This window comes from Typopeltis vanoorti, chromosome 21, assembly GCF_054136105.1.
Source record: "Typopeltis vanoorti isolate ZY-2024b chromosome 21, IOZ_Tvanoo_1.0, whole genome shotgun sequence".
Taxonomy (NCBI): domain Eukaryota; kingdom Metazoa; phylum Arthropoda; class Arachnida; order Uropygi; family Thelyphonidae; genus Typopeltis; species Typopeltis vanoorti.
In genome coordinates, this window is record NC_143569.1 from 16,188,528 (window position 1) to 17,046,441 (window position 857,914).

The 857,914-nt window shown below is 35.2% G+C and overlaps 2 protein-coding genes across 5 annotated transcripts; one reads left to right on the plus strand and one right to left on the minus strand.

The window, feature by feature from the left end:
- Nucleotides 1–41,613: 41,613 nt before the first annotated feature.
- Nucleotides 41,614–669,654, minus strand: LOC150094647 (uncharacterized). Of its 4 annotated transcripts, none has more exons than XM_090411495.1 (13): nt 669,575–669,654; nt 661,400–661,546; nt 639,956–640,064; nt 632,270–632,355; nt 606,326–606,414; nt 570,128–570,239; nt 563,489–563,595; nt 519,968–520,094; nt 481,901–482,021; nt 468,464–468,549; nt 446,700–446,887; nt 365,990–366,049; nt 41,614–41,681 (listed from the first exon to the last, which is right to left on the minus strand). In XM_090411495.1, the coding sequence occupies exons 2-13, from the start codon at nt 661,509–661,511 to the stop codon at nt 41,670–41,672; spliced, it is 1,209 nt and encodes a 402-aa protein (XP_090267621.1). In that variant the 5' UTR covers nt 661,512–661,546; nt 669,575–669,654; the 3' UTR covers nt 41,614–41,669. The 4 variants fall into 4 exon arrangements, with proteins under 4 accessions (XP_090267621.1, XP_090267618.1, XP_090267620.1 ...); XM_090411492.1 differs by having other exon boundaries at nt 446,700–446,893; XM_090411494.1 differs by lacking the exon at nt 669,575–669,654 and adding an exon at nt 669,332–669,372 and having other exon boundaries at nt 446,700–446,893.
- A 14,691-nt stretch (nt 669,655–684,345) lies between these two features.
- LOC150094648 (DDB1- and CUL4-associated factor 13) lies at nt 684,346–855,361 on the plus strand. The gene is made up of 12 exons (XM_090411696.1): nt 684,346–684,481; nt 697,005–697,204; nt 703,181–703,288; nt 724,299–724,385; nt 737,465–737,620; nt 766,919–766,996; nt 776,614–776,696; nt 792,387–792,454; nt 818,905–819,001; nt 830,138–830,273; nt 845,151–845,314; nt 855,171–855,361. Exons 1-12 carry the CDS (start codon nt 684,412–684,414, stop codon nt 855,256–855,258), a joined length of 1,335 nt encoding a protein of 444 aa, XP_090267822.1. The 5' UTR covers nt 684,346–684,411; the 3' UTR covers nt 855,259–855,361.
- The last annotated feature ends 2,553 nt before the right edge of the window (nt 855,362–857,914 follow it).

The window sequence follows — 857,914 nt, forward strand, 5'->3', positions numbered from 1 at the left end:
CCATTCTTTTTTTGTCCAAGACAGTGGCAGTTTAGCGGAAATCACCCAACCACATATCATACTGGGAAGGTTGAGGTGATATGGTTTCAGAAAATGGCACTGCGAAAGTTAATATAGCCCGGGTAGGAGGGTGCATGTCCCCTTCATATCGTTGGATTACGCTAATATTTTCTTGATGTAGCAATATAAATATTTTTTTATGTAAATTCCACCTACAACAGTTTGTAAACCTACCATATATTAGTATCTTCGTTGATTAACGAGAAGCAAACCGAGAACCACGTTGTACAGATCAAGCATGGTTTCCTTTTTCAAGCTACTTAAAAATAAAGAGAATGGTATAATAAATTTAGTTTAATCCTTTATCCAAGTGTGAGCAAACAAAGTTTGCGCCTGAAAGTATCTTCAGGACTGAGGTAAGGTGGTACACACCAGGGCAACTCGCTGCAAAGGTGGAGCAAGCTACCAATACTCCTGTCTCAGTATCTCCTATAATGCAAAACACATCTCGCGGATATGTCTAATGTTATGCATTAAGGGAAGGGCCACTACCCAGACTAGTTTCGACCTTTATTGAGGTCTCTTCAGTGGGAGCCAGGCCCAAGCTGAGATACCAGGCAGAAGCATTCGCAGGTCATCTCTACCTATAGGAGTTGCCAAATGGTGTGCCACCCATTTTTAATAAATTACTCTGGATTTAGAGAAAGATGTTGAAAGTTTATTTTTCACTTGGTTAGAATATAATAAATTTAGTTTAATCCTTTATCCAAGTGTGAGCAAACTCCTATAGGTAGAGATGACCTGCGAATGCTTCTGCCTGGTATCTCAGCTTGGGCCTGGCTCCCACTGAAGAGACCTCAATAAAGGTCGAAACTAGTCTGGGTAGTGGCCCTTCCCTTAATGCATAACATTAGACATATCCGCAAGGAGATGTGTTTTGCATTATAGGAGATACTGAGACAGGAGTATTGGTAGCTTGCTCCACCTTTGCAACGAGTTGCCCTGGTGTGTACCACCTTACCTCAGTCCTGAAGATACTTTAAGGCGCAAACTTTGTTTGCTCACACTTGGATAAAGGATTAAACTAAATTTATTATATTCTAACCAAGTGAAAAATAAACTTTCAACAAAGAGAATGGTAGTTGCACGCTGGAATTCAGAACGTCCATAGCTCAGTCGGTAGCGATGGCGTCCTTTGGATGAAAATACTTAATTTCAATTTGTAGGGTTCAATTTTTCATTGAAGATGAGCCAGTCATACTGGCATCACAATGGTAATTCCAAAACAACAGCAGTTGAAATTCACCTATTGCGCAAAAACATTTTTACTTCGTCTACCAAGTGACGCAGTAATCGCTGCATCACTTAGTCGACGCATTGCAAAACTGACTGTTATCAAGGGAACATAGAAGAAAACGTCACTACCAACTCAGCCATTTAAACGAACGTAACTGTGTATTATATATATATCTTCATCATCCATGGCAATTCATTTTCAAGAATATCCCAAAGTTGAAATGGTGTCGAAATAATCACATTTCTGTCCTTTTAAAATTTTGTAGAGCTTACAGAAGATATAAAAGAACGTTCAAAAGATTTTTCAGTAACTCATATTCTGTGCTATCAAAATAACTGCCGAGTATGTCATAGAAAGAATATATTCAATATGAATACTTTCTGATAAGTCTATCTGGGACAGAAACAATCTGGATTTCTCAAAATAATGTTTATTTAAACAGAAGATCATGACATTCAAGCTGCGAAAAAATACGTCCAATGCTACATTATAACGTTTCCTAGTTAATTCTTGTCAAGGGGAAATCACATAAAATTCTACTCGGTAAGTTGCTGAATTCATTTCTATGCACTGTTAGGCAACAATTAAAGTTTCACGCTATCCCAACTACTGCCAGGCACCTTAATTACTTAAAATCAATCAGTGAAGTTACTGAAGGTAATTTGAACTTCTATTCACAGCGTAAGCTTTATTGCGAGCTCATTTTTCATGGAAAGGCGAAGCATCGTTCCTGAGTTAATAGAAACTCTTCGATGATGGTGCACGGCCAAAACTTCAAGGCATGCAAGAACAACGACTTTAATCCCTTTTCGTCAGCCTCATTGCTTCCCATGATTGCTGGAAGAAAGTACTTAAGAAAGAAGCTGCCGACAAAGGCCACTTACTTGTATCAGTTTCAGTTAAACAAACATCATTTACATAAATTGCTGGAATTGCTTTCTTAAAGCAAAGTGTCTTGGATGGATGTCAAACAAGTCAATATGCTTATTAAATTTCTTTAATAATCTTGTTAGCTCTTATGAATTTCCATAAATAACCTGAAATGTATTTAAGTTAAAATTATTAATTCTGTGGTAGGAAATTAGTTACTTCGTTGTATTTTATTTATCGAGTGATTATTTTTGAATATGTGTCTAATAACTGCATCTTCTGTTCAGTTTTTTCCATCAATGAGGGAAAATAAAAACGATTTTTCGAGAGAAGAAATCCTGCCATACTCCATAGAAGAGATATTAATTCACATTCAATCGAAAAACCTTTATAAGCAATTTCTTCAAGTTGTGGACTGGATTTTTCTAACCAATGTGCACCATCTGTTCCTTTTCATCGGAACCAACTTGAATTTCATTTTTCAAATTATAAATTTCTTTAATAAGATTAAATGTAAAATATACCTTTCTTTATCTGAATATCGGAATACTGTACAACTGTCACAAACATTCGTTCTAAGGGGATAAAACCCAATTGATCAATGTTTTAAAATTAACTTTTCGATTATATCCCATCAAATCATACTTCTGTTGTAACTCAACTAGTGAACGTTTTCCTATGCGATTTCCTTGATTTAGTCGGGGAATAGTGTAGACACAAAACTATCGAAATGAGACACAAAATACATTCCTTGTGTGAATAGAACACATATGACGAGCAACTTGTATTTGACAAGCATAAGATTTTCGTTCAGTCATCCGTCGATGACTGAACGAAAATCTTATGAAATGATTCCCCCATCCCCCCTACTAATCTGTTATTCGAACTAAAGAGAAGAATGGCCGAAACTTGCTATTACGATACACATATAAACAACCATTAAGATCGTGGTTTGAGTGTGTGATATCCTAAGAACTTCGAGTGTTATAATTTGATGCTACTTCTCCCGTAATAGACAAAAATTCTATTTGTAACGCCAGAGGTTTGCTTCATCCAAAACTTAAATTTTACTGGCAAATCAACACTGTTCATCCACTGTCACTGAAAGGTGTCGGTTACTTTCAATAATTTCATAATTATTGAAGAAATGGAACACCGTGGAGGTCGGTTATATAAAACAAAGTGTTTTCGTTATAAGTTAGTATGTTAGTTATTAGTTCTTGCGTATGCAAAAAAAAAAAAAAACAACTGAATTCGAAATCAACCGTGACTATCCATTAAAAGATAGAAATATGATTCTGAACAGAAACAAAACCAAGGAATAGTCACACAAATCAAACTGGAGGAAAAAGATAAGAGTGTGAAAGGGATGTTTGTTCGCCCTCGATGGAAGCGTTAGCAGTTTCTATCAAGAATTTTTTTGTGCATCTATGTTGTAGAGGTCTGTTCCAGAATGTTGAATTCTGCACTTCACAAGCAGATTTCACGGAAGGATTCTTTCTTCTAATCCAAAAATCTCAAAAACCCAGGAAACATGCGGTAACGAATAACAATAAAGATTCAGATGGATATGTTTATGACAACATAAAAGAACGGTGTCAGGTCTATTTTCAAGTGTGTGGCAGTTGTGTTACGGTATAAGAATGCTTATCTTATTTACATTTTAATCGTTGATTGCGGTACCGCGGAAATGACCAAAGCTAATTTTGACATTCTCTACAATGTCTGTAGAGTCTAGGCTATGCCGGTTTTATGGATCAACTCCGAAAGAGAACTACATGGAAATGTAGCGAGTCATATTTCGAAGGCTGTTGGCAACTGTTTTAAATAATGCCACATATACAGGAATGTTCGACGTATAGTACTATGGATAAACTGAAAATTAACAGCAATGCATCTGGTCATACAGGATTCAAAAACCCGCATAACTTCTAAAGATCAGTAAAGGAAAAGAACAGGATGAAAAGAATTGTTCTGTTTCTGTGAAATTGGAATTCTGTAAAATTGTTGAGTAAGTTCTGTACTAAATTTTGGGGAATTTTAGGATATCATCCAAAATAAGAGAGAAATACCTAATGGCTGGAAGGAAATGGGTTGTATAACGTTAGCAATTGTTCAGGGGTAAAGAAAGATCCATAGCAAAAGAGGAAATCTAATTTATTTTACGCTAAGGAGGCGATACATATATATTTATCCCAGAAAATATTAAAGGATCACCTACATATGAATCTCATCTTGGCTAGAAAGTTAAAAGTGATTGACAATGGAAGAAGAGGGGATTGATTGTAACAAGAAGAAATGAGTTTTACAAGCATGGAAGTTAAGATTTTCAGAAGCCTTGAAAATTTACAGTTAGATTTACAGTCAACTGGGGAAGCTTGTATACAAAGAAGGCAGGTGAAAGAAGAGAATCGGATCATATGGTATTCGATTAGTTATGAAGCTTGCAGAAGAACATAATCTTGAGAACAATTGTTCCAAATCCGATCAAATGCTATAGACATTTCCATAACTTTTGTCCACAGCGCTAATGTATACAAGTCCGTTGTTTTGGTTGAAAGTTTCCAAGGAGTTGAGTGTTCAAAGATTTCTCTATTATTAGAAAAAGAAGTGAGAGAATAAGAAATTGTTTTTGATGTAAACGATTTGTCGTCCATCTTAGGAATATGTTGAAAATGAGGGAATTTCCAATATGTAGCACAAATACCACTGGAACAGTAGAGAATAAAAACATAAACACAGTATTTTCAATAAAAAAACAAATCTTGACACAAAAACAGGAGTCACGTGAAACGATTCCTGTTTTATCAACATTCTTTTAATATCATGAAAAATGAAAAATAAAACATTAAATATTGTGAGTTTGGAATGGAAGGACATGTAATTAGATTACTCACGCTACTAGAATTGGAGCAACAATAATATTATCCTTTAAACTGTTCATTTTTGGTCTAAGCTCTAAAACTGAGAACTTTTATTGTTAAAAGACCATAAGATTTAATGATTACAAATACAAAGAGCCAACAAGTTTCACTAGCCACTGTCTAGTACTTTCAAGGCTGTACTGGTGTGAAAACAAATGCTTCAAGTTACAAGTAACGTGAAAATATACACTTTAGTAACTGTTAGGCCGTTACATTTTATAATTCGTGATTGATGGCGTGCATGCGTTCGAATGCTTCAGTCAGAATCCGGTACATGACTACGTGTTGTGTAGTTTTTCGTATATTGTAGTTCTGTTGAGCTGAGAGAATTGATGAGATATTTCGATATGTCTTTAAGAATAGCACCTTGATTTTTATTTAAATTATTGCCTGTACGTAGCACCACTGCTGCTTCTTTGAAAGTTCTGTGTCTGTAGTCATTCTCGATGTAAGGCATAGAACTGTTTTTCCAATCTATAACGTGATCTGATGTTGAGAAATGATGAGCTAAACTGTGATGATTCTATTGTGATTGACACCCCCACGTGTTCCAGATAACAATGTCCAACTGTCCATTTATAAGAGACCCACAGATATAGGTAGATATCTACATTATTCGTCTAACCATGGTAGGTCACAAAAACACAGCATAATTCATATGCTCCGTAATAGAGCCTTAAGGTCTATTTCGAAAGAAGTAGATGTACAGAGAGAACCGTCACAAATAGCTAACACTCTATCTCTGAATGGATACCCTTCTAACATTTTAAAGAAATTGCTTTTTAAAGACAACCCCCAACAATATGGAACGGAGTCCCAATATGTGTCCACAGCTGTCATTCCATATATTAATTCAGTTTCCACAAAACTGGAGGGAATGTTAAAAGCTCATAACATCAGAGTAGTTTTTAAAACAACTACCACGATCAGACAAGTCTTAAGATCTCCCAAAGATGAGGTACCTTTCTTCAAATTTCCTGGAGTATATGAAATTCCATGCACGTGTGGCCTTTCTTACATTGGACCGACTTCTAGAAGTTTTGAAATAAGAAGGAACACGTGGGGGATGTCAATCACAATAGAATCATCACATCTGGTTTAGCTCATCATTTCTCAACATCAAATCACGTTATAGATTGGATAAGCATTCTATGCCTCACATCGAGAATGACTACAGACACAGAACTTTCAAAGAAGCAGCAGTGGTGCTAGGCACAGGCAATAAATTAAATAGAAATCAAGGTGTTATTCTTAAAGACATATGGAAATATCTCATCAATTCTCTCAGCTCAACAGAACTACAATATGCAAAAAATTACACAACACATGGTCATGTACCGGATTCTGACTGAAGCATTCGAACGCATGCAGGCCATCAAACACGAATTATAAAATGTGACGGCCTAACAGTTACTAAAGTGTATGTTTTCATGTAATTTGATGCATTTGTTTTCACACCAGCACAGCCTTGAAAATGCTAAAATGCTAGACAGTGGCTAGTGAAACTTGCTCTTTGTATTTATAATCCTTAAATCTTATGGTCCTTTAATAATAAAAGTTCTCAGTTTTAATATTAACCTTTATTATGTGAATTACAATGCAACAGAATAAGCCAAGTTGAAGAGAAATGAAAGCAGGATTATATACCACTCATTTCTGTTTTTCTGTCAAATTTTTTGCAACCATTTCAAGCGTTTTCATAGCGAAAAAAGTTCAATTGCAATTCATTTATTTTTCTCTTGAAAAGCCTCGGTATACTTCGTGGAGAATCCGGGCTTATAACTGAAAGTAGAGTTAGGGAAATGAACGTACCAAACATACCTGCGTTTGGTGATTGAAATAACTAGGGTATAAAAATCCATAATACAGTATATCCATGAGAAAGCATTGGTGAGAAGGAAGCTTCGAAGCATTTGAAGAAAATTCTGAGAGGTCTATGAACTATTTCTTCACATGATTATCACAATGTAAATACTTCGGCATCAGCTATTCGTGATGAGTAGGTGAAATTGAAAAAGGGAAGCCATAGAGTTGTACACATTAAAATCTAAGAACGACAAATTGTCTTGGAAAATCTGGACTTCATAATTAGAATTTAAAGAAAAGAAATTGAAGGAAATGGGCGATGTTACAGTGAATTCGGAAGGGACATGAAACATACACCAACAGATGCCTTAATAAACTATATAATTATCCTGATTCCTTTGACACACACTGACGGAATAGTAGCATAATATTATTCTGTATTTGACCTGAGAGCCTCTAAGAGCTACCATTAGGTTCTACATTCAGTATACTAACTAGAGGTAGGTCTGAGGTATAATGGTTTTAAAGCAGTAGTGTTGGATCCTACTTCTTCTTAATCTGTACCTTGGATCCGACATGTTAGTCACAATGATGTTCTTAACCAAAAAAAAATACTTGCTAGTTGATTTCTAATTCAAATATAGAGAAAATTTATATTTAAAGACTGTGCCACTCTATATCTGAATTAGTTCAAGAATTGAAGAAAAATCAACCTTCAACCATTTCTACTTAAAATATATACTGGCCGAGTATATTTGACTTATTTAATTTACCTGCTTTGGTTCGAATATTTTATGAATGGTGCAGTAAAAGAGATTCAGGCAAAATACAACTTTAGATAAACAAAAACAAACATTTAATTTTAAAATCACAAATTTTTACACTTAAGTTTAAATCAGTAATTAAGATATCACAAACATTTTAACTCTCCTCAGGTAAATTCAATCATTCAACTCATACAATGGTAAATCTGTTGTCTCTATAATACAGTCTTCTCAACAGTTCCTTAAGTTCCAAATACAACAAAAATTGCAGTAATACCTCTTCACAAACAAACACTTTTAAATATACACTTTAGCTAATTCTCCGCAATAGTTACTGTTAATATAAGGAAATTCTAGGATGAAACTTACAAACTTCTCTGTATAGAAATATTAATGGTTGGAATAATCTTACCGATAATCTTCTATCTTCATCTACTTATACACTTTTTATAATAAACACTTTAAACAGTAAACGGCACTCATTAAAATAATTCTTCTAAGCAATAACTGAATTAATCATCGGTCACAATACACATAAACAAACGTTGTTGCATAAAGTACTACTGATCACTCATTAAATAGGGAAATACAATAATTCCTTAACTTTAGGTTTTATATGCACAGTTGTTCACTCTTCCGGCATTCAATTAATTCTTAGACACTACAATTCTAAACACAGCTATCGGTATACTTTAACTTTACAGCTCTACTATTCTTTAGTAACTTCGTGCTTTGCTTCAAGGTTCTGTGTGTCCTTGAAAGGTCGGCCCTGAAATTAAATCTCAATTCAAGTATTGCTAGTCTATTTAGTAGTCACTCAGCTGTCTTCCGTAGCTATAATTGTTATTCTACAACTTATTAGCTAACCGCCTCTCGACCAGTAGACTTTATTAGCTGCTTGAGTGACTTGCCGAGCCGACTCGCTATTATCGCACTGTGATTCCCGAATGCTCCGATTCCAACCTAATGCTAATCCTCTCTCTCTGTTTCCTTATTATTCTTATTTTAAGTTCTTAAAAGAACTGGGCGATGGACTGAGTCCTTGACTCTTTATCCCGTCATCTGAATGAAGAAAATCTGTGTGGATGGAGTGTTATTGAGCTAAAAAGCTCTAGTCATGGCTGGGTAACGGCAATAGCCGAGCCTCAGTTAAAACTTCATTGGCTACAGCATTGCCATTCGTTACCCTGGAAGTCCTAAAAAGGACTTTTCATTCCCTTCATTATTCTTATTTTCCGCGTTCTTCCCTTTTTATATCCATCCTTCCCGCCTAAATTGTTCTCGTGATCTAAAACTTTTCAATAAACTTTCTCCTCATGTGGTGTTCCAAAACGTGCTCGCTCACTTACATACGTCTCCATGACAACCAAATAAAATATAATAAAATTGAGGTATTGCATAACGCTAAACTTCTACAAATAGGAATAAATAAGGAATATTTACATTTCAATTAATGCGCAGTTAAATTATCAAATACAAGTTCTTATAATATTAACATAATAATATTTAATACAGTCTTTTCATTATTAATACATATATCTTTGATTAAATAATTAAATATTAGACAAAATTAAGTTAGTTATATGAATATTAAATTGTAAAATAAGTTGTTTACATTAAATAATATTTACACACGTCTTGCTTGGTATATGGTATATTATGTTAAATGTGAATGAAAAAAAAAAAACAAAAATATACAAAACAATTTCATTCACAGTTTAACAGTAGCAAGAAAAGAAAAAAAAATGATGGCTTTCTCCGTGGTGTCAGACATAAATCTGAAAATATTACTTAAAGTGTAATATTGAATAAATGGGAGAGAGAGAGAGAACTAGAAAAGACAGCAATATTTTGTTAATGCAGCTATCCCCTCTATCCAGTCTAAGCTAAAAATTAGATTCAAACTAAATGAGATTTATTATATTAAAAAAGGATTATTAATTGGGCACACCTAAGGATGTATTTTTGAAGGTAAGAATGACATGGTAGTACTTAGTATAGGACTTTTATATAAAAAAGATTTCTGCTCCTTTTTGTTCCCTTTAATTTGTAGTGTTTTGAAATTTTAAAATGTCAGTTTGCATAAGTCATTTTCTTGGTTTTTGTTTTTATTCATGTTTTTCTGGCTATTTATTAACTATTCATAGGCTCAGTTATTGTTTCTTCATTTTTAACTATTTCAAAATTATATACATCGAAATAAATCAAATCATGTACAAAGTACTTTTCCATCATTTATATTCAGATAACTTAGTATGTCAAATTAAAATTAATAATTTTTTTTAATATAATAAATCTCATTTAGTTTAAATCTTATTTTTAACCTAGGTTGAATAGAGGGGAAGCTCTATTCAACTGCGTTGCTTTTTTTCTAGTTTACAATAGAATATTAGAAACATCAAAAATTTTTTTCAGAAAAATCCAATGTGTAAATTAGAACTTTGTCTGACGTCTAAACATGATTTAGACCCTTTCAAGTCCAATAAACCAAAGCAGCGTGTTCTGCTAAGCGGTTAAGCTCATCTGCTACCCGCTGTGGCTTAGCCTTTCCTTTACTGATGTCACACACACGTCTACTTAGGCGGATTCACTTGTACATAGCTTCTTCAAGTTTTTTTAATCCCTATTTGCTAGTAGATATATTCGTGGCTATTAACAGATCTACCAAAGTTAAGCAAAGGATTTGTTTGCTGCTGAATGACTGGAATTCAACATCGTCCACTTTAGGATAATCTGAAGAAAAGTTCCATCACTGGTTTAGACGTCCAAGGTTTAGTCCGAGTACAATAAATCACCCATTCTATCGATTCGAGTTTGGTCATCTCAAGAAGAATATATTCATCCTCCCCTTTATCCAAAAAATCTATTATCAGATGCATATGTCACCCTTTCAAGTATTGACTAGGCTTATGTTTATTTACGAATAATAAGACGTTTTCAACTCGATCTGGCAGCGAATATTAAGGCGTGGATTGAGAAAATGGAGTAAACAATTTGACGGGTCAGGACAGGGACGCGAGCTAAACATTACCCTTATGGAGTCAGAACTTTAGCAGAATGGGAGTAAGAATAACATGACAACACCAATCTCACTACAAGAATTGAATGCCATTTTATTGGAAGAATGCATCAGAATTCTTGTGTTCATTTACAAGTCTAAGATGAGCTAACATGGTTTGGAGGTATGGGTGAAAATGAAGGATTTAAAATTTTAAAATAGAATACTAATTTAAAAGAGTACTTACTTTACTAAGTACTTAATGCAAATGTTGGAAATATAACCAGAGGAAGACAAGATCTAGACAGATTGATGGATTAAGGAGTATTTTATAACACCTAAATCTAAAATCTGACAATAACTGACACATGAAAATAATTTTTTTCGAGAACAAATTGTTTATAGGAAGCTTGTAATAGCATATAATTATATACGCTATTACAAGCGTATATAATTGTAAGAGTATACTTGTAGTAGTAAAAAACACTTAATTATATCGAGCTATCACGGTATGCTGAATTGGGTTATGATAATTAGTAAAGACAAAAATGTGCGGGCTGTCTAAGTTTGACATGCATTGAAGTAATTGGAGACAAATTGTAATTGCCCGTACTCACTAAAGTGAGCCTCAAGAGCTCACTTTAATCAGTACGGGGATGGCAAACCCGAGGTACTTGATACTGGACCATGCCTTACTTCATGTAACATACATCTGTTATATCATCTGTAGACTGGTCCCTCCTCTTCCTTCTCTTCTTGCTCCTTACCCTTAATGCTATTAGAGTATTCGAGGGGTGAATCTTTCCTATTTTGCTGTGTCATTTCATCTTATGCACTATTGTGAGGCACCAACCCGTCTGGCCAGCGTGGTGCTATAAGGCCAAATATCTCCCCATGAACGAATGAATAAAATAGGAAAATACTGGCTCGTCCGTCACCCAGCATAAAAAAGGGACGCGTCCTGGACTTAGGCAGAGGGTCTACGTAGAAAAATATGCTACAGTCTCCACTTGCTACAATGAGTCTACCTCCAGTGCACAATGATAGAAGGATATTATTATGTACATATAACTGCAGATCTCTACGGGATGATGATAGATTGGAAGAACTGATGAAGACATTGGAACATATAAAATGGGACGTTGTGGGTCTTTCAGAGATAAGAAGGAAAGAAGAAACTCTCATGCGATTAAAAGATGGACATCTACTCTACCACTGTGAATATGACAGAAACCAACTGGTGGTGTAGGATTCCTAATAAATAAAACAATCAAGGACAATGTCCTGTTTGTAAATAAAATAACATCAAGAATAGCTGAACTAAGTCTCTTCATAAATAAAAGATACCAACTGAAAATTATACAAGTATATGCCCCAACTATGAACCATCCAGATGAAGAGAGGAAAGATTTCTATGAAACATTAGAATCCACATTCAATAATTCTAAAGAATTCTACATAATTATAATGGGTGATTTTAATGTCAAAATTGGAAGCAGAGATGACCATCTGAACTCCATCGATATTATGAACAGCTTTTTTCAAGAAGAAAATTAACCGAAAATGGACTTGGAGAAGCCCAAATGGACAAACTTACAATGAAATAGACTTCATCCTCTCCAACAGAAGATATATAATAAATAATACTGAAGTGCTTAATAGATTTAACACAGGAAGTGACCACCGACTAGTAAGGGCAAAATTATGGATCAACAAAAAATGGGAACGGAATAAGCTCATAAGAAAAAAGTCCAATTTAGTGAATCTACAAAACCTCTACCACAATAAAAGCTGTTATAGAGAATCACTCAAAAATGAACTTAAAAAGTTAAGCACAGCTACTACCATCGATGATGCTAATGAAATATTAACAAAATCTATCTTCAATTGTGCACTAGAAATAGGAGGTGTAAAAAGGCACCAAGGAGAGGAAAAACTAAGACAGGAAACCTTAGATCTGATGAAGAAAAGAAGAGATATGAAAAGAGATTTGAATGACACCAATACAATAAAATATACCGAAATTTGTAAAACTATACGTAAAAGGATGAAACATGAATCGTATAATAGTAGGAAAACTTAGATCGTATAATACTAGGAAAATTAAAGAAACAATAGAAAGCAATAGTAATATGAAGGTCATAAGAAGAACATTATCAGTTGGAACAAAGAAAATAGCTGCTGTAAGAGGGAAAAAGTGGTGAACTTATAAAAAAAAATAGAGATGCAATAATCAAAAGAATTCAGGAATTTTATACTGAACTCTATGAAGACAAAGACCGGGACATCCAAGAATCATCTATGGATAACTCGAGTGAGGAAGAACATGATGCCCATGAGATCTTACAAGGTGAAGTGGAAATGGTACTGCGGGAAATGAAGAATGGAAAGGCCCCAGGAGAAGATGGAATTATGGTAGACTTCTTAAAACTGGGAGGAAGCCCTGTCATCAAACAGTTGAGTAAACTCTTCAATAAATGCCTAAAACAGAGAAAAATTCCGAAAAATTGGAACAATTTGCTTCTAATATTAATTTTTAAAAAGAGCAATAAGGAAGAAATTAAAAACTACAGACCTATAAAGCCTACTCCCCACCATATATAAAGTTTTCACAAAAATTATAAATAATAGAATAAAATCTAAACTAGAGGAAATGCAATCCTGTGAACAAGCTGGATTTAGGAAGAATTACAATACTTTGGACCATATTCACACATTAAGACAGCTCATTGAAAAATCAATGAGCTGTCTTAAATTAGATTGAATACAATAAACCCTTATGTGTGGCCTATATAAACTATGAAAAAGCATTTGATTCAGTTAAAACATCTGCAACACTAAAAGCAACTGAAACCCAGGGAACTGAGAAACCATATATTGAAACACTAAAACATATTTACAATAATGCAACTTCTGTATGTAATTAAATTATATAAAAACAGTGAAAAGTTCCCAATACAAAAAGGTATCCAGCAAGGCAACACCATATCTCCCAAATTATTTACAGCTGCACTAGAAGTCTTTAGAAGCCTTGATTGGGAAACAAAAGGAATAAACATAAATGGAGAAAGGCCGCATCATCTGAAATTTGCAGATGATATTGTCCTCATAGCAGATAATCTTGAAGATCTGGAAGAAAGGCTAAATCAGCTAAATGAAGCCTACAGAGAAATTGGATTAAAAATAAATAGAGAAAAAACAAAAATAATGATGAATAAATACATAAACCATAGAACTATCAAAGTTGAAAACCATGAAATGAAACAAGTTACTTCATATGTATATTTGGGCCAATTGTTATCCTTTGAGGTGTGCCAAAGAAAATAAATTGAACGAAGAATTCACCTTGGATGGATGGCTTATGGGAAAATGAGAGACATATTCAGAAGTGACATCCCTATGAGTCTAAAAAGGAAAGCTTTCGACCAGTGCATACTTCCTGTCCTAACATATAGAGGAGAAACCTGGACTTTAACAGAAGCCCTAAACAAAAAGCTGAGAATAACAAAACATCGCATGGAAAGAAGTTTGCTAAAAATAACATTAAGTGATAGGAAGACAAATATCTGGATAAGATCTCAAACAGGTGTCAAGGATATTGTAAAATACATTAAACAGGCTAAGTGGAAATGGGCTGGCCATATTGCCAGATGCAGTGACGGGAGATGGACTAGAAAAACAACAGAGTGGAGACCAATGGATGGAGCAAGATAAAGTGGAAGACCGAGAAGAAGGTGGAGAGTTGAACTGGAAAAAATTGCAGGAGTGAGATGGATGGGAGAGGCAGAAAACCGAGTGATTTGGAAAATCATGGGGGAGACCTTCGTCCAGCAGTGGACAGAACCAGAAGGTTGAAGAAGAAGACTTCACTGCTTTAAAATTCGTAAAATAACAACTGAAACTGTAATCAAACTGGACAACTTTGAAGAAAGAATGGAATCGACTAAGCGTGAGAAAAACCTCACGTGTATTTCACGGAGGGAGTTAAAAAGTTCAGAACTATGAAAAGTTTTTCGTAAGTCAAAGAAAACAATTTGTTCGTGTATTTGGGAATGGGCGACCTGTTTGGAGGATTCCATGATAAAGATAATAATCTACGTGACCTTTTTCCCCAGAAACTGTCTCTTACGTAATCGGAGAAGGTGTGTTCCTTCACGTCATTCGGATTATAAAGAGGTGCCATTTGAGAAGCGTAAGAAATAAAATCGTTTTCCACACTTCGCCGACTTTAGTAGCATGAAAGTGGAGCTCTGTGTGCGTGTGTTACAAAGCACACTGTTATCCAAACATTCGGCTCACAAAGAATTCCAAGGAAACGTTTCCTTAAAGATGCCTGCATTGCAAGATAATCTGAAAGGAACGCTACAAGTCTGCAGGATTTCGCACAAGAAATGAATTTGTGTAGACTACATAAAACGCTTTATGTGACGCAATGCATTTTTTTTTCAAAAGTCTGTGTGAGGCCAATGAGTTATTTTTTTAGGCTTCACCTGGCTTCTGAACACTAGATGCACCACTTCCTTTAAGAGCATGCATTTTTGTTTCCAGTATTACAATTCGCATACATACTGAATAATCAAATAGTGCAATATTTTTTAATGTGACCACCACCATCCACTAAAAGTTGTCCATGCTCACAACGGAATTCGAACCAGGGATTTAATGATTCCCAAATATTACAGCGATACTGACATTTTCCAGAGCATCATAAAATACCAATAATTATTTTTAATAATAATAATACAAATCATCATTGAATAATTAGAAACACTGAATTGATTGATCTTTGTTCAAAGCAGTGGCTCAATATTTTACTAGCTTGCAGAGCATTTCTCACATTCCAAAGGCAACTGTTATAATGATAGAGTAATAGAGTGACAGATACAAATGTTTAGTTTGATGCAACCAAGCATTTGTTTCTATGATGTGCTTCGGTTGTCATCGTATAGAAAAATCTCTAATATAGGATATTCGATAGGAAAGAATATATAGGATATTCATTTCATTTTGGAAGGATTTACGTTGATCTGAAATTAATCAGTAGCAGCTCTGGCACTCAATGAAACTTTGTAGCGTGGCGCTCAGCTTTAAAATAATTGATTTGAAGAGAATGGAAGTGAGATCTAGATCCAGTTTAAAAAATAAATGTTCAATTGTCAGTAATTTTCTATTATTTGGGCTCTCGGTCTCCATAAGCAGGGATGTACATGACATAAGGATAAAAATGGTTTATTGCTAACTGAAAGGTTAAGATGTCAGAAGATGAAAAGAACACTTCGATGAAATTTTAAATGTAAGAAAAACAATATATAAAATAACATAAGAAATCCAATAATGGAACCTGTTATAAGCATAGAATTAAACATAACATTAGAACTAGTATCTAAAAATGAAATAACGAAAGTTATCGACAAGATGAAATGTAGAAAGACATACGAAAATGATAACATGTAGCAATAGAAATGCCTAAGACAAAGAAATTGCTGCTGATAAATTGCAAGTAATCTAAAGTAATCATTAACAATGCACTAGAGATAGACAGAAAAGATACCCAGACTCTGGATAGAAGCAATAATAACTATAATTTCAAAGAAAGGAGATCGCACTGGATGTGAAAATTGAGGGGAATTAGTCTATTGTCAGCGTAGCTGAAAACGTTTCTGTAAAATAATAAATAGGATTAGAAGTGAAATAGAAAACATTAAGGCATGAGAAAGTAGGTTTTAGAACGAACAGGTAGGAGGAATGTACGTAATTTACCGTAAGAAGTATCATTGAATAAAGTATAGAATTTAGAAGGGAGTTATACCTAAATTGTATAGATTTTACCAAAGAATTTGACAGTCTTAATAAAAATATTATCGATAATTATTAGAAGCTATGGATTTCCTGAGAAATATGCGATAATAATAAAAGAAACGCATAAAGGAAGTGCAAAGTTGTGCACTTCTGTTATGTGCACTGGTGTGAGATAGGGTTGTGTAATGTCTGGTTTAACACAGTCATCGACTGGATTATGAGAAAAGGTGCGTAAAAAGGATTAAGTAGAATCTTATAGCACACTGCAAGATCTAGTTTGGATAACATCAAAATATTTTGCTTATATAAGCAAAATCGGAAGCATTGTCCAAAACACCTGAAAAGGGGAGTTTTAAAATAAATATTATACCGAAATTTCTTAAATGCATATCAAAAACTTCAAATTCGATAAAAAAAAACATACAGTGGTAGACGTTAAGAAGCAGTACTAGTAAAAAGAAATGCTGATGAGAAAGGAGTAGAGAGAGATTCCAAGAGCAGCTTTGAAATTGATCCAGGAAGGAAAGACCTAAACTAACCTGGCAGAGAATAACAGAAAATAAAATAAAAGAATGGCTGGTTAAGAGAGCTGAAGAGAAGCAGAATTAGTGGTATAAGATAGATGTATCCGAAAGAAAGGATCTCGGCCTTGCGTGCTGTGCGAAGCGAAGAGTAAGTAAGTAGCGGAAATTTTCTAATAGATCACATAATTTGTGGACGCCTCACCTTAGGATCATAAACAGAACATAATGCTTTTCAATGTTTATTTGCAAGCAGGCTAAGTTTAGTTTGTCTCTGCAAGTAAATTAGTAGTAGATCAACTGTTTTTCTTTTCATTGCCTATGAATCAAACAGCATGATTTTCGCTCGGAAGTGATGATAAATTTTAGAAACAAATTTTGAATTTCCTGTAACAGTACGATTAAATTCCACTATCGCTACAAAGCACATGTTTATGGTTCTTTTAATTACCGATATAAATTCATGCATTAAATGTTAGTAAGAGTTAATATCATCTCCAAAGTCAGATTTCCGATTTGTGTGACTTCCAAGCAGTTTTTTGTTTAAATAATATACTTAAAAGGGGAAAAAAACAACAAAAAGTTAACACGAAGTCCATTCTCTCTCAAAAAACAAAGATAATAAATTACCTTAAAATTTGTGATATGAGGTAACGAAGACAGGAGGAATTAACTCTGCTTCTTCAGTACTCCATCTGTACCCGAATTTTAAAAGCTCTTTGTATTCGTGGTTTAATTAGTATGAAGATCTGTTAACGTTGTACTTCCTGACTAAAAAATGCGGTCGCTACAGAAAACAAATAACTGAAACACGGTCATTATTAAAATAAGTTAACCATGATCTACATTCTTTTTTTCCAAGCAGAGCAACATTTCTAAGTCCTGTGGGTAGCCATGATCCTAGAGTGCACCTTGTTATTTTTATTCTGAGTCTCTATACAACATTAATCTCTAAAGAATATTAATTATGGCTTCTTTCTAATTTCATTACGACTAAAAATGCCCTTTCTCAAAACCGTTATAACAGCGTGAGAGACCTTCCCATTGGCTTGTCATACAAAGGAACTTAAACACCATTCCGGTTTGCAGTTAGTCAGCGTCAACGTCCCCAACAGCCGGCTCATTTATGTTCCGAAAAAAATGTACTATAAAAAATGCGATCCCAACTTTTCATTCAGAATGCGATATAGAAATCTTATGCGACGCTGACACACATGTTCATAATCTCCTAACCTATGGGGTGAACCGGATTAATTAAATTTTGCTAGTCAGAGGCACATGGCCCAGAAACCAATCTATTGTTCTTAAAGTTGACTTTGAAGTAAAGAGATGAGAGGGGGCGCTGTAATCGATACGCTTTTGTTATGCATGGTATGATATTGTGCTCGGGTAGCAAGTTAATATAGTACAATAGTCGGATTCAACATTAATTACGTGGCCTGGGGTTGTTAAAAAGTGACTGATGCGTGAACTTTTAATGTTCTTATGAGAAAATACTTTTGGCGACTACTTGTAATTCCGCTTGACCTTTATCCTTAGCTAAATAGAGCAATGACATATCGAATAAAAGTGACTGCAGGATATATGAAGGCAAGTGCAATGTCCTTGCTATAATTAATGACTGTTTTAACGAACGATTGATAAAGAAGAGGAAAACATGTATTCGACATCTGGCGATCCCCATAAATAACTTACTTCAATAATCCAGGAGACTGTGAAACATTAGAGAACGCATAATAAGACTTGCATAAAAAAAGCCCAGCGGATAATTTACGAAATCTAATGTGGTCTCTGAATAAATGCACAGTTCCACAACAAGTATTCAAAAGAAATTCAATTGAAGTTCTATTAAAGGCCGGTTCACTGCAGGAAAACGGAACAAGTCTTTGGAAAACAATGGAGATTATATTAACTCCTGAATTCATTAATTTGCAGTGACAAAGAAAACCCATTAGGATTTTTATCTAGTTTATTAATTTACAAGTGTCTAAAAATTCATGCTTCCGCATCAACTATTTTAGTTTATTATATTTCAGAAGCGACATTTCCTTGGCATAGTCAGTACTTCTGGTTAAACAGACGTGTGCGAATCTTGTCTAGGATGAGAGAAATCTTTATAAATGCTTTTAAACTAATAGCCAGTTAGTTTGACACATGAAGTGACAAAGCATTTATCTTCGGGAAACTCGGTTTATTTCTCTCAATGCTAAAAGCTAGCCAGGAAACACACATTTACAGACATCACACCATGGACATACGTAATAATAAGGTTTATATAAAAGCGGGTTTGCTGGCTCTGCAAGACCTATTTTAGGTTCAAAAAAGACGAGATTAGATATTCCATAAACAATAATTGGAATACATTCGAGGAAATAGGCACATGTTAAGATTTCTGTTTCTACTTATGGAAAAAGACAACGAGAAAATTCTTTTCTTAATCATTTTTAAATAGGTTGGGCTCACGTGTGTTAGCGAAATTATTTCAGATGAGTAATTTCATGAAATGTTAAAAAAAGCAATTTATTTAATATAAAAATCAAATGGCATAAACCAGTAATGGCATATAAATCATCAAATGGCACAAAATTTTATAGCATAAACTGCTATAAATTTCCCCTTCTTTTTAGCTGGAGTATTTTCTAATTTTTAATATCAGTTTTCCAGGAGAAATGGAGTTACTATAAAATTTATAATTAAAAGTTTTAGCCAAATAGTTCAGAGAGACTTTTTTTTTTTTAACATTTAAAACACAAGTATGAACGAGATCAAGTCCCGTTGGGGACATGGATTTTTTGCTATTGGCTTTAGGTGAGGGATGGATTTCTGTGTTTATTTTCGCGTAAGAGGGTTATTCATTCATCAAAAATGCAACAATCAGGCATTGAGGAGAAATCGATCAAAATATCACACGATAATCGTTACGATGACAGGAATGGATTAAGAAAAAGTACGTTGCTCGTAAATGAAATAAACTGATGCAGTCGTGATGTGTATCTTATCAACAGCGGAACACCACCTACCAAAGGTTAAGGATTTTGAAATCTCCGAAGATTTTACCGAATGCAATCATTCATTGTATAAGGTTTCCCATACTGTTATGTGCGGAACGTGGAAGCGAACAGAAATTCTTCGAGTACTCACAGACGCTGCATGCTGTAGAAAAAGTAATATTTGATTCGAACATTTGTTTTCTCGAGAAACTTTATTACTGCTTTTCATCTAAAAGTGTTTACCCAGCGATAATAGCGATTTCCACCTGGAAACTCAGGTTATTATAGTAAAACAAGCAGAGATTGTTTGCCTCTGGGTATTCTTAATCTCGATATCATTAACCTACATATTTCGTATATTTCACTGCGTCTAAATAAAGGTTTCAATCTACTCTGACTCTACTATGATATTCATGCGTGCGCTTTGTTCCGCAGCAAAGAGAGAGAGATATGTTAACAAACAGGACATCATCTTCAAGTGCATCTTTGAACACTATAATTGATATTTTTTCATTGCATTTAAGTTAAATTGCTTATTTCTCTTAAAAGTAACATACACACTTTATTAGAATATGGGAAGCGGGCTGCTCTCTACTGAAGTTGCCACAGAGGAATTCGTTTAAGAAATGCTTCGTCTTTAGGTCTCGTAAAATCGGAATAGAGGCAATGTGTGTGTGTGTAGGCTATTTTTGAACAGTACATTAAGCAAATGTTGCACTAAATCAAGCACGTGTAACATACGACCTTCTCTGAGGTTTTTATTGGTCCCAAGTAAGGAGGTTTGAAAGCACCAGCCCTAGAGCTACCCACAAAATCTGTACCTGCAGCCAAGGAGGAAATGAAACTTTAAGAATATTCTTCATAAAATCAAGATTGCGCTTATTTTTGGCCATAGCCTGGCAGAAACACGATGCGAACAGTTTTATGGAACTAAATGAAATGTTCGAACTAAGGAAGGGCTTTAGGACACGTGTTTAGTTAGAAACGACAAGTGTGTGTATTTTCATGCATGCATATATTAATAGATTACCTTATCTATTTCTGTAAGCACATTTATAAATATGAAGACAATAGCACAAGTGGTCATAATTATCAAGCTACATGTTACAAAGTGCATTCTACAAAGTGTTCAAGTAGGAAGCTTTTAACATGTTTCGATATGAATTTTAATGTACTGAAAACTCATTTTTATCTTTCAAAAGAGCAGACAAAGAAGCCGTTCCTTTCAAAGTAAGAGGATTAGTTGTAATAAATTTTCTATGGCAATTTCTTCTCTCCCACACAAGGAAACAGATCCTATAATACGCTGGTATCATGGATGAATTAGAGATTGGAAGGGAATATTAGCATTTAATGTAAATCCCAGCAGGTAGTACTTCTTCAAACATACTGATGCGAGGGGGAGAGACTCTTCCAGAGACTAATGGTAGTGATGAAAAAGATGAATGAAGAAGAAAGACTGATTTAGGGAGTATGAAATTAGACGTTTTAAAAAAAAAGAAGAAATCAAAATTTGCTCTAGTCTGTCTAAGGATTTTTATTCAATAAAGCAATAAAGTAGAAACAGTGTTTGTTTAATATGGAATGTAACAAACTAATAAGCATATGAGAAAATAAGGAAAGACTTTTTTAATAACCTCCCCTCATGCGATTCTATTTTATCTATAATGGAGGAATGTAACTGTAAAGTAATGGAACCATTTTTTTCCTGAAATACTGTAAACGTAATGAAAATGTTTCTGAGCGCGTGTACATACACACATTCCTTTCAAAGATGAGCAAAAAAAAAAAGAAAGAAAAGCAAATTCTAAATACAACTGTGCCTGGTTAAAAGACCCATTTTGAACGTTACGTTGATTACATGACATAACGTGTTGCAGTGGAGTAAAAGCGTCTATCCTTTTCATGATGGCAATCATACAAGAGCAGAGATAGCACCGACTAGTTAGATTTTGAAGGCTGAAATTAAGGCAGAAGTAACTGGGGCCATTGGTTGGTGTAACGAACTCCGTTCTCTAGCCAGTTTGTCTCTGCAGAATTAAAACCAGGCTTTCAGGAAGGTAATACCTGTTACAAATGTATGAGACCGCTAACAAACCATTTTGTATAGCCCTTACAAAAAGTTTGTGGAGTCATAAATGTGATATGAACTCGAATATTTCCAACCGAAGGGAGAATGTCACAACTTATTTGCGAATGCACTACTAGACAATTACATTCTTCAGGACTTCAAGTATTTTAAACACAGAGAACGAAGATCGTTTTGCGAAATAAAAGGTACTTAAACACACTAAATTTTTCATTGAATGCGTCTGTTTTTAATTACAAATCGCATTCATTAAGGGTCAATTAATAAGCGTCAGTGAATAGAGCTTCCATCCAAATGTATACTTTGTTTATATATTTAGAAAGAACAGAAATAGTCTTTTAAATATTTTTTTTTCCCAATTTGCTAAAAAAATACCTGAAGTTTTAAATTTAAATGATTCACACTCCTAGCGCATACATGATTAAAATTATCTGATAACGTCCCGAATGAAACTGCGCAGCTTAAATGAATTCTGTAGAATGCTATTACGAACTGAATATAGTAATTTTATGGATAGAAGAGATTTCTAAAATATTTTGATAGTATTATCTAAAAACAAGAGCGTAGGTGTTTTCAAGGAAACATCGCAGTCTGAGAAGACAAATGTCAACTTCAGTAAACCATTTTTTTTATGATCACTGTGTATAAGAGGCCTTGATAAACAAATATCCTAAGCCTGATGAAGTTTAGGATAGAAATCAACTGATTTCGACAAAATATCGCAAGCGAAACAAACCTAAAATAACGTAAACTAGAAAAAAAAAAGGATTTGAACAACTAACGAACAAGGAATTTAATTAAACGTGACAGAACATTTAAAATAATTGGTGCTTCTGGTTGTTTGTTTCCGAGTAGTTCACACAAAAGCTTAATGTTTAATCTTTTGTTAGGCGAATTTAATGAAATGACTGAGCTTCCTTTTGAATTAGTACATCAACAGCCATTCAGACAATACTTTGCCTTTTATTAAACTACTATTTAAGTAATATCTTTCCTTGAATACGTCACAAACTACAATGTCTCAAGCTGTGTAATTGTTAGCAGTCTGACGAAAACAAGTCTTTCTTTGGTAATCATCTAAATGTGTCAAAAGGTATTAAATGAAGTGTATTAAACCTGCAAATGATATGCTGGTACAGAACTGACATTTAATGCAATTTAGCAATTAACCGTTAACGATCCACTTGACCTCTGACTTCTTATATTCGATTACTGGGTTCATAGGTAGTGGAAAAAATTTATGTCAGCCACGTTTTGCATGTGGAAGCAATTACCCGAGCGATTCAGGTTTTCAATATTCTGAACTACAGTCGATAAAATAGTTCGAGAATTTCGGTTATATAACACGTATATAATTAAATCTTTGCTCCACAGTGGACAGGGTAGAACAACAAAAATTAAGCATTTCCGGACAATAAGAAATTAATCCACCAGTTTTCTTTATAGAACATAATACTGTATTTAGTAATCGGAAATCGATTGATTAGTTTTTTCCCCCCTTTTCGGCGAAGATGACGTCATTTCAATCTTGTCTGTGTTTTCTAAATATTCCACAGTAAACATAGCGAATCAGAATATTTTGAACCACACCATGCGGGTCATACCAAAATTGGAGTGGGAGGGCATAGTGGAAGAAGATTGCATTTTTTTTTCTTCTCATCAATTCCCACACACACTATAGCAGTGATGGTGAACCTATGACATGTGTCAGCACTGACACACTTGAGGGTTTCAGGTGACACACCTTGGATGTTGAAAAATATTGGTATTCTGATGAAAAAACTAATTTCAATAATTTCAGTTCATTAAATTAATTGTATAATATGAATTCATAGATTGTATATCAATGTCCTATTAAATAAATAGCCTAATATGATATGTATAAGTCACCATCAATGATTATGTAGTTAAATTTATAATGCACGTATGCAAGTGGCACATCAACAACGTCAATATTTTTTTAAAAAAAAGATGTTTGACACACCTGGGTAAAAAGGTTCGCCATCACTGCACTAGAGGTTGCAAATCCCATAGCATATCATTCCTTCCGGTGTGTGAGCAAGACGCAACAAAATGCGGGAGCGCGCATGCGTACAGAAAACAGCATATTTATTCTTAGCTTCACGAAAGAGATTGAATACAAACCTTGTAAATTCTTACTACTCCAGACAACGCTGGGATTCCAAAGATTAATCCGAAATAAATAATGAAAATATCCTATTTGTAGTTTTAGACCTGCCAAATTTCTCAAGACAAAAAAAAAATGCTCGCTCGTAATGCATGTTGACAAAATTAACAAAATTTAGAATTAAAACGGGAAACGATAAACATCTAGCGGGCGATATCGATGCGAGTATAATATCACTCGTGAGAGTGAATGGGTGCTAAAATATATATTTAAATACGTGGTCACGGGTATCTGAATGCGTTTTAGATGCCTTTAAACGGGTTTATCGACATATTCCTCAGAAACAGATAAATACTGGGATCCACGGAATGATGGTATCTAATATACACACATTCATGTAATAGACAGATTATACCCAGATTAGCCCGAACAAAGGAGTGAATTCAGATTGACTTTACATCAAATGATAAATCATCCTGCATAAGTATGTATCAAGTTCATACGATGTAATGCTAAAAAGAAATACAATTTGAGGAGTCAATAATTAAAACAGTTCTGTGGAGAACTATTAGAGAGAAAAAAAAAACTAATTTGAAATCTTTTATCTGCATTCTAGATTAACCATGTAATAATTCAGCACCACTACTAACATAAAAGAGTACAGGCCACTGCAAAAATTTAAACAGAATATTAACTCAATAACAAAATTTACCGATATTTAATCCTCGGTTTATTCTGAAGAAGGGTACTGGGTTTGTCTCAGCACATGTCTTCGGATGGTAAATTAATGATGGATAGAAGATGCAGGATTCTCTGAGATTTTTTTTCCCGACATGCCGTCGATGAAAAATGTGTCCTGTGGGCTAGCGACACTTACTATAGGCCCACTTTTTGACGAATAAAATTTGTTCGATTTTTCAAAGTCAAAAGCTATTCCATGACGGCGTGACACGAAAGTTTTAACAACTGCAGTTCAAAGAAGAAATACAGCGACAGTTTCGAAATGTCGAAAACTTTTTCCTCCAAATATCATGCGATTTGTTCTGGATTTGAAGGGAAAGAAGATGTTGAAGAAACCTAAACGTTCAAGGTTATAACTATGAGTAAACATCCTATGATAAAGAAAAACTATTCAGATTTAGAGGAGAAATAATTAATACTATCTTAGACACAAGAAAACAATGCTGTAGCATGTGGTGTAACGAATTAATGGACTGATTGTTAATGTAGGAACAAATCCCAATTAAGTGATAAAATAAATCAAATTGCAACAGTTTGACATTAGTTGGGGTAATCTTGATCCACGCCTTCTTGTAACTTAATTAACAAAAAAAAGTAATAAATGAATAAAAAAGCAACAAATCTCTGACGAAAACAATTAGTAGTTTTTCCAGTTATTCTATAGGACACAGTAATGTGGTTTGTTTATTCTTATTTATCAAATGATTCCATTTATATACTTGCAGCATCTCTTCCATTCTCAACCGACAACGAAAATCGAAATCTGTAATAGTTTTAAAGTTGCTTTTGTCACGTACACTTTAAACTGATAAAAAAAATCACCATTTTTAAACGGATGCATCCCACAATCGTTCTGTCACATCGCAAGAACTTCACGAATAAAGAAGTTTTATTTGCAGAAAGTGAAATTTTTATCGACCATCAATTTATTTCAAATCGAATAAAAAAAGTTTTATGAACATTCTGAGTTAAACGAAAAATTCCCTGAAGTTGACTATAAAATAGTTTTTTTGTATTATGATTAGAATTCTTAACAAAAATGATGCTGACTCCATTTTAAATTACAGACTACTGTAACCAGTAGTAACCTGATTATAGACTACTGTAACCAGTAGTAACCTGATTATAGACTACTGTAGAGAGTGAATAAAATGCTAGCTGGATAAGCAACTACATACTATTTAGAATGGTATGGAGAAGTCACTTACATTAACATCGAAAACATTCAAAATAAGCATTGTCATATAGAAACCCTAGTGAGGAGTTGCTTAGACTATATATCAAAAGACGTGGACTGGTGAACATTCCATGTTGTATCACGCAACATACATCGTCATATCCTGTGATATTCTAGCGGGCGTCCTGGAATGTTCACAGGTAAATGGTACACCTAAGGCAACTTTTCTTCTTCCTTTTTCATTCCATCTACCTCTATTCATTGGAACAGCCTCCCTTGTTGTCTTTCCCAAAGAATATAACCTTCAGCTTTTCTAGAAACACTGATATCAATTGGGTTTGTTCATTCCTTGTTTATACTTTCTGGCAGCACACACGAAGAGATGTGCTATTGGTTTGTAGTCTTTTGTGAATGAATTTGATATAAAAAATTAGTTGAGAGCCAAACAGACCACATCAGAAAGATGAAGCATCCTGACTAGGAACAGATTATTTTAAAGACTTTAAACTTCAACAAGTCATAACCGCACTTAAAAATCATAATAAAATATATTAAAAGCGTAAGATTGAAAGTAAACTAGAATGAAACTTTTACTTTTGCTGTAAAGAATTTTCGTATAAATGGCAGATTTAACAGATGAATTAATTTTAGCAAAGAAAGATTCTCATTATTAATTGTGCCTAGAGACAGTGAATGACCCATATTAGGGGTACGCTTCTGAAACGGGAAGTTTAAAGGAAAAACACAAATATCATTCAAACTTCATTATTATCTTTGCACTAAAAGATATTCCCCAAGCACAGAGCAACATCACATCTTCATTACCTCTCAAGCATGAATGCAAAGTCTAAGAACTTGAGGATTTCTTTCAAGTACGCACCTGAGGATACTTATCTTATGATCCACATCCAATAAATCCTGTGAACTTAAATGCAAAATTTAGCCACAGTCTATTAATTACGGTGTATTTAACAGAATATTTTTCCCTATTGCATAATATTCCTGTAAATGTTTTTGAGAGGATACCAAGGAAAGAGCAATTTTTGTAATTAATTTTTACACGTCATTTTAATACAGACAATCCTCTATATACCAGCATGTTGAGCCATTACATCAAAGAATTACATGTGAATTACCTTACGGCCAGGCCTTCCATTTTGTTTTCATTGTACTTAAGCAGCAACATTATGTACTGTTGCGAGATGAGTTGAAGTAGATATTTTGAGAAATTCCTACCACTTTCGAATTGGATTCGAACCGGACGATTTCCAAGATGTGCTGCTCTTTCCGACCACACTGGAAGGAGTCTTCCTTAGGGTAGTGATATATATATATATATATATATATATATATACACACACACACACACACACACACACACACACACACACACACACACACACACAGATGACAACAGAATTAAGCAGTTAAGTTACCAGTTTACAACGGAATGCAAATTTGTGACTCATAAGATTTCGATTATGTTCTTCTCTTTTTGCATTAAATGACCAATTTTTCGATTGGCTAAAATGAAAAACTGAAAATTTTAATTTTCAATAAAAAGAATGCTTTCTTTTTCCGGTTAGTAAATCCTTTTATTGCATTCAAATTGTAGGTAAAACAAAAATATAATTATAATAAGCGAAAGATGTTAAGATACAGCTATGACTTCAGCATTTCGATTAGCCTATTATTACTAATAGAGTTCCGTGATATACATACAGAATTTTTTGAGTGTCCAGAGTTAAAGTCGACTACGACATAGGCAAATTACTAACTATTATAATAACGGAATTAACTCACGTAAATTATTCTTTATTTGTAGACTCCCCTAACCTAAACAGATCCGATGGTCTACGTCTTTCCCACTTGTGGAAGATAGTACTTTATAAAGCAGCAAATCTTTCCTAACATATAATTGTATACACATATATATATTTATAAAAAAATTAATTATTATAATTTAATAATTAAATAATTATTATTTAATAATTAATTAAATTTAAATTCTTAACAATAAATAAAATAAATAATAATAATAATTAAATACATTTAGGGAATTTAACCTTAGCTACTTAGGTGGCGCTTTGTGAATATAACAGTTATTGTTTAATTAGCTTTGTATCTATACTGATCATGCCTGTGATACTTAGGTGAAAATTCTACGAATAAAGAATAATTTACGTGAGTTAATTCCTTTATTATAATAGTTAGTAATATGTCTACTCACGGTATTTCCTTACTGAAACTGACATAGGCAAAGTTCAACATCGAAACGTTTCAGGAGGTGTCACATGACTTATTTGTTACACGAATATCGATAGATGCCAACAGCCAGCTAAGCGAAATGCGCGAATTAGTTTGCGTTTAAGATTACATTAATATTCCATTATTGCAATCATGGAAAAGTCATCGATTCCTTAAGTTTGTCGTCAGGCTGCAAATTGAGAGCATCTTTCTGCAACAATATTTTTCGTATTTACCAAAATACGTTTACCAAAGTCATTTAACGCATTATAAGCAACACGTCGACTAGCGCTGCTTTCATTAGCTACAGTAACACTTGAATATTATTAATTTATTATTAATAAATATTATTAATTCCTGTTCATTTTAGCAAAATGAATTAAAACTGATATAAAACTTGTAACTTTATATTTACTACCATAAATGCTGTCAATATCCACAGCTGATAAATCGAGGAGAGATGCTGCAAAAGTTTCTGAAGATTCTCTTACTGTTTATAATTTATTTCTTTCACCTCCAAGTCCTCATGACAAATAATGTGAGCAAAGATAACAGTACCGGAGCCAGATTGATGAAATTTCTGATGTATATACTGATTCATATTTTAAATTACTGGTATTATGACAGTATTCTAATAGGTATTCACTAAGTATTCCAGTTATAAAAATGCATGCAGAATATTATGGATTCATCCATTTGCTATAGCCAAATTTAGATAACTTTCTGGCATAGGATTGAGCATAGGATTGATATGATATTCAACAGAGGGTTTTGGTACTCTTTTGGTTTCTGCCCAAAAACAGCTTTTAGGCCAGCGAAACTTAATTTAAGCAAGCAATAAAAGGAGAACATGCGGGCTCCTGCAATTTAAATAGTATAATTCGAGCCAACTCCGATGACGAAGTTTTATTCTTAAATGCTCTGTAGTCAAGTTTCTTTCTATAAAATAAAATATAAAAGCTGGATGGATTCAAAATTCATCTATTTTAATATCTTACGTATGCCATCTGCTGTAATATAAGCCATAAAGCTATGAAGGAAAAAAAATCTGAACGAAATACTTCCATATAATCTCGAAACCAAGCATTTGGTGAATATGACGACGTTAATATTAGTGAGACGAAACTTAAAAAAAAAACACGTCTATCCGTATAACAACTGTTTAGCATTCATACCCTTTAAACACTCAAGATAACATCATCGATAATGGAAGATTTCATCACGTGCTAGAAGACGACAAGTTAAGCATTGATCTTGCTGAGGCCAGACACGAAATGCAAAAAGCATGTGCAACCAACTTAAAGTGGAAAAAAAGGTTCCTAATTATCAGGGCAAAACAGAATACAGAAAAGAATTATATTATACTCCAAGGACTTGTCAAGCTGAATTCTAAAGACGTTCGTTCAAGTTAATATTTCTTCTGTGCATTAATATCTCGGAGGAATTTCATTTCTTTTTCTTCTTTCAAGACTAAGGTACGCTAAAGATAATACAAAAAAGATTAGCACTGATATAATTAAAAATTCCTGTAAACCTTATATTCCCGTTATTGCTCTAATAATAGCTTTAATTATTGCGTTAATAATCTGGCACACCCTAGGAAAATATGTGCGTAGAATTTTGATAAATCTGAACAGAAAAACACTTCATTTATATATACTGAATAGCAGGAAATCGTTTTCGGACCTATAAAAAGATTTTGTAAGAATACGGGGTGTTTTTAGATCTGCAGTTGCAAGTGTTGTCTGCTAGTACATACACGGAAAACCTTACAATGTCCTATCAATTTCACACTCGGGAACCATAAAAATGTAGCCAAATCTCATACTACATGCTATCATACAAGACGTCTTCATGCGAACGAACACTGCCAAACTCTGGAACAGAAAGCACGCCGGAGAGAAAAGCGCCCGGGTTTAACAATGACGCCAGGGAAAGATACGTTTCCGTCAAGCGATATAAGGAGAAAAGCTTCTTAGAAGCGAAAGTTCGTCTCTTATAATTCTGCCATCGGAATTCTGAGAAGTCGGAAGAAACTATCGATTTTTCTTCAAAAGATTGCTAAGATGTCATAGTGGAATTCTTAGTATTTCCGTGGGCATGCTAAATCCTAAAGAGGTATTTTAATTTCTGAGTAGTGGCAGATTAGCTCGGCTGATTGATGGATGGGAAAGCACCGAAAAATGCCGAGTAGGCAAAAGTTGAAACAGTTCAGCAAAATTGCTCGTAACAAGCAAATGTTTTCGATGGTGGCAGGTAGGACTAAATTTTACAGTAGGCAGAGCTTTAAAAGAATAGGGCAGTTACGAGTGGGCGAGTGAATTGAATTTACATCTGAATGAATTTGTAGTAAGAAGCGAATGTGATTTCAAACGGATTTCGATGTTCGGTGGAAAAAGCGTCGCAGCTGACGGAAGCAGAATTACAGATTCCTGAAAAGTAAAAAAATTCTATCATTCGGCGACTTTCTTTGCTAGATAACTAAATGAAATTTCCAACTGACTGAATCATCAATGAATTTAATAGCGCTCACTAATTAATTCCCAATGCAAATTCACTTTATGTGAAAGAAAGAATATGCAATGCTTAACAAAATTATTTAGAATAACGTAGCAGAACCTACAGCGCATCTCTTTTGGTTTGAATATCTAACAGTACACATTTTTCTTTGTTCAGGAATAATCACTACTGAGTGGCAGCAAGCTTCATCTCCTATCTTTGGATCGCTAGTAAAATGATAAATCTTTTAAGTAATTTTTCACAGTGTTTTCAAGTTTGGATTCAGGGATGGACAGCAGCGGCTTCGATGTTTCCGTACTAGCTTCAAGTGTATTGCGCAGCATCTCATAAACATTACGGTTTACTGCCATTCTTTTCCTTATGGTGTTCAAGAATTAATCCCGTGCATCAGCAAAACAGAGAGAGCATTATTTTCGATACTTGCGATGGGAATTTTTTTGTTGGGAAGGTGTCCATTTCAAAATGTCATTTGCTCCTCGTTTCATGACCAGTGAAAATGTGCGTCGGGAAGAAGTGTCCTTCCTCACGATGGTTACAGATGTTCAAACAATTCTGAGTTGCTTAGGAATCTCTTACACATAGAATATTTTGCATTCTGGGCTTGTCACTCACTTGTTATCAAGAATAACTGCGAAGTTTTTTTTTTATGTTAGGCTAATTTGCTGATGCGAATAAGTTTTCTGATTATTCTTCAATTCTTGTTCGGTCGTTTCTGTAAATACACTCGTACATCCCGAAGAAAGTATTGTCATCATACTACTACTATGTCCGTGGTCAATGAACTTTTGCTCCAGGTTTTACTTTCAGCTCCAGATTTTCTAAGAGTTTTCAGTACTTCTTTAGATGGAATCTGCAGCATGTTTGTGCAGCTAACTTTCATGTCCACTTTTAAAACACTTAAAGTGAAAATAAGTTCTAGCCTTCAAACGGAGGTGGAAGAAAAATACGGAAACAGGCAAACCAGATGGAAAGCAGATAGAATTACCAGACATCAATACACTTTCCTCCATAATCTTTCCAATGTAATTGCAACCGATCAACCAACCTGAATGACCATCTTGAAATATTTCATTGTTAAGAGAAATCCCGTTTATTTATTTATTTAATTTTCTTCTTATTATTTATTTATTATTTTTTCTTTAAGGTTTACGTCAACGTAATAAACAGGTATGCAGCGATCGAATACTGAGTACTTAGAAAAACATTTGAAATTTGGAGGCGATTATTTCATCATTAATGATCCAGAGAGATGCAAGTTTGTAATAATATTATCAAAGGAATACTTCCCATTGTCGTTCAGCAAACAGATCAATAGTTTGGAATTTTTCAGAAGGTTAATTCTATCACATAAGAGGGGAAAACTATCCAGAACTCTTTTCGAGATGCGCACTGCTATCCTTTGAATGGCTACACGATATGAGAAGGGCTTCAAATGCTATTCGTCAAACCTTTACATTTTTTATTTCTAACCGAACTTGATCATTTGATACTGATTTGTCAATGCTAATCCCCCCCCCCCCCCATTTTTTATTTCGAAAGCGATTTACACTTGTCAACGATAGCGTTATCTCTAATACTTGTTGCGTTTTATTTTCCAAGCTTTACATTTTTAACGACGACACTTTACAAAATCTGAAAACTTTTAAGACAGATATCCTTAATTTTTAATTTCACTCCAATTCGCAGATTAATTTTAAAGGTTTTTTTCATCTTTGTTGCAAAACTAACAAAGAAGCGAAAGTATCCACAGGCACCTGCTTGATTCCCCTGTTATAAGCCTAACATACTATAAATAATAATCCATGAGAAACAAAACATCTAACACATTCGGCTTCCGTCAGTTCATCGTTCTGTTGACATCTACCAACTCCCGATATTATTAAAATGGGTTCAATGAACCCGCAGACATACTCGGCGTGACACATAGCACTCGTTCGACCACTACCTTCGCATGGAAGCAAAACAAAGTACTTTGAGAATTCAATTGACGGCAAGAAGACGCAGCAGCACTTGGACTTACGTTCTACGGCAACAAGTCTTTAAAAATGCATGCTGTGTCTCGGGCGATTGACTTTCTTTTGCGTGTTGCGAGGAGCAAAGTTTTCTGGAAATTTGAAGAATATTTTCTCAGACAGTTTTCCTCTACGAGATGAACCTAAAGAACATACTGAATTATTTAGGTTTAATCAATGACGTGTGCCGTGATATTTTGGGGAAAACGACAAAAAAAAAGGCAGAAGAGTTACAATGGCGTCATTTAGAGAAAACCGGAATGAACACACACACAAAGATTTGAATGTGAAATAAGACATGAAAGTTGACAGGTCTCGGAATGCCATAATCATGATGCATTTGTTAGGCTGGTTAGTGCTTTTTATTGTCATCTTATTCAATTTTGAATGAAATTATTACACTATTGTGTCCTATTTATGGATTCTCTTCCCGATTTTGTAATTATTAGGAATATCATTGCAATATATATTGCGCTTCAAATTTTGATACAATTTCGGTCTGTTTACCAAACGTTTTATAAGATCCAATTCCCTTCATCGATATATAGATTTAAATTTGCAAAAGGGAAAAAAGAAATCTCAAGCAGGGTTATCATTAACACTTATGAAACAAAATAAATGAAAAAGGATAATAAAAAAAAACAACTAAGCTAAAAATCAGAAAAGGGAAAGGGCAATAAGTAAAAGGGAAGAAAAAAAATAAAACTCGGAGGCAGAAAATTAAATTCTTGGGTGAAGAAAAATGTATTCCACTGACTGTTATTCGTCGCGAAGTTTGTAGCGGGACAATGTGACCTTTAAGTGTTCTCATAACGATTATTGTAAAAACATTCACTTGAATTTTCTTTTAAAATTAAGCTGAAACCATCTAGTACTCAGCTTTACTGACAAATAGCTTTCCTCCAAGTACATTTTATTAACTGGAGTGCCACAGGAATACATTAAAAATTTACTTGAGGAAAAAGTAACGTTTATTGACTAAAGAATTTCGTCGCAACGTTCTGTTTTGCATTTTAAAACGCATTTCAATCAAAACGAGATTCCAGAGAATGTTAACATAATGAAAAGAGAATTAAATCACTTTTCCTCACAACATTCTTCATTTGTACCTCCCCCCCCCCGCTGGAAAAGATAAATTGAGATTGCTTAGAATTACAGAATAATCAACTAAAGTCGTCAGGTGGAGAGCGTATCATGTCTAACAGCGTGCGTTCGTATAGTCAATATGTTTTGGGCGAAAAAAAAACCCAGTTGTCTGGACGGTTTTCTTTTAAATGTGAATGCCACCGGCAGAAAGTTTCAAACAACTCGTACTTGGTATGGAAAATTGTTTGAAACTTTCTGCCGGTGGCGAAAACCTGGGAAACCTACTGTACAGACAAACCATGGAATTTTTTAAACCATTTACTCCAATAAATAAAATGGTGGCCTACCGACAGATAAAGAAATTCATTACCACTCTCATGGGTTGGATTGTCTGGAATTACGACTGAAACAAAGCAACCATGGGTATCGTATGTTCCTCTGGACGTTTACTTTTTTTTGGGGGGGGGAAATGAAATCAAAAGGGATTAAACTCAGGTTTTCTTACCAAAGGGCATATATCGTTCTTTCAATTATGCCTAAGAGACCATACGAGATAATTGGATAGCATGCAAGAACAGTTCCAAACCGAGGAAAACAGAAAAATTAGCACCAATGACACAAATTGTAGCATTTACGTATCCATGGGTAAATATTAATTCTCGAAAAAAAAAAAAAGAATGTATTTATTTCATTAAGTCGTAAATATTGTAGTTTTTATGTCCACTACGACATTAGCTTTGCTGAACTATTTTCATTGCTTTCGCACTTCTGCAAACTTGTAAAATAATACACATTTTACTCTTCCGAGTTCATTTTAAATTGAATTTTTTTCAACTTATGTACCTGAAGCAAATTTCTATTTAAATGAAAGAAGAGAACGCAAAAAAGAATACAATACAATAATCAGTTTCAGGATATATTTAAGAAGTGTGAAGATACTGAGGAACAGTAAAGGCAACAACTGCACGAACAGCACAACTATTAGCACGATATGATGGATAGCTCCGAGCATACCCAATGCAGGCAGGTGAGCTATAGGGGGCTCGCGCGAGCTCTTTGTTAAATTTTCCTCAAATTTGCGAGCCCCTTGTTCGTTTTGTTTAATAATCTTGAAGAACTAGAAAATACCACCGTGGAATGTATACATGCTACTATAATTGCCTACTTTAAATTCATATGGATTTTCTGATAACTATATAAAAAATAATTTCATTGCATTTTGTTCTGATGGAGCTAGTGTAATGTTAGGAGACAAATCAGGTGTTGCAATCAAACTTCTATAAAAATTTTCCAACGTTGTGATTTGGCATTGAGCTTATCGTTTACACTTAGCATTAGACGATTCGATAAAAAACATTAAAGAAATAAATCATTTTGAAATATTGATGGATAAATTATATGCTTTTTATCATCAATCAACGAAAATTAAATACGATTGCAAATGACCTTGGTATCAAAATTTTAAAGATCAGCCGTGTATTTGGACAACGATGGGCGGCTTGCAGTTTACGAACGGCTCTTGCTGTGTGGAGAAATTACCCAGTTTTATGCAAGCATTTTGCATCGAACGATAAATATAAGGGCTTTTTAAACCGACTTCTCAATTTGGAATCTTTCAAAAAATCTATCATTAATGAACTTGATATCCTACAGGAATTATCATATCTGTCAGAAGCCTTACAAAGTCGCAATATAAGTATTATAAGGGCTAAGTTAGGCTTTTTTTTTTCTCCACGATGCGTGCCCTTTGTTAAAATTTCCATAGCTCACCACTGCATGCAGCTATCATGGAAACCAGTCTTGGGAGGGCATTCTCGTCCAACAGCGTCTACAGCGACCCAATAATAAAAAAAAAATTCCTCCAATCAATCGCAATCCTATGGCGCAGACAATTTATTGATGTACTGGCCGACGGAGGTCTAAAAGAATCGAAGTCTAACAGTGATCAAAAGTTAGTGCAATACAACCGAGACGAGGCATATTGCATTGCAGAATGTACATTGTATTAGACTCGCGGTTACGTAAAATACACACTCAGTGAATTCTATTCCTGTCAGCTGAAAGCAACAGCTACGAATCAAAACAGCATAAGAAACACTTGACGTTTGGAAAAGATTGCTCAATTGACCAAAGCTGGGTCACACTTATGGTAGAGCTAGCATATGGATACGAAAGTTAATCAGTGAGTCCATCTTGCCAGGTGGCAACAGTGCAAGTTTTCTGAGGAGAAAGCTTTCCCACCAGGTGTTACGGGCCCTAGGTGTTCCTCGACACTTAGGGCCCGTAATACACAATGCTAAAAGGAACGATTCTAGTATTACGACTGAAAGTTTACGATCCAATCAGTCACCGGATCCATCCACTCAGTGATCGAACAAACGATAAAATGTATCGCATATTCTTAAATTTCCCTAAATAGAGAAATTAAATCATATCAGATTTGTATTCAGTCTTAAAATCACAAAACTGAAACGAAATATATAAAACTAAGGAATATGATCATTGAGTCATACTGTATATTTTAAGATTATCAATATTTTTCATTTTTTTCTTCTGTAAACGAATTCAGTGACTAATGCATCGAAAATATTAATAAATAATGTAAAATATAATTTCAATTACTTCCGTTTGATCAACCTAGATCAACAAAGTTCTTTCAATTTGAAATCCTTAGAATATTTATTATAAATATTTAATAGCTACTTGAGAAAATGGGCTATTATAATTGCACAAGGCACATTCTAGAAATTCATTGCATTTATGCAGTGGATTTTTTCCCAGACACTTGGTTGAAGGAACCCCCCCCCCAACTGCCCTCCCCAAGGGGACCGTGTAACGATTATGCATCATATACTGATTCATCAGTAGATTAGGCGAATTTCCTGATTATCTTTACAAAATTCAAGTATTTCCTATCATTCAGGGTCTAAAAGTTCATAAAGAGAGTTCATGAATTAAAATTTGTGTCATGAAAAGAAAATTTCCTGAACTGTCTTTCATGAGATATGAAATTTCATCTTTCATGAAAACATAATAAATTGATTTGGTTCTCTCCTGGAGCATTTTATAAGATAGTTGTCCTGCCTTTCTCACCACTCAAGTTCCTACAGTTTTTTATTTTTCTGTCCGAATAGACAAAGGATGTTCTATCTTTTTAAATATTTTAATGATATTTGATCATTATCGAAATTACTAAGCTTTTCAGCTATAAAGTAGATAACTATTATAATTGAAATGTGGAAAACTATATCCCACGTGTGGTGCGAAAGCGGGAAATGTTTTGTCAGTGCTTTTAAGTACTGACATGAAGCTATTATAAGAGCTTCACCAACAACAACCTAGCAGTATTAAAAGGTATGGTGAAATGAGAGTAAGATTAATTCCTAGTTTCGTAACTAGGAGCAAGTTATAAGGTAGTTGTATGGTATGAGAAGTCACCAGTCATCCGTGTATGGCGATTAGGGGAAAAAATGAGTTACAAAAAAAAGCACGCCCTTGTCTCGGATTATTTCTTTATTCACAATATTTACAGCCATTTAAAATGTGTGAAATACTGAGCGTTAATTTTCGGCGCTATAAAAGCCAAGGAAAACAATTTTTCATAGTCGTTTACAGCGTAGGAGGTCAACGTTCCTTTTCTCTAACTCAGCATGACGATAGATCAACCCCCAGAGCAATATATGCGAAACTGAAAATGGATATCACGTGCAATGAAAAACTATGCCAATATCATATTGATATAATTAGTGTCAAGCGGGAAAGGAAGCCCAAACAAAAGTGACTTCTGTCCATTAATAGTTCCGGTGATGGTTTAAAGTTATGAATAAGGAACAAAGAAGTGAAGGAGTAGCTACAGTATTTAATACAAAGACGATATATTTATTAAACTGCAGTCAACTTAAGTCGAGTGATAAGGGTAATAATAAAATGAACAATCCAACATGACTAATTGTGATTCTATTCAACTGCATTATTAGACAGGTCATCTTAAATAAACAGAAAAGGAACCGTGGTTTGAAGACGATAACCTGAGTGCAGAATACAGTGATATATGGAAATGCTTAGGAAAATTTAGAGAAAAAGATAAGATAATTGTCGAACGATTTTTTGTCATTATTAATAAAATGGCCGCACAAAATCAGTATACAAGATTGCTCTTTCAGTTATATACATAAAAGAGCACGATTTAACCCATAAAAGATATATTGATAAAAGTAGTTATAAATTTCATCAGGTGATTTATAAATCACGGATTCGAAAAACAGTTTGAAGTGGTATTTGATGCGTCCCATACTTCGATTTTATAGCGATATCATTTAATATAAATAAGCCAAAATATATTAGTGCTCCTAAAGGGACGTTTTGGACAAAAACAGTTGTCGAAACTCGGCTTAATTACACTTTAGGCAATAAATGATGAGTAAACTATTTCGTATGCATCATTTCAGACATTGAATATCGAACGAACTTACGTTTGATAATGTCGGCGCCAACAAACTGATATAAATGTTACAAATGCATAGAAATATTGCTATATAAAATTACTTATAAATGATATTTTTTTTCGAGAGAAAATAAATTTAGAAGTGAATCTGGGAATTAGAGATGCAGAAGACAACAGCAGAAACAAATATGAAATATCACGAAGCTTTGCTTCAATAACTAATTCTAGCATAGCGTCCAAACTAAATTAAACACTGCACTCTTAAAATTAACCAAAATCAGTACATTAGAGAGATCTAATAATATGCTTTAGAAACATCACATTATTGAATTTTACTCAAAACTTGAAATCTCTCGACCAATATCAGAAATATCTCAACATTTTACTTCGCTAGAATCCGTGTGTAAAAACAAATGGATACAAAGAGAGAAAAACCAAGCTGTTATATATTACGAAATGCATTTTAAACGCTTCACGAGATCTAAAAAAAATAAGCGAGAATGACTGCTTACTTTCTTTTTTAAACAATAAAAATTGCTTAAAGATATAAAATCGTTTATCTCCACAAAAAGTAATAACACATGCGAGAGATGTGTGCAAAAATGGGTTAATAGTTAAAAATGTATAACATTGATTTACGCGCTAAAAAGACGAACATGGGTGATCGAATGATACTGAAAATTTACTGAAGCGACGGTTAAAACTACAGAAAACTTAGAAGTGGAAAACTAATAATTCCCAATTCTTTTTTCATGTAAGTAATGAAATATCCGAGAATGAAATTTTAAAAAGGGGAGACTGAAATTCTATTTCTTCGTTATTTATTCGTAGAAGTTGAAGTACATTTATATGGTTGAATTTATTGCATTTTTGATTTTAATACACTGCGATATTCGACGGCGGCAATAAAATAGCACATCAGGATTTGAAAGTTGTTACACCTCTTTCGCATTAACTACAGTGTTTGTTCCTATATGTATCGTTGGAATTATTATTTTTTGAAAAATTGATTAATGTACTGAGATATTTGAAGAAGTATTGTCTTTATGTTTTACAGCAAGACCCCCTACGAGTTTTTATTTCAATTTTGATTTATGCAGCGTTCTTTGATGGTTTTACATCAGAAGAGAAAAATACGTATTTGCAATAAACTCAGAAAGGTAACATTTGTCTTCGAAACGTTTTTTATGTTCTGTACACAAAGTTTCATGAGCTGATAAAATTAACAGTATTGTTTACAATGCCAGCAAAATAAATTTTGTTCTTTTTTTATTTGCAACATATACTGGTAACATGCCATTAAAAAGATCAGCCGTAAATATTTTTCGATTCGTTATTTCATGGTTAGCAAATTTTCTCAAAGGATATTTCTCCTAAATATATATTTTTTTTCAGATGAGTGAGCTGGTCTAAAACAAAGCAATTAACAGAACCCATTTAATGAAGGGAGTACTATGAAACGGTGTGCCCTCCAGAGATGAATCCTCGGGGTACATGGAGGTGCTTACTATTACTAAAAATAAAGAAAAAAACTCATCTTAATATCAACCTCTGTATGTTCTAATTTTGACGAATTAACTAAGAGATTTAAGAAAACACTCCTTCATATCAAGAAAAAGAGACCTTACTGAAATATTAAGTGGGGGATCAAGAATCGTAATTTTCTTAATATGGATGAAACATGTGATTTGGTGCATTTTGTTTACTTTACTTGTTTTCCGCCCTTACTGTTTATTTCGTGTACTCCTGAACGGCCCCGCACTTACCCGTGGGGATACGCGTACCACCAGTTGGGAACCAGTGCTACATATCAGGGTTTCTCAAACCATTTCTACGACGAAACACTTCACAAATCCTGAAATTTTCACGGAATACCTTCGTTATTTTGTAATGTATTAATTAATAATTAATTGGCAATTTAGCCGATTTGTTATTATTAATTATTAATTATTTATTAATCGATAATTAATTAACCAAATTAAAACATCGTTAAATTAATTTGTGTTAATTTTCACTGATATATCCTATTCTGATCACTAAAAGTACTTATATTATTATAAGTACTTACGAGTGAATGCAGGTTTTTTTCTCCTGTGTAATGGTAGTTTTCCCCTCCTTTTGTACATCCTGGAGATCTTTGTACGCTTGAGGTGGATGCCTCACTATCTGTTTCGTCACAAACACCTTCAATAAGAGATTTCTTAATACCAAAATTGAACAGATTGCTTTGTCTCTTATTCATATTAGAATTTAAATCTGTATTCCTATTACTTTTAAAAAAAATCACGGCACTCCGGTTTCAGAACAAGCACTCTTACACACTGCAATACGAACTTGCGAAGAAAGTATTCAGTATTAATAGATCTGAGAATCGGATACAGGCTACCTTAATCTTCAATTTCAGCGGAAAAATTTTCTTTATACTTCCTTGCTGATTGGTCACTGACATTTGCAACACAGATGTTATTTCGTTCAGTTTTGAGAATAGAAGATACACCGCGCTTCGGCTTGCAGGCAATTTTTATGATCGGTCATAAACGGCGGTATTCACTTTCCCAAATGTTGAAAGGTTTCGATGTGTGAAAATTAACGATACACAGATGTTATTAAGCGTTCTGGGTCTGAACTTTTCGACATATTCACGAATATTATTCTCCTCAGAATATTTCTACTATAAAATATTTATTGATGAAAAATGCTTAGAAAATTAAAATGACAAATTCCAGAACTTCTCGCGGAACCCAGTTTGAGAAACCCTGCAAATGTATTACAAAAGATTCACTACTTTAATTTTCCCGCTTAGTTAACATAACATACAGCTTTCGACTAAAACTAGCAGTTTTAGTCGAAAACTGCTAGTTTTAATCTGAACATTAGCGAGACTAGAAAACAAACATAGTGGATTGAAATATAAGTTGCTGAAACTGTTTATCTTTATAATACAAATACTGCTTTTACTAGCGTAGCTACTGAAGGTTCGAATACCAGTCCATTTGGAAATAGTAGTCAGAGTTGTTTAAATAAGTTAGGCTAGTCCAACTGATATCCATATTATGCAAATATTGTTTAAATCATGAATTCCTGATGCGTGGTAGTACAACACAAAGTTAACTTCAAGGAAGTTGACATGATTGCCACAGACAAAAGTGATGCTATTGCAGGGTGAAAAGCTAAACGTCAATTACAACAGAATTTTAATGTTCATGCATAATACATCCTACCTCTGTTTCTTGGAAAGTTTCAACGTTTAACGAAGTCAAGTGCTTACCTGCAAAATTAAAAAAGGATGAACTTTTATTACATAGAATTTCTGCCATTATCTGATTTACTAATATTATATTATGGTACTTATAAATAATAATTAATGCTAATGAATACATGTCAATGGGATTGAAGAATAATAATGAACATGTTCTGTTCGCTGCACGAAATACCCCTTGGACTACAACCCTTTAAAGCTGACAAATGCTGCCTGAATAGTCAGTCAAAAATGGTAGAACAGGAAACAGCTTAAGTACGTTTTCTTGCGTCCGTCACTCTCTTCTTTTATTTAAAGAACACCAGAAGGAAGTGTTCAAAAATAAGTCAGCAGTTGGAAATTATGAGACTTGAGGATGTTCTCTCAACATCAATGCTTAATACATTCAATCGTAAGCCCTTGTAAAATGTTGAAATTGTATAATAGCAGGTACGGTCTTGCCTCCTACTAAAAGGAAGAAAGGCGGGTTTGACGTTATCGGTTCATTTATTTGCATGATATTATATATTGCAAACGCCTCATCCAATCAGTAGATTCGTTTAATGAAAATCAAGTATACATAAAATATACAACTGTCCCATTTCCATATAGAAAGCAATATTTTCTGAATAGATACAATACATTATGTATGTATACGAATATACAAACATTCAGAGTGATTGCTACTGTTTTGCGAGTGGAATCTGGCATTCGTAGCAGGTACTGAACACTTACATAGTTCAACAGCCATGCTTTGCTTTAGTTTACTTGATCATAAGCAACTTTGTACAATAACGTTTTTTTCCCTCTAAAAACTTCATTATTCTACTGCTATATTTATCTCTGTGAATGCTGGATTTAAGTAAAGTGATTCTCGTACGTTGCAGATTATCCCTTAAGATTCGATTAGCAATACGTGCATCTATACTTTATTTGTATATAAACGGCACGCACCCGTACTGGTTATCTGCTTATATTTTATTTTAATAATGTGACTCACCAACAAAAGGTAAACGTATTACATAAGTGCAATGGATGGGTTTAGGGATTTTTTTAAAATATTTTTACATGGAATTTTTTCAAACTGCTTCAAAACTCCGCTAAATGCGGCCATAATTTCCTATCTAAAGGCATTCTCTAAATGTCCATGCCCACGTGTGTACGCTAACCACTGGATAACATTTTTTAATATTTGTTGCGGGCAGCAAAAATAGTAAAATATTAATTTTGTAACTTGTTGCTTCCATATGCCACACGAACTAAACCGTTATGATTCTGTCAGGCATTGGAAGCATGGCACGACTTGTATTCTTCGAGTGGAAAAGCCCGAGTTTAGTTTTTCTCAGCTAAACGTTTCTTAGAAATAAAAGAATGTTCTTCCAACCGACGCATTAGTCACTGTCATGGAAATGACAAGGTTTTCATTCCATAAAGAGAAATAGTCTTGAGAGAATATAGAAGAATTCAGCCATAAGCATCGAGTTTGTACGATGCTTGAATGCAGAGTTAAGCGTGGTTTAAAAGGGAACTGAAGCCGGACTAGGGGAGAGGGAGAGAGAGGGAGTTACTCCAATTAGGACCAGAGTCTGTAAAATGAGAAATATGGATAAACTGATCTAACAGCTTATCCGTATTTCTGAATAATGGAAAATTTATGTAAAACTGGAACAATTTTCTTGTTCTGCTCATCGAATTGCACTTTACTATAACAAATATTTTACAGTATAATCATGCTAACATTGTAGAAATCACTGGATTCTTCTTTGCGCTTCTCTGGAGATGCTATTGTCAGTAGATTTGTGATTTTTATTATCAATTCGCCCACATCTTAGATTGATTCCCGCTGAACACAACTATATTTTTTTTCAAAACGGAAAAATCCGAAGGATGGATATATATATATATATATATATTATCAACACGCGATCTCCATGGAGTCAGAGACTCATCGTAGGAGGTACTCACTATTGCATACGATGCTTATCCAACTTCGTCTTAAACTGATTCAATGTGTCCACATCCACAACATACTCAGGCAATGCATTCAACTCACCAACCACCCTACATGCAAAGAACCTGCTTCTCACTCCCTTGCTTACACCCTCCTTATACAGTTTCCAGCAATGGCAACTTGTTCTACTTTCCTCTCCAATTCTATGAAAAATCTCTTCCATATCTACCTGATAACCCCTGACCAGTTTTGCAGTCTTGTTTCTTGTTATGCTTTTTGATTTTCACTTGGTTACTTTAATATTTCAAATCATTGATAAAATTACTTATTTTTGATGTTTCAAGTTTTCTTGCTTACATGACTTAACTTTTTATCCCGTGTAATTATGGGAAGTTTCTGGGAATATTTTCAAAATTTATTGATTCGATACTTTTCTATAAATTAACTGTATGCGTTGTTCGTTCTTTGTTTAGCATTTGGATAATTTATCTTTCGGTTAGACATTCTTTATGCTTCTTGCAGGTAGGTGATTTCTCATTTTGGTTTTAAAAAAGGTTACATCTTCACTCATAATTCACACAAAAAGAATACTCAAAATAACTACCATTAACCAATTTGATCAGAACTTCTCTAGCTGAATGCAGAGAGAGAGAGAGAGATGAATTAATTCACCTAGATTGACTTAATTTTTCTCTCGCTTTCTTTTATAAGTATCTAACCGATGATTTCATCACACACACACACACAATTATTAAAAATTAGTTGTCTAATTTGAAAGAAATAACATCACTTCAATGCTTTGTAGTACCAAGTTCTTAATACTATTAAAATGAAGTTTTATTACTACAGTACAGTCTTATATCACAGTAAAGCTTACTTTTATTATGAAGCACTCAAAATAAACATTCCAATCTGCTTTAAAATATTTGAATTTCAGACTTCCGGTCGTGACATATGGAAGTGAAACGTGGGCTAACTAAAAACTGACAAAGTTGAGGAATACCCACAGGAAGAGATCACTACTCCATGTTACCATTGAAAATAGAAAGCGCAATACTTGAGTCAGAGCTCAGATTAGAGTTGAGAGGCATTATTAAAAAGATTCAAATGGCAACAGGCAAGTCATATTGCAAGAAATAACACTGAAAAATGGTTCAAGTTGATAGCTGAATGATGCAAAGAGCTAAACGAAGACCAAAGAGACGATAGAAAGTATGAGATTAAAGAGATGGTTGGAACTCAGTGGAGCAGTCAAGCTCTAGATAGGATTGAATGGAGGACTTTGAGGGAGGCCTTCGTCCAGTAGGTGACAAAAAATGGCTGAATGATGATCACCTGTCAATTTTTTCATATCATTTCAATGTGACTACCATTCTTGTTTTGAGATTACCAATCACGTGTTTTGGTAGTGATATAAAATCAGTTCATATACATTTTGTGATATACAGCGCCTATGCGTCACATTTCAATTTAGTTTACTATTATTGTTATTATTATGTGGCAGTTAAGACAAACTCAAATGTTCTGAACACGATTACTGCGTGTGTGCGTTCTACGAGATAGCAACTTTATGTTCGTAGAGTGCTATCAGATAACTAGTTAGTAACAGCAGAGCTCAACGAATGTAAGCCTGTATATTACAAAATCCTATTTCCCTGTTATTTACTTCGGAAATTTAATGCTATCATATTCATGAAATATAACAGTTGCCTTATCTGGAGAAGTCAAATTATTTTGAAAGGGACCGTTACCATTCCCGATATTTTCCAAGGTCGATCTCTTTTCTACTATAAAAAGTGCACTATTTGAAAATACATTCCAGTTTGCAAACTATTCTTATAAATCACATAATAGAAAATAAAATAAAAATGCTACAACTTCGTATCGGATATCCAATATTTCATCCAATTTCTCAGGTGTGAAAAGCCAAAAAGTTAATATTCGGAGAGACTCTTGCTTAAAATTGGAACTGTTATTCCAAAAAAAAAAAAAATAAACCCTGAAATCAGCTAAAATAATAGCAGTGGACTAACGTAACACTTGAAAATAACTACATGTGATAATCAAATAGGCCGCTATTCCCTCTACTTATTCCGAGAAGCACTTTATCTCTGTCACAATAACAATAAGTTGACATTAAGCTATACGGAAGCAGTTCTTATCTGGCAGTTTTCTCATTCTCCATTCACAAAAGAAAAGGCTTATCACCATAGTCTGCATCAATCATGGTTAGCTATACGATGGAATATCAAGAAAGAAAAAATCGTTTGAAAATATTTTTTTAAAAAAGACCATATATAGAATATAAGAAAACAAGACTAGACTGATTACTCACTTGTTTGAATTATTTATAAGTACATACCAATAAAGAATGTAAAGATTAACTGTTAAGCTATGCTGCGTTGCCATTATAAGGAACACGCTATAATTGTATTATAGATTTTCAAATGATAAAAACAAAGTAGGATATGCAAGTAGTTTTCTTTAAGAACTAATCAGTTTAAACCACTCCAACTCCCTCTCCATTCTTCCGAGAAGAGCTTTATCTCTGTCACAATAAGTTGCATTACACAACCAGAAGTATGTGTCTCATTTATCAAGCAATATCATAATTAGAAAAGAATTAAACTTCTGTAATGTGTCTATCGAATGGATTCGCATAATTTGTGGCATAATACGGTTTAGAATCTTTACGTTCCATATTTAATCTCAACAAATGAGAACAGGGTTTAGGATTTCTTAATGATAGTTGCTCGATTTCAACTGCTTTTCTATCCGCAGACCACCAGTTTTGTTAGTATGAGATTAAAAAAAAAACATACATACAGGGTGTTCGGGATAAATTTGACATATTTATAATTAATTATATTTTTCCGTAAGTTACATGTATTAACACACACTTCTCTTCATTTAAAAGTTTGGACCCTTCTTCATTCATATACAAGATGTCAGAAAGGATGGATAGCTGGAACCCACCTGAATCATGGAAGAGAATAACTTGTATCATGATGATTCGTGCCCGCCATCAAAATAAGGATATTACGACTGCTGCCCAATGCTCCCTGAATACAGTAAAAACAATCAGGCATGAACTAGAGACTTGCAATGGTGACTACGAGGATGTAGCAAGAAGAAAGATCCCTAGCAGACGATCTGATTGCGTTCGTACAGCAGAATTCCTCGCAAATCTGCAGGAACAGGTGTTGAAGAACCCTGGCATTGGAATTCGGGCTTTGTTCGTGGAGTTGCTAACTGTAGTCAAGCCCTGGATAACAAGGGTAGCCAATGGTAGGCCGTATGTATGGCAGCAGGATTCGGCCCCTTGCCACACCTCTGGGAAAAGTCAAAAATGGTTGTCTGAAAATTTCTACGACTTCACCAGTCCAAATGTTTGGTCTCCAAACTCCCCAGACCTTAACCCCATGGATTATTTTGTATGGGGCGCAGTTGAAAAAGACACCAATCGCACTTCCAGTAATACAAAAGCCCAGTTAATGGATAAAATTAAAACAGTTTTTGCGGCTATTCCCAGGGAGACTGTAGCATCAGCTTGTTCGAGGTTCCGAAGCAGAATTGAAGCTGTGATCGATGCTAATGGTGGTTATTTTGAGTAAATCTTGTTGATAGTATTGTAATTAACTCTGCCTGTAATGTTTTTTTGTCAATTCATTAAATTTAATAGATACAAAGAAGATTTTCTTTTTCCTTACGAAACTGTCAAATTTATCCCGAACACCCTGTACATACATACATACATATATATATATATACACACATCAGTATATGATGCTCTCGATGATTACATGCAGAAATGATTCACAAAAATATTACAATTATAATATATAAAACTAAATTGTAATGAATAAGTAAGTTCTACCTTGAGACCGTCTAAAGTAATAACAGCCGATGGGTGGTATGATTATTTAATGTGTGTTAAACGACACCACGTTCAGAGATTCTTATACTGCTTCACGCAAGGAAAAGTAAGGTTATCACTCTGTTTGTCTGCGTACATCTTTCTCCCTCCACCTCACAATAAGTTTTGAGTCCATGAGTTCAATCTTCATGAAAATTTATAAGAATGTCTACTCAAGCACAAAATGTAGTTCTGGGGGAATAAGGTCTTCAATTGAATTGAAGTCTTCAATTGAGGTTTGCAATTCGCACAGTGACGCCCACCTAGTTTGAGAGTTAACTTCTGAATAAGTCCCCACTGACTGCTGTTAAGTCTTTCACATGATTTGCCAAAGCACCTTAGCCTAAATCACTGTATCCCTTTAAGATTAGGAACTCTAAGTCTATACTAAAGGGTAGATGCACTGCAATAAGATGAAAAACAAAAAAGGTATTGGTCAAATATTTGGAGAGGAGGGGATTTTTTCAAAAGAAAACTAATTTCTGCTGAAAATTTGCTTAGCATTTAGAAAATAATTATGGCAGATCACAAACAATTAATTTGTCATAACTCATGCAATAGTAAAGCATTGAGCAGTGCTGTACTCAAATCTGAGGTAACTAAACTATCTTCGGATTGTCTCAACCGTAATAATGCACTGGCCAAGCCGTAGATAACGTCTCTGTTTCCATTAACAGTTAGAATACAATGAATTCAATTGCTTCCGAAAACTTTTAATCAGCATATGATTTTCACTCTTCCGATGTGACTCTGCTGTCTTGCTTACTCGAAGTGAAAGCATCATGTTTTTTTTTTATTTTTAAAAGAGGATTGCTTGCTTATTTAAATCTTTCTCTCTCACCAATAGTAATATGATATTAGTTCAACATATTTCATAGGGTACGAAAGCAATAAAATGCGAAGTAATGGATAATGGAATTTATATGAGATGTCATTCGAAGGGTGCTAATTGATGGCGGAAGAAATACTTATATTTTCGAGTCAGTTGTATCACAGATAACAATGACAAAAAACCGTTTTATGAAATACAGCGCCACCTGATGCCATATTTCGTTTTGAAAAAAATTACCAAAGTATCATACAAATCTAACAGCAATCAAACCTCTCATTCTTCAGATATAATAAGCAGAGATACATGTATCCATTATTATAATAAATGTAATATCAGATTAATCAAATATTACGTCGAAGAGCCAGCTGATGTTCGTGTATTCGAACTAACGTGACTTTCAAGTCATAGATCTTGCTCTCTTTCTATCAATTCTTCTTGTTCTACACCTCTCAGTCATTTCCTAATCACCACCCTATCGCCTTTAATATAAAATATTATTTTCCAAAAGCAGACCGCGGGCCTAAAACGCGTTTTGTTCGCAAGGTTCAATAATGCCAATAACACCTGGTTCGTAATGCAGCGGCAAACAAATGGCTTGCTACTTTCTGATCTGAGATGTCTGCAGTAAAATAATATTGGCAATAATGGAAGAAATAACCCTATTTAGGAAATGTCAAGTAACTATTACACACTCGTTAATATTAACACGTATGAGAATGATTCAAGAGACAAAAAAGTAGACATGTTTAGCTATCAATAGCTTGATAGTGACGTCATTCGTTATCAGAGCTATTCAACCAGAATAGCTTTTAGCATACTTACAGCAGAGAGAATTTTTTTAAATTCTAAATTATGTTAAAATCTGTAACATATAATATTTCGTTGTTTAGAATTATTTTGTCTTGTCATTAGAAATGATCCGATTTAAACCGAAATTGAGATGACAAACATTTCAAATAACCATTCATCGGGAGCTGAGCTATTCAACATGCATTTCCTATGTGCATTGCTAATAAAATGAAAACGCATCGAAATGTTTTAACAATTGTTCTAGTAAGAAGAGAACTAATTGTGATGAAGATGTTGCTTTATACTCTTTTAAACAGGACCTAGTTCCTGGCACGAGTACAGAATGCCAAAGCACATATTTCGTTCTTTCCTTCGGAGTCCATTTCACAAAAGAATATCTGCGATGAAAAAGAACGAATACAAACCTTAGGATTTAGGAATGACCTTACCATTGAGTTGTGAATGGCTGGTCTATTTCGTTCTTCATGACGTAAACATTATTAATAGATACATTGTATCATATCTTACTCACCAAGGGGGAAACCATCTTATAAAGAGGTGCGCTATGGTTAGCTTTAAGCACTCGAGCTGCTACGCGTAAGAGTTCGTATCTTTTGTGCCAATTGCACTTCCATATTAGATGGTGTGGCAGCAGCTGCAGCAAACACTCCATTCTCTCTCTCTGATTCAGTTTAATGAAAAACCAGGCTCCGATTTTGAAAAGACTTGGAAAAAAAATATTCGGTTTCTCTCAGAAACATTAATTCTTAATATATCTCTTACTGGCCTTCAAGGAATATCTGGTTTCTATATTTAAGTACCCATCGTCACGCGTTGGCGATACAATTTAAACAGTAAAAACATTTAATAACAGGAAATGGATATTTAAATTATTCCGAGGATTTTCGCTTGAAATAACCAACAAGAAAAATTAACACAACACTGTTTTAATTCAATTTTGTTTAAATGAATTTATCCAGAATATTTCGGAATACGTGAAAGGTGAAAATATTTTTTTAAATTTAATATTTTAATTTTATTTAATATTATGCATTGTGGGCAAGTATTAAACTATGATTTCAGACAGTCATTAAAGTTTATATTTCAGTTACATTCCAGATAAACATCAATGAAATCTGTGTAAACTATCCGGAGATTAAAGCAAAAAAAAGTAGTCATACGCAAAGGATCGTAAAATGATACATTACAAAACTGGATCAATAAGGTCATTAACGATTGGTACTTAACAACATTTAGTCACCGATCATAAACCAATTAACCAAGTGAAGAGTCTTCAGATGTGCCAATCGCATTTAGCTTATCCCACTCTCGTTCGTGAAGACGTCCCAAAATTAATAAAAAGATGATCTCAAGTGACAGCAAAAAACATTCAAGCAGTATAGGAACATCATTTAAATCAAATAAAGTTCAAATGAACAAATCAAATTCGAGCGAAATTAATTAAAAGCACATTTTAGTCAAAGAATAATATTCACGGAGTTTTCTAAATGAACAGGTTCGAAATTCGTACATGACTCTTGCTCTTCAATATTTTATAACAAATGAAGAAAAGCACATTTCATTCACAAAAGCAGTTAATAAAGTTATTGTGATTGCATTCTATAAATCTACTGTAACACCTCAACTACAGTTAGATTCTCTCTTCTATTCTTCCTTTCGGAAGGAGGTATTTGAATTCCTTTAACTGGAGAATTTCTCTCAATTGAAAACAATCGAGGCACATCTCGTCTATAGAAAATCCAACAAACAGGTCGATTTATGTTTCTATTAAGTGAGTACAACACTAGATGTTTATTTTATTATTAAAATGATGGTTAATTTTATTCTTTCAGTTTGTCGGCATTTTTTTAAGCACCATATAAACATTTAATATTTAGCAAGGTATTCTTATGCACAGTCATGACTTCTAATACGATATCAAGATCTGTGTCATTTGCCAAAATTTCATTTTTGAATTTGAGATAACTTCAATTTCAATTCTTTGGAAAATGGCAATCATTTTCCATTCATCATTCTCAATTAGATCGCCTAGGGGATCTAAAAACAATCCATACTGCTTTTTATATTTTAATTTTTCGAATTTAGCTCGTCATTTTATTTTATTTGACCCATACAGTGCATTAATATTAGTACCGCGGATTGGTACGGCTTCATAATCCGGAAATCCTGCTGTAGAAATAAAACACGGGATATTTTCATAACAGCAGCGAAATGATCTCACACTGGGAGATCAAATTAACCACCTAAATAGGGCCATTCGAAACACACTTTCATATTTCCATGTCATGCCATTAAATGACGCTGTAAAAGAGTAATGAGAAAAGGAAGAATCTGATAGGAGAAAAATTTGTTTTCTGCGAAAAGGATAAATTCGACCAGGAGACTTAAATAACAGTGCATTTCTTTTTAAACTAAATTAATGAACAGACAGCTAAAAAAATTTACAAGTAATCGGGAAATACTTAAACCATGTTGTGTTATTAAAGAATCCAAAGCAGAAATATACACACGAACAGAGTTGCAAAAATATTTCACTGACTACTAAATTATGTTGCTGCATGGAGAATGGTATCTGATTTCATGTGCAGCTGCGAGGAAGACCGGTAATATAATATACTATTATTAGGATCAGAAATAGATATGAACTTAAAATAAATACAATTGCTGATAATTCTTCGAATTCTGGGCATGGATTATCAGTAATTTACGTTTTGGTTAAGGCGGTGAAGAAAATGCTTAGGTCCTTCTCCTTTGGTCTAACCTCAATGGCATAATCTATGCCCAAAATTTGGGAAATTATTATCAGTAATTGTATTTCTTACTTTTAAGTTACATTCACACATCTATTTCGGATCCTAACAGTATTATATTTAGCTGGTTTCCTTGCGACCGCAAATGAAGACACACCATTCACGAACATCGTTGCTGTTTGAATTTCCGAATTCCATTTGTTACACTGATGATAGTTTCAGTTAATTATTATTATTAGTAGTAGTAGTAATATACAGATACCTCCATTAAGTACGAAAAATCATTACGGTAGGTCCATTAAAATCATTAATCAGCAATTATCAATACCTGTACAATGTCATATTTTGCCTTGAAAACATTCACCGACAAAGCGCGAGCACACAGCTCTGGCAATCAATTCCACTCATTCACCAAGCAAAAAATCTCGTCCTCACTTCCTTACTAAAATACAGTCGTACTCAATTTCCATGGATGACCACTAGTTTTCCCTCACATTATTCATGTACTGAAATATTTTCACATCAATCCTATACACTCCCCAAAGAAACTTATGTGTCTATCATATCCCCCTTATCTGCCGATCATCCAGCTTTTGTAACCCACAAATCTTCCATCTCTCTCTCTCTCTCTTCATATGGAGCATCACACAGTCCCGTCACCATCTTAGTTACTCTCCTCTGAATCCACTCCACCCATCCACAAGAAACCCAGGCAACCAGATCTATGTACAATAACCCAGATGAGATCTTATAAAGTGGAATAATAATATTTTTTTATCTCTGCATGTCAGAATGTTCTTTAATAACCAGGTAATCCTATGAAATATTTAGTCACTTTTGCAATATGTCCTCTGAATTTCAACTTCCTATCTACCAACACCCCGAAATCCCCGGCTTTATCAAGTTCCTGGAGTACAGCCCCATCAATATGGTTACACATATGATAATCTTACTCGTTGCCACATTAAATTAGCATCTATTATTCTCTGCTCATACCGCCAATTTATTTAAATGATCCTGTGTGATATCAATATTACCTTTATTGACGACTGCTCTCCCTTAATTTTCCATAATTTGCAAACAATTGAATATTTCCCTTCAGATCATTTTCTATATCATTAATAAATAAATTAAACAGTAGTGGCTCAAGTACAGAACAGTGTGGCACTTGTTTTTGTTTTGTTTACGTATGGATTTTTTTAATAGGTTTACAGTTACCTTAACATCGAAGAATTCAACATAACACTAAACCCAAAATATATACTGTAAATACCATCAAAATATTAAACGTCTTTACGAATAAAACATTCTTCATTTTATATCAGTTGCTGTCTTTATTTGAAATTGCAGATCGTTTCATATTACACCAAAAGAAAACTAAATTCGATAACAAAATATTTACGGTTACTGAGAATCTGTTCGGTTCTCAAACTTTATTTACGAAGATAAACCGTAAATAAACTATGCGACAACATACTGTTGTCGATTAATGCAATTAGTTTCAGTATTATAAGATTCTCATTTAATTGTTTTAAAAAGTTAGTTGAAATTGCAGGGCAATTTAAAACAGATTTTCGTCACTGAAGTAAATTCCAAACTCTAATCCACACTGAGCAATGTGAAAAGATAGTGTTTCAGTTTTGCAACACTTAACTGCTAGAAATAAGTCGAATGCTGTAAAATAAATGCAAGATACACCATATACTAAATGATAAGGTATCGCTGGATGCTAAAAACAGGAGAATAAATCAAGCACCACTGTAACTCCTCTTGAATAAACTTTAGATTGCAGTTAACTCGATTGTTTATTAATTAAATGACTTCATTCAGAAAACGAAAAACGTCATTAACCAAAACGAATAAAAGTAGTTGATAAGAAGAACTTGATCTGGGATCAAAGGAGAATTGAATTAAACTTCGTTAAAAGGTATAGGTTTAGTGGAAAAACTTAACCACTAGAGACCTCAGCTGACGAAGGAAATATCCTTCTAAGCGTCATAGTTTTCGTTCGAAATTAGCAAAGCAATGCCTGCTCTATTACTCAAGAAAGAAATTCATGCGAAGTAATTAAAAATAGCCTGGCGAAGTTTACATTACAAAAATAAAGACTATGTATATATATACATACATACATACACACACACACTTAAGCACACAATCCATAACGATGTGACTGTCTTTTTAATTTTATTCTACAAAATTTGTATACGTTCTTCCATAGTTGTCTTCATATATTTATCTCTGATAAAATTATTTTCCGAAGCTTCCACATTTATGCCATCAACAACACCGACGTTAGATATAAGTCTAGTGAAGGGCTAAATATTCAATGGACCTACCATACCTAAAAGAGATCATTTAATTTTTTTTCTATAGAGGACACAATAAAACTGGACAGCTTTAGTCCTCTAAAATACGTTGTTACTTTGGCTATTTCTACTTTTCCAAACCCATTTTAAAGAATAATCTTACATAAAATCTATAAACGTCACGTTTTATTCAAATCGAATCATTTTAATTATTTTGTCGATCAAACTGTGAATGTTGTAGTTTCCTAGGAACACAGGGTGCATGTTATGAAATTAGACATTCAGGCTAAATAATATTAACCTGAATGTCTAATATTAAACATTCGTTTAGAATGCTGTACGAATGGCTGTTCCATAAGACACTATTCGATTATATTGCTGTGCTTAAATGTGGTGTCGCTAGTTGGACTAACTCTAAGAAAAGCTATCCTACGTATCAAGGCAACTTACCTACAGAGGCATGCCATGATACATTCCCATTCCCTCAACCCAGAGATGCTCTAACGTCACTATCATATTGTAGATCCGTATTTAACAAAACGATACTGATTTCATGTGTTTTTAAATGAGCCTTTTAGTTTTTGTTTATTTCATGCAAGAATTTATTCGGTGGGAACAACTAAGGGACGACCAACATATGCAGTGTATCTGGCGAGTAACCTGTTTTCGTTAGAAAAAGTATTGCTGCATGCATTGTTGATCAAGAGTATTCGTTGGAAGTCATTTTTAGCATCTATTGCATCAATCAACGGTACAATTTCCGACATTCCCCACAACAAAACCAGTAAAAAGCACAATATTAACTCACCGATCAATAAAGGGCAATTGCTACCGAAAACCATAGCCTGCAAGGCAACAGCGTCAGTCAACCAGGGTCACTAGTCTAATTCCCCACCCCCCGCTACTATAAATTCCTTAATTTGTACCAAATGCAATTGATGGCAAACTATTTTTTGCATATTATTTACTAAATATTAGAAATTAATTTTTGTGTGCATAAACTTCCTAGCTATGTTAACTCATAGTGTAGAAGTCTTATACGACAAAACTACTCCCCCTTCAGATATTAGTATCGGCGGCTCCGAATACTTGATTATACTACCTTCGACATGGTTATGAATGTTTCACCTCAGATAGCGTAGGAGTTTGTATTAGTTATACATTTTGCAAATCATCTATGATGAGTTTAAAGAATAATAAAAATGACTGAAGAGAACAGGGTTTAGTGAAGTGTACGCTTTTAAACTATATAATCGAATATAAATTTATACATTTATCATTTTTATGACTTTTTAAAATGAAATAATGCATTTTTCTGTTTATTTAGTGTTATTGATACACGAAAACGAATCTTACCTGAATAACATTCCTTAAAATCACCGCTGAAGAAATTTACACAATGACCATCATTGAAAATCCTAATTATGTACCAGAATGGCTTTGCATACAATTGTAAACGAAACTACTAAAATACAGGAAGATTAAGAGATAACTTTTATGCATTAAATGCTATGGGACTGTTGCAGGTGATTGTTTCTTATAAAGTATTAATAAAACACATTCAAATAAAGATATTCAAAATAATGGACGTAAAACTGAAAGCAATACATGAAAAGGAAAGGTTTAGATTTCTAGTCGAATTTAAAGAACCGGAAGCAAGAGCAACTGTGGCTTAAATATAAGTTGGAACTTCCATGAAAGTGAGGGAAGAGGAAACAAAATACGAATGCATCAAAAGTAACGGGGGATGTCGTCATGTGAGGAAGAGAATTTTTGAAGGTTACAACGTTGAAAGAATCGGAATGTAAATAGATCTCGGAATTTACAGAATTTTTCTAAAAGCATGAACATAACAATTAAGTAGTACGAGAAACTTAGTAATAATGGCCGAAAGTGAATTTAGTAGGACATAATTAATTAATAAGATATTACAACATTAAGTTGTGGGAGAAAGGCGAGTTGTTATGTAGCTGTGGTGGAAAGTGGTCTCAGAATAATGGCTGCTTACGAACTGCTGAATGTATGACAATGATATAATTATTTGTACACGAAGTGAGTAATCAGCGCTGAAAATTGTTAGTGTTCATGATCGTGGTTGTTAAGCCTGTGAGAGAAATTTCTATTTATTTATTTCGCAAATGCATTCATATAAATTGTATCTATGGTTCAGAGTTTGAGAGAAGATTAATTAACCTATTTTAGGATTCGATGAGAAGAAATTCGGATTTATAAGCAGAAATTAAATAAGATTCTTTTTAAATAACAAATAAGCCATTTGTCTGCATTTCGTAAAATCAATGAGTACCTTATTATTTCATTTTGTTGTTCTGATAATTCTCTACTCTGAATGGAAAGATTTTAATTAAATTGTGGATATTTCGGTTCTTTACTAAAAGTTGTCGAGGTCATTCAGTTTGGTTTAAATTGAATCACGTGACAATGGATAAAAATACACGGTACATCATCGAAAGACAGCTGCAGATTCAACTGCTGTGAAATTAATGACGTCGTAGACGAATGATAATTCAGAAATCAGCTCGCTACGACTGCGAGCAATTGTTTCCTTTCTTACTTATTACATTCGAAAATTATTAATTCACTTAAAGTAGCTGCAGATCCAAATAACGAACATCAGAGATTAACTTATCACACAGCAATTGACTCAGAATTGAAAACTTCTGACATATTTACTTTATGCAGAAGAAAATATCACAGAAAAATATCAAACGAACATAAAATTTCCGCAAAAACTGTCGGACCTCTCCACAACAAATATCGTATGAATACGCTCATTCCATCATGCGCATATAATACAGTCTGCACCAAGAAAGCGTCCATTGTGATCAATGGGACAGTTTTGAATTAGCAAACTACGCCTTACCTAATGGTTTTTGTTCGACAAATGTATCGCTAATACCTCAGACATACGCCATATTCAGCTTGGAATATCTTAATAAGAGAAGCCATCGTGATCGAGATTTTGAAGAATCCCATTAATTCTCAGACAGTGTCTGGGAGTTAATGGGTTACTTTTCATGACTTCCTGATATTTCAGACATTTCGAATTATGAAAAATGCTCCAATTCTCTTCTCAAATTACTTTTCCCACAGAATGGTATCTTTTCGTATTGTTTTCCTTCTTCCTGCTTCCCCCACCCCTCCACCCTTCCAATTATCCTGTCATTTCGTCGATAGTCCCAATTTGTATTTAAGTCAAAGTAGCCTTCCTTTAATATGTTACATTTAATCCGGCTAGAAAAAGGCTTTCATCAAATTTGTTCTTTTTTCCCCCTTTTGCATCTTATTTTTTTCTTTTATTTTTATCTGACCTTTTAGAATCGTGTGTTCTCATACTACTGTTAGTTTACTTTTGTTTTTCTATCCATATGCTCTTACTTTATCTACAATTTTATGTCCGTTTTCATTTGAAACTATACTATTACTATTGTAAACAATGGTAAACATTTGTAAACAATGGTAAAGAAGACAGCCAGCAACATCCTACAAAGGTATGTCCGAATTATTCCTCCTATGTATTCTCCATATTCTGTATATATAAGACATCAGTAATGCCCTAAACAAAAATAGGCTAAATAGAGGTAAAAATAATGGTAAACATTTCCAAAAAAAAAAAAATCCTTTAACTATATTGTTTAAATCTTGAATCACCAATCACCATTACTTTCTTGATTTCTCACCCAGCGTTTTGCTATATTCGTTTACATCCTTAGGAAAGGTTCATATCATATGAATATTCAATCGCATCAAACTAAATACTGCCTGGAGTATTTAGTTTGATGTAGTAAGTTCCATTATCAGGTTTTCAGTGACTGCCGAAATACTTCTCCAGTGAGGTAAACCTCATTTCAAATTTTCTTCCTTACCACATTTTTTATTTGTCCTAGGTATATACAGTAGTTGAGCTGGTCTCTTTCGACGAAAGGTGAGTTAGCCGGTCTCACACGGAGGTAGGGTTTTTCCCACCCAGAAACTCAGGCTTTTCTTCCTCCAGAACAGGCAAACCGTCTCCATGAACACAGGCATCTACAGACATAAGACACACCGGGAGGCAAAGGGCTAACCACCTAACCCTCGAGTTACGGTTGCGAAGTCCAAGGATACTTGGAAGGTCATGCGCGCTTAAGCGCCTGTTAGGACTACTGATGATAACGATCATATATTTGAGCAAACTTGGATTTTTCGTTGAAGGTTTAATCCTAATGGAGACAATATAATTCACTACATGAGCTGCAGTATCAGGCGTCATCCCTACTTCATGTATACCTGTTATATCTGAAGTGTAAATATAAGAGTATTTAAAGATATTCGTAAATGCGCTGGAGAAAAACATTGAATCACCATCCTTCTATTATGCGAGTAAGGATTATACTAATTTCTGCAAAAAATTGAACAAAAAGTAGAAGAGCGTATCCGCACTACGTTCTTCACGAATACATCACTAACTAAAAGCATTGAATATCCCTCTATCATTATATATTCGTGCAATAGTAACTCAGCGAAAGTTTGTTATTACATTTATTCCTTGATATCTGATTCAGTTTCTGAACTAAGTTCTTCTTTTGTGTAGAAGAAAGGCAAAGACTCTAATCCCACTTTTAATTATGTGACACAAAATCAGCATTTTCACGTCAGTTGTAAAGCCACTGAGAATTGGTGAAGCCGAGAAATTTAGCAGATATTGTGCTTGAAGCAATCTTATGAATTACACTGTGTGCTAAAAATGTGGAAAAGCAGGACAGCATAGATAAAAACCTTTCAGAGGCAGAAAAGAAAATTGTTTATCTTCTACCAATGATAACGTACAAGCAATTTATATTGAAATAGCAAATATCTCTCCATCACTCTGTACTAGAAGGGATCACCATGGAGAGCTCGACGGAAAATTGAAGAGGAGACGTTTCACTCTGCAGTCATGCTCGAAGCTAATAACGGAAAACGTCTGCGATCTCTTAAACATCTTTCGTCTCAAATAGGAAGGGGAAGAGGGTGGGATCATCAGAATGGCAGATAAGCACGAGACGTAGATAAAATGATTAGAACGAAATGTGTTTACAAAATACATAATGTTATATTAGAAATGCGATTTATCCTGTTTAAAGGGCTAAACAGTCAAATCAAAGACGCTGATGATTAACATTTAGCTATCCTTATTTTGAAAGTACTGACTACGAGGAAGACAGGAAATAGGTTGCATTAAATACGTAATTAAGCAAAGGCCTAATTTTCGTTTATTCAATGACTGACTTGACCAGTCATTCTTATAACACTGATTGCGTATGCCTGTACCAAAGTCTCAAACCTATGACTTAACTTACGTTACCACAAGACCAAAGCATGTAAAAATTTAACGTCCAAAAATCAAATGTTCCTTTCCAAGAGGAGGTTAATCATCTTCAAGTTAAGTACTTCTGAATGCATACTTTGTGCAACGTTTCACTCTGTGTTCAAATGCTGTTTGCTTATCGCAAAAATCTCTTTTTAATTTAAACTGCACAGACTTTTTCACAACGCCTTCGTTTTCTTTAAGATGGAAAGAGGAAGAAAATCAAAAGGATTCATGGCAGGTTAGCCCGAAGGAATGGACTGTCGCATCAGTGAGGTATTTTTTTAATGACTTAAATCCATCCATTTCTTTTCCATCCAAGAGAGAGTGAGTCTCCTGATTAGATATTATTTATAATATTATTAATGCCGCCGACTTGCCATTCCGCTGCCGCATCTTTCTAAGTAAGTATTGCATGTGTGTTCAAAGTTACAGTTTGTTTGTTTGAGTAACAAAAAACTCTCTACGTTTGAAACCTGATAACTCGCCACCTAATTCAGATTAGATGGTGAGTTAAAACCGATAAAGGTACCTTATGTCGTATAAAAGTGGATGAAAAGGCCCGGATTTGAATCCGAGTCTTTTCAACCAAAGGGCTCGCCTTATCAAGATACGGAGGCTCAATAATCAAATCCATCAAAGATTAAACTTATAATGCATTAATACTGCACGTAAGCCAAGAAAGTTTTGTTTTATTTTATATTTGTTAATATTTTTATTTACAGGGTGGCCATAAAATAACTTTCCCCTCTTTGGAGGCATCTGTAGCTAAAACCAATAAACTGAATGAGACCAAATTTTATATTGAGACTTTTGAAGGCATGGAGAGATGATTTCGCGAAAACAATTTTAGTACCAAAAGTAGCCGATAGGGAAAATTTTGGCGCTGGCGGAGCTGAAAACAAGCGGATAATTACATTAAAGGCAGATAAAATGGAATAATAACGTTTCGACGGTGTAAGCGACAGCCGCGTTACTTTTGGAGAATGCAGTGGTACTTGCTGGATCGCTTGGGGATATTCAGATGCCGAAATTCTGTAGTTGTGAGTGTTGACCAACCTATTCAGATAAAAATGAGCTTCATCACTCCACAACATTCTCCAAGGCCAGTCATTGTCGACCTACATTCGTGCAAGAAACGTTAGCGCGAAGGTCACGTGCTTATCATAATCTGAGGTAGTTAATGCTTGCACACAACTGAACTTATACGAATAGAAGTGAAGCATTTTCCGTAAGATTTTCTAGACTGTACCATAAGCCACATCAAGTTTGGAAGCTGTGGCACGAGCACTTGGACCAGTACTGGCCCCTGTGTTGTCGAACATCGCAGTAGCAACGTCTGCGATGTCTATTCAAGTCTTACAGTGGAATCAAGTAAATATATGAAACAAATAAGTGACATGAATGAATATCATTCCAGAAACAACAGTCAGTGACATTGGCATAACAATGTGGAATGATTACATAAGTGGTGTTATAAAACGTTCAAAGGGAGAAGCTAGTCCAATTTATGTTCTCAACACCACTGACATTGTCTGGCATCTGGACAAAAATTATACACGTCTTATAGACGTGCACAATTTTTATATAATTTTTATTTAGATGAAAGACAATCGTCCACGAAATGCCGGTAACCTTAGCACATTTATTAGCATGGTAATAAGTAATAACATAATCCTCGATTCTGGTTCTAGAAATGAAATGCGGAAATGTTTTATGACATTTGCAATAAATAGGATGGTAGTCTCATACTAGACGAAGAACATCGCCCGTTATCAAAATACTCAAAAAAAAAAAAAAATCCATGCCACCCAGATTGCGTCAGATATCAGGCCACTCGTAAATTGTATATTACACAAATCGAGTAGCCACCAAAAGAGAAAAAATACCATTAGTGCATTTCCTGAAAAATAGTCCTAGATCAGGGTTATTAATCAGGATCTCATTAAAATTTGTGTTTCTCTGAACAATCTTCCCAAATATCTTTAATCAAAATAACCAACGTAAGTAAAAGAATAAATTTTCTGACGCTTTAGTAAAAGTTATTAATTTATTCCATTACGCTGTGTCTATGTTACACTAAGAGACAAGTTTAGCCAAGATGGACACAGGTGGACAGATGTATTACTCTCGCATAACACACATCCCTAATGGAACACTGAATGCAAAGAAAGATTTTCTCTCAGCAGAATTGCAGGTGATGTTATTATCCACTCGGTTCGTTGTATAGTGCCTTCCTATTTGGTGCTAAATATGGATTACCCGCAGACATATGAAAGTAGTCTGAGCTGAATGCAAATAGACGCAAGCAGCTATACTCGAGATGAAAATGTCAATATTGCATGTTGAGATATATTTGGGAAAGCAAATATGGAAAGTGCAAGCATAGACGGTTTAACCCATGAGAAACTTTCTACAGCAGCAGAAATTTAATACTATGCGGAAACAGTAAGTTTGAAATCCAAAGCATAATGCAAAATGAAAAAAAAAAGAAGCGTGCCTATGGTTTTTCACAAGTAATGTGATGTGAGGAACAGTCCTGAGAGAGCCTAGAGAAGAGTTCCTTCTCCACGGCTGTTCCGTTTCTTACCATGAACCTGAACTCTGAGGTGACGTCAGACTGCAGGACGCAGCACGCGATCAAAACATTCACACGCCTTGTGCACGTGTTTGCCAGTGCGCCAATCACACAATGAGACGGGGAGGAAGGGGTGGTAGAGGAGCACTTGGTGGCAGCACTAGCTCTAGCAAGAGCGACGCAGCAAAGCACGAGAAGTAGCACAACCCTCTCCCCTGGCCGTCAAAGCAGCGGTTACGGCAGTGTCATGGTCGGACAATCCGACCGACGGTAGTGAGTCTGTATATATGTGTACAGTGCTGAAGGAATTCGGCTGTGGGTTAATGTGTGGGTGCTTAAAAGTGGAGGATTTTGATGCGTGGGAATCTGTACGCTGTACAGCACAAGGAATATGCTTCCAAGAGTGGAGAGGATACCTCTCAGGTAAGAATTGCCTTATTTTCTATGGACCAGACCAGCATATTTACCTGGTTGTGCTCTAAATACTGTACATAATTGTGTTCATAATGGTTGTTTTTGTATTTTCATATCAAAATGGAATGCAAAATATTATATTATGAAGAGTAAGCGTTTCTGTTCTCATTTCCACAAATCCCTATACTATGTCTTTCTACCTGTGCATATAGTAGACTATAATTTATGCATATCTGTATATTTGATTTATTATTATTGCTTTTTACTCCCACTTTAGATAATTGCTAACTACAAATGTCTTCAATATTGATTTGTAATTATAGTAATAGTTTTAAACTCTAGTGATATCATTTTCCTTAAAGGTATGTTTCTTAAGTAGTGCACATTGATAAATGTCCTATCATTAAAATTTTTCTTGTCAAGATCGAGTTCATTATCACAGACTCAAGCTGAATGCCGCTAAAATATATTAACTGAATAAAGAACATCATCTAGAACTGATCGTAGCCGCATAGTACCCAGGCACGAATAAGACTTTGCCTACACTGGTAGGCAGAGCGCTCCGCATGAAGAACGACAAGTGTAGAAGCTGTCTTTATATAAGGAAGAATTATAAAGACACAATTAAGACTCCATTAGGAACATTCGGACAGTGTTCTACATTCGCTTCGTATGCAGCATACAAACGTGTAGGTAGTAGATGGTAAGCGAACGTATTCAATATGTTGGATTAATACGAACAAAGAACGGGATTGTCTGGGCTACTCCCGCTATTAGTTGTTTGCATATGTCGATACATTAAACCAATTTAAGATGCATTTAACAAATTCATACTAGATAATTAAAGAATTCCTAAGAGGAATATACCTTTTGCAACTTAAAACTGCTATAATCTCGCATTTTTCCTCTAACTACGTATATATTTTTTCTCATTGGTCAATTCATACAACTTTTTTTAGGAAGATTTTTAAAACATAAAAATCAAGGTGTTGGGTTTCAAATGAATATATGAAGGAATATCATATTTTTATAGAAAAACAACAACTTCCAGTATTGATGGAAACGTGTAATAAAAATCTTCAGATCATCCTACACATGTTTGTGATAATCATCTTCGTGACGCGTATTTGAAAATATGTCGAAACGCGCACACTGAAATCACTTCAATGCTGTACAATTCCAGCTTTGTGCTATTATTTTATAGCGTAGCACAAGGTTACAGATGATTTTCATCACCCGATGTGAAATGGAGAACTGAAGTAATTAAACAGTGTTCGGACTCCCTAAGCAAGCTCTTTCGCTTTTCCTATCCTTTGGCTTATTCACTATACGCGTACTACGAGTTTTCAACCATTCGCGGGAGATTGTTTTTTTTAAAACAAAACATGATAAATAACGTTCATGTTTTGTTTTAAAAAAAACATGGCCAAAACTATCAACACGTATAATTATTAGTGGGAAGTAGCCAACTCAGAAATTAATCAGCTGACTTCTATCTGAAACGCAAGCGTTATTTCACTTAAGGCCGTTCTACTAACGTCATAACTTCTTCATGTTATTAGCTGAGTTTCATAATTGTTTTGTTCTAATCATTTTCCCATTTTAAGTTCAGACATCTTACTGAGTACAACACAATAATCACTAATATGATATTTTAGTCGTTTAAGTTAGACCTTATAATTTTTCTAAGTGTGTATGAAAGTAAGGTACTTCACATTCCTTATACAATCTGCTGAAAGTATATAGTACATCCCCTTTCACGGCTGTAGTTAGTAGTATTGTATCTAGCGCAGTGCCAGAAAATGTTTTCCCGGTTTTGATTTGCTTTTTAAAAAACCTGCCAAGAGAACGGATTATGTGTCATTATGTTAATTCCCTCTCTTATGTGAACAGGAAAATCATAAAAACACAAATTGGGAAGTTAAGTATAGAAGACACTTATTGACAAGAATGACAAAACTATATTTTGGTAATAAGAAAATTTAACAGGGTTTCGTAGAAATGTAGAAATTTAATGGAAATTTCCAGATTATTTCATAAAATCTGTTAGACAGTCTGAGATACATTAAGTAGAATATCCTTGAGGACTGAGAAGCGGGTTTGCAGTTGACGAGCCACTTCTACAAAGCGTCCATCAATCGAAACATGTTGGTTCATTAGCGTACGCCCAAATGATCGGAAGTAAATGTAACTAGATCTCCTTCGCTATATAATCACCGAATCTAAAACAAGAATCAACCTTTAAACCCTTCAATCATTAAACAATGTCATTTCTTCCACCATTATGTTGTTTCACCTTCTTTTGTCTTCTCAAGGAGAACGGCCAAAACTTAATTAACGTTATAACAAGGCAGGCAAGGAGAGACTTAATAGCAGAATGAGCTGGGCACACACCTATTAAGATATACCAAGACTTAAGTTCTAAATTTCCTAGAATGTTTGCATAATTAAATTACCAGACTTTATAACGGCGGTAATGGATAATACAAAAACACGCATGTAACCTCCAAAACAAATTGAACACTTTGCTTCGCAAACAAAACACTACTCCAAAGTATAGAGAATGTGATCGTTTTAAGTAACAGTCTATGCTACAGTTATGTTCTAAAAGGATCTCATCCAATCTTCTTATCCAAAGTAATGATCATTCATAATTTCAGAATACTATACTCGCTGCCAGTTCAGAGGTAAGTTTAAAAGGTTACAATAATGAATATTGCAAAACTGAATCTTTTAAATGTATTTTCGATCTCTTAGTTTCTAAAACAAAAATTAATAAACCCATTAACTGCTATTACATTAGTTTGCTGTATGCTTGATTGACATTTTTTTTCTTTTGTAAACTAGAATAGGAATAGATATTGTAATGTAATCCTGCAATAAGCGCATATATAAAATCAGGTATCCTAGAAAGAACATAAGACGGAAGGGATAAGAATCAAACCTTCATTTAGTTTACAAAATAATGTAATTATATTTCTTCTTTCAAATACGATAGTTAATTAGTCAGTTAGTTCTTATTCGGAGAAGGAAATGCAGGTTTACTGATAGTGAGAAACCAATATAAAAAGATAAATATATAAAAGTAAAAAACATTGACCAGTATTTATTTCCTTGCATTAATAACATACGATTTCCTTATAAAAGTGAGATTATGATTATTGTGGTTTATGAAAATACTAATAGAATGCCAAGGATATTATTTATCCATTTAACCAAGTTATTAGACATTTAAGATTGTTTTTATTACTATTTATTACATATAAATGTTTAGTATTCATGATTTTTTTTATCGGAAAACTGGTCTAATTCAAACGCAACTTCTCACGATAAAGCAGGGTTCAGGACGGTACGAAGATGGATTAAAAACTGCACTATTAGTGATTTTCGTGTTCATGGATATCAACATGCCAGTGAAAATAAAGGCTTTTCAAAGGAAAATCTATAATATGATATTACTATTAATCGGAGTATCATTAGGTAGCGGAATCAATGATTCATCACTTCAAAAAAAAAAAAAAATTAACGCGATTCCTAGTCGAGAAAGGTTGTGAGCCTATAGACATTAATAGCGTGGGATGGGGTTAAGATTAAAATTATTCAAACTGTTCGAAAGACCAAACATGGAACCTTTTCAAGGCAAGCGAGGTGGTGGTCTCACTCCAGGGGATGTAATTAATTTATCACTTGACTTTCACAAAACATCTGTGTCTACAGTGGAATTCGAGACCATAGCTTGTTGGTTGGACAGCGGATACACTGACCATGTCGGCAACAGGCGTAAAGTATGGTTTTTAGTGAAATTACTCTTCCATGGAAAAGACAAGCTTCAGTCCATATCGATCGTGAATTAATAATTATGTATTATGCATTGGTAGATTATAAGAATAGCAAACAGTAATTAATCGATTGAGTGATTTCTTACAATATTTTAATGTGTGAATCGAACCTCTTTATTCATTCAATGAATATATAAAACAACTGCACTTTAACACCATTGAAGCTTTGGGCATACATGATTACTATAAATATCATTTAAATTCTAAATCGAAGATTTAATTAAGAAGCGCTGAATTTCATTGCCAGGGCGAGATATAAGTTTAGATAAACAGGAATTTTCCCCGGGTATCAAATTAAATAAGGGGCTGATACAGAAAAGTATAATAATAATAATATAAAAAAGCAAGCGTGCACATGTTTTGAACGCAACATTTAATAAATTTGTTTTGACCTATCTGCCTGCGGCTAACGGTGGTCATCTTTAAGATGCTTATGTTTACGTCACCGCTTGACTTAGAATTTGCATGATGGTCAACGTGAATTTTAGAAAGAATTTAGTTTGTGATGCGCAGCACATGCAACAGGTGCCTATTCCTACAGCACGCACGTCTTCCATGTTAGGTTACTCTGGCGAACGTCACCGATCTCCTTTTCATTGAATATTTGATATTCTGATAAATGCCTTGCGCTACGTGGTTTCATAAACAATCTTTCTTGAAGTTTAGCGATAAGATGCTCTCACAATCCCTTCATGGTGATTCTATTAACGTTCCATATCAACTGATGTCCACTTATGAATCTGCTGCGTAAATATTTCTCTTGAAACTTCTGAAAAATAGAACAAACCTGAAAAACGTAAACCTGAAATGAAACCTAATGCCAAAGAGTATACCAAACAATATTAAATGAAAAACAAATGACAAGTGGAAATTAAATATATGAACCAGCGTCATGAAATTTCACTATCTATGTTATAATGTTTCTTGTTGTGTTTATGATAATTCAACCCCACGGAAACATATTTTGCAATACATTTAGCGCGTCCGCGCGGTTAGCCGAGTGGCTATGCGTTCGCAACCATATGCCTGGGAAGGGGTGTCCTGGGTTCGATTCCCGTCGCCGACGTGAGGGGCTTAAGGATCTTTCTCAGATATAGCCAAGTTAGCCGGTGTTGGGCGTCGACTGCAGGGTTTTCCTCCCGCAAGCAGGCAAACCGGGCCTTGAACACACGCAGCTACAGACATAGGACACGCCGGGAAGGCATAAGGCTAGCCACCTTATCCCCGGGACGGGTACGGCTTAGAAGGGCTAAAGATAGCTCCATAACAGGATTTAGCGCCACCATAGACGATTAAGGGATAATCTGATAATTCATTTATTTAGAAGAAAAAATTAAAAGTATATATATCACAAAGAGTTTTTTTTTTTTTGAGTGGTATAATGGTATGGGTTTTCTTCAGTTTTTGTCCAATGCTCTAAACATTGGTATTTTTTCTGTATGAAAATCGATTATAACTTTATCGCAATGGTTATATAGGCAATCTTATTAAAATCTTGATTTCACCTACTATCGAAAAAAAAACTATCCCTATATTTTGGAATAATAAAGTTTCCAGAAGCCACTGTATTAATCAGCGCGCAGGATACCACTTTAACAATTTGTTGACATTAGTTGATATGATATGGTTGTAGGATTAAGTAATTTAAAACACCTTTCTTAATTATAACTCATGTTATGTTGATTGCATGTAGTAAATAAAGCATCTATTATATTTTTTTCATAAGTAAATGAAGCTACGTGTAATTTACGTAATATTCATATTTCAAAATATCGAGCATAGACCCTACACCTTCTGTTCAGTTAATCGTATGACGTATACTTGAATTAATACGACATAAAATTCGGTCTTCAGAAACATTTATTCCTGCGTACACAGAATCATTTAATCAAGTCTGAAACAAACACTGAACAAATAAAGCCATAAAGATTCAGCACTATAAAAATGATGAACAATGATATTGTTGAACTGGAGATTAAAAAAACGCGCTGAACTGCAAAACGCATCCAAACAGTTTTGCAGGATGATCTACAGTGTATCCGCATAGTAGACTGTTAGTAGCGTTTACATGCATTAAGAGAAGGACGTCGTCAAACTCCCCGAATAACAAAGTCATCAAAAGGAAAATGCTCACGCCAACCTATTACAAGACACAGGAAGACAGGCAATTTCTGAACTTCTTAAAACTACTTTTGTTTTTAAGTTTTCTAATAGCTCAAGTTTTAATAAGATTGCCTACTGGGATGATGAGGAAAGAGAGAAAGAAGTTATTAAATTGCGAAAGTAAATTACCTTAAGAACCTCGACGAGATTCGTTGAAAGAATGACCTACTGGAAATTTATTTACACGGTAAAGAGAAGAGATATATGAAAAAGATATATAAATAAGAGATCTATTAGCAATGATTTGAGAATTAAATGTTTAAATTCTTAGTGAAACTAACGATTAAAAAGTAAAATAATATAAAAAGAGTTTTTTCATTCACTTGAAATTAAGTGCATGATTTCATAAGTGCTGTTCTTTCAATTACAACATACGCAAAGTTAGAGGATTTGTATTTGTTTCTAAATATTCCAAGAAAATTGTTACTACTTGTCTTTTATACGTAAGATTAACAGGGTTTGCTTTAGAACTATCCGCAGTGCAATTATACTGCAATTAGTTACAAAATCTGAGTCCAACCGCGTTTGTTATTATTTGGCTAAAAATATGGATTTTTGGATGTCGTTCTCATTAAAAAAACTAAAAAGGAGAAAATTATACGAAAATTGTGAGTGTTTATGAGGTACTTAAGGTAAGTTTGTTTTCTTTGTTACACTTTTAGTCACTGTTTAAGCAAAAAAATAAATAAATAAAAAATAAAATAAAGGAATGGAAATTGTGCATTCTGTATTATTATTATTAATATGATTGATCGTTTAGGTATTTATAGCATGCAGAAATGGAATGGTATGATGAATGAATACTGTATATGTCCAAAATTTATACTCAACTCTTTGGCAAAGTGTGAGCTTTTGTATTTACTTTTGTATTCCCTTCCTTAACGATATCGCATTACATCAACTAGAAGTTAGCGGCAACAGAGTACTTAAAACTGACCCACATTTATCACCACTCCATTCATTTCGATAATGCTGAGCTATTATAAGATATCTTGGTTATTCTGGGAATCCAGGGATCCAATTCTACAACAGAAATATCGCAGGCTTCCTTAAAAATGGTAAATCATGTTGTTGTTTTTTTTACGTGACTCCTCTTACCTGAAAGAGCGTAAACCTATAATACATCGTCACAGTAGATGGGCTAAGGACTTTTTATTTTTATAAATAAAATTTGTTATAAATTTATAAATTATCAATTATTATGATCTTTATAAATAACATTTTTATAGTATAAATATTATACTCTTTAATTTTATTTTTTAAATATTTTTTATTTATTTTTGACAATCCGAAAACTGTACTCTACAGACCAAACACACGGAACTTTTCAAGCCAATTCAGGGCTCAGATAAGAAGAGCAGCTGTCACATCACCTGTTAGAATTCAAACTGGCGGGTGTGGGGGGGGGGTATAAGTATCCGGCCAACTGGCCGAGATAGGGACTAAAATATGGTACATACTTGGATCTAAAGTCTATTGAAAAAGTATATGTCTGAGATATACTGATCATCGTAATAAATTACGATGCATGCTGAAAAGTAATAGATCAGTTTTTTTCACTCCCAGCAGATTTCATTGATACTTTCAATGAGTATAATTAAATTGACAGAAAAATAAGTAATGCTATATATAATTATTTATCAATAAAATGACTTCTGAAGTCGTGACACATTCGTTATGTTTAAGTAGTTTCAAGAGTATGCTCACTAAAGCTCACTCTTCTCTCATGACTTCATCTTCTTACACAAGTATTTTCCTCTAAGATGATCCTTCTATACTGGAAATATATTAAAATCGGATGGAGAAAAACTGGTGGCCCGACACAATGAAAGCAGAGCGGGATTCTTTCGCGTGCTTGTCGATTTGGTAGATACTGTTGAGTGCTAGGACAAACGCTTCGAATTTCGGTTTTCAAATTGGACAACATTCTTAGAGCATCTCCGTAGAGTTCCCTATTGTTTAGAAGACGAAAATCTGGATTCAAATACTCTCTAGGATTTCGAAGAGTCTTTAGGAGTTTTCAGGAAAATGTGAGCTTGACTCGTACGAAGGTGATAGGGTTGTTTTTTGTACTGCAGTCGGAAAGTACAGATTTCTGCATATACTCGTATCCATAAATAACATTCAATAACTGATGGATGTTCTGTTAATCAGAGGGGCCTTTACTGTAGCAAAAATCAACCACTGAACTGTATTTCATCCACATTTACCTCTTCATTTTCTCAGTTTGTATTGCTAAAATTCAGACCTCTAGTAACAGCTCTGAAACGTTACCAAAGTATTGTAAAGATGAATGAATGGGTTTATTTTAGTTCAATCACAATCGAGGTGTGCTCAGTAAAAAAAAAAAAAAAAAAAAAAAACAGAAATACCCAAGGGAAGCTTTCGGTATTGAGACCACATTATAATGTAAATAAAGAGTTTAATAAACAAAAAAAAAAAGAAGCAATAAACAATAGTAGTTTGGCAACAAACAAAAATGGCATATATTGATCATAATTGTTTTACAATAAAGTTTAATGAAGCCTCGCAAATGCTTAGGATCCCCACACAATGTAACAAAAATCAAGGTTTGATGCTACACCAAATATGGTGTAGCATCAAATGGTCTGCTTTATTAAAAATCTAACTGCCACGGACGTAGGATATGACACGCGTGATGCCACAGAACGTGACAGCAACAATTAGCAGTGTTCCAACACGCATAGAGTAATGAATTTAACGTTTTTATTCGGTTTTCGTGTTATTAATTGTTTATAATTTTTGGTCGTGTAAAACGTTTTTGTACTAGTACCCACGATAATGTAAATCTGATGACGAAACTTGTAGGGTTATAATTGCTTATTTTTTAAAAACAATTAAACTCTTTATTTACATTATAATGTGGTCTTAATATCGAAAGCTTCCCGCAGAACTGCGAAGCCACAGAAACGTTTTCAAGAAGAAATACCTTTTCAGCAAGCCTTGTTATTATATTCGTTTCATATATCTTAAGAAATAGTAGAGATAAGAAGGAAGAAGGTTTCGGACAAAAACTAATAGCTTTCCACAAATGAGCAACAACTCTCCCTTAGCCAACTTTCACTTTTATGTGACAATAAATAAGAAATCTAGTAGTGTTCACAAGGTTACCGAGTGATCTCTCCGTTGGACGTAATCATATCCCGATCGGAAAAGGGCGAACTTCCAAGCGGAAAACAAAATCATACATTCCATAATAAATCAGAATGCTATTATTTTAATCGTTTTCACTGTGGAATATTTGATTAAAACATTGAATTATGAAGGATGAACGAGTAGAGACTCAGCCAGAAATGGTAGTAGTAATGTGTGCTGGTGCTCTCTCTCTCTCTCTCTCTCTCACACACACACACACGGGCGCGCGCGCACATACATCAGAAGTTTATTTTTTGTGTCAATTTATAATGATATATGACCAAACGACGTGACTAGTTTCTGTGTTTTAGTTTATCTCGAGGCAAACTACGTCTTCCTAAAGTTATTTCTATGCGAAAGATGTGCCTTTTGACATTTCATCTTGAACGGATTTACGGACATCGTCTGAAGTCTTACTCTTTCTTAATCTGGACAGGCACATGTAAAGCCGAGTACAAGAAAAAGGACTGTAAAAGCAATTACTCTTTAAATTTATTTCTGCATTATTTATAATTTATACATTAATATTCGGATTAATAATAACTTGCACTTACAGTACTTAACAGACCTCTAATTACCAACCATATCGAATTATTTCTATTTAGATGTAGACCGATGTTGAAGCGTTTCTGATTACCCTGTTTGTTCCTCAGTTAATGCGGGAAATTATTGGAACCAATTCGCAATGAATATATTTCCATTATTTTCAAACAAGAGGTGTTGAAATTGAGAAGTTGATAGAAATATTTCGACGCATGAAAAGGACTTTACTAATTCAGTTATACTTTAGTGAGGATCAGATTACGTTCTCGACTATATCACATTCATGTAAATGTAACCTGAGGATTATGTTTCATCGTCAGTCTCTCATTACGAAACCATCCGATCACCTCCGCCTTTCTTCAATCACTTCGGAATGAACGTTAATTATAAACTGAATAATGATCGTAAACTCTTCCATCTCTATAGCAACAAAATGTCATTTTAGTATGCAGATAGGGAAACTAATCGACTACAAACCGGATGAATAAACAAAGTGTTGACAATGGTTAAACTGCATGGATTTATGCATGGAGAAACTCCTTGCATACATTTTTTTTCTACATGACATTTTTTTCTTCTCTAAAACCTCCATTGCAAAGCAAATAAAAGGAGAATTTGGGATGAGCCTCGTTAGAATTATGAACAAGCCAACTAAGCTATATTTATGTTTATTTGCATGTGTTCTTTGGCTGATATGTCGGCTTCTATTGGGGGGGGGGGGCGACAAACCATATATATATTTTTTCCACTGAGGGAAATTTATGAAATTTAATACTATACATTCTTGTGTGAGATTAGTGCATATATATAATGTCCGTAAGTTTCGTACATTATTTAGAAGAGATTTTATCTGTTCTACAGGAGGAAAAAAAAACTTAAGTTTACAGAACGGAAAAGCTTTCCAGTTCCGTATAAGACTCGATAACTTTCAGATGCAGAGTCATTGTTGAGGTTTCTCACACCGGAGACAGGATTCGAATCCAAACGATTGTCTCTACCCGCTGAACTATGCTAGATTTTCACTTTGCGTGTTTTGTATGCGAAAAATAGACAAAAACCGTATATTTCATGCTAGAGCACGTTTTGTACTTAGCAAACCGGGTCTTATGCTGTTCGGAATTCATATCGAATAAAGTAATGCTAATAAGGCCGTAATAAGTAATGCTTATTTATTACTTGTGTTTTGATCAGATATACCTGTTCTGTGAATTAAAAACGTTTTGTCGATACACATTCCGCATAACAGGAAAACTAATCATTCTCACACGAGGTATATGACACACATCGTCATGAACTGCTTTACACAAATCCAGACAATTCAGTCCGGAAAAAGAATATTGAAATTGGAACTTCCATGCAATGAAAAGTTGTAGGCTTTTTTACACTTTTTTAAGAAAAAGTGTACTATAGTACACTTTTTCTTAAAAAATCCCTTGATCTCCAACAGTACGAATGTACTACAGTGGTTGGATAAGAGATTTTTAATTTCTTATTTATTTTTTAAGAAAATATTTATTTTCTTAAAGAAAATAAATGTTTCTTTATTTTTACATAACCTGGGAAACCCTGTTTAGAGGTTAAACCTGGAACGTTTTCTAGCACTTCACACCTTGAGTAAGCATTCTGACATCGCGAGGAAATTCACCTTTCTCTTAAACACATTCAGACTGATGGTTGAAGAGCGAGCGTTAATCATTCGGCCAACAGGGAGGGATTGCTTGTAATTTCGTTGCAATATAATCTTTATTATAAGAATATAACAGCAATTATTATTAGAAATGAAATACATTTTATTAAAGTGAAAAAAGACGCTAACATCAGACACACATTTTGTAATGATGAATAAGATGCTGTTTAAAATCGGATCTTGTTTATAACATTTCTACACTTACTTTATTCGCCTCGCGTGAGTAGTTGCTAATTCCGTGGCAATTATGCATTTTAGAATGAAAGAAAAAATATTAATTGAGCAATATCCGTAATTCGAAGAAAAGCATAAATCAACTTATTCAAAATATGAACGGCATAATGTAGTGAGTAGAGCCAGTTTAATCATGTCTCGTGTAAAGTGACAGTACTATTTGGAATACTGAAGTCGAAGGATGGATCATTAAAGGATGAACCAGGCGACAGAATTATTTGCTAATGGCAGTCAAAAAAATCAAAATCAGCTAACACCTTTTTATTCCCGTATAGGGAGTAGGCAAGGCCATTTAGCCCTATCTAACTTTTGGAGACTGAGTGGGCAGTTCAATCTCCACTGGTCCCCAATCAGAGATAGATGGCCCAAGGCTATCACTAATTAAGTGGCACACAGTGAGGAGAGACGGCTCAACATGTGCCAGCTCGTGGTCCCTAACCCTAACACAATATATTTAATGTCTGAAATAATGTGGGTTCTACGGTCGATTTTCTTAGGTTTACGGAACGAAAAACTCGAGTTTCTGAGAGAGAAAAACCGCTTGCCCGTGCCAGAGATCGACAAACTCGGGAACCGGTCGAAAAAAGACAGAAAAATTTCCTCTAGTCGCCGATAGATTCGAAAGCAAGTCTTCCTTCGTGCGGTCAAGCGCTGTGGTATGCAAAACGCTAATGACAGTACACTCTAGAATTTTAAAAACGGTTAAGACATCGGTTAAGACTTTTTTGTTAAGACATCGATATTAACAACAAATTTTCAATGAAAAAAAAGTATATCTTTCTTTAATAAAATAAATAAAATTTCTGTTGTGACCGAGCTATTTTTCGTTTTCTCTACTTGCAGCTGACCATCTCTTCTATGATTTTCAGACTTTTCTTTTCCATTTTCTTTTCTTTTTCTATCTCTTTATTGATTTTATACTACGTTAATCTAGATGTCTCTTCATTCTTTATTTTCGCAGTTCATTCGGTTATTAAAGATGTTCTATGGGTAGAAAGAATTGTATGATTGTATTTTTTATTTTTGTTTTGTATTCAATATGGAAACGACACGCTTTTTCTTCCAAAAACTCTGATTTTTCATTCCACAATACAGACAAACCTGTCAGATGTTAAACGTATTTAGCAGACAATGCATTGACATTACGGGTATAGTTGCTTCTACTATAAATTCTGCTGCAAACAACACAACCCAATCGATTATTCTTGATTTTACTAGTCTAGTTTAGTCAATTATTTTCTGTAAAATGTTGATTTCACATTTCATGCTTGCATTATCCGAAATGTTTCTGTATATACCTACAAAATGCTTTTTTGCATCTAATGAAAATTTTTATAGTCTGTGCACGATATCTTCGCGGAGTATGTTATTATATAACACTGTCCACATAACACATTGTTTAATTTAAATAGGAATCAAGCTGAATAAGGAGATAATTAAATTCCTGTTTATTACTAACAGTAATTCTCATTTATGACATCCACATACTATTCAAACAGTACGAGATTAAGTGAATTTATCCTGTCTTATTCTTTCTAAATGTACAATCTTTCCCATTTCTTCTCCAGTTTTTATAATACATGATTATAATACATTTATTTATTTAATGTACTAATTAATATTCTTGGTTGTGAAATTATATATGAGCAATTTTCCTTATTTCGGAAAAAAACGCTTTCTAGATCAATGAAGATGAATATATTGATTTCTTATGTTATACATTTTTACTTTGTCTTAGTTGGAACATTGCGTCACATGATCTTCCACAACGAAAAAATCCTGATGTTCATTCAGTAAATATCTCAGTAAGTTTTTCGAACCATCCTTGTAAATAATTTTAATATTGGTGCAAAAGATTAATTCCTCTGAAATTCTTTTTTTTTAATCTAATTTTTATATACTCAGTGGACAAAATATTATTGAGAACATTCCCATTTTAAATGGCACAAAGCAGTAAGACGCCATCATTAAATAGATGGTAGATTGTCTCCGGAAGACAACATGTGATAATGGGCAAAGATCGTAACCTGAACGGGAGAAGGCGGTGTAAACCAAGTAGATATAGCGAAAATGGTGGCTGGAAACAGCCAATCAATGAGAGAGACAAAGCAAGGATAGACAGGATCATAAAGTTTAGTGGATGTGCTACAATTCATCAAATGATTGCGTGATAGAATACGAGAATAGGAGGGGGCGTATATTGGAATACGCGACGAGTTGGTCACTCTCCCGAATGTTACACAATCCCTTCCGAAAACAATATAACAACTGATTACCATTGATGCTGTTGCTAACTATGGCTAAGGTGGACGAAGGAACATTAGCAATAGACACCAGAGCGACAGATGCAGCAGCAGCGTAGCAAGGTTTTAATGTTTTTGGCAAATACATAGCTAAGAGCCTTTTATAGTATGATAATTACGATAATTGGTAAAATATCCTACCACTAGTGCCCTTTTGACATCACTATCCCTAGCAACTGTCCCGATGTCAATGCTTAGATATGTCTCATGGAGTGATGAACTTCCGTTTCTGTTATTTCGTGAGGACAATACAAGGAAATGTCCTGCAAGAATTCCCACACTGTTGTTCTCACGAAATTTTTCCTATATTTTATATTTTCTTAGCACTCCCTCAGGTTTTTTTTTTTTGGATACCAGTAGAGCAAGGGCCAAACTTTCTTGCTGGTCAAGTGCAACCATTCCTAGTGACCGTTTAACCTGCATGTGTTGGACACTTGCAACAGAAAGTGACCATCAGGGTCACTTATGTAAGTCAAAGCATATAGTTAAGGTTTGGCATATATATTAACCCTATACTCTCTGGCTTGGTTGACATTTGAAAGTTACTGTAGGTTATGTGTAAGCCAGTTTGAGTGCTTGGAAGAAAGAGCTCAAACCATTGGAAAAATTATGTCAGTGTTGCATAAGTTAAAAAGATTCTATCATACCGCGAAGGAATCGAACCCAAGTCTTTCCAACCATAGCTCAGATTCGTTAGTCTATGACCGATCTTGGATGAGTAGTATTCATTTTACATTTCTGTCATCTTATATTCTTTTAAAAATTTATTATACATTTTATATATAATAAATTTAGTAAAGATATATTTTACCAAAAATCAAGATATTTCATTCACCATTACTTTTATCCCATATTTCACAACCCGGGATTTATATTATTAGATACATTTCTAGAACCTCTTCCTCGATCAACTTTCTATCTTTCTCAACTTTTTCGTTGTACCTGTCATTTGTTTTATCAACAGTAATGAAGGTTTCTCAATAGTATTTCATTTTTGTTCACTGCATAATTTTGGGAAATAATTATGAAAACTTTCTTTCACAAAATGTTCCTTTTGTTTAAAAAAGATGATGTAATGCAGTTTTGTGATCTTTACTCAGTTAATTCCCTTTCTTACTTTTGATATTTTTTCAAAACCAGTTTTGTTATTATTATTATTATTAGTAGTAGTAGTAGTAGTAGTAGAAGTATTAGTAGTATCACTACATGACTTCCAATGAGCCCAAGAATTCATCGAGGAGAACTCCACACAATCTGCTCCCTACACTTACTCGTCCACACAGAACAACATGGCACACTACGCACAACCCATCAACTACATACAAAGTTACTGTGACTAATAGTACATTTTGTCTGTAAACACCTGTTTGTGTATGTGTGTGTACGTACTAAAGCCGATTTGTTCGTATACAAGATGAAAAAAAAAAAGATTTTCTGAAAGAAGAAGAAAAAGTGCTATATCCAAATGAGATTGGCTAACTCACTTTCCACTCTAAAAAAAGCCCGTAAAGATTCCTATCGTCACGCCTCAAACGATCTTTGGTGTTTTGAACTCGAAGGACGCAATCTCTCGTCTTTCATATAATTTTGATTACTACAATTTTGATTATTTTTAACTTTTTACTTATCCTGAAGCTATTTAATGCGATATTCTCGAAATATTTTGTTTACATTTTATTTCATATGCTTTACTACTTGAATTCGCATCACATATATAGCAGAATTTTAACTTTCAAAACATAGAGAGCTTCTAATATCATTTTATATAAGTACTGGAGTTACTGTCTGTCGAAGTCAGTCTCTGTGTGATGAATAGGTACTTTTTCCATGGCTGATATAAAATTCATTGCAGGTCCTTGATCTTTACTGGTACCTCAGGCCATTTTATATCATATTTTGTGTCGAAAATTTAATTTCCAAACTGATTCGCTTGCACAACGACAGAACTTACCCTTCATTATTCTTAAGAGGCATCCGTATATCTGACACTGTTTAGGAATCGTCTGTGAGAAGTAATCCAACTAAATTCGACACATATATAGTCTATAAGGAAATTATTAAAATATGAAATGTGATCTGAGGAATAAAATCATAAGTAGGTGAGGTTAGGCTAACTACATTGAAACTTTGTGACAAGAGCAAGTGGTTACCTTGCCAATAATGAAATTCTATAGCGACAGCACTAAAGTATGACATACGATGTGTCGTAACACGCTCTCTCTCTCTCTCTCTCTCTCTGCTATTCCAGTTCTGGATGGTTATGATCATCCGATATCATTGACTTGTAACAGAATAGGTTATATTTATAGGATGAACTTCTTTGAAAAGAAAAGATCGATGAAAGTGGTTGCAAAACCATACTTCAGTGATATTGACATTTACTGAGCGCAAAGATCCCTTGGGTAACGACTGGTATATTTCCAAATTCGGAATGTATTGATGTTTATACGCCTACTCAGACGGAATCGGGCTTCGTATACACTTCTTCCTCTCATAAGAAAATAGGATATTCCGTGGAGTTTACCTCTATTCGTGCCAAAGATGTGAAAACGATTGTAAATCTGGTTCTGTATAATGTAAATACCGTATGGGTGCAAAACGTTACAGAACACTTTCCATGTGGGATGTCCAGTTTTGATGAAAATAACTTTGCAGCTTTGCTTCTACATGGACCCTTGGGCACTTTTCCTGTTTTTTTAAAGCAGTTAAAGCTATGAATTAAATATGAGATCCAATTTTACGGAGGGAAAACCCTTCCGTTTCCGCCTGTCATCGACTAATTCAGCTTCAGTTGAAATAGTTTTTTATAAAGATTCCTCCCGTTCCTTGCAAGCCTAGGTCTTTCAGCTTGCGATAGTTGCCCTGATCTCTACATATTTCCTGACTAAACTGTAAGACATCCTGCTTCCCCAAGCGTTGTTGTCTCGTTCCGGATGATATAACTGACATAGCAGGTGCATTTAGCATTGGTATTCCTGAATCGTGGTTGTGACATTACTACCATTCTTGCAGAACACCTTTGCAATTAGTGCGCTCGCAAAGTATGTAATCGTCATTATTCCCAATTCCATGAGCTTTTAACGATCGACCCTTTATTAAATAGTTACTAGCCCTGTTCGGAAGCATTGCTAACCCTTGTATAGCAATGCAGACGCCGAAGCTGAAGTGGTCTTTCTAAATACGAAATTTGTTAGAGATTGTGTATTTAAAACGTCTGCAACCCCTACAAATCAGCAGTAAACTTGTATGCTGCGCTTAGGTGCAAGTAGAAGTTGTAGAGGTTGAAGAGCAAAACTAAAGGACAGAACAAACAACATGAGAGATGGCGAGACACAAAACTCATTAGAACGGCGGTTGATCACATTGTGACAGCAAAAAGCAGCGACATTACTAGGGAAATAGTTTCAATCAATTGTTTTAAGGTTGTTTGTCACAGTTCGTGATTCTTGATTAAGATTCTAATTACTCGTCACTAGTTAAGTCATAGAATAGAAATCCAACAAAATTGAAGAGGAGTGACCATAAAATCCGTAATCAGGATAGGTGAAACTTCAAATTCGAAGAACTTGATTAAGCCTAAAGACCAATGGTAATACATTATTGCCACAAAGGTTTACTGTTTCAGAAGAAAAAGAAAATATATGATTAGGTTTCATTAACAATATCAACGTATCTCATTTTCATTCTATCATAGCTACAGCTGCGTTTCAAGTATAATGCATAAAATGGAGACAAACGCGCTACTGCCAATGTTGATTTTATCTACCCTCATTAGCAGGAATTATGGATAAATTCACTAGAAGTTTAGTTGTGCACTTGACTATCAGTCCAAACGCATGCAGTTCAGGAATGCCAATATCATTTTTTTATGTTCTCTCTTTCCCTAACATATATGGAAAATAAGAACAAAATCAAACGCACTCCCGACTTAATGTTCTTTCTAAAGAAGTACTTTATGTGAATTTTTCTGAAAATGAAAAAAATTCAAATAACCATATTCTGAATATTATAGATTCTAAGAAAATCCGACTGATTTTACGTGTATGAAATTGTTGGCATAATAAACAGCAGAAGTAATTTCAACGAATCATAAAATAAGTAAAGATTCCAAACTAGCAAGTCGTTCACTTGAAAACAAAATGGAACTTTAAAGGAAGAGTCACTTAAAAAAATAAAGTTTCAGAAAAAAAACTTTTTTTAAAAATTCACTTTAAAAACTTCACTTCAAAAAAAAATTACTTTTTTAAAAAAACGCTGTACCTTTTCAAATACAGGAAATATGTTTTCGTCTGAACAAATGACTGCTCAAAATTTGTTGAAACAAGCTCACATATTCGCCGCAGTGAGCGCCACAGTTTATTAAAATTATTTCCACGTATTTTAGCGTGGAATGCATACGATTCTTGAAATAATTAACGAAATTTAAAATGCTAATTTAGTTTACTTTCGGCGTGGGTGTCGTATAAAATTATTCACAGACCGTATTTGACCCATGGGATGCGCATTGAATACCACTGGTATAAATGATTCAAGCAAATGGCTCACATCAACCTCCAGTCGAAAATAAAACGTACTCCTCATAATATGATTTGCAAACAGAATGGATAAAATTTTCCGATTTTCTGCAGTATTGAACTTTTTCAGAAAAATCATTTTTAATTCACATAATTGAATAAGAGATAATACAGTATTGTCGATAAAAGATAGTGCATTTTGTAGACCGATTTTATATTTTAAAAGTCTATCCAAAATTATCAGCGAAGTTTGTTTTTAAAATTTAGAAAAAAAAATTTATTCGAAGGAATAGAAATTTCTTTATATTAACATAACAATTCAAAGTTAATTAAGACATCGAATCCACACAGAATTACTGTAATATAATATCAATATAAGTCTTATTATTTTTTTTTTGTTCAACACGTTATATGTAGTAGTTCGCAATGCTAACAATAAATAACCATTACGATACGAAGCTTTTTGATTTCAGCATCTACTTTAAAAATAGTACAACTGACAGGTGATCTCGTTGTTACCATACAGACAGAAACCGGAGGTTTTATGCAGCGATTTCAACAGCAAATTATTGTGACAAATATAATTTTTGACAAGATAAAACGGCAATATTTTTGACTGTTTCACATTCACTGTAATGGTGTTTAATACAAGATGGATTGGAGAAGATATGCAATCCGATATCCTATAATAATAATAAGAAGAGAATAAGAACAATACGACTTTTATGTCCCCAAGTAGGCGAGGTCATATGAGCCCAACTAACTTTTTTAAAGATCGATAAGCAGCCAGTCTTTGTAGATGAAGATCATTCGCTACTTCACGGGAAGTGGATTTAGCATAAAATGTTTCTATGCTAAATGTTTACTACTAGGCAGTTGATTACTACAAGTTTTCGATGTGTTGTGTGTTCTGTATGTTAACACACAAGACAAAACATTTTCAGGGGTTTCTTTGTAGCATTACTGAGTTACAAAGAAGCCGACATTACTTAGTAATGCCGTAGTATTACCATTTAATGGCAAGATAAAATAACATTTTATCTTGCCGTTCGCAGTATTCTCTCAGGTTATTTACTTTATGAACTTTTATTGAGTTGCTGTTGTATATGCAGCCAGGACACAGCGGATTATAGCTTCACACTAATATTTGTACATCCGATTTATGCTGGGTGTGACTAAGTATCTAATTTGGAATAATAATTTCATTGCGATAGCTCTAAATTCCTTTTTCAAGATGGTTAACATTGCTACTTCACCTCATATCGTAATCTCTGTGAAGGATGAGATATCCTGTTACTGTGACTTCTATTATCGAAGTTCGTAAGCATATTCTTCCTACTCTGCTGCCTCACCTGTTAACGATTATGACACTCAAAACCCGCCAATAACTAGGTCTCATGTGAAGGATACCACCTTCACTGAAATTGAGTAACTCATCTTTAGTTCAAAACGTCCTCATATAAAGGTTTCTTGTGCCATGATGAGATTCAAACTTTGTCTTCTCCAACCATAGGGCTTATGTCGCATCTTCCTTTGCTTAGAAATAAATAAATCTTGATTGCGCTGTTGAAATACTTAACACTCATATGATATAACTGTTTCTATTTTAAACAATAAAAGTTCTTATCCCTGTTGGCCAAAGAGTTTACAGATCGATTCACGATACGTTGATGTGAGGCCAACATATACTTTCGTGCAGCAGTGCAATGTGATAATGCACGCACAGACTAGTTAGAAGGAAACGTCCAATGTTTTAAGGTGTCCGCTCACACTGTAAAGTTTCACATTATTTATAACTCCCACAAGGTAGAACCTGAAGGTTGTGACAAATCTGGACAGAGAAAACTGTAGTTAAAAATGGGAGGAGGGCCTTTACATGCGTGGCCGGGTCCAGATCTACATACCTATTTTAGATTAGTCGGGATTGTTTCGGAGAAGTCTGCATGACTCTAAGTAACTGCTCAGATTTTCAAAATTTATGAATAAATCGCGTACACAATATAATACTATAACTTATTTTAAAAATAAGTTACATTTCATGCATTTTCAGAGATTGAAGTTGAAATTATCGAGACACCAAAAATGTGCAGTACTCTAGCAGCCACATTTCAGTTGATAATATTTTCTTTTCAAATAGTTAATTTAATAAAATAAAATTGCTATACTCTGTTGTGTACCTACGTCTTCATACCTAAGAAAGTTGTACAAGAACATCATTGATTACGATATCTCTCAGCTGGTTTCTCATCAGATCTTATAAGTATTAATGTATGATATAATGTCCTCAAAGGACCATGCCGCTCAAGAAAGAAAACGGAAAAGTTATTAAGAAAGCTGCTGTAGTCTGCTGTAACAAAACTTTCTACAACGCCCCATCGTTTATTCAACATCATTACCGGTCTGTTTTATTTTCTGCTGTTCGCTTCTTGCTATTTTTCTAATAATGAGAATGCTGCATGACGTAATAAAGATGGTAGGGAATAAAGCCAAAGTGAAAAACGTTAATGTAGGGGAATATCTGTATAAATGAGAGAGAGAGAGAGAGAGAGAGAGAGAGAGAAATGATAATAACGTATCGCTCCATACTATAGTATGGTAATTTTCTAATTGTCAAAGCAAATGCGTTTCAGAGCCTCAAAGTCTTTATACACTAAGACCTTACACTAAATGTTAAACGGAAAGACAGCAAAAAATTATTCAGTATTTATTGGTGATCAATGTTCCTTATGTACTGTGCAACGTTTGAGCTGAAAGATCAATTCAGTAGAGGAGAAAACGTGACAGAGAAATGGGAATGGTTAGAATTATGGAGAAGGAACTGACGTCATAGTTTCTTCTGGCCTGTTTTGTAGAAGGAAAAAGTCAACATTTACACCTCCTTATGATTTGTATTCCTATTATTACCACTTTATAAGTATCACTCGTGTCCTAGACGGAAGAGGACACGACAATTGATCGAAAAAAGTTGATCGAAAAGAGCGACCAACACAAATTGGTCGCTCTTTTCGATCGTACTATGAAAGTGCGTAGAGAGAAAGAAAGAGAGAGAAAACTAAAAATAAAACATAATGTGGACTGAAAAACGGATACGCTAACCATTGAGTGAATAGTATGTGTAACTTTTATTAAATATTCCTTTTCTATGGCTTTCCTGTTTTTTTTTTCTTTCTTTTTGTTTTGCTTTGTCTTCACTTGGACATGAATTTCATCGCCCAGTGTGAAATTACTAGCCCGCTTACTGGAAGCCTGAAGCACTTGAAAAAAAGTTCCATATTTTGTCTCTAGAGCAGGGCTTCTGGATTACGTATAAATGAATAAAAATCAATTAGCAGCGATAATGTGTTCATTTAGGCTGACTGAATTTGGTTACTACACAATAACAATAGTGAGACAGCACCTGGTACTGTATGAGTCGCAAACTTTGCAAATTGAATCCAGATTAAATCATTCATATTCAGTTAGTCATTCAGAAAAAGTGAGTGTTTTTTTCCGATGCAGGTTTACTGAAGCGGCTCTAATTTCTGTGTCAGAAAGTGAGACACTGATCCTACAAGACCCGTGTAGTGAATGGGTAAATACATTTTTGAAAAAAAAAATTTTTTTTTGTATTAAAGCAATTAACCATTATGAAACTGTTGTTATAAACAGTCAATTGAGAGTTTTTACACCAATTTTCGGAAAGTAGCTGAATACGAAGTCAACGTTTCTGTTGAAAAAATACTATTTGGTCACAAAAACTGACCTTCACATCATAATAATACGCTTTTCTATAAGACTTTTTCTATAAAGAATTTCAAGCAAAAGAAGCCTCGTAACGACTTTTCTTACTCTCTCTCTCTCTAGAACTTGCATTATTCGAATTTTTAATATTTCCCAAACTAGAAAACTTCACTGAAAGGATCTCATTTTAAATATATTGAATACATTCAGAGCAATGTGACGGCAGCGCTGCAAGGCTCTCGGGCTTCATTTCCAACGATGTTTCCAGGCCTAACAGAGAAGTTACGATGTCGGCATGCAAATATACGAAGGCGAGTATCGTAAAGGTGATCTTATCTACTAACGTATACTTATAAAATGTTTTTTTACATTAATCCAGTTACTTGATCGTCACACCTCATATGTCGTACTCATTCTATCAAATCAAATCAAAGATAGCTGCCTACTTGGAAGCGGTAAACGTATTTCTAATACCCAAGGTGCATTTGTATCAAAGTAAACGCACTATAATATTTCATACCGCTTGGCAAGAAATATTAAATTTTCTCCTTTAATCTTAAAAACGCATTTGGCTTTCCGATTTGCAGATTTTTAGAAGTTGCTCCTTATCTCGGTGCTTGCAAATAATGATAGGTAAGGTCTTTGTTGTCTGTTTAGCTTTTTTTTAGTACGGTTTAGATCACTGCAATAACGTACAGAAGTTCGAAGTTTCATCTAATTTATTTTGCTTTGCATTGCGATAAATTTTAAGGTTGTTCGTTATAATGGATATATTTTACCTTAAAAGTTTAAGGAAACAGGCTGCTAGATTTCCGTAATAATGACAATATTCAAATAGAAAGAAAATAATTTTGCTGAAATTATGTAGCGCTCTTACTGAAAAACAAACTGCTTGCGTGATGGCTTACAGGAGCAGTTTTGCCATCGTAAAGACGCCAAGGTTTTGTTTAAATGTTTTCTAAGGCGTAATAATCAACATTATTTCTTCTAATTATATATTGGGTTTTATCCTTAGTATAAGCAAACAAAGTTTGCGCTTGAAATACTTTCAGGACTGGGGCAACTCGTGGTAAAGGTGGTACAAGTTCTCATCACTTGCCTTAGTATCTCATAATGCAAAGCACATCTCCTTGCGGACATGTATAATGCTATGCATTAAAAGAAGAGCCACTACCCAGACCGGTTTCGACCTTTATTGAGGTCTCATTAGTGGGAGCCAGACCCAGAGGTGGTGATGTCAAGGTGGAAGTGATGGAGAAGTCATATTTACCTATACGAGTTTCCAAAGGGCAACTTCCACCTTGGCATCACCACCTCTGGCTCCCATTGATGAGACCTCAATAAAGGTCGAAACCAGTCTGGGTAGTGGTGGCCCTTCCCTTAATACATAGCAATATACATGTCCGCAAGGAGATGTGCTTTGTATTATGGGAGATACTTAGGAAAGTGATGAGAACTTATACCACCTCTATCACGAGTTGCCCCAGTCCTGAAAGTACTTCAGGCGCAAACGTCGTTTGCTTACACTTGAATAAAGGATAAAACCCAATATATAATTAGTAGCATAGCAAGTGAAAAAACTTCCATAAACATTATTTCTCATTGAGATAAATCAGCAAACAATGCTACAAAGTGATAGTTAAAGAGAAGGTCCCCGTAGCTCAATCGGTTTCGACGAAGAATCTTTACTGTTTTTTTTCTTCTTCAATTGAAGGGGAATTAGTGGCTTTCATACAGAATTGTTCTTCCCTAAACTCAGGATTTTCCTCCCTCAAATCGAGCAGGAGAATACACATACACACGTTATACATAACATACTTGTCTGTTCATAAGACTAACGACCTGTTCCTAAAATTATGCTTACGAAAGCTAATAAGGGCAGATCGTGGGTCATAAGTGTCTGTTAGTACTATGGATTATTATTATTATTATTACTGGTGAAAAGTGATAATGTTATTTAGTTAATCATTTAACAATATGATAAAAAAAAATAAAACCATGGATGCAAAATATACACAAAAATCGAGTTATGAAATATATTAAAATATGAATGTCGGGTGAGGATCTTAAAATGATGGTAACAATAACGATTAAAGTGGCAAAACTTTGAGAAATTCGGAAAGAAAAGAACACCCAGATTAGCATGAAGTAAGTAAATAAATAAATAGAGAATTTATTTATATATAAATTTGGGTAGAGCACCAAAATGTCGCCGCTTAATAAATGACCCTTCTCTCACAAACTCACCCCGATTATCTTTCATAGATAAATTGTTTGTATAGATATCTTTATGGAGGATCTCTCCACAGCTACCACCATTTGTCTACTTTTCGTTAAATACGAGCGAATGCCAGTAAACATCCATATACAGTTCAAGTTCAAACAGAACCAATTTCTCATCCTCTACCTTGATTACGTTCGCCTAGGTTCTTCGAAACAGCATTTTCCCATACCGTTTTTTCCCAATGATATCAACCTGAAGCACCTCAAGAAATACATTATCTCATTCATTCTTTCTTGGTAATCATTTGACACACACACACATAAACACGGCACTGTTGTGTTGTAGACCTCTGAGTGGAGATAATATAAATATATTCTAATATCAAGCAGATCATTAAAATGACATTTAAGCAATTCCCGAAAGGATATGTTATTACAGTGATTTTTGGAGTATTCTAATTTATAATTTAAAAGACAGATTAGCTTTATTTTTTGAAACTTTTAAGTAATGAAAATACATACAAATGTAGTTTTGTCATCTATCTTCTGTACTATATTATTGTGTCTTTCTTACTTTTACAAACTGAAATAGACGGGGGTTGATATCGTTCTGATACTGAGCATAGTTGTAAATCTGGTAGATTATAATCGGTTTTCCTTTTGTTTTCCTTTCCAGTGTGTATGATAATATGATAATTGTCTAGATTTCACAGACGCGTTTGCGGAATGGTTGTAATTATGGAAGAGACAACTAAGACTAGGGAACCAGCACACTCTTGGGAGAGAAAGAACTCTGCAATCGATGTATGAGACTGGCTAACAAACATTCAAATGAAAAGTTCTTATTAAGATTCCTTTCGTTACATCCTAGATGGGACTAGAACCCATCTTTCCAAAAAAGCACATAAGTCGCTGTTCTTCCGATTGGACTGCGACATTGTAAAGAAGTAACTCTGAACTGCAATTCTTTAGTTAATACTACTCACTTTATTTATAGGTAATAGCCCGAGAGAACGGCAACTGTCTTTATTTTTCCTACTGTGATTTTTTTTTCCACGTGGGTTTAAATGTGACTATCCCGTCTATTCGTGTAGACACGGTTATGTCTAGGGATTTCCCAATGCTGTTGCAACCGGATGAGCAATTTCTGTGATTTTTCCAGACCAGATATCATTTACGATAGAAAATAATTATCTAATCGTCAAGCAATCGCAACGACAAACAAAAACTGGAAGGGCCATAAGAGAAAAGTCTGCATCCTCTTAAATTCATATTGAAAATACAGAGCATTAACAAATTTATGTTTTCAGATATTTCGGGATTAGGGAATTAGGCACGGTCGTGGACTGTAATTTAGAGGCTTGCGTATTTCTGTAGTCAACTAAGAGACACTGATTTTGGCTTTTTTCCCCATAAATCATTTTATTTTAAATTTCATATTATAGTACATTTGGAAAATTGTATGCGCAATTTAAGAGCAACAACTCGTCGAGTTTACAATACGCATAAATTTACTGATATGTATTTCATCATCATCATCATCATCACTATATACACATATGCACATACATAGGAAAGATATCTAACGCGCTACTTTGTAATATGTCACTAACCGAAAGGAATAATCAACTAAACAAAGAAAGTAAAATGGATATGCAATTCGCGGGCGATGATAATGTATTTCATAATTTATTTCTACTTCATCCGATTCGCCATCAATACTTCTGCAAAGCATATTAGCAGAAAGAATAGTGTAGCAATTACAATAAAATAAAAACAAACATTAAACGCAAGTTTATTATTCTGACATCTGTGCAGTCGACTTGAAAAGTGAAAACAGTTTCAGCAGGTAATACATTTTCATTACAAACAAAAACAAAAAAATCGCGTTCTTCCTAATGAACTATATACATCATGTGTCTTTTAGTTATTAAATAATTTCAGTAGTCCAATTTCATCAAAAGACTTATAGCAGAAGGTCACGTGTCGAGAGAATTTAGTATTCAGTCGAGAAATTAGAATTTAGTCGAGAGATTTAGTATTCATCGTATTAATAATACGATGAATACTAAATTTAGAAACGTCATTTTTAAAGGCTTTCAAGTATAACGTTAAGGAAGAAATCAAGGGATAGTAAATTTAGTTTATTACTTATAACGTATTTTAAGATTAGTAAATACTTTTGTTCAAAATCAGTTTTAATATTGTTTAAGTTTTATTTAGAATTCTGAGTTTGAGATTCATTGCTCTGAGCATTCTTCAGTAAGGAGTTTACTAATTTTTCTTCTTAATTTATAGTGAAGGTATCACTATAAAAGAAGTAATACCTTTCGCATTAAATTAGCTTCATTATGCCATTACCAAAAGGTTATGACATTGTGAAGATAATTTTCAAGGTTACATAACTTATGAAAGTTAAATGAAGATATATATCAAGGTTAAAACATAACTTTCAAGGTTAAACGAATTTACTTTCTATTTATTGCAAATAACCCACGGTTTTCAACAACCAGATATTTGCAACATTATTATTGCAAATTTTATGTTTAATTTAACGAAATTTTATGTTTAATTTATTTTTAATTTATGGATTAAGCAGTTCTTAAGTTGCCCTTAATTAAAACTTTTAACCTATCTAAGATATAGATGTAATTTAATATGAAGGTTTCTATATTAACAAAGGTTTCTATATTAACTACAAAAATTCAGCGGTACCTCTGCCTTTGCACGCGATAAAAAAGTTAAGCAGTATGCACATTTTTGGACTACAAAGGTAATCAGCGGTTTCCTCAGAAGTTATTCCTATTTGGTATGCTAAATAATGAGTATTGACTTAACAGAGTGGAATGCTAGTCAAATGATATCTGGAGAAACTGTCCGGTGTGACTACTATATTGCCGCAGTTAATCATTCCAATTCCACAGTTAGCAACCTGCATAAGAAATTGAAGTCGACAGCTGACACGGAGTACAAGATATGATTACAGTGTCATTCATATCTTCGACCTCTGTCAGATTTAAAACACTGACTGATGGCATGTGATGCGCTTCAAAATTCTGGTTACCTCATTTGGCCGCTAAACCCTGGAGAATCTGAGTTTGGAGATACAAACCGCTACTAGCAATCCAACACGATTATGAACGTATTGTCTGGCCAAAGACGTGAAATAATCACGTTTCGTTTTATATTTTCACGTGTCCACAACTTTTTGGCAGATGATATACAGATCTTCCAAAAACTAGAAACAATGCGTCATTTCAATGTAAGACGAATTCTATCTACATATTTTATCGATATCCTTCCTAAGAAATCCTTCATAAGATATCTGCAAAGATAGCATTGCACCTGTGTAAGTATACAACCAGTTAATTAAAAAAAAAATAAAAGAAAGCGATTTCTTTCTAGATAAGATGCAATCAGAATATGCGAGCGGTTGAAGCTTTGTATTGAAATGGATAAGCAGTCATTCCGGATTTTCTATTAAAATGTCCCTTGAAATCAAATGTAACGATTACTCATCTGGACCAAGTGAAGAAAAAAAGTTTACCTAAAATAGTAACAACATTCAAAAAAGGCCTTCCTTCAGATGTAGAAATATGGAAATAGTGACAACAAGATACTAAGTGATGAAGTATTTACAGAAAAGATATTTTACCAGAGGAGGAGGAGACGATCTAAACGCTACTAAATATCCATTAGCACTGCATCAGGTATGGAAAAGAAAATTAAATCGTAACTCATGTCGAATGATGAATGTTTTTTCGATGCAAATTAGAAGAGAAGGCTCATTTCGAGAACTATTTAAAAGTAATTGAAGTGTTAAAGGGAATGCGAAATCATTCTGCAAGCGCATCAAAACAAGGCAGAAGTTGCTATTTTAAGCAACCGATAAAACTCTATTACTGAAACTGAAGTCGTTAAATTTGCAGACCTCTACTTACGTGATCTTGCTGTTTACCGATGCTTTGATTTTAATCACGTAATTTATGAAAACAGACATTTGGACGAATCAGGCACATAAAATAATAATACGTTAACTGAGAAAAATGGTGTTCGGTATCACAGAAAATTATCCATTTTCCATGTAATTATTGTAGTTTATTTTGTGAGCGTTTCATTTTCCCTAGAATCTTATTTTAATTCTCTTATAATTTCTGTACCTTTTCCATTTGTTTATTTCTTTTTGATTTCTTTTGAGCGCGCGCCTTCTACACCCTGGTGCTATTGTGAGTAATGACATCTTCGTTTGGAATGACCGAGATCAGATCGGAATCCCATTCTCGATGCGAAGAATGTTCTTCGAGAAATGAAGGCGAGTAAGCTAGTGTTGAACGTTAACAACAAACTCCTGCTACACAGAAAAATCGGACAGAAAATATTATTAAATACAGAAAAAAAGACCGTGCAGCTATTATTAACCACCATATTATAACCAACGTTACGTTTATAAAAAGGCAAAATTACATTACCTCGTCACAAGACTTAGCACAGAGAAAAAGATAGGATGGCGTCATTTGTTTTCATTCATAAGTATTGAGTTTACCTGACCTGCTCTGATGATCAGGTTACATAAGCATTTCTACTGTATAAAGAAAATTATACGTTTTTATTTTAAAGTGGAAACTCCAAATTTTTATCGTATATTGTAGGTTCAAATAGAGGAAACGATTCATAACAGCTTGTATGGCAACTTCCCGTACTGATGCAACCGTCAGCGGGTTATGTGAAGAAAAATTCGCTCGAGAATGTCTAGTGATATGAAAAAAACCCTGCTGATATCCGAAGCTACTACATTTACAGGAAGGGATAAGAAGAGCATTACTCTCAGAAAGTGAGGGATATCCATATGACACCGAACAACTGAGTGAGACCTCGTTTGTGTCAGGAAGTCGGTGAAAATGGATCCACCTTCTAAAATATAGCGAAGATTTAGAAAAGATGACTACACAGAAAGACTCCGCTACTTCTGGCGAATAGTTTAAAATATTGAAAGAGTAGGATTACATTTTATAAAATATTTTGAATTGTGAATACAACTGCAACTGAAATGGACAAAATATCAAGTGCACTTATTTTAAAAATACAAAACGAATATCATGAAAATAATTGGAAGCATGGTTCAAAAACACTTTCTTATATCAGGATGAATTAATAAGAAAAACGATACACAGAATAAATAGAAAAAACTTATAGACCATTCCTTCAGGAATGAAATATAAAGATATTTAAAGGACTTGCGTTACTACTGTATAATAAAAAAGACTTTCCACAATTTGCAATTGATATAAACTTTAAAACCTTCTGAGTGATCCGCCAACAATCTTAGTTGTATAATCAAAATACATTTTGATCCTCATAAGCATTTACTGATTTATTCGAGAGACGGTCGATCTCCTCCTTCCTGTCTTCTCCATTTCAAGTTAGTAAGAAAATATTATCTGGAATAACCTTTCGTATTCAATGCTCAAGCACTAATCGGTTTCTGTATGCAATATAGTCACAAATCATACGTTGTAATATATATTTGATTTTTGGATTGTGCTAGGGTTAAAATATATTCAATATAAATTCAATATTCAATATTCAAACTTTATTATACATGATAAATAATAAACGAGATCATTCTTCTCTTTACATTTGGAAATTATCTGCATATGTTTTCTTCAGGTTTGCACTACACGACGCTTTGATATCCAATGTCATGAGACTAAATTTAAGCTTAGTTTTTCCATTAGTCAGCATTATCTGATTTCTTCGGCTCCGATGACATACTATCGATATGTGATTCTAAAAGATTTTTTGTAATCCTGAGTCCATTATCAGGCTCTCTGTGTCATATGATTATTAAAACTATGATAATTATGATACATGTAGTTATACCACTATAATAACCTTCCCAAACAGTTCACGATTCCGACTCTGTAGAGTTAGGTGTACGTGAATCCCATCCACGAAACTTGAAACAAATTAGTACAGTGAATGAACTAAGAATTCAATGAAAGAATTAAAAATTCAAAAATTCAAAGTCATAAATTTATTTTAATTTAACTATATATCACACTACTTCAATTTTTCAATAACCATATACTGGATGAATACTGTGATGAATTTCATCTGCCATCTACATCTATCATCTAGAATATTACAATATTCTATTCAATAGAATATTACAATCTAGAATAGTATAGGTATTAGTTTAGTATAGTCAGCTGCTTCAAGTCTCAGGGAATATAAACTGATGCTCTTCACTTGGACACAGGTTAGATTCGTGTAGCCAATAACCTTTATACATGCTTTTCTGCTGAAGGTGACTTAGTCAATCGCGGATCGACTAACTCATCTTCAGTAGTTAGATGGAAAAATCCCGATATTTTCAGGGATTTTCCATCTTGCCAAGCAGACTAGAAGAGCTACTACACTGATAATAATGCACTGGTTACAATAGCCTTAGTTGCTTCGGCCGTAATTCCAACAGCAATAACAACAGCTGCTACTCACTGTGCACTGTTGATTCTACTTTAATGATGCTCTGCCATTGACATTGAATTATTATATAACTTAAGATTTACGACGGATGTTCCCACACATACCATACTCGTCTACTGGTTTATCATAAATTCAAGAATCTGCAGGTGTTCATTCTGTATATTTATCGTCAAATTTATTATGGCTTTAAAACTCAGAGTGACAAAAGATTTTCCGGTAAAAAGGGGATAGGTCAATTTTCATTAACGACATGCACTCAGCAGCTCCGATATACAGTTCATGACACATTTCCTTCCTTTCCAGATTAACGAACATCTAGTGCATGAGCACGGAAAATAATCGATAAGTAGATTTCCGCTTTCTATTTATACTAGCGGTTGGCTGAATTTAAAATACAAATCCCCTCCCTCTGCCTATCATTCGAAAAGTAACTTTAGAACGAGAACATCTTTTCCGCTTCATTTCCGTGTTCGATCCTTCCACGTATTCGAAAGCGAAACTCTGACGATTTTAATAACTCTGTGATCCACCTGCAGCGGATCAATTTTCAATATTATTGTTGGTGAAAATTCGAGAACATCGAAATTTCTAGCAACAATTTTTCCAGAATTTTGAAGTGACGAATATTAATTATATACATACTTTACCAAACAGGCAGTGAGTTCGAATTCTGTCGAGGGTATGGATGTTTACTAAGATTTTTTGTGTGACAGATGAATTGCACAACCAACTGTAAGGCCAACGCTCCGCTTATTGGAAACCTGAAGGAGGTTGAAAATTTCCACGGATTATCTATATCTTGCTTTACACGTGGTAGTAATGTTCCTTTATCTAAGTTTTTCGTGGGCAGAATCCGCATAAAAAGTCTATATTATAAATTTATGTGAACAATAAGCAATGCGCCAAAACGAAACCTATTCAAAACGTCATGGGTTATTTAGCCCTTTTTCTGGTGAGTGAAGATGCCGGAGAACCACTAAAACTAGTAATATTTTTATCAACGAATTTATACTTCTTACCTCTTCAAGCGCGCAACTGAGAAAAGAGTTTAACTCAATAAAGTCATCGTAAGAATCTAAAATTTCCAGTATCTCTGGAATACTACATGGCTCCGTTTCTCTCTGTATATAAATTGTTCATTAAAAATAAGTAAAACATCTAAAATCATAAAATAACAATTAGAAAAATCCTTTCTTTTGTAAAAGAAATATTTTAGCTACAACTGCTCTGTATTTTTCTCGTTTTTTTAAAAATCAAACTGAATTTAGGAATTTTTCCCATTTTCTAAGAATACATCATATTAGTCAAACGCATTGATTATAATCCTGTAGTTTAGACCGGGCTCATATCTGCCTATTAAACTTACGAGTAATAAAGATGAGGAGATTCACGAATATAATTTCAGAATTACCAAGCTTAGACATTTGCAGAGCAAATAGTCCACTAATGCACTATAATCCGAAACGCAAGTATCGTGAACTGCGCATGCACCAGACTGTCTCTTTGATTTCCTTTCAGCCAACAGAGTCATTTGACCAGCAATTGTTGCAGTGAGAGTTTAATGAAGGGTTTCAAAAAGTCGTACATTCTAATAAATTGCTTACAAATCTGTCGAAGGACTTCGCAACTGTAGTCTGTAAATACAAGAGAAAGTCATATTAGGACAATGGGCAAGTAAGTAATACATCAAAAGGCGTTCATACGGGTCATCATGCTTTGGTGGTTAAACCAGACGAGATGTGGGTCCGATATTGTTGTTATAAGTTTGAGTATAAATGCGTATGTAAATATTACACATACATACGTACATACAAACATGCCCACATCTCTCTCTCTATTATAGTTTACGATAATTAAAGAGGCAGTAAAATTCACCAATTGTATGATAACTTTAACGAATAAGAATGTCCTTTCTAAAACGCAGGTATTTGAAGAAATAAAGAAAGATAATTTTACAAGGACGGAGCCGCAAGTATTTCAAGAAAAATATATAAAGAATCCTTTCTTCTTTCTGAAGGCAACTCTAGAAATCTGAATATCTTGACAGATTGTGCACTGCAGACATAAATATGCAAATATCTCGAAGTATCGCAAGTTACGAGAGAACGCGGCAAGATAGATCTTTGCTTACGTTAAAGAGATATGCAGTAAGCGGGCAGTTGTGGAGAATTTCATTCGAATTTACTGAATAAAGTGACTCCATGCAAATGGTGAAAGAAGAAATTGAAAAGAAAGTAGGTGAAGAAGTATTTCAAAAATATATTGTGTTATAAATTTAACGGAACTAGTAAAATAATTTTTCGTCATTAGTTTAATCCTAGAGATTATCGTTAAACTATAGTAAACAAGTTAATTCTTTAATATTGTTATAAATTTATAGAAACAAAGCTGACGTACCGTAGAACATGTAAGAAAATATACTGACATCAGTTTTCAATTCAAAAACAGGTTGATACGCAAAATGTAGCTACGTTTGATCAAAACAAATCTTCCGGTCTCCGTTAAGTGTGGTGACGATGGACAATGCCAATTTTTATCCCTTACTTCTATATCTTAAATCGGCTATTCACAGACGAATCTACCTTTTTCCATTTCCACTATTTTATACAATTAAGCTATTAACTACATGAAATATGACTATAGACGTATAACAATTCTGTTTCATTTATGAACTTAATTTTTATGCAGTGTGTGTGTGTGTGTGTGTGTGTGTGTGTGTGTGTGTGTGAGAGAGAGAGAGAGAGAGAGAGAGAGAGAGAGAGAGACTGAGTTAGGTTGAGTGATTCCGAATTATGGTGAAGGGCAAATAAAGGAATGAGGCCATATCGGGTTTGTCTACTCTTACAGGATAAGAAAACCTAAATTTCCAGGAGGAAAATCCTTCTTTTGTGTGAGATCAGTTTTCTCACCTTCAGTTGCAAATTTCTTATAAAGGTTCTAAGCGTCATTGGATTACAACCTAGATCTTTCCCCCAGACGGGCATCCTGATTAAAGGCTAAGGCACAAACGTTTCTATATGTGAAGGATAAACAAGATACCACCTTTTACATACATTAGAAATACGACTATTAAATCTTCTGTAATCCATTCAGAGTATATTCAATCTGCAACACTTGATACATTAATATAAGGCAGTCACTCAGATTTTATTCTTTGATTATTGTAGGAAGTAGTGTGATATACTGTGCATTTATTCCAAATATTCTGTTTTAGTGACTGAGATTATGAAATATTTCAAATCTAAGCAGAGCTTTTCCAATGTAGGTCAAGACCAACTTCTGTATAAGTCTTAGCTGAGCTGTTCCTTTAAGAAAATGTCAATAGTGGAAGAGCTAGTTTCAGTGAACCTTTCTCAGTGCAACCCATTTTTAGCGTGCTTAGCTAAAGCAAAAGAAAGAAAAAACAATAGCACAATAGTCTTTCTTTCTTGTACTTATTCTGAGAAGAAACCTGTCATTAGTGTTGTCACGACCGGTACTTAAGTAGACATTCTGCAGGTATCATCGAATGGTAGTTATCTCTTACTGGGGTTTGAAAAATGGGTTACTGCAGTAGCAGACATAAAAGCAACAAATGAAAAAAGCGTATCTGTAAATATCGTTCATAAAACATCAAAATTCCCACCTTTTATGCTTTTTTAATGAATCGTAAGTTAAGTTTTGTAGAAGAGTAGCTTTAAATTTAAATGAATAAGAGAGAGAGAGAGAGAGAGAGAGAGAGAGCAACAAATATAATGCGAATAAGAGTTACTTATTAACGTCTGGAATAAAACTACGTACAAACAGAATAGAACAGATCATTTACTGAATAATTTCCTGTTTCTACGTAGTTCTATTCCAGAAATGTTAGCATGAATACAACTATCGAAATTTGAATATGGAAATATAAGAATTATTTATTTTCTATTAAGATTCTGTTATGTATTATATTTAGGCTTCTTTGTAGACTCTGAAGAAAAACTCTATGAATTATGAAACAGTAGCCTACGCTTTTTGACGAGCAGAGGCTTCAAAATATTAATTCAATGGAGATCAGGACCATGCCTTTTAACTGGTGCACTAATGATAGTCATTAAAATGTTACTTAATATACAATACTACTATCATACACGCTACCCTTGTGCAAGATTTCATTTATCTCACTGGGCTACGGAATATAAAATATGGACGTTCTATTCTTCACATATATACACAAACAGAATTACAACAGATCATCATCAACAACAACAGCCAGCTAATCAGTAAATGAATATTACTGCAGCAGAATGTAAACATGATACAGCAGATTTCTTTGATCTAATTTGCAAATCTCATCATATACACAATGTGGATGTGCATTAGAACATTTCCCAAAATCTTGCTATAGCGCATCTAGATATTGCCAATTAAACCTGCCGCACATTACGAGTGTACAAATTCGAATTATTTGTTATAATGTATTTACTTTTCACCATGTAGTTGTTTCCCTATGAGCCATGACATTACTGATTCGTAAAAATGGCGTTTTAGCAAAAATCTTTATTAATCATTTCTGTAAGAAATTAACTGAAGAACAATCATTGAGGATAAATGCATTTGTGTTAACAGATAATACACTTGAACTTCGTACATTTTAGTCCAAGTAACACACCTATTAAGATAAGATAAAGGATTAAGTACGGTGATATGATAATAAGCTGGTTCAATAATAGGGCGAAGGAGTTTTGTTTCATTCCATGCTAAGCAAAGTAAGACCAGAAAAAAAACCAGTTAACCTTAGCTGCGGAGCACTTATATTTTCATATCTAATCAGTGAAATAAACTGTTTTGGCATGGATTCAGCATACGAGTATTTTAAGGTACAAAACATTTACGAGTTTCATTTAATGTACGAGCAAGAAGCACGAGAAAACAATTTAAAAAACTTAAAAACCTTTGATCCTACATGCTTAATGTATTAATATAAATTAGACAAACAAAATTAGAGAAGTAAGTTAGGCTGTTTGGAACTATCAGCGAAGCAATCCTCCACTGATGTATGACACTAGCTATCCTAGAAGAAATTTGAACCCAGGTGTTTCCAAAGGGTAATGTCGTCAAGGGATGCAATATCACTGATCCTACTGCCTTAAGACGAAAGATGAGATGAGATAAGTATCAGATATTGATTAACGAAGCTTTTTATTCCTGAAATGGAGTAAGCGGCACTCATTTAAATTTACCTTTTCTTTTGTTGCTCGTTTGATTAAAATGAATAGACTTCCTAGTCTTCACCTTTCGCCTCCACCGACTGAGTACATTTTGTACATTTTTGTACATGATGCGTTAGCATCAAAAAATAGCATGCTCTTCTGATATTTCGCAATCGTAATACTAAATAATATTACATATACTGTATCATATATATTCACGAGAAGATTTTTCTCAGTTTTCATCATTAGAAACTGTAGTTTCTTCCGGAGGAGGAGTAAGGATCCATGTTTATCTACGTTAAAGATCGACTAAATCAGGAACCGGCGCAAAAAAACCTAGTAAATGTCCCTCTAGTGTAGTATTAATGCAATCTGTAATTATTTCTTCAGGTCCTAGCCTCATGAAAGTTACCACGAGGCTATGCTGGCTAATATTATAGGATAAAAGAAAACTTCCAAACAATTCAAATAATTTACTTCAGCCAGCTAATTAAAAGCGACTGTTAGTACTTTTAACCACTGGAGCAAGGCATGTTCATCAACATCCCATTGTCAAACAATGTTCTTTTAACACGAGTAGTTGGCAATTACATTAAACGATGTTTATCATAACTAAATTTATTTATTATATGAGATTAATACAAATTTAATAAGGCAGAGAAATAACGATGAAAATCAAGACATGGCAGTTTATATGATGCGCATGATTTAAAGCATTTATAATAAATGGGAAACGTAAAAATCTCTCGCTTAATTTGCAGATAAAGTAATTTGTAATTTTAACTATCCTAACGATGAAATGACAAAGAATATGCAAGTATGCAAGCGACATGCCGTTACGGAAATATTTGGGATTTCTATTCTTATATGCAGCTGAACACAACTTCAGTTAGCTTAATGCACTACGAAATTTTCTTTACTGCAATTTAATATTTCATTTGAAATCAATTTAAACTCGGTAAGCTAAATTAACTTTTTTCTGTTCTATTTCTCCATACTAATGGCTAAAATACAACATTATATAATTTTTCCACACAAAAGGAGTCCGATATTGACAAATGCAACATTTCTCCATGCGTGGAAATAGACCTAAATGATATCGCATGTTTCCCAATAAACGAGGATAACGATTGTTGTGCAGCTTTCACGCACGACATCGCAATCATTCATGAAAGATACGTTTACAGGAAAATAACAAGCCTTTGGTGATTAGCAGGAAACATATTCTTTCTTAACGAGGCGCATGAAGAGAAGATAACACAAAGAACATATTCTACAAATGTCAATGATTTCTTTTAACTGGTTGTAATCGGCCATTATAGAGGAAGGAAAGATGCCGTTCAGATCTTTTAAATTAGTAGCATTAAAACGCGCATACACGTTACCCCATAGCTTCTTACATGGAAATGTTACTGGTAACATTTTTAATTTAATTTTAATTTCCTTTCTTGCATCAATCTAAACAATTCCTGATTTCCTTTCTTTATAGTCCGTCCTATTAGCTGTTTGACATTTTTTTTATTTTACAAGCAGGAAAATAAAAGTAAACACATTTGACACGGCAACTGAAATTTCTTTGCTATAATAAACAACTTTTGAAGAAAGCAAGAATTAATTCTTTTTAAGGCGCATGCAAACAGTACACTCTTATGTCACTATGCATAGCTGAAGAATCTCACTGATTTCGTTTCAGTTGTTTTGGTTATTCTTCATTGAATTAATATACATTCAGTAATGTCAAAGAAAAGACGTGTGCAGAATACACGATTTTCTCCTCTGGTCATATATTCATATTATTGCAAATGCGCAAAAGATGATTTTTCAGAAATTGAAGTGTTGTTTAAATTAGATAATTGTAGTAAATTGTAGCAAATTTTAATGTACTAATTTTTTTTTAAATAATAGCGGATTGTAGTCATTTTATTTTCAGTAAATTTTGAAAAAAAAAAGCAAGAAATATTTTAGACGCAAATAACAGTAGTAAGCATTTATGTCAGTAACCATAGCTAAAGAATCTGAGATTTCGCTTCAATTGCAATTTTGTTGACTAAACTTTATATTTTAATGATTTAGCTATTCCTCATGGAATTAATAAATATTCAATAATATCAAAGAAAAGCCGTGTGCAGAATACAAGAAACGTTCTCCTCTGGTAACATATGTATGTTATTACAAAGGTACGAAACATGATTTTTTTAAAAGCTAATTGTAATCTAAAGGTAGGTTTTGCTAATATCTGTAGTGTCTATATTTAAATACTTCTAATATTTGCATATTTTCAAAGTGAATTACGTCATTATGTAAATATTATGTCATTTTATTTCCTACATTATTATGGATTCAGAACATCCTAAAATTATTTTCTGTGACTCACGAAAAGATAAATGAGGAGAGTGATTCGCAGCTAACATAACTTCATTATGTTAACTGTGAATTTTTATCTGCTGTATTTTATTCTGTAAGTTGTAGTCTTGTTCCATTAGAATAAGATTACATTGTATGGCAACAAGGTGTTTTCAAAAATATAATATACATTTAAAGAAGAGACCTAATATATTCCTTTTTGTATGCCCAAATATTCTGCAGTTGTGATCTGATATATTTCACGATACTTCTTCCTCTTTTACAACAATTTCTGTTGCATTAAAGTAGAGGTTCTCCCACTCTTGATTAAAGTGGAAGTACTACCGTCGCCTAATTGCAGTGGCTTATGGCTTACGAGATCAAATAACGACGGTTGCAAGTTGAAAATAAATTGCCTGGTAAAACCACAGGAAAGAGATGTGCAGTTTGAGGACTCTAAATATAATAATTTCGTATGCCTGACCTAAACTCCCGTCACTATAACGTTGCTTAAAATAAAACGAACAATACAGCAAACGAAATGGAAAATCCCAGGAAAAGCACACGATGTGATGTAAACAGGATACACACAGAAGCTACGTAAGTGTAGATGTAGTTCTAGGAAGATACTTCTTCGCTGTAGAGTGCGTGTGTAAGGGTGACAGCCATAAACAATATTTCGCTATGAACTAAAACGAAATGCGGAGTAAAGCTGAATGGCTTCGAACATAATAACAAGAGTTCCGGCTCACAACAGTTGAATGGGTGCTTAAAATGCAAGAAATGATACTCTGGAGTCATGAATCTCGCTTCAGTCTATTTTTACTGGATAGAAGAACCTACTTTTGACGACAACACAGCAAACACTACGAGGATTGCGCTGTCCCAGCTGTAAAGCAGGCGTGATGATAGACGTGTATGCAAATACGTGGTAGTTCTTTGTGTGGAAATGAGCCACTGCTTTTTGAGAATATGAAATGTAGCGAAAGGCAATTCATTTTTCAATACGCATAACACAGAAAGTCTCCTGCTTGGTTTTAGGATAACGTGACACTAATGGATTGGTTAACTTATATCTCCTAAATCACTTTGGTCACTTGTGGAATGATATGGAACGATGTGTAGGGCACAATCCCTTGGGGACAATATCACTAGCAGAACTCAAGAACAGTTCTGTAAGAAGAATGGAAGTTAATTTCCCATGAAACTTTGGCAAATAAATGGTAGCCTTAATTCACCAAGCAGAGCAAATGATGTGATATAGAGCGAAGGTAAGCCCATATCTTATAACAAAAAGGTTATATTTTGATTTTTTATTCCGTTAGCGATTCTGTGATATCTGATTAAATTGCCATCCGTTTAATTTAAATGCAAGGTAAAAAAAAGATTATATAAACTAAGAGTTGAAATATTTGGATATAAAGGTTAATACAATGAAAGAGGGAGCGTACGTTTGATGGTAGACTTTGAAGTAATTGAAGACTTAAGAGGATCCTGAAGCTAAGAAAGAGGCAGGGAAAATAAGTCATGTGTGGGCAAAGTAGAAATTTAAAATCAACTATTAAAGAAACTGAGTTGAAACACAAAGTGATGTCCGAATATAGATAGCTTGGGAAGTCCTCCTACAAATTCCTGTTTCCTACTCTTTTTAGAAACTATTTCTATTTTCTCAGTTTTCATATCCCAGTTTACTCCAACCAATTTCTTTTAAATTTCTTTGAATATCGTCTTTGACATCCTATCTACAAAAGAAAACTATCCCTATTTCTCCACATATAGTCTCACGGTCTCAAACTTGCTGGCCATAAGGTAACTGCTTTTGCTATTTTTTATCTAGTTACATTAAGCGAAGGGTGGATCAGTCGGATATGAGAGCTTCTCTAACGAAATAAAGACGACAAGATTTCTAAAATATATATTTAAACACTTTGACTGAAAGTTATTTGTAACGAAGCATAGTGTTTTTAATATCCTTTATAACAGAGATGTAAATATATACAAAAAAGAAATTACAGAGGCTAATTACGCAGAATCGTAAGTTCGAAAAACTGTCGGTTTTGCCTTCATATTTGAAGCATTAATTCATTTTTAATCTTAGCATAAATGTAGAATTAGCTATTGCGGAAAGTAAAATAAGTTCTGGCGGATGTATTATATGAATTATATAAATTAGGCTGAAATAATACTACTGCTAGGACTTAACTGTCTCATATTATCGGATTACTCAAACACAGGATTAAATAATAATGATTATATATACGTATCTTGATATTAAAGTTGTTTAGCTAATATCCTTTTTTTTTCTTTCAAAAACTAGCTGAAGTTTGGTACATTTATCTCTCACATGATTTAAATCTGATCACACACTGGTAGTGTATTTTTTGTAGTCGTGAACTGTCTGATAAGCAATGCTAAAACAAAATAATTTCAAACTCATTCAAATAGAACCTTAAGAAATTTAACGACAATAATTCGAATAAAACTTTATTCAGGATATCGTAAAACATAAAATCAGAGCCCAAATTAAATTGAAATATAAAGAAAAATATTCGAATTATTAACAAAAACAAAATATTAACATTTAATCAAAAACACACATATGTCACAGCAAACCCACCTAATCGAATATTTTTTTAATTAAAGTTTGATATTTTAAAATAGACCTAGTCCCGTCTTCAGAATGGAGAAGCAAGAGGAAAAAAAAGAAGAATGAAATATGAAAAATGTGGGCCGACTTCTAGTGTGTTATACATTGTTCTTCACACGTGTTATTAAGTAGTATTGTTAGATTAAAATTTGAACAATACATTGCTTTCTTTAAATACCAAAGCGATGAAATTATATACGACCTGCTGCTGCTATTTTTGTGTCATCTGTTTTTATTCCTAGGCATTCTGATCGTATTGGTTTATAATATATCTATATGGCTGAAAAAAGGGATCCTCTTCAAATATTAGAGTAAAACGTAAATAAAAATACACCTGAGGTGGCTGCTATGTTTATGCTATATCAAAGTAAAGGTAATGTATAAGAAGCTGTTAGCGGTAACTGCTAAATTTCTTGGCGGGTATGGTACAAAATAAACATTTTCAAGAAAGATTTTAAGGAAGGTCATCTTAAACGCCCAATCGAATAGTGTGCTGGCATATACGACAATTGCATCTGGTTTTATTTATTTAGAGTAGAAGTTATGCGATTACAAAATTTATTGAATTTTTTTCCATTCAAATTTCTATCGCTTAATTAAGTTCGGATAAAGCGACTCCATATTCATTAAGACAACACATATACCCATTCTACATGTTCTGGCCTAAAGGCAAACTGTAAATAAATATTCTTATTATGCTTAAATAACTTTTCTGAAATGATAAAACTCTTCAAATTCATTAAATTTAAGACATTTGTAGGAATACTGTTTTGTTTTTTTTATTGCTCATCGTTTACCAAAAAATGATGGACGAGACCGAACTGCAAGGAGGCGACTTTTAATTTAGTTATGGACTCTTTTATAAAAAGGTAGCAGAGATTAAGACGAAAGTGATATTCTTTCTTAATAATTCGATTTCTGCAACTGCTAATCTATAAACGGGTGAGCTGTTACACTATTAAGAGATGCTTTGATTGCTTTTATTATCCTGTTCCAAATATGTTTTGTTATATAAGTCTATGCTACGACTGCTTTTTATTTTTTTCGCTTATTTGTCAGGAATGCTGCATAATAACAGCAGATGCATAAGCACTGTACAATACCTTGCAATCTGGAGGTCACTGAATTATGTCATCGCATTTCTAGTAGTCTATTGTGTATATTCTTCGATCTCGATCATCCGTATAGCTTTATAATTTACTAATACGCGAATAAATCTAGCATCCATTAGACAGTGAAATGTATATATATATATACTTTTACCTTTAGTTGATATATTCAGCGCTTCGAGTTTCTTAGGTTCACTTCACATAATTTATAACTATTAAGCATTGCAATAAACATGTGTATATGTGCGTGCGGCACGCTATTCGAAATAACAATGATTGGTATATTAGCAAAAGATTAGATGTGACTATCTTAGAGTCATGGGGAGATGCTCTTGCACAATTTAAATCCAGTTAATAATTTTTTACAAAATATACGTTTATTTAGAATAACATCCTGAAAACAACAAAGCTATTACCATGTAATCAACGTTTTTATTTTAGCATGCTCCCTTGATATAATCGTTATCGGTCGAAACAGTCGACGGTTCCCATCTCCAATGAGAACAGGGGAAGATATACATAAATTTGGTATGTCTAATGGTGCAAATTTATTCAAACTTTTGAATCGAACGAAATGTAAACATTTGGTAATTACTAATGAGCGCATTCACCATACTACAAGAAAACTATCCAGTGGAGATACATTTACAGGGGACGGGAATTGTTTCCTAATCGAGTGTTATGGAGGCCAGACTACGCAATCAAAAATTTGGGTCTACTGCATAATGAAATGAGAATGTGACATGAGAACATTTTAGTGGTCCAAAACTACAAATCTCTATACAAAACACAAAGACAAATGGACATGCGAACAATGAAAGAATAAGATACGTAAGAGAAATGTCAAGAAGAATGCAAAATATATTTAAATATTTAATAAAATAAAGAAGTAAAATAAATTTACTAAAAATCTCGTACATGCCGGCGAATGTATTTCCGTAATCTTTCTGGTCAAATTTCGTACGAAACTTTTATAGTTTCTGCATTCGGCTTTGAAATACTACTGGATTTAATTTAATATCCACTTGATTTATATATCTAAGTATTTTTATAAATTCCCACTTACAGGGTTTTTTCAAAATATATTACAAAATGCTTGTATATGAGCATTTTGAAATAAATATTGAGTAATTATTTATTGAAAAATAGTGCAACCACATAATTATTTAAATTAGTGACTGATATATCCCTTTAGAAATATACAAGGTTCCAGCACATATTAAACACGAAATTATGTATGTTTTCTTACTGATTTTATGGAACATTCTTCTAGTGCATGATATATATACCCCTTCCGATAAAAAAAAAAACTTCTTTGGATGACCGACACTTGAAATTGCAGGAAAAATTGATGAATGTTGACTTCTTTTCAATCTCGCATTTGCTTTTGAATGGTAATACAGGAAATATTACTAAGAAACGGAAAACTCGGAAGCGAAATCCTAGTTGTATACCCAAACGAAATTCCTTATTTTCATGTGCAGTTGATTATTCACGGAGTTGCTCTTATGTGATAAAGAAACAAAATACAGATGCGATGTTGACGAGAAAAGTTTAATAAAAAGGGCAGCAAAAGTTCATATGAACTGCTGACGACACACACACACACAAACACACACACACACACACACACTGAGCTTATCACCAAACCGAGAACAAAAATAGGCACAAATCCAAAGTGTTTCAACACTAGTACTTTTCATGTTGTAACTGTATGTTCGTAACTAATGGCCACTTTCAGTTGCATTAGCGCTTACACAATTTACTCGAAGCCAAGTCACGAAGCCCTTTCATCAGCACCAGCTGGTTTAGTTCTCACTATGTTTGGCAACCTTAGCTTTTTCATGACAACATCAAATGAAGCGACCGCTTTTCAGCGACTAGGGACATCGTTATCTCTTCCATCATTTGTGCGCTGTCTTGTTATTCGTCATCCACTGTAACATTTTCTACTGTAAAATTAATGATTCAGTGAACGCTGAACATTCGGTACCTTGAATTTCAATGGTTAACCCAGGTGTAAGCAAATTTCTTATGAAGTGATGTGCATATTTTTCATATTAAGAATCACAGTATTTGAAAGACATAAACATTTGTTACAAGCATTAAATTGAAGAATTTTTCTTTTTTCTTTGAAAGTTCGATAAAATCACTGCTTTCTCAAAGTTTTATGATGTGGTGTTCTAGTTATAAAGAGGCTTCTTGTCCAAGAGCATACGCATGTTAACCTTCCTCACACATGTCTGTACTGTAAAATTCTCTAAACTAAATACCAAACACGTTGTGTAAATCTTGTGGTTAATTTATTTGTAAACAATAAGTCCTCCAGGTTGTGACTGTGTGCAAGTTGGATGAGTTGAATGATAAATTTCTTATGTGCATGTTATTACAAGACGAAGTAGAAGGTGTGGTAAAATGTGTAACACGGATTGCGTTGTGTAAGTTACAGATAAAGAAACCTTCGACTAGATCAAATTGCTTATTTGCATGTTAATACAAGGCTATTCTATAGACACTGTAGTCAATAAAGTGCAAGATCCAGTGACTATAAGGTGCAAACTTATATTTCAAGAATCGTCTGGTGTATTAAATAAGATGTTATTTCTAAGAATACTACCCTAACTTTGTAAATCAGTCGAACATTAATAAGGTGGGTAAATTAATGTTAAGAAATTTCAGTATCCATGCGGCATTTGGTTGGATTCAAATCCAGGACGTAATTAGTTGGAGTGCGGAGAGGCTTGGTTAACCATGTCGGCTTTACCACAAAATAAACTATACAGATTTACTTATAAGCTCACAAAAGCTGTCACTCAGATTCACAGAGACCATAAATCTTCTCAATTCCCCCCCCCCCATCTCAGAACAAAATCAGTGTTTAAACCAAGCAGCGGCGTTGGATATGCCACTCTTCACTCACTCGCTCGTTACTAACATAATACTGCACAAGGAGCCAATAGGGATAGCAGATAAGCCTAATTAGTACTTGCCGCACTCTTAAGAACATCCAGTAAGTCCTAACGTTTTCCTTTAAACAGTAGATCTATCACGATCACGATTCTAGAAAAGCGCTCATTTTGCAAAATACAGAAAATTGTGAGAAAGTTAATAAACGTACTTCCATTATTATGTTCTTGCCTGTACAACGTCTGTAGCCAAGAAACAATACCGAACTTAACTAAACTTAGGTATTTTCTGTTACTGTATATTTCCACCAAGTAGAAGCAATACTGAAGTCTCTTGGAGTATTGTAAAATATCGACAAACTGTGTACGTATTTTTATATTTCAGATGACGCTGACATTTTAGAAATACCACCGTAGGTACTTGAACTGTCAGACGTTTATTAAAATATTTTACTAATTTATTTTATTATTATTATTGTTATTATGAATAATTTTATTAGCTTTTGCTTTTCTTTAGGATGTTGCGGTCTAACTAAAAGTATATCTTTTAAGCATCTAGACTCCATGCCATATTATACGTCCCTGTCGTCTCAACAATCCTCTAATTTTCGAACATTAACTTTACTTGTTTTTATTTCTATATTTACATACTTTTATCGTCATTTACATTACACATTAGTCATTATATTATTTACATATTCATAATTATACACATATCAAATAAGCATTTTTCATCTGTAGTGAATAATTTCATTAGCCTTAGTATTTCCTGCACAACAATTGTAATATTTTCACAATTTAAATTAAAACTTTGATTTTAATACATTAATTATGAATATTTTACTTTTATTAAAGGGAAAGTCTTGTGTTAATGCCACTCTGTCAAATAAATGTGACACGTTATATTTATTTGATATGCAGATATATAAGATCTAATAAAAATGCATACAGACAGGACGAATAAATTACTTAATAAGCATCGAAATCCTATGAAAAGTATGAGGACTGAAAAAGAAACCAATGTTGATTTCTGTTCGCGATGGCAAATTTTTTAGGCCTTATTTAAATACAGTTAAGCTGCAAGCGATTGTCAGGAGGGAGATACATTTTCGTTTCTTGTCTTCCATAAATTCTAGTGTTTCCTTCTTCAAGACAGGCGAAAGGAAAAATATATATACAGTATATATATATATATATATATATATATATATATATATATATATATATATATATATATATATATATATATATATATATATATATATATATATATATATATATATATATATGTGTGTGTGTGTGTGTGTGTGTGTGTGTTATACGAGTAATTCATTATTACTGGTGATCGAGGCCATAGCATCCTAACTTCCCATGACTAGTTATGTTAGACCAGTTATTTCCTGCATAAAAATACTAAGACGGAGTAACATACCATATTTTCGAGAGTTATCGGGGATATCTACCATCACTATCGAGCTCTGTCGAAGTATTTTATCAGTAAGGAATATATAGTATATTCCCTATAAATTCACTATAAACAAACTGCACTAAATGTAGTTCATAACCTAATAAGCAAAACGAAATCTTCTGATGGAAACATAGGTTTGCCATCCCATATCAATAGTAAATTCCATGAAGAGACTTGTGTTGTCTTTATAGCGAAAGTGAAGTGAATAATGGGTAGAAAAACCACGAAATTTATCGAACTCTTGTCATAATTACGCCATAGGCTAGCATCTATTTTCTTATTAGTAGAAATGATTCATTTCTTCAGAAATGGTGTTCTGTAAACACCATGTACGTACATCTAGGGACCACCGTAAACAAAACTTAAAATGATGAGTTTTCGTTTGCTGGTTTTTCGGAGCTGGCTTATTAACTCTAAACTCAACTGTGATTGGGAATTTTCCACTCTGAGAGGTTTTGTCCATAAACGGAGTTCTTGAACATCGAAGTATAGAAGAGATATTTGAACTATAATAAATCTATGAGTTATATATTTTTGTTCCTTTTATTTAAGTGGAATACTAAATGTTACCGTTACAGAGAAGAAGAATCCTTACAAAAATAGAACAGATAACAGGAATTCAGAACGAAATGCATCTTCTTTGACGATATATTTAAAAGACCGTTAAAGAATAACTCTATATATCAGGAAAAATATATTACCTTAGGAGCGACGACATGATTCTTATGGTGAACAATTCTGAGTGTTTCTTTTGTGATGTTGATTTATATAATCTAGATGAATACCAAAATATTTCAGTATAGCCGAAATTATTTTTTTTATAATATATGTGAAATATCCACATTCTTGTTATTTCTTTTCCTCGTGACTGAACATAATTCATCATGGGAATTCGGGATGCTATAGCTCCAGTTAGCAATGTTCCATACATATATACATTGTATGTAATTTTTCTTTCTGGATATCGTGTAGAAGGAAACACGAAAATTTATGGAATACAAAAAAAATTTAACTCTCGCCTGAGAATCTCAAGCAACTGATCTGTTCTAAACAACTTTACACTTTATAACTTTACAACCAAGAAAATTTACCTCCCCAAAAAGCATCAACACTAATCTCTCTTTCAATCTTCATATTATTATTAGGGTTTCTATAAATATTAATTAGTATGTTCGTTTGGTGCAATCCTATTCGACGTATCTATCTAAGAGAATGACATGCTAAATTTATTAATTGATCTGTATGCATTTCTTATAAGCACTTGTATATTTGTATATCAAGTAATACATATTTATATGTTATATGAATAAATATTTCAAATAGATATAACATGTTACTTATGTTATTTTATAATTTGATAAGAACGATGCTAAAAGATTTCTAGATGTTTGACTTAGTTGTCTTAATATTTCTTTCTTTCCCTTTGATAAATGCAAAATATAATTAATATTCAAAATATCAGTTTTAAAATTAAAAATTAAGTTAAGGCTTTAATTAATTAACACTGAACTTTTAATAAACTATAATTAGAATTTATAATAGCCAATTTTATAAGGTTAAAATAATTTGATGGTGTATTTCGAAAACGAATCGAGTTTTGTAATCTGCAACAATTCCTGAGAAAATTTAAAAATAATCGCGCCACGACTTTCTTCAAATTTTTTCTCGAAAAATTCGAGCCTGTTCTTTAAATTTGAAATGTGTGATATGAAGGTGACATTTTAGCTCGTCAGGTTTGGTGCTGTCAGCTGCTAATCCTATAAAACTAAAAAATAGCGATGGCAAAAGGTACAGAATAAAGAAAAAATGTATCTACGTGGAGGAGAAGCAAAAATATATCACTAAACAGTCGCCATTCCTCTCTTTCATACATAATTCACTGGAAGTACGTAAGGAATTTAGGCTCGAATGAAATTTTGTGCAGCGTACTGCAATACTCAACTAAAATTTGTTTCATTCTTTAAGAAAGGAAAATCTATTTACATGTTAAAGAACAATATGTCCAACAAAAAGTCCATTCTTCTCCAAAAAGGACGCCTCAGCAGGACAGTTGGGTGGATGGTTCGATATTGACCCTTCGGACGATTCGATATTGAAAAGGCCTAAATTCGGATTCCACACAGCATGTGAGGAACATTTTTAAGAACTTTTAGCTAAAAATGAGTTAGCCAGTATCTGACATTGAGAATGCAGGATTTTTTTAAAATATTTTCTTCCTGAAAACAGGCATACTGTCCGAAGAACACACACACAATTACCAGACATAATATACTAGCCGCATAGTCCTTAGTTCCTTCGCGAGTAATTCTAAAAAAAACCCATAAAGCAACAAAAGAGATTAGACTTTCCACAATCCACGGAATGTTCCTTAGATCGCGAAGCTAGGGAAGCGACCATTCCAAGACTTCCGCAGTACGGGAACCAAGGATTTTACTAACTGAAGAGGGAAATTAATATTTAATTATATATATAAATGCTCACATTACGATCCTGTCACAATGAAATAATATCACTATCGATATACCATCCATATATATACTTACAAGAAGAACAATGAGCACCGATTACTGGAAATACATCTTTTTGTTGCTCAAGGTGAATTTAACATCCAAAACTATCCCCCCAAAAATAATAATAAAATAAAAAAAAGCATAATAAAAACCAGACTTCTATAATCGTTTATGGATGGAAAAATTAATTTAATACTGCCATATATGTGGTAAAATAACCATGAGGAAGAATGGGATGGAAAACAGAAAAATATTGATTAATCAAAGATATATTTAAAGGAAGACAAAAACGGGACCTATAAAAAGATACTACTGAGCCATAGGCGCCATCAGACTTCTAACTTCTATGGTTGGATGGACATCAACCCCTTGGATGTTTATCCCGTAATCGGTATTTTTTTAATTGTTTAAAGAAAGAAAGTTTTGAGCACTTGGCTCGCCCTAATTAGGGTTGTGTAGAAATATTTCAATCTGTGATCAGGGCCACCTTTGGGCGTTTATGTTTCCATCTGTCTTTTTCATCGTAATCTGATGACTCACGAATGAGTAGGTTGGGATGGAGTGATGCCTGAGCAAAGTACTTGGTTGCTATCTGGAGGAGAAACGTAGGTATGTCTGGCAGGTTTCCGTCTTGGTGGAGGATAGTGTGTTCCTTACAAACCACGGGGCATCGAAGATCATTCGGAGGCATTTGGTTTGGATTATTTGTAATCTTTTGATGTTGCTAGGGGAGGTGTGGCTCCACGCTGGTGAACCATAAGTTAGTAAGGGTCTGATGATTACTTTGTATATTCGTAATTTGTTTTCTGGACTGACTTTGCTTCTACGGTTGAGTAGAGGGTAGATTTGAGCTATTGCTGAGTTTGCTTTGTTGCAGGCATGAGAGATGTGGGAGTTGAAGCTGAGATAGTTATCTAGTTTGATTCCCAGGTATTTTACTTCTTCTTTCCATGGGATATCAGTATTGAACATTGTGACTGCTCCATGATGGTCTGCTTTCTTCCTTGTAAATAGCATGGCCGTGCTTTTGTCTGCATTGACATTAATTCTCCACATCCGAAACCATTTTTCAAGATTCATTCCTGCGTTTTGTAGTCGTTGTGTGGCTAGGTATGGTCTGAGCGATCTGGTCAGTATCGCCATGTCATCTGCATAGAAAGCCATGGTGGTTGATGCTGTGTTTGGGACGTCCGAGATAAAAATGTTGAAGAGTAGCGGCGATAACAGGGAGCCTTGCGGGACACCTGCTATGATACTTCTTGTAGTGGATCTGAGCCCAAGGAGTTTCACTTGAAATTTTCGGTCTTTCAGGTAAGAGTCTATGATTTTGATGAGGTTTAGTGAGTATTTTGCACTTATTAGTTTGTGGATGAGGCCTTTGTGCCACACTTTATAGAAGGCTTTCGCCACATCCAGGAAGATTGCACCTGTATGTTGTTTCCAATTAAATCCGATAGTTATGTATTCTATAAGTCTGTGGATTTGCTGAGTTGTGCAGTGACCAGTTCGAAAACCAAATTGTTCTTTTGGGATTAGGTCTAGATTGTTCGTTTCGTTTTGTAGGCGTTTTAGTATTACTTTTTCAGCTATTTTTCCCTAGGCCTGACAAGAGGCTGATAGGTCTGTAATTCTGGGGGAAACTGAGGTGCTTTCCTCGGTTTGTGGATGAGGATTATATCTGCCTGCTTCCAGCGAGTGGGGAAGAAGTTGAGTCTTAGCATCGAATTGATGATAGCCACTATATGCATTATTGTTTTGTGAGGGAGTGCTTTTATAATTTTGTTTGAAATCTGATCAGGACCTGGTGCTTTTCTGTTATTGAGGTTCTTGATGATTTGGTATATTTCATTTGGTGTTGTCATGGCTGGTGGTATGATGAAGTGCATAGCGTACTAGCCTGTGGATTTTTTCAATGAAGCGCAAGTCCGCATGAGTGTAGTTTGGTTGAAATTGCAGCTGCAGGGAGTCTGCAAAAGCTTCTGCTTTTTCATCATCTCGGTAGACTATACCTCTTTCGCCATGGACTGGTTGTATGTTGAGGTGATCGCTGCGAAGGGCTTTGGTCATTTTCCATAATGAGTTATCTGCAGTGTTTAAGGAGCTTAGTTTCCTCTCCCATAGTTGATTCTTATGGTCTTTGATTGCATACCGGACTAGGTTTGTTGCCCTGTTAAGCTCTTGTTTATCCTGGGGTGATAGTGTTGCATGGTATCGACGTCTAATCCTGTTTTTGCTGCGGATAAGCTTTAGAATCTCTTCTGGGAGCAGGCGTGAGTTGTGAGCTGGAGCAGTAACGGTGGAGGCTGTTGCAAGGCCAGTTTGAATTGTGCTTTCCAGTTTATTGATCGCTGTGTCTACTTCTTTGGGTGAGGAGATGGTTGGGGCAGGGTCTGTGATGTTGCAGAGAGTTGCGTTGAGTTTCTTAAGATTTGTGTAGGATTGTCCGGAGATGGTTTCTGCTTCTCTGCCTAGGCTAAATAGAACTGGATTGTGGTCGGAGCTAAGATCATCAATAACCTGTAACTGGAATTGGTGTGGGGTATTTCTGAAAATGGCTATAGCCAGCACGTCAGGTTTGCCCAGTGGTCCGTAGTGTGTTGGTTCAACAGGACCTGCTATAGTGATGTTTCTTGTCATAGCGAATTTGTGTAGGCTCTTCCCATTATTATTGGTGTTTCTACTGTTCCACGCAGGATATTTTGCGTTTAAGCCTGCCGCCACTATTGTTGCTTCGTTTGTATCAAGGAGCTGGGAGAGGTCTGAGGCTAGGAGTGGTTTGCCTGTGGGGGTTGTAGACTGAATATAGTTTTAGACTGCCTGTGTTGTTGGTATGTATTTCAATTCCAGTTTCTTCCGGGTTTGTTGTTTTCTTGATCTCATTGTATCTTATGCTTTTTTAACAAATATAGCCGTTCCGCCCCTTTCACATTGAGTCTATATGTCCTAAGTAGTGTGTAGTACCTTATTTTGGGGTTGTCGCAAGGCCGAAGATGCGTCTCGTTGACTAAAAGGATGTCTATCTTATATTTTTCAGCAAATTCTTTTAGTTCTAGGAGGTTGCTGTTTAGCCCGTTAGCATTCCAATAAGCGATCTGTATTGAGTTATCCATGGTGACTGTGTTATCCATTAATCATGGAGAAGATGACTTGTGTGTTTTTGAAGAATTTATTAGTGTCGACCTGATTGGGATTTGTTTTGCTAAAGGCCGTTAACATCTCTCCTAGAGTAGCAGCTAGGATTGCTGCGGAGGTTTGGTTGCAAGATGCCGGTTTGTTACTAGTAGAGACCGCAGATGCATATGATTTCTCGGGAGTAACAGCCCGCGTTCTGATTTCTGGAGTAGTTCGCTCGTGATTGGGCAGGGACAGTGCCTCTCTAGCCTTCTGCAAGTTGGATGGGTGGAGTGAACATCCCTTGTAGTTGGCTGGGTGTGGGCCGCCACAGTTCGCACACTTAGCGGGCGTGGTTCGTGGTTTGACGCAAGTGTGCAGGGATGGTTTTCACCGCACTTGACGCACTTGTAATCCGCTTTACATAGCTTTTGTGCATGCCCATACTTTTGGAAGCGATGGCATTGACCAGCTGAAGCCTTTCTTCTGAGAGGTTCGGTCTTGATGACTAAGCTGCAGACTATTTTAAGGTCATAAATTTCTCTACGGCCTTTACTGATCTCGACCAAGACCAGAGGCATGGGGCGCTTGTCTGCTCGGTACATGCGCGATATCTTAATCGGCTACAGGCCTTGTGATTTGAGGTCAGTAGCTATTTCTTCGGCTGGTATGGTCTCAGCCAGACCTCTGATGACCACCTTTAGATTTTTTTCACTCTTAAGCTGAAATGTGTAATATGGGACTTTCAATTCATCCATAAGTCTGATGAGCTGGCGGTAGTCTGAAGTCCCTTCTGGTTGAATCCGTATTCCTTCATCTATACTCTTGGCTGATATAAATTTGATGTTTGCGTTCTTCATCGTCTCTGTAATTAAAGACCATTTTTCTTTTGTTCTTAAAATTACTGGTGGAATCCTCTCTTTGGGTTGTGCCCTGGAGTCGGTCTGTATTCTTTCATCAGGTTGTGCTGTTAAGTCCATTGGAGTTCTTCTTTCCAAGGGTTGATGTATTATTTCAGGATCTGCAGCTGGCGACCTCTTCTTACGCTTCTTTCTGCTGACAACCTGATAGTCTGTAGAGTTATCTGAGTCCACTAGGGGCTGGTCGTTAACCGGCGACATAATCTCTCTGGTGTTATCTTGAGAAGTGCTGGGGAGAGGGTCAGGGGATTGACAGTCCTCTGTTTCAACCTCTTCTATTTGGTGGATTGCTACCTTTCCTGGCCATTTCCTTTGCAGCAGGCCTCCTACATGTTTGAAGATTGCCAATAGCTGCTTGAAGTCGAGCTCATCATATGGAGAGCCGATAACTTGGCCCAAGAGAAAACAGCGGTTGCTCGGGTTTCCTGAGTAGTTTGTAAGTGATCCTGTAGACCGAGAGTCCACTAGCTAATCCTGTAGACAGCTTAGAGTAAGCGTCTACAGCAAAAAAGTTAGATTATTAGATGACTATCCTAAACAAGGAGAAAAGGAGTTTCGGGAACTTACTTGGACACAGTACAGAGACCTACCTCCCTAAAATACCATTCGTCCACCACTGGTCCTCATTGTGGGTGGGGCCTGCCGGCCATCAGACCTCTGCATATTTCATACAGAGGGGGAGAAAGTAGGTCTCGAATTGTGTTAGTTCCAGTGCAGTGCGAGCTTCCCGAAAAACCTTATATAAAATTCAACTAGGCAGAGTCTAAAGGAATACGTCCGATCACAACGATAGCCTCACCTATCATAGGTGCAGAAAGAAAGCGAACGGGGGTTATATACTGTTCATATATTAAATATTAATGGGTGAATAACGCTAACATCAGAAAATTGTTGCTATAAATACTAGAAGAAAACGCTAAAAAGTGACAGATAAGGAGGGAGAAAAAAAGATGAAGCCTTGCATCCATCATCTAAGTTCTATATATAGCATAACAATGGCATTTAAATCCACAAAGAGCTACCGAAAGGAACTATGAAAGTAGCCCCATCACTTCTTCTTTTTTTTATGTTTTTTATGATGGATGCTGTCACAGCGAACGGTATGATATTAGGTTTACGGCGACGGTCTAATCTCACAAATCCATTATTTCTGAAGTCAAACAGAATCTTTTGTGAACCATATCTCATACCTTCTACTATTTCAGGAATTTTCAGAAACTTTTTTTGATATGATTCTAAATAAAATAACATGTAGGATATTTTTGCTCTTCGATACTGTTTATTGTTCTGCAAATAAGAAATAAAATGCAAGAATGATAAATTTAAGGGGAAAGCGAGATATATCGATGTAAAAGAAAAAGAAAAGGAACAACGAATGAAAACCCGAAGTCAATGGGTAAAATCACAGATATCTTTGGTATACAGAACGAGATTAATAGTGTAATTTGTATGCATCTTTTTTTAGAAGCCCTTGTTTCTTAACCATTGAAATAAAGGCGACCAACGTAACACTTTAATTTATTTTGGACATTAAAAAGTATCAAGCATAGAAGACGGTTCTTCTTTTGGTGACACTGGAAGAATTATCACATGTTAAGTAGACCTTCAGCTAGTGCTACAGTACTAAAGAAAAGCTTATAAAATACGAAAGAAAATATCAAAACGATTTCAACAAAATTGCTTCCTCCGTTTGTCTCCTGCAAAGTTTTCTCTTCCCCATTTTGCTCCTTTCTTTGCCTATTATGATTCAAGCTCAAACACATGTTTAGCCTTATGCATTCAAGTCCACTGTAATCTTGCATTTTTCATTCTACTTTCTACGAAACATTATCTTTACTTGATCATTCTTCCATTTTACGCCGTTCAGCATTTTCATTTGCTGGAGTCTTGCGTGTTTGTCGGCATCAACGTGTCTTCTTATTTCAGCCTTCTCTCGTGTTTCGTTCGCTAGTCTATCAGCAAATTTACCTCTTTCCATTTGTCTATCCTCTCATTTTGACGTCGATTCCGTGTACACTGAGTATTCAAAAGATCAATACATACTCATGTTTAAACCTGATCAAATGCTAATACTAACGTGTGAAACATTTAAAATTTCTACCATTTATTACCACAAGTTTAATTTTGACTTAAATAATTTTAACACATTATCGAACTTTCTGCTACAACGTCGAACTCCCCTCTCCCCACACGTATATTTAAGACACACACACACACACACACACACACACACACACACACACACACACACACACACACACACACACACACACACACACACACACACACACACACACACACACACACACACACGAGCATGCAAACCGACAAAACTGTTTTCATAACGTCATCTAAGTGAATCCAACTCAACCATGCCCCAAAATATTTGTATTTGATCTCACCAAATGTATAAAAATTATGTCCATTCCATTCATATCTATCTTAAAACACTGTACAACATTTCAAGGAAACCGGATTACAAGAACGTGCCTAATTCGAGTATCAAATAAGCAAAAATATCTGTTTTAATCGCGAAATCCGAATTAGTCATTAAAATGCATAAGGCCTGTAAGCCCCTTTTGAAAAATACACCGTACAATATTTCATAAACTCCATTGGATTATAGAATTTATAGTAAAAACGAACAGTATAAAGATATGAAGACAGACTTTTATGTTGCCGCTAATAGAATCTTAAGGACAAGAAAAGAAATAAGAGATATTGTGCATATGTTATATAACTCTGTTGCGTATTATTCTCCTTATAAAAATCCACTGCCTAGAGGACACCCTCTATCGATTGGTGAATAGAGTGGGCATAAATCCAATATAGGATTTTTTTTTAAATTTTAATCTTAGTTTACTTATGGTATTAATGTACTAATGGTTTTTAACTTTTGATTTGTGGAAATGCTATTAAAATATACTTTGCCGAAAAAAATCATGACATTTTGGAGATATAACGTTCATTACGTTTACTGTATTTATATGTATACTCTCTAGATAGTGTTTTTTTCTACACGTTTATAGATACACTAATGTTAATAATAACTCACACAAATATGGAAGTCTTGGTGCTCTCTCTCTCTCTCTCTCTCTCTCTCTCTCTCTCTCTCTCTATATATATATATATATATATATATATATATATATATATATAATAAGAGAAGAATTGGTTCTTTTTCAAGCTATTTCCTGCCATAGGAGTTTTACTAGCGTTTCTACGAATGTACTCATATTAATAAAAGTCTGGCTTCTGTTTATGACTTGATCAACCAAAGTCATTAGAAGCAATCTTACAGAATCAATCAATCTGATATTGTTCATCTCTCTCTGCTCTAAAATGAAGTATTCCTTCCAAAAGAAAATTAATTTTCTTACGCTTTCCTAAAAGCGAGCGAATGAGACAGAGAGAGATTCGAAATAACTAATCTACAATAAAAGAACTTCCTAATGCGTAATATTTGAAAAATAGCTTTTATTTTCTAAGACTGCAAAAATCTGCTGTCACATCACTGGATAACTACAAATTCAATTCGTAGTAATTTGCATCCAAATGATTGAATCATCTGTACATATTCCATCGAGACTTTTCTTACCATTTCATTAGATAATATTTAAAAGTTAAAACAGAAATCTTGAATAACTCACCATCAGTTGTTTAATACGATTGCAGTTAATTTAGCCAATACTTTTATTGATTCGTTGGGGCATCAGAGTTTAATTTATAACCAACAAGCATATCGTCATATTATCAAATTCTTTTCTACAAATTTAATGCCAATAATAAGATTATCCATTTCTTATTGCAACAAAGATCACTTAACTTTCGCTAATAGTTGCAGAAATTCTCAAAATTTTAGTGATCCGCCTGATGTGAAAATGGTGCAGTTCAAACTGTACAATAATAATTAACTTTTTTTTTTGGGGGGGGGGGTATTGCTTAAGTTTGCGGTTTGCTGCTCAAAGGAAATTCAGGCAGACTGATCTTAGCAACAGAGTATAGTGGAATGTATGCCTCATTTCTTAGAAATAATGGTTCTTTGCTGAGATAAAAAGAAAATAGCGGGATTAAAAAAGTATGCAATAAGGGGAAGCATTCAACGTTGCTCCCATAAATCCATCATCGGAAAAGAGTCAAACTGCGTATTGAAATGTACTATATGTGAATTTGGAGAGAAGGCTACAGTAGTGTTTAGAAGATTCATTGTTTTTCTCTTAACAGAACTAACATTTTCATATGAGTTCCCCTGTGTGTGTGTGTGTGTGTGTGTGTGTGTGTGTGTGTGTGTGTGTGTGTGTGTGTGTGTGTGTGTGTGTGCGTGCGTGCGTGCGTGCGTGCGTGCGTGCGTGCGTGCGTGTGTGTGCGTGCGTGCGTGTGTGTGTGTAACTTGTACGATATATGTATTAAGAAAAAATGCGCGGCAAACGAAAAGCAGAAGTGAGTATAAAATGAGTGATAGAAATATAAATATTTTTCGACAGAAACAGAATTCTGTGAATTGGTTCAGATTTAATTTATTTTTAATAAAAGCATATTAGAACTAACAATCAATGACTAAACATCTCGCATTATTCAGAAATAGGCTACCAACAGTGTTTTTCCAAAGTCATCGCCTTTTACCGATAACGAAATGGGGAACAGCGTACAGCAAATGTATTTCCCTAAAAGTAACCTCAAGTTTCCCGATACACTGTGATTGCATACCACACGTGAGGAACTTTCCAATTAGCGATAGCTACAATGACCCCTCTGTGCTCACTGCTACGAATATCCAGAAAGCGTCGCTTGGAGTGAAGGCCGCAAGCAAACACTCAGGGGGAAACTGCCCAAGACAACCATTCTTCCAACTAATTTGACAGCCTACGACTATTGTCGATAAGTAATGGAAGCAGCGTCCACTCTGCTGTCACACTTATCGGACTGGTTACCCTTCCCTTCTGTAACTATACTGATAACGCTTCTTGCAATGGAAATGCCACTGTCTCTAACAACACGGTTATCTTGGGAATCAGGTATTCCTCGCAGATTTCTTAGTATATAGAACAGAACGACAAGGCAGACGGACACATACACATATATAAGATAAGAAAAAAAAGATATGCAATAAAAGTTTATTAATTTACAAATATAAATAAATCAGAAAGTTGAATTATTGCGTTATGCTCACGTAGATACAGAGAAGTCAGCGTTAGATTTAAATATAAACGAATTATGCTTATTAAATACACTTTAGGTATTTGTTATGGATAGTTGTTAGCAAAAAAAAGTGAAAAAGGGCGCATTTGAAAGTATTATATTGATCAAGTCGAATACTATCTAAAGTATTAAAGTGAAGCACCAATCAGGGTTGCTGCACCTCCACTGCAGCAACCCTGATTGGCGCTTCATATCAAGTAGTTTTAGAAAGTTAAAAAACAAGAGAGAAAATAAAACTAAATATTTAAAGGTGTAACATTTTGTGATATATTGAATACCCAGGAATATACTACTATAAAAGCAGGCAAAGAGGAAAAGGCATAACCTGAAAAGTTGAGGCATTGATGTAATATAAAGCAACCATACTGGCAACTGTAACTATTAATCACAGCATTTATGTTTTATGTTTATGGTACTTATTCCCACAGTTCTTCACAGTATATAAGCATCGATTGAAGCACTTGATACAAGAATTATTGCTGTCCTAGTAAATTAATATAATAGTAACAGTAAATTAAAGACGTACATCTTTTATACTTTAAATGGAACTGTTATAACTTAAACGGCACAACATTGGGTCAGAAATAGACTAAATGTGCAGAGGCGTCATGAAAAATACTGGATCTTGGGAAAAAATACATATCGAACATCTACAATTTCTAAGGGGTTCCGAGAGCCATTTCCTCATGAAATTTGCAAATTGCAGGAGATTAGATTACTCTTGGTATGACAGAATTTTGTATTACTAGTCCGTTACAGTTTTGATTTCTTTTGGAAGAAATATACGGATATTCCCCGGTTGAAAAACGAAGTAAAATCAACGTGTTATGAGATATATGAATAATATAAAGGAAAGTTTACTGAGTCAAAGCAATTACGTAAATGCCATTATGTAATAAAATATTAGCATAGAAGATTTACCTCGAATAAATCATGAGTCATGAGATTATCGCACTCAATAATTCATTAAATTTCCCGCTATTTTACTTTTTTATTATTATTCTGTTGAAATACGTCCCTCTTCCTATTTTGGGGGATAAGATGGGGAGCGATACGCCACCTTGTCATTCAATACTGTTGGTAGAGGAGGGTACGAAGAGTACGCATATCCGCACCTCATGAAAGTATGTGCACTTCATGATATATTGTTTAGAACGGAAAAGTAGTCCAGCTAGTAAAATAATACGAAAATGCAAATACTGAATTTGTATTTGTATTTCCACGACATTTGTCAGAATTACCCAGCAATACTATTTCTAACCCTTGCCAGAATTATCTCCTGCCTCTCATTAACCACCACAGAATCTGCTTATCAATTAAAAATTCCGCTTAATTTATTATCTGGGTTTGAGATTTTTTTTTTCGAGCAGTGCAATAATTGCTATCTGCTGGCAACTTGATTAGGATCGTAAGAAAAATATCGTGCTGGAGAGCTTTAAGCCTTTACATGTTAAACCTCCTTTCGAGGTGTCATTATTGATTCAATCGACAATCACATCATTAAACCTTGCATCTGGTAACAGAGTGTGATCTTGAAAGGTTCACAATTGAGATTCTGTAACTGGATAACTCATAAAAATGACTAGACTTCCTGATCGCTTTCCAAGGTTAAGAATTCACTAAGGGAGGATACAATCTTCCCTTAGTGTACAATACAATAAGATACACTAAAAGAAAATACAATAAAAGAAGAAAAAAAGATAAATAAGAATAATTGTCCGCGCCGTTAGACTAGTGGCTATGCGCTTCGCAACTGTAATGCCTGGGAAAGGAGTGGCCTGGGTTCGATTCTCGTCGCCGACGTGAGGAGCTTAAGGATCTTTCTCAGACATAGCCAAGTTAGCCGGTCTTGGGCGTGGACAGCAGGGTTTTTTCCTCCGATTTATCTGGGAATTTTCATCCCGCAAGCAGGGAAGGCATAGGGCTAGCCACCTTATCCTCGTGACGGGTACGACTTAGAAGGGCTTAAGATAGCTCTGTAACAAGCAAGTATGCATAACACGTAGAAGGGAGAAGAAACATATCTTGCATCGTTTATTGATTTTTTGCCAGCCAGGCTGGCCGAGTGGTTAGCGCATCCGCTCTCCAGCCTAAAAGCTGCGGGCTCGAATCCCGCCGTGGGGGATGGATGTTTGTGATTGTCTGTGGAAATACCATTGGTGGTAGTCAGCGGCAGATGGCGTTAGGGTAGTAGCGGTCAGTTGGTTGAATGGTGGAGACAGAGCTGTAGAGCAGGTGCCCTCCCTCGACGAGTCCTTGGACTCCCTGGAGGTGTTAAATAATAAATAAATAAATAAACTTGAAAGTTACTTTATATAACGAGGCAAAGCATAAAGCATTAACAGCAACATTTCCTGTTGATGAATACAAAAGTAAATTCAAAATGTAACAAAGAATTATGAGAATTAAGTGTAAAATTTAATTCTAGTTTATTTTTTGGATATTATATATATATATATATATATATTTTTTTTTTTTTTTGAACAAAAACCTTTATCTCTAGGTGCGCCTGTATTTCTAACCCAGCCGGATGATTTTAAGAAAATTTTGCTTACATATTTCTTGCACTTCTGTTAAGCCTGCTATGAAATATATGTTTAGTCTCTCTCTCTTTCTCTCTCTCTCTCTCTCTCTCTCTCTCTCTCTCTCACACACACACACACACACACACACACTGTGTAACTTATACATTAGTTGTTATGAGTGTTTGGATTACGGCTGAAACAACTAAATATATGAGGCCAGTTTATTATGTCTTCTGCCTCTTCAATAACTCTTCAATTATTCTTACAATCCTGAGTACACCCACTGTACTAATATATAAGCGCCTCTACAATTCGCTCGGTATCGATGATGCGTTTGGTTACAAACATCTGGATTCGAATGACGTCTTTAGAATGCGAAAATAAAACATAAACCATGATCTAGAAAATAAAGGGAGCACATCTTCAAGCCATTTTAGCTGTTACACAAGCAGGATGATCTCTGTAGGTGATAAATTTATAGGTGATAAATTGATCTACCCTCGGCTATAAACAAGGTGTGTTTGTCTATTCTCACTATTTCATTAGACCAATTTCGTCCTTTATTAATGCAGCATGAATATGTGGTATGTTGGAAATCATAATGCGCAATACATTAATACTGAGTTCATGAGGATACAAATTCGAATTATTTGTGCATTTCTCTTTACTTTCTTCATCTATTGTTCTACTGAAATGCTCAACTGCATTAAGACTCTATAACTTGCATGAACTGTTTCCAGACTTAGCAGCAATCTCATGTTTTGTCATTATAGGTATTCTCTTACGGGAGGAGTGGATAAAATGTTAGTGAAAATTCGAAAATAACCTATACTTTTACTTAATATCCATGTATATATTAATTAAATATCCACACGCTTATTTTAGTGTAAAATAAGGTTTACCTTTTTAGTTACTCAACACAACTTTTTACTCGCTAGTGAAGTTTCAGTTCATTTGGCAGCCTTACAATTTTGTAGTGATAACTGCTTCAAGTCGCAATATTGCTGATCTCGCTTTTAGAAGTAGGTGTAATACAACATGAAGCCCAACAGCCTCTTTCTCTACCACGTCAAAGGCACCTCTTCTCGTCATTTGTTTCGTGTTTTCTTTCCTTGAAGAGATGCAGTGCTTTTGAAAGTGTTGTAGCAATTAAACTTTGTAATTCGATTTATCATCGACTGTTGTTATCGTATCATAATGGCAGTAGCTGTTGTGAAGTTTCACTTGTTTTTAGAATGTGTTTTCCTGTTGATCACTGTTAAAAATATTTCAATTTTTAAGGTAAGATTCTGTGAAAGATTTATCCTTCTGAAGCAAATTTCTTATATTGGTGTCTTGCGATTTTTATTTCTATTATTTGTGCAGTTCAGCAATACAGGATAAAAGCGCTGTACTCCATAATGAAAATCTACGAAGAGATTTCTAGCAACTGCGCCGTCTTCTATAAAGACCGTTTTTTTAAGTTTCCATGTTTGCCTTTGTGTATTGATCGCGAAATATTCTACTTTTAGAATCCCAAGAAATGCGCACTTCGGAATGCGTGATGCAATAGAACATGAACTCGTTTCCTTTCTTTATTTAAAAATGCATAAACGTTTGTGGTATATTTATAGCAAATGATTATTTAAATATGCATCGTGGCATTTCCTTCAAAAAATGGCAGACTGCATCTTAGTATTCTTTAAATAGTTATGAAATATCCTCAAAATATCACCAATACTCCTCCTTTGAATTTGTTATAAATTGTAGTTCTGTAAAAGAGGTTTTCCGTATTTCCGATTGCTCAGATAGGTCGGTAAGATGTGCTTGCCAAAATTACAGTTATTGTTTTCTATAAGTAATACTCTTTCCTTATCAAACATATGGACCAAATTGCATGTGAAAGGTAACGAATGTAAAAATGGCGATACGGAAGGAAAAATAGGATTCTGTTTGCTCTATTATGAAAAATCTAAACAACGACAATTAATCTTATTAAAGACTTAACGTACAGAATAAATATACTGAGCGTTAGACAGAATGAAGTAGATTAGTCCTGCAATTTTAATCTAAAATATGTACAAAAACTTAGATAATGCAACTGCTCATTATAAATAGCTAACAGCCATTTATAGATGAATCTAATTCAGCTATTGTCGGCCTGGTTGGTCTACTGGCTAGCATATCCGCTCTCAAACCAACAGGCATGAATACGTAGGCATGGATACTTTGTGATTGTCTTTAGGCGGCAGATGAATTTCATTACCTGATGACAGATTATCACTTCCTTATTGTAGGCCTGAAGTGGCGTGAAAAAAAATTCTGAATGATTTAAAAGATAAATGAAAATTACAAGATAGGAAAGTAATTAGCCGACCTATCCATAGGTAGGAGTTTCATAAAAAATGCAACTTTTAACTTTCAGTTCTTTAAACATTATGCTATTTAGTGTAATGCTCTTTTTTCCAACAGCATTTATAAAATCGCTTTTCCTTGATAATATCTTTGTCAGATTTTTGGCACTGCTCTTCTGTGTTTACATTTTAGTTAAGATTTAGTATACATTTCAATGACCCACTTTAGCATGGTTTCCTTTTGAACTTTTTGTCAATCGATATGTGTCTCCATCATGTTTTGTTTTGTTTTGTCTCGGATGGTATTCATTAACTTGCCAGTAACAATAATTGTTACTATCTGAAGCATGCAGCCATCATGAGTTTTCCCTTGAGAGCAATCAGACATAGAAGTAGGCGCACCCACGGAACATTTATCCGCAGTCGCCTACACGCGATCCAAGAACAGCGCTGTTTTCCCTCTTGAACACTTGGTGAACTCTCCTAGGAAAACAGCTATTGGGAACACAAAAAGTAGTCACCGAAAAGTAATTTAGATTTTTCATTTTCGAAGAAATTATCATGCATTCGCTTGCAACGAGAATAAGAGCAAGGAGGAACTCCACAGGTTGTTATCCAACTCCCTACTTCGGTAATCATGAACAAAATCAATACAGCGTATCTAAGATCACTACAAGGTCTACGAATTAAATACGCTTCCTTGCATTAGTACTTCAAGTCTAATATATCCGTAAGCTGACATCCGCAGTAATTTGATCTAAAGGATGTCGGATCCACTTATCTGCACTTTGGTTTCTTGTGAACTGGTGCTGATCCATCTTGAAAGTGAAGTGAGCGGAAGTGAGCCAGGCATTCGATTTTTTAGGAAGAAATTAATCTCTCAAATACACTGAGAACAGTACACCGAAGTATCTACACGTGGCCAAAAAGAAGAGACATAAGATCGATATCATTTCCTGAGGGGGATTTCTGGGATAGTACATTAGTGGACTGTTGATTGGTTTCGAAAAATACTCCGAGATAAAGATAACAGCAAGGCTGCCATAGTTGATACAACAAAAGAAAAATGAAAAGATAAAAGTGAAAGCAAATTAATATAACCTAAATAACAAATATATATCAAGGAAATGCAAAAAATGAGAATCTGATTTAAATGCTTGCAGAATATAAGAATGCAAGAATACAAGAAAATCAAAATCAGAACAGTCGTTTTCATTATTTGATTGAAAAGTGAAATGAAATCTGTAAAGTTAAACAGCCGATCATTAATTTCCAGCAAAGGAACTCTGTGCGTGTTATACAATTTTAGTTGAAGTTTTTAGAATGGATAGCAGCCATTTTAAATTATACTCGAAGTCGCTTCTGATATTTAAACATTTCTATTTAAGAGGAGTTTCACAATAATACGTAACAGAGCCGCTTTGTCAACACGTCTGTTGATTACATCTGCATGCATACAATACTAGTACTACCTGGATATTGAAGAAATTTAGTACCTTATACCATTACAAAAATTTGTTACACCTTTTCAGGTGCATCTTAGTATCAAATGATGCCAAAAGGTTGAAATATACGCTACTGCATTCTGCTGATCTCTGAAATAGGTACGAATTAAGGAAATGGCTAAGAGTACATTTTTTAAACAGTTGAAAACATAGTGTTCATTTAAAACCAATATTGAAGCAAGTTGATATGCAACCGGTCATATTCAGTCTAGGTTATAAACGTGTTGTAGTTTAAGGTGGTTGAATTATTATACTTCAGGAATCTCCTATGTTATTCATGTCTATTGAGTATTTTTCCATCCAATGTGTCTGTTTGAGGAGGCGAAAATAGAGTAGTAGAAAAGTTAGTCACTCTATTTATATATACAGGGTGAGCAAAATTAAAGTATCGCTGTTTAAGTCCTTGTGGAGTGCCATCCAGTGATCCAAATCCCGCGAACCTTTGCAGGAATACAGTGTGTGTCATGCGGAAGCGATATCCGAGAAAACAAAAGACAGCAGTTTCACCACCAGGGTCACTGGAAATACCAAATGCATGGAATTTGCATATCACTCAACTTGGCAGGTGAGAGAAGGGTTTAAAAATATGGACATGGATTTTTTTCCCTTCATTCTTGTTAATATCGTCCACAATGATGGCACTAACCTTGCCCAAACGTGCTTTGCTCGTGAAGCTGTACTACCTAAATAATTGCAATGCTGTTGCTGTAGCCTGCGAATTTCGTTGCCTGAACAAATATCGACGGGAAAAAAAACGACGAATGATTAGTCGTTTTGAAGAAGTGGGATCGTTGGGAGTTTGACCTGGCAGAGGTCGCAAACCAATCAGTTCACAGCAAGTGAATGAAGTTGCTACTGCAATTGTGGAGCATGCCATGAATAACAGTGTTGGCTCCTGCACTGCACTGCACATGCTGTATCAAGACAAATGGATTTGCCTTACACAACTTTCTAGAAAACGTCTATGGAAGACTGCATTTCTACCCATTCAAGATAAACTTGACACAGCAATTGCGCCAGCAACACTTTGAAAATCGACTGACATTCCTCGCTTTAACTTTCCTTGCTCGAGTGGAGTTGGACGTTGTGTGGAGAGTAGAGTCTCACTTTTAGCTGAAGGGACCTGTGGATACCTACAATTTTCAGGTATGGGCTACGCACAACCAGCATGCAATCCAATAAATTCCTTTGCATTCACTCAAAGTTACTGTCTGGTTTGGATTTACAACTACGTTTATCATTAGACCCTTCCTCTTTGGGTCCTGTGACCTGATCAGTTACTGCCGAGAGGTATCGCGATATGATAAACTCTTTTGTTGTGCCACAGCTACAGGGATTGAATCATTTTTCATGAGGGATTTCATGAGGAATCTGGCTTCCGCGAAATATTCTCTTCGAGAACATTTCACGGAAGCCAGAGTGATCAGGCGTGCGTTTCCCATTGAATGTCCGCCTTACACCTGATCTGACCCACCAAAGACAGGGTTTATCAGGATCACCCTGATAACTTTCCAGCGCTGAAAGACAAAATAACACAGCATGTTCGTGACATCAGTCCCGACCAGCTGAAGTGCGTTCTGCGTTGAACACACTTTGCAAAGGATGCAGTTTGTGGCATACGTGGAGGGGCAATACATTGAACAGTACAGTCCATGAATGTATAATAGAAGTGAATAAAAATGTTATGGATGCGTGTTTCACTTTTCTCCTTATACACCATGCAGCGCTACCTTAGTGGTGAATTTTGGAACTACTTTTTTTTCTCAGATATCGCTTCCACATATCACACAATGTTTTCCTTCATAGTATCGCAGTATTTGGATTACTGGATGGCGGTTCACAAGGCCTTAAACAGGAATACTTCAAATTGATCAACGTGTAGATAAGTACATAGATATACGGGTTCTGCTTGTTGAATGTTCGGCCCTCAAAACACACAACCAAAAAAAAAGTACTTTTTTTAACGTTGGCTGGTTATTTAAAGACATTGGAGTCACCTTTAGCTATGAAGCCAGTATATATATATCCTAATTGAATGTATTCTAGTTAAGTTTGTGTTTATATGCATCGTAGAAAAAAAATTTCTGCCATCGTTGTATGAGAGAGATTAACATACCTTCTGGTTAAAAATCTCTGCAGGTGTTCAGCGCGTCCGAGACGCAAACCCAGGTACAGCAAGACTGCCTCTAGACACAGATATATATCTAGAAGCGCATGTTCATCTGGAATCAGCGATGAACATTCATCTAATCCTGAGTAGATTCTAGTAAAATGATCGAAAGTGAATTTAGGATGAACCCATTCGATTGTCACGTCTGTGTAAAAACATAAAATGGTTAAGCGTGACGTTTTGCTTCACGTAATCAGTTTTCGTGATGGTTTGCACGCACGCACTCATGTGCGTGTGTATCTATGTATGTGCTAGTAAATACCCGACTTTACGTGGACGTACGCAACCTCTAAAATCATGCAACAACTATTGGATAATGGTTTCTCATTCAGAGACTTTCCAGTGTCTATTACTACCGAAAACAATCTATTGATAAGCTCTCAAATTGATTCTACGTGCAACATTGGTTTAACTACTACTGTATGACACCCGAATCAATATCGACGTTCATGTCAAATTATCATTCAATATCCAAACAACCTTTGTACTGACCAGTAAATATACTATATTAATAAGGTCCTGGTCTGTGATTAAAAACAATCAGAACCCCTCTCGGTGAATGATTTTTCAGCTTCAGAGGTTGGTATCAAACGTATCTACGATCTCTTAATCTGATAAGCTGAAAAGGTGCTACAATGTTAAAAGTGGAATTTTTCTAAACAATGGGATTTCATTGAACAAAATACAATGGAAATAATGTATAGGACCAAAATCCAGACGATATGTGCGACGTCTATCTCATAATAAATAAATAAATAAATAAATAAATATATATATATATAAACATGTACGTACAGATTATGTGATTATGTATACATTAGAAATAACAATGAAAATATAATAATTGTCAAGCGGTCATTACGAGTTCAAAGAATAACGAACATAATTTGATTCATATGGAAGATCGCTGTTCACTGGATCGCTGCAGAGATGATCCAAACACGAAAAATTGTTGTACTTAGATAATGATATTACAAGGGATGGAGAAAAGGTTAGGCTTATTTTGAATTACCGAAGCCATTAAGGCTTTATTCAAATGTATTGCCCCAGATAGGTATTTTTCATCCTACAAAACAGATAAGTCCATGAATGAACACACCCAATTTAGAAACAAAAACGCAAAATGGTAGATGTAGTACCACAGGTCGTCCCACAGGTATTCGATGGGGTTGAGGTCAAGACTCGGCGCAGGCCATGGCAGTCGTTTAACACCCATCTCTTGATACCATTTCATAATAGCTGCAGCTTTGTAGCATGGGGAATTTTCGTCTTGATAGTAACACGAGAAATTGTATCATCGGTCTGTGCCGATGGTCACACTCCAAACCAGCTGAATGCATCCCACACCATTACTCCTCCACCACAAAACTTTACTGTGGGTACAACACACAGCGGTAACAAGCGTTCACCAGCCTGCCATCAGAGTGGAAACAGGTCAATCCTGATTCATCGCTCCAGACCTTTTTCACTGGTTAATTGTCCAGTTTAAGTGATCTTTGCACAAGGCCAGACGAACCGCCTTGTTGGCTGTTGTGATGGTATGTGCCGATTGTAGCTGGTTTTTGCGTGCCATCCGTTATAGCATCCTCCTGTCCCTGTCAGTAATTTTCGGCGACCTCCATGCACTAGTGATACCAGAATGTCTCCATTTGTTGATCACATCGTCAACCGTTGATTTTAGATGCTCCAGTTGAGCAGCAATGACACATAAACACCTGTATTCAGCTGCTACAATGAAATACTGCTTCTTATTATCTGTACAACGGTTTTTATATTATTAACAAACCTGGAATGTTCCATAACTTTAAATAACAGGGAGCTCTGGACAATTATTGGTATATATATATATATATATATATATATATATATATATATTGTGTGTGTGTGTGTGTGAAAACTAAAATTCTTTTTTATTATTTGTGAATAATAACCTTTCTTCCCATTGATTATCAGTTTCTTTCTCTGTTTTCTAAATGATACTCCTTGACTGACAGAAGTATTCAATCGAACCGACCTAACTCTTCTAACATCTGAAACTGATAGAAGAGTTAGGTCGGTTCGATTAGAAAGCGAGAGAACATCACACACGATAAAAGATTGTGGACGTGAGTGATTTATTATTTCTGGTGATTTCGTACTCCTACAGTGAATGGTTTTAGTGTCTGGATTTTGGCCCTAACGAGCTGGCGATATTGTTTTTTTTCTCTTACCTGAGTAGCCTGATATATGTCACGGTGGTGTCTTCCCCTAACTTTTCTAACTACACAAAGAAGTTCTCGAAAGAGAATATATTAGTATTTCAGATATGGAAAAAAAAATATAGGAAGCGACTTTCTCAAGAAATCCGCGAAATTTTAAATTTAGGAAAGCGAAAAGAATAATTGACCAACAATTATTCTTTTCTTTGTATCGCAAGCACGCAGTTTAACCGGAAATTAAGTTTCGAGGAATCTACGGTAAACTAGTTGGCTAGTCCTAACAACGTAAACACCGAGTTAATGGCATAATTCAGTCACTGTCAGTAAAGAGAAGAAAACGTGCAGAGAAATCAATAATATTTTCTTTCCGCCAATTGCAAACTCCATAGCAAAAGAAAGTTTTAGAAGAATGTTTGTTCACGTTCAAGAATAATAAACAAACTCATATGTAGATGGCATTGATGTAGGTGATTGGTAGTGGAGGTTCTGTGTAGTAGTGGAGACGGAGAGTCGTACAGTACGTGTCCTCCTGCGGTGAGTCTCCGGACTCCTTGAAGGTGTCACGAATAATAATAATAATAATAATAATGTTCTTCCGACTGCACTGCCGATCCGCTAATCCGTGATATCCTTCGAATACATTTATATGCACGACATCATTAAATAGGAGTCCTGTGTCCAACTGTCTCATTTAACCTTTATCTTGCAATTTTTATTACTTTTTTGTAATTAAAAAATTACAAAAACGGAGACCACTGGTGATGTATGATGAGAAGTGCTCTTCTAACGTGTTTTAGAATTCATAGGACAAAAGACTCAGGTACTGAATATATTCTTTTTATAGTTATGGAATAACTGTTTGCGTATGATATATATGTTCCCGTGTAGCAATGAAAGCTCAAACTATATCTGAAATCAGTTTTATGTTTGTTGCTAAAAGGCGATTTCAAGATTAGATATTAATTTAGCATTTGTCAGAAATTTATTCGTGTAGAACCTGCTGTGATATTGTAATGACATTATAAATGCCGTATTGTAGAGTCTAATATAGAAACACGTGAGTGAAATTTTAGAAATTGCAATAAATAGAATCTCGGGAAAGAAAAGAAAGAGTCTAATGGTAACTAATGTTTGGGTATGCATGCGAACTTGGAATGTCTTTTTGATATTTACTAATATCATGTCTGGCAAAGGAGATTGAACTGCCCACTCAGTCTCCAAAAGTTAGATAGGGCTAAATGGCCTCGCCTACTCCCGTATACGGGAATAAAAAAAAAAAAAAGCTGATTTTTTAATAAAAAAGGAGCCTGTGTAGCTCAGTGGATGTGGCGTTTGCACACCACCGCGCTTGGCCGCACGAAGGAAGACTTGGTTTCGAGTCTAGTCGGCGACTAGAGGAAATTTTTCTAAGCCTTTTTTCGACCGGTTCCCGAGTTAGTCGATCTCTGGCACGGGCAAGCAGGTTTTTCCTCCCGGAAACTCGGTTTTTCGTCCTGTAAACTCTAGAAAATCGACCGTAGAACCCACATTATTTCAGACATTAAATATATTGTGTTAGGGTTAGGGACCACGAGATGGCGGCACATTTGAGCCGTCTCTCTTCACTGCGTACCGCTTAATTAGTGATAGCCTTGGGCCATCTGTCTCTGATTGGGTACCAGTGGAGATTGAACTACCCACTCAGTCTCCAAAAGTTAATAGGGCTAAATGGCCTCGCCTACTCCCGTATACGGGAATATATATATATATATAAAAAAAAAAGGCGTTAGCTGATTTTTTTTTTTTTTTTTTTTTTTTATGTCTGGCAATTTGGAAACAATAAATGTCAGAAGTTTGCTTGGAGAAAAAAGATCAGCGGATTTCCTCTGACGAAGAGAATCGATGATTTGCGAAGCAATATGTGGGGGGGAATGAAACGCTTCGATTAAATGAAAAAATGCAGGAAAGCTGTAATTCTTTGGATATTTACTTATCAAGAAATAAAAAAGTAGATTCCATGAGATGATAATGGTTAACAGAAAGAAATGCAATTTCAACAGATATTGGAATCTCATTAAGTTATAATTAGTGCAGAATGAGATAGAGGTTTTCATTGTGTTAAATATTTGAAATGTTTTATTCTTGGTGTATTCATTACGCCAATAATATCGCGGCAAATATTGATAATTGTGATAGAGAAACACATTCCATATTTCAAAAGAAAGCCGGAAGATGCCAAGCGCAAATAGCGTCGATGCGGTTTACAGTTGTCAAGATAACTGAAGCGTTCATTTTTTAATGATGTGCTCAATCGAGTTGGAATTTCTCTGTACTGCTTCTCCTCATTGTGATTATCTAAAGATTACTACCGATCGATTAGAATCTCATGGAAATTTGCTGACACTGGGTGTTTGTTTCCTCGCCTTTTTTCTTCTTTTTTTTGATCAAATTATGAAGAGTTATTCGAGTTCAAGTGCAACTAATTATCCTGTACTTATAAATTTGACAACATTCACCAAGAAAGCAGATAACAAGTATTGAAACTTAGCATATTTCTTTAAACTCACGCTACCATATCTAGTTTACACATTCGCAAAGCAATGAAAAAAATTCAAATCTACTTGTGAAATCTTGAAATAAATAACCATGTCCAGTATCGAATATAGTCAAGTTACGATATATACTGTCGAACCGGAATGGTCATCACTATCACTTCTTTTTGAGAAAGTAAAGAGACAAATACTTGAAAGAAAAGAGGAATAGAAATATTCGATATTTACATGATAATTTAGTAATATGTTTCCCAGAAAAATCGAACATATTACTAAGATTAATGGATTTGGAGAAGAGAAATGCTATTAAATTTTTGCTATAACATTCATATTGATATAGTCATAAATAAATAACTATTATTATCAAATATATCTTTTCCAAGATAACATGTTGCCTGTCGATCAATAAATCTCTTTCTGCACATGGTTATTATTGACACAAGACATACGAGGAGTATGTTAATCCTGCATGGTTTATACACGTCCAAATAACTTTTTTGTAGATATCACAAATAATATAAACTGTGATTTGCGTGATATGGTATACGTATTACGAAAAGTACCAAAACTGGCTTTTTTTTGTGCAATCTCCTAATTTGTGTTTGTATTCAAAGTATTTGGACGTGCATATTCTTACGTGGCTTACATCCTTCCATTTGTACTTATATGCCAGCGTGCTTGGCGGGAAAAAAAAACAAGCTGCAGATTCGAAATTAGGTTTCGGCATGGATGTTTGTCTTTAGGTAAGAGATGAATTTTAGCTCGTGGTATGAGACCACCGCTCAGCTAAACCTTGAAAAAACTCCACATTTCGTCTCAAGAGTAGGGTTTCCGGAGTATGTAAAAAAATATAAAAAAAGCCTTTGACACACCTACGATAATATTGTACAAAGTTTGCCTGGTGATTGCATAAAATATCGCCCACTGTGCAATTTAAAAGCAGGACGTTATTTAAATGAATTTGAACTTAAAATCACTAGGAAAACATCAGATGCTCACATTATATATACACATATAACAAAAACATACAGTGGGAAATAAAAACAATGAAAACCTCATGCTGTCTGACTTTCTCTTTCTCTTGTGAACAGTAATCCCATCGTGGTAGGATCCCGATGGAATCTTTCACCGTAATTCACTAACAGCGTTCATATTCTCTGGAAAGAATTCTAGATCAGAATGTCTTCTTCTTTCTATCATGGATTTTAGGCCAAGTGGCCTTTTCTGATCTAATGCCATCGCTTTCTTGGTTTTTCAATTCTTTTTCCATTTATTCTATATTCGTATAGCATTTTTGGTAGTCTTTATTGTCCATTCGATTTAGATGTTCTAACGCTACTAAAAATTTACAGTAACCGTTTTTAAAATAAGAAATTAAGTGAACTTTGTATATGATGCGATGAGTGATATTGTAGCTCTTTGACCACTATATACAAAAGTAAGCTTAGTCGTAAGCATACCCTTAAAATAACTGCTATGGTGCACACCCTCCACCGATATTCGGGTACTTTAACGAGTCCGCCAGGATAAAAATGGACGTCTTGTTTAAGAAACACAACTGACTTAATTATCAGATATGAGCTGATTTCCTTTCAAAGTATCCTTTCATTTTGGGAAGAGATGGAAGTCATATGGAGACAAGTCTTGGTTGTATGGTGGGTGGTCTAAGATGGTGAAACCATCTTAGGTCATCCACCGTTGTCTTTCGTGATCATGCGTGTAGCTGTATTTTGCTGAGTGTGAGAAAAATCTGCATGCTAAAACGAACTCATCGAATGCGTGCCTTCGATGGTTGCTATGGTCCAATGTACTGGTCAAATTTAATGGTGATACAGAAGCATGAATTCCGAATGCATTGCATTATATTAGAATATAATGCATTCGGATTTTTTATAGATAAGTGCCGCTTCACAGAACTGGCCCCTGCTATTCCTTCACTTTCCTAGAATCATGTAAAATTTCAAACAGCTGCAGGTCAACATCTATTTACAATTCAGCTGCAAACTTATAGAACCATCTTAACACCCTCTACATTCATTTCCTCTACTTCTCATTAGAATAGCCGTCTCTACGCTGTTTTCCATAATGAATACCATTCCTAGCTCTTCATGAAACACATTACTAGATTCCTTCTTCCTTCTTCATGCCTTTGTCAGGCGCGGCACTATCCTGTTAAAGGTTTTGTGACCTGTTTACGGCTATTTTATTTCGAAATAGACTGCCAGAACCCAAAGTTTAGTTTGAAAGTGACGTGAATGAAAGAGAATTTACTTGTAGCTATTGTCCTTTTCCTGCAGGAGGAACAATATCTATTGGAGTGATTGTTAGCCTTTTTTAAATCGAGGTTGCGCTTTCTCTGTCGTCTATTCTAGGCTAAGATACACATAACTACAACAAACCATTTCTTTTGAACTGACTTCATTCCGAAGACATTATTATAAAAAAAAGTATGGTCCACTTTTTATCGCAATTACCCCATACAACCATGCTCCCGTTTTTTAACTCAACTTTTCTGCTTCATCTTCTTTTTTACTTTTCTGTTTCTCAATTCTTCAGATTAAAACTCTACTAACAGTGATCATAACAACGAAATCTTTTCGTTCGTCAGCAACAAGAAAAATAACAGCCACAGGTGAATAGCTTTTGATTCGTGCAACGTTTGAATAAAACCTTGGGTTCTGGCAAGAACTCCGAAATAAAACATCCTTGCTACTTGTATAATTAATATAAAACTTACAACTCGAATACATTGCATTTTATTTTTAGTATGAATTTAAAAAAAAATGAAAAATAGATATATTCTATCACCATCAGTATCTTTGTTTCACGTTTCTCTGAAAAAAATATCGACAAGGTTATTGTTTTTTTATTTCTTATCTTTCCAGCTAGTGTATCGTACTCTAAATTTTGCCACCTAGCTTTATGCATAAACCTTTTATAAAAAATCTAGTAAAACTTCTATTTGAACTATGTTTATCACACAAAATTTACGTATCTCTTATATGCGAATAAATGAAAACTTTTTTACAATACGTAAGCGATATTAAATACTTAAGCAGCTAGTTTACTCTTGTTGAATTCCTAATATCGTGAAAATCTAAAATCAGAGATTCACAAGTTCAAAATTTATAAGAAATATAAGGAGAGCTATTAACTTCTTCTTAAATATTTCTCATTAAAACTAACGAACTGATTTTTGTTCACTTATATCATTTCGCTAGATATTTATTTAAGGCAGAGCATAACATAAAATAAAAGTCAAATGAAATGTGTTTTAGGAAAACAGACTTTATTACAAAATTTACAGAATTATTTTAAATATTTATCATTACATGTTTTTTAACAAAAAATTATATTTATTATTTTTTCATCTTAAAGCAGTAAACTGCTAAATTTTTATTGATGAAACATTTTTATAATAGCATATTAAACTTCAACAAGTGTCTCTAGTCAAAATCTGTGATTTATAAAGCAAGTAAAACAAACTGTATACCTAATTTAAATTTAAGAGTAAACTGATTTTAAACAATAACTTTTTTTTCACTTTCCTTTATTAGCATAATGAAAATAACTGCGATAAACTACCTCTACTACAATACGCGAATGAACACATACGTGGTTTTAAGTTTATTAACTACATATTGTCTAATTATTCTAGCATAGATAGTTTTTATGGACAGTTTTAAAGGAAAACTGTCCATAAAAACTTGGGCTGTTCGTACATTTTCGCTTCTTTATTATTAAAAATATACCAAGAGGCTAGCAACACTGGCTATTCCGTGCGGATGGAGTGCAGGGAGTGTTAATAACTTTTTTACATGGATAATATCATTACAAATTAACGCATTGTTCAGAAAGGTGTTAGAAGACCTTTACGGTCGAAAATTCTAATTTAATACCCTTCTACACACCACCGCCGCCAACATACTGAGTTTCTCGAGATGTAAGACTAGAGTTGAGCAATTCACTAAAATTATAATACGTTTTCACTATATAATAGTAAGTCACCCTGTATTCCAAACATAATATTAATAAGGTATTTATTTCTACTCTTGAATTTCCTCCTTGGAACCATAAACATTAAAAAAAGTTATTCACTATAACGTTCTTGATTATCACTAATATTGTTGTAAACAATATTAGTGATAACCAAGTGATTTTACTGTATTATATAACATCATATTCTGATTTTTCCAAGAAATCTCTTTTATTGGGCAAAAACAGACAAGCGAGGAGCGCAATACAAATAACGACTGTGTTCCCGGTGTTAATGTTTTAGTATTCCTTAACAGAAAAAAAGCACATAGGGTTCTACAAATCGAGGAATGAGTGTACAAAATCTTGTGGCATAGGCAAGGGGATATAAACAGATGTCATCTACTTTTTCCCTTTTCTATTTACACCTCTATGATTTTTCTACGAGGAACCTTTACCGTAGACGAAGGACACTATTAACAAACTAGCCTAGTGTTCATAATTTTTAAACAATAGTCGTCATTATAGGCATTCATAACGATTTTCTTTACACATCAAATATTAGGATAACAAATGTCATTGATATCGCCTTAAGCTGTTATTAATATTAAATTATGCTTATCGCAATTATTTTATTCAAAATTGTGAATAGACGTGTCTATATTTTGATTATTGCTTTTTGTATTAGCCAAAAGCTCTTTTAGGAAATCTTTCTCCCAATCCCCTTACTCAACTTTTTTTTTACATTTAAGCTTATATAAAAAGACTTAAATGAGAACTATAATTTTTAGTTAAAAATACAAACTGAATTTCTTTCTGCAGCTCTCCTCCACTTCATTCACAGCTGCAGATGACAGATATGCTGTCACTAACAAACCACACTTACTTACAATATATGCCGATTGCTGTCTGCCTTCTTTTCTTTCCTTAAAAAGCAGACAGAGAGGCAGATTTTTTCCCCTATTATTTTGTTTTGTCCACCTTCTCCTTAAATCTTTCATTTTCCTTTCCTTTCATAGCTTATTCTCCTCAGTTAATTTCTATCCATTATACGTACAAATAGAAAAATTAACATCTAGAAACTTTTGATTCAGTTTTCTTCTGGTCTTGAGAAGAAATTTGTTCTATTCAACATTGGCGAAATAGGCTTTTCGATCACACATAAACTAATCCTCATTTCGCAATCACAAACTTTAGCATATGGAACGGACTGAACAAAACAAAAATTCTGCAAATTCAGGAGTTTAATTATAACGATAAAAATGTCAAGAGGGATAAAGCTCATCTTACATGAGAAATGCGCACAAGAAAAATATTTCTACGTTTTCTGTGTTCACGGTCTGCGTTGCATTTCACAAAATTCTACGAATTAAGAAAGCAAGTCATCTAGATATTTAAGGTACTGTTGTTTGTTCAACTAAAATATTTGGGTTGTCTGAATGCAGAAAACATTAATTATACCTGGCATATGAAACAATGTCAGATTTCATGAGGCTTATCTGTTGAGGGTGTAGAAAATGAGAAACGTTTATCTTTCAAACTAAAGCAAACTTAATGAAAAGTAAATGGAACTTTGTCTTCCAGTGACGTAAAATTCGTCGAGTAAGCAATTAGGATATGACACAAAACACTGCACATCCATCACATGCTTAAAAATAGCCTATAAATATCAATTACGGGCGAGGAAATATAACTAATTGAAGAAAGCCAGAAAATGCAAAAGTAATTCATTTCAACATAACATCTTTATTAAATGTGCTACGTGTATTAAATGAAAACAGAGTCAATCTCGATTATACCGCTTCAGTTAAAACTGATTTTTGTCCATTCCATTCCTTTGCATATTATTATGCAAATGAAAAAAATATAAGTGATTTCTTTCCCAATAAAGTAACTGAAATTGAGGAAATTAATTATAGCCTCCTTTTTGTAATTCCGTATTACATATATAAATCAAGATTCCCTTGAATTAAGTTTAAAACTAGAGATTAAAATAGACAAGACTCTCAATGAAGGAAGATTGTTTAAACATACATATATTAAAATGATATATTATGTATTCCAAATTGTGCACAGAAGTGAAATCTGAATACATGGTTTCACCTTTTAAATAAATGAAAAATCAGAAGCATGTTTTTCTGTTTTTAGTAAATGAAAACCCAATACTGCTAACTTTCAATGATTCACATTAATTAAATTCAATTACATTCGAATTCGCATGAATCAATTCTGGAGGCACATTAATGTGGGTGTAATTAGCTATTGCTAGTTTAAGAAAAATGAAGTGTTTTTGGAGCATATCTAGTTACAATTATTTAATTAATAAAGAGTTCACGTTTGAATCAGTTGTTTAGGGAAAGAAGTGAAACAAAATCAAATAAACAGAGATATACTTAAACAAAAAGAGAAGTAAAAATGAAAGAGTAAAATGAAGAACGCATAATAAAAAAATGAGAGTAAAATAAAATAACCCAATATAAAGACAATAATTGAAAGTACTGTATCTAACTTAATAAGAAAATACGCTATGTTTTCCTTTTTCTCTTCGTTCAATGATATACTTTTTTCGGTTACTATTATTACTGTTGTTATTATTTACAGGCCTAATCAAACTAAATGAATTATTAAATATCTATATAGAATTAAATAAAACACTTGAATTTCTTACTTATTTATTTTAATTAAGACATCAGATTATCAATTTAATTTATATTTGAATAAAATTATGTATTAAAGCATTAAAAGTAATTAAAAATTAGATTATAGAGTTTTAATTGTCAGTAATTTGTGTAATTATTATTAAAGTAAAGTAGTGAGCAGTTTAAGATAACCTTTCCAGAGGGCACCAGACTAAAGTTTTTGGAATCATATTCTGTTAATGTGAATTCCATTCAAGAAAAGTTGTAACCCAATCATACGTTTAGCATATATATATATATATACAGGGTGTTCGGGATAAATTTGACATATTTATAATTAATTATATTTTTCCGTAAGTTACATGTATTAACACACACTTCTCTTCATTTAAAAGTTTGGACCCTTCTTCATTCATATACAAGATGTCAGAAAGGATGGATAGCTGGAACCCACCTGAATCATGGAAGAGAATAACTTGTATCATGATGATTCGTGCCCGCCATCAAAATAAGGATATTACGACTGCTGCCCAATGCTCCCTGAATACAGTAAAAACAATCAGGCATGAACTAGAGACTTGCAATGGTGACTACGAGGATGTAGCAAGAAGAAAGATCCCTAGCAGACGATCTGATTGCGTTCGTACAGCAGAATTCCTCGCAAATCTGCAGGAACAGGTGTTGAAGAACCCTGGCATTGGAATTCGGGCTTTGTTCGTGGAGTTGCTAACTGTAGTCAAGCCCTGGATAACAAGGGTAGCCAATGGTAGGCCGTATGTATGGCAGCAGGATTCGGCCCCTTGCCACACCTCTGGGAAAAGTCAAAAATGGTTGTCTGAAAATTTCTACGACTTCACCAGTCCAAATGTTTGGTCTCCAAACTCCCCAGACCTTAACCCCATGGATTATTTTGTATGGGGCGCAGTTGAAAAAGACACCAATCGCACTTCCAGTAATACAAAAGCCCAGTTAATGGATAAAATTAAAACAGTTTTTGCGGCCCTTCCCAGGGAGACTGTAGCATCAGCTTGTTCGAGGTTCCGAAGCAGAATTGAAGCTGTGATCGATGCTAATGGTGGTTATTTTGAGTAAATCTTGTTGATAGTATTGTAATTAACTCTGCCTGTAATGTTTTTTTGTCAATTCATTAAATTTAATAGATACAAAGAAGATTTTCTTTTTCCTTACGAAACTGTCAAATTTATCCCGAACACCCTGTATATATATATATATATATATATATAGAGAGAGAGAGAGAGAGAGAGAGAGACCTTCGCACTTTTTTGTACGTGATAATTTTCTACATCACTGTGATGATTATGCGTTTCTGCATGTTTAATCACTTGTTCAAGTTGTTGTTTCTTCCAGTTTATCTTTTCTGTCACTGTATGTCATCAGTTTCAGAGTAACATCTAATTAAATATTAGAAATGAGGACATAATTATACACGTAACCGTAGCGTGAAATCCATTCTCAGCTTGCAACTGTTACATATTAGTCGTAATGAGGAGTCGGTCTAGAACAAACATTCCTTTAACGTTATTACAATGGTGCTACAAACTTAATTACAACTTTATAAGCATAATGTTTTCGTTAGTATTTAGTCATAGTAGTAAATAAGATCTTAAGTGGCAGAAAGGTATTTTAGAACATTATTTGAATGAAGTTACGACTCAAGTAAACGAGTATTAGACGAATAAAATCAAAAATCGAAAAAAATAAAATAATTATCCAAAATTAAAATTTTCTAATTTCGATAAAGAGTTTTCGCTCCTCTCTTTATATTTCTTCGTATACAGTCGTATGTTTTTTCATAATACTGCTGTGCAGAAGTGATTTGGCAGAGATCCAAGTATTCATGGAGAGATAAAATAGTATTTATCTATGACAGGTTCAATTGGATAGTGTGTTTTGCAAAATCTGTATACGCCGTATTAAATTCGTCTTGTTCATCCATTCCCAAGTTATTCCTAGTCTCTGGCTGGAGAGGTTTTATTCTAATTTTTGATATTTCGAGTCATTAGAAATCGTCACGCTGTCAGTAGTTTTGTTGAAATCCACCAATGGCGCAGACAAGATGTTTTTGTTCAAAATTTAGCAATAACTCGATTTTAGGTGAATGAAATATAATAAGATTTATGATTTAAGATGTACAAAACAATATACCCATAGTTCGGTTTTGATATAAATAGTATCATTTACATTCGTAAAATGACTCATCCAAATCCACATTATCTACAATTCAAAGTAAATAGGTATTTTTTTGGACGATAATTTCTCCACTCTTTTCACTTTTAGTTTCAATACGATAATTATTGCCTCCGTAGCGCAATTGGAAGAACGACGGTACACTGCGCCCTTCGATTGGAATAGGCCTAAGGTCGATTCTCGTCGTGACGGGAGGAATCTTTATGTGGACTTTTTCAATCGAAAGTGAGTTAGCCGATCTCATATGGAGGTAGCAGGGTTATTTCTCCCGGAAACTAGAGTTTTTCATCCCGCATACAGACAAATCGGCCCTTCAGAACACACGCAATTTACAGACAAAAAATATTAGTTGTGGTGGTGGTGGGCGGTAGATGGCGTTGATGAAGATGATTGGTAGTAGAGGTTGGTGTAGTGGTGGAGACAGTTGTATAGTAGGTGTCCTCCCGCGATGAGTCTTCGGACTCCTTGGAGGTGTCACGAATAATAATATTTTTTTTAAACATTTAATTATGTCTCAAATAAATTACATACATAGATACAATAATAGTTTATATATATATATATATATATATATATATATATATATATATATATATATATATATATATATATATATATATATATATATATGGGAATAAATTTTTAACTTGGGTATATTGTATATTAGGATAACCAAGCAATTTTATATGCTTGGTTATTTCAGCACCTAATCCCAAGTATGCAAACAATTAAGTTTGCGCCTGAAACAAAGTTCAAGTCTAAAGATGGTACAACACCAGGGCAACTCATTGTTGCCCTGGTGTTGTACCATGGTCTAGCTACTCACTGAGGAGACCTCAAAAAAGGTTGAAACCGGTCTGGGTAGTGACCCCACCCATAATGCATTGCAGTATACATCTTCTAGTGAGATGTGCTTTACATTATGGGAAAATACTAAGAATAGTGATCAAAGCTTTACCCACCTTTACAATGAGTTGCCCTGGTGTTGTACCATCTTTAGACTTGAACTTTGTTTCAGGCGCAAACTTAATTGTTTGCATACTTGGGATTAGGTGCTAAAATAACCAAGCATATAAAATTGCTTGGTTATCCTAATATATATAGGAGAAACTTGTTTACATTTGATTTAAATGCCTGCATATTGTATTCCTTGGGAAATATATCAGGGGGAGACTGTTCCACAGTACTGCAGTAGCAGGGATGAATGAGGAGGAAAAGAAACATGTTCTGTGGGTTTCGAGGTGTACTGTAAAAGGATGTTGGGCGGCAGCTGTGCGTGTTCCAATGGGTTTAGTACAGGGTGGGAGAATTATTGATGCTGTTTCAGATGAACATTTCCTGTGAAAGTATTTATAGAATATACAGATTACAGAGACCAAGCGTCTATGTGAAAGTGAGGGGGGGAGTGAGTTGGTGAGGGATGGGTCATTTATTAGTCTAATTGCTCTCCTCTGTATTGAGTCAAGGCCCCACTCCAAATGTGAGAGCAGTATTCGAGAGCCGGGCGGATTTGTGACTTGTATAGTGTTAACAGCTTTTTAGGGGGTGAAGTACCGTCTTGAGCGAAAGAGAAAACCTAGTTTTTTGGAAGCTGAGGGTGCAATACTTATGATGTGTTTATGCCAGGAGAGGCTTGATGTCAAGATAATTCCGAGAAGAAAAATTTCGTCTTGTCTGTGAATTTGAGTGCCATCGAAAACTATGCTGGGGGAAAATGGTTCTTTTTGTGAGAAATAAGACAGAACTGTACAAGCGTTGTTTTACTAGCGTTGAAGTGGACAAGGTTGTCTGAGCACCATTGGCAGATGGCTTGGAGGTCGGAATTAAGGGCAGCAGTGGTTGATGTTTTGTGGGTTGAAGTGAGTTGTGTAGAGTAGAGTTTGTCAAATGAAAGGGAGGAATGTAATGTGCTGTCATCTACAAAACTGTGTATTGGGTTAGAGGTCAACTGAAGTAGGTCATTAATATATAGAAGGAAGAGGGTCGGTGAGAAAACTGAACCTTGAGGGACCCCGGCATTAGTTGGATGGCGAGAGGATAGGGAGCCATCTACCATCACACATAGTGTGCGTCCAGACAGAAAGCTGGCAATCCATCTGCAGAAGTCCCGAGGCAGTCCAAATGAGGGGAGTTTGCTTAGTAAGCATTTGTGCCAGACTCGGTCAAAGGCTTTGGAGATATCGAGTGCAACTATTTGAGATTCACCAAATTTTTCCATAGCGTTTGTCCAGTGATGGGTGATGTATGAGAGTAGATCTCCTGTTGAACGGCTTTGAGGGAATCCATACTGATGGTCGCTTAATAGTCAGGTACTTTCAAGGTAGATTAGGAGTTGAGAGTTCACGATTTTCTCCATTACTTTTGATAGGACTGAGGTGATTGAGATGGGGTGGTAGTTAGATGGCAGTAACTTGTCACCTTTTTAGGAATGGGTTGTATATAGGCCAGTTTCTAGGTTTTGGGATATATACCAGTGGAGTAAAAGAGTGTGTACAGGTGGCATAGGATAGGAGTCAGTTCAAATGCACAGACCTTCAGGATAATTGGAGGAATTCCGTCTGGGCCAGGAGACTTTTTATTGTCTAATTCAGACAGCAGGTTTGTGATGTCTTTTTGGCAAAAGGATACAGGGAGCATTGTATGTTAGGCAGTTGGAATGATGGGAGGGCATTTACCATTGTCAGTTATGTGTGCATTGGAGGCAAGGTGTGATGCCAGGAGATTAGCTTTTTCTATGGGTGATGTTGAAATTGAGCCATCTGGGTATGATAGAGGTGGGAATAGTGTAGGACAAAAGTTACGGCCAATTGCCTTGGCAAGAGACCAAAAGGCACGGCTGCCGTTTGGACAGGCTGCAAGCTTCCTGCTTTTGGCCCGTTCAAATTCTGTTTTGGAAGTATTGATAATTTTCTTGCATTTGTTACGGGCTTCAGTATAGGTACTGAATGAGGGTGGGGTTCTTGATTTGAGCCAGTTGTGGTATGCCTGATTCTTCATTTGTACAGCTTTGGCACATTTTTTTGGAAAATTTTCAGGGTTTAGTTAGGGGACGGCAGGTCTGAGTATTGTGGGGAATATATGTTTTCATGCCAGTGAGGATCACTTTGGTGATGTGTTCAGTGCATATGTTTGGACTGGCAGACCGGAAACAATAGTCTACCCATGGGAATGAAGCATAGTAGTCTCGGAGACTGTCCCATTTGGCACTGTTATAATGCCAAACTACTCTTGTGTGGGAGTGACAGTGTAAGCGTTGTTGCATGGGGGGGATGAACACTAAGTTGTGGTCAGAATTGCCCAGGGGGCTCACTACATTCACTGTATATTTGGAGGGATCATTAGTAAGGAAGAGATCTAGGGTATTTGGGGAGTGGTTTGGGTTATCTGGTATTCTGATTGGTTTTTGAACTTGGTTTTTGTACAAGTTTGGATTGTTTGTAGTCTATCACCCAACTGTTGTCTCCATTTTGGCGTTTTTCTTCTAGTTGTCTTCGGAGTTGGTGTCTTTTTTCTCTCTGGGCAAAGGTTAAATCGGATCGAGCACGTATGCGCGACTGGGGGCAAGTGTCCTTTTGCTTGTTGTTTATCGCTGTTATAAATTTGGTTGTGTTTATCGGTGAGTCACAGGTCACTTTTATGAGACGTGGATAGTTTGTTCCGTCCTTTCTTTTGTTTATGGGTCCGATACGATGGCATCTGACGATATTTCTGGGATCGAAATTGCATTCTCCTGCAAGTTTGCCGATGTCTTCTTTTAGGGAATTACCATTTTCTGTCGGAAAGTTGAGGATAACAGAGTTGAGTTTCCTATTTTCGGCCTCGAGCGACTCGTGTACCGATTATGTGATTAGGGCATGAAGTTCGTTAGCAGGCACGGGCGCACTTGTGGTCGGGCTGATGGTTGAGCGTCTCGAGCTCGGTTTCCAACTTTCCGATTTTGGAGGAGAAGGTATCGAACATGATATTAAGCTATTGCTCGAGGTTTGCGACTCTTTTGCCTAGGTTTAGTATCTGTTTTACGGAAGGGGGGCACATCGTACAGAAGTAGGGCTGGTTTAGATCGGTGAAAAGCTTGTGCGCCGATTCATTTATTTTCGCGCAAGAAATATGTATCCAGTTGCAGCAGAAATCGCACAATATACCTTTTTTTCCTTCTTTCACTTCGGTTTCACAGCTGTGACATTTCGTAATGTCATTCGATTTGTTGGTGGTCGGCGACGCTACGCTAACGGGACTCGAGGTAATCTTCCGTTGTTGACTTTTGTTACCGCCCTCTTTATTTCGGACAGTAGGCATAGCGCTGTCACGTGGCTGTTTTTTAGTTGTAAAATAGCAGTTTTAATGGACTATGGGTACTTATGATTTCTGCTGTAGTAATCGGCTGCTTAGTATCTTCTGATACTTTTCCGTTTGCTGCTTTTTTTGTACAAAAAATACTTGCAGTTACGATAAAATGCAGGAGCACAAATTAAACGTTACTTATTCGCTGGCGCCACCTATCACTCCCAGATGGTAGTGGTTTCGTTCCTATACTAGTCGCAAGCCAGGTGTTGATTTTACTGTTTGTTGGTACGTACTTGGAAGGCTTGTAAATTAAACTGTGTAATAGCAGTTGTGCTATTACACAGTTTAACCTTTTAGCAAGTATGGTTGGATTTGGACATGGTGTATTTGTTTGTGTCCTTGTAGTGGTGTTTTTTGAGAAGGGTTTGTCATAGGTTTTGTGTGTGAGGGAAAGATATATATATATATATATATATATATATATATATATATATATATATATATATATATATATATATATATATAAAGAGAATAATAATTTAGGTATTGTTTCTGGAAAAAGTCCATGCTACTCCTCTTAAACACTATTTTTATTATTACGGCTATTAGAGTCTGTTTTTGTTTAGGAGTGTCTCTTAATTTAAATACATTGGCTATTTTTACTCAAAAAAAAATTTTATATATATTTTAGGGCATTATGGGTGAGTGTTGAAGGCAATTATAGCAGAATAAAAGAGGAGGAAAATTTTTTTTGTACATACCTTGTTTTGATACTAGGATGTCTTCAAATTCCATGTTCGCGCTGAAGGTTGTTTATCCCCTGCCCCAGTTTTCCCATAAGTAACCCCCCCCCCCCAAAGCGCCCTTAAAAACAATAATATATATATATATATATATATATATATATTATTAAAATAAATACGTTTTTCCAATTTATTTTTCCTGCGTCAAAACACCCCCCCACGCTCCCTTCCCCTTGTTTTAAACAACCTTCAGCAGGAACATGGAATTTGAAGACATCCTAGTATCAAAACAAGGTATGAAGAAAAAATTTTTCCTCCTCTTTTATTCTGCTTAATTGCCTTCAACACTCACCCATAATGCCCTAAAATATATATAAAATTTTTTTTGAGTAAAAATAGCCAATGTATTTAAATTAAGGGACACTCCTAAACAAAATCTGGCTATAATAGCCGTAATAATAATAATAATAATAATAATTCGTGGTAATATTAGGTAACCAATCATACGTATTTCATAAGCCAAAGTGGATCGATATGTCATAAACTGTGCTCTTTTTTGACACATTCATCGGAATTTTACAAAAGTATTACTTCAATATCAGAATAATTCTCAAGATAACTACAGAAATATCTTATTATTATTATTCCTTCCCTCCTCTTTTACCTTGCGGTATCGAGGATTTTCTATTCACTTAACCGCTACCGTATCGAGGATAAGGTGGTTAGCCTTATGCCTCACTACAGAAATATATATAACCAAAATTTAATTTGGAACAATTTCATTGTTTATGCAAACTCAATTATAAGAGCCAGATAATGCATTTGACTCCGCCATCAAATGCATCTTAAGTGCAAAAACATTTAGTGGTACGTTCATGTCTAGTTGAGAAATTTTTTCACCTATAGTTGGAATAAACAGATCGAAATTGTAATAACACTTATTCTCTAATTGGAATGAAATGTGGGATTTAGAAGTCGTTTCCATGTTCAAACGAGACTGAGATAAATTCCAATAGCAAAACTAGGCAAGACAAAATTACTCCAGAACGACTGAAGTATGCTATTCTGATACGTACCCTTTTATAATTTCCTTAATAGTTTTATATAGAATCTATTATTCGAACCGGTGCACTTAATGCAGTTTTACACAGCAGCTTTGCCACTGCTGTCAATGTATCTTTGTTGCTGGCACTATGCCCAGACCAAATATACAAGACACAAATAAAGTACTAGTTATTTCATTAGTAGTTGGACATTAAATTTTTCTTCTACAACACGTGTATTTGGGATTTGAGTAACTGTATCTAAAATCACTAGAATCCACTGAGTAATAAACCAGCTATTTGATTACTTTTTATTAATAACTCGAGTAAATTCAACAATTATTAATTTGTTATGCAATATTTTTAAATTTTCGATTAAATAGAAATAGAAGATGAATAGCCGAAAAAAATTGAAACTAAATAGAAATAAACGACTTGTACTTATAATTGAATTAACTCGAAATAATACTCTTAGTAAAAACTGGATTAAAAATGTTTCCTTTGTGATATTTTTAAAAATATTGTTGCTTCCCAATGTCACTGCTATGTTTGCTCACTTGATATAAAAATGGAACGATACATAATGATAGTAAATAAATGAAGCAGAAAACGAGATGATGTAATAACAGAAGATACATTTTCAGGATATACGTCAGTTAGATATCATAATTTGAGCATCGCGAGGCATCAGACATGAATACATACATAAACAAGAAGTATTAAAAAAAAATGAGAGCCTATATTTCTACCCACAGGGGGAAAGCCCCTCCCTTTGCGGGAGATTTTGGGTCTACTATCCAATGGTGACCCACTCCATATTGGGAGAGTAGACAATCACAGACATCCATACCTACACGGGATTCGAACCCACAGCCTCCTAGCTGGCGAGCGAAGACGTTAACCACTCGGCCAAACAGGACAGCTGGTTATATAACAGGAATAAATATATAAAAATCATTATAGCAGAAAATGGAAGTTTGCTCTAATAGTTTGGATTCATTGAATATAATTTACTTTTTTTCAATAAGATAGCAAGAGCAGTGGAAAGGGGGAAGATTATTCTATGATTTCCTCGTTTTTGAAAAAAGTATTTGACAAATTTCAGGAAGATAAGTTAGTATTTGAATTTCTGGCTATGGTAATACGTTGTTGATATGGACAGGGATAAACAGCAGATAGCGGTTGCATATTAGCTAGCAGTACGAACTCAGACAGGGAAAGTGACATGGGATACCACGCGGTTCTGTGTTTGGACGTCTACTATTTAATTCGTATATGACAACATGGGCTTTAAAGATAAACATGCATTTCATCATCATCATCATGCCTGTTAAGGATTTAAGCCTAGACTGGCCTGTTCCGGCCTTAGAAGTCATCTTGAATCTCTTAAGAGGACGTCCTGGGTTTTTTCCCCTTGCATTTCTTCCTAATTATATTAAGTTTTGGATGCATATAGTCTAGTGAAGATAAAACATAAAGGATGGACGGAATTACGAAAACCTCGCACTCGAGACAAAGAAACTATTATTATTGTTGCTGTTGTTTGAATCACGACTAAAGCAGACTAAGACTATGAACCAGTGTACTGGCTCTATAACCGCACGTGTCTAGCCGATTTGTCTGTTTAGCGGAATGAAAAATCCGAGTACATTCTCGGACAAAGAAATGGATTTTGTCATTGTATAACGTGTTCATGTATTAGTATGATTACCGTCTATCTGTAGACGATAATCAGAGATAAATCCGAACAGTCTACAAATAAATGTTTTGGAGGTAAATAGTTAAGGTAATATCAGAACTAAATATTGTCACCTATACAAAAGAATGATGACGTAAACGGGTGGACATAAACTTTTTACCGACCAACGAGAGAGCGGGGAGAACAGGATTTTTTAGGAGATATACATGTACCTTGTAAATAGGGGCATTAGGAAAGTAGACGTGAATGGAAAATTTGTCACTGAAGGAAGAAGTGAATGCACCAAATGGATTTTTTTTTAAATTTTAAAGGATTGCTCGAGGCTAAAGAAGTTCATGGTAGAACTATGGTAATTAAAATAAACAATATGCTGATCGCAAGCGTCTTTTAATAAACATTCAAGAAGCTTCTTTTTAATTTTAAACTTTTCATTTTATTAATTTCACTATCCATTGATGCATATATATATTTGAAAGTCTGGAGGCTGTACTCCTTGGAGGGCACTTTTATGGTACTATATTCAAGAGAACAGAGATAGATCGAATGAAAGACAAAGAGGAGAAATAGACTCTTGATCAATAAGTTTCAGTTGGATTGTTAATGGATGCTGAGCAAGTATTCGTGCTATTATAGACTTGGAAGAAAGTGCAATGAGGAACAATGGAAGCCACACCAACTGAGTAATGTACACGAAAACACCTATAGAAAAAGCATGAGTTAGAAGTAAAAGTAGAACTCTATGAAGAAAGCGTTTGGATGAACCTGTGAGAGAAGGATCATAACTTAACCTAACTACACTCTTCTGGATAGCATCAAGAATTTTTGGAAAGTTTTTGGTGAACTATCCTAAATGCGAACAGTTTTCTAAGGTCGGACAGATTTGGGATTTGCATAGGGTTAGCAGAATGGAATGCGAAGCAAGGCAAGTAGCAGACAATAATATCATTTTTGAGTCTGAGAAGACTGCACAGCATCTTGTAAGTTTCTGGAAGGAAAGCTTAGAGGTAAATGTCAGCTAGAAGACTGAAGAGAGAGAGAGAGAGAGAGAGATCTGATTCTGCCTACTGATCTGGATATTCATGATGGTAAGGAAAGACAAAGTGATCTACCCTTATCCACATTTACTCCCACCAAAATAACCTATTTTGTGGCAATGAAAGCCAATCATATATTCTATTGTTCCATTAAAGAATGTCCACTGTTCAAGGTATTAATAACATAATTTATCTCTCATTCTGTCAGTTCCTGATACATTACCAATAACTAAACTTATGAAACTGAGGAAATAATTATGAATCGTTTTTTTTTTTTTATTTTGGTTTAATAGTTCGCCCTTTACAATTTTTCGACTTCAAAAAATATATTAATACGTTATTTAAAACGAAAATAAATAAATAAATAAATTACCATTCGAAATCAAGTGCTGAACGGGCTGAAATATAGTCCCAATAAAGTTAAACGTTCAACTACATAAATGACTGTAACAAAAGGATTTTTTGTTACATCGCCTATGACCCGTTAATTCCATTAATAATGGAATTAACGGGTCATAGGCGATCACTAATCAATAAGTGATGTATAGCCAGTTTTTATTTTTCACAGTTTTTTTACAAGTACTGTAGGGTTAGGAATATTATGTACAGTTATACTAAAGTAAGCTAAAGTAATTTTAAGTAAAAGTTTTTAACCATTCAGTTATGAGAACTTATGGGGGACTATTACATAATCAGGTTGCATAAGCCACCGGACTCAGATGTGCCATTTTGATAAAACTGGCCTCAGGAATATGCTAGATATATTCCTGAGAGCGAATCACAGTTATATTTTGTACACAATTTTTATGATGTAGGGTACGATATGTGTACATTTCGGTGGAGAGAGTAGACCAACGAGGATCCAATACAAAAGTTGAATACTTAGGATATGATGTCTATGATGCTGCATGCTACAAATGGCACATAAAACATACTCACTCGTGCGACACGCGTCGTTAACTGGTCTCGTCGGTGATTACTATAAGTGAAGTAATGTCGTTATTTTGGAGCTTTTTTTTAAGAAAGTCTGCTTTTAAAAATATACTTAAGGTAAGAAGTGTAAATATTTTAGTGGACTAGCTAAAGTAATGTCGGAGTTTTATCCTTTTGAGTATGGAGACTTATGATTTTGCTCAAAACTGACAATAATTATGGATATATATACGAAGAAGTTATTAGTAAGTAATACATTGATTATAATGACTGTCGTTAAGTAGATTGTACATGACCATAATAAATCTCACTTATATAGCACATACTGAAGTTTTGCTAAGAAGCAGTAACGTTATGTTTATGCATGTATATACGAAACAACACACGCATAGATTAACAAAACATCTTATAAATCCTAAGAGAGAAACGTGGTATAAACATTTTAGTAGCAATCTCGCCAATGAAAAACTAAAAAAATGCAGCCCATATTGGTACTGGATGTGGTGTATGAGTTAGATAATCTGGAATTCCTGTAAAGAATAAACACAACCGTTTACAAGCCATACCTACAATATGCAAGGTAGAGGGGGATAGTTGTGGTCACGCCAGGCGATGAGAATTGCCTATTATCAAACCAGTTTCATAAATATTTATGGCAATGGAATACAAATTAGTAGGCTATTGATTTCAAACCAGAAACGCTACCACGCCTAACATTTTTATCAATTAGATGAAACAAAGAGATCGCTTTCATGAGACTTCACTGACAAAACGGTGTATATCTAAGCTTACTCTCAAGGTTAATGATATTTTTCAGGCTGTTCCATTAAATACTTTGGGGATCGGAGGAGAAATCATACGATTTATCACTGCCAACTGTAGGAGTAGTAAGCAATATTCAGTAATGGTAAGTAAATTGAAAAACTAAGGGTTACATAGAAAATAAAGAAACTGCAAAACTACACGCGCGAGAATATAGGTTTTCAAATCCATATTCACCAGGCAATATCATAAGCGCACGATAATGTGCACATGTCAGCTCCTAAATTATAGCCAATACGCTCGTTATTAAGATAAAATTAAAAGAAAAAAAACACTGCTATGTCCTTGATATACGATGATTCCTCCTCCGATCCCTAAGTATTTAATGGAAAAACCTGAAAACTATCATCAACCATGTAACCCACTGCTTTTTCTAAGTGCATCAACAGGGAAGTTACTAACTTATTTGTACCATGAAAACAATGCCGCAGCAGTCATGGACACAGATGCTTAAGTTGACAAAATGCAGCACTTAATGACACAAACATTTACAACACTGTAATACCTGAGGTACCCACAGAGAAACTACTTGTTTAACGACGTTCTAAACTTGCAGAGGATACTAAGAAGAGCCTCGTTGCTAAATATCCGTTAGGTCGCCAGAATTTACGGAGCTCGAAAGATATACAAGCAAGCAATATCAATGCAGCCATCAGTTGATGACAGATATTTGCCCGCTTCTGTTCTCTCAAAATATCCCGCACAGTTGGGAGCGTCCTTTATACGCAACATGGACATTGACGTATAGAACATTGCACTAGTCACTGAAAAAAAGAAAAATATCGTAATAGAACGTTCAAGCCTACCAGGAAGCCTGGATGTCATTAATCTATTTATAAACGAATCTCCAACGCAAACTATAGGACTATAACAAGAACTATTTTCACTGCGACGTTTAATTGAACATTGCATCACTGAATAGCAAAGATAAGGGGCCCGTCACCTCAGTTTTCTGCATTGTTCATGCAGAAGAGACACGTATGTCAGGACACATCAAAGATGTGGAGAAAAAAAAATAAGCATAAATCAGGCCTGACTCGTAGCACATACAACAGAGACAAATCAAGTGCCACGGCAGCGTACAGAAATGGCTTAAGCCGATTACAGTTTCTTCGTCAGAACATTCAAAGAATCACGTAGATTCTTTGAATAAAATGATAAAAAATATCAAAATAAATTTTTTTTAATATGATTCAAATCGTCCGTTGGAGAGTTTCGTTGATTTAATATTGAACTGAACACCAGAAGTGGTGGAGACTAGTCGAGCAAGTTTTGATGTGATGCAGCTAGTACTGAGAAAATCCTTATGCTAATTAGGAAATAACGGAAATAACCGCGAAATAATTGTACCATCTCTCTCTCTCTCTCTCTCTCTCTCGCTCTCTACATTCTAACAAACTGCCTGTCGTTTGGCTCTTCAACATGAATGTGGATTTAGATGTAAACGGCAAGCACCAAAATACTACCGATCTCTACAAGAGTGTTTGACCTATGACCCTAGAAAGGCTTTACGCTGGTCATCGTTTTTAGCGTGTATAGATAATCCAAGTATCCAAAGTAAAAGAACTAGAGATTGCAATTACCGTATCAAAACGCATACGAAAAGCAAGCGAGCGTTGCGTTAACCTAAACCAAAAATAACGTCATTTTTTTTTAATATGGAATCTGAAATATCCGATATCTACCCTATAGATATAAAATAACAAGCCTTTTCATGTCACGTTTTTCATGTCACTTTATTTGAAACGTTTTGAAACTCAGGGGCTACCCTGAGTGTCGAGTCTTTAAAATTCGAGTTATCAGAATTCAAGGAGAACCGTCTTACCAGTCCGGAACACGGGGGGGGGGGATTGGGCGCCGTAGGCGTCCGTTTTAAACCAGTCAGTGATTTTAAAAAGAATACAACAAGTATCTCTAGAATAGTTCGTAGTTGGAAAAAAATTATAATTTTAGAATTAACATACGGGAAAAGCATGCAACTAAATGAATCAAAATAATGAAACGAAGGAAAGCATTTTTATCCATAAACGCACTTCCATTTTCCTATCTTTAAATGACATGGATACTCAGAGAAAGGCTTGAATCTAGTCTAGCTTACTTCTTTTCTAACTTCACGATCAATTTTTAATCCTGTTTGCTGCTGAATAGGATTCTCTGGGCCGTCTTGTGACATGTCAGCAACCCTTCGCCGAGTGACAAGGCATGTGTCCATAAAAGTTCGATTTTTCAATGAACAACTTCAACGGTAGTGTAGCTACGCCTTTAAAGCGATCAAAAAACTGATACAGAACGTTTGAGGAAACATGTAGCATGTTTATTTCAAGAAGAATTGCATGGAAATAATGCAGAAAAGCGAGACTAGTACATACAACTTATAGCAAAAAAAGTAGTTTAAAGATATCGAGATGATAAAGTTTAATAATGTCGAACGAATGTCAATGCGATTGCTTTTTAAGAAAATAACTCAGGCTTTCTTTAAATTTGAGCATATTCACAATCTTTTCGTCCTTTTATATAAAATTTCAGAAGATATGAATAATTTAGTGCGATGGGTGAATAATTTTTTTATTATTATTTTAGTCTGTATTTGGGATACTACGCTACAAAATATGGCAGAAACATCATAAGGACTTTTTCAAATGAAGGCAAGTTCGATGTGGCAGGATTTGTATTCCTAAAAATGGACAAATCGGCCAGAAAGTGCAATTAACAGACACTTTCGTAATTTTGAGCTGCTTCGAACGTAGTTCAGAAACAACAACAACAATATTGTGTTTTTTGAAAGTTGATACATAACACAAAGAAACCAATTGGTTTCTCCGTATTATCTTCTTTCCTTCGTATCATCTTTCAAGCCATTACGAAATTGCACAGCCTGTAGCACCTTAATGTCGGCTGCGGGCAACTTGAAAAAGATACTTATAATAGTGTTACCAAAATGGATTATATTGAATAATCATAAATGCATATTTGACTACAACGCCGTCTTGGCCATTAGTTTTCGTAAATCTCAAATTACATTTTTCATCGCTTTTTGAATTTTCAAGTTTAAGATGTTGAATGGGAATATTCCATAGGCATATGTAGTTTCATTTTCAATATAACCATGACAAAAGCTATACCGTACTTCTTACACTTTATAGATCATCAACCTAATAGTGGGTAATCAGTTTCGGCCTCAAATTAGCGCCATCCAGTAGCCATTGGATGGCGCTAATGGGTGCATCAGTATTTGTTTTCGGCAGAATGGTATCTGTCATCTTGCATTTTACTGATATGATTATGATCATATTTTACTGATATGATTAATCCGGATTTATTTATTTTTATTTTATAAATATCTTTATTTTTGTGATCGAACAACATAGTATCCTCCCATATATTTCATGTATTCCATTTCAATGCTATTTTTCGTAGTAACAGGCACACCTCGGAGGGGTTGAGAGTGGTTTGAATTATGCCAAAAAGAATCCAAGTCTATATATCCTTTCTGCCCGTTAGTCCCTTTTGCTGAGTATAAACCTGAATTTCAAAAAAGGATATTAGAATAATAGTCTTTAAAATCTATTTAGAATCTAAAATGTATATAGAATCACAACAGTTTTCCATTCTTCTGTTAAACAAATTCATAATATTAATGACCGAATTGTTGTACTTGGTTATTTATTTATTTTTTTTTTTATAAAAAAGGAAACTAGACGGTCTTCTATAGAATAGAATACTGGTCATTTAGGCGTGAAAGTTTTAGGTCTTTCTGTAACACATTATTCTTACCGTCGAAGGTTCGCTAATACTATTAAGACTAAACGAACTTCTAGTTTATGACGCTACCTAATTAACAGTGCACCAGACACGGATAAATTCAAGCAACGCACCTGCAACACAATCTAAAGTTTACTAACACAAAAACTTTGATTTAAAAATCGTCTCATTAAAATGCTAATTACTTTGGTAACATGGGAAGCAATTAGTTATCGCAAAGGAAAGTATCGTCGTGCTCAACATGGCAATAATGTACTTTTTATCTACATAAATTTCATTGCTTAAAAGCCCTTATTTGCAAACTAAAGCTAGTTTGGTTTGTTTTCAACTTTATCTGTAAATTATGGAAATTCATTATAATAACAGGGATGTAGGTTACAAATTCTGCCTATATTAGTATCGAAAGGCAATTAGTTATTCTTCAAATACAACGAATTGCATGGCGATTGATCTGTGTTGTATGACAACACAGATTTTCGTGTTGTCGTATTTGATATTTGGAATAAATAAATAAACGAAAACGGAAAAATGTATCAGAATACGTTTGTATTTATTTATTGACGTCAATCGGATGCGAAAAATAATGTTTACCTATCGGCTAATATTAATATTCCCTTTGAATTTTGTGTTAGGGCTATTCAAATTGCAGCTTTATACACAAGAGAGCAATAAAACGAACACCTAGAAACGAAATCAGTGCGATGTAAATGTAATCTTGCGGTAATCTGGTATTCACAATGATGAAGAGAACGGCAGTGGCTGGAAAGAATATTTATAACAACACAAATGAAACGAATCGATTTCTTGAGAATTAATAAAGCTGTGCGAGTCTCTTCCCAAAATATTCCTAAAGTAGCCAAAGCAACGTGCGCTTGAGATTTACGAAAACTTTTGATATTTCTCGGACAGATGTGATGTCCGAGAAATATTCATAGATTATTATGAAGTGTAGGCTTTGCGTTAGAGAATAAAATTATTGAGAAATGCGTTTCGTATTAAATGTTAGTAAATTTGTGTTACACGTCCATACTATTTATTATTTATCTTAACTTTCGATATTAAAAATCTCAACATGCAACAATGCACAGACACGACTGCAGAAATGTTCAGTATGCCGATCAGGAATGCATTAAAATAATTGGAAATCAAATTATTAAACAGGAGCATTTTATTTATAACAACATCAAATTTATAGAAAAAGAGTTTAAACAGGACGAAATATCAAAAAAAAAAAAAAACCAGAATTGTGGCTCTAATGATTTCTTAAATTTTAAATCAGCAGTAAAAGACTTTTTTCGCAATCGCAGTCATGATATAAATCTTGATATATATCCCTTCTTCCGGTTTAATGCATATCGATAAACTTCCATTGGTAAATACAAATACCAGAACAGCATTAAATGGCGTTTTAAGATTAAATGGCGTTCAGAGTCCCAATATAGATAAGGAAAAAGATCAGGTAAAAAGGAGTATTTTCTCTTTACATAATCTACTATATAATCCTTAGCTAGATTTGAAATGATTCCATTAAGATATCCAATATCTTTTTATGCTTTTTTCAGCTATCTGAAGTTTTACGACTTCTCATACTGTTAAAAAAATACGATAAGCCATATTATTTGAGGGATTTTGAACATTCCTGAATAGGAAGATTTGTGTGTGTCAAGATATAGAATAATCCTTAATCTGTTGAAGAAATGCCAGATTGTTTCGAAAGTTTATTAACTGTTAGGTTTCTTTAAATCGTGAAAAGTTTTATGAAGACATTTTTAAATGGAAGTATTATATTGTATTATGAGTATAATTAATTTGTTTAGAACAGATTTCTTTTTATTATTCGAAATATCCAATAAGAAGAAATCAAACTTTCTATAGCCGAATGAAGTTTTCAGTGGGATTAAACTCTCTTAGTTCTGGTACAAAAGTTGTAACTATCCCGAATTTTTATGAGAAGTAGGATTCGGATCCTGCCGTGAATTCGAATTTCATCGCGTGTGTGACCACCACCCTGCTTATTAGAGGCTGAGGTGACAAATAAAACTGGTGAAACATTAGGATTGCATATAATAGCTTTCTGATCTCTTTCCGATTTGCTCGCCAACCAGCATCGTTAGACATAATGGCCTCCTTTAAATGTTGACTTTCTCCAGTACGAGAAATTGTATAATAGCTCCCTCTGTACCCTTTGATAGTGCTACCGTTTTGTTTGAAGAAAGTTCACTTTATTATACACACAAAGAAACAACACATACACCTTATACTTTATCCCCTTTTGGTAGTTAAAGCATGTTTAAACTGCATTCCTTTTTAATTAATTTCAGTTTTTCTTGAGTGCTATTAATTTGTATGTTTGAAGACTAATAATCACTGCACTATTATTCCAAAAAGAAGAGACTAACAATGATCCAGCAACACAATTACAACTGAATATAGCACTTCATATCAAACAAACAAAATGGATCAGGTATATGTGACACCGTAAATGCATGATATATTCTACAGTTTTTCTGACATATTATAGACTTTCGTGAGCACCAATCAAGATATGACATCATATTCAAGTCAAATTGAAAGCACACCCACCCACACACATAATATATAATAAAGAAAAAAGTATCAATGTGAGTAAGTTTTGTGAACAACTCAAAAAGGATAACATCGATTAGAATTCGTTTTTAAGAGCATTCGTAGCTCAGTCGGTATAGACGAAGCCCTTTGGTAGGAAAGACCAGGGTTCGATTCTCGTCCTTGACGTGAGGTACCTTTATCCAGTCTCTTTCGACTAAAGGTGAGTTAGCCGGTCTCATACAGTAGTAAAGGTTTTTTTTCACCCGGAAACTCGGGGTTTTCTCCCCTCCGAACAGACAAACCGATCCCATGAACACACATGGATTAGTCATAAAATACTTGCCCTTAGAAGATGCAGCAGAGGACTGACGAGCCGGCTGCATTAATTCGTCTTAAACCCCTCATTAGGGGCTCAACCCGTCCTAAGGGAAGGAAGAATTCGTTTTGGTCGATTTTTGAAGATACGCTTTATGAAAGAAAAGCTCATGCGATGTCCAATAAGCACAGTCTTTGAATATTTCAAGAATAAAACCACTTCGAGTTATATTTTAAAAATCGGAATGAAAGCAGAGTGCCTCAAACAGTAGTAGAGTGCAATCGCACTTGATACATTTCTAAGGAAACACATCCACGCAGGTATCGTCTGATTGTCTATTTGTCATAAAATCATTATGCCAGAATCATGCCAAACTGCTTCCGAGCAGCAAAAATCATCATTACGCAAAGCAGTTGGCGATAAGTAAATCTCCTTTCTGTGTCGGAACCTGCCATCCTTTTCCCGACAGCACACGAGAGAAAAATAATCGCACCTTGTGAAATGGCACGTCATCTGTCGTCAAGCGACAGTTTCCATAGTAACGACGTTCAACGAGAAGGAGTCTACCAAAGAGTAGAGGTTTTGGAAGAGATATCTTCTTTCCTGCACGAGAGGAAATGACTGTCAGAATACGCAAAGAGGGAAGGTAAATACCATAACTTATAGCTAAAAGGATTTATGAAATAAAGGAGTAATTATCGTAGCGAAAACTGTTCTTATTATCTTGATTATTATCCAAAAAGGCAAAATTATGATTTCATCTACAAATGGGTGTGGTCACTGAGAGAAATGGTTGCCTTTGCTCGATAGTGAATATATGAGTAATTTGGATCATATAAGAAATATTGACGCTTTATGCAATGGGAAGCGGATCTGATATGCATCTGATTAATAAGCAAAGAAATAATTTACATTGGAAATTCATAAAAGGACTAAAATAGCGCGAGTGAAGCAAAACAATGACCACAAAAAATAGTACATTATAATACTGACGTGATGCTTTTCCGATGCTTAAAGAACAGAGATGATATTCTGATAAAACCATGCAAAATAAAATTTGAATATTAGACCTCATTTTGAATACAATTTTTTTTGTGTGTGTTTGTGTGTGTCGATATCAGACTTATTCTCTTTCAATCAAGATGCAGGCATTCGATGATGTTCCTTCCAATATTACTGCGAACAAAGTTGAAATGCGTTTAGTAATATTAATAGCTCGAAGTAGCGAATACAATTTAGAATTTGGGTATATCTCCAATAAGTAGGTCTGCAGTATTACACCGGAATGAATATCATCTCACTTTAAAAAAAAACCCACAAACATCCATGCCACAATGGAATTCGAATTGACCACGGATAGACTATTGAACGAAGATACACTTAACTTGGCCAACTAGGCCAGCAATTTGAATATACAATCAGCTTCTAATTAAACAGAGATGGTAGAGATGAAAGTGAAGCTCAAGTTCGAAAATATGAGCAACAGGTGGTTCTGGATTTGTTGTTCATCTCTCTTCAACAAATCACTTGCTAGGCGCCTGTTGGGGAACATTTAATGTCGTATCGATGAAAACCAATGAATTAAGACTGATAATTTTTTTACACATGACCTGCGATACCTAACGTTGCAGAAATGTACAGTTAAGAGATAACAGTACGAGTTTTCGTGAGAATTTTAAGATAAAGGTCGTAATGCATTTTTTGCAGCATTTAAAGTTTACTTCTTACAAAGAACTTCTCAAACGCGGGTAAAAAGGACTCACGCTCATCAATTTTTTCTGATGATTTTTTAATGTGAATCCCATTCATAAAACGGTTGTAAACCTATCGTGTATTTACATGGAAGTGTAAAGGGTTACAAAAACAGCGCATCCTGCTCTAGAGGAAAAAAAAACATGCCCCTTTCTGCCTTTTTCCCCTCAAGCCACTTTAAAAATACAATAAGTAAAGTCGCAGTGAGTTACAGAAATTTACCACACCTGAAATTAACGTGATTTACTTCGTTAATTTTAGGTGATGGGAGATTACCAGTAAATATCATCGCAATTTTATCAAGCAATGATAAAATCATTTCTCACTACTACACCATGGCATGACTGAATTAAGTGCTTTAACAATACTAAATAAAACATTTTCCTACCGTGGTCACATAGACCAGATACTAGAAACAAAATTGCTCACTCTACAGGAGATTTCTCTCTTCAAAAGCATTTGAACCATGTAAACTTCATTTTTTTTTTCAAGAACTAAAGCATCCTTGAAAGTTATATATAAAAATAATTTACTAGTTCAACCTATGTAGTAACAGAGCTACTGTACATGTATGTATGGCACAATATTCGTTTGGAGAGGATTTTCAAAGTACATATATAATAGACATACACGGATCTTTAGCATCAAACAATGGAGGAAGGATATTTGATATCTTTCAAAAGTCAGAAACTTATATCTATTTCCTCATCATTATAACCTTCCGAAAGGATAAGTAACTTATGAGTTCGTACCGATTTAATATCTTTCATTTTCTCATCGCAATTTATTTTTCATATATAAATGACACACTTATAAATGACATTAATTTTAATGTGTTCTAAATCAATTTAAATAATTTTCTCTATCCTTGCATTGAAACGCTTCATATAGTATTTTATTTATATTCTTTACGGAAGAATAGTCACAAATGAAGAAAATTAACATTAGTCGAGTGTGACGTTAATCACCACACTGTACAGTTCAATTCAATTTGCTCTAACTCAGCATAATGAAACTGTGCAACACAGATAACCCTAAAAGAACATTAAGTAAATTGATCTCATGGGAGAAAAGGCATCACATGCAGCAACACACATTTGTGGAAAACATGTTCCAAGACACTGAGCAGATTACCAAAAGGTTCTAAAGAAAGCATTAAAGATAGATTCGCTGGTTTAATGATTATGCCCGTGATCTTTAATTGGAACATTAAATGTTGAACAGTATTTTGCATGAGATACAATCGTCCACTTTGTTCAAATTATTTTTATTGTGAACATCACAAAAGTAAGAACTTCAATCTTTCATAGATTGACTTTATAATAAACCCGTTTTTTTCTTTCTTTCTTTCTTTCTCTCTCTCTCTCTCTCTCTCTCTCTCTTTATATCTCTCTTGATTTCAACTTGATTTCAATTTCGATTTCCCCATTTCAGAAATCGATGCAACAAATTTTCACATGTTCAACACAATTAATAATCATAGGTTGCGCAAAAATAATATAAATTATGGGAGAATGTGCAGTAAATTATTCATCATGTAATATTATTTTATAACTTAGTAACTCTTTCTCGGGAATGAATTAAATTGTGTTAAATATACCTTAGTGTGTTTTTGACTATGACTTTAGCGTGGTATTTTGCTAGAGAAGCAAATTATATGTCGGAAAAACGGCCGTGCCCAGGTGAAAATATCTGATTCAAAACCCGTCAAAGGCGCAACAACAGACATTATAAAGGAACATTCAGCTGAGGGTAAATCAGTGAGTTTTATCATTATACAAAAGAAACCACTAGATTACAAAAGAATTTCACAAATTAAGCGATATTTCTCGTTATGTTTTTTACACTTTTATAAGTTTGTTTCATTTTCACTTTAGAAGAGTTTCGAAAATGAGGAAACACCTTATAATATTCATTTTATAAGTACTTCCGTACAAAAGTTCCTAGCCAGTGTCTGGTGAGTGTGTATTCATGTTCAACGTATTCTTGCACTTCAACAAAACTTCGCAATTGGTGTATAGTATACCAATAATTTCATACTGTCCACAAATAAAAATGCATAAGTCAAATAACTGGTCCAGTTTGGCCAATATACCTTGCGAGAAACCTTTCATTAAGATATCCTCAGGCCTGACGATTGAAGCGTTAGAGGATCTCCGCCAGGCATGGACATATTTCCACTCTCCATCAAGTGAATGATACTGAGCATATTATGGAAGATTTTATTTCTACCGGGTTTTGCAAGAAGTTACATTACAAAGGCTTTGTAAGCATGTTTCACAAGCCATAGGTCTTATTAATATGTACACGAAGACACCTGCCATTACGTTTATGAAGAATTCCTGATGATGTTTTGACTGAATAACTGCATACTACAGTCACCATTCATCTGTGAAAGCACACATTGCAGAAATTCATGATAACGAACACACTGTTGAAATGCCGATTTTCATGTAGAAACCAATTTGCAACGCTGCGTGGAAGATAAGCTTTCTCACTGCAATACTTCGTGTGGTATTGCGTGGATTTGATGTCACTGAAAGTAGTATGTTTTCTTCAATTACCAAAGTTATGTTCCCAAAGGCAGTGATGAAGACAACTGAATGTTCGAGAGCACAGAATTCAATCTATTAGGAAACGTTCCTCTAGATAAAACAGACGTACTTCATGTGCATTTCCGTTAGTATATCCGCAATAAAAATGCATATCAGTAATTTAAATAATCGTGACTTCATCCTCTATTGCAAAACACTGACGAATGACTCAGAAACAGTGAAACAAACAGCAAATGCTGTATTCTTGTTCAACATGAACCTACTGAACCGAAACACAATTCCAGCCACATCTTGCATGTGATTCTATTTACAATCATACAATTCATTGAGTTGGGGCTATATGCTATGCATATTGTTGCCATTTGTGCGACAGCTACATATGCCTGTATCTTGGAAATGAGAGAGAGAGAGAGAGAGAGATTTCTAGATCCATAATTACGGGTAACGTTTTCGTTAATTTTGAGGTGTAGAATACAGCTTTTACGTTTATGAATCACCGAGTGCTTAAGACAAACAGTATACTCGTAGAGTCTGCTGTGGAGTACTCAGAGTTTGAAATAGGGGTTATCATAGAATGCCAGATCAGTGGCCTATTAAGTTCATGACGCTAGTTAAAGACAGCATCGCCTAAAATCAACATCAAGAATGGAAAACATTATCAGTTCGCAGCTGATCTTAGTTTGCTCGCACACGAAGATGAGGTGCCATGTGATCCAATGAAAGCATAGGAAGAGTCAGAAGATAATACTAACGGACCAGAGTGCACGGAAGAGCAGTAAGGAAACAATCAACAAAAGTTAACTGAATATACGGGAGGAGAATTCAGTTAGCAGTAGGGAGCTATATAAGATCTGCATTGTATCATATCCATTTCTACAAAAGGCGGCTGCACGCCATACAGATCAGCAATACAAACTACGCTACTGTAAAAATAGCAGTTCTTGGAGCGAGGGAAGTGGTAATATACAGGAAAGAAGCACAGTGCATACTTCCAGTTCGGATGAGTGCGATATAGCAGATGCTTGGGGAGCGCCTTATGTTCAAATGCATTATCCCAATTGAAACGTTGCGTGATGACGATGTAGTGATCTGGAGCTGTTTCATCTGGTATACTGGACTTTCAATTGTAGTTCCTTTGGGCGGAGGAACTATCTGCTCAGTTAACCAGACGCGCAATGAACTTGTGGATGCAGTTTTATTTCATTTACATGCTAGAAGTTTTAAGGATCAGGCCTGTTTATTTCATCACGACATTGCGACTTGTCATACTGAAGTAACTATAGCTAAATGGCTTGCACAGAGTCCCAATCCTACTTTTGGGATAAACTGGAACTTCATGAAAACAGATTAAAATAATATATCTTATACATGAACCAGGATAGTACACCGAAGGTACACTGACTGATGAAGACGCTGAAGGGAAAATGCTCTGCACTACTTAACTTGTATCACAAATATATGTTTGAAAATATATGACGGTGTTATATTATTCCACGCTTCTGACCATGATCACGAAAGGAGATCAGATCCAGAAACATGTGAGACATATTATTAAGGCTTACAAATGGAAAACGGTGTCAAGTTAAAGAGATAAGTGCTTTTCTGAAAAATAAATTGGGTTACTTAGACTTATATATATATCGGGGTTTTCCTTTTTTTTTTGTTTCAACTGCACACCGAATGCTATCTCTAAGCAAAATTTCAAATGTGTTAGTCAGCTATTCACCCACTTGGCAGTATGCGTTTATCAATGACTTGATGCATATTACAACTTACAGTTTACGTTTCTCCAAAATGCAGTGTTGTCTCAATTCCTTCACAGCACGCGACTAACTGTATTTCACAGCATCTAAATGGAATCATGGCAGTGGCGCTGTTTCATTGAGTAAAATAGCATGCATGCTTAAGACGAGGAGAAGATTTCAATGCACTACGTGCCGGCTTCAACAAATGCATTTACGAGTAAGTCAGCACTGACGTGCGATTAGGTACTGGTGAATAGTTGTTAGCACCACAAATCGTGAAATTAGAAACGTGATGCTTTTAAATTTTTATTTTCTTCAGTTTGACTTAGTCGTCATAAACGATTCTATATTCCCTTTGTTCCGCACGAATGCAAGCTATTGATGTATTTGATATGCGTATCCTACGAAGAGGAGATTAGGTAAAATTTAAAAATAAAAAAGAAAGAAAGAAAGAAAGAAAAGGAAAGAAATGTCACTTTTTTTTTTTTTTTTTTTGTTTCGAATAAAATTTTCTCGAAACTTACAAAAAGATATACGATATGTAAGATGGGCGTTTATTCGTTTAAGGTTTACAAATGGAAAATTCACCCACTTGGCAATGTGCGTGTATCTATAACTTCATGCATATTACAACTTAGATGAGCTGCTCTTAATTTATTTATTTATTAATACAAATATCAAACATACGAGGTTGTTCGCGCTCTCATTCACAGTATATAAGAACCGAGTACGAGCAAAAAGTTTAGAAAAATATTTATTTTCGGGTTGCACGTATCGCTCTTCATAAATTTTGTATTTTAATTTGGGATTGATGCTATCGGCTTTAAAATTCTGTCTGGGTTTATCGGTTACTTAATGAGGTGATCTGTTATCTCTCCACGCTTCCAAATTTTAGGTCTAAGCATGAAAAATATGGCATATAAATAAAATGACGATAAGGAATATCCAACTTCTTGGTCAGTGCAAAGGCAAGATTAAACTCTCTAGCAGTAGGTTTCCAGTTACTTAGCAGCAATGTCCCAACTATTATTGCACCTTATTAGACTTGAATATATATCTTATCAATATACGTTCCCCTTCACATTAAATTCTAGATGATAATGAAATTCGTATTTGTAAGATCAACATTCCAGGGTGTCAAAATAACTTTTAATAAGGTTCACATTTCCGCAAACTGCTTACTTATCGCCGTTCCCTAGGCAAAATTATTTCACTGGACAGTGCATGAATGAGATAAGTGACAAGGAGATCAATGAGACAAGAAAGAAAGAAAGAAAGAACCAAAATGACTGTGCAAGAAAGAGACAATTTACTGAAGGAAAAGAAGATTAAAAACAAATTCATTTCAAAGAAAAGGAATACAAAAAACACACAAAGAATGACAAGTGGCCGAAATTAAACTCTTAATAAATAACAACATCACCAAGAGCATAATAAAAGTTACATTATATTCCCTTTTATATTACTTTTATACGTATTAATTTACATATTAGTTTACGCTATTTTCTATATAGTGTATGCTATCAACTGAAAAACAAAATAAAAGATAATTTATTGTTACGCTTAACTGCCAACCACTGAAATAAACTTTGTCCCATGTTGTGATTTATGGTCGGTTTTGCTGAGTTGGGGAATTAAAACTTTTAATTTGAAACAGGGGAAACAGTTGTACCTGTTAAATTAAAAAGTGAGTACCTTCTTCGGCATGTGGAAGTCCTGTTTACATGTTTCAAAGATAGCCTAATTCCGGAAAAAACAGTCTGACAAAAGGCCGAGAAAACGTTGTTAAGTAGAATCGGACTTGTAATTGGTTTACAATTATTATGTAATCATCACTACTGAAAATGATAATAATAATAGAAATAAAACTGTCGTGATCTTAGTCATGCTCTTTGTGCAGATTTATTAGCATGCATATGTGAAAATCGTTGCTCTCAAAAGTACGTGCTGCCAAACATGAGTAACATAGTTGCAGCAAACTAAAAAAAAAGTGGCTTGGCAAGTAAATAATTAAATATACTACAAATGCAATTTCATAACACTTTCTTTGATTATTGAGGTCACAATGGATTTCAATACGTTCCATTTAAAGTTCTACTTGCCTTATCAACGTCCAAGATAAAAAATGAAGTGTTGAAAAGAGAAAAATTGTCTTCAAATTTGAAGGATTCAACTTTTTTTTAAAAAAAAGAGAAATTAAGTTTGGCTAAATACTTAATACTGGTTGAAATCAAAAACACTGCATGATCGCTGATATTCCTGATACGGAAATGAGAGAAATTGTCATTATACAGTTGCCTTGAAGAAAAGATGCGCTTTGCATTAAAAGCTTTAGAGGCAGTTGTATATTAAACCTACAAAGAAATTTCTTTTACTACCAACCAACTCACGAAGCCAATTACCATAATCAAACATGTCTGGTAACTGTCCTTTTCATTAAAAAAAAAGTTTGAAATTTATGACGCAGTAACCCCAACGGCTTCAAAACATTATGCAAAGAGACAACAATCTATACTACAAGAGTAAAGAGGGATATGCTTTTCTAAAAATCAGCGATGAAAGTTTTTTTTTTTTTTTTAAATCATTTCGAGAGGGACAGTGAATACACCAAACGATGTCCGTCATCTAGTACCTCTAAAGATTTTCACAAAGAATCATGCCACAGTTGGATATGAACGCATAGTCTTAGTTTGGTGAGAGAGCGAAGATTCTCTCCATTATACTACTCAGGTAGACAAAATTTCTGTCCAAGGTGGGATATTCAGGCAGTTAATTTATACCAGAACACCTAGATTATTGTTTCTAAACTGAAGATGAGATATAAATTTCTTGCACAGCCAGTCAGCTATGGAAGTGATGTGCCTATCCTAAGCAGTGCTCGAGGTTATATTTCTTCCAGGATGAATAACCTCCTGTTCTCTTAAGGTCCAGGTATTATCAAAACATAACATCAAGCGATGTGAGAGAGGCCTTGCTTCAGAGTACTGATATCAAATGATTTATCATTGCGCCAATGAACTATGTTATGACGATCAGCTTTTAAAAAATTGCTGTGGATGTTATTGAAGTCTTGTCTAATTGGGCAGCGCCTGTTGTTTCTGAAACGAATTATTTATTATTGTATAATAATAATGGAGTAAACTGAAGTGTATATATTTTATTTGTAAAGACGATATTGAAATCTAATATTATCTGGAGACTGACACTAAATTGGAATTTAATGAAAATTAATATTTAAAATATAATCCTGTGCAGCCAGATTTCCTTCGGTACTAATGCTTTTGGGAAAAAGAATATTATGAAACTCCATTACTTCGACCATTTTTTTTGAAAAAAGAATAAAAAATAAACACAACAAAACTGAAATAGAAATCTAGGTTCAGATGTTAAAATAATTAAATCACTCTCGCAAGCAGCCGTGTGGTATTGATCAAAAAGGAAACGGGATCAATTTCACCTTTATCTTGAACTCTGTTCTCGAAATGATTTTCTAAAAATATTTCTTCATTTACTTGTAAAAAAATAATCTAATTACATTAATGTTTTGCACAGCTGTAATCTAAAATGTTCTGGGATAGCTCAAGAAGTAGAAATCCAGTGAAGTGCGTGAGATATCCCTCCCCTCCCATTGCAATGTTGCAATCGAATTTAGGAACAAGAGGGGAAAAAACCTTGAAAACAGAGTGATAATTATGTATTTGTCGTGGAGAAGGAAATGTAATTGAAGAATTCATTTTTTAATTACGGTTCAGCGCATGCAAATAAAGTTTGATAGAGAGAGAGAGAGAGAGAGAGAGAGAGAGAGCACATAACCGTACCTTACTAATAGCAAAAAGCCTTTTAAGATAATTAATGCAATTAAATCTAGATGGCATTATTTATGCATAAGTTGATTTCTGGTCGTCTGAGACTACTGAATTCAAACCAAGACAAATAGTAGTAGAAATCTGGCAGCTTTTCCCCTCTTGAGTGGCTTCTCTATTAACAACTTTTTTTTAAAAAAAAAAAACATTATAGTTATAAATTAAACCAGCAGATTATAATGCCAAAATTAACGCTTAATGGATTGGAATGAACAACTCTTAATGGCTGTCATACAGTATATGCTTATAACAATAACAATACACCGGTGTACATGTATGTTAGCAGTGACTCCTATAATCAAGGTTCAGGTGCAGCAGAAGTGGATTTATATTATTCCGCCTGTTATTTGTAAACATTTACAAAATTGTCACATAGCATTCATCGTATCTTTTTCTATGAGATATTATTTGATTAATTTTTTAAAAAATAGAAAGAGTTTTCTATTAAATAAATAATCCCTCCCACTAATAACATATCACCTGAACTGTTTTATGAGACAAACTAACAGCTTAAATATTTAAATCTAGACATTTTCATAAAACTTAAAATTCAAAGCATACCTCACCTATGATATCTGCACATCATCGAGAAATAATGTAAAACCAATGAATCAATTTCTAGTAAAAGACAGAGAAAGGATTCCACTTATTGTGTTAATAAAAATTCGTTTTCATATAGCAGCACGAATAAACAGATACTTCAGTAAATAATTCTGGTATATTTGCGCTGGCGAATATAGTTTTCCTAGACTCTTTTTGATCCTTTGCTGAATCAAGTTAAAAAGTGGTGGAACCACTAAATTGGTCATATCGAAGATGGGTGGTGTCAACTCCTTTCCTCTCCCCTCCTGAGTAGACTGTTACTGTTGCGTGCACGCTAATTTCCTCTATGCCGTATGAACAAACAGCGTCAAGTTACCAGGTTAAATCAAACCGTAAACGCAATTTGTTCTTGTATGAAATATGGAAAGGTGAAATGTAAAAATTATGACAATATTTTTCACCGCATTCCACTTGATTTTTCAAAGAGTACAATGGGTCCCCATGAGATCTTTAATTCCATCTGAAGAGAACATTTCTGAGTTCCCACAGCGAGTAATACGCCGCTTCTTTGACTTTAAAATAAAATAAAAATCACATAATCATGTAATTTTAAGAGAATCAAAAAAGGAGATATATCCAATTGATTTGGAGTGTAAGAAAGCGAGGAGAGTTTCAAATTTAACGTCTGTGAATGTTTCAGTGATTGTATCGGCTGTCACGACGGTGCAAAATATTTTACCGTTTGATAACCATCATTTGTATTTACACTTATTAAATCGATTTGAAACTTTCCATCCATTTTCTTTCACGCAATACACTTTTCGCCATACGGAGTTAACATTTTCCTGTAAATCTCATTTTACTTATTACATTAAAAAATCAGAAAACATTACTCTGTTCGCTAACGGTGAAATCGGAAAAAGGAGCAGGGTAGAGGCATTTGGATTTAACTGCTTAGTAAGTCGGTGATTTTAAGAGTGATTCCGGGCTGCTGCAATGCTGCCGGATGGAAATCAATTTCGAGTTTCTTTCTTACTAACTTTTCTCAATAATAAAGAAACAACAGAACAACTATTTGCTAGTTATATCAGAGAACAAGAGAGCGGCTCATAAGTCAAATATTGTACAGACTTATTTGACTCATAAGAATTGTTCGAGTCCAAATACGACCTAATATAATTCAAATGTCAGGTTGAGAATCACAGCTGTTCTACTTTTATTCACGAGAGGTATTCAAACAGCCCGCATGTCAAATTTGAAGCACTAAATCAAGTTAAGGAAAGAACTAAAAATTTGAAAATGGCGACAAAAAGCAACTCCGAAAGCGTAGTTTTCCTTTATCTTCTTGCAAAGATCATTCCAACGCGCTCTTCTGAAATGGTTAAAACACGAACAACCTGGAGCTGGTCAGCATAAATTTATTGTCCAGCTACCGAAACTAACTTCTGTTCCCCCCCCCCCCTTCTCCTTCACTCCGCGTACCTCTGTTTTTGGAACAGATCCACCATGGCATCTTTTCCAAAGACCTTTAGCTGTTCACGAAACACGTCAGTAGATTCATTTCTTTAACTTTTCGTCCATATTTGCACGTGACAATGATATTTACTAAAAAAAAAAAAACAGTTGTGTTGCAGATATTTGAAGAACATACAAAATGTTTTATCAGTCAACCGATTTCGCCACAATTTGAAATAACGTTTCCTACAGTACTTAAGGTCTTCCGAGAATTCCTCATATTTGGACCAAAAGGGAGGAAGCTGTTAAAAGGGGTAGGGGGGGTCGGAACACATCGCAACCATTGCTGAAGGTTGTATCGCTTAGCCGATCTCGATTACTTTATCAACTTCTACAAAATAAAATAAATAGCGACTCCTATTATTGAGATCACTATTTTAAATGCTGATAAGGCAAATTTTCCTCAGCAGTTTGAGCACTATATAAGCAACATATTCTAAATTGCAGTTGCCCTTGTTATTAGCATCTGGATCATGTTTTTACATGGGATTTTTTTTTCTTAAGGAAATGCACATAATTCTTGAGTGGCTGTTAATGAAGTATAGATATGCGTATATGAATAACGAATGTTGACTCCTGGAAACATACTGCTGTCGTACAGATACGTAAGATATCACAAATGTTCGGCAATGGGCCACTATACAAATATGAGCATCCATTATAAATTTAGTTTTGCTTCTATGTCAAAAATTAAATCTGGGCAGTAACATTTTGTAATGTTCTTTCTGAATTTCGTAAAAATCCATTCAGCCTTAATGATGCTACAGAACTGAGAAAATCGCGCGTGTCTTTCATCCTGGATGTCATTTTCTATGTGACAAGGCGTTTCAGCTGGAGTATCCATCACATGCAGGATAAATGGATGTCCTTCTTCATAAGCGATCTTCAATTTGCGCATTGCCATTCATCCTTTGCTATACTGGTATTAAGCAGTTCAAGGAAGAAACACGTCCAGACCATCAATCGCTCTACATCTGTCAACATGAAGCAACGGAGATTCGCCGCTCCATGAGACTTCTCTGCTTTTCTTTACTCTCCTTTATCTCCACCTTAGCTATACTTCTTGTTTTAGTTGGACAGGAACCCGCAATGACTGTACTCTGTTATAACCTAGTTCACGACATGTTCGTCGATATTGTGTTCAGATATCACTCCTTGCATTTCACAGTCGTAACATGCAGTCATTCACAAATTAAAGCAGATGACTGATACCTTACATACCAATCATCTGTTTCTAGCTAAATGCCCAAACTTAACTTGATAGGTTGTGTTTAGCACGTCATTCTTGCTAATTGTCAATCAGTCACCACACACGTCAACGCATATATTGCGTTTTAGAGGAAGTCTATCGCCGATTAAGACCCAATTTCTGTCACGTGTCATTTATCGAATTTATTGACAAATTTCATACAAAAAGTGGTTGCCTTTAATAGTTTGACCAATGATTTAAAAACGGTGTTATTGCATATATTATTTGCTTGTATGGTATTCTAACAGGTTGCCACATGATGAATATTAAAGGTCCATAGAGAACGCCATACACTATTAATTCACACAAAGCTATTTTCGAGTTAAAAGCCTTTTAAATAAGTATCGGTTTCATAATTATGAATCCTTCCCCATTCAATAATTATTGCATTATCATTGGCGAGGAAACACTAGAAACTGAACGAAAAGTTGTTGTCAAATTTAATTCCTTACTTCACGTAGAAGGGAAGTCGTCAGATAGGTGTCCATTTTCCCGAAAAAAACTTGTTCATCTACTTTTCAGAACTTATTTCGTAGAGCGCTACGCTTTCAAGTCATATTAGTGGTAACCTAGCAACCAACGAAAGTAAACAAGTTGGCCAACTCAGCAAATGTGTCGGCAGAATAGCTCAGGTGACTATTCATTAACAGCAGCAGGCTTCTATTCCTGTCTCTGGCCTTTTTTCCATTATCGTTTTCGCTGGCTGAGAGGCAGAACCGACTTTGCCAGTAGGCAATTTCAATCAAACAGTGTACACAATGGTAACAAGTTGTTTATTATTTTAACGGTATAATAGAACACAGAAACTAAGTAAATAATTAATTTATTAACTTGATGCTGATATTTCGCTGGTATTATAACCAGCATCTTCAGAGCACAAAAACACTGTTTGTCACAATACGCGAGACTAAAACAACATGGTGTATTTCAACAAAATTGTAGCAGCAACACAAAGACTAGAGTCCTGATTTTGGCGCCCTCTATATGGAAAAAAAAAAACGCTATCATATATTACTAGAGTCCTAGAAAAGTGCTAGTTTTTTCTTAATATGACTGTCTCCCAGATCTTCGGCAAGTTGATACAGCCGTATTTGTTGAGATTTGGAGTGTGTTTTAGGGCTTCTGTTCTGTCGCCTCTAAGAACAATCTCTTTGATTTATATGGGTTTCTGTGTAGTACTTTTGTGTTTTTCCAGTTGATCCTGTGTGCAGGGGCATCCAGAGCATGGTCTGCTAGGTCCGACTTCGCATAATGATAATTCCGGACGTATCTTTTATGTTCGCTGATGCGGATGTTCACAGTTCTTCCTGTTTGACCGTAGTAGGCTTGATTGCATGAGCAAGGTACTTGGTAGACTCCTGGCTGTGATAAAGGAGGAATGCTGTCCTTGGGTGAGCGGATGAGGGTGGCTAATTTGCTACATGGTCTGAATGTAGTGCGTAGTTTATGTTTATTGAGAATTCTTGAGATCTTTTCGGATGTGCCTGTAATGTAAGGGATGGTGACTGTTTTGTTGTAGTTCTCTGTGGTGGATGGTGGGAGGGGTTTCTTAGGAGTGTTTAGTATTTTGTTTATTTTATGTGGATTGTAGCCATTGGCCAAGAAGGTGTGGCGTAAGTGAGTCAGTTCAGCAGTAAGAGCCTTGTCATTGGAACAGATTGCTCTCGCTCTATGGGTTAGTGTTTTTAATATGCCATATTGTTGAGAAGGATGATGGTGTGATTGTTTGTGTAAGTATCTGCCTGTATGTGTGGGTTTTCTAAAAACTGAAAATGATAAGGAACCATCTGGGAGACGTGTGATGAGTGTATCCAGGAAGGGCAGACAGTTGTTGGCTTCCAGTTCCATAGTAAAGTGGATTTTTGGATGTTGGCTATTTAAATGTGCTAAGAATGTTTTCAATGTCTCGGGGCCATGTGGCCAAATAGCAAGCACATCATCAACATAGCGTAGCCAAAGTGTTGGTTTGAGAGTGGCTGTATTGATTGCTTGTTTTTCCAGGTGTTCTATGTAAAAGTTGGCTGGGGGGGGGGGAATGGGGAGCCCATGGCTGTCCCATCAATTTGTTTGTATATTTTCCCTTTCCATGTGAAATATCCTGCATGTATTGTGAATTTGAATAGTTCAAATATATCAGAGGGGAAATGTGACTTCAGTAGATTGAGGGTTTCTATTAGTGGTACATTTGTGAATATTCAGTTTTCAGAAAACCCACACATACAGGCAGATACTTACACAAACAATCACACCATCATCCTTCTCAACAATATGGCATATTAAAAACGCTAACCCATAGAGCGAGAGCAATCTGTTCAAATGACAAGGCTCTCACTGCTGAACTGACTCACTTACGCCACACCTTCTTGGCCAACGGCTACAATCCACAAAAAATAAACAAAATACTAAACACTCCTAAGAAACCCCTCCCACCATCCACCACAGAGAACTACAACAAAACAGTCACCATCCCTTACATTAAAGGTACATCCGAAAAGATCTCAAGAATTCTCAATAAACATAAACTACGCACTACATTCAGACCATGTAGCAAATTAGCCACCCTCATCCGCTCACCCAAGGACAGCATTCCTCCTTTATCACAGCCAGGAGTCTACCAAGTACCCTGCTCATGCAATCAAGCCTACTACGGTCAAACAGGAAGAACTGTGAATATCCGCATCAGCGAACATAAACGATACGTCCGGAAATATCATTATGGGAAGTCGGGCCTAGCAGACCATTCTCTGGATACCCCTGCACACAGGATCAACTGGAAAAACACAAACGTACTACACAGAAACCCATATAAATCAGAGAGATTGTTCTTAGAGGCGACAGAAGCCCTAAAACACACTCCAAATCTCAACAAATATGGCTGTATTAACTTGCCGAAGATCTGGGAGACAGTCATATTAAGAAAAAACTAGCACTTTTCTAGGACTCTAGTAATATATGATAGCGTTTTTTTTTTTTTTTTTTTTTCATATAGAGGGCGCCAAAATCAGGACTCTAGCCTTTGTGTTGCTGCTACAATTTTGTTGAAATACACCATGTTGTTTTAATCTCGCGTATTGTGACAAACAGTGTTTTTGTGCTCTGAAGATGCTGGTTATAATACCAGCGAAATATCAGCATCAAGTTAATAAATTAATTATTTACTTAGTTTCTGTGTTCTATTATACCGTTAAAATAATAAACAACATGTTCGACGAACACATAAGTCTGTCTACACGACAATGGTAACAAATACAAACAACAAAAAACACAACTCAATAAAGTCATTTGCATATATTATACTAAGCAGTCACATATGGGTTTTACTTACAAAAAAAAAGCGATTCATCATATTTTATCTCTGTTAGTGATTGCCTATTACAGTGAACAGAAGACAGACGAATGAAGATCATAATGTATTGTCTTGCTGAAAGTGGATGACTTCATTAAACCATTCATTCTTGTTGCTCTCTCTCTCTCTCTCTCTCTCTCTCTCTCTCTCTCTCTCGAAGGCTGTCATTTGTTTACGACAGTGATAGGTTGACATAGTAGCAATAGCTTAAGTAATAAATAACAGACTATAGTACAAATTTTCCCAAGACAGTAAACTAATCAGAACAAAACATTTTCATGTCAATTTTGTGACTTAAGTGTTATTATTTTAAGTTAAGGAATGCATGTTAATCAATGTTTAGACATTAGAAAAATAATGTTTCTAAGTTTACAGTTATGGTATTTGAATTTTTCATAAAAGGAATACTAGTCCAAGCTGAAATTTAACTAAATATATGCAAGAAAGATCTACATGCATTAATTCGTCATGACCCCTAATCAGAGAACTCTACCCACCCAGAGGAACGGATGGATTGAAGAAGAATATCGCAAACGATTCCATCTGATCGAGAAACTGATTGGCGAAGTGTAATCACCATAGTGACCTTACTGATAAACATGCTTAGTAAGGAAGATTTCGGTGTTCGAAATTACATGGTGAGACATACGAGGACGTTTTGTTATTCAACGTGCACAACCTCTTTGATTTCGGCATCGGCATGGAATTTTTGCATTACATGGTTAACCTACCAGTTTCGATCTCAACAAAAGCCAACAGAAATAAACAGTCCAAAACATTCATTAGCCGTTGCTCGCATATTGTTTAATATAATGTATTTATCTGTGAAGGAGAATCACACTGTTAAATATTCATATTCTGAATCACCACACAACTTATGTGACACCGGTATACATTTCATGCTCGTGCAATTGATAATTTCAGGAATCTATATGCTGACGGAAATTACATTATGCTGATAAAAGTATTTGGGCACCTAGTTTTGGTAAAAACAATATGTTTGAATTGCATTTTTAGTACCGAGTGGGACCACTTTTGACCTGAATGGCAGCAACTATCCTTCTGGGAATGCTTTCAACCAATTTCTGATAGGTCACAATAGGAATATTCTTCCATTCCTTGCGCAAAGCTACCCCCATTGTTGATCACGGCTACTGTGGTTTGGAGCGAATTCGGCGTTCAGATTCGTCCCAAAGATGTTTAATGGGTTTGAGGTCTGGCCTCTAGGCCAGCCAGTCCAACATTTCAACTTTCTTTTGTGAAAACCAGTTTCGGACACCAAGTGCAGTATGGCATGGAGTATTGTATAGCTGAAACATGCAAGGGTCACTGCAGAAGTACTTCCTCAGCGTCGGAAGCATGAAGGTGTCCAGGATGTGAAGGTAGTCATCAGACATCATGGCTTTAGGCAAGTTCCCCAATGGACCAAACCCCATCCAACTGAAACACCTCCATACCATTACCAAGCCTCCATCAAACTTGACAGTTGGAATAATGCAGTCCTGCCGGAACCGTTCCCCGGGTAATCTCCAGATACAAGGACGATCATCAGAGTGAAACATTTGGAAGAGTGATTTGCCTCTCCATAAAACTCTTTCTCCATCATTTACCGTCCAAGAAGGGGGTGACTTGTTCGCAGCAGCTCTTCCGTGGTAGCCTAAGGTATGCAACTCTCTGCAGACGGTTCTGGTACTGCATGGAAATCTGTCATTGATCTACAGATATCCTTGCAACATTTTCCAGGTTGACTACGAGGTCCGCTGCAGATTGTGCGGGACGCTCGAACATTCCAAGACAGAGTTCGTTGATCTGGGTCAGTCAGTGTCGGTGGCCTTTCAGGGCTTTTACCTGTTGTGGTAGCACCATCAACTTTTCATCTACGAATAGCATAAGCAAAGGTGGATTTCGGTATACTGAGAGGGTAGCAATGTCACAGACAGAAAGATGATTGATGTGGCACCCAACTATTATTCCACGTTTGAAGTTTGTCAGTCTAGCTGAACGTGGGATCTTGGTATTGTGTATACAGCGAAAATCATTAAGTATTACGTAATTCTACGTAATTACATAATAACAGCGATGTCTGCATGGTGCAGTTGTAGATACGCCTTTTGTTTGGAAACACCTTCATTTGGATATCCTCAAATAAACCGATGTAAAAAATGAAATAAGTGATTTTGTCAGTAAAGTAGGTGTCTATAGATTCTTGATTTCACCTGCACACTATGGGAAAAAAGCCTGGAAGTCTTAAATATTTATCATCATCATCCTATACAGCTATATACTTTCAAGGAGTGTACGATATCATGACAGTCTAACCAAATTAATATTCCATGATTGGTTTCCAATGAACAAACAATTTGTTTTTCCAAATTGGCCTATTATTGGTGAGATCTATGATTAGTTCTTCAAGTTCGGTGTTCTAAAGCACTCGTAACTGTATCAGCGCACCTATATCTCGGTTTTCCATAGCTGTTTTTGCTGCTGCCATATTTGCCTATACACACGACAGCCCTTCATATCACATTCTAAGTCGACATAAAATGTTAGAATGTTAATAACATCAAGATCTTTTTCTGATACTTTTCTGATGATGACTCATAACGTAGTCATAATATGAGTCATAATATAGTGTTTCATGTTTTGTAAGTTGCGAATGACGCCGTAAGACAAATCAACCTGAAAGACTTTCCGGAAGGACTTAGTCGTTGAAAGTTAAAATGGCTGTGAAAGAGCGATCGAAAGAGGGAAAAGAATTTAAAAATTTTAAGAGAACTTGTGGCCTTAGCAGCAAATAAATATTGTTTTGATTGCCATCAACGTGGACCTACGTATGTCAACATTACAGCAGGATCATTTGTTTGTACATCGTAGTGGGATATTGAGAGGCTTAAACCCACCTCATCATGCGAAATCAATTATTATGGCCAAATTCACAGGAAACGAAATGGAAATCATTAAAAGTCGAGGAAATGAGTACTGTCAGCGTGTATGGTTAGGTAAATATGATTCTCAGCTGGGACCAGAATCTGATATTCAGCATGCACAAAAAGTGAGGGAATTTATGATTCAGAAGTATGAAGATAAAAAGTGGCATGTTTGTCCTGAAGTTGCAATGAAAAACTTACAGCAAACATCAGCTGTTTCTAATGCCCATGACAATAAAATTCAGTCAAGTGTACAAAATAAATCAAATGTACAGAATATTCAGACTTCAAAATTTCATCATGGGTTTCTTGTACTACTGGAACAGTAAATTCAGAACTACAGCCAAAATCACAGTTTGACATGTTTTCTGATTTGTTTATTTCGTTAATGTTATTCGATACCAGTAAAGATTTGCTGTTTAGTGTTATCAAATGACAACACTGAACAACAAATAATAGTCATAAATAAATAAATGAAAAATAATAGAACTTATGCAACAGGAGCCAGTGAAAGTAATGCCTTTCAAAATAGTCCACTCACAGAAAGTGGAGTGATCTTGTCATATCCGAGAAAATGTTGAAATTCTGAATAAGGGGTATAATTCAGTATTTGAAAGAAATTGATATGGAGGCCTGAAGCGGCTTGAAGAAAGTTCCACGCTCGGTCTCTGGACCAAATAAAAAATACAAAAAAAATGATAAATTGAATTTAAAAAATAGACAAAAATCCTCATCCCACTCAAGGTACTAATTTACTGTAGGCTTACATGTCGTGATGGGCAGTCACGTAGAGAGTAACACTTAAAACAGGTGATCCTTTAGCCGTCAATTTCCTCGAATATTGGCATACTACATGCTACAACTAATAGTCTTGGATGGCAAGTATCTTTATAAACTTCATCACATGTTCAACGAAAAGGTAAAAGGAACATCCTTGATAACTATAAATTTAATAATAAAAAAAACAACAGCTCTCTTTTTCTCTCTGTCGAACTCATAAAACAACATACCTATACTTAATTGCAATATAGTGTATAAAGTGATATGCAGGATTTATGTAGTTTATGAAAACCAAACCATTGCTTTTAATCAAATCTAAAGCAAAATTACAAAAACCGAATATGCTACCCAAAATAACACAACCAATTATTCAAGAGATCACTGGGTAATTTAAATATTTAAGATAGTAAGTTACCGCAGCTCTTTCTGAACAGGTCACTAGGCCTTGGCATGCAAGTAAAGTTATATACGTAAAGAAGAAACCAATTTCAGGAACATTACAGAAAACCCTTAAACTTATTGCTGTTCGCACAGAAAAATAACAAAAGTAAAACGAAACGAAAAAACTTATATCAATCTTTATTTCCTAGGCGTATACTCATCAAATAAACACACACTGCAAGCAATAAGGCTTTGAGAATGAAATACTCGAGATTATCCAGATGCACAGTCCCCAGTGAAACACCATACACATGTGCGTGCGTGTGTGCGTGTGTGTGAGCGAGCGAGAGAGAGAGAATCAAGAAATTAAATTACATCTCAAATAGTAAACACGTCGGAAGTTATGACGTCATCAGAGCAAGATGCTTCTCTGTTTTACATAGCAACGACTCGGTTACGGTTGGCAGGAATTTTGTACAAAGTAATGCGGCAGAACTTTATTAAAAATACATGTCTATAAACTCGAGCGCTTCCCTAAAATTGCAACCAAGGAGATATTGGGGGCACGAAAAAATACAACATCCACTATCTTAAAGTATATGTGGAGTGCGAATTATTAAAGATGTTAATTAATTAGGTTGGCTGCTTGAAGAAAGGAGAGAGAGAGAGAGAGCAGAGTGTTAATGTTCAGATAAAGTAAGCTGCTGGTTTTAATTAATCCGAAAATAAATATATTGAAGAGACAGACGTGCGAATAGAATGGGCTATAAATAAGGCAGAAGTTACATAAGCCGTCATATGTGAAGATAGTTTATTCTTGTCCGCAATTTTTGTTTATTTTATGCAGGATAAAATCTACAGTAATGGCTTAAATTAATCTTTTTTGATGGGAAACTAACACAAATCATACAAATATGTGAAACAGACAGCAGAGAGAGAGAGAGAGAGAGATTTAAAAATCTCAAAATGAAGGACAAAGATGGCGATAGCAGTGGTGTATAGAATGCCTTATTCTTAGATACTTGCTACGACAGAACAACACTTTTGTATTTCCAACTTTCATTTGTATTTTTATAGCGAAAATGAAATAAAAATTCTCGAACTGTAATTTGCAGTCATCATATTTCTATACAAACCTTTACTAAAATGAATAAAATATGGTAGCGGATTTTGCACCTGACACACACACACACACATACACACACACGCGCGCGCGCGCGTGTGTGTGTGTGTGTGTGTGTTTAGCCTAGTGGCTAAACACACGCGATTAGCCTAGTGGCTATGCGCTTGGCAACCATATGCCTGGGGAAGGAATATTCTAGGTTCGATTCCCGTCGACGACGTGAGGAGCTCAAGTATCTTCCTCACCCTGCTGTCCACAGTTTATCTGGAGTTTTTCATCCCGCAAGCAGGCAAACCGGCCCCGTGAACACACACGGATTACAGTCATGCATATTGTCCTTAGGGGATCCAGCAGAGGAGTAGCGAACCGGCTGCATTAATACGACAGTAACACGTCATCAGGAGGGGACTCAACCCGTTCTAGGACGGACGCGAAGGATAGGATAGGAATACTAACACATGAGTATTATAAAAGAATTCCCGATAATACGAATTTTTTAGAGTAACGTTGATGTAATAGGCTTGCCTACTTCGTGTGCTATATTTTCGCTAAGCATTTGTCATAAACTGGTATTTACAATAAAGCAGGCTGCACCACCCCCACGGGCAAGGTGCATCGTGCCATGTAACGATTCACGTGTTTGTAGCCGCTATAAATTCTAGTAATATGATGGCCCAAGTCAATGCAACTGTATGCGGTGAAATGACTACGAGAAGGTAGCTCAGTGAGTTTCAAAGAGGCACTGAGACAGGATGCAATGTTGCAGGCCTATCTGTCCGGCAAATTAATGACAAATTGGACCATCCCGGCCAATAATCAGTGTTACCATACTGAGATGGAAATGCAGGGAATCAAATGCAAGTGCTCCCGCAGTGGACGACCCATCACACTCACGGAACGTGACTGTAGGGTGCTACGAAGCATAATATGTAAAAACTACATTCGTTGGCCAACACGTTGAATGCGGAGTTCCAGGCATTGACTGGAACACGAATCTGAAAAAAAAAAAACAATCAAAACTGAGACTGACAACATGGGTGTCCATGGTAGAACCACAATATTCAAGCTCCACATCACTCGAACCAACATGCAGCGTTGGAAAGCTGTTATGAAGCGACGAATCACGCCACACCCGCTACCAATAAGATGGACGGGTGTGGGTGTATGGATGCCCGGTGGACGTCTCTTACCTAAGTGCATAATTGCATGCAGAGTTGTGAATGATTGGAATGCCTGAAGTGTGTTGTCTGCAGAGAATTTGAGTGTGTTTAAGGCATGGTATGATAAGCTGTGTGATAAAAAGACCTCCTAGATCAGTCTTTGTGTCTCAATCTCTTTGCGTAATAATAATAATAATAATAAGACTCGGGTCTTTTCCAGTTGAAGAGCACATGTTCTGTTATTCTTCCAACTGTTTCCAAGTGCAGAACAAGATTAAGGGAGATGCTACATGAACTAATGTCCATCTCTAGCTGCATCAACATCCATAATAATCAATACTATATTTGACTATATCTTAAAATAACTCCATGATATTAATTATACATCCCAAAAGAATTCATCAGTGAAATAAGGACAGTCTCTTCCATATTGAAAAGAATAGCATGTAAGAAAGTTTTAAAGTGAATAAAAGTTGAGCAGCTCTCAGATGTGAACTGTAGACTAAAATACACAAAGATTATTGAAGAAAAAATGAAAGAGTGTGGGAACAGGAATCAAACCTTGGAGATTCAGTGACACGCATTGAAGAAAACTGGTTCAGTGACCTCCTTACCATCGTCATTCCTTAAAATCGTTTTGCCATGTACAGTTTTTTTCTTGCTTGCAGCGTATTGAAAGAACTGTTTGGGATTCTCTTTTGCTTGCATAGCTATGTTCCTTTCATAATCGGCTTTTGCTGTTTTTACCAGACTCATTACTCTTCTGGCCTGCACTTTATACCGTTCGTGTGCCTGCAGGTCACCCCTTTCTTTTCTTGACTTGGATCAGGGGATGGTTGACAGACAGATATCAAAAAGTGGTATACAGTGGGTGTGAATATGCAAGATTTAAGGTGACCAGTGGTGTTTTTCAGGGTTCAGTACTTGGGCCATTATTGTTCAATCTATACATTAATGACATCAAGAAGTATCTAACATCGGTGTGACAGTATGATCCTGTTTTTTTCTGGTTTGGCCTCCGACCTCTGTTTGTGGTACCACGAACACTGAATTCCGAAAGGTATCTGAACATTCTGATAATGTAATGCCTCCTACTTTGTGGCGTTTCTACGGAAGTGACCATTGTTTCTTTCACCAAGACAATGCACCATGTCGTTGCGGGATGAACTGAAGCGTCGGGTGAAGTCAAGGGACGTCGTCCGCTTCACAAAAGTTCAAAACCTCATTATATGCCTACAGAAAGAATAGTCCAAAATTCCAACTGATCATTATCGTGTGCTTGTGGAAAGTATGCCCTGTAGGATTGCTGCAATCATCACAGAGAAAAGCGGTTCTACCTCTTATTAAGGTGGGCGTCATGTCTGTTTGTTCCTCATACTATGATGTCCATTGACTTCTTTCTATGCCGTGTATATTTGCGTACAGTTTGTAAGAAACTCTCCACAAAACAACAGCACACGAAACACGAGACAGGCACTCGTATATTAACGTTCTTCCATAAATTTTAATTCGTATTCTCTGGAATGCCTATGCAGAATCCGCGGTTATGAATTCAATAAATTATTCAAAATAAAGGTTACAAAGAACAGTCCGCTTTCACTTTTATAACAAAACTTAGTGAGGTTCTACTCCTTTATTATAACTTAGTGTCTATATCCCAGCATGTATCGAAGACACATATTAGACATTATTCCAGTAAATAAAACTATACGCTGCTAAACTGTGCAGTATCACAACCACGTCAATGTCAGAGACTGAACTGATGTCTTTGTGTAATGGCTAGTAAGTGAGTTTTTAATTTAGGAACGTGAACCATAAGGTTATTCAACCTTAGGTAACTATGACTTTGATGTGCCCAACTTTCAACAGAAAAAAAAATGGCTAGCAAAGCTGCCCAATGAATGAGTCGAATGGCCAATACAAGACAAGACAAAACAACAGAAAACAGCTATATGCAAATAAATATAAATAAATAGTATATGATAATAAATATCCTCCATTTTTAACAAATCTCGCTTTTATTATTGTTGCTTTTTTGCCCATTATCTCATCTTGCACTTTTTCCTTTTAATCAGAAACTTATAGATATGATATTTAAAAATTTAACTTCTATTAACTATTAATAATTAATAACTTAACTATATAATGACTTCTAATTAATTTTAAAATTTTCTTGAAAATGCATTAATCCAATAAATAAAACTATTCTCTAGTTTAGAATAAAGGAACTTTCGCTAGCCCCCCCCCCAAACACACATACACACCTTTTCGTGCTCAGTCGACCTTCACAATATGCATATAGGTTTTTTTCGCCTCTAGTAAAATATCATATTTAAACTCTGTCTGGTCTATATGATAATAATTAAATAAATGTAATGACTCGAAGCCGGAGAGATACCAAAACACTATTTATTATTTGAGCGCACGACTAGTTTCATCTTCTTAGAAGACTTCATCGGTTACAAATATATATATATATATATACTAGGGAGGCTCCTCCCCCCCCCTGACGCCTACGGCGACCAACTCCCCCCCCCCCCCCCGAGTTCCGGACGGGTAGGCGGGTTCTCCTTGAATTCTGATGACTCGAATTTTGAAGACTCCAAAGGGGGTTTCCTCCCCCCCTTGGCGCATACGGCGCCCCCGAGTTCCAGACGGGTAGGCCGGTTCTCCCTCAATTCTGCTGACTCGAAAGGGGGGTTCCCCTGGCGCCTACGGCACCCAATCACCCTAGTTACGGACTGGTAGGCTCGTTCTCCTTGAATTCCGAAGACTCTAATTTTGAAAAAAACTTGAAAGGGGATATCCTCCCCCTGGGGGCCTACAGCGCCCCCCCCCCCAGAGTTCCGGACTGGTAGGCCAGTTCTCCTTGAATTCTGATGACTCGAAAGGGGAATTACCGCCCCCTGGCGCATACGGCGCCCCCCCCCCCCCCCGAGTTCCGGACTGGTTGGCCGGTTCTCTTTGAATTCAGATGACTCGAATTTTGAAGACTCGAAAAGGAGGTTCCCCTCCTGGCGCCTACGGCTCCCAATCATCCGAATTCCGGAATGGTAGGCCAGTTCTACTTGAATTCTGATGACTCGAAAGGAGGATTCCTCCCCCCCCCGGAGCATACGGCACCCAACCCCCGAGTTCCGGACTGGTAGGCCGGTTCTCCTTGAATTCTGATGACTCGAAAGGGGGGTTCCCCCCATGGCGCCTACAGCGCCCAAACCCCTCCCCCCCGAGTTTCGGACTGGTAGGCCAGTTCTCCTTGAATTCTGACAGCTCGAAAGGAGGGTTCCCCCCCCTGGCGCATACGGCGTCCAATCCCCTGAGTTCCGGACTGGTAGACCTGTTCTTCTTGAATTCTGATGACTCGAATTTTGAAGACTCGACACTCAGGGTAGCCCTGAGTTTCAAAAACGTTTCAAATAGCTTGTCATAAAACGTGACACAAAAACGTTACAAAAAAAGGCTTATCATTTTATATTATAAGAACTGTAGCTTTTTGGTGATCTCTTCTTCTTCTTCACTGAGGATGGAGCGAGTACGTTTACCTAATGTAAAAATGATACTCAGTTTTGGGGAAGGATAATGTTGAGACTGTGCATAAAGATATCTGTTGGTATCTGTGGGTTTTCTAAAAACTGAGCTCTTCAGTTTGTCTGACACACGAGTGAGTTTGATATCCAGGAACGGGAGAGAACAGTTAACTTCCATAGAACTACAGTCCATTCTTACAACCTTTCAGAAAAACGGTTATTCTAAACAGACTGTTCGTAGGCTGCTATTTAATTCACCTGCTCACTGTGCTGAAGACAATAATGACGTAAAAGGGTTCACATGTGTACCGCATATCAGCTGCGTTTCACCAAGGATAGCTAAATTTCTCAAGAAATTTAAAATCCGCATATGTGTGTGTGTGTGTGTGTCGGTTTCATACGGAGTTGGAAGAATATTCCTTCGCAAACTCGGGTTTTTCATCCCAAAAACAGACAATAAGAGCACGTGTCATTAAGAGACATCGGCGATAACTTCAACAGCCAATAGCAAACTGAGTGCATTAAATATCTCTAAACACCTATCCAGGGGGACTAAAGCCACCCAGATGGAAAAGAAAAAAGAAGAGCAATAATCCAAGTGGAAAGAGAAATGGACAAAAGAGAGAGAGGATATTCACATTTCCTTCGCCTCCTCTTGAAGAATATTGTTTCCTGTCATCTAAAAAAACCTGAAAAAAAGCTTAGGTTTTTCCAACAAGAATGATCGCGCTAATTTTACGAATGTGAGAATTCAACTTTAACATTCGCAGTAGACCTCTAATTAAATCTGTGAACAGATGGTTAATTGATATTATCTTCTCTAAATAAACGAAATGAATATTATGCAAAGGCAAACTGTTTTCCAATGCTTTAAAAGTGTAAAAAGTAAATATAACATTGAAATAAACGCTTAGCTGAAGGGCAGACAGTATCAGAGTAGGGAGAAAAATCGCTCGTTTGTCATTGTGACACATTTAGTGACACTGCAAGGCGTGATCTGGCCTTTCGATAGCATATCTAACCCATCTACCAAAAGAGGTGTATTCGGGTATGGTAATTGTTACGATTAAGCGGTCATAAAAGCAGAAAAAATAGTATTAAGCATAGCAAACTCTTTCATAATCCAGACGTAGAGAAATAAATACGGTAGATATTACGTGGGTGTGTTCGATAAAGAAAGAGACATATTTTTTAAGAATTTTAGAGTCATGTTTCTTAAAGCATTTGGTTCCAAAATTTCATGGAATGTCATAGCGGTACATCACTACTTCCCCACGCAGATTCACATGAGTTTGAAACCATTAATCCAAAGCGAACAATGGGGAAATTTGCCCTAATGCAAGGATGTTCAAGCTATGCTACGGTAACACATGCAAAAGCAAATACTTTTTATTTAGTCTCACAATGTCTCCTCGTGGGTGGAGGAGTAGTGAGACTCCCAATAAAAATAAAATGACCTTCTAATTAATTAAAATGAGATAAACAAAAATAAAAAATCAAGCATTTCTCAAAACTTACAAGATGATTCTAGATATGAAGACTTACTGTTGGAAGAACCTACCCCTTCCCATAGGGTGGGATTGATTCGTTACAGCTGAAGCAACTTGGATGTTTTGCAGTCAAGAAATTTATTCCGGGGAGTCTGCTTTCGAACTGCGTATGAGACTGGCACTTTTGATGAAAAGCTCTTATAATGTCTTTCTATACTTTCTGCCCCCAAGTCTTTCCAACCAAAGACCAAAAAAAAAAGAGAGACACTCGTGACCGTTGTAACGAGGCATGTAGGAAGAAAGAGGAGCACGTAGCTTCCATAGTTTAAGAAATCATGTTATTCAGATTTTGCAACAAAGTATATTTCGACAAACATCCTGGGGGGGGGGGATTATAATATTCCATGTTATTGTGGTCATTCTAACATAGGGAAGACATGTAGAAGTTTGGAGTTTGGAAATCAGACAAAAATATCATATTGGATACTCGATAGCAACAGAGAAGACAGTTCGGGCCTAACTTTTCATTTCTCCTATACATGTATTATAACATTGAATGGGATAAGAGCTCCATATCTTATACAGAGGACAACTTCACTGCCCCAACACAAAAGAATCTCCTATTATCATGCCCTCACAAGGTACAATCAATGGAAACTAAGCAATGATCCAATGTGATATTTGGAAATCGATCATTAGATCTTTTCTCTCCTCAGACTTACTTTTCATTGAATTCACGTGAAGTGGAAGCTTGCACTGGCCTTCTGTTTTTAACTTATTGTAATGGTTCCTACATATATCGGTATTTTAGTAATATTATGATCCATGTTAGCCTTTTATTGTAATTTTTTTATTCATCCTAATCTTAAGCCAGAAGAAGCCACAAGTATATCTAGCGAAACTAGTCGGTTTCATTTAATTGAGTAATACGGCAAATAAACCCAATTTAGTCCTTCTTATAATTAGCATTATTCCTTATATATTGATTTTTAAGAATGACAACTAGTAATCTTTTTTATTCTTTCATAAACTCATTTTAAATATTAGAAATCCTGGATGTAAATATTCAAGAATATAATAAACGTTTTTTTAACTAGGGATTTTCATCTGCAGAAACAAAAACAATCTCTCCGGAGAATACACGTAACTGAAAAAAATAATTCATGTGGCTCGAAGCCTATTACTTTGTCATAAAATCAAACCATCATATACATCTTTTTAAGAACTTCTTCAACAGAAATTTCATGCCTACATTCGAAGTTTTCGAGATGCATTTAACAGAACATATCGTATTTGCGCTTTTCTCCTAGTTATCAAAAAGGCATGAGTTGAAATCTCTCCTTCTTCCTTTCCTTTCCTTTTGGTTATTCATTAAATCCATTTCATATATAGATTGTTGAAGAGGTAATTTAGTGTGATTTGTTCCATTCAAAATGTGCCTAATAATTATTTGTATAATTGAATACGTTGACCACCAGTTAAGTAAATGAGTTCCAAAATAAAAAGTTTAATTCAACTGAAAATGAGTTAGCCATTCTCATGGGAAGCTCACAATGTCGTTTTTCCAGTAAACTAGAATTTGTATTTCGAAAAACAAATAAATCGATCAAAGAACACATGTAATTAAAAAGATATACTGGCCTCATACACTAAATTTAATTGGCCGTAATTTCAACTAAAAACGAAATTAAAATAAACACAGACCTAAGTCTAGACAGTGATATTCTCCAGATTGTTTTCACCGTTCATATTTTACTAAGATAATGTATTTATTCCTTTTTTAAGGTTTTTAAAATACTATTACTTTTTTGTTATTTTATATTATTAGTCAAATGATTCATTAATTTTTTAATTCCCGACAAAATTGTAATAAACATTATAATCCGTTAACTTCGGATGCAACAAATTGAATTTTTTTTTTAAGTACTAGACTCTAGCGATTAAATAGTGGCATAATTCAATATCCAGTTATTTTTGTCTTCTAAAAACCTGTCATCAAAATGACCCGCAGCAAAGCTTCCTTTTTTTATATATATCAGCTCTGCACATGAGGGGTACTACCAACAACTAGACATAATAGTGCTGTGGTCAAGTGATTAAAAGAAGAAAGAAATTTGTTGATGTGTTTCTTGAAGAATTGAGGGTTGTAGTCATGCGAACACAGTACTGCGAAGTCTGTTCCAAAGAACAGTCTTCGCGGTACAGTTAGATTTGATGAGTTTGGAGCTGAACTGTATAAATGATGTAAACCAGCAGCTGCTTATGTTCCTACATAATTAGAGGATAGTGGAGGAATGGAAGTACCAGCTCGGTGGAGCAGCGCCCATAGTAATACCTATAGAAACGACACTGCGACAACAGAGCGTCTATAGGAAAGCGACTGGAGACTCAATTATTTGGTTTGCACTTTCCACATTGTTTTTCTTACTCATTTTTCTGCTCGTTTTTAAACATGTTCATCTAAATATCACCATCATCCTGATATTCATATTATCCATATATGCCTGATTAATAATGCACTAGTACATTAATTTTATTAATACTATATTCGTGTTATCTCTACTGTTAAAGGAACTATTTCTCAAAGTGGATTTTAAAAAAGTATAAAAATCAAAACTGATTAATCCTTTGCAACCGATATTACATATAAACGTACTGTATACCTTCAGCCTATTTATGTCGTTATGAAACAGCCTAAAAATATGATTCTATTCCAGAAATAATACCTGTATTACTATTTAGATAATCATAGCGGCATGTAGTTTTGCAGAAGGTAGATAGAACTTCTGCTACCTCAAAACCACTTTATCAGTTGCACACGTGTAGAGATGGAAATGGTATTAGAATATTTTTTAATAAATAATTAAATTAGTATCATATACGTTATATAGTTTATATTAGTCTAACTGAAATATATAAATACGGTATTTTTTATTCAATCTGTATTGAGAACTACAGTACATAAACTGAAATGACAAGATATATGGCCAGGATGACCAAATCTAGTACTTTTGTACTAGATCTAGTACGTTTTATAAATTTTTAGTGTTCTAGTACGTTCACCAACAGATCTAGTACTTTTTCCCTTCCGAATAATAATAACAACATGAGAGTTAGACATATGAGTTGAATATTTTTCTCTTCTCCCACCTCCACATATGTCACATTCAGTGACACAAGAATATGATTTCTCTTTTTTTCATACCCCTCTCACTGTTGCTAGTCTTCCCCCCCCCGATCCCGTACTCAGGCAATACGACTGACATTAGCCAATGAAAATATATTCTTCGCTGTTCAAAGTTCAAACACTTCTCGCGCGTTATAAAATGTCCAGTGTTTTTATTAATTTTATTAACAAAAACTTGTTTAATTCTTCATCGAAAATATTATTATTTACATTTTACTTTTAAATATGGACAAGTGACAAGCAAAACGTTCTTAATTTAAATTTGATCCTAAATCTCAGGAGAAAATGTGTAGTGCATGAGTCAGTAAAGTACATAAACGGGCTATTGAAAGTGCAGATATCAATGCCAGCCCTTCCCACTCACAAGAAACCACTTCTCACACAGATAATTCAGATAAAAGAGAAAGTGATGCTAGTTATGATTCAAATTCAGGTTTACAGGGTTCATCTAAAAAGATGAAAAAAATCATATAAGCAAAAATTCAAACAAGAATGGTTGGAGGATCCCTTTCTTAAATCCTGGATTTATTCAGGTAAAAGTAAAGAACACACTGCTTATTGTAAATTTTGTGATATAAGCATTAATGGTAGCAGTCTATTGATTCGTTATGCAAACACTCCAAAACATCAGCAGATGTTTTGGAGTGAATCCAAAACATCTTATGAAAAAAAATGCGTTGGCTGTAGATTCACGCAATGAAATCTCAAAAAAAAACCTCCTTTGATGAATGGACTCCTTTTGACAAAAGAAAAATTAAAATATTCATCAGCCATAGATTTTACTATTTCTGAAGAGTTAATTAATTTAGCAAAATCTGATAAAAATAATGTAGAATCTAAAAGAAGCTCACCAGGTATAATGTCGTTGTTTAAATCCAGTTCCAAATATCAGTCGGAAAAATAAATTAAAGAGGCAGAATTAAGATTATGTGCATATGATGCAGACAGGTCCCTTCCGTACAGGGGTGCAAAGAACCCGGGTGGCAAATTTAGGGGCGATATAATCGAACACGTTCATAAAAAATAGAGAATAAATAATACACTGAACTGTTTGTGCATATTTGTCACCTTCGAATGTGAGATTTCAATGAGGGACTGAATAGCTGGGTAGTTAAATAAATGGTACGAGCTTCAACGCAACTTACTTTAATCACTGCTCTCAGCACAGTGAACAAACATTCTAGGAATTTCTTGAGTTTTCTTCTTGATGGACTTGTGTTTCACTCAGGATTTCTCCATGAGTGCAGGTAACAAAGATGCCTCCAACGTTAACGATCTTGAGCCTCTCTCTCTTTCATATTATCCCCATAGATTTCACTAGTGGATCTTCTCATCTTGTAGGTGGTCTTCCTGGTTTTCTCTTTATTCTTGTTGCCAGTTGAATATTCTATATGTCCCTCTGTTATTCCTGAGTCTGGCGATGTGACCTGCCTATCTCATCCTGCTTTCATATACTGCAGTTACCATATCTTTTATGCCTGATCTCTTTCTTAGTTCCGTGATTCTAACATGTTCCATTTTGTTGATGTTACAAATCCTACGTTCCATTGCACGCTGAGTTATTCTGAGAGTCTCCTCTTCTTTTCTTGTCGTGTTCCATGTTACATTACAGGAGTATGTTTGTTTATTATATAAAATAACTTTTTTTACTATTTGTGTTTTTTCTTTATTTTAATATACATTCCTCTTAATGTGCAGTATAATAAAATGATTCGTAACGTGTTATTGTACTTCGGGATCCTTTAATTTTTGATGGAAAGGGGCGCACAAAAATTTTGCACTCAGGAGTCGCAAACCAACGGAACGGCCCTGGATGCCGAACGCAATTTGCTTTTGTGGCTTATGGATACTCTTCCAACTCTATTGAAAACAATTGCTCCTGATAGAGAAATTGCTAAGAAAATACAGTGGGGACGCACTAAATGTAACTATCTTATAAAAAAATGCGTTGGCTGTAGATTCACGCAATGAAATCTCAAAAAAAAAAACCTCCTTTGATGAATGGACTCCTTTTGACAAAAAAAAAATTAAAATATTCATCAGCCATAGATTTTACTATTTCTGAAGAGTTAATTAATTTAGCAAAATCTGATAAAAATAATGAATAAATACTTCCAGTGTTTTTCTTGTGGGTGGGAATCCCTGTATATATGTAAATAGCATAATAGATAACTGAAAATTTAATGTTACATTATTTTAAACACTAAAATGATACTAAAAATTATATGGTAAATTAATACACATGTGAAGTGCTAGAGTTACAATTGATACTGCTATTATGACGATTGACAACTGCAGCTCTTGGACTCATAGATGACTATAGTGAGGTGAGTTTGACTTTTTTTTCTTTTCATATTTGTTATACATGTGTTAATTTAGCGGTTTTACATTGAGTTCAAATATTGCAATAAGGTAATAATATCGTAAAATGCCCTAAATAGGATGAAACGAAAGCAAATAAAAATTTAGTACTTTTTTTTGAGATCTAGTACCTTTTTCCTGCATAAGTTAGTACGAAATATTTTTGCTGAGTGGTCATCCTGTATATGGCGCCAAAGTATTCTGTGGTCTTCTTAATATTTAACTGTCATATGAAAACTACAGGTGGAATGGACTAATATATTATGGATTAAAGTTTAAATTAATTATAGTTTTTATACATGTATGTATAAACTATAGTTTAGTTGAAGCATATGTACTGAGATATTTCATTTAAGGAAAATATAAACAAATTTACATAAATTTAAATAGAAATTGCGAAAAAAAAAAAAAAAGAAATGCAAATAGTTCCGAATGAAAATTGTTTCGGTCGTGATTTCCAATTCAGCATGTTGTGATGTTTAGAAGATCCGAAGTTCAAAGAATAGCATTTTTGTTTTTCGCTTTTGTCGTAACTCGTGTATGTCTTCGGCAAATAAAGGTTCTATTTAAGTATTATTACTACACATTTATATATTTTAGATTTTAGGCTTACTTGCTATCGTAATATTATTATTCATTATTTTAATTACATAGAAATTAACCGATTGAAACATGCATTAAAAACATTTAAAATGATAATCTCTCGTGTATCACTAGCACCTTCAGAGCTGCTTAAAATTACTCCGGAAAGAGAATTAATCTTAGATTTTTAGGCTAAGATGTTGTCACAACTTTCGATGTGCTAGTACGAAGCTTTTGTGAGAAAAATTATCATTAAAAATATATAAACAATGAGCGGATCAGGAACTGATGGTTAAAGATAGGATACGTAATCAACCTAATACGATACGATGTGTGAATAGTGTCCTTTAATTAAAAAAATTATTCAAGTCAAGAAGAGAAGTTGAAGGCTGAGGCCATCAGTCCATTTAGAGCATCCTGCAGGTTCTCTGCATTATCTTCATTAATTATTGCTCTTTTCAATTTAGCATTATCAGCAAACAGCTCAATAAATTCAAATCATTCCTAATATTACTGATATACAAACTGAACAGCAACGGCCCCAGTACAAAGGCCGTTGGAGCACCACCGGCACCCGTCTTCTCTTTAATTCAACTCAGCCTATTCTCTGATGTCTGTCTATCAGCCATCCTCATATATTTCACAAATTTCATGTTCAACCCCATTTGCTTCTACTTAATTGAGAAGGTTCCCGCAGTATTTTGTTAAAGGCCTTTGCAAAGTCCAGCAATGACATGGTGTAGACATTTCCCCCAAAAAACAAAGCTATCACTTTATTGTAAAAAAGTGAGTAAATTACTAAGACAATAACCTCACCTTTAAAGCCTGGTTGTCCCCAAAAGAGTATCGTATTCGTGTCCACCCATTACCTAATTCTGGCGTTAATGAACGTTTTCAATACCTGATTGTGTGTGGTGAATTTACAAGTCAAAGGGCATTCCAAAAAATCTTTGGAATTTCCTCTCACTTGCTCAGCTAATTTTCTCTCATTCATGTGATTTTACCTTTTTCACCATACTTAGTCATTTCTCACCTTGTGCTTTATATTGCTCATGAACTTTTCTCCTTATATACCAACCATAATATTTCATTGTTCTGGTTCTGTAACTCCTGCTTAATGACGCTACTTATCCATTTAACTCCCACCTAATTTCGCTTAACTCTAGGTGTGACACTGTTTTTCTTAAATACTCCTTTACCATTTCCCATGAATGACTATTGTCATTATCTTGCAGTTACTTAAGCTATGATGCATTACTCCAAGCTATCTCCTGATTTTGTTATAATCATCAGATTTGTAGTGCTACGTACTTCTTTAATGACTCCAATAATATTAGATTACTTGCCTCACGGTTATTGAGCTATTCTGTCAATGCATATCTATCCTAATGGCCTGGCTGGCTGAGTGGTTCGCGTACCTGATCTCCAACCAATAGGCTGCGATTTCGAATTACGTCGTGGGAATGAATGTTTGTGATTGTCGTTAGGCGGGAGTTGAATTTCATCGCCAAGTGTAAGACCACTGCCTCGCTTATTGAAGGCCTGAAGTGGCTTGAAAAAATTCGATTTTTCGTCTCTAAGGTAGGGTTTCCAGACTATAATAAAAATAAAAATATATAAAATTAATAAAAATAGGGGGAAAATCCCTTAGGTCCACCTACGGTACGAATCTACTATACGTTTGAAGCAAAAGTTCCGTGGGTAGGAGCTAAATTAAAAAAATCTCCTTTGGTTATCCCTAATTTTGTCCTTTTGTCCTACTGGCTTTTATTTTATAATAATCGCTTCAAATTCACTGCGTCTCTCAACTCTACCTTCCTGCAAAACGTATACTTTTTCTGGATGAAATTCTGCTGTCATTAGTCAACCCACCTAGTACTGCTCTCTCTTTTCTTTCTGAAAATACATTGTCTTCATATTCTAACTTTGTGACAGTATCTTCTTCTGTTAACTAAGCCTTACCACACCCTTAAAATCTTTGTCTAATTCAAGCTAACACGTACCAAACTCCCTACCTCTGTTCCTGATACGTCGAGCATTAGTATATATCTCACTGTTCACATTTTCTACACTCTACCTAAGACTGTGTCCTTTAATTAAAGGGAAACTTCCATAAAAATTCATGTATACATATATCATATAACATGAAAAGGTGAGAATAATTGATCAAAAAAAATAGATGCAATTCGACTTGATTTTTTCAAAATTGTCGTTTCTTCCACGAAACGTACACAAACTCTCGTAGAAGAAAGTCACAAAGAGAGAGAGAGAGAGAGAGAAAAGAACTATACTTTAACTGATATACAGTATAGCGTCCGAAAAACATTTATTATAACAAACTTGAAATTAAACCTAAACGCATTAACTGTGCGATTTTATCCATTTGCTCCCACTTTCTTTAGCAATTTATACACGCATCTTACTTATTTTTAATAATTTATGCATGACATGTGAATTTAATTTATATTATTCCATAAAATTTCGCTTCCACAGCTGAACGTGTTGCGTGTTGATTAACTGGGATAGATACCCGGGTTGAAATATCATTTGTGATGGGAGAAATTTAATAGATCTTTTCAAACTGCATTGCAAGACTTTAGAGGGTTTACATTCTTGAGTATCAACTACAAAAGAAAGCTCAACAAAACTCAAATTGAAGAGTCAATATCAATTACGCTATTCATAAGTGATAAAAAGTGGAGTTAATTACAATGAAAAAAAAAAGGAGTTTCGGTTTCATATTGCGAGTGGTCGTTTAATTTAGCGCTCGTGTGAAATTGGCGATTTTTATGTTTTCTCGTGTGTTTTTTTCATCAGAAAAGTAGAGTATTATAGTGTATTAGTAGAGATTTTCGTGTTTTTAGAATATTAGTATATTTATAACATTTTTATTGTGATATTGTCAGCATGGCACCAATGCGAAGAACAATGGCAACAAAAACTACGTTGTCCGGGCGCAAATTTGAATTTGCGGGATATTATTCAGTGCAGTGTATGCGAAATATATGCGTCGAGAAAATTAAAGAATATGTGGAAGGAAATTGAAACTGAAGAAAGAGTATGCATTAAGTGTTTCAAAAGCCAGTGTCAGTTAGATGAAGAACGCAACAAATACCGACGATAAGATTTCCATCTTAGAAAATTATGTTAATAATGTCGAACGTGCGGCTGTGGTAAAAGAGGAGAACGAAATGGATATCAATAAAGAAATAGCAAACTTAAATGTTATCCTTCATAGGACAAAGCGCAAAATTGAAAAATCAGAGAAGAGCCAAGTGTTAAGCAGGGCTGAAAAAATAAAGAAGCAGGTGATCCGAAAGAATAATAAAGACCGACCGAACAAACAAGAAAAACAAGTTAATAAGCAAATTATGTATGGAGACTCAATAATCAGGGGAGTACTTAACGATTATATGACAAAATCGTGTTTCCGGGGGAGAAAACATTCACGATATTAGCTACGCCATCAGGATGCAAAAAATGTAAGTCGAAGGAAATGATTGTCATGGTTGGTACCAATGATCTGAAAGGCGGGAAGTATTCTATGAGGGAAGATGCAAAGAAGTTATTAGAAGAGGTAAAACGGAAGAGCGAGAAGGTGAAGATTGTAAGTCTCCTACCATGCTGTGATAGAGGCGAACTGAGGAGGAAGGCATTGATAGCCAATCAGTCTATACGTAGATTGTGCAAAAGGAATGATATAGACTTTGTAGATCTGTGGTCTCTGTTTGATTATTTCGCTAGTGAAGAACACATTAACAAGTAGAAGGAAGTTGTAATTCCTCTTTATAAGGTACGCTCACATCTGGATTACTGTGCTCAAGTCTGGTCCGCTGGGGATGAGGAATAGGTGGAGAGGATTCAGAGGCGAGTGGCCTGTGGAATGTTTCCTATGAGGACAGATTGAATGTGTGTGGATTGCAGAAGTTGGTTGATAAGAGAAAAAGAGGGGACACGATAGAAACATTTAAGCTGCTTAAAGGATTTTATAGGATAGATGCAGGGGGATGTTTCAGCACTTGGCAAGAGAGACCAGAACAAGGGGTCATCCCTGGAAGTTGAATAAAGGTGTGGTCAGTAGGGGTGTGAGGACTAGATTTTTTGCTTGGAGAGTGGTGAATGAGTAGAATGGGTTGCCAGAGTCAGATGTCAGTGATTTTTCTGTTAATGGGTTCAAGGAGAGGTATGATAGATTGTGTCTCCCGCGATGAGTCTTCGGACTCCATGGAGGTGTCCGTATAATAATAATAAGATTTAGTATGTATATCCATGCTTACCCCATCATAGATATACATACTAAATCTTATTATAGATATACATACTAAATATAGATATACATACATCATAGATATACATACTAAATGGAACGTAATAATCTAAGAAATATGTTTACATTTTAGCTTCGCTCTCTCTCTCTCTCGCGCGCGCGCGTGTGTGTGTTTCTCTCTCCTGATTTGCGGAAAAGGATATTGAAAGAAAGTTACAGCAACATGAAAAAAAATAAAGCTGTAAATCTGTAAAGAAGAAGAGTTTATTCGGCACTTTGCACATGACTTCTCTTTTGAAACAAGCCCAGTGAAAACCGCAAATTTATAACGTTATATATAACAGCAGTCTTTCTGACAAGCGTTTTCCATTTCGCATGCGATGTAAAGGCACTATAAAAATACGATATTTTTTCTGCTAACTCGGCTACACGATTTGTTTTTTATTGGAAACATGTCGAATTCCACATGTTTTCAATAAAAACAAACAGTGCCAATAGAAAAACAGGAACCAAACCACTGGAATGTAGACCACTACACTGTATAGTATCTTAGCCTTACCCTCCAAGCAAGACTTGAGTTTACCAAAACCCATATTTTATTGTTTGGCGCATGCAATTTTCCCGTTCTTCAAAGGCTTGCATTCATACAATTACATAGGGTAGAGGTGTCCACTTCAGCGGTCGCTAGAAACTGTTATCCTGAGGAAGTTTGACTCTGTCGGGGAGGCAATAAAATATTCGAGTTTGTTTGCATTTTTTAATCTAAACTGGAGTCGCTTAGTGAAACAATTCGAGCATTATAAAATACTTTATATATCAATTATTCAATGCGAAAAAAATTGTCTCAGTTAAAAGTATATTATTTATACTTAACTGAAACATTTCTAGATGTTGAAATGCTTTCAGCTACCTACATAAGGCCTGCCATTTTTCCTACTGCCATTGCGTGCTTTTTGCGCACACAAAATGTTTGTAGTTGTATTCTTTTAGAACAAACATAATCCAAAAAAACTTCAATCATTGAAATATGCTAAAGTCTGATTAATTTTTCTGTTATATTTTGAACATTTTGAGCTACTGCTAACGATGAAAAATTATATACATCTGGTGTTACTGTTTTGAAAGCAACAAAGCAATTATTGCGTTATATCTATGAATGCGTATATTCTTCTGACGGGTTTGTCTGTTTTGACAAACCGGTCAAAACAGACAAACGTAGATAATCAGACTTTGTATTGCAAGTAGAAGAAGTCAGTTAATTCTTAGAGTTAAAAAAAATAGGAAGAAAAGTTAGCAAATTGTAAAAGTTCTATTTCGTATAAGGGAGACAAACGCAGATAATCAGACATAAAAGTAGGACGATAGAATAATGCTTTTCCTCACTTCCTTTATAAAACCGTTTCACCAGGAATGTACTGTTATCCAATATTTCTGTTTCTTCTACGTGAGCTCATGTTTTGTGAAAATAGCATTTCCGCAAGGCTTGATTCATAAAACTTGAGATGTATTCCGCTTTCCTAAAAAATATGATACGCCTCAACAGAATTAGACGCTTGCAAGGTTTAATGGAGAAGCTTTTCTTATATGTGAAGAAAGCAAAGTATAAAATTTTCGGACTACATGAAACGCAGTAAGAATGCTGACAGGCCTGAGAATGTTGACAATGCGCTCTGATACTCCCTTGATATGGAAATGGAATGTAAAATTGACCACTTGGTTGGTTGGCCAAGCAATTTGGATATCAGTTCTTCAAAGAACAGGCTGCAATGTAATTAGGACATCAGTTCTTCAATGCCGCCTTGGGTATGGATATTTCAGATTGTCTTTAGGTGGAAGATGAATTTCATCCCCCAGTGTGACACCGCCATCCTCATTTATTGGACGCCTGAAGTAGCTTGAAAACGTTCCGTTAGGTTTCTAGAGTAGGGTTTCAGGATCATGTTAAAACATAAAAATGAAATTAATAACAATTGAAAAAAAATTCTTAGCCTATCCACAGTACTATAGGTTCGCAACCTTTCGTGGATGGACGTCACATAAACAAAAGTAATTTCTTCTTGAGCAGAAGAAACCAATGAATTCTTCATTGATAAAGCTCACACCGAAGGCATTTGTTAAGAATATTGACTTAATATAGTGTATCTTGTAGTAAGGCATCAGTAGAAGATAAAGCAATAGCACGATGTATTAATGTATATTAATTTGAATAACCCCGTTTATCTGAAATAAATGGTGGTGGAACTGTGTATGGATGTATTGTCTTGAATGTTTTCTTCCGAAATATAAATAACTGAAGACTTTTGTCTGATTGACAAAAAATCAATGGATCTCAAAACCTAATTGATTAGATGCCCCCCCCATTTCTAACGAGAACTATATTCTGGGATTCTGGGATGAATATTACATTAATCTTGGAAATAAATTTTCAGGTGGGACGAAAGAATCATTCTAAAATATGTACACCATATCAGAGGTAGGTTTTGGTGGGAATATCGCTCAGGAAACGTTGTTCATAGCATCCCATAAAATAATCCTCAAGAGAGAGAATTATTTTTACTTTCAGTACTTTCTATTGTAGTACTCTCCTCTGCTCAAGAAGAAATTACTCGTATCCCCCTTCCATACGTCAAGAGGGTATCAAAATACATTGCCAAAATTCTTAAGTCTCTCGACTTAAGCAGAAATTTTCCGATCCGGAAAATTTCTGCTTTTCTTTCTCGCCTATAGATAAACTTTCTACATTAAACTTTCAAGGCGTCTACTAGATTACTTGCTCTTGTGACCAATCATATTTTGGACGATCAGGAAGATCCACCTCTGTTTGTTGCGAGAAACGTAAAACGTATATCAGTGGTTTCATGACCAATCACGTCTTGAGAATCATGCTATCGCCACTAAACACACGGTCCTTTGGAAAAACAAAAAATATTACATAAGAATATATTCCTTATGGAACGGCATTAAGAGAAATTTGTGAAGCAATATTACATTGTCTTAATTTGAAGAAGTGTCTGATGGCATACACTAATTTCTCTTATGGATAATAACATTTACGATATGCTAATTTTTTCTAATTATGTTAAGTTTTGTTCTTCTGTTCCACGTTTTGTACTGACAATGCCTGAGATAATACATAGGCGAAACGTTTTCTAATAAATAATTAAGTGTCATCTATTGGTTTTAAAATAATTATATCCACTTACGTTCATATTTTAAAACAAATATATCCATGAGAGACTGGATCACTCACCCCGTAAGTAAGAGAGGGAATACGACACTAAGGAGAATAGCTGCCAATACAAGAGATCTAAATAATATTTTTTATGTATTCAAAGAAAAGAAGTCAAAACAAATGAACCGAGCGCATCTTGAAGTTTAGATGATGCTTCGTGGTTTGATTCTCTAGGCGTACGTAAATTTTAATGTTAGCTAAACTTGTCTAAGGGACATTTTATAACGATAGATTTTCCATAGCTTCAGGGACTTGGCAGCCATGTGTAATAATACATCTGTCTTAAGTAAAAGTTAAAAATGTAGTGTAACATATACAAATATTATATTACTGTAAGGCAACTAAAACAATTTTGAAATGATTAACGATCTTATTATTGCAGATATTAGTAAAGTCGAATGCGTTAGGGGATAATAATCATTATTTTAAAATGAAGTAAAAAAGTTGGTGATAAATACATCCACGCAAAGAGAGCGAGAGAGAGGTTAGAGTAATGACTCTGCCAGTATACTGCATAAAAAGACAATAATAAAAATTGCCCAGATATTATTCTAGTTATAAATTTTCTTACTTAATCATTAGTATAGCGTCGTGAAGCAATCTTACAGGCAATATTTAGGGGAAAAAATTTCATTTTCCTCTCGGTAACTTCAAATGATGACCAAGTAGTATAATTTTTTATTTCTTTAAAAACAAAGCATTAGTGAAAGTTTTATTTGTAAATTAGATATAAAAATGTGACCTTCACTGCTAAACTTTCTGCTCACTGCTAAAGCAATCAATCCCCTCTATTTAAATTGCTTTTTTTTTCTAACCCATTCTGACAGAAAATAAATACTCCTCATGCCATCAAACAACACAAAAAAATATAATTTAGTACTTACTCGATTTTAATATCTAAATCTTTCCTTAAGAAAAGTCGAGAAGTCAATTTATTAGATATATTTTCTAATCGTTTATTACAAAGGAAAAGCCAATCATGAAACTCACGAATGAATAAAGTGCTATAAAGTTTAAAGAAAAAAAAGAAAAAAAGTGGGTATTCTATCTTCAATAGCACATAACCAATTAGAGATTAATCGTATAGTTATCAATATTCCACTGTCCTTTCTTATTACTTTTCCCCTACAAAAGTATGTGTCAAACAGGAGCAAAAACTATATCGGAGTCAGTATTTTTGAAATGCTTAGTAGTTAAGGTCTCAGAGAACTGGTTAAGAGGTTAAGAAGTTTTAAGGTGCAGCGAATTCAGAAAAAGAGACTGAATGTGTAGAGCAAAGCACAGCTGTATGAATGGAAGGTCTTACCTCAATAAGTTGCTACCATTTTATAATAATAAATTGACAGTGATAAGATGGAAAAGGAAAATGGATACAATATATCATTTAGCAATTTGAAAACATTCGACAGCATAAAATAGAGAACTACCATCAACAGAGGATGATGAGTGAGTGTGAGAGATCATAATCCAGCAGTGTTCAGGGAGATCCAGGAGAATACGGATGACCAGTAGTATGTATCAATATCTTTTGGTTATTTAATTTGTATGTTAATAATAATGGAGGATAGAGAAGACATGGATTTATTTGCTAATAAAGCTAATTTAAAAGCATGATTAAGGAATATTTGTGATATGAAGTTTTTGGAGAGTATTTGATTATACTAGTGTTATGGTGAAATGATAAAAGATTCCAGTTTCACGTTGTTAAATGTATGGTTATGCATCTTCGATTAAGAGAGAGAGAGAGAGAGAGAGAGAGAGAGAGAGAGAGAGAGAGAGAGAGAGGGAGGGAGAGAGAGGGAGAAAGAAAGAAAGAAAGAAAGAAAGAAAGAAACGGTGCAGACAAAGCGACGGGACTTCCCAGAAAGAAACTGATGAAACGATAGATATAAGTGGAAAGAGAACTAAAACTCAGAAGAACTTTAGGGATAAGGATGACGCCTAATGGGATTATTCAGATGGGTGGGAAGTTGCTATTCCATTTTTTATTATGATAGAACCACATTTCTATTAGTACACTCAGATATGGTCGCTTCAGTTTCGGGTAATAGTGGAGAAGATTCAGAGTCTTTAAAAAACTATCTTCTCTGTGAAATATTGACTAAAAGATCATATTAACAGAATGTGGATCCTACAGTTTAGTGATATGAAGAAAAACAGAGAATGATGGAGACATTACCTTAGTAGCGATATTTTAAAGGATAATGCAGAGACATTTTTCAGAAGAAGACAGGGAAAGAGTGTTAACAGTGTAATTTTCCTTGCTGTGATTGATGAAAGAATGGAACAGTATATCGGAGCAAATATGAACGAAGTTTTTTCAAGTTTCATTGAGCTTATGAATGTAATTATATAAGATGTAAGGAATTTTGGTTTGCTGCCAAATAACGTTATGTTTCAAGTGGTGGTCCGGAAGGCTTAACCTGATATATGTGTCCTTTTTTATATACATTTCGAACATGTTCGCCCATAGGAAGTTTTACAGAGCTGACAGTCAATCTTACGTAATAAATTCAACAACATACAGTACAGAAGAGAACAATATATGAATATAGAATATATCCCAGCTGACAGATACTTTGAAGGAGAAGTGAAAGCAACTTTTAGATTTTGCTGTTTCAAGACCAGTACTAATCTGTTAATTACCTTTTTCATGTAAAATTAAGATTACGATTACTTAACAACTACAAGTCTTGGTATGCACTTCTAATAACTATTTTCGTGTTTTCACTGTTTTAAATCAGGATAGCTTTAAACATACTTCTATTTTCATTTCCTTCTGGTCGGTTAATATGGTATGCATTCTGTCTCTCAAGGCGCTTACGATGCCGCGTTTATGTGCTGGGTGGTGCGACGCAGCATGTAAGCATCTATCCGTGTTCGTGTCTTTCGGGATATTGCATATATATATATATATATATATATATATATATATATATATATATATATATATATATATATATATATATAAAGTCAAATCCATTATATGACTATATAGCTGAATTTAAAATAGAATATAACTAACTTATTTTTAAAGGCACAACTAGTTTCGTCTTTCTAGAAGACTTCATCGGGTGCATAATACATAGAATAAAAAAAGAGATACGTAAAAATATTATTTGATACATCACCAAAGTTCTAAGTTATTAAAGGATTTCTCACATTAGAAGGAATTTGCGTACTAGCTGCGTTGTTGCTCTTGTGCACGAGGACGTGGTCTTCAGATCACCATAGCTGAATAGCAGAGGAGTAACAATTAGATAGGTTGTGACTGAGGTTGACATTGAGGTAAACAGGATTTAGTGCAATGTATATTGATTTTAAGAATTTTCTTTCAAGTTTATCATAGCATTTGTAAATAATTTCGGATACGTCCCAGTTTACTGAGTGTATAGTGGACTGGTGGTCATTAGGATCTGAAGAATTAAGCACATGACTGGATAAGGCCGTGGTCTGGTTACCATAGGTGACATCTCTAGGATATTCTTCGATACGAAGTTCAATTCATTTCTCTGTTTGTCCATAATATGAGGAATTACGGCCACACCAAAAACGGTACACACCTGGATACTTCAAATTGTTATGTTTGAGGTTTTACTGGTCGAAACTTTCTTAAGGAGGTGAATAAGGTAAGAATTTTATATTTCTCCAGGATTTTTGCCAATTTGTTAGTAATATAACTGATATACGGAATAGTGATATAACCTTTCACATCATTACTCTCTTGAGCACAGTGTGTAGGAGGATTAAACACGAGTTTAATCCTCCTACACACTGTGATTATATATATATATATATAGTTGTGGTATAGCTTCTACAACACTGGATTACCTCGAGAAAGATCTTTATAGATTCGATTCCAGTCAATGACTTGAGAATTTTTTTGCATGCTTCTTTTTCAGCTGGTTCTTTAGTTAGTTGAGCTAAGGTGTAGATTAATAGATTTTTTCTTCAAGAAACCTAACTCTTAACTTCTTCAATCCGAAAAATTGACTGCACAACTTACAATATTTAATAATGCTAATTAGGATTTTGGCTCGTGTGATGGTCGTAGTAGTCGGATGCACGCTCTTCACCTCAAGTCTGTAAATCGGCGCTAGCCAAGTACTCAACTACGAATAACATGGGCGGACCCTGATTACTGTACTTACTAATTTTTAAAAGTTATGATATTTATTTATCATGCTTTTCTTATTGATAATGCTCGCATTTTCCTAAACCCATGGAATTTTTTAATATATATGATGACGAACACAACATATTTCTGATGATCGTTACAGATTTTGACAAGAATATAAAACCCAAAGTAAATTTTTGCCAAATCTAAGTAAAACAGTACTTTGCATAAAACTCTACTAAGGAGCATAATATAAAGCCTCATTTGATAACTCACGTTTATTTGAGGTTGTTCCTCTATATAAAAGATTGTCATAATAGCAATATTCTCTCTGCTATTCTCTTCCTAGCTTTAGGATCAAATAGAAGCCATTATGCTAAGGGAATCCAAATAATATCGGGATTAAAGATTTCAGCGTTATTTATCATGGATAAAATAAAATAATAGTCTTGAAAATAATCTAGATTTCTAGAACCAAACATCTGATGAGCAATAATTCGGACAGGAATATTCCCATCAAATAGTCAGTCACTGTGCATTCTGAACGTGACATTATGCACAATAGCTTTTACCGACAAACCATGTTGTTATCAAGAGTCACTGATATGACTCTTAAACCAAACGTTGTGAAGACTGAGTACCCTTATCACAAGAATTATCATGACCAAATTTGAATAGATGTAACTCATGACAGGGTGAATAATATCGACAGAGATATTAGACTGAACAGTTTACAAACTTCGATCCGTGAGATCAACTCAATGAAAGGTGCACAATTTCTACTTTTAACATAGTCTAAAATTACATTAACATGAAACAGGAGAAGTAGGCATCCCCAGTAAGCTCAAAATTTTGGAATTAAACATAGTCTATGACTTTACTACGGACAAAGAGTGGCAAAGCAAAATATATCAAAACGTTGAGGATACAAGATAAAAAAATTAAATGGGGGACTGATTTTCAAAATTATAGTTTAGAAATAGTCTGTAGTCTTCCCATGGCGGGATGTGGATTCTATACAGAATATCTAATAGTGGCGGCAGTCAGCGTAATAGCTCTGGAAATATCGACCAAAAATTGCACACCACAAGGAAGAAAAGAACAACTTCCACCCTCGAGAGATTATAAACCTATTCATAGTTCATTAGTACCATTGGGTGGCTAAGTATTTTAACCACTCGGACAATCAGGCTGGTTAATTACCCAAATTTCAAAATTTTTACTTTCTACCATTGTTTATTGTCTTCTTCGAGTTGAATTCATGCAAAACGTCGATGGTGAAGACAGTTCTCGAGGAAAAGAGAGCAAATTTTAGTGCTTTTAGGTTCATCGGTGTAAATCTGTAGAAAGGACAAGCAAACAAATATTGAGATTATAGACGGGAGTATATATTATCAAGATAAAGGAGAATTATGTAGTTTTATGACATATCTTTCCTTTAGAGAAGAGATTATTAAACACTTTTTGAGAAGACATTCTCCCAAGTGACCACCAAGAACTTAAACTTTGTGTCTCCTTTCATGGGCATCACGAGTTTCCTCCATTTTTAAGTGTGTGCATTTTGAAGCTGAACGCTAGTATAAAGTTTCAAATCTCTAACTAATGAATTTTAATTAATGCTAACTACTTTTAAAATGCTTTTGATTTTCATCCAGTATTAAATAATAATTGACATCACAAAAATATACGCGATCTTGAAATAGTCGAAAAGGGAATTAAGATAATATAGGAACTATTAACTATTAAAACAGAAGTAAGCTACACATCAATCTCACTAATCATTGCAAATGAAACGATCATTAAAGCATGGTGAAAATACACTAGTCCTAATGTCTACGCTAATTATATTGAAGAACAAAAGTAGACTAAATAACCACCTCTTTGTTTTATTGTAAATTAACTTGTACTTGGAGAATCAATTTGCGCCTACATTTACAACAGTAAACTAATGCTCCAAACAGCGAACTTTGATGTTTACAATAATTTAAGTGGTGTAGATTCATTTGCATACTGTAGTGAGAGACTGTACTCCTGTGGAAAGCAAACAGATTACTGTAGTTCGCATTTGCTTTTAATGAGGTTGGGCGAAGACTGATAATTTTCTCCAACACCAAACATCAATCTTTCAGAACAATATTTTCGCTCGATCACATACATATTTATGAATGCATAATGCATCAAATATTTAATTTGTCAACCTACAGATAGTATTCAAATTTAAGACATTACACATAAACACTTAATTAAATACTTACAGTAATTATAACTATAAGGAGTGGATATCAAACTGAATGGGAAGAGTTTGAAAGTTTAGAGATGAAAATAAAAACGGTTGAAGCAGGAAACAAAGAAACATGAATAGTCATGGAGATAATTCTTGTCAGGGAATAATCCCAGACAAGATAATTTTCTTACTTCCACCTGTATTTAATGAAATAAAATTATAGTATTATAGTGTCTTGCTGATCATATAGTTTATCTGATAATTATCACCAACAGAAAAGAATGCACCATCTTCTAATCATTCTTTTATACTTTACAGACAAATCTTTGACAACCTACTGATTTTCATTAGTGTTATTATAGTTACTCTCACACTTCCTGTGGAACCAAAAATAATGCTTTTCTGGAAAGCCGCTTTATCTTTTGTACATATCGAAGTATTTAAGATCTCCAGTATAGCCTGAGGACTTCTTGAATCTGCATATATTTTATTTGCAATGATTGGATAAATTAATCATTCTGTTATTCCAAAATTGAAACACACTGGGCGGTTGGTCAGCAATACTGCCATAGCAACTAAGAATATGAAGCCAACGTATTATGCCTGATAATTGCAAGTGCTTTCCAGATGATATGCCTCTTTTGGAAGATGAAAACACTATTCGAACTAAGGTCATTACAACTAAAATCAAACATTGCGAATTCCTTGTAAATGCACTCCAACCGAAAAACGTAACAATAATATAGACACTGCGGAGCAATATCTAAAAGCGTCTATAACATATAGTCATCTTTATGATTATTATAAACCATACAACACAACTGCAGAGTTGGTTAGTTTTCTTTGAAATTACTAATAGGAAGAACAAAAAATTCAATAACCCAAAACACGTATCATTTGCAGACTATAGGAAAGCTTTGATGTGAATAGAAATCGACTTTCAGAAACATTTGTTGACTATATTGACTTCCAAAAGTACCAATTTATAGCTTTTGTAGGTATAGCTCATAGTAATCACTCTAGGAAGTGAAATATAAACTTGCAAACCAATAAATCGTGGCATCTCTAAAGATTGTCCTAATGCTATTGCTAGACATTTGAACTAACAGTTCATCCAAATATCTCATGACGAAGCATAGCTACCTTAACACTCTGTTATATGCAGACGATCAAGTACTCCTGGCCAATGAAGCTGAATTGCAATATTCTCTGTACCACTTAGGCCTTATATATAGTCATCTTATTGCTGAAAAGTTTAATATGAGAATATCAACTGTGAAAACCAAAAGTATAGTCTTTCAGGGAAAAGAACCAATCAGAAGTAAAATGTTGTATAATTCTTGAACAAGTAAAGTTTTAATAATTCTTGAAAAAGTAAAGTTTTAATAATTCTTGTCAGATAATTAAAATTATCTGACAAGAAGAAATGGACTAATGAATTTCAAAAGTACAGCAGAGCACTTAGAATGCATAATCAAGGTTTTAATCCAATAAAGATACAGAGACATACCAAAATTAAAGCACAGGCATTAGCAAGACCAATACTTGTCGATGGCAGTGAAGCCAGGAACATCAGAAGCAAGATGAGCAACATTTTACATCGGTTGAAACTAACTTTATAAGAACTGCAGGATATACGTTACTGGACTGGATAAAAAATAAAGATATAATAATAGAATAAGTACAGTATTACAATACAGTACTTTCAGTAGTATAGACAAAATGGTTGCAGCATGTAATCATTTTGTCTACACTATTACATGCTGCAACCAATATTGTTACAACATGTAAACTTAATGGGCAGAACCAGGACACTACGACAGGTTATTTGATACATTCCAAGAGAAGAAGAATGTCGGGAAGACCAGCCAAGAGATGGCTTGAGACACACTTAACAGGCTACTAATCCTACTACAAGAAAGGATGATGATAATGATGACAAATCATATCCTATCAAGTCAAAGCCGAACCACGAGAGGTAGCGCTAACCAGAAGGAAATAAATTTAACGAACACAGCATGTGTCATACCAGGATGTAAGCTTCTTCTTCAAATTCTTTGAACTCATCATTTCCTTCGGCGTCAATTTTATTTCTCTACTATTTTCCATGCAAAACTTCCTATTCATCTCTTACTCACTACATCCTCAAACAACTTCCAGAACTGGCATAATATTATTTTCCTTTTTCCTCTTTCCGCCCTCTCGGAAAACATATTTGAAAAATATCTCCAAGTTACTCTTTACATCATCTCGATAATAACTTTGTTACCTGCCTCTGAATCCATTTGAAAGCTTCCTCATTTCAAACATAGCACCATAAGTCTTATAGAGAGCAATAACCACTTATTTTGTGATGCCATCTTCATGAATGCACCAATTTTGTGCTATCTTCAGAACTCATTAATTCGTACTTCAAACATCCTATCTGCTATCATCCTAAGACTTCACACCTCCATCATCTCCTGTAGCACACCATAAACTAATAAAATACGAGGTCCGTATAGTACGTATAAGGATTGCGTCTTTTTCTTTAAAATAATGGGTTTACCTGCTATTCCACGCTATTCATTTGGTAGTTCATCACTTCCCGAATATCATGGATCCATGCGTTTGTCCTCTTGTTTGCAGAAATCCTATATTAAATTCGGCAAATATAGCATCCGATTATCCAATTTTTCTAATGAAAGGGGAGTTCTCGTCCGAAATGCTCTGTAATTAATGCACATGTACTGTTCTTGGAAGTTTGCCATTTCTTGACCACCTTACCAGCCATTATGGATCAAATACGCATCCTCATACGCTTCGTATTCATCATATATTTCAATGTAATATCAATGGTATTACAATTTTAATATGCACTTCGCATCCATGATAAGCTTGACGTCTATAGATGTCTTGGCCGGTAGTGGTTCGCACTTTCAGAGTACTGCTTCTCAAAAACGCAAGTTATAAGGTTAAAAGAAGTACTCTGAAAGTAGCACTATTTTGTGATCTTTGCAATTTTCAATTTCTCTCCGTGATAGATACAGCTAAGATGATTCACCTTCACCTCTCGCGGAGAAACCTGATTAGACGTTCATTCAAACTACCACCTGGGAATCAGAAGGGAAACTTTCTTGATCATACATAGATACCCACATGCAAGTTTGTGAATTCTCGAATGAAACGTTTTATGGTTTAATTGAGCTGTAATTACCAATCTTTTTACCGACAGTGCCAACACATGTAAATGTCGCTGAAGGCTATAACTGAAACAATTACGAATCGAAAAATACAAGTAAAGTACGGAAACATTTATTTTAGCCTAGTGGTTCCCAACCTTTTTCCACTTGTGTACTCCTTTTAAACCCATTTCTATAACTTGTACCCCTTGTTTTTAAAATAGATGATTTTAAATACTGACATTTATTGTTCCATAACTAATGTTTCGCATTTTGTTTACTTTACTTGTTTTTCCAATTACTGATTATTTTTACTGTATTCCTCAACGGCCCAGCACGTACCCACGGGGGTACGCGTAGCACCGGTTGGGAACCGATGGTCTAAATCATACGAGTCTCTAATAAAAATTCACGGAATGGTTTCAAAAACTATCAAAAAGATTGTGGAATGCATTAATGAATGTTGCTTTCTGTGGAACATTGTCCCAGTCTGAGCTTAAACTTACAAAGTTCATCTTAAAGTTTAGGTAGACAGATATCCATTGTTCATTAAACATACCTGAAAAGACGAGAGAGTTTATCTGCCATCAAAAATGTTTCTGTTATTATTTTTTCCCAATTTCTATTTTATTTATTTTTCTAGTGTTGTCTTTTGAATACAATTACCTCAATCAGATGGTTCAAATTTAACATAATTACTGAATTATGACTTTCTTATTCATAATTAAATCCAATCCAGCCAACAACGTATAGAAGTTGTATAATTTTTCCAGTCTGGAAAACGCAGGATATTAATGCAAACAACCAAAGCGCGCGCGCGCGCGCGCGCGCGCGCACGCACACACACACACACACACACACACACACACACACACACACACACACACACACACACACACACACACACACACACACACACACACACACAGAGGGGGAGGGAGAGGAAGGAGGGATGTAGCCTGAATGTGTAAATTCACTAAAATACAATACACCATCACAGCAATCTATTTAATATTCTTTTAGTCATACTTTTCTATTCTGGATAGCATTCGTAACATAACCTCACAAATTGCTAATTAATGATTATAAAAATGATTTACAAATTTATTTAAGTGAGACAGTGATAAAAAAGATTGAAAAACAAAAAATAGGAATTAGTACCGATAGGTATAAAATACAACAATCTTAGATACGTTGATGATACCATTCTAATAGCAGAAAACAGAAAAAAAATTCATTAAATTACTGCCACTACTAATTGAAGGTTTGGATTATATATAAATGCAAAAAAAAAAGACCAAAATTATAAAAATCTCAAAAGAAAACAGATCCAAGCCAACAGATTCATAAACAATATGAAAATTGAACATACGACAGAATACAAATATTTAGGCACCTACTTTACTGCAGATGGAAAGCAAGATAAAGAAATAAAAATAAGAATAGTCATAGCTAAAGATGCCTTCTGGAAAAATAAAGATCTGCTCAGACGTTCTGTGGGTATGGAGATAAAGAAAAGAATAATAAGAACATTAGTGTGGCCAGTTTTCACACATGGAAGTGATACCTGGGTATTCAAGAAGAGGGAGAGTAAGACAACAGATAATGGCTTTTGAAATGTGGTGCTATAGGAGAACTCTGGAAATCTCATGGACAGATTACGCGACAAATACAAATGTCCTACAGAGAATGAGAACACAGAGATCGTTATTACAGGAAATAATCCAGAGAAAGATGAGATTGGCACATGTACTGAGTGGTTCATCAGGACAGAGGATAATACTAACAGTTTTAGAAGGAAAACGAAGGACATGGTTTGAAGATACAAGATCATGGACAGGATCACATGGCTATGCAGAAACAAAAAGGAAAGCCACCAACAGAGAGAACTGGAAGGACATGGTGCTGCATCCTCTCACTGAGGAAGCTACATAAAGAAAGAAAAAAGATTCACTTGGAGCGTGAACAACTTTTGGAAGACTTCACTGCACTCAAATAGGATGAAAGAGAGTGAAGACAAAAGAAATCACAGATAAGTGATTCGTGAGAACTTGAGAAAAAATTTTAATGTGCCTCTATATACTAGCCCATAAAAAACAAAAACACATGAATGATGTAGCATTCGTATTCCAAGGTATAAAAAAGCAAGCAACTAGCTATCAGAACTTTACCAACGATAGCTGCACTGGTGCCGGAGTTGTTGTAAACAAGCGCACACTATTACTGTTTTTATTATATTTAGTTCTTGCATTGTTTTTGTAACTGGAAAACAGCTGTTGCGTAGTTCATTCAGGAAAGTTTTTTTTTCTTTCATGTTTTTTTCTTTTCTTATTAATTTTTGAAAACTATTAAGAGGAAGCGGTTACTATTTTGACAGTAAAATAAGACAAACCGGGCTTACATCCGGGTATAGGAATACGCCTTGGGAGAATGAAGAAATCAAAAACTTGACTCACGATCCGTGCATGTCACAGCTGACAGACAAATTAATTTCCTGGTATACACGTCATTTTCGCTTAATACCTTGAACATAACTAAATAGGAAAAAAAACAACATGCAAAAAATGAGTAGGAAGAGAAGCACCGAATGGATAAAACTTATGGACGCATAAACAGACTCTTTCGCACTAGTAATGGACATTATATAAAAGGAAACTAATATCATCAAGAAAAACTGCAATCAAAAAAGTTAACTATACAATTCTCTTTGACTGCTGAGGCTGCCAACTTCCTTCACTCAAACTCATTTCCTGCCACAGTCTTCATATATCACTGAGAAAGATTGGCGCTGTCTTTCCTATTTACTTGGCGTGACATCCTTGTAAAAGCTATTTCAAGACATAACTATTACTGCCCAGAAAAAAAATCGCAACAATAGCTGCTGCTTTCTTCTTTTTCTACCAGATGCATTGTCTAAACTGCATTACTATAGAACTAAAGGACTGTTGTGTTATTTAATGCAGCAATTCATACTGAAAAAGTGCAATCGATTGTCTTTATATCTTTCAGATTTTGCAGGTCTTCAAGATCCAAAATAATAAAAAATTAATATTAAGAATCAATACAATCGTTTGTGTAAAGAAGCATTCTTGTGGTTACTTTGTCAACACTGGTCCTGCTATTAATAGTCTACAAGGATGCTTTTGATAAGTCGCTTATTATGTCGTGAATTAAGTATAGATGTACAGGTAGTAAAAGTTAAAAGTAAGGGTATTGTAGTATAGACACTATTAAACAGCACTAAGAAATGGGGAGGAGAAGAAGGAGGAGAAGATAGAGAGAAACTATACTGTTGTCTGGATCAGGCAGGACGTTAAGAAAGATGCAAAGAAAAATAAACTTCAAGGATTGGTGCAGTTATTTTCTTAGCATTTTGTGATATAAAGTGAGAGACATAAATAAATGATTATCTTATCATATAACATGGGCAGTAAATATGATATTAATAACTATAGGCTAATCGGTTTGTAACCACAACTGTACAAAATTGTACATCCATTATTTTAAATAGAATTACAAGAATTACAAGATGTACAGCCATAGTAACAAGCAAGCGGACATGACAGCAAGATTCTCTGTACAACGTATCGCATCCACACTATTACCCAAGTAACAAGAAAAGTAAATGAATATAATCTAATCGTCCTGTAGATTCTAATAAACTCTTTGATTGTGTATATCACTCAGAAATAATAAATAGTTTAAAGCAACAAGAGGTCTCAGCAAAGTATATAAGATTTATTATTAAAAACTATAGATCGGAATGCAGCGGTATAAAGTTAGAACATCAGAGAAAAGAATTTGGCATTGAGAGATGAGTAAGGCACGGGAGATCCGATATCATCCAAATTGTTTTCTACTACATTACAAGAAGTCTTTAGGAATGTCTCATGGGAAAACTATGGAATTAACATCAATGAGAGAAATCTCAATCATTTGCGTTTTGTAGATGACATTCTTCTGATAGCAAAACATAAAGAACAAACTGAATGACCTTGACAGACAAAATCCTAAATTACCTTCACAGAGAAAGCTCCCGGACAATTAGTGAACATTAAGGAAAAAAAAGCAGGATAAAGAAATAAGTAGAAAAATCACATCACACAAGGAACAAAAGCATTTGGGCTGTATGAACAGTATTTCTTATGAGATTTATCTGTATGTTTAAAAAAGAAAGACGCTATTTAATATGTGCATATTTCAGTATTTGCCTATGGAAGGGAAAAAACAAAACAAACAAAAAAAAAACAGAAAGATGGGTTGAGTGTGGTCCCAAGAAGAATGATCCACATAACCAAAAGAATAGAATTAGAAATCGTAGAATTAGATAACTGAAACAGAAGAGAATGGAAGCAGCTGTTCATGTTAGTAGATTAACAGATAAAAAGTAGACAAAATGAAGCACGGAGTGGAGTAGAATACCCAGAGAAGGAAAGGTCGCCAAAGAACAAGATAGAAAGATGATGTACAAAGGTTTGATATGAGTGGTGGACTCATAATTCTTTCTGTCTTAACAGAATCTAGCAGTATATTGGAAAGTGGCTGCAGACGAAGAAGAATTTTAGATATATTGATATACAGAGAGAAGTATTTTTGAGATATACAGAGAAGTATTTTATGTGTATCCCACCTACGAAAACTTGTAAACCTATAGTAGTACTGTACCGTAACGAACTAAGAATTTTTGATCAATTCTGCTATGTTATGCACTTTTTGTGTTTTTATATAATCTGGAAATCCTGCTCAAGGGACCAAACATAGAACTTTTACAAGACACTTTAAGCCTTGATTAATTATCCCGGTGATGCTTTCTCGCCGGAAGATGAAATCTACTCAATCAAAAGATAATCAAAAACACCCATAACATGGCGGAATTCGAATTCCGCTATGGTCATGTATGTTAAAGTTAACTACTACTCAGTCAACCAGGTCTCAATTTCGACATATAATGAGATATACTGAAAAGTATATAGACCTGTTTGGTTTGATAAGTATATTTACGCTTAAAAATAACTACACTTAAACTTGCGATTGCTAACGTACTTGGGGAAACAAACTTTGGAAACATATCATGTCCAGAAAGCAACATAGAAAAAAAAAGAACAACAGCAAATAGTATTAGAAAATCTAAATGTTATAAAAGCAGAAAAACTGACACCAACCTCCTCTCCTAAAAATATTTTGCACACAAAAAAAATGCCCAGCTAAAAACACTACTTTTTTTATATGTGACTACCACCTCACGAATTCTAAACCTATGGTATATTATTACTATAGGTTTACTAATATATTTTCAATTATTTTTTACATTAATGTAAAGTGTAATCTCTAGTAAAATATTTTTACTGGAGATCCAATCATTCCCTTATTATAACCACTATGATTCGCTAGGAAATTCTATACAGATTTTGCAGCTGTGAGGCAGGTTCTATTGCACTGGACTGTCACTTGATAATCTTCAGTCAGATGACAACAGTGAGAAGCAATATTCAGCCATCCAAATAATGCCTGCAATAATTAAAGTGATGATTAGTGACGAGAATTAACGTTCGTAAGCAAGTATTTGGGAATTGCAGGTCTTGAAACCTATTAATTCCAATAATTTGCACATGATAAATTAAAATTGACAGTGCAGGATTGCACTGACTCCTGCTGCAAGTCAGAACTGCTAAAATCAGCTCTCTTAGTACCGAAAGCTAAATCACAAAAGCAAACTTTTGTTCGCTGACACATAGGCAAAGGATAAAAACAAGAATATACAGTATATCTATTGCCAAGTATAAAATATTGAACTTCGAAACGACTCTGCAGTGAATACGAATTTATTCTCTTTCTTTTTTTTTCCCCAAGAGATATTATCCCTATTATAATTCTGTCTTTGAAAGTGTTCGGATTTTATCAAAAATTGGAAAACATCAATACGTCTGGACGTGCATCCAAAGATTCTAAAAATATTCTGTTTTCTTGCCCCCAACAACAACCATGATAAATTCCTGAAGTTACATCACATTTGCTGGTAGTGAGTCTCTGCCATGCTCCTCTCATACAACCATATCCCAAAGATGCTCAATCCCGTTGAGCATCTTTGGGATGCAGTTAACATGAATGATTGGATTTGACCATAATGGTGTTTAAACAGCCCATACCCTTCTACTCTTGATCTACTGGTATCAACGAACCTAAAAGAGTAGTAAGAAAATATGTCCTAGACTCTCCATTCCACAATGCCATGGAATGGAGATTCTAGGACATGATAAATTGTGTTGTTGCCACCAGTGGTGGCTCTTCCATAAGAGCTGCAGGACTGCACTGAATACAGCTCCAGCGTTGAGTATACCAGAAAGTAGTACTGGCTAGTATACTCAACGCTGGAGCTGCATTCAAAAAGCAGCCCTGCAGCTCTTATGGAGAAGCCGCCACTGGTTGCCACCAAATTATAATTGAATCTATAACTCCTTATTATTATCTCAATAACTTTATTCCTTTATCCGTGTGAAATACCAGGAACCTGGATTCATCGTTCCATGCTACCTTTCTATAGTTCCCTGGTATACAATTTTGCCCATCTTACACAGTTGTCTGTTATTGTTGTATAAGTTAGGTCATCTGCTGTTATAGCATATTCGAAATTATACTTAGTAGTATATGGTACTTTCGAATATGCTTCTTTGATATATTGTAAACACAGGAATGAGAGAGGAAGATCTAATATAATTTATGTGTTAGCAGATTAGCGAAGATATTTTTAAAAAATAAGTTTTCAGTTATTATTTAAATAGTGTTTTTTTTTCGGCCTTGATTTTAAGGAAGATTTTGTAATAATGTTAGTGTATGTTAAAAAACATACACTAATGTCAGTGTAACTAGTTTGTGTCACAGTTATTTAGTCATGACGTACATCTCAACTCGGGACAAAGGATTAAAGACATATTCGACAACTTCTTAAGGTTCTTAGTTCTGTGTTAAAAGAGCTGGCTTTAGCTCTATTGGCTGAATTATCTATATTTATATTGGGTAGGGATTGATGCGAGTAGGTATGTCTACATTAAGGTACGTATGTTTATGTGTTTGTTAGGGGGGGGGGGCAATGGAATGGGACGATTCAGTACCCTTAACGATTCATTTCACGTCACGACTATAAGATACATGCATTTGTTCTTTTTCAACAACACTAGCAATGCTGATGTATAATACTTTTAATATAATTAAAATTAAGCAATAATTCATACATAGCATGCCTAACTAAATAACATAAATATCTCTTTGCACAAAAAATACTGCTTTCAAATACACGTGGGTAATGGTTTACCTAACAGTCTCTACAACGCAAATAGTCAATGTAAATACTTCAAAGGGAATGAATGAGGTTTGCATATAAAACTAAAAGTAGAATCGACTTTGCTGTATTCAGTTTAATACATCCGACTTATTTAAAACTAACTATTAATAAGAAATATTTATTTCAAATTGTATTTTACTGGTATTGGGTTTTGAAAGCAGATGAAGAGAAATTAAATGGAAGTTGTTTATATATTTCGAATTTCCAAAAAAACTGCAAGGACCTGTTACGGGAGTAGTCGCTGTGCAGAATAGCATATAGTATAATGTATTACGGGATTAATCGAGAGAGTTCTACAATGTGATAGTTAAGCAGTATAAACATAGAACATTATAAATAGCCTGAATACAATCTACAATCTTATCATGGAACAAAAAAATTTACTACTATTCATTTTTTGTGTCAACATTCTTATTATTTTCTGTATTTTATCTTGTTTTGCATCATTATTATGTTTAATGTAGTTATCGTTCACTTCGTCACTTTCTCCTTAGGAATAGTCGACGCAACCGCACTTTACATTATTTGCTTTAAAATGTTATACATAGACGTGTGCGTGTGTGTGTTAAAATATTTAAATATCTCAATTCCATTCAAAATTATGTAAATTGTCCATGGCTTATTCTATTATTTCGTGTTTTATTTCTAACCTACACGCATTTGTTGCCTAAAAGTTTTTTTTTTCATACTGTTATTCTCATAAAATATTTTGGCAAATCGGTTGGAAAATAAAATACTGCACTTCGTAAATTATCTTCTAAGTTTGCTACAGTTACTATGTGATCTGCATATCAAACCAGATTTATATATTATAAAAATATTGTAACATTTTTACATTTAATTACATTTAAATTTCATTCTGTTATAATTTCATCCGTCAGAATTTAAACAGTAGTGATTATTAAACAAATCGTCATGTCTGATTCATGTTTAATTACTTCATTTGGCTTTCTTATGTTTCTATTACAGTACTTATTACACATTTCTTATTTAAGTAGATATCTTTGATACGCTTCACTATCCGTGTTTTTATTTTTTTTTCCACTATTATCGAATGTTATATGCTATCGAATTTTCTATTAATTATTTTACTGCACATATTGAATGTGATGTGTGGATGATCTTTTGAATTCAAAACTTTGTTGCTTGTAATTTAGCACCAGAGATTCATTTATTATTTCTTGAATCTGTTTTACACAGATTTTCAAAGCAGGTCATAATATATTAACCCGTTCATAATTATCAGGATATTTTTTCCTATTAAAAAAAGTGGTAACTGTAATTTATGTCATGTACCTGACATTTGTTTTTTTTTTGTTATAGTAAACATTTTTTATTTTGTACATTTAAACGCACGAATTCGCCCATTTTAAATATGAACCTATAATGACCAATTTGATTGCTTTTATTTCACATACAGTTTTTGTAACTTTTTGTAATGCTACTTCTACCCTCGAAAGGTTTTAAACCCATAGTATATTAGCACAGTGGATGGGATAAGGATTTTATATTTTTGTACCGGGTAAAAAACTGTGCTCTAAAGACCAGACGTGGAACTTTTTTCAAGGCACTTCACTCCTCTAATAAGCGGGCTTCCAATAATTTATTATTGTAGGACTATAAACACAGTATTTATGACATTTATTAGATGCGTTTTTATCTTTAAACGCATATGCATAATTCTTTCTGATGTCTAATTGCATTTTATAATATTTAACTGACTGCACTAGGCTGTTGATGAGTGACTATCAAAGCAACTAAGGCTAAGAAGCTAGTATATTACGTTTGTTAATTTGCGTATATTCTCCTGTCTGTTTACCTCTCTTGGTAGAAGAAAATCTCGCGGTTCCGGGAAGGAAAAAAATCCTTCCATCTCCATATGAGACAGATGAATTGAACTGACATTCAGTTGAAAAGCTCTTAGGACGGTTCCATGAGTCCTACAAAGGGATTCGAATCCAGGTTATTCAGATTGAACGGTGTTACATTTTCTTAACAACTGAACTACACATGGTCATGTTGAATTATTGCCGCTTCTGCTTTCCCCCTTTCTTTCCTCCTTATTTACTTACTGTGCTGTATGCTATTGTATAATTTTGTATTTTATACCATTTTTCCTTTCTTATTAGTTCAAGATGACGCTACTGTTTAATATCTCCTCCTTAATTGCTTTAATTAGTTCATTTTCTTTTTGATTTAAAGATCGGACATTCAAATTCGCCATTTTCATATTATGTTATTATTTCATTTCATATATCATATTTTCTCCCTGTCTGATCCACCAACTCCAGTTGCAAGCCTCGTTGTCTCCTTGAGCAGGCGAATGTTACATTTTAGACAAGCTGTAACCTGCTAAAAATTGTAATTATACTTCTATTACACTGAATTTAATTTTTTTAATACAAAAAAGGAAGCTAGGATCAAAAATTGCACTTTCTTGGATTAATATCAATGCAACTTGAGCCATAAAGCTGAGCTGATGTGTTTATCTGCTAGTTGCGTGGAATTTTCTGAATGAAAATCCACCAGATAGCGAGATATCTAGATGGTTTCCTAGGAATTTCCTATTACACTGATCTCTGTAGCTCAGTCGGTAACGATGATGCGTTTTGGTTGGAAAGATCTGGATTACACGCAAATTCTTCCGTCTAAAAATCCGACTAGTTAGCAGGCGGACTCAACCGGGTTTTTCATCGGCAAAAAGGCACACTGTCAGAAGAATATATGTCAGAAATAATACCCAGTCCTTATAGCTTTAGATACTTTGGCCGTAACTCGAAATAACTCTAATCTACTAAATTAGGGGAATTTTAAACAGGAAGAATTAACATAAAATCAACAGAGACCAGTAAGCAGAAGAACTCAAGCCATTAAAATGTTTTTAATGGTTTTTCCCGCATTAGTTCATGTACCGAAAATTTCCTCTGCATCAATCCTAACTCCCGCCCTAAGCAATATATATGTGTCTATCATATCGTCCCCCTTATCCGTCTACAAACCAGCCCCTGTAACCCACAAATCTTTTAATCTCTCCTCATATGAAGCATCACACAAGCCTGCCACCATCTTAGTCAGTTGCCTTTGGATCCGTTCTACCTTTTACACATCTCCATGAAACCCAGGTGACCAGATCTGCGCACAAGAGTCCAGTTATGGCCATATGAAAGTCTTATAAAAAGGCATAATAACTTACTTATCTCTGCTCATTAGGGTGTTCTTCAATAACTAGTCTCATATTTGTAGATTTAGGGACTCAAAAACACACGTGTTGAACAGATTATTTTATTAATTACAAATAAAATAAACTTTTAAAAGAAAGAATTCAATAACTAGTAATTCTATGTGGTTTTCTGAACGCCAACTCTCCATCCACTAATATCTCTGGTTTCTACAATTACCTGGAATATTTCCTCCATTATTAATGCACAGTTGGTTATCTTTTCACTGCAAAATGCATAACCTTACACTTAAATCTGTTACATAAAACTGATATTTGTTCTCTTTTGCCAGTACTTCCAGTTTATTTAAATCATCCTTCAAAATTTTAATAAAGACTTTAATGACTGTTGTTCTATTCCAATATTTATAGTTCGTTATACCAATAGTTATACCCAATATTTCCTATCAGATCATTTCCTATATAATTATTGTACAAATTAAATAATACCGGTGTACGTTCAGTGCCCTATGGCACGTCACTAGTCACAGGCCTTCAACTGAACTACTCCAGAATGAACTACTGTCTGGTATCTCTCCATCAATCGCTATCTTATCCACATCACCAACTTCATATCCATTCCAGCTTATGCGATTTATGTAACAGAATTCCATGCGTATTAGATGACTGTAAAATCCAGCAGTATCAGAGTGTGGCCATTACCTTTATCCAACTCAGATGTCATTATAAAAAGTAAGTTATTGAAGCATGACCTACCATTCAGAAAACTATGGTGTCGATCATACAGTATCCCATTTCTATCCATCCATTTCTGAATTATGTCATTAACAACTTCTCCAATACCTTGACTACCACCATTGCTGAAATGCTGAGTCGTCGATCATTTGCTACTTCTCTTGGACTCTGCTTTGTGTTCACAATAAAAATCATAAAGACACTTCGATCCGCATCAAATCATGCTCCAGGTTTTTAAAAGCCTAGCTAACAGAAAAATAGGTCAGGAATAGTTTTTCATATATTTTATTTTATTTTATTTATTTTATTGTTCAGAAGATTATTCTGCACAGTAATATTTATCAGTCTTGAGAATGACATTGAAATGTCCATTAGCAATCAGGTATTCGATTTTATTCATTACCTACTCATATGAAAATATATTATGTATATTTTAGTCAAATTTTTATCTGCTGTTCGATGTTTCTCTTTTAAATGTATTTTAAACTTTCATTTAGAGAAAAATATGCTGGTAATCTCAAATAATGCGTAAACCACTATAACAATTCCAACTTCAAAAATCCGCATAAAACGTTATCTTATCCTTAAATATTTGTAGCAGTGTATCAGTTATATCTTACCATATTTTTCTGTGATTGTTCACAAAAGAATTTTTCATTTGCAGTAATGAAGAAAACTATAGCCTTGACTTCATTATTAGGTTACTATTTTTAAACGTGAGGATAACACATGCTATATATTTTGATTTAATACCTTAAGAAAGCTTATATCTCTTATTTGAAATATTTCCATTCTGCCAAAGATTCTCGATGAACTACGACGAATCATACCCTTTTTTCAACGAAAAAAAGATTCATTGAAAACACCAGTCTAAAAATATAACATATTAATTTGATTGATAGTCATATTTTTCTTTCGAGGTAAAAATAGCAAATTTAAGATATCGCTATATTTTATTCACGTAAGTTTTTGGAAGTTTGTTTAAATTAAAACTGATGAACTATTCTCATCGGTCAAGGACTGCTCTTTTTAAAAATAGTTTTAGACAAAATGAATATAAATTGTGGAAAAGCGAATATATATCATTTAAACAAATCACTTACTTCAATATCAGTTGCAGAATGGTATAGTTTAAATCACAGAAATGAAGATAAATGCAAGAAGTTGGAAAGAAATTTTGGGAACATTGAGGCATCGGTAATAATTAGAATCGAACTGCTTCCTTTATATTTGTGAAAGGATTTTTTTAATCTCTTTTTTAACCCATATGGCATTATACTGACTCCGTATAAGAAATGTCATATCATGAAGTGTGATGAATTGTTTCATTTATTCTGTTTTGTTTTTTTTTTTTTTTTGAAATTTTGGAAAATTATTTTAGGAACGAGTTCGCCAAAATGTCCATCGAAAACAGCCATGTTTACGTTTGTAGCCGTGATTCATAATGAACAAAGTAGTTACATCTAGATTGACTACATCACCATCATGATTTCATATTTCTGGAATAGACATTCATCCATAAAATTTCTCTTGATAATTTTTCACTATGAATAAGAAAATTTGCAGCTTCCATTCAAGATCAAAAGTGATCCAATGAATTTTGATTCAGATCCTATATGAAGAAAAAAGGAGTACGGGTTTCCTGAAATATGCTTAAACAGGCCGAGATTTTACGATAATAGACAGGGAGGCTTTTTAACAGGGAGGATATAATGCACATCTCCGCAGATTTCTGGAATCAAGCTTTTCTTGCGTATTCGGGAAAGGGGGAAAGAAAGGAAAAAAAGTGAGAAAAAATGTACTCTGTAAAAAAATCATAGCCAATGGGCAAGGAAACTTTACTTTTTAATTTTCTAACTTCACACAATCATACCATCCTAGATCACCTTGAGATGAGTGCGCTTGACGTTTTCTTTGTTACCCTTGTAATTCTTATTCCAAATATTGGGAAATTTATTAACACTGAATCTGATATTGAAAGAGAAAATGTGGGCAGCTCTATGCAAACGAGATGAGTTCGTCTTTAAAGGAAATAAAAGCGCTGTATCGGTCTGAAACTAGCTCCTGCCACAGGTTGAATTTGACCTCAGGTATATTTCTCGAGCAAGAGATGTATTTCCCATGAAAGAGGGGGTGGCAGTGGTGTGTGTGTGTGTCAAAGTACATAGTCGCAGAAAGAACCTCGGGCAAACAAATCATTTGGGAACTAATGTTCCCAATGTTGACATTAGCAACAATCTGTAGGTGAATAAGTACGGTATAAGAGATATTGTTTACCTATATCTAGTTTTCCCTTTAATTTCGCTGTATCCTTTTCAAAAAGTTTAGAATGAATTAGTGTGTATTATAGTATACTGAAACTCGCTGGTTCATGCATTAGTTTCAAATAAACCGCTTCTTATATTATCGAAGAAGCCACAGAAATATTGATCTTTGTGTAAATACCCGCTATGATAGCTATTACAACTTTGTAAATGAATAGATCAAATTAAACAAAAAACAGTACATCGCTTTAATCATAAGTGATGATGACAATTTTTCAAAGTTTTACTGATTTATTATTATTAGTAGTATCATCTTTTCGCTATGATGTAACTGGCTATCGATATATTGAAGATTATGATGCTAAATTCCTGAAGCCATAAGGAGCAATCATCTTGATTGTAAGGGAAGCGGCACTCCCATGGACCCCTAGCTGGATCTATCCTCTCCTTCTTCTACTTTGAGGAAGATCCACTTACTTTAATCTTTCCTATAAGGCCTTATCAGCCAACTCACTTTATGACCCATATGCTATTAGAGTACTCGAGGGCCATGGGGTCTTTTCATTTCTGGCCTTACAACTATGCCCTCTCTATAAACCTTACTATATTTCTTCTATAATCTACTCTTTCCCCTTCAATATACCCTATTCCTCCTATGGGTTTAAATTCGGAAGAAGGCTAGTTCAGAAGCCTTAAGGTAGCAGCCCTACCACTGAACTATTCCATCGTCAGGCTAGTCCCCTGACATGGAGAACATAATCCTATTTGTAAGCTGACAGAAAAAGATAATAGGATTGAATCTATGGGAAACGACCCTGGAATGGAAAAGGGAAAACGAAAATGGAAACGACAAAATATAATACACATAGCAAACTGGAATGTAAGAGGAATAGCATATAAAGAAATAGAATTAGACCAGTTATTAAATGAAAGAAATTTTAAAATAGCAGTAATCACTGAAACAAAAAAGAAATTAAAAGGAACTATGAGAACTGAAAATTTTAATGTGATATACAGTGGAATCAACAGAGACCAAAGAGCACAAGCAGGAGTCATGATTTGGATTCATAACTCCCTTTAAAAATAGTTAAAACATTATAAATTATGGAATGAAAGAATAATAGAAGCTAGAATAAAAATAGATAGAGGCTATTTAACAATAATTGGTTTATATGCCCCAGAAGAAGGAAGAGAAAAGAATAATATTGATTTTTATAATCAGCTACAAAACATATATAATAAAATAAATAAAAATGATTACATAATTTTAGCAGGAGATTTAAATCCAAGAATTGGAAACACGAAAATTAATAATAATACATGGAGAACACACTCTAAACAGAAATGGTAAAAAAATTGATTGACTTTGTAGTTTATAATAACCTAAAAATAATGAATTCCTTCTATAAACATAAAGACATACATAAATATACTTGGGCAGCAAGAGGATGGAAATCAATATTAGATTACTTCATATTAAATGAAAAGACATCAAAATTTTCACTCACAGAGGATATGAAATAAGCAGTGACCACTTCCTTGTTAAAATAAAATTAAGATTACCACCTAAATGGCTACAAGTAACAAGAACAGAAAGAAAAATTGAAACATTTGTTTATAAAACTAGACTATTGAATGACACAAATGTATAATGGCTATATGAACAAAGAATTAACCAATATCTAGATAAAATAAAACAAAATGAAGAAATAGAAATAGAATGGCTTAATATAAAAACGATACTAAATGAAGCAGCAAATGAAAGCTTAGGAAAGACCAAAAAATTCATTAAAAGAAAAAAACTGAAGATCTGGGATGATACAATCAAAGAAATAATCAAAAAGAAAAAAGAAGCCTATCACAAATGGTTAAGCAGTAAGATTAGTAGATGAAATAGAATATAAAAGAATAAGAGCCATAGCTAAAAGAGAAGTCAGAAAAAGACAGAGAATCATGGAATAAATTTGTTTCTAATTTAGAACATGATTTATATAAAATAAGACCCAATGTATATAATATTTTGAAGCACTTAAATGCAGATACCAAAGAAAACATAAAATTAAACACTGAATTGAAATTAGAAGAATTTCTAAATTACTACACAGAACTGTGGACAGACAAATATTTTTAAAAAGACAACTGGCAAACAATTAACGAAAATGAAAAGGAAATAACTGAAGAAGAATTAGAAATCAGCCTGAAAGAAACAAGAAACGGAAAATCACCTGGACAAGATAAGCTAGGTTCAGAACTACCTAGGATGTATGATCACATATGAAAATGAAAAAGATATAAATGTAAAAATTGCAAAATATTTAAAAATAACAGGTGTAATTAACTCTATATTTAAACCAAACCTAATTCAAAAACAAACCAGGCTAAAAGTATACAATACATTAGCCTTACCGGTTTTAATGTATGGAAGCGAAATCTGGACAATAAAACAAAAAGACAAACAAAAATTAACAACAGCAGAAATGAAGTTTATGAGAAAAACTGCAAAGTATACCCTATTTGATCACAAAAGAAACGAAGAAATTATGAAAGAATTAAACCAAGAACCAGTAATAGAAAAAATTAAAAAATATAAACATAAATGGATGGAACACGTTCAAAGAATGAAAACAGAAAGATTACCAAAACAAGCCTTAAAGTACAAGCCATTAATTAAAAGAAAACCAGGACGTCCTCTTAAACGATTCAACGATGACTTCTAAGGCCGGAACAGGCCATGCTAGGCCTAAATCCTTGATACGTATGATGATGATTATTATTAGTAGTAGTATCATCCTTTCGCTATGATGTAACTGGCTATCGATATATTGAAGATTATGATGCTAAATTCCTGAAGCATGTGTAAAGCAACATATATAAACCTTTTGAAAATTAAACATTTTCAAAAGGTTAAAACCTCACAAAATTAGTTTTCATTCCATCGGTAAATTCCTAAATTCCTAAATGACTATTCTAGTAATTTTTGACGTCCTACACCTGAATTTACTGATAATAAATTACATATCTCCTATTTCTAAATTAACATAAATCTGATCGTTGGTCGATAGCATAACTAAATTCATTTTATATTATCCGGTTTAGTGTATTCATGACAAAAAAATCATTTAATTAAATACGGCATACAGTTCATACACACAAAAAAAAAAAAAAAAAATATATATATATATATTTAAATAGATTTAATGACTTAAAAACCGAGATTACTTATAAAGATTTAATAAGATTAATACAACTAGTTTCGGCTTATAATAGCCTTCATCAGGTATTCTTAAAGGAAGAGAATAGTAATAAACATTGAAGTATCTAAAAACTTGAAAATACAGGTAAAATATCGCCACACATAATTGATACATAAAAAACGTTGTATTTTTTCAAGTTGTTCTAACAGACGTGCCATTGTTTATTGCAAGTATGCGTGCAGACTCACGTGAACGCCAATATTGAATAACTGCAGCATGGCTATCTGGGATGTTATAACTCAAATTGTTGTTTAAAAAACAACAATTTGAGTTATAACAATGTTTAGTTACTTCAATATTTATTACTATTCTCTTCCTTTAAGAATACCTGATGAAGGCTATTATAAGCCGAAACTAGTTGTATTAATCTTATTAAATCTTTATAAGTAATCTCGGTTTTTAAGTCATTAAATCTATTTTTCAAAATGTATCACAACAACCAAGTTGAAGCATATATATATATATTTAGGTATGAAACTAACCACCTCATCCTAAAATCACAGTTACGAAAGACAATCTCGGCAGATCGTGAGCAAAGCTTAAGGGCCGAATTAACACGTTCATTGCCAAGCTGAAAATTGGAATTTCGTGTGGTGACCAAATTTTTTTTATTTTTTTTTTTCATTTAGTTAGCGACGTCCACGCGATAACGCGTGATCGGCCGTTTGGTGAGAGCTCGCATCGCGTGATTGGCAATGAACGTTCATTGCCAAGCTGAAAATTGGAATTTCGTGTGGTGGCCAAATTTTTTTTATTTTTTTATTTAGTTAGCGATGTCTACGCGATAACGCGTGATCGGCCACCAGGTGAGAACTCGCAACACGCGATATCGCGTGATTGGCAATGAACGTGTTGATAATAGCGCGGATTATTCTAGTAAAATACACCTACTAGCTTCCCCACCTAAAATAGAACTGGTTGCGTCTTCAGGGTTAAACAATTAAAAAAAATACATAAATAAACTACAAATGCGTGGATTACAAATTTGATTAAAAGCTGAAAAACCGTTACAGGACAAATAAGTAAATTCATGCTAACGTTTATTGACGAACTACTTCGCTTTCTTTACTCTGCAAAAAAAGGTCTGATATTGAAACAATCACACCAGAGGTAAAATATGTGCAATTTATATATTACAGCTATTATATTATTATAACTATATTATACCCTTCTTTAAAAGGATGTGATTTAGGATATACACCAGAAAATATCATATAGTTAAATTTTAGTTTCAAACGATTAATTTCTACTGGCAAAATTTGCAACACGATTCCAAATGATATTAATATTACTCACTGGCAGCATAGAATGTAATGACATCTGATATTTAGGATCGCTATTAAAATCTTTTATGTCATGTCAATTTTGTTTTTAATTGGACCATCTGTAGTGGTCAACTGGGCAAAACAAAATTACACATCTACAGCAAATGTCGGATTTTTACAAAAGTATCAGTACTGAATAGTTCTCTTTCAGTTACCATAAATTTCTCATAGATATCATGGAAGTTGTCATTTCCATTGTTGTCGTTTCGTGAAAAGGATGGAAATGATGAAATTCGAAAAGTGAACTGTGAAAATTTCAAGCCGTATTCTAATGTAAACAATTATAAGCGCCGGTTAAACGTAATTTTCATTTGGTCATATGTGGGAAATGGAAAATGTTCATTATTCAATCAGTCCAGGTTGATATGTACGAGTTTTTATCGCTGCAATTTGCGTTTCCATTAACTGATTATGTAAATTAAGGCAGAAATTTTATTATCATTCGAAATTATGACAAAAACAATATTTTTCGCTCTAATTATGTAGTTTTTATAGGAAAAAATAGTAAAGAATAATTCCTTCGCAGTTTGATAGATTGGAATGAAATCTCGCATTTAGAACTCCTATTAAAATTTCTCAGTTGTATGAGCAAATTATTCTAACAGCGAAATTAGACAAAACGTTTCTAAAGATCATATGCCCAAAACTCTACGGTTTATAACCATTGTGATAATTACTGGATTTCTGTATAAGAATGGTATTATGAAAGGAAATTTTTTTACGTTTGCAGTTTCTTTAGGGTAGGGTTTCCGTACCTCAGTCGGCTTCGACAATGACCTTCGAATGGAAAGACCCAGGTTGGAATCCCATCTAGGACGTTTTTCAGGATTTTTCATCTGAAGGCGAGTTAACTGGTTTCATCCGGAGGTGACAGGGTCTTCCCCTCCGGGAAACTCGAGTTTTTCACCCCATAAAACAGGCAAACCGGCAAGAAGAACAAACACAATATACAGGCATAGGAGACACTACGGAATTAAGAATTAACCTATTCCGTGGAATTTAGTTTCGAACGCCTGCTTTGTACAGTGCAGGTCTACGCGTAAGCGTAAAACAGGAAGAAATCATTTCATACTGTTAAATTTAAAGAAAATTGGTATGCATATAATTTTTCTTTTCTAAAATATCATACAAGATTGTCTTTTTTTTTTTTTTTTCCGGAGGTTCCGTAGCATAGTTAGTATTGTCGATGTATTACGGTTGGAAAGATCTGGATTCAAATCCTCTTCAGGACTCGTACAACCTTTATCAGGACTTTTCAAGTGAAGATACCCAGCTGGTATCATATGGTTATGTCAGTTTTTCAACCTGCAAAACAGGTAGATCGGCGAGAAGAGCATACGTAATTCAGAGACAATACGGAAAGGATTAACCGCCCTGTTATAAGAGTAATCAGGTTTATAAGAAGTCTAGTTACTTGGCTGTGATGGACAACTGAACCTAACACGAAAGAAAAAACCAGCTGGGATTATTTTTAAGCTGTTTTTCCTTTTTCTTAAATGTTGCTCTGGAGCAGGATAAATAAATGGCTTTCAACTATGAACGCCATTACGTGTTCATAATAAAATATGCATTTGTGTTGTAGCTAGTGTGTTATATGAAAACAAAACTAACAAATATTTAGTATCTATTAGAAACTTCAAACTAGCGATCTTCGCATGTCCCTATACAAGTCTTAAAAGTAGCATTGAGCGAGTTAATAATGAAAATTTCTTTCTTTAAGGTAATCTGGAATCTAACGATAAGAAGTACCATTTGAAACGCATTAACCTCTTTTAGGGTTTTTTTTTTTTCAGATTAGGATCGATAATGTCAACTCCTCTTCGATTTAGTAACTGAGAACTGCCGAATCTGTTTCCCTTTACTACCTACTGCATTTTATTTTCCTAAGGCGCCCTTAGTAACACTATAAATTTAGCGCATATATTTTATGTTACAGTAAAGATGAAATCAAAGTTTTCATTCCCAGGAATTTTGGACTGACTCTCTGGTTTTTAAGTATTTCGTAAATGCATAATTCAAATACACCAGAACTACTTCAGTTAATATGCATTTAATATTTTCCATAAAAATACTAATTAAACTTCCTGTAAGTTATGCTTTCAAAAATTGATTGAACAGAATCAATTTGAAAATTTGAATTGATTGATTATTTTCACTGCTCTTTAATCGAACAGTTTCGGCTATATAACGAGCAACAGAGGGTGATGTTTCTACAATAACTTCTCACGTAGTAAAGAAATCAGTGTGGTTTTACTTTCATCATTATGAATAGATGTAACATAGTACAGGGGAAAGACATTACGTTCGGCAAGGTGTTACTTTCGCATGATCTGCACTAAGATATATTTTCTTTCTAAACATGTGTTTATAGAAAGCAGAGGGCGTCCAAGGATGAGTTACACAATCGCTATCTGTAACTTTGCCGATGACGCTTAAGTAGCTACTACTGCAGCCTCCCCTTAATCATCTAGTTGTGTTTCAGTGCATGTGAACTATAGATTTCTTAAACGGTGCCAATATGGATAAATTCCGTGTGTGTGTGTGTGTGTGTGTGTGTGTGTGTGTGTGTGTGTGTGTGTGTGTGTGTGTGAAAAGTACCGTATGTTTATTTAGTATTTAACAAAACCAATCTTCTATAATGATATTTTTACCATTTGGATAATATATAATGTACTGTAATTGTTAAAACAAAAGTTATCTCCAAAACTGTTATGCTGCCTTCGATTTCATTATCATTTAAGCATGTTCACTTAGCTAACTAATTAAATTTTCGCAACCCATAACTACGTATGGATTATTTTCACTCAATAATCGACGTGCAGCTATGATCAACTTTTTGAGTGATTCGTAAACAAGGACATTAATTTTTTTCCCACTGATTTTTCCTACATTAATAACCAGAAGAATGGCTGCAAGTGTTTGTCTAAAGATATCTAAAATTAGTTATCAAACAGAGTTTATTATTATTATTACTTTCAACTTCAGCCACCTGAAATAAGTTAACCTAGGATGGCAAAGGCATGAACTCAGTTCGACACCTCGTTTCTACTAGATGTTGAAGTAAACGTAAAGCCGTCAAACACAATGTATTCGAGGCTTTGTAATGTTTTTCCCTATACAATAGTAATAACTTCATCATACCATCTCATCATTTTCTTTTCATGTAAAAACTTTTTCAGCCAAATAGTTTGCAACTGCTCAAGATCAAACCAATTATGAATTTGAAATTCTTCATGTCTATTGAAATTTAACAGCACGTACAAGTTGTGCTATGTGTTTTGCATCTTGTTATGTTTGAACTGAAGTTTGATCGAAATTATTCAAATTTCATCTATATTTTTTTGTATGAATGAAATTTTGATTATGTTTTTATTTCAACTACTTTTATTCGTTACTATACTACCTCAATACTGATTTGTAACAATTTTGATTAGTCTCAAAATTACTGAGCTGTGAGTGATGTTAAAAAATTTGGTTTTAGCCAATAATAATAATACTAATAATAAGAAAAAGCATATATATCTTACCCTTGGCATATATTATAATACTGATATTTCAAGGAAACTTGGAAATCGAAGTTAATTGCATCCCGTCTATTTCTAAAGATTTCATGGGATTCAGCAAACAATCGCGGAAAACAAAATCCATGATAGAACCTGTATGTCCCATATTTCATAGCTTAGAAGTTACAAATCTATTCATTTTAACATTAAAATTAACATTAAAATTTAATGTTACTTAACATTAAAAGAACATATCAAGGATAAGACTGCACGCAAGTTTCGATTTCTTAAGCTATTTTACTTAAGCGGCGATGAACACACTAGTTCGGTAGGTGAAGTTTTTGATCGCTGTAATTTAAGTAATCGTTCGCATATTGCAGTTCATTTTTTGGATGGATTAATACATGAAAGAGATAAATTTGCAAAGCATACTATTGTAATAGCAAGAAAATTTTATTTTGTGCCTTGCAGACAAATATAGAATAATTATATCTGTAAGGTCGCATTGTATGAGACGCGAATGTTTGGTTAAATCAAACAAATATCAGTGCCTAATCCATATAAATAAATGAAAATGTAAGTTGTCACTCATTATCGTCAATTTCCTGTTATGTACTTTCAAGGGATATACAGGGAGTAAGTACACATGCACTGATCAGTGCATACTTTCCTTTATCATTCACAGAAAGACATCAGAGAATTCATAACTAGTATACCAACAAATCTCTTGATTCAGAAGATATTTCCTCAACTGAATTCAAAATTTAACACTCCTCCTATATTGTCTACGCTAGCTGTCATATTCGTTTGGCACTTGCTCGAAAGTAGGTGCCAAATGAATCCTTTTTTTAGGCCGTTCCCAAAAAAAGGAAGATGAAATTCAAGCCACTAAACTCTCGACCCACTATTTTCATTAGATATGGATGTGATGTTTCAATGTGAAACATCACACCCAAAACTTACACTGCATCTCTAAATCTTGGTGACATTTCCTACCTAAGCTACTTTTCAATTCTCTCGAAACTAGAGAATTAATAGCCAACTTCTTCACTACACTGAGGACCACCAATTAATCAGTGATCAGCAATATGGATTATACTACTTCATTTCGGTAGCAGATCTGCAAGTCAACATTATGATTTTAATAAAAAGCCATCGAATGGCTAGGCTAGGAGAAACTCATGTGTTGCTCTTGGATTTTATTTTGTATGGTATAGAGGCCTACTTATAATGTTATCCGTCTTCTGCTCTTTCTAATTGGGAAGTGTTTTCCCTCTCTGGCAGTTCACTGCATGTCATATTGGATGGATTCTTCTTTTCAGATTTTACCACCAGTGACAGAGAACGACTATATTTTTGCCCACGCTCTTTCACCAATAAACATTAATTACCTTCCCTCATTAACCTCTAAATGCATAACCCACTCATAGCTTTTCTGATGACAGGACACTCTTTTACTAGTTCATTTGGCAAATCCTACATTGCTCAAATGATTCTCTAGCTTCAAGATATTCCATAACGAATTCGTACAATGCGCTCATCCTCATATTTCATTAGAATGGGAACAACGTAATCAACGTCATCACTACAAAAACACGAGGACTTATTTCGCGCAAGAAATAACATATTTCACTGCCCCCTGCCTTTGAACAGAATATGGAGATCTCTAGACAAGATCAAATATCTTTCCATTGGATAAATTAAACCTTGTTTTTCACAACACAAAACACATCACGCCCAAAACTTAGCTTTCAAAACCTTTGATGACATTTTCTATCTAAGGGTACAACTGAAAACATTTTTTATACCAAATTTACCCAAACTTAGAATACTTTGAGATACCTCTATTACAGATGTTCTGTTTGTACCTTATATATTTTTCTATAGGTATTTTCATGGGAGGTACTGTTTCATCGGAAGCGCCTACACACCTCTCGGTATCGAAGATGTCCTTTGAATGTAAAAATCTCGGTACGAATCATGTCTAGGACGTGAAACCTTTTATAAGGTGTTTTCAATTAAAGGTAGAGTTAGCTGGTCTCATAACTAGTCTATAAATGCATTTTGTAGGGTTTTATATTGTCTGTTTCGAAGAAACGGATTTTTCATTCTATGAAGCAGCCAAACCAGTTAACTTCTAACACAGTACTGTGTTACAGGTTAACATCCTTCCGTGGATAGGATCGACATTAAAAAAATATTATGTGGGCTGAAGCAACCTTTATTTTTTTTTGATTGCATTATCGTCTTCGACTTTTATGATTTTCATGCATATTACTTACTGTTCAAGCTTATATTCGATGGCAGAATGCCTATATTTGGATCACACCGATTTAGGATAATTATTGTTTATTTCTTACTACGAAAATTATTAATAATGAAAAGATATTCTGAACAAGTCTCATTTCAATGACAACCTATCTGGAAGGATGGTAATACGGCATCCGGTTCCGTTCTCTCAATATGAGGCTTCAGCCTTTTACTCAGTCTGCTAATCTGCGAGCTGTTTACGGAGACATGAAAATGTCAAAGGTCGCAAATGAAAATACCGGAGGATCATTCGTATTTCTCAAACAAACAATAGCAAATAAAAATAGGAAGCTATCCTAATATACATCATGATAAAGCAACACTGAGGCTGGATTGGAATAATTTATCCCAATGTATTCCATTCGGGAGTTATTAAAACCTTCTTTCTCCTAGCTATCTTTAACAAATTTCTTCCAGTATTTTCCTATTTATTATATTTGATTTTCAGTACATGAATTTGGTGAAACAAAATTCATATAATGGATTCATCTAATAAACGCGCTTAGTCTCTCTTTACTTATTTTGATTTTACTTAAAGAAAGACAAGCCTATAAAGTTCAATATTCAAATATTATGAAATAATGGATATTCTAAAAACACACGCATGCACTGGAATGATTTTGATAACGTTTTAAGAACAAAGGAGTTGAATAAAGTGATGGCTCTTTTATGCTAACATAATGGTTTTAATGAAGCTATTATTATACGGAAACGGAAAAAGTAATAACGTTTGTCAAGATAATAAGATCCAGTAGAAAAATAAGGTTGTGATGGAACACACACAGACGTTTGCGATTCTGATTAAATGATACAAAATGGTATTTTTTTTAAGCAGAATATCATACCGGTGCGTTTTTCAGTGTTTTACATCTCTTATCAAATACACTGGAATAGTGAAGGATGACAGAATAGAGCGAGCTCTTAGAGGTCAATATTTTAAGTCGCATTTGGAAATTTAGAAATTCTGCTGTTAGAACACATGATCACTTTAATCACTTGCATGCTAAATGAACAATAACCTAATATTCAGACTACCTGAAACGAATGATAATGAAGATCCTTTAGAGAATCAGTTTTCAATATGATTAAATTAAGATATCTTCGTCTGCATATAATAATGTCGGATATAGAAGTTTTCAGCATAAAATTAACGTACGATAACAGAACACGCATGTCTTCATTAATCACTAAACACAATATCAGTATAACTGGAGTATATACGTAGTGTTTGAAATCCAACTGCCACTGCCCTTGTCTGGTAAGCAATAACGTAGACATGGAAATTTTCTCTGACGCCACAGATCCGTATTTGCATTATCATATTTGTGTGCCCTGCAATAGCTAGCTAATAATACTTAAGGTCATTTATACAAGCTTATTAACTCTTAATTTCATTACGTTGACGTTTCACGAGTTGTCGTCCTATCGAAAACTGGAAATCCTCTAATTTGTAATAACAGAACTAAATAATGTAAAACTTCTGATGTGTGAAAATGTTTCAGTAAAGGTATACTCTTCCATCATATTCTTAGTATTGCGATTTATGAACAAGAAGAGAGAGAGAGAGAGAGAGAGAGAGAGAGAGAGAGAGAGAGAGAGAGAGAGAGTAGAAATTAAATTAAATTTTCGACACCGAAACAACAAGACACAGCGAAGTTTTCCACCGGAAAACTTCGCCGACTACTTCTAATCATTGCTCTAATCAGTTTCCCTAATTTTATTTAGAAATTATTTAGCGTTACGGTGATTGCGTGTTTTTCTTTGAACAGTTTTGCGAGGAGGAAAACCCTGTCGTCTCTTAATAAGGCAGACTAATTCTGCTTCAGCTGAAAATCTTTATATGTCTGGGTCTGACTCTTTTGTCTGAGATTCAAATACCATCTTGTATATGTAAGTTTTTTCAACAGCGCTACGCAGGATTCTCTGAAACAACAGCGCTGATAATTCTGATACAAAAATAATTAAGTATAATCTAACCGAACAATGGATTACTATTAAAATATCAAAATAAGATGTATTTCTTATTATGTAGTAGATTCAATGTAATATGAATTTAATCCTTAATAATTTTAAAACTATTATAGATTCTATTTTCATGGAATGGAAATTTTCCATTCCATGAAATGAAAGATATTTCATTTCTCTTTCGCTGTTTTAAACTTTGCAACTGGTAGCATCGTTGTTGCTGAGAAAAACTAGCGAATCATTTTTCAAACCTTCCTGAAATTCTACTACTACAGCACTCTTCATTTCCTTCACCCGCTGAAAATGTCATCACTAAGCTCGCTTTCACTTTAGGTGAGAGGACACGTATCGTTGCAGTTCATCTTAAAAGCATAGTAAAGAAGCACTGGTATTATACCCATTCTATTCATTTTGAATGCTTATTTTATTTCCAGAACTTTCATTTATTGGGTCGTGTTTAACTTCATTCGAACGAAACAGATTACGAAGATTACCAATAATATTGAAAACCACGCATATATTTTAAAACATTTTATACATTCAGATAAGTTTTGAGAATAACACGGTCTTAGATGACTAATTCTATGTATGAGCAAAAATGGGAAAATAATAATAAATAGATAAATATGCAATGCCTTACATTCTAATAATCATGTTATTTATCAATTATACGAAAGTGGATAAGGTATCGAATGGATAAGAAGGCTAACAATTGCTCGGTTTTTGATTTCCCAATTAAAAAAAAAAAATGGTAGCATCGTGCAGTGGTAAGACAATGATGTCTTAACACTGCCTGGTTAATATGATTGACAGTGTTCAAACACTGAGAGACAAATAGACATAAATAAATAAATAAAAATAAAAGATGAGAAAAATGACGATAATCTTAAGGAGTGATTACTCTGTGACCTTCACATGCATGATGCCCTTAATGAAATGGAAAGTATGCAATTATTCATTTCGCTACGGCCAAAATGACAGTAATATTTTCAAGTTTATGTGCATTATCTACAATGCTTTTAACATTAATAGGACAGTAAAAGAAAAAACTAAAATCTCAAAAATATATATAAAACTGGAAGTATAAATTCAATAGAATTATAATATATTAGAAAAAAAATTCTTCATGCTGTTTTTATTGTCCAAGACCTTACAGCATGAAGAATTTTCCGCTCTCTGAACACAAATATTAATACATGTTAATATCGATTCGCAGTTATATCGTAATTTAAATTGTGTAGTGAAATATAAGATTATTATTATTATTATTATTATTACACGTGCGTCTCCATGGAGTCTGAAGACTCATCGCAGGAGACTCAATCAATTCGCTATCAATTTCTGTTATGTAATTTTATTTCGAATGATTTAGGTGACATGCACACGCATACCTACCCATCCATAAATACCACACATGTGCATATAGAGGATTTATTATTATTATTATTAATATTATTATTAAAAATAACAATCTTATGTAGAAATATCAACCAGAATTAATTAAAATGGATTTCTTTGTAGTCAGGCAAAGAGTTTACATGCATATTGATTGTTAAATATAATAATATTTAATTTACATGAAAAGACACACACACACACACACACACACACACACACACACACACACACACACACACACACACACACACACACACACACACACACACACGCGCGCGCGCGCGCACGCACGCACACGCACGCACACACACACAGAGAGAGAGAGAGAGAAAGTTCTCCTTGAAGCTTATCCTCGAATCTCATTAAGATTCCGACTGTTGTAGCGCGTTATCTGATACTTTGGGAGTTTTCCATCTCCCTAACCACAAAGCAATTACCCATCTGTGCAAGATGGTACAAAAGAAATGGTGAAACTCCCTGTGCAAACTGTTCACTTTCTTTCTTATATATTCGTATATGAGAAGCCTATAGAGAAGCCTATATAGATGAATTATGCAATGAGATTTCTTTTCTCGAACAAAAAATAATTACCAGAGTGTAGATGAATCATTTTGATAGCATAACCTTTAACCTACGAGAAAGCCTTTTTCACTTGACAGTGTTTGCTATTGTGACTGAGGAGTAATTGGGTGATTGAGCAATGATAATATAGCTCAATGTTAATTCAGGGAACCTAGCTGACAATTTGTCTGGACTAAAATCGAACACTGATTGTAATACCATAATTTTCTAACACAGAGGAGCATCTTATCTACTGGTATTTAATATTCGACTTTTAGGTGAATAGATTTGTTAATAAAAATAATTTCTCAGATTAGCTTCTAATGAAATAAGTTGACAGTTCCAGATCCTCGTAATCAGTATTAAGTGTCCAGCAGGTAGTTCCGCATGAACATGTAGGAACCCATGAAACCTTGACATTGAAAGACGTTGAGCGATTCATTAAACCCTTGTTCAAAATGGGCATATATAATTTTATTAATTACACAAAAATCCTTTTCCAGTGCGTATATTTCATTTTTTTAAAATTAAACATAATTATCTAGCAATTCTGCAAAACAACAGTAATACAATTATTCACATAATTAGTTGCTGATTTAAATATTATTTTATGAAAACAAAGATAAAGCAAATGCAGCCTTAAAATGATGATGTGGTAATTATTATTATTTGTGTGTGTGTAAATTATGCATAAGATAAATGAAAGAAATTACATATTTAAGAAGAATTAATTTCCATGAAAATTATCGAACCGGCCATTATTGTTTATGTTGTTCTAAGAATGTGTACTAGGAAGTGACGTTGTTTTAACTGTGTTGTTCACAGTTAAAACAACATCACTACAACACACTATTGCGATACTAATGCTAATACTACAAGGCACTACTATTACTACCACTAAAAGGTATCACTACTATTAACCTTTCCAGAAGTAGGTATAAAATCCTATGTTTCAAATAAACCAAAACTTGATTGTTACCTGGAAATCATATGAAAACAAGTAACGCGTAACATAAAACGAGACTGTGTCGATTAATAATCAAAAAAAAAAAAATAGTAATTCCAAACGGTCACTATTTTTATGTGGTTGTCACCCACGAAAGTTTTTTATTTATAGTATATTAGCATCGTGGGCCATCTAAAGAATATTTTTCCCTATTTATAATTCATTTTTATGTTTTTATTTATTATTATTTTTTTTACATGGTCCGAAAACCCTGCTCTATAGACCAATCTTCACGCCTCAGATAAAGTGAGACGGTTGTCTCACACTGGACGTTGAAGTTTATCTCTCACTTAAAATTCAACTTTAGTCCAACTTACACCATAAATATTCCTATGAAATTTGCACCAAAAGGTTAGTTGTTCAAAAATTAAATAAGTTCATGCACAAAAATTCGACATGAAAATTATATAATACAATAAAAATTATGTAAGGCAGTCTGTATTTTTTTTCATGTTCTATCCACAAAAGTTTTAAACTTTTAGGACTTCAGACAATCCTGAAGCGCTGCTCTAGAGACGAATATTGCACCACTTCAGGTCTCCGATTAAGCCAGGGTCGCGAACCAGGGTAAATTACCCCAAGTGGGGTAAAAATGAAATTCTTGGGAGTAATGAGGACTCAATAGACATAAATAAAATTATATAAAAAGCGCGTTCCTTGTTACGACAGAAACTTAACACCACACTGCTTAATTATTAAGCAGTGTGGTGGTGCTATTCACACCTGGCGATAAAATTGAACTATAACCTAATGATATTTAATTAAAAAAATATCGTTTCTATAATAGGATTCCAACAAAACATATTGCTTAGGACGCAGAGACGCTGCTCACTCAAATAACCAGGATGAATGAAGAAAGGAAATAAATTTCAGGATGGAAAAAAAAAAGCGAAAATTATCTATCCTTTGAAAGAGCTTATAAAAAGTTATTGCTTGGCGGTGTAGCATATTTAAACAGAACATTCCTATGCGTTTCTCTGTTTCTATTGCTAGGTTTCTTTCTGCATCGAGTAGTTCTACCGTAGTCCTTGAAACTATGATGAAAATAAATCATTCATCGAATAATTTATTTTCGGAGATGCTTGACAAGCGCGACGAACTAACAGTGCAACTTGCCGTAGTCAATCCTTTGTTCGTGGGAAGGTATCCCACCTTCATTTCTGTTTAACGTATAGCAAAAACCTGCATCATTTTTGGTGGCAAGTCCTATTTCTCTTGCATAACACGATGAGAAGCAAATCCCCCAAAATGCTCTTTCAATCATCGAAGGAATGTAAAAGAGATTTGTCTGTTTACCAATAACTGTACCATCTAAGCAATGAAAAAAAATTAGATAACCGTATCCTACATGCAAAAAGTGGACTACACATCATTTATCAGAGTAAATGCGGCACGGTGTGGCAACCCTTCACTTGCAGAACAGCAAGTAATTTTAACAGATTTCAATACACTATTCTGCCTTATTTTTCCAAACAATAATTTAATTACCTTGTTTACTTACACAATCAACCCGGCCATTTTGTTAATTCAAAATAAATATTTAATATTTTCATAGGAAAACGTTAACATTTCTTCGTCCTATTTATTGTGGTTATGTCTTATTAAGTTTTGTAGTTTAGTAGTGGTGGTAAAGACAATTTCGTAATTTATTTGGCTGCTTCAGAGAATTCGAATAACACTATTAAAAGCTACAATGTAATATTTGATACTATTATTAATCAATCAAATGCATCTGGGAAAGATTCGTAGTTAGACTTTAGGTATAATTTATTATTTTATGTATGTTTGTTAGTAGCGTAAGACAAGGCGTTCAGCTTGAAATGAAGGCAGCTAATTTCCAGTAAACAAGAAACTCTGTTTTGCCTTTATTAATTTTGCGTCAATATGTCCATGAACTCTTATAGTTTCGTATTTCCTGCTTAACTTTTACCAGTAGATTTCGCGAGTGTTAGTTCAAAGGGCCTGAATGCAATCCACTCAAAGTCTTGCCATTGAAAACTTGTTCGTGTTAGGTTAGGTTGGGATGGATTATTCTTTTGAAAAAAAAAAAAAAAAAAAACGAATTATTTTGAAAATAACCATACCGCCTTTGTATGAGCCCGAATAACTCATAATCAGTTGAAAAAGCCTTATATTCTTCGTAGTGGGGATTCAAACCGAGGTAATTCCAATCAGCCGGCCTGGTTGGCTGAGTGATTCACGTACCCGCTCTCCAACCAACAGGCTGTGAGTCCGAATCCCGCTGGGCATGGATGTTGGTGATTGCTTGTAGGTGGTAGATGAATTTCATCACTCGATCTCATATCTTCCCGCTTAGTGGAGGCCTCAAGTGGCTTGATAAAGTTTCATCTTTGGTCTGTAGAACAGGATTTCCAAACTATGTAAAAAATAAATTGTAAAAAGGAAATTTAAAAATTACAAAAAAATATACAAAATAGATGAAAAGAGAAAAAAAAATCCTCGGCATTATTAAGCTATTAAGAACAGTACAAAATGTACTGTCGTGTCGGTAGAAATAACTTAAAAAAACAAACAAAAAAACTAAAGGGCATCATCGGGTCAGTTGACTGGCTGATTAGGGGAAAGAGAACATGAAAATAGAGAATTACGATCGAAGAAACTAAGGCTACGAAGACAGTATATTATATTTATTGATATACTAGAATTGTGTTCTTCTGTACAGTTTGTCTTCTTTGTTTGAGGAGGAAAATCCTTTCATTTCGGTATGAATATCGAATATGAATCTGTGCAAAAGTTCCTCGCGTCCAAGATGGAATTCGCACCCAGAACTCTCCAACTAATGGGTTCATAGCCTAAGTTACTTCGGCCTTAAATCCAAATACACCATACCAAAGCAATCACCAATCGAAGGCCTAACATTGCGATCCTCGAGAATGTACAATTACTCCACTGCATGGCATCCAGAATAATTGCAATACAACGCAGTTTTTCAAGAAAGAGCATAGAAGGAGAAGAGTTCATTCACATTTCCAAGACAGTAGAATATTTTTCCTAATTGTAAGGAATTTAACGTGCCTTCCTGTAAATTTCTCAAAATTTGTTTCGCATTTAGAAGATAATATTTTTTTTCTCATTTCTCATTTATTTATTCAAATAGCAGAATCGACATCTTTGTTACCAAAACACATAATAATAATTCATAAAAACAATATCATTAGACTTTAAGTTGCATAAAAAGTAAATCAGTGTCAGTTTTTTAAAAAAACAAAATATCTCAAATAAGAATTAGAACTATATACACCGAAAAAGGACATGTTTAAACGCCCATAACCAGTTCACCATGTTACGTCACATGGTGAATTGGTCTATAGACTTAAAACGAAGATTGAAATCCATGCATCCACAAACACCAAGACTATATGGCGCTCCTAAGGTACACAAAAATGGAATACCACTACGCCCGATTGTGGATGGAATCAATTCGCCAACTTATCTGTTATCTAAACACCTGGCAGGCCTCCTCAAACCACACATCCATAATTCGGATACTTATATACGAAATTCGCAACATTTCGTTGAGAAACTGAACAACATCTCTATCTCCAATACTGATTTACTCGCCAGCTTGGATGTTACATCTCTATCCACTAACATCCCTGTGTAGGAGGTCATCAACATTTCAGGAAGTTTGTTCTCACAAGACATTACTTTCCTGTTCCGTCATTGTTTAACATCAAACTTTTTCTTATGGAATAAAACCATATATCAGCAATTGACTAGCCTTGCAATGGGTAGCCCCCTCTCTCCATCTTGTGCTGATCTCTTTATGGAGGATTTTTGAAAGTAAAATCTTAACTCAAACAGACCCTAAACCCACAGTATGGTGGAGATACGTGGACGATATCTTTATCGTTTGGAACTACACAAAAAAGGACCTGTTCAACTTTCTTAACAAAATCAACTCTCTACACCACACAATCAAATTCACTCTAGAACTTGAAAAAGATAACCAATTATCATTTCTGGACACTTTAATTAAGAAGCTTCCGAATGGTGGTATCAACCTCTCAGTTTACTGCAAACCTACCAATACAGGACGTTATTTACATTTCACTTCCTGCTACCACATTTCTCAGAAACTTAGTATTGTACACATATTGAAGAACCGTGCCTCTCTCCTTACAACATGATCAACAAGACCTCCAGGAAGAACTATCCCTGATATCCACCAGCCTTACCATGAATGGATTTCCTCGAATACTCGTCCACAAGATACTTTTCTCTGAACCACGACAAAGACAACAAGATGATGTACGTTATATTTCTACCATCGTCATTCCATACTTAGGGACAGTTTCCAATAAGATTGCTAGACTCCTTAGACCACATAAAATAAGCGTGGCCTTTAAACCCACAGAAACGATTAGACAATTCTTAAGATCTCCAAAAGATAGCCATCCTTTCTCCAAATATGCTGGAGCTTATAACATACCATGCTCGTGCGGCTTGAATTACATCGGCCAAACTTCAAGGAGCCTTGAAATTAGGCAAAAAGAACACATAGGTGACGTCAATAATAACAGAGAAGAAAAATCGGGGTTAGCTTTTCATTTCTCAAGAACGAACCATACCATAGAGTGGGATAGAAGCACAATTCCTTACATGGAGGAGGACTTCCGCTCCCGAATTTTTAAGGAAGCCACAACAGTTGTCCGCTGTATACAAAACCTTAACAGGAACCAAGGACTAATCTTGCCCGTGATCTGGAAGACCCTTATCAGATCCTTCAACTCACCAGAACTGAATTATAGTGCCAACTATAGAACGTTCCTAAATAACAACAAGTGATATCATCCACGCTCTATGAATGTATTGTACGCGCTCTGTTCTTTGTTTAATATAATTGGAATCGGTTGATTATAGTTTGTAACAGTTTTTTACTTTTTAGTGCCTTACATCAGTTATGTACCCTGAAGATGCCAACAGCCTTAGTTGGTGAAACTAGTTGGTATAACATAGCTGTTTATTATATGCACTTGATCAATATAATCCCATTAAAAGTCTTTCCAATAAATCATTCTGTTACACGACAACAAAAAAAGAAGAAATTATCGGTACGATTCTGCGTGATTTATGGCAAGATTATCATAGAAGAAGAAGCAACTATAGTGGATATCTTAGACTGAATCGGTATTGCCTGATAGAAAACTGTGCACATTTCTTTTATCCCAGCACATGCAGTATTACTTGAATATGATATTTGATTAGAGCAAAAATAATGACTATATTAAGCTAACGATGATAGATATTAACCATCTTATCGCCCATTAAGAAACTCCACAAAGTATTGTCACATGTTTTAAGTTCTGGTGAATATGCCTAATAACATAATATACCCATTCCAACCAGCTGTCACAAACTGAAGACAGAGACAGCAATCAGAATTACTCGCACTTAGAAACTATTATTCCCACCTGTGTGCAATTCTAGTGACCTGCATAAACTCTCCATGCATATTTAGTGATCCACATTAGAGTTAAGTATGCCTAACTTTACAATTGCTAGCAAACAGTAAAATAAATCTAGTAATTAATAAAGGACAGAACGACTGTCGAAAGATCCTCGTTGGTGTCTAATTTAGAATATAGTAAACTTAGGTGATAGCTTTCAGCGTTTTAATTATTGTTATTAAGATTAAACTCAACTACAATTACGCTCAACCAGTTACATATCCAGTGGTTATCTTCGAATACATTATCTTCCCCTACAAACAAACAAACAGGGGGAAATAAGGTTATTACGTAAACATATTTAAAATTTCTAAAATAAGTGGGTTAGCTGAATAAGTCTGCAAAAAGGGAACACATTTCAGAAAATATGCAACCACCGTAACATCGTAACATCTTTCTGAAAGTTCGAAAGTAGTTCAGCCACGCCTTTTAGAAGCATATGCGGTTATGGCAGTGTAACAATTCGATAACTGCATCCATCTGCAGATGACGTGTCGAAATTTTCAAAAATTATAATCCGGAAATTCTTGATAAATAATTTCCAGTGGCGGCCATATAAGAATCATTCACTTATCGGTTTAATAATATATCAACGACTTGCACTGAAAGTGAGCATTCTAACTACTATTCTAAATTAATTCATGGTCTGCAACGATTTGGTGGAAAGCAGTGTAATCAGTCTAATCAGCAAATATGACAAAACAAAGCAGCTTACCAACCCTACTACTGAACTGTGTACATATATAGACTTTATAAACTGTACAAATGAATGTGACTACGAGTATACTGAAAGGGAAAAACTATAAAACAGAAGTGTTTTACATGCCATTCTAAATTAAGCAATAAAAATAAACATGTAAACCAAGGATGACCAAGAATTACGCGAAATGAATTCACACTATGTTTTTCAAAATTGCTGGATAATATCATATTTTATTAATCCTCGTAACATACAGTTTTTTTTTTGGCTTCGACGTGAATGGTATTATAATCTAATTAAAGAAACTTAAACAAATCGAGAGAGAGAAAACAATGACTGAACCGATTAAGTATAAATATAGAAATAGAGGAATGCCTGAAAAATAAATAGAACATTACGCATTCGAGTATGCAATAATATATATATATATATATATATATATATATATATATATATATATATATATATATATATATATATATATATATATATATATATATATATATATATATATATATATATATATATATATTCAAAGAAATCAAACCTCTGATCAGTAGGCATGAGGATGGACTGGTGATTAATTTGCTTTGATGAAACTAGGTGTGTTAAAATGTACCGATCTCTTATTTTCGAGATATTAGCCGTCAACGACATCAAAGATATTAAGTGTTAATATCAAGGATGGTAACCATTTCACGATATCAACAGCAAATGCTAGCATATGTATTAGTCATCAAGCGACACCATAAGAATTGGTGATAGTTTGTCCATTGCAATGGCAGAGGGGAGAAGTGGAAGTGAAAAATTTAAGGTAATTAATATAAATCACAACAGCATGAAAGCATGCAGCTTTATCAGATTAAATTCAGATTTTATGGAGAAAAAAAAACATGCTCCCAGGGTAATAAGGTCAGACAGCTCACAATCGTAAAGTACAACACTATGGCCAAACTACATTAATTAAAAAAAAAAAACGAAAGGAATACATGACAACAAAAACAAACCAAAGGAAGAGAGATTTATTAAAAGTCTTTCTCTCTCCTAAAATGGGGAAACCTACACGACTAGATGACGTATAAGGAACAAATATTAAAATTTAACCGAAATACCAAAAAGCGGATTTCATGTCTCTTTAGAAACTGTCTTGAAGTACTTTCATTATCAACAAAATCTGGAGGAAAGACAGAATCGTGGTCTTCCTAAAATCACCAAAGGATAGTGATAATGTCCGTAAACTGTATGAGACGATGACGTTTATAATGTCTCTATAAAGTTCACACTCTCTATAAACCGTGGATGTATTTTATTCCGGAACAATCTGGCTTTAGAAATGGCAAATCTTCTACGCATACTTACATACTGCAGCTTACGTAAATCGAAGATGGATTCGAAACAAAACATAAGAGATGACTTGCTCTGTTCAACATCATGCTGCCAACTATATTGTCAATCACAAACTTCTTAGCAAAGTTTACACTACTACTAAGGAACTGCATATATATTTTGCTTTCTCTTTTAGAAAACAGATGGATATAGGGCATTTTTTCTGATTTTATATAATAAAACGAATCGACAAAGCATGTAAAATGGACTACAGAAAGTGGGGTATGCTTGTCCCTCTTATTGCAACAGTTATGTAAATGAATAACCAATTTTCCTAGAACATTAGATGCCTGTTGTAAAGTAGGAAGGGATTTAAGATTTACATAATGTTAGAAAGTAGTACAGGTGAGACGTAACGTCTCCAGGTAAACCAGGACATCTGGTTTACCTAGAGACCTTTGCCTCCAGGTAAACCAGATGTCCTTCTGGCTTACCTGGATGCAAAGGTCTCTATGGATGGGATGTACTAACACTAGGAAAGGACTGCGTCATTCAAGAAGATATTTGATCACTTGTGTGGATATCTGTATTATCAAAAGTGATGGAAGGTTATGTGCGATCCTTCTTGTATAAAATTACACAGAATTGTATTTTGGTGATATTAATGTTGGTACGGTAAGATATTAATGTTGGTAAGATCAGTATTTACGGCACCGGCTATGGAATATCTTGTATCTTGGGATATACGAACACCACAAAGTTTGTCAAATGAAAAAAGAAGAATGAAAGCATGTCAACAGGAAAACTATAGATAGCAAGTGAATTTGAAATGGGGGAGAGAGAACTGCAAAAGGAATGTGGGTGAAAACTTGGATACAGTCTGTAAATGAAGTCGTTAGTTAAATCAATGTGACACGTTACATTTTACTATTTTTATGGGGAAGGAAAGTTTTCTTTTCACTTCATTAGTTACAGACAGAGTAGCAATTTTTAAACCTCATAAGAGAGAATGCAAATGCCATTATGGATGTCAGAACAGACAAGGAAAAGTTAAACTTCTTCTACAAACCAAATAAATGCAATAATCCACCGACAACTAGGCCTCCCGTATACAATGCTATTATTTTATATCAAGATTTGTCACAAAAAATAGCTTAAATCTCATAATTCTAGAAAACTCTTCACATGCAGTGAATTAAAGGTACGTAATTTTGACTGTGCTCAGGTCGACTGTGAATGGCATCAATAAAAATGGCGTACCTTTAATTCATTGCATGTGAAGAGTTTTCTAGAATTATGAGATTTAAGCTTTTTTTGTGACAAATTTTGATATCAAACAAATCTGAAATATTATACCTGTGAAGCGTAATGAGTTTTGTATTCAAGATTTCATATTGAATTGTCAATTCTCAAAGAAAAATCTTCAAGTGGGAATTACAAAGGGTTGATGTGAATCTGTGCTTCGCAGTCTCATTTAAGATTTCCCAAACTTCATTCTCGAAAATTCTACTTGCAAGCACGTACTGAAATCCTGTGCGTTTTCGATACACTTAATAGATTTTTATCAAAGTAATATGGTGAAACAAACTTCGATTTTAAATTCTTTTAGTTATTGAAATACATGGATTATCTTGCTGAATTATTTAATCAACGATTAAACTCGCTCGCAAAGGAACGTAATCGAATTCGTTACTGAAAATCCAATTCATCCAATAATGAATTCATTGAATTTATATTGGAAGAATGAGAAAACGACAATCGCGCCCTTTCTTATGTGCCTTTCTCATATTGAAGCTTCTCTTGAAATGAGCCCATATAACAAATGAATTATCCCTCCTCATGAAATACAAATCGCATAAGGAGGTAATGAAGTCCTATATGTCAATTCAATGTTTCAAAGTGTAAGGTTTTGAAATTTGGGAAGCAGAGATGGGATGAAAAGTACACAGTCGGTGCAAATATCTTGGAAGAGATAAAGGAGATGAGAGATCCGGGAGTGATTGTAGATAAGGACTTAAAATTTCGGGGACATGTTACTAAAATTGTGAAGACAACACAGCGGATAATGGGAATGATGCGGAGGACATTGACTTGTAGAAGTAAGGATGTTATGGTTCCTTCGTATAAGGCTTTGATCAGGCCACATATGTATTACTGTGCACAGATCTGGTCACCTGGTTTTCAAAAAGATGAAATTGGAAAAAGTTCAGAGGCGATTGACTAAGGTGGTTTCTGGTCTCTGGAATGTAGAGTATGAAGACAGATTGACAAAATGCAATTTGCAGAAATTGGTGGATTGAAGGAAGAGGGGGGGGATATGATTGAGAAATATAAGCTGTTAAGAGGTTATTACCAGATTAATGTCGGGGAGGATGGGTGAGAATAGCAGGAGAACAAGAGGTCATTCCTGGAAGCTGTATAAGGAGGGTGTGAGCAAGGGAGTGAGGAACAGGTTTTTTGCATGGAGAGTGGTGAGTGATTGGAATGCTTTGCCCGAGAGTGTGGTGAGTACAGAGACAGTGAATGTATTTAAGGCACAGTATGATAAACTGTGTGTATAACAGTGGACCTCCCACGATGAGTCTTTGACTCCATGGAGGTTTTTATAATAATAATAATAATAATAATATTTTCACAAGTTTCATTTAGGTTTATGAACACAGCGCATTTTTAGTTCCCTAGAACTTTCGTAGCTTGTCGTTGTTTCTGCATTTTCATTGAATGTAATTCAAAAGGGTTCGACTTAATGATATTTGTACACGAGACTACAGGAGTAATGAGATGCGTCAAAGTGATTAGCTTACACACATGGTTTTTTAGTTTAAAATTCTTCCTAATCATTATAGTAGCGTCATATTTCGCAATATTTTACAGCGATTCAAAAGTTTTGTTGTTGTTGTTGTTGGTTTGAAAAATATTACTAGGTATTAAATTTAACCTTCTTATAAATTTGTATAATGCATACTTTCATAATGACACGATTATGCTGAAATCATATTATAATAATTTATAATATAATAATAAATCCTCTAACTTTTTCATTCCAAAAGCGGAGTACATAACAAACTTATAGCTCCAGTTTGGAAAACTGAAAAGCAGCCAGTACTCACCTTCAGAGATCGCGCAAGTTCTTCACTGTGTGTAGATATCGAGTGCATTTTTACTGTACGGAATGAAGATTATGAGGTTAAAAAGGAGTATTTTCAAGAAAAAACACAGCTAAAAAAAGGACGTTAAGCATATCATATTAATAAGACCCTCCTTTCGCTGCGATGATTGTAGCAATCCTGAGAAGCATAATTTTCCATAAGCTTACGACAGCGATCAATGGAAATTTTGGATCATTCTTTTCTTCCTACAGGCATGTAATGAGGTCCTCGACTGTTGTGGGGCAGACGTCCCTTGACCTTACCCAACGCTCCAGTTCATTCCGCACATGTTCAGTTGGGTTGAGATCAGGGCTTTATGGAGGCCAGTCAAGTGTGGGTAACGTTCATGTCCACAAACCACACAGTTACAGCAGCAGCCTTATGACACGGTACATTGTCCAGAATGTTCACATACCTCTCGGAGTTCAATGTGCGTGGCAACACAAACTGAGGTCCGAGGCCAAACTAGGACTATACCATCATATCGCTACCTCCAAATTTCATAGTTTGGGTTACGCATTCTGGAAAAAACCTTCACCAAGCATCCGCCACATCCACACCCGTCCATCTATTCGGTTGAGGGTCTCTCCCTAACACAGCTTTCCAAGCTTCAAGTTCCTGTACACGCTCTTTGCACTACTGAAGACGATGCTGCATGCTGCTTCAGATAATGGCGGGCTTGCATACTGCGGTTCTATCATGGAAACCCGTGTTGTGAGCCTCGGTTCTGAACGTTTTTGTGTTCCAGTCGATGTTCGGAACTCTTCACCGGACAGAGTTACACTGACTTGGGAGCATCATATTCTTGCAATTTATACCGGCTACGAAGAACACGTGACTCTTTATGTGGCACAATGCCACTTGTTCGTCTGGGTATTTAGTAACTTATTTTCAAGCAGTGTGTGTGTGTGTGTGTGTGTGTGTGTGTGTGTGTGTGTGTGTGTGTATTTATCTCTCTCTCTCTTTTTTTTCCTTTCAGTCATTTCCAACCGTAGGTGACTTTGTAGGCATTGCTTAGTGTTTGGTGAGATTTTTTACAGGGTAGTTCACCATTGCTTTCACCAACTCCCCCAATTTTATCCGGGCTCGGGATCGGCATATGGCTGGGACATATTCATGACTGTAATCCATGTGTGCTCATGGGGCCGGTTTGCCTGTTCTTGGAGACGAAAAACCCGAGCGGGTGAAAAAAACCCTATATCCGTGTGAGGAGGTAGGGTTTTTTCCCCCCGGATAACTCATTTTCGTCGAAAGAGACCAGATAAAGTTTATCCTTTTATAAATTATGTGCTTCACTTCCTGTTTAAATTTTATTACAGTCTTCACTTTTATTCTATATTTTTAACTCGAAAGAGATGAAGAGATTATTTCACTCTTTGAAATTTTTGTTTGGATTTCATCTCTTTCGAGTTAAAAATATAGAATAAAAGTGAGGACTGTAATAAAATTTAAACAGGAAGTGAAGCACATAAATTTATAAAAGGATATTATTAAAAGTTATAAAGGGATATTATTAAAAAGATATGAAAGCAATAAGAAAGTAATTCAAAAGAAATGGTCAGAAAAACAACCTGAAGCAGATACTAGAAAAAATAAAGTGAAGCAACGAAAAAAAATTAAACGATTGAAGAGAAAATACATACAAGAAAATTTAATAATAAAATGAGAGAATTCTAAAAATAAAAAAGGAAGAATCAGAAATGTATAAGGAGAGGAAATGTTCGATAAATAATGACGAAATAATTTTAGTGATTAAATCACATGAAGAGGACAGAATTAAATGCTGAATGGTGCGACCATGGGCAATTTAGGAGTAGCATATGCAGAAAATAAAAGATATGAAACCAGGAAACGCTTTACCCACTTCACAGTAATTGTATTAAGCTCACGGCAATATCTGAAAGCATATTTTTCATTTTCTCTTTCACTGAATGAGCGAGTGTGTCCTAAAAATAGCTCCAGCTTGACAACAAGTGCCTCAAATGTTCGCCAGGTGGAAAAATGCAGAATCAGGTAGATGTATAACGAACGCAAGTGACAGTGACAAGAGCAAAGTAACAACAATTATGTTACGAGTCGAAGAGAATAGATCTAGGAAAAACACGACCACAAGACAAATTGGAATTTGTCTTGTGGTCATATTAATTAAATTAAAGGTTGTTACAGAAGAGAGCGACAAAATGAAAGACGAATGATAATACGATAGTTTGGCTTCAAATAGTTTGAATATGAGAAGCGAAAGTCATCTAGACTGCAAACATTCACGTTAGTAAAGGTATTAAAACAAAGAATGTAAAGCAGTGATTCTCAACTTATGGGGCGCGTCCCCTTTGTTTGGGGAAAGAAGAAGAAATCGCGAATAAAGTGGAAAGCAAAGGAAAAATTGAAAAAACTCTGAAAAAATATATAAAAATAAAAACATAAAATACACTCTGAAAATAAAATAATAAAATCAACCGTACTGAATAAACTAGTTACACTTCGGGGAACATATCAATATTGCAAAATATACCGAGCAACTAAATAAAGCTAAACAATAACAATGAATCAAAAAATTAATAGCTTCCTTGGGTCTGTGTTGCGGAGCAAAGCTTGTAATATGATGGTGATACATTGGAAATTGACACTCTAAGTTCTCTTTCTCTATTTTATTGATATCTATATTTTGTTTTTAAGGTAGCCACTACAGAAAACACGATTTCACAAAGATAAGATGTTGGAAATCAAAAGTGTACGAAAAGCTCTTGCCTTTAGTGCAGAAAATTCATCGTCAACACCGGTTCAAAATTCAAACAGCGATTTAGATGCCAATTATATTTTGATTTCGCTGCTCGATGTGAAATCTATAAATTGTTCCTCATCCTCAATTGAGAAACCTTCAGGTGTAACTTGAAATGGGTTTCTAACCCACGCGTACATTCCCCTTATGTTGTCGTCGGTTATAAAATAGTTTCTAAATTCTTCGTTAACATTGTTAAATGATTTTCAATAGTTGCAAATAAAACTTTCATTTGTTGCTCTTCTGCCTTACAGGTTTTGATAAATTCATCAACATTTGCAAACATTTCTCATTTTTGTTGCTTTACTTTTCGTTCCATAACTCTAGTTTTTTCACATAAAGCACAACTCTGTCACTCATCTCTAAGATATGTGCATTTTCTCCTTGGAGTTGCAGGTATAATATATTTAGTTTCTTGAATTAATTCCTATTTTTTTGTTGTTGTTGTTTTGCTTTTATGGGTTTTGTCAGTATCTCAACACAAGAATTGCAAGGGTGAAGGTAGGGGGGGTGCCACAAAAACTAATATTAAATACATGAAAGAAGGTTCAGAAACCCTGATGTAAAGGTTATCGTTTTTTATTTATCTTTTATCCAAAAATAAATACTTTCGTTTCGTTGCAACATTAGAGTATGTTGCATTTATGTGAAAAGTATAATGATGCATTTATGTGAAAAGCGAAACTTCGTAAAAACATATTTACGAAGTTTCTTAAATTTTCTTAACAAGGAAATGTTTCAACTATACTTTCAACAATCAAGCAGTTGCCTAATTCCTTTACCTTGGAAATGAACATTTAGTTTTCTAATAGTTAACCGCGATTGACTATTAGAAAATTAAACTAATTAGAAAAATATTCACTAATACGTTTCATCGGTGAATACTAGAGCAGTTAAAAATCTAATTTCGTTTTCTTGTTAATTTACATTATAATTTCAGTTACTTGTTAATTCAAACGAGTCAGGTTTAGTGTTTAGAAAGATGACGAATGGATGTCATAGAAGGTTAAACAGGCGATTAAAAGAAATATTCTGATTCCTCATTTAACGTAGCTCCAGTTTACTTAAATGTATGGGTGATTTATATATTCAGTTATTTCTTTTTTAAAAACCCGGAAGAATTATCATAATTAGTCAGCATAAAGGTAGACAGAGAAATTTTGTGGCTTCACATAAGCTAAAAGCATCAGTGCTGATCCTTGTTTAGAGTAATGTCGACTTATCACAGATAAGCAATTCGGTTTATTTTGAAAGAAAAATGCTTGTTGTTTTTGGATTAGTTTGTATTTAATATTGATTCTGGACTTCTTAATGTATCGAAATAAAATTAAAAAGATAATTATCCCTAATTACATAAAGATTTTTTTTTGTCTCCGACAGTTTCTACAGAAAAAAATAAAACCGGATACAAATGCATAACAAATTTTAAGAAGAAGGAATGCGACGGAGAGAGAGAGAGAGAGAGGCATAATCCATTATACCCGTTCTTCTAAATGAAAGAATTCTATATCCTTTTCACTTTCGGGTATATTACGACTGATGTCCATTATTCTTACGTCGATTGTCCCACTAACTTGATATCAGTCCTCCGTTACAGTAAATAGGGGTAACATGGTGGACATTAATTAGTTACAAAGGTCTGTTAACTCTCCAAACGCTCATTACATCTCTTCGCAACTAAGTAGGTCACGAGCTACGTAGCAATAAATGCAGTATTAGTAGGAAAGTAAACTACGTAAACTTTGACATTCAAAATTTCAAGTACGTAAATTTATGTTGGTGGTGAAACGCAATCAGATAATAAAGTCACAGGAGAGATCATAATCGCAGACCACGCCTCTCCGCTCTGATCACCGTTCCAATGCACGAGAACAAAGAAAGCGAGGTACTATTAAAAGTACAATTTGATTTTACGCCTAACCGAACATATGCACATTTTAAATTGCGCAAAATTTCATATGGTTTAATAACAACTGGAAATCCCAAAATAAGTTTCTCTTTCATTAATGTTTTTTTCTGAATTTCAGTCCTGTAATTTCAGTTCAGTAGCAATGGGCTCAATGCTGACCATAAAATTATATTAAAACTGTTCTTAAATAATGTTTACTAACAGCAAGAAGCTCATTCTGTTATGCAGAATTGTTTTGGAATAATTAGGAGTGTTTAACATCCGATTGGTTAACACAATAAATTGTTAAATATACAATATCCTACCATGCGGAGGAAGAGAAAGAAAAAATAATAAGACGAAAAGGGATGCATGAAGGGAGAGGGTTCGGAGAGTCTGGAGTTGAACTGCGAATGGATAGTAGTTGGTTGTTACACTTGCCTTTACAGATTTAGAAGATATCAGGATATTACTGATGTCAATTCGGATAAAAATGTGGAAGGGAAATATCCGCAGAAAACACATGCAACAGAAAACGGTTTTCATGAGAGGAAATCATGAAATCATTGCAAAAAGGGCTATCTATAAAAAAACAAGTTTTTTTTTTGCGTACAGCCTTACAATTGTTTAATAAACGGATTCATCTGATTAATAAACAGTGGATAATCAGATGATAAAAAGATAATTTTCTTGCATGCTGAAAAGACAGGCTTTCATAAATCAAAAGAGGCCTCCGGAAGTTAAAAGTTATTGTTATAAAAGAGAGAGAAATGATATCATAGAATATGGATAATACAAAAGAAAATAAAAAATAAAAATAACAAATAAAAATGAACAGAGAGGGTGACCTTAAACACAGAGGGTTTATCGTGTGAAAAATAAAATAGACTTCAATGACACACGGCTTCGAATTTATACCAAATTTCTTGATTGAGTCAGTTTCTAGTATCATTTTTACTGAATTGCAGACTATCAGAAAATCTTAAGTATCACTACTTCGTAGAATTACATTCATATTTGGTTAAATGAAATGTTTAATTGAATACCACATATTTTTCAATCTTGTTTTTTTATTTACTCTATCCTGCTAATAAACTCAGCTTTCTACCATCACTTTATTTTTGATACACTGTAAAATGTCCATTTTACAGTGTATGAAATATACATTTTGCAGTGCAAAATGTTGAAACCAGCATTTCGAGATCATTCATCAGAATGGATGCTGACGTTAAACTTGAGAATCAAGTATATGCCTGTCACCAGTGGCTTAGCTTCTTCACTTATAATCCTTTAAATTGATTGTATATGTGTGTGTATTTTACATATTTAAATAGTAATTACCGATATTCGCCATCAAAATGAAACGCCATAGTTGAAACGATAGGAAAGAAATGCGAGTTATCTGAAAGTTCGAGGAAATTCCATAAAATGTCAGAGAAAAGTTTGCAAAACAACAAAAGAAAATAAGTCTCAAGCTTCATTGTTGTTTTGTGCGAAAAATAGAAAGGCATACTTTAATATCATAAGACTTCAAAAAAACGTAATAAGAATCAACTGATAAAACATGATACCGATTTCTTTAAGAGAGTTACTTACAAAATACTTAAGAGCATTTTAAGCTCTAATGCAGCATCCATTTCGCATGACGCTAAGTTGCAATACTGATCATAAAAACAATACATTATTGCACACGCACACACATACACACCGAACATAAACACGTTTTCATGGTTAGGTGGTTTCGCCACACATTACATGCTTGAGAAAACAACCACAGTTCAAATACTGTCTATAACAAAATAAACTTTCTAGACTTTAATAACAGGTTATTACTCTTAGAGAAACTCCGGCTGTAGACGTAGGAATTTTCCTCTCCATAATTTGTTTTTTTTTCCTTAAAAAGTGGATACAAGCACACATAACTGATCAACAACTGATAGACACGATCAACAGACTGATGCCTCACAGCCTTAGCTACTTGTCAATAATTATATATAATTATAATTTCCCTGTTTCCGAGTAACTTAAATAAGATAGTATATACAATTCGAGAGGAATGTCGCACCATTTGTTTCAGCAGAGAATCACTTCTCTAATCTGAAGCAGGCAAACATCACGTTTGTAGCGTCTCATCAAGTGTAGTATAAATTGAGACGTAACTGGAGAGAGGACACGGCATTCTTTCATCTTTTTTTTACAATCAACACGTATGCATCGGATCTTGTCAAATGCATGATGAATAACGATTCATCTAACTACGTCTAGTTTGCATTAGCAAAGAGTCGCTTTGTCTGTAATTCTAAAAAAACAACAAAAACTCAAATAAAGATCTTAAATGCTGAATCTCATTAGAGTTGATATTAGGCACTTAGATACACTTTATTATTATTATTATTATTATTATTATTACTACTACATGGCACTTCCAGGGAGTCCAAAGACTCATCGACGGAGGGCACCTACTCTACAACTCTTCACCACTCAATCCACCAATTACAACTACTTTCATCCTCTATACCAACGCCATCTACCGCCGACCATCACCACCACCACTAGTATTTTTACAGACAATCACAAGCATCTATGACCGCGGCTTTAAATTCAATTGAAACAAAGAATGAAGCAATTCAAGACGTACAAATTCTAAATACCAAATTTCACAAAAAAACTCGTTCAAGAGCATTGGATGCTCAGAATTAACTCTGAGGTGCCTTAAAAATCACTGTATGCATTCTATCTGAAAACGGCCGTATTCACAGACAATGAGAGGAAATCTTACCGTCTCTATTTGAGACCGAATAACTCAGCTATGACTGACAAAATAGTCTAGAAAATGTTACCTGCATCCCAGAGATATTTTGAAATATGTCTTAGATTCCAGTATTACCAAAACAAACCCCCTTTTTTTATTTCGCTCATTCTTCTAATTGGGTTATGAAGGCGTCATTGGATCAGTGCGCATACTAATAGAGAGCAGACAAAACAATGCTAACAAGTGCTTAGGCACAAGTATTTATTAACATTGTTTTTGGCCCACTTCTAAACTTAAAAAAATTTTAAAAAGTGTCATACCTTTCTTTTAATTTTTTAAGTCTGGTACGCTGGTTGTTGTAGTTGTTCAGAAATACACAATGCAAGTAAAGCGATAGGGCGAGTGAAATATTTCTGCTAATTGCATGTTTTCTCCTGCTAGGTTTTTGAAAAAAAAAAATTCAACAATAAAGAATATTTTTGCATGAAATGTTCAGGCCAGACCACGTGTCCAAAAACACGTCATTAGTGTGAGGTTTCTCAATCACATACTAATATACCATTTTTCAAGAAACAGAAGTCCACAAGACAAACACAGAGTTTTTTCTCTGCGACCTCTTTTCTTCTAAACAAGTTTTCTGTACAAGTAGAACAGAAAACCAGTCTGCAGTACTCGCTGTCTGTGCAGATATTGCTTCCAATCTCCAAATAAAAGGCTGTGGACTCAAATTCCACTACGGACATGGATGTTTGCGAATATATTTAGGGGATAGATGAATCTCATCGTCCAATGTAACCATCACCCACATTAATTGAAGGCCTGAATTGGTTCAGAAAAAAAAAAGTCCCATGTTTCAATTTTTACGGAAGTATTTGGATTATCTAGCGCTTAGCACATTCATATCATAATGTACAATAGATCTAAAACCATATGTGCTTTGGGAGATGCTAATTATGTTGCATATGAGACACAGATATTATACTATTTTCTAATTTCATTAAATACTAATATTTTTTGGCTCAATATTTGGAAAATCCAAATTTAGTATTAGGTTTTGATTATGTATGTATCTTATGCACGTTTTATCGTTCAAAACTGTCGCAACAGAAGCACTTAGAATAAAAGGCTATTTTCTCCTTCTAATCTTCTATTTTTTTTTCTATTGTCAGACTTCAATATCAGTGCTATTACCTCTTCTCAGTTCTGAATAATAATCACCTTGAGCGCTAAAATACTTGCATACTGAATTAAGTCTAATACGCCGAATTTGAGCAACGAATACGCATTTTCAGCTCGATCTGGGATAGTAGAAGAAGGCTACATTTTGCAAAAAAAATATGACAGATTACTACTCACAGATGTTCATGGATTTTTCTTTCTTAGTTTTTCTTTTCTTAGTTTTTTTTTAATAGTATCCAGTGATTGTTGTATCCGTTAAAGTATCGCGTGAAAAAAGTATCACTATTTCTGCATACACTGCAGCACTAGGTGTAGCCATCTTACAGGTAGATGTTTCTCTATGTCTTCTTTCCAGTTTTTTGACCTTCTCCCACTGTCTTTCCATCTTGCCTGTCCATCTTATCTGAAGTCTTCGCTTTGTCTTTTTTTTTTTTTTTGCTGGAAGCCACATTAGAGAACCAAGTGATATTTACTTAAAGAAGTAATTCGTCTTATTAGCGTTTGTCTTATTTGTCTATAGCTTTATGGAAAAAAATGCGACATTAAGTAAAAATGCATCATTACAGTGTTATTCATTTATCCCATGATGATGTTCGTACAAACAGCTCTAAGTATGACTCAATCAAGGATCTTCATTTCTTCTTTTACGAACCAGTTTTGTTTTATATACTCCTTAATAAATTTTGCAAGTGAAAAGAAAATAGTAATCTCTTTCAACACTTAAAAATTTCATTTTGAAAGAAATAAAATTATCAATTCAGAAGATATCAAGCAAGAGTAGTTGTATATATATCAAAGCACCATTAGTCAAAATCAGTTTCTTTTGCCAGCCTGGTAGACTAAGTGGCTAACGCGGATTCGAATCCTCTCACCATAGGCATGGACGTTTATGATTGTCATTACTAGGAGAAGAATTTCAGCTTCAGATGTAACACCATCGCCTCATTTAATGAAAGTCTGAAGTGGCTTGGAAAAGTTCCATGCTTGGTTTTTCTAGAGCGGAGGTCGGATTATGTAAAACTAAATAAAAATATTTAAAAACTAAAATTAAAAAGTAATGATAAAACTCTTTAGCCCGCCTACGGTACTGATGTACGCAGGGTTTACAACCTTTCATGGAGTCACATAAAACAAAAAAAAAAAAAAAAAAAACGCAGTCGGATTGATGACGCGACAAGTGCTCTTCCGCTGGAAGAGACCTGGATAACATTTCTTTCGCTTACGTAAGGAATATTTTTTTGGAATACACACACTTACATCTAAGCAGATTCAGATATACACTTTGTTTATGTAGAACCTGATGTCGAGCTAGAAGGAGGGAAAACTTTTAACCTGGATTAGTGACTGTAAAATAGGACCCTATAGGAAGGTATCTATTCAGCAATTCTCGGATTAGTCGCCACCATACAAGAATAGTTTCAGAGCTATCTTTCCCTTCTACACACGCGCTCCTCCTCCTCCTTTCCGGTGTGTCCTATGTCTGTAGATGCGACACACACACACACACACACACACACACACACACACACACACACACACACACACACACACACACACACACACACACACACACACACACACACACACACACACACTAAATAACTCTAAATAAGATAACAACACTAGTACTAGATATGCATTTTATGACTTAGATTTACTTAATTTGGCTTTGATTTACACATTAATGTAGAATCGACTGGAAAATGCTCTTATATAAAAATACTTTTATGAAAATTATGAAATGATTATGATTTGGAAAAAAGCTTTCTTTTGCACCTGATAAATGCTAAAAATGAACTTCACATTAAACATTAGTGAAAACATTTAATCAGTCTAAATCAGGTAAAAATTGGTTTGGAGTCTTTTACTGACATATTCACTTCAATTACTTCGATTTGTAAAATTAGCAAAAGCTGTTCCAAGTCACAATCCAATAGGATTCGCATAATAATTCGCTCTTAACGGCCAGTTAAATTATTTCGAAGTCCTGAATTCAAAGAACTCTTGTCTAATTTTCATATTCCTAACACTACACTTCTTTCTTTCTTTCTTTCTATCTTTTGTAGTTATATTCCGATTTCTATTGATCTCTCTCTCTGTGTAACATTTTGTATTTGTTATTATTATTTTTTTAATATTAACCTTCCATGCATCACAGGTTGCACGATCCACAGAATATTAGTGTCATGTGTGGAATAAAAGTGTTATCTTTTTTCGATAATATGCATCTGTATCTTTTAGCAGATGCTTCTGTGATCTTTTTGCTATTTCTAAAAAAACCTCTAATAACGAAGATTTTAGAACAGCGTACGCAAGGACGGTACAAGTAGAACATTATTTGGATACAGTTTTGTTCCCATTAATCAAAAAATGTTATTTTTATCAAAGAAAACAAAAGAAAGATAGGTTCTTTCCCTAACAAAATAAGCAAATCAGCTTGAAGCTATAGCCACAACAATTCTGTTACCTATCAAATTCTCTTTATACATACATACATACACACTCTTCACATAGCCTTGATCAACATTCCCTTTATATATGCGATAGATCATCAAGCTACGTAGAAGCATACAAAAAGAATACATTCATATGTACCGAGCTTCTGTCTTCTTCAGTGCACACACACACGGGTCATCAGACATTACCTGAATCATTAATCAGTGACAACACAGTGCATTATTTTGTAGCTTGAGATGAATGGGATTTGTCAGCATACTTTAACAAGTAGAGCAGGAAAACCTCCTTTCTCACATCAACTGAAAATTACTTCCTGCGTGTCCTATTTTTCTTTAAATCCGCAGATTCAATCAGTTATTTCAACTCATAATCATGCTTCAAATCCATTTGCACCGTCACTTAATAAATATAGTTTTATCGCTTTACATTTCTAATGCAGAACTGTATAATAATATGATAATTTAAAGTTTTCGAACATTTCAAGGCAATTCACAGATAAAATATTAAAAGTCAGTGTCAAACTACATACAAAAAAGTAAATGGATAATCTTTGACAACTGAAAATTTAATACTTTATGGAATCGGAATATATATACTGTTTCTTTTATACAATGTATTTCTTCAAAACTGCAGATTCAATTTTGAATCTGCAGTTTCTGCAGATTCAATTTCTTCAATAAAATTCAGCTCATGATGTTGTTGTTGAGCATTTCTCGCTGAATCATGAGAGCAGCTGACCCTAAAATGGAAAGCACAGTCGACTTTGCAGTAAGAAGTATTCTATTTAATGCTTACAACATTTACGTTTTTAGGTTTCTAGCAAAACTGAAACCATGCCAGTTTAGCCCACAAAATATTCTTATTAACAAATACGGAGTAGGAAAACGGACACGCCCACATAACGCAAACTTATGATTACCAAAGTTGTCTTGTTACTTTTAAATCTACACAAGATGAAATAAGTAATGGGAAAGCACTATATTTCAGAGAAACCAAAACTGCATACAACTCAAGTTTGATACATATTTTGATCCCGATCACATGTTCAGACCTGAAAAAGATACTCTTCACCACTTTGTGATAATATGTGTCAGGCAATTCAGATTAGTCTTCCTTCAAAATGACCACCAGTCCATTTATCATGGATAATGGTCTAGTCAAAACCTGCTATTCCAATTCGTTCTCCAAGATGTTCCAGTAAAGTGAAATTATGACTTTGTGCAGGGTAGTGAAGTATTTATCTTAAACCATGTTGCAATAACACTAAGGCATTTTAATATCAAGTCCATAACCTCTATATGCAGGTAATAACCTAGTCGTGAAAATCTTTCACGAACAGAGGAGAATCAAACGTTTGTTTTCTCACGATTGGGTAGAAGATTACACAAGAATATAATTAGTCTATCTATCTTTTATGTCTTTCTTTCTTGTCGTGAGTATTAGGGTTCACGGCCACAAGATGGTAGCATCTGTCCTTGTAAACCTTTAATTCCTTGATACCTTGGACTTGTTATCATTAAATACTTGAGGGATGGAAACTACAGCTGACCACCTCTCTTCCTCTTAAAAAAAGTTAGTTGGGTTAAAGGAGCTCTCTACCACTTTGGGAAGTAAAAGATGTTAAGGAATTTATATAAGTTTTTTTTTTTCATTTCCAAGATTTTAATCATCAGCAAAATTTTAGGTAAATTATTTTGCTGATGAGAAAACTGTCCGAAACTGTTCCAAAAAATTCAGAAATGGACAGCTATGTTACTAGAAAGCACAGCTAACGCAATAAACAAAGCTATTTTTTTTGGGGGGGGGGACGATATTCGCTATTTTCATACTCATCGAATAAACGAAAGTATATTAGTTTACACAAATATACTTTCGTGTGAGTTCTGCAGTCAATTTTTGGGCGGCGGATTAAAAACCCGAGTTTAGACGAGAAAAATCCCACTTGCCCATGCCAAAGATCGATTAATACTAGAATAGCTAGAAGGCGATGTAAAAAAGTTCCTCTAATGCAGGGTTTTCCAAACTGTGTTTCGCAGAAGGTGAATAAGTGTTCTGCGAGAAGTTCTCCTGGAATGTGTCATTTTAGTTTTCTAAGCATTTTTCATGAATAAATATTTTATAGTGGAAATATTCTGAGGAGAATAATATTCGTGAATATGTCGAAAAGCTCAGACCCAGAACGCCTAATAACATCTGTGTAGCAAATGTTAGTGACCAAGCCATGTATTTTTAAACGTGGAAGTATTCATGAATTATCGTTAATTTTCACACTTCGAAACCTTTAAACATTTGGGAAAGGGAATACCACTGTTTATGACCGGTCATAAAAATTGCCTGCAAGCCGATTACAATAATGGGCGGTGTATCCTCTATTCTCAAAACTGAACGAAATAACATCTATGTTGCAAATATTAGTGACCAATCAGCAAGGAAGTATAAAGAAAATTTTTCCACTGAAATTGAAGATCAAGGTAGTCTGTATCCGGTTCTCAGATCTAGTAATACTGAGTACTTTATTCGTAAGTTCATATTGTAGGGTTAAAGTGCTTCTTTCGAAACCGTAGTGCCGCGATTTTTTAAAAGTAATAGGCCTACAGATTTAAATTTTAATATGAATAAGCGACAAGGGCCTTTGTTTAATTTTGGTGTTAAGAAATCTCTTACTGAAGGTGTTTGTGACGCAACAGATAGAGATTCATCCACCACCAGCCTACAAAGCGATCTTCAGGATGTACAAAAGGAGGGGAAAACTACCAGCATACAGGAGAAAAAGTCTGCATTCACTCGTAAGTACCTATTTTTGATCACCAAAAATTTATAATAATATTATAAATTTTTGGTGATCAGAATGGGATATGTCAATGAAAATCAGCACAAATTAATTTAATAACGTTTATGTTTAATCGATGTTTAATTAATTATTAATTAATAATTAATTAATAAAAATTAGCTAAATTAACAATTAATTATTAATGAATACAAAATAACTAAGGTGTTCCGTGAAAATTTCAGGATTTGTGAAGTGCTTGTCGTAAGAAAAGTTTGGGAAACGCTGGATTAGATAATGTAGAATCCCCGTTGTAGAGACCAAGCAAGACTTTTTTCAAGCCAATTCAGACCTCCAATAAGTGGAGTAGTGGTCTTACGGCAGACGAAATTCATTTACCTCCCCCCCTCCACACACACATACCTGTGCCCTCGGTGAAATTCAAAACCTCAGCTTGTTAGTTGTGTCTTCGAAGTTTATGAAAATAATGGGATAAATACTGTGAACATGTTTACAAAAAGTGCTGTTCAGACAGAATAACTGGAAACCAACTTATAGGAACGGGCGTGAAAAGCAATACTTGCTGATACTTTTTTTATCACTAAGTGTTGAAATCTCTGCTTGATGTTTAAGAATTATTTATATTTTATGTTATATATGTGGAAATGTGTGCATGTTAAAGGATAGTTAATCCTTGAGAATACACACTAAAAAAAGGGCGTTTAAGGTCGAAAAGGAAATCGAATTGTTTCGAATTACAAACTGAAACAGATAAGGCTAGGTTATATTGATCGCGTTTATTCTTCTTGCTTGTTTGACTGTTTTACGGGATGAAACACCCGAGTAGTAGGGAGGAAAAAAACCTGTCATATCCGGCTAAAACCAGTTATCCTAGTTATATCACTAATGCAGAAATATTATATGAAAACGAGTGGCTTCATCAAAGATTGTGGCAGATGTTTTGTATTAACCGAGAGCGAAGCTTGTCCTGTAACATGGTTTAGTAATCATTTACTCACTGCAACTCACTGTTTCACAGTGCTCCTCGCTGAGTGTATATAGACAGCTCATCTAATTAGAGCGCTTCCATTAACACCTGCAAACGTAGATTATCTTTAACTGATGTATATCCATTTGACACTATTAAACATGCTCTAGAATGAAGTGAACTGATTATTCCATTAATCTATTAAGGCTTACTGACATTTTACTTTCTAATTGACATCTAAAGCATTGACACATAATATATGCCTGTAAAGAAGGTTAATTTAGTAATTTCAATAAGCTCACGCAATAAATAGAAGTATAGCAGAAGTATGAGCAAGTCAAGAATGCATGTTCAATGTAAAATTTAAACTTTCAATTCTTAGTTGATGAATTCTTCCAGTTAATATAAATTAATTTTTCTTGTCAATTTCGCTTTCAAATCATTTCTTCCAATGCTGCTGTAAAGGAGATAGAGATAATGTCATCATAATTATCCCCTCTTTTTAAAAAATCTGAAAAGCTACCACACACCTTTAATCGCGTTACAAAAATAGTATCTATAAAATTAGAGAGAAATGTTAATTAAAAATCTGCTGCTTATAGTATTGTGTATTTATTTCTGTTCTTATAACGATAACTAACGCAATTTAAAACGAAAAACAAATTAATATTAATTTTTAAATTAAATTTAAGAATATCGATGTCCAAAAAAAAGAGCAACTTTCAGACTGCTCTTTCTTTTGTACATGGATGATCAGTAACATCACAGTACGGCGCTCTGACACTGAAAGAGTGGTTTTAAGCTACAATTCAGTTTTCATTCATGACTGATAAAAAAAGAAAACTAGATACTTATTTGTTTACATATAATGTTACTTAGCTTGATGAAATATGATGGAAATGGGAAGAACAGCTTAGTTTCCTTGGAACTTTTCCATTACAAATTCCCATAATAGAGATAATAAGGATGAGCTGTAATTTTAAAGCCGTTACCTTAATTTTCTCCGTAGCGCAATTGGAAGAACGGAGGTACATTTTACTCTTCGATTGGAAAAGGCATCGGTTCAATTCTCATCGTAACGAGAGGAATCTTTATATGGGATAATAAGGATGCGACAAAATTTTTTTTGCTGAAGGTAAGTTAGCCGACCTAACTCCGGTTTTTCGTCCCCGCATACAGACAAAACGACCATGAGAACACACGTAATTTATAGATAAAAAATACTGTTGGTGGTGATGGGCAATAGATGGTGTTGGTGGTAGTTGTGTGTGGTGGGAGAATTAAGTAGTAGGGGAGAGGTGTGTAGCGGTGTGGAATAGAGTGGAATAGAGTGTCCGCGATGAGTCCTTGGATTCCTAGGAGGAGTCCACATAATAATAATAATAATAATAATAATAATAATAATAATAATAATAATAATAATGGGTGATAAAATCAAGAATATCTCTTGCAGACTAGGTGTGGTTAAAGTCATACAGTTAATTAGTGATTTGAAGAAGGATGGGTTCCAGAGTTGTATAAACATTAATTGTTAGTCGATTTTTTCGTGATTTTTGAAAGTAATGAGACAACTGCAATACTAGATGGTATAGATCTGTCTTGGTTTCCGTGAAAGTGGGAATGGACTGCTCTTAAGCTATGGCGTATAAACTCTAGCGGAATAGTAGTGTGTAAAGGAGACTTCAGATAGGAGGAGAGCGCTGTAGCCCAGGTTTTGAACACAATCAGATAAGCTGTCGCGGACAGGATACTTTTTATTTTATCTGCAAACTTTTCTGATGTCAAGCTGATGAAAGAATAAGGAGACATTCCGTATGTGTTATGAAAGGAGAGATTTTATTTCATAATCAGTGCAGAAGTTTATAGAAAAGTACAAAAACATTTTTGACGATATTACGCAAGAAACGCCCCAATGTAGTGGGGAAGAACGTAAAGCAGGACAGGCAGAAGATAGAAAACTAACGTAGAAGGCAAACAAACACTAGCGAGAGGGACCAGAAAACAGTATCATTTGATCATGAGATAGGCTTTTCCCTTTGCTTTTACGAACTTGAAATTAATACTGGTGATATTATAACTGCATTTGTTATCTAAATTGACACTATGTACTGACTAGTGAACTACTTTCATGCTTTTAAAGTAGTTCACTTTGAATTCCTATTTTCATTCCCGATTATGAACAGGAATTCGAAATGGAATGAAGGATGAAATTAACGAAACAAAAATTTAATTTCAATAAAAAATTATATAGATTATCCATCTAGCAAAAAGCAAAACTGAAAATTGTTGCGCCAGATGTTACACGGGGTTAATTAACTAGCAATTTTCATCCAGCAAAACTGGCAACCGTTAGAAGAAAGCAATTGCTTATCAGGAAGGAACAACACCAAACAACAAAAACTGGCTTCATAACCTTAGATAGGTCGGCTGTATTTCTAAATAACTTAACTCAACTAGCGATGTGCACTGCATACGGAAGGAAATATAAAAGTTATCGGGAGAGTGGGCAAAGTTATGCGCAAATTCTGTTGGATAAGATCTACGGAGGACAGTTACTGACAATAATGCGCTGCTGTTTCTTCCACAATGAAGCGAAGAAGAGGAACTGGTTGCAGTTTTGCATATTAAACTCACTGAGAAGAATGAATCTGATACTGAGAAAAGTGAAGTATAGAAAGTATAAATATAAAAGTAAGAATGTCAAAAATATTCCTGAGAATGCTTTGTGGTGTTCGAAGCAGCAGAGCAAACAAATCAAATGAGGCCAGGGGATTCTGATTAAAAAAGAAGGATAATGTTACCCTTCTCGATAAAAACTATAAAATATAATACAATTTGTATTTATTTATTTAATAAAATACCATAGAAAATAACAAATCTAAGCATACTAACTATTTAATAATTTTAATAGCAGGTTGCATTTCATAATGGAATACCATAAATTGACTAACAAAAGAATCTACCTACATTACGAATCTTACTATCTCTATTCTATTAAAAAATCCGATATCGATATTTTAACACTTTATAAATGATTATATGCCTTCCGCAACCCCTATAGCTGTAAATCAAGAAATAATAAAAAAAATCTGAAACAACTTTTTTTTTAACTTATCATATCCACAGCTACGATGGGGGGGGGGGGTTGTAAATTTCTGTAAATCAAGAAAGCAAAAAAAAAAAATAAATAAAAAATCTAAACGGATCTTTTCTTTAACTGATCATATCCACAGCTACGAGGGATGGGTCTGAGAAGTTCTGATAAAGACCTAGAATAAAATGATATTAAAGCAACTGATATAACCACAAGAAAGGACATACTGAACTAGTAGAAGTGTTATGAAGGTAACTTATGTCCGTATAATCTTATCCTTGTATGTTCTTTCTTGTGATTGTATCAGTTGCTTTAATATAATTTTTGTCATATGTGTTTATCAGAACTTTTCAGATTCCCCCCTCGTAAAGATCACGTAAAACTTTAGCAAAAAATCCTTCTTCACAAAACAAAGAAATCCCCTCCTCAAAAATATAATTTTCCTATGGTGAGCAATAAAGTTTTAAAATATATATTTTAAACATTCGAAGTAGAAAGTTGTATTTACAACTAACTAACAAATAGATAATCTTTTCAGTATCCCATTAAGAAAACGAAAACGGTATATTTGATTACCACAATGTACTACACTGTTTTCTTTGCAATTTGACTGTGAACACTTGCTACATGAACACTTGCAATATTTCGATTCGTAAACTAAATAAAATCATTATTTTTTTTTTTTTAATTCAAAGTGTCAAAAGTCTAACAAGTGAAACTGCATGTCACACCATGCAGGTGAATCAAGAATTCGAAAAGGTTCCAAACTTGATTTCCAAAATAACGAAATAAAACTACGTATATCGGAAAACCTTGACCATTACAACGCTACAGCTATAAACGTCCATTAATCCTACACGGCATTAACTAATTGGCAATTAAACCATATAAAATTAAATCCTAAGCTTATAACTAATCAGAACACCCTGATCATCTACACAGAGAACCCTGCCATATGTATTCTCACTCGCCTTTCCTAATTCATCCTTTCTTTCTTTCTTTTTTATTTCTTTCATTTCTCATCGTTCTTTAGGATCAGTCACATGGTTTAGATTAGTATTTCCCAACGTTTTTTGGATCATGCCCCACCTCAATGCCTCAACGATTTTGATGTCCCCCCTCGCCAACAATGGTGAGTGCTTTGAGTATATCAGTGATGAGGTGACAAATGTAACATAATTTTCTAATTTCCCCCCCCACCGAAAATATTCAAACTGCCCACGTTGAGAAACACTGGTTTAGGTAATAACAGTCATCCACAGGATATTTTAAACATTTTCACAAGATAGCATTTCATAATTTTATTCTACCATTACCAACTTCTATAATTATTCAATATCGGTCTATTAATTGTGTTCATTTCTTTTTAAATTTGCGTCAATTATTAACGTTAGTAGTATGGCAGCCACTTCTGACCAAATGCTTCCGGTGGGCGTGGCTTCCTGACGTCATTGTGAGTGACGTCATGAGTTTGGAATGTGTTGGAATTTCCCTGTGGGCATATGTGTCAATGGCTTCAGTTCTTCTGTTTTGGTTCGCATATGGAATTATGGGTGTTTTTTTGGTACGCGTATGGAATTATGGGTGATGGTTGAGATTCGTGTTGTGATTGGTGGGACACTTTAAACCAAATGCTTCCGGTGGGCGTGGCTTCATGGGTTTGGAATGTTTGGAATTTCCCTGTGGGCATATGTGTCACTGGCTTCAGTTGTATTTTGGTTCGCATATGGGATTATGGGTGATGGTAGAGATAAGGATTCATGTTGTGATTGGTGGACACTTCTGACCAGATGAAGATCAAGATAAGATAAGGAATTGTGACGTGAATGTTTGTTGTTGTCAGATGAATATCAGTGATGTCATTGTTAGTTGTAAATAAGTGACGTTATTGTTAGTTGTAAATAAGTGACGTTATTGTTTTGAATGGAAAGGAAGATATATTAGAGATAAGGAATCGTGTCGTGATTGGTGGAACACTACTGACCAGATCAAGATCAAGATAAGATAGGAATCGTGACGTTATGTGTTTGGATATTCACAGTTTCGAGGTTTTCTGAATAATTAATTATATGCTATGTCACTCAAACATACAGTTTTTTTTTTCTTCTATAGATGGTTGTACTAATTTTCCAATACATTTTGAGGTATTTCTTTCCTGTTAACCGGTGGGATTCTTAGAGTAAGTCATGATGGCGGCAGTGTAATAAGCTATTCGAGCTTTTCTGAATAATTAATTATATACTTAAAATACCTGTCCTTAAACACACACACACATACACATTAGACATAAAAAATTGCTAATTTGTCCATGTTGATACTCTAATATATACCCTATGATTATTCTTATGGAAAAAAAAATATTCAGTATTAGAATTACGCTTACCAAAAAACATACGAACAGTGATTATTGTTAAATCACTGTTCAAGTTACAAAAAAAAAAACTTACATTTCTTTCCAGAATGGGAACATCTTGGTACTATCTAGGTTTTCTGAATATTCCAAATTGTTGATTATCATATATTCACAGAACACAAACACAAGTCTGAAAAGACATTTCAGTTTTCATTATAGGTTACTGTGGCTAACATATATTCACACCACAAAACACACAAAACATAGGAGTTGAAAGATATTTCTGTAAATAACCAGAAAAGCTAGTGGATTACTTAATTTACTTTAGTATCCAATTGGTTCTCTGTATTAATTCTTTCCCACTGTTGCCCAACCTTGGTGGGAAAGTCTATGCGCTGTTTTGTTTAGGGTAAGTGTTATTTCCGGTTTCGAATTCCGATTGCTGTTAGAGTATGGAATTCTGACAAGTGAAATTATTATTATTTTTTTTTTTTCAAATTGATTGGTTATTTTCTGTATTTTACTTTTAAAGGTCATATTCTAACAGAATAACTGAGCAGAATTAATAAATATATAAAGTATATGTGAATTTATTTTCCAACACTGAATATTTCTAATTAATCTTATCTTAAAGTTGCCCAAACTTGGTGGGAAAGTCTATGCGCCGTTTTGTTTAGGGTAAGTGTTATTTCCGGTTTCGAATTCCGATTGCTGTTAGATTATGGAATTCAGACAAGTGAAATTTTTTTTTTCTTATTTTTTTTTCAAATTGATTGGTTATTTTCTGTATTTTACTTTTAAAGGTCATATTCTAACAGAATAACTGAGCAAAATTAATTCTGAATATTCTAAATTGTTGATTATTAACATATATTCACAAAACACAAATACAAGTCTGAAAATTGCAGTTCACTTTTTCATTATAGGTTACTGTGGCTAACATATATTCACACCACAAAACACACAAAACATAGGAGTTGAAAGATATTTCTGCAAATAACCAGAAAAGCTAGTGGACTACTTAATTTACTTTAGTATCCGATTGGTTCTCTGTATTAATTCTTTCCCACTGTTGCCCAACCTTGGTGGGAAAGTCTATGTGGCGTTTTGTTTAGGGCAAGTGTTATTTCCGGTTTCGAATTCCGATTGCTGTTAGAGTATGGAATTCTGACAAGTGAAATTATTATTATTATTATTTTTTTTTCAAATTGATTGGTTATTTTCTGTATTCTACTTTTAAAGGTCATATTCTAACAGAATAACTGAGCAAAATTAATAAATATATAAAGTATATGTGAATTTATTTTCCAACACTGAATATTTCTCATTAAGTCTTATCTTAAATATATCTCACTTATCCGTTCGCTGTTTGTTGTACGTAGGTGAGAAATCGTGTGTTTTGGTTCGAACTCTTGGTTTCCGTTGGGAAATTACCAATATAACTAATAATTTTACCTTCGATTCCTTGTGCTTTTAACCTATTTCTGTAAGTGGAATTTATTTATTTTTTTCTTTAGCATTAGTAAATTTTAAGTAACTGATATGAGACAAACAAGGTTTTGAACACTCCACAGTTTTTCTACAGCAATCTTTTTAAGAGTTTTTGTAACGTGTCGTTGATTTTAAATATCTAATGGCTCTGTAAAATAACCAAACTCTAATAGTATCGTGACTTTTCAAGTAAAATCTTCACCACTAAAATTCTAGCTATTAATTTAATACCCGATTATTTCTTTTGCTTCCAAGATTTGACAGGAGTTTCTTGAAATATTTGAGGGCTTGCATGAACAAATAAGACTTTTAATTCAATGAATCAAAAAAAAAATTCTCTGGTTACTTTGTGGCATGAAATTTCACAAGAAAAAAAAAAAAGTTATCTTCCTTCTTAAATTTGTATAACACATCTACGACACCCAATTTGTTCATTTAAATTTACACATTTTATTTGAACGAAATATTATTTACAAATTGTATTTACTGAATCTAAAAATACAGAAAATAAATAAATTGAAAAATACATCAAAGGTTCTTCCATGCTTGTGGAATTGCCATCGTATGGTTTTGACAATGTGACTCTCATCTGAAAGTTAATTTTCATTTGGTGTTTGTTGGGAATTTATTACTGTAGTAGTAAAATTAAGGGTTGCATATTTATATTTTCGAATCCAATACATATACTTCAGAGAATTATTAAAAGCACAGAATCTTTCGTTATGTTTCCAAAAGCATTTAAAAGTACACATTATGTTTTCATGTTTTGGGCATCCAATTTCATTTAAATCAAGAACAGGCCTCCCTATTAACTTCGTTAATGTTTTTGATTTTTCTCTTCCTTTGGCAAGTAATATATGATATTTGCATGTTGATTCTATCATCCAATCTTAGTTTGTCCAAAGCTAGTGAACCAATTTCCCACTTCAGCTGATGGTTACAAACATTTTCTCTATGCCAAACTTTAAAGAAGAGTTAAAGTCACGTTTTGTTGGTTTAATTAGGTGCTTCTCTCTCTCTCTCTAATTAAACCAACAAAACGTGACTTTAACTCTTCTTTAAAGTTTGGCATAGAGAAAATGTTTGTACTCTACAGATAACACATATACAAATTTTACCTTTCCCTACACAAAGTAAGATAAAAACACACCAACAGTATATCCAACAGCATGTGAAAACATGTCGTTGAGTCATCTGCACAAAAGGTTCATTTTTGAAGGAACGGTCAGGGTAGGGGATGGTAAGTGTAAACAGTACTATAAGAAAATACCATAGAGTCAAGTGACTTTGGACTTAAGGTAATCGTTCATCCACTGCAGCTGCTGTTTTGTGATTTGTGTTTGGTAATGCAAAAATAATGGGTGAGCCACAAATTCTTTGAAAGTTTCTTTGTGAAAAGTTCTAATTGTTTAGAATTTTGTAAACGAAAGTTACCATAAAGTATACGATCAGAGCTAATAATCAGTGAAATAATAATAAATAACTATTTATTTGTGGTGCCATATGAAGTAATCGAAGAAGAAGAATGAAGGAAAACGATTATGAAAAATCGACAGTGGGTGAAAAATACGAATTTTCAGTTATCATTGGGATAATTGATGTACAATTTTTTTTGAATAAGAGTTCAAATTTATTTCCTAAAGAAATTTGTATTTCTGATGGAATTAGTGTAAGATATGCAGTGACAAAATCACCGTGTGGTTGGAAAGAATTACCTGAAAGAGTTAAAAAACAGAATTCTTGGTTAATAAAATATAACCATCAGCTGAAGTGGGAAATTGGTTCACTAGCTTTGGACAAACTAAGAGATTGGATGATAGAATCAACATACAAATATCATATATTACTTGCCAAAGGAAGAGAAAAATCAAAAACATTAATAGGGAGGCCTGTTCTTGATTTAAATGAAATTGGATGCCCAAAACGTGAAAATATAACGTGTACTTTTAAATGCTTTTGGAAACATAACGAAAGATTCTGTGCTTTTAATAATTCTCTGAAGTATACGTATTGGATTCGAAAATATAAATATGCAACCCTTAATTTTACTACTACAGTAATAAATTCCCAACAAACACCAAATGAAAATTAACTTTCAGATGAGAGTCACATTGTCAAAACCATACGATGGCAATTCCACAAGCATGGAAGAACCTTTGATGTATTTTTCAATTTATTTATTTTCTGTATTGTTAGATTCAGTAAATACAATTTGTAAATAATATTTCGTTCAAATAAAATGTGTAAATTTAAATGAACAAATCGGGTGTCGTAGATGTGTTATACAAATTTAAGAAGGAAGATAACTTTTTTTTTTTTCTTGTGAAATTTCATGCCACAAAGTAACCAGAGAATTTTTTTTTGTTGATTCATTGAATTAAAAGTCTTATTTGTTCATGCAAGCCCCCATATATTTCAAGAAACTCCTGTCAAATCTTGGAAGCAAAAGAAATAATCGGGTATTAAATTAATAGCTAGAATTTTAGTGGTGAAGATTTTACTTGAAAAGTCACGCTACTATTAGAGTTTGGTTATTTTACAGAGCCATTAGATATTTAAAATCAACGACACGTTACAAAAACTCTTAAAAAGATTGCTGTAGAAAAACTGTGGAGAGTTCAAAACCTTGTTTGTCTCATATCAGTTACTTAAAATTTACTAATGCTAAAGAAAAAAATAAATAAAATAAATAAATTCCACTTACAGAAATAGGTTAAAAGCACAAGGAATCGAAGGTAAAATTAATAGTTATATTGGTAATTTCCCAACGGAAACCAAGAGTTCGAACCAAAACACACGATTTCTCACCTACGTACAACAAACAGCGAGCGGATAAGTGAGATATATTTAAGATAAGACTTAATGAGAAATATACAGTGTTGGGAAATAAATTCACATACACTTTATATATATATATTAATTTTGCTCAGTTATTCTGTTAGAATATGACCTTTAAAAGTAAAATACAGAAAATAACCAATCAATTTGAAAAAAAAAAATAATAATAATAATTTCACTTGTCAGAATTCCATACTCTAACAGCAATCGGAATTCGAAACCGGAAATAACACTTGCCCTAAACAAAACACCGCATAGACTTTCCCACCACGGTTGGGCAACAGTGGGAAAGAATTAATACAGAGAACCAATCGAATACTAAAGTAAATTAAGTAGTCCACTAGCTTTTCTGGTTATTTACAGAAATATCTTTCAACTCCTATGTTTTGTGTGTTTTGTGGTGTGAATATATGTTAGCCACAGTAACCTATAATGAAAAAGTGAACTGCAATTTTCAGACTTGTATTTGTGTTCTGTGAATATATGTTAATAATCAACAATTTAGAATATTCAGAATTAATTTTGCTCAGTTATTCTGTTAGAATATGACCTTTAAAAGTAAAATACAGAAAATAACCAATCAATTTGAAAAAAAAAATAAATAAAATAAAAATTTCACTTGTCTTAATTCCATACTCTAACAGCAATTGGAATTTGAAACCGGAAATAACACTCACCCTAAACAAAACGGCGCATAGACTTTCCCACCAAGCTTGGGCAACTTTAAGATAAGACTTAATGAGAAATATTCAGTGTTGGAAAATAAATTCACATATACTTTATATATTTATTAATTCTGTTCAGTTATTCTGTTAGAATATGACCTTTAAAAGTAAAATACAGAAAATAACCAATCAATTTGAAAAAAAAAATAATAATTTCACTTGTCAGAATTCCATACTCTAACAGCAATTGGAATTCGAAACCGGAAATAACACTTACCCTAAACAAAACAGCGCATAGACTTTCCCACCAAGGTTGGGCAACAGTGGGAAAGAATTAATACAGAGAACCAATTGGATACTAAAGTAAATTAAGTAGTCTACTAGCTTTTCTGGTTATTTACAGAAATATCTTTCAACTCCTATGTTTTGTGTGTTTTGTGGTGTGAATATATGTTAGCCACAGTAACCTATAATGAAAAGTGAAATGTCTTTTCAGACTTGTTTGTGTTCTGTGAATATATGTTAATCAACAATTTTGAATATTCAGAAAACCTAGATAGTACCAAGATGTTCCCATTCTGGAAAGAAATGTAAGTTTTTTTTTGTAACTTGAACATAACTTGAATAACATAACATAACTTGAACAGTGATTTAACAATAATCACTGTTCGTATGTTTTTTGGTAAGCGTAATTCTAATACTGAATAGTTTTTTTTTCCATAAGAATAATCATAGGGTATATATTAGAGTATCAACATGGACAAATTAGCGATTTTTTATGTCTAATGTGTATGTGTGTGTGTTTAAGGACAGGTATTTTAAGTATATAATTAATTATTCAGAAAAGCTCGAATAGCTTATTACACTGCCGCCATCACGACTTACTCTAAGAATCCCACCGTTTAACAGGAAAGAAATACCTCAAAATGTATTGGAAAATTAGTACAACCATCTATAGAAGAAAAAAAAACTGTATGTTTGAGCAACATAGCATATAATTAATTATTCAGAAAACCTCGAAACTGTGAATATCCAAACACATAACGTCACGATTCTTATCTTATCTTGATCTGGTCAGTAGTGTCCCACCAATCACGACACGATTCCTTATCTCTAATATATCTTTCTTTCCATTCAAAACAATAACGTCACTTATTTACAACTAACAATGACGTCACTGATATTCATCTGACAACAACAAATATTCACATCACAATTCCTTATCTTATCTTGATCTTGATCTGGTCAGAAGTGTCCACCAATCACGACACGATTCTTATCTCTAATATATCTTCCTTTCCATTCAAAACAATAACGTCACTTATTTACAAATAACAAATGACGTCATTTATTTACAAATAACAAATGACGTCATTTATTTACAAATAACAAATGACGTCACTTATCTACATCTCATAACAACAAACATTCACGTCACGATTCCTTATCTTATCTTGAACTTCATCTGGTCAGAAGTGTCCACCAATCACAACACGAATCCTTATCTCTACCATCACCCATAATCCCATACGCGAACCAAAACACAACAACTGAAGCCAGTGACACATATGCCCACAGGGAAATTCCAAACATTCCAAACCCATGAAGCCACGCCCACCGGAAGCATTTGGTTTAAAGTGTCCCCCCAATCACAACACGAATCCTTATCTCAACCATCACCCATAATTCCATACGCGAACCAAAAAAATCACCCATAATTCCATACGCGAACCAAAACAGAAGAACTGAAGCCATTGACACATATGCCCACAGGGAAATTCCAACACATTCCAAATTCATGACGTCACTCACAATGACGTCAGGAAGCCACGCCCACCAGAAGCATTTGGTTAGAAGTGGCTACCAGAAGTCACGCCCACCAGAAGCATTTGGTCAGAAGTGGCTACCATACTACTAACGTTTCCATCAATTTTATCTTAAAACGGTTATTTAATTTTCCATCGTATTTATGTAGCGTAGGATTTTATGTTCATGATCAACTACATTTCCATTTTAAACATACCTACTTTCTGGAGTTAGGTCTTTCCTTCTAGTTAACCTTGAAAGATATACCAATGGCTCTATTCTTTGGCATCGCTAAGTAATTTTCCAAAAGGAAAATTACTTAGGGATGCCTACCCAAACGCGAGGATTACTATGCATACCTGTACAGAACATAATAGGAGCAACATGAGCTACAGGTTCAGAAAACTCAAAATAGAAAAAAAAAAGTTTCGTAATGATTAAATAACTCACGAATTTACTCTTGATAAAAGTGTCTGTTTGTAGTTAACATTCTACACCCTCCATTCCAATCTTTCGTGAAAACGTCTCAAATTAATTTTAATTGCATCAGCTATCGGATAAAAACATATATTCATAAAAATATTGTTAAATCCACTTTGAAGTCCTTTAAAACTTTGAAATCTGTATAACTGAATGAATGATTTAGAAACTAGACATAATCCTAGTGTCGAATACGATAAACAGAGTTGTTTAGTTAAGTCTTAATTAGTACTTAAGATACTTCATAAAAAGTGTGATTTTCCGTAATCAACTTTTACACAAAGAAAAAGCAGTAAAAGCCTCATTTAGAAGTTCACAAAAACCTCGTGTGAGGAAGATCAAAAACTCAATAGCAAGATTTACTTATATACCTGAACGTTGAAAGAATTTAATATCTAATCAACAAAGAGATCGATGAAGCAGATTTTTTCAAGATTTCAGTTTTAACATTCATTTTATATACAAACTCTTACTTAAGGTGTGCATAAGAAGTATAAGCAAAGGCATTGTATTGAAAGAGCTGTGAAAAGGTTTCACCATTATCAAGGTCACTGCAGAGATCCGTATTCCCAATGGCGCCATATTTGAAACTATCTAAAGTAAAGAGCGTCCACGCAGCATATCATAAAGCGAAAGCCGATGCGTTCTGCATACAAGCGGCCATATGATTGCAATACGTGAAAGGCATAAAAAATATTTGCTAGTTCTTCTCTACTCCCTAATGTCTCTTTCAACAAAACTTCAATTTCACTGCGAAAGGAACGGAATTCCAATTTTGAAAAAGATACGGACTTGCGCTATTTTGAAAGAGGCATAATATTCTGAACTTTTCTTTTCTTACACCATAATTATCAAGTTTTAAGTCGGGAGACGAGAAATGAACGCAATAAACATTTTCTCTAATGAAGAGTAAATAATAGAGTTGCAGTATTCCACCACTCAACTGCACTACGTGAGTAGTTTCCTACTCCTCGAATATTGTAATTCAATTGTCTTGATAGTCATGAGAAACGTAATAAATACGTACTGGCTGCTAACAGAGACATCCCTTTAAATTTCAAAAAAATAAAAAAGAAATACATAATACACAGTTTAGGATGCCTAAGTAAATCACTTTTATGTGTCTATGCATTCTTTCATGTTCGCATAATATGGCTGATGAAGAATATAATGCAATATTTGTATCTTTGTCTATACTGATTTACACAAAGTAAAACAATAGCAAACGGTTAAATTTTCGAGAAAAAGATTAACTGGATTTTCATAACAGCGGATAGGTAATAACAGCTGCTGATCTTCCAGATTATAATATTTTAATAGGTATCTAAACAAGCCTTTAAAGCTCAGATCTGTTTTAGTAACGATAATTTCAGGTTAAAGTTTAATGCCTAAATATCTAGTTTTGTACGTAAATTGCTTGTGCTCTCCTAGCCAGTTTGCCTAATTTAGGAATGAAAAATCCGAATTTCATAGAGGAAAAACTTTGCTACCTGCGTATGAGACCGGCTAACTCATTTCAGCTGAAAAGATTTGATAAAGGTTTATGTGTCCTGGACGGGATTCGAATCCAGGTCTTTCCAAAAGGACATCGTCGAAACCGATTGAGCGATGAAGGCTCAGTCGGTTTCGATGAAGAAAGGAGATTGTTTGCCCTTTTCCTTCCGTAAAATGTGACATCTGATATTAACTGTATCTGAATATACGTTTGCACAAACATTCACATTAATGAGAATACTTTCTGTTTTTCCTAGTCACTCTTACCAGGAATTAAAATATGACTGTTTAATATATTCAGAAGGTTTCAACTGATGTCAAAAGTCAAACTCTTGATCTGCAAGTATGATATAACCACAAAATTAGCTATTTACTACTTCCATTTTAATAAATACACTTGGAGCGTCTGTAATTCCATCGATAGTGACAACGCCCCCTGAATGGAAAAACCTGGGTTCGAATTTGTCTAGGCCGCAAGGAACATTTATCAGTGGTATTACATTGCTAACTGCTCATATGAAAGTGACAGGGTTTTTCCTGCCGAAACTTAGGTTTTCACGGCAGGAAAAACAGAGATGACGCCAGAGAATATACGCAGATCTGATTATCAGGATCAACTGCCCTATCACATTATTAATTAGTTTTCTTATGAAGACAAGCTGCTTAGAGTCATAAACTCCATTGGAAATAGCTCCAAGGACCTATTGGAAATATGAGACGAGATAAATATGATCTATTGGTGAAATAGTTTCATCACATCCCGCATAATTGGAACGGTTGCATTCGAATTACATTGCACACGTGGTGAATTTTATATATAGGAATTTAAAATCAAAGTTAAGTTAAATATTAGATGGCACTAGTGATTTCCCTTCCATAAGAGAGAGAGAATGTAAAGCAAACACACAACTAACAGGCTTTGAAATGGGAGTGAAACAGGTGCGATAGATGAGGCTGTTGCAGAAACATTCTCACATGACGAATCTGCCGACTCTGTTGAAATCCAGTAATAACGGTATGAGTAATCATGTAGTAATGTCAGAAAGAAACTGTAAAGGTTCGCATCGAATTGTGTAATTTAGTTCGGAACCCATTTTTCAATGGACTCTCATAACTTCATTTCAATGCTGATAAAACTCAACATTAAATCAGTCTTCGTTTCTCGCTAAAAGAAGTATCCTGGATTATGTCCCTTTCATAACCTGGAGCAAATCTCGTCAGATGTCACCTGAATAGCTCAGCCCAGACTTTAGCTGGAAAAACCTAGGTTGTAATCCTACCTAGGGCATGAAGAACTTTTACGAAAGCTGTCGAATGAATGCAATTTAGTCAGTTCTATACAGAGGTGGTGAAATTTCTCTCTCAGAAAGTTGGGTTTTGCAATCATCAAAATGAACACACAAAATTAACATGCATAACGTAGCCTCATGGCCTTATTTGCTTTAGTAGTAATTCCAATCAAATGAATCCACTTATTGTGACTGAGATAAGTACGTCATGAGTATAGCTTCAGAAGTACTTGAAAAGTTTAAATTTACTCAGCTCACTCTAAACAACGTGTATTATTATTATTATTATTTTTATATATTTAATTATATTATATTTATATTTATATAAATTATATTTATTATAAATTAAAATATATATTAAAAAAATTATTATTATTATTATTAGTAGTAGTAGTAGTAGTAGTAGTAGTAGTAGTATAAAAGAGTCTCCTCAGTATAGACGAAGCCCTTTGGTCGGAAAGACCTGGGTTCGATTCCCGTCTATGACGTGAGGAACTTTTATCTGGTCTCTTTCGACTAAAGGTGAGTTAGTCGGTCCCATATGGAGATAGAGTCGGTATAGACGAAGCCCTTTGGTCAGAAAGACCTGGGTCCTATTCCCACCATCTATGACGTGAGGAACCTTTATCTGGTCTCTTTCGACTAAAGGTAAGTTAGCAGGTCTCATACGCAGGTAGAGGATTTTTTACCCGGAAACGCAAGTGTTTCGTCCCTCAGAACAGGCAAACCGGCCTCGTGAAGACGCACATGGATTTACAGTCAGAAAATATATATTGTATATCTAATCCCTCATTAGGAGGGAACCTGCACCCAAAAAAAAGACGGGAAGAAAGGGGGGAAACCCTACACGAATGAATGAATAAATAATAATAATAATAATAATAATTTACAAGCGGTTAAGGCTCACGATCTGTCCAGATTGACTTCAGTAACCATCGCCACCATAATTTTAGGATGAGGCGGGAAGTTTTATGCCTAAATATACGAATATATATATTATTGTGCATAAATGTAAACTGCATCTGTTCTCCTGTCAGGTTTCCTTCGTTTTTTCCAAACGTTCTCTAATATTAAGAATAAATATAATCTTCAAAATGGAAAATGGTAGATATGACATTCTTATAGATATAATTTGTGAAATTCTACTCCAGAAAAACCAGGTCTTTCATAAAATTATTTAGTTATACAAAACACATACACGTGAACATTAAATTCTGAAAGGTCAAAGAAGCGTTGAGAGAGAGAGAGAGCGTTAATAAAAGAAGTTACAAAGTAAGTGTTAACCATAAGAATTAACATCGATAGCAATTTTGTAAGCACAGCAGTAAGACGAGCTGTGTTGGTAGTGTCACTCGAAGACGTAAAAATGGCAGCTTTTATCAAGACACAAAGGCATAGAACTCCTCTTCTTATATCACAGACAGGTGTTTTAGCTTGTTGTCACCAGCTTTGTCAGCAGAGACCCTTTAGGACGACGGATATCCGCAGGCCTTGGTTGCCAAGCAACTATTTAGCTATTAGTGTCTGTCAACTAAAATCTAGTACAAGGCAAATATCAGCAGTTCGTGTTCATGCCATTTTACCTCTATCTAAAAATCTGCATAAGTACATCCTTGTGCAGATGTTTTTTTTTTTTTGTTGTTTTGTAAAACAATGAGTAACGTACATTTTAAAATCCTATAACAGTCTTAAATTGAATAACATAAATATTATAGTAAATCAATCATATATCAACTATGTCTCGTTCTTCAACTAAGGTTCATATAAAGCAGATAAATTCAAATCAATATTGATTAATTTGTATCTCGCCGTATTTGAATTTATCTGAATATATCGTAACGAATGAGTTCTTTGAAAATCTATTTGTTTAGAATTGTAAATTTTTGTCTGTGGCTGAATACCCATCGACATGACAGATTTGTCGAGTTTGGCCATGAAGTTCTTTTTGTCTTATGATGTGAATGATTTTACCACTACTACTAGCCTTGAAACAAGTGAGAGGACTAGGTGGAAGTAATCTCCCTCCCCAAATACCCTGCATATCCTTCTAACCATGCTTTATTACGTTGCGTAAGGCCAATATATAAACAACTATGCGATTGACCGCTATTGCTAGGATCACTAGAACTTCACAAATTACAACTGCAGTTGTTAGTAAACATATCGGCTTTCCCAGAGAATGCTTTTACAATGAGAGACACAAGAATCATACAGAATCTGGTATGCTGAATATTTCAGGAATCAATATGATTTGCCATGCGGAACAGATAATCAGCTATGATTTGCCATGCGGGAACAAATAATCAGCTATGCCTGTCCATGCGGTCTCTTTGCAGAAGTCATTGGTTCTAAAATGTATTATTAGATGCAGCTTATCCAGTCCCTGGTGCTAGTTAATTTATCGAATTATCGTTTTAAAGTTGAATGTAAAGTTGAATTAAGCTCTGATCACTTTCCTTAGTATTTCTCTCTAATGCAAAGCACATCCCCTTACGGATATATATACAGTATATATATATATATATATTTTTTTTTTTTTAAAGAATCGAAAGACTAGAACCAAGATTTAAGTAAAAAGGTTTTAATATAAAAACACGACTAGTTTCGGCTTGTAACAACCTTCATCAGGTGACATTATAAAAGAAAAAAGGAAAAAAAAAGAAAAAACACCAAAACACTGAAGCTTAAATAAACTATGAACATCATAGAGAGTCTCTATACATAATTGACATTAAATCGTTGTGGTTGTATTTAAAGGCTGTTCTTTCGTTTGTTGTATTGTTGGGAAAGTGCGTGCTAGTAGCATCTCGTGAACGCCAGTACATGATTACAGCTAAATGACTATCTGGGAGGTTGTAGCTCAAGTAATTATTTAGATGAACAGGATTGAAGATGATTTCCCTAGATTCCACGATTTTTCTCTCTAGTTCATCATTGCAACGGAAGATGTTAGTAGATTTTTCCAGCAGACTTTGTGACTTTGGCTTTCATCATTAGGATTAGCCGAGAAAAGGATATGACTTGATAATGCACTGGCTCGCTGTCTCTTGTAAGTAATGTCCCTCATGTGTTCTTCCATACGCAATTCAACAGATTTGTCTGTCTGCCCAAAATAAGGAATATCACAATCACACAATATTTTATATACAGCAGGGTATTTGAGATGATGATGACAAGGTTTTGGGTGGCTTATTAAGAAACGGATCTTTGGAAGTGGAGTGAACAAGGTTCTGATATTGTATTTTCTTAGACCTTTTGCTAATTTATGTGAAACTGTACTTATGTAAGGAATAGATATATTGCCTTTGAATCTATTTGTTCCTTCTGAACGATGTCTAGGAGGATTAAGAAGGAATCTTTCAATGATTCTCTTGGAATATCCATTAACTTTGAGAGAAGTTTTGAGATGGTTTATTTCTGTAAGAAATTTGGGTCATCCAGAAGAGAACAGGCTCTATGTCCCAAGGTGGAAATTATTCCAAACTTATGAGTTTTCTATATCGATATTGTGAGTTTACCAGAAGAGTGTTTTCTATATATCGATATTTTGAGTTTACGAGTTTATCAGTTTGACATAAGCTTGGAATAATTTCCACCTTGGGGCATAGAGCCCCTTCTCTTCTGGATGACCCAAATGAACTTCTTACAGAAATAAACCATCTCAAAACTTCTTTCAAAGTTAATGGATATTCCAAGAGAATCATTGAAAGATTCCTTCTTAATCCTCCTAGACATCATTCAGAAGAAACAAATAGATTCAATGACAATATATCTATTCCTTACATAAATACAGTTTCACATAAATTAGCAAACGTTCTAAGAAAATACAATATCAGAACCTTGTTCATTCCACTTCCAAGGATCCGTTTCTTAATAAGCCAACCAAAACATTGTCATCATCATCACAAATACCTTGGTGTATATAAAATATTGTGTGATTGTGATATTCCTTATTTTGGGCAGACAGACAAATCTGTCGAATTGCGTATGGAAGAACACATGAGGGACATTACTTACGAGAGACAGCGAGCCAGTGCATTATCAAGTCATATCCTTTTCTCGGCTAATCCTAATGATGAAAGCCAAAGTCACAAAGTCTGCTGGAAAAATCTACTAACATCTTCCGTTGCAATGATGAACTAGAGAGAAAAATCGTGAAATCTAGGGAAATCACCTTGAATCCTGTTCATCTAAATAATAATACTTTGAGTTACAACCTCCCAGATAGTCATTCAGCTATAATCATGTACTGGCGTTCACGAGATGCTACTAGCACGCACTTTCCCAACAATACAACAAACGAAAGAACAGCTTTAAATACAAACCACAATGATTAATGTCAATTATGTATAGAGACTCTCTATGATGTTCATAGTTTATTTAAGCTTCAGTATTTTAGTGTTTTTTCTTTTTTCTTTCTTTCATAATGTCACCTGATGAAGGCTATTACAAGCCGAAACTAGTCGTGTTTTTATATTAAAAGCTTTTTAATTAAATCTCGGTTCTAGTCATTCAATTCTTTTAAAAAATATGTATGTTAACCGAGTTAATGATCATTCTTTCATATATATATATATAAAAAAAAAAATCAGCTAACGCCTTTTTATTCCCGTATATACGGGAGTAGGCGAGGCCATTTAGCCCTATCTAACTTTTGGAGACTGAGTGGGCAGTTCAATCTCCACTGGTACCCAATCAGAGACAGATGGCCCAAGGCTATCACTAATTAAGCGGTACGCAGTGAAGAGAGACGGCTCAAATGTGCCGCCATCTCGTGGTCTCTAACCCTAACACAATATATTTTAATGTCTGAAATAATGTGGGTTCTACGGTCGATTTTGTTGAGTTTACAGGACGAAAAACCCGAGTTTCCGGGAGGAAAAACCTGCTTGCCCGTGCCAGAGATCGACTAACTCGGGAACCGGTCGAAAAAAGGCTTAGAAAAATTTCCTCTAGTCGCCGACTAGACTCGAAACCAAGACTTCCTTCGTGCGGCCTAGCGCGATGGTGTGCAAACGCCACATCCACTGAGCTACACAGGCTCTATATATATATATATATATATATATATACACACACACACACACACACACACACACACACACACACACACACACACACACACACACACACACACACATACACATCAAATTAACCATGGAGGTTGAAGAAAATGGATCTCTTCCTTTTCTGGACGTAAAACTTACCAAGACATCTGACTCCATAAAAATCTCCATCTTTGGAAAATCTACACACACGGATAGATACTTGCTTGTGTCTTCACATCACTATCCAGCACAGAAAGTGGGTATCATCTCAATTCTAGCGCATCGTGCCAGATCTGTACTGTCAGATGAAGAAGAGCTAAAAAATGAACTAAATTTCCAAAGATCAATTATATGCAAACACAAGCTAGCTGACAACCATCTACAGTTCCCAGAAGTGTACAAAATTACGTGCGACTGTGGTAAGCCATACTATGGCCAGACTGAGAAATCCATCCTCCTACTTCTCGAAGAACACCAGAGAGACATTGCCAACAAAAGAACTAGAGCAAGTGCCCTGTTTTCAGTAAACACAAATAATGAAGGCCGTTCATATAAGATGAACTGGACAACAACTTCAAACCTTCATATATGCCACGAAGAGGTAGAACGCCGCATAGTCGAGTCTAAGGAAATTGTTATGGACCCTCTCCATATAAACAGTAACCTTAGTTACAATTTACCTGACTCATTCAACTCTGCTATTAGATATTGGCGCACTCGTGAAGTAACACGCGCACAGATGCCTAACAATAGAACTTTAACACGGACTGTAGCTCCAGTTCAAAGTAAACTATAATTTATAATAGTCGAATTTCAGTGACACAATGTTTCTTTATAGTGTTTTTTATTTGCTTTCTGTGTTTCTTCACGCTGAAGAAGTCGGCCTTCCGACGAAACATGTTCCGACGAAAAATTCCATTTAGATATAAATCATATAAATGTCTCGTGGAAACAGGAAGCCTGCCTCTTCTCAAAAGACTACTTATATGCACCTACACAATCAACCCATCAACGGACATCAAAATTTTGATTAAGTCTACTATATGGCATATGTATACGAACAACGATTCGAATGAAATTATGAAGAAATTGCAGATTTCCTGTATTAGGATGGATATATGGTAGTAAGCAGAACGTAGAAACTAAAGGGGAGTAAAAACTGATATAAGATATCTTCTTTATAATTATGACCTGTAAAATTCTAACTGTTCACAAAGAAACTGCGTCTAGATACTTCAATAGAACGTAGCCAGCATGTCCGGAGCATATCTAGAAAGCATCCATAGCGTCGAGATAATAAAATACTTTGCTAGCTCGCAAACACTGATTGTTGTTTTTAAACTGCCAAATAACTTGGGAGTGAAAAGCCTCTACTGCTTGTCCCTGTTTACGTACCGTCTAGTTGGAGGGCCAAGCGGATATCGTCCTTGCTCTCCAATCAATAGGTTGAATTCAAATCCAAATTTACATGGACACTTCTTGATGTCTTAAGGTGACAGACGATATTTCATTGTCTGTTTTAAGACCAGCACTCTGCTTACTAGAAGCCAGAAGTGATTTGAAAAGTACCATGTTTGCTCTCTAGAACAAAGTGTTTCGGGATTATTTACGCCTAACATTTTGTTAAGTTGACCCCTTTCATAAGCAGGAAGAAGCTCGCACGTGCAGATGTATGCATCTAAATAAAGGAAAACGAAACTATAACCTTTTACTGATTTTTTTTGTGGTTCCCACCCACAAAAGGTTATTTACAAACCTACAGTACATTTGTACCGTGGGTGGGTAAAAGATTTTTGTTCCCGAATTTTAAGATTTTTTACATAGTCCGGAAACCCTGCTCTAGAGACCAAACATTTAACTTTCTCAAGCCACTTCAAGCCTCCAGTAAGCAAGATGGTGGTCTTGCTTATGGAGATGCAATTCATCTCCTATCTAAAAATAATCACAAACACCCATGCGCGCAACTGGAATCGAACACGAGATCTGTTGATTGGAGAGAGGGTACGCTAACCACTTCGCCAACGAAGCACGAAATACCAGGCCAGGTTGGTTGGCCAGGTCTGGTTGTGAGGGGTAATTGCTATAGGTCAGTTATGCATTTTTAAACTTGAATTTCTTTTGTTCAGTTGCCAATATAAAAGACTTTTTTTAAAAAATTTTTGAATTTTCGAAAAACAAAACGTAGGAATTTTAATTTCGAGTTAATTGTGTTTTCAAAAAAGTACAAAACAAAAGTGAAAGTAGTGTAAGCAAGCAGTGTGTGCGTGAGCGTGTGTGTGTGGGGGGGGGGGGGGGGGGCGGAGTTCCATTTTGATTACTTTGGCAGTTTTTGAGTTAAAGGGAAAAATTGTGTTTGTTCTGAGTTTTCAGATTTCTCTCGTCATTTGCTCGTCAAAAGCTATTTTCCTGGCAAAAATTCAGCTTCCTCAATCTCATGGGATAAAAATTTAAATCTGTCTGTCGCTCAACTAGTAAATTAACAGCCTTCACATATATATAAAGCCTAGTTGTGGGCAATGACAAATATGAAATAATGCTTTTCTTCCACGCTTATGCTTCCCTGAACTCTACAACTGATTGAAATATATTAGAACTAAAACATGCGAAGTAATGCTTTCATGGTAAAAATAGTTCCTGGATGCTGTACGTAGCAAAGCAGTCAAGTGTATGTTTATTCGCCAGCAAGCAAAGTGTCTAACACAGAGGTACAATACATGCTGCTACATTCTACGTTCGAATCCAGCTTTCCCAAAGAATATATCCATTCTGAAACAGGAGTAAAAACGAAATAATCGATATTTTAGCACAACTGGTTTTCAGGGAGAAAATGAGAAAGGTAGGTGTGTGTGTGTGTGTGTGTGTGCGTGCGTGCGTGCGTGCGTGCGGGGGGGGACGGGAATGACAGTGCTAATATGATGGGTAGTTCGGGAAGGGGAATGAACATTGATATCATGTTGCAATTGCGATACTTTTCTCTTAAGTATTTAAAATTAACTTTCAATCGTTGTAAAAAAACTATATTAGTTCTAGTTTCATCGATTAATGTTAATGCATTTATATGGTAAACAATGGTAATATGAGGGCATTCAACTGATCAAAAAAAAAAAGAATTGTTATTTTGATTAAAATTTGGACTTTAGCGATTACATTTTAATAAATGAAATGGTAATTGTTAAAATTCATAACATATAAATCATGAGGCTAGCAAACTTACAAAGGACGTTTCTTGTAGCAAATGACAAAAAAACAAGGGTATGGCTAATTTCTATCGAAATACAACTCACAAGTCTGCCTATTAGGTTTGGAAATTTCAGCACTCACCTTCTTATTGTTCTCTTTTTGTTGGTTATTTCTACCATTGTAGCTATTTGTCTTATCTGCTGTGTCTACTTTGAATTGCGAGAATCATCACCATCGTGGTTGCTAGCTGTTGCTTAATATTCCATTTATTGTGTCATCAGTTTTTGTGTAGGCTAGCATCTGCGATTAAAGCTGATTAGAATTAAAGGGGTTTCAAGGCTGGTTATATTTCATTTAGGATTGGCGGCTACGCAAACAGCTGTGTGAAGATTCACTGTTGGTATAGTAAGCAGACGGAACAGTACGGTTGATTATTAGTTCTCAAGCTGCACCCATTGCCAAAAGCACTGCTGACTTTGCAGAGTGATACCATACAGGCTAGAACCCGTAACAAGATATATGCCTTAATGCTACTATGGTCAGTCCTCCTGTAACGCAGCTACTAGCTGTACACATGTGACAAAATGTGTACAGCTAAGAGCTGTACACATTTTAAATTTTCTCAGCAGTGCAATACTACGAATACCTATTTCGCAGCCACAGCTAATGTAGTTTCTGTTATAAATTGAGGATATACAAGCATATGTCTGTTAACATCCTAATCTTGGGAGGAAATCCTATAATTAGTATCCTTGTAGATAAGAGTAAAATGTGAGAATAAAGTTTCGAAAGACTGTTGTTAATATATCAATATTAACTATATGTTGTTAATGTTTGTTTTATTGTTAATAAATGTTGTAAATAAATAATAATACATATTCTTAATATATATATTTATATAAACTAATGCAAGATGTTCAAAAAGTTTAAAAAAGCTTCAACTGGAAGTTATTATGCAGAAATTCTGTACAGGCAATTATTGTCTTGCATATTAAGCAAACATATTGCTTAATATGCAAGATGATTAGAAAGCATGTTCGTAATAGTGTAATACCAATACCGCTTAGAAAAGAAATGAATTTGAAGACAATATAAAAACTATAGGAACTTTTAAAATGTTAGTTAGCCAGTCTCATATGAAGGTGGCAAGGTTTTTCTCCCAGAAAACTTGAATTGCTCTCCCCACAAGATAGATAAACCGACCAGAGAATACACAAAATTTACTGACATGCCAAGTTTTGATATCGAAAGCCCACATGGTGCTTTCGATATCACACCGTATGTACACTTGCGTACATACGGTGTGAGCATGTACGCAAGTGTAGGCCCACACGTTTTTTGATTCATGAATAGATGGATTTCATCCCCCGGTGTAAGCCACACTGCTTACTGGAAGCCTAAAGTGGTCATAAAACAAAGCGCGTGTTTATTCTCTAGAGCACGGTTTCCAGATTATTTAACCCTTAACCTATAAACAGTATTTATGTACAATACAACTAGGTGGCACAGGTTTCGCAATAGCAACATTTTACAAAACGACCTGAAACTCGCCTATCATGAAAACGTAGAGGATCCAGGAGTATTCACACAAGTGACGTCAGAAGAATAGATGACTCAAAGAAATACGAACTTTAAGTATTTCTTTGAGTCATCATTCGCTCAATTTTTAAGTATTTATTAAACGAGGGGAAAAGCAAGAGGTAAAGTAAGCGAGCACTTAGAGAATTTATCCGTCTTCCCCTCCCCACAAGGGTATATACATAATTTTTCATTTATGTTGAGTTTATAACAATCTATTTAATTCAAAACACTTTCAGCCATATTTTGAAAGCAAAACAAAACATTTATATTTACATTAATATGCAAATATAAATAGTCTTTGTAAAAAAGCAATATTTACAATTTTGTGTAGTTATTTAGGTGTAGAGATGCAGAAATAAGCAACCCAAAGAAAATAATCCTTTGTTGCTCGCCCTTCAACATGACTGGAATCTAGACAGTAGTTATTGTTTGCTCACTCCCTTTCTCAACACAATCCAATAGCTGGGATAGAGAAAGATTTGACAAGCGGTGGTCGTAGATGCGTTGCTAATGGCTACCACACGTTTCATGGCGATGATGAATAACGCGAAGGAGTGGTGATTGTTTTCTTGATGGGAATGCTGCAGTTAAGAGAGCATGTGACAAGGAGATGCCCGTGCTCTTTAAGAGGATGTAAGGACTCTATATTGAACGAACTTTCAAGTGGCTCTAGAGGTTACATTACGTAATGCACACTCTCGAAAAGTTCAGCACAGTGAGATATAAGAAATTGTATACTGCTTCTCAAATGTCATTCACAGTCATAATAATAATAATAATAATAATAAAATGATACCAAAGCTAATACATTGCACCACATTAGAATTGGTAAAATCTGTGAGAAGAATATACTGAATGCATATATGGTGCCTACAAAGCAATCAAAAATATTGTAAATGAAGAACGTTACATAAATACATATTTTAATTAATTAACTAATTAATAACACAAGACATGGCACGTACTGCGATGTACTTATGCACTTACAATGACAAGCTGTTCCTAGGTAGGCCCTACACATGTAATTTAGAAATACCACCAAAATAGAAAACATATCACGCGTATAGCTTCGAACGTACAGTAAAAAGTAACAAGTAACCTGTGGAATCCGATAAGGAATGGTTCTCTCTTCAATTTTCTTTAACACCTATATTAATGATATTAACCGACCACCCCCCAGGGGCAATGTTTTCCAATACGCAGAAGACGTAGTAATGGTAGCTGTCCATAATAACAAACATAACCCAAGCAAATATTCATTATAAATAATTCTGGACACTAACTGACTCAACATAAATCATTTCTACTTATAATCTGATAAGACAAATTTAAAGATATTCAGAAATCCCTTTAGTCAACCAGCTGACAATAAGTATATAAAAATATCCGATATCCGCTCTCCAACATGCAGAACACACACACACATACACAACATTATGACCATCACTCAGATTGAAATAATAAAACAAACTGCTTGGAAAGCATTCAACGGACACCATGGTGTGAGGAACAAACAGCCATGGAGCCCATCTTAATAAGATGTGGGATTTCTTTCGCTACGATGACCGCAGCAATTCTACGGGGCATATTTTCCACAGGCGTACAATAGCGATCAATGGGAATTTTGGACCATTCTTTCTGTAGGTATGTAATGAGGTCCTGGACTGCTGTGAGGCGAACTTCGCTTGACCTCACCCAACGCTCCAGTTCATCCCACGGATGTTCAATAGGGTTAAGATTAGGGCTTGTATAGGCCAATCAAGTGTGGTAGCTTTCATGTTCGCAAACCACGCAGTTACAGCAGCAGCCTTATGACATGGGGCATTATCTTTCAATGGTCAGTTCAATAGAAACGTCACAAAGGAGGAAATATTGCATTGTTCAAAATGCTGAGATACCTCTCGGAGTTTAATATTCGTGGAACCACAAACAAAGTTCGAGACCGACCAAGAAAAACAGGATCATACCATTACACGCCATCTGTGAATTTCATAGTTGGGGTTACGCAGTCTGGTAAGATTCACTGTGCACCCGCCACATCCACACACGTCCATCTGCTCGGTAAAGGGTGTAGCGTGATTCAAAGCTCCATAGCACAGCTTTCCAAGTTTACGACAATTACGACATTCATTGATTGAAAAAAAGAAAAAAAATAATGATACGCACGCGCTATGTATTCTTTTTCATTTACACACGAACAAAGAAGAAATATTTTTTTCACCTTTTTATTATTATATTTGAGATAGTAACAAACATAAATGATAATGATTCATGACTAATCACTTTCTCCTATTAAAATGAGGTTTTGTACGCGATATAACTGGGTGATAACAAGCCATTCCATAATACATTAAACGGTAATGACAATATATTATACATAGCGATAAAATTGGCATTCAGGGAGAGTCAATAGCCCATTACAGATCAATTTGAAGCGACGTAACTGCATTACCTTAGTTTCTGTAGCAGTAATAATTGCAGAGAGGGATAAGCTAAAAACGATTAAAAATTAGAGTGACATACGCTTTGCGTTGGAGAAAACTACTTCAACCAATCATTCATTCATTTTTATAAGGAAGAATAGAATGATTGTTAAAAAGAAACAAACAAAGAATGTGATGTGTTATTTATATTAATAAAAATACCAGAACATCAGCCAACATTCAAGTGAATTACAAACAAACAAATGAAAAAATAATAAAGGAACCCGTATAAAATTAATTTATAGCCTGCTTCAAATGACTGTTTGTGCCACGATTTCGCCTTTCGCAGGTCCTAAAAAAACACGTGACTTAATCTTCAAAAAATTAACATAACGTTTTAAATCAGACTTTAAAATATGTGTTAGTCTTTAAAGATTGGTAAAATTTATTTATCACTGACGGTGATAAATAAATCTATTTACCAATAAATGAGCAAGCGGTTGATAATAACTAATACTTTTCTTGACGACTCATGCAAAAGAGAGAGAGAGAGTTCTTAGCTATTTGGAGTAAGGCAGAAGCAGAGGATATCATTTCCGTATGTTCTTCTGGTCGGATTATGTTTTTCATCTTGTACAACATACCACCTTCATCTGATACCGATGAGCCCGGACAACTTACCTTCACTTGAAAAGTCCAATTAAGGTTCTCTTCGTCTGAGAAGGAATTCAAGTCCCCCAGGTCTTTCAAACCAAAGGGCATTGTGGATACCGAATGAGGTAGGAAGCTGCAGTAAGAGAGAGAAAGATAGAGACGCTGTTAAAGAAATTAAAGGTTAAGAACTTTATTTTGGAAAGATTTAAGGGCAAAATTTAGGGAATATTTGTGTCGATAGACTGTGCAGAGAAGAAGTATCAAAAGAACGACTTGTCTTTATACTGAAAAAGAAAGAACGAGGAAAGAAAGAGAAAGAAAAAAAAAACGTTCTGCTACATTCCTATTCGGGTAATATATTAAACATGAAAACATAAGTATATAGATGACTCAAAAATCATGACTAGCAGTGTAATTACATATCCTGACTACTCCCAAGTCTTAGGAACTAGAATAAAACTTCAAAGACTTGACATAAATAATTTTTTTAACATTTGAATTCGTGGTACACACACACACACTGGTACCATAAGTTGGGCTAACATTTACATAAGCAGGAAACCCTGCTAGAACGGGGTGTTCTGAGATTAAAGATGGGATATTTTCAAGTCGCTTTACTCTTCCAATAAAGTGAAATAAGCAAAATCTATATACTAAAATGAATAGAATTTTTTAAATAATTATTCACTAATTTAACTGATGACAAGAACTTATATTCTTTCATCAGTCCTTATTTAACACAAGCGCGAACAAAAGCTTGAACGTGAAATATCTTCAAGACGAAGCTACTTTTCAAGTCTCTATCCACCATAAGTCCCCAAATTTTTTATCTTCTCTACCTCCTCTAAACTATCCTCACCAATCCTATACACTCCATCTCATCTTTGCTTCCCAAATTTTAAAAGCTTACACTTTGCAACAATAAACTGATCCCCCCACACACACACTCGCACATTCAGACAGTCTATTTAGGTCATCTTGCAAAACTACATCTGCTTTACTTCTCATAACGCTCCCCAACTTTGCATTATTTGAAAACAATTGTATATCACCATTTAAGCCGTTTCCGATTTTATTTACATATAAATTAAACAACAACGGGCCAGTCACCAGTGGCGTACCCCAAATAATTGGGGCACGCCACTCTTCTGGGATATCACACCCCAATATACAACTTGCTGATACCCATCAGGCAGCCAATCTCCAATCCAACGCACTAATATACTATCCAATCTGTTCCTATTTTACTACAAGTTATGTGGCAATCTATCGAAAGCTTTTGCAAAATCTAAATATACTGCTGTACTACTAAATATACAACATTCTATTCAAATCAGGGAAGTGAACAGGTGGCATTAAAAAAAAAACATCATATAAAAATGAGCGTGTCAGGACAAAATTACACAGGAAAAAATTACACGAGGACGAAATTACACAGGGACAAAATTACACAACGAAAAAATTACACATAGATAAAAATACACTAAGGAAAAAAAAAGGAAAAAATACACAAGTAAGAATTTACACATAAAATAAAATTTACCTACACAATTTATAACCAGCAAGCGGTAAATCACAAGTGCAGATTTAGGCAAGGGGATTAGGGAGGTGGTTGAGTTGGAAACTCAAAATGATGTAGTGATTAGCTACTCCAATTAGTACTTACCTCAGATTTACAAGGAATAATTTCCAAAGGTAAAACCAATCGACAATTGTTAATCACCATGAACTGCTTAAGAATTTCTAAGAATTGTTTGGGTGAAGGTATATAAGTAAATTTTTGTCTTACATTCTTCAGTTCTAGTTTAGTGACTCGTAATACAACTAGTGTATAACGTGCGACGTGATAAATTTCGTGATTAATTTTTTAAAATTAATTCTTAATTTACCCATGGCTGATTTCGAGTACGGCGTTAGTAATAAAGGTGGTCAAATTATAATTTACAAAGGATTTGAGTTTGTTCGTCACCGTCGGAACTATTCATTGGCGTTGTGCAAAGTTTAGAACTTTACATCGTCGATTGCTGCTCCATACCAGAGACAACAAGATTATTCGCGAGTCTTCAGAACCTGTCATGTTAACAAGACTTTTGAATCTAAAGTTCATCAACTTGCAAATCAAATGAAAAGAAAAATGTAGAATCCAGGCGCAACGGCTCGTGCAATTATAGCTAACAGTTTAGCGACTGTATCAGACAGATTAAAAATGTACCTACCGAAGAAGAGTTACATGACGAGGCGATTAAATAGATCCAAAGCTAAAACAATCGGAAACGTTCCGTCAAATCCAGATAACAAAAATTTTTAAATACCAGAGAAGTACTCTAAATGGATTATTCATGATTCCAGGGCAGAAGATCCAGAACGTATAATATTAATTGGTCACAAGACTCTTCCAGATCAACTTGTAGTTAACGATTTTTGGCTAGTAGATGGTGCATTTAAAGTGGTTCCAGAATTATATATTATCAGTTATACAGTGCCATCCTTCGATACAATTTGTATCGAAGGATGGCACTATGAACTTCAGTCGCTCTTTCAGCGTTCCCATCCAACTGTTTGGAAATTTTTGGATAACATTGTTAAAGAATTATCTTTACAACATACAAACTATTTGCAGCATTTAACTGGTCAACAAAACCCAGGACGTCGTAGGTACATTTCGTTAAAATAACGTATTTCAAATATTGTACAAAATTACGACTCTAATAGACGACTGGATTTTTTACGTTGGATAGCTTATATGACTTAGTGTTTGGTTTTTATTTTTTTTTTTAAATAACAGTAATTTTTGCAATATTAAGAAAGTTTGTGTTTAATTTGACAACAAAATACCAATAATATTTTAATCGAATTAAAGTCAACAGGTAGGTCTTATAAAGTATTACAAAATTAACGAAACTCTTATCTGAAAATAAATACAAAATTCATCATAAAAATTTAAAAACTCTAAAGTAAAAAACTTCGGTGTGAATATTCAAATTTGTGTAATTTTTTCTTCGTGTATTTTTATCTATATATAATTTCGTCCTTGTGTAATTTCTTCCCTGTGTAATTTTAACATGAAACCAAAAATGAGGATATTAGGAAGAAACCTGACAATGTTAGCATTATCCAATCCCAGAACAGAAACCCGGATCCCATTCATGAAACAGATATAACATGAATAATACGAACAATTTATTTTTTTAAAAAAACAATTCCTTAATTATAATGACTAAGAGAGGTTAAATAAGTTTTCATTTTTAACACTTACTTTCTCTCTCTTTAGGTTTCCTGCGAAAGTTTTTTTGCTTCTTCCCATTTTACTTCGTTTTAGGTATTCTCTTTGTTTATCTTCTAAGTTCCTAGTGTTAGGTAAGCATTCAATCTCTGTCAATAATTCATTTTTTTTTCCCTTTCAAATTTTTGACGATCTTTTCAGTTTTAAGTTCTGGTGAATTTTTATGCATTATTCTTTAGCCGATCAATCTCTTCTTAGAAAAAGTTTGACAGATATTGAGAGCGATTTTTATTCCTTTAAAACAGCTTTTATTTCTTAGCATTAGCTTTTTTTGTTTTTCTCATTCTCTCAGTATTCTCAAGAATGGCTGTTCATATACCACCGAATCAAGAAATTTGAATAATCAAAGAAAATGTGTTGAATGATTTTCAATTCTAATTTATTGCATAGAACATAATTATTAACAAATATGAATTAGCATTATCTAAATCTACGTACTTTGTAGATTATATAACCGTGTCAACACATAAAATTATTTGAAAACATTCATAAAATCAGAATAATTTTAACGTGGTTCAAACTATTAGAATAATACGAAAATAAATGCACAAAAATTACAGTCAAAGGGAAACAACGTGGTAAGTAGTACTTGGTTTCATTTCCCTTAGCTTTTATGACCGTTCGTAAACGGTTGGGCATATTATTTACTAGCCGTTCACAGTCTTTTTATTTGTTGTTGTTTTTGTCAAAACATGCCCATATGGTCTGTAGACTATAAACAGGTTCATTTTTGTTTCTTGGGGCATCTTCTTGAAGCCGCTTCTTCATAATTCTCCACAAATTCTAAATGGGGTTTAAATATGGTGAGTTTGCCGACCAAGGAATTACACTGATTGCCTTTCTTTGAGCCATCTAATAGTGGTGTGGAAGTGTGACAAGAAGCTGAATCTTGCTGAAGGAGGGAATCACCATTATATAAATTTTCCGATGCCAGTAACATAAAGTGCTCAAGAATTTCTTATACACTTTGGAATTGACTTTTTCGTACGCAATACACAGTCTACCTGAACCCTCTGCAGTCATACAAACCCACATGACAGAGGTTGCAAATTTCACCGAACGTTTCATGCATTCTCTATCAAATGCTTCTTGCTTAAGACCCCAAACACATATCCCTTGATGACCATGAGACTCATGAAACATACTTTCATCTTTTACAGGCCTCTTGACCCCACAACAGTGAATGTTTTCAAATAACAGTTTTCTTATAATTTATATTACATTTTATGTAATATAAAAGTATGTAATATAAAACATGTAATGCAAAACATGGTTATATAATCTACAAAGTACGTAGATTTAGATTATGCTAATTCATATTTGGTAATAATTATTTTCTATGCAAGAAATTAGAATTGCAAATCATTCAACTAATTTTCTTTAATTATTCTAATTTTTTGATTCGGAGGTGTAATAATTTTATGTTACGAATTATTGTTTTCGTTTTCTTAAACAATTTCTCTGTATAAAATACTTAATATTAACCAATAAATATTATACTCCCACAAATTCTGGATAAACAGCTTCATTTAAAAGGATTTTTGGACGATCCTGCTGCCTTGAAAAATTTCAAAACAGCTTATCTGGAAAGAACTTTTTAACATCCGCGACCACAGATTCATTGAAACCCACAGTTCGTCAGAACACAGTTTTGGCATCTGGTGGATACCAGCTATCAAAGACGATATGTTACATTTATTTTGAATAAGTAAAATTCTTCTTCATCTCATTAAGGATAAGGTCTTTGCTTATTCAGGCTTCACTGTTCTTTCCATCTTTCAACTGGTCTTCCCCCTCTCTCTTTTTTCTTCGGACTATATCCATCATATATAAATGCTCTTTACCTTTCTTTTTATTATTCCTTGATCTTTCATTTAAACTATAAATACTTAGTTCTCTTTAACTCTTTATTTTAATAAGATCTAATTTTGTACATCCTTTGACTGTTTTTAAAAATTTCATTTCTGCTGCCTTGTATTTTACTTTGTTTAAATTAATTCATGAACGACTTAAAGGTCACCTTCATTATCTTGCAATATAATCTGAACACCTGCTTACAACATTCTATTAAAATTAGGGAAGTGAACAGATGGTATTAATTTAAAAAAAAAAGACATCACATAAAAATGAAGATATTAGGAAGAAAGCTGACACTGTTAGTATTTAAGAACGTATGATCTGAGTTAACCTACGTTGGTATAGTAACTTAAATAGAATAGCTGAAGAAAATTATCCCAACAGGTATTAGAAATGAGATGACAGGAAAAAATACTCAGAGGAAGATAAAAAAAAATGTAGGTGGATTGATACAGTTAGAAGTGCCTTTAAAGAAATATAAGATCTGGCAATATCGGAGCCTGACAAATGGCAGATTAATATGGAGAAAAGTTGTTCATAGAAAGTTAAAAAAAAAAAAAGTAAACTTTTCATGAGGTACTACAATAGTCTTACCAAGAATTTGATTATCATGATGTCGATAGTAACAATCTGAATTATTCAATGTAAGGCAAAAGGGGTCAATAATTTAGTAAGGACTTCCAGAACCATAATTTCATCGAGTCTGCTAAGCCATGGTGGCGATGCTGTGATGCAAAAATATATCTCGCATCCACATAGTAAAATTATATGGTACGATGAGTAGAAAATATGCCAAAAAATTCGAGTAGAAAAATCAAACTGTGCCTATGGATTTGATTAGAGTATCATAACATTATAAAATAAAGCGAGAATTTCAGCTCCTTATATGTATCATCGCCTTCTTATAACAGATGAAAATATGTTCATAATCAAAACTTGCAATTATCATGGTGTTAATATTATAGCTCTGACTAATGAGCTGGTGACGGGCAATATACAGCCTCTCCCAACCATAGTATTTGTAGAAATAGAAACGTTCCAAACGCAAAATTAATTTACACATATATTTATAAATTTTATAACGTTATCCATTTGTTCGGAAATATCATCTTGTATACGATTTAATTACAGTGTTGTCAGGTCGCTCTGCAAAGTCAATTTCTTTTCATCATGTTTCACAATACGAACAGGTTATTATTTTTATTTTGTGAATTTTAGTTTTATTCAAGTAAAATGGTCTCAATATTAAAATTTTATTTTCGTACATTTTTGGCATAACAATTTTGAATAATGGCTATCAAAAGGAAAAAAACAGCAATGGTCGACCAGCGGGTATCACTATTTCTCCAAAGTCGAGAAACTATGAAGTGACTTATGCTCAGGACTTCTCTTTCAAAAGGAAATCTATACCAATTATTGCACGTGAGAAAACAGTGAACTGCACGAGAACATATTCAGGGGTTGGTGTTTCCCATGTTATAGTGTTGCTCAAAATGCACAACATCTGGAAATTAACACGATTGCTAAAAGCAGGTCTCCATAGTCTCAAATGTCATTTCACATTCCCTTTCGGTTAGCTATGAACTTATGAACTTGCCAGCAGGTTCGGAGCATATATTCTTACAACTTGGATGCATGATCACGAACATTGTTTCTCTTTCGTAAACACAGTTTTACAGCAGCCGTTCTCTAATCGCTCGCGTAGCCTTTACATGCCCGTCCGTTCGTGCCCCATTTTGTTGATTACGTATACATATTTTATCAGGTATGCACGGGTAGGTTTATCAACAGCATATCAACAGTCATGCTTTAGTGAGGTTCTATCCAAATTCCAATGTACTGCCACTATATTCTTTCTAATTCTCGTGGTTTATAAAAGTTATAAAAACGCAGTAATTTATGACTTTTGTCACTAAAAAGTTAACATTTCTTCACATGTATTATTTGATGGTGTTGACATATGAAAAGGTCCGCACATGATCGTTACAGTATGGACGATGTTGCAATACCTCTCAACACAAGTGATGAAATTTGTGCAGCAAGAGGCTGTGTATTATCATAGTAATGGATGAATCACTGAGCAAATCACGAATGCATACTATTAAAAATTGCTTGCAGGTATTCGAAGTTTCTCTAAATATCATGATGATAATAGTAACAGCAGACCAGTTAAAGTACGGCAATATATGCTTAGTGATCCATACTGATCGATTTTATATAACCTGAGTTTTCCTTCAAATCGAAACGGGAAGGAAAAGAGTCATATACTTCCATATGCTCTACTACCTGGATTCTACTGTATTCATACGCACTACATTTTGTCATTTGTCACTATTTGGTTCAGAAATTTAGTACTAGACACACTAAATCCCATCAAACAACTAAGAAATACTAATCCTTATGAAACTGCTCCATGATACTGAACGACTTCGGGTTACACAAACCACACAGGATAAGATTCAAATGGATTTGAAAGAAGGGGCAGAACGTCCTACTTATATTCCAGACGTTTCCCACTACATCCATGTATGTAAATCATTGAAAGAGAAGTCAAAGGATGACATTAATAGACAGACAGACGCTGAGGAAAATCTGAAATAATCAATTGATTTGGCTAATCAAAGAAATTCTTCCGGTAATCGCCTAATAAATCAGTGGGATGTATTGATCAATAGTCATGATTATTCTTATGGCAGAACCGAATGCAGTTATTGTCGTCAATCTTAAGAGGTGTAAGTTTCCTCATCCTTATATTGCACGATTCTTGAAAGTTACGCACATAGGAACCACTAAAATAGCTATACATGATGAACCACCACTTCCACAAACATGGCATGACTGCAACATAGAACGTAGAACAACGTGAGTAAATCGTGCTGGAAGATACTGACTAGAAAGATATTATTACATATTGTTGTATTAACCTAAACACAAGTTGAAGACCCTATAGCATAGCAGCACAAAGCGTGAAAGAAACCTACAGACATTTTTGATTCTATCTAAGTTGAAATTACCAGCAAAATCTACGAAAGAAAGTTATTAAAAACAGAGGTAAATGGAATAAAATAAGAATGAAAGTCCCGTTGGACTTTCATTCTTATTTTATTGAAATTGAATATGAAACGTCAATTGAAAAAGTCAGTTTCCCTGACTTTTTCAATTGACGTTTTCCAACAGAAATTAACTTTCACTCCTGTATTAAAAATAAACTACGAAATTTATAAACCATGCATAAATTCTAAAATTATCATAGTTAAACTTAAATAATATATAATACTTTAAATCAGACAACAAATATTAATCGAAATAAGTTTATACGTTTATTATTTTTTCTCTTACAGCATAACCTTCCATACTGAAGATGGGTGTTTTGAATTTGCTACTTACACTGAAATTGTAATTCAGTGAAAATATTTGAAATTAAGTGGCTCAAACTCTTACATCCTCATCTATTTCACACATTAATTTTTAACTGAAATTATAGATTTTCGGAAACGAAAAAACTATATAAATATTGCTCTATAATGCTAACAAATTAAAAAGTTCGTGGTTTATGATGGAGCGCCTCTTTTGTACATATAACTGCGCACACAAGGAACCTCGGGTATGTGAGCTTGATATAACATATTATATAGGCAGAGTGACTGATACAAGGTGCGTCCTAAGGTGGCGGATAGGGGTGTGACCTTTAGATATAAAGGCTAGCTGCGAGATAAGTATGACAACCTGACAAATAAGCAGTCGCGGACCAACAGAGATAGTCACTAACAGGGCGAGGGAGAACAGCTGTGAAAACAGTCTCACTCAAACCTTCACATTATCCCAATGGCAGTACTAGGTCAAGTCGAGTCAGTAACGCCATAAAAGCACTTATATATGATGGTGGACCGGCAACATCATCAATAGAGAAGATGAGGAGGAGCTAAATAGAAGGCCAACTGCTTATCATCGCCACTCAGCAGCGGAAGATCGTCTACAAGGACAACGGCTGGTGAACATAACCAAGTTAGATGGTTATTGCGTGGGTGAAGAATACAAGGAGAAACCACTTCGTTACTAATCCCAAGTAGCACATGGAAGAATGCCTGCAAATGATATACGAACTGGCAACTACGAGACTGTGACCTCAACAAGCGTCGTGCATGCACGGCAGGAGAAATGACAAGGACTCTCTCTCTCTCTCTCTCAACAGAGCCACACAGAATGTACGCACCTTACTACGAGCAGGAAAGCTGGAGAATTTGAAAAATGAAATGAGAAAAAAATAAAATAAATATTATAGGAGTAAGTGAAACAAGATGGAAAGATGCAGACTTTCAAAACGACGAATACAAAGTAATTCGTATAGGCAGCGAAAATGCACAGGGCGGGCTAGCATTTCTAATGGATAAACAGGCAACCAAAGCACTGATGGAAGTAGAGGTAATCAGTAAAAAGGTGCATGATGGCAAGATTATCAGCCAAATCAGTAGATCTGATAATAATACAAGTATGTCAACATCGAAACGCAATCATCAAGGAAGATGAAGTGGAAGAAGTCTACGAACAAATCGAAGGACTACTGTGGAAGGCGAAAACAAAAGAAAATATAGTGATAATAGAAGACTGGAATGCCACAGTTGGAGAAGAAGAAACACCAGACATCAGTGAAAAGCTTGGCCTTGGAACAAGAAACGAAAGAGGACAAAAACTAATAGACTTCTGTAAACAAGAAAACCTAATGATCACTAACACCGGGTTTGAAGTCCCCAAGACGAGAAGATAACTTGAAAGAGTCCAGGGGAATATACAGGGGAACAAAAAAAGTTTCAAATCGACTACATCATTGTGAAACAGCGGAACCGGAACCAAGTTAAGAAAGATATGGCTTTCCCAGGAGCAAATATAGGATCTGACCACAACCTAGTAATGATGAAAAGCCAACTAAAATGGAAAACCCCCAAAGAGGCCAAAGCTAGAAAGAAATGGAATGTAGAAATTTTAAAAGAAAAGAAAATGAAACAAAGATTCAGAGATTGCACCGACAAACAGATAAAAAGTTTAAACAAGAAAAATAACTAGGAACTACAGATAATGACACACTCTGGAAAGATATCAAAACAATAATAAATGGAGCACCAAAATAATGCATAGGAATAAAATCACAAGAACTGAAAAAGCCACGGATCACTACTGAAATATGAAGTAAAATGGAAGAAAGTCGAAAATGGAAAAATATTAACAGAACAGCAGGCCAAATGATGTATAAAAAATGAAGTGGATAGAGAATGCAGAGAAACTAAAGAAATCTGGTGGAATCAACAATGCAAGTAAATGGAAGAAATAGAGAAATTGGGAAGAAGTGATATAATCTACAGGCAGATAAAGAATATTACACACAAACACAGAATTATAACCACTTTTGTGTTAAATGACAAACAGGGAAACCAAATAACAGACCCTGAGATAGAGAAGAAAAGATGGGAAGAATATATATAAGAACTGTAAGGAAAGACAAACTCATAAACGATATAATGGAAATTACTCGTGACCAAATCAACAATGCATTCACAACTATTGCAACGACTAAGGCACCAGGCATTGATAGAATGCGAATCGAGCTAATTGAGGAAGCAAGCGAACAAGGTAAAAGATAAGGTGTACCAACTGATCGCTGATATTTTTGAAAAAGGAATATCGTCGGAAGAGTTATTACGCTCTCTGATGGTACCTATCCCTAAAATGACTAATCAATAGAATATACCCCACTAAAAAACAATAAGCGTAATAAGGCATACATCAAAAATACTCTTTCAAATAATAAAAGAACGACTGGAATCAAAATCGGAAACCTATCTTGAAGAAAACCAATTTGGTTGCAGAAAATAATGAGGAAGTCGAGATGCATTTCTGGCCTTAAGCCATCTCGGTGAACGTATGACAGAACAAGGACACCTGTATATATGCTTTATAGACTACGAAAAGACATTTGACATATTCTCATGGCATAAACTCTTCCCATTGTTGAGAGAGAGATAGAAGTAGAAGAACAAATAATAAAGTTGATCTGACAACTGTATAAACATCAAACAGAAGCAGTGTCTCTGCAAGAGGGATGGTCAGAACCAGCTAAAATTGAAAGAGGTGTAAGACAAGGATGCCTACTCTTCCCAATCCTTTTTAACGTTGTTGCAGACAAAATGATGAGGGAAGCTTTAAATAGCAGTGCTATAATAACGACCAAGCAATAATTACAGGTTGCTCTAATGGACTGGAGAAAATGCTGAAAGGAATAAATAACAAGACACCCGAATATGGCACGAGAATAAACTTCACGAAAACAAAGACATTGATAATATGAAAGATATCCCATACTGTGAACATCAGAATAGAAGACGAACCCATTAAACAAGTAACTTCGTTTCAATACTTGGGACAATTGATCACAGAAGATGCACATAGCACAAAAGAAGTAAAATCAAGAATTACACAGGCAAAAAAGCAATTTATGATAAATATCACAAACAGTACTCACATCAAAGTAAATTGGCATCGAACTAAGAAAAGCACTAGTAAAGACCTTTGTCTGGCCAGTCGCATTATTATTATTATCATTATTATTCGTGACACCTCCAAGGAGTCCGAAGACTCATCGCGGGAGGAGACCTACAACTGTCTCAACCACTATACCGAACCTCTACTACGAATAATCTCCATCAACGCGATCTACCGCCCACTTCCACCACTACCACAACTAGTATTTTTTGTCTGGAAATTGCGTGTGTTCTGAAGGGCCGATTTGTCTGTATGCGGGATGAAAAACCCGAGTTTCCGGGAGAAAAAACCCTGCTACCTCCGTATGAGATCGGCTAACCCACCTTCGATTGAAATCGTCCAGATAAAGATTCCTCCCGTCGCAACGAGAATCGAACTTAGGTCTATTCCAATCGAAGGGCGCAATGTACCGTTGTTCTTCCAATTGCGCTACGGAGGCGCTCGGAAATTATATACGTCGGAAACCTGGACATTCCTTAAACAAGATCAGAAATACCTAGAGTCCTTCGAGATGTGGTGCTGGAGACATTAATGAAAGTGACGTGGAAAGGAAAGAAAAGAAAAGCAACGACAAACTTCTCAAAGAAGTTGGCGAAGAAAGAAGTATATTGGGGACTATAAAGCAGAGGCGAGTCAAATTGATAGAACACCTACTATGGCATAATAATTTCCTCAAAACCGTAATATTCTTATTATTTATTATTATTTGACACCTCCAGGGAGTCCAAAGACTCACCGAGGGAGAGTGTGCCAACAGCATCGAACGATTGGTCGCCTTCCAACTACTAACCGCGCTCAAACTTACTTAACTGAGCCATTAGTAGCAGAGGTTCTACCAATAGAAGAGAAAATCGTGGGTAAATGAGAGGAAGATCAAGAATGAACTTCATCAAACAACTATGTGAAGATTCGGGAAACAAGAAGATATGGAGAAATGAAGAGAATCGCCGAAGAGAGGAACAAATGGCGGTAACGGTGCGCTATATCCACCAGCCCATGAACTGCAGGACGACACACACACATACACACACACTATTCAGAACACAACTGCAGTAATTAATTTGTGTAAATTTGTAGCTATTTTCTTATTAAAATGTTTTCTTGACCTCTGTTATAAACAAACCCTTATTTAAAGCGTCCTTGGGGGTATGAAAAAAAAAACATTCATATGAGAAATACTTCTAAGAATTCAGCATTCTGAGGATGCATTCTGACCATTACTACAAGCAATTCCTTTATCTTAAATCATGAGACTAGTAATATATCATTATCGAACTCTAAAACTGAAATTACGTCTGCTGTCTTAAGCCGATTTATGCTGAATATTGTCATGTCCTTCTACTGTGGTTTTTCGAATAACGAATATTTACTTGATTAGTGTGTAGCCAGAAGAATTTTAATAAAACTGACGGGGTAATTATTACAGCATCAAGGTACAATTCACTTCTTCTTAAACTGCTCAAATTAAAAGATACTAGAAATTCCTCAAATGAATTCCATTAATGTTAATCACTCGGTGGCACACTGAACTGTCGTTCACTTAACAATTCGTTCATTCAGCCGAGATAATTCCATTCATGTTCAGGCACAGTGAAAATTAATTCCTTTAGTTTGAAATTCACTCAGCTAAAATTCGACGATACTATCAAAAGGTCTTTATTCCATATTACACCAACACGTATCTTGTGAATATATTTTCCTTGCGTGAAATAATTTCATAACTTAACAAATGAGCTGATCAAAAACATTAAATTTTTTTTGCGCAAAACTCTACTAAAAGCAAGCATCGGAATGGCTGGTTCGTTGGTTGTTTTGGGTTTACGGCCGAAGCAACTAAGGCTATGAGACCAGTGGATTATGTCTGTCGGAATTGCAATCATCTAGGAAACTAAACAATATCTGCCGCCATAAACTGAAAAAGAAAGTGGACGCTTGAATCAGTCGTGAGCGAAATAATCCAAATTCAAGTACATTTTTCCAATTCGATGCATGAAATGAAATGTATACAACAAGCATTCGGGGGGGGGGAGTTGAATCGATCCAACATATATGTATGGTATTCCCGTTTTAAAAATGATCCGGAGCATCCCTGAATAGAGTGCATTTGAGATCTCTTTCCTGTGTCACACAATTATTATCTTGCTCACAGACCGTTCTGAACCTATAGTACCTGTGTATATTATATTAGCACATGTGTGGTTATGAATTAGATAGTCCTGAAATCATCTTCTAGAGGTGAACTACAATTTTTTTTTTTTTTTGAAAGCAACTTCAGGCTTCCAATAAGCAAATCTCACACCTGACATTCACAAACGCTCATGCTCACAGTGGGATTCGAAGAGAAGCATGTCGCTTGAAGACAAGTTTTTTTTTAGTGTGTGTGCGCACGCGCGCAAATAAGCTTAGTTAATGAAATTCACATTTTTCACTAAATTAATTGTAAGATATTGTTATATAAAACTTTTTATATTGGTAATATCAAATTTTTATTAACAGTTATCATATACATTTCACTTATTTTTTATATATTTGTACAATACATTTATGTATACTTAAGTTGATCTTATTCTAAAACACGTTATATAACACTATGAAGCAAAAATATCAATAAATATTTTAATTTAATTTCCATATCTTTTTAATTTTCTTGCTAGCCAAAAAAAAAAAAAAAGTTATCTCTGCACGCTTCGTTTAGTCCAGTATTTCTCAACGTGGGGCAATTTGAAAATGATGTTGCATTCGTCACCTCATCACCGATATATGATCCAAAAGACGTTGGGAAATACTGGTTTAGTCTTTTGTTAGAAAGATTAGGATCCTAAATAGTTAAGTGCTAAGATACCAAAAGCCTTCTGGTGCTGATAGCTTCCCCCTAAACGTACTTTAACCTTCTGTTCCAGAATTAAAGGTAAATATATATCGTTTTTACACCTTTCCTACCCGAATGGTATCTACCAAACATTTCCACGGTGTGCTTTCTGTCCTTTACAATGAGTTGCTAAATTCCTTGCCAGTCGTTCAGTACGTACACGTACTGAACGACCAGTAGATGTTTCCTCTCCAATGTTTTCTCAGGTTTCTAATGATGGAGAGCCCCAGTGGATCCGTATTTTAACTCTATTCCCTATTCCCACTCTATTCCCTGTACATAAATGAACTTATTTAGCCTGAACTTAAATCCCATCCACAGCTTTGTTGATGACAGCACATTTCACTCCTCTTCTCGCTTGACAAACCTTGTAGTGCCTAATCATTAGAGGTTCCAAGTTCTTCCATAAAAATGCCTTTAAAGCTACGCTATGTAGTTCGCTAATGGGACGATGATAACTTTAGGAATTTCAATTACTTAAAGAAATTCTGTCTAATTTCTTGCAGGACAGATCTCCCTTCACTTCTGCCTACTCTTGATAGTACCAAGAACTGCAAACATGATCAACATTCTCTTCTTCGGTTGACTTTCACCTGTACATAAACACAACCTCCCCCACAACTTCAGGTTCTAAAATAAACACCACCATAAGAAAACATAACACAAACAAACTAGGTGTACTCTTCCACCCAAGACATTCTCATCTATACAACTGCTGATGCTGTCCAAATCACAAATCCGCATGACCTTCAAGTACTGCTCATATATTTAGGACAATGCACTTATATTGATGCTAGCCACAACAGAGCAGTCTAACAGACATAAGTATCTTCTTCTTCTTTCAATACGCGTTATTCCAGCTTCTTATGTAGGGTCCGCGTGTTACTTAGATGCGAATTCTTGTTAGTACCACTCCCAGCTGACCTGTCGCCTATCCTGCCGGGTGGGGGGGGGGGGAATATATTTTGACTGTAGCAGCGAATGTTCACGGGGTCGGTTTGCCGGCTTGCGGGATGAAAAACGCAAGATAAACTGGCGGAAAAAACCCTACTGCCCACGCCTAAGACCGGCTATCTTGGCTATGGCTGAGGAAGATCCTCAAATTCCTCACGTCTTCAACGGGAATCGAACCTGGGACACTCCTTCCCCAGTCATATGGTTGCGAGGCGCAAAACCACTAGGCTAACCGCGCGGACTAACAAACATAAGTATATAGAAGAGATATAAACAGGGATATCAACTGCTTTTGTTTCTCCTACAGGTATTTTCACAGACAGTGTTTTACTTAAATGACTACCAACATTCCTTCACATCAATATTAGAACGTCCGCGCGGTTAGCCTAGTGGCTATGCGCTTCGCAACCATATGCGTGGGGAAGGAGTGTCCTAGGTTCGATTCCCGTTGACAACGTGAGGAGCTTAAGGATCTTCCTCAGCAATAACCAAGTTAGCCGTTCTTGGTCGTGGACAGTAGGGTTTTCTCCCCAGTTTATCTGGTTTTTCATCCCACAAGCAGGCAAACCGTCCATGTGAACACACACGGATAGAGTCAGGAATACTTAAGACAATCCCTCCAGCTATAGGTCTGAATTGTCAGCTATGCCTGTCCCGAGCCCGGATAAAAATAGGGGGGATTGAAATGGTGCCGTACCTCCCCGTAAAAGGAGCTGACGACCGTTAAATCACAATACGAAATGAATGAATGAATATTAGAACAGTAATACCGAAGTTGATAATACATTTGTGAAAGATCTCCATCTATGCACTTTTTGCATTTGCTGATATGAGCACATCACGTATATAGCTTCCTATTCGCCTGCAGTAAAGTAGGTGTCTTTTTTGTTTATTTGTCTGCTGAAACCCTGCTTCTCATCCGCAACTTATAACTATAAATTCCAAATCGCTCCACTCTGATTTCACATTTAGGGGGTTGTGCCATTCAAAATCCTCCATAAAAATGCTTGATGCTGTTTCGAAAAGGCAGTCCGGTTAAATGATAAATCCCCCCCCCTTTCTCTCTCTGGCACACATTCATTCCAGTCACTTTCTCAAAGAAATCTTTATTTTTATCTTATGCTTTTTCTCTAAGTATTTTCACTAGCATAATCGTGATTGCCACTCCTCTAATTTTCCTTAAGCTTGTAACGGTACGAAAAACTGCTGGTTAATATTTGTTTACTGTTCGGCTTCAAACCCTAACGAACGAACTTCTAATATATATATATATATATATATATATATTTCATACGTTACAAGTATGAATTTTATGTACAAGTTTGTATATTTCATACGTTACAAGTATGAAATATACAAACTATATATTATATTATATTATATTATATTATATTATATATTTAATACTGTAAAATCGGATGTGCATTATATTACAAGATAGCATAAATTCTCTACTGCTGTATACATTTTAAAATATAGCCTAATTCGATTTTCTTATCTTTACAGTCTAAATGCAGCATCATTCAAAACTACGAGGAAAAAAGAAACAGACATCAGTCGTAATACGAGTATATTCGCACTAGGCATCATCATAAGTTCGTTTTAAGTTGTATATTCCATATAGTAAGAAAAAAAAATTGAAATTATTTAAAAACTCACAAAAATCAAAAAATAGTGAACCATATCTGCTAGTATTTAAAACAAACTGAAGAAATTATCCAAGTAATTCAAATGAGATTTCTATCCTTTACACCCTACCTACAACTATAAAGAATTCTCATATATTTCCCGGGAGACAGTTTCATGATGCAGATGAAAGGAGAAATTACTTGCACGTGCCCCACGAACATCCCAGAATCAGAAGTTCCTTAGAAACCTAACATGACAACAGAAGCCTCAGTAAGGTACATTACCATGGCAACCTTCAGAGCGACGTTCTAACAGCATAAAGTCACTGGAGTTGGTAATCTCGCTCACCTATATGCGGAAAGTTACCAGGAAACAACGAACGATGAAAGTCGTATAAGCTGAACATTCAGAAGAAAGACCAATAAAGTACATTATATGAGAGGGTAGGAAAAGAAGAACAATGGTTCGCTATTCGTCTCCAAGTTATGAAGGGAATACGTAATTGCTACAGATCTCTACTCGACACTAGCGCTACATGATAAGGTACATGTAGAATGAATGTTACTTCGGCGACGGCAAAGGAGAGAGAGATCTCTCAGTAGCGCATTATCTGTTGTCCATATTCCTCCGCTTCATTCACGGTGTTCCAGAGCAGGTATCCTAGCAACATCCATCTCGATGTTTCTTCATAGAGCTATGAGGTATTACAGGCTATGGATATATTCATGTAACCTGGCTCTCTTATTCAGTGTCATGGTGTTCATAGCCTTAGCGGCCTGGCTGGTCTCAGACTTCCACATGGCTCTTTTTCCCTCCATCACACTTCATCAGCCAACAATTATTTATGCCTACTTTGCTCTTGCTGTTCAAGGCGGAATACTCCAAGCCATCGGTTGTGTGGGAGCACTCCGAATGAATGAAAGACTCCTCAATATTTACTGGACTATGATGTTGGTGCTTTTATTTGGTGATGTCATTGTAGGCATCGTGTGGCTCTTCCGGTTTAATTATATTACCAGCACACTCCGCCAGGATCTTAAAATGAGGCTCGGTGAGGACTATGGAATCGACGCCCAATTCCAACTCATATGGGACAGGATTCAAATAGAGTCTCACTGCTGTGGAATAAGTGGTCCGCAAGACTTTAATGCCACAAAGTGGATGAAGAGGCAACGCGATGACTTCCCACAACACCACCAGGTGGTGCCTCGAAGCTGCTGCCGCATGCAGTTCAGTTCTGCCTTTCGAGAGGAGACGCCTCTTAACCAGACGTGCATCGAGAGTTACCAGGAGGAAATGATCCATCACCAAGGATGTTACGATGCTGTTCACCGGTGGCTCCAGCATGCTGCAGATATGCTATCTGTCCTGGGTTTTTGTGTGATTGCCTTCCTCAAACTCTGCTTCCTGGGCATCCTTCGATATGAAATCAAGGAAATGATTCAAAAAATCAAGATCCTCAAGTGCATGGAGGGGCAGTCCCCTCTTGTTAACTTTGAAAACACTATTCCTCGGCCACTCTTGACTGGAGATTCCATCGCATCTGACACGCACTTGGGCAACCATGTGATTTCGGACGGATTAAAATCTCCAAACGGTAACAACAATGAAACAGACATCAACGAACTGAAAAAATCAAGTCCGGTTTAGCTAGAGGTTGCTATACTAAGTACCTAACAAAGTATAGACTAGTTCACGTGTAGAAATTAATACTATATTATTACGACATAGCAAGCGAATTTCCGTAACTTTTGTTTTTCGTATATTGTAACTGGACCATTATTTTGCCAAAGCTTTTTTGATTATTAAAAAAGAATCTAGCGGTTGATGTATACAAATCGCGGGTGCTACAAAAATTTGTCTGGTGTTGCGCATATTTATTTTTAGTCGATGATATCATAATAGCGTCCACTTAGATCATAATATAATTCCATTTATGGAGTTTTTCTCTCAATTATCCGCTTGATGAAATGTATATTTTGTTTATAAAAGAAGTAACCTAAAAATAGGTAATAAGGATGATTAAACGATATTAATGAAATGCATAATTTTAAATATCTCTTCTTAAAGAGAAATGATGGGAGAAAGATAAAACACCACGGAATGAACTTGACATATTCTTGATAAAGAAATTATTCTTTTACAGGATGACTGCCAGTCCAGCCATAATAAATGTGGGCCATTTTGTTGTTACTCTTAATTTAAAGTTATTAGTTACTGGAATGTACGCTATTAAAGAATATTAAAAATTAATATATTTATTGCTTATGCTTTTACAAAGAAAAAAAAAAAGAAACCGATTCTAAAGATTTTTTTTTTTTTTAGCAAAATCTTCCGAAATTTTATCAATGCTTCGTGGCCCTATTGGGGTACAACTGGTTCAGCCCTCAGGTTTCCTCTCTTTATTAAACTCTATAAAAAGCGAGGGAGTGAACGAAAGGCATGTTTACATTACCCTTACATTAGAGCAGGCCTGTCTATATAACACTCCAGAAGGCACGTTATTTTACTATGTATAGACTTTCAGTAATAACTAGTCGAATATGAACATTTTATTTGTAAACACACTACAATACTAATAGCTGTTTAGCAATCAGATCTTTATTAATCATAATATGTACATACTCAGGACACGATTTGGCAGAATTAATTGTTCACCATGCTCTTATATAAACCCTTAAGTAATTCAAAATCGTTCATTCGAGAATTTAGGGTGCAGCATTTTCTTATATGAAGCTTCCTTATGTCTTAAATACAAGAAAAAAGTTTTATAACTGTCTTTTTCCTTTCTAAACAAGCTTTCCAGGTAATATTATGCATCAGATGTTATCGTACCTATTATTATTTTCTTGATGGAATGAAGCACCTATGGATCAGTGCTTGATATATGCTGTCCTTCATCTGTGTAGGTAGATAAACGACATGAAATGCGACAATAATAATAATTATTATTATTATTATTTTGACACCTCCAGGGAGTCCAAAGACTCATCGAGGGAGAGTGTGCCGACAGCATCGAACGATTGTCCCCTTCCAACTACTAACCGCGCTCAAACTTACTTAACTGAGCCATTAGTAGCAGAGGCTCTACCAATCGACCAACCTTTGCCGGCCATAATGAAACAAGAGTTCGTAGTGTAATTAGTTAACTAAACCATATTGATCTGCTCACAGACTTCACAACGCGAAATACCCAGAGAACTTAGCCGGATTCTATGAAAACATCCAAAGGACTCATTTACCTTTTTGGCTGGCGAAAACCAAAAGATTGCCACGGATAGAAAACGGATAATCTAGTTATGCCGATCCATTGAATGCGTCCTACAGCAAAAATATCTTAGGTTCAAAAACAGAGTTAACGATTCATTCTTTTGTCGTCACTCTACATCTTCCTGTTCGTGATGAGCGACACATACCATCATTTCTTAGCTTCTTCTTTGGTCCGTCGCGGGGTACCTTCAGAAAAACCTGTTGCTTAAAACTAAGAGCGAACAGAAATATATTCCTGTTGATTCTTTTCCTTTAGTGTTACACGGTGAACAGCGGGGCCGATTTTAACATTAGGCGAACCTAGGCAATCACCTAGGGGCACTAAGACTATCCACGCTAAGGCTATAAATATCCACATGTATGTACGTGTGCCTGTATGAGCATGAAAAAAAAAATATAGTGAGAGAGATAAATGTACAGGGACGCCTAAATTTTCTTTGCCTAGGGGCATCAGATACTCTCGGATCGGCCTTGGTGATCAGCATTCATTTCAGACAAATTATGGAGCCTCCAACCACGTTAGAAATAATTAATTTCCCTGCGTTTCGACCTGCATATTAGGGTAATCATCTAGAGTATATATATATATATATATATATATATATATATATTATACACACACACACACACACACACACATATATATATATATATTACATTTCAAACAGTATGGCAAAGAGACTATGATTTGATCAACGGTTATTTTACTAGCCTGAACTCCAGTGGGAAAAAAATTAAAATAAAATAACATCAAAGCTATATTCTATTTATATTATAACATCATCAGAGGACAATTTTATTGTACAGCACAAGTCTTGTCTTAATTTAACATGAGAATTGTTATAGAGTTAAGATCCTCGATTATGTGCAGAATTATCATTTAATTCCTATTTATAATTAACTTTTAGACGGAAAGGTTATTTGGGTAGAATATGTACCTTCCATATTCTTTTTAGATTTTCTAGATTCATCCTTTTAGATCTAAAAATTCCAAGAATATGGAAGGCACATATTCTATCTATATAATCTTTCCATCTAAGAGTTAAAAAAAAACAACTGCACGTAATCAATTAAGACACCACTTTTGCTGTAATAAAACTATCTACATGAAATTGTCCTCTGATAATGTTATGAATAGAATATAGCTTTGATGTGGTTATTTTAATTTTTTTTCGCTAGAAGTCAGGCTAGTAGAATAACTGCTGATCAAATCATTGTCTTTGCCACGCTGTTTGGAATGTAATATGGCTTGACTCTGTATAGATATATGTATACTCCAGATGATGACCTTGATACGAAGTGCAAAACGTCAGGAAATTAGAGTAATTATTTCTAACACAGTTATAGTCCCCATAATTGGTCTGAAATTAATGTTTCTGTTGATTCTTATTTTTAATGAGTTGTAAATGTTAATTATTTGCAAATATTTATTTCTCTTTGTCATTTATTATAAAGGCACGAAATTATTAAACATATATGTTTAATAATTTTGTATATGACAATTTTTATTTGGTGTCAAAGAACAAGCTGGCTGATATCTTCTATAGATTGGTCTATTGGATCAAGATCTGTTGTTTGAAAAATTCATGAGAGATCAAAGTGAATGTTTTAAGTGAAATTATACTGCTGATGTGAGCTGGAATTCCAGCTGAAGTAACCTAAGGCTACAAGGCAAGTGTATGTCTCTAAATTCTCTATATGTTCTTCTGGCTGGTTTGAGGAACACAAAGCCTTCCGTGACGAATTAAAAAGAAACATCTTTTTTTCATCTAAAGATAGATTTTGAGCCCATGTCTTTCAAACCAAGGGATATCATTGATACCAACCTAACAACGTAGGCTACAAATTACACTGCAGGAAAGGGGCAATGATAATATTTGGGGGGCAGGGGGTCATTCTCAGGTACACTGATAAGTTTTGTAAAGCTTACATAGCTCACTGCTGATATAATAACATTAACACCAATGGCGGTCGGTGAAATTTTAAATGGGGGTGCTGCCGCCTATACAAAATAATAATAAAAAAAATTTTTTTCCTAATTAGTAATCAATTTTTTTTATAAATAAATCTGTAGATTTATTTATTAATAAATTGGTTACTGATTAGGAAAAAAAAGAATTTTTTATTATTATTTTATATAGGCAGCATCCCCACTTAGTGTTAACTAACAAGAAGAAAAACAAGGAGATAACTGTCTCACTTGATCATCCACTCTCTTATCCATGTTACCAGCTTCATATCCATGTGTTTGCATATTCCATAAGAGAAACAAAAATGAGAAATACATCTTCCTTCAAAAATTGTTATGTAACATAATTTTAGATTACTCTATTCCTATGGTCAATAAACAATAAATCCCTACATCTTTCTCTTTTTTGGGGGGATACTGTCAATATATGTTATTTCCTGTCATGTGATGTTTTAGTTTATTTTAAAAAATATCAAGATAAATTTGGTAGAACTACGCTCCAATCCATGAATGAGATATGAGATTTTCAGCTGAAGGTCGAGATAAAGGAATGAAGTTCAAGAAAGCACACTGTAAGTTTTGTTAAGCTTACATAGCTCACTGCTGATATGATGACATTAGTACTAACAAGAAGAAACAAGGAGACAACTGTCTCACTTGATCATCTACTCTATTATCCATGTTACCAGCTTTATATCCAGTCCCATTTGCTCCAATTTATGTAACAATTCTATGTGATCTCCTATGAAATGTAAGAAGACCTGTCACAATGTTGGTTACCTTTCTAGATCCTCTTAATCATCTCCATATTACTACCGAAATCAGGTTATCATATCTGCACACAGTTATCCAAATGTGGCTGTATTAAGGCATTATAAAGAAGAAGAATAACCATCCTATTCTTGCTTGTCAGTTTGTTCTCCAATCCCAGTAATCAATGAGCTATTTTAGTCACATTTCCAATATACTCTCTAAATTTAAATTACCTGTCCATAATCACAACCAAATCCTTGCTATATCAATTTCCTGCAGGTAACTCTATCTGTGTACTATGTAGCTTGTGATCTCTTATTCCCAAAGTGCATGAACTTGCATTTTGCCATATTAAACTGGTAGCCATTATCCATTACCCATACTGAGAGCTTATTTAATCATCCTGCATGATATCTATATCATCTTCATGAACTATTGCTATTCCCAGTTTTTTGTCTGTGAAAACATTGGATATTTCTCCTTAAATCATTTACTGTATCACTGATGTATAAATTAAACAGCAGCAGTCTAATATAGAACCCTGCAGTATACCACTAGCCAACTGTGCCATCCATCTTCTTCAGGATTTTATTACCTGCATATGCTGCTCTTTGATGTCTGTCCAATCTCTTATCCTTAGCGCCAGCTTATAATCAATGAAATTTGCTCCATGATGAGTATTGATTTTTTCGACTAAAAGACTAATATAATAAAAAAAATAAATAACACTGGGTTTGCAGGTTGTAATAATTATTTAAAACCTACTAGTTTTGCCACTTAAGCTAGTGGCTTCATCTGGGTTAGGATGAACACAAAAATATACAACAAGCAGTATATATGAATCATTACATAACTAAAAACACCGAATATGTAGGAACCGCTACACAAAAACACAAGTAAAACAGAATCATGTGGAACGTGGAAATGGGAACATGATCAGTCATTGTTCAGCAAGTATGCCTGATAGTTTGCAGTTTGTAGAGCGGCCTTCAAACCCATTATGACAGTACAAAACCCGTTATGCTCGCCCAAGGACCACAACCCTTTCAACAAAAATCCTGGAGTTTACAATATTCCATGTTCTTGTGGCCTACATAGGGCAAACATTGAGAAGTTTAAAAATAAGACAAAAGGAATATATTGGAGACATCAATAACAACAGAGAAGACAGCTCAGGTGTCTGGCATTCCATTTCTTCCACCACAATACAGAATGGGACAAGAGCTACATGCCATACATAGAAGACAACTTCAGCACCCGCAACATCAAAGAGGATACAATGGTAATCCACTCACAAGGCAACAGAAACCAAGGAATGATTTTGTGTGACATTTGGAAGTCACTTTTCAGATCTTTAAACACATCGGACTTTAATTATTCTGCAAACTATTGATCACACCTGCTGAACAATGACTGACCACGTGCTAGCTTCAGTGGTCCATGTGTTTCTGTTATACTTGCATTTTTGTGTAATGGTTCCTACGCATGTAATGATTCATATTTAATGTTTGTTGTATATTTGTGTGTTCATCCTAACCCAGATGAAGCCACTAGCTTAAGCTGCAAAACTAGTAGGTTGTATTAAATAATTATTACGACCTATAAACCCAGCATTAGTTATTTTCCTATTTGCTCCAATTTATGTAACAGAGTTTCATGTGCTATCCTGCTGAAAGTCTTGGTAATGTCCACAGTGTCACTGAATAGCCATTAACATTATTCAACTCAATTGTCACTTTATTATAAAAAGTGAACAAATTACTAAGGAAAGGTATACCATTTACAGAACCATGGTCACCCCACAATACCATATTATTTCTCTCTACCCATTCCTGAATTCCACCTTATACCAACTTCTCCAATATCTTAACCACTACTCATAAGATACTAACTGGTCTCCAATCAGTATCTCATGCAACACCCTACTACTTCATCCTTTTTTCCACTCCCTTTGCACCTTACCAGAATTGAGACTACAATTAAACAGCTTAGTCAGGGGAAATGCCAATTCCCTTTTATATTTTTGTAATACACCAGCTATTATCCCATCTAATCCCATGAGTGTATTTACATTAAGATTCTGCAACATTTCAAGTACCTCCAATTTACCTCTATCCTCACACTGTATGCAGATGGGTCAATATTTGCGATCATAGTCATTCTTTTCAAATCACCTCTATCATACCATCGTAGCAGATTCTCAATCCTTACTCTTTCACTCTTCTCATTTGCTTGTACCAGCAAGTCTTTCATATTATCTCACATACCATATTTGTCTCTTGCCAGATAACCTGGCTTTGCCAATATAATCATCTCTTTAACTTTCCCTCTACATCCAAACAGCATTGCTAACATCCTTGAAATCTATCCTAGGGAAACACAATTTCATTCTACTCTTCTCAAGCACTCCTCTGGATTCTGATTCTCTATATAGCTTGTCTGTATGGAATGGAATCTTGTATGTCAGCTGCATACAGTATTCACAGGTTGTCACCTTCTCAAATACTAAATGCACTCAGGTGTATTTAACTTCAAAAATACACAAGAAACTACTACTTTCAAACTGATCTGGTTGCCAACACATTTTAATTATTTTTTATGAGAAACATCCTTTTATTCTTTGATCTAAGTATATATCTTTGATCTATATATCAATCCTAAGCATATGCAAAATGAAATTTCAGTTTTTCTATCTAATATATCTTCTGTTATTATTTTCTAACAAAAACCTATTTACAATTAAATTAAAAACCCTCAAATAATTTTTAACACTAAAATAAATTTGTTTGAAAATGTGTTATGCAAGTCACTTATTTGCATATCCCACCCTTTTGGTAGGTAGGATGAGAGAGAGAGTATATCAAGTTTTAAAATGACACTAAAAAGATTATGGGAAAAAAACTTAAAGTTATAGCCTTTTTTTAATTGATTCTGAATTTTTTGCCAAGTAAACATTCTGTGATACAAAGATTACAAGCTATATACCACATTGAGGGAACTTTACTCCAGGTAAATGATAAAGTTGGGGATTTGAGGGTGGTAGTAATTATTATTACATGACACCTCCAGGGAGTCCAAAGACTCATCGAGAGAGAGCACCCATTCCACAACTCTCTGCCTCCACCATCATCTACACCAATGCCATCTACCGCCAACCACCACCACTAGTATTTTCACAGACAATCACAAACATCCATGCCCATGGCGGGATTCGAACCTGCCGTTGGCATGGTTCGAATCCCGCAGGCTTTTGACTTGAGAGCAGATAAGCTGACCACTCAGCCAACCAGGTCAGCAGAGATTTAACAGAGATTTAATGTTTAGAGGGCATATTGTTAAAGTAGCACCAGGGCAGCTCACAGGATTACTTGGTTATTGAAGGAACACTAACAAGCAGAGACAAAAGAGTTATCATTCCTCTTTATAAAGCCTTGATATCACCACATCTGGATTACTGTACTCAGGTCTGGTCAGCTGGGTTTCTTTGAGATGAGAAAGTGGTGGAAAGGATCCAGAGGTGAGTGACCAAGATAGTGAATAGTCTGTGGAATGCTTCTCATGAAGATAGATTGAGAGTTTGTGAACAGCTAATTTCTGCTCATACTGCACTTTTTGCTCCCTTTACTAATCAAGTCACCTTCCTAACTACTCTTTGTATTTCTCGATAAACTGATTATTAACATTTATTTTATGCTGATTCCATACCTTCTTCAAGATTGCTTTACAAGACCATGTAAAATTATACCCTATTAGGTTATTATGCCTACTTCAAAACTAGCAAATGAAAATAAGCTCAAGCTGCTGTTAAGCTAAATTATATTACTGAAAGTGCATATTATTATTATTATTATTATTATTATGGGCAACTCCAAGGAGTCGACAGACTCATCGAGGGATGCCCTAACATCATGTCAAGAACAACTATTCGTCTTTCACACAGTATCTATCATACCTCGCCTTAAACTCATTCACGGTCATAGCACCCACAACAGACTCTGGCAGCTTATTCCACTCATTTACCACTCTCCAAGTAAAGAACCTAGCTCTAACACCCCTGTTAACCACATTTTTGCCCAGCTTCCATGTATGGCCCCTAGTCCTCCCACCACCAGCCCTATTCTCAAAAATATCTTCTGGATTAATCTTATAGAAACCCTTCAGCAATTTGAATCTCTCAATCATATTACCCCTTTTCCGCTTATCGACCAATTTTTGCAACCCACAAATCTTCAATCTGTTCTCATAAGGTTCATTCCACAGACCTGCCACCATCTTGGTCACTTATCTCTGGATCCTCTCCACCTCCTCCCCATCACGAAGAAACCCTGGTTCCCATATCTGGGCACAGTAGTCCAGATGGGGTCTTATCAGGGCTCGATATAGAGGAACAAAATCTTGTTTGTCTCTGCTCGTTAAAGTATTTTTCAGTAACCAAGTGATTTGATGAGCTGTTTTAGCCACTTTGCAATGTGCCCCATAAACTTCAACTCCCTATCCACCAACACTCCCAAATCCCTGGCCTCATCAATCTCCTGGAGTACGGTTCCACCAATGTGATATACTGCTGCTAATCTTTTCATCCCAAAATGCATAACCTTATACCTTGCCACATTAAATTGGCATCCATTTTCCTTAGCCCAGTCCTCCAAACTATCCAAATCATCCTGCAAAATTTTGACATCCTGTGCACTCACAATTGCTCTACCCAACTTTGCATCATCAGCAAACAAGTGAACACTTCCTCTCAGATCCTTTCTTATATCATTAATGAACAAATTGAAAAGTAGTGGTCCAAGAACAGAATCCTGCGGCACACCACTAGTCACAAGCCGTCTTTTGTACTCCACTCCTGAATAAACCACTCTCTGGTATCTCTCCATCAACCACCCTCCTATCCATCTCACCAACCCTATATCCATCCCCCATCTGCTCCAGTTTACTGATTAGAGTTCCATGTGGTATCCTATCAAAGGCCCAGTAGAATCACTGAAAACCCATTACCCTTATTCAGTTCAGTCGTTACTGTGTTATAAAACGTGAGCAAATTACTGAGGCATGATCTACCCTTCACAAAACTATGTTGTCTCCCATGCAGTATCCACTTTTCATCTATCCAATCCTGTATTCTTCTCTTGACTAGTTTCTCCAAGACCTTGACAATGATTCCTGATATGCTAATCGGTCGGTAATTTACAACAGCAGTCTTGGAACCTCCTTTATGCAGTGGAGAGAGAGACACTGGATTAACATGGATTCTGATTACTTTAACCTCTCCTGGCAATAAACATATCACAACTATTGCATCCTCAGCCTCAAAAAAACTAGGATTTCTCTTTTGCTCAAGATGTTACCTTCACCCCCAAACAGCTACTAACATTATACAAATCATAAATCTGCCCAGCTATTGAATACTGCTCCCACATATGGGGTGGGGTGCCTAAAAGCTCTCTCAAAATGCTCGACTCAATAGAGAGGAGAGCAATTAGACTTACCAACACTCTCTCCCCCCACTTTCACACAGACGTATGGTCTCTGCAGTATGTATATTCTATAAATATTTCCATGGGAAATGCTCATCCGAAATAACATCAATAATTTCTCCGCCCAGTACAAAGCTCATTAGAACATGTGCAGCTGCTGCACAACATCCCTTCACAGTACACTTAGAAACAAACAGAATAAGTTTCTTTTCTTCTTCCTTCATCCTTGCAACTGCTGCACCGTGGAACAGTCTCCCACTTGCTGTGTTTCCTAAGGAATACAATTTAAAATCATTCAAATGAAATGGAAACAAATTCCTCCTTTCCCAACCCACTACTCACACACGCTACTAATGTACTATAGGTTGGCCAACCAAAATCCTGTGTATGGGCTCAACATAAAAAAAAAAACTGAGAGGTGCACCGTATTTGTGTATTTATATAATATATCAATTTCCTTACAAAATGTTTGAAATATTCAAGGGGAAGGTGAACAATTTTTTTCTCCCATTAATAATACATATACTTGTTATTATTAATTTCATATTATCCAGTTTTAGTATTCTGCATTCTGTGCTTTCTACTATAGGGTATAAAATGTAGTTAGGTATGTGTCCTGAGTTTAATTGCGTTACTTTTGTCACCATGTGCCAAAGCAAAGCACTGAACTATTCAAACATAGATTATATGATTATTAGTAAATTATAAGGTTAATTAGTAATTATAATTATAAGATAAGATAATCATAAGAGTATTGGTAGATGTTTTAATATTAACCCTGCAGAGGTTGCAGCTGATCTGGCAGATACAAAAATTGTTTAATATAAATATTCTTACACATATCCAGTGTATAGCTTAGAGGTCATGAGTAGCTGCGTATGCATATATTACAAGTGATATTCCACACTGTTTATGCAGTCAGTTTTGGTTTAACACGTGTTATGTAAAGGTGTGTGATAGCTCATAGTAAATTGTATCTGAGAGATACTGACCTCCGATGTCAGTATAGTATTGGTTTAGTTGTTTTTTTGTTATTTACAATTGAAAATGGCTGGAAAAAAATATCGATTGGATAATCCATCAGATGTTGAAGAGATTCAGCGATTTTGTTACTCGAGTCCGATGATGAGAATGATAGAGTCGAATGTGAAAGTGATATTTGATAGTAAATTGTATCTGAGAGATACCGCGAACTCCGATGTCAGTATAGTATTGGTTTAGTTGTTTTATTTCTTTGTTCAATAATTTCTAGATTGTAACTGAAAATAAATAAACCATCATGTATTATATTTGCAGTGGTTTTTTTTTAAGTTTATCGCATTTTAGCACATACTAGTAATGAATGTATTTCTCAGACACGCGACTTACGCTGCAATTTTTTCGACCACTACCTCCGCAGGGTTAATAAAGTGTAATAGGCCTGACAATATTTTTTAGACTTGAAAATCTATTTTTATGATTCAATTGAGAGTTCTGACCGTGTACTTTTCCTATTGTGCAAAGTACATTAAATAAATACTAGTTCAGCATGATTTCAGTAAACATAACTGAAGAATGATGAATAAGAATTTGCAAGTTTTCTAATGTCCAAATGGTATATTAAGATAATAACACTTAGCAATGCAATGGAAAACATCATAGTGCCCATGCATTTCAGGATTCTATGTTGTATGATACTATGCAGGGTGCTAATATAAGTACTTTCCTTTAGCAAAGATGAATGACCCATGCAAAATTTAAAGCACTCTTATTTGTTCCAAGATAAATAACATTAACCTAATTTCTTGAGTGAAGATATGTCCTGTAGTATTAGTGTAGAAAAATTACCTTGTTATAATGACACTCAACAAAGCTACAAATAAGACTAAAAACCAGTCAAGTGCATACTGATAAAAAAATATATAAAAAAACATTCATATTTATTAAATATACAAACCCTGTACTGGCATTGTACTTTTCAAACCCTGTACTGGCAGTTCTAAACTGTATTTGATCTAATAATTCACTAGGAAAAATTAATTAATGTAAATTATGCTTTTTTGGGAGAGTGGGAGGGGCTTCAAAAAACATCACACATTATTAGTTCTAGATTATTTGATTATGTTCTTTTATAAGTAAATGTATCTTTTAGAGAAGAGATCTTGGGTGCTACAGAATTCCTTATATTTTTAAAAGCTTCATAAATTATCATATTACATTGATGGGCAAAAATCCGAGATATATATATATATATATATCTCGGATATATTATTATTATTATTATTATTATTATTATTCCTGATACCTCCAAGGAGTCCGAAGACTCATCGTGGGAGGACATCTACAATTCTCTCTACACCTAACCTCTACTACGAATCATCTCCATCAACGCCATCTACCGCCCACTTCCAACACCACCACAACTAGTAATTTTTGTCTGTAAATTATATATATATATATATATATTAAATTATCTGGAAACATCCTTGCTTTCAGTAAAAATTCTAGTGCTTATATATATCTAAAATGGTATGTTTTCCTAAACCTATTACAACAAGGTTAAAAATAGTTTGTTGTAGCTTGAAAGTCAAAATAATTCCTTTAATAATAATAACTAATCATAATATATAAAACAAAAAAACTCTCTAAATATCCTTGCTTTCAGTTAAAATACTGGCATTCATATAAAAATAAGAAAGAAAGGTATGTCTTCCTAAACCTATCATACAACAAGCTAAACAACACTTTATTTTGCAGTTAATTTTATATAACATCACAATTAAATCATTTAATAATAACTAATTATAAATAAATCTTGAAACTCTGATATTACAATTTTGGGATGAACTTGCTAAAGAAACTGCTTCACAAAAAATAAATTAATAAATAACATTCTGAAAAAATTATTATTATAAGAATAGGGTCTTTAGAAAAAAAAACATTTCGAATAATATTACTTAAGACTGCTAATATTTTTGTGGGTCAAACCCAAGTTTGACAAGAAAAATAAACACACACATATATATATATACTGGCCACTGAATTATAAACTTTGCAGAAATCAATTGTTTCCGTATAGGCATGAAATTGCCAATACCAATCCTCTTCAATTCCTTGCAGATAGATAGGTGAGATATGGGTCAGGAACAGATTTCATTAAATGCTTCATTCAATTGCTGCACACACGAAGTTCGGTTTGTCTGTACAAGCCTTCTCAGATAATGGCGATCTCATTCCTAACAGACTGCCTCAGGAACCACAACACCTCTTACAGAAGCAATGTGGATTATTTTTCATCATCATAATGCTAATTATGGATTAAGAACATACTGGTCTGTTCCAGTCTCATTATCCATCTTTTTTGAGGTCTACCCGGCCTCCTCTTTCCAGTTGCCTTATATTTTATTAATATTTTAGGGTATCAGGTGTTGGCCATTCAGTTTACATGTTCTATCCAATTTTGTTTGAAATTGTTTAGTTTTTCTTCTACTGATTTTATTTTTAGTTCTTTTAAAATATCTTCATTCCCCCTTTTTTTTTTTTGTCTAATAATGTGTATTTTGCAGTCGTCCTCATGAATCTCATTTCACTTGTTTCTATAATTTGTTTATCCCCAAATTTTGCTGCCATATAATAATATAGGCACTACTAAAGTATTGTATATTTTCAGGTTTGTATTTCTGTTGTAATATTTGGATTGAGTGTTCTATTTATCAGACCTATAATGTGTAAAAATTATGAAGTTTTTAAATTTATGTCTTTTTCACCTTCATATGTTATTTCACATCTAATATAACTGAAAGTATTTATCTGTTCTATTATTTTACTTCTAACTAGAGTTTGTGCACAAAATGTCATTGTTTTAGTTTTATCTATGGATATTTTCATTCCAGACTGTTCTACTATAATGTTTAAATTATACTATTATTATTATTAAGAGAGATCTCCAGGGAGTCAGGAACTCATCAAGGGAGGCCATACTACTCACTCCAGCTGTCATACCTGTTCTTAAATTAATTCATGCTACTTGCACACACAACATCCAGTGGCAATCCACTCCAATCAGGAACTACAGTATGAGAGAAATATCTAGCCCTAATCCCCTTCTTGACAGCATTCATTCTCAACTTCCATGGATGCCCTCATGCCACCTCCCATAAAATGAAAACTTCCATCTACTGAATTTCTGTATAACCCTTTCAGAAGTTTGTAAGCCTCAATCATAGCCCTTCTTTCTCCTCTTGCCAGTGTCGACAGCCTACAAATTCTCAGTCTGTCGTCATAATCTGTATTCCACAATCCATATAATTTTTGATACTCTCCTTTGCACTCTCTCCATTGTATCAGAATCACCACAGAAACCAGGAGATCAGACCTGAGCACAACAGTCTAAGTGAGATCTCATCAAGATCTTGTAAAGAGGCAAAATAACTTCCTTATCTTTACATGTCAAGGTTGGTTTCAGCATTGCCATTATTCTCCGAGTTATATTTACAATTTGTGCTATATGATCCTTGAACTTCAACTTCCTGTCTACTAAAATTCCAAGATCCTGGCCTCGTCAGTTTCTTCAAGCATAATCAAACCAATATAATATGACATTCAAAATCTAATCACATCAAATTACATGACTTTACATTTATTAACATTGCAATGACAGCCATTTTCACATGCCCACAATTCCAGCCTATTCAAATCATTCTGCAAAGTACTGCATATCAGCAGCATTCCTGATTGAAAGTTTATTTTTCACTTGGTTAGAGTATAATAAATTTAGTTTAATCCTTTATCCAAGTGTGAGCAAACAAAGTTTGCACCTGAAGGTATTTTCAGGACTGGGATAAGGTGATACAACACCAGGGCAACTCATTGCAAAGGTGTAGCAAGCTATCAACACTCCTGTCCCAGTATCTACTATAATGCAAAACACATCTCCTTGCGGATGTCTAATGTTATGCATTAAGGGAAGGGCCACTACCCAGACTAGTTTCGGCTTTTATTGAGGTCTCTTCGGTGGGAGCCAGGCCCAAGTGGAGATACCAAGCAGAAGCATTAGCAGGTCATCTCTACCTATAGGAGTTGCCAAATGGTGTGCCACCCTTTTTTAATAAATTACTCTGGATTTAGAGAAAAATGTTGAAAGGTGTTGTACCACCTTACCCCAGTCCTGAAAGTACTTTCAGGTGCAAACTTTGTTTGCTCATACTTGGATAAAAGATTAAACTAAATTTATTATAGCATTCCTGATTACCCTACTTATCTTTGCATCATCAGCAAATAGTTGTATGTCATGCCAAATCCTTCCCAATGCCATTGATGTACAGATTGAATAACAATGGACCAAGGGCTGATCCTTGAGGCACACCACTGGTTACCTTGAATCTTGCAGATTTCACATCCCCCATATACTATTCTTTGATATCTGTCAGTCAGCCATCCTCTTATCTATGCCAATAGTTTATAATCTAATCTCATTTTCTCCAATTTATGTAACAGTATTCCACGCTGTATTCTGTCAAAAGCCTTAGCAAAATCCAAAAATCATGGTATATCCATTCTCCTTGTCCAACTCAGTGGTAACATTATTATAGAATATGACAAAGTTGTTAAAATATGACCTTCCACTTAGTAAACCCATGCTGTTCATTCCAAAGTAGGGATTTTTTGTCAACCCATTTCTGAATGCAAGTTCTAACCAACCTGTCCAAAATCTTCACCACCACCACCACTCGTGAGATACTGAATGGTCAATAGTTGGATACATTGGTCTTTGCACCACCCTTGTGCAATGGGATTACCATATACTCCTTCCATTCCTGTTCTGAGACTCCTATTCCCTTGACCAAGCTAAATACGAGGGTGGTCTGAAAAGTTCTCGGCCTCGACCATAGATGCCGACACTATTATTATTATTATGTGACACCTCCAGGGAGTCCAAAGACTCACTGAGGGAGAGTGTGCCGACAGCATCTAACGACTGACTTCCAACTACTAACTTCTCTCAAACGTACTTAACTTTTTGCATGAGCCATTAGTAGCAGAGGCTCTACCAATCGACCAACTTTTGCTGGCAATGGACAAGATTTTTTTTTCCCTATGTTTGTACATCTGTTATAAGCATCCATGTGAAATAGCAAGTCATTCTATCAAGTAGTTTGTTTTATACAGCTGTTTGAAGCAAAAGTGTTGTCTGTATCCCTTGAAATGGATAAAATTGAGTATCGTACGGTTATAAAATTCTTTGTAAAAGAAGGTTTAACGAGAAAAGAAATTCATTCAAAGTTCATAAAAATTTATGGGCACTCTTCTCCTTCATTTTCGACAATTACGAAATGGGCTGCCGAGTTTAAAAGTGGCCGTACCAGCTTTGAAGATGATCTACGTGAAGGACGACCAAAATGTGTAATGACACCAGAAATCATTGATCAAGTGCACGATAGTGGTATTGGATAACTGGCGAGTCTAAGCGCATGAAATTGCTGTGAATGTAGGCATTTCAAAAGAACGTGCAGGATATATTTTGCATGAAGAATTGCATATGAAAAAGCTTTGTGCAAGATGGGTGCCGAGCTTGCTCACAGCAGATCAAAAATGCACTCACATGAAAATCTCTGAACAGTGCTTGGAGCATTTTAGCAAGAATAAAACTGATTTTGTGTGTTGATTTATTACTATGGATGAGACTTGGATTCACCATTACACACCAGAATCTAAACAACAGTCAAAACAGTGGACAAACTGTGGAAGCCAGTTATTCAGCACCAAAGAAGAAAAAGTCGGTTCCATCAGCAGAAAAGGTCACATTGGTGTTTAGGGATGCTAAAGGAATTTTGTTTGTTAATTATTTTAAAAAGGGTAAAACAATAACTGGGGAATATTACTCTGATCTTTTAACAAGACTAGACGAAAAAATTCATGAGAAAAGACCCGGTTTGCAAAAGAAAAAATCATCTTTCATCAGGACAATGCACCTGCCCACAAAGGTTTTTGGCAATGGAAAAATTAAGGGATCTGCATTATGAATTGCTGGAACATCCACCCTATTCCCCAGATTTGGCTCCCTCTGCCTTCTATCTCTTTCCAAAATTAAAACTCTTCCTTGCTGGTCAGTGTTTTAATTCGAATCAAGAGGTGTTTGCAGCTGTAGAGGGGTATTTTGTAGATCTTACTGAGAACCACTATAGGGACAGGATAATGGCACTGGAGCATCGCTGGAATAAATATATTAGTCTTAAGGGAGATTATGTTGAAAAACAAAAATAATTTTGAAATTATAAATTCGTTTTTTTCATTGTTAGGCCAAGAACATTTCAGACCACCCTCGTATATAGCTTGGTCAAGAGAATAGGCAGTTCAGCCGAACACTCTTTTAGTATTCGTGCTGATACCCATCAGTTCTTATTGCAGAATTCTTATTCAGTTTATGGACCAACTCTAGTACTTCTTCCTCATCCACAAGTTTCCTCATAGGGTGAAAGGGTTGCGGTGAGTTCAAATCGTCTTCCTTATGAGATATTATTACCTGATTATCTGCAAATAATAGCATATTTATTTTATTTAAGGAAATTCCTATACCTAGATTGTTTAAGGTGTTCCACTTTATTAATATTTCATTAATACAAATATTAAAAAGTGTTGGAGACAGAGGTCATCCCTGTCTTACTCCTTCGTTTATAGATTGTTTTTTCTGCCATTTTTTCATTTATTTTTATTTCATTATCTTGGTACATATTTAATATTGCATGTAGTACAAATAAGTATATTTATTCTTCGTAATATATCAAGCAGCATATATCTTTTTATTTTGTCAAATGCTTTATAATAATCTACAAACAAAAGATGAGCATCAAAATTAAATTCCCTTCTTTTCTCTATAAATAATTTTAAACAAAAAAGCTGCATCCATTGCAGAGATTGCATCTCTATACGGGCTCTGATACCCCTATTAGGCTTCATAAATAATTTTCATAACATGTCTTATAAATAGATATAGCACTCCGTAGCTCAGTAGTTATAGACAAAGCCCTTTGGTCGGAAAGACCTGGATTCGATTCCCATCAGCAATGTGAGGAACCCAAGTCTTTCTAGCCAAAGGGAGGTAGAGGGTTTTTCTCTCCCAGAAACTTGGATTTTTCGTCCCTCTGAACAGGCAAAATGGCCCCACGAACACATGTTGCTACAGTCAAAAATGCATTCCATATATTCGATGACAGCCTGGTTGGAGGTTGTACTAACAAAAAGTCATATCAGTGTAACATTTAGTGTAATATCAAAAATACATTCCATACATTTGACGACAGGCCAGTTGGGGGTTGTACTAACAAAAAGTCATATCAGTGTAACCTTGCATCAGAAGCAGGATAAATGTGCAGAGGAAGAATAAGATTCTACTATATATTATTATTATTACCCAAGACCCCCATGGAGTCAAAGACTCATCTAGGAGACCCTGTTATAATACACACAGCTCATCATACCATGCTTTAAACACACTCAAATTCTCTGCAGACACCACTCTCTCAGGCAAGGCATTCCAATCATTCACAACTCTGCATGAAAAAAACCCGCTTCTCACTCCCCTACTCACACCCTCTTTATACAGTTTCCAGGGATGACCTCTGGTTCTTCCCTGATCTCCCATTATTTTCTGTAGAAAACCTCTCCAGCATTGATCCTATAACAACCCCTTAATAACTTGTAGGTCTCTATTATATCTCCCCCTCTTCCTTCTGTCCACCAGGAGGAAGAGGGGAGGAGATATGATCAATCTTTCCTCATATTCGACATTCCACAGGTTAGAAACTACCTTAGACAGTCGCCTCTGGATACTTTCCAATATCTCTTCATCCTTCTGAAAACCAGGTGACCAAATCTGGGCACAATAGTCCATGTGTGGCCTAATCAAAGCCTTATACAATGGAAAGAGAATCTCCCTACTTCTACAAGTCAGTGTCCTCTGCATCATTCCCAGAAGTCATTGCGTTGTCTTCACAATTTTGGCTGTCTCCCCTAAATTTCAGATCCTTATCCACTATCTCCTCCAGATCTCGTATTTCCTCCACCTCCGACAATATATCCTCACCAAGCATAAATTCTGCATCCCATTTTTGTTTTCCATTTAAAACCTTACATTTTGCAACATTGAACTCACATCCCCCATTCCTGTGCCCAATTACTCAATTTATTCAAGTCTTGTAAGGTCACAACATCTTCTCTACTCTTCATGGTTCATCCCAACTTTGCATCATCTGCAAACAACTGAATAACTCCATCAAATCATCACCAATATCATTAATATACAAGTTAAACAGCAATGGCCTTAAAACAGACCCCTGAGGAACATGACTATAACTTTCCTTTTCCTGGATATCACTCCCCAATACACAACTTGATGATACCTATCAGACAGCCAGTCTCCAATCCAATGCACCAATCTAATATCCAACCCCATCCACTCTAGTTTGACTATCAACTTATCATGCGGTAATCTATCAAAAGCCTTTGAGAAATCTAAGTATACTAATGTGTGTCCCTCTCTTCTGTCCAATGAAGTTGTCACTTTATTGTAATAAGTAAATAGATTACTAAAACATGACCTCCTTTTAGCAAAATCCATTCTGTCCATCAAAGATAATACCATTGTTGTCAACCCAATTCTGAATCCTAGTTCTCACAAGGTTCTTCTCCAACAACTTAACTACAACACCTGACACACAGTTAGGCCTATAGTTTGATGCTTGAGTTCTATCACCTCCTTTATGAAGTGGCACAATCTTGCCCTTCTTCCACTCCTTAGGAACTTGACCCAGTGCAAGACTCGTATTAAAAAAAATATGTCAAGGCCAACATCAACTCCCTGGTGCATTCCTTCAGAATACATGGTGATATATTACAAGTCCCACAGCCTTATTTACATTTAGTTTGATCAACTCCCCATACATCTCTTGCTCACTTACAGTCAGTCTCTCTTCCCCATTATCAACTGCTCTCAATCACTCCATGAAGTCACAATCACAAGACTGAAAGACCCTCATGAACTGCACATAAAGTATCTCCACCACACCTTCTGCAACAGCTGACTTTATAGCATTTTCTCCCAATGTCATCCTTCCATAATCATTCTTTTTTTTGCTGGCTACATATCGAAAGAACTCCTTAGGATTCTTTTTTGGCTTCATTAGCTAACTGCTGTTCATACCTCTCCTTAGCTACCCTCACCAACCAAGTCACCTGCCTTGCCTGGTCCTTGTAGTTCTTATGGAATTGGTTATTTCCACTTCTCTTATGCTGCCTCCATAATGCCCTTTTTCTCAGTATCACATGCTTAATCTCTTTATTCATCCATTTCACACCTACCTTATTTAATCTTCTCACCCTTGGAATACATTTAGACATTGCATCTACTAGATAGTTTTTGAAAATCCCCCAATCTCTTTTCCAGCTAACTCCTCATTCCATGCTACACCTGCAAGCTGTCTCCTGAGCTCTTCATAATCACCCCCCCCCTTGTAGTTTCAAATATACCCTTTTCTTACAGAGGTCCTCACACTGCTGGCAATCACCCAGTTAATCACCTCATGGTCACTCTCACCAATTGGTGGGTGATTTGACACTTCATTTATAATTACATCCTCTGATGAGATGACCAAATCCAAGACCCTCACTCCTCATGTGCTCTCTGTTACATATTGTCTGAGGTAGTTATCTCTCAAAAACTCAAGAAAGAAACTCATTTTCTTTACTTCTAGTTGCTATCTCATCATTCCAGTCTATATTGCCAAAATTAAAATTGCCCATAATGATCACTCTTTTCTTATTTGCTTGGCTAATTTGATTATACATTTCATAGTCACTACCAACCACATTTCCTGGTCTATAACAACATCCAACCAAATATTTCATTTCATTCCATTCACCTCTATCTCACACCATACTGCCTCAAAACCACTGGCACTATTTCCCTCTTGCATCTCTACTTTGTATGGACATAACTCTTTCTCTAGCATCAATAGCACTCCCCCTCCCTTTTTACTCCTTCTATCCTCACGAAACACATCATATCCTTCCATCTCTATTCCTGTCAGGATGTCATCCTCACCTAACCATGTCTACTTATTCCAACAATTTTTGGGTGAACAGACTCAATTAGTGTAACCATTTCATCTGCCTTGTTTCTTACATTTCTAGCATTTGTATATAAACACAACAGCTCATTCCTGGATCTACAGCTAGTTCCACTGATACCACTCATTCAATGTGATCTCTTCATGCTCAACTGGGGCCATTTCCCTTTCTGCTTATTCATTTTAGAACCTCTTCAATTCCAACTGTTTCCTCTTGATCCCAGGTCATTCCATTCCTTTACTGTCTACACATACTCTCACATCCTTTTAGAGGATTCACCTTTCTCACGCTGTGTATGCATGTCCACCCCGAGCCTCCCCATTTCATCTTGCACACCCATATTTTGAAGCATGTATTCAATAAACTAATACCTCTGTAATTAGCAGGTTTTTGTTTATCCCCCTTTTAAAATATAGGTATTACTATACTTGTATTCCATTCTATTGGTATTTGTCTATTTGTATATATTTTACTTAAAAATTTTAATAATCTCTGATGAAATTTTTTTTTTCAGCAAATTTATAGAGTTTAGAATTTATCCCATCTTCTCCTGCTGATTTAATATTTTTTATTTGGCTTAGGTTGTACGCTTTAATTCTTTCATTGTTATTATATCATTTAAAGCATTTTGTAAGTTTTTGGTATAATTTTTTTTTGATGTTGGTATTATCTATCCAAAAATCTGTAAAGTAATTCAAGAATTCTTTTAAATCTATTTCAAAATTTATATTTGCAGTTTCTTTTATATCCGCATTCATGTGCTTTAGTATTTTATATGCATTGGGTCTTATTTTGTATATATCATTTTTCTAGATATGATACAAATTTTTTTCCCAGCTTTCTCTGTCTCTCTTTCTGGTTTCTCTTTTCTCATCTTTTTTTTTATATCCAATTGCATCTAGTTTTTTGCTACTTAACCATCTTTTAAAGGCCAGCTTTTTATTTTCAGTTATTGTTTTTATTTTATTGTCCCATATAGGTAATTTTTTTTAATGATTTTTTGTGTGTGTTCCTAGACTTTCATATACTGCTGATGTAGCATATGAAAGACTACTAAGCATATCCAAGACTACTAAACGATTTAAGTATAAGAAATTTATACCAACAGAGGATTAATAACTACATAGAAAAATTACAAGAAAATTAAGACATCTTTTATATTATTCAATTCTTTCTTGATGTCTTAATTTTCTTGTAATTTTTCTATGTAGTTATTAATCCTCTGTTGGTATAAATTTCTTATACTTAAATCGTTTAGTAGTCTTGGATTATTTTTCCACTGATTAAACTCCCAGGATATCTTACCTTTTGAGAAATCAGTCAGCTCTGTTGTTTTTAAAATCATAGCTCTGGCCAGATGGGCACTTCAAAAGTGTTGAACTTCAAAAGATCTTTTGTTTTTTCCACTGTGATAAACACTACTGATGATTACTGACCAGCAACATTCTTAAATAGTTGCCTAGAACACGTGATGTTCTAGGCAAATGATGAAAAATTGCTGCATAAGTGATATTATATCACTTATGCAGAATTATGTGAAGTATTTTGCATATTGCTGCATAAGTGATATTTATGCGCATCTGCATAAAAGTTTCTAATTCAGTAGCCAGTATGTGTATATATTTTATTTGTTTCTGCCTGTTATATGTGTAAAAGAAACATTTACATATATAATTGGCAGAACTATCATTTACACATAGTACTGTTGAACGATTAACAATATATATCTGCTGTCATAGTTCTACCCGTTTTCCTTCATATAAAAGAAATGGAAAAATGTCTTTGGAAAGTGGAGAATACTCAAATTATTATATGTAACATTTTAACTTAATTTAAAAAAAAAATTTTTTTAAATGTATTTAGCCATTAAGCAAAATAAAAATGAAAAGATTAAAAATGGCTTCAGTAGATTTTCTTCTTAAGGAAAGTGTAACAGTATTAGTCATTATGTTTAATTAAACATCCAATTAATTGCTGATTTGTTTATTATTGTCGCTAATAGGCATATTAAAGCAACATTATACAGTTAGGCAACTGAAAAAGAAGATTATGTAATAAAAAAGAAATAGCATATATTTTTAAATTTATTATCATAATAAATTTGCTTATATTAACACTAAAAACATAATAAATTTATTTTAGTTTATGTTTTCAGTGCTTGAAAACATAAACTGAAATTCAAACTGGAGTTTAAATAGTGAAAACAATGAACATGAAGAGACTGGAATGACATGTGGTACAGTGTTTAAAGTTCTCATCACACATGCTGCATTACAGTAGTGCCTTACGTTCTAGTTATAAAAAAATGTCACATGGAGTCAAAGTCTGGTGAGTACGGTGTATATATGATAGTACACAGATTTTATTTTCTGGCTAAAAATTTTCTAATAGTGAGCACTTTATGGAGCACTCTCATGCAAGAGGAAAACCAATTTCTTTTTTGGTTGAAGCCACCCTTGAATAATTCTCTGAAGCAAATGTCTAAGCAGTAGACAGCATTAACAATTAGGACTATATGGAATTAACTCATTAAGCAAAATTCCGTTGTTATCACAGAAAATGATCAGCAATGTTTTGATTTTCATCTTTCTTGGCAAACTTTATTTGCACTAGGAGCATTTTTTGACTTCCATTATGCTGTCTGTTGCTTAATTCTGGATCATACTGAAAATGCCAGCAGCAAAAAGTGAATGCAGGAAATTTGAGTTTCTTTCAGAAGTGCAGCTTCAGTGAGTTCTCTGCAATGAGAATTTGCTCTTCTTTTTGATAATCAATTTAAAACACGTGAAACAAATCATGAACAAAACGTTCATTTTCTTCTAATCTGAGTGATTATTTGATGAATCATTGCCTTGTTAATGTACATCAGTTGTCAGTTATGATTTCCCAAACTTTTTCAATTATGTTTATCATCTTCTGGTGTTCTCAGCCATGAAGGAAACATTTATACTACTCCAAACACATGTGAATAATAGATGGTTTATCACTATAAACTTTCTTTTCCTGCTCTTATGTTGACTAGCACTTTTACCAAGCTTAAACTTGGTAAAATATTGGCTCTTTGTTTCATTTTAATTTCACTAGACAAACACACAAAATACTTCCACTTTAGCTCTCAGAACTTTTTTTTAATATGGTGGATATCAATAATGACAATGTACATAAACACTCTGCTGGTTGAGTAGTTGGCATTCCAACCAACAGGCTGTAGGATTGAATCCTAGTGGGTATGGATTTTTGTGACTGTCTTTAGGCGGAAGATGAATTTCACTGCCTGGTCTAAGACCATTACCTGACTTACTGGAGACATGAAGTGATTTGAAAAAGTTCGACAGTTTGTCTTTAGAGCAGGATTTCTAGACTAGGTAAAAATATAATAAAAATATAAAAAAATAAAAGAAATGTAAAAATAAAATTATATAAAAAATCCTTAACCAGACAATAGTCCTAATGTACTATAGCTACAACCATCTGTAGATGGCAGTCACATAAAAACTAGATAGCACCATTTCTAAGAGTTTTATAACACCAGTCTTGTTTTCCAATTGCTGCACTGTGGAGTATCAAAAAACTTTTTATAAACGGTGCAAATAATAGTTATAAGATCTCATGTATTTCTTGAAAAAAAAAAATCTAAATTTATTCCACAGAAAAAATATTGTAAAATGCCAAAAAAATATGTAAAGCATCACATGGAAGGTAAACAAACGTTTTTTTAATGAATGAATCATAAGATTTCTCATAATAATTTATACTATACAGCTACTTATGACATTAATATATTATTGGCTGGGTAATATACTGGAATCTATAAACACTTAATTTTACTAAACTTGAGCTATATAAATTATCATAAGAGTCTATATCATTATTATTATAATGCTTTTGTAGAATAATCTTAAAGAATAATATGCTTGAATAAGTGAATAAATATTTAATTTTTAATGCTAACCTGGGTCATACCTCAAAGAAAAACACTTGTGTAATAGCTGAAAAATATTTTTAAAATAAATAGAATGATAAATTCAGCATTTCTTCTGAGTATTTCTCAAATGTAATTCTTCTTCAATTTAGTCCATCCATAGTGAAAATGTACTATAGGTTTAAAACTTACTTTTTGTTTGGGATTAACATAAAGTATTCAAGGAAAGAGTTTATGAATTAATGTTAATATAAAAATATGCGCAACACCTATTTAATGGTTAAAAGAATAAAAATGTTTCCTATAAGATCTATAGCACCATGCCTTCTTCTAAAAGTGCCCCTTGTTTATGAATTAAATATAATTGTTAAGAAGGTATTTACATCTTCCAGGTGCTAAATGTAATTTTAGCCATTCAAATTCCTCCATTAATATAAGCTTTTAGAAACCAGTAAATACACGTTATTAGTCTCCAATGCTGACACTGAATAGAAATCTTTATAAATAAAAATGATCTCAAATGCTCATGAAGAAGTAAGGGGAGGGAGAAAAGATAAAAAAATTTTCATATACTGAGATTATCTCAGGTTATAGAGTATTTTAATGTTTTCATAAAATATTAACATAACTAACTATACACTGTATATATTATTAACAGGGCATGCAAATGTTCTGAAATACACTGTATATAATCATCTAGAGTGATCAGATTACTTTGCTAATGAAAGTAGAGATTTTGAGATTCAAAGCTAAATCAATTCAAAGCTAAATTGATGGAGTGGTGGGAGCGAGAACGGTCAGTGAGTTTAAAGAGTGGTATGATAGACTTTGTGTTTCTCAGGGGGGGGGACCTCCCCTCAATGAGTCTTGACAGACTTTATGTGTTAGGAAGGACCTCCCTTGATGAGTCTTTTGACTCCTTGGAGGCCTGAATAATAATAATAATTTTTTTTTTTCAGTTTTATACTGCATCTTCTAAATGTCAGATTTGCATGCACTTTTAGATTCAACAGTCAAGATAATTTAACTGGTTATGGTTAAATGACTTTAAATATTATTTTTGGTGGTGGTGGAGAGAGTTTAAAAATATAGTTTTCATAATTATCTCTGGTTTAAAGCTGTTGTTAACAAGGATGTCATTAAGTGTTTTGACTCAAAATGAAAGTCAGTTCCAGCACAATAAATAATCCTGACCACATTGCTAAAAAATTCCCTAGAATTTTCTTTGGATCTTAGGGTTAATCTCTCATATTCCAGTTTCGTCTTACCATACTAGTCACTCTTCTGGCCTGTGTCTTATATTCTTCATGCATTTTCTCTTTACCTGTCTCCTTATATCTCTTCCATAGCCTCTTTGTCACATGCAATTCCTGTTTAAGATTGTTTGTCATCCACTTTACTCCAAATTGTGTGCTCTTTTTCACTCGTGGTATACAACTTACTATTGCTACTAACAAATATTCTTTCACAATTTCCCAAGCACTGATGATATCCCGGCCTTCCAATTCCTCCCTCCATGAAACTTTCCCAAGTTGACATCTTAGACTATTATAATCACCTGCGTTATAATTCCACATACGTTCCTGTCTCTTTGATACTCCTGCATGCCTATTCATTTTCCACGTCAAAACCATATGGTCACTTTCTCCAACTGGTGGGAGAGATGTCATCTCAGTTATTATCAACTCTTCTGATGCTATAACCAAATCCAAAACTCTTGAACCTCTTGTTCTCTCTATTACATGTTGCCTAAGACATTTGTCCCTCAAGAATTCCAGAAATTCCATTTCCTTATTGCTACATGCATCTCCCTCTCCCCAATTTATACTATTGTAGTTAAAATCTCCCATAACAATCATTCTTCTTGCACTTGCCAAACTCAACTGTCTAAACATCTCCTGGTCCCCACCCTCTGTGCTCCTGGGTCTGTAGCAACACCCTACTAAATATCCTGTCTTGCCTACCTCTACCTCACACCATATGCTTTCAAAATCATTAGTATCACTGCTTTCCAAAGCCTCCACTCTTAGAGGACATAGGTCATCACTTATCATAAGCAGTACACCACCACCACGCTTTCCCCTCCTATCCTGACGAAAAATGCTATACCCAGTGACTTCTATTCCTGTTGTTATATCCCCTTCTGTCAACCACGTCTCAGTGATCGCAATAATTTTTGGCCAGGCTGATGCTATCTGCACCACCAATTCCTCTCCTTTATTCCAGATACTCCTGGCATTTAGTATAAAGCATATAAATGCCGTTATTTCTATACCCAGCATTATACCCTCTAGACTTCACTGGCTCAGTGTTACCTGATGTCGTCCCCCTTCTCCCAAGTAGCCATTCCCACAAGAGGCCACCCCTCTTACGTCCTTCCTCATTCAAATGTAAGCAGTCTCTCACATAAAATTCCTCTCTGTCTTCAAACGCACTCCAAGCATCCACATATTCAAGTCCTCTCTTGTCACACATTCTAGCTATTATGTCATTCAATATTACTGCTCTTCTCCTCAGCTCGTCATTATCATACCTAGGCAACACGCACACTATCTTTCCTCTCTCTGTCTTCTTCCATACAGCCTCAAGCAAAACCTCATATCTCTCACTGCCCAACTTACATTACCACTCAAGTCATTTGTTCCTACCATCACAATCATCTCATCCACCCTTTCACCTCTCTTAATTGCCATAGCCACACTTTCTATCGTTCCTCCTGGCAAACACTCTTCACGCATCCTATCTTGAACACCACGGATCATTGAGTCCCCATACCTTATACCTCTTAATCATTCCCTCTCTCCTATTGTTTCCATTCTCTCCTCTTTCCCAAATGTCTCTATCATCCCCTCTCCTCTACTGCTCCTATTCTCTCTTCTAGCATTCCAATACCTCTCTCTCTCCTTCCCTCTCTCCTACTGTTTCCATTCTCTACTCTTCTAGCATTCCCATACCTCTCTCTCATTCCCTCTCTCCTACTGTTTCCATTTTCTCCTCTTCTAGCACTCCCATACCTCTCTCTCATTCTGTCTCTCCTACTATTTCCATTCTCTGAACTCCACTGACAATGTCACTGATATAAAAGTTAAACAGTATAAGATCCCAGTACTGAGCCCTGTGGTCACCTGTAACCTTCTGCTTCCTTGATACTGCTCCCTCATACACAACTCTCTGATATCTATCAAACAGCAAATTCACAGTACAATTCACTAACATGACATAATCCTGTGTTCAGTAACTTAAATATCAGCTTATCATGTGGCATCCTATGAAATGTCTTTGTAAAATAAAAAGAAAAAAAATGGCAACATATGCTTTTCCCTCATCTACTACTCTTCTTACTTAATTATAGAAGGCAATCAGATTACTAAAACAAGAGCATCCCTTAGCAAATCCATGTGATTCTCACAGATAACATTACTCTCATCAGCCTAATGCTGTATATGATTTCTAACTAATTTCTCCAAAATCTTAACAATTACAAAAGGAAAACAAGCTGGTCTATAGTTTGAATACTTCCCTTCTACAACCAGCTTTATGCAATGGCACTATCTGTTCCTTCCTTCCACTACTTTCCCATTACTAGACTCTCACTGATAAGCCACGTCAGGAGAACTGTCAGTTCTTTAGCACATCCTCTAAAAGCATGTAGTACTTAGTATTTGAAACACAGTCTCCTCATGCATTTCTAAATCTTGAACCTCACCCATCCATCTAGTAATAAAAATTTACACTTCCAGGACAAAATGCTCAAATAATGTGATCATTAAACAACTCTGCTATATCTTTTCCATCAGTCACTCTACTTCCATTTTTGTCTAACAATGTCTTCCAGAATCATTTCTCCTCCTACTGTCTATACAGCAAAAGAATTCCTTTGGATCTTCCTTAGATATCAGGACTAATCTCTTCTCATATTCAAGTTTACCTTCCTTACCATGCTAGTGACTTTCCTGGAATGAGGGCTTATATAGTTCATGCATCTGCTCCCCATCTCTCTCTCTCTCTCTCTTTATACTGCTTCCATAACCTCTTCATCATATGCGGTTCCATTTTGATATCATTTGTCATCTGCTTTACATCAAATTGTGTTCTCTTTTTTTTTTTTTCTTAACTCAACATATACAATTTGCCATTGCTTATAATAAGCATTTCTTCACTAGTTCCCATGCACTGATGATAATTTGGTCCTTCCAATTTTTCCATCCATGGAATTGCTCCAAACGGATTTCTAAGATTGTAATAATCACCTACCTTATAAATCCACATATATTCCTTTTTCCTAGATATTTCTGCACCTTTATTCATCTCTCAAATCACTCTCACCAACTGGGAAAAGGGATGTCATTTCAGTTACAATCAGCTCTTCCAATGCTATGACTAATTCCAAAACTCTTAAACCTCATGACATTTATCTCTCAAGAATACTAGAAATTCCATTCCCTTACTACATACTGGTTTCTCTTCCCAATTTATACTGCTGTAGTTAAAATCTCCCATAATGATCATTATTTTGCAAATGCCAAACTAAACTGCCTATATACCTGCTGCTCTTCACTTTAAATGTTCACTGGCTTATAGCAATATCCCACCTAATATTCTGGCCTGTCCACTTCACCTCACTCATATGCTCTCAAACCATTAGTGCCACTTCCACCCAAATCCTTCACCTTGAGAAGGCATAACTCATCACTTGACATACGTATAGCATCTGCTGTTCTTATCCTGCAGAAATATGCTATACCCTGCTACTTATACTCCTATCAGTATATCATCTTCCATCAACCATGTTTCACTTATCCCAATAATCTTTAGATAGGATGACACAATCAATGATTATTAGAAACAGGTATTCACAAGAATAAATAATATTTTTTTATTATTGCAAATATTTTGGCCAGAAACTGCCCATCATCAGTGCATCAGCATAATTACAAGGTAAAGTTAGAACAAAAAATGTTAATCCTATTTACAGAGCTGAGCAACTATTGTGGCATTCTGGTGTGGCTCAGGTTCTTTGTTCTACTAGTTTCACCTAGTGATTATGCTGATATACTGATGATGGCCCATTAATTTCTGGCAAAATATTTTCAATAATAAAAAAAAGTTTTTATTCTTTCAAATACATGTATCTAATAATTTTTACTGTCACATGAGGCTATCAATGCTACCAAATATTCCTGGCATTTGTATAAAGAAACATCAATGCATTGACAGTGTTTCTATACCTGTTATCATTCCCTCTAGGCTCCAGTGGACTATGCATTACATAATGTATTCCCCCTTCTCCCAAATGACTAGTACTTGTAGGTATAGTGTTACTGTAGGAAAATTCCCCCCAGATGTCTATTCCATTCTTCATACAAATGTAGTCTGTCTATTGCATAGCTCTCTTCTATTCTCAAATGCACTTCAGGCATGCATAATCTAAACTTCTCTTTCGGTACAGACATGCTATCATGCTATTATGCCAATAATCAATGAAGACCATGTGCGTCTCTTTTTCAACTTCTCTTCACTTTTCAATTAATAATTTTAGAGTGAAAATTGGGTCTATGCAAGATTGGCCATTTGGGAATCCATTCTGTTCCTTTAGTAGTCTGTCTTCTACAATACTGTTTAGTTTCTCTTTTAACATTCCTGCATATATTTTGTACTTGCATTTAGCAGACAAATACCTTTAGTTATTGCAGTCAAGTTTATTTCCTTATTCATAAATTGGGATAACCAGTGGTTTTTTCCGAAAGTCTGGAGTTTTCTAGAAATCCAGACCATGTTAAAGAATTTCAGTCTTTCATTAAAACTTTTCCCTGCATTTTTGTACTTCCATGTTCATATTGTCTTTTCCTGATGTTTTCTTATTTTTCATCTTATTTATTGTATTTTTTAGTTCTGACATCATTCATTTGAAAGCATATGGTATGAGGTAGAAGTGGCCAAGACAGGATATTTAGTAAAGTGTTGCTACGAACCAGAGAGCACAGAGGGTGGGGAGTAGGAGATGTTTAGGCAGTTGAGCTTGGCAAGTGCAAGAAGAATGATTGTTATGGGAGATTTTAACTACAATAGTATAAATTGGGGAGAGGAAAATGCATGTAGTAATAAGAGGATGGAATTTCTAGAATTCTTCAGGGACAAATGTCTTAGGCAACATGTAATAGAGGAAACAAGAGGTTCAAGAGTTTTTGGATTTGGTCATAGTGTCAGAAGAGCTGATAATAAGTGAGATGACATCTCTTCCACCAGTTGGAGAGAGTGACCATGTGATTTTGACTTGGAGGATGAATAGACATGCAGGTGTATTAAAGAAAAGGGAACATATGTGGAATTATAAGATAGGTGATTATAATAGTCTAAGATGTCAACTTGGGGAAGTTCATGGAGGGCAGATTTGGAAGGCCAGGATATCACTAGTGCTTGGGAAATTGTGAAGGAATATTTGTTAGCTGCAATAGTAAGCTGTATTCCACGAGTGAAGAAGCAGACACAATTTGGTGTAAAGTGGATGACAAACAATATCGAACAGGAACTGCAGTTGAAAAAGAGATTATGGAAGAGATATAAGGAGAGGAGTGGAGGGCAGATACATGAAGAATATAAGATGCAGGCCAAGAGAGTGACCAGTATGGTGAGGAAGGCAAAATTGGAATATGAGAAGAGATTGGCACTAAGATCCAAAGAAAATCCCAGGAAATTTTTTAGCTATGTGGCCAGTAGGAGGAGAAATGATTATGGAAGAATGCCATTGTGGGATAAAAATGGGAATAGAGTGACTGATGCAGACATAGTGGAATTGTTCAATGAGCACTTTATTGGAGTATTTCATCTTGGAGAAGAAGGTTTTAATACTAGAGGGATAGGGCAGGTTCAGGGTTTAGAGGTGCAAGAGGAAAGTGTGTTCCAAATACTGAGTACTCTGGATACCAGTAAAGCTGTGGGACTGGATGGTATTTCACCATGAGTTTTGAGAGAATGTGATAAAGAACTGACAGCTCTGTTGACCTGGCTCCTCAATAAAAGTGTGGCTGAGGGAAAGGTACCCAAAGAATGGAAGGAAGGTAAGATAATGCTGCTGCACAAGGGCAGTAGCGGACTGGAAGTGTCTAATTATAGGCCAGTTTGTGTGTCATCAGCAGCTGTTAAGGTCTTGGAGAAATTTTTGAGGGACTATATACAGCATTGGGCAGATGAGGGTAATGTTATCTGTGAGAATCATCATGGATTTGTTAAGGGGTGCTCTTGCTTTAGTAATATGATTGCCTTTTATAATAAAGTGACAAGAGCAGTTGATGAGGGAAAGGCATATACTGCCATTTTTTTGGATTTTGCAAAGGCATTTGACAGCGTGCCACATGATAACCTAATGTTTAAGTTGCAGCACAGGGGATTAGATGTCGGGTTAGTCAACTGGAGTCAGGATTGGCTGTTTGATAAGTATCAGAGAGTTGTGTATGGTGGGGCAGTTTAAAGGAGGTAGAAGGTACAAGTGGGTTACAAGGTTACTTTAATAAACTAAATACAGTAAAATAAATTCAGAAATAGCAAATCAGTTACTTCTGAATGTGAAACTGCAATAAATTCTGTCACAATTGCTTCTTAATTGATGCAATAATCCTGTTCACATAAATACTTTTTTAAAATTATATGATCAATTGCAATAACAAACTAATTACCAGATCAGTGTTTATGAATAAATTTTTCAGATCTTGAACATTAAGTAGTATGAACCGATTTCTTTCTAATGATTGCAATCTAATTATTTAATCAGCATAGAAATAAAGTAAAAAAAAAAAAAATTATCTTTTCCTATCACAGCAAATATGGAGACTAATAATATGTATAACAACAGTGTATAGGTTAGAACACACATACATACATACATATATAAATAAAAAAAAAAATATATATATATATATATATATATATATATACATATAATCTAGTTTTACTTCCAGTCATCATAGAAGTTCAAAAGGTAATTAGAAAAATTATTCAAGTGATAGTAGTGATAGTGGTCAAAAACTGTCTTAAGTGCATGTGTAAAAAGTTATATGAACTTTATATACATTCTTATATACAAACTGATGCATATTCAGCATTCAGTAGGCAACATGACCCAAGTGTGATAGATATAATGTGAAAGTGAAATTAAATGGAAAGCTGTGTGACCATGCATATATTTTTGAATACTATTTAACAATGTGATATATTTTTAAACTGAATTTAGGTAATTTTTTCCTCTAACAAATGTTATTTACATGTCTTATGGAAACAGAAAAGCATAAGTTCTAATATTTCTAGCACTGCATATATATATATATATATATATATATATATATATATATATATATATATATATATATATATATATAGGATTGATGCTTCCTTAAACGTAGGTACTTAATGCTATCTCTGAAATGCTATCTCCAGCAGCATTTAGTAATTAGCTACAAAACAGTTTATTATGTTTTTATAAAACTGATCTTGACCCATGATGAGGACAGTTTACTGTAAATCAAAACTAACCAGAAAACTTGTAAGAAAAACTGTAAAAAAAAAAAAATAATAATGGAAACAAGGATGAAAAGCACATAAGTTTACTCAATTTCAAATTTCTGTAGTTGATAAAATTACTCTCTGTCAAGTTTTCTGTAAAAATCACTGTGTGGAAGAGAGATGAAATAAATAATGAAATAAATAAATTGGACCGAAGTGGCTTGAAAAAGTTCCATGCTTGGTCTTTAGAACAAGATTTCCAAACTATGTAAAAATAAATAAAATATAAAAAAAATTAATAAAACATTGAAAAAGAAACCCATAGCCCACCCACAGTACTAACATAGTATAGGTCTACAACATTTCATGGGCAAGAATTACATGAAAATCTAAACTAAATATTTTGCTGTCATTTTAGTAGCTCAAGCTAGCATTATCTAGGGAATTACAACATAATCTTGAAGCAGAAAGTGAAATAATCTAGATTACAAAGACAGTCGTGTTTGATGCTGGGTGTAAGATTTGCATTCCTCATTGCAAGCATCTCTAATTCAGGCTTTTATATTGTTGAGAAGATAGGGCAGGGTGCCAATATTTTTTTAAAATCATACCATCAGGTCTGTTGCAATTATCAGGATTCTGTAGCATGTAAGTCACTCTCAAGATCAGCCTTTACAACTGAAAGAGAAAAAGAAGAGGCTTTAACCTTTTTAGATAATCTTATTAAAATGATCAGATGGCCTCCTTTTATGTTTGTTCTGCCCAGAAACTAATTTCCAACTTAATATTTTCAAAACTTTGTGCTGCAGGGCAGAGTGAATTTCATCCTCATGGTTAGCACTGCATCATGAACAACAGACTCGGTTAACACTGTCTGAACAAAATCAAGGCAGCAAAAACTCTTGTCAGACTCCTTAAAAAGAACAAGAAGCTCCCCCCCCCCCCCCCCGCAATATCTCAAATCAGATTTTATATCATAACAGATATAAAATTTCCAAAATGGGACATGATTAGAATAGTCTACAACCCACCGAAAAAAAAATTTCTATCCACATGAAACAGATTAAAGATTGCTAGGATACTCTTTGCTTCTGAATAGTAACCTTTTTTCATGTGGCACCCAGCATTTGGATAAGCATGATGAATTACCAATGATCAGGAAGAGAGACTTAATGAAAAGTAAATTAAAAAAAAATACATATATATATATATATATAAAGATCACTTAATGAGATGTAAAAAATTCAAATTACTGCATAGGTCTTAATTCAAATTAAAAATGTTCTTGGAAGTAGTTGAAGTCACACAGAACTAAGGGTTTCCTTTTAAATAAATTTTGGCACACTAACTTATCTTTCTGTCAGTCCAAAAGCACGAATCATAGAACACTGCCATGATGAATGCAACTCTTGCATTCATCATGTTGTCTTGTTCAATCAACTCGGGTTTATTTATTTATTTGTCTTTATTGAAAATGTGTATTTCAAGTGTCTAGATAATGCTATCTTGAAGTTGTGAAATATTGTTGTGTAAATATTTAGTTTACTTATTAAATTATTCTGTCTCTGCATTTTTACAGAAAATTTTGACATGAGTGACAAAACTACACCTCCATAAAACTAAAATGCACAGAATGTTACAGTTAATGTACCATTTACCATCTTTTAATTGATTTATAGAAAATGTCACAACACTATTATACTGATAATATTGTTATTGTTGCTTGATATATATATATATATATATATATATATATGTGTGTGTGTGTATGCTTTCTATGGAGGCACAAAACTCATTGAGGAGCTAAGACTATCCTATACTATGCTATCATGCTTTTCTGTCTATTCATTCAGAATCAATGAAATGTAAGGCTTTTCTAGGTAGTCTTGTCTTGTCTAAAGCTTTTCACAAACCAGAGGTTCTTTAGCTGCGGACTTCACAACGGCAACCATCACAAAGATAAGGTGGCTGACCCTATGCTCCCGGTGTGTCCTGTGTGTGTTCACAGGACCAGTTTGCTTCTTCTGGGGGACGAAAAACCCAAGTTTCTAGGTGAACCCCCCCCACACACACACACCATATGAGACCAGCTAACTCACCTTTAATCAAAAGAGACCATAAGATCATAAGGTAAAGGTTCCTCACATCTTGGACGGGAATCAAACCCAGGTCTTTCCGACCAAAGGGCTTCGTCTATACCGACTGAGCTACGGAGGCTCCTTTTCTAGGTAGTACTACACCATTATTCAACCATCAGGAATGGTACCTTGTTCTCATTCCCTCTTGCTATCTAAAAACATTAGCTCAATAAGGCCCTTCATACATCTACAAGTCCTTATCATACCACTCTCTCTCTCTCTCTTTTCATTTTTTTTCCATAGCTTATATTCCTCTTAGTCTAAACTCATGATTAACACTCCACATACACATTCAGAGATGGCAATGTGCTGAATACTGAACACGGCTCAATTCAAACAGAAACGACCAGACATAAGATAGAAAAATACATTATTCAGAGTAACTTGTGCTAATGTTCTGCAGCAGTAATATCCTCAAAACAATACAAGATCTGTAAGAATACAAGAAATCACAAGGTTAGTTAGTTGCCAAAATTGATAATGACAATTACTGCAGTAATTATTTTTATTATTTTTTTTACTGAAAGTTTTTACTGAAAATAATCTATGCAAACTATTTTCCAAAGTTAAAGACTGGCATAATTATAAGCACCTCACCAAATTTTTTAAATTTCCTCAAAAATGCAAGTGACCAACACTGTGTGTAACTGACTAAGTAATCAGGTGATGACTTTATATAATGATGTAATGTATTTTGATTCTCCTGCTCTTCTCATTATTGCAGTAATCTTTTTTTTATTTACTATACTACATTTTTTTTTCAATGCGTTTCTTTAATTCCTATATATATATATGGCCTGAACCCATCTTGTTCCTCCCAAAGTTCCTCTTACACGATTTTTCTTAGCCTTTTCTCAAGAATGCTTGCATAAATCTTAATTCTCTGTAATTCTCATATTCAAATTTTTTACATTCTTAAAGATGGGTAGTATGAGAGCTCTGCTCTAATCATCTGGAATTCAATTCTATGACCAGGCCTTCTGAAATATGCAGAGTATCCATTATAAAACTTTCATACCTACATGTTTGGGCATTTTTTCTGGTCAAATATCATCTATTCCACCTGTCTTTCTACATTTCAGGTTTTTGATGAGTTTTTCTACCTAAATTATTCAATATATATACACCCTTGATTGCATTCCTCTGGAATGTTTCCTGCCACCATATTCTTACAGCCTGTTTTAAAATGATTACTCCAGATACCTAGAATATCTTTATGTTCAGTTTTCATGTCACTGTTATCATTTCTGATTCCTTTTACAGTACTCTTCCTTCTTCTAAGGCTTTTTTCAAAAGTCACATAAAATTCTGTCACCTTCCTGATATTTTATTTTCTGGTTTTTACTAAAGTCCTCCCATAACTTTTGTTTAGCTAGTTTTGCACATTGCTTTGCTTTCTTACATTTTTCTACGTATTTTCTCAGAGCACAAAATAACTTACTTTCCAGGAAGTTTAGATGTGCTTTTCTGTTTTCCTTAACTACCCCTTTAACTTCCTGAGTGTACCATGGAGTTCTAATTTTTCTATCCTTGCAGACAACCTCACCAAATGCCCCTCTGGCTGAATCAATCATTGTTTTCTTTACGGTCTACCACTGAATATCCAAGTTTTCATTCTTGTTTTCAAACTCTTATTTTTTCTTGAATAAATATTGTCCTTTGAGTGTGCAGTTCACCTCTGAAAGCTGCTCGACTTTTTTTGCTCAAAAATAATTGTCATTCATTTTAAAACCTTCTTATACATGTTTTTTCAATATGATATTCAGTTTTATTCTGCTCAAAACTAAATCATGATCACTCCTAATTTCAAATCCTCTGTATACTCTTCATCCTGAACCAAAGATATCACTATCAACAACAATATAATCAATATGACTTTTTCTTGTATCTTCTTTTCATGTGAATTGGTGCATCTTTATGTTGGAACATGGAGTTGGTAATGACTAGCCTATGTCCTGAACAGAAATCCAGTAGGTACTTACCATTATTATTAGCTTGCTCTTTTCTACAAATTTTCCCAAAACACATCTATATGTCTGGTGATCATTTCCTACTCTGCTTTTTAAATCTCTAATATGGACCAACTTTTCCTTTTTCTTTGTGTCAGCTGACTTTTCTAATTCCTCAAAAATTTCATCCATTTTTTCATTAGGAGAACTTTCTGTAGGACTAAAGGCACAAGCAATTCTTATTGTCCAAGTCTCCATTCTGATATGTGCCCACATCACTCTACCTGATATTGCCTGCTGTTTAAGAAGATTATCCTCATATTTAATGTTGAATAATATAGGTCTTCATAAATAATGTACAATGGAAATACTTCAGAACAAAAACAAGTTGAAATAAATCAAAAGCAGATTGAAATAGTGAATTCATACAGATATCTAGGACAAATTATTAAAACAATCATAAACTTGATATTGAAATTTCAACTAGAATAACAGCAGGAAGGAAAGTTTTTAACCATTATAGGGAGATATTTAAAAGCAATTTACCAAACAGCCTAAAAAGAAAGATTTACAACCAGTGTGTGCTCCCAACAATGACCTTATGCTAGTGAAACCTTGAGTCTGATTGAAAAACACCTAGAGAAACTGAAAACAACACAAAGAAAGAGCCATTTTAGGAATAACCGGTTAGATAAAAAGAATAATACTTTCGATAAGGAAGCAAACAAAGGTAATGGACATTGTCTTAGTAATAAAAAGCAACAAATGGCACTTGGTAGAACATGTGATGAGAATGTCAACAACAGATGGACAAAGACAGATAAAGAGAACAACAGAATGGGCACCAAGAACTGGTTATGGGAAACCAGGTAGACTTGTAGTAAGATGGAATGATGAGATAACAAGATGTTATGGACATTTATGGCAAAGAGATGCACAAGACTAGCTAAAATGAAAGAATCATGGAAAGGCATTCATCCAGTAGGACTGAAAAAAGCTGTTGATGATGACTGTAGCTATTCTTTCTTTTCCCTGATTGTCATTGCCTGAATACAACATTATGTTGATCTGGTATCCAATTCTTCTCCTAGTTCCTTTCTTATGTTGATTGTGACAATCTTCAACTCTGCTGATATTGAGTTGGGCTCTGCTCTAGCAGCTGACTTTTTTGCTGTTTGCTCTGGTTTCCTTATGAAACCAATGGAACTGTTTAATCAGGCAACACCCCCAGCTGCCTTGAAATCCCATCATGTTTTAACATCATTTTATTTTGGTTTAAGCCAATAAGAATAAAATTTGGTCAGCTAAATCTAAATTGCAACCCCATCCTTGTCATTCAGTATCCGGGTAGATACCTACTAATGAAGTGTTCCATGAGAAAATGAAGAGTGGACATTATAGAAGACCTGCTCAGATCACCAAATTCCTTAAGAGTTCCTCCCAGTTATCCAGCTTTGACCCTTAAGCACCCCTTCTTTTTTTTTTATTTTTTTTATTTTAGAGAAATAATTTTATAGTCAAGTTTCTAGTATTATGCCTAAGACCTTACAAGGTAAAATGCATAAGAATGAAATTTTCATATCCTAACAAGTCTGAGCTACATTCATTCTGAAACAGTTATTGTCATAATGTTATACAATCATAATCGTTACAGAGTTCATAACCTACTATAGTAATTTTTTATTATTGGAAAATACTTATGAAAATCAATAAATATTACTGTAATATCCATGTATGCATGTACAGGGTGGTCCATAAGTCATGGAGCATTCCATACAAAAGGACAGACTTTGTGAAGCTGAAAATGGAAGGAATTTCCATGGTGTGATTTTTCTAAACTAATAAAAAATCTTGTGATGTTAAAAAAACGTATGCAGTTGCTTCACAAAGACAGGCCCTTCGTGCTCCATTGACATATGGGCCACCATGTATATGTACAATTCATATATATATTCAGATATGTGTTTGGGAAGGTATGGTTAAAAAATTGATGCAAGATATTTTTCTTTGATAATGAAAGCGTTACCAGGAGTGACAACATCAGGCCTTTGAGTTTTTCATATATTCATAATAAAAATAACTGATTTGTTTGAAAATGTAAGTTATTTATTATTATTACACCTCCATGGAGTTAGCAGACTCATTATGGGAGGTTCATTCAAATGACAACATATTTATCATATAGAATCTTAAAATCCTTAACAACACATCCTGGTAATGCATTCCATTCAATGACAAATCTCCATATAAAAAATCTACTCCTCACACCCTTCTTCACTACACTCTTACATAACTTCCAGGAATGACCTCTGGTTCTTCCCCTCTCACCTTCTACTCTTTTTATAATCCCCTTTGGATTAATCGGATAAACTCCTCTAACTAACTTAAATGTCTCTATATTCTAATCACCTCTTTTCCTCCTATCTACCAAACTCTGCAATCCACATTTCTTCAATCTCTCTCCATAGCCAGCACTCCAAAGTTCCAATATTGTCTTATTAACTCATCTCTGGATCCTCTCCAAAATTGGAGAATGTCTCAACATCATACTGAAAACCAGGTGACCAGATCTGAGCACAAAAGTCCAAGTGGTCTGACCAGTGCCTTATACAATGGTATAACCACTTCCTTATCCCTACATGTTAGAGTACTTCTTATCATAGCAGCACTAAGATGTGCAACCTTTGCAACCCTAGCAATATGCCCTCTAAACTTCAGTCTACTGTCAACTATCACTCCCAAATCTCTAATCTCATTCACTTCCTGCAGTACAGAACCATCGATATAGTACACAGCCTTATATTTCTGCACTCCAAAATGCAACACTTTTCACTTGCTCATATTAAAACTACAACTGCACTCCTGTGTACAAGTAAAATGTCTATTGAAATCTTCCTGAAAGGGATTACATCAGCAGTGCTACTTATAATTCTTCCCAAATTTACATCATCAGCAAACAATTCTAGTCAGATTCTAGTCAGTCCACATGATATATTGTTTACAAATGAGTTAAACAGGAGGCCCAAGAACAGAACCCCTGGGGCATGCCACTAGTCACTCTCCTTTTTTTTGGATTCTCCCATCATACACAACCTGCTGGTATCATTATGAGAGTCAATCTCTGATCCATCTAACCAATATACTATCTATTCCCTTCCTTTGCAGCTTGTACTCCAACTTATTGTGTAGTAATCTATCAAATGCTTTTTTGCAAATTCCAAGAATATCACTGTATATGATTCTGCCTTATCTAACACACTTATCATAAATTGCAAGTAAATTACTAAAACAAGACCATCCTTTACAGATCCATGCTGACCACCATAAAGAATTCTATATCCATCAACCCAATTCTGTATTCTATTCCTTACCAATCTCTCCAACACCTTGACCACAATTGCAGTTATACAGACTGGCCTATAGTTGGAGACTTCTGTCTTAGAACCATGCTCGTGGAATGGTATTATTTTGCCTTCTTTCCATTCCTAAGGAACAATACCCACTACAAGACTTTCATTAAATAACCAGGTCAAGGGCATAGCTAACTGTGGTGCACATTCCTTAAGAATATGTAGTGATATGTCATCCATTCCCACAGCTTTATTAACATCTAACCCAACCAACATCTGCCACACTCCTGATTCTTTCACTTCCAATAAGAGAAAGGAACCAATAATACGAGAATATGCAAAACTTGTGATTAAAGATATATAGAAACATGAGGTGCTGTATATGAATGCAAGTAAGATATCTAACAAATGGCTGAGAAATGTGTAAGCAGGAAGAACAAACAGAAGATAAGATTGTATTACTATTGAACTGAATGTGGCAGGTAGTGATGAACGTGAGAAAGAATGCAATAGTCAGTGCAAGTAGCAGAGTTCATAACAGTTTTTTCACTTGGTTAGAAAGTAAATTATATCCTTATTTTATATCTCATTATGTCCTTATTTTATATCATATATTTCATCTCCTTTCTTAGCTTTCCTGATACTTAATAAACAGTTTTCAATCTCTTATTCAACTCCCATTTTGTTTTGTGAAGTACTCCCCTTAAAGCTATGAGATTTTTGTCAGTATATATTATTTATTACAATTTATATTTATTTAGTACAATAAATCAGAGTTTTATTTCTTCATTTTTTAAATCTGCCATTTTTATATTACCCATTGCATGTTCTCTCATTTCTTTCACTATGAACTCCAAGTAAATTATACTTGCCAAGAATCTTCACAACTACTTTCTATAGAGGCTGATTTCATATCAATTACCTTAGTATCCCCAATGCAAAGCACACATCCTTTCACATGTACATAATACTATGCATTAAGGGCGAGTCACTACCCAGGAAGATACCAAGGTTGAACTAATGTAGAAACCATATATTTCTCATATACAAGTAGCAGAAAAGTGTATAACTCATTAAAATACTCTAGATCTGAGAGAATAAATGAAGTGATTTGAATTATGGAATCTAAAGCAATTAACATGAAGCCATCAGCTTCTATATACAAGTAGTCTAGTCATGGAGACGCTTCACACACAAAGTTAGTTTACACTTGAATAAAGGATTAAACAGGAATATAATTTCTTGGCAATTATAATGTACTTTCTACACGTGAGAAAACGTTTTAGTATCTCAGATCAAGTACTAGGGCAGTTATAGTCCAATCATTATCTCTGGGGTGGTCATTAAGGTGATGGATAGGCTAATTAGGATCCACATCCAGAAGTGGAAAGAAGTTTATATGTATCAAAGTACATCTTGCTTTAGCAATTTGCTTACATTTTATTATCAGCAAGACTGCAGAAATTGATATGTACCATAATACTTTTTGGATTTTGTCAGCTTCTGATATGATTCCACACTGGAGGATGTCAGACAAACTCAAAAAATTTGTATGCAAAACAGACTTGTGACAAGGCTATGAGAGTGGCTGAGTGACAACCATAAGAGAGTAATGTATGAAGGTACTAAGTTTAAGAGAAGGCATATGACTAATGCTTACTAGAAGATTCTGTATATGAATCACTGTTTTTTAACTTGTACATTAATAGTACTCAGGTTAGCCTGGATAGTAATGTGCAATTATTTGCTGATGACAAAATTAGCAAGAATAGAGGAAGGGCCAGATGTATTATAAGGGATATTTCGGATATAGAATCCTGGCAGACTGATCTGAAAAAACTTGTTCTATAATCAAATGATAAAGAATGTCAGTTTGATGTAGCTAAGTGAAAGGATGTACATTCGTAACTGGAAATGCTGCAGGCAGAGTGTTATATTAATGGTAATTTGTCATGTTGTTAATGAAGCTTATAAACCTGGGAGTGATGTCAGATATAGAATGAAAGATTTGAGGCTATACTATTAAGTGTACCCTCTAAACTTTCTCATCACATCAGATACTTGCAATGTTGAAGAAAATAAGAAAATACTTATATGAATAAGGAAGTAATTTTCCCACTTTAAAAGGCTTTGGTAAGATCACATTTTGACTACTGTGCTTGAATATGGTTATCTGGTTTCAGAAGATCAGAAAATCAGAAGACAACTGAAAAGATTGAACAAAGGGTAACCAAGACAATACCTATAAAGTTATGCTGTGAGTAGAGACTGAAGGAAAGTGGTTTGAATTACTTCTCTCTATTGTTCAAACTTTGAGTAATAGAGAGGAGATATAATAGGAATATACAAGTTATTATTACTAAATCACTTAAGGAATTGACAACATAGATAAGAATATAAATTAAATTACACTTTAATAAATATTTCCGATATTTCGGCAATCTCATGTTGCCATCTTCAAAAGGAACTTACAAAAAAGGCACGTGCACGTAGGTACCACAACACAATAACTGAGAATGAAGTGATGATGAAGCTATTGTTCTCCTAAAAGTCCTGATGGTGCCGCCTAGCGGGCTATGTAGATGTTCTTGGCCGTTAGGCTGAAGGTCTGCTGATGTAAGCCTCCCAAATTTGGGGCAGTCTCATACAACCAAATTTGTTGAGGTTTGGAGAGTTTCTTAGGGCTGAGGCTAATTCCATGAATAATCTTTCAAATTTGAACTTGCTATGGTGTATTACTGTAGCTTTCTTCCACCGTATTCTGTGGCGTGTATCTTGTGGATATGTGCCACAGAATACGGGATACATCTGGATACGGTAGAAGAAAGCTACAGTAATAGAGAGGAGATATGATAGGAATATACAAGTTAGTATTACTAAATCACTTAAGGAATTGACAACGTAGATAAGAATATAAATTAAATTACACTTTAATAAATATTTCCAATATTTCAGCAACGTCACGTTGCCATCTTCAAAAGGAGCTTACAAAAAAGGCACTACAACACAGTAACTGAGAATGAAGTGATGAAGCTATTGTTCTACTAAAATAGTGTGGCGTGTATCCTGTGGATACACGCCACAGAATACGGGATACCTCTGGATACGGTGGAAGAAAGCTACTGTAATACACCATAGCAAGTTCAAATTTGAAAGACTATTCATGGAATCAGCCTCAGCCTTAAGAAACTCTCCAAAACATAACAAATTTGGTTGTATGAAACTGCACCAAAATTTGGGAAGCTTACATCAGCAGACCTTCAGCCCAATGGCCAAGAACACCTACATAGCCCGCTGGGGGAGGCACCATCAGGACTTTTAGGAGAACAATAGCTTCATCACTTCATTCTCAGTTACTGTGTTGTAGTGCCTATGTGCACATGCCTTTTTTGTAAGTTCCTTTTGAAGATGACAACGTGATGTTGCCAAAATATCGGAAATATTTATTAAAGTGTAATTTAATTTATATTCTTATCTATGTTGTCAATTCCTTAAGTGATTTAGTAATGCATAACCAACGTATAAGCTTGTCTACGAGAAATACAAGTTAGGTTTCTGGAAGTCCAGAAGTACAATCGACCATATTTTTACAATAAACATACTAGGCGAAAAATACATAGAACATAACAAAATAATCTGTCACAACTTCTTAGACCTTCATAAAGGAATAAAGAGATTTAATCCTCATCTGATATGAGAATTGAAATTAAAAATTACAGCAGTGAACCGTTCCAGGCAGAATGGGGGGTAAGACAGGGATGCATCTTGTCCCCTCTTCTTTTTAATTGTTTTCTGGAATATGTCATAGATGAAGCTCTTTATGAATATGACACCGAAATAGTAGTTGGCGGACTAAGAATAAATAACTTACGTTTCGCTGACAATATCAATATTCTGGCAGAAAGTGAAGAAGAATTACAAGAGATAACAGCCATGTTTTTGGAACATTAAAAAAATATGGATTATACATAAACCTCCAAAAAACAAAAACAGTGATTACCTCAAAATCAGACATTGAATTCTTAAAGATACGAATTGGCAATAAGTAAATTGAGAATGCAAAGAAGTTCATTTATCTAGGAAGCACGTTGAGTCAAGATGGTCATTCAAAAACTGACATTAAATACCGAATTGCTAAAGCAACCGTAGCCCTACAGAAGTTAAAACCATTGTGAGGAGATAACAGAATAGCAATCACAACCACTAAGACTAATTGACACCTTGGTGAATTCTGTCCTTTTGTATGGTTGTGAGGCCTGGACTTTATTGAAGGAAGATGAGAGGAGACTCAAGTCTTTCGAAATGAAAACTTACAGAAGACTTTTGAGAATTCCCTATACCACTCACGAAACCAATGAAAATGTCCGAAAACTGATCGACTCAATAGATGGGAGAAAAAGGGAAAATATTCTGACAGTCATCAGAAGAAGACAGATGAAATGGTTCGGACATGTGGAGAGGGCTAATGGCATTCCAAAGCAAACCCTAGAAGGAATCGTTCCGGGATCAAGGGTTAGGGGCCGACCTCGATTAAAATGGACTGATAACATCAAAAAATGGACAAATTCCTCCCTTTCTCAACTGACATCAAGAACAAGAGACCGAGACAACTGGAGGAGGCTAGCAAAGAGTATCACTTACCAGCAATGAATGACCCAACGGTTCATTTAGGACTATGGGAGAAGAAGAAGGGGTTCATATGGTATAAACACGAGTAAGAAGAACTGTGTGAAGTCTCACTAAGGTTCAATCTCAGTTCTTCTCTTTGTATGTAATGAGTGCATCCTCAGTGAATGCTTTCAAAGAGAGGTATGATAGGTATTTTGGTAGATTATTTGGAAAAGACCCTCTTTCACTGAGCCCTGATTCTATGGAGGAGGCTGCATAATGATAATAATAATACATTTCATTTCGTTTATTTATTTATTTTTGCTGCTGTTGTTGTTGTTCAAATGAGGTAAGTGAACACAAGTACAATTTTTACACTGAATAGATGCATTTTTATAAACTATCACATGTGTTTATATTTAAGTATCTCTCTCTCTCTCTCTCTCTCTCTCTCTGCTTATGAAAACCATTTTTTATATTTATATGAATAATCTTTAAATAATGTTAAAAATAAAATAAGGCAGATATATATACAGGAGACCAAAAATATTTTTACAAATATATTTCAATAATGAGAAGAAGATATAAGAATGCAATTATTCCACTAAATAAGGTTCTGATCAGACTGACCTCTGCACATAGATTATCTGCAGTTCGGGGGGTGGATAAGAATTCTGGCGATAGGGATTTACCAAACAAACACTAATGGGATGACTGAAAGGAGGTAAGGATGGTTTGATAAGTGGAGCAAAAGAATAATTAATGAATTTAAGGTATAGTATGAAAGGGAGTGTAGTGGTTTGAGCAGGGCAACCCCTAGGAATTTTGCCGTCCTATGCAGTAGCATATTTTGTCACCCCTTCCCTCTTATTTTTTGTATAGTTTATGCCAATTTTGCCATGCCAAAAAAACTTGCCGCCCCATGCAAATGCACGTCTTGCACTGTTGGTAGCACTGGCCCTGAGTTTGAGCATACTCCTACAATGAGTCATGTACTTCATGAGAAAAGGGATCTGATAATAATAATCTACATATAAAAGATAATTAAATGATGCATTAAAATTATGGTGAGATGATAATAAACTAATTGTATTGTAACTGTGCTCTATATTTAAAATGAATAAGTCATTCAGCATTAAATCAATAATTTCAAGAGTATGAAAAACAATTTTTTTTTAAACTTAAAACAATATTTAGCATTCTAACATAACAAGAGTAAACATATTTCTGTTGAATTCATCCACTGTATGTATATATATATATATATATATATATATATACATACACAGTTAGACAGTATGCTTAAAAATACAATCAGAGAAGATTAAAAAGAAAATAATTAACTTGAATCTCATATGCTGCTGGCAGAAATTATTTTTTCTACTAATAGCAGTTTTGGCCTCATGTGGTTCCTTTCTTTAGCACTCTATACTATACTGTTTGTTCATAAAATTTATCTGAGTGGTTTACATTAATATAGAGATGTATTCGAGTTATAAGAGGGATATCTGGAAAATTCTTATAAACGCATAGAACAAGAAAGAACATACTAGTAGCAGAGTTATGAAAGTAACTTATGTTCTTATATTCTTGTATGTTCTTTCTTGTGGTTATATCAGTTGCTTTAATATCATTTTGTTCTAGGTGTTCATCAGAACTTTCCAGACCCCCCCATAAATAAATAAAAAAAAAAAAACACCTAATCCCTAATCACCAGAAAAGTAAGAAGTGAACCCAATGATACAAAACCAACAATGCTAGATGGTTTAAATGCCTTTATGCGCTCTTAACTATATAATGTATACATTTTGTTCAAAATAATAACATGCAGTAATCATTTAGATCATACTCATAAAAAAAAAACTGTTACCTCTGCAATCATTCATCCAGCTGCTAGCTCATCATTAGCATGATCAGCTGCAGAGATAATGGTTTGGAGTATGATTCAAATAATTAATTCAAATTCAAAAATGTTTTTCTTTCTCTTTTTATTATTTTTACGACATGAATCCCAATCACAGAAGACTTTTAGCCTATAATATATATGCATATAGTTTTCAAGCCATTTCATTTCAGCCCAGAATGGGATTTAAACCCACAGCCTGTTGGTTGGAAAGTGTGTACACTACCCACTTGTCCAATCAGGTTGGTTATTGCTAATGAGTGGCTGAATATCTTGGATTTACTGCATATTACATTTAACAATGATTTTTTTTTTTTAGATTTTCCTTGAAATTCTATCAAAAAAAAAACAGTAAAAATCTATTAGCAAAATTATTTAATAAAAGTAAATTTTAAAAATATCATTTTTATTAGATGTACAGTTTATAAGTTTAATGACAAAATGCATACCACAGTCAAAATACACTAACCTTCCTAACTCCCCTCCCCCCCACACACAATAGTGTAACTATATTCTAATAATGCATTACTTTCATAAAAAATATTATGGAAAACATATAGCAAATGGAACTGTGAAGAACAAAAAAGTGATGACTAAAAAATAATAATAATTAAATACAAAAGCTTAATATTTCCAGTTAAGTATAATTAAGAACAATTCTACATTTCTTTTATATTAAAACTCTTGAAGTCAAAATTACATCTTATGTAACCATCAGGGTGTGTATTGTTAAAGAAATGGTGGTCAAATCATGGCTCATGAGCCACAGTTTTTGGTGGCTCTCAAGGTTGTTTACCAAGGCTCTTGAGGCAATTTTGGTATTTATTGTGTTTATCATAAAAGACTAGTTTTAAAATTTACTTTTATTAAATAATTTTGCTAATAGATTTTTAATGTTTTTTTTTTGATAGATTCATGATACATGAAGAACATTTTTTCAGGGACATAAATACATATAATAACATACATAAAATACAATATGTACAAATACATATAATATTTTTCATAATATGTACAAATATTAAAAAAATGAAGAAAATTTGAATTGACAATAAAACATGTCATGTGTATGACATGTTATTCTGTAACAAGCGCCGATAGAATAATATAATTAACAGCAATCGCCACTAACCAGAATCCAGCGGTACCCCTGATGTTACCCTGTGTGCACTGCGCTTATAAATTGGTTTCTATTGTGAAATATTGAAGTGACAGAACAAACGAAGTGTAAGAAATGAAAATATTAAGAGGATAAATAGAGTTTTTAAACCTTCTATGAGTACTAATTAAGCAGTGTAATAATGTTAGTATAATATATATCTGTATGTATTTTTAAAAATTAAATTTTTTAGGAAATATCATGTGGCTCATGAACATCTGAAAGCATTCTATGCAGTTCTTGGGCCTAGAAAATTTGGCCACCCTTGAATCATGCTGATTTGATTTTTATTTTATTTGAATATATTTTATGAATTTTATTTTTTATGCTCTCAATACAGAAATATTAACATACTCTCAAGGTTGGAATTCAATCATGCCAAAACAAAACAGAATATTCTTTGCCAGTAAACTCTCCTACCTGAGTAATTTATACACCAAAAATCAGCCAATGTTGTATACAAATAAATACTAATTTTTTTACATCACCACATGGTCTCACAGACTTCTGTTATTAATAATGGACCAACAGGATCAATTATGACCAAGCTGTATTCCAATAATGTTCATGTACCTTTAGTACAATAATGTAACTCTGAGTTTTACAAAGGTCCATGCAAGCTTGAAATCCAAGCAACCTTGTATTAAACCTAATCATCCAGAAAGTCTTGCCTTGATGAAGTCAGTGCACCAGACATAATGTGTGCATAATTTGAATGCTTTGTATATTATGAGGGAAAAAAAATAAACATATTATCCAATTAATCTAAATTGTTTCTTTTTTATCAATCTATTATGGCATTGTAATACACCAAAAGCAATTAATATCTAACAGCTGAAAGTTATACATATTGCTATTATTCGTTATAAGCCAAATTTCTTCAAACCTCAAGGACTGGTTAACCTAAGTTTGAGATACAGTTACTATACATCATCATGTGGTTTGTATTCTAATCAGTCTGTTAATGGAAATATCACATTTCTGATTTATTAATATCTCAATTTAAAATATAGTGAGGTGCTTTCAGCTCAGATCTAAGATGGACGATCATTAATGTCACTTTTCTTTCAAAAAAATCATTTGTTGTATGTATGCAGTTGCTAGGCAATTAGATATATCAACACTAGATTATATTTTTGTGAAATGTACAGTTGGTAACAGCAAACTCTTGCATGAAAGAGCTGATAAAAGATCTGGAACTGATGGTGGACAAGGACTTAAAATCTGAGAAACACTGCTAAAATTGTAAGAACATTACAACAGATTATAGCAATGATGCAGAGGAGACTGATATGTAGAAATAAAGATGATATAGTTATTTCCCTTGTATAAGGCCTTGATCAGACCACATGTGGTTTACTCTGCACAGATGTAGTCACTAAGTTTTCAAGTGACGAGGATAGATTGCAAATGGTTCAGAGATAATCAACATTTCTGGTTTTATAAATGTCTGATATTAAGAAAGCTTGAGCAAATGGAATTTGCAAAGCCTACCAGATAGAAAGATCAGGGATATAACAGACACATAAATTGGTAAGATTTACATCATGTTGATACTGGATTAATGTGGAAGAACAGGCCATCCATGAAGCTGTATAAGGAGTATGACTGAATAGGAGAATGAGAAGGTTCTTTGCATGGAGTAAATGATAAGTGAAATTAATTTCCTGAGAGCATAGTGAATTTGAAAAAGGTAAACGAGTTTAAGGCATAGTTCACTATCACACATACACAATGAGTTTGTGTATTGTGTGAATTGGAATGTACTGATTCCAAGAGTGTCTAATAATAATAATAATAATTCAGTCAAAAGGAAATTTTAGATAATCTTTAAATGTTGTTTAGTAGCAGCACCAGAAACCAAAAATTACAAGGTTATATAATAGCATAGACCTATAACATAGGTCACACAAGATCTATACTATAGGTATAGATTGAGATCCAGTTTCACTACATTTATGCAAACTTGGTGATTAGCACTAAAGTTACCTCAAAATAAATAAATAAATAAATAAAATAATAGTGGTTGCTGTTTGGGATTCACAGCTAAAGCAACAGACTATTCAAGCACCGGTTCTTTTCGCAAAAGGCTCTCCAAATTTATAACCGTGCCAGCCAAGCTTTGCTCAGGGAACAAATCGCCACTACTTGCCGTTCCTGAATGACGCTAACTTAGCTATCCAGGCACTCGAAGAAGAGCTTTCCAGCACCTTAAACCACGAGATTTGGTCAATTTTATACGACATCTTGTGCACTGCTGCTGATAAAGAATTTTAAAAAATGCGAGAATAACACATCAAGAAATTTGAGAATTTAAAAAAAGAACTCGGCCTCCAAACCACAACTTCCTACCGACACAGTAGTCAACCATTCATCAATTAGTTTGAAACCTGAAGCACTCGACTCTCTCACGTGGCCACAACTTCGCCATTGTGCCCAGAAGAATACCTGCTGAAGACATTATGATACAAACTGAACACAGGATACGACACCTTCCAAACCACATCGCCAACGATATTAGACTGGATGTAGCTTGTGTTCTGACCAAAGCAAAACCACCAAAAACCAACATGCCCAATAAGGAATTCAAAGCTCTGCAAGAATTAAAGAAAAACAAGGAAACAATAATCACCAAAGTGGATAAAGGGAACACCACAGTATTGCTTAACCAAACGGATTACACAGGTAAGCTTAATGCTCTATTGTTAGATCGGGTTATTTACCTCCCTATCGAGTACAATCCCACCAACTCACAAATTAGAAAACTCCACAGGCTCCTTAAGAAGGTCACTTCTTGGCCTGTAGACATCACTAATAAATTAAAACCATTTAACTCTACACACCCCCGTATATATGACTCCCAAAAATACATAAAGAAAATGTGCCATTACGTCCCATAGTGGATGGCATTGATTCCCCCACATACAAACTAGCTAAACATTTGGCCAAAGCTCTCACACACTATACTGGCAACACATCTTCACACATAAAAAACTCAGCCCACTTCAAAGCCAGCATAGAAAACCTTATACTCCAACACACTGACTTAATGGTCAGTTTTGATGTCATCCTTATTCACAAATGTCCCACTCAAAGAATCCTTAGAGCTAATCCAAGCAAAATTTCCACCTGATATCACAGCCCTATTTCAGTTCACAATGAACTCAGGATATTTTGTTTGGCAAGGAAAATTTTACAAACAAATAGAGGGGACAGCCATGGGCTCACCACTCTCCCCACCCTTGGCCAACTTTTTTATGGAGACTTTTGAAGAGAAAGCCTTAACTCTATCCCACAAAAACCAACCATACGGCTTCGCTATGTTGATGATGTGTTCGCTATTTGGCCACATGGCTATGATGCACTCCTCTCCTTCCTAACACACTTAAAGAACCAACACCCCAGAATCAAGTTCACCCTGGAAGAAGAAGAAGAAAACAATTGCCTTCCCTTCTTAGACACACTAGTCACCCGTCAGCCTGATGGAACCTTGGTTTTCTCAGTTTATAGAAAACTCACCCACACAGGCAGATACATCCACCAACAATCCCCCCCCCCCAATCTCACAACAATATGGAGTCATTAAGACACTACACAACAGGGCTAAATTTATCTGTTCAAATGACAATGCCCTAACCACAGAAACTAAACCACATTCTCAACACTTTCTCAGCTAATGGCTACCCCCCCACCCAAAAAAAAAAAAATCCAAAAAATATTGAAACCAATAAACCACAACCCCCCCCCCCCTTCACAACAAGGAGTACTCTAAATCCATCACCATTCCCTATATTTGAGGCACCTCGGAAAAAATTACAAAAATCCTAAAAAAACATGACTTGACTTCTTGTTACAGACCATATAGAAAATTGGCATCCCTTATCTGCTCCACTAAAGACCAACCTCCTTCCCTAGACCTACCTGGTGTATGTATACCAGGTCCCTTGCAGCTGTATGCTGTCCTACTTTGGCCAAACAGGCAGGACAGCTAATAACAGAATTTCAGAACACAAGGACTACATCCGGTTTCACCAATATAGCTGCTCTGGTCTTGCAGACCATGCTCTGGATACCCGCCATAGAATACGGTGGAAGAAAGCTACGATAATACACCGTAGTAAATTCTAATACGAAAGGCTATTCATGGAAGCAGCCTCAACCCTAAGAAACAATCCAAACCTCAACAAATTTGGTTGCATGAGACTGCCCCAAATTTGGAAAACCTACATCAGAAGACCTTCAGCCCAAATGGCCAAGAATACCTACATTGCCTGCTAGGGAGCACCATCAGGACGTTTAGGAGAAAGAATAGCTTCCTGCTTCGTCCTCATTTACTGTGTATTGTGCTTGTGTGCACGCGTCTTGTTTCTGAGTTCCTGTGAAAATGGCAACGTGACATTGCTGAAATATTGGAAGTGTATTAAAATAAATTTTAATGTATATTCTATTGTACATTGTAATTTCCTTAAGCTATTTAGTAAGACTATGAGACCAGTGTGGTATGTTTGTAAAACTACATACATTCTCATGGCCAGTTTGCTTGTTTCGTACAATGAAAACCAGAGTTCTAAGAAAAATCTTTCCACACTCTGTATGAGATCAGCTAACTTACCTTCAGTTAAAAAGCCCTTATAAAAGTTATCTGCATCCTAGACAAGATAATTTAATTTGGGTCTTAAAAACAAACGAGCATCATCATCATCAATACCGACTAAGCTACAGAGGCTACCAATAATAACAATAAAACCACAAAGAATGTATATGTGAGAATAGGAATAAGTATATGACACTGTATTATTCTTTCAGTATGTCCCAAATATAACTATAAAATTTATATTATCAAGTTGTTACAAATATTTTTGTTTAAATGATATTAAAATAGTATTCCTACCTCAACCTTTCCAGTCTGTAGAACTGATACAAAGTCTAAGACAGAACCTCCTATAATAACCTATAATAATATTTACAAAGAAAACTTTTGAATGATTAAAAATCAACATTACTAGTATGCAGATTTAAAATATACACTCTTATGAGAAGAAAGAAAATTGTATTAATCAAATTTTTTAAGTAGAATGTCAATCTGTCAATAAAAATATATACAACAAAAGATACAACTATAATCTTTGTTAGCCATTTAGCAAAATGTACTTTGCCCAAAATCAAATAAACAGCTGTAGAGCTTACCTATTTACATATGTTACAATTCAAAATAGCAGTTTGTTTATCAGTCTGGAAATTTCATATTCAAAAATTATTAACTTATTAATTTTCAGTTTCAAGACTTGTTTGAGATGCATTTATGAAATTTAAAAATCATTATGATCATGGGAGAAAAAAAACTAAATGTTTGGGATGATAGTTCTGTGGAAGAGATTCTGCCATATTTTGTCTATTTTTTCATGAAGGACTTCTGTTTATTATTTATAATTTAATAACTGAAATATCTGATTTGTTTTTGTAAGTCATAGATTTGGTAAAATAACATTTACTTATGGGAAGGAAGATAGAGAAGGGGAAAAAAATTTTTTTTAATACCTTCCTTTCTTAAGGAATAAAGCTGATAAAAGCTACTTTTATGAACATAAAGCTCATAGAAGATAATTATCATTTTAATTTTGTTGTGGTTGTTATTTTTAGTGTTGCAATTTCACCCATAAAAGGATGAAAACAGATAGTAAAGTAATAACCATCATAAGCTAACAGTTTGAGATGGGAGACCACTGTTAGCATTTTTCCTTCACTATGTTTCTGCTGCAATTTGAAAAAGATTTGTTTCATATGAAAGGTAGAACAGAAAAATTAAAAGGAGGAAGAGGAACAGTTAATAAAGTAAGTTTAAAATTTGACTTGCAAAAGGATGGTGATAAGTTAGCATTCATGTTTTCACAGATTTAAAAAAAAAAGTGGTAGTAGAACTACTTGCTAACTGAGATGAAAAATGACTACAGACAACTAGCTAGCACTTGGTGGATGAGAGTAATGTTTTTATTTTGACAGGAATAGGCTATGGATTTGAATTTTACAGTAGTAATGGATTTTTATAAAATACTTTCCAGCCATGAAAATGCATTAGTGCTGTCCAGAAAAACAAACTAGATAGTAGTTGATTTTCACTGTCCAGTGCAATTAATGTTGAATTATGAAATTAACACCAAGTTAGTGGAGACCTAAGTGGCATAAAAGTATTTCACCTCATGGACAGATGGCTCTGGTTTATTTAAACTTGGCATGTCCTCAATACTACTACTACAGAAATTCAACTTTTGTGAGGACTTACATGAAAAAAAAAAAAGCATACAGAGGAGGCAGAAGCATAAAGAAGAAAATACACATCAATGTAGAACAAATCAGCAAGAGAAATCATTAATTAATCTAAATGGTTACTCCTGAAGTGGGTCTAAGATTTTTTAAGGAGGTTTTAGAGAGAACTTTATCAAATATGGAAACAATAATTAATAGCAGCAATGAAAACATCATAATGTTCTCACTGCTGAGACGAGATATATTTCTGCGAGGGAAGGCTCAAAGTTGCTACTGTTAGTAATGGAAACAAAATCTCCTCTTTTATGAGGACCTTGGGTGTCATCAAGGATCAGGTTAGATTTTTTTTTTTTTTTATTGGAAAAAATGGAACAAGATGGATTCTGGAAAAATGAAAATTGACAAGATCATTCAATGTTTTCAGTGTTCTGCATTCCTTATTCTGAAGAGTGCAGAACACTGAAAATGAAAGATCATTAATATACAGAAGACAGAAAATACTAGTTAAAAAATGGAATCATGACGTTGTCCAGCAACACTTTAGTTGAGAAGTCTAACAGACTTCTGAGACAAAGGTCGTTCCCTCTCAAAACATAAGGAAACAAGTGACCTTATGTGTTGAGAGTTACAGCATATCGATCATTAATGCTGGAACATCCCACCATATGCCTCTGAAATTTAAAATGCAGAAAACTGGATTTCTCAGAATCTTTCCATGCACTCATCAAAAGGTAAGTAAAATGAGCCAAAAAAAAAAATCCTGTAGAATGGCTATGGCAGAGTTCATATTAGCACTTACTCCAACTTGCTTACCAAAAGCCTTGAAAAAAACCATTTTTGGTCTCCAGAACAGGATTCCCAGATGAACATGATGCTGAACTAAGTTTCTTGCCATTTTTTTATCAATGGTCAATAAATAACATATCTAACAATAAACAAACAAACACCTGAATGCTACATTTATCTATGCATGTCCTGAATTATTTATTTTTTATTTTTTCTGAAAGCAAAGTGCTTATAGAGAAGGAGAGTAAGGTAGGCAAGTTTGTGAAGGGAGAGGTGAGTGGCATTGAATGAAGAAAATAAGAGAGAAGGAAACATAGAGTGGACAAGGAAATTTGAGAGGCCAGGGTGGACATTTCAAGAAAAGTGTAGATGATGGTTTCAGGAGTAGATGTGTGAGTATGCAAGAAAGGATTAATACAGTTAAGAATGTGGGGATGATATTTAGGGGAGGAGTGTAATATCGGTGATGTTAGGGATGGACAGAGGAGAGTGTAGAGGAATAATGTCCAAAAAGTAAGGTTAATGGGACATGTTATAGAAACAGGAATGAGCTAGTGTGTACATAAGGGAGAGATCAAGAGACCTAAAAGTCTAACTGACATGAGGCAAGCAAGAGAGAGAGAGAGAGAGAGAGAGATGAGGGAAAGTTATAGAATGAGAGGATAGAGAGAAACCTCCAAAGAGAGTACAGTAGCAAGGGATAGAGAGATAAGAGAAAATCAGTTAAGTGAGAGAACAAGGAGGAAGGGTGCCAAGTGGGGAAGGGGAATGAGGAGGGGCTTTTTTGCATGGAAAGTGGTTAGACCATGGAATGCATTGCTTGAGGCTAGTGAAAGTGCAGACAGTGAACAAGTTTATGGAATGGTATGAGAAACCTTTGCGTTTTCTAAGATGAGTTACCTACAGTGAGTCCATGGAGATCATAAATAATAAGTGCTCAACAAAATATGCAAAACCCTACTCACCATGCAAAAAAAATGCACTCACCCAAGACACTCCTCTCCATTTTTTTAATAATATGTCCCAGTAAATCAACTTTTATTAAAGTTAAAAGGATTTTGTTCAGAAAGTTATTTTTTATTAAATAAAAAAATATTATAATTTGCAAGTCTACAGCTACTCACCAGGGGACAAAATCCACTTGTTGTGGGCAAGTGTATTTGTTGAGCCCTGATAATAATAATATATTTGGTAATAACTGTTTTACATACTATATGTTATTTTTGTTTATTGTAAATCATCTCAATTTTATATGAAATAATAATATTCACTTTTATTGCTATCCCAGCTTCATCATCTACCAAACAAAAAATACAACTAAATAATAAATATTTTACTACACCCTATGTACCTGTAGAAATGATGCTCCATACAACATTTCTCTGTCACTGACAAACAGAACTTTTAGAAGCCTTTCTGCAACCACTTCCAAGCTGAGCTCTGGCATGATCAAGTAGGTTACTGTCTTCTGAAAACTTGGGTTTTAACTTTTTTTCATTCAAACACATTAGCCCATAGAACTCACATTATTACAAACAATAATACAAATCAGGTTTAGAGCTACAAGATGACAACAGTTGTGTTCTTTCTGAAAACATATGCAATTCACAATCAGGAATATAATTTAGGTATAACACTAACCACCTTAATCTAAAAAATTATGGCTATGATAGCCAATCTGGGTAGGTTGTAAGCATTAAGGGCCTGTAATAAGTATCATGGATTAGAGAAGATTAAATAAGAATTCCACCCATGAAAAACTGTAAACCTCATCATCATTAAATTTCTGGCATGTACCCTCAGGGAAGGGGGTTTACAGGATGACAGGACAGCATTATTCCACCCATGAAAAATTGTAAACCTCATCATCATTAAATTTCTGGCATGTACCCTCAGGGAAGGGGGTTTACAGGATGACAGGACAGCATTATATGAAAAAAGTTACATCATTACTAACTTCCAACTGACAGTTTTCCTCCAAATTAATCTGTTACTTGTCAAGACTCCAATATTATCAAATCTTATACTTCTGTCTTCTATGGCACCTTTTACTGTATCAATCACATGAATCTTGGTTTCCTCTGGGTCTTTTTCCTGCCAAATTTGCAAAGATCACTTGCTTTGCTAATCTTTCTTCTCCCATTCTGTTCAAGTGACCATACCACCTGAAATTATTTCTATTAACAGACTACTAAATTTTAACAATATCAAGTTCTTTCCTAGTATCCTCATTTTTAATATGATACTGCTATTAATGCCATCTGTTCACTTCCCTAGTCTTTCTTAGAACTCTCATGTCTGTGATCTCCAGTCTTTGATCAAGTGTTTTATTTCTAATGAGCTCTAAGATCCATAGGTTAAAGGTGGTTTGAACACTGTCTTGTATACAGCTAGTTTAGTGTTTTAAATGATTTCTCTCTTATTCCATGTAAATTTATTCAGCTGACTTCCTACCATATCAACTTTGCTAATAAATTAAATATTTCTATATTTAATTTGCCATCTTCATTAAAAATTGTGCCTAAATAACCGAAATGTTTCTGGTTCTACAGGTTCTTCATTCAGGATGCTGTTGATGCTTTCAATGGTTCTGCCTATTTTCATTACCTTTGCTTTTTAATTGCTGATTTTCATAACCAATTTATTACAACAGTTATTCAATTTAGTCAGGGAATCTCAAACTTGTACTGGATTTTTTTAGAAATATAACATAATTTGCATAAAGTGAAGAGTTCAGATTAACATCTCTGATACCATATCTTCACAAAGCAATTGACACCCTAATAAACAGTATTATTATTATTATTATTATTATTATTTCGGGCTACTCCAGGGAGTCCTTATACTCATCGAGGGAGGCCCTAAACATCAAGTCCACACAACTATTCGACATTCTCACAGTATCTATCATACCTTACCTTGAACTCGCTCACTGTCATAGCACCCACAACAGACTCTGGCAGCTTATTCCACTCATTTACCACTCTAAAAGTAAAGAACCCAGCTCTAATACCCCTGCTAACCACACTCTTGCCCAGCTTCCATAGGTGTCCCCTAGTTCTCCCACCGCCAGTCCTGATCTCAAAAATATCCTCTGAATTAATCTTATAGAAACCTTTCAATAATTTGAATGTCTCAATCATATCTCCCCTTTTCTGGCTATCAACTAGTTTCTGCAACCCACAAATCTTCTACCTGTTCTCATATGGTTCATTCCATAGACCTGCTATCATCTTAGTCACTCGCATCTGGATCCTCTCCACCTCCTCCCCATCAAGAAGGAACCGAGGTGACCAAATCTGGGCACAGTAGTCAAGATGAGGTCTTATCAGGGCTCGGTACAGAGGTACAATAACTTGCTTGCTTCTGCTCGTCAAGGTATTTTTCAACAACCAAGTGAGCTGATGAGCTGATTTAGCTACTTTTGCAATGTGCCCCCTAAACTTCATCTCCCTATCCACCAACACTCCCAAGTCCCTGGGTACTGTTCCACCAATGTGGTATACTGCTGCTAATCTTTTCACCCCAAAATGCATAACCTTACATTTTGTCACATTAAATTGACATCCATTCTCTATCTAAGTCATCCTGCAAGACTTTCACATCTTCTGCATTCACTATCGCCCTACCCAACTTTGCATAATCAGCGAACAAATGAACTGTTCCACTTAGATCCTTCCCTATATCGTTAATGAACAGATTAAACAGCAGTGGTCCAACCCTGCAGCACCACTAGTCACAGGCCGTCTTTTGGACTCTACTCCTGAATAAACTACTCTTTGATGTCTCTCCATCAACCACCCACCTATCCATCTCACCAACCCTATATCCATTTCCATATGTTGTAGTTTACGGATTAGAATTCCGTGTGGTATCCTGTCAAACGCTTTTGCCAGGTCCAGCAGTATCACTGTAAACCCATTTCCCTTATCCAGTTCTGTCATCACCTTGTTATAAAACTGGAGCAAGTTACTGAGGCATGATCTACCCTTCACAAAGCCATGGTGTCCCCTGTACAGTATCTCATTTGAATCAATCCATTCCTGTATTTTTCCCTTGACTACTTTTTCCAAGACCTTGACAACGACTCCTGACATGCTGATTGGTCGGTAATTTGCCACCATAGTCTTGGATCCTCCTTTATGCAGTGAAACTATTTTCCCCTCTTTCCACGCCTTCAGGACTAAACCAGACCCGAGACTCAGATTAAACAACATGGTCAAGGACACTGATAATTCCTTAGCCGCTTCACGTAAGACCCGTGCCAGTATACCATCCAATCCCACAGATGTATTCACATTAAGGTTCTGTAATAGACTAGTCACCTCCACTTCATTCATCACAACCCGTATAAACTAATGGTTCCTTCATTTTTTCAATGTCACCACCTGGATGATATACTTTTGCAAAGTGCGCGCTCAGTAACTCCACTATATCGACTGGTTCAGTGACCTCCTTACCATCGTCGTTCCTTAAAATCATTTTGCCATGTACAGCGTTTTTCTTGCTTGCAGCATATTGAAAGAACTGTTTGGGATTCTCTTTAGCTTGCATTGCTAGTTTCCTTTCATAATCGGCTTTTGCTGTTTTTACCACACTCGTTACCCTTCTGGCCTGCACTTTATACCATTCGTGTGCCTACAGGTCACCCCTTTCTTTAAATTCCCTCCACAGTTGTTTCTTTTTTTGCAGCTCAAGCTTAATGGTGTTATTCATCCATTTAACCCCTACTTGTTTTACTATTCGGACCCGAGGTAAACAATCAGCCATAACCTCCTGTAAATGCTCCTTGACCACTTCCCATGCTCTATCGACGTCCAGCCCTTGCAGTTGTACATGCCATGGCACTGATCCAAGCAATCTCCTAAGCTTGTCATACTTGCCAGCACGGTAATTCCACATATACCCCGTCTTAATCGAAAATTCCACACCTTTAGCCACCTGCCAGGTCAAGACCTTATGCTCACTCTCACCAATAGGTGGCAACATGGTCATATTCATTACAGTCAAATTCTCAGATGCTATTAGCAGGTCAAGCACTCTCAAACCTCTAGTATTTTCAATTACATGCTGTCTCAGATAGTTATCCCTTAATAATTGAATAAAATCCATTTTCTTCCTCACAAGTGCCTTTTCCTCCTTCCAATCAATGTTACCATAGTTGAAATCCCCCATAATAATTACTCTCCTTCCACTCATTTCATCAATTTCTTTATGCATATTATCTCCACCATCTATTCCATCACCTGGTCTATAGCAGCACCCAACTGTATATTTTGTTCTGCCAGTCTCAATCTCACACCAAATAGCCTCAAATGAGCTCCTTTCACTATCCTGCAATACAACTACAATTCTCCTTGGCTGCAGTTCATCAGCTATCATCAATAACACCCCTCCCCCCATTTTATTCTCTCTATCCCCCCTAAACACACTATAACGTACTCTATCCCAATAACTATGTCATCTTCCATCAGCCATGTTTCACTAATGCCAATAACCTGTGGCCAGGAAGAGCCAATCAAGGCCAAAAATTCTTCCTTCTTGTTCCTAATACTCCTGGCATTAGTATACATGAAATGCAGTGATCCCTTTGTCCTACCCCTATCTTGATGCGTTATTCTAAATGTCCCATTCCCATTTTTTGTCCTTAGTGCTGGCTTGGGTGCATTATATACATTTTTACACTCAACTGTCTCACTGAAGTTTGCATATCCCCCCCCCCCCCCCGTCCATCCTTGGTAGTTCTAGTTTCCCTGGTTCTGCACATCCATTTTCACTTCATTCAGCAACACTTTTTCCAGTCTCCGCACACCAAGTCCATTCAAATGCAGGCCATCCATCTTGTATAAGTCCTTTCATCCATCAAACTCATTCCACATGTCCACGAATTCCACACCACACCGTCTGCATAACCTGTGCATAATGTCATTTGCGATTATTGCCCTCCTTCTAAACTCCTCTCTGTCATACTGCGGCAAAAGACTCACCATTTTAACTCTGTCACTCTTTTCTTTCGCAACCTTTAACAATACTTTCAAGTCCTCTCTCATAAAAAATTTATCTTCTTTCAATTCATTCGTATCCGCCACAATTATTAATTCTTTCACCCTGTTTTTGCACTCTAATACTCTCACTTACATCCTTAAATTTCGCACCCGGTAAGTACGATTTAGTTACACTCCCATCTATCACTCTTCTTAATAACGAGTCACCATACAACACTCTTTCCTTCATTACAGAAACTCTCCCACTCTTACGCTGTTTATTTACGTTAGTCGAATCACTCTGGAAAGAGTTTTGCAGGTGCTGTAATTGCCGTTGCGCATTTTGTATCACTGCGTGCAACCTAGCGATCTCGCTTCCTACACATAATTCCTCATTTTTTTTTTTTATCATTTAAACCATTTTCTCTTTCTGTATAGTTGCTCTCACTCTTTCTTAGATCTGCGCTCTCATTGCCATCTTGTACATCGTAATTCCCTATCAAGCCACTCTTTTCACTTTCATTCTGGCTTTCTTCAACCATAACTGTCTCACAACCTGACACATACTTCAACTCCTCACTTTGCTTACACTTTCTGCACATTCTCCCACCACTATCACTTTCAATCCAAACTCCAGCCTCATTTGGGAATGCATACATTCCACACAAATCACATTGGACAAATTCTCTCACATTATAGTTTTTGAACAATGCCGTCATATTTTTGGATGCCATTATCTTACGTTGCATTGGCGCCATATTCAAATCTATGAGACGTATCGTTAAATACTGAATTAAATAACGGAACACACCAAAATCACACAGACACAACACGCTACCAAAATTGGACAATATTATTATTATTATTATTATTCAGGCCTCCAAGGAGTCAAAAGACTCATCGAGGGAGGTCCTTCCTAAGACATAAAGTCTGTCAAGACTCATCGAGGGGAGGTCCCCCCTGAGAAACACAAAGTCTATCATACCACTCTTTAAACTCACTGACCGTTCTCGCTCCCACCACTCCATCAGGCAATGCATTCCATGGCTCAACCACCCTCCACACAAAGAAACCACTCCTTACCCTCTTGCATACAGTTTCCTTTCGTAACTTCCAGGGATGGCCTCTTGTCATCACTCCTTCCCGCTGTTCAACCAAGCGAAAGAACTCACCAGTGTCAACCCTGTAATCACCTCTCAACAGTTTAAAAGTCTCAATCATATCACCTCTCCTTCTTCTATCCACCAAACTCTGCAGTCCACATTCTCTCAGCCGATCCTCATAACTATCCTTGTACAGTCCTGAAACCATCTTTGTTATCCGTCTTTGTATCCTTTCCACAGTTAATTTATCCCCTTCAAATCCTGGGGACCAAATCTGAGAACAATAGTCCAAGTGTGGTCTGATCAGAGACTTATACAACGGAATGATAACCCTCTTATCTCTGCAGGTTAGTGTCCTTCTCATAATAGCAGCAATCCTCTGTGTTACCTTCACCACCTTTGCAATATGTCCCCTAAACTTCAGGTTTCTATCAATCATCAACCCCAGATCTCTTGTCTCCCCTACTTCCTCCAGTATAACTCCTCCCATAGAGTATGCAGCATCCCATCGATGTTTTCAAAACCTCAAGACCTTACATTTTGCTGCATTAAACTGACACCCCCATTCATTTGCCCATCTATCTAGCTTATTTAAATCCTCTTGCAGGGCTACCACATCTGCACTATTACTAATAATCCTTCCCAGCTTTGCATCATCTGCAAACAACTGAATATCCCCCTGCAATCCACTGGCTATGTCATTGATATAAAGGTTAAACAATATAGGTCCTAGTACTGAGCCCTGTGGCCACTTGTAACCCTCTGCCTCCTGGAAACTGTTCCACCATACACAACTCTCTGATACCTATCAGACAGCCAATCCTGAATCCAGTTGACCAATCTGACATCCAGACCCATGTGCTGCAACTTAAATATCAGCTTATCATGTGGCACCCTGTCAAATGCCTTCGCCAAGTCTAAGAAAATTGCAGTATATGCCTTTCCGTCATCTAATGTTCTTGAAACTTTATTATAAAAGGCTAGCATATTGCTAAAACAAGAGCTTCCTTTCACAAATCCATGTTGATTCTCACAGATAACATTACCCTCATCTGCCCAATGCTGTATACGGTCCCTCACTACTTTCTCCAAGATCTTAACAACTACTGATGACACACAGACTGGCCTATAATTAGACACTTCCAGTCTGCTACCACCCTTATGCAATGGCACTATCTTACCTTCCTTCCATTCCCTGGGCACCTTTGCCAAAGCCAGACTTTCATTGAAAAGCCACGTTAAAGGCACTGTCAATTCCCTAGCACATTCTCTCAAAACTCGTGGTGAAATACCATCCAGTCCCACAGCTTTACTGACATCCAGAGTACTCAGTATCTGAAACACACTCTCCTCCTGTACCTCCAGACCTCGAACCAGTCCCATCCCTCTAGCATTAAAACTGACTCCTCTAGGATGAAATACTCCAATAAAGTGTTCATTGAACAATTCCACTATGTCCTCTGCATCAGTCACTCTATTCCCATTTTTATCCCACAATATCATTCTTCCACAGTCATTTCTCCTCCTACTGGCCACATAGCTAAAAAATTCCCTAGGATTTTCTTTGGATCTTAGGGCCAATCTCCTCTCATATTCCAGTTTCGCTTTCCTTACCACACTAGTCACTCTTCTGGCCTGTGTCTTATATTCCTCATGCATCTCTTCACCTGTCTCCTTATATCTCTTCCATAGCCTCTTTTTCGCATGCGATTCCTGTTTTATATTGTTTGTCATCCACTTTACTCCAAATTGCGTCCTCTTCTTCACTCGTGGTATACAACTTACCATTGCTGATAACAAATATTCTTTCACAATTTCCCACGCACTAGTGATATCCCGGCCTTCCAATTCCTGCCTCCATGAAACTTCCCGAAGTTGACGTCTAAGACTATTATAATCACCTGCCTTATAATTCCACATAAGTTCCCGTCTCTTTGATACTCCTGCATGTCTATTCATTTTCCAAGTTAACACCATATGGTCACTCTCTCCAACTGGTGGGAGAGACATCAACTCAGTTATTATCAACTCTTCTGATGCTATAACCAAATCCAAAACTTTTGAACCTCTTGTTCCCTCTGTTACATGTTGCCTAAGACATTTGTCCCTCAAGAATTCTAGAAATTCTATTCCCGTATTGCTACATGCATCTTCCTCTCTCCAATTTATCCTACTGAAGTTAAAATCTCCGATAACAATCATTCTTCTTGCACTTGCCAAACTTAGCTGTCTAAACATCTCCTGGTCCCCATCCTCTGTGCTACTGGGTCTGTAGCAACACACACTAAATATCCTGTCTTGCATACCTCTACCTCACACCATACGCTCTCAAAATCATTTGTCTCACTTCCTTCCAAATTCTCCATTCTTAGAGGACATAGGTCATCACTTATCATAAGCAGTACCCCACCACCACGCTTTCCCCTCCTATCCTGACAAAAAATGCTATACCCAGCAACTTCTATTCCTGTTGTTATATCCCCTTCTGTCAACCACGTCTCAGTGATCGCAATAATTTTTGGCCAGGCTGATGCTATCTGCGCCACCAATTCCTCTCCCTTATTCCGGATACTCCTGGCATTAGTATAAAGCAATAAATGCCATTGTTTCTATACCCAGCATTATCCCTTCTAGACTCCACTGGGCTCAGTGTTACCTGACATTGTCTCCCTTCTCCCAAGTATCCATTCCCACAAGAGGCCACCCCTGCTATCATCCTCCCTGGGACACACTGACTCGTTCAGAACAGCAATCTCTCCAGATGCCTACGTCCTTCCTCATTCAAATGTAAACCGTCTCTCACATACAATTCCTCTCTTTCCTCAAACGCACTCCAAGCATCCACATATACCAGTCCTCTCTTGTCACACATTCTCGCTATTATGCCATTCAATATCACCGCTCTTCTGCTCAGCTCATCATTATCATACCTAGGCAACACGCACACTATTTTTCCTCTCTCTGTCTTCTTCCGTACAGTCTCGAGCAAAAATCTCATATCTCTCGCTGCCCGACTTACATTACCACTCAAGTCATTCGTTCCTACCATCACAATCATCTCATCCACCCTTTCACCTCTCTTAATTGCCATAGCCACCCTTTCTATTGTTCCTCCTGGCAAACACTCCTCATGCATCCTATCTTGAACACCACGGATCATTGAGTCGCCATACATTATACCTCTTACCATTCCCTCGCTCCTATTGTTTCCATTCTCTCCTCTTCTTTCATTCCCATACCTCTCTCTTCTACTGTTTCCATTCTCTCCTCTTCTAGCACTCCCATACATCTCTCTCATTCCCTCTCTCCTACTGTTTCCATTTTCTCCACTTCTAGCACTTCCATATCCCTCTCTCATTCTGTCTCTCCTACTCCTACTACTGTTTCCATCCTCTCGTCTTCTAGCATTCCCATACCTCTCTCTCATTCCATCTCTCCTACCATTTCCATTCTCTCCTCTTCTCGTCTGCTAGCATTCCCATATCTCTCTCTCATTCCCTCTCTTCTACTGTTTCCATTCTCTCCATTACGTTATGATTTTAACCTATATTCTAATTTTCATTCAAAATTATACTTAGCTTTCGGGAGCTCCCTGAAAATACGACCAACGCTGTAGAAAACATTTATAATCTCATTTTGACCTCTTGTTTTTGACTATTGTTTTCATGTAGCCATTTATTACTGAATAAATAAACTATTTATTGACAAATTGAAAATTGCACCAGCTGATCAGGAAGTCTTCTACAAGCAACCTTATCATCTTATTTAGTCCCATGCGCTATATGACAGTCAAACTGTGGAAGATGAGGAGGTACTGGCTACAATATGTCTTATATGCCCTTGAGGGGTATCACTGACATGTTAAAAGACTGAATGGGGGGGGGGAACGAAACTGAAATCTCTGCTCTAAGAACTAAGCATGGTAACAGCCACTTCAGGCCCCCAGTCAGCAAGATGGTAGTATTTGAATGCCATTTACCACCTAGTTAGGTCTAGTTGGTATTTCCTCCAACTGGGAAGGTACACTTTACAGAAGGAATACTTGTTTCCAACTGCCAGTTGGAAACAGGCATATATTGCACATCAAGCTTGACACACAACCCAAACTGCTTATTAAATAATCTTTAGGAAATAATCATTTTTAATGCAAAAATCAAGCATAACATGTAAGAAATACTTACTTTACGTAGATCTTTACTATTTTTTTGTTGATCTGGTGAGCGCATCAGAAAGTCTACTTTTATGTGTTTTGGAGGCTGTCAGTAGTTTTGAGAAAATTACATGAAATCTCTGTTAATTTACTATATGATAACTACCCTCCTGATATCGCAAAGATTTTTGAATTTGTTATCGAATCAGGATATTTCAGCTGGAAAAACAAGATCTATAGACAAGCTGAAGGTACTGCCATGGGTAGCCCTCTGTCTCTACCTTTGGTAAACTATTTTTCGAACCATCTGGAAAATACCCTGTTCTCATCCAATCATCCCCAACCCTCTCATTGGTTTCATTATGTTGATGATGTCTTTGCTATTTGTCCTCATTCTGAAAATGAACTTGCCACTTTCCTGCAACAGATCAATAGCCTTCACTCACACATTCAGTTCACCATGGAGAAAGAAAAGGCTGGTAGTTTACCATTCTTAGACATCCATCTTACATGAACAGTGTCCAGTAATTTATCAACCAGTGTTTATCGAAAACCTTCCTTTAGTGGCAGATACATTCATCAAAAGTCTGCTCATCACACCTCTCAAAAAAGTGGTGTTATCAAGTCTTTAATTAATAGAGCACATAAGGTGTGCTCCTCTCCCTCAAGCTTACAACAAGAACTTCTCAATATCAAAACATTAATGGAATTTAATGGTTATGACCCTAATCAAATCCAGCAGATAATTGACTCCTTATGTTCCAACACCTGAGGATTCGGCAACAGACAGCAGGGTTCCAATCCCTTATATTTCTGGTATCTCGGAACCGACTGGTAGAATTATGAAGAAGTATCATCTGATTCCTACAATTTTCCGATCAAATCACTTGGCTTCTGAAAAATACTTTAACATGCAGAGACAAACAAGTTATTGTTCCTCTGTATCGAGCCTTGATAAGACCCCATCTGGACTACTGTACCCAGTTACGGACACCAGGGTTTCTTCGTGATGGGGAGGAAGTGGAGAGGATCCAGAGACGAGTGACCAAGATGATAGCAGGTCTGTGGAATGAACCTTATGAGAATAGGTTGAAGATTTGTGGGTTGCAAAAATTAGTCGATAGGTGGAAAAGGGGTGATATGATTGAGACATTGAAATTACTGAAGGGTTACTATAAGATTAATCCAGAAGATATTTTTGGAAATAGGACTGGTGGTGGGAGGACTAGGGCCATGCATGGAAGCTGGGCAAGAATGTGGTTAACAAGGGTGTTAGAGCTAGGTTCTTTACTTGGAGAGTGGTAAATGAGTGGAATAAGCTGCCAGAGTGTGTGGTGGGTGCTACGATCGTGAATGAGTTCAAGGCAAGGTACGATAGATACTGTGTGAATGTCGAATAGCTGTTCTTGACATGATGTTAGGGCCTCCGTCGATGAGTCTGTCGACTCCTGGGAGTTGCCCAGAATAATAATAATAATAAATCAATATTATATGAAATACATGAAATCTCAAAAGTTTGGTCTGGTACAAAATAGTATTGACACTAAACACAATATCCAGTGGGATAAAGCTCATCTTCTCCATAGATGCAGGTTTAAATATGAATGCCTTTTTAAAGTTGAGAAGTCTTTTTACATAGACCAAACCTGAATCGGAACGATTGTCTCTCTCTTCCAAAAGTTTGGGAGATTCTTATGTAACCGTCAAAAAAAAAAAATAGTTTTTAATAATAATTTTAATAATATTAAAATTAATATTATGAAATTAATTTTAATTTCATGAAAATTTATTTCTTTTCTTTTATGAAAATTCTAGTTCTTAAAGTGGTAACTATTTCGCTTGTACAACAGTTGGAAAATTTATGTATAAAGCACGTGACTTCACGTCTTGGTAGCCAATTCATACATTCTTTATTTCTTTCTCCCCTTCAGAATGAATTGACTATTCTTGGCAAAAAGCCAAGGTCAGTTCTTCGAAGTGTGGGCATACAATAATTTACTACATGCTACATTAACATTTGTCGTAATGGTCTTGAGTCTCCTTTATGCAATGGAACTATAATTTTCTCCTCTTTTCACCCTCCCTTAGGACTAACTCAGAACAGACACTAAGATTAAACAATGTGGTCAACAGCACTGCCAATTCTCTAGCACCTTCTCGTAAAACTTGAGCTGGTATACCATCTAATCCCACAGCCGTATTCACATCAATGGTTTGTAATATGCTATGCACCTCCAGTTCATTTACCTCAGTTGCCATAATAAGTATTTGCATCTCTTGTTACTGCAATATATCCATGTGGATGATATACTTTTGCATGGTGTTCACTTAGTAATTCTATTATTTTGTCTGATTCAGTTACCTCCCTACCAATGGCATTCATTAAAATCATTCTGTAAAACATTTTTCCTTTTACTTGCAACATACTGAAAGAACTCTTAGGGATTATCTTTGGCCTGTACTGCTCACTCCCTTTCAAACTCTGTTTTTGCCTTTCCATGACACCTGTTACTCTTCTGGCTTGTGCATACCGGCTGGTCACCTTTTTCTTAAATTCCCTCCAAAAATTTTTATTTTTTTGTAGCTCCAGCTTAATAATGGTATTTATCCATTTAACTCACACTTGATATATTCTCCTGACTCTAGGTATGAAGTCTGCTATTACTCTCCTTAAACATTCCTTTACCACTTCCGATGCACTATCAACATCCAGCCCTTGCAGTTTCACATGCCAAGGCAATAATCCAAGCAATCTCCTAAGTTTGTCACAATATGATGCTCCTTGTAATTCCACATATACTCCTCTTTACTGAAAATTCCACACATTTATGATCCCCCTCACCAATCAGTGGCAATGTAGTCATCTTGGTTGCAGACACATTCTATGATGACACTGCTGGATCTAACACTCTTAAACCCCTAGTACATCACATCCATCACATCTCAGGTAATTATTCCTTAGTAACTGCATGAATTCAATTTCTTTTATCCCATGTGTCCTTCCCTCCTTCCAATCTATGTTCCCATAGTTGAAGTCCCCCATAATAATTACCAGCTCTCCATTATTGAGCTTATTTGCATACCATTCCCATCATCCTGTACATCTCCTGATCTATAGAAGCAACCAACTGTATATTTTGTTCTGCTGGCCACTATCTCATACTAGATCTCCTCGAATGTGCTATTTTCATTGGCCTGCAGTTGAACCCCTACTCTCTCTAGCTGCAGTTCATCATTATCATCAATAATTCCTTTCTCCATTATTTTCTTTCTATCCTCCCTGAAAACACTATATCCTTCCCATTCTATCCCACTAACTATATCATCTTCTGTCAGCCATATCTTACTAATGCCAATAACCTTTGGCCAGAATGAACTAACCAATGCCGAAAACTTCTATCCCTTGTTCCGAATGCTCCTGGCATTAGTGTACATAATATGCAATAGCCTTTAGGTCAGTTGCTGTCCTTATGCTATATACCAGGGGTGTCAATAATGTCGATCGCGATCTATGGGTAGATCATATAATGCTTTGGGATCAATTGCAAATTTATTTTTTGTCTCAATTTTCAAAATAATATATAGATGAGTCCAAATACGATAAAGCAAATAAATAATATTAACCTATTTATTAAATAATAATCTATATTATGGTTCTATTTAAAATTTACATTAATTAAAAAATTAAAATAAATGTTTTTTATACAATAATTCCAGTTTATAATTCAATTATATTAAATTGAATTTTATTTCAACAATTTCAATAGAAAAATTACAAATATTAGTTTAAAATATTTAAATTTCCCACTATGAGACTTTTGTTGTGGAGTGTACTTGGAAATGTATGCACCCTCATAGACACATCCACTTTGGTTTTTTGTTCGCTTTGATGCACTGTACAAACATAACATGTGAAGCTCGATGTACAAACGATAGCAGTATGATAAACTTGGTTGTCTGTTTTGTGCTAGTGCTCTGCTACAAGTTTAAAATTTGAAGTTTAAAGTGTTTTAATATAATTTAAAATTGTACCATCATGACTACTACGAAAAAAGCAAAGCCATATCACTATCATCAAGAGTGGGAACATGATTATTTCTTTATTTTGATCAAAGACAAATGTTGTTGTTTGATTTGCAATGGAAGTGTTTCTCTGCCAAAAAAAGGGAACTTGGAACGACACTTTAAATTGGTGTCGTTTAAACAGCAGCTATGACATGGTGTATCCACGTGACAGTGATTTACGAAAAGTCAAAATTCAAGAATTGAAAAAAAGTTTGTCATCACAGCAGTCATGTTTCATTAAAATAATATCGAACTCAGAGACAGCAACAACTGCATTGTTAAGAGTGAGCCATATTCTTGCCAAACAAAAGAAACTCTTTAGTGATAGTTCAATTTCAAAAAAGCATTTCTTGAAGCAGCTGAATTGTTGTTTTGTAATTCTGAAAATAAATCAGAAATTAGTTCTCTATCAACGAAGTACAGTTATCATGAAATACAGTTGCAAAACGAGTAGAAGAAATAAATTCAGATCTAAAAGAGAAACTAATGCAGGATATTAAGGATTGTCAGGTCTGTTCATTTCAGTTGGACGAATCTACTGATGCAGTTGACATTGCCCAAATGATTATTTTTATTAGAATGGTTTTTAAAGACTTTTCTAATAAAGAAGAATTACTTACTCTCATTCTGTTCAAGGGGCAAACATGGCGTGAAGATATATTTACCAGTTTTAAGAGTTACAGCAAGACCATTCAACTGCCTCTTTATAAACTAGTGTCAATTACCACAGATGGAGCACCAGCTTTAACAGGTCGTCGCAATGGTTTTATCACACTATGTAGGCATGATGAAGATTTTCCTAATTTCTTACATTATCATTGTATTATACATCAACAAGTGCTGTGTGCTAAAGTTTTAAATATGAAAGAAATTATGAACATAGCTTTCAAGATTTCCATTTCAGTTCAGGCAAAAACTCTGCAAAGGCGCCTTTTTAAGTTGCAAATGGAAAAAAGTGATAAGGATGGACCTTCTGAGCTGCTTATGCATATTGATGTCAGGTGGTTAAGTGGGGCAAATTTCTTCAAAGATTTAGGGATTTAATTGAAAAAATTAAACAATTTCTTGCTGATAGGGGCGACAAATACGAATAGTTAAAAGATGATATTTGGCTATTTGATTTAGATTTTTTGACCGACATAACCAGTAAATTAAATGAATTAAACCTAGAACTTCAGGGTCCCAGAAAAACAATTTTTGATATGATTAGTTCTATCAATACTTTTAAAGAAAAATTGAATCAACTGATAGTGAAGCTTGAAAATAACAATTTATGTAATTTTCCGAATATGACCACACAATTAAGTAGTTCTGCTTTTGCTAATTTCAACGGAAATAAATATATTGGTGAAATTCAGAAAGTAATTGCAGAATTTGATGACAGCTTTCAGGATTTCAAGAAACTTGAGAATGTAATTCTCTTCATGAGTTTTCCATTTGATACCAACATAAAGCCAGGAATAATAGCAGAAAACCTTTCCTCTATTTTTTGATAGGCATATTGTTATGCTAGAAGAAATAATAATAACAATAAGAAATTATGTTTACGTCAAGCAAGGTCACACAAAGAGAGATTTTGGAAATATTTACCAGAATGCAAGTATCCCAACTTAAGAAAATGTGCAGAAAATATTTATGCTTGTTTTGGTTCGACATACTTGTGCGAATCAGCATTTTCATTATTAAGTCAAAATATCACACCAGATTAACATTTGAGCATTTGGGGTCATGTTTGAGAAATGCAATGACTAATTACACACCAAATTACACAAAAATTGTGAACTCGTTGCAGTGTAGAATAAGTAATGCTGGTTCATCAGGAATTTCAAAATGAAATGTTTATTTTAATCGGTGTGGTTAAAAAACTACAATATTCTTTTAAGCATTATAACTAATTAATATTATGATAATTATAATAATATATTGTAATAATAATAATAAATAATATTATGATAATTTTTTCTTTGTCTAAACATAAATTAGAAATCTTATACCTTATACTCCAATTTTGACAAAGGTAGATCTCAGGTATATCTGTATGGACAATGTAGATCTTATGCAAACATTAGTTGACAGCCCTGCTATATACTAACCATCCGATTCTGGTCTGTTACCAGTGGCACTCATTTTTTTTCTTAGACTAAATTGCCTCACTGGTATCTGTGTACTCACTCAACAGTTCTCCTTCCTCCCTTCCCCCAAAGCCCTAGTTTCCCTGATTTTGCAAAAAAAATTTCACTGAATGGAACAGCACTTTTTCCAGACTCTGAAAGCCAAATTCATTAAGATACAAACCATCCTCCTTGTATAAGTCCTCTCATACATCAGCCTCACTCCCCACATCCAGAAATTCCACATCATTCCTCCTGCATAACATATGCATCAATTCACTCAGTATTATGGCCCTCCTCTTCAGCTCAATACTGTCATATGGCAACAACAGACTCACTAACTCTAATACTGCCTCAGGTAATTATTCCTAATAAACTGCATAAATTCCATTCCTTCCTCATACGTGTGCTTAGTATGGTTAACATTCTGTGAATAATGGTTAGGCCTTCCACAATGAAGTCTTTGATTACTCAGAGATGCCCAAGAAAATAATAATAATAATACTGCTAAATAAATGACATATCACTTAGTATTAGTAATACACTTAATAATACTGGTAAATAAATGACATATCACTTAGTATTTTTACAGAAGGCACAAAAGAGCTGGCTGTCCCTTCGACCTCAGTGAATCTTGAAAGGAAAAGTATCTACATAGTGAGAAAGAAGGCCAAATAGTGCAAATGCACAAGAATGGTTCAGATTCTTATTATTATTATTACAATTATTATTAATACCAGACCCCCGTGGAGTGTAAAGACTTATTGTGTGAGGCAAACACTGTTACACACAGAGCCTATCAAACTGTGATTTAAACTTATTCAATGTAGTGGCATATAGCACAATTTCATTTAATGCATTCTACTGACTAACCACTCTCCATGCAAAGAACCTACTCCTCATGCCAAACTTCACACCCTTCTTATACAGATTCCAGGCATGGCCCTGGTTCTATCGCATTCCCCCATTCTACAAAAAATCTCTACCACATTAACCTGGGAACAACCTTTACCAATTTAAATGTCTCAATCATATCCACTCTCTTCCTCCTATTCACAAGCCTTTGCAAACTGCATTCCTTCAATCTGTCTTCATATCCTGCATTCCAACAACCAGGTTACAACCTTAGTCAGTCTTCCCTAGAAATTTTCCAACATATCCTCATCACCATGAAAACCACAGCACCAATTCTATGAAAAATAATCCAAACAAAGCCTCATCAAGACTTATACAATAGAAACCAAAACCTCTTATTTCTATGAGATAAGGCCCACCACATCATTGCCATAATCTGATAAGATGTCTTCTCAACTTGTGCAATGTGACCTCTGAATTTCAGATCCTTGTCTATCTGAATGCCTGATCTGAATTTCAGATCTGGCATTCAGATCAAAAAAATAACCTGTCCTGTTGTAAATAGTGGCATGCCCAACACATTACATAATCTGTTCCAAATAAGCAGAGCAAGAGGGCAGCTGTAGAATTCATTTCTACTGTTTCCAATTGGTAACAGATGTCACAGATTGGATCTTCGATGTTCAAGTACCTCCGTTTGATGGCATTGACTGGAAGGCAACCATAAGCAATTCTCCAAGCAAGATCCTTCCAGTTGGGGTACCCTTGGAACTTCATCAAGTTATGAAACAAAATATTGTTGTCAGTACCCAACTGTGGAACTTCGCGAAAGAGATTAAAGATTTCTTTATACCAAATTTTACTTTTTTTTTAATGGAAAAAATGTCAATTCCAGAGTATTTTAGCAGTCTTAGAGTGAAGCACAGAGTGTTGTAGTATTCAGGAACAAACTCAGCTTTTGGACCTTTATAATCATTAACTCCAAAAAGGGGAAGATGAAAATCCAAGTAGTATCAGAGAAGGTCTGCACATGTGTGATTAATTTGCAATATTTTATGGATTTTTGAAGCTGTATTGCTTAAATAGCAGAATTTTAAGACTGGAGGTCCAAATCCTCCGTGCTTCATTGATAGTTGAAGAAATTCCTTTTTAATTTCTTAGTATTGGCTAGATCAAAAAAAATTGACAGGTTTACTAAATAATTGCTTTTCTTTTACTTCTGTGATGTCTGTAATATTTATTATGTACAATGGAGTAGGAAAGATTATGGTTTTGAGTACTACTATGGCTTTAGAAGAAAAGGAGAGCAGCCCTATTTTCCAGTCTTCTAACATTTCCAAGTTCTTGTATATAAGTTCTTGGACTGGTATTATTTGGTAAGTGGAGAAGGGAATTCCAAGTGTAATGAGGGGTTCTCTCTTAGGGGTTAGTCCAAAAGGAATGCCTCCAAGATTGCACTTTCCATAAACTTTTAATTTTGTCTTGTCTGCATTAATAATTAATCTGCTGCTTTTCCTGAATTTTTCCAAAATACCAAAAAATATATATATGGAATAATTATCTTTCAAAGTCATGTTTTACCATCATTTTGTATTTTGGTTTAACCAATAAGAATACAATTTGGTCGGCTAAATCCCAAATTGCCAGCCCATCCTCGTTCGTTCAGTATCCAGGTAGATACCCAACAGGGTGCACCACAAGAAGATGAGGATTGGACATTAGGTCAGAAGTCCTGGTCGGTTCTCTGCATTCCTTTAAAGGCTATGTGGAGGTCTCCTCTCGGTTATACAGCTTTGACTCTTAAGCACCCCAAAATACAAAATAATGGTACAACGTGACAAAATTTCATGCTGGCTGGGGCTTCACCCGGTTAAACAAGGCCTGAGTTGCTTTCGCCAGAGAACCAAGGCGAACAGCGAAAAGTCAACTACTGGAATAAATCTGAAAACACACACCCCAACTCAACATCACCAGAGTTAAAGATCGGTACTATCAACATAAGAAGCTTGAATGGCAAAGAAATTGAGCTAGCTGAGGAATTAGATAAGTACCAGATTGACATAATACGGGTGACTGACACAAAAAGGACAAAAACTGGTGAGATCTTTCTGAGCAATAAATACAAAATGTTATATTCAGGCAATGAAAATAAAGGAAAAGAAGGGGTCGCCATAGTATTCAACACAAAATACGAGGCTAATCTTCTTGAATGGCAGGCAGTCTCAAGTAGAGTAATGTGGGCAAATATGAGAATGGGGAACTGGACAGGACAATGAGACTTATTTGTACCTATGGTCCCACAGAAGATTCTACTAAGGTAGAAGTGGAGAAATTTTTTGAGGCTTTAGAAAAAGCAACTGACACAATGAAAAAGGAAGATGGTCCTTGTTGGGGATCTAAATAGCAGAGTAGGAAATGATTGTCAGACATACAAAAATATTTTGGGAAAATTTGGAGAAAAGAGCAAAGCTAATAATAATGGCAAATACCTGTTGGATTTCTGCTCAGGACATGGACTGGTTATTACTAACACCATGTTCCAACATAAAAATGTGCAAAAATTCACATGGAGAGAAGAGGCTAGGAATAAGAAAAGTCTCATTGACTATGTTATTGTTGATAGGGATGTTTTCTTCCTGGTGCAGGACACCAGAGAACTGAGGATTTGAAATTGGAAGTGATCACTATTTAGTCTTGAGCAGGATTAAATTGAATTTCTTATTGAAAAGAATGACATGTAAGAAAGTTTTAAAGTGAATAAAAGTTGAGCAGCTCTCAGATGTGAACTGTAGACTAAAATACACAAAGATTATTGAAGGAAAAATGAAAGAGTTTGAGAACAGGAACCAAACCTTGCAGATTCAGTGGCAAGCCTTGAAGAAAACCCTGATTGATTCAGCCAGAGAGGCATGTGGTGAGGTTGTCTGCAAGGATAGAAAAATTAGAACTCCATGGTGGACACAGGCAGTTAAAGATGCAGTGAAGGAAAAGAAGGAAGCATATCAAAAGTTCCTGGCAAATAAGTCAGCTTGTGCTCTTAGAGAATACAGAGACAAATGTAAGAAAGCTAAACACTGTGTAAAACTAGCTAAACAAAAGTCATGGGAGGACTTGGGCAAGAACATAGAAAATAAATATCAAGAAGGTGGCAAAATATTTTGGAGCTTGTTGAAGAAGCTTAGGAATGGAAGAAAGAGTGCTGTAAAAGGAGTTAGAGATGATAAAGGTTACATGAAAACAGGAGAAAAAGATATCCTTGAAGTATGGAGTAATTACTTCGAAAAATTGCTAAATGAAACAAGCAGTGATGACAGCACAGTGGTAAAAAAACACTGACCAGGCATGCAGTCAGGAATACATATTCATACTTGAAGTAGAAAAAGCCATCAAAGGCATGAAATGTGGAAAGGCAGCAGGAGTAGATGATATTCGACCAGAAATGCTGAAGTATGGTGGTATAAAAGTCTTACAGTGGCTGCTCTACATAGTTCAGAAGGCCTGAACAGAGAGACATATTCCTTATGATTGGAGGAGCTCTAATAGTATCCATATATAAAAAGGGAAATAAAACAGAATGTGAGAATTACAGAGGGATTTCCCTACTGAGTATTCCTGCAAGATTTACGCCAATATACTTGAGAAACGGTTGAGAAGAATTGTGGAAGAAAAGCTTGGTGAAGAACAAGCTGGATTCAGGCCAAATAGAGGCTGTCAGGATCAGATCTTCACTTTACGACAAATAGCCGAGAAAGCATGGGAATATAACAAAGATCTGTATTTAAGTTTTGTCGATTTGGAAAAGGCATATGACAAGGTGCCAAGAGAGAAGCTATTCAATACGCTACAGTTATATGGTGTCAATGGGGCATTATATCAAGCAATTCTTAGTCTTTATTTGAGTTGTAAGTCAGCAGTTAGAATTGAAGGAAGTACAAGAAGATGGTTTAATGTTAAATCTGGTGTGAGACAAGGATGTACAGTATCCCCTCTGTTATTCATTATCTATATGGATCACATTATGAAGGAAAGTGGTATTAAACTTGATATTAAAATTGGAGATGTTAATGTCGGCTGTTTACTTTATGCAGACAATGTTATACTTCTAAATAAATCTGCTACAAGTCTGCAAGATTCACTGACTAAATTACATAAAATATATAAACTTGTCTTTGTCTTTTGTTCAGCAATAAAAAGACAAAGACAATGAAAATAGGCAGAATCAGTGAAAATGTCAACTGCGTTGTGAACGGAGAACCTGTGGAACAAGTAAAATATTTCAGCTACTTAGGCACGATTTTTAGTGAAGATGGTAAATTAAATATAGAAATACACAACAGAATCAACAAAGCTGGTAGTATGGTAGGAAGTCAATTGAATAAATTCATATGGAATAAGAGGGAAACTAGTCGGAACACTAAATTAGCTGTATACAAGACAGTGTTCAAACCAGTTTTCACTTATGGATCTGAGAGCTGGGTCAGAAGTAAAACACTTGACCAAAGACTAGATACCGCTGATATGAGAGTCCTGAAAAAGATTAGAGGCGCGAACAGATGGCATCAATGGCATCATATTAAAAACGAGGATATTAGGAAAGAACTTGACATTGTCAGCATCCAGGAATGTGTTATCAGAGCTAATCTCAGGTGGTATGGTCACTTAAACAGAATGGGCAAGGAAACATTAGCAAAACAAGTTTTCTCTGCCAGTTTGCAGGAAAACGACCCAGAGGAACACCAAGATATAAGTGGATTGATACGGTAAAAAGTGCCTTACACGATAGAAATATAAGAACGGATAATGTTGGGGTCTTGACAAGTAACAGACTGATGTGGAGGAAAATTGTAGATAGGAAGTTAGTAATGATGTAAATTTTTCATGTAGTACTATCATATCCTGTACACCCCTTGAGGGTACATGGCAGGAATTTAATGATGATCTTTCAAAGTTCCGACTACATCATCGGCATATGCTAATACCTTATTTTCCTTTTTAGTTTAAGGAACTGTTATTCCTCGCACAGCATGTGTATTGTTGACTTGCTGTAAGAAAGGTTCAAGAACCAATGAAAAGAGCAGTGGACTGAGAGGGCAACCTTGCTTGACTCCTTTTTGAATTTTTACTGGGTATGACAGGAACCCATTAACTAGGAGGTGGGTGGTTGAATTGGCATAGGCTCCTTTGACAACAGATAGCAGTTTTTTACCTACACCAATTTGCTGGAGGATGTGGAATAGAAAGGGATGCTGGACTTATCGAATGCTTGAGTAAGGTCTACTGATAGCACTACCATTCACTGCTTTTTCGTGTTAACTAAGCAGATTCGATCATGTGGCAGAAATAGATTAAATTCTACTGCTTGATGTACTCCACGCACCTGTGTGCTTTTAATTATATATTTCATTCCCACTTTGAGCCTGTTATAGGTAATGCGGAAAATATCTTGTAGTCAGTATTAGATAGAGAAATAGGTCTCCAGCTGCTGATTAAGGTGTGATCTCTATTAGGTTTAGGAATGAAGACAGTATAGCTTGCTACAAATTGGACCTTTATTGAGGTCTCATCAGTGGGAGCCAGATCCTGAGATGCCAAGGTTGAATTAATGCAGAACTTATAAATTTTATCTACAAAAGTTGCCACAAGGTGCTTTGACATTATTAAAAAAAATCTCAGGATGAGAGAAAGATGTAGAATGTTTTTTTTACCTTAGGTATACTATATGTTGAAGATACCAAGCAATTTTATAAACTTGATTTTAATCCTTTTTTCCCAAGTAAGCAAACAAACAAGTAAATCAAGTTTATGCCTGAATTATTTTCAGGGCTGAGGCAAGTCGTGGTAAAGGTGGACTAAGCTCTGATCACTTTCCTTAGTATCTCCCATAATGCAAAGCACATCTCCTTGCGGACATGTATGATGCTATGCATTAAGAGAAGGGTTACGACCCAGACTGGTTTTGATCTTTATTGAGGTCTCATCAGTGGGAGCCAGACCCTGAGATGTCAAGGTTGAAGTAATGCAGAACTTATAAATTTTACCTATACAAGTTGTCACAAGATGCTTTGATCTTATTAAATAAAAATCTCAGGGTATCTTCAACGTATGGTATATCCAAGTTAAAAAATCTAAACATTCATCACCAACTGACTGCACTACACCAACACCATCTACCGCCGACCACCACTCGTATTTCCACAGACAATCACAAATATTCATGCCCACAGCAGGATTTGAACCTGCAGCCTTTTGGCTAGAGAGCAGATACACTATCTGCTCTGCCAACCAGGCCAGCTATTATATTTAATTTTTTTTTTAATATGTCTTAAATTTTTTTTAAAAAATATTTCTTAAATTTTCATAATATTTTTATTCATATACAATGAAAGTAATATATTATTGATCAGTGAGCTTCCTAATTTCTGTTTCATCTTAAAAAGTTGGAAATATTTTTATTACTTAAATACTGCAGGTTTTTCTGATGTAATATTAATATTTACAAAACTGGAATAGGTATAGGGAGAAAGGCCATCATATTTAAGAATATTTATTCTGCAAACCGTTCATCATATTTCTGCACACTTAGACACCCATCTGGATGGGCGTCTAACTGTGCAGAAATATAATGAGCGTCTAAGATATATATATATATATATATATATATATATATACACACACACACAAGGTGTGGCTATTAAATAACGAGACAAGGTGCGCTGTGAATTGAATCATGTACTCCCAGCAGTGGGATGCGCTTGCGGCATGAATGAACTTGAAGGTTTTAGAAGCAGTTGAGATAAGCATTGTTCGCTGTCACTCGTGGTTAGTCTGTAAGCAGTTATAAAAGAAACACGAGTGAAGTCACTTTGCCGGAATAATGTCTGATGTTAAATTCAAGCACTTGGACAACTCCAGGGAGTCCAAGTACTCATCGAGCGAAAGCACCTGTTCTACAACTCTGTCTTCAACATTCAATCACCAACTGACTGCAACTACTACACCAATGCCATCTACTGTCAACCACCACTAATATTTCCAGCAGGATTTGAACCTGCAGCCTCTTGGCTAGAGAGCAGATATGCTATCTGCTCTGCCAACCAGGCCAGCTATTATATTTAATTTTTTTTAATATGTCTTAACTTTTTTTTAAAAAATATTTCTTAAATTTTCATAATATTTTTATTCATATACAATGAAAGTAATATATTATTGATCAGTGAGTTTCCTAATTTCTGTTTCACCTTAAAAAGTTGGAAATATTTTTTATTACTTAAATACTGCAGGTTCTGCTGATGGAATATTAATATTTACAAAACTGGAATAGGTATAGGGAGAAAGGCCATCATAAGAATATTTATTCTGCAAACCGTTCATTATATTTCTGCACACTTAGACGTCCATCCAGATGTGATATATATATATATATACACACAAACACACACAAGGTGTGGCTATTAAATAACGAGACAAGGTGCACTGGGAATTGAATCATGTGCTCCCAGCAGTGGGATGCGCTTGCGGCATGAATGAAGTTGAAGGATTTAGAAGCAGTTGAGATAAGCATTGTTCGCTGTCGCTCATATTTAGTCTCTAAGTAGTTATAAAAGAAACACGAGTGAAGTCACTTTGCCGGAATAATGTCTGATGTTAAATTTGAGCACTTGGACACCTCCGGGGAGTCCAAGTACTCATAGAGCGAGGGCACCTGCTCTACAACTCTGTCTTCAACATTCAATCACCAACTGATTGCAACTACACCAACGCTATCTACTGTCAACCCTCCACTCGTATTTCACACAGATAATCACAAATATCCATGTCACGGTGGGATTCGAACCTGCAGCCTTTTAGCTGGAGAGAAGGTACGCTATCCACTCTGCCAACCAGACCAGCTATTATATTTAATTTTTTTTTAAATATGTCTTAACTTTTTTTTTAAATATTTCTTATATGGAAAATATTTTTTTTTCACATATATCTGCGATGAATAACTTTATACCGAATAAAAATTTCCAAAAAGCTAAATATAATCAAAATATTAAATAATATGTGAAATATTTCTTAAATTTTTAAAAAAATATTTCTAATGTGGGAAATTTTTTTCACATATATTCGCGATGAATTTTCATGCCTTTAATTTTCCCCATGTTTAATAGTCTCTGCGATGAATTTTTCTCACAATGAATAGTCTCTGCGATAACTTTTCCTCATGATGAATTTTCTCTGAGATAAATTGTCCTGTGATGAACTGTCTGGACACGATTTGCAGGACTGGGCATTCGTATATAGAGGCTAATGACTTCACATCTCTTGCCTTAGTATCCCATAATACAAAGCAGATATCCTTATGGAGATATATAATACTATGCATTATAGGAAGGGTCACTACCCAGATGGGTTCCGACCTTTATTGAGGTTTCATCAGCAGGAGCCAGACCCAGAAGAGATACCAAGGATGAAGTATTGCAGAAGTCATATTTTCATATACAAGTAGCCAAAATGTGTCAACTTATTATTAAAATACTCTGGATTAGAGATAGTTGTTGGAAGTTTTTTCACTTAGTCATCTTGGTTTAATCCTTTATCCAAGTGCATCAGAAGAGATACCAAGGTTGACTTCTATCAACTTGATATCGTTTCTGGGTGTGGCTCCCACTGATCAATAAAGGTCGAAACAGGCTTGGGTAGTGACCCTTCCCATAATGCATAGCATTATACGTGTCTGTAAGGATATGTGCTTTGCATTATAGGATACTAAGGCAAGTGATGTGAAGTCATTAGCTTCTATATACAAGTTTCCCAGTCCAGAAAATACTTCAAGTGCAAACTTTGTTTGCTCCCACTTAGATAAAGGATTAAACCAAGACTGTAATTTCTTGGCAGCTTTAATTTATAGGGAGACTCATATATAGTGATTTTATTCTGCTTTGCAAAAGCATTTGATAGATTATCACATGACAAGTAGGTGTATGAGCTAGAGAAGATTGGAATGAATAATGGATTAGTCAGATAGACAGGCTTATCAAATTTATTATTACTTATATGGGCACTCTATGGAGTCAAAAGACAAATTGCAGGGTGGGGCCCACTCTATCCATTAACATGATACCTATCATACATCATCTCCTTAAACCTATTCACTGCTGAGATGCTCACAACCACCTCTGGCAATCCATTACACGCATTCGATTGCATTCACCACTCTCCAACATCCTTACTAGCCACACTCTTAGACAGCGTCCAAGTGTGACCCCTTGATTTCCTTCCGACTCATGTGCTGAAAAATTTCTTCTGTGTTAATCGTATAGTATCCCTTTAGTAACTTATAAGTTTTTATCATATCCCCTCTCCTCTGCATGTGTCCGCGCAGTAAACCTAGTGGCTTTGCACTTCGCAACCATATGCCTGGGGAAGGAGTGTCCTAGGTTCAATTCCCGTCAACGACGTGAGGAGCTCAAGGATCTTCCTCAGCCATAGCCAAGTTGCCCAGTCTTGGGCGTGGACAGCAGGATTTTTTCCGCCAGTTTATCTGGTGTTTTTCATTCTGCAAGCAGGCAAACCGGTCCGAGGACACACATGGATTACAGTCAGGAATACTGACCCAGCCATAGGTCTGATTCGTCAGCCTATGCCGGTTCCAGAGCCTGGATAAAATTTGGGGGACTAGATAGTACCGTGAACTCCCGGATAAAGGGAGAACGCTGTATCATCACACGGAATTTATTTATTTTCCTCTGCCTGTTAGCTAAACTCTGCAACTCACACACCCTTAATCTAACTTCACAGTGAACATTCCACAGACCTGTTGCCAGCTTGGTCACTGGTCTCCGAATCTTCTCCACTACCTCCAGATCCTCAAGAAATGCAGGTGACCAAATCTGTGCAACAGTAGTCAACATGTGGCTGAATCATAGCCTTATAAAGAGGGATAATAACCTCCCTATCTTACTTGTCAGTTTGTTCTTCAGCATCCAATAATCCTCTAAGCTATTTTGTCAACTCTTGCAATATATCCTCTGAATTTCAAATCTCTATCCACCATCACCCTCAGATTCCTAGCCTCATCAATTTAGTGTAAACTAATACTATTGATATAATATGATATGAAGTGTGTAATCTTTTCATTACAAAGTGTATTATCTTACATTTTACAACATCAACTTTATCAACTATAGCCCTCCTTAGTTTTGCATTGGCAAACCATTGAATGTCCCCTTTCAATATTTTGCTATATCCAGGGGCATGTCAGTAGTGTCCGGCACCTGTGTGGAAAACTTTAGTTGGCATCCCTATCCCCCCCCCTCCAATAAAAAATCACTTTAAAAAAACGTTTTTTTTTAAAGTATTTCCTCCTCTTTGGTGCCTGTGTGCATTGCACACATTTCACATATGGCCAGCGTGCCCCTGGCTATATCATTAATATACAAATTAAATAGTGGTCCTAGTACAGAGCCCTGGGGAAGAACACCACTAGTCACCTTGATTCCGCTCCACCACGACCATACACCACTCTCTGATGTCTATCAGCCATCCCCCTATCCATGCATTTGTTACAGCAGTTAGTTAATTCAGGTAAAGAGTGCTGAAAACTTTTAGTAAATTTATTTAGAATTATAATTATCTGCATTTTTCACTTTATGCTTCATATGCATAAAGTAAGGATCTCAATTTAATATCTTTAATGTGACTTTTCTTCATGATGTGATCCATATAGATGAAGGATAACAATGAAGATAGTATCCAACATCGTTTACAACAAATTTTACATAAAATCATCTTTTTATACATCCTTCAGTTCAGTTCTGCTGACTTACAACTAAAGTATAAGCATTGTGCCAACTAATGGTGGTGTACCCCAGGGTACACCACCATTAGTTGGCACAATGCTTATATTTATATTTAATCCTTTGTGTTTTCACCCACTTGCTTCCTGCTGTACATAAATGACCTTCTCTCATCCATATCAAACCCTACCCATTACTCTACTGATGACAGTATATTTCATTCTTCCAGCAATGAAGCCATTTAGAGCATGAAATTATTTGATGGCCTTCTTCTTTTCATTTAATAATTTTCCTAAATATCTTGCCAAGCAAGATGTGTCTTGCCCAAGTAACTCCTGCCAGAGTTACTTCATGAATGTTCTAATTAGTCTCTTTTCTTTGGATATAGGAGGGAGGGAGGAAAGGAACTAGCAAACCTTGAACACTTTATTGCCTTTATTTAATAATTATATTGGTGATGGAGGGATCCTCTAAAACCTCACCACAGGATACTTTTCATAGGTTAACAGACCTTACTTCTTTTCATTCTTTAAAACACTACACTAAGATACAGCCAATACAAGTTTAATCTCTCCAACCCTACATCAGGTTTTGATCATATTAGACTAGACAACATAACAAATATAGTGCAAATTTTAAACAGTACATTTGATGAGAAAACACTTATGCTTTTAATCCTTTGATAGCAGCTGATACCTGATTGTTGTTAAAGATTTTGCAACCTGAGACAAACTACTTACCAACTTTCATGAAATGGAATTGAGGTTGTTATTTAGTATTGTTTGGCTGTATTATTTTTACAGATCACTGGAGAGAACCAATTCCACATTTCTGGAGGCTGATTCATCATATTTTTGCTCATGGATTCTTCTTGATATACTCCAATACTATTTTCTGTAATTCTGTCTTTGGAAGTTGTGCTTTCCCCAAGCCAAGCTCTACACAGGGTGGGACAAATTTTTTACCCAGACATACATACATAAACACATACATTTAATTGATCCAAATGAAGCTTCTTCATTGGCTGTTTAAATTTCAAATAGTTGAGAATGATATTAGTATCCCAGCATCTTTTAAGGAAGGTAAGCTTGTAAGAGCTCTTATACCAAATTGTGAAATTGGGAAAGAATATTTGTTAGCAGCAATGGTAAGTTGTATACCACGAGTGAAGAAGAGGACACAATTTGGAGTAAAGTGGATGACAAACAATATTAAACAGGAATTGCATGCGAAAAAGAGACTATGGAAGAGATAGAAGGAGACAGGTGAAGAGAAGATGCATGAAGAATATAAGACACAGGCCAGAAGAGTGACTAGTGTGGTAAGGAAAGCGAAACTGGAATATGAGAGGAGATTGGCCCTAAGATCCAAAGAAAATCCTAGGGAATCTTTTAGCTATGTGGCCAGTAGGAGGAGAAATGACTGGGGAAGAATGATATTGTGAAATAAAAATGGGAATAGACTACCTGATGCAGAGGACATAGTGGAATTGTTCAATGAACACTTTATTGGAGTATTTCATCCTAAAGGAGTCAGTTTTAATGATAGAGGGATAGGGCTGGTTCAAGGTTTAGAGGTACGGGAGGAGAGTGTGTTTCAGATACTGAGTACTGTGGATGTTAGTAAAGCTTTGGGACTGGATGGTATTTCACCACGAGTTTTGAGAGAATCTGCTAGGGAACTAACAGTGCCTTTAACCTGGCTTTTCAATGAAAGTCTGGCTTTGGCAAAGGTGCCAAGGGAATGGAAGGAAGGTAAGATAGTGCCATTGCATAAGGGTGGTAACAGACTGGAAGTGTCTAATTATAGGCCAGTCTGTGTGTCATCAGTAGTTGTTAAGATCTTGGAGAAAGTAGCCAGAGACCGTATACAGCATTGGGCAGATGAGGGTAATGTTATTTGTGAGAGTCAACATGGATTTATGAAAGGGCACTCTTGTTTTAGCAATATGCTAGCCTTTTATAATAAAGTTACAAGAACATTAGATGAGGGAAAGGCATATACTGCAATTTTCTTAGACTTAGCGAAGGCATTTGACAGGGTGCCACATGATAAGCTGATATTTAAGTTGCAGCACATGGGTCTGGATGTCAGATTGGCTGTCTGATAGATATCAGAGAGTTGTATATGGTGGAGCAGTTTCAAGGAGGCAGAGGGTTACAAGTGAGGTCCCACAGGGCTCAGTACTAGGACCTATATTGTTTAACCTTTGTATCAATGACATTGCCAGTGGATTGCAAGGGGATATTCAGTTGTTTGCGGTTGATGCGAAGCTGGGAAGGATTATTAGTAATAGTGCAGATGTGGTAGCCCTGCAAGAGGATTTAAATAAGCTAGATAAATGGGCAAATGAATGGGGGTGTCAGTTTAATGCAGCAAAATGTAAGGTCTTGAGGTTTGGAAAACATCGATGGGATGCTGCATACTCTATGGGAGGAGTTATACTGGAGGAAGTAGGGGAGACAAGAGATCTGGGGTTGATGATTGAAAGAAACCTGAAGTTTAGGGGACATATTGCAAAGGTGGTGAAGATAACACAGAGGATTGCTGCAATTATGAGGACACTGACCTGCAGAGATAAGAGGGTTATCATTCTGTTGTATAAGTTATGAGGATCGGCTGAGGGAATGTGGACTGCAGAGTTTGGTGGATAGAAGAAGGAGAGGTGATATGATTGAGACTTTTAAACTGTTGAGAGGTGGTTACAGGGTTGACACTGGGAAGTTCTTTCACTTGGTTGAACAGCGGGAAGGAGTGATGACAAGAGGCCATCCCTGGAAGTTACGAAAGGAAACTGTGAGCAAGAGGGTAAGGAGTGGTTTCTTTGCATGGAGGGTGGTTGAACCGTGGAATGCATTGCCTGATGGAGTGGTGGGAGCGAGAACGATCAATGAGTTTAAAGAGTGGCATGATAGACTTTGTGTTTCTTAGGGGGGGACCTCCCCTCGATGAGTCTCGACAGACTTTATGTTCTTAGGAAGGACCTCCCACGATGAGTCTTTTGACTCCATGGAGACCTGAATAATAATAATAATTATCATTTTTGCTTTCCAAAATCCACACAGCCTTCAGTGTGTTGCAAGAACTATGTTTGAATTCTAAATACAGAACTCTGGTCAGTCCTCTATAACTAAAATAAAAAAAGTTCAAATAATCAGAAACCATCACGTAAGAAAAAAATTCAAAGCCCTCCAACAGTGAAAAACATCTTAGCCAAAACTATGACAGTACTGCAAAGCAGTGAATATATCATCATAGCAACTTACAGAAAACATAGTCAATATCCTTGGTCAAAGTCATAATTTTTTCATCACTTCTAGATTAGTACCCATTCTTGAAACAATGACTAGAGTTGAACATGGGATCTTCAATGTATCTCTTGCAGTCGCCATAGTAATCATTTGAATGAAGCAAGCATTCCAATAAAATCCCGACTCAGAAACCATCCACCAAAAGAAACAGCAGTATTACAAAACTTATATAACAAGAAAATGAAAAAATTTCTTAGAGACTTCTCTACTTTACTTACCAGGTTAAAGGTCAGAATCTCAATAAACCTCAAAGGGGAGAAAAAGTCCATAAATTATTTTTAAAAAAATGAAAAAAAGTTACATTGCCTGTAGAAATTACCAAAAAATTTTAAAGTTATTGTATTGAGCTATCCCTGGATATATGGAGACCAAAAAAATTCAAATATCTCTCCCTTGTCTTATAGTTCATAGCACAGACATCTCTACCTACAAACTTTTCTAACAGTTAGCAAAATCATATCTCCCCTCCTTAGAGGCAACTCTCCCATCTTTGTTAAAATTTCTATTCACTTTAAAGCTTTAGTAAAAATCTTCAGACATCATGAAGAGCAGAGCAGTGCAAGAGGACTTGACCAGACAGAGTGAATGGGCAAGTGAGTGGGATTACCAATTCAATGTTGCAAAGTGTAAGATTTTAAAATTTGGAAAGCAAAGCTGGGATGCAGAGTGTACAATTGGTGGAAATACCTCAGGATGTTTGAGAATGATCAAGGCCATAAAATTTTGGGAACAGTGCTAAAATTATTATTATTATTATCTGAGACCTCCAGGGAGTCAAGGACTCATTGAGGAAGGCTATAAATCACCCAAACCAGCTGTTATACCATCCCTTAAATTCATTCACACTAGATGCACTCACTACCCCTAAAGGCAAACTTTTCTACTCATTCACTGCTATCTGGGAGAAAAACCTAGCTCTTATTCCTTTCTTGACTGCAAATAAATTTAACTTCCATTGATGCTCCCCCCCCATGCTCTCTTATAACATCCACCTTCCATATAACAAAAAATTTCATCAGATGATATCTTGTAACACCCATTCAAAAGTTTGTAGACCTCTATCACATCATCCCCTTTTTCTCCAGTTAACAAGTCTGCAATCCATATATTCGAATGTCCTCATAATCTAAATCCCATAATCCAGATATAATCTTTATAACTCTTCTTTGCACCCTTTCTATGGCTTCTTTATCCCCTTGGAACCTGTGACACCAAATCTGTGCACACAGGTATGGTCTTATCAAAGCCTTATAAAGAGGCAACTTGACATCCTTACATGTCAACATCACAATTATCCTCTGAGTTGTATTTAAAACTTTTGCTATGTGACCTTTGAACTTCAAATTCCTATCTGCCAATACCAAGATCCCTTGCCTCCTCAGTTTCTTGTAGCATAACCCTGTTAATTTAATATGCCACTGGAACTCTAATCATGCCAAAGTGCATAACTTTAAACTTATAAACATTAAACTGATATCCATTTTCGTTTGCCCAAATTTCCAGCCTATTCATATCACTTTGTAAGTGCTAAATATCAGTAACATCCCTGATTGCCCTGCCTATCTTCGCATCATCGGCAAACAATTGCACATCTGATGTTAGACCTTGCCTGATGTCATTAATGTACAGATTGAAAATAATGGTCCAAGGACTGAACCCTGAGATTCAGTCATTGTTCTCCACTCCCATATTCTCCAGTTTATGCAAATAGCCTTTTGTGTGGTATCCTATCAAATGCCTTAGAAAAACCCAACATTATCAATAGTGTATTCATTCCCTTTATACAAATCAGCCATAGCATTGTTATAAAATATGAGCAAATTGCTAACACATGACCTTGCTTTAGTAAATCCATGCTGTTCCTTACACAGTATTTGATTATATAAAGAAACCTGTGGAGAATTCATGACTAAACAAACAGACGTAAAACCACAGTACAGGTAGGCATTCAAAAATCCGGCCACCGATAATCTGGTTCCTTCAGATCTGTGGCATGGATTTCGGAGCACGCATTTTCAAGTTTACCATGATAGCGTGCCACTGTTTTCTGTTTATGTTTTGATGGCGCTCGATAAGCATTGCGATAACCTGTTTATTCCTTCTCATTTTATCATTTATTTGTTGCTGTATAGCCCTATTATGGATTCAGCAAAGAAAAGAGATGGCGTAAAACATAACCATCGTTCGTTCGTTGTCGATCGCAGAGAGAGTGGAAGTGCTAAAAAAAAACTTGATAGCAGCGTGTCTGTGCGAACCATTTGGGAAACATACGACATTGGCTCTTCAACAATGTATGATATTAAAAAACAGAAAAAAAAACCTGTTAAAGTTCTTTTCTGACAGTGTATCAAAAAAGCAGATGTTTGTAAGGAAGTCAATGACGGAGGGAAAAAGTTCGGAACTGGACCAAGTTTCTCATAACCTGGTTTAATTTTCGTGTAAGTGAAGGTGTGGAAATTTCTGGTGATTTATTAAAGGAACAAGCCAAAATGTTTCATGAAGAGCTGAGATTGCAACACAAGTGTGAATATTCAGGTTGGCTGCATCGTTTCAAGTCGCGACATGGCTTGCAGTTTCGGGCGGTGTGTGGGGGAAAATGTTCAGCAGACAATGATGCGGCTAGTGCATATGTGGATCAATTTGCAAAGTTACTTAGTGATGAACATTTAAGTCCTGAGCAAGTGTACAATGCTGACGAGACTGCCTTGTTTTGGAGATGTACACCAAAAAGAACTCTAACAACTGAGGATGCAGAATCACCTTCGGGGTTTAAAGCTTCGAAGGATCGCGTCACGGTAATGTGCTACTCTAATGCTGCGGGTACCCATAGATGTAAGTTGCTCGTTATCAGAAAAAGTTTACATCCGAGGGCCTTCAAGAGTATAACACAGTTTCCTGTTCATTACCATGCCAACAAGCAGGGGTGGGTTACCACTGATATTACATTGGATTGGTTTCAAAACAGTTTTGTTCCTGAGGCTAGGGCTCACTGTAACTCAGTTGGATTAGACCAGGGATGCACAAATTTGTTAAGGCCGAGGGCCGCATAGTTCCACTGTTACTTATGGGAGAGCCGCCAAAAAAAAAATTAAAAGTTATCTACCATATATTGTTAATTTTATTTATACCTATCATAATTGTTACAAAAAAGGTAATAAAAAGTGAATTTAATTTGATGCGTGAGATTGCATTGATTTGACATTTGTTTTGATATTTGGTTCGAGTTTTGTAGTAGCCAACCACAAAATTGATTCTAAATTTTCATCAGTCAAGCGGTTCCTATTTTTCGACTTGTTAATATTCATGACTGAAAAAGCTTATTCACAAATATATGTTGAGCCAAAGAGGCTTGCAATTTTAATGCATTATCTAGCAACCATTTATAATTGTTTTTATCGACACAACGATAGAAGTTTAATAAATTGCCTTCGTTAAATTTATTTCGCAGGCTCTCATCGTTTTGAATGTCGATGAGTTAAAGCTGTGCTGATTCGGGTGCATTTTTGGGCAAAATGGCAAAAGGATTGCTAAATATATCTAGCAACGGTTTCACTTTTTTTAAAATCAGAAAACCGATCCTTGAAGGCTGATATTAAGTTATCAATCTTTTCAACACACACAGTTTTGAAGTTGACAGTGAACTTTTGAAACTTTCTTATAATTAGGAATATGGATGTAATTCCCTGACTTCAGTTGGATTTGAAATAGATTTAACTTGCGCTGAAAAGACAAAATATGGCCGTAAAGTTCAGTAACCAATTGATCTTTGCCCTGAAGTCGCGTATTTAACGTATTTAAATTATTAGTAATGTCAACCAGAAAGGCTAAGTCACATAACCAATCCGGATTTTTTATGTCAGGGACGTTTTTGTTTTTTTCAGTCATGAAGATTTCAATTTCATCAATTAAATTTAGGAACCGTTCCAATGTTTGTCCACGACTTAGCCACCTCACTTCTGTGTAAAAAATTAAATCACTATATTCACTTTCAATGTCTTCAAGAAACTTTTTAAATTGTCGGTGATTAAGGCCATGGGATTTCATTAAATTGAAACCACAACTTTCATGACATGTTCAAATCCAAGTTTCTTAGGGCACGAGCTCTCCTGGTGGATTATACAGTGGAATTGTATCAACTCATCATCGTGCTGTCCCAAATGCTGTTTCAATAATGTAACCAATCCAGAATTAGCTCCTATCATGGAAGAAGCTCCGTCAGTCATGATACCTGATAATTTTGTCAGATCTAAATCAATTTTGGAACACTGTTCCAAAAGTCCAGTGAACGTGTCATTACCTTTCGTTTGATCTGACAATGAACTCATTCCAATCGGCTCCTCACTTACCTCAAACTCTTGCGTTATTCCACGTGCAAATATTAACAACTGGGCTATGGAAGTAATGTCAGTTGATTCAATAGGCAAATTTCTTTGAATAAGATGATAATTGGTCCTTTACATTTTCCGATATTGCAGTAATTCTTCTTTGCACAGTCATCCTGTTTAACTGAATTTTCTCAACATTTTTGGCTGATTCAGGACAAATTTTTTTAGCAGCTATCTCTGGGCAATTTTAACAAAATCTCCATCTGTAAATGGTCGGTACCTTTTTTGCTATAAGGCAAGATATTTCAAAAATTATTTCTGTTGCGATTTCCGAATCTTGAATAAGATTTGTAAACATCACTTGCTGACATGTCAATTCTCGTTTCAAAAATGAAATCTTTTGTTTACGTAGTTCTTCGGGTAGATTTGAAAATGTAGAATGCAGACTTTCATAGTGTCTCCTTATATTGTATTCTTTTGGTATGGCTACAGCACTTTTACAAATCAAGCACACGATATTATTAAACAACTGCACAAAACCATATTTTTCAGTCCAGCTATCCTGAAATTGCCGTTTTTCATCCTGTAGTTTGTGTTTCCTGCTTTATCCATTGTAGAATTTATTGTTTACCATTTCCTAGGGGTGATAATTAATTGTAGCAACCGCACCTACGAAAACAAAATACTCATATGACAAATAGACGAATTATAAAATTTGTTAACATTATTACTAACCGATTATCGTAAGTAGACATTAAGTTGATGTCACGATTGACAGGCAATCGTGACGTCACAGCTACTTTGCTTTGCGCATGTGCCATTTTTAAAAATTACCTATCGTGTAACTTGTTAAAGTTAAAATAATACAGGGCTCCAGCAAATCAATGGAGGGCCACAGTCTATGCATCCCTAGATTAGATCTTAATTGCAAGATACTCTACTTATTTTAGACAATTGTTCGGCACATCCAAAAGAGCCAATCTTCTAGTGAAAGATAATGTTTTTGTTGTCTACCTCCCACCCAACTGCACATCACTAATTTAACCACAGGACAATGGTATTATATGTTCTATGAAGTGTAAGTATCGATCCCTGTTAATGAGGCGCCCAGTGAGTTCAGTTAATTCAGGCACCCCAGTACAGAAGTTCATAAAAGAATTCAAATTACGGATGCAGTGTACTGTGTTACCAATGCATGGAAGTCTGTGAAAACATCAACACTGAAAAATGGATGGCATAAATTGTGACCAAGTTTAATGTTTACTTCTCATTCTAACGAAGACACTGAAAATAATATTACAGAGTTCAGGGTTCCCAAAGAAAAGCAGCTTATACAGGAACTTCTTGCTTATGTTAAAGATGTAACTAATCCTGATGCCAAGGAGCTTTCATCAAGGATAAATGAAGATGTTTTAACGTAATGGATGAATGCTGATGATAATGTACCTACAGTTCATCATTACACTAATTCTGAAATTGTAAATATGGTTAAAAGTCTGGAGAGAAATGCCTCTACAGGTAGTGATGAAGATGAAAGCAGTGACGAAAATGAGGAAGATGTGAGAGAAAGACTCTCTATTGACAGGTTAATTATGTTGACAACTGAACTGCTGGCTGGACTAGAGCAATGAAGTTTTGTATGTGAACAAGAAATCATGAATATTTACTTGCTCCAAGATAAACTTATTAGAGAAAGACCCAAATATATGAAGCAGCAGACACTGCACAATTTATTCAAGAAAATAGCTAAGAAGTAGAAAGCAGCAGCAGTGGTGTCCACACTTCATAATCCACTGCCATTAACTTCAAGTCAACCAGATTCATGCTGTCACAACCATCAACATTTTATTAATTAAAATTCTGAGGAACTATTTTATTCAGTTGAACTAAAATTCTGTAGAACCGTTATATTTAGTTGAACATTAAAATTTCATAAGCTTTTCATTTAGTGTTTAATTTTCTTTTTTTAAAGGACTGTACAGGTAGTAATAATAATAATAATAATAATTGTATGATGATACATGGCCGTGAGTCCCCTTTATGGAGAGGTACGGCACCATCTCAGTGCCCCCAAATTTTATCCGGACTCCGGAACCGGCATAGCTGACGAATCAGACCTATGGCTGGGTGAGTAATCGGTGATCAGTGTGTGTTCACTGGACCGGTTTGCCTGTTTGCAGGATGAAAAACCCCAGGTAAACTGGTGGAAAAAACCCTGCTGTCCACGTCCAAGACCAGCTAACTTGGCTATGGCTGAGGAAGATCCTTAAGCTCCTCGCGTCATCAACGAGAATCGAACCTAGGACACTCCTTCCCCAGGCATATGGTTGCGAAGCGCATAGCCATTAGGCTACCCGTGCGGACTGTACAGGTAGTCATTTTCTGTTAAAAATATACAGCATATATAACCATCCGAAATCTGGCATTTTCAAAAATCCAGCACCCTTCAGGTCCGGAGGCTGCCGGATTTTTGAATACCTACCTGTAATAGGTTTTTTAATACGTAAATATTTCGACCTAAGTGTCTTAGAACATCATCAGTACAGTTGGGAACAATACTAGGAATAACATACAGATAGGGCGCATAAATACAATGGAATCCAAATGTGTGCAGCAGCACTTTCTAGTGTTAAAAAAAATAAATAAAAATTAAAAAAAAAAAAAAAAACTTTAGATTATTTAGATTATATTGAAATTAAAATTGAATTATTTTACACAATTTTGTATGACAATTTCCCATACTTTAGGAATGGCAAGGACATCATTGCGGTTTAGATTGGGTCTGTGAAGTAGGGAGTAGTAGGGCTTCAGCACTTTCTTTATATAAACGTTCATGTTTATATGAAGATCTGTGTAGAAGTTTGGTCTTTTACCAGTGGATACTATGGTTTTGGTTTTCAACTCCGTGTTGGGAGAGGCTAGATTTCTGCAGCTTGATGAGATGTGGTCTTGATGTTCAGCAGAGATGCGTTTAAGAACAGATCTGTAGTAGTTTAAGTTGTAGATCTGGTTGATGGGTTTGTAGGTCGCAGCAAGATTGTATTTTTTCATAATTTTTGAAAGTCGCTCTGAAATGCCTTTGACATATGGTATGGAAATCCTATGGGATTGTTCTTGTCTAGGTTGATGTGTGGAGAAGTGGCTGATGATTTTTTGAGTAGTTTTAAGAATGTATCCATTTAGAATGGCTATGTTTTTTTTTTGATTATTTCCAATTCTTGTTTTAGAGATTCCTGAGAGGAGCAAAACCTGTGTGCTCTGGTTACCAGTGATTTGACGATGCCAAATTTTTGAGGATGATGAGCAGAAGAGTTGTGGATGTAGCGACCTGAAAAGGTCAGCTTTCGATAGACAAAAGTGCATATGGAACCATCTTCTTTTCTTTGGATGTGAAGATCCAGGAAAGAGATACCCTGTGGAGATTCTTTTTCTAACATAAATTTGATGCAGGGGTGAAGGAGGTTTATTTTATCTAGAAACAGATGTAGCTCTTGTTCGGAATGACCCCAGACTGCAAAGACGTCATCGACATATCGTAGCCGGATTTTTGGTTTGGGTTGAAACGAGAAAAGTTTTTCTTCAAGATCTTCTATAAACAGATCTGCCAAGTTAGGTGATAAGGGGGATCCCATAGCTGTTCCCTCCTCTTGCTTGTAGTTTTTTCTTTCCAAGTGAAGTAACCGGATGTAATTGTAAATTTGAATAGTTCAACGATATCAGACGGAAATTTTTGAGTTAACAGGTCCACTGTTTCCTTATGGGGAATATTAGTGAAGAGGGAGACAATGTCGAAGTTAATTAGCATGTCTGTTTCCAACAGTTGAGTGTCTTTTATTTTAGCATGAAACTCTGTGGAATTTTTAATTGATGAGGCTGAGTGGGGACGGAGAAGGGGTTAGATAAGAATTTTGATAATTTGTACGTCGGGCTGCTAACAGAATCAACGACAGGTCTGAGTGGGACGTTGTTCTTGTGAAGTTTTGGTAAACCGTATATATTCTAGGAGGTCTCGCATAGTATGTCTTGAGTTTTTTTACAGTTTCTTCATCTAAAGAAGTTGTTTCATCAAGTAGCTTGTTCAGTTTCTTGAGCTGTCTTTTTGTGGGATCATAATCAAGTTTTATATAAGTATTTCGATTTCTGAGTAGTAAACTCATTTTCCGGTCATATGACTGGGTGTATTTCCCTTGTTGGCTCTGGTGATGATTATGTTTTAAGGCGGTAAGAGCTTTCAATTCTGATGGTGGAATATTTATTTAAGTCCGAAGGTTTGGCATCAAAATGCTATTTTGCTATTTCAAAACGAAGTCTGTTGGCTTCAATACTGGAGAGGTGGCCTATGTTTTTTTTGATTTTGTGTATAAAATCTAGATATGGAAAGAATTTTGGAGGAATGGCAAACTTATGACCTCTTGCTAGAACATTTAATTCATCTTCTGTTAGAGGACGGTTAGATAAGTTAACCACCCATTTTTCGGACGGTAATTTGTTGGTATTTTTCTTCGAATGCTTTGACAAACAGAGGTATTTTTTATGTAGGTTAGCGTTACTTTTATCAAAAGTTTTGGTTCCCGAATTTTTTGAAACACTAATAATCACTCGTAGCAGCTCTTGATTTAATATGTTTGACAATTCTGCTTTTAATTCTATAATTTTTTAATTATTTGTTGCCAATTCATGTTTAGAAACTCCTAACTGACTAAGCAGAAGTGAATGGCTTGCTTTCTGATAGATTTTATGAGCACCTGTTGATTTAATAACTTCCTTTAGTTTAGCGAACGTAGGAATGAGTTTATCGCGTCTGCAATTTTTTAAAAAAGAGATTCGGGCACATAGCTTGTTTCAATTGAAGTTTGCCTAGTAAGTCCATCTTCTGTGCTGTCTGTTCCCCGTGAAGGAATAAGACTTGATTATATAAAGAAACCTGTGGAGAATGGAGAATTCATGACTAAATAAACACACGTAAAATCACAGTAATAGGTTTTTTAATACGTAAATATTTCGGCCTAAGTGTCTTTCATCAGTATAGTTGGGAACAATACTAGGAATAACATACAGATAGAGTGCATGAATACTCATACTATGAATATTTACGTATTAAAAAACCTATTACTGTGGTTTTATGCATGTTTATTTAGTCTTACAGAGTATAGATTGTTTGTCTACCCATTTCTGTATGTGATGTCTTACCAATATCTCTAAAATCTTCACTACCACACCAGAGATACTGATAAGTCGGTAATCAGACACATCAGTTTTTGCACCACCTTGTACAATCAAACTATCGTACATTCTTCCATTCCTGAGCTGAGACTCAACATGTGAAAGCCTAGCCCAGCTGAACAAACATTCCTTTAGCAAATGGTCTGATATTCCATCTGTCCCTATAGACAAAATCTTATGCAGGTTATGCAACAGCTCTTCAACTTCATTTTTACGAACCGCTAACTCTTCGTCCAATGTAGCAGCAGTAGCAATATGCACCATGTTACATACACCTTAGCAAAGTGAGCACTCATTAACGAACAATCTCATTTGCTTCCAACACTTGAGTATCATCTGCATTCAATAAAGTTATTCTTTCATATTCATTCTTTCTTTCATTTGCGGCATAACGATAAAATTCTTTTGGATTGCCTTTAGCTTGTAGCCAATTTCTTTTCATACTGCAATTTAGCTTTCCACACAATATTAATTACTTTTCTAGCCTGAGCTTTATATATTTTATAACTCTCCTCACTCTTATTCTCATAATATTCTTTCTACATCATCATCTTGTGGATCTCTTGCTTAATAAGATTGCACATCCATTTCACTCCCAACCTATTTATTCTTCGAACACTAGGAATACATTCAGATACCGCCTCGTTTAAGTACTTTTTTCAGATTCCCATGCATTGCTGACATTTGTCCCATTCAGTAACTGATATAATGGGATCAGATAATTTTCTCCTAAGTTGATCATAATTTCCACCTTTTAGTTCAGCATGCAATCTGTTTTAATCAGAGCATCAATACAATTACATACTTCCCAAGAAAAAACACAACATGATCACTGCCACAATTGGTGGTAAAATAAAATAGTCATATTGTTAACAGAAAACCCCTTCTGATGTTATGAGCAAATCCAACACTCTTTGACCTCAAGTTCCTTCTTTCACATGCTGTTTGAGAAAGTTGTCTCGCAACAATTCAATAAATTCCTCTTCTTTCTTATCATGAGATTTCTCTTCTACCCAATCAATGTTTGGAAAATTAAAGCCACCCATAATGATCATTCATTTAGTACCCATAAGGTAAATTGGCAATGCATTTCTTTGTCCCCTGCAACTGAGCTGCCAGATCTGTAGTAACACCCCACCATATATTTCATTCTGTTATCCTCCACTTCACACCAGATAGACTCAAACTCACGGCTATATGGGACATTGTTACCATCATTGTTTTCTTGTGTTTCTACCCTAACTGGACTTAAGTCATCTGATATCACTACTCCTCCTCCTCTCCTATCTCTTCTGTCATTCCTAAAAATAGTATATCCATTATACTTGATCCCAGTTACCATATCTGATTCTGATAGCCAGGTTTCACTAATGCCAACAATCTTAGACCACATCATATTCAATAAAGCAACGAACTCAACCCTTTTGTTTCTAATGTTCCTGGCATTTGTGTATAGACATAATAAATGACCACCTAGCCTATTCTTATAATTAGATATGCAATCTATTTGGGCTTGTTCTAGAATTTTCTCTTTTCCCTCTCCAGGTTGTGAAGGCCTCAATTATGAGAACAACACAGAGAATTGTGGCAATGATGCAGAGGATATTGATATATAAAAGTAAGGGTGTTACTTTTCCATTATATGAGGCTTTAATCAGGCCACATCAGAATGTGCACAATCTGATGTGGCCTGACTAAAGACAGATCTGGTCATGTGGTTTCCAAAAAAGATGAGATAATGGAAAGAGTCCAGAGACAATCAGATAAAGTAGTTTCTAATCTCTGGAATGTTGAGCATAAAGGTAGATTGAGGAATGCAATTTGCAGAGTCTAGTGGATATGAGGAAGAGGAGGAGGGATAGATATGACTCAGACACATATATTATTAATGGATTACACAGTCCAACACAATTTTTGCTGACTTTTACATGAGACTTGTTTTTTTACTAATTTGGGTGCGTTGATTTCAAATATCAAACCCATTTTTCTCTATCACGTCAGGTTTTTCCTCTATGGCATTTTCTTTTTGCTAATTTGTAAGTTTTTGATAGTTTTAAGGAGGCAGTACTATTTAGAGGATCAAAAAAATCGATTTTTTAATATTATTTTCTGAAAGTATGTACTTTTAAAAATCTGTTCCAAACTTTTTATCAAGAAATATGAAAAATTCCCGAAGATATAGCCTATTATTCAAAGCGGTGCGCAGATCAGAATCGGAGCGCTCGCCGCTCTCGCTTGTTAGTAAACGAATAAATGTGTAAGAACCTGCAACGGCACATACTGGCACTTTGAATGCGAGAGAGGCCGATAATTAGATACATAACTACTTAACAATATTCATTAAAAATTACAAGAATATTTATAAAAAAAATAAAAATTTTACTTACACGTGAGTTTCAGGGAATAAATTTTTGTTTGTAGCAATTTCTGCTGTGTGTTCTGTTTTGGCAATCCTTTTGAATACTCCAACAGTAGTCGGCCATCACGTGAGAATCCCATCTTCCTTGGTACCGATCTTCCATAGTTTTTAAGTCTTGATGAAATCTTTCGCCTTGTTCATCGCTTACAGCACCTAAATTCTCGGGAAATCTATCAAGATGACTGTATAGGAAATAAAGCTTTATGCTCATGTAGCAACCTAGGCGCTGGAAATTTTCAAGCATTGTTTCCACTAGACCTTTGTAATTGCACGCTTTTTTGTTTCCAAGAAAATTATTCGCAACCATCGTAAATGCAGTCCAGGCCTCTTTCTCAATTTCGTTCATAGAGTTGATGAAATTTGGATCTCTCATTAAAGTTCTAATTTGGGGTCCATCAAACCGGCTTTAATTTTTTCATAACTAAGTCGTGGAAATTTTTCACATATGTATTGGAAACAGTCACCTTGTAAATCTAAAGCTTTAACATACTGCTTCATAAGACCTAGTTTGATGTGTAGAGGTGGAAAAATGATTTTTTCTCTGTCGAATTAAAGGTTGATTTATAACATTCTGTTCTCTAACATTTAAGGATATTCTAAGAGGCCAATGTTTCTGACTCCAGTGTTGGTTTCTAGCTCGACTATCCCAGAAGCATAGAAAACACAGAAACTTTGTATATCCTCTTTGAAAGCCAAGTAAAAAGTTCACCATTTTAAGATCCACACAGATGATCCAGTTATGGTCTGTATATTTTAATAACTTCAGAACCTTTTTAAGGTCCTCATATGTTTCCTTTAAGTGGACTGAATAGCCAATAGGAATTGAGCCATATACATTCCCATTGTGTAGTAAGACACACTTGACACTTCTGCTTGAACTGTCGATAAATAAACACCACTCATTTGGATGATATTGTACAACACTCATTTCAGTTAGTAAACCTGACACATTGTTACAGTAAACAAACCCACACTCGTGTTTAAAATATTGTACAAGATTACTTTCCCTGCTACGATAAAAAGTTATCTTCGTATCTTGCTCCAGTAAGTTTTTTTCATTTAATCTTGAAGCTAACAATTCCGATGATTCCTTTGATAGGGCCCAAATCTCTTACTAAGTCATTCAAAAGTCATTGCGGTCCAGAACTAGAAATTAAATTTTCATTGTCTAAATCAACATCCGGGTCTTGCTCCTCAAGAACATCTGGCATATGCCGATCATGCTCGTTCTCAAGTATAGGAAGTCCTTTGTAAATTGGCACGGCTATTTCACTGGAATGAGCAACTGGCCAAATTGCTGAGTCGAGATTTGGATACACAATTTATTTCTTATTCTTCTTATTATAACCAGAAGTCTGAACTAAACAAAAATAGCAATCATCTACGTGATTTTTCAGTTCACGCCAAATCATTGTAATGCCAAAAGCTAATTTTTGGCGTTTCCCTTGCTCCACTGTCGTAAATTTTCTACACATGACTTACACACTTATTTGGAGCCCATGAATTGTCCTGATCTGCAAGTTTTACGTCAAAGTATGCAAAGTACACTTTCTTAACGAAATCAGTGATATTTGTCCTTTGACTGAAAGCAGTAAAGCTGCCACAAATGTAGCAGAAGGAATCTACACTATTGACACATTTTCGAGTAGTAGACATGATGTATTTTCTTCACTGCCGACTAACATGCAATTAACAAGACAAAAAAAACCAAAGACTTTATTGAAACGTTATAAGCGCTCACCATACTTTCACGATCGATTAACGATTGATTGATTTCGATCATTCTTTGTCCGCTATGACGCATATAGCATTCATTTGTTTTAGGTAGTTGTCATCGCCTACTTTTCATCACCTAAATGTATTAGGTCGGTTATCGGCCTCTCGCATTCAAAGCATCAGTACGTGCCGCTGCAGGTTCTTACGCATTTATTTGTTTACTAACAAGCGAGAGCGGTGAGCGCTCCAATTCTGATCTGCGCACCACTTTGAATAATAGGCTATATCTTCGGGAATTTTTTGAATTTCTTGATAAAAAGTTAGGAACAAATTTTTAAAAGTACATACTTTCAGAAAATAATATTAAAAAATCGATTTTTTTGATCCTCTAAATAGTACTGCCTCCTTAAAACTATCAAAAACTTACAAATTAGCAAAAAGAAACTGCCATTGAGGAAAAACCTGACGTGATAGAGAAAAATGGGTTTGATATTTGAAATCAGCGCACCCAAATTAGTAAAAAACAAGTGTCAGATAATAATTAGCAGAAAAAAAATTTTTTTTTGTTGGCCAGTGTTATGTGAATGGTATTTTTCATAAAATGGAGAGACAAAGGAAGGACATCAAGTCATCCCTAGAAGGTATATAAGTAGAATATGAGCAAGGGTTTTGCATGGAGAGTGGTAGGAGACTGGAATGATTGCTTGAGAATGCCATGAGTGTGAAGATGGCAAATGCATTTAAAGCACTGCATGATGAGTTGTGCATATATGACAGCAGGACCTCCTAACAACGAGTCTTTAAATTCCATGGAAGTATGATGATGATAATCATAATACTTCATTATTTACCAACTGTACTGCTGACAGTTGGTAAATAACCTTATTACTTATTTCTTTCCCCCTTACACATTTGAATTATTCAAAGTTACCATACAATTAAGTTATTTTTCATGGAAAAGAAAAATATGAACAGCTAGACGGGAGTGTAATGGGATCTTCCTTTTTTTCCTTCTCCCTATCCAATTTCTATAAAGAAATTCTAGAAAACAAAGCACTTAAAACTTCTATACACATGCACACATATATATAGCAGTATTTGCTACATACATATAATGCTAGGTATGTAGCTACTGATGATATGTTTGATATTTGATATCATTCATCACACAGTGAAGCAAAAAGGTGATGGAGGAGAACTGCAAATGTGTTATCAAGTTAATGAAGAGAAGAGCAATTATCACAAATAGCATGTGCAGAAGGAGAGGACTTCAGTTTTTTGATGTGTGGGATAAATTTTTAAGGTAGGAGAGAGCTGTTTGCTACAGATGGTCTGCATTTGAGTGAGAGCAGAAGTGTGAAGCTGGGTAGACAGTTGATGAGAGGAGGGAAGTACAGGGTCAGTCAGGGAAACAAAATTAGATAATGGGACCATGAATGTAAGTTACCAAAATTGTGAGATAAGGGAATGGGCTCAATGGGATCAACAGAGTCAAATTACTGGAATGATGGAATAAGGAATTGTGGGAAGGAAAGGGGGAACCAGGGGAAAGCTACTGTGCTTATACATCAAGGAGTATTAGGATTAAAGAAGCAGAGTTTGTGGCCTTGATACAGTTAGTCAGTCCACAAATCATTGGTACCTTTGCAGTGTGGTTAACAGAGGATGATGTAGTCACAGGAATAGAATATGGTAGTTATAGTATTTTTCAGAAATATAAAAAGATAAAAGAAAAGGTACAGTAATACAATTGTAAAATAATCATAATTAATATTCTGAATATTTTTACGAATTGTTTATGTTAAAATGTTTATTAGTTTTAGTTTCATAACACGCACTGTCGGCACTTGCGATGTGCCCGTTATTGAAATTGTTTTGTCAAAAATGATATGTAAAGAAGTTAAAAAATTTATGTACTTACTAGATTTGATATTTGTATTACTTACAAGAATTTTATTGTAATTTAAAATTATCAAAAGTTGTGTTTTATGAAGACATTCTCTTGTCTCTAACGGAGACAACATTCATATTTATGAATTTAGGGACACAAAACACACGTGTTGAAAAGATTATTTTACTGATTAATAATAAAATAATAACTTTACGTTTCGACCCCTGCATTGAGGTTATCTTCAGAAGGATACATGTGTATAAGAAACAAGCTACATGCTGTTGTACAGGTAAGGTACATCTACGTTGTTAACTAATCTTTTTTCTTAGCCTGACCTCTAGTGATTAAAAAAAATAATAATAAAAATAAATAAATTAATTTAAAAAAAATTACAATAAACTCTGCTGAAGTCCTCACGTGCTAGGATTCTTCTGGAATTATACAGATTATATTGTTATATTATGATTATCTTCTGGATTTGTACAGGAGACAACGTGTCAGCCATTATTTATACCTAACTTCTTGCTTACCAGTTTCATGAAGTGTGCATGCTCGCCGAGAAGTTTGATGTGTGATTGACAGCTGACAAGTTCGGTATCGAAGCAATGGGAGAGTAAACAAGATAGCGTTCGGTAGGAATTTAGAACACAGGCTGACAGATATTTAGGTTCGGAGGAACTTAAGTTTTTTATGTGACAGGCAGAGGAAAATTAATAGTATATTCCAAAAAAGGAATTGTGGAACTATTAAGTTTTAATGTGGAATAGGTATGTGGATAAATAAAAGAAAATATTGCTATATGCATTTTAAACGGAATATTGGAGGAAACACTAATCAAAAGATTTATAGTAGATGATTAGGAAGTTTCATCTGTATTAAGGACGCCAGATCTGACTATTATTTCTACTGAAGAAAAGAGACAGAATTAAGTTCGGAAGAATTAATGTGTGCTACATGAGTGATGAAAAAGGATCCTGTGAAAATGAAGAATAGAGTCATATATCTTCGGAAAAGGGCCTTGACAGAGAGAGAAACTGGCTATGAACATTTTGTGATTGTGCAAACAAAGTGTTTAGTCTAGTTTTAAGTGTAAGTTTATTTTTAAAAGGGCCTTAGATCCAATTAATTTGTAGTTAGTTATGTAAAATTTGTTTGAAGTGTATATATATTGTTTTTGTTTTATTAAATGTGTTTATTTTGTATTTGGATCTTGAGTCAGTGATTATTTTGATTCTGAAAGAAAGAGTTAAGGTCATTGCACCAATTGGAATGAACCCTTGTGCATATAATAATATATAGGTACACTCGAAAAATAAAAAAATAATTGTTTGAAACAGAGATCATCTCTATGGTAGGATCAATAATATGATAATATCTATGAATATCCTCTTATATAAAAATCCACCAATTATTAACACAATGATGATTTCAGAAGAGTTGAGTCCTCCAGTGTGGAAACTGATGAAAGCTGTAATGATAATGGCTTTGAGTCCATTTGGTGTGAAGTTGACGCAAGCACAAAATTTAGAGATTTAATGCAATGCTGCTACAGGCCAGGGAATGCAGAGAGAGATGATTCAGAAATGTTCAGACAGAAGACTGGTGAGCAACAGGAGGATGATAATAATGGGTGACTTTAAATTGTGAAAGTATTGGCTAGAAGCAGGAAACATGTGTGAGTAAGAAGACTGAATTTCTTGAGCTACTCAGGGACTATCTTATGCAGCATGTAGTTGAAGAGACACATGGGACTCAAATGTCATATTTAATATTATCTCATACAGTGATGATAGAAAATGTCACCAAGATGCCAGCAGTTGAGGATAGTGATCATGTGGTTTTGACATGGGGAATGACTCACCAGATACAAGTTTCATGGATCAAGAGATATGTGTGAAATCGTGAAGGAAACCTGTAGCCTTTTGGCTGGAGAGCGGATACGCTAACCACTCGGCCAACCAGGCTGGCCATGTGAGTAAAGAGGTGAAAAAGAGATTTTTTGCTTGGCAGGTGGTGAACAAGTGGAATGCACTGTCAGGATGGGTGGTGAGTGCTCCAACTCTGAATGTGTTGAAAGCAAAATATGATAGTTATTGTGGTCTGTAAGCATTCGACCTCCATGGTGAGTCTTTGTGCTCTATGGAGGCTTGGAAGTAATAGTAATACTAAAATTTATGTTTGCAAATCTAGTTTATTTCATTTTTTCTCCTGTCACACTCAGAGTTAAATGTTTATTGTTTATACTACAATTCAAATTATTTTTGTAACATTATATTAAGAAATTAATTACATATTTCTTTTGCTATCTTGGTGCTCTTTATACTGTAAAGCACCATTTGTAAATTAATTGCACATGCCCAAGTTTTTTTTTTTTTTCTGTTTGTTCTAAATTGAGTTTTGTTTATTGTTCATTCACATCCCAATCACTTCATAGAAAATGCTTACCTTTTTTTACAACTGCATTTTTAATATAAAAAAATATTAATCAATAGAGAAATCATTGCTTTATAATTTATAATGTTCTCTTCAATTTGTTGAACTGCCGTTACCAATCCATTTCCCAGAATTGCTCATTTCCAATTGAAATAAACAGTCATAAAACAAATTGTTAGGATTCAAATAAGTCCTCTGTCTAATATGCAACTAATGCAATATAAATATTTAATAATGTCAATTATTATATTTTCAACATTCAGTTAGCAAAAATGACAAAATAATAATAATAATAAATTGTACTTTTGAACATTGTTAATAAAATAAGGTTCCGAAAAGATCATGTCTCAGATGAATGGAGAAAATATTATATATTATTATTATTGGGCATGTTTCATTGCAGCACAAAGAAGAAAAGATCTATATTTGAAAAGAAATCCATTTTCTGATAGTTTTGATATTATAAAGCATTTCTGAAAGTATCTATATCTCACTACAGTTTTATTAAAAAAAAAAAAAATATATATATATATATATAGGTGCATGTTTCCAAAGTGAAATACATTTTTAAATCTCTTGTGAATAGTTTGAAAATAAAATGTAACTTGAAATATGTATAGTTTGAATAATTAGCTAAATTATCCCTCTGCCCTGCCCTCAAAAAATAGTTAAACATCAATGTAACATAGCTGTATATTTTTATCCCTTAAAACTGTTTTATGCTAATTCTTCTTATCATTATGTAGTATTGCATTACACAATGCAGTACGTATCGAATTTTTTTTGAACTTATTCACAGACAAACACTCACAACCACCTCTAAGCAGCCAATACCACCCATTTACAAATCTCTAAACAAAAAAAAATATATTCCTAACACTCTTGCTAATTACTCATATACAATATCCAGGAATGATCCCTTGTTTTCTATCATCCTGTTATGTACAGAAAAGTCTTTGATGTCATTCCTATAAAAATCAATAATTAATTAATAACTTATATGCTGCTATCACATCAGCTATTTCCTGTAAGCCCACAGGTAGTGTGGATATGGTCTTATTAATGCTCATAAAGAGGATAACAACCTCACATATCCCTGCTTCTCAGTGTTTTCAACAGCCATGTAATCCGATGCACTGTTTTGGGCACTTTTGCATATGTCCTTTAAACTTCAACTCCAAGTCCACAATAAATGCTAAATTCCTGGCGTTATCAAATTCCTGCAGTTCAGTTTCATCAATTATAGCAGTCAACATGATCTCATCACCCTTCTTCTTGGCTACATGAAACTGGCAGCCATTTACCTCTGCCCATATTGCGAGTCTGTTTAAGTATCTGCAGATCACTAGATCATCATCATCACTGGCTATTGCTCTTGCTATCTTTGCATAATCAGAACTGAATATTATACCATAAATCACTTCCGATATCACTCATGTATCAACTAACTGGCAGAGGACCAAGTATTGAGCCCTACAGTACACCACTAGTCACCCACCTTCTCCCAAACTCTGCTTCCCCTTACACCATTCTTTGATATCTGTCTATCAGCCAACATTTTATCCAAATTAGAAGCTTCACATTCATCCAAGTTTGCAGCAATTTATGCAACAGAGTTCCATGTGGAATCCAGTCAAATAGCTTTGCAATACTGCCAAATGCCTTCTGAAAATCTACAAAGTAAGTATATATGTTTTTGTTTTTTCTCCTAGCTAAATAATTACCCTTACCAACTTATATGTCTTGATCATGTCTACCCTCTTCCTTCTATGCACAAGGCTCTGTAATTTGCATTCTTTCAATCTGTCCTCATATTCCACATTTCAGAGACCAGAAACCAATTTAGTCAGTTATCTCTGAATCCTCTCCAACATATCATCCCTTGGATAACCTGATGACCAAATCTGTGCACAGTAATCCAAATGAGACCTGATCAAAGACTTGTATAATGAAATCAGAACATCCTTACTTCTACATGTCAGTGTTCTCTGCATCATTATCATAATCTGCTGTGTTGTCCTCACAATTTCCTCTTGCAAAGCTACAACATCTGCTTTACTTCTCATAATGCTCCCCAACTTTGCATCATCTGCAAACAACTGTATATTACCATTTAAGCCCCGATGTCATTTGCATACAAATTAAACAACATCTCCAAACCAGGCCCCTAGGACACACTACTAATGACTTTCCTCTTCTGGGACATCACTCCCCATACACAACCTGCTGACACCTATCAGGCAGCCACTCTCCAATCCAGTACACTAATCTACTATCCAATCCATCTGTTCCAATTTATCTACTAGTTTGTCATGTAGCAATCTATTGAAAGCCTTTACAAAATCTAAATGTACTACTGTATATGCATCCCTCTCATTCAATATCTTTGTCATCTTTTTTTTTTTTTTTTATAAGTATGCAAGCAGACTGCTAAAACATGATCTATCTTTAGCAAACCCATCCTGCCCATTCAAGAGAATTCTACTGCCATCAACCTAGTTCTGAACAGTTGTCCTCACTAGCTTCTCCAAAATTTGACTACAACTTCAGACAAGCAGACTGGCCTATCATCCTAAGCCTCAATCTTATCATTCCCTTTATTAAATGGAACAATTTTGCCATCTTTCCATTCCTTTGGAACCTGGGCTAATCTAAGATTCATGTCAAAAATGTACGTTAAAGTTGTTTACTCCATGGAACATTCCCTTAAGACACATAGTGAAATATCATCAGGTCCCATGGCCTTGGTGACATCAAGTTTACTCAATACCTCCTGCTCATTCATCATCATTGGTTCCTTCCCCATTCCCACTACTCTCAATTTCTGCATTATATTACAATTACAAGGATGGAATACTTTAATGAACTGCTCATTAAAGATCTCTTGGTAAGGGCAGCTAATGAAGCAAAAAAAAAAATTTATTGAGTTCTTTCCATATGTAACTAGCAGAAAAAAGAATGATTATAGAAATATTACACTGGTTGAAAAAATGGTAAAAAGGTAACTGCTGTGGAGGTCTAGTTGAGATATTAAATGAGCAGTTCATAAAGGTATTTCATCATTGTGAATGTGACATCATGCAGAGTTTGAGAGCAAAGGAAGAGAAGGAGAAGAGACTGACTATGAGTGAACAAGAAGTATATGGGAAAATGAGCAAACTTGATGTTTGCTATAAATAAGGCTGTAGGACTTGATAATATATCAACACATGTTTTGAGGAAATATGCAGAGTTCACATCTTTGACATACCTGTTTAATATGTTTTACATTGGGTCAAGTTCAAAGGAGTGGGAAAAAGGCAAGATTGTACCACTTCATAAGGGAGATGATAAAATTCAAGCTTCAAATTATAGGTCAATCTGTGTGTGTGGGGGGGGTGCATGCACACACACCACATATTGTGGTTAAAGTGTTGGAGAGATTATTAAGAACCAGAATTGAGTTGACAAGAGTGATATTCTCTAGACTGCACAGGTTTGCTAAAGGAAGGTCACATGTTTTAGCAATCTGCTAAAGGAAGGTCATGTTTTAATAATCTGCTTACGATAAGGTGACAAGCGCATTGGACAAGGGAGATGGATACACAGTAGCATACTTATTTAACAAGTGATTTTGATAGCTGGCCACATGATGAGTTGATAACTAGAATAGATGGATATCAGATTAGTGCACTGGATTGGAAATTATCTCTCTGAGAGGTATCAGCAAGTTGTGTGTCAGAAGCAATATCCCAGATGAGGAAAGCCACAAGTAGAGGTGTGCCTCAAGGGTCTGTTTTAGAACCACTGCTGTTTAACCTATATGTTAGTGATATTGGCAAAGATAGAGCCTCAGTAGCTTAGTTGGTATAGACGAATCTCCCTTTGGTCGGAAAGATCTAGGTTCGAATCCCGTCCATGACATGAGGAACCTCAATCTGGTTTCTTTCGACTAAATGTGAATTAGCCAGTCTCATTGTAGAGGGCATTAGGGAGGTAGAGGGTTTTTCACCCAGAAACTCATCCCTCAGAACAGGCAAAACAGCCCATGAAAACACACACATACACATTGATCTACAGTTATAAAATACATACTTGAAATCCCTCATTGTAGGGCTCAACCAGTCCTAAGAGACAGTTGAGGAAAATTGGGGGTGCTCCACATGACAACAATGGCAAAGATTTGAATGCAGATATTCAGTGTTTGCAGATGATGCAAAGTTGGGAAGAACTATGAGAAGTAAAGCATACCACTGTGTTTCAACCACTGTTGCCTTGTTGTAATAAGTAAGCAGATTACTAAAACATGACCTTCCTTTAGTCGCTGTCCAGAGAATATCATTCTTTTCAACCTAATTCCGGTTCTTAATAATCTCTCTAAACACTTTAACCTCAACATGTGGTGCACGTGTGCAAACACACATGCACACACTCTCATGCACATGTGCACGCACACACTCTCATGCATGCGCGCACGCACGCGCACACACACACACACACACACAGATTGGCCTATAATTTGAAAGCTTGAATTTTGTCACCTCCCTTAGGAGTAAGCTTACCACTTGAATGTTGCAAAGTGTAAGGTTTTAAAATTTGTAAAACAAAGATATCCTATCTTTGTTTTACATCCTATATAAAATAAATATATAGGATATACACTATCCTATATATTTGGAGTATACACTCGGTGGGAATATATTAGAAGAGTTGGAGGAAATAAGATATGTGGGTGTGAGGGTTAATTAGTTATTTCTAATTTTTATGGCACAAAGACATCAAAGGTCATACTACACTAGAACACAGGTTACAACAGTACATATGATAAACAGTTAGTAGGACAATCAGAAACATTCATACCCCTGGCAGCATTCGAACCCACAGCCACTTGGCTGAAAAGCAGATACACTAACAACTTGGTCAACCAGATCAGTAGGTGTGAAGGTGGATAGGGATCTAAAATTTAGAGGACACTTCTAAAATTGTGAGGACAGCATAATGAATTCTAGCAATGATGCAGAGGACACTGACTTATAGAAGTAAGGCGATTCTAGTTCCATTGCATAAGGCCTTGATTGGGCCACATATAGACAACCGAACACAGATTTGGTCACTGGTTTTCAAAAGGATGAAGAGGTATTGGAAAGGGTTCAGAGGTAATGTTCAGAGGTAATGGACTAGGTAGTTTCTCGAATGTTTAGTATGAAGGAAGGTTAAGAAGACGCAATTTGCAGAGGCTAGTGGATAGGGAGGAGGAGGAGGAGGAGGAGGGGTGATGTGGTAGAGACATGTAAATTGGTAAAGGGTTCTTATCAAATTAATCTTAAAGAGGTTATTTACAGAATGTTGGAAGGGGGGGGGGGAGAAGGAACAGGAGGTCATCCCTAGAAGCTGTATAAGAAAGGTGTGAGCAAGGGAGTGAGAACAGCAGGTCTTCTGCATGGAGAGTGGTGAATAATTGGAATGCACTGCCTGAGAGTGTGGTGTCTGCAGAGAATGCAAATGTATTTAAGGCAAGGTATAATGAGCTGTGTGTATGACAAGGGAACCTCCCACAATGAGTCTTTGGCTCCATGGAGGTCTTTTTGATAATAATTTAACTCCAAATCCATTCAAATGCAAACCATCTACTTTATATAAATAATTTCTTCCATCAAACTCGCTCCATACCTCCACAAACACCACACATTCCTCCTGCACAATCTGCAGACTGACTCATTCATAATCATAGCCCTTTGATTATGACTGTGGCAGCTCACTCAACTTTTATTTTCTCACTCTGCTTGCATACCACACATCACCTGCTAGATCATCAATACCAGCCAAAATAATTCTCTTTCACCATCCCTCTCTCTCTCTCTCTCTCCTCATAAGATCACTAACATTCTTAATCTTGGCTCCAAAAAACACAATTTCATCACTCTCTCCTCAAGTACTCCTCATATCATGGAATCACTATACAAAATTTGATCTTTGTTCTCCCTCTTTTGCTCTTTTACACTCTGCTTTCTATCGCCTTGCTTCTCCCTTCCCCTTCTTTCATTCTTTGTCATACCACCTGATTCATTCTTGCATTTTGTTCTGTAGATAACTCCACAAAAGCATGCTATCTCTCTGATTATCATCTGATCATTCTCTTCATTTTCCATTATTTCATTCTTGCTACATGCATCTACCTTACCTTTCACAATTGTATTATCTCACATTTTATTGTTCAACTCAACACTATCATTCTTCTTATTCTCACCACACTTCTGGCACTTAGCCTCAAAACATTTCTGAGAAGGAAATCAATTCAGGAATATGCAGGAATATGTTCATTCTTTTTGTATCAGAAAGTATGGGGTGTTGAATTAGGTAAAATTCTTCTCATAAAGAATTAGGAATTTGGCTCTTCGGGCTTCACAAATCTTTCAAATCTTGCAACTGGTCTTCTCCCCCCCCCCAACACACCCATTCCTTCCCTTTGATCTATATTTATCCACTTCTTTTAGCCAATGTCTTTCCATCCTAAATAAATGCTCTTTTCATGTCCCTCTATATTCCTTGATCTTTTCATTTACATTGTAAAAATCTAGCTCTCTTCAAATATCTTAATTTTTTTAGGTGATCCAATTCTGTGGATCCTTTAATTGCCCTTAAAATTTCATTTCTGCTACTTGTATTTTACATTCATCTTTGTTTTTAACAGTCCAAATTTCTGAACTATATAACAGAATGGTCATATAAACTTTGTATAGCTTGTACCAAATATAATAGATATCCTTGTTTTATCATTATACTCCTCTTGGGGGGGGGGGGACCCTGTAACCCCTAGAGAGCATGCCCTCTGGGTGGTGGATAGGGGAGCCCACCATATGTGTGTGTGTGCGTGCGTGCATGTGTACGGTGGGGTGGTCCAAATATACTGAATAAGGACTCGTGGACCAACAGGGCCATAAGGGGCAATCATCTCAATTGTAAGGGAAGTGGCACTCCCATGAACCCCTAGCTGGAGCTATCCTCTTCTTCTTCTTTAGGAAGATCCACTCACTTTAATCTTTCCTATAAGGCCTATTAGCCAACTCTTCTTATTTTATGACCTTTATGCTATTAGAGTACTCGAGGGCCATGGAGTCTTTTCATCTCTGGCCTTCAACTATGCCCTCTCTATAAACCTTACTATAATTCTACTATAATCTACTCTTTCCCCCTTCAATATACCCTATTCCTCCTATGGGTTTAAATTTGGAAGAAGGCTAATTCAGAGCCTTAAGGTAGCAGCCCTACCACTGACCTATTCCATCGTCAGGCTAGTCCCCTGACATAGAGAACATAATTCTACTTGTAAGCTGACAGAAAAAGATAATCGGATCGAATCTATGGAAGGCGACCCTGGAATGGAAAAGGTAAAACAAAAATGGAAACAAAAAAATATAATACACACAACAAACTGGAATGTAAGAGGAATAGCATATAAAGAAATAGAATTAGACCAACTATTAATTGAAAGAAATTTTAAAATAGCAGTAATCACTGAAACAAAAAAGAAATTAAAAGGAACTATGAGAACTGAAAATTTTAATGTGTTATACAGTGGAGTTGACAGAGACCAAAGAGCACAAGCAGGAGTCGTGATTTGGATTCATAACTCACTTTCCAAACAGTTAAAACATTATAAATTATGAAATGAAAGAATAATAGAAGCTAGAATAAAAATAGATAGAGGCTATTTAACAATAATTGGTTTATATGCTCCAGAAGAAGGAAGAGAACAGGATAATACTGATTTTTATAATCAGCTGCAAAACATATATAATATAATAAAATAAATAAAAATGATTACGTAATTTTAACAGGAGACTTAAATGCAAGAATTGGAAACACGAAAATTAATAACAATATAGGAATACATGGAGAACACACTCTAAACAGAAATGGTAAAAAAATTGACTGACTTTGTAGTTTATAATAACCTAAAAATAATGAATTCCTTCTATAAACATAAAGACATACATAAATATACTTGAGTAGCAAGAGGATGGAAATCAATATTAGATGATTTTATATTAAATGAAAAGACATGAAAATTTTCATTTCTAACTAGATGTTAGAGTTCACAGAGGATATCCAATAAGCAGTGACCACTTCCTTGTTAAAATAAAATTGAGATTACCACCTAAATGGCTACAAGTAACAAGAACAGAAAGAAAATTTGAAACATTTGTTTATAAAACTAGACTATTGAATGACACAAATGTACAATGGCTATATGAACAAAGAATTAACCAATATCTAGATAAAATAAAACAAAATGAAGAAATAGAAATAGAATGGCTTAATAAAAAAACGATACTAAATGCAGCAGCAAATGAAAGCTTAGGAAAGACCAAAAAATTCAATAAAAGGAAAAAACTGAAGATCTGGGATGATACAATCAAAAAGAAAAAAGAAGCCTATCACAAATGGTTAAGCAGTAAAAGATTAGAAGATGAAATAGAATATACAAGAATAAGAGCCATAGCTAAAAGAGATTTGAGATTTATGCTTGAGGTGATACAAAAGAAAATGCAGAGAAGAAAGATAGCGTGTATGTGTGTTACCCAGGTATGAACAGAAAGGAGCTGTATGCGAGAGACTGCCTGCATTTGAATGAGGAAGGAGGTGGCATCTGGAGAGATTGCTGTTTCCTGAACGAGTCAGTGTATCAATGCAGGAAAACTAGAATTCCCAAGGTGGATGGTAGCAGGGGTGGCCTCTTGTGGAAATGGGTGCTTGAGGGAAGGGGGGGGGGAACGACATCAAGCATCAGGTAACACTGAATCCAGTGGAGTATGGAGAGGATAATGATAGGTATAGAAGCAGTGACATTTTTATGCTTTATACTATTGCCAGGAGTATCCGGAATAAAGGAGATGAATTGGTGGCATTGATAGCATCAGCCTGGAAAAAGATTATTGGGATCACTAAGACGTGGTCGACAGAAGAGAATATAATAACAGGAATAGAAGTAGCTGAGTACAGCATTTTTCAGCAGGATAGGAAGGGAAAGCGTGGTGGTGGAGTACTGCTTATGATAAGTGACGACTTATGTACTCTAAGAGTGAAGGCTTTGGAAGGCAGTGCCACTAATGATTTTGAAAGCATATGGTGTGAGGTAGAGGTGGGCAAGACAGGATATATAGTGGGGTGTTGCTACAAACCCAGGAGCACAGAGGGTGGAGAGCAGGAGATGTTTAGGTAGTTGAGCCTAACAAGTGCAAGAAGAATGATTGTTATGGGAGATTTTAACTATAGCAGTATAAGTTGGGAAGAGGAAAATGCATGTAGTAATAAGGCAATGGAATTTCTGGAATTCTTGAGGGACATATATCTTAGGCAACATGCAATAGAGGAAACAAGAGGTTCAAGAATTTTGGATTTGGTCACAGCATCAGAAGAGCTGATAATAACTGATAAGATGTCTCTCCTCTCCCTGTTGGAGAGAGTGACCATGTGGTTTTGACTTGGAAGATGAACAGACATGCAGGAGTATCAAAGAAAAGGAAACATAAGTGGAATTATAAGGCAGGTGATAATAATAGTCTTAAATATCAACTTCGAACAGTTCAGTGTAGGGCAGAATTGGAAGGCTGGGTTATCTTTAGTACTTGGGAAATTGTGAAGGAATATTTGCCATCCACTTTACACAATTGGGTAAAGTGAATGACAATCAATACCAAACAGGAACTGCAGGTGAAAAAGAGATTATGGAAGAGATATAAGGAGAGGGGTGGAGAGCAGATGCATGAAGAATATAAGACTGAGGCCAGGAGAGTGACTAGTATGGTAAGGAAGGCAAAACCGGAATAAGAGATGAGACTGGCACCAAGATCCAAAGATAATGTGAGGAATTTTTTTAGCTATGTGGCCAGTAGGAGGAGAAATGATTGTGGAAGAATGACATTGTGGGATAAAAATGGGAATAGATTGACTAATGCAGAGGACATGGTGGAGTTGTTCAATAAACATTATTGGAGTATTTCATCCTAGAGAGGTAAATTTTAATACTAGAAGGATAGGGCAGGTTTGAGTTTTGGGGGTACAGGAGGAGATTGTGTTCCAAATACTAAGTACCCTGGATGGTATTTCACAACGGGTTTTGAGAGAATGTGCTAAAGAACTGACAGCTCTGTTGACCTGGATTTTCAATGAAATCTGGCTACAGGAAAGGTATCCAAGGAATGGAAGGAAGGTAAAATAGTGCCATTGCATAAGGGTGGTAGCAGACCAAATGTGTCGAACTATAGGCTAGTTTGTGTTTCATCAGTAGCTAAGATCTTGGAGAAATTAGTGAGGGACCATATACAGCGTTGGGCAGATGAGGGTAATTTTATCTGTGAGAGTCAACATGGATTTGTTAAGGGGTGGTCTTGCTTTAATAATATGATTGCCTTTTATAATAAAGTGACAAAAGCAACTGATGAGGGGAAAAGCATATACTGCCATTTTTTGGATTTTGCAAAAGCATTTGACAGGGTGCCACATGATAACCTGATATTTAAGTTGCAACACATGGGTTTAGATGTCGGGTTAACCAATCCTGAATCCAGTTGACTAACCCGACAGAGAGTTGTGTATGGTGGGGAAGTATAAAGGAGGTAGAAGGTTACAAGTAGGGTCCCACAGAGCTCAGTACTGGGACCTGTATTGTTTAACCTTTATATCAATGACATTGTCAATGGATTGCAGGGGGATATTCAGTTGTTTGCAGATGATGTGAAGCTGGGAAGGGTTATTAGTAATAGTGCAGATTAAGCAACCCATCAAGAGGATTTGAATAAACTAGACAGATGGGATAATGAATGGGGTGTCAGTTTAATGCAGCAAAATGTAAGGTCTTGAGGTTTGGGAAACATCGATAGGACGCTGCATACTCTATTGGAGGAGCTATACTGGAGGAAGTAGGGGAGACAAGAGATCTGGGGTTGATGATTGATAGAAACCTGAAATTCAAGGGACATATTGCAAAGGTGGTGAAGGTAACACAGAGGTTTGCTGCATTAATGAGAAGGACACTGACCTGCAAAGATAAAAGAGTTGTCATTCTGTTGTATAAGATCCTGATCAGACCACACTTGGATTATTGTTCTCAGATTTGGTACCCAGGATTTGAAGGGAATAAATTAACTATGGAAAGGGTAGGCAGATAACAAAGACAGTTTCAGAACTGTACAATGTTAGTTATGAGGATCGGCTGAGGGAATGTGGACTGCAGAGTTTGGTGGATAGAAGAAGGAGAGGTGATATGATTGAGACTTTTAAACTGTTGAGAGGTGGTTACAGGGTTGACACCGGGGAGTTCTTTCGTTTGGTTGAACAGCAGGAAGGAGCGATGACAAGGGCCATCCCTGGAAGTTATGAAAGGAAGCTATGAGCAGGAGGGTGAGGAGTGGTTTGTTTGCATGGAGGGTGGTTGAACCATGGAATGCATTGACTGATAGAGTGGAGAGCAAGAACGGTCAATGAGTTCAAGGGGGTGGTATGATAGACTTTGTGTTCCTAGGAAGAACCTCCCACAATGAGTCTTTGACTCCATGGAGGCTTGAATAATAATAATAATATTTCTTCTGTTTCCTTTGTTTGTTTTGTAAACGAATGGTTTTCATGCTATTTGTTTTTCTTTTATTGCACTCTCTTATGAATTGGTAACAAATTTCTAAAAACAGAATACCAGAGAATAGCTATTGTTGTGGTTCCACTTATATCATATAAGTTCTATTTATCTATTTGTTTATTATTTTTTATCTGTCCCTCACCAGAGGTCAGGCTAGGATCAACAGCTGACCACATTGCATTAAAAATACCGTGTATCATTAGCTACTATATACAAGTTGCCCACTCGTGAAGTAACTTCACATGCAAACTCTGATACACTTGGATAAAGGATTAAACCAAGAATATAATTTCTTGGCATCTTTAATTTATAGTATAACCAAGTGGAAAAAACATTTGAAATCCCAAAGAGTTATTTCACTATGTACCAAGTAAAAGCTAGAATGACTATGGAAGGATGACTTAACAAGTACTGATGGTAAAGAGATAACAGAAGCAAACCAGATAGTTGAGTTATTAAGTGATCATTTTGCTTGAGACCGTATGGAAGAAGACAGAGAGAAGAAAGATAGTGTGCATGTTGCCTAGGTATGATAATGATGAACTGAGCAGAAGAGCAATAATATTGAATGACATAATAGCTAGAATGTGTGACAAGAGAGGACTGGAATATGTTACCAATTTAAGGAGACCTGTGAGAATTACCACTCTCTCTGACTCAAACTCTACAGCATATGAGAAAGTTCGCACAAAAATTTATCTACCAGATATTAGACTGTGTGTATACCAAGACTTACTTATTGTCCCTTTCTCTCCTAGCTTAGGTTCTCACATAATATTAGGAACAATTTTTATGGAGAAACATCACTTCTCTTGTGACTTTTCAAGAGGTGAAATATCCCTAATGAACAGAAAAATAAATGTCAGAAGAAACAATAAGTCTGTATGCACAGGAAGGAAGCGACTAACAAGTAGATTTTGTATACCTAATGAAGAAGAAACTCCTAATAGAGTGCAATCATCTATAGATAAACCAACTGTGAAAGATAGTGATACAAACACTGATGTACTTTATCAACCTGAAACACAACTTAACAATGACTTAACATCAAAACATCAAGTGTCCAATCCTGAACAAGAAATTGGTGCTGGAAATCAACTGTCAGTTAAAATTAATTTTGCTAAAGTAACTGCTTTACATTTCAGAACTAGAAATGTAAGAAAAGGAAGGAATTACAAAGGAATGAGTGATCAAAAAGGGATTACCAATAAAAAAAATCACCCAGTCATGAGACAACTAAGACTCAATTCTAGTGACAGAGAACAGAACTTCTGCCCTGAAAAGACATTATCACACTATAAGTGTAGCAATCAAATTTTTACCTATGATAAAAACAGCAAGAATTCAAGTGGAGAAGTGGAGAGAAATAAATACACAGACTGTAATAAGGAATTACATTTTATTCAGACTAGGCACTATCTGACACCTCAAGAAAGAAGTAGAAAGTCTGAATCCTCCCAGAGATTTATGTGAAAAGAAAAATTTTTCAGAGAAAGAGTGAGCCTTTGTTAAATTGTGAATGAAGATATTTATAATTAATAATACTTCATTCATAATCAACAAGACCTACCATATCATAAGCAGGATTTATTTAAAATTATTTTGTTAGTCTCTTGCTTATAAAATGTTATTCATGAATTCCTTTTTAGTTATGTTAGTTAATTTTATTTATGTAATTTTTAAATATATTATAGACATGAAAAGCCTCTATATTAAAGTGTCATTTATTTTATTTGCTTTATTCTTTTAAACATAATATTATAAACTGTAATGTATGTAATTTTAATATATCCAAAAGATTCTTTGTGATATCATTTGATTGGTTGTTATGAGAAAACATGCAAATTTCTCCTAGCACGTGTTGGAGCGTGAACTACTATATACGAAGGGAAAAACAAGTTTGATGTGAGCCTAACCAGTGAGAACCAGTTATTGCCGGGAAAAAGGAAGGAGTGGATACGAAAACGAAAGTAAAGACAGAATTGAATAGGGGAGTATAGAGAACGATAGCTGGAGACTGGAGGGGAATTTTGACATGCCAAAAATGGAATTTAAAGGAACGGGAATTGCTTGGCAATTTAACTTACCTTTTTCTGAGTTGGATTTTTACCAAAACTTCCTAATGCCTAAGAATGAAATAGTGCTAGAAATAGGTTAATACATATAAGAAAAAGAAGAAATAGGTGGATAATTTAAACCAAGTGCATAAAGGTTATATTCTCCCGAGTCTATAAATCAGTCACAGAAATGGAAAATTCTTTTAAGTTTGTGTTACTACAAAGTAAAAATCAGCAAGGACTTTAAAAATTGTTGTTCGATCTTCTTAAAATGTGATGAAGCTATATTCTGGTAAGATTACCTATACTATACTTAGTGAGAAGTAATGAAAATTAATTCCACCGAAAGTAATTTATTCCTAGTTGCTGTATTCAGCGAGTCAAGATTTAATGTGTGATGTGCTAAGACATTTCCCTCTTCAAGTGACAAATGCTATATTATTGAATTAAGTGTTCATTGACTGAACGAGAATATCTCGAACTTACAAGAACTGAATTTGATTGACTGAGCTTAGAGAATTACAAATGAATGTCTGATGGTTCATGAGTTGTATTCTTTCTGAATATCTTAAACTGATTTGATATTTAAAATGATTTGAGATGTAACCTTGGTCAGAGTGAAGTTATGATAGAAGTTCTTTGTAACAAGAAGAATAAGATCTGTTAATATAGTTTTTAATTATAAATTTTAAGCTCAGCTGAGTAGTATAATAGTATCTTAATGAGAGCTTCATATTTGTTTAATTGTAATGTCCCTGTTGGAATACTGTGTTATGATGTAATTTATGTGACACTGCATTAAATAATTTTATTTGAATTGAATCTTGTATTTGCCTGATTTTTTTTCATTACACCACTCATTAAAATAATTCGAATCTTAGCAGGAACCCTATATAATAAAGAAAACCACGGCCTAAATTCAGTTTTATAATAACCTGGTACAGTTGAAGGTTGATTTATCAAAGTTACTCATGCAATTCAGAACATGGAGTGCGCAGTATACTATAAATTTTTTTCATGTTCGGATGATATGTCAGCCTACAACTAATTAAATACTAACGAGAGAGAGTTATAAGATGATAAAACATAATTGAGCAGAAGCGACGATCCAACAGCACCACGTGATAAGCTGATATTTAAGTTGCCGCACATGGATCTGGATGTCAGATTAGTCAACTGGATTCAGGATTGGCTGTCTGATAGGTATCAGAGAGTTGTGTATGGTGGGGCAGTTTCAAGTAGGCAGAGGGTTACAAGTTGGGTACCACAGGGCTCAGTACTGGGACCTATATTGTTTAACCTTTATATCAGTGAATAAACTAGATAGACGGGGAAATGAATGGGGGTATCGGTTTAATGCAGCAAAATGTAAGGTCTTGAGGTTTGGGAAACATCGATGGGATGCTGCATACTCTATTGGTGGAGTTTCACTGGAGGAAGTAGGGGGAGACAAGAGATCTGGGGTTGATGATTGATAGAAACCTGAAATTTAGGGGACATATTGCAAAGGTGGTGAAGTTAACACAGAGGATTGCTGCAATAATGAGAAGGACACTGACCTGCAGAGATAAAAGGGTTATCATTCCGTTGTATAAAACTCTGATCAGACCACACTTAGATAATTGTTCTCAGATTTGGTCCCCAGGATTTGAAGGGGATAAATTAACTGTGGAAAGGGTACAAAGGCAGATAACAAAGATGGTTTCAGGACTGTACAATGTTAGTTATGAGGATCGGCTGAGAGAATGTGGACTGCAGAGTTTGGTGGATAGAAGAAGGAGAAATAATATGATTGAGACTTTTAAACTGTTGAAAGGTGGTTACAGGGTTGACATTGGGGAGTTCTTTCGCTTGGTTGAAGAGCGGTAAGGAGTGATGACAAGTTACGGAAGGAAACTGTGAGCAAGAGGGTGAGGAGTGGTTTCTTTGCATGGAGGGTGGTTGAACCATGGAATGCATTGCCTGATGGAGTGGTGAGAGCGAGAACGGTCAATGAGTTTAAGGAGTGGTATGATAGACTTTGTGTTTCTTAGGAAAGACCTCCCACGATGAGTCTTTTGACTCCATGGAGTCCTGGATAATAATAATAAAAAAAATAATAATAATTTTACTATGGTGTATCATTCAGGTGGTAATATTCCAGTTGTAGATGTCACACTGAATCATAGGAGAGAAGAGTAGTGCTGAGAGATAGATGAATTAGTTGTGCTCATGTTGATTTTAATGGAGAAAGCACATTTAAAAAATAATAATTAAGTAATCTAAATTTATTTAGCTGGACCTCCATAGCTTAGTCGGTATAGACAAAGCCCTTTGCTCAGAAAGATCTAGGTTTGATTCCATCCATGACGTGAGGAACCTTTATCTGGTCTCTTTCGACTAAAGGTGAGTTAGCCAGTCACATATAGAGGTAAAGTTTTTTTCTTGGTTTTTTTGTCCCTCAAAATGGACAAACCGGCCAGTAGAACACACAATTTACAGGCAAGAATACTTGGAGGTGTAGGGGGTAATCGCCTTATCTTTGAATATGGTTAGGAAATCCAAGGATACTTGGAAGGTTATGGGTGCATTAATGGATGGATGGTGCCATCCATCCATTAGTGCCTGTTAGAGCCACTAATGGATGGTTGGAAATTTATTTAACTAATTAGATTATAAGCCAATATTGTCAACAAGGCATATTCATAGGCACATGGAAATTTTGGTAGTGCTGAGATGGACTTCAGTCTCCAAACCTAAATAAATTCTGCATCATACTGCCAAAAATCTGGAAGACTATCATTGTGAGAGTTTCAGCAAGATTCCATCATGCACCCATAGAAGGAACTGTAGGAGCTAATCTTTTGAAATCAGTGTGTTTCCCTTCCTGTTCGTGTACCTGCATGCACATGCTTGGTTTTTCTTTGTGCCTATGAAGATGCCTTGGTGAACAAGGTGAAATATTGGCTTATAATCTGACTAAATAAATTAAAAAAAATAAAAAATCAGCTAAGGCCTTTTTATTCCTGTATAGGGAATAGGTGTTTTTTAGTGCTAACTAACTTTTGGAGACTGAGTGGCCAGTTCAATCTCCACTGGTAGCCAATCAGAGATAGCTGGCCCAAAGCTATCACTAATTAATCGGCATGCAGTGAAGAAGGCAGCTAGTAAGTGCCGCTTTAGGGACCGCCATTTGGTGGTCCCTAACCCTAACACAATATATTTAATGTCTGAAAACAGTGTGGGTTCGATGGCCAATTTTCTTGAGTTTACGGGACAAAAAACCCGAGTTTCCGGGAGGAAAAACCCGCTAGCCCATGCCAGAGATCGACTAACTCTGGAACCAGTCTAGAAAAGGCTTAGAAAAAGTTCCTCTAGTCGGCAACTAGATTCGAACGCCTTTCGTCGTGCGGTCAAGCACTGTAGAGTGCAAACGCCACTACTACTGAGCTACACAGGCTCTAGTTAATTATTATTCTTAGATGTGTATTTTCACCATTAAATGTCAACATGAGCATTAACCAACATCTAAGCATTGATACCAGAATCAGATGTGCATATGATATTGCTTAACCTTAAAGTGAACACACCTATGGGATTAGATGGCATATCAGTCAGAGTATTATAAGAATGTGGAAGGCAATTGGTATCTCCCTCCCTCCTCTGACCAAGCTGCTTCATTTGAACCACAGAAAGATGACAAAACAGTTCTGCTACGTAAAGGAGGCTCCAAGAAAGAAACTGCAAATTACAGATTAATTAATATCTTAGAAATGGTGGTTAAGGTATTGGAGAAGTTGGTAAAAGGCAGAATTCAAGTCTGTGTGGACCAGAACATGACACTTTACAGAGGACAACATGGTTTATTGAAAGGGAAGGTCTTTCCTTAATAATATGCTTATGTTTTATTAAATAGTTACAGATCAGATAATAAATGGCTACTCAGTGATACTCCTGGATATTTTTGCAAACACATTTTACAGGATTCCACATGGGGCTCTAATGCATAAAAAGTACTGAGTCCTGCAGTCCGCTAGTCACGTACCTTCTTCTAGACTGAATCCCCCCCCCATATCAAAGAGTGGTGTGTGTGTGTGTGTGGGAGGGGGATTCAGTCTAGAAGAAGGTACGTAGCTAGCGGACTGCAGGACTCAGTACTTGGTCCTCTACTGTTTAAGTTAGTCAATGAGGTAGAAATGCCTCATGGAGGAATATTCAGTTGTTTGCTGATGAAGAGCAATAGTTAATGAGGATGATGTAAGGCTCCTGCAGGATGACTTAAACAGACTGGCAATATAGGTAGAGGTAATGGCTGTCAGTTTAATGTGGCCAAGTGTAAGGTCATGCATGCACTTTGGGGTGAAGCAATCACAAGCTGTCTACTATATTGATGGAAATTAACTGCAGGAAACTGATGATGCCAGGGACTTGGGGGGTTACTATAATTGAAGTTTAGCAGACATATTGCAGAGGTGCCCATAATCCCATCAGATCCTGTGGCTTCTGAAGAACACACTGACAAGAAGGATAATGAGGTTATTATTCTCCTTTATAAGGCTTTAATAAGGTCACATGTCAGCTACTAATGCAGATCTAATTGCCTTGATTCCTTGGAGATGAAGAAGTGATGGAGGGATCTAGAGTCATATAACCAAGGCTGTGGCAGGTCTATGGAATACTCCCTATGAGAATAGATTGACAGTTTGTAGGCTTCAAAAACTTGCTGATATGCAATTCAGAGGGGACATGATAACAGCATGTAAGTTACATACTAATGCTGAAGACTTTATTCAGTTCATAGTAAGAAGATAGAAAATAAGGGGTCATCCCTGGAAATTGTATAAGAGTACGGTTAGCAAGGGTTAGAACTAGATTTTTTGCTTGGAGAGTTGTGAATGGATACAATTGGTTGTTAGAAGTGGTTTTAAGTGCTGTCAGTGAAAGAGTTCAACAAGAAGTATGATAAGTATTGTGTAAACAATGGTTAGAGTGGGTCTCCAACAACGAGTCTGACTCATGGCACTGTCCAAAAAATAATAATAATATTATTATTATTTAAGCTCTTCCCTTGTTCAATGTGTTTTTGGATTATTACATGCTTGTTGCAAAAGTATAGATATTTTCTCGTGTCAGGACAAAATTACACAGGATAAAATTGCACTGCAAAAATTACACGAGGATGAAATTACACAGGGAAGAAATTACGCAAAGAAAAAACTACACAAACAAAAAATTACACATAGATAAAAATACACTAAGAAAAAAATTAAAAGGAAAAAATACACAAGTAAGAAATTTAAATTAAATTTAAAATAAAAACAAAATAAAATTTACCAAAAATTGTACAAAATTTATAACCAGCAAGGGGTAAATCACTAGTGCAGATTTGGGCAAGGGGATTAGGAAGGTGGTTGAGTTGGAAACTCAAAATGATGTAGTGATTAGCTACCCTAATTAGTACTTACCTCAGATTTACAAGGAATAATTTCCTAAGGTAAAACCAATCGACAATTGTTAATTACCACGAACTGCTCAAGAATTTCTAAGAATTGTTTGGGTGAAGGTATATAAGTAAATTTTTGTCTTACATTCTTCAGTTCTAGTTTAGTGACTCGTAATACAACTAGTGTATAATGTGTGATGTAATAAATTTCGTGATTAATTTTTTAAAATTAATTTTTAATTTATCTATGGCTGATTTTGAGTACAGTGTTAGTAATCAAGATGGTCAAATTATAATTTATGAATGATTCAAGTTTGTTTGTCACCGTGAAACTGCTATCGGAACTATTCATTGGCGCTGTGCAAAGTTTAGAACTTTACATTGTCGATTGCTGCTCCATACCAGAGACAACAAGATTATCTGTGAGTCCTCAGAACACTGTCATATTAATAGGACTTTTGAATCTGAAGCTCATCAACTTACAAATCAAATGAAAAGAAAAATGTCGAATCCAGGTGCAACGGCTGGTGCAATTATAGCTAACAGTTTAGTGACTGTATCAGGTGGATTAAAAATGTGTCTAACGAAGAAGAGCTCCATGACGAGCTGATTAACTTGTAGTTAATGATTTTTGGCTAGCAGATGGTACATTTAAAGTGGTTCCAGAAATATATTATCAGTTATACAGTATCCATGTCCAATATGATTTAGGTATCGCTTTTCCTTGTCTACTGGCTCTTCTACCAGGCAAAAAGGAAGAAATATACGTGAAGATGCTGAACATGTTACTGGAGAAAATTCCTCTAGCACGACCATGAAAAATTTTGACCGATTTTGAAACAGCAACAATGAATGCTTTCCGTACCATGTTTGAAAACATCAAAATTGGTGGCTGCTTTTTCCTCTTATCACAATCTATTATACCCAAACTAAATGAATGTGGACTAAAATCTCTATATGAATCCAATCAGTCATTTGCAGTACATATTAAAATGTTACAATCACTTGCATTTTTACCAGAAGAAGAAGTGTTAGAAACATTTTTAGAAGTTGATGATTTGTTCTCTAATTTAGACGAATATAATGAACAAATCGAGCAAGTTCTCCTTTACTTCGAACGTACATATATTCGAGGTCAGCAGCTCAGGAACGGCACTTATAGACGACCTGTATTCGTGTGTTGAGGCTTAAGTGCTGTGAAGAATTCATGTTAGAGGTTTAATGGAATATTAACAGCACTGAGAAAGGATTAAAACTAATTTTAATACTTCCAATATTTCGTCTCCGTCACAGAGACATCTTCGGGGATTACAAAAACTTTTTTGTAACAACACACACACAAATACAATACAAAGTGAAACTAAAGTCCTATCTAGGTGGTGTGCCCTCTATGGGCATTTGCTGGTGGCCTGGGATGTAAAGAGGGATCTCTGATAATTTTACCAAATTCTGGGAAGTTTAATGCAACTGTATTTGTTTAAATTAGGCTGATTCCTGAGTGCAGATGCAGATTCAAAGAATAGTCTTTCTTTTTTGAATTTACTATGGTGGAGCATGGTAGTTTTTTTCCAGGAGATCCTGTGGGATGTATCCAAAACATGGTCTGCAAGGCCAGATTGACCATAATTGACCATGTTTACAGATGTAAGAACTGTGTTCTTCTAACCGGATGGATGCTGACCTGCCTGTTTGTCTGAAGTAGGCAAGTTTACAGGAACAAGGTACTCTATATACACCAGGCACTGAAAGAGGAGGGAGCGGATAAGGGTAGCAAGTTTACGGTGGGGCTTAAAAGCTGTATGGAGGTTGTACTTTTTTAAATTATTATTTTTTTATATTATAATATTTTTACAAATTATCAAAGCAGCTAGCTAACTCTTTGACCCCCCCCCCCCTCACTGGTCTTACCTCATCTTCAAAAAAAAAAAAAAAAAAATCATCTAACGCCTTTTTAATTTCCGTATACGGGGAGTAGGCGAGGCCATTTAGCCCTATCTAATTTTTGGAGACTGAGTGGGCAGTTCAATCTCCACTGGTACCAATCAGAGATAGATGGCCCAAGGCTATCACTAATTAAGCAGTACGCAGTGAAGAGAGACGGCTCAAATGTGCCGCCATCTCGTGGTCCCTAACCCTAACACAATATATTTAATGTCTGAAATAATGTGGGTTCTACAGTCGATTTTCTTGAGTTTACGGGACGAAAAACCAGAGTTTCCGGGAGGAAAAACCCGCTTGCCCGTGCCAGAGATAGACTAACTTGGGAACCGGTCAAAAAAAGGCTTAGAAAAATTTCCTCTAGTCGCCGACTAGACTCAAAACCAAGTCTTCCTTCGTGCGGCCAAGCACCGTGGTGTGTAAACGCCACATCCACTGAGCTACACAGGCTCTCATCTTATCTTATGTAAAAAAAACTCCACCCATTTTAAATCTTACTTTAAATAATACAGATATATTGGTCAGCTTTGACATCATCTCTTTGTTTACAAATATTCCCCTAATTGACACTTTAACACTCTTAAAAAAAGTTTTCCTTCTGATATCTTAGAGCTCTTTTCCTTTGCCATGAACTCTGGTTATTTCTCTTGGAAGAACAAAATCTACAAACAGATAGAGGGAACTGCCGTGGGTTCCTCCCTCTTGCCAATTATTACATGAAAAATTTTGAAAAACGAGCCATTGACTCTTCCCCTCTAAAACCTTCTATCTGGCTAAGATATGTAGATGATGTGTTCTCTATTTAGCCTCATGGCCCAGACACATTAAATTCCTTCCTCAGTCACCTCAATAGTCTACATCCAAGAATCCAGTTTATGATGGAAAGGGAAAATAACAATAGTTTACCCTTCCAAGACACCTTAGTAACACACCTTCCTAATGGTAACCTTTCTTTCTCTGTATATAGAAAACCTACTCATACAGGCAGATACATTCACAAACTCTCCCACCACCATCCCTCCCAGCAATATGGCATTATTAAAACTCTGACCAATAGGGCCCACAATCTTTGTTCCAGTAAAACTGCCCTTTCAATCGAACTCAAACACATACACAACACCTTCCTTTCCAATGGCTATAATACTACAGAATTAAAAAAATAATCAAGTCCTTTCCCATTCCCCGACCATCTCTTCAGAAGGACTTCAGAAATGCCATCACCATAGCTTACATCCGTGGTGCTTCAGAAAAAATAGCCAGATCATTAAAAAAGTACAACCTCCATACAGCTTTTAAGCCTCACCATAAACTTGCTACCCTTATCTGCTCCCCTAAAGACCAGCTCCCTCCTCCTTCAGTGCCTGGTGTATATAGAGTACCTTGTTCTTGTAAACTTGCCTACTTCAGACAAACAGGCAGGTCAGCATCCATCCGGTTAAAAGAACACAGTTCTTACATCTGCAAACACGATTATGGTCAATCTGGCCTTGCAGACCATGTTTTGGATACATCCCACAGGATCTCTTGGGAAAAAACTACCATGCTCCACCATAGTAAATTCAAAAATGAAAGACTATTCTTTGAATCTGCATCTACACCCAGGAATCGACCCAATTTAAACAAATACGGTTGCATTAAACTTCCCAAAATTTGGGAAACTTTAATTATCAGAGATCCCTCTTTACATCCCACGCCATCTGCAAATGCCCATAGAGGGCACACCACCTAGATAGGACTTTAGTTTCACTTTGTATTGTATTTGTGTGTGTGTGTTGTTACAAAAAGTTTTTGTAATCCCCGAAGATGTCTCTGTGACGGACATGAAATATTGGAAGTATTAAAATTAGTTTTAATTCTTTCTCGGTGCTGTTAATATCCCATTAAACCTCTAACACGAACGACTTCTATTCAATATTTCTACTTGGAACCATAGACACTCTGCAGCCAACTGTACAGCTAGAACTACAAATTCTATCGAAGGATGGCACTATGAACTTCAGTCGCTCTTCCAGTGTTCCCATCCAACTGTTTGGAAATTTTTGGATAACATTCTTAAAGAATTATATTTGCAACATACAAACTATTTGCAGCATTTAACTGGTCAACGAAACCCAGGATGTCGTAGGTACATTTCGTTAAAACAACGTATTTCAAATATTGTACAAAATTACGACTCTAATAGACGATTGGATTTTTTACGTTGTATAGCATATATGACTTAGTGTTTGGTTTTTTTTTTTTTTTTTTAAATAAAAGTAATTTTTGCGATATTAAGAAACTTTATGTGTTTAATTTGACAACAAAATACTAATAATATTTTAATCGAATTAAAGTCAACAGGTAGGTCTTATAAAGTATTACAAAATTAACGGAATTCTTATCTGAAAATAAATATAAAATTCATCATAAAAATTTAAAAACTCTAAAGTAAAAAACTTCAGTGTGAATATTCAAATTTGTGTATTTTTATCTATATGCAATTTCATCCTTGTGTAATTTTGTCCCTGTGTAATTTTAACATGTAACCATATTTTCTATCTTTTTTTGGTAATTGTCAACTAATACAGAATATGAAGATCAGGAGAAAAATGTTGCTTAACTTTGTAGCAATACTTTTGTTATCAAAATATAACTCTAAAAATGTGCTTAAAGTGGAATTACAGTGGTGATTATGACTAACTGAGAAGCTAGCTTGGAGCAGTGCCTGGCAGAAGAATCTAAAGAAAGATGTTAGCACTGCATGGAACATGGTCAAATGGATGTTTGAAGAAAGCAGTTAGACTGTATACTCAAGGGCAGGATGATAAATCAGGTAAAAGTCAGATGGATGAGTAGCAACATTAAGAAGGAAATGCAGAAATCTAAAAGTTGTGGACAGAATACAAAGAGAGAAGTATCAGCAAACTCATGAGTGGTACAAAGCACAGGCAAGAAGGGTGACCAGTATAATAAGGAACGTAAAAAGAGATTATGAAAGAAACAGTGAACTATTCCAAAGAAAATCCCAGAGAGTTCTCTGACTATCTGGCAAGTGAATGAAAGAATAAGTATGGAAAAATGTGCTGATGGTAGGGAGGTAAAAATGGAGACAAAATACAAGGTGCTACCCAAAAATTTGGGGAATTTGAATTTGAATAGAATACAAAGGCAGAAGCAATGAGAGTAGTCTGGTCTGGTCAGTGGGAGCCAGACCCACTACTGGGTCTGGCTCCCACTGACCAGACCTCAATAAAGGTCGAAACCGGTATGGGTAGTGGCCCTTGCCTTAATGCATGGCATTACACATATCTGCAAGGAGATTTTTATTATTACATAACACCTCCAAGGAGTCCTAAGACTCATCGAGGGAGGGTACCTACTCTACATCTCTCCATCATCTACATCATACTGCCTACAACACCACTAGTGTTTTCACAGACAATCACAAACATTCATGCCCATGGTGGGATTTGAACACACCGCCTTTTGGCTTGAGAGTGGATACGCTAACCACTCGGCCGACCAGGCCGGCAATTTTTCCTCAGCTTTGTGTATTATAATAAAAGTACACCATGTATTTTCTGGCATCCTTGATTCCACAGCCTTTCTGGATTAGTCATTTTGCCAGACCAATGGAGGTCACCTAAACTTCGGGTGAATTGGTAGCCTACGGCAAATTGTCCACGTGCGGAGCGGCACGTGCTCAGTGTTTTCCAGGAAGATGACGCACGCACACTGAATTATCCAGAAAGATGCCAATAAAAAAAACAACACGTACACAAAGAGAGAGAGTGCCGGGCAGAAAGGTATGTTAGTCAAAAGAATACGAATGATTCTCATTTCAGTTGTTTCAGTCGGCAAACGACTGAAACAACTTTCAGTCATTTGCCGACCCTAGGTGACTTTGTAGGCATTACTCACAAAGTGTTTTTGGGGAGATTTTTTACAGGGTAGTCACCACTGCTTTCTCCAACACGTTACTGACGGGAATCGAACCCAAGTCTTTCCGACCAAAGGGATTCGTCTATACTGACTGAGCTATGGAGGCTCTAAAATCACAAACACGCATGCCCACGGCGGGATTCGAATCCGCAGTCTCTTGATGGAGAGCGGACACGCCAACCACTCGGCCAGTCAGCAGGCTGGAGATGTGCTTTGCACTATGGGAGATACTGAGATAGGAGTGATGAGATCTTTCTCCACCATTGCAACGAGTTGCCTGGTGTTGCACTACCTTACCCCAGTCCTGAAGATACTTTCAGGTACAAACTTTGTTTGCTCACACTTGGATAAAGCATTAAACTAAAACTTATTATAGCAAAGAATCTACATTAAATTTTGCTTACACCTGAAAAAAAGCTGCTGCAGAAACTCACTGAACACTTAAGGAAACATTTGGTTATAATGCATGAGCAATGGTCAAAAATGGACGTCAAGTTTGCAGTAATGTCAAGTCAATGTTGATTGTTTTTTTGACATCCAAGGTATTGACCACGAGAAATCTCTCCCCCCCCCCAATCAAACTGTCAACAGCAAGTTTTACTGTGAGATTTTTTAAACAATTAAGATGGAGCATTCAGCACAATTGTCTAGACAAGTGGAAGAACAACAGAATTATGGAAACAACTAGAAAAGTTGTCTCCATAATTTTCAAAAATGAATTCGGATCACCATGTAAGCTTAACAGAAAAAATGGAAGAACAACAGCTGGGTTCTCCACCACTCATTGTTTAACAGTTCCTGAATTCCAAACATTCATTTCTGATCCCCCTTACCTTGCCCAAGTGATTTTTTTCCTGTTCCTCAAAATTAAATTCCAGCTGCAAGGGCATTATTTTGACATGAATGAGGAGATCCAGACAGAATCACAAAAAGTGCTCAAACACAGTCACACTTGAGGATTTCCTGGGATGCGTGTAATCATGGAAAAACCACTGTATACATTTCCAGGGAGACTACTTTGAAACTAACAGTGAAGTTAAAGGTTTTTTTTTTGTTGTTGTTTATTTGTTAATGGTCAAATTCCAGGAACTTTGGGTAGCACCTTATAGTTAAGTTATTCAATGATCATATTGCAAGGTTATATCATCCAAGTGGAGATAACATAGTGCCAGATATGACATTGACTGATATAAGAATAGAGAGAGATAAACTAGATATGCTTAGCATATGAGAATATGCAAGGGAAGTAGCAGATCTTCTGACCAAGCTATTTAATTTAAGTGTCAGGTAAGGTGCTGAGAGAATAGAAAAGATGTGAAATAGTTCTGTTGCATAAAGGATGTTCCAAGATCGAGACTATAAATTATGGACCAATTAGCATGTCATAAGTGCTGGTTAAGTATGGAAAAAGTTGGTAAAAGACAGAACACAAAAATACAATACTCTATTGGGTCAGCACAGTTTTGTAAAGAGCAGGTCTTACCTTTCTTTTATTATAATAAAGTGACAGTTGAACTGGATACAGGAAAAGGTCACATGATGATACTGCATGATTTTGCAAAGGCATTCCAACAAGATGGCACATGAAACTGTTACATAAACTGGAACAAGTGGAGATGTATATGAAATTGATGATATGAATGAAAAGGTGGCTTATGAACAGACATCCAAGAATAGTATATGGGTGAAGGGAGTTGAATCCATGAGAAAGCAGATACTAACAGTGCTATAAGGTCCTCTGCTTCTGTTGCTTCCATATAATCTGAATATCAATGATACAGAAAATGATTTCAGGAAAAATATCATGTTATTTGCTGATGATGCAAAATTGCAGTAAGAAGGATCTGGAGGATAAATTCTGATTACTACTGCAGCTAAAAAACAACTAATCAGATTAAAAGTTGAGGAGCACACTGAGAAACAAAAATAATCAGTTTATTAACCCTCTTTTTAAGGCTCTGATGCAGCCACATCTCAACTACTATGCAAAAAATCAAACTGACTGAGTTCCTTCGGATGAGTAAGTGATGGAGAGAATCCAGAGGAGAGTGACCAAGACTGACAAGTATATGTACTGCTGACAATAAGGACTGATGTAAGGTGTAAAGGCTACAAAAGGCTAGGTGATAGACAGGAAAAGAGAGAATATGATAAGCACATATAAACCATTAAAGTGTTTTTCCACATGTGGCAGGAAGGCAGAGAACAAGGGGTTATGTCTGGAAATTGTGCAAGCATGTGATTAGCAAAGGCATGAAGAGTAGATTTTTTTTGCTCGGAAGGTGGAACTGGATGTGAATGCTCTATTGGTGAATGAGTTCAAAGAGAAGAATTATAGGTATTGTGGGAATAATGGTTAGCATGGGCATCCTACAATTAGTCTTTGGACTACGTGGAAATGATTGAGCAATACTACCAATAATATTAATAATAATTTAAAATGTACATGAAGAGTAAATCAAAAATCAGGTTCCAAAAAAAAATAAAAATAAAAAAAATAGAAAAAACAAAAATGATGAAAGAACCGTGAAATGGATGTCATTTGGTGATGGATACTCAAACAACATCTCCACAGCTTGTTCAGCTTCATCAAAACCAAACTATGGAAAGACTTTGAATACCATCTAATATACAAAGAACCTCTATCAAGGCTTTCCAACTGAAAATGAGTTAGTCAGTTTCATAGGGAGATAGACAGCAGGCCTCAACAAATACACTTGCTAACGTAGCTGGAGAGTAAATTTTGCCAGCTGGTAAAATCTACTTTCCAGGTAAGTTATATTTAATAATGATAGGTTTTATTTAATAATAATAATAATAATAAAAAAAGCTCCGTAAATGGAATATTTTTAAGATAACACAGATGCAGCACCAATAATCACTTGATGGACCACCTATTCACTTACTGAGACTTATCGTTTAAAAAAAATGGGAAAGTCTTGGACAAGTACATTGCTTTTTTTTTTTTTTCATGGCATGTAGGGTTTAGCATAACTTGTCGGTGCCCTGGGAGTATTCCCTCTCTGAAACTTTGGTTTTTCTCACAAAAATTAAGGATCCTGAAGTTAATCCTAAAATTATAGTTCTAGAAGCTAAGGATACTTCGTAGGATGAATCTTAAAGGTCTCTAAGCATCATTATTATTATTATATTAAAACAGCAATCTTTAAATAAGTAAGCCAAAATGGATAAAAAAATATCAAAATATATTTAATTATTACTAATTACTTACTGGTCTTCCATTACAATTACATCTCTCTTGTTCAGAATCTGTGTATGGCAGCTGACTTATTCTGAATATTTCAGAACTTTCTACATTCGAAATATTGACTTTTTTAATCTGGCTGTTTTTGGAAACTTTTGAGAGTTCTACTGCAATGTGGGCTCCTACTGATGCATTATTTTTAATAAGAGCAATATCTGTAACTGGAGATAAGGACTATTTTACAAAAAATAAATAAATAAATAAATAAATAGGAACTTTTCCTTCTTGACAACACTTTTTTCTTTTGTATGGTCTGCATGGTTAGCCTAGTGGCTTTGAGCTTTGTAACCATATGCCTGGGGATGTATCCTAGGTTCAATTCCCGTATCAGGTTTTTTTCCCGCCAGTTTATCTGGGTTTTTTTATCCTGCAAGCAGGTAAGCTGGCCTCGTGAACACACACACATTACAATAAAGGAATACTGACCCAGCCATAGGCTTGATGCGTCAGCTATGTCGGTTCCAAGCCTGGATAAAATATGGGGGGGACTAAGATGTGCCGTACCTCCCCATAAAAGGGACTCATGGCCATTGCATCATCATACGAAATTATTATTATCTTTTGTATGCACTATCTGAAATTAAACCATATCAAATATATTTATTATATAGTGTAACTATATATATATATATATTTTTTTTTTAACAGAAATTTCGCAAATCAAAGTTTAACCAATTCATATTACTACTGTACCTCAGTACTGTTGGCAATATATATATATATATATATATATATACACAGTAATCCCTCGATTAGTGCATTTTCGAATAGTGCATCATTTTTTTTCGATACCCAAATTCAATTAGTACGCCTCTAAAATTCAACTAGTATGCCTATGTACATCTTAGAAATAAATGTTATTACAGATTTTAAAAATTTTCTATCTGTACATTTTTATGGCTATCTATTTTAAAAAATCACTCACCAGAATGAAATAATTTAGTTACCGATTTAAAACATTTTACAAAGTTATTTTTAATGGCATGCTACACTACTTTTATGTATTCTATGTATACTATGTTCCAAATTTTTACCGCCAAAATTTATGTCGTCTGCTATAGTACGCCCACAGATTCGAGACCCTTCGACACTTCTGCACATGTCACAAAAAGGAGAATCCATTTCTCCTTTTTGTCGGAAAATTAACTTTTCTTTTATGATCACTGTAGTTTTTAAAGTGATAACTATTTTTCCTGTATAACAGTTGGGAAATTTTATCCATAAACATGTGATTTCGCATGTTGGCAACCAATTCGTACGTCCTTCATTTCTTTCTCCCCTTCAGTGATAATTTCCAAGAGTTAATTAAATCTCATTCTGAAGAATTGAGTGATTCCAACCTGCTAAATTTAGATGCACAGCAGGAAGATCCCGAAGAATATGAAGAAAATTTAACCACTGATAGTCAGCTAAAACAGATTTCACAGAAACAATTTGAAAAAATTTTTTGTACAATCGAAGTTTTTAAGATGCAATGCTTAGAGGCTGATCCTGATGAAGAGAGAAGCAGTAAAATTTGCAGAAGAGTAGAAGAGGCAATAGGGCCATACCGTCGGTTGTATGAAAAAAAGAAACAAAATGCCTGCCAATCTACGTTAGCTCAATTCTTTGTTAAGAAGTAGAATAATAAAATTTATATTCTGAATATGTTTTATTGTCTTTCAGCTTCATGGTTTTCCTTCAACTAGGCCCTGAGAAATACCTTAATTCTTTTATAAAAAAATTAAGGTTCAGAAAAGAAATTTTCTGAATTCACACACACACACACACATATATATATATATATGTGTGTGTGTGTGTAAAGCCTTTGGCTCTTCATATATCTAATAATATATATATATATATATTTTTTTTTTTTCTGAAACAGATTCAATGACTATAAGCCGAGAGATAAAAAAAATAGAAATACCATTTTAATTTAAATAAACTACACAACTAGTTTCGTCTTCTTCAGGTGCATAACATGTGGGAACTACCAACAATCATTGTGAGAGAAAACCTATATATTAAAGTGTTAATGTTAACACACACACACATATATATATATATACATACTGTCTGAAAAGTTACAGTTTCTTTAAAATTACTTTAGATGGAAGGATATTCTACATTACAGGGATAACTGTGATTAATGAAATGGAGACAAAGCAGAACTGAATGACCATATGGCAGGTAGTAAATAAAGTTGGTTATAAGGGGAGGGGATCATTAATCAATCTGAGTGAAGGTACAATTTCTTGGAGGAAGGGGAAACTACAAGTATGGTGTGTTTGTTAGTAGATGGAAGTTATTATTTTATAACACACCTCTGTGGAATCAAAGTATCATCCTATCATGATATTCATCATACATCTTAAATTCTTTCATTGCTGTTACATTTGTGACACTCTCTGACAACATATTCCAATTACCTGCCACTTTCTACAAAAAATATCCCACTCCTATCATCCTAATTCACCACACATTTAAGTAATTTTCATTGATATTCTCTTATTCCCTCTGCCTTTTGAAAATTTCCTTTGATATCTATATGGTACACTCATCTCAAGAATGTATATCTCAGTCTAATCCTCCCTTCTCCTATTTATCTTGCTACGCAATTTTCATTCCAATCTAAAATCACAACTTACATCCTCTATGCCTTTTCTAAGATTTCCACATCAATTAAGAAACTAGCAACCAATCTACACGGTCTAAATATAGTATGATTCAAGTCTTACCAAGAAGGAAACAATTATCTTCGTATCTCCACTTGTTAACATCCTTCTTACTATGCTCTGGATTGTCTTCTTAGCACAGGGTTTACCATCCTATACACTAACACTTCAAGATCACTTACCTCCTCCGTGACTTCTGCCCCCCCCCCCCCCCACTCACATTCTACTTTACATTCTACTGGATGAGCAGTAGTATCAAGCTTGATCTGCAAAAAAAGAAAATGTTATGGAGAATTTACAAGGAGAAAAGCTATCAGTACACCCATGAGCAGTACAAGGCTCAAGCTAGGAAGGTTACCAGCATAGTAAGAAAAGCTAAATCAGATTATGAGAAGACCTTAGCCAAAGAGATCAAGAGTAATCCCAAAGAGTTCTTCCACTATGTAGCAAGTAAGAGGAAGAATGACTTCCTCTTACTTGTGTGGGTGCCGATGGTATTGAGGTGACAAAATCAGATGTAACAGTCGAGTTACTAAGTGATCATTTTTCAAAAGTCTATCACCCAAGTGAGGATATCTCTATACCTGTAGCAATAACTAATGTGAGAATTGAAGCTAAAGAATCAGAGGTATTTAATATATTGCAAAATTTAAATGCAATATATTAAATACAAACACTGCTGTAGGCTTAGATGGAATATCAGCTCGGGTGTTGCGTGAACGTGCAAATGAATTATCAACCCTCTTACTTGGATATTTAATTTAAGTTTGAACTCTGGTATGGTCCCTAGGGAGTGGAAGTTAGGCAAAGTGGTTTCTTGGCATAAGGGTGGCTCTTAAACTGCGGTAGTTAATTACAGACCAATCACCATCTCAGGAATAGTGGTAAAAGTATTGGAAAAGTTGGTTAAAGACAAAATTCAAGAATGGGTGGATCAGGATATGATACTCTATACAGGCCAACATGGTTTTGTTAAAGGTAGATCCTGCCTTAGCAATCCATTAACTTTTCATAATAGAATGACATCTGAGTTGGACAAAGGAACTGTTACACAGTGGTACTTCTGGATTTTGCTAAGTCTTTTGACAGGATACCCCATAGAAGACTGTTATGCAAATTGGAGCAGATGGGAATGGATATTAAATTGGTGATATGGATAGGAGAATGGCTCAGGGAGAGATACCATAAGGTGGTGTATGGAGGAGCAGAGTCCAGAATGAGGCAGGTGACCAGTGGTGTGCCTCAGGGCTCTGTGCTTGGGCCATTGTTGTTTAATTTGTATATAAATGATATAGAAAATGGCTTAAAGGGAGATATTCAGTTGTTTGCTGATGATGCAAAGTTGGGTAGCGCAATAAAAAATCAAGCTGATGTTGAAAGTTTGCAGGATGATTTAAATAAGCTGGTAAAATGGGCAAAAGATAATGGATATCAGTTCAATGTGGAAAAGTGTCAAGTCACGCATTTTGGGATTAAAAGATTACCAGCTGTGTACTACATTGATGGAAAGGTACTCCAAGAGATTGATGAGGCTAGGGACTTAGGGGTGTTGGTAGATAGAGAGATGAAGTTCAGAGGACACATTGCTAAAGTGTCCAAGATTGCACATAGGATTACTTGGTTGTTGAGGAACACACTGACATCCAGAGATAAAGAGGTTATTATTCCCCTTTATAAAGCGTTGACACTTCCAAATTTGGATTACTGTGCTCAGGTCTGGTCACCTGGATTCCTTGGAGATGAGGAGGCTGTGGAGAGGGTTCAGAGAAGAGTGACCAAAATGGTGAGTGATGTAAAAAATGCTCCCTACATTGATAGGTTGAGAGCTTGTGGATTGCAGAGATTGGTTGATAGGCAAAGAAGAGGGGATATGATAGAAACATTTAAATTACTGAAAGGTTTTTATAGGATTGATGCAGGGGAAATGTTTCAGCAGTGTGATAGTGATGGAAGAACAAGAGGTCATCCTGGAAATTAAAGAAGAGTGTGGTTAACAAAGGTGTCAGAACAAGGTTTTTTGCCTGGAGGGTGGTGAATGAGTGGAATTCATTGCCTGACTTAGTTGTGAGCTCTTCGTCTGTAAATGAATTCAAGAAGAGATATGACAGATATTGTTTTGCTAGTTTGGGTCTCCTGCGATGAGTCTACTGACCCCATGGAGATACCCGTAGTAATAATAATAATAATAATAATAATAACAATAATAATTTGTTCTCTGGAACATATTTCCTCACAAAGTGATCCCTAACAACTACAATCTCCAGACTTCCAAGAAAAATGTGGAAAGATTCCTTTTTTCCCCCCCATAACCTTACCAATACTTTATGCATGATACTAATATGCTACAGATTCTAACATTTATCATGTGTGGACTGATATATATATGAATATATATATATATTCATATATATATATTCATCTCCCTACAGATGAAGTCCTAACATTACTCAAGGATAAGTTATCCAAAAAAATGTTAGCCTTGCTTACACATTGCATCAGGTCCGGTTACTTCAAATTGCAAGATAATACATACAAACAAAATCATGGACTGGCTATGGGTAATCCTTTATCCCCTGTACTCACAAATATTTACTTAGAGGATTTTGAAACCAAGGCTATCTCTTCCTTTATTTTAACACCTAAAGTTTGGAAACGTTATGTGGATGATGTCTTCACTGTTTGGAGCCATGGACATGAATCCCTTATGGTTTTCCTCGAACATCTCAATAACCGACATCAAAGTATTAAGTTTACTGCTGAGCTTGAAACGGATAATTCCTTGCCTTTTCTTGATGTCAAACTGACTCGCTCTTCTGGTAAACTAAAAATATCGATATATAGAAAGCCCACACATACCAACAGATATCTGCACAGTCAGTCTCATCATTTCCCTCCTCATAAGCTTGGAATAATTTCCACCTTGGGACATAGAGCCCGTTCTCTTCTTGATGACTCAAATGAACTGCTTACAGAAATAAACCATCTGAAAACTTCTTTCGAAGTTAATGGATATTCCAAGAAAATCATTGACAAATTCCTTCTTAATCCTCCTAGACATCACTCAGAAGAAACAAATAGAGTCAAAGGCAATATATCTATTCCTTACATAAGTACTGTTTCACACAAATTAGCAAAAGTTCTAAGAAAATACAATATCAGAACCTTGTTCACTCCACTTCCAAAGATCCGTTCCTTAATTAGCCACCCAAAACCTTGTCATCATCAACTCAAATACCCTGGTGTATATAAAATATTATGTGACTGCGATATTCCTTATTTCGGGCAGACAGACAAATCTGTCGAAATGCGTATGGAAGAACACATGAGAGACATTACTTACAAGAGACAGCGAGCGAGTGCATTATCAAGTCATATCCTTTTCTCAGCTAATCCTAATGATGATAACCAAAGTCACAAAGTCTGCTGGGAAAAATCTACTAACATCTTCCGTTGCAGTGACGAAATAGAGAGAAAAATTGTGGAATCTAGAAAAATCATCTTCAATCCTGTTCATCTAAATAACAACTTAAGCTACAACCTCCCAGATAGTCATTCAGCTGTAATCATGTACTGGCGTTCACGTAATGCAGCAAACACGCACTCTCCCAACAATGCAACAAACGAAAGAACAGCTTCAAATACAACTACAATGTTTTCATGCTAATTATGTATAAAGACTGTCTGTGTTGTTCATAGTCTTTTAACCCTCAATGTTTAGTGTTTTTTCTTTTATAATGTCACCTGAAGAAGGCTGTTACAGGCCGAAACTAGTAGTGTGTTTATATTAAAACCTTTTTACTTAAATCTCGGTTCTAGTCATTTAATTCTTCATAAAACTATGTATGTTAACCGAGTCAATGATCATTCTGTCATATATATATATATATATATACATACCAGTGGCATCGCCTGCCCATTTTGGTTTGGTATGCTGTCATGTGGGTTATGGGTGTGCAACCGTAGAAAATTTTCCAGGGAGGGGGGGGGGAAAGCTTGGAGACAAATAATTACATCAATAAATTTTTATAATTATTGATTCAATTAAATAATTACATCAATAAACGTCTTTCAGCATTTTTTGATGAAATTCAAAAAATGAGAGATGAGAGATGATGAGAGATGAAATTCATCTCTCACCTAAAAGCAATCATAAACATCCATGCTCATGGCGTTCAAACCCACAGCCTGTTGGTTGGAGAGCAGGTACGTTAACTACACAGCCAACCAGACCAGCATTTACTATCTAACTCCATACTTCACAATTTATGCACTAATTTGATATGAATAAATCTGTCAAATATCATTGCAAAATACAGATACCCAACACTACATGCATTCCTCCCAGCTTCTGCCAAAACTATTATAAAAATTGCTAAAGCACACAGTCCCTTAAGAAACCCACACTGATTATCATGAAGATATTCTTCCACTCAATCCTTGAATACAGTCTTAACAAAACTGTTAACAATCCATAATAATGAAACTGATCTATATTTCAATGTGTTTACTTCCATATCACCTTTGTAAAATGGCACTGTTTATCTTTCTTCCACTCTATTAGTTCTCTTCAAAGAACAACATCCTCATTAAATAAACAAGTTAAATATACTGTCAATATCCTAGCACATTTTCTTGACATCTTGACTAGTTTTTCATATTTGACATCTGCTAATGGATGCTTTATACTCCCTCCCATACCTCAAAGGATTTTGGGAGTGAGCGAAGTATCTGCTACAAAAAGTGGTAAGGTTGCAGAAGCTCTTTCCAAATAGAATTAGTAAGACAATCACAAACATCCATAACCATGGTGTGATTCAAATCATAGCCTGTTAATTCGAGAGCAGATTTGGTATCCACTAAGCCAACAAGGCCATCCTCGATATCTAGATTACTCAAGATTCTAAACATAACAAGTTCACTCACATCTAATCCCATAACTTTCCCGTACCTGCTAGAAATACCATTTCACTACTCAAACATTTTAGTAATAGGAACAAATTTTCTTATACTAAATACTCTCACTATATCATCACTCTACTTCACCACCAACTTCAGGCAGTCAATTCATTCTTTTACTATAAGTATTATTATTGTTATTATTATTATTATTATTACACAAGAATCTCCATCAATTCCAAAGACTTGTCACAGGAGTCTCATACTATCCACACAATACCTAGTGTACCTCTTCATCAATTGCATTTACAGACAAAGCACTCATAACACTCTGGTAACTTATTCCACTCATTCACCACTATCTGAGAAAGAAAGAAAAAAAAACCTAGTTCTGATTGCCATTGCTAACCATACTGATACTAAATTTCCTGGGATGATCCCTTGTTCTACATTCTGGTCAACTGATGAAAAATTTCCACTGCATCAATAAAGAATTTTATCATATCATATATAATCTTAAAATCCTATAAAACCCTTTTAGAAACATCAATCAATTTCTGTAACCACAAACTCCTCAATCTATTCTCATTGAGAGCATTCTACAGATCATTCACTGTCTTGGTTAACTTGCCTCTAGATCCACTCCACCACTTCTTTGTCTCCCCCCCCACCCACGCACAAAAAAAAACAAAAAAACTAGGTGCTGATACTTGTAGGTGGTAATCCTGATATGATCATATAAAGGCCTTAAATATACAGGAATGATATTTCTTTAACTCTGCTTGTTAGTGTGTTCTTCAATAACCAAGAGCTATTATGACCATTTCTGCAATATGCCTTCTTAACTTCAACTCCCTACCCTCCAAAACCCAAAATCTCTAGTTTATTATTTCTAAATAATAAACTAGAGATTTTGGAATTTCTGAGTATGTTTTCCTACTAGCTATGTAATGGGAAAACTCTTCGGGATTTCTTTTTTGCTTGCTTTCATAGAATTTTCTCATATTTTAATTTCTTTTTTCCTTACTAAACTGTCACTTTTCTACCATTTTCTTTACATTTTTCATGCAGCTGAATACTGTTGCCTCTATTATATTTCTTCCACAGCCACTTTTTCCCCCTCCAGTTCCTGCCTAATGACCTGATTTATCTTCACATTATTTATTCCTCTAACCTTAGGAATAACCCAGCCATGCTTAGTGAAAACTTGACATGCTGGTCCCAAGTCTGGATAAATGGGGAGGGTTGAGCGCAGGGCTAGCAACCCAGTCTCAGAAAAAACTCTTTGCAATGCAAACTGAAACCTTCCAAAAAGTGATACCAGATGAAGAAAACAGAACACGACCTGCCACCAACACGATGCACCTCTGTGAAAGCCCTTCTGGGGAAGCAGAGATGCGGAAGAAAGTGACAGACACCGTACCAAAAGACAAGTTTAGAATGGGATGTTGGAATGTTAGAACCATGTTCGAAACTGGGAAGACATACCAAGTCTCGAGAGTTCTAGAAAAATACAGACTAAAAATAATGGGATTAAGTGAAACGAGATGGATAGGAACTGGAAAAATCAAATTAAACTCTGGTCACTACTTAATCTACTCTGGGAACCAAAATACGAATGACCACACAAAGGGAATTGCACTAATGATGACAAAGAAAGTTCATGGTGCACTAATGGAGTGGAACCCAATATCCAAAAGCATACTAAATGCTAGATTTAAAGCCAGCAAGCAGAACATCACGATAACTGCTATATATGCACTAACAAATGATGTGATCCAGGAAGAAAAGGATATTTTTTATAACATGCTACAGAGAAGTATAGAAGCAACAAATAAAAAAGATATGCAACTTATAATTGGAGACTTTAATGTTAAGGTTGGAAATAATAATACTAATAGTCTTGATGAAATCTTTCGCCTTGTTCATCGCTTACAGCACCTAAATTCTCGGGAAATCTATCAAGATGACTGTATAGGAAATGAAGCTTTATGCTCATGTTGCAACCTAGGCGCTGGAAATTTTCAAGCATTGTTTCCACTAGATCTTTGTAATTGCACGCTTTTTTGTTTCCAAGAAAATTATTCGCAACCATCGTAAATGAAGTCCAGGCCTCTTTCTCAATTTCGTTCATAGAGTTGATGAAATTTGGATCTCTCATTAAAGTTCTAATTTGCGGTCCATCAAATACACCGGCTTTAATTTTTTCATAACTAAGTCGTGGAAATTTTTCACATATGTATTGGAAACAGTCACCTTGTAAATCTAAAGCTTTAACATACTGCTTCGTAAGACCTAGTTTGATGTGTAGAGGTGGAAAAATGATTTTTTCTCTGTCGATTAAAGATTGATTTATAACATTCTGTTCTCTAACATTTAAGGATATTCTAAGAGGCCAATGTTTCTAACTCGACTATCCCATTAGCACAGAAAACATGGAAACTTTGTATATCCTCTTTGAAAGCCAAGTAAAAAGTTCACCATTTTAAGATCCACACAGATGATCCAGTTATGGTCTGTATATTTTAATAACTTCAGAACCTTTTTAATGTCCTCATATGTTTCCTTTAAGTGGACTGAATAGCCAATAGGAATTGAGCCATATACATTCCCATTGTGTAGTAAGACACACTTGACACTTCTGCTTGAACTGTCGATAAATAAACACCACTCATTTGGATGATATTGTACAACACTCATTTCAGTTAGTAAACCTGACACATTGTTACAGTAAACAAACCCACACTCGTGTTTAAAATATTGTACAAGATTACTTTCCCTGCTACGATAAAAAGTTATCTTCGTATCTTGCTCCAGTAAGTTTTTTTCATTTAATCTTGAAACTAACAATTCCAATGATTCCTTTGATAGGCCCAAATCTCTTACTAAGCCATTCAATTCCACTTTGAGTAAAATGTTGCGGTCCAGAACTAGAAATTAAATTTTCATTGTCTAAATCAACATCCGAGTCTGGCTCCTCAAGAACATCTGGCATATCCCGATCATGCTCGTTCTCAAGTAAAGGAAGTCCTTTATAAATTGGCACGGCTATTTCATTGGAATGAGCAACTGGCCGAATTGCTTAGTCGAGATTTGGATACACAATTTTTTTCTTATTCTTCTTATTATAACCAGAAGTCTGAACTAAACAAAAATAGCAATCATCTATGTGATTTTTCAGTTAATAATTTGCACAACAGAGTCCCATGTGATATCCTGTCAAATGCCTTTGCAAAATCCAACAGTATCATCATCATGTAGTTATTCCCCTTATCCAACTCAACAATACACTATTATAAAAAGTTAATAATTTGCTTAGGCATGATCTACTCTTCACAAAGACAATGCTGCCTCCCAAAGTGAATCACATTCTTATCCACCCATTCCTGGATTCTGTCTCTGACCAACATTTTTGATACTTTCAACAGCACTCCTGAGATACTAACTGTTCTGTAATTAGCTACTACAGTCTTTGAGTCTCCTTTATTATCAATTCCAGAATCCTTGATTCTCTTGTTTTCTCCATTGTATACTTGTCATCTCACATTTTCTCTCAAAATCTCTAGAAATTCAGTCTCTTTAAATGAGTGGGCTGATATTTCCTTCTAGTTTCAACTGCCATAATTGAAATCTCTCATACATTTGATAAATAAACATGATTAAACATATACTTGTTATTTCCTCCCCACCCCTAATTTTCAGCTCTATATCAATACCCTATGTTGTCTTGTTTATCTGTGGTTGTTTGTCAGCACCTGTTTGTCTGGAGTTGTTAGAGAGGCTAGTGAAGACCAAGATTCTGAATTGAGTAGACAAAAATAGCATTCTTTTTCACAAACAGCATGAGTCTTAAGGAAAGATCATGTTTTAGCAATCTATTTACTATAACAAGGTGACAGATGCATTGGCCAAAGGGGAGGCATACACAGTGGTGTGTTTGGATTTTGCTAAAGCCTTGCATAGACTGCCAACATGACAAGCTGGTAATTAAACTGGAACAGATGGGATTGGAGGGCAGATTAGTGCAATACACTGGAGATTGCTGTCTGATAGGTATCAGCAAGTTGTAGATAGGGGAAAGGGGGGGGAGCAATATCCCAGAAGAGGAAAGTCACTAGTGAGGTACACCGAGAGTGTGTTTTAGGGCCATGCTGTTTAATTTGTATAATAATATTGCGAAGGACTTGAATGGTGATACAAAGCTGGGAGAAACTATGAGGAGTAGAACAGATATTGTAGCCTTGTAAGTGGATTTGAACAGACTTTGTCTTTTAAGTGAGCAAATTAATGGGGTTACTAGTTCAATTTAGAAAAGTGTAAGGTTTTAAATTCAATTTAAATACAAATGGAGAGTATAAGATTGGTTGGGATATCTTAGAAGAGGTGGAGGAGATGAAGGATCTGCGGATGTTGATAGGCAGGGACCTGAAATTTTGGGGACATTTTGCTAAAATTTAAAGGACAGCATAGAGCCTTATGGCAATGACAAAGATAACACATTGATATCTAGGAGTAAGAATGTTATGATTCCACTGTATAAGTTTTTGATCAGACTGCACATGGATTACTGAGCATAGATTTATTCACCTGTTTTCAAAAGTATGAAGAGATGTTGGAAAGGGTTCAGATGCAATTGTTTAGGAGAGTTTTTGGTCTGGAATGTTTGAGTGTGATGACAGACTGAGGGAATGCAATTTGCAGAGCTTAACAGATGGTAGGAAGGTGGAGAGGGCATGATCAAGACATAAGTTGGTGAGGGGTTGGTTATACCAAGATTAATGTGAATCAGATTTTTCATATAACTGGCGGAGAAAGAGAATAAGAGGCCATCCCTAGAAGCTATATAAGACGGAGAGAGGAGTAGGTTTTTATGTGAAGAGCACTGGTTGGTTGGAATGCACTATCTGAAAGTGTAGTGGGTGTGGAGGCAGTGAATGCATTTCAGTCATGATATGATGAACTATGTTTGTGATGGAGGACCTCCTACAATACCAGATTGACATAATAGGGGTGACTGAAACAAAAAAGACAAAAACTGGTGAGATATTTCTGAGCAATAAATACAAAATGTTATATTCAGGCAATGACAATCAAGGAAAAGAAGGAGTAGCCATAGTATTCAACACAAAATACGAGGCTAATCTTCTTGAATGGCAGTCAGTCTCAAGTAGAGTAATGTGGGCAAATATGAGAATGGGGAACTGGACAATGAGACTTATTTGTGCCTATGGTCTCACAGAAGGTTCAACAAAGGTAGAAGTGGAGGAATTTTTTGAGGCTTTAGAAAAAGCATCTGACACAATGAAAAAGGAAAAGTTGGTTCTTGTTGGGGATCTAAATAGCAGAGTAGGAAATGATTGTCAGACATACAAAAATATTCTGGGAAAATTTGGAGAAAAGAGCAAAGCTAATAATAATGGCAAATACCTGTTGGATTTCTGCTCAGGACATGGACTGGTTATTACTAACACCATGTTCCAACATAAAAATGTGCAAAAATTCACATGGAGAGAAGAGGCTAGGAATAAGAAAAGTCTCATTGACTATGTTATTGTTGATAGGGATGTTTTCTTCCTGGTGCAGGACACCAGAGAACTGAGGATTTGAAATTGGAAGTGATCACTATTTAGTCTTGAGCAGGATTAAACTGAATTTCTTATTGAAAAGAATGACCTGTAAGAAAGTTTTAAAGCGAATAAAAGTTGAGCAGCTCTCAGATGTGAACTGTAGACTAAAATACACAAAGATTATTGAAGGAAAAATGAAAGAGTTTGAGAACAGGAACCAAACCTTGCAGATTCAGTGGCAAGCCTTGAAGAAAACCCTGATTGATTCAGCCAGAGAGGCATGTGGTGAGATTGTCTGCAAGGATAGAAAAATTAGAACTCCATGGTGGACACAGGCAGTTAAAGATGCAGTGAAGGAAAAGAAGGAAGCATATCAAAAGTTCCTGGCAAATAAGTCAGCTTGTGCTCTTAGAGAATACAGAGACAAATGTAAGAAAGCTAAACACTGTGTAAAACTAGCTCAACAAAAGTCATGGGAGGACTTGGGCAAGAACATAGAAAATAAATATCAAGAAGGTGGCAAAATATTTTGGAGCTTGTTGAAGAAGCTTAGGAATGGAAGAAAGAGTGCTGTAAAAGGAGTTAGAGATGATAAAGGTGACATGAAAACAGGAGAAAAAGATATCCTTGAAGTATGGAGTAATTTGAAAAACTGCTAAATGAAAAACAAACAGTGATGACAGCACACTGGTAAAAAACACTGACCAGGCATGCAGTCAGGAATACATATCCTTACTTGAAGTAGAAAAAGCCATCAAAGGCTTGAAATGTGGAAAGGCAGCAGGAGTAGATGATATTCGACTAAAAATGTTGAAGTATGGTGGTATAAGAGTCTTACAGTGGCTGCACTGCATAGTTCAGAAATCCTGGACAGAGGGATGAATTCCCGATGATTGGAGTAGAGCTCTCATAATACCCATATATAAAAAGGGAAATAAAACTGAATGTGAGAATTACAGAGGGATTTCCCTACTGAGTGTTCCTGGCAAGATTTATGCAAGTATAGTTGACAAACGGTTAAGAAGAATTGTGAAAGAAAAGCTTAGTGAAGAACAAGCTGGATTCAGGCCAAATAAGGGCTGTCAGGATCAGATCCTCACTTTACGACAAATAGTTGAAAAATCATGGGAATATAACAAAGATCTGTATTTAAGTTTTGTTGATTTGAAAAAGGCATATGACAAGGTGCCAAGAGAGAAGCTATTCAATATGCTACAGTTATATGGTGTCAATGGGGTATTATATCAAGCAATACTTAGTCTTTACTTGAGTTATAAGTCAGCAGTTAGAATTGAAGGAGGTACAGGAAGATGGTTTAATGTTAAATCTGGTGTGAGACAAGGATGTACAGTATCCTCTCTGTTATTCATTATCTATATGGATCACATTATGAAGGAAAGTGATATTAAACATGATATCAAAATTGGAGATGTTAATGTCAGCTCTTTGCTTTATGCGGATGATGTTATACTTCTAAATAAATCCGCTACAAGTCTGCAAGATTCTCTGACTAAATTGAATAACTGTTGTAATAGATATGGTATGAAGGTCAGCAATTAAAAGACAAAGACAATGAAAATAGGCAGAATCATTGAAAATGTCAACTGTGTTGTGAATGGAGAACCTGTGGAACAAGTAACACATTTTAGCTGCTTAGGTACGATTTTTACTGAAGATGGTAAATTAAATATAGAAATAGACAACAGTATCAACAAAGCTGGTATGGTGGGAAGTCAATTGAATAAATTCATATGGAATAAGAGAGAAATTAGTCGGAACACTAAATTAGCTGTATACAAGACAGTGTTCAAACCAGTTTTAACTTATGGATCTGAGCACTGGGTCAGACGTAAAACACTTGACCAAAGACTAGAGACCGCAGATACGAGAGTCCTGAGAAAGATTAGAAGCGTGAGCAGATGGTATCAATGGCAATATCATATTAAAAACGAGGATATTAGGAAAGAAGTTGACATTGTCAGCATCCAGGAATGTGTTAGCAGAGTTAATCTCAGGTGGTATGGTCAATTAAACCGAATGGGCAAAGAAATATTAGCAAAACGACCCAGAAGAAGACCAAAATATAGGTGGATTGATACAGTACAAAGTGCCTTAGACAATAGAAATATAAGATCTGATAATGTTGGAGTCTTGACAAGTAACAGACTGATTTGGAGGAAAATTGTAGATAGGAAGTTAGTAATGATGTAATTTTTTTCATGTAGTACTATCATATCCTGTACACCCCTTGAGGGTACATGGCAGGAATTTGATGATGATGATGATGAGAATAATTACACTTTGAACTCGGATAGATAGAATAGTGGCACCAATCCTGATTTATGTTTTGCTACAATCAATGAAAGGTGACCTCCCAGTCGTCGACTAGCCATCGTGTTTTAGAAAGATTCCCATGCAATCAACACTGCCCTGTCTTTATTGAGGTGGTCCCTCGAATACCAATTACTAAAACTACAAAACTGCCATTTTGAAATTTTGCCCAAAGCAAATTGGAACAGCTTCTCATCAGATCCAGATAAAAATGTGAGGTGGATTCCACCACAATCTTGTAACTACTGAAGATTTGTGAAAATAGTACAGCCAAAAAACACATCCCTAGAAGTATAGAAAAGGATACATACCTGGCTGGCTGGAGGAAAACCAGTGAATCACTTTATAATGACTTTCTGAATAGTGGGTGTAGATATTGCAGATGATCTTATTGACAGCTTAAATGAAGCTAGAAAGAACAAATGGATTGACACCATCAAAAGACTGAACTTTAAACATTCAAGCAGGAAGGCATGGAGCCTCCTTAAAAAGTTGGGTGGTAATTCCCATCGCCCTCACGCGAAAGCTACTGTTAGTGTCAACTGTATTGCCAATCGGACAGTGAATCTGTCCAGAGCTAAATCAGAAAAAATCCACACTAAAATAATTAGGAAGGAATTGACCAGACTTAAAGAAGGTTGTTCTGAAGAGACTAATCTATCGAATCCATTCACCAAAGAAGAACTTCTTGCAGCACTCCAGGGAGCGAAAACTGGTAAAGCACCTGGATTGATAATATTCACCCTGAATTTTTAAAACACTCTGAACCAAATACAGTGATATGGCTGACAAAATTCTTCTTTAATATTCTACAGAGTGGCAGTTTATTAAAAAACCAAAGATAATAACCATCGTGAAACCTGGAAAGTCCACTGATAAACCTGAAAGCTATCAGGGGTGAATTCTCCATGCTTGCTATGCTTACTGCGCAAGCTCATTAATTGAGAAAGAAGTAATATTTATTTGTTAATAAATGTATGCATTTATAAGCATTCCATTTAGGCTTTTATTTTTGTAGACAGAGGACTTCTTAAGCTTGCAGAGAAATAATTGAGCTTTGTGTAGTGTATCGAAGGCCAATGCTTGCTCGTCTAGTCAAAGCTACCTTGGCATGCTTGGTTGTAGGAGCTTCCAGGTCCTCACAGCATCACTGTGATTTCATGCACCCGCATAGACATTTCCGCTCCCTTCACGTCATCTTAAACACAAAGCCGTATGCAGTCAAAGTAGCTCTAGCCAGTGAGCTTCAGCCAGCCTTTACAAGTGTGCATGTTGTTTGGGAAAATTAAGTTACAACCAACTTTTTATAATGATGTTATTGACCAGTTCACAAAGAAGAACCGTAGGGCAGAGTTTGTATTTAAGTAGCTAAATTGAAAAAAATAGAATATCGTTTGTAAAATAAATGTTGTATTTGTATGATTAAATGTACAAAAATTTCTAAATATATAGTTTTAAATGGTCAGTAATTCATTATTCCGCTAATCAGACTTCAATCACACCTCTCACTCCCTGAATGATAACAAGAGCAAGCGTGAATTTCAAGACCAGCATTCGCCCCTGAAAGCTATAGACCTATGGCAATGCTCAGTGTTTGCCTTAAGTTATTAGAAAGACTTATTTATGATACAATTAGTACTATTATTATTGACAATCTCCCTCATATGAACAGGCCAGGGTACAACTGTGAAGATCAAGTTTTGGTCCTAATGAATTCGAATTTCGAATCGGGTTTCGAAAAATGCCTTAAAACTGGTGCAGTCTTTATAAACTTGATAGCCGCATATGACACTGTATGGAGGAATAGCAAGCTCCTTAAAACACTGAAATGTAAAAAAAGTACCCATCTGATCAATGCTATTCTGTTGAATACAACAATACAAGTAGTTGTAGATGATGATATGAGCAAGCCAAGAACACTTAACAATGGACTCCCACAAGGGTCACTTCTGGCCCCCTCTTCTATTCAATTTGTAGATTTCTGACCATCCAAGGGCAACATCTAAAAATTTGCATATGCTGATGATCTATGCATCACATTCCAACACCAGAACCTTTGTACTATAGAGCACATACTAACTAGTGACCTAGAGGAGCTAAACCACTTCTTTGAGACGTGATGTCTTATTCCAAGCACTACCAAGACTGAAACATGCTGTTTTCATTTGAACAATAGCATGGCAAGTGACATCTTAAGAGTGCAACTAAATGGGAACATACTACCTCACAATTTTAATCCAAAGTACCTGGGCATAACCCTAGACAGAACCCTCTCCTTTAATAGACATCTCTCTGGTATTGCTGCCAAACTGCATAAACTTGCTGGAACTACCTGGAGGAAGGGGGGGGGGGGGCTTGTGCTCCCACATTAAGGACATCTGCTCTGGGTCTCGTTTACTCAACTGCTGAATACTGCTCAGCTGTCTGGCTGAACAGTGCACACGTTAAATTCATTGATACTGTTCTGAATCAGACAATGCATATAATTTCTGGGACAATAAAGACTACTCCATCATACTGGCTACCAGTTCTGAGCCACATACAACTGCCACATCTACAATGCCAAGACAACCTGATTCAAAAATATAACAAAATTTTCTGCAATCCGCTGCTTTCTATATACTCTGATATTGACAGCTTTATATCACAGAGCTTAAGTCAAGACACCTGCCTATTACAACAGCACAATGACTTGCCACTGATAAACTGTGTCGATAAACTATAAGTCTATGTCAATAAGTGTACAGGCTCTCTCTACACTACTTTGATTAAATATTACACTACCTAATTTTTCATCTTTGGCAAGCAATTGAATAATTCCCTTCAAATCATTTCCTGTATCATTAATATATAAATTAAATAGTAATGGATCAAGCTCAAAGCCCTGTAACATAACACTAGTCATCAATATACTACTCTTTGGTATTTGTCTATCTTATCCTTAACCAGTTTCATATCCATTCCCATTTGCTCCAATTTGCATAACAGAGTTCTATGCGATATCCTGTCAAATGTGTTTGTAAAATCCGGTAGTCTCATCAGGTAGCCATTTCCTTTAACCAACTCATATGTTACCCTATTATAAAAAGTAAGTAAATTACTAAGGCAGGATCCATCCTTTTACAAAGTTATACTGTTTGCCAAAAGAATATCATATCATATAAGAACATCTAGAGATAAGGGAGAGTTCATATCCCACAAGATTTCTAATTTTTTTTACACATTTGACAAGATTCCACACTAGAAGTTATTACACAAACTCATATGAAATGGGACAAAAAGTTATTAGTAAAGAACCAGCATCAGAGAGTAATATATGGAGGTGCTGGGTCTAAGAGAAGGAAGGTAACCACAGAGTTCCATATTGGGAAATTGTTATTTAATTTGTATATATGATAATGAGAGTTGCCATAGATCAATTGGTTTCAACAAACACCTTTGGCTGTAAACATCTAGGTTTAAATCCTGTCTTGGATAGGAAGAACCTTTATCAGGAATTTTCAGTTGAAAGTGAGTTAAACTAGTCTCAAATCAAATGAAGGTGGCAGGGTTTTTCTTTGCAGAAACTCAGGTTTTTCATCCTACAACCAGGCAAACCAGCTAAGAAAACACATACACAATTTCACACAAGGCTATATATTTAGGCATAAGACAAAATTATGGTCACAAAAGCCATCTGAGTAGAGTGCAGGTCTTAGAAGATGGTGTATTCTGTATGTATTTTATTTATTTATTTCATGTGTAAACTACAAAAAATGTAAGAGCATACATATAAATGATTAAACACATACATTTAAAGAAATAGACATTAAAAGAATAGGGATGAAAAGCATACATTAAAAGACAAAAATGCCACTCATGAAATATTAAGCAAAAACATAAAATGTCAAATTTCACTCATCCAGTGACTAATATACTTTAAAGCTGTTTCATTACACTGCATTAAATCTTCTCAGATGCATATATTATTAATGCCTATTAAGCAGCATTGCAAAAGATGATCCATGGTTTGTGTTTCACCACATGAGCAGCTGTCATTGTAAATGTAGCCCCATCTGGCCATATTCTGCCCATTCTGGAACGAAGTCTATTCAATGTCTTCCATCTTTGCCAGTCAAGAAATAAGCCAGAAGGAAGAGATTCATTTAAGCTCAGAGCCTCTGGAAATTGTTCTTGCAACATTGTTGACCTCGTAGCTTTTATGGAACCAAACAACAATTCCACTGAGTGAAATAAAATTTTTCCTTGATCTTAGCCTCTTATGTACTGCAACATGTCCATAGAAAGGATGCCGTTCATCATTTAGTTGTTGTTTCTGCTCATATCAACTCTGTGTAGTCCTTCTGATGTGAGGCGGTGCAATACAGTGAGTATAGATGATCAATTTTTATAGGCTTAAGGCAGCTGGTAATGTGCCAACATGTTTCATTGAGAACCTTATCAATAATTTTGACATGTAATGATCTTTCCCAAACAGGACTAGCATACTCGGCTGTCGAAAAGCAGAGTGCAGTGCAGAGGTGTGCAGTACTTGTGGATTTGCACCCCACCGAGATGATATTAATCGGCGCAGAATATTATTGCGTGTTAGAGTTTTAGCTGCTTCTTCTCTATGTGTGGCTTATAATTTAGGGTCCTGTCTAGTGTAACACCTAGGTAAGTTGGATTTGGATAATTGACCAGTTTCACACAATTCCATCCTATATTTAACTCTCTCCTCACCTCCCTATTGCCCTGATTTCTGGCACAATTAAATCAACGCCCACACACTGGCTTCCAGCTCTTAGCAACATTGTCCCACCAAGTCTGTGCAGGACTAAAGCTCTCTTAAAGAAAATCTTGGAGAACACAGCCCTACCAATACACTTAGATGTATGAATACACTTTGTATGTATGAATGTGTATGAATGAATGAACATCACAAACCCTCCTGCCCAAGAAGGGATTCATATCCACATCTTTTTGGTTAACGAGTAGATATGCTAACCAGCTGGCCAACCAGGCTAGTAGTCTAGATAGTATTATACAATTATTTGCCAATGACGCAACATCAAAAAAGGATGAATAAGCAAAATTTTTGATACAGAATCCTTTGAATAAACTGATTCTATGGGAAAATGTTAATGAGTGTCAGTTTAATGTTGCTAGATGTAGACAAAGAAATCTGCTGCTTATTTAACTAACTGGTAAGGATCCAGGTGGTGTTAGTGATTTTCTTCATTATTTTAGTAAAAATTGCAGTGATTTCAAGAAGCTGATAGTGTGAGGAAAGACTTTCTTCCTTGTTTTGGATGGACTGAATATGTGCTTATTTTCATGTTTGTGGAGGATGTCAACTGAGTATGAAAGAATCTAAAGATGATGCAGCAGGTGTTAATGTTAGAACAAAGGACAAAGCTTTTGAATACACTTGGGGATACTATCAGGAAGAGAATATTGTTTGGTATCTACGTCATTCAAGATCTTTCTAAATGGCTTTTGGGAAAAAAAAAAAAAAAGATACGTATAGTGCATTGTTGCTAGAATTGCAGAAGGTAATTGGTCATTTGTCACTTGGTCATTTAGACAAATGTTAAAGAATGATGTCATGTGGTTTTTTATCTGTAGGTGATGTTATAGTTATCAACTGTATGTATGTGAGAGAAAGACAGGAGTAGAAAAATTGGAGGTTGCATCCAACTTGGAAAAGTAGCAAAAAAGCATAACAGTTTGATCTTTTTGAATCCAGCATTTTCTAAATGTGAATTTCATTCATTAAATACCTACAACACATCAATATTGTGGTCAAACATAGCAAAAAAAAAATGCTATGTTTGACCTCTACAGTAGGATTTCCAGAATAATGTATAATCTAGAATGATAGGTTAAGCATTCTAGATTATACATCATTCTGGAAATCCTACTCTAGAGGTCAAACATAGCATTCTTTTAAATCACTTCAGTCTTCCAATAAGTGGGATGCTGGTCTCAAACTAGGAGATGAAATTTATCTACAAAAAAGACATTCAAAAACAGCAATGCCCACAGTGGGATTCAAACCCACTGTTTAGCATGCAGAGACATTATCCACATGGCCAACTAGACCAGCAAAAACTTATATTTACCGACAAAATCCCTGAAGAGGAAGATATCCATATAAAATATATGTATGACTATGCAGACACTTTTTATGTGCATGTACATCTCTATGTGCATGCACATACATATGCCAAATATGTGTGTATGTGCATATGCACATACACACAGATTCTGCTCCTCTGTAGAATCTCTATAAGGATACTTAAACGAACAGATACTCCACTAGTCAGTTCACCAACTTTCTTCAGAATGAAAGGTGTTACATCCTTTCCTGAAATCTGTAATTTCCTGCAATGATTAAATACTTTGATGAATTAGATGGTTAGTACTTCTTTTTTAATGCCATAAATTATTTTGTATACTAGTAGTTAATATTTATAAAAGGCACATGTGCTTCAGTTAATACAATATAATGATTTAAATAAATAATATAGCTAATTTTTATTGTAAAGAACAATTTTAGAAGGCTATGATAAATAAAAAACAAAATAAACTACACCATTAAATAAAAGTGGATCAATGCATAAAGAAAAGAAATGATGCACATGATAGTTCTTGCTGAGGAATACGTTTTCCCATAACATATACTAATAAACATTTCAAAACTAAAAAAACATGTGCTAACCACAGTGATAAGTTTTAATACGTAATTATTTCATCCCACGCATCTTGGGATATCCTCAGTACAGTAATTCAAACAATACTAGGAATAACATACAGTTAGGGCACATGATTACAATGGAAACCCAATATGCGTGCAGTAGGTTGTTATAGAATTAAATTAAAATATAACTGGAAAAAAAAAAAAAGATACCATATATAGAGAGATTATTTTACACAATTTTGTATGACAATTTCCCATACTTTAGGAATAGCGAGAACATCATTACGGTTTAAATTTGGTCTGTGTAGAAGGGTTTCAGCACTTTCTTTATATAAACGTTCATGTTTATATAAAGATCTATGTAAAAGTTTTGTCTTTTCCCAATCGATCCTATGATTTGGGTTTTCAACTCCGTGTTGAGCGAGGCCAGATTTCTACGGTTTGAAAAGACGACTGTGGTCCTGATGTTCCAAAATGTGTTTCTGAACAGCTCTACCTGTCTGTCCATAGTAAGACAACTTGTAGGAGCATGGAACCTCATACACGCCAGGTAACATCAGAGGTGAGAGTTTGTCTTTAGGAGAAGGTAACAAGTTATAGATCTGGTTGATGGGTTTGTAGGTAGTGGCAAGATTGTATGTCTTCATAATTTTTGAAAGACTTTCGGAGATGCCTTTGACATAAGGTATGGGAATCCTATGGGCTTCTTCTTGTCTAGGTTGATGTGTGGGGAAGTGAATGATGATTTTTTGAGTTGTTTTAAGATTGTATCCATTTAGTATGGCTGTATTTTTGATTATTTTTAATTCTTGGTTTAGAGATTCTACAGAAGAGCAGAATCTGTGTGCTCTGGTAACTAATGATTTAATGATGCCAAATTTTTGAGATGGATGATGAGCGGAAGAATTGTGAATGTAGTGACCATCATCATTAAATCATTAGTTACAAGAGCACACAGATTCTGCTCCTCTGTAGAATCTCTAAACCAAGAACTAGAAATAATCAAAAATACAGCCATACTAAATGGATACAATCTTAAAACAACTCAAAAAATCATCAGTCACTTCGCCACACATCAACCTAGACAAGAAGAAGTCCATAGGATTCCCATACCTTATGTCAAAGGCATCTCCGAAAGTCTTTCAAAAATTATGAAGAAATACAATCTTGCCACTACCTACAAACCCATCAACCAGATCTATAACTTGTTACCTTCTCCTAAAGACAAACTCTCACCTCTGATGTTACCTGGCGTGTATGAGGTCCCATGCTCCTGCAAGTTGTCTTACTAAGGACAGACAGGTAGATCTGTTCAGAAACGCATTTCGGAACATCAGGACCACATTTATCTTTTCAAACTGCAGAAATCTGGCCTCGCTCAACACGGAGTTGAAATCCCAAACCATAGGATCCATTGGGAAAAGACAAAACTTTTACATAGATCTTTATATAAACATGAATGTTTATATAAAGAAAGTTCTGAAGCCCTACTACACAGACCAAATTTAAACCGTAATGACGTTCTTGCTATTCCTAAAGTATGGGAAATTGTCATACAAAATTGTGTAAAATAATCTCTCTATATATGGTATCTTTTTTTTTTTTCAGTTATATTTTAATTTAATTCTATAACACACTACTGCACGCATATCGGGTTTCCATTGTAATCATGGGCTCTAACTGTATGTTATTCCTAGTATTGTTTGAATCACTGTACTGAGGATGACCCAAGATACTTGGGATGAAATATTTACGTATGTTTTAATACATAAATATTTCATATTATCACTGTGGTTAGTACGTGTGTTTTTTAGTGATGAATTCACCACAGGTTTCATTGTATAAAAAAAAACATTTCAAAACTTTCAGTAGTATAATAATGAGCAAACTCAACCTTATTTGTACAGATAATTATTTCAATTTTTTTATTAGTTTTTTTTTCATATTCCAGAAAGAAAACATGTCTCTGATATGAGCTTTTATATGCATCTCAGGTTCCTATATAGCCTCCAAATAAAGGCTTAAAACCTAATTAATATAATAATGCAAGACAATTTTCAGACTTCATATATTTTAAGTGGCAAGATAGAAACAATAGTTTATGCCAAGGAATAATTCTTCTGTATCATACTGAATTTTTTAAAAAATTAGCCTGTACAGTTCATTGATGGACAGTTTCATAGATTCTACTATCAAATTAAGCATTTTTAGGTGTTTTTTTTTAATTTTTTTTTTAAGATACAACAGTAGTTTATGCCAAGGTATAGATCATTCAATATAATATGAAAAATTTGAATTCATAATATGAAAAAACTGATACTAGTATAGAGATTAATGGAGTATCTGGAAAGATTAGGGAATCAAGGCTGAGGTAGTTTGGTCATGTTATGCAGTGAGATAAAAGCTATGTGTAAAGGAGAGTGCTGGAGATGAATCCACCAGGTGAAGGAAGTAAGGGAAGACTTAAACAATGATGGCTGGGCAGCTTAAGAAGGACCAAAAGATTTTGTACAAGAGGAGAAAATGGCCTTGTACAGAACTGAATGAAGTTGATCTGCTGCAATGAACTTACTTGAGTGGGGAATGAGGCTGAAAAAAAGGAAGATTAATGGATATTTTATCCACTTTTGTTTATATTTTTTAAGATGTTTTTATTTTATCAAAAAAAATGTCATATCCATCCTATCTGGTGCTACTGCATAAAACCAGAAAATAAATAAATAAATACACATGAGTCCTAACTAAAGTCACTAACAATATTCACTGACTCTAGCTTTGAATTAACTGCATTAATTAAGAATTGCAATTTTTATAATAATTACTCATAATCTCAAATTCTCTTCATAAATAGTTACAATATAATAAAATTGTAGTTTATTTCATTAGCCTCAGGAATAACAAGGGCAACAATAATTAAAAATGAAACTCAGATTTTTTGTGACCAATTAAAGTTTTCTATTCTCCCCTCTCCTGGCTAAGTTTTGTGTTATTATGTAAAAATTTCATTTTCATGATATCCAGTTCATTCATTTTCAGTTTATGGAGAAAACAGGTTCATAATATAGGAGGGTGTTTTTGAATAGTGTAAGATATGACTCTATCGCAAAATGTGTTACAATTTTTCCTCAGTAACATAAGTGTTCTTTAGTGGTGCTGTTTTTGGACTTTAGTTGTTATATTGTGTTATTTTTGGGTAATGAGAAGGCGAGGTCAGAGCCGGATGAATCTGCGGTGGAAGAGAAGATAAGTCTTCATTATTTAGTATATAAATATAATTTATACTTGTAGTACTGCGTAAGTAAATTAGCTTACATTCAAGCATATAACATAGTATTTAGTGTTTAGTTGTGGTAGTAATTAGTACTTAGCATTTAGTTGTAGTAGTTCCTCGGCACTAAGTTAATGATGGTGGCAGCCACAGCTCCAATTGCAAATGCCGTGTCACCAAGTCCCTCCCCCCCCATTCAAGGACTCTATTTTGCATAACATAATAAAGGATTTTGTGGCATGTATGCATCCAGCAGTTGGATATGTGGCAGGTGAGAGAAGGGAGAGTTCATATATGTGTAAAATGTAGGCAATGGGAGGAATTCAGTGAGTTAGATGTTACAATATCTGACCTCGTTGCATCAGGAGCGGGAGAATCTCGAGAGACGAGTAGTGTGATAGGTGAGAATAACAAGTGAAATATGAATGAGAAAATAAGAGTGGAGTATGTGGAAGACTTGACTGATTGTGAAATTTTGGAGATGGTCTTGATTGGGAGGATGAATGGTAACTAAGAATGACTAACTAGCAGAGAGAGAGATAGATGAGTTGAAAGAGGAGGTGGAATGTCTAGGGGAGTGAGATGAGAAGTATTAAAAATGAGAGTAGGCGAATGGAAGAGATGAATGCAAGGCGAATCAGAGGAGGCATGAGAGAGAGAGTTATGGGAATGACAGAAGAGGAGAGAATAGAAATGGTAGAAGCGGGAATGATAGAAGAGGAGAGAACAGAAACAGTAGAAGAGAGGGAATGAGAGAGACGTATGCAAAGGATAGAAGAGGAGAAAATAGAAACAGTCAGAGAGAGAGAGAGAGAGGAAGCGAGAAGAATGCGAGGGAGTGCTAGAACCAGGGGATAGAGTGATGCCAGAACAGCAGGTAAGTAGGGGAACACTGAGAGAAAGGGCTAGAGGGGAGAGAGAGAGAGAGTGAGGGATGCAGGTGAGCAATCAAAGAACAGAGTGGAAAGAGGTGTGATGTATGGAGACTCCATGATCCACGGTGTGCAAAATAGGATGTCAGAAGAATGTTTGCCTGGAAGAACGACAGAAAGTGCGGCTATGGTAATTAAGTGGGGTGAAAGGGTGGATGAAATGATTGTGATTATGGACTCGAATGACTTCAGAAGCAGTGTAAATCGAGTGGCAAAAGATCTGAGATTCATGCTTGAGGGTGTACAAAAGAAAACACAGAGAGGAAAGACAGTGTGTGTGTGTAACTCAGGTATGATAATGAGGAGCTTAGCAGAAGAACAGTAATAATGAATAGCATAATTGCCAGAATGTGTCAGAAGAGAGGATTGGAATATGTGGATGCCTGGAGGGCATTTGAGTACAGAAAGGACCCGTATGTGAGAGACCACTTGCATTTGAATGAGGAAGGATGTAGACATCTGGAGAGATTGCTGTTTTCTGAACGAGTCAGTGTGTCGATACAGGGAAACTAGAGTTCCAAGGATGGATGTTAGCAGGGGTAGCCTCGTGTGGGAATGGGTGCTTGGGGAGAAGGGAGATGACATCAAGTAACACTGAGTCCAGTGGGGATAATGATAAGTATAGAAGCAGTGACATTTTTATGCTTTATACTAATGCCAGGAGTATCCGGAATAAAGGAGATGAATTGGTGGCACTGATAGTGTCAGCCTGGCCAAAGATTATTGGGATCATTGAAGATGATATAATGACAGGAATAGAAGTAGCAGGGTACAGCATATTTCAGCAGGATGGGAGGGGAAAACTTGGTGGTGGAGTACTGCTTATGATAAGTGATGACTTATGTCCTCTAAGAATGGAGGTTTTGGAAGGCAGTGACACTAATTTTGAAAGCATATGGTGTGAGGCAGAGAGGTCGGCATGACAGGATTTTAGTGAGGTGTTGCTACAAGCCAAGGAGTACAGAGAGTGGGGAGCAGGAGATGTTTAGGTAGTTGAGCTTGGCAAGTGCAAGAAGAATGATTGTTATAGGAGATTTTTAACTACAGCAGTATAAGCTGTATTTCTAGAATTCTTCAGGGGACAAATGTCTTAAGCAACATGTAATAGAGAGAACAAGAGGTTCAAGAGTTTTGGATTTGGTCATAGCATCAGAAGAGCTGATAATAACTGAGATGACATTTCTCCCCCCAGTTGGAGAGAGTGGTGATGTGGTTTTGACATGGAAGATGAATAGATATGTATCAAAGAAAAGGGAACATATGTGAAATTATAAGGCATGTGATTATAATAGTCTTAGATATCAACTTGGGGAAGTTCCATGGAGGGCGGAATTGGAAGGCCAGGATATCATTAGTGCTTGGGAAATGGTGAAGGAATATTTGTTAGCAGCAATAGTAAGCTGTATTCCACGAGTGAAAAGGGAACACAATTTGGTGTAAAGTGGATTATAAACAATATCAAACAGGAATGCAAGTGAAAAAGAGATTACGGAAGAGATATAAGGAGACGAGTGGAGAGCAGATGCATGAAGAATATAAGACTCAGGCTAGGAGAGTGACTAGTATGGTGAGGAAGGCAAAACTGGAATATAAGAAGAGATTGGCACTAAGATTCAAAGAAAAGCCTAGGGAATTTTTTAGCTATGTGGCCAGTAGGAAGAGAAATAATTGTGGAAGAATGACAATAGAGTTTGCTGTTTTAAGGATACTTGTGACATAAGACTGAATATGGAGATAAGAAAAAATTAATGAGTAATCTTGATTAGACTTTCCCAGATTTTTTGATATAGATATACAGTCATTATGATTCAGGTTGAGATTATGGAGCAAGGCCTCCATGCTTTCCTTGAACAAATGTTCGAACCTATAATGGGATCTATGTAAGAGGTGAGTCCTTGACCAAAAGATGCTGTGGTCAGTTTTCATCATATGTTGAGCCAATCCAGACTTTTAAGGTTTGTTGTGAAGAATGGAAGATTGATGTTCTTGGATTCTTTTTTCAAGAGAACGTCCAGTCTGTCCAAAATAGGAGAGATCACAGTTGCAAGGAATTTGATAAACTCCAGGAAGAGATAAAGTTGAGCATTTGTCTTTAGGAGAAAGAAAATGAGAAGACAATTTGTTAATAGGTGAATACGTAGTTGTTAAATCATATTTCTTTAAAATTCTTGCAACAGACTGGATGTGCTCTTGAAAAAAGAATCCAAGAACATCAATCCTCCATTCTTCACAACAAACCTGAAAAGTCTGGATTGGCTCAACATGGGATTGAAACTGACCACAGCATCTTTTGGTCCAGGACTCACCTCTTACATAGATCCCGTTATAGGTTTGAACGTTTGTTCAAGGAAAGCGTGGAGGCCTTGCTCCATCGTCCAAACCTGAATCGTAATGACTGTATATCTATATCAAAAATCTAGGAAAGTCTAATCAAGACTACTATTTAATTTTTTTTTTTTTCCAATCATGTCTCTACTTCAAAATATTCCGTTTCACACTTAGTGATATAACATAACGCGGCGTGTTCTATTTTTAACGATCTATTGTTAGTATTCTAGCTTGTATATTTTTTGTTAACTGTTCTTGTAATACCATTGAGGATGGTCTGCTATTTCCAGACGAAATATTTGGTTAAATAAATATCTTTCTTGTGGTTACGTCCATATATCATTCTGACAATAGAGTGACTAATGCAGAGGACAAAATGGAGTTGTTCAATGAGCACGTTATTGGAGTATTTCATCCTGGAGAAGAAGGTTTCAATACTAGAGGGGTAGGGCAGGTTTGAGGTTTAGAGGTGCAAGAGGAGAGTGTGTTCCAAATGCTGAATACTCTGGATGTCAGTAAAGCAGTGGGACTGAATGGTATTTCATCATGGGTTTTGAGAGAATGTGCTAAAGAACTGAAAGCTCCTTTAACCTGGCTTTTCAATGCAAGTCTGGCTACAGGAAAGGTACCCAAGGAATGGAAGGAAGGTAAGATAGTGCCATTGCATAAGGATGGTAGCAGACCAGAAGTGTCTAATTATAAGACAGTTTGTGTGTCATCAGCAGTTGTTAAGGTCTCGGAGAAATTAGTGAGGGACTATATATACAGCATTGGGCAGATAAGGGCAATGCTATCTGTGAGAATCAACATGGCTTTGTTGAGGGGTGTTCTTGCTTAATTAATATGATTGCCTTTTATAATAAAGTGACATGAGCAGTTGATGAGGGAAAGGCATACACTGCCATTTTTTTTGCATTTTTCAAAGGCATTTGGCAGGGTGCCATATGATAAGCTGATATTTAAGTTACAGCACATGGGTTTAGATGTCAGGTTAGTCAACTGTATTCAGGATTGGCTGTCTAATGGGTATCAGAGAGTTGTGTATGATGGGGCAACATCAAGGAAGCAGAAGCTTACAAGTGGGGTTCTGCAGGGCTCAGTAATGGGACCTGTATTGTTTAAACTTTATATCAATGACATTTTCAATTTCAGTTGTTTGCAGATGATATGAAGCTGAGAAGGGTTATTAGTAATAGTATATGTGTGGCGGCCCTGCAAGAGGATTTGAATAAACTAGACAGATGGGCAAGTGAATGGCAGTATCATTTTAATGCAGCAAAATATAAAGTCTTGAAGTTTGGGATACATCGATGGGAAGCTGCATACTCGTTGGAGGAGCTGTACTGGAGGAAGTGAGGGGAAACGAGATCTGGAAGTGGTGAGCAATAAAAAACTAAAATACAAGGGACATATCGCAAAGGTGGTGAAGGTAACACAGAGGATTGCTGCAATACTGAGAAGGACACTGACCTGCAGAGAATAGAAGAGTTATCATTCCGTTGTATAAGACCCCACTTATACAACGACCAGCCTACACTTGGACTACTGTTCTAGTCAAATTTGGTCCCCAGGATTTGAAGGGGATAAATTAACTGTGGAAAGGGTACAGAGGCAGATAACAAAGATGGTTTCAGGACTGTACAATGTTAATTACGAGGATCAGCTGAGGGAATGTGGACTGCAGAGTTTGGTGCATAGAAGAAGGAGAGGTGATATGATTGAGACTTTTAAACTCTTGAAAGGCAGTTATAGGTGGACACTGAGGAGTTCTTTCATTTGGTGGAGCAGCAGGAAGGAACAATGACAAGGGGGCCATCCCTGAAAGTATGAAAGGAAGCTGTGAACAAGAAGGTGAGGGGTGGTTTCTTTGTGTGGAAGGTGGTGGAATTGTAGAATGCATTGCCCGATACAGTGGTGAAAGCAAGAATGGTCAATGGGGAGTTCTTTCATTTGGTGGAGCAGCAGGAAGGAACAATGACAAGGGGGCCATCCCTGAAAGTACGAAAGGAAGCTGTGTGCAAGAAGGTGAGGAGTGGTTTCTTTGTGTGGAAGGTGGTGGAATCGTAGAATGCATTGCCCGATAGAGTGGTGAAAGCAAGAATGGTCAATGAGTTCAAGGAGTAGTATGATAGACTAAGGACCTCCCACGATAAATCTCTTGACTCCATGGAGATCTGAATAATAATAATTTTTTCCAGAAAAAAATCACGGTGTCCTTGCCTTATTTTCTAATTCTGATTTGTCAATAGTCATCATGGTCATCGAAGAAACTGAAGATCATACTGCTCAGACCAAAAGTGGATGAAATACACTTGCTATTATTTAGTATATCAAAATATTTAGCAACTGTCTCTTCTGTAGAAAATTGAGATATCCTCCTCATTCGAGGATTTCATAGTCAAGAAAAAAAGGCATTTGGGTTAAACATTATAGCCCTCTGTTTATTAACATTCAACAAAAGATACTCTAGAAATCAGAAATCTTAATAGAATGAAATATGCTCTATCAAGGTGTATAGACTTTATATTGCTGAACTTCTCACCAGGATACATATAACAAAAAGGATCTAGGAGTGACAGAGAATAGCTTACTGAAGTTCAAGAACCTATCACAAAAGTTGTGAAAGCTACTCAGATAATTGCTGACATAATTCAGACACTGACTAGCAGGAATAAAAAAGCAATATCACCACTGTGTAAAGCACTGTATTGAGTCACATCTGGATTACTGTGCAGAGACCTAATACTGTGGATAAAGACTGTAGATAAATAAGTTAGCAATGAGAGTGAGGTCGTTAAAAAGACTGACACGAAAGATAAATGATGTGATGAGCAGTGGGAATTTTTCAAGAGTGATACACTGTTGTGAATTTAATATGTATGCATAGGGAAATCTTGGAGACATTTTTGGAGAGATTGGAAAAAAGAAGTAAGTGAGAGGCTTTGAGGCTTCTTTTGGACATTGGACAATGGGTAAAAACCAATATGAAGTCTAAGAATGTAAGTGGGCAAATTGGAGAGCAAGAGACTATAGGTGTAGATACAGAAGCAAGTGAGTGACAATGAGAAAAATGGTGTTATGAGACTAATTGCAAGAAGAGAGTGCTATGAATGGTATGACAGCAAGCATCAGTAATAATGAGAAAGTAATTCAAGATCTGAAAGTAGAGCTAATGAAAACGAAGTAAGAGATGAACATTTGCAGAGTGAAATGAAGAGAATTGTAGATAAGCATGGAAAAGTGAGGATCTAAATCTAGATAAATCAGAGCTAAATAAATATGGTTATGTGAAACTCCCAAAATTTGGGAAATAATAATTCTTAGACTTCCTCCTAAACAGCCAAGACGTGCTAATAGCACCTATAGAGGACTTCCCTCTTCCTAACACAAAAACTCATCTTATTTGTGTTTTTCCATGTAAGTTATTACAATTTGTATATTGAATCCAAGATGATGACTATGTTACAGGACAAAATGTAGGAATTAATCAAAAATATTCTTCTGTTTAAAGAATGATGGTACAGGAAGATTAGAAAGCGATGCAATATTGTTTGAGGTACTTATGGTGAAGAATCAATACCTTTACTGGTATTGATTTAGTCTTACATTTTATATCAAATATCTTTAATGGTATTTGATGTAAGACCAATTTCCTCTAGAATCATCTCAGTAATATTCAAAGCAAAAGAAAAAGGAATATATATATATATATAAATAATAGAAGTTTATGCCCCAGACCAATCACATGAAGATGAGGAATATAGTCAATTTCTTGAACAACTGCAAGAAGAAATCAGTCAAACAAGTACAAGAGATATATATTGATTATTATGAAAGATTTTAATGCAAAGATTGGTCAGTACTCTGAAGATAAAGCAGAAGTAATGGGAAAATTTGGTCATGGAGAGATGAATGAGAGAGGAGAGGACTTTATTATTTTTTGCAAAATAAATCAACTGTTAATCACAAATACCTTATTCTACTACAGGCCACAGCACAAATACAGCTGGACGTCACCAAAATGAAATCAAAAACTCTATAGACTGTATAATCGTTAATAAGAAATGGAAACATTCATTCCAAAATGTCAAAACATTAAAAAAGATTGACATGGATACAGACCATGAACTACTATCAGCCAAACTCAGCCAAACTAAAAATCAGTTTCAAAAGAAAGAGAATAAACCAGCAAAAAACAAAAGAAGATAGACATCTTAAAACTCAAAGACAGCTTGACCAGATCTAACTATCAGATAACATTGAAAGAAAAATTAAATAATATTGCTTTAGATACAGTCTCGGAGTATTGGGGGGGGGGGGCAAAGAAATTATTAAAGAAACAGCAATAAAACAACTGTGCTACCACAGACAAGAGTAAATAAAGATTGTTGGCTTACACCAGAGATTTTGGACGTATGGGAGAGAAAAAAGAATATAATGAAGAAAATAGAATATTATACAAAAATTTTTAAAAAGAAATAGATAAAAAATTCAGATTAGCAAAAAGCACATGTTTAGAAGGAAAAACAGGAATGTGTGAAGAAGCATACAAAAAACATGACCATTTATGAAATAGTTAAAGAGATAACTAGAACTAGAACACCCAACCCAGTTTCAATACTGCAAAAGGATGGAACCACAACAAGTAGCAGGTGAAACAATAAAAGAAATATGGACTAATCATTTTATAGAAACATGCCCAGCTGAAGAAAACATAGATCAAGACACCTTCAACCCAGAAGAAACTTCTGACACAAAAGACATCCTAAATTAATAAATACATAGAGCAATCAAACAAATGAAAAATGCTATTGCACCAGGCATAGACAATATTCAAAAAGAACTTCTGGAAAAAGGGGGAGAAAGCATAATAAATGATCTAAGGAAACAGTTCAACAAAATACTCAATGAAGGAAATTTAACAACAGAATGGAGAATAGGCCAGATCATACCCATCCACAAAAAAGGAGATGTCAGATCCTGTACTAACTATAAACCTATCACCCTTCTAAGTCACTGCTATAAAATATTTATTAGGATTCTTCAAAACAGAGTTAAATATTCCTATGAAGAACAGATGGAAGAAGAGCAAATGGGATTTAGAAATAGGAGAAGCACAATAGATGCATTTTCATATTAAACAGATTAGTAGATCTTATGAGAGACATAAATAAAAAAAAAAAAAAACTCTATTGCTGTTTTATTGACTTCAAACAAACTTTTGACCCAATAAACAGAAGCAAACTCAATAAAATTCTAGAAAATAGAGGGTTCGACAAATACCTTAAATTATATCAAGAATTACTATTCAGAAAAACAAGCAGTAGTAAAATACAAAAACACAGAAACAGATCAAATAGCAATTAAAAAAGGAGTTATGGAAGGTTGTCCATTGTCACCATATTTATTCAACTTGTACCTAAAAAAGTAAAAAACTCTGTTGCTGTTTTATTGACTTCAAACAAATTTTTGACCCAATAAAGAGAAGCAAACCCAATAAAATTCTAGAAAATAGAGGGTTCGACAAATACCTATTAAATTGAATAGGTATTCAATAATCAAGATGAAGGACTACAGATGTGTGAAGGGATAACTGTAAATGGAAGAAATATAACACATTTAAAGTATGCTGACGACATATCACTACAGACATCCAAGAAAATCAGAAAATATCCTGATCAAGCTGCATCAAACAAGTAACAAATATGATACAAAAATCATATTTTTGTATCATATCTGTAAAATCAATTTTAGTAAAACAAAACTAATGGTAATAGGAAGAAAAAGGGAAGCAATCCAAATGAAAATATGAAACAATAATATAGAACAAATAAAGCAATTCAATTATCTAGGATCAATGATCACTGATGATCCAGACTATTTTGAAACCATAAAACACAGAATTAATAATGGATGGATAACAATGGAACAATAAAAGATTAAGCAAAGATATATAAAACAATGACAATTCCCACAGTACTCTATGGCTCAGAATGCTGGATCTTAAGAAAAAAATCAGAAAAGAACTTAACTTAAAAGAAATAATAATCACAGCACTAAAAAAGAGCCCAACTAAGCTGGTTTGGACATGTTTCAAGAATGAACCCAGAAAGACTACCAAACATATTATTAAATGGTAGAATTGAAGAACATCTCAGCAGGGGAAGACCAAGAAAGAAATGGATTGACAACATTAAAGAATGCACCCATTTTAACTCCATAATAGAACTACATAAAAAGACAGCAGACCGAAAGAAATGGCAAAAATTCGTCTTTGAGGAATTCAACCCATCATGAGTGGAAGAGAAGATGATGATTCTGGCCACCCACACACACATACAGTGGCTGATACTATGATTAAGCTCATTCATGAAAAAGCAAATACTTAATGTATTATGAAATATTCAGACAGTTATATTTTAAGAGATTAAACAGTCTTAAATTCCTCAATGTTTCTATTAGTAATATTAATAAAACTGGGAAGATATCAGTATTAAAATAACTCACTTCAACTCTTTAATGGCAATTTTTATTGAATTTTCAATTAATTCTCCTTCTTCAGCATAACAAGATGAAATGGGAACTGCTATCAGAATTCCACTTTCAAGAGCTAGTGCATCTCTGTGAGCTAATTAAAATAAGCAATACAATTCATTATTCAAAAGATTTTAATATAAACATAAATGATTCATGAACCCCTTTATTCACTACTGATTAAAAATGTAAATATGGTAAATAATTAAGAATTTTGAATTCGTTAAGAATCAAGACAAAACAGTTTTAAAAAATTCAAACAAAATAAAATAAAATCTCATTTTAAGAGAATTTTAAGAATTTCAAATTTCATTTTAAAGAAATTTTAAGAAAAAATCAATGGATTACAATAGAATTTCTAACATCCCTCATGAACATCAGAAACACTAGCAATATATGTAAGATGCTCAGTCATCCAAATAAATTTTCATTAAACAGTACAACAAATAAGAATAATAATAAAAATAGGAAATGAGCATTTTTATATAATGAAAAATGTGGTGAATTCATCACTAAAAACACATGTATAACCACAGTGATTAGTTTTAATACGTAAATATTTCATCCCAAGTATCTTGGGACATCATCAGTACAGTAATTCAAACAATACTAGGAATAACATACAGTTAGGGCGCATGATTACAATGGAATCTCAATATGCATGCAGTAATGTGTTATAGAATTAAATTAAAATATAACTGAAAAAAATAAATAAAAAAAATTTTATTTAAACATGAATGTCTATATAAAGAAAGTGCTGAAGCCCTACTACACAGACCAAATTTAAACCGCAACGACGTTCTTATTATTCCTAAAGTATGGGAAATTGTCATACAAAATTGTGTAAAATAGTCTCTTTATTTATGTTCTTTTTTTTTCAATTATATTTTAATTTACTTCTATAACAAGTTACTGCATGCATATTGAGATTCCACTGTAATCATGCGCTGTATGTTATTCCTAGTATTGTTTGAATTACTGTACTGATGACGTCCCAAAATACTTGGGATGAAATATTTACATATTAAAACTAATAACTGTGGTTATACGTGTGTTTTTAGTGAGGAAATGAGTATTAGCACTACAAGACTGCAACAGGTTTACTAGATACACTGATGTTCATTAATTACACATACCATTTAAAAAAAAAAAACAGTTAATATACAGCTAGAGCTAACATTGCTCATATCTGCAGAGCAATGAGATATACCAAATTTGTTATTTATAAATATCAGAAGAAAAGAATAAAATTCTATTCATTACAAAGCAACAAACACAAACACACTTCATAATGCATCAGCAACTGACACTTATGACAAAAGAGGAGGTGACGGAAAGAGAATAGCACATTATACTGCTCTATACTGCTGCAAGTTTATAAATGCAAATGTCAATAGTCAACTGGACTATTGTGTTCAGATATGGTCATCAGGTTTTGAAGGAGATAAATTAACCGTGGAAAAAATGCAGAAGTAGATAACAATAATATCAGGACTATACATTAATTATAGGGATAGAGAGAATGTGGACTGTAAAGTTTGATAGATAGAAGGAGAGGTAACATGATTGAGACATTTAAACTGTAGAGATGTATTTATATTTATATATGTAGAGATTTAACTGTATAGATGTAGTTATAGGATTGACACCAGAGAGTTCTTTCATATGGTAGAACAAGGAGAAAGGGCAAGGGCCACCTCCAGGAAGTTGTAAAAGGAAGTCATGAGCAAGAGGATGAGGAGTGGAGTAGTTGTACCATGGAATACAATGCCTGATAGGGTAGTGAGAGTATAAACTATGAATGAGTTTAAGGAGTTGTATGACAGACTCTGTGTTGTCTAGGATAGACTTCCAACAATATGTCTTGTGACTCCATGGAGGGTCTGAATAATAATAAGAAGAAGAATATTAAAATCTTCCTAACACAAAGTTTGAACTCTGTTATTCTTCCCAAACTTACAATTAGTGGGTACTGTTTTATTATATTAAAACATATATGCATAGTAAAAATTATACAAATATTTATTCATAGCTTAGCATCAAATATTTTGGAAAGAAAAACTCTGGTTTATAACTCTAGTAAGAAACACAGTAAGAACATATAAAAAGCTACTAAACGTTCAGAGCAAGTGCAACATCCAGATGATGTGCCTAACAGACTGGAATATTTTCAAGTCCTTTTACAAACAAATTGCCACTGTTATTTTTATTGTGATGGCATGCCTCACCCATTGGCATAGTCTATCCATGCCAAAAGTGAAGGGAAATACTGATCCTAGCCACTATAATTATTTTAATTTTTTTAAAAATACACAAGTGTTATGCCTAATCTGTCAGTTACATCATCTGATATGTTGCACATAACTTGAACAACTACCTAACTGTTAGACATTCTTGCCTTGTTTCAAGCACATAGTCTCTGTATCACTGAGGATGGAATGAGTTATTTCTTTTGAAACATTTAATGATTAAGTTAAAAAATTAAATAATTATGCTTTTTTTTTTACTATTATTATTTAAAAAGAACTCTGGGGAGTCAGAAACTCATTCAGGGAGGTCATACTATTCACACCAGCTCTCATACCTGTACTTGAATTTATTTATGCTACTTGCACACACAACATCCAAAAGCAATCCATTCCAATTACACACTACTCTATGAAAGAAAAATCTAGCCATAACCCATTTATTCTCAGCTTCCATGGATGCCCTTGATTTCTTTCCCCATCCTCATAAAATGAAAAATTCCATTCTACTGAAATTCTGCATAGCCCTTTCAGAAGTTTGTAAGCCTCGATCATATTACTCCTCTTTCTCCTATTTGCTAGTGTCTGCAACGTGCAAATTCTCAATCTGTCTTCATAATCAGCATTCCACAATCCTGACATCATTTTTTGACACTCTGCTTTGCACTCTCTCTCTCTCTCTCTCCACTGTATCAGAATCACCATAGACACCAGGAGACTAGACTTGTGTGCAAAGTACAAGTGATGTATTATCAAGGCCTCATAAAGAGGCAAAATGACTTCCTTAGCTTTACATGTCAAGGCTCGTTTCAGCATTGTCATTATTCTCTGAGTTGTATTTGCAATTTTTAACTGTTAGACATTCTTGCCTTGTTTCAAGCACATAGTCTCTGTATCACTGAGGATGGAATGAGTTATTTCTTTTGAAACATTTAATGATTAAGTTAAAAAATTAAATAATTATGCTTTTTTTTTACTATTATTATTTAAAAAGAACTCTGGGGAGTCAGAAACTCATTCAGGGAGGTCATACTATTCACACCAGCTCTCATACCTGTACTTGAATTTATTTATGCTACTTGCACACACAACATCCAAAAGCAATCCATTCCAATTACACACTACTCTATGAAAGAAAAATCTAGCCATAACCCATTTATTCTCAGCTTCCATGGATGCCCTTGATTTCTTTCCCCATCCTCATAAAATGAAAAATTCCATTCTACTGAAATTCTGCATAGCCCTTTCAGAAGTTTGTAAGCCTCGATCATATTACTCCTCTTTCTCCTATTTGCTAGTGTCTGCAACGTGCAAATTCTCAATCTGTCTTCATAATCAGCATTCCACAATCCTGACATCATTTTTTGACACTCTGCTTTGCACTCTCTCTCTCTCTCTCTCCACTGTATCAGAATCACCATAGACACCAGGAGACTAGACTTGTGTGCAAAGTACAAGTGATGTATTATCAAGGCCTCATAAAGAGGCAAAATGACTTCCTTAGCTTTACATGTCAAGGCTCGTTTCAGCATTGTCATTATTCTCTGAGTTGTATTTGCAATTTTTGCTATATGATCCTTAAACTTCAATTTCCTGTCTACTAAAACTCCAAATACATTTTGGAAAATTATGGAGACAACTACTACCGTGTTTGAGTAAAACTTTAGTTTAATATAAACCAAAATCCACATTTGACATTTCGACCTTTATATCAAGGTCATCTTCTGGAGCATATATACTATATACAGATAAACAAGCTGCACTACAATCTACATGGTTTGTTCAAGTTACTGACCAACCATTACAACAATTATTGGCCTAACCTCTGGTGAAAAAAAAAACAACAACAACTTACTACATCAACACTAGAGTCCTATTATTAATATTATCTATTGGTTGTAAAATTACATTGGGAGCAACAACAAGTCTATATATATATTAACACCATGATTATAAATATAAATTCCAACCAGTTGGTATGGAATGGTTTCCAATACCAGCTGAAGGTTGCTTAGAGTCCTGAAGTATGCTGGATACTAAATATTAAGTAGGCTGAATGTGTGCCATCCAGATTCTTGGAATTTTCATGCCACCATTATTGTTGATATTTGGGTGGTTTATCAAATTTCGCAGGCTTCCTTAAATTTTCTTTCATACCAGGTTTTTGTATGGTGTAAAGAGCAGATACTTTTCCAGTCGATTTGGTATAAGGTGTTGAGAGCAAGATCTGAGAGCCTGCTTCACCAAAATGGTTAAATTTAATGTGTCTTATGTGTTCTTTCTTACATATAGGGATTGTACATCCTGTTTCACTAATGTACGGTAAGTTACAGGTGCAGTGGATGCAATAAACTCCAGGATGTGCCAATGGGAGGAGAGGATCCTTAGAGGAGTTGAATATGTTTTTAAGAAAGGAAAAGGAAGGAACCTAAAAGAAAAGTAAAACTCCAAAGATCCCTAGCCACATCAGTTTCTTCAAACATAATCCCACCAATAAAATAAGACACTGAATATCTAATCATACTAAGGTGCATGACCTTACATTTATTAACAATTAAAATGACAGCCATTTTCACATGCCCACAATTTCAGCCTATTCAAATTATTCTGCAAGTACTGCATATCAGCAGCACTCCTGATTACCCTACCTATCTTTGCATTATCAGCAAATAACTGTATGTCGCATGTCAAATCCTTCCCAATGTTATTAATGTAGAGATTGAATAACAATGGACCAAGGACTGATCCTTGAGGCACCCCACTGGTTACCATGAACCTTGCAGACTCATACCCACCCACCCCATATATGACTTTTTGATATCTGTCAGTCAGCCATCCTCTTATCCATGCCAGCAGTCTATAATTCAATCCCATATTCTCTAATTTATGCAACAGAACTATTTGACAGAATACAGTATCCATTTGACACTGATTGGTCAATAGTTAAATACATCAGTCTTTGCACCACCCTAGTGCAATGGAAGTACCATATATTTCTTCCACTCCTGTGGAATCTTCCCTTATCTGAGACTCAAATTATATAGCCTGGTCAAAGGAATAGCCAGTTCAGCTGAAGACTCCTTTAGCACCCATGGTGTTATTCCATCAGTTCCTATTGCAGAATTCTTATTCAATTTGTGCATCAGCTCTAGTACTTCCTCCTCATTCACATGAGTTTCCTCATATAGTAAAGAGGTAGCGATGAGGTCAATGTTGAATATACCAGGTTTTAGTATAGCTTTTAGCAAAATGACTGTTCATTAGTTGAACAATCACTTCTGCATCAGTCACCTGCATACGATCTGAATTCAGTTCAGTTATACTTTCAAATTCATTCTTTCTTTTACTTGCAGCATATGGACAGAATTCTTGTGGGTTGTCTTTAGCATGCATAGCCAGTTTTTTTTCATACTCAGACTTAGGTTTCCGTACAACACTTGTGACTCGTTTAGCCTGATGTTTATAATTATAATAACGGACATCATCCTTAAGCATACGATATTCCTTTCACATCATCCTTTTCTTATGAATCTCATGCCTAATTACATTGCACATCCATTCCACTTGTTGGATTCTGAATATATAGAGATTTGAGTAATTAATATTTACTTCAGAATCCAACATGATCTTCCATCACATAAGCTGGACTTGTAATTATGATTTAATATAAATCGCTTGTTTATAAATTAATATTCATGTAACTACCTTTAAGTTCTATTAATAATTAATTAATTAATCAAGGATGTATAATAATAGTGAAAGGACTCTGTATTAAAATATTATTGAGTTTATTTTATTTTTTGCTATGTTAATATTATAAGAAATTGTATTCAACATTTTAACTGCATATTAATTGAAATGTAAATATTCCTTATTTGTTCCTGTATGTAGAGATATAACGTTCTGCAATGCCTCAGTTTTATTATATTTTGTTTTAGTTGTCATGGAGACGTATGTAAGATAGCGAGCGCGAATTTAGAACAGAGCGTGGCAGATCGGTATTGAAGGGCTGGAAAGGATTTTAGTAGAAGGGAGCACGAGAATAATTTTGGTGGGAAGAAAGGATATATAAGCGAAGAAGAGAGAGAGAGAGAAAACGATTCATTCAGGGGAATCAGAGTGAGATAACAGCGAGTCGGCAATTCAGTCAAGTAGCTCACTAAGGTCTACTAGTCGAGGAGCGAGTTAGCTAGTAAGTTGCAGAATGACAAATAAAGCAACGGAAGATAGCAAAGTAGCAACTGGATGACTAGCGATAATTTTGTTGGGATTTTGACTCAGGACTGACCTTTCTAGGGAACACAGAAACTTGAAGAATAGCACGGAGTAACTAAGAGAATAAGTAGAGGCAGCAAGGTTAAATTTAAACGATAGCTATGCTAAGAAATATAGTGCCTAAAAGATTAATTAAATGCTGGAAGAATAGACAACTGTGCATAAAAACTTCAAGTTAAAGAATTACTGCATGTTACCTTAGTTCATGAGTTATTAGTAGAATACTGAATTAATCAAGTGATGTCAAGGATAGTACAAGCATTTTGCTCCAAGCAAGAACAACCTTTTAACTATGTGAATTGCGACCATTAATTTATTCAGTTATTACTAAGAGGATTTGTTTTGTTTTAATGAGTGCTGTTAATTGTTTTAAGTGAATACAGTTATAAAAGGTGTCCATACATAAGTAGATGAACAAGGAGGTAAGAATTAACCAACTTTGTTACTCCTATGCAGAGAAATGTGTGTGTGTTTCTTCCTAAAATATCCCTACATTAACAGTAACTTTTGCAGAGAATAGTTAGAGTGTGAATTTAAGAGTGTATACTTGTGAAGAAGCGTTGCCGCCCTTATATTGTATTTGAAACTTAAGTAACTATAAGATATTAATGTAGTTGGTTACTAAGGGCGGCAACTTATGACGTTGAACTTTTTCAAATGGTTAATTGAATTTTGTGAAAGCTGTATTTCAGACAACAGATTAACCATTACCTGAAATTATATGACTATATTACCAGATGAGCTAAAATGTTTGTAATACCTTATTCAGTGATTTAAACTAACGTGTATGATTTGTAAGCCTATATTAAATGTTTGTTTTGTTGATCTAAAGTTATACTTTGCCTGAATCTCTTTTTACTGCACCATTCATAAAATAATCGAACCAAAGTGGTTGAATTAAGTAAGTTAAGTAAACTCGGCCTGTATACATAATAACAACACATAAAAGGGAAATAGTCGAGAGTTGGTTTTACTTTCATTTTTTGACTAATTTAGATATAGAGTGGTGCAGTCAATAAATACAAATTTTCTCTATATTTGGATTAGAAATCAACTAGCAGCTTATTTTTTTTGTTTAAGAACATCGTAGTGACAAATTGACGGATCCAAGGTATAGGTTAAGACGAATTAGGATCCAACACACTCCTATTCTATTTATTCTTCAAACTCTAGGGATGCATTCTGATATCACATCATTCAAGTATTTTTTAAACACTTCCCATGCACTGATTACCTTCCCAACCAACAACTGATACCATGGTACACAACCTAGCATAGACCCTCAGGTATTCCTGCTCTGTAGTTCAGCATGTAACCTTTTCTGAATGGAACATTCATAAACTTAGCTACTTTCCAAGTGAGTGGTGCATAATCACTGTCAGCTACTGGGTGCAGAATAGTTACGTCTTTAAATGAAGCCTCCTCTGACACCATAATCAGATCAACACTCTTTGATCATGAGTTTGTTCTGTCACATGCTGCTTGAGGAAATTGTCTTGCATCAGCTCAATAAATTCAATTTCATTCTTCTCATGTGATTTCATAGATAATCAATCAATAGGATAACTTTAAAGTCCCCCATTATGATTACTCTTTTCTTTTCGCACCCATCGTATTTATTTGGTGATTCATTTCTTCGTCGCTAGCAACTGATCTACCAGGTCTGTAACAACACCCCCATTATGTATTTAATCTTGTTAGACTCCACCTCACACCAGATGGCTTCAAACTCATTACCAAATGAAAAACGGTTACTATTACTGCAGCCATAGGTCTCAACTCTAACTGGATTGAAATCATCTGATAGCAAAGGTTGGTCGATTGGTAGAGCCTCTGCTACTAATGGCTCAGTTAAGTAAGTTTGAGCGCGGTTAGTAGTTGGAAGGGGGCCGATCGATCGATGCTGTCGGCACACTCTCCCTCGATGAGTCTTTGGACTCCCTGGAGGTGTCAAAATAATAATTTTTTTTTTTTTTTTTTTTTTTTTTTTTTTTTAAACATTTTATTATGTCTCAGTATAAATTACATACAATAATAATATTTACAATATTTAAAATAAGGTTTATACAGAATTTTTGAATTTAGAATATAATAATAATAATTTTTTTTTTTTTTTTATAAACGACTTATTTGTTTTTGTTTTTACAATGAAAGTGATAAGGTTTACTATCACACAGAGTATCTGCACACACACAATGAAAAACATATTATCTTTTTTGTACAGTACGAAAATTTGATATACAAAATGCAGTGTACATTTTATAAATATGAGTATACATTTTTTTTTTAAACTAGCTAAATATGGATTGGCATCAATGTGCACTCAATTCACGATACAATGCAGTAATGCAGCGTACACTCACAATTCAATAGTAATAATAATACTTTTTTTTTTTTACATTTCATTATGTCTCATTATAAGTTACATACAATAATAATATTTACAGTATTTACAATATGGATTATATACATTTTTTTTTTTTTTTTTTTTTTTTTTTTTTTTTTTTTATGTCTCAGACGAATTGCATACATAGTTGCTGTAGTAATTATATGTATATAATATTTATAACGCATTACAAGTGTATAACAGATACTTGCAAGTTAGTAATTTTCTTCCTCGAAGCTTAGCAGAGCTTATCTGAGGAAGATAATAGATGACAGAGGGTGGTGGTTTTATGGTTGTGTTCCTATAGTGGTCACAAGCCAGGTGTTGATTTTACTGTTTGTTGGTACATGCTTAAGACTTCGACTGCTATTACAGTTTAACTTTTTTTTTTTTTTTTGTGAAAATAGGGTTGGATTTAGACATGGTGTGTTTGTTGCTTTGTGTTCTTGTAGTGATAGTTTTTGGAGAGGGGGGGTTGTCATAGGTTTTTTTGTGTGTGTGTGTGTGTGTGTGTGTGGTGGGGGAGAGAGAAACAGGAATTGCTCTAATTTTCATTCTCACTATAATATTTATATAGTGCCTGTTTCAGCTCTCTGTATGTTCCTAGGTTTCTGTTGTTGAATGGCAGTTTGTTTATCATGTCAGGTACGTAGAAGTTTCGGGTGGCTTTGCCGTGGTGATTGTTGTACTTATATGTTATGTAGTTTGTTGACTGTGGTCTTGTTATTTGATATGTTGTTCTGGTTACTCTATATGTTGGACTGTAGTAGTGTTTTAACATGACTGTGTAGTGGCGTAATTGTTTCACCTTAAATATTTTGTGTTTTGTCCGTGCTTCGTGCATAAGAGTGGGTTGTTCCCAGAATATCAGTTTTATCATTTTATCTTGCAACCATTGTAGCCTGTTAAGTCTGTAGTCTGCGCAGAATGCGTATGATGTGATTGCATATCTTAAAATGTTTTCACATAATGCTTTATAGATTAGTATTTTTATGTGGGTTGGGGCAATGTCTTTTAATCTGTATAGTTTGCTTGCTATTATCCTAAGCTTGGTATGTAGGTAGTTTGTATGGCTATTCCAACTTTGATCTGCATCGAAGTGAAGTCCAAGGTAGCGTGTTGTTTTCACCTGTGTGATGGTTGTGATTTTAGGTTCTGCACTTTGTGTATAGGAGGATGAATGTTTGATAGTGAGATATTTTGTTTCTATGGGCAGGGTTTGGGGGTTTTTGAATATCATTAGCTTTGTTTTTCCAGGGTTTATATATATGCCGTTTTCGGTTAACCAGTTAGTGATTTGATTGATGTCGTGTTGCATATTTTTGTAAGCGATATTTGCAGTGTTGTGAATGGATACTATGGCAGTGTCGTCTGCATACTGGAAGATTTTACTTTTTAGGGGGAGTTGGCTTATGTCGTGTGTGTATAAGTTAAATAGAATGGGAGATAGGACAGCTCCTTGCGGTACACCACAGGTTACTTGTACCTCTTTGCTGTGTGCTGATCCTATACGTGTGATGTGCTTTCTGTTTTTCGTGTATGCTTTAAACCACTGGAGTAGACGACCTCCAATTCCGATATGGGTAAGTTTCGTTAACAAGGTTTTATGTGTTAGTGTGTCAAATGCTTTTGTTAGGTCAATGAATACCACTAATGTTATTCTGTTTTTATCCAATGCAGAGTTTATTAGATCTGTGAAATCTTCCAGGAGTGTTGCTGTTCCTTTATTTTTTTGAAAGCCATATTGTGTTTTGGGTATGATTTGAAATTTTTCAACGTATGTGGAGAGTTTCTGATGTACAATGCGCTCCATGATTTGGTTGATTACAGGCAGCGTGGCGATAGGTCTGTAATTACTTATTATGTTTCTTTTTCCCTGTTTGTGTATGGGTGTGATTAGTGCAGTCTTCAGTGTTTCAGGTATGTGTCCCGTTTCGAAGATTTTATTTAACAGTTTTTGTATAACTGGGAGTAGGTCGGTTGAGTGTTTCTTGATGTCTTTTGGTCTGATTCCGTCTATCCCCGGTCCTTTGTTAGGATTAATTTGTTGAATTGCCAGTGATAGTTCTTCTTTTGTTACTGTGGGGAACCACATCGACTGGGTTGCTCGTGGACCTAGTGGAGAATGTTCGTGTGTGTGAGGAAAGGTTGTTTCTTGTAGCTTTTGGACAGAGTTCACGAAGTGCTGATTAAAGTTGTTTGCCAACTGTTTGAGGGATTTGGGGTCGCAGGCAAAGCTGTGTTTTATTGTTTCTGTGGCAGTGGTTCTGTGTATATTGTCCAGCATTTCATTAATCAGGTGCCAGGTTTCCTTTATGTCGTTCTGTGCTGTTGTTAATTTGTTGCTGTAATAGTTTCTTTTTGCCGTTCGAATCTGGGTTGTTAGGAGATTCCGTTTTAATAATAATATATATAATAATAATAATAATAATAATAATAATAATAATAATTAGCAGCATGCCTCTTCTCTCCTCTCTATCCTAGCTAAAAATTCTGTACCCTTTACACTCGATACCAGTATCTGCTTCTGATAGTCAGATCTCACTAATGCCTACAATATGAGGTCCCAATATATTAACCAAGGTAACAAACTCTACTCCTTTGTTTCTAATACTCCCAGCATTTGTGTATACAGACATAATAAATTATCTGCACCCTCTTTTGTATACACTTGTCTGTGGTCTGTATGACACAGTTCGACTACTTGAAGATCTCTGTTCTTATCTAATTCCTTACTTATTCAGAAATCTTTACACATGCTTGAGAGGTCCAAACGTGATGAACACAGAATCATTTGCTCTTCATAATCATTTCCATAATAATAACTATTCCCATCACTAACACAGTCATCTAATATTGTCATTCTTACAGATTGTCACGATTCCTCCCCTCAGAATTAATTTTCCCTGAATCTCTGTGTTAGGTGTTATGTCAATTAATAATTTTTCAAGACTCCTGATGCCAAATGCATTCAACTGTAGACTGTCCCTCTTATACAATCCAATTTTCCCTACAATGCATGTGTTTTCCTCTACGTTTAAACCATGTAAAGCTCATCATTGATGTGCAAGCATGTATGTCCAGAATATCAGGTAAACTGTAGTTATGGATATTAGCTGCTAATCATCCTACTAAATTTTGGTTATTATTATTATTACGGACCTTCATGGAGCCATAAGACAAAGTGCAAGAGGTCTACTTTAGACAACACAGTCTGTCATATCACTCCTTAAAGGTACCTACTGTTTGCACTCTCAGAGGGAATGTATTCCATGCTCCTACTTTGCATGCAAAAAGCTGATTTCTTACTTTCTTATATATGAGGGTGGTCTGAAAAGTTGTTCACGACCTAACAATGAAAAAACAAATTTATGATTTCAAAATTATTTTTATTTTTCAACATAATCTCCCTTAAGACTAATATATTTATTCCAGTGATGCTCCAGCACCATTATCCGGTCACTGTAGTGGATCTCAGTAAGATCTGAAAAATACCCCTCTACAGCTGCAATCACCTCTTGATTTGAAGAAAAATGCTGACCAGCGAGGAAGAGTTTTAGTTTTGGGAAAAGATAGACGTCAGAGGGAGCGAAATCTGGGGAATAGGATGGATGTACCAACAATTCATAGTGCAGATCCTTAATTTTTCCATTGCCAAAACACCTTTGTCAGCAGGTGCATTGTCCTGATGAAAAATTTTTTTTCCCCTGCAAACTGAGTCTTTTCTCATTAATTTTTTGTCTACTCTGCTTAAAAGATCGGAATAATATTTTCCGGTTATTGTTTTACCCTTTTCGAGATAATTAATAAACAAAATTCCTTTAGCATCTTAAAACACTCATGTCACGATCTTTCCTGCTGATGGAACCGACTTTGTCTTCTTTGGTGCTGAATAATCGGCTTCTGTCGACTGTTTGATGGCTGTTTGGATTCTGGAGTCTCATCCACAGTAATAAATCGACACACAAAATCAGTTTTATTCTTGTTATATGCTCGCACCAAGCACTGTTCAGAGATTTTCATGTGAGTGCATTTTTGATCTGCTGTGAGCAAGCAAGGCACTCGTCTCGCGCAAAGCTTTTTCATTTGCAATTCTTCATGCAAAATATATTCTACACATTCTTTTGAAATGCCTATAATCTCAGCAATTTCACACACTTTGACTCGCCGGTCATCCAATACCATATCATGCACCTGATCAATGATTTCTGGTGTTGTTACATTTTTTGGACGTCCTTCACGTGGATCATCTTCCAGGCTGGTCCGGCCATGTTTGAACTTGGTAGCTCATTTCTTAATTGTCGAAAATAAGCAGAAGAGTGCCCATAAGCTTTTATGAACTTCGAATGAATTTCTTTTGTCAGTAAACCTTCTTTTACAAAGAATTTTATAACTGCACAATACTCAATTTTATCCATTTCAAGGACACTTTATACCATTACAGAGAACACTTTTGCTCCAGACAGCTGTATAAAACAAACTATTTGATAGAATGACTTGCAATTTCACATGGATGATTATGACCGATGTACCAACTCAGAAAAAAAAAATTGTGCCGACATTGTTGCCATCTATGGTCGAGGCCGAGAACTTTTCAGACCACTCTCATACTGTTTTCTTTTTCAACTTCCTAAGATGGACCTTTGTCCTTGTTCCTTCCCTCTGTTCTACCATCTGAAAAATCTCCCCCAGTAATCTGGTAAATACCTTTCAGCAGCTTAAATGACTCGATTATATTCACCCTCTGTCGCATCTACCAAACTTGCCAGTTTATATGCCTTCAGTGTGTCCTCATAACCAACATTATATGGTCCTGATATCATTCTTATTCACCAATGCACCTTCTCTAAGGTGTATTGGTGAATAACAAAATTGTTAAAACACTCTTATGTAGCGTCTTAACAATTTTGTTAAAGCTCTACATAAGAGCGTTATGTAATGCTATCCAAGCCCGCATGTTGCAACCTAAATGATGTGAAGCTTGTCATGGAGCATCCTATCAAATGGCCTGAGAAAAGCTAAAAAATGCTCCAACCTCGTCCACTGCTCTTGTTACTCCATTATTAAAGGAAACCAGATTATTAAAACAAGAGTATCCCTTAACAAATTTCTGTTGGCCTGCATCTGCCAATCCTGAATATCAGTTCTTACCAATTTTTCCAAAATGTAAACAACCACAGAAGAAATACAAGCCACTCTGCAGTTTGACACCTCTATTCTACACTATACTTATACAAAGGCCCTATCCTACCCTTGCCCTCCTACGACTACTCAAGACCTTACCCCATTGCAAAACATTCATTAAACGTTAATGGCATGGACAGTTACTTAGCACATTCCCTTAAAAACATGGAGCAGAATTCCAAGTAATCCCATGCACTGCCTTTGTAATATCTAGAGTGCTCAGTATTTAGAACACATCCTCTTCATTCACTTCTGATCCTTCACCACTCCTTACTTCTTTAGAAATAAGCCTGTTTCACCAGGATGGAACACCCTAATAAACTGATTGTTAAATAGCTCAACTATGTCATTTGCCTGTGAGCCAACTTACTGTCTCCATCCAGCAAGGTCCACAATCATTTTTCCTCTAACTGGCCACATAGTAAGAAAAGAACTCCTTGAATTGCAGCTCTAGTCTCTTCTCGTATTCTAATTTTTCTTTCCTTAACATATTAGACACCTTCCTAGCCAAAGCCTCATATTATTATCATTATTATTATGATTTTGGCTACTTCCATGGATTCAACAGACCCATCATGGAAGGCTCACTCAAATAGCAACATGTCTATCATAATGAGATTTGAAGTTATTTACTCTACCTGCATTCAGAATGCACTCCAGCAAAGCATTTCACTTGCTAACTCTCCACGCAAAACATCTGCTCCTCAACTCTTCTTCACCACATCTGCATACAACTTCCAGGGATGGCCTCTCATTCTTCCCATCTTAACATCTACTCTTCCTATAATTCCTTCTGTATCAATCTAATAGAATTCCTTAACTAACTTGAAAGTCTCCATCGTATCTCCTCTTTTCTTCCTATTTACCAACCTATGTAATCCACATTCCCTGAAACGTTTTTCAAAACCAACATTCCCAAGTCCTGATATCACTTTGGTCATTCTCTATGGACGCTCTCTAGTGTTTCCACATCACAATGAAAACTAGGTGACCAAATCTGAGCACAATAGTCCACATGTGGTCTGACCAGTGCTTTATACATAGCTACCTCTTTATCTCTACATGTCAATGTATTTTTTTATCATAGCAGCAATACGATGTGCAGTCTTTGCAACACTTGTGATGTACCCTCGAACTTCAGTCCACTGTCTACCATCACTCCAAGATCCCGAATCTCACCCACTTCCTGTAGTACAGCTCCACCAATACAGTACCTAGTCTTATGTCTCTGTATCCCAAAGTGTAACACCTTGCATTTATTAATATTAAAACTGCAACCCCACTGATTTGTCCAAGTAAAGCCTATTCAAATCTTCCTATAGAGAATTAACATTAGCACTACTCCTGATAATTTTTCCTAACTTTACCCATTGGCAAACATTTGAAGATCCCCAGTCAATCCAATGAAACATCATAAACAAATATGTTAAACAGTAAGGGGCCCAAGAACAGAAATCTGAGACATGCCACTGGTCACTTTCCTTTTCTGAGACACTACTCCATCATACACAACTTGTTGGCATTTTTCAGAAAGCCAATCTTCAATCCATCTAACCAATCTGCTACCAAACCCATCTTCTGAAGATTATATATCCCAATCTGTAATATATCAAATTTCTTTGCAAAGTCAAAAAAACTCCTGTATATGAATCTCCCTTATCCAACACATTTGTCATCTTATAAATTGTAAGAAGATTGCTAAAAGAAGACCTGCCCTTCACAAACCCATGATGATCATAGATAATCATGTCCATCAATCTAATCCTGTATTCTATTTCTAACACTTTTATTCCAACACTTTGATCCCAACTAAATATATACACACCTGTCTATAATTAGAAACTTCTGTTCTCAAACCATGCTTGTGGAGAGGTATAATTTTTCCTTCTTTCTACTCCTTAGGAACCTTCCCTCTGCAAGACTTTCATTAAATAACAAGGCCAAAGCATAGCTAATCTTTTGCAAATTCTTTAAAAATATGTGATGATATGTCATCCATTAACATCTAACCTAAGCAACAATTTATACACATCAGATTCTTTTACCTTTAATTTTCCTAATACTTGCCTCCTTTCTACATGTTGCACAGCATCATTCATACCACTACAAGGGTGGTCTGAAAAGTTCTCGGCCTCGACCATAGATGGAAACACTATCGGCACAATTTTTTTTTTTTTTTTTCTAAGTTGGTATTTCTGTCATAAGCATCCATGTGAAATTGCAAGTCATTCTATCAAGTAGTTTGTTTTATAAAGCTGTCTGAAGCAAAAGTGTTGTCTGCATCACTTGAAATGGATAAAATTGAGTATCATGCGGTTATAAAATTCTTTGTAAAAGAAGCTTAATGGCAAAAGAAATTCATTTGAAATTCATAAAAGTTTATTGGTACTCTTCTCCTTCATTTCTGACAATTAAGAAATGAGCTGCCAAGTTTAAATTTGGCCGTACCAGCCTTGAAGATAATCCATGTGAAGGACGTCCAAAAAGTGTAACAAAACCAGAAATCATTGATCAAGTGCATGATATGATACTGGATGACTGGCAAGTCAAAGTGCATGAAATTGCTGAGACTACAGGCATTTCTAAAGAATGTGTAGGATAAATTTCGCATGAAAAATTGCATGTGAAAAAGCTTTGTGCAAAATAGGGTACCCTACTTGCCCACAGCAGATCAAAAATGACTCGCATGAAAATCTCTGAACAGTGCTTGGAGCGTTTTAACAAGAATAAAACTGATTTTATGCATCAATTTATTACTATAGATGAGACTTGGATTTACCATTACACACCAGAATCCAAACAGCAGTCAAAACATTAGACAGAAGCCGGTTGTTCAGAACCAAAGAAGACAAAGTCGGTTACATCAGCAGGAAAGGTCATGGCATTAGTATTTTGGGATGCTAAAGGCATTTTGTTCATTAATTATCTTGAAAAGGGTAAAACTATAACTGGGGAATATTATTCCGATCTTTTAAGCAGAATAGACGAAAAAATTCGTGAGAAAAGAAAAAAAAAGATTTTTCATCAGGACAATGCACCTGCCAACAATGGTGTTTTGGCAATGGAAAAATTAAGGGATCTGCACTATGAATTGTTGGAACATCCATCCTATTCCCCAGATTTGGCTCCCTCTGACTTCTATCTCTTCCCAAAACTAAAACTCTTACTTGCTAGTCAGTGTTTTCTTGATTGCAGCTGTAGAGGGGTATTTTGCAGATCTTACTGAGAACCACTACAGGGATGAGTTAATGGCACTGGATCTTCGCTGGAATAAATGTATTAGTCTTAAGAGAAAGTTATTTTTCATTGTTAGGACAAGAACTTTTCAGACCACCCTCGTATGATATATACTGATGAAGTGTTCATTAAATAATTCCACTATATCATTTGCTATGGTTTTTCCTCTTACTTGCCTCATAGCAGAAAAATTCCCTTGGATTAGATTGGACCTGAGGCTAATCTCTTCTCATATTCTACTTTGTAGTTTTAAACCATGCTTGTCACTTTTCTGGCCTGCAGTTTATATTCTTCATGCATCTGTTCACTGCAAGCTGTCTTGTACTTCCTCCATAACAACTTGTTTTGTAACATGAAATCTGCTGCATGAAAGATATCCTATACTGACTGATTTGAAATTAATGCTCATTTTGATTATTTCTAAATGCATCCCCCTCCCTCTCTACTCCAGGAAATGAATTATAAATAACTACTCTGTCCAAATTTCTACTGGTTTGAAAGTTTTCACTTACAGTATTCAAAATCTAATACTTCATTTTACCATTCTGAACAAAAGTAAGGCAATAATATTATTGTATCTGTCAAAGGAGGTATTTCTAATTCCTGACTATGTCTTTGCAATCTATAATTAGTTATTCAGCTATTTGCTGAAATTATTCTAAATTTTATAAATATTATGCTATATTTTCACCATACAAAATTTGTTTGTATGTATGACACAAACAAAAAAGTTCAGTAGTAGTGTTTGTATTTTTTTTTTTTAATAATTCCAGATATTACTACTTTTACTGTGGTTAGTTCAAATTTCTCAAATAAGCTATGTCTTAGAAATACTAGATAATAATTCTCTCAGCTGAAGAAAAAAGCCAAATGCTTAGATTATTCTCTTATATCAGATATTCCTGATATATGAGAAAGAAAAGAAAGAACACTTCCCCAGAAGTTACACTAAAGAGCCTCAAGCAGTAGTGCAGAATACATCAGATATTTCTTGTATATACTGATACAAATATTAAAATCAAAATAATTTTTAATTTATAATAATCAATTTCACTTTTATTATTTGAAAAATTATAAATTATTTGACACAGTTATCTTGGAAAGAAAGGATTTGATTTAAAAAAAAAAGAAAAGAAAAGGAAAAAAGTGCATGTGTTACATAAGCTTTCAACCTCTTTTTTTGGGGGGGGGGATTACCCACACATTCAACCAGCAGATATTTCAGATAATTTATTTTCAAAACCTACTAGGAAATTCCAAGTAAACATTTTGGTTGTTTCCAAGAGATATATATATTCACTTTGGAAGATGCGTTACTGAAAATATGTAGAAATCATTTTCATGCTAATTTCCAAAGCTTATGTTCCAAAAATTATTTTAAAATAATCTGAAAAAAAAAAAAAAAAAAGAAGCTATCAAGCAACATTTATTGAAATAAATATGGTTTAAACATTACTTTTTTTTTTCTTACACTATCCAATATATGGAAATATACATGTCATGCCATATTATGCTTATTAGATACACTATTGTAAACAACTTTTTCTGCTTTTCTGAACAAGAAATTATATTAAATTACATTACATTCTTATTTTAAGGCTAATTTTTAAAATATCATAAATTTATGTTCAGTAGTATAAATGCAGCTGAAAAACTAAACAGATTATTATTTTTGTTGTTATTTGTAGATTGCTCATTTCACTAATAATTCTGTTTCTTTTCTGTTATAAACTATATGGTGAAATTATCTTAGACATGTCCTATATGGAACTGATTTAAATTTTATGTTTGTTCTGAAGTATTCAACTCAACTCAACTCCCCCACTTGCCATGACTGCTCACAGTAAGTGAATTATAATAGGGCCTCCGTAGCACAACTGGAAGAACCATTGTATGTTGTGCCCTTCAGTTGGAAAAGGCCTAAGTTTGATTCTCATTATAATAGGAGTGATTTTCAATGTTTTTTTTTGTTTTTTTTTTCAATTGAAGGTGAGTTAGCTGACAGATGCAGGTTTTTTCCTCCCAGAAACTAGGGTTTTTCATCCTTCATACAGACAAATCAGCCTTCAGGACACATGCAATTTACAGGCAAAAATTACTAGTGATGATGGTGGTGGTGGGCAGTAGATGGCGTTGGTGTACATGGTGGTGGATGGAGTTGTAGAATAGGTGCCCTCCCTCAATGAGTCTTTTGACTCCTTGGAAAGTGTCACGAAATAATAAAAATAATAAAATAAATATCTATTTTTTTATAATTTCGGATTTCATACTTTTCAGAGTATATATTTCATATTTCAATACCCAAAATCTATAACTTCATTTCACCCATTGAGAAATGAAATGAAATAATCATTCTCTTATCTATATCCATACTATTTCTTTGCTATTGATTATTTTAACCACTACTTTTTCTTTCTGGGTCACAGTATTCAGTTGCCTAGGGAATAGCGACTGGCTAAAATAATTGTATTTTTTACATACAGATTAGTTTAATCCTTTATCCAAGTGTGAGCAAACAAAGTTTGCACCTGAAAGTATCTTCAGGACTGGGGTAAGATGGTACAACACTAGGCAACTCGTTGCAAAGGTGGAGCAAGCTAACATCACTCCTATCTCAGTAGTATCTCCCATAATAAACACATCTCCTTGCAGATATGTATAATGTTATGCATTAAGAGATGGGCCACTACCCAGACTAGTTTCGACCTTTATTGAGGTCTCTTCAGTGGGAGCCAGGCCCAAGTGGAGATACCAGGCAGAAGCATTAGCAAGGTCATCTCTACCTATAGGAGTTGCCAAATGGTGTGCCACCTTTTTATTAAATTACTCTGCATTTAGAGAAAGATGTTGAAAGTTTATTTTTCACTTGGTTAGACTATAATAAATTTAGCTTAATCCCTTATCCAAGTGTGAGCAAACAAAGTTTGCACCTGAAAGTATCTTCAGGACTGGAGTAAGGTGGTACAACACCAGGCAACTTGTTGCAAAGGTGAAGCAAGCTAACATCACTCCTATCTCAGTATCTCCCATAATGCAAAACACATCTCCTTGCGGATATGTATAATGTTATGCATTAAAGGAAGGGCCACTACCCAGACTAGTTTTGACCTTTATTGAGGTCTTTTCAGTGGGAGCCAGGCCCGAGTGGAGATACCAGGCAGAAGCATTAGCAAGGTCATCTCTACCTATAGGAGTTGCCAAACGGTGTGCCACCTTTTTATTAAATTACTCTGGATTTAGAGAAAGATGTTGAAAGTTTATTTTTCACTTGGTTAGACTATAATAAATTTAGTTTAATCCTTCATCCAAGTGTGAGCAAACAAAGTTTGCACCTGAAAGTATAGGTAGAGATGACCTTGCTAATGCTATATAACCAAGTGAAAAATAAACTTCCAACATCTTTCTCTAAATCCAGAGTAATTTAATAAAAAGGTGGCACACCATTTGGCAATTCCTATAGGTAGGGATGACCTTGCTAATGCTTCTGCCAGGAATCTCCACTTGGGTCTGGCTCCCACTGAAGAGACCTCAATAAAGGTCGAAACTAGTCTGGGTAGTGGCCCTTCCCTTGATGCATAAGATTATACATATCCGCAAGGAGATGTGTTTTGCATTATTGGAGATACTGAGATAGGAGTGATGTTAGCTTGCTCCACTTTTGCAACGAGTTGCCCGGTGTTGTACTACCTTACCCCAGTCCTGAAGATACTTTCAGGTGCAAACTTTGTTTGCTCACACTTGGATAAAGGATTAAACTAAATTTATTATACATACAGATTAACTGTTGCTGTCCGTACTTAACAAGTCTTATCTTTATGTCATTAAAGTTAGAAGAAGGTTAATGTTATTTTCTGTTCTTAAAAAAAAAAGGAAGGAAGCTGAACAGTATGAAATCATTTTTTTTTCACTTCTCTTTATACAGAATTTTTTTCTCCCTTTGAATATGCTATAACAACATTATTTTACTTTGCTACTCTGTAATAAAAAATATAATTAGTGTTACTTTGAATATTTCTCATCTGTGGCACACACACTGCTATGATAATTTAAAAGAAAAATTTCACTATCAGAGGAACACACTTTTATTTATTAAAAATGGTCTTATAATAGGCAATTTTCAAAAACCAGTTGCATTATGCAGGATTGTGTTACACAGAATGTTTCAAAAATAAAAAATTTTAAAAAAATTCTGATAAAAACTGGGATTTTATGCCAAACAAAATTTGAATATTATGAGGTAACATAAACATCTTCTGTTGAGGATTGCTATGTAGTTTTATCTGAAAATTTTATGTTCTAATAGTAAATGCTTTTCTTTCTTTTCCATTAGAAATGAAATAATAATAACAGTAATAGCTTATCTTACTTTCATTTGTTATTCCTGAGTTAATGATAATAAGAAAATATTATATAACTATGTAACTTGTTCCAGCACTAGCTCAGTTGGCAGAGTAGTAGACTGTAGAGGTTGCAATAAATGCAGAATTGTAATAGATCCATTGGACGGTGGTTCAAATCTGCTGCACCAAAAAAAAATTTTCATGCCTGGATTACTGTGCTCAGGTCTGGTCTCCTGGATTTCTTTTTTGGGGATAAGGAAACAGTAGAGAAGATTCACAGGCAAGTGATCTTGCAGAATGTTCCCTATGATATAACTGGCCTGGCTGGGCAAGTGGTTAGCGTATCCATTTTCCAGCCAAAAGACTGAGGGTTTGAATCCTGACAAATGCATGGATGTTTGTGATTGTCTGTGAAAATACTAGTGGTGATGGTAGTGGCGGTGGGTGGCAGATGGCGTTGGTGTAAATGATGATATTGCAATACTTGCAGTTTGCTGTTTAGTTGGTAGATTGAGTCGTGAAGATGGAGAGCTGTAGAGCAGGTGCCCTCCCTCCATGAGTCTTTGGACTCCCTGTAGGTGTCAAAAAATAATAATAATAATAATAATAATATATGTTAAATCCATGATTAGGGGTGGGCCAGAGGAATGAGCAATGAAAATATGTTTTTTGAGAGTTAAGATATATGACTTAGACTAAAGCACTTCACGAATGTGAAATCCTGATATATAACCTCAAGGGATACACAATATACTGTGGTGGTGTCACATGATTGATTTTGCATTATTACTAATTTCCTATCAATTTTCCCCAGATTATTCTGTTATTTATAATAAATTTAGTTTAATCCTTTATCGAAGTGTAAGCAAACAAAGTTTGTACCTGAAGTATCTTCAGGACTGAGGCAACTCATGGTAAAGGTGGACCAAGGTGGAAGTAATGGAGAAGTCATATTTACCTATACGAGTTGCCGAAAGGTGTCTTGCCATATTATTAAATTACTCTGGATTTAGAGAAAGATGTTGGAATTTTTTTTCCGCTTGGATAGACTATAATAAATTTAGTTTAATCCTTTATCCAAGTGTAAGCAAACAAAGTTTGTGTCTGAAGCAACTCGTGGTAAAGGTGGACCAAGCTCTCATCACTACTTGTCTTAGCAGTGATGGCGAACCTTTTTAACATCTTTTTTTTTTTAAATATTGACGTTGTTGATGTGCCACTTGCATACGTGCATTATAAATTTAACTACATAATCATAGATGGTGACTTATACATATCATATCATATTAGGCTATTTATTTAATAGGACATTGATATAAAATCTATGAATTCATATTATACAATTAATTTAATAAAGTTAAATTACAAACTTACATTACATTTAATGACTTTTCTGTTACTGAGTACTGGTAGAAAGTTGCTTTATAGAAGGGCTATAGTGTGTACATTTTAATGCTACACAGGCAGTGCTCAAATCATTGCTCAATCTATTTCTCCCTTTCGATTTGATATTATTTAAGGCAGAAAATAGAGTTTCACAAGAGTATGTAGAAGAGAAAATTGTTAGAAGAGCTTTAGCAAAGATTTTAAGAGCATGAAAGTTTTCGGGAAGGCTATTCCACACGCTTAGAATTTCACAGTCTGAATTTTTACACACAGTATCATGCAGACGTTCCCACTCAAGTTCTTCTAATTCATTTCTAAGAGCAATATACTTTCTTTTCCAGATAGGATTACACTGGAAGTCGGCTAGGTGCATTTCTAGATCTTTTAAATCCAACCACTCAAAGCCATCTAATTTAAGATCCATGAATTCTGTTTCATCAGGATACTTTATGAATTGGATTGTTTGTTCCAACATTCGAAATTGCTCAAATCTAGAAGAAAACTGCTCAGTTACTGACTTTAGAACATCAATAGATTGGTTGATATATTGTTCACGATTTTTGGGGCTGGTTTCGTTAAAAAATTATTTTCACTCTTGGGAAATACTTAAGATTGTTACTTTCTAAATCATGTTGAAATATTTTGAGTTTATTCTCAAAGCGCTTGATTGTGCCAAACATAACATCAACAGATTTTCCGAAACCTTGCAATTGTATATTAAATTCATTCAGGTGCAATGAAAAATCTGTGAAAAACATCAGCTTACTGAGGCAAGCAGAATCGTTCAACTAAGAAAATTCGTGCTCCATGCCCTTCATATTTAAATATATAATTTAATTTCATTTAAACATTCAACAAACCGTTCAAGTACTTGGCCACGACTCAACCATCGAATATTATTGTATATTAATAGACCATTGTACACTGATTCAACTTCGCTTAAAAGTGAATTAAATTCTCGTTTGTTTAAAGCCCTGGCGGCAATAAAATTAATTACCTTTGTCACAATTCTCATCACATCATCCAAATCCTTTAAGCCTGATTTCGCACACAGTGTCTCCTGATGTATAATACAATGAAAAAAAACAAACCCGGGGATGACCAACATATTCTGTAAATTGTTTGATAAAACTGAAATTACGGCCAACCATATTAGGTGCGCCATCAGTTGTAATCGAAAATATTTTCGATAAATCTATCTGTTTCTCACGGAACACTTTAACAACACAGTCACATATGTCTTTACCTCGTGTTTTGAGGTAAATTTTCTAACTTTATCAATTCCTCATGCATAGAATCACCGTGAACATACCTTACAATAATAGCCAATCGAGCTGGTAATGTAATATCTGTAGTTTCGTCGAGACAAATGGAAAAACAATGGCATGAGTTCAAGTCTTGTTGTATTTGATTTTCTATACCAGCATTCATTGATATAACTCTGTCTTTAATAGTATTCCTACTTAATGGCAACTCTTTCATGCGCTTTACAATAGCTTCCTTATTATGAAAGTCCTCAAATAAAAATGGTGCACACTTCATGAAAGCTTCTTCCCCATCACTGAGTGGTTTCCCATGTTCAACAATAGTATGTGAAATACTGTAATTTGCAGCTACTAAATTTGAAGGTCCTGAAACAAATTTAATTGAAATCCCTGATTGTGATTCTGCCAGTTTTAGATGTTGCGATATATATTCTTTGCGTTCTTCAAAAGTTTTTTCTAGGAGCCATTTGTGCTTAGTTTTAAAATGTCTTCTTACATTCCAAGTTCTATTCACAGATAGCTCACTACACAATTTACAGAGAACTTTATCGCCTCTATCAATAAATCCACATTGTTCAGTCTAGGCATCTTGGAAATTTCTTCCATTCCTTTCTGTGATAATTTTAGTTTTTTTATTAGTGCTAGCTGCCATTGTAAAAGGGTTCACAAATTAAAAAAGAGCACAATTATATACAGCGGTAATTAAGCAGTAATAATTAATAACTAACAATTACTGGAAACGAATTATACACCAGCAACTCAAATTACTTAAGTTGCAGACCATGCAAGACTACCACTACTCCTTTCATTAGGGTTGCCAGATTTATTACCGGTACATTCGTAGCAACCTTGTTACATTTTACTCTCTATCATGCTATTTAGTAGGTTTTATTGCGATTTGCATTATTTAACAAAATTTACTGAATTTATTGAAACTATAAAAATGTTTTCATTATTTACTCAGATAAATTCAATATTTAATGCTGCATATTATATTTTCTGTTAAAGTGGTTTTAAATATGTTTAGAACTTGTATTACTCAGTCGAGAGACTAGGAATGCATGCATGAACGAATTTCACACAGAAGTCAAATGAAAACTTTAAGTTTATAATATATAAAGATCGTATTTATAAGTTTGTATCGTATAATATTGATAATAATTTTTATAAGTTTTTATAATATCATATGACTATGCAGAAATTATAATGATTAAGAAAAAAACGTAAACTTAAAACACTCATTGTTTATAGGCTAGTTACAAGATAAAATAGAAATAAGCTAACTACAAAATAAAATAGAAATAGGCTAACTATAAAATATAATTCTTTCAATGAACCGAAACCTACCTTCGTCTTAACTGAGAGCGATCTTACACGATTTATTGCAGTTTTTTCATCAGAATATCAATATTTTTCAACATTCAAAGTGTGTCGCCTGAAACCCTCAAGTGTGTCAGTGCTGACACACGTGTCATAGGTTCGCCATCACTGTCTTAGTATCTCCCATAATACAAAGCACATCTCCTTGCAGACATATATAATGCTATGCATTAAGAGAAGGGCCACTACCCAGACCGGTTTCGACCTTTACTGAATGTTCAAGTATAGGTCAAACTCCAAAAACTCAGCATTGTTCCCCTCAGTAACAGGCTCACCCTGCTACTGAGAAGAACTCTCAGTGTTGGCTCTACCCCATGGTAAGTTCACCCCACCACAGAGCAGAACTGCTCATTTGCTCATATGTCAACTGAGGGCTAACAGCAACAGCCAAGCCTCAGTTAAAACTTCATGGGCTATGGCATTGCATTCATCACCCAAGCTTCCAACTGGTTTCGACCTTTATTGAGGTCTCGTCAGTGGGAGCCAGACCCAGAGGTGGTGATACTAAGATGGAAGTAATGGAGAAGTCATATTTACCTATACGAGTTGTCACAAGGTGTCTCACCATATTATTAAATTACTCTGGATGCAGAGAAAGATTTTGGAATTTTTTTTTCCACTTGGTTAGACTATAATAAATTTAGTTTAATCCTTTATCCAAGTGTAAGCGAACAAATCTGCACCTGAAGATACTTCAGGCGCAAAGACACCACCTCTGGGTCTGGCTCCCACTGACGAGACCTCAATAAAGATCGAAACCCTTAATGCATAGCATTATACGTGTCTGCAATGAAATGTGCTTTGTATTATGGGAGATACTAAGACAAGCAGTGATAAGAGCTTGGTCTACCTTTACCACGAGTTGCCTCAGTCCTGAAGATATTTGAGGAGCAAACTTTGTTTGCTTACACTTGGATAAAGGATTAAACTAAATTTATTATAGTCTAACCAAGTGGAAAAAAACTTCCAATAATATTCTGTTATTTGTCTGGAATACAATACTGTAAGATCTAAGTAACTTCATCGATAAATCAAGATCTTTATCTTCTTCTGGGTCTTTTTCTTGCCATCCTGGAATCAAACCCCATTTTGCTAACTTTCTTCTACCACTCTGTATAGGTAACTGTATCCCCCTTAGATTAGCTCACACTCCTGAATGCTAATAATGAGCCCCTCACACTCACAAATGCTAACAATGTCAAATTCCTTTGTAACATCTCCAATTTTAGTATGATTTTGAAATTAATGCTATCTGTTCAAGCTACTCATTTTTCTCAAAATTTTCATAATTGTGGTCTATAGTCTTTTTAATCAACTATTTTGTTTTCAACCCAACTTCAGACCTATAAGTTAAAACTTATAGATGTTTCAACGCTTCCTGTATAGCATTAGTGTTCTGGCCAATTGCTCTCTTATTGCACATATTTTTTATTCATGAAGCTCCCAATCATACCAGCTTTGATTATTACAATTATACTGTCAACTTCTATATTTAATTTGGCATCATCACTAGTGTGATGATGTGCATAAAGTGTTTAAATATTTTACTTATTCCATAGGTTCCACAATGAGAATGAAGTCAATTGTCCATATCTCTGCCTATTTTCATATGGAAAATCTCCCTGTAATCATAGTTCTTTTTATTGATGACTTTCAAGCCAATTTTGTTGCAGTTATTCCATTTGGTTAAAGAACCCTGAAAACTTATAATAGATTTACTTAGGTGTGTAACATCAAATGGCAGTGAGTTAGCCAGTGTTGTTAGGTGGCACCTACTTGGAAACTTCAGTTGTTTTTTTTTTATTACCACTATCAAACAAACTGTAAGGTGAATACACGCCTTTTACACACAAAAATATATATTGTTTTATGTAAAATGTGTGTATTCTCCTGAACAATTCTATAATATCCAAATTATGGTTATTACAAAAACCCACTCTGGGCAGATCATAAACCTAATGGCCATTGAGTACTGCAGATTCTAGGCTATTTTGGGTGTAGACATGTTATTATGAAACTCCTGTTAAATTGGTGATTTTTTCTTATTTATTGAGTTTTCTTAGATTAATTAATGTATTTTTAGTGGATTTATTGCATTTAGTAAAATAACTGAATAGACTTTTGACTTGGACAAAAGAATGAGGTTGTAGTTTTAATATTAATAAGTGCAAGGTGTTGCATTTTAGACTACAGAAATGTAAGACTGTGTTCTATATTGATGGTGTGGTACTGCAGGAAGTGGATAAGATTCGAGATTTAAGAGTGATGGCAGACAGCAGACTGAGGTTAAAAGAGCATATTTCAGGTGTTACTAAGACTACACATCATAGTGCTATTATGAAAAACCAGAGGCATGAAGTACACTAACATGTAGGGATAAGTAGGTGGTTGTACCACTGTATAAAGTGCTGATCTGACTACATTTGGATTATTGTGCTCAGATCTGATCACTTTGTTTTCACTGTGATGTAAGAACACTGGAGAGGATCCAAAGACAAATGACTAATGCAATATCAGGACTCTGGAATGTTAGCTATGGAGAGAGGTTGAAGGAATGTGGATTTCAGAGTGTGATGATAGAGGTGATATGACAGAGACATTTAAATCAGTGAGGGGATTTTATCAGATTAATCCAAAGGGAATTATAAAAATTATAAAAAGAGAGAAGAAAAACCAGAGGCCATCCCTGGAAGTTATGTAAGAGTGTGGTGAAGAAGGGCACGAGGAATTTTTTACATGGAGTATTGTGAGTGAGTGAATGGAATGCATTACCAGAATATGTTGTTAATTCATGGAGTGTTAAGGATTTTAAGATTCAGTACAATAATTAGATTTTTAAGAAAAAAGAATATGGTGTTGTAATTTGCTTGTAAAATTCACACTTAACAATGGAGTCACTACTTTGAACTACCCAAGAATTTCTTAGTGAATATGAATGAACCTTCCACAAGGAGTCTGCTGACTCCATGGAAGTATAATAATAATAATAATTGCAGATATACTGTTAATTTTGGATAGTCTTCAAAATGGTGCTAAAACCTATCAGAACAGATCCATGACTAAAGCACAAATTAAAGTAGATGCAGAAACAAGAACTTTTGTCCAGCTGAGAACTGTAATGCCATTCTTGAGGATATAAGGATAATTTGACATCTAAAATGTCTTACAACAGCACAGGTTCCAAGGGAGTGGAAGGAGTGTAAAATTGTTCCACTGCATAAAGGTGGTGAGGCTGTCGCTTCAATTGTATCTGGAGTTGTGAAGAGGGTACTGGAGAGATTTGTGAGGGATAGGATACAGAAATGGGTGGATAACAGCAGTATTCTCTGGGTTATTAGCATGGGTTTGTTAAAGAGAGATTTACTAACTTACTTATGTACTATAACAAGGGGACAAATACCTTGGACAGAGGAGATGCATATACAGTGGTGTATTTGGATTTTGTAAAAGCTTTTGATAGACTGCCACACGACATACTATGAAATAAATTGAAACAGATGGGATTGGATAACAGACTTCTGAGTTGGATCAGTGACTGACTGTCAGATGGGTATCAAAAAGTTGTATATTGGGGGTGCAGTACTCCAAAAGAGGAAGGTCACTAGTAGTGTACTGTAGGGGTCAGATTGAGGACCATTCTTGTTCAATTTGTATGTTAATGATATTAGGATGGGTTTAACTAGTGATATGCAGCTGTTTGCAGATAATGCAAAATTGAAGAGAGCAATGCAGAGTCAAGTGGATGTTATGGCCTTACAGGAGGACTTAAATAGATTGCATGAATGTTGCAAAGCATAAGGTTTAGAGATTTAATAACAATGATGGGATGCAAAGTATATACTTGGTGGGAAAAGTTTAAAGGAAGTAGAGGAGATGAGAGATCTAGGAGTGATGGTGGACATGGACCAGAAATTCAGAGGCCACATTGCACAAGTTGTGAAGATATCATATTGGATAATGACAATGATGCAGAGAACCCTGAAATGCAGAAATAGAGAGGTTATGATGGCATTGTATAAGGCCTTGATCAGGCCTCATATGGATTATTGTGCACAAATTTGATTGCCAGGTTTTCATGGTGAAGACGATATGGTAGAAAGGGTCCAGAGAAGATCCACATTCAGGTCTTTGAAATGCAGATTGAGTGAAGTGCAGATTGAGAGAATATAAGTTGCAAAGCCTCATGAATAGGAGGAAGGGGGGGGGGGGTGGATATGATTGAGACATATAAGATAGTCAGGGTTATTATCAGGTTGACATAGAAGAGATTTTTCATAGAATGAGAGGGGTGGGGGGAATAGAGTAAGAGGACATTGCTGGAAACTGCATAAGGAGTGTGTGAGCAGAGGAGTGAGGAGTAGGTTCTTTGCATGGAGAGTGGTTGATGAGTGGAATGCTGAATCAGTTTAAGGCATGGTTTGATGAACATTGTGTGCAATAGTGTGTACCTCCCACGATGAGTCTCTGACTCCATGAAGGCCAGATGATGATAATATCAGAAAATGTTAAATGCATTAAAAATATCCAAATTGTTAAGTGTTCAATTCAGTAAGAGGAAGGTCACTAGTAGTGTACTGTAGGTAACAAAAACATCAAGAATAGCTGAACTAAGCCTCATGATAAATAAAAGATACCAACTGAAGATTATACAAATATACGCCCCAACTACGGACCATCCAGATGAAGAGATAGAAGATTTCCATGAAACATTAGAATCCACATTAAATAATTCTAAAGAATTCTACATAATTATAATGGGTGACTTTAATGACAATGTTGGAACGTCCTACCTAACTGACTGTTCCATTTTTGTTGGTTCGTTAATCTTATCTTTACCTCTTTAAATTCCGCTTATATTCAATAGTTGTTGATTGATGCTCATCTGAATATAAAGAAATTTATATTATACTGCGCCACCCTATATTCAGATTAGTCTAAATAATATAGAGGAATCAACCATCAACTATACTTATATTATCACTTTATCTTCAGGCCGAGGTTATTATTATCATTTAAGGCTTCTGCAAAGGTCCGATTAATTTTATGAGCGGTGCAATGAAGGAAAATCAGGCAAACACCATATTTAACTCAATAAAAGAAAACATTTAATGTAAAATCGTACAACATATACATTCAATTATAACTATCAGCAAAAGATTATCCAATTGAAAACATACAAAAATTCACATTTAGATATTAGTAACTTCTCAATTAGGTTTGAGGATTATGATTAATGTTAACACTTCTTAATTCTTAAAACATAAGTATTTCTTTCACATATTTCTCTCTATCCAATTAGATGAATCAAATCATAAATATATCAGCATAGTTCAAAGTATTCAGAACAATTATAATCCATTAACTAACAAACATTCACCCTTCAGTTCTTTATCCTCAGTCAATCAGATTGAAAATAGTTCTTAAAAGTTTAACTTTCCAAATGTAACAGTAGCTAATCTTATGATAGATATTTGTATATTCTCTCTCTCTCAGTCAGTTAACACTTCTATTAAGTGTTCTATTAAGCTATGTAACAACATAGCGCTTATCATTTCGAAGGCAAAGTACTTCACTACATCTTACATCCAATGATTAACTGACATAATCTACTGCCAAGGTGAAAACATGTCTGACGAAGTTAACTGTTATTGCTTCACACAGGTTATAGAAAGGACAATTGTTACCGGGCTACAGCTTTTACACATCAAATTCGCATAGGCACATTTGAAATTCTTGTTGACTTTTACTTTATGGCAACACATAATAAATTTAGTTTAATCCTTTATCCAAGTGTGTGCAAACAAAGTTGGGGCCTGAAAGTATCTTCAGGACTGGGGTAAAGTGGTACAATACCGGGTGACTCCTTGCAAAGGTGGAGCAAGCTACCAACACTCCTATCTCAGTATCTCCCATAATGCAAAACACATCTCCTGGCGGATATGTATAATGTTATGCATTAAGGGAAGGGCCACTACCCAGACTAGTTTCGACCTTTATTGAGGTCTCTTCAGTGGGAGCCAGGCCCAAGTGGAGATACCAAGGCAGAAGCATTAGCAAGGTCATCTACTCCTATAGGAGCTGCCAAACGGTGTGCCACCTTTTTGTTTTTATCGCAAAACAATTCAAAGAAATCTTCTACTATAATAACTGAATAACCTATTAATTCCCGGCCTTTCCTAATCGATTTACAGCATATATCAATTCCCTTCTGCCACTCGCTACCAATCTCTATGCTGACCCCAAGGCTTCTCTCTTTACTCTTGTTTTCCAATCAACTACGTTCTCCTTTTCCTGCCAAAATCCGGTTTTAACCAGTTCAGCTTATATCAACTGTCTTTTCTCTTTATACGCAGTAGCTCACGCTCTCAGCACGAGCTAACTAAAATAAACTCCGTTTCTCCTTCAGCAGCCAATCAAATCCCATCAGTAGAATTCCATAAATTTACCTTTACTTATAGAAATAACAAAAAAAAATATCACAGTTCACATAAGGTACATTTAAATTTATATACACACAGTTTCTTATAATAAATTTTACAGAATAAAGAAATTTAAATGAATGATATTTTTATACAGAGTCTTTTTATTACTATTACATATCTTAAGATTATATTATTAAATAATAACAAACAAAACTCAAGGCAACTATATGAATAACACATTATAAGTAACAGACTAACAAATAATATTTACAAGTCTTCTTATGACATGGAGGATTATGTTAAATATGAATGAAGTATTATAATTTACAAAATACTTTCATTCATAATTTAACACTAACATTGAAAGCAGAGATGACCATCTGAACTCCATCAGTAAATTTGGATTTAGGCAAAGGAATGAAAGAGGGGAAAGACTTATTGAATTTGCAGAAGAAAATAACCTCTTTATTATGAACAGCTTTTTCAAGAAGAAAATCACCAGAAAATGGACTTGGAGAAGCCCAAACTTACAATGAAATAAACTTCATCCTCTCCAACAGAAGATATATAATAAATAATACTGAAGTGCTTAATAAATTTAATACAGGAAGTGACCACAGACTAGTAAGGGCAAAAGTACGGATCAACAAAAAATGGGAAGGAAATAAGCTCAAGAAAAAAGTCCAATTTAGTGAATCTACAAAACCTCTACCACAATAAATGCTGTTATAGAGAATCACTCAAAAATGAACTAAAAAAGTTAAACACAGCTACCACCATCGATGATGCTAATGAAATCTTAACAAAATCTATCTTGAATTGTGCACTGGAAATAGGAGGTGTAAAAAAGGCACCAAAGACAGGAAACCTTAGATCTAATGAAGAAAAGAAGAGATATTAAAAAAAAAAAATTTGAATGACACCAGTAAAATAGAATATGCGGAAATATGTAAAACTATACGTAAAAGGATGAAACATGAAATTAGATCGTATAATACTAGGAAAATTTAAAGAAATAATAGAAAACAATAGTAATATGAAGATCCTAAGACGAACATTATCAGTTGGAACAAAGGAAATGGCTGCTGTAAGAGGAAAAAATGAACTTATAAAAAAATAGAGATGCAATAATCAAAAGAATTCAGGAATTTTATACTGCACTCTATGAAGACAAAGACCGAGACATCCATGAATCATCAAAAGATAACTCAAGTGAGGATGAACACAATGACCCTGAGATCTTACAGGGTGAAGTGGAAATGGCACTGTAGGAAATGAAGAATGGAAAGGCCACAGGAGAAGATGGAATTATGGTAGACTTCTTAAAACTGGGTGGAATACATGTTATCAAACAGCTGACTAAACTCTTTAATAACTGCCTAAAACAGAGAAAAATTCCAAAAAATTGGAACAATTCACTTCTAATATTAATTTTTAAAAAGGACAATAAGGAATTAAAATTTATTCCTTATTGCCCTTTTTTAGAAAAGGGCAATAAGGAATTAATTAAAAACTACAGACCTATAAGCCTACTCCCCACCATATATAAAGTCTTCACAAAAATTATAAATAATAGAATAAAATCTAAATTAGAGGGAATGCAATCCTGTGAACAAGATGGATTTAGAAAGAATTACAATACTTTGGACCATATTCACACATTAAGACAGATCATTGAAAAATCTATTGAATACAATAAACTCTTATGTCTGGCCTATATAGACTATGAAAAAGCATTTGATTCAGTTAAAACATCTGCAACAATAAAAGCACTTGAAACCCAGGGTACTAAGAAACCATATATTGAAACACTAAAACATATTTACAATAATGCAACTTCTGTAATTAAATTATATAAAAAGAGTGAAAAATTCCCAATACAAAAAGGCATCTGGCAAGGCGACGCCATATCTCTCAAATTATTTACAGCTTCACTAGAGGAAGTCTTTAGAAGCCTTGATTGGGAAACAAAAGGAATGAACATAAATGGAGAAAGGCTGCATTATCTGAAATTTGCAGATGATATTGTCCTAATAGCAGATAATCTTGAAGATCTGGAATAAAGACTAAATCAGCTAAATGAGGCCTCCAGAGTAACTGGATTAAAAATAAATAGAGAAAAAACAAAATAATGATGAATAAATACATAAACCATAGAACTGTCAAAGTTAAAAACAATGAAATAGAACAAGTTACTTCATATGTATAGTTGCGCCAATTGTTATCCTTTGAGGATTGCCAAAGAAAAAGATTGAACGAAGAATTTACCTTGGATGGATGGCTTATGGGAAAATGAGAGACATATTCAGAAGTAACATCCCTATGAGTCTAAAAAGGAAAGCTTTAGACCAGTGCATACTTCCTGTCCTAACATATGGAGGAGAAACATGGACTTTAACAGAAGCCTAAACAAAAAAGCTGAGAACAACACAACATCGCATGGAGAGAAGTATGCTAAAAATAACATTAAAAGATAGGAAGACAAATACCTGGATAAGATCTCTAACAGGTGTCATGGATATTGTAAAATATATCAAGCAGGCTAAGTGGAGATGGGCTGGCCATATTGCTGGATGCAGTGACGGGAGATGGACTAGAAAAACAAAAGAAGGGAGACCAATGGATGGAGCAAGACATAGAGGAAGACCGAGAAGAAGGTGGAGGGATGAACTGAAACAAATTGCAGGAGTGAGATGGATGGGAGAGGCAGAAAACTGAGTGGTCTGGAAAATCATGGGGGAGACCTTCGTCCAGCAGTGGACAGAACCAAAAGGTTGAAGAAGAGAAGAAGATAACATTTAGTAAGGTATAGAAGGTAAGGTTAGTAAGGTATATTTAGTATGTAATGATGTTATAAGGATCCACAATTCTTGGTGGACCTATTACGGTGATGGAAGAATTGGCTGAAAAGAATAGAAATAGACAAGCTGGAGATATTAAAGCTTTGTAAGAACATGATTCAAATACAGCAGTCAGACAAGATACTGGCACAGGTGTTGAAGGAATGTGCAAAAGAGTTACAAACCATAACCTATTGTTCAACTTGAGTCTCATCATGTGTATGATTCCAGTGGGTGACAGGTGAGCAAGATAATTCTATAGGGTGAAGGCAGGACTGATACAGTGAATTACAGACTAAGATATCTATGGTGTAGTCATCAAGGTACCAGAGAGGACAACAAGAGAGAGAGAGAGAGAGAGGGAGGGAGTTGGACTGATGATATTAGGAAAATAATGTCCACATAAGGCAGACATGAAAGAGAAAAACAGTGGAAATGGTTTTGAGGCAGTCTGGTATGAGGTGGATTTTGAGAGGAAAAGATATTTAGTTAGATGTTGCTATAGCCCAGGGAATGTGGAAGGTATGAAGAAATGTATATGCAACATGGGTTAATGAACAAGGGAAGGGTGATTATTATGGGCAATTTTAATTATAGTGGTATAGATTGGAATTGCCAGCAAAGGTTGGTCAATCGGTATAGTCTCTGCTACTAATGGCTCACACAAAAAGTTAAGCAAGTCTGAGCGTGGTTGGTAGTTGGGAGGAGGTCAATCATTAATTGCTGCTGACACTCTGCTGAGACTGGCCATTCTCAGGGTTAACTTCAGCCTGTAAACTCACATATGTCAGACCTCTGTGCCCTCAGGGCATGTGGGGATATGACAATGACAATAAATTGGAATGAAAAGATAGCATTTGAGAATAAGGAAAATGAATTTCTTGAGTTCTTGAGACAACTATCTGATTCACCATGTAAAGTAGGGCATGCAAGGATTAAGAGTTTTACATCTGATCATTTCATCACAGGATCCAATTGTGAGTGGAGGTTTAGCACCTCCCTCCAACTGGTGAGAGTGATCATGAAGTGATCACCTGGGTTGTGACTAGCCATCTGAAGACTTCTGTGAGGAAAGAATATATGTAGAGGTACAAGGATGGTGATTATGATGAGCTTAAGAGACAGATTTGAGCTATAGCATGGAATGAAGAGCTGAACGGTAAGAAAATAACTGCTGTTTGGGAACTGACAAAAGAAATACATAACAGCATCAATGTGTGAATGTATTCTGAAGGTCAAAAGGCATAAGGAGGGCATGAGCAGGAATATAAGGAGTAGGTTCTTTGCCTGGAGAGCGGAATGTGCTTCATGATTGTAGCAAATGCAGATACATTGAATGAGTTTAAAGCACATTTTGATGGGTTGTGTGTGTGTAACAGTGCTTACCTCCTATGATGAGTCTTTTAATTCCATGGAGGTCTGGTGTAAATAATAATTCTTTTTCTTCTCTTCTGCTCATGGCAAGTTGAGTTCTTCAAAGATAAATTTTTGCCATTTCTTTCTGTGTGCTGTCTTTTTATGAAGTTCTATTATGGAGTTTAAATGGGTGCTTAAATTCCATAATAAATCAACAAAGTATCTCCTGCTATTCAGCAGGAGATTCTTTGTTGATTTTCAAGGAAAAAAAAGAGCAGATGGCATATACAGAAAAATGGTCTGCCTCAAGGAAGTGTGCTATCTCCCCAACTCTTCAATATATATACTAATGACCAACCTATAAACCCACGGTCAAGAACCTTCTTAAATGCAGATGACCAGGCAATAGCTTATCAAGCAAAACCCTTTAATGACATTGAGAAGCAGCTCACACATGAGCTAGAAACCCTTACAGTTTACTATAAGGAAAACCGACTGAAACCAAATCCCAGTAAAACCCAAATGTGACTTTTCCATCTCAATAATAGGGAGGCAAGGAGAGAGTTGAATATAGAACGGAATGGTGTGAAACTGGTCAATTTTCCAAATCCAACTTACCTAGGTGTTACACTAGACAGGACCCTAAATTATAAGCAACACATAGAGAAGACAGCAGCTAAAACTCAAAAGTAATAATATTCTGTGCCAATTAACATAATCTCGGTGAGGTGCAAATCCACAAGTACTGCGCACCTCTGCACTGGCACTCTGCTTTTTGACAGCCAAGTATGCTAGACCTGTTTGGGAAAGATCATCACATGTCAAAATTATTGATAAGGTTCTTAATGAAACATGTGGGCACATTACCGGCTGCCTTAAGCCTACAAAAATTGATCATCTATACTCACTGTCTGGTATTGCACCTCCTCACATCAGAAGGACTACACAGAGTATTTATGAGCGGAAACAACAACTAAATGGTGAACGGCATCCTTTGTATGAATATGTTACAGTACATAAGAGGCTAAGATCAAGGAAAAGTTTTATTCACTCAGTGGAACAGTTGGTTGATTCCATAAAAGCTACAAGGTCAACAATGTGGCAAGAACAATCTCCAGAGGGTCTGAACTTAAACGAATCTCTTCCTTCTGGCTTACATCTTGACTGGCAAAGATGGAAGACATTGGATAGACTTCGTTCCAGAATGGGCAGATCAATGCAAAATATGGCCAGATGGGGCTACACAGAAAATGACAGCTGCTCATATAGTGAAACACAAGAGCAGCTGTCATTGTCTGCAATGCTGCTTAATAGACATTACTAATATATGTACCCGAGAATGAGTGAAATTTGCATTTTATGTTTTTGCTTAATATTTCATGCAAGTGGCATTTTTGTCTTTTAATGTATGCGTTTATAATCCCTATTATTTTAATGTATATTTCTTTAATCTTTAAAAAATTGTAAAAAATGTATATGTGTTTAATCATTTATATGTATGCTCTTATTTCTGTAGTTCGCACATGAAATAAATAAATAAATAAGTGGATGCTTTCTTTAATGTTGTCAATCCATTTCTTTCTTAGTCTTCCTCTGCTGGGTATAATTATAACAATAATTATAATTATAACGATAATAAAAAAACAATAATAAATAATGATAATTATAACAATTATAGGATGATGTATAATTTTGCAATATTCAAAGTGACATAAATGCATACCTATAACACATGCTGCTTCTTTTGCACTTAATACATTATAAGGTGCATAATAGCCACTTCTTGATGTGAAAAATGCTGGAAATTCTTTACTGCACCCATATGTCAAGACACACACACCTTGAGTTTCCTGTACACAAAAAATTGTGAATCATAAACAAAGCCAGTTTACAAACAAAATTATCAAACTAAATAAGAATTTATTTTATCCTGGCACTTTTACAAAGAGAGACAGAGAGAGTGTGTGAGAGAATACAGCTTGATATCTATTTAGCCAATATAGGCATACAACATATTAGGTTCCAGACTACTGTCATATAGCAAATTGCTGCCTTTTTTCTTTTTTTTTGTGCATATAAATGATGTCAATAAAGCATTAACTTATGTCAGTTATGCAAATAAAAAATTTAGAATAATTTTCACAAATGAAAAGCTATTCAGAATAACTTTTTGGTGTGTTTCCTTAAGGAAAAAATAACTGGTTGGTGTGTTTCCTTAAGGAAACACACCAACCAGTTTGCTCATTAATCTACACCATTAAAAGTTATTCCATATGGGCAATAAGATTACCACATTTACAGATAACTGTAACTAGTGTATCACTTTTCACTTCTAAGAACTTTATCTTTGTTTTTAACGACTGTAACAACAGTAGTGCAAACTAAGTTTAACTGGCCTATCTCAGTGTTTGCTTTACCATAGTTACTAAATTTAATAATTTTAATCTTAGTATCTAATGTAATAGATTTATATATCTTCTTCTTTTCAATGGAAGCAACCACACTCTTACTTTGATATGTTAATGCCACTATTAACAAGAAAATAACAAAATAATAATTATAAACATTTATAATTCACAGCAAAATGTAGTGAGCAGCATCATACACAAACAGTTTGCAAAAGCTATGCTTCAGTTGATTCACACAAGTGTCACATCACTAAAACTATCGTATGAATGAATGCAGCATCATATAAATAGGCATTGGTCATAACTGAAAAGCACTGTATGTGTTAATTATCATAATGCAAAATGTCATACAGCAAGTATTCTGTATTTCCGTTATTCAGAATTAAATCCTATCAAAGATGAAATTTTCTAGGCGTATTTAGGTATAACTAGTGTCAGGTACATACAGAAGACGTTTCCTTTGTTTTTTTTTTAATTATGCAAATCCCACCCATAAAAGGGCTGCAACTTTATTGTGCATTAGAACCATGGGTGAACTAAGGGTCATAAAATCTGTTGACCCTGCTCTAGAGACCAAACAAGGAACTTTTTCAAGCAAGCAGGCTGTCAGTAGTCTAACATCAGACAATGAAGTATATCTCTTACCTAAAGACATTCACAAACATCCATATCCACAGTTAGATTCACAACTGTAGACTAATGATTGAAGATAAAGAACATTCTGCATTCAGTCAATCAGGCCAGCAAAAGAAAAAGACAATGAACAATCATAATAAACATGTGGCATGAAAACGTTTTCCAATCACATCTGATTCTTTTTTTATCATACTGAGAAAATTTGAACATATGGTTATTTAAGACATTTATATAGCCACACCATTAGAGTTTGTTAATCATAAGGAGAACAATGATTATAAAACTGAGAATTAAAAAATAATATTCACCAATAAATGATATTCTGCAAAGTTCAAGAGAATGAGGACATATCTGATAAAGAATACCTGTAGACTGATTTGAACAGACTGACAAATGTTAATGAGAATGTCGTCACCAGCCTGGATATACTCCATAGGGAACCTGTCAATTTTAAGTGTCCTCACTTGGCTCCCTACCGTGACTGGTGTTTAATATGCAGGAGTTTATCATCCAGGTGGTGATATTGCAAGAATGAGGGAACCAATGGCTTATACGGGAATTGAGGTGAAAGAAATGGAGGTTAATAGTATATTTGGAACCTTAATAGATTTGTGGGATTGGACAATACACCAGCTCGAGTCTTATGTGAAGCAGCAAAGAAATTGTCAGTGGCCTTGACCATACTGTTTAATTTAACAGCTTTTGGTTAGTCCCAAGAGAGAAAAATAGTTCCAGGTGGCTCCAAGACTGCTGTTACAAATTACTGACAGATCAGCATATCAGGAGTTGTCGTCAAGGTTTTGGAGAAATTAGTCAAAAGCAAAATACAGGAATGCATAGGTGGAAATCGGATACTGTATGGGGGGGGGGGGGCAGCATGGTTTTGTGAAGGGTAGATCATGCTTCAGTAACTTGCTCATGTTTTATAATACAGTGATGGCTGAACTGAATAAGGGTAATAAGTTTACAGTAATACTGCTGGACTTTGCTAAGGCCTTTGACAGGATACCACATGGAATTCTAATCAGTAAACTGCAGCACATGGGGATGGATATAGGGTTGGTGAGATGGATAGGAGGGTGGTTAATGGAGAGAGATATCAAAGAGTAGTTTATTCAGGAATGGTGCCCAAAAGAAGGCCTGTTACTAGTGGTGTGCCACAGGGTTCTATTGTTGGACCACTGCTATTTAATTTGTTCATTAATGATATGGGAAAGGATCTGAGAGGAACTGTTCATTTATTTGCTGATGATGCAAAGTTGGGTAGAGCAATTGTGAATACACGATGCCAAAATTTTGCCGGATGATTTGGATAGATTGGCAGACTGGGCTAAGGAGAATGGATGTCAATTTAATGTGGCAAAGTGTATGGTTATGCATATTATGCATGGTGAAAAGATTAGCACCAATGTAGTATAGAAACTTGACGAAGCCAGAGATTTGGGAGTGTTGGTAGAGAGGGAGTTGAAGTTTAGGAGGCACATAGCAAAAGTGGCTAAATCAGCTCATCAGATCACTTGGTTACTGAAGAATGCTTTGACGAGCAGAGACAAGCAGGTTATTGTCCTCTTTATCGAGCCTTGATAAGCCCTCATCTTGACTACTGTGTCCAGATCTGGTTGACAGGGTTTCTTCTTGATGGGAGGAGGTGGAGAGGATCCAGAGGCGAGTGACTAAGATGGTAGTTGGTCTATAGAAAGAACCTTATGAGAACAGGTTGAAAATCTGTGAGTTACAGAAATTGGTTGAGATCAGAAAAGGGGTGATATGATTGAGACATTCAAATTACTGAGGGGGTTTTTACAAGATTAATTCAGAGGAAATTTTTCAGAACAGGTCTGGTTGTGGGAGAACTAGGGGCCATCCATGGAAACTGAGCACGAGTGTAGTTAGCAAGGGTGTAAGAACTAGGTTTTTTACTTGGAGAGTGGTGAATGAGTGGAATAAGCTGCAAGAGCCTGTTGTGGGTGCGATGACTGTGAATGAGTTCAAAGCAAAGTGTGATAGATTGTGCGAATCATGAATAGTTCTTGACATGATGTTCAGGACCTCCCTTGATGGAGTCCTTAAACTCCAACTTGGAGTTGCCTGTAGTAATAGTAATAATAATAATAATAATAATATGAGAGCAAAGTTATGCATTTTCAACTGAGGCCATTGTACAGGGTGTTCGGGATAAATTTGACAGTTTCGTAAGGAAAAAGAAAATCTTCTTTGTATCTATTAAATTTAATGAATTGACAAAAAAAACATTACAGGCAGAGTTAATTACAATACTATCAACAAGATTTACTCAAAATAACCACCATTAGCATCGATCACAGCTTCAATTCTGCTTCGGAACCTCGAACAAGCTGATGCTACAGTCTCCCTGGGAAGGGCCGCAAAAACTGTTTTAATTTTATCCATTAACTGGGCTTTTGTATTACTGGAAGTGCGATTGGTGTCTTTTTCAACTGCGCCCCATACAAAATAATCCATGGGGTTAAGGTCTGGGGAGTTTGGAGGCCAAACATTTGGACTGGTGAAGTCGTAGAAATTTTCAGACAACCATTTTTGACTTTTCCCAGAGGTGTGGCAAGGGGCCGAATCCTGCTGCCATACATACGGCCTACCATTAGCTACCCTTGTTATCCAGGGCTTGACTACAGTTAGCAACTCCACGAACAAAGCCCGAATTCCAATGCCAGGGTTCTTCAACACCTGTTCCTGCAGATTTGCGAGGAATTCTGCTGTACGAACGCAATCAGATCGTCTGCTAGGGATCTTTCTTCTTGCTACATCCTCGTAGTCACCATTACAAGTCTCTAGTTCATGCCTGATTGTTTTTACTGTATTCAGGGAGCATTGGGCAGCAGTCGTAATATCCTTATTTTGATGGCGGGCACGAATCATCATGATACAAGTTATTCTCTTCCATGATTCAGGTGGGTTCCAGCTATCCATCCTTTCTGACATCTTGTATATGAATGAAGAAGGGTCCAAACTTTTAAATGAAGAGAAGTGTGTGTTAATACATGTAACTTACGGAAAAATATAATTAATTATAAATATGTCAAATTTATCCCGAACACCCTGTATACTGAATATTATATTAAAGGGAATTTACTACAAGTGGTTGATGAACTAAGTGAATCTAGATGTGATAATAGATGGTAAATTAATATTTAGGAGACACAGTGTGCTAAGGTAGTTAAGTCATTATATCAAATAACTGCAATGTTGAAGAGAACACTAATTTCAAAGATAATAAGCCGAAAGGCTATTTGACCGGCGAATTTGTTAATTAAGAGGGAGATGTTAAATCCCATTTTATTTTATAACAGGGTACGAAACTAGGGTCGAAATCCATCGACATCCATATAGTTTCAATGCCGAAAAAAATTATCGGCGGAACCGAGTGTAAATGATCACTTGGATAGTACAACACCAGGGCAACTCCATGCAAAGGTGGAGCAAGCTCCCTCACTAACTTTAATATTCTTTCATAATGTAAAACACAGCTCCTAAGAGATGTATATATATTGTTTTACATTATGAGAAGAGGTCACTACCAAGACCGGGTTTATACAAAACTGTATGCATACAGTTTTGTATCTGCATACAGTTCTCTAAATACAAAGGACCTCCTAGATGAGTCTTTGACTCCATGAGGTCTTGTTTAATAATTGAATAAGTGAGACATGGTTAGATGAGGATGACATCCTGACAGGAATAGAGATGGAAGTGTATGATGTGTTTTGTGAGGATAGAAGGGGTAAAAAGGGAGGGGGGAGTGCTATTGATGATAGAGAAAGAGTTATGTCCATACAAGGTAGAAATGCAAGAGGGAAATGGGGCCAGTGGTTTTGAGGCAGTATGGTGTGAGATAGAGGTGAATAGAATCAAATACTTGGTGGGATGTTGTTATAGACCTGGTAATGTGGATGGTGGTGATAGTGAAATGTATAGTCAAATAAGCCAAGCAAATAAGAAAAGGATGATCATTAAGGGTGATTTTAATTATGGCAATACAGACTGGAATGAAGAGATAGCAACTGGAAGTAAAGAAAATGAGTTTCTTGAGTTTTTGAGGGATAACTACCTCAGACAGTATGTAACAGAGGGCACAAGAGGATTAAGGGTCTTGGATTTGGTCATCTCATCGGAGGATGTAATTATCAATGAGGTATCAAATCATCCACCAATTGGTGAAAGTGACCATGAGGTGATTACTTGGGTGGTTGCCAGCAGTGCAAGAACCCCTGTGAAAAAAGGGTATATGTGGAACTACAAGGGGGGGGGGGTGATTATGAAGAGCTCAGGAGACAGCTTGCAGGTGTAGCATGGAATGAGGAGTTAGCTGGAAAAGAGATCAATGCAGCTTGGGGGATTTTCAAAAAATATTTCGTGGATGCAATGTCTAAATGTATACCACGGGTGAGAAGGTTAAATAAGGTAGGTGTGAGATGAATGAATAAAGAGATTAAGCATGCAATACAGAGAAAAAGGGCAATGTGGAGGCAGCATAAGAGAAGTGGAAGTAACCAATTTCATGAGGTCTACAAAGACCAGGCAAGGAGGGTGACTTGGTTGGTGAGAGTAGCTAAAGAGAGGTATGAACAGCAGTTAGCTAATGAAGCTAAAAAGAATCCCAGGGAGTTCTTTCAATATGTAGCCAGCAAAAGAAAGAATGATTATGGAAGGATGACATTGATTGGAGGAAATGGTATAAAGACAGCTGTTGCAGAATGTGTGGTGGAGATACTTAATGAGCAGTTCATAAAGATCTTTCAATCTTGTGAATGTGACTTCATGGAGAGATTAAGAGCAGTTGATGATGGGGAGGAGAGACTGACTGTAAGTGAGCAAGAGGTGTTTGGGGAGTTGAGTAAACTAGATGTAAATAAGGCTGTGGGACTTGATAATATATCACTGCGTATTCTGAAGGAATGTGCCAGAGAGTTGACACCTGCCTTGACATATTTTTTTAATACGAGTCTTGCACTTGGTCAAGTCCCTAAAGAGTGGAAGGAGGGCAAGATTGTGCCACTTCATAAAGGAGGTGATCGAACTCAAGCATCAAACTATAGGCCTATCTGTGTGTCAGGTGTTGTGGTTAAGTTGTTGGAGAAGCTTGTGAGAACTAGGATCCAGAGTTGGGTTGACAACAATGGTATAATCTTTGATGGACAGCATGGATTTGCTAAAGGGAGGTCGTGTTTTAGTAATCTACTTACTTATTACAATAAAGTGACTGCTTCCTTGGACAGAGGAGAAGGATACACAGTAATATACTTGGATTTCGCAAAAGCTTTTGATAGAGTACCTCATGATAAGTTGACAGTCAAACTAGAGCAGATGGGGTTGGATATTAGATTAGTGCATTGGATTGGAGACTGGCTATCTGATAGGTATCAACAAGTTGTGTATGGGGGTGCAATATCCAGGAAAAGGAAAGTCACTAGTGGAGTGCCTCAGGGATCTGTTTTAGGGCCATTACTATTTAACTTGTATATTAATGATATTGGCGAAGATTTGGATGGAGATATTCAGTTGTTTGCAGATGATGCAAAGTTGGGACGAACCATAAAGAGTAGTGAAAATGTTGTGGCCTTGCAAGAAGATTTGAATAAATTGAGTGATTGGGCAAGCAAATGGGGATGTGAGTTCAATGTTGCAAAATGTAAGGTTTTAAAATTTGGAAAACAAAGATGGGATGCAGAATTTATGCTTGGTGAGAATATATTGTTGGAAGTAGAGGAAATAAGAGATCTGGGAGTGATAGTGGATAAGGATCTAAAATTTAGGGGACACATCGCCAAAATTGTGAAGACAACACAAAGACTTCTGGGAATGATGAGGAGGACACTGACGTGTAGAAGTAGGGAGATTCTTGTTCCATTGTATAAGGCTTTGATTAGGCCACACATGGACTATTGTGCCCAGATTTGGTCACCTGGTTTTCAGAAGGATGAAGAGATGTTGGAAAGGGTCCAAAGGCGACTGACTAAGGTAGTTTCTGACCTCTGGAATGTCGAGTATGAGGAAAGATTGAAAAGATGTAATTTGCAGAGTCTAGTGGAGAGAAGGAAGAGGGGAGATATGATAGAGACCTACAAGTTGGTAAGGGGTTGTTATAGGATCAATGGTGGAGAAGTTCTACAGAGAATAGTGGGAGATCAGGGGAGAACCAGAGGTCATCCCTGGAAACTGTATAAAGAGGGTGTGAGTAGGGGAGTGAGAGGCAGGTTTTTTTCATGCAGAGTTGTGAATGATTGGAATGCCTTGCCTGAGAGTGTGGTGTCTGCAAGGAGTTTGAATATGTTTAAGACCCGGTATGATGAGATGTGTGTGAGATAAAAGGACCTCCTAGATGAGTCTTTGACTCCATGAGGTCTTGTTTAATAATAATAATAATAATAATAATAAAACTGTATGCAGATGATCAAGTACTAATTTCAAATTCAGAAGATAAACTCCAAATTGCAACTAACCATCTAAATGAAATAGCAAAAAAAATTTAAATGAAAATATCTCTGAAACAATGTGTGGAAACACCATTCAAAAAGTCAAAATTATGCTTAACAATAAAATAATAGAACAAGTTACAGAATTCAAATACTTGGGAAATATAATCTCACAATACAATACTGATTCACAATTGGAAGCAAGACTACAAATTTACAATAGAATGAATGGTATAATTAAAAGAAATTCTGGAAAACAAATGACTAAAGAAACTCGATTAAGATTACATAACATGACCTCTAAACCATCTCTCAAATTTGGAAGTGAAACTTGGATTCTAAAACAAAGAAACAAACAAAGACTAGAAGCAACATAGATGAAGTTTCCAAGACCTCTCCTGCTGGTACTCACTAGGTTAGATAAAAAAAAACAACAACACAGAAATGAGAGAACGATTAGATACAAAAAACATCATACAAGAAATACAAGAATATCAGCAAAATTGGCTACACAACATAGAAAGGATGAATGACAATAGGATCCCCAAATTAGCATATAAATTAAACCTACAGGAAGAAGAGACCATGTACATCCAAGATTAAGGTGGAAAGATCAACTTCATCTGCAGAGCTGGAACAGAACATGAAAAGTTTAAACCTGAATTGCTCAGATGACGACAAATAATATTATTAAACTAAAAAAACTGGATTAGAAAGAGTGTTCAAATAAGTTCATGACATCTGGTGGAAATAAGGTCCCCAAAATAGATTTCTTTTTAATTTTGTATATGTTGATTTATATAAGATGGATGGTTTACATTTGAATGGATTTGGTGAACGGAGACTTGAAAAGGTGTTGTTGAATGAAGTGGAAGTGGATGTGCAGAATCAGGAAAACTAGAGTTATTAAGGTGGGGGGGAGTAGATATGCAGACTTTAGGTAGACAGTTGAGCGTATGAATGTGTGTAATATGCCCAAGCGAGTACGAAGGACAACAAATCAGAATGGGACAGTAAGTATAAGGCATCAAAATAGAGATGTGACAAACGGGCTTCTGCAATTAATGTATACTAAAGCCAGAAGTATTAGGAATAAGAAGGAAGAATTTTTAGCCTTGGTTGGCACTTCCAGGCCACAGGTTATTGGCATTAGTGAAACATGGCTGACAGAATATGATATAGCTAGTGGGATTGAATGTGAGGGGTATGGTGTGTTCAGGATCGACAAGGAGAATAAAATGGAGGGGGGGGGGGAGTGTTATTGATAATAGCTGATGAGCTACAGCTAAGGAGAATAGAAGTGGAACTGCAGGATAGAGTAAAGAGCATTTGAGGCTATTTGGTGTGAGATTGAGGCTAGCAGAACAAAATATACAGTTGGGTGCTGCTATAAGATGGAATAGATGGTGGAGATAGTATGCATAAGCAAATAGAAGAAATGAGTGGAAGGAGTGTAATTATTATGGGAGATTTCAATTATTGTAATTGATTGGAAGGAGGAGAGGACACATGGGAGGAAGGAATTGGATTTTATGCGGTTATTAAGGGATAACTATCTGCGACAGCATTTAATGGAAAATACTAGGAGTCAGAGAGTGCTTGACCTAGTAATTGCATCTGAGGATTTGGCTGTAATGAATATGACCATGCTGCCACCAATTGGTGAGAGTGATCACAGGGTCTTGACTTGGAAGGTGGCTAAAGGTGTGGAATTTACAATTAAGACAGGGTACATGTGGAATTATCAGGCTGGTAAGTATGACAAGCTTAGGAGTTTGATTGGTTCAGTGACATGGCATGTAAAATTGCAAGGGCTGAATGTTGATAGTGCATGGGAGGCAGTTAAGAAGTGTTTGCATCAGGCAATGGCTGACTGTATACCTAGAGTTCGAATAATAAATCAAGTAGGCGTGAAGTGGATGAATAACACCATTAAGCTTGAGCTGCAAAAAAAGAAACAACTGTGGAGGGAATTTAAGGACAAAGGTTACTGGCAGGCACATGAACAGTATAAAGCGCAAGCCAGAAGGGTAACAAGTGTGGTAAGAAAAGCAAAAGCGGATTATGAAAGAACATTAGCTATGCAGGCTAAAGAGAATCCCAAACAGTTTTTTCGATATGTTGCAAATAAAAGAAAAAATGTATATGGCAGAATGATTTTAAAGAATGCCGATAGTAGGGAAGTAACCGAATCAGTTGATATAGTTGAATTACTGAGCGAGCACTTTGCAAGAGTATATCATCCGGGTGGTGACATTGCAGGAATGAATGAACCAATAGCTTATACTGGAATTGTGATGAAAAAAGTAGAGGTAACTAGTCTATTACAGAACCTCAATGTCAATACATCTGTGGGATTGGATGGTATACCAGCTCGTGTCGTACATGAAGCGGCTAAAGAATTGTCAGTGCCCTTGACCATTTTGTTTAATTTGAGTCTCTGGTCTGGGTTGGTCCCGAGGGGGTGGAAAGAGGAGAAAATAGTTCCACTGCATAAAGGAGGTTCCAAGACTGCTGTTGTAAATTACTGACCGATTAGCATATCAGGAATCATTGTCAAGGTCTTAGAGAAATTAGTCAAGAAAAGAATACAGGATTGGATGGGTGAAAATGAGATATTGTATGGGGGGACAACATGGTTTTGTGAAGGGTAGATCATGCCTCAGTAACTTGCTCACGTTTTATAACACAGCGACGGCTGAAATGGATAGGGGTAATGGGTTTACAGTGATTCTACTGGACCTCGCTAAGGCCTTTGACAGGATACCACATGGAATTCTAATCAGTAGACTGCAGCATATGGGGATGGATATAGGGTTGGTGAGATGGATAGGAGGGTGGTTGATGGAGAGATATCAGAGAGAGGTTTATTCAGGAGTAGAGTCCAAAAGACGTCCTGTGACTAGTGGTGTGCCGCAGGGTTCTGTTCTTGGACCACTACTTTTCAATTTGTCCATTAACGATATAGGAAAGGATCTGAGAGGAAGTGTTCATTTGTTTGCTGATGATGCAAAGTTGGCACAGCAATTGTGAGTGCACAGGATGTCAAAATTTTACAAGATGATTTGGATAGTTTGGAGGACTGGGCTAATGAGAATGGATGTCAGTTTAATGTGGCAAAGTGTAAGGTTATGCATTTTGGGGTGAAAAGATTAGCAGCAGTATATCATATTGGTGGAACCGTACTCCAGGAGATTGACGAGGCCAGGGATTTGGGAGTGTTGGTGGATAAGGAGTTGAAGTTTAGGGGGCACATCGCAAAAGTGGCTAATCAGCTCATCAAATCACTTGGTTGCTGATAAATACTTTAACAAGCAGAGACAAACAGGTTATTGTTCCTCTGTATCAAGCCTTGATAAGACCTCATCTAGATTCCTGTACCCAGATTTGGGTGCCAGGTTTCTTCTTGATGGGGAGGAGGTAGAGAAGATCTAGAGACGAGTCACCAAGATGATAGCAGGTCTATGGAATGAACCTTATGAGAACAGGTTGAAGATTTGCGGGTTGCAGAAATTGGTTGATAGGCAGAAAAGGGATGATATGATTGAGACATTCAAATTATTGAAAGGTTTCTATAAGATTAATTCAGAAGATATTTTTGAGAATAGGACTGGTGGTGGGAGGACTAGGGGCCATACATGGAAGCTGGGCAAGAGTGTGGTTAGCAAGGGTGTTAGAGCTAGGTTTTTTACTTGGAGAGTGGTGAATGAGTGGAATAAGCTGCCAGAGTCTGTTGTGGGTGCCATGACTGTGAATAAGTTCAAGGCGAGGTATGATAAATACTGTGTGAATGTCGAATAGTTGTTCTTGACATGATGTTAGGGCCTCCCTCGATGAGTCGAAGGACTCCTTGGAGTTGCCTTATTATTATATATTATATTATATATTATATATATTATTATATTATATATAATAATAATAATAATAATAATAATATTGTAGTGTTATGAACATCTCAGAATATCAAAATGAAAAACAAATCATTAGTAGTTTTTAAAATAACTTGGTGAAACATTTATTCTATAATGCCATAAGTTTCTTAAGATTTCTGTTACAGAAATAATAAGAAACTTGAAATATTAAGATAGTGTCAACACAATGCATTCACATTGTATTAACACCATCTTGTAAACCCTACAGTAATCCAAACTGCGGTTTGAAAGAAAAAAAGGTTTATTTATTACATATTATTTTGGGTACTATTATTTTTATTTAATAATTATTATTTTAACTATTATTATAATTTTATTATTATTACAGCACGTTTTTTTGCATACTGTCGATTGTAGAGTTATATTGCAGGCCTATTTTGATTTATTGTGTGTTCATGTTTGCCTTCTTATACTGTACAGTACGTACTGTATTGTCGGCATGAATCACCGCTGTTGTTAATGAACTGATTAGTCACCACTATTGCACAATGTTTGTGTATCTTTGCTTTGCTACAACAATGATGACTTAGCTTAAAGCCTGGTTGTATATAACACTTAATTTTTCTTTGGTTATTGAAATGAAACACTGTCTGAGTTGTCATTTTTTGTTTTGTGTTTTCATAAGTTTTCAGTGAATGATTATCGATTGTTTTAGCAAGTGCCAAGATAACTACAGCGATACACAAAAAGAAGAAATTCAAAACGTGCATAATTTGGTTAAAAATATAAATCCAGATGCTACAGAATGGATTACAGGTAGAACCATAAGTGAATTTGAAATTAAATCACATTCTGAAATTATAAATATGACGCTACAGCAGAATGAATTAGAAGATGATGATGATGATGATAATGAACTATAAGAAAAAAAAGTAAAACATGAAGAGGCAGGTGAGAGTTTTAACATGTGTACAGAATGGGCTAAGCAAAGTGATATGCCATTCCACAAAATTTTATTGCTAATGCAGTTCCGCAAAGAAGCATTCGAAAAAAGTTTAGCTTCCAAGAAGCAAAAGAAAATCGGTGAGTTTTTTTACAAAGAAATAAAAAAATTTTTTTTTTTTTGTGTTATTTTGTGAAACTTTTTTTTTGTGTTGTGTACAAGAAAGTAATATTTTTTACACAAATTAAGTTATGTATGCAATTTTATTAAATCAGAATTCTCAACAATACAGGTACATACAAACTAAATTTTTTACTAAAATAAACTTGTGTACTTCAAACATGTAGTACAAAAATTAGTCAACATGTACGATGAACACATAAGCATTTGTGTTCATGTACATGTTGACTAATTTTGATAGTAATATATCAGAACACAGAAAGATAAGTAAATAATTATTTATTGACCTATTGCTGATATTATAACCAGCATCTTCAGAGAACAAAACACAGTTTGTCACAATACCTGAGACTACAAAAACATGGTGTAATAAAATTATCAAACTAAATAAGAATTTATTTTATCATAGCACTTTTTACACACACACACACACACACACACACACACACACACACACACACACACACACACACACACACACACACACACACACACACACACACACACAGAGAGAGAGAGAGAGAGAGAGGGTACTAGTTATGTCTTAAGATGACTGTCTCCCAACTCGTAGGAAAATTTAGAGAGAAGGTACTAGTTATGTCTTAAGATGAATGTCTCCTAAATCTTAGGAAAATTTATACAGCCATATTTGTTAAGAAAACCAAGACGTCCTCTTAAACGATTCAACGGGCCACGCTAGGCCAAAATCCTTGATATGCATGATGATATTTGTTAAGATTTGGAGTATGTTTCAAGACTTCTGTTGCTTCTAAGAACAATCTCTCTGACTTCTAAAAGCTTCTGTGCAGTACTTTTGTTTTCTTCCAGTTGATCCTGTGTGCAAGGGTATCCAAAGCATGATCTGCTAGGCCCAAATTGCCATAGCGATAGTGCCGGATGTATCTTTCACGTTCACTGATGCAGACATCCACAGTTCTTCCTGTTTGACCCATAGTAAGCTTGATCACACATGCAGGGTACTTTGTAGACTCCTGGATGTGATAAAGGAGAGATGCTGTCCTTGGGTGAATGGATGAGAGTTGCTAATTTGACACACAGTCTGAATACAGTGTGTAGCTGATGTTTATTGAGAACTCTAGATATTTTTTCAGATGTGCCTTTAATGTATGGGATGGTGACTGTTTTGTTGTAGTTCTCTGTGGTATTCATAGTATTGAAAGTTTATTTTTCACTTGGTTAGAGTATAATAAATTTAGTTTAATCCTTTATCCAAGTGTGAGCAAACAAAGTTTGCGCCTGAAAGTATCTTCGGGACTGGGGCAAGGTGATACAACACCAGGGCACTCCTTGCAAAGGTGGTGTTGTACCACCTTGCCCCAGTCCTGAAGATACTTTCAGGTGCAAACTTTGTTTGCTCACACTTGGATAAAGGATTAAACTAAATTTATTATACTCTAACCAAGTGAAAAATAAACTTTCAACATCTTTCTCTAAATCCAGAGTAATTTATTAAAAAAGAGTGGCACACCATTTGGCAACTCCTATAGGTAGAGATGACCTGCTAATGCTTCTGCCTTGTATCTCCACTTGGGCCTGGCTCTCACTGAGGAGACCTCAATAAAGGTTGAAACTAGTCTGGGTTGTGGCCCTTCCCTTAATGCATAACATTAGACATATCCGCAAGGAGATGTGTTTTGCATTATGAGAGATACTGAGATAGGAGCGTTGGTAGCTTGCTCCACCTTTGCAAGGAGTGCCCTGGTGTTGTACCACCTTGCCCCAGTCCTGAAGATACTTTCAGGTGCAAACTTTGTTAAAGTTTGCACCTGAAAGTATCTTGAAACACTTGGATAAAGGATTAAACTAAATTTATTGTATTCATAATATATTTTAATACAGCAATAATGGTGACCCTAATCAATAATTTAACAAGTGCTTGTTATATTAAGGCTAAGATCCTGGAGTACTACAATTCATAATGAATTATTAAAACAAAGGTTATGTGAGTAGAATATGTGCTATCGATCTTGTACATCACATTTCACCTATATAAGACAAGTTACTTGTGTACTGAATGTGGTATACTCCAGGGCAGGCCATGGGAGGAATGGGATTATTATTATTATTAATAATGCATGGACCCATCGGGGGGGGGGGGGGGGGGGCATGCTCTATAACTCTCTGTCTCCACCACTGAAATGCACCATCTACAATGAACTGCATCTACACCAACGCCATCTATCGTCGACCACCACCGAATATTTTCACAGAGAATCACAAACATCCATGCCCATGGTGGGATTTGAACCCGCAGCCTTTTGGCTGGAGAGTGGATACGCTAACCACATGGCCGATCCGACCTGGTCGGATCCTTAGAGGAGTTGAATAAGTGCTATAATTTTGCAGGAAGCTTAAAGGTAGTGTTAAGGTTGTATTTGTGTGTTTATCTAATATCCCTCGAATATAAGGAATGGCCACAATTTCATTGTAATCTAGTTTATTTTTATTATTAGGTGCTGTCTTGTGAAGAATTTTGTTAATAGCATTTTGCTGTAGCCATTTTTTAGGAAAGTATTGCTGATAACTTTTAATTCATACTTACGTTTTTGCTCACTGAAGCAAATCTTTAAAACCCTATTTGTTATTGTGTTAATGACACCTAATTTTTGTTGGGTAGTGGTAAGAATTTGTGCATATATTGGCCAGTACATGTAGACTAACAGTAAACAGTGAAGGAAATACTGCCAGAAGGGCACTTGCGACAAGTGTATTTAGAAATGGAAGTGTATTCTGACTTTCAATTTTTCGTTCTATGTTTCCTTTTTTTTTGTTTGAGGCACTACTTTAACTCCAAACAGCTCCTAACCCTACACAAATCCATCTGACCATCAACTATTACTCTCACATCTGGGGTGGTGTTGCTAAAAGCTCCCAAAATAAATTCTCAATTCTATAGAGAAAAGGATTGATTAATGACCCTTCTTTCAAAATACACTCTACTCACTTTCACAAAGGCATTCAGCTTCCAATACTTGCATCTTCCATAAATACTTCAATGGTCACTTTTCATCAGAAGTGACTAGCATCAATAATTTCCCCACTCTCTGTCAAACCTGTCTAAGAATGTGAAGTAACCAATCAACACCTCTCACAGCTCAACTCCAAGTTTACAGAACAAATTTCTCCTCCTCCTCTTGGTTCATCCCTTCTACTGATGCCCTCTGGAACAATCTCCCCACATAGGTTTCCAATTAATCCACAGCTCTTCAAGTCAAATGCAAACAAGTCTTCTTGCCCATCCACAGTACTAGAGTAACATAGGTTGACCAATCTCTCCTAAATGGGTTCTTCATAAAAAGAAAAGATTCACAGAAATGTCTTTAAATCCTTTCTTTTAGGATTTAGATGTTTGCATTTGCTTCTGTAAAGAAAGATTGCCTTTTTCTAGCTTTTTTTTTTTTAAATATCGACCTCCACACACACACACACACACACACAAAAGGTCTCAATCAAGACCTATAATATGACAGTCCTGTGGGAGGGTAGGGGGGAGAGAAAGGTAATACAGTCTCCAAAGCATAGTCTGCAAGTTCTGAGCTGCCATAATAGTAATTACAGAACTGATGAGTTCAGAATTATGATGTTAGCTGTCCTGCCTGTCTAGCCATAGTAGGACAGATAGGGATGTTTGGTAGACACCACCAAAGCTGAAACTGTAGCTGGTTATTAGCAGCTACAGTTTTTGTGGGATCTGAAATTGGTCACAGATTGGATTTTTTTCAGGATTTTTTCCACCTTTTGAGAAATGGTACATGAAGCAACTCCAAATAACATTATGTGGAGGATATATGGAGTAGTGACTGATTTATTGCAGTCTATGTTTTGGATAGAGTAGAAGAGGTTGATATGTGATAGCAATATTTTTTAAAATCTGGTGGGGATTGTAGACTCTGGCTAAGAAAGTATTGTGCATGTGGTTAACTTCAGTTGTGAGAGCATTATCATCAGAGAATCATTTTTGCCTTGTTATCCACAGTTTTTACATATCATTTATATAATTTCAGTTTACTACAGTGAATCGGAACAATGAATTTTAGACTATGTACGTTAGATAGGTAAACAAACTCAAGCAAGCTTCTTTGTATTTCTGCTTATGAAACTTATTTTTGTGTATTGAGTGGTTTCCTTTCTGTTTCATCCTATAATGTATAACAAGCAAAGTCTGATAAACCTATCTTTACATAATGGATGTGACAGAAAATGCTTTTCTGTTCTTCCTTTCTCACTTGGACTGTTTACTCTTATTTTTACCCATAAAAGGAGGAGGAGAGGATCAGGATGAAGAAAGTAAACTAGGTAATTTTTCTGGAGATTTAAAAGTTATAATTGCAGATTCTGCTGATCTTCTTGAAATGCCATTGAATAAAGAATTATTGTGAACTTCTTGAAACAGGTAGATACTTTTTATTATTATTATTATTATTACGGGCAACTCCAGGGAGTCCTTAGACTTATCGAAGGAGGCCCTAAACATCATGTCTACAAAACTATTCGACATTCTCACAGTATCTATCATACCTTGCCTTGAACACACTCACTGTCATAGCACCCACAACAGACTCTGGCAGCTTGTTCCACTCATTTACCACTATAAAAGTAAAGAACCCAGCTCTAACACCCTTGCTAACCACACTCTTGCCCAGCTTCCATAGGTGTCCCCTAGTTCTCTCACCACCAGTCCTGATCTCAAAAATATCCTCTGAATTAATCCTATAGAAACCCTTTAGCAATTTTAATGTCTCAATCATATCTCCCCTTTTCTGCCTATCAACCAATTTCTGCAAACCACAAATCTTCAACCTGTTCTCATAAGGTTCATTCCATAGACCTGCTATCATCTTGGTCACTTGCCTCTGGATCCTCTCCACCTTCTCCCCATCAAGAAGAAACCTATGTGACCAAATCTGGGCAGAGACAAGCAAATAACTTGCTTGTCTCTGCTCATCAAAGTATTTTTCAACAACCAAGTGAGTTGATGAGCTGATTTAGCCACTTTTGCAATGTGCCCTCTAAGCTTCGTCTCCCTATCCACCAACACTCCCAAATCCCTGGCCTCAATCTCCTGGAGTACAGTTCCACCAATGTGGTATACTGCTGCTAATCTTTTCACCCCAAAATGCATAACCTTACATTTTGTCCAATTAAATTGACATCCATTCTCCTTAGCCCAGAACTCCAATCTATCCAAATCATCCTCCAATATTTTGACATCTTCTGCATTCACTATTGCCCTACCTAACTCTGCATTATCAGCAAACAAATGAACTGTTCCTCTTAGATCCTTCCCTATATCGTTAATGAACAAATTAAACAGCAGTGGTCCAAGAACAAAACCCTGTGGCACACCACTAGTCACAGGCCATCTTTTGGACTCCTGAATAAAACACTCTCTGATATCTCTCCATCAACCACCCACCTATCCATCTCACCAACAATATATATCCATTCCCATATGTTGCAGTTTACGGATTAGAATTCCATGTGGTATGCTGTCAAATGCCTTAGCCAGGTCCAGCAGTATCACTGTAAACCCATTACCCTTATACAGTTCAGCCATCACTGTGTTAAAAAACTTGAGCAAGTTCCTGAGACATGATCTACCCTTCACAAAGCCATGCTGTCCCCCGTACAGTATCTCATTTTCTTCAATCCATTCCTGTATTTTTCCCTTGACTACTTTCTCCAAGACCTTGACAATGATTCCTGATCGGTCGGTAATTTGCAACAGTAATCTTGGATCCTCCTTTATGCAGTGAAACTATTTTCCCCTCTTTCCACCCCCTTGGGACTAAACCAGACCTGAGACTCAGATTAAACAACATGGTCAAGGGCACTGATAATTCTTTAGCCACTTCACATAAGACACGTGCCGGTATACCATCCAATCCCACAGATGTATTCTCATTAAGGTTCTGTAATAGACTATTCACCTCCACTTCATTCATCACAATTCCCATATAAACTAATGGTTCCTTCATTCTTTCAATGTCACCACCTGGATGATATACTCTTGCAAAGTGCTTGCTCAGTAATTCCACTATATCGACTGATTCAGTGACCTCCTTACCATCTGCATTCCTTAAAATCATTCCGCTGTGTACAGTTTTTTTTTTGCTTGCAGCATACTGAAAGAACTGTTTGGGATTCTCTTTAGCTTGCATTGCTAGTTTCCTTTCATAATCCGCTTTTGCTGTTTTTACCACACTCGTTACCCTTCAGGCCTGCGCTTTATTCCGTTCGTGTCCCTGCAGGTCACCTTTCTCTTTAAATTCCCTCCACAGTTGTTTCTTTTTTTTGCAGCTCAAGTTTAATAGTGTTATTCATCCATTTAACCTCTACTTGTTTTACTATTCGGACCCTAGGTATACAATCAGCCGTAACCTCCTGTAAATGCTCCTTGACCACTTCCCATGCTCTATCGACATCCAGCCCTTGCAGTTTAACATGCCATGGCACTGATCCAAGCAATCTCCTAAGCTTGTCATACTTGCCAGCACGGTAATTCCACATATACCCCGTCTTAATCGAAAATTCCACACCTTTAGCCACCTGCCAGGTCAAGACCTTATGCTCACTCTCACCAATAGGTGGCAACATGGTCATATTCATTACAGTCAAATTCTCAGATGCTATTAGCAGGTCAAGCACTCTCAAACCTCTAGTATTTTCAATTACATGCTGTCTCAGATAGTTATCCCTTAATAATTGAATAAAATCCATTTTCTTCCTCACAAGTGCCTTTTCCTCCTTCCAATCAATGTTACCATAGTTGAAATCCCCCATAATAATTACTCTCCTTCCACTCATTTCATCAATTTCTTTATGCATATTATCTCCACCATCTATTCCATCACCTGGTCTATAGCAGCACCCAACTGTATATTTTGTTCTGCCAGTCTCAATCTCACACCAAATAGTCTTAAATGAGATCTTTTCAGTATCCTGAATACAACTTCAATTCTCCTTGGCTGCAGTTCATCAGCTATCATCAATAACACTCCCCCTCCACATTTTATTCTCCCTGTCGATCCTGGACACACCATACCCCTCACATTCAATCCCACTAGCTATATCATCTAGCAGAGGTCCCTTTGTCCCACCCCTATCTTGATGCGTTATTCTAACTATCCCATTGCGATTACTTGTACTTAGTACTAGAAAAGAGTGACAGAGTTAGGATGGTGAGCCTGTTGCCACGGTATGACAGAGAGGAGTTTAGAAGGAGGGCCATAATCGCAAATGACTTTATACGCAGGTTATGCAGATAGTATGGTGTGGATTCTTACACTCTCAACTGTCTCACTGATGTCTGCATATCCACCTCTCCTCCTCCTTGGTAGTTCTAGTTTCCCTGGTTCTGCACATCCATTTTCACTTCATTCAGCAACACTTTTTCCAGTCTCTGCACACCAATTCCATTCAATTGCAGGCCATTCATCTTATATAAATCCTTTCACCCATCAAACTCATTCCACACATCCACGAATTCCACAGCACACTGTCTGCATAACCTGCGCATAAAGTCATTTGCGATTATGGCCCTCCTTCTAAACTCCTCTCTGTCGTACAGCGACAACAGGCTCACCATCCTAACTCTGTCACTCTTTTCTCTTGCTACCATTAACAATACTTTCAAGTCCTCTCTCATAAAAAATTTCTTCTTTCAATTCATTCATACCCGCCACAACTATCAATTCTTTCACCCTGTGTTTTTGCGCTCTAATACTCTCACTTACATCCTTAAATTTCGCACCCGGTAAGTACGATTTAGTTAAACTCCCATCTATCACACCTCTTAATAACAAGTCACCATACAACACTCTTTCCTTCATTTTTGAAACTCTCCCACTCTTATGTTTCCTTTCAAACACTGGTTTATTTCCGTTAGCCGAGGCACTCTGGAAAGAGTTTTGCAGGTGCTCCAACTGCCGCTGTGCACTGTGTATTACTCCGCATAACCTAGCGATCTCACTCCTTACAAATAATTCCTCATTTTTTTCATCACCGCTCTCATTGCCATCTTGTACAACATCACAATTCCCTATCAAGCCACTATTTTCACTCACATTCTGGCTTTCTTCAACCACAACAATCTCATGACCTGACAAATACTTCAATTGCTGACTTTCCTTACACTTTCTCACATTCTCCCACTACTATAATTTTCCATCCAAACTCCAGCCTTTTTTGGGAAAGCATACATCCCACACATATCACACTGGACAAACTCCCTCACATTAATATTTTTGAACAAAGGAGTTGTATTTTTGGACGCCATTAACTTTCGTCGCATTGGCGCCATTCTATGAAACATATCATTAAAATACTAAGTTAAATAAAAAGGAATTCACACCAAAATCACACAGACACAACAAGCTACCAAAAATAAACAATACTATGTTAAGATTTAAACCAATATTCCAATTTTCACTCAAAATTATACTTGGCCCTGAAACCCTGAAAATGTAACCCTGAAAATTTTAGATGACTTGTTCCAAAAAAAAAAAAAAAAAAGGACCCATCAACATGCACCATATTGGTAATCACCTTACCAGATGTAGCTGATGCAATTTCAGATAACTTCCTTAGGGGTATGAAGCTAAATGAGTATCAAATTCATCTGTTATCTCTTTCATAATTCTACATATCATTTTGAATGTCTTTGCCTTTTCTTTTATTAAATATAATTTTTGTGGAAGTGGCAATTTGAACTTTGACAACTAAAATTTTTATCTTCTTCTTCTCTTCTGCTCATGGAGGGTTGAGTTCCTCAAAGACAAATTTTTGCCATTTCTTTCTGTCTGCTATCTTTTAATTAAGGTTTATTTAAGTGGATGCTTTCTTTAATGTTGTCAATCATTTCTTTCTTGGTCTTCCATTGCTGAGCTGCCCTTCAATTCTACCATTTAATAATATTGGTAGTCTTTCTGGGAAAATGAATAGACATGCAGGAGTATCAAAGAGACGGGAACTTATGTGGAATTATAAGGCAGGTGATTATAATAGTCTTAGACGTCAACTTCGGGAAGTTTCATGGAGGGAGGAATTGGACGGCCGGGATATCACCAGTGCGTGGGAAATTGTGAAAGAATATTTGTTATCAGCAATGGTAAGTTGTATACCACGAGTGAAGAAGAGGGCGCAATTTGGAGTAAAGTGGATGACAAACAACATTAAACAGGAACTGCATGCGAAAAAGAGGCTATGGAAGAGATATAAGGAGACAGGTGAAGAGAGGATGGGTGAAGAATATAAGACACAGGCCAGAAGAGTGACTCGTGTGGTAAGGAAAGCGAAACTGGAATATGAGAGGAGATTGGCCCTAAGATCCAAAGAAAATCCTAGGGAATTTTTTAGCTATGAGGCCAGTAGGAGGAGAAATGACTGTGGAAGAATGATATTGTGGGATAAAAATGGGAATAGAGTGACTGATGCAGAGGACATAGTGGAATTGTTCAATGAACACTTTATTGGAGTATTTCATCCTAGAGGAGTCAGTTTTAATGCTAGAGGGATAGGACTGGTACGAGGTCTGGAGGTACAGGAGGAGAGTGTGTTTCAGATACTGAGTACTCTGGATGTCAGTAAAGCTGTGGGACTGGATGGTATTTCACCACGAGTTTTGAGAGAATGTGCTAGCGAATTGACAATACCTTTAACGTGGCTTTACAATGAAAGTCTGGCTTTGGCAAAGGTGCCCAGGGAATGGAAGGAAGGTAAGATAGTGCCATTGCATAAGGGTAGTAACAGACTGGAAGTGTCTAATTATAGGCCAGTCTGTGTGTCATCAGTAGTTGTTAAGATCTTGGAGAAAGTAGTGAGGGACCGTGTACAGCATTGGGCAGATGAGGGTAATGTTATCTGTGAGAATCAACATGGATTTGTGAAAGGACGCTCTTGTTTTAGCAATATGCTAGCCTTTTATAATAAAGTTACAAGAGCATTAGATGAGGGAAAGGCATATACTGCAATTTTCTTAGACTTGGCGAAGGCATTTGACAGGGTGCCACATGATAAGCTGATATTTAAGTTGCAGCACATGGGTCTGGATGTCAGATTGGTCAACTGGATTCAGGATTGGCTGTCTGATAGGTATCAGAGAGTTGTGTATGGTGGAGCAGTTTCCAGGAGGCAGAGGGTTACAAGTGGGGTCCCACAGGGCTCAGTACTAGGACCTATATTGTTTAACCTTTATATCAATGACATAGCCAGTGGATTGCAGGGGGATATTCAGTTGTTTGCGGATGATGCGAAGCTGGGAAGGATTATTAGTAATAGCACAGATGTGGTAGCCCTGCAAGAGGATTTAAATAAGCTAGATAGATGGGCAAATGAATGGGGGTGTCAGTTTAATGCAGCAAAATGTAAGGTCTTGAGGTTTGGGAAACATCGATGGGATGCTGCATACTCTATGGGAGGAGTTATACTGGAGGAAGTAGGGGAGACAAGAGATCTGGGGTTGATGATTGATAGAAACCTGAAGTTTAGGGGACATATTGCAAAGGTGGTGAAGGTAACACAAAGGATTGCTGCTATTATGAGAAGGACACTGACCTGCAGAGATAAGAGGGTTATCATTCCGTTGTATAAGTCTCTGATCAGACCACACTTGGACTATTGTTCTCAGATTTGGTCCCCAGGATTCGAAGGGGATAAATTAACTGTGGAAAGGATACAAAGACGGATGACAAAGATGGTTTCAGGACTGTATAATGATAGTTATGAGGATCGGCTGAGAGAATGTGGACTGCAGAGTTTGGCGGATAGAAGAAGGAGAGGTGATATGATTGAGACTTTTAAACTGTTGAGAGGTGGTTACAGGGTTGACACTGGGTAGTTCTTTCGCTTGGTTGATCAGTGGGAAGGAGTGATGACAAGAGGCCATCCCTGGAAGTTACGAAAGGAAACTGTGAGCAAGAGGGTAAGGAGTGGTTTCTTTGTGTGGAGGGTGGTTGAGCCGTGGAATGCATTGCCTGATGGAGTGGTGGGAGCGAGAACGGTCAGTGACTTTAAAGAGTGGTATGATAAACTTTGTGTTTCTCGGGGGGGGACCTCCCCTCGATGAGTCTTGACAGACTTTATGTCTTAGGAAGGACCTCCCTCGATGAGTCTTTTGACTCCTTGGAGGCCTGAATAATAATAATAATAATAATAATTCCTGAAACATTTTCAAACCAGCTTAGTTGGTTCATTTTTAGTGCTGTAATTATTGTTTCTTTAAAGTTAAGTTCTTCTCTGACCTTTTCATTTGTTTTTCTTTCTGTCCAGTTTGTTCTATTGATTTTTCTTAGGCATTTCATTTCAAAAGCATTAAGTTTATCCATTTCTTATTTTCTTAAGATCCAGCATTCTGAGCCATAGAATATTGTGGGAATTATCATTGTTTTATATATCTTTAATTTGAGTTCTTTGCTTAATCTTTTATTATTCCATATTTTTTGTAGTCTGCCAATTGTTATCCATCCATTATTGATTCTGTGTTTGATGATTTCAAAATAGTCTAGATCTTCAGTGGTCATTGATCATAGGTAATTGAACTGCTTTACTTATTCTATATTATTGTTTCCTATTTTCATTTGGATTGCTTCCCTTTTTTTTCCTATTACAAATTGCTTTGTTTTACCAAAATTGATTTTCATATCATATTTGTTACTTGTTTGATGCAGTTTGGTATTTTTCATTATATTTTCTCATTTTTCTTGGCTGTCTGTAGTGATAAGTATGTCATCAGCATACTTTACATCTGGTCTCTTTCGACTAAAGGTGAAAAAATTTTATACTGGATGAAAATACATGTACATTAAGAAAGTAAAACACAGTAATCAGATGATGATGAAACAAACAGAGATATCATATCAACATGAGATACTGCACTATTATATTATTTTATCCAGGCCTCCATGGAGTCTAAAGACTCATCGTGAGTGGTCATTTTGAGGAAACACAAAGTTTATCATACCACTCTTTGAACCCATTGACCATTCCCACTCCAACCACTCTCTCAGGCAATGCATTCCAAGGTTCAACCACCCTCCACACAAAGAAACCACTCCTCACCCTCCTGTGCACAGCCACCTTTTGTAACTTCCAGAGATGGCTCCTTGTCATTGCTCCTTCCCGCCATTCCACCAAGTGAAAGAGTTCTCCAATGTCTACGCTGTAACTGATTCTCAACAGTTTAAAAGTCTCGATCATATCACTTCTCCTTCTATCCAACAAACTCTGCAGTCCACATTCCCTCAGTCGATCCTCATATTGAACAGTCCTGAAACCATCTTTGTTATCCACCTCTATACCCTTTCTATAGTTAATTCATCCTCTTCAAATCCTGGGGACCAAATCTGAGAACAATAGTCTAAGTGTAGTCTGATCAGAGTCGCATACAACAGAATGATAACTCTTTTATCTCTGCAGGTCAGTGTCCTTCTCATTATTGCAGCAATCCTCTGTGTTACCTTCACCACCTTTGCAATATGCTCCCTGAATTTCAGTTTTCTATCAATCATCACCCCCAGACCCCTCCTCCAATCGAGTATGCATCCTCCCATCAATGGATCCCAAACCTCAAGACTACATTTTGCTGCAATGAACAAATACTCCCATTCATTTGCCCATCTGTCTAGTTTATTCAAATCCTCTTGCAGGGCTGCCACATCTGCACTATTACTGATAACTCTTCCCAGCTTCACATCATCCACAAACAACTGAGTGTCCCCTTGCAATCCATTGACAATATCATTGATATAAAGGTTTAACAATACACGTCCCAGTACTGAGCCCTGTGGGACCACACTTGTAACCCTCTGCCTCCTTGAAACTGCCCCCACCATACACAACTCTCTGATATCTATCGGACAGCCAATCCTGAATCCAGTTGACCAATATGACATCCAGACCCATGTGCTGCAACTTAAATATCAGCTTATCATGTGGCACCCTGTCAAACTTTATATGGTGCCACCCTGTGGCACCATATAAAGCCCCAAAAATTTCTTCAGAGCACCAGAATGAACAGGAAAAGTCAGCTACTGCATCAATCTAACACACATAATTCAGGAGAACTGAAGATAAGCACATCAACATCAAGACTGAAAAGATGCAGAGCTTACAGAAGAATTAGAGAAGTATCAGGCTAACATAATTTGTATTAATGAGACTAAGAAGAATCAAAATAGGTGAGATCTATCTAAATAATAAGATAATTTACTCAGGAACTAGATATCTGGTAGTCTCCGTACCTTAGTTGGTACAGGCCATAGGTGGCCAACAGCAGGCCCGCAGGCCATATGCAGCCCGTAACATGATTTTGCACAGCCCATGGCAGGATAAAAACTACATTAAATTATATGTATTATCAATTTAGCTATTAGTTTTGCCCACAGATTTTTCTGATTAATATACTAGTTGTATTCATTATTTCTGATGATGGAAACAATTTATATTCTCAACATGGAATCAAAATTGCTTTTAAAAGATTACTCAATTTATAACATCTATTGCTTCTCTATGCAAGTTGCAGTAGTGGGAGTGGGAGATTTTTATATTCTCCAAAGTAACACATCATTGAAAGTCACTTGCTCTGCTCTGGTTACAGTGATCAGTTTCAGAGACTCAGTTTCACAATTAACAGTGTTATTGTTGCAGTTTGCGTCCCCTGGTAAGTTACTTCAGCCTTTGTGTACTATGAGTAAGAAACGTAAGATCTGTGAAGAAAACAGGTCATTTCAGGAGAAATGGGAAAATAAATTTCTGTTTATATACAATAACGACAACAAACCACAGTGCCTTGTGTGTTTGCAAGTATTGTCTGTGCACAAGGAATATAACCTCAAACGCCACTACATACAGCACCATGACGCTAAATACCAAGAATACGTTGGACAAGTACATACTAAAATTGTACGTAATTCGAAGAGAAAGGTTAGTGCTCAGAAATCTATTTTTACTACACCAACATCAATACAAAAAAGCTCACTCTTGGCATTGTTTGTTGTAAGCACAGAGATAGCAAAAGCAAAAAAATCATTATCTGATGGCAAATTTGTAAAACACTGTTCTGTGAAAATGTCACATGTATTTGGGAAAGATAAAATTGCCAGTGAGTTTGAAAGCATCCCACTATCAAAACAAACTGTAACAAAAAGAGTCAAGGAAATAGGTTCTTACATATTAAATAAATTAAAAAGTGTTATTAAAGATTCAGCTTAATTCTCATTGGCTCTGGATGAATCAACTGACATAACAGATACCACTCAACTTCTAATTTTCATTCGAACTGTTTCCAAAGACTTTGTTATTAATGAAGAGCTACTAGCATTAGAGTCATTGCATGACACAGCCAAAGGTCAAGACATATATGATGCAGTTATGAAGGTTGTAAATGGTACTGGTGACATCAACAATCTCACAGCTATTGTGACAGATGGTGGCAAATCAATGCAAGGTACTCAAACAGGCTTAGTTGGCTTACTAAGGAAAGCTGGAATCAATTGCCTTGTATTGCACTGCATTATACATCAGGAGGCTCTGTGTGGTAAAATCCTGGAGATAGACAATTTTATGAAAACTGTAATGAAGTGTGAATCTAATTAAGGGCGGAAATTGGGCCTTGTCACACCACAAGTTTCTTTCTTTTCTAACAGAAATGGAGGCAGAATATGACGATTTAGTGTTGTACACAGAAGTACATTTGCTAAGCAGAGCAAACGGATTAAAACGTTTTTTTGCTTTGAGAAAGGAAATAAAACAGTTTTTAGAGGAACACGAGAAGACAAACAAAGAATTAATCACAAAACTATGTGATCCTCATTTTAACAGCTTATTTGCCTTTTTAACAGACATCACACACCACATGAATGAACTCAATGTGTTCATTCATGTGGTGTGACACATGAATTTCTGTTCTGATAGAATTTCTTTTTCTGGGTCATTAGAGATGACAGTTATGAAGAAATAAAAGAATGAATTCAGGTAGGTTGGACGGATTTTGGCAACTGAAAAAATTCCTGTGCAGTAAAATGAGTACAGAATGAAGAGAGCCATACTAAACATCAAACAGCAAGACAAAATAAGGAATGAAGATATACAAAATATATATTAGTTCAGAAGAAAAGATATTTCTCTACTGAACATAGTGAGCTGTAGGCTCAAATACACAAACATTATTCAAAAAAAACTGAAAGAAACAAGAAACTTTGATTGATTCAGCCTGGGAGGCATGTGGTGAGGTATTCTACAAGGATAGAAAAATCAGGACTCCATGGCGGGCTTAGGCAATTACTTACTTAGGCAATTAACTTCCTAAGCAATTACTTTGAGCAATTACTTAGGAAGTTAAAGAGGCAGTGAAGGAAAAGAAAAAAGCATATCAAAAGTTCATGGCAAGTGAGTCAGCTTGTGCTCTTAGGGAATACACAGAAAATGTAAGAAAGCAAAGCAAAGAATTGTGTAAAACTAGATAAACAAAAGTCACGAGAGACTTTGGTAAGAACATAGAAAATAAATATCAGGAAGGTCGAAAAATATTCTGGAGGATATTCAAAAAGCTCAGAAATGGAAGAAAGAATACTGTAAAAGGAATTAGATTTGGTAAACAGGATGAAAACTAAGGATAAAGATATTCTTGATGTATTATTATTATTATTATGTGACACCTCCAGAGAATCCAAAGACTCATTGAGGGAGAGTGTGCCACCAGCATTGAACAACTGATCCCTTCCAACTACTAACCGCTCTCAAACTTGCTTAACTTTTTGCTGAGCCATTAGTAGCAGAAGCTCTACCAATAGACCAACCTTTGGAGCAATTACTTTGAAAGATTGTTAAATGAAACAAGCAGTGACAGTATGGTGGTAGAAAACACTCAATAGGAATGCCATCTGGAATACATATCTGTACTTGAAGTAGAAAACAAGCTCTCACAAACCTGAAATGTGGAAAGGCAGCTGGAGTAGATTATATTTGACCAGAAATGCTAAAATACAGAAGTATAAAAGTTTTACAGTGGCTGTGATCATGGTTTGTTTATTATTATTATTCGTGACACCTCCAAGGAGTCCAAAGACTCATCGCGGGAGGACACCTACTGTATAACTCTCCATCTCCACTATTACACAGAACCTCTACTACCAATCACCTACATCAAAGCCATCTACTGCCCACAACCTCTACAATTATTTACAATTTACAATTTGTAAATAGGGAAAGGAACTAAATAAATAGGAATAAGAAAGGACTAATTACTAGCTTTCCAGTCTTCTCTGTTTGTAGCCAGTTGAGTTATTTATCATGGAGAGAGAGAGAGAGAGAGAGTATCTGTAATGATAATGCAGTTAATATACTACCAGAATTGTTTAGTTGGTCTTCCTCTTCATCACTGTCCATTTGAAGTAGCATATAAAACGAAGATGTCAAAGTATGGAGAAGGAGGATGTCTCAGTTGATGTCCAAGCCAATCAAGTTGATGCCTGCGTTGAGTTTCAATCAATGGTCCTTCCAAGAGCAACCAAGTAGCAGTCTTAGCAGGTTGCATTAAAGCTATTAATAGACTTTATTGCTTTTTGGGTGGAAATGTTCTGTGTTTCTCTGCCATATAAGAAGAAAGCCTGAGAAGTTGCTTTGTAAAGCATAATTTTTTTGTTTCCAAGGTGATGAGGGATGATTTCCATATACAGGAAAACCTCGTTTAACGTGAATTCAATATGCACAATAATCAGTTAGCATGATTGAATGAAATGATACTATTTCCTGCTTTAAGTGAGTGATTAACCAGTTAACGCAATTTTTTTACGTTATGCGAAATTTTATGTTGCGACAAATTTTTGTCACCAATCTGCAGGGAGCGAAAAAGCTAGAAGTCATTAAGAAATATGAAAGTGGTGCTAGTAATACAATAATTATGTGAGACCTGGGATACAGTGAGTCTACAGTTTGGACTATATTAAATAAGTGCAAAGAATACAAAGAACAAGGAAAAGTTGTTACTGCTTCTTTAAGCATGCAGATCTCCCAAAATTGAAGCCATTTAATGATAGATATAGAGCATCTTCTATCACTCTGCATTGAGGATTATGACCAAAAAAGAATGACTCTTAGTACAAAGAATATTCAGGCTAAAGCTCTCAATATTTTTACCTCACTGAAAGAAACCAAATTTCAAGAGGAATGTGAAATCTTTACTACAAGTTTAGGATGGTTTGACCGTTTTAAAAATTGAACTGGACTGCATAACGTGAGAATAACTAGGGAATCTGCTAGTGCTGATAAAGATTCTGCAGCCAAGTTTCCTGAAGAATTGCAAAGGATAATTAGGAGAGTGATTACGGTGATCTGCAAATATTCAATGTCGACGAAATTGGTCTCTTCTGGAAGTGTATGCCAACAAAGACTTTCCTAGCTAAAACTGAAGCGTCTCAATCAGGATACAAAGTATCTAAAGATCATCTTATGCTTTTATTAGGAGCAATGCAGAAGGTGACTTTAAACTCAAGCTTATGTTAGTTTATCGTGCACAAAATCCAAGATCTAAAATTAGTGAAGAAATCAGCACAATTGGAAAAGAACTTGGATTTAATGAACTGGATAAGAAGATGTGAGAAACTTGCTTGAATCCCATTCAGAACTTAAACGAGAATGATCTCCTTCAATTAGCAGAACAGTGTGCATGTGAAGAAGAAGATAAGAATGCGAACATGAAGAGAATATTACAACTAAGACGCTAACTGCAAAAAGAACTTGAGCTAGTTTTCAATCACACTAAGTATGCTAAGAAAATTTGGTGTATGCTAAGAAAATTTGATGCTGATCACGATATGGAACAAAGCTTCAAAATCTGCTGAAATCTTGATAAAGTGATCGCTAGCTATTGCGAATTGCATGATAAGATGAAAAAGTGAAGCACAGTTCAACCATCTTTACTTAATTATTTTGTAAAAAGTAGCTCAATTAAATGTGTAGGCTTTAAATAAAAATTTAAGCAATTGATTTTTATTATCTAATATAGCTTATAATGTAATAATGTAATTTTTTCCCCAAATTTATGCTGATTGATGAATTATAATTATTTCTATTGTATATTGTATTCACTTAACGTGATTTCGCTTAGTGCCCATTAATCGAATTAAGCGAAGTTTCCCTATTTCTTAAATTTCTGTGTTGATTAAAAACTTTTATAAAGCTTAAAAGCTTTATAAAAATATTATTTTCTTAATATCATGTCATTTACAGTATTATTTATATTTGAGCCAAAGTATTTGAAGTCTTCTATTTTATCTAAAAGTTGGTTGTATTCTGTAATGATGGCACCTCGTACTATATTTGTAAGTATTTTAGTTTTATTTGAGTTAACTGTCAGTCCAAATATTTTTGCAGCTTGGTATAGTTTGTTAAAGTGTTGTTCTGGCTTGAATAAAGATGAATCTATTAATACTATATCGTCTGCAAAGCTGAGGTCACTGAGACAGAGTTGTTTTTCTAACAAATAAGCTTAGGTGTTGATGGTTATTCATGACTTATTTTTCACGGTATTAACAACACCACACACACTTTTATCACAAGATGTTTTATTAACACTTATATTTCGCTGATTTTCAACTCAGCATCATCAGAGCACAACACACTTGTATACGTGACAGTGAGTGAGTGAAACACTATAATTGGAAAGTTAAGGGAAAGTCAAGCAGGATTTCTAAAGAACAGAAGCACATTATAACACATTTACAGTGTAAGATTATTGAAAGGTTCCAAAGATAAGAATATTCCTCTTATCCTCAATTTCATAGACTTCACAAAGGCATTTGATTTCATTAGTAGAATTAACATGTTTAGTATTCTTTATCATTATGGTATTCACAACAAAATTATTGAAGCAATTGCAGCACCTTATCAAGAATTTCATGCTCGTGTTCTTGTCAATAGAGAATTGACAGAAAAATTTCCTATAACAACAGGAGTTCTGCAAAGAGACACTTTGGCTCCCTTCCTCTTTATAATATCCTAGACTAAATTTTCAGGATAGTTGAGGAAGGATTCAGCACAACGCTAACAACCAGCGATAAACAACTCTCCTGACTTATTTTTCACAGTATTAACAACACCACACACACACTTTTATCACAAAGATGTTTTATTAAGCTTATATTTCACTGATTTTCAACTCAGCATCATCAGAGCACAACACACTTGTATACGCAACAGTGAGCGAGCGAAACACTATAATTGCAAAAGACAAAAGATCTAAAGTCCTATTTTTGGCACCCTCTAAATGGAAAAAAAAAAAAAAAAAAAAGCAGCAGCTATCCAGGAGTTTTTCTTAGGATAACCGTCTCCCAAATTTCTGGCAAATTAATGCAGCCATATTTGTTAAGGTTGGGAGAAATCTTCAAAGCCATTGCTGACTCAAAAAAAAAATAATATTTCAGATCTATAATGACTCCTAAATAGCACAATCGTTTTCCTCCATCTAATCCTGTGTGAAGGAGTGTCCAAAGCTTGGTCTGCCAGTCCCGACTTGCCATAGTCTTTCATGTTCTTCCAGGCGGATGTTCACTGATCTTCCTGTTTGCCCATAATAGGCCAAGTCACAGTCACAAGGAACTTCATACACTCCTGGGTGTGCTAAAGGGTGAAGTTTATCGTTAGGTGAGCAGATCACAGTTGCCAGCTTGACATGAGGTTTGAAAGTGGTGCGAAGGCCATGTTTCAACAATACTTTGGCTATCTTTTCCGATGTACCTCTGATATAGGGAATAGAAATGGTCATGTTGTATTCTTGTGTATTAGGGGAGGGAAGAGTAATGGGCCTATGTAGTGTTTTATCTATTTTGTAAGGATTGTAGCCATTGGCTAAGAACGTATGGCACAGGTATTGGAGTTCAGTGGTCAGAGCTGTATCGTTAGAACAAATGGCTCTGGCTCTGTGTGTAAGTGTTTTTAAAATGCCGTACTGTTGGACTGAATGATGATGTGATTGTTTATGTAGGTATCTATCTTCCTGTGTGTGTAGGCTTTCTGTAAATAGAAAAAGATAGTGATCCATCCGAAAGGCGGGTGACTAATGTGTCAAGAAATGGTAAACAGTTATTTGATTTTTTTTTACTGTGAAGTGAATTTTGGGGTGTTGGCTGTTTAGGTAGGTAACAAAAGCATCCAAAGTGTCTTGTCCATGGGCCCAGATGGCAAGCACATCATCTACATAGCGTAACCACACTTGTGGCTTGTATGTAGCAGTGGTAAGTACTTTGTTTTCAAAGTGTTCCATGTAAAAATTTGCTAACGGGGGAGAGAGGGGGGGAACCCATAGCAGTACCATTAATCTATTTGTAGAATTTTCCTCCCCATGTGAAGTAACCTGCATTCATGGTAAGTTGAAATAATTCAAAAATATCAGGGGGAAATTTAGACTTGATTAAATCAAGAGTGTCTATAAGTGGTACAAAAGCAGTTAAAATTGAAGGAAGTACAGGAAGATGAGTTGATGTTAAATCAGGCGTACAACAAGGGTGTACATTATCTCCACTTATTCATTGTCTATAGGGGCCACATTATGAAGGAAAGTGGTGTTAAACCTGATAGCAAAATTGGATATGTTAATCTCAGCTCTATACTTTATGCAGATGATGTTATACTCCTAAATAAATCCAGGAGAAGTCTGCATTTTTTCCTGACCAAGCTGAATAACTGCTGTAATAAATTTAGTATGAAAATTAGCATTAAAAAGTCAAGACGATGAAAATAGGCAGAAACAGTGAAAACATCAACTGCATTAATGGGTTCTCCATCCTGAATGGAGAACCTATAGCGCAAGTACCATATTTACTCGAATATAACACCCCCTCGCATATATCATGCACTCCAGATTTTACTTTACGAAAAAAAATTGAAAAGTTTCACATATATCTCGCATACGAAAAAAGTTAAAAAATTTAAGAAATACATAGTGAATGTTGTTATGGCAGTTTCAGATATTATAAAATTTGGTTGAAGAGAATCAGCATTTCAAATCAACAATCTTTGGCTTGACTTTGTTGTTGAGTTGTGCAATCTTCTGTTAATACAGCACCAATCATATGCGAGACTGGAAGTAACGATAACGAACAGGAGATTTTTGGTAAGTTATATCCATTTTCAGTTTTTTTTTTTTTTTTTTAAATTCATGGTGATATTATGATTCTAAAATAATAAAATGACAAATAATAATGACTGTTTGCTTTAATTTAATTACAGAAGCATTGTCACTAAAGATTCAAATACAGGTAACCCTCTTATAACGCGGATGTTAGGTTCCACAAAAATGCCACATTATATAAATCACGTTATGTGGGACTCAGATCACATAGAAAAAGTAGAGTTAGGTTCCGCAATCGTTTTTTTTAAGATTATATAAACAATGACATATCCAAGAAAAAAATATTTTTATTTAAACTATGAAACAAATATTATAAAATATTTGTTTCATAGTTTAAAATTATAAAAAATTATAAATTGTACATAAACTTCATTGCACATAATACATAAATGTTTTAGGCAAAATAAAATAAAGTGTATATTTTAATCGTCATCACTCTCTTCAAAACTAACATTTCGTAGATTTTCTTCATTTAAGAGTGGCCAGACATCATCATCACCTTGAAATCTCTTGGACATCATTAGTATAATTCTCATTGCAAACTTCGGTTGGTTTAGTTATCAAGAAGTCAGTATAAGATCTTGTTTACCACTATGCTGCAATTTTTTATTAAGTTCATAATACGAAGCTAAACAAATATCCAATTGTCTCATGAATTTTCAGGAGCGCTCCATTGAGAGATCATTACCCATAAAATAACTTTCTTGCCAAGTCCAATCCTGCTAATTTCTTTAAACTGAATTCTTTAACAGATTCATCACAATCAGAATCTTCGGCAGAACTTTCCCTGCCATTTGGTTCGACGTCATCTATTAATTGTACCAGTTCCTCCTAATTTAATCTATTTCCCCATCAATTAATTAACTAATTTCATTTTCAACCATATTACAAAAGCGCTCTTAGTGGCCATTACTTTAATTATTTTTTTTTTTTACATAAAAAAAAAGGATTACATATTGTATGTAACCAGTGCCATAGCTAGCGCTTTTTGCTGCCCGGAGCGGTCCTTGAATTTGCCGCCCCTCTTAATACACACCAAAAATACTACAAAAAGTCAAAATGACATATAAGGAATTAAATTAAAACACCATGTTTATTTTTGAAGTAAAACTTTAATTCCGACATTCTAAAATGTGATTTTTCTTGCTTTATCGTTAGCAAAATTGATGGATTGTCGAAGTCTATTTCATCACTCAGTTGTTATTCTATAGACAGTATGGCAAAATTTCTTAAATATAAAGTGCCGCCTGAGGCAGACTGCCTCCTCCGCCCTCCCCAAGCTATGCCCCTGTATGTAACTCACCAAAAAATAAAGTGCTCGGCTTGAGATTAACACACTTATGATTTTTAATGCACTTTCCTGGCAGAAAACGAAGACAATTTTCAACAATAAATACTTTACACGGTAAACAATTGATGTACATGTGTACTAAAGGGTATTTTTCACCTAATATAAATTTGCTACTTATAACTACATGCGTGATATGGGCAGATGCAAATTTAATGAAGATAAAATTTGATTTTTAAATCGTGCGTTGAAAAATACAGGTAATCCTCGTATAAAGCGGTACTTATACAATGCGGTTTCAATATAACACGGTCTACAAATTGTAGTATCCCTTGTTGAACGCGGTACTTATACAACGCAGTTTCAATATAAATAGTCTACAAATTGTAGTAATCTTTTATCTGTTCATATATTTTAAAGTGCGACTTAAAAATCAAATTTTAAGTTCGTTACATTTGCATCTGCCTATATCGCACATGTAGTTATAAGTAGCAAATTTATATTTAGGGGAAATACCCTTTAGCACACATGTACGTCAATTGTTTACCGTATAAAGTGTTTATTGTTGAAAATTTTCTTCGTTTTCTGCCAGGAAAGCACATGAAAATCATAAGTGTGTTAATCTCAAGCTGAGCACTTTATTTTTTGGTGAGTTACATACAATATGTAATGCTTTCTTTATGTAAAATATTTATTTTTATAGTAATGGCCACTTAGAACATTTTTGCGATATGGTTGAAAATGAAATTAGTGAATTAATTGATTGGGAAATAGATTTAAATGAGGAGAAACTGGAACAATTAATAGATGACGTTGAACCAAATGGAGGAGAAAGTTCTGACGAAGATTCTGATTGCGATGAATCCTTTATTTCTTTAATCCATTAAAGAAATTAGCAGAAGGATTGAACTTGGCAAGAAAGTTATTTTATGGATAATGATCTCTCAATGGAGTGCTCCGGAAAATTCAGGAGACAATTGGATATTTGTGTAGCTCCGTATTATGAACTTAAAAAATTGCAGCATAGTGGCAAGCAAGATCTTATTACTGACTTCTTGATAACTAAATCAGCTTAAGTATGCAATGAGAATTATACAAATGATGTCCAAGAGATTTCAAGTGATGACGACATCCGGCCACTCGTAAATAAAGAACATCTACGAAATATTAGTTTTGAAGAGAGTGATGATGATTAAAATTTACACTTTATTTTATTTTGCCTAAAACATTTATGCATTTATATGCAATGAAGTTTACGTACAATTTATAATTTTTTATAATTTTATACAATGTATTTGTTTCATAGTTTATATGTTTTCTTAACTTACATGAATTACCTGAATTAAATAAAAATATATTTTTGTTGGATATGCCATTGTTTATATAATCTTAAAAAAAAAAAACTATTTCAGAACCTAACCCTACTTTTTCTATGTGATCTGAGTCTCGCATAACGCGGCATTTCTATGGAACCTAACATCCGCGTTATATGAGGGTTACCTATATGTGAAAAGATGAAGGATTACTACAGTTTGTAGGCCAACTTATATTGAAACCGAGTTTATAAGTACCACGTTATATGAGGGTTATCTGTTTATTGCATAAAGATGAGCAGCCGATCACATAAATAACGTTGATAATTAAAGTTTAAATGCATTTTATAAATAATGCAAGCAATTATAAATTATAATGAATACTGAGAATTTAATTATAAATGTCAATTTAATTTTTTTTCCTGAAAAACTTTAGTTTCAGAATATCCCTGCATATATCTCATGTCACGATTTTTTAACTTTAATTTTTTTTGGGGGGGGGGAGTGCAAGTTATATTCAAGTAAATACGGTAAAACATTTCAGCTATTTAGGCACAATTTTTAGTGAAGATGAAAAATTACATTTGGAAATAGACAGAAGAATTAGCAAAGTCAGTATGGTAAGAAGTCAGCTGAATAAATTTATATGGAATAAGAGAGAGAGATTAGTCAAAACGCTAAATTAGTTGTATACAAGACAGTGTTCAAACCAATTTTAACTTATGGGTCTGAGAGCTGGATTAGAAATAAAACTCTTGATCAAAGACTGGAGACCACAGATATGAGAGTCCTGAGAAAGATTAGTGGACAGAACAGATGGCATCAATAGAAGTATCATCATAAAAATGAGAATATTAGGAAAGAACTTGACACTGTTAGCAAAGCTAATATCAGGTGGTATGGCCACTCAAACAGAATGGGAGAGGAAAGATTAGATGAAGAAGTTTTCTTTGCCAGGATGGCAGGAAAAAGATTCAGAGGAAAACCAAGATGTAGGTGGATTGATACAGTAAAAAGTGTCTAAGAAGACAGAAATATAAGATCTGATAATATTAGAATGTTGACAGATAATAGGATAATCTGGAGGAAAATCCTGTACACCCCTGAGGGTATATGTCAGGAATTTGATGATCGTGATGAGATATAAAAAAAGAAACAGAAGTGTAGGACATAGGAGAAGAGATTTTAAAATTAAAATGGATATGGGCAGGACATACTGCACAGATGAAAAGTGATAGATGGGCAAAAACAATCATCCAGCAACATCCATATAAAGGAAGATGAATGCCTGGATGACCAAATAAAAGATGGAAGACATTGTGGAGATGGTTGGAGAATGGTGGCATCGGTAAGTCTTCAAGAGAGAAATATGGAGATAAATGCAGAAGGCCTATAACCATAAATGGGTACAAAAAAGGCTGGAAGAAGAAGAGGCCAACTGACATAAAGAAAAAGAAAAGTTGGTTCTTGTTGGAGACCCACACAGAATCATATGAAATCAATCCAAGATGTATGGAAATGTTTAGGAAACATTTAGAAAAAGGATAGATCTAAAAATTATCACTACAATATTGACAATTTTGATTCCATGGAGTCAAAAGACTCATCACAAGAAGACACAATCTCATATAAAAAGATCATCAAATAATGCCACACCCATTCACAGTTTCTGCACTGACCACACCACACACTCAAGCAATACATTCCACTCACAAAGCGCTCTCGTGAAAAGAACCTGCTTTTCGCTCCCTTGCTCACACCCTTCTTATAGAGATGGCCTCTTATAAAAAATCTCTACTGCATTAATCTGGTAACAACTCCTCACTAACTAATATGTATCAATTATATTCCCTCTCCTTCTATTCAAAAGTCTCTGTAAACTGAATTCTCTCGATGTCTTCATATCCCACATTTCAGAGCTCTGACACCAACTAAGTGAATCTATCTTCTCTAAACGCTTTCTAAGATACGATCTCCCATCATTTTGAAAACCAGTTAACTAGATCTGCACACAGTAGTCCATATGTTGTATGATGAAGACCTTATACAAGAAAATAACCTATTGACTTCTACGTGTTATGGTCCTCCTCATTCCAGATCTCTCATCTCCTCCACCTCCTGCAAAATTTCCTCATTAGCTGTACACTTTACATCCTATAATTCCTACCAAACTTCAAGACCCTTTGTAACATTAAACTGGCAGCTCTGCCCACTCACACAGCCTATTCAGATCTTCCTATAAGAACGTCTAGGAGTAAGACCATCTGTTATCTGCTATGAGGGTTCTTCCTAATTTTGTATCATCTCCAAACAGCTGCATATTTCCAGTCCAAATATCATTAACATACAAGTTAATCAATAATGATTTGAGTTAGGTTAGGTTATAAAACAACAGGTCAAACTCTCTTCCAGCATGGTCTATGAAATGAGGGAAAGGGAACCAATCATAGTATGGATGTTGAAATCTCTAAGGAAGATCATCTGTTTAGGTGGTTAGCCTGTATGTGATCAACTTCCAGAGAAATATAATCAAAGAGGTCAGTATAATCATCAGAATTAGCAGAGCGGTAAAAGAAGCAAATGAAGGCAACACAAACTAAGGTCAAGAAAATCTTTAGCTGAAGCAGATGATATAATGGAGATTCAGGTCTGATAACTTTTGGCAAGGGATTATCAGACAAAACAAAAGGGAATGTTCTACCCTTCCTATGGAAAGCATCATGCATGATGTAATATGGAAAGTTAAGTGAGCCGTAATCATAGAAGATGCCAATTGAGGTTCAGTAATGAATAACAGATCAAATTTGGATGCCTGTAAGTGATAGTGCACATTATTAATGATGGTATTAAATTTTGCATAGATGCTGGTCAAGTCTATGAAAAATCTTATACTCTTTTACAAGAGTATAAGATTATATTACCAAGAGTATATTACTCTTTTACAAGAAGTTTCATTGTTTTGTTAAAGTTTTGGTATATATATTTTTATTTGAGCCTCCATAACTCAGTCAATATAAACAAAGCCCAGAAAGATCAGAAAGACCTTGATTCCTTCTACAACATGAGGAACCTTTATATTGTCTCTTTCAACTAAATTTGAGTTAGCCTAATATGAAGGTTAAAGGGTTTTTTTCACTCAGAAACTCAGGTTTTTCGTCCCTTAGAACAGGCAAACCATGAACATATGGATTTACAGCCATGAATACTTACGACAATATGTGGAAGAGATAGAATCCTCACCACATGTCATTACACCCATAGTTAACATGAATCACATCATGGTAGTCAACTTCCTAGATTGGAGACAGCACATGAATGGGATGGGGGATATTTTTATTTATTTATTAATTTTTGGGGTATATATTTTTATTGTCTTTTTTTATAATTTTTTGTTGTATTTTTGAAATTTTTGTTGTTTTTGTGGGAGTTTTTTTTTTAAAGTAAAATGATAATTTTATACTGCCTTTCATGTTAGAATGTTGGCAAAATTTAGAAAATAGGGATATACAAAATAGATGAATCACTTGTGGACACACAAGGAGTGCCCAGATCACAATTTAAATGAGACCTCAACTGTGCTCCCTGCAAGCTATAATGCTATACTTGGACTTCCTTCAAGTTTCAATCTGGCAAAGTTCAGTTTGGCAGCCAGCTTACGGAAACTATTTTATAACTCCAAACTTGAGGAGAGGAAGTGCTAGCGCTCAAATTCAACAATTACAGTATGGGAAAGCATGCCTAGAAAAGCTACCACCTTCACTGCATGTAAAAAGAAAGGGAGAGATTAAAACCTAGACCATACTCTAGAGTCAAAACATGGTAACAGCTACTTCATGCCTCTAATAAGCAGAGTGGTGATGTTTCACCAGATGATGAAAGTTATGTACTACATACAGAAAGGTAAGGTTGACTTGGCTGAGAGATACTATATATTGCACATAACAGCTCATTAATAGATAGCTGAAAGTGTTTCAGTATTTCATATCTCCTACTAGCACTTCCTCTCCTCAAGTTTGGAGTTATAAAATAGTTTCCGTAAGCTGGCTAAAGAGGGGGGGGGGACTAGTAGGAGATATGAAATACTGAAACACTTTCAGCTCATTAATAGATAGCTGAAAGTGTTTCAGTATTTCATATCTCCTACTAGTCCCCCCCCCTCTTTTTTTTTTAACTGTAATGATGAAGTAGGTTAAGATGACAACGTATTTCGGTATCACTAATGATCAAATAAATGAAATTTATTTATATTTGGTGAAATCTAGTGAAACTAACTATGTAATTCTGCATTGCTATTGATTTTATTGACTGGGAAGATGAATAGGCATGCAGAATTATCAAGGAAGGAAGGAAGGAAGGAATTTATGTGGAATTGTAAGGAAGATGATTATAACAGACTTAGAGCCAGCTTGGGAGAAAGTAAAACAGATGAAAGAATTTAAAAGAAGAGTGGTCAGTAGTGGATGGAAGCTAGTTTAGAAATATCTGTTACAGCAATGACAAATTGCATACCTGTAGTGAAAAAGATGGAGCCACCATAACTCAGCTGGTATAGATGAGGTCTTTGGTTGAAAGACAGTTCAAATCTCATGAGGATCCTTTCATGAGGTGTTTTCAATCAAATGGTGAGTGAGTCAGTTTCACATGGAGGTGGAAGGTTTTACTCCCAGAAACTCAGGTGTTTCATCTTTCAAAACAGGCAAACCAGCTCTGTGAACATGCAAATCTATAGGTATAAATACTGGCCCTTAAGGGATGAGCAGATCAGTGGTGTGCCAGCTGCATTCATTTACTGTAATCCCTAAGCAAGGCACTCTAGCAGGTAGAACAAAAGTCCATCTGAAAGCTGTAAGGAGGATGTAAGCAGAGGGGTGAGTAGTAGATTCTTTGTATTGAGAGTGGTGGTGAGTACAATGAATTCACTGAGAGCATGGTAAAGTGCAGAAACAGTGGATGATTTTAAGACATGGTCCAATGGATTTTAGTTTTGAGCAAAGGGACCTTCTGTGATGAGTCTTTTGACTCTACAGAAGTCTTATGTTAATAATATTATTATTTTCAGTTCTATCATACTAAATTAGACTTAATGAAAAATCTCATAAGTGCATATGTAAACTTTTGTGGCAATCTTTCTTGTACATAATACTAGATTGCCAGAAGACAGGCAGTTATATGTTTGATTTTAGTCACCATAATTTTCAACCATGAATTCCACAGATATTTCAGATTTCTTCTTGACTCTCTGAAAATCAACAGTGCAAACAATATGATAAATGATAGTTGTACAAACAGTACAACTATCATTAACGAAGGACATAATATTAACTCTCCAAAGATTAATCTTTCAAGCAGTGTATATTCATACTTTTTTTATGTGACTTTTTTGTAAGCCTATAGTATTAACACATCACAGGTGGGCTTTTTTTATTTCTTATTTTATTTTTTCTATTTTAATTAATTTTATATAGTTTTTGAATTATTAATTTTTTATTTTATTTTTTTCCATAGTCCAGAAACCTAGTTTTACAAACCAAACATGGAAATTATTTAAGCCACTTCAGGCACCCAATAAAAAGAGCAATGGTGTCACACCAGGTAGATAAATTCATCTTCTGCCAAAAAAAAAATAACAAATAACAACTAACAACTGTTAGTTGGAGAGCACATATGCTAACCTCATAGATAACTAGGCTTGGATAACCAGTTTTCCTCTTAACCTCTTGTTCACAAACAGAACTGACACGCTATATGTTCCAAAAAAAGGTTTCAATAATATACTGTGAATACTTTGAAAAACTATTTTTAAGCTTTCACTTAAAAGAAAAAAATAGCAATAATGTATTTTAAAATGGATTACCTTAAAATTTAAAAGTACTAGTCAATAATTTTCATTAATAATTACTGGCACATCTCTAGTCAATATCCATAAATATTCTAATATTCGGGTTCAATTTTCATTGACAACATACATTCTTCCCAGGAAACCATTCATCTTGGCTAACAATTCATCTCTGAGTGATGTAAGGAAGAAATTCAAATGCTAATGCAGTTTATTTTAAGTGGTATATAGTAAGATTTTGAAATGCCTGAAGTAACTTTTCAATCAGAATTTTAATAGGCAGCATTTTTGTTTTCTGAAAAACTTTTACACACACTTTTAGGAATGTAGAAGGCGGCAAAATTTTGTGGTTGTTGTGAAACATCTCTCACGAGGAGGGTGGTGACAAACAAAAGTATCGGCAAAATGGTTTAGTAAACAGGAGCAGGGTTATCATTATGAGGGATTTTAATTAGGTTAGAACTAATTAAAATCCCTCAATAAAAACACTGAAATGAATAGATAACATCTAAGGAGAATGATTTTCTCAATATACTGAAAGAAGGACAACTACCTTAGGCAGTATGTTGTAACAGCAATGACCTGTAAAACAAGAGTCTTAGATTCAGTTATACAAAACAATATCAAGACTGGAATGTTAGTTATTGGATGAAGTCAATGGAATTAAGTTGCAGAGTTTAGGGGACAGGCAAAAAAAACAGATGATATTATAGAGATGTTTAAGTTAGTGATTGTACCAGATTAATACAAGAACCATTTGTTTCATATGCCTGACTACTCAGTCAAGCATATGAAACAAAAATAAAATTTTATTCCAATTAATACAATATATTCATTACTGACAGACAAAATCGACATCTCTACTTCTCAATGTATGATGCTGAAATTCATAGAGAAACCCTGAAAATTTACTTCATAATTTATAAGAAATAATATTTTTACTTCTATTAAATGAAGCATTTTGTTAGCTTATTACTGACAATTTTGAGGAAAAAAAAATGCGCACCAATGACAAAAGAGAACACTCACAGCTCTTCATGATACATCTGAAGAGCTGCGAATGTTTGCTCTTGTTTGTTATATTTTATAATTTTTTTTTTCTTTTTTCACAATATATCTGTCTTATAAAACTGAAGGTTACACTATTTTAATATAAATCTTAAAAAGTTATTACCAAAACTTCTAGTGTGCGGCCAACATCCAAAATAGATTTCACTCCAGCAGAAACAACTGTTATAGGGGTTTTAGACAGTTCCCTAAGATCGCTACTGATATCCATACCTATAAGAATAAATTAATGAATAAATAAAAGTATAGTCAGTCCTTGACTTAAGATAGGGTTCCATTCTAATGATTCTATTGTAAGTCGAAAAGGCTATAATATGGAAATGAAAATCGCTATATATGAACTATAAAGATATGTTCACAATTAACAGGCCTGAATACTACTATGCATAGGTCTGTTTTGTTATATTTTTAAGAAATTTTTGTCTTTGGTTATAGTGAAATAATACAATATAAAAATTATTACATAAAATTTCTGTATACAGTACTGTACTACAATAAATAATGAAACATGAGTGTGCAATGCTTCTCTGCACTTACTAGTAAAATAATTCTGGAAACATCTGCAATTTGAATAATTAGCAACACTAATTATTCAAAACTGCTGCTTCTTTATTAATCAGACAATTCATCAGAAGAAGCAAAGGAGGTTAGACCAACAACAACAAATTCTTCAACTTCAGGAACTGCAACAAAGCATTATACAGATGGTTTACTAAATGCATAACTTGTGAAGTGTAGGCTCTTCAGGGGGTAAAGTGACAGCAGGAGGGACTTCTTCAAAAATTTGTGCATTTTGTCCAAATTAATCTCAATAGCATGCCTTTTCTTCATCATTAACATCAAATGCCTGAAATGTATCCTATTCATGGAATGCACAATATATAACGATAGTTTTCTACAGCATTACTAACTTCCTATCGACAATTTTCCTCAAAATTAATCTGTTACCTGTTAGTACTCCAATATTCTCAGATCTTATATTTTGGTCTTCTAAGGAACTTTTCCTGCCATCCTAGGAAAAAAAATAAAATAAAAATAAAAAAAAAACACGTTTGTTTTGCTAGCCTTATCCATTCTGTTTAGGTGAACATACCATTTGAGATTTGCTCTGTTCACAGGTTCCTGATGCTAACAATGTCAAAATTCTTCCTAATATCCTCATTTTTAATTTTTGATTCTAAATTTAATTTTTACATTTGATTCTGCGATACAATCTGTTCATTCCCCCTACTCTTTCTCATAACTTGTATATCTGCAGTCTCTAGTATTTGATCAAGCACTGTATTTCTAACCCAGCTCTCAAATCCATAAGTTAAAATTGGATTGAACATTGTCTTGTATACAGCTATAGTTTCATGTTTTGATTAATTTCTCTCTTAATCCATATAAATTTAGTTCATTAACTTCCTACCATACCAGTATGGTAATTATGTTGTTGATTTCCATATTTAATTTGCTACCTACACTAAAAATTGTGTCTACATATCTGAAATGTTTTATATACTGTTCTATGGTATCTCCATTCAGTTATTGTAGGTGATGTTTTCAATGTTACTACCTATTTTCAGTCTTTGTCTTTTTATTGCTAATTTTCATATCAAATTTATGGCAACAATTATTCGATTTAGTTAAGGAATCCTGCAGACTTGTACTGGATTTATTCAGGAATGCCTGCCAAGCTATGAAAATTCAATCAAGGACACAATGTGTGTGTTGATACTGCTACTGAAAGCTAGGTCATTTTTTCATGTTTTAGTTAATGATATTAGGTTAATTTATTGTAGTTTTTGTTTAACATGTGTGTGAGATTGACTGAGTTATTTAGTTTGTAAGTAAACGTTTTTTTTTTTTTTTTTTTTTTTTTTTTTTTTTTTTTTTTTTAAGTGCAATATTGTCAGTTTGGCACCAATGCATGGTACAGATATCATTGTTGGGTAATATGAATCTGTGATTTTGTGGTGATAAAGGGGACCATCATTAGCACAAATCGAAAACATTCTAACCAACCATTACACAAAAATAAATTTATATATAAATGTTGTTATCTTCCACTCCAAACTGATTACAGTTAAAAGGTTAGATACATAGAGCAAGAGGGGAAACATCATTGATACAGTCAATAGATAGTATAACATAAATGGCACAATCTATTGACTGCTTAACAAATTCTCATTTAATCCTTAGCATTATGTACTTATGACAGGAAGTATGCTTTGCATTATGGGATACTAGGACAATTGATTCTAGTAGTAAGACTTATACGTTGGTTAGACATAACTGGTAATTAATTTACGGAATTAACAACGCATATAAAGTATATTAATTAAAGATAACTTTAATGAATCACTTCTATATTTCGGCAATGTCACATTGCCATCTTCAGGAACATAAAGATATGGTATGTGCACTAAGGAACTAACAAAGCAAATGAGGAAGAAAGTAAGAAACTAATTTTGTTCCTAAAGTCCTAATGGTGCCCTCTTGCGGGCTAATTTGGTAGTCTTGGCAGTTGGGCTGAAGTTCTCATAATGAAAGTCTCCCAAATTTGGGGCAGTTTCATGCACCCAAATTTGTTGAGGTTAGGAACGTTTTTTAGAGCTGCTGAAGATTCTTTGAATAATCTTTCGTATTTAAACTTGCTGCGATGGATTATTTTTGTTTTCTTCCAACGAATTTTATGGTGGGTTTCTAAGGCATGGTCTGCCAGCCCAGAGCGACTGTACTGGTGAAACCGGATGTAGTCTTGGTGTTCTGAAATCCTGATATTTGTTGTTCTGTCTGTTTGGCCAAAGTAGGACAATTTGCAGCTGCAAGGGACCTGGTATACACCAGTAGGTCTAGGGGAAGTGGTTGGTCTTTGGTAGAGCGGATAAGGGATGCCAACTTTTTATATGGTCTGTAACAGGAAGTAAGGTCATATTTTTTGAGGATATTAGTTATTTTTTCAGAGGTGCCCTGGATGTAGGGGATAGTGATAGACTTGGTGTAGTCTTTATTGTGGAGGGGGTTGTGGTTTACAGGTTTTAGTATTTTTTGGATTTTTTGGGGGTTATAGCCATTGGCTAAGAAAGTGTTGAGGATGTGGTTTAGCTCCATAGTCAGGGCCTTGTCATCTGAGCAGATTAATTTTGCCCTGTTATATAGTGTTTTTATCACCCCATATTGTTGTGAGGGGGGGGGGGAATTGCTGGTGAATGTATCTGCCAGTGTGGGTGGGTTTTCTGTAAACAGAGAAAACCAAAGATCCATCAAGCTGGCAGTTGATTAAAGTGTCTAGGAAGGGGAGGGTGTTGTTTTCCTCTTTTTCTAAGGTGAACTGGACTCTGGGATGTTGGTTGTTTAAGTGTGTTAGGAAGGAGTGGAGTGTGTCTGAGCCATGTGGCCAAATAGCAAACACATCATCCACATAACAAAGCCAAATAGTGGGTTTTTGTGGGGCGGAGTTTAAGGCTTTCTCTTCAAATGTCTCCATAAAGAAATTGGCCAAGGGTGGGGAAAGTGGTGAACCCATGGCTGTCCCCTCTATCTGTTTGTAGAACTTTCCTTGCCAAACGAAATAGCCTGAGTTCATTGTGAACTGAAATAGGGCTGAGATATCGGGAGGAATGTGACATTGCCGAAATATAGAAGTGATTCATTAAAGTTATCTTTAATTAATATACTTTATATGCATTGTTAATTCCATAAATTAATTACCAGTTAGGACAATTGATGTGAAGTCATCAGTCTCTATATACACATAGCCTAGTCATGAAGCAATTTCATGCACAAACTTTGCTTACACTTGAGTAAAGGATTCAACAAGAATTTCACAAACAAACTTTGTTTTCTTGTACTTGGGTAAATGATTAAACAAGAACATAATATCTTGGCAAGTATAATTTATGACTCTCTAATATCCAGACAATTTCCAATCCAATTCACTCACCTGATATCTAAACCAATATGTTATAATTTAAATATTAACTTATTAAGTGGCATTCTATCAAATGTTTTCTCAAAAAAAAAAAAAGAAAAAAAAGCATATGATTTTTATCTTCAGGTGCTCTTGTTATTTTATTATAAAATGTAATCAGGTTACTGAAACAAGAGAGTTCCTAACAAATTAATGCCGATCCAAATCAGTAATATTACCCTAATCTATCCAGTTTTGTAATGTTACCTTAATTAATTTCTCCAAAATCTTAAACAACTACAGAAGAAATACAAACCTATCTATAAGTTGATACCTTCATTCTACCACTGCTACCTTTATACCATGGCATTATCTTATTTTCCTTCATATTGCTCCTCCATGCACAATATCCTGATATCTGTTGGTCAACCAATCTCCAGTCCAATTGCAAACCTGATATCATACACTGCAAATTAAGTATTGGCTGACAGGTACTGTGCCAAATGCCTTGGCAAAATCCATAAAAATGATATTATATACACTGCCTGGAAAGAAGTCTGGACACCATAGTATGTGGAACAAATAGCCATGGCACCCATCTTAATAAGATGTACAACCTCCTTTTGTTGATGACTGCATCAATCCTACAGTGCATGTTTTCTATAAGCATACCATAACCATCCATGAGAATTTTGGACCATTCTTCCTATAGGCATGTAATGAGGTACTGGATTGTTGTGACACAGACATCCCTAGACCTTACCCGATGCTCTAGTTCGTCCCACAGATGTTCAATGGAGTTGAGATCAGGGCTCTGTGAAGGCTAGTCATGTTCTACAGAACTGACTATTGTCTTACTGAAAGAGACAATGTTCAGAATGCTCAGATACCTCTCAGAGGTCCAAAGTCAAACCAGGAAAAACAGGGCAATGCCATCACATCACCTAATTTCATGGTTGGGATTACACACTCTGGTAACAGATGTTCACCAAGCATTTGCATACCCATCGATCTGATGAAGAGCTACATGAACACTAGTCTGTATGCCAGGCAACCAGTAGTCTGTGTATCCCTATCCTTATGCCAGAAGAGAGAATGTTTGAGATGGGCCAGATACCATGTCAACTATGAAGACAGATGGGGTCATCACTGTTTACAGAAGAGTCATGATTTGATCTACAAAATGATACTAGTGCTCTATCTGGAGAGAACCAGAAACACATTATTATCTTTCTAGTATGTGTTAAAGGGACAGGTATAGTGGAGGGAGTGTGAAAGTTTGGGGAGGCATCTCGTTGAGTGGATGCATGGGCCTGTATGTGTTTCCTAGCAGAACCATGAATGTTGTAACTTATAGATATGAGGTTCTGGATCATCCCTATGTTGTCTGTGTGTGGATGCAATAGGAAGACATTTATTCTTCAAAATTATAATGCTCATCCTCATCAAGTGAAGCTCATGGACCAATATCTTCAAGAAGAGACTTATGTGCACGTGGACTGGCCAGCCAGCAAAGTATCCTAACCTTCATCCTACTGAGCATGTCTGCAATGCTCTAAGTAGACATGTAGCTGCTCTCAATCCTCCCCCTCCTCAAAACCTTGAGAGATTTAGAACAGCTTTGCAAAAAGCAATGGTTGTTATTACTTGCTGAGCTCCTAGACACCATTATAAACAGTATGAAACATTGTTGTGAGCACTATTGCTGAGAGGAGTGACCACATTCCTTATTAAGGCACTTTGAGAATTTTATTTTGACCACTTGTTTTTTTGACTCTTGTCTTCATGTACTCATTTGTTATTGAACTATTCATTTGCAATTTGTGTGTGTATTTTGTTCACATCTCATAGCATACTGCTTTTCACCAAATTGTATAAAAATTCATCATTTTCTCTTTGTTCTTTAATTTATACCAGTATACTTTCCCCTGACTCTGCATTAGGTCTCACCACAATAAGTAATTTTTCCAGGCTCTTGATACCATATCCATTCAAGTGTAGGCTGTTCCTCTTATACAAGTCTTTTCTGCTATCAAAACTCTACATATCCAAAAACTCACATTCATTTCTTCCACAGTCTGTGCATTGAATCATAACTTATTTAACTTGATGCTGTCATGTCTTGGTATCAAACCAACAATTTACACTCACTTACTTTCTTGCTTGCTTTTTTTTCAACAGGCCTTTCATATCCCTCTCATACTATAATATTTCAGGTTCTTGTTTCACAAAAACTAATAGGTGAAAATTTATTTTATTACTGACTTCCAATATATTTACATCCAATTCAATTTCAATGAAAACTGAGATTTTTTTTTTTTTTTCAAACATTCTGATTAACTTCTTTCATGCAAAAAAGCATGATTTTTTAAACATTTTCGGATATGTTCACTCATTTTATGTTGTACTGCAGTTTTGCATACTACTACTACAGATAAAATGAAATTACTGTAACAAAAATCTAAGAATCTGGATGAAATTCAAATTGGAATGAATTAAATCCTAAATGACGATACTGAAAGCATTCATGTAGTTATAAAAATTTACATCTCTAACACATAATAAGATCATGAGGATCATGAGGGTACAAACTCATATGATGCAGACTATTTCCAGAAAAAAACTCTGATATCTGAAATGAGTAATGATCTAAAGATTCCATTGGGGAATGGAATCTTTAGATCTTTTATTGTTCTTTGAATATAAGGGCAATTACCAAAACTTCTCTTCTTTCATTGTTTTCACTTTTATTAAAAATAAGAGTGAATAAAAATAAAGAAAAAAATTCAACAAGAAAGTTAACATTTATCCAGGTTGCTAAAACCTTGGAAGGAAAAATGTTATACATACTGTTTTCTCCTCCTCGGTGAACACCTCCAATACCACCCGTTACAAAAATGCTAATACCCATCTTCTGGGCTATAGCAATTGTTCCAGAAACTGTTGTTCCACCTGTCAGACCCTAGAATAGAAAAAACATTTATAATAAAGTCCAATAAATATATTGCGAGATATTTAATAAGCTTAAAGGAGTAAACTACACAGAAGACAATAATATTTATACCACTTATAAAAACTTTAATAAGCTAATATTCTTATGATGATACTGTGGTGCTACTTATGAAGATGAAGCATCAGAGCAAACAAGACATTAGAAAAACAAGCCATTACAAAATAACTGCTAGAAAAATCAAGCATTAAATAAATGGAGCAGTAAATTATAGCAGCAAAAGATGTTAGCCGGTTAAAAATATAAATTGCTATCTATGTTATGAGAACTTGACATCGTCAGCATCCAGGAATGCATTAGCAGAGCTAATCTCAGGTGGTATGGTCACTTAGCAGAATGGCGAGGAAAGATTAGCAAAACAAGTGTTCTCTGCCATGTTGGCAGGAAAACGACCCAGAGGAAGATGTAGGTGGATTGATACGGTACTAAGTGTCTTAGACGATAGAAATATAAGATCTGATATTGTTGGAGTCTTGACAAGTAACAGACTGATTTGGAGGTAAATTGTAGATAGGAAGTTAGCAATGATGTAAATTTTTCATGTAGTACTACCATATCCTGTATACCCCTTGAGGGTAAATGGCAGGAATTTGATGATGATGATCTATGTTATGCCTATGTACCATATCAGGAAAGATTGTGAAAAGATCCAGCTGAGATTAGATTAATGTAGGAGTATCTCACACAATTCTTTAAAAAGACGTACATATTTTTATTACAGTGATATAGAAATCACTTCATTCCAATTAATGTAATGATGTGTTAACAAGTATAGTCAGTCAATCATAATTAAATGTGATGGTGACAGTAGATGTATTTGAGAAGCAAATGTTGAAAGTTTTTTCACTTGGTTATAAATTAAATTAAAGATACCAAGAAATTATATTCTTGTTTAATCCTTTATCCAAGTGTAAGCAAACAAAGTTTTAGAGTGAAGTGTCTTCATTACAGGCTAATGAGATAGATGACAATAAGTGCCTTAGTATTCTGGGTCTGGCTACCACTGATGAGATCTCAGTAAAGGTCAAAACCAGTCTGGGTAGCAGCCCTTCCAATACAATGCATAGCATTATACACACCCAAAATGATGTGTTCTTTGCATTATGGTATACTAAGGCAATTAATATGAAGATTTTCTATATATATATATATATATATATAAAAAGATCACTTTCACTGGCAGACACATCCATAAGTTTTCCAACCATCCTGGGAGTCATAAATTAGGTATAATTAAAACATAACATGAAATTTTTATAATGCACATAAAAGTATAGAAGATATCTTGGACTTACAGTCCTGACTATTACTATGAACAAAGTTGCATATCTGCAGGCATCAGACAAAGTGAACAAAAGTAATTATTATAATTATTACAAGTATCTCCATGGAGTCAGTAAATTCATTGCGGGAGACCCAAACTGTCAAAACAATATCTATCATATCTCTTCTTGAATTCATTTACAGACGAAAAACTCACAACTGAGTCAGGCAATGCATTCCACTCATTCTATACCCTCCAGGCAAAAAACCTCGTTCTCACACCCTTGTTAACCACACTTTTCTTTAATTTCCAGGGATGACCTCTTGTTCTTCCATCACTATCAACACAGCTGAACCATTTCCCCTGCATCAATCTTATAAAAACCTTTTAGTAATTTAAATGTTTCTATCATATCCCCTCTTCTCCGTCTATCAACCAACCTCTGCAATCCACAAGCTCTCAATCTATCAATGTAGGGAACATTTTTTACATCACTCACTAACGTCACTCTCCTCTGAACCCTCTCCACAACCTCCACATCTTCAAGGAATCCAGGTGACCAGATCTGAGCACAGTAATCCAAATGTGGAAGTATCAATGCTTTATAAAGGGAAATAATAACCTCTTTATCTCTGGCTGTTAGTGTTCCTCAATAACCAAGTAATCCTATGTGCAATCTTGGACACCTCAGCAATGTGTTCCCTGAACTTCATCTCCCTATCTTCCAACGTCCCTAAGTCCCTAGCCCCATCAATCTCTTGGAGTACCGTTCCAATGTAGTACAAAATGCATAACTTTACACTTTTCCATATTGAACTGACATCAATTGCCTTTTGCCCATTTTGCCAGCTTATTTAAATCATCCTGCAAACTCTCAAACATCAGCTTGATTTTTTATTGTGCCCAACTTTGCATCATCAGCAAACAACTGAATATCTCCCTTTAAGCCATTTCCCATATCATTTATGTACAAATTAAACAACAGTGGCCCAAGCACAGAGCCCTGGTGCACACCACTGGTCACCTGCCTCATCCTGGGCTCTGTTCCTCTATACACCACCTTCTGATATCTCTCCCCGAGCCATTCTCCTATCCATATCATCAGTTTAGTATCCAACCCCATCTGCTCCAATTTGCACAACAGTATTCCATGGGGTATCCTGTCAAAAGCCTTAGCAAAATCCATACTATTATAAAGCATTCAGTATCACTAGCACAATAAATAAGATTGGATGACCATTCCTTGACAAGAGAGGATCAGCTTTATTAGAATACAACATACTAGATCACTACATTTTGTGCACATAAAAAGTCATCAAAAATTGAAACATGAAAAAGAAATCATTTTTTAAACAGCCAACAATGCAATTACTTAATATAAACTCGACATTACTATTTTAATAAAAAAATCAATAAAAATCAGTGGGACCTGTCATGTACAGTCAGCTTTAAGTAGAAGACTATTAACCATGAGCTTTTCAACTTAATCATTTTTCAATTTTTTAGTAGTGTCTGCGAGCCTCCGTAGCTCAATCAATATAGATGAAGCCCTTTGGTCGAAAAATCTGTGTTCAATTCCCGTCATAAACACGAGGAACCTTTATCTGGTCTCTTTCGACAAAAGGCAAGTTAGCTGGTCTTATACCAGCTAACTCACCTTTAGTAGGGTTTTTTTTTTTACCTGGAAACTCGGGTTTTTCGTCACCCACAACAGGCAAACTGTGCTCATGAATGCATTTTCAGACACACCAGGACTAACCACATTATCCTTGAGTTACGGTTGCGAAATCCAAGAATACCTGGAAAGGTCGTGGCTGCTTAAGTGCCTGTTAGGACCACTGATAGGATAGTAGGGTCTGCAATACCATGTTCACTTATGATGGTCAAGACAATAAGCAGAATATTAACTTATGAAAGTTATTAGTAACTAAAGTTATTATTCCAGGTCTCTTATGTTCAAAACTCTTACGAATTATGGATTGCTGACATGCTAATTTTAAAAAAAAATCATAATTAGAGAGATAAATCCCAATCAATTCAAAGCTCTTGAGAGGCATAAATTATCACTTGCAAAAGAAATTAATTTTAATTATATGAGCATTTCCACAAGATAAGTTAATACTTACAGAAGAGAATTAGCTGATTATAAGAATAAAAAAATCTTTTTGTTGAATATGGTATTAATATAATTTTCATAGATTTATCAACTCACATATTTATGTATTACATTAATTGCAGTCAACTCTCATAGAAAAAACTGGAAGGACCAAGGAACAGCTTTTTACAGTAAAGATAACATTATGAACTGCCTTCAAAAACAGCAACAATGATACAGAGAATGCAGATGCTATTGGTGAATACTGACCATATGGCTACAGTATTAGATTATATAATCTAATTAATACAGTCATAGAAATAATAAAGTTATTATTTCTGCTCACATATTACAAGAATGTGCAAAAGAACTGACAGTGCCGCTAAATGTTTAATTTAAGTCTCAGCTCAAGTAAGGTTCTAAGGGAATGATAGGAAAGCAAAACAGCTCTGCTGCAGAAAAAAAAGACTCCAAGATAGGTAGATAATGATAGACAGATAAATATCTCAGGAGTGGTTAAAATACTAGAGAGGTTAGTCAGAGATAAAATTCAGGAATGGATGGATAGAAATATTTATAGAAGGCAGCATAGCTTCGTGAGTAAGGAGGTCATTTCTTTGGAATCTTACTTGTTTTATAACATAGTGACAGTTGAGTTCTATAAAAAGAATGTGATGACACTGCTGAACCTTGGAAAAACATTCAGCTGGATATCATGGTACTTTGCTAACAAACTGGAGCAAACGTAAATGCATATGAAGGTGGAGATATGAGGGTAGCTGGTGGACAGATGCAAAACAGAAGTATATGGAATAGTATTATCCAGAAGGCAGGTAACTAGTACTGTACCACAGGGCTCCATACTTGGACAGCTGCTATTTCGTTTGTTTACTGATGATATACAAAATGATTAGAAGGGAAATATTCATTGTTCCCTAATGGCATAAAACTGGGTAGAGTAACAGCTAATCAAGACAATGTAACAGAATGATTTAAAGAGACTGAGGGCAAAGGATAATGGGTAACAGTTTAATGTGGAAATTTTGGAATGAAAAGATTAGAATGTAATACACTGTTATGAACTTGGACTTCAAAAAATTGATGAGGACAGAGATTTAGAGGTGATGGTAGATAGAGAGGGTGAAGTTCAGAGGACATATGGCAAAAGTAATTCACAGGATTACTTCATTAGTGAAGAACCTACTGACAAGAAGAGAAAATGAAATTATTATTATTTCTCTTTGTAAGGCTTTGATAGTCATATCTGGATTACAGCATACAGATTTGGTCATCTGAGTTTCTTGGGGGATGAGAAATGTGACAGAGAAAATTCAGAAGTGAGTGACCAAACGTTCAATGGTCTGTAGAATTCAACCTACAAACCCCTAAATCGAGAGACTTAAGGGTTTGTGGGTTGCAGAAGTTGGTTGATAGGCAGAAAGTAAAGAATATGACAGAGACATAAGCCATTAAAAGGATTTTATGACTGATGTAGAAGAAATTTTTCAGCAACAGATGAGGGAGAACAAGCAATGGAAACTAAGGAAGAGTGTGATGGTCAACACAGTGTCAGAACTAGATTTTTTTCACTTGGAGAGCAGAGAATGAGTAGAATGGGTTGCCAAACTTTGTTGCAAGTTCTTAATCAGTGAAAGAGTTAAAGGAAAGGCATGATAGGTATTGTGTGAATAGATTTAGTGTGGACCTCCTGTAATGGGTTTTTCATTCCACAACTCCTTGTCTTTCATCAGAAATCAGCCACTCCTGATAGTATCCTTCCTATTGCACTAAAAACTTGGATTCCACAAATAATACTAATCCTCTATCACCTTTTCCATTTTTACATTTGGCATCTACCATACAGCATGGAAACAAGACTGTATTCTATTCAAAAAAATGCTTTCATTTTCATTTTAGTAATCCTAGAGAAGATCATCAACAGTGAAGTCCTTCACCATATTATCACCAACTAATTAGTGATCAGCAATATGAATTTTGCAACTACCAGTCAATATTATGTGTAATAGTCAATGGCCTCCTCTCCTCAGATTTTCCCACCAATAATGGAATACTCCCAGGGATCTGTACTTTTACTCATCCCCTTTCTATATACAGTATATAAATGACCACTCAGTAGCCTAGCCATATCCTTCTGATGACAATATACAGGTATCCCTTGGTTAACGTGGTTAATTTATCCCTCAATGTTACCGCACATATCAAAATCGCGTTAATCAAATCTAATAATCAATGGTAAAAATTACAATTCGTCCATGATCGATTACTGTATTAATAATTCATTTTATATGGTACTCTTTTAGGAAAAAATTCTACGATAACAAGCAAAATGACTCTCCAGACCTCGGCAAACAAACAATAAAACATAAAGAAAAAACATTGCAAATATAATACGTGATGGTACAAATTAAGTGAATATTGAATCCAATATTATTTCATAGCCAAATATAGAAACTACAAGAGTTTCGTGCCGAATATATAGAAACTAAAAGTTTTGCCGGATTCAAGCATAAGCAACCTTATGGCGACTCATAGTAAAGGTGGAGTAAGCTCCAGATCACTTTCCTTAGTATTTTCCATAATGTAAAACACATCTCGTAGAGCAGCGCTTCCCAAACTGTGGGCTGCAGCCCCCTTGGGGACCATAAGTTTTATTGAGGGGTGGGGGCTGTGAAATAATGAAAACAAATTTAACATGTTTTAAGACTAAGTAGATTTTTTTTTATTCTTAAAATAAACGTATTTAATTTTTATTATTTGTTATTTCTTTTTTTTTTCTTTTTTATATATTAATGTAAAAAATCACAGATTGGTGTTGGTTAACAAATTTTGCTTCTTGCGTATTTCGGCGATTAATAAATATTAGTAAATATATGATAATTCATATAAGTTTCATTTCAAAGGTATTGATAAGAAATACAAAAAAGATTACAAACCAAGATCTTGAATATAAATACAATAAATATTATAATAATATATGTCTGTATTATGATTTTTTATGGGGGGGGGGGTGAAATATTTTAATTTTTCCAAAGGGTGCCTTGGCATACACAAGTTTGGGAAGCACTGCCCGAGAGGACATGTATGATAAATAAGCCTTTGGCTCTGTTTCAGTAATACATGATGGTTTATTTATTTTCAGTTACAATCTAGAAATTATTGAACAAAGAATAAAAAAAATAAATAAATAAATAAACCATACTATACTGTTATTGGAGGTCGCAGTATCTCTTAGATACAATTTACTGTCAAATATCACAAACCTTTACATAACATGCGTTAAACCAAACTGACAGCAAAAAAAGTGCGGAATATCACTCATAACATATGAATGCGCAGTTACCCATGACCTCCAAGCTACACACACTGAATTGCATAAGAATATTTATATTAAACATTTTGCATGTATCTGTCAGATCAGCTGCAAGCTCTGCAAGGTTAAAGGCACGTTAATCAAAACTCTTACCGCATATATCAAGGGATGATCGCAATTAGTTTCGCAGCGTTAATCAAATCCCGCGTTAAGCAAAACCAAGTTAAGCAAGGGATACTTGTACTCTATTTTTCTTCTTCGTTTGACAAATTTTGTAGTACATAATCATTAGAAGCTTCAAGATCTCCCATATACCTTAGATTTCCTTACTATTCTTCAATGGGGGTAAGGATAACCTTCTGATCATCAATGCCACAAAAATACAGACCTATATATTTCTCACAAGAAAGATCTTACTTCACTTAACCTCTTCTGATAATATACAGATCTCCAAACATGGTCATATTTCTTTTCTCTGATTGACTTAACCTCTGACCATTCCTAGCACAAACACATATTTGTTGTTACCTCATTTCTGGTCAAGGTACACCATCACAAGTCTGCAACTGATGATACTATACAAATTAAAGATGTTTCCATCACTAAAATACTGCTCATCTATTTGGAAAGGTTAATTAGTTTAGATACTTAAACTATTTTCAGGACTGGGGCAACTTGTATAAAGAAGCTCATGACTTCACATCACTTGCAAAACACATCTCCTTGTGGACATGTACAAAGCACATCTCCTTGCCCTTACCATAATGCTATGCTTTATGGTAAGGGCCACTACCCAGACCGGTTTCGACCTTTATTGAAGTCTCATCAATGGGAGCCAGACCCAGAGGTGATACTAAGGTTGAAGTAGTGGCCCTTCCCATAATGCATAGCATTATACATGTCTGCAAGGAGATGTGCTTTGCATTATGGGATACTAATGCAAGTATAAGTAATTATATGAGTTGCCCCAGTCCTGAAAATAGTTTAGGTGCAAACTTGTTTGCTTACACTTGGATAAAGGATTAAACAAAGTATATAATTTCTTGGCATCTTTAATTTATAGTATAAACAAGTCGAAAAACTTCCAACAACTTTATCTAAAGATGCTTGATCTCATCCAAAAGAGGGCAATTTTTTTCTTATATCTCATTCAATATTTCATGGACAATGCTCTAATGAACTGGCAATTATCTTTCCTCTACTTTCTTCACAGATTATAAGGACACATGCAATAGCTGGTCAACATCTATTTACTGTCCAGCTCCCAACTTAATGAACTGATCTCTCCTCCTCTTCTTTCATTCTATTTACCTCTGTTTTTTTAGAATGGTCTCCTACACTCTGCCTAACTAAAAGACTGCAATCATTCAGAAACACATCAACAGATTCCTTTTTTGATCTTATCCACATAAGGTACTAAAGTACCATAGGTTTTTGCAGCCTTTTATGTTTGTGGACATGATTATAAAAAACAAAAAATTCCTCAAATGCTGTCATGACTCAAATATTTTTTAAACTTATATCAAAACTAAGAGTTCACACTGAAGTCTTATTACCACACTCAACTAGTGGTTACAGGAACTTTGATGCCTTAATAGGCAAGAGGCTTCCTTCTGATAGATATTGAATGGACAATATCTATCAGAAGGAAGCTTATTTCCCTGGGATTGCAGATCGTGAAATCTCAGAAGAAAAAGTTTTGTTTGCTCTGTTTAGTTCTGTTTGCCACTCTAGAAAGTAAATCATTCTAGAGTGGCAAATTCCTTCTTTAAGAGGAAACCTAAAAGAGCATGGATAGGGCATTTTCCAAACAATTTGATAGCTGAAACAGATTACTAGATCAAAATGCAAAAAAAAATATGTCCAGGAGACAGAGAAAATAAATAAATACACAAAAATTAATAAATAATAAACAATTTTAACTTGAATACAGATTAATAATTCATAAAATAATTCACCTACCAATAAAATTAACGGATTCAAAAACTAATCTCAAGAAGGGACTACCTACATAACATAACTACAGAAACAGATACTTGGCAACTCTGGAGCCAAATGAAAACAGCAATTAAGCCTCAAGTAAACCAATCTTTAATAAATATTCAACATAAAAAAAGGTTCTCACCAAAAATACTGAAAAACTATTAAGAAAAATAAATTATTTTTCAAGAGTTGAAATGACATACCAAGAAATAAAATCAAATTGCTGTATGCTGAACTTAACAAACTTATAGAGTGATCTCTTTAACATCTTAAGATCTTAAACACTGCGCTAATGAAAGGATGCCTTGGAAAATAATACCAGCTTAAAAATAGCAATACATGATGGGATGTCTAGTGGAAAGGGATGGAATGGATGAACCATCTAAAAAATGAAAAGCAAGTACTCACAAAAAAAAAAAAAAAGGTTAACCAGAAACCTTGCTCTAGAAACTAAACATGGAACCTCCAGCCATTTCATGTCTCCAACAAGCAGAGTGGTCTCATACTAAAAGACTCTCACACCATGCTGTAAATAGTTACAGGGAAGAAGACATTGAAACTGTGATTAAAACGAGCACTGCAAGTGCACTCTATGATGATGATGTCAACTTAAATCCGAAAACAAGGTTGACGTCTGATATTCCTCGCTTGAAAACAAGAAACAGAGTCTTGAAAATTGGAACGTGAGAACATTATATAAACTAGAGAATTTTGACAACCTTATACAGGAAATAAAAAGACTTAAAGTTGATGTGATGGGAATTAGTGAAACAAGATGGCCAAACATGGGAAAACTAGAGAAAGATGGATTTACATTTGTATATTCTGGTGGAGAGAAGCATGCACATGGAGTGGGTTTCATGATTAAGAAAGACATCTTTAAATGTGTAATGGGGCAGTGGCCCATAAACAAAAGAATAATACTTATTAAATTAGCTGCAAAGCCTTTTAATAATTATGATGTTAAATAATTATGATGTTTAATAATTATGATGTTTTCTATTTCTTCATCATTGTGATTCATTGTAGGGGCTTAAATGAATCACAATGATGAAGAAATAGAAGATTTTTATAATAACTTACAAAAATCTATAGAATATGTAAAATCAAATGAGATACTCATAGTGGTGGGTGACTTGAATGCAAAGGTTGGAGAAGGTGAATAAAATCCAGTTGTTGTAAAATTTGGACTAGGCAACAGAAATGAAAGAGGTGAGAGATTGACACAATTCTGCATTCAAAACAACTTGTGCACAATGAATACTTTCTTTCAACATCCAAAGCGCAGACTGTATACTTGGACAAACCCAGAAACCAAATATATTTCATAATGATAAATAATAGATACAAAAATAATATAACCAACATAAAAACATACCCAGGTGCTGATATAGGTTCAGACCATAACCCTGTTGTGTCCACTTTAAAAATTAAACTAAAAAACATTTCTAAAAACAATCATGCTGAAAGACTTGACTTCACAGCTCTGAATATACCTGAAACATAATGGTGTTTAACTCAGAAATTAGATCATGTAGGATATAAAACAGAAGACAATATACTTTGTAACACAGAGGAAATTGAAAACAGGTGGTCAAATTTTAGAAGTTGCAATATATAAGACAGCTAACGAGGTTATCCCAAAAATTAAATACAATAAGTGGTTCCTTTGCATAAGGGTGGCTCTAAAACTGCGGTATTGAATTACAGACCAATCACCATCTCAGGAGTAGTGGTAAAAGTATTGGAAAAGTTGGTTAAAGACAAAATTCAAGAATGGGTGGATCAGGATATGATACTCTATAGAGGCCAACATGGTTTTGTTAAAGGTAGATCCTGCCTTAGCAATCTATTAACTATTCATAATAGAATAACATCAGAGTGGGACAAAGGAACTGGCTACACAGTGGTACTTCTGGATTTTGCTAAGGCTTTTGACAGGATACCCCATAGAACACTGTTACGCAAATTGGAGCAGATGGGAATGGATATTAAATTGGTGATATGGATAGGAGAATGGCTCAGGGAGAGATACCATAAGGTGGTGTATGGAGGAGCCGAGTCCAGAATGAGGCAGGTGACCAGTGGTGTGCCTCAGGGCTCTGTGCTTGGGCCAATGTTGTTTAATTTGTATATAAATGATAGGAAACGGCTTAAAGGGAGATATTCAGTTGTTTGCTGATGATGCAAAGTTGTGTAGTGCAATAAAAAATCAAGCTGATGTTGAAAGTTTGCAGGAGGATTTAAATAAGCTGGTAAAATGGGCAAAAGAAAATGGATGTCAGTTCAATGTGGAAAAGTGTAAAGTCATGCATTTTGGGATTAAAAGATTACCAGCTGTGTACTACATCGATGGAAAGGTACTCCAAGAGATTGATGAGGCTAGGGACTTAGGGGTATTGGTAGATAGGGAGATGAAGTTCAGAGGACACATTGCTAAGGTGTCCAAGATTGCACATAGGATTACTTGGTTGTTGAGGAACACACTGACATCCAGAGATAAGGAGGTTATTATTCCCCTTTATAAAGCATTGATACTTCCACATTTGGATTACGGTGCTCAGGTCTGGTCACCTGGATTCCTTGGAGATGAGGAGGCTGTGGAGAGGGTTCAGAGAAGAGTGACCAAGTTGGTGAGTGATATAAAAAATGCTCCCTACATTGATAGATTGAGAGCTTGTGGATTGCAGAGGTTGGTTGATAGGCGAAGAAGAGGGGATATGATAGAAACATTCAAATTACTAAAAGGTTTTTATAGGATTGATGCAGGGGAAATGTTTCAGCTGTGTGATAGTGATGGAAGAACAAGAGGTCATCTCTGGAAATTAAAGAAGAGTGTGGTTAACAAAGGTGTCAGAACAAGGTTTTTTGCCTGGAGGGTGGTGAATGAGTGGAATTCATTGCCTGACTTTGTTGTGAGCTCTTCATCTGTAAATGAATTCAAGAAGAGATATGACAGATATTGTTTTGCTAGTTTGGGTCTCCCGCGATGAGTCTACTGACTCCATGGAGATACCCGTAATAATAATAATAAGAAGAAAAAACCCTGGATGACTGAATCAATACTAGAACTTATGAATGAAAGACGATAAAAGAAAGGTACACAACAGTATAGAATACTCAGTAAAATTATAAAACATGAATGCAGGAAGGCTAAAGACAAGTGGCTAAATGAAAAATGTAAAGAAATAGAGGAATGGACAAGAAACACAATAGTAAAGAAATGCATAAATCAATCCAAGCCCTGACAAATAAAGAGAAAAATTTCAACCATAATCCTTGTATAAAAGATCAAAATGGAAAAATGCTACTAGAAACACAAGATATCATAAAAAGATGGAAAGAATATGGAAAAGAACTGTTTGCCTCTGATCGCACAGACACACCAGATATACAAAATATAGATGGTGAACCTATTACATATGAAGAAATAGAATACGCTCTAAGCCAAATGAAAACAGGTAAAACACCAGGCACTGATCAGATCTCTATTGAATTGTTAAAGAAAGTAAATGAAAATACACTTAATGACCTAAAGGTTATTTTTAATAACATGTATGATTCAGGATACATCCCTGATGATCTAAGGAAATCCATCTTTGTCACTATTCCCAAAATTCCAAGAACTTTTGAATGTACAGAATATAGACTAATAAGCGTAACAAGCCATGTTACAAAATTACTACTGAGAATAATCCTAGAAAGAATAAAAGGCACTTTGTCAGTAGAAATAGAAGACACTCAATCAGGTTTTCAAAAAGACAAAGGTACAAGAGAAGGAATCTTCAATTTGAAAACATTATGTGAAAGAAGCCTTGACAACCAGAAAAGCATATATCTTTGTTTTATTGATTACACCAAACCATTTGATTCGATAGATCACAAGATACATATCCTACAGAATAATGGGTTAAAAGGAAAAGAACTACGTATAATTACAAATATATACTGGAATCAAATGGCCTCAATAAGATATAAAAATACATATTCTGGCAACTTTGAAATCAAAAAAGAAGTAAGGCAAGGATGTGTCTTATCACCCTTACTGTAGAATATATATAGTGAGCAAGTTTTTAAAAATATTTCAGAACTGAAGGGTGTAAAGTCGGAGGTAGGAACTTCAACAACTTCAGGTATGCAGATGACACAGTTCTTATAGCTGAATCTGAAGATGATCTGCAAAACTTAATCACAGAAATTTACAACAGAAGCTTAGACATGGGACTAATTATTGACCTAAAGAAAACAAAGTGCATGATTATATCAAAAGAACCAATAAATAAGAAACTGAACATAACTGTTAACAAAAAGAAAATTGAACAGGTTCAGTATTTTATATATTTGGGACAAATGTTTACAGACAGAGGAAATTCCCTTAAAGAAATAAAAAGAAGAATAGAGATAATAAGAAAAGCCTTTACTGATATGAAAACTGTTCTAACATCCAGAGACATTAATATAGACACAAGAAAAAGATTAATAAAATGCTATATCTGGTCAAGCCTTCTCTACAACAGTGAAACTTGGACTCTAAATAAAGAAGCAGAGAAAAAATCAGAAGCTTTCGAGATGTGGACCATCAGAAGAATGTTGAAAATACCATAGACAGAGACAATGAAAAATGAAGATGTTTTAAAAAAAGCAAAAATGAAAAGAACATTAATGAAAATAATTAAAGAGCGAAAACTTAAATATTTTGGACATCTAACCAGACAAGAAGGCATTCAGAAATTAATATTAGAAGGGAAATTGGATAGAAAAAGAGGGAGAGGTAGACCCAGGAGAATGTGGTTCGAAGACATTAAGAACTGGACTGGCTTGAATTACCAAAAATGTTCCAGAGCAGCAAAAGAAAGAAAAAGGTTCCGTGACATGGTTGCCAACCTCCTTCTAGAAGATGACACTTGAAGAAGAAGATCTACCATCTATTGGAAGTCAGTTATTTTAATTAATATGACTGCATTTTTTGCAGTATGTACTCTAAACTTTAACTCTAAATCCCTAGCCTCAATCAATTTTTTGCAACACCGAAACATCAATGTAACAAAAAGCTTGCAATTCTTTTAGCACAATGTGCACAATCACATACTCCTTTGTCAAAACTATCAATCTATTTAAATGATCATAGGATCTGTTACTTTAGATTACATACTTCCATAACATCCTCTTCCATGGCTACTTTGCTACCATAATGATCCATCATATGACCCTTTCATAATAATTAAAGATGCCAAGAAATTATATTCTTGGTTTTATCCTTTATCCAAGTATAAGCAAACAACGTTTGCAAGTGAAGTAACTTCATGACAGTGCTACTTGTATAGAGAGGCTAATGACTTCACAAAGAATTCCCTTGAATTTCTTTCATCACCTTTATTAACTAATGTTTCCTAGATTAATATCATCAGCAAACAAACAGATATTCTACCAAATCTTTAAATCTTTGCTAACATCATTAACGTAGAAATTCAACAGCAGCAGTCCAAGTAAAGAGTCCTGTGGGATACCACTGACACCTGCTTCTTATTTGTCTATAATATACTACTACTACTATTATACTACTTTGATGCCTGTGTATCGGACAACAGTGATCTTAATGTCACTAGCACATCCATTCCCATTTTTATGTAAGAGAATTCTGTGTACTATCCCATCAAATACTTTTCTTAAGTCCAGTAATAATACAATATCACCATTTCCTTCATAGCTTTTGAAAATAGCAATCGATGGGAAGGAAAAAGTCAATATTTGTTACTGGACTGCAGAAAGCATTGCAGGAAGTAACGTTTGCTTGAATAAAAGAATCTATCTATGAAAATACCATCACACAAGTGTCTGCTAGCATCAGAGATGGAGATCACATGCTCTGCTCCCAAAGTCAAACTTGCTACTTTTTTGAAACATGAACAGTGAGTGTATCATGTTTAGAATTCATGCCCATTAGTACTATCAGTACTAATGGGTATGAATTATGCTAAAATAGCAAAAAATGAAGTAACAGATTCAAAAAGTTCATATTGAGCTTATCGCAAACTTATGAAAGATTACACAGATTTGATTTCACATAAATGGACCACCAGACTATACTTTGTATTACTTGGTTTCATCTCTTTCCAAAGTGAAGAAACATTTGAAAGAATAATATTTCATATCAGATGATGCCTATCAACAGGACATAGAGTTCTATTATGATGGCGTCATGAAATCATCTGAATATTGGCCAAAGGTTATGTTGAGAAATAAATATCCTAAATAGAAAAATAAATGAAAAAGGATATTGTGGTTTTGATAAAAAATTAATCTCATAACAATAAACAACAAAAAAAAATTTAGAAGGCATTGTTTTCCAATATACTTGAAAAACAATGAAGCAACAGTTTCTCAATTTAATTACAAAGAACATAATTTAAACAATACATTAATGAAAAACTAATGACAGATACAGCTTACAGTAGTGTTTTTTCAAACTAAAGGTTGCACCCCATTTGTGGGTTTCTGAAATCAATTCAATGAGTCACAACCAGCATTTTTTATGAAATAAAATAGAAAATATCTGAGCAAATCTTATAAGTTTAAATTTTATTCATAAGTTTAAAACATTTTACAAAAATGCAATGATAACAAAGTTACATTTTTGGTTTTTACTTTATTATATGTAGTAAAGGCATGTACTGTTTCGTGAAACTTTTGTATACATCTGTGTGTGTGTGTGTGTGTGGGTTGGGATGTGTACAAGGGTGGTATGAAAAGTTCTCAGCCTCGACCATAGATGGCAACACTATTGGCAAGATTTTTTTTTTTTTATGTTGATACTCTATCATAAGCATCTATGTGAAACTGAAAGTCATACTATCATGTAGTTTGTTTTATACAGCTGTCTGAAGCAAAAGTGTTCTTTGTATCCCTTGAAATGGCTAAAATTGGGAATCGTACAGTACTAAAATTCTTTGTAAAAGAAGGTTTAATGCAAAAAGAAATTCATTTGAAGTCCATAAAAGTTTATTGGCACTCTTCTCCTTCATTTTCAACTATTAAGAAATGGGCTGCTGAGTTTAAACATGGCCGTACCAGCCTTGACGATGACCCATATGAAGTATGTCCAAAAAGCGTAACAACACCAGAAATCATTGATCAAGTGCATGATATGGTATTGGATGACCAGCGAGTCAAAGTGGATGAAATTGCTAAGACTATAGGCATTTCAAAAGAACATCTAGGATACTTTTTCATTTGTAATTCTGAAGAATTACAAATGAAAAAGCTTTGCACAACATGGGTGCTGTGCTTGCTCACAGCAAATCAAAAATGCACTCGCATGAAAATATCTAAGCAGTGCTTGGAGCATTTTAACAAGAATCAAACTGATTTTGTGCATCAATTTATTACTATGGATGAGACATAGATTCATAATTACACACAACAGAATCCAACCAGCATTCAAACAGTGGATAGAAGCCAGTTGTTCAGCGCCAAAGAAGACAAAGTCGGTTCCATCAGCAAGAAAGGTCATGGCATCAGTGTTTTGGGATGCTAAATGCATTCTGTTTATTAATTATCTTGACAAGGATAAAACAATAACTGGAGAATATTATTCAGATCTTTTAAGCAGACTAGACGAAAAATTCATGAGAAAAGACCTGATTTGCAGAAGAAAAAAATTATCTTTCACCAGGACAATGCACCTGCCCACAAAGGTGTTTTGGCATTGGAAAATTAAGGGATCTGCACTATGAATTGTTGGAACACCCACCCTATTCCCCACATTTGGCTCCCTCTGACTTCTATCTCTTTCCAAAACTCTTCCTCGCTGGTCAGCATTTTTCTTCGAATCAAGAGGTGATTGCAGCTGAGAGGTATTTTGCAGATCTTACTGAGAACCACTACAGGGAAGGGATAATGGCACTGGAACATCGCTGAAATAAATGTATTAGTCTTAAGGGAGATTATGTTGAAAAATATAAATAATTTTGAAATTAAAAAATTTCGTTTTTTCATTGTTAGGCCGAAAACTTTTCAGACTACCATCATATTTTGTATTATGGGTTGCTGTCTAAAAAGTTTGAAAAACATTGGCTTGAAGATTATTATTATTATTATACAGCTATCTTCATAGTCCAAAGATTGGTTTGGTTTATTTGGATTTACAATGAAAGCAACTCAGGGAGTCAGAAAAATCAATGTGGGAGACTCCATTAACCATTATTCACAAAGTGCTGTCATACCTCTCCTTAAATTCATTCTCTGTCAATGCACTCACAACTGCCTCTGGCAAGCTATTCCACTCATTACCCACTCTCCAAACAAAAAATAAAGTCCACACACCCTCACTAACGACATTCCTACATAACTTTCAAGGATGAGCCATAGTCCTCTCTCTACTTGTCATATACTGAAAATTTTCTTTTGTGTCAATCTCTGTCAATGCACTCACAACTGCCTCTGGCAAGCTATTCCACTCATCTGAGTTGGACAAAGGAACTGGCTATGCAGTGGTACTTCTGGATTTTGCTAAGGCTTTTGACAGGATACCTCATAGAACACTGTTACGCAAATTGGAGCAGATGGGAATGGATATTAAATTGGTGATATGGATAGGAGAATGGCTCAGGGAGAGATACCATAAGGTGGTGTATGGAGGAGCCGAGTCCAGAATGAGGCAGGTGACCAGTGGTGTGCCTCAGGGCTCTGTGCTTGGGCCAATGTTGTTTAATTTGTATATAAATGATATAGGAAACGGCTTAAAGGGAGATATTCAGTTGTTTGCTGATGATGCAAAGTTGTGTAGTGCAATAAAAAATCAAGCTGATGTTGAAAGTTTGCAGGAGGATTTAAATAAGCTGGTAAAATGGGCAAAAGAAAATGGATGTCAGTTCAATGTGGAAAAGTGTAAAGTCATGCATTTTGGGATTAAAAGATTACCAGCTGTGTACTACATCGATGGAAAGGTACTCCAAGAGATTGATGAGGCTAGGGACTTAGGGGTATTGGTAGATAGGGAGATGAAGTTCAGAGGACACATTGCTAAGGTGTCCAAGATTGCACATAGGATTACTTGGTTGTTGAGGAACACACTGACATCCAGAGATAAAGAGGTTATTATTCCCCTTTATAAAGCATTGATACTTCCACATTTGGATTACTGTGCTCAGGTCTGGTCACCTGGATTCCTTGGAGATGAGGAGGCTGTGGAGAGGGTTCAGAGAAGAGTGACCAAGTTGGTGAGTGATATAAAAAATGCTCCCTACATTGATAGATTGAGAGCTTGTGGATTGCAGAGATTGGTTGATAGGCGAAGAAGAGGGGATATGATAGAAACATTCAAATTACTAAAAGGTTTTTATAGGATTGATGCAGGGGAAATGTTTCAGCTGTGTGATAGTGATGGAAGAACAAGAGGTCATCTCTGGAAATTAAAGAAGAGTGTGGTTAACAAAGGCGTCAGAACAAGGTTTTTTGCCTGGAGGGTGGTGAATGAGTGGAATTCATTGCCTGACTTAGTTGTGAGCTCTTCGTCTGTAAATGAATTCAAGAAGAGATATGACAGATATTGTTTTGCTAGTTTGGGTCTCCCGCGATGAGTCTACTGACTCCATGGAGATACCCGTAATAATAATAATAATAATAATAATCTTATAGAATATCTTCAGCAACTTATGTTTCTATCATGCCATTGCTTTTCTGCCTATTAACTAAACTTTGCACATACACTTCAATCTATCATAAATTTAGTTTAATCCTTTATCCAAGTGTAAGTAAAAACAAAGTTTGCACCTAAAGTATCTTCAGGACTGAGGCAACTTGTGGTAAAGGTGGACCAAGCACTCATCACTACTTGTCTTAGTATCTTCCATAATGCAAAGCACATCTCCTTACAGACATGTATAATACTATGCATTAAGGGAAGGGCCACTACCCAGACCGGTTTCGACCTTTATTGAATGTTCAAGTACAGGTCAAACTCCAAAAACTCAGTGTTATTCCCCTCAGTAACAGGCTCACCCTGCCACTGAGAAGAACTCTCAGCATTGACTCTAACCCATAGCAGGCTCACCCCACCACTGAGCAGAGCCACTCATTTGTTCATATGTCATCTGAGGAGTAACAGCAGCAGCAACAGCAGCCGTGCCTCAGTTAACTTCATTGGCTACAGCATTGCTATTCATTACCCGCCACCCAGGACCTGGTGACAGCAACAGCCGAGCCTCAGTTAAAACTTCATGGGCTGCAGTATATATGGCGAACCTATGGCATGCGTGCCAGAGGTGGCACGTCCGAGAATTTTGCTGGCCCATCAATGATTTACAGGTGATATCCTTTTATACACTTATAAATTATTCAACTTTTTCTTTTAATTATTACAATAAGTACAAGTTAAATTAAATTAACAGTAATAGGAATGGAATACAAGCAAAACGTTCGGTGGATCACCTATTAAAATGCAATTGTTACCACGTACTAGGAAATAATAGAAAAATAACAAATGTAATCTATTAAGATAAATGGTTTTTTTACATAAGATAAAAGTATCCCAGATCTTTGAGAGAGACACAGTCATTTCTATTTAAATTCAGTCAGTGTAAGATAGTTTCACAACTTTCTTTGAATAAGTGTTCATATTTGAATCTGCATCTATGGAGGAGAACAGCTTTATCCCACTGGACACTATGAGTAGAGTCAATACTGTGCTGTGCCAGACCAGACTTCAGAGGTTTGTTATAATCAATATAATACTGATGTTCTTTTATTCTTTTTTCCAAAGAACAGCCAATTTGTCCAAAATAAGAGACATCGCATTCGCAAGGTATTTGGTAAATGCCCGCCAAAGATAGAGAAGACAGTTTATCCTTTGTAAAAGGTAATAAAGAAGAAATTTTGTTGATAGGAATATATGTTAGAATCAAGTGATACTTTTTCAGAATTCTACCTATAGGTTCTGAGATTCCTGGAATGTATGGAATAGGAATTTGGTATTCTTAAATCTCTAATTCATAGAGCACATAAAATTTGCTCTTCCCCAATAATCTAACAACAAGAACTTTCCATCATTAAAAAGTTAATGGAATCAAATGATTACAACTCCAATCAAATACAACAGATACTTAACTCTTATGTTCCAATACCTATAGTTTCTTCAACAGTCCGCAGAGTTCCTATTCCAGGAATCTCAGAACCTATAGGTAGAATTCTGAAAAAGTATCAATTGATTCCAACATATATTCCTATCAACAAATTTCTTCTTTATTACCTTCTGCAAAGGATAAACTGTCTTCTCTCTATCTTTGGCTGGTGTTTACCAAATACCTTGCAAATGCGATGTCTCTTATTTTGGACAAACTGGCCATTCTTTGGAAAAAAAGAATAAAAGAACATTAATATTATATTGATTATAACAAACCTCTGAAGTCTGGTCTGGTGCAGCATAGTATTGACTATATTCATAGTGTCCAGTGGGATAAAGCTGTTCTCCTCCATAGATGCAGATTCAAATATGAATGCTTATTCAAAGAAAGTTGTGAAACTATCTTACACCGACCGAATTTAAATAGAAACCATTTATCTTAATAGATTAAATTTGTTATTTTTCTATTATTTCCTAGCACGCTATAACAACTGTATTTTAATAGGTGATCCACTGAACGTTTTGCTTGTATTCCATTCCTATTACTGTAACAGACACTGAAGATGTATTATTAATTTTAGTATGAAATATTAAAGATATTACTGTGGTTTTTACTTGTTTCTTTATTAATTAATATTCACTATATATTTCCTAGGGGTGCTTAAGGGTCAAAGCTGTATAACTGAGAGGAGACCTCCACATAGCCTTTAAAGGAATGCGGAGAACCAACCAGGGCTTCTGACCTAATGTCCAATCTTCACCTTTTCGTGGTGCACCCTGTTGGGTATCTACTTGGATACTGAACGAACGAGGATGGGATGGCAATTTGGGGTTTAGCCGACCAAATTGTATTCTTATTGGTTAAACCAAAATAAAAAATGATGGTACAAAATGACAAAATTTTCATGCCGGCTGGTGCATCGCCCAGTTAAACAAGGTCCCCGTTGTTTTTACCAGGGAACCTGGGCAATCAGCGAAAAGTCAGCTACTGGAACAAATCTGAAAATAAACCCCAACTCAACATCACCAGAGATAAAGATCGGTATACTATCAACGTAAGAAGCCTGAATGGCAAAGAAATGGAGCCAGTTGAGGAATTAGATAAGTACCAGATCGACATAATAGGGGTGACTGAAACAAAAAAAAAGACCAAAACTGTTGAGATCTTTCTGAGCAATAAATACAAAATGTTATATTCAGGCAATGACAATCAAGGAAAAGAAGGAGTAGCAATAGTATTCAACACAAAATATGACGCTAATCTTCTTGAATGGCAGTCAGTCTCAAGTAGAGTAATGTGGGCAAATATGAGAATGGGGAACTAGACAATGAGACTTATTTGTACCTATGGTCCCACAGAAGGTTCTACTAAGGTAGAAGTGGAGGAATTTTTTGAGGCTTTAGAAAAAGGAACTGACACAATGAAAAAGGAAAAGTTGATCCTTGTTCGGGATCTAAATAGCAGAGTAGGAAATGATTGTGAGACATAGAAAAATAATTTGGGAAAATTTGGAGAAAAGAGCAAAGCTAATAATAATGGCAAATATCTGTTGGATTTCTGCTCAGGACATGGACTGGTTATTACTAACACCATGTTCCAACATAAAAATGTGCACAAATTCACATGGAGAGAAGAGGCTAGGAATAAGAAAAGTCTCATTGACTATGTTATTGTTGATAGTGATGTTTTCTCCCTGGTACAGGACACCAGAGTGTACAGAGGATTTGAAATTGGAAGTGATCACTATTTAGTCTTGAGCAGAATAACAAACACTGAATTTCATATTGAAAAGAATGACATGTAAGAAAGTCTTAAAGCGAATAAAAGTTGAGCAGCTCTCAGATGTGAACTGTAGACTAAAATACACAAAGATTATTGAAGAAAAAAATGAAAGAGTTTGAGAACAGAAATCAAACCTTGGAGATTCAGTGGCAAACTCTGAAGAAAACATTGATTGATTCTGCCAGAGAGGCATGTGGTGAGGTTGTCTGCAAGGATGAAAAAATCAGAACTCCCTGGTGGACACAGGAAGTTAAAGAGGCAGTCAAGGAAAAGAAGAAAGCATACCAAAAGTTCCTGTCAAATAAGTCAGCTTGTGCTCTTAGAGAATATAGAGACAAATGCAAGAATGCTAAATACTGTGTAAAACTAGCTAAACAAAAGTCATGGGAGGACTTTGGCAAGAACATAGAAAATAAATATCAAGAAGGAGGCAAAATATTCTGGAGATTGTTGAAGAAGCTTAGAAATGGAGGAAAGAGTGATGTAAAAGGAGTTAGAGATGATAAAGGTGACATGAAAACGGGAGAAAAAGATATCCTTGAAGTATGGAGTAATTACTTTGAAAAACTGCTAAATAAAAAACAAGCAGTGATGACAGCACAGTGATAAAAAATACTGACCAGGCATGCAGTCAGGAATACATATCCATACTTGAAGTAGAAAAAAGCCATCAAAGGCTTGAAATGTGGAAGGGCAGCAGGAATAGATGATATTCGACCAGAAATGCTGAAGTATGGTGGAAGAGTCTTACAGTGGCTGCACTGCATAGTTCAGAAAGGCTGGACAGACGGACGAATTCCCGATGATTGGAGTAGAGTTCTCATAGTACCCATATATAAAAAGGGAAATAAAACTGAATGTGAGAATTACAGAGGTATTTCCCTACTGAGTGTTCCTGGCAAGATTTATGCAAGTATACTTGAGAAACGATTGAGAAGAATTGTGGAAGAAAAGTTTGGTGAAGAACAAGCTGGATTCAGGCCAAATAGAGACTGTCAGGATCAGATCTTCACTTTACGACAAATAGTCGAGAAAGCATGGGAATATAACAAAGATATGTATTTAAGTTTTGTCGATTTGGAAAAGGCATATGACAGAGTGCCAAGAGAGAAGCTATTCAATACGCTACAGTTATATGGTGTCAATGGGGCATTATATCAAGCAATACTTATTCTTTATTTGAGTTGTAAGTCAGCAGTTTAGAATTGAAGGAAGTACAGGAAGATGGTTTAATGTTAGATCTGGTGTGAGACAGGGATGTACATTATCCCCTCTGTTTGTCATTATCTATATGGATCACATTATGAAGGAAAGTGGTATTAAACATGATATCACAATTGGAGATGTTAATGTCAGTGCTTTGCTTTATGCGGATGATATTATACTTCTAAATAAATCTGCTACAAGTCTGCAAGATTCTCTGACTAAAATGAATAGCTGTTGTAATAGATATGGTATGAAGGTCAGCAATAAAAAGACAAAGACAATGAAAATAGGCAGAATCATTGAAAATGTCAACTGTGTTGTGAATGGGGAACCTGTGGAACAAGTTAAACATTTCAGCTACTTAGGCACAATTTTTACTGAAGATGGTAAATTAAATACAGAAATAGACAACAGAATCAGCAAAGCTGGTATGGTGGGAAGTCAATTGAATAAATTCATATGGAATAACAGAGAAATTAGTCGAAACACTAAATTAGCTGCATACAAGACAGTGTTCAAACCAGTTTTAACTTATGGATCTGAGAGCTGGGTCAGAAGTAAAACACTTGACCAAAGACTAGAGACCGCAGATATGAGAGTCCTGAGAAAGATTATAGGCTTGAACAGATGGCATCAATGGCAATATCATATTAAAAACGAGGATATTAGGAAAGGACTTGAAATTGTCAGCATCCAGGAATGTGTTAGCAGAGCTAATCTCAGGTGGTATGGTCACTTAAACAGAATGGGCGAAGAAAGATTAGCAATACAAGTGTTCTCTGCCAGGTTGGCAGCAAAACGACCCAGAGGAAGACCAAGATATAGGTAGATTGATATGGTACAAAGTGCCTTAGATGATAGAAATATAAGATCTGATAATGTTGGCGTCTTGACAAGTAACAGACTGATTTGGACGAAAATTGTAGATAGGAAGTTAGTAATGATGTAATTTTTTTCATGTAGTACTATCATATCTTGTACACACCTTGCGGGTACATGGTAGGAATTTGATGATGATGATATATTTCCTGGTTTTAACACATTCATGACGGGGTGTCATTTATCATTCCAGCAGAACTTCTCATTACCAGCAGGCTCAACTCACACAAAGTTTCAACCCTTGGTTGAATTTTATTCCTCCTTGTTTGGGTTGAGCTGGCAGGCCAACTCACACACGCATTATATGGATACAGTGACCATATTTTTTTTGGAGAAAATAATGGACAAATCAGAAATTGTTTCATAATAAATAAAATAAATAAATAAATAAATAAAAAACAGGTTGCGTTTATTTGTTTCACTAAAACTAGAAAGCTTTATAACGTTTATTGTAAAATATAAGCATATACATAGCATTTTAAATAATCATATTATTACTTAAAAAATTTAATTTTGATACTTGACACAAGAATTAACTTTTTTTTAATAAATATGATTTGTGTTTTAAAAATTCATAAAACTATTCAATTCATGTCAAAGTTCCATTTTGTATAAATGCATGCTTTCAATGTTTCAATTTTTAATTGTTTTTTCCACTGGTCCATATTTTCACTAATGAAAATACTTGTTCAGTGGGAGCATTAGATCCAGGGAGACAAAAGCAAAATTCAATGATTTTTAAAATGTTTTTAAAAGATACATATTTATCTGCGAAATATTTAAAATACTCAACCCTACTACATCATTTTGTCACCATTCTTCGATCTTTTCACTGGTGACATAACTTTTAATACATGAAACTTCATCAAATAGTTCGCTCTCATTTATATTCAAGTTCCAGTGACTGGAAATGAACAAAACACTTTCCTCGATCCTTGCCCGCAGAGGGATTTCTCATAGTAGGACCCATTCAAATACTTCCATTTCCATGAAACAGATGTCCCAGTTATTTAAATAATCAATGCAGGTGTGGTACAATTTATGAATTGCATCTTTAAATATGTTGGCATTAATATTCAATTTACTATTTCAATTCACAGAATAAAGGACAAAATGGCCATTTCAGAAAAAAAAATTTTTTTTCGCTGCTCTGTCCTTTAGAAGACAGAGCAGCAAAATAAAGGACGTATAGTCACTGTAACTATATGGTACGTTTCAATTCGAATAGAATTTTTTTTGAAGTTAGTCTTTGTGATCTGTCATAATGATATCGAGAATTTCAAATGCAATAAAACAAACACTTATTTCATGTAACTGAAAAATTGGACAACAGTTTTTAGTCAGATACTGTGTTTCAGTGCAACATATGGTTGCACTGAAAGACAGTTGTTGACTTGAGTCTGTACAGCATAGTTTCTGTGGGAGAGGACAATAATAGTGCAATTAGAGAAAAACGGCGCTAACTAATGAATCACACTATTTGTTGAGAAATATATTACACAGACTGTCAAAAGCCTCTGTACCTTATTCAGGGATAAAATAAAAGTACACTTTGTTTTTCTTGCATCTACAGTATAATAGCTTTGGGGAGGGCGTGTTTTTAACCTGGGGGGGGGGGCGAGTTACTATCGCCTCGACGTGAACATGTTTAAACATTTTTCGTGTGCGAGGTAATATGCAAAACTTTTTGATGTCTTTTTCATAAAGACATCAAATATGGTAAGCATTTCGCCCACAAGTTGAACTTCCCCTGCTCAGCTGACTTCTATGGTGAGTTACAATGCATAAATATTTTTCTCACTACCGTTTTTTTTTTTAAACTAACATTAAAATTAATTTAATAATACAATAATCAATTTTACACTGAATAATATTATAAATTTATATATAAATAAACATTATAAATAATCTCACTTTATTATTAAATTACTCTGGATTTAGAGAAAGATGTTGGAAGTTTTTCCCCACTTGGTTAGACTATAATAAATTTAGTTTAATCCTTTATCCAAGTGTAAGCAAACAAAGTTTGCACCTGAAGTATCTTCAGGCCTGAGGCAACTTGTGGTAAAGGTGGCCCAAGCTCTCATCACTCCTTCTTTTAGTATCTCCCATAATGCAAAGCACATTTCCTTGCAGACATGTATAATGCTATGCATTAAGTGACTATGCATTCCCTTAATGCACAGCATTATACATGTCCGCAAGGAGATGTGCTTTGCATTATGAGAGATACTAAGACAAGGAGTGATGGGAACTTGGTCCACCTTTACCACAAGTTGCCTCAGTCCTGAAGATACTTCAGGCGCAAACTTTGTTTGCTTACACTTGGATAAAGAATTAAACTAAATTTATTATATTCTAACCAAGTGGGGGAAAACTTCCAACTTCAATCTATCCTCATAAGGAGGATAGATTCCACAGATCTGTCAACAGCTTGGCAGATTATAAATATCATAGCCCCCATTTCCAATATATAAAGAGGGATTATAACCTGGCTATCTCTACTTGTCAATGTGTTCTTTACCACTGAAGTAATCCTTCAAGTTATTCTACCAACTATGGCAATATACTCTCAGAACACTTTGTCCACCATCACCTAAAAAACCCTAGCCTTGTCAATTTTCTGAATCCACTCCCATGAGTGCATACTGCTAATTTATTTAATTCATCCTTCAAGATGTTTATATCACCTTTATCAACTACTGTCCTTTCCATTTTTGCATCATCAGCAAATAACTGAATATCTCCTCTCCCTTAAATCTCTCCCTCTATCATTAATATATGAATTAAAGAGTAGTGGCCTTAGTACAGAGTCTTGAGGCACCTCCACTAGTCATCTTCATTCTTCTAGATTCCACTCCACCATATACTAATCTCTGGTGTCTGTCTGTCAGCCACCTCTAATATCTTCCCATCTGCTCCAACTGATGTAATAATTTTTCATGCATGCATTCTGTCAAGTGCCTTTGGAAATCCAGCAGTATCATAGTGTAGTCATTTTTTCCTTTATCCAATTCTGCTATTACTCCATTATAAAGTGTAAGCATATTACTAAAGTGGAACCTACCTTTTACAAAGTCATGTTGTATACCATAAATTATCACATTCTCCTATCCACCCATTCCTAAATTTTACCATTAATCAACTTTTCTAATACCTTAATAATCACTCTCCTAAAACAATAACTTGTCTGTATTTTACTACTTCCGACTCTGGAGCTACCTTTATGTGGTCTTACCCTCTTTCCATACAGTTGAAACTTTGCAAGATTTGTGGATGTGATTACAAAACTTCATCAGAATGCAATGCCAGTTACTCTGCACATTCCCATAGCACATGATATCCAATTTGTAATCACATTGTATTTTTCAACTTGCTCAATACCTCTAATTTATCAACCTCAATTCTCACATCAGTGTTTGTCACATTGGCAACTGCAAAATCTCAACCTGGATCATACACACATCACATGCATGGTAATCACTTAATAATGCAACTTTTCTTCTGCTTCTGTCACATTCCTACCATAGAAATTGATTAATGATATCCTTCCATAATCATTATTCATCTTACTTGCTACAGAACAAAAAAAAAAAAAAACCTCTTTGGTATTTCCTTTGGCTGATTAGATTCTCAGAATCTGATTTAGCCCACTTACCACCTTTCCTGCATGCACTTTTCACTGCGGAGTGCTTAAGGATCAAAGCTATATAACTGAGAGGAGACCTCCACATAGCCTTTAAAGGAATGCGGAGAACTGACTAGGGCTTCTGACCTAATGTCCAATTCTCACCTTCTCGTGGTGCACTCTGCTGGATGTCTACCTGGATACTGAACGAACGATGATGGGCTGGCAATTTCGGATTTAGCCGACCAAATTGTATTCTTATTGGATTAAATGAATATACAAAATGATGGTACAACATGACAAAACTTCATGCCAGCTGAGAAGTCACCCGGTTAAACAAGGTAGGCGTTGTTATCGCCAGGGAACCAGAGCAAACAGCGAAAAGTCAGCTACTGGAAGAAATCTGAAAGCACACCCCAAATCAACATCACCACAGTTAAACATCGGTACTATCAACATAAGAAGCCTGAATGGCAAAGAAATGGAGCTAGCTGAGGAATTAGATAAGTACCAAATCAACATAACAGGGGTGACTGAAACAAAAGAGACAAAAACTGGTGAGATCTTTCTGAACAATAAATACAAAATGCTATATTCAGAAAAAAACGACAATTAAGGAAAAAAGGAGTAGCCATAGTATTCAACACAAAATATGAGGCTAATCTTCTTGAATGGCAGACAGTCTCAAGTAGATTGATGTGGGCAAATATCAGAATTGGGAATTGGACAATGAGACTTATTTGTGCCTATGGTCCCACAGAAGGTTCTAATAAGGCAGAAGTGGAGGAATCTTTTGAGGCTTTAGAAAAAGCAACTGACACAATGAAAAAGGAAAAGTTGGTCCTTGTTGGGATCTAAATAGCAGAGTAGGAAATGATTGTCAGATATACAAAAATATTTTGGGAAAATTTGGAGAAAAGAGCAAAGCCAATAATAATGGCAAATACCTGTTGGATTTCTGCTCAGGACATGGACTGGTTATTACAAACACCATGTTCCAACATAAAAATGTGCACAAATTCACATGGAGAGAAGAGCCAATGAATAAGAAAAGTCTCATTGACTATGTTATTGTTGATAGTGATGTTTTCTCCTTGGTGCAGGACATCAGAGTGTACAGAGGATTTGAAATTCAAAGTGATCACTATTTAGTCTTGAGCAGAATAACAAACATTGAATTTCATATTGAAAAGAATGACATGTAAGAAAGTTTTAAAGTGAATAAAAGTTGAGCAGCTCTCAGATGTGAACTGTAGACTAAAATACACAAAAATTATTGAAGAAAAAATGAAAGAGTTTGAGAACAGGAACCAAACCTTGGAGATTCAGTGGCAAGCCTTGAAGAAAACCCTGATTGATTCAGCTAGAGAGGCATGTGGTGAGGTTGTCTGCAAGGATAGAAAAATCAGAACTCCACGGTGGACACAGGAAGTTAAAGAGACAGTGAAGGAAAAGAAGAAAGAATATCAAAAGTTCCTGGCAAATAAGTCAGCTTGTGCTCTTAGAGAATACAGAGACAAATGTAAGAAAGCTAAACACTGGGTAAAACTAGCTAAACAAAAGTCATGGGAGGACTTTGGCAAGAACATAGAAAATAAATATCAAGAAGTGGTAAGATATTCTGGAGCTTGTTGAAGAAGCTTAGAAATTGAGGAAAGAGTGCTGTAAAAGGAGTTAGAGATGATAAAGGTTACATGAAAACAGGAGAAAAAGATATCCTTGAAGTATGGAGTAATTACTTCAAAAAATTGCTAAATGAAACAAGCAGCGATAGCACAGTGGTAAAAAACACTGAACAGGCATACAGTCAGGAATACATATCCATACTTGAAGCAGAAAAAGCCGTGAAAGGCTAGAAATGTGGAAAGGCAGCAGGAGTAGATGATATTCGACCAGAAATACTGAAATATGGTGGTATAAAAGTCATACAGTGGCTGCACTGCATAGTTCAGAAAGCCTGGACATAGGACCAAATTCCCAATGATTGGAGTAGAGCTCTCATAGTACCCATATATAAAAAGGGAAATAAAACTGAAGGTGAGAATTACAGAGGTATTTCCCTACTGAGTGTTCCTGGCAAGATCTATGAAAGCATACTTGAGAAAACGGTTTAGAAGAATTGTGGAAGAAAAGCTTGGTGAAGAACAAACTGGATTCAGGTCAAATAGAGGCTGTCCTGATCAGATCTTCATTTTACCACAAATAGTTGAGAAAGCATGGGAATATAACAATGATCTGTATTTAAGTTTTGTTGATCTGGAAAAGGCATATGACAAGGTGCCAAGAGAGAAGCTATTCAATAAGCTACAGTTATATTGTGTCAATGGGGCATTATATCAAGCAATACATGCTCTGTATTTCAGTTGTAAGTCGGCAGTTAGATTTGAAGGAAGTACAGGAAGATGGTTTAATGTTAAATCTGGTGTGAGACAAGTATGTACATTATCCCTTCCGTTATTCATTATCTATATGGATCACATTATGAAGGAAAGTGGTATTAAACATGATATCACAATTGGAGATGTTAATGTCAGTGCTTTGCTTTATGCGGACGATGTTATATTTCTAAATAAATCCGCTAAAAATTTGAAAGAGTCCCTGACTAAATTGAATAACTGTTGTAATAGATATGGTATGAAGTTCAGCATTAAAAAGACAAAGACAATGAAAATAGGTAGAATTGTTGAAAATGTCAATTGTGTCGTGAATGGGAGAATCTGTTGAACAAGTTAAACATTTCAGCTACTTAGGCACGATTTTTACTACCATTTAGATCTCCTCCTGAGATTTTTATTTAATAAGGTTTAAACACCTTATGGTAACTTGTTTTGGTAAAATACTTATAAGCTCTGCATTACTAAATCTTGGTATTTCTAGCCTGGCTCCCACTGATGAGACCTCAATAAAGGTCGAAACCGGTCTGGGTAGTGGCCCCTTGCCTTTAATACAAAACATCATACATCCCCTTCTTGGAGATGTGTTTTGGCAGTAAGGGTAAATATTAAGATTAATGATCAGAGCTTGCTCCACCTTTACCACGAGTTGCCTTGGTCTTGCACTGTTTGCTCACTTGGGAAAAATGGAGTAAAACCAGGTTTAAAATTGCTTGGTATCTTTAACATATTACTGAAGATGGTAAATTAAATATAGAAATAGACAACAGAATCAACAAAGCTGGTATGGTAGGAAGTCAACTGAATAAATTCATATGGAATAAGAGAGAAATTAGTCGGAATACTAAATAAGCTGTATACAAGACTGTGTTCAAACCAGTTTTAACTTATGGATCTGAGAGCTGCGTCAGAAGTAAAACACTTGACCAAAGCCTAGAGACCACAGATATGAGAGTCCTGAGAAAGATTATAGGCGTGAACAGATGGCATCAATGGCAATATCATATTAAAAACGAGGATATTAGGAAAGAACGTGATATTGTAAGCATCCAGGAATGCATTAGCAGAGCTGATCTCAGGTGATATGGTCACTTAAACAGAATGGGCGAGGAAAGATTAGCAAAACAAGTGTTCTCTGCCATGTTGGCAGGAAAACGACCCAGTGGAAGATATAGGTGGATTGATACGGTACAATGTACCTTAGACGATAGAAATATGAGATCTGATAATGATAATATTGGAGTCTTGACAAGTAACAGACTGATTTGGTGGAGTCTTGACAAGTAACAGACTCATTTAAATTTTTCATGTAGTACTTTCATATCCTGTACACCCCTGAGGGTACATGTCAGGAATTTGATGATGATGATGAAGACTTTCCACTGCTGATCACCTTTTTCTTTATATTCCCTGCAATTATTTCTTTTTTTGTGACTTTATATTGCTAATCATCCATTTAACCACTACTTGGTTTATCCTTCTAACTTTCGGTATAATATGCTGTTTCTCTCAAACAATCCCCAACCACTTCCCATTCACTATTGACATTCTTTGCTTGCAGCTTTTGATGCCATGGTACTGCTTCTAGATGCCTCCTAAGTTTGAGAGAAACAGCATGGTATGGTAGGTTTGTAATTTCACATAAACCCTTTTTCAGTGAGAATTCTACATGTTTAGTAACCTGCCATAACATGACTATATGGTTACTTTCACTTTCCCTGATCAGAGATAAACCTACTACAGCTATGGATTTGATGCTTAAATTTCAAACCTTGGTCTGCTTTATCAATATGCTATTTCAGGTAATAATCCCTTAGGAACTGTGTATATTATATTTCCATCTTATCATATGCCCTGCCCTCTCTCTAGTCCATGCCTCCATAGTTGAAATTCTCGTTAACATTAACTTCTCAGACTGCACTTATGGTGCTAATCTGCTTATGCATGGCATCCACATGTTTTTGCATACCCCACCCCAGTCTATAGCAGCAACACACCAGATAATTTAATAGGAACCATCTCCCTCAAACCAAAAATCCTCCTCAACTTCTATTTTTTTTTTGTTGATTGAAGTTCTTCAGCTGTTATCAGTAATATCTCTATCCCTGTATTATTCCTTCTATCCCCCTTGAAAATACAATATCCCTTACATTCTATCTCTGCAAGTGTATCATCTTCTGCCAATCAGGTCTTACTAATGATAATAATTTTAGCCAAGTCAAGCTGACCAAAGTCAAAAACACATGGCACTGATATGCCATAGGTCTTGCAACCTTTTGTGTGTGTGGATCAGATATTAAAAAAATGTTTTAAATTTAAAAAAGATGAAATCCGTTGGAATGGGGAAAAGTTCACACATTGTTTTGGCAGGCACAAATGATCAGAAAAGTAAAAATATGCAAAGAGAGAAGATATAAAAAAGAGTTTCCAGAGTGAGAAATTATAGATTGTGCATCTACTGCCTCATATAATAAGACTGAGAGACTGCTAATGAGTCAATGGGAAGATTCTGTAGAAAGAAACTGGTGTGTAGTTTATAGATATTTATTTATTTGTTTTTATATATTTGATATATCAATCTCATACAACCTATAAAATATTATCAGCATTGTGTATGGGCCAAAAAACCTTTAATCACTTGGCCATAAACCTAAAACTGAAAATTATTGTATTATAGCATATGTAAAATGACAAAATATACATCTAACTCAATGCCAGAAATTATTTTTATTTGCAAAAGCATCCCTTACATTATGTAATATTTAGAGCAACCTGAGATGAACTATTTTCCAATATATATATAAAAGTTGTATATAAAAGAAGAAGAAATTTCTTATGAAGTATAATAAACTACTCAATATGATTAAAAATGTGCTATAGGAACTTCTAAGTGATAAAACAGGAGAATGAGCAGTAATGACAGAAATAACAGTTGAGTGGAGTTTTTCACAGTTCTCAGTTTGAAGTCGAGCAAATGAAGAAACATCTGGAAAGGGGTACAGCTGAAAAGAAAAGAAAACCGAAAGAAACTGGAAGTGTACATTTGTGTGAAGGAGAATATCAAGACAGTACTGTATGATGATTCACATACACTAGAGGTCATGCCAGTAGAATAACCGTTTATCAAATTATTGTCTCTTTAGCATACTCTGTGAAATGCAATTCAGCTTGTCTCTGTATATATGTGTATACTCCAGATGATGACCTTGATATGAAGGTCAAAACGTTGGGAAATTAAAATAGTTATTTATAACACAGTTGCAGAGTCCATAATTTGTGTAAAATGAATGCTGATCACCATGTAACACTAAAAGAAAGGATTCTGATAATTCATGGAGATTCGGCGCACAAGCGATGCAATCAATATGGTAAGTTGAAGATTCTGGTTTGATTAATCAACTGGCATTTTTAAAACATTGTAGGGATAGCAATATCATTCCAAACTGCATCAAACTGAAGAGAAAATTTACCTGAACAAAGGCTCAGCAAATATACCACCATATGGAGAGAGAAAGCATTACTCAGAGAACAGATCCAGGCTGCTCGAAAAAACTTGGCTTTTACTCAAAACCAGGTACAAAATTTTAAATCTGAACTTTCAAGTTACTTGAATGCAGATATTTGGGTTATCCTCGAGAGGATTACAGACAATGCTCAGCGAACCACATCCTTCAAACAAAGAAAGAAAATCTCATATCCAAAATTCATAGACTAAAAGATTGTCAATATTCGAAAAACCAATAGACATACTTGAATTTCTCCGCAGTGAATGAAAACAACCAACCAGAAGCAAGAAACAACAGGAGCCATCAACCGCCTTCAGGTAACAGTCACATAGTCAACCTATCTAATCGTCTTAAACAAAGATGAACTCTCGCTATCAGCAAAGGTTTAAATTTTGCTGTAGCACCCAGATCGATTAACAAACTTGATTTTATTTATAATATTGAAAGAGGCTTAAGATTCATCCCAACTAACACAGCAGATAAAATACGTAGAAACCGTTAACATTTTAAATGTAAATTATAAGAAAACAATAATGAACAACATAACGAAACACGGATTAACAACGGTGAAATCACTAAAATCAAATCCAGACATCGTAATTACTAGAGCCGATAAAGGAAGTGCAACAATTATTCTAAATTGAACCACATAATTAGAAAAAATGAATCTGAAAAAATGAAAAACGATCCAACCAATAGAATAAAAAAGAAAGAGAAGCTACTTAAATCAGTCACTACATCGCCTGAAGATACAGTCAAAAAATTACTTCTGCACTACACTCGTTCTCAAGAATTTACAGTCTACCAAAAATTCCCAAACAAAAGAAATAGACAGCCCTAATTATTACCTAGTCAAGAAATTAGTGTCGACACTCAAGGAGTTGGTAGTTCATTCCCTCCTATTTTAAAAACACACAACACTTTATAAACTTAATCATAGACATTACATTAGAAAAAGATGATTTATTAGTCAGTTTTGGCATCTCTTCCCTCTTCACGAATGTCCCAATCAATGACATAATCCTTCTTTTACAGGATAAATTCCCTCCCAATATCACACCGCTCTTTGCGCAGGTATTACGTTCTGGTTATTTTGTATGGCAAAAAACGTTCTACCTATAAAAAGAAGGCACAGTCATGGGCTCACTATTATCCCTCACTCATTGCTAACTTTTATATGGAAAATTTTGAGCAAACATGCTCTAGATTCCTCTCCATTAAAACCCAAAGTCTGGCTTAGATACGTTGATGATGTTTTTGCTATCTGGCCTCATGGCCGCCAGACATCAGACACTTTCCTCAGCCACCTAAAAAAACAACACAAATGCACACAGTTCACAATTGAGATTGAAAAGCAGAACACGCTTCCTTTTCTAGATACACTTGTCACATGTCTTCCTTCTGGCAGTCTTTCCTTTGCTGTTTACTGGAAACCGACACATACTGGCTAATATATTTACGCATAACTTCCTACCACCACCCAACATAAAAACTAGGTTTCATTAATACTCTGAAAAACAGGGCTTTGAAGATTTGCTCCAATTAACAAGCACTGAAAGACAAATTTACAGTTATCAGCAATACTTTTCTAAAAAAATGGTTACAGCCAAAATACTATTAACAAAATTCTCTACAAGATCTCGATAAAAATCAAAGATGAACCAGCTACAATAAAATTATAACCATTCCTTACATTAAAAGACCATCAGATAAAATAAACAGAATACTACAGAAATACAACCTCAAAGCTACCTTTAAACCTCCTGCAAAATTAAAAAGCTTACTGAACTCATCCAAAGACCCACTCCCTCTGCTAACCCATAGTATATCGTATTTATTGCACCTGTAATCAACCATATATAGGAGAAACAGGACACACAATTCCTATCAGAAAAAAGGAACATAAACGACACATTAAATATAATAACTATGGTGAAGCTGGCCTTTCTGATCATGCCCTGAACACTTTACATAGAATTGACTGGAAAAGCACCTGTTGTTTACATCATACCAAAACATGGTATGAACATAAATTTAGGGAAGCCTGTGAGATTCTTATCAACCACCCTAATCTTAACAATAATGATGGTCTAAAAATCCCAAGCATGTGGAAGGCACATATTCTATCCATTTCTCCCTAATTGTTAACTATAAATAGGACTATAGGAATCCAGAATCTTAAATCTAATATAACAATTGTCATGTTAAACTAGGACATCATTGTTACTGTAAGAAAACTATCGATATGAAAGAATGTTTCTCTGATGTTATCTTAAATAGAATATAGCTTTGATGTAGTTTTTTTTAAATAATTAATTTTTTTTTAATTTAATTTAATTTTTTTTTTAATTTTATTCTATTTCCACTAGAGGTCATGCCATCAGAATAACCGCTGATCAAATCATTTTCTCTTTAGCATACTGTGCGAAATGTAATTCAGCTTGTCTCTGTATATATGCATATACTCCAGATGATGACCTTAATATGAAGGTCGAAATGTCCGGGAAATTAAAATAGTTATTTATAACACGGTTGTAGAGTCCATAATTTGTCTAAAATAGAAAGAGAAAAAGACAAATGGGGAAATAGAAATGGAATTTTTGCAATGCCAAGAGATAATTATCTAAACGTTATGCATGTGATGGGAGATTATCCAGGGTTTGAGAGTGCTGGATCTGGTACTATCATCAAAGGATTTGTCTAATGACAAAATACCAGTCTAGTTGGATGAGCAGACAGAAGCCTTGGATGTCATAGAGATGCCCAAGCGTTGATGATGACATTTGTTATGCTTCAGATGCTATGAATTAAGTCATAATACAAACTGTTCAGAGAAAACATTAAAACATACTTTACTCAAAATATATGGCAGATCTCTACTTGAAACTTTAAATACATCTTTTTTACTAGCAATCATCTCCATCTGCTGTTCATTCAGTCCTGAAAATGAAAATGCTAATTAAATTAAATTAAATTAGGTTACCAAGAGAACCATCAATATTTTCATTCTGTAACTTGTTACAAATGCTGCTGAATTACAGACATGCCAAGTAATGCTTCCAAGTGAAAATTTAAATGCTGATTCCAATTGTACTTGTTGAGAAAAAAAAAATGTTAAAGTGCAAGTTATTAAACAAATTTAGATGCAAACATTTTTTTTTTCAACATGCTATATCATAGGATATTGTAGAAAGCATACACATCAACTTCCCAGAATGTCAGGTGCCCCAGTAGTAATCAATAAAATAATTCACATGAATATCACAAACCTGCACAAGCAGAATGCCCATTTGTGAAGATCAACAGCACAGTGTGGCTTATATTATTATTATCATTATGATTCAGACCTCCATGGAGTCAAAAGACTCATCGTGGGAGGCCCTTCCTAGAAAACACAGTCTATCATACCACTTTTTGAATTCATTGACTGTTCATGCTCTCACGACTCTATCAGGCAATGCATTCCAAGGTTCAACCACCCTCAATGCAAAGAAACCAGTCCTCACCCTACTGCTCACTGCTTCCCTTCATAACTTCCAGGGATGGCCCCATGTCCTCACTCCTTCCGCTATTCCACCAAGTGAAAGAACACCTCCAGTGTCAACCCTGTAACTACCTCTCAACAGTTTAAAAGTCTCACTCATATCACCTCTCCTTCTTCTATCTTCTAAACTCTGCAGTCCACATTCCCTCAGCCTGTCCTCATAATTAACATTGTACAGTCCTGAAACCATCTTTGTTATCCACTCTATACCCTTTCCATGGTTAATTTATCCCCTTCAAATCCTGGAGACCAAATTTGAGAACAACAGTCCAAGTGTGGTGTGATCAGAGCATACTGTGATCTTTTTCTTACAATGCAAATCAAAGAATATTTGAATATTTACAGGATTCCACATGACAGAAGTTTGCAACAGAATATACACTGCAATCATATGGTTGAGAACACTGACTGACTGAATATATTACTAGCAAAGTGAAAGGATCTCGTGTAGTTTTGTGCTTATTGCTTGCTGGTGCCTTCCCTCTCAAACCCCAAGCCAACATCCCTTCTTTCTATGGTGCTTACCACTGGATCTATGAGCCTGCAATTTCAAAGTGTGAAACATAACAGAAATCCAATACTTTTTTTTTTTCTGGCTTTCCTCCCACCCCAACGCATGTATCTGACAGCTAAAATTTTGCATGGAAATATTATTTGACATACTCTATAATTGGGAAAAATTTAAGATGACGTTTCAATGTGATAACACTAATGATTCTCTTGTAAGTATACAGTAAATATGAAAGATTATTTAATATTTCAATTAGAAAAACAATAAATACAAGTCATAAAAACTTATAGCAATATTTAAAATTATTTATGTACTTCTTATATTTGTTCCTCTATCCCATCCAAGAAACTAACTTCCTTTCACTTGTAGTCTTTCATATTATGAGCTGACTGACAGAGATTCAATGGTACATTTAGACAATTTTAGACAAGCACCAAGATCACAAATTATTACAAATATTGCAAAGTTCTATCATAAGTACATGAGATAAACAATTCAATGCAAACCACACTGTATATTTCAGACACAGCTTGTTGTAAAAATACTACAGTATAACATAAAAATATTTTGTTTTAATAGAAAGACTACATAAAAGAGTTGTGAAACTCTGGCTCATCAGCTTAACTAAAATAAGCATGACTGCCTTAAACTTTCCAAGTTTTAGAAAATTATCCTACTAATTACACGTAACTGTAGTGGTTATTTGTATGTGTTATACACACACACACACACACACACAGATGTGCATCAACATGCTTGTGTTTCTGCTATAAATTATTATTACGGTATCTCCATGGAGTCAGTAGACACATCGCGGGAGGCCCAAACTATCAAAACAACATCTATCATACCTCTTCTTGAATTCATTTACAGATGAAGAACTTACAACTGAGTCAGGCAATTCATTCCACTCATTCACCACCCTCCAAGCAAACAATCTAGTTCTCACACCCTTGTTAACCACACTTTCCTCAATTTTCAGGAATGACCCCTTATTCTTCCATCACTATCACACAGCTGAAATATTTCTCCTACATTAATCTTATAAAAATCTTTTAGTAACTTAAACGTTTCTATCATATCCCCCCTCTTCTCTATCTATCAGCCAACCTCTGCAATCCACAAACTCTCAATCTATCGATGTAGGGAGCATTTTTTACATCACTCACCAACTTAGTCACTCTCCTCTGAACCCTCTTCACAACCTCCTCATCTCCAAGGAATCCAGGTGACTAGACTTGAACATGGTAATCCAAATGTGGAAGTATCAATGCCTTATAAAGGGGAATAATAACCTCTTTATCTCTGAATGTTAATGTGTTCTTCAATAACCAAGTATATGTGCAATCTTGGATATCTTAGCAATGTTCCCTCTGAACTTTATCTCCCTACCCACTAACACCCCCAAGTCCCTAGCCTCATCAATCTCTTGGAGTACCATTCCATCAATGTGGTACACAGCTGGTAATCTTTTAATCCCAAAATGCATAACTTGACACTTTTCCACACTGAACTGACATCCATTACCTTTTGCCCATTTTGCCAACTTATTTAAATCATCCTGCAAACTCTAAACATCAGCTTGATTTTTTATTGCGCTACCCAACTTTGCATCATCAGCAAACAACTGAATATCTCCCTTTAAGCCATTTCCTATATCATTTATGTACAAATTAAACAATAATGACCAAGCATAGAGCCCTGAGGCACACACCACTGGTCACCACCTTCATCCTGGACTCTGCTCCTCCATACATTTCTGGTATCTTCTCTCCATGAGCCATTCTCTTATCCATATCACCAGGTTAGTATTATTCCCAAACTGTGGGCTGTGGCCCCCACTGCCGTAAGCAATTAAGAGAACAATCTGGTGTTGATTTCTTCTCCCACAGAGTAATGATCATGCAGCCATTCCAATCCAAGTGTTGTTTGGCATCATAAGAATTTCAAACAGAGAGAGCTTATTGATTTTTATGTCTCATCTTTTCCTTCACTGCATTGTTGTTTTGAATTGTCTGATCAATATTTACAATAAATACATGATTGAAGCAATTTTTGCTGATAAAGAAAAATTCATTTCTCATGCCATTTTTATTGTTTCTTATCTAATTCCCTCTTCTCACCAAAGCCCTGGTTATCCAACAAGTGGTCAAAGACTGTACAAGAGAAAAATCATCTATATCACAACTGGCTTACTTTTCTGTTTAACCTAAAGAGTGAAATATCTGCAAGCAAATGTGGTAAGTAAAAGTCAGAATGATCACAGTAAGATGATGTTAATGGATGAAAATGGTAGACTGGTAACTGCTGCAGAGGACATAGTTGAGATATTTGGTAAACAATTCATGATTGCGAGATGACTGTGACCTATGCAGAGCTTATCAAAAACAACTTCTTCTCTTCTGTTTCTATGTTGATTAGACTGCCAGTGCTTAATTTCAGGCTTAATCTCATGCACTTTGTTCGTCAGTGCTTCCTGCCAAGAGTATTGCCACTGTGCAATTAACTTTGATTTTATAACCTGTGTGTAGTCAGTATAAGTGACTGTCAAAGAGTAGGTTGAGAAAGTATGAACTGGTATAGCAGCTGCATCTGCAAAATTGCCACATTGGAATTAAGGGAAATAAAACTGGGAATAATCCAACACAAATGAGCAATGAAATTAAGGATCTTTATTTTGTGAAAAAGTTGAAGCAATTCACAAAACACTGAATGTGGATTATGTTGTGCTGTATTGTTACTGCAATCAAGTGTGATCTGGTTAGAGATCGTAATTTTAGGGAATACAGTGGTGCAGCCAACAGAGATTTCTGATCTTGAACGATCAGTATAGATGGGCAAGAAATCAGAGTGGGCTGCTCTGTGTGCACTGAACAACTGAAGGTAGACAGATGAGAGTGTATAAGACTTCTATAGTTGATGAAGTGAGAGGTTAGAGAATGGGGGGATACAAGCCTGTCATGGAGGAATGCTGTTTTGTTTGGTGCAGGTAATAATGTTAACACTGATACTAATAGCTTCTATAGGCTCTTTGACATTCAATTCAAAAGGGCAGATGGCTGTCTGACATGCATGATACAACATCGAGAAAAGAGACAGTGATCTGGAAGGGACTTTATTTAGGGGCATAATTAAGAGAGAGATGTACATTTGTCTAAACAATAACAAGGGTTCATTTGATTAAACATAAAGACTTTTAAAGGGTGATGTTCAAAAAGAACCAGTAGCTGATTGGAACTGCGTCCAATCACTGAAGTGTGCTCTCCCTTGCAGAACTGAAATCCTGGAACCAATAATCAAGCTTTGAACATACAAGTGCATGATAAATATGGAGCAAGCAAAGATTCAGCATCCCATTTGGTAGAGGATAGAGTGCAGAGGATGTTCAATGCTTTTTTTGTACTTATCCCAACAATGACGAATGGATGTAAAGAAAGTCTGCTGTCTATCAAAGATCAGTCCAATAAACTTGGCCTCTGGAACTACGATAATAGTTGCTTGTCATCCTCTTCATCATCATCATTGGTTCGACAGCCCTAAGTGGACCCTGGCCTTCTTCAGAAATTTCTGCCCGCCTTCCTTATTCAATGCCAAACTCCTCCAATTTTTGACTCCTAAATCCTTAATATTTTGCATCACTCCATCTTCCCCATCTTAATTTAGGTCTTCCAATTTTTCTTTTTCCTCCTGGCTTAGCATTAAACATCTTAACTATTCTCTTACTATCCATGCATATAATGTGTCCAGCCCAACTTAATCTATTTATTTTTATGTACTTAATAATGTCTGGCTCATTAAATAATCTGTATAATTCATGGTTATATCTTTTCCTCCACACACCGTTCTCTTGTACTGCTCCAAAAATATATCTGAGAACTCTTCTTTCAAACAGATCTAGCAATCTTTCATCTGCCATTGATAATACCCAGTTTTCAGAGGCATAAGTTAACACTGGTCTTACAAGTACTTTGTACATCATTATCTTTGTTTTTCTTGAGATCAGATGTGACTTGAGGTGTCTCCTAAGTCCACAAAAGCATCTATTTGTGGAAAGAATATGACTTGATGAATATTTTTTTCTACCACTATATACTACATAAGATGATATAAAAATTGGGTTTAATAGGTTGGAGATTTTGATACAAACTATTAGCCTACTAGTTTTGCTACATTAACTGGTGGCTTCTTCTGGGCCAGATAAATCTACACATAACAGCTTAAAAACAAAAACAAACTTAGGTTACAAATTAATACATAGCAGTTATGTATTAATTTAAGCTAGTTTTTGTTTTTAAGCTGTTATATGTAGATTTATCTGCCCAGAAGAAGCCACCAGTTAACATTGCGAAACTAGTAGGCTAATAGTTTGTATCAAAATCTCCGATCTACTAAACCCAATTTTTTATATTATCTTATGAAAGAATACATCTCTGAATCTCAGTACTGATATCGTTTTTACAATTAACTTCTGATCCCAAGTATATAAAACTATGTACAATTTCAAATTTCTAGCAACCATTTATAGAACCCAAACATCCTTTCACAGTACACTTTGAAATCTACAGAACAAGTTTCTTTTCCTCCTCCTTCAATCCCTGCTACTGCTGTACTCTAGAACAGTCTTCTCCCTGATGTATTTTCCAAGGAATACAATATACAGGCTTTTAAATCGAATGTCAACAAGTTTCTCCTTTCCCGTCCCACTACCCATATACAGTACTATAGGTTGACCAGCCAACCTCTCGTACATGGGCCCAACATAAAAAAAACAAAAATCAGTTTGAGAAGGTTTATTATCACAAATCATTCTAATTACTGGCATATACTTTGTTTTTTCTTGGTTAATCTGCAAACTCATCTTCTTTGCTACCTTTTCTAAACTGATAGAAAGTCTCTTCCATTGCTTTTTTGTGTCCTTCCTATAATATCGATATCATCTGCATATGCCATAATTTATACTGACTTAGTCTAGAACTAGAAAATAGTTCCCCTTGTATTAATGCCAGCATCTCTGAAACCTTTTCAAGTGCTTTGCTAAACAGTAAGGTAAGCAAGCCAAGCCATCCCCTTGTCGAACACCATTTATTATATATATATATATATATATATATTGGATCAGACAACATGTTCTGAATTTTGATCTGACAATGAGTATTTCTTCCTGCAGCTTTAATTAAAGCAATAAGTTTTCATGGAATCCATACTTCCTCTACTGCAATAAATTTTTCAAGTAATTGGCATATATTAAAAATCTGATCATTTGTAGATCTTCCTTGATGGAATCCATAGTGATAATTGCCAATAACATTCTCTACATAGGGATAAAGTCTTTTAAATAGAATGTTAGAGAAAATTTTAAGTTGAACAGAGGAATTAATTCCTCTATAGTTAGAACATATCATTAATCACCTTTCTTATGAATGGGACATATGATGCTCTCAGATTCCATTCGTCTGGAATTGTTTCATTAATCCAGATTTTGTTGATAAGTTGACACAGCTACTTGAAGCATTCTGTACCATCCATTCCTGGGATCTTATTGTCCTTAAGTTTTTTTAATAGTTGCCTCCACTTCTGCATCTGTTGGTACTGGTTCAGCTGCTTCCAGATCTTGGCTCTCTTCCATATCATCTAATTGACCAAATATATTTGAATTCAATAGTTCATCGAAATGCTCTGCCCATCTTCCTAGTATCATTACATTCCCACTCGAAATTACACCCTCCTTATCCCTAAATAAAGTTGTTCTGGGCTGGAAATCTTTCCTAACTACCATTTAACTTTTCAGAGAAAGATCTACTTTCATTCATACTTCTGGATGTTCCAATTCCTTAAGTTCATCCTCATAGTATTTCTTCTTTCTATTCTTATGCACTCTTTTTTCTTCTTTTCTACACAAATGATATTTTTCCACAGCTTTCCAAGTGTGGTTCCTCTGCTGCATTTGTTTATGTGCCTCATTTTTTAATTCAGTCAAATGTTCACATTCTGCATCAAAAAAATGATTATATTTAACTCTACTGACTTTTCCTAATACTATAAGGGCAGTTGAAAAGTTCTCGGCCTAACAATGAAAAAATGAATTTATAATTTCAAAATAATTTTTATTTTTCAACATAATCTCATTTAATACATTTATTCCAGCAATGCTCCAGTGCATTATCCTGTCCCTGTAGTGGTTCTCAGTAAGATCTGCAAAATACTCCTCTACACCTGCAATCACCTCTTGATTCGGAAAAAAAAAAAAAAACGCTGACCGGCGAGGAAAAGTTTTAGTTTTGGGAAGAGATAGAAGTCAGAGGAAGCCAAATCTGGGGAATAGGGTGGATGTCAAACAATTCATTGTGCAGATCCCTTAATTTTCCCATTGCCAAAACAAATTTGTGAGCAGGTGCATTCTCCTGATGAAAGATAATTTTTATCTTCTGCAAACCAGATCTTTTCTCATGAATTTTTTCGTCTAGTCTGCTTAAAAGATCGGAATAATATTCCCCAGTTACTGTTTCACCCTTTTCAAGATAATTAATAAACAAAATGCCTTTAGCATCCCAAAACACCAATGCCATGACCTTTCCTGCTGATTGAACCGACTTTGTCTTCTTAGGACATCGGCTTCTGTCCATTGTTTTGACTGATGATTGGATTCTAGTGTGTAATGGTGAATCCAAGTCTCATCGATAGTAATAAATCGATGCAAAAAATCAGTTTTATTCTTGTTAAAATGCTCCAAGCACTGTTCAGAGATTTCCATTTGAGTGTGTTTTTGATCTGCTGTGAGCAAGCACAGCACTCATCTTGCACAAAGCTTTTTCAATTCTTCATGCAAAATATACCCTACACATTATTTTGAAATGCCTATAGTGTCTCAGCAATTTCACACTCTCTGACTTGCCGGTGATCCAACATCATATCGTGCTCTTGATCAATGATTTCTGGTGTTGTTACACTTTTTGGACGTCCCTCACGTGGATCATCTTCAAAACTGGTACAGCCACGTTTTAACTCAGCAGCCCATTTCCTAATTGTCAAAAACGAAGAAGAGTGCCAATAAACTTTTATGAAATTCAAATGAATTTCTTTTGGCGTTAAACTTCTTTTACAAAGAATTTTATCCATTTCAAAGAACACCTTTACTTCAGACAGCTGTATAAAACAAACTACTTTATAGAATGACTTGCAATTTCACATGGATGCTTATGACATAGAAAAAAAAAATGCCAATAGTGTTGCCATCTATGGTCGAGGCCGAGAACGTTTCAGACCACCCTCGTACTCAGAACCACTATAGGGATGGGATAATGGCACTGGAGCATCGCTGGAATAAATGTATTAGTCTTAAGGGAGATTATGTTGAAAAATAAAAATAATTTTGAAATTATAAATTCATTTTTTTCATTGTTAGTCTAAGAACTTTTCAGACCCTCGTATGTCTGCTGTTGTCACAATGACATCCCTAAGAACATCCCAAGCTTCATTAACACTCTTACCAATGGTTAGACCAGACAGGTTTTCAGTCATTCTCTCACGATGGTTGGCTTTAACTTCTAATTCCTTCAATCTTTCCTTATTAAACTTTCTAGCATGGGACCTATATATCTTCCTTGCATTAGAGATTCCGTTTCTAATTGATATAATCAAATAGTGATCAGAATCAATATTTTCTCCTCTGTAGGTTCTGACATTCATCAAATTGGATAAGTATCTTGCATCTATTAGAAGATGATCAATTTGGTTAAAGGTATCTCCATCAGAAGACTTCTAGGTCATTTTATGAATATCTTTATGATTAAATATTGTACTGCCAATAATCATATTTCTTGAAGAAGCAAAGTTGATCAATCTAGTCCCATTATCATTAGTCTCATTATGTAAACTATATTATCCAATGGTTGGCTTTTGTGTATCCTCTTTGCCTATTATAAATCACCTATAATAATTTTTACATCCTTCTCTGGACATTCACCATAGATCTTATCTAATTCATCATAAAACAACTCTTTTTCTGCATCATTCTTTTCTTCAGTTGGAGCACGTACACAGATAAATTTTTTTAATGTAGTTAAAAAACTGTCCTTTAATTCGTTACCTACATAAGTACATTTAAATGATATCAAGTTTATTATGGTAGGATATCTACAAAATATACCAGATGCTCTATCTTGATCTTTTTTTTTGCTGTTTGGCACTCTGGGTTCCACCAGGACTTTGGATAGAATGGAAATCGGAATGATGTTTTTGGAATTGCTGCAGTCACTGTATGGACAATACAATATGTTACATGCTTCACTGCTTCATTAATAGATGTCAGCTGACTGCTTTAGTATTAAATTCCACAGATTGAAAAATGTATTCCAGTAAGCCTGGTCCATTTTTCACATGTGCATATGGGCAGGAGGGCATGGTTCCTATGAAGGCATAGTACTGATAAGAGAAAAATTATTGCTTCCATATATGTTTTCATCAACATCCCATGTGAGCATTGGAAAGCCAGCAGGGGAGCTTATTGAAATCAAATGCTGAATAAGAGTGGGAAGGGATATGGAAGAAGGTATTTGCTCCATAATTAAAAAGGGAGAGGTTATAGTTCTTGAGAATTAGCTTAATGATATGACTCGTCTATTCATGTTGGTACTACCCCACAGATTGTTATGTCCATTAAAGTCATTCATTATGAGATTATCAAGTTCAGTTTCATTTAGTTTAGTACCTGATGGCAAACATATTGAGCATACTGTGATTAGATACCTCACAGATAGGTGAATCGCTATCACTTCCAGAGCAGTATTAAGCTAAATATGATGGAACAAAGTATGACTGCCCATGAGAATAGCTACTCCACCATGTGCAGGACTATCTCCAGTTCTGTCCTTGCATACAAAAGTGATATTCCTGATGGTAGGAGCCTCACTGTTTTAAATAAGTTTCCTTCAGACAAAAATAAAAAGAAGGTTTGTGTTTCTGCAGCAGCTGCTTGATATCAATGATATTCTGGCAAAACCCAAATAGTTCCATTGTAAAATGCCTCTTGTAGGATGTAAGATGATGATGATATAAGATTTGTGGATCTGGAGTCTGTGTTTGACAGAAAGGATCTGTATAATGCTGATACACTACATCTAAATGGTTTGTGTTAGGTGTCTAGAGAGGGCTTTGTTCACCAAGTTCAGAAAAACTTAAGCAATTAAGGTGGAAGCAGGTGAGTTTGTATGAAGGCACCCATGAGGCAAGTGAGTGTCAAAATGGTGAAGTTCAGAATCTAGTCTCTCAAGCTAAATATTAAATAGGGTAGTCAATTCAGGAAGTAAAGGTGGGTGGGGACATAAAGGGATGCTGCAGTTTCTATATACTAATGCCAAAAGTATCAGGAACAAGAGGGAGGAGTTTTTGGCATTGGTTATGCAACCTTGCCAAAAGGTATAGGCATTAGTGAAACTTGGCTAACAGCTGATAATGTAGTTATAGGGATAGAATGTGAAGGGTTTAGTATTTTCAGATAAGATAGAGAAGATAGGATGGGGGGGGAAGGGGTACTGCTGATGATAGCAGATGAATTGCAGCCAAAAAAAAATACAAGATAGGTGGGAAGGTGGCTGTTCATTTGAAGCACTCTGGTGTGAGATTAAGGCCAGTAAGACAAAATATGCAGTTGCTTGTTGCCATAGGGCCAGGGGGTTACAGAGATGATCTCAAAGAGATGCATCGCCAAATTAATACGAATGCACGCTGAGTGATTATTATGAAGATTTTCAACTATGCCGATATTAACTGGAAGGAAAAAAAGATCACATGGCAGGAAGGAAATGGAATTTATACACCTACTGAGAGATAACTTCTTGGGGTAGCATGTGATGGTGGGGACTAGCGGTGTGAGAGTACTGGACCTGGTCACAGGATCAGAAGAGCTATCCATAACTAAGGCAGCCATATTGGTGAAGTGATTATGCATTCTTAACTTGGGAGACTGTAAAACATAAGGAATATTCTCTCCAGAAGGGGGTATATGTGGAACTACAAGGCAAGTAACTGTGACAAGTTTAGGAGAAAACTTGAATCTGTGACATGGCATAAAACACTGTAAGGGAAGGATGTTAGTAGTGTATGGAAGATATTTAAGGGGCATCTAGAGAAAGCAATATTAAACTGTATACCTAAGGTGAGTTAATCAGGTAGGAGTTAGATGAGTAATATCATTAAACATGAGCTGCAGAAGAAGAAAATGATGTTTTCTTTCCCTAACATCTTCAGGAGCATGACTTTCACTATTTTTAGTATCAGATTCACTATCCTTCTTAGGATTAATCTTAATTTCACAGGATTATCAAAACTAAGACTCTTGTGTTTCCTAATCCTATTAACAATTACACTTGTCTTGTAGGTTTTAAACTTAGTGTGAACTACATTCACAATGGACTTTTCCCTGTTTTGTCGATTTGGTGTTTCACTTTTAGTCTCATTCAATTTATTTAATTTGTTAATTCAATTATGTTCAACTTTCCTTTCACTACTGAATTTTCCAATTTTGTTGCATTATCTACTAGGTCTTCTTTCATTCTCATTAAATCTTCCTTCCCACCCTTGTTTATTGTTTCAATTTCAAACACTTCTCTTTGTTCAATTCGGAGCATTCATTAGACTCCTGTTATGTATAAACAGAATGCTAATTAGGGTTATACTCTATCCCACAAAGAGAAATTACAGGTAAACTGGCATCTCCTTGAGAAATCAAGGATGAGATTACCTATGCAGTAGGATTTGAGGTCTCAGGAAGCACAGTTAGCTCATGAGAAATGTTTAAGGGAAAGCATGGAATGCTAAGTGATACATTTATTTTCTTGGAAGTCGAAATCTCAGTCTCAGAGATACCTGTCAATGTAATTGGATCATTCAATCTGATAATGTCATCAGGAATTAAATTCTTAACCTTGTTATAAAATGAGCAAGATATGAGAGATATGTGCTCCTGTGTCCAACAGAATTTCACAAAGCACATTTTCAATCAGACCCTGTATTACCATTAAAGGTTTTTCATTTTCAGTACATGCAATTTTAAAACTATCAAGTTGATTACATGAGTTACAACTAAATCTGTTAATGTGGTTATTTGGTAAGTTAGTATCATCTGCTAGACTCATCTGCTAGATGAGTCTTGACACCGTGGGGTTTTGGGGTAATAATAATAATCTTATTCCCCTAGAATTCCTTTCCTTAGAATCTAACCCCTTCCTACTATAACAATTTCTAACTAAATGTCCTAGTTTGTTACAGTTGTAATATCTAAAGAGAACCCTTTCTTTTATTACTTCCTTACCTTTAGTCTGAGTCCCACTAGATGATTTATCTCACACATTATGAGAGTTATTACTTACTCTAAACTCTGTCAACAATTTGATTAGCTTCTCTTGACATTCCAATATAGATCTTTGTTGTCTCTCTATTTCTTCCTTGATGTTTAGGGTTTCTACTTTTAGAAAATCTACCAATTTAGTTTTAAAATGAATACCTGGACTAACATCTACATATTGGTCTAAATCTTTCAAGTTTTTCTCACAATTACCTTCCCTTTGGTTTGACTTAAATTTCTGATTTTCATTCTTGCTATCACAAATAATATTACCTGCAGTGACACTTCTTTGTTCTTTCTTTCCTGCCATTTTCTTTGTCTTCTGTGATCAATATTCTTTAACATTCAAATTCCTATGCTCAGCAACATGGTGGCCTTGATCGTTCAATGAATGCTTTCTCTGATGAGCTTTCCATGGCAACTTGTGCTGATCTGACGTGAGATGCTTAGAACAAACAGTAGACTTCACATGGCATTGGACTGAAAAAAAACCCCAAGACACTTCACTTCTTTACGCGAGAGCTTATATAGACCCTGTCATGTTGTACACATGTGCTTCTCTCAAAATTCCCATATTTCAAATTGCATTAACATTAAGACATGATGATATCACACTTCAGGTGACATACATTTGATTAACAGAGTTTCATAATAAAATTATCACATACAAAGAATTTTTAGTAATTTTACAAATGATGACAATTCTTTATACATATTTTCTTTTCGACAAATTGTAAAATGAACATGATACAATGTTAATCATGTGAGATTTTACACAGGGGCGCACCATTAGTGTCTGGCGCCTGTGAGCAAAACTTTAGTTGGCGCCCCTATACCCCTCCCCCCAGTAAAAAATCACTTTATAAAAACGTATCAGTGAGTTAAAATGAAATACGAAATATATTAATTATAAGTTTATTGAACAAAAAACAGAAATTACAAAAAAAATGTATAAAAAACAATAAACATACAAGGGTACAAAAACAACAAAAATAATTTGAAAAAAAAAATAAAGTAAATAAATAATAGCAACTTACAAGTATATAAAATAGGAACATATCAAACATTATTGGGTAAAGAAATAGTTAAATAAATATTTAAACAGAAAGAAAAATCATTTAGTGAATTGAACTTTTCTAGTTTTCATTAATGAAAATTCTCGAATAATATCATGTATATCAAGTTGATCCAAAATATCTGACTCTATTGATATAATGGCAAGAGTTGAAAGTCTCTCTTGTACCATTGTGGAGCACAAGTTTTTAATCATTTTAAGTTTAGAAAAGGACCGTTACGCAGATGCTACAGATACCAGTAATGACAAAAGAATCAGAAGAGCAATTGTAAAGTTTGGATAAACTGTGATTAAGTCATTTGAATAAATATACTGAATTATCTGATATATATCGTTTTTAAAATTAGAAATAAATGGTTGACAGTGTAAAATTTCTTCGCATAAATCGTCTATGTCAATGTCTGAATGATTCTCATGTGTTAATTTTTGTCGTAACTTTTTACAACAAGATAACAAATATTCTTTATTTCATGAAGTACTTAACAAATGAAAAAACTAAAATGAATTAATATGTTCTTTTAATAAAGTAAATCTTTAAAATACAATTTTATTTAATGTTGACAATAAAAACAAACTTATATTATAGCCTACCAGTTTCTGATACTGGAAGATATCTTCATTATACTTCAAACCATCACAAGACACACAAACTGAGCATTATCCACATGTTGAAATATAGGGCCAGAAAGTTTATATCAGAAAAGGAGGATACTCGGACTGAACTCTCACTAATAGCCAACACATTATCACAAAATGGATATCCTCAAAACATTATAAAAAATATCTATACAGTGACAACTCCAGACAAGAAGAATCAAACTCCCAGCACATTTCTACTGTAGTGATCCCTTTCATCAAGTCAATTTCTTATCAAATAGCAAGAATACAAAGAGCCTATAACATCAGAGTGGTCTTCAAACCAACCACCAGCATCAGACAAGTTTTAGAATCCCCAAAAGATAAAGTACCTTTCTACAAATATCCAGGAATATATTACATTCCCTGCTCCTGTGGTCTTGACTACATAGGACAAACTTCACAGAGTTTAGAAATCAGACAAAAAGAACATGTTGGTGATGTAAACCACAACAGAAGTATCTCTTCCGGCTTTAGCACATCATTTCTGTACGTCTAACCACACGACAGAGTGGCAAAAGTGACAGAGTGGCAAAAGTGACAGAGTGGCTCCATACCATATCTCAATGACGACTACACACATCGTTTATTCAAGGAAGCCACAATAGTGTCAATAACCGGTGGAAACCTCAACAAAAATCAGGTTGTAATGCTAAACAGCTCGTGGAAAAACCTTATCCTCTTCTCTTAATCAAGCTGAACTACTGAAAGCCAGTAATCAAATTACACGTTTAAAACAAACAAGCATGCGTGATAATGAATAAGAACAATAAGTCCTCTCTGTCACGCGAAGGTGTCACCTTAGCTATTAGTTGGTTTACAACGTTTTTTATGTTCCTTTCAATTTGCATTTACTAGTTTTTATGTATTTTCATAAACGCCTTGAAAAAGCCAGACAGTCTGCTGGCAAAACTGGTAGGCTATAATATGTTTGTTTTTATGGTCAGCATTAAATAAAATTATATTTTAATTATAAACGACCAAATATATTTAGTTTAAAAATAAATCTTGCCTTCAAAGATTATAATATTTGATCTATTATGCAGAGAAAAAAAAATACTTTAAATGAAATTTCAGGATCTACTACATTTTCATTTTCATGTTCATAATCGAATTGTGTTGTCTTTTTACATCGCCTAAGTGGTCTACTACTACAAAATAGAGATTCTGCGTCAAATTTAGCTGGAATTAATTTTAGCTTTCTACAATTTCTTTGAAAGTTTCATCATCATCATCAAATTCCTGACATGTACCCTCAAGGGGTGTACAGGATATGTTAGAACTACATGAAAAATTTACATCATGACTAACCTCCGATCTACAATTTTCCTCCAAATCAGTCCTTGTCAAGACTCCAACATTATCAGATCTTATATTTCTATCGTCTAAGACACTTAGTACCGTATCAATCCACCTATATCTTGGTCTTCCTCTGGGCGTTTTCCTGCCAACCTGGCAGAGAACACTTGTTTTGCTAATCTTTCCTCGCCCATTCTCTTTAAGTGACCATACCACCTGAGATTAGCTCTGCTAACGTATTCCTGGATGCCGACAATATCAAGTTCTTTCCTAATATCCTAGTTTTTAATATGATATTGCCATTGATGCCATCTGTTCACGCCTTTAATCTTTCTTAGGACTCTCATATCTGCAGTCTCTAGTCTTTGGTCAAGTGTTTTACTTCTGACCCAGCTCTCAGATCCATAAGATAAAACTGGTTTGAACACTGTCTTGTATACAGCTAATTTAGTGTTCCGACTAATTTCTCTGTTATTCCATATGAATTTATTCAATTGACTTCCCACCATACCAGCTTTGTTGATTCTGTTGTCTATTTCCATATTTAATTTACCAATCTTCACTAAAAATCGTGCCTAAGTAGCTGAAATGTTTTACTCGTTCCACAGGTTCCCCATTCACAACACAGTTGACATTGTCAACAATTCTACCTATTTTCATTGTCTTTGTCTTTTTAATGCTGACCTTCATACCATTTCAATTACAACAGTTATTCAATTTAGTCAGGGAATCATGCAAACTTGTAGCAGATTTATTTAGAAGTACAACATCGTCCGCATAAAGCAAAGAGCTGACATTAACATCTCCAATTCTGATATCATGTTTAATACCACTTTCCTTCATAATGTGATCCATATAGATAATGAATAACAGAGGGGATAATGTACATCCCTGTCTCACACCAGATCTAACATTAAACCATCTTCCTGTACTTCCTTCAATTCTAAACTGCTGACTTACAACTCAAATAAAGAATAAGTATTGCTTGATATAATGCCCCATTGACACCATATAACTGTAGCGAATTGAATAGCTTCTCTCTTGGCACCTTGTCATATGCCTTTTCAAAATCGACAAAACTTAAATACAGATCTTTGTTACTTAAGTATAAAGAGCTAATAAGCTTCATTTCGGCAATGAAAACATTACTTAAATTAAGGGGATATTAAATCCCACATAGTTTTAAAACCGAATAAGAAACTCAAAGATTGGAATCAGAGAGTTTCTTGCCGAATATAGTATAGTAAACTATAAAGTATCGGCGACACTAGCGATAGCCAATGCAAGTGATCCTAGTACGTAGTACAATATCGGGCAACTCGTTGCAAAGGTGGAGAGAGAAGTTCAGATCGCTATTCTTAGGTATTTTCCATAATGTAAAAACACATTTCCTAGGAAATGTATGCTGTTATTACATTATGGAATCTCTCTTACTGATGAAGCCTCAAAAAAGGATGAAACCGGTCTGGGTAGTGACCTCCCTCCATAATGTAATAACAGCATACATTTCCTAGGAAATGTGTTTTTACATTATGGAAAATACCTAAGAATAGCGATCTGAACTTCTCCCTCCACCTTTGCAACGAGTTGCCCGATATTGTACTACGTACTAGGATCACTTACATTGGCTAACGCTAGTGTCGCCGATACTTTATAGTTTACTATACTATATTCGGCAAGAAACTCTCTGATTCCGATCTTTGAGTTTCTTATTCGGTTTTAAAACTATGTGGGATTTAATATCCCCTTAATTTAAGTAATACAGATCTTTGTTATATTCCCATGATTTCTCCACTATTCGTCATAAAGTGAAGATCTGATCCTGACAACCTTTATTTGACCTGAATCCAGATTGTCTTCACCAAGCTTTTCTTCCACAATTCTTCTCAACCATTTCTCAAGTATAATTACATAAATCTTACCAGGAACACTCAGTAGGGAAATACCTCTGTAATTCTCACATTCAGTTATATTTCCCTTTTTATATATGGGTACTATTAGAGCTCTACTCCAATCATCGAGAATTCGTCCTTCTGTCCACGCCTTCTGAACTAAGCAGTGCAGCCACTGTAAGACTTTTATACCACCATACTTTAGCATTTCTGGTCGAATATCATCTACTCCTGCTGCCTTTCCATATTTCAAGCCTTTGATGGCTTTTTCTACTTCAAGTATGGATATGTATTCCTGACTGCATGCCTGGTCAGTGTTTTTTACCACTGTGCTGTCGCTGCTTGTTTCATTTAGCAATTTTTCGAAGTAATTACTCCATATTTCAAGGATATCTTTTATCTCCCATTTTCATGTCACCTTTATCATCTCTAGCTTTTACAGCAGTCTTTCTTCCATTTGTAAGCTTCTTCAACAACCTCCAAAATATCTTATCGCCTTCTTGATATTTATTTTCTATATTCTTGCCAAAGTCCTCCCATGACTTGTGTTTAGCTAGTTTTACACAGTGTTTTGCTTTCTTACATTTGTCTCTATATTCTTTAAGAGCAAAAGCTGACTTATTTGCCAGGAACTTTTGATATGCTTTCTTCTTTTCCTTCACTGCCTCTTTAACTGCCTGTGTCCACCATCTAGTTCTGATTTTTCTATCCTTGCAGACTACCTCACCACATGCCTCTCTGGCTGAATCAATCACAGTTTTCTTCAAAGCTTGCCACTGAATCTCCAAGGTTTGATTCCTGTTCTCAAACTCTTTTATTTTTTCTTCAATAATTTTTGTGTATTTTAGTCTACAGTTTACATCTGAGAGCTGCTCAACTTTTACTCACTTTAAAACTTTCTTACATGTTATTCTTTTCAATATGAAATTCAATTTTATCCTGCTCAAGACTAAACAGTGATTACTTCCAATTTCAAATCCTGTGTACACTCTGGTGTCCTGCACCAGGGAGAAAACATCACTATCAACAATAACATAGTCAATGAGACTTTTCGTATTCCTTGCTTCTTCTCTCCATGTGAATTTGTGCACATTTTTATATTGGAACATGGTGTTTGTAATAACCAGTCCATGTCCTGAGCAGAAATCCAACAGGAATATGCCATTATTATTAGCTTTGCTCTTTTCTCCAAATTTTCCCAAAACATTTGTGTATGTCTGACAATCACTTCCTACTCTGCTATTTTGATCCCCAACAAGGACTAACTTTTCCTTTTTCATTATGTCAGTTGCTTTTTCTAAAGCATCAAAAAATTCCTCCACTTCTACCTTAGTAGAACCTTCTGTGGGACCATAGGCACAAATAAGTCTCATTGTCCAATTCCCTATTCTGATATTAGTCTACATCACTCTACTTGAGACTGCCTGCCATTCAAGAAGATTAGCCTTGTATTTTGTGTTGAATACTACGGCTACTCCTTCTTTTCCTTGATTGTCATTTCCTGAATATAACATTTTCTATTTATTGCTCAGAAAGATTTCACCACTTTTTGTCTTTTTCGTTTCAGTCACCCCTATTATGTCAATCTGGTACTTATCTAATTCCTCCGCTAGCTCCATTTCTTTGCCATTCAGGCTTCTTATGTTGATAGTACCAATCTTTAACTCTGGTGATATTGAGTTGGAGTGTGTTTTCAGATTTGTTCCAGTAGCTGACTTTTCACTGTTCGCCCTGGTTCGCTGACGAAAATAATGGGGGCTTTGTTTAACCGGGCGACGCACCAGCCGGCATGAAATTTTGTCATGTTTTACTATCATTTTGTTTATTGGTTTAAGCCAATAAGAATACAATTTGGTCAGCTAAATCCCAAATTGCCAGCCCATCCTCGTTCGTTCAGTATCCAGGTAGATACCCAGCAGGCTGCACCACGAGGTGAGGATTGAACATTAGGTCAGAAGCCCTGGTTGGTTCTCCGCATTCCTTTAAAGGCTATGTGGAGGGCTCCTCTCAGTTATACAGCTGTGACCCTTAAGCACCCCTCAGACCTATAATCATTTAAAAATTGATTTAGTTCATTCAATTCATCTAAAGTAAGTTTGAGATTCATAGATGAAGACTGCAGTATTTTGCTGACAAAATTCACTTTATTTAAAATATCATATCAAATTCTTTGGCACATTTACTATCTTGGCGCCTGTGTGCTTCGCATACATTGCACATATTGCCAGAGCGCACCTGCTGGTACACTTAGAAGTTGGTAACTAAACTGAAACTGATGGGATTGGATGATAGTCGAGTAAGTTGGATAGGTGACTGTCTATCAGATAGCTATTAGCACATCGTATATGGGGGGGGAGGCACTATCACAAAAGAGAAAAGTCACTGGTGGTGGTGTCACAGGAGTCCATTTTGAGACCATTGTTATTAATTAATTAATAACATTAATTTATTAATTAAAAAAATTAATTAAATTATTAATTTGTATATTAATGATATTGGGTTGGGTTTAACTAGTGATATACTACTGTTTGCAGATGATGGAAAACTGAGGAGAGTGATGAGGAATTGAGCAGATTTTGTGGTCTTACAGGAGGACTGAATACACTGTATCAGTGGGCAACAGTATGGAACTGTTAATTCAATGTTGCAAAGTGTAAGAATCTGAAACTTGGTGGGCAACAATCGGATGCAAAGTATGCACTTGGCGGAGAATATGAAGGAAGTAGAGGAGACCTTGGAATGGTGGTGGATAGAGATTTGAAGTTCAGAGGTCACGCTGTACAAGTCATGAAGACATCAATCTGATCATGGCAATTATGCAGAGGATTAACTTGCAGAAATAAAGAGGTTCTTTTTCCATTGCATAAGACCTTTATCAGGCCTTCTATGGATTATTGTGCACAGATTTTGTCCCCTGGTTTTCATGGTAATGAGGATATACTGAGAAGGGATCAGAGAACACTGACCAACTGAGGTCGTATCTAGTCTTTGGGATGTGGAATATGATGACAGATTGAGGGATGCAGTTTACAATGTCTTGTGAATAGGAGGAAAAGAGAAGATATGACTGAGACATTTTAGTTAGTAGTTAGGTATTCATATGTTACATTATTTTGATGCCATATGGTCACTCCCATAATTCCTATAGTTTTGGGAGTGAAGCTTTCTGCTAGAAGAAATGGTAGAGTTGCAGGTACCGTTTTCACACAGAGTTGGTAGGACAATCACAAACATTCATGCCCGTGGCAGGATTCAAACTGCAACCTTATAGCTGGAGATTGGATATGCTAGCCACTCAGCCAACCAGGGTAGATTTAAGTTGGTAAAGAACATTTCTTGAAGCTGTATGCAGAGGGTGTGAGCAGGGACATAAGGAGCAGGTTCTATGATGAAGAGTGATTGGTGAGTGGAATGCACTACCTGTCAGTGTAGTGAATGCAGATACACTGAATGAGTTTAAAGCAGTTTGATGGGTTTGTATGTAACAGTGTTTAACTCCTGTGATAAGTCTTTTGACTCCATGGACATCTGGTGTTAATAATAATAACTGATTTTAATGCTGTTACAACACTAAACAAACAAAATTATAAAAAAGACATTTATAAACTGGCTTATCTTTCACTTCATTACAAACAAGCATCTTCAGAGTATACAACATATAGTAAAATCTCACATGATTAACAATGTATCATGTTCGTTTTACAAGTTTTGTCCAAAGGGAAAAAAAAAAAAAAGATATACATATATAGAATTGTCATTGTGTGTAAAGCTACTAAACTTCTAAAGTCCTTTTGTATGTAATATTTAGTTACAAAACTATGTAAATCAAATGTGTATTTCATGAAGTGTGGCATCATCATGTCCTAATGTTAGTGCATTTCCAAACATATGGAGGTCTTAAAGCAACATATGCATGCTATGTAAAGTTCGGGCCTATATAAGCTTCCATGTCAGGAAGGAGATCATCTTGGGGCTTTTTCAGCCAGTTCGTTCCCTGGGTCCATTGCCATGTGAAGTCACCTGTCCACCGCTGGAGTGTCTCACATCAGGAGGTCAGCATAAGTCTCCACAGAGAGCTCATTGGAGAAAGCATGAGTCAAACAGCCGAGACCACTATGTTACTGAAAATTTTGGAATTCCAAGGATACAGAACATTGACAACAAAGACAAAGAAAATAGCAGGAAAGAAAGAACAGGCATACAGCCAGAAAAAAAAGGAACATCATGTAGACAAAGGAATCAATTTAAGACTGCACTGAACGAATGAAGTAGAAGAAGTTTAACTCATCATAAGTACTTAGAAGGATATGTAAATACTTCTGGACAATACACATTATATGTCTTTTTTTCCACATTCATTGTTATGCTAGTGTACATATTCATGATACGGTTGAATAGGTATTTACTATAAGAGTAAGCATACCGCTGTATGTATGCTTATTATGTATGCCTATTATATATTAAGTAGTGAACGTAAGTTATTGTTAATTGAGCATATGCTTGACAAAGTTAATGTTTAATGGGTAAGAATGACTAATAAGAATACAAGAAGTTATGTTTAGGTTATAAGTTAGAATTATAAGAAAATTAAGTTAAAATAGAATCACTCGTAATTACCAAAGACTTGAAATATCGTTGTATCCATGCTCATATGTGAACTGAACTGTGTAAATAAATAGATTTCTTGGTTTAATTAAATTGGTTTGTGAAACAACACATTGAGATTGGTTTGTCAATGCTATAATTCAAAAATTATGAACCTGCATGTATCTGACACAAGAGGAGCAAGATATTTTTTATGTGGTAAGTAATAAGTTTAAGCCACAACTGATATAAGGTAGAGGCCAGAGTTAAGGGAGAATAACATCTGCTTCGTCTTCATTTATGATTCTTACAAACTTGCAATGAGTAGTTTAATTGGCACAGTCATAAATTAAATAAATTTGTTAAATTACAGAATGTGAGTGAAAGTAAGAAATCCAGAGAATAAAGTAAAGTAGATAAAACAGATAAGATAAAGCAGACATTAAACAATATTACAGTTTACACATGATGGTGAGTAAGTGAAACAATTCAAATTGTAAGTAGCAAAAAATTGTATCTCTTGTAAAAAATTTTTACAACATTAGAGGGTGCCACATCCATATCAGGAGTTCAGATCTTTTGTCATTACAACTGAATTGAATTGAATGGTCATGTGTATGAGGGTGGTTCCATAAGTTTCCAACCTGACTAACTTTTACAGGTGATAGAAAGAAAACAACTGTGTCACTTTTCAACATAATCTCCCTTTACTTCAACACACTTTTCACATCTTTGAATCAACATTTCTATGCCCTTAAAAAAATTGTCTGCAAAATGGCCTAAAAGTGCATCTTTCACCTCATTGTCATCTACAAATTTTCTTCCTTGAAGGGCCTTCTTTAGTTTCGAGAAGAGGTAGTAGTCACTGGATGCAAGATCTAGGCTGTAGGATGGATGTTCAATTTCTTAGATGCCACAGTCCTTCAATGCAGCCTTCGCAACAACAGCCATATGGACTGGAGCATTGTAGTGAAGTAAGCAAACACCATGACTCAGCATTCCTCCTCTCTTCCCCTTTTTTGAGTCGCACAGTTTGTGAAGGAGTGAAGCATAATATTCTGCATTCACGATGATATTCCTTTCCTTGAAGTCAATTAAGAGAATTCCCTGCAATCCCAAAAGATCGTTGCCATGATCATCTTGGTGGATTGAATGACCTTGGCAGTGCTTCACCTAGTTTGCACCACTCCGTGGATTCCCTTTTGAAAAAAGGATCATAATGAAGGAGCATGATTTCACCCCCAGTGACAATGGATTTCAGCACTTCTCTCTAATTCCCTTTGCAAAACTAAAAACTTGCAGGAACAGGTCACATGATGCGCCTTCTGAATTGAAGAGGGAAGTCGGGGCACCACCTCGCACAGACTTTCTTCATGTGAAGCTCCTGAGAATGATGTGAAAGACAGTTGTTATAGAAAACCCTAACTTTGCTAAGATTTCTTTGAGCTTCAGCCTTCTGTCATTGAGCATTTCCTCCTCAACAAGAGAGATATTTTCCTCAGTCATCACTTCCACAGGCTGACCATCACAAGGATCATATTCGATGCTCTCTCTCTTCCTAGGTGAAACTGTTTAGTCCATTCCTTCATGGTAGAATAAGAAGAAAAAACTTCCCCATAAACACCATCCAATCGCTGTTTGATAACACTTGGAGAAAGCTCTTCTTTGGTGAAAACTTTATCACAGCACAGTACTCAATTTTTAACATTAGCCACTTAGCATGTCACATGTCAGTCAAACAAGTGCCTCCAACTGAATGATGCAGGTAGAGAGTCGAAATTGGTACACCAACCTCCCCATGGATGATGCTATCTCTCAGGCATGGTGTCTCAAAATTGGCATGAATTATCTATGTCAGGATGGAAACTTTTCAAACCTATCTTGTAAACTGTTTGTTTGCTCTGAACAGGCTGATTTGAAATCCAGTAAAATACAAGTTAGTTAATGCATTTTTTTTTATAATTTAGTTTGTTTGGTGTTGTAATACCACTAAAATAAGTTATAAATAACGTCCAACATCTAAACTTGTCAATTAGATTAACCAGTGAGATAATTTCATCTTCCTTATTTCTGATGCTACTGGTTGTGATTTCACCATATCTACTCATGTCCCATGTCGTTATCACCACTTACCCCATATCTTCTCAGTTTGAACTATTTCTCTCACATCTCTGGCAATCCTATTCCTATGATGTCTCCATACACACATTCTCTACTACTTCCAACATCTGCTCTCCTTATGCCACACTGTCCTGTCTAACATGACTCTCCCTATTTCCCTGTCCCTCTTACATTCTCATTTTCTTGTCATCATCTCTCATAATGCTACCATTTCAATTAACAAGCACTTCAGTCTCCTGTTCCACCCTCCTGATCTTTCTCTTCGTCTCTTACTTCCTCTGAAGTCTTGTTCACATCACTTTTTAAACTTCCTTCTAGCGACAGTCTTTCCATTTCACTCACACTTAATCCATTTAAATGCAATCACTTTTATACAAATAAATCACTTTCCTGCCCACCATGTCTAAGTTCACTGCATTTCACACACCCTCCATATTCTGCCATGCATAGATGCAGCACTTGTGACAAAACCATTCTTGAAAAATTTATACTGTATGGATGTTTATTCATTTAGAGACTCAGATAATCAAATACATTCTTTCCTCAAATGCAATCAATCTATAAACTGCACTTCCTTTTCACACGTAGCTCTGCCATATCCTCATAATCTCCTTATGTCCAACCAAATCATTTCTTTCCACAATCATCACTAACTCTCTTGCTCATGATGTACTTCTCATATCCAAAGAATCAATTATCATGTTCATTTTCCTTCCTGGAAAACAGACCTTATGGATTTCCTCATTCACTTCATCTTTAATAATGGAATCTCTATACATTGCTATTCTTGAGTCATTCATCACTTTTTTTCCTCTACTTTCCTTCATTCTATCTATTTGCAGTCCTTTATTCCTTTCCACAATGTCTAAGCTCACTGCATTTCATTTCATATTCTGATCAATTCATTCTTCAAATCTTGCATCTGGACAATGTCATTCTCTGTCACTAGCTCTCATTCTATTGTTCCTTTCTTTCACTTCCACACTTTCACTTGATTCTGTTTCATTCTACTTCATTCCTACTTTCTTTTACTTCCTCAGGCTTGCATGTTTTTGTTCCATGATTCAAAACAGTCTTTTGCACTCATAAGTACACTAGCTTTCATTCCATCAGTCTGTTTATCATTCGCTGATAACTACAATAGCTTGTAATCCAACAAAATATCATACATCCTAGAAACTGACACCTTCTCTCATCTCATGCTCAGTCTCTCTCTCAAAACACACACCCCCTCCATATTCTGCCATTCATACATGCAACACTTGTGACAAAACCATTCTTGAAAAATTTACACTGTATGGATATTTGTTCATTTAGAGAGTCAGATAATCAAACTGAATCTAACAGGTACATCTGAATAAATTTTGTAAAATGCATCTGATAATGGAAGGATGTAAGAAAAGTATTCATACAGAAGAGTACCAATATTAAATTGGATTAATAGTTCCTTATCCTCTGAGTATACATTTTGAAAGATGATGAAAATGCTAAAATAATCAGTAAGATACTACATGTATCAAGCATGTACAAAATAACAAAAGAACAAAGATTAGTGACTTCAGCATAAATTTCAATGTTTAGGAAGGGAATGGGATATATGCATATTGCAAATACCTAACATACTGAAAGCTGCAATGAAGAAAATCATTCAAATCCAAGAACCGCCAATATTTTTTCAGGAAAAAGCATGAAAAAAAAATTTTTTTAGACAGTGATAATTTAAACAATTATATTTAACAGGTAAATTATGGCAGGGAGAAGAGAGAAACTAAGAGTAATGAATCAGTCTTACCTACACATATTTTACCATCAAGAACAGCAATTGTTGCTGGCACAGCACCTTCTTTTCTAACTATTTTTTCAACTTCTTGGGCTGTTCTATGAAAATAATAATAATAATAATGAGATATATATATATATATATATATATATATATATATATATATCATTTCAAAGCTGAAGCAGAACACCAGAATAAGTTGATAACATTTATTTACTTAGTAATGTGATGTTTCATTCCAATTGCACAGGATTTCTTCATGTGTAAATATATAAACTAGTAGACATAACTAACATAAGACTAGCAAAGCAGAAGAGACTGATGTTATTTTTTAAATTATTCCTAATTGTTCCGAACATTCTGCATTCATGTGAATTTGACTAATGAAGGCAAGGATGTATTCAGACAAGTTAATACACTGATTAATATTTAAATGTTTAAGATCTAATGCTATTTCCAAAAATTCCCATATTTTTCTTACTGTTGTATTATACCAAGGTGTAATAGTTCTGATTTATCCCATAACATTTGATGTCTCATTTGCAAAGTATCTTGTGGGTGAGCTGAAAAGAGTATGTGTAATGACAAAACTGAGGCTTTGTTTCTATGGTATTCAATATCTTGAACATGTTCATCAATGCATTGTTCAATTGATTTTTCTGTCTATCCATAGAAAGATGAATAACATTCATACCATAGCCGATAAACACCCAGATAAGGAAGTGGGCTATGGCAAGGTTTTGCAGATCTTAGTAGTCATCTCGTCTTGATAAAGGGGGTAAATATTACTTTAATTTTATATTCCTTGAGTATTTTTGCTAGTTTTATGGAAACAGAGCTAATATATGGGAGCATGAATCCTTTGTTTTCTTCATTAGAAATTTCTCTGCTCTCATGTCGGTTGAATAGTCTGGAGATGGCATGCTCACTAAAGCCATTTTGAAAGAAAGTGTTTCTGAAATGTTGAAGTTCTTTGGCTAGTTCATCCTTGTTCATCTGAATACATCCTAGCTTTCATTAGTCAAACACATTCACATGAATGTGTAAACATACAGAACATGTGGAACAATTAGAAATAATTAAAAAATAAAAAAAAAATAACATCAGTCTCTTCTGTATAACTGCATAACAGTTGTCACCTTTGTTAGTCCTTTTACTGTTTGTCTACTATTTTGTATATTTACACCTGAAGAAATCCCGTGCAATTAGGATGAAACATCGTGTTACTAAGTAAATAAATGTTATCAATTTATTCTGGTGTTCTGCTTTATAAACTTTAATCAAATATTCATGAACCAGCAAAGTTTACATACTCATATATATATATATATATATATATACATTGCAGTATGTATAAGTTCATTCTGAATAATAACAACAATATTATTACGAAATTATGTGAGGAAATGAAGATTATATTTCAGTTTTGGTACCACCATTATGACTTCTGATTCTTTTTTCTGTATTCATATTTTTTCCTTCAGGTCTGAGGTTCACTAAAAACAACCTTAGAACAGAGGGAAATTTTTTTCTTTAGATTTCTCCATATTTTTGTAAGGAAATTTTTTTCTTCTGATTTCTCCAGATTTTTGTGTTGGAGTACTATAGCTACCTCTCTGCTTTCCTTGATCCCTAGTTAACAAAAATCTATAAATTTAAAGGACCTAAAAATATGATTTGGCATAGTATGCAGGAAAAGTGAAAAGGGAAAGAAATATGTCAAGTTTTTCTTTTTGTACGACATGCTGTATTATTTCACTGTTACTGAACTGTGAAATAGTGCTACAATAAATTGTACTCACTATTGGTGATATTCATCTGAAACTACAAAAATGTATTCGTGTTTACTTTATATAATATTTGTTTATTGGGTGCAACAAGAATAATTTATCAGATAATAAAAAATAACTGTTGCCCAGAACTAAATAGCTGCATAGAGTCATTTAGCTTTGTACAGAGGTCTGATGTTAATAATAATATCTATTAGTTAAATATAAAGAGCCAATAGGCTTCATTTCAGTGATATAAACATTATTTAAATTAAGGGGATATTAAATCCCACATTGTTTTAAAACCGAATAAGAAACTCAAAGATTGGAATCAGAGAGTTTCATGCCGAATATAGTCAACTATAAAAGTATCAGCGATTACTAGCGTGAGCTATATATAGTTTTTTTATAGTTTATAGTTTACTATATTCATGTCAAATATAGTAAACTATAAAAGTATCGGCGATTACTAGCGCATTTCCTAGAAAATGTATTTTTACATTATGGAAAATACCAAGAATAGCGATCAGACTTTACCACCTTTGCTGCGGGAGATCTCATCTACTCACTGATGAGACCTCAAAAAAGGTTGAAACCGATCTAGGTAGTGACCTCTTCTCATAATGTAAAACAATATATATACATCTCTTAGGAGCTGGGTTTTACATTATGAGAGAATATTAAAGTTAGTGATGGATCTTGCTCCACCTTTGCATGCAGTTGCCCTGGTGTTGTACTACCCAAGTGATCATTTACACTTGGGCTCGCTGATAGTTTTTTTGGCATGAAACTCTATGGATTTCAATCCGAGTTTCGTACCCAGCTATAAAAACATAAAGGGATTTACCATCCCCGTTTCTATTAGGTGCCATTATGTTGGGGGGGAAAAAAATAGACAAAGAAAGCAGGTATTAATTAAGTCTTAAGATGACTGTCTCCCAAATTTTTGGTAAATTTATACAGTCATACTTGTTGAGGTTTGGAGTATGCTTAAAGGTTTCTATTGATTCCAAAAACAATTTCTCTAACTTATAACGACTTCTGTGTAGACGTTTGTCTTTTTCCAATTGATCCTGTGTGCAGAAGTATCTAAGGCATGGTCAAGTAGACCTGACTTTGCCATAATGACAGTGCCGGATGTATTTTTTATGTTTACTGAGGTGGATGTCCACAGTTCTTCCTGTCAGTCCATAGTAGGCTGGATCACATGAACAGGGCACTTCATAGACTCCTGGATGTGATAAAGAAGAGATTCTGTCCTTGGGTGAACAGATGAGAGTTGCAAATTTGATACAAAATGTAAATACAGTGCATAGCTGATGTTTATGTGACTTATTTGTGCTTATGGTTCCAGAGAAAGTTCTATTAAGAAAGAAATGGAGAAATTTTTTGTGGCATTAGGGAAGACAGCTGGCACAATGAAAAAGGAAAAGTTGGTGCTTGATAAACAGCAGAGATGGAAATGATTACCAGACATACAGAAATATTTTGGGAAAATTTGGAGAAAAGAGCAAAGCTAATAATAATGATAAATGCCTGCTGGATTTCTGTTCAGGACATGGATTAGTTATTACTACCACCATGTCCCAACATAAAAATGTGCACAAATTTGCATGAAGAAAGATGCAAGAAATAAAAAAAGTCTTATTGACCGTTATAGTTGATAGTGATGTTTTCTCACTGGTTCAGGAAATGGTAAACAGAGGATTTGAAATTTAAACAGGAGGTGATCACTATTTAGTTTTGAGCAAATTAAAATTGAATTTCATATTGAAAAGAAGAATGTGTAAGAAAGTTTTAAAACATATCAAGGTTGAGAAGCTTTCAGAGGTCAATTGTAGACTCAATATGCAAACATCACTGAAGAAAAAAAATGAAAGAATTTGAAAACAAGAACTAAACCTTGGAGATTCAATGACAAATCTGAAGAAAACACTGACTAATTCAGCCAGAGAGGCATGTGGTGAGATTATATATAAGGATACAAAAATCAGAATTCAATGGTGGACTCAGAAAATAAATAGGGAGTGAAGGAAAAGAAGAAAGAATATTAACAGTTCCTGGCAAAGTAAGTCAGCTTGTTCTCTTAGAGAATACAAAGAAAAATGTAAGAAAGTGAAGCACTGTGTAAAACTAGCTAAACAAAAGTGATGGGAAGACTTTGGTAACAACACAGAAAATAAATATCAGGAAGGTAGCAAAATATTCTGGAGACTATTGAAAATGCTTAGAAATGGAGGAAAAAGTACTGTAAAAGGAATCAGAAATGATAAAAGCGACATGAAAACTGAATATAACAATATTCTAGGTGTCTGGAGTAATTACTTTGAAAGACTGTTGATGAAACAAGTAATATCAATATGATGGTAGAAAACTCCCAGCAGGAATGCAGTCAGGAATTTTTTTTCCATACTTAAAGCAGAAAAATTCACATGAAACCTGAAATGTGGAAAAGCAGCTGGAGTAGATGAAATTCAGCCAGAAATGCTCAAATGTGGAGGTATAAAAGTTTTACAGTGGCTACATTGTGTAATTCAGAAGACCTGGCCAGAGGGTTGAATTCCAGATGATTGGAGCAGCTCTCATAGCACCATCTATAAAATTGGAAATAAATGTGAGAATTACAGAGTATTTCCCCTACTGAGTGTTCCTGTTAAGATTTATACAAGTATACTTGAGAAATGGTTAAGAACAATTGTGGAAAGAAAGCTTGGTGAAGAACAAGCTAAATTCAGGCCAAACAGAGGTTGTCAGAATTTCACTTTAAGACAAATAGCAGAAAATTCTTGGGAATATTACAAGGATTTTTATTAAAGTTTCTTAGATCTGGAAAAGGCATATGAGTGCAGAGAGGAAAGCTGTAAGTGAGCAGTTAGAATTGAAGGAGGTACAGGAAGATGGTTTGAGGTGAATCAGGTTACAACAAGAGTGCACATTATCTGCACTGTTATTCGTTATCTATATGGATCAATTATGAAGGAAAGTGGAATATAATCTGATATCAAAATTGGTGATGTCAATTTTAGCTCTTTACTTTATGCAGATCATGTTATGATGTTATACTTCTGATTAAATCCACTACAAGTCTGCAAGATTCCCTGACTAAACTGAATAACTGTTATAATAAATTTGGTATGAAAACCAGCAATAAAAAGACAACAAAAATAGGCAGAAATATTGAAAACCTCAACTGTATCTTGAATTGTGAACCTATAGAACAAGTAAAACATTTCAGCTACTCAGGCACAATTTTTAGTGAAAATGGAAAATTAAATATGGAATAAACGACAGAATTGTTAAAGTCAGTATGGTAGGAAGAAGTCAGCTGAATAAATTTATATGGAATAAGAAAAAAATTAGTCAAAACACTTAATTAGCTGTATACAAGATGGTGTTCAAACCAATTTTTACTAATGGATCTGAGAGCCAGGTTAGAAATAAACACTTGCTTAACTCTGATATGAGAGTTCTGAGAAAGATTAGTGGAGTGAACAGATAGCATCAATGGCAGTATCGCATTAAAAATGAGCATAGTAGGAAAGAACTTGACATTGTTAGCATTCAGGAACATGTTATTAGGGCTAATCTCAGGTGGCATGGTAACTTTAACAAAATGGAAGAAGATTAGCCAAACAAGTGTTCTTTGTGAGGTTGGCAGGGAAAATATCCAGAGGAAGACCAGGATGTAGATGGATTGATGCAGTAAAAAGTGCCTTAAAAGACAAAAATATAAAATCTGATAATATTGGGATCTGGACAGATATAAATAGGGAGTGAAGAATAACAGAATAATTCTGAGAAAATTTTTTGATTGGAAGTTAGTAATGGTGTAGCTTTCTCAAGTAGTACTATCATAATTATCCTTTACGCCCCCATGAGGGTATATATCAGGAATCTGATGATGACTATTACCAATCCAATTCTGAATCCTACTCCTGATCAACCTCTCTTTAACACCTTAACAATTATAGACACACAAATTAGCCTATAATTTTAGCCACAGTCTTATACCCCACCCTACTCCTTTGTGACGTGGAATATTTTTTTCCAAATACCACTCCCTTAGAACTCACCCTGTTATACGACTCATATTAAACAGATGTGCCAATGGTCCTGTTAATTCTCTAGAGCATTTCTTCAAGATACATGACAATATGCTGTCAAGTTCATGTGTTGAGGCTTAAGTGCTATGAGGACATCATGCTGGAGGTTAAAATAATTTAGAATTAAAATAATTTTTAATGCTTCCAATATTTCATCTCAGTCACCGACACATCTTCAGAGATTACAAATAACTCTTGTAACACATATACAAAGACAACACAAAATGAAACACATGGGTGACTCTAAAGTCCTATCTAGGTGGTGCACCCTCTATGAGAGTTTTTAAGTGGCCTAGGATGTAAAGTGGAATCTCTGATAATTCATGTTTTCCAAATTTTTTATGTTTTATGGCCTTGCAGACCATGTTTTGGATATAACCCACAGGATCTCCTGAAAAAAAAAAAAAACCCACCATGCTCCACCATAGTAAATTCAAAAAAGAAAAACTGTTTTTAGAATCTCTGCTGTCATTCAGAAATCAACTAAATTTAAATAAATACAGTTGCATAAAACTTCCCAAAATTTGGGAAACATTAATTATCAGAGATCCCACTTTATATTCTAGGCCACCAACAAATGCCTATAGAGGGTACACCACTTGGATAGGACTTTAGAGTCATCCACGTGTTTCTCTTAGTATAATGTTGTATTTGAGTGTGTATTACAATAGTTTTTTTGTAATCCCTGAAGATGTCTCAGTGACTAAGACAAAATATTGGAAACATTAAAAATCAGTTTTAATCCTTTCTGAGTGCTGTATATATTCGATTAAACCTCCAACATGATACTGTCTAGTTCTACTGCTTTATTAACATCACGTTTATTCAATTTCTCAAATATTTCCTGCTTATTCACCATCAGTCCCTCCACCACTGTACTCTCTACACTCCAGCTTCTCATATGTCACTTTCAGGAGAATGAAATACACTGATAAACTGCTCATCGAATACTTCAAGTACATCCTCTGCATCAGTTTTCATTAAATCTCATTCTAGCCTGTGAAATTATTGCTATCAAAATGAATTATTTTGACAAATTTTGCTAATAAAAATAATACAACTGAAATCATTACTGAACTACGAGTATAAGGAAATCTTCTTGTGTATATTCCAAATCTCAATTTTTATTAAACCAGCCAGAATGATGGTATTGCAATGTATATCAATATAATCCACAACATGCAAATATTCTGATTTGTTTATATGACTCAATACTACAAAAGGTTGTATATCTATAGTATATTGTGAACAGGTAAGAATCAAAACAAAAATTCAAATGGCTTGACAAATTTTTGTAATGAATTCAAATAACAAATTTCAGTAAAAAGTTTGTTCGCTTAATTGCAAACTGTGCATGATGATACTTCACGTGCAAATTTTGTTTGCTTACATTTAAATAAAGGATAAAACAAAGATATAATTTCTTGGCAAGTTTAAATTTTAGTAAAATCTATCCATCTTGAGTCCTAGAATACATTTGTGCATATTGCATATGCACAAATGGACAGACAAAACAAATCTAACAGGAGCTTATGTACACTTAATACCATCAGAGATAGCACACAGATCTATGTTTAAACCTGATTTAAAAACAGGTCATCTTCCTGTATATTTTTCAATAATAACTACCAATCTGCAACTTAATATAGATGACATAAATCAGTTGTGAAAGGAATTCAAAGTCATTCTTCTTATCAATGGATGGTATGGTTGAAAAATGAAGTTGTTACCAGAACAGATTAAGGTATATAAGCACTGAGTTCATTTAATAATAAACATCTCTAACATAAATAATACCAAATGTAGCAATTACATATTTTAAATACCTTAAGTTTGTAGGGTAAGACATCCCATGAGTAATTATTGCACTTTCAAGTGCCACAACAGGTTCTCTTTTTTGTAGACTAACTCTAATATGTTCTGAGACCTGAATACCTACAACAAAAATTAGTTTCATTAATACATCAAAAGAGAATTAAACAGAATGAATTAAATAAATAAATGTTGCAATTTATTTGTACTAATTAAACTTATTCCTGATACTCTCCAAAAGATTGTGGTTTGACTAACTGATGATCCCCCCCCTCTTCCCCCTCTCTCTCAGATGTTCTATGTTTCAGCTTTGTCTTTTCTAGTTACTTGGGTATTATTTATTCGGCTAAATCTGCAATGATATGAGCAGCAGCTCCAATATCTATTTACAGTTCAACTGCTACATCTACTCCTCTGAAGTGTTTAATTCCAGTATAAATTCCACATGGAGATTATTTTTGAATTTAAATCTCTATTAGCTTCATGTACATTATAGTACACTTCATCAGGAGAATAAAATAAAAATTACAATGATTGACTTAAACATGAAACATACCAAACTAATAGACGTTTAAACTCAATAAAAAGAACTGGTCAACAAACAGTCTCCATGTTAATGATTACCATATAACTGCAGTTAAACCTCTGTTTATATTATGATTATGTTTATATTAACTCTAATATTTTTGATTGGGTAATCAAATTTTTTAAATTTATCTACCATAATTAGTGGTGATTATTTTTTGTAATTTTAATGCTAATTATTATTACCTATTAAGAATTCAGGTTAGAATTTAATTTTCTGTAACTTTCTTTATCATCATCATCAAATTCCTGACACGTACCCTCAAAGGGTGTACAGGATATAATGGTACTACATGAAAAATTTATGTCATTACTAACTTCCTATCTATAATTTTCCTCCAAATCAGTCTGTTAATTGTCAAGATTCCAACATTATCAGATCTCATATTTCTGTCACCTAAGGCACTTTGTACCGTATCAATCCACCTATATCTTGGTCTTCCTCTGGGTCGTTTTCCTACCAACCTGGCAAAGAACACTTGTTTTGCTAATCTTTCCTCACCCATTCCGTTTAAGTGACCATAACCCCTCCTAATGCACTCCTGGATGCTGACAGTGTCAAGTTCTTTCCTAATATCCTTGTTTTTAATATGATATTGCCATTGATGCCATCTGTTCACACTCTATTCTTTCTCAGGACTTTCATATCTGCAGTCTCTAGTCTTTGGTCAAGTGTTTTACTTCTGGCCCAGCTCTCAGATCCATAAGTTAAAACTGGTTTAAACACTGTCTTGTATACAGCTAATTTAGTATTCTGACTAATTTCTCTCTTATTCAAAATGAATTTATTCAGTTGACTTCCTACCATACTAACTTTGTTGATTCTGTTGTCTATTTCCATATTTAATTTACCATCATAACTAAAAATCATGCCTAAGCAGCTGATATATTTTACTTGTTCCACAGGTTCTCCGTTCAAAACACAGTTGACATTTTCAACGATTCTACCTATTTCCATTGTTTTTATCTTTTCATTGCTGACCTTCATACCATATCTATTACAACAGTTATTCAATTTAGGCAGCGAATCTTGCAAACTTGTGGCAGATTTATTTAGAAGTATAACATCATCCGCATAAAGCAAGAAGCTGACATTAACATCTCTCCAATTCTGATATCATGTTTAATACCACTTTCCTTCATAATGTGATCCATATAGATAATGAATAACAGAGGGAATAATGTACATCCTTGTCTCACACCAGATTTAACATTAAACCATTTTCCTGTACTTCCTTCAATTCTAACTGCTGACTTACAACTCAAATAAAGACTAAGTATTGCTTGATATAATGCCCCATTGACAACATATAACTGTAGCATATTGAATAGCTTCTCTCTTGGCACCTTGTCATATGCCTTTTCCAGATTGACAAAACTCAAATACAGATCTTTGTTATATTCCCATTATTTCTCATCTATTTGTCGTAAAGGGAAGATCTGATCCTGACATCGTCTATTTGGCCTGAATCCAGCTTGTTCTTCACCAAGCTTTTCTTCCACAATTCTTATCAACCGTTTCTCAAGTATACTGGCATAAATCTTGCCCGGAACACTCAGAAGGGAAATACCTCTGTAATTCTCACATTCTGTTTTATTTCCCTTTTTATATATGGATACTATTAGAGCTCCTCCAATCATAAGGAATTCGTTCCTCTGTTCAGGCCTTCTGAACTATGTAGAGCAGCCACTGTAAGACTTTTATACCACCATACTTCAGCATTTCTGGTCGAATATCATCTACTCCTGCTGCCTTTCCACATTTCAAGCCTTTGATGGCTTTTTCTACTTCAAGTATGGATATGTATTCCTGACCGTATGCCTGTTGAGTGTTTTTTATTTACCACTGTGCTATCACTGCTTGTTTCATTTAGCAATTTTTTTGAAGTAATTACTCCATACTTCAAAGTTATCTTTTTCTCCCGTTTTCATGTCACCTTTATCATCTCTAACTGCTTTTACTGCACTCTTTCCTCCATTTCTAAGCTTCGTCAGCAACCTCCAGAATATTTTACCACCTTCTTGATATTTATTTTCTATGTTCTTGCCAAAGTCCTCCCATGACTTGTGTTTAGCTAGTTTTACACAGTGTTTCGCTTTCTTACATTTGTCTCTGTATTCTTTAAGAGCAAAAGCTGACTTATTTGCCAGGAATTTTTGATAAGCTTTCTTCTTTTCCTTCAATGCCTCTTTAACTTCCTGTGTCCACCATGGAGTTCTGATTTTTCTATCCTTGCAGACAACCTCACCACATGCCTCTCTGGCTGAATCAATCAGGATTTTCTTCAAAGTTTGCCACTGAATCTCCAAGTTTGGTTCTTGTTCTCAAACTCTTTCATTTTTTTGTTCAATAATCTTTGTGTATTTTAGTCTACAGTTCACATCTGAGAGCTGCTCAACTTTTATTCGCTTTAAGACTTTCTTACAATATGAAATTCAATTTTATCCTGCTCAAGACTAAATAGTGATCACTTCCAATTTAAAATCCTCTGTACACTCTGGTGTCCTGCACCAAGGAGAAAACATCACTATCAACAATAACATAGTCAATGAGACTTTTCTTATTCATTGCCTCTTCTCTTCATGTGAATTTGTGCAAATTTTTATGTTGGAACATGGTGTTAGTAATAACCAGTCCATGTCCTGAGCAGAAATCCAACAGGTATTTGCCATTATTGTTAGCTTTGCTCTTTTCTCCAAATTTTTCCAAAACAGTTGTGTATGTGTCTGACAATCACTTCCTACTCTGCTATTTAGATCCCCAACAAGGACTAACTTTTCCTTTTTCATTGTGTCAGTTGCTTTTTCTAAAGCATTAAAAAATTCCTCCACTTCTACCTTAGTAGAACCTTCTTTGAGACAATAGGCACAAATAAGTCGCATTGTCCAGTTCCCCATTCTGATATTCGTCCAAATCACTCTACTTGAGACTGCCTGCCATTCAAGAAGATTAGTCTCGTATTTAGTGTTGAATACTATGGCTACTCTTTCTTTTCCTTGATTGTCATTACCTGAATATAACATTTTGTATTTATTGCTCAGAAAGAGCTCACCAGTTTTTGTCTTTTTTGTTTCAGTCATCCCTATTATGTCGATCTGGTACTTATCTAATTCTTATCTAACTTAATTTATTATATTCTAATCTGCTGAGGTGTTTTCAGAAGTCTGAATAGTGCAATTTAGCACATGTGAATAGCAGAGAAAAAAAAATCTCATATTAAACCATAAAACCATATTATTTTAATGGAATGAAGTCAGCATGAGGAATAAATTAAATGGAGGTTTCATGGTTCTAGCATTTAGTCTTGGTCACAAAAACATCATGGGGAATACAATACAAGAAATGTATTGTATTCCCCATGCACTCTCACAAACCGTACAAACATGTGGAAGATATCAGATTGAAAGTCCTAAGAGGGGGTGCTCTCTAAGGACACTGGCAGGCAGACTTGGCATTTGGTTAAAATGTATAAGAATTACTATTTCTTAAATCTCAGGAAATTATTCAAACCACATTTACTGAATTTTATTCGGTTTTTTAAATCTGCTACTGATTTCAAGTAAGTGTATTATGTTTGTATTTACTATATTGAAGCATAGTAGTTTTACCATTTGATTTTGTACAGGTATCCATGGCAAGGTCAGCTAGTCCTCAATGATCATAATTGTGGAAGTATACATAATTCTTATGTTCTTCAAGACTGATGTTGGCAGAGCTTCCAGTTTATCCATAATACCTAGTTGCAGAAACAAGGAGCCTTGTAAATACTCGGAATGGGAGGGGAAGGGAATGGTATTTAGGAGAATAGATAAGGGCAACCAACTTCAATATGGAGTTTGAAAGTAGTACAGAGATTACACTTCTTTTTTTTTTTCTGAGGTGCTATGAATAAAGGGAATAGTAATGGCAATTGAGTAATCTATATGTTGAGAGGAATGTGAGATGGCAGAGAAGGATGGAACACGTATTTGGTCAATTTTTTTGTCATTGTAGCCACTGGATAGGAAGAATCAACATAAATTCAGCTCTGAAAGAAGGTTGATTGGAACAGTGAATGATGGTTCCTTTAATGAGAGGTTTTATATAGTTGGGGGAGAAATGGATGGGAAAGTTCATAAAAGTATCAATCCATGTAAATAGGATTTCTGTAAACTCAGAAGAAAGGAGTACCATTAGGATCACGTGATTAAAAAGTCTAAAAGAGGAAGATTACTATTATTTTCTTTCCTACAGTACATTGGAGTCTGGGGTGCTGGTGGTTAATGTTTTTAGTTCTTCTGTTAATATTTCTTCTGTGGCTTTTATAATTTCTGCTATAATTTCATATTCTCCTGGTATGTTATTATTTTTTATATCCATCGTTGCTCCTCTTCTTCTTCTCAACCTTTCTATTCTTCTGGCTTCTATGTATTATGTCACAATTCTTGTCACATTATACAATTCTGAAAAATACTGTTTAGCCCTTTCTATCTTCAATTATCTCATCCATTTTCATTTTATTTTTTTTTCTTTATGTGAGATTTGTGGACAGACTTATGTGTTCGTCGAACATGTTGTTTATTATTTTAACGGTATAATAGAACACAGAAACTAAGTAAATAATTGATTTATTAACTTGATGCTGATATTTCGCTGGTATTATAACCAGCATCTTCAGAGCACAAAAACACTGTCACAATACGCGAGACTAAAACAACATGGTGTACATTAACAAAATTGTAGCAGCAACACAAAGACTAGAGTCCTGATTTTGGCGCCCTCTATCTGAAAAAAAAAAAAAAAAAAAAAAAAACGCTATCATATATTGCTAGAGTCCTAGAAAAGTGCTAGTTTTTCCTTAATATGACTGTCTCCCAGACTTCCTATAGCAGACCATGCTCTGGATACCCCTGCACACAGGATCAACTGGAAAAACACAAAAGTACTACACAGAAACCCATATAAATCAGAGAGATTGTTCTTAGAGGCGACAGAAGCCCTAAAACACACTCCAAATCTCAACAAATATGGCTGTATTAACTTGCCGAAGATCTGGGAGACAGTCATATTAAGGAAAAACTAGCACTTTTCTAGGACTCTAGCAATATATGATAGCGTTTTTTTTTTTTTTTTTTTTTTTTTTTTTTTTTTTTTTTCAGATAGAGGGCACCAAAATCAGGACTCTAGTCTTTGTGTTGCTGCTACAATTTTGTTAATGTACACCATGTTGTTTTAGCCTCGCGTATTGTGACAAACAGTGTTTTTGTGCTCTGAAGATGCTGGTTATAATACCAGCGAAATATCAGCATCAAGTTAATAAATCAATTATTTACTTAGTTTCTGTGTTCTATTATACCGTTAAAATAATAAACAACTTTATGTGAGATTGTTGCACAGTACTTATATTTGCTGTTGTCCATTATTCCTTGTATCATTTTATCTATCTTTTTTTATATATTTTTCCTGATTCCATATATTCAAATCTATATCTCTATGGAGAATATTTCCATCCTTGATTAGTTTTGATCTTTTTTTTCCAAAAGATTTTTGTTTTCTTTTGCAATATTTTGCAGACTTCCTATAATGATTAAACTAAGGTTTTTCTGTATATTATCCAGTTGTATATTATTTTTCATTCATGTTAATTCTTTGTATAATTCTTTTGCAATTTCTTTCTGGTATAATTGTTTGTTGGGTGTTATGCTAACATATTATCATTTATCTTTGAATTCTGCTTTATTCTGTTTAATGTTATTAATAAGTCTGAGAGAATGTTTTCGGAATCTACATCAGCTATACCCCCCCAAAAAAAAAATATGACTGAATTAATTTGCTAAAGATCAGGATGACCAGTCATTCTGGGACAAAATAGCCTGACTTCTCCAAATTAGCTTTATGATTATTTGGCCCATGTTAGGATATTAGTTCTTTTTCTATTACAATTTGAATTATTTCTACAGTAATCTAATTGAGTTTGTGTGCTTCTCACAGTTGTAATTTGTGTTCTGAAGATGCTGGGTAGAAAACCAGCAAAATGTTATTAAGTTCAATAAATTAATTATATTTTTTTTCTCTTGGTGTTGTTTATACCATGAAGAGCACTATCGTGTTAATTTAATCTTGTTCTCTACTGTTATATTCCCTCTAACTATTCTTTCAAGTCATCAATCAAATAAGTACAATGTACTTATATGTGTACTTGATGTATCTAAATAAGAACTAAGGTACCTCTTTTTCTCCTATTCCATTTTTTCCTATATACTTTTCAGGATAATTTTTATTTTTATCCAGTTGTGCACTGAAATCTGCTATTAGACACATAGTACATATATTTTCCCAGTAGCAAAAATTAAAAATATGACAAACATAATTGAAAACCAAAAAAGAAAAGTAAAAGAGGTGGTAGTTCTGGTAGGTACAAATAATTTTTAAGTAGTGACAAATATAGTATGAGAGAAGATATGAAAGGTCTATTGGAAGAAGTGAGAAAGAAGTGTGAGAGAGTAAAAATTGTAGATTACTACCCAGAATATGACAGTACTGAGTTAAGAAGGAGGGCAATGAAAGCAAAGATTTCACGTGCAGGCTGTGTATAAGATATGAATGTGAGTTTTTAGATGTGTGGGATGTGTTTGGTAGCAGAAAAGACTTGTATAAGAAGGATCGCCTGCATTTCAATTCATTTGGCATCAGAAGCCTGGAGAAATTACTTCTTGGTATGAGACCTAATGCAGAGAGTCAGGGAAACTAGATCATCAAGGGAGGGATGGGAAAAATGCGTGTGAAAGTTCGGCTTCAAGCAAACATGATAAAGATATAAATATCTTCAAACATGGTTATGTATTTGGCAAAAGGGTGGAAAAATATGCTTTGGGTTTGGACATTTTAGGTATGTCTGGGGAGGGAAAAGACAAAATTCTAGCACAAGACCAAATAGATTGCATATCTAATTATAAGAATAGGCTAGGTGGTAATTTATTATGTCTATACACAAATGCCAGGAGCATTAGAAACAAAGGGGTTGAGTTTATTGCTTTATTGAATATGATGTGGCCTAATATTGTTGGCATTAGTGAAACCTGGCTATCAGAATCAGATATGGTAAGTGGGATTGAGTGCAATGGGTATACTAGTTTTAGGAATAACAGAGGAGATAAGAGAGAGAGAGGAGTAGTGCGACTAATGATATCAGATGACTTAAGTCAAGTTAGGATAGAAACACAAGAAAACCATGATGGTAAAAATGTCCCACGTAGAGGTGAGTTTGAGTCTATCTGGTGTGAAGTGGAGGTTAATAGAATGAAATATATGGTGGGGGTGTTGCTACAGACCTGGCAGTTCAGTTGCAGTAGATGAAGAAAGGCATAGTCAATTTAGCCTTATGGGTATCAAACAAATGATTATTATGGGTGACTTTAATTTTCCAAACATTGACTGGGTAGAAGGGAAATCTTATGAAAGAAAGAAGAGGAATTTATTGAATTGTTGCAAGACAACTTTCTCAAGCAGCATGTGAAAGAAGAAACTCTAGGTCAAAGAGTGTTGGATTTGCTCATAGTATCAGAAGGGTATCTGTAGAATATGGCTATTTACCACCAATTGGTGACAGTGATGCTGTACTTTCTTGGGAAGTATCTAATTGTATTGATATTTAGATTAAAACAGGTTACATGCTGAACCACAAAGCTGGAAATTATGATCAACTTAGGAGAACACTATCTTTGGTCCCATGGCAACAGTTACTGAATGGAAAAAATGTTGGCAATGCATGGGAATATTTGAAAAAGTGCTTAAATGAGGAATTATATGAATGTATACCTAGTATTTGAAGAATAAATAGGATGGGAGTGAAATGGATGTGCAGCCTTATTAAGCAATATTGTGAGAATAAGAGTGAGAGCAGTTATGAAATATATAAAGCTCAAGCAAGAAAAGTAAGGGGTATTGTGAGGAAAGCTAAATCAGAGTATGAAAAGAAATTGGCCATGAAAGCTAAAGGCAATCCAAAAGAATTTTATAGTTATGCCGCACGCAAAAGAATGAATGTAGAAGAATAACTTGATTGAATGCAGATGGTACTCGAGTGTTGGAAGCTGATGAGACTGTTTAGTTAATGAGTGCTCACTTTGCTAAGATATATCAGTGACAGTGCGTGATGTTACATACACAGTGCTACTGCTACATTGGATGAAGAGTTAGAGGTGCATGAAAATGAGATTGAAGAGCTGCTGCATAACCTGGATAAGAATTTGTTTATAGGGATAGATGGAATATCAGCCCATTTACAAAAGGAACATTCAGCCGAGTTGGCTATGCCTTTCACATGTTTGTATAACTTGAGTCTCAGGTCAGGAATGATATCACAGGAATGAAAGAATGTATGATAGTCCCATTGTACAAGGGTGGTGCAAAAATTGATGTGTCTAACTAGTGACCTATCAGTATCTCTGGTGTGGCAGTGAAGATTTTAGAAAAGTTGGTAAGAACTCGCATACAGAAATGGGTAGACAAACATGCTATACTCTGCAAGGAACAGCATGGGTTTACTAAAGGAAGATCGTATTTTAGCAAATTGTTCATATTTTATCACAATGTTATGGCCGAGTTAGATAAAGGGAATGGATACACTATGATAATGTTGGATTTTTCTAATGCATTTGATAGGATACCACACGAAAGGCTGTTGCATAAACTGGAGAATATGGGATTGGAATATAAACTCTTAACATGGATCAAGGAGGATGGTTGACAGGCATATCAAAAAGTGGTATAGTGTGGGTGTGAATCTGCCAGATTTAAGGTGACCAGTGGTGTACTTCAGGGTTCAGTCCTTTGGTCATTATTGTTCAATCTATACATTAATGACATCAGGTAGGATCTAACATCAGATGTGCAATTGTTTGTCAATGATACAAAGATAGTAAGTGCAATCAGGGATGCTACTGATATTCAGCAATTACAAAATGATTTCAATAGACTGGAAATTTGGGCAAACAATTTGGGCTATCAGTTTAATGTTAGTACGTGTAAAGTCATGCACTTTGGCGTGTTTAGAGTTCCAGTGGCATGTTATATTAGGAAGGTTATGCTATAAGAAACTGAAGAGGCAAGGGATCTTGATGTATTGGTGGATAGGAATTTAAAGTTCAAAGGTCACATAACAAAATTGCAAATACAACTCAGAGGAAAAATGCAATGTTGAGGAAAGGATAAGGAACTCATTTTGCCTCTTTATAAGGCTTTGATAAGACCATACCTGGATTATTTTGTGCAGATTTGGTCTCCTGGGTTCCAAGGGGATAAAGAAGCTGTGGAAAGGGTGCAAAGAAGAGTTACAAAGATTATATTCAGATTATGGGATTTAGATTTTATCAAGACAGATTGTGAGTATGTGGATTGCAGACTCAGGTTAAGGAGAAAGTGGGGTGATATGACAGAGGTCTATAAATGTTTGAATGGGTGTTATAGGCTATCAACTGATGAAATTTTTCATTATATGGAAGGTGGGGAGAGAACACAGGGGCATCCATGGAAGTTAAATTTTGTTTTCACAGCAGTGGTGGTGGCCGGTGAAAATTTTAAGTGGGGGTGCTGCATATACAAAATAAAAAAATAAAAATTCTTTTTTTCCTAATCAGTAACCAATTTATTAATAAATAGTTAATAAAACCAATAATAAAAGTTTTGTATCTCACAGAAATAACGCATGCATGCATACAATTTATCTGTAAGCAACACTGCCCAAATGAGCAGTGTTTGAATTACTTGTAACGTGCAGTGACAAGCATAAACGAATATCGGCGAGTCTAGCTGCAATCGGCGTGATAATTCTCACACTGCATTAGATTGCAGTGCATTTGTTTCTTGTAACGATAATTGAAAAAATATAATTATCATCATCATCAAATTCCTGACATGTACCCTCAATGGGTGTACAGGATATGATAGTACTACATGAAAAATTTATATCATGAAAAAATATAATTCTTTTCATATTTTCAACAGTGACACTCGTCATAATTCAGCTTATATCTATAATAAATAAATAATTATATGTTATTTTAACAAAATAAAATAAGATTTACAAAAAATAGTTCACCCTCACCACAGACACGCAATAATAAAAGTTTCGTATCTCACAGAAATAATGCGTGCAAGCAAACTGCCCAAACGAGCAGTGTCAGAATCGCTTATAACGTGCAATGAGAAGTGCAAATGAATAATATCGGCGAGTCTAGCTGCAATTGGCCGAATGTGATAATTCCGACATTGCGTTATACTGCAGTGCATTTTTTGTTTCGTAATCTAAAGCAGTAATCAAACAATTCCAACTATTAACTATTCAATCAATGTCAAAACATAAGCTATAACCCAGTGGTGTCCAACCTTTTAGCTTCCCTGGGCCACATTGGAAGAAGACAAGTTGTTTTGGGCCACACATAAAATACACTAAACACTAACAATAGCTGATGAGCAAAAAAACATAGAATATATAGTTAACATATTTAAGTAATTTAAACTTCATAAATTCATGAATTTTTTATTATAAAAAAGACAAGACAGCAACATGAAATTAGTGAGATGTTTGACATTGTTTTTGAGACACTAATGCTTCGATATTTGGTTCGATAGAAGTAGTTGCAATTCTCAGTGAGTTCTCAAGGTGCTCATCAGATATTTTGGTTCTAGTTTTATTCTTTGTGTGCTTCATCCTTGAAAATAGCTGCTCACAAATGTAGCTGCTTCCAAATAGTGATGACATGAATGAGGCATGATTGTGAAGCGAGGGATATTTTTCTCTGGGAAGATATAACTTATAGAAGTCCAGTAAAGAGACATTATCAAATTTTTCTTTAAGTTGAATGTCAGATTGTAGCTCTATGCATTCCATTTGAAAATTGGCAGGTAATATGTTTATATCGACTGAAAATGGAGTCGCAAATATACCAAAAGATTGATGATTTTTCTGGAAATCTTGAAACCTGTTCTCAAATTCCTGTATCAAATCGAAAAGCAAGGCTGCATATTTTTCATTGTTCACAGAACAGTGTTTAGCCAACGTGTCAAAAATGCATAAAATTGTTTGCCTTAATTTGAGATTAAGGCAAACAGTAATCGTCTTCAAGGTGAATTGGTTTTCACCTTGAAGACGATTTTAAATTTAAATGAGTGGTCAAGTCTACTAAAAATGCCAAATCTGTGAGCCAGTTTTCATTGTCAAGTTCTGGCACAAATTTTGTTTTTGATTCTATAAATGACTCTATTTCATTTCACAAATCATAATATCTTTTCAACATTTTACCTCGACTTAACCATCTTGCTTCCAAAAAGTAAGTGACGTCCCCATAGTCAGCATCCATAAATTTAAGCAATTCCTGGAATTGGCGATGATTCAATCCCTTGGCCCTTATGAAATTTACAGCCTTGATGACGATCTGCATGACTTTATCCATCTTTAAAGCTTTTGCGCATAAATTTTCTTGGTGTACTATGCAGTGATATTTCATCATAAGTAAATTTTGGGAGGCAATTGCATCATCTTCTATTAATTTTACAAGTCCACCTCTTTTACCTATCATCGCCAGGGCACCATCAGTAGCTATACCAGATATGTTCACAATGGACAAAGAAAATCGCTTTAACGTATTTTTCACTGCTTCGTATAAATCTCTTAATTTAGTTTTGTCTTTTAATGGCACTAAAGAAGACATTTCTTCAGTGATATTATATTCATCATCAATACCTCTAATAAAAATTGCCAATTAAGCTGTATTAGTGGCATCAGTACTTTCGTCGCACCAAAGCATAAAATTTAAAATTAGCAGCTCTACTCTCCAAATCTTTTTCAATAGATTTTGCTATTTTATCAATTCGCCTGGCTATAGTCTGGTGAGACACACCTTTTTTATCAGGGCAAATTATATCTGCCACCCTTTCCATACATTGCTTAATAAACTCACCATCGGCATATGGTTTTAATTTTTTTGCTATTAGGTTTGCAACCACATAACTAGCTTTTACAATAGAATCCATTTCAGTTGTTATATTTTTAAAAACACTTTTTTGAGATGATAGACTTTTTTTTTCAGTTCAGCTATTTAGTCTTTAAGACACATTCCTTGATAAGCATTAAATTTCGCAGCATGTTTTTGCATGTAATGCCTTTTCAAATTGTAGTGTTTGAAAACTGGCACAAATTCTCTACAAATTAAGCAGATTGCCTTAGTATTTGCCTCGACAAAAAAGTTGTCATCTGTCCACTTTTCGTTGAATAATCTTCCTTCTTCTATAATTTTTTTTTTTTTTTGGTTCGGTTTTCTTTGGAGACGCTGTGGAAGTCATTCTGGAATTTAAAAAAAAATAGATTAAAAATTAGAAAGCAAGGTTTAATAATCACCAAATTTTTACTCCTAAAAAAATTACTCGCCAAATCGCCACAAACACACGTAACGACTGCACCTTTCTTCAGTGTCAACTCGACCATTTATGCGTACCAGCGTACCCATGGTGCACATAGAGAGACATCTATTGCATAGTAAAAGTAGGAAGCAAGAGCGCTAGCACATCATTTATTATGCTGAGAAGTAACTACTCACATGGGCAGCAATTCTGAATAAATACAATTATTTGAGAATGATTTTATGAATCTCTCATTGCTAAAGAACGTGTTAAATTCAAAAATTCATCGCTTATAAATTAATAGCATGTTAAAATTGTATTTGTAGTATTATTAATGGTATTTTTAGTCACAATCTCATAAAGTTTGTAAGTTTACAATTTTTTGTTGGGCCGCATTCATAGCCGTCCTGGGCCGTGGGTTGGACAAGCCGGCTGTAATCTTTAACATGTTGTATTGCATTTATATAATGTTGTAAGCATTGTTATTATTTATAAACACAAACAAAATTTAATTTTTTCATTTTTTCCTTGGGGTTGCTGCAGTATCGCAGTGCTTATGTACGAGCCGCCACTGGTTCACAGTCAAGAAAGGAGTAAGAACTAGGCTTTTCTCCCAGAGAGCAGTGAGTGAGTGGAATAAATTTCCCTTAGGGGTAGTGAGCATCTAGTCTGAATGAATTTAAGGGAAGGAATGATACTGGTTTGGGTGATTTATAGCCTCATTTGATGAGTCCTTGACTCCCTGGAGGTCTTAGATAATAATAATAATAATTTTCTGAATTATAGTACAAATTATGAACTTACACAGAAGTGAAAGAATTATGAATGACACAGCAGTGAAAAAAGGAGAGATGAAAGGCTATGAAAGAGTAAAAGTGAGAATGAGAATCAAAGTTTATATGATGAATTTTATATGATATCAGGACTGTACAATGTCAGTAATGAAGACAGACTGAGGGCATGCAGACTGCAGAATTTGAGTAGTATGATAGACTTTGTGTTGACCTCCCACAGTGAGTGCTGTGACTCCATTGAGGTAAGGATAATAATAATGATGATTCATTAATATGAGGAGTACTCAAGGAGTGTTTATTTTTGTTAGTGCAAAAGATTTAACAGGTGAAAAAGTGTGGTATACAAGAAGATATGAAAGAGTTGCTAGTACATGCAAAAAAGAAGAGTGAGAAACTAAAAGTTGTGCATCTGTTGCCATGTTATGATACAGGCTAGCTGAGGAGAACTATGATCACAAATGAGTCAGTGTGCAGATGATGCAGGAGAAATGGTATGAAGTATATAAATGTGTGGAGTGAGTTTCATGGAAAGAAGAATTTGGTGAGGGTCAGAGCCCTCTACAGTGAGATTGGTATGTATATATACACCACCTAGAGATTAAGTTGCCATTTCCTTCAACTAGGGAAGATATGCCTTTGCGGCGGCAATGCTCGCCAGCTTTGCCAGAGCCCGTTTGTGGAAACAGCATATCCTGTTTCCACAAACGTGCATCTGTTGCCATGTTATGGCAACAGTTGTGCATCTGTTGCCATGTTATGATACAGGCTAGCTGAGGAGAACTATGATCACAAATGAGTCAGTGTGCAGATGATGCAGGAGAAATGGTATGAAGTATATAAATGTGTGGAGTGAGTTTCATGGAAAGAAGAATTTATATAAGGTGGATGGCTTGCATTTGAATGGATTTGGAATAGAGTCCTGAGTGAGTATTGTTCAGTGAGAATTCAGAAGTGCAGTCATGGAATCTAGACTGTTTAGTTGGGGGGAGGGATGTAGGTCCAGGCAACTTAGAGAAGTTAGTAAGTAGAAGGGTAATCACATGATGCTGAATGTAGTTCACCAGGTTCTTAACTTTATTGGGATAAGCAACATGAGATAAAAAGGAGGCTGTGGAATGAAGGGGTTATTCCAGTTTATGTATACTAATATCAGAAGTATTCAAAATAAGGGTGAGGAGTTTTTTGGTACTAGTTAACTTAACTTAGCCCAAAAGATATAGACACTTGTGAGACCTGGTTGACACAGGATGATAAAATCACTGGAATAGAATGCAATGGATATATAATACTGAAAAAAGAGAGCCAAAAAAACTACACTTTGGCGATGCAAAATTATTCAAATTAAGGGGATATTGAATCCAACATTATTTCAAAGCCGAATAGAGAAACTACAAGTGTTTCATGCCAAATATAGAAACTATAAAAGTTTCGGCAGATCCAAGCGCAAACAAACCTTTCATGACAGGGGCAACTCGTAGTAAAGGTGGAGTAAGCTCTGATCACTATCCTTAGTATTTCCCATAATGTAAAACACATCTCCTAGCAGACATGTATGATGTTATACATTATGGAGGGGGGGGTGTCACTACCTAGACTGGTTTCGACCTTTGTTGAGGTCTCGCCAGTGGGAGCCAGACCAGGATGTAAATACTCATGTTGAAGTCATGCAGGAAGATATATAATATCTTCAGATAGGAGAGGAATAACATTATGAGGGGAGTTTTGCTAATGATAGCAGAAGAATTGAAGCCAAAAAAGAACAGAAGTATATCAGGAGGACAGGGATGCAAAGGGCAGTTCATTTGAGGATATCTAGTGTGAGATAGAGGCCAACAGGATGAAAAACATAATTGGTTGCTGCTATAATACAAAGGGTATAAAAGGGAAAATATAGATGACATGCATATCACCTATATTCTCCTTATATCCTTTGTATAAGGAGAATATAGGTGATATGGATAGGAGAAGAACTGGGAGGAGGAAGAATAGTCAGGTAGTAAAGGAAATGGAATTTATACAGCTTTTAAGAAATAATTACTTAAGACAACATTTAATGGAGGGAGAAAAAAGGTCAAGAATGTTGGATTTGGTCACAGAATCAGCAAACCAATCTAGCTATGCTGCCTCCACTTGAGGAAAGTGATCACAAAGTCCCGACCAAGCAGACTGCCAAACATACAGCCTTTTCTGTTTTTGTATAACATATGTTGAATTACAAAGCAGGTGATTAAGAAAAGCTGAGGAATCAGCTTTCAACAGAGCCATGGAATAAAAATATGTAGGAGAGAGATGTTGGTAGAGGTGCTCAAGGAGATGATCAAGGAGTTTTTGAAGAAAGCAGTATCAGACTGTATACCCAAAGTCAGAAGGATAAATCAGGTAGGATGAATGAATAAATAGCATCCATAAGCAGGAATTACAAAGAAAAAGTTGTAGAGGCAATTATAATGAAAAAGGTGATCAGCATGCCTATGAACAGTACAAAGTATAGGCAAGAAGGGTAATCTGTATGCTATGGAAGGCCAAAGCTAATTATGAGAAAAAACTAGTTCATGGGGGCCAAAGAGAATTCCTGGAGAGTGTTTTTTCTATGTTGCTAGTAATAGGAAGAATAAGTATGGAACTTATTCTTTAATAATAATAATAACTTTAAAAAGGGCTGATAGTGGGAAGGTAACAAAGGCAAATCAAATAGTTGAATTACTGAGTTATCATTTGGCAAGGATGTACCATTTAGATGGTGATGTTCCGATGCCAGATGTGCTATCTGATTGATAGCAGAATACAGGTTGAAGAAATGGAGGAGCAGAACCTCAATGTGAACATGGCCATGGGATTAGACGTCATATTGGTCTATGTATTATGCGAATGTGCAAGGGCTCCTCTGAGCAACTTGTTTAATTTAAGCCTCGGGTTACTGGGAAGGTGCCAATGGAGTGGAAAGAGAACAGACCAATCAATGTGTCAGAACTGGTGGTTAAGGTATTGGAGAAATTAATAAAAGACAGAATTAAGGGTGGATAGGAATATGATATTTTATAAGGGGCAACATGGTTTAGTGAAGGGTAGGTCTTGACTTAGTAATTTGCTTACATTTTATAATAAAGTGACAATGGAGTTGGATGAGGGAAATGGCCATGCAGTTATACTGCTGGACTTTGCAGAGGCATTTGACAGAATTCCACATAGAACTCTGTTGTGTAATTTGGAGCAAATTAGGATGGTATGAATCTGGTGATTTGGACTAAAGGGCAGTTGATGGACAGATATCAAAGAGTGGCTTAGGTATTTGGTCCTCTGTTGTGTAATTTGTACATCAGTGATATAGGAAATTATTAGACAGGATATATTTAGTTGTTTGCTGATGACACAAAAACTGAGAAGAATGACAGTAAATGAAGGTGATGATGTACAGATTCGGCAGGATGACTTGAGGGTGATTGCAGACAGGAATTTGAATTAGAGGACATACTGCCAAGGTAGTCAAAACAGCTCATCAGATTACATGCTTGTTGAAAAACATACTAACAGCTACAATAGGGAAGTTATTGTTCTCCCTCTTTATAAGGCTGCAGCAGGACTACTGTGAGCAGATCTGGTTCCATGGATTCTGTGGAGATGAAGTGGTGGAGAGGATCCAGAGGCAAAAATTAGCTGATAGACAAAAAATAGAGATATTATTGAAGCATATAAGTTATTAAAGGGAGTTTATAGGACTGACACTGAAGACTTTTTTTCAGTACATGGCAAGAAGGAGAGAACATGGGATCACTGATGAAAACTGTGTTAGAGTGTGGTTAGCAAGGATGTTAGGACTAATTTTTTTGCTTGGAGGGTGGTGAATGGGTTGCCAGAGGTTACTGTAAGGGCATCATCACTGTGTGAAAAATGGATTTCCTGTGAAGAGTCTACCGACCATGAAGATGCTTGCATAATAATAATAATAATAATAATACAAATTAAAAATTTGAAATAAATACTCTTGTAAAAAAAATTAAATAAATTATACAATATAGTTGATCTGGCTATAGTAAATACAATCAATTCAAATTATAAAAATTTCACTGTTATAACTAAGCCCCATAGTCATGATGCTATTCTCAAGAAAATTCCTTATAGAAAATTCATTATCATTTGTGGAAATTTTTTATTTTTAGTGAAAATTCACTATTTTTTGCATGGAGACCATGGAGATGCCTGCATAACAATAATAATAATACAAATTAAAAATCTGAAATAAATACTCTTGTAGAAAAAATTAAATAAATTATATAATACTTCAACTCATGCCTATGTTAGTTTACTCCTATAAAGTCTGATGGTCTAATGCCTATTAACTGAGGGATATAACCAGGGCTACTAAGAGGAATGACTTCACTAAAATTTAGTTTTTTCTATATTGTGGTTTCATCAGTGTTTCTGAGGTTTATTCTCAGACACTGAAATCATACAATCCATTTTGGAGAATAAAGAAAATATCTTTGTTCTCCTTTTAGGATGAAGAAAAACACGACATTTTCCCTTTGGTTGGTGTCCAGATTTGAATCCCATGCTTTATAATGACTTTCAGCCGAAATGAGTTACCCATTTTCACATGAGATGGGAAGTTTTTACTCCAAGAAACAAGTTTTTACTCCAACACACACACACACAATTAAGAAATAAAATACCAGACTCATAGCCTTATTTATCTCATTATCCCATCCATGCTGTTACAATTTTTTCAGGAACAAGAAAGCAGAGTATGAAAGAGTGAAAGAGGAAGGATAAGGATAGTTTTGCACAAAGACTCCATGATAAGGAAAGTGTGATGAATTCATGTTTCCCTGAGACAAAGATTAAGGATATAGAGAGGGAAAGTGAAAGAGATGATTATTTTGGCAAATACAAATGATCTGGAAGGTAAAAAGTGTAGTACGATAGAAGATGCATTTCTGCCACAGTATGGGAGGGGCAAGCTGAGAAGGACCAGTATTGTGAATGCCTCAATGCATACATTGCAGGAAGAAATGATGAGGGATATGAAGATGCGTAAGATAAGTTTGATGGATGAAAAGATTTATATAAAGGTAAAGCTCTACATATGAATGGATATGCAGTTAGGTATCTTGAGAAAGTATTATTTAATAAGCGTTTATAATTGCCAAGTCTGGAAAACTAAATTATTTAGGGGGGGGGAAGGTGATGGCAATCTACAGGTTAATGAATTGAAGAATGATTACATGCTGCTGAATGTAACTCCTCAGTTCTAAACATGAGCAAAATAATCAACAACACAAGGTATGACTGTGGTTGCGAAATGAAGGGTGTAACTGTAGTAATGTCTATTAATGCCAGAAACATTTGGAATAATGTCTATCTTCGAATACTGCCATGGGCATGGATGTTTGTGATTGTCTGTGAAAGTACTAGTGATGATTGGCGGTAGATAGCATTGGTTTGGATGATGGAGGTAGGTGTGGTTGATGGAGACGGAGAGCTGTAGAGCAGATGCCCTCCCTCGATGAGTCTTTGGACTCCCTGGAGGTATTACATAACAATAATAATAATTAATAATAACAGGGAGAAGTTTTCGGCATTGTTAAGTTCAACATGGCTGAAAGTTATAGGCATTAGTGAAACTTAGTTAATAGAGAATAATATAGTAATGAGGATAGAATACAAGAGATATAGTATTTTCAGAATGGGGAGGAGTTTTGCTAATGATGGCAAAAGAACTGAAGCCAAAAAGACTAAAATTAAATCATAAGGATAGAGATGCAGATAACAGTACATTTGAAACTATCTGGGGTGAGAAAGAGAGGGCAACAGAATAAAATATATAATTGGCTGTTCCAAATTTGCCAATGCATGCCATTCACAATCTCCCTTGTAACCAGATGATACAAGGGAGAATATGAATAAAATGTATCAGCAAATTAGCACCATGAGCAGGCTGATTAATTATTATGAGGAGTTTCAACTATGGGAACATAAATCAGAGAAGGAATGATCACAGAGAGGGAAGCAAATGGAATTTATATAGCTGCTAAGAGATACTTACCTGAGACAACATGTAATGAAGGGAACTTGGAGTTCAAGAGCATTAGATACAGTAATAACATCAGAGAACTTGGCAATTACCAAAGTAGCCACAGTGCCTCCAAATGGGAAAAGTGATCATGTGGTCTTGATCTGGGAGATTGCCAGCTTGCAAAATATTCAGTTAAGAATGTGAATATATAGAATTACATAGCAGGTGATTGTGATAAACTGAGTAGCAAGCTTAGAGCTGTGCTATGGATTAAGAATTTGGAAGAGAGAAATGTTAGCAGTGTACAGAAAGATGTTTGATAAAAGTGGTAGCAGACTATACACCGAGAGTGATCAGGATAAAACACCAGGAGTTAGATGGATGAGCAGCAGTAGTTGCAGAAAAATAAAAAGTTGTAGAAGGTATATAAAAAAAAAGGTCATCGGCAAACCCATAAGCAGTAAAGAACAGAAGCAAGAAAGGTGATCTGTATGACAAAGAAGGCCAAAGTCAATTATGAGAAGAGGCTAGCTGATGAGGCCAAAAGAAATGCTAAAGAGTCTACTTCTTAGGTTCCTATATAAAAAATAGAATATATATATAGACATTCATGCATTATTAATTAATCTAATATAACATACTTGGACAATTATGTGCAGGTCTGGTTTCTGTGGTGATTCTAATACAGTGGGGAGAGTGTGCAAAGAAGTATCTTAAAAATGATACCAGGATTGTATAATACTGATTATGAAGTCAGATTGAGAATTTGTAGACTACAGACACTAGCAAACAGGAAAAAGGGAGATGACATGATTGAGATTTACAAACTTCTAAAAGGGTCATACAGGATTTCAGTAAATGGTATTTTTTCATTTTATAGAGAGTGGGGAAAGGATGCAAGGGCATCCAAGCAAGTTGAGAATGAATGCCATCAGGAAGGGGTAAGAATTAGATTTTTCTCTCGTAGAGGTGTGCATGATTGGAATGGATTACCATTGGATGTTGAGTGTGCAAGAAGCATGAATGAATTCAAGAACAAGTATGACAGTTGATGTGGGTAATTTGTGCCCTCCCTCAATGAGTATCTTACTCCCTTGAGGTCTCAATAATAATAATAATAAAATAATAACGAGTGGAGTTCACTATTCAATTACACTAAAAGAAAGGCTTAATTACTCAAATATAATTCAAAGTACACACTGAAATAGAGGAAGGGGGACATGTTTGAGATAATTTTGCTGACTTAGTTGGCCAAGGCCGAGTTGTTAGCATATCCGCTCTCCAGCCAAAAGGCTGCAGGTTCAAATCCCATCGTGGATATGGATGTTTGTGATTGTCTGTGAAAATACCAGTGGTGGTATTTTCACAGTCAGTGAATTAAGTGGTGGAGACAGAGAGTTGTAGTGTAGGTACCCTCCCTCAATGAGTCTTTGGACACCCTGGAGGTGTCACGTAATAATAATAATACTAATTTTAGACGCAATTGATTTGATTAAAAACTAGAATAACTACAATCTAAATCAAGACGATCGGCAAAACAATTCTGTATGTAAGTATTCTATTTCAATTATAGCTGCTGACAAAAATTTCCATGCCTAAAAATACTGTATCTAAAATGAAAATAATTTTTTGCAACAGGTTAAATGCATGAAGAATCAAAATGCAAGTAAATACAGTTAAAACTTACAATTTTTAATTGTTGAAAAATGTTTCCTCCTGGTTAAATGTGTAACTTCATAATTCTTGGACAAGCAATGTTTAATCAAATGGTTTAACCAAAAGAACTGTACAGGACACATGATTAGGAATAACTGTAGTTTTATTTGAAATAATGCTGGAAAAAATAATAATTAAAAATTAGTAAAAAAGTTTAAAATAAATATTAAGTTCCTTATTGCATCTGAAACTAATGATTGCAATTTGCAACTACAGCAATCCCTCGATTAATGCGCCTAATGCATTCTTTAAAACAGGCGCATCAATCGAAAACGCACTAATCGAATATATTAACCCATGGAAAAATGTATAATTCGTTCCTCGGATTTCTTTTTTGACCCTTAAGTTTTTTTTATAAAAGAATTAGGGTATGTCTCAGGGCCTAGTTAAAGGAAAACCATGAAGCTGAAAGACAATAAAACACATTCAGAATATAAATTTATTATTCTACTTCTTAACAGAGAATTGAGCAAATGTAGTTTGGCAGGCATTCTGTTTTCTTTTTTTCATACAACTGACGGTATGGCCCTATTGCCTCTACTGCAAATTTTACTGGTTCTCTCTTCACCAGAGTGGGTCTCTAAGCATTTCTGCTTAAAATCTTCAATTGTACGAAAACTATTTTCAAATTGTTTCTGTGAAACCACTTTGGGCTTGTCAGTGATTAAATTTTCTTCATATTCTTCAGGATCATCCCACTGTGCATCTAAATTTAGCAGGTCAAAATCACTCAACTTCTCATAATGAGATTTAATTAACTTAGATTCATTCGAAAAGCCTCTAAAATCATTTGCACAATGTGGAAGAATGGACTTCCTAATGGCTCGCATATCGCTAGCAGTAATTTCATTTGACTTTGCGACTTTATAACCAGGCTGAGATTTCTCTGATTTGGCTAGAAAAGTCTTGGAAGGCATTCACTTCCAAAAAAAGGCCGGTTTCATCAACATTAAATATTTGTTGATCACAATAGTCCCCTTCTTACACAATTTTCTTCAAAATCTCTGGATATCTCCTTATCTGCACTTGCAGCTTCGCCTGTGATTAGAACATTATGTAGGCTATTTCTCTTTTTGAAACGCTCAAATCACCCAGCACTAGCGTGGAATTATTTTTCTTTTCCACCATTGATAGCTCTTTCTTTCAAGGTTGCAAAGAAGTTTAATGTTTTTGATTTAATAAGGTCAGTGTTTAGAGGGATCCATTTTTGGTTACAATCTTCGATTTAATTCAATCATTATAATACTTTGATTTCGAGTGCATGCATGATGAACTTGAAGCAGCCTTACCTTTCTCTTTGTATTCAGCAGTTGATTCACCCATTTTTATGTTCTTGTCCTATCTTTGCTTTGGACTCGCCTTGTTCATTTTTCTTTATTATTTCAAGTTTTTCTTCCAATCAGATTACTTTTCGAATCATTTTCACACTTCTATTTTTTGCTCAATTATTCTTTTACTCATGACTAAACGTTAGGAAAATAATTTAAAATAAAAAAAGTAAGGAAAACAATTGTACAAGATATGATCAGCAAAATGCTGTGTAAAGCACACGACATAAATTTTGGCCATAAATTTGGAACATAGTGTACATGGAAATAGTGTAGTATGCCATTAAAAAATAACTTTGTAAAATATTTCAAATCGGTAACTAAATTATTTCATCTTGTGAGTGATTTTTTAAAATAGTTAGCCACAAAAAATGTATAGATTGAAAATATTTTAAATCTGTAACATTTATTTTTAAGATGTATATAGCTACACTAATCAAATTTGGGTATCGAAAAAAAATGACACACTAATCGATGGCGCATTAATCGAGAGATTGCTGTACAACTAAATTTTGAGAGAAAATTTGTCAGCAAAGGTTGATAAATTGGGAGAGCCACTGTGGCTCGCAAAAAGTTAAGCAAGTATGAGCATGGTTAGTAGTTGGAAGGGGTTTCGATGCTGTTGGCACACTCTCCCTAGAAGAGTCTTTGGACTCCCTGGAGGTGTCACATAATAACAATAATAATAGAAAGTCACTAAAATAGTAAATGCAAATCAAAATTTTTTTTTTTTTAATTGAACTGATTATAATATAAAAGACAGCAGAATTCCAATTAAATAAGCTAAATGGGAAAGGGAAGGAGGTTCAAATAACTGAAAAAATATTGCAAGCAACTGTATTATTTCAGTTATTTGTCCTTGCAATACAACACTGGACTAAATGCAGTCTAGTATTGTATCACAATGCATATTAACCCAAAATAATAGATCAAACACAAAACTGTTATAAACAAAAATGTTTGAAAAGTTAATACTAAAAAGTTTATTTCTCATTTTAACTTGACAAAATCATGTATCATCTGTGTAATAGTATATATATATATATATATACACACGCACCCACACACAAGAGAGATAAACAAAACAATTCTATAGTATTTTTCAAGACAGCTGAAAACTCAACTGCAAGCTATTGGTGACAAATACTACAGACTGTTCACATAATTTAAAACAAAATCTGTTACTCAACTCTACTGCACCTAACTTCTTAATACTGTATGCCATGCTCAATAATTCTGAATGAAATAATTAAACTAACTATGGGATGAAAAAGTTGTAGAGAGGATTCAAATGGAGGGGGTTTAACAAGATAGTGAGAGGTCTGCGAAATGATACCTATAAGACTTCACTCTAAGTTATTAAGTTAGTAAGGAGATTTTATATGATAGATTATCATTATTATGATTAATGATATTTCTTGTGGACTGATTAGGGATCTTCAAGTGTTTGCTGACGATACAAAGTAAGGTCGAATTATTAGGAGTAGTGCTGATGTTAATTCTCTACAGAAAGTTTTTTTAAATAGGCTTTACTTGGACAAATGAGTGGGATTGCAGTTTTAATGTTAATAAATGCAAGGTGCTACACTTTGAGGTAAAGACATAAGGCTACATACTGTATTGGATAGAGCTGTACTTCAGGAAGTGGATGAGATTTGGGATCTTGGAGTGATGGTGGACAGTGGACTGAAGAGTTCCGAGGACACATCACACGTGTTGCAAAGACTGCACATCGTATTTTCTGCTATGATAAAAAGTACACTGACATGTAGGGATAAGGATGTGTTTGTAGTGCATCTATATATAGCATTGGTCAGACTATATACGGACTATAGTGCTCAGATTTGGTCACCTAGTTTTCATTGTGATGTGAAAACAATTCAGTCCCCAGAGTCTTGATATCACTTAGGTCCAAAGACAAATAACCAAAGTGATATCAGGACTCTGGAGTGTTGGTAATAATGAGCGTTTGAGAGAATGTGGGTTACAGAGTCTCGTGGATATGAGGAAAAGAGGAAATATAATAGACACCTTCAAGTTAGTTGACGGATTCTATCAGATTAATACAGAAGAAATTATAAAACGAGTGGATGTTAAGACGGGAAGAAAGAGAGGCCATCCCTGGAAGTTGTATAGGAATGTGGTGAAGAAGGGAGTAGATTTTTAATATGGAATGTTATTAATGAGTGGAATGCATTCCGAGCGCAGGTAGTGTAAATAACTTCAAAGCTCATTACGACAGACATGTTGCTAGTTGAGTTGACCTCACACAATGAGTCTGTTGACTCCATGGAAGTAACTAAATAATAATAATTATTATTACTGTTATTATTTAGGACCTTCATGGAGTCATGATCCTGAATAATAACATGAAAGCCTCCCAGAATGAGACTCATTAAGGGAAGGCTTTTTTTTTAGATAACATAAATCTATTGTACTACTTCTTAATCTCATAGTATTCTTTGCTCCAACTATTTCCCATGCAAGAAAACTACCACTGATTCTCTTACTCACTGCATTCAGAGATGGTCCTTTGTCTAGACTTTGCACCTTTCTTCTTACTCTACCATATGAAAAATGTCTCCTGTATTCACAGGCAAATACCTCTCACCAGCTTAAATCAATCATAACTTTGCCTTTTATCCATCAAAACTATCCAGATTATAAGTCTTAGTCTATCCTCATAACCAACACTGCACAGTCCTGTTATCACTTTTATTATCTGACTTTGTACCCTCTCCAAAGGAAACTTCAAATTTCTATTCACCTAAACCTCAAAGATCTATTCACATAATCAAAAGAACTGCTTCTGTCCTAGAGTATGCAGCATACTATCTGTACATCCCAAAATTTAAAACTCTGTACTCAGCTAAGTGTACACTTTGCTTATTTATATCCTCACCATCCTTCAATGGAGTGATGACAACTTTGTCACCTACAATGCTTCCAGAACTCAATTTTATCATTTTTATCAAATAACAACCCTAGTTCTCCTCTCAACTGTGACAATGCTTAATTTAACAGTCAAGACCAAATCTCCTTTGCATCTTTAGTTTCCAAAAAAACATGACATTCTTTTTGGAAACTAAGTTACCTTAGCCAATACCCAACTAGTGCTTTCATATTTCAGGTTACACAACAAAAGCATCTCTAAAAATTCTTGATGCTATTCAAAAGAGAGCATTTGATTAACTGACAAAAAGGACTGTTGTTAGGGTAAATGCTACCCATAGATAAGCGCTATTTTCCTGTATCTAAATTTAAGGGGGGAAAAAAATTTAAAAAAATATAAAAAAAAAAATATATATATATATATATATATATATATGAATGATGTGAGCTGGGAAGGGTTATTAGTAATAATGCAGATGTGGTAGCCCTGTAAGAGGATTTGAATAAGCTAGACAGATGGGCAAATGAATAGGGGTATCGGTTTAATGCAGCAAAATGTAGGTTGAGGTTCGGAACACATTGATGGGATGCTGCATACTCTATGGGAGGAGCTATACTGGAGGAAGTAGGGGAGATAAGAGATCTGGGGTTGATGATTGATAGAAACCTGAAATTCAAGGGACATATTACAAAGGTGGTGAAGGAAACACATAGGATTGCTGCAATAATGAGAAGGACACTGACCTGCAGAGATAAAAGAGTTATCATTCCGTTGTACAAGACTAGGATTTCAACGGGATAAATTAACTGTGGAATGGGCACAAAGGCAGATAACAAAGATGGTTTCAGGACTGTACAATGTTAGTTATGAGGATCGGCTGAGGGAAGGTAGACTGCAGAGTTTGGTGGATAGGAGGAGGAGAGATGATATGATTGAGACTTTTAAACTGCTGAGAGGCGGTTACAGAGTTGACACTGCGGAGTTCTTTCGCTTGGTTGAACAGCAGGAAGGAGTGATGACAAGGGGCCATCCCTGGACGTTACAAAAGGAAACTGAGAGCAAGAGGGTGAGGAGTGGTTTCTTTGCATTGAGGGTGGTTGAACTGTGGAATGCATTGCCTGATAGAGTGGTAGAGCAAGAATGGTCAATGAGTTTAAGGAGTGGTATGATAGACTTTGTGTTTCCTAGGAGGGACCTCCCACGATGAGTCTTGATAAATTTTGTGTTTCCTAGGAAGGACCTCCTGCGATGAGTCTTTTGACTCCTTGGAGGCCTAAATAATAATAATAATATATATATAAAGTAGTGTTTTGATGACAATTATAAAATACAAGCATATACCCTAACTGCAGTCCTTGTTAGTTAACCAAACGCCCTCTTTTGGATAGAATAAAGCACTAAGATACAATTTTTATGGTTTTTGTTCTCCTCTAACCTCACTGCTTCTAAGCATTACTTAAGTTTCTGAGTAGGCTACAATAATCCTACTCATAACCATCTCTCAGACTCTACAGTCTTTCTCACAGGCTGTCAGTTTCCATATTGCATCTTTTCTACATATTTCCATAGGAGCAGCTGAACAGAAATATGACAATCATTATTCCTTCAATTTCCACTAAACCTACAATAGAATGAGCAAGAGCTACATAACATCTGTTTAGTCAAATTGCTAACCTACTAAACTTAGTACTCCCATTCTTCTTTCGTAACCGCTTAATTTGTTCTCTGAAACAGCCTTCCCCATTAAGTATTCCCTAAAGATTACAATCTCCAGCTTTCAAAAAGAATATCAAGAGATTTATTTTCTCTTACTCATACATAGCACTGATTTGCTATAGGTATCATAGACTATATTATGTCTATGATACCTATATGTAAGAGTGATGTATTAAAAAAAATAAATAAATAAAATAACCCACTAGCCTAATATTTAAACCCATGAGCTGCAACTTCAATCTCAGCTTGTCATGCGGCCCTCTCAAATGCCTTTGCAAAATAAGAAAAATTGCAGCATATATCCTTCCAGATTACTGAAATCCCTTAAAGAGATATATGATTTCTTTATATATGAACTCTTACAAATTTATCCAAATTCTTAACAACCAAAGAAGAAATGCAAAGGGCAATAATTTGATTCTTCCATTCTAGCCTTAAGTAACAGCACTATCTTCCACTGTGCTTAGGGACTCTTCCTGTCCAAAACATTCATTAAACAACAAAGTCAATGGCATGTCAGTTCCCGTAGCACACTTTCTTATACAAGTAGTGAAATTTCACCATCCCCACTGTCTTACCAACACTAGAATACTTGGTGTTTTCTAACTACATTCCCTTCATCCACTTTCAACTCTCCCTCTCTACTCTTCTAGAATAGAACCTACTCTAACAGGAGGAAATTCTGCAATAAAGTGATCATTAAACAACTCTTCTATGTTACCTGCATTAGTCACCAGACTACCTTCTCTATCCAGGAAGATGATTTTAAGATCAGTCATGTCTTCTCCTACTGACTACATAGTGGAATAATTCCTTTGTCCATAGCATATTCTAATTTTTCCTTCCTTCCTTATTATATATCACTTCCTAATGTAAGAACTATATTCCTCATGCAACTGCTCTCTACTTCTCTTTTTATACTCTTTTCATCTGCAATTCCTGTTTGACTTCTCTACTCATCTTCATTACTCCAAATTTCTTTATCACAAGAGGTATATGCTGCTGATAATACTTATTTCTCAACTAGATAAATACCATGTACTACTGGTCTCTCTCTGCCTTCAAACTCTTTCATTAATGGTATAGATGCAGAAAAAAAGTTTTCAATACATGATAAGGGATACAGAACTCATATGGAGAATGCAGAAATGACCTGATGTGGCAGTGAATGCTCTTTATACTGAACGAGTTTCATGTGTAGCATAATGGTTATTATGAATAATTGTGAGAGCTTCCTGCAATTAGTCCTTGTATTTAACATACCATAATAATAATAATGCCTGTACACAATAAATCAGAGTAATCATTATTACTATGAAGTCTTGAAAGAGAGAGTGAAACATTAAAAGCCTAATAAGTAATTTCTTAATCTCCTCCTTAATATTTAGGTCTGGCTTCTATTCAGCCTGTGCTCTAGCAGAAGCCTAAGATTTCTTAAAGGTTGTAAGAACTTTCCCCTCTGCCTAAGTTAAATGTTTAAGCATTCTTTAAATTTTTTTTGTGTGTGTGTGCTTCAGGACGGTTGTAAATTCACACAACACTAGCAGCTACTGATGAGCTAAGAGTACTTCAATAATTCAGGAATCCTGCTCTAGACTAAATATACAGTAAATATATTTTTATTTCTCAAGACTTCCTCAAGCTATTACAAATACACACAATTTAACTTCAACTATTCCGAGTGGTGAAATACAAATACAGTGTATAAAAGTGTTTCAAGTGGAAGTGTACTCATATATTATTACACAAATTCTAGAAGACGGCTATACTTTTTTTTTAGTTTCATTTATTTATTAATCGAGAATGCAATTAATTTGAAGTTATTGGAACTAAAAAAAAAAGTGCGCAAGTAAAGTACTAATTACACGTGTTAGCGAATTGGTTTAATATATTACATATATAGTATGAAAAAGCTTTTTCCAACACCCTGTTCCCTCTTGCTTTTTACTCTGACAACCAAATTTACCGAATTATGAACATCTACCACATCACGAAACCTGCCGGCGCTGCAGACGCAAATAAATTGAATACTCGTGCTCTCGATTATTTCTGTTAGGCCAAGTGCCTGAACAGTATAAGTAAAGTAGAAGCAATAACATTGTGATTAACAGGCGTAAATACACTTTAATACCTCATGATTCCAATTATTTAATTTTCGATTCTCTAAATAGTAATACTTAGCATAGAACAAATAACAGATTTAACTAACAAGATTTGGTGGCAAGGCTTTTTACAAAATCACTATCAACTCAATCGTTTGAAACGGAAAACTGAATACTACTGTTAAACAGACCATGAGGGAGTAAGAGGCTAATCGAGGTAGGCTACATATTACACGCAGAAATTTATAAAACTCAATCATGTTACCCTTCTTTCTCTTGCTTCTAGTGTGTCTGCGGTCTACAAATTCTCAATCTGTCTTTATAATCAGTATACCACAATCCTGATATCAGTTCCAACACTCTCCATTGCACACTCTCTCTCTCTCCACTGTATCAGAATCATAACGGAAACCAGGGGACAAGACCTGCACACAATAGTACAAAAGAGGTCTTATCAAAGCCTTGTATAGATGCAAAATGACGTCCTTATTTTTACATGCGAAAGTTCGTTTCAGCATTGCAATTATTCTCTGAGTTGAATTTTCAATCTTTGCTATATGGCCCATAAATTTCAGTTTCCTATCTAATGAAATTCCAAGATCCTTAGCAGGATCAATTTCTTCTAAAATAATCCCACCAATATAATATGACATTGGATATCTAACTTAATTTTACAATTACTAATATTGAACTAACTGCCATTTTCCAATGTTCACAATTCAATCCCTATTGAAATAATTCTCTAAGCACCGCATATCATCAGAATTCCTGATCACCTTGTCTATCTTTACATCATCAGCAAATAGCTGTATGTCGTACGTCAAATCCCTCCCAATGTCATTAATGTACAGACTGAATAAGGACTGATCCTTGCAATACACCACTGGTTGCCTTAAATCTTGCAGACTCAAATTCTCCGTATGCAATTTTTTGATATCTTTCAGTCAGCCAAACTCTTATCCACACTAATATTTTATAATCCAAACCATATTCTCCAATTTATGGAAAAGTCTACAATGCTGTATTCTGTCAAAGCCTTTTTCAAAATCGAAAAAAGTTATTATGCACCCATACCCCTTGTTTACTTCAATGGTAACGTTATTATAGAATGTGAGTAAGTTGCTGAAATATTACCTTCCCTTCATTTTCTCTCAAAAAATTTTATTCACTCTAACTACGTGCATATCCCAATTCCACGAATAATTTAGCGCCTACTGCTCTGCCATGCTGTTCATTGAAAAGTAGAGATTCACTGTCAACCAATATACGAATGCAAACTCTGGCCAATTTTTGCAAAATCTCACCACAACTCCTGATATAATAATCGGTGGATAGTTGGACATCGGTCTTTGCATCACTTGTGCAATGGAATTACCATACATTCGTTCCATTCCTGAGGAATCTTCCCTGTACTGAGACCCAGAATTTAAAGCCCTGGTCAAATAAATAACCAACATCATTTTAGCACCAATACTGATATAAAATCAGTTCCTCTTGCTGAATTCTTATTAAGTTTGTGCAACAACTCTGATACCTCCTCATACACTACAGTTTCTCCATCTACTAAAGATATAGCAGTGAGAGCAATGTTACCCGCAACAGGAGGTCGATAGCTTTAACAAAATGGGCACTCGCTACTTGAACAAACTCTTGTCCATCTGTCATCCCCACGCCATTTGCAATTAAAAGAATTATTCCCTCATATATATTCTTTCTTTCACTTTCAACACATCGATAGAATTCATGTGAGTTGTGTTTGTCATGCAAAGCAGGTTACTTTTCATACCCAGACTTAGTTTTCCGTACATTTGTAACTATTCTAGCTTGCTGCTTATAATTTTCATAAGAGACGTCATCCTCATGCAAACGGTACTCCTTCTACATGATCTTATGAATTTCTCGTTTAATCAGGTTACACATTCATTTCATTATATTACTACCGTATTTATTTATAACATCGGAGAACATATCAATAAGTAATTTAGTTACAATGTCTCCACTTGGGGAAAGCGATCATGTGGTCTTGACCTGGGAGATTGAAAGACGTACTGAATATTCTATTAAGAATGGGTATATGTGGAATTACAAGGCTGGTGATTATGGCAAGCTGAGAAGTCAGCTTTCAGCTGTATTATGGCATGAGAAATTCAAGGGGAGAGATGTTGATGGTGCGTGGGAGATTCTCAAGGAGTATTTGAAGAAAGCTGTATCAGACTGTATTCCCAGAGTCAGAAGGAGAAATCAAGTAGGAGTAAAATGGATGACTAATACTATTAAACAAGAGTTGCAGATAAAGAAAAGGTTGTGGAAGACATATAAAGAAAAAGGTGATGAGCGTTCCAATGAGCAATATAAGGTACAGGCAAAGAGAGTAATCTGTATTGTAAAGAAAGCCAAAGCTAATTATGAGAGGAAGCTAGCTGATGAATCCAAAAGAAACCCTAAAGAGTTATTTTACTATGTGGCTAATAAAAGGAAGAATATCCATGGAAAGATTACTTTAAAAAGTGTTGATGGTAAGGAAAATACTGAAGCGAATCAAATAGTTGAGTTGCTTAGTGATCATTTCGCAAAAGTGTACCATCTTCGTAGTGATAGTGCAGTGTCAGATGTGCCATTGACTGATGAGAGTATAGAGATAGATGAAATTGAGGTGCTTAATATATTAAAGAACCTTAATGCTAACACTGCCATTGGGTTAGATGGCATATCGGCCCATGTGTTACGAGAATGTGCAAGAGAATTAGCAACTCCTCTAACCAGGCTGTTTAATTTAAACCTCAGTTCTGGTAAAGTGCCAATAGAGTGGAAAGAGGGGAAAATAGTTCCATTGCACAAGGGAGGCTCTAAGACTGATGTTGCAAATTATAGACCAATCAATATATCTGGAGTGGTGGTTAAGATTTTGGAGTAATTAGTTAAAATTAGAATTCAGGACTGGGTGGACAGCAATATGATACTTTATAAGGGGCAACATGGTTTTGTGAAGGGTAGGTCTTGCCTAAGTAATTTGCTTACGTTGTATAATAAAGTAACAGTGAAATTGGATAAAGGAAATCCTTACTCAGTGATACTGCTTGACTTTTCAAAGGCTTTTGATAGGATTCCACATGGAACTCTGTTACATAAATTAGAGCAAATGGGTTTGGATTAAAAGATGGTGATTTGGATTAAAGGATGGCTGGTGGACAGATATCAAAGAGTGGTTTACGGAGGAGCTGAGTACAGGAAAAGGTAAGTGACTAGTGGTGTACCTCAGGGCTCAGTTCTTGGTCCTCTATTGTTTAATTTGTACATCAATGATATTGGAAATACCTTGACTGGAAATATCCACTTGTTTGCTGATGATGCAAAATTGGGAAGAGCGATAATCAATTCAAATGATGTGAATATTTTACAGGATGACTTAAATAGGCTGACGCTATGGACTGAGGTAAATGGCTGTCAGTTCAACGCGGCTAAGTGTAAGGTGATGCACTTCGGGAGGATGACATCGCATGCTGTTTACTATATTAACGGAACTGAACTGCAGGAAGTTGATGAGACAAGAGACTTTGGAGTTATTGTGGACAGAGAACTTAAGTTTAAAGGGCATATTGCTAAGATTGCCAAAACATCACATCATATTACATGGTTGTTGAGGAACACACTAACAAGCAGGGATAGGGAAGTTATTTTTCAACTCTATAAGGCATTAATAAGGCCGCATTTGGACTATTGTGCACAGATCTGGTCGCCAGGATTTCTTGGTGATGCGGAAGTGGTAGAGAGGATTCAGAGGTGGGTTACAAAGATTGTTGCAGGTCTGTGGGATGTTCCCTATGAGGATAGATTGATGATCTGTGGGCTCCAAAAACTAGCTGATAGACGTATGAGAGGAGATATGATAGAGGAGATATAATTTAAATTGTTAAAGGGATTTTACAGGATTGATACTGATGATATTCTTAAGACCAATACAGGATGTGAGAGAACGAGGGGCTATCCCTGGAGATTGTGTAAGAGTGTGGTTAACAAGGGTGTTAGGACTAGATTTTTTACTTGGAGGGTTGTGAATGGGTGGAATGCTTTGCCAGAACTGGTTGTGAATGCTTCAACTGTGAATGAATTTAAGGAGAGGTATGACAGGTATTGTGTTAATAATGGTTAGTGTGTCAATGTCGGGTCTCCCGCGATGAGTCTTTTGACTCCATGGAGACACCGTTAAAATAATAATAATAATAATAATAATAATAATAATTATTATTATTATTATTATTATAAAAAAAAAAATCAGCTAACGCTTTTTATTCCCGTAAATACGGGAGTAGGCGAGGCCATTTAGCCCTATCTAACTTTTGGAGACTGAGTGGGCAGTTCAATCTCCACTGGTACCCAATCAGCGACAGATGGCCCAAGGCTATCACTAATTAAGCGGTACGCAGTGAAGAGAGACGGCTCAAATGTGCCGCCATCTCGTGGTCTCTAACCCTAACACAATATATTTAATGTCTGAAAATAATGTGGGTTCTACGGTCGATTTTCTTGAGTTTACAGGACGAAAAACCCGAGTTTCCGGGAGGAAAAACCTGCTTGCCCGCGCCAGAGATCGACTAACTCGGGAACCGGTCGAAAAAAGGCTTAGAAAAATTTCCTCTAGTCGCCGACTAGACTCGAAACCAAGACTTCCTTCGTGCGGCCTAGCGCGATGGTGTGCAAACGCCACATCCACTGAGCTACACAGGCTTTATTATTATTATTATTATTATTATTATTATTATTATTATTATTATTATTATTATTATTATTATTATTATTATTATTATTATTATTATTATTATTATTATTATTATTCGAACTATGGGGACACGTTCTGATATTGCATCCTTTAAGGATATTTTAAATACATCCTACGTAGTGGCGATATTTTTTCCCATCCAGCAACCGATTTCATTCCATTGAACTCAGTATACACTCATTTGGTCAGAGTTTTTTTCCTTATTTGCAGTTCAGCATGAAAACTTTTCTAAATGGAAAATTCGTAAATGTAGTCACTTCCCATGGGATTAGATATGATTACTGTCACCAAGCGTAGGCAGAATAAATAGGTCTTTAACAGAAACGCCCTCTCACAATGGAATGGATTCTAACGCTCTTTGAGGAAATTATCTCGCAATAGCTGAATAAATTCATTTCATTCTTCTTGTGAGAGTTTGCTGCAACCCAATCAATTTTTATATAACTAAAGTCTACTTTCCGATTACTCTTCTTGCGCCCATATTTTTTCATGTGGTGATGCATTACTTCATCACTAACAACCGTTCTATAAGATATAAGGACACTATTTAACGGATCTTGCTAGATTCCACATAACGCCAGATGGCTACAAACTCACTGTCAAATGAAATACTGTAGCTACTGCTACGATCATAGCTCTCGACACTAACTGGATTCAAGTCATCCGATATCATTAACAGCACACCCACCCCTCTCCTATCCTGGCAATCCTTCATTAAAATACTGTACCGTTTACACTTAATGTCAGTTAGTGTGTTGGATTCTCATAGCCAGATCTGATTAATGACTACAATCTGAGGTCCCAACATATTGACCAAGGCAACAAGCTCTACCCGTTTGTTGATGATGCTCCTTTATGCACAGATATAATAATCTATTTGGATATATTCTTTTGAATACAATTGAAAAAAACCTTTCTGGTCTCTATTTTTCTTTAGTGCTTTATATGTGAAGACATCTGTGTCCATTTTATCGGTGTGAACCAGAAGAAATCAATATTGAATTCGATCTTTCATCTTAATCATTTCCATGATAATCCCCATTCTGTCATTAGCATAATTATGTAACATTGTTGCCTATACTCTAATATTCTCACAATTCCTCCCATTATAATTTAGTTTCCTTGACTCTGTGTGTTATGTCTCAATACCAGTTATTAGTTGTTCAAGACTCCTGATACCAAAGGCATTCAGGTGTAGGCCAGCCCACTTATAAAATCCAATCTTAATTCATAGTCACTGCACATATTCAAAAATTCACATCCATTCCTTCTACACACCAAATCAAATAAAATACATGAAATACGTCCTACTTTTCACAAACAATGTTAATTTACCTGATTTTCGTAACTTTCAGATTTACCTGATTCCGTGCTTTATTGTTTCTTATTTTGCTGCTTAATTTTCATTTCCTCTCCATGTTCATTTAAACGCTTCTCGACTTTCTGTAATTCCGACGTCGTCTCTCTCTCTCTCTCTCTCTCTCTCTGAACTTCGTAATATTGGAGATTAATTCATTTTCAACATCCTCTTTAATATCTTCAATAATTGTCTTAGCGCCGAAAGCAATCTCGTTCCTAACTTTCCCGCGTATCTTATCGTTACGTTGCTTGTGTTGCTTGTGCCTTTTTTAGCGCCATTTTAAACTGTTTATTATTGAAATATCTTAAAAAATTTATTATTAAACATTAAATACACTGAAATCTACACTAATACACTATAAATACTCAAAAAAAAAAACCCGCTAACGGCTTTTTTTTCCCTAAAGGGAGTAGAGGGGAGAATAAAAAACAGAGGCTATTTAAGCCCTAACTAACCTTTGGAGACTGAGTGGGCAGTTAAATCTCCACTTGTAGCTAATCAGAGATAGCTGGTACAAGGCTATCAATAATTTACAAGGCACGCAGTGAAGAGACGGCTAAGGATTGCTGTCATCTCGTTGTCACTTCCCTGACCCCATATTTTTAATGTGTGAAAATAGTGTGTGTGTTTCAGTCGATTTCCGTGAGTTGGCAGGAGAGAGACCCGAGTTTCTGGAACAAAAACCTGCTTGCCTGTGCAAAAGATTGACCAAAGTGGGAACCAGTCGAAAAAAAGACTTAGAAAATGTTCTTCTATTCGGCGACTAGATAGGAACGGAAGTCTTGCTTCCTGCTGTATATCGACATAGAGTACAAACCCCACTTTCACTAAACTACACAGGCTCTATAAAACTTGAATTTTCTAAAGGGAAAACACAATAAAATAGACAAAAATAACTAATTTTACACGAGCGCTAAAGTGACTGAACAATCACAATGTGGCATCAGACCTAATTCCATTTCTAAGAAATTGTGTCCTAAAAATCAAGTGCGAAATAATCATTGACAGCCTTGATGACATCCTCGTTCAAAGAAAAATTTTCCCACCCAGCCAAATTCTTAAATTTGGGAACAAAAAGAAGTCACAAGAGGCCGAGTCCAGTAAAGAGGTGAAAGTGGAACCAATTTGAATCTCAATTCGTGCAATTTTGCCATTTTGATGGGCGAAGTGCGGGACTGTGCATTGTGCTCTCAGTAGAAAATAAACCATAAGGGAAAATGGCAAACTTCGCAAAGACATGGCTGTCTTCGAGATAACATAGAAACACCTGAATTCCTGCAATATATCAAAGAAAATATAGATTGAGTCTAAACTGCTATATTGAATGTAGTTTTGTTTTATTGGAAGACTTCGCAAATATGGATTCCGAAAACAATTCAATAGAAGTACAGTCCTGGGATATCCAAGTATGATGTCCATTCTTGAAAGGATATATATAAAAGGAAGAGTTAGTTAATGTCCATGTTCTGTGAAATATCGATAAACTGTGGAATTGCATATAGAAAAACAAAGGAAACAAATTAAACTAACTCCACCGCATTCGAGGGATACGTCAACCTGAACAGCAGTGATATCATTTCATATGGCACTAGACTTAATCAGAACAGGAATCATCCCAGATGATGTGAAAAGACCAATCTACCCAGCAATAGTGGTGAAGATTTTGAAAAAAAATGGTTACGGCTTCCATTTGGAAATGGCTTGACAGACAATGTCTGGTTTTTAACGAACAGCAGAGGTTAAATAATGGAATGTCAGGTTTTAATAACTTATTCACATCCTATAATAATGTTAACTCTGAGTTAGACAAGGGAAATGAATACACGACGATATTTTTGGATTTTGCGAAGGATTTTGACAGAATACACATCGAAGACTGTTGCATAAATTGGAAAATGTTGAATTGGATGATAAACTAGAGAAATGGATAAGAGGACGGCAGACTGAAAGATATTCGAAAGTGGTTACAGGAGCGACCTGAAATTGCAAGATTCAAGGTAAATTGTGGTGAGCCCAAAGATCAATTTCCGGACCATTGTTTTTCAATCTGTACAATACTGACATCGGGAAGGATTTGACATGCGACACACAATTATTTGCTCAGGATGCAAAAATACACCTATGTAGGGTAATCAGGAGTATGGCTGATATGCAGTACCTTTAGAATGATTTGAATAGTTTGGAATTGTGGCACGTCAAAAGGAATTTCAGTTCAATGTTACAAAATGTAATATCGTGGAGTTTGGTGTGATTAGAGAACCAATATTGTATTATTTTAGTGTGATTATACTCAGTGCTGTGTTGGTAAATTTTTAACAACCGGCTTGCTTTAAGAAAAATGTGATTCTTCACAAAGTTCTATTGTATCTTCAGATGTCTTTGTTTCTGTTTCTTCAAATTTTGTCCTTTTAATGAATTAAGAAGATTCGTTCAATTTTATTTTTCTACTAACGGCTCTCCGCTTTTTCGACTGCAAAACTCAAACCCTGATTAAAATTATTTCAAAAAATCAAAATCAGCTAATGCCTTTTTATTTCCATATATACAGGGAGTAGGCGAGGCGATTTTTAGCCCTATCTAACTTTTGGAGACTGAGTGGGCAGTTCAATCTCCACTGATACCCAATCAGAGATAACTGGCCCAAGGCTATCACTAATTAAGCGGCACGCAGTGAAGAGTAACGGCTTAACAAGTGCCGCCATCATGTGGTCCCTAACCCTAACACTCGTATTTAATGTCTGAAAGAATGTGGGTTCTACGGTCGATTTTATTGAGTTTACGGGACGAAAAATCGGAGTTTCCTGGAGAAAAAACCCGCTTGCCCGTGCCAGAGTTCGACTATCTCTGGAACCTGTCGAAAAAAGGCTTAGAAAAATTTCCTCTAGTCGCCGACTAGACTCGAAACCAACACAGCTTTTCTTTTTTTCTTTTTTTTATTATTTTTTATTAATAATTTATTATCTATAAAAAAAATAATTAAAATTATTTTAGTTATCAAAAAAAAAAAAATGAGAGCCTGTGTAGCTCAATGGATGTGGCGTTTACACACCACGGCGCTTGACCACACGAAGGAAGACTTGGTTTCGAGTCTAGTCGGCGACTAGAGGAAATTTTTCTAAGCCTTTTTTCGACTGGTCCCCGAGTTAGTCGATCTCTGGCACGGGCAATCAGGTTTTTCCTCCCAGAAACTCGGGTTTTTCGTCCTGTAAACTCAAGAAAATCGACCGTAGAACCCACATTATTTCAGACATTAAATATATTGTGTTAGGGTTAGGGACCACGAGATGGCGGCACATTTGAGCCGTCTCTCTTCACTGTGTACTGCTTAATTAGTGATAGCCTTGGGCCATCTATCTCTGATTCTTACCAGTGGAGATTGAACTGCCCACTCAGTCTCCAAAAGTTAGATTGGGCTAAATGGCCTCGCCTACTCCTCCTATACGGGAATAAAAAGGCGTTGACTGATTTTTAAGAAGATTTATCGAAAAAAGAAATTCATTCGAAGTTCATAAACGTCGCCGTACCAGCTTTGACGATTATCCACGTGACGGACGTCCAAAAAGTGTAACAACACCAGTAGTTATTGATTAAGTGCACGATGTGGTATTGGATGACCGGCGACTCAGTGTGTGTGAATTTCTGAGACTATAGTGTCGCTCTTGCTCACAGCAGATCAAAAACTCACTCGCACGGAAATCTCTGACTGTGCTTGGAGCGTTTTAACAAGAATAAAACTGATTTTGTGCGTCGATTTATTACTATGGGTGAGAGTTGGATTCACCATTACAAACCAGAATCCAAAGAGCAGACGAAACATTGGGCAGAAACCGGTTGTTTAGCACCAAAGAAGACAATGTCAATTCCATCAGGAGGAATGATCATGGCATCGGTGTTTTGAGATGCTAAAGGCATTTTTTAAAATTAATTATCTTGAAAAGTGTAAAACAATAACCGGGGAATATTATTGCGATCTTTTAAGTAGATTATACGATAAAAATCGTGAGAACAGGCCCGGTTTGCAGAAGGAAAAAAAATTATCTTTCATCAGGCAATGCACCTGCCAACAAAGGTGTTTTGGCAATGGGCAACTTAATAGATCTGCACTATGAATTGTTGGAACATCCACCCTATTCCTCAGATTTGGCGCCATTTGACTTCTATCTCTTCCCAAAACTAAAACTCTTCCTCGCTGATCAGCGTTTTTCTTCGAATTCGGAGGTGATTGCAGCTGTAGAGGGGTATTTTGCAGATCTTACTGAGAAACACTACAGGGACGTTATAATGGCACTGGAGAATCACTCGAATAAATGTATTAGTCTTACGGAAAATTATGTTGAAAAATAAAAATAATTTTGAAGTTAGGCCGAGAACTTTTCAGACCACTCTCGTAAAATGTAGAATTGCTTTTTGCTATAGGTTAGAAAGCTCCATGGATGACATGCAAGATATGCATCGGTAAACTATTACAATGAGTACAGGTCGAGTGATTACTATGAGAGAAGAAGTATCGAGATATTGACTGGAATTTATACACTTCCTTGAAGATGATGACTCGAGGAAGAGTATAATGGAGGAAACTAAAGGTGTGAGAGGATCGAACGTTGTCACATGATCGGAAGATCTCGTCATAATTGTGGTGGCCACATCCCTTCCGATTGGTGAAACTGACCACTCAGTCTTGACTTGAAACACTTGCAAACACGAGGAAGGAGGAAGTGGTGACTCATAATCTGTCAAAAAAGTGATGTGTTGAACTATAAGGTATGTGAATATGAAAAGTTTACGATGGAGCCTGAATACCTGCTATCACCTAAATCACTGCAGGCTAATGATGTTAGGAGGGTATGGGAGATAGCTAAAGATCATCTAGACGACGCGGGAATGAATTGTATACATAACTTTATGGGTTAGATGAATGTGTATTATCATTAAGCTTGAGCTGTAAAAGAAGGAAATGCTATGGACCGTATATAAATAGAATGTAGACCAGAAAAAATATCACGAACAGTACAAGGATAAAGCAAGAAAGGTTACCAGCATACAAGGAAGGCAAAATTTGATTACAAGAGGACTCTTGTAATCAAATAGCAGAGCATTCCAAATTATATCCCAAAGAATTTATTTTTTATGTGGCAAGTAAGAGGGACAATGACTATAGAAGATCAACCTTACTGAATTCTGATGGTGAAAAGGTGAGAGAAGTAAGTAAAATGGTTGAATTACTGAATTACCACTTTTCAAGGGTGTATCATTCAAGTGAGGTGAATGCTGCTGCCACATATATGAGATTAACTCATGTCGGAAGAGGTGAATGAAGAATTGAAGATTTCGTAGGATAGTACCGCATCTTACTGTAAATACTGTGGGATTAGATGGGATATCTGCTCTGGTTTTCAAGAATGCCCGATGGAACTGTAAATAAGTCTAACTAGGCTCTTAATTTAAGTCTCAGCCCTAGTAGAGTTCCGAGGGAGTATAAAAAGGGTAAAATAATTCCATTGCATAAGGGAGGTTCTAAGATTGCAGCAGTAAACTATAGACTAATCAGTATCTCAGGCATGGTGGTAAAAGTACTAAAAAATTAGTGGAAGAAGAGAATTCAAGAATGGTTGCATAAAAATATGATATGGGATTAGGGCAACCTGGCTTGGCGATGGGTCGGTCATGCTTTAGTAATTTGGTTTTGTGAAGGCATTTGTCAGAATACTACATGGAACTCTGTTAGATAAATTAGAACAAATGGAGATGGATATAGACCATGCGATGGAACATATGATGGAGATAGTATGCGTAGGCAAATAGACTCAATGAATAGAGGACAGGTAATTATTATGGGGAATTTCTACTATGATAACATTGAGTGGAGGAAGGAGAGGGCAAATGGGAGGAAGGAAATTAATTTTATGCACTTACTAAGAGAAAACTACATGAGGCAGCATGTAATGGAATATACTAGGGGTTCGAGAGTGTTTGACTAGTAATTGCATCTGAGAAATTGACTATTATGAATATGACCATATTGCCACCAATTGGTGAGAGTGATCACAAGGTTTTGACCTGGGAAGTGGTTAAATGTGTGGAATTTTCAATTAAGACAGCGTACATATGAAATTACCAGGCTGGTAAGTATGACATGCTTAGGAGATTGCTTGGATCAGTGCCATGACATGTTAAACTGCAAGGGTCGGATATTGATAGTGCATAGCAAGTGGTAAAGGAGTGTTTGAGGGAGGTAATGGTTGACTGCATACCTAGAATCTGGAGAGTAAATCAAGTGGGAGTTACATGGATGAATAACACCATTATGATTGAGCTGCAAAAAAAAAAACAATTGTGAATGAATTTAAGGAGAAAGGTGACTTGTAGGCACACAAATAGTACAAAGCAAAGGCCAGAAGGGTAACTAGTTTGGTAAGAAAAGCCAAAGGAGATTATGGAAGGAAATTGCCAATGCAAGCTAAAATGAATCCAAACAGTTCTTTCAATATGCTGCAAGTAAAAGAAAAAATGTATACGGTAAAACGATTTCAAGGAATGCCGATGGCAGGGAAGAAACTGAATCAGTAGAACACATAGTAGAATTACTAAGCGAACACTTCGAAAGAGTCATCCAGGCTGTGATATTGCCGGATTGAGAGAATGGAGGGCTGATACAAGAATTGAAGTGAATTAAATGGAGGTGAATAGTATATTACAGTAGCTTAATGTAAATACATCTGTGGAATTGGATGGTATACCAGCTTGTCAGTTCCCTTAACCATGTTGTTTCATTAATGTCTCAGCTCTGGGTTACTCTCTAGGGGGTAGAAACCGACCAGCATATCAGGATTCGTTGTCAAGGTTTTGGAGATATTAGTCAATAGCAAAATACAGGAATGGATAGATGGAAATGGGATATTGTATGGAGGACAGCATGGTTTTGTGAAGGGTAGATCATACCTCAGTAATTTGCTCACGTTTTATAATACATTGACGGCTGAACTGGATAAGAGTAATGGATTTACAGTGGCACTGCTGGACTTTGCTAAGGCCTTTGATAGGATACCACATTGAATTCTAATCAGTAAACTGCAACACATGGGGATGGATATAGGGTTTTGTGAAATGGATAGGAGGGCGGTTCATGGAGAGATGTCAGAGAGTAGTTTATTCAGGTTTGGATTCCAAAAGAAAGCCTGTTACTAGTGGTGTGCTACTGGGTTCTGTTCTTGGACCATTGCTATTTAATTAGTTCATTAATAATATAGGAACGGATATGAGATGAATTGTTCATTCATTTGCTGATGATAGAATGTTGGGTAGAGCAATAGTGAGTGCATAGGATGTCAAAACTTTGCAAGATGATTTGGATAGTTTGGCAGTCTGGGCTAATGAGAATGGATGTCAGTTTAATGTGGCAAAGTGTAAGGTTAAGCGTTTTGGGGTGAAAAATTAACAGCAGTATATCACATTGGTGGAACTGTACTCCAGAAGGATGACGAAGTCAGAGTTTTGAGTGTGTTAGTGGATAGGAAGTTGAAGTTTAAGGCTCACATAACAAAAGTGTCTAAATCAGCTCATGAGATCACTTGGTTACTGAAGAATATTTTGACGACTAGAGAAGAGCAAGTTATTGTTCCTCTTTATCGAGCCTTGATAAGCCCTCATCTTGACTACTGTGTCCAGACCTGGGCCCCTGGGTTTCTTCTTGATGGGGAGGAGGTAGAGAGGATCCAGAAGCGAGTGACCAAGATAAAAGCTGGTTTATAGAATGAACTTTACGAGAACAGGTTGAAGATCTATGGGTTACAGAAATTGGTTGAGGTGGTAAAGGGGTGATATGATTGAGACATTCAAATTACTGAAGGGTTTTTACAAGATTTATTCAGGGGAAAATTTTCAGAACAGGTCTGGTTTTGAGAGAAGTAGGGGCCATCTATTTGAGCTAGAGTGTAGTTAGTAAGATTCTTAGAACTTGGTTTTTTACTTGGAGAGTGGCGAATGAGTGGAGTAAGCTGCCAGAGTTTGTTCTGGGTCACTGGTTAAGTGGATAAAAGATTGGCTACTGGATAGATCATTGGTATTAGTTTAATGTAGAGAAATGTAAAGTTCTTCATTTTGGAATGAATAAGATATTTTGCTAAGGTAGACCATTAGATTACTTGACTATTGAAGAACAATTAACAAGTGGAGATAACACCTTGATACGTCCACATATGTATTACTGTACTCAAGTGTTGTCTGCTGGGTTTCTTAAGACTGAGGAAGCAGTGAAGAAGATTCAGAAGGGAGTGTCCAAGCAGGTGTGATCTGTGGAATGTTTCACGTGAGGACAAATTGAGGATGTGTGGTTGAGAGGAGAAAAAGAATAGATATGATAGAAATATTTAAGTTAGTTAAAGGGTTTTATAGTGCTGATGTAGCGAAAATTTTTCGACACTTTCCTGGAAGAGATAGAACAATGGTTCATCCATGGAATTTGAATAGGGTTGTGAGGAGTAGACTTTTTTTTTTTTGTTTTTTGAGATTTATGAATGAGTGGTCTGGGTTGTCCGTCAGTTGTCAGTTCTTTATCTGTTAATGGATTCAAGAAGAAGTGTGATAGATTGTGTGGATAGTTTGGATCTCCTGCGATGAGTCTTATGATTCTATGGATGTGCACGCAAAATAATAATAATAATAATAATAATAATATATTTACTTTATTTTTATTTATTTTGAATCAATATTGTTCCAATAGATGGCGATAATAACTGAGTAAGTTTGTGAGAACTTGAGGACGTTCGAAATTGTGTTGTTTTGGGTGTTTAGGGAGTATAATTTCTAGGATGAAAGTGAAAGTTCTGTCACGAAATCCTGATGACTACTTACGCGAAACGAAGAAGGATATTCATAAAGGTGATTTGGTCATTTTTCAGCATTTAATTGAACATTTACTATACATTATTCTATCGGTATCTACTAAACTATGGCTAGTGACAGTGCTAATGAATGACACTTATAGTGGATGTTTTTAAAAATCTTTGTTAATCAGTGTTGCATTTTTCCTATTACCACGCAAATTAACACAGGACACAAATGTATCCTGTGTTATGTGCTATCGAAGAAAACTTAAATCTATTTGCAATAAACTAGAAGCAAATCATGCATAGTACATTACGCAGCGCTGCAATTCAAAAACTGATTCAGTGTTTTCTTCAGTCCATCATCGCGAGTGGAAAGTACTGCTTTTTATCAATTCCGTCTCACTGACACATTTCATGGAACACGTGTGTACTACTGTAAAGATCAACATTAGAAGTGGTCCATCACATTTTCTTGCAAATTCATTCTCTCTATAACGATCTCATTCTGAACTTTTGAAGGCCAGATGTATGCATACTTTGTTATAAGTATCTCTAGAGCTTTTAGATGACTTTTCTGCTTTGCATTTATTGCCCATCTCTTTCCCTGTGCATCAGAACACTCTAAGATTACTTATTAAGTATCAATCTCTTTGTATGCTCTCAAACATATATTCCATAGTCCACCATTCAGTTGCTTAAGCATTGCAGGCTTGGTTGACAATCACTTTTGTCCTAATTCCAGCTGGTTACACAACGTTGCTCCTTTTTGCAGTTTCATTGCTCACCTATTGCTGAGTGATAATCACGTGTAAAAGGTTGTTCAGGAATGACACGTCTTTACTTTAACCATGAAGGGGAGAAAAAAAATCTTACCAAATTTTCTACTGGGAGCCATCACAATGGATAGATTGGTTCCACTATTGGAGACATAAATACAAATTCCATTATGGAATTGTAGTCTAATGACAACAGTAATCAAATGAGCATTCTTTCAGGATTTTGAACAGAGCAGGTTATTAATAAGCTGAAGAGTAGAATTAACAGTAATAACCATGATGAGGTATTAGTTTAGAGGAGTTACTCATCTCCGATAGCAGAGATGAGAATAAAAGTATTGTCTTGTATCAAAGTGATTTGCATCACCAGAAGTGGGTGTGATTGGTTGCCTCTCATTATGTTTAGGAAGGTGTTTTGCTTTTTGATATTAGGAACAATTCTTCATGTTATTACGAATTGTGAGCATGAAGATATTGCTATTGGTTCTCCCCCATACGCGCACACACTTTTTTTGGGACTATAGTTTTCTAGTCCCAAAAAAAGTGTGTTCAAATCCCGGTGTGTGTGCAATTCTATTTGAATACCTAGTCCTGGGACTAGGTGTTCAAATGGAATGGTATGTTAATTTCACATACTTTAAAATGCTAGGTTAGCATTCAAGGCTCTAGTGTTATAAATACTGCACCAGTATTTATAACACTTTCATTTTCTTTTTTATTATACTGTTATTGTTACTTTGCTTTCAGGATTGTTGTGTGTTTTATAATGTTTGTGTGATGTTTTTTTTTTTTTTTCCCTTTTAAGCTTGATATTTTTTATTATTTGCAGTAGTGCATAATCTGACTTCTGGTGATATTAGTCATGTAGATTTGTTAATTTTTCAGTAATTGGAGGTGGGTAATTGTCATATCCTGATTGTAATCATTTCAAGCCTTTCAGAATGGCACTCTGAAGGAAAGACACAATTTAATGCTACAGTACGCCCACAGATAAGAGACCCTTCGACACCTCCGCGCATGTCAAAAGAAGCAGAATCCATTCTGATAATAGGGTAATCAATCTGTATTGTGGGATGAGTGTTTATTATTACACATCAGAAAATTAACTTCTCTTTTATGAAAATTGTAGTTTTTAAAGTGGTAACTATTTTGCTTGTATAACAGTTGGAAAATTTTACATATAAAGCACGTAATTTTGCATGTTTTTGACCAATTTGTACATCGCCTTATTTCTTTCTCTCCCTTCAACATTAATGGACTCTTCTTGGCAGTCTGCCAATGACAGCTCTTATGTGGTCATACTATACACTATGCAACAGGTGTGGTTATCATTGGATTGAGGTATATTTGTTGATACAAGATCTTTCAAGAGAGATCCAAAAAGTAGGAAGGTAATGAAGTGCATTGTGTAATAAATCAGTAGGATGCTACCAGTAAAATACATTGTGGGGATAACCAGCGAAGCATGCTAATAGAAAAAAGCAGAGATGATAATTATATAGAATGTAAATCATTGCCTGCTGACATGAGCTGGGTAAGTCTTTGTTTTAGTAATTCAGTTAATCTTGGTTGGCCCGAGTTTGTTTTTTCATTGAACAGTGAATCATTACTTGCTTAAATTTCTCGCAATGAGTCCTTTGGTTTCCTTAATAAATTCAAGAAAAACGAATTCCTAAGTTTTGTAATGCTGATAGAAAAACTTTTCACTCTCATTAGTATAATATCATTTAAGATATTGACATAACTAGAAGGAAAAGAAAGGAGTATGTTTAGCATTTACAAAGGCACAGGAAATTTTTTTGAGGGGGAGGGGGAATGTATTTAAATTAAATGCTATTTAGATATTAGAAGTAAGTTAACTACACCTATGCAGTGGGACCGAACTCTCCCTGTATTAATAAGTCACTGAGACATCGTCAGGGGTAACAATATTAAAATTGTAAAAAGGCACAAAACTAAGTGTAAAAGATTAGATTGGAAGCCTAAAAGTCCTACGAGGAGTTGCCCTCTATGGGTTCTGTGGGATGGGAAGCCTAAGAATTCTTCTTTGGTGGCTCAACAGCCCTGTGTGGGCCCTGGCCTTCTCAAGGAGCTTTTTCAATTCTCCAAAATCTGCAATTTTTGGTTTTCAAAAGTGTGAGGTCTTTATCAGCATTGTCAGTCCATCTTAATTTCAGCCTTCCTCGAGGTTGAATTCCCGTTGGTTTATGGGAGAATATTTTTTTGGAATTTCTTTCATCACACATTCTACTATGTGGCCCGCCCATTTCATTTGTTGATGAACTTCAGAGTGTCTATTTCTGATATGGTTGAAGGTTTTATGTTCTTTGCCATATTCCATTGATTTGAATACCACCAAAAATACTTCGTAGGATTTTTCTTTTGAAAATTCTGAGGGCCTCTTCATCCTTTATAGTTGTCCATGTTTTGGATGCGTATGTAAGTATAGATCTTATCAGAGTCTTATAAAGTAGCAGTTTTGTATACTTATTCTAATTAAACTTGATTTTAGGTATATTTTTTAATCCATGGAAGCTAAGCTATGACTAGCAGCAGTGGTTCTTAATAAGCAATACCACTTATTGTTTTGTGCATTTTTGTGTATTTTTACAATTTTTATATTGTTTCCCTGACAATGTCTGAGATGGAATATATGATTGATTAAACATATTTTTAATTATTCATTTGTGCTGTTTTTATTCTATTAAACCTTATAATGAATTCCAGCAGCACATAATCTTAAGCCACATACATTGTGGCTTAAGATTGTTTGTATTTGTGAAACCTGACTATCAGATTCAGTCTAGTTAGGGTAGAAATGCATGAAAGCAGTAATGGCAGTGTCACATAGCAGTGAGTTTGAGGTTACCTGGTGTAGAGTCGAGGCTAACAGGATGAAATATATGGTAGGGTATTCCTACATGCTTGACAGTTTGAGATTGAGATCTCAATCTCTAACTTGACAGAGATTGAGATCTCAATCTCTAACTTGACAGAGATTGAGATCTCAATCTACAAGAAACCCAGGTGACCAAATCTGTGCACAGTAGTCAAGATGTGGCTGAATCATAGTTTTATAAAGAGGGATAACAATGAAGTAGAATTTGAGTTATTGCAAGACAACTTTCTCAACTAGCATGTGAAAGAAGGAACTCAAGGTTGAAGAGTGTTATATTGGGTCATAGCATCAGAAGGAGGTCTCAATTATGAATATGACTATTATACTACCATTTGGTGACAGTGATCAAGACATATTTTCCTGGTAGGGAGCTAATTATACAGATGTTTCAATTTAAACAGGTAGCTGCTGAACTATTAAGTAGGAAATTAACACCATCTCAGGAGAATACTATCTGTGGTCCCATGGTATCAGAATGGAAAAAATATCAGCAATGCTTGGGAATCTTTGAAAAAGTTACTTAAGTATAAGGAGCTAATAAGCTAGGGAGCTCCCTTAAGTATAAAGAGCTTATTAGCTCTTTATACTTAAGTAACTTAATGGTTGCACCTGTTTGGAAACTCGTATCGCAGAGTATATAAGTTCTTTTCGCTATACACTTTGGTATTAGGTCTAGCTACTCACTGCTGAAGCCTCAAAAAAGGCTGAAACCGGTCTGAGTAGTGACCTCCCTCCATAATGTAATAACAGCTTACATTTCCTAGGAAATGTATTTTTACATTATGGAAAATACCTAAGAATAGCGATCTGAACTTTCCCCACCTTTGCAACGAGTCGTCCGGTATTGTACTACGTACTAGGATCACTTGTATTAGCTCATGCTAAGTGTTCGCCGATACTTTATAGTTTACTATATTCGGCAAGAAACTCCCTGATTCCAATCTTTGAGTTTCTTATTCAGTTTTAAAACTATGTGGGATTTAATATCCCCTTAATTTAAATAAACTTTGAAAAAGTGCTTAAATGAGGCAGTATATGAATGTGTCCCTAGAGTTTGAAGAACAAATAGGGTAAGAGTGAAATGGATTTGCAGTTTTATTAAGAACAACAAATAGGGTGAGAGTGAAATGGATTTGCAACTATATTAAGTAAGAAGAAGATGATGTAGCAGGAATATCTTGAGAGTGAGAGAGGAGTTATGAAATATACAAAGCTCAGGTCAGAAAATTTATGAGTATTGTGCAGAAAGCAAAATCAGGGTATGAAAAGAAATTGGCAATCCAAAATTAGTGCTGGAAGTAAAAAATTAATGAATGTGGAAGAGTAACTTTACTAAATGCAGATACTGTTGTGGCAGAAACTAGTAATATTGTTTAAATAATGAGTGCTCACTTTGCATACCAGGTGTATGCAACATGGTGCATAATGTTACTGCTACAATGGTTGAAGAGCTACAGGTACATGAGAATGAGTTAAAGAGCTGAGCTGTTACATAACCTGGATAAGAATTCCACAATAGGAATATGAAATATCAGCATGTATGTTAAAAGAATGTTCACCCAAATTGGCTGTGCCTTTTGGCATGTTTGTATAATTTGAGTCTCAGCTTAGTAAAATTCCAAAGGAATGAAAATAATGTATGATAGTTTTGTTGTACAATGATGGTGCAAAAACTGGTGTATCTAACTGCCAGCCTCTCAGTATCTCTGCAGTCGTGGAGAAGATTTTAGTGATTCTGGCTAGAACTCTTATTGTATTCGAGCTCTCACAAGATTTTTTTAATATCTTCACAAAGGAGGAAATTAACAAAAATGGGTTGACAGACAAGCTATACATGGCAAGGAATAGCATGAGTTTGCTAAATGGAGTCATGTTTTAGCAATTTACTTGTGTTTTATAACATTGTTATGGCTGAGTTGGATATATACCATGATACTGTTAGATTTTGCTAAGGCATTCAATAGGGTACCACATGAAAGGCTGTTGTGTAATGTGGAGATTGTGGGTTTGGAATATAAATTCTTGATCTGGATGGGTGGATGGTTGACAGCAAGTATCAGAAATTGGTATTCATGGGTGTAAATCTGCAAGATTTAAGGGATGTACCTCAGGGATAATTTCTTGTACCATTGTTGTTTAGTCTATACATTAATGACATAAGAGGAATCTAATAGGTGATGTTTATTTGTTTAATGCAAAGATAGGAAGGGCAATCAGAGATGCTACTAATATCCAGCATTTACAGAATGATTTGAGTGCTCTGGAAATTGGGACAGATGATAATGGCTATAAGTTCAGTGTTTGTAACTGCAAAGTTATGCACTTCCTAGTGTGAATGAGATTTACAACAGCATATTATATTAGCATGGTTATGCTACAAGAAACTGACACCGCTAGGAATCTTGGCATTATGGTGGATAGGAATTTGAAGTTCAGAGGTGACATAGCAAAAATTACCAATACAACTCAGAATACAATTGCGATGTTGAAATGAACTTTGACATGCAAGGATAAGGAAGTCATTTTACCTCTTTTCAAGGCCTTGATAAGACTTCACCTAGTCTACTCTACATAGAATTAGCATCCTGGTTTCAGAGGGGATAAGGAAGCTATCGAAAATGTGCAAAGAGAGTTTGAAAGATTATATGAGGATTATAAAATTTAGATACGAGGACATATATAACTGCATAGTTGCATGCATCAAGAAATGGTGGTATTTGTGTGTGTGTAGAGAGAGAGAAAGCCCCCCCCCCATTACAGTAGCAGATATGTCATTTCTGAAGAGCGTTTTTCATATGAAGTCATTCAGGCAGTGAATATCTATGACATTGCAAAGAACACACTGCTTTGGTTGGATGACAGGAAGACATCACTTCTGATTTGTGACTGGTTGGAATTGATGCAAAATGAGTTTGACTAAAGACACTCATTTTGTGAAATCAAAGAAACTGTGCAGAATAAAACAATCCCCTGGAAAGCTTGAATGTATGAAAACATACATGAGCTTACTTCTAGATTATCACAGAACAAGTGAAATTTCTTTGGTACTGTTCATTTCAAGTTTAGAGGTGTATCACTGTGTCAACAACTGGGTAACTGAAGAAGTGTGAAAACATATGGCAGAAAGTATCATACAGTGCAGTAGTTCAGAAACTGATAGATGTGATGTACCTTATTTTTGCTCAGTTTCCTCTTGCTTGCAGTGCTGAGCAAAAAAAAGGTACAAAAGGTACATCACATCTATCAGTTTCTGAACTACTGCACTGTATGATACTTTCTGCCATATGTTTTCACACTTCTTCAGTTACCCAGCAGTTGACACAGCGGTACACCTCTAAACTTGAAATGAACAGTACCAAAGAAATTTCACTTGTTCTGTGATAATCTAGAAATAAGTTTGTATGTTTTCATACATTCAAGCTTTCCAGGGGATTGTTTTATTCAGCACAGTTACCATCACTTTCTCATAGTGCATCTTATTATTATTATTATTCAGACCTCCATGAAGGCCTGAATAATACCACTCCTTGAACTCATTGACTATTCGTGCTCTCACCACTCTTCAACCACCCTCCATGCAAAGAAACCACTCCTTACCCTCTTGCTCATAATTTCCTTGCTCATGAAAGGGAACTTGTATAACAAGTTTCCTTTTGTGACTTACAGGGATGGTCCATTGTCCTTGCTCCTCCCCCTGTTCCACCAAACGAAAGAACTCCCCAGTGTCAACTCAATAACTACCTCGAAACAGGTTAAAAGTCTCAATCATATCACCTCTCTTCGATCTACCAACCGCAGTCGACGTTCCCTCAGTTTGTCTTCATAACTGTGTACAGCCCTGATACATCTTTGTTATCTGCCTCTTCACACTTTCCACAGTTAATTTATCCCCTTCAAATTCTGGGGATCAGATTTGAGCTTAATTATCCTAGTGTGGTCTGATCAGGGCTTTGTACAGTGGAATGACAATTCTTTTATCTATGCAGCTGTGGGTCAGTACTGCAGAAGTCTTCTGGGTTACCTTCACCAACTTTGTAATATGTTCCCTGAATATCAGGTTTCTATCAATCGTCAACCCCAGATCCCTTCCCTCCAGTACAGTTCCTCCAACAAAGTATGCAGCCTCCCATCAATGTATCTCAAACTTCAAGACTTTACATTTAGCTGAATTAAACTGATACCCCTTCCCTCCATTCATTTGCCCATCTCTCCAGTTTATTCTAATCCTCTTGCATGGCTATCACATGCAAACAACTGAATTTCCCCCTGAATCCATTGACAATGCCATTGATCTTCTTCCTCAGCCATTTTCAATCCACTGCCAAATGAAGGTCTCCCCCTTGATCTTCCAATTCTCACAGTCTTCTGTCATTGATGCCTCCTCATGTCACTGATATAAAGATTAAAAAAATACAGGTCCCAGTACTGTGGGCCCCACTTGTAACCTGCTTCCTCATACACAACTGTCTGTTACCTATTAGATAGCCAATCTCAAATCCAGTTCACTAACCTGACATCTAAACCCATGTGCTGTAACTTAATATCAGCTTATCATGTGGTACCCTGTCAAATACCTTTTGTAAAATTAAAAAAGAATAGCAGAATATGCCTTTTCCTCATCAACCACTCTTGTCACTTTATTATGAAAGGCAATCATATTACTAAAACAAGAGCACCCCTTAACATATCCATGATGACTCTCACAGATAGCATCACCCTCATCTGTCCAATGCTGTAAATGATCCCTCACTAAAATCTCCAAGATCTTAACAACTGACGAAATACAAACTGGTCTATAGTTTGACACTTCCATTCTGCTACTACCCTTATGCAATAGCACTATATTACCCTCCTTTCACTCCTTGGGTACCATTTCCATGGCCAGATTCATTGAAAAACCAGGTCAACAGAGCTGTCAGTTCTTTAGCTCAGTGTATCAAAACCTTTGGTGAAATCTCATTCAGTCCCATTATTGCACTTCTAAACCATAAGGAAGAAAAGTAAGGCAGTCAAATGAACTGTAATGCTAATTTTTTTAAAATAAATTTTGCATTGACCATATTGTATACTCGTACATTCGCTATAATTTCTATGATTACATAATGGTTACTCTGTTAATAAACATGATTTCAAACTTTATTATTTTTATGTCTATTTAGCATATTTTTGTTTAGGAGTACCCCTTTACCTATAATGATTTCAAACTTATACTGGATTACCATTCAGTATGTATTTGTCATCCCACAACTTCTGCCTGTCAGTATCATTTATGTTAGATAGTTGGGACTGTACTGTATAAACATTTTTTGTTGGTCCCATCCATGAAACCTTGTAAACTTATGCATTTTTTTTTTTTTTTTTTTTTTGACAGTACGATGCAAAAACATGGTACTGAATTCTACAGCAATATATGTTATGGAGTAAACAGGTTTATTAATAAAGAAATATATGTTTATACCTGATGATATGTACATCCACAACTATCCGTGGAATCTTGATGAATAAAGCATTAATGACAGTAGATTACATGCTTGAAGTGGGCTCCTTGTCTTTCACACATTTCGTAGCACACGCAAAGGTTTTCTGTCATTTTAGAGAACAAGAGTTGGGACATCTGCTGGGCATGTCATGTAATTTCATTAAGTTCATTAAGGTTTGAAGGCAGGTCATGGTGGAATACCCATTCCTTCAGCATACTCCTAATGAAGACATCAAGCAGTGTGAGATCAGGAGTATAGGATTTCTCTGAACCTCAAAATGAGCCTCCTGAGGAAGTGTTCCGATAAATAAACTAGAACCACGTGATGTGTGATGGGTTGCTCTTTCCTGTTGGAATACCTGTGCATGAAATTGATTGTTTTTTGCATGACACATCCTATGCAAATCCTGGTAAACAGAATCAACACATTATCAGTGTAGTGTTACTATTCGAGGTCACAGTTACACCACCCTCTTCAATAAAATAGGGCACAATTATGCCATGGCCAGAAACTGTACACTATGCAATGACCTTCTCGCTGTGAAGATTTCTCTTGAACAAATTCAGCTCTTGAGAAACCAAGAAATCCATAGGTTTGTCTATTTACGTGACCGCTTAAATGGAAATGTGCTTTGTGTGAGAACCAGACATTATGGAGGAAGGCCAGATCTTCATAGACATTAGCCAGCATGCATGCATGCATGCATGCACAGTATTCTGCAGTGCAGCATAATCTGTTGCTGTTAGACACTGACTCACCTGAATGACGTACGAAAAGGCACCCAGCTTCTTAACAATTCTCTGTGGTCACTGCCTCAGTATCCCAACATTTACTGCTGTTGGGCATTGACTGCATTTTGGAGACTGTAACACTTGCTCCAGTACACTGCCTCGATTCTCATTTGTGTTAACAGTTCATAGTCTCCCCAAATGCCCTTTGCATTGTGGAAGAACGCTCCCAGTACATGAGAACCTCTTGATTAGGGCAATGATGACACTATTGCTTGTGGCATGTTTACGGAAACAGCAAACAGACTGTTCACAAACATGTCACAGGCTTGGACTGTTTGCTCTACCAACTCCATCTGAGCAAAAATAATGCTCAACAGTAAACATCTTTTCTTCCAATGTCAACACCATTGCTACAGCTAAATGTAATGGCATAGACTACGTATGCTCTTCTATTAATGCAAATTTAAGTTCTTTGTGAATTTTGGTGTTGTGCCAACAAATGTTGTTTATGCAACTTGGTTTACCACCACTGGAATATGATAAGGAAAGTGAGCTAAAGCCTCATAAAGAGGATATTGTAGATTAGGCACTTGCTGACATGCCATGCTTGAGTTCAGTGGTGCACTACTTTTTAGATGTTATATAATCTAAGCATTAGCTGATTAGTGAAAGTAAAATAGATGTTTCTTTCTTAGCTTTTGATATTCAGTGGAACTTGAAAGGTTGAGGCATAGATAACAAAACCTTTAGATAGGCTTTATCTGGTAGGGACAGAACCAGTCTTCTTGCCAAACTGTGTCTCAAATAGAATAGATAGCTGCATGATGGTCTCCTGAAGTGTTGCATGCATAATATAGCAGTAGTCAGTCATACTCTCAAAATATCACTCATGATATATGTGCATGATACATGGAAGAAAGAGTTGAGAAAGTAAAGGAAGGAAGCTGAGCCTTCCCTTAACCTGGTAACAAAATATTGCTTTAGCCTCTTTTGGCAGCCCATAAACAAGGCAGCAGTGTTATGTTACTTGATGAAGGTCATCTTCCACAAAATGTCCAACTTTTTATTCAGGCATTCTAATTAATAGATATTACTTGTTTTGGCATGCTACTTGCTTACTATGGTAAGAAACTTTCGTCCATAATGACAGTAATGATGAGTAAAAGAACAGTAATTTATTTAGTCATTCCTTTGATATGCATTTCTTTATTATATTGTTGCTTGTCTTTACTGAGATTTTTAGTATATTTGTTATCAGGGCTCAACAAATATGCTAGCCCACTCACCTGTGGCAAGTAGAATTTCTATTGGCAAGAGTAGCTGCAGGCCTGACAAAACAGAATATTTTTTTATTTAATAAAAGAAAGTCTGCAACTAATGCACAATACTAATAATCATATGTAGAACTATTGATTTATTGGGACATATCATTAAAAAATGGGAGGTTTTTGGCAAGTAAATTTTTTGCATGGTGAGTAAGGTTTTGCATAATTTGTCGAGTCCTATTTGTTAGGATGGGCATTATAAAATGTACTTGATGGACTATTCCATGGTCAAGGATTTTGTGGTGGTGGTTAGCCTCAAGTTTCCAACTCTGTCCTGTTCAGTGATGTAAGCAATTCAAAAATAGGCTAATATTAATGAGCATGGTCCCCTCCAAATTTGACAGCAAAATCACGAAATTCTTGCTGTTTTTTTGATCACTTGAAATCCAGAATGTAAATAAAGAAAGAAAGAAAATAAAGAAAAGACACGTAATTTCCATGCATTAAAAACTTTTAGGTGTTGATTGACCATGAAATTCTATGGAAGGAGCTTGGAGGTTAAAGCTTTATGGGAAAATGTAGAGCATGCAATTTGTTCTGCTTTTTGCATGGGAATAGATATAGCATTTTATTTCATATTACTTCTAAATTGTTACCTATATCCCTTAACAAAAGAATATGGAACTAATTGCATGTTTACTAGTTGCAGTTAACTCTAAATGCCTATTCTTATGCCCTTGTAAAAAAAATACAAAACCAGTTGCGTTTTACATTTTCTATGATTAGGGTTTGTCAGTATTTACCCCAAAATAAAATTATTGGTTATCAATATGTTAGAAAATGCAGTAAATTATTTAGTTAATTAGACATATAAACTTAAATTTCAAAATGGGCTGGATTGTATAAGTGAGCCAATTGGTGTCTAATTTATATTAAGCAGAGCAGTTTAATTGGTATAAAAGAACATAACACTGTTATTGGTAATTGATACTTTTTTCCTTTTTCTTGTCTTATGTGGCTCTCAACCACAAAAGGTTGTAAACCTATAGTTCCTTAGTACCTTGGGTGGACTAAGGACTTTTTCTATTTTTATTAATTCTATATATTTTTTGTAGTAATTTTTTTCATAATCCAGAAACTAAAGGCCAGACATGGGACTTTTACAAGCCACTTCAGGCCTCCACAAAACAGTTTAGGAGCCTCAATGATCACAATATATGTCTCTAATGGGATTTGAGCCCACATCTTATTGGAGATTGAATATATTAATTACTCTGTCAACCAGGCTTATGGTTGATTATGAAGAATATATGTTCATAGCTATAGTTCTATCACTAGTTTCATGATAAGAGATAAAAATGTCTGAAAAAGGAAGAAGAAAAAATGTGTCAAATTGTTAATGTACTTCTTTTTTTTTTTTCCAGTTCAGAAGAATTGCGATCCTGCACTGCATCCATTTGAAGTTTGTCGCTCTTATACAAGGGCATTAAATGCTGTTAAATTGGAGCGTGTCTTTGCCAAACCATTTCTGTGGTCCTTGGATGGTCACAGAGATGGAATACAGTGCCTATTAAATCATCCTACATCACTTTCACTTCTTCTGTCTGGATCCTATGATGGCGAGGTAACTAGAGAATATGGCTAACTAGTTTTGTATAAGATTTATCATATAAAAATTATTAAAGAAGTAGAAATCTATAATACTGATTAATCAATAATTTAAATGATTTTCCTCTTCCTTTTTTTAAAATCAGTTGTACATAAGGGGGGTGGAGTCATAAAACCCATAACACAGCACTGCTGTGTTATGTCAGTACTTTTTTGTGTAGGTTTGATTTAAAAAAAAAAGAGTGGAACTATGCATAGTCAAGTGGCTAGTTGGGGAGCAAGAATGAATATGTTAATATTTCTCTTGAAGAGCTGGTGTTAATTAATTGGGAACATAGTATAGGGAAGACTACTGAACAACAGAAGTAGATGGAATGAAGAAAGAGGAAGAAAAGTTGTTGGTGTTATAAGTTTGAAACTGAACTTTGTAATGATATGAATCATGTTAGAACACCAGTAACTGCTCGTGTTCTTACATGATTAGATGAAAGCAGAGGAATGACATTGACAAGTTCAGTAGAGCAACACCCATGAAAACACCTAAGGTGGGTAAGGTTAGCAACGTGATCTGCCTTGGGGTGAGAGCGGCAGAATCTTATATTAGTGATCACTGATTAATTGGTGGGCCTCCAGATAGTGAAGAAATTGCTGTTAATAACCTTTTCCATTAAGGTACTGAGGTGGGGCTCTCCCCCCCCCCCTTACTCTCTATGAAGTTAGAGAATGGGAGCCAGTTTAAGTCTGAGGACAGTAGCTCAATAGCTGATGTAACCCCCCCTTTCTCTCTCTCTCTCTTTTTTTTTTTCTTTCCCAGGACAGGCTGGATAAAAAAAATTCCATGCTGTTTGGTTGATAACAGATTGCTTTGTGAACTTATATGGATGGTGTAAATTCTATCTGGATACATGTTTTTATCACAGCTGGAGGGAGATACTGTTGAAACCAGAGGACTTGAGTATTATGACTATTGAGGTTTTTTTATTATTATTATTATGTCCTTCTGGAAGATTAGAAAAGGCATGCTGTGAGCAGTTTGTATTGGTTGTCAGTACAAGATTTAGACTATGCCAAGAGGTTTGCATTATCCTTGATGTTACTAAGCTCCCATTAACATGTGATAGATATAGAAACAAAAAAATGAGAGAAGCTGTGCCTAAAAGCCTTAGTTATGGGCCATCATAAGTATGAGTGGTCATAAGTTGCCTATATCATAAGTCGAGGACTGCATTATTTAATATGAGCAGAATTTTCATTATTGTTTCATGACCATTTTCAATGCATGCAATTGGAGAAGTATAATAGAATAGCAGTTGAATAACTACCAATTTTGGGAAGTTATTCAGTTTAATATTCATTATTGTGGTAAATAATTCATTAAGTGATGATAATTTTGGTATCTGTTCATTATTCTAATAGTTACTGTCAAATTAATCCTCGTGTTTAATATCATGTATTATAACACAAGCTATGGTTTTCACTTATTCTATTTTCTCTTGTCTCTTTAACTGTATACATTGTCAAGTCTCAGAACTAGACTGTAAATTCTGCTTATATTAAATATCTACTTCCATTAAACGAATTCTAAATTTTATTTCCTTATTGTAAGACTGTTGATTGACATTTTGATCCAAAACATTCACAAAATTAGAATAATTTTTAACATTGTTCAAAATATTAGAATAATGCAAAAATAAATGCACAAAAATTACAGTTAAAGGGAAACATGTTCATTAGTACTTTATTGCATTCCCCTTATCTTTTATGACCATTCATAAATGGTTGGGCATATTATTCACTAGCAGTTCACAGTCTTTTTTTTTAATCATGCCCATATGGTCGGTCAGTAGTCTAGATAAAAGTTCATTTTGTCTCTTGGGGCAACTTCTTGAAGATGTTTCTTCATAATTCTCCAAATCTGGTGAGTTTGCTGGCCAAGGAATTACATTGATTCACCTTTCTTTGATCCATCTAGTAGTGGTCTTGAAAGTGTGACAAGAAGCTGAATCTTGCTGATAAAGGAAATCACCATCATATTAATCTTCTGATGCAGGTAACATAAAGTGCTCAAGAATTTCTTGGTATGCTTTGGAATTGACTCTTTCACAATACACAGCCTACCTGGACTCTCTGCGGTTACACAAGCCAATATCATGACAGAGGTTACAAATTTCACCGAACATTTCCTGCATTCTTTATAAAATACTTCTTGCTTAAGATGCCAAACACATATCTGTTGATGACCGTGGAACACACAAAACATTCTTTCATTGCTAAAAAGTACCTTTTTACCAGTTCTCTTAACCCCACAACAGTCTTTGCTTACACCATCACACTCTAGATACCTTTTGCTTTGAAGTCATCAGCAGTTTTGTCTTAGGGGCGTATGTGATTTAAAACCAGTTTGTGAAGTCGTCTCAACATTGTTGATTTAGACACATGCATGTTTAGTTCTTTCCATCTCCTGTGAAAATACCTTACACTTCGAAAGCAGTTTTTCTTCACAGTATTCTTCAATCTCCTTTCATCCCTTGATGTAGTTATTTCCTTTCGACTGCTACTGCAGTGATTATTTTGAAAACTCCAGTTATTAGAGTACTGTCTCAATACTCTACTCATGCTTGCTGGAGAACAATGTTGAGTTTAGCCTTCTTTGTGTAGAGACACCATACTACAAAGCGTTCGATATGTCGCTCATTCGACCCCTGTTTAGCAAATGATTAACTGAAATCCACATGCAAACAATTCCTCACACACGAGTCAGTCCCACAGCTACTGAAATTATGCTATTTCTATGCTCTCCTCAAAACCAATTGGAAAAAAATTGGAGTATTCTAATATTTTGAACCACATTAAAAATTATTCTAATTTTGTGAATGTTTTCAAATAACAGTTTTCTTATAATTTATGTTACGTTTTTATATGTTTACATAGTTATATAATCTACAAAGCACATAGATTTAGATGATGCTGATTCATATTTGGTAATAATTATTTTCCATGCAATAAATTAGAATTGCAAATCATTCAACACATTTTCTTTGATTATTCTAATTTTTTGATTTGGAGGTGTAATATATCACATGAAAAAAATTGGCTAGTTGCAAAATTAAAGAGACATGTAAAGTCTTAAAAATTTGTTTTAATATATATGTATATACACTAGTGGCCAAAATTGTGGAAACCTTTTGGAAAAGGTGTGTTTTTGAGGTTTGATGGCTCATAACACCACTTTTTTTTTGTGTAATACCATAAAATTATATATCAATGGAAAGATAATTTAATCAAGAATGTAATGCAACAAAGTTTGTTCAATTATCTGTATTCTATGAAAAGTTATAGCCAAATAACCAGAAAAAAGCACAACTTGCTTAGGTTGATATGAAGTACCTTTCCTTCATTTAATGTAGCCAGTGAGCATAAGTGTTTAGAGAGCCTGTCAGGTGTCATCTTGTTTTGGCAGTGAGCCAATAAGTTCACAGTAGGATTCAGCTATTGATGTTATGTATTGGAGCTGAGAGGAGGAGGACATTTGTCAGTGTGTTATGTGATTGCTATCAAGTTGGCTGGTTTTTTTTTTTTGTGTTCTTTCGTTTAGTGAGCTTGTAAAACATAATAAAATTAAAGAAATGGTGCAAAGAGTTGACTGGTCACCCAGAAAGCGATGTAAAATAGTACTATTAAGTGAACAAGGCTACAGTTACGAAGAAATTAGAAGAAAAATTGATGGAAACTTAACCAAAGGTGGCATTTCTAAATTTTTGAAGAGGTATAAGGAGCCTCAGTCACTACAAAACCAGACTGGTAAAGGCAGGAAAAGGGGCACAACAGCAAGTGATGATAGAAGAATTGAGAGACTGTGCCTACGTGACAGAAGAAAATCATCTGGGTGTATACAAGATGAAATGGCACAATACAATGTGAAATTGAGTGCAAGGACTGTTTGGCACAGGCTGTAGGAATTTAGTCTAAATGCTAGAATTCCATGAAAAAAGCCATTTTTATCTCTCAAACAAAGGTTGAAAAGATTAAACTGGGCTAAAACCCATGTTAACTGGACAGTGGAACAATCGAACAGTGTTGGAGTGATGAGACCAAAATCTCCCTGTTTGGTAGTGATGGCATAAAATACGTAAGGAGAAGAATTGGAGAAGATTTGCATCCTGATTGCATTACACTTACTGTGAAACACCCACTTAGTGTTATGATTTAGGATTGTATGACATCAAAAGGTGTGGGCAGAATTTGCATGATTAATGGGAATATAAATGCCCCAAAATACATAAATGAAATACTTGAGCCCAAATTGAAGCGTTCCGCACGTGATCTTTTCCAAGATAATGAAGCATTTATATTTCAACAGGATTCATCTCCATATCATGTTGCTACTGTGTGCAAAAAGTGGTTTCAGGATAATCTTATTCCACTGCTGGAATGGCCTGGGAATAGTCCAGACCTTAACCCAATCGAAAATCTATGGAGCCGACTAAAGAAACTTGTTAGTCAGAAGCAACCCACCAATAAAACCCAAGAATTGAATTAATTGAATTTGTGAAACCAAGAATTAATCAATAATTCAATCTTGGTTTCACATTATAATATCTTCAGAACTAAAAAACTTGGTTCACTCCATGGGAAGGTGTTGTAAGACTGTAATTAACACTAAAGGTTACCCAACTAAGTATTAACTCACATTGTGAGAATTTTTGTGTACCTCATTTTTTCTATGTGTTTCACTTTTCTTCTTTATAACTGCTGTTCTAATAAAAATTCATTCATTAAAAGTTATTGCATTACATTCTTGATTAAACGATCTTTCTATTGATATATAATTTTATGGTATTACTCCAAAAAAAATTGGTGTTATGAGCCATCAAACCTCAGAAATAGGCTTTTTCCAAAAGGTTTCCACAATTTTGGCCACTAGTGTGTGTGTGTGTGTGTGTGTGTGTGTGTGTGTATATATATATATAATATATTATTTTGATATAATAATACAAACAGAAATATACATGTATATACACCTTTTATCACAATTCATACTATGGGATTTTTTGTGAACAGTAGATTTCAGTGTCTGGGCGGTTAGCCTAGTGGCTATGCACTTCACAACCATATTCCTGGGAAAGGAGTGTCCTGGGTTTGAATCCTGTCGCTGACATGAGGAGCTTAGGATCTTTCTCAGACATAGCCAAGTTAGCCAGTTTTGGGTGTGAACTGCAGCCTTTCTCCCCAGTTTATCTGGGGTTTTTCATCCTCCTGCAAGCAGGCAAACCGACCTTGAGAACTCAATGCTTCTATAGACATAGGATAGACCGGTAGGCTTAGGGCTAACCACCTTATCCTTATAATGAATAGAAAACCCTCGACACCGCAAGGTAAAAGAGGGGAAAAAAGAATAAGATTTCAGTGGTATTTTTGGGAATTCTGGTCACAAGGTTGAACATTATGCCCTGCATTCAAGGAGATACATTTTTGTGACTTGTCCACATTTTATTATCATTATTATTTAAAAAAAATTTTTTTTTTTTAATTTTTTTTTAGGTATTTGAAACTTAATATTGCTAATCTATACTACATTAGTACCATAGCAGGTTAAAGATTTTTTTTTCATTTATTTTTTTTTTATGTTATAGTCTGGAAACCCTGTTCTAGTGATCAAAATGAAACTTTTTCAGGCTTTCAGTAAGCAGAGTGGTGGTCTTGCATTGAGCAATAAAATCATCTACCACTTACAGACAATCCTAAACACTCATACCCATGGTGGGATTTAAATCTGCAGGCTGTTGATTAAATAATGGGTACATTAATGCCTGGCCAACTAGACTTGTAAAAAATTCTCTTTTTTTTTTCTTTTTCTTTTTTTTTTATAATAGGAAATTTACAAATCTACCATTCATCCAGGCTTTAATTGTCACTATAAGAAATCTCCAGATTTATATGAAATATCTGAAAATTTGCAAATTCACATCATAAATGACTTTTCTGTATTTAGGTTCGTCTATGGAATTTGCCTGAACGAAAATGTATCCGCACATTTAAGGCTCATTCTGGAATGGTTCGTGGATTGTGTACTCCAAAGAGTGGTAAATACTTTTTCTCAGTAAGTTTGACTATTTTTTATCATCAAAACTGGCTCTTTCTATTTAAAAATGATGTTATGTAGTTAATCAAAAATTCCACATCGTTCACCCATATTTATTATACTATACTGCAACATTTCCCAAACTTTTCCTATGATGGAACACTTCATAAATCCTGAAATTTTAACAGAACACCTTGGTTATTTTGTAATATATTAATTAATTATTAGTATATTACAATATTAATAATTAATCATGGCATAATCATAAAGAGTATTAGTACACTTATGTATACGGTGTTACATGTTGACAAATATAAAATTACATTTAAATCAGTTATCAATCACTGGACTAATGAAATCTTGTAGCATATTGTAGTTTCCCAGGCCAACATCATTAAATTAATTTGTGCTGATTTTCATTGACATATCCCATTCTGATCATCAAAAATTTATAATATTATAAGTACTTACAAGTGAATGCAGACTTTTTCTCCTGTGTGCTGGTAGTTTTCCCCTCCTTTTGTACATCCTGGAGATCGCTTTGTAAGCTGCTGGTGGATGACTCACTATCTGTTGCATCACAAACACCTTCAATAAGAGTCATCATCATCATCATCAAATTCCTGCCATGTACCCTCAAGGGATGTACAGGATATGACAGTACTACATGAAAAAATTACATCATTACTAACTTCCTATCTACAATTTTCCTCCAAATCAGTCTGTTACTTGTCAAGACTCCAACATTATCAGATCTTATATTTCTATCGTCTAAGGCACTTTGTACCGTATCAATCCACCTATATCTTGGTCTTCCTCTGGGTCGTTTTCCGGCCAACCTGGCAGAGAACACTTGTTTTGCTAATCTTTCCTCTCCCATTCTATTTAAGTGACCATACCATCTGAGATTAGCTCTGCTAACGCATTCCTGGATGCTGACAATGTCAAGTTCTTTCCTAATATCCTCATTTTTAATATGATATTGCCATTGATGCCATCTGTTCACACCTCTAATCTTTCTCAGGACTCTCATATCTGCGGTCTCTAGTCTTTGGTCAAGTGTTTTACTTCTGACCCAGCTCTCAGATCCATAAGTTAAAATTGGTTTGAACACAGTCTTGTATACAGCTAATTTAGTGTTCCGACTAATTTCTTTCTTATTCCATATGAATTTATTCAATTGACTTCCCACGCTACCAGCTTTGCTGATTCTGTTGTCTATTTCTATATTTAGTTTACCATCTTCAGTAAAAATTGTGCCTAAGTAGCTGAAATGTTTTACTTGTTCCACAGGTTCTCCATTCACAACACAGTTGACATTTTCAATAATTCTGCCTATTTTCATTGTCTTTGTCTTTTTATTGCTGACCTTCATACCATATCTATTACAACAGCTATTCAATTTAGTCAGAGAATCTTGCAGACTTGTAGCGGATTTATTTAGAAGTATAACATCATCCGCATAAAGCAAAGAGCTGACATTAACATCTCCAATTTTGATATCAGGTTTAATACCACATTCCTTCATAATGTGATCCATATAGATAATGAATAACAGAGGGGATAATGTACATCCTTGTCTCACACCAGATTTAACATTAAACCATCTTCCTGTACTTCCTTCAATTCTAACTGCTGACTCACAACTCAAATAAAGACTAAGTATTGCTTGATATAATGCCCCATTGACACCATATAACTGCAGCGTATTGAATAGCTTCTCTCTTGGCACCTTGTCATATGCCTTTTCCAAATCGACAAAACTTAAATACAGATCTTTGTTATATTCCCATGCTTTCTCGACTATTTGTCGTAAAGTGAAGATCTGATCCTGACAGCCTCTATTTGGCCTGAATCCAGCTTGTTCTTCACCAAGCTTTTCTTCCACAATTCTTCTCAACCGTTTCTCAAGTATACTTGCATAGATCTTGCCAGGAACACTCAGTAGGGAAATACCTCTGTAATTCTCACATTCAGTTTTATTTCCCTTTTTATATATGGGTACTATGAGAGCTCTACTCCAATCATCGGGAATTCGTCCCTCTGTCCATGCTTTCTGAACTATGCAGTGCAGCCACTGTAAGACTCTTATACCACCATACTTCAGCATTTCTGGTCGAATATCATCTACTCCTGCTGCCTTTCCACATTTCAAGCCTTTGATGGCTTTTTCTACTTCAAGTATGGATATGTATTCCTGACTGCATGCCTGGTCAGTGTTTTTTATCACTGTGCTGTCATCACTGCTTGTTTCATTTAGCAGTTTTTCAAAGTAATTACTCCATACTTCAAGGATATCTTTTTCTCCTGTTTTCATTTCACCTTTATCATCTCTAATTCCTTTTACAGCACTCTTTCCTCCATTCCTAAGCTTCTTCAACAACCTCCAGAATATTTTGCCACCTTCTTGATATTTATTTTCTATATTCTTGCCAAAGTCCTCCCATGACTTTTGTTTAGCTAGTTTTACACACTATTTAGCTTTCTTACATTTGTCTCTGTATTCTGTAAGAGTAAAAGCTGACTTATTTGCCAGGAACTTTTGATATGCTTTTTTCTTTTCCTTCACTGCCTCTTTAACTTCCTGTGTCCACCAGGGAGTTCTGATTTTTTTATCTTTGCACACAACCTCACCACATGCCTCTCTGGCAGAATCAATCAATGTTTCCTTCAGAGTTTGCCACTGAATCTCCAAGGTTTGATTCCTGTTCTCAAACTCTTTCATTTTCTTTTCAATAATATTTCTGTATTTTAGTCTACAGTTCACATCTGAGAGCTGCTCAACTTTTATTCGCTTTAAAACTTTCTTACATGTTATTCTTTTCAATATGAAATTCAATTTTATCCTGCTCAAGACTAAATAGTGATCACTTCCAATTTCAAATCCTCTGTACACTCTGGTGTCCTGCACCAGGGAGAAAACATCACTATCAACAATAACATAGTCAATGAGACTTTTCTTATTCCTAGCCTCTTCTCTCCATGTGAATTTGTGCACATTTTTATGTTGGAACATGGTGTTAGTAATAACCAGTCCATGTCCTGAGCAGAAATCCAACAGATATTTGCCATTATTATTAGCTTTGCTCTTTTCTCCAAATTTTCCCAAAATATTTTTGTATGTCTCACAATCATTTCCTACTCTACTATTTAGATCCCCAACAAGGACCAACTTTTCCTTTTTCATTGTGTCAGTTGCTTTTTCTAAAGCCTCAAAAAATTCCTCCACTTCTACCTTAGTAGAACCTTCTGTGGGACCATAGGCACAAATAAGTCTCATTGTCTAGTTCCCCATTCTCATATTTGCCCACATTACTCTACTTGAGACTGACTGCCATTCAAGAAGATTAGCCTCGTATTTTGTGTTGAATACTATGGCTACTCCTTCTTTTCCTTGATTGTTATTGCCTGAATATAACATTTTGTATTTATTGCTCAGAAAGATCTCACCAGTTTTGGTCTTTTTTGTTTCAGTCACCCCTATTATGTCGATCTGGTACTTATCTAATTCCTCAGCTAGCTCCATTTCTTTGCCATTCAGGCTTCTTACGTTGATAGTACCGATCTTTAACTCTGGTGATGTTGAGTTGGGGTTTGTTTTCAGATTTGTTCCAGTAGCTGACTTTTCGCTGTTCGCCCTGGTTCCCTGGCGAAAACAACGGTGGCCTTGTTTAACCGGGCGACGCCCCAGCCGGCATGAAATTTTGTCATGTTGTACCATCATTTTTTATTTTGGTTTAACCAATAAGAATACAATTTGGTCGGCTAAATCCCAAATTGCCAGCCCATCCTCGTTCGTTCAGTATCAAAGAGATACCCAACATGGTGCACCACGAGAAGGTGAGGATTGGACATTAGGTTAGAAGCCCTGGTCGGTTCTCCGCATTCCTTTAAAGGCTATGTGGAGGTCTCCTCTCAGTTATACAGCTTTGACCCTTAAGCACCCCTCAATAAGAGTCTTAATACCAAAATTAGACAAAGTCCCTTGTTTCTTATTCATATTAAAATTTAAATTTGCAGGCCTATTACTTTTAAAAAATCATGGCACTATGGTTTTGAAACAAGCACTTTCACTCTACAATACGAACTTGCAAAGAAAGTATTCAGTATTACTAGATTTGAGAACCGGATACAGACTTCCGTGATCTTCAATATTAGTGGAAAAATTTTCTTTATACTTCCTTGCTGATTGATCACTAACATTTGCAACACAGATGTTATTTCTTTCAGTTTTGAGAACAGAGGATATGCCGCCCATTGTTGTAATCTGCTTGCAAGCAATTTTTATGATAGGTCATAAACAGCGGTATTCCCTTTCCCAAATGTTGAAAGGTGATGTGTGAAAATTAACAATACACAGATGTTATTAGGCGTTCTGAGTCTGAGCTTTTCAACATATTCATGAATATTATTCTCCTCAGAATATTTCCACTATAAAATATTTATTCTTGAAAATTGCTTAGAAAACTAAAAATGACAAATTCCAGGAGAACTTCTAGCGGAACACCTATTCACCTTCCAAGGAACACAGTTTGGGAAACCCTGCTATACTGTATTGTACTGTACTGTATAGAGGAACTGTTGTCACAGTAGCTTACTCTCATAGAATTTCTTGCAATAAAGATTATTGAAAGAATTATTCATTAACATTGTTGGTGGTTTGAAGAATGAAAAAGACATCCACATCCTTTAAAATTTTTTTTTTATATATCACTTCTTCTCGAGAGGTTGTAAGACCCATTGCTCTGACCAGCTGTCTTTGTAAGGTACTAGAGAAAATGGTTAATGCCAGACTTCTCTGGTATTTAGAAAGCAACAATCCTCTCTCCAGTACACAGTGTGGTCTCCATGGACATCGTTCAACTTTAGACCATTTGGTTCGTTTAGAAACTTGTATAAGAGATGCATTTCTGAAGCGAGAACATCTTGTTCCAGTTTTCTTTGACGTGGAAAAAACTTATGACACAGCCTGGAGATATGGCATATTAAATGACCTCTATAATAGGTCTCTAAAAAGAGCTGCTTGGATAGCCTTCAACAAAATTAAATCAACAATTACCAACCAAAACATAGATATAGAAATAAGAGCCCATCTTTTCAATAGCCACATCTTACCAGCATTAACTTATGGCAGTGAAACATGGAACACAAATTTAAAAGAAGAACAAAGCTTAATAACAACTCAATGTGCAATAGAAAGAAGAATGTGCAATATAAACAAAATAGGCCACGTAAGACACACAGAAATCAGGAAGAAGTCTGGACTCACGGTCTACAACAGCAAAAGATGATGGGCAGGACATCTCGCCAGAATGAGAGACAGCAGATGGACAGTCAGAGTTACAAACTGGTATCCGAGAGATACCAAAAGAAAACCTGGAAGACCAGCCTTAAGGTGGGAAGACCCAATGATTAAGAAAGTCGGAAGAAAATGGAGAAGAAAGGCCCAAGACAGGACTGTTTACGACCTGCAGTCATGGAGAAATCCTGACTGAAATCACAGGTTCATGAAGGTAATCAAGGTAATAATAGGTCTCAAAGGACCTCCCTGCATTTATTAAAAATTTTCTGTCCAGGTGAACTTTCCAATTCAGAGTGAGAAGTACGCTATCTCGGTGTTCCCCAAGGCTCTGTCTTAAGTGTGGATAACTTTTTGCTATTAAAATGAATTCAATCATTGAACAGCTTCCTTCCACTGTAGACAATGCTCTATATGTTGATGACGTCACAATTTACTGTCACTGACGTAACATGAGGGTAATTGAAAGACAACTTCAGCAAGCAGTTGATCATGTCCATCTGCGGGCTCTTAATAATGGGTTTAGGTTTTCAACAGAAAAAAGTGTCTGTGTACACTTCTGTCGAAAACGCACTCATCACCCAGATCCTGAATTAAGAATGGGACATCTTTTCTTTGGGTCGTTTTCTTTTAATAACTCCGGATCCAACTTTCTCAGCATCATTACGTGAATATCTCGTTCTTTTCCCGATTGTTGTTTGCGATATTGTGTGCCAAATGTGATCCAACACACAAGTTTTGTTTTTTGCTCAAAAACTGTCTCACAATGTTCGAACAATGACATGTTGCATTATCGTGCAATTAGCTACAAATCTTTGGACTCATCTTTAACAGAAAACTTACATTTCTAGCACGCATTCACCCACTAAGAGAAAAGTGCAAAAAAACTTTGAACCTCCTTCGCACTCTATCCTTTACTGAGTGGGGTGCTGATTGAGCTTCATTGCCCCATCTTTATCATGCACTTATACGTTCAAAGCTGGATTATGGGTCCCAAGTCTATGGTTCTGCAAGACAGAGTAACCTACGATGGTTGGATTCCATCCATCATCAGGGTATACGGATAAATACTGGTGCCTTTCGCACATCACTCACTCAAAGTCTTTATGTTGAAGTAAACGAACTGGCTCTATCACTTCGAAGGAAACAGATATCTCTTAATTATGTCCTAAAAATAAAATCTCTCCCAGATCATCCTACATGGACTAGTATCTTCTCTGCATTGGGAAGCTCAATATCACACACGTCAAACTGCTATACATCCTTTTGGTATGTGTGTTAAAGAAACTGTGCAAGCTGTTGGTATAAATGTTGACAACATTAGCTACACTAAACATAACAGCATCCCTCCATGGCAGGTTTGCACACCATCCTGCACTTCTCACTTTGTCAGCTACAGAAATTTTATACTCCATCATCCATCTACCTGCAATTGTTTAATGCACACAGAGCAGCACATGCTGATTTCTTACCCATCTATACTGATGGTTCGAGAACTAATACCTCTGTTGGCTGTGCTGCTGTTTCCTGACATTATCTCAAATCAGATTCCACCAGACTGCAGTAATTATACAGCAGAGTTACATGCCATTCAGCTTGCACTTGTGCATATAAAAGAAAACTGCTACCAAAAGTGTATAATTTACACAAACTCATTGAGCTCTTTACAGGCTATCTCCTCTCCTCTGTATAATCCACATCCAGTACTTTGAGATGCTACACCTGTTTCACAAAATGAAAATCCTTAATTTTGATCTTCAGCTCTGCTGGATTCCCAGCCACATCGGAATTAAGGGAAATGAGGCTGCAGATGCAGCTGCTAAATCAGCTCATACCTTCTCCACATACTGTTTGGCAGTTCCATGTACAGACTACAGACAGCTTATAAGATCAAAGCTAATTGCTCAGTGGGAGTCAGTGGCAGGAAACATTGACAAACAAATTATATGACATTAAACCTGAAATTAAGTACTGGCATTCTAGTAATGTACAAAGAGAAGGGAGGAGATTGTTCTTGCTAGGCTCCGCATAGGTCACAGTCACCTTACATATTCTTATTTACTGATGACCCTCCCATATGTGAAAAATGCAATACACATCTCACTATTTATCATATTCTGATAGAGTGTCAACAATTTACACGAGAGAGGAATGAAATTTTCACCTATCTAACCATGTCATCATGTCATCTTCCTTATACCCTCTTTTTACCTTGTGGTGTCGAGGGTCCATTGATCATCGGACCTCACTCCGTTTACAGGATAAGGTGGTCAGCCTTATGCCCCAGTGTATCCTATGGCCTGTAGTGTTGAGTTCTCAAGGCCAGTTTGCCTGCTGTGCGGGATGAAAACCCCCAGAATAAACTGGGGAAAAAACCCTGCTATCCACGCCCAAGACTGGCTAACTTGGCTATGGCTGAGGAAGATCCTTCAGCTCCTCACGTCACCGACGGGAATCGAACCTAGGACACTCCTTCCCCAGGCGTATGGTTGCGAAGTGCACAGCCACTAGGCTAACCGCGTGGACTAACCAAGCCATATATATTCAGGGAAATGCTAGCAGACTCAGGCAGATTGCATGATTTTAATTTTTTAGAAAGAATTAATTTGTACAAACACATTTGACTGTAAATTTGTTTATATGTAAATACTGTGTTGCTTAACTTAACTTTTATACATATATATTATTCATTAGTTTAAATTTTGACAAATTATATATTACTATATATTACTATTGCAAATTTATATTACTATTACTATATATTACTATATTACAAATTATATATTACTATTGCAGAACAACTTGTCTTAGGTCAAAGAAAATAAATAAAATCATACATTTAAACTATTCTTCTCTGAATATTTCTGCCAATTTCAGAGGTTTGGAGTCCTTAAACATTGATATCTTGAAGAAGTTTCATTAATTTCTTTTGGAAATCAGGTCAAGTTCCATTCATGCATGTATTATATTAACACTTGTGTGTTTATATAATGTGCTTTCAATTAAAGTAATCCCAAGTTTATTTTTGCTCAGGCTTGCTATACTCAGTGATTATACAGGAAAACCCCCGCTTAACACGATTAATTAATCTATCAGTTAATGCGTGCCAAGCGAATACAATAATCAATTATAATTCATCCGTCAGTTAGCATAAATTCGAAAAAAAATTTATAAGCTATGTTAGAATCATCAATGTTAATAAAAATCAATTGCGTAATTTTTTATTTAATGTCTAAACATTTGATTGAGCTACTTTAAAAAAAAAAAATTAAGTAAAGATATTTGAATGGCACTCGACTTTTTCATCTGGTCATGCAATTGCTTTATCAAGATTTTGGCGGACTTCGAAATCATTCCATATCAGGATCAGCATGAAACAAAATTTTCTTAGCATGCTCAATGTGATTGAAAATTAGCTCAAGTTCTTTTGTCGTAACATTCTCTTCTTGTTTGCACTCCTTATCTTCTTCTTCATATGCATGCTGTTCTTCTAGTTTGAAGGAGATCTTTCTCGCTTAACGGTTCTGAATGAGAATCAAGCAAGTTTTTCAGCTTTTCCTGTAACATATCAGAGGAAAACGATATGATAGGTTTACATTGTAAGCCTATCATATATTAGTATGGTGGGTTGGGTAAAAATTATATAATCTGGGAATCCTACTCTGGAGTCGTAATGATAACTTTTTCTTGCTACTTCAGATAATCAAGCAGTTTGGTAGTCTCACATGAGAGCAATTACTTTTCTTCTCTTTTTATTACTGTCGCTTTCATTATCAGTCTTTCTCTTTTCCATATCAGGGGTGTAATAGAGCCTATAGGTATGCGCGGTTAGCCTAGTGGCTATGCGCTTTGCAACCATATGCCTGGGGAAGGAGTGTCCTAGGTTCGATTCCTGTCGGTGACGTGAGGAGCTGAAGGATCTTCCTCAGCCATAGCCAAGTTAGCCAGTCTTGGGCGTGGACAGCAGGGTTTTTTCCCCAGTTTATTCTGGGGTTTTTCATCCCGGAAAGCAGGCAAACTGGCCTTGAGAACTCAACACTACAGGCCATAGGATACACCGGGGCATAAGACTGACCACCTTATCCTGTAAACGGAGTGAGGTCCAATGATCAATGGACCCTCGACACCGCAAGGTAAAAGAGGGTATAAGGAAGATGAGATGAGATATATTACTATAGGCCTTGATCTTGTATATTTGTGTCACCCTGTTGTAATTTTGTTAATATGTAAATACCACAATGCTAAACTTATGTTTAGCATTGTGGTATTTAGACCATGCATATATGCTGTATATTAATTTCTTTCTGACTCTTTATGTATTAGTATAATAACATTTGTTATAATCTTACTATATGTAGATACTGCTTTCCTTGATTTGGTTTGTATATGCATATGTTAACTTGTACTGTTATCTATTTATGTACTGCTGAAACCTCTGCAGTAATTTTGTTTATATGTAGATACTGCATTGTTTAACTTAAATTTTGTATATATGCATTTTATTTACTAGTTTATTTTTCAACTAATCATGTATTGCTCTAGGACACTTTGTCTATTTGTGTATCTTCTAGTAATTCTGTTTATATGTATTGCTAAATTCTGTTTATACTGCATTGCTAAATTTAATTTTCATCCATGCATATTGTATAATAATCCCTTTTTGCCTATTTTTCTACTGCTGTAAAAGCATCTGTTATAATTTTACATATATGTAGATACTGCATTCTTTGGCTTGGTGTTGCGTATTTTGTGTATTAACTTATATTGTTAACTATTTTTGTACTACCATAATAACCTCTGACCTTGTGTGTTGCTGTGCCCTCTGCAGCAGTTCTGTTTATCTGTAGATGCTGCTTTGTGGAACTAGATTTTTGTACAGACATATTGTTTATAATTTTCTGTAACTGCTTATATATAGTTGTAACCTTTAGTATGGCACAGTACGACCTGTGTTGTCTGCCAAGTAAACTATAAACCAAACCAAGCCTATAGGAAATAAATGCCATGTATGTATGCTGATGTCAAGAGCAGAGTAATCCATTGATATTCTTTTTGAAGAACTGAGGGGGTTGTAATTCTTGGGGAATACTTTATGGCAAAGGCTGTTTCACAGAATTGTTGTTGATGGAATGAAATATATATATAGGGGTAGCAGTTTCAGTGGGTCAGCCTTTCAGATATGAAAGGATGTCAGCTATACAGAGAAGCCAGACAAATGAAGAGTAACATCTTGAATGAAAAGGATGCCAAGTTATTTGAAGCTCAGGATGCTATAGAATTCCTAGCCTTTCCTGGCATATGCCAGGAAAGGCTAGGAGTTAAAAGTTGTTCAAGAAGAGAGATCTGGTTTTGGCTTTTATGGTGAGCATAAAGGTATGAGGAGACAATTATTGTCTTTTGTGAGAGAGAAAAAAAAAAAAGAAAAAAGAAAACTGTTTTAGAAGCATTAAAGGTGCATACATTTGTGATATTTGCAAATTAAAATTTTTAATTTGGTTATATGTGTGAAGACTCATTCTCTTAACAGGTTTAACGAGTTAACTTTGAAGATAAGATGTTATGTGATTAAAGTACAAGCCATTTGGAAAAAGAAAACCAGGACATCCTCTTAAACGATTCAACGATGACTTCTAAGGCCGGAACAGGCCATGCTAGGCCTAAATCCTTGATACGCATAATGATGTTATGTGATATCTGGATACAGGTCTGTGTGCAGAGTTGGATTTGCGCAGTATCAGGTGTTTCTTTTTATTTTGCATTTAAAGTTAAACCACTCAGAATGTGAGAGAGTAAATAAAAATGTATATCCCAAACCCATCCACATGCATATAAATTATGTGTGTGTGTTGAGAGGGTGTATATTTATACTGAATGGTTTAACTCTTCAGTTAAAAATGGTTTAACTCTTCAATTAAAAAAATAAAATAAAACACTGAATCTAAACTCGTAAGTAACCTCACACACAGTTTCATATCCCAGGATCTCACATAAACACGTATTATTTTCAAAATTAACCCAATAACCATTTACATTAAGAGATTGAGTCTTCACACACTTTATAACCAAAATAAAAAATTTTAATCGACAACTATCACATACAACAAATAAACTACTTAAATATGCGAGTTCCAATATATACTTCAAACAACTGATCAAACATGGTGTCATTTGTCATAAGCTAACAGTTATCCTATATGGATAAAACTTTAGGAATTCCAGTTTTCTGCTTCCTACAGAAACTTTTATTCCCTCTAGAATTCTCACAGGAAAAAGATTAACATAACATATTGCTTCTCATATAACAGCAGCATAACAGTTAAATTCTTCTTGCATCCTAAACCATGGAACACTATGTATATTTCTTTAGTGTTCCATGGTTTTTTTATGTTAGTGAAGTTATAGACACTTCCATAATTTTCATATGAAAGTAATAGCAAGTTCCATCAAATAACTTTGATGTTCGTTACTACCACCACTCCTCTGCTGAAGCCATAGACTATATAAATGACATAAAGCTAACAGATTAATCATTCAGAACAACTTTGCCTTCTATATGGAAGCTACTGAAGAAATAACTAAAGCCATATCAGCTATTAGAAATCACTTATCAGACTGATAATCCTAAATAAAACAAACTTTGCTGAGCCCATTTCTGTATGAACTGAAATAAATGCTACGTGGATTAATGACTACTAGAAACTTTACTTTTCTCTCTATACAAGAATATTATTATTATACGGGCATCTCCATGGAGTCCGAAGACTCAACGCAGTAGACCCAATCTATCCACACAATCTGTCATACCTTTCCTTGATTCCATTAACAGAAAAAGCATTCAACAACTGACTCTGGCAACCCATTCCATTCATTCACCGCTCTCCAAGCAAAAAATCTAGTCCTCAAACCCCTACTGACCACACCTTTATTCAACTTCCAGGGATGACCCCTTGTTCTGGTCCCTCTAGCCAAATGCCGAAACATTTCCCCTGCATCTATCCTATAAAATCCTTTAAGCAACTTAAATGTTTCTATCATATCACCTCTTGTTCTCCTATCAACCAACTTCTGCAATCCCACACACCTTCAATCTCTCATCATAGGCCACATTCCAAAGGCCACTCACCATCTTGGTCACTTGCCTCTGAATCCTCTCCACTGCTTTCACATCCCCAAGAAACCCAGGGGAGATCAGACTTGAGTACAATAATTCCAGATGTGGGAGTATCAAGACCTTATAAAGAGGAATTACAACTTCCTTATCTCTACTTGCTAATGTGTTTTTCACTAGCCAAGTAATCTTATGTGCTAGCAACCTTAGCAATATGTCCTCTAAACTTTAACTGTCTGTCTACCACCACCCTAATTCTCTAGCTTCATCTATTTTCTGGAGTACAGTGCCATCAATGTGATAAACAGCTTGTAATCTGTTTATCCCAGAGTGCATAACTTTACATTTCTCGACATTAAACTGATACACATTAACTTTTGCCAATACTGACAGCCTATTTAAATCGTCCTTCAAGTTCTCCACATCGCTTTGATTAACTATTACTCTACCTAATTTCGCATCATCAGTAAACCGAATATTTCCTTTTAGGTTATTTCCTATGTTATTTATGTATAAATTAAACAGCAATGGTCCCAGCACTGAATCTTGTGGCACACCACTAGTCACCTGCTTCCACCTCGATTCTACCCTTCCATATCCCCACCACTTTTTGATGTCTGTCCAGCAGCCACCCTCATCCACTTAACTGGTCATATCCATCCCCATTTGTTCTAATTTGCATAAGTGTTTCATGTGTATTCTGTCAAATGCCTTTGCAAAATCTAGCAAACTCATCATGTAGCCATTTCCTTTATCCAACTCAGTCGTTACTCTATTATAAAAAGTTAGTAAATTACTAAAGCATGACCGACCCTTCATAAAGCCATGTTGACCCTCATACAGTATCATATTTTTATCTGCTCATTCTTTAATTCTCTTTTTTACCAATTTTTCTAATAATTTTATCACCATTCCTGAGATACTGATTGGTCTATAATTTGCTACTGTAGAATCTCCCTTATGCAAATGAATAATTTTGCCCTTTTTCCACTCCCTTGGAACCAGTGGTGAGCTATGGAAATTTTAACAAAGGGCTCGCAATGTTGAGCAAAAAAAAAAGCCTTATTTCACACCAAAACGTTTATTAATACTACTTCTGTACAAATGCCAATCAAAAAGTATGAAGGGACAACCTGTAAAGACTACCATTTTTAAACCAATATTTCACGATCTAAACATGAAATATTTGCACACAATCATCTGTGTTAATTTATCTTACATAAGAAACATTTTTTTACTATCAAAATATAATAAGGATTTATAATTTATAATTTAAAATCTTTTATAATCGCACATACGAAATAGTCGCATTTTTTATAAACAAAATAAATTTCTTTTGTTTGCGATTGACGTTTTCATGACAAACAGTCTATAAATAATAAATAAATATTATCTAAACACAATATTGAGGCACGTTATATTTCTCTTTGTTTTTATACTTCAAGTGATAATCAACGGTACCGATCAAGGTGCATTGAAACGAGTTGCCCAGTGTTGTACTACCTTACCCCAGTCCTGAAGATATTTTCATGCACAAACTTTGTTTGCTCACACTTGGATAAAGGATTAAACTAAATTTATTAGAATCAAGGGGCATTATTTTTTTGTCCTATTTATTTATATGTGATTACCAAAAGTGAATTCTTATTTGTAAAATGGTAGTAACAGTAACTATAATATTTTTTAATAAAATCACTTTGTTAGGTTACCGTATGAGTTTGTCGCTTAATATATTTAAAAAAATTGTTTTTTTTTTGAAAAAATAAAATAAAGTAAATAAGAAGAACAAGGGGCTTGCAAATTTGAGAAAAATTTAACAAAGGGTCGGGTGAGCTCACCCTTATAGCTCACCACTGTTTGGAACTCTACCATAGCTGAGACTTAAATTAAACAGCTTAGTCAAAGCATTGCCAATTCCCTTGCACATTCTCACAAAACCCTAGCTAATATCCTGTCTAATCCCACAGCTGTATTTACATTGAGATTCACATATGTTAAAGCAGTAACCTCACTGAGATGATATACCCTTGCAAAGTAGTCACTCAGTAACTTGACTATTTTATCTGCTTCTATCACCTTTTGACCATCATCACTCATTAAGGTTAATCTTCCATAGTCATTTGTCAACTTACTTGCCACATAATGAAAACTCTGGGATTTCCTTTGGCCTGCTCGGCTAAATTCTTCTCAAAATCTGATTTTGCTTTCCTTGCCATGCTGGTCACCTTTGTATTTATATACCTTCCACAGCATTTTCTTCTTCTGCAGCTCGTGCCTAATGATATTACTCATCCATCTAACTCCTACCCGATTAACCCTCCTTACCCAAGGTATGCAATTTAAATACTGCTTCCTCTAGATCAGTGCTTCCCAAACTTATGGATGTAAAGGCTCCTTTGGAAAAATTAAAATATTTCACACCCCCCCATCAAAAAAAAATTGTGATACTGACATATTATTATGATATTTGTTGTATTTATGTGCTATCAGCGCAGTCACCCTGTGCCCCCAAGCGTATTTCGTTCCTGCACATTGCCCGCACCTGTGCACACTAGCAATGAAACAGTAATTTAAAGCGCAAAAAACTTCACTGTTTTAAATGAGCGCAAAATTTTACATTTGTAAGCTTTTTTTGTGCTTCTTATCAATACCTTTGAAATGAAACATATGAATAAGCATATATTTGCTAATATTCATTAAGCGCCGAAATTTGCAGGAAGCAAAATTTGTGAACCAACACCAATGTGCGATTTTTTCCATTAAAATATAAAAAAATAACAGAAAAGAAATAATAAATAATAAAAATTAAATACATTTCTTTTAAGATAAAAAATTATCTAATTTAAAATATCAAATTTAAAACATTTTAAATTTGTTTTCATTATTTCATGGCCCCTCTCAACAAAATTAATGGCACCCAAGGGGGCTGCGGCCCACAGTTTGGGAAGTTCTGCTGTAGATGATCCTTAACTATATCCCATGCATTACTAACATCCTTACCTTGCAGTATTTTATGCCATTGTACAGATTTAAGCTTGTCATAATCTCCTACCTTGTACTTCCACAAATACCCCTTCTTGATAGAATATTCCTCATGTTTTACAATTTCCCAAGTCCAGACCTCATGGTCACTTTCACCAATATCCTCTGTCCTTCTTTCCTACAGCTGAATGCTTAGCAAAGTTTCTGTAATGTTCTTTTCACTTTTGCACATGCCCAGAAATACAACAAAACAATTTCTGTTCCAGTGCACAACCATTACTGCTTTCAGTATCATTCTTGAAATGGTGATAGTTTTTTCCCTAGTGTAGAAAAGTTATTTAATTATAATTTCATAATGAGAGTAGTGGAAATTATAGCAATTCTTCATTTCATAAGGTTTCATGCACCAAGGTATGTATACTTAATTATTCACATAATGTGATTTACATTGGTGACTTTGGCTTCACTCATCAGTGAATTGTATGAACACCATTTATCTTGATATAACCAGCAAACATCTCATCACTGTCAACTCAATGCAAAATTCCAGTTAAGCTGTAATATCGAACTAAATAAATCTATTTTATGTGTAAGCAAGACTTCAGTAATTAAAGATTACTCTGCAGCAGATTTCCCCACTTTTACACAAAATTTTACATTTGCCCTTTGTTCTAATTTTTATGTTCATGGCGAAATTATAGAATGGCACAATGACGTGATAAGAATAATGTGTGTTACACTCATTCCGGTGCACACAGCTCAATGCCATGTGGCAGACTGATTCAACAATGTCTATGCCATTGACACTTGCCAGGGTGAGACTGTAACTCGATCTGTTGCTGAGTATCCAGCACAGTCCTGTTTCTTTTTGATAGCACCTTGTACATCTATCGATTTGTGAAAGACAAAATTTGGAGACAAACTATGTCAGTGTTACAAGTGAGCGTGTATCATAACAGGCCTACAGTGTGTATGCACACATCCTGGTAATGTTTTATCCTTAGGCTGCATGTCTAACAAGATTCCATGATAATACATGCATTTCACTATTTTTTTTTTTTATTCAAATTTTTATTACTACTCTTTGAACCCACACTGATGATGTTTTATGAGGTGTAAAATAAAATATTTGTTATTGTGGTTAATAAATTATTTATTAACAACATTAAATTATATGGAAGTTCTGTGGGTGTCATTATGCAAGAAGACCTTGTTTATTGGAGGCTTGATCTCCCCACCCTCTTATACACAGCATAATTGACACCCTTTCAATCTGCCAAACTTACTTTAGGATTCTGGAGCTTCTTATATTGATAGATACAGCAGCTGTTATGAAGTTCTACAGAAGACCGGCTAGATAGTACAGTACCAAACCTGATTATAATGAATCTAGATGCTTCTTGATCTGGTATAATTCTGCTGCCATTTTTTCTGCCAGTTCACATCTGGAGAGGGAGACTGTTCTCACATTGTTACATATTCCATATTTAAGTCCAATACATGAACCGTGAAAAAACAGCATAGTTATTCCATGGATTAGGACCCCCCCCCCCCCCCAAAGAAAAAAAAATAAAATCAGTAATATTTGCAAATACAACAAAAAGAAGTTTCCACATCTGATGAGGTCATGTTGTTGGTACTAACACCAGCGTGATGTGCATTACCACGTACATTCATCGTAACCAAACTGTTGTTCAGATAGAACCATAACTGGCAACCCAAATGACTATTCTCCACCTCAGCAATCCCATCTACATTTTACAGGTCTTGCATTTCAAATAAGTTCCCAGGTCAGAGATAGTGCTAATCTTAGAATCCTTTTGTTTGATCTGTTCTGGTGAAAGTTTCCTTACTTTGTAGCTCATTTGTTCATTTGCTGCTTTATCAGTCTTGAAGTAGCCATTCTTACTACTTCAATTTTATATATATCTCTGAAGGCTTGATCTTCTATATTCCAAACATTGAGGCCATCTTCCTTTTCGACTTCACTATTCACAACTCACATGGCTTCCCTGATCAAGCTAAAAAGGATACTGAGGTATTTGCTGTAATTAATGCCAGAGTTCATCTATCCACCAGCATAACAAATAATCCTTATCATTCTTCCTACCATCATGTTTACTATTTTCTTAACGAGTTCTCCTTGCAAATGGTAATACTATGAAAGTTTAATGGCTTAAAAAAAAAAAATCATCTAACCCCTTTTTATTTCCGTATACGGGGAGTAGGCGAGGCCATTTAGCCCTATCTAACTTTTGGAGACTGAGTGGGCAGTTCAATCTCCACTGGTACCAATCAGAGATAGATGGCCCAAGGCTATCACTAATTAAGCAGTACACAGTGAAGAGAGACGGCTTAAATGTGCCGCCATCTCGTGGTCCCTAACCCTAACACAATATATTTAATGTCTGAAATAATGTGGGTTCTACAGTCGATTTTCTTGAGTTTACGGGACGAAAAACCCGAGTTTCCGGGAGGAAAAACCTGCTTGCCTGTGCCAGAGATCGACTAACTCGGGAACCGGTCGAAAAAAGGCTTAGAAAAATTTACTCTAGTCGCCGACTAGACTCGAAACCAAGTCTTCCTTCGTGCGGCCAAGCGGCGTGGTGTGTAAACGCCACATCCACTGAGCTACACAGGCTCTTAATGGCTTATCACAAGAGTAATCAAATGCTTGATCGCCAATATTTCACCTGTAGTTACTAAGGCATTTTCACTGTTGATGACAGAGATAAAGTTTGGAAAATTCCTTTACAAATATGGGAAACATCTTGTCTTTCCCATTTTGTAAATTATTTCTTTCTTACTTATATTATGATAAGTTAAATTTAAATTAAATTAAATAAAAATAAGTTAAATTAAATTTTCAAACATTATGCATAATTGCCAAGTGGTTAGTGTATGTGCTCTCCAGCCAAAGGCTGCAGGTTCGAATCCTGCTGTGGGCATGGATGTTTGTGATTGTCTGTGAAAATGTTAGTGGTGGTGGGCAGTAGATGGTATTGGTGTAGATGATCATTAATTGCATTTCACTGTAGTTGGTGGAGTGGGTGCTCTCCCTCAATAAGTCTTTGGACTCCTTGGAGATGTCACGTAATAATAACAATCAAAACATAATTCATAAAACTCCTTCCAAATATACCATAGATATATCAGTTCTGTTTCCCTCTTATTAGATCCTATAAGTTATGATCTCCTCTGGGTAGACCATAACTTCATTCACCTTTCCTTTACTGGCTAGTCTCATCTCATGTCCTTGGGTATTACAATGGCTTGAATTTGGATGACATCTGTGACTTCTGTTCCCCTTTCCATTGTTATTTAGAAAGATCTTACTTTTTTGGTCTTTTTATTCTTACTAACATTGACCTGGTATTTCTGTAATTCTACTTGCTACACTTCTCTTCCATTGATACTACTTAGTTCATGGTGCTTATCTTCAGTTCTGTTGAATCTGAAATTCTTCCAATACCTTACTTTCACTGTTTGATCCCGGTCACTGATAAAAAAAAATAGCAGAGGCTTTGTATAATCATAGATGATTAACCCACTTGGCATGATATCTGATTGTGTAGGTGGTTTCAGCTAATGTAGAATATGCTTTGGTCAGCTAAGTTTCATATTGACAGCCCATCATGGGTGAAGTAACTATAAGAAAATTCTTAATACATCTCTAAATTTAAAAAAAAAATAATTTTAATTTAATGAAAAGAAGCTTTAATTGCATGACACTTGACAGTCCCTGTTTTTTAGTCATTATTTATGTGAATTTGTTTTGGAATTGTTTTCTTACGTGCTACCTGGTATACACCAGGTAGCAGGTAAGAGATTTCCAAATTGGAAAGCATCTTGAAATTCTTACAACTCAAAGTTTCAAATGGGACTGAGCGCTTATGAGAATACAATCTTCAGCATGAGAGTTGCCTTGCTATGGAACTGCAGTTGACTCTCATTATAGAAAAATCATAGAGACCATAAGAATAGTTTGTTGTGGTGAATAGTTTGATATTATGTTCTTTAGAATAATGTTATGCATATGGAGCTTTGGTTGGACCATTTTGGTAGCCTGTCACAGAAGATAATTTTGTTTGTTATAATGGTGTTTGTTATAATGAAATTCAACTGTACATAAAAGAGGAACAGGAACCTGCATGTTTGTATTTTAATAGTGCCTTTAAAGTTTTACTGGTCTAACAGTTGTTTGAACTGTGCTATCATCAGAGATCAAACAGAAACCTTATGAGGGAATAAAGTCTCTTTTCATGCGTACCTTCATGAGGTTTGTCATATTGAGTGTGAATCAACAATTCAAAACAGCTGTATACCAATCAGATTGTAATCAAAAGCACTGATACAATAGTCATAGTTCATCTTTTATACAGTGTAATACCAAGCCAACCCAAATGCAAAAGGTTGTATTCCTTCATAAGCTTTTTGTCAGTCACTGAGATAAAGAGCCAATAGGCTTCACTTCGGCAAAGAAAATTTATTTAAATTAAGTGGATATTGAATCCAACATTATTTCTTAGTCTAATAAGAAACTCAAAGATAGAAAATCTATTTGAGTTTCATGCCGAATATAGAAAATTATAAACGTTCGGCAAGTCCAAGCGTAAGCCAATGGGTGGTACACGCTGGAGCAACTCGTAGTAAAGGTGGAGTAAGCTCCGATTACTGTCCTTAGTATTTTCCCATAATGTAAAACACAACTCCTAGGAGATGTATGCTGTTATTCATTATGGGAGAAGGTCGCTATCCAGACCGGTTTTGACCTTTTTTGAGGTCTCGTCAGTGAGTAGGTAGATCTAGATGTAAATACTGAGGTTGCAGTAATGCAAAGCTTATTTCTTTACTGTACGAGTCGCCAAAAGGTGCACTAATAAATTACTGAGATAAAGAGCCAATAGGCTTCACTTCGGCAAAATAAATTTATTCAAATTAAGTGGATATTGAATCCAACATTATTTCTTAGCCGAATAAGAAACGCAATAAATAAATAAATAATTTATTTCGAATAAATTTACTTCATTGGCTTACACTTGGACTCGCCGAACTTTTATAGTTTTCTATATTCGGCCTGAAACTCTTAGATTTTCTATCTTTGAATTTCTTATTCGGCTAAGAAATAATGTTGGATTTGATATCCACTTCATTTGAAAAATTTTAGTCAGTCACTTTCAAAACTAAAATTTCTAAGACAAACATTATTTTGCTATTTGCTATAAAATATTGGATACTTACTATCCTTTCTTTCCATAACTTTTTTTCTGATAAAACCTAAAGACTCTTGTCCATTATAATAATTTCTTTGTGTTCATATAAAGGTAGTCTTCTTTCTCCTCCCTAAAGGAGACAATGCTGAGAAGACCATCAGTAATGGCTTAAGACTGTAATGGATCACTAGGCCTACTACTGGACAGGATGATAACGAAGAAAATTATTAAGATTGTTCTCAGTGTCAAGGCACTGCTACACTATTTTTTTTTTTTAATTCACGTTGCAGGTTTATTGCTATGTTGCATCAAACCGAAGTGACAATTTTTTCCTGAAACAATTCAAAAAAAGCTTTTGACAAATTTATTTTTGTACTTTACATACCTTGCCTATGTAATGATTACATCATGCTTTCTGTCACGTAGGTGGGAGATGACAAGACAATCAAACAGTGGAATCTATTGGAGTCAGATAATGATGCTGATGAGCCATTAAGTACAATCATTGCAAAGGTAATTTTTCATGTCTATTTAAAAATTGAAGAGTTGAAAAAAAAAAATTTTTTTTTTCAACTCTTCTTAATCTAACAGATAAGCTTAGGCATTGCTGGTTATTCATGACTTATTTTTCAACTCTTCTTTTTAGTCATGATATGATGATTTAAGCACTCTGTTGGCACTCGAGAATTTATTGTATATTATTTTACTGTATATGATCTAATTACCATTAACTTTTTTTTTTTTCATTATTGTTTGAGGTTGTATTAATAATTAACCTGTTAAAAGTGGATGTGCACTATTCCTCTTTTAAGTGGGCAAATTATATGACCTCTTGAAGATATCCATTAAGTTTAGAACAGTATGTGGTCAGGTCAGTTGAATCCTTAAAGTCACTAATAAAAGAGAAATATATGGACTTCAGAGATAATTCCAGGAACGATAAATGATTTTCTTTGACTGATTTTGACACAAGTTTGGCTTTGTGTGTGTGTGTGTGTGTGTGTGTGTGTGTGTGTGTGTGTGTGTGTGTGTGTGTGTGTGTGTGTGTGTGTGTGTGTTAGGCCTGTCAACTTGGCTTTGCTTAGAAACCAGAATTTGATGATGATAGTGCATGTAATCCTATCTACATGCCATACGTATGCCATTACACGTATTTTTTGTTTATATTAAGATAGCAGGATCTTCTCTCAAGGGAAAAAAAAATCTTAGTTCCAGTAGAGAAGATTCTACTAGATTAGACATTCAATATAGCAAACCTGTAAGAGCCAGAAAAATAGTTTGTTATAGAATTTATTGGGGGGTGAGGGAAGTGCCTTTCCCATTCTCAGGATATAGATATACCTAAGAGGGTATTATTGTCATAGTTTTGTAACTGTAAATTCTTGAGCATATCGCAAACACAGCTTTAGCATATTTGTTTGATCATCCCACCCACCTACCATCTACCTCATTGCAGAGTTTGTATTAGTAGCTGGCAGTTACGAAATATTTTGAACAGTAGCTAGGAATCAAGATGTTCATTGCCAATCACGCGAGTTCTCACCGGTCGACCGATCACGCGTTATCTCGTGTACATCGCTATTGATTAAAAAAAAATTTGGCCACCACACAATTCCAATTTTCAGCTTGGCAATGAACGCGTTAACCTAGATTCTTTTCTCATCTTATAATTTCATATTTAATATTGTATTATTTTAATTTTAAAAAAAAGATCATAAATTGGGATATTACTGAGGTAAAACTACCTTTAGTTGCTGTTAGCACATTTCTGCTGAACTGTCAGATTATATTTAACATGCATAATTAGTTTAATTTTTTTTTTTTTTACAAAGGGTTGCTTAAGGATCAAAACCAAATAACTGATAGGAGACCTCCTCATTGCCTTTCAGGAATGCAAGAACCGAACTGGGGTTTCTGATCTAATGTCCAATCCTCATCTTCATGTCGTGCGCCCTGTTAGTAGATATCTACTGGGTAATGAAGAAAAGATGGGCTGACAATTTGGGACTTAGTTGACCAAATTGTACTGTCTATTGGCTTAAAGTGCAAATTCATATGATGGTACAACATGATAAGATTTTATGCCAGCTGGGGCATCACCCAAGTAAACAAGGTCCCTGCTGTTTTCGTCAGGGAACCAGAGCAAACAGTGAAAAGTCAGCTGTTGGAACAAGCTCCAACTCAACATCTAGAAGAAGAAATTCGACATCAAAAGAACTGAAGGTAAGAACAATCAGTATAAGGAGTATTAATGGAAAGGAAATTGAACTTGCAGAAGAATTGGAAAAGTACCACATGGACATAATTGGCAATACTGAGACAAAGAAGACAAAAACAGGTTACTAAATAATAAGCATAGGATGTTATTTTCAGACAATACTGATCAAGAAAAGAATGGAGTAGCAATAGCATTCAACACCAAACATGAAGATAAACTTCATGATTGAAATGCAGTTTGAAATAAATTAATGTAAGCAAACTCAAAATGGGAACATGAACAATGAAACTTATTTGTACCTTTAGTCCCACAGAAGGTTCTTCCGAGGAAGAAGTGGAGGAATTTTTATTCATTAGGACGGGCAGCTGACATTAAGAAAATGGAAAAAGTTGTGGTTGGAGATCTGAACAGCATAGTAGAATATGTCCCACCAGGCATATAGGAATATTTTGGGAAAATTTGGAGAAAAGGCAGAGCTATTAATAATGGTAAGTTTTACTATCCCCCTTAACTTAATTTATGTCGCCAGAAAAATGGCCTCTTGGCTCTTTATAGTAGTAATAATGATATATGGGTACCATTCTGGCAATTCGTTAGTAGGGGTATATGTAAGTTCGGTTCACTTAAACCTTGATATTCCTGGTCTACCTACTCACTGATGAGACCTCAATAAGGGTCGGAACCGGTCTGGGTAGTAACCTCTCCTCATAATGTAAAACAGTAATACATCTCCTAGGAGCTGCGTTTTACATTATGAGAAAATATTAAGGATAGTGACGGAGCTTTTTCCACCTTTGCTCCGAGTTGCCCTAGTGTTATACTACCCAAGTGATGACTTACGCACGGACTTACAGACTCGCCGATAGCTCTTCGGCATGAAACTTTTAGATTTCGATCTCCGAGTTTTGTACCTGGCTGTAAAATAATACGGGATTTACTATCCCCCTTAACTTAATTTATGTTGCTGGAAAAATAGCCTCTTGGCTCTTTATAGTAGTAATAATGATATATGGGTACCAGTCTGGCAATTCGTTAGTAGGGGTATATGTAAGTTCGGTTCACTTAAACCTTATATTCCTGGTCTACCTACTCACTGATGAGACCTCAATAAGGGTCGAAACCAGTCTGGGTAGTGACCTCTCCTCATAATGTAAAACAGTAATACATCTCCTAGGAGCTGCGTTTTACATTATGAGAAAACATTAAGGATAGTGACGGAGCTTGCCCTAGTGTTGTACTACCCAAGTGATGACTTACGCTTGGACTCCTCGATAGCTCTTTGGCATGAAACTCTTAGAGTTCGATCTCCGAGTTTCGTACCCGGCTGTAAAATAATACGGGATTTACTATCCCCCTTAACTTAATAATGGTAAGTATTTACTGGACTTCTGCTCAGGACATCAACTAGTCATTACTAACATCATGTTTCAACATGAAGATGTGCACAAGTTCGCACGGAGAGATGAAATGAGAAAAGCCTCATCACCTATCCCATTTTTGTAATAAATTTAGTTTAATCCTTTATCCAAGTGTAAGCAAACAAAGTTTGCACCTGAAGTATTTAATAATAAGGTGGTACACCTTTTGGCAACTCGTATAAGTAAACATGACCTCTCCATTTCTTCTGCCTTAGTATCACCACTTCTGGGTCTGGCTTCCACTGATGAGACCTCAATAATGGTCAAACGGTCTGGGTAGTGGCTCGCTCTTCCATTAATGCATAGCATTATACATGTCCACAAGGAGATGTGCTTTGCATTATGGGAGATACCGAGACAAGGAGTGCTGAGAGCTTGGTCCACCTTTACTACGAGTTGCTTCAGTCCTGAAGATACTTCAGGTGCAAACTTTGTTTGCTTACACTTGGATAAAAGATTAAACTAAATTTATTATAGTCTAACCAAGTGAAAAATAAACTTCCAATATCCCATTCTTGATAGTAAGAACTTCGTGCTCATTCAGATACAAGTGTGTACAGAGGATATGAAATTGGAAGTGACCATTACTTAGTACTAAGCAAGATAAAAATGGATATCACATTGAAACGAGCAGTATGTAAGAAAGTTTTAAAAAGAATTAAAGTTAAGCAGCTTTTACAAGTAACTTGTAGACTCGACTATACAAACATTATTGAAGAAAAAATGAAACAAATTGAAAACAAGATCCAAACCTTGGAGTCTCAGTGTCAAACTCTGAAGAAGACATTGATTCAGCTAGGGAAGTATGTGGTGAAGTTCTCTGCAAGGATAGAAAAATAAGAACACTGTGGTGGACACAAGAAGTTAAAGAAAGAAACAGTTCTAGAAAAGATGAAAGCATACCAAAAGTTCCTAGCAAATAATTTGGCTGATGCCCTAAAAGAATACAGAGAAAAATGTAAGAGAACTAAGCTCTTGTACATTTTTCTACAAGTATCCCCATGAATTTGGTAAGAATGTAGAAAATGAATATCAGGAAGGTGACAAAATGTTCTGGAGGCTTCAAAGAAGAAGCCTCCAGAACATTTTCCTCCATATTGAAGAAGCTTCAAAATGGAGGAAAGAGTACTGTAAATCAAAGATGATAAAGGTGACCTGAAAACTAAAGATAAGGGCATCCTAGATATCTGGAGTAATTTAAAAGACTGTTAAATGAACCAAACAGTGAGAACCATCCTCGAAAATTTTTAAGAGGAATGCAGAGAGGAATACATATCAATATTTGAGGTAGAAAAAGCTCTGAAAACTTGAAATGTGGAAAGGCAGCTGGAGCAGATAATATTTGACCAGAAATGCTCAAGTATGGAGATATAAAGTTATGCAGTGGTTACACTACATAATTCAGAAGATAGAATTCCCAATGATTGGAGTAGAGCTCTCATAGTATCCATCTATAAAATGGGAAGAAAAGTGAATGTGAGAATTGCAGAGGAATTTCTCTACCAAGTTCTAGGTAAGATTTATGTAAGCATACTTGAAAAGAGGTTGAGAAAGATTGTGGAAGAGAAACTTGGAGAACAAGAAGCTGGGTTCAAACCAAATACAGGTTGTCAAGATCAGATTTTCACTTTAAGATGAATGGTTGAGAAATCGTGGGAATAGAACAATTATCTGTACTTAAGTGTTTTGATCTGGAAAAGGCATATGATATAGTGCCCGTAGAAAAGCTTTTAGGCACTACAATTATATGAGGTCAAAGGAACATTATACAGAGCAATTCATAGCCTATATTTAAGTTGCCACTCAGCAATTAAAATTGAAAGAAGATGGTTTGATGTAAAATTAATGATAAGATAAGGATGCACATTATCTCCACTCTTATTTATCATCTGTATGGTCACGTTATGAAAGAAAGTGACATCAAGCCTGATATTAGAATTGAAGAGGCAAATTTAGCTTTTTACTTTATGCAGATGATGTACTCTTAAACACATCTAATGCAAGTCTCTAGGATTCACTAACCAAATTGAATAACAGCTGTAACAAATTTGGCATGAAAATCAGCAATAAAAAGACATTTAAGCAAGTGTGCTTCAGAAAGGGTTAGGAAAAATTGTGAACAGGAACCTTGGAAAATTACAAGCTGAGTTCAGGTCAAATAGAGATTGTCAAAATCAGATTTTCACTTTAAAACACATGGTTGAGAAATCATGGGAATATTACAAGGATCTTCCTGTATAAGTGACACGTAGATACAGTTGAAAAATATTTAATTAAGATAGATTAACTACAGATATTTTGATTCATGTATCGTGGATCATCATTTGTGTAATACAGTTAGAAATCAAAAAATTAAACCATGTGAAGGTATATGGAGAATGGAATCTCATTGTATGCAGTCACAAGACAGCCAGGTAAAAACCAATGCTATTAGGATTAATTGAAGTGTGCATATGTGTGTGATTTAAAAAAAAAAAAAAATGAAGCATATGCATATATGTAACTTACATAATCAAACAGTGTAGTTCTTAATAATTTCCCAGATTTTTTGGCCCATAGAGCCCAATGTTTAGGTTGAGATTTGAGCAGTACCAAAGTACTTCAGAACTTTCTTTTAAAGAGATGCTCATGTTTATGGGATCACACTTGTTTATGTGGGATGTGTTTGTTTTAACCGCTTATTTGATGAGGATATCAGTAGTATATTTTTGTATTATATTTATAAAGTTGTGTGTCAGGTTGCTTGTTTCATACAAAAATTATTGCTGCTTCCATCCAAGAAATTCTTAGTGGAATTGATTAACTTTGCTCTACTTGAAAGAGTCGTTATGCTGTTCATCCTCTTGCTGTCCAGTAGACCTTACCAGGAACACTCAAAAGGGATATACCTCAGTAATTCTCACATTCAGTTTTATTTCCCTTTTTATATGCGGGTACTATGAGAGCTCTACTCCAATCATTGAGAATTCGTCCCTCTGTCCAGGCCTTCTGAACTATGCAGTGCAGCCACTGTAAGACTTTTATACCACCATACTTCAGCATTTCTGGTCGAATATCATCTACTCCTGCTGCCTTTCCACATTTCAAGCCTTTGATGGCTTTTTCTACTTCAAGTATGGATATGTATTCCTGACTGCATGCCTGGTCAGTGTTTTTTATCACTGTGCTGTCATCACTACTTGTTTCATTTAGCAAATTTTCAAAGTAATTACTCCATACTTCCAGGATATCTTTTTCTGCCGTTTTCATTTCACCTTTATCATTTTACAGCACTCTTTCCTCCATTCCTAAACTTCAACAACCTCCAAAATATTTTACCACCTTCTTGATATTTATTTTCTATGATCTTGCCAAAGTCCTCCCATGACTTTTGTTTAGCTAGTTTTACACACTGTTTAGCTTTCTTACATTTGTCTATGTATTCTCTAAGAACACAAGCTGACTTATTTGCCAGAAACTTTTGATATGCTTTCTTCTTTTCCTTCACTGCCTCTTTAACTTCCTGTGTCCACTATGGAGTTCTAATTTTTCTATCCTTGCAGACAACTTCACCACATGCCTCTCTAGGTGAATCAATCAGGGTTTTCTTCAAGGCTTGCCACTGAATCTCCAAGGCTTGGTTCCTGTTCTCAAACTCTTTCATTTTTCCTTCAATAATCTTTGTGTATTTTAGTCTACAGTTCACATCTAAGAGCTGCTCAACTTTTATTCACTTTAAAACTTTCTTACACGTTATTCTTTTCAATATGAAATTCAATTTTGTCCTCTCAAGACTAAATAGTGATCACTTCCAATTTCAAATCTTGTGTACACTCTGGTATCCTGCACCAGGGAGAAACATCACTATCAACAATAACATAGTCAATGAGACTTTTCTTATTCCTTGCCTATTCTCTCCATGTGAATTTGTGCACATTTTTATGTTGGAACATGGTGTTAGTAATAACCAGTCCAAGTCCTGAGCAGAAATCCAACAGGAATTTGCCATTATTATTAGCTTTGCTCTTTTCTCCAAATTTTCCCAAAACATTTTTGTATGTCTGACAATAACTTCCTACTCTGCTATTTAGATCCCAACAAGGACCAACTTTTCCTTTTTCATCGTGTGAGTAGCTTTCTCTAGAGCCTCAAAAAATTCCTTCACTTCTACCTTAGTAGAACCTTCTGTGGGACCATAGGCACAAATAAGTCTCGTTGTCCAGTTCCCCATTCTGATATTTGTCCAAATCACTCTACTTGACACTGCCTGCCATTCAAGAAGATGAGCCTCGTATTTTGTGTTGAATACTATGGCTACTCCTTCTTTTCCTTGTTTGTCATTGCCTGAATATAACATTTTGTATTTATTGTTCCGAAAGATCTCGCCAGATTTTGTCTTTTTTGTTTCAGTCACCCCTATTATGTCGATCTGGTACTTATCTAATTCCTCCGCTAGCTCCATTTCTTTGCCATTCAGGCTTCTTATGTTGATAGTACCAATCTTTAACTCTGGTGATGTTGAGTCGGGGTGTGTTTTCAGATTTTTTCCATTAGCTGACTTTTCACTATTCGCCCTGGTTCTCTGGCGAAAACAACGGGGGCATTGTTTAACCAGGCGACGTCCCAGCCGGCATGAAATTTTGTCATGTTGTACCATCATTTTGTATTTTGGTTTACTAATAGGAATACAGTTTGGTCAGCTAAATCCCAAATTGCCAGCCCATCCTCATTCGTTCAGTATCCAGGTAGATACCCAGCAGGCTGCACCACGAGAAGGTGAGGATTGAACATTAGGACAGAAGCCCTGGTTGGTTCTCTGCATTCCTTTAAAGGCTATGTGGAGGTCTCCTCTCAGTTATACAGCTTTGACCCTTAAGCACCCTATAATATTATATAATGTGCAATATTTCTTTAATTTATAGTTTCTACAAGAAAGTGGAACTTTCTATGCTAGCTGCACATCACTGGATCACTGTTCAGTTAGGACGCTGATATATTCACATCAGCTGTGGCAGTCACTTTTCCTCTTCTCTGGTTGACTAATATTCTTTACTTGTGCACCCATCTTGGTTGTATTTTGAAATGACCAATTATAAAGTTGATTAATTTACTACTAAGTTCCCAGGTTATTTTTTATTTACTTTTTTTAACGGTACAGACTCTACGTATTGCTTATGATAATTTCAGCAAGCGGCATTAATTTAAGTAAATAATATACCTTTTCAGAATTTTAACATTGATTTGGATTATTTTATTTTTATAATTTCATGCTCTTCTAGTTCTTTCTTATATCTCCCATTATTTGTTTGCATCTGCTTTTTCACATCATTTTCTGTGCTTTATGCATGGTTCCTATCACACTGTGTTTTGTCATCGTAGTATGATTTCCTGCAATTTTTTTGTTTCTTGTGTGCTATCTTTTGTTAGTCCTCCTCTCCCATTTCTTTTTGCTGCTTGTGAATCTTTTAACACTTCCTTTTCCCATCATTTCCTATATTTCATTTTAATGAAATATAGGAAATGGTGGGAAAATTTTATTTTCTGAATTGACTATACGAAACCTTTCACTGAACTATATCTGATCCTTAGGGGTTCACTATAGCAAGCATCTTGACTGTAGAATGTATTTGAACCTGTCTTTTTCCAAAAATGAAATAAACTCTCAAACTCAGAAACTGTTTGAATCTCATCAGATTTGCAAGCAGCATTTTCTAGTCTTTATTTTCATCCAAGGCGAAATTAACTAATATCGTGTGTAGTTGATTGTGCTCCCTCCCCCCCCCCCCCTCCATTCATACAGCATTATCTAGCCCATAGCCTTCTTCTACAGTTCCGCAGTGATGTATTTAAAATTTTTTGTGCGAAGAGATTATCATTATAAACAAAACTACAGTGCCTGTAGATAGATATAATACACAATCACGTTAGTTGCATTTTACTAATCAGCTAATACAACTTCAGCTTAAGTTGGTTAAATGTCCAAAATTTTGTTTTCCATAAAGTATTATTAAATGCATCATCAAATTTTTGCTATGCCCTTAAGGATCATAATTTTCTTCTAAATTAGTCTGTTATTTTTCACCTCCCCAATTGTTGAATCTTACATTCTTCTCTTCTAAGGCTCTACTAAGTGCATGACCTCACCTGGATCTTTGTCATTTTCCCGTGATCCTGGCATCAAACACCTGTTTTGGTATTTACTGCCTGGATTGCATCATATAAGTGGCACTATATAGCCTTAGGGTTAGCTCTGCTCACACTCTTGAATACTAGCAATGTCAGGTTCCTTTCATTTTGATGCCATCTGTTCACACACCTAGTCTTTCTCAGAACTCATATCTTTGGTGTGTAGCCTATGATCAGTTATGTTATTTCTTAATCAGCTCTCTCTCTCTCGGATCCTTAAATTAGATTAAACACTATCTTGTGTACACTACTAGTTTTGTCTGATTTCATTATTTCACATAAATTTAACTAGCTTTTCTCTGTACCTGATTCGCTTCTCAAATTTAATTTGCCATCTTCACTAAAACTTGTGCATTTCTTATTCTATAGGTTGTCCACTAAGAGTATAGTTGATTTCCATGTCATTCCTATTTTTAGTCTTTTGTTATCACATTTTCATACTAAATTTGTTACAGAATTTTTTCAATTTAGTTTTGAAGACTTGTACTGAATTTATTTAGGAGTATACTATCATCTGCATAAAGTAAATAGTCAAGTTAAATATTTTCAACGCTAATGTCGGGTTTATATTACATTTCTTTCATAAGGAGATCCATATAGATGATGAATAACAGTGAAATAATATGTGTACTTGTCTTCATCTTATTATTATTATTACCCAAGAACCCATGGAGTCAAAGACTCATCTAGGAGGTCCTTTTATCAAACACACACAGCTCATCATACAACACCTTAAACACACTCAAATCTCTGCAGACACCACACTCTCAAACAAGGCATTCCAATCATTCACAACTTTTCATGCAGAAAACCTGCTTCTCACTCCCCTGCTCACACCTCTTTATACAATTTCTAGGGATTTCAATTTATTCAAGTCTTGTAATGCCACAACATCTTCTCTACTCTTCATAGTTCATCACAACTTTATATCATCTGCAAACAACTGAATATCTCCATCCAAATCTTTGCCAATATCATTAACATACAAGTTAAACAATAATGGCCGTAAAACAGACCCCCCGAGTTACACCACTAGTGACTTTCCTTTTCCGGGATATGGCTCCCCCATACGCAACTTGCTGATACCTATCAGATAGCTAGTCTCCGATTCAATGCACTAATCTAATATCCAATCCATCCACTCTAGTATGACTATCAACTTATCATGCGGTAATCTGTCAAAAGCCTTTGCAAAATCTAAGTATATTACTGTGCATCTCTCTCTCCAGTGTCCAAGGAAGCAGTCACCTTATTGTAATAAGTAAGTAGATTACTAAAACATGACCTCCCTTTAGCAAATCCATGCTGTCCATGAAAGATAATACCATTGTTGTTAACCTAATTCTGGATCATAGTTCTCACAAGCTTCTCCAACAACTTAACCACAATACCTGACACACAAATAAGCCTATAATTTGATGCTTGAATTCTATCACCTCCCTTATGAAGTGACACAATCTTGTCCTTATTCCACTCCTTAGGAATTTGACCCAGTGCAAGACTCGTATTAAAAAAATATGTCAAGGCAGATGTCAACTCCCTGGCACATTCCTTCAGAATACGTGGTGATATATTATCAAGTCCCACAGCCTTATTAACATCAAGTTTGCTGAACTCCCCATGCACCTCTTGCTCACAATCTCTCCTCCCCATCATCAACTACTCTCAATCTCTCTCTCTCTCTCTATGAAGTCACATTCACAAGAATGAAAGACCTTTATGAACTGCTCATGCAACAGCTGTCCTTATATCATTTTCTCTAATCAATGTCATCCTTCCATAATCATTTTTTTTTTTTTTTTTTTTTTTTTTTTTTGCTGGCTACATAGTATTCTTTTTGGTTTCATTAGCTAATGCTGCTCATACCTCAGAATGATATTATTTTATGTAATGGCACATAAACGTTTTACACAACAAAAGCCTATTAACAATTAATTACACATATTAGATGTTTTTGATAACTTCACAACTGTTAGATAATTGATAAACCAGAATACAAATGATACATTCGTTACTGTATGCATGTTGGAACATTGGAAGTTGTTTCTATCATATTCTGTGGTATCACATGTGCTATATCTTAGGTCCATAGCAGTTAAATTTTTGATGAAAGCAGACCATACTCAATGTAAAATTAAGCCTTGATTTTTATTTCATTGTGTATAGATTCTAAGCATTTGTTAGATTTCTTTAAATTTTCTTGTGAAACAGTTATTATTAATATGACATTTTTGTTGCCAGATTACTTGATGGCCAGTAGTGGTTGTGGGGAATTCCAGACCTGATTTATGCTCTCTTCTTTTTTCAATGTCTTTTTATGTGTTCAGACATGCAGATCTCTTCCTACTTTTCTGTCTGGCCTACATAACAAATGCCACAAGAGCAAGGAATCTCATAGATGCTGGTTTTTTCATAGAGTGATGTGTGGAGGTTTTGGTGGATGTAGGAGTCTTGATATTTTTTGTAAAAGTAAAAAAGCCACTTTTATGTTGTACTTGCAGAACAACCCAGCTACTTTGTCTGACATTTTTGATATAAGGCAGTGTGATTGCATTCTTGAAATCTTGTTTAAGTAAGGGAGTTGCAGCAGATGTATTAAGAATTTTTCTAATTCTCATGGGTTCAAAACCATTAAGTGTGAGGTTCTATTTCAGTTAGTGCAGTTCTTCATTTCTTTTAATTGGTGTGCTTAATATATTATATGCCCTCTCTTGTAAACATTAATTATGCCTGTCTTTTGCAATGGATGATGGAGTGAAGCGGCATTTAAAAATCTCTTTGTGGTAGGTTTTCTTTATACAGAGAGGATAACCTTTATTTTTCTCTTTGTTTACTTCAACAAGGATATCAAGGAAAGGTAATTTTTTACTATTCTAGTTCAATAGTGAATTTTATATTGGGATGCAAGTTCAGATAATCTTTGAAAGCAATCATCTCATCTGCCATTCCCAACCAAACGATGAAAATATCATTGGTATAACATAGCCAAACTTTTGTTTTTTTCTGATAATTTTTTAATGCATTAGTTTTGAAATTTTCCGTAAATAGGTTGGCTAGGGCTGGAGAAATGGGGGGGGGGTACCCATGACTAGGCCTTCTTTTTTTTTTTTGTTCCCAATATTTGTCTTGGAATATGAAAAAGTGTTTTCTATGCAGTGTTTGAATAGTCCTACAGTGTCTGGTGGGAAAAGATTTACAAGTAGATCCACTGTCATTTCTGGGTACAGAAACAACAATTATTTAACAGTTGTGAAGTTATCAAAAACATCTGATATGTGTAATTAATCGTCAATAGACTTTTGTTGTGTAAAACTTTTATGTACCATACCACTGATGATGTAAGTCTTACAATACATGAAACTTGTTGGGTTTTAATTGTTTATTTTTAATCAACTTCTCATATTACAATGTGGTCTCAGTACTGAAAACTGCCTCCAGAACTGCTTAGCCTACAGAAACCTACGTGTACAAATGGTATTATTTGTTCTCTCTCCCAGTTTAATTAAAATAGAAAACAAAAAATCAGCATGCTTTGTATGTTTTATCATTATGTAATCAGTTATTGTGCGGGTTGAGAATTGTTCATTAACGCTCAATATCTATCATTGTTTGTACTTACTTGTTTGTCTAGGTAAATTATATAAATTGTCTGTTTATAAAATTAAGAAAATGGATGATGGCTCTGTGACTGAATCATAGAAAGCATTTTTCCCTCTTTCTCCGAGGGATTAACATTTTGTGTGTTTCATGTTTTTTTAAAAAATAATAATTTGTATAACTTACCTGTTTAGACTGCATTGATGGGAGCAGATCATCATAGAAATGAACCCTTATTTGCCACTTGTGGAGAAAAGGTAGATCTTTGGGAAGAAACAAGATCAGAACCATTGAGATCCTTTACTTGGGGAGTTGACACAGTGTCTAGCATAAAATTCAATCTTATTCAGGTAAGATTGCTTTAAATGTAAAAGTCTATCTTTCCTTATCAGAACCATAATGTTCTGCAATGTGCATTCTTTTGAATATACAACATGACATAAATAGTTATCATCTGATAAAACAAATACTATTTGGGATATTTAAAACATACCTGCAGGACATGGTGCAGTGTAAGCCTGTGCTGCATTGTTTAACAGTTACTATATTATAGTTAGTAGGAAAGCTCTCAGGTTTTGGCAATTTGCAGGAACCAAAAGAATAGTTTTGGTGGAAGGTTTGTAGTGAAATTATTTTAGAATAAAATTCGTCTTTCAGCTGTAATGACATTCTTTGAGAGTTAGTGATCAATAATATAATGATGTTTAAGTGAAAGTTGAATGTATACCATTTTATGTAATTATGAAAAGAGATTAATGATATATAAAATTTATTACATGAAACACTATGGGAGATATGCTCTGTGGCATGTGATTAATGTACCTGATTTTTAGTTCTGTCTTAACTTTTCTTCCTCCTCCCATGAGTTTGATATGTTGGCCTTTCACAGAATAAGGAAGCAATGTATTTCAGTTGAAAATACATAATTTTTGTGTGTGAGCATTAAGTACAGATATTGGCCAGTGAATTTGAAACTTTTATTTAGTACCATATTGGACTTCCTTTGGCCCAAATTAGAGCACATATGCAGTTTGGCATAGATTCCACAAGTTGTTGGATTGCATCTACATTTATAACATGCCAGGCATTCACCATACAAATCTTTAACCAGCTGAGATTTGACAAAAGAGGATTTTGCCCTTTTGTCTGTTTTTCTAACATGTCCCAAACATTGTCAATGTGGTTCAGATTCCAGGCTTTGTGGTAACCAGAGAAGATGGTGGAAGTTGCTGTCATGCTCGCTGAACCACTGCTGAATGATTGTTGTGCAATGGATAGTGGTATTGTCACCCATGAAACAATCATCACCTGATGGATAAAAAGTCAAACATTGTAGGATGGACATATCGGCAAAAAGGTTCAGATATTCTATAATAAATTTAGTTTAATCCTTTATCCAAGTGTGAGCAAACAAAATTTGCACCTGAAATTATCTTCAGGATTGGGGTAAGGTGGTACAACACCAGGGCAACTCGTTGCAAAGGTGGAGCAAGCTACCAACACTCCTGTCTCAGTATCTCCTATAATGCAAAACACATCTCCTTGCGGATATGCCTAATGTTATGCATTAAGGGAAGGGCCACTACCCAGACTAGTTTCGACCTTTATTGAGGTCTCTTCAGTGGGAGCCAGGCCCAAGTTGAGATACCAGGCAGAAGCATTAGCAGGTCATCTCTACCTATAGGAGTTGCCAAACGGTGTGCCACCTTTTTATTAAATTACTCTGGATTTAGAGAAAGATGTTGGTAGTTTATTTTTCACTCAGTGTTAGACTATAATAAATTTAGTTTAATCCTTTATCCAAGTGTGGGCAAACAAAATTTGTGCCTGAAATTATCTTCAGGACTGGGGTAAGGTGGTACAACACCAGGACAACTCGTTGCAAAGGTGGAGCAAGATACCAGCACTCCTGTCTCAGTATCTCCTATAATGCAAAACACATCTCCTTGCAGATATGTCTAATGAAAAATAAACTTTTAACATCTTTCTCTAAATCGAGAGTAATTTATTAAAAAAAGGGTGGCACACCATTTGGCAACTCCTATAGGTAGAGATGACCTGCTAATGCTTCTGCCTGGTATCTCAACTTGGGCCTGGCTCCCACTGAAGAGACCTCAATAAAGGTTGAAACTAGTCTGGGTAGTGGCCCTTCCCTTAATGCATAACATTAGACATATCCGCAAGGAGATGTGTTTTGCATTATAGGTGATACTGAGACAGGAGTGTTGGTAGCTTGCTCCACCTTTGCAACGAGTTGTCCTGGTGTTGTACCACCTTACCCCAGTCCTGAAGATAATTTCAGGCGCAAATTTTGTTTGCTCACACTTGGATAAAGAATTAAACTAAATTTATTATACTCTAACCAAGTGAAAAATAAAAGTTTCGCATATACTTCACACATGAAAAAAAGCTTAAACAAGTTCATGTGGGGAGATAGTAACTCGCTTGCAGTGGTAAACAACACCCCCTCTCTAACAACCACTATACTGCAGAGGCAATAAAAACAAGTACTTTTATTATGCCAGTGAATAAAGTATGAACAGTATGTATGAAAGGTATGATAGTAACTCGCTTGCAGTGGTAAACAACACCCCTCCCCAACAACCACTATACCGCAGAGGCAATAAAAACAAGTACTTTTATTATGCCAATGAATAAGGTATGAGGATCTGTGTAATATATTTCTCAACAAATAGTGCAATTAGAGACAACTGGGATAAAAACACACTAATTAATGAATCACATGTCCCCTCATACAGAAACTATGCTATATAGACTTAAACAAAACCATATGTTGCATGGGCAAACACAGTATCTAACTAAAATCTATTGTTATTAATTAGACGTGTGTGAGTTCGATTTCCCAAGGCAGCAATAAAATTCAACCGAATGTGTTAAAATTCGTAAAAGTGTTAAAACTAAGTAATATATATATAATGAATGTTATGGCAGTTTCACATATGGAATTTGGTTGAAGAGAGTTAGCATTTCAACTCAATTGTCAGCTATGCTTTTATCTTTCGGTTGCGTGATCTTTTGTTAATACTGCACCAATCATATGCATGTTTTAATAACCTGCCTTATTAATTACCGTAAAGGGAGAAAAGTCACAAAAGAGAAAAATGTTCCTGGTCCGGGGATTCCCTTATTCAGGTAATATTCACTAATTTCATGTTATCAGTCTGTGGTGTGCCAGTTTCGGTAATTGGTGATATTATTTGATCTATTCTGCATTAAAAAATTTAACCCTGAGATGCAGAAGTGGCTGATAAAAAATTAAAAAAAATTCCCGTGAACAATCAGAAGAAGAAGCAGAAACAGACTCAAAAAAAGGACAGTATTTCATATTTTACCAGAACAGCCCGCATTGTCTTCAGAACCAAACGGTAATGCATTTGATTTTTGCAATATTCGCTGTGTATATTTTGTATTGAATATAAATACAATAAATATTATAATAATATATCTCTCTATTACGATTTTTTTTCGAGGGGGGCCGTGAAATATTTTAATTTTTGCAAAGGGAGCCCTGACATCCAGAAGTTTGGGAAGCACTGCAATAGAGAATGCTGCTGGGAAATTTGAGCATTTACATTGGAACGTGAGTTTTACAGGTGATAGTTGGAATCATCAGCTGGCATTGTAACTCAAAGTATTGCCTACTTGAGAAAATTTGTTATTAGTTTTTGTTTGATATCAGAAGTGTAGTTTAATGTTTGCATCCCATTCTTAAAATTACATTTATATTTCTTTGCACAGATTTCTCAGTTTATTGCTGTTCTAATAACTGTTTCTGTACTCACAGCAGTATAGCATAGAACGTTGGTGCCTCAAACAAACCTCACACAACACACACACTTCTATTATATTAAAAAAAAAAAAATCAAATCCTCTCCTCATTCCCTTAGAGAGCATGTAGAATTATTTCTCTAACTTTTTGAAAACCAGGCACTGGTCTTCATCCTTTAATATTATTAGTCAAGTTCATTTTTATACCAGCAGCTTATAGGAGTGACAGTAGTATGGTAACCAATTGCCACTATTTCACGTTTCTAATTAACTGTTGTGAAATAGTGCAAGTTCTGTGGTCATTTATTTTGTATTGTGTAGTTAATTTGAGTTGTCTGAAAAAAGTCCCCTACTTTCTTCTGCCAGGATTTTTCAAACCAGATGGAAAGACATACAATTTACAGGTGCAATATATTGGTCTCATAGCCTTAATTGCTTTTGCTGTAACAGCTGAAAATATGCATAGATAAAAGTATCTTTAGTTGGTAATTGGAATTGAACCTATAACAGTCTTTCTTGTTGATGATCTAGCATCATAGACAATACCACAAGAATACACAGGCACCTTTTATAAAATTATAGCAAAATTATTTATAATCTTATATTATTTAAATATAATAATGCTTAACTATATTTAGTGCAATACTGTACCTGTGCTTATTGGAGATCTGAAGTGCAATGACCAAAATATTTGATATTTAGAGGAGTAGGGATCCTAAATCATTTATCCCTTGAAGTGTTATAATAGTATTGTACTTATGGTTTACAGTCTTAAGTGTAAAGATTAGGAGATGGCTTAAAAATTGCATGACTTTCATAGGTGGATCCATATATGTATATTTGTATACACATCACATACACACAATAAGGGTATATAATAATAATAATTCATAATGCTCTGTCTGGATATCAAATAACATACATTATGAAGTTATCCCCGGCCTGTCATTGTAATTATATCCTCTGGAGTATCTTGCAATCATATTCTTCCCATTTTTATTCTATGACGTCATTATTTTTATTGCAAGATAGTTGCATATGTCTTAGTCCTCAGAATGGAAATTTTTGTGTTATTTAGTGTTTTGTAAATTTGATACTGATTCTGTTTTGCTTGTCGTTTTTAATTATTGGCATATTAAATTATAAAAATTATTTAAATGAAATATGAAAAATAGTGTCATTATAAAGAAAATGGCTACACCAATTTACACAAATTGCCTGTTACAAAAACGAATTTACTTTTATTTTTTTTATGTTTTATATTATTATTATACATGTGTGTGTGTGTGTGTGTGCACAGCCTTGTGGTGGCTGTCATAATTCTCGATTGACAGAAGAAAACATCCTCTCAATCGAGAACCAGATTTTACTGATTTTACATTTACTGACTGAAAGGACTTTTTTTTTAGTCAAATCTTTCATCCAGTTCAAGCCAGCCAGGTTGGCTGAGTGGATGTCGTCAACTCTCCAACTAGCTATTAGTTCAAATTGTTTCCCTGGAGCATACTGGTGTGAAGACCACCATCCCATTCATTTATTGGAGGCCAAAAGGGGGCTGTTAAAATCATTTTTGTGTAGTTTCTAGAGCTGTGTTTTGGGAGTATCTAACCTTTAATCTAGCCACAATACCGATGTACAACACACTATGGGTGTCATACATATTAAAATAAAAGTAGCTTCTCTTCCCCAACCATCATTTCTAGAAGAAACATCATCATCATCAAATTCCTGATATGTACCCTCAAGGGGTGTACAAGATATAGTATTACATGAAAAACTTACATCATTACTAACTTCCAATCTGCAATTTTCCTCCAAATTAATCTGTTTGTTACTTGTCAAGATTCCAACATTATCAGATCTTATATTTCTGTCTTCTAAGGCACTTTTTACTGTCAGTCCAACTATACATTCATCTTTCTCTGAGTCTTTTTCCTACCAACCTGGCAGAGAACACTTGTTTTGCTAATCTTTCCTTTTCCATTTGGTTTTAAGTGACCATACCACCTGAGATTAGCTCTGCCAACACATTTGTGGATGCTAACAATGTTAAGTTCTTTCATAATATCCTCATTTTTTATATGATATTCCCACTGATGCCATCTGTTCACACCTCTAATCTCAGGACTCTCATATCTTTAGTCTCTAGTCTTTGGTCAAGTGTTTTATTTCTAACCCAGCTTTTCAGATCCATAAGTCAAAATTGGTTTGAATAGGGTCTTTTATACAGCTAATTTAGTGTTTCTCTCTTAGTACATATAAATTTATTCAATTGACTTCCTACCATACCAGCTTTATTGATTCTGTTGCCTATTTCCATATTTAATTTGCCATTTTCACTAAAAATCGTGCCTAAGTAGCTGAAATGTTGTACTTGTTCTATAGTTTTTTCCATTCATAATGCAGTTGATATTTTCAATGCTTCTGCATATTTTCATTGCCTTGTTATTGCTGACCTTCATACCAAATCTATTACAACAGTTATTCAATGTAGTCAGGGAAACTTGCAGACTTGTACCGAATTTATTTAGAAGTATAACATCATCTGCATAAAGTAGAGCTGAGATTAACATATCCAATTTCGATATCAGGTTTAATTCTGCTTCTCTTCATAATGTGATTCATATAGATAATAAATAACAGAGGGGGAAAATGTACATACTCTGATACCAGATTTAACATAAAACCATCTTCCTGTACATTCTTCAATAACAACTGCTGACTTACAACTCAAATAAAGACTAAGTATTGCTTGATATAATGCTCCATTGATACCATACAACAACTGTAGCATTTTGAATAGCTTTTCTCTTGGCAACTTGTCATATACCTTTTGCAGGTCTACAATACAGTTCTTTGTTATATTTCCGTGATTTCTCAACAATTTATTTTAAAGTGAAAATCTGATCCTGATAACCTCTATTTGATCTGAATCCAGCCTGTTCTTCCACTAGCTTCCCTTCCACAATCCATCAACTGTTTCTCAAGTATACTAGTATAAATCTTACCAAGAACACTCAGTAGGGAAATACCTCTGCAATTCTTACATTCAGTTTTATTTCCCTTTTTATGTATGGGTACTTAGTAGTAGTTAATAGTAATAGATAACAAGATCTTAGAACAGGTGAATTCATTTAACTACCTAGGATGTACGATCACATATGAAAATGGAAAAGATATAAACGTAAAAATTATAAAATATTTAAAAATAACAGGTGTAATTAACTCTATATTTAAACCAAACCTGGTTCAAAAACAAACCTTACTAAAAGTATACAATACATTAGCCCTACCAGTCTTAATGTATGGAAGCGAAATCTGGACAATAAAACAAAAAGACAAACAAAGATTAACAACGGCAGAAATGAAGTTTATGAGAACAACTGCAAAGTATACCCTATTTGATCACAAAAGAAATGAAGAAATTATGAAAGAATTAAACCAAGAACCAGTAATAGAAAAAATAAAAAAATATGAACATAAATGGATGGAACACGTTCAAAGAATGAAAACAGAAAGATTACCAAAACAAACCTTAAAGTACAAGCCATTAGGAAAAAGAAAACCAGGACATCCTCATAAACGATTCAACAATGACTTCTAAGGCCGAACAGGCCATGCTTGGCCTAAATCCTTGATACGCATGATGATGATGATGATGATGTATGGGTACTATGAGAGCTCTACTCCAATCATCTGGAATTTGTCCCTCTGTCCAGGCTTTCTGAACTATGCAGTGCAGCCAATGTAAGATTTATACCTCCATACTTGAACATTTCTGGTCGAATATCTTCTAATCATACTGCCTTTATACATTTCAGGCTTTTGATGCCTTTCTCTACTTCAAGTATGGATTTGTATTCTTGATTGCATGCCTGTTGAGTGTTTTTCACTACTGAGCTGACACTGATTGTTTCGTTTAGTAATTTTTTAAGTAATTACTCTATACATCAAGGATATCTTATTCACCAGTTTTCATGTCATGCTTTTTTGAACAGCCTCCAGAATATTTATTTATTTTCTATGTTCTTACCAGAGTCTTCAGATGCTTTTTGTTTTGCTAGTTTTACACAGTGCTTAGCTTTCTTACCTTTGTCTATATTCTTTAAGAGCACAAGCTGACTTATTCATCAGGAACTTATGATATGCTTTCTTCTTTTCCTTCAATGCCTCTTTAACTTCCTGTCCACCATGGAGTTCTGATTTTTTTATCCTTGAAGACATTTTTCTATCTTTCCAGACAACCTCACCATATGCCTCTCTGACTGAATCATTCAATGTTTTCTTCAGGATTTGATACCGAATCTCCAAGGTTTGGTTCCTGTTCTCAAACCCTTTTTTTTTCTTAAATAATGTTTGTGTATTTTAGTCTACAGTTCACATCTGAGAGCTGCTCAACTTTTATTCACTTTAAAACTTTCTTACATTATTCTTTTCAATATGAAATTGAATTTTATCCTGCTCAAGAATAAATGGTGATCACTTCCAATTTCAAATCATCTGTATCACTAGTATCCTGCACCAATGAGAAAACATCACTATCAACAATAGCATAGTCAATGAGAATTTTTTCACATTTTTATGTTGGAACATTGTGTTAGTAATAACCAGTCCATGTCCTGAGCAGAAATTTAACAGGTATTTGGCATTATTATCAGCTTTGCTCTTTTCTACAAATTTTCCTAAAATATTTTTGCATATCTGACAATCATTTCCTACTCTGCTATTTAGATCCCCAAGAAGAACCAGCTTTTCCTTTTTCATTATGTCAGTTGCTTTCTGTACAGCTGTAAAAAATTTCTCCACTAGTATATCCTGTCAGTGCCCAATTAAACCCTTTGGAGGCCCCTAGGCAGTCGAAATCTCAGCCCCCCCCCCCCCCCGCAAATTATCTCCTAATATGTTTTTAATTTTACCAACCAACAATTTTAATAAACCAATTGTCCGTGCAGTTAGCCTAGTGGCTACACTTCGCAACCATATGCCTGGGGAAGGAGTGTCCTGGGTTTGATTCCTGTCGCCGACGTGAGGAGCTTAAGGATCTTCCTCAGCCATATCCAAGTTAGCCGGTCTTGGGCATGGACAGCAGGATTTTTCTCCCCAGTTTATCTGGGGTTTTTCATCCCGCAAGCAGGCAAACTAGCCCCGTGAACACGTGGATCTACAGCCATAAATACTTAACCCACCATGAGGGGACTCAACTTGCTCCAATAGGGACGGGGAAGAAAAGGGAGGCAACTCCATATGAATAAAATAAACCAATTTTATTACACAAAACAAACATTAACAGTTATTAATATTATTAAACAAAAAGTAAGGAAGTTTTTATTTTAATAAAAAAAAAAAAATTTTTTTAATAAAAAAACTTCATTTCCGAAGGTTTATCGTGCATGCGCTCTAGTGGGATAACATTAATGTAAATTTTTCATTTCTTTGAGTTGATTCATATTTTCTATCTTTTGGAAACAATTTAAGGAAGGTTGATTGTAATTTTCTTTTAAGATCAAATCAATATTATTTTGATCCGTTGTCACGTTGCCCCCAAATAGCATGGGGACCTATATAATAGGCCAGTGCCTAATCTGCCTATTTGGTAGTCCATCACTGCATTCTGTGGGACTATAGACACAAGTAAGTATCATTGTCCAGTTTCCCATTCTTATATTTGCCCACATCACTCTAATTGTTATTGCTTGCCATTCAAGAAATTAGCCTCGTCTTTTGTGTTCAATACTATAGCTACACCTTCTTTTCCCTGATTGTCATTGCCTACGTATAATATTTTGTATTTATTGTTCAGAAAAATCTCACCAGATTTTGTCTTTTTTTTTTTTTTTTTTTTTGCAGTCATTCGTATTATGTCGATCTGGTACTTATCCGATTCTTCAGCTAGCTTCATTTCTTTGCCATTCAGGCCTTCTTATGTTGATAGTACCGATCTTGAACTCTGGTGATGTTGAGTTGGAGTGTGTTTCAGGATTTGTTCCAGTAGCTGACTTTTTGCTGTTTGCCCTGGTTCCCTGGTGTAAATAATAGGGACCTTGTTTAACTGGGCGATGCCCCAGCCAGCATGAAATTCTGTCATGTTGTACCATCATTTTATATTTTGGTTTAAGCCAATAAGAATACAATTTGGTCAGTTAAATTCCAAATTGCCAGCCTATCCTCATTTGTTCATCATCCAGATAGATACCTAACAGGGTTCATTACAAGAAGGTGAGGATTGGACATTAGGGCAGAAGCTCTAGTCAGTTTTCCATATTCCTTTAGAGGAATTGATACTCAGTTTAGCATAAAAAATGAGATGCAGCATCTATCTTTCATATTATTGTCCAAATGTCAGTTGAAACGATGTGTTACTGTCATTACTGATTACAAGGCACCTAGTATCCGAGAATGGAAACATGCTACCGTCTGATTTTCAAAAGTTCCCGAAGTTGTGTGGAAAGGCTTATGTGTTCGTAGTTCATGTTAATTTATTTTCACGGTATTGATGACAACACAGATGACAATCCAGCATCTTCAGAGCACGAAAATAGTTTGTCACAGTATGCGAAACAACAATCTGGTATAACAATGGGATTAGTTTAAACAATTATAACAGACAGCACAAAGACTAAGGTCCTAATTATGCACCATCTATGTTGAAAAATAAATAAAATAAAAAATGAAAAGGTATTAATTAGATCTTAAAATGTCTCCCAGATTTTTGGTAAATTTATACAGCCATACTAGTTGAGGTTTGGAGTATGTTTTAGAGCTTCTGATGATTCCAAAAACAATCTCTCTCTCTGACTTATAACAACTTCTGCGTAGCAATTTTGTTTTCTTCCAATTGTTCCTGTATGAAGTGGTATCCAAAGCATGGTCTGCTAGACCTGACTTGCTATGACAGTGCCGGATGTATTTTATTTATGTATTTAAGACTAAGGTCCACAGTTCTTCCTGTATGTCCATAGTAAGTCCAACCACAAGAATACAGCATTTCATAAACTCCGGGATGCGATAAAGAAGAGATTTTGTCCTTGGGTGAATGGATGAGAGTTGCCAATTTGACATACGGTTTAAATATGGTGCATGGTTGATATTTATTAATCACTCTAGATATCTTTTCAGATGTGCCTTGAATGTATGGGATGGTAACAGTTTTTCTGTAGTCTTGTGTGGTAGACAATTGAGTGGGGGGAAATTTCTGGGGAGCATTTAATATTTTTTCTATCCTATGGGGGATTATATCCTTTGGCAAAGAAGATGTGATGTAATTGAGTGAGAGCATCGCCGTTGGAAACAAATCACAGCTGAGTTCATGTAAATGTGCTAAGTATGTATCCAATGTGTCTGGTCCATGTGGCCAAATAGCAAACATATCATCAACATAACATAGCCAAACCAGGTTTGAGAGAGGCTGTATTAATAGCTAGTTTTTCCAAGCATTCTGTGTAGAAATTGGCGAAGGGGTAGAAAGGGGAGGGCTTATTTCTATCCCATTTAGTTATTTGTATATCTTTCCTTTTCATGTAAAATAAACTACGTGTACTGTGAATTTTAATAGTTGAAATATATCTAGGGAAAAATGTGACTTTAGTAAATCAAGGGTTTAATTAACGGTACATTCGTGAATAGTGAAGTGATATCAAAACTAATCATTACATCTGAACTTTTTAAGGTATGGTTTCTAAAATTTTTTTTGGTGAACAGAATTTTTAACTAAGGAAGGAGAATTGATTGTGAGGGTGGCTAGTAGTTTAGCTAAATGTTTAGGAAATTTGTATGTGGGACTGTTTATACTATCCACAATAGAGCGTGGGGGGTGTACCTTGTTTGTGAATTTTAGGTGCTCCATATATTCTGGATGTTTTAACATGGAAAAGCTTGAGTTTGTTGACTGTTTCTTTTGGCCAGGAAGTGACTTTTTTTCAATAATTTGCAAACTTTATTCTTTTGCGAGTTGGTGGAATCCCGATGTATAATTTTGTATGTTGACTGGTCTTGTCAAAGTATGTGCATTTTGCTTTCATATTCTGCTAAATTCATAACTACAGTTGCATTCCCTTTGTCTGCTTTACTTATAATAATGTGGGTGTAGTTCTTTTAAAGCACTGATTTCCTTTTGTGGGATATTGTTTTGGGAGGTGCAGAATGGATTAGGATTTTGGCAACATCTAAGCGAATGTTATTTGCTGTTGCTGGAAGCAGGTCGTATATTCCCCAATATACGACAAAATAATGGCTTCCAAAGAAGCCATTATTTTGCTCCTTTGGAACTTACCTGGGAGTAATGGCAAAATTATGTCCTTGATTTAACGCACTTGTAACTTCATTAATGAAGCTACTTAAATGAAGCAGATCATCTTCATCTGCTTCATTAAGTGCTAGGACCATTGCTGTTTAATTTGTACATAAATGATATTGAAAATAACTTGAAAGGAAATATTCAGTTGTTTACTGATGATGTGAAATTAGATGGAGTAATAGTTAATCAAGGCGATATGGAGAACTTGCTGGATGACAAATAGGCTGTCAGTATGGGCAAAAGTTTATGGGTATCAGTTTGATGTCAAGAAATGTAAAGTTATGCATTTTGGGATAAATATATTACAAGCTGTTTATCACATTGATGGCACTCTACTCCAGGAAATATATGAAGCTAGAGATTTTAGGGATGGTGGTAGACATAGTTAAAGTTTAGAGGGGATATTGCTAAAGTTGCTATGGTAACCCATAGGATTAATTGGCTGTCGAAGAACACATTAACAGGTAGAGAAAAAGAAGTTGTAATTCCTCTTTATAAGGCCCTGATATGCTCACATCTGGACTACTGTGCTCAAGTATTGTCTGATGGATTTCTTGGGAATGAGGAAGCAGTGGAGAGAATTCTGAGGCAACTGACCATGAAGGTGAGTGGCTTGTGGAATGTTTCTTATGAGGATAGATTGAAGATGTGTGGATTGCAGAAGTTGGTTGATAGGAGAACAAGAGGGGATATGATAGAAACATTTAAGTTGCTTAAAGGATTTTATAGGATGGAAGGGGAAATGTTTCAACACTTGGCTAGAGGGACCAGAACAAGGGGTCATCCCTGGAAGTTGAATAAAGGTGTGGTTAGTTGGGGTGTGAGGACTAGATTTTTTGCTTGAAGAGTTGTGTATGAATGGAATAGGTTGCCACAGTCAGTTGTGAGTGCAAGGAGAGGTATGATAGATTGGGTCTCCTGCGATGAGTTTTCGTATTCCATAGAGGTGCCAGTACAATAGTAATAATAATAATTAATTTAATTGCTTATGTTGTTATTGAAAAAATGGCATTTATTACATGCTGTATGAAAAATAGGTTATCTGAAAATTGACAAAATGTATTTTTTGCAATTCACATTTTTAAGTTTATTATTTAATCAGGCAGAAAAATTTTAAATATCAACTGCATCATGAATGGAGAACCTATAGAACAAGTAAAACATTTCAGCTACTTAAGCATAATTTTAGTGAAGATTGTAAATTAAATATAAAAATAGATAACAGAATTAACAAAAGTGAACTGAATAAATTTATATGGAATAAGAGAAAAATTAGTCAAAACACTAAATTTGCTATACAAGACAGTATTCAAACCAGTTCTAGCTTATGGATCTGAGAGCTGGGTTAGAAATAAAACACTAGACCAAAGACTAGAGACCATGGATATGAGAGTCCCGAGAAACAGAGGTGTGAACTGAATGGCATCATTGGCATTATCATAACAAAAATGAGGATATTAGAAAAGAACTTGACATTGTTAGCAGAGCTAATCTCAGGTTGTATCACTTAAACATAATGGGAGAGGAAAGATTAGCAAACCAAGTGTTCTCTGTCAAGTTGGCAAGAAAAAGACCCAGAGGAAGATCAAGATATAGGCGAATTGAAATATTAGATCTTGATAATGTTGGAGTCTTGACAGATAGCAGATTGTGTATAGGAAGTCAGCAATGATATGAGCTTTTTGTGTAGTACTATCATGATATCCTGTATATCCCTTGAGGGTACATGTCAGAAATTTGATGATGATTATTTAATCATTTATTACTGTTAGTATTAAACATGGAGATTAAACATTAATGCTAACAGTAATCATTTATTACTGTTAGCATTAAACTGTTATTGCATCTATTCTCTGGCCAAGTTTCCTGTTTTGCAGGAACTAAAACCTTAGTATTCCAGGAGAAAGAAGAATAAAAAATTTGCCACATTTATATTAAGCTAACTGACTCATCTGAAACTGAAAAAGTAGACATAAATATTCAGATGCCTTGAGTCATGACAAATGAATGGTAATTCTTTAAAAAAAATGTAAACATTGACAACACACATTCACACATAAAACTCAGGCCACTCTTATGCCAGTATAGAAAACCTCACACTCCAACCCACTGACATAATGGTCAGTTTTGATGTCTACACTTGAAGATACCTTAGATATCATCCACATCATATTTCCTTCTGATATGTGCCGTAGGCATCAGGGGGCAGAGCCCCCCCCCCCCCCCAGTTACAATATAAAATTGTAAAACTCATGTAAAATTTTATTACTTGTTTGAATGGAAATAATATGCCAAATCTATTCTCTCAATACATTTTTTGAAATCTCCCATGGAGAAAAAAAAAGTTACCAATGCAGCTATACTTGAGAAGAGGTTAAGAAAAATTGTGGAAGAGAAACTTGGGGAATAAGCTGGATTCTGACAAAATTGGGGATGTTATCAGATTAAGACCAGTGCTCGAGTAACCTTGGGGAATATAACCACAGTTTATATTTATGTTTTGTAGATCTGGAAAAAGTGAAAAAAAAATGGTTATAAATTTAAAATTATATGCAGTAAATGGGATATCATAAAGAACAGCATATAGCCTCTACTTAAGCTCAAGAGTTGGAATTGAAAGAGGTGCACACTCCCTCCACTATTATTCATCTTTGTGAATTACATTACAAAGGAAAGACATTAAACCCAGTAACAAAATTGGAGATAGTCATGCCAGCTGTTTGTTTTATGCAGATCCTGTTACAGTCCTAAGTAAGTCCAGTGCAAATCTTCAGAACTCATGAAAATAAACAAAGAAAATTGGTGCGAACATGGAAAAATGCCACCTTTTCTAGATTCTCAGAGGATAACCTGTAAAAACCAAATTTGTTGAGGTTAGGATAGTTGCTTAAGGAAGAAGCAGATCTGAATCTGCTTCTGCCTTAAGAAACTACCCTAACCTTGATAAATTTTGCTAAAGTCTAATAATCAGCATGTAAGCATTAGAAAAGATACTTACTCCTGCAGAAATGTGGGCTTAAAATATTTACTTCCAAAAAGCACAGAAAGAAATATACAAGCACTATATGAGGGTGGTTCCATAAGTTTCCAGCCTGACTAACTTTTAGAGGTGATAGAAAGAAAACAACTGTGTCACTTTTCAGCATAATCTCCCTTTACTTCAACACACTTTTCACATCTTTGAATTAACATTTCTATACCCTTGAAAAAATAGTCTGCAAAATGGCCTAAAACTGAATCTTTCACCTCATTGTCAACTGCAGATTTTCTTCCTCAAAGGTCTTTCTTCAATTTCAAGAAGCGGTACTAGTCACTGGGTGCTAGATCTTTTGCTGTAGGGTGGGTATTCAATCTCCAGGAATCCACAGTCCTTCACTGCAGCTTTTGCAACAATAGGCATATGTACTGGAGCATTGTCATGAAACAGGTGAACACCATTACTCAGCATTCCTTGTCTCTTCTCCTTTATGGCGTTGCACAGTTTGTGCAGGAGCGAAGCATAATATTCTGCATTCATGGTGGTATTCCCTTTCCTTGAAGTCAATCAAGAGAATTCCCCAGCGGTTCCAATCGAGGAAGTGAAACCTTATCAAAATGGACTAATAGAAAGCGAATATATAGATGCTTGGACAGTACCTATGTTTTCTAAGTAGTCTGCGCTCAGGCAATTCGTGAATGCCAGTGAGTGTATTCCCCTAAGCTCTCTGGTCAACTTATTTTTATGAAACTCTCATAGTTATTACATTCGGCTTTGAAATAATGCTGGATCTAATATCCACTTTACTTATATAAAATTGTTATATCATTTGGGGAAAAAAATTAAAATGTAATGCAGAAGTTGTATTTGTATTATAAGTATCATATTAAATAAATTGTATTGTATTAAGTATTAAATTGTTTTCTTTAATAAATAAATAAAATGTTTCTTGGCTCTTAAAAAAAAATAATTGGAAGAAAATTGAATGTTGATGAGAAGCGAGTAATGTAAATTGAATTATCCAGTACAACACAACACTGATAAGTGTATCCTTGCAGGATACCTGTATCATGGGTTGATGATGGGAATCAAAATCATTCATAGTATGCATTGAGTAAAATGATGACATCCCTTGAATTCATTGTGTGATTATAAAATAATTATCTATAAAAAGATAATGTCAAATTAAAATTATGTATCAGGTTAGAAAGAAAAGAAAAAAAAAAGCCTGCTCAATATTTATACCATTGAGTTGAACCCTCCCCCCCACACACATACAGTCCCCCCCAGCAGTTGCATAGAGTTAAAACATAACTAGGGGGAAATATCCATGTGACGTATAGGGAATGTGGGGAACTACTTAGGGCTTCAGACCCTGTGCCTTGTCTTCAACTTCCTGTGTTGTAATCCATTACTAGATAACCTTTTAGATATGTTAGAGACTGCAATAGCTGTTTTGGAAATAGACTTCACTGACCAGATTGTATTTTCTCTATTGACATAAAACAACGTACACATTATCGTATAATGACATAACATAGATATATCACATATAGCATTATTTGGTTATACAAGACCCTGACCCCTGTTGTTTTCATCAGGGAATCAAGTTAAGCAGTGAAAAGTTGGCGACTGGAACAGTTTCAATGAAGCTGATGAGAATTAATGGAAATGTAAAACTGGCAGAAAAAAAAAACTGCAATTGTTATGGAGACAGTGAAAACTTAAAAACAGGTAAAATTCTTCAAAATAAGAAGTAATTACAATATGAAAGAAAAACCTAAGCTATTTATGACAATGGAACTGATCCCTTTTTTAATGACTAGGCTTAAACAATTGAATTTAACTTATTGAATTCAACTTTTTAAGTTTTAGTCTTTAAAAAAGTGGTCTGCTCCATTGCCAAAAATAGCTAAGGTTTTTCTTTCATATTGTAATTACTTCTTGTAATTACAATATTTATTACAATATTGTAATTACAATTATGGCGAGGGTTGATGTCAGGAAGGGCATCCGGTTGTTAAACTTCAATGCCAGCTCAAACTATGATATGAGTCAAAGAGAAAATGATATAAGGGCTAGGGCGTACCCCTTAAGCACGCACAGCCACATCGCCCTACAGCTGCGAGAAGTGGACGAGGACTACCGCATCAAGGGCAGGTGCGGTTAAAGAAGCGAGCCCAGCAGGTGGAGAGGATGTTGCGAGTGGGAACACTGAATGTTGGAAGCATGACTGGAAGGGGAAGAGAGTTGGCAGACATGATGAGGAAGAGGAAGTTGGACATTTTATGTGTGCAGGAGACAAGGTGGAAGGGGGGAAAGGCAAAGGAACTGGGAGATGGATTTAAATTGTTCTACTCTGGAGCGAATAACGAGGGAAGAAATGGTGTAGGAATTGTGGTGTGTGGCAGAATGAAGGGCGAAGAACTGGAAGTGGGTAGAAGGAACGACAGGATCATGCGAATGAAATTGGGTCTTGGAGAAGAGTGGGTGGACGTGTTATGTGTATATGCCCCGCAAGTTGGTTGTACAGCAGAGGAGAAAGATGAGTTCTGGAACATGTTAGATGAAGAAATGAGGGAACTGGAAGAAAATAAGATGGTGATTGTCGGAGGAGACTTGAACGGACACATAGGGAGACAGAATAGAGACTGTGAAAGGGTGCATGGTGGCCACGGAGTTGGAATGATGAACCAGGAAGGAGAGAAGGTTGTGGACTTTGCAGTAGCGTTTGATCTGGCAATTGTGAACTCGTTTTTCTACAAGAGGTAAGAACATTTGATAACATTTAGGAGTGGTAACAACAGTTCACAAATTGACTACATTTTGATTAGAAGAAAACATCTTAAGGTTGCGACAAATTGTAAAGTAATTCTAACAGAGGATGAAGAACTTGGATGTAGTGACAGCCCAAGACAGGAAGGTGTGGAGGAGACTCATTATCAACAGTGACCCCACTTAATTGGGAGAAGCTGCAGAAGAAGAAGAAGATTGTAATTACTTCTTGTTTTGAAGAATTTCACCTGTTTTGAAAAAAAAAAAGGAGGATAATAATTAACATGGTAAGGTTGGTGGAAACTTAACTAAAGACTTGATTGGAGCCCAGATGGTTAGGCAGTTGGGTACAAGATAGTGACCAGTGTAGAAAATCCATGAAGATAGACAAGAATTTTAAAACCAGTGGTGAAAAAGTTAAAATAGAAAAGATAAATGGCCACACCACTAGTTACTTGCTTTTGCCTGGATTCTGCTCCTCTGTATACTACCACTTTTTGATATATGTCCAGCAGCCATCCTCTTATCCACATAAACAGTGTCATATGCATCCTCATATTTGTTCTAATTTCCATAACAGAGTTCCAAGTGATATTCTGTTAAATGCCTTTGTAAAATCCAGTAGAATGATCGTGATTCTGGTTCGAGGATGCATAGTGGTTGGTCAGCGAATTTAGTGCTCCTCTAAAGTTGGTGATTTTTGTCTGTTTTTATTGTGTTTTCCCTTAGAAAATTAGTGTTTTGTAGTATACTAGTATAGATTTTAGTGTTTTTTTATAGTGTATTTAGTATTGATCATATATTTTTATTAAGATATTTCAATATTTAGTATACGTTTAAAAATGGCAAAAATTGCACGTTTAAAAAAGTGCAAGGAACATAATGCTAAAAAATAGCACCGCAGGCGAGAACAAGAGGGTTTGCCCTGCCAATGAGGCTATTGTGCACATGGAGGGAGGTTAACGAAAATGAATTAACCGGCAAAATAGCGAAGTTGAAGAAGATCATCAGAGAGAGGCTGTGGGAATTGCAAAAAGTTGAGAGATGTTTAAATGAGCATAGGGAGAAAAGAAAAATGAACCAGAAAATAAGAAACAACAAAGCAAGGAAACAGGTAAGTCAGGAAATAATGGAAATCAGGTAAGTGATGATGTTAGTAAAAAGAAAGAAGTTATTTGGTGTAGTGACTCAAAAATAAAACATGCTATAGATGAGCGAGTTATAACATCGAGTTTTCCTGGAGGGAAAACTAAAAATATAACACAAGTAATTCAAAAACAGAAAAGAAAAGTAAACAAAATTGTAGTTGTAGTAGGTATAAACAATTTAACTGGCAATAAGTTCAGTATGAGAGAGGACATGAAAGGGTTGTTGGAAGAGGGGAGAGAGAGAGAGTGAAAAGTGAGAAAGTGAAAATCGTTAGTATTTTAGCTCGCTATGATAAAAATGAATTAAAAAGAAGGGCTATGATGGCAAAACGATTCGATGCATGGGCTTTGTAGAAGGAATGGATGTGTGGAATGAGTTTGAGGGAAGATTGGATTTGTATAAGAGGGATGACCTACACCTGAATGCCCTTGGTATCAGCAGTCTAGAAAAAACTAATAACTGGTATGAGACCTAACACAGAGACTGCAGACAAGACAAAAGAAAAAACAGTTAGATTATTATGTCTGTACACGAATGCTGGGAGTATCAGAATCAAAGGGACTGTGTTTGTTGCCTTAGTCAATATGTTGCGACCTCAGATTATAGGTATTAGTGAGACCTGGGAACTTTTCATGCCTGAGCCTTGTATTACTGTTAATGATATTACTCATCCGTCTAACTCCTACCTGGCTATCAGAATCAGACCTAACTGGTATCGAGTGTCAAGGGTACAGTATTTTTAGGAAGGATAGGAGAGGAGGGGGCATGCTGCTAATGATATCGGATGACTTAAATCCAGTTAGAGTTGAGACCTATGATTGTAGTAATACTACTAAATATTTCATGTGGCAGTGAGTTTGAAGCCATCTGGTGCGAGGTGGAATCTAAGACAAATTACATAGCGGGATGTTGTTTCTTCATCACTAATCACACCAGACCTGGTGGATTGGTTGCTAGTGATGAAGAAATGCATCACCAAATGGAAAAGATGAGTGCGAAAAGAGTAATCATAATGGAAGATTTTAATTATCCAAATATTGATTGGATAGCAGTAAAATCTCTTGAGAAGAATGAAAATGCATTTATTGAGCTGTTGTGGGACAACTTCACTTCCTCAAGCAGCATGTAACAGAAGGAACTCGAAGTTAAACAGTGTTAGATTTGATTATAGTGTCAGATGGGTTTCAGTTAAAGACGTAACTATTCTGCCTCCAGTTGGTGACAGTGATCATAGTATTCACTTGAGAAGTGACTACGTTTATGAATGTTCCATTCAGAAAAGGTTACATGCTGAACTATGAAGCAGGAATTATGACCAACTGAGGAGTATACTGAGTTCAGTGGAATGTGATTGGTTGCTGGACGGAAAGAATGTCGACAGTGCATGTGAGGCATTTAAACAATACTTAAATGATGCGATATCAGAATGTGTCCCAAGAGTTCGAAGAATAAATAGAGTAGGAGGCAAATAGATGTGTAATCTTATTCATCATTGATTCATAAGAAAAGGATAACTCTTCTAAATCCAGATGGCATGAGGGTTACAGATGCAGAAGAGGTTGTTCAGTTAATGAGTGCCCATTTCGTTAAAAGCTATCAACTTGGTGAACACAATATTGAGCTCACTGTTACCTGTTCACTCGATGAAGAAATGCAGGTGTGTGAGGCCGAGGTATTAGAGCTGTTGCACAAAATGAATTAGAATTCAGCAATAGGGACTGATGGAATATCAGCCCGTGTGCTAAAAGAGTGTTCAACTGAACTGGCCATTCCTTTGACCAGGATGTTTAATATGAGTCTCAGAAAAGGGAAGATTCTGCAGGCATGGAAGGAATGTATATGGTAATTCCATTGCACAAAGATGGTGCAAAGACCGAAGTATCCAACTATCGACCAATCAGTATCTTAGGAGTGGTGGTGAAGATTTTGGAAAAATTGGTTAGGGCCTGCATTCAGAAATGGGTTGACAGTGAATCATTACTTTGCAATGAACAAACATGGGTTTACTAAGGGAAGGTCATGTTTTAGCAACTTGCTCACATTCTATAACAATGTTACCATTGAATTAAACAAGGGGAATGGATACACCATGATACTTTTGGATTTTGCTAAGGCTTTTGACAGAATACAGCATGCAAGACTGTTGCAGAAATTGGAGAAAATGGGTTTGGGTTAAACAATATTAGCATGGATAAGAGGATGGCTGACTGACAGATATCAAAAAGTGGTATATAGGGGACCTGAGTCTGCAAGGTTTAAGGAACCAGAAGTGTTGTTGTCTTGGCTTGCACATCACCTGATACACTTTGCAAGTGCAGCAGTAGGCGACCTCCTAGGGGCGATTCCTGGACACCCTCGGGTGACTGACTGGCCTGCTATGCTATTCCTCCCTTCCAGGGTTAAGTTTCCTCGCTTGCAATAACTCATCAGATGAAGGCTCTGACTCTTATAGGCCAGAGCCAGGAAATTCGTCAAGTGTGAATCCAGATGTCTGTTTCTTGTTTGGAAGTGATCCTGCCACCCGTCCCAGCAGCATCCTCAGGAAGAAAGTTAAAAGAAAGCTCTGCAAAGACTGTCATCAACCCATTTCCCATTTATTCAAGTTCTTGCCATGCTCGTTCTGGCGGTCAAGGAGTTCCCAAACCTCAGACACTTTATATGTCAGATCTGCAGTTGTGCATTCTCTACCACAGTTGGCCTTGGCGTGCATCATACCTCGAAACATCCAGCTGAAGCCAATGCTGCAAGAAGAACAGAGCGTGCCAAAGCACGTTGGACTGCCGAAGAAGAAAAGATTCTTGCCACTCGTGAGATCGAGTTGACCAATCGAGGGATAAAGAAAATCAATGAGGCTTTATTTAAGGCGTTCCCATTAAGATCCTTGGTTGCCATCAAGTGTCATAGACAGAAAGCCAGTTACAAAGCCTTACTTCAAGAATTGGTAGCCTATCCGCCACAGGTAGGGACAGGTAATATCTCCTGTTGCTGCCTCTCCATCTTCCAGTCACCATCCTGCTGTTGAAGAAGAGGTTTTGATTCTCAGACTGACATCATCTCTAGATGATCCTCCTCTTCCAGAATATAACCATCAAATTCTTAAATATCTCATCCAGACTTACCTTCTGGGAATGGATATCACAGATCAGTTGAATGACTACCTCCACCCTGAATTCTCTGAAAACTTTATGCCTCGTCAACATCAGCCTACATCTCATTCTACAATGACTATGTCAAATAGGATGCAGCTATGCAGGCCCTCTATAAAAAGAATAGAGGGCAATGTGCCAAAACCATCCTTGATGGTGCTTCCCCTCCACCTCTAGCAGACTTACACGATGATTTTGTCAAATTCTGGAATACAGTCTTTTCTGCTCCACCTCCATACTTCCCTGATTATGATGACCAACCTACGATATTGAGGTCCATTCCTGCCCTTCAAATATACCAGCCTGTCTCCATCCAGGAGATTAAAGCAGCTCTTCCATCCGATTTCTCTGCCTCCGGACCTGATGGCTTTCCTGCGTCTAGGCTTCGGAGGGTGCCGTTGAAGATTCTTCAAGACTTAGTGGAACATTCTCGTTTCCAGTAAAGTAATATCACCATACTTGGATGCTTCAAGAACTATCTTCATTCTGAAGAAAGAAACTTCAAGCTACGATAAAGAGCCAAGAGGCTATTTTTCCAGTGGCGTAAATTAAGTTAAGGGGATAATAAATCCCTCATTATTTTAAAGCTGGATACAAAACTCAGAGATCGAAATCTAAGAGTTTCATGCCGAAGAACTATCGGCGAGTCCAAGCGTAAGTCATCACTTGGGTAGTACAACTATATGGCAACTCGTGTCAAAGGTGGAATAAGTTCTATCACTGTCCTTAATATTTTCTCATAATGTAAAATGCAGCTCCTAGGAGATGTATTACTGTTTTACATTATGAAGAGAGATCACTATCCAGACCGGTTTCGACCTTTATTGAGGTCTCATCAGTGAGTAGGTAGACCTAGAATACCAAGGTTTAAGTGAACCAAACTTACATATACCGCTACTAACGAATTGCCAGACCGGTGTACCCATATATTATTATTACTATGATAAAGAGCCAAGGGGCTATTTTTCCAGTGGACTCGTTGAAAGTTCTTCGGCATGAAACTCTTAGATTTCGATAGATTTTGATCTCCAAGTTTCGTATCCAGCTTTAAAATAATGAGCGATTTATTATCCCCTTAACTTAAACTTCAAGCTGTGCATCAGACTTTAGACCTATTACCATCTCCCTTGTGTTACTTAGACTCTGTTATAAAATATTAGTTAAACGACTTCAGCAACATATACAGCATGATTATAGACAGAGCTTTTGTCCCTTTGGACGTCTGTGCCGAGAATATATATCTTCTCTCTGATTCCCAATGCCACCTTAAGCCTCTATATATGGCATCGCTGGACCTCCAAAAGGCCTTTGATAGCATCTCCCTTCCTGCTCTCCTTTGAGCACTATCTATTGCTGGACGTCCAGAACCCTTTCTTTCTTATGCTATGGAGCTATACTAGGGTAGCTCTATCACTACAGGGTCCCGTACAACTTCTATTCCCGCAGCGCAGTGTGTTCGCCAGGGTGATTCTCTCTTTCCCCTTTTCTTTAACTGCATCATAGATGAGTTTCTTCATTCTCTTCCTAGCCATATAGGCTAATCTCTAGGCGCTTCTTCCTTTAATGCTATGGCCTTTGCGGATGATCTTATTCTCATAGCCTCTACTAAGATAGGCTTGCAGGAACTCCTTGACTGGGCAGTTGACTTCTTCTCTGTTTGAGGCCTTTCTATTAATGTAGAGAAGTCCTGCTCTTTAGCTCTTGTCCCCTCTGTTCGTGACAAGAAGCTTAAGGTCGAGACTATAGCGTTTTCCCTGCACGGGAGGCTGTTGCATGCTTTGACCATCCTGGAAGAGTGGAGATACCTCGGTATCATGTTCACCCCAAAGGGAAGGTCTTCTGTCCCTTTATCCTAGAAGCTGGAATTGTTTTTTTGAGGAAAGCTCCTCTCAAGCCCCAGCAAAGACTGTTTCTCCTTTCCCACTATTTCCTACCTCGCTTTTACCACAAGTTGGTGCTTGGTAGGACATATATCTCGATACTGTCCCAAATGGACAGGGCTATCCGTTTAGCCGTGAGATCATGGCTCCAACTGTCGCCTGACACTCCTACTGCATATTTCCATGCAAGGGTGAAGGATGGTGGGCTTGGGGTTCCATCACTTAGATGGCTGATCCCACGCCTGCAGCTGTCAAGAATCGCGCAGTTAGAACTATCTTCTACCCACATCTGCAGAGAGGCTTTCTATAGCCCATTAATACATGAAGACTTTAGGTGGGCTAAAGGCTGGTCCCTTTATTAAGGTACTTTAATCAAGTCAGCACCTGCAGAACACAAGAGATGGGCATCTCTGTTGCACTTAGATGGTGCTCCTTTAAAAGAGTATTATCTGGTGCCTCCCCAGCATGATTGGGTAAGGGATGGCACCAGACTCCTCCCTGGGTTTGAGTATATTGACCTTATCAGGACGAGGATCAATGCCCTGCCTACTCGAGCCCACACAGCTCGATGGGGTAGTGACGACTCCAACTGTAGGGCTGGCTGCCACAACAGTGAGACATTGTCTCATATAGCCCAGTGTTGCTTCCGCACCCATGGGGGTCCACGTGAGGAGGCATGATGCCGTGGTCTCCATTCTGAACAACCGCTTTAAGATCAAAAGTTGGGAGATTGCGGTGGAACCACATTATAGGACCTCTGTGGGTTTGCGTAAGCCAGACTTAGTGATTAAAAGAGATGGTGACGTTTGGGTAGTTGATGCCCAGGTGGTGGGAACAGGGTGCCCACTAGCCTATGGCCATAATAATAAAGTAAATTATTAAAAAAATAACCAAGATCTAGTTAGTAAGATAGGGAGGAGCATGGGGCAACTCTGAGGTTTACCAGCACCACCATCTCTTTACATGGTGTATGGAGTGCAGATAGTTATAAGGACTATCTGTATTAGGACTTAAATCATTGGGCTTATGCAGAAGGATATAAAAGTTTTTCCTTGGGGGCCCTGTAGGGTACAGGGTACACTGGTAGCATGGCGTTGCCACCAGAGAATGACTACAATGATAACTAGAACAGGCATAAGGTAAAACACTTGTAAAGGCTTAGGCCTATATCAAGTCTGGACGAGATGTCTGGACGTGATGTAAGGGTAGTACTGCCCATTACCAGTACAAAGATTAATAAAAAAAAAATAACAAGTGGTGTACCACAAGGATCAGTTCTTGGTCCACTGTTATTCAATCTGTACATTAATGATATTGGGAAGGATTTGACAAGCGACATACAGTTATTTGCTGATGATGCAAAGATAGATGGGTTAATCAGGAATGCTGCTGATATGCAGTCTTTGCAGAATGATTTGAATAGGCTGGAATTGTGATCATGGGAAAATGGGTGTCAGTTCAATGTGAGTAAAGTCATTCACTTTGGCATGATTAGATATCCAATGTTGTATTATATTGGTGGAATTAGGCCAGAAGAAACTGATGAGGCTAAGGATCTTGGAGTGTTAATAGATAAGAAGTTGAAGTTCAGGGACCATGTGGCAACAATTGCAAATACAACTCAAAAGATAATTGCAGTGCTGAAACGAACATTCACATTCAAAGATAAGGATGTATTTTGCTTCTTTACAAGGCCTTGATAAGACCTCACTTGGACTATTGTGTGCAGGTCTGGTTTCCATTGTGATTCTGATATATTGGAGAGAGTACAAAGGAGTGTGTTAAAAATGATATCGCTGATTATGAAGACAGATTGAGAATTTGTAGAATGCAGACACTAGCAAACAGGAGAAAGAGGGGTGATATGATTGAGACTTACAAACTTCTGAAAGGGTCATACAGCATTTCAATTGATGGAATTTTTCAATTTATGGAGGGTGGGGAAAGGACTAGAGGGCATCCTTGGAAGCTGGGAATGCAGGCCACCAAGAAGGGTGTGAGGGCTAGATTTTTCTCTCAGAGATGGTGCATGGTTGGAATGGATTGCCTTTGGATGTGGTGAGTGCAAGTGTGAATGAATTCAAGAATAAGTATGATAACTGGTGTGTGTAGTATATATGGCTTCCCTCAATGAGTCTCTGACTCCCTGGAGGTCTCTCTTAATAATAATAAAAGAGGTCCAAGTGATATTCTGTTAAATGCCTTTGTAAAATCCAGCAGAATGATCGTATACCCTTTATCCAGCTTGGCTGTCACTGTATTATAAAAAGTTACTAAATTACTAAGGCATGACTGACTTTACATAGCCATGTTGCCCACCATAGGGTATCATATTTTTATTCATCCATTCTCCAGTTCTTTGTTTGACCAATTTTTCCCAGTACTTTTATACCACCACTCCTGAGATACTGACTGTCTGTAGTTAGTTACTGCAGTCTTAGAAGCTCCCTTGTGCAAGTGAATTATTTTGCCCTCTTTCCATTCCTTGGAACTTTGCCAGAGCTGAGACTTAAATTAAAGAGCCTAGTCAGAAGCATTGCCAGCTACCTTGCACATTCTCTCAAGATGTGAACTGCTTTCTCATCTAATCCCACAGTTGTATTTACATTGAGATTCTGCAATATCCTAAGAATCTCAAATTCATCCACCTCTATTCCCATATCAGTCTCTGTCACATATGTCACAGTATTAACCTCACTTGGATGATATACCCTTGCAAAATGATCACTCTAACTTAACGATTTTATCTGCTTCTGTCACCTCATCACCGTCATCACTTTGTAATCATGCTAGTCACCTTTCATGCCTGAGCCTTGTATTACTGTTAATGATATTACACATCCATCTAACTCCTACCTGATTGATCCTCCTTACCTTACCTTAATATGGATTCCATCAGTTTGGATGCACAGTTATCTTCTAGCAAAACAACCACATGAGTTTCACCAAACTTGCTTATGGATTGATGAAACTCATGTGGTTGTTTCAGTATTTCTAAGGCATTTGATTGGGTTTGGCACAGAGACCTTCTCAGCAAATACAGGTGAAGCAAACCAGCTGCAAAAGGCTTCCATCTTTTCAGCTGGGTGGATCACCAGCTTCAATGTTAACAAACTACAGCCCTGTTTAATTTCTCTCAAACAAGCCCTGTTTGGATATGTTCAGTATTTAAACATATGTCTATAAATGATATTTCTTTCCTTATACTCACCTGCATCTCTAGTCTTTACTGACACAAACACATCTCACTCAGCCATACCTTCTGCAGAAATCACAAACCATCCCCAAGGTTTTTGGTGTACTGTTCAGCTAAAACCTTCACATGTATAATTACTAATGCCATATGAATCTGTTTCTCCATTCATGGAATACTGCTCATGCATTTAGGATGGTGCATCCAAAGACTTGCTCAGATTAATCGAGGATCCTTTTCTAACAGAATCACTTCAGTCCCTTTTCTCAGAGGCATTTTGCTTCTACTTTATGGCTCTTCTGCAAGTACTTTAATGGATACTGCTCTGCTAAATTAGCCACTGTCAGTCCTCCTCTCTCTTCTAAAACTGTAAGAACAGGAGCAGATGTTGTTTCTACAGTTTCTTACACCTGGTCAACACATTTACCATCCACATCTAAACTTACTTTACCTATGTCTGTTTGGAATATTTGTCCTTACTCTCTATCCCAAACAAAAATTTTAGCTACCTTGAATCATGAAAAAAACGTCAGCAGATTTCTTTTTACAATACGTGGTACTGATATGTATAGGTCTTGCAACCATTTATTTTTTTATGTTGAGCCCATACATGAGAGGTTGGGGTTGATCAACCTGTAGTCCTGGTTAGATTTTTTTTTTTTTTTTTTAAAGTGTTTAGGATATTAAAATCGCCAAGGGAGATAATAAGAAATTTAGTTTAATCCTTTATCCAAGTGTGAGCAAACAAAGTTTGCACCTGAAAGTATCTTCAGGACTGGGGTAAAGTAGTACAACACTAGGCAACTCGTCGCAAAGGTGGAGCAAGCTAACATCACTCCTATCTCACATAATGAAAAACATGTCTCCTTGCGGATATGTATAATGTTATGCTTTAAGGGAAGGGCCACTACTCAGACTAGTTTCGACCTTTATTGAGGTCTCTTCAGTGGGAGCCAGGCCCAAGTGGAGATACCAGACAGAAGCATTAGCAAGGTCATCTCTACCTATACTTTCAGGCACGAATTTTGTTTGCTCACACTTGGATAAAGGATTAAACTAAATTTATTATAGTCTAACACTGAGTGAAAAATAAACTATCAACATTTTTCTCTAAATCCAGAGTAATTTAATAAAAAGGTGGCACTCCGTTTGGCCACTCCTATAGGTAGAGATGACCTTGCTAATGCATCTGTCTGGTATCTCCACTTGGGCCTGGTTCCCACTGAAGAGACCTCAATAAAGGTCGAAACTAGTCTGGGTAGTGGCCCTTCCCTTAATGCATAATATTATACATATCCGCAAGGAGACGTGTTTTGCATTATGGGAGATACTGAGATAGGAGTGATGTTAGCTTGCTCCACCTTTGCAACGAGTTGCCTGGTGTTGTACTACCTTACCTCAGTCCTGAAGATACTTTCAGGTGCAAACTTTGTTTGTTCACACTTGGATAAAGGATTAAACTAAATTTATTATAGTCTAACCAAGTGAAAAATAAACTTTCAACTCGGGAGATAATGTTGCTGTTTGAGTAGGAATATTCAAAATAAAACTTCAAAGTTAAGAATCCAGAGGGATGTCAGAGTGATTTTCACAATTAGAAGACTGATAGTGGATCTATGTATTGTTACACAATAGCTCAAGGAGACCCAAGCCAGAGAAGATGGGGAGGGGGGGATGCGATAAAACATTTTGCTTCTTGTGTCAAGGAATGTCAGACCACAGAAATGCACTTGTTCCTCCCTTGTGGCAGAAAGTCCTAATGTGTAAATTTGGACACAGTTAAGATGGACTGTGCTTGTTGTAGCTACTATTTGGAGCTTGTGAAAAACAGCAGGTCAGACTTATATGTTTGTAGTTGATGTATGTCGTTTAAATTTGTGTTTGTACTGTGAAGACTGGTGAAGTGGATGGGCAGTGTTTTGTTTGTTTTTTTTTTAAAAAAAAATTTACACGTTTTAACCAGATCCTTCTCATCATGTCAGCATGTTTGCAATAGCAGTGTTTACTGTATGTTCTTAATTATTATTGCTGTGCTGTGCTGGATAAGAGTCAGAAAACCCAATAATAATACTACTGTAGACACATAACATTGACTCTTCAAGCAATTTATGAGATTTGAACACTTAGTCTGCAAGTTAGAAAGCAGAGGTGCTATTCACTCATTGAGCCAGGCTAAAATAAAGCAAACTTGAGTAATATATATATGATATTTGTATGAATTACTTAATAAATAAATGAAGTTTGCTAGAATGTGATAAAGAATTAAATTATTCATTTAAAATAATTTCTTTGATATATAACATTTAAGTGAGCTCAGGCATTTTGTTATACATTTTGATTCACCATTACTGGGTACACTGTTTTTTTATATATGTGCATCTGATTCATGATAAGCTGTAGTATATAATTAAAATATATGCATTAATATAGACTTAATTTTTAACAGACAAACATCATGGGAGGCACATGTAGTGACCGAGGGATTATTCTTTATGACATTCGTGAAGCTAATCCATTTCAAAAGGTAAGAAAGATCTTTGTTGTATTTGTATAGTTTGTTTCATAAAGACCTGACCAATTACAAATGCTTAGAACTAAAGCTAATTGTAGGATAGGATAGCCATGCACCATAGGAACACCATCCGTTCATTGGACATCAATAGATGCTGTATGGTCACTGACTCAGATGCTTGGTGTTGTGACAAACAAGTCATGTGGTCCTGTTGTATGCTTTTCTGGAGTCTTCAGCTCTCTGATGATCAGTCACTCCAAACACACATCCATCCATCTCATTGATGATCTACACCTTCCTCTTTTTTCCAGGAACTTCTATTACTGTTCTGAGAAGTCCTCCTACCATCCTTTCCATGTGTCCAAAATATTTAAACTTTCTTCTGTCAATATCCTTAAGGAGCCTTAAAGCTCTGTTATTCCTTTCTGGCACCCATCCATTTGTCTGCCTTTCAGTATATTTTTATTTATATTTAGGTTCCAAGTCTCATATCCATAAGTCGTCGTTGGAACAGCTGCATCCAAAAGCCTCAACTTTATTCCCATGGAAATAGATCCAGATTTTAGACAAGTCTTTGGCTGTTGTAGCTATTCCTAATCTTCTTATGATTTCTTCTGAACAGCAATTCTTCATATTAATAATGGATCCCAGGTACTCGAACTTACTGACTTCCTTAATTCTTTCTCCATTAAGTTACACATGTTTCTCAGGAACTTCTATCTATTTTTTCTTGGAGAACCATAATCTTTGTCTTACTAGGATTGAGCCAAGTTCTCTGTTCTTTACTGATCTTGTAAAGTTTTTCAAGAATTTGTCCTAGTTCTTCCTTGTCGTTACAGAGGAGTACTGTATCATCAGCATACCTCAAATTACTGATCAATTTATCACCTATCCTGAATCGTGTCTTGAGCTTATCCAGTGCTACATGCATGATAGTAAACAAATGAGGAGAAAGTAGACAACTTTGCCTAACTCCCTTTCCATCCTGAAGCTCAATCTGTTAATCCAACTCTGGTTCTTACTGTGGCTTCTTGCACCCAGTACAAGTTAGCTATCAACCTGATGATGTGTTGAAGAAAAAATCCTTTATTTTCATTACTTCCAACAGTTTCACATGCCGAACAAAGTCAAAAGCTGTTGAATAGTCTATGAAACCCATAGACTATTCAACTCTATGAAACATATAGATTATGAAACACATTGGCATAGGGAGTCAAAATTCTTTACACTTTTCTATGATCTGTCTAAGACAAAGGATCTGGTCTCTGGTATCCTTATATTTCCTAAAACCTGCTTGTTCCTCAGTCATCTCTGCCTCAACTTTGGCCTCAGTCCTATTTAGAATGATCTTTAATAAAATCTTGCTTGCATGAGGTATTAAACTAATAATAATAAACTTGCAATCCTTCTTGCAATATCTTCCTTGCAAGAAGGATTGCAAGTTTATTATTATTAGTTTAATACCTCATGCAAGCAAGATTTTATTAAAGATCATTCTAAATAGGACTGAGGCCAAAGTTGAGGCAGAGATGACTGAGGAACAAGCAGGTTTTAGGAAATATAAGGATACCAGAGACCAGATCCTTTGTCTTAGACAGATCATAGAAAAGTGTAAAGAATTTTGACTCCCTATGCCAATGTGTTTCATAATCTATATGTTTCATAGAGTTGAATAGTCTATGGGTTTCATAGACTATTCAACAGCTTTTGATGAATATGAAAACCTACTTCTTTCAGTCTCCCATATCCTTGTAATCCATCTATGAAACATTCTTTTCCCTCCATCCCTTGTGGCCTTATTGCTATTAAGCTGTTTAACTGCTCTTTCAACCTCATGCCTAAGTGGAGGAGATTCCAAATCAAAATTTTCCTGGTGAGAGGGATCTTCAAAATTTTCTTTATTCTCTGTGTTGTACAGTTCCTCACAGTATTCTTTCCATCTGTTTTTGATTTCCAGTTCTTTTGGTAGTACTGCTCCATTCCTGTCTTTGATGACATTCAATTTCGGCTTCAACTTGTTCTTCTTTAGGTCATGAACTAAACAAAACATCCTTTTATAATTGTGCCTCCTCATCTGGAACTCTATCTCTTCATATTTATTAGTATAAAATTTTTCCTTGTCCTACCTGATGGCTCTTCTAACTTCTCTTTGTGACCTTTCATATTTTTCACTCCCTGTGTTTCTTTGTTTTTCCAATCGCTTTTGATTAGATCCCATGTCAAATCTGATATCCATGGGTCTCTTGGTCTTCTTATTGAACTAAGATACTTCTTGACTGCATTCTGTGTTATAACCTTGACTCCTTCCCAAAATATTTCTGGTGAGCTCTCCTCACTAGTCTCCAAAAAATCATCCCACCGAATTGATGTTTCTTTTATGAACCCACTAGGAATTACTCTGACATCCAATCTAGTGGGATGTGCCTGACTTTGGAAGGTTTCAGAGTCTTAGTCTTACTAGCTGATGGTCTGTACCACAGTCTGCTCCAGGACAAGTATACACATCAGAGATGCTTGTCTTCCACCATTGGAGAGCCAAGATATAATCAATCTACTGCCTTGACCTAACAGTGTTAGACGTCTCCAAGTATAGGTCATTGTGGGTGATTCTGAAAGCATGTATTGGTAATAACTAATCTGTAAACATGGGCAAATTTCAACAGTCTTTCACCATGGGTGTTATGTTTACCCAGACCAAACATGTTGCACTCAGGCTTAACTGTTGTATTTTTTCCCACTTTTACATTAACTTCCCCTAGGAGCACCCTCCAAGTTTTTTATTTTTCAGTATTGCATGTTGCAAGAATTCTGAGAGTACGTCTACAGTAAATAATAATAACTATCCAGCATGTATTATGCAAACTTCTGCCCAACATTATGTAAAATCACTTATGTTCTTTGTAGTAGGATATAAATACTTAACGAGATGAAGCCTAGAGAAGACCTCTGATTTGAGCTTTCTGTTGGGTATTTACTTGACTCATTTTGTTCATCGTGTGGATGCAAGTATGATCAAATGCATTACTCTAATCAAATCAAGAAAGGAGAAGAAGAAAGCAGTATCTGAAAATTTGATTATTTTTTATAAAATGCTTACATTAGATTTCATTTTTAATAAAAATGATTTAAAAGAAATAAATCATGGGATATTGTGTGAGTAGAATTATAACAAATGCATCATCAGTTCCTGATATGTAATTTATAGGGATCAGAATACTATAATAGCACTTCATAATTTTTTTAATAAAAATATCTGACCTGCACGTGTGGGCAATTAATATTATGACTAGCTTCCTACCAACAATTTTCTTTCAAATTAATCTTGTTTTTCGGATCTCCATTACTTTGATCTTATACAAGTCTTTCTCTCTTTCTCTTCTAAGGCACTATTTGATAAATCCACCTATATGTTGTTCTTCCTTTTTCCCGATATCAAACACCTATTTTGCTCTTGTATTCTATTTATATGACCATAATATGAGATAAGCCCTTTTCACACATTATTGAATGCTAATAATGTCAGTTATTATCATAATTTTTACTATGATTTTGCAATTGATAAACCATTTTATTTCTGATGTAGTTCTCAGTTGAACACTTTTGTTCAGTATTTTGTGTAATTACGATATCCATATTTAATTTACCATCTTCACTAAAATTCATACATCAAAAAATAGCGGAGATGTTTTACTTGTTCTGTAGGATTTTCCATCGAGGATGCAGCTGATGTTTTCCATATTCATAGCCTATTTTCATAGTTTTTTTCCTTTATTGCTGATTTTCATGAAAAATTTGAATTTTTCTTTATTCAGTTTAGTGTCCCAATGACTTGTGCTACAGTTTTATTTAGAAATTTAATATCTGCATAAAGTAAAAAGCTGAGTTTAATGTCTTAAATTCTTATAACAGTTTGATTGCCAATTTTCTTCATAATGTAATATGTATGCCTAATTTTACTTCAAACCAATTTGCCATGTATTGGGTTGGCAAATAAGTTCATTCGGTTTACGTGTTAGTACAAGTCTATGCAGCTTCACCTGTCCCTGTTGTTGTGCTACTGCGCAACACTATTGCACAATTGCATAGCGACATTTCACATAACCTTTCAGTGAATTTTCGTTCGGCCTACTTCAGTTGCATGTGGGCAACATATTTTTAGAAATGGAAGGAAATAACGTACATTACTGGCATATTTTGCTTTTTTATTTCAAAAAAAAGGCAACCGAGCTGTGAAGGCCCATAAAAAATATGCAGCATATATGGGGAAGAATGCTAAACACTGTGTAAAACTAGCTAAACAAAAGTCATGGGAGGACTTTGGCAAGAATATAGAAAATAAATATCAAGAAGGTGGCAAAATATTCTGGAGGTTTTTGAAGAAGCTTAGGAATGGAGGAAAGAGTGCAGTAAAAGGAGTTAGAGATGATAAAGGTGACATGAAAAGGAGAAAAAGATATCCTTGAAGTATGAAGTAATTACTTTGAAAAACTGCTAAATGAAACAAGCAGTGATGACAGCACAGTGGTAAAAAATACTGACCAGGCATGCAGTCAGGAATATATATCCATACTTGAAGGATATATTCGACCAGAAATGCTGAAGTATGATGGTATAAGAGTCTTACAGTGGCTGCACTTCATAGTTCAGAAAGCCTGGACAGAGGGACGAATTCCTGATGATTGGAGTAGAGCTCTCATAGTACACATATATAAAAAGGGAAATAAAACTGAACGTGAGAATTACAGAGGTATTTCCCTACTGAGTGTTCTGGCGAGATCTATGCAAGTATACTTGAGAAACGGTTGAGAAAAATTGTGGAAGAAAAGCTTGGTGAAGAACAAGCTGGATTCAGGCCAAATAGAGGCTGTCAGGATCAGATCCTCACTTTATGACAAATAGTTGAGAAAGCATGGGAATATAACAGAGATCTGTATTTATGTTTTGTCGATTTGGAAAAGGCATATGGCAAGGTGCCAAGAGAGAAGCTGTTCAATACACTACAGTTATATGGTGTCAATGGGGCATTATATCAAGCAATCTTTATTTGAGTTGTAAGTCAGCAGTTAGAATTGAAGGAAGTACAGGAAGATGGTTTAATGTTAAATCTGGTGTGAGACAAGGATGTACATTTTCCCCTCTGTTATTCGTTATCTATATGGATCACATTATGAAGGAAAGTGGTATTAAACCTGATACCAAAATTGGAGATGTTAATGTCAACTCTTTGCTTTATGCAGATGATGTTATACTTCTAAATAAATCCGCTACATGTCTGCAAGATTTTCTGATTAAATTGAATAGTTGTTGTAATAGATATGGTATGAAGGTCAGCAATAAAAAGACAAAGACAATGAAAATAGGCAGAATCATTGAAAATGTCAACTGTGTTGTGAATGGAGAACCTGTGGAACAAGCAAAACATTTCAGCTACTTAGGCACTATTTTTACTGAAGATGGTAAATTAAATATCGAAATAGACAACCGAATCAGCAAAGCTGGTATGGTGGGAAGTCAATTGAATAAATTCATGTGGAATAAGGGAGAAATTGGTCAGAACACTAAATTAGCTGTATACAAGACAGTGTTCAAACCAGTTTTAACTTATGGATCTGAGAGCTGGGTCAGAAGTAAAACACTTGACCAAAGACTAGAGACCGCAGATATGAGAGTCTTGAGAAAGATTATAGGCGTGAACAGATGGCATCAATGGCAATATCATATTAAAAACGAGAATATTAGGAAAGAACTTGACATTGCCAACATCCAGGAATGCATTAGCAGAGCTATCTCAGGTGGTATGGTCAATTAAACAGAATGGGCGAAGAAAGATTAGCAAAACAAGTGTTCTCTGCCAGGTTGGCAAGAACATGACCGAGAGGAAGACCAAGATATAGGTGGATTGATACGATACAAAGTGCCTTAGATGATAGAAATATAAGATGTGATAATGATGGAGTCTTGACAAGTAACAGACTGATTTGGAGGAAAATTGTACATAGGAAGGTAGTAATGATGTAATTTTTTTCATGTAGTACTATCATATCGTGTACACCCCTTGAGGGTACATGGCAGGAATTTGATGATGATGATGTATAGGGATGGTGCCTTAACAGAACGCGTATGCCAAAAGTGGTTTGCCAAATTCCGTTCTGGAGATTTCGACGTCAGTGATGTGCCAGTCACCCGACCGAGGTTGATTTGAGTGTTGTGAAGAATATCGTCGACAAAAATCCATCGCAAACAGTGCGGGAGATTGCTGCAGTACTGAACATATTCCGTACATGCAAGCATTGAAAACCATTTGTACAAGCTGGGATATGTTTCGAAACTCAGTGTTTGCGTGCCACATGAATTGACTGAGGCCAATATGACTGCTTGCATATCCATCTGTGATTCATCTGAGGCACAAGAGCCGCTGTTTGGATGCAATTCCGCTCGAAAGAAGGATTGCACCCAAAGAAGATCATGCTCTCTGTGTGTGGTGGGATTATAAAGGTGTTGTCCACTACGAGGTATTGCTGTCAGGCAGAACGATTGATTCAACTGTCTATTGCTCAAAGTTAATGCGACTGGCCTGTGCAATTATCACAAACCATCCTGAATTGGTAAATCGGAAAGGAGTTGTCTTTCACCACGACAATGCCAGATCTCACACATCGTTAACAACCTGGAGTAAATTGTTACGTCTTGGTTGGGATGTTTTGCCATATCCTCTTTATTCACCGGACCTGGCACCTTCCGATTACCACTTATTCGGATCGTTGCAGAATTCTCTGAACGGGAAAACCTTCGCTAATGAGGAGGCTGTCAAAAGACACCTGGATCAGTTTTTCGCCAGTAAACCTCAGATGTTTTATGAATGCGTCATAATGAAGTTGGTGGACAGATGGCAAGAGGTCATTGATGTCAATATATAACTGACTAGTATGTATTATATATATTAAATAAAATGTGTTTCATTCCACTCTGAAAAACCGAACGAACTTATTTACCAACCCAATATCTTTTAATTCTAATAGTTGACTTGCAACTTCAGTGTAGGTTGTATATTTCTCTAATGCTCTATTTACATCATGGATTGTAGTATTTTTAATAGCTTTTCTCTTGGTATATTCTCATATGCCTTTCCTAAACTAAATACACAGATCTCTGTTACATTCCCATAATTTTTCAACTATTTGTGGTAAAATAAAAATCTGGTTCGGGCAATCCCTATTAGGCCTGAACCCAGCTTGTTCTGAAATTTTTTTAGCCTCTTCTCAACTAAAGAATTTTTCAATTAAATTAATAGATTTAAAAATTTGTCCTCTCACTTAAAAATGACAATAAAAATAAAGGAATATGACATTCAAAGCTCTCTGAATGCAAGTCAGAACAGAACTCTTAATGGTATGAGTTTTTTTTTTTTTTTTTTTTCCCATAAACATGTTCAAAGAATGTACTGATTCATTTTCAAACTATTGCTACATACCTTATGAGGCACAACAGCTGCAAAAGGGCAATTTATTAGTAGTGGTTCAAAATTTCATTATTGCTGACTGATTAATAATAAAATATTCCAAAAACCTCTGAAAAATCAATGTATTAAAAATACATGATGGAATTTTTTTGTGGTGATTTCGATTCATTACATTAGACTCAAAAATGTTTGTTTGGTAATGGCTAGTAAATACTAGTCCACAATCTTTTTTGGCTGGAATTAATTTGTGTTTTTTTTTTGTTGATATAGTAAATTAATGTATGCTATTAAAAATATTATTTTTCATTGTATAATTTTCACTGCCTTGCATAATTTAGAAGACTTGGTCAGAGGGTTTAATTCCAGATGATTGGAGCTGAACTCTCATAGTACACATTTATATATATATATATAAAAAAAAGGAAATAAAACAATATGAGAACTACAGAGGTATTTTCCTACCATGTTCCTGGTAAGATTTATGCAAGTATACTTGAGAAACGACTAAGAACAATTGTGAAAGAGAAGCTTGGTGAAGAACAAGCTGGATTCAGGCCAAATAGAGATTGTCACAATCAGATTTCACTTTAAGACAAATAGTTGAGAATTCTTGGACACGGATTTGTATTTAAGTTTTGTTGATCTGGGAAAGGCATATGACAAAGGTGCCAAGAGGAAAGCTCTTCAAAACACTACAGTTATGGTGTAAATGGGACAATATATCAAGCAATATATAGTCTCTCTCTTTAAGTTGTAAGTCAGCAGTTAGAGTTGAAAGAGGTACAGGAGGATGGTTTGAGGTAAATTCATGTGTGCAACAAAAGTGCATATTTATCTGCACCGTTGTTATTCATTATCTATATGGATCACATTATGAAGGAAAGTGATATTAAGCCTGATATCAAAATTAGAAATGTTAATCCCAGCTCTTTACTTTATGCAGATGATGTTATACTTATCAATAAATCTGCTACAAGTCTGCAAGATTCCCTGATTAAATTGGTAACTGTTGTAATAGATATAGTATGAAGATCAATAATAACAAGACAAAGACATTGAAAATAGGCAGAAGCATGAAAATATCAACTTCATTGTGAATTGAGAACCTGTAGAACTGGGATCAGCAAAGTGGTTGATATCGACTCCTGGGGTTCAATGTGGCTATCCAAGGGGTTGATAAATATCAAAAGGGAGTCGATAAATACCTAAAATGATTTTGAGTAACACCTAGTAAACATGCAACACCAACTGACTGATCTACTGAGCCATAAATATTAAAATTAATATTTTAATATTTAATTTAATAAATATAAGGAAATTTTTAGTGTTCTTTATAAATTTCTTTAAGTATTTTCCTATTTCTCGATAAGAAATATTAAATATTTCTTTTCTAGAAGCAGTAATGAAGTAAACAGGGTGAAGGAATTATTATTTTTAAATTGAGAAATGTATTATTGATAACATTTATTCATTTATTTAACATGATGGGGGGGTTGATGAGGGGGTGAATGATCTAAAAGTTTTGCCGATCCCTGCTGTAGAACAAGCAAAACGTTTCAGCTATTTAGGCACTATTTTTTGTGAAGATAGCAAATTAAATATGGAAAAATACAACAGAATTAGTAAAGCTTATGGAAGAAAGTCAGCTTGAATAAATTTATATGGAATAAGAAAGAAATTAGTCAAAACACTAACTTAGCACTATGCAATACAGTGTTCAGACCAATTTTAACTTATGAATCTGTGTGCAGAGTTAGGAATAAAACACTTGATCAAACACTGGAGACTTCTGATATGAGAGTTCTGAGAAAGATTAGTGGAGTGAACAGATTACATCAATAGCAGATGGATTGATACAGTAAATAGTTCCTTAAAAGACAAATATAAAATCTGATAATGTTGGAGTCTTGAGAGGTTAATTTTGAGGAAAATTGTTGATTGGAAGTTAGTAACGGTGTAACGTTTTCATGTAATACTACTCTAATTTTCCTGTACACCCCCCCTCTCTGAGGGTGAACGTCAGGAATTTGATTATGATAATTTTTCATTTAGTATTTCATATTCAAAATGCGTCATGTTTTAATTAGGTCTGATTATATGAGTAATAAAATTGATATATTATTTTATTATTTTTTATAATGTGTTGATTTAATACTGAAATTCCTTACAGGTTTTCTTAAAACTTCGCAGTAATACAATATGTTGGAATCCAATGGAAGCTTATAATTTCACAGTGGCAAATGAAGATTACAAGTATGATTAATAAGCAACAGAAATTTTTCTTGATTTTTTTTAACTTATATATTAATTTTAAGTAATATATTAATTACATATGACAAACTACTTATTGGTAAACCTAACTAAGAATGCATATTATCTTTTTCTGTATCAATCCCAGATGTAAATTGCAGAATCTTTAGCACAGAGTGTTGTGTGAGTAGTGATTATGAGATTGATAGTCTTCTTGAATAGTCAGAGATTGTAGTCCTTAAGCAACACTTTGAGGAAGGTAATACAAGAGAATAGAAGTAGATGGAATGAAAGAGGAGGAGAAACAGATTGGATAGGTTAGCAGTTAGACTGTAAGAAGATGTTGGGTAGTTATTACATGTGCTATAACAGACTCAGTGGAAAATGGAGATTTAATGGATGCCTTTTAGTGGGAAAGTAATTATAGAAGTACCTGTAGAAAAGACCTGTGAGACAGTGGTTGCATTGAGTCTGAGAGAGGAGCTATTGATTAGCCAAACTGTCCTATTTTGGAGACAGCATCAGAACTTTTTCAGGAAGGATTTTTGATGCACCACATCACATGTGAGAACAAGTATTTTAGGTTGGCAAGTTTAGGATTTGTACAGAGTTAGTAGCTGGGCGAGCCTCCAAGCTCAGTTGATATAGATGAAGCCCTTTGGTCTGAAAGACCTGGTTTTGATTCCCATCAGTGATGTGAGGAACCTTTATCTGGTCTCTTTCAATGAAAGGTGAGTTAGCCCCTGGTCTCATACATAGGTAGGGTTTTTTTTCATCTGGAAACTCGGGTTTTTTGTCCCCCAGAACAGGCAAACCGGCACCGTGAACACATGCATCTACAGACATAGGACAGACCGGGAGGCATGGGGTTAACCCCCTTATCCTTGAGTTACAGTTATGAAGTCCAAGTAAATTTGGAAGGTCATGAGCGCTTAAGTGCCTGTTAGGACCACTGAAGAAGTAGTAGTAGCTGGGCAGATGACATCTAATATGAATAGAAGTCTCTCTCTCTCAAGAAAATATATAGGAATGTGCTTTACTTGCATTGATGGTGACCGCTTACTGAAAAATTGTGTGGAAAGCACTATTTAAGAATCTGAATATAAAAGTCATTGAAGCTTTGGATACTTAAACGCTTCAAGTTTGTCAAATGAGTATCAGGAGTGGCATATGTTGCCATTAGGAAAACTCTGAATAGAGTTTCGAGCTTATTGAGAAAAGGTCATTTTACATAAGATAGCTGGTCTGGTTAGCCAAACTAATAGTGTATCTGCTCTGTTCACATCAGACTGTTAGTTCAAATTCCTCCATAAGCATGAATGATAGTAGATGAATTTCATCACCCAGTTCGAGACCATTCTGCCTATTTGATCATGTGTATCATATATATATATATATATATATATATATATGGGGAGGGGTCTGGAAATTTCTGATAATCACCTAGAATAAAAATGATATTAAAGCAACTGATATATAACCACAAGAAAGAACATTCTACTAGCAGAGTTCTGAAGCTAACTTATGTTCTTTCTTGTGGTTATATCAGTTGCTTTAATAATAATTTTGTTCTAGTTGTTTATCAGCACTTTCCAGATCCCTCTCGTATATGGTAGATCAAGAGCCTTAAAGCACTCCTGCATTTTTAGAGAAATTTGAAGAGAGAAAGTCACCCACATTTCACATTTAACATACTGATTGACAAAATAGAAAACTGCTTGTCCATTTGCAGTAGACATTAGCATACACTAAGATGGCAATTTGCTGAGAAGTCCATGCCAGTTTCCATCAAATACCTTGGAAACGTCAAATGCAGCAACAGTTATCTCTGAACCCTTCCTTAGCCTTTGTGTAGAGAGATCTGCTGTGCAACTAGATTAGAAAAATATAGTTTGGAATATGCACTGATGATCATTAAGTGAAGTTGTTGGCAGTTAATGTCTCCATTATTTTATAAAGGACAGTGAGTTGATAGTTTGACTAAGCTTTTCATCGCTTTTTCAAATTTGCTGGATGTGGACTTGCTTCCATTATGTGCACTAGATATTACCTGAATATAATAGAGTAGAGAGATGATATATAACAAGTGTTAGTTATGGAGCACAATTCTTAAGTATAGTGAAGGAGGATACTGTCTGGACCAATATACTTTGGTATCCAGGTTAAATTTCTTGAAATGTGTTTCTGGTGCCAAGCTTCAGGAGTTCGCTGTATGCACAGTTTTTGGTATAGTTGGAGATTATTTCCATTGGTAGATATACATATTGGAAAAGGATGGTGCCAAAGGGTCTATTTTTTTTTCTTTAGGTGTTGTTACAGTAGTGACTGTCATTAGATACCTCTGTAGTGCAGTTGGGAGAATGAGGAGACATCCTTCCTCTCCCTTCATTTGGAAAAGACCAAGACTTTATTCTTTTCATGATGGGAGAAATCTTTCTAGGCATTTTCAGTTGAGGTGAGTTAGCCTGTCTCATATACAAATAGCAGAATTTTCTTCTGTAAACTCAGGTATTTTCTCCCGCAAAAGCAAAATAGGTTAACTGGACCAGAGGGCACATGCAATTAACAGACAAAAATATCGTGTAACGTAGTAGATTTTGTGGTGCAGACAGTGGATCTGGTGTTGTAGATACTAGATCATATAGCATAGATTGGCTTCCTGCAGTGAGTGCGGGGACTAAACATAATAATTATCCCTTTTCCCCTTTCAGAAAAGTGAAGTATTCTTTAAGAATGATTTCTACTTCTGATTTCAAGTTTATATCAGTCAAGGATTCTTAGGCTTTGAAGTATGATTATATGTCTTTGGAATTCTAGAACAGCAGTCTATCTTAAACTTCCAAGATTAATCACTCTAGATCTCTTCATTTATAGTGCTTTCAAAATTGGTGATAAGATTTCCATCTCCTATAATTAATTATGAATAGTCAGAAATTAAGTATTTTCAAATTTGTTCTCTTTTAAAGCTTATACAATTGATTTCTACTATAGTGAAACAGTGGACCAAAGAAATACTTTGAAATAGCAAAAAAATTTGCACAGAATTTGGGGTAAAAGGATTCTCTCCTCTTCTCTCAACACTTTCTCAGGAATAAATACTCTGAAAGATTGCTTGAAGTCAACCATGATTTTTGACTCTTCCATGATGGTTTGGTTGGCTGAATGGATAGTGTCTCCATTCACCAAAGTGCAGACAGTGGGTTCAAGCCTCACATATGTTTGAATAACTTTAGATAGTAGATGATTTTCATCAGCCTTTGTATGGTAATTGTCACATGGAGGGTTAGGCTGACCATGTGAAATGCAAAGAAAAGTGAAGGTAATATTTGATTTGCTTGTAAATACTACTTACAAATAGCTGACATAAAGCAAATACTGCCTATAAGAACGCACAGGTGCAGTGTACTGAAAATAAACCGTAGAGAGAGAGAAATTCATTTCAAACCAGGCCAGCCTGGTTGGCCGAGTGGTTAGCATATCCGATTTCCAGCCAAAAGGCTGCGGGTTCGAATCCTGCTGTGGGCATGGATGTTTGTGATTGTATGTGGAAACAGTGGTGGTGGGAAGTAGATGGCATTGCTGTAGTTGCGGTTGGTAGATTGAGTGGTGGAGACAGAGTTATAGAGTAGGTGTCCTCCCTTGATGAGTCTTTGGACTCCCTGGAGGTGTAACATAATAATAATTTTGTGGGTATTGGATTAGTTTTAAGCTGACTCCCACCTGACAGTGCCATGTGTCAGCAGGTGGTTAGAAAGTAGGAATCAATCTGTTGATGTGTTTCTTGAACTGCTGGTGGTTGTAGTCTTTGTGGAAAACTGTTGAATTTGGAGTGTTGCAGCAATGTCCATGAGAATACATAACATAGGAACAGAACATGCATGAGAATATGAGTGAAGTGAATTCTTGACAAAGGAGGTTGACCTTTTAAGCTGACTCCCCCTCTTATAGATAGCACTAAGCGTGGGTTTTTGCTGCACTGCCCCAAATGTGAGAATAATATTTGAAGTTGGACAATTTGGAATCTGTATATTGTTAGGAGCTGTGCACATAGAAAGTGGTGTCTTGAACAGTACACCAAGTGTTTTAAAGGCTTAAGGAGTCAAAGAGGAATATGATCTTGACTGAAGATCTGAATGTTATCTGGTTTGTAAAACTAAATGAGAACTTTCTTACAGAATGTAAGACTGGACTGTTTTGTTAGCACTGAGCACTAGGTCCTTGCTCCACTGGATAATGGCAAGGAGGTCATTGTTTAAAACACTAGTTGTGGAAGATCTTGAAACTTGAATCATTTTAGCACTGCAAAATTGAATGAAGAAAATGAAAGTAGTCATCAGCAAAATTATGGATGGGACTGGAGATTGACAAGAGAAAGTTGTTAAATATTTAAGAAGAGAGAGTATGCATGCATGCATGCATGCATGTGTGTGTGTGTATGTGTATAATGAGATAGTACAGAGTCCTAGGATACTCGGGCATTATTAGTGAAAACTGAAAAGAGAAAGATGTCCACCAAGGGCAGAATGCAGAACTATAAGATGTTATCTTGGTAAGATGTCTGTGCCAGAGGTCTTACCAGTTTAAAATCTTGAAAACAGCAAGAGTTTCTCCTAACCTTCCTGTAGCTCGTGTTTAAACATGGGTAATTAGTTGGTAGTCAATTTCTATGAAGTAAAAGTGGCAGAATCCATATTGATGATATTTTTTAAAAAGTTCATTACTTTTTAAAGGATTGAAGTAGGGTAATGGTAAAGGATAATGGTTTAATGGCTTACTTTTTTGAATGGACTGAATCTAGAGTTACTTTCATGCTGTTAGGTAGGTAGCATACGACTGTGACATATGGAGATACAGACAATTATAAGATAGGTATTTATTTTGTGCACATTTATGGGGGATGCCATCTGGTAGGAACAAGAAGCCAGATTTTTCAGATTATTGTGGTTGATATAAGACTAGTGTTCCTGTAGTCATTTTATAATCAACATTTTGTTTGTCCAAAGTATGAGCAGAAGCAATCACACTGAACCTGGTGAACACAGAGAGGGGCTTGTTTCTTTGTCATGGATGGTAATCAGGAAGATATTGTTTGTAGGGAAGAGTGTAGGGACTAAATTGTATTTCAGGATCTTTGCTGCCTTCAATAGCTAGGATACAAGAATTATTTTTATGAGTATTGTTGCAGTTGTTGGTAATTATTTACTTTATTTTTGAATTTAAGTTGTGTGGAACATGCTGGCAGTCACTGCATTTATCCTAGTTGGAACAAATAATATAAAATTAGCATTTTTCACAAAGCTGTTTTTGCATTTATATTAGTTAAAAAGTTAAAAGCTAAATTAAAAATGTTAAATTTATTAATATAATGCCAGATATTTACAACATGGAATCTACTGTTGGAGCATTAACATCTAATTGGATTCTCTGTAGACTATAGGCAGTACATAACTCTCTTTATTAATTTATGAGATCAGTTTGTTTATACAGCAGATGAACACTATTTAAATGAAATAATGCAATTGTAAACATATGTGGTTGTTTATTCTCTTTTCACTTTGATAATTATTTTATCACCCTGTGATTAGTATTAATTTCTATACTAAAATCAAAGCACACAATTGTGATTCTAGATGCATATATATTACTAATAATAAGTCTCTCATATTCTTAAAAACACAGTCTTACATCCTCAGTAATTAAGAATTTGACTTCTGAATACTAACAAGAAAATAGTTTAATAATTCCAAGAAGATTAATTAAAAGAAAATTATACAATTACAAGGATTGACTTGAAAAAATATATCATATATAAATAATGAATAAAACTTTATCTGGGTCTAAATTATGCTAGAGCTTCAAACGAAAGATAACTTTAAGCTACTCTAATTTGATTATCTAACAATATTTGCCCATCTAGTTCATTTGACTGCATCATTGCTTCTAATAAAAGTTTAAGGAAACAATTCTGTTTTGGTTTAGAAGTAAAACATCTTCTTTATTCTGCAAAGAAAAAAAAGAAAAGTGCAAAGTGAAAATGACGCATCAGTCATTTTCTCTTTCCTTTATGAACTGTTGGAAGGCTATCAATAAAAATTGGAAGTTCTTGTATACCTGATCTATTCTTCTGTTATAAAATTCATAAAAACAACTGCAGATTTTTCTGTAATGAGAAAAGGGATGGTTTGACCTTGGATTTATAAGTCCTTAAATTCTAACACTCCTGCATTCTTTTTAGAGTCATGGATAACATTGTCAACTTTATTTTAATGTTATACAGTGATCAACATTCATTTTGATAAATTATGGAGATTACTAACATGATGAGAATAATTACTTTAATATCCTGACGTTTTGCCTGATTACGAAGGTCATCATCTGGAGTTTGACACACACACACACACATGTATAGAAACAAGCTAAATTACAATATGCCAAAGTGACAATTTGATAAAACGTTTTTCTACTGGCTGGACTTCTAGTGAAAAAACCTACATCAAAGCGATATCTTTTATATATATATAGGCAGTCCTCGGTTTACGACTGTTCAATTTACACCGATTCAAAATAATGCCGGATGCCTGCACGTGCTTTCTTACTGTAGTGTGGTCTGACTGAGAAACGATACTAGCAGGCACTCTAGTGTTTGAGTGTTTACCGAGCTACTACGATGTATATGTATCAAACCTAGTTTTACTGTTGAATCTACCTAATTGTTCTATTTATTTTTTTTTACATACATACGTATTTAAATTGATAAAGTACGTAATTATATACCATGGCTGATAAAAGAAGTGCAGAAAAGTTAGCAGAACTTGGTGTTAAGAAGGCATGGAAATCAATCACACTTAAAAAGAAGATGGAAGTGATTCGAAGAATGGAAGATGGGCAGACACGTGCTAATGTCTGTAGAAGTATGAACTTACCTCCATCAATTGTTACTACAATTATGAAAAATGCAGATAGAATAAAACAATCTGCGCAGCAATCTACGGCAGTACTAAATGCAAAACATGTAAGTTATAGCAGGGTAAACTTCATGAAAAAATTGAAAAATTATTATCATTATGGGTGGATGACTTGAATCAGAAAAACATTCCTCTGAAGCAGGCTGTTATAACTGAGAAAGCAAAAACAATTTTTGAGGATCTTAAAAAGACAGATGGAGGCGAAAAAACATATTTAGGAAGCAAAGGTTGGTTCATGAGATTTAAGTCTCGAAGTAAGTGCCATAATGCCAATTATGTGATGAGGCAGCAAGTGCAGATGTTGCGGCAGCAGCTGCTTTTCCAAAAGAATTTCAAGACTGTGTAGAACAAGGAAGTTATCCTCCTGATCTCATTTGTAATGCTGATGAGACTGGACTCTACTGGACAAAATTGCCATCATGCACTTTGGTTCTGTGAAGAATGTTCCTCTCTAGGTTTTAAAGCTGCAAAAGATACTTATGCTTTTGTTGGGTGCAAATGTCTCCAGAACTTTGAAGCTTAAACCAATGTTGGTGTACCATTCACAGACCCCACGTACCTTGAAGAGTCTAAAAGCCATGCTGCCAGTCTATTGGAAATGGAACAAGAAAACTTGGGTTACACAAGACGTTTTTATAGATTGGTACACAAATTATTTTTGTCCTACTGTGCTTTGCTTCTGTAAAGAAAATGATCTGGGGGCATTATCTTGGATAATGCCCCCAGACATCCTCAAAACCTTGCTGAAGTAAGAACACCATTGGATGACAAGGTTGTTTACATTCCCCCAAACACAACATCACTTTTGCAACCGATGGATCAGGGATTGTATCAATCTTCAAAGCCTATTACCTCCGTATAACATTTATGGAAATGGTAAGAGTCTTGGACACTCAGGGAAAACTATTAAAGACTACTGGCGGTCATTTGATATTTTGAAGGGCATTAACAACATCAAGGCAGCTTGGAACAAAGTGTTTAAAAGGAGCATGGCGAAAACTTCTTCCAGCATTTATGAACAACTTAGAGGAATTAGAGCAAGAGGAGTATGTTATTGAAGACATTACCATGCTTGCGCGAGAGGTGGGATTGGATGATATTACAGCTGAAGATGTGACAGAAGTCTTAGAGAGCCATGATAAACTGCTTTCCAATGAAGACTTAAAAGAATTAGCCGAACAATTAAGTCAACATCCAAAGGAGGAGAAAGAAAACAAAGAAGGTCCTCTGAGAGATATAAAAACTGCCGATTTACAGTGTATCCTTGCAAGCATAGAGACATTGACTGATGAACTCTGCAAAATGGACCACGATTGGGAACAGAGTGCAAACGTAAAAAAGGAGTGTAATCGCATCTATTCGACCATATACTGAACTACTTAAAGAAAGAAAAAGAAAATTTAGGCAGTTAACACTGAATACTTTTTTAAAAAAAAAAGCAGGTGATCCGAAAACAGGATCTTCAGCATAGAAATATGTAATATCTTTTCGAAGTTTCATATTTTTTGTATATAATTTTGTTTTGTTTTCGTTATTAATAATTTTATTTTAACAAATATATATATATATATATATATATATATATATATATGCATTATCAAAGCTTTAAATATAATAATGTTACACATACTTCATGTGCATATTTTTTTGACTGCACGGAACATAACTTTTTACCTCCCATTAGAAATTGGGTTTGTTTTACGCCAATTTGGTTTACGCCCTTTTTTTATGAACTGAAGTGAGGCATAAGCCGAGGGCTTATGCATATTATGTATATATATATATTCAATAATTTAATTAAAAATAAGTGGAAGTTCTTTAGTTTTGCAGGAGGTTTGAAATGTGACATTGGCTACAGTTTGTTGCAATCTAGTTTATTTTTTATTATTAGGTGCAGCCTTGTCAAGAATAGTATTTTCGCTCGAAGCTATTTTTTACAAAAGTACTGCTGATAATTTTTTAATTCATGCTTAAGCACTTGTTCATTGGAACAAATCTTTAAAGCCCTGTTTTTAGTGTGTTAATGACACCTATAAGAAACAGTGAAGAAAAGATTGCCAGAAGGAAGACATGTATTTAGAAATGGAAGTGTATTCTGACTTTCAGTTTCATTTGTGAATTGTGTGTGTTTGTGTGGTGTGGCGTGTTCAATTAGCTGAGGAAGGTGTCTAAAGTCTGGTGACTGTGGGATCAGATAATGAAAACATCGTCAATGTACCTAAGCCAAACTTTGGGTTTTAAAGCAAGGGAATCTAGAACATATTTCTCAAATGCTTCCATATAAAAGTTATCAATTGAGCAGGGGGGGAGGATAACAATAGGCTCATAGATGACAGTGCCTTCTTTTAGTATTTTACAAAAGTATTTTACTTAAAAAAAAAAACACTTATCTTAAATTATTGATTAGGCCACAATCGTTGTATATTAAAAGATGGTATGAATTTGTTCTTTGGCCATGTTATAAAAAATAGGATACAACTTTGTAGGTTTTTTTTTGTCACTAGGAGTCAACCAGTGGAATAATGGTTGATCAAATCAGTGTCACTTTGGCATATTGTTTGAATTGTTTAGTTTATTTGTGTTTACTCCAGAATTTAGTTTCCGGTATTCTCTAAACATCAATGTAAATCACATAGTTTCACTTTCTTTCTTCCATTATCTCTTTCAGATTCCCGACTTTTAATTTTCTTTTTATATGAAAAGACTACTAGGAGAAATGAGCAACCATTAAAACTCAACTTTGCCATCTATATTTTCCTGAAAAGCTGTATAGTTATTACTGGTATAACATAACATTTGATAACTTATAAACATTTCTCTTTATTTATAAAACTTTTAATGGAATTATTCATTATCAAGTTCCAAATGTCCTCCATCTCTGCAATAGCTGTTTTCCTAATTATCATTGTAGCATAACACTGACAACTTTTAACTCTTTTTCTTCCTGTTTGAAAGATTTCAAATGGAACTTTTTTTTTTTTTATTATCAGTTCCAAAATTCCACATATTTCTTCTCTCATCTGTTTTCCTATTACCATGTTGTTCTCCATTTTTCATGCCCCTGCACACCTATTTCGTCAGGAAGCAAGAGCGAAGAGCTGCCATTAAGTGTTTTTATATAGTTATTTTCTTAAAATTACAAATTTACACATTTTGACCAAAATGAGTTTTTCATGTTATGAATACATGAAAAACATTACATTACTATTTTTATTTCATATATATAAACCTCTAATTAAATTATTGTCCCACTACACTCCCATTAAGTGTTTTTATATAGTTATTTTCTTAAAATTAAAAATTTACACATTTTGACCAAAACAAGTTTTTCATGTTATGAATACATGAAAAACATTAAATTACTATTTTTATTTCATATATATAAACCTCTAATTAAATTATTGTCCCACTACACTCATTTCATTCAGTATTAATGTTACACATAAATGTGTTATAAGAATGCGCAAATCTATTATTAATTAAATAAATTGCAATTTTCTCAGTATAATTGCACTAACAAAAGAAACAAAATTTTAAAAAGAATCGCTTACACACTCTTAATTAAATAAAATACTCTAGGACACATATGGTCTACAGTCTTGTGAACTATGGAAAAGTCCCATAGAATCGATACTGTTTTAAGGTCATTGTTACAAAGAATATAAGCTCAAAACTTTCATGATTACAAACTGAATTTCTTAGAGTAATCACTGTTCAATGAAAATGGCAAGAAATCCTACACTGAAGACAGAACATTGTTTTTTATATAGCAGAAACCATATGAACAAAGGAAATTGCAAGAAAGAGAAGAAAGAAAGTCACATGACAGGAAATTGGACATTGAGGCCAGAACACACAGCATTGGCAGGAATCAAACATAAAGAACACAAAACATGCATGAAAAAGTACAAATGATAATAAGATATATAAGAAAGAACTAGAAGAGTATTACACTTTCAAAATGAGATTGCAGGATTAATGTTTAAATTTCAAAATTTTATGTTAGCCTAAATTAGTGTTGCCCAAAATTTTCATACTAGACTACATACATGCAGACTACGATATTAAAATCAAAAATTCTAAACAATTGTTTTTATCTTATGAATAAAAAATTTTCAAATACGAATGAGCTCTTTACAACACAAATTTCATAATTATTAATTTAACTTTGAATTAAAGAAATACTGTATGTTGTGCCATGTTTCCTTATTTTATAGTTATAAAATAACTATCAATTTATGCTAGATGTCCAATCATTTGATCTTTGTGCAATTAGGAAGCTGGCTTGTTCACACCACCTATGCCAATCACTTCCGCTCCCTGTGAGTAAGCTGACCAATACATTCTAATGTTTCATCACTTATGCCCACTTCCTCTTTGTAATTGGATGTGACCAGTTATGAAATTCACTGATTGCTAGAGTTTTCAGGTTGTGTTTGATTTTAATAATATAGGCTACACTCGGGTAAGTGGCATTAATTTAAACCAGGGTAGCATTTTGAAATTTAAATATTCATTTTGGATTTTCATTTTTATCATTTTGCACTTTTTATTCTCATATCATCATCACATTCCTGATATATATCCTTGGGGGTGGGGGGGATTTGTACAAGATATTATTTTATTATTATTATATTTTTAAAGAAAGATCTTCAGGGACTCATCGAAGGAGGCAACATACTACCCACACCAGCTGTCATACCTGCTCTTGAATTCATTCACATTACTTGCACACAGAACATCCAGTGGTGATCATTCCAGTCATACCAGATATTATGATAGTAGTACATGACCACTTCCCTCCAGCTTAATTTATCTGTCACAGCTCTAATATTGCTAGATCTTTTTCAGTCTTCTAGGATACTTCTTACTTCTATCCACCTCGATCTCGATCTTCCTCTGGATCTTTTACTTGTCATTTTGGTATTAAAAAAAAAAAAAAAACTTTTTCCTTACTGTTTCTCTCCCATTTTGTTTAAGTGGCAATACCACCTTGGCTTAGCTATGCTCACACATTCCTGAATGCTAAGAGTGTCAAGTTCCTGTCTGATATACACTTAATATGGTTCTATCACTGATGCTACTTGTTCACTTCACTAATTTTTCTCAGAACTTTCATATCTATTGGTCTCCAGTCTTTGATCATGTGTTTTATTTCTAACCTGCCTCTCAGAGCAATAAGGTCAAAATATGGATGGAACACTATTTTGTAATACAGTTTAGTGTTTTAACTAATTTCTGTCTTGCTCCGTATAAATTTATTCACTTGACTCCCTATCATACCAGCTTTGCTAATTCGGTTATCTGTTGCCATAATCAGTTTGCCACCCTCACTAAGAATTGTGCCTAATTAGCTGAAAAATTTTATTTGTTCTCCATTCAGGATGCAGTTCATGCTTTCAATGTTCTTGCCTATTTTCAACATCTTTGTCTTTTTATTGCTGATTTTCATACCAAATTTATTACAGCAGTTATTTAATGTTTAGTTAGGTAATCCTGCAGACCTATATTGGATTTATTTAACAGTATAATATCTACATAAAGTAAAAAGCTGAGTTGAATATCTCCAATTTTGATATCAGTCCTACTTTGCTTCATAATGTATCTATATAAATGATTAATAACAGTGGAGATGATGAGCTCTTTTTTTTTTTTTGAGCTCTTTATACCCTTGCCTCATATCTGATTTAACATCAAACCAGCTTCTATTTCAATTTAACTGCTGCTGCGTCACAACTCAAATATTTACTATGTATTGCTAGTTATAATGTTCCATTTACACTATACAATTGTAGCATTTTGAACACCTTTTCTCTTAGCACCTTATCATGTGTCTTTTCCATATACAAAATTGACACAGATCCTTGTATTCTCATAGTTTCTTAACTATTTGTGTTAAACTGAAAATCTGATCCTGACAACCTCTGTTGCCTGAACCTAGCTTGTCCTTCAAGTTTTCTTAATATAGTTTCTTAATATACTCTTAGGTTTCTTCCCAGATAATATGGCATTCTTTATGTTTGAAAAAAATGTTAGGAATTTTTTAAGTTATTTTATGTGGAGAAATCTCTTTCTATTTCTGTTACATGTAACTTCACCTTTCCTTTCTGTATTTTTATACATTGGAAGATTTCCTACTCTGGCATTGATTATTAAAAGATAGTCATTCAGTTTATTTTATCTTGAATAGAAAGCATTGTTCTTGTCCTTTCTTTCTTTTTGGACATAACCAGTAATAGTTAGGAAGCCATGACTTATGTAATCCTATTTCTAGAATTCTTTTACATCAGTACTTAGAATATGTAATATTATTCTTAATCAATTTTTAAATAAAAATTTTTACTGCTGCTTTTGCTCCTTTTTCATTTTTGATTCCATTGTAGATATAGATGTAATTATCTATTTCATCAGAACATTTTTTATTTTTTCTTTATTTCTGTTATTACTGCTAATTTGATTTTTTATTAGATTTTTTCCTAGATGTTGCTGTCTGTGATGAATACTAAAATTCAAAGTAACAAGATTCCAGATATTCTTGCTTATTTTCATTCCTTTTTGTTTTTCCTTGCCTTACTCATATCTGTTAACCTGTCCCAATAATTTTCCAGAGTGACAGTTTGATTTCTTCTATTCCAAGAATTATCTTCCATCCTTATCTGTTTTATACTGATAAACTTTTAAATAAATGCACTTAATGCTTCTTTTGAGCTCTTTAATAAATTTCCCTATTGCTGTAACAGATTTTGTATAAAAACCAACAAAAGGAGGTAAACTATTAAAGCTGGCAGGAACTTCAATTGTATTTTCAGTGGAGAATCTATGGAAAAGTAAAATATTTTTTAGTAATAAGGCAAATTAGATTTGGAAATTTAGATAACAGAATACTAAATCTGGTATGTTCAGCCATTTAAATAAATTTATATGGAGGAAGAGAGAAATTAGCGAAACATTCAACTAGTAGTGTACAAGATGGAATTCAAACCATTTTTGACTCATCAATCAGAAAGTTGAGTTAGAAATAAAAGTTGATCAAAGACCAGAGACCACAGATGTAAGAAAAATAAGAAAACAAATAGCAGCAACATGCAAAAAATGAAGAGATAATCTTAGCTGGTTTTTTCCATTTAAGTTGTTAGTTTTTCCATTCTGCTTAAATAGAATAACCAACTTACATTTGCATTAAAAAAAAACAACAACAACAGGTGTTTGCCTAGAAAAAAAAAATGACTCAAAATGTATGTAGATTGATGCAGTTAGTAGTATTATCTTAGAGACTATAATGTAAAATCCCACCATCTGAAAAACCTCAAAAATAACAGATTCCTTTGGAAGAAAAATTTTTGAAAAGAAACTAATAATAACATATAAATGTAAACATAATTATGTAGTTCAGGCATAGTATCCTATACACCTCTTGAGGATACATATCAGGAATTGATGATGAATTCTTATTTCTTTTATATACTCCATTAACCCTTTAACTGCTACGGTCAAGTTAACTCGAGCGTGGAAAAAAATGGCGACCTTGCTACAATCGAGTTATCTCAATTTGAACTTTCAGTGTGTAATACTCATTTAATTTAGTTTGTGAAAGCATTTGAATTGAGTGGGCTTATAGTGCCATCTCTTTAGGATTAGAAGGAACTAATTTTCAAGCTTTAGTCTGCTTTGTGGCACTATCTTCATAAAAAAAAAATTGTGAGACCCTGCACAATGTTATCAGAGCTGTCCTTGAAGATAGGAGCCAGGCGATCACGTGATGCGGTGATTCCAGGGTTAGTGAAAATGGCTTCGACAAGCAGTTTTCAATGTCAATTTTCAATTGACTCTCATCAGAGAAATTTTTCAAAAGTTACACATGCCAAGACAGACCATCGCAAGGTGACCAACTCCTCACATTGAGGGAAAGACTTTTCCTAATACCTGTGCCACCCACACCCAAGAAAGCAAATCCCCCTAGGGATTGTCATGTGTGTTCAAAGACCACATTGGGGTAAAGAAAAAGAGAGCCTGTGTGCCAAATGTGGCATAGCCTTATGTGTACACCCCCTGCTTTCGAAATTACCGCACACTACTAAAATATTGAAGTATTTTTGGGAAGATGTTTCTCACTTGATGTTGTGTGTGACATTATTTGACATGGAATAAACAAATAAATTTCAAGATAAATTTTGGACATCCCTAACTTGAAAATAAAATTCCTATATAACAGTTTTGTTCAGTGACATCAATTTATACAAGAAAACAGTGCAAAAATGTGTAATACATTATAGTAACTATTCATATTATTATAAAATATTTTATAATTGTGAAAATAACTCAGCAAGGAGAGTCATACAGATTATTTAGTTTCTCAGCAGTTAAAAGGTTAACTGTGACCATAAGTAAATGTGAGAGCCAACTTTATTATAATGAATTCATTTGCCGTAGTGAATTTCCTCCATAATAGTGTGGAGAGTGTGCTCACTCTATAATGATATTTAGTGTAGTGAAAATTAAACTGTATATTTAATCTAATAGACAGATTTATTAGATGATGTGTATTTAATGAATTCTTATAAAATCTTATTAAATATATTAGCAGATGAACTAAAAAGCTTGGTTGATATGAATGCATAATGCATGCTATTATTCATATTATTAAAATACCATGTTATTACAGAAACAATATTTAAAATTAATACCTTTTATTTACCTAATGTGTAATCTGTTTATTTATCCTTTATAGTCTTTATACGTTTGATTTAAGAAAACTAAATGTTCCTCTTCAAGTACATATGGATCACATATCTGCAGGTGAGAGAAATGTTTACTGCTACAGTTTTTAATATTCTATCTTAATTATATCTTATTACTCTTTTATCATTCTGCCTTAGTGTCTCCATAGTATCGTCGGGAGAATGGCAGAGTATTTTGCCATCATATGGCAACGGCTTCATATTGCCATCTTAGCGATGTCAATTTTGAAAGGTTATACTATAAATTAAAGATTCTAAGAAAATAAATTCTTGGTTTAATCCTTTATCCAAAGTGTAAGCAAACAAAGTTAGTGAATAAATCTATATACAAGTAGTCTCAACTGGACTACTTGTATATAGATGCCTTAATATCCCATAATGCAAAGTTGAGGCGTGTATAATGCTAAGCATTATGGAAGGGCCACTAGCCCAGACCAGTTTCAACCTTTATTGAGGTCTTATCAATAGGAGCCAGACCCAGAAGAGATATCAAGATCGAACTAATGCAAATATCATATATTTCTCATATACAACTATTACCATGTGAAGTTAGCTAACTCATCTTCATATGGAAGTAGCCCTGATTTTTGTATCCTGCACACTGGCAAATTGTCCAGTAAACACACACATTTAACAGACCAGAATTGGGCAGTAGATAGCATAGTGTGTAGATGGAGGACGGTGGACTGTATGGTTTAGTTGCCAATTTGCGGTTAGTCTTTAGATTCTTTGTAAGTTTCACTTAACAACAGTAATAATTACTGTTATGAAAATTATATCCTTCTGAAATGATCTTTGTTTACAAATTTTAATTAAACCATTTTAAATCAGATTTGTTTCTGCATTTACACATTAAGCTAATGTTTTTTTAACCTTTTAAACTCATATTCTCATTTTGATAAACATAAAAATCTTATTCTTCCAGTGAATAGCACAGAACTGCACATCAAAATTTGTTAAGAGTTCATATTTGAATGACTCACGTATATAAGTTTGCTGTACTGATTTCAAAAATGATATCTATTTTTTGTCATATCTGCATTTTTTCCAAACTGGGAAAATATGTACCAGGTATTTATTTTTCCAAATTTATTTATTTTAACAAAAAAAAAAAAAATTGATATTATGAATTGAACAGAAGAAAATGAAATAATGCATGTATAAAATTACAAGGCAGGCATAAATTAAAAGTAAATGCTATGTAACTTGGGAGAGACCTCTATAACATCTAAGGAATGCTGAGAGCTGACCTTACCAGTGCTCTGACTCAGTCCCAACCTTCTTGTGGTGACTGTTATTAGGCATTTACTTTGATCAGGGCTTCCTCTAAGCTGTGTGGATACACGTCACTCAAAAAGGGGATGCACATGTATAGCATTTGCTTTCAAAATTTTTAATTTACAATCAGTAATTTGCTGAATTTACTATAAAAACAAATTATATGATAAATCATATGTATCACTTATTTTATTTAATAATTTATCTATTGTCTCCACTCTAATTAGTTACTCTCAGTCTTCATTGTGTGGGTGAACTAACACTAATGTGAAAAAGTTGTAAAGGCATAGTTGTTTAGAGTGTCTACTGTCTAGATAGTAGAATCACCTGAACTCATGCAAATGGTGATGGATTTTTGAAGCTATGCAGATTTAAGCAAATCGATTTAGTGTTTGTTATTTTACAAACACTACGACAATGTAACAGCAAAGAACAACATGTGAGAAATATTTAGATATGATGTGTTGATGGAGTTGTGTGCGTGTATTGCCAAGATGCTAAAGTGTTCTGAAATTTTTTAAAAGGCAAAGTGTGGGATGATGTGTGGAAGCTTGATTTTTAGAGGTGTCAATTGTTGAGTAAGTCACATTTGGACAGTGTAGCAACATTAAGAAACAAACCCTGTTGTTTTGAGGTGGCTTTATCAGTATGGTTCGATAAGTTCAATAGTCTCAAATGGTTTAGCTCAGAACAAATCATGATACTTAGTTGGCAATCAGAATGAATAATTCTATGCTTTCTATTCAAAGTATACTGGTGTCCAAAAGCTAAGGATGAACCACATTTTTACTTGCATGTGAAAACATTTTCATGACTACAGCCAAATATGGACAAATCTATTGTTAGCATACTAATAAATTATATTATACAAAAAACGTGTTATAAATTTTGTACAAATTAAATTGAAATGTGTTTTGGCAAAAGTTACAAATTTCCTAATGACATAGCTAAGGAATTAATGTACAGTGCTATACAGAAAACTATGCATGGAATATGTCCACCCCCCAAACTGCAATGCAGCTCTCACAGAGTCATACCATGCTTAGCACCAAGTGATCCAGGGCTTCAGACAAACTGGTTCACTCCTTCTTCAGAGCAAGGATAAAGCCTTGTTTGTTTTCTGCAAAGGAATTTCAAGCAGCAGTGCATCTCCCTATTGCATTCCAGATGTGATCTGGGGAGTGCTTGCTGTCTACTTGATTCAATTAATATCCTCAGTCTCCAGAAGTATCTCCACTGCTTGTGTATGATGTAGTGTGACATTATCATCCAGAAAAATGTCCGCGCGGTTAGCTTAGTGGCTTTGCGCTTCGCAACCATATGCCTGGGGAAGGAGTGTCCTGGGTTCGATTCCCGTCGCCGATGTGAGGAGCTTAAGGATCTTCCTCAGCCATAGCCAAGTTAGCCGGTATTGGGCGTGGACAACAGGGTTTTCCCCCCCAGTTTATCATCCTGCAAGCAGGCAAACTGGCTCCGTGAACACACACAGATCTACAGCCATAAATACTTACCCCCCCCCCCCCCATGAGAGGGCTCAACTCGTCCCAATAGGGGTGGGGGAGAAAAGGGAGGAAACTCCATATGAATAAATAAATCCAGAAAAATTAATTCTTTGCTTATGGCACCTCAGAACAGTTGAACATGATGTTGGAGAACTTCGTTGCGATATAGTTCATCAGTCATGGTCCCTTTTTCCAGCTTGTTAGCTTGGTGCTTCCATTAAGCATAATGCCTCCCACACACTATGACTCCAGCCACCATATCTATCACTTTCACACCTGGTCAAGTGTCATATAGAATCAGAGGAAAGACTAAATTGACCCTTATCTGTAAAACGTACATTAGCTCATTGGTGTCTTATCCAATTTTTATGGATATAAACCACTGAAACATGCTCTATGACGAGATGTAGATAAAGGGAAGCACACTACAGGACTTGGGACATTTGCCACAATTTGTCAGTATATCCATTTACATATGCTTGAATGGAGCTAACTTTCAAGCTGACCTGCCATGGTGTGTCAATTGCATTTTGTTGTTATAACCAAAAATCTGACTTCATGCTCTGTGGTAGAGTTGGAGCGACCTCTTAGCAAACATCTGGAACACATTCCATTGGTTTGAAATGCTGCCCAGAGCCTGGATACAATGCCTGATTCCAATGTGAGATTCCAAATTCTTTGGCAATATCAGTAATTCTGCAGCCTTCTTCAGGCATTCCAATAATTCTTTGCAGCATGAAATAGTCTAAATGATGTCTTCGAGACATTACAAGGCATCCAAGTTTGCAACTTTATTCCTTCACAAAAAGAGCTTCCTTCAAACACAATTTGCTTAGTGTAGCTTTTTGTCTTTTATCCTGTTGAGTGCTACCATGTGATCCATTTGTGCACAATTCAAAAATTTGAATGTGTACTTGCTTTCTATTCAAAATCATCAGTTATACAAATTCCATAAGCTGATTCATCTGAATTTACCATTGTAATCTTCAAAAATAATGTTCATCTTTGGTTTTGGAAACCAGTGTATTAATGGTTACATGGCTAAGTATATGAACATCCCCAATAGCTGGAGAAACAAGAATTATTCGTTAGCATTCCTGAATGCCATACATGCTGTCACCCATTCCTTTCTTTTAGTGAGATCCAGGATCCTAAATCAAAAATAACAATTGTAATGCTAAAAATAGGACATCATTGTTACTGAAAGAAAACTATCTAAAGAAAGAATGTTTATTCATGTTATCATAAATAGAATTTAGCTTGATGTAGTTTATAAATAATTTTTTTTTTTTTTTTCACTAGAGGTCATGCCAGTAGAATAATTTGTGATCAATTCATTGTTTCTCTAGCTTACTGTATGTAATGTAACTTAACTTTTCCTGTATATTTGTATATGCTCCAGATGATGATCTTGATATTATTATTATTTGACACCTCCAGGGAGTCCAAAGACTCATCAAGGTAGGGCACCTACTCTACAACTCTACGTCTCCACCACTCAACCTCATCCACCCATCATCCACCAACTGCATCATCTACACCAACGCCATCCACTGTCCACCACTGGTATTTTCACAGACAATCACAAACATCCATACGAAGATCGAAATGTCGGAATATTAAAAGTTATAACACGGTTGTAAAGTCCATAATTTCTAAAATGAATGCTGATCACCATGTAACACTAAAAGAAAGGGGGGGAAAATGAATGCTGTCACCCAATTTGATGCCATAAATGAAATTGCAGTAGCTTCATTCCACACTTTTAGCAGTTGATGAGAGTGCCAGTATGTCAGTGACCAAACATTTCATACTGTATTTGAAATTTAGATCAGTACATTTGTTACAATATAAAATATGTTTTGGAGTTATTGCTTAAACTACAGTAATGTGATGATGATGAGATAGTATTTGCCATCAAAGATTTTTACAAAAAAAATCTTTCTAAAATGGTTATATTTACATCTGATGGAGCCACTGTCATACTAGGCAGGTTGAATAGAGTTGCTAGCTAATTAAAATGTAAAATTCCACACTTAGATCAACAGCACTGTGTTGTACAACTTGAAGACTTGAATATCACCAAAGCATGGAAAGATATCAGGCTAATGAGGTATATTGAAATATTATTTATAGTCTTGTCATTCTTCAACATACTAGTGTAGATTTGAAAGAAAGAGAATGATCTCTTTCAAGAAGCTGAAATCTCTGGAATATCAAGTAATGTTTGAAATTTCGAATGACATTTTTCAGAGCTGACATGGTTAACTCCATTGCTTCAGAAATGCAGTCTGATGATTGTTGAAGCACTTCATTTCTTAAGAGTAAAAATTAAGAAGCTCAGAGGACAGTATCTCTGTGACGTTGTCTCATGGATTGAAAATATAAAAGCACTTCTAGCGAAGAGTTCTCATGAAAACAGTTTAGCAGATACCATGCATTATTTGCTTTTATAAATGCTGTTTGCATTCATATGGAAGAGTTATTCCCAGAAAAGAAGGTGAAGGAATAGGTTGTATTCAACTGCACAGAAATCTTTCAGGGTTGCCTTGAATTCTGTTTCAGAATTAAACAGGTTATTTCTCTTTGCTCATGGCATACAAACTTTATTGGTGAACGTCATGCTGTTTTTAGCCCATACAGTGCTTTCATATTTGCATCACAGGAGATTAAATGCAACTTGATTTCAAACTATAGACATGGCGGTGTTTGCACGTGAGAATATTTTAAAGAGTTAATAATACTTATGGAAATTGGAGGAACATTTCTAGCCTCAAGCAGGTTATGAGCAAGGTTTTAATTTAATAAACTCACTGTAAACAACTCAGGAATCGCATGGAAACTGAGCGTTTGGACATGTTAGTGGCACCTTGAGGATGGAGTCAAGGATTCGTGATGGGGTCATCATGGATATGTGACAAAAACTACAAAGAAGAAACTGTAGTCGTAGCCTCCAGATATGTTGATCTTATTTCTTATAGTAAGAAAGAGGCCTGCAGAAATGGCATTTTCATCCATAGTGCTAGGACACCCGAAGAAAGACCATTCTAAGTTTCATTCTAGTTGCTAACTAGAAGAGCCTGTTCTAAGCCTTTCTTTGATTGGTTCCCGAGTTAGTCAATCTCTTACATAGGCAAGTGGGTGTTATCTCCCAGAAACTTATTTTTCATTCCATAAATTCAAGAAAATTAACTGCAGAACACACTTCAGACAATAATATGTTGTGCTAAGGTTAGGGACACAAGATGGTATCAGGTGTGTGCCATACTCTCTTCATCTGATGCAATTTATTATCATTGATAGCTTGGGCCAGCTATTTCTGATTGGCTATTGGTGGAGTTTGATTTCCCCCTCATGCTAAAACAGTCTTGCCTACTCCTATCCCTTTGGGGAATAAGCCTTTCTTTGATCGGTTCCCAAGTTGTTGATCTCTGACATGGTCAAGCTGGTTTTTTCTCCAGAAACTCATTGTTTCTAATTCCATAAATTTCAGAAAATCAACTGTAGCACACACTGTTTCAGACAATAATGTATCCTGCTAAGGTTAGGGACATGAGATGGCAGCAGGTGTCTGGCACACTCTCTTCATCAGATGCCATTTAATATCATTGATAGTTTGGACCATCTATCCCTGATTAGCTGTGGGTGGAGATTGATCCCCCCCCCCCCCTCAGTCTTCACAATGTTAAATAATGCTGAAACAACCTTGCCTTATTCCTTTGGGGAATAAAATATATTCGCATATTATTATTCTTTATAGTACAAACTACTTTGTCTAGTTCACTAGCATTACCATGTTAGCAGTAATAAAAAGCATAGAATTTCCCGTTCTACACGATTTGTTTATAAACTGCATGTATGCAGTATTTAAGTAGCTGAAAGTGTAAGTATTTAGGATGCTCTTATATAGAAATATTTAGCATGCAACATTCAAGATTGTTTAACAAAAATGTTGTCACCAGTTTCAAGCATATTAAATTAAGAGTTTTGTCTTGTGACTTTTGCTATTGTGAGAACAGGCTACTGCACACGTTGAGTCTGAGACTGTAAATTTATGCACAAAATGTTTTTCGTGCACATATGGACCAGCAAAAATTAAAGGGAACACTGACTTAGATAGTGAACAGATGCTGAGCAGACTTGTCTTATGGGTGATATGTTGTTTCTTATTTCTGGGGTTATTAAAGGGAAGAAAATTCCTCCATATATGTAAAGGAATGTTGAGACAGCTGATAATATTAGAGTTCTGACAAATAATAGTCTAATTTGTATGAAAATTGTTAAAGGAAAGCTAGTTATAATGTGAACTTAATTAGGGATCCAATGAGCATCTTCATGTCATGTCATATCTGATTGCCATGCATTTTCATTGGAATTGAAATTCTGAATGAAAATCCAAGTCAGATGTAGTAACTGATATTGAGTGTGATGGGTATGGTATTTTTAGGAAAGATAGAAGAGGGTGGGGGGCTGCTACTAATGATATCAGATTTGTGTCCTGTTAAGTAGAAACTCAGAAAGAAGTAGCAATGTCCCATGTGGCAGTTGGCAGTCAGCTTGAAGCTATCTAGTGTGAAGTGAAAGCTAACAGGATGAAATATATGGTGGGGGTGTTGCTACAGACCAGGTGGTTCAGCTGCTGGGTACAACGAAATGCATTGCCAAATTACTCTGATGGGTACTGATCAAGTAATCATTATGGGTGACTTAAATTATCCAAACATTGATTGGATAGAAGGGAAATCTTGTGTTAAGAATGAAGCAGAATTTGTTGAGCTATTGCGAGGCAACTTTCTCAAGGCAGCATATGAAAAGGAGAACTCGAGGTCAAAGAGTTTGAGCATTAGAATATGTCTCAATTAAGAATGTGACTGTTCTTTCAGTTGGTGAAAGAACAGTCACATTCTGTACTGTCCTGGAAGTGGCTATCTATATGAATGTCCCAATTTCCTGATTTTGATGCTGATTTTCCTAATTTTAGGTTTGATACTGAGTTACAAAGTTGGAAATTATGAAAACTCTGGAGAATATTATCTTTAGTCCAATAGTATCAGTTACTAAATTGGAAAGAAATAGCAATACATGGGAAGCTCTTAAAAGGTGCTTAAATGAGGCAATATCTGAATGTGTCTATAGAGTTTGAAGAGCAAATAGAGCAGGAGTGAAATGGATGTTCAACTTTATTAAATAAGTGATCCATAAGCATAAGAAGATGACAACATGGAAGGAATATCTTGAGAATAAGAGTGAGAGGAGTTATGAAACGTATCAAGTGCAGTCCAGAAAAGTTGTGAGTATCGTACAGAAAGCTGAATTAGAGTATGAAAAGAAATTAGATATGCAGGCTAAAGGCAATCCAAAAGAATTTTATTGCTATGCTGCAAGTAAAAAAAAAAAAAAAAAAAAGTAATGTGGAAGAAAAATTTTATTTAATGCAAATGTGATTGTTCGTATAATGAATGCTCACTTTGGTAAGATTTGCCTAAGGAATCAGTATGTAACATGGTGCAGAATTCTACTGCTACACTGGATAAAGATATAGAAGTGCATAACAATGAGGTTCAAGAGCTGTTGCATAACCTGGATATCAATTCAACAGTAGGCCCAAATGTAGCATGTGCTAAAGGAATGTTCAGCAGAAATGGCAGGGCCCTTGACATGCTTGTATAACTTGTCTTATCTCAGGAAAGATCCCACAGGAATGGAAAGAATGTATGATAGTTCCATTGTACAAGGGTGATACAAAAACTGATGTAATTAACTACTGACCTAGATCAGTAGTTAGACACACCACTCTATTGATACGTGTTATAAACAAACTATACTTTGCAAAGAATGGCATGGATTTACTAAAAGCTGATCATGTTTTAGAAATTTGTCATATTTATATTAATGTTACGGCTGAGTTAACTAAAGAGAATGGATACACAGTGATACTGTTAAGACTTCAATCAATTTTTCACATTTGATATTGGTAGATGCTGTGTGGCCACTCCTGTACCTCACTGGGTTTGAAGCCTTTTGCTATAAGAAGTGGTAGGGTTGCAGACATCCTTTCCAAACAGAATTAGTAGGACAATCACAAACATCCATGTGTGTAGCCGGATTTGAACCCACAACCTCTTGGCTGGAGAGCAGATATGCTAACCACTCGGCCATCCAGACTTTGATAAAGCATTTTGATAGGATACCACATGAAAGGATGCTGTGTAAACTGGAGAATACTGAATTGAAATATAAACTGCAGACATTGATAAGTGCTGGTTGATGGATATATATCAGAAAGTGGTGTGGGTGTGAATCTACTAGATTTGAAGTGACCAATGGTGTTTAATTTATATATTAATGATAATGGGAAGGACCTGATAGGAGATGTTCAGTTGTTTGCTGATGATGCAAAGATAGTCAAAGCAATCAGGGATGCTGCTGATATACAGCACCTATAGAATGATTAAAACCTTATAAGTGATATTTTTTATTTTTGGAGCAAGTTTTCAGAAACATTCATTTCACTTAAACTTTTATTAAATTTTTCAGTTTTTAATGAAAATGTAATTTATAGTCCATTGTATTTACTTTAATATAAATGTTTTCCCAAGAAAAACTAAAGGTCATCAATGCATTTTTTACATATTCTTCATTAAAATAGCAAATAGATAATACAGTATAGAAAATTTATCCAATTGCTCACCAGTTGTAAATACTTATGAAGACGATTTTTGGTCCCAGTTAATCACATTAAATTGGACCAGACACATAGACACTCACTGTTTATCATGGCATCCTATTGAAGGTACAAATCAGAAATTGATAATATTTATACAGAAATTTTAAAAAAAAAATCCTGTTCTCTTTTCTTTGTCACTGCTTTTTTGATCTACAAGATCAAAAAAGCAGTGACAAAGAAAAGAGAAGACATGATGACAAAGAAATGACATGATGAATTTAATGACAAAGAAAAGACATGATGAATAATCTTCTGTCATCCTTTCTTCCTCTGTTACATCCTGGTGAAATTGCTCATCCAACTATTTGCTCTCTGCATCCCCATTCTTTGGGAACTATTCTAAAATCGAGCAATAAATTATCATTTATGAGTTACTGGAAGATGGGGAAATGAAGCAAAAGAATAAAGGTTGTAAGTCTGCTGCCATACAATGATTGAAGCAAGTTAAGGAAGAGGAGGAGGACAGTGATTACAAATAAATCAATGCACAGGTTGATCACTGAATTTGATAGGCAAAGGGACTTATAATGTTAACAGCCTGCACTTAAATGGATTCAGAGTTAGGTGCTCGAAAAAGAGTAGAGAAAGTTTGGTTTGCTGCATAAAACCACAACTGGTTTTAAAGCACTGTAATGCTAAGAATTTATTTGAACCACTGTATCATCTGTATGTCTGTTCAAAGGGCTTAGATTATGTATTTGTGACTGTCCACATGGGCTATTAACTCAAATGTGATGCAATGTTTGTGTGCTGAAATATGTCCTCTTCTTGAAGCATTGGTATATTGTGTTTAATTTTGCGAATCATGCAAAGCCAGGAAACAATTAGGAGAATCTTTAACAGGAATAAATGCAGAAATATAATCTTGGTGATATTGCTATTCCATGGATGTGTACTGCACACCAGCATACCCAGAATATATGCCCCTGGTGGCTACATTTCCTTCAAATGGGGGGAGAGTGATCATGTTGTCTTGACTTTGGGTGTTATGGAAAATAGAATTTTCAGTTAAGAAGGAGTATATGTGGAACTACAGTGCAGTTGATTATGACATTAGGTGGCATCTTGAAGTGATGCATGTGAGATTGTCCCAAGGGAGTTGAAGAAGTGCCAAATGATTCTGTTGCATAAAGGAGGTTCTTAGACCATGGTAGCAAATTATGAACCAATAAGTATCTTAGGAGTGGTAGTGAAAAGTTAGTCAAAGACAGAAATGGGTTGATAAGAATGTGATACTCTATTGGGAGTAGCAGCAGAGCTTTATAAAAGGGTAGGTCATGTCTTAGTAATTTACTAACATTTTATAATAGAATGAGAGCCAAACTAAAGGGAATGACAACACAATGATAGATAATACTGCTAGATCTTATAAAGACATTTGACAGGATACCACGTGGAACTCTTATATGAATTGGAACAAATGGGACAACTGGTGATATAGATACCAGGGTGGCTAATTGAGAATTATCAAAGTATATGGAGGAGCAAAATCCAGGAGAAAGCACATAACTAGCAGCATGTTGCATGGCAGTACAAATGATATTTTGCTGATGATGCAGAATTAGAAAAGTGTAAAGTTATTCATTTTGGGATGAAAAGATTCAAAACCATGTACCACATTGATAGACCTATATTCCAGGAAATTGATGAAGCAAGGGTTTGGGGATGTTAGTAAGTAGGTTGAAGTTTAGAGGGCATATTATCAAGATAACTCATAGGGTTACTTGATTATTGATGAACACACTAACAAGCAGGATAAGGAAGTTATCATTGCTCTTTATAAAGTCTTGAGAAGCACATCTGAAGTAATGAGCTCAGGTCTTGTTGTCTGGGTTTCTTAGGGATATGGAAATCATAAAGATGATCCAGAGGAAAGGGAACCAAGGTGGTGATGGGTCTCTGGAAAATGCTCCCTGTGACAGTTGATTAAAGGTCTGTGGGTGTCAAAGTTGGTTGATAGAGGAAAAAGGGGGACATGATAGAAATACTTAGGTTGCTGAAAGGGTTTTATAGGATTGAAGCAGAAAACTTTCACCACTTGGCTAGAAGGGGCAGAATAAGGGATACCATCTGGAAATTGATTAAGACTTTGGTTAGCAATGGTATGAAGAATAGATTTTTCACTTGAATAGTGAATTAGTTTAATTGGTTTCTGTTATGAGTGATCTGTCAGTGAATGAGCTCAAAGAGAAGAATGATTATTGTTTGGATCTCCCACAATGAGTCTTCTGATGTCAAAGCTTGTCAACATGCAATAATATTCATAATTTATTTTTAGCAGTATGACAACACCAAATGAACTAAATTATATACTCCTTATATTTCACTGGATTTCAAACTAGAATCTTCAAGCATACTACATGTTACCGTTAACATGCAATGAGTAAGTGAAGTAGTTCAAATTGTAATGGACAAAAAATATAAGGTCCTAATTTGGCACCTCTAATGTTGTAAAATAGAAGTATTACTGCTGTGTAGGTATTGATCTTATGATAAAAGTCTCCCAAATTTTTAGCAAATTAATGCAGCCAATTTGTTCAGGTTAGGAGAATGCTTCATAGCCATGGCTGACTTTAAAAAAAAATAATCTTTCTGCCTTGTAACGACTTTTGTATAGCACATTGATTTTCTTCCATCTAATCCTGTGTGAAGGGATGTCCAAAGTGTGATCTGCCAGTCTGGATTTGTCATAATAATGGTAGCAAATGTATTTTTTTATGTTCTTCAAGGCAGATATTAACAAATCTTCATGTCTGAATAAGCTCATTTATTACTGTGGAATAACAGTATTTTCATCTTTTCTTTCTTTTAAAACTTGGAATCTCCATCATTTTCAAGTAATTTTGTTATTACATTCCTGAACCTTACCACTTCCTTTTTTCCAGTTTTGGTAATTTTTCTGCAAACTGTTAACTTTGGATTATATTTCCAAAAAAATATTCTGCTTTCTTTGAGTTAACACTTGGAAGTGTTGGAAACTCATTAATTCTAGTTTCATATGGAGTGGTAAGAGAACTTTATTTGGATCTGCTAAACTTTTACAGAATTCAGAATTTACAGAAATTAATGTCACTTTCTTTTAAAATGTGATCCATATAGATGAATAACAGTGAAGATAATATGTATCTTTGTATCATACCTGATTTTATAACAGACCATCTTCCTGTTTCACCTTCAATTCTAACTACTAACTTACAACTCAAATATTGCTTATGTATAGTTCATTATAATATCCTGCTTACACCATATGCTTGTAGTGATTTTAAGAGCTTTTCTCTTGGAATCTTGTCATATGCTTTTTTCCAGATTACGAAACTTAAATACAGATCCATATGTTCCTGCGATTTTTCAGCTGTTTGTATTAAAGTAAAAAATCTGATCCTCACAGTCCCTATTTTGCTTGAAGCAAGCTGCTTCTCCTCTTCCTTCTTCAGATTTCTCTTTCACTTTTCTTAGTCCCTTCTCAAATATGCTCACATAAATTTTACAATGAACACTTAGTAGAAATAGATGTTGAAAGTTTTTCTGCTTGGCTATACTATGAATTAAAGATGCCAAGAAATGATATTCTTGGTTTAATCCTTCATCCAAGCGTAAGCAAACAAAGTTTGCACATGAATTAACTTCACAACTGAGCAATTCATATATAGAGGCTAATGACTTCACATCACTTGCCTTAGTATCCCATAATGCAGAGCACATATCCTTACAGGCATGTATAATGCTTTGCATTATGAGGAGGGGCCACTACCCAGACTGGTTTCGACCTTTATTTGGTCCCGTCAATGAGAGCCAGACCCAGAAGTGATACCAAGGTTGAAGTATTGTTGAAGTCATACAAGTGTCTAAAAGGTGTCACACCTTGTTATTAAAATACTCTGATGTAGAGATAAATGTTGAAACTTTGGATAATCAGGCTGTTCTGTGAAAAAAAGAATTAATGGTCATCAATATTATATCGAATACATGACCTCAAAAGTCTGGTCTGGCACAATATAATATTGACATAAAACACAGTATTCAGTGGGATGAAGCTCGCCTTCTCCATAGAAGCTGGTTTAAATATGAACAGATTTTTAAAGAAAGTTGCAAAGCCCTTTTGCATCAGCCAAATCCGAATTGGAACGATTCTCTCCCCCCCCCCCCCCCAAAAAAAAAAGTTTTGGAGATTCTTATCTTTATGTAACCATCAAAAATATCTTTTAATGATATTTTTAATATATTATTTAATAATATTAATTTCTAGCATGCAGCAACAGTTTTTAATTGGTAAACCACCGACTGCTGTATGTACCTTGTATTCCCTGTTCCATTGATTTGCTTGTTTCAGCACACGGATGATGTACTGTTATTTTCAGTATGAAATATCTGTACTTTCATTTCATTAAAGTTAATTACTGTGGTTATCGTGTAATATAATTCTGTGTTTAGGCATTACAATAGCTGCATTTTCACATTTCAGGTTTTGTGTAGCTTTTTCTAGCTTAAGTATTGATATATACATCTGATTGCATTCCTCTTTTTACTGTTTTTTCACTGTTTGTTTCATATAAAAATCCTTCAAAATAATACTGCGAAACAATTTCTTCATTTTGAAAAATTGCTGAATGAAACAAGCAGTGACAGCACAAAAAACACTCATCAGGCATGCAATCACAATCAGGAATACATATCCATACTTAGAAAAGGCCATCAAAAACCTGAAATGCGGGAAGGCAACTGGAGTAGATGAAATTCGACCAGAAATGCTCAAGTATGGAGGTATAAAAGTCTTACAGTGGCTGCACTGCATAGTTCAGAAGGCCTGGACAGAGAGACGAATTCCAGATGTTTTGAATAGAGCTCTCACAGTCCCCATATACAAAAAGGGAAATAAAACTGAATATGAGAATTACAGAGGTATTTCTCTACTGAGTATTTCCAGTAAGATTTATGCAAGTATACTTGAGAAACTGTTGAGAAGGATTGTGGAAGGGAAGCTTGTAGAAGAACAAGCTGGATTCAAGCCAAATAGAGGTTGTCAGGATCAGATTTACAACAAGCAGTTGAGAAATCATGGGAATATAACAGAGATCTGTATTTAAGTGCTGTAGATCTGGAAAAGGCATATGACAAGGTGCCAAGAGAAAAGCTATTCAAAACACTACAGTGGTATGGTGCCAATTGGGACATCATATCAAGAATACGTAGTCTTTATTTGAGTTGTAAGTCAGCAGTTAGAATTGAAGGAGGTATATAAATATAGTTTGAGGTAAAATCAGATGTGTGACAAGCGTGCACTGTTATTCATTATCTATATGGATCGCATTATGAAGGAAAGTAGTATTAAACCTGATATCAAAATTGGAAATGTTAATCTCAGTTCTTTACATTATGCAGATGATGTTATATTTCTAAATAAATCTGGTGCAAGTCTGCAAGATTCCCTGACAAAATTGAATAACTGTTGTAGTAGATATGGTGTGAAGGTCAGGAATAACAAGAGAAAGACAATGAAAATAGGCAGAACAATTGAAAATAACAACTGCATTGTGAATGGAGAACCTATAGAACAAGTAAAACATTTAAACTACTTAGGCACAATTTTTATTGAAGATGGTAAATTAAATATGGAAATAGACATCTGAATTAACAAATCTGGTATGGTAGGAAGTCAACTGAATAAATTTATATGGAATGAGAAAGAAATTAGTCAAACACTAAATTAGCTGTATACAACACAGTATTCAAGCCAATTTGAACTTATGGATCTGAGAACTGGGTTAGAAATAAACACTTGACCAAAGACTGCAGACCGCAGGTATGAGAGTTCTGAGAAAGATTAGGGGCGTGAACAGATGGTATCAATGGCAATATCATATTAAAAACGAGGATATTAGGAAATAAGTTGAGATTGTTAGCATCCAGGAATGTGTTAGCAGAGCTGATTTCGGGTGGTATGGTCACTTAAACAGAATGGGAAATGAAAGATTAGCAAAACAAGTGTTCTCTGCCAGGTCGGCAGGAATAAGACCAAGATATAAGTGGTGCTGATAATGTTGGAGTCTTCACAGGTAACAGATTGATTTGGAGGAAAATTGTAGATAGGAAGTGGTGATGTAAGTTTTTCATGTAGTACTATCATATCCTGTACACCCATTGAGGGTACATGTCAGGAATTTGATGATGATGAGCAATTCTTTCATTAATAAAAAACTAATGTAGAAAATAGTCCAAAATAATCCATTGTTTCAAATTCCTCTGATTATTTTAATTCTTATTAAACTTTAAATTGGCAGTAAATTTTATTGAGGGGAAAAAGTGAAGTTGTGGTTAGCTTCCTTGATGATATTTATTTTAAATGTTGATAAAAATAAAGATCCTATACACAAAAATTTCTGTTGTCATAGTTCATTAATTCTCAATCATGAAGTCATGTAATTTTTTGGACTATAAATCTGAAGTTCAAAATATTTGTGACAATCCCATCAGATGTTTTTTTCTATTAATAAAATAAGTTTGTAAACTAAATTTCTAGACACTGTGTTAATTATGATATCATGTAGAGCATAGGTGGCCAACAACTGGCCCGTAACGTGATTTTGTGCGGCCTGGGGCATGATAAAAACTATTTAATTATATGTATTATTAATTTAGCTATTGATTTCGACTGCAGATTTTTTGATTGATATACTAGTTATATTCATTATTTCTGATGACGGAAAAAATTTATATTCTCAACACCAAATCAAAATAGCTTTAAAAGATTACTCAGTTTATAAAATCTACTGCTTCTCTGTGTGAGTTGTAGTAGTGGGAATGGTAGATTTCTATGCGCTCCAGAGTAATGCATCATTGAAAGTCACGCTTTTTCTGCTCTGGTTACAGAAATATGCAATTAAATTTAATTTAACAACTTATATTTAAATCAATCAAGTATTTTATATTGTTCTCCCAGTAGTAAAATGATTTAACAAATATAGTAATTCAATACATATAACTATTGCCTTGAAAAAATTCAGTTTATTTTTATTTAAGTTCTGTCTAAAAGTGTGCGGCCCGTGACGCTACCAGTCATCATATATTGGCCCTCGTATAGAATGAAGTTGGCCACACCTGATGTAGAGCAGCCTTTACCTGCATATCATTTCATTACAAGTAAACTATAAATCCCGACTGAAGTGAATAAACGTGTTCTATGCACCTTGAAATCAATAACTTTTGTCCATCAGTACTATGCTATTCTGACATGCTCCGCGTGGCTTTTGTGTATCTTAGAATAATATCTGCAGAATGGAAAAAAATCCACAAGAAATAAATAAAACTGTAAATATATTTAATAAGCTATACAGAATTTGCAATAGAATAGTGGAACAAGTTGTCTAATCTAGACCAGAATTGAATCTATATTAAATTTCTATTTGTTTCCTTCAGGTGACTCAGAGACAGTTCTGGCACCACACAAAACATAGGCACACTGACTGTATCCATAAGGTCTTTTATTCCCTAAAATGAGTTGCTAAGGCCAGTTAGCCTCCACCTAACAGTTTGAAGACAGATGGGCAACCAATTTTTCTCTCATATTTCACCAACAGTTGATCCAAGGCTATTAGTGATTTTATAGGCACCCAGAGAGGAGAGTATGGCAAATTCTTCCACCATGTACTCCCTAACATATATATTATTGTCTGAAATAGTGAGTTCTATGTTAGATTTTCTTGAGTTGAGGTTAAAAATCCAGATTTCAGGAGAAAGAACTCTGCTTGCCTTTGCCAAAAACTGATTAACTCAAACTGACTGAAAAAAAGCTAAAAACAAAGTCCTCTAGCTAGTGACGAGTCTGTGGTCTAGTGCTGCGGAAGCAACCTGTGTATTTCATAGTACATGTGTATTCCTATGGGATACATAGGTACTCTGAAATTTTAAAAAAGTGAATAATTTGAAACTAACCTTTAAAACCACAAAGTTTAAAAATTTCAAGATTTATTCTCAACATGCACACCTATTGATCCTGTATTCTTCCATTTTATAATCCTTTCAAAACCTAAAGCGTTTCTTTGGTACCTTGACCAATAGAAACAGATTCATAGTTAAAAATAGCATTGATCTCAGTACAATAAAGTCAGCTTACTTTTGATCTTTACGTGATGACCTTGTTGCCTCCTAATTGGAGTAGAAAGAAAGTCCTAATCGGACTTTCTTTCTACTGCAGACCTAAAGCCAAACCTTATCCCTAATTATGATACGGCTCACTGAATTCTCTTTAGTGTCACATCACTGAATTTGTCCTTCATTCATCTTGAAGTATGTCAGTGTTTTTGATTGTTCAGTAGTTTTGGAAACAAATACTATGGAAATGTTGTGTTTATGAAATATGTCCTTATGTGTTGCAGATAATCGGTGATTATTTGCCATTAAGTACTATATGAAAAGTTTATTAAATTTTCATGTGGTAAACATTTTATATAGTATTGTTATAGTATCATGTACATATTGAGAGTATCAGGAATATGATGATGATCAAATCTGTCATAAATTAATATACCAAAACACAGCAAATGAAATGTGTATTTAATCATCAGTTTCCTTTATTAATGATCTTTACTTATTTTGAATAATTTCTCAGAGGGGTAAAATGTTTTTTGACCTGAAGACATTCAGTAGTTGTACAGGTTTAGGTTGATAACCTTCACTGTTCAAAATGAGTATGTCAAGTCATAAATTGAAGTTTTTGAAATTTTTATTAGAGTGTCACTGCTATGTTATTTTAACCTTACAGATGTATTGCTTACACTTCTGTTTTTTAACAGTTAATTATAGATTGTGATAGATTATGAAAATAAATCCATTACATCAATTTGGGATGCCACCATATAAGATTTGGAAAAGGGTTAATTTAGAATGGAATTACTTGAAATAGCTGACGTACAGGGAGGGGGAAAATTCTACCCACTATAAGTAAGCTAAAGCAAGCTTAAAAATTTTATTAGCTCCTAAGGTTGACACTATTATTATTAAGAGAAGTCAGGGACTCATCAGGGTAGGTAACATACTACACACACCAGCTATCATACTTATTATCATACTATTCACATTATTTGCAAACGAAAACATCCAATGACAATCCATTCCAGTCACACACCACTATTAGAGACAAATCTAGCTCTCACCACTTTCTTGACTGCATTCATTCTCAGCTTCCTGTCTCTCCTGTTTGCTAGTGTTTGCAGTCTACAAATTCTGTCTCCATAATCAGTATCCCACAATCCTGATATCATTTTTAACACTCCTTTACACACTCTCTCTCCGCTGTATCAGAATCACTATGGAAAGGAGACCAGACCCTGTGCACAGTAGTACGTGAGGTATTATCAAAGCCTTCTATAGATGCAAAATGACATCTTTCTTTTTACATGTTGAAGCCTGTTTCATCGTAATTATCCTCTGAGTTGTATTTGCAATCTTTGCTATATAGCCCATAAAATTTAGTTTCCTATCTACTAAAACTCCAAGAGCTTGATCAATTTCTTCTAACATAATCCTACCAATATAATATGAAATTGGATATCTAATCTGACCAAAGTGCATGATTTTACATTTACTAACATTGAACTGACAGCTATTTTTCCATGCTCGCAATTCCAGCATATTCAAATCATTCTGCAAGTACTGCATATTAGCCTTATTCCTGATCATCCTGTCTATCTTTGCATCATCAGCTAATAGATGTATATCGCATGTCAAATCCTTGCCAATGTCATTAATGTACAGATTGAATAACAGTGGATCAAGGAGGACTGATCCTTGTGATACACCACTGATTACCTTAAATCTTGCAGACTAACATCTCTCGTATATCACTTTTTGATATATTTCAGTCAACCATCCTCTTATCCACGTTAATATTTTAGAATCCAAATCCATATTCTCCAATTTATGCAACATTCTTCCATGCTGTATTCTGTCAAAAGCCTTAGCAAAATCCAAAAGTATCATGGTATATCCATTCCCCTTGTCTAACTGAGTGGTAACATTATTATAGAATGCGAGCAAGTTGCTAAACCATGATCTTCCCTTAGTAAATCCATGCTGTTCGTTGTAAAGTAGAGATTCTCGATCAACCCATTTCTGAATACAAACCCTAACCAACTTTTCCAAAATCCTCACCACCACCACCACAACCTATTAATATACAGAGATGTTGATAGTTGGATACATCAGTCTTTGCACCACCCTTGTGCAATGGGAATACCATACATTCTTTCAATCCTGCAGAATCTTCCCTGTTCTGAGATTCAAATTGTATAGCCTTCGTGAAAGGAATAGCCAGTTCATCTGAACATGCTGCATCCGTGATGATATCCCATTAGTCTCTATTGCTCAATTCTTATTCATTTTGTGCAGCATCTCTAAAACCTCCTCCTCATACATTTGAGTTTCTTCATTCAATAAAGAGGTAGCTGCGAGTGCAATGTTTCATATGCCAGGTTGATAGCTTTTAGGAAAAAATGGGCAATTATTTGTTTAACAACCTCTTATGCATCTGTCATACTCACACCACCTGCATTCAGTAGAGTTATTCTTTCTTATTCATTCTTTCCTTTACTTACAGCATAACAATAGAATTCTTTGAAGTTGTCTTTAGCTTGCTTAGCCAGTTTCTTTTCATACTCGGACTTAGCTTTCCATACAACAGTTGTGACTCTTCTGGTCTGTTGCTTATAATTTTCATAATGGATATCATCCTTATGCACATGGTATTCCTTTCATCCTTTTCTTATGAATCTCTTACTTGATGAGATTACATATCCATTTCACTCATACTTTATTTATTTTTTGAACTCTAGGGACACATTCTGATATTGCATCATTTAAGTATTTTTAAACACTATCCATGCACTGTTGATATCCTTCCCATCCAACAACTGATACAATGGTGCCGAATCCAGCCTATTCGTCAGTTGGTCTTAATTTCCTGCTTTGTAGTTCAGCATGTGACCTTTTCTGAATGGAATATTCATAAACTTACTCACTTCCCAAGTGAGTGCTGCATGATCACTGTTACCAACTGGAGCAGAATAGTCACTAATAGTCATCTATAATTGAAATTCTCTCTGACACTACAGTCGAATCTAACATTTCATGACCTCATGTTTCTTCTGTCGCATGCTGATTGAAGTTGTCTCACAACAGCTCAATAAAAAAATTCAGTTTCTTTCTTATGAGATTTTACTGCTAAAATCCCCTATTATGATTTCTCTTTTTTGAACCCATTGTCTTTATTTGGTGATGCATTTTTTTTTTTTTTTTGTCACTAGCAACTTATCCACTAGGTCTGTAACAATGACACAATTAATAACGGAAAACTCACGTACAAAGATTATTTAATAGGATAATTTTCACCCGAAAATTATACTATTAAATAATCTTTGTACGTGAGTTGTCCGTTATTAATTTTGTATCAATATGTCTGTCTACTCACGGTATACCTGTTTAAAAATTATTGTCTGTAACAATGTCCCACCATGTATTTCATCTTGTTTACCTCCATCTCACACTAGATGTCTTCAAACCCACTGCTACTTGAAAAACTGTTACTAGTATTTCACTCATAGGTCTCATTACTACTCGTAACTGGATTCAAGTTATCTAGTATCATTAATAGCATGCCCCCTCCTCTCTTATCCTATCTATTCTTCCTAAAAATACTGTACTCTTTACACTCAACACCAGTTAGTATGTCTGCTTCTGATAGCAAGGTCTCACTAATGTCTACAATGTTAGGTACCAAAACAACAAACTCTAAACACCTTTGTTTCTGATATTCCTAGCATTCATGTGCATACATATAAGCAGCCTACATGTTTTCTCTATACTCGTGTGCAGTCCATGTGACACAGTTGGACAACTTGCAGATCTCTGTTCTTATGTAGTGTCTTATTTATGTAGGCATCTTTGCACATGCTTGATGTGTCTGAACAGGATGAATAGAAAATGTAATAGTTCTCTTCTCATAATCAATTCCATGATAATACCCATTCCCATTATTAATACAATTACATAATATTGTTGCTCTTATGCAAAGATTGTCATCATTCCTCCCATCATAATTTAGTTTTCCTGGCTCTCTATGTTACATATCATGCCAATTAATAATTTTTCAAAGACTCCTGATACCAATGTATTCAAGTGTAGGCAGTCCCTCTGATAGAAATCTAATCTTTCATCAAACTACACATCAAGTCGTTTGCTATCATAACCCTTCTTCTTAATTCATTTTTACTATATCTAGGTAATATATTTACAGTTTTCATTTTCTCACTCTTCACACTCGCTTCTTCCAACAACCCTTTCATATCCTCTCACATACTGAACTATTGCTACTCAAATCATTAGTACTTACTACAGTTATGATCTCTTTTATTTTATTTTCTGTTTTTCAATTGCATGTACTATATTTTTAATTTTTGCTCCAGAGAAACTTGAAGTTATAACTCGCTCATCAATAGCATGGTTCATTATGGTCACCATACCAAATAATATCCCTTTTACAATCAACATTAATTACCTGATTTTCATTACTTTCTAACTTACATAATTCTGTGTTTGTGGTTTCTTATTTTATATCTTAATTTTCTTATGATCTCTATGTTCATATAATTGCTGCTTGATTTCTGTAAGTTCTGCATCATCTGTCAAATAATTTGCTTTAACTTCACTCTTTTGGAGATTGAATCATTTTCAGTATCCTCCTCATTATCTTCAATAGCCTCCTAAGCTGGGCAAGCATTCTTATTTTGACTTTGCTGTTCTTCTTAGTGTTACATTTCTTGTACATTTTTAGTAGCATTTTTACCTATATTTAATATTGAAATATCTTAATAAAAATGTGATAAAACACTAAATACTCTAAATTCACAAAAATCTACACTTATATACTATAAAACACTAATCTTCAAAGGGAAAAATCACAATAAAAAAGATAAAAATCGCCAATTTTACAAGAGCACTAAATACACTCACCACTCGCAGTGTAGCCTCGAACCCCCCGAATATTGTGTCAACACTTTCAATTGCTACTAAACTATTACAGGTTTAGTAAACTGAATATGTTCTAATAATCATTGATTTTTTTTTTTTTCCCTTCCCACAATAAATAAAAATTTATATAATGTTATGGTTCAGCATGAAATTAAATAACTTGTCAAAATAAAACCTGAAACTAACAAAATAAAACTTTTTGAATATTATTATTTACTGCTTCAGAGAAAGCAACTTACGCAATGAAAAAAGAAAAGTTGGTCATTGTTAGAGATCTAAATAGCAGAGTATGAAATGACTGTCAGACATATAGAAATGTTTTGGGAAATTTAGAGAAAAGAGCAAAGCTAATAATAATGGCAAGTACCAGTTGGATTTCTGCTCAGACACGGATTAGTTATTACTAACACAATGTCGGAACATAAAAATGTGCATAAATTCACATGGAGGGAAGAGGCAAGGAATAAGAAAAGTCTCATTGATTATGTTATTGTTGATAGTGATATTTTCTCCCTGGTGGAGAACACTACAGTGTACAGAGGATTTGAAATTGGAAGTGATCGCCATTTAGTCTTGAGCAGGATAAAATTCAATTTCATATTGAAAAGAAGAACATGTAAGAAAGTTTTAAAGCGAATAAAAGGCAAATCCTGAAGAAAACATTACTTGATTCAGCCAGAGAGGTATGTGGTGAGTTTGTCTGCAAGGATAGAAAAATCAGAACTCAATGGTGGACACTGGAAGTTAGAGGCAGTGAAGGAAAAGAAGAAAGCACATATCAAAAGTTCCTGGTGAATAAGTTGGCTTGTGCTCTTAGAGAATACAGAGACAAATGTAAGAAAGCTAAATGCCATTTAAAACTAGATAAAAAGTCATGGGAACAATGACCATGGCAAGAAAATAGAAAATGAATAGCAGGAAGTTGACAAAACATTCTGAGGCTGTTGAAAAAGCTCAGAAATGGAGGAAAGAGTGCTGTGCTGTAAAAGGAATTAGAGATAAAGGTGACATGAAAAACTGAAGAAAAAGATATCCTTGATATATGGAGTAATTACTTTGAAAGACTGCTAAATGAAACAAGCAGTGTAAGCATAGTGGTAAAAAAAAAAAACACTGAACAGGCATGCAATCAGGAATACATATTCCTAATTTAAGTAGAAAAAGCCAGAAATGTGGAAAGACAGCTGGAGTAGATGATATTCGACCAGAAATGCTCAAGTATGGCAGTATAATAGTCTTACATGGCTGCACTGCATAGTTCAGAGGGACGAATTTCAAATGATTGCAGTAGAGCTCTCATGGTTCCCATATATACAAAGGGAAATAAAACTGAATGTGAGAACTCTACTGAATGTTCCCCGTAAGATTTATGCAAGTATTCTTGAGAAACTGCTAAGAAAAATGGTGGAGGAGAAGCTTGGAGAAGAACATATATCGATGACATGAAGGAAAGCCTGATAACAAAATTGGAGATGTTAATCTCGGCTCTTTACTTTATGCAGATGATGTTATACTTTTAAATAAATCCAGTACAAGTTTGTAAGATTCCCTGACTAAATTGAATAACTCTTGTAATAGATTTGGTATGAAGGTCAGCAATAACAAGACAAAGACCATGAAAATAGGCCGAAGCATTGAAAATATCGACTGCATTGTGAACAGAGAACCTACAGAACAAGTAAAACATTTGAACTACTTAGGCACGATTTTTAATGAAGATGGTGATGGCAAATTAAATATGGAAATAGACAACATAATCAACAAAGCCAGTATGGTAGGAAGTCAACTGAATAAATTTATATGGAAGAAAAGAAAAATTAGTCAAAACACTAAGACAGTGTTCAAACCAATTTTAACTTATGGATCTAAAAGCCAGGTTAGAAATAAAACACTTGACCAGAGACCACAGATATTAGAATCCTGAGAAAGATTAGGGGTGTGAACAGATGGCATCAATGGCAATATCATATTGAAAATAAGGATATTAGGAAAGAACTTGACATTGTTAGCATCCAGGAATGTGTTAGCAGAGATAATCTCAGATGGTTTGGTCACTTAAACAGAATGGGATAGGAAAGATTGGCAAAATAATGCTTCTCTGCCAGGTTGGCAGGAAAAAAGACCCAGAGGAAGACCAAGATATAGATGGATTGATACAAAAAAAATTGCCTTAGAAGATTGAAATATAAGATTTGATAATGTTGGAGTCTTGACAAATACAGATTAATATGGAGGAAAATTGTTGATAGGAATTTAGTAATGGTGTAATTTCTTCATCTAGTACTATCACAATATCCTGGGCATTCCTTGAAGATGCATATCAGGAATTTGATGATGATTTGCTCTCTCATTGCAATATTGCTGTAAAATGGTCATAGGCATGCAGATGTGCTTTTCATTCCAAAAACTAGCAACCTTCCATATAGTCTGTGATAGCTTAATTGACTCCATGATAGCATATAGAACTTCTGCATTACTTTAACTTTGGTATCTCTTCTGGGGTCTGGCTCCCACTGACAGGACCTCAATAAAGGTTGAAACCAGTCTGGATAGTGGTCCTTCTTATAATGCATAATGTTATACACATCTGAAAGAAAGTGTGCTATGCATTATGGGATATTAAAGTAAGAGATATTGAAGTCAGACAAGGAATATTAGCCTCTGTATACAAGTAGCCTAATTGTGAAGATACTTCATGTGCAGACTTTGTTTGCTTACACTTGGATAAAGGATTAAACCTAGAATATAATTTCTTGGCATATTTAAATCATGCTATCTTTTATAAAGAAATACACTGCAAATTATAAATTTTATGCATTCACTACACAGTTTCCTGTTATGATTGGCTCTTCTTGCAACAGAACCTTACTACGACTACAACAACACATACACACACATTAACCACAATGCCTGCCAATGTTCTCAACAGCAACTTTAGCTGCTCCCACCTAGTACTGGCTACTTTTGGGTACTTATCATATTCTACAGAATACCTCATATTATGTACTTATGCATCTGCTTCATGTCCAATATTTCTATTAAAATAACATTCATACTCAGTTTCAAAATCTCAGTATATCATCAAAAATTCTATGGCAATGTATATACCAGTTATTTACAAAACTACTTAATGTGACCTATTTAACCCCCACACTCTCCCAATTTTGTGGTTTGTATTTGGCTGATTTTTTTTTTCTTTTTCTTTTTTTTCATTTCTATTGATTTTATATATACGTGAATGGTCTGAAAAATTCTTAGCTTCAAATATAAATGGCAATACTATCAGCAAGATTTTTTTTTTCTAAGTTGGTACATCTGTCATAAGCATCCATGTGAAATTGCAAGTCATCCTATCAAGCAGTTTTTTTTTATACAGTTGTCAGAAGCCGAAGCATTGTCTGTATCCCTTGAAATGGATAAAATTGAGTATCGTGCGATTATAAAATTCTTTGTAAAAGAAGGTTTAATGTCAAAAGAAATCCATTTGAAGTTCATAAAAGTTTATGGGCACTCTTCTCCTTCGTTTTTGACAATTAAGGAATGGGCTGCCGAGTTTAAACGTGGCCGTACCAGACTTGAAGATGATTCATATGAAGGACGTCCAAAAAATGTAACAACACAAGAAATCATTGATCAAGTGCGCGATATGGTATTGGATGACTGGCGAGTCAAAGTGGAATAAATGTATTAGTCTTAAGGGAGATTATGTTGAAAAATAAAAAAAGAATTTTGAAATTATAAATTCATTTTTTCATTGTTAGGCCGAGAACTTTTCAGACCACACTCGTATTTACATTTTTTAATTAGAGATTGGTGACATTTCAAATCATTAGTAAGGTTATTTTCTGAATTCTGGAAGTCAGAGATTCTTGCAACGGAAGAGCTGCTATATTATTTCATAATCTAATATAGTTTCTGATAATAATAATATTATTATGATATAATAATGATGATAATAATACTTTTTTTTTTTAAATTTAGTTTTGGATGTTGATTATTCTCCAACTGGTAGGGAGTTTGTTTCAGGTAGCTATGATAAGACAGTGAGAATATTTCAAGTTGATCAAGGGCATAGCAGGCATGTGTATAATTGGTTTATTCTTTTTTACTTTTTTTTTATAATCCATAAAAAGAAAAGGTGTTATCAGGGAGGGTTTCTCTTGATTGCTAAAAAAATTAAATGAATATAAAATTATTTAGGTAGTGTCTCATTGAACTGTTACATTTCCAAAACAGCTTTAACTTCTCTTTTAATGTCCTTTTTATACATATAATTGTCAAAAAAAAAAAAAAAAAAAAAAAATCTACAAGATACATTCTGTTCATTAACAGCTGAAGTATTATTTCATCTTCATATATATATATATATCAATGATCAGGAGATTGTGCAATTTCAAATTTTTAAATATTGGAAGTTTTTTGTGTGTGTAAAGCAAAATAAACATTCTAGCTCATTATTTGTGGACTTACTAGTCCACAAATAATGAGCTAGAACATCATTTTGTTACTTATCTGGTTATGAAGGATATAAAATACCTATTTTATAAATCAGGTGGATATTAAATCCACCAACATTTCAAAGCTGAATGCAGAAACTATGAAAGTTTCATAGGAAATTTGACCAGAGAGCTTATGGGAATACACTCTCTGGCATTTACGAGTTGCCCTAGTGCAGACCTTATAGGAAACATGATCACGTGCACAAGCATCCATATATTTGCTTTCTGTTGGTCGATTTTGATAAGGTTTCACTGGCCTGACAGCTGTTTCAAACTTGTTGGTTCTTCTCTGAGACCAGGCAGAAACCTTAAGAGAGCAAAAACTCTTGTTCAGTACTAAGGAACTCAAAGGGTCGGAGAGGTTTATTTTTTGTAAGCGAACTCTTGGTCGGTGCATAAAGTATTTACTAAAATAAAGAGGCAGAAGGCTTAATTTCAACAATACAAAAGTGGATATTAAATCCAGCATTATTTCAAAGCCAAATGCAGAATGCCGGCGAGTGTATTCCCGTGAGCTCTGTGGTCAAATTTCGTGTGAAACTTTCAGTTTCTGCATTTCCCTCTGAAATAATGCTGGATTTAATATCCACTTGATTTATAAAATTTTGCATTGCCAAAATGAAGCATTTTGGCTCTTTATTTTAGTAAAATGCCTATTTTAAATTGCCAAAAAAAGGGGGCAGGAGAAAACAACAGAATACATTAGTAGTTAATGCAGCATCATTCGCATAAAAAATAATAATTTGTTTGGTTTTTAGTGTTTTGGTGACTATCCGATTGTTGCTTTTAGTCATAAAGCACATTTTCTCTTATGCTTCCATAGTTCACAGAATAAATAGTGATACTCTTTGGTTGGAAACCAATGGATTTGAATCCTATCTGGAATGCACATAACCTAGAAAAGGCTTTTTGAATGGAGTTGAGTTAGCCAGTTTCATACAGATTTGATAAGCCTTTCCTCATGGACAGAACACAGTTGCATACATAAAATACAAGCTCCTCAAGCAACCAACAGTCATGGAGGTCTGACTAGATTGAACAGCTTCCTATGCCAGATGTGACGATCTTGAATTTATAGAGCTGCTTCGTGCCATTATATGCTGCTTCTATTCAGATCTTGTTTCATGTTTTCAATAATCTCATTTGGGATGTACCTCTTTTCCTAACATCTTCTGGATCACTTAACATATTCTTGCTGACCAAGTGAATGTCACCTGTATTCTGACAATAAGGCTGGACCAGTCTGACTCATCATTCATGGAAACAAACTCTTTTTCCTAAACTGTTCCTTAAACACTGTTGATGAAAAGCATGAAGTTTCTAGTAGCCACTCTTCAATGTCTGTGATGTCTGTGTTTCAGCTCTATAATGCAAGCAGAAAGAATCATCAAATTCCTGATATATACCCAGGGGGTGTATAGGATAATTACAATAGTCAGGGACGACGGAAGCGGGCATGCAGGCGCCACCGCTGGGGCATGGTTCATAAGTTAATTTTTAAACAACGTTTTTATCATAAAAACAAAAAATTCTTAGAATGATGAATATTAAAATAAATAAGGCCGGATACACCGAATAAAAATTTTAAAAAATTGTATATTTGCCGCCTCTTTGATAAGCCGGCTGTTTACAATTTTGCAGCAAGTGCAGGCTAAATGCTTGCCTGCAGAATGTTGTGTCTACTGCAGTCTATCTAAAGTGAAACGGTGAATGGTTTTTATGCACAGAAACGAATTTTCATGCAAAACATTTGTTGCTAGGTAACCAGTCATATACATGCATGTCAGTAGGCTACTGACAGTAGCGCAGTGCGAACTATAATATCGTCTCTGTATCGTGTTGTGTAATAATTTCTTGTGGGTATAAAATAGAAATGGAATCAAAAATTAATAAAAAGTTATCCAGCACACAAAATCGTAAACATCATGCTGTGAAAGAAGCAGATATTAAGAAACAAACTGGGGCTCTTAATAAATTTGTTAAAATATTCTGATGCAGATTGTAACCAACTCGATACATCAGAAATCAGAGTTGATGAATTGTGCACATCATCCGGTTTGCATGAAAGTACTATTGCAACTATTGAACAAGATAACAAGACGCATAATTTAAGTGAAAAACAGTTAGGAAAAGATTTAGTTGTAGTTGACCATGAAACTAACACGTTGTTAGTCTCTGTAAATTTAGAAGATCCAGGTGAATGGGGAAATATTGATGAAAAATTACAAGTTGTTTTAATTGAATTGGGGCCTGTTCAAAAGAAAAATATAATATATCCCAGAGATACATATGGTCATAAATTTGGCAACACTTATTATAATAGAAAGATGGAAAACGGGGAGCTCGTGCCAAGAACATGGCTCATTTATTCCGAAACTTTGAATTCTGTTTTTTTGCTTTTGTTGCAAACTTTTCACACCTACTGAATCAAGTAGTCTTGTAGAAGGTTATAACGATTGGAGAAATGTAAGTACAACTTTGCATAGACATGAGACTAGTTTAACTCGCATGAAAAATTTCTTAAAATGGAAGGAACGTGATAAAAATTTAAAAAACAAAACTACTATTGATTGCCAGACTCAAAGCATGTATGAAATGGAAAAGAAACATTGGACGAGTGTTTTAGAACGCTTGATTGAAATTATAAAATTCCTTGGTAGCCAAAATTTAGCTTTTCGTGGATCATCTGATAACTTATATGAAAGGAATAACGGCAATTTTTTAAAATTAGTCGAACTGTTTGCGAAGTTTGATCCCGTTATGGAAAATCATGTTGAAAGGGCCCTACAACGAAACAATAGAGTACACTATTTGAGTAAAGACAGTTAAAATGAAATATTAGGAACTTTAAGTAACACAATCAGGGATACAATTTTATTATCAATTCGAAAATCTAAATATTATTCCATAATTTTAGACTGCACACCTGATGCAAGTAAAACAGAACAAATGACCATTCTTATTCGCTTTGTTTCCTGTGACAATGGAATTGTCAGGATACATCAGAAATCAGAACAAAATAAACCACGTCCTGGTTTATGTTGCACATAAACCAAGACATGGTTTATGTGCAACAATAATGGAACAACTGGAAAAATGGAACATTCCTATTGAAGACATGCGAGGTCAAGGGTATGACAATGGTGCAAATATGAAAGGGGAAAAATATGGGCTTCAAAATTGCTTTTGAACAAAAATCCTCGAACTTTTTACATGCCATGTGCTGCTCATACTCTAAAAATAATCATTAACTATGCAGCCAAAGTGAATGCAGATACGATTAGTTTCTTTGCATTTATTCAAGAAATATACAATTTGTTTTCATTCTCTCACAAATGTTGGGCAATCCTTTTAAAGTCGTAAATTAATGTTGAAACAGCCATCAGAAACGCGATGGGAAAGTAAAGTTAATGCAATCTGCCCTCTACGATATCAGTTAGGAGAAATTACGATGCACTTTTTGAAATTTTAAACAATGAAAATTTTAATAAAGAAACTCAGCATGAAGCACAAACATGTGCTAAAATAAAGGACTACAAATTTATTTGCTCTCTTATAACTTGGCATGATTTACTTAACAGAATAAACCCTGTGAGTAAAATGCTTTAAGACAAAAATATGAACATTACACTTGCTTTAGAATCTATCGAAAACTTAAAAATATTCTTACAAGAGTATCGATCAAGTACAAATTTTAAAGAAGTTCTAAAAACAGCAAAAGAACTGAGTGAAGAGGTGGATGGGGAACAAGAATTTAAAACTGGTATGGAAGTTCGATGACGAAAGAAGACACGACAGTTTGACTACGAGCATTATGACGAAATGCCACAATCGCCAGAAGATAAATTTAGAGTGAATGTTCACATGGCATATTCCGGTAATTGGACCACATATTTTTATTAAGCTATATAAAACACAATGAATAAAACCCGACAAGTTTCGTAATTCGTTTGACTTACATCTTCAGGGGTAAAAGGTAACTTAAAGTTTAAAACACAAAGAAAAAAGAAATTATTAATAATAGTTCATACTATACAGTTGTAGCTGTCTGACTATTCATAAAATTAAAAATCAGAATGCAGATTCAAAGCAGTGCTGAGTTTAAACAATGCTGGATGATGCCACGTTCTGTTGTTCACGTTCATAATGTCAGAGGTCTGACTGAGGTATATTTTTTATTAAAGCTGACCAAACTTGGTGGAGAATTAAGCTTTCATACCATACCACTTCCACCGGCCACAATGTACTCTGGCAGAAAACAAACATGTCATACATAGAAAAAAACTTAAAGAAGCTGCAAACATGCTTAAAATCCCAACACAATGCAATAAAAATCAAGACTTAATTCTCCACCAAGTTTGGTCAGCTTTAATAAAAAATATACCTCAGTCAGACCTCAGACATTATGAACGTGAACAACAGAACATGGCATCATCCAGCATTGTTTAAACTCAGCACTGCTTTGAATCTGCATTCTGATTTTTAATTTTACGAAAGTCAGACGGCCACAACTGTATAGTATGAACTATTATTAATATTTTCTCTTTTCTTTGTGTTTTAAACTTAAAGTTACCTTTTACCCCTGAAGATGTAAGTCAAACGACTTACGAAACTTGTCGAGTTTTATTCATTGTGTTTTATATAGCTTAATAAAAATATGTGGTCCAATTACCGGAATATGCCATGTGAACTTCTAAACCACAGGAACCTCCACTTACAATTAGAGTGAATGTGTTTTATAACTCCTAGACGTTGCAATGTGTTTGTTAATAGAACGTTTTGAACAACTAAAAACATATTATGATAATTTCAATTTCTTGTATAGATTACTACAAATTAATAACGAAGATTTATGAAAAAATTGTGATGATTTAGAGATTCTCTTGAAGGATGGCGACAATAAAGACATAAATGCAATAGAACTATATGACGAGTTATGTGCTTTCCGGGATATTTTTTGGAAGGATAATTTAAGTATTCAAAACCCATTCGATATTCTTAATTTTATTGTGTCCAATAATTTATCTTTCCCTAACTTTTCAATTGCTATAAGAATACTATTAACTTTACCTGTTACTGTAGCGAGCGGTGAACGTTCCTTTTCCAAGTTGAAATTGATTAAAACCTACTTAAGAACAAGTATGTCACAAAAAAGCTTGTCAGTTTGACAGTAATAGCTATTGAAAATGATATTGCGGAATTAGACGTTAAGACCATTATTTCAAATTTTGTGAATATGAAATCAAAAACCCTAAAATTTAAAAAAAAAAATTTCAAGTATATTTATGTAATTTAATTTATTTTCTGTTATTCTGTAATGATTGTATTTTTTGAATACTTATATTAAATGTTCTAATTATTTCTGAATTATTTTCTTATTTTCTCATCTATCTTGCATTTCTTTTATTTTCCTAAAAGGTAGTTCCACTTATAAAAATTATTAAAAAATTTTACAAGTTACTAAGAATTTAGTAACTTGTAAAATGCAAGAATTTTTTAAACTTTAGTTCAAATAAATTTTAACTTTAATTAAAATTCATTTTAATTTTTTTAGCGATTCGGGTCGGTGAGAAGGCTATAATCCCTGTATCATTATATTCAATGATTAAAGTGAAGTGGCTTTATCAAAATTTCCTTTAACTTTTGAGAATTTTTTGAATATTTGGGTTTTTAACGATTATCCTGCCTAGTCAACACCCCCGGTTTGTTACATTTAGCGAACCATCGTGTGGCTGTTCTGTCAAAATTTATTTAAGAAATTTCAAATAATTTAAATTTTTATTATCGTAAAAGAAGAACCACATATGCCCGGATCATTACAGGGGGCGCTTTAATAGAAATTGCATGCAGGCGGCAAAGACCCTAGCGCTACACTGACAATAGTAATACATGAAAAATGGCACGTGCTCTTTGAAGGTGGCAATAAGTTGGAATTTTTTTTTTAAATTTTTGCTACTTGTTCGGGGATGTCGTTAATGTAAGGTATGGGAATCCTGTGGTGTTCTACTTCTTCTCTTGGAGTGGTGGTCACTGTTCTTTGTGTTGCCCTTGGGTTTTATCTTGTTTCTTGATTACTTCCAATTCCTGTTTAAGCAAGCCTTCGAAGTGGGGGGGGGGGGCATCTTTTAGGACTATAGAATTTCTAAATTGGGTTGTCTTAGCCATTGGGCTGATGATCTTTGAATGTAAGTTTCCCAAATTTGGAGAGGATTAAGGCAGTGGTGGTTGGTGGGTAGTTTAACAGAAGGCTTTCATCTCGCTTTTTTTTTTAATTTATTTTTTAATAGACTGCATGTGTGATTGCTTTCATGCATTTAGATAATTACCGGCTATGTATAATAGATTGTGGAGATGATACAGGACAGATATCATCTCTTTTATTCTGAAGTCTTTTTTGGTGTCCAATTTATTTAGTCATTTTCTGATGTCTTTTTGTTGGACATATATGGAACTCAAATTCTGGTATAGCAGGAGATGGTTTCACTTGATCATCTATGGAGGAGTTTGAGGAAAAGAATGCTGCTAGGTCAGCTTTATCTTTAGGTGAAGTAACAGTGGTGCCATTACGATGAGAGTGGGGGAGGGGAAGGTGCACATGAGCATAAGTTGTATTCAACATCCTTAGCAAGCAACCATAAGTTGCAGCTTCCATTTTGTCAGGAAGCAAGTTTTCTGCTATTGGCCTTTATGAAATCAGATCTGCTGATGATGCTGATGACTGTTTTGCATTTGTTGTGTGCTTTAGTATAGTCAGAGCATGAAGCTGGGGTTCGGAACCTCTGATTTAATAATAAGATGATGCACCTGTTTACTGCTTGTATATGAGAAATATGATTTCTGCATTAATTCAACCTAATTAATTCTTCTGGGTCTGGCTCTCACTGATGAGACCTCAGTAGTAAACCTGCGAATTTTTTTTTGTTTTTGCTGATACCTACCAAGAAGTTAAAAAGGAATTTCTTTAACTATCAAATAAGCATGGAGGCTTTTGGCTTCCAGTGTTAAAATTTAAGCAATACAGCTTAAAAAATTTATGTAATATTGCATACCAGTCACACATGTGTAGACCTTTTCCAGTACTACTGGGGTTTTCATCTCTTGCTGTTTGGAATAAATAATTATAATGGTCCAAGAGCTGAGATTGTTCCTGAATATTACAGCATTCTGGTACTGACATTCTTTCCATTAATACAGCAAAATTTGGTATAAGGAAATCTTTAATTCACCAGGAACCTCCATATTTGGGTTCTAACACTCTGTTTAATAACTTATTGAAGTTATTGAACAGCCAATCTGTGACATCTCTTACAGATTGGAAACAGTAGAACATGCATGCTACAGTCACCCTCTTTCCCTGCATATTTGGAACAGATTATGAATGTGTTGGGCAGTCCATTACTTACAAGACCAGGTTCTTTTTTTGCAATATCCTTCCCTGTCAGTAGTGGGAAGCAAATAATAATTTTTATAATTAATGAGTTAAAATATCATTTATGGAAAGTTAGGATGTATTTGAAAAACAGCTGTATTCATGTAGAAGTGCTTTCAATGTTGTGTTATGGAAATTTTATTGTTCAATCTGATGTTTTTTTTTTTTTTAGAAGCATTCTAAGAGAGCAAATTTTTGGCTGAGTGGTGTAGACCCACCCACTTCATGCAATATTCATAATGGGGGAGGGGGATAATTATAAGTTTCAGTTGGTCTATTTGGTCCCTTTTTTTTCATATCTATGTCTCTCATACCATCTGTCTTTTCTCGTAATACTATCAGTCTCTCTTGCACCCCTATATACTAACTATGCTAAGCCTAGGATGAATATCCCTTTACTTTTTCATTTCAGTAGAGATCAAAAGTGGTCAGAGTAGTGATCTTCCCATAATACATAGCAATATACACTTTTGAAGGTAAGCATGCTTTGCATTATGGGATACTACGACAATTGATGTGAAGTCATTAGTCTCTGTATATTGTGCAAGTATCCTAGTCACGAAAATACTTCACATACAAACATTGCTTACTCTGGATAAATGATTAAACAAGAATATAATTTCATGGCAAGTTTAATTTTATATTTTCTGTTTTCCTGCTCACTTTCATAGTTTTAGTTTTATATGTCTGATTTTCATACCATTTTTTTCACAGCAATTACTTAATTTAGCTAAATTCTTGACAATTTGTAGCTGATATCCTCTTAAGAGGATATCTGCATAGGCTAAAGCATTATGCTCAGTATTATTATCATGGGAATCCCCGGATAAGGACAACTATGAGAAAAAAATAGACATCCTTTACAGCAGCGTTTCCCAAACTATGTTCCGCGGAACACCAGTGTTCGACAGAAAGTGAATAAGTGTTCTGTGAAAAATTATCAAAATTAATATGAGCCTAGAATGGTTTTGTGTGTTAATAGCACAATCCACATGCAAAGTGAGGGGCGCCTGAAAATCAGGTGCCCCTCACTTTGCATGTGGATTGTGCTATTAACCACCTTACCAGCCATTATGGATCAAATATGCATCCTCATACGCTTTGTATCTATCATATATTTCAATGTCAGTAGTATTACAATTTTAATATGCACTTTGCATCCATGGTAACTTGGACGTATATATACATCCTGACCTGTAGCGTGGTGGCTGAGTCAAGGCCAGTGCGCGCTGGCCTTGACTCAGCCACCCGCGGTTGTCGACACCTCCGAGCACGGGTAAAGTACGGAGGTATCTATTCTCGGTCACTGTGCACTGTGGCCTGGCACACCTGTAGTGTGCACTGTTGCATTTTTGCAATGCGATTCAGCCTGCTGCAATGAGGTGCGCTTAGCTTTACATTGAATACGAGGCTGATGATACTTGACTCTAACCAAGGTGTTCTGTTAAAATTTTAGGATTTGTGAAGTGTTCCGTCATAGGAAAAGTTTGAGAAATGCTGCTTTACAAGATACCTTTACCTATGAAGAAATTAGTTATAACCTTACTAAAACACAGATTAGTCAGTTAAATAAGTTTCATGACAAAGTTGTTAGCTGGGATGAAAATACCTAGAAGTAGTTACACGCTTTATATGGTCTTCCAGAAATCCATAAGAGGGTTGTCCTGTGAGACCCACTGTGAATTGTATTGATTCTGACACATATAGAATTACAGAGTATTAAGTACCATAGAATGTGAAGTGTGAACATGGAATGTGAAGATTAGCACACTGTAGCTTAAATACATAACCACATTAAATGTCAAGAAATGATATTTCCATAAATTTAGAAATAAACCTATATGTGGATTACCGTCTCTCCCTTCTGTTATGAAATTATATGAAAATAAGTTACAGCAAATGTTATACGAGGGTGGAAGTTTCCAGCCTGACTAACTTTTAGAGATGACAGAAAGAAAATGACTGTCACTTTTCAACATAGTCTCCCTTTACTTCAACACAGTTTTTACATCTTTGAATTAACATTTCTATGCCCTTGAAAAAATAGTCAGTACTTTTGTCTGCAAAATGGCCTAAAAATGCATCTTTCACCTCATTGTCATCTGCAAATTTTCTTCCTCGAAAGTCTTTCTTCAGTTTCGAGAAGAGGTAGAAGTAGTCACTAGGTGCTAGATCTGGGCTTGAAGGGTGGGTGTTCCATCTCCTGAAAGCTACAGTCCTTCACAACAACATCCATATGGTGTAAAGCATTGTCATGAAGTAGGCAAACACCATGACACACAGCATTCGTCATCTCTTCTCCTTTATGGCATCGTGCAGTTTGTGCAGGAGTGAAGCATAATATTCTGTATTCGTGGTAGTATTCCTTTCCTTGAAGTCAACCAAAAGAATTCCCTGACAGTCCCAAAAGATTGCTGCCATGATGTTCTTGGTGGACTTAAGTAACCTTGGCGACAATGGATTCCAGCACTTATCTCTGATTCCCTTGGCAAAGCTCTAAAAACTTGCAGGAACAGGTCACACGATGCGTCTTTTGAATTGAAGAAAGAAGTCAGAACACACACCTTGCACTGACCTTCGCCTTGTGAAGCTTCATTGTAAATGATGCAAAAGATGGTTGTTATAGAAAGCCCCAACCTTGTTGAGATTTCTTTGAGCTTCAGCCATCTGTCATTGAGCAGTTCCTCCTCAACAAAAGAGACATTTTCCTCAGTCATCCCCTCCATCACGAGGTTCATTTTCGATGCTCTCTCTTCCTAAGAAGAGAGAGGAACTGTTTAGCCCATTCCTTCACGGTGGAATATGAAGGAGGAAAAACTTCCCCATAGACACCATCAAATTGCTGTTTGATAGCACTTGGAGAAAACCCTTCTTTGGTGAAAAACTTTATCCAAGTATGGTACTAAATTTTTAACATTACAGCCACTTAATGTGCCACGTGTTAGTCAAATGATTTTCTCCAACTGAATGACGTAGGTAGAGAGTTGAAACTGGTGCACACTAATCTCCCCTTAGATAGTACAATCAGTCATGCATGGTGTTTTCAAATTGGCATGAATTTTGTATGTCAGGTCCAAAACTTTTGGAACCTACCTCGTATAATCGGTGCATTGCATGATCTTTTGTAACTTGTGTGATTATCTGAAGTTTTGCAGAACATCTTTTGTACATAATTGTCTGCAGTTATTTTACTGGGAATAATCCATGATAATTGTTCTGATTTATTGTTTACTTAGGGTAACAATTTAATATCTTATTTTTTATTTTCTTTAATATAATACAACAGGGAAGTTTATCATACTAAGCGAATGCAGAGATTAACTTGTGTGCTGTGGACGCTGGATAACAAGTATATCCTTACTGGATCTGATGAAATGAACATTAGAATGTGGAAAACTAAAGCATCTGAAAAGCTAGGTTTGGTGAGTAAAGTATACTTAATTAGAGAAGCAAAACTTTTTTTTTTTTTTTTTTTTCAGCTTTTACAATATCCAGCCATATTTTAAGGACAGACTGGCAAGCCTTAATCATTATATAAGTGTGCATTGTTATTGGCATGTGAAGCAACAACATTATAAATATGAATGGAGTTTTGCTTACATAGTATGAGATATTTCAGTCAGGAAGCTGTAATCCATATTTCTGACATGTTTCCATGGCCATTTTTGAGTTGTTCATCATTATGAATTTCCTAATATGAACCCTCAAGGGGTATTCAAGACTACTGTGGTAGCACTAAGTTTACATTATTGTTAATTTCCTTTCAACAGTTTTACTTGTTACCACTCCAACATTATTGTATCTAACATTTCGTGCTTTTAATGCACTTCCAACTGAATCAGTCCACCTAGACCTTGGTCTTCCTCTGGGGTCTCTTTCCTGTCATTTTGGCATCAAACACTTGCTTTGCTAACTTTTCTTCATCCATTCTATTTAAATCATCATATCACTTTAAATTAGCTCTGCTCACACATTCCTAAATGCTATGTCATGTTCCTTTTTAATCGCTTCATTTAATATGATTCTGCCATTGATGCCATCAGTTCACTCCCCTAATTTTTCTCAGAACCCTCACATCTGTAGTTCTAGTCTTTGATCAAGTGCTTTATTTCTAATCCGTAATTTAAAACTGGTTTGAACACTGTCTTGTATACCGCTAGTTTGGTGTTTTGGCCAATTTCTCTCTTATTCCATATAAACTTATTTAGCTGGCTTCTCACCAGACCACCATCTTTGCTTATTCTGTTATCTGTTTCCGGATTTAACGTGCCATCTTCACTAAAAACTGTGCCTAAATAGTTGAAATATTTTACTTGTTCTATAGGTTCTCCACTGAAAATGCACATGAAGTTTTTAATGTTCCTGCCTGTTTTCATAGGTTTGGTCTTTATCTCTAATTTTCATGGCAAATTTGTTACAGCTGTCATGCAATTTAGTTAGAGAACCTTTGGAGTCTTGTACTCGATGTATTCAGGAGTACATCATCATCTACATAAAGCAAACTAAGTTGTGTCTGATTCTAATATCAGGTTTAATGCCACTTTCTTTCATAATGCAATCCATATAGATCAGGGTTTCCCAAATTGTGTTCCTCGGAACACCAGTGTTCTGTGGAAAGTGAATAAATGTTCCGTGATGTCGGTGACCAAGCCGTGTATTTTTAAACATGGAAGTAATTCGGGAAAGGGAATGCTGCTGTTTATGACATGTCATAAAAATTGCCTGCAAGCTGATTACAACAATGGGCAGCAAACAAATATCATCTATTCTCAAAACTGAACGAAATAACGTGTTGCAAATGTCAGTGACCAATCAGCAAGGAAGTATAAAGAAAATTTTTCCACTGAAATTGAAGTCTGTATCCGGTTCTCAAATCTAGTAATACTGAATACTTTCTTCACAAGTTTGTATTGTAGGGTGAAAGTGCTTGTTTCGAAACCGTGGTGCCATGATTTTTTAAAAGCAATAGGCCTACAGATTTAAATTTTAATATGAATAAGAGACAATGGACTTTGTTTAATTTTGGTGTTAAGAAATCTCTTATGGTGTTTGTGACGCAACAGATAGTGATTCATCCACCTCCAGCCTACAAAGCGATCTCCAGGAGGGGGAAACTACCAGCACACAGGAGAAGTCTGCATTTACTCATAAGTACTTATAATAATATTATAAATTTTTGGTGATCAGAATGGGATATGTCGATGAAAATCAGCACAAATTAATTTAATGATGTTGGCCTGAGAAAACTACAATATGCTACAAGATTTCATTAGTCCAGTGATTGATAACTGATTTAAATGTAATTTTCTATTTGTCAACATGTCACACCATATACATAAGTGTACTGATGCTCTTTATGCCATAATTAATTATTAATACATTACAAAATATCCAAGGTGTTCCATGAAAATTTCAGGATTTGTGAAGTGTTCCATCGTAGGAAAAATCTGGAAAACGTTGATATAGATGATGAGCAAGAGTGGAGATAATGCGCTTCCTTGTCTTATCCCTGATTTGACATCAAATCTTCTTCCTGCGTTTTGTTCAATTATACTGCAGACACAACTTAAATACTGATTATGTATTGCTTGGTATTATCTTCATTGACCTTATATAATTGTAATGTTTTGAAAAGCTTTTCTCTCAAGGTGGAAGGACCTTGTCATATGCATTTCCAGATCAGCAAAACTTAAGTACACACTTCATCATATTCTCATGATTTCTCAACTATTTGTTGTAAAGTGAAAATCTTATCCGGCAACCTCTGTTTGGCCTGAACCCAACTCCAAGTTTTGCTTTCACAAATTTTCTTAATCTCTTTTCAAGTATACTTGCATCTTACCTGGAACATTTAGGATAGAAATTCCTCTAATTCTGACATTCAGCTTTATTCCCATTTTTATAGATGAGAAATATGAGAGCTCTACTCCAATCACCTGGAATTCAACCTTCTGAATTATGCATTGTAGCCACTGCAAAACTTTATCTCCATAGTTAAATATTTCTGATTCAATACCATTTACTCCAGCTGCCTTTTCACATTTCAAATTTTTGATCTCTTTTTTCACCTACGTATTCATATATATAACTCTTGTTTGCATTCCTCTTGAAAATGTTCTACCACTGTTCTGTCACTGCTTGTTTCATTTAACAGTCTTTCAAAGTAACTGCTCAAGACATCTAGGATATTGTTATCTTCAGTTTTCATGTCACCTTTATCATTTCTGATTCCTTTTACAGTACTCTTTCCTCCATTTCTAAGGTTTTTCAATAACCTCCAGAACAGTTTGCCATCTTTCTGATGTTTATCTTCTAAATTCTTACCAAAATCTTCCTATGATTGTTTTTACACCCATCTTAGCTATCTTACATTTTTTATCTGCATTCTTTTAGGACATCTGCCAACATATTGCTTTCTGTATCTTTCTTCTTGTCCAGAACTGCTTCTGTAACATCTTTTGTCTATCATGGTGTTCTTATTTTTCTATCCTTACAGACAACTTCACTGCTTATTTCTCTAACTGAATCAGTGTTTTCTTCTGAGATTGCCACCGAGACTTCAAGGTTTGGTTCTTGTTTTCAAACTGTCAGTTTTTCTTTTGTGATGTTTCTATAGTCTACAGTTTACATGGAAAAGCTGCTCAGCATTAATTCTTTTTAAAACTTTCATATATATTTTTATTTTCAATATAATATTCATTTTGATCTTACCTAGTTAGCACTAAGCGATAGTCACTTCCAATTTCAAATTCTCTGTACACTTGTATCCTGAACCAGCTTGAAGATATCACTATCAATAATGCAGCTCTTCGTATTTCTTGTGTCTTCTCTCCACGTGAACTTGCAAAATCTTTATGTTGGAACATGGTGTTAGTAAATGACTAGTCCATATCCTGAGCAGAAATCCAGCAGATACTTATCTTATTATTATCAACTTTTTCCAAATTTTCCTACTATAAAACTACTGAAATATCCCCATAAGTTTATTGCTATGCTAAAAGAAATTCACTGTAACAAGCTATCCAGTATACTGTCATAAGGATTTATATCTTAGTCATTTTCTGTCATTTTTTCTCCAAACACTTGTTTGGCTAATCTTTCCACTCCAGTTCTGTTTAAGTGATAATACAATCATAGATTAGTTCTGCTTACACATTTGTTAATATTAACATGTTCACATCGAAGTGATCATCACATTAACTGTCTGGCATGTTGAGAGAAAACACTGTACCCCACAGAAATTTCATGCTTGCATTTCAGCTGACATGCTATCTATCATGACAGTTCTTTGATTGTAACCAAATCTGCATGGAGTGAGTACTAATATGTTTGTTTTAGGCAATATTAAGAAACAATAATTAAGGAGATGTTTTTTAGGAAGGGGTGAAATGTTTATTTATAAAACAGGTGTTTATTTCCTCTCTCACTGTTATGCTTTCATAAGAACCTGTGATAAACTAATTTTATAAATATTTTTGATTGTCGATGTTAAGCTTTAGGGCTTGAGCTTTTTTTTTTTTTTTTTTTTTCCCTGCAAATATTTTTAAAAATGAGATGAAGTGGTCATCTAGGATTTTCTTGTAAATTCTCAAACTAAATGTTTTGCATGCTTCACCAATACATATATTTGTGCCTCATCCAATTGAATAATACACAGCAATGAAAAGAATGATCAAAGTGTCCCATTTCATGATCATGATGATGAAATGGGACACTTAAAGGTCAAAGCTTTATAAATAGTTGGAAACCCTCACATGACCTTTAAAATAATAGATTGGGGGGGGGGGGGGGGCTTATAACCTATTTTCAGTCCTCTCCTCATGGTTCACCACATTAGTAGATGGGCTAGCAATTTGGGATTTAGCTGGCCAAATTGTATTCTGTATTGGCTTAAATCAAAAGACAATGATAGTTCAAGAAGATAAAAAGTCATTTCAGCTAGCCATTTTTGCCAAGCCAAACAAGGATCCTTGCTGTTCTCATCAGGGAACCAGGACAAACACTGAAAATTCAGGTACTTGAACAAACTACAACTCGGCATCAGAAGCGTTCAAGATGGGCATCATCAGCATAAACAATATCAGTAGAAAAAGCGGTAAAACTCCTGGAAGAATTACAGAAGACCACATCAACATAATTGGTGTTACCAAAATAACAAAAACAGATGAAATTCTTCTATATAGCAACCACAAAATGTTGCATTCCGTGGGCAAAATGGAGAATTGGACAGTGAGACTTATTTCTGCCTGTAATCTCCAAGAGAGTTCTATTAAGGAAGAAGTGGAGGAATTTTTCAAGTTATTAAACTTCAAAAAATCTCACATAAAATGGAAAAGTTGGTCCTTGTTGGACATTAAACAACAGATTAAGAAATAGAAAAATTTTGAGAAAAGAGCAGAAGTAACAATAAGTACCTGCTGGATTTTTATTCAGTATACAAACTAGTCATTACTAATACAAGGTTCTAGCATAAAGATGTGCACAAATGGAGAGAAGTCACAAGAAATAAGAAAAGTATGGTTGATTGTGATACCTTCACACTGGTTCAGGACGAGTAAATACAGGATTTGAAATAGGAAGTGGTCACCATTTAGTTTAGAGCAGAATAAAAAATAAATTTCATATTGGATAAAAAAAAAAAATGCATCAAAGTTGAGCAGCTTTCAGAGGTAACTGTAGACTCAAATATACAGTTGTTATTCAAGAGACAGTGAAAGACTGAAAACAAGAACTAAACTGATGTTCACTTTGGAGAGTTGTTGGCAAACTGAAGAAAACATTGATCCATTTAGCAAGGAGGCCTCTGGTGAAGTAGTCTTCAAGAATAGAAAAATCAGAGCTCTAGAATCAGGAAGTTAACAGTTATGGAAAAGAAGAAAGCACATCAAAGGTTATTAGCAAGTATTATCAACATGTGCTCTGAGAGAATAGAGAGAAAATTGTAAGAAAGAAAGCAATTTAAAAATAGCCATAAGTCATAAGACTTTGATGAGAATATAGAAGGTAAATATCAAGAAGGTGACAAAATGTTCTGGAGGCTGTTGAAAAAGCTTAGAAATGTGGGCAGAAGAAATAAGATATATAAAGATATCATAAATAGATGGAGTAAAATGGAGTAATTACATTGAAACATTAAATGAAATAGGAAGTGATAGAATTCAGTAAGGAGGACATGTTAATACTAAAGTAGAAAAAGCCATCATAGTTCTGAAGGCTTTTTATATGAAAATATAAAAAAACCTTCAGAATTATGTGCTGCATAATTCTGAAGGCTTGGTCCTAATTTCAGATGACTGGAGTAGAACTAGTACACCTCTGAATCAAAAAATTAGAATAATCAAAGAAAATGTGTTGAATGATTTGCAATTCTAATTTATTGCACAGAAAATAATTATTACAAAATATGAATTAGCATAATTTAAATCTATGTACTTTGTAGAATATATAACCATATAAACACATAAACTTGTAATATAAATTATAAGAAAACTGTTATTTGAAAACTTTCACAGAATTAGAATAATTTTTAATGTGGTTCAAAATATTAGAGACATGCGAAAATAAATGCACAAAAATTACAGTCAAAGGGGAAACAACATGATAATTAGTGCTTTGTTGCATCTCCCTTAGCTTTTATGACCATTTGGAAGCAGTTGGGCATATTATTTAATAGTTGTTCAGTCACTTTTTATCAAAGCATACCCATATGGTCTGCAAACTAGAAACAAGTTCATTTTTGTCTCTTGGGGGAACTTCTTGAAGATGTGTCTTCATAATTTCTCCACAAATTATCAATGGGGTTTAAATCTGGTGAGTTTGCCTGCCAATGGGGTGCTTAAGAGTCAAAGCTGTATAATTGATAAATGAGAGGAGACCTCCACATAGACTTTAAAGGAATGCGGAGAACCGACCAGGACTTTTGACCTAAAGTCCAATCCTCACCTTCTCGTGGTGCACCCTGTTGGGTATCTACTTGGATACTGAACAAACGAGGATGGGCTGGCAATTTGGAATTTAGCCAACCAAATTGTATTCTTATTGGTTAAACCAAAATATAAAATGATGGTCCAACATGATAAAATTTCATGCGGGCTGGGACATCGCCCGATTAAACAAGGCCCCCGTTGTTTTCGCCAGGTGAACAGCGAAAAGTCAGCTACTGGAACAACTCTGAAAACAAACCCCAACTCAACATCACCAGAGTTAAAGATCGGTACTATCAACGTAAGAAGCCTGGATGGCAAAGAAATGGAGCTAGCTGAGGAATTAGATAAGTACCAGATCGACATAATAGGGGTGACTGAAACAAAAAAGACCAAAACTGGTGAGATCTTTCTGAGCAATAAATACAAAATGTTACATTCAGGCAATGACAATCAAGGAAAAGGAGTAGCCAGAGTATTCAACACAAAATACAAGGCTAATCTTCTTGAATGGCAGTCAGTCTCAAGTAGAGTAATGTGGGCAAATATGAGAATGGGGAACTGGACAATGAGACTTATTTGTGCCTATGGTCCCACAGAAGGTTCTACTAAGGTAGAAGTGGAGGAATTTTTTTGAGGCTTTAGAAAAAGCAACTTTAGAAAAAAGGGGTGCTTAAGGGTCAAAGCTGTATAACTGAGAGGAGACCTCCACATAGCCTTTAAAGGAATGCGGAGAACCGACCAGGGCTTCTGACCTAATGTCCAATCCTCACCTTCTCGTGGTGCCCCCTGTTGGGTATCTACTTTGATACTGAACGAACGAGGATGGGCTGGCAATTTGGGATTTAGCCGACCAAATTGTATTCTTATTGGTTAAACCAAAATAAAAAATGATGGTACAACATGACAAAATTTCATGCCGGCTGGGGCGTCGCCCGGTTAAACAAGGCCACCGTTGTTTTCGCCAGGGAACCAGGGCGAACAGCGAAAAGTCAGCTACTGGAACAAATCTGAAAACAAACCCCAACTCAACATCACCAGAGTTAAAGATCGGTACTATCAACGTAAGAAGCCTGAATGGCAAAGAAATGGAGCTAGCTGAGGAATTAGATAGGTACCAGATCGACATAATAGGGGTGACTGAAACAAAAAAGACCAAAACTGGTGAGATCTTTCTGAGCAATAAATACAAAATGTTATATTCAGGCAATGACAATCAAGGAAAAGCAGGAGTAGCCATAGTATTCAACACAAAATATGAGGCTAATCTTCTTGAATGGCAGTCAGTCTCAAGTAGAGTAATGTGGGCAAATATGAGAATGGGGAACTGGACAATGAGACTTATTTGTGCCTATGGTCCCACAGAAGGTTTACTAAGGTAGAAGTGGAGGAATTTTTTGACGCTTTAGAAAAAGCAACTAACACAATGAAAAAGGAAAAGTTGGTCCTTGTTGGGGATCTAAATAGCAGAGTAGGAAATGATTGTGAGACATATAAAAATATTTTGGGAAAATTTGGAGAAAAGAGCAAAGCTAATAATAATGGCAAATATCTGTTGGATTTCTGCTCAGGACATGGACTGGTTATTACTAACACCATGTTCCAACATAAAAATGTGCACAAATTCACATGGAGAGAAGAGGCTAGGAATAAGAAAAGTCTCATTGACTATGTTATTGTTGATAGTGATGTTTTCTCCCTGGTGCAGGACACCAGAGTGTACAGAGGATTTGAAATTGGAAGTGATCACTATTTAGTCTTGAGCAGAATAAAATTGAATTTCATATCGAAAAAAATAACATGTAAGAAAGTTTTAAAGCGAATAAAAGTTGAGCAGCTCTCAGATGTGAACTGTAGACTAAAATACAGAAAGATTATTGAAAAGAAAATGAAAGAGTTTCAGAACAGGAATCAAACCTTGGAGATTCAGTGGCAAACTCTGAAGAAAACATTGATTCTGCCAGAGAGGCATGTGGTGAGGTTGTGTGCAAGGATAGAAAAATCAGAACTCCCTGGTGGACACAGGAAGTTAAAGAAGAAAGCATACCAAAAGTTCCTGGCAAATAAGTCAGCTTTTACTCTTACGACAAATGTAAGAAAGCTAAACAGTGTGTAAAACTAGCTAAACAAAAGTCATGGGAGGACTTTGGCAAGAATATAGAAAATAAATATCAAGAAGGTGGCAAAATATTGGAGGTTGTTGAAGAAGCTTAAGAATGGAGGAAAGAGTGCTGTAAAAGGAGTTAGAGATGATAAAGGTGACATGAAAACAGGAGAAAAAGATATCCTTGAAGTATGGAGTAATTACTTTGAAAAACTGCTAAATGAAACAAGCAGTGATGACAGCACAGTGATAAAAAACACTGACCAGGCATGCAGTCAGGAATACATATCCATACTTGAAGTAGAAAAAGCCATCAAAGGCTTGAAATGTGCAAAGGCAGCAGGAGTAGATGATATTCGACCAGAAATGCTGAAGAATGGTGGTATAAGAGTCTTACAGTGGCTGAACTGCATAGTTCAGAAAGCCTGGACAGAGGGATGAATTCCCGATGATTGGAGTAGAGCTCTCATAGTACCCGTATATAAAAAGGGAAATAAAACTGAATGTGAGAATTACAGAGGTATTTCCCTACTGAGTGTTCCTGGCAAGATCTATGCAAGTATACTTGAGAAACGGTTGAGAAGAATTGTGGAAGAAAAGCTTGGTGAAGAACAAGCTGGATTCAGGCCAAATAGAGGCTGTCAGGATTAGATCCTCACTTTACTACAAATAGTCGAGAAAGCATGGGAATATAACAAAGATCTTTTTTAAATAACGAAACCTGTGGTGCATTCATAATTAGAAGAAACACACGTAAAAACCACAGTGAAAATTATTTAATTGTAAATATTTCATCCTAAGTATCTTAGGACATCATCAGTACAGTATTTAAACAAAAATTAGGAATAACATACAGTTAGGGCGCATGATTACAATAGAATCTCATGAAAATGTGCATAACGTGCTAAAGTAGTACCAAAAAAAAAAAAAAAAACGTTTAATTATTTAACACAGTTTTGTATGATAATTTCCCATACTTTAGGAATAGTAAGAACATCGTTGCGGTTTAGGTTTGGTCTGTGTAGTAGGGCTTCAGAACTTTCTTTGTATAAACGTTCATGTTTAAATAAAGATCTATGTAAAAGTTTAGCCTTTTCCCAATGGATCCTATGGTTTGGATTTTCAATTCCGTGTTGAGAGAGTCCAGATTTCTGCGGTTTAAGAAGACGAATGTGGTCTTGATGTTCAGAGATGTTTCTGAACAGACCTACCTGTCTGTAAAAAGTAAGATAATTTGCATGAGCATGGAATCTCATAAACACCAGGTAACATAAAGGGTGAGAATTTGTCCTTAGGAGAAGGTAATAAGTTGTAAATTTGGTTGATAGGTTTGTAAGTAGTGGCAAAATTGTATTTCTTCATAATTTTAGAAAGACGTTCTGAGATGCCTTTAACGTAAGGTATGGGAATCCTATGCACTTCTTCCTGTCTGGTTTGATGTATGCAGAAGTGACTGATGATTTTTTGAGTTGTTCTGGGATTATATCCATTTAGGATGGCTGTATTTTTGATAACTTATAATTCCTGGTTTAAAGATTCTTCAGAGGAGCAGAATTTGTGTGCTCTGGAAACTAGTGATTTAATAATGCCAGATTTCTGAGATGGATGATGAGCAGAAGAATTGTGAATGTAGCGACCTGAGAATGTAGGCTTGCGAAAGACGGAAGTGGCGATGGAACCGTCTTCTTTTCTTTGATGTGTAAATCCAAAAAAGAGATACCCTGTGGAGATTCTTTTTCTAACGTAAAGTTGATGCGATGATGAAGAAGGTTAATTTTATCTAGAAACAGTTGTAATTCAGGTTCGGGATGATTCCATACTGCAAATACGTCATCGACATATCTTAGCCAAATTTTTGGTTTGGGTTCAAAAGTGAATATTTTTTCCTCAAGGTGTTCTAGAAACAAATTTGCTAGGTTTGGTGATAAAGGAGATCCCATTGCTGTTCCTTCCTCTTGCTTGTAAATTTGACCTTTCCAGGTGAAGTAACCTGATGCAATAACAAACTTGAACAATTCAACTATATCAGACGGAAATTTTTGAGTTAGTAATTCTATTGTTTCTTTATGGGGAATGTTAGTGAAGTGGGAGACAATGTTGAAGCTGATTAACAAGTCAGTTTTTGATAGTTGAATGTCTTTAATTTTTGTGTGAAGAGACTGAGTGGCTTATGTGAGGGCGGAGAAGGTTAGATAAGAATCTAAGTACAACACCAGGGCATGGAGTTGCCCTGGTGTTGTACAACCCAAGTGATCATTTACACTTGGGCCCGCCAATTGTTTTTTCGGCATGAAACTATGGATTTTGATCCGAGTTTCAGACCCAGCTATAAAATAAAACGGGATTTACCATCTCCCTTTCAATTAATTTTTCTTATTTTCACTAATTCCTTCTTTCATTTTATGTATTTCCCAATCTTTCATTCTAACAACCTCTTATGTATGGGATTAACATTAGTGTTAAAAAAAAAAAACCTAAACATCCTTAATTTTATTTTAGTTTTAATATCATCTTTAGATTTTTGAGTTCTTTTATTTACTTTTCCCTCCATTTCTATGTTTTTTTATTAGTGTTATCCAAAGCATTTGATAAAATTAAGTATCATGCTATTTAGGTTAACTTTTTTGCGGTATTGACCACAGGACCAGAATATGAAGCAGCATATTTTGTGGATTTCAAACCAACATTAGACAGAAACATGTAGAGAGCAGTGCTAATGACTTACTAGTCATTAGCACTGCACTAGCATTTATGACTTTTAATTTATGAAATACCTATGGTTCTACTGTAATCTATATTTACATTTGGTGTTGTTTTATTAAATTTTTAATGGTATTTTTGCTATAGCCATTTTTTTAAAATAAATGTATTGCAAATAATTTGTAATTTTCGATCAAGAGCTTGCCCACTAGATCAGTTTTTGAGTGTTAATGACTCCAAGTTTCCATAGATTAAAGATTTATCAGATGAAATAGAATGCTACGCCATTACAACCTTAATGTTTCTTTTAAACCACTTATAAAATTAAAAAAACATATTCAACTTCTCCAAGGATCCCTGTCCACCCTGAAGTATGCCAAATCCATTGCTGGTGAAACTGGATTCAATTCTAATCCGTAAAAAAACCTAAAATCTAACAATTTGGTAGATCAGGCCTCTTGGATCATGCTCTTAACACCTTACACCAGATAGGGAAAGTACCTATTCCTTCCCTGTGCACATTTAAGGAAACCTGTGAAAGTTTGATTAACAATCCTAATCTAAACAATGATGGTAGTATAAAAATCTGACGGCTATGGATGGTGTTAAATCTTGAATGAAGAGATTTCGTTGTGAAATATCTCATTCAGGATTTACAAGCATCAAAACACTGAGAGAAATACTTGTATATAAGTAGAAATGTTAATTGCTTGAAAAAAATTTTAATAAATGCTTTTAATATTGGACTGTTCTATGTAAGATAATATTACCTGTTCTTGTAAATTTAACAATGGAAGAAAAATTGACGAGAATTATGTTAGTATGTAAAAGTGAGTTCAAAGTTCGCAAACGAGACGTTCAGATTAGTAACATGCCACAGGAGTTTCCTGGGAGACACGAGGAGAAGGACCGGAACCACGTGCAAAGGAGTAGTGCTGAGCAGAAAGGTATGATGCTGTAGGAGCGCCGCTCAAGGTATGATATAAAAAGCTTGACACCACTAGCTAGCTCTTACTCTCAGCAATCTTCATTTGGTTGCTTCTCTCTCAACTTTGGCACAGGTCACTCGAGGGGCCCAACTCGAGTTATTCCCTGAGATGAATACGTGAGAGCGTCAACAGAACAATGTCTAGACGCAATGATGCAGCTGAATAGCGAGACAAGTGCGGGCATTTCGTCAGTAAAGCGGGAAGAATCAACGCAAGCTGACCATCATGCTAGACCACGTGGACCAACTTAAGCAGAGCTGTTCTCGTCTACATCGGAGAGGATAATTCATGATTGTGAGTTCCAGGCTGGCCCATCGGAAAGACAACTGTGAAAAAAAAGAAGGAATGAGCTGCAGAAAGAATTGTAAGGATCGAGAGATAGACCCGGAGGTCCTGGTAACGTTCAAATATTTTACTTTCCGTTGTGTGTAATAATATGCAAAATTATTCATTAGTGGGACCTATATAAGATATGAAGCAGACCTTAGGACTTAGCCTGATCCATAATGTTTTATCTTTGAGAGTGAATTCTGATATAGAGTGGTGTGATAGTATGTTATAGTTTAGCTTGAAGTTTGATAAGTTAAACATTGAGAGAAATTGTAGATCTGATTGTTAGAAATCAGTGAATTTATTCATAATTAACATCGTCTTGTAAATTTGTATTGTGATAGTTTGATGAATAAACCCTTTTTCTTTTATCTAACAAATTGCCTGATGTATGAATCCGATGCACCACTCATCAAGTAGAACCTGAGCGGAACTAATTAATTGGGGAAGATGACGACCGCAATGAGAGTTTAAAATAAGGGATTTAGCTAACTTGGAAACTGTTATTATATAAATTGTATAGCCGTGTGTCACTCTGAGGGTTCACTCTTTGATTAAGAAGCTTTTCTGATCTAAGGGTTCTGGATGGTGCAGCATTAACAAACAAATTTTCCAGAACCCAGCTCCAGATTTTCGATAAAGGAATTGGCTCTATCCAGGGGTAGTTTCTTTGTTTATCATATTCGCACATGTGAGCAATCTAAGTCACGGCCACAGAATTGATAGATTGTTTGAGTATCGATAGGGCATATAAAGGGGGAACCAGAGAGTAATGTCCCCTACCTAAATAATGCCATCTTAAATCATAACAAATTAAGCAAACCAACATTTATAACAATGGTACACATTCATTTAACATAACTTCAAATTCTTCAGCAAAACCTCACTTATGTATCAGCAACCATCAATACTGTGTTTGTTTTAATTTATCTGTTAGTAATTTTTAATCAAATAAATAACAGGATTCTAGCTTTGATGTAAGTTTTTCATCAAAGGTCAGGCTAGTAGTGTTAACAGTTGACCAAATTAGAAATTAACAAAAGAAATAGTTCACTTTATATACAGGTAGTTCCTGCCTTTATAAATTAATTGGTTCCTGGCGACCGTTTGTAAAGAGGGAGTTTATTTGCTTTAGAAGTAATGCTATAAGCAAGAGTTCTATTCGTAAGAAGGAACATATAAAATATAAAATGAATATTAAATGATAAGAAAAGACTTTACTGGCCAAAGATTTACATATTTAAAAAATAACATAAGAAAATTTTTAAATTAAAAAGATTCTTTGAAAACCAATTAGCTCATTTCTATATCACCAGGTGAATCAACAGTCTTTGAGATAGTAGGAAATATATTAGGAAGCTTCGGTGCATCCCCCCACAAAGAAGGCCTCGAATGTCATATGCTTTGTTGATTTCCGCTTCTTTTCATTTAAAATAGCTCGATAGCAAGCAGCATTATTCATTTCCTGGAAAAATTTGCTAAATCGTTCAAAGTATGACTCAAAGATTGCTTAAGCTTTTTTGAGAAGTTTTAAGGCATCTTATAGGCCTTTTAAAGTAAATAACCAAGTTGGAACTTCATATTCATTATCTTCTTAGTTTCTTTCTTGTTCCTCTAATTCAAGAAGATCATTGGATGAGAGTTCCATAGGTGAGATTGAAGCAGCTCATTAATATCACCTTCCGAAACTTCCATTTTCAACTGGTTAGCTATACCTAAGATCACTTGAGTTTCAGAATTCACAATCTTTGCTGGGTCTTCAAAGCCTTCTAAATTATCGTTAAACTGAGGACAAAGTTTATGCCACTCTGGGCCGGCATAAAGTTTCCGAAAGAGCTTGATGGCTGGTAATAATTTCGTATTTTTTCTCTAATATAATTGCTTTTCTTGGTTTCTTTTGCTCATTTTTTGGTTTTACACTGTTGCTTCTTTTTGACATTGTTGGAAAAGTGAAAGGGTTATAGTTAAAAAAGAAAAACAAAATAAAAAATCAGGTGTAATTGAAGAAAACTATGAATAACACACTCGCTTCGCCACAGCTTGTGAGTGAGTGGCTGAGGCTCATTCTAGCTGATCATTACATACTGCCTAATTCCCCATACACACCCTTAATCGGCTTCGCCGTGCACAATTTAAAATAAAAATTCCGATCCAAAAAATTTGTAAAGCAGCAATTTTTAAAGTGAGAATTACCTGCATATATAATCTTGTTACAGATGCTTTAATGATTATCATTTTGTTCATAATTTGCAGTTGCGCTTTCGTGAAAGAAGAGCGTTAAATTACAACGAGGAACTAAAACAAAGGTTTAAAAGTCATCCAGAAGTCAAACGTATTGAAAGGCATCGCCATGTTCCTAAACATGTGTATAATGCCAGAAAGGAGAACAGAACCATTCAAGAATCTATAAAACGCAAGTGAGTATATTTTTTTAATATTATATCAGATGTGTGTTTGTGTAGATTGTGGGCAGAAAAAAGAGTAAGCTAGAATATTTAATTAAAATTCTAACTTATAAATAAAACTTCTCTTTAGCTTGGTAAACGACTACTCAGAATATGGAAGAGGACATTTCTTTCATAACTAAAAATAATTGCATTTGATTCTTGGGTTATCTTATTATATATTACATCCCAAAGAGATGACTTCACTCTTTCCTAAGTTAATACTACATTTTTTTAACCAGTTAGCCTTATGCTAGAGAAATATTTATTTTAGAACATAAAAAGTATACTATTGTATCTAGTACATCTTATACATATTTATATGCATATAAAATTCATTATCATACTTTTTAATTGGTAATCCTAAACATGATAGTACTTGTGCTGTGTAAAGACCAAAAATTAAAGAGAGAGAGAGAATTTTATGAACATCTGATTTAAAGAGTTTAGTGTTAACAAGTTTCAAAAAACATTAGTAAAGCAAATAAATTCTTTAATTCTCCATCTCCACAGAGTAGGAATTACCAATCATTTCTGACCATAAAAAGATCGGTTAAAAATGCATGCAACAAAACCTTTGAAAAAATGGAGTGAATTATAGATCCGAATTTTAGGAAGCACTTGGCAGCTTCATTCAAGATGTGTAAATGGTTTTCATTGCATATAGTTGTAACTATTATAGCTTAATATTGATGGAGAATATTTTTAAAAACCTACAATTCGCTGATGATATCATTCTAATAGCAACATTACCAAAAGAATTAGAACACTTCATTATTGAATTAAATGAAATAAGTGTGGATGTAGGCCTACAAATAAACATAGATAAATCAAAAATAATGTATAGTGGAAATACTTCAGTATGAAAACAAAGTTGGAAATATTTTGTTTTCAACTTAGTTGAAATTAGTTTGACCACTCTTGCATACTTGAATGTTTGGCCAAATTTTCTCGTATTCTATATATATTCATTTAGTTCACTCTGAGTCATACCAGCTATGTTTATTCTGTTGACTATTTTCATATTTAATCGCCATCACTGAAAATTGTTCCTCAATAGGCAAAGAACAGCAGACTTGTCGCAGAAATATTGCCCTGGAGATCAGAGTTTATATATAGATATATTTATATATTTATAGATAGTTTATTATAATGCAGGTTTGCTATACCAAGTTTCAGGATAAATAAAAAGAAAATTAGTAGTTAAGCTTAGGTTCTGGGTTATAATATAATTTAATGGAATGAATGCTCTACAGAGAAATAAATAACATGTTTAATAATAAGGAACAAAGAAAGGCAGGAAGTAGATTGGTGAAGTCAAGGACTTGATGAGGGGGGACCACATATATCACCCGCTATCATATCTTTTCATTCACACTACCTGCACTCACCACTTTCAAAGTCAATCCATTCCATACTGGTATCCTGCATGATCCTTTCAAAAGCTTGAAGGTCTCCGTTATATCGCCCTTCTTTTTTGCTAGTGTCTGTGGTCCCTATTAATATATTTAACACTTTCCTTTGCTCTCTCTCCCTCTCCATTGTATTAACGTCACTGCAGAAATGAGATCAGACCCCTGCACCATCCTCCAAGTGAGGTCATATCAAGGTTTGTTTCAGCATTGCAATTGTCCTCTGATTTGCAATCTTTGCTGTATGGCCCACTGAACTTTAACTGGTTATCAATTTAACATCCCTTTCATAATATTCTGTACCATCTTTGAGAGAAGACCATATAAAGTAACATATTTTCTATCCAAGGCACTATGCAACTTCTGTTCAGGGGGAGATATCTGAATGGTCATAAAACTAGTTTGTTCCAAGAAAGTGAACATGAGTGGTAATTAATTTTAATCTTTCAAGATTATCTTTTTAGAGATTTAATGCAACCAGATCAAATATATTAAATTTATAAAATCTAAAAAAATTTATCAACTGCTCAAGACAAACCTTGAAAATGAGATAATGTCCTTGAATGTATGAAAACCTCAGAATGAATTATTTGAGTCAGATTCTTTTCAGCATCTGGTCACAGTCATTAACTATAAGTGAATGATTTCAAACTTCTAAGGCATGAACCTTAGACTTATCAACTGCTATTCACAGGACTTGAAAAATGGGCTTTTCTGATAGTCAGTGATGCGTGAGAATTTTTAGTTGGTGAGGAAAGAAACAAAACCAGCAGAGGGGTGTTATTTATTCATTGCTAATTCTGTTGCATGTTTTATGCTAAATAATTTTTGGTTACTTTTGAAGTTAGTAATGATGTAACTTTTCATGTAGTACTACCATAAGATCCTATACATGTCAGGAATTTGATGATGGTGGTGGTGACTATTGTAGCATGCTGTTTTTGTCATGATGGAATACAACCAATAAGAAGATAGATGCTTGAGAATTAAGCATCATTTTATCTCTAGAAAGTGCACAGATATACTGCAAAGTAGCAGCCCAAAATAAATGCACAATAGATAGGCATTGATTGAATATTCAGAATTTGAACTAATAATATTGGTTAGGAAAATTATTTTCCTAACTGATGGAAAATATCTCAAAGAAATAATCAAATTCATAGCTGAAAAATGAAGTATACAAATAAATGGCAGGAATATCAACCATATTAAATATGCAGATATTATTCTTGTCGATTCTAAAGAACAACTGGAAAAAACAAACCTTTTGGAATGAAAATCAATCGAAGTAAAAATAAGAAGATATAAGGGAAAATTTTCAATAAACTTTGAAAATCACATTCTTGAACTAGTAAAACAATTTACATATTTTGGCAGTCTCATTGCTCACAACCTCAACAACACAAACATTAAAATACAGACTTAACAAAGGATGATCATCACCAAATTCCTGACGTGTACCCTCAAAGAGTGTACAGGATATTATGATAGTATTACATGAAAAACTTGCATTATTACTAACTTCCTCTAAATCAATCTGTTATCTGTCGAGACTCCAACATTATCAGATCTTATATTTCTGTCTTCTAAGGAACTTTGTACTTATCCACCTATATCTTGGTCTTTTTCTGCCAACCTGGCAGAGAATACTTGTTTTGCTAACCTTTCCTCTCCCATTCTGTTTAAGTGATTAACCATACCACCTGAGATTAGCTCTGCTAACAATGTCAAATTCTTTCCTAATATTATTGCCATCTGTTCATGCTCCTAATCTTTCTCAGGACTCTCATATCTGTGGTCAAGTGTTTTATTTCTAACCCAGCACTCAGATCTATAAGTTAAAACTGTTTTGTATACAGCTAATTTAATGTTTTGACTAATTTCTATCTTATTCCGTATAAATCTATTCAGTTGACTTCTTACCATACCAGTTTTGTTGATTCTGTTATTTATTTCCATATTTAATTTACCATCTTCACTAAAAATTGTCCTTAAGTAGCTGAAATGTTTTACTTGTTCTATAGGTTTGATATTTTCAATATTCTGCCTATTTTCATACCAAATTTATTACGACAGTTATTCAGTTTAGTCAGGGAATCTTGCAGACTTGTACTGGATTTATTTAAAAGTATAACATAATCTGTATAAAGTAAAGAGCTGAGATTGACATCTCTAATTTTGATATCAGGTTTTAATACTACTTCATAATGTGATCCATATAGATAATGAATAACAGAGGAGATAATGTATATATCCTTCTCTGACACCAGATTTAACATCAAACCCTCTTCCTGTACTTCCTTCTATTCTAACTGCTGAATAAAGATTAAGTATTGCTCGACATAATACCCCATTGACACCACATAACTGTAGCATTTTGAATAGCTTTTCTCTTTGCACCTTGTCATGTGCCTTTTACGGGTCTACAAAACTTAAATACAGATCTTTGTTATATTCTGACGATTTTTCAACTATTTGTTGTAAAGCGAAAATCTGATTCTGACAGCCTCTATTTGTCCTGAATCCAGCTTGTTCTTCACCAAGCTTCCCTTCCACAATCCTTCTCAACCATTTCTCAAGTATACTTGAGAAATGGTTGGCTGAGTGGTTAGCGGATTCGAATCCTGCTGTGGGTATGGATGTCTGTGAAAATACTAGTGGTGGTGGTCAGCGGTAGATGGTGAAAGTAATTATGGTTCGTTGTAGTTGGTGGATTGAGTGGTGGAGATGGAGTGCTGTGGAGTAGGTGCCCTCCCTGGAGGTGTCATGTAATAATAATAGTGATACTTGCATATCTCTTAGCAGGAACACTCAATAGGGAAATACCTCTGTAATTCTCACATTCAGTTTTATTTCCCTTTTGGGAATGGAATGGGTACTATGAGTGCTCTATTCCAGTTGTCTGGAATTCTTTCCTCCAAACTATTCAGTGCAGCCACTGCAAGCTTTTATATCTTCATACTTGAGAATTTCTGGTCAAATCATCTACTCCTGCTGCCTTTCCACATTTCTAGCTTTTTCTATTTCAAATATGGAAACAATGTATTCCTGATTGCATGCCTGTTGAGTGTTTTTTAATCACTATGCTGTCACTGCTTGTTTCATGAAGTAATTATTCCATACATCAAGGATATCTCCAGATTTCATCTCACCTTTATCGTTTCTAATTCCTTTTACAGCACCCTTTCCTCCATTTCTGAGGTTTTTCAACAGCCTCTAGAATATATTGTCAACTTCCTGATAAATAGTTTCTATGTTCTTGCCAAAGTCTTCCTCTGACTTTTGTTTTGCTAGTTTTACAGTGTTTAGATTTCTTACATTTGGTCTCTGTATTCTCTAAGACCAGGAACTTTTGATATGCTTTCTTCTTTTCTTTCACTGCTTCTAACTTCCTGTGACCACCATTGAGTTCTGATTTGTCTATCCTTACAGACTTCACCACATGCCTCTTCAGCTGAATCAATCAATGTTTTGTTCCTGTTCTCAAACTCTTTCATTTTTTCTTGAATAATGTTTGTGTATTTCAGTCTATAGTTCACATCTGAGAGCTGCTCAATATTTATTCACGTTAAAACTTTCTTACATGTTATTTTCAATATGAAATTCAGTTTTATCCTAAGACTAAAGGGCGATCACTTCCAATTTTTAATTCTTGGTACACTCTCGTGTCCTGCTGCAGTGAGAAAACATCAGTATCACAAATAGCATAGTGAGACTTTTCTTATTCCTTGCTTCTTCTGTCTATGTGAATTTGTGCACAATTTTTATATTGGAGCATTGTGTTAGTAATAAGCAGTCCATGTCCTGAGCAGAAATCCACCACGTATTTGTCATTAGCTTTGCTCTTTTCTTCAAATTTTAATATTTCTGTATGTTTCAATCATTTCCTACTCTGCAATTTAGATCTCTAACAAGGACCAACTTTTTCCTTTTTCATTGTGTTAGTTGCTTTCTCTAAAGCCTCAAATAATTTCTTCCACATGATATTGATTGCCATTCAAGAAGATTAGCCTCATAATTAGTGTTGAACACAATGGCTACTACTTCTTTTCCATGATTATTTAGATCTGGTGGTACTTATCCAATTCTTTACCATTCAGGCTTCTTATGTTAATAGTACCAATCTTGAACTCTGGTGTTTCAGCTGCCAACTTTTCGCTGTTCACCCTGGCAACACCCCCAGTTGTCATTTTGTAATGAAACTTGAGGATGCTGAGGAATGTATTCCCGCAAGCTCTCTCTTCAACTTATGAAACTTTCATAGTTTCTACATTCTTCATTTGAAATAATGCTGCATCTAATATCCACTTTGCTTATGTAATTATTGATCATTCCTGTTATCTTTAGGAAATTTATAGTTTTGATGTCAATATATGATACAACACATCCAAGATATTTGAAGCAGTTAATGTGTCTAAAATTTTATTTTCAATCATGATGGTCCTTTAAAAGCCATAAGTTCGCTTTGTCTGTTGATATTTGCATTCCAAATTTTTTAGCAATTATGTTTAATGTATATCGATCTTTGGAGTTCATCTTCACTTCTTGTGATTATCTGGTTATCTGCTAACAAAAGGATATTAAGTATAGTTCCATGATCCAGTTTAAATGAGTGTTTTCTACTTCTTTACTAATTCATCTATATGGATATTAAATAACAGTGGTGACATTAGGTCTCCTTGACAGCCCCTCTGTTTATTGATTTCCATTTTCATTGATTCTTACAGCTATTTGGAATGTTTAAATTCTTGAGTATGGTCCACAGTTGATTCCTTATGATTGTCAGAGGCTTTCTGATAGTCTACAAATGCTATGTGTGTTTCTATGTTGTTTTTACCATTAAGATTTTTAATGTAAAAGCTGGTTCAATGCATGATCGTTCTTTGCAAAGTTTTGAAGTTAATATTCGTGCATATAACTTATAACCAGTATTTAGAAGACTTATTCTTCGGTAGTTTTCACAGTTGCATTTATTGCTAATTGATAATTAGCAACTTTCTGAGATTTTTCATTGCTGCCAGATGCCTGCATATTTTTTTATAAGTTCTATATTTATTCCATCTTCTAAATACAACAGGAGATTTCCCTTGTTGTATTTCTTATAATGCTACTTCTTCCACTGCATAGTTAATAGTAAGTATTATGTCAGTTTTAGATTTGTTACTATCTTGCTCAGGTTTTATCTTTGATTATTTCAAGTTATTCATATTCCTTAGAATTTTGTATGTATTTGGTCTCTTTCCAATTTTGCTATGAAATTATCCCTTTTTTTTTATTTTTTTGTATTTATAATTAATTTTTGTTTGTCCTTTGTTCTGAGGCATTCTGTTGCTACATTTTTTAAATTATTCCATTCTATCTATATCATCATTTTCTTTTATTTGCTCTAGCTTTCCATTTACTCTTTGTGAATAAAGGTAGTTGATACTATCATCATCCAAGAGTTGAATTCTAAAAGATTCCTGGAGAGACATAGCTATAATTCTTAAACAGCAATTAACATGATTTGGACACCTCCAGAGGATGGCCTTTCAAAGATTACCAAATGTAGCCTTCAATAGAATTATTGGAGGAAGACCAAAAAGAACATGGGCACAATATTGAAAAAAGAAATGAAGGCAAACAGGTGGAATATGCAGAATTTGAACTATCAATAGTGGTTATGAAAATTATTTTCCTAAATGATTTAATTTGCATTTTTGAAATGAATATGAAAAAAAATTTCATTTTAAAAATGTACATTAATGGATTTAGATTTGTTTTTTTCACTTGATGAGAAACTAATAACCGAGTAAACACTTTTTTTTTTTTTTTTTCAGTTACCATCAGTTATGGTCATTCATTTAATGATAAAATATATGAGTGTTTTTTCATCTCTCATAGACTGATATACACTACTTGGAAAAAGTCATGAAAGTGCCATGTAATTAGTAATGTGTTTGTAGTCCCAAGTCAGTGAAATGGCTGCAGGTCTATCTGTTTGGCGAATTGTTAACAAATTAGGCCATACTGAGAGGAAGCACATGGAACTAGCTGCAGTGGACAACTCAGTAAACGTGACCATAGGGTGGTACGAAAGATAATATGTAAAACTGCCATTCATTCTCCAATGCATTGAATGCAAAGCATTGGGCATCAACTGCAACACAAATCATTCAGAAGCAAGGCTCATGGGTTTCCATGGTAGGACTTCAAGTCCCACATTATCCAAACCAACATGCAGCATTGTCTTCAGTGGTGCAAAGAGTACGTACAGTGGGATGTGGAAGCTTGGAAAGCTGTGTTATTGAGCAATAAATCATGCTATTTCACACACATTATCAAGCAGATGGACAGATTTAGGTGTGGTGGATGCCTGGTGAATGTCTTGTATGTACTAGAGTGCATAACCCCCCCTGGCCATGAAATTCGGAATTGGCAGTGTGATGGTATGTTGTTTTTTTCCTGGTTTGGCCTCAGACTTCTATTTGTGGTGCCACAAACATTAAACTCAGATAGGTATCTGGATAATGCAATGCTTCCTGCTTTGTGGCATTTCTACAGAACTGACCATTCTGCTTCAGCAATACAATGCACCGTGTCATAAGGCTGCTGCAGTAATTGCATGGGTTGGTGACATGAACATTATCACACTTGACTGACCTCCAGAGACCTGATCTCAAACCTGTTGAATGAACTGGAGTGTTGGGGTGAGATCAAGAGATGTCTGCTCCACAACAGCTCCAGGACCTCATATACCTACAGTAGGAATGGTCTAAATTTCCCATGGATCGCTGTTGTACACTTACAGAAAATAGCCCCCCCCCCCCCCCCAGGATTGCTCCATTGCAGTGAAAGGAGGTGATATAATCATAAGAAAGATATTTATTTAACCAAATATTTCGGACTGGAAATAGCAGACCATCATCAGTGGGTATTACAAGAACAGTTTAAAAAATACAAGCTAGAATACTAACAATAATCGTTAAAATTAGAACACGCCACGTGATGTTATATCACTAAGTATGAAACGGAATATTTTGAAGTAGAAACGATTGAATTTGCACTGTGATCTCTCTTATTTTGGACATTAAGTGCCTATTCCTTATATCTCCGGTATTTCAGAACCCATTGCAAGAATTTTAAAGAGATATGATTTAACAACTACGTATTCATCTATTAACAAATTGTCTTCTCATTTTCCTTCTCCTAAAGACAAACGCTCAACTTTATCTCTTCCTGGAGAACTATCCTTTATCTCTTCCTTTATCAAATTCCGTGCAACTGTGATCTCTCTTATTTTGGACAAACTGGACGTTCTCTTGAAAAAAGAATCCAAGAACATCAATCATCCATTCTTCACAACAAACCTGAAAAGTCTGGATTGGCTCAACACGGGATTGAAACTGACCACAGCATCCTTTGGTCCAGGACGCGCCTCTTACATAGATCCCCTTATAGGTTTGAATGTTTGTTCAAGGAAAGCATGGAGGCCTTGCTCCATCGCCCCAACCTGAATCGTAATGACTGTATATCTATATCAAAAATCTGGGAAAGTCTAATCAAGATTAGTCATTAATTTTTTTTTTTTTTTTTAATAGCAAATTCAATCATGTTTCTACTCCAAAATATTCCGTTTCATACTTAGTCATATAACATCGTGTGGCGTGTTCTAATTTTAACGATCTATTGTTAGTATTCTAGCTTGTATTTTTTAAACTGTTCTTGTAATACCACTGATGATGGTCTGCTATTTCCAGACTGAAATATTTGGTTAAATAAATATCTTTCTTGTGATTACATCATTCGGTCTTATGTCGCAAGTATCCGTGAAAGGAGGTCCTACAGCTTATTAAGGTGGCCACCGTAGCTGTTTGTTCCTCACACTGTGGTGTCCATTGACTTCTTTCCAAGCAGTGTATATATGTAGTTAACATTTTGGCTTTATCACTGGTTACGCAGTGTAAAAATTGGTCATGGCATAATGATATATATATATATATACACACACAGAAATACTGATTAGTTTGTGGTAGAAGAAACCTAGTAATACTAGGTAGCCATGGTGCTCTACTCAAGGTGATACCTAGATAGTTGCCTGATGTGGTAAGCCTGCAGCAAACTTTTAAGCCCCGTCGGTTCAGCTCAAAGATATCTACTTGGTAGAACGCATATGGCTTAAGTTAATGTATTTTTCTCTCAATTCTAAAATAGGCCAATATGCTAGTGCAGTACTTTCTTCATTTATAAAGATGTCCTTAAATCTCAACAGAATAGTTTCTTTGTGTGTAAGTCATATGTAAAGTCATATTATCCCCCACCTCCCATGATATGTTTGTAATAGATGGAAGGTCAAGTGCAAATTTTTTATATAATTGAGAAGAATTTTTTTTTTTATTATATTATACCCTTAATTTTTTTATTCTTGCTCCTTCTAGGGAAGCTAATAGAAGAGCCCACAGTAAACCTGGAACTGTTCCATATACATGGGAACGTACGAAGAACATTCTTAAAGTGGATGAATAACTTGGATGTCAACATCTCATTACTAATTGTACTAACACAAAATGTAATTTTTGTGAAGGTATTATTTTCTAAATAAAAGATCAAGACTGAATTTTAAAACCTATGAACAGGAACATGTGTAGATTACTTTGTCTTAAGCAGGAATTTCAGTTTGAATTGTTAATCGTTTGAAAGCTGAGCTTCTCTCATAAAAAAAAAAGTTTCATAACTTGCATTGATACCGGTGCAGAATAATTAAGTGACTTTTTTAAAATGTTTGCAGATTGAAAATGCTTTTGACAAGACCCTTCTCTCCAAGAAAAGTTAAGGCTGTATTGCAGACTTAACTTCTCACTTTTGGAAAACTTAGTCTTCTACATTGACAGAAACCAAGCCATATAAGATTTTTTAAAAAAAAGTTAAAGAATTGTTCATTATATAGAAATAAAATCATTTCTGTCTAGGCATAGTTAAAAATTAAAGAAATTAGAATCTGCCTTAACCAGATTAGTGCATCTGATAATTTATGATCACCATTTTGCTAACAGAACTGCTGTGCAAGGTGGCATGGACTCCATAAGACCTGAATGTTGCAAGAGGTATGCTGTATCACATCATCAGGATTGCTTTCATAGATCTACAAGAGTTCAAAGTGAAAGATTTAAAGACCAGATCTCATGATCCAAATAATCCCAGATTTGGTGGCATGATGCATTATCCTGTTGGAACAGACTATGCGAAGGGTGCATTTGATCATCCACATTAGATATCCTGGAATTTATCTTTCTGCAGTTAATAGCATATATAATCTCACATGCTTTCAATTTATATTTTAATGTATCTCTTCTTACTATATTGAAAATGGCTATGAAATGTGGCTGAAAATTCTACAAAAATAAATAAATGGCACCAGTCTTTATTTATTGTTATTCTAATGTCTCGATTTACATATGCTTTACAGAGAGAACTATTGAAATGATTTAAATATATAAATAGAGTAACGTTTTTAAAATGTTGCAGGAGATCCTATTTAATTAACCTGCTGCAAAATTCAAGTTTTCATTCTCCTCAAACACATAGCAGATACAGGCATGCAAGTTTTTCTTTGCTGATTAATCAGCTTTGTCAAGCAAAAAATGTGATATTTTTTTTTTATCAGTTGCAGTGTTGATTGTATTACACTGAATTATCTAATGTTTCAAGATCTCTTCTGACTCAGCATAAGAAGTTTTCATGACAGTTTTGCTCCAACACAATAGTTGTCTCCATAATTTTCTAATGTATTCTGATCACCGTGTAAGCATGAACGAAATGGTTTTCATGACAGTTAAATGTTATATTCAGAAATTTCAGTATCTGAGGAGTCAATCTGCTTAACAACCAGATTGACTCGTCATTAATATTTCAGGTAGTCCTATATCCAATGAAGAAATCTTTGTATTGTCAAAATGAGATTATGCTGTAGTTCCAAAAACTATTCCTATTATGGACTTTAGGTATAGATAAAGGACTTCTTAATCTCCCATATTCCTTAGCTACTAAAATTAGGTTTCAAGGAGCATGTTTTATTTAAATCAGTATCTCCTCTCACTAATTTATCTGAAAACGATTTTGAGGCTTTATTAGCGAAGCTGCCAAAGGGCATGCAGTTGTACATGATAAAGACAACTACTTTAGGAAACTTAATCTACTTCGAGATTGTACCACTTTGATGCATTGACAGACTCGACTCAATCAAAAATTAACTTAATAGTCTCCTCAGAAGAAGAAACTGTTAGAAAGTTAAGGGTTCATCATGCTTTGCCTTTAGTCTTTGCAAGTTGCATAAAAAAATGTATTCGTTTAAGACCTATGTGAACTGAATAACTTGTAAACAGGGTTTGACAAATACTCTAGCCCATAGTGAGTGGCTGCAGAATGAACAAAATAGAATATTATTTTAAATAGAAATCAAGGTGCTACTCTTAAAGACATATGGAAAAATCTCATCAATTCTCTCAGCTTAGCAGAACTACGATTTGCGAAAAACCACACAACATGTGGTCATGTATCGGATTCTGGCTAACGCATGTGCACTTCCAAATGAGAATTATCAAATGTAACGGCATAACAGGTACCAATGCTTACGTATTCATGTAACTTGGTGCATTTGTATTTACCAGTAGAGCCTTGATAATGCTAGACAGTAGCTAGTGAACTGGTTGGCAATTTGTATTGTATTCATTAAATCGTATGGTCTCTTATTAATAAAGTTCTCAGTTTTAGAATTTTTTTTTTTTTAATAAAATGTTTCTAGTCACAGTATACAGTACTATTAATCATTTGTGGAACTTATTGAGACATCATTAAAATACTGGGTAATCTTAGGCAAGTAAATTTTTTTTTCATGGCAAGTAGTTTCAGTATAATTTGTCGATTCCTAGTAAGAATTATAAACTCTCGATCGATATATTAGCTAATCTTCTCTGCATTTATAGGAAATTCTACATCTTTCATTAAAAATTTAGATTTCAATATCTTCACACCCCCAGAGATCTTTAAATCAGTTTTGATGTTTCACTCTTTAAAAAAAAAAAGTTAATTTTTTGACCAAACTGAAATTAAGAGAATTACAATATATATTTCAAGCTACTAAAAAATCCACATTTGATTTTCTTTCTTTCTTTTTTTAATACAG

What these genes read in the sequence shown, in the direction of transcription:
- LOC150094647 (XM_090411492.1), bottom strand. Translation starts at nt 661,511, where the DNA reads ATGTGTCCTGTACAGTTCTTTTGGTTAAACCATTTGATTAAACATTGC. An exon ending in TGCCATATATTTTGAGTAAA is followed by an intron (nt 570,240 to 606,325) that starts GTATGTTTTAAT and finishes TTTCTATTCTAG; the next exon opens with GGTCTGACAGGTGGAACAAC. An exon ending in ATTGCCATTAAAGAGTTGAA is followed by an intron (nt 468,550 to 481,900) that starts GTGAGTTATTTT and finishes TAATCATTGCAG; the next exon opens with GAAATTACAGATTTCAGGAA.
- LOC150094648 (XM_090411696.1), top strand. Translation starts at nt 684,412, where the DNA reads ATGAAAGTGAAAGTTCTGTCACGAAATCCTGATGACTACTTACGCGAA. An exon ending in GAAGAAGGATATTCATAAAG is followed by an intron (nt 684,482 to 697,004) that starts GTGATTTGGTCA and finishes TTTTTTTTCCAG; the next exon opens with TTCAGAAGAATTGCGATCCT. An exon ending in GTTGATCAAGGGCATAGCAG is followed by an intron (nt 819,002 to 830,137) that starts GCATGTGTATAA and finishes ATAATACAACAG; the next exon opens with GGAAGTTTATCATACTAAGC.